Raw genomic sequence first — 945,369 nt, 5'->3', positions numbered from 1 at the left:
TACAATGCGTCCTGCAGTGTTCTAAATGCTTTTTATTCGTTTAATCCCTAAAACAATCTTCCAAAGAGTACTACTGCCTCTTTTTATTTCGCGGGTCTTACACAGAGCCGCAGAATTAAGTGGTTCCAAAAAGTCTTCCCACAAGTGCAACCTCAGACATGCAAACCCCCCAGACTTTGGTCCCTGGGATGCTGGGGCGCTGCTCCAGCCAGTTCCTGGCTTTTCCCGGCCCTACAACGGCCCCCAGGTGCCTCCGAGTCACACTCACACCCAGGCCCTAATGGTGTTCGGTCTGGCATCCTTGTGTGGACCCTCACAACGTGCTGCTCCCGGACTCCGGAGGGCTCCCTCCTCCCCACTCCGCCTCCTCCTTCTCCTGGCCGGCGGCCACCAAAACCCGGAGACGTGGCACCTGCGCAATGGGGACCGGGGCCATGCTCGCAGCTGCACTAGGCATGCTCAGCCGCCTGAGCCGGTCCGGCTGGCCAGGAGGAAAGGAAGGGCCAGACGGGGCGTGAAGTGTAAGAAATGGAGGGGGAATGTGTGTACAAACAATAGTCCAGGCTCTGATGGGCAGGGGCAGTTGTAGATGCAAAAAGCTCATTCCCCTGGCACATCCTGGCCATTTCCAGGCAGGGCTAAGAGATGGGGGGAATAATCATCAAAACTTTAACCAACTTGGCATCCTTAAGCAAGAGGGGGCTGAGGCCCCACTGACCACTCCCCAGCTCAACTACTAAGCTGTAATTTTAGCTGAGCTTGGAAAAAAAAGCTCCTCAGCAGCTGAAGCTGTCTGCCTGTGAAGAAGCCAAGAAAAATATCCCAGACCAAGTTTCCCCACAAGATTGGAAAGGAAAGATAGATCCCAGGGAAAGGCTGGTGGCTCTTCACTGTTAGGGATATTAAAGATGTGGTGATTTTGGCTGGGCGCGGTGGCTCACGCCTGTAATCCCAGCACTTTGGGAGGCCAAGGCGGGTGGATCATCTGAGGTCAGGCATTCGAGACCAGCTTGGCCAAAATGGTGAAACCTCGTCTCTACTAAAAATACAAAAAAAAAAAAAAAATTAGCCGGTCGTGGTGGTGGGCACTTGTGATCCCAGCTATTCAGGAGGCTGAGGCAGGAGAATCGCTTGAACACGGGAGGCGGAGGTTGCAGTGAGCTGAGATAGCCCCATTGCACTCCAACCTGGGCGACAAAAGCAAAACTCCATCTCAAAGAAAAAAAAAAGGGATGTGGTGATTTTGAGTGATCACAGCATGATAAGGCAGTGTGTAATGGGCATACAAGTTGCCTGGGGATCTTGTTAAACTCCAGATTTTGATTCAGCAGATCTGGGGTGGGATCAGAGATTCTGCATTTCTAACAAGTTCCCACACCATGTTGATGCTGCTGTCTTTAGATAGATTTTTAGTTGCAAGAGGTTAGGGCAGTATTTTAGGCCTGTTCTTTATTTTATATGTATAAGAAAACCAAGGTTCAAAAAGGTTAAGCAAGCAATTTGCCCCCAGGTCACACGGCCAAGAAGTAGCATCACTAGGCTCAAACCCAGTTCTCCAGGGCTTCCTGTGTATGTTCCTATATTCCCTAGGTATCACTCACAGACAGATGAGCTGAAGCTGTCATCTGTGTGTCTTGACAGTTTTTAACAATAGAACATAATATTAGTAGATAATGCACCCAAACATACTATATCAGTTAGCCTTTGGTGTGTAACAAACCACACCAATACATAGTAGCCTAAAGCAACAATTATTCATTAGCTCACAATTCTGTGAATCAGTAACTGGAGCTAAAATCAGCTGAGCAGTGTTGTTCTCCTGGGCCTACTCACGCAGCTGCAGACATGCGGAGCTTGGAGCCTCATCCGGATGGCAAGGATGACAGGGTATTCCCATATGGCTTCTTTGTATGGTGAGTTCCTAGTTCCCAGCAGCAAAAGAAGGAAAGCCCCAATTCAAAATAGCATTTTATACCTCTGCTTGCTAATGTTCTACTGGCCAAAGCAAGCCACATGGCCACGCCCAGATTCAAAACATGGAGAAATCAACTTCAATTTTGATAAAAGGAGACACAAAATAGAGTAGTATTTTGTTTTTAAAATCTATCACACACATCAGATTCCATAAAAGTAGCCCTCCTGCCTTAGAGTTCAAAGTTGTATAGATTAAGCCTATCTTTCATTTTATATATTGGTAAACCAAGTCACAGTAATCTTTGTTGTTACTGTTAAGTCTTCAATCTAATAATGTGTTTATTAAGGAATCTCAACTCAGTTAGGTATAAACATTAAATAATTTTTTTCTCTAAATCCTAAATTCAATCCAAATTCTAAATTCCCTTATCGTGCCTTTGATGACATATTAGACAGTCATTCATTCAACATTTTTTTTTTTGAGACAGGGTTTTGCTTTGTTGCCCAGGATGGAGTGCAGTGGCATCATCATGGCAACCTCAAACCCAGGGGCTCAAGTGATCCTCCCACCTCAGCACTCCCAGTAGCTTGGACTACAAGTGTGCGCTACCACACTTTGCTAAATTTTTTTATTTTATTTTTTTGTAGAAACAGAGTCTCACTATGTTGCCCAGGCTGGTTGTGAACTCCTGGGTTCACATGATCCTCTTGCCTCAGCCTCCCAAAGTACTCGGATTACAGGTTTGAGCCAGTGGATTGAGCTTGGATTACAGGTTCGTGCCTGGCCCGTTGAACAAATTTTTTGAAACCTTCTGTGTGTCAGGCACTACTCTTTGGCCAGGATACTAAAATAAGCAAGAGACAAAAATAATTGCCCCTAAGAAACTTAGATACTATCACAGGAGATAGCCAATAGCATATTAAAAATATATAACATTGGGCCGAGTGTGGTGGTTCTTGCCTATAATCCCAGCACTTTGGGAGGCCAAGGTGGGCAAATCACTTGAGGTCAGGAGTTCGAGACCAGCCTGGCCAACATGGCAAAACCCCAACTCTACCAAAAAATTAAAAAAAATTAGCTGGGCGTGGTGGCATGCACCCATAGTCCAGCTACTCAGGAGGCTCAGGTGGGAGAATCACTTGAATCTGGGAGGTGGAGGCTGCAGTGAGCCAAGGTCGTGGCCACTGCACTCCAGCTTGGGCAACAGAGTGAGACCCTGTCTCAAAAAAAATAAATAAATAAAATATATATATATATAAAACATTGAGTAGTGCTAAGTATTGTTTTATAACCTATATAAGTAAATATATATATAATCTCTCTCTCTCTTTCTCTCTCTCTCTCTCTCTCTCTCTCTCTATATATATATGTAAAACACTGAATAGTGCTAAGAACCATGGTGAAAAGAAGGCTTCCTGAGATGAGGTAGAGAGGCAGCTATTTTAGATAGGGGTCAGAGATGGCCACTCTAACGCCATTTGAGTGGAAGCTGAATGAGAGATGTTAATATCTAGAGAACAGTGTTTCCAGCAGCGAAACCAGCAAAAGCTCTCAGATGAGAATGTGCTTGGCATGTCCAAGGGATGAAAGGAGGCCAGAGTGGCAGAGCAAGACATGGAGTGAGCAGAAGTGGGGTCACAGAGGCAGCAGGGGGTCAGACCATGTAAAGTCACAGAAAAGACTTTGGACTTTAGTCTGGGTGTGTCATGAACCCATTGGAAGATGTTAAACAGGGTCATGACATGATCTGATTGATGGTTTAGGAAGATGTGCATTAAGAATGCCTATAGGAGGGAGAGGAGAAAAAGGAGCCTATTCTAAGGATACAGCAGTGGGTCCACTAGGGCAGAGTTTATCACTTTTCAGTATTAAAACTCAGACCAAGTGTATTAGTCTGTTTCATGCTGCTGATAAAGACATACCCAAGACTGGGTAATTTATAAAGGAAAGAGGTTTAATTGAGTCACAGTTCCACATGGCTGCAGAGGCTTCACAATCATCGTGGAAGGCAAGGAAGAGCAAAGTCACATCTTGCATGGATGGTGGCAGTCAAGAGCTCGTGCAGGGGAACTCCCCTTTATAAAAACCATCAGATTTCATGAGACTTATTCACTATCAGGCGAACAGTACAGGAAAGACCCATCCCTGTGATTCAATTACCTCCCACCGGGTCCCTACCACAACATGTGGGAATTGTGGGAACTACAATTCAAGATGAGATTTGGGTGGGGACACAGCCAAACCATATCATCAGGTTAAACCTTCACCTTCAAACTCAACTTAAATTCAGTCTTCTGTCTTCTCCCTGTCCCATTGCAGGCCCTGCTAGGTGCCTTAATTCTTGAAGTGGAAGGTTAGTGGCATAGGATCTGGCATTTAAACATTTTCCTACACGCAGCCCTTCCCCAGCCACCCTCCCCAACCCTGTCATTTGCCCTTCAAGGCCTAGTTCTGCCAGCACGTTGGGCAGCAAGAAGAAAAGGCCAGTGTCTCTACCTTTGACCTATAGCCATTATTGCCCTCTCTTGGTTCACTGTGGCTGCTTCTCTGGCTAGGAAATCAGGGACACACTCTGTCAGGAGTGCAATGCAAGCTCTCTGCCACGGAGAAAATAACGGAGGCCCCTGGAGGGTCCTTCTGGAATTCCCACCCCAGGTTCTCCTTTTTTCCCAGGCTCCACAGTTCTCTTCACGGTGGTCCAGCCCAGAGTATCTCAATGCTGGGTCTCACATGCTAGGTAGGCCACCCTGTTGGGTGAGGCATCTGCAAGAAAGTTAAGCTGAAGAGCCTTCTAGAGTATCTACTGGAAGCCCAGAGAAAATAGAGAAAATTGCCCATCCCAGCCAGGCTAATGGGTTGGCCAGCAGGAAGGCAGGTAAGATGGAGCTGTTTCTGCAGCAAGGAGGATGCCTAGACCAATTTTGAAGACTTTCTCTAGAATGTGGATCCCTGAACATCTCATCGTGCTCAGCTGCAGACTCTAGTTATCAATTACCTGGCAACATTGTGTTATGAAAATTAACATTCACCACAAGAAAAGCCAAAGCAAACTGCAAACGCCACCAGTTCTTTATTTTGATTTTTATAAAGTCTTGCTTATTGTCATTGTTACTTAATATGAAAGGATAATAGTGACAATAACGACCTTTAGCTGAATAGTCTCAACTGTATTAGCAAAAGATCATGTTGTATCTCTTTTAGACAAAGGGCAGTACATCTCTTGTTCCCATTTAAAGTGACACAGTAATTACAGTTTTCACCTAGCTTTTTGCATGCTGTCCTTTGGAAGACAGAGATCACCACTGGCCCATTTGTCCAGTTTACCTTAATTAGAGACATATATCTTTGAAAAGTGGGCAGCACACAGACAGGCCTGATACGAGCTGTCTGGACCTCAGGGTATCCTTTCCCTAACTTTCTGTCTTGTTCCCCTGTGCACTGAACAACTAAAACAACTTTGGTTTTCTTTGAATACCAAAGAAAATGATAATGAAGAAAACTGCCTAAGGATTGAGTTTGTGTGCAATGTAATATCTGGTGAAAAAAAAAACCCACTGAACTTTTGATTAAATTAATCATTGATTGGAGTGTAAAGGGAAAATAGAAAAGTAAAATAAAGATTAATTCCATTCCAAACTACTTGCTTAAGAATAGAATTTTGTGTATATCAGCTAGGCTTAGGATATGATTAGACTGCAGATGTTCAAATAGACTGGATGATGATGATGGAGAAGGTGATGGAGGTATTTTATATATATATATATAAAATATATATGTACAATAAAGTACAAAAATCTTAAGTGGTGCTTGAGGAGTTTTACTTATATAAACATCTATGTGACCACACCTGGATCAAGATATAAATCCTTTACAGCACTCCAGAAATTTCTTCAATCACTTTCTCAGTCAATATCCTTCCCACATACAAACACACACACACACACCACCACCACCACCACCACACCACAGGTAACCACTATTCAAACACCACAGATTTGCTTTCTCTTGTTTGTGAACTTAGTATAAATGAAATCATGCAAAAGGTACTCTTCCGTGTCTGGTTTCTTTCACTCATTATTACGTCTGGGAGATTCATTCATGCTGTAGTTTGTATCTGTAGTTTCTTCCTTTTTATTGTTGCGCAGTATATCATTATATAATAAAATAGAAGGTATTTATACAATCTATTTTGATGGTAAAAAAAAAATTGTGGGTTTTTTTTAAAAGTGCACATGAAAGGTCCTTGAAAGCTGGTCTTGGCCGGGCACAGTGGCTCATGCCTATAATCCCAGCACTTTGGGAGGCCGAGGCAGGTGAATTACTTGAGGTCAGGAGTTTGAGACCAGCCTGACCAACATAGTGAAACCTCATCTCTACTAAAAATACCAAAATTAGCCGGGCATGGTGGCACGCAACTGTAATTCCAGTTACTCGGGAAGCTGAGGCAGGAGAATCACTTGAACCAGAGAGGCAGAGGTTGCGGTGGCCACTGCACTCCAGCTTTGGTAACAGAGCAAGACTCTGTCAAAAAAAAAAAAAAAAGAATGAGAGAGAAAGAAAGAAAGAGGAAGGAAGGAAGGAAGGAAAAGAAAGAAGAGAAGAGAAAAGAAAATAAAAGAAAAGGAAAAGAAAACTGGTCCCGGTACTACTATACTACTTCTTTCCATATTCTCTATTCATTCCTAGCACAATGTGTTATACTAAGTGCTCAATACTGAGTTGTTCCATGAGAATAAAGAATATTCTGTGTCATGGTAAAGTAAATTCCCAAATATTTTATTCAAAAGAACAGAAATAAAATTATGACATATTTCTGGATAAAAAAGGGTTTACTCCAAATAATTCAAATGACAATTAAATTATTTTTCTGACGCCAAAACAGTAGTAATCATTCCCTTGAAATGTGAGGAATATGTGCTGTTAAATTTAAATCAGAAAGCCTCAAAACTGATATCAGCATTTAACCTACAGAATATGATTTACAAATGAGTGCACTGTTCCCACTTACCTGTTGTTTATGACAGGATTACGTAAAATGAAATGAGAGCATATGGAAAATATACCCAGTACTTAATGAGGCTGCTCAACTGCTGGCCTAATTGCATGGTTTTATGTTTCTCTCCATTCTTTAAATGTGAACAAATCAGTTTTGTAAATACAATGATTCGTTCCTACCATTTCTGTTATGCTGCAACAAGATTAGAAAAATACATTAACTTACAATATAAATATCAACTGCACACTCAACAAGACTCAATGTTCTTTTCTTTCCTTCACTGACTCCATGTGGTTGGAATCACAACAAAAGAACAATTCAGTTAAAATGATTGTTCCTCTATGCCTCAGGAAGCCCAAAATTTTCACCCACACACAAAAATAAATTTTTTACATTATTTTTTAGTCAATTTTGCCATTGTGATTAATACTGACCAAAATAATAATAATTTTTTTGCACTTTTCCACCTAGAAGTGACTTAGAGGATCAAGTGATCCAATCATTTCAACTAATTGATGAACTTTTTTTTTTTTTTTTTTTTTTTGAGACAGAGTCTCGCTGTGTCACCCAGGCTGGAGTGCAGTGGCAGGATCACGGCTCACTGCAAGCTCCACCTCCCGGGTTCACACCATTCTCCTGCCTCAGCCTCCCTAGTAGTTGGGACTATAGGAGCCCGCCACCACGCCCGGCTAATTTTTTGTATTTTTTAGTAAAGACGGGGTTTCACCCTGTTAGCCAGGATGATCACGATCTCCTAACCTCATAATCCGCCCACCTCGGCCTCCCAAAGTGCTGGTTGATCAACATTTTAAGTCCGAGAGGCTGTGTGACTTGGTGAGTTTGCATACCCAGTTGATGGGACTCCAGCTTCCTTTTCAGAAATTGGACTCACATCGGTTCGACAAAATCCAGAAGAAAGAAGACAAGATTAATTGAATTTTTACAGAATTTTATGAAGCTTATATTTTAGCTCATGATCAAAAGAAAATTTTTCCTTGCATTTCATAGGTGTTTCCTCAAAGAAGTTCCTTTTCTAGACTTTATTCAACTGAGCTGGCAGGGTACGGTGACTCATGCCTGTAATTCCAGGACTTTGGAAGGCTGAGGCGGGTGAATCACTTGAGGTCAGGAGTTCAAGAACAGCCTGACGAACAAGGTGAAACCTCTTCTGTACTAAAAATGCAAAATCAACCAAGCGTGGTGGTGCATGCCTGTAATTCCAGGTACTCAAGAGGCTGAGGCAGGAGAATGGCTTGAACCAGGGAGGCGGAGGTTGCCAGAAAATCCCATCTAAAATTTAGGCAGGACTACCACATTCAGTAGGTCAGGCTTCGCACTGCATAAGGATACTCAGCCAATGGGGCAAGTGTTGGCTGAGATGCTCCTCTTGCAAAGCCTTTTGCTTGGCACTGGGCTGAATTGGCCCCAAAGACGTAGTACACTTTTTTATTTTGCACAAAATTGTGGTATAGATCTTACTCTTTGGAGTGGATTCACCCACCAGGTTTACCTTATATATATAGTATTTTATAAAATGCAGCAGATTTGCAGACAAATAACTAACAGCAAAGGATTTGTGTGATGTTTATGCTTGTTCCTCCCCTTTCAAAATAATATTAATGTAACCAGAAATGAATGTGTCCATTTTGGCTGGTTCATAAAGGGCTTTATTCCATCTCAACTTCATGGTAATGGCAGAAGTACCAGAGAGAGGAAGTGCCAATGCCAAGCCCATTTCACACCTCTGCTTGCATCGTGTCTGCTACGATCTTGTTTTGCCCAAAGCAAGTCACTGGGTTGGGCCCGGTGTTTAGGTATGGGGCAAAGTGACCTGCCCATAGTGGGAGGGTGCTGCAAAGGATACAGATCTAGAGAGCAGTGAATACTTGAGGTTATGACTGCCATCTACCACATGACATTATTAGATTTCACCTTCCTTAAAGAGAAGGACTGTTTCTTATTTAAATTCTAATCTCCAGGGTTCACCATGGTGCTTGGAATATAGTGAGGTGGTAAAAAATATTTGCTGAACTAAAAATAAGTAGCCCTGCAATCTACCAGGTGGCTGGAACCAGAACCAGTGAATCTTTTATTTTATTTTTTTGTTTTATTTTTCATTGACAAATAATAGTTGTATATATTTATGGGGTACAAGATGATGTTTCCATATTTGGCTTCTTCAGCAGCCTCACATTTTATTTCAAGTCTGTCATTAAGTAGATTCATCTACACCATTTATAAATATCTCTTAAATTATTCTTTCCATTCAAAACTCAGCTTTTCTAACCCCTCCAGTAGGAATTAAGCCTCTTAGGCTTCCCCAAAGCACCTGGTACCGTCTTATTTCATAGCACTTGCCTCACTATTTAAGAGTTATCTGTTTATCTGTCTCACCTCAAAGGAGTGTGAAACTCTGGAGGGTAAAATCAGGATTCTAACTCATTTTTTCCTCGCCAAAACAACTGCAGTATACATTTTATAATAAGCAGTACATGCACAAAATACAAAATTCAAAAGGCATAAAAAGGGGTATGTTTCAGAATGGCTAGAAGATTTGGAATGTTCTCAATACAAAGAAATGATAACTGTTTAAGGTGATGGATATCCCATTTCCTCTGCTTTAATCATTACACATTGTATGCATGTATCAAAGTATCATATTTATCCCATAAATATGTACAATTATTATGTATAAATAAAAAGGGGGTATGGCCAGGCACTATGGCTCACGCCTGTAATCCAAGCACTTTGGGAGGCCGAGGCGGGTGGATCACTTGAGGTCAGGGGTTCAAGACCAGCCTGGCCAACTTGGCGAAACCCCGTCTCTATTAAAAATACAAAAATTAGCTGGGCGTGATGGTGGGCATCTGTAATTCCAGCTACTCAGGAGGCTGAGGCAGGAGAATCGCTTGAACTGGGAGGCGGAGTTTGCAGTAAGCCAAGATTGTGCCACTGCACTTCAGCCTGAGCTCCGTCTCAAAAAAACAGGGGATTGTGGGGTTGGGGGGAATACAGAGAAAAAGACTGCCCTTCCCCAAGACTTCAAGTCCTGAGAGGAAAGCATTATATTCCTATGCCTTACTTAGCCTGCCTGTGAGTCTATACCAGTGTATGTATACAAACTTATATACATACATTCTTTGTTCTTCTTATACTCTATTCTCTTTAAAATTTTGTAAATTATATATATGCATGTAGAGCAGCCTCTATGTTTGTAACAGCTTCATATCATTCCATTGTATGGATGTGCCATGATTTATTACATCTGTACAATTCATGACTATTCCTTACTATAAGAAACAATGAAAGTAATATATTCCCACTCCCTTCTCCTTTTCCTCCTCTTCATCATCCAAAACTGTAGTTGCTTACCACATAACTTGTCTCAGTGTTTATCTTTGAAGCTTTAAATATATCTTTACTTCTATTACTTGCTTTATTTGATTTATAATATATTTGACATCTGGTTCTAAAGGTAATCAGTATATTTACATTGCTTTTCATCTTTCTCCTCCTTCCTTTCCTGAATGATACTATGTTACTCCTACATTTTCTGGGTTTGATTGGCATTTGATTTAGTCTTAGTCTTAAAATTAAATAATTTCATTGACAGTGAATGTGCTGTATTTTCTCCAGTCATCTCTTGGTTTGCTGACATTTGGCCTATAATAATTTTTTAAGGGATTATGGAATTCATAATCCTTAATGAATGCATGCCAAGATGTCTGTCTGTTCACTGCATACTTAAATGATTGCTTGACTTTGTTTAAAATTTTTGTTTTACCTTTTCTTTCCCTGAGGACTTTGTAGGCATTGCTTCTAGCATATAATGTTGCTGTGAGGGTGTCTGAGGCTGGTCTGATGGCTTTTCCCTTAAAGATTAATTTTTTTAACCAAGATTCCCAAAGGATTCTTTATCTTAAAAGTAAAATAATTTTACTATAATATTTTTACATCAATGGTAATATTTAACAGTGAAAGACAGAATGCTTTCTCAAGTTTTAGATTCAAAGTTGTTATGACTAACATTTTCTCATACTATATTTTCTCATATTTTGAGATGAACTATATGTGCCTTAGATTGCCTTTGTTGGTCTTCCATATATCATTTCTCTCTAATGTTTCTTAACTCTTCATTCTTTTACATTATATTTTGCTCACTTTTCTTAATCCTATCTTCCATGTCTGCTACTGTGTTAATCAGCACAGATTTTTTTTCTTTGTACTTCTCATTGGAGACTTTATTTTTGTGATTTATTTTTCTCTCCCATTTTTCCCTTACATGTGCTAACTAATCTCTTGGTTATATCTTCCTTCATCTTCTCTGAAGTTTCCTGGTGAAACAGATTTGCATTTCTCTTTCCAGCCTACAAAAAGGCAGCTTCAGGGCTATTCCCAAAGCAAGGTCTCTTTCCTCTACTCTGCTGCATTGAGAGACAGCTTCCTACAAATAATGATATCTGTGTAAGTCTTCATCAGCCCTGACTCTTTGGTAGAAAATTTTGTCTAGGGAAGCTCTCACTACCAGCTGATAGTCTTCCTTTCTGTTGTTTAAAACAATCACGTGTAAATTACATTTCAAAATTTTTAAAATATCCCTAAAAGTAGTCTGTGTGCTTTGGAGAATTGTACTCTACTGTCTCAGTCTTAGATCTACTTCAGTGGGGCGTCTTGTTTCAGCATCTTCCTGTATTCCTAGTTGATCATCATTGAATGTTGCACCCCTTACTTACATATTTGTTAAGGGTCAGGAAGTTGTGTTTTTTTCTCATTTTCTTTTGTTTTAGTGTGCTTTGTAAGAGGGAAAGGAAATATTTCTTTACAGGAAATTTTAAAATCAGAAAAGCATAGCAATAATTTCCATCTTCTAGCTCATTTGTCTTCTAATTTCCAAGGTCTAGTATGATAGGTACTTAATTAAATTGCTAAAAGGGAAACAAAGAAGGAAAGTGTATTAGTTTTCTATTGTTGCTCTAACAAATTACTTATAAACTTAGTGGCTCAAAGCAACACACATTCATTATCTCAGTTCTGTCGGTTAGAAGATCAAAATGAGTCTCACTGGGTAAAATAAGGGTGCCAGCACAGCTGTGTTCCCTTCCAGACTCTCTAGAGGAGAATCTGCTCCCTGCATTTTCCAACCTCTAGAACCACCCATACTCCTTGGCTCATGGCTCCCTTCCTCTGTCTTCAATGCAGCAATGCTAGTGGCAGGTCAAACACTTCCCACATGCCCTCACTCTGACCTTCTTTTCTTGTTCCCTTTCTACTTTTAAGTAAATATATGATTATATCCAATCCACCTACATAATCCAGGATAATCTCCAATATCTCAAAATCCTTAATTTAATCATGTCTGCAAAGTCTATGCTGCCATGTAAGGAAACCTATTTATAGGTTCTGAGGATTAGGACACGGACATCTTGGGGGAAGAGGGCATTGTTCTATTACAGAGGAAGGAAGGAATTAAAGGAAAAAGTAAGTTAGTGGTTCTTATGCAGATTTAATTCTACAACGCAATAGCAGGGTTCTATTTGGCATTAATAGAGGCTGTTAAGTTTCAAAGTACTCAAATACTTGGCCTATCCTGTGATAAGTAAAAATCTTACAGAGTGGGATTGAAAATCATATTTTGTCTCATATAAATATACCTTGATTAATCCTGTTTTTAGGAAGAAACTATATCATTTAATATATATTATTCGAAAAGTCTGTTAAAGCATTTCCTAGATGTACTGGTTACCAACATAGTAAATAGTACAAGACGGGCCCGTAGACCCTCTGGTCTGTAGCCTGTTAGGAAGCGGGCCGCCCAGCAGAAGTTTAAGACGGTATAGCCAGTGATCATTACCTCGTGAATCCACCTCCTGTCAGATCAGCTGTGGCATTAGATTCTCACAGGAGTGTGAACCCTGTTGTGAACTGTGCATGCGAGGGATCTAGGTTGCATGCTCCTTATAAGAATCTAACTAATGCCTGAGGAGCTGAGATGGAACAGTTTCATCCCAAAACCATCCCCCCCACCACGCTCCATGAAAAATTTCTTCCAGGAAACTGGTCCCTGGTACTAAAAAGGTTGGGGATGGCTGGTATAGGAGATGAAATATAAATACAAAATTAAGTATAAATATAGAGCAGTATATACAGTTTAAATATAGGTATAAAATATAAATAAAATATATTATATAATAGATACATAGACACAGAGATATTTAAAAAAGATAAATACTAAATCTAGAGAATAAATGAAATGTTTCAAATTTATCATGATTAAAAGAGACACTTCTAAAATTACCTTTTGAAATCTGAATTTATTCTTTCAAATGAGATGAAATATAGGGAAAGCTTTTGATAACAGAAAGACTGTACAAAAAATATTAAGTTAACACAAATGACATTCAAGAATTATGCAAATGAAAACATCTAGGATCTAGTTGTAAAATGTACTTAGAGAGGTGAACTACTAATTACAGCTTGGATTAAATCTCTGACACCTTGAAGAAATTAATAAATTCATTATTTTTTAAAAAAGAGAATGAAAAATAGTTCTGAGAATTTCCATGTAGACTACTGAAAATCTCAAGGCAAATCATTTCTTTGAAACTGCCTACAGCATGTGGGGAATGTTTGATTTGGTTTTGTTTTAATCCTATTTGAAACATCAATAGCTTCTGTGATGCCTCTTTAAAGTGGCCCATTTCTCCCAGCCCCAAAATGCAGATCTAGAACCCTGGAAATGGCATCTGGACAGATAGCATCTATTGCCCACTGTTCCTCACTATTTTTTAATACTGCACTGATGTTTTGCTAAGGAAGCATGACTCTAGTTTCATCTGGCTAATGGCTTTGCGTGCATTTCTCTTTTGCCTATTTCAGTGTCATCTCCATGAAGTCACCACAGTACTTTTTCAGTGAGCCAGGCCCAACTGATTATGAACATTAAGGCTGGGCTGACTCAGCCTTTGGGCTAAATTTAGAAAAATAAAAATAAATAGAAGCAGAAATGAGTTAAGTGGAATTAAATGTAGGTACAGATGAGGAACTGACTAGTGCAATGGAGTTTTCCAGGTTCAGTTTTGGTGAATCTAGGAAAGGATCGTCGAGGTGGCTTCTCTCATTCTGGTTTCTGCATAATTGTGTTAATATCAGGAAAAAGATTGTCAGTCTACTACTGATTCCAATGTTAATCTCATCCAGAAATACCCTCACAGACATACCCAGAATAATGTTTGGCCAAATGTCTGGACACCCCATGGCCCAGTCAAATAGCCACATAAAATTAACAATCACAAGTGCTTAGTACAGTATCTGGCACCTACAAAAATTCAATGAATGCTAGCTTAGGAATCTTTCAGACTGCTTCTAGAGCTTATTAATCTCTTTCTTTCTCTGAACTTCTACAATGGTTTAGTGGTAGTACTATAAAGGAATGACTTTATATAGCACTTATATTATTGTAATGCATTTTATTGATTGTTTATGTACATTATGTTTTCCCAAAGAGACTAGGGAGATAAAAAGAGAATCACTGGCATCTTCAGCTGCTGAATAGTAAGGAGAACCATGGCTTTTCCCTTCCTCTTCATGAGAGAAAGGAGAGGGGTTCTTCTCCCACATCACACCAAAGAAAGAGAGATGCTCTGAATAAACCATTTCTAAAGATTTTGTTTTGCCCCTTAGAAAGGAAGATGGGCATCTCAAGGGGCATGTAGTTGGGCAGCATCTGGTCTACAAAACCTATTGGCCCACTTTGTGCTATTACAGCTAACTGGAGCTTGAATGAGAGAGCAGGGGAAGGAAGTTCTTGGGAGAGCTTGAGATGTAGCTGCAGAGTTACTGAAAGGACATAAAATGTAATGCCTGCTTCTCACGTGGAGATCATTATCAATGACAGGAACTTGTGGTGGGTTGGGGAGAGGAGCCAGGCAGGAAGGGACTGTGGTGTTGCATGCTGGTAAGAAGATGTGGGCAATCTTCCCCGTATCTCAGTGCTCTGAGACTCTTAGAGGGCATACAAAAGGGCTTCAGCAATTTCCATGCGTGAAGAAGCACAAAAGATAGAAAAGGAAGCAAACCCAGTAGCTACTTCAGGCTATATGATGCCCAACCCAGAGATGGGGCTGAAGACAAAGGGAGACTTGGCTGCTGCTCTCCACAAGGTCCTCAGTGGGGCAGAGGCAAAACTACGCTGGACATCACCCCAAGAAACAATGCATCACCATCCTAAGGGAAATCACCTTGAAATAGGCCATCAGCTGCATACCCAGCCAGAGGAAGACTGGGGCATGTTCCTCCACCAACAGACAGTCATTTCTATTTCCATTTCTCCTATTTCCTTACCATTTATATAAAACAAAGGATTACAACCTGGAAGGAGAGGAAAGAAATGTTCCCATAAAAGACAACGAATTTCCAGGCTAGGAGTGGTGGCTCACGCCTGTAATCCCAACACTTTGGGAGGCTGAGGCGGGTGGATTACGAGGTCAGGAGATCAAGACCATCCTGGCTAACATGGTGAAACCCCGTCTCTACCAAAAATACAAAAAATTAGCGGGGTGAGGTCGCGGGCACCTTTAGTCCCAGCTACTTGGGAGGCTGAGGCAGGAGAATGGCATGAACCCGGGAGGCGGAGCTTGCAGTGAGCCGAGATTGCGCCACTGCCCTCCAGCCTGGGCGACAGAGCGAGACCCTATCTCAAAAAAAAAAAAAAAAAAAAAAAAAAAGACAATGAATTTCCTTTCTTGCATGGAAGAAGAATTAATAATGCTGCCCACACTGCTTCTCTCCCTGAAATTTCCAAGTTTCCAAGTCAGGAGGTAAGAAGATCTCTAAAAGGTCTAAATTAAAACTAATTTAAACTGGAGATTTAAAGTGGACCAATCTGAGTGCAGTGGGGCGTGTGATCAAGGCTTACTGCCTGCTCGACCTGCCAGGCTTAGGCGTGCCTCCTGCCTCAGCCTCTCGAGTAATGGGGACTGCAGATATGTGCTACCACACCTGGCTATTTTTTTTGTCAGTAGCGATGGGGTCTCATTATATCTCCCAAGCTGGTCTTAAACTCCTGGGCTCAAGGGATCCTCCTGCATCAGCCTCCCAAAGCACTGGGATTACAGTCATGCGTCATAACACCCAGTCTGATTTTTTTTTAGGTAACAAAGTATAGAAAGATATCACTAGTTACCACCAATATTGAGTTCTTTCTTTCTAAGTACCTACAAAAAAAAAAAAAAAACCTTACATTTCTCATCCTTCTTGGAGTTAGGCAGAGCTGTGTTTTATTTGTGAATCAATGGACTGTGACCAAAAGTGACAAGTGATTTTTTCATCTGAGAAAGTAAAAATCCTCCAGGGTTTTCTTTTCCTGCTGTGGCCCCCTGAAAATATACATATTAGATTAAAGTGAGTCATGAGATGTAAGCAGGCTGGATCTCTGAGTCACCTCTTGCAAGGGAGGTGTCTTGGAGTTCTGCTGGGCCCACAGCAGATTTTCTATGAGTAATAAACTTTTGTGAAATCACTGGGATTCCTAGTTAATTTATAATGACAGAATAGTTTAAGCTATTCTGACTCATGTAGGAATTGAAACTGGAAGTAGAGGGCTGTCATAACACAAACCTAAAATGTTTGGTGGAGACTTGTCAGTTAGGTGGTGAACAACTGGCTAATGTGTATCCGAGTCTGGAAAAACAGTGACGCATGTATTACAGGAGCAAAATATTTCTTAAAATGGTTGTCAATGGAACCTTGGGACATGTATTAGATTTTGATTATTACTTCAATGAATTACTACAAATTTAGGCTGAAAACAACACAAACTTATTATCTTAAAGATCTGTAGTGCAGGAGTCCTATGTGAGTCTTGCCAGGCTGAAATCAAGGTGTCAGCAGGCTGCATTTCTTTCTTCAGGCTCCAAGGGAGAATCTGATTTTTTGCACAGTCGGGTTGTTGGCAGAATCAGTTCCTTGCAGTTGTAGCATTGAGATTTACATTTCCTTGCTGACTGTAAACTGAGGGCTGTTCCAGCCTCTAGAGGCTATCACATTCCTTGACTTGTTATCCCCTTCCTCCACTACCAAAGCCAGCAAGGGCAGATACAGGCATACCTTGTTTTATTTGTTTCACTTTATTGCGCTTTGCAGATATTGCTTTTTTTTTTTAATAAATTGAAAATTTGTGACAACCCTGCATCAGGCACATCTCTTGGGTCCACTTTTCCAATAGTCTGTTCTCACTCTGTGTCTCGGTGTCACATTTTAGCAATTCTCACAATATTTCAAACTCTTTCATTATTATCAGGATGATCTGTGATCAGTGATCTGTGATGTTACTATTGTAACTGTTTTGAGGTGCCACAAACTGCGCCCATGTAAAGTGATGAATGTAATTAATGAATGTTGTGCTTTACCAACTGCCCATTCCCCATCTATCTTCCTTCCCTCTGGCCTCCCTATTACCTGAGACAACAATATTGAGATTGGGCCAATTACTAATCTAACAACGGCCTCTAAGTGTTCAAGGTGAAGGGAAGTGTCACATGTCTGTCACATTTGATGTAAAACCAGAAATGATTAAGCTGAGTGAGGTAGGCATGTCAAAAGCAGAGATAGGCTGAAAGTGAGGCCTTTTGCACCAAACAGTTAGCTAAGTTGTGAATGCAAAGGAAAAATTTTTGAAGGGAAATAAAAGTGCTATTCCAGCGAACACACAAATGTTAAGAAACCAAAACAGCCTTATTGCTGATAGGGAGAAAGTTTGTGTGGTCTGGACAGAAGATCAAACCAGCCCAAATATTCCCCTTAAGCCAAAACCTAACCCAGAGCAAGGCCCTAATTCTCTTCATCCTATGACAGAGAGGTGAAGAAGCTGCAAAAGTTTGAAGTTAATGCAGCAGGTGACATTAAGTTGAAGCCAATGTTTATTTACCATTTCAAAAATCCTAGGGTTAGGCCAGGCGTGGTGGCTCAGTGCTGTAATCCCAGCACTTTGGGAAGCTGAAGTGGGTGGATCATCTGCGGTCAGGAGTTCAAGACTAGCCTGGCCAACATGGCAAAACCCTATCTCTACTAAAAATACAAAAATTAGCTGGATGTGCCTGTAGTCTCAGCTACTCAGGAGGCTGAGGCAGGAGAATTGCTTGAACCTGGAAGGCGGAGGTTGCAGTGAGCCGAAATCACACCACTGCACTCCAGCCTGGGTGATAGAGCAAGACTGTCTCAAAACAAAACAAAACAAAACAAAACAAAATCCTAGGGCTTTTAAGAATTGTGGACCAGGCGTGGTGGCTCACGCCTGTAATCCCATCACTCTGGGAGGTCGAGGCGGGCAGATCACGAGGTCAGGAGATTGAGACCATCCTGGCCAACATGGTGAAACCCCATCTCTACTAAAAATACAAAAAATTAGCCGGGTGTGGTGGCGGGTGCCTGTAGTCCCAGCTAATTGGGAGGCTGAGGCAGGAGAATGGTGTTAACCTGGGAGGCAGAGCTTGCAGTGAGCCGAGATCACACCACTGCACTCCAGCCTGGGCAACAGAGCGAGACTCCATCTCAAAAAAAAAAAAAAAAAGAATTATGTTAAATCTCTCCCTGTGCTCTGTAAATGAAACAACAAAGCCTAGACAACAGCACATCTGTTCACACAGACTGCACGGGATACATGTGGAGGATTTGCTACATAGGTAAATGTGTGCCATAATAGTTTGCTGCACTACCAACCCATCCATTAACTATGTATCCTGATGCTCTCCCTCCCACTGGCCCCTTGACAGGCCCCAGTGTGTGTTATTTCTCTCCCTGTGTCCATGTGCTTTCATTGTTCAGCTCCTACTTACAAGTGGAAACATGTGTTTGGTTTTCTGCTTCTGTGTTAGTTTGCTGAGAATTATGGCTTTCAGCTCCATCCATGCCTCTGCAAAGGACACGACCTCATTCCTTTTTATGGCTGCATAGTATTCCATGGTGTATATGTACCACATTTTCTTTATCCAGTCTATCATTGATGGGCATTTGGGTTGATTCCATGTCTTTGCTATTGTGGAATGGTGCAGCAGTGAACGTATGTGTGCATGTGTCTTTATAATAGAATGATTTATGTTCCTTTGGGTATACACTCAGTAATGAGATTTCAGGGTCAAATGGTATTTCTGGGTCTAGATATTTGAGGAATTGCCACACTGTCTTCCACAATGGTTGAACTAATTTACATTCCCACCAACAGTGTAAAAGCATTCCTATTTCTCCACAGCCTCACCAGCATCTGTCGTTCCTTGACTTTTTAATAATTGCCATTCTGACTGACGATTATGAAAATCTCATTGTGGTTTTGATTTGCATTTCTCTAATGATCAGTGATGTTGAGCTTTTTTTCATATGTTTGTTGGCCACATAAATGTCTTCTTTTGAGAAGTGTCTGTTCATGTCCTTTGCCCACTTTTTAATGGGGTTGTTTGTTTTTTTCTTGTAAATTTGTTTAAGGTCCTTGTAGATTCTGGATATTAGACCTTTGGATTGACTCCAATTTTTAAAGGAAGTTCTACTGTGGGTAAATTGCTAACAAATAGCATTGCGTCCTCAGATAAAACATTTGTGAGGGAAGAATCAATCAATGAGGCAAATTTCATTGTTGTATTTTGTTTTACAATTGCCACAGCCACCCCAGCCTTCCTTCAGCAACTACCAACCTGATCAATCAGCAGCCATCCACATTGAGGCAAGACTCTCCACCAGCAAAAAGATTATGGGTCTCAGAAGATTCCAATAATCATTAGTATTTTTACCAATAAAGTATTTTTAATTAAAATATGTACATTTTTCAGACATAATTCTTTTGTGAACTTAATAGACTACAGTGTTGTGTACAAACTTTTATATGCACTGGGAAATTTAAAAATTTGCGTGACTCAATTTATTGTGACATTTGTTTTATTGTGGTGGTCTAGAGCAGGGGTCCCCAACCCCAGGAGCCACCAGTTGATACCTTAGGAACTGTTAGGAACCAGGCTGCACAGCAGGCGGTGAGCTGCAGGCAAAGGAGCATTACTGCCTGAGCTCCACCTCTTGTCAGATCAGCCGTGGCATTAGATTCTCATAGGAGTGCAAACCCTATTGTGAGCTGCTCATGGGAGGGATCTAGGTTGTGCACTCCTTATGAGAATCTAATGTCTGATGATCTGTCACTGTCTCCCATTGCCCCCCAGATGGGACTGTCTAGTTGTAGGAAAAAAAGTTCAGGGTTCCCACTGATTCTACATTATGGTGAGTTGCATAATTATTTCATTATATATTACAGTGTAATAATAATATAAATAAAGTACACAATAAATGTTATGTGCTTGAATCATCCCAAAACCATCCCAGCTCTTCCACTGCCTGGGTCTGAGGAAAAACTGTCTTTCACAAAACCGGTCCCTGGTGCCAAAAATGTTGGGGACTGCTAGTCTAGAGTCAAATCCACAATATCTTTGAGGCGTGCCTGTTTATGCTTTTTATGTTGTTTTCTCTGACTTACCCTTTCTGTGTGGAATCCCTCTGACTTTTACGCCTCTGCTCTTAAATAACTCATGCCATTAGATTGGGACCACCTAGATAATTTCCTTATTTTAAGGTTAGCTGATCAGCCACCTTAATCTGTCCACAGCCTTAATTCCCCCCCGCCCTGCCCCGCCACGTTTTTTTTTTTTTTTTTTGAGTCGGAGTCTCACTCTGTTGCCCAAGCTGGAGTGCAGTAGCGCAATCTTGGCTCACTGCAATGTCCGCCTCCCAGGTTCAAGCGATTCTCCTGCCTCAGCCTCCCAAGTAGCTGGGACTACAGGTGTGCACCACTGTGCCCAGCTAATTTTCTTTTGTATTTTTAGTAGAGGCAGGGGTCTTGCCATGTTGGCCAGGATGGTCTCGAACTCCTGACCTCAGACGATCCGCCCGCCCCTTCCTCCAAAAGTGCTGGGATTACAGGCGTGAGCCACCGCGCCTGGCCTTAATTCTCTTTTGCCATGTAAAATAACATATTCACAGGTTCCAGGGATTAGGATGGGAATATCTTTCACAGCCATTTTCTGTATAACACAGAAGTTGTATGAGCCTAATAAACTGGTAGCTCTTGGGGAAGAGGATGAAAACATCAGGAGTTGATTGCAGTTGGCTGCATTTGGCGCAGGTGCTACAAGAAAGCAATGAGCTCAGGAAACAATTGCCAACTTGCAAGTAAAAAGGAGAGGAAACAGAGATTCTAGAAATTCAGGACCTCGTAATTTTGGTAAAGCCCTCTGCTTCCAGTTCCTAAAGAAAGAGATGGAATTAAAAAAAAAAAAAGATTGATGTAACAAAATAGCAGGATAAACTTTCAGTTGATTAAAAGACCTCATGGCAAACAAAAGACTAAGGGTATGTTTTTTGTTTTTTGGTTTTTTTTCAGATGAAGTTTCACTCTGTCGCCCAGGCTGGAGTGCAGTGGCACGATGATCTCGGCTCACTGCAACCTCCACCTCCAGGGTTCAAGCAACTCTCATGTCTCAGCCTCCTGAGTAGCTAAGATTACAAATGCATGCTACCTCACCCAACTAATTTTTGTATTTTTAGTAGAGACAAGGTTGTGCAGGATGGTCTTGAATTCCTGACCTCAGGTGATCCACCCACCTCGGCCTCCCAAAGTGCTGGGCTTACAGGTGTGAGCCCCCACACCCTAGGGGTATGGTTTTGAGTAAAACTTTTCAGTGCCTAGGGGTATGGTTTTGAGTAAAACCGTTCAGTTGGATAAAATGATTCAAGGCAAAGATAAGAGTAAGTGGGTAGCCTTCTTACTGAACCCCTATACCTATAAGGTAAGCCCCATTAAGTTGAAAATCAGACATGGCATCTGAGTCAGTGAAGCAAATGGGGCTTCAGAATCATAACCAAGACCTTGATTTTGGTCATTGGTCACATGGAACGGATTGCAGGCAATTAGGTCATAAGCCTGCTAGGTTTGGGGGAAGAATTGCTAAGAACAGATAAACCTGTGACTATTTCAGATATAAAGCAACCTGAGGAGAGTCTTTTACCAAATGTCAATTTCAAATGTGGCTGAAAAGGATGATGGAATAGGAAGAAGCTTCAGAGGTCGGAGTTCACAGATCCCATGGACAGGTTGCTGATCAAGGAATGTTTCCCACCCAGGGAATGGCCAGGACTAGGGCAAGTGAGGCATTTGCCTGAGACACAAAATTTACAGAGCTGCCAAAACACTCAGTAATCAAAATGACTAATGCTTTAATGCAATATAGTAGTTCCCCCTACAAGACCTCCAATGAATATCTGAAACCGCAGATAGTATTGAACCCTATATATGCTATGGTTTTATTCTAGACATACATACCTATTAAAAATTTTAATTTATAAATTAGGCACAGATTGTTGTTAAGAGACTAACAACAACAATAATAAAATAGAACAACTGTAAAAATACACTGCCATAGAAGTTATGTGAATGTGGTCTCTTCCTGTCCCTCTGTCTCTTTCTCTCCAAAATAATGTAATATTTTCAAATTGTGGTTGACCAAGGGTAACTGAAACCAAGGAAAGTGAAATTGCTGATAAAAGGAGACTGCTGTAATTAAAAAGTAAAAATTAATGCAGAGAAACCCATGATAAATGAAATGAAATTTAAATAAACAGAATTCATTCTTTTTTTTTTTTTTTTTTGAGATGGACTCTCACTCTGTCGCCCAGGCTGGAGCGCAGTGGTAAGATCTCAGCTCACTGTAACCTACACCTCCTGGGTTTAAGCAATTCTCCTACCTCAGCCTCCTGAGCAGCTGGAATTACTGGTGCCCACCACCAAGCCTGACTAATTTTTGTATTTTTAGTAGAAGCAGGGTTTCGCCATGTTGGCCAGGCTGGTCTCAAACTCCTGACCTCAGGTGATCTGCCCACCTTGGCCTCCCAAAGTGCTGGAATTACAGGTGTGAGCCACTGCACCTGGCCAGACAGCATTTATTCTTGAAAAAAAAAACAAGTTTGAGCAAGGTGATGACCAGTGGGGCCCAACCTAATACTTCATGTTGATACAATTGAGAAGCAATCGGAAAAAGACTAACTTTTCCAGTTTCTTATTGCTTTTCATTTTACAGATAATGATTACTTAAGATTCACTAATTAGCTCTTAACCCCACACCTATCATCATCATCAAATTTCAATGCATAGGTGTAACTCAGTTAGTGATATATTCCTGACATTTTATAAAATTTGAATTTCTTTTTTACTGTCAAATCATATCTTTGCTTTAGAACTGTTTTATCTTCTGCCTTATTCATCTTCAAGTGGCAGCATCTTTTAAGCTACTAAATTTCCCTGTTCCCAGGTTAATCTGCTAAGGAGTTAAGGATCTAAATACACATTTAATTGTGAGAGGAATTAAAAGCTCAAGACCCCAGTTCACTCTGCCAAAAGGAAAGAATTAAACTGAAAGCTGAGTCATGCAAGAACCTGCCTTTCCTTTTGTTATTAAGCAGTTAGCTACAGGTAAAATATCTCCATAGGTAGCGACTCTGTTCACCTTATCTAACATAAAGTGCCCATTCACTGAGCACAAGACAAATGCATAATTGATGATACTTCCACCTGCTTCTTTTCTATTGAAATATGTGGATGATGATACCTTCCCTCTTTCCCTTCCAGCCCACTTTTCCCTTTTATATATTGAAGCCCTCAAAGTCATCTTTGGAGAAAGGCACGGACCATAGACAGTTTCTGGGTTTCCTTGTTTTTTTTTGTTGTTGTTGTTGTTTGTTTGTTTGTTTTTCTCTCAGACATTGTCCTTAACCTTGGCAAAATAAACTTCTAAATTGATTGAGACCTATCGGAGATACTTCTTGGGTTACAAAATATACTAACATAGTTTATTTAAATTTTTTTAAATTTTTATTTCAATAGTTTTGGGAGGTAAAGGTGGTTTTTGGTTATGTGGATAAGTTCTTCATTGGTAATTTCTGAGATTTTAGTGCACCTGTTACCCAAGCAGTGTACATGGTACCCAGTATATAGTCTTTTATCCCTCACCCCACTCCCAGCCTTTCCCCCACCCTGAGTCTCCAAAGTCCGTTACATCATTCTTATGCCTTTGTATCCTCCTAGCTTAGCCCTCACTTATAAGTGAGAACATACCATATTCGGTTTTCCATTCCTGAGTTACTTCATTTAGAATAATGGCCTCCAGATTCCATCCAAGTTGCTGCAAAAGACATTATTTTGTTCCTTTTTATGAGTAGTATTGAGTAGTATTGCATGGTGTACATGTACCAAATTTTCTTTATCCACTCATTGGTTGATGGGCACTTAGGTTGGTTCTATATCTTTGCAATTGCAAATCGTGGGGCTATAAATACGTATGTACATGTGTTTTTTCCATATAATGACTTCTTTTCCTTTGAGTAGATACCCAGTAGTGGGATTGCTGGATGGAATGGTAGTTCAGCTTTTAGATCTTTAAGGAATCTCCATACTGTTTTCCATAGTGGTTGTACCACTATAAAAACCTAATTTGCATACCCACCAGCAGTGTAAAAGTGTAGGGTAGCTCATTTTTAATCATGATGTCATAGAATCACGGATCATTAATTTATTATTATTATTCAGTTTTCATTTTGTATATCCACAAGCTTCTTAAGAACTTCCTTGTTCTTAGAAGCCTAGGAATGGTAAAATTGTTAACGGTTCCTACACATTTGGGCAGCTGGCCATGCAACTTTCCAAAGTGACTTCTTTTAAAAAGTTATTCCTCTGAATACAAGAAGAAAACAGCCTAAGGAAGGGTCTGATTTATCCCAAATACACTTTTCTGACAGTTTGTAGCTTTTGAAGATCTATAATCCATCTAGGAGGCCTCAATGGGAAAAATGTTATCATCTCAAAAAAGGTCAGGAACAGCTAATTTACAGAAGAAATAAGAGAAAAATATCCAGCTTCATTTATGGTAATTAATAAATATAAAAATCTAAAACAAGATAATATCTTTCAACGACTGAATTAGCAAAGGCCTCCTTAAATTACCACACTTAACAGCAGATGAAACAAACACTCTAGCCTGGCTAAGGGAAGTATAAATATTCCTGGAAATTATTTGTAATACTTATATACTCTGTCACTATAAATTCACTTGGTGTAGCCTCTTCAAAATATATAATTTGTTGCAGGGACAATGACTTATATACTGAAATATTCATTTCAGTGAAAGATGAATTCTGAAAAATAAACTGAAATGAAGCTAAATGTCCAACTATAGACGCATGGTTACATGCATTATGGAGCAGTCCAGATTCTTTGAAAAAGTTGGGGTTTTGGTGTCTCTGACCTAGATTCTTCTCCCAGCTGTAAAACCTTGGGCAAATCAATTATTCTCTCGGAATATCAGTGCTCTCATCTGAAAAGTGGGGACAATAATACTTAAGATTCATGGATGTTGTATGACAAAGGCTTCTTATAAAAAAAAAATCTCTCTCCACTTTTGGATTTCTCTAAGCAGGCATCTAGAGGTATCCTGTCCAGTCCAGAAGTCACTAGCTATAGATAAGTATTTAAATTAAATGTATTAGAAATAAATACAACTTGAACTTTAGTTCTTTAGTCATACTAGCCATGTTTCAAGTGCTCAGAAGTCATGTGGTTATAATGGCTACCTCCTTCAGTTCTTCCATGTAGCCCAAGGCCACATAGTTTTGTTTTACTGACTCACTTGCCTGGGTCTGAATCCAGCTCAGGCTCTTTCTAGCCTGATGACTTGGGGTAAACACATAAATTCTTGGAGCCTCATTTACCCATCTGTAACAGGGAGATAATGAAAATAACTAGCTTGTGGATTGTTTTGAGAATGAGAAATAAAGTGGTTCCTGGCACCTAATAACTCAGTTGTAGCTATGAGGATAAGCCTTTCTCTACACTCATTTCCAAAAGACTGCCATCTTGCTACTGAGTTGGCTTCCCAATGATCCTGATACTAGGAGAAGGTGCACTGACAATGTATAAAATAATATTATGCAAGCTAGAAAAGTCTCTCATCATACTCTTGTGAGCTTGAGAGCTATGAGTCAATCCTTTGAGGCTGATCTATTTGCATGTGCCAGCAAAACTGAGTTTCTGAAAATGTGCACTTAGGACCATACCCACCGTCATATCACAGCAGAGAGATCAGTCTCCTTAGAGAAATCTACTTTCTTGGGTTGCTTTAGCTACAGCCTACACAATAGTCAGACAGTTTTGTGATTCATTTATATCCATCATCCTATGCATCTTCCCTATGCAGACCAATTTTCATTTTAAGGGCACATTTATATTTACCATTAATCGTTTTGCTTCGCATCACTCCATTTAGAAATAATGCAGTAAGAGTTAAATTTCAAATAAGACAAAGCAAAACAAAACAAAACCTATACCCATCAAGGTCAAAAGAAGCATCTGGAACAATTATCCACACTGAATGCCTTACAAAAAGCCATGAACCCAAATTTCCTCTTTTGTTTCCTTTCCCTGTCTCTGTAGCCATTTTTTAATCATTATCTGATAATCATGGTTTCTCTATTTTTCCCCTACCTCCATCAAGGATTGCTTTAAGGGGGGAAAAATCCAATAACCTCATTCACATTAAGATGTAAATTAGCAATTCCCTGCAAGGCTTAATAGGGTCTCTCCCACAGGGAATTTATATTTTAATGTGAATCAAAGGACCATATCCATAAAAGTATAATTTCAGGGATCAGAAAGTTAAGTAAAGAAGGTCACTCAAGGAGGCTATAAGCATTTCTCCAGCCTACATGTGTGCCAGACCCTGGGCAGTGGAGCACAGCAAGACCTGGGAGGAACAGTCAGAAACTGAGGACCAGGCTGAACATTGAGGATGCTCCTGGGTGAGCCACAGCAAAGTGTGAGGTGGAGCGTGGGAGGGGAAGGCTTGGTGGCAGGTGGAAGTCGGGGCCTAGCTCCTCCAAAGGTGAGTGTAGGGGAGGCCCAGCAAGAGGAAGCCAGTGGGAGTCCTGGCAGACAGGAGAGGCATCTGGTAATAAGCAATGTGCAGACATCCAGACAAGCAGACAGCAGTGCCAGGAACCATGGACTCCACTGTGACTTTGAGGCTTAAGGCAGGCTTAGTTTTTCAGAGAACCAGAATGAGAAATTCTGAAACTGAGTTCCAGAGGCATGGGGGTAGCAGCCAGATAACCAGAGTGAAGAGTCTCATTGCCCTGTGACACCTGGGACACTAATGATCCATCCACCCAATTTCTTGGCTCCAGTATTTACTCAAAAGTAGGTTTTATCCAGCCTCAGTGGCTTAGAACAAATGGGCCATGGCTTTGACCCTGACAAATGCTTGCTGTTGTTGTTGTTGTTGTTTTGTTTGTTTGTTTGTTTTGTTTTTGCCGCACTCCTGGCCTTACCTATTTTCCAGGACTGACCTCCACTCAGTACTCAGCTCTGGATTTTTTCCAATGTGCGATTATGGAGCATCTGGCTGCTTGCTCTTCTGTCTTTCTCATGCTTTGTAGTTTTGGTTCTTCTTGTCCTAGTCTCCCATTCCTGTTTCTCACCAGCTGGCTTCCTTCTATCCTCTGCACTGGCTCTAGTTCCAGTTTCTTAAACTCACTTCCCTCGAAGTAATATATGTTCCACACAGCTTAATCAAAAGATGCCTCTGATGGTGTCCAAACTATTCCCCTCCTCCCAAGCCAATCTTAGCCAACTGTGTCTCAATTACCATTAGTGGGAGCCCTGAAGAAACGTGAAGTAGGAAGAATCTGGCCCATATATGTCAGTTAAATGATGCAAAGAGGAGTTCTCTTTAGTAGCCTGAGCCTTTCACCTCTTAGAAGATCATCAGCAGGGCCCAGAATCCACTGGTCCGATCAGCTCGTCTACTGTTTCAGGACCTATCCCAGATGTCACAAGTCTCCCTGGACCAAGCAATAAATTTGGGGAAGACTCTGAAGCTCAATTTGTATTTTCTCTTTTTTTGACTGTATTAGTCAAGTTTTTTTTTTCATGGCAATAATAGCTATATAACAAACAATTCCCAAGTCTCAGTGACTCAAACGAAAATTTATGTTTCTGTTGAGATTCCTTTCCCGCAGCAGCTTCCTGGACCGTCAACTGTAGGTTAGCTGAGCCAGCTCTGCTTCAGGCTACAGATTGGGTTTAGATCTTCTCCATATGCCTCTCATTCAAGGACCCAGGATGAAGAAATAGAGACTACTTGGCACATGTTCTCCTCAAGGAAAATGGCAGAAATACAAGAGAGCAAGCAGAACTGTATGAGCACATTCAAAACCTTTGGACAGACATGGTATAGATTATATCTTCTCAAATTCCATTGACCAAAGCAAGACACATGGCCAAGCCCAAAGTCAGTAAGTTGTAGAATAGTATATTCTGTTAAAAGTGAATTTAACAGAATATAAAGGTATGTTCTGTTAAAAGCGACCTCAGAGCAAAGATAGGGTTGTGAAAAAATAATATAATCCACAACATTGTCCTAAATAGTGGCACTAAAACAACAAAATAATAATAGGAGGAAAAGCTACACTTCATTAAATGCTTTCTTTGGGCTAGCCAATGGACTAAGCTCTCTATATGCATTATCTCATCCATCCTATTAACAATTTTCAGAAGCAAATATCTTTTTATTCCCCATGTGTTAGATGAGGAAACTTAGGAACAGATGGTAAAGTAAGCACTAACAACAGTAGCAGAAATAGTTATGAGCTCACAGCCACTAAACACTGCATCAGTTTCAAGCCTTTTTTGCTACAAATAATAGAAAATTCAACTGAAGTTGCTTTAATGATGTCTTTAATTACTTATTGCGCAAGAAGTCTAGAGAAAGGAGATTACAGGTATGGTTCCCAGTGGTTCACTGGTATCTCTCAAGAATCCAAGGGTAGGCTGGACACGGTGGCTTACACCTGTAATCTCAGCACTTTGGGAGGCTGAGGAGGGCAGATCACCTGAGGTTGGGAGTTCAAGGCCAGTCTGACCAATGTGAAGAAACCCTGTCTCTACTAAAAATACAAAAATTAGCCGGGCATGGTGGTGCATGCCTGTAATCCCAGCTACTTGGGAGGCTGAAGCAGGAGAATCGCTTGAACCCAGGAGGTGGAGGTTGAGGTGAGCCAAGATCACGCCACTGCACTCCAGCCTGGGCAACATGAGCAAAACTCCGTCTAAAAAAAAAAAAAATGGCTGTTATACCAAAAAAAAAAAAAAAAAAAAAAAAAAAAAAGAATCCAAGGGCTTCTTTGTTTCTGTTCTGTCATAATGGTGGTGTTGCACCTTCATAGCACCAAGATGGCAATCCTATGCAGATGACAACTTACAAAATATTCCCATGATGCATCCCTCTATTAAAGTCCTCACAAGACACTTCCCATCATATCCCATTGGCCAAAACTACATCACATACTAATGTCTAAACCAATCACTTGACAAGAGATAAAACAACTCTGATTGGCTTACACAAATTATGATTTCTCCCTCTGTGTTTAGGAGAAACCTGGACTTTTTAACAGGCTGTTCCTCTGAGGCAGGTAAATAACATTGGCATTCAGTTAATGAGGAAGAGAGAAAGAAAGGCTGTTGGATTGGCAACCAAAATGTCTTCACCCTCTCTTACTATGGGCTGTTGTCTACTATGGTGAGCATCCTGCCTGTATTGACTCATCCAATACTCTCAATGGCCCTGTGATTTTAAAGGCTCACAATTTTCTATTTCATTCTGAAAAATGAGGTAAATTTTGCAAGATCACTCAACTAATAAATGGCAGAGCCAAAATTTGAAACTTGAATCAAAATTAGTTTCCAAAGCCGGAGTTCTTAACCAAAGTCTAGATATCTCTGCATTATGTTGGTTGTAAGATATATATTGTCACATTTTAATAGCTATGAAATTAGAATGTACTAACAACTAATGATGTCTTAAAATCTCACCGCCCACATTTCTTTTCCCTTAAGGATACAGTAGTTCCTGCTTATCCACAGGGGATATGTTCCAGGACCCCTGAAAGTCATGGATAATACTGAATTCTTATATAGTATGTTGTTTTCTAAACATACATAGCTATGATAAAGTTTAATTTATAAATCAGGCACAGTAAGAGATTAAAAACAATAACTAGTAATAAAATATAACAATTATAACAATATGTCAGCCTCACTACTCTTGTGCTTTCAGGTCATTATTAAGTAAAATAAGAGTGATTTGAACAAAAGCACTGTGATACCTCCACAGTTGATGTGATAATTGAGATGGCTTCTAAGTGACCAATAGGCAAGTAGCATGTACAGCGTGGATACACTGGAAAAAGGAATGATTCATGTCTTGGGCATGGTGGAGTGGGATAGGCAGAAATTTCATCACACTACTCAAAATGGTGTGAAATTTAAAACTTATACATTTTTATTTCTGGAAATTTTCCTTTAATATTTTTGGATCATGGTTTAACATAGGTAACCGAAACTGAAATCATGAATAAGAGGGCTACTGTACATGAAATAATGTAATGATGTAACTTATAATCAAAGGCATGGCTGTGAAGAAATATACTTCCAAGTCAAGATAGGATTTTAAAAAGTGGGCCAGGCGTGGTGACTCATGCCTGTAATCCCAGCACTTTGGGAGGCCAAGGCAGGCAGATCACCTGAGGTTGGGAGTTCAAGATCAGCCTGACCAACATGGTGAAACCCCCTCTCTACTAAAAATACAAAATTAGCCGGGTGTGGTGGTGCACGCCTGTAATCCCAGCTACTTGGGAGGCTGAGGCAGGAGAATTACTTGAACTCGGGAGGCAGAGGTTGCAGTGAGCTGAGATCGCACCGTTACACTCCAGCCTGGGTAACAAGAGTGAAACTCTGTCTCAAAAAAAAAAAAAAAAAAAAATGACAAATTGCCCAGCCCATGTGTCCAAAATGCCAGTTCCCTGATTAATCACTACTAGGAATATGCAGGAGGGACCTCTTGCCCCTGGTTGTTGGGAAAAGGGGAAGTTCAGATACAAGTAGAAGTTATACACACTAATGGTATATTCTTCTTTTTATGAGTTACAACCCAGAATGACATCCTCTTATGGAGAGTTGTCTTCCACCTTGTATTGACCTTGAAAACTCATGGAAAAATAAGATAGGGAGCCATGCCAGTACCTCTTGTCTCCAGCTGGCCCCACCTGCCTTGAGATCATAGTGCCTTTTATCTAGAACCTTACCCTGACTGGGACCTTAGTGCATTCTGACTATATAATGAGTACACCAGCAGCTATACCTACCACCACCACATTCCTACTATCTGATTGGCCCAGGAAAAGATCTGCCTCCCCTCTTCCCATACAATCAAAGCCTTCTCTGTTCATGAACATATTGTTACACTCATGCAAATCTGGGCTTCCCTCTAATTTACCCCTTTCCCTGTCCCCTTTGCTTCCACAATCTCCATAGTCACTTGGGGTGAATTAATCTCTCCTCATCCTTCTGTTCTGCTCTAGGCTCTTATGCCAGCCCTGCTGTGCACCAGGAGGATTTGCTTATTTATTTATTTATTTTTATTTTTATTTTTAGAGAGAGTGTCTCACTCTGATGTCCAGGCTGGAGTGCAGTGGCGTGATTTGCAGCCTCAAACTCCTGGGCTCAAGTGGTCCTCCTGCTTTAGCCTCCCAAGTAGCTAGCTGGGACTATAGGTATGTGTCACCATGCCTGGCTGATTTTGAAATTTTTTGTAGAGACAGCATCTCGCTGTGTTTCCCAGGCTGGTCTCCAACTACTGGCCTGAAGTAATTCTCCCCAGAGGGCTAGGATTACAGGCATGAGTCATCAAGCCCAGCCAAGCAGGGGGCATTTGAAGGGTTCTAAGGCTGTAGCTAAGGTATCCTCACCAGTGCATTTATTGGTGTGCATCCTGAGGGGAAAATTTTGAAAAACGCTTTAGGGACACATGGATGAAAGATACACAAACTCTTCTCAAATGAGACAGGCTTGCAAAAGGCTAACTACTATAAAGCAGAACGTTGTGAGGGCCAAAGCAGAATGCTTAAAATCTGGGGGTGTGTGGGAGATAGAGGTGAGTATTCAGGAGGGTTTTACAGAAACCTTTAAGCAGAGCCAAATTTGTTTTTGTATTTTTTTTTTTTTTTTGAGACAACCTATGTCACACAGGCTGACATAATCATGGCTCACTGTAGCCTCGACCTCCTGAGCTCAACTGATCCTCCCACCTTAGCGTCCTGATTAGCTGGGACTACAGGGGCACACCACCATGCCTGGCTAATTTTTGTATTTTTTGTAGAGATGGGGTTTTGCCATGTTGGCCAGGCTGGTCTCAAACTCCTGGGCTCAAAGTGATCCACCCACCTCAGTCTCCCAAAGTGTTGGGATTACAGCCATGAGCCACCATGCCCAGCCACCAAGTTCTTCAAAAGCATTTTTAGTAGGGATGTAAATGCTAAAACTGACTATTCTATACAGGAAAGGCTAGAGCTAACTCTAGCTAACTCTCACCATGAGAGTAGTTTCAGTAGGAATAAAAATGAAAAGATGAATATGGAGTATGAAGGCGCTAATGATGATGCCTTAGCTAGGATTCTGTCGAGGCAAAATCTGAGATGTTCTCAGGAACAACTCAGATAGCACCAGAAAGAAACTAGATAGGATCACTTTTAGCTAATGGGTAGCCTCAGCCTGTTCCTGCAGGGAGCTCTGGAGCAAGAGCAGCACCACAGAGCTGTCTTCCCTTAAAGCAAGGGGGCTGGGCTTTTAAAAATTCACCATATTGGCCACTAACTGGGGGCTCTTTGTAGGAGAAGGCACCATTTCCCAGGGCATTGCAGGTGAGGCAGCTCCCACAGCCAAGGACAGCTCTCCAGAGAAGGGTACATCTATGAACTATGAAAGGCCAATATTTACATCAACTGGGTGTCTGGGTGAGACACCAAAATTATCAATGGCAGAAAAATATTCATAAGACTTAATGACACAGTAGATGGTGATTTCTTAAAACCGAGTTTCTTATGTTTCCATTTTCTATTTTGATTTGTCTGTACTTCAAATGCATGTGTTTTTAAACCATAAAGCAATGTACAAAAAACAAAGAATGAGAAAGATTTACTTGCTTCATATTGAAAGAAATCTCTCTTGCCTCTCTCTTTCTACTCTAGCAGAGATATAGAAGAATGTTTAGGAATTAATGATAAGCTGCATCAGTAAAGAAGTCAAGCAGTTGACCAAGGTTATCTATGTCAGGACTCAACTCAAATTTGTTTGAGCATAGAGGGACTTTATTGGCTTCGGTCACTACAAAGGGTGATTTTGGACCTAATCTGTGAGATAGTTGATTCAGGACTCAAAATGAGGTGATCATTCTACCCAGCAATCCCATTACTGTGTATATACCCAAAGGAATATAAATTGTTCTGTTATAAAGACACATGCACACATATGTTCATTGCAGTACTATTCACAATAGCAAAGACATGGAATCAACCTAAATGCCCATCAATGATAGACTGGATAAAGAAAATGTAGTACATATACACTATAGAATATTACACAGGCATAAAAAAGAACAAGATCATGTCCTTTGCAGGGACGCGGATGGAGCTAGAGGCCATTATCCTTAGCAAACTAACATAGGAGCAGAAAACCAAATACCACCACTTACAAGTGGGAGGTAAATGATGAGAACACACAAACACGTAGAAAGAAACAACACATCCTGGGGCCTATCAGAGAGTACAAGGAAGGAAGAGGGAGAGGATCAGGAAAAATCACTAATCGGTATTGGTGATGAAATAATCTGTACCACAGATCCCCATGACACAAGTTTACCTATGTAACAAACCTGCACATGTACCCCTGAACTTAAATAAAAGTTAAAAAGAAAGAAAAATAAGCTTATCGTTAAAGGGCCTATAATCGTTACCTAAAAATTTGTTCAGGGGAAAAAACATATTGACTTCCTCAATGTCTGAAAATATCCCGATATTTAATCATCTTAACCTAATGGTTGGTTGCCCCATTTTCTCTGTATGTTTTTGTGTTATTCTACCCACAAACATATACTCCCTGCTCTGCAGCAATGGTTCTTAGCATTAGAATGCATGAGACTCATCTGGAAGGCTTATAAATACACAAATTCCTGGGCACCACACCCTGAGTGTCTGATTCAATAGGTCTGGACTGTGGATTTTCATTTCTCTTTTTTTGTTTTCCTTTTCATTCCCATCACCCAGGCTGGTACGCAATGGTGCGATCTCGGCTCACTGCAACCTCCACCTCTCAGGCTCAAGTGATTCTCCTGCCTCAGCCTCCCAAGTACCTGGAACTACAGGTGTGTGCCACTGTACCTGGCTAATTTTTGTATTTGTTTAGTAGAGATGGAGGATCTCACTATGCTGTCCACGCTGGTCTCAAACTCTTGAGCTCAAGCGATCCGCCCACCTTGGCCTCCCAAAGTGTTGGAGTTACAGGCTTGAGCCACCACACCCAGCCAGATTTTCATTTCTAACAGCTTTCCAGTTGATACAGATGCTGTTGGTCTGGGGACCTAATTCTGAGAACCACTGCTCTGGGAAAAGTGGATGGAAAAGTCAGCATTTTGGCCACTACAGATGGCATTTAGCAAGATATTAGATGATCACAATAGGCTCAGACAAGAAATGGCTGGTTTTCAAGTCAATATGAAAGGAAGTCAAAAGGATCCCTGTTATGGGGTTGGACTCTCACATAGTGGTAGACGAAACTGAAAGAACTTTGACAATGTTCCAGGAAATTTCTGTAATTGAACAAAGTTATTCAGCCAGATACAAAGATCAGATAAACCGCCTTGACCTTCTTACTACCTGAGTCTGTTCCATATGTCCTCAAAGTAGTTGCCTTAGCTAAAAAGAAAGACGTTGGGCCTAGAATACAAACTAACAAAAAACAGATTTGAGAACTATGTTTAGGATCAGAACTATGTAATGACGTGAGTGTACTACATTTTTGAAGCGCTTGCATTGCCAGAGAAACTGTGAGCCAGGACTGAAAACGTTTGGATTGTTTGAACTTTAAAACAACTTCCAGTCTGTTTCCTTACCTAGAATGTAAGATATATGAAAAAAGGGACCTTGTTTGTCTTCTTAAACCACTGTACCCAGTACCTAGATGGAGCTTCACACAGAATATATGCCTAATAAATGTGTTAAGAATGAATGAAACCAAAACACCACAATACAACCATCAGAGATCTGAAATTTGCAGCTAGAATCTGGCTGTGAAAACCGTGTATTGCCCAAGGAAGATATAGTCTTCCCAGATATGGCCATAGAGGTTTATGGACAAGAAAGAGACTCCTTGAGTGAAGATCTAGGGCATGAGGAAAATGAAGAAGGAAGTTGCTTCTTGCTAGAATCAGGGTCTAGCAAGAAAGTCCCCACAACCCCAAGGCTACCTATGGGGGAAGCTGTTCACAACGTGTGTGTAGCAGGATTTCAAATTTGCTAGTTGTGCATCTCACAGTATTCCCTTTTATGAATGGGAGGTTTCTTTAGTCTCTACTGGATCACTGTGTATTGTGTATTGTAAGGGTTTGCAGATAATTTGTCTTTTTAAATTATAGGTCTTTGGACTATCATAAGCCACATGAGGGTGGAGTGGTCTCTCCCACCACCTGTGATCTTGCAATTGAGCTGAGCATAGTGACTGGGTAAAGCTTTGAGTTGTCTCCCTTGGGGAGGGAGCATGAGAAAAAGAACAAATGTTTGAAAACCAAAAGAGATGGCTAAATATTCAGCAATCCATTTCCTCTTTCATGTGGGCTACAGATGGCCCGTTTTCCCAGTCTCCTTTGAAGTTATGTGCAGTCACCTGAGTGAAATGTAGCCAATGGAATGTTCACTAAAGTCATGTGGCCCATTTTCAGGCCTTGTCCATACTGATTTCCCATGTGTGATTCTCCACACTCTTTCTTTGTGCACCATCTAAATGTCAACATCTGGGGCAACCTCCAAAGCCACCTGTAGGAAATGGCAGAGCCTCCATCAGCATGAGCCCCTGAATGACTGCGTGGAGCTCCCACAGTCATAGACACTTAAACTGGACTTTGCATGAGAGCCAATAAACTTTTACATTGTTAAGTTACTGAAACGTTGGGTTTATTTGTTATAGCAGCTGGCATTACTATAATTTATATATGTAGTGTTTGTATATATATAAACATATACATAATATATGTGTTTGTGTATATTATATATATATAAAATATATCTATCTATAGGTTTTTGCTCAGGGTTCCTGACTTATATTGAACTTTATCTCAAAAGCAAAGGTGGAGTTGGGGGTGATTGAGCTCTTGAGGATTTTAAACTGAGTATTATACCATCAGACTGGAGCTTTGGAAAAAAACACTGTGGTGTGATTTAGAAGATGGATTGCATTTAGGCGGCATGGTTTAGGGAAGAGCAGTGAGTAGGTACTCACAATGGTCCAGGAAAGACATATTGGTGGTGAGGTGGTGAGAAGTGGGATTAGATAACAATTTAACCTTCCCTTCCAGCATCTTCTCTCCAGACACCCTCTGCAATGTTCAATGTACTGCTAAACATAGAATAAGCACTCAATAAATTTTTGTTCAATGGAATTATTATAACTGCTCAAAATCTTTCAAATTCCAGGACAACTTTAGCCCATTCAGCAGTAATCCTACATAGACACAATAATTACGCGTATGAACTCACGCAATATGCTATTCAAGATGGATTAACAGAAGTACCTTGCTATACCAAGCTATAACAAAAAACTCTAAAATCTCAATATCTTAACCCACTAGAGAGTTATTTCTTAAGAGAGAGAACCACCATTCTGTAGGGTCTTGCAGTCCTCTACTAGATCCTTTGCATTTGGCTGGCAGATAGGGAAGCAAGATGATATAGATGATATTCACAGTTCTTCTCTACCTTAGCCTGGAAATGACCTACATCACTCTGCTCGCATCCCATTGGGAAAACTTTTCACATGTCTCCACCAAATTGCAAGAGGGCTGGGAAGGGTAGTTGGAGTGTGTGCCCAAGAAAAAGAGAATAACAAGCAGTTTTAGCTGTAACATGTTTCCTTGCATAACTCCTAAAATGGCACTCATTTAATAATATAAAATTTAATTAAAACACACTTTTCTTCTATATTGAATGTTTCTTGTTGAGGTAGTTGCGGTAAAGGGGGAAGAGATCTTTGTTTTCTAAATATTAATGATTCGTCTGCCTACTGTTACAGAGGTCACTATGAGCATATATAAAATTAATTTGAAATCATCTGATGGATGACATTTAATAGTATAATGTAAATATATTACAAACAATTGCCAAAGAAAATTATAATTTTTTTTTTTTTTTTTTGAGATGGAGTCTTGCTCTGTTGCCCAGCCTGGAGCGCAATGGTGTGATCTCCACTCGCTGCAACTTCCACCTCCTTGGTTCAAGCAATTCTCCTGTTTCAGCCTCCTGAGTTGCTGGGATTACAGGCACACACCACCAGGCCTGGCTAATTTTTGTATTTTTAGTAGAGATGGGGCTTCGCCATGTTGGCCAGGCTGGTCTCGAACTCCTGACCTCAGGTGATCCACCCGCCTCAGCCTCCCAAAGTGCTGGGGTTACAGGCATGAGCCACTGTGCCCAGCCAGAAAATTATAAGTCTTGTAAAAGGTGCTAGATTTTATGCTGTTAATAAACATGAAATTAGTGAGCCTTTTGAACCATACTTCCCAACTCTTCCCCAAAATCTGATAAAGACAAAGTTGAAAGGATTAACAAGTGAAGAAGAAAAGTGAGACCAGAATTTTGATCAAATATGTACTTTAGAGTTGAATAATTTAATATCAAAAGTTAAGAGGAGTCATTGGGAAGGCTAGCAAAGCCTTCAAATTTATTTTTAAATATTTGCCCTTCTTATGATCATACTACAGAAATCATCTGTGACTTGAAAAACATTATATCTCCTGTATATGTTCATAATTACATGTATACTACTTATACACAAAAGCCGGCATTTGATTTACTTGCTGTTTGGTCTAGCAACTAGTGCAAAACTATTATTTTTACCCAATTTTTAAAAATGTATATAAAATAAAATAAACAAATTCATAATTTTTTCTCTTTCATATATCAGGCTTATTTCAATATTAAATCATTTTTTCACTACTTTCTATGAAATTTTGGTCACTACTTTAAGTGGAATTAAATTTCTCAGTACAAAATGTGTTCGAATAGCAAGGTTTTCCTGTCATGAAGAAGCACTGGACTTGCACTGAGAAGGCCTGCATGTGTGCTAGCCTGTTTACTGAGGAGGAGAGCGTAGGGATAGCTAACCTTGGTTTAAATATCCAACAGCTAGGTAGACATACAAGTTCATGTACAAATGTTCTTGAATATTATTATGCATTGCAAGGGAAGTAACAGAACAGGCTCAGGCACAGAAAGGGGGAGGACCGATTGGGGGAGAGCATGGGACAAGGCTGGAAGCCAGGGTAGAAGGGCAAGACCATGCTCCCAGGGGGTTGACCAGCAAGACAGACAGGCCTCTTAGTCATTCTTTAAAAGTGTAGAGATGTTTAATGTACTGCTCTGGACTGGAGTGACATCCATGTATATTAACATCATCTCTACAGTGGTTGTTAAGATAAAATGTCAGAATATATGTAAACTGTAAAGTGCTATGCAAATCTTAGGTATATTTTAATCATTGTTATTATCTTGAGATATGATATTAGAAAATTCTTCCACTTGAATTCCTTTCCTTTATTTTTATCATTCTGTTGGAAATATTTTTAAATGCCCTCTGCGATATTAAAACCCATGAGCCATGGGTTATTTATAAGTGTGTTAATTTCCAAAGATTTGAAGTTTTCCACCATATGTTATTAATCTAACTCCATCATGTGCAGGGAACATACCCAGTAGGATTTCAGCCGGTTGAAATGAGAGGTTTTCTATGCCCCAGCACTTGGTCTATACTCAGGAACCTGCTGCTCCCACTGCTCGCACTTGAAAAGAATGTGCGTTTTGCAGTGATTGGGTAAGACGGTCTATAAATATCAATTGGGTCAAGGTGGTTAATACAGTTTTAGAAAAAACTTAAAAAATGTCTCTTTAGTTTTAGAAAAAAAATTAAATACCTAATCATTTTGGGAATAGAAATTAAATTCGGTAAATTCATGTGCTAGACTATTTTATTGCTAAGCACTCATGAACAATTTCACTTTGCTGACATTCTCAAACTTGGAAAATTCTCTCACTAGCTCAACGTGGCTCAATGCTTTTTCCTTCCAGACAGATTTCCTGAGTAGATGAGAATGACTAAACACAGTTACCGATGTCTAACTTTACACAAATCACAAAAAAATATTTATCATCGGAACTTCAGTAGTATCACAGCACTTTAAGCCTCAATTTTCCAAGCATTTTCTTTTTCAAGGGTTATACAAAGCTAGAGTGATCATAAATCTGGAAATGTTTACGTTTTGCTCTTCTTAATCACTGAATGCACGATCAATCGAACCAGCTAATTCTGCTAAATAAATAAGAAGCTCAAGTCTTTAAGCAATCTATCTTCTACTGCTGGTGTTCAGTTATGAATTATATTTTCCATATAAGCCAGAATGATGGCCTGATGTTCAAGGTTCAATATAAACCAAAACACCAGGAAACATTCATTTAAAATTGAAAGGTATCGGAATATGCCACCCCAAAATATGCCACTTTGGCATAAGGATTATTTTGAACCGAAGGCAATTGAGAAATAGCAGATAGAAGAAAATTATCTGCCCTTCCCCTATTTGCAGGACATTAATTTTTAAAGGCGTATCCCCTCCCATCTCTACCAGGAAGAGCTGAAGTTCTTCTGACACCTTAGATGGTGCCAGAGAAATACAGGTAACAGACATTGCTAAAACTAGCTCTTATCTACCATTAATTTCCCCATAAATTTACCTTCCTACAATTTGCCACCCCTAAAAACTCAAAGTCCCTTTCCTTTGTCTCATTACTTCTCTGTAAATTTATTGTTCTAATCACCTTGAGTTACTGAGTGCTCCCATGTGTATGTGTGATGCACATGTTAATAAACTTCTGTTTGTTTTTCTTCTGTTAATCTAACTTTTGTCAGTCTAATTAATAGAGCCCCAGTCAGAAAACCTAGGTGGGGCGAGGGAAAAAGATGAGTTTTCTTCCCTCCAAAATCAAATGCATATTAGCCCTTGCTTCCTCTCTCTCTATACTCACCATCTCCCCTTCACCTTCCACCAAGAGTGGAAACAGCCTGAGGCCCTCACCAGATGCAAATGACCAATCCTGAACATTCCAAATATCAGAATCATGAACTAAATAAACCTTTTTTTACACATTAAATAGAAATCAAATGCATTTTAATTTGATTGGTACAGTGTATCAGTCAGGGACTTGAGCTGCAAGCAACTGAATTGAACACTGGCTGATTTGAGCTGAAAAAAACATTTAGGAATAGCAGATAGCTCACACAAATGGTAGGCAGGATAGATAGTTGGGATTTGAAAATGGACAGGAAACAAGGCGAATCTGAGTCTGTGGCCTGTTCACTGTATGCAGTTGCAGTCATCTGAGAACGTAAGTGGCTGCTACATTGCTTTTTTTGTCTCCATAGCTTCCCATGAAAAGTTCTGTAGCTGCCCAATGGGCTCACCTTGCCTGCTGCCTAGACAGAGAAGATTTATTAAAACAGGGGAATTGCAATAGAGAAAAAGTAATTCTTGGGAAGCCAAGGTGGGTGGATCACTTGAGGTCAGGAGTTCAAGACCAGACTGACCAACATGGCAAAACCCCATCTCTACTTAAACATACAAAAGTTAGCCTGGCATGGTGGCACACACGCCTGTAATCCCAGCTACTGGGGACAGGAGAATCGCTGGAACCTGGGAGGCAGAGGTTGAAGTGAGCTGAGATCACTGCACTCCAGCCTGGGTGACAGAGCGAGACTCCATCTCAAAAATAAATAAAATAAAATAACCTCCAGCTGCATGACTCCTAAACCATAATTTCTAATCTTGTGGCTAATTTGTTAGTCCTACAAAGACAGTCTAGTCTCTAGGCCAGAAGGAGGTTTGTTTTGGGAAAGGCTGTTAGATTGTCTTTGTTTCAAATTATAAACTAAGTTCCTCCCAACGTTAGTTCAGCCTACGCCCAGAACAAACAAGGACAGCTTAGAGGTTAGAAGCAAGATGGAGTTGGTTAGGTCAAATCTGCTTCACTGTCTCAGTTATAATTTTGCAATGGCAGCTTCAGTTCCAAGTAGGAGCATCTGATTAACCAAGCCTATTCACCATGACTCAGCCACCACATAAGCAGGGAAAGCTATCCATTTGCTTTTTTTTTTTTTTCCAGCATCTAAAAAGGAGTTAAGCTCTACATTTTACCAAGCCTCATAAAGCAGGAAATATCTCCCAAATAAGAAGAGTTCAGACAATAGCAGGGAAAAAGAGAGAATACCCACTAAATACATTCTTCCTTTCCGTTTCTGTAGTTGATTATATTCACTCCAATAAGGCAAAGGGAGGGCTTTTTGTCTGTTTGTTTTATTTACTTGTTTCATATTTTGGTTTGTCTTAAAGAAGTAGATAGTACTTCAGCATGTGTTTATCCACACATTGGTCTATGGAATCGGAAGAATTGGGTTTCATACTAGATTTGTTATTGACTAGCTGTGTGATCTTAGTCAAGTCACTATTTCCTTGAGCTTTGGTTTCCTCACCCATAAATGAGGGAATTGGAGTAGATGAACCCTCCATGTCTGTCAGCCCTCTCCAACAGAACTGCCTGTGATGTTGGAAATGCTCTGCCTCTGGGCCGTTCATCATGGAAGCCAGTTGCCAATGAGACTATTGAAATGTGGTCTGTGTGATTGGAAAACAGTATCTGGGTGGGGCCCAGTGGCTCACGCCTGTACTCCCAGCACTTTGGGAGGCCAAGGCAGGCGGACCACTTGAGGTCTGGAGTTTGAGACCAACCTGACCAACATGGTGAAACCCCATCTCTACTAAAAATATAAAAATTAGCCAGGCTTGCTGGTGCATGCCTGTAATCCCAGCTACTCAAGAGGCTGAGGCAGGAGAATCGCTTGAACCCAGGAGGCGGAGGTTGCAGTGAGCCAAGATCATGTCACTGCATTCCAGCCTGGGCGACAGAGCAAGACTGCATCTCAAATAAAAAAGAAAAAAAAAATAGTATTTCAATTCTACTTAATTTTAACTAATTTAAGTTTAAGTAGTCATATGTGACTAGTACTACTAACTTGGGCAGTACAACTGTAGATTTTAAGCCCTGTAAAAGCAAGAAGCCCTGTCTGTTTTGCTAATTATCTAGTTGCAAGGTCAAAGTCTAAACAGTGACTGGTGGAGTGTTTCACACGTTGCAAGATTCCATTACATATTCCTCTGGCCACTAATATGCCAGGCACTGTTCTAGGCACTGGACATCAACTTGCAAACACAACAGGTGCAAACCACTGTTCTCATGGCACTTATATTCTACTGCGGAAAATACACAATTAAACCATATATATGAGTAAAATATTCAGTACTGTATATTGAATGGTGATAAGAATTAAAGGAGAAAAATAATCATAAGAATGATAGGGAGTGTGAGTGCTAGGGCAGGGGGGTTATTATTTAAATAGATCAGGCAATGAGAAAGTGACATTCCAGTAAAGACTTGCCTGAGGCATGGGAGCTAGCCATGCTGGGAGGAAATATTGTTCCAGGCAAAGGTCCCAAGGTGAGATTATGCCTGGAGTGTTCCAGAAACAGCAAGAGGCCAGTGTTGGAGGGAACAAGGGGAGTTATGTTAGGTAAAGGGTTTAAAAAGTTGGGCTGGTGCAGTGGCTCATGCCTGTAATCCCAGCACTTTCGGAGGCTCAGGTGGGCAGATCACGTGAGGTCATGGGTTTGAGACCAGCCTGGCCAACATGGTGAATCCCCATCTCTACTAAAAATACAAAAATTAGCCAAGTATGGTGGTGTACCCCTGTAATCCCAGCTACTTGGGAGGCTGAGGCATGAGAATCCCTTGAACCCAGGAGGCAGAAGTTGCAGTGAGCCAAGATAGTGCTATTGCATTCCAGCCTGGGTGACAGAGTGAGACTCTGTCTCAAAAAAAAAAAAAAAAGGGTAACAGTATACCTGTGTTGAGGAAAGAAGGGGGAAGGGGGACATGTAGGGCTTGGGAAGCCTTTTTTTTTTTAAAGCCTGTGGCTTTGCTTTGAGTGAAATGGGGTTCACTGGAGGGTTTTGAACAGAGGACTGTAATATATCCGATTTGTGGGGTTTTTTTCAATTTTTTTATTTTTATTTTTATTTTTATTTATTTATTTTTTTTGAGATGGTGTCTTGCTCCGTCGCCCAGGCTAGAGTGCAGTAGCGCGATCTCAGCTTACTGCAAACTCCGCCTCCTGGGTTCAAGTGATTCTCCTGCCTCAGCCTCCCAAGTAGCTGGGATTACAGGCGCCTACCACTGCACCCAGCTAATTTTTTTATTTTTAGTAGAGACGGGGTTTCACCATCTTGGCCAGGCTGGTCTCAGACTCCTGACCTCGTGATCCACCTGCCTTGGCTTCCCAAAGTGTGGGGATTACAGGTGTGAGCCACAGCACCCAGCCCCACCCCTCTCTTTTTTTTTTTTTTTTTTTCTAAGAGACAGAGTCTCACATGTCACCCTGGCTGGAGTGCAGTGGTATGATGTTGATTGCACTCTTGAACTCCCAGGCTCAAGTGATCCTCCTGCCTCAGCCTCCCAAGTAGATGGGACCACAGGTGTGTGCCACCACACCCAGAAAGTTTTTTTTATTTTTTGTATTGATGGGGTCTCCCTGTGTTGCTACACAGGGAGTAACTCCTAGGCTCAAGCAATCCTCCTGACTCTGCCTCCCAAAGTGCTGGGATTATAGGTGTGAGCCACCACACTTGGCCTGATTTGTGTTTTCAAGGGATCACTCTTGCTGCCCTCTTAAGAATGTTGTGGGCCGAGGATGGATATCGTAGGGCCATGCAGAGAGATATTCTAACAGTGCAGGCAAGAGATGGTGCTGACTGGGACCATGAGAACAGTGAAGGTGGTGAGAATGATGAAGTTCTGGTTTTAAAGGGAATGCCAACAGCATTAGCTAACAGATTGGTCATGGACTGTGAGGTAAAGAGATCAGGCAAAGATGACCACTGTTACTTTGGCCAGGGCAACTAGAAGAATGGAGTTGCTGTTCACTAGGGTGGACAGGACTGTGGATGGAGCAGTTTCAGGGAGCAGACCAAGAGTTTCATTTGGCATTTATTATGTCGAAATCTGGAATGCAGAATGAACATGCTCCCTGGAGCTTCCAGCTCCACTGATACAGGAGTCTGCCACTGTAGCAGCCTGTACTGGCTGCCCACCCTAATGGATCCTTAATGGGATCTTAATGGGACCACAGAGAAGCATGATGCTCTGAAGCTTGCTCTACTGCTCTGTCAAGATGTGGAGAATCTCCCTAGCTACCTCCTTTCCTTCCTGAACCCTCAGCTGTCTATGACTGCCCATATCCCAAAGGGCAGAACATCCAGCTGCACTGGCTGCTGTTCGTTCTGCCTAAAGGAAGCTGTCTAGACAATGTCTTTCACTCCTTGCTAATACAGTTTTTTTTAAAACTTAATTTTAAGGTGGTGAATAGACGATATTGTGTTTGTTCCCAAAGGTACTTACCTTCCACAACTAGAAAGCATTATTCAATTTTAGCACAAAGAAATGTTTAGAATGTTTATCCTGGGGACAAAATATTGCCTATTAGGACATTTAAAACTAAATTTGTCTTTGTTTTACATAACTTTGTTTAAAACCAGAAAGATATGACATAGAAAATAAATGCAATTAACTTTGAAATGCACAGATATTAGGGTAAAGAAATAACTGAGAGCTTTTTATATATACATATATTCCCATCAGCCCTGGAAAGGATTTTCTAGGTTTTGGAATCTTTCATTTATGAAAATCTAGAAGTCTGGCATTTGCTTATTCTTGGAGAGGTGCCAAGAAACCGAGATGTTTGTCATCTGATAGGACAGAAGGCCTCTTTGATTTCTTGGGAGAGCACAAACTTGGAGAATGTGAAGTCTGTGGAAAGGTAACTGGAAAGGAAAACCCCATAGAATGCATACAGGCCTGCCAACCTTTCTCCTGGGGAAGGATTTGCAGAACAGAGACTGCATTGTTAGTCCACAAGTTACCCAAGACATCTCCCTATTCCTCCCTGCTGAGTTCCTGACTGGGACCTAATTTAAAACCCAGAGATTTGCTTCTGGGTCCTAAATGTGCCCGTCTTTCTTCTGTCATGAGCAAGGACTCAGGCTAGTTGTTTGCTTCTCTCACGTGGCCTCTCTGTATCCATGCTAGCCCGTAACTCCCATATCCCTCCTAAAGGCCTCCTATGGAAAGGGTTTGTTTATCTGCCCATGAAGAGGAGCCCTCATTTTAAGCAATCTGTGTCCACTGGTGTATCCATTTTCACTCCCAATTGACACTGTTGGTTCTCCAGTCGTATCCTGTTTACTGTCCTGCACCCTCATCCCTCAGCTGCCACGAGAGCTGCAGCTAATGGCTCACAGTTGCACCCTTCCCTGTAGAATTGCCCTTGACTGATGGGAGTCACCTGGTCTGGAGATGCCTGGCAGGTTAACTCTCCCACGACCAAGTGGCCGTGACTAATAAGTAAGAGGGCACAAAAGCCTGGTCTCTTTGACCCAGTACCAGACAACTTTGCAATGCAATTTGTGCTCCAGAGCACCCCCACACTGATCAGGTTGAGGCTACCATTCTTGAGGCCTCACCCTTGCTTGTTGCCTTCCAATTCTCTATTCTACTTCCTTCTTTCTCCCATAGGTCTTCTGAAAGTACCTCCTTAATAAATTATGTGCACACACATCCTTGGTTCAGGCTCTGCTTCTAGAAAACCCAAGACAATGGTCTCCTGTTCCCAGAGTGAGGAGCACATAGTATACTGTCTTATCTTGGGAGAAAAAAAAAAAAAAAGCCCTGCTATTTTTGGTGCTGTCAAACAGATTCCCTTGATGTGTACAAACGCAACATGTAGTGAGCGTGTAGAAGACCATTGACAACTGTCTGTTGTCCCTAAAAGAGATGCTTGCTGGTGTTTGGCACTTACCTGAATATGACAGATTGCTGCAAGGCTGAATTTGTGGATAAATACTACCTAACTATGACTACAACATGAGTGAGTAACAGACAAGGCAATTACAAGGATTTGATAAAAGATGATTTTAACCTGCAGAAGTGTCAATTGTTTTGAGTGTCTACTGACTTTCTTCATGATGCTCTATTTTTTAACTAAGTCAAAAATTAGTTTGAGTGGAGTTCTCCAAAGACAACCTAATACCTTTTTTCCCTCAAAGTATGGTTCATGGACCAGTAGCATCAGCATCACCTGGGAGCTCATTAGAATTGCAGAAATCATGGCTGCATGGCTTATGCCTGTAATCCCAGCACTTTGGGAGGCCGAGTTGGGTGGATCACTTGCAGTCAGAAGATTGAGACATGCCTGGCCAACATGGCGAAACCCCGTCTCTACTAAAAATATAAAAATTAGCTGGGCCTGATGGTGTGCACCTGTAATCCCAGCTACTCAGGAGGCTGAGGCAGGGAGAATTGTTTGAACCTGGGAGGCTAAGGTTGTGGGGAACCAAGATCGCGCCACTGCGCTCCAGCTTGGGTGACAGAATGAGACTCTGTCTCAAAAAAAAAAAAAAAATTGCAGAATCTTGTGGACCCCAACCCAGACTGGCTGAATTAGAATTTGCAACAAGATCTCCTAGGAGATTCTTATGCGTGTGAAAGTTTGAGAACACTAGCTCAAAGACGTTCTATTGGTGAGTTCTGCTTGGTTGTAATAACTGTGCAAAAATTTGAAGGTGATAGAATTCACAACAACTATAGCTCATGGTAGAATAACAACTCAGTCATCTAGAGATCAATGATTCTTTAGCTTGAACCACCCAGGACACAGCCTAGCACTGAGGGTGTTATGCAAAAGATCTCTGAGAAACCAAAATAGATGTCACAAAGACCACAAACCAAAACTCACTTGTCTTAGAGGAAATCTCCTTAGACTCTCTCTTAGTTGACATTTATTTTTAGCTGTGTGTTCAAGTCTAATAAGATTAGTTATCTGGTTTGAAAGCCTTCTGGAAATTTGAAAGAACAATTAAAAGGAGAAAAGTGATCTCCTGGAGTTCTCAAAATACAATCTTGGGACCAGGGGCATGAGCATGCGCTGAGGACTTGCTAGAAATGCAAAGACTGGGTCTACCCCTGACCTAGTGAAATAGAAATGTGGGGGTGTGATCCAGCCACCTGTGGTTCAACAAGCCTCTCAGGTGATTCTGATACATGCTCAAATTTTGTTTCCATTGTCCTGGAGGAAGCGAAGAGTGAAACTGATGACAAGGGAAGAGACGGGGAAAACAAATAAACAGAGGAACTGAACAGGCTGAGAAGTCTTAGGATCATTTTGGTACGGTTAAGGGGGTGAGCTAGGGTAGATTTTAGTAAGCAGAGGGTCATGAAACAATTGCATGGCTGGGGCATATATTTTTGAAGTAAGACAGAGAAGATGCTAGAAATGCTGTGAGGAAGTCATTGCAGGCTATTCAAGGAGTTTGGCTTTTGTACTCCCAAGTACTGTGGAGTCTTAATCTTTAAGTGGTAGAGTAACCTGATTAAAAAAGAAAAAAAAAAGTTTTGTAGCTTACAGGAAGAGGATTTCATTATTTAAGGGTTATCCAGTGATGCTGAATAAATGCGGCACTATTATATTCAGTTAAACCAGGAACAATGTCATGAAGATAACCCTGAAGTCATTGACACAAGACTGTTCTGTAATAGGATCTAGTTGTACCCGTTATGATGTACTTGAGACTTTGAGATAGAAATCTTCACAGAAAATGAAAACAGTCATGTTAACATTTCACGGCACCTTTCCGTGTTATATAACATAACTGTATCTCTCTTCAAAACACTTTCTTTCTATATTGTTCTAACAATATTTCCATAATGTCAATTTTCGTTTCCCATTTTTCCCTTCATATCTTTGTGCTTTTAGCCAGTTATATAAGCCATAGTCAGCTTCTAGTTTGCAATTGATTTTTGAGTAGATAGAAAAATTTTAAAAAATACGAAACCATGATTTTAATATTTGTACAAACCATAATGGAATTCAGCCTGTGTTATATACTGAATCATTACTAGTTATAATTTTCTTTCACTTTCTTACATTTTTCTTGTTTATTTTTGATGAATTATGTAGACTGACACAAAATTGCACACCATGTTGCTCTGCCAAGTCTGTAGCTGGGTGATAATGCTAAAACAAAAGGTCTAAAACGTCCTTTAGAGTGGAGAAATATAGAGGGTACATTAAAATACATTATTCTATGAGCATTATTCAGAAGCAGAACGGCTTGGTGTTTTGCTTAAATTATCAAAGTGTAAAAAAAAAACAAAACTGGATGATGTCTTGGTGGCCTCAGGAAGTTCATGTGTCTCCTTTAAACCCCAGCATCAAAAGAAATAACATTATGTTAAGACACATGTTAATTCAGGATAGACTGCTTCCAGGATAAAGGAACGCTTACCCTGTCTGAATGGAAGAGCCTGTACTTTTACACTTATTAAATACAGCTCTTGGAGTGTGTAAGTACCTTGATACCACTAACCTAATACAGAGAGATGCCAGCTCTAATGACTAGCACAGTTTTAATATATTTTAGTTCTCTCTGGTACAGATCTTCTTGCAACAGAAAAGAAAGACACGGGTTGCTTCAAAAAGCATTCCTGAAACATTCACAAAATGTTCTCTGCAGTTTTACTATTAATGGTGGTCTTTTGTTTATTGCAAAATAGGACACCTACTTATGTAACTGAAACAAATGAAAAACACATTACTGGAATTTTTTTTTTTTTTGGTTTGTTTAGTGATTATATAACCTTTCAGAGATAAGCAAGCCATACTTTTTATATGAGGATACATAGAGACATGATGGATGTTCCTTTCATAATGATGTAAAAAATAATATTTATATGAGCAATGTTGGGGCAGAACAGCTTTGTAGGGGAAAATATATATACATTTTTATATAGTACCTGGGTTTTGGCCTTATGGGTTGATGTGGTGTCAAGATTCCCAAAGATTTTGAATACCTCTCTCGTGGGCATAACACACACACATATACACATTCCTAGATGAATTACACATCTTAAAGTGCTATGTTCTAAAAATAAGGAGGAGCCAGGTGCAGTGGCTCACGCCTGTGATCCCAGCACTTTGAGAGGCCGAGGCGGGTGGATCACTTGATGTCAGGAGTTCGAGACCAGCTTGGCCAACATGGTGAAACCCTGTCTTTAGTACAAATACGAAAACTAGCCAGGCAAGTTTGTGGGCACCTGTAATCCCAGCCACTCGGGAGGCTGAGGCAGGAGAACTGTTTGAACTTGGGAGGCAGAGGTTGCAGTGAGCCGAGATCATGCCACTTCACTCCAGCCTGGGTGACAGAGTGAGAATCTGTCTCAAAAAAATAAAAAATAAAAATAAAAGTAAAGAGGAGAAAAAGGTATAGTCATTTTATAATCTTTACCATTCCCATATTCCTCCAAAATGAGAAAATAATAGCTGCTAATTTTATTAAATCCAATTTAAAGTATTAATTATTATTAATTATAAACTATTATAATAATAGGCACGTATACTCAAGATGGTTTTAAAATTTCAACTCTTTTTTTTTTAATTGGTAGAGAAGTGCCTCATTCATATGCTGCTTTCTTTATCTGGACTCTCTCACTTCTCCAAAACCTGCAACCCCTTAGTTTTGCTTCAACAGGTTAAAGTCTTATTTTACCAGGATCTCTGATTGGAAGTCACCACCTTCAAGAAGGCTTCCGTGATTTCCTTCCACCAAAAAGTCTGAATCAGTAGCTTCTTTTTTGTATGCCCGTGATGCCTCCCCATCTTAACATTTATAACTCTGTATTTAAATTCTCAGCTTTCCTGTCTCCTTGGGAGACTGAATCCCTTTAAGAATTGGAAGGAAGTCTTGTTCGCTGCGATGTCCTTAGGGCTGAGTACAGTTGTTGAAGAAGGATTTAATTGTCAGATGAGTGAATGCCTATATTTTCAGAACTTTTTATGCTCTGGTTAGTATGTCCAACCATCAAAAAAGATCCATAATCCAAAAAAGTCCATAATGCCACTGAATGTGGCAGTTCATAACATTTAACTCATCTTTTTCATAGATTTACAATTGAAACTTTGGCCATACACATGTAGTGGTTAACAGACTCTGGAGCCAGAATTCTGGGGTTCAAACCACAGCTCTGTGAGACATTGGAAAATTTGCTTAAACTCTCCATGACTTCTTTTCTCATTAGTAGAGGATTTAATTAATTCATGTGTATGCAGCCATTTGAACAGTGCCTGGCAGATAGTAAGTTTGCCTAAGTGTGTTATTTTTACTATTATTATTTTATTAATATTTGTAAAATAACCCAGTGACTAATATGATATTTGGCTATATTTTGACAAACCAGTTCTCTAAATATATACATTTATTTTCTTGCCCATTTTTATCTATCAATTGGGATGAAAAATACAAATGCTGAAGTCAAATAAAGATATGATAATATTTCCACTTTCTCTCTTCCAAAGGTATTTTTTCTTAATTTTCCACAACCATAAAATGTAAGCCCTCCCTTGCAATCCTCTTTGCACTGAAAATAATCTCATGCTTTGGCATAATTTGAGATTCAAACTTGACATGGGTTCCACTTTCATTTTCCTGTGCCAGAGTACTGCGGGCTGTGATGAAAGAAGGCATTCCATGCGCCAAATCCTCAAACCAAATACGTGTATCCTCTGAGTTCAGAATTGTGAGAATGAGGCCTGTTATTATTAGACTGATAAAGTAAGAGTATTTTGCACACAGGTGGTATCTACTCAATGCATATGTCAATGCAGTGTCACTTCTGCCACATTCTATTCATGAGAACAGAGTCACTGAGGCCAGCCCATTCTCCGGCAGGACATTCCTTATGGGTAAGACATTCCTTACCCGTTACTTATGGGTAAGACATTCCTCTGCACGCTCTTTGGCTTAATATTTATATGAGGAGGACTGAGATGGTTCAATTGCCACAAATATCCTTCTTTCTGGTGTGCCAAAATCTCAGAAATCACCACTAAAGAACTTACTCATAACCAAACACCACCTGTTCCCCAAAAACATATGGAAATAAAAAATAAATTTTTAAAAAAGGACAAAGTAAACCCCCATGATTAAAGAAATTCATCTTTAAAATTTCCCTAGGTATACCTATCCTGAAAAACTTAGACACCTCAATAGCTTTGACTTTAAGCTTTTATTTTATTCATCATTTACATATTACCCATTGACAAGCAATCAAAAAACTGTCTCCTGAAACACATGAATATAAAACGACCACTCTCCTGTAACCTTTCACAGACAAAATATTGTTCCTGCAGTAAGGAACAGGCATATATCTATGCGTATTGTCCACCAAATGATTGCAGAAACATCCACCTTTCTAAAGCTTTCACTCCCAGTGCATCAGTGTTTATCTACTCACTATGAAGAAACCATTGTTCTCATTTGACACATCAAGGAAAAAGAAAAAGGCAGCAAAACCGGGATGGAGGGTTATTTTTTGAAGCCACAGAAAGACTTGGAGAGAACAGGAGGGAAGTTTCTGGGGCTTCCCTTTGTTAAATAACCTCCTTTGTTCATCTGTTTTGTCAGTTTTCAATAGTAGTATTATTTTTGTCTGTACCAGCAGAACAGATCTTCAGCCAAAAAGAAAGAAAAGGCAAACCTTGAACATTGATTTTTTTTTTTTAGAAACCACTTAAAAATTGATTCCACTTAGAGATATGAAGCTCTAACCTTACCAATTATCTGTGTATAGTCCCAGGGGCAAAACCTTGAATGAACCTCCAGCAGTTGCAACATTAATATGTCTATGCTCCTCTCTTCCACCATAAATGTATAAGAAAACTTATGAACAACACATAACAGAATGCTACTTAAAATTTTAACCTGACTTGAGTAGACAAGGCTTAATAATCTGTGCTTGCAGTACAGAATCCTAAAAAATTAATGTGCTACTGCTCTGATTTCACTAATTTAAGTGAAAGAATTTTACCATGGGCATACATTTTGTTCTAGGAAAATAAAAATTTTAATGTAATTCTCAAAGAGTTTATGAAGTATAGGGAGAGAATTTACTACCAGAAGAATGTGGCACAATGAGATTTCCAGCCTGGGCAACAACAATATTATCTAATAAAAAGCATAATGAATACATGCTACAGAATGTTAATTATTACCATAGGATAATTTAGGCATCTTCAGAGGGCATCTGCAGGCTATTCTGTCGAGCATGCATTTTATGTGTGGACTGTTGTCTCTGTGTCAGGCTTTCTGAATTAATTCAACGACTCCTTAATGCCTGTATCTCACGGTTTGGAAGTCCATCACCATTTGGCCCAGTAGCTTTTATTTGCTTGGGTGCAGATTCCCGATATAATAATCACTATCATTTATCAGGCACTGTTTTCTAACCAGTGGGCTACGTTTATATGAATTATTCCATTTATGCTTATTACAAAATCTTTGTTTTATGAAAAAACAATATTACAGAGGACAAGAAAATTGTCGGATATCTTGCGCTTAGGAAATAACCAACTAAGTTTTGAAACTAAGTGGTCTGTCTCCAAAATTGATGACTTTAACCACTGGGCTACATTGTCTCACACATTATTTTTTAAATCAAATATGCAGCGTGCTAAGTCAGTTCTAGTTTATTTACAGCAGTTGAGATTATTACAATTGACAGCTAGTCCTAGCATCATTTACTTCATTTGCTTGTTTGATATGTGATAGATCCTGTACTCTGAGATGGTAGTTTGTGGTTTAAAGTTTATGCTTTAAAATTACCATTTACTGACCATCTACCATGTAACTCATTATTATGATTATTTACAAATAGCTCTATATCAAACCAGTTTGACCTTAGTGTCACAAAACAACAACCGTTTATTGTCATTACCTCTCATGGTTCTGGAAGTCAAATGGGCTCTATTGGGAGGCTCTTGGTTGCAGCTTCTCCTGAAGTTGCAGCTTGATGGTGGCTGTGTAATTAGGCACAGGACAGAGTTGGGTCATCTTGGAAACTTCTTCACTTTCATGCCTGGTGTGTGGGCTAGGAAGACACAAGCAGCTGTGGGCCGGAGCAGCAGGGGCTCTATATCTATGTGATCTCTCTAGAATGGCAGCTTCAGGTAGCTAGATTTCTTTTATGGTAGCCCAGAACTCCAAAGGCATGTGCTCTGAGAGAGACTTGAAAGTCATGCAGTGTCATTTCTGCCACATTCTATTCATGAGAACAGAGTCACTGAGGCCAGCGCATCCTCAGGGAGGAGAATTATACTCTATCGAGTGATAGAACGACAAAGAATTTGCAGGCGTGTTGTAAAACCACTATAGGTACAATCATAAGCACGCTGCATAGTATCTCAGTTAATTATCAAATTAGCAATGCAAAGCAGACATCTTCATAGGACAGTGAAGTAAGCTGACTTTCAGGTAGGAAGTGACAGAACTTGGATTTAAACTCTTATCTGCCTGAATTCATGATGAAATCCCATTCTCTTTGCTACTGAACTCTAAGTACCCGTGTTCAAAAAGATATGAAGTTTCCAGTGGAATTAAAATAGGAAATTTAAAGATAAAGAGGACCATTTCCAGGGAGCATAGTGAGTCAATAGTACCCATTAGTCATTCACTCAACAAATATGTTTTAAGTCCTACTATGTGCCAGGCAGTAGGGATACACGGGAATACAAATTGGATGCAAGCAGAATAAGGATATTATCTTCTGGGCGGATCAGTATCACAGTATTTTCCATAGTCCCTATTCTTATGGAGATTAGTGTCTAGAGAAACTCACATTTAACAGATAACAAAGATTTAATAGTATTTTTACAAATTATGATAAGTGCTCGGAAGGGGAGTAAAGGATGCTGATGAGATTTGTGATGGATGGTCCTCATTCTAGGTGGTTTGTTGGAATGGACAATCATGTTACTTTACCTGTCCTCACACAGAAAATAATATAGCTCAGGCCAGGCCAAAAATAGTGTCCTATTGCACTGGTCACAGGGATTCATTTCAGAAAGTCCCATTAGAATCTTTCCTGGAATTCATATATACACAGAGGAAAAAGAAGTTTTCTGCCAGGGTTTCCATGCTGGGAGAACATGCATAGGGGTCAGCGCGTAACCATAGTGAAGAAGCATGTCTCGCCAGAGATAAATGATGCTGACACACAGAGAGGGAAGAAAGCCATGTGGGGTAGGGGAGAGGAGAGCAGAAGACAGGAGAGGAGAGTAGAAGGGGAAAAGAGAGAAAGAGAGCTGGTAGCACCCACTCAGCTTAGGCTGGATTACATGACATCATTGAATTGTCCAGAGCGCTCTGTACTTTCCTACATAGGCTTGTTCTGCAACTGCCTGTTGCCTTTTCTGTAAAACCCACTCAAATGTGAAGTTGGGACAGGGCCACCCTTGCCCACCAGTTTATCCCTATCCCCTAATAAAATGTCTGGGACATATTTGATGCCTAGTGAGTATTTGGCCAATGAAGGAATGGGTGGACGAGTGAGTGAGCGACTTTGGAAGGATAAAGAAAAAGAACAGCAGAGGAAATTTGCTTTCCTTTTCTAAACACAAGAGAACAATGTCCAACTAAGCTGAGGAGTCAGGGAATATTTTGGCATTTTCATATGTAAAAATACATTAATTTTAAAAATCATATAGTATTGATTCAAATACTACATTATCAATAAATAGTCATCAATTAATAGCATAAAGCATTCAATCATTAAAGAAGCTGTAATTTCTCATTCAAGTGAACCTAAATGAACTTAGCTAATAAAATCAAATATCTCAAACTCTTAAATTACATACAGGTTTCAGAGTCAACTTAGTTTAAGGAAACCCAATAGTGACAGGTAGAATTCAAAGTCATGAGAAAATTGAGATGTGATTAAAACCTTCACTTTTGCTAGCTTTCCACTGTAACAGGCTTCAAGCCTATAAAAATAATAGTACTCCCAAATCAAACAGCAACTGAAGTTAGTGTGATCAGAGAAGAATCCGGAAGCCAGGGCCTTAGGACCAAAACATAACCAGACTGGATGCATCTTCATGAAGCCTCAGAGGTATAATTTAAAAATTACTGGGTTAATTTGCTCTTCTATAGCAAATGGTCCCTGAAAATGATAGTGTTATTTATCACCCAGGCATGCGGATGAAAAGTTGCTGGTGGGTAGCCAGGCCCTGCCTGATCTCATAAATTCTGGTGCTGTGAGATTTCCTCCATCCTTGTAGTGAGTTTAATGACACAGTAGACTTCTATGTTACCACTTTTCATTTCCAGTTCTGGCGACCCAAGCCTTTCTATTAAAAAAACTAAAAACAAACATAAAAGCCCATAAACATTCAGCAATAAAAACTAATGAAGAATCCAGACATAGGGGAAGTTAGATTCTGTTGTTGCTAGTCTTTCTTCTTCTCTAACTATATTAGTCTCTTTTTATGCTGCTGATAAAGACATACCTGAGATTGAGCAATTTACAAAAGAAAGAGGTTTAGTGGAATTACAGTTCCACGTGGTGGAGGGAGGCCTCACAATCATGGTGGAAGGCAAGGAAGGGCAAGTCACGTTTTACATGGATGGCAGCAGGCAAAGAGAGAGCTTGTGCAGAGAAACTCCCATTTTTAAAACCATCAGATCTCGTGAGACTCATTCACTATCATGAGAACAGTGCAGGAAAGACCCATCCCCATAATTCAATCACCTCCCACCACGTTCCTCCCATGACACGTGGGAATTGTGGGAGTTACAATTCAACAAGTGATATCACCACTCAACTTAGAAGACCACAGCTCTCATGATCCTTCCCACCCCAACTCCACCCATCCTAACCTCATTCATCCACACTAAAGAATACATGACAGTGAGTAACCAAAAGTATTTGTCTTCCAAAGTGCATTGGTAACTTAGGAGAGCAAAGCTTCAAGAGAGGGCAATGGGTTCTGATGGTGAAATCTCTGGCATTAGTAAAAAGATAAAGCACATGTTTTGGGGTCCAATGGATTTTTCTAGATATCTCTCTGGCATTGTGGTAGAGTATGTTTTGCAATGAGCCCAGATGAGAGGCTTACTAGATGTTCATAAAATAGAGAATAATCTGTTTATCAATTCATTCACCCTTTCTTATTTCTTTCATCTATTAGTGAATATCTGGGATCTATTCTTAATTCTGTCCCTTCCTAGTTGAATAAATTTGTTAATTATGTAACCACTTAATGCCTCAATTTCCTCCTCTGTAAAGAGAGGGTAATAGTACTTACCACATAGGGCTATATTGAAGATGAATTAAGTCAAACTTGTCCAACCCATGGTCCATGAGCTGCATGTTGCCCAGGACAGCTTTGAATGAAGCTCAACAGGAATTTGTAAACTTCCTTAAAACATTATGAGATTTTTTTGGTGACTTTTTTTTTTTTTTTTTTTTTTTTTTTAGCTCATTGGCTATTATTAGTGTTAGTGTATTTTAAGTGTGGCCCAAGACAATTCTTCTTCTAATGTGGCCTAGGGAAGCGAAAAGATTGGACACCCCTGAATTACATGAACACACATAGAGCCCTGATACCTGCTCGTAGGTGTTTCAGATTCTTATTAATTATTCAGTAACTGCTATTTACCAGTGACTCTGCTAAGCACTAGGTATATAAAGAAAAACAAATGTACTATCCTCAAATGTCTTCCAGTCTACTGGGGAAACAGTCATGCCAACAAAGACAAGAAGTGCTTTCATGTGATAAAGGTGAGACTGGAAGTGTCTATTGCAGGAGTCAAAAAGGGCAATGCCACAGGTCTGAACTAAAGCAGTGGTTAAGAAAGTGAAGACTTAGAGGGGGTAGAGAGGACAGATTCATGGTCCTTTTAGGAAACAGAATAATGAGACATGGAAACCAAATGGACGTGGAAGGCAAAAGAGTAGAAAGCCTGTAAGATGGTTTTAAGTTGCTGTGTTGGGCAACTAAATTGATGGTGATTGTTCCCCTTAGATACGATTAAAGGAAAAAGAATGGAGAAAGTTCAGATGTGGACACTTTGTTTCTGAGGTAGAGATGTTACTAAGGAATTGGATACGTGGGTCTGGAAAGGTTTAGGTTGATGATTAAGATTTGGGAATTGTCAGCTGATAGGCACTAAAAGAAACAATTGTGTCAGATGAGTTTTGTTCCTCCTTTACTAGGCATGCTACCTGTGTTATTTTAATTAATACTTGTAACAATCCTTGTATTAGAACATGGTTTCAGCCACATGTGACTGAGATCAAAAATAGCACTGGCTTAAAAATATCCACATTTTCTCTCTTTAGATGTATTCTTGCTAACATATTCTTACTAACAAATGAAGAAGAAATAAAAGAATTAGAATTATTTCCATTTTGCAATCCCTAAAAATGACTGAGAGATAGATTGATTGATCTAGGTACTGATCTGCAATACCTGCTGACATCATAACAAAAGCAGAACATATGTGCTTCCAAATTAAAGTAGATACCACCATTGTGAAGTAATTTTTTCTAAAAGATATCTTATTATTTATTGAGCTTGTAGATCTAACTACCAATTTATGAAAAAACGCAGTGAATAAAGGAACATGTTAAACAACACCTAGGAAATGCTAATTATCAAATCAAGACTGTGGAAAACAAAACGGGACAAAATAAACGTTTTATTAGCTGGGAGCAGTGGCTCATGCCTGTAATCCCAGCACTTTGGGAGGCCAAGGTGGACGGATCACCTGGGGTCAGGAGTTTGAGACCAGCCTGGCCAATATGGTAAAACCCTGTCTCTACTAAAAATACAAAAATTAGCCAGGCGTGGTAACTTACACCTGTAGTCCCAGCTACTCGGGAGGCTGAGGCAGGAAAATAGGTCAAACCCAGGAGATAGAAGTTGCAGTGATGGCACCACTGCACTCCAGCCTGGGCAACAGAGCAAGACTCTGTCTCAAAAAAGAAAAAAGGAAAAGAAAAGAAATGGTATATTCAACAAAAATTTCAAGGACAAAAATATTCAAGGTGTAGATTTTGTCAACCAAGTATAATATATAAACCTTATTTAGATCTTGATTTAAACAAAGTTAGAAAACACTGTGAGAAAATCAAACACAGATAGAGTATTAGATGATATTATTATCACTTTTTAAGTGTGATACATTGGAGAAAACTACTTATCTTTTAGAAAAATATACTAATATATTGATGAATAAAATGATATAATGTCTGATGTCTCTGGGATTGGCTTCAAAATAATAATGGTGAGGTTGGGATGAAGGATACAGATGAAACCAGATTTGTCACAAATTGATAATGGTTAATATTGTGTGATACGTACATAGGGGACATTATACAAACTTCTATTTTTTAGTATATGTGTAAAGTTTTTAATATTAAAAAAATTTAATTGATTTCTATGGAAGAGAGAAAGAATGAACATTGGTGGAAACTAGTAATTTTTTACCACAGTATATGTAAACATTTATATGTAAACATTTATAGATGAAAAACTGTGACTTAGGAAAAAGAAATGGATGGAATCTTAGGGAACACCAGCCTGTAATGGGCAGACTTAGGAAAAAGGAACAAAAAAGGAGGCAGAGAAGATAAGGGACGAGCAGGAGAGAATGGTGCCATAGAAGTTGAGTTGGAGTTTGGAAAGGAAGACTCTCAGAAAATTAGTTGATTTTTTAAAAAAGAAAATTCATTAATCAAGTACTTATGAAAAGCCTATGGTTAAAGCTCACTGACCTTCAGGAACACACCTTGAGTCAGACAACATGAGATTTATTAATTAATTTATTTAGGGACAGGGTCTTGCTCTGTTGCCCAGGCTGGAGCACAGTAGCACCATCATAACTTACTGTAGCCTTGAACTCCTGGGCCCTAGTGATCCTCCTGCCTCAGCTTCCTGAGTTGCTGGGACTATAGGTGCATGTCACCATGCCCGTCTAACTTTTTAAATTTTCTGTAGAGGTGGGGTCTTATAATACTGTGTTGCTCAGGCTGGTCTGGAACTCCTGAGCTCAAGCAATCCTCCTGCTTTGGCCTCCTAAAGTGCTGAGAGTACAGGTGTAAGCCACCATATCTGGCCCAAAGTTTTGATTTATTTAGCTTGCTACAGCAAAGGAGGAACCCCTCCCTGAGGAGTTGGGGGGTTCTTGGTAGAGGATTTTGGTAATGGGTTGAAAATCCTTCTTACAGGATATGGGTTTATGTTGGGTGATGTCTTAGTCTGTTTCGGCTGCTATAACCAAATACTATTTAGCCTAGTAGCTTATAAACCACTGAAATGTATTTCTCACAGTACTAGAGAGGCTGGGAAGACCAAGATTAAGGCACCGATGGATCTGGTGTCTGGTGAGGGTCATTCCTCATAGACAGCACCTTCTGGCTGTGTCCTCACATGGTGGAAGGGTAACTGAGCTCCCGTGGGCCTCTTTTATAAGGCACTAATCTCATTCATGAGCATTTGCTCTCATGACCCAATTACTTCCAAAAGTCCCCACCTCCTAATACTACCTCCTTGGGGGCTAGGATTCAACATATAAATTTCAAAGGGACACAAACATTTAGCCCGTAGCAGATGACTCTAGGAGGGTTTAATGAAACAGGCGCCATGCTGGATTGGACATTGTCTAGAAGCTAGGGTATCTGAATAATTTTCTCTAGGATGCAGGAAGGTTAAAGCAGGGCTGGATGTACATTTCGTAAAGAATCATGTCACTTGTTAACCAATAGAAGGCCGTGGTTAATCATTTTTCCTGGGTGCCAAGTGGTCTTATCCCATCTTCTTTGAGCTGTGAGCATTATTTATGTTCAGTAAGGAACACCATGGCCTAGTTGTCAGGAAAGTCACTTTTCACCTTCCTAGTACTCTATGAAGAGTTTTACACTGAGGTTGCAGCTCTGGGTAGCAGAGGCTCTAACCCCTAAAGACATGAAAGTCAGCTTGTGGTTTGAAGGCCAATCAGGTGGAGTTTAGGGAAGACGTCTTAGCACCTAACACTTTGGGTAAACTTCTTTTCTTTAAGAAGAGCACATACAAGCATCTAAAATGAGAAGAGAGAAATGACAGAGACATAAATTGTTCTCCAATGTTGTGAACACACATAAATCTCACAGTTGCAGGCCTGGCATGGTGGCTTATGCCTGTAATCCCAGCACTTTGGGAGGCTGAGGCGGGTGGATCACCTGAGGTCAGGAGTTTGAGACCAGCCTGTCCAACATGGCAAAACCGCATCTCTACTAAAAAATACAAAAATTAGCTGGGCACAGTGGCAGGCACCTGCAATCCCAGCTACTCGAGAGGCTGAGGCAGGAGAATCACTTGAACCTGGGAGGCAGAGGTTGCAGTGAGCTGAGATTGTGCCATTGCATTCCAGCTTGGGAGACAGAGGAAGACTGTCTAAAAAAAAAAAAAAACAAAAAAAAACCTCAAAGTCGCAAAGTGGAATGAAACTAACATAATCAATTACCCAGCAAAATTCCATGTAGAGAGAATAAATAACCTATTGCAATAAAAAATTAAAAGGAATTTCATTAATGGTTACAATCATCTTCTAGATTGTTTCAGAAACTATTAACAGAAATCCAAGTTATATTTCTTTAGTGCATTTCACACCATTAACTTTACATAAAGAGCAGCACCATCAAGAAATAAATGAAACAATTCAACTGGCATTGAGTGCAGAATTATTTAAGAAAATCACCATTTAAAAACCAAAACCATGGTGTTTTTCCATTTATATTTCGGTATTGGCCATATCAAACAATTTCAACTAAAAGAAGAAAGAGTAAAGTAATTAAAATAACTTCCTTTGATATGGGAGGTAAGTAGCTGCAGCTGTTGGCCTTTTTTTTTTTTTTTTTTTTCCAAATCACTTTTTGTTCTCTACTTTTGGTACTTGGAATCCTGATTTTCTGATAAAACTTTTGTCCATGGATATGAAACTGATTCTAGAAGTCCCAAGTTCAGAAAACGAAGCCTCCTCTGCAATTGTCTGAATATTCGTCTCTCCAAAATTTGTATGTTGAAAACCTTAGCCTCTAAGGTGATGCTATTAAGAGGTGCAGCCTTTAGCGGGTGATTGGGTCATGAAGGTAAAGTTCTCATGAACGGGATTATTGCCCTTGTGAAACAGGCCCAGAGAGCTTCCTTCCCAGCCTGCAGAACTGTGAAAAATAAACTTCTGTTGTTTATAAGCCGTCCAATCGTAGGTATTCTGAGACACCCTCATTCTCCTCTTGTCACTGTGGCATGAATCTTGCAGTAAACTTCTGCTAAAGGTAGGGATGGGGCAGGAGCGGATTCTAATCTTGGAGGAAGTACTTCCCTTTCTGAGGAGTAGGAGCTGAGCTCAGAGGTCCCTGAGGTGTGAGCCCCTGCGTCAGAGGCAGGAGAGAAGAGAGGAGAGACTGGGAGAAAGAAAAAGGACAGACAAATGAAGAAAATAGGCAGAAGAGAAATGAATGGAAGAGAGAGAAACAAGAGAGACAGAAAAAAGGAATGAAGGCCGGGTGCCCTGGCTCACACCTGTAATCCCAACACTTTGGGAGGCTGAGGTGGGTGGATCACTTGAGGTCAGGAGTTCGAGACCAGCCTGGTCAACATGGTGAAAACCCATCTCTACTAAAAATACAAAAATTAGCCAGGCCTGGTGGCACATGACTATAATCCCAGATACTTGGGAGGCTGAGACAAGAGAATCACTTGAACCTGTGAGGCGGAGTTTGCAGTGAGCAGAGATCCAGCCACTGTATTCCAGCCTAGGCAACAGAGAGAGATTCTGTCTCAAAAATAAAGAAAGAGAGAGAGAGGCAGAGACAGAGAGAAAGGAAGGAAGGAAGGAAGGAAGGAAATAAGGAAGGAAGGAAGGAAAGGAAAAAGGAATGAAGACTGAGTGAGTACCTTCTATGAGCCAGCCACTTTGCTAGGCTCTTTAGACTTGCTAATCCCCTTTATTCCCACAAACCCCCTAAATTAGATGTTACTGCTTACAGTTTAGAGAAAATAGAGACATAGGGTAATTTTTCCATCCAGTATATAACTTGAGCTGCTGGGGTGGGGAGCTGTGTTTTAATTACTGCTCAGTAACAACCAGGGATAGCAAAATCAGATTCCTAAAAGGAAGCAAGCAGGTAACACGAAGGTATGATTTGGGTTGAGTGTTGGGAGCTATGGCCAAATGGAATATGTTTGCCCCAACTAAAAGCATTCCACTTTTTATAAAAGTCCTGTGCTGGTTTTTCAACACCCTTCTGGGTTCCAGCTGATAGAACTTTAGTTTAAGACCTGTGGATAATGCCGTAATCTAAGCCTATTCCTGTCATTCTAGCTCTTCAGTACTCTTCCTCCTTATTGTCCTCTCCAAATCTTGTTTCCCTTTCTGTTCCTCTCTCTTTCCTCTCATTTCCAAAGGTTCACTGTAATTAAGAATATTCTCTTATTCCTTCTAATCCACCAGAATGCCTGTGTCAGTTAGTTCTATCTCCTTTGCTTTTTAACTCTACTAACATAAACATAGTAGATTTTAACCTGTTGCAATAAAAGCTCGGTTCATTTAGAATCTGAGTGACGGAAGAAACCTCAGAAATAATAAAATCTGGGACTGTGATTTTCCCTTCAAAGAATTTAAGGGTCAAGCGTCACAGGCTTTCTCAAAGTCATATGGGTTTCCCAAGGTCATAGGGGTTTCCCAAAGTCATTTGGCTTTTTACCAACATAGCCAAACATTAAAGCTAAGTATCCTCATTTTTCTTGAAGAAGAGTTTCTCCAATCCTTTTACTCAAGTAACACAGAAAATTTCTGCTTATTAATTATAGCAATTAGTAAAAGAAATGGTTCAGAGATTGCAAACACATGGGGGAAGGGACAATAAGTCACGTTTATATGGAGCTTCACCATTTCAAATCTCAGGCCAGGCGCGGTGGCTCATGCCTGTAATCCCAACACTTCGGGAAGCCAAGGCGGGTGGGTCACCCGAGGTCAGGAGTTCAAGACCAGCCTGGCCAACGTGGAGAAACCCCGTCTCTACTAAAAATACAAAAATTAGCAGGGCATGGTAGTCCCAGCTACTCAAAAGGCTGAGGCAGGAGAATTGCTAGAACCCGGGAGGCAGAGGTTGCAGTGAGCCGAGATTGCCCCACTGCACTCCAACCTGGGTGGCAGAGTGAGACTCCATCTCAAAAAAAAAAAAAATATATATATATATATATATGTGTATATATATATAGTGTATATATGTGTGTATATATATAGTGTATATATATGTGTATATATATAGTGTATATATATGTGTATATATATAGTATATATATATAGTGTATATATATGTGTATATATATAGTGTATATATATATGTGTATATATATAGTGTATATATATATGTGTATATATATAGTGTATATATATATATGTGTGTATATATGTATATATACACACATATATATATCTTATTTGCTCATCAGAGCAAACTTTGGAGATGGGAAGAAAAGACATAACACTTTACAGGTGGGGAAATGGAGAATGAAAGAGTGTGAGTTATTTGTCTAAAGTTACATCCTAGGAAAGTTAGAATAAGAAATCTAGCCTCTGGCCCTTACTTTAATTCCCTTTCCATTATGCCACTCTGTTTCTCTTTTTCATAAGGAAATCAGTACTTATGGGCATCAATGTTGTGTGTTTGTTTATTTTACTTGTGATTTACTAATTTATCTTACAATCATAAAAGCTACTTAGTTTACCTAGTGTAGTGTCTACTCTCTCTTTGGACCCCTGATACCTGCATGCTACCAAGCCCAAGCTAGCTTTCTGGAAGAAGAGAGACCACATGGAGGGGAGCCCAATTATAACAGCTAAAGCCTTCCTAGACTGGCCTTTAGCCAGCTAACCTCCAAACATATGAGAGAGCGTAACCAAGAACTGCAGAGCTGCCTCTTCAAAATACAATATGGAGGCATGAATGAGCCCAGTCAAGACCACAAGTATATGCAGCTGACCTGGAGACATGTAAGCAATAATAAGTTTTTATTACTTTAAGGTATTGAGTTTTGGGATGTGTTGTTATGCAGCAGTAGCTAACTGATACAATGCCTTATTTTAGGGGCCTGTGTCACAGATTTGACATAGACAAACCACCATAGTTTCTACCAATTGCACTGTTGGTTTTAAAGGATGATAAATTTGGAATCTACCTTTTAAAAACCCTCTAAACTGGGGGAGGAGCCAAGATGGCCGAATAGGAACAGCTCCAGTCTACAGCTCCCACTGTGAGCGACGCAGAAGACGTGTGATTTCTGCATTTCCATCTGAGGTACCGGGTTCATCTCACAAGGGAGTGCCAGACAGGGGCGCAGGTCAGTGGGTGCACGCACTGTGCATGAGCCGAAGAAGGGAAAGGCATTGCCTCACTCGGGAAGCGCAAGGGGTCAGGGAGTTCCCTTTCCTAGTCAAAGAAAGAGGTGACAGACGGCATCTGGAAAATCGGGTCACTCCCACCCGAATACTGAGCTTTTCCGACGGGCTTAAAAAACGGCGCACCAGGAGATTGTATCCCGCACCTGGCTCAGAGGGTCCTACGCCCACGGAGTCTCTCTGATTGCTAGCACAGCAGTCTGAGATCAAACTGCAAGGCAGCAGCGAGGCTGGGGGAGGGGCGCCCGCCATTGCCCAGGCTTGCTTAGGTAAACAAAGCAGCTGGGAAGCTCGAACTGGGTGGAGTCCACCACAGCTCAAGGAGGCCTGCCTGCCTCTGTAGGCTCCACCTCTGGGGGCAGGGCACAGACAAACAAAAAGACAGCAGTAACCTCTGCAGACTTAAATGTCCCTGTCTGACAGCTTTGAAGAGAGCAGTGGTTCTCCCAGCACACAGCTGGAGATCTGAGAATGGGCAGACTGCCTCCTCAAGTGGGTCCCTGACCCCTGACCCCCGAGCAGCCTAACTGGGAGGCACCCCCCAGCAGGGGCAGACTGACACCTCGCAAGGCCGGCCGGGTACTCCAACAGACCTGCAGCTGAGGGTCCTGTCTGTTAGAAGGAAAACTAACAAACAGAAAGGACATCCACACCAAAAACCCATCTGTACATCACCATCATCAAAGACCAAAAGTAGATAAAACCACAAAGATGGGAAAAAAACAGAGTAGAAAAACTGGAAACTCTAAAAAGCAGAGCGCCTCTCCTCCTCCAAAGGAACGCAGTTCCTCACCAGCAACGGATCAAAGCTGGACGGAGAATGACTTTGACGAGCTGAGAGAAGAAGGCTTCAGACGATCAAATTACTCCGAGCTATGGGAGAATATTCAAACCAAAGGCAAAGAAGTTGAAAACTTTGAAAAAAATTTAGAAGAATGTATAACTAGAATAAACATTACAGAGAAGTGCTTAAAGGAGCTGATGGAGTTGAAAACCAAGGCTCGAGAACTACGTGAAGAATGCAGAAGCCTCAGGAGCCGATGCGATCAAATGGAAGAAAGAGTATCAGTGATGGAAGATGAAATGAGTGAAATGAAGCGAGAAGGGAAGTTTAGAGAAAAAAGAATAAAAAGAAAAAAGCAAAGCCTCCAAGAAATATGGGACTATGTGAAAAGACCAAATCTGCATCTGATTGGTGTACCTGAAAGTGACGGGGAGAATGGAACCAAGTTGGAAAACACTCTGCAGGATATTATCCAGGAGAACTTCCCCAATCTAGCCAGGCAGGCCAACATTCAGATTCAGGAAATACAGAGAACGCCACAAAGATACTCCTTGAGAAGAGCAACTCCAAGACACATAATTGTCAGATTCACCAAAGTTGAAATGAAGGAGAAAATGTTAAGGGCAGCCAGAGAGAAAGGTCGGGTTACCCTCAAAGGGAAGCCCATCAGACTAACAGCGGATCTCTCGGCAGAAACTCTACAAGCCAGAAGAGAGTGGGGCCAATATTCAACATTCTTAAAGAAAAGAATTTTCAACCCGGAATTTCATATCCAGCCAAACTAACCTTCATAAGTGAAGGAGAAATAAAATACTTTACAGACAAGCAAACGCTGAGAGATTTTTGTCACCACCAGGCCTGCCCTAAAAGAGCTCCTGAAGGAAGTGCTAACCATGGAAAGGCACAACCGGTACCACCTGCTGCAACATCATGCCAAAATGTAAAGACCGTCGAGACTAGGAAGAGACTGCATCAACTAATGAGCAAAATAACCAGCTAACATCATAATGACAGGATCAAATTCACACATAACAATATTAACTTTAAATGTAAATGGACTAAATGCTCCAATTAAAAGACACAGACTGGCAAATTGGATAAAGAGTCAAGACCCATCAGTGTGCTGTATTCAGTAAACCCATCTCATGTGCAGAGACACACATAGGCTCAAAATAAAAGGATGGAGGAAGATCTACCAAGCAAATGGAAAACAAAAAAAGGCAGGGGTTGCAATCCTAGTCTCTGATAAAACAGACTTTAAACCAACAAAGATCAAAAGAGACAAAGAAGGCCATTACATAATGGTAAAGGGATCAATTCAACAAGAAGAGCTAACTATCCTAAATATATATGCACCCAATACAGGAGCACCCAGATTCATAAAGCAAGTCCTGAATGACCTACAAAGAGACTTAGACTCCCACACAATAATAATGGGAGACTTTAACACCCCACTGTCAACATTAGACAGATCAATGAGACAGAAAGTCAACAAGGATACCCAGGAATTGAACTCAGCTCTGCACCAAGTGAAACTAATAGACATCTACAGAACTCTCCACCCCAAATCAACACAATATACATTTTTTTCAGTATCACGCCACACCTATTCCAAAATTGACCACATAGTTGGAAGTAAAGCTCTCCTCAGTAAATGTAAAAGAACAGAAATTATAACAAACTATCTCTCAGATCACAGTGCAATCAAGCTAGAACTCAGGATAAAGAATCTCACTCAAAACCGCTCAACTACATGGAAACTGAACAACCTGCTCCTGAATGACTACTGGGTACATAACAAAATGAAGGCAGAAATAAAGATGTTCTTTGAAACCAACGAGAACCAAGACACAACATACCAGAATCTCTGGGATGCATTCAAAGCAGTGTGTAGAGGGAAATTTATAGCACTAAATGCCCACAAGAGAAAGCAGGAAAGATCCAAAATTGACACCCTAACATCACAATTAAAAGAACTAGAAAAGCAAGAGCAAACACATTCAAAAGCTAGCAGAAGGCAAGAAATAACTAAAATCAGAGCAGAACTGAAGGAAATAGAGACACAAAAAAACCCTTCAAAAAATTAATGAATCCAGGAGCTGGTTTTTTGAAAGGATCAACAAAATTGATAGACCACTAGCAAGATTAATAAAGAAAAAAACAGAGAATAATCAAATAGATGCAATAAAAAATGATAAAGGGGATATCACCACCAATTCCACAGAAATACAAACTACCATCAGAGAATACTATAAACACCTCTACGCAAATAAACTAGAAAATCTAGAAGAAATGGATAAATTCCTTGACACATACACTCTCCCAAGACTAAACCAGGAAGAAGTTGAATGTCTGAATAGACCAGTAACAGGAGCTGAAATTGTGGCAATAATCAATATCTTACCAACAAAAACAGTCCAGGACCAGATGGATTCACAGCCGAATTCTACCAGAGGTACAAGGAGGAACTGGTACCATTCCTTCTGAAACTATTCCAATCAATAGAAAAAGAGGGAATCCTCCCTAACTCATTTTATGAGGCCAGCATCATCCTGATACCAAAGCCGGGCAGAGACACAACAAAAAAAGAGAATTTTAGACCAATATCCTCGATGAACATTGATGCAAAAATTGTCAATAAAATACTGGCAAACCGAATCCAGCAGCATATCAAAAAGCTTATCCACCATGATCAAGTGGGCTTCATCCCTGGGATGCAAGGCTGGTTCAATATACGGAAATCAATAAATGTAATCCAGCATATAAACAGAACCAAAGACAAAAACCACATGATTATCTCAATAGATGCAGAAAAGGCCTTTGACAAAATTCAACAACCCTTCATGCTAAAAACTCTCAATAAATTAGGTATTGATGGGACGTATCTCAAAATAATAAGAGCTATCTATGACAAACCCACAGCCAATAACATACTCCATGGGCAAAAACTGGAAGCATTCCCTTTGAAAACTGGCACAAGACAGGGATGCCCTCTCTCACCACTCCTATTCAACATAGTGTTGGAAGTTTTGGCCAGGGCAATTAGGCAGGAGAAGGAAATAATGGGTATTCAGTTAGGAAAAGAGGAAGTCAAATTGTCCCTGTTTGCAGATGACATGATTGTATATCTAGAAAACCCCATCGTCTCAGCCCAAAATCTCCTTAAGCTGATAAGCAACTTCAGCAAAGTCTCAGGATACAAAATCAATGTACAAAAATCACAAGCATTCTTATACACCAATAACAGACAAACAGAGAGCCAAATCATGAGTGAACTCCCATTCACAATTGCTTCAAAGAGAATAAAATACCTAGGAATCCAACTTACAAGGGACGTGAAGGACCTCTTCAAGAACTTCAAACCACTGCTCAAGGAAATAAAAGAGGATAAAAACAAATGGAAGAACATTCCATGCTCATGGGTAGGAAGAATCAATATCATGAAAATGGCCATACTGCCCAAGGTACTTTACAGATTCAATGCCATCCCCATCAAGCTACCAATGACTTTCTTCACAGAATTGGAAAAAACTACTTCAAAGTTCATATGGAACCAAAAAAGAGCCCGCATCGCCAAGTCAATCCTAAGCCAAAAGAACAAAGCTGGAGGCATCACACTACCTGACTTCAAACTATAGTACAAGGCTACAGTAACCAAAACAGCATGGTACTGGTACCAAAACAGAGATATACATCAATGGAACAGAACAGAGCCCTCAGAAATAATGCCACATATCTACAACTATCTGATCTTTGACAAACCTGAGAAAAACAAGCAATGGGGAAAGGATTCCCTATTTAATAAATGGTGCTGGGAAAACTGGCTAGCCATATGGAGAAAGCTGAAACTGGATCCCTTCCTTACACCTTATACAAAAATCAATTCAAGATGGATTAAAGACTTAAATGTTAGACCGACAACCATAAAAACCCTAGAAGAAAACCTAGGCAATACCATTCAGGACATAGGCATGGGCAAGGACTTCATGACTAAAACACCATAAGCAATGGCAACAAAAGCCAAAATTGACAAATGGGATCTAATTAAACTAAAGAGCTTCTGCACAGCAAAAGAAACTACCATCAGAGTGAACAGGCATCCTACAAAATGGGAGAAAATTTTCGCAACCTACTCATCTGACAAAGGGCTAATATCCAGAATCTACAATGAACTCCAACAAATTTACAAGAAAAAAACAAACAACCCCATCAAAAAGTGGGCGAAGGACATGAACAGACACTTCTCAAAAGAAGACATTTATGCAGCCAAAAAATACATGAAAAAATGCTCACCATCACTGGCCATCAGAGAAATGCAAATCAAAACCACAATGAGATACATCTCACACCAGTTAGAATGGCAATCATTAAAAAGTCAGGAAACAACAGGTGCTGGAGAGGATGTGGAGAAATAGGAACACTTTTACACGGTTGGTGGGACTGTAAACTAGTTCAACCCTTGTGGAAGTCAGTGTGGCGATTCCTCAGGGATCTAGAACTAGAAATACCATTTGACCCAGCCATCCCATTACTGGGTATATACCCAAAGGACTATAAATCATGCTGCTATAAAGACACATGCACACGTATATTTATTGCGGCATTATTCACAATAGCAAAGACTTGGAACCAACCCAAATGTCCAACAATGCTAGACTGGATTAAGAAAATGTGGCACATATACACCATGGAATACTATCCAGCCATAAAATGATGAGTTCATGTCCTTTGTAGGGACATGGATGAAATTGGAAATCATCATTCTCAGTAAACTATCGCAAGAACAAAAAACCAAACACCGCGTATTCTCACTCATAGGTGGGAATTGAACAATGAGAACACATGGACACAGGAAGGGGAACATCACACTCTGGGGACTGTTGTGGGGTGGGGGGACGGGGGAGGGATAGCATTGGGAGATATACCTAATGCTAGATGACGAGTTAGTGGGTGCAGCACACCAGCATGGCACATGTATACATATGTAACTAAGCTGCACATTGTGCACATGTACCCTAAAACTTAAGTATAATAATAAATAAATAAATAATAAAAAAAAAGAAAATAAATAAAATAAAATAAAAACCCTCTAAACTGATTTTTAAAAGTTGCTAGACTGCTTGCCTGATTGACTGATGGACTGTGCAGCTTTGTATGGTGATAATATGAAGAAGTATTGGTTGCTAGGGCAGGGTGTGTGAATGGGCTATTATGAGACATAAAACCTTACCCAGCTGCTAAAATGTTAATTCAAGCAGCGAAATGTTTTAAAAATACCTGGTCATTTTATTAAAACACTTTTTAGTTTCTTCCTGAGTCATGAGTTTTAGTTCTCTTTAAGAGGGATTGAAGGAATCCAAAAGGCCTGAAGAAATGGACACAGAATATAAAGTATTTGTTACTGTCTTAAGCCATGCATTTTCAATCAACAGGGGCAATATTGCTTCCAAAGGAAATAAAATTGGTTTTTGGTGTGTGTGTGGTGTTGTGGGTGGGGGGCAAGATTTTAGATGTTACAGTGGCCTTTGGCCCATCAAAGGACCAGAGTAACATAAACAGATACACGGGATATCATGGTGTTAGGATTTTATCAATTGAGTGTAGAGTGGGGAGGAGATTAGTATGAAAACATCTAAAAAGTCTCTTTAGGGGGGCAGTAATAAAGAACAATTTGAGGAACACTGTTCTAAACAGAGGCTAACACCAAATTGTCATGGCTAATAATTTCTTCATCATATCCCTCTCACATTATTTATTTTTTATCTTAATTTATATCCTTTAATGCTTCTGGTTTCTATTTTCCATTTTTCACTCAAAATAAAACCTGTCTCTCTTCATTTCTGGAGTAACTTCTAGAGTAGAATTGTTACTAATATTGTCATCATCATCACCATCATTATTTACTCTTTGTAAGGTGCCACTAGCAAACACTGTCTCTGGATAAACATGTCCCATCTGCCACAGGTTCTTTATCCTTGTTGCCATGGCATCTCTTAAGATACAAGCCTCTTAAACCTTGCTAGTTGAGCAGCAGGTGCTAAGAAAACAGTTTATCAGTGTACCTAGAGAAAGAGGTAAGAAGGCATTTTCATATTGTCTGCTGGGGATGGAATCTCCCTTCCCTGATTTCATGTTTCCGTTAAAGAGATTTCTACTAGAATAACACTTCTGGTCTTTTTCCATTCCCTTACCTAGTCCTCTGAAGGACAGGAGAAAAGACTCAATCGATAGGTGAGTTCAGAAGAAGCTCAATTCCAACCTCGTGTCGAGTTGCTCTGTGGTACCAGCCTGCTAGCAAAGATCATTCATTCTCATCCCTTTCATTATGTAAGTTTTTCAGGAACAGGCCCCCATGGGGCAACTGGTGTTTTCCCAAGAACCTGTAATTCATACACAAATTCCACTCAGGAAGCCATATTGGAGAGCAGATAGGAAGCACTTTCCTGCATTTAGCATTTTTCAGACATAAAATTATACTTTGAATTCTGATTGATGTCTGCATCCATCTCCTTGTTGGTTCCAAATTTGGAGGGGTTAAAAAATGGGTGCTAGACATTAACTTCTTTAAATTCCCACATGAATTTTCCTTAGAAGAAATTTTTCTAAAGTTGAAATAACCTTTTCCAGTTCAACCTCTATACATAGCCTCTCCATTAGACTGTAGAATGGCTGGATTCCATAATTTATACCACCTATGTGGCTCACCCAATGTCCTGCAAAAAGTTTAATGCATGAATCCTTGGATTTTATTAAAGTTCCTACCAGTGAGTCAGGTGTGACAACCTTCTGCCTAATATCGCTATCCTGTAGCGTTCATGATGTGAGAGTCAAGGACTCTTAAAGGGAGAATTTCGGTTTTATCTTCCCTTATCTGCAATGCAATTTCTTCATATAGTTATTCAACAAATATGCATGTGTTATTGGCAGCGAATCCATACAGGTCTGCAGCAACTTCAATTCTTGCCTCCTCAGATGAAAGAATTTGACTGAGGAGGTATAAGGCAGAAGGAGAGACTGAGGCAAGTTTTAGACCAAGAGTTGTGTAAAGTTCAATTTAAAGTTTATTAAAAAGCTTTAGAGCAGGAATGAAAGGAAGTAAAGTACTCTTGCAAGAGGGCCAAGAGAGTGACCTGAGAGATCAAGTCCATGGTTTGACCTTTTGACTTGAAGTTTTATATGTTGGCATATTTCCAGGGTCTTGTGGTCCTTCTCCCCTGATTTTTCCATGGGGTGAGCTGTGTACATGTGCAGTGGACTGCTAGCCCTTGGGAGGGGAGCATCCGCAGTGTGTTTACTGGAGCTGTATGCATGCTCACTTGAGGTATTCTTCCTTTACCAGTCAAATATTCCTAGAAGGTCATATACCAGTTAAACTCTACCATTTTGCTTCTTAATGCACATGCATGAGCCCATTTGCCCAACTCCTGAGATCTTCCTGGGAAGCTGATGATCACCAGTTTCAGGTGTTTCTGTTTATTGAGAAACTGCCTTTCCCTGGTGCTGGCTATGACAAATTATTACTTTAGAGAGACAGTTAACAACTGCCTGACCATCACCCAATGGTCGCCTGACATGCCCGGGGTGTGTGTGTGTGTGTGTGTGTGTGTGTGTGTGTGTGTGTACAGGGAGCCCTCTCCTGCTCTGCTCATGTCTGACTAGCTACTTACAGTAACACACGCAGCACACATAAATACTCTGCTTTTACTTGCTACTCTGGACTCTCTTGTGGCAATGGAAGTCCATAAGACGCATTTGTAAATTATGAAACCTAAACAGACCTCTGCTGTGCAACTTCTGGAAAAACTTTTGCTTTCATGAAAAAACAGGTAAACCTGGCTGGTGTTTCCATTTCCTGACTTAATTGTAAGCATGGTACCCGGAAGCACAGTAGCCATCTTGCACCTATGAGTTTATTAATAATAAAGATGAAATAAAATCAGTCATGACCTCAGGATGTTGAAGCAGCAAGGCAGAAAGGGCTAGAATTCCTATTTCCAATTTAAACTGTATGACTCACAGCCACCAACTGCCTACCTCCAGATTGCTTTTTCACTTTGAGCAGGCAGAGAATAAACCTTCTTTGTTAAGGCTGTGTTAGCCAGGTTTTTGTCACGTGTAGTCAAAAGTTTTTCTAACAGAAAACATGCAACAATGGATAAGATATTAATTCTACTCTGAAGCTACCCAACGTCTACAGTCACCTCAATATAGGTGACAGCGTTATGATAAAAGTAAATACAGGAAGAATGAATATGGAAAATAGACCAGTAGTTTAGTCTAGACTGGGCCTTTTGGAAGAGTTAAATTCAAGATAAAATCTGGAAATAAGAAGGAGTAAATTAGAGCTGGGTGCAGTGGCTCATGCCTGTAATTTTGGGAGGCCAAAGCAGGAGGATTGCTTGAGGCCAGGAGTTTGAGACCAGCCTAGGCAACATAGCAAGGCCCAGTCTCTACAAAAAATTTTTAAAAGTTAGCTGGGTGTGGTGGCATGTCCCTGTAGTTTTAGCTACTAGGAAAGCTGAGGCAGGAGGATCCCTTGAGGCCAGGAATTTGAGGTTGCAGTGAGCTATAATAATCATGCTACTGCACTCCAGCCTGAGTGATAGATCAGGACCCTGTCTTTTATTTATTTATTTATTTGATACAGAGTCTCACTCTGTCACTCAGGCTGGAGTGCGGCTCATTGCAACCTCTGCCTCCCAGGTTTAAGCGATTCTCCTGCCTCAGCTCCCAAGTAGCTGGGATTATAGGCACCCACCACTATGCCTGGCTAATTTTTGTATTTTTAGTAGAGATGGGGTTTCACCATGTTGGCCTGGCTGGTCTAGAATTCCAGACCTCAAATGATCTGCCCGCCTCGGCCTCCCAAAGTGCTGGGATTACAGGCGTGAGTGACCATGCCCAGCCGACCCTGTCTTTTAAGATAATAAAAATTTAAAACATTGTAAAAGAAGGAATAGGTTAGGTAAAGGGTTAAGGGAACTAGACAGAGCACCAGCTAGAAAAGATAGCAATAAGATAATACAGTTAGAAGACGGGAGAGGAGTACAGCCCAATGAGGATGGAGAGATGAGACATAACCAAGGACCAGAGGTGAGTCAAATCAAACCTACCCCCTAGTGAAAATATCATCCTCCTTATCATACCTTGAGTGGCAGAAGGATATTGGAACCACCATACATCATGAGTGAAGGATCATGTTTAATTATTATTTCCTACTGGTTTCCTTTCTACTAAGAAATACATCTCCTTATACATACTGAAAAAATTTTTTGTGATGATTTAATATACAAATCTCATAAGCTTTCTGTAATCCCTGTTGGGGATAATCCAGAAACAAAGCTGTCTCAGATGCTTAACAATAAATATTCTATTCAGTATTCTCCTGTAAAAACATATTTTGGACTCAAATCTGTGTTATATCTTCCTTGAAGCTCTCCAAATTCTTTAGGCTTTTATGATCCAGTTCTCCTTTTGCCGTTAGTGATGGCTGAGTGAATCAGGAGATTCATGGAATCGACTGGTTATCGGGTATTCTTGCCTGAAAGGAGGGTATGTGAAGGCTCAGAGTGGCCTCATGGGCTGAACCAAGCAATCCTAAAGAGAGGGGTGTTTGGAACGACCTTGACTTGATGATTCTCCTTTCAGCTCCTTTTACCATTCATTGACAGCAAACATTAACTTCCACCTGCCCATGATTGCTTAATGAACATCCCCCAAATTTAGTGGCTTAAAACAACCACTATTTATTTAGCTCATAATATGGTGGTTCGGTTCTTGTTTCACATTTGGCTTATCTTGGCTGGGCTTGCTCATGCATTTGTTGTCAGCAAGTGAGTTGGAGCTGTCTGCATTTGTGATGTTTGGAGTTGTGACAGATGGGCTAATTGGGGTCTTTTCTGCATAGTCTCTCAACCTCCAAGCTTTTCATATAGCAGTTTCAGGCTCCAAAAGCAATAAATGAGCAAGCTCCAATGTATAAGTACCTTCCAAGTGTTTTAGTCAATTTAGTGTTGCTATAAAGAAATATCTGAGGCCGGGAAATTAATTTTTAAAAGAGGTTTATTTGACTCAGAGTTCTGCAGGCTATACAAGGAGCATGGCACCAGCATTTACTTCTGGCGAGGGCCTCAGGAAGCTTTCACTCATGGTGGAAGGCAAAGCAGAGCCAGCATGTGTGAAAATCACATGGCAAGAAAGAAAGCCAGAGAGAAGGGAGGTACCAAGCTCTTTTTAACAACCAACCTGGGAACAAACAGAGTGAGAACCCACTCATCCCCTCCCCCAGGGAGGGCATTAATCTATTCATGAGGAATCTGCTCCCATGACCCAAATACCTCCCATTAGGCTCCACCTCCAACATTCAGGATCAAATTTCAACATGAGATTGGAGGGGGCAAACATCCAACATATAGAACCATGTTTCTGCTTATATTATGTTTGCTACTGTCCCATTGGCTAAAGCAAGTCATGTGGCCAACATCACTTTCAAGAGAGTGGAGAAACAGATTTCTCTTAACAGGAGAAATGACAAAGGCACCTTGCAAAGAGTATGGATTCTAGAAGGGGCATAACATGTGGTCAGTTTTGGCAATCAGCCAACCACAGTGGCATATTGAAATCAACTGGGGATAATGCTTGAGGCTTAGGCAGCACACCACACCAATTGCATCAGAATCCCTGAATGTTGGAGTTAGTGTATTATTTTTTATTTATTTATTTTTGCTAATGGCCTAGAGTGCTTCCTCTAGCCTGGGGCACCAGTTTATAGAAGAGAGTTAGGCCCTTTGAGAAACTTACTTTACAGTTGGTACATTTTTCCATAGTTCAGGACTTTTCGATATGCCAACATGATTTTGGTCTAGCTGACTTGTCAGGTCAGTTCTGATAAAACAGTCAAGACTTGTTGGTGGTCTCTGCAAACCAGGTTTCTTCAAACTTTAGTGTGCATCAGAATTTTCTGGAGGTCTTTTAAAAACAGACTGCTGGACTGCATCTTCAGAGATTCTGATTGAGTAGGTCTGGGGTAAAGCCCAAGAATGTGCATTTCTGACAAGCACTCAGGTGATGCAGATCCTGCTGACTGGGGATGATATTTTGAGAAACTACTCATGCATATACTGCCTCAATTAAGTATGATGCATAACCAGCTTAGTCTCATTCCCCTGTAGAAGCACTGTGGCTAAAGTGACCTTTGCAGTAGTTTTCAAAACCTTTAACTCCAGGGCATTAAGTGTTTCTAAGGAGTAAGTAATCACTACTACAGGGAAAGGAGCCTCCTCTGGGACCAGAGATGGTTCCAATTGCCTGAGACCATTAAAAACCTCAATAGGACTCCTACTTGGCTAACCATTCCATGCCTTGCCTTCCCTCACAGCTTCTATTAAATTATCAGAAAAGATGAGGATTTGAAGTAGCTGCAGCAAAGAAGCCTGAAGTCTTCAGTCCCCAACAATAAAAGTCAGAGCTGTTACAGTGAACTCAGTCATCCAGTTAACAATATCATCCAAAACGCACGAAATATCTCAAATGTATCCCTGGGGAGTCTATGAACCTGACCTTCTACAAATTGGGAGCTAGTAAGAATAGCGACAGACCACTTGCTCTTTTTGAGATAAGAGCAAATGCTTTTTAAGTGCAGTATTTGCAGCTCATGACTTGATCATAATGAACAAAACACTCTGGTTTATCCTGATAATTGCAATGGAGAATGAAGGGGCTCTTATCAGTACTGACCAGAAAATTATTTTCTATTCTTTAATGTAATCAGGAATCTATTTATAAAATATGTATTCCGTCTAAGTATTCCCACTTATTAGGTAACAGGACTTCAATAGTCTGCTAGACCAGCAGCTCACTCTCTATGGGAATTTCCAAAGGTTAGACAAGGATGGCTTTATATAACATGTGTGCATTGGCCGATACTCTGATTTTCTGCTCTAAGTGACATTGCCAGCTTTGCCAGAGCTTGCTACCTTAACCCTAACTCCAATTAATTTAATCAGTGCTCAACTTGAGCCACTGAGATGATGCTGATCTGCCCTTGACCTCTAATTATTTCTTCTCCTTGGGGGCTTCTGTCTTCCTTATTCCACGTGTCCCTAAATCTCCAATGTTTGTACCTCTGTTTGGCCAGTCAAGAAAAACTTTCTCCCTCTAAACTTTGTATCTTTTGAAAATAAGTTCCTGTAGCAGAGATGTTTGGGCCTCAATTAATATAGCTCTTTCTGTTTTGTCACATAACCCTTTCCTTCCATGTGCATATAGGAATGACCTGGGGATATTGGTTCAAGTACACATTAATGTGATAATAATAACAATAATTATGATATCACAATAATAAAAGTAACTATTATTAGGGAACACTATAATGAATTCTTACTGGTTATCATGCTTTATAGTGAATTAATATGTTTAGTCTGATAGTAAGAGATTATGATGCCCATTTTATGGATAAGGAAACAAGCACAGGGAAACTCCTATTTTTCCAAATTTCCCTCTCACAGTATCTGCAGGCATAACCACTAAACTCAGACCCACTGCCATTTTCAATATGCAGGCTCTGTTGAGTGTAGGCTATGGTCTCAGATTCTTCCTCAATTCAGGAAACCTTCATCTCAAGATCCCTATTTGGTATCATGATGGAATGGTGGTATAATTTATGGACAGCCAAGAAGCTCAGTTAGAAGATGAAACATTTCTTTAAAGCCAAAGGATATGGAAATCCATGAAGATAGTGATGCAAGGCAGGAGAGCCCTGCAGCATGCTCCTAACCTGAAGGGCAGAATTCTAAAATCCCCAGGTAGCCACCGGGACAATCAGCTGCTACACTGATCCCCAAAAAGAGAGGGTTGTAGCAGCACTGAGAAGTCTACCCTTCCTCTTCCACAAAGCATTTTTATACAGTCCTGCATTCCACACTTCACCATCCCACCTTTCTTTTCTGGAGACTATTTAGCAGGTATAGTACCTGGAACAAAATAACCTCAGCTCATTTTGACGTATTTAAGGTTATTAGCCTGAACGGATTAAGATCAAGTTACCAGACATAGGATCCCTCAGCAAGGCCAGGTTTAGCCCAATTTAGGTCAATTTCTGCAGAACTGTTGCCCTCCCCACCAATGGTCTCCCTTCTTCCCCTCTAAAAGACTCTCAAATATTTGCATATGTCTCATTTACGAAGTTTTAGTCTGGAATGATTTTCTTCCTGGTCACCCTGAGCCACATACATATTAGGGGATGTGGCTAGATGCAGGATAGTCATGGGGGTAGAGTGGAGGGTGAGGGGAAGTAGACCGTTTACTTCTTATTGTCACATCTAAGCTTCTGCTCTGACATGGCCACAAACCTCACTGTGGTATTTTCGTTAAGAGAATGTCAGTTCAAATTAGCCAGGCGTGGTGGCTGGTGCCTATCATCCTAGCTGCTCAGGAGGCTGAAATGGGAGGATTGCTTGAGGTCAGGAGTTCAAGACTAGTCTGGGCAACATAGCGAGATCCTATCTCTACAAAAACAATTTTGTTTAAATTAGCCAGGCATGGAGGATTGCTTGAGCCCCAGCCTTCGAGGATGCAGTGAGCTATGATCATGCCACTGCACTCCAGTGTGGGTGACAGAGAACTTGTCTCAAAAAAAGAAGAAGAAAAAATAACAGAAAGAAAGAAAATGTCAGTCCAATAAGCCAATAGAGTGTGGGTAACCCAGGCATCTCAGGAATGAGGCCAAACAATTAATAATATTAACATTATTTACTATGCAGACTCACCGGGTAAATGACTATTTGTGTGGAATGAAGAGATAGGTGACCACTTGTAGTGGGGCCTTGGGTCAGTAGGAGCCCCAGTAACACGTTTATCTCAAGTCAGTCAACTTGGAGCTATTTTAACATCTGAGTTTCACAGAAGCTACACTGCATAGAACAAAAACATTGAGATTGAAAAAATTGTTTCAAATGGGCTTTCTAGCTTCAAATTTACTCAATTTCTCAAAAGAAAAAAACAAGTTAAGTAATTTGCAAGATCTGGCTTTACCACTCTTTTCTATCTAAGATTATTGATTCCATATTTCTTTTATTTGTATAAAGGCAAACTCAGATGTGACCAATTTGAATATTTGATTAAAAAAAATTGTAGTATTTTAAAATAAGTGTAGCCTAACAATCTTTGTTATCTAGAAACTTCATTTATTTGTTATCTAGAGACTTCATTTATATCTATTTGTTATCTAGAGACTTCATTTATATTTATTTATTTATTTGTTATCTAGAGACTTCATTTATATTTATTTTGATTACTGGTATATCTCAATTAATTTCTGCCATTTTAGTTCTCACTTTCTGTTTGACCTATTTTAAAAAACATTTTTTGTTTTCTTTTCTTACTTTGTTTTTAATGAATTTTCACCTCATTCTAACTTTTTCTCTCTACTAATAGTGTCTATTCTTTAGAAAATTCCATTTTTAAGCAAATATCCTGGAAATATTAATATCACTATTTAGTTGAGGAGTTCAAAATGAGTATCAATGTGTTTATCTGCTCCCACACAATAATAAAATATTTGAAACTACTTTAAGTTGACTTATTCCCCAAGTTATATATTTTGTTGCTCTATCTTGAATTTTTTATTTTTCTATTGTTTACACTGTGAATATTTGCTTGGTCCTTTGCATATTTCATCCATTTTTCTTGCTCAAAATCCCTTCTTGCATCTCATATCTATATTTCTGGAATCACTTTTTTGCCCAGACCAATATTCTGAGTTTCTCCAATGTCTTCTTGTAATAGTGTCATAGTTTCAGGTCTTAGATTTAAGTCTTTAATCTATTTTGATTTTATTTTTGTATATGGTGAGAGATAGGGGTCTAGTTTCATTCTTCTGCATATGAACATCCAGTTTTCTTAGTACCATTTATTGAAGAGACTGTCTTTTCCCCAGTGTATATGTTCTTGGTACCTTTGTTGAAAATGAGTCCACTGTAGGTGTGTGGATTTTTTTCTAGGTTCTGTATTATGTTCCATTGTTCTATGTATCTGTTTATATGCCAGTATCATGCTGTTTTGGTTATTATAACTCTGTAGTATATTTAAAGATAGGTAATGTGATTTTTCCAGCTTTATTTTTTTGCTTAGGATAGCTTTTGCTATCCTGGGTCTTTTGTGGTTCCATATAAATTTCAGAATTATTTTTTCTGTTTCTGTGAAGAATATCATTGGTATTTTGACAAGGATTGCATTGAATCTGTAGATTACTTTGGGTGGTATGGACATATTAAATATACTGATTCTTCTAATTCATGAACACAGAATATCTTTCCATTTTTAAAATTTTAATTTAATTTTATTTGTACTATTATAAATGAGATTACTTTCTTGATTTCTTTTTCAGATTGTTCACTGTTGGCATATAGAAATGCTACTGATTTTGGGTATTGATTTTTGATCCTGAAACTTTACTGAATTTGTTTTTCAATTCTCATAGGTTTTTGGTGGAGTCTTTAGGTTTTTCCAAATATAAGATCATATCATCTGCAAACAATGATAATTGGACTTCTTCCTTTCCAATGTGAATGTCCTTTACTTCTTTCTCTTGTCTGATTGCTGTAGCTAGGACTTCTTGTACTATGTTGAATAACAGTGGGGAAAGTGGGCATTCTTGCTGCCTAAACACATTCCTTAGATGATCTTTTAGAATAAAATTGTTGCCAGTAAACTGATTCACTATTTTTTCTCTCTCACAAAGTATGACATAAGAGTGCACATAATATATATGTTTATATAATTAATAAGATTATTTCAGTTTCACTATATAGCTCTCTCCTATATTATTTAAACAAACACCACCCAGATTATGCTTTCTCAGTTTTTATTTGTCTGAAAGTGTCTATATTTAACATTTGCTCTCAAAAGATATTTTTACTGAGTACAGAATTTGGGGCTGAAAAATATAAACATACCTCATTTTATTTCACTTCATTTTATTGAGCTTTGCAGATATTGTGTTTTTTACAAATTGTAGATTTGTGGCAACCCTGGTCAAGCAAATGCATCAGTGCTATTTTTCCAATAGCATGTGATCACTTCATATCTCTGTGTCACATTCGGTAATCCTCACAATATTTCAAATTTTAAAATTATCACATTTGTGCTGGTTATCTGTGATCAGCAATCTTTGATGTTACCATTGGAATCATTTGGGGGCACCAAGACCCATGCCCATAAAAGACAGTGAACTTAATTGATAAATGTGTGTATTCTAATTGCTCCACAGACCAGCCATTCCCTCGTCTCGCTCCCTCTCCCCAGGGCCTCTCTATTCCCCAAGGCACAACAATATTGAAAAGAGTCCAGTTAATGATCCTACAATGGTTTCTAAGTGTTAAGCTGAAAGGAAGAGCTGCATCTCTCTTACATTAAACCAAAAGCTAGAAATGATTAGGCTTAGTGAGAAATGCATGTTGAAAGCAAAGATAGGCCTAAAACTAGGCCTCTTGCACCAAACAGCCGAATTGAAAGGGTAAAGGAAAAGTTCTTGAAGGAAATTAAAACTGCTAATCCAATGAACACACAAATGATAAGAAAGCAAAAGAGCAGCATTATTGCTGATGTGGAGAAAGTTCGAGTGGTCTGGATAGAAGATCAAACCAGCTACAACATTCCCTTGAGCCAAAGCCTAATCCAGAGCAAGTCTCTGATTTTCTTCAATTCTAGGAAGACCAAAAGAGGTGATGAAGCTACAGAAGAAAAATTTGAAACTGGCAGAGGTTGGTTCCTGAGGTTTAAGGAAAGAAACCATCTCCATAACATAAAAGTGCAAGGTGAATCAAGCAAATGCTGATGGAGAGGGAGGCTGCTGCAAGTTATCCATAAGAATTTTCTTTTCTTTTCTTTTTTCTTTTCTTCCTTTCCTTCCTTTCTCCTTCCTTCCTGCCTTCCTTCCTTCTCCTTTCCTTTCCTCTCCTCGCCTCTCCTCTCCTCTCCTCTCTTTTTAGAGATAGGGTCTTGCTCAGTCACCCAGGCTGGAGTGAAGTGACACAATCATAGCTCACAGTAGCCTTGAACTCCTGGAGCCAAGGAATCCTCCCACCCCAGCCTCCCTAAGTAGCTAGCACTACCAGTGTGCCATTGCACCCAGCTAATTTCAAACAACAACAAAAAAAATTGTTTTGTAGAGATGAGGCCTCGCTATGATGCCCAAGCTGGTCTCAAGCAATCTTCCTGCCTCAGCCTCCCAAAGTGCTGATATTACAGGCATGAGCCACTATGTTGGGCCGACAGGCTTTCAATGTAGACAAAACATCCTTGTATTGGATGAAAGCCATCTAGGACTTTCACAGCTAGGGAGAGAAGTCAAGGCCTGACTTCGGAGCTTCAAAAGACAGGCTGACTCTTGTTAGAGGCGAATGCAGCTGGCGACTTTAAGTTGAAGCCAATGTTAATTGACCATTCTGAAAATCCTAGGGCCCTTAAGAGTTATGCTTAATCTACTCTGCCTGTGCTCTGTGAATTAAAAAAAACAAAGCCTGGATGATGGCAAATCTGTTTTCAGTGTGGTTTATTAAACATTTTAAGTCCACTGTTGAGTATTACTGCTCAGAAAAAAGGATTTCTTTCACAATGCACCTAGTCACCCAAGAGCTCTGATGGAGATGTGTAAGGAGAGTAATGTTGTTTTCATGCCTTTTAACACAGTATGCATTTTGTAGCCCATGGATCAAAGAGTCATTTCGACTTTCATGTCTTGTTATTTAAGAAATACATTTCATAAGGCTATAACTGTTATAAATAGTGATACTTCTGATGGATATGGGCAAAGTAAATTGAAAACCTTCTGGAAAGAATTTACCATTCTGGATGCCATTAAGAACAGTCACAATTCATGGAAGGAGGTGAAAATATCAACATTAACAAGAGTTTGGAAGGAGTTACTTTCAACCCTCATGAATGACTTTGAGGGATTCAAGATTTTAGTGGAGGAAGCCACTGCAGATGTTGTAGAAATAGCAAGAGAACTAGGATTAGAAGTGGATCTTGAAGATGTGACTGAATTGCTGCAATGTCATGAGAAAACATGAACGGATGAGGAGTTGCTTCTTCTGGATGAGCAAATAAAGTGGTTTCTTAAGACGGAATCTGCTCCTGGTGAAGATGCTGTGAATGTTGTTGAAATCACAATAAAAGATTTAGAATATTTCATAAGGTCAGTTGATAAAACAGTGGCAGGTTTGAGAGGATTGACTCCAATTTCCAAAGAAGTTCTGCTATGGGTAAAATGCTATCAAAAAGCATCAAATGCTACAGAGATATCTTTCACGAAAGAAAGAGTCCATCAATGTGGCAAACTTAATTGTTGTCTTACTTTTTTTCAATTGCCACAGCCACTCCAACCTTCAGCAACCACCACCCTGATCAGTTTGCAGCCATCAACATTGAAGTAAGAACTTCCAATAGCAAAAAGATTACAACTTGCTGAAGGCTTAGATGATTGTTAGCAATTTTTAGCAATCAAGTATTTTTTTAAATTAAGGTATATACATATTTTTAGACATAATGCTATTACATACTTAATAGACATAAAATAGTGTAGTCTATTAAGTGTATAACTCGGAATAACTTTTATATACACTAAGAAACCAAAAAATTTGTACGACTTGCTTTATTGAAGTGGTCTGGAAGTTGACATGCAATATATCCGAGGTGTGCCTGTATTTTCTCTTTGAACCTATCATTACACTTGTTTCTCTCTTCCATTGTTTTTGGAAGAGATAAGCTATCAGTCTAAGTTTTACTATTTTGTATGTAATATATCTTTTCTCCCCAGCTGCTTTTAAGACCTTCTCTTTTTTGGTTACTAAAATATGTTTAGGTGCAGATTTCTCTTTATTTACGCTGCTAACATTTTATTGCACTTTATGAAATTTACCCAATTCTGGAAAATGATAGCCATTATCTCCCATATATGGCCACTCCCCCATTCACTTGGTTTTCTCCTTCTGACACTGAATAGATATATGCTGGAACTTTTCACTCTACCATCCACATCTGTTAACTTCTCTCTCGTAATTTCCATTGTTTGCTCTATGGGTTGATCTTTTGATAATTTCTTGATATCTATCTTATCCTTCAGCAGTGTCTAATCTACTATTTAATCCACTGGATTTCTCACTTATATGTTATATTTTTCACCTTTAAAACATCTGTGTGATTGTTTTTCAAATCTGCTTGATAAATATTAATAGTCCCTTGTTTCTTTGTCATTATTTCAGTATCCTTTGAACTTAAAAAAAGCAAAAACAACTAAACAAACGTATTTCCTGTTCCACATCTGTTAAGTTAAACACCTGCTCTTTGAATAGGTCTTATTCTGATGACCTGTCACCCTCCTTTGTCCTTTGTCCACCCATTAAAACCAAAGATCTCAGATTCTGCTCCCTCCCACTAAATTAAAGACATCTTTGTCTATGGTACAGATCTACCTGGTTAGCCTTAAACTTTGGCAGAACAGAGAGAAACTTTGGAAAGTCTCTTCAGGTAGACCTTGCCAGGTGTCCCTACCACATGCAGTCAGAAATCTACGAAGTGAAAAAGTAGGTAAGAGGGCCAGCTGTGCCTGAGTTTGAGTGGTTAAAGAGACAAAATATTGATGAGGTATCTGCTTTTGAGATGCAGCAACTTAGCCCACTAGTGAAACAGGGCCCAATAAAGATCACTATTTCCCCAATTGGATCAATCAGGCTTCCTCCTTTTCAGGAGCTGGGGGAGCAAATGAGTAGAGGTGGGTGGGGAGCAATGAAGTATTGGCAGAAGTCTCCTCCTGAAAGCAGCCTGTAGACACTTTTGGTTTCCCACATCACAATCTCTTGGCTCACCTGATTTCAGCTGCAGCTGCTGTGGATAGTTTGTGTGAGCTCAGCCCCCTTACTGGCAGCATTGCATCTGGAGAAATTTCTGTTTTTCAGCTCTCTGTCTTGGAGATTTATCTAGAGCCTTGGGAAGCCATTCAGCCTTCCAGCAAGATGGCAATGCTCAACCAATGTGGAGGGGAAGCTGGTGGATATTATGGCTGTGTCTTGGGTAACTTCCATTGACAGTGTCTTTGGTTTTTTTTCTCTGGGGCTGCTAACATTCCCTAAAGACTATCTGCTTCTCTTCTGCCATCTGGTAGCTGAAGTGGGAAGAAGGAAAACTTCTCCATATTTTATGTAATTTCCTGTTCTCAACTGGGGAATCAGTCACAGTGATTAAAAAAATCTTTCATGTCCTTAACAATGTTCCCTAAAACTACATGGCCTTAACAAGCAACTGTTGGATATTCTGAAGGTGCAAGTTACAGTGCTAATCTCTGTGTTTCTGTGCATAGCACCAAGATGTGGGCCCTGACTTTGCATTATTGACTGTGTCTTTTGACTGGAAAAATGCATCACATTCATTATAAACATGAAAATAATAGTTTATATTTAAACATAGACATATGTGAAAACATCTTGATAACATTGTTCTAGCATCAGAATTAGCTATCAATTGTATTGACATTTAAAATACTTTTTTTATTTTGAAAAATTCAATGTCCCAAGAATAGCACAATGAATGCTCTTATATCCTTCACCTAGATTCACCAATTGTTCTTTTTGGCCCATTTTCTTCCCCTCTCTGTCTCTCTCTGTATTTCCCCTTATCTGTGTCTGTCCTTCACATGTGTATATATATGTGTATACACATACACACAGACATGTACACATGTGTTTGCTGAATCATTTGAGAGTAAGCCATGACGTCACCTTTTGCATGCATCTACACAGGCAAATGCGTATTTTTATACATAACTACAGTACAATGATCAAAATCAGGAAATTTAACATGGATGCAATGGTCTTATCCAGAATACATATCCAAATTTTGCTAATTTCTTCAATAATGTCTTTCATAGCAATAGTCCTCCCCATCCGGTATCCACTATAGGAGTAGGCATTTTATTTAATTAAAAAAAATTTTGCCAGATGCAGCGGCTCACACCTGTAATCCCAACACGTTGGGAAGCCCAGGTGGGCGGATCACTTGAGGTCAGGAGTTTGAGACCAGCCTGGCCAACATGGTGAAACCCCGTTTCTACTAAAAATACAAAAATTAGCCGGGTGTGGTGGGGCATGTTTGTAATCCTAGCTACTTGGGAGGCTGAGGTGGGAAGATCGCTTGAACCCAGGAGGCGGAAGTTGCAGTGAACCGAGATTGTGCCTCTGCACTCCAGCCTGGGTGACAGAGGAAAACTGTGTCTCAAAAAAAAAAAAAAACAAAACATTTTTTTTTTCTTTTCTCACTCCCACCTTCATCACAGTTCTCAGGTCTCTTATTTAATTTTTTAATCCTTTTAGTCTGCTTTAATCTGAAAAATTTCATCAACCTGTCCTTTTTTGGTCTTTCATGACATTGATATTTTTGAAGAATACAGGCCAAGTGTTTATATAATCTAACACTTGTAAAAAGAAGTTTTAAAATAGCAAATCTGAGAATGGGTATACAGTTGGCCCTCTGTATTTACGGGTTCTGTATCCTCAGATTCAACCAACTGTGGATGGAAAATGTTTGGGAGAAAAAAGTCAATCAAACTAAGATAAATTCAAAAAATATAGTTTAATAACTATTTATATAGCATTTACATTGTATTAGATATTATAAGTAATCTAGAGATGATGTAAAGTATATGGGAGGATGTGCGTAGGCTATATGCAAATTCTATGCCATTTTATATAAGTGACTTGAGCATTTGAGAATTTTGGTACCAATCCCTTGTGGATGCCAAGAGATGACTGTACTTCATATCTATAGACATGATTGTAGTTTCTTTAGATTGTGTCAGTTTGTGGCTTGAATTTTACAAACATCCCTCTGTCTTCAAAGTACTCTGTGCTTCATGTATGTATGTGTGTATATACATATAAATATATATATATATATATTTAAATTAAGAGGAAATAAGTGAATTTAGGGCTTTGAGACACTCCCTGATATAATTAGAGTCAATCATGCAATTAGGAATCAATTGTCGATTTTGAAATGCAAACCACATAGATTTTAACACTTTGGCAGATTAATTAATTCAACAACCTATGTTAAGAAGACACGGTCGGGCGCGGTGGCTCACGCCTGTAATCCCAGCACTTTGGGAGGCCGAGGCAGGTGGATCACGAGGTCAGAAGATCAAGACCATCCTGGCTAACACGGTGAAACCCCGTCTCTACTAAAAATACAAAAAATTAGACAGGCGTGGTGGCAGGCACCTGTAGTCCCAGCTACTCGGGAGGCTGAGGCAGGAGGATGGCGTGAACCCTGGAGGCAGGAGGATGGCGTGAACCCTGGAGGCGGAGCTTGCAGTGAACCGACATCCCGCCGCTGCACTCCAGCCTGGGCGACAGAACGAGACTCCGTCTCAAAAAAAAAAAAAAAAAGACACACCTAAAAACAAAACTTATGGTTAAATTTAAATTGTATCAAGAAACTGATTTTTGAAGACTAAAATTTAAAAATTTTGATTGCATATTTAGAGAATAAGATTGGTGATTCTATACAGTCTGCACGAACAATGATATATGGTAACCTACTTTTTATGTGATTTCCCCTTAGAACTAAAATCCCAGTTATAATGAAGAAAAAGGATATTACTCATTAAAAAAAAAAAAGTTCCAATATCCAAAGCACAGAAGGTAAGCTACGTTTATATATAGCAGTACAGTTCCCTCAGCTTTGCATTGAGCATATTCCAGTTGAACCAAAGCTCAATTGTATTGTCATTGAGGAACAATCTACAGAAGTTTCCCCTTAAGAATTCTGATTTTCAGAACAAAATGAAAGACAACATGAGACCAAAATGGATAAGAAAGGCAAAGAATTGTCAGAGGTGCTTAATCTCTGGACTCCTACAGGTTAATGGACCCGGAACCAGGAATTACTGCTATTGAAGACAACAGATAAGTTATATGTATTCTATAAGTATTGAAGTGTGGAATTTCCTTATTTGTTCTGTAATTGTTGTGTGTAAGTCTAGTATGATGGGATTAGAGAGACTCAAGCATGCATTCATTCCTGCCTTTGAATAATATTGAGCTCCAAATTGTTTCCCATGTGCTTTTTCAGATATAGGTGATGTATGAACATTCAAAAATATGTCTACCTTGCTCCTCAGCCTGTTATACTATCTTAATTACATTATAATCAGTGCATTATAATTATGGCTAATTTCAGAAAGTTTCTACTTTGTTTTAAAACTGTATTGCTAACTGAAGGCTCTACATTGAATGCCTCAGTATTTGTTGCAATTGTTGGTACTAACGTTGGGAATTGAATTATCAAAGTGTCTGCCTGATTCAGAGAAATAGAAACCCTCTCGATAATCTGTGCAGTGTTCCAGATCAAAGGAGGGATCGAAACTGCTGTCCACAGTCGTTTCTCAGGGAACACTATTATTTATTTTGAAGTGAAACTACGGGAAGACACTGTATAACGTACGTTTGTAGAATGTGTAATTTAACATGAGATAGTATTATCAAAAGGGAAATCATAGAGTTGTAATTAGCTCCAGGTATTATTACTAATCTTTTCGACCCTTTCTTATACTGCTGAGGTGACTTTCTAACAGGAAGATAACATTGATATTTATTTAAATGAAAAATAGTAAAACAATTCACAACAATTTAACATTTTTAATGTGTGACACTTATTTATGGAGCTAGTGCAAGTATGAAAGTGACTCTGTGGTCACATACATGAATTACATTTACCTCATTACCACATACAATTACCTCATTCTTGTTCTTCCTAATTCTAATAGAACTGTAGAAACTGAAATATGATTTCTTATTCAGTGTGAATTAGTACCTTCGAGTGAACTAAAAATACAAGTTGTCTAAAATATATTTTTGGTTTGTCTGTTTGAATGGAAGGATAAAGACAAGGGAGGAACTGAAATCGCCTTTTTTCTTGAGAGGTCAGTGATGAAACTTAGACACATGGAAGGGCTTCAGATATATGGCAAAGATAACATCAGCAGCAGAAAGTCCACAGCCTCCCTTCATTTCCCATTAAATGTTCTTCTTGTTTTACTTTTTAGTCTCTCTTTTTTTTTTTTCCTGTGATAGCAGCAGCATATAACTCAGAATAAGCTTTTCCATGATATTTGAGAACTGAAGTTTTAGGAAGGCGTTCAATGAAGTAAAACCCAAAAGAAGGCTTTACTGGAAAGAATGTCTGATTTCTGAATTAATAGTAGGAAAAGGAGTTGGAGGATGGGGGGAATATTTAAAAGATGTTTTTAAACATTTTGAGTTTGGAATCACTTCGGCAAGTTAAAATACTTTCTTCCTTGCTAATTCTTTTTCTTTACTTTTCTTATTAACTTTTCCTGTTTTCCCTTCCTGCCACATGCCACATGCCACATGATGTTATATTGAGTCTATCAGCAAGATTACACACACACTCTGGTGAAAGAGATGGGCATGGTTGTCATTGCATGAAGACTGTTGTGGCTAGAGTCCAGCATAGAATGACATGGGAAAATAAGATGAAGGATCCCAACTGAGGACCCTCTATCCCATAGGCCAGGGGTTGGCAAATTATAGTTCACTAGCTAAATCCCACCCTCACCTTTGTCTGTGTGTGTGTGAGCAAAGATTTATTGGAACACAGCCATACCCATCCATTTACATATTATCTGTGTCTGTTTTCAGAGCAATAGCAGAATTGAGCAGCTATAACAGAGACCATATTGCCTGCAAAGCATAGAATTTTTATTTTAATTTTTTGAGCTTAAAACATTTTTTTAATTGGGATAAGAACAGTTAAATTGAGATCTACATCTCTACATCTCTAAGTGTACAATACAGTGTTGTTATCTATAGGCACAATATTGTCCAGCAGATCTCCAGAATTTATTCATGGGCTAAGAATATTTAACAAGAATATTTAACAAGAGCTACCTTCTTAATAAATTTCTAAGTGTGCAATACATTACTGTTGACTCTAGAAACAATGTTGTACAACAGATTTCTTCTAGAACTTATTCATCCTGCTTGACTGAAACTTTATGCCCATTCATTAGTTACTCCCCATTTCCCCTGACCCATCCCCAGCCCCTGGCAACAGCCATTCCACTCTTTGATTCTATGAATTTACTATTTTAGGTATCTCATATAAGTGGAATCATGCAGTATATTTAGCTCTCTATGACTGGCTTATTTCCAGATGTTGCTCATGGATTGCAGGTGTGCCAAAGATATTGGTCTATAGGTCACGGCTGGCCTCTTATAGGATCACAAGGGGTCACAGTCTGGGGCAGGACATAATTTGAGTTATATTTTAAAAGATCATTTGGGCAGATTAATGATGATTTTAATACAGAATGAATTTCCTGTCAATCTCAGAGACCACTTTGTAATAACAAAAATGACCATTTTGATCACACTTCATAGTTTACAACGTAATTCAGGGTGGTCTCAAAAGGCATTTCCAGCTGGAAAATGTTACTTTAGGAGAGACAGTACCTCTGAATAAAAGGCATATGTCTAAGCGTATGCGTTTGTATGTATTTAGTACCCTTTTCTTCAAGTAACTAAATATCTAGGTTCACTAAGGGGATTTAAAAATGTATTTTTTAAATATCCTTTATGCAACCCTATTGTACCATGCTTAAACAAACATTATATATAAAAATCTAGACCAGATAAATTAGTACAGGGGCCCAAGATATTCAACAAGTAGTTGATTTGAGATATTGGTCTTCCCTCTTGCACCTAAATAGGATCCCACTGACAATTCGTTGCAAGTCGTGTTTTCAGAACATTTCTGTAGCTTTCAGCAAGGCATGCCTGCAGGCTAGCCAGTTCATAACTGGCAAGTGCATGCTTGAATGTAAACTAGAAGTAATAAACAGTGGCCCACTGCCCATCTCTCATAGGGATAGAGAGTGTTGACTCTTTAGTGGTATGTAGAACAGGGCCAAACAGAACACTGGTCTTGGAATTGGGCCCGTGGCTAGGTCTTCGGATTCTTTTCTGCAAATATCTGCCCTGGAACTTAGACTCATAACAGGATCCCCAGAACTATTTTAGGAGAAGCCCAGAGCCAGATCAGTTGGGCCCAGGATGCACTGAAAATTCCCTGTGTTTTTTAGATATCTGGGGTTTTCTGCAGACTTGAGTCTTATCTGATAACTCTGGATTGCTATTAATCCAATTTGGACTGAGACAATGTTTGGACTGACATGATGTGCTAACCCGGTTCTCACCCATAAACTACACACATATACACACATCAGTGTGGAAGCACTTGGGCATTTGGAACTTGAAGAGACTGTTGGTCACCATGTGGGGGCTCCCAAAACCTGCGGGGAAGTGAGCTGGGGCTGTAGTCCCTCCATAGGATAAATTGATCAGGCCCACTTCAGACAATTGTGTGGTTGGGCCAAAATTACAAATGGAGCTTGAGAACCACTCCATCCCTAATGTTCCCACTACTGTGAGGGACTTTGTGTACATATACTCTCTCCCCAGCTGGCATGTAACTTCTTGGGCATAAGGGTACCAGAGAGGTCTTCCCTAGGAAAGACAGATGCAGGAAGAGGCCCACACAAGCCCTGCTCAGGATTTCTGGGCTTCTGGGTACTCACGATGTGGTCTACAAGAGCAGATGTGGGCTCTGGGTGGACCTGTCCTCTTGGCCTACAGACTACTTGTCCCATGGGGAGCCACATAATTAGAGGAGGTCTAGAGCTCTCTGAAGCTTGGGGCCCAGGACAGGGGTTGGGGTGACTAAGTTCAAGAGTGGTTAAGGACAACATTTCTCAGTTGACATTTGGGGTTAGATACTGCTTTGTTGTGAGAGCTGTCCTGTGCACTGTAGAATGTTTAGCAGCATTCCTGACCTCTACCCACTAGATGCCAATAGCATCCCCCTAGTTGTGATAGTCAAAAGTATCCATGTACCCTAGAACTTAAAGTATAATAATAATTTTAAAAAAAGTATCCATAGACAATGTTTGGCAAATGTGGCCAAATGTCCCCTGTAGGGCAAAACCACCCCTGGTTGAGAACCACTGTTCTACACTGGATACCACTTAGTCCTAGCATGTGTCAGTCTCACCTGTTGACCCAGAACTGAATCATCCTTCACTGGGCTTTTAAAACAAGTATAAAATGCAAAGTGATGCAGCTCCTTTATATTATATGCCATATCATAATTGTGCATAACAGTGGTTCTAGCCTTGCAAGAGTTTGTTCACAATCACGATGGGTGGTAAAATCAGAAATCTGTGTTCTCATATTGTATCAGGCTGATATTAGGGAAGAATTCATTATGTAGGTGACCAGTATTTTAGAACCAAATATCCAAGAAAAATTGTCATCTCATGCACTGATTCCATAAAATGCATTCAATGAAACCGTGATTTTCATTCCATTAACTCATAAGAAAATCAGTTTGGTGTTATAAATCCAGAGTTGTGAATAGGATGCAAATGTTAAGAATATAAAGAAATATAGCCATAAAAAAGAATGGGTTTATGTCCTTTGCAGGGACATGGATGAAGCTAGAAGCCGTCATTCTCAGCAAACTAACACAGAAACAGAAAACCAAACACCACATGTTCTCACTCATAAGTGGGAGTTGAATAATGAGAACTCATGAACACAGGGAGGGGAACATCACATACCAGGGCCTGTCGGGGGTTGGGGGCAAGGGGAGGGAAAGCATTAGTGCAAATACCTAATGCATGTGGGGCTTAAAACCTAGATGACGGGTTAATAGGTGCAGCAAACCACCATGGCACATGTATACCTATGTAACAAACCTGCACATTCTGCACATGTATCCCAGAACTTAAAGTAAAAAAAAAAAAAAAAAAAGAATAGAAGGAAATACTTCCCACCAAAATCAAGATTAATGAATGTTACATTTAATCCCAATTTCAGCATGTGGCTAACTTCTAGAAACTAGAGTCCACTTGAAATCATGTTTTTATGATCCCCTCAATAAAATAATATAAAAATAATTAATAAGGTACTCACTTGCCCCAAATGAATCAAATTTACATTATTGAGTTTTGCTTCTTTTTTCCTTTTATGCTTCTTTTGTGAAAGTGCATATTAAAGAAGAAATTTCACTTCAATTAGTCAGGAAAATATAGACAGTGGTTAACCACTGTCTATATTGGCCTATGGGCCAAATCCAGCCAGCCCCATGCTTTGTAAATAAAGTTTATTAGAACACAGTCATGCACATTCATTTACATATTTTCTATGACTTGAATAGTTGTGATCAACTGAGACTGAATGGCCCACAAAGCTGAAAATATTTACTATCTGCCCTTTACTTGAAAATGTTTTGACCCCTGATATAGGAGATTCAGGGATGTAGGTTGTCACTACAGAGGGCTTCCAAATATTTAAATTCATAGTTACATCAAGCCAGAGACCCTTTTAGCAACTGTATACTCAAGTCCTCATTTCATGTTCATGACGGTTGTAGTAGTTATTTTGTTAACTTTCTGAACGGGCCATAGTACGAGGGATCTGATTTTTGTGTTAGCTACTTGGGCACCAACGCTTTGGTTGAGGTGTAGGGTGTTGTATTTCTCAATGGATGAATCCACGTTACTTATGTACTAGATGATTGTCACAGGGGGATCTTGGTTAAACATACCATTGCATTCTGATAAAATTATCTCACATCAAATTATACCTTTTTAAATGATGTGTCAATAAAATGTATCAAGCATTGAAATGGATCATGGAATAAGCAATTCTCTCTTTTTCTTAATACCTCTTGATATTTGGACATTGCTGGTATTTTCTTAATACCAAGTAATAATATCAGATGGGTTCTTTAGTGTATTCATATGGAAGGAGGGCAGGCAGCTGTTTTGAGGTCCACCATTTGTCACTAAGATGATTGTCCTGTTATTTCATGGCATTTTTAAATTTTGATTTTTCTTTTCTGATTCGGGGAAAGTCAGTGATAGAATTATATTATGATGCTTCTGTGCATTTATGTTGTGTCAAGTTATCTATAATAATTTTGAATACTGTGCTTGAGAGGATTTAAGAACTGTAGAAAACATGATTTAAAAAAATGTTAGGACCCCAGTCTTCTTTAACAAATGTGCTATATAGTACTTATATGTCATAGCCATATGGCTTTACTATACTTAATAGTTTATCACACTATTAGTATTATCATGTGTAATATAACATTAAGTATCCCTAATATAATTAGGGATATATATATTAAGTATCCCTAATATAATTAGGGATATATATATTAAGTATCCCTAATATAAATGTGTATATATGTATGGGTGTGTGTAAACTCTATGTGCTTACAGGTGTATGTTTATTGTACAATGTGTGAAAAGCAATAATCTATAAACAAAGTTGATGGTAAGACCTTGACATAGGAAACTGCCAGTCAAGGTCTGATGTTTCTTTCTTGATGTAACTGAACTTGGTTATCCTGACTCCGCTATCTTTGTGAAGCTTAGAAAATGCTAATTGTGTAAAATGAAACATTCATTACTCTGCTTGCTTAGAACTTTTAGAGATAGATTTCTTCCTTTCTTTTACATTGTATTCTTGACTTTTTACTTTGACTAACTCTCCAAATCATTATACATTGCGCCCATCCCAACTGTCCATTCCCAACTTTTTTAATGCTGTCTTCTATGAAGCTAGCCTTGGAGGCAGCATTCTCATGAACTCCCCTGATTGGCAATGAGAGTATGATGGCCTCGTCACAAACACAGTGTCCTTTGGTCCCAATCTCTTATTTCTATCTGTTGACTGACTGTTTCCTAATAAATCACAACCAGCCCAAACCCACCCCCAATGACAGAAGAGTTACTCAAACACAAGCTGAATGTTGATGTTGTCTTTGTTTTTTATATTGCTCTTCTAAAGACTGCACCTCCCGACCGGGCACAGGGGCTCAGGCCTGTAATCCCAGCACTTTGGGAGGCCAAGGTGGGTGGATCATTTGAGGTCATGAGTTTGAGACCAGCCTGACCAACATAGTGAAACCTTGTATCTACTAAAAATACAAAATTAGCCAGGCGTGATGGCTCGTGCCTGTAATCTCAGCTACATGGGAGGCTGAGGCAGGAGAATAGCTTGAACCTGGGAGTCAGAGTTTGCAGTGAGCCGAGATTATGCCATTGAACTCCAGCCTGGACAACCAAAATGAAACTTTGTCAAAAAAAAAAAAAAAAAAGAAGCTATACTAGAGGTCTGAGGGAGGTGCATTTTTGTTTGTTTGTTTGTTTTTGATTTTTGTTTGTTTGTTTTTGAGACAGGGTCTTACTCTGTTGCCTAGGCTGGAATGCGGTGACTCGATCTCGGCTCACTACAACCTCTGCCTCCTGGGTTTAAGCCATTCTTGTGCCTCAGCCTCCAGAGTAGTTGGGATTACAGGCACGTGTGCCACCATGCCCAGCTAATTTTTGTATTTTTAGTAGAGACAGGGTTTTGCCGTGTTGGCCAGGCTGGTCTTGAACTCCTGACCTCAAGCAGTCCACCCGCCTCGGCCTCCTAAAGTGCTGGGATTACAAACATGAGCCTCTGCGTGCAGCCTAGCATAGCTTCTTTATCTTGTATGTTCATTTCCTCCCCCACTCCCAAACTGTGAGCTGACTGAGTGGAAGAACTATGTCTCAATTATCTTTGTATGCCCCCAGGGGGATGTCTCTGCACACAGTTGGGGACAAGTGAACATTTGTAGAATGAAAAAATAATTCAAAATAACTTTTAAGCCCCTTATATTGGAAAGAAAGTGTAAGCAGTGGGTTTTCTTCCATGCCAATTTAACTGACCCAGTCCCTGATGCTAAAATCTAGCAAAGGTCATGGCATTTCCTAGCTGGAGAGGAATTTTAGGCCATGCGCTCTAGTCATTTCAGTTAACTGTCAAGAAATGTGAGACTAAGAGAGGAAAAGAAAAATAAACGTTTATACAGTACCAACTGTGTGCTAGATCAGTGCTTTGCAAATGTCAAATCTTCATGGTAACCTCTTGCGTACTCACCACTTGCTATGAGGAATAGAAGCATAAAGTGAGAAATCATGGCATGGTTGACTTCAAGTGACAAGTGGAGCCTAATTACAGAACTGAGCAGAGTGGGTTCTGTGGAGCCTCAAAGCCATGCTCACTTCCTTGCATCCTTCTCAGGCAGCCCCTGTCTTGTCTTAGTTTGGGCTGCTATAACAAAGTACCACCTACTGGGTGGCTTATGAACAACAGAAATTTATTTCTCATGGTTCTGGATATTGGAAGTCTGAGAACAGAGTGCTAACATGTTAGGGTTCTGGTGGGAGCCCTCTTCTGGGACTGCTGACTTCTCTTTGTGTCCCTAAAGTAGCAGAGAGAGGATGAGGCAACTCTTTGGTGTCTCTCTTATATAGGCACTAATCAATTCATGAGGGCTGGGTCCTCATGACCCAAACACCTCCCAAAGGCCCCACCATCTAATACCACCACATTGGGGGTTAAGATTTCAACATATGAATTTGATGGGGATTAGTGGGGATACAAACTTTCAGTTCATAGTAGCCCCTAAGTACAAGAACTTTGTGTTGCCTGATATTAACTTAAAATCACATAATATATAACTAACCATTTATGAGAAATACAGAAATAGAGAAGTATGTCACAACATATGACAAGCAAATCATCAGCCATATCCAGAATTAGGGAAATACTACAGGGCAAATGGCCTTATTTTTTCAACACATAAATGGCATTTAAAATGGATAGGGGCTGGGCGTGGTGGCTCATGCCTGTAATCCAGCATTTTGGGAGGCCAAGGTGGGCAGATTGCATGAGGCCAGGAGTTCAAGACCAGCCTGGCCAACATGGTGAAACCCCGTCTCTACTAAAAATGCAAAAATTAGCTGGGTATGGTGGTGCATGTCTATAATCCCGGCTACTTGGGAGGCTGAGGCATGAAAATCACTTGAGCCTGAGAGGCAGAGGTCGCAGTGAGCTGAGATGGCGTCACTGCACTCCAGCCTGGGCAATGGAGTGAAACTGTCTAAAAAAAAAAAAAAAGATAGGAACCATTATATAATACATGACTTATAACTTGTGAACCAACTGTAAAAAGAAAATAATTTGAGAAAACTGGGGAAGTTGAACACGAACTGGTACTAAATAGTAAGAACTGTTGTGAATTCTTTTTGGTATAAAATTATTATTTTGGTTATGTTTTAAAAATAATGTGTTACAGATACATATTTAAATGATTATAGGTAGAAAGATATAGTGTCTGTGACTTACTTAAAAACACTCAGATGTGTTCTTCTCTTTGTACAATTAAAAGCATTTGTTGTTGCTGCTGTTGGTATTTGGTTTTTGTTGTTGTTGTTTTTGTTTGTTTTTTGGCCATAATACCCAGAGCCATTAATTTGGTCTGGCTTTAAGTTCAGATACCCGTTCTACCATGGATTCTGAGGGAAGATGAAAATTCCTCATGTATGTTTAATATGACTGCATGTTACAACAAAATCGAATTTCTCTAAAATCAAAAGTGTTTGTGGACTGATGTGCTCAGGTGTAATGGAAACACTCCACTCCTCCTCTGGGAGGCAGCTGTCATTGTGGGGTCACAATGGCCCATGCTCACTGTAAACCCTCCAAGGTTACCTGAGATGTCCCATTTGGAAGCATCTCTTTAACCCAAAGCAAGAATGTTTCCACACTTCTATAGTGCGGTCATAGTGTCAATGAAAAAAGCCAAACTCTCAATCTGAGCCAAATATGATAACCATGGCCCAAGGCACGGTCTCATGAGGTCCTGAGAAAATGTGCCCAACATGTTTGGGTTACAGCTTGGTTTTATATGCTTTAGGGAGACATAGGTATCAATAGATACATGTGAGGTATACATTGGTACAGAAAGGTGGGACGACTTGAAGGAGGGAGACAACTTGAAGGGAGGGGAGTTCTAATTGTCAATTCATTAGTTGAAATAATGAAGTTATTATCTAAAGAGACCTGAAATCAATAGAACAGAGTGTCTAAGTAAGGATAAGGGATTGTGGAGACTGAGGTTATTATGTAGATGAAGTCTCATAGGTGGCTGCCCTTAGAGACAAAAGATGGGGTAAATGTTTCCTGTTTAGATCTTTAAGAGGTGCTAGAATCTCTCTAGGAAGAGAAGTGCTAATCTCTTCAGGATTGGGAGGGATCTGGAAAGGGAAAGTCTCCTTATTTTAATGGAGATTCTTTACAGATGCAAATTTTCCCCCACAAAAGGTGGCTTTGAAAGGCTATTTCAAAATATGGCAAACAAACACATTTTGATTTCCTTCTTTATCTGTCCTGTGATATTATACTAGAGTCAGGTTGGAATTTGGTCTCTTATTGCTATGTAGAGTCTGTTTTGGCCAGGTGCAGTGGCTCACACACTTTGGGAGGTCAAGGAGGGAGGATTGCTTAATCCCAAGGAGTTAGCGCTGGCATTGTAGTGAGAGCCTGTCTCTATGAAAAATTAAAAATTAGCCAGTTGTGGTGGCACATGCCCTTGGTCCCAGCTACTTGGGAGGCTGAGGTGGGAGGATTGCTTGAGCCCAGGAGGTCAAGGCTGCAGTGAACTGTTGTTGTGCCATTGCACTATAGCCTGGGCAACAGAGCAAGACCCTGCCTCAAAAAAAAAAAAAAAAAAAAAAAAGGGAGAGTCTGTTTTGTCAGTCTTAAGATCTGTCTTAATATTAAAGCTGGTGAATTGTCCCTGAACTCCAAAAGGGAGAGGGTACAATGAAGCATGTCTGAATCCCCCTTCCCATCATGGCCTGCATTAGTTTTTCAGGTTTCTCTGGAATCCCCCTTGGCTGAGAGGGGAGTCCATTCAGTCAGTTGGGTGGCTTAGAATTTTACTTTCGGTTTACAGAAGCTTGGAAGTGAGTAAAACTTACAGGCAAAATGACAGCTATCTTCAAGGATTTTTGAAAGCCCTTCCATATATATATATACGTATATATATATATATATGTGTGTATATATATATACGTATATATGTGTATATATGTATATATGTATATATATATGTGTGTATATATATATATACACACATATATATATATATATAGCTGAGGAATGTGCAAATTCATGGATCATTTACCCAAATGCTGCCTAAGAAACCCTAAGAAATCCTATCTCTTTCTCAATACTTTTTCTGAGGAGTTGTTACTGGAAAAAGGTCCGGATCCACACCCCAAGAGAGGGTTCTTGCCCATTTTTATGGTTATTTCTTGATTATGCTAAACAAAGGGTGGATTATTCATGCCTCTTCTTTTTAGACCATATAGGGTAACTTCCTGACATTGCCATGGCATTTGTAAACTGTCATGATGCTGGTGGGAGTGTAGCAGTGAGGACAAGCAGAGGTGACTCTCGTGGTCATCTTGGCTTTGGTGGGATTTAGTTGGCTTGTTTACTGCAACCTTTTATCAGTAAGGTCTTTATGACCTGTATCTTGTTCTGGCCTCCTATCTCATCTCTGACATAGAATGCCTAACCATCTGGGAATGCAGCCCAGTAGGTGTCAGCCTTATTTTACCCAGCTCCGATTCAAGATGGAGTTGCTCTGGTTCAAACACCTCTGACAGAGTCAGTGGAGAAAGAACGGAAAGAAGTGATTCACTTCCTGCTGCTCTTTTCCCATAGAAGTACAACTGTCCAGCTCCTTGTTGGAATGTAGAGAGACAGAAACTGAGGACAGGGAGACAAGATTTTCTAAGGCTACCAGGGTTTGAGACCAGAATCTTCTCTCCTGGGGTGAAGGAAGGGAATCCCCAATTTCTAAACTAAAACCCACATTTAGTGCTCTAAAGATCAGCGTTTCTCAATCTATAATGTGTACCCAAATATCCTGGAAAATCTTGTGAAAATGCATATTCTAATTCAGCACTTCTGGGAAGGGGCCCGAGATGCTACATTTCTAACAAACTTCCAGAGGATGAGCTGCTGCTCGTCCACAGACCACACCTTGAGTAGTGGGGTTACACGGTCACTTTTAGAGGTTGCATACAATTTTATTTGTCTCTTTCTAGAATCAGATCTTTATTATATATCATTTGTGAAAACTTATCTGCTAGCCTTAGTGAGTGTTCTCTTCAAATGAGTCTGCTGATAACTTTGTGTTAAATAAATGGTGACTATTCAAAACCAAATACATTACAAGCCTGCAGAAAGGATTGGAGGATGAAGTGCTGAGTAGGGCCTGGAGATGAACATTTACTAAACTCTAGACCTTTATTTTCACACATTTTCTCAAGTAAGCCTTATAAAAGCTCTCTTAGCTATGAGTGTTATTGTCCCCATTTCATATAATAAAACTCTGAACCACAACCACCCAGAGCAAAATGTGGGAAATTCTACAGGAAAAATGACCCAGTTTCTTTTATGAAAAGAATGGCATGAAGAAAAGGAGGAGGGGCAGAAACTGTTATAGATGAAGAGACTTAAGGGACATATCAAACTACAATATCGGATTTTGTTTAAAATCTGATTTAACCAAAAAACCCATCAGTAGACATTGTTGAGACATTTAGTAAAATGGAACACAAACTGAGTATTAGCTATTAAGGAACTGTTGCCCATTTTCTTAGGTGTGGTCCTGTTACTAAGCTGTAAAACAGAGTCCTTATCAGTCAGAGAACAAATAGTGAAATTATATCCTGTCTGATTTGCTTTAAAATACTTGAGAAAAGAAACAAAAAAGAGAGTAGGAGGAGTAGATGAAACAAGAATGGCAGAATGTTGATAAATATTATTTTAAAAGCTTTTTATTTTGAAACTTTGAAACACTTTTAGAGTTACAGAGAAGTTGCACTTTTTTTAAACACAGAGGGCCCAAATACATACTGCCTAGTTTCCCCTAATGTGATGTCTTACATAACCATGGTACAATGATTAAAACCAGGAAATTAACAAGGTAGCACTATTAACTGACCTAGACATGTTATCTAATTTCACCTTTTCTTCCTACGAATGTCATTTTTCTTTTTCAGAATCCAACCCACGGTCCTCCCACATTGCGTTTACTTGTCATGTCTCCTTGGGCTACTCTGATCTGTGACAGTCCCTTGGCCTTTCCTGACTTTTGTGTCCCTAACACTTTTGAAGAGCACTCATTAGTTCTTTTGTAGACTTTCCCTCAATTTGCACTTGCTTGATTTTTTTTCATGATTACATTGAGATTATGCTAATAATTATTATGGATGGGTGACGTATATCTAGGTTTTTCTTGTATTATTCTCTCTACTTCTGGGTATTTTTGAAATTTTCCATAGTAGAAGTAACATTTTTTTTTAAATAAAGCAGGGTGAGGTTATATAACTTTCTAAAATTGACTTAGTTACTAACTAAGCACAGCTGGGATTATAACCTAGATTAGTTTGACTTAAAAATTGGTGACCTTTACATTGCAAACAATATGATGCAGAATAAATGATCTTTAACTAAGGGTTTATTTGTAAGCAGCCCTCGCAGAGAGAATTTCTACTGCTCTGAACAATTAATCAAGCCCCAATTTATGGGTATATACCAATAATGAATATATTAGGTCAAGGTTGAATGCTCTCTTTTACAATGCCTTAGTTAGGAACAATTTAGTTTGTGTGGGAAACTAAGACCCATGTAAATAAGCTAAAATAAATATTGAATATATAGTGGAAGGGAGTAATACGGAATTCAATGTTATGAGAATAACCAGCTTCCTATTGGACAAGAATTGAGAAAAAGAAAACTCTGGGTATTCCCTTCTCTCTATCTCTCTCTCTCTGTCTGTATTTCTCTGGAGACACATGGAGCAGACGATTTTCTGCTTCTCTCTATGTGACAACTTTATCATCCCAGTTCTCTCTGTAATCATCCTTCATCCTTTGTGGCCATAAAAGAATAAATGGCTGTTTCATCTTGAGGCTACATGACCAATTTATAGGCTTCTTCATTCAAAATCCTGAATTATGTAATCAAATTTTTTCTATCTTGTGGGTTAAATGACCATGCTAGTCCAATGAGCTACGATCATTGACAGGTGAGCCTACCTGTTACCTGTGGCTACGGGGTAGGGGGGTTGGGGAAAGGGTGAGATTAGGCTAGGCTAGGAAGAAGCAAGTAAACTAGCACCTCAGTTCCATACAATCAGCCATTGATGAATTTTATCTATATTTTCTTGATTCTAAATCCTAGAAGAGATTACAGTTGCTGATTCCCAGTTTTCACTGTTGCAAAAGGAAAAAGAAATCTACTGACACTAGGTGATGTGAGCTGCTTGAACACCCCGGAATTTTATATTAAGCAATAGGCATGGTGCTAAGTTCTTTGGGCAGGTTGGCATTGTCCTTACTGTCAAGGAGATCAGAACCTAGTAGAAGAGACAATCATATACATGAAAAATGACTGTGCTGTGTGATTAGTGCTGCAACAGGTACATATACAAGGTTCATAGATCCAACATAGGGGGGAAAGTCTTCAGAAAGAAGGGGATGTCTAGGCTGAAATGTGAAGGCCAAGTATGGAGTGAAACACTCTCTAAAATGATTCTCCTTATGAGGTTGACCCTCAGTCCACCATCTTGAATCTGTAAGGAAAGCTAAGAGACGACCCTCCCCAGCTGGAGCAGAAGGCTCAGTTATGCAGGTTCTCCTGTTTTCTGCCATCTTACCTCCAGAATTAAGTTGTGGGCATTTGTATATGTCCTGCTTTTCTGATGGTGGTCATATTTGAAGTTCATTCTTATTGATTAGGCTTTTTCCTTGACTACTTAAAAATACAAGTCTGTTCAGATATGAAGCTCTCTTGGATGACATCACTGTGTTGTCCAGTTTGGGGCAGGCTGTCTGAATAATCCCCACACTTTCAGTGACAACATGAATTGAAGACTCCCTGGCGATTTTACCTCTTTCTTGTTTATATTGTGAAATTGAAATGTGTAGAGTGAGAAGAGCTCTTTCATGATAAATAGTTTGATCAATTGTCCCGGTCTTAGAAAAGCACATATAAAAAGGGAGCTGGATGTAGAAAAGTAAAATGTGTCCCAGCTTATGAATTCTTAGAACAAGAGTGGGGACATGAGTCTTTCATTGTGCCTCAAAGAATTCATTTTAACTACCAGGTTGTTGAATTTCAGGGTGGAGGATGGATTTGGTTACTTACCAAGAGTGCTGGGTGGATGGGGGATGTATGTATACATACACCCTGCTCTTATTGTTAACTTGTGCATAACCAGAAGTCATAATGTTTAGAGTAGAAATATGGGTAAAACACAGCTGGATTTATTATAGAACAATGCAATAGCCACACCTTTCTTCCTATAATATGCACAAGTGATGCCAGGAAAGTACTAAACAAACGAAGTCAGAGTTTAAAGTGAGCATGTTGATTTATTAGCCTAGGATCCATTGGCCATCTGGCACAGACAATAAAAGGAAACCCATTAGAAAGAAACTTCTGAAACATTCAAACATTGTACCTTGGCTTAAAAGAAGAGGACAGCAGAACCAGTTCCTACTTGGACTGCAGTTTGTTTATTCTGCTGATTTGAAATAAGAACCAATGAGCCAAATGGTTTTGACTGGCTGTAGCATTTCTTTGTTTCTGTACACTTGGGCTGGGCGAGTTTCTGCAAATGAGCCTTTGTGGATATCACAGGACTTTCTTCTTTAGTTTTAAAGGCCTTCAAAATTTCTGGGAAATCATTTCTGAAGTCAAGTATTCTCTAAAATGCTACATAGGGTCATGGAGAAGAAAACATATTATTTAATTTATAACCATTTACAGAATCTCTGCTGCTGTGAAGGTAGGATGGTTATCGTGCTGTGGAATTGGAATGAGGTATGAGGTGTAGGCCTGGGAAGAAATAAACATGGAAAGAGTGACCCTTATCCTCCAAAAAGCCTGTGCTCCACTAGGGGAGATAGCTGTATACTCGAGTCATGCATAGGTTTGTCAAAGAAAGAGAGAGAGAAGAGCAAGGAAGGAAACTCGGTTTAGCAGTATTTTAAACAGAAGCATCACCACCAGGAATGGTGCACTTTTCCATCTCATCCCATGGACACGGCGGAGCAAAGAGAGTCTTTCCTGTTCTGAGTGCAGATCACACCCGTGGAGGGCCCACTCATACATTTCATCCCTTCAGTGTGGTTAGCAACTGGAGAGCCCTAGGAATTAAGGCACTGGACAGACCCTTGCCTGTGATGATGAAAGGACAGTGAACATGTCCAAAGTGTCTCTGTTAAAACATAGTAGAGCTAGGATTAAAAATCCAGATTTGGTTGACTTCAAATCTCATAGCCCTGGCCCTGAGACAGATACAATCAGCAAGGCATTTACCTTTTGACCCCAGATTCTTCATTGGCAAAATAAGCAACTTGGAAACAGTGGTTTTCAAACTTTTATTTTTTTTTTTCATAAACAATTTAACACTTTCTTTCAAATAAAATATTATTCAAGTCCAAGAGAGAAAACTAGTCAAAGTCACATTGCTTTGGTGGAAGACTGGGTGGGAGCCAGAGCTTTGATCTCCCTCTCACCCCAGACAAGTCTTGTGCTATCCTGCATTATTGTTCAGCAAATACTCGTACTCCCCTCCTCCTTCCATTGGAGAGTGTGCTTTATCACCCCACTGATGTTGGGCTTGCCTATATGACTTGCTTTGGTCAATGAAATAGAAGCAGACATGACATTGTTTACATTCAAAATGGGATTGCATAATCAAGATGACTTGGTGTTTTTCACTCTGGCCTCTGTTATGAGAAAAGTATGTCCCAGGCAGTCAATTGCTCCTTCAGCATGGAATGAAAGACAGGTGGAGAATCTGTGTATTTTACTTTTAGCCTGAACAAACTGAAAACCCATGAATGAGAAATAAAGATTTGCTTTTGACCACCACTGAAGTTTTTGAGATGCTTGTTACACAGTGTTACCATGGCAAAAGCTGACCAATATAAAGTCCCAAAACAAGTACTCAAAACCTGTGTGGCTCACAGCACAGATCTAATTGGTGGAGAAAAGTGAGACCCTAAAAAATGGAACAAAACCCACAACAATCCCAACAACAAGCAGTAAACCCCATATTTATTCCACTGATAATGCCCATACCAGGTAATTGAGTAGTTTTTTGCTGCTTTGATGCCTAGGATTGCTATTTCCCTGTTTTGTTTTCCAGTTGGATTTTTCAGAGTCTACACATCTGTGAAGCTTCTCATTTCACTCAAGTGAAATGACATCCTTGAGTATCAACTGGCTTTTAGACATGGAGATGACAACCTTCCTGTGGTCATCTTGAGTGACCTGGTGTTGGGGAAAATGGCCTACTTTCAGACTGTAAAAAATCTTGAAATGGTTTAATTAGTGCATAAGTTAATCAGGGTTCCTAAGTCAAAATTACCTGGAGTAGGCACATTTGCTTTTCTTCACCTCTTTTTTTTCTTTCCCACCCTGTTTTACTCTTTGTCTCCTTGCCACTCCCCACAGGCCAAGAATGCAGGCACCACACATGGTTGTCCATGTTTCATGAGCAGAACCTGAAATCATCAGAGCAGGTTTCATGTTCTGAAATAAGTCCTGAGAATTTGCAATAAAATTTATTCCCAGTACAATCATTTTACTTTTAAAGTTCTAAGAACTCACTTTAAGTGATAAATAATATGTGTTTTGAGTATGAAGAACAGCTTGTTTTTTAAAAAAATTTAATCTTAATGGGCTCCAAGTTCTTTGTAATATTGACTGACAAAACTTGATCATGGAGATTTTCGTCCATGGAGTCTCCTATGAGACGACTGCTTTGGCATACATTTCAGGAAGCTTTGGATTTATTCCTAGCTCCTTCAGGTTCTAGCACCCCGGTCTGTTTCTTACCAGCTCTTAGGGACATGAAAATCTCTCTCTCTGGGCCACAGTTTGTTCATTTGTGAAATGAAAAGTTTAAATAAGATCATTTATGAGATGCTCAGTATATCATTTACTGTTCTTTCATAAAATTACTAAAAATGCAGTCATACTTATGTTTGATATTTCCTTGGGATATAAGCATTTAACCTCGCTTTATATTTGGAATTATGTTTGTTTATATGGAAGAGGGTCTGGAATCATGGTGGCAGAGAAAGTGAATTACCTATCAATAATGACAATTTTAATTTAAGATAAAAGACCGCATTTCTAAGCTTCTCTTAACAACTATAGGGGGCCAAAAATATAAACAGAATTGTTATGTGAGACTGTTGAGAAAATTCCTGCAGAGGGATATAAACAGCAGGAGTAGACCCTACTTGCTTGCTCTATCCCCCAACTTCTGCTTTCTGCCTGGAACAGAGATGTAATGGTTGGTGCTCCTGTAGCCATTTTGAACCATGAAGCCAGCTTGAAATAAAAAACCATACATAAAGGATGGCAGAGCAGAAACATAGAAAAAACTTAGGTTTCCTCTGTCACCATGGAGCCTTCATACTAGCCCTGAACATCTAGCTTTGGACTTCTTTTATGTGTTAGAGAAATGGACTTCTACTTTGTTTAAGTCACTGTTATTTTGAAAGTTTTTAATCGAAGCTGAATTCAATCCTGAACTGAGACAGCCTAGCTTCTTGGTTCTTCAAAACACCATTTCCCAAACTGCATTAGAGAACTTGCTAAAACACGGATTACTGGGCACACCCCTAGGGTTTTTGATTATGTAGGTCTAGGCTGGAGTCAGAGGATTTTCTTTTCTTTCTTTCTTTTTTTTTTTTTTTTTTTTTTGAGACAGGGTCTTGCTATGCTGCATGTCACTGCCCCTGGCTGAGAATTTGCACTTGTAACAAGTTCCCTGGTGATGCTGATGCTGCTGGTTCAGGGACCACATTTCAAGAATCACTGACTTAGAACATCTCCAATTCATTTGAAAAGGAGGGAATAAACCTTTGCCTCTTGACAAAGCAGTGTCATAAACCAGATTATAGGGTGTCGGCAAAATACTCCTTATGAAACATGTTTACATTTTGCTTCCAGACTCAAGATGAATGGCATCTTGGGAAGTTTTCATTTAAATGCATGGGAATGGATAGTTCCTGAGTTTTTTTCCCTGAGAACAAAGTGGTGAGAAGCTGGAGCTGACATGAAATTCAGCCTGGAAGTACTGAGGCAGAGAAATGGCCATATGGAAGGTTGTGTGTGTTGCCATTTTCAATGGTGGCACGATTTTCTGTTCTCCCAAACAAATCTCCATCAGTGTTTTTAATAGTCTCAAATGCTCTTTTTATTGATATCAAAGGACAGATGGACTTTTTTTTTTTTCCTAAAGCAAGCTGAGGAAAATAAACAATCAGGCCAATTTAACCCAGTGTTTTGGAAAGTCACCTCGGGATGTCCTCGAGCTTGAGGAAATGTCGCTTTCCCAAGTCTCCTCAGGGCAGCCCTTTTGTCCCTTGTTTCCTGAAAGGAACAGTGTGTCTGAAGAGTTTCCTTCTGCCTCCGCTGCAGTTCACCACTGACAACTGGGAAACTCAGTGACCTAAGCACAGCATCTGCAGAAATCTGTCAGAATGATCAGGCGATTCATGGCTGTGGGGTCTCAGAACAGCCCATGTCCCTGTAAATTATTCCTGAGCTTCATGGTGGCATCAGCATTAGTCATAAGTACCTTTCACAGAGATTGCAGCAGCTGAGTCCTGGGCTGTAAGATTACTTTGCTGTGGTCTGTTTCTCAAGAAGAAAAAGAAGTGCAAGGTGAATTCAGATCTCAGAGAATCCCCATCCCTCCAGCCCTCATGACCCTTTCTCTCCCCTTTAAATCTTTCTGAGAGCTTGTCTCCTTCACCCTTGGGTAGAACTAATACTGCCCAGGTCTGAGCTCTGTATGCTTACCTATTTGTTTCCATATTTTTTCTCTCTGGCCACTTGGCACAGACTAGATGCTTGGCACAACCTCTCATAAACTAGGTGCTTATTTTGTGGAAAAAACAGGTGGAAAGTGTGCAATGGGTGACAGCCTGGGATCTGCAACATGTGCACCTTTATTTCCTTCTCCTTTCCTGCCTTCATTCCTCCTGTTTCTCCCTTCCTTCCATCCTTCTTTCCTTCCTTTCTTCCTTCCTTCTTCCTTCCTTCCTTCCTTCCATGCCACGGGAGATTCAAGTCAATATTTTATAGTGGCAAAATTTACATACAGTGAAATGGACAAATCTTAAGTGTACAGTTTGGTGGGGACATTTAGCTCAAGACCTGAAAGCTTCATGTGGATCAAGAGAATGACATTTCTATCACCCCTGAAGTTTCCTCATGCCCCTACCAGTCACTTGCCCCCTGCCTCAACCCTCAGAGGAAACCATTGTTCTGATTTTTATCATCATAGGTGAGTTTTTCCTGTTCTTGAATTTCATTTAAGTGTCTGACTTCTTTCACTCAACGTAGTGTTTTTGAGATGCAGAGGGCACCTTTCTTAATTTTCTTAAAAATCAAATTACCTGACCTTGAGCCCCATGGCATTGGGTTCCTGGACACTCTTTTGAGTCAGAATTGGGGCTCTGAGCCCCAGCCTCAGCTACAAGGTCATGGCAACTCTGGCTACAGAGGAGGGGAGGTCTCAGGCACAGAAATATTTGGCGAGGCCTCTCCCTTCCTTATTCCACATTGGGTGAATCACGAAACACCAGCCACTGCTGAGGTTACTGTGGATAATATCAATCAAATAAGATGGTGCACATTGGCTTCCCTAATATGCCTATTGTCTGAGCCAGAGTCACAATGAATGGCATCTTGGGAAGTTTCCATGGTGCTTGGAAACTGAGACCGTGGAGGCTCCCTGCAACTTCTAGACAAAGTACACCTGCCAAGGCCAGGGCTGCAGTGCCTAGAGAAGGTATCCTAGGTGTCCTTGCAGGTGCCCCAGGAGTTCCTTTTCCTCCTGAAGGATCTGCCTTGGCCCCTTCAGGAGGGGCAGACCTTCAGACCTCCCTTTGCTGCCCAGTCTAGGGGAATCTCTTCCCTCTTCCCCTCCTTCCCGTTCTCCCATCCCCAGGAATCTGCCTCTGTGTCCCCTCCTATTCCTTTTACAGAAGCCAGGAATGGGACTGTTTTCTTCCAACAACGTCTCTTTTACTTCTCTGTTATTGCTGCTTTGTGCTCTGACCTAGCCTTGAGACATCAAATGCTGTCTCTGGTGGGAATGCAAAGGCCATCTATGGTGGGTACATAAAGGCCATCTCTGGTGGGTACTCTAATCTCCTTGTTTGGCTTACAGACCTTGTGTAATCTGGCCTGTCTTCTTCTCTGATCTTATCCTGTCTTCCTCTCTGATCTTATCTTGTGCTGCTCCTCTTTCCATCACTCCCTACACCACAAGCCTAGTGGCTTTCTCTGTTTCTAGAATTCTCCAAGTTCATTCCCTTTTTAGGACCTTGGCACTAGCTAGTCCTTTTGTCCAGATTGCTACTTTCACCGGTCTTTGCCGGGCTGACTCTTTTCATTCAGATCTTAAACTAATTAAGATCATCCTTCAGCATCAAAAGTAAAGCCATTGTATAGGCCCTAAACTAATTCTACCACCCCTCCCCTGTTCTGATGTAATTCTGTGATATCACTAACCAGTAGCTATTTTTTCTAGTTCATTTGTTCCTTTGTTTATTTGTTCATTTATTATCTTGTTTCCCCATTAAAATGTAAGCCTGGGAGAACAGAGACCTTATCTCTCATGTTCACCATGTATATCAGTATCAGTTATCTACTGCCAAAATAAAGCTGTGTAACAAATAACCAAGAAAATTTCAATGTCGTAAACAAGTAGCACTTACCATGCATTTGCATGTTGGCAATTTAGACTAGGCTCTGTGGGACGGTTCTTCTGGTCTTGGTTGGGCTCACGTGTCTGGTAGTTTGTTGGCTGGCTGTCAGCTGGAGTGATGTGAATAACTGGGATGCAACAGTGAGAACAAGCCCCAATGAGCAGGCAACTTTATAAGCCTCGGGTTATGTCATGGTTGCTAATATCCCATTGGCCAAAGCAAGTCACATTGATCAAGCCCAAGAGAGAGCATATGGACACTAGAAAGTTACACAGCCAAGGGGGAACATGAGAAGGTGTAGTATTAAGGCCAGTGATGTAATGAATCTCCCACAATATGTATTCCTAGCCTTTTCTACATAGAAGGCACTAAGTTCACATTTGGTTTCATTAATGGATGAGTTATTCTTTCATAAAGAACATAAGAAAAATCAATTAATATTAACAAATAAACAAGCCCTGGTGCGAAAAGTTATAATACTGTTACCCAAATACAGGGAGTTTCTGGATGAATTTCAGAAGTTGGAGAACCCCTGAAATGAGATATAAAATAAGGAAAAGATTATCCTTCTGGGCAGACAGCAGCCCATGTTAAATCTGTGGCCACATCCACTTCCTTGGCTGAGTACAACTATGCAGTACACAAACCACACAACGGCATGCAGCATCCCTAGGTACTCACATGTTGGAACAATTTTAAGTCTTTCTCCTCTGTCTTTAGTGTAGTTTATTGCCTTGATTAGGGCTGTGTCTACTCGTTCGGATGCTGTCATTTTTCCAGCTTCAATGTTGATTGTCACAAGCCAATTATTTCTTGCCATGACTGTTAGAGAAAGGAAGTGAAGGTTCATTCTGTCTGAAAAAACACTCAGCCTCCCAGTATCTCCTGGGGTGACTTCTTCCCAACTTCTACCTGGAAATTCAGGTGCCTCTTATCGAGGTCCTTAGGGGAAATTATTCTTTATTTTACTTTATTTTATTTATTTATTTTCAGATGGAGTCTCGCTCTGTCACCCAGGCTGGAGTGCAGTGGCGCGATCTCGGCTCACTGCAAGCTCCACCTCCCGGCCTCACACCATTCTCCTGCCTCAGCCTCCCGAATAGCTGGGACTACAGGCGCCTGCCACAACGCCTGGCTAATTATTTTTTTTAGTAGAGACGGGGTTTCACCATGTTAGCCAGGATGGTCTCGATCTCCTGACCTCATGATCTGCCCGCCTCGGCCTCCCACAGTGCTGGGATTACAGGTGTGAGCCACTGCACCCGGCCAATTATTCTTTAAGCCCTAGACATACATCAACTTGCTTCATCATCAAAAGGCATCTCAGTACCAACACCAATCTCAAATGAATCACCAAACACCAGACACTGCCAAGGTTACTGTGGATAACATCAATCAAATAAGATAGTGCACATTGCCTTCCCTAACCACCCAAACATTTTTTACAATTCAAAAAGTCTCTAAAATGACTGATTGATCCTTGTTTGCACCAAAGGGACGTCTCATTCCTAAGGAGGTGGTTTCTAATGTTAATATAGTTTGGATATGTGTGCCTTCCAAATCTCATGTTGAAATTTGGTCTTCCGTGTTGGAGGTGGGGCCTGGTGGGAGGTATTTGAGTCATGGAAGCAGATCCCTCATGAATGGTCCGGTGCTTTCCCAGAGGTAATAAGTGAGTTTTCACTCCATTAGTTCACGTGGAAGCTGGTTGTTTAAAAGAGCATGGCATCCTTCTCCCTCTCTTGCTCCCTCTCTCACAATGGGACACATTTGCTCCCCCTTCACCTTCTACCATGACTGTAAGCCTCTCACTGGATGCAGATGCCAGTGCCATGCTTCTTGTACAGCCTGCAAGAACCATGAGCCAAATAAGCCTTCTTTCCTTATGAATTACCCAGCCTCAGGTATTCTCTTACAGCAATGCAAAAGAGACTAAGACAAATATGTTTCTATTATATAAATAGATATCATAAATGATGTAGACATTATAAATGATATAAAGAGATTGTGTTGTCATTTATAATAAATATGTTTTTGAAACATACTATTAATGTGGCTCTTTGGTTTCAAGGGAAAAAATCTGAACCATGAGAATCATGGAAATGTTGATGTTTCTATGATATGACTGTACCCCTGTTTTTTCATGTGGTTCTTTATGTTATAGCATCTTTCTTTTAAAATATGTTTTTAATTTTTTGGACACTCTAAATTTTAAAAAATCATACATGATCCACATCACAAGAAAGTGTAAATAAGAAAAATGCAAGAAATTATAATATTACTGATATGCGTACCAGCTAGATTGACAGTGTGATTTTTATAGTACTAAGTATGTAGAGTTCAACTTTCAGAGAGAAACATTTTTCTAAGTGGTTTCACTCTCCTGAGTCCTTCATGGCCCTGGAAGAATTATGACTATTGGTGATTCAGGAAGAATCTGGGAGCTACAGAAAATAACTGCTTAAAATGCAAAATGAGGCAGCAATAATGAACTGATTCTCCAGGGTCAAGAGGTGGATAATGTGTTTATTGGACAACTTTCCACGCAGGAAGACTAAGGTGTCACTAAGATATGACTTCAAAGACACAGCAGTTCTATTAAAGTTTCCAGGGCTGATTTTGGGATTATCAACCTAAACCCTTGTAGATTATTATAAGAGTCCAGTGGCCTTAAATGCCTTGTCTGGAATTCTAACGTTGCAGACCATCGTAACTTGTTAAGAGAACTGACAAGAGAGTGATGTGGAAACAGGGAAGAAATTATCGGGTTTCTGCTTCAAGGTTCACTTTTGAAGAGTCGTCATCAGTGCAGAAAAATATTGATAGACTTTGTCTCAGTAGAAGCTTCATGTCTTTTTCATCTCTCCAGAATTAAAGATCACTACCAGCAACAACCCATGTGACTGAATCTTCAATAAGAACACTTTGTCTGGATAACTTGGCTATTTTATGAGACAATTTTTCCAAGTGACATAAAGTAGTTAAAAGTGACCACAGAAAATCGATCTGCCCAGTTAATCTCTTTTAAACTTAAAAAAAAAATTCTTCATGACAACTTGTTTCTAAGCCATTCTTTCAGCAATCAGAAGCAGATACATAGGGATTAGGAGTTGACAGATTTTTTTTTGTAAATAATACAGAAAATATTTTTTGACATTCTGGGCCACATGGTCTCTGTTACAACTATTCAACTCTGCCCTGCAATGTGTAAACAGCAAGAGCTAACGTGTAAATTAATGGACAATGCCAATACAGTTTTATTTACAAAAACAGAGTAAGCCTGTAGGCCATTGGCCAGAGTTGCAAACCTCTCTTTGAGGGTCCTCCAAGCAAATGAGCCAGTCTTAGGGAATTCTTTAGGGAGAGAGAAAGTTAGAAAATACCAGATTTGGAAAAGACAAAGGCACCATTTTGGGGGAAAAATGCCCCAAACAAAAAACAAAACATCCAGCAGTTATGTTAATTTTACTTGAAAAACAGTAGTTTTGCACATTTATTTTTTAAAGTCAAAGAAATATTTTTCTCAAGTGAATATTCATAGCAAATCTCAGTAACATATAAAAAGATATTATAAAGGAGATGCTATATTTGAAAGGAAGAATCTCAATGTTTATCTTCTCTTTTGCCCTGTCAGCAATTTCCTAATGTAGCTCTTGAAAATTCCAGGGTCTCTTGAGCAATTTAAAACTCACTGCTCCAGTATAATTTAAAAAAAAATCTTACCTCTAACTTAGGGTTATAAGACTTAGAAAGTAAAAATTCAGGATGCTCAGTTAAATTTGAATTTCAGCAACTTGTACTTTTTTTAGCATAGACATGTCATATGCAATATTTGGAATATACACATACTAAAAGCTTACTCATTGTTGATCTGAAATCTAAATTTATCTGGGCATCCTAATTTAACTGGCTACTCTATCTCTACTTCTTTTTTTTTTTTTTTTTTGAGATGGGAGTCTCACTCTGTCACCCAGGCTGGAGTGCAGTGTCACCATCTCAGCTCACTGCAACCTCTGCCTCCAGGGCTCAATAGATCCTCCTGCCTCAGCCTCCTGAGTAGCTGGGACTACAGGTGCATACCACCATGCCCAGCTAATTTTTGTATTTTTTGGTAGATGTGGGGTTTTGCCATGTTGCCTGGGCTGATCTTGAGCTCCTGGACTCAAGTGATCTGCTCACCTCAGCCTCCCAAAGTGCTGAGATTACAGACATGATCCATTGCACCTGGCCTACTTTTTTTTTTTTTTTTTTTTGAGATAGAATCTCGCTCTGTCACCCAGGCTGGAGTGCAGTGGCGCAATCTTGGCTCACTGCAACCTCTGCCTCCTGGGTTCAAGTGATTCTCCTGCCTCAGCCTCCTGAGTAGCTGGGACTACAGGCATGTGCCACCACGCCCAGCTAATTTTTGTATTTTTAGTAGAGATGGAGTTTCACATTGATCAGGCTGGTCTTGAACTCCTGACCTCGTGATCCGCCTGCCTCGGCCTCCCAAAGGGCTGGGATTACAGGAGTGAGCCATTGTGCCCAGCCTGCACCTGGCCTACTTCTTTAACTTCTCCAAGCCTCAGTTTTCTCATCTGTAAGGCAGGGGAAATGATAATACCAACATGATAGAATTGTTGTAAGTTTTAAAGCAGTGAACATTTGTAAAGCACATGGAAAGGATCCTAGCACATAGTGAGTGCTATCTTATGGCCTGTTAACTATTAGTTATGTTGTTAGCTAATTAACTATTTTTCGTATTGGTATCAGTTGTTAAGAGGTTGTAATAATACTTACTGGTTGATATAATTGTTATGGACCGAACTGTGTCCCTACCAAATTTACACGTTGACGCTAGCACCCCCAATATGAATGTAAAGAGGTAATAAGGGTTAAATGAGGTCATAAGACTGAGGCCCTAATTCATATGACTCGTGTTCTTATAAGAAAAAAAGAGACACCAGTGATGCAAGAGAACAGAGAAAAGGTCATATGAGGACACAAGGAGACGGCAACCATCTGCAGGCCAATGAAAGAGGCCTCAAAAGAAACCAAACCTGCTGACAACCTGGTCTCGACTTTTAGCCTCCAGAACTGTGAGAAAATAAGTTTCTGTTGTTTAAGCCACACATTCTGTGGTATTTTGTTATGGCAGCCCTAACAACTTAATACAGAAATCATGCATATGACTTTAAAAATGGATTTCTGGCCAGGCACAGTGGCTCACACCTGTAATCCCAGCACTTTGGGAGGCCGAGGCAGGTGGATCACTTGAGGCGAGGAGTTGGAGACCAGCCTGGCCAACATGGTGGAATCCTGTCTCTACTAAAATACCAAAATTAGCCGAGTGTGGTGGTGCATGCCTGTAGTCCCAGCTACTCAGGAGACTGAGGCGGGAGAATCACTTGAACCCGGGAGGTGGAGGTTGCAATGAGCCGAGATCACGCCACTGCACTCCAGCCTGGGCAACAAGAGTGAGGCTCTGTCTCAAAAAAAAAAAAAAAAGAAAATGGATTTCTATTGGCCGTTTCATAAACTGAGATGTTATTTTAAGTATGAGTCAAAAGTGACATGATACTATATTGATCTGATGATTCCTTTTATTAACCACACTCATAATTTTATTTTGGTACCTTTTAAAGTTTTGCTCTTCTTTGCCATTTGTAACTCACTTGAAGTTTATTTTGTGGTTGTCTTTTAAGATGTTCCCAAAGATGAAAGTAAAGTGTCTTGAGAAAGCAAGTCTTTGGCCAAAAGCGATGCAATTCTAGTCCACAGCTTAGTCCAAAGTAACTTTGGCTTGCATCTTAAAATTCTGTGATTGCAAATTCTTTTTTTTTCTTTTGTCACTAAGATTAATGAACTAGATAAACAGTGGGCATTTACTTTTAATTTTCGGTAGTATTCATTATTTCAGCTAGACCAGGCAGTTAAGTATAAAATTCATCAATATTCAGTGTAAAACACCCATGTACAACATCCTGGAATTGACTGTTTCTTTTTTTTTTTTTTTTTTTCCTGAGATGGAGTCTTGCTTTGTTGCCCAGGCTGGAGTGCAATGGTGCGATCATGGCTTACTGCAACCTCCACCTCCTGGGTTCAAGTGATTCTCCTGCCTCAGCCTCCCAAGTAGCTGAGATTACAGACACGCACCACCAAACCTGGCTAATGTGTGTGTGTGTGTGTGTGTGTGTGTGTGTGTGTGTTTTCCCAGTAGAAATGAGGTTTCGCTATGTTGGCCAGGCTGGTCTTGGACTCCTGACCTCAAGTTATCCACCTGCCTCAGCCTCCCAAAGTGTTGGGATTACAGGTGTGAGCCACTGCGCCCGGCCCACTGTTTCTTAATGTTGTTGAATATGTATTTGTGTCTTATTTTATATCAAGTTGACTTAGTAGTAAATCCTTTGTATTGTTTTGTAAACCCTTTGAGGTCTAAATAAACTCTCATCTTCAAAAATATAGATTCATTTTCTTCCCTTAAAAGACACTCATAATATCCAGAATTTGCTTCGAAATTATATGGGAGTGAAAGAAGATTAATAACGAGGTGATGGTTATAGCTGTGTGATAGGGTACATTGGAGTTTATTATGACATTCTGTCTAGGGTATGTTTAAGAATTTACACTTTGTGGTAGACTTCCAATTCTTTACTCCCCATTGAATAGAATTACATATGCACACTCTACTGTTTGTGCAGTGTCTCCCACTTTGCTAGGCACTGATACACTTCTTCTCAGATGAGACTCAGCTCAAGGACATTCTTTGGTCAATGGAATGTGACTAGACCTGACATGGGCAATGTCCAAGCAGAGACTTCTTTTTTATATATAATTTTTATTTATTTATTTTTAATTGACAAGAAATTTTATGTATCTGTGGTGTACAACATGCTGTTTTGAAACAGGTATACATTGTGGAATGAGTAAATCAAGCCTATGAACATGAAGACTAAATGTGCTTGCTTGCTCGCCTTGGCCCTTTATTTATTTATTTATTAATCTTTTTTCTTTGTTTTTGAGACAGAGTCTTACTCTGTCACCCAGGCTGGAGCAGTGGCTCCATCTTGGCTCACTGCAGCCTCCGCCTCCTGGGTTCAAGCAATTCTCCTGCCTCAGTCTCCCAAGTAGCTTGGACTACAGGCATCTACCACCACACCCAGATATATATATATATACGTGTGTATATATATATATATATATATATATGTGGTTGTAGTTGTTGTGGAGATGAGGTTTCATCATGTTGGCCAGGCTGGTCTTGAACTCCTGACCTCAACTGATCGGGCTGCCTCAGCCTCCCAAAGTGCTAGGATTACAGGTGTGAGCCACGCGCCTGGCCTGACTCGGCCTTTTATTCTCCACCCTCTGTTATAAAAAGAGGGTCCTCTGGGTAGATGTTATTCCTTCAGCCCACATCCTGGAACAAAAAACGTAGAGCAGACCTGAACTTGAAGTCAGCTTGGGGTCTAGCCTAGCCAAACCCAGCTGAAAATGGCCAAACCACAGCTGTAATAGTAAAATAAATGTTAGTTGTCTTAAGATACTGAGATTTTGGAATTGTTTGTTATGGAGCATTATCACTAGACAAACCTAACTAATACACCTAATTATTTTTTTAAATAAAGAAATACACATTTAAACACCTAATTTACGTTAACAATTGTGTGCTGCATAATTAGTTGGTGTCACTGACCTTGATCTAAGTTATCCTACTGGTTTTCTAACTGGAGTTCATCAGTACCTATTCAACAAATTTTAGAACTAGAAACTGATTACACTACTGGCCTGGAGGTCCTGACTTACATGTAATAATTGACTTAGGACTCTTTCTAATGTTTCTTTAAAGGCTAGAGACCCATTCAAGCTCTGTTTAAGGACAGGGAGAATGCAATGCGGTTTCTCACCAGAATTCAAGGGCAGGAATCATGGCCTGGCTGGGCCTTAGAGGAACAAGAATTGTACCTGAAACCGAGTAAAGGCAGAGTTACCATATATGGTTGTGAAAGTGAGGGACTTTGGGTTACCCTTTCACATCTTAGAGACTGTACATTTTTATAGTTATGACAATTTCCTGGCATATGGCAATAATGTGCCTTGTTCTATATCAGAAAATGTTTCAATAGGTGAAAAGTGTCTTGAGGAAGTAAAATATTTTTGAAATTTGCAAAAGGCATCATATAGGCTGTAGTGGTTGTGGCAACTTGGACTTCTCTTACTGTCTCTGCTATCAGTGGGCTTTCTCAGGCTCAGAAATTTTGTTCCATCCTAATTTCAACTTGTATTCAGTGCATGGTCTTAGGACAAAGTCAGTGGACTTTGAGAAAAGGGTCATATTTTTCCACTTAACCACAAGTGTCTTAGTTAATTAGCAGATCCTGAGAAAAGAACTTGGGTGCAAGTAGTTTATTTTTGAGGTGATTCCAGGAAAGCATTAATGAGGGAGTTGGGAAAAGAAGCAGGAAAAGAAGGGAATCCAATAAAAGGTGTGCCAATTAGCAGGTTACTGCTATAACTGGCACTCACGTCTATGGAAACTCTCTATGGTATTGCGTAGAACATGCTTTAGATCTGTTCCCTGAGCAATGAAGAAACTGAGGCCTTTATCTACTGACTTCTGATTTTCATTGGCTGAGGGTCACTCCTGGCAGCATTAAATCTTCAACTTCCTGGGCGCATCCTGAGAAGCAGGTACTTCGGGTGGGAAGCTGATGGAGCCATCAGGAACTGTCCCCATCACAGCTGTGGATAAGTCAGGGATGGATTAAGGGACCATGGCATAGAGCATGCAGCTGTTGTACTAATAAGTTATTTGATTAGACCCAGAACAGGTGTAAGTAGGGGCAAAGGATTGAATGTATACATCCCTGCCAAATTCCTATATTGAAATTTGAACACCCCACAGGTTGATGGCGTTAGGAGGCGGGGCCTTTAGTGGGTGTTTAGGTTATGAGGACATAGACTTTATAATGGAATTAGTTCCCTTATCAAGGAGACCCCAGAGAGATCCCTTGTCCCTTCTGCCATGCAAGGTTATAGCAAAAAGATGGTGTCTATGAACCAGAAAGTGGGTCCTCACCAGACACCAAATCTGCCAGTGCCTTGATCTTGAACTTCCTAGCCTCCAGAACAGCAAGAAATAAATTTCTATTGTTTACAAGCCACCCCATCTATGATATTTTGTTATAGCAGCCTAAATGGGCAAGGACACTAGGGAAAATATTCTTGTATCTAGTATTTCAAATGAGTAAAATCTTAGGCTTTATAGTCTACCACCCACAAAGTACCTTTCAAACCCAAGGGAAAGGGAAGAGCTGAAAGGTCAAGACACAAAATGAGAGCATTCCATCCACCTTGCCCTATTCTTCTTCCCAGGGGTTTCTCTCTGCCCTGCAGGAGCAAAGAAACAAAAGACAGGTCTGTACAAGGGGAGTCATTGCTGGGAGCATCTTCTGCCCCCCATCCTGCAGTCCCTCTTCTCCAAAGATGGAGCCCAGTTTATGCTATTTTACTATTAAGTATCTGGAATTTGTATTTTGTTCCCCCTCAGTTTCATGTCTCTCAGTGTCTGTCAAGCTGCCCTAACATTTTCTTAAAACAAAGCACACTTTGGACATGTTAATATTCCCCAAAGTGATGTTCAAAGTCTTTCTCACAGTAAAAGATAATGTAGCCAGAAAAACAGGAAAGGGCAGAGGGTTGTCTAGATTGTTTTGTGAGAGGATTGCAGAAAGGAAATTTTGATTGCACTTTTTCTATATGTTATGCACTCAGGAAGGATGGAGGCAAAAACATTACATGATGTGTAGTCAATAAAATGGGCTCCACTGGACACTCATAATGATATCCCCAGGTTTATTCATCAAGGAAATGTGGGATTAGTTCACTCAGTGCCTACCCTGCTGTTAACAGCTTTAGTCCCACTGTTTTACAAATTCAGAATCCCAAGAAATATATCTGATGTGCTTTGGCTGTGTCCCCATTCAAATATCATCTTGAATTATGGCTCCCATAATTCCCATGTGTTGTGGGAGGGACCTAATGGGAGATAATTGAATCATGATGGCAGTTTCCCCCATACTGTTCTCATTGTAGTAAATAAGACTCCTGAGATTTGTTGGTTTTATAAGGGGTTTCCTCTTTCACTTGCCTCGCATTCTCTCATCACCAGCTGCCATTCTTCCTTCATCTTCCACCATGATTGTGAGGCCTCGCCAGCCAGGTGGAACTGTGAGTCAATTAAACCTCTTTCCTTTATGAATTACCCAGTCTCGGTATGTCTTTATCAGCAGTGTGAAAACAGACTAATATAGCATCTCATTGGTCCACTATTATTATCAGGCTTGGCCACGCAGGCTGCTGAAATGCCAACCAGTGGGCTACTTTGGGTCAGGATGGGTGCAATAAGCTATGATCTGGGGGAATAGGGTAATGAGGGACACCTGTGACTCTCAGTAGGCTGTTTCCCCCAAGAGATCAAACACCAGAAGACCCATCTAGGAAACCAATTTTCCTAGGTAGATGATATAAAAAGCTGATTCACACTAACTTGTATTGCAGATGGTGATAGATGCACTAAGAATCTACCATGGTTCAGATGAATTCATCTGGTTTCCTCTTTATCTTAGGTCAGGTTCCCTAGAAGCAGATACTGAGATAGGGATTTATGTGCAGTGATATTTTTTCAAAAGAAGTGTGCCTAGGAGAAACCACAAAAGGAGTTGGGACAGGCAGGCATGAAAAGGAAGGAGAAGAAGCCAGTGGAAGCTATGATTTCAGGTGCGGCCTCAGCCTCAGCCTGACCCTCACCCCGCAGGGGAGCTTAGGAACATAAACTACCCATGCCTCAGAGTTTGTCCCCACTGGAGGGAAAGGAGCTGGACTTTTGTATTTTATATAAGCCAGTCTTAGGCTAATGGACACAGGGACTCAGGAGAGGGGCGAATGCATAGCCCTCTAGGAACTTACAGCTCTCAGGGTAAGTGGGCACAGCAGCTCTGGTAGCCCAAAGGCAGTTGTAGAAATAGAGTCCTGGGTGCAGGCCATTTGAAACAAAGCACAGAGAAGCCAAAGGGAAGGACAGAGGGAGGTGGAGCTGGGAAGCTACATCTGACTCTGCATATTGTGAGGAAGGGTCCCCAAGTCTTAAGAGTAGCTGGTACCCGATGTGCAAGGACTCACTAGGGGCCATCAACAGTGAGTAACCCCTTCATTCTGAAAATGGCCTATTAGAAGGGGCTGGAATCTATATTAATGATGCTCTGGCTTTGCTGACCAGGGAGAGACTGCCCCTCCTAGGATTAGCACATCTTTAGACAGAAAAAATAACTAGAGTATGCCTCTCATATGCAGACCAACCAGTCCAAAGCTCATAACCCCAACTACCTCCTTTAGCTCTTCCACTCCAGGCCAATATTCCCTTGCCCTCATCTTTCCAGGACCAGATCCCAGACAACTCAGGACAGCCTGGGCCCTTCAGAGCCCACTGAGATCATTCAAACTAGCAAACCCTAAGCCTGCTTACCCTGCTTTGCCCGTTTCTTCCCATGGAAACCACAAAAAAGACTCTCACCCACACTTTCCCCTTGCTCCCTCTGCCTCCTGATGGACCCGGCTGCTTCTCCTGGTGTGGCCCTGAAAGGCACAGCTGCCCCCTCTTGAGAACTGTGAGTAATAAACTGTCTTTTCAATGGCAGCTGTCTCCTATCTGTTGGTCTCACCATATCTAAATCATTATAAAACCTACATTTTAAAACAAAGTTTGGGCCGGGCACATTGGTTTACTCCTGTAATCCCAGTACTTTGGGAGGCCAAGATGGGTGGATCACCTGAGGTCAGGAGTTCAAGACCAGCCTGGCCAAAGTGGTAAAACCTCGTCTCTACCAAAAATACAAAAATTAGCTGGGTGTGCTGGCTGGTGCCTGTAATCCCAGCTACTCGGGAGGCTGAGGCATGGGAATTGCTTGAATCTGGGAGGCAGAGTTGCAGTAAGCCGAGATCGTGCCTCTGCACTCCAGCCTAGGTGTCAGAGCGAGACTCTGTCTCAAAACAAAAAATTTAAAAAATCAATCAATCAAACAAAGCTTGGCTGAGGACCTTTCAAAAAGGGTAGCAAATGAGGCTGGCATGAGGAAAAACCCCCACTAGAGTGAGGGGATATTCTGCTTGGAAGTGGGATGACAGTTACTTTACAGAAATTATAAGTAATAGAGGTCGATGTCTTGTAATTGTGAGACATCTTCTGTTGTCTGATTTTCCCTTTCATCTGACAGGAGACGGTATGTGGAGAAGAATTAGATGTAGCACCATTCATAACCAAAAGCAAACTGGGGGCTTTAGTCAGATATTCTTTGTCCAGCCAGGCAAACCCTGTAGAAATGAAGTAAGCAGTCACAGAACTGTCAGTATAGGGAGAGTGAATGGAGGATGGATAAAGGATGCTATTTTGGAGACCGTATGTACAGAGTTCTGGTCCTCATGCGGAAGAGCCAGGCCCATCTGAATCAGTATGTTGGAGAAGCAGTCACTGGAATAGCTGAGGATATTACAGAAGTTGATTATACTCCTCTCTGCCTCCTTCAGTCTAGATGATTGTGGAAAATATCATTCATTAGTCTTGAGAACACGATTGTACTGTGAAGGGCAAAAAAACAAAGCCAAATTTCAACAAGCCTCCCTAATCTGTCTTTGTTCCATCTGCCTCTCTATTTAGACTGGTTAATAGCCCTCATATATTGAGTTTGGTTAAACATCTGGGCATCCCAGAGCTGACCCTGAAGGGCAGGGATCAAGAATACAAGAATAGGATCAAAAAGTCTACAATGCTGAAAGGCTTAGTTAGTAAAGACAAGTGCTGGATGAAGCATATTTTGTGACTAAAGTGAAAAAGTCCTTATATGCTAAGGCTTTGTGATGGCTAGATCAGGGGTTTTGTTTAGTCTTGTATGGCATAATCTAGAGCTCTCCATGCTTTGTGAGATCATTAATTATAAACTCCACCTTTTGGAAAAACACAGTTATCTCTGACCCATATTTTGCTAATTCATTCAGACGGAATTGTGTTAAGTCCCCTGACTTCTTTGAACTTCTCTTGGAGTTTCAAAGGGCAAAGAATGAGGTGCATGGAGTCAGGAAATAAGTCTGTATTTAGGTAAGTAGGTTCTGTTCTCTAGTCAATAAACTTCCTCTGAGTCATGTAAACATGTCCTCAATTCTTCACTCATCTCTGTAACCACCTTCCATTGCAGCGACTCCCATCAAGACATCTAATTCCCCAAGTCTTGATTCTGGGCTGGCCTTTTGACTTTCTTTGGCCTATAGAATGTGGTGGAATTTACATACTAGTTTTGAATAGAGCTTCAAGAGCACTTATATGCTTCTATCCGCTCAGAATTGTTTTAAGCTGCCATACGTAAAAGTCCAGATTATCCTGTGGAAGAATGAGAAACACATGGTTCATTCACCCTCATCATCCCAGGTAACAGTGAGCCTACCATGAGATATTTGAGTGAGAGCATCTTAGACCAGCTAGCCCCCCTTGTACATGATTTTCCAGTCGATAAGCACAAGTCTGTAGATCTCTGAGCCAACCCAGCAGAAACCGGAAGAATCACCCAGTTGAGCCAAGCCTAACTGCCAGTTCATAAAATCATGAGCTAAAATGGGTGCCATTTTAAGCCACTAAATTGGGATGGTTGTTTTACAGAATAAATAACTGATGCAGTCAAGAAACAAAAGCTTTCTGAGCAGTATTTTCCTATCTCTGTGCTGCTTTCTTTGTAAAGTAACATGTTCTCCATCAGGAAATTTCAGAGAGACATTGAGAACTCTTTTTGGATCCCCAGTGTTAGAAAGAGGGAATGGGGAAGCAGACCTAGGTGGAGGAAGCTGAAGATGTGATGTTAACAGAGGAAACCACTATTTCAGGTCAAGCCAAAATAGAAGCCAAGAAATGAGATGAAGTAAAGAATCCTTGAAGGAACGGATCAAAAGATGAATTCTTACTGGGCAGATGTTGCCCAAGGAATATCTTGGACAAGATGTGCTTCTTTAGCACACTTAAGAAATGCCTCTTCAGTATACTTAAGGGCTGTCTCCTGTAGTTATGCTGCATTACTTCAAGAATGTAGGCTTGGCAATAATTCTTTCAATTCTTCCTTCTAAGCCCACTGGTTTCTGCCTATGTGTAGACAAATGTTTTGAAAGCAAGGCGGTATCCACATGTTCTGCACAGAAACTTTCTAAGAAAATTTCCAATCAGAACATCCAATCAAGCCTGTCGATGAAGTCTGTCTGCACAATGGCATGATCAGCAGGAGACACAAATGTTAGTCTCCCTGATGAGATTGCAAACATGGACATTTGCTGCCAAATGATTGAAAAGAAAGCTGCATTGAAAGCATTTCTGTCAGAGTGTGCAGACAATGCCTACATCAAGTGTTCTTAAGATCCATCCATCATTTTGGGGTCCAGGTTCTGTTTTGAATTTAAGAATACTTTACTAAATTATTCATAATGAACCATATGCAGAGTGCAAAGTTTTTTGGAGCTTTTAGATAGATTCTGCTTTCAGTTCCCAACCCAAGAGGTCTGAGGCTTCCCACAAATCTACCTCTCCAGTGAGAGAAATTGTTCTGCAAAATAGATCAGCAGCCTACACACTACCTGTCCTGGAATACCTGAGTCAAATTTCTAAAAAGCATTTCCCTCGAAGTCAAGATGGCAATTTCCTCACCTGTACAGTGGTTACCAGTAAAGATTCCACCTAGATGAAAACAAACAACTTGAAAATTAATCATATTAAAGAATATGAAAACAAACAGAAAAGTCTTAAATGCTTAAAAATATGAGATCTTATGGAAATTGCTCCCCAGATGAATTCTTTTGGGAAGGCAACATTTGCTCCCAGAAGTGATCCACTAATAGTAGAATTGCAAGAGCCTGGAAATAGAACAGTCCTGACAATTCTTCAGATTGTGCCACCTACCTGAATTTACCTGTCCCACATTTGCTTATGGCTAGGTGCATTCTCCTCATGGCTTAAAAGCCCACCTGGATGTTGGTTATCTCAAGTATGGCAAACCTGCAGGTGCACCAGCATGCCTTGGTCTGCTCCACAACAAAAACTTGCACACTGACTTCACTTGAGTTGGACAAACATTTACTAAGCCCATACTCTGTGCCAGTTATTGTTTAGAGCTATTTGTGCTTGAAATTCACAGATGGCTTTCAATTATCTTTTTTTTTTCTGGCTCCCCCATAGACTTCTACCAAGTCTACTGGAATGAAAATGAGTCGGATAATGTCTTATGAGACTGTAGGTGAGAGAAGAAGAGATGAAGCAGCACATAGCATGAACCAAGTGTAGGAGGTGTCCCTCTTTTCTGACACCAGCTGATAATCCCTGCCACCAACCCCTCAGCGGTACCCACACAGAGTCAGTGGTGCAGGCTCTCTTCTTGGCACGGGTGTGATGGCAAATCTAGGTTAGTGCCTCCGACAAACAGAGAAATAAGAATTTATTTTTTGAGGTTTTGTTACAACCTTTCACAGGCATTGCTCAAACAGCCCACAAAAGTCCACTCTGTTTGTAGATGTCCTATTTATAGTGACAGTTACAGCTGAAATGAAAGAAACTTCTTGTTCATCCTTTTATTTTCAATAGTTCAGCCTACGCCAGCATAAATTAGGACTATCTTGCCTCCACAAATCTTATTAATGAGAATAGGTTTGATGTGTTCTTTGTTGTGTGTAGCTGTCAGTTACCCTTGGCAAGGATGGTCAAGGGTTGGGGGTGGCCCGGAGAGCCTGAGTAAGTTCAGTCTAATGCTGATTCCTGCCTCTCATTTGTGTTGTCAATTTGAATTCTTTCCTCACCAGACTTCTCACAGAAAATGCAAATAAATAGTCATATTGGAAATCTTTCCTTTTTTTCATTTGCTTTCATTGCCTCTGCCTTTTTTCCTTGTTGCATGGCAAAATGAGGCTTCAGGGGAGGAAAGCTGCAGCAGGGGACTTACATAATTCAGAGCCTTCCAGAAGAGTTAATGTAGTTACGTGACTGTATCCTAATTATTTCCCCCTTGGGCTCCATTACATGTTAGGAACTTTCAGGCTCTCCACAAATTTATCATCTTCAAATTCCCATGGATTATAGAAACCAAAGGGCCTGATCCCAAAGCTTAACATTGTTTCCAGTGCCAGCAGAAGGCTTAAAGGATTAGATCACGAGGAACCCAGAGAGGATACTTTCTGTCTTAAGCGGGTAAATAACAGTTTCGAATTTGGCTGAGATTCCTTTGCTGGAAAATCTCCCCTTTCTCATCATTGTCAAAGGGCCGACAGTGTTTTTATTTTTTATAACAGCATCGTGATTTTTGCACACAAGCAAGGGCTGCCGGTGACCAGAATTATTATTGCTTCACCCATGAATGGCCACTTTATGTTAGTGTTTTGCTGGGTCCTTATTTTCTTATCCTCTTTTGATGGGCTTCTAGAGAGTTTGGGAAGAGTTAGACTATCTCCTCTCAACATGTTTTCAATGATAGGGGGTGTCATAGACACTGTCTATAACATAACACAAATATAAAACAGTGTCTTACTTGGATAATATTAGCTTCTGTTTATCAGGTGCTTATCAAGGGCCAAGCATTATTTTCAGGCGCCCTGGTCAGGGCCTCAGTGGAAAGCACATGGTACATTTAAAAAGAGTAGTTGAAGGATGTTTAGTGAAGGGACTATTATAAGAAACCAATAGGGTATGTTGCTGTTCTAGCAACAGCAGAGAGCTTTTTGCCTTTACCAGACACTGGTCTAGAGGGGGTGGGTTTCAAAGTTAGTGAGAGTTCTAGGGGAGGGCCAGGAGACAGAAGAAATTGGTAATTGCCAAACCACAGCCTTCTAATCTCTTAAACATGCTTTCCATTGGTCAAATCCAACCAGAAGTCAGAGGGCAAGAGGGCCAGGTGGCAGAGCCATTAGAGATCAGGTTCCTATTCTGGGCTGAGGCTGGATCTCACATTCACTTTATTATTAACATGATTGTTTTTCAGAAAAACAGAGAGGTTAAGTAACCAGCCTAGGGTCACCCAGGAAGGGAATGATAGAACTGGAATTTGAATCCAGGAAGCCTCTTTCTGGAGCTTGGACTCCTAGTTAATCATGTTATTCTGACATTGGGTGCCTTTGGGCACGAAACACTTAAAGACTCCCATAGCCCCTCTAGATCAGTGTTTTTCTGATTATCAGACTTAGGGATTATATGTTTATCTGCATAAGTACCAATCCTCCCGACAGACTCTGTGTTCCAAGAGGCCAAGAACTTTATATTTATTTCCTTCAGGGTCGAATTTCCTAGTACAGAGCACATAGTAGGCACCCACTCCATTTTTTTCTAATGAATGAATAAATTTATGGAGAACCTCCTATGTGCCAGGTTCTGTGCTAGGTGCTGCCTTGTTCCTATCTTTAGAGTGACGTTCAGTCATCCAGTTCTGTTCACTTGCCCCCAGGTACCACCTTTTCTTCAAGTAGAACTTCTTCTCAATTCTCCAACCTGCATGGGCAGGAGTTATGAGTTTCAGGCCACGGTCATGAGGTGGTGGAATAAAAGGACCAAGGAGGTTTCTCCTTCCTTCATCAGCACACCCTCTCTGCCAACCTTGGGTAGCCTCTTTTTCTCAGGGGTGGACTGAGCAGTTCCTCCTCTGGCTGCCTCTAGAGCAGAGAGCATGCTGGGGCCTTTGTTTTATGCCCCTTTCTTCCTATGTTTCCCTTTCTTGGCTCAGTTCTGTGCTTCAAACTGGTATGTCTTACTTAGGCCAGGCCATATTTGGTCTTTATTTCTCCCGTTTATACAAACTGAATACACCTCAGCCTATGGAGCAATTGGACTTCATTAGCCCAGAACTAGCAGGCGGCTGGTTGCATGTACTTAGGGAAAGAGGCCAGCCAGGATGACACAGCTTCCAGGGTCTGATTTACCAGCCACAGAGAACAGAACCCTTGGCCTGATTCGTCCCATGAGAATAAACAGCCCCCAATAATTCGTCGTCATTAGCATGATGTATTGGAAAAAGAAGAAATCTACAATGTGATTTCCCTCTCCTTCTGAGATTTAAAGACATATTGCAATCTTCGGCACATACGGATTATTGATGGTTTTCTAAATATTCTTTGGAAGAATGCTTTACCATTTGTTTAGGAAGAAATGCATTAATGAAGAATAGTAGAGGTGACAAGTATGTGTGTGTTCGGAGGGTGTCTTAAAATGTCATTTGGTCCATTTCCCTGTCTCAGGTCCACTCTATGTCATCCAAGAGAGGTTTCTTTCTATTTTGAAAGAATAAATAGTTCTAAAATATTCTTTGCAACCTGTATGATGAACTGACTTTTTAGAGCTTTTATGTAAGCAACTTACTATATTTAAAATCTAACTATTTTAACTCTAAAAATAATCTTAATCTATTTTTTCTTATGAAAATATTCTAATATACACAAAGCAGAATGAATACTACAATGAATTTCCATATACCCATCACCCAGACTCAACAATTACCAGGAGTTTACCAAAATTGCTTGATCTATTTCTTTCTTTCTCATTTTCTTTTTCTGTTTTTAGAATTTTATCATGGAAACACACACACAAACAAAACGAAACAAAACAGAAAGAAAGTTTTATCCTGGAATTGTTCTGAAGCAAATCCTAGACACCATGTCATTTTATGCCTGCACTTTGCAGTCTGAATCTATAAAAACTATGGTCATTGGTTTTCACTGGATATTCCATAGCAATATCCCATTATTCCATAATAATAATGCCAACTAATAATACTTTGAAAAATAATGACAATCATTACATTGTTGAATGACAAGTATGCACCAGGAAATTCATCATTTCAGTCCAGGCATGTTTGTGAGAATAGACTGAACTCCATTAGAGCTAGTTTTAAAACAGGATTTTGTGCATGACTACCTTCCTGAACCAAGGACAAAAAAGTAGCCAGGCTGCAACCAAGGGAATGAAACTAGGAAGTGGAAAGTCATTAGCATTAGGGACTTCCCCAAACTGCCATGTGTTTCCCTGAAAAATCTGTAGCAAGGGAAATCTCTGGCCCCTTTACTGCTGTTCTCTTATAAATCTCTGCGTATATCCAATTTCTATGCAGCTGCAGAAGGAACTCAGTCTTCTGAGAGTAGGCAATCAGGGAGCTGCTATGGCAGCTTGGATCTGAAGCTCAATTGTTAGCAATATGTTGCTAGCACGTCATACCTGAGACTTGACAGATTTGATGTTCAAGTTCCAAAGTTTTGGTTTTATGGAATGGGATCACGCACCTCTGTGTGTAATTGTTCTCTTTTCCAGTCTTTTCCCTCTGATGCTAAAGAATTCAGAACAAAGAAGTCTGCACCAAATGTTTAGCACAAATAATGGAATGCAAGGCACCTTTAATCGCCCCTGTTTCTGTAGCTTATCCATAGGGAGATGTGGATGCTTGAGGGGCTGAATTGTAGAAGCAGCCTGGAGACAGAGGTGGGCTGGGGTCCATCGGCAGGACTTAATGAACTTAGACCCCTACCCGTGAGTTGAAAATGCCTGCTGCCACTCATAACAGGTTCAGAAGGGTTCCCATCCCAACAGAGCGGGGCTACTTTCATTCTCTACACAAATATCTTCCTCACTTTGTGCTCATTTTGCTCTGTCTGCAAACCAGTTGCTTCTATCCTTGCTTGTTGCCCAAACAAGTGGCTCTAGTCCAGGTGCCTCAAGTGGACTAACTAGAATTTCTATGTTTCATTTTCAAATTTTTGAGGGAAAACATCTAGTTGGCCTAAGATAAACTTTGCGTCAGTTGTTCATGCTTTGTCCTATCCGTTGTGGTCAGAGGAGAGAAGGTAGAAAGGGCTGTACAGGTTTCTCCTGGTGTTGGAAGCGGGGGAACAGTTCTCAGAGAAAGGACTTTGGATGGGCAAGCTCATCTAAAAGGTGTCTATCATACCTAATTTAACCACCACAGCTTCCTATGAGGATTTTACAAAAAGGTTAGTTGGGGCTTAGAGAATTATTTTGATTAAGATTACATGTTTGGATGGCAGAATTAGGATTTGAAACCAATTCCATATGCCTCCAGAGCTCCTAGTCTTGCCAACCCCTAGTCTACATTATTCTCATCTTAATATTAATTTATTCATTCAATAATTGTTGCCGCCATTCTGGAGACCTGAGCAGTTTCTTATTTTATACCTTCAGTCTTTTAGAAAACAAGAGAGCAGCTATTTTGTTTCAATGGGGGGAGAGAGGGCACAAAAGTCACTTTGTCCATTAGATATCAGCCAAAAGCTTAGGAATACATGCCCATGAGTTGACAAAACCCCAAGGATGATGAGAACCAGATTGTCTACACCAGGGACCAGCAAACTTTTTCTGTAAAGGGCTAGAGAGTAAATATTTTAGATTTTGTGAGCCACGTGGTCTCTGTTGCAACTACACAGTGCTGCTGTTTTAGCACAAGAGCAGCCATAGGCAACAGGTACAAATGTCGGATGTGTTCAAATAAACATTTCTTTATAGACCCTGAAACTTGAATTTCATATAATTTTCACATCACAAAATATTCTTCTTTTGATTTTTTCAACGATTAAAAATATAAAACCATTCTTAGTTTACAGGCCATACAAAAACAGGTTATGGGCCAAATTTGGTTAGTGGGCCATCGTTTGCCAAGCACTAGTATACATTATTTTCAGCCTAAAATTAATTTACTCATTCAATAACTATTGAGAAGACACCAGCTGCACATTAGGCGCATGGAAGGCACTGCATGGCAGGCATTGCATGCATGATGCAAACTGATCCAGACCCTGCTTTCATAGAACTGACCATCTAGTGAAAAGATGATATTAATCACATAATTACATCAAAATGTTAAAAATTACAACAGTAATAAAGTCCATGAAATAAAAGATAAAGAAGTTTTGATTATGTATTGCAAGAAGAGTTGATTTACTTTGAGGGTGGGGTTAGAGAAATTCCCCATTTATTGAGCTAAATTCTTCTTGTCTTGCCCATGAACTCCCACACCTGAAATTAATATTGCTGACTCTCATCCATCACATGGTACTCACTGGCTCTGGGGCTAGTGTCTGTTATGGTTATATCTAGCCAGTCTTACCCACCTTTGCATCAATGTGGATTTTTGTTGGGATGAACCACCTTGCATTTGTTCCTACTGATTTTTTTCCTCATTTCTAACAAACTGTCTTTTTAATTTACCCAGGATCATACTGAATTCTAGTCTGGTCCCTTGATCCCTTAGCAAGTCCATCTATCTTCATTTTGCTTGCCATTCTAATCCTTATTAATCCCCAGTTCTTTCAGCCAGGCAATTGATAAAGATATTCTGCACCCAGAATAAAATGTCCTTCCTCTTGGGTGCATGGTTCTGTCAAAGTTCTTAAAATTGTTTATTCCATTTCTTTGCTCAGAAGAGCAGCAGATACTTCAATCCATTGGTGCTAGCACAATTCCTAGCTGAAACAAATAGATCAGAATATCCCAGGATATAATGCTAGGATGTAAGATATACTCATCCTCAAAACATCCAGGTACTTGGTGCAAAATATGTTACTGAAATGAATGAAGCTCATTAAAACTTGAAACTATCAGAGATGTATTTGTAAATCTTGGACTTAGAGTCAGAAAGTATGTTTAAATTTTGGCCCTACACCTTAAGAGATAGGAAACTGTGAGCCCTTCTAGATTTCCATTTCTCCAAATGGAAGAGGTGAATAACAAGTTCTTTCCCACAGAATTGGAGGAGCAAGGCCTATAAAAATCTGTGTTCATTAAATGGAAACATCTGTGGCTTCTTTGATAATATATCTAATGCAGCAACTGGATTAATTGATTTGCATTTCTAGGACTACATGCAACATTCTGGGTGAAGACCCAAAGGACATCAGCATAAGCAAAACAATCAACTAAATTTAATTTGGTTATTGCCCTGGTCACACAGAGTGGTGGTTTTAAAAAATGGCTGAAAATCCTTTGATATTATTCCCATTTAGAGGGGGGGTATAATCACCTCCCCTTGAATTTGCTTGGGTCTGTGACTCACTTATAATTAACCGAATGCAACAGAAGCAATGCTGTATGATTTCTAAGGCAAAGTCAGTTCCCCTGGGTTCTCAGGGAACACTCGCTATGGGGAAGTTAGAGGTTAACCAATAAGAAAACTGACTGCCCTGACATCAGCCTGCTGGGGAATTACACGTAGATGCCCCAGTCATCAGCCCTAGCTAAGTCCACTGACAGCCTGCACTTCCTGCCAGGCACTTGAGTGAGCCATCTTGCATGTCCAGTCCTTCAGATGACTGCAGTCCAGCCAACATCTGATTGCAATTGCATGAGAGATTCCAACAGAAAACTGCTCAGCTGAGCTGTTTCTGAGTTCCTAACCCACAAGACCAAGAACAAGATAAAATAATAAAAGCTGCTAAGTTTTGGTGTAATCTGTTTTGTAGCAATAATACCAGCAATAATAACAAGAAATACAGTCACAATAGCAAGTGAATGTTACTCTAACCATATGAGGGTGATGGTGGAGATGCTGGTGGTGGTGAAACAACACAGCTTAGCAATGTTAGATGGATACATATTGGTTGGGACTTATTTGTGTCATTAGGACAGAATCAAAAAGAGAAACATAATGGAAGCAATGAGTTGAGAGAAGCATAATGGAAGCAATGAGGGACAAATCTTTGTTGCATTTCATTCCCGTTGAGGTGATGGAGGTAACTTTTTAAGGGCTGTACTGACTCTTAAGCACATAATAGCCATGACTGCTTAACACTGTCAAGCAAGGTCTGGTTTTATGTCCATAGATTATCTATGGAGTGTTACATAAAATTTATAAGAGGCCATTGATTTGGACTGAGCTCCTACATTAGGCTCCAACAGACCAAACCGAAATGGAGTCAGTCATATTCAAGTTCTCCATTACCATCACTCTATTACTTAGATAATAAAATAAGTGTTATTATCTGACTTTCCAAGAAATCAGGAGAGGGATAGCTAGCAGCCAAACTCCCCAAAAGGCCAGTTTTAGCCAGCATGATAAGGAAGTCCCCTCGACTTTAACTCTTACAAAAAGAGTAATGTGAAGTAACCTGATGCTAACTAATCTGCTTTTTGTTCCCTGTTTCTGCTTTCTTCAACCCCTTTTTGCCTATAAAGCCAACTTCTGCTCAGGTCATCAGAGAGCCTTTTCTAACTCTTTAGATGAGATGCCCCCCAAGACATGAAAAAGCCAATTAGATCTTTAAATTTGTTGAAATTTTGTCTTTTGCCAAGAGCACAGGCCACACCTGAATCTTAGCCACCACTTTAAAACATGTATGTTTCCTTATAATCAAAAATTGAAAGATGTGGGGAAAAAGGGGGAAACAGAATCCAATCATAAATACATCTTTCCAAATCTCACATTTGTAAAACTCTTCTAACCTGATTTACCCTGATATGGTTTGGATCTGTGTCTTTGACCAAATCTCATGTTGAACCGTAATCCCCAATACTGGTGATGGGGCTTTGTGGGAAGTAATGGGATCATGGGGGTAATCTTTACGAACCTTCATGGTTTAGCACCATCCTCCTGGTGCTGCTCTCATGACAGTGAGTGACTGCTCAAGAGATCTGGTTGTCTAGAGGTGTGTCGCACCTTCTCCCACACCCCTTCCTCCTGCTCCAGCCATGTGAAGTACTGGCTCCCCCTTCGTCTTCCACCATGATTGTAAGTTCTCTGAGGCCTCCCCAGAAACTGAGCAGATACTGCCATGCTTCCTGTACAGCCTGTGAGACCATGAGCCAGTTAAACCTCTTTTCTTTTAAATTACCCAGTCTCAGGTATTTCTTTATAGCAGTGTTAGAGCTGACTAATACAGACTCTAATTGGCAATGTATGACAAAATGCAAAAATAAATTTTTTCAAAAGTATGTGAGGTAGTGATTCATTACCCGGGATCATTAAACTTTGAGGTGTCTCTCTGGGGGTCCTTAAGATTTTTTATTGGCTTTTAAGTAAACATTTTATTTAACTATAACATATTTAGAAAAGTGCACTAGGAGGTAGTGCACAGCTTAGTAAATTTTTTACAGGCTGAACACACTTGGGGAACTAGAGACCAAGTCTGAAATCAGAACGTGACGAGTTGTCCAGAAGTTCCCTTATACTTTCCTCTAGTAAGTACTCTACCTAATCATCATTCTGGCTTCTAACACAATAGATTAATTTGGTCTGCTTTTGAGCTTTATATAATGAGACTCGCACATCGTATACTCTCGTCTGCCTTCTTGTGCCCCATATTATGTTTGTGAAATTCATACATGTGGTCAGGTATAATTGAAGATTGTTCATTCTCATTGCAGTATAGTATTCCCTTGTGCCAGTATATTGCGATTTAGTTAGCCATTCTTCTATTGGTGTTCTCAATAGATTTATAATATTTCATACAGCTTAATGGAAAATGTGAAGCTCTAATTGGAATCAATTCTGTTGAAAACCTTGAGTATCGAATGCGGTAACTTTGGTTTGGAATAAGCAGTCACTGTGATCTTATTGTTGGACACTCACTACGGAGAACCTCTGATTGGCAACCCCTGTCTTTGATGATTTTTTTTTTAATGGCCTCAAAATGCAGAGTTGGCACCACCTCTACCACATTAATGACTTGGGCAAGTCACTGAAGTCCTTTTGGCCTCGGTGTCTGTGAGGATTCAGCTCTTAAAATGTCAGTGGTTCCCGTTGAGGGTAAGTTTATGGCAAGGAAAACACTGAGCTGAAGAAAACATTGTGCTTAGAGGTTTAGTGGAATGATCAAATCAAATTTCTGAATTACAGTTTGCAGTTTTTGTGGGCTTGTGAAGGACAAGCACATGCTAGCTTCAGAAGACATGCCACGAGGCAGCTCTCTTTATGTGAAAATATCAGGTGACACTAGACTCTTATTAGGAAATAGAATCCATGCAATTCACACCCGCTTAAAATAAAAAGCAAGTTATTAACACTTCCCAGCAGCCATGATGACTGCAGTAAACAAAGGCAGTCTCCTGGCATCAATAAGAAATTGTGGCAGGAGCAGGCTGTGACATTGGGCTACAACTTAGATCCCCATCTGAGTAGTTTACCTCCCTTTTGTTGAAAAACTGGGATCTTCGTGTTAAACCTGAAGATTCTCTCCACGTGATTCTTTACCTAGAGTCCTTAATACACACCTTTATGCCGTGCTATATCAGGAAGAATTCTATCCCAGTGACCTCTAATTAACCAGACATCAACTCTGTGCATTGTCCCAGGACGAATCAATTCTTTCAGGAGTTAGTTTCTTAAAACCTAGACATTATTTCTTGCTTGGGTAATTTTGTGATTCGTGGAGGCAATTTTGTATGAATCAGGGTAACATAACTGCTGTTACAGAAAAGCCTCCATGCCTCGGTCGTTACTACCCCTCCCTTCCCTGCGCCCATTCTCTGCCGGGCCAGAGAGGCCACGCCACTGCCTGGTAAGAAGAGCTGGGAGAAGAAAAGCCGAGAAGCGGGTCCTGGGGAGGAGCTCGGAATGCTCCTGAGGAAAGCGGCGACAAGATGGCTGCCTCAAGGGGGAGATGGAGGCCGAGTCACTCCGCTCGCCCCTGGAGGCCGGATGCTGTTTTCTGATGTGATCGTCCTGCCCTCGGCCCTGACTGTCATGGTGGCTGTCACCACTTCCGGCCTGCTGCCCACACAGACTGCGCTGTCTGAGGGAGAGGGATCCTGGCAGTCCCAGGGCCTGTCTTCTTGGAAACAGCAGGGCTGGAGCACAGGAGCACCTTGTAGATGGGCCTGTGAGGGAGCAGATTCTGCTCCAGAAACCCCTGTAGAGGAGCAGGACGCAGGGGACACGCTGTGGCCCAGACAGTGGCGGTGGAGCAGATGGAGCCTGCATCTGCCCAATTTCGCCAAAAAGTCCCCATACTCTCTGTGAAAAAGATTTCCAGAAGCTGTGGTCAATAACAAAGCAAAAACAAACAAACAAACAAACAAAAACACAAAATCATCAACACTAAAGATCATTCTTGAGTCTGATTTGAAAACTGGGGTCAAATTCTGCAGAGGGATGCAAGGGACAAGATAGCCAGATCTGTAGGTCCTCTCTGTCGCACCAGGGAAAATGCTCCATTCACTATTCCTCAGGTCTGGCTCCAGTTTGAGTTCTGTCTATACTGGAGGGATTTTAAAGCTAGAGGTCACAAGGTTAAGAGATCAAGGCCATCCTGGCCAAAATGGTGAAACCCAGTCTCTACTAAAAATACAAAAATTAGCTGGGCATAGTGGTGCGTGCCTGTAGTCCCAGCTACTCAGGAGACTGAGGCAGGAGAATGGCTTGAACCCGGGAGGCTGAGGCTGCAGTGAGCTGAGGTCACACCACTGCACTCCAGCCTGGGCAACAGGAGAGAAAATCCATCTCAAAAAAAAAAAAAAATCTGAATATAGAGGTCAAGAGGGGAAAGTGTCATGTCATAAGTCAGAGTAGAGTCAACAAGAAAACAAGACAGTGACTGACCCCCTAGTGTATACTGGACATTGGTTAGCTACCAGGGATGCGGAGATGAAGAAAACATAGTCTCTTCTTCAAGGAGCTCAATCTAGCAAGGTAGATAGACTCTTTACAGGCAGGACCAGGCTTCCCTGCAGCAGAAGACTTGAAATCAGGGTCATGAGCCTCAGCAGGAATGGGCCAGCATGCTGCCCTGAGAGGATCATGTGTGGACCCTGGGCTGTGGCATGCTCCTGCTTTGACCCTCTAGCTGTGCTGTAGGACCTGGTGGGGCCTGGAGTGGCCTGAGGTAGGGGCTGCAGTGAGCTCTTTCCACTCCCTCAAGGCACTGCATAAGTAATGTCACTTTCTATTAACACAAAATTAGGGACACAGTTTTTTCAAACGCAGGGTGCTTCCCATCCCCACAGTCCAGCCCAACAGATGGCCTACCCTGATTGGTGGGCCCTTGTTTCTGTTGGAGAGGAAGCAGTCCTCAGGGTTCCAAGTGGTCATTTGTGGCCCACAGGCCACTGGCAAGTGGAGGCAGAGCTGCAGAGCCCTCAAGAGCCATGGAGAGCCTGTTGCCCGCTAGAAGATGCATACTCAGCTGCTGCTGGCCCACCTGTGGATGGCAGAACTAGTGATGTACAGAATCCTGGGACTAGTGCCAGTGAGTGTTGGAGGGAGGTGACTGGCCTCCTTGGCCCACACCCCACTGAGAATCCCGCATCTGCTCAGGGGCAGTAGAGACCATGTGGACCATCAGGACTTGGTAGTGAAGGGAAATAGGAAAGCAAGACATCGTGGTCACCCAGCGTCTTGGGCACAAGTCCCTCTGAAGAGTGTGGATGATGACTGTGACTTAGGTGCGTTCTTTAAATGTCCTGAGGGGGAGATTGGAGAAGCAGACATGCAACTGTGGGAAGAAAACCAAAGGGGTAAAGTACTCATAGCATAAATCCAAAGTTGGCTCAGCCAGCAGGCCTCTCTGTAGGGTGCGAGTGGACAGCTGAAAAGGGACCTCTGAAAGCTACAGCTGGCGACTCCCACTTTGCCTGGACTGCACCAAGAACACACGATGGGGTCTCAGCAGGAAGTCTACTGCTTGGACCTCAGTAAAGTGTACTAAAACTTGAACTGTGTCTTACAGACCTGCGATCGCCACAAGAAGATGGCCCAAGACCTGGCAGAGGAATGGAAGTAAAACACTTCCAGTTTTCAGAGAGAAATCCTCTTCTATGAGAAAACGGCCCAGAAAGGCTGGGTGGCCACCTTATCTACTGAGAGACCACCCCAGGTACTCTGGAAAGAAAGTAAACGCAACAGGCAGAATCTGGCTGACTGAGAGGTCAAGTTCCAGCCTTTCCCAAAGGGCCCTTTGGCTCCCAGGGCTCCATCTATAGCCCACAGGGGCCTGGAAGTACCAGGGAGACTGTGGGCTACTAGGGACCCAAGGAGGGAGGCTGGTCATGATGTGTGAGCTTGGGTCCAGAGCACCTGCTGATTTGATTCTGTTTTCCCTGTAGCCAGGTCCTAAACACCCAGAGACTCACCAGAACATCAGCTGGTGCTGCTCACTTTAAAATACTTTTGATTGATCTCTTGTCAGTTTAGCTACTGTTCATTGGTTGTTGCTGAAATTGCTTTCACTGAAGTTTGATAGATCGTGTTAGGATTGCAAGGTACTATTTTTTCAAATAAAGATTGTTTAATATAAAAAAATGCCTCAAAATATCAGTGATTTAACACGAGACATTTGTCTCTTGCTTATGTAGCAATGTGAGGCTGGCATTCCTGATCAAAAGGTGGGCATTCCAGGAAACATTCAGAAGCTCAATTTTCTTCCATTTTGTGTTTCTGCCTCCTCAGAGCCTCAGGGGCCTATGTAATTTAGATGACAATGAGGAAAGTGATAATACAGAAGAGACCTCAATCTGGAAAAGACATGTATCATGTCTACTCACAGTCTGCTCATAGAAACTAATCACATGGTCTTGCCTAGATCCAAAGGGTTCTGGGAAATGTCATCTCTTGCTGGGCAGCTGCTTTCTAGCTAAACACTGTATCATGGAAGAGAAAGCACGCATTTTGGTGCAGAACTAGCTGTCTCTTCTACAGAAAGTGTTGGACATTACATTTTACCTTATTTTAAAAGAAACAACAACATGACATTTGTTTAATTTTAATTAAAATGTGTGAATCTAAGGCTACAAAATTGGGTTACAAAAATATAATTTAACTTCCTACAACTCAAAATAATTTGCATTTTGAAGCATCATCCCTTCAGTACAGCAAGAAAATTTAACTGGGGTCTTTAAAGTGTTTCCTTCCCAGAATTTATGTCAGAATTCTGGAATGAATTTCTGAAATGTCGGGGATCGGGGCAGGAATCTTTTGATGGATTATTGTTGACATGGGTCCTCATGAGATGTCCACTAGAGAAGAAGTCATGCTCTTTAGTTCTAGTGATTTTGTTATGCTATTCTCAGGGCATGGGAATTTTTCTGTGTCTTCTCACAAACCAGTCCCCTAGAATGGAGGCACTGAGGTAGAAGGATGTTGTTTCCCTTTGCTCTGAGATCCCAGATGTTTTTCAAGCACTACTCTCCAATCCTAATCCCAAAGGGAGGAATGTAGCAATAAATCTTAGGAAGGGAAATCCTTCTTTCAAGTTTCTGGCTGCTGAGTTTGGACATGGTTTGTTTTTCCCCACCAAATCTCATGTTGAAATTCGATCCCCAGCGTCACAGTGTTGGCAAGTGGGCTGTAATGGGAGGTGTTTGGATCATGATGGTGGAATCCTCATGAATAGATTAACACCCTTTCTAAGTAGTTAATGAGTTCTCACTCTGTTAGTTCCCAAAAGAGAGCTGGTTGTTAAAAAGAGCCTGTCCCCTCCTCCCTCCTGCTCTCTATTGCTTCCTCTCTCACGTTGTGACCTCTGCACATATCTGCTCTCCTTCACCTTCTGCCAGGAGTGGAAGCAGCCTTAGGCCCTCATCAGATATACGTGCCCAGTTTTGAATCTTCCAGCTATCAGAATTGTGAGCCAAACAAAACTTTTATCTTTATAAATTACCCACCCTCAGGTATTTCTTAATAGCAATGCAAAATGACCAAGACACTGACCAAAATATTTTGTCTATACCCCAAGTGCTCCCTTTTTTTCTGAAGTTTAAGCTGTACTTCAAACATGCAAGTCAAACATGCAAGATAGATTCCCACATCCAGATCTTTTTACTTTTGATTAGTAATGGTTCACCAGCACTTGGAACAGTACTGGGCACGTAGTCATCACTCAATAATATTTATAGGATGAATGTCCTTCAAGGCAGATGACATAATCCTCATTTTACAGAAATGAATACTGGGACTCAGAAAGGCTAAGAAAATTGCAAAATGTTCCAAATCTAGTAAATTGGAAGGCCGGGAATTTAACCCAGGAAGTCAGTCTGCAATCATATTTATTTTAAAAACCCTTTGCTTTCTTCCAACTCATCTGTAATGCATTAGAAAAAATCCTGGACTTGGATATAAAAACTCCCTGTCTTACTGTATTTGTGATTTTGGGCAAATCACTTAATCTCATTATATGGTTCAGTTTCCTCATCTACAAAGTGCAAATAATGACACATTTCTCACAGATGATTGGGTGGTTTAGACAGTGATAAACTGACCACTGGGAAGATAGGTAGTTATGTCAGTTATCCATGGTCACCATACACAACAGTGAAGCAGACAACCATGCAACCACAGTGACATAAAACTATCAATTGATAGCTCACACAACTAGGGTCAGTTAGGGTCTAGCTAGGCAATTCTGCTGATCTTGGCTGGACTCATTCATGTATCTGGGGTTAGGCTGGCTGTCAGCTGCACTAGGCTGGCCTTCACTTGGATGACTGGGTGATTCATCTCTTCCATTTATTTCTCATCCTCCAGCAGGTTACCCCAAGAATGTTGTCATGGTGATAGCAGAGGCACAATAGAGCAGATGAAAACACATAAATTCTCTGAAGCCAAGGCTTAGAAGTAGTACATCATCACTTCCACTGCATCCTGTTGACCGAAGCAGGTCACATAGTCTAGCCTATTTAAAGACTGGGGGAATTGACTGTGTCTCTTCAGTAGGATGACTTGCAAAGTCACAGGGCAAGGGGCATGGTTATAGAGAGGGAAAATAATTGGGCCATTAATGGGATCAATCTTTGACAGTAATTAATACATTTTAGTTCAATCTAACGTGTATTTGGGGCATATTAAAACTTGGAATCCACTTAATGATTCCTCTGGAAGCTATTTCATAAACTTGTTTTACCTTCTTTCCCTTCTGTTTCATTGGATAAATCCCTAGCTACTCTCTGGAAAGGAGAAGGGTGGATGGAACCACCTCAGGGGATATAGGCCTGTTTTCTAACTGGAGATTTTCCCTAACTGTCCATATGTCTACAATTAGTAGATTACCAATGTGTATGTCACTCTCCCTTTCTTCTGAAAAAGGGAAAATCACTCTCTTGTTTCCAAGTAAGGTTTAAGCATTTCTCTATTTGGGGTTGTAGGTAAAAATCCATCAGCACAGAGATCTGGGACACCTACGAAGCTCCTCCTTGTACTGCACAAGGGCAAGGACTCCAGGTATACTGGGCACAACATGGATGTTTTAATTGACCTTGCTCATCACCTAACCTTTCTCCATTGTGCTAGCTCTGAAGACAAAGGGAGTTAGGTGAGCTCCACAGTCTCCTGGTATGGGAGAGACAGAGAGAAACTCTGGGTTTGATATGTTCTCTTAAATAATATGGGCATACATCATTTTATTGTGCCTTGCTTTATTGTGCTTTGCAGAGATGGCATTTTTTACATATTGATGGTTTATGGCATTTTTTCCATATTGATGGTTTATGGCAACCCTGTGTCAACTAAGTCTATCAGCATCATTTTTCCAACAACATGTGCTCACTTTGTGTCTCTGGGTAACATTTTGGTTATTCTCACAATGCTTACAATTTTTTCATTACTATACATATTATGGTGATCTCTGATCAGTAATCTTTGAGGTTACTATTGTAATTCTTTTGGAGATACCACAAACTGCACCCACATAAAATGGCAAACTTAGTTGATAAATGTTGGGTGTGATTGGACTGCTCTGAAAACTAGCTGTTCCCCATCTCTCTACCTCTCCTTGAGCCTCCCTATTCCCTGACACGAAACATTAAAATTAGGCTGATTAACAACCACACAATAGCCCCTAAGTGTTCAAGTGAAAAGAAGAGTTGCACATCTCTTACTTGAAATCAAAATCTAGAAATGATTAAACTTAATGAAGAAGGCATGTTGAAAGCCAAGACAGGCCAAAAGTTAAGCCTCTTGTGCCAAACAATTAGCCAAGTTTTCAAAGGAAAAGTTCTTCAGGGAAATTAAAGTGCTTCTCCAGTGAACACATGAATAAGAAAGCAAACAGCCTCTGGCAATATGGAGAAAGTTTGAGTGGTCTGGATAGAAGATCCAACTAGCCAAAACATTCCTTCAGGCCAGAGCCTAATTCAGAGTGAGGCTGTGACTCTCTTCAATTCTAGGAAAGCTAAGAGATGTGAGTAAGCTGCAGAAAAAAAGTTAGAAGTTAGCAGAGGTTGGTTCCTGAGGTTTAAGGAAAGAAGCCATCTCCATAACATAAAAGGGCAAGGTGGAGCAGCAAGTGCTGATGGAGAAGCTGCAGCAAGTCATCCAGACAATCTAGTTAAGATCATTAATGAAGATGGCCATAATATCAACATTAACAGGAATTTGGAAGATGATTCCAACTCTTATGGATGACTTTGATGTGTTCAGGATTTCACTGGAGGAAGTCACTGCAGATGTGGTGAAAATAGCAAACAACAACAACAACGAAAACCTAGAATTAGAAGTGGAGCTTAAAGATGTGACTGAATTGCTGCCGTTTCATGATAAAACTTGAGCGGATGAGCAATTGTCTTTTTCTGGATGAGCAAAGAAAGAAAGTAGTTTATCAAGATGAAATTTACTTGTGGTGAAAAGGCTGTGAACATTGTTAAAATGAAGACAAAAAATTAGAATATTAAATAAACTTAGTTGATAAAGGCAGGGCCGAGGGAATTCACTCCAATTTCAAAAGAAGTTATATTGTGGGTAAAATACTATCAAAGAGCATCACATGCTAAAGAGAATTTTTTTGTGAGAACAAGTGTCAACTGATGTGGCAAACTTCATTGTTGTTTTATTTTAAGTAAGTGCCACAGCAACCCCAACTTTCAGCAGCCACCACCCTGATACCTGGCTCAACAAAGCTGTTTGGACCAAAGGAATAAGGTCCTTTGCATGTCCCATCCACGTGCAATTGTCCAGAAAATGTAATGAGGATAAAGATTCATCAAAGAAGCTCTATACTTGGGTTCCCTATGTACCTGTTACTATCAAAAATCTATAAACAGTCAATGTGGATGAGCGCTAATTGCTGCTTGTCAAATAAAGTTACAAAACCACAAAAAAAAAAAAGAGAAAGAAAATAAATACCTGACCCCTTTTTGAGCCTGCCTCCTCAAGGGCCACAGTTGAATTGTGCTTTCCTGATCTGTATCTGGCCATTCCAAGCTATGTGGATGATAGGTAGTGTTGCTGTAGGACCCCTTAAACTCAAGTCCCCACAGGCACAAAGACTTATCTCTGCTCACTCTGAGGCTGTTACTGATCTTATTTCACAATAACGAAAGGAGACCTATTTATTAGGAACTCATCTCCTGCCTGCAGGCTCAGGGAGTCAAACCCTCTTTTCATCCAGCCACCTGGCCCGGTATTTTGGAAGAGGCAAGCTAGATGAGGGTACCCTCTCTGATTCTAACTGAGCCACACAGCCAGCCTTTGATTATCCTAAGAACACATTTCTTCCAGTTTGGCAAGTTCAGAAATACCTAGGTAATTAATTTTTCTTAGAATCATAAAAAGCTCTGCTGAAATGAAAGCTGGCAGTAAAGATTTCAAGGTAAATGAAGTCCCAATCTTAAAACTGGTTCTGTTCACTGAAATATTTATCCAGTTCTTCAGATATGCTAGGTGGTAAGATACATGCCTGCCTTCAAGGAGATCACAGTCTGGAAGGTGAAGCAGATAACTAGATCAATACCAAAAGTAACTGGGGCAGGTGCAAGAGAGTGTTACATATAACTTTTTTAGTTGTCTTTGAACGATGGAGAGGTGGAGATAAATGCCATGTGGAAACTAAAGAGCTGCCAGATATTTCTCAGATGATTTGCATCTCCAACTATCTCTGCATTACTCCCCTACTGCCAGCCTATATAAAAAGAATTAGCAGGGCCTGGCACGGTGGCTCACGCCTGTAATCTCAGCACTTTGGGAGGCCAAGGTGGGTGGATCACTTGAGGTAAGGAGTTCAAGACCAGCCTGGCCAACATGGTGAAACATTGTCATTACTAAAAATACAAAAATTAGCTGGGCATGATGGCACACGTCTGTAATCCCAGCTACTCAGGAAGCTGAGGCAGGTGAATTGCTTGAACTTAGGAGACAGAGGTTGCAGTGAGCCAAGATCGCACCGCTGCACTCCAGCCTGGCGGATAAGAGTGAAACTCCATCTCAAAAAAAAAAAAAAAAAAAAAAAAGAATTAGCAGATTTTGTTGGAGACTTTGGGATTGAATTTCAGGTGGAAACTTACTCCCTCCTACAGGATATGGGAAGGGAAGGTGCTCCCTTCCTCCAGCCAAGTGAAAAGGGCACCATAAGTCTGGTTATTTGGAAGAAAGAGGGACTTGCTTTCTTTGCCTCACTGCTTTGTGCATTTGCTGCCGGATCTCTGGATTTTTCGATCAGATTAAAGTGATTAGTGAGAGATCATAGAGGGAAGGGAGCAGCCCCACCTCCACTTTCTGAATAGGGGAAGTTCTTGAGTTTCCGGATGAGTCAAATGGACAATAGGGTCCTGATCTTGAGCCATCTTTTCAGTACCCCAGCCAGTAGAGAGTCAGAGGGGACAACATGAGCTGTGGAGTACACCTTGGGGATAGAAGATAAAGAGATGGAGAAGAGTCTGATGAGGTTCCTGTAGAGCAGAGAGCTTCTTCTTGCCAGGGAACTATGCCCTTGGAAACATCTTCACAGGTTCCCACCAGAAAGTCAGCCTGTGGGCACCCTGCACATCAGGGCAGTATCACAGCAGCACCAGAAAGATGCCCTTCTCTGCATATCTGGATTATTGACCATATTCTCAGTCATTCTTAATTTTTTATCTTTAAGGGATGGGGTCTTGTTATGTTGCCCAGGCTAGTCTCTAACTCCTGGGTTCAAGTGATCCTCCAGCCTTGGCCTCCAGGCACATCCTACTGTACCCACCTCCTTATTTTCTCAGTCATTTTAAATGAACTGTAAATTTCTATGTCTTGCCCAAAGTTGTGGTTGGAAGCACTATCTACTCTACAAATACCCAGACAATACCCAGACAATACGGGAGTTCAGTTCCTGGGAGGAGTTTGCCTGAAGAGGCAAATCTGGTATCAGATCCTAAAACTGACATGTTTTCTTTTTATCTTAATGCCAGTAACCTCAGAACCATACCCTTGCCCAATGGGGACCATTAACCCATCTCTCTCATCCAGAAACATCATCCTTTGCTCGCTTAAGTGACCCCTACCCTTCTAATTGTGCTGTTTGACAGTTGGTTTAATTTTGCAGACTGCCTCATGCCTCCTTGTTAGTGTTGACTCCAATTTTAGTCTTGCGTGTGTGTTCCCCAATGTGAGATGCGAGGAGTGACACATTGACATTGTGGGCCTTGAATCTGGATCAAAGGGTATCTATTGTCCAAATACACAAACAACCACAGCTGAAAGCAGAAATGTAAACCTGACTCTAATCAGTGAATTTGCTAAGCTAGCATAGTTCCTATTTTTAAGAATTAGCTACAGTTTACTTTTACATATATTTTTGCTCTCTGAGCTCTCTGTAGTTAGAAAAAGCCCTAATTTCTAACTACAGAGATTGGCCCAGATTCAAGAGGAGAGGACATAGGACCCATCATTTGACAGGAGGCGTCCCTTCAAGTTTGAGGCCATGTTTTAAAATTACCACGATTATTATCTGGAGGAGGAGAGACATTTCAAGTGATGTCTGGTCTTGCAAAATTTATTTGTGGTGCTTGTTTTTAGCTTTAACCAGAAAACATTACCTCCTGAAGCCAGTTAGGGAATCTTAGGAAGATTTTATTTCTGTGATTTTTGTAATGAAAGATGAGTGGCCAGGCATGGTTGTTCATACTTCTAATTCCAGCACTTTGGGAAGCTGAGTCAGGAGGATCACTTAAGCCCAGGAGTTTGAAACCGCCCTAGGCAACATAGGGAGAATCTATCTCTACAAAAAATTTTAAAAACCAGTGGGACTTGGTGGCACATGCCTGTGGTTCCAGTTACTCAGAAGGCTGAGGTGGGAGGATTGCTTGAGCCCAAGAGGTGGAGGTTGCAGTGAGCCATGACCACACCACTGTACTTGGGCAAGGTGTCCAAGGTGGCTCTTGTGGCTGACATAGGATACTGGTTGTCAGCCGGGAGCTCACCTAGGCTCTTGATGGAGGCACCTTCATATGGCATTTCCAACATAGTGGCCTCAGGGTAGTTGGATTTCTTACATCGTAACTGGCTTCCCCAGAACGAGCATCACAAGAGAACTAGCAGAAGCCACATAGCCTTTTCTGACCTAGCCTTGGAAGTTAGCCGGTGTCACTTCTGCTGCTTTCTGTTGACTACAAGCAAGTCACCAGGGTTGGTCCAGACTCAAGTGAAGGGCGCATAGAATCCATCTTTTGACAGGCAGAGCCCCCAGAATTTGAGGACATGTTTTAAAATTACCGTGATTATTATCTGGAAGAGAGATTTTTTCAAGTGGTATCTGGTCTTGCAAAATACATGGGACTATTTAGGGAAACTACTTGAGATAAGGCTGAAGCCATCCTTACACAAGCCTGGGATCTGAATCTATACCAACAAAGCCTTCTACACTCCCTCTTCACCTACACTTTCTATTAAGCTAATGGAAGCAATGGTTTCTCTATTTATTCCATTTAATATCGAGTTTTTAAATAGCGATTTGGGACAAAAACCTAGGCTGTCACAACTAGAACCAGTGTTAATAGTTGCAGCATACTGATAAAAAGGAAAATTCTGCTCTCCTAAAACAAGTTTCCTTGTTTGGATTTACTAATATAAAACCAAATATTAACATATAGTAATGTGTTGCTTAATGATGGGGATAATGTTCTGATAAAAGCGCCATTAGGTGATTTTGTCATTGTGCAAAAATCCTAGAGTGCACTTACAGAAGCCTAGATAGTGTAACCTATTACACACCTAGGCTATACGGTATAGCCTGTTGCTCCTAGGCTACAAACATGTGCAGCATGTTACTGTACTGAATATTGTAGGCAGTTGGAACACAGTGCAAAGTGTTTGAGTATCTACATATATATAAACATAGAAGAGGTACAGTAAAATGTGGTATTATAATCTTATAGGACCACCATCACATCAGTGGTCCATTCTTGACCTAAAAGTCATTATGAGGCACACAACTGTATTAACTCTTTGTCCTATTATAGAATTATTAGCAGAGAACTTAAGGTAATTTATAACATCAGATGTCACACATGTATCATATTACAGCAACCACCGCTGAAGTATAGTCACTGATTATTCAGCCCATTTCTACCTGCAACCTTTCTCAGCTTCTTAGGCGTACACCTTGCTGCCATCTGGCTCCCTCCACTCTGGAAGGACTTTCACTGAGAAACAACGTATTTTACAATACAATTTTGAAGATCCTGGTTTCTCCCTACAAAAATCTTTAAGAAAGACTTTTGCAACTAACATAACCTTTTGAACTAGCTAGGAGTATAAATATTATTATATCATGTTTGTTACAGCCCCACTGAGCAAGATGCCTCCTGAGGCTTCTCTCCTCCCCAAATTGTCCAGAATTTCAGTGCATATGGGTCACTAGCTCAGTTCAATGGGGTCAAACCTATTTCCCATCACCAGACAGAGAGGGGACTGGTAGCGCTGACCAGTCTAATGCATTTGCTTTGCTATCACATGGGATCACTGCTGAACACAAACCTTGCACAGCCCCAAGAACGCCTGCCCATTGCTGTAGGATGCTGGTCTGAATTTGTTATGGGGTGGTGCTGTACACCAGGTTAATCTTTGAAAGTTACATTGGTTTGGTGTTTATAGCAAGTGATTTTAAACATTTTTTGACCAAGACCTTCAGAAGAAATGCATAGAAGAAATACATTTCACAACATGATCTAAGACACACATACGAAAAAAAAGTCATGGAACAATGCATAGCCTTAATATTTAAAAACCTATTCTTTTTTTCATGATGAATATGAGCTACTAAATTGATATTATAACTGATAGCATTTGGCTGTGTCCCCACCCATACCTCATCTTGAATTCCTATCTGTTGTAGGAGGGACCTGGTGGGAGGTAACTGAATCATGGGGGCAAGTCTTTCCTGTGCTGTTCTCATGATAATGAATACATCTCATGAGATCTGATGCTTTTATAAAGAGGAGTTCTTCTGCACAAACTATCTCTCTTTGCCTGCTGCCATCCATGTAAGACATGACTTGCCTCTCCTTGCCTTCAGTCATGATTCTGAGGCCTCCCTAGCCATGTGGAGCTATAAGTCCATTAAACCTCTTTCTTTTGTAACTTGCTCAGTCTAGGATATGTCTTTATCAGTGGCGTGAAAACAGACTAATACAATAACCCACTATTGAGTCATGGATTTTTGTTGTTGTTGTTGTTGAGTTGTTTGAGTTTCTTGTAGATTCTGGATATTAGTCCTTTGTCAAAGGCATAATTTACAAATATTTTCTCCCATTCTGTTAGATTGTCTGTTTATTCTGCTGATTTTTTTTTTCTTCTGTGCTGAAGCTTTTTACTCTAAGTCCCATTTGCCTATTTTTTGTTTTTGTCGCATTTGCTTTTGGGGTCTTCGTCATAAATCCTTCACCTAGACCAATGTTCAGAAGAATTTTTCTTAGGTTTTCTTCAAGTATTTTTATAGTTTCAGGTCTTATGGTTAGATCTTTAATCCATCTTGAGTTAATTTTTATATATAGTGAGAGATAGGGGTCCAGATTATTCTTCTGCATATGGCCAGCCAGTTTTCCCAGCACCATTTATTGAATAGGGTGTCCTTTTCCCACTGTTTATTTTTGTCATCTTTATAGAATATCAGTTGGTTGTAGGTATGTGGCTTCATTTCTGGGTTCTCTACTATGTTCCATTGATCACTATAAGTCTATTTTTGTACTGGTACCATGCTGTTTCAGTTACTAGAGGCCTGTAGTATAATTTGAGGTCAGGTAATGTGGTGCCTCTGGATTTGTTTGTTTTTTGCTTAGGAGTGATTTGGCTATTTGGGCTTTTTTTGGTTCCACGTGAAATTTAAGATTGTTCTTTCTAATTATGTAAAAACTGATGTTGGTAATTTGATAGGAATTGTATTGAAACTGTAGATTACTTTGGGTAATATGGTCATTTTAACAATATTGATTCTTCCAATCCATGAGCATGGGATGTTTTTCCACTTGTTTGCCTTGTCTGCAATTTTTTTTTTCATCAGTGTTTTGGAGTTTTTCTTGTAGAGATCTTTCACCTCCTTGGTTAAATGTATTCCTAGATTATTTTTGTGGCTATCTTAAATAGGATTGAGTTTTTAATTTGTTTCTCAACTTGAACGTTATGGGTATATAGAAATGCTACTGATTTTTGTATGTTGATTTTGTATTCTGAGACTTTAATGAAGTTGCTTTTCAAGTCTAGGAGTCTTTTGGAGGAGTCTTTAGGGTTTTCTATGTATAGAATTATGTCATCAGTAAGCAGATACAATTTGACTTCCTCTTTTCCAATTTGGATGCCTTTTATTTCTTTCTCTTGTCTGACTGCTCTGGCTAGGACTTCCAGTACTATGTTGAATAGGAGTGGTGAGAGTGGGCATCTTTGTCTTGTTCTAGTTACTAGGATAAATGATTTCAACTTTTGTCCATTCAGTATGATGTTGGTTGTGGGTTTGTCATATATGGCTCTTATTATTTTGAAGTATGTTCTGTTTGTGCCTAGTTTGTCAAAGGTATCATAAAATGATGTTGAATTTTATCAAATGCTTTTTCTGAGATAATCATATGGTTTTTGTTCTTAGTTCTGTTTATGTGGTGAATCATGTTTTTTGATTCGCGTATGTTGAACTATTCTCGCATCCCCTAAGTACTTTATATTTCTGACTCATGAAATTCTCACAATGATCCCCATGATACAGATGAAGAAACTGAGGCACAGGTAAATACCTAGCTTACCTGTGGTGACATTGGTAGGAAATGGTGGAGCCAGAACATGAACCTAGGTATTCTGGCTCCAAAGACCAGCTTGTTAATGACTAAGATGCATTACTTTTCTCTAACAGTGGTTCTCAAAGTTTGGTCCATGGGCCAGCATTATTAGTAGCATCTAGAAGCTGGTTCAAAATGCAGACTCTTAGGCCCTTCCAGGCCTGCGGACTCAGAAACTTCATGTTAACAAGATCCCCAGGTAGTTTGTGAGCTCATTCACGGTAGAGAAGCACTGCTCTGGAGTCATGTGTACCTGCTCACCTTATATTTGCATAACCTCAGAATCATCTGACTCTTCTTTCTTTGTTACGTGTGACACCCAATCCACCAAATTGGATTGGCTTCATCCAAATCCATCCAGCCAATTCTGGCAACTGTTTATTGAAGTATATTTAGAATCTACCACTTCTCAGGACCTCCATTGATTACTACCTTGTACTGAAGCTCCATCTCTTCTCCCTGGATTTGTTGAGACTCCTGTGTCCCCCCAGTCTCCTCACAGTTTGTTTTCCACACAGCAGCCAGCCAGCACACAGACATTGTCACTCATCTGCTGAAACCATCACAGGCTTTCTCAACCTACTCAGAAAAAACTACAAGGTGCCACATGATGGCCCCTTTGTGCCCTCACCTCTATGACCTTAAATCACTTATTTCACTGCAAGCTTGCTCTGCTCCAGCCACCCAAGCTTCCTTGATCTCCCATGAGTTTACAAACCTTGCTGTAGCCTCTTCTTTGCATTTCCTGCATACATCTGTATAGCCTGCTCTCTTATTTCCGGGGATCTTGGCTTGAATATCTGTGCAGCCTTCCTCAGCCATTTTCTATAAAACAGCAAGTCTTCCCCCACCTCCAGCATTCCCATCCTTCTACTTATTTTTCCTCCATAGCACTCTTTGATAGCTGATTACTATACACTTATATTTTTACTTGTTTATTATCTCTTAGCCACATTGGAACATAAGTTCTACTCACTGCTATGATTGCTTCTACACATAGTAGGAGCTCAGTTAAAACTTGTTGAATAAATGAAGGAATGAATGAATGAAGGAGATACTCAAGTATTGAGGTTAGAACCAAGGTAAGCTAGAAATGCATTTCTTTTTCTCAAAAAAAAAAAAAAAAAAAAATTCTTCATCCTCAGACCCTCCATAGCACAAAACAAAACAGGTTCCATTTTAGAGGATATTCTTGACACCTGACAAAAAGTAGTCAATAATAAATAATGAAAGGCTTTTTTGAAGGACAGATGAATAAATAAAGCAATTAACCTGTAGATTCTGCCATTTAAACTACATGATGTAGATGATGGTGCAGAAGGCATTGTCCTGCTTTTCTAAGCCAGCTGATTTAGGGAAATCTCTGATGGGCTGTAGTTATTGTTGAGAGTAGGCTTAGGACCTGGTTACTTACGATGATAGCTACTGACCATAAACTAGTCTTGGTTTCAGACTGGGCATAGCTTGGACTGCACCCCAGAAGCTTTTCATGACTATGCTAAAATAAGGTGAGGCAGAGAACTGTTCTAAAACAACAGAAAGGACAAAAGCATGGATAGAATACTTGGAATGTGCCAGAGAGCATGCAGATAACATCACGTGGATTTTCTCATTTAATCCTCACCACAACTCCATGAGGACATAGTACATTCTGTCACTATTGTATATGTGTGTGTGTATATGTATATACATACACACACATATATATATAGAACAAATATATATATATTTGTTTGTTTGGTTGGTTGGTTGTTTTGTTTTTTTGAGACAAAGTCTCACTCTGTTGCCCAGGCTGGAGTGCAATGGCACCATCTCGGCTCACTGCAACCTCTGCCTGCTGGGTTCAGGCGATTGTCCTGCCTCAGCCTTCCAAGTAGCCGGGATTATAGGCGCCTGCCACCATGCCTGGCTAATTTTTGTATTTTTAAGTAGAGACAGAGTTTCACCATGTTGGTCAGGCTGGTCTTGAACTCCTGACTTCAAGTGATCAGCCTGCCTCAGCCTCCCAAAGTGCTGGGATTACAGGCATGAGCCACTATGCCCAGCCCCATCACTATTTTAAAGATGAGAAAACCAAAGGTATAGCACATCTTGAATAGTTCAGTATAAGAATCGGAATTATCCTGTTTGCAGAGCACTTCCCCCATGCTCTTTCCAGAGCCTTGTGATGCTCTGTGAGATCCCAGGGCCCTGGGCTGGAATCCCTGATAGACAGTGACAGAGCTGAACATGGGAGGACAAATGGTTCCCCAAATTAGAGACTGCATTGAGATTTGGCACCATGTTGCCTGAGTCCCAATATCTCATTCTCTCTCCACATACTATATCAGAATCACTGCCTTCACAAGAAGGCAAACAAATAGTACTGGCAGTACAATGCAACCAGCAAACAAACAAAATCTGGCCATTCCCCCAGAGGGAATGTGAGGCATTCATTAGTTTGGAGAATTTAAAATGACCCTGGGCTCTGAAGCTCAAAAACCAGTGAGGACAGGTCCAATCCCCCAGGGATGGGCTTCCTTTAGCCAAGTTTGTTCATTTAAGAGGCACGAAGATCTAAACATGCTAAATCAGGATTTACTTATTTCTGCTTTCTCCCTGTGCAGAGCAAAGGTGGAGGCTGAGGAATTGTCAGGATGGAGTGAGTCCCGGGGTAGTCAAACACATTTTGTGGTGCCACAAGCCATTTCCCACAGTGCAGTTCTCAAGCAGGGATTGGCAAAAGACAACCAGCAGCCAAATCTAGCCATGCCAATTCCTGGATACATTGTCTGTGGCTGCTTTCCTGCTACAAAGGCAGGTTGAGCAGCTGCGGCAGACCGTATGGCCTGCAAAACTGAAATATCTGCTATTCTTAGAAAAAGTTTCCCGATGACTACTTCAAACTTTCAAATGCCAGTCATAGTAGGTAGGATAATGGCCAGGTCTCTCCCGCTCCTGTGAGTGTCTGCTCAGGGGTCCCTGTATGCTTACAGCCATACCTCAGGGAAATAGTACCTTCCTTCTTTATCCCATCTCAGCACCCAGACCATGCTGGAGGGAGCCTGCTTGCTGAGTTGAAGCTGTCCTTGTTGAATCATTAAAGGGAGGGAAGCTGGTGCAGGGTGAGGGGCTTCTTGCTCCTGTATTAGCCCCAAGTACCAATGTGTTGCCCCAGCAGTAGCAACTCTGATAGTGGTCTCCTTGTCAGCAGGGCAAAACTCAATATAGGGAGGTCTCATCCCAGCTGACCAAAGCTCCTTGGGTTCAACCTGGGGTTGGATGATGGGCCCAGCTGTGGTGCTTACTACCAAATAGGCCAAGGTTGATCAATGCTGTGTTAAGAGGAGAGTGACTTACAGAAAAGGTTGGTGAGTGGGGTGTATGTTTCTCCAGTGAATGCTAGTCCTGTCTTTGCTAGTAGAACCATTGACAATTTTTTTTAACAGAAGTGTGGTAGTAAAACCTAAATTCCTGTTGCTCAGCTTCAAGGTGATGCCTGGTGTTTCTCAGATCAAAGGCTGTGAGCTGTTAGATCTGCAGCAGCCCCAAGGATTACAGCTACCTTCACACTGGAGCAGGACCACTTCCTCCTTAGGATCTTAACAATTACCCCACCTTTATCTCCTACCACAAGGTATTCAGGAGCCTTTTCCCCCTGAGCTTTTCTTTTTTCTTTTCTTTTTTTTTTTTTTTTTTTATGAGATGGAATCTCACTCTGTCACCCAGGCTGGAGTGCAACGGCGTGATCTCGGCTCACTGCGACCTCCACCTCCCAGGTTAAACTATTCTCCTGCCTCAACCTCTCGAGTAGCTGGGATTACAGCCACATGCCACCACGCCTGGCTAATTTTTGTATTTTTAGTAGAGACGGGGTTTCACCATGTTGGTCAGGCTGGTCTCAAACTCCTGGCCTCGTGATTTGCCTGCCCCGGCCTCCCAAAGTGCTGGGATTACAGGCATGAGCCACCGTGCCTTGTCCCCCCCAAGCTTTTCAAAACACAAATTTGTTTTTGTTGTTTTTTAATTCCCCATTTTCTGGAACAATGCCACCAACAGACCTCCATTTATATATATAAGTAAGGACATCCCTTATGTGGCTTTCTTTTTTTTTTTTTTTACTGGTAGAAGATCTGTTTTGTGGTGTATTTTTTGGAGTCTCTACTCAGAGCAGCTAGAAATATCTCTCACTAAAGAGAAGAAAATAATTGGATTGTAATATCTAATAGTCCAAATCTCTGGTAAAGGCTGCTGCAGTATTGGAATCAGAGGGTTGCTGAGTAAGCAAGGAAACAAAACACAAGGCAAACTCTAGGAGAGTTGAGTTCAAATCTATCATCTTCACCCTTGTTTCTCCATCCCTATTGTAACTGTAATAGATTCATTGCCCCATGAACATAGAAAGTTAATATGCAGAGACACCGGGTTGCAGCAGAGAAAGGTTTAATTACAGGGTCACCAAACGAGGGATAGGAGGGAATCATAAATCCACCTCCCAGAGGAATTGGGGGTTACGGTTTCTAAGGGTTTGGGAGTGGGCCAATGTGTGGAGATCATTGATTGGTTGAAGAGTGCGGGGTGAAGTCATGGGACAGGGAGATAAAGACGCTGTATTCTCATGCTGATCCAGTTCCTCTGTGGGGGTCTTCAAACTGGTTGCTGGAATTCAGGGTCTAAAAAACCTTTTAAGGAATGCTTAAACAAGAGCCTTATGATTCTTATGTCAGAGATCCTGTCTATGGGAATGATGGGTTGTGAATCAATTCTTCCAATAATAAGACTTCCAATGTCCTAAAACTTTGGAAATCCTTTCCATGGGGAAAATGGGGAGGCAAATGGCTAGCATCTAGTGCTATATGACTTTTAGCAACAAGGAAGTGGGCCAAAATGCTGCCTGGTTAATGCTTAATTTTAACTATATTTCTGTCCAGAACCCAGCATGCAATTCTTGTCAACTCTGTGGGGATAGGACGATTTCACCAGCACAGTAGCTGACATAGTAGGTGCTCAATAAAAATTTGTCATGTAACTGAATGATAAAGGAGAATTAGAATTAGTGGCTCAGGTTTGGAAGAGCCTGATGCCTCTGTCTCCCACCAGGAAATTTCCTGTCTCTGGGATCGGATATGCTTTCTGTGGGCTACAACTGCAATGTTCACTTTGATCCAATGGTGCTAAGGTGGACACTGCTAAATTTTGTCATTATCAAGCTGGTTTTGGCCAGGCATTATGGCACATGCCTGTAAATCTAGCACTTTGGGAGGCCAAGGTAGGAGAATTGCTTGAGGCTAGGAAGAGTTTGAGACCAGCCTGGGCAACATGGAGAAACCTGGTCTCTACAGAAAAGCAAACAAAAATTAAATAGAAAACTTAGCTGGTGAGGTGGTGTGCAACTGTAGTCTCAGCTACTCGGGAGGCAAAGGTGGGCAGATCACTTGAGTGCGGGAGTTTGAGTCTGCAGTGAGTGGAGACTGTTCCACTGCACTCCAGCCTGGGAGACAGAGTGAGATCCTCTCTCAAAAAAACACAAAAACCAAAAAACAAACAAACAGAAAACAACTCTATATTTTTATGTATTTCCAGGGCTAAGCTATTTCCCTTCCGCTTTGCACATCTTTCCTTTGATATGTTAATACATTTAATCAAGTCCTCATGCCCTCAAGCTAGTCTGCTTATTTCAATTCTGGTAGTGAGAAGAGACTTCCTCTTGGGAGCTAGGTCTGCTCAGAAGTGCACAGGAGAAAGCAGAATTCAGGTTTAAAATTTCAAGCAGAGCCTATGAATAAGTTTCAGGAATTTACCAAAATTGTACACAAACCCCTGGGTATGTGTGAGCATTTTTTTTAGGGACAGAATCCAGATATAATCAGATTCTTAAAGGGTTGATGACCACAAACCAGTTAAGTTTTCAGGATTCTATTGCTTTCCATCAATTCTCCAATCCATTGAGTATATTGTGCTGCTTTCTGTATAAAATGTTATTTGAGAATTAGCTAAAAAAAAAGACAAAGAATCACATAGGACCTCTAGAAGTGATTTATCATTTCATTTATTATGCATTAACTGAGCATCTACTATGTGCCATTCACATTACTAGGCACTGGTGTATGAAGACTAAAATGGTATATGATTGATCAAGAACTTGCACTCAGGTAGGAGAAAAAAGCAAGTAAATTAATAGATGCTGCTAGCGTGCAATTAGAGAGATGTGCATGTTGAGTGCAAAAAGGAGAATCTAAATTGTGCCAATTAGGCTTCTGGGAAGAGCAAACTCTTGGGAAAATATTTTACAAAGTTACAGAACACTATTTAGTCTGAGACATGGGGTAGTGGATGGGGATAATTCTGGTGGAGAAAAAAAATATGTATTTAAAGACAGAGCTGTGAAATCATATGACATGCTCTGATTAGAGCAGTGGAAAAGAAAGTCATAGAGGTAGTTTAGTTTAGGCCTTAGTTACCAAGCTAGGAGTTTAGCAGAGGAAAGGAATAACAAGACATGTGTTTCAGAAAGCTTATTCTTTTTTTATTTTTTATTTTTTGAGATGGAGTCTCACTCTGTTGCCCAGGCTGGAGTACAGTGGTGCAACCTCAGCTCACTGCAACCTCTGCCTCCGGGGTTCAAATGATTGTCATGCCTCAGCCTCCAGAGTAGCTGGGACCATAGGCACGTGCCACCATGACTGGCTAACTTTTTGTATTTTTAGTAGAGATTGATTTTCACCATGTTGGCCAGGCTGGTCTTGAATTTCTGACCTCAGGTGATCTACCTGTCTTGGCCTTCCAAAGTGCTGGGATCACAGGCATAAGCCACTGTGCCCAGCCTCAGAAAGCTTATTCTGCAAGCACTGTGGGACGGATTGTTTGGGGTAGGGTGAGGCTGAGGTCTTTACCAATGGTGATGTGGTGTGGAGGTGGGGAGGAAGAAAATGCAGACTAACACAATGCTTGGGAGATGTTAATGGAGAACGGGGAATGGACTTGGAGATTAATTGTGTATGGGTAAGAGGAAGTCCATGGTGAGTCCCAGCTTCTGCGTAGAATAGTTTGGATGATAGACAAGGATCTAATTCACTTGAATATGTTTGGAAAAGGATTGTGGGTTTAATGACAAGCATATTTAAGGGGGCTGAGGAATTGGTGGATATCCAGGTAAAGAGATATTTAATAGACCTTTGCATATATGTTTGAAACTCAGGATAAAAAGCATGTCTAGAAACATAGACTTGGGAATTTGTAATGTATATGTGATAGTTCAGTTTGGATAAAGGTCCCAATGAAAATATATAGAATGAGAATAAGAACCAAATAGAGAATTCTGAGATATGCTGGAATTTAGAGATCAAGGGAAACATGAAGATTCTGGAAAAAAAAGTAGTGAGAAGGATAGCCAGAGAGATTTAGGGGGAGACCAAGAGGTAATGGAAAAGGAGGTATCAACAAGGGAGTGGTCAATCGTGTCAAACCCTGCAGCAAGGTCAAGAAAGCCAAGGGCAGAAAACGTCATTGGTTTGGTAGCTAATCCATTTGTCACTTAACAGGTGCATTTTCTCTGGCCTGGTGGGAACAGAAGCCAGATATGAAAAGGCAGTGAGTAAATGAGAGACAAGAAAGCAGAGGGAGCTAAGAAGCTTGGCTAGGGAGAAAATGAGAGAGCACGGACTCATGGAAGCAATTGTGAGATTGAAGGAACTGGTTGTGTTGTAAAGATTGGAAAGGATTTAATTACATTGACTCACCTTCTACTCAGGATCTGTAAAAGGAATGATGGAGAGATAGAACAACTTTGAGTTTGTCTCCACAGTAGGAGAGGCTGGGGTCTAAAGAAGGAACACAAGAATTCACCTTGGCCTTGAAAACATTATGCTAGGTGAAAGTGTAATTTCCTGATAGGCTCTTCTTGCCTGATGCACAGATGGAGCTATTCACTGAGACAGTGGTATTGCAGTAGAGAAAGAGTTTAATAAACACAGAGCTAGCCAGATGGAAGAATGGGAGTTTATTACTCAAATCTGCCTATCCAAAAGTTCGGAGGCTAAAGTTTTTCAAGGATAGTTTGGTGGGCAGGGGGTTAGGGAATGGACAATGCTGATTGGTTGGGTTGGGGATGAAATCATAGTGGATGGAAGCTGTCTTCTTAGGCTGAGCCATTTCCTAGGTGGGGGTCACAGGGCCAAGTTGAATCAGATCCTTGGTATGGGTAGTTAATCAATTGCCAGAATGAAAAATAATGAAAAATATCTCAAACACCAGTTTCAGGTTTTGCAACAGCAATGTTATCTGTAGGAGCAATTAGAGAAGTTACAAATCTTGTGACCACCCATATGAGAACCCTGAGCGAACACAATGACTAGTTATCTTTTAACTATAAGTAGGTCTTAGCAAAATTCAGACCTCTCCCATAATTCTAATTTTGTGGCTTCTCATTAGTTTTATAAAGGTGGTTTCAGTTCCCAAACAAGGAGGGAGTAGTTTTGGGAAGGAGCTATTATTATCCTTGCTTTATGGTTAAAACATGAACTAAATTCCTCCCATAGTCAGTTTGGCCTATGCTCAGGAATGAGCAAAGACAGCTTGTAAGGTTAGAAGCAAGATAGAGTCAGGTATGTCAGATTTCTCTCACTGACTTAATTCTGCAAAGGTGGTTTCCATGGAAGCCAGATACAAAAGGCCACATATTGCATGATTCTATTTGTATAAAATGCCACAATAGGCAAATCTATAGAAACAGAAAGTAGATTAGTGGTTCTCAGGGGCTGTTGGGAGGGGAGAATTATGAATGACTGCTAATGGTATAGGGTTTTTGTTTTTTGTTTTTGAGAATTTGGTAGTGGGGATGGTTGCACAACTTTGTGAATATACTAAAAATCACTGCATTGCACACTTTAAATGGATAAATGTGATGGTGTGTGAATTGTATCTCAATTTAAAAAAACTTAAAAGGAAAAAAAAAAGAATTCACTTTGGTTGGAGGAGAGCTTTCTTAATCCTGAGGCAGGAATGCCAAGAGGAGTATAAATGGCATGTTTCTATTGGCAGGAGGCAGGGCCAGCTAGATGATTTGTGGGATTCAGTGCAAAATGAAAATTGAGGACCCCTTCTTCACAATGATTGAGAATTTCAAGATAGTTACTGCAGAGCATTAAACCAAGCACAGGGCTCTTCTAAGTGTGGGGCTTAGAAGACCCTTAGAAACCTTGTGTGGTTACACAGGTTTTGCACATTTATGAACTAGCCCTGGAGGAGGCAGAGCTCACCAGATGGGCTTTCTTATGGAAATAAGAAGTGAGAGGAGGTACTAAAGCTGCTGAAATGAGAGAATGGGTGAAATTTGGAACTGTCCTTGAGGGGAATTAGAGAGAAAATCAACTATGGACTTAAAAGAGAATTACTAGGCAAGGAGGAAAGCTAGGCATTGGTTGGAGAGCATGAATTTGTAGGAGTATCACTGTGATTTTTCTCCATTGGTTCTCAAAAGACCAAATATAGAACTTAAAACAATGAAGAATGGTAGGAATAAAGTTTATCTGGGCAAATGTGATTGAAGATTAAAGGAACAAAGGAATAAAAGTTAATGATTAAACTAATTGAAATTAATAGATTTCAATTAGCTATTGAAAGAGGATGGGTTAGGGAAATTATCACCCTTAGAAGGTGCTCATATAATGCCTGGAAGTAGAATGGCCTATGGAGTTAAAATTAAAATGAAGTCCAAATGTAGAAAAATTTGAAGAAAGAAATGAAAGTCAAAGGATTATGGACTGTCATGGGATTTTTGGAATTTAAGATTTTAGGTGTGGAGTTCTGAGTTTTGTTAAGTTCAAGATCCAATGCTGTTCAGTTAAGCCTGCCTGAAATGATAATGACTCACAAAGCATCAAGATTCAAAAAAAATTAATCTTAAGATCTAATTGGGGTAAGTTATTCTCCTACGTGGAAGGAATGTCCTCAACTACATACAGCAAATTGAGTGTTGATAGATGGTGCAGCATATGGTGTGACAGATGGGGAAAGTCGAGGAACATGTTTTTCTCTTGTCACAGAAGTGTTTTCTCTTGATGGCTTTGCTCTTTTATGGGGATAGCTGTGCTTCTTACAGTTCTCACCTCCTCTCCCCTCTACTACAGAGAAAGGAGGCGTCAGGCACAGCACTTGGAGGGAGAGGAAGAAGTTGGCCAGCATACAACTGTCCAAAGATCCACAGAACCGTTTCTTCTTCAATTTATTTAAGTAAACTTTAGATTGATGTTTAACATACATATAGAATAGTGCACAAATCATAAATTTATGCACCCATGGAGCCAGTATAGAAGGCCCTTGTTCTGCTTCCAGTAACAACTCCCCCACAAGGATAATGCCTATTCTAATTTCTAGCAGTGAAAATTAGTTTCTCCTGTTTTGCAATCTATAAATAAAATCATACAGGATGTACTCTTTTGTATTTGACTTCTTTTGCTCAATATCATGTTTATTAGTCCATTCTCATGCTGCTATAAAGGACTCACCCAAGACTGGGTAATTTGTTTAAAAAAGAGGTTTAATCGACTCACCATTTTACAGGGCTGGGGAGACCTTAGGAAACTTACAATCATAGCAGAGGGGGAAGCAAACAAATCCTTCTCCACATGGCAGCAGCAAAGAGAAGTGCAGAGCAAAGTAGTGGGGAAGCCCCTTATAAAATCATCGGATACCGTGAGAACTCACTCACTATCACAAGAACAAGCATGGAGGAAATCACCCCCATGATTCAATGACCTCTCCTGGGTCCCTCCCATGACACATGGAGATTATGGGAACAACAGTTCAAGATGAGACTTGGGTGGGGACACAGCCAAATCATATCATTATGTTTTTGAGATTCATCTATGTTTGTTACATTAACTGTGGTGCATTCATTTTGATTGCTGTATAGTATTTTATTGTAACAATATGCTACAATTTATTTATTCTACTGTTGATGGACTTTTGGGTTGTTTCCAGTTTGGGGCTACTATGAGTAGTGTTTTCTTATACATGTCTTATTGAACATATCTTTACAGCATTGCTGTATATATGCTTAGAGTTAGAATCACTGGGTCCTAGGGTGCAGCACAGATATAGTCAACTTTACTAGATACTACCAAAGAGGTTTTCAAAATGATTGTGTTAATTTTTATTTTCACCAGCACTGTATAAAAGTCCCAGTTGCTCTACATCTTCACTGACATTGGTACTGTCTGTCTTTTAAAAATTTAGTCATTCTTTTGGGTTGTATAGTATCACATCATGTTATTTTCTATTTGTATTTAACATGTATTTATTAAATCACCCATGGTGGACCTAGCACTGTGCTGGATTATGAAGGATACTCCTAATGTATTTGTCAGGATTCTCTGCTTTGAAGTGAGAGAAACTCAATTTGAACCAGCACAAGCGAAACCAGAAAAATTTATCTTCTGCATAAGTAATCTGTAGAAAAGAAGCTAGAGTAGCGACCTGGACATCATCAGCTCTGCTTTCTCTGAGTTTTAGCTTTTCTACTGAAGGCAGGCTTCTTTATGCAGCTGGGCACATGGATGATGGCAGGGCTGGGCTCTTAGTCCAAGAACAAAGGAGAAAAACACGGCTTTTTATCACCAGTTATAATGATAAAAGCCCTGGAGAAGTATTCTCACTGGAAAAGCTTAGACTGTATGCACATCTCTAGACCAGTCTTGGAGGTCATTGTTACAGGAATCAGGAGGAAAAATGGTAGATAACTTATTGTGATCAACACATTTGGGACACGAGGCCAGCCTTTATCCAATTATTTTGTCCAGAGGAGCATTGATTATGGAAGAAGATACAATTTTTACGCTAATGACAGAGCTCAAATTGAGGAAAGAGAAATTCCACACAATGAGAAGGATAAACAGACGTGGTTCCTCCAAGAATCCATAGAAGCCAGGCCAGCATTATTTGGTAGATTATTTGTAAAAATGGCTGCAACTATTCTCCTCTCTGTATCAAAATCTCTTTGCAATGGGATATTAGCTTCTCCTCTTAAGACAAGAGTCTATATTCTCCTTCCTTAAATCTGGGCTGGCCCTGTGACTTCCTCTAATCAACAGAATTCAAAGAAGTAACAATTTGCCAGTTCTCAGCCTAGGCTCAATAAGCCTTGGCAGTTTTCACTCATTTTCTTGCCACTCTTCCTAGCTGTGACATGGTGAGCAAGCCTAAGCTAGAGGAAGAGAGAATATGTGGAGCACGGACAAATTTGTCCATTTCACCTAGCTGAGGACTCAGATATGTGGGAGAGTACAGCAAGATTAGCAAAACCAACTCATATGAGGGGACCTGGCTAAGACAAGGAGAATCATTCAGCTAAGTCTACCCTAAATTGCTAGCTCACAGAACTGTGAACTAAATATATGGTTATAATTAAATCATTTAGTGTGGGACTATTTGTTACTCAGCAATAGCTAATTGATAATACATATCCCAATTTGTGATTACTACATGAAAAAATTGCATGGTTTTGTTATTCTAAAAACTTACAATTTTGGTGAGAAAACAAAGCATTCACAAGCAAAAATATTAAAGAACAATATAAAGTAGTGTCAATCAAAATATAAATAATGTGCAAAAAAAAAAAACCCACGAGCTAATGTAATGAATGGGTGAGATTAAATATGATGCATTTGAAGAATGCTTCATGAAAATGCAGAGATTTGAGGAAGCCTTTGAGGAAATTAGAACGTGAACTACAGAAGAGGTAATAAAAGCCATTCCTAATGAGTGAGCAAAGGATTCACATTCAAATATGAAAATGAACAGGGCAGGTATGAAGGACAAATGACCTGCATGGAACTGTGCTTGGAGCCAATGCATTAATGGCAAGGAGAAAGAGAAAGGGTAAGAGAAAAGTGTGGCTCTATGAGTGAGGGCATAAGAGGGAAGCACAGGTCGTCAAGTGGAGACATATAATTTTGATTCATATTCTTTTTAGCAGGAATCTCTTAAAGTTTAAAAAAATATTTTGGCAGACTGTAGGAAGGATCCTAGTCCTTTTCTACTTCCAATATCCATTCACTCTACAATGTAACTTTTTATCTCCTCCCCTCAATAGATGTAGTCAATTTCTCCACTAAGTGAATCAGAACTAGCCTTGTGATTTGCTTTGCACAATAGAATGCAGAGGAAATGATGCTGTGCTAGTTTCAAGCTTAGTCTTCAAAAGGCCTTGGCTGTTTCCAATTATTTTTGGAACCTTGACTCTGCTGCATGAATAAAGCCAGGCTAGTCTGCTGGAGCATGAGAGACTTATGGAGCAAAGACAAGCCCTCATGGCTGACCCTTTCCTAAAAGAACTGATCCCTTCCCCAATCCAACATAGCAAAAAGCCATAGATCTAAAAGGAAGCCCTGCTAAGCTCAGAAAAGCTACCCAGTTGAGTCCAGCCCAAATTGCTAATCTGTAGAATCATCTGCTATGTAAAAGTTTGCTGCCTTAAGCTATGTTTTGGAATGGTGTATTACCCAGTAAAAAAGGACTGACTCAGATGCCAACATCTGTTGGGTGATATCTCATAGAAATATGCCATCTTCTCTTGAAAAAAAATCACATGATGTGAAAATACTGGGCCCGCATTTCTGTTTGAGAACAATTGTGACCTGGGTGATTCTACTTCTCTTAGATGAGAAATGCATAATCTAGTTTACTGCAATTCCCTCACTCACTATTGTCTTACACCTGCCCTAATTTACTCATTCCCATTACTTGATTAGCCCTTATCAGTATATTAGTCTGCAACACTAGTTTAAGTAGTGGAACTGTTTGCAGGAGAGGGGATTTGGGGGGCAATAGAATGACATGATAAATGTAATGTGTAAAAAGGCTATTCTGGTGGTAGGACTGTGGCTGTGGAGGCAGGAGGTTAACAGGCTGAAAGTTGCTAGAGAAATTTTCGTATCTGAATTTAGAAGACATTGCAAATATAAAGTATCAAAAGACCTTGATAACTGAGTGGTTAGTATGCTGAAAATGGAGACATTTCTAGTCAGAGATGATCCTGAAATGCCTGGAAAATTGGTGTCATTAACAGCTGCAGGAAAGTTGGAAAGAGGTGCTAGGTTTGAGGGGAGAACGATGTGTTTGGTTTGTAAACTAAGTCCAGCAGCTCCCTTAGGAAATGAAGGCTATTAAGGCCTAAAATTAATACCATCTACTTCTAATGATGAGATAATTATTCAGGGAAGAAAATTTAGTTGACCATTCAGGATCACAGGGTCTTCTGCCCTAGTTAACAGAGTGTTAACTTTTCTTTTGCTGTGTAATAAATCACCCCAAAATCAATAGCTTAAACCAACTCTAAGCATTTTCTTCTTATCTCTCACGGTTTTGAGAGTTGACTGGGGTTCAGCTTGGTGGGGTATGTCATGGATCTTGATGGAGTTTGTGACATGCTATTCCAAGATATGGCACCTTGGCATATTAAACATTTTAAGCTGAAATAATTTGAGAAACAGCATGTGCAGGAAGGTCTCTCTGACCTTCCCCTACCCTTCTCTCTTGAAGCAGGTCATAAGACCCTCATGTCAGAGGTGCCCTCCCTATACCGAGAGTAAAGGAACATCTTTACCTCCAAGATAAGGGATGCCAACAAGAATCTGAACAAACACATCTTGCCGTTTTCTCCAGTTAGCTCAGACTCTTCTTTTTATCCTGTCATATTTCTCCATGACTTTCCATTCTTCACCAAACCTACCATACAAACACCCATGTTTAGCTGCTTTCTCTAGTCTTCATTTCCTAATGAAGGCTCCCATGACATTTAAAACTTATATTGCATAAAAATGCATGTTTTTCTCTTGTTCATCTGTCTTTTGTTACAAGGCCTTCAGCCAATAAACTAAGATGGGTAGAAGGAAATGATATTTTTCTCCCTCTATAGGCTGCAGTCAAATTGTGGTTGACGCTGGAGTCATGTAAAGGCTCCCTGAGGAACGTGTCTGGTGGTAGATGCTGGTTGTTGGCTGGAAGCTCCACTGAGGGTGTAAGCTGGGATACCTACATGTGGTCTACCCACATGGCTTGGACTTCCTCAGAGCATGGCAGGTGCATTCGCAAGAGCTAGTGATCAAGGATACCAAGGCAGAACTGAGTGCCAGTATTTTTTGACTTGGTCTTGAAAATCTCATAGTGTCACTTCCTCCATACCCTGTTGATCAAGGCAGTCACAAAAGGTCTGCCCAGGTTCAAGGGAAAAGGACATAAGTCCCCAATGATGGAAGTGGTGTCACCATCACACTGTAGGAGCAAGATCTGCTGGTTGTCTTTGGAAAATATAGTCTGCCACACACATAACCTAGGAACAATTTTGAAATGAATATAATTCCTGTTCCTTCTTATTTCAATGTGTTTCTAAGGATTGACAAGATTATGAATCCAAGTGATGGCAAAAGGAATGGACAATGGAAAGATTGGAAATTTGGGTTTGTTGTCAATACAATTAATTTGCCAGTTTTGTAGTTCTCAACTAAAATGGATTTCTTACCTCAGGAATTCAAAAGCAAACTTGGAAGTGTAGAATTATTGTAATAGATCAGGTCACTAATGAGTATCTAGCCCATTCCTTTGATGCTAGACTAAACTGAATTTAACACATTCCAAGGAGATTTTTTCTTTTCATCACCCTTCCCAGAATGTATCCATACAAGGAGACTCTTCCATGACATTTCTTGGTTGTGTGTTCCAGGTTCTTTCAAAGAATTCAGGGCCTTTAAAACTTTTAAAATGTTGTCAGTACTGGATTTCCCTCATCATAACATCTCACAGTATTACTAAAACCTAAGTCTGAATTTGAAATACGCAAACAAAGTCTATCAACCTCCATGGATTGAAAAATATGCTTCAAGCCAAAATATAATTTTTTATTCTCTTAAATGTTTCTCTTTCCTTCCCAGGAAAATATGAATACTAAGTATTTCAAGATATACTAATTATGGATCACAGTAGTAATCTAGGTTGCTTTAGTAGGAGAATATTAGGTCCTAAGAAATTTATGTTAAAAAAATGGCTTTGCCAGGCTTTAATATGTAAAAGCAGATGAAAGTAAAGATGCTCAGGTTTGTGTCCCCCATCCTCTGGATATTAACCTCAGTCCCTGTGGGTCAGTCATGCCATTCAGCCATCCTACCTCCTGCCTTCCTCTCCCCTTGCGGTGACCCAGCGCCTAGGCCTCTGCAGGTCTTGGTTTGAAAATCACTGGTTACTTAGAATTCTAAGCAGATTGCTGAGAATGATTAGGAGGAGGCATATGAAGCACTCTCAGCATATCATTACCATCACTGTCATTATCATTATCGTCATCATCTTTAGAAAACACTAAAAACTAAATGTTCATAAGCAGTCTGTTCAAGGTTGAGCATAAGAGCAAGATAAATAGTGACTTCATTCTAAGAAGGAGAGCCCAGGCTGACAAGCCCAGAAAACAAACATAGGATGAAATATTTTCACAAATTCATGAAGGGTTAATATTTTATTATTCATTCCGTTTAAAGCACATATTTTGCCCCAGTCACCAGTTCTGAGAGAAGAGGATGGGTTTAGGAATGACTGCCCTCCCATCTATTGCAAATTCAAGGAGGAAGATGCAGGAACTGGGAGGGGTGGTAGGGACTTCCTTGTCGTAGGCATTGACTACCTCCCACGGTATAGCTGAGCAGTCACTGAGGTCTCCAAACTTTGGTTTAACTATGTTCTTCTAATCCAGAATGTTATTAAAATGTGGATTCTAATTCAGTGGGTCTAGGATAGGGGCAATATTCTACACTTCTATCAAGTCCCCAGATGATGTCCATGGACCACGCTTCAAGGAAAAATGGTCTAGAGAAGCATCCTTATTGTGTTAAAATGCGTACATTTACCAGGTTATGTCTACCTGAACAGGAAAGACAATACTTGGGACATCTGTCTCATCAATTGAAAGCAATGAGAAATTTTGTCTACTTCCCAATTCCGAACAATGGCTAGACAAGGCTATTTATTTGTTAGGGATCATGATAAAGTAACAGAAAATCTTCATATATATATGTTCGTGTGTGTGTGTTTTATAAAGTGTATTATATATAAAGAGTATAACAAACATAAAACGCACATTCAAATATGTGCACATAAAAAACATTTTTCACCAGCAAGAATATACTCCTCCTTATTATTATATTATAATAATAATATATTATTGTATAGTATAATCATATGTAACATATACTATTATACAGTATATGGAATATACTATAACTTATATTATGTGAGAATTCCAGCATTAAGGAGACTTTCCTGCCAGGCCAACATAGAACAAATTTCACATCAAGGTTTGAAAAGAAAGACAATGTAATGACATAACTTTAGTTTATTCATTCATTAAAACAGGAAGCATTTATTTAGTGTCCATCTTATATCAGGCACTGGAAAAGAATCAGGGTAATATCCACACTGTGGTGGGAGACGGGGATTCAGACTCTAGTGCAAGAAGCAAACATAAATATCTAAGGAACATGGCAACTTTGATAACAGATCTCTTTGCTGAACTTTTCTTTCTATATTGAAGAAGAGTTTGACTCATTATCAAGCCTGAGAGGACATTTCAGTTTACAAACATATATTGAAATGGTCAATAATGCAGGTGTAGAATGAGAAATAATTCTTTTTTTTTTTTTTTTTTTTTGAGATAGAGTCTCACTCTGTTGCCCAGGCTGGAGTGCAGTGGCTCAATCTCAGCTCCTTGCAACCTCCCACTCCCAAGTTCAAGTAATTCTTGTGCCTCAATCTCCCAAATAGCTAAGACTATAGGCACACGCCACCATGCCCAGCTGATTTTTGTATTTTTAGTAGGGGTGAGGTTTTGCCATGTTGGCCAGGCTGGTCTCAAACTCCTGGCCTCAAGTGGCCCACCTGCCTCAGCCTCTTAAAGTGCTGAGATTACAGGCATCAACCACCACACCCCACCAAAAATTCTTGTCCTAGTAAACATATGACTCCAGCAGATGGCTATTGTCTTAATAGAGGAGAATGTCTAATAGTGTGAAGACACTATTTTGTTTTGATAAGTACCCTGTTTTGTTAAATAACTTAAGCGAATGAAATGAAACCACCAATTCTTGACAACTTGAATCTCCTGTGAAGACTAACTTTTGTAGTTTTTAAATGGCATGTATTTCTTTTACTTTTTCTGAGGCCCTTTACTCAATATGTTAGCTTGGACTGTGGACATTAGCTGAGTTTTTTCTCTCTTGGATAGACAATAGCTTCCATGAAAAGCCTTGAAAGCAATTATAGATCTTGTCCATATAGTAATATCTTCCCTCTAAAGAGTTCTGATAAGTTCCAATCTCAATTTTCTCAGATGAACAACCAGAAGGTGTACTAAAAGTCCTTAGGACTGCAGCCAGCCCTGCAGGACCTTTGTGAGAATTACCAGATTAAAAAAAAAGCATTTCCCCCAGGCAGTCAACTTACAAAGAAGACATCCCTCTCACCATGCTTCAACACAGTATTGTGACTCAGGGCTTAATTTCAACCTCCTTTACCCTCTCAGTGGGTGCTCACAGATGAGTCCATGCAGCTGTCCTGAATCCCCTCAGTTTAGAAGAACTTCTTTTGAATTTGACAACAAATTGGACAAATGAAAACCTAATCTGTACTCCAGAGACCTTGGTAAAAGCTCTCAGGGGACCAGATGTTTCAGGCACATTTAAGTAGTCAATAAAGGCAGGCAGAGACAAACTAAAGCTCAATAAAGTTTATAAAAGCCACCAACAGGGCAAACGTATGAATGGGACTGAGGAGTGAAGGAAGTGTCTCAGAGAACAGGTACCTGGTTCCTTCGGATTTGTCATTCTTTCCTGAGAAATGATCATCTAGGGTAGCCCAAGTCATCCTCTGTCATCTTTTTAACTAACTTGTCCTCATCATATGTGGAAAAGAAATCAAGGCTGGATGTCCTACCTATAGAAATTCAAAAGACACTTCAGTGGACTGGCACTATATGAGTCTGTCTTATTCGGCTCAGGCTTTTGTAATAAAATACCATAGACTGCGTGGCTTAAATGACTAACATTTATTTCTCATAGTTCTGGAGACTGGGATGGATTCCAGGATCCAGGTGCCAGCAGATTTGGTGTCTGGTGAGGGTACTCTTCCTGGTTTGCAGATGGCACCTTCCTGCTGTATTCTCACCTTGGCTGAGAGAGATCATCTCTATTGTGCCTCTTTTTATAATGGCACAAATCCTATCATGAAGGCTCCACTGTTATGACCTAATTGCCTCCCAAAGTCCTGACCTCCAAATACCATCACATTGGGGATTTAGATTGCAATGTGTGAATTTGCGGCAGGCTGTGGAGCATTCAGTCCACAGCAGTAAGGAAGCCTTAATATAATTTTAGGGGATGAATATAAATAAAAGAGAAATTTGGAAAATGGCCTATCTAGGTGATCAAATCACTTACTAAACCTCACTGTTGTTCAGAGTTCACACAGGCTTGTTGAGTCCCCACTTGTGTCCAGGTTTCATTTCCATGATATCATTTAATCCTGATGATGATAACTTGAGGTAGGATTTTTTTAAATTCCTGCTTTATAGTTGAAGAAATAGGTTCATAAAAACAAAGTAACTTGTCCAATTGCAAACAGCTAGTTAAGTGATGGGACTGGGGTTTGAACCAAAGCCTTTAGGCCTCAATTCTATTTTTTTAACTGGTGCGTGGCTTTGAATACAATGTCCAACCAGGGGAACTCTGGACCCAATATGAGAGCCAGTGCTTGTCTGAGGTATGGAAATTGACCCTAGCAAGTGTGACCAGGCCATACATTCTACTGATACATATTCACTGACTCTCTACCTTCCAGTGCATCATTTGTGTATCTGTTTAGGTCCCAGGTTGCTCTTTTTTTTCCTTTTTTTTTTTTTTTTTTTTTTTTTGAGACAGGGGGTCTTGCTCTGTTGCTCAGGCTGAAGTGCAGTGGTGCAATCATAGCTCACTGCGGCCTCTACTTCCTGGTCTCAAGTGATCATCCTGCCTCAGCCTCCTGAGTACCTAGGAGTCATGCACCAACATGCCCAGCTAAGTATTTTATTTTTGGTAGAGATAAGGTCTTGCTGTATTGCCCAGGCTAGTCTCAAATTCCTGGCCTCAAGCAATCCTTCTGCCTTGGCTTCCCAAAGTGTTGGGTTTACAGGCATTAGGCATTGTGCTTGACCCCAGGTCTTTTTTTTCTTTAAAAAAAAAAAAAAAACAATTTGTGGAGAAACAAATGGGAATAATTGAAATGAATAAATTTGATTAAATCGTTGCTGTAAGAAGCTAGGGAAGAGGAGTGTGTTGCGTTATGCAATACAATTTGCCTCTATCTTTGACATCTCTTTGAGTCTTCATGGAAGATTTTCATATTTCTTGGTTGGTTTGTTTGATGAGACACTTGTGTTTCTTCGGAATGTAACCATGTACCAAGATTGACCATGAGGTAGCCCAATTATCTTGAGTTACACAGTAAATAAGAAACTTGAGAGCCTAGGTCAGTCCATCCTACAATCTCAGTCTAATTCTGACTAATATATACTTCTAGGTTTTCCATGCACCCTGGTTCTTGCATCTCCTACAAAACATCAGGTATTATGTGGGGTTTTTTATTTACTCAGGCTTGAATTTGCAGCATGTTCACCTTGTTTCATGGTTCTTTTAAAAAATAATATTTTAAAGGAGTTTGTGGTCAGAGACCATTTTAGGTATTCTCTATCCTCTGGTCCCCTATGGCTCAGCCTTAAAGAAATACTGTCTGTGGCAGTAGTTGGCTTCTTTCTCCTTAGAAGGCATCAAAAGAGCAGAGTAAATAAAACAATATTCTTAGCAAAGAAACCACCCAAAGGCACCATTGATTTGTAGATTTCTTACATTAGGTTGCTGTCTTACATGAGAACAGCCTGCAAGGGAACCAGGACCCGTGGCAATGAAGGGAAAGAGAGGGCTTAGAGACAGGGCACAGATGGGATGGAAAAACCTTATGGTCACTCCTCCTGAGTAATTACTTAAACATCTTAAATGAGACATTTTTTAATGTCTTCAGCAAGGTCATTAGCTGTGCATGGAGCAAGGCTTATTTTTAAAGTTTTGACGTAGTTCATGGAATGCTTTGTTCCTAATTTAGAGCATTTGTTCTGAGAGTTCCAAGTCTTCGGCATTTGCTTCCACCCACCACGTGTTTCGCTCACAGCAGGCCAAAATCCACTTGGGGTGATGTCCCAGAGTCCAGCAGCTCCACGGGGAGCCAGTGAGGCCTGAGAGAGAGGTTGCTTGGGGATGATTTAGAAAAGAACCCAGCTTTTCAAAAAGACATGTAGGATATGAGAGTTTGGGTTAATTTCAGTAAGCATTCACTTCTTTCCCCTTTCTGTTGGTGGAGTGTCCTTCTTGGCCCTTTGAGGGTGTGCTTGGCTTTGCGACTTACTTTGGTCAGTGATGTATTAGCAGATGTGAGGCAAACAGAGACCTTAGTTGAACTTGTTCAGTTAGGCATAGCTCTTGCATTCTGGTGATCTGCTGTGAGGAGAGTTGCTGCTGGATAGATGCTGCTATTTCTCCCTGAATCTCAGAAGAAACACAGAGGGAGAAGACCTGAATGTAAGCCATAGTTTAGCTGCCTCACAGCCTAAAGCAGAGCCATCCAACTGAGCCCAGACTAGATTAGCCAGCCCCAAAATCTATGACTGTGATATTAATGCTTGTTGTAAGTTATTTGGATATTTGCTACATAACATTTTTACAACAATAGCTGACTAATACACAGAGATCATGATTGGTATTTTTTTTTCTGCACCTGGGTGGACATTTGTATAACTGAACATGATAGTTTAAAACTTCTTCACACAAGATAAAAACAAAAGGGGGGGAGCTTTAATTATCTTCGATCTAGAATTCTGAGACAAAAGAGTGGCTTTTTATAGAAGTGGTTTCCCCTCTAACAAAAATGACAGCTGTCCCCAAAGTGAGCCTGCTGGAGAGCCAGGATTAGCAGATACCTAAGAGTGGTTGTGGGGGTATTTACATTAATTGATTTATTTTGGCCTATTAGCCTGGAGAGTCCACTGAAATCCTCCAACCCATAAAGACTACCTTAAAAATTGTCTAGAATGTTTTAAATTTAAATGGAAAAATGTATATTTTTAACTTCTTTTGAAAAAAAAATCAGAGTATTAGGAGATATTGCACCTGCATTGCTTTCTGATAATATATATGGGAGCTGAATATCTGTTCCCTCTAGACTTCGTGTGTGCCTTTCAGTTTACTGAAGACCTTGACATGTTCTGTTACTCAAATTCAGCTGTCTCGTGTTTTTTTACTTGCCTTATCCTTGTAGCACTGAGATTTGTGATATATACTAGCTCAACAACCCTCACCCCATTTTAAGGAGTTCACAAAGGTAAAGGAAGGCACAAGTGCTTAGCGCAGAGCAGATGCTCAAAAGGGTGGCCATACATCAATTTTCCCAAGACAGTCCTGGGTGATAACCTGATGTCCTGGGCTCATATATCAATTTGCATGAGAAGTTATAGAGTTGTATGTGGCGGTTGTTACTGGCTTTCAGCTGGCACCTCAGCTGAGCCTCTCAACTGGGGCATCTCACTTGGCTGTTCTGTATGGGCTGGGCTTGCTCACAGCATAGAGGCCTCTGGGTAATCAGGCTTCTTGTATGGTGGCTCAGGGTGTCCCAAGCTACAAGGCAGAAGCTGTATCTGTTGCCTTGTTCGACTTAGCCTTGGAAGTCACACAGCACCACTGCTACCTTATTCTAATGGTCACAATCCTGCCCAGATTCAGGACAGGGGACATAGACACCATTTAGTATGCAATGACTAGGTAAATAGTAGCAAAGCCAAGACTAGGGCCAAGACTGCTTACTCTATTCAATGTTAATTCTTCTGTACCAAGAAGCCTTATGCAACATCGTTCCCTATCACCTCTCCACTGACAATATAACAAATGAGCATCTATGTATTCTGAGAGCTAAGCCATGCATGATCTTCCGAAGATCTTGTAAAAATCTTGAAATTAAGTGCAAAATCTGTTTTTTTTATTTGATATGTGTATATTGGTCAGAGTTCTCTGTTGCAGACATTGTTTAAGCATTTATTGAAGGGCATCATATGACTCCCAGCATCTCTGAAAGGGTCTAAGAATTAGGCTTGAAAGTTGTACAGCTAGGAACATCTCTAAAGTTACACTGCACAATGCTTCAGGGAATACTCTGATGCCCCGACTCCAGAACAGAGTCGCTGCACCTCACTTAGATGCCACGCACCATGATGTACCAGTACCTCTGCCCACTCACTGCTGTGTCTGAAATCTCAATGTCTTCACCTCCATCCTAGCCAGAGTTGATCTGTGAGTGCATGCGTTTGAATATCATTTGCTTTCAAATAGATGTCCTATGTATATCTACCTGAATAGTTGATTATGGACCATGTGTCTGTGTCATAGATGCAACCACGGGAAGTGAATTTTTAGATTCTACTCTGGAGGTATGCAGATTAAGAAGGGGAAAAAATTCTCAAACATAAGAAAAGTGTTTAGGCTAGGCGTGGTGGCTCACGCCTGTAATCCCAGCACTTTGGGAGGCCGAAGCATGCAGATCAACTGAGGTCGGGAGTTCAAGACCAGCCTGGCTAACATGGTAAAACCCCATCTCTACTAAAAATACAAAAATTAGCTGGGCATGGTGGTGCATGCCTGTAATCCCAGCTACTTAGGAGGCTGAGGCAGGAGAATCACTGGAACCTGGGAAGTGGGATCGTGCCACTGCACTCCAGCCTGGACGGCAGAGTGAGACTTGGTCTCAAAAAAAAAAAAAAGAACAGTGTTTATAAAGTGCTGAGGAGGCAAAAATCATGAAAGAGTCTACTTTGTGAATGTTTACATTTGTATGATTTTCTGAATCAAGGTTCTCATCAAGTTTTCATCAGAATCTCTAAGAGATCCCCAATCTCCACTACTAAGAATCATTGTCACATGGGCTCCACTTGCATAAACACAAATTTGTGTGCTTGAGTCCATTACATATGAATCCATTATACTTTTCAGAATTGAGGGCTATGAGGTACAATTATCTCTACTCCAGTAATATAAACAATTAGTAAAAATCCGATGAATATTGGAGTGCTTTCTTTCTTTCTTTTTTTTTTTTTTTTTTTGAGACGGAGTCTCGCTCTTTCTCCCAGGCTGGAGTGTAGTGGCGCTATCTTGGCTCACTGTAAGCTCCACTTCTCTGGTTCATGCTATTCTCCTGCCTCAGCCTCCTGAGTAGCTGGGACTACAGGCGCCCGCCACCACGCCTGGTTAATTTTTTGTATTTTTAGTAGAGACGGGGTTTCAAGGTGTTAGCCAGGATTCTTTCTTTTTTTGAGTGATATTTTTGTTCCATTATTAAATCTCTGTTTTGTGTTCCTTTTTAGGATGATGAAAAAGAACAAAGTTCACTAAAGCCTTGATTAACAAGGATATTTATTTTAATAGATTTTGTTTGTTTGACTTCTGCTTTGAGAATAACATAACAAAAACAAAAGAAAACACAAATCACAGAAAGCTCCCAATAAGGATTCATTCTAAAAATATGCTTTTAGAGAAGGCTTAAAGTAAGAATACATCAGCTCAATTTTCTAGAATTTCCAATACTTGATATGCAAGCAAATCCCCTGGAGACTCAATAAATGCTCAAGTATACAAAAAAAATCAACTTTTCTCACTGTATCATGAGGGATGGCAGGAATGCAGAGTAAAACATTTTGGGAGATACCACATGAAAAGTAAGATTAGAACTCAAAGGAATCTCAAATCTAAGGCACAGAGAAGGCGTGTTTTGTGCAAGACCAGCAAACTCATGGCAGAGAGTGAAGTGGAATTGAAGACTTCTGATTCCCAACCTGGTGTCCTTTCTTTTAAAATACCCCTAGAAGGGTTTGTAACAATGATTTTGTGCAAGTTAGTTACTGCTATGAATGAAGCACTCCAAAATTTAGTGGCTAAAACAAAAAAATCATTCATTAATGCTTACAAGTTTGCAGATTGGCTAGAAAGTTCCGCTGCTTTGGGCCAGCTCTGCTACCTTAGCTGGGCTCACTCAGCTGGGCTGTCAGCTGCTGCTTGGCTAGGTGGCTGAACTGATCCTGGTTGGGCTCTATCTTATGTTTGGTCCTTTAGCTGGGAAAATGAGGTCAACTCTGCTTTATGAGATTTCTCTTCCTCCAACAGGCTAGCAAAGGCCTGTTCTCATGGTGGTAACAGGATTCCAAAAAAAAAAAAAAAAAAGAGGCCTAATCTGGAACTGGAATAATAGAGTAACTCACTCTCTTAGCCAAGGCCTATCTTAAGACCAGCCCAGATTCAGGGATAGAGATGAGACATGGCCTCTTCATGGCAAGATCTGCAAAGTCACATTATAAAAATGCGTGAAGTCTGTGAAGAATTAGTGCCATTTTTTTTTGCAACTAATCTACCACAGGTTAATTAATTTATTCAACCTTTATTAATTGTTATTAATTGTGCCTGGCCCAGTGCTACTATAAACCCTGGGGATAAAATAAAGTATAATTGATCTTATACTTATTTCTTAGTGAAAAATACAATGTAATCAAAACATCTGTTTCCTCAGGCAATTTGATGACCAAGGGTCAGATTTTATATCACTGTCCAGAAAGCCATTAGTGCTTAAATTTGGTATTATACCTTCTATTAAAAATACACATAGAAATTTGGGAGTAATTTAGGGTGGATAAATTAAAATCGGCATTGTTGAGAATAATTGACTTCTCAGAGGTGCAGCCAACAGGGAACTGTCAGGCTAGATGAGTTTTTACACATCTTAGAGAGAAACTGGAGCTCTAGGTGCTAAATTTAGCTAACAAGGATATCATACATACATTTGACAACTTGAAGGTCTTTAGATTATAGAAGAAGGTTTTGCCATCCCTACCTGATATTTTTCTATCTAGTTGCTATGAGTGTGAGGCTATGGAGTGTCCCCAAACAACAAATGAGCCACTTCATTTTTAGACTTTGATTGGCTAGTTTCCCAGGAGATTAAGAGTAAAAATTTCATGTTAACCAGATGCAGGGCCAGGTCTGGGTATCACTAAATGTATTTTTCAGAAAAATAGTTAAAAATGTTCAAACATATCCAGTAGGAACTCAATAACTCTTCTGAGACAACAACTAAAGAACTAGATAAAGTAGAAAACAAAACCTTTTAAAAATAATGAAGATACAAGATAGCATGTAATTATCAGGCCAAACTCTAAGGGAAATCTAGAATCTGGAGAGGTAAGTAGAGCACTGAAGCCATTGTTTACCAATCCTGGCAAATTTGAACTTCAATTTTGATGGCCCCATGGGACAGATAAAAATGAAAGTCTGAGTTAATTTAAATCAGAAAGTCTAATACGAGGCCATTTGACCATTAAGCAGGTGTCCCAAAGGGTTCAAAATTAGGATAAAGAAAAATTAGAAGTAATCTTAACACTGTCTTTATGATAGGGCCTGCAAAGAAAGTTTCTTTGATTCTCAGCTAGGGAAAAAGTTTTCCCAGAAAGGCTGTACCTGCAAAACTGGCCTCACAAGAAATTGTATTCTCTTTTTTTTTTTTTTTTTTTTTTTTGAGATGGAGTCTCGTTTGTTGCCCAGGCTGGAGTGCAGTGGCGAGATCAGAAATTGTATTCTTAAAATGAGATATTGTATACATTAGTGGTTTAGAGACATTAAAAAACCAACCAAATCAAAAATAAACAAATAAACACTAAAGAGAGCTAGGTTAGCTACTCCCCTAGGCACCATGTAGAAACAAACATGAATTCTTTCTATCAGAAGGCACTTCCATCCTAGATCCTAGAGAATGGCCATAAATAATTTTTCAAGGAAAATAAGTACTATTCAGTAAAAATTAAACACACAAGAAAATAAAGCACTTTAAGCAGGAACCAGTAGAAACTAACCAGTGAAACTGACATTTATAAAACATCTTACCATACTTAAAGGAAAAAAAGACAAGTAGAAATAATTTTCAGGGAACAGAAAACTATGAAGAGTGATCTAGCACTTCTAAAAGAATACCAAAAGAAATGTCTAGAAATAAAAATATGCAAGAGCTGAAATAAAAAGCAAACAACTCAATAGACAGATTAAGCAGCAAATTAGACACAGCTGAAAAGAGAATCATTAAATTGGAAGATAGGTTGGGAAAATTGGGAACTAGGAAGCTAACTGAAAATGGTAGCTGTCTCAGAGGCCACTATAAAGTTGATGTGCTGAATGACATAAGAAGGAACTTTCAAAAAGCAGAGAGGATTTGAGAGGCCATGGACAACTGGAATAGCTAACATGAGTGGTTATTTAATCTCTCTTTGCATTATGCAGTGCTTAGACAGGCAGTAAATAAGATAAACAGCATAAACAATGGCTTTCTTTCCTCAGAATTAGAATCCAGCACATAATAAGTAGGATAATCCAATACACTGGACCACAGGCTACCGTAATGGGCCATTGGAATAGAAAGGACAGTGTATGGCATTAAGCATATTAAGGTATATATTCAGGTATGCCCAAATCTTAGAAGAAGAAGAAGGGCAAATCTGGAAATTTAAGAAAACATTATCAGCAAGGTTTCAAGCACTGAGAAGAAAAATCAGTGGTCAACATGGGAATCTCTAAGGGAGCTCTTTCTTCATCATAGTTGGCCAGTGGAACAACCTTTTATCTTTCATGTCATATACGTGTGTATTCCTTCAGGTCTTAAAGGACGTTTTGGATAAACTCAGTCATTTTGGGTATAAATGACTACCTTCATGATTCAGAAGCTTTTGGTAGGATGTTTTTATGTAACTCAATAGTTCATTTTTTTAGTGCCCATCTGCTAAGAGAAACTCACTTATTTTCAGTTGTAGCTAAATTCCAAGAGGCTTACATAGTGCTAAGATGTGCCAGAATGAGAACCCACTGATCCTCGATGTCATCTTTCTATGCAGGCCTCTGCTGAGACATCCACCACTCTACCTTGTTGCTGTCCTCCTAGTCCATTTATATTCAATAGTTCTCACTGCTTTGTCTGTTTCAAACTTGGGAATCCTGGAGTTTTTCTGTTGTTTCCATGCCAGACTAGAATATAGGAATTTATTGAAGCTGCCTTAGTACAATTTGCTAAGGTTGACTGTGGTCCCTCTGAGATCTCATTCTTTCTTTGGTGTTTTACATAAAGAGACTAAATTCCTTTCTCAAGAACCTCTGACATCTATACTTTTAACATACCCACCCCCCATGTCTGTTTATTTTGTTTATTTTTCTCAGATCAGGCAGACATTATTTTGCTTCATGATTTCTTTCAACATTTTGTCCATAACTGGAGTCCTTTCCATTCCTCCAATTATTCAGGCTTTTGAATGAGAAAGGCCAGGAAGAGATTCACAGACTTTCAGCTTTCCACCTTACTGCTTTTATTCTCTGAGACATGAAACACAGAAAGGCTTGACTTTTGAGTAAATGAAAGATCATATGGTGTATTAGTTTATTCTTGCACTGCTATAAAGAAATACCTGAGGCTGAGCAATTGATAAAGAAAAAAGGTTTAATTGGCTCACAGTTTGGCAGGCTGTACAGGAAGCATAGTGCTGGCATCTGCTCAGCTTCTGGTGAGGGGCTCAGAGAGCTCTTACTAATGGTAGAAGCCAAAGGGAAAGCCAGCATGTTACATATTCAGAGTGGGAGCAAGAGACAGAGAGAGAAATGAGGTCTCGGATGTTTCAACCGCCAGGTCTCATGTGAACTAACTGAGCAAGAACTCACTTATCACCAAGGGGATGGTGCTAAACCATTCATGAGGGATCTACTCCCATGATTCAATGACCTCCCACTAGGCCCCACCTCCAACATTGAGAATCACATTTCAACATGAGCGACATGAGATTTGGACAGGACAAACATCCAAGCCATATCAGATAGGGACAATATTATATTATTTAATATTTTTGAAATTATCCAGCTGTTTATGTTTGGAAGCAGTACTGTCCTGGATCCAGGCAAGAGAAGTGGTTGCCTTGGGCCTCATGCTTTGGAGGTCTTAACTCTGGCCTTTGCCTGGTTGTGTTTCCCCCACAAGGAGAAATCTGTTTGGCCTAATGCCAAACTGGAGGCAACATACACTTTTTAGACTATAACCAGCACCCTAGAATTCCTGGCTCAAATGTTTCCAAGCCCAATTCTAGGGCTGGCATAGGCTTCTTCCCTGGGTCCTTCCATTTGAGAATGAGTCAAGCTATAATTATGGTCACATATAAGTCTCAGAGTTGGGCAAGGGGGTGCCTTGAGGTTTAACAATTAAAAGATCTATAATTCCTAGTGCATAGGTAGCTTTATGGAAACCAGTTTACCTAACTCTTCTGTGTATGTTACTTACAGATGGAATGCAACCTTTCATGACATGTTGGGTGTTAGGATGTAGCCCTTAGACTTCTTCAGAGATCACCTGAGAAAAATCTCTATTCACCTAACGAGTTTTTCCGTTTCTGCCTGAGGATGCTTTCTCACTACAGGAGCATGCTTGGCTAATAGATTGCACAAGTTGGAAGTGTTAAGGAGCTAGTGCCTGAGCAGAAAGCCTCAACTAATGAGTGATGGGAAATGGTGGGTAAATGTCCCAGCTTCTTCATGTCTTGGTGAGTTAACTGTGAGGTGTGCACCTAAGGCCTTTTGAGTTTGACTGGGGGGCTTGAGCACTTTTGTTCACAGTGATAACCCAGTCATCACAATAACTTTCCTCACACCCCCACCTCACTTAAAGAAAATAGAAGAAAGAAAGAAAATGGAATAAATCAACTGGGAATTGAGGGAAATGTTAGGGGCAGGTCTTTAATCTGTGACTGTAATAAACAGGGAGATGAAAAGATGGGGAAAGTACAGACTTTGTAATGTGTTGTGAATCAGTCCTAGTTTGGCATTTTAAATAGAGATTTCAGTACAAATTCATCTCCCAAATAAACTACTTGAACTCATAAACTGTCTCTTGGGCTATATCCTAGGTTCCAAAAATTGGGGTGGCCCTTTGCTGCATATAAATTGCAAGTGAGGATAAAAAGATGGTAAATGCCATTCGATGCTGAAGACCCTCTGCCACAATTTGGGGTTTGTATGTGTGTGTGTGTGAGCGTGCAAGAGTGCATACTTGCATAGCATTAGCCCAGCTGTGAGAAAAGAGAAATAGACCCTTCCTTCTGTCAAACTGTGTTGGGGTAGAGACACAGAGTCTGAGTAGAGGCACAGAGAGTGGACTTAAAGATATACTTACCTGGGAATGATTATCACCAAGAAACATGCACTTTAAATCTGACTGATCCTATGGCAGAATCAATGCCTAGAATATAGTAGGTGTTTATTAAATATGTGTTGAAGATAATTCTATTTTTGCCTGCTTTATTTGTGAGCCTTTGGGGGGCTGAATGAAGCAACACTAGAGCATTCAGAAAGAATACAGTGATTCACATTGGAAAGCTTAAAGGATTCATGCACAGATTAAAGATGATTCAAGAAAATAGAGTAAATACAGAGATGAGGGTGAGGGGAGAAAAGGCAAGAGCTGTACAAGCTGGGTTTTAAGGGTGGTTTTGGTGGCAGTTTCTTTATCAGTGACAATCACGAGAAAGACAAAGAGGGGATGAAAGCAATTTTAAGAGACTCTGTGGTAGATTATGAATCAAGTCTTACTTGGGCACTTTTTGTAGCAAGTTTAGTACAAACTTATCTCTGCTTTCCAACTATTTTTCTGGTCTTGGGATATTTTTACTTTGAATACAATCCTGCCTGGACATTGTGCTTTCTATTGGTTTTAAACAAATTAATGTACAACCATAGGTTCTTACAGAACAGGTAGTTTTGGAAGTAAAAAAAAGAAAGAAAATTATGATATTTCACTGATTCTAAGATATACTTTTGCTTTTAACCTTCCCGAAATTGAATTGAATGCCTTTATGTTTGATGAGGAGTCATAATTTAATTGGTAATTTGTTTTCCTTTGTTATTGGTGTGTTTCTTATTGACACATTGAATTTCTTGACAGCATCAGTTGGATAATATGTTATGTAGTTTGCTTCAACTTTTAAAGTCTGTGGGGCTAAGATCGCCGTTGCAATATTCAAACTTTCACTTGCCCTTAATAAATACATTTTCTTCTGTAAGAAATGTACTGGATCCAAGTTAATGCAACTTACATTTATCAGACATTTTATGTACTCTAATTTTAGAAGAAAGAGAAATCTGGAGACATAAACAAATATTTGACATTTAGTAAAACAATAAGCAGACAAATGGCTTTCTGGATTCACGTAGAAAACAACCAGGACAATTTCCTATGCAACCTACAGCTATTCAGTAGCTTCAGAAAAATAATAATTGAAAGAGCCTTCCTAAGATTAGGTTTTGTGATGGACAGCCACAAAATCACCAGAGGCCAAAAATCAAGAAAGGAGACCTAGATTTAAAAATAAATATTCAACCAATTAAAAATGGGCAAAGGATTTGAACAGACATTCCACTGAAGATATGCATATGGTCACAATACACAACATATTAGTTACTAGAGAAATGGCAATGAAAACCACAGTGAGACATTATTCCACACCCACTAGGATATTAATAATCAAAAAGACAGAAAACAAGTGTGAGCAAGAATGTGAGAGATTGGAAGCTTCATACATTGCTGGGTATTTAAAGCAGTACAGCCACTTTGGAAAACAGTTTGGCAGTTCCTCAAAGGGTTAAACATAGAGTTACCATACAACCCAGCAATTCCACTCCTAAGTATATACCCAAGAGAAGCTGAAAACATATTTTCACATAAAAACTTGTATGCAAATGTTCATAGCAGCATTATTCATAATAACCAAAAAATGGAAGCAACCCAAATGTCCATCAGGTGTGAATGAATAAATAAAATATATTTCTGATAAAATATTCTCCAACTATTAAAAAGGGTTAAATACTGATAGATGAATCTTGAAAACTTTATGCTAAGTGAAAGAAGCCAGATGGAAAAGGTCACATAATGTATAAATCCAATTGTATGAAATGTCCAGAATAGACAAATCCACAGAAACAGAAAAAGAATTAATGGTTTTCACAGGCTGAAGAGAGAATGTTTGGGGGCGGGAATGAGAAGCGTTTTCTTATGGGTATGAGGTTTCTTTTTGGGGTAATGAAAATGTTCTGAAATTAGGGTGATGATTAATGAGAAACTGTGATTATACTAAAAACCACTGAAATGTGTACTTTGTAAAACAGTGTAATTTATGGAGCATGAATTATAAAGTTGTTATTTAAAAAATTAGCTAGGTTGTGCACACCTGTAGTCTTGGCTACTTAGGAGGCTGATGTGGGAGGATTGCTTGGGCCCAGGAGTTTGAAACTGCAGTGAGCTATGAATGCACCACTGCACTCCAGACTGGGTGACAGAGTGAGACTATGCCTTTTTTAGAGACCATGCCTCTAAAAAAATTAAATACAATATTAAAAAGAATAAAAGATCCAGAATCAGAGAGAAACATAAAACAAACAGATACAATATCCAGAGTGTTCAAAGAAGCAATTTAACAATACATGAATGTTCAGGGGCAAGAATTGCTCCTGAATTTTCTCTTATGGGCAAAAAGAGGCTGCTTGGTAACCCCAGGATCTAAGATAAGCCCCACTTTCTTCACCAATGTCTCAGAAAATAATATTTGGTTTCATCAGTTACTAGCTCTTTCGTGTTTTGGAGTTGGTACCGTAAGTCAAAGGCAAAGAGGGTGGCTCCTGTGTAGTGTAGCCTTACTATTATAGTGTTGCTGTCTCAGAAAGTACCTAAATAGCATTGTAGCATTGACTTAATGACATTTATTACTGAGATGATTGAGATATCAGTTGTTTCTTTTTCTGGTTTTGCTTTGTGTTTGTTTGTTTTTGTTGTTGTTGTTGTTTGTTTGTTTTTGAGACAGGGTATTGCTCTAAGTCTCCCAGGTTAGAGTGCAGTGGTGCAATCATGGCTCACTGCAGCATTGAATTTCTGGGCTCAAGTGATTTTCTTACTTCAGCCTCCCAAGTAGCTGGGACTAAAGGTGCATGCCACCATGCCCAGCTAATTTTTTCTATTTTAGGAAAGGGAAAAAAATTATATTTTAAATAGGAAAAATGATATTGGGTCTCACCATGCTTCCCAAGCTGGTCTTGAACTCTTGAGCTCAAGCAATCCAACCACTTCTGCCTCCCAAATTGTTAGGATTACAGGCATGAGCCTTTGCACCTAGCCAATTGTTTATTTTTCTCTAATGTAACACTAATAGCTAGATAAGCAAATGGATTTATTCACAGTAAATGCAATATTTATTAAGTTATGACATTAGGGTGAGTGTGCAGATTCATCGTAAATGAGACATGACATCTGACATCAAAGGTGTCCGTGGAGGATGTATTTAGTAAGAAGGCCATTACACAGAGGTGGCATGCACTCTCTATGTGGAAGAAATAACAAGGCATTGCTGGATTGATTACCTTAGTAACAACCCTGTGTCTACATCCTTTTCCTTGTGACATTGGAGACCCCTTTTATTCTTTATCTGGGCTGGCCTTTTGGCTTATTTTCACCAATAGAATGTGGTAGAAGTGATGGTGTATGGTTCTGAGTTTAGACTTCAAGAGACCTTGAGCACTTTTATGTGTTCTTTATATCCTGCCTCTGACATGTGAAAAAGCCATACATTTCATACAACTGGATTTATACAATATGTGACCTTTTCCATCTGGCTTCTTTCACTTAGCATAAAGATTTGTCTGTGTTTTAGCATGTATCAGTATTTAACTCCTTTTAATAGTTGGAGAATATTTTATTGGATACACATTTTATCTCCCGGAGGATGAGAAATCCTATGAATTAGAGTCACATCAGCCCAGTTGTTCCAGCCAAGGCCGCAGACATGTCAATGAGCCTAGCCATGATCAGCCACCAGATAGCTCTCAGCTTACCGTAGCGGCATAGGTGAGCCCAGCTGAGATAAGCCCAGCCCAGCTGAGATCAGCAGAACCATCTACCCATCCATAGGCCCACAACCAATAGTAAGTGGTAGTTATTTCAAACACCAAGTTTTGCTGTTGCTTGTTATGCAGCAGTGGGTGACTGATACAGGATGCATTGGGAGAATAGATGAAGGGGCCTGACAGAAGCTTTGGTGGATCCAGGAAGGGTTCCTAGAGGAATTGACATTTATGTTATAAACTGAAAGATAAATAGAAGTTAGCCAGGGAAAGGCGGGAACCAAAGAAACTTGTGTGTGTGTGTGTGTGTGTGTGTGTGTGTGTGTGTATACTGGGGGAGTGATTTAAGAGAAAGAGAAAGGATGGATGAAGCAGTTGAAAGAAATGGTAGTTAAAAAGCCTATGAGGTAGAATGGTCCATAAGGTTGTGTAGGCTGGAGTGTGATTTGTAATACTGGTTTTGTTCACTGATGTAGAAAGCAAAGGAGGTGGAGCAGCTTTGAAGGTAACACAAATTCAGCTTCATGCACACTGTGTGTGGCAGATTATATTTTTTAAAGATGGTCATGCCTATATAGTCATTCCATCCCTCATGTACTTCTTCAGGGTGATCAACTGTGTTCCCAAGGTAAGATGGAGTCTATGTTTGTTACTGCACCTTGAATCTGGGAAGGGGCTTGTGATAGCACCAATGAATAGAGTCTGGCATAAGTGATGTATGTAACTTTGAGGCTTGGTTATAAAAATGTTGACGGTTTCTGTCTGGCTCTCTCAGGACGCTCTTCCTTGGAATCTAGCTACCATATTGTGAAAAAGCCCAGGCCCAGGCTTCTCCATAGAAAGGGCATGAGAAAGTGTTCCACCCCAGAGCCCCAGCTAGGCTCCCACTTGATACAACATCAACCACTAGATGTGTGAGTGGATTCTAGCCCTAGACCTCTAATCTTCTGGCTGAGGCCCCAGATATCATAGAGACAAGCCGTATCTGCTTTGCCCTCTCTGAATTCCTGACTCAAAAAAGCTGTGAGATAACATTTGATAAAATTCAGCATCACTTTTTGATAAAAGCCCTAAAAAAACTGGATATAGAAGGAAAAGCCATATACGACAAACCTATAGCTAGTATCACACTGAACTGAAAAAAATGGTAAGTCGTTCCTTTAAGATCTGGAACAAGACAAGGATGCCCACTTTCACCACTGTTGTTGAACATTGTACTTTAAGTCTCAGCTAGAGCAATCAGACAAGAGAAGGAAATAAATGGCATCCAAATTGGAAAGGAAAAATGAAATTATCCTTGTTTGCAGATGATATAATCTTATATTTGTAAAAAGCTAAGGCTCCACCAAAAATTATTAGAACTGAGAAACAAATTCAGTAAAGTTGCAGGATATAAAGTTAACATACAAAAAATAATAGCATTTCTATATGCCAGCAGTGAACAATCTGAAGAAGATATCGAGAAGATAATCCCATTTATAATAGCTACAAGTAAAATACTTAGGAATAAATTTAAACCAAAGAAGTGAAAGATCTCTGCAATAAAAAGTACAAAACATTGATGCAAGAAATTGAAGAGGACACAAGAAAAAAGAACGACATTGCATGTTCATGGATTGGAAGAATCAATATTGTTTAAATGTCCATACTACCCAAAGCAATCTACAGATTCAGTGCAATCCTTATCAAAATACCAATGACATTCTTCACAGAAATAGAAAAAAAAAAAAATCCTAAAATGTATATGGAACCACAAAAGGCCCAGAATAGCCAAAGCTATCATGAGCAAAAAGAACAAAACTGGGGAGGCCACATTATTTGACTTCAAATTATACTACAGAGCTATAGTAACCCAAACAGCATGGTGCTGGCATAGAAACAGACACATTGACCAATGGAACAGAGTAGAGAACCCAGAAATAAATCACTACATCTACAGTGAGCTCATTTTCAACAAAGGTGCCAAGAACATATGTTGGAGAAAGGACAGTCTCTTCAATAAGTGGTGCTGGGAAAACTGTATATCCATATACAGAACAATAAAACTTGACCTCTATCTCTCACCATATACAAACATCAAATCAAAATGGACTAAAGACTTAAATCTAAGACCTGAAACTATGAAACTACTAAGATAAAATATTGGGGAAACTCTCCAGGACATTGAAGTGGACAAAGATTTTTAAGGAATACCCCACAAGTGCAGGCAACTGAGGGAAAAATAGAGAAGTGGGATCACACAGATTAAAAATCTTCTACACAGAAAAGGAAACAATCAACAAAGTAAAGAGACAATCCACAGAATGGGAGAAAACATTTTAAGACTTCCCAGCTCCCAAGGGATTAATAACCCGAATATATAAGTAGCTCAAACAATTCTATAGAAAAAAAATCTATCCAATTTAAAAATGAGCAAAAGATCTGAATAGACATTTTTTCAAAAGATGACATACAAATGGCAAACAGGTATACTCTACATCATTGATTATCAGAGAAATGCAAATCAAACTACAATGAGATATCATCTTATCCCAGTTAAAATGGCTTTTATCCAAAAGACAGGGAAAAATAAATGCTGATAAGAATGAGGAGAAAAGGGAAGCCTTGTACACTATTGGTTGGAATGTAAATTAGTGCAAGCACTATGGAGAACAGTTTGGAGATTCATCGGGAAACTAAAAGTAGAGCTACCATATGGTCCAGCAATCCCATTTCTAGGCATATACAAAGGAAAAGAAATTAGTACATTGAAGAGATATCTGCACTACCATGTTTGTTGCAGCACTGTTTACCATAGGCAAGATTTGAAAGTAACCTAAGTGTCCATCAACAGATGAATGGATAAAGGAAATGTGATAACATATATAAAATGGAGTACTATTCAGCCATTAAAAAATGAGATCCTGTCATGCGCAACAACATAGATGGAACTGGAGGTCATTACGGTAAGTGAAATAAGCCAGGCACAGAAAGATGAACGTCACATGTCCTACTTATTCATAAGATATAAACATTAAAATAACTGAACTCATGAAGATGGAGAGTGGAAGGATGGTTACCAGAGGCTGGGAAGGGTAGTTGGGGAAAAGAGGGGGTGAGGATAATTAATACGAGCAAAAATGTAGTTAGATAGAATGAATAAGATCCAGTGTTTGATAGCACAACAGGGTGACTACAGTCAATTAATTTATTGTGAATTTAAAATAATTAGAAGAGTATAATTGGATTTTTCTAACACAAGGAAAGGATAAATGCTTGAGGTGATGGATACCCCATTTACCCTAATGTAATTATTACACATTTTATGCCTGTATCAACATATCCCTCTCATGTACCCTATAAATATATCTACTTACTATGTACCCACACATTTTTTTTGAAAAGCTAAGATATAAGAGATAATTCTCATTGTTTTAAGCCCCTAGATTTTAGAGCCATTTGTAACACAGAAATAAGTAACTAATACACTGCATTTGGGGTGCCTCTGGAACATTTACATAAAACTTAGACATTTCTTATCCTATCAATATTGTAAACACTTTTAAAATCTGTTTTATAAGAAAATTTACATCAAGTGCTCTGTCAATTCTTGTCACTGCCACTATTTGTCAAAAAACTTTTGACTGTTTTGCTTTGCTTAACTTTGGTCAAGGAAGACAGGGAGAAAGGAAGGAAGAGAGAAAGGAAGAGAGGGTCTCCATTATGAAAACAATGGCAAGTGTAATTCCACTCCTGGATGGAGGGTGGTGGAATGATAGCACCTGTGTCCTCTGGCACACACATTGCAGCATCCCAATATCCTTTACAGGCATAGATGTGCCCTGTCAGGGTGGGCACGATGGCCCTAAAGACTGGCATTATGTCCGCTCCCACCATTTCCCCTGTCAAAAGAAGGTTGACTCTGACACCAAAAAATAACAGCTAGGTTGTGTTAAGAAATTTTTATTGTTTCCTTTGGATTTGTGATGAAAGCACATAAAATTACAAGTGGAAGAAACATCATGCCACAAAATTGCATAGAATTATTACAAAAATGTGAATTATGCATTTTAAATAATTTGAGATAGAAGAACCAAAATATGTACATTTTAAGAGCTTCAAATACTTTGTCCTATCTTTTTTTTCTTCTTAAAAGGCAAGAGTCACAATGTCCAATCCATCACAAACAATATTAACACAGTGCACAAGCGCAACATTAAATTCAAAGTAATGCAAGCAATGGCCCTTTTTTTGGAATTATTTAATGACACCTTATCTACTACAGGAGTATTAATTAATGTATGGTGATACTCAAATTTTAAAATGAAATGTAAAAAACCAAAAACACATGGCATGTCATTAGAACTTTGAAAATTGGTTTACATGGCCAAAACCATGCTATTCTCAGTAGTGTAAAGGTATCAGAGAGATACAGTCTAATTTAATACACAGCTCTACTCTCTATTATAGGAAAAACCACAGTACAGAATTTCACACATTCAACAAAGAACAAGGCAAATACATAAAGGCACAAAACTGCACATCATACAGACCCCTTTTCTTTATCTTAGTCTATTTCAAGTAATATTAATATTATTAAATGATAGTATCATTGTAGTAGTTTCAATGATGCAAGATGGACAGTGTTACACACTACCCCACAACTGCAAAAAGTGTCATTGTACAGATATAAAAATGTGATTACAGTAAATGGCCAAATACAAACATATTGTAAAATGACTAAATTCACTAAGATAATGAAATCCAACTACCAAAACAGTTTTGTGTAAGTCAAGGTTATTCAACTTTATTCTATCTCTGGACTAAAATGTGATACAATGTTCTGCAATAATCACCATTGTGTTTGGTTATGAATGCTATTATTAGTTCATTCTTCTTCAATTTCAGACAGTCTGTAATTTTGTTTATAAAAATGCAGCATTCGATTTTGACCATTCTTGCTTCTTTATGATTAATGCCTTTCTTTCAAAGTGCAAAAGTAGAATGATTTACAAAAGATTCTTTTTCAGTGGAAGTTGTTTTATTAAGTGTCTAATGACACTTAATAAACCCTTCAGATCAAAATATAATCATCTCCAAAGAGGATGTGATTTTCCCCTTACGTCTTAGTAGATGTGTTTTTTTTTAATCAAACACTGTTTCCTTATGTTTGAACTAAGCCTTCATTTTGATTAAAATTTAATTGTAATCTCTAGTTATTGCTTAAAGTTAAATAAAATAATTTTCATAAAAATATTAAATTCTTGAAACACAATTTTCAGGACACAACTGGTTTTTGCATTTTAAGATATTTCACAAAGCTACAATCAGGCAGGTTTATTTTAAAGTAAAATAAAACTGTGAGCATCTGGCTTCTGGGTTTTAACTTCAATGTTCATGTGTTACTCTCTAAGTTACATTTTTCTATATATTATTTTTCTTTTTTCAGAACTTTCAGTCATGCTTTTGATCAGTTTTACCTTGATATAATTTGTTTCTCTTATGCCATCTAAAATAGGAACTTATAAAGACACAGTTAAGTGAATTAAATATACTTAGTAAATATATAATGAAAGTTTTTTTATGTTAGAATAAAATAGAAATGTGTCAGACTTAAAAATTATGGAAGATACTAATAAATGTCCATATTTCTGTCCTAATGTTTTGACCATTAAAACAAGCTTAAAATCTGATACTTAACATCTAATTTTTGATCTTGCAAAATATAAATCAAATTCATATAATAAGTTCTAAATCTACTTCAGTTTGCATCAATGGCTCCATCAATTATTTCTTAGCATCTCCATATAATTTAACATCCATGTACTCTAGATGTTTGACCCTTTTCTTCTCTATCCATTTGTCCCTGAATTTGGTTTTAAGTCTTGTGGAAGAGATTTGGGTCACTGTCAATTAATAAGCACATATCTACACTCGTGTGTATGTATGTGTATATGCACTTACATGACTAAGTGGGTACATATATACATGGAGATAATACCTATCATTTACTTGTGGGTCTTTGTATTCTCTAGATAAATATTCAATCTTCCTCTCTATATTAAAAATAAATGAACCATAAAAAATGTCAAACAGCAAAATAACCACTGGAACCTGTTCATTCTGATTGAATATCTGCTTAACATATATCAGCTCAACTATTTTTATTCAACAGACCATTTGTAGTTATTTGATCATTTCAGGCCGATAATCAATGAATACCCAGACTTTGAGTGCAAATAGTCAATTCAAACAGCCAGCACCCTGTCTGGAAGTGTGCGGCCGACTTGCTCACGCAGCCAAATGTACAATCCATATTGCTAAGTCTTAGGATGGCTTCACTGGGCAAGGATACAATCAAGTGATTTTTTTTTTCAAATAGAAAACAAACTTATTTGAATCACTACAGTATCTAATAAAACCATGTCAGCAACAAATACATTGATGACTCTATGACAAATAAATTAGCAAACTGCAAGCCACCAGTGCTTGCAAAGCAAAGGATGAAACAATGTAATATGCACGTTGACTTGAAGATAATGGTAGTTGAGGGGCAGTTAGAAAAAAAAATGCTCAAAGTCGGCTGTTCAATAGTGTTAAATAATGCTATGCATTTCTCAAACTATTTCTATGACTTTGAAATATTTTACACCAGAGCTTCGAATAAAAACATGAGCTTGATTTTCTTCAAAGACACTGTCCTTCATTAAAAGTTCCATGGAGCCTGCAAGTTGCTTGCTTTGAATTTGCTATTGGAAAGAAAACAAAAATCTCACATACATGCATTCTTCACTAGCAGACCTGCGGAGGTTTCCACATGACACATGGAGCCTGGGCATGGGACTTCTTCATGGATTCCTCTGGAACTCTCCCTTTGATGTGGATTTTAGGCTAAGGGATGCTTCTCGGGAAGATGGTCCTGGGCAGTGATCTTTGTAATAAGAGAGAGTCCGATGACGCTGGAGTGGCCATGCAATTTCTGAAGGCCTGGCAGGAGCATTCACAGAGGAGTATCAAATTCTTTTCCTGGGATGTCTCCTCCCAGTTCCTCACTGGAGGGAGTCTTGTGGTTCACTTTTCCAGGGTCTGAGGACAGGGAGAGAGGGGCAGAACCGTGATTGCTGTCTTCACTGATCTTTCCTTTCATGGCTTCCTGCACGAATTCCAAAATCTCGAGGGGCAGTCTTTTGAATTTGTCTTGGTATTCTTGCTCCAGCTCCACCTGCAGCTGAGAGACATCAAGAGAGGAGATGACTTGAAGTTGTTTATGTTTCTATACCCACTCCCATAGAAACTCTCTGAAAGAGATATACAAAGGGGGCCGATGAATACATTAACTTAAAATATCATTCACTGGTCACCTATAGAGGAGATGTAACAAAGTTTAGTTGGACACATCATTTGTCTGTAGCTGAAAGTCAACTTCAAGTTATGTGTGGCACAATAAGGCTAAAGACTCAGAATAAGATGAATAGCGGTATCTACAAATGCACACACACACACACACACACACACACACACACACACACACGGGGCTTTTGAAAAAGGTGTCAGAGTCTGGGTGTGGTGGCTTACACCTGTAATGCCAGCACTTTGGGAGGCTGAGGTTGAGGCAGGTGGATTGCTTGAGGTCAGGAGTTTAAGACCAGCATGGGGTGAAACTCCATCTCTACTAAAATACAAAAATGAGCTGGATATGGTGGCGTGCGCCTGTGATCCCAGCACTTTGGGAGGTTGAAGCAGGTGGATTGCTTGAGGTCAGGAGTTTAAGACCAGCCTGGCCAACACAGTGAAACTCCATCTCTACTAAAATACAAAAATTAGCTGGGTATGGTGACGTGCACCTGTGATCCCAGCTACTTGGGAGGCTGAGGCAAGAGAATCGCTTGAACCCAGGAGGCAGTGGTTGCAGTGAGCTGAGATCGCGCCAGTGCACTCCAGTCTGGGTGACAGAGTGAGACTCCATCTCAAAAACAAAAAACAAAAACAAAAACAAAAAAAAAGAAAGAAAAAGAGGAAAAGAAAGAAAGAAAGAAAAAGAGAAAAATGTGTCAGAAATAATATAAAATGATCTGAAGTTCTTGCATTTAGGGGTTGAGAAATATTGATAGGTGAGCGTTCCAAGGTCAGCCATGAACCTGGCTGGGGGAAGCTGAGAAGCTGAGTAGAGTAGACAGAGCAGTGTGGAGTGGACTTTGAGATGTGCAGCTTTAGTCAGAGGCCGGGAAGCCAGTGCTGGGGTCTAAGGAGCAGCTTGATGCATTTTCACAAAGTAAACAAACTCGTGTAACCAACTTGAACTTTTATTTTGACTTATTTTGCCACCTCTTTATTTTGATTCATTTTTCATTCTAATTTTTATTTGCCTTGTAAACTATTTTAGCTACCCTTTAAACTGTCTCTTAATGTGTCTATTTTATGCCCTGGAGAATTTTCAGATGTTTTAAAGTCCTGGAAGCCTTTCTTCAAATGGAGACTTACATGGATATCTTAGTCATAAAATAGTATAAAAGCTGGGATTCTCCGGTAGACAGGGAGAGAACGGGGGCAACAGGGAGAGTTGTCTGGTAGGGAGCTGTGCTGTGCTGAGTCCAAGAGAAAACCTTGAATTTTAAAGAAAATTATCTCTGCTTATCAATTGGTGAACAGGGAGAATAATCCTTGAAACACCATGCAAGGTTAAATGCTTCCCCTACACCTCCTTATTAGCTTGGAGGCAATTTTTAAGATATGGCCTTAAAACCTGGATTTTTTCCCCCTGCTTTTCAAACTTTAAGGTGCACACAAATCGTCTGGAATTTTGATCTTGATTCTGTCCTACTCAGGAGGCCTGAGTGGGGCCCGAGCTCCTGCATTTCTCAACGGCTCTTGGGGGATGCCAAGGTGGTTGATCTGCTTTGGCCACTCTGATAGCTCCCTGTCTGGGTTCTACTCTCAGCCCTGAGTTCTACTTTTTGTCTTGATCCTGGCTGTGCATCCTCCATCTGCAGCTTTCAGGGCAGCCTCTGGGGCTTGTTCTGATCCCTGGAATGCCAGGGTAAATTCAATCTCCGGACATCTGTCTTCCTGAGTCTTAGCCTCCTTCTAGACAGTGTCAGCAGCTTGGGAACATCCTCTTTAGTTCAACTCCTTTCACTCTCGCTTCCGTGACAGATAAATTTTGCTAATACTAAATTATTTAATTTATATTAAATAATCCCTTATCTATCCCAAAGTTCTGAAATCCAGAAGTTTCCTTTTTTTTCTTGCAAATTTGTGGCAGACTCATTGACATGAACTGATATTGGGATGATACTGATACATGAAATATGTATAATTTCATGTATCCCCTGTCATGTGACTATTCATGAACTTAACTGGAGACATATTAATTTTTTTGATTTTGAGGATTACTCAGGTCTCCCTGGAGTGTTATGCTCATGGTATATGCATCACATTGCCTTTCTAAAATCAGAAAAGTTAAAATTCTGAAAAACAACAGGCTCCAAGAATCTCAGATAATGGATGATGGATCTAGTTTAAATGACTTGTTTTTTTTTTTCACATCAAAAGGTGTGTGACATGCACTTGTATGTTTATCATAGCATTATTCACAATAGCAAAGACATTAAATCAACCTAGGTGCCCATTAATGGTGGACTGGAGAAAGAAAATATGGTACTTATAACGTGGAATAGTAGGCAGCCATAAAAAGAATGAAATCATGTCCTTTGCAGCAACATGGATGCAGCTGGAGGCCATTATCCTAAGCAAATTAATGTAGGAACAGAAAACCAAATACCACACATTCTCACTTATAAGTGGGAGCTAAACATTGGGTATTCATGGACATAAATATGGCAATGATGGACACTGGGGACTAACAGAATGGGGAGAGGGAGTCAGGGACAAGACTTGAAAAACTAATTGCTGGGTACTATGTTTATTATTTTTGTGACAGGATCATTCGTATCCCAAACCTCAGCAACACACAATATACTCATGTAACAAACCTGTACATTTACCTTCTGAATCTAAAATAAAAGTTGAAATTTTAAAAAATTTATAAAAATTATTTAAATATCAAAGAAAAATAAAAATAAATAACAATAGAAAAAATAAGAATAAAAATAAAAATGGTATCTGGTAAAAATGGCTTAGGCTGAGTATTGAAAGTCAACTATTCTCCCCAAATATAAAATGTGGGGTATTTATGAATCTATTTGCTAGCATATAAATTCTTATAAGCTGATGAGGAAACACGCTGTGAGGGGGCGCTCAGGGCCCTGGACTCATGTGGCTATGACGGAGCACCTTGTACAGGGCCCTACTCTCCATGTTGGCACATACAAGTCACTGGAGCTTCAAATAGGAAGAAGACAATTGCCAGTTCTTTCCCTGCTGTTCCAGCAATTTAGAAGGAAGTGGGGCTTTTACAATGTCATGCTCTTTTGCATGAGTGAAATCTTAGTCTGGTGTTTGACAGCTTCCATTTACTACCATTCAGACCTCATCATCAATTCACCTCAATTTTAATTCAGTAACACATGTGTTTCCAAGGAAGACAGGGAAGGGAGAAAAGCAAGTGACCTTGTTTTAAGAAAACAACAGGTTGCTGTTCTCTTATAGGTTGAACTGGGGGACCTTCAGCTATAGATATATTGTACCTGACCTAGCAGATAATTTCTCTCAGGTTAATGCTCATTGGTCGACAAGACCCCACAGTGCTTGATAAGTACTATTTCTTTAATTATTAACAAAAGAAGTAAAATACAAGAAAATGTCAAATACCTAAACCAATGCTTTTTAACATTTTTAATAATTTAATTCTAAGAAAAACATACATTTTAGTAATTTAATTTTGATAATGATTTTTAATAATTTATAATAATTGACCCAGTTGTGGCTAAGTTATAACTGTAGTAGACTTTTATCATGGGATAGTAGTAGATTTTATTATATTCTAAACTAAGTCACTGCCTCATGACATATTAAGTGCCATATATTTCACTCTTTTTAAAAAGCCATACAATTATTAATGAATTAATTTCAAAATTGTATTTATTACATAACAAGTTAGAGCTTTTGCTTTTTCTTCTTATAAACTATTTGTTCATTGTAAGAAAATATGAAAAGAATACAGGGTAATTCTGGCTCCATTCCAACAAAGCCCCATCCATCAGTGGTCTAGAGCTATTCCAGCCCAAGGGTTGCAAACTCAGATGTTACAGGGGCCAGGCAAGTCATGTAAATAAGTAGCAGGCTGTGTGCAAGAAACAGGGGGTTGTGGAGGTTCTGAAGAGCTAGAGACGACAGGCCCTGTCTAAAGGGAGTACAAACAACTCAGTTCTAGCTGATGCTTGTCAGATTGAAAATTGAATTCAGAAATCCACATCTTCATGTAAGAGCCTGAGTTTTTATTGTTGGCAATCAATTCAAATCACATTCATCAGCCCCACTGGGCTCATGGAGAATTTATAACCTTTCCCCTAGCAGATTTAAATCTGGCTTTAACCAGGGAACTCCCGAAGTTAGGTCCAACTGTGGAATTCCAGTTTAGATTCTTCCTGATTTTCCTTCCCCACAATCCTAGGCTTAGATGGTCCTCCACAGATCACCAGGGCTTCCTCTTGATTGCCTCTGTTCTGAGATTCGGCATCATCCTATCTAATTGCCATATTCTGGGTTTTGTACTCTAATATGTGTCGAATTTCTATTCTGTGCAAGTGAAACAGTGTGAGGTGGGAATGGTAGATTGGTTGTGCAAATGGCAGTAATTCTTCACCCCTCCTTGTAATCATAACCTTTGTGGTGTGACTTTGCAGCTCATCCCATCCTAGCAAAGAATGGAGTATATTTCTCATCTTCTTGAATCTGGGGAGGTCTTGTTATTTGGTTCTGTCTAGGAGAATGTGACAAAAGCATATGCTGTTCTGAGTCCCGACGTCACAAGGCCTCGTGCGCTTCTGCTCTCACAGTTAGAAGTTTACTCAGCCATTATATGAACAAGCTCAGCCTAGCTTGCCAGAAGAGGAGACACATGGCCCAGTTATTATACTTTTTCCATCACTTCAATCGACTATCAGATATAAAAGTGAAGCTATTCTAAACCAGCTCACCCCTAGCTGACCACCAGCTAAACACAGGCATGAACAAGCCTACTGAGATCAGGTGAGCCTGGTCCAGACCAGAACCAGTTCATAGACTCATCAACTCAGCAAATGCTTGTTTTGTGACGGATTTTTATGGTTGGTTGTTAGGCAGCAGTATTATGGCTATAACTTTGAGTGAGGGGAACAGAAAGGAGTCTCATTATGTGGCCTGGCCCCATAAAATACTCATAAGCTAACCCAGCTGGCCCCATCCTTTCATTGCTGTGGCCTCAAAGCATATTCTTGGGAAAAAAAATCACCACAGGACAGATAGATTTTCAAGACAAATGTGATTTTCTAGGCTATGCCTTGGAGCCTTTCTAGCATAACATTGTCAAACATGAGTTTGTTTAATCTTAAGTTCATAAGACCTCTTTTTGGAAAATGAACAAGAAAGAGGAAAGAACATGATTGAATTTAACCTCTAAATTTAAGATGAGTTGTTATTATACTCAGATATTAATAAAGAAGAGTATTGTCAGAGTTTGTTTTATTATAGGCCCAGTTCTTCAATTTGACTAGTCAGGCTCAAATTCTAAATTTCTCAGTTAACTTGATTTTCAAAAGACATTGCCCCCTAGTCATTTTTGTGAACCCTGGGTAGTTAAGCAGGAAAAGGCAATACGGTCAAGTTCAAATGTATTCAATTCTTCCTATGTTGTCAAAGATTTTTGTACTTGGGATGCTTTTCTGACTCTGACATTCTTTTCTTCTGTCTTTAAAAAAGGCAGAGATTTGATCTAGTTAAGGAAAGCTTTTAGATAAAAAAACATAAGTGAAGGCCAAGGAGCAAGCAAAGTTACTCTTGAAGGTTAGCTTAGAATCAGAAAACAAACAAACAAAACCCAGTATAACATAAATGTGGCATAAATATAAGACAGGTTACTGAGTTATGAATCAGAGACAATCAAACCAATCTCCTAAGGAAACAAATTGAAACAAGAGAACAATAAGCCACAGTGGAATAACAAAGAAGAATTGAGAAAACTTAAAAAAAAATATGCAGCTGGATAATGTGCAGACAGATATTTGCAAGGTTTTCAAAATTTGGAATTCCAGAGTCCAACTCAGGTCATTTTGCCCAATGAAGTGTATGAAAGATCTTAATATAAAATATAAGGCCAATGTATTTTATAATATAAATATTAATATATTATATTCATATATAAATATATTATATGTTATAATATAAATATTTTATAATATAAATATAATAAATTGATATAATGCATTACATATATTAATATTTATATTATGTATATTATATATACTATGTATAGTATATACACCACTTTATAATATAAAATATGAAGCCAATAACAATCTTAGGATTGTTATTTGCTTGTTATTTGCTTCTGTCTAGGAGAATGTGCCGAAAGTATAATTGTGATTGTCAATAATTGTATAATCATGGGGTACAGAGACCTTTTTAAGTAAGATAGAAAAACATAAGAAAGAAAAATATAGATATCTTTATCTAGATGAAAATAATCCATTTCTCTGAAAAATGAGCATAAATAAAGCAATTCATAGGAAAAGAAATACAATACAAAGAATATATATACAATACAAAAGAAATACAATACATACATATATTTGAAATATAGATGAAAGCAGCTCATTAACAATTAGAGAAATGCAATAGCACAATACCTTTTCAAGGGACATTTATTATATTGATTAGTTTAATTTAATTCATTAAATTTAAAAGAAATTACTTTTAAAGAAGCAATAACATTCTGAGAAATTGACACTTTGAAACATTGGGCAATAATTTGACAAAATTTATAAGAAGGCAAACATAGGCTTGTAACCCAGCAACTCCATTTTTGGGAATTTGGCCCATAGAAACAAAACCACCAACATATAAGAATGAATACACTAAGATATTTATTTTTGTACAGGAAAAATAGCATTGTTTTAGCATTGTTTGTACAGGCAAAGCAACCAAAAAATAAAACAAAACAAAACCAGCCTGTGAAAACTACCTTAATTTCAATGTTTTGCCACATATGCATTATGTATTGTCTAGCTCTATATTTTTTGCTGAGTCATTTGAAAATGTTTCAGGCATCATGACATTTCACCCATAAAGACTGAAGCATACGTCTCCTAAAAAGGTTGCTTTCTGATAGCATTAGCATATTTATTTATTTGCTTTATATTAATATATACAGAAATAGTTTCAATATTATGACCTGTCAATAAAATAAGCAAATGAAGCTTGAGACTTTTTTGAAGTTCTTTTTATTCATCGGATATATCCCACTAAGGATGTACAATTATATTACTCTGCAAAAATTCACTGAAAGTAATTATATTCTTTTATGGTTATGTTACCTTGAATATAGACATAGGATCACTTGCTTCAGTTTGTTTTCTCAGTAGACATTTTCGATTATTTTATTCTTTTTCTTCTCTGGGAGCATCTATTGTGTGTGTGTGTATGTATGTGTGTGTACATACACATATATATAAATAAAATTGACAATTTAAAATTGTATGTATTTATGTGGTACAGAGTGATGCCATGATTTATAAATACAACATGCAGTAATTAAATAAAGTCAATTAACATATTTATCACCTCAAATACCATTTTTTGTGGTGAGAACATTTGAAATTTAATCTCTTAGCAATTTTGAAATGTAAAATACATGCTGCATATATTTAAAATTTAATTCCTTATAGTCTTTTAACACTTTAAAAATATATCTCCTAGCCTTTGAAAGGCAGGAATGATAATATGGTACTGTAATTATCTTGTTCAGAATATTTTGGAATTTACTGCTAAAGATCAGGGAAAATAGTAAAACTAACAAACAAGCCAAGAAACAGCAAAAACATGAATAAAACTTAAGTGTTTCTGTAAAAAAATCATGAGGCTCTCACTTAAAAAACTGTGATGTAGTCAAATAATATAAACCAATGGCTTTGAACACAGGGAGAAATAATTATATTTTTGCAATAAGTGAAAAAATTTACCTATAGTTGTATACATACTGTGATAATAACTATGACCATTTTTTAAAGAACACAAAACTACTTTGAAAAGAAACACTAAAATATAAACTGTGTTAGAATTATGAGTATCTTTATTTTTTCTATTTCTCACTTTTACAGTAATGTGATTATTTTATTTTTAGCATAAAAATAGCATTCTAAAATGAAAACAAAACCTAATATAATTTCTATAAAATACAAAAAAGAAAAATGTAGAACTCTGAATGTGGGATACAGTGACTAGGACAATTTTACAAAGAATTACTGCAAGGACTATAGTATTTTAAACTCAACATCATCAGTTAGCTAAATGGCTATTAAAAGCAATGGGAAATGCATTAAAATAATACATTCATAGAATGAATGGTTTCAAAATTAAGCCTGAGCAAACGTGCAAGGCCTTATCTTATTTTTAGAATAATCTCATGAATTTTGCTTCAAGAATAAAAATAACAGGATCATAAGAAATTTACAGAGTGAGGTTAGTCATGTTACCCAAGGATTGTTGGAAAGTGACATGTGGGAAAATGGGACCACATGCTATATCCTAACCACTTCAGTTTTTGTTTATTTGTTTTCCACTAAGTTTCCTTAGAATAAATTGCCATGGGACTTTGAGTCAATATGGCTGACTGAAAATTTCCTTTTCTATTCCAAACATAGGGAAAGGCAAAATAAAACAGTACATACATATTCACTTAAGTTTACAGCTGAGTTTGAATATAAGGAAAAGAAATCCTTAAGTCGCAGAAATAATAAAGGAACTCACAGTTAAGAGAGTTGATTCTCCATTTTGCGGGGTGAGGAGAGATTGGAAAAGGAGGCCTCAGGATGCCGGGTGTTGGAGTGCTGAATCTGAAGTCCCTGAATAGAGCCAGGGGTGCCCACCCTTGAAATGGGAACTAGGAAAACCCAATCCACAACCTTGGGGGTGAGGCAAGGAAGCAAATGATTCATGGAGCACATTGAGGAAAAACATCCACAAAGGGAATTAGAAACCCATGAATGAGTGCAGTTTCCAAATTCATATTACCCCTGTGAATTGAGTACCCAGTCCCAATAAATTAAAGCAAAAACTGTTCAGAAACTGATAAAGCCCACTGAGTCCCAGCAGAGGCATAGCAAATTCAGAATGTTTGGGTTGCTTGGCAACCAAGGGCAGGACTGACACTTATAGACAAACAACTCCTAGGAAACACGAACTCAAGTTCAAAATTACAAACCACTCAAGTAAAATGCAGCTTTTGTCCAACTTTGTAATTCAAGGTTGCCATTGGCAACTGAAATCTAAAGATAAGGAGTGAAATGGTGATCAGTGTATTTCTAGGTCAAAGTTGAAAATACTCCAGATGTAAACAGAAGTAAATTGGATAGTTCATGCCAATGTAGAAGAATACAGGCCATTCACAATGGAAATCAATTACTGCTGCTTTTTATTGGGTGCTGGAGTTTGGTGCATGCCTATATTTTGGGTAGATTTTCCTAAATAATTATATTTGCTTCAAAATAATATTAAAATTAATTTTTGTCTTGTGAACACATACCAACTAGCAATAGAACCTGTTACACAGGGCTAAGAAGGCAACATAAGTTAAACTGATGCCATAGATCTACACAAAGTAGACAATTCACTTTGGGATAGATAAGATTCTTTCTCCACATAGGGTTTAGAATGCTTGCATTTTATGAAATATGACCTTGCTCAGCTTATTTAATCTCTTGGAATTTTAACTGTCTCATGTATAAAATAGGAATAATAAAACCAATTTTCCGGGGCTGTTAAAAGGTTTAAACAAGATCATACATATTAAATGCTTAGCATACTCTGATTTGCTTATTAATTAATATTGTGTAACCTCATTTTTAAAAAGAGAGAAAAAATCACTTACAGCAAAAAAATCTAAAGTCCTGCCTATGAACTGGTCCTTGTTCTTTCCAGTTAATTTGAGTCGTTATTTGGTCAGTTATGGTACTTGGTGGATTTCTCTTTTGGGACTATATTCTGGTTTGTTGTTGATTTTGATGCATTTGTCAATAAATGGTATTTTGAACACTCTGACTCATGCAAGGCCCTGTTTGGTGTTGTGGTGACTGAAGAAATTAGAATCCATCCAAGGTGAGAAGCAATGGATACGGGGAAAATAAAACATTGGACTGAATGAGTGCCACACACAAGATGGACTGTGGATGCTGAAAATGAAGACTGTATTGTAGCCTTAAGGTAATATGGGAAATACTTTATGAAGGACATTAGACTTAAAAATTGAGCCTTGTAGAATCTGTCAATACCTTTAGCATTATCCTTATTTTGGGCAGAAGCTCTCAACACTTCCTCCACTGGACATACAATAGACGACATTCACTGGGGAGACACAGCTCTCTAGCTGTAGCTTCCCTCTTCCCTACACAATCTACAGGTATATATGTAAGTATGTAGATGTGACAGAAAACATGAATCTCAACTTTGAATCTGCCGTAATATATAAAAATTAAATTATCACACATTTACTTTCATGAATTAGCCATAGATTACAATAGAGGGATTACAATTCTCACATAATCTGTTTTCATAATCTATAGCTAATTTCACAGATGGATGCACGTTAAAAGTGACAAGGTAATGTACATACAAAGCCCCTGGGGATTTTGTTAAGATGCAGATTCTGATTCAGAAGATCTGGGGTGGGGCATGATACCCTGCATTTCTAACAAGCTCCAAGGTGATGCTATTGTTGCTGGTCTAAGAACCACACTGTGAATAGCACCACTTTAGACAAAGGTCTTCCAACAATTTTCTCCTTTTGTGCATTCTCTTCCTTCCTCAACAACATTGCTTCAGGGTCTAGATAAATATTAAACAATTCTTTTGTAGATTTCATATCTTCAGACTTCTGGAATGCTAATGCTCAGATTTAGATTCAAAGTGTTGATAAGGCTATTGGGTGAAGGGCAGAATGAGGGTTGCTAAGTTGCCAGAAAGGAAGGATGGAGGAGTCAAGGACAAGGTAGGCAAAATGCTAAGTAGATCCAAATACTGAATCAATAAAAGAGGAAATAGAGAAACTAGAGACCATGTGATTTACCAAGCACAGTTCCTAACATGCATTTCCTTTTTAAACTTTATTTCAAGTCAAAAGCCAAATGCATTCTGACATAGTTCTCTGGTGTGAACTCCTCTACATATGCATATATTCCATGAAACTGACACAGAAGAAAACTCCTAACATAGTCCACGCTTTTATACCTCCTCTGAGTCCTGAAATATATTTCAAAATTTCTAATCATCTCACAGGTGTCTAGAGATTACTGTAGGAACCTGAAAAAAGAACATTTAACAATTACACAGTCAAACCCTTCATGACTTCGACATCTCAGAAAATGACTTTAGCAATTATACTCAAATCCTTCCTTTTACTTAGTGAAAATCTGTGGCCCAGAGAAGTTAAGGTCTTTCTCAAGGATATGGCTGGCTAGTAGCAAAACCAGGACCAGGACCTCGTCAATTCTCTCGTCTGTGGTAGATTGACTGGATTAATGGCTCCTCCCTGTACCCAGAGCCTTTGCTTAATGATTCTCAGCTTCTCTTATGATAGATGAGGAGTCTATTTCTCCATTCTTTGAAGATGATGTGGTCATGTGATGACATTGGTTAATAGGATGTTAGCAGGCATGGCCTATGCAGAGGCTTAAAAAAGCCCTTACTTAGCTTTCACTCCTATTCCTATGGCATGTCATGGGAACATGCTTAGACTACTCTAGTAGAAGACTTAACACAAGGAAAAGAGTTGAGTCACCTCAGTCATCCCAGTCCCATACCCCAAATTATCCTACATTCATCAACATCCAACTGATACCCAGAGATGTTAGTCAGCCAAGATCAGCAGAGCCACCTGCCTGACCCATAATGAACCACAGATGTATGAACAAGTCCAGCTAAGCTCCGCCACATTCAGCCAAGATCAGCTGAACCGCACAATCTTATGAACTAAATAAATGTTTATTATTGTAAGCCAGTGAAGTTTTGTGTCTGTTATATGGTATTATTGCCGCATTTCCCCATGACTCTTATAATTTCTCTCAAAAGTGTGCATTAAGTTCTGTGGCCTTGACATGAAATGAGTTGTTTACCATTTTCCGGGAGCAAAATTCTTATTGCTTTATATACATACCCAAGCCACTTACCCTAAAAGCAACTTATACTACAATTTAGGACAATAATTATGCTACTCAGCAGGCCACATCAGCCCAGCTAATATGTGAGTTCCTGGCCTTGAACTTTTTATGTCAGCACTAGAGTACTTTCTCCTTATAGGGGCCTGCGATTAAGGCCTAGAAGTTTTCTATTTTTAGTTAGGTGTTTTCTTTTGGAAGACTCAGCTGGGCATAAAAATGATTGTGAATTAGGAAACATATTTTGATTTTACAAAAATGATAAATAACCTGCAGGTTGTGCACATGTACCCTAAAACTTAAAGTATAATAAAAAAAAATCAAGATAATAACCCAAAGACATTTGTCAAACAGAAAATTACTATTGTATTTGAAACACCAAAAGATGTTCTAAGTCTTTGAAGATCCTGTGCTGTGGGGTAAGGAAGCTTAAGATACTTGTTTTATAATCTTGAGAGAATAAACATTCAGCACATTGTTCATCAAATCCCATCAATCATGAAGTGAGGCGACTAAAGCCTACCATCCAAGTGGTTCAGCGCAGAATCAAGATCTGAATACTAAATTCTTGCCTCCTGGCCAGGTGCAGTGGCTCACGTCTGTAATCCCAGCACTTTGGGAGGCCGAGGTGGGTGGATCACTTGAGGCCAGGAGTTTGAGACCAGCCTGGCCAACGTGGTGAAATCCCATCTCTACTAAAAATAAAAAAAATTAGCTGCGTGTGGTGGCCGGCGCCTGTAGTCCCAGCTACCTGGGAGGCCGAGGCACGAGAATCGCTTGAACCTGGGAGGTGGAGGTTGAAGTGAGCCAAGATGGTGCCACTGCACTCCAGCCTGGGTGACACAGTGAGATGCTGTCTCAAAATAAATAAATATATAAAATAAATAAATTCTTGCCTCCTATCCAGGGCTCCATCCCCACCATTCCAGGCCAACTGTTCATTATGTAAAAACAGGATGTGTGCAGATCTCAGGAACCTGATATTCTTGTGTGTTGAGGGGAAAATAACAAAACATTTCAATGTGTTTTCCTTTCATGTTTAGGATTTCAAAGTTGCTTTCACAAAATAATCGGGAATTGTCTTTTACTGAAAAGTGATGCTGAAGAGGGGTCCCATGGCCCAGGGTCTTATTGACCTGCTGTCCTCTCCATAATACAATACGGTTTTATGGAAAACAACAAGGACCCTCAACCAGCTGCAATTAGCTCAGCACATTTCTAAATCATCACGGGCTTTTCTTTGTGTCTGTCATACTTGGAAGATCCTGGTTTTTCACTCCCTCTGTGTCATTCTTCAGTTTAGGAAATGTTTATTTGATCAGCTAGTTGTTTTTCTGTTTTCCATTAAGTGCAGTCTAATTTAATCAGAATACTTCTGTAAAGAATCGGATACCATAAAAAAGAACAAGCAAATGGAAAACTGGAATAAGGAAAAATCATAGATTGAAAGAAAAAGAAAAAAATCTCTTGGGTTATAACCAACCTAGTAAATTGCTAATAAACAAGGAAATATAGAACCATAAAATACTTATTTACTATAATAATAGTAACATTAAAATTAACTAAGTGCTCATTGTGTGGCAGGCACTGTTCCTAGGACCTTACATGTATTAACTTAATACATGTGCATTAATTTCAGAATCTCTGAACTCAAATATCTATGGGGCTCATGAAGCAATACAAATCTGTGAATGAGATCTGGTATAAGGCAATTGAGAAGTAGTGGAATCTGTAGCCAGATGGAATTGTATTTCTTGTGTAAAACACTCAAATTCAGTAATTTTAACTTATACCAAGAGTCCAATAAAAGGCCCAACTGAGTCTGCAAGTCACTACTTTGTGGCTTCTGATTTAGCCGCACATGAGGAGCAAGGGCATGACAGCCTATTCGAGAGAGGCTAAGAAAGACCCTACCAGAAGAATCCCATTCTCTTAACCACACAAACTCTGAAAAAAAATCAATAAAAGGCCTCCGGGCAATTGAAATAAAAGGCCATTTGAAGGCTAATTATTTTTAGATGAAGGAAGTATTTCTTTTCAATCAGGTGGAACGCCACCAACAGGAAAGAACTGAACATACATTATGAATTCAGTTCTTAACACGGAGTCACATTAGAAGCAAGGTCAATAGTGCAGATGGTGCAAGCAAGCATCTCAGAGAACCTGGAGTCCCATGAAGCAGCCTCTTCAGGAAGTCTTGGGTCTCCGAAGGCTTTTTCCTGTGGGGTTCCTGCCCTTGTGTGGGCCTCAGCTCGGATCAGAGTCTCCTCATTGGTGCATGCCTTTATGATAACTCCTTTTAAGATTAACCAAGGATTAGTAATTACCGAACTTGAGCCCTAGCTACAACCACTTTCTCAACTCAAAGCCTGTGCATGGCATTTACAAAACAAGGGACAGGCTGAATCAAATGTCCTAGAATGAACTCAGCTATGTCCCTGGAGAACATCCTTCTCCCGATCACCTAAAATTAGTTTTGGTTTTTCTTTTTCTTTTTATAAATGTATATTTCAAGAGTGGTTAGCCGTCCTAGGGTTTTATCAGGATAATTGATTTTGATGCTTAAGGCAGTATGTCCTAATTACATAGTCCCTCTTTCTAAATATGATGTTTATGTCTCCTGCTTAAATTGCTGTGGTTTTAGGGTGAGTATTTACAATTTTATCTGAAAGGAAACTAGACATTTGTTTCTTGGCTTCACAGGCATTTTGAGAAGCCTGCTTATTGTGCTTGAATTCTCCCCCCAAGGTGAAGCTGAAAACAATGATGGGATTTCTCAGGGAGAGCAAACTGAGGCAGGGCCAGATCAAAAGGCAAACGAGTGACAGGAGCTGGGTGGTTACAGACAGCAGACACCCATTCTTCTAACTAGATTACTACCACATGGAAGTGTATGCCCAAGGTGCCACATCTGATTTTTCAAAAGAATCCAGAAATCTGGATTCTGTGTTAAACCTTCTAATTTGTCAGTGTTGCCTTAAATTAGAAATTTACAAAACACCATGCAGGTCTATTTGCAACTTCCAGAGTATTTGGGTAATGTATTCCATCTGTCTTTGGACTTGATAGTTAACCACCTGAAAGTCTGCTGGGGCCTCCCTATTCAGGGACTGGCCTCTATCCTTTTCTTTGTTGCACTAGTGGAGACTTAACCACACTGTGCTGGTGTCTAAAGTCTTTAACAAGGCAACTGTCACTGGGAAGAGGAAGACACTTTCCTTACCCCCAGGTAAATTTTTGATCCTATTCTTGAATAAAAGGCATCTGCTAGAGAATATTGGAAATCTCCCTCTTTTCCCATTTCCTTATTCGTCATGGAAGTGTGGTGAGGCAACTGTGCTAAACACACTGGGTTTGGAATGAAAAGTCAGATAAACTGAATAGCAAGTCGTTTTTATAGAAATCCTCTTTTGTAAGTCTTCTAGCCCAGATCGTTTTGTTAATGTATCCATTTCTCGAAGAGGTCTACAGAGGTGACTTGGAATACAAAGTTGTCACTTTACTGATTTTATCTTTAGGGTCTTTGTGAGTAGCAGTCAATTTAGAATAATTCTACATTGAGCAGATTTGGATTCCAGTATTTTGATCTACATTGCAGAAAATAACTCGGTATCCTCAAAATTTGCATGCACCTGTCCACAGTGTCTGCTGTGCCTGGGTGCAGCTGCGAAATCCAGGGACAATGTTTTCAAGTCCTCCCTACCACTTTTTAAACCAGGCATAGCCATTTGAAAAATTCTTGCCAATGAAAAGTTAGGGCAGGGCTTTTTGTAGACACATGGGGAATCTCTTCTATTTCTTTCCCTTTTCCAGCAAGATCCTAGGGGATGATGGAGCCACATTATGAAAGGAACCTGGTTCTCTGAATTGCCATGATGAGATAAACTGTTCATCAACTGGAAACATGTATGTTGGACTGTTGTACAAAAAAGAAATAAAATTCTATTGTATGAAGCCATTGATATTTTGGTACTGTTTGTCACAGCAGCTAGTATTATGCTAACCAATACATTCTCACATACATATTTTGTGTTGCATGATTTATTTTGAGGTCAGGGGAATGATGAATATACATGCAGATATGAGTGTTTCTTTTATTTATGATTAATCTTTATTAGCCAATGTTTATGTCATAAGGATGGCCTCTTAAATTTCTGGGGGCCTTTTTGGTTATTCTGAAGTTAAAGTAGAATTAGAGAATAATCCTAACTATAAATCTTGAGTACTTTATAACTACCTTATAACTATGAGAAAGAAAGAGCTAGTGTTATAAAGCCCAAGGGCACTTTTACTTTCCATCAATCTTTATCTCTTTCTCCTCTTCAAGGAAAGTGCAAGGATGAAAAAAATCTCCCTTTTCTTCCTTGTTATCACTGGATTAAGGTACATATGAACCTTTGGCCACAGTGAAGTTACTCTTATAAGGACAGGGATGGGTGACTTCAATTCAGTACAATTGCAAATTAGTTTTAAAACACTATTCATTTTTCTCCTGCTTAGATTTACAAGGCAGAGCTGGTCTGCTAAATCTTACTTTCTCCTTCCATCTTCCCATCACATAACCATATCCTGGCATATATAATTCTGGTCCTGCTTCCCAAAACTTGGGGGTTTCTTCAGATCATCAGATCACTCAACCTAGGAGATTAAAAGCCATTCTGATGCATCACAGGCATCCTTACTTACACACGGGTAAATGGCTTTAGAGAAAACTACAACTATTCTTACTGGTGACAGGAAAAATCTTCTAGGTTCTAGTTCTAACAAGCCTCTTCTGGTTCTTGGTTGGTATATCAGCCAGAGAGCCATCCTCATTCCAAATCATGGGAACATACTGCAATACTTGGAATACTGGATTGAACGGCCAATACCACTGATTCACGGCTCATCCTCTCTTTACATCTATTCGCTTTTTGTGGCCTCCTCTCCCTCACACATTCATTGATTTATTCATTCATGTATCCAAAAATGTATCCAGTGTACTTCTACAAACCTAGTACTGTGACAGGTGCTAGGCAGAGACATGAGTGAGACACAGCCATGGCTTCAGGAAGCCCCAAGACTAGTAGGAGAATGTGAAACATAAAATAATAAGGTGCTATGCTGAGATATGTAAAATTATATGCAATATACATGGTATACTGCAATATACATGGGAAAATTATACGCAACATACAAATGTAACACAAAGGAGGGAGTGACTACCTCTCCTTGGCATCCCAGAAAAGAAATTACCTAAGACCAGAAGAGCTGGATATTATTAAATGCCAGTCTTTTTGCACATTTGTCCAGGCGACTGCCACTTAACTTCATCAAAGGCCTACCACATCATTTCCCTCTTTCTCTTTGCAGCACTTCAAATCAAATTTTAAAATAACTAAAAGAGGAAAAATAATAAGAACTCTGAATTGTTTTTTGAAAACTGAAATATTTTGTCTAATTGTATGCCAAGAAGAATAAAACATTCTGAAAATTGAAGATCTCTCTTGATACATCAGTGATGAATAAGAAAAGATAATCATGTGCATAATTTTTCATAGTGCTATGTAAAATGCCACTCAGAAACCCTACCAACTTAATCTCTACCTATGAGTTCTTGCTATGAATGACCATCTTTCAATACATGTTAATAAAAAATGATTATAAATATAATAGGGTTTTCGACTCTGGATAGAAGATTCCAACTTTGTGTGGTTTGCCTTCTTCAGAGGTAGAAAAAACTTCCTTTGCTTAACTCTTCCAGTTAGAAGTAGATTTAAAATCAAGGCCTCTTAACATTTTCTTTATCTGAAGAATATAATGTACTTCTTTTGGTTATAATGGTAAAATACAAAACTGATTAGGGCAGGAGCAAGTACAGTGTGTGAGGTTATACAGAGCAGAAGCTCCCAAACTGAGGTCTCCCGAACAACAGCATCAGCTTCATCTGGGATCTTGTTAGAAACACATGTTCTCAGGCTCACCCCAAACTTACTAAGTCAGAAGCTTTGGGGGTGGGAGCCCAGTCATCTGTGTTTTATTGTCTCCTACCTGATTCTGATGAATCCCAAAGTGTGAGAACCATTGATTTAGAGCTTAAAGAAGCCTTGCAGGTGATTCTCATTTACATGAATTGTTGAGAGTCATTCATGTATTTAATGGCTAAGTCTTGCCAAAAAAGTAGTGTCAGTTTGGAAAATATTTTCTAAACCCAAACATACTTGATTATTGTCAGATGCAGGTGTGGATTTAATGCCACTGAAATTTGAATTATGGAGACTATAGCATTATAATCTTGGCAAACTTCTCATCCAATTTGAAGCTAATGATTGTTAGTGCCCAGTTTATAGCTCTTTGGCCTAACCATTGTTCTGCAGACTGTCCTAATTCCAACAGCTTGCTTTCTCTTGCAGGGTACAAAAATGGCTGAAACTGCCTGCTCAGTTGGTGTATATAGACTCCAGCTCCCTCGCCCTTTGCAAGAAATAACTCTAAGGTGCATAGTCTACACGGTTTCCCAGAATTCTATGGTGGGATTGATCACCAGTTGCCCACATTTGTAACCTGTCAGAGAAAAGCCACACCTTTTAATTGCTACCTTCCCTTTCCTGCTTCACCTCTCTGCTTCCCTGCTGGTTTCCTGGGACCACTGCTCAGAAACACTATTATACTCAAATCCTTATCTCAGGATTTGTTTCTGGGGGAACCCAAATGAAGACCTTAACTTAGTCCTTAGTTTGAATTTATTGGCTGGCATATATTGAGTGGACACATTGCAGGGTTTTCTTGTAGTTTTGGATTGATTTGCCCTAGTCCCTGATGCATGCTGACCTTATTTGACTTGTTTATGAAATGTTTGGGCTGGAGATCTACCATAAATTACCCAATAACTATGTTTAGATTTTAAAAATATCCATTTCTTTCTGAGTCTAAATAGTTCTACCTGGACTTGAAGTGATTATATTCAAGCAGCAATCCAAGTAAGTTTGAATATCTTTCGGTCCCTGACTCTAACCATAGCCAATTAGATTCCTGTTACATTATATGTGATCACTCAGGTTAAGGTCTATAGACCTAACCTGCTATGAAGCTATTTCCAAATGGAGAACAGAAATTGATGTACAGGAGAAAAGATATGCTGCGAATAAAATGTGCCCAGCATAGTGATGATACACATTAATTTTCCGCTTCATCCAGCAGCATATGGAATAGACGGATAAACTAAAATGCCAGTTGGTCCTGGTGTTTTTGTTACATAACATTTCAAGTAAAAGAACAGGTTGTCAAGAAAAATTATGCTGAAATTTAAATAAATAAATCATGCATGACATAGTGAGTATATTCAAAAGCAGTTTATCCCATCAAAACAAGACTAAATGTATTCTACAAGAGGAAATATATTACTGTGCTCTATTCAGTAGCAGAAATAGAAATGGTATCCTTAAGAAAATAGCTTTTGCATTAAAATAATAATCAAATAATAACATAATGCCAGTCTATTTTTAAAGGAAACACAATTTTAAAGAAAAGTCTTCTGCATTAAAATAAATATCTAATATCCAGTTGTCCCACTGTATGTTTTCAATGTTTTCCAATAAGTCAAGTTAATCAAGTTCCAATAAATCAATGTACATTTTCATTGTTTTTCCAATAAATCAATGTTTCCCAGTAAATCAAGTTAATTAAATTGTTTTCATCAGCCTGTCTTTTTAATTTTATTTAAGTTCTAGATTTTTATAAAGATGGGGTTTTGCTACATTGCCCAAGTTGATCTCTTTTTTTCTTTTTTTTTTTTTTTGAGGTGGAGTCTTGCTCTGTCACCAGGCTGGAGTGCAGTGACATGATCTCACCTCACTGCAAGCTCTGCCTCCCGGGTTCAAGCAATTCTCCTGCCTCAGCCTCCCGAGTAGCTGGGACTACAGGCACGCGCCACCATGCCCAGCTAATTTTTGTATTTTTAGTAGAGACGGGGTTTCACCATGTTGGCCAAGATGATCTCAATCTCTTGACCTCGTGATCCGCCCGCCTTGGCCTTCCAAAGTGCTGGGATTACAGGCGTGAGCCTCTCAAAGTGCTGGGATTACAGGCATGAGCCATGATGCCTGGGCTAGCCTGCCTTTTAACCAAATGTTTTATCTCAAAGAAAATGACTGAACTCACCAACTAATGACTTATCCTTTGTTCTGTCCCAAACAAGCATAATAAGTGTAGGATTCTTTACTAACATTTCCTGTGCCTTGATCACATATCATTAATACAAACATACAAGTTAAACTTGTTTGCTTTATACAAGTATGTTTGCATTTCCTACTTGGGATACAAATACAACCAACATTTTTCAAGTAGAAACGCCACTTATCAAGACATATAACCTGATTTAAAACATAGCCTTTCAGATTAAAATATAATCAGAAGGAAAACCGGTGATTTGGTTTTCCCTCACCTTTGCTCACCCATTAATTTCTATTCACCTTCTTCTTCCACTACCCTAAAATATGTATATCTATTTAATAAATCAGTAACCAACTTCTTTGGAAAATGTCCAACAGAATAAAACTGCAATATTTGTCTGTCAAATAAAACATGGACATGATGATGGCATTGATTCCTCTAAGAAAGTTGTGTCCACCATGATGTCACAACACTGAGTTCAAAGTCAAAAAACTGATTGAAATTACTTAGTTTCAAATCAAAACCAGTTTGAAAACTATATTAATGATTGTTCTATCAGTATATGAAATCTTCCCTGTGAGTCCTCTTTAGACATCAGGGAACTCATAATTCAAGAAACACATGAGAATGCACTGACATTATACTAATTTCTCAAAGAGGAATAGATCTGAAGATGTCTCTCCTGATTCAGCCAGCCTGAGTCCCTATGGAGACGAATGGATTACTTTAATTAATCAGTGAAATAACTAATAAATATTTATTGGGGACCTACTAATGTAAACAAATGGCTCTGTGGTATTTGGTTTGGGGAGTCTTTAATAGTATAAAACTGTTACCTCTTAAAGGTTAGAAACTTAAAATATAATTAGTGAGCCAAGGCAAAGTTAAATAATAACATGAGCTAGTCATATAAGGTGAATTGCCAAATCAGTGATATGCACAGTGTTATGAATTCAGGAACTGTGAATCACTGTGGTAGGACTTGTCTCTGAGTTAATCTATAAAACCAAAGCTTCAAGTTACACCACATGGAAATGAACTTATTGCCAGTGTCTTAAGCACAAAGCTTTTCTTCAGTAGGCCCTTGGGAGCTATTCTGTAATAGTTATCAAATAACAATGACTACTACTATAAATATTTATTGAGCATTTACTATATCCTGGCACTAGGTTAAATGATTGGCATGGATTGTCTGCAAGGATTACCTCTGTGAATTCTCCCATTATTCGCTGGAGTAAATATTATGAGCATTTTATGGTTAAGCAACACAGCTGGGAAATGATGAAGTCAGAATTCAAACTCAGTTATTCTGACTCCACAGTCTCCAATTATGTATAATAATCTCTTCTCCTATCAGGCTTTAACAAAAAGCCCACATATTTGTATTCTCTCAATGACTCCCTAGAATGGAAAGTTAGTGGAAGCTTTTATATACAATAAAGAAAGAATAAAGGCAAGATTAATGTGTATTATCATGGTAGGTAGAGTGAAGAAAAGTATTTTTGTCTTTTTTTTTTTCTTCCCTCTCCTACTCCCACTGTATTTTCCAGGTTTCACCACATTCTAGTACGTATTTATTCAGTTGAATAACCCATCACCTTTGAAGACATTTAACTGTTCTAATAGACCCCAAGCTAGAGTCTACCCTGTGGAAAAGACTTCAACAAGAAATACCTGAGCAACATTTCAGAATTAGAAGGCGATCCTTAAAACATCCAGAAAGATTGAAAAAATAGCCAGCTTTCTTGAATTAACAGAAGAATGAAGTAAAAAAAAAAAAATCAAAAGGTTTTCAAAAGCTAACCATGATGCCATCTCTAGAAGGAAAAGTTATTCAACTGTGCGGGAGAGCAGAACTTTAGAAAGCCTTGCTACTCAAAGTGTGGTCCTGGTACCAGTAGTATTACTTCAGGCCCACTCCAGATCTACTGAATCAGAATTTGCATATTAACAAGATCCACAGGTAATTCATATACACATCACATTTTTGGAAACACGAGTTTAAAGGTAATTGTTATGATTTTCTTAATGTGGATATGAAGCTGAAAGTGTTTAGGCTGAACTATTTGGAACAATGTTCTATTTGTGAGCAGATGTTATTTATAAATATTCCGGATTTGGTGCTTCTTTATTAATTAAAGTTCTTGAGCCAATCAAGAACAAGCTAACTCTTCCTAAGTGCTGGCCTTAGAAGTAGATGAACCAATTAAGAATCAGTCCCTACTTCCAAAACAGAAACCTTGAGGAAGAGGGACCAGCAAAGAGGTAGCAGGCAACCATCCTCAGGGCTTCTGAGTTGGAAGTGTGTTGCCCAGTTTCCTGGCCCAAGTGGCAATCTGAGAGATTACCTTATCCCGCCAAACAAGAGGTATGTCAGGAGGCTAAAGAGGAACTATTTGTCCCACTTCCACTACTCTAATTTTTTTTTTTTTTTTTTGCACACTCAAATTGCCAGAGTTTGAGAACACTACCCTAAGAACAAGAGTTGGGAAAAAGGGAATGGCCTTCTTTGTCTACTGAACCGCTTTTTAAAACAAGATCCTATTTTAAGAGCCTAGCATTAGGGTATGTTCAGTTCATCTGGTCACCTCTAAGTAAATGAGCAAGGAAGACTTGTGAGCTGTTTACACTGTTGAAATATTCCTATGACCCTATCTCCCTTTAGGACTCTAAGCTATGAAAACAAGCCATGTGAAGGTCAGTGCTGTAGTCCATTGAACCCATCAGTGGAAGTGACCCCAGTGGAATCATACAATCTCTGCACACTCACACTGAAGAGAGCCTACATCTTGGAAAAGGTCCAAGACTCCCTGAGGGATTTCACTTGGACTGCTGCAGTCTTATGCCATTTAGATTTGAAGGATTTTTGTGTTATTCTAGCCAGGGCCATCCCTGCCCTATCATTGGAATTTAAACATTTCCGTTACTATACAACATCAGAGTCTGGTGCCAAAAGAAAATGTTCTTTGAAATTATTTTTGTAACTTGTCAGAACGATTTAGATTTCCTGAGTTTGTGATATTTAGATGCTATTACTGAGGACAAGTCCATACCTAAATATTTCGTAATGAACACAGGAGACACATTACCAAAACTGCTTGTAACAAGAGCAGGCCATGGTGTGTGTGTGTGTGTGTGTGTGTGTGTGTGTACGCAAATGAAACAGTATTGTAGTTTATGTTTTGACTGCTAAACCTTTAATCTATTTCAGATCCTGGGGTAGTTAAGGATTGGCTAAATAGGCCTCAAGTAAAGCTAACAATAAAAATTAAATAAAAATTTAATTTGAATACTTAAAATTATGAAACTTATTCAAATAACACCCTCAATAAAGTGAGAAGCAAGTGATAAACTGGGCAAATATTTTCACAACGAACACATCTGACAAAAGAATAGTATTGAGAATATATGAGGAATTGTTATGAAGTAATGAGAAGACCAATCACTCAATTGAAAAAAATAACCAAAAGATACAAAGAGGCATTTTGCTTAAGAAGGAACATGTGGCTAAAGGCAAAACAAAAACAAACTAAATAGAAGGGATGGTCAGTTTCTTCATTGATCAGAAAAAGGCAGATCTAGACCACATTGAGATATCATTTCATACTCATCTTAGTAGGAAATACTAGGAAGTCTGATGTTAATATCAACTATTGGCAAGTGTCAGGGTAATAGTCTCTCATATATTGCTGAAGAAAGTGTAAAGTGGTATAGTTACTTCAGAAGACAATTTAGCATCATCATGTAAAACAGAAGATTCATATTCTCTATGACCCAGTAATTCCACACTTTGGTATACAACCAAGAAAACTTCTGATACAGAGTTTGCATACTAGGAGATATGAGATGGCATGTTCACAGCATATCTGCTTAAAACAGCAATCAACTGGAAATCATTAAATGCACATTGACAATAGAATGGATAAGTGCAATACATTCATGGAATAGAAGAAGTCAAAATAAACTACAGCAACATTTAACAATATAGATACCTTATACATAGACACACTTTATTTAAATTTTTTTCATTAGTACACAGAGAGAAGTTCATATAAGAGAAGTGTGGGAGATTGAGTTTTCAAAAACCCACCATTCTTCACTCCTCTTTTGTGACTAGTTTTGTCAATAGGATGTGACAAAAGTGATACTGTTGCAGGGCTGAGTTGTTCTCAAAGAGCCACATGTGCCTCCACTCTTGCTATTGAAACCCTGCCACCAGCAAGTGAACAAGCCTGGGCTTGCCTGTTCACAGATTAGAGACTAAGTGGAGAGATCCCGTCGTTCTAGCAGAGGCCATATTAGACAAACCTACATCCAAGTGACCCTCAAACATGAAACAGGGTCCAACCAGTATCACCAGCAGAGCTGTCCACCTCATGCTCAGTTGACTCCAGACACATAAGTGAGAACAACTAAGACCAGAAGAACTTCCCAGCTCACCAGCTTGTGGATAATAATAAATGCTTATTGTTTTAGGCCACTGAGTTTTGTGGTGGAATTTGTTATACAGCAACAGCTAATTGATACAACAAATTCATGGACTTAGGATTTTCTTCCACAAAGTGAACACACCCATTTAACCTGCACTCAGATCAATACCAGCACTCCATAAGACCTCTACCTGCCACCTTTCAATCACTAGCCATCCTGTCCCCTACCCAAGATAGCATATTTTCTAACTCTTCATATACACTGAATAATAACGTATATACTTTTTTGTGTCTGGCTCTTTTTATTTATTTATTTATTTGAGACACGGTCTTGCTCTGTTGCCCAGGCTGGAGTGCAGTCGTGTGATCTCGGCTCACTGCAAACTCCACCTCCCTGGTTGAAGCGATTCTCATGCCTCAGCCTCCCCAGTAGCTGGGAACTATAGGCGTGTGCCCCCATGCCCAGCTAATTTTTGTATTTTTAGTATAGACAGGGTTTTATCATGTTGGCCAGGCTGGTCTCAAACTCCTGGCCTCAAGTGATTCACCAGCCTCAGCCTCCCAAAGTAAGCAACATATTTTTAAGTGAAAACTTGTAGGCTCCCCCAAATTTTATACAGTATAGGTTCAGTATGGTCCTTTAACTTACATTATCATATTTCAGTATGATGCTCCATATGATACCATTTTTATGAAGTTAAAACAACTAAGATAAAAAATAAAATGTTATAGGAATACATATGCATGATATATATGCACATGTATATCTATAACCATGTAAATATAAAAGAACTGGAATATATATATGCATAAGTTTCAGATTCATTGTTACCTTGAAGGGCAGAGGGTGGAGAACGAAAGGCCAGGGTACCAGAGAGGGAGAAACCAGTATTGTAGTTTTTGTGTTGTATAATTATTTTATGGGTGTGTATTATATTATAAATATAGTAATATGGTCTTGCATGGACCAATGAGAAGGAGGTTGTTTATCCAATTTTCAAAATGTGTGTGTAGAGCTACCTAAATAAAGTAGGAGAACAGAAGGGAAGAAAGGGTTCTAAAAAATAACCAGTCTGTGGCAAATTTTACATTTGAGAAGACCAAAAAGACTGAAGACCACAAAATTTAAGTGACTTGGCCAGAAGTCATTCAAATATTCTTATGACATGAATTTGATATGAAGAAAATACATTTTAAAGGTAGTTTTCCCCCCTTTATGGTTTATGCTTGAAGCAAATTCTATTTTCTTACGATTGCTGTGTTCTGATATTTAAAATGTTGTCTGGCATCGTTAGGTCTCAATTCCTTCTTAGAACAAAATGTTCCTGCTCTCTCCCATTTGAAGAGTATTCTTTCTTCAGATGAATTTTCTAAACTTTCCTATTAAACTTGCTGGAATGTGAATGGGGAAATTAGAAAGATTTTTGTTTTTTTTGTGTGTCAGTGAGGTGATTAATCACAGCACATTTCTTAGAATTTGGAGGGAATCCTGGGTCTGGGAGTGCTGGTGACTTGGAATAGGTTCTGCTGCAGCTGGGTGAACTTGGTCTTTGTAGACTTCTCTCTCAAGTTTATCTCAAGAGGGGGATTTGGCCAAAGAGTTAGAATGGAAATAATGGCATTCTTCTTCCATTTCTTATTTCTTACCTAACAGCACAACTCAAAATATACTCAGGTGTTCTTTTATCTTGTGAGATAATCCCCTAGAATTGGTGGGGGTGAGTGGGGGGAAGAACCTGCTCTCCCCTGCACCCCTTACCCCATTTCTGAAATGTCTGAATCTTTCTTCCTTCCAATCATATGCTCAAGAATATCAAAAAGAGAAAGATTTCCAAGTCAATTCTACATTTTGATCACATCCCCCTATTAATCAGATGTTTTAGCTACCATCTGCAACAGAGAGAAATTTAAAATTCATTGTGCACACATCATTTAAAATTTCTCCTCTCCCTGTTATGTTATTTAAACTTTTCCTACATATCAATTAGTTTGAAATAATAAGTCTTTAGGCTATCCATTAATTGCTGCACTGTAGACATGATCTGTATTTAAAATTATGCAAGGAAAATTAAGCTGAAGCACGAAGGAGTCTTGGCTAACAGTGAAGGCTTCTTAGCCCTTCAGAGCAAGAACTGAGATAACGAGGACAGGAAATACACAGGAGGCTCCTTGCCGAGTTTGTCGTTCGCCAGCGTGGAGACGTGAAAACAGACTGCTCCAGCTGTGCGCTCTTCCTCGCTTTTCAGTTTTCCTTTTGAATTCTTACTGTATTTGGTCATGCCGAGGCAGAAGAAAACGATTGTCAGCCAAAGGTCCCTTTCTAGTAGAAATTTATTATAAATAGTTTAACAGCAACTTGGCTTCGTAATTAATTTCCCTTCTCCTCTCCCCTTGCAAAAAACAACACATCTCCATTCTGTAATCTTGGTTAAGTTTGTGGCAGGTAGAAGGGGCTGGACCCAGGGAGAAGAGGAGAAAAAGAAGAGGTGTTGGGGCTGGTAGCCTTACTCATTAGTGCCTTGATTTTAGTAAACACCATGGTGTTATTGGAAGAAATATTACTTTGAATGAAGAAGAAATCACAGAACTCTCTGTTGCTTGTTCAGAGCCCCTGGGGCCTAGGAGCTTTGCAAGATTCTCGCCTTCCTAATAACCAAGGCTCTAAGCGGTGCTAAAAAAATGCCCTCTGAGATCTGTCTGCCTGACCTAGTCCCACCCTGTTGGGTGGTAATTTCAGCAACTGAGGACTGTGCAATTGAGTTTTGCACACTGGAAAAAGAAAGATGGAACGAGTGTTAGAGAGTGGCTCATGGGTGACATTTTTCATATCTTCCCTACCCAGGAAAGTTTAAGTTTATGGATGTTTATTTTGCCTTTGTGAGCTCTTCCTTTTTTCCCTCTGGCTTCTTGTTTTTGCCTCATGATTAATCATTTTGACTGCAGATCTGGCAATGTCAAGCATTGTGGGGCTGCTCTTGCCCTCTAGTGGTGAAATAGTAAAGTACAGCACTCGAAATACTTCATGCCCATTACGAGTAAATGGTTAGAGCTTGGGAGAACAGCACTTCCTTGTTGAATAACGCTTTGAAGATTGCCCACACAATCACATAAAATGCCTCAGCACAGGGGATTGTGGAAGGAGAAGAAAGCGTCTTACTCTGAGTGTCATCATTTAGGAGACTCACACAAAAGAGAATCTTTCTAGGGAAATGTTCTCTTTTCCTTGCTTGAACTGAAGTTGCAATTTAGAGGCAGTTAACCTTAACCCTGGCATTTTTTTTCCCCAGTACAAGTGTTCATAGAAGCACCACATGTAACAGGCAAAAGCTGGAAACAACCTAAATGTCCATCAACAGTGGAATGGGTAAATGAAGTGTGGTGTATTCACATACTTTATAGCAATTTTTTAAAACCCGACTACAGCTATCTACAACAACAACAACAAAAGAAGCCAGATGCAAAGAACTATAGACTGTATGACTGTTTATATAAAGTTGCAAAACAGAAAAACTAATTTCTGTGTTGACTGACATCAGAATAGCTGTTACTTCCGGATGGAGGTAGTACTGACCGGCTTGGAGCACGAGGGAAGTTTCTGGGGTGTTGATAATGTTCTGTATCTTGACACAAGCGGTAATTTCATAAATTCTGTAAAAATTTGTCAAGCTGCATACTTTGGATCTGGGCATTTAATTTTTTCCTGAGGCTATCTCATATGGACTAATAACCTACTTTATTTTATTTATATAACTAATTGTCATGAGCATACTATTGGATTTATTTCCTTATGTGCCCAAAGTTCCTTTGATAAATACTTGTTTTTTTTAATTTTGTGATAAGCCGTTTTTCAGAAAATTCAATACGCACATGTTTTCATATCATCCGTAAATTCACGCATTCTGTGGAAGTTGTTTTTAGAGATGCTTCCACTTTCCAGGTGGTAACACTCACCTCACCTGCCGGACACTCATGTCCCCAGTGGTCATGGGGGCTGCCACACTGTAAACTGACATAATGTAACTTCTGGCCACCACTCAGGGGCAGTGACAAAATCAGAGGTCACTTCATGACACCTGGAGCCAGCCAGGGGCTATTGGATGTGATCATTCTAGTATACTGTGCTTCTGTTACCTGTAGGATCTAGCATTGGTGAGGTAAGATGGTTGGTAAATATTATAAGAAAACAATAAACATTACAGACCAGGAAAGAGTTGAGAAAATCGGAGAGCAAACTATGCTTTTGGGGATTTGTGGGGGCCTCTGGCACTTTCCAATCTTAGGATGTAAAAGTGAGCCTTCTCACACTAAGCCAATTAATCCAAGAAGTGAGTGCCTCCTTATTTACTGTGTGCCCCTTGTCTGCGACTGACCCTCTACTGATATGGCTTCCGTGGATGAAGGAAAGGTTGGAAGAGCAGATTTCCCAGGACCACAGGCCCATCTTAAGCAGACTGGGATATGGCTAGCGGGAGTTCTGCCCTCCTCCACTTCTTGGGACAGGGGCCCTGATGTCAGTCCTGGAATATCGGAAATAAGGTAACTCAGAGTAGTTTCTGTCATTAGACTCAGACTGGGTTGGACAGAATTGGTTTTGCTCAGCTCTGTCCTGGAGGATTGTTTTGTGGTTGATGAAAAGTAACACTTTGTAACAGAGCAATTTTCTTAGGTTCTTCAATTAGGAGTTAGAAAAATGATGGATCTTTCTTTTAGGAAAACCAGTGAAAAGATATTCGCTAATGTCAGTAGCTACAATTTAGAAATGACACTTAGTAACCCCAGATGTGACTGAAATGACAGAATAATTAGGAGGCAGAGATAAAACACAAAATGAAAAAAAAAAAAACAAAAAAAGAAATGGAGACGGAAGCACAGGACTGATGACTTCTGATGGATAGCAGCAGCTGGGGTGACTATGGCAGACATCACTAATCAATCTTAGTGGTACTTCCAGGCCATCTAGATAGCCTTGGAATCCTTATTAACAAAAAGTCCCAGGCATCTGCTACCATATGATGGAGTTGGCATGCAAAAAGTAACCCACTACCATACAGGATACGGCACTTCGAACTGAAAGTTGAGTAGACACTCAGGGTTATTTTGCAGCCCAGTATAAATCTTCAAGCAATGACTACCTCCTAGGCTAGTGTGGCCTGTTGAAGCAAGTTTATATAAGCAAACACACATATCATAAATTGCTAGGGACCTTGAATAACAGGAAATTAGCAGTTATTAAGTGCAAATGACTTTAGGAGGAAGAGAGGTAAAGAAAAAGAGTGAAAAGCACTGGTGGTAGTCAGTGGTGGCATGTGAGTATAAGATAACAAAGAGTGATGGTGATTGTGGCTAAAGGGAGCACACAAGATCATCTAATTGGGGATTCCACTCCTCAGATCCAGCTAATTGCTGCCAAGTTCATTGGAACATGGCCCCAGTGAGCCAGATCTTTGAATATTTCAAATAAAGCAAGGAAACATTTTTAAAGGATATCCCCTTATTTTTAAAGTTGGCATCCTGTTCAACAAGAAGACAAAAGAACACTAAGAAAAAAACATTGTAACAACGTGTGAGTACAATAAACCACATTTGTGGATTATTCAGCCAGGTTACTGGTTGTGATCTCTGGCTTAAAGATTTTGGTTGGAATAGGAGCATCAGAGACAGGCTTCTGAAATAGGCTGCTGTCTCGGTTCATTCCTGCTGCTATAACAGAATATCTTAGACCAGGTAATTCATAAATAATAGAAATTTATTTCTCACAGTTCTGGAGGCTGGGAATTCCAAGATCATGGCACCAGAAGATTTGGTGTCTGGTGAGGGCTCATCTCCTGCATCCAAGATGATACATTTTTGCTGTGTCCTCACATGGCAGAAGGGCAAAAAGAGCAAAGCAGGCTCCCTCAAGCCCTTTTATAAGGGCACTATCCCCATTCATGGAGGCAAGGCCCTCATGACCTAAACCTCCTAAAGTCCTCACTTAATACTATTTTAGTAGGGATTAAATTTCAGCCATGAATTTTGAAGGGACACATATATTCAAACCACAGCAACTTTATTCCTATTTTTTCAGATGTTAGAATGAAAATCACCAGTCAACTGCCTTGGGAAGTTTAGTCTTTTACCTTTTCCTAACCAAGTAAAGGGAGCCTGGTCTGCTTTCTCAGGAATGTTTGACTCTGGATGTTCCTCTTCATCCATAATACATGAGCACTATTGGTGCTACTACATACATTTATACAGCCTCTTACATGCATGAACACACTGCCTGGCTCTGGAAGCACGATTAGAAAATGTTGTGCCTGTGGGTATTTTTGAGCATTTTAGTTTGCCCAAAAGCTGAAGAGTGTCTGCTGTGGCTATGACAGACATTAACATTCACAGTGGCATCTCCTTTGCTCAAGAAAAAAGAAATCTGCTGGGAGTCACACAGCTCTAAATTGAAATCCGTGCACATTTACACTTATGTGTTTTAAAGAGCTGGTTTAGAGTAGTGGTTTAGAGCATATGAGTTCTAGGGCTGGGCTGATTCGTTCTTTTTTTTTTGTTTTTAGAGGGAGTCTTGCTCTATCGCCAGGCTGGAGTGCAGTGGTGTGATCTCGGCTCACTGCAACCTCCGCCTCCTGGGTTCAAGCAATTCTCCTGTCTCAGCCTCCCAAGTAGCTGGGACTACAGGCCTGCATCACCATGCCCAGTTAATTTTTGTATTTTTAGTAGATATGGGGTTTCACCATGTTGGCCAAGATGGTCTCAATCTCTTGACCTCATGATCCGCCCGCCTTGGCCTCCCAAAGTGCTGGGATTACAGGCATGAGCCACCGCGCTCGGCCCTGCTTGGTTATTTTTTTATATTTTATTTTAATTTTTTATTTTATTTTATTTTATTTTATTTATTTTATTTTATTTTATTGAGATGGAGTCTCGTTCTGTTGCCCAGGCTGGAGTGCAGTGGCATGATCTTGACTCAATGCAACCTCCACCTCCTGGATTCAAGCGGTTCTCCAGCCTCAGCCTCCCACGTAGCTGGGACTACAGGCACGCACCATCATGCCCTGCTAATCTTTGTATTTTTAGTAGAGACGGGGTTTTGCCATGTTGGTCAGGCTAGTCTCGAACTCCTGACCTCAGGTGATCTGCCTGCCTCAGCCTCCCAAAGTGCTGGGATTACAGGTGTGAGCCACCGCCCCTGGCCCTGCTTGGTTCTTAACTCTGTCAGTGAATAGTTGTATGAGCTTGAGCCAGTGGCCAGTCTGCATCTCAGTTTCCTTATGTAAAATGAGAATGATGGAGCTGACATCATAGATATTGTGGATGATTACAGAAGTCAGCTCAGTGCTTGGGTAGGTAGTAAGAACTCAATATCAAGATTTTGAATAATCTCTCATTATTCAAAAAATGGGAAGCAGTGCCCACTTGAGTGTTTGGCTTCTCTTTTATTTCTACGACCACATATAACTATAGCATTTTAGCAGAAAGAGCTTTGAGAAGCAGAGGGTGCAGCCAGCCTAAATTTCTCTCTCATGTTCTGAAAGCCTGCAGCCATTCTCGCCCAGGACAAACTGTTTACAGATTCTAAGTGTTTGGCTTCCAAGCCCCCAAAATGCAATCCATTTAGAAAAGCATGAAAAATTCCTCTTTTGAAATTCCAAGTGTGGCTCCCAAGCTCTGACTAGTACTGAGAAACGTTAGGCAGAAGAGAGAAAAGAGGGGAAGCTATTCTTCTTCAGCTCTGATCCTTCTGCAGAGTTTGTCTTTCTAAGTGCACCCTGTGGGCAACTGACATCAGAATCACTGGGGGGAACCTGCTACAAAGAGACTCTCAGTCCTCATCCCGGACTTCCAGATGTGGGCAAGAGAAGCCCATCCCTTGGGCCCTCATGACCCCCCAGACCTCCTTCATCCACACACTCCTCATGAGGTGAGTAGCTTAGTACACAAGATTATGACTCCTGCACATGGAGACATGGCCTCCCTAATGCTGGGGTACCCAGATGTGATATAAGAAATATATTTAGTCTTTGTCCCAGGTTTTTGGCATAGACCTCCTAAGACGCTTGGGTTTTCACAGTGATAAGGAGTGCCTTGTGTAAACCCCTTTCAATCATATCTGAATTTATGCTAATAAGTAGATTTAGAATAGGGCCCCTGGAGAGCCTCAGGATAGGGCCGATCACCAGACAGATCAAGTGACTGGAGGGTTGGAACTTTTAGCCACCCTCACTAACCTGGTGGGAAAGCTAAAGATTGAGTTATAAAAACTCTTAAATAATGATGTAAAGCTTCCAGGTTGGTGAATACATCCATGAACTAGGAGGGCAGCATGCCCTAACTCCATAGGATCATAAGCTCATGTTCTTGGGACTCTTCCAGACCTTGTCCTGTGCTATGATTTGAATGTGTTCCCTCCAGAGTTAAAGTGTTGAAACTTAATGGCTAACATGATGGTATTAAGAGGTGGGGCAAACAAGAGGTGATTAAGTCAAGAGGGCCCTTTTTCATGAATGTGATTCAGGTCTCCTTAGAAAGGCTTTTGATAGCATTGGTCTCTCTTGCTCTTCTGTCTTCCATCATGTGAGGACATGGCGTTCCTCCCCTCTGGAAGATGCAGCCCTTACCAGACAACCGAACCTCCTGGCGCCTTGATTTTGGACTTTCAAACCTCCAGAACTGTGAGAAAATAGATTTCTGTTCGTATAAATTGCCAGTCTCAGGCATTTTGTTATAGCAGCACAGAGCAGACTACGATACCCTATATACCTCTTCATCTGGCTGTTGATCTGTATCCTTCTTAATAAACTGTAAATCTAAATGTAAGTAAAGTGGATTTTCTGAGTTCTGTGAGCTGTTCTAGTAAATTATTGAAGCTGAGGACAGTGTTGTGGGAACCTTTGACTTACAGCTGGTTGGTCAGAAGTATGGGTGGTCCAAGTCTTGCAAATGGCACCTGAAGTGGGGGCAGTCTTGTGGGACTTAAGCTGTGGGGTCTGCCCTAACTCCAGGTAGCATCAAAATGGAATTGAATGGTTCAACATCCAGCCGATGTTGGAGAAGAGACTGGTGTCAGAAAACACTCCATCAAGATACCAAAATCCCTTTCCCAACTGGCCCCAAGACCCCTTTTTAGGCCCTCTTCCTCTTCCTCTAATGGCAGACCTTGCAGTCATTTTGCATAGGTCTAAGTTCAAGAGTGACCAAGGGGTGGGTGTTTGAAAGGGAGTAAGGACAGATCTTGGATGTGTGTCTAATTCTATATACAGAAGATCCTTCATGGTGCAAGAAAGTATAGGAGTGGGTGGGAAGTAGAAAGACAAGGTGAAAGGCTATAGATTGAGAGCTTCCTTTTGTCTCAGATCCTGCAAATATTAGGAAGTGGTGATCCTGAGCTTCAGAATCAGAATGTCTGAGGATAGTGTGTGAGAATCTTTCTAGTGTCACCAAACTGATTTAAACAGAAGTCTTCAACCTTGGCTGCATATTAGAATCACCTGGGTAGCTTTTAAAATGTCCAGGCTTTTCCCACCCCTTGAAATGACCACATCAAGATCTTTGGGGCTGAGACCAAAACATCAGTATTTCTCAAAGCTCCTCTGATTCCAATATTTAGCTTAGGTTGAGAGTCCTTGTCTCAGAAGATTAGAAAGGCAAATAAAGAAGTGAGATGGATGGTTGGCAAGGTGTCAGTGTAGTGGAGGTGGGACTTATCGTGAAGGATAAATCATGGGCTCTCGAAAACTAGTGGCCTCTACTCTGCTTCAGTGGACTTTTGTATGGACCATGTATGGAAGCAGACTTGCCCTGGCCGGATCTTCCCAGACTTCAAGAGACGCTTCAGGTGCTCATGCTTATGTGAAACTTCACACTTTGTACATGTCAGCAGCTAATTCTTTACTGTGTTAATCAATATGATACAAGCCAGGGGAAACAGCTCCTGTCATGATTTGGTGTTTAAGCTGCTAGTTTGGGCTTCTGAGTTAGAATCTTCCTACTCAAAGTGTGGTCCACGGACCAGTAACATCAGCATGACCTGGGAGCTTGTTTTAAAGTCAGTAACAAAGTGTACTTGTTACAAAGTGCACCTAGACCTACTCTATTAAAATCTGCATTTTAATAGAACCTCAAGTTGATTAGCATGCATACTAAAGTTTGAGGATCCCTGAGAAGTAGGTTGTACCAGTGTTGTGCTACCAAAACCCAAACCATAGGTGATATGGTTTGGATTTGTGTCCTCCCTCAAATCTCATGTTGAATTGTAATCCCCAGTGTTGGAGGAGGGGCCTGCTGGGAGGTGATTGATCATGGAGGCAGATTTCTCCCTTGCTGTTCTCATAATAGTGAGTGACTTCTCATGAGATCTGGTTGTTTAAAAGCATGTGGCACCTCCCCCTTTACTCTCTTCTTCCTGCTCCAGCCATGTAAGAAGTGCCTGCTTCCCCCTTCACCTTCTGCCATGATTGTAAGCTTCCCAAGGCTTCTCCAGCCATGCTACTTGTACAGCCTGCAGAGCCAATTAAACCTCTTTTATTAATTACGCACTCTCAGATAGTTCTTTACAGATGTGTGAGAATGGACTAATACAATAGGTGCGATTCCTTTGTGTGATACCAGTTTTGCTGGGTTTCATGATTATTGAATTATATAGCCCCTGCTGTGTGTCTCTACAATCAACACCTCCCTACAGGACACTTGGCAGCCAGGTGTATCTTCCAATGTGCCCCCATTGCGTACTTAATGCGTATTGTATTACATAACTGTTGAATGTAATGCATTAAATATGTGAATTATATTATGTTGGTTAATTGTGTTAAACAAATCCTCTGTGTGCTTAGTGATTTTTTTTTTTTCCTTCCTGCTTATTTTGTTAGTAACAGAGAGGGATATGTTAAAATCTTCATCTGTGATTCAGGATTTATTTAATTCTCCATATAATTGTCAACCAAAAAAACCCCTGATATAGTTGTTTTAATATTAGATGAAGTAGCCTTAAGGCAGCCCGACCCAATAGAACTTTCTGTGATGATGGAAATGTTCTCTGTGCTATCCCATAAGGTAACCAATAGCCCTGTTGAGCAATTGAAATGTGACTAGCACAAAGGAGGGGCTGAATTTTTATATTTTTCTTTAATTAATTTAAATTTAAATAGGCACATGGCTAATGGCTACTGTATCGAACAGCATTACTTTAAGGCAAGAAAATACAGAAAGAAAGAACATTTCATAATAAAGAGATCAATGTATTTGAGAAACAATACTAAAAATGTATACACCCAATAATTATACCTTCAAACTATATGAAGCAAAAATTAACAAATCCAATATGCTTAGATATGTTCAAAGAGACAAGGCTTATAGCATGGGAACTTCCTGTATCTTTCCTGCCTCCAAAATACCACAACACCCTAGTCACCAAAAGAACTCATGGTCTGTTTAATTGGGAAGAAAAACATAATCTAGTACTTTATTTTATTTTATTTTATTTATTTATTTTTTTGAGACAGAGTCTCGCTCTGTTGCCCAGGTTGGAGTGCAGTGGCGCGATCTCGGCTCACTGCAAGCTCCCCATCCCGGGTTCACACCATTCTCCTGCCTCAGCCTCCCAAGTAGCTGGGACTACAGGAGCCCGCCACCTCGCCAGGCTAATTTTTTGTATTTTTTTTCAGTAGAGATGGGGTTTCACCATGTTAGCCAGGATGGTCTTGATCTCCTGATCTCATGATCCACCCGCCTCGGCCTCCCAAAGTGCTGGGATTACAGGCGTGAGCCACCGCGCCTGGCCTAATCTAGTACTTTAAATCTGTAGTCTTTAAAGATGCATGCATATGGTCAGAGGATAAAAGGAAAGATGATCTATTGGCTTATGGGAAACGTGTACTAGAATTTCACTTGTAAGGGAAATTAGCTTTACTCATATCTATTATCAGTGTTGACACTGGCACATTAGTTTGTTAAAAAGTTGTTAGTGACTTACAGGGCTTGAGACCTGAGGAAAGAAGAGGGCACCATACCCTTCCCCTCCCTTCTCCTTTTTTTTGAGACCAGGTATCACTCTGTTACCCAGGCTGGAGTGCAGTGGCCTGATCATAGCTCAATGCCTTGAACTCCTGGACTAAAGTGATCCTCCTGGCTCAGCCTCCCAAAGCATTAGGATTACAGGCATTAGCCATGGAATCTGGCCTGTCCCACACATTCGAGGACTTGGACAGTGGTGCCCTTGCTTATACGATGACTTTTCAGCTCGTTTCAACACATTCAGTGTACACATGCTCAGATTAAATAGATTTACAGGCTACCTTATCTATTTTAACCAAACAAACCCTCACCAAATGGACTAAACCCTGCAAAGACATTGAGATGAACCACATTAGCAATTGTGCCAATGGCAAACAAAAGGAGAATGGCAGAGTTGAGAGTTGACGTTTTCTCCTTTCCTACATTCTGAGGTGAAAACAATCAGATATTGCAGGAGAATCCATTTAAAAAGTAATTTTAGGAAAAAGACTGTTTGAAATATGTATTTACTTTCTCACAGCTAACAGTGAGCCTTGCCTTAAGTGTATGGCATGTTAATGAAAGTGGCAAGCCATTGTAATTAGCAGGCACTTAAAAATTAAGCATCCCTCAGAAAGTCAAACCTTTACAACTGGTAGATGGGAATGAATAAACGGAGTGTAATGAAGCAGTAGCCTCGGCAAAGGATGCACATCTTCCATTTTAATCGTCAAATCTATGTGAGGAATCTTTTTTTTTCCCCAGCAGTGACAGCCATTAAAACCAAATATGAAAAAGAAAATCCAAACTTAAGATCAGAGTTTTGGATTCCTGTATCAAAGTGTTAAGTGAGGAGTTTTGAAAATAATAAAGTCTATTCAAACACATGGACTGTCTATATCGAGGGCAAAGATTTGTTTTGAATCATTAACAAATAAAATAAAACATCATTTTCATCTTTATTATTTCTCATTATTTATATTTTATTATCATTTAAAACATATATATTATATATTCATTTATAATGAACACATGTGTTAGTCTAGTAATACCTACAATGTAAAAATGAATACACAAATAAGTGAATATGCTTATGATGGGGGTTGTGAGTGTCTAATTTTTAGGGCATGAAATGGAAAAGTTTGGATACCATGCAGCAAATTACTGGCCTAATATTTAATTTTGTTCTAGTGGAACACTAAAAGATATTGGGTTGCCAATGCCCAACTTTAATTTTCACAAAAATAAAATTTGCCAAAGCCAGGAGATCCTAACTTTGAAATAGTTACTACTTTACAGGGGTTCCATTATTTACAGTGTAGATATTCCACAAAATTTCTGTCTAGGTGATGCTACCAGGTTATGATTTATTTACAATTTGGTAAAACAAAATGGGTGAAAGGTTGCCATCCTTCAAGTTCAAATACTCATTTTCAACTCAGATTTTGTAGGTTTTCTAATATTTTAAAAACTTAATGTGTAAGTTAACGTCAATTAAAGAATATATATCCAAATACATATTTTGGCACAAAACTAATTGTGGTTTTAGCCATTACTCTCAATTGCAAAGACCGCAATTACTTTTGTACCAATCTAAATTTTTCTCTTATATTTTGGCCTGTTGTTATTGCCAAATCATTTAACTATTAAGGGAGGCGACCACCCGCCATATTGTCTTATGCCCAATTTCTGCCTCCAAAGAAAGAAGAAGTAAAAACTAAAAGGCAGAAATGGAACCCACAGGCAGATAGCTCAGCACCTCGCCCTGGGCCTGGTAGTTAAAAATCAACCCCTGAGCTAACTGCTTGTGTTATCTATAGATTTCAGACATTGTATGGAAAAGCATAGTGAAAATCCCTGTCCTGTTCTGTTCTGATTACCGGTGCATGCAGCCCCCAGTCACGTACCCCCTGCTTGCTCAATCAGTCACGACCCTTTCACTCATACCCCCTTAGAGCTGTAGGCCCTTAAAAGGGACAGGAATTGCTCACTCCGGGAGCTCAGTTTTTGGAGACATAAGTCTGCTGATGCTGCCAGCTGAATAAAGCCCTTTCCTTCTACGACTCGGTGTCTGAGGGGTTCTTGTCTGCGGCTCATCCTGCTACACTATCAAGTCTATGAATAAAACCTATTATGTACAGAATCCACATAATCTCTTAAGTTCAAATCGAAATAATACAAAACACTTCAGTAGAAGATTTTGCATTGCCGTGAAGCACTTTATGTGGTTTAAAACCACACTTCTGAATAAATTGTAAGGCTAGACTTACAAACAGTCAAAATCAGTAATCATTAGCAAGAAGTTCTAATAATAAATAGCTGTTTATTTGATAAAAGGTTGACAATAGCCACCAAAATTAATTAAATATTAAAAATTCATATTAAAATATCATGCACTTTCTATGTAAGCTTTTTTTACTGATTGTTTGCTTATCTCTGGGCTTGAGTTAGATGGTTCTGATCATTCTCTCCAGGTTTTTAGACTATTGCAAAGCATGGCATGTGCAGTGGTCAAATCTCATTCAATCTTACACTGATGTCATCATTTCCTTGTTTTATCTGAATAGTGGTTATATAAGCCAACGTACTTCCAAACCTATAGGCAAAGATTATTAACACCAACTATAATAGGGGTTGGGCAATGTTAATGTCTTATTTCCATTTACTCTCTATTATCCCCAAACAGAGAACACATCAAATAACTAGGTTTTGCAGAAAGCTAAAGAATTAAGGCCCCTGCAAACAAGTTCAACATTTCAATAAAATGACCCCATGATGATACCACAGGTGTGAATCACACATCAAGGACATGCGCTCAGAGGCCATTGAGAACTTAAATTTGAAACTGCAGAGTCTGACAGCTACCTGACACAAATACAACCAACAGTAACTGTGACCTGCGTGGTTCAGAGCTTATTTCCTTCATGGCATCCTGGACTTCTAATTTTAAGATCAATTAGCACAAGTGTAAAAGTGAAGATATAAGTCAGGAGTTGCATGCACACATATACCCTTTGCCAGCAAAAGGATTTGTCTTATGGAAAGACAGAGGTGGGAAGGCAGAAAAAACTTGATATTCAACAGAACAAAGACTTAAGAGAGCTGTTGATCTTAATCATTGTACTGATTTCCTTTTAATAAAGATCTGTTTTAGAAGGAAAATGGTAAACAAATTAGCCTCATGATTCCCGCAAGGGGAAAAACAATTTGTATTTATAACAGTCACAATAAAGCGTTCTGTTCTTTAAAATATGGCCACAACTAAAAGTAATTATGGTAACAGTGACAAAGAGTATTGTTTTAGAAATGACTCCATAAAATGATTTAATAGCCATTGCTCACACATTTTAAGGAAATTGTCTTGTAGGATAACACCAGGCTATTTCTCTATATAGGTTGCAATAATAGAAAATAGTGATGTCTTATTATTGTTTTTAAAGTTATTGTTGTAGGATGCTATGCATGCATATAAAATAAAAGCTGATGGCTGGGTGCGGTGGCTCACAGCTATAATCCCAGCACTTTGGGAGGCCAAGATGGGCAGATCACCTGAGGTCAGGAGTTCGAGACCAGCCTGGCCAACATGGTAAAATGCCATCTCTACTAAAAATACAAAAATTTTTTTTGTATTTTGGTATTTTGGTTGGGCGTGGTGGCAGGCGCCAGTAATCCCAGCTACTCTGGAGGCTGAGGCAGGAGAATCACTTGAACCCAGGAGGCAGAGGTTGCAGTGTGCTGAGATCGCACCACTGCACTCCAGCCTGGGTGATAAGAGCGAAACTCCATCTCAAAATAAATATATATAAAAGAAAAGCTGATCTCAAATTTAAAAAGAGGGGAAAGTGATTTAGTACGATATGTAGCTCAGATTACATTTTTCTTGATGAGATTCGGTCTTGAAGGGGTCTCTGCCAAATTCAAAGAGAAAATGAAATCAATGGAGGGTTCTGTGTTGAATTTCCTCTTATGGCATTTATGAAGCTATTGCCTCCAAAAAGAAAGCATGCAGGCCAAAGTGAAGTTATGAAAGTCTGGAACTTTAAAAGAGGGAATCCACAGCTTGTTCTGAGACCATTTGCTCAAGCCAGTCCCTCTATAGATGTCCCACCTTTGCCAGGCATCCTGCAAGACCTAACTCATTGTTTTCCATCCAGCTCAGCACGTTCTTGCTACTGTGTAGCTTCCTCAGAGCACTCTATTTTTGGAGCTTCTGTCAACCTATGGCCCATGTCACACAGTCTAGCCCTTGTCTCCTCTCTTCATTCCACTTGGCTATATTGCCCTAGTGAGATTACCAAAAGCAGAGACTATGCCCTTTCATCTTTAGAAGCTTGCCCTATTTCTAGATGGCTGACTGAGGCACAGGGCTATGCTTGAGGCTTGGGCTCATCTAGGAAGAGACCCATTAATACTGCTTCAGTTCAGTCTGTGAAGCAGTACTTAGGGGCACTGTGAATGCCAGAGAATTCTCAGTGATTCTCGGCAATATGAACAGAACATTGAGGAAAATATGTGAAAAAAAAAACAGTAACATATAAATCAGCCCTGATTAGGTTAGAGTCCACCACATAAGCCTTTTTTTTTTTTTTGAGACAGAGTCTCTCTCTGTCACCCAGGTTGGAGTGCAGTGGCACGATCTTGGTTCACTGCAACCTCCACCTCTCGGGTTCAAGTGATTCTCCTGCCTCAGCCTCCCAAGTAGCTAGGACTACAGGCACATGCCACCATGCCCAGCTAATTTTTGTATTTTTAGTAGAGACCGGGTTTTGCCATGTTGGCCAGCCTGGTCTCAAACTCCTGACCTGAGGTGATCCACCGTCCTCAGCCTCCCAAAGTGCTGGCATGAGCCACTGCACCTGGCCAAGGCTTTTTTTTTAATTTTTATTTTTAAATTACTAAAAAATAATGTGACTGAGAAATCAAAAGCAGATAGGCTTTCTAACATGCTGTGATAATGTTTGATTCCTGGCTTTATTACCTGTGATTTTTGTGACCAGTCACTTACCTGCTTTGAGGTTTCCGTTTCTTCACTTGTAGAGATATGTGTGGGTGGGTGATGGCAATCGTGTTAATATCTACTTCCAAGCTTTTTTGGGACATGACACATAATATTAAATCTAGACACCACTGGATCTGCTGAATCATATGGCCCAAGTGACAGAGCTGCTTGCATAGCATCCTGGACCTGTTATAAAACTTTCTCTTGTTCTGGGATCCACTTAAAACTAGCAGCTTCTTGGGTCACTAAATAAATGAGTGGGAGTAACACACCCAAATGAGCAATATATTGCCTCCAAAAATTGAAAGAAGCTCACTAGGCATTGTCCCTCTTTTTTGATTTAGGAGGGGCCAGATGCTATATCTTATCCTTCACTTCAGAGGAATATCTCAACATGTCCCACGCCACTGGACTCCTAGGAATTTCACTGAGGTAGAAGGTCCCTAAACTTTGTCAGATATATCTCCTACCCTCTGACATGCAAATGTCTTGCCAATAAAACTAGAGTAGTTGCTACTTCTTACTCACTAGGTCCAATCAGCATAATGTCATCTATGTAATGGACTAGTGATGAAAGCCAATTAAGATTCCTGTGAACTAAATTATAACATAGGGCTGGAGAGTTGATATGCCCCTTAGGTAGAACAGTGTAGGTGTATTGCTGGCCTTGACAGCTGAAAGCAAACTGCTTCTCATGAGTCTTATTGACAAGGATGGAAATAAAGGCATTTGCCAGATCAATAACTGCATACCAAGTACCAGGGAATGTGCTAATTAGCTCAAGTAATGAAACCACATCTGGTACAACAGCTGCAATTGGAGTGACCACCTGGTTAAACTTTCCATGTTACTCTCCATCTTCCAGTTTTCTGCACAGGTCAAGTAAGTTGAATGGGAGTATAGTGAGACTCACCAGCCCTGCGACTTAAATTCTTGATGGTAGCACTAATCTCTGCCATCCTTTAGGAATGTGGTACTGCTTTTGGTTTACGATTTTCCTAGGTTGAAACAGTTCTAGTGGCTCCCACTTAGCCTTTCCCTGTGTAATAGCCCTCACTCGACAGGTCACAAGAACCAATGTAGCAGTTCTGTCAGGGAATATATCTATTCCAAGTATACATTTCAGACTAGGGAAATAACCACAGGATAAGTTTAGAGACTCATGAAGTTCACTGTGAGATGGACCTGAATTAAAACTCTGTTGATCACCTGACCTCAATTAGCCCTACTCTGCCTGGTGGACCACAGTGAAATACTGGGTCTTCTGGAATAAGTGTCAGTTCAGAGCCAGTGGTCAGTAGTCCCCAAAAGGTCTGATTATTTCCTTTTCTCCAATGCATAGTCACCTGGTAAAACACCATAGGTCCATTTGGAGAAGGGTGGGAGAAAGATGAACAGTATCAATTTTCAGTAATGTACAGGGGTCTTTCCTCAAAGAGACCCAACCTCCCCTTCATTGAAAGGGTTTTGGGTCTATAAACTGGCTCAAGTGTGGGAATTCCTTGAAGGAGAGTGATTCTCTGCTTTCATGATTCAGGTAATACTTTTTTTTTATTTGACATACAAATTTTCTGCTTACAGAGAGCAAAAAAGAATTTAGTCACCTGCCTATCTCTTTTACTTTCCAGGAACACCGTGATCAACTGGCCAGTGCCATGGTTCTCTGTGAGTCAGAGAATTTTGGTTGCTGCCTGACTCCACTGTTCATCATGGTAATCATGGCCACATTGCCTTTGATGGTTGAGTGCTGCCACTTGGCCCCTGCCACCCTGGGATCCAATTATTCCCATTACATTTAGATTTCTCAATTCAGTGACTGCAGTTTCCATTGTAAGTTCTGGCCTACAGAGTAGAGTGTTACAGAGTTCTTCAAGGATGCCGGGACTCCCTCACAAACTTACTTCCCACAGTTATGGAGAAAGGTATGTCTCCAGGACCCTCCCAATGTGAGTGAGTCATTCTCGAATGACAAACCCACTCTAACATCCCAATGTCTCTGAGTCATTTAATCCCTCCCTCTACATTAAACCAAGGGAAGTTCAGCATTTCCAACTTGCTCACTGTGGGTGACCTTCTGGCCCATGTTTCAGCCAACTGACTAAACAAACTATTACAGCACTTTCCAAACGCCTGAGCTGCAAAATTAAATGCATGCTGTCTGCTTCCTTTATCCATATCAATAAATTCATTTTGATCTAATTTGTGTTTCTCCTACCATTATCCTATGTTCTTAATATGCATTCCCTCACAGTTTTCCAAACTTTTCTCTTATAAATTAGAAAATTTAAATACTTAATACTTATTTGGAGTATAGCATAAATCCTCATGAGTTGCACTTTGTACGTCACCTTTAGGGGCCTCTTTGGACTTGAATGTGGTTACAGGTCTAGAAACAAAGAGGGGTCCTGAATAGAATCAGCATCATCTTGCATGGCAACTGCCTTGGGGGAGGCCCTTAGAGTTTCCTCTGGTGATGCAGGATTAATCCCCTTAGAAGAGGCTGGAGAGGGCTCTTCTGCTGGCAAAGAACCCTCATCATAATTTAGGGGCTCAATGTCCTCAGCTTCATCGGGGCTGAAGCTGATCTCCATTCCAACTTTGAGCGACACATTCCTTCCTAGTTAATACACGGACTTTAACAGTAGACACCTTGTGAGGCTGAGGGTTCAAATTGTGTTGGTTCAGCCAGTCACAGGATGAGATCCTGCATTTGATTTTCAGTGATCTTAGTCCTAAGGCTATAGGAGATAAAGGTCTCCTTGAGGGCAGACTTAGCAGCTTTTAGATCATATATGCAGTATTTGACCTGGGAATTCAAACCCTGAGCTCATTCTTTGTTCAATGACAATAGAAGCCAATCTCTTTACATTCGTTACTTTGCCAATCATGTTCAAAAGCATCATATACACAGTCACCAAAATCTTTGCTTCTTATAAGTGGTTGATTAGGAGTATCCAATGGTAATATTTTGTATATCTCTATTGACAGAGTACACCATGGACTATCTATCAGTGCCCTCTTTATTAATGGAAACAGAGTTATTAGCATTGTTAAACCTAATCAGATGAGAGAACCAATGCCAGAAACCTCAGAACCAATTCAGGAAACTCATCCTTACAATTCTCGTCTTCTAGGACCACTCTTGGGACAAAAATCTGTATTAGTCTTGGTTTTCCAGAGAGACAGAATCAATAGTGTATGTGTGTGTGTGTAATACCCCATCAGCTCTCCTCATTCTCAGGCCATCAGACTGAGACCAAATGAATGGGCACCCTGTGGACCAGTCAAGTTAACACATACAATTAATTAGCATATTATGTATGGATTGAAAAAATGGCCACAGTTATTTTTCAGCTCCTCCTATTAACACTTAGAGTCTACTTCTTTCCCACTTGAATCTGGGCAGGTATTGGGGTTTGCTTTGGACAGTAAAATGTGGTCAAAGTGACAATATGCCAGTTTCGGGCCTAGGCCTTGAGAAGTCTATGCTCCTGCTTTTGAGCAAGCTTTGATTAGCCTGCTAGAAGAGGATAGACATAGGGCGCAGTCACTCCTGCTGTCCCAACTGCCAGCCAGTCAGCTGCCAGCCAGGTAGGTAAGACCATCCTGAACTAGCCAGACTTCAGTTGATCTGCTAGCTGAACACAGATACCTGCCTAAGACCAGCTGGGATCATTGAAGCCCAACGCAAATCAGCAGAAAGGTTCAGCTGACCCATAGACTTGTGAGCAATAACATGGTTATTGTCTCAACAGTGATTTGTTTTCAAGTCACTAAGTTCTGAAGTGGTTTGTTATGCAGCTAAAGCTCACTGACCCAGATGACTTGTCAGTCATTTTAAGTTAGAGGCATCTGCTTTGGACCATTTCCTGTGCCCTCTGAGGTGGGAATCATGAAATATGTATGGAGAAACTATTAAATCTATTATGCAGTTTATAAAACATAAACTCTCATAAGCTGGTTCTACATGTATATGCATTGTCACTGTAGACAGACAGCCCTACTCAAGAGTCCACAAATGAATTCGAACCACAGTACTCAGGACAGGCTAGTAACACAAGATATGCCTGGAATTCTTTGTTTCATGAATGAGCAGATTGCTATATATAAGTCATAACAGAATTGGATGAATCACTTTTTACACAGCATAGATCTCTAAAGACTGTGGTTAGGGACTTAAAATAAGGTTTCATGGGTATAACCAGAAAAAAAAAAATACTCATAAAAAGGAAAGAATGTGACAATGGTGGAGACCCTGAAATAGGTCTAACAAAGTAACCAAAAGCAGACAAAAAGCCATGTCCATGGTCTATCAAGTCTGCTACCAGCCTCACCTCAAGGGCACTCCGAATTCATCTGCTACTCATCTCTTGTGGCTCTCAGTCCCTCTTGCACTTGCTGCCTCATTGTTCAACAAGCCAGGCACTTAGCTTTTGAAATTTACTCTTCCTAGAAAGCTCTTCCCACAGATACCTTATGGCTCACTCAACTCCTCTCCTGTTATGGTTAATTTTATGTGTCAATTTGCTGGGACACAGAGTGCTCAGATATTTGGTCAATCATTATTCTGAATGTTTCTGTGAGGGTATTTTTGGATGAGATTAATATTTAAATCAGTAGCCTGAGCAAAGTGGATTACCCTCCCTAATGTGGGAGGGCCTCATCCAACCAGTTGAAGGCCTGAATAGAACAAAAGGTAACATTCCCCTGAGTAAGAAAGAATTATCCTGCCTGATGGCCTCTGAACTAAGACATTGGTTCTTTTTTATTCTACAGCAGCCTGTGGCTTTTTTTTTTTTTTTTTTTTTTTTGAGATAGAGTCTATCGCCCAGGCTGGAGTGCAGTTGCACGGTCTTGGCTCACTGCAACCTCTGCCTCCCGGGTTCAAGCAATTCTCCTGTCTCAGCCTCCTGAGTAGCTGGGATGACAGGCATGCACCACCACACCCAGCTAATTTTTGTATTTTTAATGGAGATGGGGTTTCACCATGTTGGCCAGGCTAGTCTTGAACTCCTGACTTCAAGTGATCTGGCCGCCTTGGCTTCCCGAAGTGATGGGATTACAGGTGTGAGCCACTGTGCTGACCAGCAGCCTGTGGCCTTTGAACTCAAACTGGGACATCTGCCCTGCAGATTTTGGACTTGCCAGCTTCCATAATCACATGAACCAATTCCCTTGCAATAAATCTCATACACATACACATACATATGTAAGTGCGACTATCTCCTATTTGTTCAATTTCTCGGGGGAACTCTGACTAATATATCTCCTTTCTGGAGGTCACCTTCTCGGTGAAGTCTTCCATAACCATCCTATTAAACCAGAAAACTATTCCCTATCCCTCTTTCTTTCTTAATTCTCTGTAGTTTCTTTTTACTACATCCAACATGCTATAACTTTCCCTCTTTATTTTATGTATTGCTTGCCTATGAAAACTTAATGGGAGCAGGGATTTTTGTTCATCTTTCCCCTCACTTCCCCAGGCTTCTCCAGAACGCAGAACAATGCCTGGCACATAGTACATGTTCAATAAATATTTGTTGAATATTTATTCAACAAATAATATTGAATGAATGAACTTGAAAAGAAAGAAATTCAGTAGTTCAAGTGTTGCTTTTGATCAGATATTTTTTTTCTGAGCTCTGAAGATTTCACACATACAACCCACAAGAAATGTGGTTGAAAAGGTCTGCATAACTGCCACAGAGAATATTCCAGAAGGATGGGCAACAGCATGGAAGGGAAAAAGACCTTGCAGATACTTCGCCTGGAAAAGCAGACATTAGGGAGGGTATGAATAAATGGAGGAAACAGAATTCGTTGTTAGCGTATTAGTTTTTTACAGCGGCTATATTGACTTACCAAAAATTGAGTGGCTTAAAACAATAGAAATGTATTCTTTCACAGTTCTGGAGGCCAGAAATCTAAAATCAACATGTCAGCAGAGCCATACTCCTTTGCGGGAATCGGTTCCTTGCTTCATTCACTTCCTAGTAGCTGTCACCATTCCTTGACCTGAGCCTGCACCACTCCAATCTCTGCCTCTGTGGACACATTGCCTCCTCCCCCTCTTCTTTCTGTATGAAATCTCTCCCTGCCTCACTCTTTTAAGGACATACATCGGTATGGTTTGGCTGTGTCTCCACCCAAATCTCATTTTGAATTGTAGCTCCCATAATCCCCATGAGTAATGGGAGGGACCCAGTGGGAGGTAACTGAATCATGGAGGTGGGTTTTTCCTGTGCTGTTCTCATGATAGTGAATAAGTCTCATGAGATCTGATAGTTTTATAAAGGACAGTTCCCCTGCACATGCTCTTTTGCCTGTTGCCATATAAGACATGCCTTTGCTCTTCCTTTGCCTTCTGCCATGATTGTGAGACCTCCCCAGCCATGTGGAACTATGAGTCCATTAAACCTCTCTTTCTTTATAAATTACCCAGTCTCTGGGATGTCTTTATTAGCAGCATGAAAACAGACTAATACACACATCACTGGATTTAGGGCCCACATGGAAGACCCAAGATAATCTCCTCATTGCAAAATCCTTACCTTTATAACATCTTTAAATATCTCTTTTCTAAACAAGGGAACATTCACAGGTTCCAGGAAACAGGATAAGGACATGTCTTTTTGGTGACCGCCACTCAACTCATAACAGTGAGATAAGAAATTGGATTGTGCTGTGATTCCACAATGACAATCCTTAAGGTTGTTGTCCAGCTGCCGACATGAGGGTACTTTCTGAGGGATGTGGGCCTTTGTAATCAAGACAACTAAACCCTCTCAGGGTTCCCTAAGGACTCAAACTAATTCAAATTAATAAGTAAAGCTTTAAACAGTTACTTATTAAGGTAAAGTTCGTTTTCAGGAAGCCATGTGCTGAAAGCAAGACCAAGCGTTTTCTTTAGACAAGGGAGTCAGCTGTGGGTCAGGCTTTAGATTCTGGTTCTTTTCTCTAACTTCTCCTGATCTTATGATAGGGATTCCTATAATCTGGCTCAAGAGTTATCATGTGCTCTAATCCATGGAAAGGCAATACATTGCACTTTGCACTCAAATTTTTAAAATGTTATCAAGGTCATCTCTTAAGCAATCTCTTAAGCAGCACAAGGACATTCGAAGAGATCCAAGTTCAGAATTTCTGGCTGTTTTTCCTGATGCTAGTCTCCATATCCCATGACCGTATTTCCGCCTTTCCCTGAGGTTCAGGAGGCTTGAAACTTTTAAATGAAATTTATTTTGTTTAAAGTATTATAATGGGCAGTTTTCAGGACCAAGTATTCCACAATTTATTTAAATATCCCATATAACCTTACAGTTCCCTGAGTAAGTATAAATAACTATTCTATTTAAATTTTAAGATGCTAAATTTTATTATAGCCAGAAATAGTTTCTTTTTGCTGTTAGAAGTGGAGCCACTCAAGTCTCTGACCTTACCATTCCTAGGCCAATAAAATATCTATTAAAAGGTCATATGCCAGTGACACGTAATATCTACTGAGTGAATTCGTAAGTCGGATTCTAGCATTAAAAACTCTTTGAAAATTAAACTTTCACTACCCTGGGCACCCTGTCTGTGGGATAGCCCTGCTACTCAAGGAGCAATACGAAAGAAAGAAAGAAGCACAGAAAGAAAGAAGGAAGGAAGGAAGGAAGGAAGGAAGGAAGGAAGGAAGGAAAGAAAGAAGAAAGAAAGAAAGAAGGAAAGAAAGAAAGAGAGGGAGAAAGAAAGAGAGAAAGAGAGAAAGAAAAAGAAAATTAAATTTCAATTGAAAATGGGGAAATATTTGTGAAATTTATTTCAAAAATTCATTTAGTAAAATATAAATAACTAGCTGGGCATGGTGGTATGTGCCTGTAGTTCCGGCTACTTGGGAGGCTGAGGTGGGAGGATCACTTGAGCCCAGGAGTTTCGGGCTATGGTGAGCTACAACTGTACTACTGCACTCCAGGCTGGGTGACAGAGTAAGAGTTTGTCTCTAAAATAAATAAATAAGTAACAACGTAAACTTTTATATTTTGGGGCTTAGTTTTTAGGAAAAAAGAGGCACATTACAATAAAATAAACTGGTGGGATTTATTCAACATCTCAATATCTAAGGCATGGCCTGAGGTTTTAGTGATGGACTCCACTATTTCTTTAAAAATTAATCAATTAATACAGTAAAATAAATTAAAGCAAATTTTTCTTAAACATGTAAGACAAACCTAGATCCAGATTGGGTGCTCTAGAGAGCTGTTTCCTGCATGGTTTGTCTCCTCCATCATTATCCACAGGACTCTGAGAAGTTGTAGGAATACGCAGGTGCAGAGTTGAGGCACAGCTTCATCTCCAATGTCATGGAAAAGGACTGTACATCATGGGGACAGAGCCCTGTGCTCCCCTATGCTACTTGGACACAGCCTGGGGAGAGAGTGACCTCCTGGGTGTATTCACATTGGAGACCCCACTCTTTTTTCGTGACCTGACCTTCATACTGATGACCCCAAGACACTATACACCAAGGCCAAATAATCTAGTTAGTAATAAGAGCAGGGCTTTTAGAGTGATTTTAAAATAAGTATTGAGAGAAAGAAGGATCACCAGTTAACATGCAGTCAACATTCTAATGCAATCTGATATGGCTGTCCATCATATGGCAGAGAGATGTGGGGGCCAATGAAACAGCTAGGCTACCTTCTCCTCTTGTCCAGGGTGCTGTGAATTTAAGCAGCAGTAATAGACTGATGGCAGTGGAGGCCTCCACCTGTGAAGATCAGTGTGCTTCTAATGGCTATGTCTGAAACTCAAGAGATTCTGGACTCCTTGTGACATCTATGCAAAATCTGGGCTAGAATATACATCCTGCCCAGACATACTGATGCCAGCCTTCAGACAGATTTTACTACAATTAGTACATGGAGACTCATATTCAGTAGGTTCTAATGAGATGCTTAAATTAAAAAAAACAAACTGTAAAGTTTACTTTCATTTAGAAAGGGTACTTGATCAGATACATAAAGGAAAATGAAGTAATGGGTGGGTGGTCCTGATTGTTTTATCTTCCTAATCCTTAGCCGGGGAATATTCTTTTTATACCGAATGTGTATTCGGTGGTCCTCACCTATGCTTTCTTCTCAGGGACATAAAAGCAGAATATTGCCACTTCATGGATTACAGAAGTAGCCTCCTAATAGGTTTCCTGGTTCCCCTCTCCAATTCATTTTCCACAGCACACGCAAAGAGATTCTGCTAAAACAAAAGCTGGAGCATGCCCTCTCAATGGCTGCTCCTGTCTTCTGGATAAAGCTCCAAGCTCTTGATGCTTCTTGCAATGGTCTTGCATGCTCTAGCCCCATTATGGTTTCCCTTGGTCTCAGCTCTTTTCATTAGAATGGACTTCTTTCTGATCCTGTACTGTTCCCTTTGCCTTAGGCCAGCTACATCTGCTGTTCCCTCTGACTTGAACCCCTTCCTACGACTTCTAAGAGTTCTCATTCCTACTCACACATCTCTTAAATTGACTTAAGATTCACATCCTCTGGAAATGATATGCAGTGAAGCTAAGACCCTGTTTTATATTATTAGTAGGCCATCTCTTGGACCAGCAGTTATAAATCAAAGACCACTGGTAGTGTAAGTACTTTGAAAAGAGATTTAGGATTATATGTGTAGACAATCTGAAGCAATTATCAAAGATAGGCTGGCTTCGTAATATTTTCTGACAGAATCATCTCTTTGGCACTGGATACTCTATGCAGCAAAAATATCCATCATGTCCAAAGCTGCCTCTGCGTGTTTCAGAGCTTTCAAGAATAATTTCAAAATCCTTTCAGTCAGGCAAATTTTTATGCTGAGTACTTTTTATTTGGTTTTAAAACCTAATGATCTATATGTTGCTGAACAGTTTGTTCTACCCCTCTCTACTCTTTCATATTAAATTGAATTAAATAAACAAGACACATCAATGAGAAATCCACATGTCAAAATGGCTGATTTTTAGCTTCCTTTGGCTAGAAAATATCAGTCCATGGACTCCTTCCAGGCGTGCACTGCCAGGGGATTCTGTACTGAAGCAATGAGAAGTCTTCAAATCCATCTACAAAACACTCCAGAAAGCATCTCTTAACTAAGGATGTACAGAAAGACAGTACAAACCAAAGCATGTGTGTAAGGATTGGGCTCAGAAATCCTTTTAAAATCTAGAAGTCTAAGTGCTCATATTCTACACACGAAGGTGTTCATCTGAATTATCCCCTACCGGTCAATGGGCAGAACTGTCGCAGGGAGGTCAGTGGGCACACACTGAGGAGATGGGAACTGGGAACTTGCATTTGTGCCTGAACCTGAACCATGCCTGAGAAAACTTGGACAGCACTCTTTTGTGGTCACGGAATTTTCCTGATGATTTACTCCTTTGAAGACAGTTGTGCTTGTGGCTAATGCTGAGGAATTAGAGGCTTACATGAAATGTAGTCCAGGAGGATTTTTTCCCTAACATTTTGTTATGAAAATCTTTACACATATAGAAGAGTTGAAATCATTTTACAGTGGACACCCATATACCTACCACATAGATTCCACCAGTAGCATTTCACCATACTTGCTTTAGCATATGTCTATATCATTTATCCTTTTGGGTGCATTTCAAAGGAAGTTGCAGGCATCAATAAGAATACTTTATTATATGTATATGTGTTATTAACTAGGATTCATGAGGATTAAGAAGGCGGCTCTGCAACAGAAGCATGATTCTCTTTCTAGAACATTAATTCCACTGGGCCTAGGAATTCCCTCAGTGTCCCTTAAGGGAACCTACTCAGGACAAAGCCAGGCATTTCATCTCTTCCTAAAGAACTACTTATACATATATCAGGGAAGAATATAAAAGGTGTTTTTTCTCCCCACTCCCCATACAATCTTGTCCATCAACATTATCAAATAGGTTGGCAGGGCTCCCTAGAGTGCTTTGTCATGACACCACTCAATTCATAGGTAGAGAAGACACAATCCTAGTTCTGCAGAAATTCTCAATAGCTCCTATTCTGATAGGGAATGACTTAATGAAGGTCTTGTATGTATTTAAGCCTGTCCCAATAAGAGATAATGTATTCTTATTAGTGAGCTCATCCTCAGGAGACGGGAAGAGATGGTTGTAATGAGAGCAGCTTGTGTCTGAATTGGCTTGGGTCTCACTACAAAATAATTTTCCATTGTCTTAGGCATTCGCCTAAGAGAATGTTTAAAAAAAAAAAAAGATAATTGGCATTGCTGTCAAGAGACTAACTGAATTTCCTTGTTTCATATTGTCAAACTTTTGAGAGGACTTAATCTGCCTTTTACAATGGGGAAGATGGTGAATTACAGAGAGAAGTGAGCTTTTGAGAGTGTCCTAAAAAGCCTGCAAAGACACTGAGAAAGCTGAGGGTTTGATGGAGCCTTTTGGATACATGTTAAAGGCTATTGCCAATGTTTCCAGAGCTTTCACCCCAATCCACCATCACATCCCCAAATGCAGGATATCCCACAGCCATCAAATCTGGGCATGAATTCTAATACACTTTTTCCCTTCTCCTTATTGATTTCATTTTCCAAATCTATACAGAATATTTTTTATGACGGTAATGTGTGATACTACTCCTTTCCTTCCTTTAGCTCAAGAGTTAACAAACTTTTCTTAAAGAGCCAGAGAATACATATTTTAGACTTTGCAGACTATAAAGTCTCTGTCACAACTACTCAATGCAGCTGTTGTAGTGCGAACACATAGACAATGCATAACAGAATGCGCATGGCTGTGCTCAATAGAAATTTTAAGGACACTAAAATTTGAATCTCAAATGATTTTCATGTGCTCTAAAATATTCTTCTTCTTTTGATTATTTTTCAATCAGTTCAAAATGTCAAAATCATTCTTAGTGCACTGGCTGTGCAGAAAGAGGCACTGGCCTGGATTTGAACCCTGTTCTTGTTTGGCACTATTCAATAGAACCGTCTGTAATTGTGGAAAAGTTGCATATTGGCACTGTCCAATACCACAGCCACTAGCTACATGAGAAGACTGAGCACATGAAATGTGCTAGTGTGACTGAGAAACTGAATTTTAAATTTTATTCTATTTGTCAATAATTTATATTTAAATAGCCCTGTATGGCTAGTGTTTACCACCTTGGACAGTACAGCTCCATAATTTTCTTTCCTATTAACTTGAAAAAATGGTCTTATCTCTTGCCTACGTTAAAATGGACCCCCAAATTCTTTCCTTTGCTGCTTAAGTTATATAGCTATAACTCTGGGGAGACAACAGTTGATGTCTTGATTTTATATATTGCATAGCAAACACAGGGAAACACACACAGCATATGCAAATACCTATACTGCACATGTGCATGAATGCATACGATCCTGATATAGCTCTTCATTGGAATTCCATCACTTCCAAATTCAGTGAACAAATAATCATGGGGAAAAATGCCTACCACTTAGTAAGGATAGTTCCCTCCTATTCAATGTCTATTATAAAAAATGCAGCATTGGATAATGAAAACTATCATATAGTATAAACTTAAACTTTTGTGGTGGTTTCCTTAATTACTTGTTACAAAATCCTATACCTCCTTTAGACAGCTTGAAATAATGAACTTGCAAAACTGACCTAAGAGATGTCATCTGAAATACGCAAAGTGATCATTTCCAAGTAAATGACAGTACATAAACTCTAGGTCATCTTAAATCAAATCTCAGCACTTCATGCTGAGCTCACAGGTCAAGGCCAGAGAAGCCGACCACTGAAACACAAAAGCATAAAATCACTATCATTTAAATGGCTTTGGTAGCAATCATTTAGCATACCTGTAAAGTCTTATTCATTATAAAATGATGCAATTATATTTTTCATCTTGATTAAACCCATTTAGAGTGAAACTTCTATCATCATTGGCAAAGATGATTTAGGGTTAACTGAGGAAATTCTAGAGTGAGAGATGAGTGACAGTTGTCTGTCATGGGTAACACAAAACAATAGGAAAGAAGTTTAAGTTAATGGTAAGAAAATAAACGCTTGCCCTTACAATCCTAGTGCTGAGTTTAGAATAATCCCAGGCCTAGTTGCTCCTTGAAAACTCTCCATGGCTCCATCTGAGGCCTTCTTTTCTTTTCTTTTTTTTTTTTTTTTGAGACAGTCTTGCTCTGTCGCCCAGGCTGGAGGGCAGTGGCGCAATCTCCCGCTCACTGCAAGCTCTGCCTCCTGAGTTCATGCCATTCTCCTGCCTCAGCCTCCCGAGTAGCTGGGACTACAGGCGCCTGCCACTACGCCCGGCTAATTTTTTATATTTTTAGTAGACACGGGGTTTCATCGTGTTAGCCAGGATGGTCTCGATCTCCTGACCTTGTGATCCACCCGCCTCGACCTCCCAAAGAACTGGGATTACAGACGTGAGCCGCCGCGCCCGGTGAGGCCTTCTTTTCTTTGTCATGCTATATTCTCTCCACTTTCCTTCCATTTTAATATGTATGACTCACAAATCTTTTATCTCCAGCTAAGACTTCTCTTCTCAATTCCAAAGTGGTACATTTCACCGTCTACATGACTTCTCTAGATGCCTGAAAACATCTCAATCATACTATGTCCAATGTTGCTGTCATGGCTCCCTCCCCCTGATTCCCAGTTTGGCAGTTTGACACCTAGCCCAGGAATAGGAGTCAAAATCCACTCAGTTGCACAAACCACATGTCTAGGCAATTCCTTGACTCCTCCCTTTCCCTGTATCCTACAGCCAATCCGGCTCCAGGCCCTGTTTCTCACATCCTTCTACCTCTGTCCATCACCACTGTCATAAACCGACTCCACACTGCCAATGTCTCTTGCCTGCAGTAACATAATATCCCTAGCTAATCTTTTGCAACCCGCTTGCCCCTTCTACCCTTTAATTTGCTCCCCACATTAATAAAAAAAAAATTTTCAAAGCCTAAATCTGATCATATTAGATTTAGCCAGCCTTAAGTCATTCAGCTTCAGCCAGCCTTAAGTCTTATTAGGATAAAAGCCAAGGCTTTATGGGTTTCATTTCTGTCTACCTTTCTAGCTCTATTCTATATTCTTTTCCTGATGCTCTGTGGTCTATCTACCATGACTCTTCAGTTCCTTGCACACACCATGGTCCCTCCTATCACAGGGACTTTCTGAAAGGGTTTCTCTTCGTCCACACACTCTTTCTCACTCTACCAGATCTTATATCATTTACCTAGTTAATTCCTACTCAGCCTTTTGCTCTTAGTTCAAACATCACTTGCTCCAAGATGTTCTGCCTGATCTTCAATCCCCTATACCTACCTTGCTCAGACCAGTCCGGGTTTTCCTGGCACCATGCTCCTTTCTTTCAGAGAACTTGTCTGAGTTTGTAGCTAGACAATTAGTTCATGAGATCATTTGTTTATTGGTTCCTTCTCTCCTTTTTTTGGGGGGTAAATTTCACTGGAGCAGGGACAATGTCTACTCCAGAACTTGGTCACTGGCATATTGAATACATTCAAAAAACATGTGAATGAATAAAATGAGTACAGTGAGGACCTGGGGATAGTGTAGGTGAGTCTATGGTGGCATATGGGGATGGGAAGGGATATAATGCCAACCTTCCTTGCAAGCCCAAGCTACTCCAATGATGCTTCACCTCTGTGGCCAGCGTTGACCCATGAACTCAATATCCAGACATCAACCAATATCCAGGATGTTATGGGTGTGTGTTATGATTGGCTTACTAATTTATTCCTCCCTTACTCCAAGTTACCTTTTTATTCTTATTCTCAATTTTCCCCTTATCTCATATTCCCCAATTATTTTTTATGGATTTTTATCTTTCATTGATGCATGAATCATTATTATTTGTGTTCCTTCTGAGACCAAAACTACCTTTTAATAAATAACACTTATAATTATAACTTATGAATCCCAATCCTCATTGTACTGCTAAGCCTTGAAAATCCAAGCTGAGATCCAATTCTGGTGGCTATATGACAATACAGTAGCCAGCTGGATATGCAAGCCTCATTGTCTCAGTAGCATTATTCTTGTTTTGCCCTTAAGGCTACTCGTAGTTTCTATCACATACTCTTTCTCATCCACTTCCTGCCATTCCTGAGTTCTGAATTTCTCCTGCAATAAAATATGGATTAATAAAGCAGAAACAGGGCCCATTCAAATTCTAGCATCCAATGAAAATAAAAGACAGAGAAAGCATGCAGCCAGCATTTTAAACCTGTGCTTTAATATCTTAGGATTCACCATGAAAATATTTTTCTGGGAACAGGTTCTGGGGTCTGTGCTTAGTGTATCTACCCTTTTTCCCAATGTCCCCTTTCCAGAGATATATTTGTATCCAGCTGACATTGATTCATGCAGCCAGATGGCAAAGGACAGAGCTGGACCACTCTAGGCAATGTGTGTCCTACTTACAGGCCCAACAATCTGCAGTCTAATACTAAATAAAGGTATTGAGCCTTTAAGTTTCAAAAAATGCAATTTTGGTTGTTGGTTATCCTACATGTAGCATGGACAGTCTGAATGCTGGATGTGTAAATTCCAGCAAGCAAGGAGATAAGATGTTAAACTGATTCCCCAAGGCAGGATAGAGAGAAGTATAGTGGGTGTCATTGCCAACCCTGTGAGATGCTGACAAAGCCACTGAGAACCAGGAGTAAATGTTTAGGAACCTAAGGAACAAAATTATCACTGGCAGACAATTGTAATGACCTTGTGATATGGTGGGAAGTGTCCCAGGGTATTTAGGATGTGTAAGATCTTCAAGGGCCTTCTGAACTATCTAAAAGAGATGGTAGAGGCATTCCTGTGCAGAAGGTATTAGTGCTGACAGCTTGTTCCCTGATGGAGACAGGATATAAATCAAAGGGATATAAACTGAATCAGAGCATTCCATAGAAACAAAGATGCCACTAGGGAATATGCTCTCACATCAAGACATATTAGTTCAGAATGGCCTTGTTCAAAATGGCCACAGGTATGTCAAATCAAATATCAATAGTTCAATATGGTATAAAACTGGGTAAAGTGTACATGAATTGATTAGCAACCTAATATAATACAGTTGTCCCTAGGCATCCGTGGGGATTGGTTCTAGGACCCTCTTTGGATACCAAAATCCACGGATGCACAAGTTCCTTATTTAAAGTGGTGTAGGCGGGAGTGGTGGCTCTGGCTGGGCATGGTGGCTCAGGCCTGTAATCCTAGCACTTTGGGAGGCCGAGGTGGGCAGATCACCTGAGGTCAGGAGTTCGAGACCAGCCTGGCCAACATGGTGAAACCCCATCTGTACCAAAAATACAAAAATTAGCTGGGCATAGTGGTGCATGCCTGTAATCTCAGCTACCCAGAAGGCTGAGGCAGGAGAATCACTGGAACCTGGGAGCCGAAGGCTGCAGTGAGCCTAGATTGTGTCACTGTACTCCAGCCCGGGTGACAGAGTGAGACTCTCTCTCAAAAAAAAAAACAAAAAAGGGGTGTAGTATTTGCATATACCCGTTGCACGTCCACTTAAACACTTCGAATCATCTGTAGGCTAGTTATAATACCTAACTTAATGTAAATTTAGGGAATAATGATAATACCTAACTCAATGATTTAGGGAATAATGACAAGAACAAAAATCTATACACATTCAGTACAGACACTGTTTTTCCCCCAAATATTTCTGATCTGCGGTTGGTTGAATTCACGGATGTGGAACCCATGGATACAAAGGGCTGACTGAGCTGTAACAGAGAACTTTATAGAGATATCTCTGTTCTCTTCTACTCACATCTTAATTTTATTGCAACAGATCAAAGGTAGAAATATCATTTCATCAGTCAGTCTTGGAACTCAGAGGGGTCTTCCCAGCTGGGGTTTTCAATGACATATCTGAGGAAGTGTTTAGGAAGATGAGGGACTATTGTTTAACCAACTAATCCAGGGACCCGTTTTTTGCTGCTTTTTAGTTTTTCTTTCTTGTGGAAACTCTGGCATTGGTGCAATGACTGGCTTTGTGTCCTAAAGCTCCCCTTACCTCTGATAGTCTCATCCTTTAATCTCCACACTGGCTTTAGGTATCACTATAGAATTATTGAAGAAAAATGCCCAGAATCCTACCCACAGTATTTTGGCAACTTAGCTTCCAGATCATTTGGTTCCTGATTTTACTCTGATCTTCTTAGGCACCTGAAGGCCTGTCCATTCCCAGCACAGGGTTCCTGGCTACCTTCCTGTTCACTCTGTATCCTTAGTATGTAGCACAGTGCCTGACACATACTAAATGCTTAATAAATATCTTTTGGATGAATATTTAAAGTGAATGGGTCTGAACTTTACTGTTTCCCCAATTTAAAATATAAGAATATATATGCAACTTTTTATTGCCCAACTATTTAGTCTGCAAAATATTAACTCATTCTATAAACTTGTTGAATATCTCCTCTATGCAAGGTGCTTGGAGAAATAACAGAGATGCGACCCCTGTGTAGGTACGAAACAAGTTATAAACAAGTAATCACAAGAATAAGATATTTTCAGAATGATGGTGCCACACATTTAAAAACAAAAAAAAAGGAAAAAAGATAGAAACTACTCTGCCATGAGAAAGTCTCTCTGCAAAGAAACACTTGAACCAAGAACTGCAGAAAAAGGTACCAGTGTGGAGATATCTGGAGGCATTGTGGCCTAGCAGCAGAAACAGGAGAAGCATGGTTCCATCTGGGGACAGACAAAGAGCTGGAACAGTGGGAGTACAGTGCGCACTGCGAGGGGGCGGGTGGAGAGGGATACAGGGCCAGGCTGTGTAGACGCCTACTGAGGAGGTAGGACTTGACATCTTCTGATAAACCCACAGAGCGGCGTAGTGGCTTTATCTGAATGACTTGAATGTCCACTTTTCATATGCAATTACTGTTAATCAGTTTAACATAATAAAAAATTTGAATGATGCTGACATGCGAAAATATCCCATCTGTCAAAATTATTCTTACAGTAAACTGATATATCACAGCTACTCTCCTCCCTCCATTTTTAAAAGTGTCATTTAAATATATATATGTATATATTTTTTTCTTTTTTGAGACGGAGTCTCACTCTGTTGCCCAGACTGGAGTGCAGTGATGTGATCTCAGCTCGCCACAACCTCCGCCTTCCAGGTTCAAGCAATTCTCTTGCCTCAGCCTCCAGAGTAGCTGGGATACAGACGTGGGCCACCATGTCTGGCTAATTTTTATATTTTTAGTAGAGATGGGATTTCACCATTTTGGCCAGGCTGGTCTCGAACTCCTGACCTTGTGATCCACCCACCTCAGCCTCCCAAAGTGCTGGGTTTACAGGCATGAGCCACCGCACCCGGCCTTAAATATATATTTTAATTAAAAAAATTTTTCTTTTACCTCTACTCAAGATAGCTTTGATCTCCTCAATATTGAGTACATATAAAAGAGGGTAAAATAGTCATAAGATATAAAGAACATTGAAGCATAAACACCTACTTACTAGTTTATAAAATCCTCTCTCCTCCTGACTCCTCAGAGGTAATGGCAGTCTTGAATTTTTTGGTTTTATTGTTCCCATACTTTAAAAAACTTATTTGTATCATATTTGTATACTAAAACAATATATTGATTCATTTTGCATATTTTAAATGTATTGGATTGAATCATACTGTATGTATTTTCCTCCCACTTGTTTTTTTAACTAAATATTTTGTTGGTGAAATTTATCCAAGTTGTTATGTGTAGCTACAAGTCATATTTATTTAGTTGTTGTGTAATATTCTTTTGTAGGAATATATTAACATTGCTTTATTCTACTATTATAGGTGGGTTATTTTTCATTTCTTTTTCTAGTACAGAGAGTGTTGCTATGAACACTCTGGCACAACGCTCCTGATACACATACGCTACAATTTCTCTAGGGAGTTTCTACCTTGATGAGGAATTTCTGGTTATAGGACTGTACACCTTCAACTTAACTAGATAATCTCAAATTGTTTTTCAGAACGTTTGCACCAATTTTTACTCCCACCTGCGTTTACAGTTGTCCCGGATGCACCATATCCTTGCAATTCACTTGATATTGTTAGACTTAAAAAATTTGCCTGTCTGAAGGCATAAAATAATATAACACTGTGGTTTCAATGTGCATTTCTTTGATTACTAATGAGCTTGAGCCTATTTATATGTTGCTAATCTTTTGTGTTTTTCCATATTAGAAGCACCTGTTTGAGTTTTTCCACATTTTTCTACTATTTGTCTTTCACTTAATCTGTAGGAATTTCATATATAATAATATAATACCATGTTATAATATATTACTATAATATAGAGCATATATAATACAATATAATACAGTTGACTCTGTATCCATGGGTTCTCTGTATCCACTGGTTGAATCTGTATCCACCGATTCAACCAATTGTAACTCAAAAAATTTTGAAAAAAAAATACATAAATAGAACATAATACAAATTAAAACCAATACAGTATAACAAGTATTTATATGGCATTTTAGGTATTATAAGTAATCTGGAGAGGATTCAATATATATAGGAGGATGAATACATTCTATAATACATATAATGTATATTTATAATACATATAAATAAACCACAGTGTTATACTATTTTATACCTCTACACTGGCATATCTGAGGAAGTGTTTAGGAAGATGAGGGACCATTATTCAACCAATTAAACCAGGGATTCGTGTTTTGCTACTTTTCATTTTTAAGTCTAATGATATTAAGTAATTTTCAAGGATATGGTGCATCTGGGACAACTGTAAACTGTTGGTGGAAGTAAAAATTGGTGCAAACCCTCTGGAAATCAATTTGAGACTATCTACACCATTTTGTGTCAGGCGCTTCAGCATCTGCAGGTTTTGGTATCTGTGGGGGGATCCTAGAACAAATCCCTCATGGCTAGCAAAGGATGATGTATAATACTAATTTTTGATGAAGTTTTAAGTGTAGGAGTTATCTGTCTTTTTACTCTCTTCAAAGTGTCTTTTGATGAACAGAATATCTTACCTTTAATTTAGCCCAAATTATCCAATCTTTCTGTTAAACTTTGTTCTTTTTCTATATTGGTAAAGAAAAACCTTCCTTTTCCCAAATGCACAAAGGTATTCTACATAATATTCTAAAGATTTATAGTTTTATATTTCATATTTAATTCTTGAAAGCACATAGACAGGATTTTTGTGTGTGAGGTGAGGTAGGAATCTAATTTAGTTTTTTTTCCATATCAATAATAATAGTTCTTTCAATATTTATTGAAAAGCCTGAGTTTCTCCACATGTCTCCAGTGCCATCTCTCTCATAAATGAAGTTCTCACATCAGTGTGCATTTATTCATAGACCCCTTATTTGTGCCCATGTTAAAGCTGCCAATATCCCACTAATATCTTAATTACTATATATTCAGAATGATTTTTGATATGTGATGAATATTTATGTTCTGTCCCACTTCAGAAACATCTTGGTAATTCCTGGGCCATTGCTTTACCATAAAAATTTTGGAATCAGCTTGTCAAATTCTACAAATGTTGACTTTTTTTGGTACTGCATTTAATCTATAGATCAATTTGGGAGAACTTTTTTTTTTTTTTTTTTGAGACTGAGTCTCCCTCTGTCACCCAGGCTGGAGAGTGCAGTGGCACAATCTCGGCTCACTGCAGCGTCCGCCTCCTGGGTTCAAGCGATTCTGCTGCCTCAGCCTCCCAAGTAGCTGGGATTACAGGCACATGCCACTACACCCAGCTAATTTTTGTATTTTTAGTAGAGACGGGGTTTCACCATGTTGGCCAGAACTTATTTTTATGCTATTGGCTCTTCCAATTCATAAGCATGTTATAATAGACCTTGTTTGATGTTATACCCAATAATAACTTTACTTGTTATGATGTTATATATTTTTTAGGTTATTCTAGCTGCCTGTTGCTTATATATGGAAATGAAATGGATTTTTATAAATTAATTTTATATTCAGCATATTTGCTAACTCATTAACTTATCTGTAGATTATTCTGAATAGTTATTCACATCAATTGCAAATATTCTTTCACTTAATATCTAAATATTGTATCTTTTATTTATTCTTCTTGTCTTACTGCATTGAACAGAAAGGGATAATAGTGGGCATCCTTTTCTAAAGAGAATGTTTTAATTATAAGGTTTTCCTTGGATTTTGCTTTTGTTTTTTGAGTTTCACACACACATACATTAGTAAAGTTTTTAATTGTGTTGTCTTATTCAAATCTATACTGTGACAATATTTGTTTGCAGTTTTCTTGATGTATCAATTACTGAGAGAAGTGTGTTGAACATTTTTGACTATAGAGGTAGATTCAGTATTGTCAATATTTTTAATATACGTATTGTGACAGTACATTATTATGTGCACATAAGTTTAAAATTGTTACATGCTCTTGGAGAACTAAACATTTTGTCATTATGTAACAGCTTACTTTGTTTTTGCCTTAAAGTCTATTTTATTTGATATGAACATAGCTGAAGCAGGTTTCTTTTGGTTAGTATTTGCATGGTATATTTTTTGTTTCCTTTATACTTACAAGTTTTCTAAACTCCTATACTCCATAGATGTCTTTTTGAAGCAGCATATTGCTGAAGTTAAAAAATACATACAAGCTGACAATCTTTGATATTTGAAAATGGAACATTTTTGCATATGCTGTAATTACTGATACTAATGGATTCATTTTTATGCTTTCAATCTTTTACTTTCCTTTCTGTGCTTAATTCCCCCTTTTTTCTTGCTTTCTTTTGGATTATATTTTCATCCAAATATGGATGAAAGCAAGAAAATATTTTCATCCAAATATGCTCCATCACTTTTTTAGTCAGTTGCTCTTATATTGTCAACCTTAAAAGTACTTTCTTAATATTCTGTTTTTCAGAATTCCAAAATCTCAAGTTTTTAGGGCTCATTCTGCTGTCATTTTTGCTCATTCTCATTCACGGACTTTCTTTGTAATCTCATATTTTTTCCCTCTGCAATTTATGGTTTGTTCTTTTATTGTTTTAGCAGCATTGGATGTTTCAATATTTATCACATCCTAGAGTTAATCAATATTTGCCCTCTTCCTGAACATCACAAAGACTCAGAGTGCTTTAATACCAATTATCTATTTTAAATTGATATTGAATTGTTTTATATTTTAGTTCTATTTTTATTTAACTCCATAAAACATTATTATTCTTTTATACCATGAATGTTCATGTATATTTATCTACCCATTTACAATTTTCTTTGGTCTTTGTTCAGACTTTCCATCTGGGGTCATCTTTTCGTCTGAGTAGCATATGGAGATATGGTTTCCTTTAGTGAGGATTTGCTGGTGGGAAACCCTCAGTCCTCACTGTATCCTTGCTCCCCATCTTTTGTCTTCCTGGGCTGTGCTAAAAATCTCTTTATTACTTTCATTGTTAAGTGATACTTGGGTTTCTGGAACTTAAATATGATATATTTAGATGCGGCATTGTTTAAAATACACTATGCTTGAGATTTCTTAATCTATGAATTTGTGAATCTATGAATTAATCCAGAATTAATTTTATTAATTCTGAAACATAACCTCTTCAAATAATCTCCTGTACCTATTTGCTCTCACCTCTTCTCATTCTATCCTTCATGCCTCTTGATCTCTCTACCATATTTTCCACGTCTTTGATACTTTGCTATATTCTCGCTAATTATATAGATCTCTAAAAATTTACTAATTCTCTTTCTGTTGCTATAACTATGCATTGCATTTTAAATATATTTTTCACTTACAGAGAATCAGTTTGTTTGCAAATGTGCTTCATCGCTTTTTTAGTCAGTTGCTCTTTACTCATATTGTCAACCTTAAAAGTACTTGCTTAATATTCTGTTTCTCATAATTCCAAAATCTCAAGTTTTTGTAGGGGTCATTCTGCTGTCTGTTATTTTTGCTCTTTCTCACTCATGAACTTTCTTTGTATTCATTGTGATTGCTTTCATGTGGTGAATTTCCTGGACCTTTATCTGTGGTAATAGTTTAAGGTCTGGTTTAAAGATGGGTTCCTTTTTAAACAAACTGATTAATTATGTCAGGAGCCCAGAGGATTTCCAGGATGAGACAGATTTAAATTAAATCTCTTTGTTTTTCGTATTCTGAAATTTTCCAGTTTGGAGCCTAAGCGTGGGTCATTTCTTTCTTGTTCCTGAGTACTCAGTTTGGCCCTTCAGTCTGGCCCTGAGTTTGTCAGGTGGGGTGAATTCAGGCTTCAAACCCCCAGTGAGGACCAGCTTGCAATCATGAATTCTCAGGGAGAATTTTTTCCTCCTCTATTCTACACCAAGTTTCAATACCAAGTTCTACCAAGCTGACACTGATAGACACCTTCAAGATAAAGGACAGTTTGCACGCTCTGCTCACCTCTCTGGTACCTGCTTTCACTCGGACCTTGTCCCCTGAGCATTCCCTACTTTTTTCCCATTCATTGATGCATTTAAACATATTTTAAAAATTTTACAGAGTTTTCATTGGAAGCTCAGGTCTCTCTGTTTTGTTTTCTTGATATTTTGTTATCTTAGATTGTATTAGCAACAGATGCGGCATTTTCTATGGCAGAGGGAAACGGGTGACTTCAGGATTGCTTCAGAATCACTGTAATTCTACTAAGAACCAATCAAGTTTGAAGGGCTCATTAACAGAAATGTGATGATATCAAGAAACTATAATGGCTCCTTTTAGCCTGAATTGGATTTCTTTTTAAAGCTAGAAATAGAAAGGGCATTTGAAAGAAGTGATTCCAGATGAACAGTTAGAGGAAAGGTTAGAATTTCAAACAAGCTCTCATTTAAAACTAACTTTTATCAGTAATGGATTATCTTGCATTAACATGAAGAATACTTTTAATCACCGAGATAATACATAATTACATTATTTCAGTAAACACATGCAAACAAACAATATGGATAGCTGCAAAGCACTCTTTGGCCACCTCCCTAATCCTGGTCCCCTCCCCCAGGTAAACCATGGTTTAAGTTTGGTATGTAGATGTCCAGAAATTCTCTGTTTATTCATATTCATATATATGCTTATAGAAAGAACAGAATTTGTTTTGCATTTTAGAAAAATATATAGATGGTACAGTGTTTTGTATGTCTGAACATGTTTTTGTTCTATTCTCTGGCTTGATAGTATGGCTTTAGAATTCCCCATTAAATTATTTTAGAACTTTGAATGCTTTGCTTTACTCTTCAAACTTTAATTTTCTGTAGAGATGCCTGATCTCATTCTGACTTTCAATTGGTGAGTGGTAGTTTTTGTTCTGGAAATGTTGAAAAAAATTCTCTTTGCTTTTGGTATTCCAAAATTTTCCAGTTTGGAGCTTAAGTGTGGGTCATTTCTTTCTCGTTGCTGGGCACTCAGTTTGGCCCTTCAGTCTGGTAATTAACATTCTTCAGTTGTGAAAATGTTTCTTATAATTTTTTTTGATAATTTACTTCCCTTGGTTTTCTCTTTCCAGTGCCCCTCTCAGTTGGGATCCTGTGCTCTGGGAACTTAGCTGTATCTCCTGTTTTTTTCTGAAAGATCAGTTACTTCCCATTTGTTTGCTTTTAATTATTTATTGATCTCTTATACACTCGTATCTCATCTTTCATATTCTTTGCCACTGTTTTACTTTTCTCTTCACTACCATTTTATAAGATATCATTAAATATCACTTCCAGAAATCTTTGCCACAATCCTCCTTAGGAACATCTATTAAACAGGTTATATAATATGTGTTCTATTAATATATCTTATGGTTTCTGTTGTTTTGTGTCATATTATACATATTAGATAGATAGATAGATAGATATTATTGATGCTATAGAGGAAAAGTATTGATTTTCAAATTTTAAACTGCATCTAGCCCCTAACTAAATTCTTCTCTCTGTTTTCAATTGTTTTACGATCAGAAGATAATTTTTTAATAGTCAGATATTTCTAGATCTTGTGTTGCACTGTAACTCACTAAGATGCATTATGGTTGGGAGAAGACAGTGGTTGGGTTTGAGGTCGGGAGTACAAAGCAAGGAGGCTGGAGATTAGACTTCTGACCTGGCCCTACCACTGCCTGTAAGTGGACCTCTGTGGGCCTCTTTCCACATCGGCTAAATGAAAGTGTCAGCTCAAATTGTGTCAAAACCACCTCTTACCATCTATGTAATCTTGTGAAATTGTATACCTTAGGTTTGCCAGGGTTAGCAATGGCTCTTTTACCCCACCATTGCATGATTATAAATTTAATTTGCCCATGGCCCATCAATTCACTTTTGTGTGAGTAATAAAAATAGCAGAGCATGGCACTACAGTCTGAACACCAGATATTGCCAGAAGTCTGTCCAGTGGAAAAATCCTCTATTAAGGAAGAGAAGATAAATCTGAAGAACTGTCATTCCTGGACACCGGAGGTAATTAAAGCAAAGCCCTCAAGGTTATGTCATCAATTTTTCAATTAATATGCCTCCTTCCCCCTTTAATTGTGTATAAATTCATAACAGCTGAAAATGAATAAAGGAAGGAACACAGAGAAAAGAAGGCTGGAACAAACAATGAAGCAGTGCAGCAATGACCCGTTTACCTGACATCTGCACAGTAGAGAAGGGAAGCACATGATCCGAAATCAAAGGGGACTGGGTTTTTTAAATAATGGACATTACACCTGTATAGTTAGTGTGGATTGCTGTGCAGCAAGACACAATCAAGTCTGCTCATTGGAGAATCTGTTTGCTAAGAAAAGCAAAAAGCCTGGAGACTAGATTTCTGGCCTGGCCCTACTCCTGCCTGTAATTGGACCTCTCTGGGCCTCTTTCCACATCTGCTAAATGAAGGTGTCAGTCCAACTTATGTCAAACCCATAGCAATGGATTAACAAATGTAAGAGATTAGTAGTGCACATGATACAAAATGCAAAGAGAGTAAGAGGATATTTATGGGCACCCATCCTTCCTACCTGTTATTGTTTCATAATATAATTTCATGGACAATAAAAGTACCAACATAAGCTTCTTTAGTTTAGAGAACTGTACCAAAAGCAATGAGTAAACCTGCCTTTTAAATATGTTTACACACACACACACACACACACACACGTGTGCCCACAAGTACATACCATAGGCGGATAGGTGGATGGAAGAATGGATGGATGGATGGATGAATGGATGGATGGATAGATGGAACACTACTTATAAATCCCTGTCCTCCAATTTTAAGAGAGAAAAGATGTTAAAAGGAAAGACATATTTTCTTCTCTACTCTTTGATAAGTGAGTAACTATTGTAATTTCAGGATTGGAAATCTAGGTGTTAAAATCATTCTTGAAATGTAATATTTAGGTTTCTCAACTAAATTAGCTTCAATCCTTAGATAGAATGTTCCAAAAGGCCAGAATCCTGTCAGAGCAAGGATAGAAGCGTAATGCCATCGACGAACACCACACATATCCATACTCTTCATCTTGGGCTCTTGTAAAATCTCACACAATACCTTTTTCCCATTTACTTTTGCTAATAAGACTTAAATACTGAGGGACTGTAGAAATACGAATGATCATGATAAAGCTCTGACTAGTAAATCTAAGAATATAATTAGGCACAAAATTTAAATAAAAAGAAAAAGTCATTTCTAAAACTCCCAGCTGAGCCCCACTTCTGGTAGTCACATCAGGGCAGAGGAAAAACCTACAAATCACATAGAAAGCTTTGTTCACACTGGACCCTTGCTGGGGCAGGCATTCACCTATTAATTCCTCTACAGGAAAAATCAATTGAAATACCACCAGAAAAGTCAAAACCAGTTTGTCTATTAGGAATATTTGATTTTATTCATTAATATTTATTTATTTAAAACAGAATCTTGCTCTGTTGCCCTGGCTGTGCAGTGGTGTGATCATAATTCACTGCAGCCTGGAATTCCTGGGCTCAAGTGATCCTCCAACCTCAGCCTTCTCAGTAGCTGGGATTACAGTCATGTGCTACCATGCTCAGCTAATTTTTAAAATTTTTTTGTAGGGATAGGGTCTCACTATGTTGCCCAGGCTGATTTCGATTTCCTTGGCTCAAGCCATCCTCCCACTTCGGGCTCCCAAAGTTCTGGGATTATAGGTGTGAGCCACTGCGCCTGGCCCTCATTCATTTTTACAAGAAATCCATCACCTCCCAATGTTTCCTTCTGCCCCCTTTATTATGATGCTTGGGTCTTCTTTGAGTGTGGTGAAATAGTTTACTTTAGAGCTGGTCTCAGTCAGATATTCTGAGATTTTAAGTATGAAACAGACCTTTAAAAACAAAAAACAGATTTCTGAATGTAACAGCAGAATTGAGTCTCTCTTTCAGCCATGAAATAGCAAACATTTTTTTCTTCTAAAAAATGTGAGTTTAAACGCTTTGCCTAAAAATCTTGCCAAAACTTTCCACGAGTGAGTAGATTTGGTAGAGAAATGTATTAGAAAAACAGGAAAATGCAGGCTCCACCTAAGCCAGTGTGCCTTTTGTTCCATGTGACCTAATGTTCATGAGACTGTTTGTTATTCACCTCATTACAAACATCTATCTGTCACAGCAGGTGTTGGGTCAGGAGAGGACATGGTGTCCAGGAAACCTGAAATCAGGTTAGAAACCTCCCAAGCGACCAATTCCCTTTCAATTGACTTCGAGTAGCTGGCACTGCCTACCACAGTCCCTGGGCTGCCTGCTCGGGAAATGGCTATAATTTAAGTCACAGCGGAAACACTTCTCAAACCACTCTCCCAGAGGGCGTAGGAGCCACACTTCCCATGACAGGAAGGGAAGCTGCCCTAGTCCTTCTAACTGTTAAAGGAAATAGACAATTTCCTTATGGTTTCTTCAACATTTCACTCCCCATAGGATTGGTTTTACACGTTTTTTTGCATGAGTCAGTCTCTTCGGGTAAAGTTGAAGCTTGTAAAGATGTCCTTCCCATTTTCAGCTCTCCCAAACGGTGGGTAAATCTATTCAGGAACTCAGTGTGTCTTCCAAGGGGAAGAAAGGCATAGGCTTAGACCTGCCAGGCTGCTCTCTGCATCCTCACAGGTCTGTGCTGTGAAATGGTTGGTCTAGATTTCTTCATGGACAAAAGACTGCTGGCCATTTGGGGCGAGATGCCCCAGTAGAGTCTGGCCAAGTCCACTCATTACTTGAGTCCAGCAGACTTCAGTTATGAAGTCATCACCAGAGGAAGCCTCTTTGTCTTGTCCCCAGCTTTCACCAGCCCCCGCTCACACCAGCCCCTGCTCACACCAGCCCCCACTCACACCAGCCCCCGATCACACCACCATTTCCCATCACCAGGACATGCAAGAGCTTTCCTGTCCCTTCTAAAACACATAAGATATGAGGAGTCGTGAGCCTGCTCCAGAATCTTCCAGATTTTCGGCTGGAGGGTAGAAGTCAAAGAGGTACATACAAAGTCTCATTTCTTGCTCTATTCTCTTTCTCCCCTTCTTCTTCCAACAATTCCAAGGCCAGAGAAAGAGGGGGGCAGGCTTTCCTCTTTTTCTGTGTCTTATCCTGAGTTCTGTCATATTTGGGTATATAGCAAGCAAGGCTCTAGCCCCCTAGACCTGGCTTCTGTGTTAGAAGAAGCTAAAGGAATTTGAAAAATTTGAAAAAAAATACCTTCCTCTCTTGTCATCCCGTTTTACAAAATTTCTCACTGCTAATGAGGATCTTCTCTTCTAGGGAGTCCCATTCTTTCCTCTCCTGGAGCTATGACTCAACCTTGCTGGTAAAAATCCTACAGCAGAATGTGCTTAAGTACATTACCCCTTAAGGGGTAAGGAAACGTATGAGTTTATTATGTGCAAAATATTTTCCCTGCTATAGGAGGCTGAGTAAATACTAATTACAGAAAGGCACATGTGAAGCCTCTTGGTCTGTAGACACTTCAGTGTAGCAGCCATGCAGGCCTGTGGCTTTCTGTATCGGCTCTGACGATCATGATGTAAGTTGTATTAAGTATTGCCGTTCATGTACTCAACAGCAAAAGAAAACAACCTAACATTTAAACAAGGTCTACAGAAATCCTTTATTGTTATTGTTCTGAATAATATATGCTGTATACTCATTAACATATTGTTCCTCCATTGAATATTAATTTATCAGAGGGAAAAACCACTCTGCCAACCATTAATGTAGGTGAAATATCTTTTTCCTGTTCTTCCTTGGCAATGGGGTTGATCTACACAACCCAATATAAAATCTGCTGATGGAAGTGCACAGGGCTATAGAAGCAACTCTTTCATTTTATTTAGTGTTTCATGATAAACTAGACCGAACCACGAATTAGAAGGACTCATTAATCTCTTCCCAAATGGATTTTCCCTCCTATTTCCTCCATTACTAGACCAGATCCCTGCTTCCCTTCGAGTCTAAACCTCCAAATGAGTGTTAGATAAGCTGTCTCCTGTTCCTGGTCTCCTGTTTAATCCACTCTTACCTGGTTCCCTTCCCCACCTTTCGGCTGATTCCTCATTAATACAGAGGCCAATAATGACCTCCTGGATACTAAAACCAAAGAAGACTCTCCTGTAGCATTCACCAGCTTTAGACACTGGGGATCATGCCCTTCATACTCATGCACTGTTTTTCCTCTGGGTTTCTTTGACACTCTTAGTTTTCCTCCTACCTCATAGGTGGTCCCTTTTTTGTTTTTCACTTGCGTTTTCTATCCTTCCAGACTATTTATTTATTTATAGATAAGGTCTCACTCTGTTGTCCAGGCCAGAGTGCAGTAGTGTGATCTTGGCTCACTGCAGCCTTGACCCCCCAGGTTCAAGCAATCCTCCCATCTCTCAGCCTCCCAAGTAGCTGGGACTACAAGCATGCACCACCACACCTAGCTAATTTTTGTATTTTTTGTAGAGATGGGGTTTCGCCGTGTTGCCCAGGCTGGTCTCAAACTCTTGGGCTCAAGTCATCTGCCTGACTCGCCCTCCCAAGGTGCTGAGATTATAAGCATAAGCCACCATGCCTGGCCTCTACCAGATGTTTTCAAGTTAAAAGTTATCTAGAACTACCTCCTGGGATCCCTTTTCCATTCTTTAGATATGCCAAGGATTTCATCCATTCTTATGCAATCTAAATTGATTGTAAATGGATTTTATCCATTCTTATTCAATCTAAATTAATGATTCTCAAATTTGGGGACACATAGATTTCCCTTGGAGAAAGGGGGAAAACTGTAAATCATTTAACCTTTTCTGCTTGAATTCCTTCTTCTATACTCACCCTCATACCAACCTCCCAAAATGTTACGATAGTAAAATAAATCATAACTGAAGAGAGCTCTAATCAGAAAACACATGTACTACAGTGTACATCTGAAGTGAAAGGCCAGGGCAGGAAACTGTGTGCTCTCAAGTATTTTCCATGTAACCTTGGATACATTGCTTTAACTTCCGGAGCCTTGAATTTTAAATCTCACAGATGTGACATAATTGCAGTTTTAATAAAAGGTCGACCGTGAGTTCTGCCAGACGGTATTACATTTTCAAAATCTGAGCAACTTTTTACTTGTTTGGGGATGGTGTGAAGGGGCAACATTGGAGAGAAATGTTTCCTACAGAAAATAACATTTAATCTGGAAACTGCTGTTTACCCCAGCATCTATTCTATTTCACTTACTGCTACATAAAACTTTTAGAGGAAAAAAAGTGGCCCCTGTAAAATGGAGTCAAGTGTTACGCTTAGTATCAGCTGTGAGCTAGTACTAGCAGCGGGAGGTATGTTACGTTACAGCTGAGGCAGTTTTCAGGTAGAAGACATTGCTGAGGGGGCTAGAAAAATGTTAATGTTAAGTTTTAGGGGAATTTTCTGTTATCCTGAGAACATTTTATACTGAGGGGCTGAAAGTTCATAGATCAACAGAGCAGTACAGGCTCTGTCTAGTGTAGGAAACAGAAAAAAGCTTTAAAAAAGGTAATCTAATTCAGTAAAAAGTTTCATTTTGTTTTTAAAGGATGGGTAATAATGTTTCAACCACGGAAAGCTGCAACAGGAACTCCATATAAATACTGGGAAAACCCTGTACCATGAAAGAGGGTAAGGTTTGTGCCAGCGGTGTGCTGGTAAATGATTAATATACGGCTCTCCTGGAAAATGAAAGGGCCCAGTTTTAGAGATTGTTGACTTTCAATGGTGTAAATACTTGCCCAGAGCCAGTCTCAAAGTAACAAAGTGGTGACCTTGAATAAGGAGTTGGGAGGAGGTAGTTTTAGAGATTGTTGATTTTCAATGGTGTAAATACTTGCCCAGAGCCAGTCGCACAAAGTGGTGACCTTGAATAAGGAGTTGGGAGGAGGTGTACAGTAGCAGACTGTCAGAGCCACCACTACCGATGGTGCGCAGTAGATGTAAAGATGCAAAGTACCTCGAGAGCACCGGCAATAGTGAGAGGTATTAAATTATTTGTAAGTGAGCCGGGCATGGTGGCTCATGCCTGTAATCCGAGCACTTTGGGAGGCTGAGGCGGGACAATTGCTTTGAGCTCAGGAGTTTAAGATCAGCCTGGGCAACATGGCAAAACTCCACCTCTACAAAACTAAAAATAAAAAAATCAGCCAAGTGTGGTGGTAAGCCTGTATTCTCAGCTACGTGGGAAGCTGATGTGGGAGGATCCATTGAGCTGACCTCGGGAAATTGAGGCTGCAATGAGCCATGATTGCATCACTGCACTCCAGCCAGGCAACACAGTGAGACCCTGTCTTAAAAAAAATTTAAAAAGTGCTTCAACAAAGCTCTAGCAAAAAATTGGTAAATGATGAATTATGAGTATTCGTTACATTTGTTTTGAATAAATTTATTTCATTGAAAGTTTATATAATTTAATTTGTGGCAATGTTTGTGTTTAATAACCAGGTCACAAAATCCCTGAAAAATTTTAAAATGAACTCTTATGAGCTTAGATAGTAAGCTCCAGCTCACCACTGGTTTGTCCTCAAAGAATAAAGGAAAATTAATATTTGCTTAAGCAATATTTAATTACATTCGAGTTCTGTGAGGTGGATACTTTGGTTTAGGTATTTTTTATACTTGTTAATATTCTAGAACCCTATGTTACCTATCACTATGCAAATCAAAAGCAGTGATTAAAATCACCAGATGCTAGGTAAATAGATGATAGTTTTCTACAGAATTTGTGTGAGCTATGTGTGAGAGATATACTTCCTTTATGGACTGAATTGTGTCTACCCCAAATTCATATATCAAAGCCCTAACCCTCAATGTGACTATATTTGGAGATAGGATCTTTAATGAAGTAATTAAGGTTAAATGAGCTCATATGAGTAGGTCCCTGATCTGATGGGACTGGTGTCCTTATAAGAAAAGGAAGAAGTGCCAGCGTGTGCATGCGCTCTCTCTCTCTCTGTGTGCACGTGCATAGAAAGGCCATCTGAGGACACGGCAAAAAGCCACTGTCTGCAAACCCAGAGGAGAAGCCTCCCCAGAAACGAATCTCGCGGGCACATTGATCTTAGACTTCCAGACTCCAGAATCGTGAAAAAATAAATTTCTGTTGCTGAAGCCACCCAGTCTGTGATATTTTGCTATGGAAGCTGAGCAGAGTAACACATGTAAATGATGAAATTACATACAGTTCCACAAGAGTAACATGATACTCACATCTCAGGCTTTTTCATATTGGCATGAGGAAGTCCTTCCTATCTGCTCCTCTAGGTCTCAGCTCAGTGACTGCCACCTCTGTGAAGCCTTCCTTGGTTTCCTCAATTATGTGTCAGCCTTTCCTCCCATGTAAACAGCTCTTTTATAATAATGAACATAGTCTTTTGTCCCAATGCAATCCTTTTTGACACAACGGTGGATTACACATTATAAATTAAGATTAAGCATGTGGCTGTTTATATTTATATTTAAATATGAACAGTTAAAATAAAATTAAAAATTCAACTCCTTAGTTGCATCAGCCACATTTCAAATGGTTAATAACTACTTGTGGCTAGTTGCTACTGCACTGGACACTGAGACATGGAATATTTCCATCACTGCAGAAAATTCTATTGGATAGCACTATACTATAATCAACTTGAAGGGGGCAAAGGGTTGCATCTGTGTTTTTTCCCAGCACCTAGCCCAGTGCCTGCTATGTAGTAGGCATTCAATAACTATTGGTTGAATTAAAAGGAAAAAAAAAAACACTATTCATTTAATTGTAGCTACTTAAAGTATTCATGGTTCTCAGGTGTCACAGAAATAAGCATTCATATATAAATTTATTTTATTATTGATAAGTAAAATACTAAATGTGAGCAATTTTCATTTTTTCCATGACAAGAACATCAATATTCATCATTAAGATATAATTATAGAATTTATGTCTCAGGTGTTAATATAGCAATCTATAGCTGTTAATTCGGAAGCACAATATCGATTCTAATTTATTTTTTCTAGGCCATCTCTGCACCATCGTTCTATAAGTGACCCTATGGTCTCATTAAATCTTTCAGCATGATATTTATGCAACTACTTAATGAGTCCTCCAACACCTTGAATTCTCTGGATCTCATAACTATTATTTTAGTGACAAACTTCCGACTTTAATTAATCGCATCCTTCACGCACTCAAAGGAGATCATAAAAAGGTCACTCAGACATATGCCACCCTCTGCTAGTAGACGCCTTCTTTGTCTCTGCATTTAAAGATCTTCAAAGAGACACACGACAGCCCTCGCGAATCTATTTAGGTATTTAGATATTTTTACTTTCAGAAAAATCTCTTTACTCCTGTTTAAGTCTTTCATAATTTAGCCCAAAGCAGTCACCCTGAATCTAACTGCAGAGGAAAAGGAGAAGAGGGTCACCCGTCACAGGTTCCAAAGAAGCCCTTTTCTGTGCTGTGACTGAAACTTAAAGTACAATCTAAACGGAGATGTTTCTCTAGCAAGATATTCCTTTAGAATTCCTAGCATCCTGAGGGTAAGTAGTAGGGCCTCATAAATATTTAAATGAATAAATGAAATCCAAATAAAAAACAATTGCTTAACAAATGAAAGCAGACCCGTTGCAAAGCCCAATGTGTACTCTAACTCCTCTCTTGCATAGTACAGAAGGGTTAGTTAACAAGGATTCTGTTCTAAGGCTGGGGCAAGAGACAGGCTTAAGAGGAGGAATGGGGAGAGGGGAGAGAGAAAGAAGACCTCAAGGGAAGCAAACCCACTGAGTCTGTTGTTGAAACAGCATTGACATGTATAAGCTGAATGGCTTGCAAGTAGAGGAGAAGAGAGGAAGGAGGAAAGCCCAGGTTGGAAGGAGGTGAGAGTGGGTGAGCCCTTCCTCAATCCTGCTGCTTTAGAAAGGGGAACTGTGAGTTTTCAGCAGCCATAGACAGGGAAGGTTGACTCAAAATTATCTTAACCCAACTGTGCAGGCCACACTGTGCCTCAGGTGTCTCCCTTTCCCTCTGCTTGGCATTGCTTCCCCAGCAGATGCGATGAACACGGAAAACAGCTGCCCACCTCTCAGTGATAGAAACTGACTAACTGTGGTTTCCTAGAGGTGAGTCCTGTTTTCACAGGGCTGAAGGTTTTCTAAAATCTAGTCCCCAGAGATGTTCTTCTCCCAGACGTTTGTTAAAAACAAGTGACGTTGACCAATGTGAACGTGCTGCCTGTGATGTTTAATGCCTTGTGCTGTTGTGATCAGTTTGGGGGTGAAATCTCTGGCACAATTTAGCCATGATCTTGTGGAGGCTGGGCTATGCCACCAGCAAATGAAACAGTGTTTGGTATACATGTGTGGTGTGTATCCCTTCTAGCCACTCAAAGAGATATGCTTCTTTAACAGAGGCTCATCGTCTTTCCATTTTACAGATAAGTATATTGAGGTGGTGTACCCTTATTGCTTGTTTATCCTTGTCAACATAAGAAAGAGAAGTCACCTACTCTGGCATCTAGATAATAAAATCTTAGCTTCAGACATTTACTTAGAAAGCTGAAGGACGCATGGTATGTCCAAGGTCTGGTACTTCTTGTCTGACCTTAGTAAAGTTCATTAACCTTTTTGAACCTTAGTTTCCCCAAATGTACAGTAGTAAGAATAAGAAGATAACACATGTTATGCGCTCTAAAGGTGCTTGATGATGCAGTAAGTGCTCCATAAATGCTAATTTTTGTTTTTATTATTATGTGTCAGAAAAATATTTTGATGCCTTTCTATGGTGTTAAACTGACCTTTATTATTTTAAAGTATGTAGGAACTATGTTTTCTGTTCTTTTGTGCTTTCTATTGAAATTGGCATATCCTAGAATAAAGCAGGCATTAATAATTACTTGGCATATATTTATAATTTTCCAATGTTTCACTGGTGTTTTTAGAAATTGGTCATTCTACAGCTCTTTATCTAAAGACTTATATATACATAAAATGAGCAAACATCTTTTTTGTTTATTTTATATCTCGCTCTACAGTGATTTGTAGCTATTTAAAAAATGGGTTACCACAGTTAAAAGTATAACTCACCTACTTAGCTTCACCTATTAAGTTCTAGCTGATAACAAGGAATATATTTTTTCACCAATGAAGATTTGCACTCACAAATTAAAAAATGTAAAATTCCAACTATTTATGTGATGGCTACTCTTGGGGCCAATCTTCCATCATAATAGAAAACATTATCTTTTGGCAAACACATGACAGCTTTATAGCTTTATGTACTATTCCTTTTTTTTTTTTTTTTTTTTTTTTGAGACGGAGTTTTGCTCTTGTTGCCCAGACTGGAGTGCAATGGTGCGACTTTGGCTCACTGCAACATCCGCCTTCCGGGTTCAAGGGATTCTCCTACCTGACCTCAGCCTCAGCCTCCTGAGTAGCTGGGATTACAGGCACCTGCCACCATGCCCGGCTAATTTTTTGTATTTTTAGTAGAGATGGGGTTTCACCATTTTGGTCAGGCTGGTCTCGAACTCCTGACCTCAGGTGATCCACCCACCTCGGCCTCCCAAAGTGCTGAGATTACAGGTATGAGCCACCATGCCCGGCCTTATGTACTATTACTTTTTATTCATCATTTTGTTTTCAGCTGTAGTGTATGAATGATGTTTAAGGAAAGAACAAGAACGCAAAAAACATTTGGGGAAATATTAAAATTAGTACAAAAATCTTTTTCCATACACTATTATAAAAGAACATTTTGTTCTTTTTTCAAATATAAAATGCTATAATGGGATTTTCTTTTTCTGCTTTAACCATGAGACCTATTTTGACATGAAAAGTGTGAAATATTTATTTTTATGTCATCTTTTATATGTGGAAAGCTAAAGGGACCAAACAAACTAACAATATGATTAAATGTTTGAAGTCTAGGTATTGTGGAGATATTTGTCTCTTTCTTAAAATAAATATTTTTCCCCAGTGGGTATCTCAGTTGACATTCTAAAGGGAATACAAGTTGTGAACACGCTATTACAAGCCTGAAAGAGCACAGCAACAAAAATGAAGTATTTTTGTCTCTATTGCATTTGTTTTGAAAAATAAAACCTAAGTCATGTGTTCTTAGCTCCTCCACCCACTGTCAATTTGCATCCCTTGAGAAAATATGATATTCTACTTGTGTTATTAGATGTTTCACAATAGCTTTAAAAACTACGGGGGCAGGCCAGGCACCGTGGCTCACGCGTGTAATCCCAGCACTTTGGGAGCCTGAGGCAGGTGGATCACCTGAGGTCGGGAGTTAGAGGCCAGCCTGACCAATATGGAGAAACCCCATTTCTACTACAAATACAAAATTAGCTGGGCATAGTGGCGGGAGCCTGTAATCCCAGCTACTCGGGAGGCTGAGGCAGGAGAATCACTTGAACCTGGGAGGTGGAGGTTGTGGTGAGCTGAGATTGCGCCATCCCACTCCAGCCTGGGCGACAAGAGTGAAACAATGTCTCAAAAACAAACAAACAAACAAACAAAAAACCCCACAAAACTACCAGGGCAGTAACAAGAGTAACAACAACAAAAAATCGAATGATGCTCATCATTGATGATTTAAAAGATAGTCTTAACATTTATATCCAAATGAAGAAGACATTTTCAAGGTCTCCCTGATGCCTTCTTGTAGAAGCCAGAAATTGATATTATATGTCGGTCCTCTACTCACCTTCCAATATGGCCTTCATTACAAGGTAATACAGAAACACAATGATCACTGTTGAAAGGACATGAACAGAATTCATAGCCATGTTGTGATTTTGTTCTGCCATGGCATTCCTTGTGTCCCTCTTTCTAGTGTTACAGGCAGTAGAAAAAAAAAAAAAAATCAAAGGCCCCGGCTTGTGATTGGGTCAAAGAGTTAAAATACATTAAAACGTCATGACGGTTGCCTCAAGCTTCTTCCAGGTGCTTAAGCCTGGAGGTAGGAATGTACTAGATCCTGGCCAGTTAAAATGTGCTCCCTGGAACTGTGGCAGCATCAACATCCCCTGGGAGCTACTTAGAAAGGCAGACTTTCCGGCCCCACTCAGACATCCTAGATCAGTGTCTGCAGTTTAACAGGATGTCCAAGCAATTCAGATACCCACAAAGGTCTGAAAAGCTCTCAGCCAGAGCAACAACTGATGTCCAGGAAGAGGAATAACTCATATCTCTTTCTCAGTAAAGAGTTATTTTCAGTAATTCTTTGACATGTTTTTAAACTGCATTATTTCACAGATCAACAAATACTTGAAGACAGAAACTGTATAAGTCTCACTGTAGAATTTTATTTTCATTACATCAGAATAAAGTCTGCTTTATTTATAATCACAAGAATGCTTTTTTTCTCTAAGAATTGCACACTCTGGAATGGCTTATGCTAGTTATCTTATTAGTGAAGGGAATATAATAGGTTTCGTGATGCATCTCCTTGGGTAAGTTAAAGTCTGCTCTGATTTTCAAGCGAAGTTTGCTCTGACAAAGAGCTCCTGGACCAAGCATTCCTGTTAGTAAGATATTTCCAAGAGCTCTTGCTTCTAGAGAATCAGGAAATCACAAGCTGTCCCCATTCACTCTAAATACCATGTGGGAATAAAATAAATTTTGCTGGACTTCCAAAAGGAGGGCTGTGGTAAGTTGAGTGGAGTGGATTGAAAAAGACTCCTTGAGAGTTAACTTGATCCCACTGGATTGTAGGATAATAGGACTGCGGGAAAACAGTGTAGTGAGAAGCAGAAATGAAAAAAAAAATGTTTCCAAAGTGGGAATAATAGTCTGAGTGCAAGAGAGAAAATCCAGATTAAAAAGGAAGCCAAATTTGCCAATAGAGAAACAAAAAGTAGAAAGAGGAAGAAGACAATACGGAAGAATGAGATTTATGTCAGGAAGAGAGAGCACAATGATGGAGAAATTAATACCAGAGGAAGGCAGAAATGATGAGGAAATGATCATGGGTGTGGCTGGGAACTTTAGCAGGAAAAAAAGATGGGAATGTAGAGAAAGGGAGGATAAAGGACAAAGGAGTAAGTCTGTGATGCCTGAAAACCGGATGGCTACACACCACCCTTCTCTCAAAAGCGACCCCTCCCATCCAGTCCTACCTGGCCGGAAGGACGGTGGTCACCACTTGAGAGCTTGAGGGTTGTGGGGAGTAAAGATGGGGGAAACAGAGGGATCCTCATGGCAAGTTTCCGACAAGAATGAGGAGGAACCTTCCCCCTGTGTGGAAAAAAAGTGAGGCTGTCATTTTTGTGGCAATGAAATTGATTTCTAAGTCATCTGGTGTTCCCAATTATTTGTCTGGGACGTCTCTTGGAGTGCCTTCTAGAGTATAGTTTTAACCCCTCTGTTTGCCTTTATCTGCTCCAACACCCCCAGTGTGGCATGGCACCTGGCCTCCCACACATGCAATGGAATTAGCATTGAGTTGTCCTCGGCCTTCCCCACTCTCTGTAAAAATTAGTTGTTAAAAATGATCACAACTGTTACTTTTGAGATATTCTCCACAAAATCCCACTACCATCAAGAAACTTGAGAAAAGATAGTGACGAATGATTGACAGCTGTTTGTTCAGTGAACAACACAGTCCAAGGAGCCTGGGCTTAAGAGCACTACTTTTCTCCCCGCAAAGAGCCAGAACTATTTTTTAACATACAAAGTTAATGTTGTTAGCCCTCTATATACATCATGCATTCAAAAAATATTTATTGAACACCAGCTATATGGCAGGTGATGTTCTTGGATGTCTGGAACTCAACAGCGTCAGGGAACGAAACAAAGCCTCTTCCTGTTGTGGAGCTTACATTCTGATGGGTGGGGCAGTACTCAAGGACACACTTAGGAAAGAAGTGTATGACTGAATGAGAGAAAGTGAAAAATGCTATGAAAAACAGAAAGCACAGCAGAATAAACAGGAGAGAGGATGGCAGGGATGGGAGAGTGGTGGAAGGGGGTTGTAAATTTTAATAAAATGGTCATGGAAAGCCTCTGACAGATTTGAGCAAACATTTGAAAGACAGGAGAGAGTTGCCCAAACAGACACTTGGGAGATGAGGAAACAGTCCATACAATGGCTCAAGGTGGGATCCGCCTGTCTTGATGGGGCCTAGCAAGGAGCCCAGTGTGGCCTGAGCAGAGAGTATATCAAGGAGGAAAGGAAGAAAAAATGCAGCAAAAGTGGAGTTAGACTGTATTGGACTTTTAGAGGATTATGGGAGCCATTGAAGGGTCTTCAACAGAGGAGTGACCTGATTTAACTTGTGTTCTAAAAGGATGCCTCTTGGTGACATGTTGAGAATAGATTTTGAGTGTGTACATGTGGCAGCAGGAAGACCAGTTTGGAGGCTACTTAGAAATCCAGGGGAGAGATGATGGAGGCTTTGACTAAAGTGATTGCACTGCAGTTGGTACTCAACAATTATAAAGACGTCTTGACTGCTTTACAATATTTTTTTCAAGTCCTAGGGTTTTTTGGTTCCACCTAAAACACAGACCCAATAAGAAATTTAAGAACTGTAACAGCTCACTGTGTATTTTGCAAAACCTAAGAGTAAGCTTTTTTCTTTTTTGGATAATACAAAAGGTGCAAAGAAAAAGGAAACAAATCTTTCTCAGCCAAATATAGAAAACAATGCATTTTCTATTCTCTCTTATGTACCAAACACAGGCACATGCTGCTGGCTACTCTCTTTGACACAATTTTTCATATACTAGCATAATTAGATAGCGCAAAATCCATTTTGATGCCAAAATGGTTAATCTGCTAAGCTTCTCTCCAATTGTATAAAGTCGTTTGTGTGTCTGTATAAATGTGTTATTGTGTATATGTGTGTGTGTGTGACTCTTTAAAATCTGAAAATATTATTTGAGGAAATTCAAACACCTCCTTGACAAATTCAAAGATTAACCTCAACTATTGATTATAATAAGCACAGAACACTTGTGTCTGTTGATTTCTGTTGACAGAAAATGTATAAACAGGACTCCAAGTGGTGAATTTGCTTCACGAATATGGCCTTAGATATAATATAATACATGGAAAACAGAGACTGTAATCCTGCTCTTGGCAACTGCTTTCCTATTTGGAAGGAAAACTTTCTTCAGTGTTTTCTTCAGCCCAGTATGCCTGCGTTTGCCCTCATGCAATAGCCTTTTCTCTCGTCTCCAAGTACTTCTTCATCAAATATTTCAAAGCATCTAGGAGATTTCCTCTTTGGATTTTCTGTAGGTAAATACAGTCATCCCCTTCATATCCATGGGTTCCACATCTGTGGATTCAACCACTTTTGGGTCAAAACTATTCAGAAGAACCATAAGTGGATGGTTGTGTCTGTACTGAACATGTATAGACATTTTTTCTTGACATTATTCCCTAAACAATACAGTATAACACTATTTACATAGAACTTACATTGTAGTAGGTATGATAAATAACCTAGAAATGACAAAGTACATGGGAGAATATGCATAGATTATATGCAAATACTATACAATGTTATATAAAGGACCTGAGCATCTGTGGATTTGGGTATCCGAGGGGAGTCCTGGAACCAACCATCCATAGATACCAAGGGATGACAGTATTTCTCTTGGTTTGAGGTTGGCCATCTTTTCCCTTTAAAATATTGAAGGTCATAGTTAAATCACGTATTGGTTTCTGGAAATCAATTAAAATTTTACATTAGTTGCTTTAAAGTGTTTTGGATGTGTGTGTTTGATAATTTTCACTATCCTGATTATACCAAAATAGGGCTTTAAAGAAAACAGAGATACACTGAGGATAAAAAATATCTAATGAGTATTAGCAAAATTCATAGAAATCATGCCCAATGACAGGCACACAGAAGTAGAAGTGGAAATAAACCCAAAAGGTTTTCCATCCATGGTTGTGTGGACTTTTCATATATGGCAGGTGGGCAGATGAAAGCCAATGGGATAAAAGTCCACCTCATCCTATTCCCGGTGTTAAAATCATTGTTTGCTGGGAAGACTCTGAATCCCACCAACATGTAGCCCCCTACTCCAGCAGGTGGGGAAGATTCTCTTCTGAGCCTCTGCCCTCTATCCAGTACATTTATCACCATATGTCCACATTTTCTCATCCTCAAGAAAGAAAAATATGGACAAAGGAGGGGGAAAGAAATTGATATGGTAAAGAAAAGGGGGAGGAATCAACGGCATCCATGCGAATCTAAGTTTTAATTTTTGTTTAAATCTCAAACTCAGTTACCTTATGGGGCCAATAGACAATAGAAATCTATGAAACAGCCTAGGGAGTACCATGCAGCCCTAAGGGACAGCTTCTTCTTAGCTTTAGAAATTCTTTGCATGTTTCTATTACAATCTTAGAATCTAATTTTTCAAGAGATGCAGAGTATTTTTGAAATAAAACATTTTCTGATTTTTACATAACAGTGTGATGCTTTTTATCATGCCAACTGTCTCAGCCAAACTATACTTCCCAGAGTTCCCTTTCTGTATGTTTCCAGCTATTGTGGGTTCCATGGAGATTCTTCTGAGAATTGGAAGGCTGATGAGGGAGGCAGCAGTCATTGCGTAATACGCAGGCATTGTTACTGATCTGTTGATTTATATGTCTGGTTGATGAGAAGCAGCAGCTGAGCCTGCAATCACTTCCCCTGCCCGTTGGGTCTTCCTTTAATTGTCTGACTCCTGGGCCAGGTGTGTGTGTGTGTGTGTGTGTGTATGTTCAACTCCGTGACAAAGAGGCTCAGCTTCTGCAGGTTACTCTAGTCACCAACCCTACTTGTAATTTTCCTTTCCTGCTTGCCTGCCAGGGTCCATCATTAAAAAGAGAGACAGCCTTGAGAACAGGGCAGATAGCCATCCACCAAAATTGCATAAGCCAATTACTGTCACACACACACAATCTTTTACTGGCTCTGTTTTTCTAGTTGAATCCTGACTGATACAGATGTAAACTAATTCAAATATTTCAGAAACGCAATGTGGGGACTTTCTATTTCTGGTAATGGCTGATTAGGTTATTTGGACCATCCTCTCCACTGAAAAAAATTAAGAAGCTGGGTTTGATACTAATTTTTTTTTTTTTCCCGATATGGAGTCTCGTGCTGTCACACAGTCTGGAGTGCAGTGGCATGATCTCGGCTCACTGCAGCCTCCACCTCCCAGGTTCCAGCAATTCTCCCACCTCAGCCTCCAGGGTAGCTGGGATTACAGGTGCACACCACCATGCCTGACTAATTTTTGTATTGTTTTCAATAGAGTCAGTGTTTCACCATGTTGGCCAGGCCAGTCTCAGACTCCTGACCTCAAGTGATCCTGCTGTCTTGGCCTCCCAAAGTGTTGGGATTACAGACATGAGCCACCATGCCTGGCCATTAAAACCACCTTTAAAGACCCAGAGAACTACAACAACTTAATGATCAGGGTCAAACTGAAGGGGACATTGAACCTAGACAGGTAATAAGCAAGGAAGCTGCTTTTGCCCTGATAGGCTTTTGCTCATGATGGAAATTGTGTGTTCACCTTTTGATAGCCTTGAAAGGTGAGGCGCCTACGGTCAAGAGCTGAGGCTTTCCCAGAGTGAGGAATCTCACAGGAAAGCTTCCCTGCAACAAGCTAAGACATACAGATTATATATTTGAAAATAAACCAGATAGAACATCTGGAAATAAAATACAAAACCTGAAATTAAACACTCAGTGGATGCATAGAATAGCAGTTTAAACAAAAAATTGTTGCATTACAAAAAGGGTCAGAAAAAAAATTGCCCACAGAGCTGTAAAGAAAGACGAAGGATGGAAAATACTAAAAACAATTCATTGACAGAGGAGATGGAGTAAAAAGGTTCATTTTATTTTATATGCAAATATAAATATGGAATCTTAGAAGGAAAGAAAAAAAACGACAGAAGCCATATTTGCTTTCATGATAGTTTAGAGTTTTTGCAGAACTGAGGAAAGTGGTCCATCTCAAACACATATTTAGACACATTATAGAAAAACTGCACAAAATATAAGAAAAAAATCCTAAATGCTGTTGGTGGGGGTGGGGGGAATACAAATTATCATCAAAAGAACCGTATTAAGACTAACAGTTAACTTCTCAACAACAGCAATAGATGCTAGAGGGTGGTGGAATTTTATCTTCAGTGTGCTAAAGGAAAATAACCACCAACACAAAATTTTATATCCAGTGAAAATATCATTCCAGAATGGAGGAAATGTGGATTCTCATCTATTAATACATTAAACAAATAAAGACATTTCTGCACAAAAACAAAAATAAAAACTCCAAAGAGTTTCCCACTGGTAGACCGCATGAAAGGAACTTCTAGAGGAAGTAAAAGATGATGATCCCAAATGGGCAGAAGATACAAGAAAAAATGTTTCACAAAGAATATGTGAATATGTAGACATATCTAAATGAACCATGATCATAACATAGAATAATAATGTCTTATGTGTTTAAAAGTCTATTGGATTAAATTTCAAAAATAAATTGATAAGGTACCAGTGGAATTAAAATTGTTCCAATGCCCTGGTATTGCCGGGAAGGACAGTAAACATGTCTAAGTTTTACACTCAAGAAAATAAGGCATAACTATATTTGTTTCCTGAAAAGGCAATTATTTATATTGACAAAAATGAAAAAGAATTTTCTTCTACAGAACAAACAAAAACAAAACCACTGTGTGGTTAATTGAGACTTGACAATGAGCAGAAACACTGTCTATAGGCAGCCAGTTTCCACTCTGCAAGTTTGGCTTCTGGGAGAAGATCCAGTAGGTGCTGGCAAGGAAGAATCCATTTCCCCATCAAGCCGCAAAAGATTAGAGGAGGCACAAATGCATTACTTTAAAAAATATTTTATTTTAAATCCCTAAGTTTGCCTTTTCTCTCCCAAACACAGGAGATATCAGCCGCATTTAAGGTTCTGTCTCAGAGCCCAGTGGTAGGTCTAACAAGACTAACTTCAAGCAGAGTGATGAGTCACTCACCCTGTTACAAAGATGTCAGAGGGGAAATAAGGAAAATCAGTCTATATTCTCTTGGTGGAGGAAAAAAAAAGAGCCAGTAGCTACATGATGAAATGTTCTTTGGGAATAAATTAAAATGCCCTAAAGCTTCCCGGAATTCTCTCTTGATGATGAGCTAAATTAAACAGAAACCCTGTGTTCTAAGAAGCATCAAAGACAAATTAAGCATCAGAGAAAAAGTAAATTACACATTTATTGACTGTTTTATGAGGTTATGGAGATAGTTCATTAAATATTCCCCTCAAAAGATGATTCTTCTTATAAAGAGAGTCGGGAGCTGCAAAGTGATCAATAAACATTGGCATATTCACAACAGACTCAAGGCAACTTGTGATTAATCGTGTTTTCTTTTCTTTTTTTTTGAGACAGGGTGGTCTCACTCAGTCGCCCAGGCTGGAATGCAGTGGCACGATCTCGGCTCACTGCAACCTCCGCTTCCCGGGTTCCAGTGATTCTCCTGCCTCAGCCTCCCAAGTAGCCAGGACTACCGGCACCCACCACCATGCCTGGCTAATTTTTGTATTTTGGTAGAGGTGGGTTTCCCCGTGTTTCCTATTGGCTTTGGCAAACCCAGGTATGGAAATCCCCAGGAAACCAATTATTTCACTGAGTCAGAAGACTGGCCAGTGTTTACTGAGTCCATCTTGAAAATTCAACCACTATGGATTTCATAAAAAGGCACACCTCAAACAAAACTGAAACCCACATACACTCAAGGACTGAATCAAATATCTCATTGCTAGAAAACATGCAGTTAAATGTTTCTCCAGAATTCAGAACTCTACTGGAAAGGAGCTAAGTATTGCCTTCTAAGAGTGTCTATTGTTGTTTATAACACAATAAGTTTCCATGGGACTTATGTGCAGCAATGTACAACATCATTTTGTGTCAAATTGAGGCCAAAATATTTTATTGTACAAGTTGCTTCGAGGGACCACCTACTTCCGTTTTCCCCAATGCCCTCAAAATTACCTACAAAATGAATAAACTAATCGAATCTCTTTTTTCATAGGGAAAAAATGAACTCTCTACATGAAAAGATCCTAGTGCATGTCACAGAGTGGGACAATCTAAAATAAACTTTTCACATGTGACTGGCCACATTTAGTCCCCTACCAAATAGCGACCAGAAAGACTGAAGGTCCTGGCTCACATGCAGAATTGAAACAAATTTTTAGCCTGATTTTGACTGAGGCATATTCTCCTATGACTGCTGTTGCAGGATGGTAAAAATGTTGGGAACTCTAGATGACATGCCCATTGTTGAGTAAACCGCTAGCAAAGTCACACTTTGAATGAGGTTTCATGTGTAGTTTGCTCTAAATTGAGCCAGAATAAATACTTCTTTGCCAGTGAAAAACTGTTAACTTTGAGCCATTGGCTTTTCAAATTTCTTTTGCTGAAAGATTTACAAAATACCTGTTTGTTACTTTCAAAGGAGTTGTTTGTTTACCAATGGCTTATAAAATTATATTGATATGATTGGGGTTGATCAAGGTTCAGAATAGCTCAAAATGGTAATATCCCAGAGCAAACAGTAATGTAAAAAAAGAGCTTCCTCCCTGTTAAGAACAAGATTGGGAACATGAAACACATTATTACATTAGTTAGAATAAGTGGATGAAGAGAAAGTAAATTATTATATACAACAACATGGTGAAAGAAATGGAAGAATGGGAAGAAATATGATGTCATGTAGCCTATACATACTTTTGGTGTCTGCAAAAACTTAGCTATGATCAGTCTCTAGTTAAAAAACTTCATCCCATCTTGTTGCAGGAAGTCAGGGACCCCATACGGAGGGACTGGCTGAAGCCATGGCAGAAGAACGTGGATTGTGAAGATTTTATGGACATTTATTAGTTCCCCAAATTAATACCTTTATAATTTCTTATGCCTGTCTTTTCTGCAATCTCTAAACATAAATTGTAAAGATTTCATGGACACTTATCACTTCCCCAATCAATACCCTTGTGATTTCCTATGCCTGTCTTTACTTTAATCTCTTAATCCTGTCAGCTAAGGAGGATGTATGTCGCCTCAGGACCATGTGATAATTGCATTAACTGCACAAATTGTAGAGCATGTGTGTTTAAACAATATGAAATCTGGGCACCTTGAAAAAAGAACAAGATAACAGCAATGTTTAGGAAACAAGAGAGATAACCTTAAACTCTGACCGCTGGTAAGCCGGGCGGAACAGAGCCATATTTCTCTTCTTTCAAAAGCAAATGGGAGAAATATCGCTGAATTCTTTTTCTCAGCATGGAACATCCCTGAGAAAGAGAATGTGCGCCTGCGGGTGGGTCTCTAAACTGGCCCCCCTGGGCGTAGCTGTCTCTTATGGTCGGTCGAGGCTGAAGAGATGCAATAGACTCCAGTCTCCCATAGTGCTCCCAGGCTTATTAGGAAGAGGAAATTCCCGCCTAATAAATTTTGGTCAGACCAGTTGATCTCAAAACCCTGTCTACTGATAAGATGCTATCAATGACAATGGTGCCCGAAACTTCATTAGCAATTTGAATTTTGCCTCGGTCCTGTGGTCCTGTGATCTTGCTCTGCCCCACTTGCCTTGTGATATTCTATTACCCTGTTAAGTACTTGATGTCTGTCACCCACACCTATTTGCACACTCCCTCCCCTTTTGAAAATCTCTAATAAAAACTTGCTGGTTTTTGCAGCTTGTGGGGCATCACGGATCCTACCAACGTGTGATGTCTCCCCCGGACACCCAGCTTTAAAATTTCTCTCTTTTGTACTCTGTCCCTTTATTTCTCAAGCTGGCCGATGCTTAGGAAAAATAGAAAAGAACTTATGTGAATATCAGGGCAGATTCCCCGATACCATCTGTAAATTAGTTGAGGGAGGAACTCTATTCTCCTCAGTAACCTGTGGCAAAGTTTGGCATGCTTTCTTCTTCATAAGAAGGTTACAATTGTCTTTAGTGTTACCTGCTGCAATGTCAGCTCACGTTCCTCATCCAAAACCCAGTAATGGAACCATTCATAAAGTTCTAGATGTCATGAAATCACTCTGTTTTCTTATCTGACTGAATGGAACTGACTCTGCGGACTTGTTTTAGAGATACTATTGATCAGTTTCATTTCCTTGGGTTGTTGTTTTGTTTCTGCTTTTGCTAATTTCCCTCATGTCTATGTCAAGATTCAAAGCCTGTTTCAGTACTAGATGTGGAGAGGGATTATTTCAAAGCCACTGTTACTGTATTTTCCATCCATGCCCCACAGTTACAGGAGCATCAGTGACTGCTACGCTGGCCTGGCCTCTCCTCACCACCCATTTATTAATACCTACTTTGCTGTCCTGTGCTTTAGTCTTTCTTCACATGCCTCACACTGGATTTTGTTCTTTTACTCTACTGTCTATTACTGCTCCTCTTGTCATTGTCATTTCCCTTTATTAACCACCATGTCCTACAATGTTAACAGTCATGATTTATTATTTTATTAATAAAATCACAGCTTTAAGGCACAATGTTTTTAAGCCATGAAGAAAAACCCTCAAGAAGTGCTTTAATTTGACATGGAACCAACAATCTTCATGGGCAACCTTCAAATCCAGACACAAAAAGATGGTCATGGAGCAACCTCATGGAAGAAAAGCACAGAGGAATTCATCATGGTACCTATTTACAATAAAAAATGCAGACAATAGAACTACTAAAAATTCATAGAGACACTTCAGATCTCTTTCCAAGGGGCCAAAAAGGAAGAAACAAAAAATTGTTATGAACATGGCTGTAACATACACTGTATGTTACTTATCTACCCAATTGCTATTTCCCCTCTATTTCTTTGATGATAAAATATCAGTTTTGTTCAGGTACCTGATGACCATGGAATTGAGGAAAACTGAACTCTCTCTAGCCTTGTGAGTGAATCTTAATTACTCTAAGCCAATCATGAAAGTTATACCCTACTGCCCATGATTGGTTTAAGAATGGGAATATGAGGCCATTGTACCCAATGAGGAAACACCAGCTAGGGGGGATGTAGGAAGGTTTTTCTCAATCCTAGAAAGGGTTACAAAATGAAGACATTTGCTACACGGCCTTTGAGTGGTTTCATGTAAGGTTATGATGCGTGGAGCTAGGGCAGACATCTCATGACTGAGTTCATGGCCTGGAGCTAGAAGGCAACAACAGTGGAAATTCTAAAAATACCTGGAGATGAAATTGTTAAGCCACTAAATTAATCATTGTTACAACTGTAGTACCTCTGAATTTCCAGTAACGTGGCTTACTAAATACTATAACTGTTGAAGCCAGTTTTAGTTGGGCTTATTGTAAAATTGCAGCTGAATGCACCCTGACTGCTAATAAATTGGCCAAAAGTTATTAGTTCTTTTCATGTCCAGTTATATCCAGGGAAGAAGTTTAAGGGTGCTTCCACATTTACTGAGGTTGATTTTAATCATGATGACCTAGAGCAGTAACATGAAAATCTTTGTATGGGTTATTGATACTGAGAGTTATATAATTTAAACACATTAATGATTTTACATTCACATTTTATCTGTAAGTAAAATAGTTAATATTGTTGAACCAAAACACACACATGAAAAAAAAAAGCAAAATGAAACTCTGAAAAGAACCATATTCCCTAAATTTTTTTGAAATACAAAAACTAGCTGAGCCATCAACCATAAGCAAATTCTATTATGTCAGTGTACAAAGTAATGACAAATTTAAATCCAGACAGCATAGATTAGAAATGTATGTATCTGAATATATCACCTGAGACTGATTATTATTAAAGTGTTTCTTAAATTTCAGTCAAACTGGATCTTTTGCTCTAAATAATTTGAGCATTTTAAAAAGATCAATCCTGATTGGAAAGTATAGCAATTTCTGAAATTATGTTAAAATTTATTCCACTTTATTAGTGCATAATCAACCTGAGAGGGTGGCTGAGAAGATCTACATTATATGTTTATAGGAGAAACATAAGAATTAGCACCATATCTAAGAAATTATTAATTTTTGCTTGAGAATCTATATTGCCAACCTTAAAAACTTAGAAATTAAAAATATTAAATGTCTTATATAATAAATATGAAAGCATAAGAGCACAAAGAACCATGAAAATATATTTAGAATTATCCACAAGAAATCTATAAGAAGTAAATTGGTGAATGAAACAATTAAATAAAACTAACGTTTTTTAACTTTGAGGACTCAAGAAATACTTGTGTGGAATGGCAGTAATTTTTAGAGTAGATATTTTAAATTGAAAATAGAAGGGCAGGAAAATTGAAAAACACAATTTCCACAAACAGAAAACTATTCAGTGATGAATCAAAATGGAAGGAATGTTCTAAAACTGAGATGCCATTTGCTAATCTCAAAGTATTTGATCTACAGATATTCAGTTCATTCAAAGTTAATATTCATAAGACAATTAATTTTAACCAAACAATGAACATAAGATAATTTTAAAGCAGAGCCCCAATCAACTGTTACTATGGGAAAGAAAAGATTTGCTTTTCTCTGATTTATGAGACTATTTTGCTGGATAAAAACCAAAGTGATTTTGGTGCAGGGCATCCTCTGCTGGACAGAGGGTGGCATTACAACATTACATCAGCTATTTAGAACTGAAGTTTACTTGGCAGTATCCAAACTGAAGATTTGGTTAGTCTCTGATTCTCCAGGGGAAAGGGATTATAAAAATACCTTTGTCTGAGCCATACCCCAGATTAGTTAAAGCCAAATCTCTGGGGCTGGGTTCTGCACATTTGCAGTTTTTAAAAGCTCACCAGGTGATGATAAATGCTTACTCAATATTGCTATATTTTATCCTTCACTGAGAAAGATACATGAGTTTCATATGCAAGAACTGATCTGAGACTGTGTACAAGGTACTTACATAAACCAAGAAGGTTTTATTCTTACTAAATGGAAATCAAATAAAATAATTGTGCATTTTAATTCAGTTCTGTTTACCTTGGGCTTTTCATCCAGGATCTGCTGACGTATTTCCTTGTGTTTCTCTACGAGTTTTTCTTGTCGTTTACTTTGCGCTTCTTCTAGCTATAAGAAAAGTTACAAGAAACATTACTTTCATCTAAACATTTAAAAGTGCATGTTTTCAGAAAATACTGAAAGCTTTTCAGATCTATGGCTTACATTTGATTATTTGATCTCCTGATCAAGAACTACACTTACAAGTAAAGGAAACTGTAGTAAGTGTTGAAGCTAGGTGATAGGAACACAAGGGTGGGAGGTGGTGATCAATGGACTGTACCGTTCTTACCATTTTATAAAAATGTAAACATTTCTATGACATTAAATTGGAAAAAAAAAAAAAAAAGGACAGCCCTTCGAGGTTGCCATCATCTCTATCATTGATGACAATTAAAAGTTCTTTTGGGAAAACTCATTTACAATATGTTTCCGGGCTCTTGACTTTAGAAATGACTCGAGTGTCTATTTTTAGATGAATCCTTTTACATAGTGGTTTGCAATTCAACTTGCAAAAATGTTGATTAAGGAGTGCCTACCCTGTGAAACAGCTCTGCTAGGTGCTAGTGATAAAAAGATATGACAAGGCATGACATTTCCTTCCAGAAGCTCACAGCGAGCTCACCAAATGTTCACACATGGTTTGCAAAGGAGAGAGCGTGATGAGTCCACATACCCTCTTGATATACTGCACCACTTCCTGGATATATGACCGGATCATCTCTGTCTTCTCCCTAAAAGCAAATGATGAATACATCATTATACCAACTCATCAAAAATTGACAAATGGGAATCTCAGACTTCTAGATGAAAGGTTACAGAACTCTCAACATTCTTTTTCTTTTTTCCTTATTTTTATTTATTTATTTATTGGAGACAAGGTTTCGCTCTGTTGCCCAGGGTAGAGTGCAGTGGCACCATCATGGCTCACTGAAGCCTTGACCTCCCGCGCTGAAGCCATCCTCCGGCCTCAGCCTTCTGAGTAGCTGGGAGTTACAGGTGTGCACCACCACACCCAGCTAATTTTAAAATTTTTTTGTAGAGACAGTCTCCCTGTGTAGCCCAGGCCCCTCTTGAACTCCTGGCCTCAAGCAATCCTCCCACCTAAGCCTTTCAAAGTGCTGAGATTACAAGTGTGAGCCATAGCAACATTCTTATTACTGCTACAAGAAAGGTATAATCTGCCAGCCTCCAGACAAAGGTCAGGTTCCTCCCAAGGCACAGGCTCTGTTTTCACTAAATGCCAGGAAGATTATGGGTAGGAAGTGAGGATTTAGCCTTTCCCTGAGGGAAGCTCTTTGCTTACTCTTTATCTAAAAGGCCCTGGGTGTGCCTCACTCTTTTATTGAACCAGTCTTTGCTTGAGTCTTCCCTGTTAAAAACCTTACCAAAAGAATCTTTTGAAAGGCTGACTAGAGGAGAAACTTCACGAAGGAGTCTTTGACTGGTTATGAACCTGTGACTCTGATGTACAGAATAAAATAATTCCCAGATGAGCTGTTGGGGAGAGGGGACACTTTTGACTTACTCTTCCATCTGACTTTTGTCTTTGGATTTAGCTTCTGTTATCTTCTCCTGCCTCTTTTTATCCATTTTCTTCTTTAATTCTTTCTTTTCTCTGAAGTCACAATGGAAGTAAAAGAGAAAAAAGAGGCAAATCAGATGGGAATTTGTGTTGAATAAATTCAGATGCACATGTCAATTGTAATGGGAATGAAGGCTTACTTCTCACAGATTTCTTTGAGCTTCTTTAACTGATTGTTCTGACACTCTTCTGCGACATCCGTCAACTTTTGAATAAGCTGGAAAAAGAAAATGTCAGTTTGCTATTTCAAATGTTCGCAAACAGAGCTTCCTTCCCACCTCCCTCAAACAACAGAATCTATAGTTAGAAAATCTGTGATGGATGTTTCACAATAGTTAAAGTTGTCAGACATCTAACATTGGCAATGAGGACAATTTAGAACCATCATATTATCTAGGCTTATGGGTTTTAATATGAAATTCTTCTTCTTATCTCTTTTTAAATAAACAGAATTCATTAGATTGTTGTGGCAGTTACTATAGCCCAGCTCAGTGCGAAGACAACTTACAATGTAGAACCTGGTTCCAATCTCTACCCTAAGACTTATTAAAAGTGAAATTTGGTGCAAGACCCTGCATTTTCAGAACCTACATTTTCTCAGTTGATCACTGTCTTTATGTCTTGGAGGTGCTGTGAAGCTCAAAATAAAAATAAGTATGACACAAATGTAAGTTATAATCAACAGCAAGTTATAATTCGTGGCTCACAACTATCACTCATTGTTGAATTGCTTTGACGATGACATGAGTTTCCCATCTTAGAAGCTGACATTTATGTTCTTGTGTGGCTAATTTCCAGTAGATATAAAGAACATCAGAAATTCTCTTTGTGCTTTCATTGAACTGTCACTACATCACTGTGAACACAAGTATTTATTGTCATACATCTATTATCAAATCAAGCCCCAAGGGGGCATCAATTGTGTTTTTGTATCCTTGATATTCTGCACAATTCCTAATATTCACTTGATACCCAGTAAGTGTTTGCCAATTACATGAAGGTAATTTTGCCTGGTAATCTTTTCCTTTTTTCCTCATGAGGAACCTGGAGAACCTTCTGCAAGGTTTTCAGGTGGCTGTAGCAACTGGACTCAACCCTTCCTACTGGAGCACCAAATAGATGGTGTGGACATCCTCTGAAAGCCCCCACTGCTTTTCCCATAGATGGAGATTCTCTTTCCCAAAAACATATAAGGCAAGCTGAGTTGACCAGTCTTATATAAGTGTAGCTGTAATAGTGACAAGACAAATCATAATACCACAAACTTTTGAGACAGCCAAGTATAAGTGGGTCCCCGGAAAAACTGCAACGGGCCTGCTCACTGGGAGGAATGCACACTGAGGTGGAGCCACAGAAATCCACCCCATTTGCAGCAGGGAGGAGCCAGGCCACTCCTCTTCCTGGGTGGAACTTGGAATTCAATCTGCAAGGTGGGAAGCACACTAGCAGGGACTCCAGCCTTGCAGAGAGAACCTGTTTCCCTCTTTTACTTTTAACACAATAAAACCCTGTCCTCCTCACTCTTCAAATTGTCTTCAAGCCTAACTTTTTGTGGCCATGTGACAAGGACCCCGTCTTTAGCTGAACTAAGGATAGGGTCCTACAACACTTTAACTGATAATTTCTATATGTCAGGCATAGTTTTAAAAGATTCACATGTGGCTGGGCACAGTGGCTCACACTTAAATTCCAGCACTTTGGGAGGCAGAGGCAGGCGGATCGCTTGAGGTCAGGAGTTTGAGACTAGCCTGGCCAACATGGTAAAACCCTGTCTCTACTAAAAATACAAAAAGTTAGCCAGGTGTGGTGGCGGGCGCCTGTATTCCCAGCTACTTGGGAGGCTGAGGCAGGAGAATCACTTGAACCCGGGAGGTGGAGGTTGCAGTGAGCCGAGATCGCACCACTGCACTCCAGCAACTCTGGGCACACTCTAGGCAACAAGAGCAAAACTCCGTCTCAAAAAAAAAAAAAAAATATTCACATGTATTTATTTAATTCTGAGAATTACCCTATGCGGTTGGTGTTATTATTTTTGTTTTACATAAGAACACGCTGACACATCTGGCTCAAGCTCTGGGCTCAGGGCCCCAGAGCTGGTAAGTGGCTGAGCTGGGTACAAACCCAGAGAAATCAGGTTCCATGGCTTGGAAGAGAATTACAATACGGAATCCACATTCATTGAAAATTATCATGAAATTTGATGCATTCATCTGTGAAGTGGATTAAATCGGAACAAATATTAACTAGAACTTGGGCCAGCAGAAAGCCTATTTGATCATTCAAAAGGGATTGCCTAATCATGATTATCACAGTTAAAGAAATCATGAGGCATTACTTTGTAGTCATGCCATTTATCAAGCTGTCTAGATGTAAAATTCCAATGTGCAAAGACTCTGGCCATTTCCTTGGGGTCTCCTGCAATGCCTCTATTTAGCTGAAAGTGTCCTCTCACTAGCACCTTCCCTTCCCTAGAGGGCTTTTCTCCTCTTCCAATCACCTGAAGGAGTTACAGAGAGTTATCCAGGGATCACCTTCCTTGGCTGCAACATCAGAATCACGTGGGGGAACTTCTTAAAAATACAGATTCCAGGACCTATGGACTCCAGATGTCTAGGGGTAGGGCCTGGGAATCAATATTCTCAAAATCTCCCGAGGTGATTTGGGTGCTTTGTGCCAGACTTGAAGTGGGAGGTTGTCTTGGTGGACCCTCCCTCATTCTACAAGCCACTGCTAAGTCTCCCAGCAACTCTTTTGAATTCAGTAACAATTATATTTCTGTTTCCATGTTCTCATCTCTATCATTCACCTGACTTCAGAATATTTTCTTGATTATGCCAGCATCCGCTCACACGTACTGTTTCCTTTCCACCTACAGCCCTTATCCTCAGCAGCATCGGCCTCCAGTCAATATTGAGACTAAGCTGGAGAACTCACAGACCTTCTGCCCACTCAGTTCTGACTTTTATGTTGGTTTGGTGTCAGGCTCCACACCACTGTCAGTGCCATACTCCCGCCAGACTCCCCAGAAGTTCCCTGTCTGCTGCGTCCTTTTGTCTCCCTCTTAGCTCCCATCACACCCCCTGCATTTGCCCTTTACCCCTTGCAGAACTAGTTTCCACCTCCTGTGGTCCCAGAACACACATTTATCTAAACTATGCGATTCAGCCACGATGCAATGGATATTTATTAAGCACCTACTAAATAGCAGGCACTGTTCTAGAAACTCTGAGCTGACGGCCTGGTTTTCTAGATTTTGCTACTCAAAGTGTGGTCCACGTACCAGTGGCAAGAGCATCACCAGGGAGCACATTAGAAATGTAAGTTCTCAGGCCCTACTCCAGATCAACTAAGTCAGAATCTACATGTTCAACAAAATTCCCAGGAGATTTGAGTGCACATTAGAGTTTGAAAAGCATTGTCTTGGTGGTTGTGGAAGATGGAGACAATCTGGAAGAAACCATTTCAATTTCTCTCTGCCCCTTCCCTTTCTAAGCCAGTCTTATGTGATTCTCCCCTTTGACTGCCCAGATAACTCTGGGTGTTGGCCCCCTAATTGGTTTTTCCTATAGGGTATCATTTACAGACATACCTTTTGTATGTAAATATCTTATTATTGCCCCCACAAAGGGATGTCACCATTTCATCCTTCCATTCTTAATAAATGTTTAGAATCCCAGGCTCTATACAAAATAGGCACTGAAAAAAATGATTGTGAATGAAATCTTTTAAGTTTCAAAACTACGCTGGACCCAATCTCAGTGATAGCTATGAAAGCTCACATTCAAGCCACAGGCTGCCTTATTGGAAATACTTTTAAAATTATATAGGTTTGGTGTTTAACAAGTTAAATTTGCTCCTTCAGGAAAAATCATCTTAATGTGAAATCCAGGTGTATTTTTTAAACTGAGGCTTTTGCACGCAATTAAATGAAAATGGTGCTTCCCTAGAATCCCAAGGAGTATATGTTTTAAAAGGATATCTCTGTTTAATATGTAAAATATGTAAATGTCCTACTGTGCTCAGTTTGCCTTCATCTCCCCCATATTGCCTTACTACACAGCCCCACCTCTGCTCATCTCAGCCTTTTTTTTTGAGACACAGTGTCACTCTATTGCCCAGGCTGCAGTGCAATGGTGCAATCTCGGCTCACTGCAACCTCCACTTCCTGGGTTCAAGGGATTGTCGTGCCTTAGCCTCCCGAATAGCTGGGATTCCAGGCGTGTGCCACCATACCCAGCTAATTTTTGTAATTTTAGTAGAGACAGGGTTTCACCATGTTGCCTAGGCTGTTCTCGAACTCCTGACCTCATGTGATCTGCCCTTCTCAGTCTCCCAAACTGCTGGGATTACAGGTGTGAGCCACCGAGCCCGACCTCAGCTATTTTTCAGAAGACCCTCACTCTTACTGAAATTCTGCCCATACAGCATTTACTATTTTTATTTAAATTTTGTCTACTGAAGCTCCAGGAGACAGAATAATTAATATTATGATTCTGTTAATATTAAATAGTATGCCACTACTGTCCAACTCACATTAAATTGGCAATGGGATTTTATACGGGCATCAATAATTTATCTCTTTTTTATGCTACAAAGAGAGGATTTGAGGTACACCTGTAGTTTTCTCTACCCAATACTAACTACTTCTCCAGGAAGAACTTCCTCTGCTTTCTGAGAATGGCCTCACCCACATGCTTCCCTTGGGAACTACTGTATTTTTTACCCCCCATCTCTTGGCCAAGGTAATTGGTCCAGGGGAGGCATTAATCCAAGTTGGGTCAGTCATACTCTGACTTCTGGTTGCAGGCTGGGTCATCATAGGACCCAAACAAGGTTTTCTCCAAGATTTTTCCTACATGTCAATGGAGAAATAAAACTCAGAAGGGATCAGTGCCTGTATTTTCTATCAAGGGGAAGCCTGTCTGCTACTTTGGAAAAGAATAACACTAATATGCAGAGAAAAGCAGGCGCAGAGTTTGGACAGCCCCCTTTCTTATGTGATATACCCTTTGTACTTTTCTAGTATATACCCTTCTGGCCTAAGTTAGTCTAGCATGGAATTCCGTGGCTTGCAATCAAAAGAATAATGACAAAATAAAAACAAACGAAAACAGAAATAAAACAACTCTGCTTAATCTCTAAACAAGATAAACTTCTGTGTTTTGGGCTCAAAGTTCTTACTGCATAAGATGTGAAAATAGTACCCGGAAGAGTCATTTTTCATATAATAATTGAAGTACTTTTTGACTAACATAAAGGCAAGGTATACCAACTTTTGTTGTATTTATCAGCAGGCTGGCTCTGTTCAAAGAGCCATTCAATCATTTATTAGTCACAAAACTCTGAAATAAACTGACTATTAAAGGTAGAGAAGAAGCAAAAATTCACTTGGACTTCCTAGGAAATAAATTAAGAAGGTATGTGGTAAACTGAATGGTAGTAAACAACATTTAATTTTCACTTTTGGTATGATTTTTTGTTTTTCTGTCCCAAAGGAACAGACACATCTCAATTACTTTGCTGGTTTGTTTGCCATTCATGATAACTCTCCCAGCTCGATGTTCCAAACCTTTTAAGGAATTAACAGAAAGGCCCTGGGGAATAAAACTTCACGCTTGTTCTCAACTCTGCTAAATTTCACTTGGTTTAGTCATTTGAGGGCAAGAAAATGGTTTCCATGGAGGAGAATAATTCCTTGACTCTAACTCAAAAGGGATAAAAAATATGTGGACAGAAATTGGTATGTTTGGAATCTCTTCTAAGAAGGATAATCTTGGAATATAGGCAAAAAGCCAAGTCTAGAATATTCATATTTTGGGCTCAACACATCTTCCTTTCCCTTCCACTAATGTCTAAAGAAGATGCCTCTTTCTTTCCTTTTAGTCTAAGCATTTACTCTGGATTTTTCACTATACATTGTTTTTCTTCTACAAGAAATTAATTTACAAAACATCTGAACTAAGTAATGATCTACACAGCAAGCACATCACTAACAATTTGAAAACAAGGTAGAGGCAAGGAGGATCACTTGAAGCCAGGAGTTTGAGACCAACCTGGGCAACATAGTGAGACCTATCTCTTAAAAAATAGAGAAAATTAGCTGGGCGTGGTGGTGCATGCCTGTAGTCCCAGCTACTTGGGAGGCTGAGGTAGGAGGACCACTAGAGCCCAGGAGATGGAGGCTGCAGTGCACCAAGTTTGTACCACTGCCCTCCAGCCTGGGCAACAAAGCTAGACTTGGTCTCTAAGAAAACAAAAACAAAAGCAAAAACAAGGAAGATGTTTATATGGCAGTGTGACCTGACCATTCATTCAAAGAATATTTACCTACTATGTGCCAGTACTATTCTAGTAACGAACTATAGAAATGATCCCTGAAAGCATAGTCTTTGCCAGTACTATGCTAGTATTGATGGTCCAACCTTTCTCTGTGAGCAGACAGAGAGGGCCCTGTCCACCCAGAGCTATAATCTCTACTAGCTCCCTTCTCTTTTCAGAAGGAGAAACTCTTGGACAAAGAAGTCAAGCATCTTGATCATTCTATGAGATACTCTTTCATACCTATAAAATCATTATTTTTAAAATTTCCATAGCTAAATAGAACTTATATTAAAATAGCTGCTTATTTGAGTCTCAATGTTATAATAATCTTTGAAATTTTTTTTCCTTACTGAGCAAAGAAAAAATGAACGTGAGTCTGACCAAGGCTTCTATTCAATGTGGAGCTGCCACCTGATATGGTTTGGCTCTATGTCCCCACCCAAATCTCATATTGTAGCTCCCATAATTCCCATGTGTTATGGGAGGGACCTGGTGGGAGATGACTGAATTATGGGGGTGGGTCTTTCCTGTGTTGTTCTTGTGATAGTGAATAATTCTCACAAGATCTAATAGTATTATAATGGGGAGTTTCCCTGCACAAGCTCTCTTTGCCTGCCGCCATCCACGTCAGATGTGACTTGCTCCTCCTTGCGTTCTGCCATGATTATGAGGCTTCCCCAGCCATGTGAAACTATGAGTTCAATTAAACCTCACAGTTTGGGTATAAATTGCACAGTCTTGGCTATGTCTTTATCAGCAGTGTGAAAACGGACTAATACACCGCCTCGAGTACGGAACTAGATAAATAAATTAAGCTACATTCATACAATAAAGTAATATGAAGCCATGAAAAAGCATTAAAAAGCATGACATGAAAAATCACCATGACATAATGCTAAGTAAAAGAAGCAAATTGAAAACTATATGGATTTGGATCTTTGTGTGTGTGTGTGTGTGTGTGTGTGTGTGTGTGTGTGAATCCCATTGGGGTAATAATCAGGAAAATTGACAAAAATGTTGACAATTATTTTATTTCTTATTTCACTGCTAAAATATTTTGCTTATTTGTCACTTCTTGTTTAGTAGAAAAATGCAACATTTTTTGGGAAAGCTAAATTATTTATTTTTCAAAAAAAAATGACCCTATGTAAAGTCCAAATATTGGAGGAAGACAGATGGCACTACCACAACTGACAGTAGGGATACTTCCTGACACTGCAATTACTCCTGGCACATATACTTCACCTAGGCAACCACAGAAAGCAGAACATTCAAGTGTGGCTCCCAGATAGCTGGGAGAGCACATAGTGCTGGTAGAAATCATTCAAGGAGAGACAATGAGTTCCCTCAAGCTGTAGCAGGATATAAAAAACTGTAATACTTGTTTATATTTGAAGTGTATATAGATTTCCTAGTCAATTCAGCTATTGTACAGAAAAAGGCTTTGATTAAAAACAATATTTTAGGTGCATTATCTTGTTGTTCCGCCTTACAGTTTCATGAGGTAAGAGATATTTTTATCTCCATTGAACAGGTGAGAAAATTGACATTCAGGTGGTCATGCAGTGACTTGGTGGAGGAGCAGTGGCCTGAAATGAGGACATATGACCCTAGACCCACCACTCAACACCTGATTGCTTGTCCTGGTGGGCTCGTCCATTCATAGCTGATCAGTATCTGCCCAGAGCTTGCAGTCTGAAACACAACTTTTTAACTTTCTGGGGCTGAACTCAGTTTGATGGTACTAACGTTGGTTTGGGGTCCTGAAATGACTGCTGGTGGGACAGACATGAGGACTGTAAGAAGAACGCGAGCCATTAAGTTTGATGTAAAGAAAGAGGTGAATGGATGTGATTAGAACATGTGGGAGATATGGGAAAGGGGAGAAAAGACAGGAAGCAAAGCAAAGTGAAGCAAAGCAAGGCTCTACAGAGGATAACGCATATGGTGACTGTGAAATAAATGAGGAAATCTCTTTGTGAAGCTGCTAAAAAGGAGGAAGAAGAAAGAAGACAAAATGGTGGGTCAAGCACATCTGTGGCTGAGAAGCAAAAACTCCTTAACATTACAACAAAATCCCTGCTCACTGAGCTGTGAGTGTTTAGTAGAATGTGATGCTAGAGCTGAATACCCAGAGTGATTGGGGACCCTCAGGTAAATCCCTAAGAATTTCCACGCCTCACCAAAGTCACTTTTAAAATTAAAACCTCACCCCAATGGTATAGATGAAACACAGGTTTAACCAGTGGCAGTTGATGAAAAACAGATAAATGAATTAGAACAGATTCCCTGACCCTGTAGTTCTTCTCTGGAGCAAGAGTCCTTACCTGGGGTTTACAGACCCCCAAGCTGTTCATTGAGAGATATCATAGAGCACAAGCACATGAATGGGGTGGAGGAAGTTCCATCTTTATTTTCACTCACTTCCGACTAAAGCAACCAGTACCTTCTACCGTGGATGAAGGGAGGGAATCACAGGGGTGATTTCCACAGGAACTATGACTTTGTCACCAACAGATAATACACTCAACTTGATGACCAAGCTGTAAAGAGCTCACTGTATTTCCCATTTCAAATAACAGAAATTGTAGGCTTACTCTAAAACGCATTTGGAGCAATGATACACACTCTAAAACTGTTTCTTCAATTTGACCATATAACAAGTCACCTGGAAATCCTATTAAAATGCAAATTTTGACTTAGCAGGTCTGAAGTGGGGCCTGAGACTCTGCATGTCTAACACACTCCTAGGTGATTCAGGGCCCACACTTCACACTTTGAGTAGCCAGACTGTAGAGTTATTTAGATGTAGAGCTCTAGGGACACAGAGCTCTACATCTTTTTTTTTTTTTTTTTTTTTTTTTTTTTTTTTTTTTGCACAGAATAGAGTCTACAGAGCTTGGTGTGCATTTTACATCTCCTATGATGATATGAACAATTACATAAAAAATATCCTCTAGGTGCTTATCAATTGATAGAGTTAGGCAAATAGTTACATCTGTGCTTTCATATCCATTTTTTCCTGCTTTTATTATTTCATTTCTTAGTACTGTTTATTATACACATCTCTTAAGTGTGTGTGGTGATCGTGTTTTATTCATTTTCATCTCCAGTGTCTATCAGAATGTTGTGCAAATACTAAGTTTTCAATAAACATTTGACAGGGAGTTTACGGATGCCGTGCTTTCTTTCTTAATTCTTGAACTGTGGATGTGGCATTTGAAATGCATAATCCTTAACCAAAGCACGTTGGTATTTAATCCCCAAAGCAATTTTGGGAGATGAAATACTGTCGGCTTAATTTTCCTCATCACCCAAATACTTCTTTTAACCTGGGGCTTACTTCTTTTTTAATTACACTTCGGCTTGTCTAATTTAGCCTGGGAGGCCTGTTCATTATTTAGAACCACCAGCAAAGATAGAACTAACACTTCTGGGTGCCTTTCAGTCAAAAGATTTCCTGTCAGAACAATCTCTGATTATTACAAATGGAGCCAGTAGGAAGCTTTGGCACACACGTCGCAGCTAAAGGCAGGTAGTAAAAATTGTAAATGCTCCCAAATGGCCATAAAATAAACATTGTGTGGTTCTAATTCCAAGATATTCAGGCTTTAGTCTTCCTAACAAGGCTGGGATAGGTGTGTGTAACAGGCACTGGGGCTTTATCTGAAACCCAAATCCACAATCACAGCGGTGCAAGGGTGAGCACTTTGGGTGAGCGGCTTACATTTGGCCTGAAAGGGCCAGGCTGACTTGGGCATGTATTTTTGTCCCTCTGAACAGTTTCCAAAACTTTTACAATGTGTACTCACATTCTTTCTTAGGGAGAAGGAAGTGGAAGGGCATATGGTAGAGTTGCCACCTCTAGTAGGATTTCTACCACCTCCCTAGCTCCTCAAGCGCAATTTTCCCACCTACAAGCTCAGCTGGTTTTCCCCAATTCCCAACCAACCTTCTCCTCCAGGAGAAAAGCTCCTGAGCTGCTTTCCACACCCTCATCAGTGGGATTCCATATGGTGCCTCATGCTCAGGCATTGTTCCTGGGATGTTTAGGTTTTGCATGACTTTCTTGTGACTTCAGCACCCTATTTCTGCAGCTCAAATCTCCCCAAGAGGCCTTCTTGGGATGTTTTGGCTTCTGTTTTCATCTGTACTCTGAATTCCTCTTTCAGGAATCTCCCATGAGTATTAGGATTCCCTCTCACTCTGCCACCTCTCTTCTGAATTGCCATGTGTCTTTCCTTGGGGAATGGTCTTGCCCAAGGGTTGGGGCCCTGGGGAAACTCCAGCTGATTATAGTCGGTGATATGGTTTGGCTGTGTCCCACCCAAATCTCATCTTGAATTCCCACATGTTGTGGGCGGGACCTGGTGGGAGGTAACTGAATCATGGGGGCAAGTCTTTCCCATGCTGTTCTCATGATAGTGAGTCTCAGGTGATCTGATGGTTTTAAAAAGAGAAATGTCCCTGCACAAGCACTCTTTCTTTGCCTGCTGCCATCCATGTAAGACATGACTTGTCTTCTGCCATGACTGTGAGGCTTCCCCAGTCACGGTGAAGTTTAAGTCCAGTTAAACCTCCTTCAAATTGCGCAGTCTTAGGTATGTCTTTATTAGAAGCATGAAAATGGACTAATATTGGGGTGTCCAGGCTTCTTTTTTTTTTTTTTTTTTTTGAGATGGAGTCTTGCTCTGTCACCCAGGCTGAAGTGTAATGGCATGATCTCGGCTCACTGCAACCGCCACCTCCTGGGTTCAAGCGATTCTCATACCTCAGCCTCCAGAGTAGCTGGGATTACAGGCACCCACCACCATGCCTGGCTAATTTTTCTATTTTTAGTAGAGACATGGTTTCACTATGTTTCCCAGGCTGGTCTTGAACTCCTGAACTCAGGTGATCCACCTGCCTCGGCATCCCAAAGTGCTGGGATCACAGGTGTGAGCCACCACACCCAGCTGGGATGTCCAGACTTCTAAGCAACATTCACCCTGTTAGTAAACTTGAGTCATCTCCTGGAGACCCCAGGACTCCTTAACCCCTTGGGCTGCTGTTGGCCTGAACTTTGGGACGGCTCCTTCCTAGGAGACCACTTCCCGTAATGTACTGGGAAGCACAGCCCTAGAATGGTCCTTGTGGAAGTTTCTTCAGATCACATCAACCCTCTGCTCAAAAGCTTCCAACAGCTCCCACTTCACTCCTAGTGAAAACATAGAGGCCTAAAGACCCCAAAAGATCTGTCTCCCACCTCAAAAGTCCCATCTCTCTGACCTGATGCCCTATAATCCTCTTCAGACAGAGCCACCCTGCTGTTCCCCCAACACTCAGGCCCATTTCCAGCCCAGAGTCTTTGCATGCCAATCCTTCTGCCTGGAGGAATCCTCCTCCCTGTGTTGGCTGTTGTCAGTTCTTCACCTCTTAACTCAGATGTTGCCTTCTGCATAAACCTTTCCATGCCTACTCTATTTAAAATTGCCAAGCATCCTCATCATCATTCCCCAAACCACCCCTCCTTATTCCCCCATTTCTGTTATTGTTTTCCTCCTAAGCCCTTATTACTACCTAACATACTACATATTTTACCAACTTATTTTGTTTATGGTCTGACTCATCCTTCTACAATATAAGCTCCATAAAGCCTAGGATTGTTATTTTTATTTACTACTGTTTAAAAATATTTAACAAGCAGGTGTCTAATAAGCATTTGTTTCAAGGAATGAATGAATGGCTGAATGCCTAATTTATTAGGATTTCTTTTTAAGGTGATGAAAATGCTCTAAAATTGATTCTGGTGGTGGTTGTACATATCTATGAATATACAAAAACCATTGAACTGCACACTTTAAAATGAGTGAATTGTATGACTGGGAAATAAAGCTGTTTAAAGAGAGACAGGCATGGCATTCCAGGTATCATAATGAAGAAGTTTGCTGTGTGTTCTCTGTGTGAGCAGGACACCAGAGCAACTCCCTTCATTATGATGACATTGGCTTGAAATCTGAATTAGCAGAGGCATCTACACAATGGTTATAAACCAGGGGCCCTAGAACCCAAGGACCAAGGTTCAAATCCCAACTGTACCACCTTCTAGTTGTGGATTCTTGGAAAAGTCACTAAATTTTGCTATATAAATTTTTTATCTGCAAAATGGGGATGACAATAGTACCAAACTCTAATGGTTATTGTGAGAATTAAATAGGCTGTTTCCTGTAAATGACTCAGCACAGAATATAGCCCCATGGTGAATGTTTAATATGCGACCACTATTTTAATTTTTATTATGTTCTGGAGTACTGGGGATGAGTTGCTGGAGAAAGTCAGATGGCAGTTGTTGTAGCTGGGTCTCAAAGCCATTATTGCCTGTTAAAATTTACTTTGACTTTCTCAGATCTGTCAAGGCAATCCCTCCCTATGCCCGATCCAACCCCTGCCCAGCCATTCTTTCACTGCTTTGATCTTATTTCAGTAGTTCACAAATAAAGCAACCCCTCGAAATCATGTGGGGCTTGTTAAAAAGCAAATCCTGAGCCTCACATTTAGGTATTGGGCAGTAGTTCTTGAAGTCTGGTCCTGGGATCAGAAATATGAAAACACCAGCCCTACGAGAGATCTGTTGAAAATTTAAGGTAGGCCCTAAAAAACCTCTTCTAACAAGCTCTCCAGGTGATGCTGATTCATGCTCAAGTTGAGAATAACTGGCCTAGTTAGAATTTGATTTTCAATAAGCAATTCATGCGATTTTGATCTACTCATTGCATACAGTCACTGGGGACTGTTGTACTAGAACAACAGAATTACACTGAATCACCTATTATACAGTGATGGCTAAATCATCTATAGGCTTCCAACCTTACAAGCTGAAGCAGCTCAGAATTCTCTTATGTGCACAGATCCTCAGCAAAGAAATGGACAGTTTATACAAATATCTCTTTAAACCCTTTCTTCTGGATACACTACCTTAATTTCTATCAAGCTTACTTATTTCTTTGGTTTTGGCATAAGCTTGTTTTCAAGGATATTTTATTGCTAAATTTATTTAATCTATCTGTCACAAATATTTATTGTGTCCCTACTATGTATCAAGGAATCAACAAAAATGTAGAGAATGTCTCAATTCATGAGAAAACATTTTGGAAGATAAAACTGATTATTAATGGTGAGGATGGCATTTCCTTTCACAGGGAGCCTTATGAATTGGGTAGCTAACATTCCATGTTGGCCATTTAGGTACTGACTTTTCTAAATATAGGAGAGTGGGCTGAATAATTTTTAAAAAATTCTTACAAAGCCCAGTGCTACCAAAAAAAAAAAAAAGGGAAAATTAATTGGCAACATGTTCTTAATTTCTTAAACAAAGATAAATGTTTTCTATTTGCTTATGAGATTTCAAAGATTCCCAAAAGCAATTATAAACTCAACATAAGTTAGTGAAAATAAAAATGATAAAATATAGCCTTACTGGCAGAAGACAGAGAAGCTTGGTAAAGATGCTAAGATAGTGGGGCTTATAAAAATAGTAGTGTGATGGACACTGTGTCACCTAAACAATCTCTCAAGTTGGTGCCAGTCACACCCGCCCTTGTCTCCTTTTAGTTATACAAAAGTATCCAAAGTTTTCTATAAGAGAGTTCCAGTTGCACAAACATAAATCATGTTTCTCAGGCTTACCAGTTTAATATGTTCTCGCTTCTGGTATTTTTCACTATAATACTGTTCTTGCCGAAGATTAAGCAGCTGCTGCTGTTGTTTGTCCTTCAAGTCTATTAACTTTTGGGTCATTTCAGCATCCAGGGCAGCGAGGTCTTGCTCAATCGTTGATGAACCATGATCAGGGCTGCTGGGTTCCGATCTGCAAAGACACAGAGCTTGACTCACAAAACAGGCCATAACAAGGTGGAGGGAAGGTTGTTCACCAGAATTCCTCCTAGAGAAAGGTCTCTGTTTGGAAATACATATTTTCATAAGCCATTTGGGGTAGACGGTGAGACCCCAAGGACAAGCTTAGCAACAGAGTGTCTCCAATCCCAGAGACTGAATGGAATTCATGGTGCTCTAGAAAGAGGCAGGGGCAGAAAGAAAAGCAAAGAGGCTGGGGGCCCTAGGCATGGCAGAGGTGAGAATAATAATCTCCCTTTGGGAAAAACAGTGTCTAATAAAAAATTTTCAGGTTTTAATCTTTTTTGTTATTTTAAAATGTGACAAGTGTAATGGCATTCCCAGTTACCTTTCCCATATGAAAACTTCAGAGGACACTGCATTGAGTAGACTTTGTTAGAGGAAGCTAAAGATGTGCCCTGTTTAGCATCGGGGTGATGATTATAAATGGAGAGCATGTGTAGATGCCGTGTGCAGATAACCCTCCTGGCTGACATCTGAGTTCTGTTTCTTAACAATTTTATTGTTGTTGTTGAGACAGAGTCTTGCTCTGTTGCCCAAGCTGGAGTGTAGAGGCATGATCTCGGCTCACTGCAACCTCCACCTCCCACATTTGAGTGATTCTCCTGCCTCAGCCTTCTGAGTAATTGGAACTATAGGCATGTGCCACCATGCCTGGCTAATTTTTGTATTTTTAGTAGAGATGAAGTTTCACCATGTTGGCTAGCATGGTCTCAAACTCTTGACCTCAAGTGATCTGCCCATCTCAGCCTCCCAGAGTGCTGGAATTACAGACATGAGCCACCGTGCCCAGCCTCTTAACAAGATTTTTAACAACAAAGACACACAGTGAAAATAAGGCTCTTTGGAGGCTTCACCAACTTCACTGATATCTTTACCCAAATGGCACTTTACACACAAAGCTTACAAGGGGAAAGAGATGCATTAGTTCATTCTAAAATATTTCGAATGCTTCCTCTTAGCAGTATGACTTTCTCTGCATTGTTCTTAGAGAATTATACAGATATTTAGAAGGTTAGGATGAATGTCAAAATAAATTAAAGCAATTATCATTAATTTATGGTGTGATTCCTTCCAATTTTGTACTCCATATTATCACCTGTAGGAAACAATGGAAAGAAAGACAGAGTATTGGGAACAGGGTACAAAGAGTAGGTATGCTCTTTTCATTTATATGGAATCCCTTCCTGAAAGACTACCTAAGACATTCAACACATCAGACTCTGCCTCCATATTTTTCACTTGTGGTCCAATAGGCCAGGTAAAGTTTCTTAGAATCAGCTGTCAGTAATTCTGGTTGCTTTTTCTTTGAATTGGGCCAGCACCAGTGGCATCACATGGGGAAGGGAGTTGGTTGAAGCTGGTGTTAGAATCAGATTTTGTCAAATAAGGGATGCAGAATTTTCTCAAGTTTCTTTTTGCATTTTTATGTGCAATGCCAAATGAGGATGGACATTCTATAAGGCTCCTCACTGCAGTGTTGAGGGAACATTTCCTTTTGGCGTGACACAGTTAACATTGAATTATCTTTTTCTTTTCTTTTATTTCTTTTTCTTTTTTTTTCTTTTTGAGACGGAGTTTCGCTCTTGTAGCCCAGGCTAGAGTGCAATGGCACGATCTTAGCTCACCACAACTTCTGCCTTCCAGGTTCAAGCAATTCTCCTACCTCAGCCTCCGTAGCTGGGATTACAGGCATGCACCACCATGCCTGGCTAATTTTTTTTATTTTTAGTAGAGACAGGGTTTCTCCATGTTGGTCAGGCTGGTCTCAAACTCCCAACCTCAGGTGATCCACCCACCTCGGCCTCCCAAAGTGCTGGGATTACAGGTGTGAGCCACCACGCCCGGCCTGAATGATCTTATATAGCAGGAAGTCATTGTAGCCAGGGCATAAAGGCATTTCTTCAATCAGTTCCAACCACTCCAGCAGAGGTAGCTATCATTGCCCACCATCCCCCCATATGCCAGGCACACTCGTATCCGAGTAAGTCGGTATACCCATCTCCAGCTTACATTTGAGGAAACCATGGCTCTGTGAGATAATTGGCCAAGGACACAGCATGGAGGTGCAGTAGTGCAACTTGCCCAAGGTCAAAAATTACAGGGGCAGAAAGGCAACAACTGTGCTCTTAAGAGCAACACAGCATGACTGCATGCCATGTCTGGACCAAAACTATTTTTGAGTAACCTGTTCTTCACATTATGTAGAAAGCTCACTTGAGATGATGAATATTAAAGAAATTGGTGTGATTCATTCCAATTTTGTACTCTATATTATCATCTGTAGGAAACAGGGAAAGACAGAGTATTAGGAACAGGCCTGGCATGCTGGCGGCTCAGGACTGTAATCCCAGCACTTTTGGGGGCCGAGGAGGTGCGCAGATCACTTGAACCCAGAAGTTCAAAGTCAGCCTGGGTAGTGAGACGCCATCTCTAAAAAAAAAAAAAAAAAAATTAGCTGGGCCTAGTGGCATGCGACTAGTTCCAGCTACCTGGGAGTCTGTGGCAGGAGGATTGATTGAGCCCAGGAGGTCGAGACTGCAGTGAGCTGTGATCATGCCACTGCACTCCAGCCTGAGCAAAAGAGCAAGACCCTGTCGAAAGGAAGGAAGGAAGGAAGGAAGGAAACAAATTCAATGTACGTAATGCCCATCCATTCATTTATCTGAGGTGTTTTCAGGATTTTATTGCATATAAAGAGAGATGGAAGACAGGTAGACATAATCAGACCCACTGGCTTTGCCACTTGAAGAAAAGCTCCTCATGACGTATCTTTAGATACTATGTACTAAGAGATTTTTTGGTTTTGTTTTGTTTTGAAGGACTATACAAGAAAAAAACAAGTGAACAACGTCTCTGCATCTTCTATAAAAACAAAGTTGAAGGCATTATCCTTTCTGCTGCTTGTATAAGATCCATGAAATTAAATCTCTGGCAATTTAATACTAGGAAAATGCTTGTCTCTCTTGGAAGAGTCAGCAAGTTTCCCTTAATCAGATAAGGAGAATTATCAAACCCATATTCCTTTTCTCAGAAGCTAAGAGCTGAATTCAGTGTTCAAGGACAGAGATGACATTAAATGACTGGTGCTGTCCGGTAGAAACAGAATGAGAACCACATATGTGATTCCCTTCACATATGTAATTTCAAACTATTAATAGTCACTTTAAAAAGTAAAAATAAATGAGTGAAATTAATTTTAATATTTTATTTAACTTAATACATCCAAAATATCATTTCAACATGTAATTAAAATAAAATCAACAGATATGTTGTAGCTATTTTACATTCTTCTTTAAAAAAGTGAAGTCTTAGACATCTGGTGTATATTTTATAGTTATAACACAACTCACGAGCAATATTTCAAGGACTCAAGAGCCACTGGTAGGTAGCTAGTGGCTCCTGTATTGGGCAGCAGGTCTAGATAATTTGTCCAAAGCTTAGTCTATGCATGTGTGTTGTTTCTCTATTTTCATGGGATTTTTACATACAAATCTTCTATGATGTTACCTTCAATATTCTACTGGAAGTTTGCAGGATATGACTTATAAGTAAATACAAAAATGAATAAACAAATATGTACAGTGAAAGGAAAATAAATCTTGGGGCCCCAAATCACTAAGCTAAAGGGAAAAGTCAAGCTGGGAATGGCTTAGGGCCAACCTGCCTCCCATTCTATTCAAAGTCATGCCTCTGCTCACTGAGATAAATGCATATCTGATTGTCTCCTTCCAAGAGGCTAATCAGAAACTCAGAAGAATGCAACCATTTGTCTCTTATCTACCTATGACCTGGAAACCCCCTCCCAGCTTCCCATCTTCCTTCGAGTTGTCCCGCCTTTCCAGATAGAACCAGTGTTCATCTTGCATAGGTTGAGTGACGTCTCATGTCTCCTTAGAATGTATAAAATCAAACTGCTCTGACCACCTTGGGCACATGTTGTCTGGACCTCCTGAGGCTGTCACAGGCGCACGTCCTGAACCTTGGAAAAATGAACTTACTAAATAAACTTGTTAAATTAACTGTCTCAGATTTTCAGGGTTCATAGTACATATGACTAAAGTAGAAATTCAGGAGAAGTTTTAGGCCAAGCTTTGCTTGAACTGGCTGTGTAACTACAGGTAAATGGTAATACCTTTAGCTTTCAGCTTCCTCCTTGAAAAAGTGACAGATATCACCTAGATGGCCTTTAAGGATGTTCCAGGCTTAAGAAATGATGATTTTGGCCAGGTGCAGTGGCTCAAACCTGTAATCCCAGCACTTTGGGAGGGCGAGGCAGGCGGATCACGAGGTCAGGAGATCGAGACCATCCTGGCTAACACAGTGAAACCCCGTCTCTACTAAAAATACAAAAAATTAGCTGGGCGTGGTGGCGGGCGCCTGTAGTCCCAGCTACTCAGGATGCTGAGGCTGGAGAATGGCGTGAACCCAGGAGGCGGAGCTTGCAGTGAGCCGAGATCGCGCCACTGCACTCTAGCCTGGGTGACAGAGCGAGACTCCGTCTCAAAAAAAAAAAAAAAAGAAATGATGATTTTATTACTTTTTAAAGCCCAAGTATTAGGTTTTGATAGTGCTTTCAATTTAAGCATGTGTTAAATCATATGTCACAATATAAATCTAAAAAATGCATCTTATCTCTATGACTTGGCATCAAAAGAAGAGTATCCAGTAAAGGAAGGATGTAATAGTTTGTCTTATACTTTGCTCATTGACAGGTCACTTACATACTTACACAGTTTCAGGGTAACTTATAAAGTTTTCAGTTAAAGAATGAAATTTTATTTCTCAGTGGCAATTATTATCAGTCAAGCTTTTGAGATAATCTTTACTGAGAAAGCTGATGGCAATGATTCCAAAAAAGTTTTGAGTAAATGTACAACCAATTCTACATAAGATTTCCTAGAGCTGTGGAGATAGTTGGTTGGATTATCTTTGGCGATACATTGTCCATTGGTTAGCCAACACACGAAAAATAGGCTATCTGATAAGAGTAATTTATATACTATAGTATAGAAAATTAAGTGGAGCAATAATTTAAACTTAAAAGGCTTTTTTTCACTTCTCTTGATGCTACAATTCATTAAAATGCTATATATATATTGAAATAGAACTAAGGGATACTTTTGCTTTTGAAAGTTGTAAATCTTCTAAACAATACATTTTTTTTAAAAACCACAAATAACATTTTATTTTAAAAATAAAATGTTACTTTAAAATTTTTATTTTAAAAATGTTATGAGTTGATGTTTAAAGATACTTAAGAAAATGTCTTACACAATGCTCTGTTAGTGCTCACTAAATATCTGAAATTAAAAATATTCTTGACAGCTAAATAAGCCCTGAGGAAGACAAGAGCTGTCTGTGACCTCAAAAGACAACAACAAAATTTAAATTCACTGCATTTATTTCCATTTCCCTAATTATTCAACTTTGAAGAAAATATTTTTATGTAAAAATTAATGCTGTTGATTAGACAACTTCATGTTGCAAAACATTATTTATTGTCAAGAAGTTCATACTATATACCTGCAAAAGATATTCAAAGAAATTTCAGGAATCTAAATTTAGAAGAGAAATCTCATAACATTTGGGATAGTTAATGAGGGAATTTATTTGGGCATAGTTATTTCACGCATCTGTTTGTTTTGTTGTGTAGAGATAGAAGATTGTAAGTATAGGGACCAGAAGCAGTCACAGGTCTACAGAGATGCAGATTCCAGATCTCCTATGTTATCGGACACAAGTAGTATCTCATGGGGCACCATGCCATGACCTCACTGTCACTATAGCCTTGTGTGTTGCATGTGCCCCTGGCCAGGTTACTTGGCCTCAATGAGTTTTAGGTCCTCTCTTATCCAATGTGGGTGATGCCTGTACCTACTTCACAGTGCTGCTGTGGGAAATATATGGAATAGTACATAGAAGTGATTAGCACATGTACTGGGTTAAATAACATCCCCGTAAACTTCAGGTTCTGCCCAGAACCTCAGCCTGTGATCTAATTTGGAAAGAGGTTGTTGCAAATGTAATAGAATGAGGTCATAGTGGATTAGGGTGGACCTGAATCTAATGCCTGGTGTCTGTCATTAGAAGAGGGAAATTTGGACCAAGACACACCCACGCAGGGAGAATTCATGTGATAATGGAGGTAGAGACTGGAGTGATATGTCTGTCAGCCAAGGAATGCCAAAGATTGCCAGCAATCACCAGAAGTTAGAAGAAACAAAAAAAATAGTTTCTTCCCCTAGACTTTTCAGAGCGTGCATAGTCCACTAACACCTTGATTTTGTTTTTTTGTTTTGTTTTGTTTTGTCTTGAGACAGAGTCCTTCTCTGTTGCCCAGGCTGGAGTGCAGTGGCACCATCTCAGCTCACTGCAACCTCCATCTCCTGGTTCAAGCAATCCTCCTACCTCAGCCTCCCAAGTAGCTGGGATTACAGGTGTGCGCCACCATGCCTGGCTAATTTTTGTATCTTTAGTAGAGATGGGGTTTCACCATGTTGCCCAGCCTGGTCTCAAACTCCTGGCCTCAAGTGATCCTCCCACCTTAGCCTCCCAAAGTGCTGGGATTACAGGCGTGAGCCATTGCGCCCAGCCAACACCTTGATTTTGAATTCTTAGCCTCCAAAACTGTGAGAAAACACATTTTTATTGTTTTAAGCCATCCAGTTTGCTGTACTTTTTACAGCAATCCTAGGAAACTGATATGACACATATGCCCAGTACTTTGTTGACACTCAGTGAAATGCTATTCCAGAACTGGGAACAGCCCTCAACAGGGTTCAAGAGAGGAAGCCCCCTGTGGTCCACCAGACCCTGTGTCCACAAAGTCCCATGATAAGCTATGATGCGCAGTCCACATGTGGGGTTCTGAGAGCAGATGACACTCTGAAATCCACACGGCATCCTCACATTTGGAAGCAGGTCTTTGTTGGAGTTTAGAGGCAGCGTCTGCATTGTTCACACAAGAGTCTTGCAATTGAAGAAGGGCCCTGAGCCCAGAGAATCCTAACTACCCTATCTCATCATGGTGGGAACTCGGCAGAAAGTACAGGTTTTCATGTGAAGTGCTGGGAGATGGCAGCTGGGAAGGGAGGCAGGGATTAGACCAAAGAAGGCCTTTCAGCCACCCTTCAATTTCTAGGATGCTCCTGAATGATTATAGACCAGGGCCCATCATTGGAAAGTCTGTGGACCAGCAGCATCAGCAAACCTTAGGAGCTCGTTAGAAGCTCAGAAGCTCAGTCCCTACCGAAGAAGCCCCTGAGGCAGAAACTCTAGGGTCAGGGCCCTAGGGTCTGTGTTTAGCAAATGCTGCAAGTGATTCATATGCACACTGAAATTTGAGATGCACTGATCTAGTCTAGATAATGGAGTGTCATGAACACATTTGGTGTGGGTAACAGCATGAGTTTCATTCTCTAAAGGACACCTGGGAATTGCAGAGACATACAAGCAGGCTTCTCTCTTCCAGGCCTCTGACCCCATATTCTACGCTCTTTTTAAAACAAATCAAGAATTCATCCCCTTCTCTCCATGTCTATCAGCGTCATCCTAGACCAAACCACCATCATTACTCAGCTGGACTCATGAAAAAGTTTCCTAACTGGTCTCCTGCTTTCACTCTGAGTCCTTGATCTTCACCATTCAGAGTGTTGTCCATGGAACTGCAGAATCAGCATCACCTCGTGCTGCTCAGGCCCCAATTCAGACATGGAGTCAGAACCTGCACCTAACAAGATCCCCGGTGACTCATGTCCATTTGAGATGCACAGCTTGAGGGTCCCTCTTCCACACAGCAGCTAGAGTCATTGCTCTGAGACTCTCAAATTTCACCATATCAATTTCTTTCTTCAGTAGAATCTTATTGCACATTCAATACATTTTGAACTGTTGCTTGCTCCAGCTCTAAAGAATCTAGCAGTGGGATTCCCTCCTGTTTCTGTGATCTCATCCTGTTTCACTCCTCTCATGGTTTACAATGTTTCACCCACTTTGCCAGCTTTACTGTTCCTGGAACAAGCACATTTTTTTCCTGCCTGAGGGCCTTTGCACTTGCTGTTTCCTCAGCCTGGAGTAAGTCTCCCTAGTTCTTTCCATAGCTGACCAGGCTTTATTCTTTCTGTGCCACCTTATTGCACATCAACATGTCAGAAGGGATCTCCTATCTCTAGTCATTCTCTATCCCATGGTCCTGTTTATTTCTTTCCTTGATAGTCCTCATCACAGCCTGAGATGATGCTGTGTGTTTGTTGTTTATTGTTTAGGTTTCCCACATTACCATGTTACTATTTGAGATGATTGGGTAGGTCACGTTTATTGCTGTGTGCCCAGGGCACAGTAGGCACTCAAAAAATATTAATTAAGTGAATGTGTGAGAGATGCTTCTCATCATCAGGGTTTGGGTATATGGGGCTGTGGGAACCCAGGCCCAAATTAGAGTCACCTGTGTAGGGCATTATGGATTTCAGACAGGGTAGCAAAGGATAGTAAGCTTCTCTTTTCTATAAGACCAGTTGTGGCCGAGCGTGGTGGCTCATGCCTGTAATCCCAGCACTTTGGGAGGCTGAGGCAGGCAGATCGCTCGAGGCTAGGAGTTCAAGACCAGCTGGGCAACCTGGTGAAACCCCATCTCTACTGAAAATACAAAAATTAGCCAGGTGTAGTGGCGTAATCCCAGCTTCTTAGGAGGCTGAGGCACAAGAATCACTTAAACTCTGGAGGCAGAAGTTGCAGTGAGCCGAGATGATGTCACTGCACTCCAGTCTGGGTGACAGGGCAAGACTCTGTCTCAAAAAAAAAAAAAAAACCAGCTGCCTCTCCAACTAGGTTCTAGGTACTCCAGGCAAAGTCTCATACCCATGAGATTGGCAGCTGTAACATAGGAAGTTAGTTAATTGGAATTGGGATCGCAGGCTAGACTCACAGGAGGACTTCCTGCATATTTATTCTCAGAATTTGGTTAAATAAAAAAATTCAATTCACAAGCAAATCTGGGCTAAGGTACCTCAAAAGCTGTGGAGAACGGAGGAGGTTAGGTGGTTTTCCTGCCATGGTACAGGTCCAAAAATATGATATAAAACATTAAAAATCCATGTTAACAACTCTTCATGCTATGAAACAAACTAAAAATATTCATTGAACTTACTTTTTCTTACTGTCCTTTTTGGCAGACTTTTCCAAGGCTGCTCTCCTTCTCAAGTAGTCATTCTGAATTTCATTATACTTGGTAGTGTGTTCTTTGATAAGGTCAGTGGTTTTCTTGTGGTGTCTCTTAACCAGGTCTTTCATTTCTTTGTAGTGTTTCTTTTGAAGTTTCACAAACGATTTCTGTTGCTTTAGTTCTTCGATGGTCTGTGCTTCCACTTCTGCAACAAATGAATATGAAAGCTAAGGGAATGGGAGGGCTGAACATCCAGATGGAAAGAAGAGCGGCCACCTTCTTAGGAAGAAATGGTGGATCTTGTCCAGCTGGAGTTTAAGAGCAAAGCTTGATGTCAGCTCTATCTGGGTTCCAGTCTGGCTCTATCACTTGCTAACTTTGAGACTGTGTTACTAAACTTCTCAGAGACCCAATTGCTTCATTTGAATACATATATTTTTAGTTTGGGTTCCCTAGAAGCAGAATGCAAGATGGGGATTCAGGTGCACGTGCTTTACTGAGGTACTCTCAGAGTAGGGGAGCCAGGGAAGCAGACGGGGCTGGGGAAAGAGCTGAGCAAGGGTGTGGTCTCAGAAGGATGGAGTCTGGTCTCCACCTGATCCCATGGGGAAGCGCTGGAGTGTGAATTGTACCACTGAGCTGGTCTCATCTTGAGGCAAGAAGGCGAGCTTCTTGCATATTTGGAACATTCAGTGCAGGGAGGCATAACCATCTGGAGACGGGGCTTCCTTTTGGTTGAGGGCAATTTTTCAGAGAAGGAGAAGTTATGAGCTGTTAACAGCCAACCCTCACCACCAGCCAGGAGACGGGTGCACCAGCTGTACAAGGAATCTGGGCAGGGCACCAACAGCATTGCTATAAGGATTATAATACTTCTATAACTTTATAGGGTTGTTAAGATGATGAAATAAAAGAACTCATGGAAAGTATTTAACTCAGTTTCTGGCACTGTGCCTGTGGAGGCTTAGAAAATAACTGCAGGTTCTACAGCACCATTTCTTAAAGGTATCATTTACAGTATGAACATCGTAAGTTGGTACATTTATCATAAAAGCATATAGCAGTAAAGTGTATTGAGGGAAGATCTCTTAATATAATTTGCACAAAGTCACCAGAGGCTTACCAGCAGCCCACATTACTATATTATTATGATGATTATTATTATTTTCTTTTTTGAGACAGAGTCTTGCTCTGTTGTGCAGGCTGGAGTGCAGTGGCGTGATCTCAGCTCACTGCAACCTCCACCTAGCGGATTCAATTGATTCTCATGTCTCAGCCTCCCAAGTAGCTGGGATTACAAGCATGCACCAACACGCCCAGATAATTATTTTCTATTTTTTATGGAGACAGGGTTTCGCCACGTTGGCCAGCCTGGTCTCAAACTCCCAGCCTCAAGTGATCTGCCCTCCTCGGCTTCCCAAAGTGCTGGGATTTCCAGGCATGAGTCACCATGCCTGGCTGATTTTTTTATCCCATGCTGAGAAAACTTTTAATGTGATAGAGTCTGACCTTAAAACATTCTTGGCCAAGCACAGTGGCTCATGCCTGTAATCCCAGCACTTTGGGAGGCTGAGGCAGGATCACCCGAGGTCAGGAATTCGAGACTAGCCTGGCCAACATGGTGAAATCCCGTCTCTACTAAAAATACAAAAATTAGGCCAGGTGCAGTGGCTCATGCCTGTAATCCCAGCACTTTGGGAGGCCAAGGTGGGTGGATCATCTGAGGTCAGGAGTTCGAGACCAGCCTGGCCAACATGGCAAAACTCCCGTCTCTACTAAAAACGCAAAAATCAGCTGGGCATGGTGGCACAGGCCTATAATCCCAGCTGCTCAAGGGGCTGAGGCAGGAGAATTGCTTGAACCTGGGAAGCAGAGGTTGCAGTGAGCCAAGATTGCGCCACTGTACTCCAGCCTGGGTGGCAGAGTGAGACTCTGTCTCTAAATAATTAAATAAATAAATACATAAATAAACAAATAAATAAATAAATAAAAATGCAAAAGTTAGCCAGGCGTGGTGGCAGGCGCCTGTAATCCCAGCTACTCGGGAGGCTGAGGCAGGAGAATCACTTGAACCCAGGAGATGGAGTTTGCAATGAGCCGCGATCACACCATTGCACTCCAGCCTGGGCGACAGAGTGAGACTCCGTCTCAAAACAAAACAAAACTAATCTGTATTTTACTGATATATTCAATCAATTCTAGAATGTGCGTTTAAAAAATATGTTAACATTTCTGAAATCAAGATGCATCTTATGGTTAGTGGGGTATGACGGTTGGTCAGTGCTTTTCTTTTTTAGCAATACATGAACATAGAATGCTTTACAACTGATGGTAACTTCAGTGAATGATCATTTATATGGACCTAGATCAAGTCATAGTTCACATGTTTCCATGCTTTGAATTGAATGTCCTGCTTCTGGGAACAAAAAATGTTACCATAAATATTTAAAACTATCAAGAGATTCAGAAATAATATATTCTGTGAATAACAAGAGACCTGAATAGAAAATAAGATGTCTAGTGAATAAACATTGAAACTAGAATAATAAGTATGTTATTAAATGTTAAGGTCTTTAAGCAATAGAAATATGTTTCCTTTTCTTATACTGTGTCTATTCTCCTGACATTCGATTTCTTTTGAGAATGAGGCCATGGAGAAAACCAGGTATATTTATTTAATGGTTTCCTTCAGGCCCAAATTGACTCATTATGGTTGCATAATAAGTTATTACATTAAGAATTTATAATCCCAAGGAATTGCTGCATTCTTGGTGGCAGATGCAATTCTATTTCTTTAAAAGTGGTTTACAGCATATCAGCTATAGGCAGTTTGGAAATAAGGCTCTAGATGTTCTAACCTATGATTAGAAATAAATCCACATAAACTATTATTTTTAAAAAGTCTGTAGATGAGAGGCTGTTCCTTAGAATATGCTCTTAAGTATAAAGGTAATGCTCACTTATATAAAGACACAAATATCATTTATAAATAAGCCACCAAGATATAATCACAGCTAATGTATTGGTACAGACCATTGCCTTTTGTCCATTCATTTACATTATTTTAAATAACATTCTAGGAACACTTCTGTCTCTTGTTGCATGCATTAATATGGTATTGTTTCCCATGAAACTAAATCTTTTTTTTTTTTTTTTTTTTGAGACAGAGTTTTGCGCTTGTTGCCCAGGCTGGAGTGCAATAGTGCAGTCTTGGCTCACCGCAACCTCCGCCTCCTGGGTCCAAGCGAATTTCCTGCTTCAGCTTCCTGAGTAGCTGGGATTATAGGTGCGTGCCACCACAGCGGCTAATTTTGTGATTTTTAGTAGAGATGGGGTTTCTCCATGTCGGTCAGGTTGGTCTCGAACTCCCGACCTCAGGTGATCCGCCCCCTTGGCCTCCCCAAGTACTGGGATTACAGGCGTGAGCCAGCACACCCAGCCTAGAGCTAAATCTTTTAAAAACATGTTTTGTTGGGAGGGGCACAGTGGCTCACGCCTGTAATCCCAAAACTTTGGGAGGCCGAGGCGGGTGGATCACCTGAGGTCAGGAGTTCGAGACCAGCCTGGCCAACGTGGCGAATCACCGTCTCTACTAAAAATACAAAATTAACCGGGTGTGGTGGCGCATGCTTGTAATCCCAGCTATTTGGGAGGCTGAGGCAGGAGAATTGCTTGAACCCGGGAGGTGGAGGTTGCGGTCAGCTGAGATTGCACCACTGCGCTCCAGCCTGGGTGACAGAGACTTCATCTCAAAAACCAAACCAAACCAAACCATGTTTTGTTTGCTTTTAATACTTTCCCCAAGTAATTTTTCTATGCACATTTTATACATTTCTTGATGAAATGCAAATATACACATCAAAGTGCATAAATCATAAAAGTATAGCCTTGTAAATTTTCCCAAAGTCAGTGTGCTTCAATATCCATCACTTAGGTCTAAGTTAGAATTTTGCCAGTATCCCAGAAGCCTTCCTTTTTGGTTCCTGTCTCCCACCAAGTATAATCCAAATCCAGGTTTCCACAGCACAAATTAGTTTTGTCTTTGAAGTTGGTGTATATGGAATCCTACAGAACATGTTCTTTTATGTCTGGCTTTTTTCCTCAACATTATGCTTGAGTTTTATCCATGTTGTGTGTGACTTTAGTTTATTTATTCCTGCAGTTGCCTCCTGTTCTATGCTAGGAATTTATCACAATTTATTTACCTACCTTACGGCTGATGGACATTGGCTTGTTTCTAGATTTGGCCCTTACCAGTGGTGCTGCTTTTGGTGAACGTGTGTGTACATTTCTGTTGTATATCGAGCCGAGTGTTATAAATATTTTTAAGATTCCACTACATACTGCTAATTGTACTGCACAAAGCTTGTACCAATTTTAGTTCCACTAGTTTATGTGACTAACCAAATATAAAATAATTCCAAACTGTATCACAGTTCTTAAACACTGTGCATTTTATGCTCACAAATGGATCATATTCTGCATATCTAAAATATAGTTTATTATTGGAAATTTGGGAAGACAGGCATTCTTGTTCACTGGGTTACATTTCCAGCATGAAACTATTCTTTGATGCTGAAATAGCTATCTTGTGAAACTACATTATTTTTATGCCAGTAGGGTTCTAGCTACAAAGTATGGTTACTTCTCTGTGATTATATCATATCATGTAGACTAAACTAAAAGTGTATGTCTCTAGATTTTTTAGAAGAAGAAATATTAATGATGTTGTTTTTCAGATATGAATGGAAATTTCCTCTCCTCTAAATACTTCCACTGTGTAATACTCAGCCGCATAATTCCGTGGGGGGAAAGGGTGGCATTTACCTGTTAAGACACTCTGAATAAGATCTTCTGTTTTGGCAGGTGCCTTTACAGAACCTGTAATATAAAAGGTAAAATAAATAGCCTCTTCAACTTTTTAAATTTTATTCTTCCTGTAAACAAACAAACAAACAAACATATTTGGGCCTTGAATCTAAATCTCTTTTCAGAGAAATGACAAATTGTGTGAGAAAATTCTGTATAAAAATTATTCTTAAAAAGTCTTCATTTGCAGCTTTGAGACAAACCTAATTAAACGTAACATTAGGCCAGGTGCAGTGGCTCATTCCTGTAATCCTGGCACTTTGGGAGGCCGAGGCGGGCGGATCACTTGAGGTCAGGAGTTCAAGACCAGCCTGGCAATATGGTGAAACCCTGTCTCTACTAAAAATACAAAAATTAGCGGAGCATGGTGGCGGGTACTTGTAATCCCTTGTAATCCCAGCTACCTGGTTGGCTGAAGCAGGGGAATCACTTGAAGCCAGGAGGTGGAGTTTGCAGTGGACTGAGATCGTGCCACTGCACTCCAGCCTATGTGGCAGAGTAAGTGAAAGTCTGTCTCCAATGAAAAAAAAAAAAAAAAAAAAGTGATATTATATGCCCCATTTCTAAGGAGAAAAAAGAGAAAAGACATCCACTTGGAAGCAAAACAAATTCAGTTTAGGCAATGCTATTGCCATCTTCTGGCTAAATAAGGAATGACAAGTGGCCTTTTAAAAGTCAAATGTTGGGAGGCCAAGGCAGGTGGATCACCCGAGGTCAGGAGATCGAGACCAGCCTGACCAACATGGTGAAACCCCATCTCTACTAAAAATACAAAATTAGCTGGGTGTGGTGGTGCACGCCTGTAATCCCAGCTACTCAGGAGGCTGAGGCAGGAGAATCGCTTGAACCCAGGAGGCAGAGGTTGCAGTGAGCCGAGATCACACCATTGCACTCCAGCCTGGGCAACAGAAGCCAAACTCTGTCTCAAAATAAAATAAAGTACAACAAAAATAAAAGTCAAATGTTGACCACTAGGCAGTAATAACTCTTACAGGAAAGACCCATTGGTGAATGTTAAAATCAGTAAGTAAAAGTTTAAGGAAGAACAGGATATTTGCATAGTCTCAAAGTAGCTCTCCCAATCTACCTAAGAGGGGAAAATAATAACTTTCAGTGGAGAAACCACCTTAACCAAGTGATCCCATATAATCAGTGATGAGACCCAGCAACATCACGTATCCGTGATGTGATGCACTGAGAAGGGCGAGTATCACTTGCGTGGTGCTCTTGTCAAAATGCATGCCCTCAATCTAATCATGGGGAAACATCGGACCAACCCAGACTGAGGGATGTTCTACAAAATAACTGACCAGAGTTCTTCCAAAGTACCAAGGTTATGAAAGACGGGAAAGACTGTGGGATGCCATAGATTAAAGGAGACTAAAGAATCATGACAATAAAATACAATTTGGGATCCTGCGTTGGAATCTCAAACAGTAAAAGGACATTAGTGGAAAGCAGGTTAGTCCAAATAAAGTGTGCAGTTCAGGTCAGAGTATCGTGCCAATGTTAATTTCCTGGTTTTGATGATTGTCCCATGATCCTGTGAGATATTAACTTTAGGGGAAGAAGAGGCTATTTTTGCAATGTATTCTGTGCCATTTAAAAAATGTTTTCTGTAAGTTAAATTATTCCAAAATATCAAGTTAAAAAAATTAAATGTGAAAATGCTAAATTCTCTTTTACTTTCAGGAGCATATGACTATTTACTCACACATTTAAATGATGGATTTATATTTCAGAAGCACTCAAGATGTTTGTATTTGGTATATAAAACTCTTTATTTGAAAATTTACTTCTTGTTTATAAAGTCATCTTCTTACTATTATTGACTTTGGCAGCTTTTTTTTTTTTTTTTGAGATGGAGCCTCGCTCTGTCACTCAGGCTAGAGTGCAGTGGTGCGATCTCAGCTTACTGCAACCTCTGCCTCCCGGGTTCAAGTGATTCTCCTGCCTCAGACTCCTGAGTTGCTGGAACTACAGGCATGCACCACCATGCCAGGCTAACTTACATATTTTTAGTAGAGATAGGGGTTTCACCATGTTGGCCAGGTTGGTCCTGAACTGCTGACCTCAAGTGATCCGCCTGCCTCAACCTTCCAAAGTACTGGGATTATGGGCATGAGCCACCATGCCTAGCCAGCAACCTTTTAAAAAGCAGTTGAAGCATGTCTGATGCAAATTAAATATAATTTTTTTTTAAATTCTCATTCTCTCCCATGAGAAATACCCTTCCACCCTAAATAAAAGATCTGGATCTATTGGCACCCTGACCTAGTATGACAAAGAAAGGAGCTCCTTTCCACACCTTCATGGAAGGAAATTCTGTTCCCTTTTGTTTACTTTATTAACCAATTCAACAAGAAATTATCAGGTACATGCTATTCCCCAGCACTGTGTGATGTACAGAGGAGGCATCAAACTGAAGTCTACCTAGGAAGCCTCCCATCTACTGGGGTAAACAGGACATACACACAAGGAATAGTTACACAAAGCTGCGTAAGATTAAATGTCAAAGTTAGCTGCATAGAAATCAAAGGATTCTTATTTTATTTATTTATTTATTTATTTTGAGAAATGAGACATGAGTGTGGCTTTGTTTGGAATATAGGAGCTAAAAGCGAGAGTGTTAGTATCATCAGGAACTGCATCAGGCCTGAGTTCACTCTTCCCTGGCTCTGTGGCCTTCAATAAGTATTTTATCCCCTGAAAATGGCAGCTTATTCATCTGCGCAATGGGGACAATAGTAGAGTCTACTCTCTGGGCCTGGTATGGGGGGGAATTGAAATGATCCATATGAAAGGCTTAGCAATGTGTCCAGCACATGGCAGACACTCAGAGATGTTGAAAAGAAAGTTGGAGAAAGAGGGAAAGGAGCCCTTGTCAGAGAATTAATGAAGCAGGACTAAGAATGCACTTCTAAGGCATGGTTGTTTATAAGCTGCTTGGAGAACTCTTCTCAAACCGTGCTAGCAGATGGGTCATAATTCATCACTGAAAAAGGACACAGGAAATCTGGGTGATTTTTTTGTTGTGGTTTCCATAAGTTATCTGTAGAGCCAGATGAGCACATATGAATCTCTTCTGGCTTTCATTCATCAATTGCACATTGACGGAGCACCTCCTAAGTCCACACATCTTTCCTCACTTGATGCTTTAGCTACCCACATCACAGCGCCTCCTTCAGTGGCACTAATGAACGGAAGGATCTTGCTCATGTTGTCCAGCTCTTTCCAGATGGCTTACCTGGAGCTGGCTGGCTGTGGAGAGCCTGGGAGGGTGGTTTGGGTGTCAGGGTTGTGGTGTGATTCACCCCGTTTTCTGCTGGAGTCGTTCTTGCTTCACTTGGAGCCTCTGATGGTGTTTCTCCAGGATCAGCCTAAAATTATAAATACCCTTTCATTTTCCACATTTCTTTTTATTCTTTTCTTGCCTTCCTAAACCAACAAGGCTACATTTTGCAGCATCTTCACAATTCTGTTGGAGTTGGAAATATCAAATTTGATTCTCCCTAGAAAGCAGGGTTAAAACAGCATAGTGTTGAGCCATGACTACGGGAGGTTAATTGTATTAAAGTCTCCAATTTTTACACCAACCTATGTCTATGCCCGTTGGTGGTGCCCTTCCACACTGACTCTGGACCAGACCATGTGATTTGCTTTCGTTAATCAGAGAATAGCAAACTTGATACAAAAGACCCTTGCAAATTTTTCCACTGTTTCTCAGGGCCCTATTATAGCAATGGAGGATGAGAGGTCTGAGTCATCCTGGTCTCTCATCCAGCTCTTCTGGAGGAGAGCTGAGTCATCCTGGTCAAGGATGTCCTGGACCAGCCAGTCCCCAGCTGAGCACATACACTTGAGTGAACCCAGCTGAGATGAGCTGAGTCTATGAGTCTGGTCTGGATCTGCAGACCTGCCCAGCTGACCAGATAATGCATGAAAAATAATAACTAGTTGATGTTATAAGCTGCCAAGTTTGGGGTTGTTTTACAGAATTAGCTAATTGATGTGAGGGATAAGAACACACATTTTGGAGCACAGCTTGCCTGGGTTCAGATTCCGGCCCTGCAATTTACCAGCAGTGTGATTTTGGGCAGTTCACTTAACTCTCTGTGCTTCAATTTCTTTATCCTTATAGATGAAGACAGGTGTTTACTGGGGATCATAATATTATCTTATTAGATTGTTTAGATGATTAAATAAGTTAATACTTATAAAGTACTTAGAATTGTTTCTGGCACAGAGTAAATATGTGGATGTTAAATAATGTGAAAGTTGTCAGAATCTAAATGGAGTCCCTTATATTAAAACAACAACAACAACAACAAAAACCCAGAAAACTCTGACAAAAAGAGCCGGGGAATGTCATAAAGAGAAGGTTCTCACTCATAAATGCCTGATAAGAAAAACTCTCACAAAAGACTCTGCAAAAACCATCATCTTGTACAAAGGCCATAGCAACTTTACACAAAAAATACTTCTGTGAGGACACCTGCCTAGCAACTCCCTGTCCAACCTCAGACTGATGTCACTCTTGTTACTGATCCTTGTAGCCAAGGATAATCATCTCGAAACAATTATGTAATTCTCCTCATTTATCCTTTAAAAACCTTTGTCTTCCTTCCCTCCCTGACTAAGCACATAATTTAGTACGCCCTATTCTTAAATAATATCATTTTCTTTTAGAGAGCATCTGTTTGTTATTTATGTTGACATAAAACAAATAAAACATTTACGCTTGTGGAATACTACCAATGAATAATAATAATAAATGCATTGAAACGTGAAATCTTCATTCGACACTCTCCAGCAGCTAATTCAACATACCTTATACAGAGTAAACAGCTTAAAAATGTTTGTTGAATAAATGCTGATCCTTATAAAATAATTGCCTACATACTCTTTTAATGTTGCTTTTCAATGCGCTAAATTCTCTGTAACTCTTTATCAGAACTGCCTTCCAAGTCCCTGGCAGGTTTTACTGACAATGAGGCTATCCCAATGTTCTACTTTGTAGCACATTTAAAAAATACATTAGGAAATATATTTTTCCAGAATTCATTTGGAGCCCAACATTGTGACATTTTGGCATGTCATTACAGATGAAAAATTGACCTATAATAACCTTCTTATAAAAAGTAAGATAAGAGTGAAAATAGTGACAATGATTGTCACCAGTGGCTTTTAATCTGTTTCCCAAATCATCTTTAAAGCATCTTCCAAAACTGCATTAAGTGATGGCAGAACTTATTTTAATTCAACAAATCATCCCTGCTTGTTTACTACACCCTGCTCAATGCTGGAGGAGCCCTTAGTAGCAGTGGCTGGACATCAGTTAGGGGAGACAGGAGCCTAAACAAGTAACCGGGGCAGCCTGTATAGCTCACTATGGCAGAATCTTTCTTTTGAAAAATGACTACTTCTGATGGGTAAGTACCAGTATGGTCACACTGTTTAGTTACATCCGGCAGAAAAATTATCCCTAGAATTATATGCAAAGGGAAAGGATTGTGTATGTTTTGTTCAGCAAGACATTGCAAACTGGAAACTCATGGTCCCAATGGAGTACATGGATGCATTTTCTTTGGCTCAACCAATGTTGTCAAATCTTTTAATTAAGGTGGTCTTATACTGAAACAATGGATTTCTTGCTTCCCTTGAAAAACTAGATTTGACTACATGGGACCTATACACCCACAGTGGGTGGTTCTTTGGCTTAAATACAGCAGGGGTAACGGTTTCCTGGCCTCCCAGCTGAAGAGGGTGCCCATGGTATTAAACTCAGCTGCTTTAGAAAGCAGGTAGGAAGATGTCCCTGTTCCGTGGGGATCTGACCTTCCCCATTATATCCAAGTTGGTTTCTAAAACCATGTGGGGAATGAACCAGATTCTTCCCAATGTGACAGCTCACTAAAATTAGCCCTCTGAAAAACGATAGAGGAAAAGAAAATTTTGATGGAGGAAAGAATGGAAGTTAGGGAAAACCAGCTTCTGTGAAAGTAATAATGGTGGCTTTTTTTTTTTGGCAACTAGAATTAGTGTCTTGAGGTGTTAGACTGGAGGTGCATTCAAACTGGATCCAACAAGTTTATTTTTAGCTTTGCATTAGGTTTTCAGATACTCCATGTAGTTGTATGCCCTTGGGAAACCAAGTTCAGTTGTCAATTTGAGTCAAATAAAGGAAAAAATAAATCTCTGCTTATCAAGGGCATGTGAGACAAAGCCTCCACCTTCCAAAAAGGGAGGTACTATATAAAATCAAAGATATTTTTAAAAAGCAGATAGATGTTAAGTAAACATTCAGGCAAATACTTTATTTTTGCAGTCGGGGATAAAGGGGGCACCAAGGGTTGGTGCTGGACTTTGAAGTAGGCTTTGGAGAAATGCTTAGTCCAGGGGTCACACCTGGTGATGTCTCCACGTAGAGTGGACTGTGTCACTCTCAGGACACAACCCCTAAGGATACTATTCACACTGCAGAGTAATAGGCAGTTAATGGAAATGATAGAAACCAGTGAAGTAGATTTAATGCAATAGGGCAAAGTGAGGTCATGTCCAGAGCAGGAGAGAGACAGCCTGTAAATGGGGCAGTTGCTGCTGTTCATTTTTATCCTATTGCCACCCAGGTTTTGAGAAAAATGGAAAAACTAAATTTTTGAGTGAACTCTCCCAGTTTCCAATCACTGAGAAGCCAAACAGAGCACATCTTCAGACTGCATTTGGCCCAGAAGTTGCCAATCTGTACCCTCTGCCAGGAGGAGCAGAGTTTGCCTGGAATTCTGAGATGGTGCAAGAGTGAGCCATGCATCCTTAGCAATGCTGAAGGGACAGGGCTGTGCTGGGAACTCGGTAGGCCGGGAGCCAACTAGTCTGCTGCCCACAACTCCTTACCTTCTCGCCCCAGTGGCCAAGCAAAGGCATAGAGAAGAGGGTCAGTAATGAGGACATTAAACACTGGGCTAAGGAATTTGGAGATCCTTGCATAGTCTGACTCTTGTCAGGGACCTCATGATTTTCTGGAGACAGATGATATATACAAGTTAAGTCAGTGGTCCCCAGCCTTTCTGGCACCAAGGACCAGTTTCATGGAAGATAATTTTTTCATGGACCAGGGGGAGAGGAGGTTATTGAGGGGATGGTTTCAGTATGACTCAAGTGCATTATATGTATTGTGCACTTTATTTCTATTATTATTGTTACATTGTACTATATAATGAAATAATTATACAACTCACCATAATGTAGAATCAGTGGGAGCCCTGAGCTTGTTTTCTTGCAACTAGATGGTCCCATTTGGGGGTGATGGGAAACAGTAACAGATCATCATGCATGAGATTTGCATAAGGAGCACACAACCTAGATCTCTCACATGTGCAGTTCACAATAGGGTTCACAGTCCTATGAGAATCTAATGCCACTACTGATCTAACAGGAGGCAGAGCTCAGGGGGTAATTTGAGTGATGGGGAGCAGCTATAAATACAGATGAAGCTTTGCTTGCTTGCCCACCTGCTGCTTTCTTCCTGCTGTGCGGTCCGGTTCCTAATAGGCTATGGACCAGTGGGGATGCCTGAGTTAAGTAAGATTCTATAACATATATATGTGACTAATGTTTAAACTTTTTTGCTAAGGGGTTTAGACACTTTTTTTTTTTTTTGAGATGGAGTCTCACTCTGTCACCCAGGCTGGAGTGCATTAGTGCAATCTTGGCTCACTGCAACCTCCACCTCCTGGGTTCAAGCAATTCTCCTGCCTCAGCCTCCCGAGTAGCTGGGATTACAGGCATGCACCACCATGCCCAGATAATTTTTGTATTTTTAGTAGAGACAGGGTTTCACCATGTTGGCTAGGCTGGTCTCAAACTCCTGACTTCAAGCGATCCACCTGCCTCGGCCTCCCAAAGTGCTGGATTACAGGCGTGAGCCAACCTGCCCAGCCCATAGATACACATTTTAATTGACTCCATTTACCGAATGGAGACTGCAATTAGAAGTGGCTGTAGATCATCCTGGGTTAGACACTGTTATATACAACAGCTTTTTCACAGCCAGTCAGTGTAGGTAACACGCACAGTACCATAATAAAGCAAAAAAATCGGAGGTGTTATTAAAAGTCTTTACTAAAAACTTTATTAAAAGTCATGTAACTTGCCAGAGGTCACACGGGAAACTGTGAACAAGTATTTGAATATGTACTATATGCTAAAGACTAAATTTTTCTATTGCAGCAATCCACTCTATGATAACAGCAGCTTAAGGAACCGTAATAATAACTTAACTTGCTGCTGAGCTAGAGATGTATACATGTAAACATAATTCTCAAAGAACTACCCTGTTGCACTAAAAAGGCATCTGTATATACAAAGTTAAATAAGTTAAGCAAAACAATGGCTGAAAATGTACTCCTATAGGAGTACAATACTAAAATTGAACTTTCTGATATTATGATTGAAAGATCGAATAATTCCACTATATGGATCTGTAAGCCAAAGTGCAAGAACCAAATTCCTTATCCCACTCAAGAGAATCAGCAGAAGTCAATATTTTATTTCTCCCCGATTATTTGTTTTTATGAGTGAATAAAAATCTGGTACTGGAAATTGTGATAGAAACAGAAACTAGGAATGCCTAGTTTCTTAATTTGATTCAAAGACTTAAATTCCAATTAAGCAATTATCAAGGAAAGAAGGTTCAGAAGGTGGTAATACTTTAGTCGCATTAACTAGATTTTTCTTAGGTGGGTAGTGGAAAAAAAAAAGTGCAGAATGAACCACAGAAGTAAGTTCCTGCCCTCTAGTGGCCAAATGCAATCATTGCAATATCTTTTTCTTCAAAATATGCCTAAATTGAATGTTAAAATTAAATATAAAAAGAATTTATACGCTCCCTAATTCCAAAATGAACGCAAGTGCATTGAAAATAGAATACAGATGGACCAGTAAAATGGTAACTGAAAAGATCATTTTTATAAGTTTTATAGGAGGAAAAGCCATTTGATGTGCTGGTTGAAAAGATTTCCATCCTGGGCATTGAAAGTTTGGATCTGATGGTTGAGCAGCAGAGAATTAGGATTTGGAGGATTTAACTGAATGTTTAACATGGTAAGTGAAGGGTCTTTCAAATATCATATGTATTACCGGGCTATTAGAGGTGTTGGATCATGCTTTCCTTGTCTGAGTCATCTAAAGAGTGCAGTTCCGGCCGGGCGCAGTGGCTCACGCCTGTAATCCCAGCACTTTGGGAGGCCGAGGCGGGTGGATCACGAGGTTAGGAGATCGAGACCATCCTGGCTAACATGGTGAAACCCTGTCTCTACTAAAACTACAAAAAAAAAAAAAAAAAAAAAAATTAGCCGGGCTTGGTGGCAGGCGCCTGTAGTCCCAGCTACTCGGGAGGCTGACGCAGGAGAATGGCGTGAACCCGGGAGGCGGAGCTTGCAGTGAGCCGAGATCGCGCCACTGCATTCCAGTCTGGGCGACAGAGCGAGACTCCGCCTCAAAAAAAAAAAAAAAAAAAAAAAAGAGTGCAGTTCCTTCTGTGTAGCTGATGAGGATGACAGCATCTTGCTTTGGATGGGTACCACATGGGTAAGAGGCAGGGCCATCAGTTTTTCCAGCGTATTATGGGTGAGTCTCATAATTTCATCATGCAGAAATCCACTCTACTCAGGACAAATATTGTCAGAAAGTAGCTTTGTTAGAGCCAGCCTTTCCCTTAAGGAGGAGCTTCTTCAAACACGAGTACAATTTGTACCTTGAATTTCTATTAGTTGAATGAAATTAGATAATGTATCTGCCTCATATTTCTAAGAAATTCAGAATCATTCTTACAAACTTTGTCCTGCTGTATGCACTCCCAAATGTTTAGGAGTGAAGTATACTGATGTTTGCAACCTACTATAAAATGCATCATATTGAACCAAGATGGACAGATAAATGGATAGAGAGATTTATATGTGATCAAGTGAAAGCATCAAAATTTTAATTATGGAATCCAGGTGGCTGATATATAGGTGTTCCTTGTACAGCTCTTTCAATGTTAGCTTAGAATTTTTCATAATGAAATATGTTAAAACTCCTAATTTTGAAGAGTCTACCAGGGTGAGTTAGAAGCAAGAGACAGCTTTAATGAGCTGGATAAATACATCTGTTGACTTCAGTTTTTTGAGCTTCTTCATTAACACCAAGTAAAGTACTTTTGGTGTTTTGCACAGTTAATGTACAGCAAGTTCTTCCAGTGGTAGCTGGAGCATGGGTTCAAGTGAATCTTGACACAGCATGGCCGTGTCATCATATAAGCACTCACATGAGTCAACAGCATTCACATGGTATCATTTTGTTGAACATTAGTAACAGCTGCAATTTTACACATAGATGTATAAATTTTATAATGTCACTCTCTTCCTCCAAGTTGTAAGGGCTATGAGAGCATCTGATTTTCCTCAGCATTACATATATAATGGCCATCAGAGTGACTGACACATAGTTGTGTTTTTTTAAAAAAACATATATTGAATGAATGAATGAATAATTCATATTTAGTTTCCTGTTAGTACATAATAAATAGCTCAACTATTAATGGCAAAGTCCTGAAAGTAAAGAACTACCTAAATGTTATGCTAAAATAAAAAAATTTGAATGAATGAATAAATCAGTGAATGAAAAGAGTGAAGATGCTACTTTCTGCTGTCTGTAACAAGTTTGTATTTAATGCATAATAACAGCAGGTTACTCAGAAGGCCATCAAAGGGTAAAAGAACAGGGCTCTGCTGACCCTTTTATATGTGTTACATATATAAACTTTAATATATATGTATATAAAAAGTTCCTACCAACTTGAATTTATTAGAAGTGTTTTGATACAGTTTACAAAGGATTCAGAAGGAATGAACTCTTGGCTGTTAGGTAGAAATCATGGATTTCTCTTTTTAAAGGAAAGTAGACCAACAACTCTTTATGTTAATTTTGTGGAAATATATCTTTGAAATTAATTAAGTCAAATCATTTGGTAAGGACTATGGTCAATCACTCGCGGGGCAAATTCTGGATAATTCTCAGAAAAAGTGTCTCCTGGAGCCCTTCCCAGGTTTCTGTGATTAAGCTGACATTTTTAGAGTGGATGGAATTAATGGGTTTCATCTGGGGAGAGCCACACTCTTGCGAAAGAAAGATGCAGGGCTTCAAAGCAGCGGTTCTTAATGTGTGGTCCCTAGACCAGCATCAGCTTCACTGCAGATTGTTAGAGATGCAAATTCTTGGGTCCACCCCAGATCTACTGAATCAGAAACATTGGCTATGACGCCCATCAATATGTGTTTTAGGAAGCCATCTGGGTGATTCTGGTACATGCTAAAGTTTGAGAGCCCTGCTAATCCAAATATGGTCCATGGGCCATAAGCATCACCTGGAAGCTTGTTAAATATGCAGTGTTTTGTGATCTGCGCCAGACCCGTTGAATCTGAATCTGCATTGTAACAAGATTCTCAAGTGATCTGTATGCACGTTTAAAAAAATAAATTTTATTGTGTAAATTCAAGGCATACAACATGATGTTATAAGATACCTATGTACAGTAAAATGGTTACTATAAGGGAACAAATAGACATATCCATCATCTCACATAGTTACCCACTTTGTCCCCCTGTGGCAAGAACAGCTATAATCTATTCATTTAGAAAAAATTCTGACTATGATACACGATTGTTAATTATAGTCCTCATGCTGTACATTAGATTTTTTTACTTGTTCATCCTACACATTTCCTGCTTTGTATGCTCTGACCTACACCCCCCTATTTCCTACACCTGTATGCACATTAAAATTTGAGAAGCCCTGCTCTAAAGCAAAGTGAAAAACTTCATCATTAATTGAGAGCCATGATTTTATAATTGGACATGACATGGATATTTAAGTTACTGTACTCATCCCTATTTTAGGCAGATGAACCCAAAGCCCCTCATTAGAATCCATTGAAATTTCAGAAATTTTTATGGAGGATATTTGCAAAAGCAGTTGAATTGAACCAATCATTGACCAGTTTCAATTCAAGTGAATGAATGGTTTTTTCTTGATACATATTTAAAAAGACCCTAGTTCTTCAACTTATTGGCCGTTGATATTAGGCACCAAATCACTCTACCATAATGAGCAATTGTTCCCTTCTCTAAAAATGAGGATTACTATGGTTTTCCTAGTTAGGACCCAGTTTTATCCAAGGCATCCAATGAAAGTGCATTGTGAATGCCAAATCTGTACAGTATAGAAATGAAAGAGATAGTGTCATTATTTAAAGGAAAACCTTTTCTTTTTACTGTATTGAATGCTTCAAAGTTCAGGGATTTTGATAAACTATTGTTTCTATAAATTAATATCTTGCAAATTTATTATTTGAGGAGGAAGATTTGAAGGAGGAAGAATTTTATTTAAAGATAATCCAAAATGAGCTGGAAACCTCATCTTTGATTTTAGTGTCAAGTTCTTAAATTGTGAATGAAATATCAAGCTTCTGTTTTGAATAATTAAATGGTATCCAAGGCCTTGGGCAAAACGTTGTTAACCTTATGAAAGCACTACCTTGGATTTTTTTGATGTCACATTATTTTATTGGTGGAATTCATATCATTATTAAAATAATCAAATTGGGGCCATACACTGAATTAGGAAATATTTACCAATAATTTTATTTTATTTTATGTATTTTTAAGAGACATGGTCTCTGTTGCCCAGGCTAGGGTGCAGTAGTGCATTCACAGTTCATTGAAGCCTCTGCCTTCTAGACTCAAGCGATTCTCCTGCCTCAGGCTCCCGAGAAGCTGGGACTACAGGCATGTGTTAGCACACCCAGCTAATATTTGCAAACAATTTTTGATGAATTTCAGCTCACTCACAAGAACATGTGAGTCAGACAATATAAAAAGTAGGCCCTTTGGAATAAATAAACTTTTAGTATTACCAAACAACTTTTCCTTTTCAACATCAATATTACAGGAAGACCACTCACACATTTCCACTTGCAGGATGAAACACAGATGATGTTGGGAATTCTTGTGAACAATTTTGGCCTTGAGGGCTGGGTAAGATTTGTAGTGTCAGGTACTCTGTCTTAGATGACAACTTTCCCAAGTATGGAAATGAATGCTTGGCAAATGAATATAGCTTTTGTAACTTCCAAGTTGAGGGATATGTATTTTGGCCAGCCAATGCACAAATCAATCAAATAGAACCCACAAAGATAAACCTAACTTTCTGAAGAATAAGTTCTTACAACATCCAGTGATTAAAGGGGTGAAGTTGTTGACATTCAACCAAAAATTCAATCAAAAGATGTTACTATTTAAGGTAAAGGTCTTATATCCTGTGCTCACTCATTCAGGTAACCTGCTATGGAGGACAGAAAGATGAATGAAGGGCCCATCCTTGTTAAAGGTTACCAGAAAATTACAGCTTTGTTACAGAGGTAGTGCGTGTGTGTGGTGGAGATGCTTGTTAAACTGTGCTCCAAGGACCAGCAGTATCCCATCGCTTGGGGGCTTATTAGAGATGCTGAGTCCCAGGCCCTACCCCAGACCCAGTGAACCAGGATCAGCAATTTATCATGATGCCCTGGTCTTCACACTTAACGTGCAGAAGTGCTGATGTGGAACATGAGTTGTAGAACCAGATTGCCTGGGTTTCCATCCTAACTCCTTTCTTTACTAATTGTGTGGCACAGGGCAAGTAATTTAACTCCTCAGTGCCTTAGTTTCTTCATTTGTTAAGTGGAAATAATGGTAATTAGGACATCCGGAGGTTTTAAGACTTAAGTGAGTGAATACAGTAAAAGCTTCACGGCCAGGCAGGGTGAATCACCCCCGTAATCTCAGTGCTTCGGGAGGCGGAAGTGGGAGGATTGCTTGAGCTGGGAGTTGAAGACCAGCTTGGGCAACATATTGAGACCCTGTCTTGAGAAAAGAAAAATAAAATAAAGGGCTCAATATAGTGTCAGATATACAGTAAGTACTCAGTAAATGCTCATTATATTTTTTCTTTACTTCTCTAACATTAAAAAAGTCATGTTCAAATATTGCATTTATGACATTATTATCAAATAGCATTTCCTAATAAATGTATTGGATATTTACTTTTTCCTTTTATAGGTATTTTAAAAATAGAAAAAAAGTGTTATGATATTTCACTAGGCATCTCTATAATTACATTATTCGGTCTGTAAAACATTTAAAAAATTATTTTAAAAAATGTGCATAGAGGCCAGACACGGTGGCTCATACTTATAATCCCAGCACTTTGGAAGGCCAAGGCAGGTGGATCACCTGAGGTCAGGAGTTCGAGAAGAGCCTAGCCAACATGGTGAAACCCTGTCTCTACTAAAAAGACAAAAATTAGCCACGTGTGGTGGTGGGTGCCTGTAGTCCCGGCTACTTGGGTGGCTGAGGCAGGAGAATCGCTTGAACCCGGGAGGCAGAGGTTGCAGTGAGCCGAGATCATGCCACTGCACTCCAGCCTGGATGACAGAGCGAGACTCTGTCTCAAAAAACAAACAAACAAAAATGTACATAGGAAACATGCTAGAAGGATATACATTAAAAATGTTAACAGTATTTGCAGAATTAGAGGGTTTTAAAATTTTATTTCTTTAGTTTACTATGTTTTTAAATTTTTCTATGTGACTTTTTATTTAGAGGAATTAACTGTGAATGTTATACTTTGTTAGGATTCAGTTAGGCACTTATTCTACAACTTGACTAATCTACCACTCTGAATTTACAAAGACAAAATAAATCCAATAACAAATCTTTATTATTCCTTAACTTCCAACCATTATTCAGATAATATGTAACCTAAATATTATACATATATTATACACATAATATATGTATACACATAATATATTACACATATATACACAAAATATATACACATATATGTTACACATATATTACACATATATACACATAATATATTACACATATACACATAATATATGTATACACATAATATATTATACACATAATATATGTATAATATAATCTGAATAATGTATTTTCGCCTTATCTGAAATAAATATGTATTGTTCAAATCATGGGGGAAATTCCACTTTCTTATCTATTTGGTTTATAAATTACTCTAGAAATAATTTATAGGACTATTAAACATCTGGTAATATTTTGCAGTCCAATGATGTTTTTAATGTTCAAATAGAAATGACCTTTAGAAGCACCACATTAAAATGATGATACTAAAAAAGTCTTTGCTGCTAAAATAGTGTCCCAGTGCCTGCCACGTCCTAGATAGAATTTTCTTTAGAGAAAACCACAGTTACTTATTTTCAGTGGCGTCATTCAAACAAACTTACATTATTCCAAGACACGAAAAAAGACACACTGATGCTCAAAGTGTGAAATGACTTTTCTTTCCTAGCATTACATGTTAAGGGCAAATGATTTTTTTTTCCTTGAGTTGTAAAAATGAGGCCAGTTAAGAGTTTAGATATGTCAAAGGAAAAAAAGTCATATTTTCTCTATTAGACCAATATAGACTCCATGTGATTCAATGCCTCTAAAATTTTTTCTAAAACTGAAAAATGTCCAAATACTGTCCAAATTTAAACAATATTATACATTTCTAAAAATGCTTTCTGATCAACTTTAAGAAAAGAAAAACAAAAATAAGATTGACCTAAAACTCTACTTCTATATTTTTGTACATTTTATCCTCCTAAAATAACTTTTTGATGGTGCAAAGATAAGGTTTTCAAAGGACATCAATTTGTGAAAAGAGCCCTACAACCTCAAAGGCCTTATGTCTCCCATTCTTTAGAGTGACATTTTCCCCTAGTCATTATAGAAATGATCTCTGAAGCACCATTAGTAAAATGTTCCATTAAGAGACCTTTAGCTCAATTGCTGTATCAAATCGGGGTCATACACTGAATCAGGAAATATTTACAAATTATTTTATTTTATTTTACTTTATTTTATTTTATTATTTCATTTCATTTTATTTTAATTTAATTTAATTTAATTTAATTTTATTTTATTTTTAAGAGACATGGTCTCTGTCGCCCAGGCTAGGGTATAGTAGTGCATTCATAGTTAATTGCAGCCTCTGTCTCCTGGACTCAAGCAATTCCCCTGCCTCAGGCTCCCGAGTAGCTGGGATTACAGGCATGTGTCAGCACACCCAGCTATTTGAAACAATTTTAGATAAATTTCAGCTCACTCACAAGAACATGTGAGTCAGACAATATAAAAAGTAGGCTGAAATATGGTAGTGTTGAAATGTTCTCTTGAAGCAAGTGCTTATTCCTTAGAGACAATGGCTAACTAATGGGTTAAAGTTGATAATCTAAAAAGTATTTCCTCTAAATACTGAAAATACATGTAATTTCACTTGAAAATGCTTTTGTTTAACCTCTATTTCTTACAGAATAAAATACATCCAGTTGAAAAAAGACATTCCTGTTTTCTTTTTTTTTTAGCTTTTATTTTAGGTTCAGGGGTACACACAAGGGTTTGTCATATAGGTGTGTCATAGGGGTTTGGTATTCAGATAATTTTGCCACTCAGGTAATATGCGTTGTACCTAATAGGTCCTGTTTTCTATTTAGAGAAGAATGCTATTAATAGTGATTTATTTATACCTATGTAAATTATCTTTACCTTTAATTATACTTTATTAAATATGAGATTAAGTAAAGCCGGAAAAAGAGAAAAGAATTTGAGAACCTTTTGTGGATTTCCAAAGAGAGAAATTAATTTCATACTGATGGTCATATGAGTAAAATGAGAAACTCATAGAATAGTCTTAATCTTTTAAAGACCATGGAAAAGAGAAAAAGCACTATTATAACTGAAGAAATATCAGAATGAGAGGTGTAACTATTTTCAAATATTTAAATTCTTAATTAATTTTGATTAAGAATTAATTCAGAAAGGGAACCCATTCTTGTATTTATTTATAAAACAGCATGCTACTTAGCATTGCTGGTTTCCCTAGAAGCAGAAGTGGACATGAGGATTCTTGAGCACATGAGTTACTGAGAGAATGGTCTCAGGAAAAAACTGCAGGGAGGTGAGGCAAGCAGGTTAAGACAGGGAAGAAGATAAGTCGAAATGTGGCCTCAGGCAAACTCCAGTCTCAGACTGATCCCACAGGGTGCTCTGAAGCATGAATTGCAACATAGAAGTTGCCCACCACAAACAAGGTACTGAGCTATGATTCTCCCAAATGGGATTTATCCCAGAGATGCAAGGATGGTTCAACATATGCAAATCAATCAATGTGATACATCATATCAACAGAATGAAGGAAAAAAAAACCCACATGATCATTTCAATTGATGTTGAAAAAGCATTTGATAAAATTAAACATTGCTTCTGATAAAAACCCTCAAAAAAACCCCACCTGGGTATAGAAGGAACATACATCAACACAATGAAAGCCATATATAACAATTCAACAGCTAGTATCAAACTGAATGAAGAAAAACTGAAAGCCTTTCCTCTGAGATCTGGAATAAGACAAGGATGCTCACTTTCACCACTATTACTCAACATAGTACTGGAAATCCAAGCTAGAGCAATTAGACAAGAAAATAAAATAAAGGGCATCCAAACTGGAAAAAGTCAAATTATTCCTGTTTGCAGATAATATGATCTTATATTTGGAAAAACCTAATGACTCCACCAACAAACTATTAGAACTGATGAACATTCAGTAAAGTTGCAGGATTAAAAATCAGTGTACAAAAATCAGTATGTCTGTATCAAAATATCAAATGCACCCCGTAACATATATGCCTACTATGTACCCATAAATAAAATAAAATAGTGCAGCATTGCAAATATCCAATAACTGGGGACTTAGTAATTAAATTATGGTGGAGCTATATGATAGAAGGCTATGAGTTATTAAAAGTCATGTCATAGAAGAATATTTAATGACATGGACAATGAGATACTTAATACTTTTATTTTCACTTAAAACACAGACTGTGAATATTATCCCATTTTATGAAAGAGTAACAATTGTGCATAAAAAGGCTAGATATGTATACACCCCACATTTAATGTGGCTATCTCTGAGTGGATGGGATGTTTGAATTACAGTTGATTTCCTTGTTGTTTTCTTTTATCATTTTTAAGCTTTAAATTTTCTATAATAAATCTAGGATGCTTTAGAAATAAGAAAAACGTTACTTAACAATATCAACTTTAATAGACTATTTAAATGGACTATTTAATGGATAACTATTAGTTATACTTATTAAAACAATTTTCAAGGTTTTTTCCCCCAATACTGACAGTTCTCCATTTTCTATCTTTTTTCTCGAGTTTTTCCTCTGAATAAAATATGAAAATAGCAAATTTTTATCACTTTTAATATTAGTGTCACCCTTAATAATCAAGTTATAATTCACTTTTTTTAAAAGCAAAAAGACTGCCAGTCTACATAGAAGCTTCATATATTTAAACTTCATTTCTACTATTTTTAGACCCTTCCTTAATTATGCTTGGCATTGTGACATCTAATTTGGAATAATATATCAATTATTTGCAGGACATACATTATAATAAATAAATATACCATCTAATAATAACAGTAGACTATGACTCATACTATTTTCCAGGTATTATGTTAAATATTTTATGTATCATAAAAAATCAGAAAAGCACTTTGAAAATCCTGCATACTACATTAAAGACAAAGGGAAACCCTAAATGATTTGATGATTATCTTCCTTTTTAAGTGCCTTCATCACCTTTAATTAGCATGAAATCATGTAGAAAGTTTCATCTGAAATAGCAAGATGTGTGCAGTTTAATTTTATCACAAGATAAGATGCTCGTGGTATCCACAGAATGCCAAAAGAAAATGAAATGTGAAAAATTTAAGTCAATCATCTAGATGTTCTGTGACATGATGCTGAACTCCATGAAAGTGTTGTTCCAATGTGCTATTTCTTCTCCCAAGGTATGTGATATTACTTAGGCAAAGCCAACAAGTAGGTGTGGAGATCATGCTTAATGCTCTATGTGAGATTAAAACACCCTCTCACCTCTTTCTTTACTTCTTCTTCATCTTCCAGTGTCAAAGCAGCCAATTGCTTAGCTCTCTGTTCCATCAGGTTCACATATCGGATTGGGTTTGATAAAGCTTCAATGACGTCTAAATAAGGAAGAGATATTTTAGATCAAAGGTCCTGGAGGTATTGATTATCCATCATTCATCTACTTACTCATCTATCTGACCATCAGTCCATGCATTCATTCATCACCCATCTACCCACCCATCCATCCATCCATCCACCCAGTCATTATCCATCTTCCATTCTTCCATCTACCCATACAACTGTCTACTCCTCTATCCAACACTTTGAACATGGAGAAGGGTTAGCACTCTGTTGAAACTTCAGGAAGAGAGAAATTAAGAGTTTAGTTCTGAGAGTCAAACTGGACAGGCTTCAACTCAGGATCCCTCAATACTCTTGATTCTTTAGTTTCTTTTTGAGGGTCCCATCCATTCCGGCAATGGCCCACACAATTGTCCTATTTGGCCCAAATGATGTTTCATAAATGGAGACATTTTACATAAAAAGCCTGCTTTCCGGACTGTTGGGATAACCCAATGATTTGCCAATATAGTTATTATTTGAAGGGCCATGCCTAGCTGGAATGAGTTATGGCTGCCAACTTTGGATGGACCATGTGCCCCAAGCTTACCATGGTCTGCACTACTCCCCAATCTCTTACACCCAAGCTACTTGGCACTATAAGCATTTACGTTTATGATTCTTGGTTAATTCCTTAAATTTAGGATGTCACTCATGAAAAGAATCAGCATTCTAAAATTGGTGGAAGACAAATTCAGTGTACAGACCTAGACATCTGTTGTAATGGATAACATGAGTTGATAAGTGCTGGGCCCATGAGAATAAGACTAAAAGGGAATAAATATTCAAAAAACTGAGGTGTTGTGATTTTAATTAAAATACATTAAATTAAAATGTATTCACAATGGCTCAAGCAATTTACCTCTAAACATACATACGAAAGTAGAGGTGATTCTGAAGCCAGAATCTCCTGCTTTGTTTGGTTCAGTTTTCCTTCCACTAACCCAAAAATATATGGTGACTCAGACAGAAATACCCCTTTGAGTAAAGGGGTATTTGAATTAAGTTGTTTACCTGCATATGTGTCTGGCACATAGTCTTTCACTTCTATGTAGACAAAGACAGCAGGCAGCGTCAGAGGCTGGTTCCTTTCATTCCTTAGACAGATATAGTGATACCCTGGAAGGTGAGAATAATGCTGTGTAGCACATATTTCCTTTCCCGAATGTTAGTTATAATTATGCGCATCTATGTGATGAAAGCATGTATTTCAGGTTACTTTAGATGAAAAACAAGTCACTTTTTTCATTTTAATAACAGTTATGAATGATAAGTTATTATTTTTCTCATCAGACAAGAAAATATTCATTGTGATTTTTTCCTTTCCAACCATATGTTTTTTCCCACAAAAGATAATTCAAAATCATGTCATAGACTGAATTATTGATCCAAACCTGCCCCCATAACAGAATTATACTTGACATGACTTCTTTTTTTAAAAAATTGTTATTATTATTTTTTGTAGAGACAGGGTCTCATTCTGTTGCCCAGACTGGTTTCAAACTTCTGGCCTCAAGAGATCCTCCTGCCTCAGCTTCTCAAAGTGCTGAGATTATGAGGGTGAGCCACCATGCCCAGCCTTGACGTGATTTCTCGACTTGTGCTTGAGCTTTGCTTTAGTCAACAGTATATTAGTAATTTGGCATAGGTAGAGGCTTAAAATGCACATGCAGAGTTAGACATTCCAATGTTCTGCCAAGAGAAGTCCATATTGTAGAAGCAACTGCCACTTCAGCCTGGACCCCAGAGTGAGCGCATGTGGGACAGACATAGACCCAACCCAAAACCTGAAGCACAGCTATGCTGCTGAGCCCAGGCTAGATCAGCCAAACCTGGCCAACCCACAGACCTATGAGCACGAAGATAAATATTTGCATATAAGTTTTCAGATTGTTTGTTACACATAATTATTGTTGAAAGAGTTGACTAACATTAATACTACAACATGTCACAAAAACATGTAACTAAATCTCATAGCCCTTGTTACATAACAAAATTACAAAGCAGAAAATAGTTTAAGTCATTTTCTAGTAATATTTTAAGCAGTAATGATTTTCTTTGCAACTTTGATAAAAAGTTTCTCAGCACACTACCCATACCTGGCCGAATGGCTTGCACTGGCAAGATACGGTGGCCAATGAATTTACCTCCTTCTTCATAAACTGCTATTCTCAAACAGGCCAGAGTAGGAAGAACCACCTACAAAGGACATTAAGGACACACCTGGTTTTAAGAATGAACAATTCCAAGAAATAATTAGAAAGGTATTATTCAATCAGGACTAGCTTTTCTTTTCTTTTTTCTTTCTTTTTTTTTGAGATAGAGTCTTGCTGTGTCACCCAGGCTGAAGTGCAGTGGCGTGATCTTTGCTCACTGCAACCTCAGCCTCTGGGTTCAAGCGATTCTCCTGTCTCAGCCTTCCAAGTAGCTGGGACTACAGGCGCATGCCCCCACGCCCAACTAATTTTTGTACTTTTTTAGTAGAGACGGCATTGCACCATATTGGTCAGGCTGGTCTCGAACTCCTGACCTCAGGTGATCCACCACCTTGGCCTCCCAAAGTGCTGGGATTATAGGCATGACCCAATGCGCCTGGCCAGGACCAGCTTTTCAGATCCAAGTAGAAGTTTCTACTTAGCTACTTTAGACAAAAAGTTGAGATGTTGCCCCATAAATTTCATTTTCAGAGGAGAAGACATAGGTTGCCAGAGATAGGGCTTCATCTATGTTTTATCACCTTGCCTTAATGAGGCATTTGTTAAAATATAGGCTGTTTTATTTTTACATGAACATTCTCAATGTGGAAATGACAAAAGTTCTATCTTTAAATAAAAAGAGTTTAGTGGTTTTATCACCATGTGAATATTTCGTTTATGTTTTCAAAGCAAATGACTTTTGCATCTTCAAAGTGAAAGCAAAAAAAGTGAAAACAACCATCACTGAAAAACAAGAATAACTTTCAGGATAGGTTTCAAAATACAATTGCTTTATAAATTTGTAAATTCCCATAGTAAGCAAAGAGCAACTACTCATTTCTTTCCTCAGTGTGAAACATCTAAAATATGCAGTTATATCTTATGTCAAGAACATGAAGTCAACTATCTCTTTAAAAATGTATTGTTTACAAAAAACGCAAACTCACATTTATTGAATATTTTCATTGTGCTAGATATTTCTTAAATGTGGTTAATGTATTTACTTATGGAATATTCATAATAACTGTGAGAAGTAAACATTATAGTAAACATTATTATTAAACTCAGTTAACATATGGAAAAATCCCAGAGCACGGAGAGTTTCCATATAGCTATTCTCTTTGCAGAAGACTGGCTTTGTAGATATTTTGGCCAGAAAAAAGCAAAGAGTAGGGTAAAAAGTCTACTTCCCACTGAACTTACTTTCTTCCTTTACATGATAAGCATGTGTGAGGATTTGCTTTTTGGTGAAGAAACAGAAGGGCCCAGTTGAGTGTGAAAGGTTTCAACTTTATTAGATAGAACCCAGACAAGATTGAATGACCAGCTCTCAGAGGCTAGAGATTTTGGGGAATTTAAATAATATTCCTTTTAAAGGAAATATGAATTTTCTTTATCTCAGCCACTATATTATTCCCTACTTCCACTCTACTTCATTTGAGTTATAATTAAAATGTATCATTTATCACTTGTACTATCAGATGATATGAGTTAAATGTATATGTTTTTATGGTCGTCCATTTGAGGCATACTAGAATGAATTGATTTACAATACAATTCTGAAAATCCAAACAAGTGATTAACAGAATTCTTGAAGGGTTTTCAGAATGGTTTTCAAAAGGTAATTGCTTTATAAATATGTAAATTTTCAAATTAAACAACAAATAATTCACCATTTCATTATTTTCTCAGTGTAAAACACCTGAAAAATGCAGTTACAACTCATATCAAGAACATGTGACCAACCTTTTTGAACACAATAGGTTCTTCTTCCCAGACAGGATTCACAGCATTTCCTTGGGATGTTTTGGTCTTAAATGCCTTCCTCCTTGTATCCACAGGCAAACCAAACATATCCACTTCCACGTAAGTCCCAACTTTCTTATCAGAAAGAAACTGACCTGAAATAATCTAGAAAATCAATCAATCAATCAATCCATAAGGAATTTTGATATGCAAATAACAAAGACATAAGAGAATACTTTAAAGAGCCACAAATGCTCTTCAGCGAATGTTGAATTATAAGCAAAATGGAATAGAAGCAAGAGTAGAAATATGATTTCCCTTTCACTTAATGGGTTGTGATATGGTTTGGTTCTATGTTCCTCACCCATATCTCATGTTGAATTGTAATCCTCACATATTTGGGGAGGGATCTGGTGGGAGGTGATTGGATTATGGGAGTGGTTTCTCTCATGCTGTTCTCATGATAGTGAGTTCTCACAAGATCTGATGGTTTAAAAGTGTGTGGCAGTTCCCCCCTCACTCTCTCTCTCCTCCCTTCATGTGAGATATACTTTGCTTCCCCTTCACTTTCCACCATAATTGTAAGTTTCATGAGGCCTCCTCAGACATGCAGAACTGTGAGTCAATTAAACCTCTTTTCTTCATAAATTGCTCAGTCTCAGGTAGTTCTTTATAGCAGTGTGAAAATGGACTAATACAGGTTGGTAGAGGGATATTGAAAATGGTGAGGTTAGAAGTAGTCAATTAATAAGACACAGTATTGCAGGAGGAATAAATGAACTAGTATTCACTTTAAACCATCAAGATAAGTTTATCATTACCTCTAATCTCACATGGTGTCACCATCTTTGTCTAGCTACAGAACTAATGGATGTTATGGACTTAAAAGAGATTTTTAACACTACATATTTATAAATGTCTTCCATGTCTGCCTGTGTTTCTATCCAAATTTTCAAAATCTGAGCTATCCATCAGCTGTCATAAAGGTTAGTGGAGGCAAACAAGATGTGCTTCTGCTGTATACCAGGAAGGGGAAAGCAGGAAGCAAGTGCTGACAGAGCAATCCTGGTGAATCTGGGTTATGTGGTTACAAGAAAATTGCCTACTGGTCAAGAACTTTCTGAGCTCAAGATTGTGAAAAGGGGATGGCATTATGGCTGGGCTCACAATCTGAGGTCAAGATTGTGAAAGGGGACAGAATTATGGCTGGGCCAGAAATCAGACAAAATGGTGGCATGAGAATAGCTATCAAAGGCTGAGTAAAGTCAAAGTCAGCTATATGCTGATGTGGTCAGAAATTCTGAGTAATTCAGAGAGAAAGTCATCAGGAAGGCTCTCTGAATTTGCCCTAGGACAACTGATTTCCCCTGTATGTTCTATTTGGCTTGAGTGCATGGGACCTGCTAGCAACAATCTCTTTGTTTAACTTGAGGTTCTATATGAGAACTATGTCTATAAAATAAGCAAGCATTTCAAAACATGTTTGAAACTTCTAAGTTATGCAAGTCCTACTTGGAATTCAGATGCACAGAAGATTTTGTATGTTTAAGATGTTTGACCAAAGTGGAGTCCTAAACTAAATTCATGACACCAAAACTGCAATGCTCTCATCAGTAACATAGGATGGTAGAACATGATGTGAGCTCACAAGTCCATTCCGGCATTATAAAATCTATGCCAGAAGATGAAAACAAAGGCATAATTGGAAAGTTGTGATCTGCATCTTGGCTCTAGCTATAATGTCAAAGGTAGGACTCTACTGCAGTGAGAACTGTCCATTCAGGGGAGACTGACAGCTCTGGAGCAGCGTCTCCATTCTGGACAGGAGCAGCAGGTTACACTTGTGTGGTGCTCAACTATTTCCCCTTCACAACTCAATGTACTTTCCTGCCTCTGTGTCATTGTTTTATAATTGCTTACTGTCACAGTAGGATTTTCAAGACAAAAAAATAAGCAAACAAATACATTCAAAACAAGACAAATCTGCAAGCAAAGCAAAAATTTTTTTTTTGATAGCTGTCAGAAATTTTTATTTATTTAAAGTAACATTGGTTATTGATTAGACATATATCATTATGGTTTAGGGTATGAGATATAGTGTCCAATGCAGTATTATTAGTTTAATATAGATCTACTCGTGGCAATACTGAACAGTTTCAAGAGATGAATACATAATTTAAATGGGAGAATGACATAACTGCACTTTCATTTCAATGTCTGAGTTTGATAACCAAAAAGACTTGCATTTTTAGATAAACATTTTCTATTTCCCAAATCTCAAGACCTGGGTACAAAATGTAGAGCTGCAGATTTAGGGCCTGAATGGCTGGAGTAGCAGCAAAAATATTATTAATTCAACCGAACTATAACAACAATTGACAAGGATTCTAAAAGTAGCATTCTATCAGTACATGAAGCTTATGAGTTTATCTTAATCACACCTGACAGGAATTAAACAGCCTTTTCTGAAAATAATTTCCTAAAATAAACTCTAATTCTGCCAACTTGAACTCTTTATATATATGGCTTGAAGTAATTTCAAAAGATATAATTATGAGACACTTCCCTGAAATTTTATTCTTTAAACCCTTGATATAAAGTGATGAAAGTTCTAAGGTAAAAATGTGCTCAACTGCTTAGGGTAGAAAGAAATTAGTGAAGCTGTTATAGAAAGCTTTTTACATAGTTTTTCAAATGCCTTTGTTTAAGGTTAATCAAAAAATTACATTTATGTCCAGTAAAAAAATTTCTTAGTTCTATAGTTATTCAGTTAAACAGAAAACAGACGATACTTTTGAAAAGCTTTAACAATGAAGAATCCATGTAAAATGTATTCTAAAAAATTGATTTTTGTTTCATAGTATTAAAAATATTTTCTGGTAGCTAAAAAATTATATCTGATATAAAATCAATTTCAAAGACTAAAAAAAATTTAGAATTGTTTAGGGTCAGATATACATATGTATATGTACATATATATGATTTTTATATATTTATGATATATATGTATATATACATATATTTAATAAAGCAACTCTTTTATTCAAAGATCATTAATATGTGTTTTAAAATCTCTGAATACTCTGGAAAATTTTCAAAAACCATTTAAAGTAACTTGAAAGCTTTTGTTTAATATTTGATAATTTATTGAGGGAATGTTCTGTCTCTAATTTTCTAAGAACCAAACGGGGAAAAAAAGACCGGAAAATCTCTCCAATATGGGCCACTAATTATCATGTAAATTTCACAGTAGGATAGTTACACCAAAAAAGAGGATTGGTTATGATGAGTCTCTCCAACTCATTTTATTGATTTAGAGTCAGATTTTTATCATTAAGAATGAAGTTCAGCCCCTTTATCTTATTCATGTGGCCTATGAAAACTTTTTTTTTTTTTTTTTTTTTTTATTGAGACAGTCTCGCTCTCTCGCTCCATCGCCCAGGCTGGAGTGCAGTGGCGCGATCTGGGCTCACTTGCAAGCTCCGCCTCCCAGGTTCACGCCATTCTCCTGCCTCAGCCTCCTGAGTAGCTGGGACTACAGGCACCCGCCACCACGCCCGGCTAATTTTTTTTTTTTGTATTTTTTAGTAGAGACGGGGTTTCACCGTGTTAGCCAGGATGGTCTCGATCTCCTGACCTCGTGATCCACCCGCCTCAGCCTCCCAAAGTGCTGGGATTACAGGCGTGAGCCACTGCGCCCGACCCTACGAAAACTTTTAATGTGTATTTGATCTTTAGGGAAAAAAAAATGTAGGAAGAAAGTAGAATCTTTGCTAGTTACTAAATTTTTAATGACTAAGCCACTTCTTTATGCAATGTAGATAAATTCAACACTATTGTTAGGAACAATTTTGTGATGGGGTATACCTACCTTAACAGACAAAGTGTTTGCCACTATCCCATCTACGATGCCTTCAGTAAATGGATCAAAATGCTTGTCAGGCCTCCTCATGAACTCTGGCTTCAATCTGTAGCCACTCTTCCCGTTGTATTCATACATCCCCATATTTATTTGCATAGCCAGGTCTGAGTATCAAAAACACAAGCCTTATTGTGAGTTTATTTATGTTTGGGGTAAGAAAGTAAGATTGTAAAGTTGATTACAGTCTACTTTTGTGACTGTACTCCTTTAGAAGAGAGTCATTGTAGAAATGTAGGAAACACAGATAAGAAAAAAAATTACCTCTAATCCCCAAATCCAGAAATAATCACTGCCAACAGGTGGGTGTGCAGTCTGCTTTTCCACTTCAAATGTATTTTTGACATACAGTATGTCGATTTCATTTAATATGTATCTGCCTTAATTATAACAGCTGTCTCAAATTCCTTTGATTAAATATATTAGAATAATATATTTGTATATTATAATATATATTAAATGTTAATATAATATAATATAATATACATATAATATATAATTATATATAAATATAGTATATATAAAATATCTAATATCTAATATATCTAATATCTAATATATTATATATAATATGTATAAAATATATATTATTTATATTATACATTAGATATATTATTCTAGTATATCCAATATCTAATATATTAAATATATTATTCTAGTATATCTAATATCTATTAAATATATTATTCTAATATATCTAATATCTAATATATTAAATATATTATTCTAATATATCTAATATCTATTAAATATATTATTCTAATATATCTAATATATTAAATATATTATTCTAATATATCTAATTTCTAATATATCTAATATCTAATATCTTAAATATATTATTCTAATATATCTAATATCTTAAATATATTATTCTAATATATCTAATATCTTAAATATATTATTCTAATATATCTAATATCTTAAATATATTATTCTAATATATCTAATATCTTAAATATATTATTCTAATATATCTAATATCTAATATCTTAAATATATTATTCTAATATATCTAATATCTAATATATTAAATATATTATTCTAATATATCTAATATCTAATATATTAAATATATTGTTCTAATATATCTAATATCTTATATATTAAATATATTATTCTAATATATAAAGCATATATTAGAGTATAATGTATCTAACCAGTCCCCTTTTGGGCACATTTATGTTTTTTCTAATTTTTCACCCTTATAATGTTTTGATAAACATCACTGTGGTGAAATCTTTGAAGCCATCATCAGTGATTTTCTTATAAGAGGAATTCCTGGGACAAATGATGTCCACATTGGAAAAGCTTTCTTTGATGCCTTGCTAAAATGCCCTTCAGAAAGCTTAAACCAGCTTATACTACTAAGCCATGTTTTTGAGAATGGACTTCTCCACGCCTCATTAAAAGAGGATTCTATCATTCCTTTTCTTGCTTTTTCATTTGTACAAAAAATTTCTTTTTTAAAATTTGCACTTCTGTGATTATTTACAACGAACATCTAATTCTACATAGACTCTTTTCCAGTGGACAAAGGTTACTGGTCAAAATTTTCCTCAGACTCAGTCAGTGCATCAGATAAATGTTCACACATATTGCAACTGATAGGGTGAAAAAATACATATTAAAGTTGTAAAGAATCTGGGAAGTTGTCAACAGTTCCAGATTATCTGTGTCACGACTCATCTCTATGTGGATAATAAAGAGGTGATGATAGAATTATTCTAAAGTTTCATGTAACAAATCATTTTTAGAGCAGAAAAAGTAAGTGAAATTTTCTCTTATTAAACTATTATTTTATAAACATAACTATGACGTCAAAATTGGAGGAAATTTCAAAAAAATAATGAATTTATGACACTTGGAAAGATTAGCTTCAAAAGCCTAGAAATTACATTAGCAAAAATAATACACAACAAATAAGTAGAGCCTATCTTGGGAACAAAAGGATAACTATATATTAAGAAATGAGATCTTTTAAGATAACTTATCACATTTATGTCTGAAAGATGAACATATGATCATCCCAATGGATGTCCAAGAGACATTTAATAACATTCAATACCAACTTCTAAAACATTAGACAAATAGGACCCGTGTCCTTTAGTATGTTAAAGAATATCTGACTCAAAGTCACAGCCAATATCTGACTTGATGACATCACAACAGTGAAACTTATATTAGGATCAGGATGAAGAGAAAGATGCCCACTCTTCACTTAGATAGAAGACATTAAGACCTGGTGTTTGATAGATAAGGCGGTGACTATAGTTGACATTAATAGTTTGTACATTTAAAAATAGCTAGAAGAGAGCAATTCAATTGTTTCTAATGTAAAGATAAATATTTCAGGTGACGGATATCCCAATTACTCTGTTTGATTATATAAATGTATCAAATTATCATACGTCCTGCAAACGTTTGTACAGCTATTATGTATCAATAAAAATAAGTTGATTTTAAAAAGCCATAAATATCTAGCAAATTACCCTTAATCGTGGCTTAGAGCTTGATGGATACTTAATAAAAGGCCTAATGTTGAACTTCCTACTGAATAAAAAAGAAAGATGCCCACTTGGAACCCTCATTTAATACCTGAGAACAGTGAGGCCAAAGCAATAAATAAGGCAGGTGGAGAAATGAGATATGATTAAATTACTGTCTTTGTGTGTCTAAAAATTCCAACGGAATGTACTGCAAAAAATAGGCCATTATAAGAGTTTTAGGAAGATGATCATTTGTAAAATACAATCGTTTATAAAATAAATAAATATATAAATATAAATATCCAGAAACAATCTGTTAAAAATATAATATAAATAAAAAGAAAGATTCAATCTAAGAAAACTAGACCTCTAATGAAGACAAGTGATTTTGCTGAGGACTTAATACAAAAAATTTTAAAGTAAAGAGAAAAGCATTTTTCCCGTGACAGAAAAACTAAAAATTAAAAAGGTGTCAGTTTTTGTCAGATAAATTTATAAATTTAGTATGATAAAAAACAGTTTTCTTTTTTTTGGTGGTCAAGGGAAACATAATACAATTAAATTAAGTTTATTTGAAATAAGAATTCTGCTGGCAATGGCAAAAAAGGAACTGAAAATTAATAGTAGTAAAGGAGAATCACCACTTCCAGGTGTTAATCCATATTATAAAATACAGTAAAAACAGTGAGTTAATGCATCCAGGAAGGCAGACAAATTTATTAATGGAAAAGATATAAAGTGAAAAAATGGGTCTGAATTAACAACAACAATGAAAAAGGCTGTATCTATTAACGTGTAATTCCAGTTCAGTGGGATGATTGTTTAGGATGAAAAAAAGGATTGATCTCACTGAGACTATGGAGCAAAATTGAATTTTGATGGATGAAAAGGTTAAATAAAAAAGAAACCATGAGAAAAATGGGAGCATAAGGCTCTCGTCCTGGGGTGAGGAGGCTGTAACCATACAAGTAAACCAAGAACTTTAATTAAACATTAATCAGCCTGACCTGATCCGCTGAATTTGTCTCTGTTTCACAAAAGACAATATACCCTTTAAATAAAAAGTGCTGTTATAAATCAACAAGAAAATTGACGATAGTCCTGAATATGTAATTCATAAAAGCAGAAATACAAAAACCAAGAAACATAGTTTAAAAAGTTCAACCTCAATAATGATTCAAGAAATGAATTTAAAATAACAGTGAAATAACACATTTTTGTCTGGTTTAATTATTATTATTATTTGATGATAATACTTAACCAAGATCGCAAATGAGAGGCCACGTCATATTGAGCAATGCTGATAGCGGAGTAATGTAGCGCAACATTTTTTACAGACAACTTGGCAATATTCATAAAGGTACTTCAAATGTTCACATCTTTTAACATTAGTAATTCTGGTTTTAAAATATTTTCCAAAAGAAATTTAGGGAATAGAAATAAGTTTTTAGTGAATTGTGAAATATGCTTAGTATGCAGCTATTGAAATTCATCTCTCTCTATGGCACTTAAGTGAGTGTCTGTTTATATACGTATATATGAATATATATGTATTTATTTTAAACGAGTAGTTACATAAAAAAGCATTTGTATGTAGACAAAAAAGACATAGATTACAAAGCTAGAAGTCAACACTGTGAAATCTCTGAGTTGGTAGCATTCCTGGCAGTTTGTTACTGAATACTTACCGAATTTTCCATTATTTTCAAAATAAATATGTATTATTTTAAAAAGTATAAAAATTTTTGTTTGAAAAATAATGCAAAACCTGTAGAAATAAAGATCCATTTACAGAATAATTGAAGAAAATGTCTCAATTTTCAAAATTCACTTTTTTTATGCATTGATATTCCCTTCATTGAAATTTGCTTTTATTTATTTTTTCAATGAAGTCTGGCAATTTTCTCTCCCCCAATTACGTAAGAATGGTTTTTGGACACTTGGCAATATGAGTTTATAGCAGAATGGGAATAAGCATGTACTTACCCATTGTCTGGAAATTAAGTGCCACCATCTGACAACCTGCATTCCAGAAGAGCTGAGGCATATAGTTGGATGAATCCACACGTGTTCCTTTTGGATATATCCTGCTAAGCTGCATTTTGTTATATCTGGACCATCATGTTAAGTAGTGAATACAATTATAAAAATATTTAGTCAATAATAGTAACTAAGAAGCTACCTTCCATGTTTCTCCATTTGGAAAATGAAGTAAATATTGATGATCTCATTGGGCTACTTTGGGATATTTAGTGTTAATTTTATGAAAGAAATTAAATAGCCTGTTTCATTTTATTTTAGTTCATGCATAATAGCAAAAATTTTTGTTGTCAGTAATATCAAATACGCAAAAAGCTTTCTAAACAAACAGAATAAGTATGCTCTTATCACATAGGCATAGCATCACCTTTGCAGAGCCCCGTGGGTAAAAGTCAATGGGGTAGCAAAAAGTGGCTGAGCCAAAAAGTCAATGTGATTTTGTGGAGAGTATTAAGGACGGACTTAATGACTAAGGACACACAAGGAGGCTGGAATGTGTTAAATCATTTGAAAGAATGATATTGTGTTTGGCAGAAGTAGATAATATGCACTGTATAGCTATTTTTGAAATGCTGTCTGCTCATTTTATTAATTTTCTCTGGGAATGCTATTTGCCAAGATTGTGGTACTCTTTATAATTGATAACAAGGTCAATGTAGCATTTCTGATCTTGCTTAACATTTTGGTTCCTATTATCGTCAGTTTTCTATCCTAAGAATCTTGTAGTTGTTGGACCATGCTATGTCTTTAAAACATGACTGACTAGTTCCTATCACCAAGTTAGGTGAAGGTTGGTTAGGGTTCTGAGCTAGGCAAAATGAAATTGAACCTCAACTCTCAAACTTGCTAGCTGAATAACCTTGGACAAGTTATTTTGTCTTTCTGTGCCTCAGTCTCCTCATCTATAAAACAGATTTAACAATTTCTACTTCATAGGACTATTGTGAGGATTAAATGAGATAAGACAAGATCTATCACACGGTCAATAATGAATACTAACGATGATAATTTTCTAGCAGGACTTTATTTATGGAGTCAACATTTGTTTCTTCTTCCATTGATAAATTTTAAAGGTTAACTTTATTCTAGGACTTATTACATGAAATTGAGCACTTCTTTGTGATATTTAGTGTTAATTTTATGAAAGAAATTTAATAACCTGTTTCACTTTATTTTAGTTAATGGATGATAGCAAAAATTTTTGTTGTCGGTAATATCAATAAATCCATTCTTAGTAATGTATATTTATATTTACAATGTCATCATCATCATCCCTACTATTTGGACATATAGTACATATAAGTATGTGAGATGCCAAGTCAGGTGTATATTTCTTTACATATATCCTATATATGTGTAAAGTATGCACACTCATGTTACATATGTTGTACCTAATCCAAAGAGCAAACCATAAAGCTAGTATCATTATTTCTGCTTTGTAGACAAGGAAAGTCAGGATTAAGCAAATTGCCTAAAGACACAGAGCTTGGTGGTGTGAAGGCAACCTTGAAATCTAGGCTTCCTTTATTCCAAGACCAGTTTTTTGTTCTATAGGCCAGACTACCCCGCCCAGCATTGTATATGATACCTGAAACTATCCGCCCCAGGCTATATACTTAAGCCATTTTATGCATCTTTCTCCTTATTAAAAAACCAAATGAACAAATAGCACCAGACTTCAGCTGTGTTCATTCTGCAGTCATTCGTCAAATCAAGGATACTCTACAAATTCCACCGGAGACTTGGTGAGTTGTTCAAGTCCTTTGGTTTCCACGAAGGAAGACATTTCAAAACTTTTATTTCTTTCTGAGTTAAGCAACAACAAAACAAAAAAAGGGAAGGTGAGAAATACAATTCATTGTTATAAATTATAACATTATAAAAGAAATGGGTAAATGTTCAGTGAAGTTGAGGGCAAATAATCCTCAATGTAACTTTAATATTTAATTTTTTTTTTCTAGTGCACTGTTTACCTGTAACAAAAGTTGAGTCTTGTTAGTTGTCTTTTCTAATGTTTGCTACTTGGGTCAGAGCTACTTACGCTTTTGTAATTTAGGGACATGAATGAATTTTAGATGAGTATAGTGTGGCAATAAAAAAATTAGTCAAAAGAGCAGGGACCCCCATGGGAATCTTTTGTTCTAAATTCACCCAGATTTTTTTCTTAGGGCCAATATGGGATTTAACAAGAGACCATGGGAATGTTTGTGCTAGGTGCTGACTATCTCTTTCATACCCACATTGTCACCTTATCAGTTTGTATATACTTTTTTGGTTCAAATAATTAATATGACAGAATTATGGTCTTTCGAAACAGAAAGATCCTTGGAAATTTTCCAGTCTCATGGCTTCATTTTCATATTAGATACATGATATGGTTTGGGTGTGTCCCCACCCAAAATCTCATCTTGAATTGTAATACCCACAGTGTCAAGGGGGGGTTACCAAGTGGGGGTAATTGAATTACGGGCGTGGTTCCCCCGTGTTGTTCTCATGATAATGCATCAGTCTCATGAGAGCTGATGGTTTTATAAGCATCTAGCATTTCCCTTGCCTGTACTCATTCTCTCTCCTGCTGCCCTGTGAAGAGTTGCCTTCCACCATGATTGTTAAGTTTCCTGAGGTCTCCCCAGCAATGCAGAACTGTGAGTCAAGTAAACCTCTTTTCTTTACAGATTACCGGGTCTCGGATATTTCTTCATAGCAGCAGGAGAACGGACTAATAAAGTATAAAATAAAATAGAGGCCAGAGAGGAGGATGTGCTAAACACAAAAGAAACATTTTGAAAGTGAAATTCCAGCCTCCAATTAGAGTGAGAGAAACAAAACAAAGTTATCTTAGTTTAGAAAGACTGAGAGTCACTTTCTCTACCCTCATCCCCACTAAAAACCATTATGAGCAGTATTTTAGATAAGTACCGCACAGGGTGGTTATATAGCTCTGAATTTTTTAAACTGAGTTATCTTTGAGATATTTTCCCTCTTTGACCTCTCTTTCAAAATTAAAACCTCGTTCTTCTTAATGATTTCTAGGCTTCTTTATCCATCTTCTCACCTTCTCCAATCCACTCTAAGGCAAACCTTGGCTTCTCTTATTTTGGTCCATCATAAATCTACCTTTATATGACTTATTAAATTAAGCATAACTATTAATTAAAATTCAGTCAACATTAATAGGTACTTGGTAAAATATGTTTAATATTCTTTTTTAAAGGTTATAAAATGATACAAAACACAAGGAGAAAAGTGCTTGTTTGTGTGTCTAGCTGGCGCTGTTGTTTCCAGGTTCTAAAGAATCTAAATATATTGGCTCTTTCTCACACTTGGCTACTTGTCTTGGAACTTTTAACTAATGAGTTAGAGAAACTCATTGCAGCCAATGAAATTACAGTGATGTTTCAAAGAAAACAACTTGTAAGAAACATCAGAAATTAGGACATCAAATTAAATGTTGAGAAATCATTATATTTTATATATAATTTGTATATACTTTTCAACTCTTGGAAGTTGAATTCTTTGTTGTAGAGATCTAGATTGCATATACCACTAAGTGAAGACTTTTTGTAAAATTATACAAATATAAACAAGTGTGTTTGGTAGAGGCTTGGATTTTGATATAGCTGCAAAGCCATCCTTGATTAGAAGCTAGTACATTTAGGCAACATTTCTGTTTTTAAGGGCACACCCTTATAAGCGGCTAGTTAAGTTTCAAGGATTCCCTTAATCTGATAGCATCTTACACTTCCGGCAAATACAAGGGGCATTTTCATAAAAGAACCCTTTTGTCTGGGTAAAGATGATATTTTTCTTTGCACAAGTATGGAGGTATAGTTGAATAAAGGGAAAACACAAAGTGATGTGAAGTTAATGCATTTTCTTCTAAATATATAAATGTGCTGGACAAATGGAATATAGATAAATTGGTTCTATTTCTAATTATCAGAGTTCATCAAGTCTCTGCCTGCTTCCCTTCTGGGAAATAGGTAGATAGTTTATTTCAACATTATCACTTATGTAATAGATGGATCTCACTGTGTGTTGCGAACAAAAAGCAAAGTACAATTCCCAATTAGTTGTACTCTGGTCATGTGTCTTTCAGATAGCCATGTATGGCCTGCAGCTCTATTAAATATTTTTGGAGAACACCATAGAATACTTTCTCATATGGTTATTTTCATATATTACAATACATGTATATTTATTATATGTGTAAAGGTAACAAGACAGTCATAATGTACATATATTTAAGACTTCAAAAGCATACATCGCTCTATTAAGGGTAACATTTTTGGTCCCATTACTCCGTATTTAAAATACAATCATTATATGCTACAAGAGGGGTTTTTCTCCAGGGAAAACTTACTTTTTGAAATTTCAAATGACTCAAACTTGACTGGCTGAATGTAGTTCACCAGGTTAGACATTTCTTCTGTGGCCATAGCCTCACTTCCAGCGGTCCCCTGGAAGTAGGAATAAAAAAGAAAACATTTCCAGAGTCAGCATTATGTTATCAGTTGTTTTCCCAGGAAAATGACAACATGACTCAAGCATGCAGAAAATCATCCCTCCCTTTCTGAAAATTACAAAATGAAAATACATACAGGAGAAAAGCAACAGCAACACCTCATTTTATAAAAGGGAGGGAGGAAGGGAGGTGGGAGGTTGAATGGTGGCTGGCAGCATGGCCCCAGCATAATCACTCCCTACCCCTTGCTCCCTCCTTTCCATTTAGAAATGCCTGATCTTAGCCCCTCTACAGGCCTCAGACTCAGATCCTGCATTTTACTAAGGTCATTGGAATGCCCATGAAAGTTTGAGAAGCACTGAGCTATAGCTCATCTTCCATTGCAGGGTGTCCGTAGGTGTTGTCTAAGGTTAGTATTTTTTTTTAACATTTATTTTAAATTCAGGGGTACATGTGCAGGTTTTTTTTATGTAAGGAAACTCATGTCACCGTGGTTTGTTGTGCAGATTATTTTGTCACCCAGGTATTAAGCCTGGCGTCCATTAGTTATTTTTCCTGATGCTTTCCTTCCTCTCACTTCAACCCTCAGGTAGGCCCCATGTCTATGGTTCCCTCTATGTGTCTATGTGTTCTCATCGGATTCGTAAATTAAGAATTCACTGTACAATAAGAAAATTATTAGGTAGGTGACCACCAAATGAACTGAAAATTGTTAATAATAATAAAAAGGTTGCTTTGTGGAAATGGGCAGGGGTGGGTAAACAACTCCTGGTTTTCTTCATCAACATTCCTCCCTCCTTCCCTTTTTGGTTCCTGATGTGTCTTAGACAAGCAGGATAGTAGAGTGCAGGGATTAATGGCTCGGGTTCTAGAGCCAGCCTGCCTGATTTCGAATCCCAAGTCCACTAGTTAGAAACCAGGCAACCTTGGGCAACTTACTTAACTGCTCTGTGCCTCAGTTGACTCATTTGTAAAATTAGGATAAAATCAGTTCCTACAGCATATAGGGGTTTTTGATTAAAAAATAATTTATGTGAAGGAGCTTAGAACAGTGCCTGGCAAGTGGTACTACAATCTCATGTTGCTTTTGCTATTATTAGCTATGACATATTACTTGGATAGAGTTTTTAATGAAAAAGAAAACCAATAATGCAGTGTTGGCACAAGATGGGCCTCTGTAGAGTGATCTAATATTGTCTCACATTTTTAGAAGACAGAATGCATGGAGATGAGTTTCTTTTAAAAATTCTGGTAGTAATATTTAGGTCAAACGTTAACTGGGAAACATTCATTTGCAAATGGACTATCCAATTAGTAAGAGAGTTTAAAAATTATTTAGAATTACTGATCAGAAATTATACACAATTGAAATCATTCTCAGGAACATATACTTTGCCAGACATGGTAAGCTGTTTTCCTTCTGGAAATCAAAAATTGAAATTTAGTCGGGGAACATAATTAAGCAAAACTTTACACATTAAAAAATAATTCTAAGTGGAAGGACATCAAGTAAGAGCAGCTTATTGTTTGTTTCATATTTACTACATTGTAGAGCTACAAGTGTTGAGACAGAACATATCTAACAAATTTGAAAGCAGATTCAATATAAGCTTAAAAATATGTATTTTTAAAGAGAGACAGTGTCTTGCTCTGTTTTCTAAGCTGGAGCACAGTGGTGTGATCATAGCTCACTGCAGCCTCAAATTTTTGGACTCAAGCCATCCTCCTGCCTCAGCCTCCCTAGTAGCTGGAACTACAGGTGTACACCACTGCACCTGGATGTGTTTTATCTTTCATTTTAACTTGTATTTTAAAGGTATGAGGTCTCTCTCTGTTGCCCAGATTGTTTCAGTATAAACTTTTGCTAAGACAAAATTCTAAAATTCCAGTGGATCTGCTTCTGATTCTCTTCTAGGTTCTGTGCAATTAATATTTTTGAGCTAATCAAGTTACTCGGGATGCCTAAGTTTATATAAATAGGTAGCTCTAGTGTTCCAAAATTAAAACAATGCAATGAATGTCACAGTTCTGATCATTTTTCTAAACCCGATATCTTCTCTGGACTTTGGAACATTTCATAAGCCATTTAATTGCCTCAAAAATTGAAGCTGGCAATTGGAAGGCACAAATCTACTTTTTGCCACTAGATGGCAGAAAGTGACCATGAGATAGACCCAGGAGAGTACAGGTTGGTGGAATGCCTTTGGGACCAGAAGCCCTAAGTACCCACCTCATCCATTGAAGATTTTTTACAGTCATCATCATCATCGTCGTCGTCACTTTCCGTATCAGCTTCTCCTGTCAAATTTTAATAACAGATCATGATGTCACCATTTCAACATTTAGCTTTAAAGCACTTGTAACACATATTTTACCTAAAATCAATTACAGATTTCCTTGGAAGTTGAGCTTTCTGTTTGTTTTAAAATTATTTTTTTCAGGGATTTAAACTTCATTCATTATAGAAAATTATACTGACATTTTGAATATAGATTTTTTCCTAAACTGGATTTGTTAATAAATAGCACTTAAAATTTCAAAATTCTATTAAAAAATGCTTAATATTTTTTCTCTATATGTTTTTAACACATGGCATTGAAAACAGTTTGCTGGCATTTAATACAGTTTGCTTTCTATGGTACATGTATTCTATTTTGATATACAAACACTCTCTCAGAGTCTCTATGACCCCAAAACCAGATAAACTATCCCTCCTTCATCTTTCCCTCCTTTCCCAAGCCCCGACTCTTCCATGCAATGCGTGGCCAGCACATAGCTCAGTGATCTTGTATTGACATTTTTCCCAAGGCCAGAGAGGACCTTGCAGAAGTTAAAGAAGTTAGGAGCTGGGGCAGGAACTCTGGGGCTTTGGCAGCAAAGCTACTACACAAAAATCGGGAAGGGCCAACTTTATCCTATGATTTGTCTGCAAGCTTATTTGATGGATGTATTGTCATCACAACGAAGCGCATATCGTAGAAAATGCTGATATTATTTTTAAGAGGGCAGGATAACACAGGTGAGTCCTTAAATATCAGCATGATTGGAAATCTAACTCCATCAGAAATAATTCAGCTTCATATTTAGCCAATATACAGTCATTTAAATGAATTGTTTTTTCCCTGAAGAATTAATGGACATTTCTGCTAGGTTAAATATTCATATCAGTATGAAGCATTACATTCTTCCATAGCTATGGGCTTCAGTCAGACCCAGAAATATCCATTCTATAAAAAAGATCTTCAAGTAAAAATTCAACGAGGTTGTTCTAAATTGTTCGAAAGTTCTAAATTGATTTAACTGCTATCTTTCAGGGTTCACACACTGCAATAGCATGATGAGCCCAATAGATGGCAATAATGGTTCAACAATGAAGTAACTTGCACCCCTGCCCACTGCCAGCCTTCTGAAAGTTAGCTGCCCTACTCGATTTATATAAATGGAGACAGTACCACTGCACTGCCCTCTGAGAAGCTTATAAATGTTTTCATTTGGCTGACACAGTTCAATTACTGAATGACAGCAGTGAAAAAATTATTGCTTAAAAATCTCCAGGGGAAAGAAGATTTCTGGGACCAACAAGGGTTATTATGTATTGGATTGTTTATTAAGGAAAGCCACATACAACCACTTTATAATGCTGATATTGTGTTAGTTAATAAGGTGAATCGATTATATTTTGGATAGAAAACGTATCTTACTACTGTATTAGAGACACATTCTTTTAGGGTATTGCCACTTAAGCATTTTTATAATGAAATTTTTGTCCCAAGTTCTTATTACCTTTTTTAAAAAAAAAAAATCAGAGAGGGGATTCTTTTAATTAAGTAATTAAAAAAATTGTTTGGCACAGCTTTCTACAAAATACTTCATAGGACCCAACAATTCGCAGTCATTTCAAATAGCCAATCAGGTCATTCTTTAGTTTCTGTGGGAAAGAAAGAATTTGTCTTTCTTTACTGTAAAAAGCAGAAACCTGATTTTTCTCTTGTAAATCTTTGGAGGGATGTTGGGGGAATCTTGTTGAACTATAAAAAATATCTTATGTTACCCTAGTTCCTTAGGACAAGTCTACTAGCAAATGGCTGAATCCTGCAAGAGGCATCTGGCCAGCCGGGGCCATGATAAGTAAACTAGCTTTGAAATACAATACCTGTCACATTTTTCAAGTTACTTGAGTTCCCAATACTGTGAACATCTACAAACCAAATGGTAAATTAGCGGTGCTCTTTATTCAGGGGCCTACCTACATATTAAAATGTCCAAAAGTTTCCATTGATTGCATAATAGAAGACAGGGCTAGCTTAGGAAATCTACTGAATAACTAACAGATTGTTGCCCTTTCTCTGTATTAAGCAATAATGTTCACTGCCTGTAAAAATCGTCATTTGTGTTATGCATCCTGTTAATAAGAGGAAGAGAACTGGTAGTGGGAAAGGCAGATGGTAGAAAACACAAGCACCCACATGCAAAGGATGACAAGGTTTGCTTGCTATCATTCAAGGGATAGAGTTGTGTTAGGAAATAGGTGTGAATGATAGGCCTGTTAATGACACTCACTTCCAAACTTCAAAGAGAACATTTTTACTGAGTACAAAAATTATTTTTGAAAAAATGTTGAAAGGCATGCACAATAATGATGAAAGTATACATTCAAAAGCTACAGGACAAAACCCTTTCAAATAATTATATAATGTCTGTTGATAAAGATTTTAATCGAAACAATAAAAAAACAGGCAATTGAGACAGAAAAATAGAAGAAAATATAAATCAGAGTCTCAGGCTACTGTTTTTTTTAACCATGATTGTCCTAGAGTTTATATTTTAATTATTTTAAAATCTTATAACCGATGTATAACAGGCATACAGAAAAGTACACATGTCGTAAGTCCACAGTGCAAAGAATTTTCACCAAATAAACGTGTCTGAGTAAATGATATCCAGATCAAGAAACAAAATATAACCAATCTCTAGAAGGCTCTTGGGCTCCCTTCTGGTTGCTTTTCTCCCAAGGGAACCCATTATCCTGACCTCTAATAAATAGCATAAATTAGTTTTGCCTGTTTTTGTATGTTATATAGATTAAATCATACAGTATGTAGTTTTCGTGTACCTGACTTCCTTTGCTCAACATTATGTTTATTTATAGTGATTCATCCATAGTTTTCATTTAGTTATAGATCATTCTCATTGCTGCATATTCTTCTTTTGTGTGAATATACCATAATTCATTTATCTGTTGATGGGTATTTGGTTTCCAGTGTTTGGCTATTCTGAATACCGCTGCTTTAAGCAATTCTTGTACATGTCTCTTGGTAAACCTAAATACACATCTTTAGCAAGCATATACCTAGGAATGGAACTCCCGAGGTACAGGGAGTGCATATATTCAGCTTTTGTAGACACTGCTAAGTGGTTTTCCAATTGATTGTTCCTATGTTTAACTTATAACTGAAAAACTTCCTAGAGTCAAGCTTAAAAGTTTCTTCCACTTAATCACCCTGCAATCAGGAGATGTCTGTAATGCGATTTTCAGATTGCCAAGCTTCTGACTGAACTTGGAAGATAAATTAGACTAAATGACAAATAATCCAAAGAAATGAGAGCCACTGAATTCTTTTCTCATCAACCACAGAAATGTATTTCAACCTTAATTTAAAAGGAAAAGAAATGATATTAGGCATCCTCTAGGAGCTTCAAAAGATAATGTAAGTAATTTTGCCATGTCACAGATTTTAAAAATTTCTTTAAAACATGAAAAAATTGAAATGCCTAGAACTCTTCAGCATATCATCAATGACAATGCATCAAGTGCTCAGTTCTATAGTTAATATTTCCCATTATGAAGCTTAAAGTCATATGGTCACTCTGAAGACTATTTGGCTTACATGGTAGCCAGAATAATGACCTCCCAGAGATGTCTCTGCTCCATCAGTATGTTAGCTTGCGTGATAAAAGGGACATTGCAGGTGAGATGGAGTTAAAGACCTTGACATGGGAGCAATTATCCTGGATTATCTGGATGGATCCAATGTAATGACTTGAGTTCTTGCCAGCAGAGGACATTTCCTGCCTGTGGTCAGAGGGAGATGTGACCACAAAAGAAAGGTTAGTGAAATGCAGCCTTGCTGGCTTTGAAGCTGGAAGGAGCCCCAAGCCAACGAATGTGGGTGGCCTCTAGAAGCTGGAAAAAGCAAGGAAACAGCTTCTCCCTTAGAGCCTCCAGGAAGGAACACAGCCCCGCTGACACCTGGAGTGTAGCCCAGTGAAACTCAGGGGGCTTCCTGACTTACAGAACTAGAGGATAATACATATGTGCTGGTTTAAGCCACTAAGTTTGTAGCAGCAAGAGAAAACCAGTAGTTTAAAACTGTGCAGAAATAGGAATGTTCAAAGTCCTTCTAAGCTAATTTCAGAGCAGCAAATTCTTTTTTTTTTTTTTTTTGAGACGGAGTCTTACTCTGTCACCAGGCTGGAGTGCAGTGGCTGGATCTTGTCTTACTGCAACATCTGCCTCCTAGGTTCAAGCGATTCTCCTGCCTCAGCCTCCCGAGTAGCTAGGACTACAGGTACGTGCCACTATGCCCAGATAATTTTTGTATTTTTGCAAGAGACAGGGTTTCACCATGTTGGCCACCTAAGAAATGGGGTTTCACCATGTTGGCCACCAAAGAGACGGGGTTTCACCATGTTGGCCAGGATGGTCTTGAACTCCTGACCTCGTGATCCGCCTGTCTTAGCCTCCAAAAGTAGTGGTACTACAGGCATGAGCCACTGCGCACAGCCCAGAGCAGCAATTCTTAAACCAACACAAAACATGACGGGGAGAGCCCACCAGCCCCTCACCGGCTCCTGGGGATGAGGGCTCGAACACGCTGGAGGAGTCACTGTAGGTGTTGGAGGCTTGTTCTGAGAGCTTCTTTTTGCCACTTCCTTCTGATGACTTATGTGATTTCTTCTTATTTTTCACCAAAATTTTATACATTAAATCCATAGGGCTTGGAAGAGGAACTCCAGATTCCAGCTAATAGAAATGAAAGGCATATTCTTTAAAAATACTGCTCCCTCTTTCGGATCCCCTCCCCAGACCCCCAGCTCAGCTGTGGATACCAAATGTCTAGACTGTTCTTCCCTACCTTCAACACTGCTCATGAAACTCTTAGTGTATCCTACATGGGGGCTAATTTTTTTTTATATCGAAGATATATTTTCATTACTATACTTTTTTTTGCAACATATTCTACATGAACAAGACCATAGAAATGTACTGGTAGATTTGATGTACTAAATCTGAACATTTATTAATTTTCCAATGGACCATAGAAACCCAATCATCTTGATTTAGGACCAATAAGAAGGCCCCGGCCTGAATTTCCGAAGGAGGGAAGCCAGGCATCTGCCAGGAGGAGTTGGTAAAGACAGGCAAAAGCTTCCAGGTGAGCCCATGAAATCATTTTTTCAGATGCCCCTTAAAATTGGCAAAATCCCCATCCTGGTACTAGGTAGTTTAGCTGCACATGTCCCTGGCATCAACAGAAGTGGATGAGGTGGCTTCAGATTTCCTCCCAGCCCTAAGATTCAAGCTACCATATTTGCAAACCTTATTTTGACTGTTTCAAGTTTGTACATCTAATGGGAATATCAATTTCCCATGAGGGGGTCATTAGATATTATATCAGAGAGCATGTGTGCAAGTCACAAGATAGATTACTTTAAGAAAATCTATAGAATGCCTAAGTTAGTCCTCTATTCTTGGCTTGCAATGAGTGTAGGGACTGGCATAAACTCACTTAGAAATGCATGGAGGTTGGGCAAAAGGGTACAGGAAGGAAAATGCTACTTTATTATATTTCTGCTGCTTTCCTTCCCAAAGCAGAGATATCATCATGGCAATGGGTGACCTCAGTTGTGCCACACCAAAAGGTGCATGCAAGGAAATAGAGAACAGCCAGAAGGGACAGGCCAAGAAGACATTGTGCCACCTGCAGTGTCCTGTTTTGCCAATCCATTCATCTCAAAGGAGTGTGACGAGGTTCCCTGGGAGTGAGCAGAGGCCTGTCCTCTTGGACTGTCTCTATGGGCTGATTGTAATTGTTGGGAAATCTGCACTCTTAATTGAGTTTCATCAGGCAGCCCGCGCGAGAGAAGAGTGTGGGAAGAGGAAGAGAGCAGAGGCATTCCTCTACCCTTAGTGGGGCCCACTGCTGGTATCCTCCTTGTCAAAGATTTCGTCATCAACTGCATTAATCTTACCAAGAAACATAAATATGAAAAGGAAGTAAGTTTTCCCTCAACCTCATTCATCAATAATGTACACATTCCTTTAAAGACAAACATCAAAACTGCTTACTGGATATTTTTCCAGGGGCTCCATGAGAAGGGCATCCCCAAAGATCAGTCGGCAGTACTCCGCCATCTTGGCTTGCTGCTTTGGGCTAAGGGAGAACAAGAACAGAAGAAGGAAAGCAGGGAGGCTTATCCAAAGAACCTGAACATGATTGCTTTGTGTTATTAACTACAGAAAGAAGTAATTCTCTAATCTCACCCATCAGGATTGGTTTTTATCATCCTAGATCTTTATCTTAACTTATGTGAATTTGAATAACATACACAGGTGGACAGTGAAGGCATTGATGTGTGAGGTGGTTCCCAAGGTAGACCTGCATAGGCACAGGTGGAGGGGACAGCAGGTTATTTGCTGTCACTGGAGCCTTGAAATTCCCAGAGGTAGAGGCTCAGTCTCTTTTGTTTAACTCACTGATTCCAAGTCAATCGCAAGACACTTGGAGAAAGAACCCTTTCAGATTTCCATGTAAATTATCAAGTGAAATTTGTAAACCACTGCTGCAAAGGAGTGTTTATGAGGAGATGAAAGAGGATAGATAAGGAAGGATGTCAGGGAGGGAGCTGAGTAGGGAAAGAGAGACAACAGAGAGAGAAAAAGAGAGCGAGAGAATCTCAAAATGTAGAAAAGGGCAGACAGGCAAACAGTGTGTCCACTTGGGGAGGGGTCCTGGAGGAAAGATAAAAGTAGCAGGCACCTTGGGGAAAGGTGTGTGCAACTCATATGTACATAATAGAAAAGCAAAGGTGGTATTCTGAATATGTTGCCAGTAGGGACCTGGTATAATGGAAAAAGGCTGGCACTGCAGGGTTTGCTGAGCTGAGCGACAGGGTCTGAACCACTCTGGGTCTATAAAACGAGGAGAATAATAACTGTTCTTGGAAAGGGACAGAGGATGCTGAGAAGATGAAATGAAGTAATGGATGCAAACGCCTTTGAAACATTAAAAGAGGAGGGCAAATGTAAGATGACTCCACTGTTACAAGGTGGTGTCCGCCAGCTAGACTAGACAAATCCTAAGCCCAGTAACTTGTAAACACAGCTGATATAGGGGAACATTCATATTTTTTCAATGCTACTGCTTCCCTTGACCTTTCAAAAAGCAATATTTTTTTTCTCATTTTGTGGAATGTTAAATATCATTACAAAGTTATCCAGTTCCTTTGGGTTTTATGGACTTTGATCTACAGTCTGTCGAACTTGATTTCCTATTGTTATCTCTACATGCTGCAATGATAATACATTTTAGCAGGACTGTGACTGTACTAAGAATAAGTAACAGTGATGAAAAGCCTTCTTGATGGAAATTCAAATTGATCATAAAATGTGATTCTTATTTCATTCCCTTTTCCATGAATGTTTAAGCCTGGATCATGGGCTTTTTTTTTTTCCCCCCTGGGGTTAGGGGGGTGGTATTGGGGGTTCAAATCATATTGAAATGTTCCACAGGAAAAGTCACTATTTTGTATTCATTTTTTTCTTTTTAAAAAACCAAGTATGTGCTTTGGGGGGAAAGTGGGTCCTCTGGCATTTGAATATGAAACCCCAAACTCACTGCTTTCTTGGAACTGCAGAGAGAGGCTAAGGAGAGATTCAAAGGATTTGCAAAGTCCTCCACAGCAACCTTGCCCCTTCTCACCAGGCCTCTCTTGGTCTGTATGGGAGCTTACTAAATGGCTTTTGCGGCCATCAGAATACACTGCCACATTCCTCAGCAGTATTAGGGCGAGAAGAAAAACTGCTAATCAGAGAATTGATCCTGAAAAGCATTGGAGGTCGTTGCTGAAGGACAAGTCATTAGAAACTGTGTCTATGAGACCTTTGGGAGCAGGCAGAGAAGTGGCTGATTTGGTAGGGCCAGCCCCGGGCATCCTCGGGTTCAGGTCTTCTTCCTCCAATGATAACTTGCACAGGGGTTCAACCAGGTCAGCCTGAACTGTGGCTGCTGCTGATAAGAAGTACATTTGTGCTGGGACGACATGTTCCAGAGTGCACTAAAGAAATGGCCAAACCCTCCATTTCCCTTTCACAGAAAGACGCTACTCAATATCATGGAGCTTTACTTCTTCAAGTGTGGCCCCTGAACCATCAGCAGAATCACACCAGGAGCTTGTTAGAAATACAGATTCTGAATGAGAGACTCCGGGACAGTGGAGTCCAGGAGTCTGCATCTTAACAAGCCCTCTTGATTCTGGTGTGTGTTTAAGTTTGAAAACCACTGTGATTGATTAAAGTAAGTCAACATGTGCCAAAGTAGATGACATTTTTCCTGAATGTTGGAAATTGGGAGCCCCGAATTATCTTTGATCAAACACCTGGAGTGAAAGCAGGACATTTTACCTGAATGCCCTGCTCTCAGGATTTTCCAGGGAACCATATTCTCTCCATTAGAGGAATTTAAGGGAGATGTCCCAAATATCCCCAAACAGGTGTCCTCTGTCAGGAAGTCCCCAAATCAGGCCCAGATAAAGATTTTACTGGAGCCATGATTATCACTCAAGTCCACTAAGGAATCACCTGAGCTGTTAATGCTGCAGGTGACAGGATCAAGTCCACAGTCCCCTGATTCATGTAGCCATTTTAAGCCATTTTAAGCCATTTTAAGCCAGCCTGCAGATAATTCTGATGCAGGTGGTTAATAAACCATGGTGGTTACAGCTTAGCTCTTCTATTTCATTCACGTTACCTGGGGTCTTATTAAAATGAAGAGTCCAACACAGAGTCCGGGGTGGGGCCCAGGACTCAGCTGCAGCTCTAACTTGCTCTCCAGTGATGCAGATGCTGCTGGTCTGAGGACCACACTTTTAAGAACAAGAATCTATGTCTAATGTAGACTTTTAGAACCTGCCTGAGGGCTGGGTGTGGTGGCTCATGTCTGTAATCCCAGCCCTTTGGGATGCCGAAGCAGGCAGATCACCTGAGGTCAGGAGTTTGAGATCGGCCTGGCCAACATGGTGAAACCCTGTCTCTACTAAAAATGCAAAAGTTTGCCAGTTGTGGTGGTGCGTGCCTGTAATCCCAGCTACTCAGGAGGCAGGAAAATCGCTTGAATCTGGGAGGCAGAGGTTGCCGTGGGCCGAGATTGCACCACTGCACTCCTGCCTGGGTGACAGAGTGAGACCCTCAAACCAAACAAACAAACAAACACAAAAAGAAAACCTGCCTCAGAATCAACTGAGATGGACAGAACAAGAGGTAGGTGTCCAAGCAAAAAGTAAAATGAGCTATTTGGTAATTGGGCTATTCATGTTCTCAATAAACATGCACACCCACCTGATGGAACTAAATCAGAGCAGAGAGCAAATTGAATTGAAAAAGTCAGAGGAAAACAAACCAACTTTAATTGCAGGTCAGAACTGCAGAAATAAAAGGCATTAAAATTGCGATTAGCAAAAAACAAAATCCTGAAGTGTTTAAAGCATCAATATCAGCTACCGTGGAGATGAAGTGAAAGGGAAAAAAAATCACAAATGCATTTTGAACTTCAGGTCATAGCAGACATTTCTGAGCATAATAAAATACTCCCAAGGTGTGAGCATCTGGGGCAGAGGTCAGTTTTTCTGACTGAGGAACTCACTTGATTTCTTGGGAGCAAATCCTCCAATTTGAACTAAACCAACCTCTTTCCCTATAAAGGAGGAATCTGCAATCCATGGAAATTAAGAACCTTGTTCAAAATTTCACAGTTTTCTGTGGCTGAACATGGGTAAAGATTACTTCAATTGAATTTGGTGTAGAATTCTTTTTATAAAAGTGCTAGTTCACAAGTAGGATGTCAGAGTCAAGAAGGGCTTTTAAAAATATATTTTCAAGTCTTATTTCTAGAAATTCTAAGTCAGGGTAAGGGTGTAGCTCAGGAATCTGCATTCTGAAGACACTTCATGGGATTCTGATGTAGCAACAGGATACATTGAAAGCAGCTAATAGTAGATTCCCTTTTATTGTCTATGGATAGGTGACTTCAGATATTGGGAGAGAAAACGAGAAGTTTCAGTGGCTTTTCTCATTTTTTCTTTCTTTTTTAATTAATTAATTTTTTTTTGAGACAAAGTCTCACTCTGTCGCCCAGGCTGGAGTGCAGTGGCGTGATCTCAGCTCACCGCAGCCGCTGCCTGTCAGGTTCAAGCAATTCTCCTGCCTAGGCCTCCTGAGTAACTGGGACTATAGGCACCCGCCATAACACCTGTTTTGTATTTGTAGTACAGACTGATTTCACTGTGTTGGCCAGAATGGTCTCGATCTCCTGACCTCGTGATCCGCCCGTCTCAGCCTGTCTCAGCCTCCCAAAGTGCTGGGATTACAGGTGTGAGCCACCATACCCACTCCTTTTCTCCCTTTTTCTAGTGTAAATTTGTTTTGGACGTGTGGCCCAAGTGAGCTGGGACCAGAGTTCTGAATCTGAAACTCCACATATGCAGCACACAGGGGAATAAAATAGTTCATCAGAGATGGCAAATAGGTGTCAGATGTCTTGCTGATCTATTCCAAGGTCACTGTGTTGAGAAGGATTCTGAGGTTACTTCTAGGTTTAGTGGGAAAGAATGCCGCTACTGCCTACTATGGGCTCAGGAACTAGATGAGGTGGCTCACAAGTCAAGCACAGGGTTTTACCAGCGAAGGGAAAGCTTATCGGTTTTCTTTGGGTGTGTGCTAGCCTCCCAGGAAAGAATGGTAGCTGAACAATTTTGATATCTGAAGGACAAGGGAAATATGAAGCAAGCAACTCCCACCCACTTCCTCCACAATAGAATTTTATCTTTTAGTATTTCACTGCCATGTGCATTTCACTGCACATTATCTCAGTGGCTTGGAACACAATCATGGCATCCTGGAAATGCTGTTTTCCTGTTTTCTTTTGTCACATAGAAATTATTAATGAACTTTTAATAGCTAAATTTATCATTTTTAAGCCAGTAAGGGCAGTACAATGGCACTAGCGTCTTTGTGCACAATGCAGAAATTAGTTTTCATGTCCAGTTTTGGATCTCTAAATGACTAGCATGAAGAACTGCAAAAAACATCTAGTGTTTAAGGGTTACAAGCCACAGAGGCAAACATTTGCTGGCCATTGCCTGGTGGATGCTTTCGTCTGAATTTGATGTTTTGAAGGCTCGTGATGCTTCTGTTTAGGCGTAGGAGATGTGTTGGTTAAAAGTGTGCGTTTTGAAGCCACGCTAACTGGATTGGAACCCCATCTCTGTCATGTTTTAGTTACATGGCCTTGAGCAAGTTATTCATCCTCTTTAGTACTCAGTTTCATCACCTGTAAAATGGCGATAATCATAATATTTACTCTTAGAAGCACCTGGGTTTGTGGTAAGGCTTACATGAGCTGAGGCACGTAAAATATTTCAAAAACTGCTTGGCACAAAAAATGTTTAATAAATGTTAGCTATCAATAAAGGTTAGCTACTATGTTGTTGGTGGTGGCGGTTGATATTTTTCTGGCTATGTCAAGGGGAAGCTCAGTGTAGCGGGTGCGACAATACAGAATGGAACCATAGCCTTTCATTTTGTCTAATTTAAATAGAAACTTCTCTTTAAGAAAATAAGTATGCCAATCCCAGGACTTTGGGAGGCCGAGGTGGGCGGATCACCTGAGGTCGAGAGTTCGAGACCAGCCTGACCAACATGGAGAATCCCCGTCTCTACTAAAAATACAAAATTAGCCGAGCATGGTGGCGCATGCCTGTAATCCCAGCTACTCGGAAGGCTGAGGCAGGAGAATCACTTGAACTTGGGAAGCGGAGGTTGCAGTGAACCAGGATTGCGCCATGGCACTCCAGCCTGGGCAACAAGAGGGAAACTCTGCTTCAGGAAAAAAAAAGCATCCTCAAGTCGAAACTACAATACCTGAAAGAAAAGTGCTCAAGTATTGTGATATGGTTTGAATCTGCATCCCTGCCCAAATCTCATGTCAAATTGTAACCCCCGATGTTGGAAGTGGGGCCTGGTGGGAGGTGATTGGATCACGGGGGTGATTTCTTATGGTTTACCACCATTCCACTTGGTACTGTTGTTGTGATAGTGAGTTCTCTTGAGATCTGGTTGTTTAAAAGTGTGTGACACCTCCCCACTCTCTCTTAGTTCTCCTCCTGCCATGTAAGACACCTGCTCCCACTGTGTCTTCCCATGAGTAAAAGCTCCCTGAGGCCTCCCCAGGAGCAGATGCCACCATGTTTCCTGTACAGCCTGTGGAACTGTGAGCCAATTAAACCTCTTTTCTTCATAAATTACCCAGTCTCTTACCCAGGCATTTCTTTATAGCAGTACAAAAATGGACTCATACGTATTGTTACAGGCCAATTATAAACGAATGGACAGAGATGAGAAATTGTTTAACAGAGTCAATTGCAAAGCAGAACCGTCACAGCAAACTAGGTATTAAATACAGCCTCTAAAGAGATGCCCCTTTAAGTAAGAACAGAAATAGCATGGAACAGAATAAATTCCTTTCTCTTCCTTTGACCCTCAGAAGCGTTGGAGAAACTATGTGCCAAAGGATTACATCATTCATTGGATGATTGTTGCATAATGAAGCAGAACCACAAGCCAGTAAATGTAATATGGATTTCTGGAGGGCAAACTGAAAAAATACAGATAATTATAAAATTATCACGTTTAACTACTTAGAAATTCTTCAAGTTGAAATTTGCTCATGACCAATCTGCATCTTTAAGATCTAGTGAACTCTTTAAGAATTAGAGAATTGAAGCACGTGTTACAAAGTACTTGGATAAAGGGCTCAGTGACCTGGGAAAGACTCTCAATAGGAAGGAGGGTAAAAAGAAACTTGTAATCCAAATTAGGACAGGTGCTGCTGGCTTTTAGTTGAAAAATCTGGCTTAGGTTCCTGAAATGAAAGAGAGGCTTTCATTCAATATGGATAAGAATCTTTCATTCTGAAGCTCTTTAAAGTGAGTAACTACATGATAAACTAATGTACGTCTATTAGATAGAAATGTGTCTCTCTTTGGTAATGTGTGATAAAATGAATATAAAACAGTGAAGTCAAAATAATCTTTTCTTTGTGTAGCTCAGCAATACATGCAGGCTATTTTGAAATTGGCAAATACAAATATTAACAAACAGGAGAAAGCCAGTGAAAAGGGGGAATATGGAGGTTTGCTGAACTGAGTTCTGTGTAAGTGCAAATTGGTAAAATGGAATTCACAGCTCTCCCTCCACCTGCCACAAATTGATGAAATGGACTCAAATTGTGTGCAATAGAAGGAGCTAATGAAGGAGGGTTATAAAAGTAGCCCACAGCACCCCAAATCTATAACAGAGACATGTATTGTGTAGAAAAACATGTTCCACTGTATTGCAAAAAGAAGAGTTTTTAATTTAAAAACCATACTATGGTATGAAAATAGATCCTACAAGTCCAATGGATAATTTTAATGTTGATTATTTTAAGTGAATTCCATCACCTACAAATGAAAATATGCCAGTTAATATATAACATGATTGAAGAACACCATTAATAATGTCAAATAATCTTAAATCTGATAAACAATTACTCAGTATGCCCCATTCAGGAAAAAGACTCATTCCTGAATGTGTTGAATACTTACGAATCCACATGGTTCTCAAATGAAAGGAGAATTGGAAAAGGTGAAGTCTTAAATGCACACTCCGCAATTGCTTCTATCACTTCCTAAAAATGAGAACACATGTATTTTCAGTATGCCAGAATTTTTCATCTGTATATTCTTGAGGGGTATTAAATCTATTAACATAGTTGTTTTTTCCATTCAGAGAATTGTATCGAATGGCCTGAAATGGCTAGAAGGGATTTTGAGGGCTGCTGGATGGTGCTAATTCTGACTCTTGATTCTGGAAAGTTATAAGAAGATTGGATTTTGGTGGAGGGGAGAGAGAAATGCAAAGGAGAGGATTCTTCTGTTTGCTAATTGTATCTATTTTTTAATAATGAAAGAAATCTAATCATATTATAAACATTTGGGACAGTAAAAGAAAGCAAAAATTTTCACCCACAAATCCACTTTCTGAACCAAACCATTGTTAGCATTTCATTATATTCACTTCTAGTCTGTCTCTCATGTATTTATGTAGCTTAGTTTTAATTACAGTATATACTCAACTTGTATTTTTTAAAAAGCATTGTTATTGAGATGTAACTTTTTTGAGATATAATCTGCCCATTGAAAGTGTACAGTTCAATGGTTTTTAGTATATTCAGGAAGTCATGCGAGCACCATCCCAATATAAATTACAACATTTTTATCGCCTCAAAAAGAAATCATGTACCCACTAGTAGTCACTCCTCATTCCTGCACCCCACCCCACACACCTAGTCCCAGGCCATCATTCATCTACTTTATGTCTTCATAGATTTGCCTATTCTAATTATTTCATATAAATGTAAGCATACAATATATGATTGTTTGTGCCGACCACCTTTCACTTAGCGTGGTTTCAAAGTTCATCTAGGTTGTAACATGTATCAGTACGTCAATTTTCAATCTGCATTTTTTAAAATGTATATGTCACAAGTTTCAATATATGTACAAAATTCTAGAAAGTAAAGGTATTAAAATTGATTTAACCATCCCCAACTGTTGGACAGCTACATTTTCAGAGTTGTCATTCAAATAATTCTACAGAGAACATCTTCATTTTTTCCCTAATATCTTGATTGATTTTCTGGGAATGAATTCTCAGAAGGGGAATTCTTGATTTAAGAATATGAATACTCTTACAGTCCCTCATGTATTTCAAATTACTTTTCATTTTAGATTGCCCAGAGTAATGCATGCAGGACCAGATTTCAATGCATATTCACCAGTTTTGGGCATTATTCTTAAAAATGTTTTTCTTATTTAACTGGTAGTAAAGTGCAGTCTCATTTATTGTTTAATTATATCACTTTCAGTAGTAGTGAAGTTTCATATTCCCATACACTTGTTTTTAGTTACATTTATTTTTTTCATATTCTCCTTTTAAGTAGGGATTTCCACTCCTATTCTTTATGCCTGAGCCTTTTCTGCTATCGTCTCTACCTTCCCCATTCAATATATAGCGTTCTTTATATCCACTCCTGAAAGCTACTTCCCTGGCCCCAGAGTATAAGTAAGGCTTTCTAATTCTGTACTACATTTGCATATATCCTCTAAGAAGGATTTGCCTGCATGGAGCGAGAAGAATCACTTTTACTGTTTCTTAGAAATGAACTCACAGATTATCTTTCATACATAATCAGTTTAACTTTTATGATAGTTGAGTCTGTCAAAAAAAAGCAAGCACTATAAAAGGAAAGCAACATCCAGATTTTAAATGCTATATTTGATTTATTTGAGTATAGGCTTTGGATTCAAACAGACTTTTGAATCCTTGCCTCTGAGATTTACGAGCTGTGTGACCTTGGGAAAATCACTTAATACCTCTGTGTATTGGTTTGCTAATCTATAAAGTGCAATAAACCTCACTTCACAGATCTGTTGTGAAGACGCAGCAAGAGAAGGCAAAGGACTCAGCTCATGATGGTTATATATTCTTGATTCAACTAAGGTGCAGAGATATTAACTGACTTACCTTAAGTCATAGAGAAGAGAATCCATGATTAAACCCCAGGAAGGTTTGTCTGACTCTAGAGCTTATTAATACCCAACCATTGCAGTAACTTCCATGCAGCTAATATTCTTAGCCAGCTAAGAGCAAAGCCCTCAAAAGAACTGATAATAGAGGTCATCAAGGATGTGGATACTAAGTGTGGAAGAAAATTCATCAGCAATCTTGTCCAAAATAGGTCCCGAGTACAGTCAGGTGTCAGCACCTCCACTGCTATCATCCTGATACAAAAACCACTGCAGTGACTGCTGTGGTAGATTTTATCATCATTCCCACCTATTTGCTTCCCCCTTCCTCTGGGAGGGTTCTATCTACACACTCTGTTGACCATAGGCTTGGCCGTGGTTTTATTTTGGCCAAGGGCCTGTGTGTGAAAATGACATGTGCTGCTGCTGAGTAGAGTCTTGAAGACCCATCATGTTGTTGTCCAGCCATTTCTCTTTCTCTTCTCCCATGAGTCCAGTGATATCATAGATGTGGGTTGTTCTTGCAATATGAATTCCAAACAATAGCAATCAGATCAACAGCTGACATCTAACCTGAGTGAGAAGTAAACCGTTGTGGTTGTAAATCACTGTGATCCTGGGGTTTCTTCTTATTGCAGCGAAACCTAGGAGAAGCTGACTGACAGGGTCTTTTTACTGCTTTCCTGGCTTCTAGTACTTGCCACTGTATTCCACACCATAGCCAGAGTCATTGCTCCTAAACATGAGTAGACAGTTTCGCTCCTTTTTATAAACTTTCCCATGACCTCCCATTTCACATGGAATGAAATCCAAATTCATTATCATAATCTACACAGCCTAACTTGATCTGGCACCTGCCATTTCTTTAAATTCATCTCCTTTTCCTCTCCCTCTCTGTCACCTGGATACAGTCCATTGATCTTGTTGCTTTTGCTTGAATACATCAAGCATGCTTTCATCTCACCATCTTTGCACTTTGTTCCTTCAGTCAAAAATACTCACATGAAAGCATGATTTACTGCATTGATTTGGGAGTAAGTACAGCACCTGTGCCTAAACATCACCTTACCAAAGGCCTGCCTCCACCATCCAGACAGCATAACTCAGCTCTCTCTTTTCCTTGCCCACTAATTTAGATTGCTTTAAAAGGCATGTTTCTATGCACCGTATCTTTGTTTTTATTTTGATCTATCTTTGCTCACTAGACAGTGTAAACTTCTTGAGATAAGAACTTGTTTTCTTCACTGTTCTGCTAAGGCACATTCTAGATGCTCACGAAACACTTTCAGATGAATGAATGAACTCCTAATATATGACAGAAGAGAAACAGAATTTATGTAATTGTGTTCCCGTTTATTCTTCTATTGACTAGCTCAGATGTCAGCACACATTTTTCATAAAGGACCAGGTAGTATTTTAGGCTTTGCTGGCCATATGGTTTCTATTTCTATGGCAATTATTCAACTCTGCCTTTGTAGCTCGTGATGATTAATTTTATGTGTCAACTTGACTGGGTCATGGGGTGCCCAGATATTTGGTTAAACATTCTTCTGGGTGTCTCTGTGAGGGGTTTCCGGATGAGATTAACATTTGAATTGGTAGACCGAGTTAAGCAGCCTGCCCTCCCTAATGTGGATGGGCCTCATTCAACCCACTGGAAGCCTGAATAGGAAAAAAAAAAAAAAAAAGAGTAAAGGAGAATTTGCTGTTTCTGCCCGACTGTTTTTGAGCTGGGACATTGGTCTTCTCCTACCTTGAGACTTGGACTTGGACTGCAGCTTACACCATTAGCTCTTCTTATTCTTAGGCCTTTGGATCAGGACTGGTATCGTACCATTAGGTCAGCTGGGTCTCTAGCTTGCCAGCTGCAGATCTTGGGATTTCTCAGCCTCCATAACCACATGAGCCAGTTCCTTTTAATAACTCTGTCTCTCCAGAGAGTCCAGACTAATGCATAGCCCCAAAGCAGCCACAGATAATATGTAAACAATTGGATGTGGCTGTGTTCCAATAAAGCTTAATTCACAAAAGCAGGTGGCAGGATAAATGTGGCCTGCAGAAGATAGTTTGTTGACCCTTGGACTAGTCTGATCGTTGGCTTGAGCAAAGCTTAAAACTTGATTGTAACCAAAGATAAATGTAATTTTGTATTACAGAAGGTTGAATGTTGATTCATACTTTATAGCCAGATTAACTTTTTAACAACTTCATGGCTGAAATTTCCAATAAACATTAAAAAAGTCCTTCAAATACATATGTAAATAAAAGTGTAATTAGTCTTTGCTAACTTTTCTTTTCTTTTCTTTTTTTTTTTTTTTTTTTTGAAACGAAGTCTTGCTCTGTTGCCCAGACTGGAGTGCTGTAGTGTGATCTTGGCTCACTGTAACCTCTGCCTCCTTGGTTTGGGCGATTCTTGTGCCTCAGCTCCCAGGCAGCTGGGACTACAGGCATGTACCACCACACCCAGCTAATTTTTTGTATTTTTAGTAGAGATGGGGTTTCGCCATGTTGACCAGGCTGGTTTTGAACTTCTGACCTCAAGTGATCTGCCTGCCTCAGCCTCCCAAAGTGCTGGGATTACAGGCATGAGCCACTGCGCCCGGCCATCTTTGCTAACTTTTCTGATGATGGCTGTCTTCATTGTCTGTTTGAGAACTTCTCCAGCTGCCTTTAATAATGAAAGTGGATTGTAGGCTCGCCTCATTAGTATTTAGGCCAAGGAGAGTCAAATCTGAAGGTGGGTAAGACCCCTCCTCCCCTCCTTCCCTCCTCTAATTTAGGAAGTGGGTATTTAGCTCCAGGTCAAATCTCTCTCATATCTTTATCTTTGGCTGATAAAATGTGAGTGTTTCTCTGGGCCTCTTAGACTTGTAAGGAGTCCATGCCCCCCATCTTCCTGGCTCCCTGGGTTTCATTCTCTTTTCCCACAGTGGGGATGCTAGTGTGGTCTGAACTACAGCTGGGCCACTGGGGTTCCTAGATCTTCCTGTCTTGCTTCCCCTGCTTTTCCCTTTGTCCTGCCTCTGACATTGTGTACTTCTGATCTTGTGTGCTTGGCTTAGGACTCATGTTTGCAGTGGAGCATCCAAGCTCATCTGTTGTTCCCTTCTCTGCTCCTACTGGGCCCCTAACCAAGGCCTGGGCTGTGTTTAGTTTACTACGATTTGGGCTTCTGGTACCTTCCTGGAGATGAAGCGGATGCCATGGGTTGAGCATAGAGGATGCCCACACCTTCTACCATGGTAGCCTTACAGATGACTTAATTCAGCCCCCCACCTTCACTCTGGCTTAATAAGTCCATGCCTATGTAATACACAACCATTATATTTACAGAAAGAAAGCTAACATTTGGCTTTTATGCATTTCAATGATAACATCCAAAGCTAACATTTATAGAGTAGTCACTGCATGCCATGCATAGTTTAAGCAATATTTGTGTAATAAGTAGGGTTATTGCATGCTTACTTACAACCACCCTAGGAGGTAAGCACTATTATCATCTCCATTTTGCTGATAACAAAGGAGACTTGCACTGGGAAGGAAGCTTCTCCAAGGTCTTGCAGTGACTGAATGGAAGAACTTGTACTGGATCCCTGGCAGTCATCTCCAGAGTAGCATCCTTACCTTCTGTGTCCACCTTTCTCTCTTTCTCACCCATCCTTCTCCCTCCTCTCTCTGTCCACCTCTCCCCATCTCTACCATAACTTTAGCTAGCAGCTTAGGAAAACTTTTTCAATTATTAAACCAAAAAAAATTACTAAATTTCATCTAATAATTTTAGTTGGGAGCAACTGAAAACTTTAGAAGTTCCACTGGAGAACTTTCATGCTTTTGTGCCTTTGAAATATTTTGTATGGTGTGCGTGATCAGTTAGGATGAGAAAACCAGTTATAGCTTTTAAGTTTCATTCTTTCCTACTTGCTATAATTGGTGGACATTGGATGTGAAAGTACGGTAATGCTCCATTGCTCTTTATCAAGCCAAAATTGTTTTTCAGAGACTTGTAACACTAGATTCAATAATCTATAAGCCATATGGTTCAATTACTAAACTCCAGTGAGACAAACTGGCCTTGAAATCCTTTATCCTCGACAGACAACAGTAGGATGTACTTGGATATCCATTTTATATGTGCATTTAGGTAGCCGTGAAATTGAATCCTAAATTATTGTTTCTCTCAGGGAATGAATGACACTTTATTTTCAGAAATGCTGGATTTAACCTACTCAAATTTAATATGTTTTCCTCATATATTTTATTACATTATCCAGTTTTCCATCTTATGTAATTGCTGGTTAAAAGGAAGCTGCCTAAAGGGAGAAAAACCACCCTGGGAAGGAGGTGGGTGGGTGGTGTCAAGCGTAAGGAGAAAGGATATTGGGTGGGAGAAGAGAGAATGAAAACTAAGTGGTGAATTGCTATGTCATGGCCACCAGGAAGGCTAAGGTGATAAGGCATAGAAACAGATATATGGGATAAATAATAAAGCCAGACTACAAAACAAAAAGCCCTTCATAAAGAAGCTGAATGTCTCCTTTCCCAGAATGTAACTTTTTATTTTGACCCATACAGTAAACAGGGAGCAAATGCCAATAGGATCTCTTGCTTTTGGGATCTATCACACAGAAGCTTTCCAGGTCACACATACTGAAAGCAGATACGCTGGGTGACATAAAAATGAACTCTGCAATCAGTTTATTTTGCTGCTGCACTATGCAGTGTAGCTATAGAATATAGTCTAATTATACTGTGAATATCTGGCCCAAATGTTCAGGGCAGCTAAAACTGGCAAATGTTGGGGGAATGTTTTCCCTGCCTGTACCAACATATTATGTGTAGGATGGAGAAAGACAAATTCACTTAACTGATGAGCAGAGGCAAGAAAGACTGAAAATGGAGGTTGTGCTATATTTGATCTACTTGCTCTGGAAAGGGAAAATTCATTCAAAAACATTTATTGAGCACCTGCCATATGTCAGGTTCTGCTCAAAGAAGAGAACTTGGGACAGATCAGGGAAGAGAACAAAGAGCCCTGTCTTTGTGGAGCTTACGCATTAGTAGAAGGGACAATAAACAAGGAACACAGGAATTAAGCAAATTAGGCAGATTGTTGGAAGGTGATATGATAAGTGTCTTAGGAAAATACATTACTAAAAAGTGGGGGTGTCAGGGGTTATGTCAGTAGTGTGGGGATTGGGAGTGGTGGCTGGTGACAGTATTAAATAGGTCGGTCCCAGGAGGCCTCACTGAGAAGGTGACATTTGAGGAAGGGTTCAAGGAGGCAAGGGAAGAACCAGGCAGATACCTATGAGAATACCATTCCAGGCAGAGGGAACAGCCTGTGCAAAGGCTGTGAGGTGGGACCAGCCTGGCACAGCCAATGAACAGCAAGGTCAGTATTGTTGGAGCCCAGTGGGTAAGTGGGAAAGCAGTAAGAAACAAGGTAATGGGATTGCAGATTATGTAGGGCCTTGTGCCCTGTTTCTCTTCTTACTCTTTCTTACAAAGTCACTTTACACACCGGGTTCAGGGAAAGCAGACTGCATGCTGATAATCATGCAAGCAGTGTTGGGACTAGGATGAGGCAAGAGAGGCGACTAAGTGCAAAATTTAAAGAGACACTCACTCTCTAGTGCCAACTCTGTGCTTACACAGCCCTGAGAGCAAAGACGTCCTTAAATTTTACTTGCTAGGAGACTTACTTGCCTTTCCTAGTCTTAGTCCTGATGCAAAGCATCCTTGCTACTGTATATCAGTCTGCAAAATAGGTTGGCATTTCCACTCCCCACATCCATCCTCACCCACTATCACCTACCCACATCTCAGCCAGAACTGTCTATCCTGCTATGTGCATTAGCAGGAGGAATAGCTGGAAAAACCAACTGGGATGATGAATTCACTCCTCTCTTTAGCCATCCTGGTCACCTCCCCATTCCCAACTCTAGCAGGCAGAGAGAGAAAGCAGCATTCTGGGCTAGATTTTAGTCTTTACGCCTCTCACCCACTGGCAAGTGTGTGGACGTGGTTGAGAAGCCATGCTTCCAGAGCCCAGGAAGAGATGTTCAATCAGCCTGTGACTCTGGGATTACAGATGTAATTGAAGAACCACTTCTATGATCAAGTGCACAAGGAGAGTCACTCCAAGTTGACTCAATGGCAGGCAGAGGCCAAGAAGCAAATGCTTCACATAAAATAAATATGCCTTAGGATGTGCTTGGTGTTTATTCTCCCACAAGGAACTCAGAGAACTTGGAGGATTTTAAATTATTAAGAAAATAACAATTGCTTCTCACAATGTCTCTGGGGCGTAGACAGGGCAGTGGCCTGAGGAGTGGGGCAGGTCTTCCTGGCGGATGGACAGTGTGCGGTGCCACCAGCTCTCAGCTCCATCAGGGCGTGCTGTCTGCCATTCCAGGAGCATCATCATCCATCAACAGACAGATGAGCCCAAGCTGCACTGGCTCCACATGGGGGTCACCTGTCTCCACCACTTTTTCTTAAAGAGCCCAACTGTTAGACTGCATCTTAGGCAGTTGACAAAGGACCATAGCAAGGTCTGAGAGGGAGGAAGCAAGACTATGGAAATGAATTAAACATTGATTTTCCACTTAAGAAAATGCAAGGGTCATAATCATGCTCAATTTCAGGAACAGACACAGCTTTTAAAGATTTTGATCAGAATTAATGTCAACCCCATATTAAACTTTGTTGTAAAATTTAAGTGAAGGGTGCTATTTTCTCTAATTATTGCACTGTAGACTAAGTTGAAGAAATGAAAAGTCGTATTCCTTACGCACAGCATAATACACATATTTTTAGGTGTGAATGATATTACTGCTGAAAACATTTTTATTATTGTCTAATACAGCAACTTCGATCAGAAAAATCCTTTTGTCTGAACAGAAACTTGGCTGTGCCTTGAAAATCTTGCTTCTTGTTAACTGCTTTCTTCAGTGATCACTGTTTATTTTCTCACATCTCAAGTGTTTCACAGTAAGAAGCTGGGGTTTGGGATCTTTTTGCTCTCAATGCTACTTCTAAAACACTACCTTTTAATCTTCTTAAAAAAAAACAATCCTAGTTCCCATGAGGCAGCCAAAAGAGTTTTTACCTCTTCTTCACTTCTGCCATCTACTGAGCCACCCTCATTCAGCAAAGAGTTGGCAAGTGGCTCGCAGTTTCTTCATCCAAAGCTTCGTCACTAACCTTGGTGATATTAACACTGAATTCATCCCATATTCTAGCTTCTCAGTACTCTGACCTCCCATGTTCAATAGCCTTGTCTCTACTCACCTTAGTTACTTACATACTTGGACTCTGTTTCCTTGGTTGCTTCAGAAAAGAGTTGGTGACACTTCCCTGAGACCCAGGTATCCAAGGCAATAGGGCTTATGCCTTGGGACCTAGTGCGAGAGGTTGTCCTCTGGCCCTTCTCTTCTGATTCCCATTTAAAGGGGTCAAAAAGCCTGAGTCAGCCAAGAGAACATGTTCCCTGAAGCCCACAACTTCTTTCTCCAGTCACTCTCCAAGTACCTAGGACCCCATATTTCCCCTACTCCAATGGCATCAATCCCCTGGGGAAGGCTCTTTTGCAGGACATGTGGACAGACTTTAGATATTTGGGTTTGGGTGTCCATACACATGAATGTGTGGCCCTTTGTGGTGCAAAATAGAGCTAAGGGTGGAAAAAGAAGAGAGACCAAATGCACCTCATTTCTCACTAACAAGAATGGCTGATGCATCTTTATCAATAACCGATTTAGTCCTGCTTCCTAGATAGGATTTACTAAGATACCCTCTCATAGGATTGTTTCTGCTTCCTGACAGCACCCAATCCATTGCAAAACGCTTCTCTCTTGAACCGTCCCCCAAATCACCTACTATAAGCACAAGTCCTGTAAGTCCTCTCTAATACACTTTTACTGAGACATCCCAGCTCCCTACAACATGTGTTCTCCTTTGTTGTATGAGCAAACAAACCCAACTTGACCATAGGTATGTTCCTAGGGGTCTCTGACTGATAGACACCAACATTCCAAAAGCTAGCATCACAGAATGGAATCTTACATATTAATTAACAGTAGTAATTACTATTATCATCATGATAAGAAAGCCAAAAAATCTAGAGTTACCTGAAACAATATTAATGAATCTTCTAAACAATGTGGAATGAAAAAAGCGAGTCATAAAATAATGTATACTATAGTGTGAATCAATTTACAAGTGAAAAAAATTGGTGAAGCTACATCATTTAGGGCTGCACATAAATTTGTACTTTGTGCTCTAAAGAAGTGCAAAGTAGGGACTACTGTAATAGTCAGGATGGTGGTCACCTCTGAGGGTAAACAGGTCATTCTGATGGGAATGGATACATGGAAGTGTTTCAGGTACCCCCCAAGTTTCTATTTCTTGATTTAGATGATAGTTACATGGATGCATACTTTATAGCCATTAGTCTAAATAAGTTGTCTGTATTCTTTATGTGTGTTATATTTCATAAAAATAAAATGCAAGAAATTAGGAGTAAGAGCGCTAAAGAGGACAAGACAAATACATTGATATTTCCTTTCACAAGACAGTTTCCTTAGAATTTGGTCAGCATGAATTAATTCACCTGATGCCAATTATTCATGAAGAAACAGCCAGATTTTAGCCTCTGAAATTGCAAAGATGATTAACAGCCTTTGGACTTAATTGTGACCACTGGGACTTTCTACCTTAGGAGGCTTTAACCAAAAGGAATCAGGTGTCCCCAGTTGCCTCTCTTAGTAACATTCATATACTCTACCTTGAAAGATATTTCAGTTGTCATGGTGAAGCCATGGGTGATGACAGGTTCCTCTTCTGCAGTCCGTCCCTTCCAGCAGTCCAGCTCCACACAGCGACAACCAGACAGGAGCACTTGGCGATACATCTCAACAGAGGAGTTTCCAGCCAGTTGGCCAGCTATAAAACACCAACAAAACAAACCCCAGATTCCCATGAAGCAAGGAAGACAGTGGTGCTTTCTTAGAAAGGCTCCTCAATAATGGGAAAACAAAGAGTCTAAGAGCTGGAGCAGTTATTCTTTGCCTTTCTTCTGCCTCAACATACCAGAAGGTAATGGCTCAATCTCAAATAGAATCCATAGTAGTGCTTTTGGGAAAGATAGGGAATTGTAACAATAACAACGATGCATGTTTATTAACTATTTACCATGTGCCAATTACAGGTTTTTGGACTGTATATATACTAAACATTTAATCTTCACAAAAAGTCTCTGTGGCATAACTATTTAATAAAAAAATACCCATTTCACATAATAAAATGGCACAGAGTTCAGTTGCCCAAGTTTCCAATGCTAGGAAGTAGAAGATCCAGGATTATAGCATCAAAACTCACTCTTTTAATTCTGACTGCCTCCTGATGAGAATTTATTGTTGGAAACTATTATATAAGTCAGCTGCCTCTGACACATTTGCCGAAGGCACAAATGCTGAGAAAAGCTAAACATTGTTTTTTTAAAGTGCTCTTTAAAAAAAAATAAATTTAAGGCCGGGCGCGGTGGCTCATGCCTGTAATCCCAGCACTTTGGGAGGCCAAGGCGGGCAGATCACGAGGTCAGGAGATCGAGACCATCCTGGCTAACATGGTGAAACCCCGTCTCTACTAAAAATACAAAAAATTAGCTGGGCATGGTGGCGTGCGCCTGTAGTCCCAGCTACTCAGGAGGCTGAGGCAGGAGAATGGTGTGAACCCAGGAGGTGGAGCTTGCAGTGAGCTGAGATGGTGCCACTGCACTCCAGCCTGGGCAACAGAGTGAGACTCTGTCTCAAAAATAAATAAATAAATAAATAAATAAATTTAAATTAAACAAAGAAGTGCAAAACTTATTCTCTAATAATTACAAAATGTTGTTGAAAGAAACTAAAGAAGACCCAAATAAATGGAAATACATCTCATGTTCATGGAGCAGAAGACTTGGTATTGCTAAGATGACACTAGTCCCCACCATTGGCCTAAAGATTCAATTCTTATCAAAATCTCACCAGGCTTTTTTGGAAATAATTGACAAGCTGATCCAAAGTTCATATAGAAATGTAAGGAACCTGAAACAGCCAAAAGCAATCTTGAAAAATAAGAACAAAGATGGAGGAATCACACTTCTCAAAACTTACAACAAAGCTACAGTAATCAAGACCATGTGGTACTGGCATAAAGACAGACATATAGATTAATGGAAATAGAATTGAGATTTCCAAAATAAACCCTCAATTTATGGTCAACTGACTTTCAACAATTGCCAAGACAATTCAGTGCAGAAAGAACAGTCTTCAATAGTGTTGGGACAACTGGATAACCACATAAAAATAAAAAAAGAACTTGGATCCTTACCTCATACCATAGAGAACTAAACTCAAATTGGATCAAGTATACAAATATAAGAGCTAAAACTACAAAACATTTAGGAGAAAACACAGCAGTAAATTTTTGTGACCTTGATTAGGCAATGGTTTTGTAGATACAACACCAAAAACACAAGCAACAGAAGAAAAAGATAAACTTTACCAGAATTGGACTTCTGTGAATAGAACTAACATACCCTAGTAAAGTGATGAGAATTATTATAATGAAGGCACCTGAAAGGTCTGAGGGCCTTGATTATAATACACAGGGCATGGAAGCCAAAAGCTCCTATTTTACTTAAGTCAATGGAAGTCACTAATTTCAGGATAAACTATTTTTGAAAGAGTAATAATAAATAGCTCTTGCAACAGGCCCATTAGCAACACACAAATTGAAGTCTTTGGTTTTCCCTATTAAATATTTTCTTTGATTTATACTCTATAAGCCCCAATCATTTTTTAAAAAGTTTTTCTTTGAGATGGGATCTCACTCTGTCACCCAGGCTAGAGTGCAGTGGTGTGATCATAGCTCACTGAAGCTTCAACCCCCTAGGCTCAAGTCATCCTCCTTCCTAAGCCTCCTAAGTAACTGGGACCACAGATGTGCACGGGCATGCTCAACTAATTTTTGTATTTTCTTTAGAGACAGGGTCTCCTTATGTTGCCCAAGTTGGTCTCAAACTCCTGGGCTCAACCGATCCTCCTACCTCTGCCTCAGGAAGTGCTGAGACTACAGGTATAAACCACCACAATTGGCCTACCATCATTTTTTTTAAATAGCCAGTTAAAAGATGGCATATTGATGCAAACTGTTAAAATGACTTTGAAATGGACAAGATGTGCCCCGTGGAGACACACAGGACAAAGAAAATGGGATTAAGCCTACTAGCTTAATTTTATTTTTATATGCATGTCATAATACTCAACCACCAGCATAACAAAAGGATGACATTTTTGAGTTCTTTAGAGCCCTGGTAAATGCACTGAAAGGCTGATTAAGTGGGTCTGCATAATAACTTTTCTCTACTGGAAAAATGGGATGTTTTTAACACAAAGATGCATTTGGAAAAGCAGCAACACTGACAAAATGATCTAGAAACTTCCTGATGCTGGATAATCAAATTGCCATTCCTAATTGCCTCAAAGCTCATTGTCATGGCAAAGATTTACAAAGGTCTTTTCTGCATTAGGGACAAGGGGACAGTGGGAGTAAAGGGGAAAAGACAAACATTTATATGTTATTTCTAAACTTAAAGGGGTGCTACCATAGCTAAAGGAAGTGAATAATTCAAATATTATCAGGTTATTTAATTTAAAATGCTTGCTTCTGCAGAAAATTGCACCGGTATTAAAGAATAGAGCAGATTTTTGTGTGTACTGTTTAGAGAATTGTTTAAGCACATCACTGACTATATCAACACAATTACATATTGTACAATTTCGGAATCAATTTCATTAATACTAGTTGAATGTTACTAACTTTAGTAAGGATAGTGTGATGAATTTAATCAGATTTAACAGTGTATCGAAGTACCTAACAGACACTAGAGCATTCTGTAATAAGAGGTTCAAAGTTTTGAGAAACATTTCCTTAGATTTTCTTGTGAATATTTTTAATCAAAGAACAATTAGAAGGAATTTGATGTATCTTTTGAATGTTGATCAGTTAATGTTTTGAAAACCATGGTAAGGCATGAGGTTGGGTTTGTGAGATGCAAAGGAATGTGGGGAAAAAAACTGAAGAATAAAAAAGAGAAAGAGTTTATTGTCCACCTAAGACCAACAGAATCCCTCCAAGGTAAACTCATTGTTCATTCTTAAAATGAATACCTTTTATTAGAAATGGAACCCTCCCAAAGAAAGCATACTTTGAGAAAACCCACATTTATCCATAATTATCCTATTCCTTGGAATGCATATTAGGTTCCCTGTATGTTTTACTTCATTTATGGAAATATTTTTCAAACACATGTATTCATTTTCTCTGTTACTCTCTTCTTTTCTGCCTTAAGCCTCAAAGCTGATTTATTTTTGTTCCCTAAAATTCTTAACTCCTCATTATTACATCTCATCTACTCATTATATTTCCATTTGAATATATTGAATAAATATAGCTTCTGGGGCTAGCAGATCGCTGAAGGTTCAGATTAGTGATAGGTCATGAGTCATTCAACCTTTGGTATTTCTGAAACTAGTATTTGACATCATCTCTCCCTGGCTCTGAACACCCTCTGGAATACATTCCAAGCCCATGATTGAACTTGGGAGCTGAAGCTCCTTCTCAGAGTAATTCATAATACCGCTCCAAGTCACAGCTCTGCAACTTCTCACTTGACTGCATTCATTTTGGGTGGCTGGTTACATTCCCTTGAGCTTTGTCTCAGATTACCCAATGCATCCAGGGATGGAAAAAACCAGAAGATCGAAAATAGCAATCCCTCCATTAACACAAACTTCTGAAGAATTTCTCATCTTGCAGTGGCTGATGATTAATTGCCTGTTTTCATATTTATCATTAATGTCTTCCCTCCAACCTCCAGGGTAAGAAGGTTCCAGAATGTGATATATTTGTTAATTCAGTGGCCTTCTTCAATAGTCATTGTCCCCTTCAACAGATGGAGATGAGGACTATATTTCCTTGCTTTCAATGCTATGACAGCCATTCAGGGCATATAATCTCATGGCTACACCTGAGGAAACTGTCCAAAATGCAGAGAATGTATTATTTGTCTTGACCCTCTCTAGATGCATCTGTTTGATCTGATTTCTCACTTACATGGTATCTGCCTGCTGCCCCAGTGAAACCATGGTGCTCTCTTGAATACAGAGCAATTGCCATGAGATGGCTTAGGAGACAAAGTGTCTATGTAAGAGCCTAAAGTCATTTCCACTCTTGAGAAAACGACTTCAAGTATATACTTTACTGATTATAGGAGCTTCACCATATGTGTTTGTACATATTCCCCAAAACATTTTCTGTGGGAGGCAAAATACTGGTTACTGGGGATATGAAAATGATATGAGACATATTCCTTTACCCTCACCATCCAGGTAGGGAGGCAAACATCAATTTCTTCCCATTCTTACACTTCTGGTTGCCCATTCTGTCTCTTCTTTCTCTTTTTCCTTGCCAATAAAATATTTTATCTAGGTTCTGATATGCTTCAGGGTCTTCTCTGCAGCCTTGGGGTAAATCTTGATTCTTCTCAGTCAGTCATGGTAGTTCTATGGCCCATGTTAGCAATTACTGTGGGCATTGCTGTGTGGTGTGACTCTGAGCTATATATAACATGGCATAAAGAATGCCTACCAGATTGAGGGGACAGAGGTGGGGGGCTGTCAGGGAACCTCTAGGAACATTTTCTTCACTCTTAGAAGGGTCACAAGAACGTTCGCCATGTCCTTTGTGGATCTTGTTTCATAGGGAGGTAATGCTTAGGGTACACAGTCATCTTGAAACCATAAGGGTACCAAAAAGACAGAAAGCACCTGGGTCTTCCATGATATTAATGAATTCCTGATTTAACCAATCCTCAACCACTCTACTCCTGGGTGCCTTGCTGTGTGAGGTAATACACTGCTTAAATCTTTAAGCCATTAAATAATAGCATCCTATTACTTTCAGCCACAAGAACCCTGGCTGTTTTAATTTATCTCCATTTTACAAACAAACCAAGGCTCAAATGAGTTAAGTATGTCGTTTACTTAAAGGCCATTTTAAACTGGGCCCTATTTATTTCCTAAGCTCACCTTCTTTTCATTCTACCACCTGACTTTCTTAGGTCTGTGTGTGCTCTAAAGCAAAAGTAAATGATAAAACGTTGCATATGCTAAGGGCTAAATGAGTGGGAGAGATGGGAAAGAGAGGAGGGATGCTCAAAGTCTGGGTTTGTAGCAGATGACTGGCAAAGGTACAGCTAGGTCTTAAATCATTTTTAGAACTTTTCTTCAGCCAAGAACTTACACATGAGGAGAGGAGTTGAATAATTGTCAGAAACATTCAGTCAGATAATTTAATTCATCAGATTATTGGGGATAGCAAAACCCTCAAATCTAATGGTTTCGTTCTTATCTGAATGAAGATACTAACTGTCTGGAGATAGATTGCTTTGTATTTCCAGTGTTTCTGAAGCCATTATCTCCCAAATAGTTGGGAGTATGGGAAGGTTTATGAAGAGGTGCACAAGTATAGGTTGTATTTACTGCATAGTGTTTCTTCCTGGGAGGATTTCTTTTTCTTGAGTCATAAGGGTGGATTCCTCAAGGAAAAGCAATAATTTAAAACATAATCAGTACTGAGGGTACTGCCAAAATCACCCCAAATCCAAAAAGTGGCCATGATAATTAAAAACCACTCATTCAGTGCATCTATTTCTCTCAATGATCCAATTTATTTTTACTTCTGGGCATCCTGATATTAAACAAAGGGGCAATAATGAGCAGAGAAATAGACATAATAATAATGCATTGCTAAACTGATTAGTTTCATTCTGTGTATTTAATTTTTACAGTCCCTTTGGATGCTCAAAGAAAATATCCTGAATATTGAAATTCTTCCTATTTGGATTTAGATAGCATTTTTCAGGAATATTAGTCCTTAAAATGCTCCAAGAAAATAAGTTGGGTGGTGACAAGGAGGATAAAGAGTTAATGACTGAGACTCTGATCCTTTTATTTTATATTCAAAACACATTATGGTAGGTGCTAACCTTCATTTGCACCTAGCATTTCTTAAACTCATTTGAATAGGAAAACTTTCTTTTTTCCACCAATCACTCTTTATATGAAATAATGTTTCTACAAATCCAGTTTTTATTTGTTCTGAAAATGGCTGTAAAGTATAAAAACTAAATTATTTTCCAGATATTAATTTAAAATTTTAATAGGATTCAATTGGATTAGGCATTGGTTATATTTTTATTTTATAACATTCTTAATTGGTTTGGGGTAGCTTGAATGTTTATATCATAGAAATTTGAGTTTATCCAAAGGCTTCTGAGAAACAAGACTTCTACATTACTTTCATCTGTAATTAAAACAATGATTCTACCAATAATATGTGAAGTAAAACCAAATTTTGACCCATGAGTCTAAACAGCATTTCAGGCAAAACTTCAAGAGCCTGTACTTATATTTTTATATAGATTTTTTTCTAATTATATGGAATTCTCCTTAATTTCCGTGCAGGAAAATAAATGGCTGGTACTGGGGCAAGGTAATACTGTGAGAATGTAGATCTGACTGCCTTTGCAAAAATTATGACAGTGAGAGAAATCTGACATAGCTGACTCCATCTTGCTTCTAACCTCACAAACTAACTGTCCTTGCTCATTCCTGAGTACAGGCCAAGATAACTATGGGAGGAAATTAGTATATAGTTTGATTTTAAAACAAAGATGATAACAGTCCCTTTCCAAAACTAATCCCCTCCTTTCCTGGGGACCAAAACAAGTTTTGTAAGACTAACAAATTAACCACAAGTTTGGAATTATGGTTTAGGACTGAAGTCACAAGATTTGTAACCTCCCTAATTGCTCCTATATATAACATCACTATTATAAAACCTAAGACTGGTGTTTAAGGTATTTTTCAGGCCTTGAATTCTCATAGACCAACTACTGCCACCCATCCTGTGACCCATGCCAAGAAACAGACTTAACTTCTCCCAGGGACTGTCTCAGTCCAAGAAGACAGCTTTGACCCCCATGTCATTTCTTTCCTGACCCACCAGTCAGCATTCCCCATTCCCTAACCACTTCCCAACGCCCTCCTGCCTAACTATCCTTGAAAAATCCTAGCTTCTGAATTATCAGAGAGACTGATTTGAGAAATATGTCCTATCCTTCTGCTCAGCTGCCTTGCAATAAGTAAACTTTCTCTGCTGTAACACCTGCTGTTCTCAGTGTATTGGCTTTTTCTAGGCAGCAGGCAAGAAGAACCCAGTTGGGTGGTTACAGATTTATCTAATGCAAACCTTGGTATAATAATACAGAGCTCAGAAAAGGGAGCAAGATAAAAAAACAACAGCAAAAACAAAACCCCTTAGATGAGAATACAATTTAACATAGTTAATATAGTTTTAAAAATTGAGTATTTGAAAATATGTGGATTCTAACAGTACTAGAAATTAAATAATTGAAGAGATAATTGACCTGAAACTAGGTATATGAATCAGATGGTGGTGATACAAAACCATTGTACAGAAATTTGGAGACAGCTATTAGAGTTCTTTCTTCATAAAAAAGGTAAAGCCTTTTCTTTCCTAATAGCTGGAAGTATCACATCATCTTTTTAGTCTGATTAGCTCTTAATATGCCAACACCCTCAAATTTAAACTAACCTGACACAATGGAGCCAAATTTTTTACCACATCTGTGTTTACCAAGTTATACATAGGAAGGGCATATGAATGACTTAGAAGAAATTAATTTGATTGTAAATTTTTAGTGAAATGTAATTTTAAAACTGCATATACAAATTTGAGCTACATTTTGTAGTTTTATTATTTGTATTAATATTGAAAATTTTCTTAATACTATTATAAGGTTGTCAGTAAAGCAAATGAGTTAGTATGTATAATCTGTTAGGTATCAAGATTACTAAAGAGAGCACAGCTCAGCAAAATTCACATACAAGGGACATACCTTAATGAATTAAAAGCCACCTATGACAAACCCACAGCCAACTTAATACTGAATGGGGAAAAGCTGAAAGCATTCTTCCTGAGAAAAGGAACAAAACAAGGATGCCCACTCTCACCACCCTTCTTCATCATAGTACTAGAAGTCTTGGCCAGAGCAATCAGACAAGAGAAAGAAATAAAGGGCATCCAAATCAGTAAAGAGGAAGTCAAACTGTCCCTGACTGCTGACGATATGATTGTTTACCTTGAAAATCCTAAGGACTCCTCTAGAAAGCTCCTAGAACAGATAAAAGAATTCAGCAAAGTTTTCAGATACAAGATTAATATATGCAAATAAGTAGCTCTTTTATACACAAACAGTGACCAAGCAGATAATCAAATCAAGAACTCAACCCTTTTACAATAGCTGCAAAAAAAAAATACTTAGGAATATACCTAACAAAGGAGTCAAAAGGCTTCTACAAGGAAAACTACAAAACACTGCTGAAATAAATCATAGATGATACAAACAAATGAAAACACATCCCATGCTCATGGGTGGGTAGAATCAATATTGTGAGAATGGCCATACTGCCAAAAGCAATCTACAAATTCAATGCAATCTCCATCAAAATACCACCATCATTCTTCACAGAGTTAGAAAAAACAATTCGAAAATTCATATGGAACCAAAAAAGAGCCCAAATAGCCAAAGCAAGACTAAGCAAAAAGAACAAATCTGGAGGCATCACACTACTTGATTTCAAACTATACTGTAAGACCATAGTCACCAAAACAGTGTGGTACTCGTATAAAAATAGGCACATAGAACAATGGGACAGAATAGAGAACCCAGAAATAAACCCAAATACTTATAGCCAACTGATCTTCGACAAAGCAAACAAAAACATAAAGTGGGGGAAAAACACCCTTTTCAACAAAGTGTGCTGGGGTAATTGGCTAGCCACATGTAGGAAAATGAAACTGGATCCTCATCTCTTACCTTATACAAAAATCAACTCAAGATGGATTAAGGACCTAAATCTAAGACCTGAAATTATAAAAATTCTAGAAGATAACATTAGAAAAACCCTTCTAGACATTGGCTTAGGCAAGGATTTTATGACCAAAAATTGCTTTTGGGTAAAAGCAATTGCATAAAAACAAAGATACATAGCTGGGACCTAATTAAACTAAAGAGCTTTTGCACGGCAAAAGGAACAGTCAGCAGAGTGAACAGACAACCCACAGAGGGGGAGAAAATATTCACAATCTATGCATCTGACAAAGGACTAATATCCAGAATCTACAATGAACTCAAACAAATCAGCAAGGAGACAACAATCAATTCCATCAAAAAGTGGGCTAAGGACATGAATAGACAATTCTCAAAAGAAGATGTACAAATGACCAACACACATATGAAAAAATGCTCAACATCACAAATGATCAGGGAAATGCAAATCAAAACCACAGTGTGATACCACCTTACTCCTGCAAGAATGGCCATAATCCAAGAATCAAAAAACAGTAGATGTTGGCATGGATGCAGCGATCAGGGAACACTTCTACACTGCTGGTGGGAATGTAAACTAGTACAGCCACTATGGAAAACAGTGTGGAGATTCCTTAAAGAACTAAAAGTAGAACTACCATTTGATCCAGCAGTCCCACTAATGGGTGGGACTTATTTCCCAGAGGAAAATAAGTCACTATTTGAAAAAGATACTTGCACACGTATGTTTACAGCAGCACAATTCACAATAGCAAAATCGTGGAACCAACTGAAATGCCCATCAGTCAATGAGTGGATATAGAAACTGTGGTATGTATATACGATAGAACACTACTCATCCACAAAAAGGAATGAATTAACAGCATTTCCAATGACTTGGATGAGATTAGAGACGATTTTTCTAAGTGAAGTAACTCAGGAATGGAAAACCAAACATCGTATGTTCTCACTGATATGTGGGAGCTAAGCTATGAGGACGCAAAGGCATAAGAATGATATAATAGACTTTGCGGACTTGGGGCAAGCGGGTAAGGGATAAAAGACAACCAATATGGTTCAGTGTATACTGCTTGGGTGATGGGTGCACCAGGATCTCATCTTACAAATCTCCACTAAAGAACTTACTCGTGTAACCAAATACCACCTATACCCTTATAACTTATGGAAAAATAATTTAAAAAAATAATTTAAATTGGGGACAGGCACAGTGGCTCATGTCATTAATCCCAGCACTTTGGGAGGCTGAGGCAGAAGGATTGCTTGAGCTCAGGAGCCTGAGTCCAGCCTGGGCAGCATAGTAAGACCGTGTCTTTACAAGAAATAAAAAATTAGCCAGGTGTGGTGGCACATGCCTGTAGTTTCAGCTACTCAGGAGGCTGAGGTGGGAGGATTGCTTGAGCCCAGGAGATTGGAACTACAGTGAGCTATCATCATGCCACTGTGCTCTAGCTTGGGCAACAGAGTGAGGCCCTGTCTCAATAATGATAATAATAATAATAATAATAATAATAATAATAATAATTTAAATTGGTAGGTAGAAGTAGAAATATTTATGTGAACTCGTGCCTTAAAAAGACAAAAAAAATTATCTTTTCTTCCTTTGTTCACTGAAACAGTCCAGGCAATGTTCAGGGTCCAAATTGCTGTTACCCATACTTTTTCTTTCCCATCAAAAAGAACCAGGGCTCACTGGGGAATAGTCTGTTTCCATCTCTGGAGCAGAAAGGAATAAGATGAGTCTGGAAGATCTTTATGTGCCAGAACACTTTCAAAGATTAATAGGTCATGTCAAGAGGACACAGATGATAGCCTAAAAATGTCTCCTAGTAACCAAAGTTGAGACAATTTGGTCTCTCAAAAGGAGAATGGCAGCCGTGATTGAATGAACATACATAAAATCTGAAAACCCTAGGGATATGCAGAAAGGGAGAAAATAATATATTCTGAAAGAAGGTGAAAAAATAAAATGTATATCCAATCAGTCTTGTCATTCAATCATTTTGGTATTACTGACTCATTTATTATATGACAAATAAAACAGAATGTAATGAATATAAATATATCAGTTGGAAGGTATTTTGGACTCAAAAGATTATTGGTAAAAAATCTACTCTATATTGTGACTTCCAGTTAAACAAAATCACACACAATACCCAAAATTCAACCAGACACATATTTAAGTATTTTTGAGTTTTGTGGTTCTAAATATAGGATAAATGTAAGATTCTATAATGTGCTCAGATTTTAAAAATTATACTTCTTTGAATTTTATCATGTCAAAGATCTAGACTGTTAAAGTGATATTCCATGAACCTCCTTGAACTTGGATGAGAAAAAACGGTTACCGTTTTAATTTTAACCTCTACACAAAATTTAACATTCTCTTCAGTTAAGTATGTAGTTTACAAGTCACTAGCAAGATCTGTGTATTATATTCCAATTGTTGCAAATATCACAACACTTTGCTTATACTTATTTAAATTGTGTTAATACTGAGATATACAAGGATATATATCATAACATTTTATTAATACTGAGATATACAAGGATATATATCATAACATTTTATAAAAATATTTCAATGAAATTTATTTCCTCTTTAATTCTAGGTACTTAATTTATGCATTTAGCATTCTGAGAAGGGTGCGTACACTTCACCAGACTGCCAAATAGGTCAAGGCTTAATTTAAGGTCAGATTAGGAAACACATTGATGTTTTTTCCTACTTTATTATAATATTTACAATAAAGTATAAGTTGCCATTCACAGGTCAATTTGTTTTTGTCTAAAGCCCTGTCCTACCTTGAACAAAAAACAATTACTTAATTCTTTTTTTTTTTTTTTTTTGAGACAAAGTTTCATTCTTGTCACCCAGGCTGGGGTGCAGTGGTGTGATCTCGGCTCACTGTAACCTCCTCCTCTTGGGTTCAGGTGATTCTCCTGCCTCAGCCTCCGAAGTAGCTGGGTTTACAGGTACGTACCACCACGCCTGGCTGATTTTTTTTTTTTTTTTTTGTATTTTTAGTAGAGACAGGGGTTTTGCCATATTGACCAGGCTGGTCTCGATCTCCTGACCTCAGGTGATCCGCCCACCTCGGTGTCCCAAAGTGCTGGGATTACAAGCATGAGCCATCACTTAAGAACTTCTGAGCTGTCATGTAGATGAACACAGCCCAGAGAACTGGGTAGGGCTGGACATGGCTTCAAGTACACTGAAGAATGAGTTCAGTTACACAAAAATCCCATTGATCTGAAAATGTCAGCCATGGTTGCATTTTAGAAGACTTGAAAACTTAGGCTATAGAGAAATGATGCTATTGCTTCACACACATGTGGACATGACTGCTCACGGGAGGCGGGAGGCTTTGGTGGTGGAACCCCAGAGTTCTCAGAGGCACTTCGCAGGAAATGGAAGAAAACACACGTCAGCTTCTGAACAACAGAAAGTAGAGGTTGGTGAAATTTGGTGAGACTGGCTAAAGTAACAAAGAACTAGAAAATTCATACCTGTGAGGTAGGTGTTGTGCGAGGAATTAATGAAATAGTGAGAAAGTGGCTGAGACATGTCTTCATTCAAATCCAGTTTCTCAGGTGAAACGACTCCGTTTTCTTCTCCACTCAGATAGCGCATGAACCCATCCACTGATATTTGTCCTGGAGGAAATGAAGTTAGAAAGGATATGAATGCATTCTTTTTATGGGTGTCAAGTCGCCTCTTTTTTTTTTTCCAGAAATATCTGGTAGTGTCCAAGGTAGAAGACATTTTAGTATGGATAAATAAGAGTGTAGGATTATGCTGTTTCACTACAATTATTTCCAAATGTCACAGATAATAGAGAAAACATGTAGTTACATGAGCCCCACCAACTTTTCAGAGGATTTAAATAAACACCAACCTCCTGTTTTCCAATATAAGACTGGGTATTAACTTTATAGTGCTTATCTCTGTGTAATAGAATTTGGGGTAATTTTTCAATTTTTTTTCTTATTAATATATGTTACTTTATAATCAAAATTACGTACAAGTGGCCTGTAATCCCAGCACTTTCGGAGGCTGAGGCAGGTGGATCACTTGAGGTCAGGAGCTCGAGACCAGCCTGGCCAATATGGCGAAGTCCCATCTCTACCCAAAACACAAAAATTACCCGGGCATGCTGGGCACCTGTAATCCAGCTACTCAGGAGGCTGAGGCAGGAGAATCGCTTGCACCCAGGAGGTGGAGGTTGCAGTGAGCCGAGATGGTGCCACTACACTCCAACCTGGGTGACAGAGCGAGACTCCTTCTCAAAATAAAAATAAATACATACATACATACATACATACATAATTTACAAGTGGTTTTATTATTTAAAATAATGTTAAAGTGTTTTCGGGGCCGGGCACGGTGGCTCACGCCTGTAATCCCAGCACTTTGGGAGGCCGAGGCAGGCGGATCACGAGGTCAGGAGATCAAGACCATCCTGGCTAACAGGGTGAAACCCCGTCTCTACTAAAAATACAGAAAAATTAGCCGGGTGTGGTGGCAGGCACCTGCAGTCCCAGCTACTCGGGAGGCTGAGGCAGGAGAATTGTTTGAACCCGGGAGGCAGAGTTTGCAGTGAGCCGAGGTCTCACCACTACACTCCAGCCTGGGTGACAGAGCGAGACTCTGCCTCAAAAAAAAAAAAAGGTATTTTCAAATAATGATATTTTTCTCTGAAACAGAAAATAAAGATGCCCACAAATGAGTCTTTCCTGAAAATAAAAATTTGAATGCTCATGAAAAAAGATCTTTAAATCTCATATTAAGAATTATTTTACTTCAGATGGCAGAAATATGACACAGATAATTTAGTTTACTCAGATTCTATTTAGAAATTTTTCTATGTTGTAACCTTTCTGAGTTGACTAATACTAAATATTGACAAAATTATTTTTTCAACTTTATTGAGGTATAATTTAAAAAACTATTATTTAAGGTGTACAACTGGATGTTTTGATACATGTATTGAGACAATTTTTTGTCATAATAATCTTCATAGATACATAGGATCATCTTAAGTATTTTGGTCTATCACTACAATTTGTTTCTTCAATCTTGACAATCAAAGCTTCAAACAACATATTTGTGGGTAGTAAATATGTTGCCAGCAAATGTCGGAGGGTAGCATTTCCTTTTTTTTTCTTGTTGAAACAGTTTTTTATTACTATAAAAGTGGAATATGTTCATTAAAGAAAAATTGGGAAATGAGATAAACAGAGAGAAAAAATAAAACTTGTTTTGAACATCCCTAACTTTTCTTTCAGAGATAACTACTGCTAAAACATTGGTGTGTATCCTTCCAGAAAAATACCCGTGTGTGTGTTTAATTCTTTTATGAAGGTGTAATCATGCATATACACACATACATATAATTATATATATAATTTAGTAACCTTTGTATTAACTGAGCAATATATTATGAACATTTTTAATGTAAAAATAAATTCTATGCAGATAAATATTTAACTATAGCATAAAATATGCAACTATCTATATTTTTTATATCATAAAATATAGCAGTATAATATGAAATAATATTCTATTATCATTGATCATTAAAGTTGTTTCTAATTTTTTCACTAGTATAACTGACATTGCATTGACTACTCTGATGGTTACATCTTTGTATAAATACTTAATTATTTCTTCGGGATGAATTCCCAGAAATAGAATTTCTGATTCAAAGACTTTGCATATTTTTGAGGATTTTAATACACATAACCAATTTTCTTCCTGTTAAAGTCCTAGCAATTGACTTTCACCAATGGTATATAAAAGTATCTGTTTTCCTTCTCTTCTCCCCTACTGCCAAACCTATCAGTAAAATGATGACATTTAACAATTCTAATTTTTACTGATTTAAACATTATTTATTCTTGATTGCTAAGAGATGTGTCATTTGTAAATGGCAAAGCCAGCACTGATTATTTACCACAGTAAAAACCTTTTCACATTCAATACATTTCTTAAGGTGACCGATGACTGCTTTTCCCAAGTTCTGGAAACTCAATAGCTAAATTGCTTTTACTATTGTCCAAGAATGAAAAATAAGAAGGAAAGTTTGTTTTGGCTCTTTTGATGAGAGGAGCTGTTTCTCAAAAGAAAAACCTCCTGGGCTCGGGCAATCCTCCTGCCTCAGCCTCCCGAGTAGCTGGGACCACAGGCATTCACCACCATGCCCAGGTAATTTTTTTTCTCTGTGTAGAGACAGGGGTCTTCCTATGTTCTCCAGGCTGGTCTTGAACACCTGTACTCAAGCGATCCTCCCACCACAGCCTCCCAAAGTCCTGAGGTTACAGGTGTGAGCCAATGAGCTGGGCCTGGGCACGTGCTTTTCACACCAGAATCTCTATTCCTCCCTTTCTCTCTATTTCCTTTCCTTCTCCCCTAACTCTTTTCCTTTCACTAATTTCACAAAGGTTTATTGAACATCTACCATATGATAAATGCACAGAAAAATAAAGCACAGTAAAACACAGCCTCTGCCCTCAAAGAGCTCACCGTCTAATAGAAAATAAGGCCATTCACCCCTTGAAACCCAGGCACGAGCACCTTTAAAAGCTGAATGTGCATGTATCTTTGTCGTCCCTGGTGTCTATTAAATGCTTTGTGCACAGTGGGTGCTAAATCACTACTTCTTTTGGATGATTATTGGGATTCAAAATAGAAAATAAATTGTTTTGAAACTGGAAGATCAACAAAGACAGCAGCATTTTGTTTGATTCTTATGTTCTGATTAGGTCAAATGATATGAAATTTGTAATATTTGCTGTTTTTCACCTATGCAAAAGGCAATTTCATACAACTCAATCTCTAATTATAGCAATTCCTTAAAAGACAGGCAATAAATGCAAGTATCTTCAGGGGCCAGGAAAAGAAAGTAATGTAACTGCTGGATGAGTGTGCATACTGGGGGAGTCACAGGGTATGGAAAACTGGCCAAGTGTATGCTTCTCGTATATGCATGCATATCATAGCAATAAAATAACTGCAATCTAATACAATGGTTTATTGAACATGAAAGAAGAACAAGAATGAAATGCAAGAATAAACATCCTTTGGTTTGATCAGCAACTTTTAAAAGCAAGAAAAAAACAACATAGGCCAATAGGGCAGAAATGACAAATGGATTTTAACTTTAGTTCCAATTTCCAATTACTGTTAATGTCTTCTGGGTACTTGTGTTGAGAAAGATTCCGAACCACGCCTGTGATTAATTTTGATGTCTGCCTTGGGTACAGGATAGAAAAGTGAGGGTGTACACATCATATATTTGTCATACTCAAATGAAGATATTATAATCAAGGTCAAGGTATAATTTGGAACATGCAAAGAATATGTATCCAAGTTTTATTTAATCCATTGTTGAGGAATCCGGAAGTTGTCAAAGCGAGGTCAAAGGAGGCTATGAGACACTGATTTTATATATATTTTATATATACATATATGTATATATACACACACATATACACACATATATACATATAAATATATATACATATATACACACAAATATATGTATGTGTTTTTATGTGTATGTGTTTGTATATTTTTGTCAACAAAAACCAAGCAAATAAACCAAAAACCAAAAACATAAACTAGACAGATATTACTAAACTGAATACAGACTAGTTAATATCCTACAGGTCAATTAAACCATAACCTTTTTGGTTATTTTCTCTACCTTTATTATCTCATTGGAATAAAATATTTTAACAATTTTTAGTATAGATTAAAATCAATAAACAACAATAGTTTGGTGAGTGTGAGGATTATTTATAATTATATTAAAGAATTTAAAAATCCCTAGTGAAGGAATTTACCTAACCTTGAATAAGAACAAAGATTGAGTTTGAAGGGTAGTCGGGTAGAATATGATTGTAGACTACCAGTGAGCTTCTTGTAAACACATGCATATCATAGCAATAAAATAACTGTGCAATCAGGGTACTATAACTGTGAACCAGGGATCAACTTTTCAATCCCAAAGCTTTGCCTTGCTAACAAAAGAGCAAATGCTGAAGATTTTTGATACATTAAATGATTAGGCAGAGATATGTCAAAGTCAAGGAAAGCCAATAAAATGTAAAGATAAAGAGCAGTCAGTTTGTAATCTTGTAGGTGTCAGCTAAGGGGTCAAGAGTATTTGCAAAAATACAGATGTTTTGTCATAATGAATTAGCCTAAAAAATAGTTCTGACTAGTAAAGACTTGGGGCAGAGAACCAAATCTGAGGATATTCCTTCTATATAACCTTCAGCTGGAATATTATTGTCACCATTGACTTAAATGCTTTAGCCCTTTTCTATCAAACTTGCACTGTTTGTGAAAAATTTACAATTTTTTTTCTGATCCACTCTGGTCCACTGAGGCACATAGAAGAATGAAAAACCTTGAGAATTAAGATAAGAAAACACATTGCTTTTCTAAAAAACTTAGTAACAGCACAAGAAATCCAGTTTTCTTCCATTCTTGCCAGTGGTCACTGGTCAGGGACAAATTCCTTAATTATAGGATGAGTAAACTATATGGATGCCTCAGTCTCCTCTAGCTCTAAAAGTCTATGAATTCAATCAGGCTAGTATATTAGGAATTATTTCTAGCTAAATTAAAACAAAATGTCCCATATTTGAGTGAGATTATGAAACATCAAACCACAATAAAAGCAATGTTACTATTTTCTGAAATAAAATCACCAGAAAGAGAAGTTGAGTTCAGAAGGAAAAGTTAGCTGACAAAGGCTAAAAATAAATTACCTTATATATTTTGTTAATAATAAATCAGTATGCCATTGGACATGTCACTCATATAATAGCATTTAAAGGTCTTTATAAACAAACATGATGTTTGTACCACTTCCAGCTGAAGTACGAAAAATGTAAATCCTTCAAGGAATGGAAAAAACAATGCTCCTAAAGATGTCAGAAAGACATCAATTCAAAATTCTGCTATGACGCAATGATACCTTCCAGGGATGCTTTAAAATCATGCTTTAAAAACCCTGAAGTGTATCCAGTGACACTCAGCTGGATGCCATCATGCTTGCAAATGCATACAAAGGCCCTTGAGTATTTACTGGGCTATGGGCTACTCTGATGCCTCCTCTACACTCAGGGCCATCCCACTGGCCTTGCAACAATTAAGAATGAGGAAGATCTGTGTCCAGAAAAGGGAGTCCTGGAGAACAGAAAGGAAGAATGGTCTAGAAGAGCATTGTAGAGTGGTTCTCTCATCTCAGGTTCGGATCCCTTTATCTATTGGCTTCTAAAAACCTACTTTTAAGGAGACATTCTGGGTTGACTCTCCTGTTTCAGGTACATGGGAAAAGATGTTTTCAGCTCATATTTCTCCAGGAACAGCAAAATGTTTTGAACGCACCCTGGAGCTGGGGCACTCCTTACTAGTGGTTACCAATGAACACATTTTACTGAGGGTGCATCTCTATGTGTCAAGGGTTGGAAATAACCAAGGATGTGTCCATCAGAGCGTTGCCTTTCAAGAACTTAAGAACATGGCACATAAAATTCCTCCTTGATTCCCGTTGCTGATCAGTTCAGGTTTCTACTCATTTAGTGTAGTTCTTAGTGCATACAACACTAAAGAGTTTGGAGTTGCAGCCCACACAATCAGTTAGTGGACACACTAATTTCATGTTGGCCAGATAGGAACCTTCTTGGGGATGTAAATTTCAGGACTCTTCTGAAAGAAGCAATTCATTTTGATCCAGCTCTGCTCCAGTTTCCTTTCTACCATTCTGCTGCCCAAGTCTGGTTGAAGATGAAGAAAAATCAGTCAGGGTTGATTGCTGATGGGCTAAGTTTAGAAAGAAGGCGTAGGGAGGGGCTGAATGTCTCCAGTGTGTGGAGTCACAAAGGGGAGCTAAGAAGCCACCTGTGTAATTTGCTCTTGATGTGCAGATACCACTTCAGGAGACAAGTATAGGAAAAACAACATGGTTGAGAAGCCAAGGGTTATCTGCTAAATTTAGAATTATTCTATGGCTGCTATCCAGCACCACTTTTACTAGGACGGTTAATAGAAACACGCTTCCTCATGTCTCCTTACTTAGAAGCAAACACCTTCAAATCTTTTAGCAGAAGCTTTTGGTGTTTACTTCTGTATCTCAAAATAATACGCATGTATTGCTATTTTTGACTTACTACCATGAAAGATGAGAATATTGCTCTTTCTTATCTCTACTCCTATAGCACATGTATACATTACTCTCATTCTTTCAGAGATAGTAATACTATAATTTAGTTACAGTGTTCAGTGTTTATGTTATCATGACTACACAGTGTGTTCAGGGTTGAGTCATACAGTAACCTAACAATTATTTTTATCTTCATGCACAATTTTTTTTAAATTTTCCCTATAGTTAATAATTATCGTTTTATCATTTGCTTAATTTTTTGCATATATCTCCAGTCCAACTCCAAAGTATCCACTGCCTAGCTAAATGTTTTTGCAATATGTACAAATATAACAAGTGTTCTCTTGGTTAGATTCTCTTGAAGCCTTTTCTGGAGCCTTTTACCTGTTCCAATCTAGATTGATTAATTTCTGTTTTCTTCACTTCTATTCTGTGCTAAATCTCTTTTATTTATACCATGTCTTCCCCTTTAATTGTTAATTTTTTAATTTTAGTTGGAGCACATTGGTCAGTAGCTTCCAGAGAAAGAGTTCATTAATGTTAAGTTTCTTGAGTCTTGCATGTCCAAAAATGACTTCTTTACACCTGCACACTTGATTGCTAGTTTTGCTGGACACAGTATTTTGGGTTGGATTTTTTTTTTTTTTAAGATTTTTGTGGGAAAATTTGCTCCACTGTCTTTTAGCTCTGTTAAGAGGTTTGAAGACTTTGTGATTCACCATCCTAAAAACAGGTGTGTGGCCTGTTTTGTTTTGGTTTTTGTCCCTCTGGCAATTTCTAGCACTTTTGGTCCCCGTTTCTTAAAATTTCATAATGATGTGCTTTGGCATGGGTTTATCTATCCCCTGTGCTGGGCCCCTTTGAAACCTTTCAGTCTGAAAGCTGTTGTCTTGTTTGGAAAAAAAATTATGAATTATTATGATAATTTCCTCTGTTTTTTCATTCTGGAATATTATTTGTCTGGATTTTAAACTTTTTTTTTGAGACAGAGTTTTGCTCTTGTTGCCCAGGCTGGAGTGCAATGGTGCGATCTTGGCTTACCACAACCTCCACCTCCTGGGTTCAAGCGATTCTCTTGCCTCAGCCTCCCAAGTAGCTGGGATTACAGGCATGTGCCACCACACCCCACCAGTCTAATTTTGTATTCTTAGTAGAGATAGAGTTTCTCCACATTGGTCAAGCTGGTCTCGAACTCCCGAACTCAGGTGATCCGCCCACCTCAGCCTCCCAAAATGCTGGGATTATAGGCATGAGCCAACACGCCTGACCAGATTTTAAACTTTTATACATTTTCTCTCCAATCTTTCATCTAATTTTTTTGCTTTACTCTCTAAAAGATTTCCTCAACTGTATTTCCACCTTTTTTTGGAGTGCTTTGTTTTTGTGTTTAACAGCCAGTTTATGTTCTCTGACATTTATTGAAAAAAATTAGCATTCTGTTCTTTTTCATGTACATAATATATTTGGTTATTTTTCTATGGACATTAATGATATGTGTATACTTAACGAATTCTCACTATATAGTCATTATTTCCTACAAAGTTACTATTTTCCCTGCTTTTTCCTGTTTTTAAGGAAGTTTTCCTCATATGTCTAGTAATACTTAATTATCTGTTCATATTTCAAGTTGGCAGACTAAAAAGCTGATTGGATTTCTGGATGTGTTTGCTGCGCTTGAAAAGTACGAGAGTTGGTAAGGCATCACTGCAGAGGGATCTGTCTTTGTCTCTTTCGGAGTAATCTCTAATATTGATATCTTTAGGTCTTTCCTCTTAGGCAGATTAGATTCTTGGGAGAACTTCTATCTAATCTCTTGCCAGGATAGAGTGAAGGCCTGGATGCCAGCATTCTAGAGCAAGATTGGAGAAGAATTCAGGAGGTCTCAGCATTTTTTCGTATGCTTACGATCACTTTATCTCCTTGCTTTCAAAATGGTACTCTTTCTTTCTCTCTTTCTTTCTTTCTTCTTTCTTTCTTTTTCTTTCTTTCTTTCTTTCTTTCTTTCTTTTCTTTCTTTTCTTTTTTTCTTTCTCTCTCTCTTTCTTTCTTTCTGTCTCTCTGCCTCTCTCTCTTTCTTCTTTCTTTCTTTTTCTTTCTTCTTGAGACGGAGTCTCGCTCTGTCACACAGGCTGGAGTGCAGTGGCATTATCTTGCCTCACTGCAACCTCTGCCTCCTGGGTTCAAGTGATTCCCCTGCCTCAGCCTCCTGAGTAGCTGGGACTATAGGCACATGCCACCACGCCTGGCTAATTTTTGTATTTTTCGTAGAGACAGGGTTTCACCAGGCTCGTCTCTAACACCTGACTTCAGGTGATCTGCCTGTTTAAGACTCCCAAAGTGTTGGCATTACAGGCGTAAGCCACAGTGCCCGGCCTGTAGCCTGCTTTCATCTGGGCTTTGTGTCATCCTCACACCCTCTGTTTTCCTGACTCCAAAGAATAAATACATAAATAGTCCCTCTAAGGTGGGAGTTCTGACTGTTCCTTAAGTAGCTGTTAACTAACCTCTTTGTTTTATGCCTTATCTTGAATCCCACTTCCAGAGGAAACAGACATCATCAATTTCTGAGACTTTTAAGGTTTTTTATAAAATAACTTGGATTGGTTCCAGATTTTCACACGGATGATCAATGATCAGGTTCTCAGATCTGTCAACTGTTGTAAACATATAGCCAGATGCCTAAATTATGTAATGGTCGTTTCTTATCTATTATCCCTCACCCTTGCCAGATTATGCCCTTAAAAGTCTCTTTTAATGGAGTTTTGCTGTGGTTTCAAGAAAGTTCAGTTAGTTGAATATGTTCAATCTACCATATTTATCCTGAAGTTCCATGATTCTACTATACCATACTGCAGATATTTTTGTTGATTAAGTTTAAAAGTCAGATCTTCCATTCCTTGTATTTGATCTTAGTATTTGTAGGTAATGTTGAATCAGACGGGAAGAGCAGAAGGTCTTCTGCTTTGCCTGGCAGGGACTTATCGTGGGATTCCCTGGCTTTCTTTATATTTTTTCTAATGAAAAGTATGCAGTGACTAATCTCTTACCACAGATGGCACTGTATGGATGATCTGTCAGGTTTTCCTTGCTATATCTTCTCCCAGGTAGAGTGCCATCAGAGCCACAGAGGAAGCTTGAGCTCCCAGGTACTTATTAGGTGGGAAATAGCATGGATATCTTGGCTTCTCTTGCCAATCTCACAAGGCCACTTGTGTGGAACAGGTGCGGTGGTGCGTGCAAGAAGCAGTCAACTCCTCACGTTTCTAAAGGAGTGATCATTGAGTCGAGCTGACCTTTGATTTTCTGAGTGCTGGTGACTTGTCCAACTCCCATCATGGTGGTCATCAGACATGTTGATACTTGATTCAATCGCCAGGAAATTATGTCCAGATTTGTAATTCTGTACCCTAAGTCTGTCATGTAAAGTTGCAATTTGAATTCAAAACACTACCAGAGAAATTATACCATTAAATCTAAAAAAATTAAGGAGACTTCTAGAACTAAATTCTAAGGTGATAAAATAAATCATGTGTTCAATCCTGTCATATTTGAGAGTTGACATATTTCCTCCTTTAGCCTTCACCAGTCCCTCTTACTCTTTTCCAAAACAAGCAGCAACAAAGCATTTGACCTTTTGCTTCAGGGAAGAAAGGGATGGCAGAGAAAGAAGAATGAAAAGGTACATTCTTCTGCTTGGTCCTGAGGACATTCTCATACCAAGGCTTCCTTGTCCTCAAGTCTAGGAGAAACCGCAGACAAGCCTGATGTCCTGAAGAGAGAAGCTCTGTGGCTCCTTTCCCAGAAGGTGCTCCAGAAAGTTGCTGCTGGTATTCCCAAGCAGCCACAACCCATAGAAGCAGAAGTGTTTAAGTAGATGGGCCTGAGCCTTAGAGAGTTCCTCCTTGGTCCACTCAAGGGTGGCAAAGATGGAGCTGAGTCTGTGGTTATGAAAAGGATGGTCAATGACCAAGACCAAAAAAGAATGAGATAATGCAGGGCTACCAGCTTGGACCAGATTCCCTCTCTGATGCCCAGGCACTAGGGAAGGCTCTTAGTGCTTAGCCACCACTCTAGGTTATTTCAAAATAGAAATTGAGAGCGAGAGAGAGAGACTTGTTTTGAGTGCACTGAGAGTCTCCTCAAATCTTACCACAACATGAAGACTTTCCTGAGTAGCCCATACAAATAGCAATCTCTCCTGGTGGCACTCCTGTCTCACATACTGTTTAATATTTCTCCATAGCATTTATCACCATCTGTCATTCTACTAACAGATATATTTGCTGGTATGCTAGTCTTGGTCTCTTCGTCCAGGGATTGTGAGTTTTATGAGGATGGAGTGTCTTAGTTTGTGTTTTCCTTGAAGGAAATGAGACAAAACATGTACTTGAAGGTGATCCCATTTAAGGGGAGAGGGAGCTGGAGTATTTACACCAAGTCCCATCAGTCATTGTTTGAGGACTGCTTCCAGGGGGATAATTCCCCAGTACTCTTTGGCCAACTGCACACTTGGGAAGAGGGGGCTTTGGCAGCTAAAGAGAGCCTTCAGCAAAGAGGTGCAGGCACTCAGTGGGAAGTCCAGCAGACAGGCAGTGTTTCTCTAGTTCACTGCTGATCTTTAGAACTCACAACAGTGCCTGGCTTGTAAATGCTCAATAAATATTAATTGAAAAAATGATTATTTTGTCCCCAAATATTAACATTTATGTATTAATTTATATTGTGAGTGGTTTTTGTGCTTCATCTTGGCAACCAGATATCTCAAACGATATTGTATCATAGACAACTAAAAACGGCAATTCCGAATTCAGCCATAAATGACACTACAAAGGAAGGACTAAGAAGAAAACATCAAAGAAATGCAATGAACAGCTCACACACCAGAACCAAGAGGCCTCGCTGGCACTGACTAATGGTACCTTGAAGTCCAACAAATATGCGGAAGAAAGACAGGGATTTGGGGGGCTGAGTCCTAACAAAGTCTTAGAGAGATTGAAAGTTTTATCCTTACGCCCTACCTTTGCCTAGGAGAAGTGCTAACTAGACAGCATTAAATGCTCAAAGCTATCAAAATAGACTGGAAAAGGGGCCTAGAATAATTCAGAACAAGCCAAATCACTCGTTAAGTGACAGCAGAGTTGGCTGTACTTCAAGATATTGCACATTGCGAGCCACCTGCTCCATCAGTGCCATCTCTTCTTAGCTTCCTTTGCTCAGCCTTGGTAGAATTTCCTATTAGGTTCACAAGTATCTAAAATAATTTAATAGGCTCTCACTTTCCACTGAGTTCATGAATGTGACTTTATTTATTTATTTATTTATTTATTTATTTTTGAGATGGACTCTGGCTCTGTCGCCCAGGTTGGAGTGCAGTGGCACGATCTTGGCTCACTGCAACCTCTGCCTCCCAGGTTCAAGCGATTCTCCTGCCTCAGCCTCCCGAGTAGCTGGGATTACAGGCGCGCATCACCATGCTAGGCTAATTTTTATATTTTTAGTAGAGATGGGGCTTCACCATGTTAGCCAGGCTGATCTTGAACTGCTGATCTCAAGTCATCCACCCGCCTCAACCTCCCAAAGTGCTGGGATTACATATGTGAGCCACCGTGCCCAGCTGAATGTAACTTTAAATAAGGTAAGGTAACACAAGCTGATGCCCCTCATTTAACTGAAATTTCTGAGCTCAGTAGCAAGTCCTCAGCACCTAATTCTCTCATTACACTTTGCATGAGCTCTGTGAACCAGGACAAGAAAAAAGTACATAGGGCATACTCAAAAACTAATCCCTAAATACAACTCATGGCACATTGCTAAGGTCTCTGGAAGGGCTCCCACTGAGGTTCTTCCCTGCTCGATGTGCATATCTGGATGGTTAGCTATCATGGCATCAAAGAACTAGCATGGAACTGCTCCTGAGCTAGTCCTAAAAGCAGTTTAAGGCAGCAGCAGCAAAGTGCTAAAGGAAAAAGGATCAAGGAAAGAAAATGTGGCAGGCCATGCTTACACATGCAGTACTAAAAAAAAAAAAAAAAAAAGAGTATGACAGGAAAGTGCAAGGAAGAAGAGAGCCTTAGAAGAGTTTCATAATTTAAAATATTTCCAGCATATTGTTTAACAATCTTTTGTGATATGCTACTTGCTATATGCAAGTATTAACTCATTTTATCCTCACAGTAACTCTCTGTAAGTGGGTACTTTTATGACTATTTTATAGATGGGAAACCTGAGGCAAGTAGCTTGCTCAAGGTTTGTGCCCATGCAAAGATACGGTTGCTCAAGTAGCTTGCTGAAGGTTGCTCAAGGTTACAACTCATAAGTGAATAAGCTGGGATTTGAGCCCAGGCAGTCAGGCTTTGTGTTTCACGCCATTAAACATGATGCTATGCTGCTTGCTGTAGAAGACATCACACATCATCTAGTGATAGAAGAAGGTAAATAACAATAATTATCATAATAATGGGAGCTACTATGACTGAGCATTGACCACATGCCAGGCATAGAAATCCTATGAGAGACGTACTTTTAAATTACCATTTTCAGTTGAGTAAACGGAGGCTTAGAGATGTTAGCAACTTGTCTGAGGGCACAGGGTTATTTAGCGTGAAATGGATCTGGATATCATGCCTGGGCAATGGAAAGACAGATAGTGGTGGGTGTGGTTGATGGTGCTTATCCACATAACTTTCCTAACACTGGCCTGGATTGGGGTGCATGGATGATGGGGAGGAAAGGTATCCTGCCTTCTTGGCAGTTGGCTTCAATCTGGGCACTCTGCATTGGTCCTAAAAATAATCCTAAATGTGACCAAGGCAGAGTTTTCCCATGATTTACTTATCTCTCTAAAACGTGTTACTTTAATCTTTCTGTGTAAAGAAGCTGAGCTCCGGTGGACAAATGACCCATCTGGCAGAGGCGTGAGGATTAGCTCTTCGATTTGAATTTGTCTATCAAGATCCAAATTCTTTTCCCGACTTAATTTACATTCTAATCTCTGCAAGTAATTTAAAGGCATCCTCTAGCATTTTTATCCCCCAACCCATGAATCTGATTTTTAGGAAGAAAAATGAAATATCATAGAAAACTTGTCATGCCAACATGAGGACAAGAGAAATGCTGAACACAAGAAGTGACATTGTTTTGTGGGCTTTGCAAAAAATATGCAGGTTAGCTTTTAAAAATAAAAACAGCTAAACACATGCAAATAACATCTTCAGAGCTCTGCAGCACAGAAAAATCTACAAATTTTGCCTTGGAAGACAGATGGCCCATAAATCCACGTAGAATAATCACAGTCAAGATGGGAAAACTGGACAATGTGTCTGCCAGCTTGCATGGACACCAGCCTCCTCCTACTGTGCCAAATGCCAATTAGGCAGGATCTGGCACTCAGATGTTTGGATGTCACTGGGATTAGGTGGTTGAGAATCCATTCATCATTGCTCAATCTTCACTCTTAATGCAATAATACCAGAGCATACTGGAAAGCTACCAGCCCAGTGGTTTAGCACCTCCTTAAATCACTTCTAAGCACAGCACTGAAAAGCAATTTCTCGGCTCACGTATTTTCCTGGTGCTTTGGCCCTTGCGAATTCTGCTAGATCAGCTCAGAGAAAGTAAGTGCAGATGGCATTAATATCCTATGGCTCACCAAAGTCTATTTGCCTATTTTAAGAAATAATCTAAATGTTCCCTTCTCAATTATCTTTGCCCAGGCACAAACTTTCCTATCACATTGGCCAGCTAACTGTGCTTTTGTACATTATATGAACTTCACTGGCTTCTTTCATTATTTTACCATTTTTCCCCTAAATCTGGAGTCAGTATGTTCTGCACCTGTTTTCATGTGTTATTATTTTATCTTAAGTTGAAAAGTGTCATATATTGTTATTCCATCTTGATTGCAAAAACCATATGGTAATAGTTGTGCTATTATCATAACTATGTGCAAATACAGCTCCAAGATATGGTGTGATAATGGCCCCTAAATGGCTATGTACTCTTCTCAAAAGCTCCTGCAGATTAGCTCTTCACGCAGTGCTCACAGCTTTCCGTGTGCCTGCAGTTTCCCTGTATTAAGTTGTACTATTTGATGTGGTTTTGTGTGAAAATTCTTAATAATAACACCTTACTTTGATTTAGCACTTTCCATTTTTCAAAGTATTCTCACATCTATGAGTTTATTTACCCCTCATCATTCTATTTGGTAGGTAGAAGACAGTTTTATTATTTAACATGACAGATAAGCAAACTTGTCCCAAGAGAGATTAAATAGCCCCTTTAAAATGACATAGAAAGATAAGAACAGAATCCAGATTAGAACCTGTCTGTCTTAAATACAGCTTTAGAGCTGTGTTTGGAGCATAGATTGGTGTAAGTACTGATTTATCATTTAAAATTAGAAGTTCTCCGAGGGTAGGAAACCAATTCCATTGCCTTTTATGAGTATACTGTCACAGTGCTTTATGGGAGGAGACCCTCCACAGTGGTTCCTGACCATAATGCAAAGGAGGAGAAATGTTCTAGTTCCTTCACCAGAATGTCATGTTCCTTGATCAAATTGGACATTGGCTTTGTATGAGCAAGGACCATGACCTTCACTTTATTTACATCTCTTCCATAGTCTAGCATAAAGGCAGGCCCAGAATATTATGTTCTCATTAATGCTTTCTGATGAGCTACTTAAAACATGTTATCTTTTAGTGCCCTAAGTGCCACTTGTCTCTCATTTGGCCCTCTGCTCTGCAGCAGAAAGCACAGCATGAAATGTCAGTTTCCTCTTCAGATGCCTTCAGCACATCCTTCCCCACTGTACTGACTACAGAGGAGGTTCTACTACATTGAGAGCCCAGATAGGTGAAGAATGGTGCCTTTTCATTGTCTGACTCAAGGGTTGACACAGGTAGCAAGACTCAAAAAACTGTGTGTTGAGTAAATAAACCAATGAGTAAGTCAAGAATAGCATGAAGGCTTCCCATTCAGGTCACAAATGTTACATTTTTAGAGTTACCTCTTAATAACTCATTCTCAAACAGTATAACAAGTCAAATGTCTGGACCATCCAAAGACGCGGTTTCCTCATTGTAAAATGGGAATAATAACATGCACTTGAAGACTTGTCTGAGGTTTTGTACAAGAAATAGAAAAGCTGAAAAATGTACCATGGCAATTTGCAGGTAAAGAGCTTAGAGCAATTTCGGAAACTCCCCACAATGTCAATAAACAAAACTTCCCTTTTCCTTCAAGCTTCCCTCACACATAGTTGTTCAATAGATATTTGCTAGATGAATGAATGGAAGTACATTCACAAATGAATGGATATTAGCTAGATGAAGAAACGCAAGTGAATCACATTATAACTTGTTTTATAATTATTTGTAATATTAGAATGTTCTTCTTGTAATTATAGGCTCCTTGACAGCAAATACCTTATCTGGATTTTGTTCCCCTTTCTAGCAGTTCATAAGTTAGATGGGTAATACATGACTGTTAAATGTCCGCGCAACTGCATTAGGTATATGTTAGAATAAAGAAATGCGTTCAATAAGCATCAGGTACTTTGAAGGATCTCTTTTTTGACATGCTAGAGATTCTTGTTAAAGCTGCAGAGTGAGGTGGGAATATCCTTTTTATAGTATCGTGAATAGTGTTTTGCTGGTAATAATACCATAGCAGACTGTACTGGTGCTCCAGGAGATACAGCTGGGCTGGACTTGTATCTGCATCTCTGCCTGATGGCTGACTTTCTGTGGTGCAGGCTGGAAGGGCCTAAGAATTAACACTTTCCAAGAGCATCCTCCAACAATGGCTGTGGTTGGCAATGACTGCCTTGACAACACATTTTTTTGTAAGCTGCTTTCTCTTCCTCGTTCACACTCCGTACTGCCCTACTAGTACTTCCTGGAATCACCTTTCAAACTCTATGGACTTGAATCTTCTTTCAAAGTTGGCTTCTGGGAAAACCCCCAACAAAGACATACAGCCACATTATTCAGAAGAATTTTTTGGGCTCATTTTCTACAGGTAAGGTAGAATGCTTAGGTAAGAAGCTTGATTTTGTCCATCATTCTCAATTAACTCTCCTGTTAAAATAATGCTATCCCTAGCTTGGAGATAATCTTTGCTGTCACAGCTGGCATCCTAGAGACTGCAGTGATTTAGAGTTAAGACAGACCTTCCAGAATCTCCGCAAGAGATTTTTGAAATCCTTGGTCACTTTCCACTTCCTGGCAGGATTCCCTACTATGGTACATTTTTCAGCTTTTCTATTAAGGGTTAGGTGGAAGGTCCATCCCTCACTTAATCTGGTTTCCCTGTGGTTTGCTTTTTTTTTTTTCTGAATTCAACCTATTTGCCTCCCACTTATCTGTTGTATCACATTGACTATTGACAAGACCCTGGATAATGCCGAAGTTAGGAGCCAAACACCTGTGGCCCTGTGGCCTCTCTCCCTCCCAACACAGTACAACCTGCCAGGCAGTTTTGACTGAGCCAGAGTCCCCTCCACCCCACCCCACACACACTGCAACCTGCTCCTAGACCCTGCTGACAAGGGGAAAGGTATACTAGCCAACAAATGTCAATGCTGTGTTCTGCTGGGAGGTCACATCTAGGGGGAAAGAAGCCATTCTCTGCTCTGTTCCAATAGCTCTCACATGAAATGGCAAGGCACCTCTGAAAGGTGCGATGAAGGAAAGAAGTTTTAACAAGACTCAGCAGACTATGGGGTTCATGAGGCTACCAAGCTCACTTATCTATCCTGTGGACTGGCATTTGATTTTGCCTTTTACTATTTATATTTTTCCTGTCTGGTTATTTTCTGAACAAAGGACATTTCAGCTGTGAGTAGACAGGGCTGTGACTTTCTGGCCAGAGCCGTGGGCCTGAGCAGACACTGAGGTCACTGAAATAAAGGAGAAAAGAAACAGAATTCCCGGGCCAGGCCTTTGCCTTTCCTCAGGCCCAGGCCCTGCCTTCTGGGAATAAAGGAAATGTAATAAGGGAAAGGAAAGCAAAGGGAGTTGCCAAGTCAACCAATGAACAATAGATCCACAAGGACTATCTAGAAAATTTTTTTTCATTCTTAGGCAATCTGAAATATTTCAGAGAAGTCTATGAACATACCAAACATGAAGTTAAGAAGAACTTGGAATGCACTCGGGGACAACAATGCCATTTTTCTGTAACCTTCCGCAGAGGTTGGAGAGTCAATAGGTGGAACTTAAATGAGATCTCGATCAATAAAATCCTAGAGTAGCTTTTCAGCAGCTTTTTCAGTGTAGTAACTTAATTAAGGCATGAAAGCATTGGCTACATCATATAGTTTTCCTCTGTTTTTGTCTTTTGGGAGAAAATTGATCTCATTTGTGTTGACTTTGTTGATTCACTTCGGTTCTGTTTCCTCAACTACTTTGTAGGTAATCTATATAAAATGATTTAAATGGATGCCACCTTAATTGTGAGGCAGATCTTTAAACTAGTCAGTATTTCCTTCAGAGGAGTGGTTTTTAAACTGAGTATCCTGAATATCCCAGGGTTTGGGCAGATGTCCCTGCAGAGAATGGGGTAGGTCAGGAGGGGAAAGAGTGGTAGGGCAACAGCCACCACCACCTGTACTCCAGGCTCCCCTCTATTCCACCAAGACAGCACCTTTAAAGCTTTTCCCTACATATTGGCCTTTCTCACGAGACTTTGTTAGAAGAAACAAACAAAGGGTGCTATGTCTGGGACCAGTTTGGAAACCACTGCTATAGGTATCAATCACTAACTTCTAAATGGTCCATGTTGCAACTTTTTTCTAAGCAAGTCCTGATGGAGTGCCTAGGTGGACGTCTGGAGTAGCGGGACAAAGAAAATATGGTCTTGGTCCCAACATTGCCATTTCTGCAAACTGCCTCTTCTAATAACCTGACAGTTTGGCTAAGCTAAATGGCTAAGTCCTTTGGAGACTGGAAATCTATGATTTGAGGCCACTGGCCAGGGCTTCATGATTGGAAATAATGTGATAGGTTGGCAGGAATGATGAGGCACAGGCTCTTTCCATTTTTTTTTCTCTCAATGCTCAGCAACTCTGACCTTACCCATCTTTTACTTTTGATTCCCTTAAGGCCATTTATAGAAAAGTACTTGTCTGAGTTTGGGTTCTTCCAAAAACAGGATCTGAGACAAGGATTTGAGTGCAAGTACCTTTTCTGGGAGCTGACCCTATGAAACAACAGTAGAGAAGAGAAGTGAGACAAGAAGGAAAGGCAGCTAAGAAGGAGAAGGGTATCAGGCAGGTTACAGCTGTGGGCAATTAGGGCTCAGTCTCACCGAGGAACTCTGGGAGAAAGCAGAGAACACACATCAGAACTTTGCAAGCCAAGGGGCATGGAAGATGAGGTATTTATTCTTCAACTACTCCTGAGGCATGCAATCCTTGGGAATTGTAGCCTGGCTGTGGATGGACTGATAGAAGGCCCTGGAGAGTTGCCAAGTGTGTGGGTGGCTGGGTTGGAACCATGATTGCCAAAGGACATGGGAACAGCACAGGTGTCTGCTACATTGCTGGTCTCATCCCATTTTACAGATGAAGAACCTGAAGCTCACACAAGTAAAGTCTCTTGCCTGAGGTTTACTGGCTTCATCATGACACTATGCCAGCCTATTTCTTTAATTAGGGCATGTTTGATCTTTCAAGGATGGAGAATAGAGATTATAATCATCACCATCATTAGTTTTTATAATTTCTACCTAGTAAAGCGAAATGGTGCTGGAAAAATACGATTCAAAAAATTTACTAGGAAATTGAAGTGATAATGAAGTAAATAGTAAGAGTCAAGTGTACATCCTTACACTTATGACTATAATTATAATTCCATTTTAATAAAAAGGTATAGAAAAGAATGATTGAGTCAGAAAGGACCATTTGTGCACAGGTATGACATGCCATATTTTTTCAAGTTTCATTAATAAATTATTATACTTATCCTTAATTGTAGTACATTAAATAAGCCTGTTAGATGAGAAACAGCAATGTTCAGGAATGCCTCAGCCCAAGGCTCTGAGTCTCACTTCTAGACTCATAAATGTTTTAAAATAATTTGGCATAAATGCCAATGATCACTTTTCATTAGTTCAGGTAAACCACGATTTAGCCAACAACAATAAATATATGTAAACTTCTTAACAAAAGCATCTTATTTAATTCTTCTAGTAATTCTGTCAGGAAATAATTTCAAAGTTGAGAAAACTAGGGAGCAGGGCTAGTCAAAGAAGTTAAATGGCTTTGTAAGGCCAAATAAAAAGTCATAACGAATGACTGATTTCTGAACTAGTTTTAGTGTGATCTATTCTTTTTATCTGCCAAGAGACCACTATTCCTTCCTCTAGGAAGCACATCCTGGTTGAATTTTAGGGAACCATCTCTCGCCAATTGTCGGTCCGTGTGGTTTGTGCTTTAAGTAGTTGACCCCTTATGGGCTCTAGGGGCAGTCATATGACTTAAGCCTGTCCATTTATTTTTATCCCGTCCTTCAGGACACTGTGATTCTAATTTAGAAGTGGCCTTGAGTGACCGAAGCCATGCCCTGGATTCTGGGACTTTCACTGGAACCATGAGTAAAAAGGATTTCTGTATACTAGGACTGGTGAGCTATAGGCTTGGAGCTGCTGGTGGCTGTCTTATTATTGAGGAAAATCTGCCCAAGAACTAGAGCCAGTATGAGAAAATGATGAGAAATGAAAAAAAGACAACTATTGATGACATGACTTGAGCTCCTGGATATAGTCATGCCTGAAACCATTAACACCTTGACTTTTTGCTTATATGCACAAGCAAATTTATTCAGTGCTTTAGTTTGAGTTAAATGTCTGCCATTTTTCAACTGAAGGAGTCTCACCTAAAATTAGTTTTCAAGTTTCCCAAGTCCAGTCTCTTTCTATCACTCTCAGCCTATTTCTTGGTGTTGACAATGAGAGAACATAGCTTAATTGTATAATACTTTAAATAAAACTATATTGAAAATGCAATAGGGTTTTTTTCCTACTGATACAATCATTATTGGCTTAGGTCTATTTAAAGGAAAAAAAGCTAAAGCACTTGCTATATCTGAACTTCTACTGCTTTGCCTAAAACCAAATTGCTTCGCCATTATAATCTTGAGATCATTTCAACTATTAAACTATTAACTCAGTGAGTAGTGATCACTAAAAGGGATTATATAGCTTCATTTTTATGACTTAATTACAACAAAGTGGGGAAGCTTTTGTATAGTATACCTTATAAACATTTAGGAGGAAGAACTGATGATAAAAGGAATGTAGTTTGAAACATCTGCTATTATAATCTGCTACATTAATTCAATTATTTAACAAACACTCATGAACACCTGATCTTCACAGAATAAAAGCATGAAAAAAATTACTGTTTTCTTTTGGTTTGGCAGTTTATTTAAGTAAAATTTGGCCTTCGTTTATAGATATATCAGTTGAAGTCTGCATTCTGTTACCAAAGGTACCTATAGAGCTATTTTATTTTTCATGCTAATTTTACTCACTGTCTTTCATCCGAAGAGTTTAAGTGATTAAAAAAATAACTGTTTTGGAGACACTGATCTTGAAAGTACGATATTCGTGAATATTTTGTTTGGAAGAGGCAGGGGTCATTGCATATTCCTGTGCCAGGAATATTTAAGTCTTCAGTGCAAACAACATGGAAAGGAAGAAACTTTTGCTGACCAGAGGCCATGGCATTTTTCAATGTGTAATTTTTAAATAGTAAAAATAAATCCATCTCCCAGGAGGATAGTATCCTCTGCGACAAGCTTCAAATTCTCTCTTTCTGGAACCCACACACATGACCCATTTGGCCTTAGACTGCACAGAAATCCTCTGATTATTTATAAACAATATACACATCTCCCAAAACAGAAATTCCAGCATGGAGTTGTGGCTGACATGCTAATTACAGCAGGTCCTCAGAGGATCAAAGTCTATTGTCTCTTCTGGAGTTTTATTTCATACTTCCATGTGTCACACTTTTAGTCAGCTAAACTATGGTCAGCTTTGGCATTTGGGCTTTTGGTGACACTAACAATTTTTCATTTAATTTCAAATCTATCTTTTATGTAAAAATTATGTAAAATGCACATAAAAGCTAAACAGCATATGTCAGGTTTGTATATTATTTATTTGCTTAACACCTACTTTAAGATATGTTTATTGATATCAGAGTGTGTGTGTGTCTCTGTGTATGTATACACACACAACTATATGTTTTGTGTATATATGTTGTGTATATATATATGTTATATATATGTTTATATTCTATTATGTATATTATGTGTGTATCTTATGCTTAGTATTTTATAACAAGGATAGGCTATATGGAAGTGCCTTTCTCAGGTAAATAAGACTCAATTTCTGGATCAGCACTGAGATCAACACCAATTTAACTAACATCTGGGCACATCTGAAAACAGTTAAAATGAAAGCAGCAGAAGAATAAATTATAATGTAATACTAAACTTCCCTACTTATCTTCTCATGTGTTTATTGATCCAAATGCATTAACTACTTGACTAAAAGTTTAAAGTTTTAAACTCTGTAGCTCATCTGTGTTAAAATCAATTCAGCCCAAATGTTATCTCTTCCATGAGCTGTCCCCTACAGGAAGAAATCTCTTTATCTTCATGCTTACTGCACTTTCTCTGTACTTCTTAGAGCTTTGCTACTTAGTGTGGGCCTTTGCTAAGCATCTTCTGCCTCACCCAGTAAACTGTTAGAAATGCAGAATCTTGAATCTGCATTTTAACAAGGGCTCAGGTGATTCAGGTGCACATTGGATTTCAAGAAGTAATATTTATATATTATATTAATTATAGATATTAGATCATTAATATATTTAGATATTATGTTTATATATTATAATTATATAATAAATAATTATATATTTTTTATATATACTTTTAAGAGGAGTGCAAATCTCTAGGGGCACAGGGTTTATCTCTGGGTCTGTCATTGTCTGTAGCCTCTTGCCTTTCACTGAAGATTTATTAAATACTGAAGTTATGAATGACTTAATGTAGGTTGGCTTGTAAGTTTGAGTTTGTAAGACTAGAACACCAGAGACTGCGTGCTTCCTCTAGTACTATTTGGCCTGCTTTAAACAGTGATAATAACAATTTAGGCCATTTACTGAATGGCTGTTGTGTGCTGAACTAAACATTAACAGACACAATCTCACTTTATCCTAAAACAAGGCAGCTATCATGAGTCTGTTTTTGTGTACATGCCTTAGAGCTGAAGTGACCCTACTAAGGTCTTTGTAATTTGACTTTTAACTCCTCAAAAGTTGAATTTCTTTCACATGGATTCTAGAGAAGAAGTAGCTACAGATACAGCCAGCCAGAAATTCTGAACTGGTGCTGGAGTCCCCTGGGGTGACTGAGGATGCATGTTATATAGTAGCAGGTGGCTGGCCCTTTAGCCACATTCCAGCTGTTGGACTCCAAAGCCTCTGTCCTTCCCACGTGCTAGATAAGACTTTAGGTAGAGATGGCATTAGCCAAAATTTTTCTGTACAGAGACCACTAGACAACATTCTTAAGTGATAAGTTGGGGCACAAATGCTTTGGGTCACTGATTAGATCACACCTACAAGTATACAGTAAGGATTTCATCATGAGCAGGTGCATCTTCTAGGTGCTGGGGAAAATAGAAGAAACTTTAAGGCCCAGAAATCATGGGATCTCCTAGAAAAAATGGACACCACCACCTGAGGAATGAAAACCAACATACTACACTTCAAAACACTGAGAAGAGTTAACACTTATTCATCGCATTACACATGCCCAGATTCTTCTTTCCAAATGCTTTGCAGGTATTATTTAATTCAAATCTACAAAAAGTGAATCAAGAATTCTTCTGTCCTTAATTTTGAAGATGAAATAATTACGGCATAGAGAAGTTAAGCGTCAAGGCTATGTAACTAGTGAGGTGGATCTCAGCTTTGAAACTCAAAAGTGGAACCACTATTCTATGTTGCTTCTTTATACTGCTATTAAGGTTGACACAGAGGTTTTGTGATCAATGTCATATTAAGGTATAGAAAAACAGATAAAGGTGTCTTTAAAAATATTTAAATTTTTAAATATTTTGTGTGCCTCTTTCGATTTGAAATTCATAAAATGACACTAAATAATTTTGCAAATGCTAGGAGACATCATCTTAATTTCCATTAGAATCAAAATCAGTTTTTCTAGGATTATGGGGTTTTACAGTAATCTATCACAATTTTTTCTCTTTGTACCCTCTACATCGTGCAAGTCATCAGAAGATGATATATGAAGGCACTGGATACCAGCTGAAGCCTGGGCCATCAGCAGTGTGGCGTCAAGGAAGGAGAAAAGGAAAAGGCTTACACTTTGGAGTGCTTCACTGGTTTCACAAAAGCTTTTTGTTTTCCTAGTGTCGTGGGCTAACTGGTTTTTAGAAGTGTTGTTGGATTTGTTATAACAATGTGTTCGTTAGTTTTGGAGAAGTTTGGATTTTAGAAGAGAACTGCTAAACTACATGGGCAAAACCTCCAAGATGTTCCCTGCTTCATGATAAGCGGAAATCTCATCTCTTGTGTACTAGGGAAGAAAGGGCAACCTATTTAAGTAGGTTTGGAGGGGCAGGCCTGGCCATGCCAAGACATACTCTTGGGCTAGTTGTTTCCTTTAACTAATCTCACCTTCACAGCATCAGTGAAAACGATAACAACAACAAAGGCAAAGTGCTTCACCAAGAAAACAAATGAAAACTAAAAAATTGCATCTAAAAATTCCCAACTAGTAGCATGTAGAATATAAATAATAGATTTTACATTTATACTTCTTCTTCTTCTTTTTTTTTTTTTTTTTTTGGAGACAGAGTCTTCCTCTGTCACCCAGGCTGGAGGGCAGTGGTGTAATCTCGGCTCACTGCAACCTCCGCCTCCTGGGTTCAAGCAATTCTCCTACCTCAGCCTTTTGAGTAGCTGGGACTACAGGCATGCGCCATCATGCCAGACTAATTTTTGTATTTTTAATAGAGACAGGATTTCACCATGTTGGCCAGGCTGATCTTGAACTCCTGACCTAAAGTGATCCACCCGCCTTGGCCTCCCAAAGTGTTGGGATTACAGACGTGAGCCACAGCGCCTGGGCCCCTTTATACTTCATGCTTTCATTTTCAATTTAGAGGACCAGTTCCAGATTAAACACAATGGGTTAAAAGACTTTTACATTTACTTTTATGATAATCATTCTTATTGATGACTATAAGCTTGCTAGAGCTATTTCTGTTACTTTAGAAAATGCCTGCATATTAATATATAATTGATTTCTTTTCAATATTGGCTAATTGTACTTTATTTTCCTCCCTATGGAATATCTAGGCAATCTGCAATAACATCAGTGATAACACACTAATTTTCTTGGTGAAGATATTTCAATCCAGATGAGAGTTAGTCTTCTCAGTGGAAGATCTTGTTCAGGGACAGTGCTGCCACATACAGTTGAAAATTTGCAGTAATTACATCTTCATGATCTTATTTTAGCAATTCATTTTCCCAGAATCAAAAATATAAATTTCTTAAAAACTTCCAGGTAACTTAGAGCTGCCTTTGGGCTATCAATTTTTGGATTGTTTTGTATTTACAACACTAGGCTTTTCTACACAGACAGCCAAATTTTAGACTATTTCCCCAAGTAGAAAAATTTATCAGATAGTATTTATCAGATAGTATATACTGGAAAAAGATAAGGGTCTCACAGACTAAATATTCTCTTCAGTTTTAGAACCTTAGAAAAATCTCTGGGCCACTTCACAGAACTTACTAGAAAAAGACACAAAAGGGTAACCTAAAGATAGTGAATTTCCTGTATGAAATATGCATTCAGTCACTGGGTGAATTGGAAACAAAATAAGAATTAGACATTTAAAAAATATGTTACATGCATCTATACATATAACAACGACAAAAAAATCACACACCAAAGTTTAAAGAAAAACCTAGTGCACTGAACCACTAAGTGATTTCAGACCGAAAGGAATGCCTTTGTAAACAGAGGAAACTAACCTAACGATCACTGGTGTTCCTAACTCCCAGCATGTGACTACCCCCAATCAGTAACAAGAGCTTCCCTTTGGTGTGAAAGAAAGTACTGACCTTTTCTGGCGAGGCTATTGTTGGGTTCATACTTCTCAATCAATACTTGGACTTGCTCTTGTTTTAGAGGTGGATAAAGTATTTCATTAAGCCGAGGATCTCGCTGCTTAAGGTTGATAAAATCCATCATCTGATCAACGGTAAGATATGGTTTGCTTTTTGCACCACTAAAAACAATTAAAAACCAAGCAATAAGAATTTTTTAAACTAAGTTTCATTCATATATTTGCATTTAACTCTAGGGAAATAAAATCCTGCTATACTTGATAAGAAAATGCTATATTGAAACTCCTATCTTGCCCTGAAAATACTGTGCTGCTCCACCATAATTTCTATACCTCTATGGGCTACAAATATCTTGTGCAATTGCTACAGCTAAAACCCAATGCTCTTGAAAAATACCAAATGGGTAAGAAAACCCACAGTAGAAAAACACTGCATCATGTGCATAAGGGTGCACCACTCTAAACCAAACACAGAGGTTTTTTGATTATGACAGTAAATTTTTGGTTTAATCATCCAACTCCATATCTCTGTAATCATTTAAAGATGTATTTATTGTCATTACTTAAAGTAAACAACCTGTTTGAGCATTTTTAAAAGTTACAGTTAGGCTTCAACAAGAGACTATAATTCCTGAACATATCGTTCAAACTTCCCATTTCAATTGTACTGATCATCTAAAGACAAATTCAGTGGTACAAATGTTGCAGATATCAATAAATATACGATGGCAATGAACAGCACAAAGCAAGAATATGCAATGTCATTTTCAGCAGTACTGTTTGCCTGTCTTCCATTTGAAGAAATCCTTATTTTGTTTACCACATTTTGTATTGATTTTCTGTCATGTAGATTTCAGTATTTTAAGAAAGGTAAACTGCTACTTTCCCCATATTTGCCTTAGTGCTTTGGTTTCTTTCTTTCTTTTTTTCCTTTTTTCTTCTAATCTTTCAAAAAAAGGTAATGCCTTGATATAAGTTTATAATTTCTAACATAAAAGCAAATAATTCTTCAGCTGAGAGGGTTCTTAGTAATCGAAACTTCTCATGTCGCTAACGTGGCTCAGAGAGATAAAATAACAGGTTCCCAATCCAGAGTTCTTCCTGTGACATGAGTCTATCTCTGCTAAGCCAAGATGACTCCCTGTTCTACCCATAATCCTTCAACCATACAAAGTTATCTGAGCATACAAAAACAACTACCTCCAGCAATATATCACAGCAAACTTGTACTCATTAAAAGCAGTGGTTGCACCTCAGGGGCAAGATTGTGTGATCCTATCTAAAACATCACACAGGAATATTGCTTTTAGACATAGTGTATGATGTTCTTCCATCTCCAATTACCACGTCAAGTCCTGCTCTAGCCACCTGAGAATCAATGCAAGCTGAAAAAGATGTGGGTTAAAATGTGTACTCTTACAATTCTGAAAAGATGTTATCAATTTCAGGTCGAGGGCAAAGGTTGTTGAGGAAAACTCTGTACACTTCTGGAGTGAAATCTTCTTGAGGTATTGAATCATTCTGGGAAATAAAACAACAAAGTCAGCAAATGGTCTTTTTCTTTCCCCAGCTTTTTTTTTCTCTGTCTTCTTTTCTCTCCTTTCTTTTCTTCCTCCCCTCCCTCACCTTCTCCCTCTCTCTTTCCTTTCTTTTTCCTTTTTTTCTAGGAGGTCAGGGTAAACATTCATAACACACCTATGAGGTCAGCCATAGAGTTTATTTGGACACTGGCTTTAGGGTGTCAAACCCTTTTTTCTGTGGCTTTTTCAGTTTAACTTAAGCTTAAGAATTGTCTCCTGCTAAAGGGATGTTAATGCAATTTCCTACATACATTTTCTAAAGTAAGTTAGACCTAGGAAAGATAGTCTGTTTGACAGAATTATTTTCAGGTTTTTTTTTTTTATTTGAATCTTTGTTTTTCTTTTTTTAAGTAATGACCCTAGAGACAGACATAGTCAAAATGAAAACATAAATTCCAATTTTGTGTCAATTATTTTCAAACTATGTTCCCTCTGGTTTAAATAATCTGATAAGTTGTAAAACAGTTTTCATAAGTAGGACAGCACCAGTCATTATTTTTTCACTGATTGCTCCTGGTCCTATTGTTTGGGAAGCAAGTCATTGATATAAAAGGCCACTTCTATGACTTATTTTTCTGTTTGGTTGGGCTGCCATGGAAACCGGAAGCATGTATTCAAGCCTTTGTTAACAGGAAAGACATTTTTCATGCAGTCTTCCTATTTCAGGTATGTGTTAATGTGATTATTTTTATTTTTCAAGCCCTTAAACAAAAGAACACACCCTTCCTTTTACTATTTTCATATGTTTTGAAATGTACAGTTATACAAATGTCTAAAAATTATTGTCTGAAGTTGTTCACCACTTGCAAACAGATAAGAGAACTTAGCTAACCACTTGGCAGATAGCAGAAGACCCATATTTGTGGATTGAATGAATGAAGTAATATTTCCTTTACTAAATCCATTTACAGAGATAGAAAAAATCTATTTTGCAAAACAGAATTTTGAGACAACCAAACAATACATGAATCATTATACATAGATGTGTTGTATCATTATAACTTAGGCTACTTGGGCACAAACTTTGAAATAAGCACAAGCGGTCAAATCCAAGAGCAGTGGGGACTTCTTGTGAATTGTTTTATTAGTATTTTGCCATTCATAAAAAGGGAACAAGTATAACCTGCAAGCAGGTTTCCAAAATTCCTCTTGGTTTATAGAAAGAGAGAAATCTCTTTAGCCGGAGAGTGCACACTTTTCAGTGCCACCCTCTCTCTAAGTGGACACCTAGAGCTCTGTAAATGGTTTTAATAGATGAAAATGACCCTATCTACCATACTCATTGGCTGTTAGACACAAGGAAGAGAAATATTTAAAATCAATTGCAAGAACATGCTCAATGGCACTGCTGGCCAACTCAAGTGCCTCCAGCTTTACTGGATTTTATGAACCCCAAGGGTGTTCTCCTATTTTCCCTACTAAATAGAGTTCACCTCATTCCCCCTTCCACCAACTTCACTCAACACACACATAAATTAATTTGATCTAAGGATAGCAATAATTGTCATCCTTCACTTTCTGACCTCTCTTTTCCTTCCCGTCTGTTTACAACTTCTTTTTCTGGAAAGACTTGCCTTCCCCTTGAACTGGGTTTTGTCTTCCAGTTGTGCACACATCACACCTTGTATGTCTCACATTTCAACACTCAATGTATTGTGCTCCCAGCTATACAATTCTCTCTATTCCTTGCTAATCTGCAGGTGTACACGAGCTAGGATATGTGTCTTGTCTGTTAATGGCTTATTTCCAGTGTGCCACATAGAGTAGGTATAAATAAATATTTACTAAATGAATGGATGTAATTTATTGAGAAGTGTGGAGAAACTGATAGTGAGCACTCATGTGCTGTTATTTCCTTTGAAATATCAGATTTAACTAACATCATTTATGTAAGAGTCCTGACACATAATTTGATAGAACAATATGCTTTACTAAAATATTACCATTGTTTATGTACCAGCTGTGAATTAGGAGGGGTCAAATTAATGAGATAATCTGAATAAACACAACACTATTTTCATTGCGAGTTGGACGTTAGCAATACGGCTGATTTTCTTTGTCTTATTTTTCTCTTGCCCAACTTGACTGATGAGGATACCCCAAAGTCTTTGGCGTTAGTAGGTGAAAATGGAAGAAAAAGTGTGCCATAAAGAGGAGTTAAAGTAAGTAAACATCATTAAAAGCTGAAATGAAAGGGTATAGGTGAGATGTTTAGGTAAAAGCTATGGATAATCCCTAATTCCTTGCATCTTGAACAAGACTGAAATTCACAAAGCTAATTCACATACTTTCTCTTTCTCGATCTCACAGCTTGGTGAAGTGAATGGCACAGATTCATTTTTCCTGTTTGTCTAGGAGGAAATCCAAGGTCTAATACTCTAAAGATCCTGCCCAATGTTCAAATATTCCTCTGTGAACCCTTCCTGACCACATCAGCTAGACATGACGCTACTTTTTCTTTGTGTTCACAGTCTCCCTTTATCTATCTTCATCATTGCATCCATTCCACAGCTTTTCCTTTATTTTTTATATTTCTTATTTTCTACTGAACTATGAGCTTTTGAGTGACATGGCAATCTCTTATTTAACTCCTTTGTGTTCCCAGCATGGTGCCTGGTATATAATAGATACCTAACCAGTGTTTGCTGGATGAACCCAGGAGATGATACCAGACCTTGGGTCTTCCGTTTTAATCCAGGACTTGGTCCATCACATCAGGCACCCAATACAAAACGCACTGTCAGTGATTACTTGTTGTTGTTTGGCCTTTTTGAAGGATGACTTAAGAAGGCTAGTATAATCTAAATTAGTAATCTGAACGAAGCCCATTTATTTTAGAAACTGCAAAGTATTGGCAAACTTGAAAAAATGGAATTGTTTCAATACCATGCTTATATACAAGGACTCTCAAAAGGGAAAAGATTTTAACAATCTTGGTGGTAGTATTGGTGGCATTTGCATTTCTAGATTCCATAGGCCTGGTAATGTCATATCCAAATGACAAATTAAAAATAAAAACAAGATCCCTGTAATATATGCATATGAAAAATACTCAAAATGAGAATAATAATTAGCATTTACAGTATATCAAACATAGTTCTATGAGCTTTACTTGAATATTTTCATGTAATCCCATCAACTCTATGCAGTTGGCATTATTACTGTACTACTTTTACAGATAGGAACACTCAAGTGCTAGGAGGTTACAAAACTTGTCTAAGGTCCTGTGTGAGCAAATGGGTGTGATGAGGTGACAATGACTATATTTTGAATCTGAGTTGCTTAATTCTATACCTTACACTGTAAACCAGTACACTAAATATTCCTATTAGTTTTGGGATGGTGGTTTGCATTTTCTTCGTTATACATTTCTAGATTTAAAAAATAATTATACGAGAAATGAGTACTTAAATTTCGGAAAAAAAATCAGAAAAAAATCTTATTTTAAAATATATGAATTCATTGAAGCAGACTCTAATGAATAAAGTCCACATATAGACTTGTTTTTCTTGACAAGTTGATGGACAATTTCCCAGTAAATTCAGAAATTCAACATATTGTCAATATTTTTATTCTGAAACTATAAATAAAACATTGAATCAGCCATGGAATACACGAAATAACTACAAGTAAATCACTCATAATGAACTGAATGCTTAATTTGGTTTTAAAGTAGAATTTTGATATTAGTCATATTAAGAATCACAACTACAAAAGTGATTGCTTCTGATTTATATGCAGGATGTAAGGCATAGAAGAAAGGCAACATACTAGTGAGTTACACACAGAAGTTATTTTATACATTTTATTCATAGTATTTAGTAAAATTTATACAATTCTTCAAATTTAAAATAATTAATTTCTCTTTGAATTACATGTGTGCCCATCAACTACAGTAAACTTTATTATTTGAAACAAATACATGGGTTTATTCCTGATCTTCTTCGTTAAAATGCAACTCCATATGCCAGTGCTGTGGCAAGACTACTATATAATTCCAAATGTCACTGAGCTCTTTTCAAGTTAATAAGCCTTAAATCAAGGGAATTTGGTGCAAATAAACTATTTTCAGTTCTCAGAAAGTTTGTGGGTAAACTGGTAATTTTTTGAATATGGAACAGTTTTCAAGGGTCTCACTGGAAAATATGTTTGGGTTGTTAATAGAAGGACAGTAATTGTTTTGTCTCTCTCTTTGGATACAGTACTACCTTTTAACAATTAGGGTAACTTCAGGCTAGCAACTATAATTTCTAAAGAGTAGTATCTTCTAAAGGAATGTGTTATTCTAGTGGATCATGTCGGCCAGGATACAAGTTCAAGTGCCTTATTTATCCCTAACAATGTGCACAAAGATCATGTTTTAAAAAAAAAATCTCAACAGGATATCCACTGTGTTTCTGGTAATATATCTATTTACAGAGCACAATTAAATATAGCTTAAATGACTTGGCTACAAAATATGCTCCCATTTATGCAGAACCAACTATGATTTATATAACCCTTTTCTTCCGTGGCCTGTTTAAAATAACTCTTGTGAATATGGCCAAATTTTTTTGCTAATTAGTGGATATTTTCTAGAGTCATTGTTATGTAGAAATGAAATTATCACAGAGATTTAAAACAGAGTTTTGATTCGTCGTAGTCAGTTCACAGAAACATTTATTTCCTAGCTCTGAAACTGTCTTTGGTTTTTAGATTTTTAAAAAAGCATTCTAATTCGATAAGTCATCCAAGTAAATTATACTTTACTATGAATAATAATTTTTCAAAGTTTTAGCATAGAGGTTGTTTTTTAAAGTTTTCTCCAACTTCAGATAATTATCATTACATTTAATTTGTTAGAGATAATTTTTTCCAATTTAAACATAACTCATGTTATTTGAATCTCATTTTCCTTTTAAATTTGTCTGCAGTTGACATTGGTCTGAAAGTTTGAACATATAATAAACATAGTAGATTACTCAATGCATATTTATTGACTGAATGGTCAGAATCCAGTTGTTTAGAAAATTACAATTTACGGAGAATTGGTTCATACATTTAATTTTCTATTCCTTCTTTTCCTTGGCTAGATTCATAAGTTAAATATTTTGATTATTATATTTTACCAGATGTTATCCAGAAAAGGTAAAATCAGAAGTGATTGCAATGGGAAAAAAATTCTTTGCATGTCTTTGCAGATCCATCTCTCATGTTTTCTCTTTATGCTTGAATGCAGTGGTCTTTTCTCAGTTGCTTAAATCCAGTAGGGAAATTATTTCCAGCCTCAGGGATTTGCATGCATTGTTTTCTTTTTCTGGAATGAGCTTCCCTTCTTCTCAATAGTAGTTCTCCAGTCTTTCTTTTTATAGCACTTCCCCCAGTTTACAGACGCATTTGTTGGCATGCTTATTGGCTAGTTTCCCCAGAAGACTCTATTGTCCTTGAAACCTTGAGTTTCATTTTCTTCACCACCATATTCTCAATGCCTATGGGCACATAGTAAGAGCTCAAGAAATATTTGTTGAAGTCAGGGACAGGTCCTTAATTGTTATATTTTTCCTACTCCAAAGCATCTAACAAAAAAGCAATAGCAAGCAGGTTCAAGCATTTTATTTTGCTTTATAAAATGAAGGTGAAAATGTTTTGGGGGAGCCTTTCCACAGCTCTGCCCACTTTTTGCAGCCTCATTAGCTTTTTCCACCTATAGAAGAAAGGTGATAGTGAAGAGGTGCTCTTATTTCTTTCTTGTGACCTACCAAAGTTGTTAATGAACTTTGCTGTTTTGAAAAGTCTTCACAACAATAATTGGCTGATAAATTTAACCGTAGCACTCAATACTTTTATAATGCAATCATAAGTCTAAGAATGGCTTTGCAAACTTATTCAGTGCAACTTGAACATTGCTGGCACATTTTGAGGGGCTCAAAGATTCTTCCTATAAAGTCATGTTATCCTTAGGTAAATGCTTCCTTGCTGCTTAGATACTAAGATAAAAATAATGAAAGGAGAGCTCTGCACGAGAAAAAAATTTTATGCAATGGACTTCCAGAAACAATAGTAACAAATCCTTTTAGAGCCAGTCATGTATAAATGAATCAAAATGAAAGCAAATTATTTTATTTGAGGTGGTTAATGTATATGATGTACCTTGTGTGTGTCAGGCATAAAAACGAAAGCATGTTACATGCTTGTCCTCTCACTTACTTTACCACTGTATGAGCAAAGTAGGTGTTATCCAAACTGTTTAGATCCTGCACCCCTCTCAGTAAAAACTTTCTGAGCACAGCTCTGTAAAGTATGTAAATATATTTATTTATAAGCACATAGCACCATACTAATTGCTTACATAGCTTATAAATCTTAAAACTAAACATTTTAAAATGCTAAGGTGAGATGAAATTAATATTTCAAACATCTTCCTAAACATGGCTTCACACTGATCCAGGGCTGGAAAGCCCCAAAGTAGGGCTTAGCCTGCGAGGGTTCTTGGCTTCACTCAGGAAAGAATTCAAGGATGAGCCAGTGGTAGGGTAGAAGAAAATAACTTTACTGAGGCAGCAGTGTTACAGCTCCATGCCTGTTCCCACAGAACAGGGCTACTCCATAGGCAGTGTGCTGAAAGTATCAGCTCAGGCAGTTTTGTGGTTGTATTTATACTTACTTTTAATCACATGTAGATTAAGAGGTGGTTAATACAGAAATTTCTATGATAGGAGTGGTAATTTTGGGGTCACCGGATCATTACCGTGGAAAGCGGTGGTAATTCCTCAGTGTTGCCCTGGCAATGGTAAACTGACATGGGCATATCTTATGGAAAGCTGCTTCTGCTCCCCCTGTTTTAGCTGGTCCTTAATTTGGTCCAGTGTTCATACCCCACCACCAGAGTTGAGTCTCGCCTCCTAACTCAACACTATCATTAGCTAATATCTTTAAAAAAACATGAAGAAGGGTTTATTGTTAATAAGTTTGAAACCACATTTCAAATTGTCATCTTGATAATGTTAGCCTTTTTTGACTATTTTAAAAATATTACCTGATTAGGTGACTTTTTTATCTACAAAAAGCAAGGGTCATTCTAGATTGAAATATTGGGGTTATAGGAGTAAAAAGAGGCCTCACCAGAGTCTTGGCTGTTTCTAGCCAGCTCTATAAACTTTTTTCAGCCTCTGATCATTACCCAGTTCCAAAGCTGCTTCTACATTTTCAGATATTTGTTATCAGCAAAAACCCCACCTGTTGGTACCAATTTTCAGTCTTACTCTGTTTTCTGATGCATATAGCAGAATACTTGAAACTGTATAATATATAGCAATCAAAATGTATTTCCTACAGTTACAAAGGCTGGGAAGTCCAAGGTGGAGAGGGCACATCTGGCAAAAGTCTTCTTGCTAGTGGGGACTCTCCACTTTGGCAGAGGTGGCACAGGGAATCAAATGGTGAGGGGGAAGAACATGCTAGCTCAGGTCTGTTTTTCTCTTCTTATAAAGCCACCAGTTCCTCTCCCATGACAATCCATTAATTCATTAACCCATTAATCATGGAGGCTCTTAATTTCCTCTTAAAGGCCCTACCTCTCAAAACTGTCATATTGGGGATTAAGTTTCAACATGAGTTTTGGAGGGGCTTGAACATTCAAACTGTAGCATAACACAACATGCTCACCCTTGAAGATGGAAGACTACAAGCCTCTAAAGCAGTTTCAACTCGCTTCCGGTCTGCTGAAAACAAGCGATATATGCTGTGAAGTGAACACAACAAAGGAGAGAGGTTTAAATGGCACATGGATCACAGCCCTAACAGATGATACCAACTCAAAATATTCCATTCAGTCAAATCTACTTATGATTCATATTTAAAAAACTAAAAGATAACCATTCCTTCATGCATTTGCATCTGTCTTCTGAAAGATCAACCTGTGTGCTTTTTAAAATTAAGGTATCTAGTATAAAATCAATATTTTAGGACTATGGTGCTGACTCAATTAAAAAATATTGCATTAAATAATCTCTAATATTAAGCACTAAAATAAACATCCTTATTAATTCTGTCCCCTTGCTGCTACTACCCATTGCCCCAAGGTGTACATTGCATTATTAATACATTTAATTTTTATTTATTTTTAAATTAATTTCTTTTCTTTCTTTCTTTTTTTTTTTTTTTTTTAGAGACAGGGTCTCACATTGCTGCCCAGGCTGGAGTGCAGTGGCATGATCCCAGCTTACTGCAGTCTACATTTCCCATGCTCAAGTGATCCCCCCACCTCAGCCTCCCTAGTAGTTAGAGCTACAGGCATGTGCCACCACATCTGGCTAATTTTTAAAAATTTTTGCAAAGATAGAGTCTCACTATGTTGCCTAGGCTGCTCTCAAAATCCTGGCCTTAAGCAATCCCTCTGCCTTGGCCTTCCAAAGTGCTGGGATTATAGGCATGAGCCACTGTGCTTGGCTTAATTTGTGTATTCGCAGAAGCTTTCTAGTAGCTTGTAAGTCAAAAGTTAAAGACTTGGCTGAATATGACCTAGAGATGGACTTTTTTTTGGTTACTAATTTGATTTAAAAATATAACCTAAGTACTGGACAATTTAATATACTAATTTAGGTTTATGGGTTCTATAAAGACATTAGACAATCTAGTGTCAGGTGCTCACCAGTCCCACAGGATATATGGTGGAGATGAGCTGTTGTCTCCTTTAGACAGGGTTTGCTATTTAGTTTTTCCTCCTCCTCCTGACCTGTTTCATCATTTACACTCCCTGCCTGGCTCCAGTTAGCATCTGAGGTTGCAAACCCTGCTTGAGGGCTACAGCCATCTTGGTAGAAAGAGGCACTGAGGTCAGCCAATTTCCACTCCTAGAACAGATCTGAATCTCAGATGGCCTTTCAGGCTTAGTAGCAAGGGTCCCTCCACTTCCTCCACCCACTTCCTGCTTTGGTATCTCTTGAAAATAATGCCAGAGGAAAGGGAAGCCCCGGGAAGATGTCTATGAGGAAAGCAGCTGCACTGACATGAGACATGTGTGAGGGAGGATGGGGCTACCACGCATTTCCACACTCCCACTTAGGCTGCTGGAGAAACAAAACAGAGCCATGGCATGGATTCAGATCTTTGAGGAAAATAAAATGAATAATGAGAAATGCTCACAAAGCTTACTTTTTGAGAGGAATACGCCCTTCTGGAGTGACTTGCAGCTTAAGTTTAGTATAGCTGTTGGAGAAGCAGAAAAACAAGGGTTTGATTTTTTTTAAAAAAGCTTTTTTTCTTGAAGAATAAAATACACTCAAAAAAGCCCATGCCTTTGTACATTTTGCTGAATTTCCACAAACTGCGCCAAGTCTCCACAGTTGGCACCCAGATTAAGAAATAGAACATTGTCACTTTAGCGACATTCCAGAAGCCCTTCCCAAACCCCCTGCCAAAGGGAACTGTTATCCTGACTACAAATAGCATAGATCACTTTTGCCTGTTTTTGCACCTTACATGAAGGAATCATACTCTTGAGTTTGGCTTCTTTCACTCAGTAGTATGTTTCTGAGAACTAACCATATTTTGCTTATTGTTTGCTTATATATTCATTCTCAGAATGAGAACTCTAGGTCACTGTTGATGGATGCATACATTGGGAATTCTACTTCAGGAAGCTGCACACACTAAGGCCCAGCAATCCCAAAGCTAGATGTGCGCAACAAAAATATCAACAATATGTTCACTAAAAGACATGTCCATAGTAGCTATTCATAGGGAGACATCTTTCTGGAATAGACATTTGTAGTAGAGATTGATTAGCCAACTAGCAATAACATGCTATGTTTCAGATAAAACATGTTATTTACCTCTGTGTCCCCTTTCACTAACATTTCATGGAAGAATGAATGTTCTAGAAACATTGTCTGGAAGACATATTCTAGAAGAAGGATGATAAAATCAAAGACAAGGTAAAAACATAGAGGAAGAAAGGTAGGGAAGAGGTGGAGGCATGAAGGAAGAGTCCTTAAGGTAACAAACTCAGGAGAGGAGGTGATCCCATAAAAAAGCCCTTAAATGAAGATCTGAGGTGTTGACTAAAAGCAAAAGGAATTCATAGAAGAGTAAAAAAAAGGAATGTGGCTGAGGTATTAGGTCTGGAATGATGGGTATGTCTTATATAAGAAGAGGGAAGGCAGAACTCTGTTAAATAAAATAGAGGACCACCTATTAATGTTTCCACTTGTGGTTTTGATTTAAAGACTTCCTAACCTCCTGACCAACCACAGCTTCCAAAATGAACACAACCAGCTTTCCTTGCTGCTCATCTTGCCTAAGTCATTATTTTCCTTGGTCAAACAATTTTTAGAAAGGCTGTGGCAATTCCAGAGTGATCTGGCAATTTGTTTTGCTTTTCTTTACTTATTTTCCTTCTTCTCTTTCCTTTAGATCCTTTCTCTTTTCTTACTAATACTTGCTGGGATCATCTACATGGGATGGAATCAGGATGTCAGCCTATTGATTTAAGTAGTCAGGAAAGGTATTGTAGCATCTATCTATAACTCTAGAGAAATGAGGAACATATGCTGTTCCTCAGATTAATAATTGAGAGGACACACACAGATGTAGAAGCAGAGGATTATCTGAAATTAATAATTCTTAGTTCTGAGCACAGCTGCCAGGATTTGGAAGTGTCTCTTTGTTGTGTGTCAAAAGCACTGACATTCATGCGAGCTCAGCCCAGGTGTAACACGGATGTGCAGCTTGGAGGAAAGAGCAATCTTTCTTGGAAGTCTTCCAATTCTGAACAGGGGAGGTATCAGTTCTCTAACAAATCCCAAAGGAAAATTTGTGTTTATCATTGTGAGAAGTCAGTATGGCATAAACAGAAGACTCACAAAGGAGAAAGGAAACTGACTCAGAAGAAGCAACGCCCTTAGCAATAAAATTAGAGTGACTTACGCTTTTTCCAGAAATGCATCCCTGGACATGTTTTGGGCCAGCAGGTTTGTTGCCAAACTGAAAACCTCATTTGTCCATTCCTGAAAAATGTAAATAACACTTGCATTAGCTTAAATACTGCACAGTCGTTAGACACATGCTTTTAGCTTGGCGTCCAGGAAGACACATTAGTTCATTGTGCATGCCAAAGGTTTTTTGTTTTGTTTTTTATTATTATCCCTTTTTTGGGTAAAAATGACATAAGTAAATTCAAGTCCCTGAGAGACTACTCTTTTCCTAAGGAGATGTTCTTTGTACATAAAGGTTTTTCTGCTTTTTAAAATTTGTATAAATAGAAAATTGCTATGTTTCCCTTCAATAACTAAGCACTTTTTACTATTTCCTTGAATTACAAACAGATAAAGAGTCATTAAAAATTTAAAATATGATCAAATATGTTTCCAACAGAACATGCAAACATAATCTTCCTGCTCTACTACTCATGCCAAAGCAGCTATATCTGGTATCTTTAACTGTTAACTACAGTTCTAGAAATTCTCTATACCAAGTAGTCACAATGCCACACAATATGCAGTATTCTCCCTTCTCCCAACACTGTCAATGTCTCACTAATCTCCTAATCTTAATCCCTACCTCATACCACAAAGCAATGATCTCACTAGGCTTCTAAGATAATGGAAAAGAGCAAGTCTACAAAAAAAATATAGAAGTTCCATTCTGGGTGATTATTTGGAACACACAACACATTCTGAGCCGAAACCCCTACAAAATTCTCCAACAGAAGATGACACAAGAGCTAGGTCATCATCTGATATTGTTGTAGTTGACTTGGCTCCCTCTTCAATGAAATAATGTATTTTAGCTTAATTGCTTTGCCACCTGTTTTTTTGTTATTTCTACTTTTGTTTGATTTGTCTTCTGTTTTTTTTGCTTCCTGACTGAAGGCACCGATAATACGCTGTCATGTGTACAGGTAACATTCAAGATGGAACTGGAGGAGCAGGGAACATAGAGTGATGGGGAAGAAAAGAGGGAATCCTGAGCAGAGAAAACTGGGAAAAGAACCAGAGGTGAGCTAACATGGCAGGAGTTAGAGCAAACAAAAAGTAGTCTAATAGGAATTAGAAAAGAGGGAGGGGGTTGCGACAACAAACTAGAGTTGTGGTCAGAGGATAAAGAACATTTAGGTGTCTGGAGATAAATTAGTAAAAAAATGTGATGCCAGGGCTAGGCTACATATCAGACAGATTATCTGGCAGTCAGGTCAAGGATGGATTTGAGGCTGAGAATCCAAAGAAGAGTAACTCAGTTAGGAAGCTGTAATAGTCCAGCTTCCTGGACTATTTCCATATAGACCTTGAAATCTATATGTTGGTTGAGGACTTAAAAAGACAGTACAGAATAGCTGCAAGAGAGAAGCAAAATTATTGCTCACCGAGCTTTATGCAGACACAAAAGAGCATTTCACAATAACTAACAAATTAAAAATCAATTTTCCTCAAAATAGATAATTTTAAACTAAGAATAATAACCACTGGTTTCAAAAATATGTTTCTGGTATAATATTTTGTAGGCTCACTGCCAAGCTTTAGACATTTCTAGCTCCATGCCAACTTTCCGCATTGGTAAAAGTATCTATAACTGAGGGCAAGATACAGTTTTGTATGTTTACCAGAGGCTAGTTTCACACCAGAAATAGGTACAGCATTAGAAAGAGTTGGGGAGATTTAACTACACAGAGTAGTTTCATTGCCCTAAAAATTCTCTGTGTTTCACTATTTATCTCATCCTCTATTGAATTAATATTTAAAAGTTACTGGGATATATAATAATTTTAAACAAGATATTTTAATATTGGTGAGACATGTAAAGGTCCTATTTTTTAATGCTTTATATTTATTTTTTATTTATTGGCAAACTCCTATTGCTGTCATTGATAATGGTGTCATTCTGATTACCTCTACTCATAAGGGGGTGGCAGTGTGTGATGTCAGTAAGGAGGAACATTGTGTGATTCAGTCAGTGTTGCCTCACCTGGCTGAACACATTTCTGTCACTACTGGCATGCATCAGAATTCATCCTGCTGAGCATTTGTCTTAATGACGCAGTGAAGAATCTCTTCATGGTGAAAGACGGTACATGAACTGGAAAGCCTTTTGTTAAAATCAGAAAGGACTATCTGATAACTTACTGCACTTTTGATACTATACTGAACATCTAGAATTTTGGAAAAAATTCTGGTATAGTTTCTCTGTGTTAGGTAGCAGTGAAGATCTTATATCATAGTCAAAGTGTTCTCGTTTTTATCTTATACCGAAAGAGAAATGATTGCCAATCATACATAATTACAAAAAAACCCAAATAAACAAAAAGCTAGGAAACATATTAGGACTCAATATTGTCATGATTAGGACAACTAGCATAATAATATTACTCAAATCAAGGAAAGATGCATAATTATTTTCAGATCATGTTATTCAAATGTCTTTAAGCTACAGTTGACAAAAGCACAACTCAAACTAACTTAAGAAATAGGAGAAAGTATCAAGTGCAATGGGTCGTTTCCTGTAATTGAAGGAAAAACTGGACAAACTGCAGCCAAAGAATGCATTTATAATACAAGACCATCAGGAATTTGGAGATCGAATGCACAAGGGCTTTATTGGTTGCTATTACTCTGCTCTCTTCCTGAGGGCATTTTTCTTTTCCCTACTGACGGGTTCTTCCCCATGGCCGCCAACTTCACCAAGAGTTGTCACACATGGTGTCTTTCACCACCAGAGAAGATCTGGCTAATTCCTTCATTTTCAGTAACAAGAATGCTGGGAAAGGTCTGATTGGTCTACCTCTTGAACAATCAATCAGGTAAGAACTTAGCAGTGTCCATGACAACCAAGTAATTGGATCTGGGAAGGAAGCAATGACCAGAGGAGGGGAGAGTATAGCAAACATGGCATATGCCCATTACCTAGGAGTCCTGTGGGAAAGCAGACAGAAGGAAAGGGTGTGTGTTGTTTCATAACTTATGTGGGATCTCATAGTTGTGCCTCGCATTCTTTTTATAAAATAGGTAATAGATTCATAATCACTGAGTTGACTGCATAAATAAGTGTGTAAATGAAAGAGACTGACTTCCATGCTTTATGATTTATGTTTTTTGAAATTAATTTTTATATCTCCTCTATTGTTAAAAGTTTCAATAACCATTCTTGGCTAGAGGGCTTGTAATACTGGCTTTATGCATTTCTGTTGTAATGTGAACTATACTGGAATAGTTTACAAACATTAGGAGTCCTGGATATAACATGGGACTAGCAAGCTCTCCAATTAATAAAGTACAGAAGCTTTTGTGTAAGGGTTTGGGCATCTATATTGGCTAGGCAGACATACTTATTATGCTTTGGTTGATATTTTGGGCTGTATTCTGAAGAACTCGTTGCTCAAGTATCTTTTTTTCAGATAAGTGAAGCACTGTTGTGCTAAACAGTATCCTGATAGTCTAAGGAAGAGTTCAGGCTGTCAGTTCTAGTATGTCCCAGTCCTCTTGACATTCCTCTGCCAAATGGGAAAAGTTTAACGTGGTGAAATGAAATGAAAATGAACTTAAAGAGAATTCTTCAATGGGAAAAATTAAAACTCCCCCAAAGAGCAACGTCCATGGCACAGAGTAGAAGAACGGAGAGATGTTTGTTTCTCTTGAAGTTTTCACAATGAGACGACTGCAGCTGTATCACTGGGAGTCTCAGGTGTATTCTTAGCATCCACTGGGGAGACCTCCTCCCTTCCCTCCTGCTACTTTCCTGAGTCATTGTTCATTTGTACAACTGAGAAAATGCTAATTGTGTGCTCATATATGGAACCCCCAAAGTATCATTTCTGTGGATTTCATGTCAATCCTCCACGTTCCTGAAATGATTCTTCCAACAGTCTCATGTCACTCTTACGAAAACACTTGCTATTATGCCTTTGAATCCTAGCAGTCTCAGTGTTAATTATTACTTTTGTTGTATCTGCCTCAGTGCTGTGTACCATAGACAATTAATGTAAGCGGGGTCTGTAATTATAATTGATACCGTTGTTCATTACAAAAATAATTCCATTTGAAGAGATCACATAAAAAAGGATTTTAAAAGAAAAAAGCACTGCTAATTTCCTTCGTAAGATGTATGTGAAACAGAAAAAGGGGAGCAATCGCAATTTCTTGGGCATTAAGCATGCTGCTTATCTGCTTATTATGAAATCAGTTTGACAAACTTAAAACTGCATTACTTGAAAACTGATTAGGGAACTAGGCACAGGTAGTTCCTCATTAACTTATAATTTAATGACAGAATTCTGCTGAAATATAATTTTCTCATTTGGAAATAAATTTGTTTTAAATTACCTTAATTATACCTTCCAACTTTATTTTAAACCTTTTTGCAAGCTAGATTCTTCTCTTCAAATGAAGAGGGTATTTTGCCCTTGGTAACTCAATCCCGTTAGTTCTTTCTCTGCTATGAGAACGATTCTTTGTCTTTGGACTTGATTGTTCCGTCTTTGACCATTCTCACTGCCTGTGAAGGCCTTGGAATAGTGACTCTTAAACACAGTTTTTTTTTTCTTGTCTTCTAATTTAAAAGTAAAATATTGATATCAGTTTACTTAATGGCTCTTCCTGACTTTCACATTGCAGATCCTTTTTCTAGCTTATTATGAATATAATTTATTGGATTTCAGAACACAGTTCTACCATTTTCTAGCTGGGACCTTCTGCTAAATGCTATCTCATATCTATTTTATCCTTCTTGCCTATCAGAGACCCAACAGTGCTCAGGCCAACAATATGTCCAACTGAAAAAAAAATATCCATTTTCCAATGTCCTTAGCAGCTGGGTGACCACCATGTGTCACATGGCAAATCACATGTAAGCAGGTGCCTGCTGGAGGGTTCTGGGAAAATGTGTTTCCTGATATAGATCTCTTTTCCTTTTACTGTAGGGAATGTAAATGGAAAGGCTAGAGCTACAGAGGCATCTTATCTATGAGAAAAAGGCCACAAGAATCACAGGGGCCTCACTCAGCCTTGTTATCCCTGAGCTCCTGAATCAGTGGCAGAAACCACCTGCGGAGTCCTAATAAGATAAGTAAGCAACAATAAGGAAAGGGCCCTAGGTTGGGGAGAACAATCTGAGATGGCTAATCACAGACAACCCGCTGGCACAACATTCTGTTCCCAAATAGCTCCTTCAGCACGTAGTCCCAGTAACTTCAGCAGCATGACCTCATTCTGCACATAACCCCTCCATCATGACCCTATGAAACTTCCCTCCAATCCCTGCCTCTTTGCAGACAGCCCCTTCTCTGCTGTGCTGCCCACTGCACCTTTGCAACATATCTTCAAACTTTCTCTGATAAATCTACCTTTCTTTACCTATCACTGTCTTGGTAAATTCTCTTACCACCCACAATGCCCACTCCAGCCAGTGGCACCCACAACACTACCTTCAGGCTTCCGGCTACATCAGAAAAAAAGAAAAGAAAAGAAAAACTGAACAAAACACAAATTAAAAATCCTGAATTTGTCTCAGCATTATTTGATTTAGTTTTCTGTTACTCCAGGCCAAATGTAAGTCCTGAGTGACAGAATCATGTTGGACAAGTCTTTTAAAATTTGTCCTCCAATATTCATATATCTTATAAAATGGAAGTAATAATATAATTTATTTCATAGGGCTTTTGAGAGAATTGGGATAATTCATGTTAAACCAGTGACAGATGTAATATATGCTTGTTAAATGATAGTAACCTTAAAAACTATTATTTATCAATGAAACAGAGACAGAGTTTCTTAAAAGTTGTTCAGAGGGGTTGGAAAGGCAATGATCACTTCTATGTCCTAGTTCTGTTTCTTGACAACTATTTTCAGCATTTCTATTCTTAAATTTCTGGGGTTTACTTACACATTTCTATTTATATACATGGGTGTGTAATGCTTTTTGTGTGTGTGTGTGTGCGTGTGTATAATGTTTTTTCTTGACTGATTTTAGAATCTGACTATAATAACCTGCTCTGATTGAGGAGGCTTTAAATCTCTGATTCCATCTCTCACCTGCCCTTTCTCCTTGTTTGTGATAGAGTCCTATCACGAGTGCCCTTTCCTCCCTGTCACCTCTACAATCTCAAGCAACATACTCAAACTCTCTTGATTCACTCATTAAAAATAGTATCCCTTGGCTTCTCTATGACAGGAGGACATTTACCTGCCATTCCTTTTACTTCCAACTCTCGTTAGCTTAAACTCACTTTTAAATTGTCAGTTTTTGGCTGGGGGCGGTGGCTCACGCCTGTAATCCCAGCACTTTGGGAGGCCGAGGTGGGCGGATCACGAGGTCACGAGATAGAGACCATCCTGGCTAACATGGTGAAACCCCGTCTCTACTAAAAATACAAAAATTAGCCGGGCGTGGTGGCGGGTGCCTGTAGTCCCAGCCACTTGGGAGGCTGAGGCAGGAGAATGGCGGGTGAGCCCAGGAGGCGGAGCTTGCAGTGAGCCGAGATGGCGCCACTGCACTCCAGCCTGGGCAACAGAGCGAGACTCCATCTCAAAAATAAAAAAATAAATAAATAAAATAAAGGGTCAGTTTTTATCATGTTCAGCATTCATAATTATGACTTTAACTATTTGCAAATAAATTGATTTTGAAAGTTTAAAACAAATACAATAAAAATTTACATGAGTATGAAATTGCAACTATAATTTTCTGCTAGGCCATATATTAGAATATATCAGATTATTTGTTTCAGTTCCAACACCATAACCCACATGGCTTTCCGAAGTGAACATTTCTAATAACAAGTATATATGTATCTTTTTAAGTTCTTTCTTCAGTTGTTGAAAATCTTACATGTTTTAGCATGGTTTATATTTGGATAATACATTTCTGGTACGTTTATCCCCACCCTTCTACCTTAACTTTCTTTTGGAGAGAAAAAAATTAAGTCTGTTTCATTTATCCGTCATCTTCCAGTTTCCTACTCATTACCTGAACCTACTCCATTCCTATACTTGCTATTTAGACTTTAAGACCAGTACTTTTGTTTAGCTCTCAGATATTTTCTTATAATATCTTCCTTAATTTCCCTCTTCTAATTTCGCCTTTTCATTGGCTGATTATGCCTGTAAATACTTGTTGAATGAAGGAAAATTATAATATAGTCATTAGGAAAATTACTAGCAAGGTATTTTCAAAAAGTATTTTTAATCCTTAGTGCCAGCTTATTCATTGGGCATCATTTGGCTTAACTACTAAAGATGACAACCAATATCAAGGTAGTAGGTGAAACAGATCAACCTGCCTTTCTCAAAGTATGTCAGTATTCCCCCGCCAACACCAATATTTTATATGTGGAGGGAGAAATTTAAACAAGGAAGCCAGATTTTCTTAGAACTCTTCTTCCTTCCAAAAAGTCATGATGATTTTTTTTTTTTTTTGTGGTGCCCATGTTCTTGCTTCCAGGCTAGGCACACAGGTAATGGAATCAGGGCTTACTTAGCTGCCTGGCATCAGAAGGTAGGCAGATGGAGGTATGCAGAAGAGTAGCTTGTCTCTGCAATGGAGTGGATGGAAGGAAAGAAGAGATGCTATTGCTGATGCAGTTTTCTGTTTTCTCTTTCTGGGGAGAGGTGGGCTTGTACTAACAGTAGCCCACAGTCTGAAATCACAGCCATTTCTATGTCTCAGCGTTGACATTTTCCCTTCAGTTTGACATTAATTGTTTTTGTGTGGGCACCATTGAGCACTGTCTGGTTCCAAAAAAGCTCTTGTCTAGCAAATGCACAAAAGACACCCAGGAGACGGAAAGCAGGGGTGCTTTCTTCCACAGTCACCAGAATAGCAATTGCTGCTGCTTCTGTGTGTGTAAGGGAGAGACTGAAATCCAAGTTGCCCCTTTTTTTTATAAAAATCTTTTCAATATGAATGTCTTTCTTTTGACTTACGAGCTTTTAAACAAATGTTCCAGATAGACAATGTTTTCACAATATAAAAGTTTAAGTTGTGCATCCTTCATTTGCCTGACACATACCCAAAACGTGCAGAATGTAGAGTAAATCTCATTCTCCAACAAAGGACATCTACCGGTATAAAATTCCAAGACAAATAGTGCAATGTATTGACATAGTAAGAATTTGGTCCTTTTTACGATTGGGTGGAAGAATAGCCTAAGATGACACAGGCATTTTTTTTAATATAATAAGGTCAGGAATAGCAGGTAATGATGATCTCACAAAACACAATAACTTATGGATCTAACTTTTCATGTTTGCAAACAGTGATCTTTTTGGCACATGTATTCTACCTGCAAGGAAGTCATGCACCGTTTTCCATTATGTCCCAAAACAAGTTGCTGAACACAATTTATAGCACTACCTTTTCTTTTTCTTAATCATTTTTCATTTAAAATCAAACTTCTAGCTATTTCTTACTCATCATAAATTTGTTTGAAATTCAAAATAGAAACGAGATAAAGCGCACATTTTGTACAGAATATACGCAAGTGTTTGAAAATTCTTACCTCAATGCATATGTTCCCAGAATAAAAATAAATATAAGAACCTCACGTCTCTTGAGGTCACTTTTAAATAGCTAATACTATTATTTTAGGGCAACTCTAAGAAAATTCCTGAAGTTTTTGATGAATGGCCCGGAGGTGGCCTTAGCAGAACCCTTCACTTGCTCCTCTTTCTTTTCTATTTCCCAACTTCATTTCATAGACTATAATTTCTTTTGCTTAAAAGAAATTCCCCTCTCTGTGACATCTTCTCTCATTTCCTTGTCCTGAAAGGTGTCAACTATTTGGTAAATAGAAGCTATTTTTCATTTGCTTAAGAAAGCGTGGAGTAACTGCTGGGTAGGGAAGTGACAGTCACAGTAACTCTGAGTGGGAATAAGGCTAGCTTTGGGAAAAAAGATTAGGAAAATGGAAGCCATCGTAATGAATGCCACCTGGGTCCTCCTACTGAGAATCCTGGCAAGCCGGAGAGAGAATTATTCTGGGAAAAGCCTTAAGCAACCAATCTGCTAAGGGGCCTTAATTTCTCCCAACTCTAAATGAAAAGATTGGAGCACATGATGTTAAAAGCCACTATGACTCTAAGATTGTAAGTGACCTATCACTTATTTACAAGAGTTCAAAAGCCTCTCCTTTTCCTTTTCCTTTCCCTTTCCCTTCTCCTTCCCCTTTCCTTCCTTTCCTTTCCCTTCCTTTCCTCTGTCACACCTCCCGCATTTATTGAGCCAAGCACTAAGCTAGATCCTGGGAACACAAAACAGACTAAATTACTGTTTTTGACTTTATCAGCTCGCAAATACAGGATAGATTATCAGACACACTGACTGATAATTACAGTGTAATAACTGTAATCGAAAATATGTTCAAGGTTCATAGAACAACAGACAAAAGAACAATGGGCTATTCATGGAAGTCATGACATGAAGCGAGAGATGGATGAACTGAGTTGATGCTGAGTCCCTCGGGAGGCCTAGGACTTTTCTTGGTGGACAAAAGAGAGAAAGGCAGTCTAGGAAACTACCATATTATAAAGGCATTAATATTAAAATTGTAAAGGTAGAAGAATCACAAGTAGTTAGGAACTGCTAGAACAGAATGGTGCAACGGTCAAAGTGGTGAATCATCAGTACCTGAGGGTAGGGACTATGTTGGGTCACTGATGAATCCTCAGTGCCCAGCAAGGTGCTTGGCACATACTAGGCCCTCAATAAATATTTGTTCACTAAATGCACAGAAACTTCATTTTGCAGGTAATAGAGAATGAAAATGATTTAAAATATGATCAGGAATGAGTTTGTTTTTTTAAAAGGCCATACTTATGCAGATGAGCAGGCAGATTTGTAGAGCAAAGTATGGGAGAATTTCAGGAAATAGGTAGGTAAGGACTATACATGAGACCTGTCAAGGGCTTAACAAGATGGCAGGAAGAATGGGGAGCAGGAAAGAGATGTGGGAGCTAGTCAGGAAATTCAGAGAGCTGGTGTGTCATCTAGATTGTGCACAAGAAACCGATATAGACGAAGTTAACGAAAACTTCCAGAAAATCTCACTCATATCCTTGAAATAAGTGAATTAGACTCTCCAAGATACTCACAGCTACAGAGGGGGAAGAATCTAAAATTACAAACACTAAAGACTAATGTTCAGTTTATATAACATATTTTTAGAGAGCGCATTTCTTCTGTGACAGCTACTTCAAAATGTAATAATTTAACATACAGAGATCCTCTGATAAATTTTTCTTTTATGTGTGAAATAATATTAAAAAATCAAAATGGCTCAAAAAGTTTGAGAAAAGGACAGTATCTATCAAAGCAGTACACATAAAGATCTATGACCAGTCATTACACTCCAATATCTAGCTCTCTGAAAGGCAGATGTTTGTAGCATCATTATTTGTAGCAGCCCTGAACTCACAACTACAAGAATGCCCATGAACTGTAAGTAAATTACTGACTACTACTTAGCAAAGAGAATGGACAAACTACAATTACACAGAAAATATAGAAGAATCTCATAAATCTCATAATATAATGTTGAATAATAGAAGTCAGACCAAAAAGACTTTATTGTATGATTTCATTTACAGATATTTTAAAAACAGTTAAGACTAATCTATCATGTTAACTGCCGACATAGAGGTGTTAGTAGGGTGGATATCTAGGGTGCTGGTTATGCTCTGTTTCCTGATCTGGATGTTGATTAGGTGGATACATTCCTTTTCCAAAACTCCATCAGGGTATAGAGTAAGAAACTGTGCACTTTTCTGTGTATGCTACATTTCAGTAAAACATTAAATAATCTGGCTCAGTTCCCATGAGCATGGCATTAACTGGCTGCCTCCTCTCAGCTTCCATTTTTCTGATTCTTTTTATGTTGGACTGTCAATGATTCAGCCCTTGGACATCTCTATCTACAGTCACTTCCTGGCTGATCTCATCCAGCTTCATTAAAAAGTATGATGACTTTTTAATACAATCAAATAGCCAATGACCCCCAAATTTACGTGTTATATTTGGCACTCAACTCCAGGCTCATATATCCAACTGCCTACTCAAAATCACCCACTTGAGTATTTAATAATAATCTCAAACTGAATATGACCAAAACTGAACTTCTGCTATATACTCCTAAACAAAAAATTATATTCTATTTTATATTTTCCCTATGTCAGTAAATGATATTTCTATCTTTTCCTCTTGGGCCAGAACTTTAACATCATCTTTGATTCCATGCATCTTTCTTTCACATGCAACATAAAATCCATAAACATATGCCATCACTTCCTTCTTTATAATGTGTGTGTGTGTGTGTGTGTGTGTGTACATACATGCAAATTTGGTTTCCTTTTTATTTCCTCCACATTCCACATTGGTCTAAGTCATTAGCAACTCACCTAAATATTTCAATAGTTTGGTAATGAATCTGCTTGCTTCCATTATTTCCCCTCCCCCATGCAGTCCATTATTGATTAAATGTTAAGTCAAATCACATCTGTCCTCAGCTGAAACCCTCTCGTGGCTTCCATTTCACTCACAGTAAAAGCCAAAGTCCTTCAAAAGCCTATGCCACCCTACAGCAAAATCAGTTGCAGTTGCCCCCTCAGTTCCCTCTGCTACTACCTTCCCTCAATCTTGCTTACCCAGCTGCTGTCACGCTTGCCCTTGGCTGTTCCTAAAGTACACCAGACTATCTTTTGCCTCAGGGCTTTTGCACCTGCTATAGTGCAAGCGCAGTGCTGTCTCTCCAGACATCCTCCTGACTTACTCCCTCACCTCCTTCCAGTCTTTTCTTAAGTGTCACTTCCTAGAGATGGCTGCACTGACCACCCTATTTAATGCCCTTTTCCACTGCACTCTCCATCCCTACCTCATTTTTGTCAATATCACTCTCTTCCTAATACACTGCGTGACTGATTTCTTTATTTTACTTATTGTGTCTCCCACACTAGAAAGTATACTCCACATCGGCAAAGGTCTTTATCTGTTTTCTTCACTGCTTGATCTCCAGTATCTAGAATAGGACTTGGCACATTGCAGAAGGCTTAACAAAATGTTGTTGAATAAATGAGTGAACGAATCCAAGTTCTTCGTTTTATGGATGAAGAATGCACTCAAACTGTCAAAGGGCTTGAAGGCTCATATCCATTTGGCAGAAGAGTATTGCTAACATTTCTGATGTATAGACATCTTCTCTAGTGCTCTCTCCCCTTTACTGTGTTCCTTCCTGGGGCCCAAATTACAGGACTCATGAGTATGAGTTCTGTCCCACTTAGTTCCTTCTCAAAAAGAGTCAAAATTATGGCCTTTCAGGAGAACATATTTTATTTGCAACAAAGTCTTACTTTTTTCAGCAAGCAAAAAAAAAAAAAACAAAAAAACACCCATATTTGTCTCCTCCAGCAGTAATTTCTCATTTGCTTGGTTTGCATTTGTTGAATTAATGGGTTGAGTGTTGTAAGGTGAACTTGTAGAACATTGTGTAGCGACTGTGTTCGTCTTGACTTTTAAATTTGGCCCAAAGGCATGATTTGTCTCCCTTATTCTTTAATTTTCAAGTTACATGTTTAAAAATGGAACCTGGAGACATCCAAAAGATTTTCTTTTTATATTATTCTGTCTCTCTTTCCTTTATAGGGGATGAGAGATGCTGTGGTTAAGAATAGGATCCAATCTAAGTCACAAAAAAGTGGCCTATTATAAAACTTCTGAAAAATTTCCACAATGACCATTAAGGGGGCAGATGGTTCTCTGTCTATTGAAAAATGTTGTGCTAAAAGGTCACATTTCTTAGGCACCCAGAGGGCTCTAGGAATGGTTTGGAAGTTAGAGAATGAACAAATGTGGTGGAGAGTGCTGATTCTGCTCTGCAAGATAATGTTACGTGCTTCCCCCATTGTATTCAGTGGTCAGGACCTGAGGTTTTATTTAGCACAATGTTTTTCTTACTTAATGTGAATCTAGCCCAAAAAGCTGCCAAACGGAAGCCCCCAAGTCTTACTCAGACCATAGTTATGTTTTTTTGGTTCACATGGTGTTTTTAAACAACTGTTGCCAATATTTAACATCTTTCATGGATTTTGCAGCTCCTTTTAGATGAAAATTCAAGATCTGGCAATACTGTGCCCAAGCTTCTCTAAGGAAGAGATTGTCAAAGTGTGGTGCCTGGACCAGTAGCATTAGCATCACCTGGGACCAGTTAGAAATGAAGACGCTCAGGCTCCGTCCCAGATCTGCTGGGGCTGGGGCCCAGCAATCTGTGTTTTAACAGGCTCCCTATGTGACTGTGATACGTGATGCTCCAAGGTAACAGTGGTACTTGCAAATCTTAACTTTCTGGCTGAGCAGTTTCAGTGTGGGGGAAAATACTCTATAGAACATCACAGCCAGGAAAGGCAAAATATTCTCCATAGCTTCATTAATTATACTGGGAACATCAAGTAGCCCCTGGGAAAATCTCTGCAGATGCACTCCTGAGAGGGAATATTACAGGGATTGGAGATAAAAATCCCTGAGAAAAATTAGTGGCTAGGAACCCACAAAGAAGAGGAAATTAAATATATTTTAGATAGGACTGCACAAAGGCTTAATGCAACTTAAGATATGCAGATTGATGTGTAATATAAATATATTTACTCTTAGCAAAAACTTCCCTGAAAGCCACTGCCATTTATTGCATGTTTTTAATTGAGATTTAGTGCATCCCATAAATTGGTCACTTTTTAAAAAAGGAATATAGTTCATTTGGGGAAAGATATTTTAAAAATATTTTGCAAACATTTAGAGTCTGTTTTTTTCTGTATTCATTTATCCATCCAACTATCCATTCATATACAGGGAAATAAAGTATATGTCACACATACAATGTTCATTGAACTGAAATCTCTCCAAGTATAAATGATAGTATAGAAATAAATGGGTAACTTGGCTCATAAAGAGAGAAAGTAGATTCTGTTTACAACATACTTGGAAAGAGTAGTTTCTAAAGACATTAGAATATTAAAACTGGTTGGCATTTTATGCATCCCATTATAAGAATTAAAGTCAATATTACGTAAGTGTTAGAAATAAATCCCTGCCAATAATCACTAATGACACAGAAACCAGGACAATTGAGACCATCCTGGTCAATACGGTGAAACCCCGTCTCTATTAAAAACACAAAAATTAGCTGGGCATGGTGGCATGCACCTGTAGTCTCAGCTATTCAGCAGGCTGAAGCAGGAGAATGGCTTGAACCCAGGAGGCAGAGGTTGAAGTGAGCCAAGTGGAGTGCAGGAGCCACTACCTGCACTCCAACCTGGTGACAGAGCGAGACTCCGTCAAAAAAAAAAAAAAAAAAAGAAAGAGAGAGAGAGAAAAAAAAAGAAAGAAAGGAAAGAAAGGAAAGAAAGAAAGAAGGAAAGAAAGAAAGAAAAGAAAAAAAGAAAGAAAAGAAAGAAAGGAAGGAAGGAACCAGGCCAACACATCTGGTGTAGCTCAGAAAATCACCAGAGCACTGAGAGTTAAAAAATTGTAGATCACAATACTTAGACAATGCACACTGACATGAAGTGACCCTGTAGTTGTGATGCATGACATGAGAAGCTTTGTAAGGCACATATATTTTATGCAGAACTCAGAGTATTCTTAGATTCATATTCTCAACTCTTGAAGGAAGTTATATGAAGGAGAAAGACCATCACTAGTGTTTTATAAACTATAAAAATGGAAAAAGGAAGCTCTTTAAATATGCTCATTTCAGTATTCTTTCAATGACAATTGGACATTTCTAGAGAAAGCACTGCACTTGAATCCAGGGGTCCTAGATGTTCACAGCTTCTTGTTTGCTATATTATACCTGTTTTCTAGCTATTTTTGTAAGTATCTGAAAGGCTTGCTCTTAGTGAAATGGCAGCTCCTCAATGGGTGGACCATATCTAATTTATCTTTCTAATCCATAATTGAATAAATATTATTTGTTCTTATTTAATATTATTTTCATTATTATTTAAAATTTTTATTTTAAAGTGTTAGTTTTTCATTATTCTACATATTAACTGAGTAACTACTACATGGATTATGGTGGGCTAGGTGCTGCCCAGGGATTAAGAAGTTTAAAGAGGGATGAAGATGTCTGTCCCCTAGGAGAGAGCTGAAAATGACATGGACTTAGAAGTGGCATAGGGATGAGGCTAAGAGAGAATGACTTGGGAGAAAGTGTTTAGATGAAATAGAATGTGGTTTTATTTGTATTTTGGTATGCAAAGAAACTATATCAAATGCCTTATTCTTTTTTTTTTTTTTTTTTTTTTTTGAGATACAGTCTCACTCTGTCACCCAGGCTGGAGTGCAGTGGCACAACCTTGGCTCACTGCAACCTCCACCTCCTGGGTTCAAGCGATTCTCCTGCCTTAGCCTCCCAGTTAGCTGGGATTACAGGTGCCCGCCACCACACCCAGATAATTTTGTATTTTTAGTAGAGACAGCGTTTCACTATGTTGGCCAGGGTCATCTCGAACTCCAGACCTCAAGTGATCTGTCCGCCTCGGCCTCCCAAAGTGCTGGGATTATAGGCATAAGCCACCGCGCCCGACCAAATGGCTTATTCTTAATGAAAAAAATCTCCATAATTCTTAATTCGATGCCATTATTTGGAAGTATTTTAATTGCACCTATACTTGGCAGCTGAATTATTTTTAGGTGAAATTTTAACACATGCTAAATATGACAAAAATTCAGTCTTTTGCAGGCATTAGTATGATAGCTCAAGGATTCAGATCATGATGATAAGCTTTAGCAGTTTCCATCCACCATACCTTGGCCACTTCTTCTTGGAAAGCCACGAGATTCAAATGGGAGATGTTCACGAGGTCAGGCCCATACACCACTGTGATCATGCGCTGCTCCAGGCGCCCGATGTTCCCCACATCCAAAAGTTCACGTAATTTAGGGTCCTGGATAATAAATATTGAAAATAATTAGTCTATAACTAGAGATTCCAACGTGATAGCATAACTTCAACTTCTGCTGAGTTAGAATGATTTCAAAACAAAGTTGCTTTTATTCTTACTAGAAAATTGTAGGAGTTTAAGGCTCCCATTCCACAAATGGCCTAGAGAGATGAAGCAACTTGCCCAGAGGTAGTGGAGAGACAATTTCTGGCTCAAGACTATAGCCTTTAGTTAAGTGCTCTTTCTGTGATCCTATCACACATTTTTATGTGTCATGGTTCCCTATTTCCTTCAAGCATCCCATAAATTGTGTATTGCAATGAAAAATCTCTATTCTTCTCCTTTATTCCTGAATGCACTAAGACAAAGAAGGTGGTTATTCTGAAATTAAAATATGACAATGCCTACGTAGGACTAGGGAAGAAACACGGCCCTGGCTCTCAGCGTAGACCTGCTCCAACAGTCAGTACTGATGCAAAGAGACACAGAATTAGTGTGAGCAAAACCGTAGTGCCTGCCATGCATATGTTGATTTCAGTTCTGTCCTCGGAATGTACTGGGATTTGGACATAGGGAACTTCTGCAGTCTTTTCAGAGCAAGTTGCATTCTTTGGGTCATCATAAATGGAAATCCTTTGGAGATATAGTCCTGCTGGGAAAGGGAGTTTTCCAAACGTTCAAAGCTCAAAGTGAAACCTAAAATAGGGCTCAGTCAGCTTGGCTGAAGTTATTTCCTCCCATAGGACAGGCCCTGAAGGAAATGAGAAGTCCATGCAGAAAATTAGCATCAAATCAATCACTTAGCAAATTTGCTGGCCAGCTTCTGAGCCAGGAGTACACTTACATTCTTATTTATTTAGCTAAATACTGGGCCAACAGGTCCTGATTACTTAGACTGGCTATTCTGACCTCTTTTTGGAGGTTTTGATATATATCATCCTTATGAAGAAATAGTAGGTGTTTAAAAAAAACATAAACCACACACAACCAAGAAAGAAAACAAACAAAACCTTTCCAGCTGAGTTACTTTACTTGGTGCCATTAATTCTCTCTTTAGTTAATAAAACTTTCTCTGTTTGGCTGCATGAAAAGTCACATTTTCAGGAAAGTTATGAAGAAAGAAAACCTCATTTCAAAGCTCTGCCTAATATAACTGAAATCTCATTTTCACTAACAAGTTGAAACCTTATCAAGTACATCAAGCCTCCTAGAAAGATCAAATGCTACCACAAAAACATCAATTTGCATGACCCAGAAAAGGAGAGGTCTATATCAAAAGTTTTATTAAATAAACAATAATAGCAAAAAAGGGAAACATTTAGCACTCCACCATTAATGAAAGATTAAAGGAGAATGTTCCAGAAGAATGAATGTTTTGTGAAGGCTAATTAAACTTGATAACAAGGTGTTTTATGAATTGATTAATTGCATCAAAGTTTTTGAACACCATTGAGACAAGGTTCAAAGAGAAAACATATTAGTACTTGTAATTTTGTGGGGTTCTTTTTGGTATACTCAGAAGAGAAAAAGCATTCTCAGAAATCACCTGAAACTTGTAATTATAAATCACAGGTTTTAAATCAGTGATTACGGAGTCCATCAATATATTTACCTCCACAATCTTTAGTGGGAAAATATTTGGAGATGAATTGGATCTATACATTGGACCCTTTCTTTCCTTCCAGTGATAGCCACACAACTCATTCTCTGGCTTTTTTCTCCCCCAAGCATTTTTTGTTCAGTCTATACTATTTTACTGCCTAATTCTCACGTCCATTCAAAACATTTTTGCTGAAAACTTGATAAACAGATGATTGGTTAAAGATTGCCACCTCTCAGAATTGCAGACACTAGGTTTGGGGGTCAGGGATTCTCTTGAATCATCCTTAAGATAAAGGAACTCAAGGCAAGTAAACACCACCCAGAGTAGGTGCTCAGAGTAGAAAACAATTCTGGAAAAGAGCTTCTGGGATTCCCACTAAGAATTTATAAGAAACATGACCAACTCTTTCTGAAATCTTTGTTTGAAAAGTTTCCCCAGTAATTGTTGCTCATATATCTTTTTTTTTTTTTTTTTGAGATGGAGTCTTGCTTTGTTGCTCAGGCTGGTGTGCAGTGGTGTGATCTCCGCTCACTGCAACCTCCACCTCCTGGGTTCAAGCGATTCTCCTGCCTCAGCCTCCCGAGTAGCTGGGACTATAGGGGTGTGCCACCACGCCTGGCTAATTTTTGTATTTTTAGTAGAGACGGGGTTTCTCCATGTTGGCCAGGCTGATCTCGAACTCCTGACCTCAGCTAATGCACCTACCTCAGCCTCCCAAAGTGCTGGGATTACAGGTGTTTTATATCTTTTAAAAGACTATTGGTCTTTATATAATTAGAAATTTATAATGAAGTATTTAGAAGTGATGTCTGGAATCAGGTGGATGAAACAGGCTGGTAAAATGATACTGCTGATTGAATCTGAGGGGTAAGTATTTGAGGACTCACCGCATGATTCTGCATCTGGATGGTTAACATTTGGGAAAAAAAATTTTAGAAAGGTTTCTGTGTATGAACTAAAGGCACACTTTGATTTGAGAAACACTCAGAAGAAACTACAATATTTTAAAACCATGTAGTTCTGAATGTAAACAGAGAATTTAAAGTATGTAATAAGCCAAGTTTCTTACTAACGTCGTTTTTCGGTGATGGAGCACATTGATTTCAACTATGCTTTACTTTCTTTTTCACCACTGGTCATTTTATCTTTAAAACTGTATCTTTTCTTCATTTATTTCATTTTTATCAACACTAACCTTGATTATGTTAGAATTCTCCTTTAAGAAACAAGATCACTTTTTATTTGACCTGTACTCAATAACTTATCTATTTTTGAATACGGCTCTTTGTTGAGCATATTGATATGCAAGGGGTAGACCGAGAAAGACACTTGTACCTTCAAGTTGTCCTCAGTTGTTTTCAGACTTTCAGAGAATACACAAAGAGGGGATTGTCTGGAAGGACAAACTGCAAATGCACCAAGTTTTTAGAGAACTTTATAGGTAAAAGGAATTTGATGAAAACAGATGTGTAAAAAGTGTTTGTTTTCTAGAGTATGACATTCTCAGTTCTTGGGAAATGGGTGGCTGTGTTTCAGAAACAAACAAATAAAATCAAAATAGCAACAATAACAAAAACTGATAGACAACTTGCATGCAAACCACCTTATCTCCCAAACCTATTCTACCAAGGAGCTTTATGTCTGAGTATTTCTTATGGACTCAACTTCCTAAGAAGTTTCCAGAGAAGGATTTACCTACTCAAGTAGGTAAATACCTGCAGAGAATATCCTAGATGTATCTCCACAGCTGAAATTAACCAGACCAACTCAGAATCCTGGCAGCTATAATTGAATTCCCCTTTTAAAGTTAAATCTAGATCACTTCTGTTCCCATAAGTGCTACCAAATAGAGACTGTCTGACTAAGTAAATTCATTTTCTCTCAATCATCAGGATTTGTGATTAAATTACTTCATGTCTGTTGCAAAGAAAGTTGAGTTTTGCTCTTGTTAAAGCTCATGTTAATGATTCCCATTTTCAGGTAATTGGCCACTGAAGAAAGTAAAGACTGTTCTACACCTAAGAAGCAAGGACTCAATTACAGCACGTGTTACTATATTATATCATTTAAAATATTCAAAATTAATGGAAGGAATAAACACAGGCTAAAGGATGATTTAAAAAAAGAGTTAAATGCTGGTTTGAATCCTTACTTTTTAATATCACTTTTTAAAAATATTATTTTGTTTGTATGCCAAGTATCTACAAAATAAAACATCTCTTCAAGACCTTTAGATTTTATTTTTGATACCAGAAACATTTTTGGTGCGGAAGATATACCTTACTCATTTTTTCATACTCATGAAATGTATCTTTATTGGATTGTAGGCTTCTCCAATGATTTGTATAAGTTAATTTGATTCCCTGCACTTAATGCAATATTCTCAATCTGAATTACAGTTATATGGATGGAACTCGAATCCATTCCTATCAATCATCAAGCATATAAGAGGCTTTCCAGTAGCACTCAGTACGACAGTTGGAAATGAAAGAGACGGATTCCTTATACTTAAGTGAGATTCGTATGATTCAGCTTCACAGTGATAAAGCTACCTTTTCTTTGAAGGCAGAGCCGACTTGCTATGCTTTATTCAAATTTCATTGTAGAGGAAATATATAAATTTACTTCCAGGCTGGTTTCCCATCAAACCCTTGAATTCAACATTTGCATCTCAGAAAATAAAAAACAGACTAACAAATTCCCTTTGAATCATTGCTTATCCTCATACCTCTCATTTTCAAGGTTTCTTTCTTTTATATATGAATGTGATGAAGGATGTCACTCTGTTCACCAGGGTGTACCAGTGGCTTAGGCGGCTCACACAGCCAGCAAGCCTTTATAGAGGAAACACATATCCACTTGCATCAATGATGACTCTGAAATATGGTGCTGTGAATATTCTTCTAAATAGAGCAAAAGACTTGGAGGAGGTTACTTGTTTAAGTATTTCTTTCCCGCAAGTAACAGATGGAAAATCTTTAAATATTTTTTAGCTATTTTTTTTTAACTAGAGGGAGTAGAAGGAGAACAGACTGACTATGTCAAAGAAAAACAACTATGGGTACATATTAGAAAAAAAAAAGAGCTGGTAGAGGACTGCCCTTTCATATCCCGTAATGGCATTACCATAACAAGAGTATTCATATTTGTTTTGGGATGGAATAATGATGAATTTATAAAGTCACTGTATAAGTATAGAAATCTGTTGATGAAGAAGAGAAAATATAGTTAGCTTAGCCATGCATCTTCATCTGAAATAAAGTGGTTTGAAGCTGTCAGGGTTGAATTGATTGAGCTAAAGTGAACACACTATTTAAGTCTAAAACAAAAAAAAATTAGAAGAAACAGGAAGGTGATCATCCAGATAATATTCTCCCAGTTCACAAACAGAGAAGCTAAAAGTTCCCTGGAGTTCCCATGGAGCTAAAAGTTTGGTTGTTCTTGGAAGTGGTCAGAGAGGAGAGATAAATAAAGGAGCATCCCTAAATAGCATCCTAGATTTTCCTCATCTCCAGGAACAAGCTCAGGGTCTGGTTTAATGCAGTTTCGAGAGCTAGGAAGGAAGAAAAGATAAGGGGCTGCTGGAGGGCATTCAGGCAGACTGACCATAGAAGAAGCAGAAAATGGGATTGAAATAAAGTATCCACAGTCCTTGGACAAGAAAATTAGGCTCATAATGTGGAGAGACCACTTCAGAGCTGGGAAAATGCTGCTATTACCTATTTCAAAAAGTTGCATTGCCTGAGCTATTAGGTTGGTGCAAAAGTAATGGCAAAACCCCAATTACTTTTGCACCAATCTAATAGTTTCCCAGGTTGCAATACACATGCTTGGCAGACAGGATCTTTGTCTGGACGCCCCAGAAGCTGACCCAAGTCAAAGATCTGGGGACAAGTAATTTATTTTGGAGATGATTGCAGAAAGCACAGTGAGGAGTGGGGAAGTAAGACAAGGAGGGAAGAAGGTCTTTAAAGACTGTATTAATTAGCGGTTTACCATTTTGGGCAACTGAGGCTCAAAACACTAGTGCCATTTGGAGACAGAATGAAGAACAAATCTTGGGATGTCCCTAAGTAGCCTGGAAACTGCAGCATTTATCTGTTCAGTCTCATCCATCACTGGTGGACAGTCATTCCTGGGGTGCTAACTCTCTTGCATTTCCATAGCCGGAAAACATTCTCAGGACTATATGGGAACTCTCTTTAGATAACCTCTGTGAGTGAGCCAATAGAATATCAATGGATTGAATACACCAGTTACAACATTAAAGAAGTGATTATAAGAAATAAGGAAATGTTATCTTGATATTGATTAATCTTCATGTATTCTATGGGATCTACAACTGAAAGAATTTCGAATTTCATCAGATAGGCTACTAAGATTCTTTTTTTTTTTTTGAGGCAGAGTCTTGCTCTGTCAGCAGGCTGGAATGCAGTGGCATGATCTTGGCTCACTGCAACCTCTTCCTCCCTGGTTCAAGCGATTCTCCTGCCTCAGCCTCCTGAGTAGCTGGGACTACAGGCACGTGCCACCAACCACCCCCTAAATTTGTATTTTGAGTAGAGACGGGGTTTCACCATGTTGGCCAGGGTGGTCTCCATCTCTTGACCTTGTGATCCGCCTGCCTCGGCCTCCCAAAGTGCTGACTCTTGTTCAGTTCTCTATAAAAATGATACATATAACAATAAGTTCTTCTAATTAGTGACTGTGTCAACTACCACACTAGCTGTTCTGTATCTTCTTCCACCTATTTAATCTGCAAAATAACACAGAGAGATAGCTATTGTTATTCCAATTTCACATGAGGTGCTGAAAGAGGAAGTAATTTGCTCAGTTTTATAAAATGGTGTAAAGGGAGATTTGAGTCCAAGTACACCTGATGGTAAACTCTAAGCCCTCTCCATATCACACTGTGTTACAAAGTATATCCAATTTGATGCAGTTTATATAAAATAGTGCAAATAGTTCAACTGGCAGTATAAAACTTCAATGGCACTCATTCAAGTTACCTTGTTTAGTGATATTTTAGGCAGTTTGTTAAAAATATAAAATAATGCATATGAGAAATCAAAATAGGAAAGAAAGGTGGTCTCATGGAAGTGCTTGCCTTCCTAGGAAAGAGTCGAAGCTAAATGGTCAATTTTAATCATTATTTGTATAATCATCCTTGCTGAAAATAAAAGTGCATGAACTATAGCAATTTGAAAACCAGTCAATGGAAAAAGTAGTTAGCTTTTTCCTCCTCGAGTCAGTATTTGTCAAACTTAAAAATTCTAAAGTATAGACAACTTTTCAGCCATGTTTTAAACTATTCCCCCAGTCTTTTTGACATAGGCTACCACCTGTCTGCCAGCAAAATTTGTATGCACAGCCCTTACCACTAAAAATGCATAAAAAATCCACATGCCCTGAGGGGTAACGGTGTGTGCAAAGCAGACAATTAGGATCCTATGTGCCTTCCTGTTTAAACCCCCCACAGAGCATGAAAAGCATTATATTCCCCTTCAACTTTCATCCGAGGTCAATGCTTCTAGCTATCATAATGAGGCCTGTTTGTTAAAAGAATGCACAGACACTTTTACAGTGAGTCCGCAGCATCTCCCTAGTTGATGAGTTCTTTATTGGTGAGATATAAGTTTTCCTATTTTGTAATGATATCTGCTTCCTTCCATGGTACTGTGTGCTACAGTTAGATGTGCCAAAGGGGCTTCTAGAACCTCAGAGCATAATTTAAAATCAAACATATCAAAAAAGGAGGATGACAATTCATTAATAATGACAAACACGATGTTCCCTTTGTTAAGAAAATCCATCATCTATGCTGTGAGCTTTTGACACGTGGAAGAAAACAGCAGACAGCCTGTATTCTATTTATTTTATTTTATTTTTATTTATTTTTTTTTCGGTGGGGGCGGGGGACAGAGTTGCTCTACCCTGTCACCCAGGCTGGAGTGCAGTGGTGCAATCTGAGTTCACTGCAGCCTCTACCTCCTGGGCTCATGCGATTCTTATGCCTCAGCCCCCAAATAGCTGGGACCACAGGTGCACACCATCAGACCTGGCTAATTTTTGTATTTTTAGTAGAGATGAGTTTTTGCTATGTTGGCCAGGCCGGTCTCAAACTCCTGGCCTCAACTGATCTGTCTATCTCTGCCTCCCAGAATGCTAGGATTGCAAGTGTGAGCCACCATGCCCGGCCAGACAGCCTGCATTCTGTCTGGCTTTGAGTTCTGGCTCTGTCGTTTGAAGAAATGTGACCCTAAAAAATTTTGTTAATCATTCTGTGCCTCAGTTTTCCAAACTGTGGGATGAGGATAATCGTAGTGTCCCCTTAAAAAGGTTATTATGGGAAATAAATGAATCATTATAGGTTAAGAGCTGAGAGCCACACATAACAAGCTGTGAGTACTTGAAAAAAATTTAATAGCTGGTGGCATACTTAAGTAATCAATCATGTCAGTCACCACAAAAATATATTAATTCTTTATGTACATGTGACACATTAGAGTTTGCAGATTTGATTTTGATCACCACACTAATGCTGTAAGGTGACCAGGCATTGCTATTATCATCCACCTTGAGGGAAAACTAAGTTGAAGCTCAGGGAATACAAGTTGCCTAATTTTCAAAGCTAGTTAAATGGAAGAAGCAGACACTGAAAAGTTCTACATATGAAAATGAAACACAATACGGGGGGAACATACTGAATAATTTAATCTCTTATAGAGACAAGAACATTTTAGTATATGTATGTATATCCATTTACTTACTTTGAGATTTGTCGATCAGTATGTATATTTGTGTGCACATTTAGGAATACATTCATGGTTTGTGTATATTTGACTGCCTATATTCTAAACATTTGCACTTTAATTTTGTTTTTCCCTTAATTCATTTTTCCATGGGAAGCTTAATTTAAAGAGTGCTAAAGGACAAGTCATTTCTAGATCTTTTCAGTTTCTGGTTCTTCCATTTAACTAGCTTTGTAAATTAGGCAACTCATATTCTCAAAGCTTTAACTAGTTTCCACCCAAGGTGGATGATAACAGCAATGTCTGTTCACCTTATATCATTAGTGTGGTGATCAAAATTAAATCCTCAAACTCTAATGTATCACATGTACATAAAGAATTAATATATTTTTGTTGAGTCTGACATGATTACTTATTTTAAGAATGCTGTGAAAAAATGCAGTGAAATAAATGTTAGCTGTTACTTATCTTTTTCTTTTATTCTTTTTAGACAGAGTCTCGCTCTGTCGCCCAGGCTGGAGTGCCGTGGTGCAATCTTGGCTCACTGCAACCGCCGCCTCCTGGATTCAAGCAATTCTCCTGCCTCAGCCTCCTGAGTAGCTGGGATTACAGGCACATGCCACCAAGCCCGGCTAATTTTTGTATTTTTAGTACAGACGGGGTTTCACCATGTTGGTCAGGCTGGTCTCAAACTCTTGACCTCATGATCTACCCGCCTCGGCCTCCCAGGTGTGAGCCACTGCACCCAGCCTCTTTTTCTTATTAAAATTATAAATGATCGTAGGAGTTAAAAGGAGCGAGAAAATTTCCCACCAGTTCACTACAGGTAACTGAAGGAGTTTGAAGTAAATGGGTAATTTATCTATAAAGCTAAATATAGATGTGAATATGTATTTGCTGAAAGTTATAAAAATATTCTAAGAGTAAATACTATTTAATTTTCAGATTTATTTCCTTTGTTTTATTTATACACCTTTTCTGTTACTCTAGATACACACGGGTTAACTATATTCTATAATACGTAAAAATCAATAATATACCGTCAGAAACACAGGGATATAAAGATCTTAACAATTCAAAGCCTTGATAAGGTTTGATGTCTACTTTTATAAGGAATAACCAGTTGCATTTAAATAAGCCCTGTCTTCAGTATGCCTTTGTGTGTGTGTGTGTGTGTGTGTGCTTCTTTTGAGGTGAAAGTAAGAAAATGTCTTCTAAAATCCGTTACTATTGATCGATCAAAACACATTATACATGAAGACCAAAGTTGTCATCTCTAAGACCTCAACTTTCAATAAGAAAAAAATAGTCTTGTGAGTTATGTGATTTGTGTCTACTGTTAGTTATTCTATGTGATTGTAAAAGCTATCACCAGAATTGTTAGTGCAATTCCAACTTTTTTTTTTTTCTTTTTGTGGAAAACGGGGTCTCACTGTGTTGCTCAGGCAGGGCTCCAACCACTGGGCTCAAGCTATCTACCCACCTCTGCCTCCCTAAGGTGTTGGGATTACAGGTGTGATACACTGCACCCAGCCAGTACAATTCTAAATAGGGAATGGAAAGGAAATTTAAGGAGTGTAAAGCTCTCTTAATTTTAAAAAAATTTTACAAAAAAGCAGTAAATATTCCCAGGACATTAGTCACTTCTTTTAGTTGTTGGCCTGCAGTGATTAATTTTTAGGCAATTAGTTTTTCCTTTTGTTCCCAAATCTCTTTCACTTTTTTCACATTTTTCTCTTCATCTCCCTCTTCACAGCCATCATTTCTCTCCCCAACCAATATTTTCCCAGGGGATTTTTAAAATCCTTTGGAAACTGGGAAGTCAAGTGTACTTGCATCTTCCTAAGAAGATACTTAATGCATGAAATATTTTGAAATGAATTATAATGCCACCCATTTTATATGAAGAGAATTCAAATCATCCTATTGTCAAGGATTAACTCAAATTATTATACTTCTTGACTTCTATAATTAATTTATTCAAATATTTTCTATATGGTTAATTTATACCAAACACTATCTTAGGTACTCAAAAAATAGCAGTATATGATGTGGGATTAAAAAGATACATATATAGTCTTTTTTCTCAAACGAGTCCCACCCAATATCTTTTTGTGAAATGTAGTTTAGAAGAAATGTGGTTTAGATGATTGGAAGATTGATTCACAATTCCACTTCGACCTAAGATTTCCTAGTATTGCTAGGTAATTTCAACAATGAAATACAAAAAGACAGATTACATTGGGCCATGAATTGGTTGCCTCTTGCGGTATGCTGGTAAATGTTCAACAACAGGCTTTTAACAAATCAAAACAAACAATAAATAACAAAACCAAAAAACCCGAAACAACAACAACAACAAAAGCCTCCAAATCCCTGAATGTTAGCATTTACTGTTTTCCATGGTGTAAATAGTCCCAACATAGCCAATTTCAAGCCACCCTGATGATCTCACTGAATTCAGAATTGAAAAAAAGATCAGCAGTAGCACACTATTTCACCATACAGCTACAAGACTATAAATAGCCTCAAAATCATACTTAATCATAACATTTAATAAAATAATTAGAAAGTGATGAGTTTTGAGTATTCATTACCTGCATTTTTAGTATAATTTATTTAGCTTTAAGTTTAAATTATTTAATTTATCATAATGGCTGTGTGTATCAATCTGTAGCAAATTTAGCAAACATTTAACAATTGGCTCTCATAAACTGGTACAAGCTGGCTTCAGCACACTGCCAGTTACATTTAGAGGTGGTCTGTAAGTCTTAAAACTTAGTAGAAGGATGACTCTGTGCTCCTGGGAAATGGGAAAAGGCCTCAGTTTGAACAGCATTGCTCCAAATCTCTTATTGGCATCAATTTTTAGCTCCCATCTGGCTTTCTTCTTCCCAGCAGGAGATTGCATCATGAATGCTTTCAAGATCTCTCTCCTTAGGCCTTCTCTGAGATACATAAATAGAATCCACTCTGAGTATTCCCCAAGAATAGTCCTGTTGGGCCTAGCCTCCCGGGCTCTATATCTCAGATACAAACCATTCTTGGGGAATACTGAATGCAGTACATACAGTACAGTCCAACTCAAAGGGAAATGTAATTAGGATATTTCACTACAAAGTTTGATGACTTATGCAGCTTTCTCCTCAGCTTTCTTTAGGGAGGCTTTGCTGTTGACCAGTGCTCCAAGATTCTTTTGTAGAAGATTCAGCATTTTCCTTGTGCTTGGGGGCATCTGCCTCATGGTCTTTATTCATCCAGTAAACAAATATTTATTGAGCACCTACTATTTATCTGGCATTGTGCTAGTTAATGGAGCTACATCAGTGAACAAAAACAGACGCTTACACCCTGGTGGTGCTTACATTCTGGCAAGGAAACAGGCATTACATTAATCAAACAGCCTCATTAATGTGTGCAAAAGAGTTTAGCAGGTGAGTCTAACATAATTAATGAAATCAGAGAGGTCTTCCCTAAACAAGCGTATGATGAGTTGAAATTTGAAAGATGGAGAAGAGTCTTAGATGAAGGAGAGTTTAATAAGAAGCACTTCAGGCAGTGGAGTAGCATGTTATGCAAATTTCTTGTGGTAGGAGGAAGAGCAGCAAGGATGAGAAAATTAAAAGCCAGTAGAGAAGGTTGGGTGAAATGAAGCTGTATAGGTAAGGAGCCAGATTCCGCAAGGAGGTAAGGTTTGTTCTTGTCAAGGCATTCTAAGCCCTCAAGCAAGGGGAAGCGACCAAATGGCTTTAAACGGGGGAAGGATGGAATGTGACTTGCTAGAATATGGGGGACAGATTTGGAGAGATATGTAAGAGGCAAAATCAGCTTGACTTGATGTTGGATTCAGTTTTGGGGTTGAAGAAATGGAGGTGTCAGTAATAACCCCTGGTTTCTGAACTGCATAACTGAGAGAAGGGAGTTGTAGTCAAGAGAGGCAGGGAGATCTGGAGAAGGACCCTGTTGGGGACGAGTACAGGGTACGATTATGATTATGAGTTTGGTTGTTGATATGCAAAGTCTGAGGTGCCTTTGGGGCCATACCTCCTTGCAGAACATAAATCTAAGTGGAAAGGTTTTATGTACCAGGGTATGGTATAGAACACAAAGCCCCTGATTTCAGTTTTATTCCAGATAGAAGTTCAAATACAGCAAAAGCAACTTGCAGAGCAAGATGTCAAGTAAATTTGTTACACATGCTCCTCTTCCATGGATTTCAGGTCATTGTTCTTTAATCCTGAAATTTTTTTCCCTTTGATTCTTGTGTTAAAGTCATTTTATATTTATCAAAATGTTGTCCAGGAGAGCCAAATAAAGTATGTGCATCAAAGAATGGTTTCTAAAGGGACTCAAAGAGAGGTGACACATTTTGGATAAATCTCTTCAGACGATGCATAATAACAAAGATGTCTGTGCATTGTTGCATTCAGTAGGGAAAGTGGATACTTGAAAATAAAGGCACTTTATCAAAAACATTGATTTCTAAAGCTATTATGTTTTGTGAACGTGGTTTTGAATAGTGATTTGGAACAAAAAAAGCATCTCCAAAGCGTGATGTATTAGATGGTCCTCTCCATATAACAAAAGAACTATAAATCACAGTCTTCCCTATAAATTTGATTTTCCCAAACCCAAGTAATTTGCAAAATTCTTAAATATTTTAGTATATTCAAGGCAACATATATAACAAAAAATCATTTAAGGACATTAGACAGAACAGTATGCAGCTTTTTAAAGTAATGTTTATGAAGAGTTTTAAAGAATAAGATACAATGCTTATGGTGCATTAGATATAAATACAACATTAAAAACGTGTACATATTTTAATTCTGGGCAACTATGAGCATTTAGAACAAAGACTGCAAGGAAATACAACGTAATATTAACAATGCTTATTTCTACATGGTGGAATCATAGGTGAGTTTTTTTCAGATGAAAGAAGCTTCTGAATATGAATTAATTGCATGCTCATAAAAAGTTCAAGCAATTTAGAAAATTAAATGAAATTAACTCCAGATCCCACTAGCCAGAAGCAACCATTAAAAACATGGTGGAGAACATCTTTCCAGACCAGTGCTGTCAACAGAAATTTTTGGTGATGCTGGGACTATTCCAAATCTGAGCTGTCCAATATGGTAGCCACTAGATACACATGGCTATTGAATACTTGAAATGTGGCTAACGCAATTTTTAATTTGGTTGAATTTAAATTAATTCAGATTTAAGTAGCAACATGAGGCCAGTGTCTACCAAGTTGAATGGTGCAGTTCTAGACATTTCTCTACATAAACACACATACACACACACACACACACACACACACACAGAATTTTACATAAATAGAATCAAAGTAAACATATTTATTTGTAACTTGACCGCTTACTGATATACTGATAAAATATTTATAAATATAGAAATATATTTCCCTCTTAATTTGGTTCTGTAGTATTCTACTATATAGATGCACCATAATTTATTTAACACATTTCTCATCATTGGATAGGTTTTATTATTATAAACAATGCTTCAATGAGCATCTGTGTGTGTGTGTGTGTGTGTGTGTGTGTGTATATGTGTGTATATATATATAATTGAATACTTGAATGATAATTTACTTAGGATAAATTCCTGGTGTGTAATTGCAGGGCCAAAGGTATTGATATTTTAACTTATCATACCTATAGCATATGAGATCACCAACATGGGTTACTGACAATTTTTTTTATCTTTGACAGTCTGCTGAAAAATAATAGAATATCTTGTTACTGTTTTTATTTGTGTTTTAAAATGACTAGTTATTGGAAATATATCTTCTTATTTATTGGTCATTCACATGTCTTTTAGAGTAGAAAGAGTTTGTTGAGGCTATAATCCCCCTATTCAAGTAGGATTTTTTTTTTCTTATTGATTTATAAACAGCTTTTTTTTTGGGCTGTTTAAGTGTTTATTGACCCTTTGCCTGATATATATGTGTAATATTTTTTTCAAATGTATCATTTGGTTTAATGTCAAATGATGTGGTATTTTCTCCTATAGAAATTTAATTTTTTTATATTTGGTTCTATCAATATTTTCACTATAATTTTTCTGATTTATTGCCATGTATAAAAAAACTTTCCTTACCTTGACATTATAAAAATATTCAATTTACAGGAATTTATTTTCTCTTCATCATTTTATGTACTTTATAAATGCTTACAAGACCATGAACTCATTTCCTTACTATAATATTAAGAAAAATATAAAAATAAAATCATTTTTCAAAACAACTAAGAATCAAGTTTTCTTTTCAGTGGGAAGTTGTGCTGATAGTTTCTTTTCAATCTATACATGAGGACTTACAAATGCTAAACCTTTCATAAGAATCTTATGACATGGATTGAAAGTTACATATTAGCACGGAAGGGAGCCACCTATTAGACTGTATTCTGAATTTCCCCTTGTGAGGTATTTATAATACACACAGGCATGCTAAACAGACACGGCTAATGTCCCTGAAGTTCAGTACCCAAATGTTGTCCATTGTTAAACTCATCACCCCCAGAGAACCCTAAAATGGCTCTGCAATTGTTATGCTCTAATACCTGAGCACTTGAATAAAAATATCATAATTGATAGTGTGGTCATTGATGTCATTTTATATGATTGCTGTTTAGGCTAAGTGTGTGGCACACAATTCCTTATACATAGAAGAAATTATGAATTCAGCATGGTATTGGACAGTACTGGGCACTTCTCGTGGTGCCTTTCGACATATTATTTTTTCTTTTAAATAAATAAAGAGACGAGCATTTAGACATTTCATGTATGCAATAGAGCCAATATCCACAGTTCCAAGCTCTACTGCTTTATCATTAAAAATAAAGCAAACAGAATGGGCTTGTACCCACCCACACATCTCACATCCAGATCTGTCTCTGCTCACTCGTGTGTTAAGCTGGGCCATGTTAGGGTAACACTGAAATGTGGTTATCTAGTTAGAACCCCAAATTCTTCCTGAAAAGTCATTAACAGATGGTGACTTTCTTCAGATTGTCTCAGAAATCCGAAGGACACCCGCAGATGTCCTTCTTGTGGGTACAGCTCGGGGTAGAGTATTTGACTTCAGAAAATGTCCTTTTTATAGAAAGAAGTATGGCTGTGTCTTTAATTAGGTTGGTAGTTCCATTTTTGTGTAATGAAGCTCTGCTAGGGAAGGGGCTTTAAGCTCTCAAGAGCACAGGGGAGGCTATGGAAACCTAAACAACCTGATACACGTGGCTCAATCAGTAACTGGGGCAGAAGGGTCTAAGGTAATCTACAGATTTATGGGGTTTAGTGGATGCGCAATAATCCAATGCACCTATGGAGCACAGGACATTTAATCCCTATGGAATATGTAACCCAGAGTGTAGTTGGACTTCCTGGTGAAACCTCTGGAATTTTACTACAGGGAGTTGGGTTGAGCAGTGAAACAACCATTGTTGCTATGCCACCCTTCCTCCATCCAATGGACGGCAAAGATGAGGGCTTGAGAGCTGCCTTCTTCAAAGCTGACTTGTGGATCTTTATGTCATAGAATCCCAGGAAAACTCGGAACATCTACTGAAGCGACCTCTCCTACAATAATTGATTCACTTATATGCAAATGAATGTTCCAGGAGCTCTACCAATACCATAAACATACTTTTTCATTTGTGTTTTTTATTCATTCAACAAACTTCATGCCTTTATTGCCATTTTCTATACCAGGGTTATGTTTATGAATGTGGCACAGTCTTTGTCCTCAAGCTTCTAATGATCTGGTAGAAGAGAAAAATATGTAGATCCTTTTAGGATAAAGGGATAAATGCTTTTGGAGCACAGAGGAAGGCCAACTAACTGTTTTTAAGGAAGTTACAAACTTCCTTAAAAGCTAGTTGGTTTTTCAACAGAGAAAACTTGAGGTGACTATATCTCTAGTTTGTTTTTTTTATCCTTTTAGAGACAGAGTCTCCCTCCATCACCCAAGCTGGAGTACAGTGGTACCATCACAGCTCACTGTAGCCTCTATCCCCCGGGCTCAAGAAATCTTCCTGCCTCAGCCTCCCGAGTAGCTAGGACTGCAGGCATGAACCACCATGCCCAGCTAATACATCTCTTAAAAGTTTGCAGATATAGAAATAGTGCCAAGGGAATGTTCTTAGTATTTCTCTTGGAAATACTAGGAGAATTGATTGAAGAGTCCCTGAATATTTCCTGCACAGTCAATAAAACTCTGTAAACTATTTCATCAATGAAATATTTTTTAGTTGATATTACTAGGCCTCCTGGTTATCCTAGTCCTTATAAAGAAATTGTTTTTATAGGCTCAAGAAGTAAAAAACATGAGATAGCCATGCTTTTAGAACTGAAAGGACTTTTTTTATTATTAAAATAAAGTTATAATACAGGCTTCTTACATTTTAAGGTAATCAACCCAGACTGACTAGGTAACTTGATGTGAATGAACTGACTATAGTGGAAGCCTTTTTTGGTGATCCCTTTATTAACAATACTGATGTCGTTTTAATTTTAAACCTTACTTAAGAATTTTTCAACACTTAGGCTTAAGCTTATCAAAAGCAAAGTATTTCCCTGCATTTTGAAACTAAGAATTAAAGAAGATGGCGCCCAATGGTACCATTTTAGTTTCTTGTATACATGTTTTCTTAGCCTTCAAAACACAATATTTTTTTCTTTAAAATAGAATTTTACATTCACAAAGAGCTTGGCACATATATACATGTCAACCTTTATCCCACTTCATCATTTCATCCTTACCTTCTATAAATAAAAAGTAAAATAAATAAAAGTAAAATTTTAAGTATAAATTTCCTTACTAATATAAATCCTAGGTTGATTTTCCTAGAAAACCTGAAAAGAGATACATTTCTTAGATATTTATAGTTTACCATTTATTTAAGATTTTTCTTTAAATTAGCAAATTTCATACATTAAAATATGTTTATTTAAAATAAAACTTCTCATTACTATCGTAATGAGCTTGGACCCTTACCTCACACTACATGCGAAAATCAACTTGAAATTTATCATAGACCTAAATGTAAGAGCTAAAACTCTAAAGATCTTAGAAGAAAACCTACGTATAAGTCATTGAGATCTTGGGTTAGGCAATGGTTTCTTACATAACCAAGAGGACAAGTAACAAAAGAAAATATAGATAAATTGAACTTTATAAAAAACAAAAACTTCGTGCTACAAAGGACACTATCAAGAAGGTAAAAAGACAACAAAGAGAATGGGAGAAAATATTTACGAATTCTATCTGAAAGGAATTTATCAAATAAACTGCTGGTGGGAAGGTAAAATGTCACAGTCAATTTGGAAAACAGTTTGCAATTCCTTAAGATGTTAAACACAGCCATCATATGACCCAGCAATTACACTCTTAGGTATATACCTACGAGAAATGAAAACATGTCCACACAAAAGCTTATACCTGAAAGTTCATAGCAGCATTTTTCATAATAGCCAAAAAATAAAAACAATCCAAATGTCTATCAACTGATAAATGGAAAATCAAATATGGTATATACATGCAATTGAGTAATATTTGGCAATTAACAGCAATGAAGTACTGTTATATGCTACAACATGGATTAACCTTGAAAACATTATGCTAAGTGAAAGAAGCCAGTCACTGTATACCAGGTATTAGGTTGGTGCAAAAGTAATTGCAGTTTTGGCCATTACTTTCACAAGCAAAAACATCAATTATTTTTGCACCAACATAATATTATATGATTCCATTTATATGAAATTTCTGGAATAGTTAAACACATAGAGACAGAAAGATAAATGGTTACCAGGGTCTGGGAAGAAGAAGGAAGGAAGAGTGCTTATTAACGGGTAGGGGGTTTCTTTTTGGAGTGATGAAAACATTCTAAAATTATATACTGATGCTCATTTTACATCTATGAATATACTAAATATACTAAAAATCACTGAATTGTTCACATTAGAAGGGTTAATTTATTGGTGTGCAAATACAGATATTCACCCTAAAGTACCTGTGCACCCTTTGTGATGTGTATACCATACTTTCAAAAAAGTTGCTTCAGAACACATGTATGAGGCCGGCCATGGTGGCTGACACCTGCAGGTGGCTGACCACCTACTTAGTGGGCTGAGGCAGGAGGATTGCTTGAGCCCAGGAGATTGAGATTTCAGTCAACTATGATGGCACCACTGCCCTTAAGCCTGGTTGACACAGCACGACTCCCATCTCTTAAAAAAAAGAACCATGTGTAAATCACGGAATTCAGTGTGTTGGAAGAAAACTTCAAAATATTTTTACTCTTGACAGATGCTCAAGTTTTCTTGGCCTAATAATAGGTGGTAAATTGAAGAGAAAAAAGATGATTAAAATAGCAGAGACTGACTAGATAGATGCGTTGCGTTGGAGTCAGCAGTTATAACATGCACAACTTTTGAAGAACACATTTAGCTTGGCATGATGACTTTTAATTCTTAACTCTTGAACTGTACCTCACTATTCTTGCCTCATCCAAGTGCTGGAGCATTTTCAAACTTTTAATCTCCTCATTCTGATGCTCTAAGTCACAAATATTAATGTTTGAACCATGTCTTGTATTTTTGGGAAATGTATAGTTATGACATAAGTCAATCTATTAGGTTGGTGCAAAAGTAATTGCAGCTTCTGCCATTGAAAGTAATGGCAAAAACCGCAATTACTTTTGCACCAACCTAATAAAATCTGTAGCCTCATCTCCAATAGCTAAGACTATTTTTGCTCTGTTGACATGCCTACTGCATATATGAAAAGTTGGAGGAAATTAACACTTTCAAATCAATAAAATTTTTCTTATTTTGGCAGGGAATAAGAGAAAGGCATTTAACTTCCCCTTAGCTCCGAAAGCCCTAGGGATGCTAGGGCCAGTTTGCTAGGGTATATTTAAAAGATTAAGATGCTTATATTTATACATCTCAATACATTTCAGGAGCTAATAGTGCCAAATTACAGAGGCCATCACTGTTGTGCAATTGATGATTGCTGCAGTCTTCTGATTATGGTAAAATAGTGAATTCATTCAAATTTAAGAAACTATAATTAAAATAAAGCTCTATCTGGAACCCAAATAATTACCTCTAATATTTTTATTTCTTATCTTCATTCCTTCATTTATTTATTCAGAAAATGTTTGAGTTGCTACACTGTGCATGTTGCTATGCCAACTGACTCATATTTGTGTTTTCATAAAACACATTTATGAAACATTTTATAAAAGGCATTAGTGTCTTATGCAGGAAAATACCCTATAAATCTAAGTATCCTTATCTAAATATCAGGAACTATTTTCTTATTTGAATTATTTAACAGATGTCACATGATAATGTAAAGCTATCTAATTTGGGTGAGGAATGGGACGTTACATGATAAAGTATGTTTTGAGGCAAAACAAGTTTGCCCTGTGGGTATACCCTTTTCCTTGAAGCCAGAGTTGATTTCCAGCTCATTTTAAAGTCCATTTAGGACCTTGAGTAAAGAGAGTAATTTTGTTTATCAACCACATGGTAGAGCCCCAAATCTTTACAGAATCCCAAAGCTCATTTTCAAAGAAATTCTAAATTTGCATGTGATATTAGGTCCTAGACTATGTAAAAATGGAAGCTTTTAAGTTACACGTATGACTTAAATTTTATGCTCTCTCTAGCTATTTTAAACATGTATTTATGGGTTTATTTTTTAAAGAAATAACATGCATTCATTAAAGAGCACAGAATGCATTAATTTTAAGTATGCAACTTGATGATGTTTACATTTTACACATCTTGTAATCACACCCAAGTACGTAGAGATAGAGTACACACTCCCAGCTCCCTGTATATTCTAGTCATTAAAAAAATTGTTGGACGAGTAAAAATTGTATATATATATGGTGTACAACATGATGTTTTGATATATGTATTCACTGTGGAATGGCTAAATCAAGCTATTTAACATGAGCATTACCTCATATCAGTTTCGGGGATCATTTTTATATCTAACTTTTAAAAATTCTAATTCTTAAATTTCTCAATCTATTCATTTTTAAAATCATTCTGACTATATCCATTCATTCACTCACTCATTCATTCAATACATATTTAATGAAGGCAAAACATGTGTCAGGCACATGTAAATAATGCATATAATGCTTAGAGGTAGAAGAGCAATAAACAAACAACTGTAGTGAACAAAGGAGATATACCTAATGCTAAATGACAAGTTAATGGGTGCAGCACACCAGCATGGCACATGTATACATATGTAACTGACCTGCACATTGTGCACATGTACCCTAAAACTTAAAGTATAATAATAATACAAATAAAAAAAGAATATTTCAGAGAAGAAGTCAATGATGAAAATAAAATGGGGTAAGGTAAAATAATGAGTGGATTGGGGTAGGAACATTAGATAAAAGAAAAGGGGGCTACACCAAAGTCTGGAGAAGAGAAGAAAGTTCCAGGAGGTGCTGATACCCTGGGGTGGGAATGGATTGGCTTGCTCCAGGAACACAGAGTCCAGACAGGCTAGAACATAGCAAGAGGGCGGCACAGTGATCTGTGATGAGGTGGTTGGGGCAAAGGGCCAAGTCACAAGGGCTCTTAGAGGGATGGAGTTTAGATTTCTATTTGAAACACAAAAGAAGTCTGTTAGGTTTAATGCAGGGGAGTGAAATGATTTAATTCATATTTTTGGAAGATCACTTTGTCTGCCATGTGCAAAACTGGAGGCAGGAAGCCAATTAAGAGGCTATTTCAATTGAGTCTAGTTCATGGATGTTGGACTAACGTGAGGTCTACGGAGATGGAGAGAAGTGGATGTGTTGGATGTAATTTGGATATGGAGGCAACAGGCCTGGCTGAGGAATGGGATGTGGGACTGTGGTAAGCAGTGCTAAGGTAAAGAAAGAAATTCAGGAGAATTCCCCAGTTTTGGCATTATAAATGGGGGGTACTGTGTTATTTATCAAGCCCGATATTAGGGAAAGCTATGGATTTAGAATTGGGAACCATCTCCTGTCTAAACTGTTAGAACAACTCCCTTATTGGTGTCTACTTTTAGGCATGCTCCCCAACATTTCATTCTAGAATTATAGCAATTAACAAAACTGATCCAAAAGAAAGGGAAATTTTTAACAACAGATCAAAAATTAAGAAAGACCTTGAAATACTTTTTGAAGTGTTGTTTTCAATAAATGTTTAGGGCTCATAAAGGTTTGAGAGAAATTCTGTCAATCTATCACAACAAGGATAAATTCTACATTTAGTAATAAAATAAACAGATGCAGAACTTTTTAATTTTATGAAGCCATCAAGTCCCTCATTCAAAGCCTGACAGAACTGATGTAAGCACAGACAACATAGGCCATCTCACTTACAAATATAATTGTAAATATCCTAAAAAAGACACTAGCATATTGAGTTGGGTAGATAGGGCACTAATAATAATTGTAATCATACTAGTGGTAGCATTAAGGCACTAATAATAATTGTAACCATACTATCGGTAGTCATATAATATTGATGAAGTTTATTCTGTGTCAGGCACCTTGTGGATTTTTTTAAATCAGCTTTTGGAGGGAGATGCTGTTACTGGCTTTCTTCTTTTAGAGGAGGAAATGAAGGCACAGAGAGGTTAAATAACTTGCTCTGTTTATGCCCCTAGTTGGATAAACTTATTTTGCAAATCCATGGAGAAAGTACTGTGTTATTTAATAAATGATAAAAAAATGTTTTAACTGTTTGGAAAAATTGACTTAGATCTTTTTACTGTCTCACAGATCACATTGATGTTCAAATAAAGAGTTAAATGTAAACAACAAAACCATGATGATGAAACTGTAGGAAAATTTGTATATAATATTGGAATAGGAAGGCAACAGTATGAAAGAGAACACTAAACATAAAATGTTTACAATAGCAAAGTCATGGAATCAAGCCAAGTGCCCATCAGTGGATGACTGAATAAAGAAAATGTGCTATATGTGTGCTGTGGAATACTACACAGCCATGAAAAGAATGAAATCATTTCTTGTGCAGCAAAATGGATGAAATGGACGAAGCTGGAGGCCATTATCCTAAAAGAAATAACTCAGAAACAGAAAATCATATACCACATGTTCTCACTTACAAGTGAGAGCTAAACCATGGGTACACATGGACAGAAAGATGACAATAATAGACACTGGGGACTCCTAATGTGGGGAGGATGAGAGGAGAGTGAACATTGAAAAATTACCTATTGGATATGATATTCACTTTTTGGGTGGTGGGTACACTAGAAGCCTAAACCTCAGCATTATGAAACTTGTCCATGTAACAAATCTGCACATGTACCCTGAGTCTATTTTTCAAAAAAGAATGAGAGCTTTTTTCTTTAAAAAAAAAAAAAACACCAAACATAAAATACATGTTAAAATCAAAATTAACAAAAATACAATAAACTGGAAGAACTATTTGACAAAGAGGTTGATGTTTCTAGTATAAACAGAGATACTACAAATCAATATATTTGACAAATAATCAGCAAAAGCAGAAAATATAGGTGTAAGGTTGTTATATTTTAAAGAAAAACGAAGTAATAAGTGTGTCCAATTATGGGGAATTCAAAATTAATCAAGTGAACTATGTCTATAGGTGGAAATACTATATGGCCTTAAAATGATATTGATATTGTAGAAGAATATTTCTTGTTAAGAAAAAAAATCTGATCTGGTAAGGGAAAATAGGTTTTAAAATGGAATATGCTGTTATGTTATTAACTATACTCTGTATATGTGTGATATGTGTTTACACATACATATATACTCTCTCAAGATACAACAGATTTTACTTCTCAGTTCTGACAGTAAGGGAAATTGTTTTTTTAATGTATTTTATTATATTTTCCGGTATTCTATATAGTAATGTATTATGTCTATAATAGACGTGTGTGTGGGAGATTACAGGGTTATACAGTAAAATAAAATGTTACTTCAAGCCTTAATTGATTTATGTTTTATACATTTAGTGAAACTTCATAGGATTAGGGTTTTTTAAAAAATAAATTTACTTAAAAAAATCCCCAGTGATATTTATAACAAATATATTCAGTAGCTAACAAACCCTGTACCCAGAAAGGACAACACCCAAGACCTTTGTGTTGCACAATTCCAGGAGGCATCCTCAGATCATATTATAAAATAAAACATTCTATATTACATTTCATAAGAAATAAAATTCTATTCATACAATACAATGTGGATAGACCTCTTGAATTGCCCAACATGAGGGTGGAGGTACTATAAGATATTGCCTGAAATTTAATTTTAAAAGCCTGGTTTTTACTCTTCCTGCCGCTTTTATAGTCTTCACCCTAGCAATGACAGACAACCAAATAATGCTTTCCCTTGTTTTGCTTGTAGTTGAAAACTGTTGTTTGGCTGATCAAGAAATTCTAATGAGAAACTTTCCATGAAAAGCACTCAAATCACAGCTTTACAGATACTCTGTTTTATATGTTTACTTGGGAAACCTTAGTAATTGTGTAATTAGAATGCATCATATCATATGTGTAAAAAAAGAATTAGGACGTACTCAAAATAAGAATGATTAAGAATTGGAAATTGTTTAATTGTTTAATTTGCAGATCTCTTTAGACTGGCACATCTAAAACACTTGAGTTTCATTTATATTACATATTTTTTAAACTAGGTGAAATTTACATAACATAAAAGATCAAAGTAACCTTTTTTTTTTTTTTTTTGAGATAGGGCCTTACTCTGTTACTCAGGCTGGAGTGCAGTGGTATGATCTTGGCTCACTGCAACCTCCACTTTCCGGGTTCAGGAGATTCTCGTGCCTCAGCCACCCAAGTAGCTAGGATTACAGGCACATACCACCATACCTAGCTAATTTTTGTATTTTTAATAGAGACAGAGTTTCGCCATGTTGGCCAGGTTGATCTCAAACTCCTGGCCTCATGTGATACACCTACCTCAGCCTCCCAAAGTGCTGGGATTACAGGCATGAGCCACCACACCCGGCCAATAGTAATCATTGTTAAAGTGAAGAATCCAGTGGCATTTAGTACATTCACAAGGTTGTGCAACCACCACCTCTATCTAGTTCCAAAATACTATTAACACCCCAAAATAAAATTCTGTACCCATTAAGCAGTTGAAATTACCCACTTTGACCTGTCCAACACGAAGGATCATAAAATTGAAAGCTGTTAATGTTAAGTGGTAGAATTATTGGTTAGTGTCAAGTTGAAATACAAATTTACAAAAGTGGTTCTCAAACTTAGGTGTGCATCAGAATTACCTGGAGGATTTGTTAAAACACACATTGCTAGGTCCAACCCCAGAGGTGCTGATTCTGTGAGGTAAGGCCTGAGACTCTGTATTTCTAACAAGTTCCCAAGGGACGCTGATGTTGTTGGTCTAGGGACTGAGAGAAACACTGATCTGTGAATTTAGACACAGCTGAATTGACAAGCATGGCCCCTGTGTTGAAGGCTCCCTCCTCTTTGTAGAGAGAGCAGTGGCCCATTTGGAGCCAGCTGGTGATGCTAAAACCCACACCCTGGGATTACAAGAAAGGTCGTTTGAATTGTATCTAGGAGTCACACTTTAGGCAAAGTGCAAATGTTAACCCGATTTTGGATGGGAGCCACTTTGACAACCTTAAACATTGAACTCAGCCATGGATTTAGAGGGATGTATATGAAAGAGGGATACTTGATTCCCGAGATGTATTTTTAGTTATAGGTGCCATTCAGAGAGAGTTAAAGTCAATGAGAAAAAAGAAAAGAAAATCTTATATTTCTTTTCTGGCACATTTCTTTAAATAACAAGTATGCTAACTTTGAGAGAAAATAGAATTTATTTTTGCTAGAGCATTTGTCCTGTTTTTCATACACAGTAGACCTTCATTTTCTGTGTTTCGGTGTCCTTAATATAATGCAAATCATCCTGCTGTACAAACCATGTGATACTTTAACAATGAGTTTTATGTATCTGGGGCTTTACAAAAGTAAGCAATGCTAAGGACAAAAAAACTAGACAAACAAAATGCTGGGCTTCTACCAGAGGAGCTTCAACTGCACCACAACTCTGAACGCCAGCTCTCCTTCAAACATCCATTTAGGAAAATTTTATTGCTTGGTAAGAACAGGAACTTTCTCAACTAACATATTCTCTTTTAACTATGCTTTCAGTTTCTCTTTCATAAGCCACAGAAATTAAACTCCCTTTAAATAGAAAGGCCTACCTATTTGACATCACTGTAATTAAAGCAGCGTAACTCGCAGCACACAGGTTTTCTAAATCATCAAGAACAATAGCTCAAGAAGAGAACAATTAAGCAAAATTTTGAACACTTTTTCAAGCACTCGCTCTGCTTGCCCTTTAAATGACAGAGACTTTTCTGTTAATATTCTTTGACCTGAATGCATTCCTCAATTAGGATTCTGAAGAATTTGATTGGGTTTCAGCTAGAATCTGTAACCTCTGGTTAATCATCGTGTATTACACAGCTTGTGGATAAAATATATTTGGACAGGGATAGATAAGTCTATTCATGTTAATTCACCATTGACATTCAGGGTTTAATTCAATTTTCAGAAATGATGATATCCCTGGCATTTCAGCAAGCCTATTTTAATTAATATCTCGACACCTCTTTAAAATACCATTTTGTATTTTATACACCTGCTTTAAATTAAGGCAGTTTAAGGTCTGTTATAAAAGCCTCTATTCTAGGAATATCAAGAGTCAACCTTGCTTTTGATTTAAAAAAACTTGGTGTTGGTGTCATATACTCTTCTTTATTTAGAATATCCATCATTATGGGTATTGGAAAATTATACTTTGTCTCATAGGTTCAGCTTTTCAAACTAGTCTCATGAGAGAACTTTAATTCTTTTCTGAGGCTAGAGAAGATGCTGCCCAATGGAAAATACATTAAGTGACATTGGAGGACCATCAGATATCCTAAAATGTGGAAGCCATCAAGACCTAAGAGATAAAAGGGTGATGATGGTGAAGGTGTTGGTGCTTCAAGGGAGGGAAAGAGGAAGGGATTGATAGACAGAGCTGTAGAAGAAAACAGCCGCAACACTTCCAGAACAAGCCTTGTCTCAAAACAAGGGGAGATCATACCAGTTAACACTAGCAGGTTTAGACAAATTTTCCATTTCAGACTTGGCGCTCTATCAATGTTTCGTAGCTTTCTAGCAAACATTAATCCATCTGCTTTACTAAAGTGCAAAGAAAACTTGCTCAGAGGTGTTCTAGTTTAGGAATGAATAACCTGGGTGAATCCTGGCTTTGCACATCACAGCCATGCTAGTGGGGGCAGTCACTCAACTTTTCCATTTCCTCATCTACACAAGGGCTCAGACAGTACCCTTCAGAGGCTTACTGCTTAGCAGTCAGTGATCAGTACAAATTAGCACATAGGAAGTGCTCAAGAAATGTTAGCTTTTAACATTTCTGTTATTACCATTATTATTTTTAAACCCATAATATACATTTTCACAATGGGCATCACAAGTCTGGGAAATAAATTAAAAACCAACTCACACATTCTCACTTATAAGTGGGAGCTAAATAATGAGAACACACAGACACATAGAGGGAAATGACACACACTGGGACCTATCAGAGGGTACAGGGTGGGAGGAGAAAGGGGATCAAGAAAAATAACTAATGGATACTAGGCTTAATACCTGGGAGATGAAATCATCTGTATAACAAACCCCCATGACACAAGTTTACCTATGTAACAAACCTGTGCATATACCCCTGAACTTAAAATAAATGTTAAAAACACCCTCAATTTTCTCTCTACTTCTTTGGCATGTTTAGGTTATTTTTAGCCTCTTAACAGTCTTCTTTTGCTCCTTATATTTTGTATAGACATATTAACTGCCTTTAAAAAATCTATGTCTTTGTATTACGCCTAAGATGCATACATTATGTAGTCTATATATACTTTTGAATGAAAATTCACAGATGCATCTTTAAAAAGGCACCTCGGTGTTAGAATATGGGACACAAAATTTAAAAACAATTCAAAGGTTTGTAAATTGATTTATTCCTTTAAGAAATGCCTTTTTATTAAACACCTAATTTGGGCAAGGAACTCTGTTATCTAAGAATGAATTAGAGATGTGCTTAGTGTCTAATGGAGACAAGATACACTTGGTTAAATATTTTCTTTCTAAAAGAGGTGATTTATCTGCTGTGCTATTTATAAAATGCACTTAAAGCACTGAGTTCATATTGATGTCATTGTCTTAAAAGTGCTTTTTTTGTTTTTTTTTGGTTTCCTCAAAGATATACTAAGGAGTTTTTGCAAGTCAGTGTGCAAAAAGACACTACAATGAGTGGAGAATCAACAGTGCTTTCAGAACTTTGCTCTCAGAAAACTTAAGTTACCAGGCACTAAGTGGCTACTCAAAATGTGGTTTGTGGACCAGCAGCATCACATCTCCTGGGAACTAGGTAGGGATGCAGAATCTCAGGACTGCACCTAACCTACTTAATCAGGTTCTGCGTTTTAACAAGATCCCCACATGACATGCAAGCACATGAGTGTTGGAGAAGCCCTGATTGAAGGCAATGTATTGTAGCATGGTGGAGTAGCCCAGGAACACCAAGGACCAAACTTAAAAATCCGGATTGCTAAGTCCCATTCCAGAAAGAATTTTCAGGAGGGCAACAAGTTTCTCAAGAGAGTTTTATTTTCAGTCAAGTTTAGAATACATCAAACAGAAGCTATAAACTGATGTTCTAAAATAACGTGGATCTGGGCTAGGCATGAGGGTTCATGCCTGTAGTCCTAGCACTTTGGGAGGTTGAGGTGGAGGATTGCTTGAGGCCAGAAGTATTGCTTGAGGCAGGGAGTTCAAGACCAGCGTGGGCAATATAGCAAGACCCTGTCTATAAAAAAAAAATTAAGTTAACTTGGAACGGTGGTGCACAGCTGTACTCCCAGCTACTTAGGAGGCTGAGGGTGGAGGATCACTTGAGCCCAGGAGGTTGAGGCTGCAGTGAGCTATGTTTGTACCACTGCATTCTAGCCTGGGTAACAGAGCAAGATCCTGCCTCTAAAATAAAATAAAATAACACAGATTTGGGCTTAAATGTCAGGGCTGTGTCTTTGGAGAAAGTAAGCCTCAGTTTCCTCCTGATAATAGAATCTTCCCCGAAAAAATGTCACAAAACATGCAAGGCAAAGTCCATAAAATTCCTGGTATATAAAATGATACATTCTTAGTTATCAAAATTAGTATTGCAAAATTACTATCACTGTTACTTATAAAGACACCTCCCTCCCCCCACTAAAAAAAAAACAAAAAAATCTGATGAAAACAAAAGTAAAATGCCAATAACAGTAATGTTTATTTTCAGTAGAAACAATGTCAGATTATCATTGGTATTATACTAAGGACTTCAAAAATTTATAATTTTCATTTTGTGGGCAAAAATGTAACTGGGAATAAAAGCCTACATGGGGCTGGGTGTGGTGGCTCACACTTGTAATCCCAGCACTTTGAGAGACTAAGTCAGGAGAATTGCTTGAAGCCAGGAGTTGAAGGCCAGCCTGGGGAACATAGCAAGACCCTGTCTTCACACACACACATACACACACCACACACACACACACACACACACATAAATTAGATGGGCATGGTGGCTCGTGTAGGTAGTCCTGGCTACTTGGGAGACTGAGGCAGAAGGATTGCTTGAACCTGGGAGGTTGAGGCTGCAGTGAGCCATGATCTTGCCACTGCACTCCAGCCTGGGTGACGGAGCAAGACTCTGTCTCTTAAAAACTAAGTATGCGTGTAAGATATGGGGGGCAGGGCCTGTGAGTGAGAGAGTTGGGGCAAAAGATGGAGAAAGGCCTGGGCAATACTACTTACTCAGCAGGCAAAAACATCTGGGCTTGGAATCAGATGAATCTAGGCTCAACCCTGGCTGTGTGATAGAAAATCCTGGAAGCTTTAAAAAATGAGGGGCCTGGATCCCACCCTCAGAGATTCTGAGTGCAGCCTGGACTGGGTGCAGCCTGGGTTTCCAGAATCTCATGAGCTGCTCAGGGGGCCCTAATGTGCAGCCGACTTTGAGAATGGCCACTGCAGGGCCTTCCCTGCAGCATCACTGTGATGTTTAAATCAGATAATATATGGTGAGCATTTAACATAGAGTCTTGGCCCTCAGTGTAACTGCTAGATTAAAAACAGAAATACAAATTGAGCATCCTGAATCCAAAACTCCAAAATCTGAATGCTCCAAAATCTGAAACTTTTTGAGCGCTGATGTGATGCCAGAGTGGAAAATTCCACTCCTGATCACATGTGACAAGTCACCGTCAAAATGCAGGTGCACAACACACAGTTTATTCGGCTTCTCCAAGGGGAAAAAAAGACCCTCTCAGGCCCCTTCAGTTGCAGTATATATTTTCTGCCCTTATCCAGACTCCTTCATGTAAGCATTGCCCAGAACAATTAATAAAATGGCACGTATGCCGGCCAGACATGCCAACAATAGGTTCCCCATGACGTCCCACATGAAGCCAAGACCTGCATGCATTACTTTTTGCTTATTCTCTGCTCTGTAAAGATATTGTTGAAAATGTCAAAAAGGCCTACAATACCTCTCTGGGTAACAGTGATAAAACACAGGTAATCTGGCGATACTACTTTGCTGCTTAGTTATCCTGAACACATTAACTTTTTTGCTGTATTAATGGTTTGTCATATTTGTTACTAGGTACTCAGGTGCGAAAAAGCATAAGAAAACGATTGCTCATCAGTAACATATAAATTCGAGACAGGGATGATAGTGGTCAATGATTGGCCACATGGGCTTGAGATAGTGTAGTGACACATTTGCTTTCTGATTGTTTAATGTACAAAACCTTTATTTCATGCACAAAACTATTTAAAATAGTGCATAAAATTACCTTCAGGCTACATGTATAAGGTGTATATGGAACATAAGTGAATCTCTTGTTTGGGCTTGGGTTCCATCCCCCGAGATATCTCATGATGTATATGCAAGTATTCCAAAACCTGAAAACATCTGAAATTCAAAACACTTCTGGTCCTGAGCATTTCAGATATGTGATACCCGAGCTGTACTGGTTATTGTTACTGTAATATTTGGGATGGCCATTAAGTTACATGTAATGAAATATGTTTCTCAGTCACCCCCCAAAATATACAAAGAGCTATGTGTAATACTGATATCTGTCCCTGAAAGGTGTACAATCTGAAGCAAAGACAGGGGAAAAAAAAATGCTTAACAACAAATGCTTCTCAGGTGGAAATTCCCACATGGGCTCTACAGTGCAAAGCATATCTATTGCAAGTCTCAAAAAATAACGTCTCTTAAGTGCCCTGGGCGTGAATACAGTTTACTGACACCTTTGCTCCATACCCACAGCTGGACATTCTACTTGGGCAAGCACTGAATTTACAATGAATTTAAATTGTACCATAGGAAGTCAGTTTTCCTTTACCTTACCTTCTAAATTGGAATCTTAGCAAACTGAGTTAGATGAAAAATAAAGCTCTTTGATTCTTTATGTTCTTTAGTGTTGCAGGACACATAGAAGTTTTTTTTGGCTTCTTTTGCTTATTATCTACTTTGTGCTTATTATCTACTTTGTCTCTCTGGTGATTAAATAAACCCATGTAGTAGGCAGAATAATGGCTCCCCAAAGTTGTCTGTGTCTTAATCCTGGAAACCTGTGGATGTGTTAGGTTACATGGCAAGGGAGTATTAAGGTTGAAGATGAAATTAAGCATGCTAGCACCTGATCTTACACACCCTGGAATACTATGCAGCCATAAAAATGAACAAGATCATGTCCTTTGCAGGGACGTGGATGGAGCTGGAAGCCATTATCCTCAGCAAACTAATGCAGGAACCGAAAACCAAACGCCTCATGTTCTCGCTCATAAGTGGGAGCTGAACAATGAGAACACATGGGCACAGGGAGGGGAACAACACACTGGGGCCTGTTGGAAGGTCAGGGAGTGGGAGGGAGAACATTAGGAAACATAGCTAATGCATGCTGGCCTTAATACCTAGGTGATGGGTGGATAGGTGCAGCAAATTACCGTGGTACATGTTTACCTATGTAACAAACCTGCACATCCTGCACATGTACCCCAGAACTTAAAAAAAAAATTTTTAAGTAGGATTATTCTGGATTATCCAGCTAGGCCTAATGGAATCAAGAGGGCCCTTTAGACTGGAAGACGGAATTTGAAGAAAGAACCAGAGACATGTCAGCATGAGAAGGACTCAGCCTAACCTTGCTGTCTTTGAAGTTGGAGGAAGGTGTCTATGAAGCTGGAAAAGGTGAGGAAACAGATTTTCCCCCAGGGCCTCCAGGAAGAAATGAACCTGCTGGCACCTTGATCTTAGCCAAGTAACCTCTACATCAGACTTCTGACATATAGAACTGTAAAATAATAAATGTGTGTTGTTTTAAGTCACTGAGTTTGTGGTAATTTGTCACAGCAGCAGTAGAAATAGCAACAAGAGAAAATACCAAAGAGCAAAGAAAAAGGTGACATCGATTTTATATTTTAATGAACTAAATTTATTGTATAAATAATTAAATTTCCATAAAAGGAGCTAAAATTAACCCAATTGATATTTCTTATATATTTTACATTCATATAATGAGTTGAAAATAAAGCAGGATTAATTCCCAACATACGACTTCAGAATTTGTCATAGGTACATTGTGCTGGGAATTTCCTTGGTACTCTCTGGACAAAAAAGAAACAGGAATTCTTCAAGGATGTCTCAGTTGAGTCATTCCCAGGCTCCTACCAGGCCCTTTCAAAGTTCCATGTTCGGGCTTCCTTTTCTCTACATTTATTATATTATTGAAACCATCAGTTTAAGTGGGACTACAATGAACTGAATGTTTATGTCCCCACCTGAAATTCATATTTTGAAATTCTAACCACCAAAGTGATGATATTAGGAGGAGTGGCTTTGGGGAACTGATTAGGTCATAAGGGTACTGCCTTGATGAATGGGATTAGTACCCTTGTAAAAGAGACCAACCACAAGGGCCAGATGTGGTGGCTCATGCCTGTAATCCCTGCCCTTTGGGAGGCTGAGGAGGGAGGATCACTTGAGGCCAAGAGTTTGAGACCAACCTAGGCAACATAAAGAGACTTCTCACCTTTACAAAAAAATTAAAATATTAGCCTGGCATGGTGGCACACATCTGTAGCCCCAGTCACTTGGAAGGCTGAGGTGGGAGGATCGCTTGAGCCCAGAAGGCTGAGGCTGCATGAGCTGTGATTGCATCATTGCACTCCAGTCTGGGTGACAGAGAAAGACCCTGTCTCAAAAAAAGAGAGAGACCCCAGAGAGAGCCCTCACCCCTTCCACCACGTGAGGACACAATAAGAAGATGGTCTTCTATCTACAAACCAGGAAGTGGGCTCTCATCAGACCCCAAATCTGCTGGCACCTTGATCTTAGACTTCCCAGCCTCTAGTACCGTAAAAAATAAATAAATAGCCACCCAATCTATGGTAATTTGTTACAGCAGCTCAAACAGATTAAAACAGGGACCATCTCCCCATAAGATGCTGAGTCTTTCAAAGGCAAGGACTGTTTAATTCTCCACATGCTACTAGAGTGTAAATTCCAAAGGTAGAATATGAGTCTGTTTTGGTCACTGATGTAACTCAGTCACCTAGAACCGTGCCCAGTGTTCAATTATTGGTTGAACGAATGAAGGAGTGAGTTTCAAAACATGTTCATGTCTTAATTCATTCTGTCTACCCTGATAAAATGAGGGAAGTGCAAAACTAAGCCCAAAGACAAAACAGTGATGGGAGTTAACCTGGCCTAGTTCAAATGCCACCTGCTCCTGGAGCCTGTACTGGGCACTTTAGAAGTGCAGTCTCTCCCCCTTGCTGACTTACCATGATGTCAGACACCCCTTACAAGACACTGGCCCAATGTGGGTTGTCTTGTCAGATACGTGTTTCGAGATTTTTGTGCTGGAGATGGGAGGTGGGAACAAGTGTCCTTTCCCAAGACTGTTCTAGTTTTGTGACTGGAGAGGGAATGAGGAAAATTATAAACATCAGAAAAGCCACAGTGCAGAAAACATGAAAGTTCATGAAATCAGCTACATGAGTTTGCTTGGGCTGCCACAACATAACACCATACTTGGTAGCTGAAACAAGAGAATTGTATTTTCTCTCAGTTTTGGAGGCTGGAAGTCAAAAATCAAGGTGTGGACAGGTTTGGTCTCTCCTGCAGCCTCTCTCCTTGGTCTGCAGATAGCTGCTTTCTTGCTGTGTCCTCACACGGCCTCATTTCTGTGCACATGCTTCTCAGATGTTTCTTCCTCTTAGATGAGGGACTGGTGTCCTTCCTCTTAGATGAGGGACTGGTGTCCTTCCTCTTAGATGAGGGACTGGTATCCTTCCTCTTATAAGGACACCAGTCTCATTGGATTAGTGTCCTGCTCTTATGACCTCATTTAACATTAATTACCTCTTTAAAGTCCCTGTCTCCAAATAAAGTCACATTAGGGGTTAGGGCTTCAACATATGAATATGGGGTGAGCACAGTTCAGTTCCTAACATTGGTTACATAAGTAATAAAATATGAATCCTGGTTGCATACACATTTTTTAAAGAAGTTAGAAACAAAAATCAAAGCAATTTAAAAGTGTCATTTGTTGAAGAGACAGACCACTACTATGGTGAGCTATTTTACCCTTCTCCAGAATAATTTTGAAAATTATTTCTTTCATCTTCCCACCTCCCCTGGAGGCCTCTTCAGATCAGGTACTGTGTAAGAAGCTGTGTTTTAAATATACTTGAACTTCTCTGTAATTCCCAGTGCAGAGCCTTACACGAAGTATATATTCAATAAGCATGTATTAAATCATATCCTCCATAACTCTCAACTATTTTTTATAGTAACTGAGAGTTATGGCTATTTATCCCAACACCAGAGTGACAGTTTCAACACACGTCAGTCTGGTACAGACTTGATTTCACAAGTTTTTTATTTTGGTGGGGGTTGGGAGAGACTGAATGAAATCTTACAATTTCAAAATTGGAAGTGGCCTGGTAAGTCACCTCATTTATCGTTCTATTTTACAGTTATGTACTGTAGAACATTCAGAAATGTTTACTAACTACAATCTATGGTTACTCTACTAGAAAAAGCTTGAACCCAGGACTCCTTACCTCATATGCTACTTGTCTCTTTGGATTTACGTAATATGCTATATACACAAATTCCAGGATAAACAAATTCTGCATTAGTACTGCATTAACCCGAAAATTTATAATCTCAGGCAAGACAGTTGTAAACCATTACCCAATGGCAACAAATGTACAACTGTGATATTCCTCCCCATGCAATCTTGCCTGGATGAGTATAAATATTCTTGACAATAGAAAATAGAAAAAGAAAAACAAAGGACCCATGATGTCTTCAGTAAGGAATGGTTTTGCTCTCACATCTGCTTTCCTGTTTTTCTTTCACTCTTTGGAATGCCATGAAGTCCCCTTTTGTATAAGCTGGTGTATATCATTGTTGGAATCCCCCTAGCTTGGGTCATTATGATATTATTACATAAAGAAAGCAAGAGTCAAATGGCCACACACCCTCCTAACAGGGTCCCTAGGCAGGCTGCATTAAGAACAGTGCTGTACATGATCTGATAATTGTTTTAATTCTGACTAATTAATAATAACCCAACTCATTTAGTATGAGTCCTAGGAGAATTATCTGTTGGTACTGCTCAAAGCTAAGTAGATTCTATACCGTCTCCCTTTTTGAGATCATATATATATATATTTTAATTGATAGTGCTGGCATTAGTTTTAGACAATACCAAAGAAAGCAGATCATTTTTGCCCTTACAATTTTGGCACAATTACACAAACCTAATAACATTTATGGTGGGTAAAAGTACTTTCCCCTACTACAGGATATTTTTAGGCCTCCAAAGTTAAAAATATCATTGTTATATAGCTTATGACACCAGCTCATCCCCCATACTTTCAAACTAAAACTTTTTAAACTAAAATGCGAGGCTAGGAATTTCTATCTCACAGATTCCATGGTGTACTTATTTGAGGGCTCCAGCTTTAGTAGCTCAGACTTTAGAATTAATACTATGTTTCCGGGTTTTGAAATTGAAATGTGTGAGCCTAAACACAAAGGTGTGGAGGGGCAAAGGTAAAACGTCACTTACAAAAATATGATGTACATTTATGGGAATCTTAAATTTTCTGTAATCTAATTTGCATCAAAATGGATTTTGCAGAAAATGTGAAAAGGGGATTCTTTAATCTGCGAATTTGACATTCCATGATTTTTTTCCTATTTGTGAGTGACGGCTAAGGTCTATAGCAGGTTGCTACTTGTCACTGTGAATATCCAACCTTCATCAGGCTGGCCAATGTAAGGGAGGTAATTATCAAGCCTGGCTCTGCCACAGGTCCAGGATTTGCTTTTAAATGCAAATATGTTTTTCCCTACTTACCATGCTGATAACTCTGCTACCATCACTAAACAGTTTTGTTTCTTTGTGAAAAATGTCCCTGGATAGAAAGCCAAAGGCTAGAGTTGGTGACGTGATCCAGAAAGATGACGCTTTTTAGGCAAAAAAAAAATAACAATAATAACTAAATAAAAAAGAAAAAGAAGAAGTTTCAGAAGAATTAGAGAGAAAATCTCAATATTAGTAGTTACTTAGGTCTGTGACAGGAATAAGTCAACCATATACTCTAAGCAGGGAAAATAAAATGCTAATCGGATATTTGAGGATGAAACTCATCTTTTGCCATATCAAGGGCATGTCAACTCTATAGGTCACGTTGCTTTTCCAAAAGTCAGATAATGGAACTAATATAACAAAACATCTTTGACCCAGTTTAATTGATGTGATTAATCAAGGAGGCTTGCTTATCCACTCAGCTCTGCATGCATTCATTCAGTGAGCATTTATTGAATCTGGGGTAATGAGCTGGGCACTGGAGTAGATTGGAATTCAATGTCAAACAAAACTCTTCTGAAGGAGGTTTTAAAATCTAATGGGAAAAATAAAAATATGAAAAACCACTGAGGGGTATTAATGAACTGTCAAATATACATGGAGAAGAAGCAAAGCGCTTCATTGGAGAAGAGGTGAAAAGATTTCGTGGAGATAGTGTCTACATTTGAGTTTCTAAAAAGGTACTATTTGGTCACTTGGAGCTGGCAAGGAGCAGAGACCACCTCACATTTAGGAGACAGTAGAAGCAATGCTGAAGAAGCTCATTAGCATGAGGGCCTAGAGAAGAGGGACTTAGCTGAACTTGTGGTTCTAGAATATGACACCTCAGCTGAGACTTGAGGGAAAAAGAAAAAGCATCACGTCAAGAGGGGTAAAAACGTGATATATTCTAAAAAGAGTTAATAACGTGATCAAAGACGGGGAGACATGAACCGACATGGTAGACCAGGAACTGGAAGCTGTTTAGTATTATTGGAGTGAAATGTGTGCAGTAGATCATGAAAGAAGAGTTTCTAGTTCTTTCCAACATCTTCTCATTTCAAACAATTCTTCCAGAAGCTATTCAAGAAGTCTGAGCCAAACTGTGACCTCTTCTGAGCTGTGCACAATTAAGGGTCAGTGAACTGGAGTCTTGGCAATGGAGTTTGCCTCTGCCATGAGACCGCAGCTTATGGGACAGTATGGTGGCACTGGCTCCAGGACATGCACAGAGAAAGTCTTACCTCTGGCAGGTAAGGAATGTCTGAAAAGACCTAGTTTAGCACCTAGGACATGCATCTAGAAATGCACCTAGAGCCATAATACTGAGAGTCTTGGAAGCATTTTGCCCCCCAAAAGTAAGCCGAAGCTCCAAGGATCACAATGAGACCCTGGCCATGGCATAGGAAAGAGCACCCAATGAGGGCAGTACAAGGGTGATCCCTTCTGAGGGTAAGCAGTAAAAGACTAATGATTTCTTGGGATCATGTTGGGCTAAAGAGAATCTTGAGGGCCAGGCGTGGTGGCTCGCCCCTGTGATCCCAGCACTTTGGGAGGTTGAGGCAGGGGGATCACGAGGTCAGGAGTTCAAGACCAGCCTGACCAACATGGTGAAACACCATCTCTACTAAAAATACAAAAATTAGTCAGGTGTGGTGGCGGGCGTCTATAGTCCCAGCTACTAAGGAGGCTGAGGCAGGAGAATCGCTTAAACCCGGGAGGCAGAGATTGCAGTGAGCCGAGATCGTGCCATTGCACTCCAGCCTGAGTAACAGAGCCAGAGCGAGACTCTGTCTCAAAAAAAAAGGAGAATCTTGAAATAAGAATCAAGGGATACTATGACTAGATTACTCCTGCTCCAACTTGGAAAAACAATTCTTCCATGGAAGCATGAAAATTTAGGAAGATCTATAGTAGTGGTCTCTCGGTGGGGAGGTAATTAAGGAGGGTTGCTGGGGCACTAGAAATTCTCTATTTCAATATGGATGGGGACGCCGTGTGTGTGTGTGTCTGTGTGTGTGTGTCTATGTGTGTGTGTTTGTGTAAATTAGTCAAAACATAACACTTAAAATTTACTCACTGTACTCTATGTAAGCTATACCTTACTCAGAAGTAAAATTTGAGAAAGAAGAAACTAAAGATGAAGTATGCGTAAGTCCTGGTTTTGAAACCTATGTTTGAGTTTGACATAATTTATGAGTTCACCCCATATGTACAGAATTCCTACTTGTGTGAGGCACCATGCCTTTGTATCAGTGGCTGTTTCTTTACATTTTGGGTATGATCAAATTTTGCCACCTAATGATAAACCTTCTATGACTGTCCTCATTTAAAATAAAATGGGAAACAAAAAAATTGTTCAAAGCGATTCCTATTAATAATTAAACTAATTCTAGAAGTGTTCTTCTTGCAGTTAATTTACAAATGCAGACAGAAACCAATATCATTTTTCTCTGCTAGAGTGCTCCGTTTCATTTCTCCGAGGTCCTTCATTTTTGCCCCGGAAACACTCATTTAAATGCAGGTGTGAGGCTGCATAAGCTTCTTAGCAGTGACTCAGAGTGCTGATGGGCCCCTTTTTATGATTTTTCCAGACAGAGAGGAATGGTTCAGCATGTTAAGTAGCTACAAATTGTAGAATTCAGCTGTAAACCGCTGCTCCACATGATTGCCTGCTGCCTAAATTTCTCCACCTTAAATATCATGCTAATACACTGGAATTTTATTTCTCCTTCTCTCACTTAGTTAAATGAAGGCAGATCCAAAGTTCAAAATGCAAAATTGAAAACTCTCCTTGAAAGCATTTTTGAGATTACTTGTAGGTATGCAGCAGGAAATGGGGGAGAATCACATAATGATATTCCAGTAAGCTCAGGAATCAAAGGGACGTTCTTTGCTGAACGAAAGCACGCAGATCATAAAGTTCTCTCATGTGTTTGTCAGCACATGGCATATGTACTGGAGATTATATGTTCATTCCATAGAAATTCTCCTGCGCTGTCTGTGTTAGGTTAGATTCCCTAGAAGCAGAGCCTAAGATGAGGGTTTTTAAATAATTTATTTATTTTGTATTTTATGTTTTTTAAAAAAACTATTTAATGTCTTTTATTTTTTATTTTTAATTGAGATAAAATAGAAATAACATAAGAATTTATCACTTTTACCATTTTTAAGTTCAGCAGTGTTAAAGACATCCATGTTGTTGTACAATCATTGACAGTATGCATCCCCAGAACTCTTTTCACTCTGCATAATAGACACTCTGTACCCATTAAACAAAAACTCCTCATTCCTTCCTCTCCCTAGCCCCTGGCAACCACCATCCTATCTTCTGTCTCAATGAATTTGACTGCTCTATATGCATCATATGAATGGAATCAAACAGAATTTGTCTTTTTATGACAGGCTTTCTTTACTTAGCATAATATCTTCAAGGTTCATCAATGTAAGGTTCATCAATGTTGGAGCATGTGTTAGAATCATTTTCCTTTTCTTTTTTTTTTTTGAGACGGAGTCTCACTCTGTCACCCAGGCTAGAGTGCAGTGGTGTGATCTCGGCTCACTGCAACTTCCACCTCCTGGATTCAAGCAATCCTCCTGCTTCTGCTTCCCAAGTAGCTGGGATTACAAGCATGTGCCACCATGTCCGGCTAATTTTTTGTATTTTTAGTAGAGAAAGAGTTTCACCATGTGGGCCAGGCTGGTCTGGAACTCCTAGCCTCAAGTGATCTGCCTGCCTTGGCCTCCCAAAGTTCTGGGATTACAGGCATGAGCCACCTCGCCCAGCCAATTTTCCTTTTTAAGGCCAAATAATATTACATTGTATGGATATACTCCATTTTGTTTATCCACTCATCCATCAATGGATATTTGGGTTGCTTCCACTTTTGGCTATTATTAATATGAACGTAAGGCAGGGATTCATTGAGAGAAGCTCTCAGGGGAAACAGATGAGGGAATAAGGGAAGCAAGATAGGGAAGCAGAGGCAGCTAAGCAAGGATGTAGTTACAGCTGGAGATTGGTCTCAGCCTGATCCCGTAGAGTTCTGGAGTATGAATGGTACCACAATGCTGTCCCAACTTGGGGTAAAAAGCCTGACCTTTGACACCACTCTATGAGTCAATCATGGGCTACGGGCCACTACTGGGTGTAGGGCATTACCTCCCAGGCATTCCAGCCACGGCAACTCCTGTTGGCTGAGGACAGTTCCTAGAAAAAGGGGTGCCTGTGAGTTGTTAGCTGCCAACACTCACAGCATCTGGGGGATAAGTGCACTCCCTAGGTAAAGGGTTGCAGGGTGAGGTACCAATAGCATCTACATTGGGCTATCCCCACAATATAACGTCTTCCAAACCTTTCCAACTCAGCTTATGGCAGAGGTGTGCTGGTAAATGTTTAACAACCAGTTCTGGGGTTGGGAATAGGGCAGAGAAGCTCTGATATGTAGAAGTTGCTAATTTCCATAGTGTCAATTCTCCCACCACGGCCAGCTGCAACCTGTTCGCACGACTCAGCAAATGTAGAGTTGTGAAGAAATGAGTAAAATCAGCTCTTGTGAGCTGGTGTGAATTGGTTCTCGCACAACACTGGTTTACAGACTTTACACTTTCCTGCCTACTCTGGCCAATTTGGATTCATTTTCCATACAACTGAGGTTTGGAGGAATACAGAGGTTTGGAGGAATACAAACTTCTGAATTCACCATAGAAATACTCAATAGCTATTCTTTGCAGGTGGTAAGGTATAGCAGACTTAGGATGACCAACCATCCTGGTTTGCCTGGAACTCTCTTGGTATTGGCATTGACAGTCCTTCATGCATCCCAAGAAACTCCTCAGTCTTGGGCAAACCTGGATAGTGAGTCACTCTAGCAGAACCCACAAAGTGCTACATGTTTAATACTTTACCTTCCTGATTGCCCATAGTAACTGTTGCCTATGTCAAACCTTGTAACATTTAGCTCTATTCTAATTAAAAACTTCATCTCACAGTCATCGTGAACTCAGGACATCTAAAATTGTCCCATACTTGCTCCTTATAACCAGTTCTGAACCACCCCAAGCAAGATTTCAAATGTCATCCTAGGTTCACTTTTCATCTTCACCTCCTATAACCAAATGGTCACCAAGTCACTTCTGGTTATAACCATTGGACAGAACTAATCACAGGGCTCCAGTCTAACTGCAAGGAGAACTAGGAAGTATGGAGGAACATTGGAACATTTAAGTAGCACAGTGTTCTCAGCCACATGAATACATCCTAGGTGCCAGGCCCTAGGTGCTAGGGTACAGATTGTGAAAAAGATGGATAGAATTCCTACCCTCAGATAACTTAAAGTCCTTCATAACAAAGCCTGAATAACCTTTTAAGCAGGCAGGTTGTTTATATTATTTCTCTGCTTAAGACTCATGAATTGTTCCTTATTGTTAGTGGGGTAAAGCCCCAACTCCTTAGCACAGACTTTGAGCTCCTCCTTGATCACAACCTGCTTCTGGATTAGCCTAATGTCTTACCACTTTCCCACTTGCACCCCAGTTCCTGGTTGTAAAGGAAATGTTTGTAGCTTCTTATGACACTTTAATTCCTGACTCTGTGCCTCTGCACATACAGTTCGCTTTGCCTGAAGTGTCACCTACAGCCCTGAGTCAAACTCATCCCTGAAGGCCCACCTTGATGGTCTCCTCCCTGAAGCTTTCTGACTAATTCCAACAGAGTTGAGTGCTCACCATAGCTCAATCATTTGTTTTCATATAATTTGTGCTCATTAAACTATGAGTCCCTTGAGAGCATAAATGGCATTTGACTGAAATCCCCCAGCACTTGTCATAGTGCCTAGCACCTAGTAGTTGTGCAGTAAATCATTATTAAAGCATATTAAGTTCACATTGCCTTCTATTTCTCTCTTATTGCTTCCCCTGCAAAAATTCCACAAATTCAGGAAACATGCCACATATTTTCCCCACATATTTAGCAGAACGCTAAGAAGGTCCTACATCAATCAATGTGGATCATTGGAAAGAAAACCCTCGAAAGAGGACAGTATAGCAGAAGTTAACACTGCAAACTTTATATAAGACTGAGTATTCCTTTAAAAATATTTTGAGATTGTTGTGGTCATTGTATCATTATCACAGCATAACTACATGACTTTAAGTATAGTGCAACTCCCTTAACTTTTCTAAGAACAGTAATACATTATTGCCTTAGGAATATATTTTTGAAGGGAAGGTTGTATTAGTCATGCCTTTTTATTTTCTGTATTTTTGATGCCTTGACACGTGGGACCACCCCAGTTTGGATTTTGCTGACACTGGAAGCACTGCCCCACTGAGGGCTAGCTAATTCCTGGAGACAGTGAACAAGGACAACACCTGTCATATACAAACTAACCAATCCAGAGCCCACATACCCACCACCTCCTCATTAGGCTCTCATACTCAGGGCCAATATTCTACTGCTCCATCACCCAGGGCCAGGTACCAGACAATAGAGAGAGCTCCTATACCTCAGAGCCTGCTGAAATTATTCAAACAAGCCAATCCTAAGCCTGCCTTACACTACCTTGCCTATTTGTTCCTGTGGAAACAACAATAAAAGACCTGCCCACATTTTCCCCTTGCTCCCTCTGTCTCCTGATGATCCTGGTGCTTCCCTATGTGGGCCCCTGTGGTATGGCATGCTCCCTCCATACATAATCCTAGAGAACCCAATATAAGGCCAGCTAAACTTTTCTATAGTCACTTGGTTCTCGGTGTAGGAAAAAAAAATGAAGACAGAATGGTTCAAACTTTCTCAGCATTTTGTGGGAAAAATACATTGTATTTTTAATTTAATTTGATATCACGTCCTATGAACGGGACCTACTCAAAGTCTTTCTAGTCATTGTCCATACGCTTCTATACTTATGATTAATAAGAAGCAATTATATTTGAATATTGAGAAATCAAGGTGTATCAGTTAGGTATTTTCATACTAATGCCATGTAACAAACTAACCCAACATGTAGAAGCTTGAAACAATAAGTAGTTGCTTAGCTTACGCTTGTATGGGTTGACTGCATGGTCGTGCTTGCCTTGACTGAGCCTGCTCACATGTGTGAAGGTAGACTTGCTGTTAGCTTATCTAGGGTGGCCTTGGTTGAGGCAACTGTGGATACTCAGCTCTACCGCATGTGATTCCTCCTCTGGCCGGATAGCCTGGGCCTATCCTTCTCATGACAGTGTCAGAGGACAACCCTAAGAGCAAGCCCAATTGCACAAGTGCTTTTTATTTCTCTGTATATGTGACATTTGCCAACATCTCATTTGCAATGTGTCACATTGCTGAGTAGAAGGCAATTATAAAGTTACATGTCTAAGGGCATGGATCCAGGGAGGTAGTAATGATGAAGAATTGGGGCCAATAATGCAATCAATCTTCTGGCAAAGTAAATAGCAGCAAGTATAATTTAAAGTAAAAGAAGTGCTCTGAAAACAAACACGATTAATATTCTATCATCTGTTATAATGCTTGAGAATCCAGATGTACATTTATTAAGTAATTTGTAATGAACCAGCATTTATTCCTATCAAGATGTGATTGCCATCAGAAATTTACTCGGGTCTGTATATGAATATCCATTTTGTTATTAACATACTCACTTGTGATTATATATGATGACTTAACGTAGAGTTTGAATTATTGCTTCAAGTTCTACTGGAAGGTAATAAGAAAAGCTGTAATTTATTTCTCAGGAATCCAGGTCAAGGCTGAGTTCTTTTGTAATGACCCTGAATGGTAATGGACAAACACTAAATATGCAGTGTTTACAAAGCCCAGAGAAATAATTGGGGGAACAAGCACAGGCTGTTTCCCTAAGAATTCCATCTAATGTCTGTATTCTGGATAGTCCTTTAAACAGTATTGGTTAGGACTATTCTTTGCACAGAACTTTTCATCTTTAATATGTTTACTCTTCTTGCAAATAACTCACATGTGTTCTCCATCACAACTTCCAGTTATGGCCCTTGTGGCCACTCAACACTTATCCTTTATATTCCATTTCTTACTTAGGAGAGGTTACTTTTTATTAATTCATTTTTATGAGTCAACAGCTTTGTTTCCTTCACTCATTGTGTTTTAAAAGATCAAGGACTGTTGAGAGTTGATCATTTACAACCTTCACACACTGAAAAACTGCTTTAATTGCCCTGGAGAGAATGTATTATACAGAAGTGGTTATCTCATGCCCATCCAAAGGAAGTTGGCTCGCTCAACAAAAATATTAATTAATGGCAGGTATATTATGTGCCAAATACTGGATTGGTGTCTGAAAAACACACACAAAGTTTGCATAGTCCTTATTCTTACTAAACTATTAAGCAGTGAAGACAAAGAAATGAGTATACCAAAAATAAATTACAAAGGCTTACAGAGGTTAGGATTATGAGTTAATTGTCAGTAAGTTTTATTAGAACAGAGATGAAAGAGATCCCTATGGGCTGAAGGCATCAGGCTTATTAGTTACAGAAGCAATTTTTTTAGGCTTGTTTACAAAGGTGGAGGCTCCGCAGCTCACACGCACAGACCCAGTTACAATGAGAATCTGGTATACAGAAAAGGACAAATGGTTTTCACAAGAAAACCTAATACGGGAAGCATTATAAGTGCCTTGGAATTTTAACATTGAAAACAAAATCAAACAAGGAAGACAGAAAGGGGAGAAAAATAAAGGCATTGATAATCTAATAATTAGCACAGAAAAGAGAACTGGCATGGTTTATTGCCCATGGATTTACCTCTAGCATGGTTTATTGTCCATGGATTTATCTCTAGCTTTTTAAATTTATTTTAAAACATGTTTTAAATGTAAGTTCTCATTAGATCCCTTAAGTACCAAGACTTATAAACTAAACTAGGACACATATCGTGGTGGAATTATTAATATTTTGATTTTTTAGTTCTGCCAGTTAAGATTGCTTAAGTTAGAAGGTCATCAAGGAAAATGTGAAATGCTTTTATGATTCAACATTGTTATTTTCAAGATTCTTTTTTTTTTTTTTTTTTTGAGACAGAGTCTCGCTCTGTTGCCCAGGCTGGAGTGCAGTGGCACGACCTCGGCTAACTGCAAGCTCCGCCTCCCGGGTTCATGCAATTCTCCTGCCTCAGCCTCCTGAGTAGCTGGGACTACAGGCGCCCACCAACATGCCCAGCTAATTTTTTTGTTGTTGTTGTATTTTTAATAGAGACGGGGTTTCACCATGTTAGCCAGGATGGTCTTGATCTCCCAATCTCGTGATCTGCCCACCTCAGCCTCCCAAAGTGCTGGGATTACAGGCTTGGGCCACCGCACCCGGCCTTAAGACTCTTAAAAGTATTTACCTCTTGTATGTCTACAAATAATACATGACTTGATTGTTGGTTTTTCATTAATGAAACTTGTCATCAAACTCACATTCTTTCTCCCTTTGCTCTTCTTTTGAGGTTCTCTACTCCCTTTTCACGACCTGGCTCTACAGGACTAAGGTCAACTCTCTAATATCACTTCTGTACCTCCTTCCATGCACTCGGTTTGCTCCTTATCTCAAATGCAGGTCTCACCATCACACGTAGACTTGAAAAACTCATAGAAATGTAGGTAATGTATGAATTATTGTGTAGTTAATCATCAAATTGATGGCTACAACTTAAAAATATTATGTTTTAATATCTTACAATATAAAACAATGGCATGAAACACAATCCCACATTTAACTTAATTTCAGCTAGATAAAAGACAAATGAATGCTTAAAAATACTACTAGGAGAGATTCCAGGAAATTAACTTGGGTTGCCTTTGGAAAGAGAGATGAGTAACAAATTATATTCTGTTTCTTTATAAGATACATATTCCCAAAATATTTCTAGAATGAGCTTAGATTTTTAGAGTAATTATATATAAAGAGAGACTATGTGTATATGTATACTTACACTAAAAACTGGAAATAATAAATTTAAATGATTGTATGGAAATATGTCAGTGTGAAATGTTATCTCCAAACCTTTTGCTAAAATGAACAGGAGACAGATTCTTAAACTATATTTAGAATTAGGAATGTCTGATCAGAGTGTCTTTCTTCTCCTTGGTCTTTTATTTATGGCTTTACAGTTTGTTCATCCCAGACTGGAAGAATTTCATCAATAACAAAAATGGGCTCCAAGGAATGCCTTTAACAGCATAGCACAGTCCCCGACCTCCTAAATAGTGTTCCTTTATTAAGATATAAAATCAGGTTAGGTGCTTCAGGAAGACAGACTAAACTACCACTTTTAATGAAAATTAGGCAGAAATGCCCACCAATTATTAGAAGGTTTTTTTCAATTATTAATTTGATGACCTGGGAAATAATTTACAAATTTAAAACAGAAATTATATTTTCTAAGAAATTTTATAGAAGCTTATTGCAGTTTATTTGAACATGTGAGTATGTATGATTTCAATAGAGATATTTTAACTGTGTTTTATAAATCGGTCTAGAATACTTATGACTTAGTTAATTTGCAAATGTTTGAAGGCTGAGTGAGTTCCATGAAGAGGCTTTATTTCTTACTGAGTTTGATCAATCAGTTTAAAATGGTGATGGATTTACATCTCCAAGCTCATTACTTATATAAAACAAAGGGACAAAAGAAGTAGCATAGACCACAATCTCTGATGGTAGAGTGGATATCAACTCTTATGTAATGTTAATCCAAATGGAAATCCAATCAAGATTATTTCAGATTGCAAGATGATTTCACGATGAAGCTGAATCCAGCCTTACAGTGCAAACAAATCAGATCAATGGGAATCCCTCTGTTAGCACTGTTGGGTGAGGTGAGAAACAGCCAGGAATTTTCCCACTTACAGTGAAATAAACCTGTCCACCAAAACCCTAGAGCAGGGGAATTCATCTCTAAATAAAGTGCTAAGGTATGGTCATTGCCTGATTCTTGTCTAGTTCAAAGGACAAAAGGAACGTTCTGTCCACTTCGCATGATGCTCCTTTGCCAAATTTATGTCTAAGTCAGGAAAGAAAATGCAAGAGTCATATGGGTTCTGTCTATGCACAGACATTTTCTGTGGGCACAATAATAATCTTCCACGGTGAAGGGAAAACTCCTGTTGGAATGTTGATGCTGTCTAGTCTAGTGCCTATATCTGTTTCTGAGTTTGGCTGGGGCTAAGTATAAGCTAAGAAGTTTCCATTTGAAATGCTTCACTTGAATGTCTCAGACAGCTATTTTCTTCCTCTCTGTCTAAATATTTGAAGACACATTTTACTCATGTTCATCAAACTCACATATTAATACATCAAGATGTCCAATTTCTCTACTGCATCTGTGCACCCTTGAGCAAGTCACTAAGTATCACTGAGCCTCCATGTCCTTATAAGCCAATCTATGTGTTGGACTAAATGGATGATTTCCTAAGGGGAAATGGGAGGTCCTCATTTGGATTAGTGTCAGAAACAAGTATAGAGGGAGCTTTGTTTTAACTACTATTGTCCCTTCCATACTGATTACAAGCCTCTGTTGGTTCCCCAGCTGTGTCTCTCTTTACCATCTTATTGAATTTGGACTCGACATCTAACTACCAGCCTTTGTATCTTTTTTGTTGAAGTCATTTTTTCCATGGCCAGAGCCTGCTTAAGGCCTAACAGGCTGGAAGTGCAAGAGAGTTGATGTCTCCTGGAAACAACCATCAACCAATGACTGAAGGAAGTTGGTGGATAAATATCCCAGCTCCCTTGCAACTCCAGGGGGGAAACTCTGAGGCTTGTATTTGATTGTGCCTCCCAGTTTCCAGTGGGATTGACTCTGGTTGCCCACAGTAGTAATGGCTTGATAATATATCCTTTATTGACTACATCACTTCCCTCCCTCCCTTCCACATACTTCTAATGCTGTTTCCTGGAAACTTCTTCAAAATAAACTATTTTCATTCAAGTCCTTGACTCAGGACCTACATGTGATGAAAATGATTAAGAATCATAAACACTTAGTATTTCTGTTTTTTTTCTGTGACTAAAATTCTATGATCCTCAGATACCCTCTTCTTAAACACAGCATTTTTTTGGTTTTGTTTTGAGAAGGAGTCTCGCTCTGTCACCCAGGCTGGAGTGCAGTGGCATGATCTCGGCTCAGTGCAACCTCTGCCTCCTGTCTTCAAGCAATTCCCCTGCCTCAGCCTCCAGAGTAGCTGGGATTACAGGTGCCTGCCACCACGCCTGGCTAATTTTTGTATTTTTAATAGAGACGGGGTTTCACCATATTGGTTGGTCTTGAACTCCTGACTTCAGGTGATCCGCCTGCCTCAGCCTCCCAAAGTGCTGGGATCACAGGCATGAGCCACCATGCCAGGCCAATCACAACATTTTAAATAAGATTGTTCTTTGGCCTTGATTCCCTCTCTTTTGCTGTGTAAACTAATTGCTGGAAACTTTTGAGCTCTAATTTATATGCTTCAAACACAAAGTAGTCTTTAAAAACAAAGTCATAAAGGAAACCTTAAAAAAATCTACATTTATCTTTTTTTCCCTTTTGCACAATGTCCATCAGCCATTAACTGCAAAAATGTAAATGTGTAATTACCCTGAAATAACAGACTTACAGAAGCATGAAATTCTTGGCTTTTTGTTCTGTTTTCATTTGTTCATGGCCTGAAAGCCATGACGGAAACTATCACTGTAATCACCCACTGATACTCCAAAGTCCTGCTTGGAGAGAAGCAAGAAACCAGAAGGAAAAAGCTCTTTATGCCTTTTGGAGCTCAAAGTAAATCTTGATTAACAGAGATCAAAGTGAAAACCAAAGTCATTTAGAACTTGGTCTTTTTACAGAGAGGTCAGAAGGATCATTTGGCCAGAGTCTCACACTTTGAATTAGAATGTGAATAATTGGGACCTCTTGTCCCTGTTGATGCTAGTAGCATGACAAACTGCTTTGCAAAACAGAGGTATGTGTATATACTAAACACTCATGAATATATAGTTTACAATAGGTTCAGAGAATGGAATAGTATGCAGCATTGAAAATAATTACTGCCAAACATATCGACATCATTCCCTTGATACCCCATCCTTCTGCAAACACAGCACCATTTCTCTGTTCCATTTCCTAGCTAAAGTTCTTGAAAAAGTTGTCAACATTGCTGTCTCTTTTCTCACCCATTCATTATCTCCTGAATGTTCACTTGAATGTTTGTCCTTCTTTTTCTAGAGAGGCTGTATTCACCAAGGTCACCAATGACCCCCATGTTGGCAAATCCAATAATGACATTTCCTTTCTTATCTGGCTTGATATCTCAGCAGCTTTCAAGATAAGTGATCATATCCCTCTACTTTAACTATTGTCTTCTAATGGGTTTTAGAATTTTGGACTTTCCTGCTATCCTCCTACTTTTCTGGCCATTCCTTCTCAATATACTTTTCAGGTCCACGGCCTTTTGTGTTACTGAAGTGTCTAGGATTCTTTTCTGAGAAATTTTCTTCATCTGCACACTCCCTGTAGGTGGTCTCACCCTGTCTATGCCCTAAAATATTTAATATATAAATACTAATAATTCCCAAGCATACATCTCCAAAAATGACCTTTCACCAGCACTCCCGATTTCAATATCTATTTTTTACACATTTCCACATGAATGCAGGGTCAGCTTCATGAGTGTGAGGCCTCTGCAGTCACACAGGGCCCGGTACTCAGAAGGACCCATGCTTAGTTTAATGTTCTGCAGTCATTGTCCTGAAATTCTCCATCATTTTATCTTTGAGCTTGTGTTTTGTAACTGAAGTCTGATGGAACAATGGAGAATGCACATAAGCAGAGGAGATACGTGCAAGATACATGTCCATTGTTCTTTGCTGCCCTGCTCACATATTGAATTTGCAATGCTCAGGTGCACAGAATGTCCATGGATCCACAATGAGAGTTCAATGAGGCTCAAACCAACTACATGATAAAAGTGTTACATCTCCAGGTTCTCACATCTATGAAAAGTCATGCTTTCCATTAGAATCAGAACTTGCTTCAAATGCAGAAATAGCATTCTAAAACATGAAACACCAATAATCCTAATCATTATGTGTTATTTCTATTAGCCAACCATTACACTGAATATAATGACATAGAAAAAGTGAGAAAGATGGAACAACCCAGAGTTCCTCTTCTTTCCAGTCCTTCCTTTCTCATAAGTAAGCTGAAGGTACAGAAGGCTGGTAGAGTGTTCATGTATAAAGAAGTAAAATAAAAACAATGATACTAGTTTTGTACAGTAGTTCCTCTATCTTGATAAGAACAAAAAACATAGGCATGTACTATCTAAGAAATGTGAATTGTATAATTTTTGTGATTCTGTATATAAATTAAATGATTAAAATGGCATTTTGTTTGCTGAAAATAGCATTGCACAATATAAGGATGAATGTTAAAACTTGTAATAAACAATTTTAATTTTTTTTACTTAGAATGACATTAAATAGTAATTTTTAAAAAAATACTGTGACCAGTCAAGAGAGATTGCAGAAGAAAGAAAAGTGTTCTATTTTAGTATCTTTATTGGCACTTCCCCCCACTGCTTTTTGGAAAAGGGACCCCTCAGTTTCGCTTTTGTAGTGTGCCAGCAAATATGTAATCAGCCCTAATGACTAATAGACACCCCAAGCTTTAAATGTCCATAAAGTGTTCTTAGTTCTTCCCTTTCTTTCCAAATCTTCCCTCGTTTTCCTCATCTTGGTCACAGCCCATCAACCCACCAGTTGCTCACATAAAATAATTGAGAGTTAGACTTTATTCCATGACTTTCTCCATCAGTAAGACATAGGGCATTATCTCCACACAGTATACATCAGGCCGTCCATTCCTCTCAATCCTCTATTACTCTTTAGTTCAAGTCGTCACCATCTCTTGCCTAGACAAGTACAGCCCTAAATTTCCTGTTGTCTCTCCATAAGCCATCTTATAAACCATCCTCAAACAGATCCTTTGTTTTTTGTTTTTTTTGTTTTTTTTTTTTTGAGACGGAGTATCACTTTGTCACCCCGGCTGGAATGCAGTGGCATGATGTCAGCTCACTGCAGCCTCTGTCTCCCGAGTTCAAGTGATTCTCCTGCCTCAGCTTCCCGAGTAGCTGGGATCACAGGCGTGTGGCACCACGCCCATCTAATTTTTGTATTTTTAGTAGAGATGGAGTGTCACCATGTTGGCTAGGTTGGTCTTGAACTCCTGACCTCAAGTCATCCCTCTGCCCCAGCCTCCCAAAGTGGTGGGATAGGGATTACAGGCGTGAGCCACCATGCCTGGCCTCCCAAACAGATTTCTAAAAAATGTAAATAGGTATTTCCCTTTTTCTGCTAAAAACATTCAAATGGGTCTCCTTGCTCTTTGCATGACACCCAAATTCCAACCATTGTCTCCAAAGTTTTACACGACCTGGTGCCTACATACCATTCCACACTCTCTTTATCCCATTCCACTTTTCATACACCATGGGTCTGCTTCACAGGACTTGTGATTTCTCCAAAATCCCAGGATTACTTTGACTTTAAAGCCCTTTTGTACTAATGAGCTTTCTTCTCTGTGTGCTCCAGACCCCTGATCTTTGCCTGGATGGCGCTTCTTTTCATACAGATCTCAGCTTAAATGTCTCCTCCTCAAAGAGTCCTCCTCTAACCACTCAAAAGAAAACAAAATACACCTGGTTACTCCAACTGGCACCTTGCTTTAGTTACTTCACATCATTTTTCCTGATCATGAACTCATTTGCTTATTGCCTGTCTTCCTCCACTGGGATGTCAGCTCCGTGAGATCAGGGACCTTAACTGTCTTATTTATTGTTGTTTCTAGGGTCTCTAAGATAGTGTCTGGAACAAAGTAGGTGTCAGCTGAATGAGTAAATAAAAAAACTAATCAGTGTGGTAAGTGCAGTTGTGTTTCCTCTGTTGATGGGTGTGTTTGTATATATGTATCTTTACATATATGCACCCACATGCAAAAATGACTTATATACCAATATATATTTATATATTACTGTAGATATTGGCATTGTTTCCTCTTCACCCATTCTCTACCTTCCTCACTGGGTGGAAGCCACAGACTTAGAGGGGAATTGACTCCACCACTGTTGCAGAGGGGTGCCCTGATCTGCTTAAAACCAATCTTATCCCCCAGCCACAGTTTTGGGTTCACCAACAGGCTTGTAGCTGATAGTAAGATGACCTCTGAAATTTTGTTCAATGGTTGAGGGATAAAAGCCCTCATTCTGACCCTCAGTGTGACCATGGACACATCTAGTTTCCAGTTCTAGTTTCTGTTAGCATCAAAATGACAACCAAGAAGACAGCCTGCTTTGGCACGAAGCAAACATTAAGGAAGAGTGAAGAGAAACAACTAGACCTTTAATGACCTGGTTGAGCTGCTGGCTGGTTCAAACCTGAAGCCCAACCCTTGGGCTTTCTAGTTACTCAGTTACATGAAGAAATATATTTCATTGTTTAAGGCAGTGAGAGCTGGATTTTCTGTTCCTTGCAAATAAAACATTGTAATTGACACTGGTAGTAAATTTTAATCACTATTAGCCTTTTGGGTGTATTTCCTTCCAGTAGTTTTTAATGCTGTTGAAAAATAAGATAGTTGCAACTGGAATGCATGTATAGTTTTGTGTATCATTTTTCTACTTATTGTTACAGCAGAAGCATTTATTTTCATGCTAATACTTACCTTAACAACCCTAATCTTGTTGATTATAAAAATATCAGTGATTGCATACACTATAATCTACTTAATCATTTCCTTATTTTTGTGGACACATAAGATATTGTCACTCTCTTCAAGTTTTATTTCGTTTCTTTCATACTTATATCCTAGAAATTTAATCATTAGGTCAGTGTATGTGAACATTGATTTACCTATTGAAACACAATGCCAAGTAGCTTTTAAAAATAATATTCTTAGTACCAACAGTACCCTGCCATATTAGGCTTTATCACAGTTTTATAAAAATTTGATAATTAAATATCCCTCAACGTGGATTAATCCTGTTTTAATGTGTATTTTTCTGATTATTAGACAGTTTGGATAATTTCTGATATGTATTTTACTATTAATATTTACCTTTTGAGGAAATACTTGTTTACTTTGTAGTTGGATTTTATAGACAGCTTTTCATCGTGGCAGATGTAGTCAGTGTCCTGGCAATATTTTCTGAGTTCCCATCATTCCTACGATGACTTTCAAGGCAAACAACTGAAGCTTTCTGCCTAAAGGCACTCTTGCTGGTGTCCAGCAGGCCCAAGTATGGGACCAAGTATGCTAGTGTCCAGCAGGCCCTAGAAATTTAATCATTAGGTCAGTGTATGTGAACATTGATTTACCTGTTGAAACACAATGCCAAGTAGCTTTTAAAAATAATATTCTTAGTACCAACAGTACCCTGCCATGTTAGGCTTTATCACAGTTTTATAAAAATTTGATAATTAAATATCCCTCAACTTGGATTAATCCTGTTTTAATTTGTATTTTTCTGATTACTAGACAGTTTGGATAATTTCTGATATGTATTTTACTATTAATATTTATCTTTTGGGGAAATACTTGTTTACTTTGTAGTTGGATTTTATAGACAGCTTTTCATCGTGGCAGATGTAGTCAGTGTCCTGGCAATATTTTCTGAGTTCCCATCATTCCTACGATGACTTTCAAGGCAAACAACTGAAGCTTTCTGCCTAAAGGCACTCTTGCTGGTGTCCAGCAGGCCCAAGTATGGGATGAGCAGCAGTGGTTGAATGAAAGAGCATTTCAAGGGAGAGCTCCCTTACAAACCAGATGCATCCATCAATCAAAACCTGTTGGTGGATAACTACCTCTGCTCCCTTGCCCCTCATGTGGGATAACAGTAAGGTCTGTGTTATAACCTCTCATCCCCAATACTCCAGTGGGATTAGGTTCCAGTTGTCCACAATAGTAACCTGCTTGTTAACTCACAGCATATTGGCTGCCTTGCTGCCTTTCCTTCTCTCTATTTCTCCCCACTGTACTGGTGCTTGTTGACATCACCTTCCAGATAAACTCTTTGTACCCAAAAGTGTCTCTCAGTCTTTGGTTCTAGAGAATACACCTTAAGAGAGCCATCAAATGGGATTTACTTTAGTGCAATGACTTAGGCGCTTAAGAATACTTGCTGAACATTTGAATTCTTCCCTACTCTGTGTAAAGAAAAAAAAAATTCAAAATAAAGCAGTTCACTTTTCTTTGGAAATAAGCAGGAATATTTGATACAATGTACACTGGTCTTTTAAAACTCTTAAAACACTTTCAATAAAAAGGAGCAAAAATAACTAATGATTTTTTACGACTTTTAAGCTAAAAGGAATATTTATTCACTCTATATGTGGATTCAGAACTTTGTTTTTTCTTCTGTGGGGTACTTCATGGAGCTTTTGAAAAGTACAAATTTTTTTCTCCACAGGCTTTAATCATTATGCTTTAAGGAAATCTTTTGAAATGAAGGCAGCATATGTTGCAATAACTAGGCCCTTTCATTAAATTCATCCCTTAAGAAAAGCCCACGCAGTAACTGATTTTTGACCTCAGTTCAAATAGAACTTTGGCTAGAAAATTCTCAGAGGTAAAATACCAACAGCAACAGGAATGTTTCATATTTTAAAGTTTTCCAGTAACCACAATACACTTCATCCAGCATATATTTGGTTTGGGCTGTTTGAAGTTCACTTGAAGTTTAGACGGTGTTTTAAAGATTGCCTGAATACCCTGTTTTCCAAGAATACATGACCCATTTTAAGGACTGATAATACAAGAAGAAATTCTTCTTTTAAAGAAGAGTGTGTTGCTAAGACAATATCACAACTATATAGCAATGTCCTTTCAAAACACTGTATTTTAGAACTTCTGATTTCTTCAGATTTCCAATTTGGTTATGAGATCTGAAAACTTAACTGATAATAGATTCCCTTTAAAGTATAAATTGACTTCAAAGCCACAGCTTTAGTTGCTAAGTCGCAATTTCTAAGTCATGTCTTTAAAAATTTTTAACAACTTCAAATGGACATTTCAACATTGGTTGTTTTTAAGTAGAGAAGGAACATACCACCCACTAATGATTTTTTTAAAGTATTTATTTATTTATGTGTTTTAGAGTTAGAGTCTTGCTACGTTGCCCAGACTAGAGTGCAGTGGCTATTCACAGGCATCATCCCACTACTGATCAGCAATGAAGTTTTGACTACTAATGATTATTGCTAACCTATGTTAAATTAAAGTTTCTGATGCATGACAGTGACACTGGTTTTATATGCATGATGATGTTCACTCAAAATAATTGGAATTTTGGAGGGAAGATTTTTCCCATTACTATTTTAGAGAGGTTTTCCATCAAGATCTTGATGTACTGGAGAATACTAAACTTACGAACATCATGTTCCCAGGCACTGGGTTGTCCACAGGGGAGAATGAAGTGAAGACTTGGGTATCTGCATAATTTAGGCTAAAAACTCTTAGTGGTCAGGTAAAAGGGGTTCAAGACAGAGGGGGAAATGGAATTAAATTGCCACAGACCTATATCGGAGTCAACATTTTAGCACCCCTCTGCTTTTAACTTTAAGTGCAATACTGTTCCCAAACTCTAGTACCTTCTCCCAAACTTGGCCCATCGTCCCTGGAGCTCAAGTTCAGGAACACACAAATCAAGAGGCTGCTGCAGAAGTCCCTGGCATTTTAACTGGCTGAAAGTGCTACTGCTTTGCAGTGTTTGTGAGGCCAGTGCCCAGGCCAATATCACACAATGGCCCGAGATGCCAGTAGTGCTCTCATTGAGAAAAATTAGATGTGATCTGATCAAGTTATTCAGCTAACTGACTCAGGATCAGAATTACGAGTTTTGTTATAGTTCCTTCTACCTTGCAGTTCCGGATTAATTTGCTATCGCATACCAACACAAGGAACCCCCAAGAACAAATGACACCCAGCGAAATTATAGTATCAATATATTCTTTCGCCAGTAGGGTCACAGAAAAAATCATCTTCTATTGATGCCATATTTCATGAATGTGTAGTTTGAAAAAAAAAAAAAAAGTGATTTATAATCTCAAGATAGCTCCAGCTAGGTAACCGAAGTTCAGAAAACCTAAAACAGACTTCACCACCTGTAAGTACTATAGATATGTAGCCATATATCATAGCCAGTTAAACACTAAATTTATGTTACAACACCAAGAACATGCCAAGGAAATTCAATAATATCTATTTATTAAATTCAGTGCTATGATTACCAACCAAGCAAAACAAAGCTGAAACATATTCCATGGAAAATCTAACTGCTCAAAAGGTGCCCAACAGAAATGTTATGTTTATTTGGTGATATTTAAATGATGATCATCCTCTCATTCATATTCACATGCTTCCTAAAAAATGTTGTTTTTTACATTCCAAAGGAGAAGTCACACTTCATTTCTCAGCTCTGTTTGACTTTGAAGGTGCTAGAGTATCTGTTATCCTGCTTATTAGAAACAATCAACTTTTTGACAAGGTAAACACTAGGTTCACATGCTGAAAACCCGACAGAAACTGAGACGGTTCGTCCACGCATTCACTTGCTACATTAAGCAAATATTTTTAATATTTAATGATTGTTTCCACCTGTTGATAAGGCACAATTTTCATCTCAAGTAAGCACAATACATAAGTAGATAGTAGCCTGTTGTAAGGCAGTCAAATATACTTTGTAAAATTGCACATAGTTTGGGGACTTAGAACTAATTTTTAAAATTTAAAAGTGATGATTTAAAAATTCCTACATCATACTTTAGTTATATCATTGATAGCAAATACATAATGAGATGAAACTTTTGAACTGTTGATTTTTTTAATACATAATGATTAATTTTCCTTCATAGGGAATAAATTCAGAAGAGGAATCCAGGGCTGCTGTGGTGGCTTTAGTCATTAGTGCACACACTTCTTGTAAATTTCTGCTCTCCCATCCTTAGCAATGACATCCAACTGCAAATTTGCCTAAATTCAGTCCAAAATGGCAGTTGGAACCTCAACCTTCACCTCCATTTTGCAGGTATCATGAAGGAGGAAATGACTGAGGACAAAACACAGGTTCTGCGGTCTATATCCTCTTGAGAAAAAAAATCTTCCTTAAAGTCTTACCTTGCCACTTTTACTTACATCACATTAGTCAGAATTAGTCACATGGCTACTCCAGTCTTCTAGCTGGTTACATTTCCAGAGAAAGGAGAGGAAAGCTATTGGTTAAACAGATATACCATATATTTCTGTTTGCCTATTCAGACCCACTTTCTTTTTTTTATTTTTTATTATACTTTAAGTTCTGGGGTACATGTGCAGAACGTGCAGGTTTGTTACATAGGTATACACGTGCCATGGTGGTTTGCTGCACCCATCAACATGTCATCTACGTGAGGTATTTCTCCTAATGATATCCATCCCCTAACCCCCCAACCACTGACAGGCCCCGGTGTGTGATATTCCCCTTCCTGTGTCCATGTGTTCTCATTGTTCAACTCCCACTTTTGAGTGAGAACACGCGGTGTTTGGTTTTCTGTTCTTGTGTTAGTTTGCTGAGAATGATGGCTTCCAGCTTCATCCATGTCCCTGCAAAGGACATGAACTCATCCTTTTTTATGGCTACATAGTATTTCGTGGTATATATGTGCCACATTTTCTTTATCCAGTCTATCATTGATGGGCATTTGGGTTGGTTCCAAGTCTTTGCTATTGTGAACAGTGCCGTAATAAACATACATGTGCATGTGTCTTTATAGTAGAATGATTTATAATCCTTTGCGTATATACCCAGTAATGGGATTGCTGGGTCAAATAGTATTTCTGGTTCTAGATCCTTGAGGAATTGCCACACTGTCTTCCACAATGGTTGAACTAATTTACACTCCCACCAACAGTGTAAAATTGTTCCTATTTATCCACATCCTCTCCAGCATCTGTTGTTTCCTGATTTGTTAATGATTGCCATTCCAACTGGCGTTAGATGGTATCTCACTGTGGTTTTTATTTGCATTTCACTAATGACCATTGATGATTAGCTTTTTTTTTCATATGTATGTTGGCTGCATAAATGTCTTCTTTTGAGAAGTGTCTGTTCATATCCATTGCCCACTTTTTCGTGGGGTTGTTTGTTTTTCTCTTGTAAATTTGTTTAAGCTCTTTGTAGATTCTGGATATTAGCCCTTTGTCAGGTGGATACATTGCAAAAATTCTCTCCCATTCTGTAGGTTGTCTGTTCACTCTGATGGTAGTTTCTTTTGCTGTGCAGAAGCTCTTTAGTTTAATTAGGTCCCATTTGTCAATTTTGGCTTTTATTGCCATTGCTTTTGGTGTTTTAGTCATGAAGTCTTTGCCCATGCCTATGTCCTGAATGGTATCGTCTAGGTTTTCTTCTAGGGTTTTTATGGTTTTAGGTCTTATATTTAAGTCTTTAATCCATCGTGAGTTAAATTTTGTATAAGGTGTAAGGAAGGGATCCAGTTTCAGTTTTCTGAATATGGCTAGCCAGTTTTCCCAACACCATTTATTAACTAGGGAATCCTTTCCCTATTGCTTGTTTTTGTAAGGTTTGTCAAAGATCAGATGGTTGTAGATGTGTGGTGTTATTTCTGAGGCCTCTGTTCTGTTCCATTGGTCTATATATCTGTTTTCGTACCAGTACCATGCTGTTTGGTTACTGTAGCCTTGTAGTATAGTTTGAAGTCAGGTAGTGTGATGTCTCCAGCTTTGTTCTTTTTGCTTAGGATTGTCTTGGCTACATGGGCTCTTTTTTGGTTCCATATGAAATTTAAAGTAAATTTTTCTAATTCTGTGAAGAAAGTCAATGGTAGCTTGATGGGGATAGCATTGAATCTAAAAATTACTTTGGGCAGTATGGCCATTTTCACAATATTGATTCTTCCTATCCATGAGCATGGGATGTTTTTCCATTTGTTTGTGTCCTCTCTTATTTCCTTGAGCAGTGGTTTGTAGTTCTCCTTGAAGGGGCCCTTCACATCCCTTGTAAGTTGTATTCCTAGGTATTTTATTCTCTTTTTAGCAATCATGAATGGGAGTTCACTATGATTTGGCTCTCTGTTTGCCTGTTATTGGTGTATAGGAATGCTTGTGATTTTTGCACATTGATTTTGTATCCTGAGAGTTTGCTGAAGTTGCTTACCAGCTTAAGAAGATTTTGGGCTGAAACAATGCAGTTTTCTAAATATACAATCATGTCACCTGCAAAAAGTCAAATTGTCTCTGTTTTCAGACCTACTTTCTAGCTTCTCCATATTGCACTATGTCCAGGAGACAAACTTCTCTGAACTGCATCAGCCAGCCTTCACCTCCTAGCTTCCCTTTGAGTTTGGACAATGAAACACACCAAGAGGAGGTTGAGAAGTGGGAGGAGAGAGATGATGGGGCCTTGAATCTTCCTGCTGTATCTAAGGACAGAGCCCTTGTCTATAGATGGGAACTAAATTTTTTTTCAGCTGAGACTTTTTAATTCAATTGATTGGTTTTTTTTCTACTTGGTAGGGCTATACTACTTCCACCCGAACCACATCATTTAAAAAAAATCAATTACTTGCTTCTAATTCTTAAGCAAACTTTTTTGTTCACTGTGTAAATGCAAGTCTTATTTGCCAACACACAAGGACTACTCCAATTGAGAGTTTTCCAAATTGGCTACTTTATTACCCAGTGATTTAACATAATATGCATACTGTTTTGGCTGTCAGTATCATACTTCTACATACTACAGGTCTCATAGGTTTACACACTATAAGCTACAAAAGATTCACTTTTATTAAAGTGGTAGAGGTAATGACATTAATGGCCTACACCATGGTCAGCAAACAGGTATTTCATAAAAAAAGTGAGTGTGTGCTTCAAAAAGCCAGACCTCAGTTATGTACTTTTCCTGATTTAGAATCTATTCTAGTTTGTAAAAATAGTCTATCACCCAAAATGTCACCAAAGGTAGTAATTTGAGATTAGAAATATTTTAGAAATTACTTCATTTCAGGTATTATTAATGTTAGGATGACCCCCACATGAAGTCATATTGCCAAATTACTTAGAATTTCAGTTGGTTATATTTAAACTGGGGTTTTGCTTATTAAAAATGCCATCTACTTTTTTAGAATGCAATTTTAAGTTCACAGAGGAGCCAGTGTACTGTTTGGCTGAAAGACTGCACACCATTCTGTTAGGCAGGCTGGCTTCACACAAATATCAATTGTTAATTATCACATGGCCAGAGCAAATGGGATTGCCTTGGCACTGTTACTTCTTAAATAGGCAGCAAGGAACACTTAACCTGCTTTTTGCTGGAGCATAGCTTTTACTGAGAGAACCCGCTTCTTTTTCCCAAAGTCCCCAGGCACATTTTTGTCTTACCTGGCCACAGGTAAAGTACTGCTTACTGTAAAGCAGCAGCTGTTAACCATGACCAGACATTAGGACCGCTGGGCAGCTTTTCACACTCACATAGTGTGGACTGCATCTCAGCCCAAGTATACTAGAATCCTACAGTGGGGTCTTGTCATTAAAATTTTTAAGGTGCTCCAGGATCATTTCAATGTACAGCCAAGGTTGCAAACAACTGCTGTAAAGAAACGAGGCTAAAGATGCAAGCAGGATGTATGGAGGAGCAGGTCTTAATTTCTGCTTCCCACTGAGGCAGCCCCTCTGTACTCAGCTCTGAAAGACTTTGGCTAAGCTATGAGTTCACTTAGCGAAGACCCGTTGCTCTTCCCTATCTTTCTTTACTCAAGGGAGGGTCTGCTAAAAGGAAAAAAATAGCAAGCTTAACTAGACTTCGTTCAATCTCATGCCGGGGGAGTTTTTTGCTGCAAGAATATAAAATTGACCTAGCTCTATAATTTTAGGTGATGGGTGGAGGGAATAGGCTTATTAGTTTTTATATGTAGATTGTAGTGAACGTTCTTAATTTTATAGAAAAAAACACTATTAAATGACAGTTTGACCATCTTGAAAGGATTTCTAGTCAATTACATTGGTAATCTTTATGTCAATTAGGTTAGTGTATAAAGAAGATTTATTCTATAAATTCCACTTTCTAATTGCATCTGTTAATGAAATTTAATCCTCATGCAAATTGAGCAGTTGAAGCAAATTTACTGAACACAAATGAGGAAAGTTAATGTGGAGAGGGAAAAATAAATTAAAAACTCCACAAACCCTGTTATTTTCACTGATAGAATTAAACCATAGCAGTTCTTTCAATGCAGTGTATCAAGACAGAATAGAAAGAGACGCTTGAACTTCTTCTTGAAATTTCAGACTCATTGTATTTTGTTTCAACTCTCCAATGCATGGGTCTTGGCACCCACTTGGGTTAACTAAGAGGAGTGTCTTCAACTGCTCATATCCCAACTATCTTAGAACAGATAAAGAATGAGTGCTCTAGGGTTATCTATAATCCCCCTGCATGAGTTGCAAAACTTAGTTATACGGTTCATAATTATATTATGTTCTAAGTGAAAGATACTAAATTTTACAATAGAAAATATTAATCTAGTTCTATTCCTTTAGACTAGAAACTATATCCACAAACCACAACAAAATGTTGAACCACACACAGGAGATTCTAAGTGAAATACAGATGAAGAGACAAATTCTCTCCACTAATGGTCTTCAGCATTCTACCTGGAACAGTCCCTGCCAAGTCCCAGATCATCTCTCCGTGGCCATTTTCCCATCATCTGGCTTCTAGATAGGACTTTGATTCCTCGTTCCATATCCTAGTTTATCACCACTTTTTCTCCTTGAGCACTTTAACTCTGCTGACTAGGAAGGTCCTTCCAGTGACAAGCCTAAATTATCCTGCTGAGATTAAGTTTATTCTTGTTATCTTTCCTCAGTGAACATGGAGAAAATCCGACAATGCCACCCATTTTACTTATTATTTTTAAAAGGTTATTCTGTGGCTTAAAGAAATTTTTTGGCAGAATCTCAAATTACACATATATGATCCATATAAAAATACACACATATAGTCAAAGACTGGATAGGAAAAATGTATGATTATAATAGACATACTATAGTGGTAGGTTATGGGAGACTCGGTTTTCCATTTATGTTCCTGTCTGCTTCTTGATAATTTAAAAGGACAAACAAAAAAAAAATGACATTTAAAATTACCTCTCTCCTTCACTCTTTGTATGTTACCTTTGCTTAGATGGAGTTCAGCTCTGGTTAAACATTCAAATCATTTGAACAACACTAGACGTTTTTCAATAATACTAGTGCTGGGGCTCAATTCTCAGAGATTCTGATTGCATTAATCCATAATGCTTTCTAGACACCAGTATTTTTTAAAAACTTCCCAAGTGGTTGTAATAAGCAGCCAGAAATGAGAAGTGGTTCTCAGCTTTAGTTCTGTATTAGAAACATGTGAGAAGCTTAAGAAAAATCCAGATGACTAGGCAACTCCCAAGCAATTTAAGTTAAGTCTGAAGATGAGACCTAGGCCTCGGTATTCTTAGAGCTCACAGGTGATGTCAATGTACAGCCAAAATGGAGAATCCATGACTTAGACTGGTAGTTCTCAAAGTTCGGTCCACAAACCAGCAGCATGAGCATCTCCTGGAAGTTTGTTAGAAATGCAGGTCTTAGGGCCTCACCCCAGGCCTACTGAATCAGACACATTCGGTGAGGCCCAGTAGTTTGTAGTTTTTATCAGCCTCCCAGGGGATTCTCATATAAACTAAAATTTGAAAGCTGCTGACTTGGACTATAAAGTCTACAGTTACAGGGGCTATAATTACTGAGATGTGTATCTCCAGAATTTAGCACAGGGCTTGTCACAAGTAGGTACTCAAAACTTGCTTCCAAAAAGAAGGAAGGAAGAAAGAAAGGTAGGAAGGAATTTCTGTTACAAAAAAAGAGGATTTGCAGAGTTATACACAATGAAACTCGGAGAGGTAACTTAAATTGAATTAGTGCAAGACCAAGCTAGGCTCATTCCCTTTTCTATATGAAACCTTAAGCTCTTAGGTGCATATATGTTTTCAATTGTTTTATATTCTTGATGAATTGCCCCATTTATCAATACATAATGTCCTCTGTCTCTTGTAGCATGTGTGACCTAAGGTCTATTTTGACTGATATTAGTATAGCTATTCTAGTTCTCTTTTAGAATTTGAATGAAATCTCTTTTTACATTCCATCACTTTCAACCTGTTTGTATCTTTGGAGCTAAAGTGAATGTGTTGTAAACAGCATAGAGTTGAATCTTGTTGTTGTTGTATTTTTTTAATCTGACAATCTCTGCTTTTTAATTGGAGAGTTTAGCTCATTTACATTTAAAAGTAATTATGGGTGAGAAAGGATTTACTTTTGACATTTTTACTATTTGTGTTCTATATGTCTTATCTTTCCTGTTTCTCAATTCCCCCATTACTGCCTTCTTTTGTGTTTGATTTTTGAAGTGTACTTTTCATTACCTTTTCATTTCTTTTTCTGTATATTGTATAGTTAATATTTTAGTAGTTATCCTGGGGATTACAACTAACATCTTAAACTTATAATCTGGCTTGATTTAACACCAATTTAACTTCAAGAGTTATACAATTACTTTGCTCTTATATTCTCCATATCTCTTTCTTTATATTGTTTTTGTCACAGATTACATCTTTATACATTGTAAGATTTTTATTCATCATTTGATATATTTGTCTTTTAAATCATATGAGAAAAAAGAGGGGTTACAAGCCAATAATACGATAAAATAGGCCTTTATATAGGACTATGTAGTTACTTTTAGTAGTGTGTTTTATTTCTTTGTACGCCTTCAAGTTACTATCGAGTTTGCTGGCATTACATCCTGAAGGCATCTCCTTACCGTTTCTTGTAGGACAGGTCTACTTGTGATAAACTCTATCAGCTTTTATCTGGAAATATTTTACTTTTTTCTTAAATTTTGAAGACTAATTTTGCCAGGTATACAATTCTTGGTTGACAGGTTGTTTTTTCCTCGTGTTTTGGCATTCTAAATATATCATCCAATTGCTATCTTGCCTCCATTGTTTCTGATCAGAAATCAGTTATTAATTTCATTGAAGATCATTTGTATGTGATTAATCGCAACTCTCTTGCTAATTTCAAGATTCTTTCTTTGCCTAGAGCTTTCAACAGTTTGATTACAATTTCTCTTAGTGTGGCTGTCTTTGTATTTATCCTACCTGGAGTTCATCAAGCTTCCTGAATGTGTAGATTTATGCCTTTTATCAACTTTGAGAGTTTTACAACCATTATGTCTTCAAATATTCTTTCTGCCTTTTTTTCTCTCTCCTCACTTCCTGAGACTCCCATTACATTGTTATGCTTGATGGTGTCTCACAGGTCTCTTGGGTTCTGTTCATTTTTCTTTATTCTTTTTTTATCCTTTAGTTCTTTGTCCATGGTTTCATTTATCTTTTTGAGTATATATAACAGTTGATTCATTTATATTTATTTATTTAATTTTTTATTTTGTGGATACATAGTAGGTGTATATATTTGTGTATTATATGAGATATTTTGATACAGGCATGCAATGCATAATAATCACATCAAGGTAAATGGGGTATTTATCCTTTGGCTTCAAACAATCCAATGATATGCTTTTAGTTATTTTGAAATGTGTAATTAAATTATTTTTTACTATAATGACCCTCTTGTGCTAACATATATTAGATCTTATTCATTTTTCCTATGTTTTTGTACTCATTAAGCCTCACCACTTCCCCCTCCACCTCGCTATCCATTATCCTTCCCAGGCTCTGGTAATCAACCTTTTTCTAAGAGTTGATTTAAAGTCTTAGTTAGTAGATCCAATATCTGTGCTTTTTCAAGGAGAGTTGTTCATTTTTTTCCTGTGAGTGGGATACTCTTTTGTTTCTTCTCATGACTCATAATTTTTTGTTGAGAACAAGACATTTTGAATATTATTATGTGGTAACTCCAGAAACCAGATTCTTCCCACTCCTTGGGGTTTATTTTTGCTGCTTGCTGTGGGTTGGAGTTGTTTCTTTTAGTGACTTTTCTAAACTATTTTTTATTGTGATAAAATATAGGTAGCACAAACTACTCTTTTAGTCATTTTGTGTACAGTTGAGTGACATTAAGTAAATTCAAAATGTTGTGTTGTGCAATCATCAGCAACCACCATCCATCTTCAGAACTTTTTAATATCTTCCAAAGCTGAAACTTGGTACTCACTAAACAATAACTACTTATACTTCTCTCCGACGATCCCCTGGCAACTGCCATTCTGCCTCTATAAATTTGACTCCTCTAGTTATCTCATACGAGTGGAATCATACAAATATCTGTCCTTTTGTTTCTGGCATATTTCACTTAGCATGTCTTCAAGATTTATCCATGTTCTAACATGTGTCAGAATTTCTTTATTTTTAAAGGCTGAATCATATTCCATTGTAAGTATATACCACATTTTGTTTATCTATTTCTCCACTGATGGACATTTGGGTTGTTTCCACCTTTTGTCTATTGTGAATCACGCTGCTATGAACATGAGTGTACAAATGCCTGTTTCAGTCCCTGATTTTAATTGTTTCAGATATATACCCAGAAGTGAACTTGCTGAATTATATAGTAATTCTATGTTTATTTTTGAAAAAATATACCATTTTCCACAGTGGCTGTACCATTCTCCATCATCACTAGGAACATACATGGGTTACAGTTTCCCACATCTTCACCAACACTTGCTTTTTTTCCATTTTTATTATTTTTTTAAATAATAGCTATCCAAATGGTGTCAAGTGGTATCTCATTGTGGTTTTGATTCACATTTCCTGAGGGATTAATGATGTTATGCATCTTTTCATGTGTTTATTTCCATTTAAATATCTCTTTGGATAAATGTCTATTCAAACACTTGGCTCATTTTTCTAGACTATTTTTAAAGGCTATATATTTTGTTGTATGGACTCTGAAGTCTCTGTTTTGTTAGCTTGTGGTTAGCTAGTGGTTTGGCAGATTTCCCTAAATGCCTAGAGCAAACACACACACACACACACACACACACACACACACACACACACCCAACCCTCTCCTAGCCTGGCTGTTTACAACTCTGCCTTAGCCTTCATTTCCTGCTGTTGTGAAGCCTTAAGATCTCAAGCTGAAGGTGAAAGCTTAGTGTCTTCTCAAATCTTTTGAGCATAGGTCCTATCCTGGGCATATGCATCATTTTTTAGGTTCTCTATTATAAGGAATCTTTTTCAAAGCAATTATTCCCCAAAGTAACTCATTCTCCAGCTTTTCCTTCCAGGATTTAGGGCTGTCTATTGTTTATAACAACTATCATCTTTTGCCCTAAGTGGCAGAGGCTTGTTCATTTACCTTTCTATGTTTTGGAGGAGTGTCCTCTACATGGCTGCTTTTCTGCCCTAAGAGAGTTCCAAGTTAGGTAAAATGAAGGCAAGTACTTTTAGGGACTCTTCAGGTCAAAACAGACAAACACAATTCTTTGGTAATAAGATCTGCTCTGCTCCTTCCAGAATCAGGTACCCATAAAGAGAATGTGGCTGCCATCTTTCCTACTGCTGCCATGCTGAGGAGGGTGTGCGGCAAAGCTAAGTTAAAATGTCACAAATCTCTCCTATCATGTTAGTCACTTTTTTCTTGACTTGGCATTTGCTTGGTTGCCTTAAGTCTTTCTCTATTTTCCAGAGTTCTGACAGAGTTGAGTTTGATAGTTTTTGCTGGTTTTATCAGTGTTTTTGTGGAGAAATGGGCCCTTGCGGCTCCCTACTCTGCTATTTTTGCTGACTTCACCACCAACCCTCATATTCTTAACTCTGTATCCTTAATAGGGTTGACTGGGTTTCAAAAGGCAAGGTAGGCAATGGATCATGATACTAAGCCAATGATAGGAGCTTTAAAGTGAAAGAGGTGTTTCTAACAAAAAGTAGATTCACACTCTCCACCCACACTCCTCTTCCTCCATCATATCATATAATTCAGAAGCAAGAGGAAAACACAAACTCATAGGCTGAGGCCATCCACCACTACCTGAAATGCTGCACCTCACTCAACATGGGATGGGGCTTCGATTGTTATGATTTAAGCACTTCTGAAAACACACTTTCTGTTTGGTTTTAAGTCTTCCCTGGAAAGGTCATCTATCTCCATGTATTTCCTATAAATAGCTACCTCTCTTATTAAGTGTTACATTCAAATGTGACAAATTAAAATCAAGTGGAAATATTTTGTGTTAATGATAAGGTAAAGCCAAATGTGTATGTCAGAGTAGAATATGGCATGTGCTCTTATCATAAATATTACAGGAGCTATTTGTTTGTCAGGGCTTCATCAAAACATCTGAAAATTGCTTGACTTGGAGGAGAATAGACTATAATTTCCATATCTGCCCCAAATAATCAGTCACTGACAACTTAGAAAATTCTTGTCAATAAAGATGGAACCAATTTTTTTTATTCCATAAAATGTAAGCATATCATTTTGAGACAAATTTTAAAATCGTTTTAGACTTGACAAATTACATGAAAGAGGCACTTAGTCATAGAAATGATTTTTTTTTAAATGAAGTGAAATTTAATAAGTGACTGTGAATGTCTGTTGATGTGCTGGGAAGCCCATCTTTGCTTGATCAAAGATTTATCCAGTAATAATCAAAACATCTAGGTTAGTCTTAGAATTTAAATATATTTCCCATCCTGGCTAACACAGTGAAACCCCATCTCCATTAAAAATACAAAAAGTTAGCCGGGCATGGTCGCGGGCTCCTGTGGTCCCAGCTACTCAGGAGGCTGAGGCAGGAGAATGGCGTGAACCTGGGAGGCAGAGCTTGCAGTGAGCCGAGATCGCGCCACTGCATTCCAGCCTGGGCGACAGAGCGAGACTGTCTCAAAATAATAATAATAATAATAATAATAAATAAATAAATAAATAAATAAATAAATTTCCAGAGTGAATGGGTCTAATCATTTGAGTGCCCCTCAGGGTGCCTCAACCTGATTCTGCTGTCATAACCATCACAACCATCTCTTCTATCTGTGGTTTGATCATTTTGCTTTTCTCAAACCCCAAAAAGAGTTCTACCTGTTAGTTGATATTAAACAACAGGGCTAAAGAAAGACACAAATAAAAGGAATTGTGTAATGTCACATAGTGAAATTTTTTCTAAACTGGGAAATACCTTATGTTTAGAAAATGTTTTCTGGCTATCTCGAAATAATATTAAATGTGCGGGAATTTTTTTTTGTCAATGCCACACAAGAAGACCACAAATGTGAGACCCTACCAAAATTAAGATTCCCTTCCTCCCCAAAAAATCTTTATTTTATTTTTAAGTTTCTTACATGAAGGGAGAATCTTCAGTTTTTTGGAGCATTTTCTTAAATGGAAAAGTACATGTCCCAGTAATTTCACACAAATAAGATTTTGTCATACACTGAATTTGAATTTAGCTCCTGAGTTAACATAGAAAAACAACAGGTGATACTAATATTATTAAGCAAGAACTCAGAAGCTGGGCAATTTTTTTATGTTAATAGCACTTTACTGAGGTATAATTTATATGCAAATAATGCAAATCATAAACATATGGATCAATGCAATTTGGCAAGTGTATATGATGACCATGCAATCATCACCCAGGCTAAGGTATAATACACTTTCTCTCTCTAGAATGTTCTCCTGTCCTATCAGTCCTCTTGTACTCTACAATCAGCTACTATTCTGGTTTCTATCACTGCAGAGTATTTTCTTGTCTTTAAACCTAATATAAATGGAATTGTAGAGTATGGTCCATTTTGTGTCTCTTCAGCTCTCTTCAAAAACACTATAATTTTGAGATTCATCGCTAGACTGAATGCATTAGCAATTCATTTTTATTTATAGCTGAGTAGTATTCCATTATGTGATTATACCACAATGTGTTTATTCATTTACCAGTTGGGGGAAATTTGGGTTGTTTCCAGTTTGGGGTTTTTATGAATAAAGGGGCTATGAGTATTCTTTTACAAGTTGTTATACGGATATATGTTTCATCTCTTTTGGGTAAATACCTAGGAATGGAATTGTTAGGCCATAGGAGAGGTAAGTACATATTTAACTTTATTAGAAACTGCCAGAGAGTTTTCCATAGTAGTTGTACCATTTTATATCACCCCTGTATGAGAGTTTCAGCTCTTCTACAATCTTGCCAACACCTGGCCTTACCATTGTTTTTTCCTTAATTTTAGCAATTTTAGTGAATGTATAGTGGTGTAATGGCTTTTGCGGAGTTAAACAGCAGTTTTGCTGTTGTTTTTGAGATGGAGTCTTGCTCTGTTGCCCAGGCTGGAGAACAGTAGTGCGATCTCGGCTCACTGCAACCTCTGCTTGCTAGGTTCAAATGATTATCCTGCCTCAGCCTCCCAAGTAGCTGGGACTACAGGCGTGTACCACCATGCCCAGCTAATTGTTTTGGTTTTTAGTAGAGATGGGGTTTCACCATGTTGGCTAGGCTGGTCTTGAACCCCTGATTTCAAGTGATCCACCCGCCTCGGCCTCCCAAAGTGCTAGGATTACAGGCATGTGCCACCGTGACAAGCTAAACAGCAGTTTTATTAAGGCTCCTAATGATAATGTTTTTCTGTATTCATTTGCTTGAATTTTCCTTTACTTGATTTTTCAATCTTAAAAGTTTCCACACCCCAAATGCTGTCCTCAGTTACAGATAAGAATAAAAGATTTAAAAATAACTTTCACTGTGTATGTGTACAAATACCAGCAACAGGAGCATACAAGAAAAGTTGTATGCTTACATAATAAGAATCTATTTTTAAAAAATAAAGAGCTCTTCCAAAACTGAGAAGTTGGTGTATCTTAAAACAAGATTTCTGGGCACCAAATGCTCACTTTATTTCAAGACATGATTCCACTTTGAACTTGGATCTGTGTTGATATCATTTACTGACACTTGCTAACTGAAATCTTTGGCACTCCACTAAAACTTCAATAGCAAATCTAAATAGTGAGAAACTGTATCTGTATCCTGCCTTGCAATAGCAGAAACCAAAAGCAACCCTGAAATTGCCTTTTCACACTTGCAAGAGTGTGCCTTTTGAATTTTATGATTATTGTGTCATGAGAAACTATAAAACACATACAGGTTATAAAATCACCCTTATTCTGGTAACTGATTTATCTGTGGCCCATGCTTTGGCATTTGCAACAAAATTCAACTTATAAATCTTCAGCCCTGTTCTTTATAATGCAGTGATGGATGTAAATCAGACTGTTTTCAAGCGTCATCAAATATATCAAAGATACAGCTCAGGAATAGCTATATTTGGACACATGCTGGTTGTTCACCCAACCAAGTTTATCCCAAATTCTCAATAACTCCCTGAGGTGATTAACACATATTCACCATGAAATCAGCCTGAAAAAGCTTTTCAAGATATAAAACTTACAACCTGGATGGGCAGCTGGGAGCACAGGGCCAGGCGTTAAATGTCTGATGTCTAGGGGACTAAACATGGGTAGTGAGTCTGGCATCCAGCATGGGGCCTAGAATTTAATTCACCAAACATATCTGGGCCAAGCAGCAAGTATCTACTATAAAATGTATCTGTGTGTGTACGTATGTGTGACTTTTGGTTCCATATTTCATTTCTTATGAATATTTTGAATCCAGAAAAAAAGCAGAGCCAAGAATATAAGTATAATATCAGAGAAGTGCAACCCATTGCACACTAGCAGGCATTTTATTGTTTACAAATACGATATGGCTACTGTATAAGAAACACTCTATTTGTTTCAAATGGAAATGCTCGCAGTTTCCCAGAGGTTCATCATCAAGTATTGATTGTTCTGTCCACTCTTCCTTCTCCTGTCTCTTTCATCCATCCACTTCCCTGCAAATCTACCACGGTGCAACTGGACATAGAGCTGAAGGATTTCATGCAGAGAAATACTAAAGACTGAGTTAAAAGAACATAACTTGAAGGTCTTCTCTACACAGTCAAAGGAAAAGCTGTACTTTACATCTGGGTCTGGTGGGCACCACATTAAACATAAATAATATTTAAAATATTTAATAATTCACATAACAAGCACACCAATCATTCAAACAGTTGGTGCCCATAGCACTTAATGAGGGTCTTAGAAGCCCCTGTTGTGGCAAGTAATAAACTTTAGTTGTTGAATCATGGGAAGGAATGGGTGACCATGAAGTGGTCATGACCACCGCAGTTGGGAGAAGTAGCTATTTGCAAACAAGCGTAAAAGCACTCAATATTTTAACAACTAGTAACACATAACAGTCTTACAAGCCTGGATTTAAGCCTCAAATCTCATTGTAACCACAGCCTTGTGTGAATACCACGGCCTTCTCTCTCAGGTTGCATTCCTCCCTGAAGCAGACCTTTTTACAGAAATCCAAAGGCATTCCCTTTTGCAGAAAAAATTTAAGCCTGAGACAAGGGTTCTAGAGAAATAGTTTATTTGGGAGGTGATCAGAGAAAATACGGGTAGAAGAGTGGGAAGGAAAGAAAGGGGATGGAAAAGAGCCAATAAGGGCTGCACTGTTGAGCAAGCTACCACTGTAGGAACCAGGACTTCGCCACGTGAGATGCTCCAGGGATGGTGCAGTTTGTCACCTAAGGGATGACACAGCTGAGGATCTGTCAGCTCCCATAGATCATGGTTTGAGGGCTGCCTCTGGAAGAGCTCACTCTCCAGCATGCAAAAGGACAGTCTACCAGAGAAAGCCCTCTGGCAAAGGGATGCAGGTATAGGTTGGGGAGATAGCTGATGTGCACAGGATGGTAAAGGTCACACCCTTCAAAGAACATATCTGTGCCAGGCCTTTAGAATCAATGATTGCCATGAAAAAGGAAAGCTGAGGGTATATTCATATTTTGGCTGAAGCCAAGAAAGAAAATAAGTATCAATGAACACAAAGTACATAAAAACCATTTCTTATACATTAGAATAAAAGTCTGAGGCTATGTGCTCTTTTTGAGCCAGTCTGTGTTGCTCTGATCTTTCCATGGAAGATCTCACACTAAATCTCTTCCAGTGATCTTCTGGCAGAGATCATTTTTTTTCCCTCATATTTTTGGTTATAGCTAACCTGAAGGTAAAATTCCTATCCTTCAGTTATCCTAAATTGAAAACCAACAATTTAGCAAAAGAATTTATGAGTGATTTATGATGAAATGCAGTCATTCATATCTCATGAAATTATACTTAATTCAATTATTTGTGTTAATCAGTGGAAAGGATGTGAGAACAACAACAAAAAAGTTAGCCCCAGACCTTATTGGATACAATGTCTTAATGCCTGTCATTCCTGTTATAGAACCTAAATTGGTGAACTGATAGATGTATCTTTTAATCCACTCCTGATAGAAATTTTATTATTCAGAGACTTGGGGAGAGGGAGAGAGAAAGAGAGAGAGAGAGTACAAGAGCAAGAGAGATGAGCCACCAGAAGAAGTCTCCAAACTCTTTAGGAGTTGTTGCTAGGAGTTATACTTTTTAATTCATTATACGTGGTGAATTTGATGTAAGGTGCACAAGACACCACAGAAAAAAACTTAAAAGCAACTAACTGGTTTAAAGTTTGATTTTAAGAACATATTCAAGGTACTATGATGGCCCAGCAATGAAGAGGTCTTGGGGAAGTATATAAGTCCATTCTTATGCTGCTATGAAGAAATACCTGAGATCGGGCAATTTATAAAGAAAAGAGGTTTAATTGACTCACAGTTCTGCATGGCTGGGGAGGCCTCAGGAAACTTACAATCATGGTGGAAGGCACCTCTTCACAGGGTGACAGAAGAGAGAATGAGAGCTGAGGGAAGGGGGAAGCCCTTTATATGACCATCAGATCTCATGAGAACTCACTCACTACCATGAGAACAACATGGGGGAAGCCAACCCTATGATTCAATTATATCCACCTGGTCCCGTCCTTGACACATGGGGATTATTACAATTCATTGTGAGATTTGAGTTGGGGGAACACAGAGCCAAACCATATTACTCAATCCCTGGCCCCTCCAAAATCTCATGTCCTCACATTTCAAAACACAATCATGCCCTTCCAACAGTCCCCCAAAATCTTAACTCATTCCAGCATTAACCCAAAAGTCCAAGTCCAAACTCTCATCTGAAATAAGGCAAGTCCCTTCCGCCTATGAGCCTGTAAAGTCAAAAGCAAGTTACTTACTTCCTAGATACAATGGGGGTACAGGCAAGGGGTAAATATACCTGTTCCAAGTGGGAGAAATTGGCCAAAATGAAGGGGCTACAGGCCCCATGCAAGTCCAAAATCCAGCCAAAGGCCTCAGGAAACTTACAATCACGGCATAAGGCACCTCTTCACAGGGCAGCAGGAGAAAGAATGAGTGCCAAAGGAAGGGGGATGCACCTTATAAAACCATCAGATCTCCGCGGGTGCGGTGGCTCATGCCTGTAATCTCAGCACTTTGGGAGGTCCACGCAGGCAGATTGCTTTGAGCTCAGGAGTTTGAGACCAGCCTTGGCAACATGGCAAAACCTTGTCTCTACAAAAATACAAAAGTTAGCCAGACATTGGTGATTCACACCTGTAGTCCCAGCTACACTTGAGCCCAGGAAGCAGAAGTTGCAGTGAGCCGAGATTGCACCACTGTACTCCAGCCTGGGTGACAGGGGAGACTCTGTCTCAAAAAACAAAAACAAAAACATAGACCTCATGAGAATTCATTTGCTATCACGAGAACATCATGAGGGAAACTGCCCCCATGATTCATTTATCTCCACCTGGTCCTGCCCTCAACATGTGGGGATTATTACAATTCAAGGTGAGATTTGGGTGGGGACACAGAACCAAACTTATCAGGAAGTGCATGAGCTAGGGCTTGTTTTTGTAATCAAAAGCAAACACTGTGTAGTCCCTTAGCCATCTGGACATTCCAATGAGTCCTGAACTAGTCCTCTGTTAATTAGTAATTGGCTAAAAAATGAAAATAGTTAAAAGCAAGCACTAGGCGTCTTGGGCCTAGACATTCTTCTTAGATTTCACTTCATTTATTTCAACTATAACAGTACCTGACAAAGCAGGTATTTTTTTAAAAAATATATTTATTTATTTATTTATTTTCTGGTTATTCTTCTTTAAAATTTTACTTTAAGTTCTAGGGTACATGTGCAGAACATGCAGGCTTGTTACATAGGTATACATGTACCATGGTGGTTTGCTGCACCTATCAACCCATCATCTAGGTTTTAAGCCCTGCATGCATTAGGTATTTGTTTTATGTACTTTTCATTTGCCTTCCCATTTTCTTTTTAAATTTCTTTTAGTCTTCAGGAATTGTGTCTTTCCCATCCTCACTGCTTCACTGAAAATCATTTGCTGGGAAATGTTAAATAGCTTATTTTCTTGGCATCCAATTTTTTGCAGTGGTTACTTCTTGATCAACATTCAGAGCTCAGTAAAGCACTTTAACTTATTCTACTAATATTTATTGAAAGCTCACCTGTGTCAGACACAAAGTTAGGTTTAAGAACATAAAATTAAGTAATACCAAATACAACCACTGTTCTCACGGAGTTTACAGCCTAGAGTTAAGACTGTAGATATGAATAAATATAAGATTATAAGTAGAAATAAGTGATCTGAAATATAGAGATTTGGTTCTATTGAATATATACATATAGAGACAGATAGATAGATAGATGAATAGATGGATAGATAATAGACAAAAACATAGATAGTAGATAATAGAAGAAAAACAAAAAAGAGAGAGGGAGGGAGGGAGGAAGAAAGAAAGGAAGGAAGGATAGAAAGATAGATGATGGAAAGAAAGAATAAATGATGAAAACAGGTTGAAAGAAAAAAAGAAGGAAGGAAAGAAAGACGGGGAGGGAGGGGAAGGGAAGGGAAGGAAGGAAGGAAGGAAGGAGAGACAAAAGAAAGAAACAAAGAAAGAAAAAATGATGGAAGGAAGGAAGACAAAAGAAAGAAAAACAAAGAAAGAAAAAATGGAAGAAGGAAGGAAGGGTGAAAAAGAGAAGGAGGGGAGGGAGGGAAGGAAAGAAGGAAAGAAAGAAGGAAGGAAGGAAAGAAAATGGGAAGAAAGAAAGCTAATGGTGAGAAAGGAAAAAAGAGAAAGAGAGAAAGAAGGAGAGAATGGAAAAAAAGAAAAGGAAGGAAGAAGGGAAGGGAGGAAGAAAGGGAGGAAGGGAGGGAGGAAGGTAGGAAGGGAGGTCCCTAGAACAGGAGTGTGTGGGTGGTTAGGAAGGCTTCTCTGAGGAACTAGCACTTGAGATATGAAGGTGGAGAAAAGTATAACTAAGGGAAGAGATGGGAGAAGAGAAGCATTCTCAGTAGAGGGGATCTCTTCCTCCCAGAGAAGAGGAGACTTAGAACAAATGGTCTGTAGAAGTGAGTGGGGCTAGAACATGTAGAGCCTTCAAGGTCCTGCATAAGGATTTTGATATTTATACTAAAAGCAATGAAAGTGTTGCAGGTTTTTAAACCTAGGACTCACTTGATATAATAGTTAATCTGGAAACATTTTTCTCAATGTAGGTGGAGAAAACACCAGAGAGGAGTACGAATGAAGGACGGAGAGAACAGTCAGGAGGCCCCTGTGGAATGTCAAGGTGGACTGACAAGTAGGGTAGTTGAGAAAGAGAAAAATGGATGGATCCAAAAACACAACAGGACAGAATGAATCCAGAAGTACTATTTCAGAACATAGAACGGGTTAGATAAGGGCAATGAGGAAGAGGGAGGTAAAAAGGATACTGTCTAAGTTCCTTGCTTGCATAACTGGGTGGGTGGTGGTGACGTTATTTAGACTAAGGAGGTGATGCTTTTGTAATGCATTTGACATATGTCCCCACGCAGGACTAGTTTCCTGAGTCTCAGCTTGAGGTATTATGAGGAATAACTACCTGATCCAAATCTGTGGTGGACAATTAGATCATTCCTTTGATAATATCCATATCTGAAAATGCCATAATTGTTTATTTAAAAAAACAATAGTCCCAGAGTCTGCCCTAGGGCTTCAGTGAACACAAGAGCGAGCCGTAAGATGACAGACTGAACACGGAAAACAAATTGCTTGATGCTTAGTAGCCTGAAGAAACAATGACCTGGCTTTATTACAAGTTTGGGGAAATGAGAAAGTTTTGTGAAGTGATAGTCTGCCACTCTGGGTTCTTCAGAGAAGAATTCCTGTTATTATTCTAGAAATGTAAGCATTTGTTTTTATCAGTGGGCCATTTCACCAGTAACTGTTAACTAATGCCAAGCCTTGATTTTCAATTAAGAGGCGCAATTATAAATCTTCAGATACATATAGCAAAATTATGCTCTCCAGAAACAGCAGAGTAGAGATAAGGCAAAGCCATTGCCAGAAGATAATATTTAGAAAAGCACAGATGAATTCAAAAGAACTCATTTATTATGATATTAAAAAAACTCTTTTTGGAAAATAGAAATGTGATTTTTTTTTTTTTTTTTTGTCAAGAGGTTTATGATACTAGTCATTTCCTACAAACACACAGCTTGAAGAAAAACATCCAGAACACAACACTGGTAATGGTGTTTACTATAATATCATCAATTGATCATTTCAGCCACAGATCTGAGGTTTATCGGCTTTGTGCTGAATATACTTATTTTTGCAGCAAGGTCTGTTTATAGTGTGGTTGTGCTTTAGAAACACAGGTTGCATTACATTACCTCCCCCCTAGAGCTTAAGTGTATGGTCTCAGTTTCCATATAGAATCAGAGTGGCATTCTTGGTAGTATAAAAAAATCTAAATCATGATGCTCTCCTAAAATACAGCTTACGAACCAACTTATGAATGTATCATATATTAGAAAAATACCAGTGAAATATTCATCAGAGGGATTCACTGGTATCAATTAGAAATGATCACTGGACCAGGAAATCACGAATTTCAGTTTCTTTCTTTTTTTTTTTTTTTGAGACAGAGTCTCGCTCTGTCAGCCAGGCTGGAGTCAGTGGCACGATCTCAGCTCACTGCAACCTCTGCCTCCTGGGTTCAAGCAATTCTCCTGCCTCAGCCTCCCAAATAACTGGGACTACAGGCATACGCCACCATGCCCAGCTAATTTTTGTATTTTTATTAGAGACGGGGTTTCACCATATTGGCCAGGCTGGTCTCAAACTCCTGACCTCATGATCCGCCCGCCTCGGCCTCCCAAAGTACTGGGATTACAGGCATGAGCCACTGCGCCAAGCCAAGAATTTCGGTTTCTTATGTCCAACAATCTGCTAGATTTTTGCAATGATGGCATACAAAGAACACAATATTTATGTTTCTTCTCCAATGGTGATTCTGCCACCTTAAGAAAGTTACTTCTCTTTAGCCTTAATCCCTCTGTGTAAAACTGGTATGATCTTACTCTTCTCACAAGCCTGTTTTGATTATTAAATATAATAATATATGTAAATGTGTGCAGTATAGAAGAAATAATAATGTTAGCTGTTCCACTAGCACCACTAAGTCAGCATGTCTTAAAAATAAATCCACTATCTTTCACCCATGCACTCTTTCAGGGCTTTTTACTTTGGCTGGGAATTTGAGAGTCATCCTTGGTACTTTCTTCTTTCTCACCTCCCACATCCAGATGGTTTTAAGGTCCAGCCAATTTTTTGATACAATGTTATTTATATTCATTCATATCTGTCCAAACCTATAATCTACTACACTAGTTGAAATCCTCATTTTCTCTCCCCTAAATCATTGCATTTGTTTTTTAATTGGCCTTCCTACCACTGGTCTGTCCCAACATTAGTGCATACTCAACAGAGCTGCCAAAGTCCTCTTCCGCTGACACACTTTGAGTCATACCACACTTCTGCTCAGAAACCTCCAGTGGTTTTCCATTTCCAGCCTAGAAAGGCTAGCATGGAAAATCTTCCATAGTCCTGTCTTCAATTAACCTTCTTTAGCCTTCTCTTCCATATCACACATAACAAACATAAGTTGTCTCCCAGCCAAGCAGGCCACCACATCATTCCAGAAATGCCTTGTATTTTCCTGATTCTATAACACGACTTAATCTATTCTTAATGCTCATTTCAAACACCACTTTTCTCAGGAAGGTTTCCAAGAGACAAGTATTTATTTTTCCCCGTCTAACTCCATTGCATTAATTTTTGTCTTATATTTGCCACATATGGCTTTGCATTCAAGTTACTTTTAGACACATCTTATCCATTCTTCTAGACTGTCATCTCCTTGACAATAAAGACTGTGTTTTATTCATCTTTGTGTATCCTTCCATGCTTCACTCAGTAGCAGATGCTCAAAAAAATGTTACTGGAAACAAGAATGTAAAAGTAGATATCAAATCTATTTTGTGACTTTCAATTTTGTTACAGATATCCTGTCTTTACAAATCAGACATTTCTGTGTTTCACTATTTTGTGTTTTATTGAGAAGAATGGCTCTACCTAAGGAATATATCAGACATGTGGGTGCTGGTCCCATCTGGGGGAAAACTTCAGCATATGTAATAGACACAGTTTCGCATGCACATCAGGAAAATTTGCACACGCCCTGAAGTTAAGGCAGTGTCAGAAACATCTAATAATTGGTGTCCTTTCCAACTTCTTGGCCTCACTGATGTGAATGCCTCTTGGAAAAGGCCATTTTAGTAGTCCTTACACATACACAGTGCCTTCTCATTTTCAAAGCACTTTTCCGGCATTCACACTGCACTTGACCCCCACATAGCATTGTGGAAACAGGTGCTCTGATTGCCACTTGAAAGAGAAGAAAATTGTATTCCCAAGAATAATATGTGACTTGTCCAAGGTCACAAAGTTAGGCAGTAGTAGAAGTGAGGCAAAAATAGAATCTATCTCATAAATCCTGACCTAGTGTGCTTTTGCATTTCTGTATCACTTTGAATTCTCCACTCTTATTCTGCATATTCTCAAGTGTTCTGGAGTCCTGAAATGATCTTTTGCAGTGCAAAATCTTGCACATGCTCACATACCCACTATTCTTCTGGCTTAGAGAGAAGTTTGGTTTCAACTGATACTCTTTGCAACAGCTGTTCTCTCATCTGCTTTTTTTTTTAAATTTTCAACTTTTACTTTAGAACCCGAGGTACATCTGCAGGTTTGTTACAGAGGTATATTGCGTGATGCTGAGGTTTGGTGTGTGATTGAACCTGTCACCCAGGTTGTGAGCATAGTACCCACATAAGGAGGTGATGCTGCTTATTTCTTTTACACAATTTAAGTTATATCCTGGTTATGATGTTGTATATTAGTCCATTCTCACACTGCTATGAAGAATACCCAAGACTGAGTAAATTATAAAGGAAAGAGGTTTAATTGACTCACATTTCTGTATGGCTGGGGAGGCCTCAGGAAACTTAACAATCATGGTGGAAGGTCCCTCTTCACAGTGCAGCAGGAGCAAGAATGAGAGTCAGCCCCCTTATAAAACCATCAGATCTTGTGAGAAGTCACTCACTATCAGGAGAACAGCATGGGGGAACTGCCCCCATAATCTAATCACCACCCCCAAGGTCCCTCCCATGACACACAGGGATTATGGGAGCTACAATTCAAGATGAGATTTGAGTGAGGGCACAGCCAAATCATATCAGATGTGTCCAACAGGTTTTTTTTTTTGTTTTTTTTTTTTTTGTAACTCTTTGGAAGTAGTTTACAAATAATGAAATGCATTCAGTCTAAGTGCACCAATAGATGAGTTTTGACAAATATATACATGAGTGTAATTCCATTACAATCAAGGTACAGAATATTTCTATTACCCCTAAAAGTTTCTTGTGCCCTTTTGTGGCTTATCCCCTGTTGCCAGGCCGCCACTGATCTGTTTTCTACCTGTCTAACATTTAAGGCTGTGCTACATAGAATTTATACTTAATCACATTACACCATGCCTTGTCTCAAAACCCTCTGCAATTTTGCTGCCCCACTCAGAGCAAAAGCCCACGTCCTTCAAATAACCCACAGAGCCCTGGGCATTTGACCTCCACATATCTCTCTTACATCATCTCCCATTAAGCTCCCCAAACTCTTCCTATTTTCCTTATTTTATTTATTTTTTTATCTATTTCTTCTCAACTCGAAAATGCATATGAAACTCCAGGGAGATGTTGTTTAAAGGATATTCTGATCCAATAGATCTGGGGTGGGGCCTGAGATTCTGCATTTCTGACAAACTGCTAATACGGAGGTATTTTGATTACCAAGGTGCTAGAGCATTTATCACCAACATAAGGGCAGAGGTTTGATCTGTTCTGTTTACCACTGTATTCTCCATGCCTTGATATGGCCTGCCACATAATATTAATAGCTGCGCAATACATAGTCGGTGGCCAAATGAATACATGAGTGAATGACTTTTAAATATAAGGAAACAAAGCTGGCTTCCTAGAGAATTTTTGTTTTCACTGGCTGACTTTGCAGCCACAACCGAGGCAAGTCAATTAACATCCTTCGGCTTCAGTTTCCTTTCCTGATCTGAACGAAGGACACTGAGCACCACCTCTGAGGTCCTTTCTGGCTTGAAATACATTCTTATATGAAGTGGGTGAGAAACAATAATTCCCTAGAATCTGAAAAATAATTTTCCCAACCAAATCAGAAGGAAAAGCAATTTTGCAAATGTCACTGAAACTTTTCCATTCTTTTCTTAAGTGCTGTTCTTTTTTTTTCCCCCTGCTCTCAACATTTCTAGTCAAGAGCTTTTCCAACACGTGATTTCAGAACAATGATGTGCTAAGTATTATTAAAAGGAAAGAAAGCTCCCAGGCCATATTCACAGCCAAGAAGCACCTTAAAAATTCAACATAATATCCCGTGTGACACTTGACAAGACTGGGCAGCTAATGTGGAGGATGTAGGGGCAACAAACTTATTGTTTAAAATGGTCAAAAGTGACTGTCAGTTTCATCAGCCTATTGCCAATCTTCCAGCTGACCTCTGCTTTTATGTTTCCTTTATTAGTGTTCAGGAAGTTCTACCCTTTCTGCTTAGACAAAGGCCGCAGGAATGCCCAAGGCACTAGTAGATTGCAGCAGAGCAGGGTTCACACGTATGAAAGAACCGGTCGTGGAAACCAGTTCACGGACCACTTCAGGGACCACTCACTTCTGGGACGTTTACCTGGCCATTTAGACAAAGCATAGCCTTGTGGTGAGAAAGAAAGATATCATCTGGGGCTATTATACGAATTAAATGAATGAACATCTGAATTGATGTAGCATCTTAGAACCCTGCACAAACATGCTTTCAGTGTATTCAAAATTCTACCTCCAATTGGGAGGAAAATTACTAACAGCTGGGTAATGAAGTCATATCTGTGTTCTGCAGCTAGCTGAAACCACCTTGTTCTTCTTTTTCTGATCCAAATTGTACTACCACTTCAAAATGCAAAAGGAAGGGAAGTTTGAAAGAAAACTTGGATCTCAGAACTCTTGGTAGCTTCTAGATTTGAGACACTGCTTGCAGGTCTGTATTGATTCAAAACTTCTTGATAATTAAACCATTAAGTGAAGCATGGAACTAGTTATATATTTTATCCAGGTAATGCTCAATAAATAAATACAAATTATTCAAAAGAAAGGTAAGTTATACATCTGATGAACTCTCATACATTAGTCAACCATGCCCACATTTCACTGCTATCTTTCTTCCTTTCTTTCTTTCTTTCTTTCTTTCATCTTTCTTTCTTTCATTATCTGGGTTTCTTGGTAACTATTCAATCATCACAGTCATTCAGTGCATTGTTTGTGAGATTTGGAGAACCAATGCAGTGCCAGACACAGAGAACTTCTATGTACCCAGAAGGAGAATGGAGCTGAGCAAATCCTGGAGATTGACATCTTCTCTTTGCAAGTTATCTTGAAGCATTTTTTCTACCATGTTACTCATCTGCTCCGAGGCTTTCAAAGGCTCTCGTCTGCCTGTGGAAGAAAGCCTAAACATCTTTGGCTAAATAGCATTCAAAGCCTTCCTTAATATTTGGAGAGCATTAGTGGCATGCCAGCAGTTACAGAGCTACTATATGTTGAAACCCAAATACCAACCCAGGTGGGGTTGGATCTGAAGCCTAAATTCCTAATTTCTACTCATACAGCTCTTAAGCAGTCTATGCTTCACCTAGAAATGCTTAACATAGGTAAGATCCCCACTGCTTAAAATGGAAGGAACAGTGGAAAACAATTATGGTGTCTGTCCCTTCTCAACGTTAATGGAGGATTCTGTATGCCTTTACTTTCCGGGTGTTTGTGCACATGCCACTGAGAGCCAGGCGGTTATAATAATAATAATGACATGCCTCATTGCATAAGCAGTGGAAAAATTAGTAAAAAAAATAAATAAATACAGGGCATCAGGGCTCTAAATCACTGGCTTAGAATAGCCCTGGTAGAAGGTTGTATTTTCAGGAGTCAAAAAATAAGTCCTAACTTCAATAGATCAATTGTAGGTCTAACAATGTTGCCTTTATTTGCTCTCTGTCAACAACTGTGGAGAAGGTGGAAATAACTCTAATCATCAGCTATATCTGACACAACCTCAATCCTGTCTCTCATCAATGGGGGTCTGTGATGAGAGGTGTGCTCCAGTGGTTTGGAAACATTTTAAAGGAAAACTTAGACATGTGGAGTAATTTGAAAGATGGGAGGGAGGGAGTTGTCTGGCTGCTCTAAGTGAATTGGCAGGAAGGTTTGCGTGAAAGGTCCCATTCAGGCTGACAGGCACAAGGGGCAGACTTTCTGAGATATAATGTGCTTCTGATTGCTGGCTGACAAGGTATTTTATTTTCTGTCTTCTAAAATATGCAGGATGTACCCATGTTGTGATTTACAACTGGGTTGGGTTTCATCCACCTGTGAACCTCTGCGAGCTGCGTAGTGAGCTGCCTATGAGAGGAAAGATGTTCTGATAGACGCTTTACCACGTCAAAAAAGTAAAAAAAAAAGAGAAGTCCCACCCTGCTTTCTAGATGAGATGGTTATTGAGAAAGCAAGAGAATATCAAGTAATAGCTCATTCATCAGGCACCAAAACTAAATGAGAACTTCAATATAAATAAATTTTCCAGATAAATGAAAAAAAAGAGATGCAAACTTTGTTGTTTTTTCTTTAGTATAGTATAATGTGTAGCATTTAACATCTTGAAAAATGGATATCATTCTTGTTAGCCTCACTGATTGTGTTGTCCTATGTGGAAAAGACACTGAATCATTTATTTTGATATCAATTATTAATTGATTACTTCTTTTGTCCAGCCACTGGGCTAATGCTGGAGGTCAAATGGGGAATAAGACTGACAACTTCCAACCACATGAGGGTTGCTAAGACATAGAAAGCCATACGCTTAAATCCCAGTCACCTAAGCTGTTTGTGTTCTTACTTCTGTTTATTTCCACCAGTGTGAGTGTTTTATTAATGTCACTCATTTAAATAACATAAAAACAAAGAACAAGAGATGGAAGAGAAAAAGGAAGGAAGGAAGGAAAGAAGGAAGGAAAGAGGACAGAAAAAAGAGAAAGAAGAAAGAAAGGAAGGGAAAGGAAAGGAAGGAAGGAAGGAGGGAAGGAGGGAAGGAGGGAAGGAAGGAAGGAAGGAAGAAAGAAAGAAAGGAAGAAAGAAAGAGAAAGAAAGAAAGAAAAGCAGAAAAAGAAAGAAAGAAAGAAAGAAAATAAAGAAAAGAGGCAAGTATCTACCCTGTACCAAGCATAATATTAGGCACTGGGGGATAAAACAGTATAACAGCAAAGTCAGGTGACTATTTCCCGACCTCAAAGGGAGAGGTTTTAACTTATTAATTATCTTTAATTCTATGTTCCCAGAATCATCATTGCACATATAATCATTGCTAAATATATGTCCATTGGGTGACTCATCTGTCCTTGAATGAATGAATATGTTCGGGTTGGAAAAATGTATTGTACAAGTTTGTTTGAAGTGTGTCAAAACCAGAGACAAGTGGTTTTAAATTATTTTCCCCAGAGCATTTTTTTACTTGAGAGTCTTCAAGATACTAGGTCTTAGCATTCATATAACTGGTTTCATTTGTCATATAGAGTAAGTAACTGAAGAAATTGTTCTGTATTAATCGTAAGTTCCATTTCTTCTACAGCTATGATAAACTGAAAATGAGAATTAAGGGCATGATGAAAATATTTGATTACTTTTTTAAGGAGGGGGTAGTTAAGGAGTTAGCTGTAGGCCAGGCACAGTGGCTCATGCCTGTAATCCTAGCACTTTGAGAGTCTGAGGCAGGTGGATCCTGAGGTCAGGAGTTCAAGACCAGCCTGAGACAGTGAAACCCTGTCTCTACTGAAAATACAAAAATTAGCTGGGTGTGGTGGCAGGCGCCTGTAATCCCAGCTACTCAGAAGGCTGAGGCAGGAGAACCACTTGAACCCGGGAGGCAGAGGTTGCAGTGAGCAGAGATGGCACCATTGCACTCCAGCCTGGGTGACAGAGTGGGACTCCATCTCACAAAAAAAAAAAAAAAAAAAAGTTAGCTGTAAAAATAAAATGGGGAATAGAAAGTTTAAGATAGTTTTAATTTATTTTCTCATTTTCTGGTCACAGAATTGGTGCATTGTACTTTGATATCAATAAATAGGGTTGTTTAATATATCTGACATAAAAGAGTACCTTATCAGCTGGGCACAGTGGCTCCTACCTGTAATCCCAACACTTTAGGAGGCCAAGGCAGGAGGATCACTTAAGCCCAGGAGCTCAAGACAAGGGTGGGCAACATAGAGAGACTCCATTTCTACAAAACATTTTTTAAAAATTAGCCAGGTGTGGCATAACCTGTGGTCCTAGCTACTAGAAAAGCTGGTGAGGTGGGAGGATCATTTGAGCCCAGGAGCTCGAGGCTGCAGTGAGCCATGATTGCAACACTGCACTCCAGCCTAGGCAACAGAGCAAGATGATGTCTCCCAGAAAAGAGTACCATGAAGGGGAATGTGCTGCAAAGAAAGCAAAATAGTGATTAGGGTTAGTTAATTTGTGGCCTATGACATGCTTCTAATAAGTGATTTTTTTAACATAATTTCCTTCTTTGTTGATATTTGCAAATATCTCTTTATTTCATAACATATGTGCATATTTTAATTGTCTTGACTATTTGCTGATTAATCACAAGCAAGATTAATTGAATGTACAGAATATTAATACCGTAGAGCAAATAACAGCCCTGGTCATTTATTCTTACATTTGGAAACAGAATAAGAATTTTGTTATTCATCAAAGAGGGACTCTAGTCAACATTTCTGATTGACTAATTTGTTGATGATTCAGGTGGCCTCTAGTGAGTTCCATTTCATTTACTTCCTTAGTTGTTCTATTAAGCAGTCTATGATGATGCAAAGGTAGTCTTTTTAGCTCGGGACACTTTTCTTTGGTTGAAAGTAGCTTGTATCTTTTCTTAAAAAATTCCAATTAAAATATTAGTTATTGTTTATTTTAAAATGCATAAAACGCTATACTACTAAACATTTCCAAATTTCCTCTGGGTGTCACTGCTCTATTCTGATAGATTTCCATAGAAAATTATTATATTGGAGAATTTTAGGAGGCTCCATTTTAGAGCATTCTAATTGGCAAAGTGCTACTTAAAAGCTTTTACACTCTATAGCTGATTGTCAGAAATATTCATTTTGTGTTCATGGTGTTACACATGGTGTTAAAGTAGGTAGCTAGTCAGGCATGAGCAGGGCAGGAGAGGGCTCCCCCCACACCCCACCAAGAAAGTCAGGTGACCCTGGGCAGGTGGCTGTTAACTGTCTCTCTAAAATAATAATTGGTCGCAGCCAGCACCAGGGAAAGGCAGTCTCCCTATATAGATAGGAAACACCTGAAACTGGTGATTCGCAGCTTCCCGATGAGATCTCAGGAGTTGGGCGAGTGAGCTCTCACATGTACATTAAGAGGCAAAATGGCAAAGTTTAACTGGTATATGACCTTCGGAGGGCATTCCACTGGAAAAGGGACAAAAGATGCAGGAAGTAGGACAGCATGTAAAAACCGTAAGTCCAGGATCAAACAGTGCACTCGACTTCCAAGATGTCCACATGAACCTCTTCCAAGTGTACTTTACTTTTCTTTTCATTTCTGCTCTAAAACTTTTTAGTAAACTTTCACTCCTACTCTAAAACTTGCCTCTATCTCGTCTTCTGCCTTATGCCCCTCAGTCAAATTCTTTCTTCTGAGGAAGCAAGAATTGAGGTTGCTGCAGACTCGTATGAATTTGCCACTAGTAACTTGAATAACTTCCACTGCTAACAATATCTCTGTAGGTAGACATTTTTATCACATGCATATTTCTAGGGAAGATGCTTGCTCTATATTGCATATCCCTCCCTACCTTATGGGAATCTTGGAAATCAAATGTTCTTTGCTGTGGTAGCTTGTGTTCAAAGGCCACCATCAAGCTCTTCCTTTGCTGCACTGTATGATATTCCCCCATGCAGCAAAGGAGTCTACTCTTGCATCCCCTTCAATCTGTGCTGGCTTGGGATTGTGTTGAACCACTGAATACGGTAAAATGGATTCTCTCTCAGTTCTCGATCTAGCTGTTAAGAGGACTGGCACTTTCTTCTCGCCTTTTGTAGTACCAAGTTGCCATGTAGGAAGACCTGGCTACTCTGCTGTCAAGAGATGCTACAGATAGGAGCACTGAGATATGGGACATGTGAGTGATGATCACCTGGGATGTCTAGCCCAGTGGAGCCTTCAGATGACTTCAGCTTCAACCACCATCTTGCTGCAACTGTTTGAGAGGCCCCCAATGAGAACCACCCAGCAGAGCCCAAGTAGGTTTTTTGGATGGTTTGCTCTGCAGCAATAGGGCACTAGAACACATGCTCTCTTAGTAAAATACTGTGGTTGGACACAAGCATGAATGATGGAGAACTATGAGAGGAGAGAGAACTACAAAGCCGGAAAGATCAGCATGAGAAGATCAAAACTCAAACCACAACAAACTCATCTGGTGCCTAACATGGTGGTTTTTTTTCTGCGTTTTTTTTTCTTCTTGTATATCCATGAACTTTCTTTCTCTTAAGAATCATTTCTTTCATTATAAACTAATATAATAGCTCTGGAAAACATCTGGAAACTAGAGAAGAGAAAAATGTTTCTCCATTATCCCCTCATCCTCACATGACTTCAGTTAGCTATTTGGTAATTTCTCATCACTTTCTTTTTCCTCCATCATGTGCATTAAGTTTCACTTCCTTAAAATGATAGTCAAAGGAAAATCAAGTTTAGTGGTGCCTGAAACTTGTATAACTTCAGGAGGAAAAAAGATAAATATTGTATTAAAATAAAATTAAAATAATCTTAGTTTAAAAATTTATAAGCCTATAACCACATGAAACACAGTTACAGCCTCCATAAGGGCCTTTGAAGGGCTTCTGTGAGAGATCCTGCAACTCAAGTTTCACCAGCATCATGGTAAAACTACCTTTGACCATAATAATGTATATATGAAATAGCATCCTGTTATTTTCTCTTTTATTATATCAAAATAATTTTTCATGTTGAAGCTTAGCCTTTATAATATGAGCTTTAAAGACTTCACATTCTTCTGTTGAGTCAGTACACTCTAATTACACTAATGTACAGTTTATGAACCTTGGAGCTATTCACATTTTAGGCTGGATAACTCTGTTGTAGGGGCACTGTCCTTTGCCAAATGTCCCTGGGGGGCAAAATTGAGAGCAACTACCCTAATCAATCCTCTATCCTGGTTACTTATATTATTTCCTTTTACATGACTATAATTGAAACATTTTCATGCATGTGAGTTTATTAAATTTTTTAACTTCTTTCCCTTAGAAATGGAACTACTATGTTAAAGGGAATGGCATTGACATGGCTTTTAATGTATACTCCTAAATTTTCCTTCCCAAAAGCCTTATAGTTTTCTGAAATACAGGACAACACATTTTACTACAGATGTAGATATTTTTAATATATAATAATTGCATATTCTAATTACAACAAAATAGTATATGTTAACTATATATTGCACTGAAGATATCATACTTAAAACAGTTTTCTTTTTTTTTTTTTTTGCCTATAAACTTAATTTTCTGAAAAACATATACTCTAATAGAATGGTCAGCTAAGAAATTTCAAATTGACTATCACTTTTTTTTTTTTTTACTTTAAAACTCTAAAAATTATATTTTGGAAAAGAATTGCTCTATTTCCACCAATCAGGAGAAGGCACTTGAAGATATCTTTCTAGACTGTTGCTTTTCTTACCATCTGCATGCTTGAGCCCTTCTCAGGGAAAGTCTATATTTAAATTCAGAAAGCAAGCAGTAAAATTGTTTCAACATGATGCATTTGCTGATATAAGGAAACTGTAGGCTTCCTGCTCCCCATGGTGGTTCAGGAGCAGGGATGAAGACACACCCAGCTTCCCAGCCTGTGTCTACACCTGTCAAGATGGACAATTAACTGCTCCCCACTTTTCCCCTGTCCATCACCGCAAAAGCTCCATTATTCTCCCTTCCTCACTTCCAAAGAGAAACGCAGATCTCAGTTGCTTTGTATCAGGAATAGAATCAAGAAAAATGGCTTTTTGCTCTGTCTGATGCCTGCTGACAACATCCCAGCTCTCTGAGGGGAAGCTCTGGATCCTCTTTCCCAGATGGCTGGAAGCAACGCCCCCCGTTGTTTCACTCCAGTTCCACAAGGTAGGGCAGAGATCTCTCAGCAGGGACTCCAACAGCCTATGCCCTTAAGGGGTCCATAAGCCCCTCCTACAGAACTGCCTTCCTCACTCCACTCCAATTTTAGGGAGTGACTGCCAAGGCTCTAAACCATGAGGACAGGTTTTGTAGTGGCTGGAGGAATTGACATAGTAACAGGCTGTCAAAGAAGTAAATATAATGGTTTCATTAAAAGTCTGTCACAAGGGCCGGGGGCGCAGTGGCTCCTGCCTGTAAGTCCAGGACTTTGGGAGGCTGAGGCGGGAGGATTGCTTGAAGCCAGAATAGCCGGGCATGGCAGTGCCTGTACCTGTAGTCCCAGCTGCTGGGGAGGCTAGGAGTGTTCCTTGAGCCCAGGAGTTCAAGGCTGCACTGAGCTGTGATTGCACCACTGCACTGCAGCATGGATGACAGAGTGAGATCCTGTCTCAAAAATAATAAAGTCGGTCACAAGGAATATTCCACGATCATTCACATTCATCTCAAAGATGATTTTAAAAGTGCATTTCCTCCTTCCATTCATCCTTCTCTACCTCTCCTTCCATCTGCCTTCCTGCCTTTTTTCCTTTCCAGGTCTCTTTCTTCTTCCTCCCTCTCACTGGCCCATTTCTTCTCCTTCCTCCAAAGTGTTTTTATCGAATTTCATGACAATGGAAGTGTAACCGGGATTATCTTTTAATCTTAATGTATTCCCCTCCATACTCTCAAATTCCACAGATGGCTTTATGGTTTTGCTCTATTTCTGTTTAATGTGAATCTTCAGAATCAGTTCATAGAAATCTACCATATTTAGCTCCTGGAAATGTCCTTAATGAAAGCTGACAAACAAATGGAGTGCTTATGACAGGGAAATGGAAAGTGAAGACAGGAACATGAGAACCTCTCTTGCAACTCCCTGGGAAGTTTGGGGAGGTTGGTGTGAAATGCAGGCCAGGTGGCATAAGCCATATGTGTGGAAGAGATTGCTTCCCCAGCAGCTGCCTAGCAACCAAAATGTGTACCCGACATGGCTTTTAATAGGCAAGGTGATGCAGTGCCTAGGTACTTAGTAAATGATAAAACAGCTTTCTTGCTGAAGGATCTGATACTGCCCAATAGCTCAGAAGAATCTAATAGGTTCCCAGTTAAAATGCTCATTTTGTTTTATTTAAATAGAAATACTCCAAAAGGTAGGCAATGTAGAATTGATTGTAAAATATATTAGACTGGCAAATAAGACACTAATTTTAGACTAAGGTAGGAAACAAAATACCAATGCCCTGAAGAAGGTAATAGGCCCCTCTAAACCCCAACTTAACCATTACTTAAGCTTTGGGTATTAGGTTAAACAGAGCCTAGTAGATCAGATTTTAGCATTAAACTCACTATCATTTTTACATTGCTATATACACAAATTTCCATTTCTAGTTTTTTATGTAATCAAAAGAAATTAAACCACATTTATGAAACAAAATTATTTATGCTTGAAAAAAATTCATGAGTCCTAAACTTTTGGATGAGTGGAAACAATTTTTTATTTCTGATATATAACATCATCACAACTTTTTCAAGATGTGTGCATATACATATATGTATATATATTTTTTTAATCTGGATGAATTTATAAAATCTCAGGGAACTATTTATTTTACCACCCTTTCCTTTCTACCTCCTGGGATGGTCAGGATTAATTTTTCAAATGTATACAGAGGGGAGGTACAGAGATAGGAGAAGCATTGCTGAAATTTTGTAGGCAAGCATTAATTTTTATCAACTCTACATATCTTGGAGGATAGATGATAAGTACAAACATAGAAGGCTGGCTTAATTTCCTAGCAGGAAGTGGTTTAGGCACAAGGAATACATACATACATATATAAATACACACACACTAAGATACACACATTATATATATTATTATCACATTCCAATTGTAATCATTATGTCTCACCATTGTTATTCAAAAAGTAAATGTATTTAATCTAGTTGGTTTGGACTAGAGTCAAAACATCATAACACATGTACTAATTATATTCACTCTTTTCTCTGGAGACCTGTGTAAGTCCTGCAAGTATCATTTAGTGTGACATTTATCTCTTTAATATAATTCTTTTACAGAGAAGAGAATTATAGTCTTTTGTTCCATGGGTCTAAATAATTGTTAACAATGTGTACTCCCCTCACTGAGGTTTTTCATTTCCACTTATTATTCACACACTCTCCTTTAGACAAAAAGACCATGACCCTATACATTTTTCTAAATTCTCTCTTCTAAATCTGCTTTAATTTTCTACCTTGGGTCCATCAGTATATCACTGCATCAAAACACAGTTTAAATTTTCATTACTGTCACCTAATAAAAATGTCCCATTCTTGCATGAATAGATAATGAAAAAAATAAAAATCCGTAAGTAAATAAAAATAAGACAATTTGGTATGTAGTAAGCTTGACAAAACAAACTGGTAGTGAAAAAGATAATTATTCAATAAAAACTATTGTTACAACTGGAATCTGGGGAAAAAAAACAGCCTGAACTTAGTTTCACACTTTATATAAAAGTAAACCCGGATCAAACCAAATGTTTGAATATAAAAACTGAAAGTGTTCATTAATAATGGACAAATCAGACTCTTGTGATTATAGGCCAACAGTAAAGACATAGAATAGTTGAAAAGTACAATGTACTATTTTGATTGAGTGGAGAATATACATGTCGAAGTACATGTGGGCATTCGTAAAACCTAACTACATTTTAGTAATAAAGCTAATCTTATCAAATTTTGAAGTATTGGTATCATGCTGAACATATTCTTTGATTATAATGCAATTTAGTTTAAATAAATAATCAAAAAATTACAAGGAATACTCCATTTTTTTATAGATACAAAAACATACTTCTAAACAATTCATGGATCAAAGGAGAAATAATGGAAATCAGACTGTATTAACAAGTAGATTATAGCAAATATATTAGGTATCAAAGCTTGTAAGATGTAGTTAAGACTTCAGAAGAAATGGTCTTAAATATTTACTTTAGAAAATAAGACAGGCTTGAAGTTAGGGAATGCTGCATCCAATTTAGGCATGTAAAAATATAACTGACAAATACCTACATCCAAAGTATATGAGAGATGCTTTATGAGTCAATAAGAAAAAATCCAAGAAACTCAACAGAGAAAAACAAATGTGCAGAACACTTGAAAAGATAATTCATAGAAGTGAAAACCTGAATAAACATCCGAAAAGACGCTCAACTTTGTTAGTCCAGAACATTCACATTTTAATCACAGTGAAATATGATTTCATACACACCAGATTGAAAAGCTTGACACTGACAGTTATGAGCAAGGATGTGGAGCCACACAGCTATCCTCCACTCCTGATGGGAAGATAAATGAGAATTATCTGGAAAACAGTAACTAATTTTACATTGCTAGGCTGAAAATACTCATAGCATACAATGCAAAAATTCTAGTCCTTGTTATACTGCAAGAGTTACAGAACTCTTGAAATCATGTGCACTTGGGGGCAATGACAAGAATATTGATAGCAATATTGTTGGAAATAGCAAAAAAAGTAATCAGCACAGAAACGTATGTTAAACTATTTGAAAATATTACATCTGGGGAGGGGCACAGGATGGCTGGAGAAGGAGGGTGTGAGGGAGACTAGTTTATTTCCTCCTTCTGAATTTTGTGACTGCAGTACAATGATTGTATTAACTATGATAAAATAAATAAAATAACGTTAAAATGACCAGCAACACAACTACCCAGTTCTCATTCTTTCAAACCCTTTTAAGAGACTGAACAGTAAAAATCTGTCAGTAACTAGTTGAATGTCAATAAAAGGCACTTCCTTAAAAGATGAAACTTTTCCTTATTTTTAAAAATATATCCAAAGGGAGGATGGACTATATAAAATCCCTGCAAATGTTCCTTGAGCATATGCGAGAGGTTCTGGGGGAAGTGTTGCTGTTCATACCCACTTTGAGGAGGAGGAGTAAAATACATCTAAAATAACATGGGAGAAAACTTAAATTGCCTTTTTCTCCTAGGTATATGCAACTATTAATACAGCCATAAAGAACACAGAGGGGTATTTTTGTGCATGGTTTAATCTTTTGGAAAATGATAAATGGATACATAATTAAATACAATTATGATGTTACTACAGATTTACATGAATGTCTTAATAAAAGCATAATTCAAAATGATTCATCAATATTTCTTGAAATAGAATGAAAACAAGTTAAAAATTTCAGTACAAAGGAAAAACGTCAAGTGTGTGATTTTGATATATGATAAACATCTGATACTGAAGGGACTAGAAGTACAAACCACCTACACGTCCACGATGAGGAATCATTAGAAGGTTATTGTGTAGAACTGTTTTTTTCACTGTTGAAGCATTATATAGTTAGCAGCTTCTCCTCACACCCTCTTACTTCATATTTGATGCTCTCTTAGCATTATATAGGAAATATCCATTTCAATTTCTCTGGGAATTGTCACAGCACTTTTAGCCCCTTGTTTTCATAAAAGGGTCTAATGATTGAATACATATTATCTAGTATTGGTCATGGGTGCCTTTTGCGTCCTCTTTTACAGAATGTTACCAGCTATAATGGATTGAACAAATAAGGCTTTACTTTCTTTTACGGAAGAGTTATGGAAATCCCGGCATTGATTCACCAGCTCAACAATTTTAGGACTGAAACTTTTACATTTTTACTGGGCAGATCCTCAGTGTCATACAATGGCTGCTGTAGATCCTGCCAAAGAAGATAGAGTATCTTCATCACCAGCCAATTCCTGACCTTCCCACTAGAGGTAAACCACTGTTCTAATATCTATCACCATAGACTAATTTGCCCCTTCTAGAACCTCGTATGAATGGAATAACTTAGGATGTAACCTGTTATGAATGGAATAACTTTTGTGTCTGGCTTCTTTCATTCAACTTTTTTTTAGATCTATTCATGTTATTATATTCCTGAGTTTTACTGCACTGTATGAATACATCATTTCTTTATCCATTGTCCTATTGATAGACATTTAGATTGCTTTCAGTTTTTGGCTGTTATGAATAAAGCTGTTATGAACATTGATGTACAAGTCATTGTGTGGACTCATATGTCTTCATTTATATTGGTAGAAATGCAGAAGTGGAATTGCTGAGTCATAGGGCTGAGGTATGTTTAGTTTTATAAGACACTGCCAAAGAGCCCTCTAAAGCGGCTGCACCATTTTACATAATGTAGTTATTCTTGATGACTGCATAATTTTGGAACTGATGCATCATCAATTATGTAATTGTTTCCACATTATTAGACATTTATTTTATATTGTTTTCAGTGTCGCTTTTCTAAAATAGGAAATGCTGCACTGAACACATTCATATAAATAATATTTTATCTGTTACTGGAATAGTTCTGCTATTGGAATATTTAATAGAGAAACTAGGGGTGGGATTACTGAGCACTGTTATGACTTTTTAATTTCCCAAAGGTCTGTACTAGTTTATTTTTTCAATTAATTAAAAAAAATTGTTGCTAAGCCCTTTCCTCTTTATTGAGTTGTAACATAATTACAATAATGTGCATAGATCTTAAGTTTACAGCTTGATGAATTTTTACATATATAAAATACAACAGCTATGACCCAGATGAAGAAATGGAACATTTTCAGCATCTTGGAAACCCTTCTGCTTCTTCCAGACTGTACTATGCCTCACAAAGGGAAATACTATTTTGACATTAATCCCATAAAATGATTGTACTTGTGTTTATACTTCATAAAAGTGAAATCATATACTTTACAATCCCTGGCTTTGACTTGCCCTTCCATTGGCCTTTCCTGGGCAACCAACATTCTTACTGTCTTCCAGTATGGTAAAACATTCAGTGTAATAAGAGTAGTCTTGACTCGCAGTATAGTTATTGAATCTGTGCTGTTTATTTATTTTCACATGTAAGATTTAAAATATAAAAGAGAACTTTTATTCCAAGTCCAATCTTAATTTTTGATATTGATGGGGAAAACCTGAAGCATATTTAACAAAAATAATGGTCAGCATTTGTTGAGCTCAGAAATGGATACTAGGTGCTATTTAAGGAATTTATATCCATAATTTCATTTAATCTTTTTAATACTCCAAGAAAAAGATACAATTATATCCATTTTTCTGTATAAGAAATCTGAAGCTAAAAGATATAAAATTACCTTACTAAATCTTACAGGGCTAGTATGGCTGAAGAATGCATACTCAAGTGTGTCTGGCATCACCCGGATGTGTCTGACACCACTGCCTGTAACTACACTAGAGACCAGACCTTTAAAATTACAAATGCTCAGTCAACAGAGAAAAGTCTAAACAAACATCAGAGGATGCTTGAACTGGCCCTGTTTTGCTCTGCTCTTTATTAAAAGCTGGAGGCAAGCTGCTAAAGATGAGGGGTGAAAAGCTGACTTGATGACAAATGTAATTGCCAGGCATAGTTTTTTGCATTAGCTGCCCTCTTCAGTCATTATTAGCTTTACCAGCAAATTGAAACAGTAGGCGCATATTAACATTGCAGACCACAGCTGGCCATATTACTGCTAATCGGGGCCATTTTTTCATTAAAATTCAATTAAAACCCCAAGACATCAGTATACAAAATTGTATGGAATGTAATGAACAGAGCAGCCAATGTCTGAAAAACAGCATGGATTCAACAACTGTCCTGTGAGCCAAGACTACTCTTACACTAAATATTTTACCATATTGGAGGACAGTAAGAATGTTTATTACCAGGAAAGGCCGATGGAAATGTACTAATAAGTCAAAGCCAGGGCTTATCTCTGAAGGCAGCTGGACACCATTTAACCCAAGTGATTTTCTAGTTCCAAATGAGAAGAAGGCATTAAATAGTATAATACACTAGAAATTGCAAATAGATTTTTACACTACAGAAACCAGGTCTCAGTTAAAAGCTAGTTAAAAATGCATCAAAGAAACATCAAATTAGATATATTTGATAAAAATGCATACCTCAAAGAAACATCATCATCAAAAGAAAATGATAGAGCCAGTGCTCAAATAAAATTACAGGTCTGTGTGACAGCTTCATTTATAGAAATGAACATAGGAGTCCAACCTTTTTTTAAATATAAATTCCTTTTTACAACTTAAAAAATTAGAGTATAAAGGAAGTAAAATTGTATGTGCGTAAATCATTAGCGTGTAAATCAATGAAGTTTCACAAAATTAACATACTCAGGTATCTCCACCGCTGATCATGATATAGGATATTTAGTGTGTTTCATAAGCCACTCATATGCCCTATCCTGGTTACTATCCCACTATTAACAACTATTCTTTCATTTTAAGGGTAACCATTCATAGCAACACAGGCTTCAAGTATACTGATGCTTTGGGAAAAAAATACTAAAAATTGATTTTCTCTCCTAATTTTTGTTTTTTAGGAGCTGAACAAATGTCATAACAATTTAATAGAATAGAGCTACAGAAAGAGCTAACAGAATAGAACTACTCATCATCATCCTCTAGCCGCCAAGCAAAAAAAATTTGTTTTTTTTCAATTGTTGGATAGAATTTTATGAATTTTATTTCATTTCATTCAGGTATTTTTAAGAGACTGCACAGAGTTGATTTTTCTTTAAAGTTCTACTTTATCCATTTGACAGCAACACAACCAATTGTTGGTAAAAACAAGAAAATTACGTCAGTTTTTCCAGTGTTTGTGAATAGTGATTTCCCTGATTTCTCCTTCTTAAGATCTCTGTGTGCCCAAAGGCACAACATGGTCAATTAGGGTTTAAGTAAATTGTGTCCCCTCAGTACAGTTTTTTAGTGTGAAACTAATCAGCCTAATTGAGATTGATTATTTGAACTCAGCCTTATCAACACCAAAATCAAATTAACTAGAATATTGCCATGCTGACAGATATTTATGACATTTCAACTCCAAATAAATGCAAACCTTGAAAATGCTTCTAAATCCTTAATACTGATTATAAATAAATAGGATGCCTTTCTCCCAAGGTCAGGTTTTTTCCATAATTGGTCTGCAATTAGCTCCTTTTTTTTGGCCATATATATATATATATATATATATATATATATATATATATATATATGGGTTAAGAGGATATTTTATAATGAATTTATGTTTCCCTCTCTATCCACTGCCCTTCAATTTGAGATTGAAAAATTACTTTTTTTCCCCCTTCTCCATAAATGTCACTGTCAGCAGTTTCCTTCTGGACATTGGAAGGCTTTGTAAAAGTAACTGAAGGGATATAGGCTATTAATTATGATTTTAATTATTATTTTACATATATAAAATTTATACCTTTCTAAAAGCAGGTGGTTGAACAATTCACCTCTGCTTACACTTCTCCCAAGGTTCTTAGCAAGCCCCAAAGGTGCCTGTAAGGCACTAGGAAGTGGGTGCAGTAATGTTCTCAGCTGTGGCAGTACGCAGACACTCCCTCCCTCTCCTACATCTCACCCCTACAGTAAAACTATTTCTGGGGAAAATGAAGAGGGTTTGAGTTACTCAGATATTATTTTTAGATGGCTTCTAAACAGGGATCAGTAAATCTTAGACAGCACTGCCACTTTTCATACAAACAAAACAACTCTGGCTTACAAAGAGTGTCAATGAAAAGTGTGAGGATCCCAAGGTCTTGCATCATTTAAGGAGACCCTGCAGTTTGACACTTGGTTTTACTTCTTAATTGCCTCGTCTGCTCCGTTTAACTTTACTCAACTAGACTTATAAATATTTAATCAGAACATGGCTGCCTGCTTAAAAAAGGAAAAAGAAACCCTGACTGATACTGTTGGCCAAACATGACCTTGAGAAGACGAAGACACGTTTACAAGGTTATTCTCATCCTAATTTGCATTTAAGGAGAGAAACAAGTGCCATGACCAATTAGCAAAATGAAGTTATTAAAAACAATTGAACTAGGCTTAGGTATCCTGTAGAAAGAAACTGAAAAAATAAAAAGAAAGAGAAAACTCATAGTGTTCCCCTCCCCTCCCTCAAAGGAAAAAAAAAAAAAAACCCAGGAGGTTCATTTTTTTCATGATTTATTGAATTTTCTGAATTGCTAAAGCCATATGGTTGTATTTTAATGTTTATTTTTCTTTAAGCATCTTCTCTAATGTTAGTTTATAGAATATTATAGTTTTGACTAGGGTATGTAAATATATTTAATAACAATCTTGCTACTTTTTGGATATGAAGGCTTTTAATACATAGCATTGAAATAAATTAAGATTTTTTTGTATTTTATACTTTGTTTTGTTGCTGTATTTTTCAACGTATATACCAAATTTTGAAATGTTTGTTGGAAGCTTTTGGTATTTTAAAATCAATTAGTTGATTAACCAATTAATTAATTAATTAGTTAATGTGAAATTTCACGTACTAACTCCGCCCAGTTGATTCCATACAACACATGCTCCCCATGCAGGCCTCTGGGTGGCATGGTTTCTGCATCCCTGGAGTTGCTTCCTCTGTGTCTTACTGGGCATTTCTCAGGCACACAGTCTCTAGTTCTCAACTCTGAAAATGCACAAGCATCTTCTTCCCTCCGAATGCACAATGATCTGCGTAATCTTAATACACTAAGCTCTGAGTAAATTCCATTTGTCCCCTTTTAGTGGATTTAAAAGTGTTGTTCAGTAACCCAACTGATGTCCGCTACTAACACCATATCTGTGGCCAACTATTCACTATATCTCAGGTCTTCCATGAGACTTTCAATCAAATTCTCATACTGCTAGATTTGTTCACGGTCATGTACTTTCCTTTTTTTCTCTTTTCTTTGGAGATGTTGTCTCTCTCCATATATATATATATGGAGAGCCAAATATATATATATCTTTGTTGTTGACTCTCTCCATACACACACACACACACACACACACACACATATATTTGGTATGATCAGGATCATTTGCAAAACTTCCTCTTGACTCTAATTTTTGCTCCAAAGACTTGCTAATCTTTCTTTTGAATCCTCACTAAATCACAACTTCCTGAGCTTTATACATTCCCTTTCCACCATATCCCCAGTGTCTAGACTAGTTCCTGGCACAGAGTTGGCATTCAGTAAACACTGAGGGGAGGGTTGTTTAGATGGGTGGATGAAAAAAGGCAGCAGGGATAACAGGCCTACTACCCCCTTTGTCCAAGGATTATATGACCCTTTCAAAGATACAAGCTCTCAGTTCATCACTTCTGTAGAGGATGATGAGCATCTACAGCAATCTTATCCTCAACTGCCGATTCCATTGAGGACCACGAATCATGCTCTATGGCCAACATTTTATTTGATAGCTTAACCAGTACATTACACCCAGTTTGACTAAAATGCCCAGGCAATTGACTGGCATTGATTTAATTTAAGATTTCCTTATTTGAGAAGCAGGGGCCTCATCCCACCCCACCAACTTTCTTGCCTCAGTAAATTAGTCTCAAATAAAGATAAGCCTTTATTTCATATTCTTATCTTAATTATCCTCCTATGTTTGAAATAATGTACAAGTAAAGACATATTTTACTTTTCTGTGGCTTAGAACACTTATTTTTAAAACTTCTTATATTTATTGTAATTAAGACTAATGCAAGCTTTGTATATTTATTGTAATTAAGACTATTCAATGTCTTGTTTTCCAATTATTCATACTTAAAATGGTAGTGTCTGCTTTATTTGCACAGGAGACTGTTTCATTGTTCCAAACTCATTTTCCTTAATTTGACTTTTCTGGGTTCCAAGAAAAGGGCATTGAATTCTGCTTGACCATGTGTGTCAGTTGGGGAGAAAGTGTAGATCATGGGGTGCTGGAAGAAGACTAGGCTTTGAATTTTATTGGTCTATTCTGAATGGCTTTTGTCCTTCTCAGTGGACTCCAGGAGAAGATAATTGTTAGTGTAACCACATGCCAGAATGAAGATGATGTCATAGATAAAATGGGTGTGTTAAGTTGGATTCCCCTAGAAGCAGAGCCTGAGATGGGGAGGTAACAGAGATTCTTAGAAAATGATTTATTGTGCACATGTATGTTTATTGCGGCACTATTCACAATAGCAAAGACTTGGAACCAAGCCAAATGTCCAACAATGATAGACTGGATTAAGAAAATGTGGCATATATACACCATGAAATACTATGCAGCCATAAAAAATGATGAGTTCATGTCCTTTGTAGGGACATGGATGAAATTGGAAATCATCATTCTCAGCAAACTATCGCAAGGACAAAAAACCAAACACCGCATGTTCTCACTCATAGATGGGAATTGAACAATGAGAACACATGGACACAGGAAAGGGAACATCACACTCTGGGGACTGTCATGGGGTGGGGGGAGGGGGGAGGGATAGCATTAGGAGATATACCTAATGCTAAATGACAAGTTAATGGGTGCAGCACACCAGCATGGCACATGTATACATATGTAACTAACCTGCACATTGTGCACATGTACCCTAAAACTTAAAGTATAATAATAAAAAAAAGAAAGAAATATTCAAGCACACACATGAAAAAAGAAAATGATTTATTGAAGAAGGGCTCTCAGAAAAAACTTGTAAGGGAAGAAGGGAAACAAGATGTGTGTTCAATCCAAGGGGAGCTCCAGATCCTACATTGCATCTCTGTATCTGTCTAACCTTGAGGCGAGGCAACTGAGTTTTCATACCACAGGATTAGAGAGTCCTTGCATACCAGCTTTAGGGTGCATGGGGATAGTAGCAGACTGCCTATCACAGGAGAAGGTGACTCTTGTCTCTGAAGGACAATCTTCTGGAGGCATTTTCAGGTTCCAGCTTTAGTGCCAGCACCCACTGTTCTAGTGATTTAGTCAGGGCCCTGCCTAATCACATTTGCTACAATGGAAAACTCTTATGTTAAGAAAGAAGGAGAATATAGTTTGCACTCCCGAACTCTGTTTGGTTTCTGTGTGGTTGAAATGCAATTCACAATTCTACCTTTTCTTGAAAAGGTGGTGTTTAGTTATATATCTGTGTTTCTATGATAAAATAGCTGAGTTAGAGATGAACTTTTAGAATGCAGTCCATGCTTAAGTACCAATGTATTTGAACTAGCACTCCATTGGATCATTGGATGTATTGGATTCTGTGAATCATAACTTATTGAAAGGATTTTTTTTAGGCAGTCTCACTCCATCACAACTCACTGCAGCCTCGACTTCTTCAGCTTAAGTGATTCTCCTACCTCAGCCTCCCAAGTAACTGGGAGGGAGGCACACACCACCACACCCAGCTAATTTTTGCTACTTTTTATAGAGACTGGTTTTCTCCATGTTGCCCAGGCTGTTCTTGAACTCCTGGGCTCAAGCCATCCACCCACCTGAGCATCTCAAAGTGCTGGGATTACAGACATGAGCCACCCTACAGGGCCTATTGAAATGATTTGATTTGTTAATGTAGGTGAAAGTACCTTGGCCATCAGCAGGTAGTAGGCCCTCAATACCGTTACTTGTTCTTTTTTTTTTTTTTTCCTTTTATAAGTCTTAAGATGAATCTCCAGAACTCCACATGTAGGTTGACATCTTACTGATTTGTACAAATGAGAAGGAGGGCCTCACTGAATTAATAAAAATTATGGAAAAAATGAATTTTTCAAATTCAAGAACAAGTAACTGATACAAGGTTAATGAAGCATTACCTAGAATTAGCCCTTAAGGGAACAGCCTCAATAAATGGATAAGAACAATTTATAATTAGCCTTTTCTTTTTGCACCTCAAGAGTACTTAGGATGAGCTTATCTATAAGAAGCTTAGATATATCTGCTATTGCCTGTGATTTTATTTCTATATTTAATTTGTCTTAGGATAGTTTTCTTAGATATTGTGTAGCTAACAACATAGTCCCTGCCTAGGGACATTTCACGATAATCAGAAACTTTCAGGTTAACAAATATTAGCTTACTTCCGACAGTGTTTATATAAATTGAGTTGTATGTCCATCTGACATTTGCAGAAGCCCTGGGCTATCCTTAATATTTCAGAAATCCTCAAAATGCATAGATTTTGAGTAAAAGAGGCCAGACCCCAAAGACTACATACTGTATGGTCTTACTGATATGAAGTTGAAAAGAAATAAAAGTTATTTATACCCATAGAAATTGGATAGCAGTTGCCTTTGGTCGTGGAGTGGTTAGCTAAAATACGGCAACATGGAATTTTTGGGGTGACATTCCATATCTTGATCTGGATGTTAGATGAGTTTGTATATTTGTTAAAGTTCTATGTGATGTACATTTAACATTTGTGCAATTTACTGAAGGTAAATTGTACTTTAATAAAGTACTGTTAGAAAAAGGTGCATAGGTTGTTACTTGCATCTTAGATCTAACTTTATGGAGGAGGTGAACAGAGAAAAAAAAAATCAGTTGGCCATGGTTAACTGGCAAAATAGTTAATGAAAGTTTAGTATATAGATTTCTATGATATATCCAAACTCTAGTCTTTGTCCCACCACCTATTACAAATATAATATGTCTATTATGATGGAAATTGCAACAATAAGGACTCTAACTTAAAATTAACCAATGGGATATTCTGGAATTCCTAACATGAGATTCCAAAATAAACTGCTTTACTTCTGTTGTTTTTACCAAGAGCTTTCCAACAGTGCTGCTTCTGTAAGTTAAAAAGTTAGGAAGAGCCACTAACAGTTTTTCTTCAGGCAAAGTGCTAATGGCCCCTAAAGGGACTTTTCTTATCATTCTGTCACCTAAGTGTGATTTTCTAAGTAGCTTTTTTCTGGGCCTGCCAGGTTTGAGAAAATGCAATTCCTTCTTGACTAAAACATGAACTTTAAAGCATTCATGCTTTAAAAAAGAAACTACATTAAGTAGCCTGAGTCAGAATTTCTTATAATATAGAGACGCTTAAAGTGATGATTCTGGCCCGAATATCATCTCTCTTTGCACATTATTGATCAGGAAATATCCAGCAAGAAATCTGAAAACTAAGACTTCTCCAGGATTTAATACATGATGTCCTCATATTGCCTTAAAATGATTAAGCAAAATGACAGTATATAGGTCATAGAAAATTTATTTTCACATGGGAATTTTGGGGAGAGAAGCAAGACATAAATACTACATAGTAATATTTCCATATCATTTTGGTGTGTTTCTCAAGTAAGAATATAGAGTTCTGTATTTGGCCCCGAATGTGTCTCCTGCCTTTATTTACCCTGGGAAACTAGGCAATTACACAAAATGGAAGCAGTTATACAAAAATATTCTGATCCCTAAGAATAACCCCCTTCCTCAAATTGTCAATCACTATGGGGGAGAGAGAGCAGGCAGGATGAAGAGGGCTTTGTTGTGGGCGATATTCTGTGTTTTGTTTCGTTTTGTATTTTGTACCTCCTACTTCCTCATCCCCATCCTTGTTTACCTAGTTTGCTACTATTCTTCTTTCTGATGTCAGATTAAAGTCCCTTCATCAGAGAAGTTTTTCCTTATCTTTTCCTCCCATAAATGTCTCCCAGCTCCATACTAAATGCACTCACACACGTTGTCTACGACTCCTCTATAGTATTCACCACTGTAGTAATGCCCTTCTTACTTACTCTCCGGTCTATAAGCTACTGAGAAAGCAAGGATTGTGTCTGTTTTTGCTTTGTTTCTAACCTCAGCGGGCATTTTGTCTGGCATGCTGTAGTACAGGAGTCCCCAATCCCTGAGCCATGGACCGCTACCAGTCCGTGGCCAGCTAGGAACCAGGCTGCAGAGCAGGAGGTGAGCAGCAGGCAAGCAAATGAAGCTTCATCTGTATTTACAGCCGCTCCCCCTTGCTCCCATCACCACTTGAGCTCTGCCTCCTGTCAGATTGGCCCCAGCATTAGATTCTCATAGGAGCAAGAACCCCACTGGGAACTTTGCATGCAAGGGATCTACTTTGCATGCTCCTTATGAGAATCTAACACGTGACGATCTTTCACTGTCTTCCATCACCCCCAGAAGGGACCATCTAGTTGCAGGAAAACAAGCTTAGGGCTCCCACTGATTCTACATTATGGTGAGTTGTATAAGTATTTCATTATAGACTACAATGTAATAATAAAATAAAGTGCACAATAAATTTCATGCACTCGAATCATCCTGAAACCATCAACCCTCCCAACCTGCTGCCCTGGTCCATGGAAAAATTGTCTTTAATGAAACCCATCTCTGGTGCCAAAAATGCTGGGGACTCCTGCTGTAGTAGATGCCCAGTAAGTACAGGATGGATAAATTTATAGATAAACTAATGAACTAATGAAATCTTTCTCTGAAACTGACAATGTTCTGAACATAAACTGTGAGTACATTAACTACTCTTTAGCAAAGAGTAGAAATGAATACTCAGTCTCCACTTGATATTTTCTCCCCAGTAGGGTTTTCTTTCTTCAGTCCTATCCTACATCCCACCTCTGAGAGGCTCCTTTGTGAGCTGTGAAAAAATTCTATAGTCCTAAATATATAGTATTGCTGAGGCTGGGAGAGAAAAGGTGACAATCAAACTCAGCATGTTGGGATTCATTAGTCAATGAAGACAAGTAAGCTATGATCTTGCTACTGCACTCCAGCCTGGGTGACAGAGTGAGAACCTATCTTAAAAACAAATAAAATAGGATAATTTTTTTTTTTTTTTTTTTTGAGACAGAGTTTCCCTCTGTCACCAGGCTGGTGTGCAGTGGTGCAATCTTGGCTCACTGCAACCTCCGCCTCCTGGGTTCAAGCGATTCTCCTGCCTCAGCCTCCTGAGTAGCTGGGACTATAGGCGCCCACCACCAAGCCCAGCTAAATTTTGTATTTTTAGTAGAGACAGGGTTTCACCACGTTGGCCAGGATGGTCTTGATCTCTTGATCTCATGATCCACCTGCCTCAGCCTCCCAAAGTGTTAGGATTACAGGCGTGAGCCACCACGCCCGGCCAGGAAGATAAACTTTTAATGGCTGTCAAGCTTATGTGGCTCTGACTGATGACATCATTGTCTTATCAACCTGGTGTAGGATAAACATATCTGACAGCAATAACTTAAGCATAACCTTAGAATGACCTTGTATGGCACCTGAATGTGTGTTCTGAACTAGGGAATCCAGGAGTAGCCAACCCAGAGATTCATTCCTTGTCCATGAGGAACATCTGAGCCCCGGTTCCATCCTATCCAGTCCTGTGGAACAGAGGCCCTACAGGGGATTGAGGCCCAGAGTTTTAGGTTACAATGTGAGGTTGCCAGGTGGAGGTCATTGGGGGAGGGTGTTAAGTGGAAATGCTATATAAAGTGCATGCTGTTTGCTAGCAGTTGCTGTTTTCCCGCCCAGCCCACGGCCACTGGGCTATGAGGTTATCATATCTAGCCCACCACCACTGGCCTCTCTCCCCTGTATGTGAGCCCTTAATAAAACCCCATGTCTCATTTGCTCCCTCTGGGTCTCTTCTTTGGTTTCTTGAATCTTGTGCCTTCCTTATTGGGGTTAATAGGGGTTCAGCACAACACCCAGCAATTTCAAATGTAGACAACGCCTCTCAGAGCAACTACTTTTGTTTCATATCTTTCTATGTTCCAATAAATTCTGTTTTGTTCCTGCATCTTGACTTGGCTCTAGGCTCACCACGCAGGCCCCCTCAGTGTCTAGCTCTTTAGGTTGTGGGATGTCAGGAAGGGGATATCAGACACAAACACTTCTATGTCGTTACTTGTGGGCTCCCTGAATGCAGCCCAATGTCATCTCTATATGTGGAATGCCCAATCCCTCTATTGTGGTGAATTTTTTCTGATCCTTCAAGAGTCAGCTCTAGCACCCACTCTGCTATCCAGTGGTTAAACTCACTCCTTGTGAAATCTGGCATACACCCGGTACACAGGACCTACCACCTCATATTGAGCATCTTACTTATTTGTCTGTAAACACTCTAAGAACTGTAAAGCCTGGAACTGTGTTGTACTTAGCTGCACAGTCATAACAAAAGGCACATAGGAAATCTTTGATGAATGGTTTTCTTGTTGAGTGAATACCCTTGTCACTTTGACCATGACTCAACTATATCTATCTTGCCAAAAACTTTAGTCAAAAACTCTTACAGGTGACTGACTAGTGTAGTACATAGCATCAAAATGGAATATATATATATTCCATTCCATATACATATTCCATTCCATAACATCACATATATATATACACATATATGATGTTAAGACCATAATTTCTCACTTTCTATAAAAACCTTAGATTCTAAAAGAAACCAAGCAATTCCAATGTTTGTAATTTGGCTAAATATGGCTGTGGCTATTTAGCATGTTATGAAAGTAAACTCAGAGACTTTAAACATTATTGTACTTACATGTATAAAAGGGAAACTATCTCTGATAGAGTAGGTTGTTGTTCTGAAATGATCACTCATTTCTGTTCACTTCCATAGGAGATGACACTTCTCTGCTCCATTTATGTTGATCTTGGCCATGTGACTTGCTTTGGCCTCATCGTGGGCAAAATGAATACAAGTTGAGCTTAACTATGTGACTGGCTTTGGCCAGTGTAATATTATCAGAAGCAATGAAGTGGAGGCTTGAAATGTGCTGTCATGGTTGAATGCGTTCTCATGTGCTTGGGTCACTGCCAGGAGGACCTGGGCTCAGAGGGGGCATGTGAGATGGTGATACGGTTTGGCTGCGTCCCAGACCAAGTCTCTTCTAGAATTGTAGCTCCCATAATTCCCACGTGTTGTGGGAGGGGCTTGATGGGAAGTAATTGAATCAGGGGGGCGGGTCTTTCTGGTGCCATTTTCATGTTAGTGAACAAGTTTCACAAGAGCTGATGGTTTTATAATGGGAAGTTCCCCTCCGCATGTCTCCTTGCCTGTTGCCATGTAAGATGTGACTTTGCTCCTCCTTTGCCTTCTGCCGCGATTGTGAGGCCTCCCCAGCCATGTAGAATTGTGAGTCCATTAAACCTTTTTCCTTTATAAATTACCCATTCTTGGGTATGTGTTTATTAGCAGCATGAGAACAGACTAATAAAGACGCTGTGGAACAGAGCCATCTTAACTAACCTGCCCAGCTCAGCCAAATCTAGATAAGCACTCCCAGCTGTCCCAAATGCAATGATAGATAGTTTTTAGCTTAAGCCACTGTGCTTTGGGGTGTTTGTTATGCATTGATGTTAAATGTGCACATTTCTTATATGAACTTTTCTTTATATTGTGCCTCCCTCAAAGCCATGCACAACCAGGCAATAAATTATTTCTGATCAAGGCACTAAACAACGAAATGATCCAGATTGTGAGAAGTAGAGATTGGGAAGGAGGTTCTAATTAGCTGCTCTCTGAGCTAGGAACACAAGTTTCTAGATACACCAGGCATCAGTTTGAATAATTGTATGGGACATAGGAAAGCAGCCTCATAGAAAAGCCTGCATACACTAACACACATTCACAGTGTCTATGTGATAGGAGGAAAGCTTCTGGAAAGGTATATGATTAGGGTGGAAATTTTTACTAATTGTATGCAACCTAAGTATATTTAGAGCCATAATTATAAATGTAATTTACTGTAATGGTGTCTTCATGCTAACAACTATTAGTTTAATAAAACTGCTGTTATAATGAAGCAGATGCTATTATTGAAACAGCTCTATAATTGAAGGGTATTATAGTCAGTTTAGAACAGAAACAGAAACAGTAAATAAGTGGTGGTGGGAAGCTGTTCCTCCAGGGCTGAATATATTGAAAATTCAGACACTTTCCATACAGCAATACTTTGTGCCTTGATTTTAACATTTTACCTTCTATGTTTTTGTTTGTTCATTTGTTTTTGTTTTTTGTCTTCCTGTCATAAGCTAATCAATGTTAGTGGGCCCAAGTACACTTTAATCTAAGACCTTATTACTCAAAGAGTAGTGTGTAGGCCAGTAGCATTACTATCACCTGGGTACTTATTGGAAACTCAGAATCTTAGCCTAACCCCTGAACTCCTGGAGATGAGTATTAGTTTTAACAAAATCCTCAGGTGATTTGTATGACTATTAAAGTTTCAGAAGCATTGGTCTTAGATATTCATTTTGAAAAATTACTTTACATGAACCAAAAATAATAATATAAGAATATTCACCCATACATACATATAAGATATATCATGAAACTAGCAAAAAGATACTGTTTTTGTTTTAACTTTTAGCCACAATTTTCTTTGTTAGGGTAGAAAAAGTACTAAAAGAGAAATGAAACGGCTTTACTCTATGGGGCACAGTATTGTTTAGGGATTGGGTTACTTGCTTTATTAAGGTAGATAATCTTTTTTCTTCTCAGCCTCTGAGTAGCTGGGACTACAGGTGCACACCACCATGCCTTGCTAATTTTTTTTTGTATTTTTCTGTAGAGATGGAGTTTTGCCATGTTGCCCAGGCTGGTTTCTTTTTTCCTCTTTTTTTTTTTTTTTCCGGAGGTAGAGTCTCGCTCTGTTGCCCAGCCCAGGCTGGAGTGTAGTGGCCTAATCTCAGGTCACTACAACCTCTGCCTCCCAGGTTCAAGTGATTCTCCTGCCTCAGCCTTCTGAGTAGCTGGGACTACAGGCTCATGCCACCAGGCCCGGCTAATTTTTCTATTTTTAGTAGAGACAGGGTTTCACCGTGTTGCCCAGGTTGGTCTCGAACTCCTGAGCTCAGGCAATCTGCCCACCTCGGCCTACCAAAAGTGCTAGAATTACAGGCCTGAGCCACCGCACCCAGCCCACCCAGGCTGGTTTCAAACTCCTGGGATCAAGCAATCTGCCCACTCTGGCCTCCCAAAGTGCTGGAATTACATATTTTTTCTTCTTAATGACAGGTTTAAAATGCTTTTTCTTCTTCTTCTTTTTTTGTTTTTTTGAGACGGCGCTGTGTTGTCCAGGCTGGAATGGGGTGGCATGATCTTGGCTCACTGCAGCCTCAACCTGCTGGGGCAAGACATCTTCCCACCTTAGCCTCCTGGTAGCTGAGACTACAGGCACACACCACCATGCCCAGCTAATTTTTTGTTGTTGTTTTTACATTTTTTTTTTTATAGAGACGTAGGTCTTACTATTTTGCCCAGGCTGGTCTTGAACTCCTGAGCTCAAGCGATCTTTCCGCCTTGGCCTCCCAAAGTGCTGGGATTACAAGCATGAGCCACTGCACCTGACCACTTTGGTTTCTTTGAGTTCTGGTAGCGTTTTATCATTTCACTGAAAGCATTTTTGTCCTATCCTCATGCAGTAGATTTTAGAAAACACTACCATATTTCAGTGATATCTCATAGCAACTGGCAGGGGGGACAGAATTCTTACAATACTTCAATGGGGATGTTTCTCTCTTGGTTTCAGCACCTGCAGTATAGGTATTCATTCTGAATTATCCAATATATTCTAGCACACTTCGTGCATTTAATTGAAAATGATTGTTTATACTGTAAAAATAATGTAATTTGTCTTATTGCAACTTTACCATGAAAATAGTGTTCACTGTGTCGTGTTGTCACTTCATAGATTACTTTTCCTGTGTGTGAATGAATGAGTGTGTGCGTGCCCTTCATTACTGCATAACACATGTACATCCAGGGGTTCTAATACTGACTGCATAGCTTAGTGAATTTCTTCACATCTATATCCCTGTGTGGCCTCCACAAAGAGTAAAGAATATGTCCAACACTACTGAAAGTTTCTTGTCTCTTTTCTTTGATCAACTTTGCTTGTTCTTGAACTTTATAAAAAATGGAATCACACAGTACTTGTTTGTGTCTAGATTCATGTATTGAAATCTTTGGTTTAAACATTTTTTAAAAATGAAGCCATTATACTAAGTAAAATAAGCCAGGCACAGAAGGACAAATATTACATGATCTCATTTATATGTGCAATCTAAAAATTCAAACTCATAGAGGTAGGAAGTAGAATGGTAGCTACCAGACGTTGGTAGAGGGTGGGAGGTAAAAGGGGAGATGATGGTCAAAGGGTACAAAGTTTCCATTAGACAAGAGGAATAATTCCTGGTGATCCATTAAACATTAGGTGACTAGAGTTAATAATAATGTATAGTTCAACATTGCTAAGAGAATGAATTTGAAATGTTTGTACCACAAAGAAATGATAAGTATGTGAGGTAATGGATATATTAGTCTGATTTACTCATTCCACAATGTATACATGTATCAAATTGCTCTCCATATTGTACACTGGGGTACAATTTGTATTATGAGGGTACAGATTGTACCCCAATGTACAATATGGGGTAAAATTTGATATATGTATACATTGCACCCCATAAATGCACCCCATAAATGTATATAATTATTATTTATCAATTAAAAAAAAGCCACAATGTTTTTTATTGTTTAAAAAAAGGAAAGAAATTTTGACATTATATAATTTCTCCAAGAATCTAAAACAGTTTATTTTAGAAATATTCTGAATAACTTTTGGGAGGTTTATATTACAAAATGTTAATTCCTCCCTCATACACAGAAAGTAAAGAGAATTAGGCTATTTTGTAACATGAGTTTTAAAAATATGTGAGATACATGAAAATTACTTAAGAATTGTAAATATAGCACCTATGCCTAAATCCTGAGTTTTGGTATTGGAATATTGCCTTATTTAAAGCTTGTTTACGTAGATTTTTCCATAAAATTTTACAGGATTTCAATGAATCAGAACGTACTAAAAGTGATGACTGTGCACTTAACTTTATAGATTTATGAATAAAACTACATCATTGTTTTAATGCCAAAAGAATGAATAGCTTAATCCCCAATCCGATAAATGTTTCACTGCCAGTTTGGCAGTTTTTCAATCATATGGACTGAAATTTTGGAACCCAAAAGCTTCTCCTGCTTGTGTTTAAAATAATGATCATACAGGTGGTAACCTGCAACTGTCTATTTCTGTGCTGAAGAGACAATCCAGAGCGAGAGAAAATATTTGCAAACCACACATCTGATAAGGAGTGAATATCCAAAGTATATAACGAACTCAAACAATCTTATAGCAGAAAACAAAGAATAGAATTTTTTTAAAAAATGGGAAAAGAATTTAAATAGACATTTCTTGAAAGTAGATATACAAATGGTCAACCGGTTTATGAAAAAATGCTCAATATCACTAATTGTCAGAGAACTTAAAATTAAAACAACAGTGAGATATCAGCTCATACCTGTTAGAATGGCTATCATCAAAAAGACAAAAGATAACGAATGTTGGCGAGAATGTGGAGTAAAGGGAACCCCTGTACACAGTTGGCAGAATATAAACTAGTATAGCCAATTATGGAAAACAGTATACACGTGCCTCAAAGACCTGAAAACAGAATTACCCTAGAATTCACCAATCTCATTTCTGTGTTCATATCCAACGGATTTGAAATTAACCATTAAAGAAATATCTACTCTCCTATGTTCTTGAAGTATTATTCACAACAGGCAAGATATGGAACCAACCTAAGTGTCCATCAGTTAGTGAATGGATGAAGAAATGTTTTATATATATTTATCTCCATTCGTCAGTTAATGAATGGCTAAAGAAATGTTTTGTATGTATATATATACTGTTCAGCCTTAAAAAAAAGAAGCAAATTCCGTCATTTGCAACAACATGAATGACCTTGGAGGAAGTTATGCTAAGTGAAATGAGCCAGGCAGAGAAAGATAAGTAAATATTGTTATGATTTCACTTATATGTGGAATCTCAAAAAATCAAACTTACAGAAGTAGAGAGTAGAATGGTGGTTACCAGAGGCTGAGGCAGAGATGTCAATCAAAAGGTACAAAGTTTCAGTTAGACAGGAGGAATAATTTTTGAGATCTATTGCACAGCATGGTGACCATAATTAATAATAATATATATTTCAAAATTGCTAACAGTGCAGATTTTAAGTGTTCTCACTACAAAATAATGACTAGTGTGTGAGGTGATGGATATGATAACTAGTTTGATATAATCATTCAACAACATATACACGTAGCATCACATTGCACCCCATAAACATATGTAATTATTATTTGTCAATTATAAATAAAAATGTCAAAAAATGAAATAATTATTGTCCTGTCAGAAAAAGTCCTGGTAAAAACCCTCTCTTTCAGAAGTAATAATTAAAGTTTAATTACTTCTTCAGAATGACAATTAAAAATCAATTCAGTTCTGTGTGATCAGTAAATTTTAAATTGCAGTTTGAAAAAGATCAGGGTTGCCGGGCACGGTGGCTCGCGCCTGTAATCCCAGCATTTTGGGAGGCCGAGGCGGGCGGATCACCTGTGGCCAGGGGTTGGAAACCAGCCTGGCCAACATGGCGAAACCTCATCTCTACTAAAAATACAAAAAAATATTAGCTGGGCGTGGTGGCCTATGCCTGTAATCCCAGCTTCTTGGGAGGCTAAGGCAGGAAAATCGCCTTAACCTGGGAGGCAGAGGTTGCAGTGAGCCAAGATCGCGCCACTGCACTCCAGTCTGGGCAACAAGAACGAAACTCCATCTCAAAAAAAAAAAAAAAAAAAAGAAAAAGAAAAGAAAAAGATCAGGATTATCCTAAAATAAATAACTCGGAAAATTAATTTCGTTGTAAATATAGAGGATTAGTTTTAGCTTGTGGAAAATTTCAAAAGTGAAAGCAAGCTCCAGTTTTGAAATTACATGGTTGATAGAATAAACAAGCTCCTTGTTATATTTGACACTTTATTCACTAAAATTATCAGTACAGTGATCTTTGGGCCCCAAACATAGTAGAAAATATAATTACTTTTACATTTCCAGAAAATCTTTTCAGGCTTTTTGTCCCTTAGCACCTACAAAATCTACATTAATCAGTCAATCAATCAAGACATTATTCAGTGTTGCATTGTTGGTCATAAATTATAATCACTGCCAGAAATAATGGTGAATTATAAGTGTTTCACAATATAGCCTCTGAAAAGAAGATAACATTATAATTAAGGACAAAAGAAACAAAGCAGATGGCAATGTTTTTTTGTACTTACACCAGTCTTTAAATTACCTAACAGAGCAATGTTGTATTGAGCAGTCACTTGGAAAATGAACAATTATTCCTGAAACGTCAGAAGGAAGCATAGGTTGTAGTCACCTCAACCATCTTCATGCTATCTATCTATCTATCTATCATCTGCCTATCTCTCTATCAATCATCTGTCTACTTACCTGTTATCCATTTATCTACCTATCTATCTAATCTATTTTTTAACTGACCTTTTTTCTTTCACATTTTTAATTGCTTTTCTAGAGGGTGCCATAGTCTAAATGCTAAAAAACTTTGGGTTTAGCCACTGATATATCCACTCTCTCTTTACTTCCTCTTCATTGTACTTTATAAAGCCTAAAGAAGAATACAGTTTGATGAAAAACCTTAACTAGCTTTCTTTTAGAGTACAAAGTGGCAAGCACTGATTGCTTTACTTTGCATATATTTTCAAAGCACATGGAAAATATATTTAATAATCTTCCTTGCTTCAGCTCAAATTATGACATCATTTCCCAGTTGTCTTACAAGAACTGATGCTCTCTCCCGTGGAATGTGTTTGGGGAACATGTTGAAGCAAGGAACTATTTCCATTGTCTAGCCACACATGGGCAAGGAACTTGAGGGGTCACTCTGTAGCATACAACACAAAGCCCCAAAATATTATTCAACACTAGTCGAGGTTTAATGTTGAATTGCTACTACTTCAAACAGGTCAGGTTTTGATGGCTAATGAATTATAGATTTTAATTGATATCAAGGGAAAAAATATATAATTAAAAGCAATAAGACAGTTTAGGAAGTGATGTGTGCCAAGGGTAGAATGGATGGAGTGGTCTGCCCTCCGTTCAAGTAATAAAGGAATGCATTATCTGAAAGAATTTTTCTTAAATGACAACTAAAAGTTGGTTGTGTTTGCTGTCACTATTTCCTGGCAATTCTTTATGTCAGCAGTAAAATAATCTTCTTCCTCCCCAAAAAATCTTTTGTTGGTTTCACTTTTATACAATGGCTGAGGTTACTGTTCAGTTTTCATTGTATACATAGTAAAATATAATTCATATATATATATAATTCAAAGCATATACATGTTTTAAATTTGCACATTTTTATTACTTATTTTTAAATAATCATTGCATTCTATGGGGAAGTGCTTTTAGAGAACTCCTACTTATAGTGAATTCCCAACATAGAGCTGACATATGCACATTCAACACCATGTTTGTTTCCAGATCACATTAGTAATGGATTATTTGAATTCACTTACTTTGGTCAAAGGTTGTATCTCTAGCCTCTATGGTATTACATATACCAGAGTTTAAACAATAGATTGGAAATAAGCAAGGATAGTATGTACAGCCATCTTTACCTTGTAAAGATGAACAACTAGAACTTGAGTCACTTCGAGTCTGTCATTCTATAATCCAGGGTCCTCACGTGTTTAGGTACACACTATGAAAAAGTACCCACTTGTAACTGTCACACCTTGAGTTCTTGTTGTTTCAAAAAGTTATAGGAAGAAGCTCCGCCCCAGCAAAACTGGGATGGACGCAGCAATGCTGATGCTTGAGATGGATTGAAGTTGAATAACTCCCCTCGTTAGCATACTAAAACCCTGCCCAAGAAGGAGTTTACTTTCCCTTTCTATACATGCAATATAGGTAGAAGCATGATAGGCGACTGCTCCTGGCTGCCTTTACTCCCCCTTCATCAGCCCAATAAAAGCCCAATTTTCACCTTTGTTCAGACAGGCACTGTTGAACTACCCCAACCCCATGTCCTCCTGACTTGTTGCAAGTAATAAAATCCCTGTGTTAAATCCTCCTTGGGTGTAGTCATTGGAGGCTCACCCACCAAGTGAGCTAGGGTGGAGGGTGTTAGATGCTGCAAAAGCCTAATTTGGATAGGCAGACCTAAAAATTACTAACAGTAATGCATTGCAAAATCATGGCATTAGAAAAGGAGACACATAAACTTCCAAAACTCAATACAGAATATTCGATAATAATGTATTTTTCTTATTCCATTTTTTTGTATTATATTTATCTTGTTAAAATATTTATTTTCAAATACTACGTTCTTATCTTCTTTATAATTGTTGCATTAACTTTTCTATGTAACTTTCTGGCACCACTCTCTCCAATCCCCCTGGGCCTACCACCATGAAGCAGCTCTCTCTGGCTTACCACTTCCTTGTTGTAAATTTTTATTGCCTTGTATTCCAGGTCTGCAATTTCTCTGATGTCCATTAAATCCTGCTTTCCTACCATGATTTTGATGTTTGTTTACTGTTGGTTGTGACACATGGAGAAAACATACACCTTAAAATGTTCACTGTCCTAAAAGGTTTGTAACTTATTATAACTGTTACTTCTCAGTTGCTTTCTCAGATCCTGACAATCATGCAGTAACCTCCAATTTGCTGAAATCAGCAAATTTCTACCTAGGGTGACCAACGTGACCATACAATTTGTTGTTCAAATCATGACACTTGTGAGATTAAAGGGTTTATTATTAAGAAATTACAGGTGATCCTTGAAAATCATGAGTTTGAGTTGCAAGATTAACTTATTTTCTGATTTTCTTCTGCCTTTGCCACCCCTGAGACAGTAAGACCAAGTCCTCCCATGCCCCCTCCTCCATGGCCTACTCAACGTGATGACAAACAGGATGAAGACCTTTATGATGATCCACTTCCACTTAACTAATAGTAAATATATTTTCTCTTCCCTGTAATTTTCTTAGTAGCATTTTATTTTCTCTAGCTTACTTTATTGTAAGAATACAGCATATAATACACAGCATACAAAATATATGTTAATTGACTATGTTATTGGTAAGGCTTCTGGTCAACAGTAGGCTCTCAATCATTAAGTTTTTAGGGAGTCAAGAGTTATAAGTGGATTTTTGACTATGTAAAGAGTCAGCTCTCCACACCTCTATTTTGTTCAAGGTTCTACTATAGTTTTATTATATGAATAGACCTATGTAATATTTGTATTAAAACTATTTTAAAAAGTAAAATTCCAATAATATCCCTTTAAAATTAAAAATCTGAGGCAAATAATGAACTAATCAAGATTAATTAATCTGAGATTATATCAGATAAACTGTGGTAAAGAGTCAATCTTTTTATAACTAACCTGGGCTTACAGAAAGTAATTTTACATTAGTTAAGGTCAGTTAGATGGACTGATTATTTAACTCTATCTTTTTTGGCAATTCATCCTATAAATAATCAACCAACAAATGGAAATTCATTTACAATGAACTTGGTGCCTTTTTTAACATATCTACAATTGTAGCTTCATTAAAGTTCTCATTTTTCCTGAGATGTACTTTGGCTTCTTAAAATGTATAGTTTTCAAGTTCAATATCTATGGAATAGTTCTTTGTTAGCTGTTTAGCATGTTAAATGGTGGAATTTCCATGTTCAGTATAGGGTACAGCACCAAAAAGATTGATACAGATGATTTCACACTGAGAAAAAAACTGAGTTGCTTATAAAACCTTCTACTATCCCATTGGTAATATTGAGGTGGGGCAATAGACTTATTATTAGATAAGCAAGTTCAATTGAGTTAGGTTCAAGTTCACAGAGCTAAGAATTCTACGTTGGAATTACTGGCCAGATGCCAATAGGCAAATAATTTGTTTTAAAGGCAAATAATACCTTCCAAAATTCTTGCAAACCAAAGAAAGCAACCACAAACCAGATCATACCATGTTGGCTCAAGTGTTAAACAAAGTTATAAAAGAACAGCATCTGAGTAAGAAAGGAAGAAAACAGAAACTGGGGAAGTGCACAGACCCTATGCAATGATCTCACTGCATACAGCAGGGCTGAAACTTACATTCAGAAAAGGAAGTTAAATTCTACTGTTATTCCAAGAACAATTTCCTCAAGAAACAGGGAAAACAGTGCTTTCCCAGTGGTCCATTTTGATAGATTCCTCCAATAATAATAGCAAGTAATTTGCATGCAATCTAACCCATCTTTAATTAAATTGTTCCCCCATTCACTCTCTTAAAGGCCAACTTGTTTCTCCAAACAGATGTGACATAATTACCAGCTCCAAGAGATTGCTTCTCAACTGAGCCAACTGTATTTTCCCTCTTCTCTCTTTTAAATGCTAAAATTTCTAATGGCCTGTTGGAGAAGAGTTAATACCATTGAGCAATTTAACAGTTTCAGGAAATTGTCCAAACACATCTAGCAAAACAGAATATATTTCATGGAGCATTTCACTTGATGGTACAGTAATAAGCAATTTGTCTCTGCAAAGATTTTAGGGTTTATTTTGGAACAAACACCAAACTGACTAGTAGGCTGTATTTCTCTATTCTTTCTATTCCTTTCCTCTCCTGGTGGGAGAGAACCATACACATTGCTTTACTCATCAATTGCATTAACTTAAAACGTCTCTGGTGGGGTAACTAAAACCAGTATCCACTATCCATTCCTTACATCCCAGCCTATGTTTACCTATTAGTCACAGTGGGCTGAGATAGAGCAAACTGCTGGGTCTCAAGAGTGCTCGCCACTCAATGAGAAAGAAGGCAACAGACTGAGGAAATGGAAATGGTCCTGGAAGAACCATTGTTGACAGTGTGGGGTAAAAAGAATTGCCATTGGTCCTCCCTGAGAAAAGGCTTCTTGTCCCCTTGTCATAGTAAGAACTATCTGGCTGGGTACAGGGGCTCACATGTAATCCCAGCACTTTTGGAGATCAAGGCCTCCAGGAGGATTGCTGAGGCCAGGAGTTTGAGACCATCCTGGACAACATAGCAAGAGCCCATCTCTACCAAAACTTTCAAAATAAGTAGCCAGGCTTGGTGATGTGTACCTGTAGTCCTAGCTACTCTAGAGGTTGAGGTAGAAGGATTACTTGAGCCCAGGAGGTCAAGCTGCAATAAGCCAATGTCATTCCACTGAACTTCAGCCTGTGTGACAAAGTAAGACCTTGTCTCTAAAAAACAAAAACTATCCAACATCTTCCTTCCAGAGAGAAAAGCCACAAAAGAGTACAATTGTCCACTTATCAATGCCACATTGGTAATATTAGACATTTCAGTGGTGCTGTACATTTCAATATTTTTTAGGAGCCAAATATTCCAGAGGGCACCCAATTTTTGTTGTTGTTTTTGTTTGGTTGGTTTGGTTTGGTATTCTGGTACCTTGTAGGTTAAACTGTGTTTTTAGGGTGAGGTCACAGGAAAATATAAGTGAAAGAGGAGGGGAAGAAAACAAGAACAAAGAAAGACGAGGAAGTTGGGGCAGGGGGTTAAAGCATACTCACCTATAGTTTTCTAATTATGTGAATTTCATGTGTAACACAACCATCTCGCAGCCCAAACTATAACTAAATGAAAAATTAAAAGGAATTCCACTCTTGATTTATATTCTTTAGAAAATATTTATCAATGCTATTTACCATTATTTTTAGGATTTCCAGATACATGGGCCACTGCATGTCTCTGCCCACTTCGAAGTTAGGTGCGGCTATGTTGTTTGTTTTGACCAGGAACTTATAGCTCAAGGGGCCTGTGTCACTTCTGGGCAGACATTTGAAGAGCCAGTGTGTGATTCGTCATGCGCTTTTTCCTTCTGCCGCAGTAACCAGAAACTAATTTAGAAACGGTGCAAGCTCCATCACTGGGCCTTAGAGTGGAGGTGACACAGAGCACAGCCCCCTCTTGATCTGCAATGGGACCATAGCCAGACCGAGAAATACATTGTTTTTTTCTGTCAAGCTCAGCTGCCAACAACTGATTAAACCAATGTCTTTCAAGTAAAATCTTTATGCTCCTTAACTCTCCTCTCCATCTCTGCTTCAACCCTAAGGATGTCAGAGTGTTCAACTGAGTAATGGAGAAGAAACAGGACAAGCGGAAGAGAGGAAATGTTGATAATGGGAGCCATATTCTTTTCTCCACCATATGCTTGTAAGTCAGATAATTTAGATATTAGGTGAATGAATGAAACTTTTACATTCGACTTTTCTAGACTTAAAATTTTATACTAAATTTTTATTTATGTTACTTAATATTGACATGAGAACTATATTCCCATGATTAAAAATTCAAAAGATCAAATCAATGTATACAATGAAAAGTCTCCCTCATACTCCCAAACCTATTAGCCCAGACTCTAACATCCACTTTAAAAAAAAAAAAAACAGAGTCATGTCTACTTTCAGAGATTTGTAGAACACTGTACAAGAAATACAAGTATATCACTTTCTTTTCTCACCATACTTATTCAATACATTGCACATATGACTGTATAGGGTTTAATGGGAAGGGAAGGAAAATGGATGAAAGCTGGTATTTTTTAAGGCTTGCTCTGTGAAGTATGGTTTACATACACTCACATAGCAAGTGTCTCCTAACCCTGCAGGTAAGAGAGAAGTGAAAAGAGGTGGAAGGAAAAGGTCATGTCAAAGAGAAGATGGTATTGAATTGTGTGTAGAAGGAAGACAGAGGTGTCTTACCAGGAATTTGAGGAAAGGAAAAACCATGGGCAGTATCTCTTAGGAATCAAAGGGCAGTCCAAGAAGCCATCAGCTATCCTTAGAGATCTGAATGCCATTCTAAGGAGCTTGGATACTTTGTATTGTTGGAGGCAGGCTGGAGGAAGCACTTGACCAGATTGGCATTTAGAAAGATCATTTCCTAGTATGCTACTCCCACTGGTGGCCTTTGTGGTTCACTTTCCAAAGTGTCTTCCCTTCTATTAACTAATTTGATCTTCACATTAACCTCTAAGAGGGGTTCTCATTCTATCATTGTCCAGATAATGGTCAACTCAGGTGCCAAATGTCCCTGCACATAGCTGGTCAGTGGAAGGATCATACATTCCCTACTTCTCTTTAGTAATCCCCAGGATTGATGAAGAGAGGTGACTGGCCAGAGTAGAGTGGAAGAGGGGACTGAATCTGTGCTAGGCTTACGTATTTTCTATAACTTGAGGAAAGGAAATGAGAAAGCACAAGACACAGGAGTAAAACAAAATTAAACTAATTTTGCAAATTTATTCCTCTCTAGGGGTCATCAGGAAAATGGCAAAATTATTACCTGTAATTGGGGTTTTCTACAACTATTCTGCCAGCAAATTTTCTAAGAATTCTGCAAAGGTGCATGCAGAACAAAATATTTTCTTCAAGAGTTTGAACCTTGTGTTAGAAAACTAACAGAAACCAAAAATGTAGTAGTAATTACCAATTTACCAATCAGCAAAACCGAAAATTTTCTTATCTATAAGAAGGCAGTTGTTCAAAGAATAACTAGAACATGAAAATGTTCAACAGATAGACGAACTTAACTAGGAAAAAACTATTTAATTAAATGCAAGTCAATGTGCCAGAAAATAATTATGCATTTTATTTCCTTCATATATGATATCCCTATATTAATATCTTACAAATAATGCAATAAAAGATTTCAAGCTGTAAACATGTCCAGCTGCCTTGTGAGTTGAAAAATGTTTAAAAAAATTTCAGAAAATTATATGGCTATTAATACCACCTTTATAATTTGCTGTGGCAGGTGCTGACAAGAATAAGAGAAGATTTAAATGTCAGAATAGTTCATGGCAAGTATTTTTTTCTTCCTAGCACACTTTAAGAATATATATTTTTAATAGCTATACTATATTTAGAGCTGTCCCATAGAACACTGGAAATTTTGGTTTTAAGTTTGTGTAACAGCATTTTAAAAATAAAATCTAATGCAATAGTCATTATATACATTAAAATCGTAAATAACTTAGTAATAAAAAGATACATGTTAATTACATTTAACAAATGAAATGAAGCTATTAACCATAAATTTTATTTCTTTATTGGTTTCAATATGTTTTTTTTGGAATTGCATTCCTTAGAAGAAAACAATATCAACTTTGGAGAATAAAATAAAACATAAGTATAATACAAGCAAGAAAAAGTCATATATATATATATATGCGATATATCTTTTTTTAAAAATAGTGGCATACTGCATACTATATACACCACTCCTGCACTTTTAAAAAGAACACTGTTTATAAATACATGTTAAGGCCTTAAGACTGCACACTAACAATCAAAAGCCATGAATTTACAGGAAACTCAACTCCATAGAAGAGTTGTGCCTCAGGCCAAGATATGGCATCGGTATGTTTCCTACCACCTATTGTGTGGGATTAATCATAGACTGACATTTTGCTTCCCCAGCTAGAAAATTCAGAAGGACCAGGGATGCTGTTCAGCAGTCCAAGCTAGACTGTTTGGCAAACTGGAAGAAGCTTCTCTACAGAGGTGGCCACAGGAGGTGGGAGAGAGTTAAGCAAGCCCTCACGGGAAGGCACAACGGAGGTGACCTGGATTGGACCCGCTGCCTTGGGGCACTGCTTTCAATGCAAAGGGCAGACTGTGTCTTTGTTTCTTCAATAAGCACACACTGAGAGCCTGTGGTGCATCAGGCACTGTGCTAGGCACCTGGGGAAGAGCAGTCTACTGCTCATCCAATAGAGTCTCTCCTAGCCTGATCTGACAGCTGAGGATGGACGGAGTTATTAAGCAAATAAGTGAAGACATTAATTTAGAGTTAGATATTGTGCCAAGTGATTTGTTGTGGCAGAGGTTGGTCTTTGTCGTGGAAAAGGGATCATCTGTTCCAGGTCTTGAATGGAACATAGCCTCTGTCTGGTTCGTCTGTGGATCCACTGTGGGTGCCTTTTGTGTAGCTGGCAGCACGAGAACGAAAAAGGATGACCTGGTATCAGTCTCAGGTGTATCCATCGGGGGTGTCTGGATATGAACTGTTGGGGTATCTGAGAAATGTGTATTATAAATGCAGGTATGAATATGAGTACCAATAGTGAGGATATCCAGTGTACTTGTGTGGTTTCAGGAATTGTTAACTGTTTTAGCTATGATTTCACCTAAGCCTCCTGACCACCCTACTACAAGTTAGGACCTTCCTCATGAATCTCATATTATGAAAGAAGAAACTATGTCTTAGGGAGGTGAAATCACTTGCCTAATACCATAAAAATAATTAAGAGTGACTCTAGGATTTGATTTGAGGCAAGCTAATATTTGAGCATGGGCTAGTAATCACTAATAAAGTATGTATAATAAAAATAAAGAAGAAAGAGTTTAGTAAAAGCTTATCTTTCTTATTACAGAAATAAAACACAGACAGTGTGAGCTATTTGCACACAGCTGAACTCTCAGGTATGGCACTGATTCTGTATATCTTTCTGACTTCCTAATGACAGAAAAAATTATGTAGTTGTTTGATACAGATACAGTTCAGGTACAGCTTCTCCTGTGATCCCTATGCAGCTGTCAAACCTACCATCATTGCTCATATCACAATGGATTACACTAGGCTCTATGTTGTCATCCACGATGTTAGCATCTGACGCAAGATTTGGTTCTTATTATCTGAAATATCTGTATATGACTAGAAACTAGAAGAGTATATAGAATCCGAATGTAAATGTGTGTTGTATTGGCTGTAAAATATTTGAATTCTCAAACAAAGAGACCAATTTGTATGGTATAAAATATAATTTAAAGGTATCTCTTATTAAAATGTTCTGTCTCCTTTGTTAGACTCTGCTTTCTTTTGCTTTCTTTTACCTCATGGACTGATTTGATAGATGTTTCCAATCAAAATGACCTTTACCTAAATTAATAATCTGCTAAACTAATCACTAAAATACTGGACACAGCTTAGTCATAATCTTTTCTATAATCTTTCAGTAAGTTTCTTATATTATGTATCCAGAAAAATATGTAACCTTTTCTGAATTCCTTTAGTAAATTCCTTACATCATGACTTTTGCTAACAAATATTATCTGCTGGTTGTTTCTAAAAAGTAAAAAGATTGTCTTGTCCATCTAATGTTTAATAGACTGGAAACTCAAAGGCAGCAGTAACATTAACTGTTTATTTATCAGTGTTCCCTGCACCGAAAACAATGCCTAACAAATAATACACTTTTCGTATGCATTGGTTGAATGAATTAATGAAAAATAAAATGAGAGAGAAAAGTGTTGTGAATCACACCCAAATCTCCACAAATACCTAACTTAATGTGCGCTTCTGTTTTTATCAAATTGCAGCAAGTTGCCCTATTCACTTATTACAAATGTCAGAGTTGAGTATATCCTTTGAGCTACCTGAATGGCATCGATTTTAAAGGGTAGATATTGGCACATATACCAAGCATAAAACAAGCTTATATAAATTTAAACAACAACCAAAATGTTCTAAATTTTATAGACAACAGTATACCAATACGATTTTCTGCTATATGACCTCTTTATCTTCCCTTCATTGAACAACTGATACAGTCATTGGCACTAATTCTGTATATCTTTCTGACTTCTTAATGCCAGAAAAAAAATACAGTTATTTGATTTTCTCCCGTGTAACTCGTACATAAGGTTTTGCTTCATTCAATCCTGTATTGATGTTCAACACACCAGGTGAATATACAAGAAGGCATTGTTCCGTGAAATGTACAAAAGAAGAAAATTAGGGAATGTGAAGAAAAAGGCAATACTTATATGTTTCTCAGAATTATTATTTTCACCCTTACCTAAAATATCCCATAAGCACATAAGCTATTATAGTTATTCCTTGCTTGAGAAGTCACGATCAAATACTTTCTGAATGAAAACCACATACCGGTTCAAAATGTAACAAACATACATCTTGGCATGAGAATAGACTCTGAAAAGCTCAGTAATATCACTCCAGTGATAGAAAGAATCTTATTTTTTCTTGGGTTTTCAACCTTGACAAGCGGTACAGGAAGATTTGCGGATAATTTGGTCAATTTTATACAGCATACACTCAAAAGAATGAAATGAAGGCCAGAACGTCTGCTTTACTAATGACCCGTGCTGCACTTGGGATCCCTACCACCACCATGTGACATAGAAATAAGCCATCTCAGTTGAGGATACCCTCAGCCCATCTTCGACTCATCTGGAAGTTCACAGCTCTCCTATAAGTTCCTCTAACTGAACTTAGTCTGACCTACATCAGCAGAAACAGCTAGCTGGGCCTACCCCAAATTTCAAAAAAGCCGAAACATGAGCCTAAACAAAGAGTTATCTTAAGTCACTAAATTTTGGGGGTAATTTATGCAACAAAAGCTAACTCACTGTCCTTGGGTTAGTCACTATTATGGCATCACATGTCTCTGGTAATGCATCACCAACTGTAACTATCTTATTTATGGATGATCCCCCCCGCCTTGAGATTGTGATCCCCAAGGGGACAGGGCCCTTTGACAACTTTATTTTGCCGCTGTACCCCAAGTTCTCAGAAGGGTTCATAGTTGTTAGTTGCCCAATAAGCATTGGCGGAGTAAAGAAATAATATCAATTTTATATAATTATTTGAAGGTTAAATAAAATAACGTAAAGGTGGTCTGGTGTGGTGGCTCACACCTGTAATCCCAACACTTTGGGAGGCCGAGGCAGGCAGATCATGAGGTCAGGAGATCGAGACCATCTTGGCCAACATGGTGAAACTCCGTCTTACTGAAATACAAAAAATTACCCGGCCGTGGTGGCACGTGCCTGTAATTGCAGCTACTTGGGAGGCTAGGGCAGGTGAATCGCTTTATCCTGAGAGGCGGCGATTGCAGCGAGCTGAGATCGCGCCACTGCACTCCAGCCTGGCAACAGAGCAAGACTCTATCTCAAAAAAAAAAGAAAAGAAAAACCCATAAAGGCATATTTTGATTCTTGGCTATTTGGCTATAGGAATACACTTTTGTTATTGGTTTTATTGTCTTATTAAAAGATAAATAATGACCAAGAAACAAAAAGATATTTGGAGAGTCATTATTATATAAAAGGAAAAACGAGGTTCTGAAGACTTGTGAAAAATATTATGTACTAGACTAGAAAATGAACATAGTGATTAAAAATGAACACTCCCTAATAAATAGGCTAAATTTCTATAGTTAATGAGCTTCTTGCATGTTTACTATTTATTAACTGATTTTAAAAATATATGAGGAATTTAGATACTTCTTCCATACTTTATTTATTCAAAACGCATTCTGTACCTTTACCCAAAATAAATATTTTATTAATCTTATTGCTTTTTAAATCACCCACACACAATCATTTAAATCATCAGTAAGTTAAGGCAATGCTTGGATCATAAAATCATCTAAAACTATAATCCAGCAGCCACAGCCAATCTATTTTATGGTCAAATGCATGGCTAAATCTTTCATAATTAATTAGCTTGTAATTGTTATGAGCAGCCTTCACAAACTAAAAAATATTTGTCTGGTTTTTAGAAAGTGCCAAGGATGAGATGGGTAATTAGAATAGCAATTTTCTTCTAGAAACATATTTAATAATTGCTGGCAAAACTGTATCGAAAATATCATCTTATGAGTTACTTTCCAAAATTAATTTTAGACAGACAGTATTTACCTAAATCCTCATATATCATTTTACAGTTCAATAACAAATATCAGATGTGTATTTCAAATATTCAACAATGCAGTTAATTTTAAAAACTTAAACATCTTACTATATGCATATATAGGCAGCATACATACCCAAGATAAGAGGTAGATTTTTCACTTCCAAATTTCAATGTTTGTTTCTACATGAAAAGCATGAGCCTAAGTAAAAATTTTGTGCATTTTCCCCTTCACTTCCAAGCAATTGAATTCATTAGAGCATCTAATGTATATTAATCAAATTCCTTAGACACATATATTACTGACATTCACTCTAATCATAACAGTCTTAAAATTTTATGTCAAGTAAGCTTTTAAGATCGTCAAAGTAGTTCAGACCCAGGATTTAGAGACATCATATAGGCTAGCTTTTCTTTATACAAGTCCTGTACTTCTTTGACTCAGTTCCTCCACCTATAAAATGAGGATATTATCTCTTACCTGACCTTCAACATTATTATAAAAATGAGCATGAAGGTTAATTTTAAAGTATCATTAGGAATTTGAGAGTCTGGTAGTAGATACACCACTAAACAAAAGATTGTACTTGGTAGGATACAGGCCAACTTGATTCATGTATTGACTTATGATCTGCTCTGCCAGTCTTTCTTTGAACTGATTTCTACTTTCCACCAATGTATGAGGGCCTTTAAGCACATTCTTAGCCAACTCCATGCCAAAAAAGCACCCTGGGAAGAAAATCTACCTCCATCAATGGCTTTAAGGTATGGCCTGTGAATCTTGTCCATCAGCATTTACTAAAGGGGCCCACGAGAAAAAGAGAGGACTTGAGAAAATCACTAATTATTAAACATTTCAAAGTAAAGGTACAAATCAATTACCCCGCATCTCCCTCTCTCTCTGGAGCGCAGTGGCACGATCACTGCTTAATGCAGCCTCCATCTCCCAGGCTCAAGTGATCCTCCCACCTCAGTCTCCCGAATAGCTGGGACTACAGGCGCATCCCATGCCTGGCTAATTTTTGTATTTTTTTTTTTTTTTTTTTTTTTTTTTTTTGCAGAGATGGGGTCTTGCCATGTCGCCGAGGCTGGTCTCGAATTTCTGGGCTCAAGTCATCCACCCACCTCAGCCTCCCGAAGTGCTTGGATTACAGGCTTGAGCCACCACGTCCAGCTACTCCACATTTCTAGAGAGTAAGTTCTCCTTAAATTATAAGTCTGGGACATACCTTCACTGCTGTATAACATTAAGCCTCTCATTCAGTTTTCTCATTCAGTTCACATTAAACATATTATATGCTGGGAACAATACTAGGCACTGGAGATTAAGCTACAAAGAAAAAAGCAATGTCTATGCTCTGTTATTGCTCATATCCTTCAGGGGCTGCCAGAAAACATGGAGGAAAACCTAAGGTAGAAGATCATGTCCTATTGTGATTAATAAAGCAAGCCACGGGAACATAAGAGTTGCTTTGGGGGAAGTACCCTTCATTACTTCGAATAGAGTGAAGAAGGCAATGTGGAGAGATGGCAATTTTGCTGAGCTGGAAAGATATGGAAAAATTGCAGAAAGGATGGAATAGAGAATACAAAGGCCCCACGGTAGGAAAAGGGCCCTAAGGTAGGAAAAACGTTGGGTATTGAGGCCAGTGCAAGCTAGTAGCATGATTGGTTAAGAAAGGAAGGTAAATCGGCCAGGCGCGGTGGCTCATGCCTGTAATCCCAGGACTTTGGGAGGCCAAGGCAGGCGGATCATGAGGTCAGGAGATCCAGACCATCTTGGCTAACAGGGTGAAACCCCGACTCTACTAAAAATACAAAAAATTAGCCGGGCGTGGTGGCGGGTGCCTGTAGTCCCAGCTACTCGGGAGGCTGAGGCAGGAGAATGGCGTGAACCCGGGAGGCGGAGCTTTCAGTGAGCCGAGATGGCGCCACTGCACTCCAGCCTGGGCGACACAGCGAGACTCCGTCTCAAAAAAAAAAAAAAAAAAAAAAAAAAGTAAGGTAAGGCAAAGTCCACAAACACCGGCTGAACTCACAGTACAGAGTCTGAAGCCAAAATGTTAAGGTCTGCATTTTGACCCCATTACTTAACGGCTATGTGATCTTGCCTTAATCTCTCTAAGACTTTGCTTCCTTAAGTATAAAGAAGACATAATGATAGCACTTTCATAGAATTGTAATGAGACTAAATGAATTTATGAAAGTGACAGGCTTAAAATGGTGACTAGCCATAGTAAATGCTGATGCCAAAAGTTCAGTTATCATTCTCCTGCTCATGAATCCACCTCTCCTCCCTTTCTCCATAAGGTTTTTCTTTTTCATAAAAGATTTAAAACTGCATCTCAGAGCTAGAAGAAAGGAGTCTCAGAGTGGGACAGCAAAGAAGAAAGAAAAGGGGAAAAGAACGTATATTCAGTATTAAGGGCATGATGCTTAGCCTTCTCACATAATGAGGCTCAGTCCTCAACATAACAACCACGTGAAATACAGTAAGTATCATTTGTGTTTTACATAACATGAAATTGAAATTTGGAGGTTAAATTACTACCCAAAAGCCAAAAGAGTCCCTTACTATGTAAATTGGAAGTGGTAGAGCAGGAAGGAAGCAAGGAAGTAAACAGCAAGAGAGAGAGGAAAGATAAATGACTTAATTATGTTAGAGGGAGCATTATGAAACTTTTTGAGCAAGAAGAAAGAAGTAGAAATTGACACAGAAAATGGACAAAGCAAATATTCTGACACATTTAAAGAACACTCAGAATTACAGAATGAGAAAAGCCTGTTTTTCTCTCCTCTCTTCCTAAAGTATTTCATTCACTCTGGCAGCTAGCTTTTGTTTTCTGACTTAAGTGCAGGCTAGCTTCTGAAATGAAAGAGAGTGTTCATGTATTTAAAATACATTGCTAATTTTAAAATATTCTGCTGGGTCATGGCATTTTTGCCTACCACAACAATACAATGTATCTTATCTAGAATACATGATTATGTAATTTGAGTTAATTTCCGGGTAATTATTATCTTAGATTTCCTTAAACACATAATAATTCAACCTAAAATGCCTCTGAACATCTATAAAAAGATCTAGAGAAAAAGAAGTGAAAAACTTCAAAAGCAGGAGGAAAGTCATGTTCCAGAATGTTTTCTTGAAATCTTAAGTTTATCAAATATTCGAGACACTACTTTTTAATTCCTTTTCAGAATCTTCGAAGGTGGAAATGCAGACTCTCATACACTAAGGTAAGGACTACTACCTGAGGTTCAGCTTCCAATGATGCTAACGCACACAGCACTCTGAAAATTCACTTTACAAGAAACAAAGCATCTCATAAAGTTGGAATGGAAACAAGCTTACCATTTGCTAGGTTCTGAAAACTACGGAGATTTAATAAATTTTCCAGAGACACGAAGCAAACCAAAGCCTTTTATCTCCTCTAATAAAACCTACCATAAAATTAAACTATTAGCAAAAATCGAATGATGTAAAATCACAACTTTAGAAATTCATGAAAATTAAATTTGTTATACAACCTACACAAGAAATTTTAACCAATGATATATTTGTTTTTGCTCTAAACTCAAATTCTTTTTGGAGTATTTTTTTAAGTCAGTGTTCATTTTTGCCGCTTTCTCAGCCAAGTGATAGAATAAAAAGGGGTGCCCTTGACGACCAGAAATGAAAGAAATCAGTGAAAGATAGATGACATATAGGACTGACTAAAACAGAAAATCATGGTGCAGGGATAGGCATTTGAAAAGGGGAGAGCAACCCATGAGTATTCAAACCTCAAAAGCGGCAGGTATGTTACAGAAGGGGATCTTGGGGTCCCCATTGGGAGGTGCCTACACTAAGCTCATTTCAGTGATTACCTTCTGGGAAAGAAATCAGCTGGAGATAAGAAGGTGATATAAGGGAATTTTATTTTATCTGAACAGTTTGACCTGTTTACAATGAGAATGCTATCACTTAGGAACTTATATAATGAACATAATTTAAAAAATCAACAGAAAAAAAGAACATACATTAAAAATGCACACACACACATATATATAATAAAGTTTGCTTTGTAGAAATTGAGTCATGAAAACAAATTTACCAGTTCATAACTAAATCAGTATAAGAAAAATCTACCTCTGGGAATATTTGTGCTTAAGTGTGATCCTATTACATATTCCCAGACAGATATTCTTAGTTCCTGACTTTTGTTTACATTATCACTTAGGCACAGAAGAAAGGCATCATTTCCACCAGCCCCAACCCCACTGTTTTTTATTACACTGAAACTACAACCTACTAAATTACTCCCCAACATATGTACAGAAGGCAATCTGACTTAATAAAAACAAATTATTCCTGCTTGGATTATTTAGCATTATGCCATGTTATTTAAAACACACACACACACACACAAACACACACACACACACAGAGAAAAAGCACTTAATTATGCCAAACATACCCGTGAAACTTTCTTTGATGCAAACATATAAAAGACCTATTTGAACAGTTTATCAGCATCACCAGAATTCAATTTGGAAGATGCAGTTAACAATGCAAGCTACATAAAAGTGAGTGACTCACACACAGAATCAAATAAGTTATTTACAAGTCAGAAGGGCTATTTTCAAAAGCCTAAATAGTGGAACTCTATGTAAGTAAACAGAAAGTGGGTAGCTTAATTTTCTCTTTAAAACGGAGAGGGGCTGGTTGAAAAAAAAAATGGTTGGCAAAGCAACCATTTACTAAAACTGAGTAGGTTTGCTAGCTAATGTGTGGCCAAGACAAATAGCACAATTTGGAGAAAATTACTTTAGCCCATTACTCCTTGAACCAAGAATATATATACTAACTTATAAGTCAATTTTGTTATTTCTACTTACTGTCAAAATGGATTAACAGGGATAAGAATTATTCTCAACAACCTGAAATGACAACAACCAAAACAAAAACAAAAAACAGACAAACAAACAAAAAACAGCCAAAACATACAAAACAACTGTTTTTAAGACACAGAATGTCAGATAACAAAGGACAATGATCCTTGGGGTGCAGGTAAACAAATGAGATGAGTCCTATCATAACCCAATTTATTGTCTTGTGAGATTGGCAATCCTTGGTACAGGAAAGAAGAACCCAGGGATTCCGAGTTGAGGAGATGTTGCTGAGAATCCAGGAAGATTAAGGCAGTTTGAGTTCACAGAAGAGAGTATTGGAAAAGAGCTTCAGAGAGCAATAACTCTGAAGATCTGTACAGGATCCCAGTGAGTATTCACTTGAGTACTGAATTCCCAAGGTTGAGGAAAGACTACCCACAAGATTTCAAGACTTCAAGGTAACAATGGTCAGCACTACACACAGTACTTGTTCCCACTGGAACATTAGACCACTTTTCCAGTCTGGAACTTGTTCCCAGAAAAGTGGTCTAATGTAAAAGTCATTACAGTCCCTGAAAGAGGGGGAGAGGCAGAAAAATATTTGAGAACATAATGTCTGAAAAACATTCAAATTTGGTGAGAATAAATTTAAACTCATAGATCAAGGAACTGATGCATTCCTAAGTGCAAGAAACATGAAAGATTTATACACCGAAAACTAAAAAGCAATACTGAAAGAAATTTAAAAACTAATTAAATGAAGAGATATACCATGCTCATAGATGGAATGACTCAATATTTTTTATAAGACCTAAGCATAAAACCTAAACTAAAAAATAAATTATTAAAAAAGAGGATAAAATCTTTGAGTTAGGCAAATATTTATATATATATATGACACTAACACCAAAATCCATAAAAGAACAAATTGATAACTAGATTTTATAAAAGTAAAATATTTATGCTGTTGGAAAGACATTGTTATAAGAATGAAAAGACATGCCACAGACTTGGAGAAAATATTTGAAAAATCATCTATCTAAAGAAAGGATTTGTATTGAGAAAAACACACACACACATATATGCCTATATATATGTACATATATATAGGCCTATATATATAAGCCAACAACTCTCAAAATCTGAAAATAAGAAAAGAAACTATTATCCTAAAATCGGCATAAACAGACACTTTACCAAATAAGAAACTGGGATGGCAAATAAGCACTAGAAAAGGTGTTTCACATCACTAGTCATTAGGGAAATACAAATTAAAACCACACTGCAATATCACTACCCATGTATTAGAATGACTAAAATTAAAAAGATGCTGTCATACCAAGTGTTAGTAAGAAAGTGGAGCAACTGAAAGTCTCATACACTGCTAGTGGGACAGTAAAATCATAGAACCACTTTGTAAAACAGTTTGTCATTTGCTTACAAAATTTATCTATGAGAAATAGAAAGCCTGTGTCCATCCACAAAGACTTACTATACATGAATGTTCATAGCAGATTTTAAAATAATATCCTATTAACCAGAAGCTGAGTTGTTTCTACCAATGGGTCAATGTTGCAGTAACAAGCCCAAAACACTGGTAATTTATGAATAACAAATACTTATTTCTTGCTTACACAATGTCCATTATGGGTCACTCTGGCTCTGCACTCCAGATTCTGGAGATGACCCAGGAGACTGCCTGGCAGAATCACTCAATGGCTCTTAATTTTTTTGGCTCAGAAATGGATTACATTGCTTCCCTTGTATTTCATTGTTCAAAGCAAAGCACGTGCTCAAGCCTCACAGTGGTGGGATATGAAGGATAATCTTTTGAAGAGAGAGGCTCAGTGAGGATGAACAGCTAAGAGGGTAGCAAATATTTTGACAAATACGACCTACCACAAGACTAGACTCTTCTCTTGCCTAGTTTGAGACATTTTTATATTGTATTCTACCTGGATTCCTTCTATGTTACCCCCAAAATGACTGGATCACTGTGAATATGCTGTCAGACATCAACAAAGAAGAAGGGCTCTTCATTAAAATAAATCAAAGGTCTAACCCAGTGGAACCTCTGGTGCCCTGGAACTTTATTTAGAGAATCCCAAATTTGCAGGAAGAATACAGTTCCCCTTTAGATTCAGATGTAGAAGACTCCAGGGTGAACATGATCAAGTTAAAATGCTCTTTTACTTACAAGTCAGTACTTCCAAGAAGTAAGAACTTTCTAGAATAATGCTGGTACTATGGTTGCTGCATTGCATCTGCACTCTGGCTGACCTTAGGCCACCAGGGCCTGCCAAGTCCTGTACTGCGTGGGCCCTCCTGATTTCTGGAGGCAGTTAGGATTTCTACCACCTGCTTGACCCAAACCAGAACTTGCTATGAATATAAACATTTTGAAAAATCTACTAAATGAAAGATACCTTTTGGATTCCAAGAATTTATCAGAAGAAGGCGGAAAAAAGGTGTGCAGCCAAGTTATGCTTTTCACAAAATGAGCAGTTACATAAAGACATGAAGACATTTTTATTTATTACAACTATTTATTTAACTAGGTCATTCAGCTGGAATATTTTAGTTATGTGATACTCACTTTTAATGAAAATAATAATATTCAGCTCCCAGTGGTGCGTTCTTCTAGGTTCTCTTTGCACTTTGTTCTTTTCACTGCTAAAGCTATACCCAATATCCTGCCATGCAAATATACCATCCTCTAGGCAAATCTGGTGTATACATGTTTACTCATAGATTATTTACAAGTCTGTGCTTGCCCCTAACCCCCCTTTCATCTCCCCATAATAGACGTATGCTCTTAGGAACAAGACCTATATTTTACTCTGGGTTCCCAGCTCCTAGCACAGTTGCACATACTTTTAAGGTATTCAATAAGTATATGAGGAATAATTTATTTCATGTTGTAAATACTGCTTATCAGTACCACATAAAATGAGGTATTTTATTTAGAAAAAATGTTTCCTAATCTCCGTTTGTCTTCTTAACATGCCACTGCTGAGATTAAACAGAACTGTAAACCTTTGCCATGTTATATTTTTCATAAAATAAGCTATCAATTAAATGTTTATCTCTATGCCAGCACTGTCCAGGATAAAGTCATTAAATCTAGAAAATTTACGTGGATTCAATGAGTTCCTCTATTTGAAGTCTTACTATGTTTAATAGCAAAACAAAATAGTTACCTAATGCAGTTCAATACATTTTGATATGATGTTATGATGAAGAAACATGAAAATTCTAAAAATGCCCATTTGTTGATTACAGAGCAATTAAGTTTTAAACGATTCAAGTGAGTCTAGGAATGTAAATCTTAACCACTGCAGAAGTGAATTAAAGCATGTTTAGAGAAATCTCAATTAGTCAAAAAAGGTAAGGTAGATTATTCTAAGCACTTCAGGTCATTTCAAGCACGAGTCTTTAAGTAAGAGGCAGCCCTGGTTATATTCAGGGGTTTGATGTTTCCATATTCGATATTGTTAGCTGGGTTTCCCAGAAGCAGAGGCTGAGATGAAAATAATTGTCCCATGATTTATTAAGGGAATGCATTTAGGGGAACCCTGTAAGGGAGTGAGAGATGTAGGATGGGGCAGAGGAAGGAGCTGGCACAGATTTGGCATCCAGATGAGCTTGATCCCTGTGGAGTTCCCTGTTGAGCCCTGTGGTAAGGTAGAATAATCTACCTTACCTTTTTTGACTAATTGTGATTTCTCTAAACATGCTTTAATTCACTTCTGCAATAGTTAAGATTTACATTCCTAGACTCACTCGAATCATTTAAAACTTAATTGCTCTGTAATCAACAAATGGGCATTTTTAGAATTTTCACGTTTCTTCATCATAACATCATATCAAAATGTATTGAACTGCATTAGGTAACTATTTTGTTTTGCTATTAAACATAGTAGACTTCAAATAGAGGAATTCATTGAATCCACGTAAATTTTCTAGATTTGACTTTATCCTGGACAGTGCTGGCATAGATCCCACATCTCACCTAGAGGCAATGTTTATATGAGCTGCACGTTTATACCCTCATACAAGTCAATCATTGCCTGTGTGCCACCCCTGGGAGGAATGCAACATAATGTACTCGGCATCTCAAGGGCTGGGTGCACTAGCCTCGGTAAAAAGGACATGGATAAGACACTCAACACATCTACTGTTAAAAATACTCCACCTTTTTCAGGCAAACCTCTGAAGTGGGCTGTTATGAATAACTTCATTGCACCACCGCCCCTTTATCGAAACACATCTGGAGTAGCTGCAGAACTTTTCTGAGGAGCTGAAGAACAGATCAGACTGAGAAGCTTCACATATCCCCACCCTCTCTGACTGAAGCCAATTAAGAAAGACTCAGTGCCTCTTTTGGTGTTCCCAGCCACTCCAGGAGAAGTAGAGGACAGCTAATCTGCCACTACAAAACTCCATGATGGAGTTCTTGAAAACCCTTCTACAGTTGAGCAATCGCCACAGATGATTGTTGCAAAGCAAATGCTGGTCACCTGGATGAATCCCAGTATAAGAGAATTTAGTGTCATTCTATGTCCCTGAGAAGTACTGCTACAGGTGTCACTGGGAAACCTCCACTTCATACTTCCAGAAAGCCAACCAACTATGGCCAAAATAGTATCCAAAGGAAACATTATATTGTGATTCACTATTTTGCAAATTCTAGGATTTAGTCACAAAACTATTCCAATATGTCTTGCAGAAGTATTTTATTCAAGTGTAAAAAAATGTGAACAAGGAAAAAATAACCTGAGAATAGCAAGGACTCTATCTCTGATTCTATCTTATTGCAGGATAAACCTTTGAATTTACACACATAGACACACACATATACACACAAACTCACACGGCTTATATTTTGTAATATAAAAAGAAAATAGAAACAATTTGTGAACCTAAAGCAGTTGAAACATTCACTTTTCTGTCAAAATGTTGATTGCTGCATTTCCAATCACGTTCATTTCTATGGTGGAGTTCTGAAGCCTTATGCCACCTGCAACCTGCCTGGATTATTATTCAATGTTGTATTTCTTTTATTCACATCAGAAACACAAAAGTATTTAGAAGCCTCCTTGATAGATAATGTCAACAAACAAATACAGCTTGTCATTTACATCCTTGCAAGATTGTCAGCGACCCTTAAGAAAATATTTTGGAATAAAAGCAGCTGAGAGAAAAAAATTTAATGCATTTAATACATGGCTGATGTTTTATCTTTCTGAATCTGAAAAAAGCTTTTTCCAACTTGAAAGTCTAAAGAGGGAAAAGTAACCATGGCATCTGACAGATTAGTATATCTGAACGGGTTAGAATGAAAGATATATGAGAAATTCAATTGACTAGAGTTTGCCTTTTTATCTGCTTTATCCCCTTGTATCTCAGTGTATCCCTCTGATATGGTTTGGCTGTGTCCCCACCCAAATCTCATCTAGATTGTAGTTCCCATAATCCCCATGTGTCATGGGAGGGACCCCGTGGAGGTAATTGGATCATGGGGGCGGTTACCACCATGCTGCTGTTCTCATGATAGTAAGTTCTTTTGAGGTCTGATGGTTTTATAAGAGGCTTTTCCCCCCACTCATTCTTCTCCTTCCTGTTATCATGTGAAGAAGGATGTGTTTGCTTCCCCTTCTGCCATGACTGTAAGTTTCCTGAGGCCTCTCCAGCCCTGTGGAACTGTGAGTCAATTAAACCGCTTTCCTTTATAAATTACCTAGTCTCAGGCAGTTGTTTATAGCAGCATGAGGACAGACTAATACACCCTCCAAGATTGAGGGAGGGTTTCAACGCCTCTGTAGACCCCAAATCTCTGATTTAGGAGTAAAGTCCAAGCATGTAGATTTTCAATGCTTTCCCTATGTGATGGAAACATGTATCACACATTTCCCTGTGTGAGTGCATGCCAACATTGGAATTGTTCCTATTAGCAGAATAAGCCCTAGGCTCTGCCACTAATTCGCTGTGCTCATTCATGCCCAAGTTCACCAGATGAGGTCCTCTAGTCTGAGATTCTGTGCCCAGTCATTAATGTTGTTTCTCAGAACTTGCCTTGAAAGAGCCTGGCACATAATGAACTTTTATGTGACTAATGAACCTATATAATAGCATTAACATCACCAAACCCTGATCTTTAATGAACATCTGCCATGTATAGGGACCTTCTTCTGTCCTAAGAATAAGAAGACATATTTAAATACATTATCTTTTCTGCCTTTAGGCAGCTTACAATTGACTGGAAGAGTTAAAGTTAATCATCAGCACGAGAACAAGGGAAACTTTGGGAAAAAATAATTTATTAAATAACTCTTTTGTTTGTTTGTTTTCCAGAGCTTATAAAAAACCCAACGGAGACAAATGAGTTTTGTGAAGGATTGACTGTGGAGTATACATCTACTCCCTTAATCTAAGTTCTATGTTTGGATGAATTTCATCTAATAGAACCCTCCAGGTTTGGACCACAATAAGAGTATCTCCTGTACAAAGTTCTGTTTGACAGTTTTCTCACTGTATCAGTTCAGTACCCACTGAATGGGGTTCCTGGCAATACAAGTCTATTATAATTAAGTGCTGGTTTTCAAATTATTATTCCCTGGGGAGCAGTGGTAAGCATCTGCCTTTCTAATTTCTGTCTCTTCATTTTGAGTTCTAGAAAGATTCAGGCCACATAGCAAGTTTCTAAGAACAAGTACTCACTTTAAACTACTTAGAAAGTGTCATCTGGTACCCACAGGCACAACTGGGGGATACAGCAGTGAGCAAACTCTCCTGGAGTTTCTGTTTGAATTGGGGTAGACAGACAACAATACTTACACATGGAAGTGAACAAGAAACAACTTGATTTTGATAAATGATCTGAAGAAAAGAAAGCAAAGGGAGATGACACAAGGGGACTATAAGGATAGTTCAGACAAGGTGGTCAAGGAGAGCATCTCTGGAAGAGTGATATCTCAAAAGAGACACATGAAAGAAGAAGCTAGCAGGCCGGTGGCTCATGCCTGTAATCCCAGCACTTCAGGAGGATCACTTGAAGTCAGGAGTTCGAGAACAGCCTGGCCAACACGGTGAAACCCTGTCTCTACTAAAAATGAAAAAATTATCTGGGCATGGTGAGGGGCGCCTGTAGTCCCAGCTACTCAGGAGGCTGAGGCAGGAGAACACTTGAACCCGGGAGGTGGAGGTTGCCATAAGCCAAGATCACACCACTGCATTCCAGCCTGGACGACAGAGGGAGACTCCAATTAAAAAAAAAAGAAGAAGAAGAAGTTAGCAAAAGATCTGAGGTGGCTGGGTGCAGTGGCTCACGCCTATAATCCCAGCACTTTGGGAGGCCAAAGTGGGCTGATCACCTGAGGTTGGGAGTTCGAGACCAGCCTGACCAACATGGAGAAACCCTGTCTCTACTAAAAATACAAAATTAGCCGGGCATGGTGGCACATGCTTGTGATCCCAGCTACTCGGGAGGCTGAGGCAGAAGAATCGTTTGAACCCGAGAGGCTGAGGTTGTAGTGAGCCAAGGTCGTGCCACTGTACTCTAGCCTGGGCAACAAGAGCAAAATTCATTCTCAAAAAACGAAACAAAACCAAAGATCTGAGGAAGCAACGGGTCCAAGAATGGGGAACAACAGGTCCAAAGGCCCTGAGGTATGAGCCAGCTTAGCTGCTATGTGTGTGCATTTATGTTCTGTTTTCTTTGTTCTTAATTTTCTAATTTATTTCTATTTTAGAGTACCAACACTTATTTTATCATTATTTTACTGCCTATACACTTTGTGTCCATTGTCTTTGATCCATTATGAAATAAAGCAAGCCAGTTTAAAGATCAAATGGTTTTAACAGGATACTAGTCTTCATTTGCAGCTCTGTAGCATTCCACAACATTTTTTTTTAATCTAGAAGAATTTAAATTAATTATATATGTGGCCAGAATTACGCAGCATTGTTCTAACCTTAACTCAAATCAAATGTCCCAAAGTTATTATCTATAAGTTTAGATATTAGCTCAATATTTTTAACTAGGAAGATCTCCCCAAAAAACTGTCTGTTCAAGTACTTACGGCTTCAGGCAGAGAAGGGCCCTTCAGGCAAATTACTTGGCCAACATTTAGAAGGACATTGTTAAACAATGAAATGTCAACTATGAAAGTGTGTTCCATACAGTGATTTCTGAGGACCGACTTCATATAACTAATGTTAACTGTAAACATTTGATTTAAATAATTGAAGCTGATATGTCAGCATGTGATTAATGGAATGATGAAACTAGATGTGCATTTATAAGGTATGTGGGAGTGCCACCTTTAGAAAAAGGTAGAACAGCTAAGCCCAGCCAATCACACTTAGGAAGGGTCTTCTCTAGAGGACACATTGCACCATTGTTAGGACAAAACAGAAGACTCAGGTTTTGTCTTAAGGTGCTTACAATAGGATTAGAGAGAGAATATGTTTTTATTTATTTGAGATTAATGTTTATTAGATAGAAATAAATGGCTGTTTTGGAGAATTGTGCTCTTAAATAGTGAGCTGGTTAATTAACCAGGGCTATGGCCTTCTCCTTTTTTATTGTTTCCATCGATCGAGAGAACAATGTTAAGATTTCAGGCATGTGGAGAGAAAAATGTCTCCCACATTTTTTCCCACCATCATTTCCTTACCCCGAAATAACTATCCCACTTCAGCAGAGGGCATTTAGAAAAAGAGGTTAAAAAAAAAAAAAAAATGAAGGACTGCCTGCCCTGCCTACATTTGCCAAATATCTCTTTGCCACCCATAATATCCTCACACTCTGTGACTTTTTGATTGTGTTTTGAGCATAAGTTTTAAAAATCTACTTTATTACACACAGTCTCACTCCACTTGGCAAGCAGTCTGGATTTCTATATTTTTCCAATCTATAAAATTGCATCCTTTGTAATTAAATTGCCTTTTATTTTTCTGAGTGAAAATGAGAACTGCATGTAGCATTTTCCAAAATGGAACACATTTTCCCATAATTGGGACTTTTTGGCATTCACTGGAAAATTAAATAATTTTAGAAATATTGCTATTAGTACTTTCAATAAAGAGGGGACTATAGAATGTTATACAAATAAATCTTTAAAGAAATATCCTTTTATGCACTGCTATAGGCAAATGGACATACTAATTTGTGAAGCTGTACAAAAGATACACATTTTATCCTGGGAATACAGAACCACAGTTTTAAAAATAATTTCCGGCTGGGCACGGTGGCTCACGCCTGTAATCCCACCACTTTGGGAGGCCGAGGTGAGTGGATCACAAGATCAAGAGATCTAGACCATCCTGCCCAACGTGGTGAAACCCCGTCTCTACTAAAAATACAAAAATTAGTTGGACGTGCTGGTATGTGCCTGTAATCCCAGCTACTCGGGAGGCTGAGGTAGGAGAATTGCTTGAACCCGAGAGGCAGAGGTTGCAGTGAGCCGAGATCATGCCACTTCACTCCAGCCTGGCGACAGAGCAAGACTCCCTCTCAAAAAAAAAAAATTCCTTCAAGCACAAAATAAATTGAACTATAGAGAAACACATGTTTTATTAAACTATAAATACATGGCATACTAAAATAATTCTTTAAGCTGCGAATGTTCATGAAAATTCACATCGCTATTAAGTGATTATTTTATTCTAATCCTGAAAGTTATCATGATACTTAATTTTGCCTTTGTCATAGGAGAGAGATATTCAAGTAGATTTCAACTCCAACTTGGGAAAAAAAAAATCATGACTCACAGAAAACATCGACTTTCAATTGCTTTCATCAGCTGTGAATTTCAGATCAAAAAACCAATTCAAATGATTTATAAGTTCAGTGCTTACTCCATTATGGTCAGCATTATATTATTCAGGTGAGGGACAGAGAAGGACAGAGAAGGCACATAAACTCTAGTTGGGGGAGAACAACTACTATACAAAAGAATTCCCCCCAAAAATGGTAATTAAGGACTATTATAGGTAAGCTAGCCTACAATTAAATTTCAGAAAATTTACAAAAAATGAACTAAAATATACAGCCAAGGCAGAACAAGCTTAAAATGTTTATTAAGCATTCTGTTTGGCAAAACTAAATGCAACCACCAACCAGTAAAAACTGAAATTCCTAATACTCTGCAGAGCAAGTAGCCAACTTAATAATCACTTACAAATAGAAGATATAACAGGTATTAAATATCAATATTCCTAGAAAAAGCCCCTTCAAAGTAAAATATATGTATCAGAAGTCATCCAAACAATCCACAATAATTAGTATTATCAAATTAGTGCTATTTAACTAGTACTAGTTTTGCTTGTTAGCAGTTCTATCAGAAGGCACTCAAGGCACTTTGAAAGTAAATATCTGAAGTATTTTTGTCTGCCTGGTAATGACATATTATAAAAAATTTATTACTAAAAGTGAATATACTACAATTTAACTTTTTAAATGAAAATGTATTTTACATGTTTCTTTTTCTTTTTTGGGAGGGTGGGGGGTAGGGGAACTAAGTCTTGCTCTGTCTACTCCAAGCTGGAGTGCAGTGGTGCGCTCTTGGCTCACCGCAACTTTTGCCTCCCAGATTCAACTTATTCTCTGGCCCCAGCCTCCCCAGTACTTGGGACTACAGGCATGCACCACCATGCCCAGCTAATTTTTGTATTTTTGGTAGATACTAGGTTTCGCCATATTGGCCAGGCTTGTCTCCAACTCCTGAGCTCAGGTGATCAGCCTGCCTCAGCCTCCCAAAGTGCTGGGCATGAGCCACAGCGCCTGGTCAAAATTTGTCTATATTCAATAGTAAACTTTCAGTTTCAGTTCCCCAAACTGAGAGGTAGTTTTATAAGTCTGCTTATAACACCATGTAGCTAAGCTTCAAGTTCAGTCCACATTGCAGTTCTCAAGCTGTGTGCTACTCTATTCTTCAAAAGACTCCCTTAGTCCAGCCTCTGTCAGATCCTGGGGGAGCATCTGAGTAGAACCTGGAGGACTTGACAGGAAACCCACCCTTCTATAGCAATCAACAGTTACAGAGCCCTCCTCATTGGTGACACAGAACACACCCAAAGGCTGTAATCTGGCTATACTAGGCAAACTAGCTAAAAATTGCAGGCAGATTGGAGAGAACTTATTCAGGTATAAATATGCCTTTCTCAGTGACGCTCTTCAGAACATCTCCTTCCCACTTCTCCTCCCCCCAGTTTCAGGACCTGACATATTTTTTCAATGCTTCAAGTTTGTTTCCTATCACTTTTCTCATTCCTTGAACATTGGGTGTTAACCAAACCTGTGTTGGTGTTTTTCTCTCCATTTTGTGGTGGTGAATATGAGCTTAATCATACTACGGATTTTATTCTCTGTTCAGCTTGGGGGTTGGACAGGGACCCCTGGCTCGCCACCCACTGAGGCACCAAGTCATGCCTGCAGAATCTTCTGGTAACTGCCTGCCCCTGCTAACCTGGAAAACCATGTTCTAATGCTGCACCTTTGAATCTCTGAAGGAATCTGAACTATTACCTGGCGACCCCAGAGATGGAGAAGTCTCCTGGCCTAGCCAATTTCTCCTTTATTTCTCAGCTACTGTCCCACTACTGAGAAAACCTCTAGAAACCGATACCTAGATTGTTCACCATCACTATTACATGTAGTGCTCAGCTCAAGGAAATCCCACGCCTAGAAATCCCAGAACTAAGACATGACCACATGGAACGTGCTTTGTGCATATAGATTTGTGTTATGCTACAGGTTGGGTTCTGATCTTCATATCCTTTTCATTTTGAAATCGTCAACTACCTAGAAGATATTTTTCTCATAGTAAATGGCAGAAATGCAAGAGAAGGAGTCATACCACACAAGCACATGTAAAGTCATTACATCCACTAACATTTAACTAGCCAAAGCAAGTCACAGGGCCAAGTCAATGCAGTAGATTGTCAACTCCACTTACACTCATGGCGAAGATGGAAAGCAAAAGAATTGTGAATAAATAACACCATCTATCACCAATGCTAGGGACATAAAAGTGAGTAATATAGATGGCTAAGTTGTAAAGGAGCCTGCAGTCTTTTAAGAATTGTGACTCTGTAATGTTTCCTGTTAGCGGAAGCAAAGATATAGCATACAACCATTTTCCTCACAAAACTTTCCAGTGTCAGTTAATAGACACAGATTTTGCAGTATTAAAGCTCATATAGAATGAAACTTATTTCATGTAAGCTAATGTTTTATAATTTCCTGTCAGGTTTAAAAATATTGTATCTTCTGAAATATATTTCAGCATTATCTTATTGCTGAGAATGCACTGCATTTATCTTTAGGTTACTCATTCTATAATAAAAATAAAATATTTACATAAAAATGTACACTTTGATGGCTTGCACCTATTCTATAATGATATAATTTGTTACCAATTAGCATTCTACAGCAGGTGACATAAAACAAATAAACAAGCAAAGTTGATAATGAAAAATAAAGATATTAAATATGTAAATTATAGTGCATACAATTCTACAATATTTTGAATACGTGCACTTCTTATTAATATTATTACTCCATAATAGAGAATACTCATGTTAACTGAAGTTGTAAATCCAGTTTTCCATAATGAAGAATTAATGACAATAGAAATTTCACATAGTAATTATCTAAAGAATTAGGCTTAACAGCCGGACTGTAAAACTGGCTTATAAGCCATGTAAACCAAGCTTTTTACATGTATAATGAATGAAGTTTACATCAAAGTAATTTTGGGCATTTTTAATCTATGAAAAGAGCCTGCTTAACATAGCAGTTTTTAGATCATTAGTAGCAGAAAATTTTTTTTCAGAATTGATATTTCATTAAACCTTTAACTTTACATTTTGAAGTTAGCAAAAACTACAAAAAAGCACCACAATCTATAACTTTGAGGAAAAAATAATGAAAATTATAACTATTTAAAATATGCTTATTTTCAAAACTACCTTCCTTAATTAGAATAAGAAGAATTTCTACAATTTCCCAACATACGTGAAATTCTATGCCCAAAATTAAAAATGCAAAATATAAAATAGTGCTGCATGTTTAAGGGTAAGCTCTCATTATTATTTGTTTCCTGTCATCTGTGTGTTATTTATATATGTATATTTATATATTTTGCTTTTGTTGAAGCTGTTTTCTCTAAATGGAATGTCCACATCTTAAAACTACTCAAGTTCTGTCGGCTCTGTGAAGCCTCAATTCAAAATGACACCTCCCTTCACTAACTTCTTTTTTCTGCTCAGTCTGTCTGTGTTCCATTATTAAACTACCATGTTATGCTTTTTCAATATTTCATAACTTAATAACACACGAATTGTGTATATTATTTGCAAGTTAAATACATGCATCTCCAACAAGTGCCATGAAACTAACCTTTTGCTGTTGTCACCATAATCCTTAGCATGATGCTAGGCACAAAATAGTTTCTCAACAAATACTTGATCTTTCACTCCTTTACTTGAGTTTCAGCCAGTGATAAAGAATGCTACCACTGCAAATTAACAAAACTGTGTGCACAGCTCTCCCTGTGAATAACCTATTCCTGTCTTGAATTATTGATTAAATTTCCTTCAGATAAACTTTTACTCAATAGATTTAAAGCCAGAAACAAGCAGTGAGGACTTTCTGGGAGAAAGTCAACCCAAACCCACGACAAAGAGGAGAGATAGATGGAACAGTCTATGTAAAGCACTAAGATGTGGTTTGGATGTGTGTCCCATCCAAATGTTAAGCTGAAATGTGATTCCCAGTATTGGAGATGGGGCCTAGTGGGAGCTGCTTGGATTATGGGGGCAAATCTTTCATGACTGTCTTGGCGCCATCTCCCTGGTGATGAGTGAGTTCTTGCACAATTAGTTCATGTGAGAGCTGGTTCTTTAAATGAGCCTGGCACATCCTCCCCACTCCTTTGCTTCCTCTCTTGCTATGTGATACACCTGCTCCCCGTTTGCCTTCTGCCACGAGTAAAAGCTTCCTGAGGCTTCACCAGATGCTGGTGCCAAGCTTGTACAGCCTGCAGAACCATGAACCAAATAAAACTCTTTTCTTTCTAAATTACTAAATTTCTAAATTTCAGATATTCTTTTACAACAAAGCAAAAATGGGCTAATACACACTAGTTACATGGAAGTTGATACATTTTTGGTGTTCTCTCCTTGTTATTTTATACTATTCCAGATGCCTCAGAAAGGATATAATCAATGTAACCACCATTGGATGGGTTCTTACATCTGCCTGTCTTCTTTTGGTCCTAATACCTGGCAGACATCCAAACTATTAGATAGGAAAGGAGACTTTTAATACCTTACAATTAAGTTGCTGCGGCAACTCTACAGCTTTGCCTCCCAGTTAGCAGCATCTCTCAAAATTGAACATGCGTTGGAATTGCTTGGGGATCTTTTCAAGCTGTACTTCTGATTCAGTAGATCTGGAGGGGCCTGCGATTCTGTATGGCTCATAAGCTTGCAGGTGCTGCTGGTCTAGAGACTACTCATTAGACTCATGCCCGGAGATTCTGATTTAGTTGGTCTGGGGTGGATCTTAAATGTCTGTACTCTTTGGAACCCACTGAGTAATCCTCAAGTACAGCCTGATTTCAGAAAAACTACAATAGACCATCAGTTTGCTGAAAAAAATTCCTTTTTCTACAGCTGGTGTTTGAATAATCCATCATGGTAAGGAAATAGTGTGACTGCAGAATCTTTGATCAGTGGCCTATATGGTGGGGTGGGAGCCTCCTTTCCATCATTTTAAGCTTCTGGTGATATTAAACATATAGCTTCCTCATTATTTTGAATATCACACACACAAAAAAACCATCCTAATACAAGTGAAGATAAGACATTCCAAGGCCCGTCTATTCAGAGTGCTCCAGGGATGCTGTATCCACCTTCTCTAAGATCTTTTAAGAAAAGGAAAATTTCAATCCCCACCCCAGACTCACCGAGTCAAAATTTATATTTTTAATAAGATTTTAAGGTGATTTGTGTGCTCATTAAAATTGGAGAAGGCTCTAATGAAGAAATTCTCTTGCATGTTTTCAAAAGCTTTATATTAAAATATTTGATAAAAGGATAGTTTTAATATAGTATCTGAAGCACTTAAGGAAATTAACTTTAGCATCCAGCCAGAATGAATAATATGAGTAGAATATTAGATTCTTTTTGTTTTGTTTTAGCGAGGTAAAATTTAGGTTACACCAAAGAGCAAAATATATATTCTTCAAGGTGATCAACAGCTTTGCTGTGTGAGATCATGCTTCATCAAGTCAGCTGTGCCAAATTAGGCTGACACACTTGAACAAGGAGGAAGTGATTGATCTGTGGTTTCTTCAGGAATGAGGTACAGAATCCATTGCAACACTTTTATTTCTCCTCTTTATTCCTTTCTACCATCATTTTGTGTCTTTGTGAACTCCTGTAAGCTGCTCTACTAGGTTTCCCAGGAAACATTCTTGCAAAAGTGACCACCAGTAGGGGTGGGGGCCAAGGCACAGTGTTTTGGTTGGTGCCGGAAATGACTGTAATAGCCTTAAACTCCACATTTAAGAGCACAGAGCAATGACATCTGCATCCCTGGAGTCTGTTAGAAATGCAGAATCTCAGGTCCCACACCAGACCTGTGTCAGAATTGGCATTTTAACAAGATAGGAAGCAGTGGTGTATGACAGTGTGTTAGATACTGTCTTTGTAGAGTTGTAGAGAAGCAGCCATGTGCATGATTGGAAGTTATGGCAATATTAATACAAGGGCCACGGGTGGGATGAAGACTTGTTCTGAAAGAAAATAGTGTATACTCTTTACCAGTTATCCTAGTATTAATCACAGAAGTGTGCTATCACTTTCTACCTTGCATTGATTATCCTATTGTTTTTCTTTACTTCATACAAACATTGTTCCTGTACAAGATATTGGCTATATCTAAGATGTTATATATCTACCAAATAGTCCATGTGGAGTGAAATACTTTACATACACCAATTATCTGAAAAAAAGTGTGCAAGTGTCTGAACGATGTTGTTGGTTTTAAAAAGACAAGGTGTAGAAAAAAGTTACATTTGTGTTTCAACTTCATGTTACCAGCTGTGTGACTCTGAGCATAGGCTGAACTCCTCCGTGCCTCAGTTACCTTGTTTGTAAAACTAGAATAGTTATACCTAACTTTATGGTTTGTTGCAAGGACATCTCTCTCTTTTTTCCCACTTATTTTTTTGAGACAGGGTCTTGCTGTGTTGCCCAGGTTGGTCTCCAACCCACGGGCTCAAGCAATCCTGCCACCTCAACCTCCTGAGTAGCTGGGATTACAGGCATGCACCACTGCTCTCGGCTGCCAGGGTATCTCCTGATATTCATTATGTCTTCAGTAGCACAGAGTAAGCCCCCACCACCCAAAATGGCTTTTGAACAAATGAATAAAATGTATTTTAAAAAACCTTACTGGCGTATCTTGGGTACCACATAACATAAATGTCTCCCTTATCTTAATGATTGAACATTTTTCATGTAAGATCTTTGATTGAAAATATACAATCCCATTATAAATTCATGCACTCAATGATTTCTCCTTGCTAAATATACTAAAGAATGTGTGTGTGTGTGTGTGTGTGTGTGTGTGATCTTGTTTTTTGACTAGTGTATATTGTTACTAGATATCTGGAAGCTTTGGTCTGAATTACTCAATGTTTAATCATACCTGGTGAACTTCAGGTGAAAGCAGCAGAATATTATGGAATGAGGAGATTGAAGAATTTTATCACTGAAGTGAAGATAATAAAATCATCAATTGTGGTCACACTTAGATCTCTTAAAATTCTTAATGGGCAATGTACTTCCCCCTTCTCTGAACCCAGAACCAACCTCCCATCCTTTGACAATCATCCAAGGTCCAGAAATGTCACATCTTAGTCCCCAGCCTAAATGCAGAGCCCATAGACCACCCAGCATTACACTTCTGGTGCTACAGCATGAATGCCAAGCCTGAAATCGAGTGGCTTTATGGCTTAATAGTCAGTCCCTTATGAGGGCCTATAGCAGCATCCAGCATGTTGCATGTTCTGCTCCTTCTGCCTCTCCTCCACCACAATCCCCACCACTCTACCCTTCATTCATATTTGCTCATCTTTAAACTTGCCAAGCACACTCCGATCCAAGGACTTTGCCCCTGCTGTTCCCTACACCTATAATCATTTCCCCAACAAATATCCACATGATTTATGATTTTCTCCCTCAGAGCATTTCAGCCTCTGCTCAAATGTCATACTCTGACAGCCCATCTTCCAGGCCATGCCACTCCCGCGTCACTCTCTAGCACGTCATTTTGCTTTATCTTTCTTCCTAGCATGAAGCTCTACCTGCCATTGGGTTGTATTTTTATTTGCTTATTATGTATAAAAAGAGGAATCTCATTTTGTTCATGGCTATATACTCAGCACTAAGATCATTACAGGGCACATAGCAGGTGGTCAGTATTTGTTAAATAAATAAAATCATCTTCATGTCCTGCCCCTCTTTGCCACTGGGGCATGGGAACGAATTGGATGCCCTAATGATATTCCTGCCTAATTTATAACACATGCTCAAGTGAGAGACAGGAAAGAGTCAAGACTATTGCAGACAATTAATTAACTGTCTTAATTCAATAAGATTTCTTAGAGGCATCAGTGGTGTTCTGGAGCATGTGATCACTTCTTGTTTTTAAAGATAATGCACCATATTCCCATTTGAGAAAAAAGTCACCATATTATATAAATGGGGTTAAGGTTCTGCATCAGGTTTTGGTACTGCTGCTGGTTTTAAGACTCAGGCTGCTGAGTGCCCGGCCTTTGCAAGAATCCACTTCAGGAATAATGATATCATGCCTTAACTCTTCTGAAACACATTTTCACTCACTGAGCAGTTCAGACAAAACCAATTACATGATGTCATTTTCTATTTTGGAGAAGAGGCCAGGGTGCTTGGATGGATATTTACTTCACATTATTGCACTAGAGCTGTGGCAGGCACCTCTGTCTTGATACTAATGGCACCTGTTGAAATGATAACTAACAAGGCTGGACTGTCAAAATCAATTTTCTTGCTATGTGTGATGCTTTGCTACTCAGTTTAATGTTCAAAGGAGATTCAGGAGATATAAAGAGTCAGTTATTTGTTTTGTAAATTGAGAACAGATCAATAAAATGTGCCTTCCAGGAATGCCAAAGATATCTTTGAACTAATTTGAAGAGAACTTATTAAAGAAATTACTTAACATGTGGATATATTAATTATTAGCCTAAGACTAATGTATAATTAATGTGTGTGTGCATGTGTAATTTTTTTTTCCTTTGAAGATAACTAACTCCATTTCATTAGTCAGATTAATTTCAACACTGTAAATATAAAAAAGCAAATATTCAGCAGCGTATGTCAAGATCACTGCAGGTTCACCAAAACCCATTTCATCTTCTTGAGCGTATGTGGTTGGATTACATGCCCCAGTGTCCCTTGGTATGAGGTTTGGTGATATGACTGACTTCTAGCTCACAGAGTTAGAGCTAGAGTCATGTTAACAGAAACCTTCCACTGGTGACCCTCCATACTCTTTCTCCTTCTGGCTTGATGCAGCCTAGCAGGGTAAGTTGGATGTCTCTATTTGTAGATGATGGGCTTACAAGATGGAAGAATGCTGGCCATGTGAATCACGGCTTGAAGGGGAACAGTCCACCAGAAACAGCATTTTGTAAACAATACTGCAAACTTCAATAGTGTTAAGCTACTGAGATGTGGGGGTTTATCTTTCATAGCAACTAGCCCCAGAAAGAACTGTGGTGACCTTCCTGGTCCCTATCTTGCATCATATTTTCATAATCGAGCACTCTAATTGGCTACCCTTCAATTCTTCACCATACTTGGGTGATCAATGCAACATCCCAATGACGAAGATAACTTTTTTTTTTTTAGACAAAGTTTTGCAATGTTGCCCAGGTTGGCCTTGAACTCCTAGGCTCAAGTAATCCTCCCACCTCAGCCTCCCCAGTAGCTGGACTACAGGCATGCACCGTAATACCTGGCTTAAAGAGAACATGGCTATTCCAGAGAGAGTCATTCTGTAAAGTAATGGTATATATGTATGTCTGGAGTCAGAGCTAAGCTCTATTATATCAGTTTAGCTGGTTAAGGTGGCTTTATTATATTGGGGCTTGACTTATCCATCATCTGGCTTCTACTTCACAGTAAAATTAAGTGGTCACCAGAACCCCAGTGATGGGACTGGTATTGGTAAAAACATAAAACTAATAAGAAAATGTATAAAAGCAAATAAATGAAATGAAAAGAACATAACAATAAAAGAAAAGGGCCATTCTTCTGAGTTAATGCTTTAATTTGGCCCCCAAAAAACTCCACAAAGATTTGCAAACAATAATATCTTTACAATCAAGTATCTATGCTTAATTTGCCTTGAAACAAAAATTCTGCTACTTCACCAAAAATAAGAGCTAAATTTCCTAATGGACACATTGCTAGTACCTTAGGGGAGAAATAAAAGATAATTATTTTTTCACTTATTACGAACATGGAATAGTTGAAAAATTTTGCATGCTTTCAACCTGAAGCAATGTGAACTGCCAAAGGCTATTTTTTTGTAATTCTGGAAAGGACAATAAAAGAGCCAGTAACAACTCAACTATTAATTCCTATTTCTAGAAATAGCTCCATTCTCCCTAAATTTATGAGGAAATATGAGATTCACTAAAACATTACCGAAATGAGAAGATCTTTATAATTAAACTGTCTGCATTGAAAAAGTTACTGTTCTTGAATAGAGAGAAACTTACCTAGCTAAAACACAGGAAAAGGAGGGTGATTCAAAGCTTGAACCCTGAGGAGCAGCATGTGTTAAATTTAGAGCTCTTTGAAATACATAACAAGGCGAGCCTGCAAAATCCAATTCACCTAGCAGGGGTTCAATTATGCACTGTAATAAAAAATAAACATGCCAGCTAGCTGAGAGGAATCACAAACTGTCTCAAGTCTTCCCAGGTTTTTTTCTCTTTCTGTTCAATTAATATTAATTTTAATTTCATAAAATGTCAGGATCCTTCCCATATTAATTCTGACTTTGTAACATGTAACTTAACAATTGCTGCTGTTTCATCCAGTCTTTGTACCTGTCCAGTTGTCACAATCTGAGCTCTCCAGGGCAATATACTTTCTTTAAGAAAAATTAACATCCTTAAAGCAATGCTTCCTTGAGTGTGTTCCACGGAACACAAGTTCCAAAAGAAACGATTAGGGAAAGAAAAGTGTTTCATTTTCATGTACAGTCCTTTTTTTTTTCTCTCTTTTTTTATTTTATTTTATTATTATTATACTTTAAGTTTTAGGGTACATGTGCACAATGTGCAGTCCTTTCTTTGAACACTTACAATGTATATTTACATATTAAAGGTTCAAGGAAGCCCTTGAGTTAAACCACTCCATCCCGTTTATTGAGCCTATGGTTCTCCAGACTTACTAAGCCACAGACCCCTTGTTGATATAAAACCTATTACATTCCATGGAACAATTTGGAAAATGGTGGTATTAAATATGACACAAAGATACAGATTAAATACTGTATTAGAACCAATGTGTAAATTGTACATTATAATTTTCCAAACAGTAAACCAAATATTAACCTGTTCATAATTGGTAAAACTTAGTTATCATATTTGCAAGTGTTCCACACTATTTAATTCTTTTTTTTCTCATTGCAATTTGTTTAGTAATTACCCACTTTCTACCAATAGCTACTCACTAGTCACCAAAACGTTAAGAAACAAAACAAGACCAAATCAAACAAAACAAGACCAAAACAAAGAAGAGCACAAAAAAGTGATTCAAATTTTACAATTAAATTTTAAAAAGAAAAAAAAAATCAACAAATGGGCGAATAATCTGAATACACATTTCTCCAAAAGAGATAAATGAATGACCAGTTTGAGCAATATGGCGAGACCCCATTTCTAAAAAACTAAAGAGTTTGTGCTTTGTAGTGCCAGCTACTCGGCAGGCTGAGGTGGGAGGATCACTTGATCTTGGGAAGTCAAGGCTGCAGTGAGCTGTGATCGCACCACTGCACTCCAGCCTGGACTAAGAGTGAGACCTTGTCTCAAAGGATGGAAAAAGAAAAAAAAGTAAGCAAATGCACACACAAGAAGCTCAGCATCACTAGGATTAGGGAAATGCACATCAAAACCACAAGATACCATTTCACACCCACTACTATAAACAAAAAGACAAATATTAGCAAGAGCTGGTGAGAATGTGGAGAACCTGGAGTCATCATACACTGCTAGTGGGATTGTAAAATGATTCAACTCTTTAGGAAAACTGTCAGTTCCTTATGGTTTAAACATAGTTTCCATATGTCCCAGGAATTCTACTCCTGGGTATATACCAAAGATACATGAAAACATATGTCCTCACAAAAGCTTGTACATAAATGTGTTCTTACTCATATAGCCAAAGTGTGGAAGTGGCTGAAATGTCCATCAGCTGATGAATGGGTAGATAAAATGTGGCATATTCATTCAATTGAATATTATTTGACCATAAAATGGAATAAAAAACTGATCCATTTTACATGGATGGATCTCAAAAATGTTAGGCTATATGAAAGAAGCTAGTGACAAAAGACCACATATTTTGTGATTCTATTTCTATGAAATGTCTGGAACAGACAAATCCATGGAGGCAGAAAGTAAATTAGCGGTTGCAAAAGGCAGAGTGAATTGAGAAATGAGGAGTGACTATTAATGGGTACAGGGTTTCTTTTGGAAGTAACAAAATGTTCTAAAATTACATTGTAGTGATGGTTGCATAACTCTGTGAATACACTGAAACCCACAGAATTGTACACTTTATATGAGTGAATTGTATGGTATGTGAATTATATCTTAATAATGCTGTTATTTAAAAAATAGGTGACTGGCTACTTGTTAAAACTCTGGTAAATGGCTGGTGTGAAACAAAGGAAAGCTGGAAAAAATGGAAAGCTTTTTATTTTTTAAGAATTTTGGTCACTGTTTTCTCTCTTTTCTTCAAGTATTTCAATTAGTAACAATGGTTGTGGGTACATATATGTACTTTTTTTTAAAAAAGAAGCTGGAACTAAGTAGGGTTACACTGATAAAAACCTGAGACTAATTTTCACATCAATCAAAGACCTACATAACGATGGTTAAAACACCCTAAAATATTACTCGACATAATGAAATGACAATTTGTGAGAATAACACGACTAGGATACTTGAATTAGAATATTAATTTAGGGGCCTCCCACCATTTTAACATTTTGGCATATAAGTCATTGAGCACCATTAAAATTAGCATATCTAAACATACTTTGTTCTCCTATATATAATTTGAGTATTCTTAAGTTCTCTTCTACTATGAAACTTTCTTTCCAGCAAGGAGGGTGTTCTCAGGATATAAACCACTTTAAGGAGGCTTCTATTATTTCATACTTCAGTCCTGTTTCCTGAAAAAAGAAATGCAAGCTCTTTGAAGGCAGAACTCAGGTCTGATGCTTACGCTTTATTCATCTGCAAAGCTTTGCTACTCAAAGTGTGGTCCATAGGACAGTAGTGTCAGCATCGCCTGGGAAATGCAGCAATCTCAGGACCCACCTCAAACCTGCTGAATCAGACACTACGGGGGTGGAACTTGTAACTAGCTCTGTAGGTGACTTGAATGTACCCTTCCGTTTGAAGAGGGAAAGATAAATGACTGAGTTATGACTCTCTCTAATATTTCCTGACTATGTCATTTGGGTAAGTTACTTCAGGTCTTTGCATCTCAGGCTCTAGGTTGGCAAGATGAGAATAAAATTAATATCATTTTTATAGCACTGTTGTGAATAATTAAATTAGATAATGTATATAAATTAGCTTTTAAATATAAAGAGTTACATAAATGTCAGTTGCCATTATAATTACTAAGAAAGTCACAGATAGATAACTAATAAAAACATACCATTTGATGTATTGAATAATGTCAGTCATCTGTCTAAACAGCAGGATGTTTTAAAAAGCAGGAAATGTTTTGAATCAGGACGATATTATACTAAAACGTGCATGTATTGTGGCAGGTATGATGGTAAGTGACTTATACACATCACTCCATTATGCCTTATACAAAAAATAGAAATGTACAGTTATCACAGAAAATCATCCACTTTGCAGATGAGGAAACTTAGCTTCCAAAATCATTCAGATGTTGATTGTAATCAACTGATTATATATCCAAGACTCCAGAGTCCATACTCATATAAGTACTGCACTAAAACTGATTCTCACTTGTAACCTAAATGAGTTTTTCTTCTTTATTAAGGTATAACATACATATAGTAAAATGCACACATATTAAATGTACAACTTTATGAGTATTTATATATGTAAACAGACTTACAACTACTACCTAGATCAAAATATAGAACATTACTCTATAAGGCTCCCTCCATGCTTCTTCCAGTCAATATTTCCCAGTCCCAGGGGAAAACTCTATTCTGACTTACAGGACCGTTTATTAATTTTGCTTGTTCTTGAATTTCCTATAAACAGAACAACAGAGTAAGTAGTCTTTTGCACATGACTTCATTTGTTTTATTTGTTCCACACAATCTCTGTAAGATTTATCCACATTTTTCCTGTAGCAGTGGTTTGTTATTTCGTATTGCTAAGTAGAAGCTTATATATTTGAAAGATAAATAGGAAAACGCTAGTTAAATTCTTTTCATAATCATCCTAATGGTGCAGACAGCAGAGCCTGGCTAGTTTCTATTAGACAATGTGGTTGAGTTGAAGAAAAACTAAATAAGAAGCCTTGGATGTGTCAATCACTGAAAGTCTTTCTTGTGTGCAAGTTCAAGGACATATGTTCTGATAAAAATCCAAAACCAAGATGATGAAAGCACCCTGGAAAATGCTCAAAAGATAAAAGGAGAAAAGGACGGATGCTATGTCATTATAGAAATAAAGTACAGATTACCTGGACATCTGGTGAAAAGGGAAGGAACTCAAATATAACACTGTACACCTACTGTCCATGGAGTTCATGGTGATTCATAGAGGCCTTTATTATAAGCTTTAGGAAAAGAAGCTGCCCAAATATTCATGAAAATAGGCACAATTCCATAATAGCTTAACTTGACTGTTAGCAAGGTACCAAGGATGTAATTCTGCATCAGAATCTTCAAATGACCCCAGTGAGGAATAAATGGAGATGATAAATGATGACCTGGTGTGGCTATCCATGGAGCCCTTTGATTAACACAGAGTTGGATTTATAAGTCAAATTCATGTTAACTGGTTTAATTCTTCTCTGGCTAAAAAATCATAAATACAATGTGTGTTGACTTCAGGAAGGCATTTGGCAAAATATGTTCTCGAAGATAAAGAAATATGGACAGGCGTGGTGGCTCATGCCTGTAATCCCAGCACTTTGGGAGGCCAAGACAGGCAAATCACTTGAGGCCAGGAGTTTGAGACCAGCCTGGCCAACATAGTGAAACTCCATCTCTACTAAAAATACAAAAAGTTAGTTGGGCATGGTGGCACACGCCTGTAATCCCAGCTACTTGGGAGGCTGAGTCATGAGAATCGCTTGAATCAAGGAGGCAGAAGTTACAGTGAGCTGAGATTGCACCACTGCATTCCAGCCTTGGTGACAGAGGGAGATCTCAAAAATAAAACAGAAGAAAAGAAAAAGAAAGTATTCCTAACAGCAGACCTAGTCAATGCCACATCATACACGAGTCTCTACCTAGAGGGGATATTGAGGCTTTAATCTGATCTGAGTCAACATTTTTACAATGGTGTAGTAAAAACATTCAAGTTGTGATGACCAAATGTATGCATGACATGAAATTGGGGAAAATTGTGACTGTTAAGTGATAGAATTAAGATCCAAAAAGTTTTACTGAGCTAGGTCAAACCTACAAATAATAAACTTAATAGTACTAAATTTAAGGTCCTTAATCTGGATCCAAAACACAACTGCACAAGTAAAAGATGGGGAAGAACATTATGTTGGCTTTGGATTTAGCTGATTATAGGCTCAATTGTTAGTATTTTGTTGTGGATGGCAAAAAGAGCTGCCATGTGTGTTTTGTTTCTCACACTATGCCAGCCTAGATTCCCTGTATAGCTCTTCTGCTGGAAAAGGATGAAAACAAAATAAAGACCCTGAAGAGACATTAACACTGACTCCAGGTTTCACCCTGAAGATATCTGCTGAGTCTTGGCAACCATGAGCTTCCGTTTGTATGATTTCAAATGTGTGAGTTGGAGCAATCAGAGAAAAAGTCTAAGGACTTTTCAATGTGGGAAGTCTCACTAGAGATCCCTTATACAATTGGAACAGCAGCGTAAGCTGGAACTGGCAATAAATTCTTTCAGAAAACAAGAAGAGAAATTGCCTGATGAATTGAGCACTAAGTGAAGGAAAAAAAAATCTCCAAAGAGATTTCATACCCACAACCTGGTCGGTATTTGAGTTTATGGCTTGCATCATACTACTTTTGTAGGGAGTTGGGGAATGAATTTATTGGTCACTGGTTGATTTCCCACCTCTACCTCGGTGGACAGCTACTCAAAGCAAACAAAAATCATCCTTGATGTGAACCCAGGTCTCAGACAACACTTAAAAGAAAGTTCCATGAAAATACATAATATATAAAATAACAAGTCAACATGAATAAGAAGAGCATGAATAACAAACAATTTCAACCCATAATTCTAATAGATATAGGAATTATCTAAGAATGTCTAACACATTTCAGGAAATAAATAAGAAGATGATAATATGATTAAGGAAGAAGTAACTATTAAAAAATGACCAAATCAATCTTAAAATAAAACAAAAAGAATATCTAGGAATTAAAGATATGATAATTAAAATTAAAAACCAATGGATGTTGTCATGCTTGGGGTCAAGTTCCAACCCCAGCTGAGGGCTGAGGGGAGTGGGTGGATGTGGGGCAGGGAGCTGGAAGAACACTTGAGAGACAGCAGGTAGATGAGACATGGCTTTATTCAGCAGCTGCCTCACAGGGTCAGTGTTACTTTTATACATTACACAAACAATAGTGGCTGAGAGCTAGGTGGTGAGCTTCTCTATGTTATGGCTATGGCAGTGAGCTTTTCTATGTTATCTCTACACAGCTATGATTATATAAGACATGGGACTATGCACTTGTACCACAAACCTGCTGAGTCATCCAGGTTGTTTACCTTGGCCTATGCCTGCTTGGGTGCAGCACAGTCATATTCCTTACAGATGTTTTATCAGCAGATTAGACACAGCTGAAGGAAAAATTATTGACCTAGAAGATAGTTATGAAAAAATGATTTAGAAGGCAACACAGTGAGACACGTAGGTTGGAATCATGAGAAAGTTGTTGGAGGGCATGACAGAGTGGAAAAGTCTATTGAGAAAGGGAAAACAATGAATGGGAGGGAGGCAAAGTAGCAATGGGCTATAAACGCTACAGAACTGATTACCTCAAACCTCAGATTTGGGAAGCACAACAAATCCTGAGGAGGAAACTTAGAAAGAAATCTACACCTGGAGACTTAGTGAAATTTCAGAACACCCAATACAACATGAAAATATTAAAAGCAACCAGAGGAAGAGATTACTTCAGAGGAATAACAATTGCCATGACTTGTCAACAGCAACAGTGAATATTAGACTATAGGAGAAACTGTTGCCAATGTGCCAAGAAGAAACAACTGTCAACCTGGAACTGAAAACCCAGTGAATCCAACTTTTAATACAAAATATTTCAAAAGGTCATTTTTCATTCAAACAAATGGAAAATATTTAACAATCCTCCCTGGAGGAATTCCTATAGAACCGACTACAGTCAGAAGGAAAATAACCCCAAATGCAAAGTCAGAGATGCATGAAGGAGAGGTAAATAAAAAAATGCTAATAAATATGTGAGTGAATTTCTATAAGCATTGATTGTAGTAAAAATGTCTAATGTGTGTGGTTTAGGAAGGTGTAATTAAATACCAGACAACAATAGCTGAAAAGCTAAAATGCTGAACATATTTTATCATTCAAGAGAATCATAAAGATTTTGATTAAAGTTAAGTATACAGTCAAAATTTCTGGAGTAACCAAGAGATTAAAAAAAAGAGTGAAGTATATGATTTCAAGCTAGTTCAAAGGATAAAATAGAAAAAATTAAACCTGGCAAAAGTGAGACAAATATAGAGCAGTGAAAAATGGCTGTAGTAACTACATCAACATAAATACATTTCAAGTAGCATTATTGAATGAAAAATGAAGTTTCATAAGAATACATGCAATATGATTCCATTTTTGCTCAGTATGATTCTTTTTTTAAAGAAGTCCAAAACATGTAAAATTAAACAGTATATCTTTAGAGGTGCCTGGTATGTAGTATGACTGTAAGAGAAGAATGAGAAAAGTAAATGCAAAATTCAGATCAGTGGTTATGTTGGTAGGGAAGAAAATGAAGGGATAAGGGAAGGGTACACAGAAGGTCTCTAAGGTAGGGAAAGCTGCTTATTTTGTTATTATTCTTTGTATCTTTGAGAGGCATTATAAATATTTTAGCATATCTTCAATATATAATTAAAAGCATGCAGGAGCACACACACATACACAGACACACACACACACACACTGCTCTGTACTAGGTCAGACTGATCCTGGAGCATCTGTAGAAACTCTAAGAAGATGAATGGGCATGAATCTGAAAAAAATAATCAACATACTGAGTTGCCTCTTAGAGTGTATAAGAAATAAATGCAAAAACTGGAATAAAATAAATAAATAAATTCTCATTTATTCGAGGTTGGAATAATATAGAAAGGTGCTCTCTTCACAATGCTTTGCCTTTCTACTAATGAAAGGAGGTTCTCCCTACTTGTTGTTGGCCTATTGGCCAGCCATAGATCAGCTGGTCTCTCATGCCTGAGTGGTGATCAGGAAAACCAAGTGTTTTGCATCTAAGCCTTATTGTGGAGGGAAGCAACGGGCAAGGCATGGAGCTCAGGTGGTGAGAGCGCCAATCTGAACTTTGAACTATTTTCCTTCCATAGAAACTCAGAAATACCCAGCATCAATTCAGTCTCAGAAGATTGTTAACATGTGATTGCTTTTACATTTATCCAAATTGGTTGGTTTACTTTAAAATGTAATCTAGAATGAAGGTGAAAACACTGATCAATGCAAATGGGAAGTTGGGTTTGCTGCAAAATAGTTCTAAACAAAACACTTAAATTATTTAATAAGGTCTATGATGCTTGTTTAGGAATATACAAAAGCAGGTAGCTGCCTTACAAGCTATAAATACTTTAAGAAACAAAATCAATCTGTTCTCTTTCAGAAATGCCTTGATTTGTCTTAATCGTTCTTAAATGGTGATGCCCCTAGTTCAACCTATACATAAATCATGATTGTACAAAGGTCATTGGATGGCACTTCATGTCATTACCAGTGACAAGAGGACTATCAATATTTTCAGAACTCAACACCACAGCAGACAGTAAAAGAGCTTAAAGGTTTACTCAGCCTCAGTGACAACTCAACATGTTTATATAAGTAAGGTGTTTAGAATAGTTCTTTGCACACTTGCCAAATGTTACCTCTTGTGATTTTTCTTATTTTCTTGAAGTAGGCAATGCTTTTGATTAATATATGTGTGTATGTGTGTGTGTGTGTGTAAATACATATATATGTTTATATATACACATATATATTTACATATATACATATATATAAACAAAGGGTATGAAAAACAAAAAAAGCTATTTCAAAGCAAATATACTCAAGAAAAACAAAGAGAAAATATGTCTGTTATATCACTTTAAACAAGGGGAAATTATGTATTCAGCAAATTGGAATGGGATATTTTTAAGATGAGATAGAGTTATGAAATTTCAATCACAATTAGCAAAGCATTTATGACACATTTTTATGAGGGAATTAAATCAAACAACACAAAATCCCAGGCCAAAAATATTGTTTATTTCCACATAAATAATATAAAATGCAAAAACTCAAAGTAATGTGCTGAAGCCCTCCTCCTTGACCATCGAAACTACTTTCTCCACATGAAAAATGATACAAAACTGCATATAGTTTTGTGTTATTACTTAACCTCTCAATTAGATTGCAACTATGTCCACACAGGGCACCTTCCTCTATTGTTTTACTGAAATATAAATAATCAGGGGAAAAAAGAAATTCATGCTGAAATAACCACAAAAACTAGCATTTGCAGAGCAAATATCACTTGAAAAAAATAATTTGCCAGGAATTTTATGTGCATAACACAGCAACTCTGTGAGATAGGTATTACATTACCATAATCATGATTGCTATTTTGAGATGAGGAAATTGATGCTTAGAGGGATTAAGTGACTTGTCAGAAATTATCCTGTAAGTGGTAGAGGCTGAGCCACCTACCCACCATGTCTTATAGCTTCAAAGTCAAATCTTTTTATTATTTGACAGTTCTATGAGTCTGCCCCCAAAACTGCAGACTAGACCTCTTAATAGGAATGGCATTTACTATGCATACATAATATTCTTGGCCCTATGCAAGATTCTGGAAGATTGGAGATAAGAAAGAGCCCTCGACTTTCAGATTCTTTTTCTCAAGACTCGGGAAAGCCAAGGAGCTGTGAAGACTTTAATTAAGTCTCCTAGCATAGTCAAATAAGGTAGGTATCTATTTAAATTTAGATTAATTAAACTAAATAAAATTAAATTTTAGTTCCTCAGTTGCACTGGCCACATTTCAAATACTCATTAACCACATCTGGCAAGTGGCCACTTGTTTGGATGGCACAGATATGAAGCATTTCCATCATCACAGAAAGTTCTATTAGATAGCACTGCTCTAGATACTTGCCACTCAAAGTGTGGTCTCAGCACCGTTCCTATCACCTAGGAGCTAGTTAGCAATGAAGACTCTCAGGCCCCAGCCTACAGAATCAGAATGGTAGTAAGAGTCCCCAGTGATTCCTATGTACTTGAAAATCTTAAATGGGGTGCTTTAGAAAAAAGCTTGAAGGGCTTTCTTCAAATAGTCACAACCAAGTAAAATATGTGAATATGTGGGCTAGTGGGTGAGTGAGGGAAACAGTGAGGAACTTTTAGGAAAAACGTAAAGAACTTTACATTCAAAATAAACACTAAGAAATCAGAAATAAAGATCATGGCCATCCTATATGGTTGGCCATATGCCAGGCATCATACAGAAACTTTGCCTATATTTAAATAAAACTTTTGGACAGAATGTTTGAACAGTAGTTAATGTGGATAATGCATTCACCTTGTGTTTTGATAAATGCTTGAGAAGAGGGAGTATTCCCACTGAACCTTGAATAGGCATCATAATTTACAAGAAGAATTCACAAAGCTCTGAGTGGGATGCACTTAAGCCATGCTCTTGAATGTCAGCAGGCTTGTGGTCATGTCTCCAAAAATGATACTCTAAGCCAGGTATAAGCAGATGGCTTCTCAGCTCTTAGATGAATGCCAGGAAGGGTAGTTTTAGAGTCCCTTTAGAGTGATACTGGATGATGTCAATATGAAACTGCAGCCATGAAATCTAGAAAAATGCTATGAATTACTAATAAGGATTCAAGAAAGTTCCAGAAAACAGAACTCACTCAGCTGATATCTCTATCACCACTTAATTCTCATCTAGAGTTTAGTAGAATCATTTTTGAATTAGTAGAATCATTTTTGAATTAACAAAGAAAAACGAATCCTTAAATCTGCCCTTAAGTCTTTTCCATCTACCCAAACTGGTTCAGGTAGACAAAACATTAGTTCACAATTTCTGAGCTAAAAATTGCCACTTAAGTTGGCTTCATAGGAGCACATATTCAGTGTTCACATATTGATATTTATCATTTGGGGGAAAGCTATTACACAGTAACTTAATTACACCTCTCCCACTAATTCTAGGAAATCCTATTGTTGAATATACTCTGGTTTATCACTCCAGGCAATTTCTAGAAACTCTGATGGTTGTACCATGCAAAGTGGTGATTTGCAAAATAACCTTGGATACAATAGGCAAGGGAAAAATGTCATGGCCTCTGTGGTTGGTCACCACACGCAATGGTTTCAATGACCTGAAGTCACTTGAGGTTTGTAACAATCCCTTTAGATAATTTACATGATCAAGTTTTTCATAACCTTCACAACAGTCACAATAAAAGTGTTAGTTTAAACGACCTCACATGCTTCTTATACATCAGGCAAATTTAATTATCACTCTTTAATAATATTTGAAACACTATATGTGGGCATTCTTTAGTAGACTACCCTCAAACCAAGACCATGTGAAAAACTCAGGTGACTATTACCTGGTAACACCAATAAAGGCAGCAGCAGTACATGGCAGACTAGGGGTTCAAGCATCTGGTTATAAAAGATCTAAATGTAAAGTAATTAAGCATTCAACATCAATAATTTATTATTTAAGGACTCACCAGGATCTATATTAATCCATGTCCAAAGAACAGGATTGAAAAAACATGCTTTCCATGCAGATGCACATTCGGACTCAATACAATTACTATGCAAATGTCTAACAACAAAATTAACTTGCTTAGCCAAAACTTTTCCTCAGAGATGAGTAGACAGATTTCTGTACATTTAGCTGCATAAGTATTTCTTGGTTCATGTTATAACCTATTGTTTTTCTACAAAAATGGATATGAATAAGTACCACCATCACTTCCTCCCCCACAAACCAATCAGATTCCTCAGAAACTTTGCTAAAACCCAGCTTTTAAATTGTCTAATGGCATCAGTATCACCCCACGCCTTTATGTAAAAGTCTGACAAGCAATTCACATTTTATTCTTCATGGCTTTTAATTCTATTGAAATAGGATTTGAACATTTCAAAGTGTAGACACCATGTTATTAGAGTATTTTATGGAGTTTCAAGCTCTGTACAAACATTATTTCATTCATCTGCATGATTTCCTTTCTGGAGTGGGTGGTGTGTTATTATTACTCTTGTTAAGTGGGATAAATTAGCTTGGAAGGTCAGCTTCTTTACTTTAAAGGAAGAACTTACTTGAGAGTCCAGAATGACAACCTCAAATGTCTTTCATCCCAGGCAGGTAATGTAAATAAGGTAAGCAGGCCAAATTGAATATGCGATAAAAATGGATTTTGAAAAATTGGGAAATATATGCCCCCAAGTCTCTGTTTCATCTAAGGACATTGATGTAGCATAGTGGTTAAGAGTGAAGGCCTGGGCAATTTCTTGTTGCAAAGAAGTATGCTTTCTCTTGAAATCAGCACATTTAGGCCTATGGGGAAGCTTCCTTTTCTATCCATTAAGAAAGGGAAACATAATTTGTTGAAAGATAAAGAACCTAGGACATTAGAATTTTATGATTAAGATGAATGAAGAGGGAATGATCACTTACTGAGATGAAATATTCATGTACTCATTCAAAAAATACTGATTGATCATGAGAGATGGAATATACAAATGGACAATGGCCAGACAATATATGACAATAGAATTCTGAGCACCACCTCTCAGCAACCAGCTGGAAGCCAAACCACAACCTCTACAGCAACTGGCCCCAACAGTCATGATATAGTCAATGACTGCCAGCTTCCCTATTCTTGGCTCCTTCCTTTCAACTCAGAATCAACCGGAGGAAGCCAGATCTGCTTCCCAAACCAACCACATCAGATGTTCACATCTAGTTAGCTCAACTCCAGCTTCCTCATGCCACAGCATACCTAGAACCTGCTCTTTGTTTCACTCTAAAGGTTTCCTATCTTTCTGTGCTCCTTTAAGTCTGTGCCAAATGCAATTGATAGTGGTTGACTCTCTTGCAAACTCTAAATAAATCACCTCTGTTCTTGTTTGTGTGATCTTCATTTATTTTCACAAGCACATATTTAAAAATAACTTTATAAAGTGATCTGGTAAGAGGACAGAGAGGGAAATTCCACAGAGGGTAAAGGCAATGAGAGTTGTGCAGGAGACAGCATGCCAGGAGTAGTAAAGGTGGCTGAGGGTGCCTGGAAGGCGGGATGGTATGTACGTGTGTGTGTGTGTGTGTGTGCGTGCACACACGCATTAGGGGTATAAGTAGCAGATGACTTTGAATAAAGAGACCAGGAATATCATGCAGTTCATTACTTGACAAACTTGGAAGTCTCTATCCTAGTAATGGGCAATAATAAAAATAATTAAATAGGCAACTTATTAAAATCAGATTTTAATAGGATTGAACTTGGATCTTCTCTTAAAACTTGGATTTTAATAGGATTGAACTGTTACTCTAGCAGTGTGATGGAAGCTGGATGGAAGGTGGGCAATTTAGGAAATCATTGCTGCAGGCCTAAACATTGGCAGTGGGGAGAGTAGTGAGGACAAAATAAGGAGATGAGAAAGATGTTAAGGATACACAACTGGCATTATGTTGGGTGAAGACAAGCAATGAACTGAGAGTCACTCTAGGTTTCTGGGTGGCATTGTTTATGGAGAACAGGTTAGGAAGTAAATAACAATAATGAATGATGACTGGTAAGTGGTGAAGGTGGGACAGGAGGCCAAGATGACCCCTGCAAAGCTCATGTTACTCCCATTTGCATGCACCATGTCCCAGGTAGTCAGGGGACAGTGCTTCACACTTGAACTTGCTTCCAGCTGGGTCTCTTACACTTACAAAAAACAGGTGGCCTCATTAGGTAGTCCTTTTGCAGGTGGCATATAACAATATGTTATCATATAAAAGTGCAGTCGGTTAAAAAACATAACTACCTCTAGAGAAGTCCATATAACATGATTTTAGTTAAAATGTGACTGACACGAAGAAATTTGCAATAGACTATTTATGTCCCAATCCAAAATTCATATGTTGAAATCCTAACCCCCAAGGTGATGATGTTCAGACATGGAGCCTTGGGGAAGTCATGAGGTCCTGAGGGTGATGCCCTCCCTCCTGAATGGCATTAGTGCCCTTATAAAAGAGGCCCCAGGGACCTCCCTGGCCACTTCTCCCACGTGAGTTACAGTGAGAAGAAGGCTATCTGTGAGGTAGTGGGCTCTCACCAGACACCAAATCTGCCAGCACCTTGATCTTGGACTTCTCAGCCTCTAGAACTATGAGAAATTAATTTCTGATGTTAAAAATCTACCCAGTTTATGATGTTTTGTTAAATCAGCCAAGGCTAAAGTGAAGGTAAAATGATTTTTGTTTCCTTTTTTATACCTGCTAAATCTATATTCTGTACATCTTAATTTTATATTGAAATTTATTTTTCTCATAAAACTTCTGTGTTTATTGAAAACAGAAAATACACCCTTTAAAAGACCAACCTATTTCTTTACTGCTACTCTGCAATGTGTAAAGACAAAAAAGAAAAAAGTCCCCAAAAACCAGTGCTACTAAACAAACTAACAATTATTTCACTTCTCAATGAAAAATAAAATACCCCAAACTTTTCACTCACAATTCACAGCAAAGATTGGAATTTACTTAACACTGGTGGGTACAAGCACATTCACCATTTTTTGCTCATGCCTATATCATCTCTCTTGTAACAAGCTTTTGGAGGGCAGGTCATTCTTCAAGACACTATGTAAGGACAAATACTAAAGAATTTTTCTTAGTCGTTGTGTGCTAAAATAGTACTGTGGTGAGACATACAGCAAAATCTTATTATTTAAAAAATAATAACTGTGATAGCATGCTAAGTTATATGAGATCATTCATAATATGTTCCCCTTGGCTAATTTGAAACCAAATCTTTGATTTTCTCTGTATCAAGCATCCAAGCAAGATCAGTCATTGATTAAACCAGAACACGTATTCCTATAATTTACTGCATGGTTTTGATTATGATGCAAAAGCTTTGATTTTGCTGTACACATCATTTTGATTACTGCCCCTGCCTGATTACCATCCTTGAACACAGATGGGAATTGATACTCAGCACAAAGATAGGAGCCTATGGAGGAAATAGGAAATCTGCGTAAGCATCCATTTGTGTGACGGTGGGGAGTGAGTGGCTACAAAAGGATAAAGCTGGTCATGGCCACATCCTCCTCACATTCTCCCAACCATGTGCTCACACAGCCACAGAACTAAAAAAGACTAGTCTCAGATAATCCCAACCAAAGTCTACTAAGAGGTGGGTGCAGCACACTTAGAAGAGGAAGAATACTTAACACGGTGAAACCCTGTCTCTACTAAAAATACAAAAAATTAGCCGGGCGTGGTGGCGGGTGCCTGTAGTCCCAGCTACTCGGAAGGCTGAGGCAGGAGAATGGCGTGAACCCAGGAGGCGGAGCTTGCAGTGAGCCGAGATTGCAAGACCGCACTCTAGCCTGGGTGACAGAGCAAGACTCTGTCTCAAAAAAAAAAAAAAAAAAAAAAAGAAGAGGAAGAATACTTGTAATAATAATTGTTATATATATATCTCATTTAATGGTATAGCCAATTACCTTCCAGATATTTCCAATTGACTAGGACTTTTTTTTGTGTGTGTGTGATGGAGTTTCTCTCCTGTTGCCCAGGCTGGAGTGCAATGGCGCAATCTCGGCTCACTGCAACCTCCACCTCCCACGTTCAAGCCATTCTCATCCCTCAGCCTCCCAAGTAGCTGGGATTACAGGTGTGTGCTACCACGGCCGGCTAATTTTGTATTTTTAGTAGAGACGGGGTTTCTCCATGTTGGTCAGGCTTGTCTTGAACTCCTGACCTTGATCTGCCCACCTCGGCTTCCCAAAGTGCTAGGATTACAGGTGTGAGCCACCACGCCCGGCCAACTAGTACTCATTTTAACAAAGTTCTTGATTCCTCTTCCCCAGGTTTCACCCATTCATTCATTCATTCATTCATCCATCCTTATATTCAAGAAATATGGACCACCTGTTGTATACCAGACCATGTTCAAGACATGTGAACTAAAAAGCAGTGAACAAAACAGATAAAAATGCATGAAATATGAATTAATATTATAAAATGAAATATGCATTTTAGAAGAAAATAAAATTGGTAAGTAAAATATATAATACGTTAGATGGGGATAAATGCTATAGAGAAAAGAAAGTCATGACAGGGAAACAGAGAGACAATGCAATTTTTAAAAGGCTGCCCTGGGAAGGTCTGAATCAGAAGGTAACATTTAGGAAAGACATGCAAGACGGGAGAGAGTGAGCCACACTCTTGTCTGCAGAATAGCATTACAGACGTGAGTGGCAGTCTCCACAAAAACACCATCACTCACTCGGACGCTCAGCCCAATAACCGGTGAGTCATCCTGACTCGTTTCTTTCCATTCCTCATCCAATCCATTACCAAATTCAGTCAGCTTTATCTCCAAAATTTCTCCCAACCACTTCTCACCAACTCCACTAGGGGCTCCTGTCTTCTACCTAACTGCTCTCAAGACCACGGTCTCTGGCCCAGAGTCAATTCCCCACATAGCAGCCAGTTTGATCTTTTAAAAACACATGTCATTTTACTCCTTGAAGCACATGCTTCAAAGACATCCATCTCCCTTGGCATCAAATCCTGACTCCTCATCATGGCAAAGGTGTCCTGGATCCTGGCTACTTTTCCAAGGCATCTCCTAGCACTGCCTCCCATCACTGACTCTGCTGCAGTCACATGCCTGGGTCATTTCAGCCTCAGAGCCTGTATTATTAGTGAGCTCGGGCTGCCATAACAAAACACCACAGACTGGATGGCTTAAACAACAGGAATTTATTTCCTCACAATTCTGGAGGTGAGAAGACCAAGACCAAGGTGCCTTCAGGGGTGGTTACTGGTGAGGCCTCCCTTCCTGACGTGTAGACGGCCACCTTCTCCTGTCTCCTCACATGGCCTTTCCTCTGTGTGTGCACAGAGTGAGTGAGCTCTGATGTCTTCCTCTTCTTAAAAGGACGTCAGTCCATGGGATCAGGGCCCACCCTTATGACCTTATTTAACCTTAATTGCTTCTTTAGAGGCCTTATTTTCAAATACAGTTACACTGTGGGTGAGGGCTTCAGCACATGCCTTTTAGAGGGATACAATTTTGTCCATAACAGAGGCTTTGTATGTGCTCTTCCCTCTGCCTGAAATACTCTTCTTCCAGATTTCTACATGGCTTATCCCTTTATTTGAAGCAGGTAAGATGCTTTCCTTGACCACCCTCTGCAATATCACTACTCTCACTCTGTTCCTCTCTCTCTCTCCCCTTACCCTTTGCTATTCTTCCAGCCACCAAACCCTTTCTGATATTATATTATGTAGTTAATTGTTTATTTACAGTCTGAATTCAAGGAGGCAAGGACTTGTTTCTCTTTTACATCCCCAGGCCCTAGAATAGTAGCCTATATATAGCAAGTGTTCAGTCCACATTCGTTGAATGAAAATTCTCACAATAATTCTACCAAGTAGGTACTATTAGCCCCATCATAGGAAACTGAGAATATCGAGGACCATAGAAGCTAAATAACTTGACTTGGTTTACTCAGCCAGACTCAGGATTTAAATCCAAGTCTATCTACCTCCAAAGTGAATACATGGTCCATCTATTATCATCTCTATTCTTCACAACAGTTCTGTGAGGTGGCTGCAGGAGCTACTGTTACTGCTTACCTTCCATTGGAACCCATGGGACACTGCGGTGATAGGAGGAGGAGAACTCTGAGACTCATGGCTGGGGGCTTCTTGCCTAAGTAGTGCAGTGAAAGAGTAGTTTTTGGAATGAGCATGTTAGGAAGGATGCAATGCCAGAAACAAAGTTACAATTCCAAAGTTGAGTTATCACATTCACAAAGAAGTAGATAAGGAGAAGAAACCATGATGCAAAGTTAGGCAGGGTTCAAAGAGAACTGATTTGTACCTAGGTTTAAAATAAATAGAGGAGAAATTCTCATAGCTGGAATTCTGGCATCCATGTCAGCTGGTGTACTCAGGGACATTCAACCAGGCAAGCAAACACGGCATTGTTGATGATGAATCACTATTATGCCAATGTACTTTCCATCTTGGACACTCTACTCACAAGCCCTCTCAAAGTCCTACAGTTATTTACTCACAGTGTTCCTACCAGAATATCTTTCCTCCAATGTATTCATCTGGTTAAATCCTATTCATCCTTCAAAATCCCAAATCAAATATCATTTCTTCTCTTTGGCTTTTTCTGTACTCATCTCTTTGGACAGAATCAAATGCTTCTTTTGCAGGGATCACTGAGCGCTATTAACAGAACCTTTCTGTACAACCTGGCTCTATTCTAGCACACAAATCATTATTTGTTTTAGCTCACTCTCTCTTCAATGATGTTCTTCAAAAACAGCACCTACATGTTATTCATCTTTCATCTCCAGCACAAAAGTATATGTCTAGCACTTTGGAGAAAAACAATAAATGTTTGAAAATTGAACTACAATTTTCATAGGAAGACGTTGATGACAATTAACTAATGACAGAGCTAAGTTTTATCCTCAAAATCTCAGTGCTTTTCCAGTAGACCATGTTGCATCTACTTGAATCATTTCACCATATATTCTCACATGGCTAAAAAATTCCTGGGAGTGCCCTGATCACCTTTCTTTTGAACTTTTGGTTTTAGCAAAAAGGCTAAGAGGCTGAATAAAAATTAAAATAGAAAAAAAGTTAAAAGGAATAATCTCTTCCTATGAGAAAATGCTTATTTCTTAGCAGAGGCATTGGAACAGAGAATTAAAAATGAAAATAGAATGATGTCTTGCAAATTGAGGCTCATCTGAGATACAGTTGTTTTATAAATATTAGAAATTTTTAAAAACATTCAGAATCAACATTGTTTCAAATTCTCCTCACAAATCTCTTAGCTCTTTTCATTTTAAAAATAGGAAAGAATTCCAGAACTGGGTTACAGACAACTGTGCAATGAATGTCAAAACTAAAATAATTTCATCAAAGATCTATACTACAGGTTTTTTTAGATGAGTGAAAGAAAGAAGGAAAGCAAGAAATAAGGAGGAAAAAAGGAAGGGAGGGAAGAAAGAAAAAGAGGGAGACAGGGAAGAAAGAAGGGAGGAAGGAATGTGCAAAGGAAGGAAGGAAGAAAGGAAGAAAAGAAGGAAGGAAAATAGAGGCAAATGAAAAGAGAAAGAGAGTCCTAGGAGGGGAGGAAAAAGGAGGAAGCGAAGGGATGAAGGAAGGAAATAGCTCATAAGAGGTTTAAAATACTTATCTAAAGAAGGCAATCTGGGCCGGGTACAGTGGCTCACACCCGTAATCCCAGCACCTTGGGAGGCCGAGGTGGGTGGGTCACTTGAGGTCAAGAGTTTGAGACCAGACTGTCCAACATAGTGAAACCCAATACCTACTAAAAATACAAAAAAATTAGCTGGGTGTGGTGACGCACACCTATGGTCCCAGCTACTTGGTAGGCGGAGGCATGAGAATCGCTTGAACCCAGGAGGCAGAGGTTGCAGTGAGCCAAGATCGTGCCACTGCACTCCAGCCTGGGTGACAGAGTGAGACTCTGTCTCAAAAAATAAAAAATAAAGAAGGCAATCTGAAAAGGATTCACAGGATGAGTAAAAAATAAATGTATTTACCATTTTTATTCAAATGCAAATTGTCATTTTTTTTCCTTTGAACTAACTCTTTTGTGTTTCTTATTGCAAGGACAGAGTAAATTTTTAATGGGAAAATAACTTTGTGACATGGACATATATAGGCATAGCTGAATATGGAATTGATGAATCAATACCTTGTGGCTGAAAAATGAAAAATGTCTTATAATCCATGAAAAACAAGTGTACAATCTATATATTATTGTAAAGACTTAGCATTCACCCCACTACTGTTATAGTTCTTGAACATGGACAGCAGTTAGACTCTTGCCTTATTTTGCCAATTTGTGCATATTCTTCACTGGTACTGCATACAAATTTGCCAAACGTTTTCATCAGGTACAAGCCTACTTTTTACAACTTAACAGTAAATTGATGAAATCCAGTGTGGAGAATTGTACTATTTGGTGTGTTTTCTAACTCTACAGTACTTTCACAAAAATTTTGTTAACTGTCCAGGGTAACATTAGCTTCTAGGAACAAGTTCTTCTTAGCCTAATCTTACTGAGTTTGTCATATGTAATAAATGGAGGATGGTAGAACCACCCAAATAAAATCTACAAAGTATACAATCACCGACAGATGCCCCGCTAAGTACAGAGTCCTTAAGAAGAGATCATGCTTTCATTATAAGGTTATAGAAAAATATATTACTTACTCCAGTACTCTGCTTGAAGCGCTGATCAAAGCTACCTGGATGTTTGAGGAGCACAGATTGAAAAAATCAGAGACAAGAAGAAAACAGCAGTACAATGGTAGAAATCTCACGTGAGAATTGTGGGTAAATCCACATTCCAGCACTGCCCTGTTCTTATAAACAAAATGTTACCTAAGAATGATCCAACTGATGGATGTCTCTACCTATTCGCTAATTTCAGAGACTGACAAAGAAAAATGAAAGAAAAAATTATGTGATGGCTTTGTTCATTCAATAAAACTTTCCTATATCAATGTAGTTGTTATACTCCATTCAAATTAAATATCAAGTATTGAAATAGATGAAAAGAGACTTGGTGTGAGATTTTTCAAGAGAAATGAGAATTTAATCATTTCACCTGCAATCTGAGACTCATCTAAGACCACAAAGGAAATTAATAGCAGAGCACTTCCAGGAGTAGGATGGGAGGAAGCCTAGGAAAAATGATCTTGAAATAGTCATGCTAAATCATTAGGCTTTCTGCAGACTTCAACGGGCTCATGCTAATGTGTGGTAGAGATTTCTCTTATTTTATTGAATAATTGAATTCCAAAGAACAATTTCAATATACTACCATTAGCTTCTATTATATAGTTAGAGATTTAATGTCACAGAAATATTCCCAAATACACTTAGGTTTTATGACCATCAACCCCATGGTATGACGGACATTACAGTCCATTAGTAAGATTATGCCTGTAACTACATAGCAGTAACGTGTGTGTTCTTTAAAAATATCTTACTTTGACTCCTCCCCAAAACAGCACTTTGGTCAAGGACTTGAGGGCAGGAAGTTTATTTGGGAGCTGATCCTAGGATGCAGAAATGAGGAGCATAGACAATGAGATAGGGAAGGAAGATGTATTAGAAGAACACAGGAATGAGTTTCTTACCACTGTGTATTGAGTGGGGGGCTCACCCCTGTTAGGGACACTCTAAGAAACTATTGTAGTATGTGCCCCGGAAGTGTTCTCCTTGGGGACAATGAGGGTTGGAGTTTACCCGGAAACCATCCCCATCATTCCACTGGTGGAGGGCTGTCCTTAGGTAGAGTATATTATTCTCTCTTAATTCTGAGTTGCACCTGCCTGCTGAACGGTCTTTCAGTTTCTCTTCCCTCTCCTTCTTTCCCACATGCACTTGAAGGAAGCGGGACACTAGCAATAGGCAATTAACTGTCTATAGCACTTGTGCTGAAATCCAGAGTGCCGAAGAAATGTGGTGTGATGAATCACCAGCGTCTGCTATAGAGAAGCAGGATGCTGTGGTAGCCAAAAGAGTGTTTAGTGTCAGCTTCATGACACTGCTTCAGAATATCTACAATCCTCAGTTACCTCCTCCATAAGATGTTGTCAATAATAGAATCCATGATGCATATAAAATGTTTGATATAGGACCTGGTATGTAATAAGCATTCAATAAGTATAAGTTGTTTTTATTTTCTTATCTCTAAACATATATTTTACTACTAGCAATGCTCATGAACAGCAAGAAATATATCCAATTTCTGTTAGTTTGAATTTGCATTTAAGAATGATTTCCCTTCTCACTTTAGTTGGCATTTGAAATAGCCAATGGATGAGATACGAAGTGTCACATTCACTAGTAGTTTCCGTGATCATGGAATCATAAAATCTCAGGACTAGAAGAGACCTCCAAGTTCATCCTATTCAATAGCCTGTACATTGCCTTTCAGGAGATGTAATTTCCTTTCTTACCTCGAAGCCATCTGTGTGACCTTAAACTATTGAGGTTGGTTTGTGTGGGATGCAATCCTTTACTTTTTGTAATCACCACTCATACAAACAGCTAACATCCAGACAGGGAAGAGAAATGCAGTTCCAAAGCTAAAAATGTCCCTTATAAAAAGTATTCAGTAGAAAGGACTCTCCTTTTTCAAAAATGAATTATCCCTGAGATATCACATTGGCATTCTCTCCAGGTTTTCTCAGAAAGAACAGATATTGTTATTTCTGTCCCAACAGGAACTCTGGTGTTGGAAAAAGTTTTTATAAGAAAGGATTTTCACTATCTTGGGCACACTATTTGTCTTCAGTGGCGCCCTAACACAGCAATTATTCTGCCAGCTCAGGCTTCTTCCGCTGCCTTCTAAACATAACACATCTACAGATTTAGTTAAAAGTATATCAGCAACTTTGCCATACAAAGGCTCTGCTCCCATCAAAAACATGGAATGTGCTGAGTATCTATGAAAAGCTATAATTATCAACCGCTAGTGGAAGAAACAGAAAAAGGCACAAGACTGATGTGCGTTTCAGGTTTCCAGAGCCTGCTCAATTAGAGTGAGGATACCTAGCAGGAAGGGCCAAAAGAAAAACACAAATACTGTGAAGTTTCTTTTCCTGCTCAACACATTTTTTCATTCTGTTCAAGAAAAGGAAGGTACACCTTTGCAAAGGGATTTGTTCCAGCTAGTAAGCGCCTACTCAACAAACAATTTCTTGAAGAAATCTGCAAGGCTGGTGACACAGAAGACTATTGTATGACACCCAGTGAGCCTCTGGCAGGCCAAAGCATCTGAACAGGAAAATATATGTAGGATTGTCAATAGCAAGTTCGGACAATGTGTCTCAGGACCTTTGCCAAAGGCCTGATTTGAAAGAGGACAACATGAATGCAAACAAAGGTGGCAGCCATTTTCCTGATATTCTGTCCAACACACACATAGAGTCTGAAACTGTAGAGTGCAAAGGAAAATTAAGGGTCATGTTGTGACCTTTTCCCCTGTCCTTCCCCTCCCCCACTTCAGCCCTTATTGCAGGAGTTCCTGCTAAAATCATATTCCGCATAGTGATTATCCAGCCTTTGTTGACAAATGGCTCAAAAGGACATTGCTTATCAGCCTATTTCCTTGTTGGACAGCTCTAGGAGTTAGAAAGGTATTTCTGCTACTGGGCCAAATTATATTCCTCTGTACCTTTCACTGAGAGTCTCCTTCTGCCTTCCTAGAACAATTTTCTCTCCTCTTGGACAATCTTTCACATTTTGAAAGCAGCCTACTCTATCCCTCAGAATGTTTGTCCACTGAATTGTTCCCAGTTCCCTAGACTGTTACTCAGAACATGTGGTTTCCAGACCAATTACACACTGGTAATTATTAGTAGTATTCTAGGTATTGTCTGGAGAGTTTTTGGAATGTGTCAGGCATCACTTCATGTACATTCACTTAATAAGTATTCCCATGATCTTAGGTCTCCCATTTCAGAGATGAGGAGCAAAAGATATGCCACTTGTCCAAATTTCACAGCTAGCACCGGAGGAAGATGTGAGTAAAACTCAGGCCCCTAAATCTAGCTCTTAAAACCCTGAGCTTGAAACTAGTTGCCACACAGCTCTCTTGGTGGTTTACCTGTTTATCATAGTGCCCCTAAGTGGCAGCATGTCCCCATATGTGGTCTGACTGTTGCAGGGTATAGTTGGCCTTTGACTTCTTTTAATGATGTTCAAATATCATTAATATTTCTAAACAGCCAAATCACCATGTTGCAAAGCAAATCACTCAGTATATGTATATTTATACACACATACTTAAGATTTGCGTACAATTTCAGAATTTCTATTCTACGTATCTAGAATTCCAGATCACTGAGACCTCTTTGAACCTTGATGATATTATTCAGTAAATTAATTATATTTCCAAATTGTGCATCAAGTAAAATTAGAAGATAATATCTTCCATGATGACTTCATAGAATTCCTTAATAAGAACAATTTATCAGAAAGAAAGAAAAAAAGTAAGTCATCAGAAGCACCCATTTATTGAAGATGACTGTACAAAGAGCTACTAATCTGAGTAGTACACTAAACGGTCTCCTTCTACTAATTTTTAATACTCACCTTGCTTTTTCCTATGTGTTCCTAACCTTAGGCTTAAAAATCAGGTATTGGTCTGAGACGACTGGGTTTTTGAAATATACAATTGTCATCTGCGAACAGGGACAATTTGACTTCCTCTTTTCCTAATTGAATACCCTTTATTTCTTTCTCCTGCCTGATTTCCCTGGCCAGAACTTCCAACACTATGTTGAATAGGAGTGGTGAGAGAGGCCATCCCTGTCTTGTGCCAGTTTTCAAAGGGAATGCTTTCAGTTTTTGCCCATTCAGTATGATATTGGCTGTGGGTTTGTCATAAATAGCTCTTATTATTTTGAGATACGTCCCATCAATATCTAATTTATTGAGAGTTTTTAACATGAAGCGCTGTTGAATTGTGTCAAAGGGCTTTTCTGCATCTGTTGAGATAATCATGTGGTTTGTGTCTTTGATTCTGTTTATATGCTGGATTATGTTTATTGATTTGAGTATGTTGAACCAGCCTTGCATCCCAGGGATGAAGCCCACTTGATCTTGGTGGATAAGCTTTTTGATGTGCTGCTGGATTTGGTTTGCCAGTATTTTACTGAGGATTTTTGCATCGATGTTCATCAGGGATAGTGGTCTAAAATTCTCTTTTTCTGTTGTGTCTCTGCCAGGCTTTGGTATCAGGATGATGCTGGCCTCATAAAATGAGTTGGGGAGGATTCCCTCTTTTTCTGTTGATGGAATAGTTTCAGAAGGAATGGGACCAGCTCCTCCTTGTACCTCTGGTAGAATTCGGCTGTGAATCCGTCTGGTCCTGGACTTTTTTTGGTAAGCAACTTCAGCAAAGTCTCAGGATACAAAATCAATGTGCAAAAATCACAAGCATTCTTATACACCAATAACAGACAAACAGAGAGCCAAATCATGAGTGAACTCCCATTCACAACTGCTTCAAAGAGAATAAAATACCTAGGAATCCAACTTACAAGGGATGTGAAGGACTTCTTCAAGGAGAACTACAAACCACTGCTCAACGAAATAAAAGAGGACACAAACAAATGGAAGAACATTCCATGCTCATGAATAGGAAGAATCAATACTGTGAAAATGGCCATACTGCTCAAGGTAATTTATAGATTCAATACCATCCCCATCAAGCTACCAATGACTTTCTTCACAGAACTGGAAAAAACTACTTTAAAGTTCATATGGAACCAAAAAAGAGCCTGCATTGCCAAGTCAATCCTAAGCCAAAAGAACAAAGCTGGAGGCATCATGCTGCCTGACTTCAAACTATACTACAAGGCTACAGTAACCAAAACAGCATGGTACTGGTACCAAAACAGAGATATAGACCAATGGAACAGAACAGAGCCCTCAGAAATAATACTACACATTTACAACCATCTGATCTTTGACAAACCTGACAAAAACAAGAAATGGGGAAAAGATTCCCTATTTAATAAACAGTGCTGGGAAAACTGGCTAGCTGTATGTAGAAAGCTGAAATTGGATCCCTTCCTTACACCTTATACAAAAATTAATTCAAGATGGATCAAAGACTTAAATGTTAGACCTAAAACCATAAAAACCCTAGAAGAAAACCTAGGCAATACCACTTAGGACATAGGCATGGGCAAGGACTTCATGTCTAAAACACCAAAAGCAATGGCAACAAAAGCCAAAATTGACAAATGGGATCTAATTAAACTAAAGGGCTTCTGCACAGCAACAGAAACTATCATCAGAGTGAACAGGCAACCTACAGAATGGGGGAAAATTTTTGCAGTCTACTCATCTGACAAAGGGGTAATACCCAGAATCTACAAAGAACTCAAACAAATTTACAAGAAAAAAACAAACAACCTCATCAAAAAGTGGGCAAAGGATATGAACAGACACTTCTCAAAAGAAGACATTTATGCAGCCAACAGACACATGAAAAAATGCTTATCATTACTGGCCATCAGAGAAATGCAAATCAAAACCACAATGAGATACCATCTCACACCAGTTAGAATGGTGATCATTAAAAAGTCAGGAAACAACAGGTGCTGGAGAGAATGTGGAGAAACAGGAACACTTTTACATTGTTGGTGGGACTGTAAACTAGTTCAACCATTGTGGAAGACAGTGTGGTGATTCCTCAAGGATCTAGAACTAGAAATACCATTTGACCCAGCCATCCCATTACTGGGTATATACCCAAAGGAATATAAATCATGCTGCTATAAAGACACGTGCACACGTATGTTTATTGCGGCACTATTCACAATCGCAAAGACTTGGAACCAACACAAATGTCCATCAATGATAGACTGGATTAAGAAAATGTGGCACATATACACATGGAATACTATGCAGCCATAAAAAGTGATGAGTTCATGTCCTTTGTAGGGACATGGATGAAGCTAGAAACCATCATTGTCAGCAAACTATCGCAAGGACAAAAAACCAAACACTGCACGTTCTCACTCATAGGTGGGAACTGAACAATGAGAACACTTGGACACAGGGTGGGGAACATCACACACCGGGGCCTGTCATGTGGTGGGGGGAGGGGGGAGGGATAGCATTAGGAGATATACCTAATGTAAATGACCAGTTAATGGGTGCAGCACACCAACATGGCACATGTACACATATGTAACAAACCTGCACATTGTGCACATGTACCCTACAACTTAAAGTACAAAAAAAAAATCAGGTATTGGTCAAGATCTCAGTAAAGAGACAAATTCAAATCAGATAAATTAAGTGAAGAGACTTTAATGAGGAAAAATGTCCGAGGTGTAAGCAGGTTGGAAGGACCAACAGAAGAATTTGGTACACCCAGGAAATAGCCACTGTGGGGTGCCATTGTGACCCCTGGACTGGAAGAATTGGGGTAGGGGTGGAAGGAGGGGTTGTGATAGAAATAGAATTATTGTAACTGGTGAGAGCTGGAACCATGAAAGAGAGGTTGCCTGTTGGGAGCTGTAGTTAGGAAGATATTCAGCCATTGCCAGAAATGTGATGCAGAAGCAGAAGGGAATAGGGAATAACCAAATAATCATTTCATGACGCTCTTCTTCTGCCCTCCAATAGCGTGACAGCACCTCCCACTGGTGAAACTCAGGCTGAAGTCAGTTGCTCAGGGAGCCAGAATAATACAGCTTTCTGGGGTAAGGAGTAAGAAAGAAAACCCTGGAGATCCGAAAGATGGCAGATGGAGTGAAGTTGGGGCACCAAACAGAAAACTAAGCCTAATGGTCAATAGGTTTCCCTGCTCATTTCTTTTCCACACTGATAAAAGTTATTTTTAACTTGATATTGAATAGCATACTCTTCCATTACCTTATAAAAAGCAGGGCCTCATCCTAGAAGATGGATGGTCTTCCACATCAGCCAATAATTTTACATTTGAGAAAAACAGAGCCCAAGGTTAGGACCCACAGTCAACTGCCAGTTGCATTAAAACTCACAAGATGGCCAGGCGCTGTGGATCACGCCTGTAATCCCAGCACTTCAGGAGGCCGAGGCGGGCAGATCACGAGGTCAGGAGTTCAAGACCAGTCTGACCAATATGGTGAAACCCCGTCTCTACTAAAAGTACAAAAATATTAGCTGGGTGTGGTGACACACACCTGTGGTCCCAGCTACTCAGAAGCTGAGGCAGGAGAATCGCATGAACCCAGGATGCAGATATTGCAGTGATCTGAGGTCATGCCACTGCACTCCAGCCTGGGCAACAGGACGAGACTCCATCTCAAAAAAAAAAAAAAAAAAAAAAAAAACAAGAAACTCACAAGATAATTTTATAATCAAAGCATTAAATGCAATTTTTCTACTTTCCTGAAATCTGGGCTTTGCTAAGTGTTTCCAAGGTGTGCTACTATCCAAGGGAATAACAAAGACTTGGTAGGCATTCCATCATTATCAGGATTTTCCCAGCACGCTTGGTTTTCATATTTGGCTGTTTTACTAGTTTCAATGTCATGGCAAGGTACTTTAATCTCCCGAGTTTAATTAATAAAATAGAAAAGATTTGAATAGATAATATTATGTATTTTGATAACTCAAGAAAGGTCCATCTGAATTACCTTCAAAAGATGATAATTTTGGACTGGGATTTCACTAACCCTTTGTTACAGATATTCATTGGACTGAGCTTTAAATTTAAAAAAATGGAACCTTCTCAAAAACATAATGTTTGTTATTGCCTCAGTATGTCCCCTCTAAAATTCAGTTGCTGAAACTTAATGGCCATTGTGACAGTATTAAGAGGTAGAACCTTTAAGAGCTGATTAGGTTATGAGGGCTCCTCTCTCAAAGATGAGATTAAGGCCTTTATAAAAGAGGTTTCATACAGGGTTTGAGCCCACATCCCACCATGCGAGGACAAAGTGTTCCCTCCTCTAGAGGAACCATCTTGGAAGCAGAGAGCCACCCTCACAGACAACGAAACCTGCCGGCCCCTTGAACATCTCAGTATTCAGAACTGTGAGAAAATAAATTCTTGTTTTTTAGAAATTATCATCTCATAGATGTAAAAATTAAGTATTTAAAACATTTTTTCTAGAAAATTCTCAAAATAAAAATATGGAAAAAACTACAGAATCATTGAGCCATGTCTTGAAAACACATGCACACATTAACAAATGGAATATATTCAATTATTTTTTTCTATATTCTAGATTCAATCATATTCAGTGTGTCTTCTACATATGTGTGTGTGTTTTAAATTTGAAGTCAGAACTAGAACAAAGTATGTTTCTTGAAAATGGATCCCTTGTTTTCTATATTTATTTATCTTGATACAATGCTTCTTTGAATTAACTATGTAACAGTTATAAGGTGCTTTATTGCTGCTTAGCTAATCCTCCTGGATTGATATTTAAAAAGATTTAAAAATTTTTTCAGATATAAAGAGTTTCATGATCATCCTTCCCTAAGACAATCTCAAGAGAATGCTGCCCTCTCCCCCTCCTCTATCTGCCCATAGGAATTTTTCTGTTAAAAGAGAGATCAATACCTGAGAGATCGTCTGTTGTGGTCAGTCACTGGTTATGTTTCATACCTGCCTGGTTAATTGGTAGGCAAACAGTGTTTCATTCAGTCCCTATGTTCATGCAAAACCATCTGTATTTAGATAAATTCTAAGTCACTTAGCAAACCTCCAAAATAAAGATTATTTATTATTTCTTATTGATATAAATTGGAATTACAACGATCAGATTTCTTACTTTGTGATCAGATTATCTTTGCAACTAGTAAATTGCAAGGCGTCAAAGTTCTTGACTGCAAAATGCACTCAAAGCAATTTTCTCTTGTAGCAAATCACTCCACCTTTCGAAAATTCATATCAAATTCAGAAAATCTTTGGCTGACAGTCTGGTATCAAGCTCTTCTGTAAGTATCCTATTATGGTCTGTAAGTGTAAAAATTGATATTTTCACATAGATTTCAACTATAAATTCTGTAGAGCTAACCATAGATGCCTAATGCCAATGAATAAACAATGTTACTACTTTACTTGGAATATTACTGGTTAGAAACAACGATTTAATTCTAATTGTAGATATCAATAATAATTGGAACATTGTCAAGAAATGTGGCCACTTATTTGTGGGTATATACTGGATTTCTTGTAATGCTACCTTTTTCAAAAGATCACTCCATTGAATGACGAGAGGAAAGTTTCTTGAATTTTTTCCACCTCAAGTCCCTCTACTGTAAAATGGTGAGGCTGGGTTAATTTCTCTTTTTAATTTAATTTCTTAAATTGACACATAATAATTGTATATATTCATGGAGTACATAGTGATGTTTTGATCCATATAATGCATAGTGATCAGATCAGGGTAATTACCATATATATATATATATATATATAATCAAAAACATTTATCATTTCTTTGTGTGGGGAACATTAAATATCCTCCTTCTAGCTATCTCATACTATATATCATATGATTGTTAACTTTAGTCATCCTGCAATGCTATACAATACTAGAATGTACTCCTCCTATCTAGCTATAATTTTGTATCCTTTAACAAATCTCTCCCTAACCGTCTCTTCCCCCAACCCTTCCAAAGTGGTTTAATTGCTTTTCTAGCCATAATATACATACTTTCTGGATATATGGAAACATGGGTAAGCCCTTGGAAGACTGAATTGTCTGGATCCATAGAGAAGAACTGGACTGGTTAAAAGGTGTGTGATGGAATAATATGTAACAATCAATTCCTGGAGAAAGTCCAGGTACCACATGGAATCACTGGGGACCCATTTGATCTGTTTCTCTTCTTTCTTCAATGTTCTAGCTATAACAGTTAAGTCGTTTTTATAGACAATAAAAACATGACTAAAGTCCAAATAAAATAAATACATCCTTATTTCCCATCACCCATATCAATACTAGTTATGGGAGTCACAAACGTTTGAACCTTTTTTGTCATCAGAATACTTAATATTACTGAAATGATTTTCCAGCCTTAGAGATACATTTTTCAGTCATTGATTGCTGGCTTTCAAGGTAAAAGTTGTTTCTGTCCAAACACCACTAGTTTAAATCTTCCCATTTCACAGGGACCTTGAGGTGATCAGCATACATTTCAAATGCCCTTGTGAAAGAAGCTCTGAATATGCATAACTATATTATTCAGGAATCTTCTCATTCCTTTTGTTTAACATTCTTTAAAGCCAATATAATCTTTTGTATAACTGCCTTATGTACCCTTAACAAGATAATATACATGCATCCACATATAAGCCTACAAATCCTAAGATATGATTAATCAAAATAAAATAGAAAATAGAGGTCAGAATAGCTTCGAAAGAGGGCAAGGGATGACTTAGTCAAAGAAAGCTTTTAAAACAAGTTAATGGGTGCAGCACACCAGCATGGCACATGTATACATATGTAACTAACCTGCACATTGTGCACATGTACCCTAAAACTTAAAGTATAATCATAATAAAATAAAATAAAATAAAATTTTAAGAACTTTGGTGCATGGTACAAGGCATTTTCTATGCCTATAAAAGGTCAATGACCTAGAAGAAAAAATAAATGAAAAAAAAAATCTAACCAGTGAAAAGAAGGGAAAAAAGCTTAAATCAAGCATAAGGCAGAATGTAGAAAATATAGTAATGAAGATTTAAATTTTATTTACAGACCTGCTATCCATCTACCACCCAAATATTCCAGTATAATCTATCTAAATATCTAATTATTATGAATCTAAATTTCTAAATATGACACAACTTCAAAGAGCGATAAATGCTTGTTTAGAACATGGTCTAAATAGTACGAGCCATGTAATTCCTCAAGAAAATGTGACACAAATTCCAGCTCCCTTGGGTAAGTGTTTGAGTATTTCTGTACCTAAGTTTTTCTTATGAAATAGTAACAGTTTATGTTACCTGTTTTATGGGTCTTAGGAAAAAATACATCCTGTCATCTTCTGAAGGCTTTAAAAAAAGAGGTTTCTTTTTTAGGTATTGTTTGAAATGAGCCAATAAAAGAGTATATTCCTGAGTCTAATAAATGCTTCAGTGTGCTAATGCCCTGCTAGATGCCTGGAGGCTTGGCATCTTTACTATAAGTACTTTAGCCACTGACCCTGAATGTTGTGGATGGAAACGCTACAGTAAGTTGTTGGCAATTTGCACTCCATCGACTGTTAAATCATTTGCTCACTCTTGCCAAAATATTTACGGAATGTCCACTTTGTGTAAAGCACTAGGGATACAAAGGTAGAATAAAGAACTTTACAATGTAGAAAGCTCTAAAGAGCTGCTTAAAATAATTGGAGAGAGTGGTCTTCTAAGAAGATGACCTTAGAGAGCACGTCGCTGACTCTCCTCCCCTCTGAATTCCCTGCCGGCAAAGTCAACAACCAAAGAGCAAACAGGCAGTGCCTGAAGGTCATGTGCAAGGCCAGTCATGCGCCATCTCATCACAAAAAAGCAGAGTGGGTGCCTTCCATCGTCTTGGGGCCAGGTGAGATAACCAGTGGCCACTTTCTGAGGAGATGCTCTTCTTGTGGCCTGGGTTGAGGACAAAGGATTTTGTGGCCCCTTGGGTCAGGAAATGGGGCAAAGACCTGAACCCAATGGTTGCTGTCCATAAGCCATAAAGAGCCATGTCATTCAGCAAAGCTAGGGGGTACTTGGCCAGGAACTGCAGTCATCTGAATCCTGACGCACCCTAGACATTGTGGCTAAGAGACAACTGTGGCTTGCATTCACAGATACCTGAGAACTTTACTTTCTTATTGGGTTGTAAGAGCCATGTAGGAGTACGTTAGAGATTGTATGTATTTCCCTTTTTCTTATATATCTTGTAACTGTTTTCTTCCAACCTGTAACTTGTCTTTACCTTTGTCTACTTTGTCTTTTGCCCATTAGAAGTTTAACAGTGTTAAGCAGATAATCTACCAGTGTTTTACTTTGCTTCTGGGTTTTGTGCTATGTCTAAAAATGTTTTCTCCCACTCTACAGTTATAAAAAGTATATTACGCATATTCTAGCAATTTTGGTTTTCCCTCAATATTTAGGTATGTATATAATATGTAAATTATTTGCTTATATGGTGTGAAGTAGGTTACCAAAATTACTTTTATATATGGATATTCATTGTTCCAATACCTTTCCAGAAAACACCATTTCACTATTAATTGGAAATGTCATTTATATCAGATGCTTAACTAGCAAAAATAAACATTTATGAAATTATGTATAAATATATAAGATAGAACATACAAAATAAAAATAAAATTCATATACGAAGATATAAATTTTAAAAGTTCTATAAATACATAAAATAAACTATATAAGTATATAAAATTCATAAAATGACTTTTTTTATGTTTCAGGGAGTGATTACCTCATAACGGCATAGTCTGTTTGGACATATATTCTCAGTATCATTTATTGGCAATTTATTTCCCTCTACTTGTCAATCTTTAGAGGCTGCAGTGATATGTATGTGGCCTACTAAGTTTTCAAGGATTTCCCCTCATATCCAATTAGCTACATAATTGGTAATTTTACCTAATACTTCCTTGCTCACTGTCTTGAAGGTTCCCAGAGCCCCAGTAAAAATGGTATTTTTATATTGAATAGGGAATTTGCTTTGCCACTCTGGTGCACATTTTTGATAGCCATCTTAGCCCAAAAATGTTCATATAAGTACAAATAATGGTAGAAATAAACACCATATCAGAGAGAACAAATAGATGGTAAAAACAGTAAGATGTCAGTCTACTATACTGGATGACTAGTTATTTGGGAAATAGTAACTCCACTACTCAGTACTGTAATGGATTTGTGTTCATATATTTGTGTATAGTTTAATAAAACCATTTCTAAAACAATAGTGCTACAATGAAATAGCATTTCATGCATCCATTCTGAATGAGTTATGCTTGTTTGAACACTTTCCAATCTCTTCTACTCCATTGATACAGTTGTCTATTCCTGTACTGTTAGGTAATATTTTAGTAAATAGTAGCTTTAGAATATTCTCCTTCTAGCCCAAATTCCCCCTAATCTTGAGAAGACTTTAAGTTGGTTTCCTGATTTCCACTCTGAGGAAAATGTCTGAGGTCTCAGTAATGGAACATTTTTATCCATTTTCCTGTTTGAAAACATAACTCCAGCCTGCATGGTTCTGATAGGCTTATTTTACTCCTAGCTACAGGAGAAGGCATGCACTCCAGGCCTGGCTGAACAGATCATTAAAATCCATGGTTACAGACCAGGCTCGGTGGCTCATGCCTGTAATCCCGGCACTTTAGGAGGCCAAGGTGGGTGGATCCTTTGAGGTTAGGTGTTTGAGACCAGCCTGGCCAGTATGGTGAAAGCTCATCTCTACTAAAAATACAAAAATTAGCCAGGCGTGGTGGCACACGCCTGTGATCTCAGCTACTTGGGAGGCTGAAGCAGGAGAATCACTTGAAACCGGGAGGTGGAGGTTGCAGTGAGTCAAGATCGTACCCCTGCACTCCAGCCTGGGCAACAGAGTGAGACTCCATTTCAGAAAATAATAAATAAATAAATAAATAAATAAATAAATAAATAAAATAAATAAATAAAATTCCATGGCTACAGTGGCTAGGTCAAGTGTTGGCACATATTCTATGTTGGTCTAATGAAAGGTACATCAGGGTTTTCACAGGAACAGGTGGAATCAGGGATCCTTCCTGGATTTGTAGTCAAAAGTATGTAAGCCTAGAGCAAAGGGTGGCAATACATGGAGAAAAAAAAAATAGATACCAAAACCTATAAAATGAGGAGAGACAGAGAAGAGAGAAAAAAAGAGGAGAAGAGAAAAAAGAGAGTTTGGTGTATATAGATTTTTTAAATTAACAATCTCTTCCCACATAGTCACAACATAAAAGGATAAACCTGAAGTGTTTGTTTTCTTGCTTGTTTTTTTTCTGAACACAACTTAAGAAGTCTAGATTTTCTGAAGCAGAAATAGTCATTGCTCAAAATAATTAATTTATGTAAACATATGTTCAATATTCTTTTTTTTTTTTTTTTTACAGGGTCTCACTCTGTCACCCAGACTGGAGTTCAGTGGCGTGATCTCAGCGCAACCTCTGCCTGCCAGGTTAAAGCGATTCTTAATTCTTGTGCCTCAGCCTCTCAAGTAGCAGGGCTAATTAACCATGCCTGGCTAACTTTTTTGTGTTTTTAGTAGAGACAGGTTTCGTCATGGCCAGGCTGGTCTCGAACTCCTGGCCTCAACTGCTCCACCTGCCTCAGCCTCCCAAAGTGCTGGGATTACAGGCGTGAGCCACTATGCCTGGTCATATTCAATATCCTTAATGATGGAACTTCCAAGAGAGGTAGAGAACACACCGTTATTTTCCTTGTGTGGAGAGGAATTTTAGTGTATCTCATCTAGGAATCACCTGGCATCATTACAATCTATCCTTAAAGATGCCTGAAATCTTAGGAGAGTTCATCTTTTCATCTGGGGTTAGTCAAAACCACAATAGTGATATTTCAAATGGTGCTTAGTCACAACTTCCTTGAAAAAATCATCTCTGTCTTTGCAGTATATCTGGTAACGGAAATGGGATATTAATGTCTAAACCGACTCTGCTGTCAATGTCTCATAAGACTGTAACTAAGGGATCAGCCAGATTGGGTTAATGTCTGGAGGCTTGATTGTGGAATAATCCACTTCCAAGCTCATTCAGGTTGACGGTAGAGTTCAATTTCTTGAGCTGTGTGACTGAGGGCCCTGGCTTTTTGTTGGGGCCTTGGATACCAGAGGCTGCTTGCAGTTCCAGAGGCTGTCATATTTCCTTGATATGTAGGCTTCTCCAAAAGAGCCACTAATTTCAGCAAGTCTTCAAGAACAGTCTATTGCCTCCAGAAGGGCCCAGTTCCTTTTTTAAGGGCTTTCACCTAATTAAGTCAGGCTCACTCAGGATAATCTCCCTTTTGATTTACTCAAAATCAACTGACATGACACTTTAATTATAGCTGCAAAATCCCTTCACCTTTGTCACATTCTACTGGATAGAAGCAAACCTTAGGTTTTGCCACACTTAATGCGCAGGGCATGAACACCAACAGATGGGATTCTGAAGGCCATCTTAGAATTAGGTCTACCACATCTGCGCTCTATAGTTTTGTACAGTAAGGATAAATCGTCTTAATGCTTATAGTGTATCTACACAAGAACTAGGCAGTGTTGTAAAGAGTGACACATTCATGCCACTGGGGAGCTTGTAAGTATCACACCAAATTCCTTCTCCAATGGATTAACCTTGTAGTTCTATTCATTTCAATAGATATTCTACTGCAGGCATGTTATACACCATGGGACCCATGGACCACAGCTATACAGCATGGTCCCAGCACAATTTCTGCAAACTTTTGTTAGAACATTTATATGTGTGTGATTGTCTATGTACATGAGAGGCTGTGTGGTATAGTGAAAAGTGTGTACACTTTGTAGTCCTGAGAGTGTTAGCTTGCATGTGCCCTCCATTAACCAGGTCCTGCCTTAGAAAATTTTAGCTTTATTATCCACGATGTGGGGAAACCTATTCCTCAAGTCCTTCAGTATTAGGGCAAGACAGTGTCATGGATGGAGGTAGTGGTTAAGCGCATGAGCTCTAGAGGAGACCTCTATCTAGCTCTTATTAGCTGTGTGACCATAAGCAAATTGCATAACCTCTCTAGACCTCAGTGTTCACTCCTATTTCATAACCTTACTAATTGTTTCTAGTTCGTGGTGTTGAAATACCAGTAGAATGTTTGGTATACACATATGAATTGCTCAATAAACATTAGTTCTCATATTTCTAATATGTGTAAAATGCCTGGGATAGTAATTGATAGAATAAATACTAATTGAACATCTAATCTGTTTTAGGCACTCCCTTAGGAGTAGCGATAAAGCAGTGAATAAGACAGAAGAAATTTTCACCCTCTTGACCTTACATGCTTACATACTTTTCATATATTATTATTATTTTATGATTTTGTCCTCTGCTATATGATAACACCATTAAGGACAGAGACCAATCGGACTTACGTGAAACCTTAGGATCTGGTATGTTGGACACATATAGGCATTCAATAAAATTTTATAGGAATGAAAAATAAAAAATAGAACAGAGACCGTATCTTCTAAAATGTTTAAATTCCAGAAGGAAGTGCAGACACAAAACTAACTAGAATGAATACGTGAATTAACCAACTGTCAACTATCTTCCTGCCTCATTCAAAAAAATGGTACACACAATCACACCTATTGCGCTTTTTTGCTTAAGAACGGGAAATCAAACTCAAAAGAATGAGAAAGAAATAAACATGTTAGTCACAGAAACTAATCCTCATTGTGATTGAATATCATCTTGTAATTTTCTGGTAATAAGGGCAAAAACAAAAACATAATGGGTTGACTAATTCATGTTTTTTTAATAGAAAGAAATGTACTATTCTTCCAGAGAAAGAGCTTATCCCTTGGTGCTACCCATGACTCTTCCAGATGTCATACTGATAGAATTCAACAGTTTTGAGCATCTATGTACAAGTAGACATCATTTATAGCACTCCTGGGGGCAATTCACAGTGTTTCACTATCAAATGGATGAAACCAATTGTCCATGAAGAGGAGGAGGAGGATAAGGAGAAGGAGGAGGAGGAGGAGGAAAAGGAGAAGGATACACTGGCCATTTACTGAATATTAACTCTGTGCCAACTCCCTTTTATGTCCTTTATAAATTTTCTTATTTAATACTTGCAAGTATCCTATAAGACAGTTACTTTTATTACTTTCACTTACAATCCAGAAAACAGGCATGGGAGATTAGGGAACTTCCTACGGGTCACACAGATAGAGTGTGACATAAGCAAATTCACTCCACAGCAGGAGCTTTACTTTTCAATTCACAGTTCCCCTCTTTACGGAAGACCTTCAGAAAGCATGGGCAAAAGCAGCTTCCACATGGCAAATGAAAACAATCCCACTATCCCCAAACTTAAACCCTCAGGCCCCTCATTCATAATTTTTCCCGAGAGTTTTCTAGAATCCTTTCTTGTTCTACAGTTATTAGAAAGTTAAATTTTACTTTATAGTTATTAGAAAGTTCACAGTTAAAACTTTAGTTATTGGAAAGTTAAATTCCCAGACATTTTCAATTTTGCTCTTGATTTTGAAGTCTGAGGCTTTGCTCTTAATCAACTAACATGGCTAAGAGAGGACTGGATGCTGCAAGGAATTTGCTTCCTGTTGTAACTGTCCTCCCTAAAGCTAATTGTATTAATAAACCTTCCTGGTCTAATTAGAACTTCGGTGAACCTCTGCTGATTGTGCTGATCATCCTGAATCTGTTTGCTCTGGGAAACTGGCTCCAGCCAGGACTGATAAATGGATACCACGTGTGATTAGGAAACCTGCAGATAGCAAAGCCAGAGGGGGTCACACAATCCCACGGGCGCCACTGGGAGAAATCATCCAGGCATGGAGTTCAGTTAAATTTAACTCAGGACAGGAAATGTTTTCTACTCCAGCTGGATTTCTGCACCTTTCAGCTGTGAATTTAGACGGATGAGCAACAATCTCTGTCCTCCTTGTTTGGCTGGTGACTAGGCTGGATTGATCAAAGGTTTAATGTTGGCAACTTCAAATGCGACTTCTAAGTTTCTGTCACTTTGATCATGAAGAAAATAATTTCTTAGAAAAGAAAAAAAACATGGGAATGAAAAACACTGGGTTAAAAAAAAAAAAATACTGCTTCAGACCACAGCACATAATCATTTGGTAAAGCAGTTTCAAGTTCTGAGTTTCAGCATCTGCTAAGGATAGAATTTTCTCCCCCACTCCCAGATTCATATGTTAAAGCAGTAGTATTTGGAGATAGGGTCTAGAAAGAAGTAATTAAGGTTAAATAAGATCATAAGGCTGGGGCTCGGATAGGATAGGAGAGGAGAGGAGAGGAGAGGAGAGGAGAGGATTGGATTTATGTCCTTACAAAATGAGATGAGACAGCCAGGTGGGAAGAGGTCCTTGGAAAAACTCCAACCAGCCTGCATACTGGGAGGATTGCGCACTGGCATGGAGCCACAGGAGTTGGTGCTGTTTGCAGTGGGGGAAGCCTGGCCCCTCCTATTCCTGGGTGGAACCTGGGATTCAATCTTCAGGCAGGAAGTGCTGTAGCAGGGGTTCTGGCCTTGCGGAGCGTCCCTGTTTCCCTCTTTCACCCAATAAACCCTGCCCTCCTCACGCTTCAGATTGTCTGCAAGCCAAATTTTTCGTGGCCATGTGATAAGGACCCTTGTCTTCAGCTGAACTAAGGAAAAATCCCACAACAGAGATATTAGAGAGACCTCCCAGCTCCCACCCCCACCGCCACATACAAAGAAGAGGTCATCTGAGCACACAGTGACATGGTGGTTGCCGACAAGCCAAGAGAAGGGATGTTCTGAAACCTACCTTGCCAGCACCCGGATCGTGGACTACCCAGCCTTCCAAACTGAAATGTTTGTTGTTTAAGCCACCTAATCTACAGCATTTTATTATGGCAGCCCAAGCAGACTGATACAGCATTCAAGCCCTTTCAACTCAAATTTTAAATTTTAGCTAATACTTTGATCTTTATAAGATTCTCACATAAAAACTCAGACCCCAGCGTAATTTTTGCTGACACTCTAAATTTTCTAGAAAATTTTACACTATTGTGTAGAATGTGTACACATACAGAAACCCAGAGATGTTCCCAATCAGACTTAATATTCAAGTCCCCCAGTATTCCACATACCAAATACAGGTCTACAATCCCTTACCATGATTCTGAAATCCTGAAACCTCTGAAAACCAAACATCCGGTCACGAATTTAGAGCAAACTCATTTGGTGGCAAACCTTATTGGGAATAGATGTGAAACAATTTTTGGTATTTAAAAATTGCCTCTGGAGTGAAGAGTCAAACATTTGATACATTTTGTCGGAAAGAATTTTTTTCCCTCTCCCTCTCCTTCTGCTTCTGTTTCTGCTTCTTTTTCAAAAAAGCAAAAAAGGTTGATGTTTCCATTCAGGGAAACAGCCTTACAGTGTAACTTGGCTATTCAGATCACTGTCATAATTAAGGCTTGTGTCCAACAGGCAACAGTGAAAATAGCCTCTTGTTAATTTTAGAGGTTTTATTTATTTACATGGAAAACTTCAACATTTGGGATAGTGCCTGAAGCTGACTAATTTTTTGATGCTTCGGTTTTCTTTTACACTTCATTTGAGGCTTAGAATTAGTTGAAGAAGATAACAATGTAAGTTTGTTAATGTATAATATATTAATACATATTTAATTAATATCTGATTATATATTAATACATATATAATAATAAAATATAAACCCCTTTAATACATCAACTTAATAAAGATAAACCATAAGGAAAAACTTTTTAATTTCTCCTTTTTCTTCTTTTTTTTGAGACATGGTCTTGCTCTGTCACCCAGGCTAGAGTGCAAGTGGTGTGATCATAGCTCACTGCTGTCTCCAACTCCTGGGCTCAAGAGAGCCTCCTGCCTCAGCCTCCTGAGTAGCTAGGACTACAGACACATAGCCACCATGCCAGGCTAATTTTTTAATTTTTTAGTAGAGATGGGGTCTTGTTATGTTGCCTAGGCTGGTCTCAAACTCCTGGCCTCAAGTGATCCTCCCACCTTGGCCTCCCAAAGTGCTGGGACTACAGGCAAGAACCACGGTACTGGCTCTTCTTTCTTTTGATGAAGAATCAAAATAGGAAATTTCCATCATAATCAGCACTGCTGCAGTTAGGTTGGCCTATTCTTTGAAAGGAAACTTTCACATCAGAACCAGTCTTCCTCCTAACATCTCCCAACTAGGTTCATTAAACATATACCGATGAGACTTGCATTCTCAGCCATACTTGGGGCCCATCCTGTTCCCAGGCAAGGTAACACTGAGATCTGCAGTCTCCTGATGCATCAGCTTAGCCTGCTATTTCCAACCATGCCTTGTTCCCAGTTTTCCTGAAACATTTCAGCCTTAAAACTGACCCAGGAAGAGCATCTGTTCTCCTGACCTCAATCATTATGTACAGATTTTGCATTACCTGAGGCCTCTCCCTTTCCCCTAGGTCTTCGTGATCACTTCTGTCCTCTCTAATTATGTAGACATTCTTCCATCTTGGACTCAGCTTCGATTTTTTTTGCTAATGTAACTGAAAATCAGGGCACATTTTCCCATTTCCTTCATGGGCTTATCTTCTAGTTTCAGATCTATCTTTAGATTCACACCCAGTCACAATGTAAATAACCCCTGGCTTTACTCCAGCATTCAGACCCTCAGGCTTCACCAGGCACCATTATCTCTACCTGGAATATGCTTCCAGCTCTCTCCAATCTGGCCTGCCCTTCTGTTACCGACCCTGAATTCTGACTAACACATGTGCTTACTGCAGCTAAAATGAATCCATGTTCAAATTCTGGCTCTGAAACAGACAACTAGGCAGGTTCAAGTTAATTTATCTTTTAAAGCTCCTGAGAGTCAATTCACCTTTTTAGATCTTTGAGAGTTTATTAATAAACAGGATAATATAGAGCATCTATCTCAATTAGAAGCTGAAAAGATTAAAGTGCCTGTGCAGGGTAGATTTGCAAATATTTTAGTGTTCTTTCCTCCTTTTACTATAAAAACTTCATTTAAATATCTTCCTAATAGAAATACATTGATGTTGGTCAATGGTTTGATATTGTTCTGATCATGCTCCTCAGTAAAAAATCCATTTTATATTATCACTCAGAACACTCATACATGCACGTATACATACGTAACTGAAGTTTTACAAACCATCATTCACCCTTATTAGTTGGGATACCTCTGACATCTTGTATTGCATGGCGCTTGACTCTATGATGTTCTATTTCTTTCATCTTTTTTTTTAATTGCAGGTCCCAATCCACAAAATTGAATTCATAACCCACAAATAGGTCACAACCTAAAAAACACAATAGACAACAATGCCATGGTATCACATTGGCCACCAATGGCACTGAAATCTATGAGCTCTTGTTCAAAAGGTCTACCAGGAAATTCTTTGTCTTTCTACCATGAGTTATTTCATTCGATGATTAAAGAGTTAGAGAAGTTTAAGAAAACTAAGTCCATTGTTCCTACTCTGCAAATTAAAATCAAATGAGTAAGTACATGTGTCAGCCACTTTGGTGGTTAACACCTAAAATGCTCGAGACTGGCAGGAAGGTGTAGTTGGGTCACTTCTCCCATGAGCCTGTTCCTAGGGCAGAAGAGGGTAAGATATAAGCAAGTAAAGGGATTCATAGATATTGCTTGCGTACATACAATAAACCTCCTCTCATTCTTTCTGGGGATAATATTGGCCTCTCAGAGGTTTTTAAAAGGCCCTTCTCTTCCAGAAACCTCCAGTGGCACCTGAATCACACAACTAATCCACAAACCACAACAGATTCCATATTAGCTGCCATGGGATAGCATTCAAACATTTTCCCCCGTTATTTCTCATATTTCTGAGAAGTTTTTGTAGGAGATTCCAAGCAGAATGCTAGACGGAGGTCACAGAATCCCCTCACCTCCGACACTATGTTCTCCATCATTTCTCAAAGATAACCTGGACTAGCTGGGTCCACAGTCACCAGCTTCCCTGAGCGATCTGAACTCATTTGAACCAGGTAGAACTTCCTATTCAATCTGCCACAATTCCTCTACATGGCTCTTAAAATGCCTTTACAGTGAAATGGTTGTTCTCTTGGGATGGGGAATACAAACCAGGAGTGAATAATCCTGTCTCATTTATTGACACTGCTCACTTCTTTCCTGTGCTATTTTCTTTTATGTAAACACATCTATAAAAACCCTTACAGTTGGCTGGGCATGGTGGCTCATGCCTATAATCCCAACACTTTCGGAGGCCAAGGTGGGTGGATCACCTGAGGTCAGGAGTTGGAGACCAGCCTGGTCAACATGGTAAAACCACATCTCTACTAAAAATTCAAAAATTAGCCGAGTGTGGTGGCACACACCTGTAGTCCCAGCTACTTGAGAGGCTGAGGCAGGTGAATCGCTTGAACCTGGGAGACAGAGGTTGCAGTGAGCCGAGATTGCACCACTGGATTCCAGCCTGGGCAACAGAGTGAGACTCTGTCACAGAAAACAAAAAACAAAAAACAAAAAACCCTGACTACCCTTACAGTTGTCCTCAGATTTTTTCTTTTCTTTTCTTTTCTTTTTTTTTTCAAGAGAGACTCAAGTCATGGGGGCTCTTGTTGCTGAGAATGTCCTGAATCACTTGGACCCATCCTGGTTGTATCTGTTTTCCTTTGTTTTGAAACCATCCCTGTAAACTTTATAAAATTAATCAAGGAAGAAGGTTGTGGGGGAAGAAAATAAACCAAACTTGCCACACATTCAGCACAAATTATTAGGTCAGCTTTCTCTGACCTGCTTCCTCATAGATGTTTGTGTATTGTTCTAGAATCACATAGACCCTGTTACACAAGATTATAGTTCCCCTCAACTGCTGTACAGATAACAACTTGAACATTATGAAACATTCAGTTTTTCCTTTAAGATATTCTTTCAGGTCCTGCATACCAGTAAAACTACTGACGCCAGCTGGTCTGTAGGGCTCCAAGAGAAGCTGACTTACCAAATAATTCATTTTCCAAAACCTGATGATATCATCCTCCTTACTCCAACCAATCAAGAATCCCAAATTTCCAGCCCCTCACTCTTCATAATCCCTTTAAAAATCCCAGCCCAGAACTCCTTCAGGGAGATGGATTTGAGGGTTTCTTCTTATCTCCCTGATATGCACTTGCAATGATTAAACTCTTTTTCTGCTGCAAATGGTTTGTTACTGTGCAAATGGGCATACGAACCTGTTGGTCTTATAACAGTTTTATTCAAAGTCTTTTTAAAATAGTTCCCTCACCAGGCAACTCCCAGCAAAGCCCCTACCCTCCATTCGAGTTCCAGCTGATGCCTGTATTTTTAACTCACTGAAGGCCACTTGTAATTAGAGAATCAGAATTCAAGGTTTAAATCTCCAAATCCTTAGAAGCCAAGTTTCCTTTTAGATTTTCTGCTTGGGAGAGCAAACAGGACTATCCATCAGTCTATACTACAAATCTGAGTATGTCCAGATTCCTATTCTTCATTATTATAAAACCATCTTGATACAATAATCTTTTTCTGGCTGGGCACAGTGGCTCATGCCTGTAATCCCAGCACTTTGGGAGGCTGTGGCGGGCAGATCACCTGAGGTCAGGGGTTCGAGACCAGCCTGGCCAACATGGTGAAACCCCATCTCTACTAAAAATACAAAATTACCCGGATGTAGTGGCAGGTGCCTGTAATCCCAGTTACTTGAGAGGCTGAGGTCGGAGAATCCCTTGAGCTCAGGAGGCTGCAGTGAGCAGAAATCACGACACTGCACTCCAGCCTGGGCGACACAACGAGACTCTGTCTCAAAGTAATAATAATAATGGTAATCTTCTTCCATTTTATGTGAGTTTCTCATTCTCATCCAGTTCATATTTCTTTTCTATGTTCTGAAAAACTCAGTCTATATGTATTTTTAAATATATTTTATTGTATATATTTGAGGTTTATGACACGATGTTATGAGATACACAGACAGTAAAATCATTGCTACTTTAAAGCAAATTAACATATCTATCATCTCACATGGTTACTTTGTGAGTCTGTGACAAGAGCAGCTAAAACCTACTTATTTAACAAAGAACCCCAATACCATACAGTTTTATTAACTACAGTCCTCATGTTGTAAATGAGATCTCTAGACTTGCTCATCCTACATATCTGCTGCTCTGTGCCCTTTGACCTGCATCTCCTCACTTTCTGAAGTTTTGAAGCACAAACTGGCAAAGAAAGGCTTAAATTTAAATTTATTTCAGCTGAAACCTCAATGGAAACCTCTGTTTTCCATTCTGAGCTTCAATTTTGTGGTCTGAGCATGTGCACGCACGTGTGTATCCAAACAAACCAATAAGCAAAACCAGTGTGCGTGATCGGTTTTCTGCGAACAGAGTGCAAATCAAATTGTAACAGAGTTCCTATTCTCTGAAATATCACTGGAAAAGAAATAGAACTTTTTCTTCTTTTAGGATTATGATTGATTTTAGGCCTTGTCCAGAAACTACTGAGAGTTGAAATAGCACATTTCTCAAGGAGTTGGCCCTTAGTGAAGAGCGATGGCTGTGCTATGTTTCATTTTTCGCCAACCATCCTTCCACGTTTCAGGAAACAAAATCACATTTCATCGTGTCCCTGGCTTTTCCAGGCAGAAATGAAGCAGTGCTTCCCATGTTCCTTTCAACTCAGCTAAAAACCGGGCTCTGCTGACATATGTGCCAGAAGAGTGTCACCATAAAGCTCAAAGTGAAAGAGGGGTGAGCTTAAGCAGGTTTCCCCACTGCCTGCTGGAAGATACCAGAAAAATGAGAAGGAAGTTTTAAATACAGCACAGAAGTGCTCTCACATGGAGAACTTTTCTCAAAACCTTTTTTTTTCTGAAATTGGATGTAGTGAAGATACAACATGGAAGCCCAGTGCAAAGGAAAATCCAGAAATACAGCCTTAATGAGCGTGGACATTGCTGCTGATGGTGTGTAAAAAATTGTTTTGCACTTAGACCACCATAGCTGGGAATCTCCTCATTGCCTAGGGAGTTTACAGTCACCTAATTTAGAGGCAAAGAATATGAAACTATGTTTTAAGGAAGAGAACATGATTTTTTTCTTTTCTTTCTTTTTTCTTTTTTTAAATAGAATCCGTTTGTGGAAGGGTGATAAATATATTTCCCTTTAGAACTTTGCTACTCAGAGTGTGGTCTATAGCAACACCCAGGGCCCAGTTTGAGATACAGAATCTCAGGTGCCCCCTAGACCTGGTGAATCCACACTGGCACTTTAAAAGGCTCCCCAGGGATGTGGATGCACTTTATAGTTTTAGAAGCACTACCATAGATAACATGATTGAGGCAGGAGAATAGCGCCTGGAGGCAGGGAACCTAAGACTGTTTCATGCCAATTTGCTAGAACTAAATTGAAAGGAAAACCCTAACTTTCCACGCCTAAGTTGACCTTTTCTATGAGGCAGATGGGAAGTTGGCTGTCTGCAATAATTCAGACTGATTGCAGGTCCAGTCTTCCTTGGCAACTTTGTAACTTCACCCTAGCCTCTGATTGGTTGCAAAAAGCAGCCAAGGACGGAACGCAGCCCAGAGGATTCATGTATCTTAAGTTAAAAAAAAAAAAACTCACAATGCAGGTCATTGGTTGCAAAAAGCAACCAATCAGATGGTTGCACTGGAGTGTGACCTTTGTAACTTCACTTCAGCCTCTGGTTGGCTGCTTTCTGCAACCAATCAGACTGATTGCAGGCTACTGCTTCAGTTACGTGAGGTGAGCACGAAGTGGCCAATGGGAAACTTCTAGGGGGTATTTGAACCCAAGAATATTCTGTATTTGGGCCCTTCAGCTGCTGCTTGTGGCTCGAGTCCATTCCCACACTGTGGAATGTACTTTTGTTTTCAATAAATCCCTGCTTTCCTTCTTTGTTCCTTCATTCTTTCTTTGCTCTGCTGGACGTTTTCTCCAATTCTTTGTGCAAAACGCCAAGAACCTGGACAACTTGCAGTCACCACCCTCTACTGTTAACATGATCAGCTCTTTCTAAGTATTTTGGTGGAAGACTTGCTAAACACATAGTATTTGCTTGCTAAATACTAATGCTAGGCCATCTTTGCTCAATTCATTCTGTAGAAATATTGGGGATGACAGAACGCAGCACAGAGGACTCATGTATCTCAAGTTAAAAAAAAAAAACAACTCAGAATGCAGGTCATGGGAGTTAGTGAAAAGAAAGAGACACTCATTTGGTCTTGTATTAAAATTCGTTTCTACTAAAAAGGTGAGGGAATTGCCAAATGAGCCCCTCCATACTAAAAGAGTGCTGCATCATAGAAATCAAAAAAAAATTTAGTCTCAACAAAATAATACATACTTATAGTGTAACCGAACAAATACCCTGTTGCCTTTCAAATGTAAAGATATGTTATCTGAGACCCCTAAAAATAAACATCTGGATTCCCGTCCTATGACTCAAACATGAATCTTCATCACAACATATTTTTCAGTATTGTACACTCTTGCTCTGCTTTGTGTGGCTTATCTCATAACTCATGGTCCTTGAAGTAAATCCATCACTACAGTGTGTGTTGGGGGGGTGGGGCGTGAGTGGGTGTGTTTGTGTGTGTGTATCAGATTTGTGAGAATAACCTGTAGGCCTAGCAAGGCCAATAAGGAATTGTAAAATGGAAGGAGTGACCCTAACTTCCAGATTGTGTGAGTGACCCCTCTGTTCTTCCAGCGGGCAGAGTGTTGGTAAAACACAAAGCCTTACTTTAAATCCTTGGTCTCAAGCTCTTGTGCATGTATTTACACTTTCAAATTCAATTCATTTAGCTTGATCGTCTATTTATTGTGTGTATTAAATACAAGACACTCTAGGAAGCTCTGAGCGATGCATAGGTGAGTGTGATTAGGACCCTGCCTCATGAAATTTGAAGCCAGGTGCAGAGATTAATGGAAATAGAGCATCTGCCAAATTTGAGGGGCAGAACTAGTCTGTTGTTAATTTGAGTTTCCTCCCAGTCATAGTATAAATTGCTTAATCTTACTGGATCTACTATCCTGAAGGAAAAAAGGTAAATCTAGCACAATTAGATGGTATAATTAATGTCTTAGTTTAGCTTCTGAGTATTCTTAAAAGCAGAAGTTTTTGTCTCTCTGAGGACAAATACGATTTTATTCAAAATATTGATATATAAAAAATTCTTCAGATCCTGGGACATGCTACAAGCATTAGGTTGTCAGAGGTTTTCCAATTATTGGCTCCTTCTCAGTCAAGAAATTTCCTTGGTCATATCAATCCAGATACCTCAGCCCCAGTAAGCTGTTTACATACCACTCAGCACACAGGATAGGCACATAATAATTTAACCAGTATTTAAGGAAATGATTTTGGTGGAACATTAATATCATAGGACTCACTTCTTTAAGAACCTGTTTTGCTTTAAACATCATTCCTTTATTCATTCATTCAGTGTGTTATGATCTACTGTGAGTCAGGCACTGTTCTAGGAGTACAGGGAAGAACAAAACAGATCAGTCCCTTATGTCTTGGGGCTTATGAAGTAGGTGGGTGGGCAACTGACAATGACATGCAAATAAATTATTCAAAATAAGATCATCTTAAAGAAGGATAAGTGCTGTAAAAAAATAAAACAGGTTTAGTTGTAGATGACAGTTATGGTGGTTGCAGCTAGCTTACTGGAGTCACTTTGTTTATCTGATAAATATGTATATAGTGTTTGCTGTGTACCAGAACTATTCTAAGTTCTTTACAAATATTAAATCATTCGGTCTTCCAAACGTTCCTGTGAAGGAAACATTTTTATCATTGCCATTTATAAATAGGGAAACTAAGGCACAGAAAGGTCAAATCACATGTGCTAGGTCACTGGGAACTAGGCCCATATTTGAACTCAGAATCTATAATTCAGAGTCTATACTACAACTCCTTCTGCCATCTGGAGAGCTGGCAACGCTGACTGGCATGACCATGAAGTCACTGGAACCCAGCCTACTCAATGGCTATTCCCTCCCATAAAAATATCTCCATATACCAGGTGAAGGGCATTTATTTCCAAATGCACATTTCCATTAAAGTATTCTTGACAGCCCACATTGCTGTATCTAATATCAGCTGCACTCAAATTTCATAAGATAAATGTTATACGTTTTTATTGAGTTATAATTCATAGACAGTGAAATCATATACAGACCTTAAATAATTTGCTGAGTTTGACAAATGCATAGACCCTTGTAACCCCTATCAATATATAGACCATTTCTAATACCTGAGAAGGGGCCCTTGTTCTCCGTCTGGGTCAACTGTATACGTTTTAGTTGCTTCTGATAGAAATATTTCTGCAGGCATTTTGCATAATGAGTAGCATTTTGATTCCTTATAAATGTTTCACCTGTCAGAAAAAAACCAATAATCATATTTGAAAGCCAAACTGCAATTCTGGACTTCTCTGCTCTTTTTTGTGCATATGCAAATCTTCTTCTTGAAGTGTTAGTCACGCTCTGATTTCTACTAAATACATCCAGCTCTATAAACTTCACCAGCTGACGCTATGCCTGGGAAAAGGCACAGACTTCTTTGTCTGCAATTTGTAATCTAGAATTTCATCACTCATAATTCACAAAACAAATTGAGCAGGTTGTAAAGACTCACTCAGGCCTCTGAAAGACATCTCCCAGCATCACAGAAACTAGAGAGGCAGCATGTGCAAATACTATTTGCAGGTACAACTTGCCTGCAGTTCTAATATTGCTTAAATGCTGTGCATAAGACATTTCCTCAGCAGGTCTTTAACTTCAAAGAAGTGAAGATGGTGAGTCAGAAGGAATACTGGGCCTGTGCTTCTCAGACTTCAGCATGCATACTCATTTTACCTGAGAATCTTGTTAAAATGCAGATTCTGATTTGATAGATCTGAGGCTGGACCTGACAACTGGCATTTCTAATAAGCCCTAGGTGATGCTGATGCCGTTCGTCTAAGGACCATATGTTGAGTAGGAAGTTACTAAAGACAAATTCAGGCTTGGATTAAATAAACATTTACAAGTACGCAAATGTTTTAGGGATTAAAGGGAACTTTGGCCAAAAAAGTTTGGGAACCATTGGGTTAAACTTAAAGTGATTTCTTTAATGTAGGACTTAAAGCCTTTAACATGATAATATGAATTGTCACTCTTCAAGAGAGCATTATGACATATGAGGTTTCACAAATGTATTGATATTACATCATAAACACTTTCTCTGCCGACCATCTGATGGTCTTGGGTGCTCCTTCAATAGGGCAAGCTGACCATAGAGACTCTTTCCTATCCTAAACTTCTGTTATTCCAAGGGTGCGCCCTCAGGGGTTTGATTGTCTTAAAAAAAGAAATTAAACAAGGCAAAACAAAAAAAATAGTCCCAATGTTTTGTACTAATTTTTGTTTCTTTCTGAAACGGTAGTTTCCACAAATTTTCTCAGCAAGAAGGCCAAGTCTGTACACTCTTGGCAATTTATTGCCTAAGGACAAGGAGAAGTGGATACATACAAAACTTTGTCACATATAAACTGTGTAAGCAAATTCATTACATCAGTGAGCTCACAAATAATAATCAGGTTCTATAATTCACTTTCTCCACATAATGATGCTGTTCATTCTTCTCATTGGCCTAACTGGGAAAGCTGAGGTCTATGTCTTATTTCTCTCAGTTACATCCTTCCCTCAGTGTGTCTCTTCCTAGAGACATGACTTTGTCTGACAGCTGGGCTTTTTTAGTTCTTTTTCAGACTGCCAAATTGGTCTATTCCATCAGGGTATTTAAAACAAAAACAGACTTTATGTACTTCCAGTAAGATTAAGAAATTCTGAATGAAGATGGCAAATTTTCTCTTCTGATTTGGACCTTTCTGCTACTCTCACAGATATACTTTGAATATCTGAAGTGCAGTCTTGCACCATATTATGACATTCTTGTTTAGCTACTTAAGTGCATTGACCTGATGTGCAGGGCTGAAGCTTTCAAAATTGTATTTATTCAAAAAGATAACATTAAGGAATGCTGCTGTAGCTATTCAGTAGACTCTTGTTACTCTTACATTTAATATTCATGGTTTCACAGAAAACTAAACACTACATGTTCTCTGAGTGGGAGCTAAACATTGGGTACAGACGAACACAAAGATGGCAACAGTAAATACTGGGGATTCCAAAAGAGGGTGGGGAGTAAGGGTAGACAAATTATCTATTGGGCTCTGTGTTCACTATCTGGGCCATGGGATTATTAGAAACCTAAACATCATCATCATGCAATACATCCATGTAACAAACCTGTACACGTACCCCTTGAATCCAAGAATTTTAAAAATATATGTATTTATAGTTTCAAATAATCCTGAATAAGCCCGGTGGTTCATTGAATATTTAAAAATGACAAATCTGAGTTCTGCCTCTTGCAAGGGTAGTAGGTAGGAGCAGTTTGCTAGATGAGAGAAAGTGGCTAGCTGACTTCCCAGCATCTTGGTCTTATCTCCACCTGATTGTCTCATCTAGATCATTTTGGGAGCTTCTCTTATTTTCATTACAATTCATAGGGAAGGAATTATTATTCATATTTTACAGGTAAGGAAATTAAGGGCTTTCTCTGTTGTAAAAGTTATAATAGGTATTGGAAGTATCCTCAGAGCTGTCAAGAATCAGCTCCATTAATCAGAATTGCTGCTGTGACCTTATTGAATAATGGAACTTAGGCATATTTCTAATAGGCAAATCCCCTTGTAATAATTTCAGATACAAACTGCTGCTCCTATAGATATTTAAGGACTACAAATCAAGGACAGTCACAAACCTACCACAACATTAAGACTAGTATAGTTATCTTAAAAAAATTCAAACTTTATAAGAAGATTGGATATATAAACACTTAAGTTACAAACAAAGTACGCTTTTGAACAGCTGGTTCCATTTCCTGCCATTGCCTTCATGTAAAATCACTATAATAAAAATGCTTCTCCACTTATGTTGGGGCTATGTTCCGATAAACCCATTGTAAGTTGAAAATATTATAAATCAAAATGCATTTAATATACCTAATCTTCTGAGCATCATATCTTAGTCTGGCCCACCTTAAACATGCTCAGAACACTTACATTAGCCTACAGTTGGGCAGAATTATCTAACACAAAGACTATTTTGTAGTGAAATGTGAATATCTCTTGCAACTTATTGAATACTGTGCTGAAAGTGAAAAATAGAATCATTGTATGGGTACTTGAAATACAATTTTTATTAAATGTGTATCACTTTCCAGCCACTGTAAAATTTAAAAAAATCATAACACAAACCATTGTAAATTGTGGAACCATCTATAATCATTAACATTTTTGGATGCTTTTTATTGGTCTGTCCTCGGCTAGTGGCTAAAGACACATTTCTGAAAATATAAGCAGAGTCAGTAAAAAGACTATTCCCATAACAAATGTAAATCCCCTATAAAAGTATTATAAAAGCTGTTAAGCACTCTACAAAGTTCAGAGTCACATGTTTAATTTTCTACACCAAAGACAAGCAAACTTCCATTTTTAACAGATTAAGTAAACAAAGCTTTTAAATCCAGACATCTTATAAACAATCATTACTTACTAACATCAGTGTCAATATTTTAATTTAACATCTTTAATTTTCCACATGATCAGGGATGTTTACATGATCATTAGCTGCAATAATGATGTGAAAATTACATTAATGAGCTTTGGTGAAAACATCCAGGAAATATTTTATATAGACTGAGTTTTAAAAATGGTTCTCTTGGGACTGTAAGAAATCTCAGCTGTTGCCCTCTCCCCTCTGTGTAGGCAGATAATGAAATGGGGTATCAGAAGCATTGGAGAAGAGGGATCATTTCACCCAGTAGAACCAATCTCACTCTAGGATAGTTGGGTTAGAGTCAACAAAGTCATCTGTGTGTTTCAGCCAACCCATGCCTCCAGAGTTTAGTGCTTTATGAAAATTAGACTACCATTAAATAAGAAATTCATGGACAAAGTAATTATCCTCATATAAATGTAAATATTTTGATTTTTTATTACAATATAATTTTTCAAAACCCAAATGATCATTTCTGAAAAAATACATAAAAATATAGAAGTAATTTATATTAAATGAATAATTTGATAAAGAATAAGAACAAGGAAAGCTTTTAGAAGGTACTCCATCAGTAGACAAGGGACTGCCATTTTACTCACAACAAATTTCAATAAGATAAAAATTTATGTATAATTGTGTATTCATTTCCTAGGCCTGTTTAGGACAAATCTACATATTCTGAAGATATTCAAGCACAGAACACATCGCCCAGTGAGTGATGGTGGAGGTGGCCTGAAGATTGGGCAGGTGCTAGGATTGAATGCAGCTGACACATGATCAGGGAGGCAGAGCCACTTAGAGTGACACAGAATTGGGGATTTTCAGAGCAATTCACTCTTACAAAACTGAGGGAACTGTTGAAGTCCATTGAAGGTTGTTGCTGTTGCATCTACTTTTGGGACTTAACTGAACTGTAAATCAAGGCTGGCAGTTGGGAAAGAAAGCTGGACACAAAATGAGAGACAGGGAGGACAAACCAGACCCTAACTCTGACTTTTACTACTTCCCACCTCAACAATTCAGTTGGCCCACAGAAGATGCTGGTGATCTTCACCAGGGAACTGTCCCCAAGCCTTGGACTTTTAGAAGTTGAAGGAGGAAATCCAACCAGAGGCAAAGGACTGCAGACAGCTGCCCTGTGCTAGCCAGGTGACTCAAGATCAGCAACATCCTATGTGTAATGCTCAGGAGTCCTCTTGTCTTCCTACAGATGGGACTGTAGGCTCATTTCAGTTTGCAAGAGGACATCCTGCTAGACTGAATTATTATTCTCAAGCACAAGATGGACATTTGGTATCCAAGATGGTATTTGACGATTTTCTCTCTAAAGATTCTCTGCTCAGACATTCTGTCTCCTTGCAAAGTACATGGGAGTCCATTGAGAACACGAATAAAATAGCAAGTCAATTGGAGAATCTGATTAGAATTAGATTGTATATCATTTCGTGGGCACTTTTATTATGACATGGCTCTGAAGTGTAGTCATTTGTTTGCCTGTATCTTGAGCTCCTCTAAAAGAGAGAACATGTTCTATTCAACATTGTAGTTGTAGTACAAGGCACTCGACCAATGCAAATATATGAATTTGCATGAATTCACTGATAATAAATCAATGACACTGTTTTTACCTAGAACTAAAAAAAAAAAAACCCTGAACTATTGGTACAACAGAGTCCTAGTGCTAAGGTCAATTTTGATTTGTTATATACATATATGTGTGTGTGTTATAAATGTGTGTGCATATGTTATATATGTGTGTGTATACATAATATATACACATACCAGAGACAAAAAATATATATGTGTATCATGGCAAAACCCTGTCTCCACTAAAAATACAAAAAATTAGCTGGGCATGGTGGCAGGCGCCTGTAGTCCCAGCTACTCGGGAGGCTGAAGCAGAAGAATGGCGTGAACCTGGGAGGTGGAGCTTGTGGTGAGCCGAGATTGTGCCACTGTACTCCAGCCTGGACAACAGAGCGAGACTCCATCTCAAAAAAAAAAAAATATATATATATATATGTGTGTGTGTGTGTGTGTACACATATATGTATTTAAAACTACATATATATGTGTTTACAGCTGAAGTGACTCTGTGTGTGTGTGTGTGTGTGTGTGTGTATTCTGTTTCTTCAACTGTAGAAGAGACACCGTCAAGGACTATTCCCCAAAAGCACTATGCCTAGCATTCACATTCTTCCCTGCCATTTGCAACTATATATTCTCTAATTTGCCAAGTACTCTTCAGTCAGGCTACCAGGATGATCCTCAGCTCTGTTTGCTTCATTTTCCTGAAACAGTCTCTAAACAAAACCCTCACATTTCAATACTTGGCTCAAATCCTTCCATCTCCAAGCAGGTCATTACTAGCCACGTTAAATCCCATGCTCTGTCTCACACATACCTCCTCCTCAATATTTATAGAATCTTTTACAAGCCCTACTCCTGTGACTGTACATAAACTGTGCTCCCTTGTAAACTTATTTTACCTGTTTAGGGGAATATATATTACCTTCCAAAGGGACAGTAAATTACTTAATGTTAGTGAGCATACCTTTGCACCCCCCCCACAGCTAGTGTGACACATCTCTTTGATTTTCAAGGAGAGCCTTCAGAATTTTGTTTTATTTAGAAATGACAACTTGATCATATGTAACTAAATCTAATTTAATGTAATATTTTTACATTAAAAGACTTTTTCTATAAATAATTAGTCTTCTCTCCATCCAGAACTCACTGTGCTATGTATATACATAAGTTATTTTACATCATGCTTCAGATAATCATAAATAAATGCATATAAGGATCAGAAAAATCTCCCTCATCAGACCAAGTTTTCTCATTATTTTGTTTCTAAAAAATATCATTCAAGTAGTCACAATACCTTGAATTTAGAAGTAACTCAACACACATGAGTCAAACAGAATTTCAAACAAATCATACCTGTGTTTTGGAGATTCCTTAACCTACAGGTTATTTTTAGTGTTCCCTAGGGGAGAGACAGAGTGAAAGAGCAAGTTTCAGAAAAAAGAAATAAACATTGATGAGGAAAGCTGCAGAAGAATACTGGCATGAGAGCAGGGAATAACCTCTGGGATCACAAAGTCCAAAGCCTCCATTACACCCTGTGGCCAAGAGCAACAACCTACCTAAGGCAAACTGACCACTAGCAGACTTTTACCAGATTCGTGGTGTTGCCCTGGATCTTGGTTTTCATTCCCCAGCAGATGTTGATATTTTTCTGCCCCATATTAAGGGTAGGATCCCATTACATAAGCAATTCCTATTATGGTGTACAAGACCTTGTTGGTGTCCTACATCATGTCCACCATCTAAGGGGACTCCTGCAGCTTAGGTGCACAGTTCCCACACACGCTGATGTCTTCCTCCCTTACATGCCCAGCCTCTCAGATGGCCCCAAGAGGGGTTGAGCCCCAGTTGTTCGTATCAGTGGCCCACTCATCCAAGCACCCTTTAATGACCTTTCTCCTTTCTCTGCTTCACTCCCCCTACTCCACTCACTATGGTACCTGGGATCACTTTCAAATAATCCACCTGTATACAAGTGCTTTTCTCAGAGTCAGCTTTTGCAGGATTCCAAATTAAGACTTATGGAAAGGGACCAAATGCAATAAATTGTCAACATCATTTTCTAGTTCGAACACTTATAATGTTTCCTTCCTTCAAAATTTTTTAATGATGATTTTTTAATTCAGGTGTCAAGACTTCATTTACTACAGAGAAATAAGGTACATATCCAAATCCAACTAGAGATGCTGGGTAAACCTTAATGCCCTTCCACCTGCCATGTAAGGACTCTGTTTCATGAATGGGAAAATCAACATATCAATCAGCAGGGTAAGTTTTGTTCACATTTGGGAAAAGATTTAAAGTAAGCAGTTCAAGCACTATTATGACTCACTCTATTGCATCAAGGACTCCTCTGTGGATAAAATGAACACGCTCCTAATGTTCACTCGCCCATGATAAAAATAAAGAATTCTCAGTGTTTCTGAATGGGTGGTTAATTAGCAAGTGAACATTGCTCTAGGGCAGGGCCTCTGGAACTTTCAGGAGCAAACCACTTGCCTGGAGATCTTGCTAAAATGCATATTCTGAGTCAGTAGGTCTGGGTGGGAGCCAAGATGCTATATTTCTAATAAATTCCCAAACATACTTTGAGAGGTAGAGCTGTGAACATGTGCTTTCCCATAGGGCGGCCACTAGCCACATGTGGCTATTTACACTTAAAATGAAATAAAACTAGAAATTCAGTTCCTCAGTCACAAAAGTCACATTTCCAGTGCTCCATAGCTACATGTGGCTAATGGCTACTATACAGACAACACAGATACAGAACACCTCTAGCAGTGCAGAAAGCTTTGGATAGAATATTAGATTAAACATTGGAGAAATGTTCTCAAATAATATTTTACATTTCTTTGATTTTTGATTCTTTTAATCTTTCCTTTCTATTTCTCACATTCCCCAATTCTTTCCAACATCCCATGCTATGTTTGTGGCATTTTTTCTTCTCTTACACATTCATACAGGATTCAAAAAGGGAGGGTGTGTCTAAGGCATCTTACAGGTAAACTTCTTCTAAAAGAGCTGGTTGAAATTCTGTGGGTCATCAAGACAATGTGCAGTTCACAAATCTTATTTCCAAGTTTTTTTTTTTTGTTTTTTTTTTATTTGTTTCTTGTAGAAGATAGTGTGGGGCAATTACATTAAATTTGATATGGTTTATACGTCCTCTTTCCTTAGTATGCTGGCTATAGCAATAATCTTGTTCAATTTTATTATCCCAAATAAAAATATGTGCAGACACCACTCATTTTTTAGTATGACTATTGAGAAAACAGATCTCTTCATTTTCATTAAAAACAGATTCTTTTTTTTGTCTTGATAGTGCTCTTCCAATCTACCTTTCAATGAAAATTATACTTTTTTATTGACTCATATAGTCATTTATCTTTTCCACTAGCTGAAAATGCCTTAGAAATATAATACTTGTTTTCTTCTCAGTTAATCTGTTAGAGTTTCAGGAAGTCAGGAGTGGCTATATGATAAATAGGTTTTCTGGAAAATAAAGATATGCCTGAAGTTCAAATACAGCATGAATTGCTTGATTGTAATTAAATGCAATTCATTTTAGAAAACCACAGATGATGACAGAATATACTGTAGGCAACGCATTCATAGAAGACACCAGAGATGGTGCTAGATCAATTATTCTAGCTCTTGAGTTTTAAAATCTAATCTGAGACAGTGAAAGTTGCAAAAAGTAAAAGATTCAGAATGTTAAAAAATTTCCCATACCATAAATAAAGAAAGATCTAGAATTTAGTTGTCTATTGGATGTTCTTTACCTTTGTGGTCAAATAGTGGTAATAGCCTTCTGATATTCATACCTAGCTAGCATACCCGGAAAGGTTCTCTGAAAAGTAGCAATTAGTAATTGAGTCAACTTCAAGATCTGTAACAAATTCAACAGAATACTTGGGCTATCTCAAATCTTCGATACATTTTGTGTACTTTAATTATCAAAACTGCTGGTGGAAGCAGATTCAGATTTTAAAATGCCTTTACTTGCACTGACAACTTGAAAAAGAAAAATCCAGACTGCTCATTGTTCATGTTATTAAGTACAAATGTTCACAATTTAAATAAACCTGGAAGAGCCTCCATATAACAAAGGTTTTCTGTGGCAGTACACCCCATCTTTGTCAACGAAAGGGAAACATTAATACTTGACAATTCTAAATAACAATAAGGTGAGGCAAGAAAAACATGTCTGACTTCATTGTTTATAGTTTAAACATATGTAATATTAAAATAAAAATGATGCAAATTATTAGAAATCAAATTCATAAATGTATATTAAAAATAAAACATTTTCTAGAAAATTCCAAGGTGGTAGCTATGAAAACAAAGTAAACGTTAATGTTTGCATTATTATCTACACAATTTGGTCAAAGTCTTTAGCAAATAAAACAAATTTTGGAGCTGGAATTCCCCAGTTAAACCAATTCACTGGGTAAATTATCTTTTAAAATGTATATTGATTTTTTTTTTTTGGCCACAGATGATCATGAAAGAAATTTTAGGAAATACTGAAACATATAAAAAAAAAAACAAATTCTTCATTATGGCAAAACCCAAATATAGGCATCGTTAACATGCTGTGTTTCCTCCATGTTGTTTTATTTCCAAAGCACATATCAATATAGCTGCAGCTAGTTTTTAAAAATCAAGGCCAAACCAAATAACTAGATGGACAACTAGATAGACAGATACAGACAACAGCTATATCTTTATAATCTTATAATCTTGATGAGTTGCCCTTCATATGAATCTTCAGGATAACCATGTAAAGCAAGCAGTAGTGCTATCTGCTTTATGGATGAGGAAGCACAAGGAGGTCAAACAATGGACCTGTGTCCTCTATTAGACCATAAAATCCTCTAAGACAGGGCCTAGCTAGTTACTCATCTCTGACTTCCTGCTTCTCTTACTGCATAATTTGATCACATCTTAGATAATCAATGAATGTGAACCTGCTATTGAAATGACAGTCAGATAGAAGAGGAAAATGATGTTTTCTTGTGTAGTGGATAATTGTTCTCAAATCCTCAGTCCCACCCTCTGGAACCCCACAGTGGGGTCAAGTAGGTGGTTGTGTACATCTCTGCCCATTGATTTGGGGTTAGACCATGTGACTGGTTTTGGCTAACTGGATCCTGGCTATCCGGATCCAAACTCAGCCAGCACACAGCATAACTCAGCAGCATATATGTACCTGAACAATAAAATAAATACATGTTGTTGTAAACTATTGTGTTTGATGGGTTTTGTTATGCAGCTTTACTGTAGCAATAACTAATAACACCTTAAAATGTATTCCTCCACATGCAATAACTAGGGTAAGCTGATCCATAATTTTATTATTTATAAGCATCAATTTCTTTACTGAGGAAATTGTCTTTTTTTTTTTCTTTTCTTTGAGACGGAGTCTTTGCTCTTGTTGTCCAGGTTGGAGTGCAATGGTGCAATCTCAGCTCACTGCAACCTCTGCCTCCTGGGCTCAAGCGATTCTACTGCCTTAGTCTCTCAAGAAGCTGGAATTACAGGCATGCGCCACCACACCTGGCTAATTTTTTGTATTTAGTAGAGATGGGGTTTCACCATGTTTGTTGGCCAGACTGGTCTCAAACTCCTGACTGCAGGTGATCCACTGGCCTTGGCCTCCCAAGGCGCTGGGACTACAGGAGTGAGTCACCGTGCCCGGCCAGGAAATTGTCTCCTATTTGAAAGGGTTATGCAGGAAAATGCCTCTGTTTATCAGGTAGCAGATCCACATGCTCTTCTGCTAAAAAAAAATCTTCTGTATAGACCCCAATAGTTTACACAAATGGAATACAGGATCTCTGTATTTGTACCCCAATCTGTGCAACAGAACTTGAAAACAGAAGCAGCCCAATAAAAGTCTACTCTTTCATTGGGTGAATAAAGACTAAAAGAATGAATTTATGATGTACTGACAACAGTTAGGCTGTAATTCTTACAGACAGACCTCTAAATGTCGCCACTCTTGTTTAGGTAGCACTATCTAATAGAATATGTGAGTTATAGGTATATTTTAAAATGTTCCAGTAGTCACATTTTTTAAAAAGGTAGAGAGGCACGGGTGAAATTAATTTTAACACTAAGATGTATTTAACTCAATATTTCCAATATATTATTATTTCAACCTATTAATAACATGCAAAGGTATTAATGATATATTTTGCATCCCTTTTTTTCATACTAAGACTTCAAAATTCACTGTGTATTTTGCACTTACAGTACATCCAGTTTGGACCAGCTACATTTCAAATTTGGCTACTGGTTAGCACACTGGTGCAGTTTTAGATGATGTGATAAATTGTCCTTTTCAATGTATTAGATTCCTGAGGCTGCCATAACAAATTACCATGCACTTGGTGGTTTAAAAGAACAGACATTGATTCTCAAAGTTTTGGAGATCAAAAGTCCAAAATTAAAGTGTCATCAGTGTCACGCTGCTATGGGAGATTCAGGTCCTTGCCTCTTTCAGCCTCTGGTGGTTCCAAGCGTTCCTTGGCATTGCTCTAACCTCTGCCTCCATCTTCACATTGCCTCCTCCTCTTCTGCGTCAAATCTTCCTAGTATGCCTCTTACAAGGACACTTATGGATTTAGGACACACCTGGGTAATTCACGATGACCTTTTCCTCTCAAAATAATTATATCTACAAAGAGCCTTCTTCCAAATAAGGTGTCATTCATAGGTTCTGGGAATTAGGACATGGACATATCTTTTGTGGGACTACTATTTAACCCATTACAATTAAAAATAACAAATTAACTTTAAAAAGTTTGCATGGGCCTATGAGTAGAGGCTCACGTGTCAAGCGTGGTTCATGCGTCAAGACATATAATTGGGCATAATATGCACATCAAATTCAACAAAAATAAATTGTATAAATTTAAATAATAATAAAGGGATAATTTATTAGGTGTTACCGTGGCACACTCACTAGAAAGACATAAATGAATAAAAGGATCACTATCAACTTTTGGTGAGGATGTGGAGAACAAGATCTCTCTTGTACTCTTAATAAGAATGTAGATTAGGGCAACTACTTTGCAAAAATGTTTTGCCCTATTGAATAAGTTATTTTCTTGTTCCAGGATCCCATTTAGGATACCACATTGCATTTACTCATCATGCCTTCTTAGGTTCCCCTATACAACACCCTGTGACCCAACAATTCCACCTATAAGTGTTTGTTTTAGACTCATGTGTTAGGATGTTGAAAGCAACACTCTTTGTCATAGCACCAAACCGAGAACTATACAAAAGAATGTCAATTGTATAATGGATAAATAAATTTGGTATATTCATGCAATAAAACATTCTATACAGCAAAGAAAATGGACAATCTACAGTAACACCCAACAATATATGCATATAATGTTGAGTGAACCAAGCCAGAGAGAAAAAAGCATAAACAGTGTGAATTTATTTATATAAAATTGCAGTTTTCATTAGTTCTAATTTTTTTTAGCTATCAGGAGAATGGATTTATGATCATTTTCCTCAGACTCAACTTATTATCTGCACCATCCAAATAAAAGTGTATTAAATCAGATTCAATAGGGGGAACTCATCCCCCATCAGCTTCTTTCCTGTAACTCTGCTTTAGTTTTTTTCATGGTTCATATCACTTTCTTAAATAATATTATTTGTTTGCTTGTTTATTGTCTCCTATTATCGATCCCCACTCTTAATATACATTTCAGCCAGGCGTGGTGGCTCACGCCTGTAATCCCAGCACTTTGGGAGGCTGAGGTGGGTGGATCACCTGAGGTCAGGAGTTTGGGATCAGCCTGGCCAACACAGTGAAACCCCATCTCTACTAAAAATACAAAAATTAGTCAGGCGTGATGGTGGGCGCCTGTAATCCCAGCTAGTTGGGAGGCTGAGGAAGGAGAATTACTTGAACCTGAGAGGCAGAGTTTGCAGTGAGCCGAGACCATGCCATTGCACTTCAGCCTGAGCTACAAGAGCGAAACTCCATCTCAAAAATAATAATAATAATAATAATAAAAGTAATATACATTCCATATGAGCAGTATCCTTATCGGTCCTCAGAGATGTCAAATTTCATTCAAGAAAATATCTGCAGACCCCTGATTGCTAATGTTGTTTATGTGGAATGGGAATATAGTCCCCCATAGAAAAGGCTTGTAGCATAGCAAGTTCAAGTTATGGTCTTTAATTCCGTCAAGACCCTACTTGTAAAAAGAATGTCATGGGCAGCTGCATGCCATCACAGAAAGCCCTTTCCTTACCCAGGTAAAGCCTAGATAATACACACTTTCTCTCCCTTAGCCCTGACTTTATTGTCCACTGGGTTTTTGCATCTTCAGCTAATTTAGTTGGGAACACATGGTAAGTGAATGTGGATGTGGTCTCTCCAAATCAATCTCTAACCCACAAAAATGCTACTTGTTTCTAAAAGAAATGTTTAAATTACAATGTTGAATACCATGTAAAATACTGAAAATTACATTTATTTGATAGTAAATCAACTATATTTTGGATTGTAGAGCGCTTTATTCAAATAGACCTTGAACAGTTAATATTAGTAATGAAATTACATAGCTATTAGCAATAAAAAAAAATATTACTGTTACATGACTTCTCAAGTGTCCTGAACACACAGCAATATATTTGTGGCATGGGCAGAAAGACTGCTGAATGTGAGATGAAGTAATTTGTTTCAGATGCCACAGCTGGGTAGTGGCACAGCCAGAAATAGACCCTAACACAGTTGACATTTTTTACAGTGCGATTTCAGCTACTCAGACAAAAATGCTAATATGCTTAAAGGTGTAAAGCTACCCAGAGTTAAGAATCATTGTATTAAATATGCGTTGCATTCAGCTACCTACAAATTTACAGTATGTCCTATGCATCTGATTTAAAATATCAGAGAATTTGCTAAGGGATGTCTAATATTTATGTCACCATAATCTGATTTTTTTTTTAAAAACTTCCAATTCAGAACAGTTTTACAGTATCTATTTCATTTTTTCTTTTTCTTTCTTTCTTTTCTTTTCTTTCTTTTTTCCTTTTTTTAAGAAGGGGTCTTGCCCAGGCTGCTGGTGTCATGCAGTGGCTATTCACAGATGAGATTCTCATGTACTGCAGCCTTGAACTCCTGGCCCCCAGTAATCTTCCCGCCTCAGCTTCATGATTAGCTGGGACTATAGGTTCACACCACCATGCCCTACTACAGCAACTATTTTAGATGTCTGTAAATAGATTTACAGAAAAGTTGCAAAGAGAATAGACAGAATACTCCTATACCTTCTACAACAGGGGAAACTGTTTCTGCTGTTGTTAATATCTTACATTAGTATATTTGTCACAGTCAATCAACCAATGTTGATATTTTTTAAAAACTAAGGTCCATAATCTATTCATATTTCCTTAGTTTTGACCTAGTGTCCTTTTCTTGTTCCAGGATCCCATTTAGGATGCCACATTGCATTTACTCCTCATGCCTTCTTAGGTTCCCCTATACCACGAGCTTTCTCAGACTTTCCTTGTTTTTGAAAACCTTGACTGTTTTAAGGAATCCTGCTCAGGTATTTTGCAAAATATCCCTTAATCTGGATTTGTCTGATGAGTTTCTCATGATTAGACTGGAATTATTGGTTCTGGGGAGGAAGACCAGCAGATAATGTCATTATTACATCACATCAAGGTTACAAACCAGCAACATGACTTAATACTGAAAATGTTGACCTGATCACCAGCTGAGGGAGTGTGATTTGGTTTGGCTGTGTCCCCACCCAAATCACAACTTGATTTGCATCTCCCAGAATTCCCACATGTTGTGGAAGGGACCCAAGGGAAGATCATTGAATCATGGGGGCCTGTCTTTCCCATGCTATTCTCATGATAGTGAATAAGTCTTATGAGATCTGACGAGTTTATCAGGGGTTTCCGCTTTCACTTCTTCCTCATTTTTCTCTTGCCGCCGCCATGTAAGAAGTTCCTTTTGCTTCCTACATAATTCTGAGGCCTCCCCAGCCATGTGGAACTGTAAGTCCACTTAAACCTCTTTTTGTTCCGAGTTTTGGGTGTGTCTTTATCAGCAGTGTGAAAATGGACTAATACAGAGTGTTTGTCAGGTTTCTCCACTGAGAAAGTTACTCTTTTTCCCGTTTTCCATATTGTACTCTTTGGAAGATACTCATTATCTGTGGTTTAAAGGCCGGGGAGTTTTGTTCCAGCCTATCAAGGGTGCATTAGCCATATAAGTTACTTGGGACTATTCTGTATGAAAGATTTGTTATTTGCTCACATTAAAAAAATTTTATTTTCAAATTTATCCATTTGTTTCTATATTAAGCTATGCATGTCTCATTTTAGTATCACATGATTCATTCTAGCTTTCCACCCTTGGTTATCTGTAACAGTTAAAATATCAGGGGGCAATGGGCTGTGTAGCCTCAGAAGTTACACTGAAAGTTAAAACAATTTTCTTAGGATTGTCAGGGGCTTATAAATACAATCCTGATTCTTTACTTACTTAGCAGTCTCATTTTTCCTACTCTGAAACACCACATCTCAAATATTTATTATAAGTTCCCACTGTCCAATACCACATTCTAACAATTCATCAAAATACCCCCAATAAATGGATTTTAAAAAGCCAGAAAGAGCCCAGATAAGTTGATCCCTCACATAAAATCACTATAATTCTTGTTTTTCTGGGAATTTACTGTAATATTGGTAAAACTGAAGAATAGAATTTGAACAGCCTTACTCTTTGCATTATATTCATTTTCTAGTGCTTCTTCAATGAATTTTCTTTATGAAAAGGGCTCTCTGCTCGACAGGCTCTTATGTAGATGGAATGACCTTTTGCTGCTTTGGAATACTGGAAGGCAAATTTCAACTCATCTGACTCACAAAAATAAATAAGTTCTGGTCTCCATTAGCAAGGAGATAGAAGACAGTGAACCTCACTTTCCTTTTTTTGCTTTTCAATTCACAATAATTTCATCCTGAAATTATTATGTGTTGAAAACACTTAACACAAGACAATTTTCGCCTGAATGCATATGCCATGTTTTAATGACTGAAGCTGTAATTTAAAACATTACCTGCATGTTCTTCCATTTTTCCTTAAGGTTATTCTTGTACATTGACACTAGTAAGTTGAATAAATTTGTTTTCATTACATCCAGTAAAGTTTACTAAAGAAAGAGAGAAACAGCTTTTATCACCACGGTCATTACTGATTTTAAAATGTAGGTTTAAGCAATTTCGTTTCTTCAATTACTCTATCCACATATTTTCCTTCTTCCATCAAAGCCATAGAACACATAAAAGTCAATAAAGTAAATCTGTAACTCATGCTATAAAATGCAGGAATGACTTGACTTGGGCCTTCAAATCCTCCATCACACATACAGGCAATGATGGGCTGGTAAATGTTAACAAGCAGCTATCAAAAAAAAGGAAGAAAAAAAGCCCTAATTAGTAGTGTTTGTCAATTTCTCCTGTGTAAATACTCTCATGGCCAATTTCAATCTATCAACGTGGTGTCACTGAGCACAGATTTGGGCAGAGATGTCAGTAGCATCATTATATAGCATTCCTACCATTTGGATATAATGATTATAAATAACTTTGAGAACATGGATAATAATAAAAAGTAGGAAGTGACAGTATTAACATGATTATCTTTTTTCAATATAATGTACTTAGATTGAAGTTTATGTAGTTTAATAGCTGTGTTTAACAACTGGCTCTGTAAATTGGTACAAGCCAAATTCAATATGCTGAAGTCTAACAGGGAAGGTTTTTGGCTACTTGATTGTCCAGGTTTCAGCTGGCTTTGATTTCAGTGGAAACAACCAGCTTCTCAGAAGGAAAGTGGGGTAGATTGATTGCAAAAGTGGCCACAATTCTTCACCTTCCCTGTATCCACAACCTTTTGCAACATGACTGCAGCTCCTTCTATTTCCCTACTGCCAAATCGGGGGAAAACTGGGTTGACCTTAAGACTTGTTTTGGGCTAAAGCATGTGGCATAATTGATGGAGTGCCTGTTCCAAGTCTAGGCCTCAAGAGGCCTTGTGTGTTTCCACTCTGTCTCTTACTGTTCTGCTTTCACTGTGAGGATATCCCCAGGGTGGAGAAACCAGAAGAGTGCTGATTTTAAGGGAGAGCTGAACAAAACACGTGGAGATGAGTAGGGACAACTCTAGACTAGTCTAGAGTCAGATGACCTCGAAACATGACAGACCCCAGCCCAAAACAGCAGAGCCACTTCATCAACCCACAGCTGACCACAGACACATATGTGAACCCAGAACCACTCAGCTGACCTGCAAACTCATTAGCAATAACAAATGTTTATTGTTTTACGTCACTGGGTTTTGGGAAGGTTTGTTAGAGCTTGAGAATAAGACTAATTTCTGTCTTCCATATGGAGAACTGAAAGAGTCATCATTTGAATATCTACTGAAAGCAAAGAAGACTCCTGAAAATATCAGAGGAAATAGGACTAACATGTAGGAATTAAGGGTTGAGAGAAAAATATTGCTCATTTTGCTAATCTGGACACATACAACTTCAATAATTGTGGTGTGTTAATGTTACTTGAATCCAAAACTCTGGTCATAATCAGCAATAATTATGCCATGGTGTTAAGGCCATACTTCCAAACTATTCTGTTTTATGGATTCAATACTGATTATATCTTCCAAAGAAGACTTGCTTTTAAAAAATACTACTAGTAAATACTAGTATTTCTGGGGAAGAATTATTAAAATAATCTATACATTTTCAAAACTTTGAATATTTATAGAATGTTACCCTCACCACCATATCATTTTGAGACAATGAAATCATTCAGTTCCATACTTCAGTTGCAAACTGATATTTCCTTTGAAATATTAGTTTTCCAAGGAGCTTGACATCCTGCTTCTCAGGGGAGAAAAAAGGAAGAAAGAGAATGCAAAATAAGCTTAGGAATTGTACCTTTTATCCTCTACGCTAGGTGTTTTCTAATCTCATTTTCAGTTCAGTGCCAGGAGATGTGCTTTACATAGAGAAATGCAAATCATTAGACATTCAAGGCAAAGTTGGAATTGGTGTAAAAAGTTTCAGAATGGAAGGAACCTAGGAATTTTGTGATCTCAAATGTTTTTTCTACACAATAGGAAACTGAGGAAAAATGGCTTTGTGCCACAGATGTGCAGCTATTTAGCCAAAACCCTGAAACAAAAACATAGGTCAGTTAACTCTTAGAACACAGCATTTATTCCATGAAATCACAAAACCCATTGCTTTCAATGAAAGTTGATTGTCAATATTCCTTAAATAAAATTTGTCTGCAAAGAAAAATTCATCTTAATTGCTGCAAAATCAGTCACAATTTTACTTAATAAAAATAGATAAAAACCACAATTTCTGTCTATACATAAATACTTATAAGCCAAAAAGCAAGCCTGATTTAACTCAAAGTATCAGATAAATTCTGCATCATAAAGGAAATTATAGACAAATCATGACTCTCAATTAATGAGAAAGAAATGGTCCTAGTTTCCAATATAATGGATACTCAATTTTTAAATTAAGATGTGTACAAATGAGTTACTAGTAAACCATTCCCATATGGTTAGTCTCCTGAAGATACTGAATGTTCATGGGTGCACCTATTCTAGATGCTGAAAAAAATTAAGTTTAAAAATGAGTATAGATTTTCCCCTGAGGAGTGCAATGGCCATTTCTGCAACCCACAATCTGTCTTGCAGTGGCGCTATCAGAGCTCACTGAAGCCTCAACTTCCTGGGCTCAAGCGATCCTCCTGCTTCAGGCTTCCAAGTAGCTGGGACTACAGGTACGTGTCACTACTCCCTGCTCACATGCTATCTTGTTTCTGAACATCAACATATCACTTAAATGCTTCCTTCTCTGTGAAGCCTTGCCCATCTTCCTGCATTCCCTCCATTCCAACCCACAGCACCACTGGCCAAATTAAAATCTAATATTTCCAAACACTTCTTACGATTCCCAATTACATCATTTACTACATTTGACCTTGTATTACAGCCTTTGGACACTCCCTGTTGTTTTTTGTTTGGTTGGTTTTTGAGACACAGTCTTGCTCCATTGACCCAGACAGGAGTGCAGTGGTGCGATCATAGCTCACGGAGGCCTTGAACTCCTGGGCTCAAGTAATCCTCCCATCTCAGCCCCTCAAAGCCTTAGGATTACAGTCATGAGCTACTGTGCCTGGCTTTGTAGGGCTGAGAAGGGAGGGTTTCAAAGGTAAGAATCATGAGCATAAGAACTGTTTTATTTCTTTTTTTATATCATTTGGGACCTCACACAGTGATTTTCCTATAACAGCTGTCAAATATTTTTATTGAATTAAATAGTTCTAACTCACAAAGAGTTTAGAATCCAATAAAATGATATCATATACAACATTGATTAATTTTTGCCCAATTGCAAAGGGATGAGAATTTTACCAAGTCATCAAAATACATAAACTTAAATTCAAAGACAAAAAATAGATATAAAATTTAGAAATAAGGAGGTGATACTGTAATTGTTACAGGGAATATGAGTTAAAATGAAAAAAATCAAATGAAAACTTTTGTTTTTTTTTGAGATGGAATCTTGCTCTGTTGCCCAGGCTGGAGTGCAGTGGCACGATCTCGGCTGACTGCAAGCTCCGCCTCCGAAGTTCACGCCATTCTCCTTCCTGCCTCAGTCTCCTGAGTAGCTAGGACTACAGGCGCCGACCACCACACCCAGCTAATTTTTTTTTTTTTTTATTTTTAGTAGAGATGGGATTTCACCATGTTAGCCAGGATGGTCTCCATCTCCTGACCTTGTGATCCACCTGCCTCAGCCTCCCAAAGTGCTGGGATTACAGGCGTGAGCCACCACGCCCGGCCTGAAAACTATTTTTTAAAGATTCGGTGAAGTATATGGATACATAATATTACATCAAAAATTAGTTTCCTTTTATTTAATAAAAGGTGGTTGAAATATAAATGAAAGTTCCATTTAAAACATCAAAGTGATGTAACACTCAGAGGAAGCTTAACTTTAACTGTAAGATCTATATGATAAAGATCTTAAAACATTACTAAGGAATACAAAACACAACCTGAATATAAATGAAGACATATTTTCTGCTTGCATAAAAGTAGTATGCTCAGGACATAAAGTGTTATAACATTAATCTCATCACTTAAAGAAATACCAATAAAAAATACACATGGTTTTTAGGAGAACAATATAAATTGATTCTGAAATTCAAATGAAAATTAAAATAAATGTAAATAAAACTTGATAAAGTAGGACTATACCAAGTAATATATATTGTAAAGCCACAATAATTAAAACATTTTATTACTCGTCTAAAAAGATATAAAAAGTCAATGATCTCAGGGGAAGACGGAAAGATACAGAGGCTTTCAGTGTATAACCAAGATAGCATTCCAAATCAATGAGAAAAAAATAGGTTATGCAATAAGTAATGTTAGATGACCTGGCAGCCATCTAGAGTAACACAAAATAGATATTACAGTAAACATTATGAGCTCACTAATCACTGGTTCTCCTTTCACCCCTGGGCATACTGGAATCTGTATGTCCCAGCCTCCTTGAATTGGGCTGGGCCATGTGACTTAGACATGATCAATAAGCAGAAGGGATGCGTGTCACCTCTAGGCTGAGGCATTGAGGAATCCTCTTTGATTCTCTAGCTGTTTTCTCCTGCCACAGCAAATGCAAGGCCTCTTGCTGAGATGGTTGAGCTCAAGACAGAAACATCCCTAGATCACTGAGGGTAGCTATCTTGGAATGTTTTTGCAGACCTTCAGCAGATGGTTTGAGCAAGAGATGTATTTTTGATGTGTTATTCCACTGACACTTGGGAGTTGTTTGTTATCATGGACTACTTTAATCCTGACTAATAAAGATTCCCTTGTCACGATCATAAAATAAGGTCCAGATAGCTCAAAGATACAACTATAAAAATTAAAATAATAAAAACACTGGAAGAAATCACAAAATGATCTTTATTATTTTAGAATAGTTATTCCAGGCAGCACTCTGTTTGGAAGTACATTTTTTAAAAAGGGACTAATAAATTTGACTACAAAATATAATTCTGGAAGGCAATAATTCTACAAGGTCAAATTAAAATTAAAAGCTGGAGATCATATTTCCAATATATGATAGCTCTTAATATATCAAAATAACTTACGAAACAGTGAGAACAACTATGTATTGGAAAATGGGCAAAAGATATGGTTAGAAATACAAATAACACATATGGAAAGTTTCCTCTCCACTCACAGTAGAAGAAATGCAAATTTAAGTAATAGAGAGCTCCTAATTTTTCATCTATAACATTTCAAAGATCAAAAAAATGCAATCAAACATGGTGTTGGCAAGAGTATGAAGAAACAGGTAATCTTGACTGTTGTTGGTGGAAGTGTAATTGATTAATTTATATAATCTCTTAGCTGAGCCATTTGGCAATGCATTTCATAATTAAAAATGTGCATACATTTGGACTCAGCAATTTCACCAATAGGAAATTCAAATATACCTGTATTATGCCCAAAGATGATATTTTGTATATACATATATATATACACATCAAAGCATTGTTTGAGGCAGCAAAAAACTGGAAACAATAAAATGCCTATTAACAAATGACTCAGTACATAAATTATGGCACATCTATAAAATGAAATAATACTCTACAACCTCTAGAAAAAGAATGAGGACTTGTATTTGTACTGACATGGCATAATTTCTGCAACATATTGCTAAGTTTAAATAGCATTTGATAGCATGTCATCATTTACAGGTTTTCTGGGAAATGAAAACAAGAAACTGCAGTACTATGAATCCTTGCCTCAGGGGAAGGGAACAGAAGAAATGGAGAAGGGGAAATACTTTTTAATAAGATAACCTTTAATAGTTGTAATTTACTTTTTAGTAGATGTAAAAATTATTTATTTCGAAAAATAAAAACAATTTAAAAACATTAAATCAGACCAATTCCACTGCTATCCACATGGGCTAATATCATTTTAATTTTCATTTCCCAAAGGTCATAAATGGCAAGAGTGATTATGTGCCTGCTAATCAGTGGTAAGAAAATTCTGGCACAAAGAATAGAATATACAGGCTCAGACAGTTGCCACCTGTGACAATTCACTTAAAAGAAAACTTATTCAACTTAGAATATATTTCTAAGAGGAAGTGAAACTGACAGTTCTCACCGTCCTCAGATAAAAATTCAATCAGGAAATATGACATTGTCACCCACATAGTGCAGCTAAGGTACTTCCCTATGCCACCACAAGCAGTTGACAATGTCAGAAAACTTCTGACATTATGCAAGATTTCCATTCCATAAAAATGATAGACTTAAAAAGCACAGGGCAGATGCAGCATTAATCTGTTCCCACAGGCTTTATGGCTATTTAAAGGGCCTGTCAACATGAATAATGCACAGGAGTTATTTTTACATAAAATGAGCTCAGAAATTATAGAACAAACAACTTATATGATGTAATGGATTTCTAAAAATGAAAGTTTATAAGGCAGAGTAACCACAGGTGTTTTTTTCTTATTTTTATTTTCTGGACTTTGTGGGTAAATCTACAAGATATTGCTAATTGTTTAACTAGTAATGATTTTGTCATTTTCTAGGAATTTGAAAAAATGAAGTAAAAAAAATAAAGTTTTGAAAACTAGAAAATGGCATTCTCTACCTACATAAAATATATGAAACAAACAAAAATTGTCTTAGGGAAAAATAGTTTTTTCATGGGAGGTGGTTGTTGGAAAGGAAAGAATAGTATTGAGAGTAAAATTTGATATAATGGGTTGGTAAAAAATGACAATTTCTGATTGTTTTGTTATTCTAGAATAAGAATCCACTTTTCCCTCATAGAACTTGAATTTAAAGTATTTCAGTAAACATTAATAGACACACTGAACAATGAAATAGTAAAAAATAGTCCACAAATAGATCCAGGTACACATGGAAGGAAACATTATATATGAAAAAGGTATTTCAACTCACCTAGACAAAAGTTGGACTTTTTGATAAGCAGTACAAAAGACAGACTTTTAAATAAGTGGTGTTGGCACAACTGGATTGCAAATAAAAAGAGATATACAATTGGACTTTTAAATAAATGTTATTGGAACACCTAGATACCAGGATAGGGCAAAAGATGGTCTGAAAAAAAAATAGTATTGGGACAAAAGAACAGTAAGTTAGAAAAATAAAATTGGGTTCATACCTCATGACAAACAAACAAAAAAAACCTCCAAGATGCTCCAAGATCTAAATGGAAAATCACGAAGTCATATTAGAAAAAAAAAAAAAGCTATAGGTGAATTTTCTTTATAAACTAGGCATGAATAAAGACTTAATAACTGTGACTCAAACTCCAAAAGCAATAAGATAAAATATTGATAAATTTACTAAATAAAAATAAAAACAAAAACTTACAAGGCAGAAACAACATCAACAACAGCAACAAAAAAAAAACACCAAAAGCAAAATCAAAAGGGAAAAAATAAACCGGGAGAACATTTTTGCACCTCTAGGGTATGATAGAGAGCTAATTCTCCTGATATGTAAAGAGCTTAAAAAAACCAAGGGGGAAAATAAAGGATGAAAGACCAGATGAAAAAAAAAGTGCAAATTATGCAAATAACCATTGTGCTATTAAGTGAATGTTTGTCTCCCCTCAAAATTCATATATGGACGCTTAAACTCCAATGTGATAGGGCATTGGAAGTAGGGACTTTGGGAAGTGATTAGGCCATGAGGGTGGAGCCCTCAAAATGAGATTAGTATCTTTGGAAAAAGAGACTAGAGAGTCAACTCTCCCTCTCTCTGCTTTCCCCTATGTGAGGACTCAATGAGAATGCAGCCATCTGCAAACCAAGAAGTGGGCCCTCGGCAGACATTAGATTTGCTGGCACCTTGCCCTTGGACTACCCAGACTCCAGAACTGTGGGTAATGTTTTTATTTCAGCCACCACTCTATGGTAATTTGTTATAGAAGCCCAAAGTGAGATACCATCTCACACCAGTTAGAATGGCAATCATTAAAAAGTCAGGAAACAATAGGTGCTGGAGAGGATGTGGAGAAATAGGAACACTTTTACACGGTTGGTGGGACTGTAAACTAGTTCAACCCTTGTGGAAGTCAGTGTGGCGATTCCTCAGGGATCTAGAACTAGAAATACCATTTGACCCAGCCATCCCATTACTGGGTATATATCCAAAGGACTATAAATCATGCTGCTATAAAGACTCATGCACACGTATGTTTATTGCGGCACTATTCACAATAGCAAAGACTTGGAACCAACCCAAATGTCCAACAATGATAGACTGGATTAAGAAAATGTGGCATACATATATATATATACCATGGAATACTATGTAACCATAAAAAATGATGAGTTCCTGTCCTTTGCAGGGACATGGATGAAATTGGAAATCATCATTCTCAGTAAACTATTGCAAGGACTAAAAACCAAACACCTCATGTTCTCACTCATAGATGGGAATTGAACAATGAGAACAAATGGACACAGGAAGGGGAACATCACACTCTGGGGACTGTTGTGGGGTTGGCGGAGAGGGGAGGGATAGCATTAGGAGATATACCTAATGCTAAATGACGAGTTAATGGGTGCAGCACACCAGCATGGCACATGTATACATATGTAACTAACCTGCACATTGTGCACATGTACCCTAAAACTTAAAGTATAATAATAATTAAAAAAAACACACACACACACACACAAAAAAAGAAGCCCAAAGTGACTAAAACATACTTATAATTTGTTATAGAAGTCCAAAGTGACTAAGACATATTTATGTATATTAAGACATATATTATGACATATTAAAATATATGACATATATTTTATTAAGACATATTATACGTGTGTATAAATACATATTTAGGTACGTTTTAGAAATATATGTATGTATATACATACATGGTCCTTAAACATGTGAAAGGATGCTTAGTTTCATGCATAGGTAAGACAAAGGTAAGTTAAAAATGTATTAATCACATTTCTTATCAAAGTGGCAAAAATAACAAGCTTAACAATACACTCTGGTGAGACTGTGTGTGAATAAAGATTCTGTAATACATTGCAAGGGGGGTAGAAAATGGTAACATCTAAACAAAGAAAAAGTCTATGAAGATGTTAGCAAAACAAACAAATCTAGGAATTTACCCTGAAACTGAACTTTTGCATATGTAAAGGAAGGCATTTTTTAAAAAAATTGTAGCCTTATTCATAATAAAAAAAAATGGAAACAACCTAAATGCTCATCCACAGAAGACTGAAAAAACTACAGAACCTCCATACAGTGGAGCAATATGCAGCTGTATAAGAAAATGAAAAAGATTCCCATTACCCATATGTAGAGGTATTGACGTTATATTAAGTAAAACAGGCAACCTATAAAAGCCTATAGATAGAATGTTACATTTTGTGTAAGAAAGACTGAGGCAATTTATATATATTTTGAAAAAACTGCTGTCTCAATTCACTGGGGAAAGATGGACTTTTTATTAAATGAGATGAGAGGACTGGGTAGCTGGGTATGTGTTTGTATGTGTGTTTCCTTATTTTTGTAAACAGAAACATGGTAAGGAAAACCAGAAGGTGGGTGGAAATAGGATGGAAGGATATGGATGAGAATGACTTCCCTGAGCATTCTTCTTTATCTAATTTTGAATTTTGAGGAATAGGAATATTTTATATTTTCCAAATGTAAAATTGATAAAAGCAATAGAGCATTTTAATCTCTAAAATTGAATGTAACTATAAATATATTAATCTAAGTGTATAGCAAATTAATAATATAACTCTATAGAAAATAATTTTCATAATCTTGGAGTATATATTCTTAGTGAAGCATACAATAAGGAATAAAGATAAGTGCAAAGAAATGTTGGATTTTCTCTAGTGGACTTGAATGAGGAGCAACAGTATTTTTATTCTAGAATTATTTTGTGTAGACTATGACAAAGAAGTGAATATATTAATGCAGTAAGGAATCAAAATTGCCGCTATACAAAAACAGAAATACATGAAAGGAGAGGAAATGAGGAAGAAACCTGTGATAATGGATTGAATTAGATCTATTTGGATCTGTAATCTCACTGCTAGCATTACAATTTGAGGCAATACCAAAGAATAAAAACGCCAAATGAAGAAGAGATATCTGCTTCAGATTTACCTATAATAGCAAAAATAAAACAGAAATTGTCTATTCAAAAGTAAATAATAAGTAGTTAATATGATTTCCAATCAATGCATTATTATTCAGCTATACAACTGATAAATATTAAAAATATTTAGAATCATGGCCATGCTTACAAGGTCATGTTAGATGAGAAAACTTTAATATGTTACGTATGCAAATATATAGATGAACACAGTTTGATCTTTGCGAAAATAAACACACGATTGTGTGTATCTGGAATTACTAAACCACGAAGGCAACTTATTTAGTTGAATTTTTTTCAAAGCAACTTTTTGTGTTAATAGTAGCATCAGATGTTGACAAAATTAAAGACTCACTTGCTGTTACTCTTCCCATCTTGTTTTTAAACTGAACTGAGCAACTTTCCATTTTTTTTGAAATTGAACCTTTATTAAGGCAATAATTCAGGACTGGCCTCTAAAATAATTGGTTTTTCTCTTCTCAATCATACAACCGAATAATTTATTTAAGGCCAAGGACACATAATTCTAGTGTTGCAGTGTAGTGTTAGGATTAATAGTGCATGAAATTTTTGCCACATGCAACTAATACCAACTAATGCCATTAAAGCAATGTGTTTTGTTAGGATTAAAAGAAATATTTTGAATCCCCTTGGATCCACCACAGCTTGAATTTCTGTCCTTGAGTCAACATTACCACACCTTATTAATTGAGGCAAAGATGCCATCAACACAGTCAGATGATACTTCTGAACTTTCAGCTCCCCACTTCTGTAGTTGTATGGTTTTAGATATATGATTTTTTGTCTAACATCTTTTTGCTAGAGAAACAAGCTCAACTTACAAAAGTAAGGCATGATTCAGCTCAATATATTGCTTTTCTGTTTACAATCTAAATAGGGCACGAATATCGTAAATTACAAGCTGAATATTTGAGGGACATGATTAAAAGAAGCTTGATGAGTTTCCAGACACTTGGAACAGTTCTAAGCATTTACCAGAAATAATTTAGAATAACATGGTACAGTTAAGTATCAGGGGAAAAAATATTTACAGAGAAGAGTATCCATCTATTATGGCTTTCTATATTTTATAGTCTAGAATAACAATTTACTTTTTTTTTTTAAATGGGAAAAACAGATTTCTAGTCACACTTTCACAGTATTTCAAGTGCTCTACAGTATCCTTCAAATAAATTATTTGACTTAAGAATTCTCAACTCAAACCATGAAATTTTGAGCAGCTAAGCATAAAATTAAATACTGAGCCTAGTTCGCTATTATTTACACAATTTATTCTTTAACATACTTTCTCAAAGTTTTATTAACCACCAACTCATGTGAAATATCCCACTCAATCATCTATTTTTATTTTAGATATTCTAAGAACTATTCCTTTTCAATATTATGTATAGGTAATTTATTTGAAAGCATTTTTGACTTTAAAATTGTGTAAACTTAAATTTTAATTTTCCTTATTCAGCCATTCCACATTCTTTGGTATATAAGTAGGACAGAACTAATATAAGAGATCTTAAATTAATTTTATTTACATTTTCATCTGGTATCCATAAGTAATAATATGTAGACAATGCCTTCTAACGAATCTTTACTCTTCAAACAAAATTGCAAGCAAATTGATTAATACAGAAGCATGTTTTAGAGACCCATAAAATAAAATAAATGTCTCATTAACTACTGCTTTTGACAGCAGAGATTTATCTATGGCAAAAATAATAAAGTCAATAGGTATTTAATTTCCCATATCATTTGTATGTGTCTCAACCAATGAAACTTCTTTTTAAACTCTTACTAAATTTATTTACACTAAGGTACTATAAGAATCAAGGAAAAAGTAATTCATGCACAGATACAAAATGACTTATTTCAACTAAAGAGAGTCAAATTTAATTTTTAATTAACATTCATAAAAAGAAAAATTGTGTTTGCTAAACAATTTTAACCACGTATTACAAATCTTGAAATAGTCTAGGAAGAAACGATTTAATGTAAAAATTTAACATGACCTTACTATTTTTTAAATATGAGGAATGCTCAAAGCTTCTGAAAAATATTGTTAAAGATACCATTAAAAGTGAAAACTTTGCCAGATAGAAGCCTATATACTATAGGTGGCAAATGCAAATACCTAAAGAAAAACATTGAGAATATGGATGATGCAGCCAAGAGTTTAACTTGTCAAATAATGGCACAGCTTCAAGCCTATTAAACATATGCACTAATGGCCTGTAGTTTTAACAATAACAGTAACTACAACTTACAGATCCCCTATTATGAAATATATGTTATGGCCTTTAGTCTTCACAATAACCCTGAGAAATAGCACTATTAACTTCATTTTATGGATGAAAAAAGCAAGACGTGAAGTTAAGCAACTTGATTATGACCACATGGGTAATACTGGTGGAGCCTCTTAACCACTGCTGTTCCCCAGTGTGAGGATACAGAAGCAAAGTCTCACTTTCAGGGCATAAAAGTCAACTCCCATGAACCAGAGAATCATCAGACTTCTTTCTTTCTGCACACACACACCAGGAACCGAAAAGAAACTATGACTATTAAAAGTTATTGCTCCCTAAGTAAGTTCTACCACTTTTAATCTAACCTCAATTCAAGGTTTACCTTGACTTAAAATCCTTCCACAAAGGCCAAGTAGTACCAATTTTATATGAGTTATAAGATGTGAAACCATAGAAAAATAGGCTCTAGAAATAGTTATGAGTAGACAGGGAATCTCACTCTAGTGGTACACCAGGCATTAGGCTTGTCTAAATGCCAGCGTAGATTCCAGGTCCTATGGGAATAAATGAAATTCTTGTGTTTTGAGTAATACGTGGGCAATGCTGATGGTTTTCTGTCATAAACTAAGGTCTCAAATTGAAAAAATAAATTAGGTGGGAATAATGCAAATAGTAAACTTTAAAATTCAAAACATCATAATATAATACAAGACAAAATTCAATATTATATTAATATTATCAACATATATGAAAAAGACATTTCTGGTTTAGATCACCTAAGAACCTGTTCTCTAAACATCTTTAATTAGGATCTGTGCTACTGTGAAGACAAGCATCACTCATAAACTGGTGTTCTAGTTTATTAAGTGTGGTTAACTTCATAATAAATGGCTTTTAGAACATTTATATTAATCCTATGAGATGCTTGTGACCAAGAGACCCATAGTTAAAGGAAAAAGAAAGAAGTGACACTAACCCATGTCCAACACATCAAAAGCTGTAAGAAATCCTGCAATAAAGGAATCCTTAGCATTTCTCAAACTTATTTGACTAGTCACCCAGGCCGGAGTGCAGTGGTGCAATCACAGTTCACTGCAGCCTTGAACTCTGGACTCAAGAAATCCTCCCACCTCAGCCTCCTGAGTAGCTGGGAGTATTGGCAGTCATGCACCACTGCATCCAGCTATATTTTTTTTTAAGAGATAGGGCTTTGGGTCTCAAAATCTTGGCCTCAACAATCCTCCTGCCTTGGCCTCCCAAAGTGCTGGTATTACAGATGTCAGCCACCACACCTAGATGACATTTTTATAACATCTATTAGTATTCCAAGGAACTCACTTGGAGAAATACTGAGTTTTGGTTTTGATAAAGTATTCTATATACCTGAGAAAAAAAATACAATAACTGTTCACAGAGCTATGCCCATTCATGGCAGGCAGTGATGAGCAAATTCTTCTCTCAAGCCCTCTGGTCTTACCTGAAATCAGTAATGCTTGGGTATAAATTTAAAAATCAAGAAGCATTTGAGTGCAGAAGTACCAGGTGGCACAGAGAAAATGCATTAGGTGTGTGAGGAGAATTTTCTGATCTTTTAATCTCAGTAGTCTTGTCTCACCTTTAAACACCAACAAACATACTGTCTAATTAGTTAGGTTATTCCATCTTCTTGAAATCTCTAAGGACATTAATTTCAGGAGTTCTGGAAAACTTTACTTCATCATTAACAAATATCTGTTAAGTGGCAAATATTTTACTATCTTACTTGTCACTTTTTACATAAGATAAATGCCATACATAGGAATTCTTTCATCTATGAAAATACCTACTATGGGTCATGTATCACATCCAAAGGCAGTGATATAGGATTTCACTTTTTTATGGTACATGGAAGGAATTTAAGAATTTTCAGCCACTTCCCATTCAAAGATAACAAAACATAAATTTCTCAGAATAAACTGGTATACATTCCTAAGTTCCTTCCACTCTACCCAACTTGCTCACAAATTAATATTACTATATCACACATTATGGCTGGCAAATCCATTTGAGAGATGTATATCATTTAGTTCTCACAATAGCTCTATGATGGATACAAATATTACCTTTAGTCCCCAGGGATCATCCTGCTTGTCTCCTTCATTTTTTGATGAGGAAGGTGAGATTCCTAAAAGATGGTATGACTCTACCCAGGTTATTCCATCAGCTGCAGTATCCAAATTAAAAACTAGTATCTTAGTCTATGTGTGCTACTATAACAAACAGACTGGCCAATTTATAAGCAAAGATCTGTCAGGTGGGAAATATTTATAGAAATTTATTTCCCACAGATGTGAAGGCTGGGAGGCTCAAAATCAAGGCGTAGACAGGTTCTGTGTCTGGTGAGGGATGCTCTCTGTTTCAAGGTGGCGTTTCGAATGCTGTGTCCTCAGATGGGCCAAGGAGGAAGGGCAAAAAAGATGGAATCTTGAGTGAAATCTCTTTTATAAGGACCTTAATCACATTCATGAGAGAGGAGTTCTCATTTCCTAATCACCTCCAAAAGGCCACAACTTTAAATACTATTGCATTGGCGATTAAGTTTCAACATGAATATTGGAGGAGATGCAAACTTTCAAACTATAGGACCTCGGTGCTCATAAACTGGACAGTGCCCAGTCTATTATGAGTCCTAAGGCTGAAAAGGAATTGTAATGACATACTCCATATTTTCAGAGAATATTCCCATTTCAAAATGTTTCTTTCGTTAAATTACATCCCAGTATTTTCCCGTTGGAACCTGTATCAAATTACATGCCACATTAGTTTATGACCTAATCTCCAAAATTGAGGAAGTTCAAGTAATATATATATATACTTCATTATTTACCAGTCTTACAGAACATTAGGAAGAATAAACTGAAAAGTGAACTTAAGGCCCATAGGGAAGTAAGTAGTATCAAACATTATGATTTATGTCTTGTTACCAGTTAAAATCCAACTAGCAAGACAAATCAACACAGCAAGTATTATTCACAGAGAAACCAATAAACCTTCCTGGGTTCTCTCAGCTAATAAGTGCACTGGAGTTTGAATCTGGGTCTCTCTGACCCCTAACCTTGTTATTCCATTTCAAAACAGTGCTTTGGATTTTGCTCCAATGGCTTCATAGTGCAGAAAAAGATACCCGCATGTTCTTAACTGAAAGTAAATTGCTCTAAAATTATTCTGATGGTTGGAAAATCTATTTAACTGTTGGCAAATCTAGACAGTTTTCTAAATAAGAACTGTAAGTCTTAGTACAACAATATTGCTGTGATAGTTCTCTGGGGGTAGGTGTTCATCTGCAAAGATAAATATGCCTCAAGTTCATTTTTCTATAGCTAATACATAGAAGTTAGATTTTAATCAATAGGTTTAAATGCCACAGCTACAAAAGTATAAATCTCTTAGTGATAATCCATATTAGTGCACGGAATTCTATGGTAAATAGGTAAAGTATGCCTATTTAACTTGCTTTTTCCCACTACATCACATACATGTAAGTTATACATTTTATTTACTTAATAATGATGGCAAAATGCATTTAGACAAACAATGGATGTGACAATTGTGTTAGGTGCCTTACGTGCATTTTGTCATTGAGTTCTTATCGCAACTAGATGATATAAACATGGAGATTATTCCTATAATTCAGATGAAGAAACTAAGTCTCAGAGATATGATATAACTTGCAGGATTATACAGCTTGTTATTGGTGTTGTGGCTTTCTGACCTGAGAGCTTGTGACCTTAATAACTATACTCTTATAGGTACTTACAGTACACAAAGACACATACTGGGTGCCCTGGGGCATGCAGAAATTAGTGCTGATAATGCCAAATCAACATATTCTGCACTAAAGCCACTCTGCAAAAGCAATTGTGTATTTCTGAAATGATTCTGACTACGCAGTTTTATCCACATTGACCATTATATTGATTATAAAGAAAAAAATCTACTTTTCTATATTAAACTGACAGCAAAATAATCATACACTGCTACTCCTTATAAGGAAGCAAATCCTAAACTAGGCTTTGTAATGTAATGAGGGAACACTGTTAAGGGCTGACTTGTGTCTCCTCAACATTTATATGTTGAAGTATTAACCCCCAGTACTTTAGAAGGTAACAGTATTTAGCAATCGTGCTTTAAAGAGGTAATTAAGTTAAATGCATTCATGAGGGTGGGCCCTAATGCACTACAACTTGTTCCTTATTAGAAGAGGAAATTAGGAATAGAAACAGAGGGAGGACCACGTGAAGATGCGGGGAAGGCAGCCATCTGTAAGCCGAGGAGAAAGGCCTCCAAAGAAAATAACCCTGCTGGCACTTTTGTCTCAGACTTCCCGCTCCCAGAATTGTGAGAAAATAAACTTCTGTTGTTTAAGCTTTAAGCCATTTAGCCTGTGGTACTTTGCTGTGGTAACCAGAGAAGACTGATAAAGTACCGTGGCGTACTTCTCTACATTAAGTATAGTAGTCAAGTTTAAGGAAAACTAGACTGAAAAGTGGTCCTTTTGACAAGCATATTTTGTAGGAAAATTCTCAATACTTTTCTGTGTGAAATCTCTATTTTCAAAAGAGAAATCATCCATTTAAGCTGGTACTCTTTTTACTTAGATGAATGGTTTTGAAACTTGGCTGAACACTGGAATCTCTTGGGAACTTTAAAGAAACTATCAGTGTTGGAGCCCCACAGCAGACATTTCAATTTAATTGATTGGGGTGTGGCCTGCACATCAGGATTTTAAAAGCTCCCCAAGTGCTTCTCATATCTCTATATTAGAACCCATGATTGAAAACCCTGGCTTAGAGAGCAGTTGACTATGTAGAATTAATTTAAGAATTTAATATCTGATATGTCCACAAGATGGCGCATTATTGCATTTAAAAGAATTAAAATTCAGAAATGTTTTCCAAATGCAACTATGTACCATTGCATGTAGAACAAATTGGATTTATGTTGAAATTACACCAGACAGGGGCAATGATAAAAATGAGTCACAATCTTCTGAAAAGACCTGGGTTTGATTAACTCATGGTACTAATAATTCTGTCTTCAATAACAGGTCCACTCTGGGCCTCTGTGAGAATGTTCTTGGCTGCCAGGCCTTTCACCTACTATTACCCTTGAGCAGAACCGTGACCTTTCCCTTACCTTCTCTACAACCTCTCCAGGTCCTTTAGAACCCTTTGGCAATAAGGTAATAGGACAGATGCTGGCCATTATAAATGACATAGAATCTTGATTCAACCACACACATATGCAGTTCACTGTATTTTACAAATGGACACCATATATACTGAAAAATGTAGGCATTGCCTAAACATGCAAATTTAACTGTTGATAGGAGGTACACCAACCTCTTCTCAAATTTGGGAAATTATACCATCCCAGAAAAGACTTAACATATCTGCGTTTTTTTTTTTAAAGTAAAAAGCTTTTAGCCATGAAAGAAAATATTCTACATTTTAATAGTAGCTTTAAAAATCTTCTCTTGTGCACTATTGAATGGCCATGATGGTAAGGGGCGGGGAGAAAAGCCAGAAGAGTTTTAAATGCAAATATCTACCAACGGAACCATTCCTTAACCACCCCTGAACCCCTGCCAGCATCCTGATATTTCTGCTACCAAATCTCTGACTAGTTATATAAAGGTTTTTGTTTCCAAGGAAACCACTGACATCTATGGAATTTAATGAACATAAAAAAGGAACTATGCCATATAATTTACATCTAAAGATAAATGTGAATAGCTGTCAAAACCATCACACACACACACGCACACACACACACAGATCATTCAGTAAGTTTTTAGCCCTGTTTTGCTCCATTTAGTAAAGATGTAAATAAACACACATTTATAGTAACAAAATGACAAAACAAATCAAAAAGCTAACCAAAAAAACTATTGAAGCATGTTAGGTAAATTAAGAAATAGTTGGAACCAAGAATAAGGGTCAAAGGTTGATCTCCTTAGCAAGCACGACAAAAAAGGAAAAACCTTTATTTTGTTGTATAAAGAGTTTTCTTCTTCTTTCCTAAACCTCAAATATCTATACCAAATTTTATAACTGTGGCTTCACATAATGGTGAAATCTGTACAAAGTCAGGGAAACAGCTTATAATCAGCAATGGGAGACAATAAATAAAGCATTCATTTCAACTCCAGGCCTCATGGATGATTCATTGAAACCACTGTTGTATAACATCCAAATAACAGCTCATTATGAGATTTATATATTGGCATCCAGATTCTATGATGAGCTATTTGAGATTTGACAACCCTTAAATAAATGGCCTAATTTGAATATTAGCGGGAAATGGTCATGATATAAGGGAAAAAAAAGCATATACAAAAGGGTATTGTCAGTAAAGTTACAAGTGTGCCAAAGTGAAGTCTCAATAAAAAAAGAAAAGCTAGAAGGAAATTCATCATTTGACCTGAATTCACCATTTGATTCCCTCATTGAAATATTTTTTAGGGATCCAGGATATACACTCTTCTGGCTCTTCTCCCTCCTCACTGGTTGCTCCTTCTCAGTTTCTTCTTCTTTTTTTTTTTTTTTAAAAAGTGGTAAAACATACATAATATATAATTTACCATTTTTAAGTGTACAGTTTAGTGGCATTAAGTAGATTCACACTGTTGTGCAACCATCACCACCATCCATCTCTAGAACTTTCTCATCTTCTCAAACTAAAACTCTGTACCCACTAAACAATAACTCCCCATTTTCTCCTCTCCCAGGCCCAGCAACCACCTTGTAACTTTCTATCTCTATGGATTTGACTACAATAGCTACAAGCACACCTCATTTTATTGCACTTTGCTTCATTGTGCTTTGCAGATATTGTGGGGGTTTTTTGTTGTTTGTTTTTACAAATTGAAGGTTTGTGGCATTCCTGAGTGCAGCAAGTCCGTTGGTGCCATTTTTACAAAGCATGTGTATGCTTTATGTATCTGTGTCACATTTTGGTAATTTTCACAATATTTTAATAATTAATATATCTGTTATGGTGATCTGTGATCAGTGATCTTTGATATTACCATTGTAATTGTTTTGGAGCATCAGGAACTGCACCTATATAAGATGTTGAATTTAATGAATAAATGTTGTGTCTGTACTGACGGCTCCATTGGCCACAGCTGTTCCCTTATCTTTTTCTCCCTCTCCTGGGGCCACCCTTTTTTCTGAGACACAACAATATTGAAATTAGGCCAGTTAATAACCTTACAATGGCCTCTAAGCGTACAGGTGAAAGGAAGAATCATGCACTTCTCACTTTAAGTCAAAAGCTAGAAAAGATTAAGCTGAGTGAGGAAGGCATGTCAAAAGCCAAGATAGGCCAAAAGCTAGACCACTTGTGCCAAGCAGTCAGCCGCTCAGTTGTGAATGCAAACGAAAAGTCCTTGAAGGAAATTAAAATTGCTACTCCAGTGAACACACAAATGATAAGAAAGCAAAGCAAACGTGTTGCTGATAGGGAGAAAGTTTGAGCCATCTGGATAGAAGATCAAACCAGCCCCAATGTTCCCTTAAGCCAAAATCTAACCCACAGCAAGGCCCTAACTCTCTTCAGTCCTGTGACAACTGAGAGAGGCTAGGAAGCTGCAAAAGAAAAGTATGAAGCTAGCAGTGGTTTGTTCATGAGGTTTAAAGAAAGAAGCCTTCTCCATAACATACAAGTGCAAGGTGAAGCAGGAAGTGCTGATGGAGAAGCTACAGCAAATTACCCAGGAGATCTAGCTGAGATCATTGATGAAGGTGGCTACACCAAACAACAGATTTTCAATGTAGACAAAACAGCCTTCTGTTGGAAGATGATGCCATCTAGTACCTTCATATCTTGAGAGAAGTCAATGCCTGACTTCAAGGACAGGCTGACTCTCTTGTTAGGCATTAAGGCAGCTGGTAACTTTAAGTGGAAGCCAATGCTCATTGACTGTTCTGGAAATCCTAGGGCCCTTAAGAATTATGCTAAACCTATTTCACGTGTGCTCTATAAATAGAACAACAAAATCTGATAATAGCATATCTGTTTACAGCATGGTGTACTAAATACCTTAAGCTTACTGTTGAGACCTAATGCTGAGAAAAGATTCCTTTCAAAATATTAATGCTCATTGACAATGCACCTGGTCACTCAAGAGCTCTGATGGTGATATACAAGGAGATTAATGTTGTTTTATACCAGCTAACACATCCATTCTGTAGCCCATGGATCAATAAATTTGACTTTCAAATCTTATGAAATACTTTAGGAAGGGCTACACTGCTATAGATAGGGATTTTTCAGATGGATGTGGGCTAAGTAAATTTAAAACCTTAATTCACCATTCTAGATGCCATTAAGAACATTCATGATTCATGGGAGGAGGTCAAAATATCAACATTAAGAGGAGTTTGGAAGAAGCTGATTCCAATCCTCATGGACAACTTTGACTTCAGTGGAGAAAGTCACTGTAGTTGTGGTAGAAATTGCTAGAGGACAATAATTATTATTAGAACCTAAAGGTGTGACTGCTTTGCTGCAGTCTTATAAAAAAACACATGAAAAAATGCTCACCATCACTGGACATCAGAGAAATGCAAATCAAAACCACAATGAGATACCATCTCACACCAGTTAGAATGGCAATCATTAAAAAGTCAGGAAAAAACAGGTGCTGGAGAGGATGTGGAGAAATAGGAACACTTTAACACTGTTGGTGGGACTGTAAACTAGTTCAACCCTTGTGGAAGTCAGTGTGGCGATTCCTCAGGGATCTAGAACTAGAAATTCCATTTGACCCAGCCATCACATTACTGGGTATATACCCAAAGGACTATAAATCATGCTGCTATAAAGACACATGCACACGTATATTTACTGTGGCATTATTCACAATAGCAAAGACTTGGAACCAACCCAAATGTCCAACAATGATAGACTGGATTAAGAAAATGTGGCACATATACACCATGGAATACTATGCAGCCATAAAAAATGATGAGTTCATGTCCTTTGTAGGGACATGGATGAAATTGGAAATCATCATTCTCAGTAAACTATCGCAAGAACAAAAAACTAAACACCGCATATTCTCACTCATAGGTGGGAATTGAACAATGAGAACACATGGACACAGGAAGGGGAACATCACACTTTGGGGACTGTTGTGGGGTGGGGGGAGGGGGGAGGGATAGCATTGGGAGATATACCTAATGCTAGATGAGTTAGCGGGTGCAGCGCACCAGCATGGCACATGTATACATATGTAACTTACCTGCACATTGCGCACATGTACCATAAAACCTAAAGTATTATAATAATAATAATAATAATAATAATAATAAAAGAAAAAAAAAAAACTTGAATGGGGAGGCAGGGCCAAGATGGCCAACTAGGAGCAGTAGCCATCAGAGAGGCTCCATCAAAAAGAACCATAAGAGTGTGTGAATCCTCCACCAGCAATCAAGATATCCAGGTTCTCTCATCAGAACTGACGAGGCAGCTGGCATGATCCATGGAGAGGAGGGAAGAGCAGTGTGGTGTGGTGGTCAACCTGAGAGCCACATGGGACAGGGGAGCCCTCACCCCCCAGCCAAGGGAGGCAGTGAGTGAGCGTGCTACCCAGCTGGGGAAACCATGCTTTTTCCACAGAACTGTGCAACCCATGGATCAGAAGATCCCACTCGTGAACCCACGCCACTGGGGCCTAGGGTCCCAACCTCAGAGCTGTGCAGATTCTCAACAGCCTCTCAGCTCGAATCTGCTTAAGCCTGCCGAGTTCCCAGGGGGAGGGGCCACCAGCACCACAGCTGTGGCTGCCTGCTGTGTAAGCCATTTGAACTCCTTGGAGGAGGGGCAGCAGCCAGCATTGGGACTTGTAACTGCCTGTCACGCTAAGCTCCCTGGGTGGGGAAGGGCAGCATCCATCCCTACAGCTCCAGGCCATGCTTTTTCCCTCCTGGGGCCTGGGAGGCTGGGCGGGTTGGTCCCAAGAGGTTCCCCCACAGCCCAACACACCAGCTGTGGCAGACTGCAGTCAGAGTGCCTCTTCAGGCCTGACCCTGACTCATCCTTTCTCACTCGATGGGGCCTCCTTGCAGGAACTCCAACTCCAGCCAGAGGCTCAGGGAAAGAACCCTGATCTTCCTGGGCCTGAGCCCCAGGGAGAGGAGTGGCCGCAGTTTCTGTGGACCGGCAGACTTAGCCTTTCATCCTGGTAGTTCTGAGGAATCCAGGCAGCCCAGACGAGTGGGTTTCCCCCTAGTGAAGTACATCCCCTCCACCAAGTGACAGTCAAAGTGCTTCACTAAATGGGTCCTGTTCCCTGTGCCACCCAGCTGGGTAAGACCCTCCAACATGGTTGTCAGACACCCTATACAGGAGCGATCCTACTCGCATCAGGTTGGTGCCCTTTGAGGTCAGAGATGCCAGAAGAAGGAGCAGGCACCCATCTTTGCTGTTCTCCAGCCTCCCTGAGTGACATCTCCTGGCGCGAGAGCAAACCAGATGAATAGGGCCTGAAGTGAACCCCCAGCAAACTGCAGCAGCCCTATAGAAGAGGGACCTGACCATTGAAAGAAAAACAAACAGAAAGCAACAACAACAACAGCATCAACAACAAAAAGTCCCCACAAATACTCCATCCAAGGGTCAGCAGCCTCAAAAATCAAAACTAGACAAACTCATAGAGAGAAGAAAGAATCAACAAAAAGACACTGAAAACCCAAAATGCCAGAGTGCCTCTTCTCCTCCAAAGGATCTCAATGCCTCTCCAGCAAGGGTGCAGAACTGGACGGAGGATGAGATGGATGAATTGACAGAAGTAGGCTTCAGAAGATGGATAATAAAAAACTCCACTGAGCTAAAGGAGCATGTTCTAAAGGAGCTGCTAACTAGAAAACCAGTTTAGAGAGGAACATGAATGACCTGATGGAGCTGAAAAATATAGCACAAGAACTTTGTGAAGCATTCACAAGTATCAATAGCTGAATCAACCAAGCAGAAGAAAGGATATCAGAATTTAAAGAGCACCTTGCTGAAATAAGGCATGCAGACAAGATTAGAGAAAAAATAAGGAAAAGGAACAAACAAAGCCTCCACGAAATATGGGACTATGTAAAAAGACTGAACCTACGATTGAATGGAGTACCTGACAGGGACAAGGAGAATGAAAAGAAGCTGGAAAACATGCTTCAGGATATTATCCAGGAGAACTTCCCCAACCTAGCCAGACAGGCCAACATGCAAATTCAGGAAATACAGAGAACACTGCTAAGATACTGAGATACTCCACAAGAAGATCAATCCCAAGACACATAATTTTCAGATTCTCCAAGGTCAAAATGAAGGAAAAAATGTTAAGGGCAGCCAGAAAGAAAGGCCAGGTGACCTACAAAGGGAAGCCTATCAGACCAACAGCAGACCTCTCAGCAGAAACCCTACAAGCCAGAAGAGATTGGGGGCCAATATTCAACATTCTTAAAGAAAACACCTTTCAACCCAGAATTTCATATCCAGCCAAACTAAGCTTCATAAGTGAAGGAGAAATAAAAGCCTTTCCAGACAAGCAAATGCTGAGGGATTTTGTCCAGGCCTGACTTGCAAGAGCTCCTGAAGGAAGCATTAAATATGGAAAGGAAAAACTGGTACCAGCCATTGCAAAAACACACCAAAATATAAAGACCAATGATACTATGAAGAAACTCTATCAACTAGTGTGCAAAATAACCAGATAGCATAATGATGACAGGATCAGATTCCCATGTAACCACACTAACCTTAAATATAAATGGGATAAATGTTCCAATTAAAAGACACAGACTGGCAAACTGGATAAAGAGTCAAGACCCATCGGTATGCTGTATTCAGGAGACCCATCTCATGTGCAAAGACACATATATTCTTCTCAGTATCACATGGCATTTACTCTAAAATCAACTACATAATTGGAAGTAAAACACTCCTCAGCAAATGCAAAAGTACTGAAATCATAACAGTCTCTCAGACCACAGTGCAATCAAATTAGAACTCAGGATTAAGAAACTCACTCAAGGCCGGGTGCAGTGGCTCATGCCTGTAACCCCAGCACTTTGGGAGGCCAAGGTGGGCGGGTCACGAGGTCACGAGATCGAGACCATCCTGGCTAACACAGTGAAACCCCATCTCTACTAAAAATACAAAAATTAGCCAGGCATGGTGGCAGGCGCCTGTAGTCCCAGCTACTCAGGAGGCTGAGGCAGGAGAATGGTGTGAACCCGGGAGGCGGAATGCAAGAGTGAGCCAAGACTGCATCCCACTGCACTCCAGCCTAGGCGGCAGACTGAGACTGTGTCTCAGAAAAAAAAAATAAAAAGATACTTTGGGAGGCTGAGATGGGTGGATCACAAGGTCAGGAGATCAAGACCATCTTGGCTAACACAGTGAAACCCCGTCTCTGCTAAAAATACAAAAAAATTAGCCAGGCATGGTGGTGGGCACCTGTAGTCTCAGCTACTCGGGAGGCTGAGGCAGGAGAATGGTGTGAACCCGGGAGGTGGAGCTTGCAGAGAGCTGAGATCACGCCACTGCACTCTGGCCTGGGTGACAGAGTGAGACTCCATCTCAAAAAAAAAAAAAAAAAAGAAACTCACTGAAAACCACACAATTACATGGAAATTCAACAACCTACTCCTGAATGACTCCTGGGTAAATAATGAAATTAAGGCAGAAATCAATAAGTTCTTTGAAACCAATGAGAACAAAGAGATAATGTGTATCAGAATCTCTGGGACACAGCTAGAGCAGTGTTAAGAGGGAAATTTATAGCACTAAGTACCCACATCAGAAAGCTAGAAAGATCTCAAACTGATACCCTAACATTACAATTAAAAGAGTTAGAGAAGCAAGGGCAAACTAATCCAAAAGCTAGCAGAAGATAAGACATAACTAAGATCAGGGCAGACCTGAAGGAGACAGAGACACGAAAAATCCTCCAAAAAAATCAATGAATCCAGGAGCTTTTGTTTTTCCCAAAAAAATTAACAAAAGAGATAGACTGCTGGCTAGACTAATAAAGAAGAAAAGAAAGAAGAATCAAATGGACACACTAAAAAATGATAAAGGGGATATCACCATTGACCCCATAGAAATACAAACTACCATCAGAGAATACTATAAACACCCCTATGCAAATAAACTAGAAAATCTAGAAGAAATGAATAAATTCCTGGACACACACAACCTCCCAGGACTAAACCAGGAAGAAGTCAAATCCATGAATAGACCAATAACAAGTTCTGAAATTGAGGCAGTAATTAATAGCCTACCAACCAAAAAAAGCTCAGGACCAGATGGATTCATAGCTGAATTCTACCAGAGATACAAAGAGGAGCTGGTACCATTCCTTCTGAAACTATTCCAAACAAATGAAAAGAAGGGACTCCTCCCTAACTCATTTTATGAAGCTAGCATCATCCTGATACCAGAACCTGGCAGAGACACAACAACAACAACAAAAACTTCAGGCCAATATCCCTGATGAACATCGATGCAAAAATCCTCGATAAAATACTGCAAACTAAATCCAGCAGCACATCAAAAAACTTATCCATCACGATCAAGACAGCTTCATCCCTTGTATGCAAGCCTGGTTCAACATATGCAAATCAATATTTGTAATCCATCACATAAACAGAACCAAAGATAAAAACCACGTGATTATCTCAATAGATGCAGAAAAGGCCTTTGATAAAATTCAACATCACTTCATGCTAAAAACTCTCAATAAACTAGGCATTGATAGAGCACATCTCAAAATAATAAGAGCTATTTATGACAAAGCCATAGCCAATATCATATTGAATGGGAAAAAATTGGAAGCATTCTCTTTGAAAACCAATACAAGACAAGGATGGCCTCTCTCACCACTCCTATTCAACTTAATATTGGAAGTTCTGACCAGGGCAATCAGGCAAGAGAAAGAAAGAAAGGGTATTCAAATAGGAAGAGAGAAGTCAACTTGTCTCTGTCTGCAGGCAACATGATTCTATATTTAGAAAATCACATCATCTCAACCCCAATATTCCTCAAGCTGATGAGCAAATTTAGCCAAGTCTCAGCATACAAAATCAATGTGCAAAAATCACAAGCATTCCTTTACACCAACAATAGACAAGCAGAGAGCCAAATCATGAATGAACTCCCATTCACAACTGCTACAAAGGGAATAAAATACCTAGGAATACAGCTAACAAGGGATGTGAAGGATCTCGTCAAGAACTACAAACCACTGCTCAAGGAAATAAGAGAGGACCCAAACAAATGGAAAAAGATTCCATCATCATGGATAGGAAGAATCAATATCATGAAAATGTCCATACTGCCCAAAATAATTTATAGATTCAATGCTATTCCCATCAAACTGCCATTGACATTCTTTGCAGAATTAGAAAAAACTACTTTAAATTTCATATGGAATCAAAGAAGACCTTGTGTAATCAAGACAATCCTAAGCAAAAAGAACAAAGCTGGAGGCATCACACCAGCTGACTTCAAACTATACTACAATACTACAGTAACTGAAACAGTGTGGTACTGGTACCAAAACAGACATACAGAACCAATGGAATAGAACAGAGACCTCAGAAATAACACCACATACCTACAACCATCTGATCTTCAACAAACCTGACAAAAAGAAGCAATGGGGAAAGGATCTCCTATTATATAAATAGTGCTGGGAAAACTGGCTAGCCATATGCAGGAAACTGAAACTGGATCCCTTCCTCCCACCTTATACAAAAATTAACTCAAGATGGATTAAAGACTTAAATGTAAAACCCAAAACCATAAAAATCCCTGGAAGAAAACCTAGGCAATACCATTCAGGACATAGGTATGTGCAAAGACTTCATGACAAATATGCCAAAAGCAATTGCAAAAAAGCCAGGCTTGACAAATGGGATCTAACTAAACTAAAGAGCTTCTGTACAGCAAAAGAAACTATCATCAGAGTGAACAGGCAACCTACAGAATGGGAGAAAATATTTGCAATCAATCGATCTGACAAAGGTCTAATATCCAGAATTTACAAGGAACTTAAACAAATTTATAAGAAAAAAAAATACCACCATCAAAAAGTGGGCAAAGGATATGAACAGACACTTCCCAAAAGAAGACATTTATGCGGCCAAGAAACATGAAAAAAAGCTCAACATCACTGATCATTAGAGAAATGCAAATCAAAACCACAGTAAGATACCATCTTATGCCAGTCAGAATTGTGATTATTAAAAAGTCAAGAAACAATAGATGCTGCTGAGGCTGTGGAGAAATAGGAATGCTTTTATACTGTTGGTGGGAATACAAATTAGATCAACCATTGTGGAAGACAGTATGGTGATTCCTCATGAATCTAGGACCAGAAACACCATTTGACCCAGCAATTCCATTACTGGGTATATACCCAGAGGAATATAAGTCATTCTACTATAAAGACGCATGCACACATATGCTTACTGCAGCACTACTTACAGTAGCAAAGTCAGGGAACCAACCTAAACACCCATCAATGATAGAGTGGATAAAGAAACTGTGGTACCTATAAACCATGGAATACTATGCAGCCATAAAAAGTAATGAGATAATGTCTTTTGCAGGGACATGGATGAAGTTGGAAGCCATTATCCTCAGCAAACTAGCACAGGAACAGAAAACCACACACTGCATGTTCTCACTCATAAATGGGAGTTGAACAATGAGAACATGTGGACACAGGGAGGGGAACATCACAAACCAGGCCCTGTTGGGGGGTGCGGCGGTGAGGGGAGGGAACTTAGAGGATGAGTCAATAGACGCAGCAAACCACCACGGCATGCATATACCTGTGTAACAAACCTGCATGCTCTGCACATGTATCCGAGAACTTAAAGTAAAATTAAAAACATAAAATAAGAAATAAAAATAAATAAATAAAACTTGAACAGACAAGGAGTTACTTTTATAAATGAGCAAAGAAAGTGGTTTCTTGAAATGGAATCTACTCCTGGTAAAGATGCACTGAACATTGTTGAAAGGACAACAAAAGATTTAGAATATTACATAAACTTAGTTGCTAAAACAGAAGCAGGGTTTGAGAGGATGGACTCCAATTTTGAAAGTAGTTCTACTGTTCTACTGTGGGTAAAATATCAAACAGGATTTCATGCTACAGAAAAATCTTTCATGCAATGAAGAATCAACTGATGTTGCAAACTTCATTGTTGTCTTATTTTAAGAAATTGTCACCACTACCCTAATCTTCAGCAATCACTACCCTGAATGGCCAGCAGCCTTTGATATTGAGGCAAGACCCTCTGTGATTTGCTGAAGACTCAGATGATCATTAGCATGTTCTAGCAATAAAATATTTTTAACTTAATTTAATTTTAAAATTATGTCTAAAAATAACTGATTTTAAGACCTAAAGCTATTGTACATGTAATGGACTACAGTATAGTGTAATCGTAACTTTTATATGCAGTGGGAAACCAAAAAATATGTATTACGTATGTTTTTTCAATATTCACTGTATTGTGGTGTTCTGGAACCAAATCTGCCATGCTGCTGCGGTATGCCTGTACCTCATATAAGAACAGAGTCATACTATATTTGTCCTTTTATGTCTGGCTTATTTCACTCAGCATAATGTCTTCAAGGTTCCTTCAGGTTGTAGCATGTGTCAAAATTTCATTATGCTTTAGGGCTAAATAATATTCCATTGTTAAGTGTATGCGACATTTTGTATATCCACTCATCCATCGATGGACGTTGGTACACAAGTGTCTGTTCAAGTTCCTGCCTTCTGTTCTTTTAGGTATATACCATTCTCAGTCTCTTTTGCTGTTTCCTCCAAGTCTCCTCAAAGTCTAAATGCTGGCAATCCCATGTCTCAGATCTCAAACCTCTTTCTTTTACACTTATATTCCTTAAGAGACCTCACCCAGGCTTTGAGCCTCAAATGCCCACATTTATATCTCTAGGGCCAACATCTTCCCTGAACTCCAGACTTGTGTCTAACTGTCCCGACATTATCAGGTAAAAGTCTAGCAGGCATCTCAACATTGAAATATCCAAAACCAGATTCTGGATTTTTTTCTGTTTAAATATGCTCTTTCTTCCTTCTTATCTGAGGACATGGCAACCCAATTCTCCCAATTTTCTGGGCCAAAACACTAACAGTTGTTCCAGAATCTTTTCTTTTGCTCATACTTCACATCCAATACATTATCAAGCCCTGTGTCTCTATCTTAAAACATATTCAGATTATGTCATTTTGTTCACCACCTTTCCAGCTACCACCTCAGGCAAAGTCATCATCATCACCACAGGATATCTGCAACAGCCATTTAGTTGGTCTACTTGCTTCTTCTCTCTTTTGTAGTTTACTCCCAACAGCCACCAGTGGAACTTTCAAAAGCTCAGATCTTGTCACTTCTGTGCTCAGAACTTTCAGAAGCCTTCCCTCTTCCATCAGAAGTAAAGCCCAAGTCATTTTCATGGCCTAAAAGGTCTGAACTCTACTGTAGCCACATTGGCCTTCTTCTATTCCTGAAACATGCTTTGCTCTTGCTGTATCCCTGGCAAAGAGGAATGCTCTCCCTCACTAAATTCATGTCTCTACTCATATAACTGCCTCCTATCAAGAGACCTTTCCCCACTATGGCTCTGTAAAGCAGCAGACCCCTTCCCAGCACTCATTTTCTCAGGTCTCCGATCCCGCTTTATGCTTCTCAGTGGGACTTATCTGTTATCTGTTTCCCCTACCCCATGAGGTGCTGGAACCTGCTGATAGGTCTACTGGACATGGTGTGTATTGCCTTCCAACTCTTCATTCAATGACATCAGGTTGGTAGCTTGAAATTTGCCTCCATGGAAATAGTTACCCAAAGGAAGTCAGCCAACGCAGCAAATCAGGGATTTCTTTTTCTTTTTCTTTTTTTTTTTTTTAGATGGAGTCTTGCTCTGTCGCCCAGGCTGGAGTGCAGTGGTGTGATCTCGGCTCACTGCAAGCTCTGCCTCCTAGGTTCATGCCATTCTCTTGCCTCAGCCTCCTGAGTAGCTGGGACTACAGGCGCCTGCCACCATGCCCAGCTAATTTTTTGTATTTTTAGTAGAGACGGGGTTTCACTGTGTTAGCCAGGATGGTCTTGATCTCCTGACCTCATGATCCTCCCACCTCAGCCACCCAAAGTGCTGGGATTACAGGCATGAGCCACTGTGCCCGGCTGATTTCTTTTCTTTTTTTAAGACCCAGTTTAAAACTACCACCACTTTCTCACTCTTAAATAAAATGCTATATGACAGCATAGCTGTTTGTCTTTTTGTTCATTGCTGTTTTCCAGCACCTATAACAGTACCTGGCAGAAAGAGTCACTCAATGACTTCTGTCATTGAATATCAATGAATCAATAAAGAATGAAGTAAAAAAGCTATCATGTTTATGTAGGGATTAGGAAAGAAAAGCCTAATCAATTTTTAAAATTTGATTTTACTCTAATCTACCTTATGTGATTCTGATGAAACTACATACAACCTAGAATTTAATTGTGGCCTAGATATTTACAAAGAATCTACATTAAAATTAACACTACATATCTGAAATAACTGCCCTTTACCAATAGAATAAACTAGTTGTCAGATCAGCATGACAAGCAGTTTATTTTGTGTAACTACAAAAATATTTTTCAATGACATTGCTGCATGCATTCTTGAGAGCTGGAAGTTGGCAGCACACGGTTTTCATGTACTAAAGTTGGGAGAGCCTCTGTGACCGTAAGGTCGCTCCCTATGGTGTCCAAAAGCAATCCTAGAATGCTTTTGAGAAGTCACACATAAAGAAGTTTGACACAAGTCTTTAATCCTTTTTGTTGGCATAGCACCTTACCTTGGCTAGAGTGTGACTTTTTTTTTTTTTTTTTTTTTTTTTTTTGGTTCACTTGGTGTGCATGATAAAGGAGGTAAGAAGTTTCAGGTTATGTAAACTTATTCAACATCAGTTTTACAATCTGTAAGGTGGAAAGTCATGGGTGTTTAACTTCTCAACTTAAAAGCTGGAATCAAGGGCTACCGGAACTTACATACCTAAAACCATGTATCCCATGCCCCATTTCATAGATGAGGAAGTAGAGATGCCGGCAGGCAGCACAACTTCCTTACGCCTGTTAATGGCAAAGCTGGCACTTGAACCCATATCTCCACTTTCCCCACTTTTCCATACCCCTAAGCACTCAATACATGCTGAGAATCATGAGGATGAAGAAATGATCTTGCTCAGCAACATTTTTAAAACTTCTCCGGTATGTATTGCCCACAGTAAAAATTATACTTTATGCTGTGACTCAGAACATACAGTCACATACATGAAAAAAGTTTCAAAAAACAACTTGTGCTGTACAAGACAAGATTATTTTCCACTCCCATCAAGTTTATTTTATTTTTTGAAAGCTGCACATGAGCCACTGAATGGATCTGATGGGTCAGGAACTACTAATACATCAGAGGCCGCAGTGATAAACACTCTTTTTAAAAGCAAAGATCTTTTTGAAGTGATGATCCAGAAATATGTATATAGCACAGACAAGATATATATACCACAGCATCTTGCCTTTACATGTGCTTCACAAACCTGGGAGGGCGGGAAGGAGGGAGAGAGAGAGCAAGAAAAAAAGTAAGCACCTTTTAGATTTCAAAGGATACAGTGTTTCTTTTCTTTTGGTTATTACATTTGGATAAAGATCTCCCAAGTTCTCTCTAATGTGAAATTTTAAAACTGGCAACTTGAACAAAGGTTATATACAGAAAAGAAGATCTGGAATTGCATGTATTGTGTTGGGTGTTGACATTTAAATTCATAAACAGGGTAACACATGGAAGCTTTTCCATTTCCTATAAATGTTATTTCAAATCACAGCAGGCACAAAAAACAGTTCATTTTCAACCAGATCTTGAATTTTTATGTAATGAGATGCTGTAAAAAACAAAAAAATAATATGAATATAGAGATAAATATTTGTGGGGTGTCTGGGTATTTTGATAAATATCTGCTTCACAAATGTTCTTCCTTCCTTTATGGTCTATAAGCCCCCACAGAAAGTCTTGCACTCAATCTGTCCTTCTGTTACACGGCCTTTCTGTCCCAAGTTTCCAAGCTTTCTTCACTTTATCCTGATATCTTTATACTTTTAATCTACTCTAAGTCCTGCTGCTGCTTTTGTTCTAACCAACTCAATGGTCTAGTTTTCCTCTTGCAGGCCATACACCTTCTTCTATAAGGTAGTTATACTGTAATCCTGATGCAATTCTCTGATAGGCAGCTAGTCTCTCTTTTGGGCCACCCCATATGACACTGTTAGGTGGGGTGGCCAGGAGCTGCCAAGGGTGGTGTGCAGAGGGTAGTATCCAAGGGGAACCTGAAGATGGAAAAGGACCCGGTATTAGTCCGTTCTCACACTGCTATAAAGAACTTCCCAAGATGGTAGTTTATAAAACAAAGAGGTTTAACTGACTCACAGTTTTGTATGGCTGGGGAGGCCTCAGGAAACTTACAATCATGGTGGAAGACGACGGGGAGGCAGGCACCTTCTTCACAAGGAAGCAGGAGAGAGTGAACTCAGGAGGAACTACCAAACACTTATAAAACCATCAGATCTCGTGAGAACTCACTCACTATCACGAGAACAGCATGGGAACTGCCCCATGATTCAATTACCTCCACCTGGTCTCTCCCTTGACACATGGGGATGATGGGAATTACAATTCAAGATGAGATTTTGGGTGGGGACACAGCCAAGCCATATCAGAACCCCTACTAGAACCTTGGGTGGCATACTGATGAAAAAAAGAGGCACCTAGTCCTTGGTGACATTAACTGAGCACTGGAATGAAACTTCACCAGAACCTGGCAATTCCACTGAAATTTTCAATACATTCCAGTCATTTTCAATAAATTATATTTTTATTTGTCCAATTTGAGCTGAGGTTTTCTCTGGAAATTTGAAGATTTTAAACTGATAGTAATAGCAACTTCTTTCTTGCCTGTCAATCCACAACCCCCTTTGAGATAAGCCCCTCCTCTGATCCCTCTTGCTGACATAAACATTTCCAAATTAAGTGAGTGAAACGAAAAGTGGCTTTTTACAATTCTGACCTGAATTTTTTAGTGATAACAAAAACAACAATGTTACTACCAACAATATTGGCTAATATTTAGTAAGTACTTATTATACACCAAGAGTAAGTTAAGGCAGTGGTGCTCAAATTTTGCTGCAAATTTGTTTTTCAAATCCATCATGTCCACACCACACCTGTATCAATTTGATTCTTATGGTACCAGCATTTCTGGAGGCGGAAAACACACATCAGCATTTTTGAAAGTTTCCCAGGTAATTCCATGAGCAGTTAAATTTGAGAACTCCTGTGCTAAAGGTTTCCTAATGAATTATTTCATTTAATCCTTATAGCAACCATTTCAAGTACTTATTATTATCACTATCATCACCATTTAGCCAACAAGGAAGAAGTTGGAGTCTCAGGAAAGCCACACAGGTAATATTTAATAGAACCAGGCTTTGAAAATATTAAAGGAGAGTGAGGTTCTTGAACATCAGCAACGAATAGGAGGGAAAAAAAGGAAGCCAGGAACATAGATAATCCAAAGAGGAAGTAATCAGTCCCTCCAAGAAAGAGTTGATGGAGAAAAGCTGACAAAGTCAGAGTATTCTAAGTGTTAAAAATCCATCCTCACGAGAAGCATTTGAGGATCTAACAGTGGTTTATCAGCTGAGCACAGTACAGGCCCTACTGCTGTTCATTTGTCACTGTTCAGTAGACATTTATCAAACCACATCCATAAACGAAACACTTAACTGATAAGCAAGCTGTGTACTGCAATAAAAGAGACAGATCCAAGCCTGAAAGAAACCCTCCATGTGGCAGCAGAATTCACTTTGACTCCCAATGCCTGGGGACAAAGGGGGCTCTGATGCAGTGTCGGCAACTGTCTTTAAAACTAACATCGATATTGAAATTGCAAGTTAGGCCAATAAACGTAGGTTCAAAGACAAATTTCATAGCTACATTATCAATACAGTTCTTGGAACTAACAGGCTTATATGAAATTTGGCTGAAATGTTGTTGGGGGAAGAAGAAAAAATATTCTTTCCTATACTAAAAACTGTGAGCAATTTTGAATCATCAACAAAGCATTAATTATGGTAAGTCTGATACAAAACTGAGAGGCTAAACTATTGAAATTCCATGTTACTAAGGAGATAAATGTAAATAACAGATTAGTTTCATATGAAACACTTATAGAAGCCTTCTTGAATACAGTTCTAATTTTTCTTTCAAAAATCTTTGTTTTTTACATTTTACCATAGATCATTTTAACCCTTTCAGCAAATGAAATAAAAATTTAAAAATTTAAAAACCCAGCAGCTGTGTGTTTGCTGTGTCATAGAATTTGCTGGCACCTACTGCCTTTTTACGCCTCTGAAGAATAATTATTCCAGGTGATTTTTTTTTCTTGCATCTCCAAAGCAACAGATCATTTTAATGTCAGAGAAAGAATTTTGACTTTTAAAAGATAAAACAAAAGTTGTGGGAAGACACTCAAATAGAAAATAGCTAGTTTTATATCAATTATGGAAAGACGCATTGAGCTCCTAAATGGCAACTGTACTTCTGTGTTTGCCAATACCCTCTCTGCCAGAAATGAAGTATGTAAAGTACTAAATTTTAAATAAAATGAAGAATAGCTTTTAACTTTGATGGCAAGGCAACATATCCTGCTACTATATCCTACCAGATCATCTAAGCTTAAAAAATTATGTTCTTCATCCAATATTTAAAAATTATCTTCAAAAAATAAATAGACTGCAAACACTTCTTTGAATATTTCTTCAGTAAGTTTTTCAAACCAAAACAAATGACACTGCACACAATTCATCCCAAAGTATGCTGATCTTTACTAGTAACATTTGCAGAATTAAGACTATACACCTTTTGGCATTGTGGATGGAATCATTTCAATTGCAGAGCATTTCAGCTATATGGGAGTTCCATTCATCATGTCTAACGGTTAGTTCCCATATGTTGACAAGGTTCAAAGATTTTTTCAAATAATTTCAAGTACTTTTTAATCATTTAGAATTACCCAGTAACTTGGGCATTGTTGTTGTTGTCTTTTTTTTTCAAACAAAGACAAAATTAGAGGGCATAAAGCAAGCCCCTATGTCCAAGAGCCCACATATTTATTCATTGTTTCCGTCTTTTAATAAAAGTGAAAGTGTTTAGAGCATACTGGCTATCGTGTTTTACAACATCTACAACATAGAAACTTTTAATTGGGGCAATTAATTGATATTGTGACACAGCTAAACAATCAAGGCAGCATCTGGTGCATGCACAACACTCAGCCTCCTACCTTGGGAGCTTTGGCGTGTCTCCCACATCTGGCATCTTTGACAAGGCTGAGATCCAGTAGCTCCGTCTCCTGGAAGGCAAAAATGTGAAATCATTAAGCAACCACACAGATCTTTCCTCTTTGTTTTATGTCATTGACATCACTTAAAAAATTATCTTGAGACTTGACTGAAGACTTCTCTGCAGTTGGGATATTTCTTTCCTCTTATATCACTTCTCAATTGAATTAGGATGGAAACAAAAAGATAACTAACTGCTAACTGCTCAGTTACACATTTTGAAAGTAAAAAGTGTGTGATTATGTCCCCAGTCTATCCTGCAAGCCATTCCTAGATCATGATGAATCAGGTATTCTTGTTATTCCTTTCGAATATAATCCTGGGAGTCACTGAGCGTAGGTGAGGGTATGAGGGTATGTCGGTGGAGAGAAGGATTAGGGAGGACGACGGAGTGAGATGCTCCCATCGGCTCACATACATACCCAGCTTATCTGGCCAAGGCAGAGATATGAATCTGCCTCTGACAGCCCCCAGCCTTTTGCACACATACCTCATGCCCTGATCTTTTCACTTAATCATTACCTATCATTGAACACCTATAATACACAAGTTACTCTAGGGATTAAGGCATACAAGATATGATTGCTTTCCTGGATGGACCTGTCATTAAATAGGAGTGTAAAGAAATATATACGTGTAAGACAAGAGGGAATGTGTTAATGCCAATTTTAAAGTTAACTACTATGGTTGGGGGGCAGCAAAGAAAGCACAGTTTTTTTCCTAGGGGCTCAGAGAAAAGTTTATGAGAAATCATTAAGCTTGGAAAAAAGAAGTTGGGGAGGGGCTCCTCCCAGTTGGAGGGGAAAATATGAGCAAATGCCTAGATGAGAAAGGCCCAGAGGTTTTGGCTGAACCTTGAAGTATTCGTGGCCTTTAGACACTTAGAGACAGAGAACAATGCAGGGAAAGAAGGTAGGGAGAAGGATAGAGAAGCATCCAGGAGTGAAGAACTGCAAAGGTGCAGGCACAGTGTATTGTAGAAGGATGGAAGCGGATTCATGTGGGAGGACATTCAGTATTCCATTTGGCTAGAGTATAGAACACGTGACAAGAAGTCATGGGAGATGATATCAGAAAGGAATATGGGCCAAAGAATGGAAACCCTAAATGTCTGGCTAAGGAGACTGAGCCATGAGGTTTGTGACACACACAGGTTGCTGCATTAAACAGTGGACTCTACCACCAGCCAGGTTTGTCTTAAAGTGACTCCAGATGTCCTAACTATGATTCCTGGGCAATGAGCAAGTTGGACGGAGCATCGAGTCCCCTTCTCCCAACAGGAGGCACTACACCCTAATTCAACTGCCAATAGAACCTCTGGATAGGAGTGGCTGCAACTTCTTACAGGCCAAGCTCCCTAAGAACCAGCACCTTTTGTTCTTAGGCAACTTCTTCAAACAGCTGCTGCCAGTTCCAAATGTCTGGTGCAAACTAGTCTGATTATTTTTCTGCACCCAAGATTGCCTTGTAATAAGGGCCAAATTAAAGGTGAAGTCTCACTCTTCGAATGCAAACCCACACAAAAGGTCCAACAGAACACCTGATAAACCTCTCTGTGGGATGAAGGGTGGACAGGAAACAGTGAGTCTCTGCTCTTGCTCACTCTGACCTTGTAAGTTTCATTTTCCCCATTTTAGAGGGTTCCTTAGCCCATTTCATGCTGTGTCTGACCCTGTGGAAATCCTCCCAAACGCCTGGGGTGTGACAGGTGGCAACCCAGCAAGGAACTTGCAGGACAGAGTGACTGGTGCCACAGTTCCTCGAACGCCACACCATCCACAATATTGGAGGTTACCTTATGAGTGTTAGAAAACAATGGTCTCAACCATGTTCAATGCTTCACTTCAGCAAATGCACATTATAGAACCCTCTGTGAAGAAACGGTGGAAAAACCAAACATGAGTAAGTTAAGCATATGTCCAAGTTTCTTCATCTCTACAGCAGTGACAACCAAAACATTTGCTGGAAGAGGAGAAACAGTAAGGGAACCAAGCTTGAAGAAGTTTAATCTAGAAGATGGGAAATAAGTGGAGATCTGAGAGATGAAAGACGAGAGACAAAATGAAGGTAAGTAATTGGAAGAAAGAGGAGAGAGATGACAACGGAGGAACTGACTGAAGGAAAGAGGGAAGTCATAAAACACGCTGCAGTTTCCACCTTTCCTACACTGAGACTCAGAAGTTTGGGCAAAATGATAGTGCATTCTGGAGATGTTGGTTTGAGGGGTTTATCCAAGTGGAAATGCCAGTAATTAATTCACTGGAGCATTATTTATTGAATGCCTACAATGTATCAGGTATACACTAGTACTGAGAAACTAAAACATATGAAGATAAGATCCCAGTTTTGATGAGCTCACAAGCAAATCAAATATTATATGCTAAAGATTTCAAAGTGCCCTACAGACATTGGCTACAGAGAGCTATGGCATGATTTCAGCCAGTACACAAGGATGAGACAGAGTTTGCCAGCCTTATAACTGTGTGATCGGGGTGGGAGGGTGGGTGGTGGTTTCAGAGAGAGGAAATTGCGGGTAGAAACTCACAGAAGCAGGAATTGTGTGCAGAAAACTACAACCCACTTAGGATATGTCACAGAGTTATATGGAGCATTAGCAACAATCACTTTGGGATTTAGTGGTCATTACATGGGTGTTCTCTTTATAATTATTTATAAAACACTAACATTTATGTTTGATGTAATTTTCCATATATGTTGCATGATGTTTTACATCTATGTAGGATAAAAATATCTCACACACAATATTTTTACCTAATTAATAGTAATATTTTCTTTTCTTTTTCTTTTTCCTTTTTTTTTTTTTTTTTTGAGAGAGTCTCACTCCATCACCCAGGCTAAGGTGCAGTGGTGCAATCTCAACTCACTGCAACTTCTACCTCCCGGGTTCAAGCGATTCTCGTCCCTCAGCCCTCGAGTAGCTGAAATTACAGGCACACACCACAGTGCTCCCCTAATTTTTGTATTTTTAGTACATACGGCATTTTGCTATGTTGGCCAGGCTGGTCTCGAACTCCAGACCTCAAGTGATCCACTCGCCTCGGGCTCCCAAAGTGCTGGGATTGCAAGCATGAGCCACCGTGCCCGGCCTATAATATTTTCTATTTAAGGAAATTCCTCCCAGTTGAAGAAACAATAGACTTAAACATAACTTGTTTGATTATATACACAAAGCCCAAATTGAATTAACAAAGAACTAGATCTTAGCAGGCATCATTATATAGACTTTTGCATTACAGATAATGAACTCTGTATTCCACTTCCAGGATTCATTCCCCAGGCCACGGAAGGGTAGTTAACGCCAACTGTGTGCATGAAAACCATCGCAGGGCACTATCATCAAGGGTAATGTGGCGTGGGGAAGACCCGGGTGGAAAAGCTGTCCATGAACTCATTTGGCTAGAAAGCAATGATTCAAATAGTGTCTCCCACTTCTATTAACATACCACAGCCACCCCTCTGGAGTTTAACTGCATCCCTTTCTCTCTGCCACTAAAAAGAAAATGAGGAACCCAATGCATGACCACAAAAGTGTTTCTTGTATCATTAAAACTTTTTCTACGTTAATTTTCTCGTGACAATAGTTTTAACAACGCATTACAATAAAGCAGTGAAATGGTCCCTTTCTGCCCTTCCTCAGTTTAAGAGTTTCTGTTTTCCAGCTTTGTGGAATTCATTATTTCTTTACTCCTTTCTTTGAGAGAAAGACTACAGAGCGTATATTGCAGAAAACTTGGGTTTGAGTGAGGACCTTAAAATTAATTATTCATGTATTTAGTCAATAACTTTACCACACTGAGCATCAATTTTGTCATCTATTAAATGGGTATGATCATACCTTCCATATCAGTGGCTCTCCAACTGTAGCCTGCATTACAGTCACCTGAAAGGCTTATTAAAATACAGATTTGCTCCGTGTCACCTGTCAGACTTTCTGATTCCGTGAGTCTGGGGCAGGCCCGAGAATCTGCATCTCAGATAAACCTCCAGGTGATGCTGATGTTGCTGGTCCAATGACTACACTTTGAGAAGCACTAATTATATAGTCACTCATGTAGTTATAAGGCCTTTCATGTGAACATCATTGATAAAGCAATACATTACTTATGTTAATATGAAGAATCTATAACTATCATTTCTTTATATTGGGAACTGTCAAATAAAAATATTACACCTACTGAATGTAAAAGTGTGCCTAGTGGTGAGATTTAGCTGAAGAAAAAACTATTGAATGACAAATGCCATCGACTGCTATTTTAATAACTTCTCTTTAGGATTAAATCATATTCTATCCAAGCAAATGTCCTAGGTGTTCAGAAACTCAAGCAACCATTGAAATCGTTTTGTTTGTCACAGATGTTCTCCTATAGAACCTTTGCATTATACTTCATAACATTAGATACATCTTTAGAAAAGTGGAATAAAGAAATTTAAATTTGTTTTCTCTAACCTTTAAGTCCATCCAACAATGAGAAAGGAATTGAAGTGCCTAAAGTCACATAACCTGCCAGAATCATTCAAGGAGGAATGTACTAAAAGAACCCTTTATTTCCAAGGCCATTAATGACACCCTGCAAAGCTTGGAGATCACACTCTTAGGACCTCAGATGCATCCACTGATGCATTGATGGATATGCCCTCTCTTTTTGTCAGTATGGATAAAAATGAATTAACAGCATGGATAAAAGTGAATTAACAGTAATATTACAATAATATTGTAACTGTCTATTGACATGGGGTTTCACCACTTGGTGTGAATCCCTCGACAAAAAACCTTGGACTTTTATCTCCGTTTGTACAGTGTTTAACATAAACTTCAGCACACAGGCTGTATTTCGTCTTGGTTTGTGAATGAACAACACACTGCTAAAGATGTTAATTATTAAACTCAGGAAGAAATACAATTTAAAACTCAGCTCTTTCCAGAATCCCAATTTCTGCGCATCGTTAGTGTGGTAAAGTTATTGACTGAATACGTGAATAATTAATTTTAGGGTCTTCACTCAAACCCAAGTTTTCCGCATATATACCCTGTGATTTCTCTATTAAAGAAAGTCATAAAAAATAATGAATTCCACAAAGCTGGAAAACAGAAACTCTTAAACTCTTAAACAAACTGAGGTATTGGGTATTTAATAAAATATTCAAAACCCATTATTACTAATTAATGGGTTTTGGGTATTTAACAAAAATATTTTGAATGAGTGATGAGAAAACAGGCAAGCTAAGAGAAGACTAAATTGTCTTTGTTGTTTATTATTTAGCAAAGAGATTTCAATCCATCAGCCATAAGCATACTGTGTGGTAGATGAGACATGAAATCCACTTCAAACTCAGGAGGAAATACAATTTAAAACTCAACTCTTTCCAGAATCCCAATCTCTGTGCATTGTTATTGAATTCCATTATTCACCCAATATAATAATGTGTTTCAGGTTCACACAGTATATAATCAGAACAGCAATTATAGTCCTAAATATTTCACAGAGAAGATATTAATGGCTGGGTGTGTGCATTGTGATTATGTATACTTCCACATACGTGTGTGGTATAGTCATTAAGTTGGTCTATTTTGATTTACCAAAAGTAGAATACATTAATATATTTTATTGACTGCCAAACCTCCTTAAAATGCACAATTTTTTAAAAAATGATTTTAGAGTCTTTTAATGAAGAGTTTTAATTTAACAAGAAGCAGATGGACTTAGACTCAATTCTTTGTTCCTTAACTTTATTCCACTTCCGAGGGGGTGAAAAATCTGTGCCATGTACCTCTCAAAGAAATCTCTGCACCGTCTGCCACCTGGTCTCTCTTTTCCTTTGTTTCCTAGCCATGATTTTCATCTTTATTTCCACAACTTTCAATGGAGACCCACAGTAAGAAACACCAATGGAAATGAGAGGTACAGGTCATCAATAAGAACCAACGCAGAGAAAAGAGAAAGATGATACTTCTGGCTTTCTTTATTTAAACACACTTAGATTTAATATAGTGCAAATTTCATAGAAGTAGGAGGCAGAAAATGTAAGTTCTTCCCTCAAATTCTCACTTGTTATCAATGTAGTATTAAACAAGTTGCTACAGATGCTCATGCATGCCTTGTATCCTCATCTGTCAAACACAGGTGCAGATGCCAGCAACATCTCCCTCGTTCGGCTGCTGCTAAATCAACTGAAATATTAAATTAAGATCTCCACTTAGCAAGCAGCGAGTACTGAATATATAGAAATTCTTATGCTTGCAAGATTTCCCATTCTAAGTGAAAGGGGAAAGATCCTAGCAGAAAAGTTAAAAGTTGTTAGGTAAAGCATCTAGAAGAAACACAAGGAATGCAAATAAACACAGAAAAAAAAAAAAAAAGATCTGAAAACCTGGGACTCTATAGCTATTTCATAAAAACTTAAAACCTAAGTAATAGAGAAAACTTCTAGAGAAACTAATTTTCACTTTTATGTGTTATAGGTAAATGAAAAATAGGATCAACATTTGAAATGGGAAAAGCAACGAGAACATTCATGTGTTACAGGTTGTATTGTAACTATCAATTGACATGGGGTTTCACCACTTGGTGGGAATCCCTCGACAAAAAGACCTTGGACTTTTATCCCGATTTGTATAGTGTTTGACATAAAATTCAGCACAGAGGCTGTATTTCATCCTGGTTTATGAATGAATGACACCCTGCTAAAGATGTTAGGTATTTCAGACTTTGGCCCTAACAGGAACACAGTACATAAAATACAAGTCAGACTCATCTTTACCCAGAAAACCAACAAGATGCCTTATTTTTGCAAGCAACCTAGGGACATTGAAAGTTCATTAATACAGCAGTTGGAATTACCTTCCATGCTCTCATGTTCTCACAAATATCATAGCATAAATTGGGGAAAAAGTGGGTGATCCAATGCCTGCGGATATTATCGGTTCCATTCTCCAGTCTGAATGTTATCCCTGGACCTACTTCCAAAGTCTTTGGCCGAATGTTATTGGCAAGTATATGAATGCGGCAGATAATGTGGAAGATAACTTTTCATTTTTAATTTATTTCCTTGCTTCCTTCATTGTCCCATTGCCTGTCCTAGGGAGATAAGGAATCCACCAATGTCTGGAGTTCATGCATTCTTCCGGGAGCCAAGGTCAGTATACAGGAAGATACTGAACCAAAAAAACCCAGACAATATCTCTTAATGCACTTTTTAATCTAAAGAGTCTGCTCAGTACAAATAAAATAAAAACTGAGAAATTATTGTTGATGAGATTAAAGGTTCCTACACTAAAGCTGGCAAAGTCAAATAATATCCTTAATAATAACAGCAATAATAATCATATGTATTTATAATAGAGAACCAACATACCAAGAATTGTAAGACAAAATTTGCATGTATTATCTCATTAGTCTTTGCAATAATACTGTCACATAATTATCATATTTCTGTTTTGCAGATGAGAGAACTAACAGAGATAGTTATGACTACTATTGACTACTGTTGGTCAATTGCACAATTTCCTCACAAATCTCTACATTTTTGCCTATCTATGGTGAGCAGAACTCTAAGATGGCCACCCTTATTTGGGTCTCCTGGTTTCCATGCCTTTGTGTAATCCCCTCCCTCTGAGTGTGAGAGGGACCTGCAGCTTTCTTCTAACCAATACAATATGGCAAAGGTGCTGGGCTATCACTCCTACCATTATGTTATGTAATACAGCAAGAGTGAATGAATTTTGAGGTGTAATTAAGGTTCCCAATTAGACAACATAAAGTTAGCCAAAAGAGAGATATCTTGGGTGGGCCATTCAAAAGAGGGTTTAGAAGTAAGAGACTTGAAGCAGCAGAGACACTAATCTGCTGGCTATGCTGTGTACTGACTATGGAAAAGAAGACCTCCAGGAGATAAGAGCATCAGTTCTACCACCACAAGGAACTGAATTCTGGCAACAACCTAAATGAGCTTGGAAGAGGAACTTGAGCTCCAGACGAGAACACAGCCTAGGAGACATCTTGATTTCAGCCTTGGGAGACCCTAAGCAGGTGAGACCCTGACCCACTGAAACTGTGAGATAATAAATGTTTATTGTTTTAAGCCATTAAGTTGTGGTAGTTTGTTATGAAGCAATAGATAACTAATACACTAACCCCATTGTTTCCAAGTTCTAATGCAACTAATTAAAAAGGAATGTAAATGAATCTACATATGTTGGCACTCCACCCACCCTGCATAAAAATGACTGCAATGCTGTCACCATTATTGAATGTGCCCAAACAGAAACAATTACTATAACAGAATCACAGACTTTGGGAATGGAAAGAGAACACAGATGAGGAAACTAAGTCCCAGAGAAAATATGTTAATTGCCCAGGATCATTGACCCTAAGTACATAATAGAAAAAATAATCCACATATCCCCAAACTTACTTTTTTCTAAAAATTTTGGATATTGATAAGGTAGCAGGAGTATTGCGTAATACAAATGAAAGAAAACCACTTAAGTCTTTTTCACGTATAAGAAAAAATATCATGACAAATAAATATAACACTAGTTTTCAGAGGCTGTGTCTGCACAAGGCAATGTGAAATATATCAGCAGATATGCAGTTAATTTATTCCTTGCACATTGCCAGGTGAGATAGTTTGGTGGCTGGTTGTGCAATAGCCAAATATTCTCATTCTTACTTCCTTCTTCAGCAACCTTAGAAACTCTTATACACTCATCTAAGAGTAAAATATTTTCCAAAGTTGAAAGTTAAATGCAGCTAAACATAAAATTGTATGTATAGCACCAAGGCTTTATTAAGAGGTAAAATGAATAAAACTTAATTGTAACAGTATTTATGGTGTAGTTGCATGCATCTACGACTCTGAGGGAAGAGACTGCCACACTTGCTTCTGGATTCTAGGAAACATTATATTAAGAGATACATTTTAGTAATTTCTTTCAAATGATGAATGAAAAACAGGTGAGATTTAACATGCTAGTAACTGCCTTCATTTTAACAAGATGTCAACTTATTAAGTTGACATTAAAAAACTGAGAAAAAGTTCCATAATCACCATGGATAATCTATATATATTTAAAGATGAATAATTTCAGAAATATATTGGCTCTTTATAGCAATGTGTTTTATTTTTCTAGTTCTTGTATATTACAGGCTTCTCACAGAGGAATTCTCCACATCTTTATGGATGAAGAATGATGTTGCATGTATTCAGAACTCAGAGTTAAAAAAAATCACAACTATGATGATAAAGATGGCATTGTTACAATTTTCTATTACTGCCTGTGATAAGCTAAATTCCTCATTTCGGACTAATCAGATTAACTAGAAACAGCATCCACCATTTTGCAAATAGTTTCATAAGTGCTAAAAACTATCTTCCTGAATATTTTGGGTGAGCATAGAATCTGATTTTCATAAAAGGTCTTTTGATAAGAAATATGGAAATGATATAGATTCATCAGGCAAACAAGCTGTTTCCACTTGAAAACTCCAGATGATATAAATGTAACCAGATTTCCCCTTTGAATCATCTAAAATGTTATCTCTGGTTTACACCTATTTCACTGTGGCTGAACAGCCAGCCAAGTTTTTTTATCTGGCAGTGCAAACTACTCCCTCAATCTTACCTTAATATAATATTTGAATCCATCACTTATCTGCTTATAGGACTTAAATGCCTTCATTTCTCCACACCAGTGGTTCTCCAAGTGTGGTCCTTTGACCTATGGCATCATCATCACTTGGGAACAAGTGAAAAATGCAAATTCTCTGGTTCAACTCTAGGCCTACTAAATTAGAACCTCTGGGGTGGCCCAACAATCTGTGCTGGGTGATTCACCTCCCAGTGATTCAGATGCAATCTGAAGTTTGAGAATCTCTGCCCTAGATATTAAATGAAGACAATGGCTGCCCACAGAGAAGGCTAATTAGGTCTAGAACGGGTAGGGCATTCTGACACTTGGACAGGCTTCCTACATCCAGTTATAAAGTAGCTGCATCAGAATTCTAAGAGCAATGAGAAAACTACTAATAAAACCGAGAAGTCTTCTTCAGACTACTGTGCTTATCAGTAGCTCTAATATCACTGTAGATTAAAGCAGCAGTTTCCACATTGGGCCCTAGAGGCCAGACTGTGTCAAGGAGAGGTTCTAAAAATGCTCAGCTGATTTCCACATGTTTTGATTCAGCCCTGTGCACGATACATTTGAGTGAGCAACCAACGTATTTTCTCAACCAACGTATTTTCTTTTCTCTCTCATCACACAGTATGGCATATCTGGTGACTTCCATATTTTCTGAAGTATAGATATATGTCATTTATCCTTGCTTTACCTTAGCAGCTGATTGGTTATATCCATCTGGATAGTCTCATTTTCTCCAGTTATTTATTCCAAAATGTATCACAATTTTTTTTCTACCAAAGGTTTGCATTTTGACGACCTTTTCATCTCACAAGACATTGTGAATATGTAATGAGTTAATCTATTTTACAAAATGAGATATTTTAAGTTGACAAGTGTGTAACAATATGTCTTTTTTCCCCTCCCTTTCAAAGAAGATTTGCTTCTTAACATTGCTTTTGGCTTTCTGGCAAGACAGACGGAATCCAACCGAATCTTTTCCGATGCTAATTTGTGGGGGTAGGGGCTGGATATGTCTAAAAGGGAACATCATGCTTAATGAATTTTCCTGAGAAGAACATTCACTGAGTCAATCAATAAATCAGCCCCAAGGTTTTGCCTAAGTGCTGTAAATTTTACCAAAAAGGAACTCTCCTTTTCATTAGACTGTTGATCAATCTCAACACTAATGTAAGTATACAAAATGAAGCTAGCTGTTCATATTAAGAACTATGAATGATTGAAAAAAAAAATCAATGTAGAGCCATTTTCCAATTACTCAGGAAGTTTGCCTAAAGCTCCTGCAGGAACCTCTACTGATACTAACCTGGTTCCCTGCTAGGCTCCCTTACTGGCTAGACACCCATCCCCCAGCGTCTATCAGCTTTATTCCTAACAAGTGACACTTGCAGCCTTTGACTGCCTTCGGCTTCTTGGAACCACTTCACTCAGATGTGCAGAGAGCAGGAAGTGCCTGAGATGCTAGATCTCCCCAGAGAGCTGATAGTTCATGTCTGACAGATGCAGGAGAAGCAACTCCAGGTGTAATTTGTGCTCTCCAGCTTTCAGTAGCTTAGGTTGAGGTTGGGACTTCACCTGAAAGCTCACCCTTACTTAACTCTTCTCCATCCATGTCTTGCTTCCTCCACTCTCTTACTAATGTCTCCTGGAAGTAGCTTCCTTAATAAATCACTTGTATACAACCCCTTGCATCTGGGTCTGTTCAGAGAACGGGATCCAAATAGCTATCATTTGCAAATAATCAACTTAGAAAATAATGTTAAACTTGAAATTATTCTGAATCACATATTACTGTTTTTAAACTCATATTTTTATATTAATTACTTTTTTGGCTTTAGATATATTTCTGTGTGTTTTTGGAACGTTTAAAAAATTTCCTCGAAAATAGTTTTCATCATTATACCCACTAAATATGAGCATTCGAGACTAGGGGTTCTCAGTCACCATACACCACATTTTATCTTATGTCATCTGAATCAGGTTTTAAAATGTATTGAGTACTACTGGGAAAACATATGCATAAATACCCTGTAATCTAACATGCAAATGGTTTTCCCAAAAGCTTTTTCTCATCATCACGTGAGAGACAGTGCATGATTTTAAAAAAGAAATATTCCTTACTAAAAATAAATAAATAAAAGCTATAAAAAAATCAGTTTACCTAATCTCCAAATCAGAGTTCATTTTTGTCATACCCATAGCTAAAAAGAAATATGTTCATATTCACTTTATTTTACTTTCTTCTTGGTAAAGTTTATTCTATTTTCTACCCCCTACTCTGACTTTCCTTTCATTAAAATAATAAAAAAAACTATCCATAACAGAATATATAAAGCTCTACTCAAAAGTTGAGAAACAGAATTCATTTTATCATTTCATCAAAACCTCACTTAAAAATGAATAAGGATAATTTTTAAAAAGATCCTATGTGAATAACATTTTTTCTAGGAATTTTCACAAACACTATTAATTTAGTATTACTACCTCTTTATGAACAAAGAGGGAGTAAATAAAAAGCAATCACTGTCAGACCAAAAGTGGGATGGGGACAGATTTTAAAGACAATGATAGGAAGACTGGGAAATGAAAGAATAACTGTTCTTGAGAGGAGATCCTGTAGGAAGAGGGAAAAGAAAAATAATTTAATCATTAAGGAATTAAACTAGATACTTACTGCAAGGCTACAATTCAAGGATAAAGCAGGCATCTACATAAAGGTTAACCACCAGAAATCTTGGGATAACTCAGGGATGGCACAGATTTAAAAGGGAGAATATAGCTAATATGAAAAGGAGGGATTTTTATGACCTTTCTGTAAGTTAATTAAACATTGAAATGTTTTAAAGAGGAAGTGTAGGAATTTAAGTTATTAGAGTAAAATGTGAACAGATTTGGAAAGTGGGCAGTGGATTAGTTGCTGTCAAGAGGAAGTTTAAATACACACTCTTGTTGGAATTCTTTAGCTTCAGAACAGAGAGCTACAGAGCAATATGCCTATATGCTTCCCATCTGCACTCCGTAACAATGAGGAAGGAAACAATATTGCATAAAAACTCTTTTACAAGGCCTTATGTTTACTACTATTGCTGCTTCAGAACAGTAGGTTGAAACAAAATAAAGAAGAACCACTAATAGAAGACATCTGTCTTCTTCCAACACATCCTTGACTTGAACTTCATGAGAAACAAGTTAATTCTTAAATTTACTCCCTTCATTAAAAAGGCTGAAAGGTGGAAGCACAGTGCAGTTTATTGCAATAAATTGGTGAGAAGCATAGAATCTTTAAAAAGTTAAAGGATGAGAAATAGAAAATGAGTAGATAAGAAGAGACAGCATTAAGGCAAGAGAATGTTAGTGCAAGTGGCAGAGAATCCAAACATATTGCATACAATTGCACCCTGAAGACAAAGTACATGAATGAAGCAGGTTATTGGGATAATGCAAAAAATAAAAGCGAAAACATTTAAGAGGGACTTTTTCCTATTATGTTCTATATTTTTCTCTCACATATCAAAAATATTTCTAAAGAGAAAGGAAGGAAGGAATAAAGGGAGAGAAGGAGGAAGGAAGCAAGATGGGGCAGGGCAGGACAGGCCAGGCGCGGTGGCTCACGCCTGTAATCCCAGCACTTGGGGAGGCCAAGGCGGTCAGGAGTTCACACCTGAGGTCAGGAGTTCAAGACTAGCCTGGGCAAACGGGTGAAACCTCATCTGTACAAAAATACAAAAATAATTAGCTTGGCATGTTGGAGGGTGCCTGTAATCCCAGCTACTTGGGAGGCTGACGCGGAAGAATCACTTGAACCCAGGAGGTGGAGGTTGCAATGAGCCGAGATCGTGCCATTGCACTCCAGCCTGGGCGACAGAGTGAGACTCTGTCTCAAAAACAAAAAAGATGGGGCAGGACAAACCATGGGCCATGCCACCACGGTAGCTCTGCAAGCTTATGGCCCTGGAGTACAAGGAAAGCAGGTATGCTAGGGTCAACCCAAAGGCTTGCTGTTATTGGGCAAAAGTCAGGGCAAGATGGAGAAATAACAGTGTAAACTGGGAAAGGGACAAGAGGCAGCAGGCTGGCAGGGCCACCTCCCTGGCAGGCCTATCATGAAGGCTTGCTGTTTGATGATGAAGACAGTTGTGACAACATTGTCCCCTAAAAACTCACTCTGAAGGTGCTCAGTGGTGCACTTGACCTTGAGTTTCTGCACATGCTTAGGCATGAACTTTACCTTGTCAAGGCAGAAGAACACTCCAAGAACAGAGAAGCCATAGAATGCTGCCAGAAAGAAAACCACAAAAGAAAACAGTCCTTGGATGACTTTTCTGAAATATTAAATTGGGCAATGAACTAAGAAACATTTGACAGTGCAAGTGTTCTCAAATAAAACTGCCATCAGCAGAATGCAGGGCAGAATTTCTTTGAATCCTTTTCTTCCTTCAAATCCAGACATTCTCATTTTTTTCCTTTTTTCTTTCTTTTTTTCCTTTTTTATTTTGTAAAGACAAGGTCTCACTATGTTGCTCAGGCTGATCTTGAACTCCTGGGCTCAAGGGATCCTCCTCGCTCGGCCCCACAGAGTTCTGGGATTACAGGTGTAAGCCACCACACCCAGCCAACATTCCTATTTTTATGCTTCCTTTGTAAATATAGTGGAGACAAAAAATCACTGTATTAGGATTTTTTACCAAGGGCAAGATAGTCATATGAAATAGTCCTTAGCTTCTTTAGTTGCTTGAATATTACCTCCCTGGTCTGTGAGGTATCTTCTTGCTTCAGATCATTTCCTCAGAGAAACACATTATTGGTTAATATCATTGTTCACCTTTTGAAGTTGGGTCCTATATGCTGATTCCAGGTAGCCCCAGACTTTCAAAAAAGAACCCACTGTGACTTTTATTCATTCATTCCACAATTTGTAATGTTATGATAAAATACTTTATCCTCTAGAGTTTAGAAAAACTGAATTTCATTATCTTTTTTGAAGCTTAAATATTGACCAGGGTCACTATCCCTGGGTGTATAATTTTTCTAAATAAATAATTCATAAATCCTTAACATAGGTTTTGAGCACCCAAGAAGATAGATCACTTTTTCATTATTGCACAATACATTTCTTCTTGCTCAGATGAAAGTAAAACCTAAAAATAAATCTTCCTCCAAATTACTTCCTCTGTATTAAGAAAGTAAATACCCAGGAATTTTTTTTTGAAAATCCACTTAGCTCAGGCCCTGAACTCATATTTAGTGCTTTTCCTTAAAGTCTGCCATAATTTTCTTATTTTCCTTAATATCTTTACAACGTATTCTCTGTATACCCTTAGCCTAACCACTGCTATCCCTCTAATAACTCATATGTCTCCTTATAGGCCCCGTCATAAAAACCTACTGTGTTTCACAACCTAGCTTATTTGGGTTTTCAATTTCAAGTCAGATAAATCGCATTTGCTCTATGTGGGTCAGTCAAAATTAAGTACAGAAGACTCTACGTACCAAAATTGGTGCTATTCTGCCGTATGATTATGGAATTAAATTAACCTGAGTCTTAAGCACTGTATGTCTTTCGGCATTATTTTTTTTTAAACATAAAAGCTGGGACACATCAAGTAGTCCAACCTCAGAGAAACTGCGTAGATTTGATACCTTCCTCCTTACCTTCTTCAGTATTATTTTATAGAAAAATCAGTGGTTTTCAAAGTATGGTCCCTGGACCAGCAGCATCACATCATCTGGTCACTTGTTAGAAACACAAATTCCCAGCCCACATCCCAGACTTTCTGAACTGAAAACTCCAGGGGCTGGGACCTAGCAATCTGTGTTATAACAAATCCTACAGGTGATTCTGTTACACTTTTAAGTTTGAGAACCACTGAGATGCACACTTAGAGATTGGTAACATTTATCTTGTGGATATACCAGGGTTTCTTCTTAATAATTCCCTTACTTATAAACACTCCAGTTTACTTTAAAGCACTCAGAAGTATGTTATCCTATTTAAATAATTGATGTTTATGATGATCAGATGTTATTTTTGAACAAAATATATAAATAAAAGTTGATACACTGGAAAACAGAGAGAGAATATCAGTACAAATACAAAGAAAAAAATTCTAGACACTATGGAGTCTCACTTTATACCATATCTATTCTGCAGGTTTATTTTTAAAGTTAAGAAGAAAAAATACAGTATGATGAGATTTTGTTGCATTAAAAATCATTTAATGCTGAGACTCTAGCGATTTCTTTAATATTACTTTAATCCCTTATAAGCATTCCCGAATGCTTTATAAATACTTTTCGTTGGAATTATTATTAAACCATTTAAGATGCATAAAAAGCTGAGGGTTAAGTGCCCCTATTATACTTGGTGATTACTGCAGGAGTCCTTACTATAATGGTGCTACTCTTCTCCCCATACAGGTGAGTGGGTTTGCACAGTTCAGCATTACTGGGCTCGCACAGAGCTTAATGCAAAGGTTGTTCATTCACTACCAAACTTTGTACTTTGCCTTACACAGTTCAAAGAATTACAGGGAAATTGCTGCCTGAATACAGCCACATTTCATATCACCCTTTGCTTGGATTTAAGGAGGGTCATATGACTAGTTCTCACAAATGGAATGTGAATGGAAGAGATGAGGGTCATTTCAGGTCTTTTTCTTTCCCCTGTGTCCTTTTTACAGAGGACAGAGAGACCATAGGAGATACTGGAGCTGTTAGATTGGACAGAGTCTAAGTCCCTGAATCACCAGGTAGAAGAAAATCACGTTTATATCAAAAACACCCACACTAGGCTTCTAAGTAAATGAGGAAACTTTTTAATGTGTTAAGCCACTGAAACTCTGGCATTTATTTTTTATTGTACCTATGATACTCCAATTAATATAGGGCTTATATGGCCTTTCCTTTCTTTTTTTTTTAAGACAAATACCACTATCTCTGATCATAAAAAGTCACAAGCACATGGGATATTAGAAAAGGAAAAAGAATGTTATAAGCAAAGAACCTGTTTTATCCCCATTTTATAGATGGTAAAACTGAGATCTCTACATGTTAAGTAATTTGACAGCACATAGCTAATGAGTTGTACAACTAGGGTTCCATTTCATGACTGTAGACTCTAATACCCCAGATACATCAACACATCTAAACCACTTCTCTGACTTCGTAGACAGAATCTCATGAATTTACAGCAAGCGTTCTCTAATATATGTAGGATCAGCTAAGTTCACTTAAACGTTATAGCCTTACTGAAAAAATTCTGCTATATTCCTATGTGTATGGAATTTTCACTGTTACTAATTCAAGTCATTGACAGAAAAGTATGATCTCAAATGTTAGCTCTGTAGTGAGAAATATTAGTACTAGCATATAATGCTGTTGTGAGGGTTAAAATAATATATAAAATAAACAGAGTTCAATGCCTGGCTTCTAAATGCCAGTCCATTAATACAACATCTGGTTACCCCACTCTCCTCCTCTCAGAGGGCCAGTATTCGGGGCCAAAGTGTATCAGAGTCTCCACTTTTTGTTCTGTTTTTCCACATTCAATACAGAATTTAATTTACTAATAAACAAAGAGTTTGTTTTGTATTTCTTGCCTTGTGTTGTAGGGTTTTTGGAAGAGGGTGTGTACAATTTAAAAATTACGAGGTAAAGAGAAACCCGTGAATACTAATTTATTCTCTGTGATTTCTAAACAGGTGTTTTCTTTCCTGGTGTTCTAGTAATGGAAGTGTTTTGCCCTGTGAATCTTACGCAGCTTTCCTTCCTATCCCACTGCTTTCTTGTTGGTCCACTTTTAAATTTTGTTTTTAGTCCTTCTGATGTTTCTCTTCTCTAGTTTTCTGTGTCTTTGAGTTTTTTTCTTGAAATACTTGTTTTACTTTGATAAAATATAGACGATACAAATTACAATTTTAATCATTTTTAAGTATACAACTCAGTGGCATTAGGTACATTCATATTGTTGTGTAACCATCACCACCATAAATCTCAGGAACCTTTTACATCTTCTGAAATAGAAATTCTGTACATGTTAAGCAATAACTCTCCATTCTCTAACCTTCACTTCCAGCCCCTGGCCACCACGATTATATGTTTAGCTTTGGTCTTTTTTTTTTTAATAGCCTTCTATTCTAGAATAATTTTAGATTTACAGAAAATTTGTACAGAGAATTTCCATGTATGTCACAGGCAGTTCTCCCTATGGTTAATATCTTACATTAGTACAATACATTTGATACAACTAATATACCAATATTGATACTTTAATATTAACTAAGGCCCATACTTCATTCATATTCCTTAGTTTTGACCTACTGTCCTTTTCCTGTGCCAAGAGCCCATCCACGACACCATACTGCATTTAGTCATCCTGTCATCTTAGGGTCTCTCTTTGGCATTCATTGCTTTTGATGACCTTAACAGTTTTGAGGAGTACTAGTCAGGTATTTCCTAGAATATCCCTTAATATGGGTACAGGATGTTTTTCTCATGATTAGGCTGAAGTTGTGGGTTTCGGGAGAAAGACCACAGAGGTAAAATGCCATTTTCATCATATCATATCAAAGGTACCTACTATCAACATGACTTAATACTGATGAGATTATCCTTGGTCAGCTGACTGAGGCAGTGTTTGTCAGTTTCTGCACCACAATTACTCTTTATCCCCTCTTTCCATATTGTGCTTTTCTTGAAGGAAGTTGCTATGTGAATCCCACACTTAAGAGAAGGCAGTTATGCTCCTACAAAAAGTATTTGGTATCCTATATAGGAGAATCGTGTATTCTTCCCAATTATTTATTCATTCAGTGACTGATTTATAATAATGTGGCCTATGGATACTTATTTTATACTTTGAGTTACAATCTAATATCACATCTTTATTTTGTTGCTTAAATTGTTCCAGCTTTGACCATTGAGAGGTCTTTTAGTTGGCTCCATATGTTCCTCTGACAAACTTTCTTGCTTCCTGGCATTGTTAGATGCTCCAGCCTCATCTTGTAAATTCCCTTCTCCAGCTCTAGAATCAGCCATTTCTCCAAGAGCCCTAGTTCCTTTTATTGAAGAACGGCATTAGAAACCCAGTTCAGTGGGCTGGTTATGCTCATTGATACCAAAGTGTTATTGTTTCTAGGTCCTCTTCAAGAACCCAGTTTGGAAACATAGGTGTGTATACAAACCCATGTATATATACATGTATCTATAACTTTCTATATTCATCCATCTGTATGTATATTATGCTAAAAATGAGTTCACACTGATGTCACAATTCTAGCCTATGACTACATGGATCATTCTAGCCCCGTTCCTTTGCTCTATAACTACCTGCTCCAACAGTGAGAAACCTTGCTTCCACCATCAGCCATCCAACTAATTATTCAATTCCAGTATATATGTATACTGGTCTCAGAACTGTTAACGGTTGCTAACAACCATTCTTTTTCCTTTTAGTTTCACAGATTCCATTCATTTCCAGTTACTCCAGTTAGCAACTTCCTCCCTTATTGCCTTCAGTAAGGTTGTTTTATATATTTATAATATAGATATTATTTGTCACAATCTGCTTTCCATCCTGGGATTCTCTTGATGTTCTAAATAATTTTCTAATATTTGAATATATTAAAGTTTACTTTTGTGCTGCAAAATTCTATAGATTTTTATAAATGCATAGTACATTTGTACATTTAAAAGTACACAGTATATTAATAAATGCATAGTACCTAGTACATGCATAGTACCTACCATTACAGTACCATACAAAAGAAATTTCCCTATCCTAAAAAGATTCACTGTGCTTCACCTTTTCAATCTCCTCTACAACCCCTAGCAGCCACTAATCTGATAACCCTCTCTATGGCATTGCCTTTTTTAGAATATTATATAAATGGAATTATACAAGATGCAGCCTTTTCAGACTGACTTATATCACTTAGCGTTATGCATTTAAGGTTCATTCATGTCTTTGCATGGTTTGAAAGCTAATTCCTTTTTATCACTCAATAATAGTCCATTGTATATATCACAGTTTGCCTGTCCACCTATTGAAGGATATCGTGGTGGCTTCCAGTTTTGGGTTATTAAGAATAAAGCTTCTATAAATATTTGCATGCAGGTTTTTGTGGGACATAAATATTCAAATCTGTTAGGTAAATACCTAGGAGCAGAACTGCTAGATCAAGTGGTAAGAGTATGTTTAGTTCTAAAAGAAACTGCCAAACTGTATTCCATTTCATTATACCCATTTTGCAACCCCATTAGTAATGAATAAGAGATACTGTTGCTGTGCATCCTTGTCAACACTTGGTATTGTCAATTTTTAAAATTTTAGCTATTTTGATAGTGTGTAGTGTATTTCATCGGGGTTTTAAATTGCATTTCCTTTATGACAAATGATATTGAGCATCTTTTCATATGTGTATTTGCTATGTTTGTATGTTTGTATGTTTTCTTTGATGAGATATCTGTTCATACGTTTTGCCAAATTTTAATTTGCATTATTTATTTTCTTCTTGTCGGGTTTTAAATGTTCTCTGTATATTCAGAATACTATTCTTTTATCACAATGTGATTTCCAAATACTTTCTCCCAGTCTATGTCTTTTCCTTTCATTCTTTTAATACTGTCTTCTGCATAGCAAAAGTTTTAAATTTAAGCAAAGTATAGATTATCAAAATTTTCTTTCATGGATTATGCTTTTGGTGTTGTATCTAAAAACTCATCCAGAAATCCAATATTGTACAAAATTTATCCTATTTTTCTACTAGAAGTTTAATTGGTTTGCATTTTACATATATGTCTATGACTCATTTTGAGTTAATTGTTTTTCTGTAAAGTACGTACTCTAAGTTCATATTTTTGCATATGGACACCCAATTGCTCCAGCACTATTTTTTGAAAAGACTATCCTTTCTTTATTGAATTATTCTTGCACTTTTGTAACAAAGTCAGTTTACTATACTTATCTGGGTCTATTTGGGGGCTTGCTGTTATTTTCCATTGATCTATGTATCTAAATTGCCAACACCACACTTTCTTGATTATTGTAGCTTTATAATAAGTCTTAAATCATGTGAGTTCTCTAACTTTATTCTTCCATTTTAGTATTATATTGGCTAATCTCAGTTCTTTGCATTACCATATAAATTTTGCAACAATTATGTCAACATATAAAAAAAGTTTGCTGGGATTGTGATTGGGATTACATTGAATCTGTAGTTCAATTGGAAAAAAATTAATATCTTTACAATATTAAATCTTTCCATCCATGAACATGAAATATCACCCAATCTCATTAGATTTTCTTTGACTTATTTTATCAGAGTTTTGTAGTATTCCACATACAGTTCCTTGATGTATTTTGTCAAATTTACCCCTAAGTAGTTCATTTTTTGGTGATATTTTTAATAGTAATTTTTAAAATTTAAAGTTCCACATTTTTATACCGTTGGTGGTAGTATAAATTATTTCAACCATTGCGGAAGACAGTGTGGTGATTCCTCAAAGATCTAGAGGCAGAAATACCATTTGACTCAGCAATCCCATTACTGGGTATACACCCAAAGGAATATAAATCATTCTGTTATGAAGATACATGCACACATATATTCACTGCAGCACTATTTACAATGACAAAGAAATGGAATCAACCCAAATGCCCATCAATGATAGGCTAGATGAAGAAAATGTGGCACATATACACAATGGAATACTATGCAGCCATAAAAAGGAACAAGATCATGTCCTTTACAGGGACATGGATGGAGATGGAGCCATTATCCTCAGTAAACTAACCCAGGAACATAAAACCAAACACCACATGTTCTCTCTTATAAGTGGAAGCTGAATGATAACACATGGACACATTGTGGGGCAAACACCACACACTGGGGCCTCTCCAGGGTAGGGGTCAGGGGAGGGAGAGCATCAGAAAGAACAGCTAATGGATGCTTGGCTTAATACCTAGGTGATGGATTGATCTGTGCAGCAAACCACCATAGCACACATTTACCTATGTAACAAACCTGCACGACCAGTGAATGCACTCCAGCTAAAATAAAAGTTGAAGGAAAAAAATTTCAAGTTCCAATTGTTCATTTCTGGAACACAGAAAAACAATAGACTTTTGTACATTGATCTTGCATCTTGCTTTACTCACTTAGTTGTTCTAGAAAGTTTTTTTTAATAGACTCTTTGGTGTCCCTGCATAGAAAATAATAATAATAATAATGATAATAATAATAATAATAATAATAATAATAATAATAATGATAATAATAATAAAAAGAAAAAATAAATAAATAAAAATAAATAAATTTAAAAAAAAGAAAATTATGCTATCTGCAAATAAAGATATTTTTTCATTTGGGTCTTTTTTAATGTACTGATTCTCTTCCTCTTCAACTGGCCCATGTTCAGTACTTTTTCCACAGACCATTCTGACCCCTCCATATCTCCTTCTCAGAGTATTGATCTTCTACCTAGTCTTATAAGACCTGCTTGTCACATTGCTCTATCTTACTCAGCTCTTCTGTAACAACCACCATTCTTACTCCACTATTTTAAATGTCCTAATTTTTCCATCTTGACTAGCAATGCTGCCAGCAAAAATAAACAAACAAACAAAAAACCAAACCAAAACAAAATGTTTTTGCTTAAGCCAAGTGCTTTGCCTATGTCCTCTGCAGACACAATTACTACACTGCAATTATTCAGACAGCTCCTTTGACCATAGAACTGCAAGTTGAAGACAAACTGTACGGACTCTTCATAGAAGAAATTCAGACACTAATTGCACAGTTTTCCTGAAAATGCTACCTGTGGAACAGTGAGGTCTGTCGTGGTCACTTATACATTTCATTAAGACCAGATAAAATACATGAACGCTAGCAAAAGACCCTTTATATTGAATTGTGACTATAAATATGTCATACTAAGATATCAACCTAAAACTCTTTCATTTTACTGACAATATATTCATTGTGTCCTATTTCCTCTTCTTGTCACCTGTCTAATCTTTCCTTTCAATCTTCACAACCAGGTTCTCTGCCCAAACTCCCACCTCTTTCAGTTGTTTCCTCTGAATTCCCAAGGATTTTATTGTCTGTGCACCACTGGTTCTATTGAACTATTACACAATGGAGTTTATAATATTGTTTTGTTATATGTATATGTGTGTAGTACATGGGTGTGTATATGTAGATATGTATATATTTATGTGTGTGTATATATATGTATATGTGTATATACATACATATATATAAATATATGCATATACCTTTTTAAATGTCTTGTTTCTTCATGTTGAAGAAAGCCACTTGAGGGCCAAAATTCCATTTTATACTTCTTTGCAATCTGTATTCAATCAATTATGTTTGATTGATTTTGATTTCTGTTTTTAAGGAAAGACATTGCTCTAGTTTCAGTATTAACTGGGGAAATAAAACCAACTGCTAAATATGAGTTAAGTATATTTTTAGTTCTACTTATAACCACAGTGAATGTGTATAAGTTAAGTTTAAGCTCAGCTGTAAGTTTCTAAAAAGGCCACAACAGCAGCAGCTTAGAAAGGATACAGACTTATTTCTTCCATGTGAAAGATGGCTGGAGGTAGGAGACCAGGCCGCTAGGGCTGCATCACACAGTTGTTTGGGTCTCAGCTTTTTCTCTCTGACAATCTCTCAATCCCCAGTATGCAGCATCTCCCTCATGGTAGAGAGGGCTGCTCCTTCATATTGGCTATATTTCAGCCTGCAGCAAAGAGGGAAGGAAGAAGCAGCCCATGTCCCTACCTTTAAGAAAAGACCCCCAAATTCCCACAGGTTTTTGTTGACACCTCTTGGCCAGAATTTAGCTCAGAGGCACATCTAGCTGCAAGGGACGCTGGGAAGTATAAGGGGAGAATAGATACAAGGTCAATTACTCACAAGGTCCCTCTATCTAGAGGAAGTACCTTCCTTCGTGCATGTTTGTACCAGCAAAAGTTGCATGTTCTGTAGTAATCAGGTAAGCATTTGCTGAAAGACAGTGGAGTCACTGACTGAATAATTCTCCTTCTTTCTGGAATTGTCCTATGACTTGCTTCCTAGACTTTTCCAGAAGGTCATCTTTGCAGTCATGACTACAAATACCTCTTCCCCAACAGAAACTTGCAGTGTTCGCAACCATATCTTTCCCCAAAATACTCTCAATCGTTTTCTCCAGTTACATGATTTACCATCTTACTACCTGGTTTCTTAAGAAGCCAGGCTCTTTTTTTTTTTTTTTTTTTGAGATGGAGTCTCGCTCTGTCACCCAGGCTGGAGTGCAGTGGCGCGATCTCGGCAAGCTCCACCTCCCGGGTTCATGCCATTCTCCTGCCTCAGGCTCTTTTTGTCTTCCAACCACTTGAAGCTAGAGCAATCCTGAGATTTCAGAGCTATTTCTTCATGGAATTCAATAAAAAATTTAACTTAAAAAATTCATCATCTTTATGTTTCATTTGATCTTTCAGGCCTAAGTCCATTCATTGGCTGTTACAGTAACATTATAAGTAGCCCTAAAAGAAATACTGAGTATAGCAATATTTTCATGGACAACTCCAACAATATTTTTTGACAATTCCAATTCCATTAATATGGCTATATTCTCAACTTACCAGCAAATAAATTAAGTATATCTATCCATTACTTACGTAGGTTGCCCCACTAATGGAAATTTCCATTAAAACGGATCCAAGGAAATATAAAAGAAAGGCACACATGAAATTTATTTTAGACACATCACCTAGCTCCAATTGGAGTCTGTTCTTTCCCTTTTCTGCCTTCTGGTTTGGTTTCAGGTCTGCTTATCAGAGTTCATGTTCTTGATTGCTTTATTAGTTAGCTAGCACTGTTAGAATAAGGCACTTACCTTTGTAAAGCTCCTTTACAACAAAATATGAAATAGACATTTCAAGACAATGGACTGCATATTTTTTCCACTATAAACTCTAGAACTTTAATTATACAAAGTGCTTGCTATGACATTATTGTCTTTTATTCCATAAATAGCACAATACAGAGGTAATTCCCAAGGTAAACCACATTTGTTTCTCTCAATCAGCATATTCTTAATTCTTTTCTGTTTATAGCTTTACACAGGAACCCTCTGGATCTGCTTTGCTGCTTAACATCAAAGCTAAGTCTATCCTGGGAGCATGGGCTATTTATTTCCGTAGTTTCTATATTTAGCACTTGGCTTTGTTTGCAGTCATTTCTTCTCCACTCCATAAATGCTTTAAAATCCCAATTTCTCTAGAAAGCCTGTATCCTCCTTCTATCTATCTAGCTAGCTAGCTTTCCACCGAGTTATGCATTTACTTCTTGAGTTATCTTTCAGATGATTCCTGTTTTTTTCCTCTTTGATTTCCTTCTGGAGAGGAAGGAAATTGCCTTTTGGAACTCAAGAAGCCTTCCAGAGACATAGCTCCTACTATTTGCTGCTCTCTTTGGGATTCCAAAAGCAACTGTTGAATGCAGTTTGAGCTCTTGGGACAGGGAAAGACTTTTCACTCAAAAAGTCAGTGGATTTATTTAATGGCTCATTTAAAAAGTGAACATTACTTTTCTTGCAAGGCAGGTTAAGAGTCCAAACAGAATTTTGTTTGTCACTGCCTTGATTAATGTAACAACAAAATACAAGATTAAGGCAGTGTATATTTAACAGTTTAAATTATAACTCATGATTACTTTGAGAAAAGGTACAATGTGAGCTGTATAGACTAAAAAGAAAGAGAATGTTAGGAAACAGTATAAATTAAATTTTTATTAAGCTAAGGGCCTTGCTTTGGTGCAAAGCCCCTGCATTTAATTCTCATGACTGATCAAGAACAAGGTCAACATAACATTCTTAAAATGTCAAAATCATAGTTTTTAAATTACTCAAGCCTTGAAAATCAGGTTTGCTTAATTTTCTTTATTGCATGTAGGCCTTTCATCATGGGTAAATACAAAGGATTGAGTTGTACACGCAGGCAAAAACGGAGGGAGAGAAAACACAGAAGGGTGAAGTTTGTTAGCAGGAAAAGGTTGAAATTAGTTTAGTCAGCTTTGCAGTTTGGGGTGACAACCTGAATACTTTTACTATCTTCACCTTGTCTGGCAATTATATTCAATAAGTTATTTTCTTTTTAAAAACATGATAGAAATCTGGTACACTATAAAACTTCTCTTATAATTTTTATCTTGCCAAGACCTAATGTAAAACACAAATATCCTTGGCCTCTTTACTTTATGTGAGGACCATACCAAACCTCACTGGACCCTTCAAAGCAGAAACCGTGGCATCTTCTCTCTTCTGCCAGTTTAGATGCTTGAGGAAGATGTGATTTTCTAAAAACTGGCCAAAATTGGGTCGAGAGGAAAGAGTGATATCATTAAAAGAATGTAGTTTTCATTTTGCAGATGCCTCTGCTCTCCTTTGTGCCTGGGTCAGCTTAGGAAGAGAATTGGCTTTCACCCAGCACATCTTCAGGATCCCCAGAGATCAATCGTTCTCAACTGGGGGCAATTTTGCCTCCCATTGTCTCCACCTTGCCCTTTCTCCAGTCCTGGGCATTTGGCAAAGTCTAGGAATATTTTGGATGTCACGCTGGTGGGATGCTGCTGGCATCTAAGGGGTCAAGTGCAGGGGTGCTGCTGAACATCCTACAATGCTCAGGGCAGCACCTGTGACTGCTGGAGGACAGTGCCTGCACCAGAAAGAGGGTCTGGCCAGGCACCTATGATCATTTGCTACTCCAGGCTTTCCATTCTACAGCCCTGAGGAGTAGGACTATGGCTCATTCACATGAACATCATCAAAAATAAACTATTTTTAAACACGAGGACTGATGAGTTTGGGCTCCCTTTTAAGCTTAGGGTCATTCGCTGAGAACATCAATGTTCTAAACCCCCAGCTTGTCCCCTGACTTAAACACTACCAATCACGGGTACCAATGCGTGAAAACACAAAAAGGAATAAACAGTAAAAGGAACCCAAGTTTCAAACTGCAGCACATTTCAAATCCTTCAAATGCATCCATGTCAGCACATAAAAGGACCCAGAGCAAACAGCCCAGCTCTTTCCTTTTTCCTACTAAGGCTTCGTGAAGAGTGAAAGAAGAGCCAACTTTGACAGTTTTGAAGCTTCTTTACTTTTCAAAAATTCTGAAAATATGGAGAGCGAGTATGCATTGTACCAAATATACTAAAACATAATTGCCAGTTGGTTAGAGTAGTTTCCTGCCTTTAATTGCCTCAGGTTATGCTGCGTAAAGAAAACAGAGATCATTAAGGGGCAAAAATTCCTTTCAGCATGCCAAATCTGCATCAATTGTGCTCACTTTCACCAACCCTTATATCTTTTCTTCTTTTAACTGTCCTGAACGTTCAAACATTTGCCTGGGGCAAACACTTCCCTGCTCCCTCATGCACTTTCCTTTGAAAACCAAACAAAAGTAAAACCTAGAGGAGTTAGTCAATCGCCTTTGTGAGTTACACCACCTGATTTTCATTGGGCTTAACAAGATTGAGTTTAGGATCTGGTTAGGCCTACATGTGTGGGCTTAATCCTGTTGGGGTGAGCACCGGGAGCAGATATACTACAGAGGACGTGACTTTTTCAGGGAATCGCTGAAGCAGATGGGCTGCAGTACTGGGAGGTGAAGCTGGAAAGGAAGGCTGAAGCCACAAAGGGTGGAACACCATGAGAAGCCTAGAACTTGGGCATGAAATGGGAAAATAATAAAGGAGGTGGATGTACATGGATAAAGCCAGTGTACCATGCAATAGAGAAATCAAATTTTAGCTCAGACCCCATAAATAAAGTGACTGTTCCCACCCAAAGAAGCAGAATAAAATGTTCCCTTTTGTACTTGTGTGCAAAGAAGAGGGTGGACTAAGGACACGGTGCCCAGTTGGCACAAACTGCGAGACCAAACAAACCCACAAAATCCATCCCTCGGGTTGGTTAGTAAAGCTGGAAGCTAGCATCTGGCAGTGCATTCTGGAGGCAAGTCAAGCTTCTTTATGGACTGCACTTGGAGTATTTACAGATTCAAAGAAAAAGAATTAGGACCAAGATCCCCACAACAAAACAAACATCAGCAACAACAAATAATCCTTGCATCTAGCAGCCTGGAAAAGAAATGGCATGGGATCCCACAGAAGACAATTAACAAAAATGTGGCAGAGCAATGTGAAGGTTAGGTCAGAGCAGGACAGAACAGCTTCTCTCTGGCTTGACACTAGCCGTTTTCTCAAGACATTGGACATGGAGGTTGACAGTGGAATCCTGATATCAATGAGTACATCAGCCAATCCTGATATCCTACAAAGCATGATGGCTTTGTACTTGGTATTGTCTTATTATAGGTTACTAAAAAGTTTGTACACATCACTCATAGTATATGTTTATTCATTTTCAATAAATGCTTTTGTGGTCTGCACAAGTTCCTGAAATAAAGAATTCTCTAAATCACTGATAAATATAGGCATGTGAACTGGGTGGGCTATATCTCATAGTAGCTATTGAGATAACCAGAGGGGCAGGCCTCTGAAAAACTTCTTAGGGCTGCTTATATCTAACTGTGTTACAGCATGTCAAGAAGCCTGGAAGTATACTAAATCATCCATTGAGAATCGTTAGCAGTTTTTTTAACATGTACAAAGTAATTATTTTTAGAATTTTAAAGGATAATTCTGGTGACAGTGAAATAATGAAGTAGAGGTGACAGAGAGAAGTCACGGGCTACTACAATAATCTAGGATGGTGGATCTCAAAGTGGGGTTTCCAGACCATCAGCAGCAGCATCACCTGAGAACTTGTTAAAGATACAAATTCTGAGGCACCAACCTAGACCTACTCAATTAGAATATCTTGCCATAGGGCCTAGAAATCCGTGTTTTCACATGCCTACAGGGGATTTTGAGGCCTCCTCTGTCTTGGAAAATGCTGGACTAGGATCTTGCTATACAAAGTGTGATCTGGTGGACCAATGGCACTGGCATCTCCTGGAAGCTGGCCAGAAATGCAGAATCTCAGGCCCCATCTCATACCTGCTGAGCCAGGATCTGTATCTTATCTAGAGCCCCACATGCTTGGTACACACATTAAGTTTGAAAAGTGGACTAGGAGACGGATAACAAGATCCTAAAAGAGAGTCACTGTGGGAATGAGGAGGAGGTGCAGACTGGAGGAATGTTTTGGGTGATTAGTGAACAGCTTCTCCCTTAAATACTTGACTTATAATCCAGTTGTATAAAACTATTCCTTGGATACCCAAGTGGATGGGATTTATTGGCCTGTTGGGATTTGAGGGCCCCCAGCATCTACTGTAGCTGAATAATACTTTTCATTCTGTGGGGCTACCTATTGGCCTTTCTACTCATCCTCTTCCAGAAAAATGCAAACATTTCTGAGAGAGGTTTTATATGTAAAGTCATTAGTGTAACACTTCCAAGGATTTTTTGGTCTCTTTCTTTGGGAAGTAACAGGCAGGAGACAAGGGTGCCGTGAGGACCCAACAGAGAGGCAGAGATGGGATTTGCTGAGAACAGGTTAGACTCAGCTCAGGGTTTCTAGGCAGACTGGCTCTTGCGCCAGGCTATTCAGGCTTGCCAGCAACAGATCAACAGTTCACAGGAGAACTAACAAGCTGGGAGAGTATGCTCTGCATTCATGTAATGAAGGCAAAGTTCATCCCGGAGACGGAACTGAACAGGTGGGAAACACCTGCTCTCTCTATCTGCAAAATATGTTACTATCTGCTTTCCCTTGCCAATAATCTATGAAGGCCATGGCTTTAATGATTAAGTGGAAAGTCAAAGGAAAGAAAATATAGACCAGTGCATCTTCCTTATTTTGCTTTAATTAGGATCTAGTTTCAGTTCATCTTAGATTATGAATTCATTAATGAATAAACTAATGTATATTTTGTTTACAAACTTCAAGTTTTAGAAATTTATAGTCTTACTCTAAGACTTACACAAGACCCATAATGCAGTTCTTCATCATTTATGACTGCTTTGCACACTCAATGCAAAATGAGATGAATTCCTCACTGTGTGTGATCTATTTACTGCTTGAGCCATCACAAAGCCAAACCTTTAAATTCTCAACACTTCAGAGCAAACAAAATGTTAGTTCTCTCCAGGTGGTGCCTTTAAAGATGTTCTGTCTCACCCAATCTCTCTTTGTGCCCCTAGAAAGCAGGGGACACAGCTCAATTCACTGTTTTTTTTTCCCTCGATGATTTATATCACAGATCTTGGCATCAAAATAGATGGGTCTGAATTCTTATTATGTTACTTACAGCTTTGGGATCAAGGACAAGTTATCTAGCCTGTCTGAACCTCAGTTTACACATACCAAAAATGAAGATAATAGTTCCTACTTCATAACACTATTTTGAATATTAGATGAGCTAATTTAGGACAGGAATTAGCACATAGCAGGTCATTAATGAATGTCAGAAATCATTATTGATAAATGTGCAATTTAATTGTTACAAACTTCCCCATGAAATGTTAACATCTACATAAATAAATGAGGTCAGATATAATTAGTGCTATTAAAAATATAAAGTAGCTAGAAAGTCAGGCCAAAGGTTGAAGGAAGCTGCTTTGATTAGGATGGCTTGGGACTGGGAGGGCCTCTGCAAAGAGGTTATATCCATGATGAGAAGGAATATCCCCAGGAAGATCTGAGAGAAAAGAATCCAGGTAGAAAAAACAGCAAATCCGGTGTCCCTGAAGTTAGAAGAGCACCTTTCATAAAGGAGGTAGGCCCGTCAGGCGTATAAAGTGAGCCTAAGGGGTTAGGTGAAAAGGAATGACAAGATGTTGGACGTTGGCAACTTTTCAGCAGAGTGGAGGGGACAACAGCTATAATGGAGTGTGTTGGGGTGACACTGGGAGGAGGGCAAGCACAGTGAAGACTCTCTACAAAGTCTTCCTTTGGAGAAGTGAATGAAGACTTTCTAAGGAGGTTGGCTGTACAGGAGAGCAGCAAAGTCATGGAATGAGTAGTACTTGCTGATTTCATGTTGGTGATGAGGAAGTACTAACCAGAGAGGGGTAATGTGAGTGAAGGCATGGGGAAGAGAAGCTTTGTGATGTGTATGTGGGAGGGGGGCATGGTGGAACAGGGGAAAGGAGGTTGGTCCACATGTAGGCTTGTGATACCCAAGCATGATTCCGGAGCAAGAGGCGGAAGGGATGAGTGTGAAGAGCTGTACTGGTTCATGCGCATCTTGCCTGAAAATAGCAGGGCCAAGGAAGAGCTTGGAACAAAGTGGGCAGCAGGTAGCTGACATTGTTTAAGATAAAACCAATGACCCTTCTGTACCCAGGCTCATGAAGTCCTCTCTGTTGAGACTGGGAAAGGCACGCTAGACTCCATGAGATCACAGGAACATCAGGAGCACAGAATAATAGTGTTTAGGTATTCGGCAGGTGGTAACAATTCATTTTTAAAGGGGAGGTACTCTATGTGTTAAAACTAGAGTTTAACAATATATTAAAATCCTCGAAAATGCATAATAGAGGTCTATTTTTAGCATGTAATCCTTAAAATCTAATCCTCATCCTGGGAAATATGAAACAGGAAATCCAAAGAGCCCCAGCTCAAGCTAGCAGGAGCTTTAAAGTTTGCCGTATAAATGGTACTTGTTTCATTATAATTGTCTCAGAGTAACGGTTTGAGGATGAGCCTTGGAAAGGCAGGGGTCTGGGCAGGAACTCCTAGGTCCATTCCCAGGAGGGTCTTTCATTAGAATTATCAGTTAAGGGGAATTAGAGAGTTGGAAAACCAATCATATGTAGGAAGTACAACAGGAGGGGTTGTGCTGGGAGTTACAGTAGTGTTTACTGAGCACATGCTATGTGCTGAGCCCTTTATAGGCATTAATGATTGAATTAACTTTTTAAAAGTTGTTTATTTATTTATTTTTGTGAAGATACAGGGTCTTACTTTGTTGCCCAGGCTGAAGTGCAGTGGTGTGATCACTGCAGCCTTGAACTCCTGACCTCAAGAGATCCTCCCGTCTTGGCCCCCCAAAGCACTGAGATTACAGGCATGAGCCACAGTGCCTGGCCCCATTAACTTTTTAATATAGCATTCTGATCCCCATTTTGTAGACAAGAAAATAGAAACTTGGAGTTGGTTAAGTAACTGGCCCAAAGTTATGTATCTTTTAAGAGACAGCTCATGACTATGAAGTTTCAGTGATGAGGATCAACCAAAAAAATCACCAACAACAGAAGAGAGTTTTTGTGAAGCTGTATGAATACACATGAACTGGGCGTGAGAGAAAACAGGCAGAGGTGAGGTCAAGGTGCAAGTGGGCTGAAAGCCAGTCCCAGAATTAATTCTGTAACACAGCCAGTCTGCATGGTGTAACTCTTAATGGAAGGTTGGCAGGCATCGCTGGGCTGAGGAGCAGTTCTGGGAGTAAATGAGCTGGTCTTGCTGGCAGGGGCAGGATCAATTACCTCTCCAATACACTAACTCCGTAATTCCATTGCCTCTTGTCCCCAGCCATTCTCTCCTCCTCTTTCCAGCTCAGTGATATATAAGACTGTGGAAGTGCCCACATGAGGAGCAAGCGACAGCATACCACTTTGATCAAGACCATCTTTGTTCTCTCCCACACTCCTGGTGAGAATATAAAGTGACACAGAACTTCAGAAAACTGAGGTTTCTAATAAAGCAAAATGGACATCTGCTCCATGACTCAGTAAGTCCTTCCTAGTTAATTGCCCAAGAGAAATGAAAATACATGTCCACGAGAAGACCTGTACAAAATTGTTTATGGTAGCTTTACTCATCATAGCTTACAATTGGAAAGAATGTAAATGTCCATCAACTGGACAGTAGATAAACAAATTATGGTAAAGTCATACAAAGAAATACTTCACAGCAATAAAAAAGAGGAATGCAACATGGAACAACACGGATGAATCTCAAAAAAATTACACTGCATGAAAGAAGCCAAACACAAAAACACACCATGTGATTCCACCTAGATGAAGGGTAATTATCAGTAAACTAAGCTGGATGATAAGATAACAGTCATCACTGGGTATTTTATGTGCGTGCAGGGGTAGGAGGGAGAGGTATTGACTGGAAGAGGGCACAAGAAAATTTTCTGGGACCATGGAATGTTCTATCTTAATCTATGCTGTGTTTACACAGGTGTATACATTTGTCAAAATTCACTGAGTGTTATATTTGAGATTTGTGCATTTTACTCTATATAAATTATATCTTGAAGAACCGTTAATATACAAGATTAAAAATTGTACAAAAAACTTTTCTTGTTCTGACAGCTGGGTAAAAAATACCTCTTCATTGATGACTTTTAAGTTCATCTTTGTTCTAGCTCTGCTCCTTAGACTTGACCATCACCCACATCACAAGATGGAAAAAGAATCAATGAAACAGAGAATACCCACCAGAGGTGCCCTTTCTATTTAACAATTATCTTGGTACCAAACACTTTAGTGCTTTCTTCAGGAAAAGGGTATCGACAAAAAGACGTTCTTCCCATTAATGTTAACAAAATAATTATAATGCTGGGTTCCACTGGTGGAATATATTCCCACAGAGAAATAGGACGTATCTAAGCTTTCCTTACGAATGTGCAAAACTCCGTGAATAATTAACATGCCTCTCATTGTTAAAATCCTGCCCTTTATATTTTTGGAAGTGTGAGAATATATTACATATTATTAAAATTTAATAAATTAAGGTATTTGGGAAATAGAAACAGACAGCCCCTGCTAATTCCTAGAACTGTGAATCAGTCCGGAAGTACCACCACTGCCTTCACATCTCTGAATCCTGGATGTCTCTGGCTTCCTGAGAACCACAGTCTTGGTTACAGGCACCTTTCTGGGCATCATTCATCCCTCTCTGTTCATCCTCATCTCCAGCAATGGTCACAATGTGCTGAAATGAGCACATGTCCTTGCCATGGACAACTCTACAACTTTAGATGCCTGGACCTCACTCTGACTCATTTAATCAATCCTTTTCATTTTCCTTATAGAAAAACATTTTAAGGAGTGAATACTAAATCTTAAACATAGTTAACTTACCAAGAAGATAAACCTCTTTGGAAAAGAAATCACTTATTTCCACTTGTCTCTTAAGAGAGAATGCTTAAAACCCTGGTGTAACTTTGCGAAAGGGTTTCTAAATTGTTCAAACCAACATTGAAATCTCGGCATCCTCTAGTTTAGCAAGGGTCACAAAATCATCATTATGAATTTACAAAAGTTTCAGATGTATCTTACAAGTGCTATTTTAAGGCTTATTTCATGAAATTTAAATAGGATAGTCCAACATTTTCCATATGTCTAAGGCAATTCAATAAATAAGTTAGAAATTACAAAATGCAACATGGATGCTCTCAAAGGCTAAATGTCCATTTAAAAGACTAAATTATCAACAAAGATGGTACCCTAATGGTACAAAAATGAAAACCCACATTTTGATATAGGGTAACATCTTATTTTGCATCATCCTAATGAATTGTACCAATATGGCTATAACAGTGAGATCCTCAACTCGGAAGCTAGACTGCTTGGGTTCAAGTTCCAATTCTACCACACAAACTGGGTGACTTTCACCAATTATTTAATTTTCCTATACCTCACATTCTTTATCAATAAAATGGGATAAAAATAATGCCTATTCCATAAGTCTACACTTTGGATTAAATAATTTAATGCATATAAACCCCTTAAAGCAATGTCTATCACATAAGCTGTGTTTAATTGGTCTTAGTCATTATTATTTATTTTTATTTTTCATTCTGGTTCCTTCTATTAGCATTACTAGGGGCATAATTTAAATATAATCTTCATATTACTATGGGAACTGAATTAGACATATAGAAATGATCCTAAACTATGTAAATACATGTTTTCCTAAATAAAGATATAAGCGACCAGTAGAAGAGCTATAATATTTGTTTTGAATGTTAAAAAAGGAAAGATTATAATCATAGTTATCATCATGGTGTTGTAGGCTATATCGGAGAAAGAGAGAAATAGAAAAGAAAAAAATGATGAATAATGGTGAGACAGTAAATGAAACACCTATATAATCAACATTATTTTCCACAGAAAATAATAAAGTTAAAATTAAGATGAAATAAAAACTTCAAGTTATATGGAAATTTAGGGTTATTTTATCCCATTCCAAGACAGGAATCTATTTCTAGCATCCCTAGGGATGTTAAATTAGACCCCTGTTCCTCAAAGTGTAGTCCTAGGACTACAATCACCTGGTATCTTGTTTGAAATCTCACACCCCAGCCCAGACCTCCTGAATCAGAATCTGCGTTTTAACAAGATCCCCAGGAGATGTGCATGAATACTAAATGTGGAGACCTGCTGGCCTATGCTATTGTACTCATGGCAAGCCTGCTACTCATGAGGCAGTCTGTTCCACTGGTAATACTATTCCACTGAGAATCCTAGATACTCCCAATTCATAGAATGTCTTTATTATATGAAATCCAAATTTGATTCCCAGTTTAAGGAAAATGCATGGGCCATAATCCCATTTTTGTAAAACTATTCTTAAATATATACGCATAATTAAAAATATGTATGTATATAGGTGTAGGTTTAGGTTTACATAGAAAATCTTCTGGGAGGATAACACCTAACTGTTGACACTAGTAACCAATTTTTAAATGTGTTGTTTGCATTTCTTTCTGTAACTACCTTTTTACCCTTTAGTCTTCATTTTGTTGACTGCAGAATTCAAGAGCAGTTTTAGGAATTCTTCCTCAGAGAGCTAAAAATAGCTTCCTGCATCCACTTGGACTACTTTTCTCCAGGCTAAAGACTCTCCAAATGTTCCTACTGGATCCTGCTGCTCTACCAGCCTTGCCTCACCCTTCTGAATCCCTCCCTGCTGTGATCAACAGGCCTCTAGAAGCAGCACCAGAACCCAATCCTCCCTGACCAGCATTATTGTAGGCAGTCAGCTGTTCTCCAGAAGTCCTTTTTTCTTGGCTAATAACTTCTTCATTTAAAAATGCCATTTTAACAGTCTTAGAGAAAAGAAGTTCCTAAGTCACATAAATCACTACAATGCTTTGCTTCTGCAGTGTTACAGATGTACTGGAGATGCCAAGAAGAGCTCTGTATTTGCCTTGTAATGGCATTAATTGCATAGAACTTGATATGTATTCCTGAAGCAGAACAAAATAATTATAATGTGCATCATGCTTGAAGGAAGACATTGCAGGAGCACCAAGCAATCTCCAAGGCAGGAGGAGAGCAACTATGGGTGGGGACCAGATCTACTCATGTATACACAGAGACACTCAAGTGTAGCCAACAGGGACAATCATGAAACATGAATCAAATTCCTAAAGATAAAGTGACAATTCATATAACAACACAAAACATAAAAATAAAGGACAAAACTTTAATGTGAACTATTTAGGAGGTTGTGGGTTAGAGGGAGGTGTCTAGGACTTTGTGTTAAAATTGTCTTTTTTATGGTTCATCACTAAGGCAGTCTAGAAGAGAGCTCCTCAACAAGTCAGCATGTCATGAACGGTTGTGACAGCTCTGCCTAGACATTGACCCTTTGCCCTGGCTGGGTGAGACCTCAGGAGTACAAAGTCCCAGCTTGTCACCTCCAGCACCAAATGGTCTGCATATATATTTTTACTATGTATACGATGTCACCAAAAAATTACAAGCACTGGTATAAAAATATTATCTTTTTCTGTAGGGACATGGATGAAATTGGAAATCATCATTCTCAGTAAACTATCGTAAGAACAAAAAACCAAAAACCGCATATTCTCACTCATAGGTGGGAATTGAACAATGAGAACACATGGACACAGGAAGGGGAACATCACACTCTGGGGACTGTTGTGGGGTGGGGGGAGGGGGGAGGGATAGCATTGGGAGATATACCTAATGCTAGATGACGAGTTAGTGGGTGCAGCGCACCAGCATGGCACATGTATACATATGTAACTAACCTGCACATTGCGCACATGTACCCTAAAACCTAAAGTATAATAATAATAAAAAATAAAAAAATAAATAAATAAAAATATTATCTTTTTCCATCAACTTCCAGGGCCACTTTGAAAACATTTATTATAGCATTGGAGCAAAGTAAACACTCCCCAGGCAATAGGAAAAGACATTTGTACTTCAAGTACTGATGAACAGAGTTTCATTCATTAAGACTTAGCATTGCATTAATCTGTGTCAATAGCATTTGGTACAGAAATAGGTATGGTTATAGGAAATTTTATGAAGAGTCTGAAACTCAATGTCTGAACTTTGACTAATTGCCAAGAGCACCTGAGAATGTTCTGCAATGGCATGTTGACCTTGCTACAAGGAAATAAGCAGCTATGCATGGAAAAGCATGGGGCAGAGGTAGGTCTGGGTCACAGACTAGCCTAGGATATGAAAGAACAAAAGACCACATAGAACCAGAATGACCAAAGAAGAAAGAATTTGGACCTGTTTCAGGATAGCAACATTTCTCTAAGTCACTGCTGGCAAAAGGTTCACCAATTCTTTGTCAAGAAGTGACTGGAATTAAAACTGGAATGGCATGAATTAGAGTTGAATATTAACTTGAGTGGTTTTTTTTTGGAAACCAGTTATTTATTTGACCAATAAAGTAAGAATATATAAAAATATGGGTCAGTACATTATGGCACTCAGTAAACTATTTCTAATTTATCCCACTGTATGGTTTCAAATCTTGTTGACAAGTTATTTTTGTCACATTTATGAAGTCCGGGGAAGGAAAAGAATATTTATAATGAGTGCCTCTTATTTGCTAGTGATTATAGTAAATGTTTTATGTATATCATTCAATTTAATGCTTATAAATCTATGAAGCAGATGATATTATTCTCAGTTACAGGTGAAGGAAGTGACGCTTGCAGGTGCTTATTAACTTGCCTCAAATCATATAGTTGTTAACAGAAAGATCTAGCTTTAAAGCTAATGTTTTCTTTTCTTTTCTTTCTTTTCTTTTCTTTTTCTTTTTCTTTTTCTTTTCTTTTTTTTTTTTTTTTTTTTGAGACTGAGTCTCACTCCTGTTGCCCAGGCTGGAGTGCAATGGCGCAATCGCAGCTCATCGCAACCTCCACCTCCCGGGTTCAAGCAATTCTCCTGCCTCAGCCTCCCAAGTAGCTGGGATTACAGGCATGCACCACCATGCCCGGCCAATTTTGTATTTTTAGTAGAGATGGGGTTTCTCTATGTTGGTCATGCTGGTCTCGAACTCCCGACCTCAGGTGATCCGTCTGCCTCCGCCTCCCAAAGTGCTGGGATTACAGGCATGAGCCACCGCACCAGGCCCAAAGCTAATGTTTTCTATTCCACTCGATGTTTATTCCACCACAGAATGCGATCTGAGAACCAAAACAGTCTTGTTGTAAAGAACATGTGCCATGAATGATGTATGCAGTAAGTAAGACTCAATGCAGAGCAGGGGCCACACGGGGTCTCTACCAGTTGAATTGAACTACATGTCACAAGAATGCAGTAAAGATGCTCACATCTGTGGCTGCAAACATGCTCCTAAGACAGGGTTTCTCATCTTCAGCACTATCAACATTTTGGGCCAGATGCTTTTTAGGTTATAAGAGTATATCCTGTGCATTCTAGGAAGCTGAGTAGTATCCCTGGCCACTACCTACTAGGTATTAGTAGCAACCTCTCATAAGCTGTGACCACCAAAAATGTCTCCAAACATTGCCAAATGTTCCTTGGAGATAAGGACAATATTGCCCCTAGTTGGAAAACATTGCTCTGAGAACATGAAATAAAAATTTTCTTCATCAAAACATAACAGAAGACACTGCTAAGTTCAATGACTTACTCAGCATTGTAAAGGCTGGACATTCATGGAATCCCCACCTAGATGAAAGCAACAACACTTTTCACTGTGCTTTTGGCACTAGTTAGCTGCTATAACACAGAACTCAGTGCCTTAATTCACTGCAAGATTATCCTTACTCATGTGAAAATCCAATGTGGGTATTCCTGGTCAGATGGCCTTCCTGCAGGTGATCATTGAGGAACTCAGGCTCCAATGTCTTTGGCTCCATAATCTCCAACACATGACTGGAATTCCCTCCATTCAATCAGGGAGTGGGGAAAAGATGGTGAGGAAAGCACATCTCTGTAACCATGTCATCCTGGAAGTGACACACATCCCTTCTCACATTTTATTGGTGAGAAATGGTCATGTAGTCCCTCATTGAGAAGACTTTTGCCAGCAATTGCTCTATGCCATGAAAAGGCATGTGTATTTTTAGTGATCATCTAGCCATCTGTGCCACAGCTATGTGCCTTCCAAAGCAGCTACGTAAATATTTTAGTCAAATAAGAACCCTAAAAGTTAAGCAAGTATGATTCTAATCATGTATGTGCTATTTTCACATCTTATACATGGTAAAGTTTGCACACAAATAGTTCTTCTGACTTGGGTTGACATCCTAGGGCTAGACTCCACAACTTTGGCTATGAGTTGAGAGTTCCTACCTCAAAAGCCAGGTAGGTAGCACCATTAGCCAAAGACAGGGACAATGTAGCAGTTATAAGCACTGTCACTAGATCTGACTGCTCGAACCTTGGCTTTGCCACTGAGTGGCTGCGTGTAACCTCAGGCAAGTCATTTAGTCTTTCAGCATCTCCGTTTTCTCGTCTAGGGATAATCATAGTTACCATACTATAGAGTGGTCGTGAAGTTTAAATGAGGTGCGACATGGAAAGCACTTAAAATAGTGTCCAGTACATTTTGCTTATTGATACTATGCCACAAGTGATAACTAATACTTAATCTATACATTTACAGAATTTTCTGGTTAATATACATCACACTGAAATTCTATGTATTTTGGGATCTATTTAGGTTTTTCCACCTTAGCCTGTTTGCAAGGAACAAATAAAATCTGTCACTGACTTTGGCAAATTTGCTCAATTTGACAGTAGAACGCAGGAGCAGAGGCATCTGGGAAAGCAAGTGTCGATGAATCAGCATAAACCCTTCCCCACTGCTGGAAAGCAGCCCAAAGTGCAAGCCCCGCTGACAGCAAGTCAGTAGAATCATGTTCATTTAAATACCAAGGGCAGCACAAGGCATTATGAAAGATGAGAGCAAGGTCAAATGCTTTGTGTGTTCCTCTGCCAGTTCGGCGGCCAGAAATTCTAGAGCCTCTTAAGAACAGACACCCAGCACCCAATCACATCTTCCACTTCCTGGTCTTGAATCACTTGTTTTACAGATGAGGAGACAAAAGTCCAGAAAAGTCCATGGTTAAACGGGACACATAAGCCTAAATCCTACATTTGCTAATTCTCGGTCCAATTGTCTTACCTATGCTGTGTTGATGTGTATTACCTTACACTCCATAATTCTGCAGAGTGAAGTGATATTAAGCCATATGAAGCAAACACAAAAAATCCACAGGATACCTGTTAGTAAGGTGTCAAGTTCTTCCATATACCTCTTCTAGTTTAAGGGATATTTCCCCCAAACTGAAAGTGAGTTTCCACTTTCTATGAGCATTTGCCCTCATTTCTTTAATAAAACAAAATAACACCACTTTAACAACAAGCTCTTTGTTTAGGATCAAAATATTCCAAAGCCCCTCTTTTAGTGAAGTGCCTCGTAACTGAAGATGTAATGGTTTGGTGGACTCAGACACCATGCTTCAGTAACTTCTGTCAGAAAAATGGTGCTGATAAACTGCTCACATCACTGCAGCACAGGCATGCCCCTAACCACAAAACCTTGCAAAAGGCATCAGCCTGCCAAGAGAAAAGGCTTTGCCTTCAGCAGACTGGCATAAAACAAAAAACAAAGAAACCTCAATATGTCAGCTTTGGATAATGCCCTTCTCCCGATTTGAACATAGAAAAAAAAAAACTTCACACGTATTGAATCTCATTCTTTCAATGTGTGAATTTTGCCTTGAGAATATGGTAGCAAGCATAGTATTCCAAAAGCAAGTCTTTGTCTGTAAAACATTCTTTTCTGATAGAATTTTAAGACTGGGTCCTCAGACCACTTTCTAATTTCAGTCATACAACATTTTATTGTTCTTTGGAGGTTAAGCCCAATTCCACTGGGTAATTTGGAGCTTTGTCTATTTGTTTTATTAACTAAAGTGACAACATAAACACCTTTACACAGTGAAGTGTGTACACACGGGTCTGTGTATATCTGTGCATGTATGTGGATGAATTTTCTGCTAGTCCACTGCCAGTCCACCTACCAAAATGGTATTTTATATAGTTTAACCTCATATGTACCAGAAGTGCTTTGTGCATATTAAATGTGCAATGTACACTGTAAATCTACTTTATGCCCTGAGAGAAGGTGATGTCATACTTCCTACCTCCCTCCTTCATAGTTCATTCTATTTTACATCTATCCTTTATGACACAACAAAGGATGTAGATGCTAATGTCGTAGGTGCCAACTGCATTCCTTCAACTCAACTAGTAACAAATGGCATGAAAATGTCCAGACACCATCTTCAGAATCTGTTACATGTCAACGAGTTTGTCCTCAAAGCAGACTTGTAGAACACTCTTCTGACTTTGCGGGATTCCTTGAATGCTATCAAGAAAATAGGAATCCTGAGCCAACAACTTCTTCAGAAACAAGAAAGCTCCATAGCCTGACATGCATTCATCAGAATTACAGAACTGAGAGTGATTGCTGGGTGTGAAAAATGAACACTCGCGTCTGATGCAACTGAACCAATGAAAGGAGGACTGATTACCCAAGCCAGTGAGCTGGTGTAACATTTGAGAGCCTGCTAAGGAGCACATTTTATCAACGCAGCATGGCTCTTCTATGGCTATAATATGCAGCTTCTTGAGTGTTTACATGCAATGCTTAAAAGAACTGTGTCCCTGTAATGATGGTAAAAGAATACAGGCTTTGGAATCTGACTGCCTGGGTTAAACCCTCACCTTTACCAGTTACAGCTGTGAGGCTTGGTGCAAGTTGCTTAACCTGTCTCTGATTCAGCTTCCCATCTAAAAAGGAAAATGAGAGTAATATCTGCTCTCTACATTGTCTATAATGATACGATGAGTTAATACACTGCAAAGTACTAAGAACAAGGCCTGGCACATGATAAGCAATTATAAATGATAGCTATTATTATTGATTCAATGTTATTGTTCTCATTCATTTTAAGGCCCCATGGTTTTGTCCTACATTTTTTAGCAGAAGAATCAGGGGGATGGAATCTTGATCTTAGTGGTTTTTGCCCAAGGAAAGAATTATTCTTGAACACCTGCTTGCCACCTACCTATTTTTTCCTATTTTCAATTGCAAAATATGTCAGCATTTAATTACAAGAGGGAAAACTGAAACACAGCTCCTTTGCAAACATTTAAGTAATGTCTATAGAAATACACATTTCTACTGTGTAGGAGAGTTCATGCAATCATAAGACAGGGTCCTCATGAGGTTGCTAGACTAAACAGACCCAACTCTGATTTCAGAACATGCTGTGGCATTGCTCTGAGAATTGCATAGGTGGACTCTGAAGCAAACTCTAAAAGCAAACCACAGCCCACATCAAATGAGGATTTTAGAAAGAGAGCAACGCTGAAAAGCTTCATTGTAAATCAGGCTTTAGGCTCCACTAGCAGAGGAAGACATTATGCCATCAGTGACATTATCATTGCACAAGGAACAATGATATGGTAGCTTCAGCGAAGAACCTGGATCATTGGAATTTTCTGGAAATTGAAAGAAGAAAACATTTTGATTGTCTGAATGCAGGGATGAGAACAAACAAACAAACAAACAGAAAAAAACCAAACAGCTGTAGATGTGGTGGATAAAAACAAGTCTTTGGCCAGGTTTGGTGGCTCATGCCTGTCATTCCAGCACTTTGGGAGGCCGAGGCAGGTGGATCACTGGAGGCTAGGAGTTCCAGACCAGCCTGCCAACATGATGAAACCCCGTCTCTACTAAAAATACAATAATTAGCCAGGTGTGGTGGTACACGCCTGTAATCCCAGCTACTTGGGAGGCCAAGGCATGAGAATCACTTGACACTTGAACCAGAAGGTGGAGATTGCAGTGAGCTGAGATCATGCTACCGCACTCCAGACTGGGTGAAACAGCAAGACTCCATCTCAAAAAAAAAAAAAGTATTTATTTTAGGCTAAGACAAAATGCCACCTATACTCAAAGACCTGGCAGTTCTAGTTGAGAGACTTTCACTCACTTCCAAGCACATCTGGTAGAAAATCAAATAAGATTTTAAAAAATCTTTTCAAATGGCTGGAATTTGTTTCAATTCATAGAAACACATATAGAACCATTTCACTAAATTTCTCTTTTATAAAATACTGGCTATATATACAGGAATACAGAATTAAATTTTGTCATTTAAGACCTCCCCAAACTAATCAATTGAGTCATAGTAATTAGGAAAGTCATGTGAATCTTGTATTCTCATTTGACACTGGAAGATATTGTTAGCATCAGTAATTGATTCTGAAGATACTAGGGCTATTCAGGATTGATAGCTTTTCCCTGACTCTGTACCCAGCACAGGGTCTCACACACACATTGTTAGTCAATTGACTAGATGTCTAATTAGTTGGCCATAACATAATATCATGCTTATGTTCCGTGTTTCCTTTCTGAACAATCCTCACCCCAGGGAGTCCTCTAGAAGCCTAGAGCAGCAAGTACTCCGTTAGGTATCTTATTTTGAGGCATCTGTCTCGGAGCATATGAATACTCAAAACAGAATCAACTTTCACATACCCAAAGTTGCATATTAGAGTGGCAGTAGGCTATTATTTTTTATATATACATGCTCATTTAATTTGTAAAGTTTATCTAATTCATATACAATAATATATAAATGTATATATTTATGAGTCACCCAGAAATAAAGAAATAACAAATAAAACACGCCTACAGAAATGATGCAGGATAACTAAAATTAAAATGGAATAGTTAGGGCCAAAATCAGGCAATGAACCAAAAAACAAAAAACAACTAGTCATATGTCATATGTTTAAAAATTAAGAAAAGCCAACACCGCGACAAGAGAAGCTGGCTGCAGATACCAGCAACTCCAGCATCTGCCTCCTCTTTCCATTTTAAGCACTGTTCAGAAGCAGAAAATTCAAATTTAAGCTATGATAAAGGCATTCAGCAAGATAAATGAGAAAAAAAAAGATTTGGTGAACAAAATATTAAAAAAAATACCCCTAGTCATGTTATCATGTACAGGTTGAGCATCTCTCATCTGAAAATCCAAAATCCAATATGCTCCAAAATCCTAAACTTTTTGAGTGCCAACATGATGCTCGAAAGAAATGCTCATTGGAGCATTTCAGATTTTTGGATTACAGATTCTCAACCAGTATAATGTAAATATTCCGAACTCTGAAACAATCCAAAATCTTAAAACACTTCTGGCCCCAAGCATTTCAGATAAAGAATACTCAACCTGCATTTGTGTGATTTATGTGTGTTTATATATGTGTATATATGTATATAAGCATGTGTATTACTGTATATGTCTATAACACTAATTTGTGTGTATATACGTATATATATAAAACTATACATATGTACACACATATAATACATATTTGTAGTTAGTGAAATGAACTACAAGATAATCAATTTTCTATGGTGGCAACTAGAAGATAACATAATTTTCAAAAATGTGAGAAATAAATTGACAGGCAGAAAACTACCTGAAGGCCTAAGTGAACTACAAGTTAACTTAAACATTAGAAATCAGAATTATCATGACATAAACTTAGGAAGACCCTGATATTCTGAACTGAGCTATGATGAACAGGCCTTCTATGGAAGAGGCCGCTAACAAGCCTTCTATGGTAGAGGCCTTCTACGGCAGAGGACACTTCTATGGCAGAAGCTGTTTTCCAATACCCTGGTTTTCCTTTCTTCCTTTTGGCAAGAGCAAGTTCTGAGTCTGTTGGTTGAACTCTTGCATTAAGCTACATTTTCCAACTTCCCTTGCAGCTAAGCATGGGCATCTGTCTCAGTTCTGGCCAAAATAGAATGTGAACATCTGTGATTTATGAAAGTTCTGCATTATGTCCTCCAAGGGAAAAATTTCCTCCCACTTTCTTCTCCCTCCCCACAACTGGAATGAGGACATGGTGCTGTAACCCATGTTCAGACATACAAATACTTTAGTATATGGTGGAACAACATAAAAGAAGCCTGGACACCTCAACAACCAAATGGAGTAGGGTCACATTAAACTGCCCTCTGGTTCAGACCTTAATATGAAAAACAAACAGGCTAGGCACAGTGGCTCACACCTGTAATCCCATCACTTTCGGAGGCCAAGGTGGGTGGATAACTTGAGCTCAAAAGTTCAAGGCCAGTCTGGGCCAAATGGCGAAACTCAGTCGCTCCAAAAAATACAAAACTTAGCCAAGCATGGTGGTGCACGCCTGTAGTCCCAGCTACTCAGAAGGCTGAGGTGGGATAATTGCTTGAGCCCGGGAAGTTGGGGCTACAGTGAATCATGATTGTGCCACAGCACTCCAGCCTGAGCGACAGAGCAAGACCCTGTCTCAAACAAAAAACAAAAAACAAAAAACCTCCATCTTGTTTAAGTCAGTTTTATTTGGACGCTGTAAAAGCAGGCCTGTCAACATTCCATTAAGTATCAACATCTGTTTCAGTGTGGTGTTTCAGACCCAATAAGCAGGTATACTTTTGAGAAAATTCTTGAGGGTCATAGAAGTAAAATAAAAGTGAGGATGCAATCTGGCATTGACTTATAACATATATATTTCTTTTAAAAAAGTAAAAGACATTGGGGGTTTCCCAGACAAAATATATGATTAATAATAGGCATTTGTTGCTTCAGAGACTTCACGGGTTAATAGTTAAACTAAGTCACCAAGAAACCTTTCAGAAAAAGCAGGTAACTTACACTAGGAACAATTTTGTCAGTCATAAAAAAGGAAAATATACTTTTTATGAAACTAGGTAAATCACAGGCCAAGGGAAATCATAACCTATCATTCCTAGAAAGCTTAAAAACAATTGAAAATCGCCTATTCTTTGGCCTTCAGCTTCCCTGTGCTGTGCTGTAAGAGCTGGGCTGGAATGCAAACCTTCCAACTCCACAATCTTACACTCAGGACATGGGTGAACACTCACAAGCTACAGAAATGAGTAACAACAGAAAATTAAACCACATATTTTAATTTATATGAAAAATCTATTCTGTAGAGGTCAATATATCGCTATATAATTTCCCAGAGAATTAATATTTAGTATGAAGAGCTTGAAGAAAATAGGTTAGGACTCTTTCTGAAGTTAGAGGACTCACATAAACACATTTGCAGATATTTACACTTCCAAGTAGGAACACTTAACAGACAGCAAAATATTTACTTAAACAACCTCGAAGGGTAAATCTCTTTTAAAAGAATCAACTTTTAATTACTGTTACCTAGATTATAAAACTGAATACAAGTACTTGCAGCTTCATACAGATTTTCAAAATAGTCTGAAATATTTTGTTCCCTGGAAACAACAAGTTTTCCAATGGGCTATGACCTTTTCAATTCAAATGAAGGTCTTGTCCTCTGGAGCTTTTAAATATCCAAGGTGAAGTCAAGCTTTTCATCCTCTGTACTTTCTGGCACTTCCTGAATATTCCAGTATCCACCTAACCCTGTCATCATTGGCTTGCCCACCCCCATTCCCGCTTAACTAGGAACTCCTCAGGAACAGCCGGAGGTGGAGTCTCACAAAAGCATGGACTCTAAGGACAGACAGGGTTCGAATCCAAGTTCCAGCAAGTCATATGTGTGTGGCCTTACACATGTCACTTAACCTTCCTGACCCTTGTCTTTAAAATAGATGAAATGATTAAACGGCTGTGAGGATTAAATGAATTAATACATGATAAGTTTCTCAGCTCAGTACCTGGAACATAGTAAGTACCACCTAAGTGTCACATCAGTCTCTGACTCCATAGGTGCCTGAGAAAACCGCCTTTGAACAGAACAGAGGATTCCCATCATAGTAGGCCAAGTTCAGGGACGGTGTATCTCTCCCAAACAAATGTTGCTTATTAAAATATTTTAAATTTTCCAGTGAAACATAACTAAAACGCTGGGATGATCACGCCTCAACAAAATTATCTCACAGGCTTATCAGAGAAGAGTCCAGAATAATGGTCTAGAATGCATCAATCTTAGCTCAGATGGTAGCTCCTTCTGGAAGACCTGGAACTTGAAATCTAAAACACCGTTTTTCAGAATGTGCATTAATTCATCCAACCAAGAAAAACCAATGCTATAGTTTTCAGTCACTTCTTTATTACAGAGCATCTCTGAAATGTCCTTTCTTTTCTGCCTCACCTGTTAACTCCCATTATTCCTACTCCTGCGAATAGTAGGGGCATCCTATTGTTGGTACCATGATTGTTACACAAAGAAAACTTCAGTTTAAATGCAAAGCTTCACAAGAAAAGCACCCGAAAAACCTGTTTGTGTCTGTACTGTGTCAGTATCTTTAATTATCAAAAACTTTAGTATTTTCATTCTTGGAAAATTACTTAGAAGTTATTCCCACATGGAAAAATCCATAAGAACCTCTTTCAAATACCCAGAACTGCAATCACCCTGCCTTAGTTTATGTTTCCCTAGAAGCAGTGGCTGTGACAAGGATTTGAGCACAAGTAAATTTTTTTTTCTTTGGAAATAGGTAGAGACGCTGATGTTTATGAATTCATGAGACCAAAATAACACTGAAAGCCAATGAGAAAATGCCCCTTGGCAGAGCTTACACTTTTATTTTAAAAAATGAGAGAACATTAATGGTCTTATTCTCTTTCAACTACAAATCAAACACTTCTACTTGAAAATAATTCAGGAAGTCCCCAGTCCCCAGGTTCCAAGGATCCTTGGAGTCCTCATATCAGAGAAGAGCTGCCAATTATAGGTTTTGCCCAGCGATACTTTGTAAGATCTCATTCATTTAACATTTGTATGCTATTTATGATACATAAATCATAATTTATAGTAAGAAAAGAAATCAACTATGTGATTATTGCCTAATACGATCCACCTACTCTCTCTATACAAAGCCTATTGTTTATAATTTCCTCTGGATTGATTATAGATTTAGAAGGTTGTTGGGAAACTCTTGCCTGACTCTTATGGAAAATATCAAAACTGAATACATGTCTTTCATTAGATTTAATTAGTGTGACTTCTTTAATGGTGTGTAAATAATCCTTGCCAAGTAGTTTCACACACACACACACACACATATACCCCTACCATTTTAGAGACTGTGAACTAGGACTAAGTTCTGTTCATAATTTTAAAACCGTTACTTATCTGTATTAATCACAGTAGTCTAGCATAGTGTTATGATTATAGCAGTCACTCGGTAAAAATCAGTTTAATTCAATGAAAAAGCAATAGTACATATGTTTTTCTGGATTTAGAAATCAACATCATACTTCTAAATCATCAGTTTTCTCACTTAATTCTTCCCTCTAGATAAGTATATTTTAAAGGATAGTTGAATAGAGCATAAAAATTAGTAAAAGTATCACTATATCATAATCGTTGGTACATTAAATTAGCCAGATTTTTTTTTTTGGCAATGACTAAGCATGGTATTAGGTTAAGTGAAGTAGGCTTGCAAACACCAATAAGGCCCTATGATGATGAAACGTAATCATTAAATGTAATGGTTAAAAAAAGTCTGCAAATTCCTTGACAATCCTTCCATCAAGAGGTAAAATCGATGCCTCTTCCTTGAATATGGGCTGCTTTAGTGACTTGCTTCTAATCTAGAGAAGCCTAGATTGTGAAGGGAAACACAGACATTGCCTGGTGCTCCCTCGTAGGACATGAATTTTGGAGCCTTGATCCTCCGAATGAGAAGCCCTACTATCCTGAATCCATCCTGCTGGAGAGGCCATAAGGGGAGAGTTTATAGGCATAGACACCAATGCCCAGCTGTTTGGGTCTCCCCAGACAAGACAACAGATATGTGAGTGGGGAAGGAAGCTTTTGAGATGTTCTAGCCCCAGGCATCCTCTGAGTGCAGATTCCTGAGGGACGTGGAAAGATTACTATCTAGTCTGGCCTAGTTGACCCCCAGAACCACAATAGATAATAACAACAAATGATGGTTATTGTTTTATACCGCTAAGTTTGGGATGTTATGTTATATAGCAATTGATAATTGGAACACTGCGTATTTTACAAATAAATTTTCCTATAAAGACCTTACAAACAACTTCAAATATCACTGACTATATTTTAGAAAGAACACAAAACATATCCGAAAGAAAGAGAATGACCAAATCCCGCAAGTTGTGCATATAACCAAGTTTATGCTGGCTTCAAATCCTTCTTGGGACTGTGTCTCCAAAGCAATCAGTTAACTGAGTTTTATAGGAAACCCTTTTCATTCTGTGAGCTGGAGATCGGGCTGCACCAGGAAGCTTCTTTGAAGAGCCTCACCTTCTAATGAACAAGAGCTGTTCTCTTCAATTCTAACACGATGTGAGGTATATTTTTTATGTCAGTTCTGTCAAAGCTTGACATGCGGTACAGCCTCAAACAATTCAACACATGTCGTCTGGTCAGTAACAGCTACTTCTTTTCCTCTGACAGATCAAGTAAGCTGCCCACTCTACCAAGCGAGGGAGAGTTCTGAGAAAGTTTTCCAAATTGATGCCTTCTTCTGTCATGTTTAATTCAAAACTTTGGAAGTAAATTTCAGCATTCTTTCACTTTCTGAGAAATACTTTCTGTAGATTTGGATAAGTGTTTTTCTATTTGATGTCTGATGATCTAAGCCTCTTAAAAAACTAATTTAAGAAATGCTTGTGGAATATCTTCTATCTTTCTTTCAGTTTTTATAACCATCTTCTCTCTTGGAATTTAATGTGTGTGTGTTTTTTTTGTTTGTTTGTTTTTGTTTTTGTTTTTTTTTTTAACCTTAAGGGCACTATCAGCAAGAACTATTAAGATTCCGGTGTAACAGTCTACCTACTGATTTTTTAAAAATTTTACACTTTACTCCTTATCTGGTGTATAAAATACTTGACCTTGTAGGATGGTGCTAAATAATCTTGGACTGCAGGGAAAAAAGATAAATGGGGATGGGTTGATAGAAGTAAGAAAAGGACAGAATGAAAATATAAGAAAATAATTTGAATAGCTTCAGTAATTTAATTTTTGTAATATTATGGTAGATGTCTTCTATAAAGTCCCCCCAGAAACACACTCTGAATTAGAGCTGAAATGGAGGGAGTTTATCTGGGGAAAGGAACCCCAGGAAGCAATGACAGGTGAGTGGGAATACAACACAATGAAGAGAAAGAAGCCAAAATAAAGAATATTAATAAATGGGCAACCATTGTTGGCAATGGGGGCTCAGTTCTGCTGGGGAATTCTAGAAGCCTCAGGAGAACATGCCTCAGATCTGCCCCACTAAAACCTGATGGACTTGGGGTATTTTTCTATCAAATCCCTTAGTAACCAGTGGACGGCTGCTTCCAGAAGCTTTAATTCCTTGATACTTTCAGCCTGCCCAGCATGTGACTGAAAACATTGTGGAACCCAGAGAAATCTCTTAGAAACCACAGGTACTTATAACAAGATGCTAGCAGTATATACTGCATGCCAAGGGAATGTCTATCGAGGGGACACCGACATGTCGGCTACGATGACCAAAGTCCTCCAGAACCCAATGCGGGGGAGAAAGGAGACAAAGGATGGTGGCATTTAATGTGGGATTTTTACTTACTTGGGAATATTTTGGTGACTTGGTAACAAAGTTTTAGACCATGCACTATTATAAAGCCAGTCTAAGTTTGTTGTTGATCTGTACCCATGATATTTTGTATATGCGATTTTGAGGACTATAGAGTACTGGTAAAATACTTAAAGGAATTTCTGATCTCTTTGGCTTGTTATCAGTAGCCTACTGTTCCCATCCCAGGACCCATATCACTCCCCCAACGTCTTCAAAGGTTCTCCTAATTGCCAGGGCAGCAAGAATGCTTATTTTAAAAGTTGATTTTCATTAACAGATACCAAATTCTTAGGCAGCAGAACATGGGAGTTTATATGAGGAAACTGAGGACTGAAAAACAAATGTACGAAATGCTTAGAACACAACAATAAGAGGTATGATGAATACCAATTAGGAAACAGCAAAAGGGCTGCCTGGTTTAAAATCTGTTTCAGATTAGTTTTTCTCACATGTGTTTACATTGTGCTATAAAAAGGGAACATGTATAAACCTATGCAAACAAAAAAAGGGAACAGTTTTGCAAATTGTGAGTATTGCATGCTGTCTTTTTTGAATGCTGCAGAATTAGCTTACTACCTAAACGGTTTATTTCAATTATGTTTGCTAACACAGAAGTACAGAGTATGAGCCGAACATTGAGGATGACAGAAAAATATTGCAATCCATTATACTTTTTCTCCTCTTCTCTCTTTCTTTCTTTCTCTATTTCCCTCCCTGTTTTACTTTCCTTTCTTCTTTCCTTCCCTTTCTATTTTCCCTTTCTTTCTTTTCCTTCCTTCCTTCCTTTTCTTCTCTTCTTCTTCCTCTTCTTCCTCTTCTTCTTCATCTTTTCTTTCTCTCCCTCTCTTTCTTTCTTTTTCTTTCCTTTCTTTTTTCTTTCTTTTCTTTCTCTCTCTCCCTTTCCCTCCCTCCCTCCCTCTCTCCCTCCCTCCCTCTTTCCTTTCTTTCTTTCTTTCTTTCTTCTTTCTTTCTGTCCTAATATTACAAGTATTTTCCATTAAAACTGTTTTGCATTCCTTGATGACACATGAATGGATGGCAAAGGAAAGTCTTATTAGATATGTACCAAATGACTTTGTCAAGACAAAGCCAGAGAAGGATGAAAAACCCCCATGGAACAACATGCAAGTCATGGTTTGGTTTTCCTGAGAGTTGGTTCAAAGGAAGAAAGCCAGAATTACAACAGTGACCACATATGGAAACCCTAACTGAAGCCACGGCTGTAGAATAGGGGTTTAGGGTTCTGAGCCTGGAGCTTTCCTGCCTGAGGGCAAATCTTGCCATTGTCATTTATTGGCTGTGTCACTTCGGGCCACATAATTAATGTCTAGGAACCTAATTTCCTCATCTCCAAAATAGGGAAGTTTATATTACCTAATACTTACCTCCTAAAAATTAACTGTGTTACCAGAAGGGAGCTCCTAGAACCGAGTCTGGCATGTAACAAATACTCAGTATTAAGTGCTATTATGTGGATGTTTTGTAGTTGATACCCACAGTCCTCAATTTCATAGGTGTATGAGTCTATGTTACTCTGAAAGATTACAGTGTGAAAAACACACTTTATTAAAAACAACACAATAACAACATATAGAGAAGCATATTTACTCATTCATCATATACTTAGTGAGAAAGTTATGCATTCCCCTAAATCCTGGAATATCCAGGCAGCCAAAATGCCATGCCCCCAAACCTCACGTGTCTCATCTTCTTCACCCAAAACCTCGTGCTAAACACTTTCTTTCTTTTTTTTTTTAATTTAATTATTATTATACTTTAAGTTTTAGGGTGCATGTGCACAATGTGCAGGCTTGTTACATATGTATACATGTGCCATGTTGGTGTGCTACACCCATTAACTCGTCATTTAGCATTAGGTATATCTCCTAATGCTATCCCTCCCCCTTCCCCCTACCCCACGAGGCTTCTCCTTTCCTCCCAGCGTTGGATAGTGACATTACGTATGCTGGTTCACTCCCATTCCTTGGTGGTAAATAAGGAGAATCTTTATTTCACTAGAGTAATGCACCCTCCATGGGGTCACAATAAGAAAAAGAAAAGCATGAACTCTCCTTGTTTATCTAGCCGAGGTTGGAATAAACTGTTCCAAGTCAGCTTATGAATAGCTCTAGTGGACTGCATAGATGGCCCTAAGTCACCCCCTCCTTCTTGTACTCACACCATTTGCCTTCAAAAAGTGGAGTCTTCATTCTAGCTAGCCTTGTAATTTTTTTTTTTTTTTGCCAAGAATGCACCAGAAGTGACAGTGTGTCATGCTGATCCTAGGTCTCAAAGGGCCTTATGCTCTCCACTCTCTCTCAGAGCCCTGCCCAGAGACCATGTGAGCAATCTTGGGCTAGCCTTCTGGATGACGAGAGACACATGACCCAGTCACCCCCATCACAGAAGTCAGCTACTTGCCAGACATAAAGTGAGCCAGACCAGAAGACCAGAATTGCCCAGGTGATCCCCACTCAAATCTCCAACCTACAGATACATGAGCTAAATAAATGCTTATTATCTTAAGCCACTGAGGTTGGGAGTAATTAGTTATGCAACATTATTTGGCAATAAATAACTGATGCAATAATAGAAGTAAGATTTCAACACTAGGTTTTGTGACTCTAAGACCCATGCCCTCGAAGCTGTAAGAAAGCAGTCATTGCATAATTAAACATATGTGTATGGGTGCCTATATATAATACACACTACATTACTAAAAGATAGGTTGAGTAGGTATAAATGTAATACAGCTAAACACAGACTACTTTAAGTGGAAGTGGAAGAAATTAGCTGTTGGAAGGACTGGTAAAAAAATACCACTTTTACCAAACAAAAAAGAGTGACAATTTTATAAAAGTAAGAAGGGATGACTACTCTCACTTTTGACACTTAATAGATTATAAATCATTATTTTTAAGGATTTTATTCTCTGACTGTTGTATTATTTGAATATCAGACCACAAAAATATGCAGAAAAGTAAGCATCTTATTGGCCCATTGAAAACATTTATTTTTTCAATTTTTTCTTATTTGGTTTTCAAGGAACATAATATTGTCACACAACCCCCAAAAAATAAACACAGGAGTGGGTATAGACAGAATGAAATATAGTGCCCTTGGATAAAAATGATAATAAAACTTCGTTATTGGTCATCATTCAACAAACATTTTCCATGCATCTTCTATGTGGAAGGTATTGTGCTAACCTCTGAGAACTCAGGGATGAATAAAACAATCTCAGCCCTGTCCTAACTTCTGTTTAATTTGTACAACAGACAAACAACCTGGATGACTACCAAAAAAAAAAAAAAAAAAGTGGGCAATTTCTATTTCTATGAAATGAAAGGTTCAAAAGGCCTAAAAATATCTGCATATCTGCATTTGACTAGTCAAAATGGTCTTAATTCAGGTGCATTATATTATTTGAAAGTTTCATTCCTCCCCCTTCTCCCACTAGAAAATCAAGTTAGGAATTAATAATGAATGTGGTAGACTGTAAGGTCAAAAAGGAAAATACATAGCTCTGACTTTTAAAAGTCAAAAGACTTTTAAGTCCTAGAAGTCATATAACATACACTGTCTAAAAATTTACAAAATAATTTTTTGATTAAGACCTAGTTATGAATACTAGGATGCATCACGGAGATAAGGCTTAAGAGAAATAATGTCTGGTTGTAACTGCCATTTTACTTATGAATTCCAAGTTCAGTGTTGGTCTCTGTATTCCAATAAAGAAGTTGAGATGTTAGATAAATTTCAAAAAAAAAAAGAAAAGAAATAATTCTTAATGAATTCTCAATGGAAGAAAAATAAATGTTGCCAGTAGTGCCCAGGAGAAAATCATTTTAAAAAAAGAGAGTTTCAAACAAACTAAAAGAAGAAAGATGAATGGGTTATTTAATAATTGACTTTAAAACTATGAAGCTTTATTGTTACAAGGTCAACACTAACTCTTTATTTCTACAATGAATAAAATAGCCAAAAACCTTATTAAGTGGAAATAAGGATAATGATTAGTGAGAGCATACACCAGCAGAGGCTGTTGATCCTCCCACTCTGAACAGCACTAAGAATAATCTGGATTGGATGTTGAGCTCATCTTCACAGGTCAATTCTGGTCAAAACTGGGGCATAAGAATGCCTTAGAATTTACATTTTTCTTTTGATAACACTAAGGATTTGCAAGTGCCCTGATTGCATAGATTTGCATGGTGTTGCATGTGTGTGTCGGGGGGATGGGGGGTGTAAGTTACTCACTCAACAAATCTTGCTGAGTACTAGCTTGTGCCAAACACTCCACTAGTGATGGGAGACAGCCTGTGTGACCAGAGTGGCACAGCCCCTCCTACCATGGGGCTCACAATCTATGATGGTGGATGTTGCTAAAATAAATAATGACCCGAACGGGGCTTTGATTACAGACATCCAGAATCATCTGGGGATAGGGCGCAGTAATCTGTGTTTTAAGAGGCCCTCCAAGGGAATCTGATGTACCCTCAAGTGTGAGAACTTTATGTGTTTCTAAAGCACTTTTATGCATTCTATTATCCACAAAACCTTAGACTCTATCCACTTCTCATCCCCATTCTTTGATGTCATTCAGCCTCTATCCCTGCTCACCTACATTACTGTCACAGCCTCCCAGCTCTTCTCCCTGACTGTATTCATTCACTCATTCATTCATTCACTTAGCATTTATTGACATCTATTATGTGTTTGAAATCCATTGGTGAACAAACCAAAGAACTTTATCTTGGTGGGGTTTACTTTCTTGTTTGAGGGTATCTGGGCAGGGGGTGGGTATAGACAGAAGGTAGGCAAACAACATAAAACATAATAAATGAATAAATTTTTTATGAGAGAAGGTGATAAATGCTGTGAGGGGATAAAACAAGAGTCCTATGATCCCCAAAAGGGACTGGGGATCTGTACTAACTGATCTGCCTTGAATCCTCCCAACCAGATCATGTTATAAATGAGGAAAGAAATTCAACTTCCCACCTCTGGTCTTTCTGCCTCCCAAATTTTGATCTCTTTCATTGTCATGGCAGTTATATCACTGATTCCTTGGAAAAGTAAACCTGGAGATAGGGGTTTGTATATAGGCATTTATTAGAGAATAGTTCTGGGATTAATAACTATGGAAGGGAGTAATTGGGGTAAAAGAAGAAGTTTGGCTGTGTTACAGTTGCCAAAGAAGTCTCAGCCAGTCTCATGGGAACTCCGGGTTGAGATTGACCAACAGAGTTGTCCTGAATTGGGGTGAGGGGGCTGCGTCTTAAATATTGGATAAGCACTAATTGATTGTACGCTATAAAGAAGGAGGCATTATAGGCAAGATCGCTCTCTCCAGGCTAGGTGAATTCCCAGCAAGGAAATTGTCAACAAGAGACTGTGAAACTGTGCCAAGTGTCTTTCAGGACTGGTTCATTCACTGATTTTGAGGGGAGGGGATGAAAAAAAAATGTGTCTAAGAGCACATAAACACAATTTCTTTGAGCTTTCTTGGAACCTTCTGTCCCACCATATTCAGAAATAACATCTTCCCCTAGAACGTCCAGCAAATGTTGATCTGCAGCTTGAGCGCTTTGTAGAGCTAGCAGTGTCAGAAACATAAGTGGGTCTTTGCATGGAAGGAGTCAGCTCTGCCAGATATCAATAAAGCATACAAGTGCTTATTCAAGGTGAGTAAAACTGCCAAGATTATAATTGCTTGTAACTGGAAGTAGGCAAAGAAATTAATGTTGCTGAATAGTGTTCAACCCCCTGAGAGCTGGCAGATTTAGTTAAGATTGCATATCATTAGAAAAACAGGAGTGAAAACTCCAATCAATATGGTCAGCTTTCTCTGAAATCCATGAGTGGTCACGGTTAACACAGTAAATATTTAATTCCATCACTTATGGTTGCCCTTTGCCCTCAGCATCTGACTTCAGCAGCCCTGAGTGTTTAGGCAAACACTCAGGCTTCTTTCCCTTGCCTATGCTCATTTTGGCTTGGCTGGCTGTCTTGGGGCAGAATAGCAGGAAATATGTAAGCAAGACCGGCAGACACAAGAAACTTAATGAAGAAACTTAACTAGGCAGTAAGGTGACAAAATTACAGACCAAGAGCTGGAAGGGAGCTTAAGGATGAAAAAGCCCACCTTCCTCCCTCATTTTATACATAAGAAAACCAAGAACACAAGAGCACAAGTGAGAAAAGGTAAGTGATTTTGGCCAAGGTTACACTTCCAGATCTTTTGACTTGAAGGCCAGTTATTTCTCTTTCTGTTCTACCACATAGTCACTAGAGGAGTACAGTGACTCTTCAATGTGTCAGCTTAACTAGGGTTAACAAGATTTCCCACTATTTATGATTACCATGAGCCACAAGAGACATTTTGCAGAATATCTGGAAAAACAAAGTAAAGTGGCCCCACTGCTCTTCCCACTCAGGTCAGGGCAGGTGCCCTTTGTCACTTTTTTGGTGGCTCACTTATTTTGCATGCAATTGCTTCACCTTTTTCTGTCCCTACATATATGTTACCTCCTTGGTCAGACATATGTTCAGCTCCATGACGAAGGAGCCAGCTTCTCCTGCAGGATCCCTGCTTAGTCCAAGGATGGAAGAAGTAAGAACTGACCTGAGTTCTAGTCTGTTCTCCTAAAGTCTGGCTCTAGCTCATGAGCCCAGCTTGCCTTGCTCTCCCCCACTTTACATCCATCCTTCCTTCCCTGTTGGCTTTGAGCTCCATCCTCAGATGTGAAGACTACAGACTCATAGGGACTGTTTAATAGCGTCCACAATTGCATAAGGTCAAATCTGGTAACCAATCATGATTAGTGGCTCTGTGTCTCTAATTAAATATGACTGAAATAAAGTGCCAGTAGCTGGCAAAATCATTGCTCAAGTTGTTCCTGGTATCATGGGAATAGCCTAGCCCTCTGTTAGGCCCAGGGTCACTCACCTCCCCTTCCTCTCATCAACTGCCCTCATCTAAGATTTCCAAATGGAGGAGTTACATTGTATCTTAACTTTAAAGGTATGTTTTACCTATTTGTAATTCTTACCACTGCTTAATAAAAAATAGTAGCTAGTATTTTATTCAGTGCTTACTATGGGCCAAGAAAAATGCTAAGCATTTTGGGTATATTAATTCATTAAATCCTCAAAACAATCCTCATTTGGTGCCATTTATTAGCACATAGGGAAAGTGAGGCAGACAAAGGTTATATAGCTTGCCTAAAGTCACAGTGATAGTAATCAGCAGAACCAGAATTTGAAGTCAGGTCTGTTGGCTGAAAGCCCTTCTGTGGGCACAATACTGCCTATTATTAAGTGATTTTTCCTGAATATATGGCTTCTTACATATATTCTGATATTTTGCCATCACTATCATTTCCCTTCAATGAATATCATTACTATTTCTCCACTGAGCTTAGAAGATAAGATACAACTCTGAAAAAAATTAAGAACTATTTTGGTAGTAAATATGAATGGCCTATCCCCTTCCTCTATTTATGGCAGACATTACTATTCTATGGTAGCACTCATTCCAACTTTTCCTAGTTATGGCTAGAGTTGTTCTTTATATAATTCTCCAAGACAGCTGTTACTAATGGACTGAAGATGACTCTCGAGATGCCATCTTGGATGTGGAGGAAGATAATGTTGGTAGAGACAAAGGAAAAAAGGATTAGCGTAGAACTTTGAAAACGGAACTACCTGTCAATCAACTTACTATTAAACTCTTACTATACAATAAGCCTACTTCGGGACAGTCAAGTAAGTATAAGACATGGTTCCTTACTTGAAGGAGCTTAGTAAGCTACATTGAAGCAACAAGACATTGTTATACAGATGAAAATAATCATGACTATAAAGTAATGTAAAAACAAACTTGAACAATGACACAGATATTAGGCTTCCAGGAAAGCATAAACTTGAGCTGGGATTTGGGGAATATTTTGGATTTGGATAGAAAAGAAAAACAGATATTCCAAGAAAGAGAAATGAAGTGTTCAAAATGAGAAAGGTCAAGGTCAGTGAGTAGGAGCAAGATTCTGGAAAGAAAACAGAGAGAAAATGTGAAGTACATTGTAGCTTTGGGGTTCTAGCTAGTGAGTTTCATGTTTTACTTGATAAAATGTCCTATGTATGTATATTCTTGTATAAGGTAGATTTTCTCAATGTGTCCAATTCTTTGCTCCTCCCAGCATTCACATCGTTGATCATTAATCTTGTATTGCCCTCCTACAGTGACCTTATGCTTTACTAGGTGACATTCTTTAGTCAATAAGATCTTAGGAAGTAAGACACAGGTGGAGGCTTGAAAGGGTGTAAGTGCCTTGCTTGCTCTCATCTTTGCTCTTCTGTCACCACCATGAGAACAAGCTCAGAGTGGCCTGCTGGAGAATGAGAACCATGTAGCTTCATTGTCTCCATCGTCTCAAACATCAGCCAGCTGCCAGGCACATGCGAGCCCAGCCAGAACCAGAAGAACTGCCAGCTGAGCCCAGTCTATGTTGACAAACTAAAAATACCTGAGCTAATTTAATTATTTTAATTTGAGATAGTTTGTTACACAGCACTATTTTACAAATAGATGATTGATATAGTTATCTTCTATTGCATCCCATTATATTAAAAAAAATGCTAGTGCTTTTTGCTTTAAGTAAAATTCATGCTCCAGGCAGGCTGAGAAACCCTCCAGGGCACCAAAATTTTATTCTGAAAAGAACTTATTTTCCTTTCCTTTCACATTTTATTAAATACAAATATACATGACATCATTTTCAACATAAGTAAATGCACAGAATAGTTAACACTTTTTCTGTGACTCTATAATGTCAAATATTTTGAAGAGGACAGCCACTCTTCAAACAGCGACAATTTCCAGCACAGGAGAGCTGACCAATGATTTAAGCCTTTTTTTTTTTTCTATAGAGAAAAGATGGAGGCTTGTGGCTCTCAGGAACTACAAAGTCTCTGGCATATTCTAATAACTCAAGGTCAGAATTTATATTACTTCAGTATGTGTCCCTTGTGTTGAAAGTTCTACAGATGGAATGAGTGTAAATGATGCCCTTTTAAGAAGAGTAAAATGTTAAAAATAAACATGCTTTGCCTTGTTTTTTCCACCTCATTACTATGTGGGAGGGTCATTCCTCTTGGTTCTGCCTCATGTAAGAAGAGTGGCACTCCCCAAGCACCGCATGCAGTAGCTTCACAGCAAGCAAAACATTAACATAGCCAACACCTAATTACAGGTACCCAAATATCCAGGTGTAATTTCTTCTTAGAGGCAATCATTGATCCTGTCTTAGATGCAAGCCTTGATCTCTTTGAAGGTCTGTTGAGATTCTTTACCATCTCCATGAAGAAGATAAATAAAGTGCAGTCTTTGGCCTGATCCCACAGAGAGCTCTGGACCATGAAAAGTACCATGGAGTCATTCCTAATTGTGGGAATGGGATAGTCCTGTAAGCTTTTGCGGGGGTAGAAGAATTGTGTGCGTGCTTGAGAAGTGGACGTGAGGAGGCAGGGAGAGGGGATGTCATTGGTGGGTGGGTAAATCTGTAACCAACCCTGGCTAGATAACTTCCAGCAATCAAGGATAATTCTCTGAGAGTGAAGGCGGCTGTGAGTCTTCCCAACTAATCCTCACAGCAGCTGGCTCTAAAAGCACAGGCCAGGTGACATGGATCTGGATAGGCCACTTATAATGTCTTCTGCAACTCACTGTTATCTGTATAGGCAAGCAGCATGGACTTAGAGGTTGAGCAGTGAGAGGGAAGAGGGGACATCAAAAGAGAAGAACATTCACAAGGCAGTTGGAGTTTAAAGGCTTGCTCTCCTCCTGTGTAGACATTACGCAAGGTCTTCTCCATCACTCCAATTCTGGGCCCACAACTGTATATGTGTTTTTGTCAGTTGTGGAATACACACCAACCTTAACTTCAGGGCATCCATTGACAGCCACATTCCACAAGATTTGACTGCCTCAGCCACCACCTCCTTGGCCTCTTACCCAAGTTCAAGTGGCAACTTAAAAAAGCCAAAGTACTGGTAAGGGCAAAAGATCACTCCGGAGTTATGGTAGCATTTCTGTGCTACTCCAAGGGCTTTCTGAATCACTAGACATGCCAATGTCTGAAAAATGATACATTTAATAGAGATGGACCCTAAGCTCACCCTGAGAAACAAGGTTTTGGATGCCACCCAATCAGAGGCACAATCACAGATGCCTTTTCTCTCATTTTTAAAAAGGAAGATGGATCAAAGTGAAGTACAAATGATCCACTTTCCAATTCGATCAAATCCTCCCTGACCACATGAAACTATAAATGAATGCAGAGCTTCTGGAAGCAGGTATCTTCCCACATGGCTCTAGAGATTCACATAAGTATTTGAAATAACAGAATAAACACATCTATACATGATTTCTAAATTCTGCCAATTGAACTGCCACAAATCATACCACCTTTTCTCAGTTTCTAGTTTTTCTAAGTCTTTGATAACTATCACTCTAGATTTTACAATGAAGAACATTATTTTTACAGCTTATTTTTTACATTCAGGTAAAATTTATATACAGTGAAATGAATACATCCTAAGTGGGCATTCACAAGTTTTGATGAATGCACACACATAACCTAAACTCCTAACAAAATATAGACCATTTTTTTATTGTTAAAAATCCAAAAAATAACAGATGTTGGTGAAGCTGCAGAAAAAAGGGAAAGCTTACCCACTGCTGGTGAGAGTGGTATAAATTGTAGCACTAATCACAACAGAAAAGACATGGCATCAACCTAGGTGCCCATCAGTGGGGGTGCATATACACCATAGAATGCTATGCAGCAGCCACAAAAAATAACAAATCATGTCCTCTACAGCAACATGGATGCAGCTAGAGGCCTTAATCCTAAGCAAATTAACACAAAGCCAGAAAACCAAAATCATACGTTCTCACTTATAAGTGGGAGTTAATCTTGGGTAAACACAGACATCAAGATGGAAACAATAGACATGGGAGCTCCAAAAGGAGGGAGAGTGGGAGGGGGCCAAGGACTGAAAAACTATCTGGGTGATGGGATCAATAGAAAACTATCTGGGTGACGGGATCAGCATCATGTAATATATCCTTGTAACCAACCTGCACATGTAACCCCCGAATCTAAAATAAAAATGGAAATTAAACAAAACAAACAAATGATGATTAATGGACCATTTTCATCACCCTAGACAGCCCCCAAATACCCCTTTCCAGGCCATCCCTGCCCCAGCACCCAGAGGTAACTGCTGTTTCTTTTTTCACCATAGATTAATTTGGTTTGTCCTATAAATTCATCTAAATGCAATAAAACAGTATATACTCTTGGTAAAAGGCTTCTTTCATTCAGCATCATGTTTTGAGATTGATCCATAAGCTTGGGACTAACAGTTGAACTTCATTCAACTTTGTGTTGCTAAGTAGTATTCATTGGTGAAATTTACAACTAAACATTTTCCAGCTTTTGTTCAGATGATTCAAGTTGATTAGAGTGCTGATTTCGATAACTTGTTTTAAAAACATGATTTCTTTTAAAGAAAATATTTCCAAAGGGATGGGGAAATTTTTTTTCCACTAGAGAGACCCACCGTAACAAAAACGAAAGCTCTGAAGGTAAACTCCTTGAAATCCATTTCTGCTCCACAACAAAACCACAACAAATCTCTCTTTTAATCAGTGAATTGTTTGAAACTGATTAAAAGATAGTTGAAAAAAAAAAGAAAACACTAAAGATTACACAGTAGACATTTTATCTTTAAGGCTCATTGCTGGCCTAAGAAAACCAATCAACCGTATCAGTACTTAGGCATAGCAGTAGCAATATATAACCTGAAGAAAAATTCCCTGGGTGCTTTATTTCTGGCAAACTCCCTTAATTGGCTAGCGTGCTAATCCCTTTCTTAGAAGAACACTTAGCACTGGAAATGTGTGAGGCAAACACAAAAATACAAGTCCTGGTTTGGTATGCAAATCAGCACCATGGAAACCAGCATGGCATTGCTGAGCTCAGGGCAATCAGCAGGGAGCAGATGAGCTATGAATCAAAGCTCGAAGAAAACTGCTGTCAACGGAATTATGGACGTGATTGCTTCTCACCCTATAGCTGCTCCCTTTGATTCTGAACTAGGAGACTTAAACTTGACACCTCAATGGACTAGGTCATCATGGGACTTCTATTTCTCATTTGTAGTCCCAATTAACAAAACTATTAGCCAGTTTGAATATAGTTGTCCAAGTATGACATTGTTCTACTTACTATTTCCAGTTATAAGAAAAACATTGGTAGAAATCTGGAGGATGTTATGTTTTCTTATTCAACAACAAGAAAAATGCTTTTCCTATGTAGGCCATTACAGGGGCATAGGAATTCTCTTGTCCTTAGTTCTATCTGCAGGACCTTTGTAGACCACTAAGGTCTTGTGCATTATTCGGTGGTAGGGAGGATTTCCCTCCGTGCCTCGTAGAGGGATATTTTCAAGGATTAATCAAATCATTTTTAGAACAGCATACCCCCTTGTTCACAGAAGTCCTTCTCTTGTGCAGGTGTCTCCCCCAGTCTCCTCAGAAAGCCATGGGCAACCTACGGTTGTATAAAACCAGAGATTCTCCCACCTCACATTCTTCATTTCCAAAATAAAATGGGTCAGAAAAATACTATTCCTCCCAGCGCTAAGTTGATGATCCCATGAACCACACTACTTACTTATTCACAATTTTTTTTTCCCCAATAATACTCAGTTCTAGGTCCACATTTTTAAAAAAACTATATGGATTTTAAGTCACCAAATTTGAGATTTTTTAAATATTAAAAAGAAAAAATCTATGAGTCCCTAGCTGGGATTCAAAATGAACTACACTACAAAGGCAGAAGAAGTACAATGCTATGATTGGCAGACATTATTATTATTTTTTATTATTATTACACTTAATTAAGAGTTATGACCAAAAAGTACTGAGAGAGCACTGATTAAGCTATGGACACTACCTGGGTCCAAATCCCACCTCTTCCACTTACTAGTGATCTCTGACAAGTTATGTAGCCTCCATGTATTTCAGTTTTCTCATCTGTAAAACAGGAACATTCATAGTTTTCCTTTTTTTTTCGATATATGGAGTCTCGCTCTGTTGCCCAGGCTGCAGCACAGTGGCACGGTCTCGGCTCACTGCAACCTTTGCCTCCCAGGCTCAAGTGATTCTCCTATCTCAGCCTCCCGAGTAGCTGGGATTACAGGCACCTGCCACCATGCCCAGCTAATTGTTGTGTTTTTATTAGAGAGAGGGTTTCACCATGTTGGCCAGGCTGGTCTCGAACTCCTGACCTCAGGTGATCCACCCACCTTGGCCTCCCGAAGTGCTGGGATTACAGGCATGAGCCACTGTGCCCGGCCGAACATTCATAGTTCTTTACTCAGAAAGTCCCTATGAAGATTAAATTAGTTAATATTTAAAAGAATATAAATAATTTGGCAGATGGTAAGTGCTATATATGTGTTTATTAAATAATAAATTAAGAGCAAGTATTTTGCTCAGAAAGAATTAGAATAAAGTCTTCCTATCTCATGTGGTTTTAAATGCTGGCTATGATAATATGAAAAACTGTCTCCTTACCAGGAGAAGGTCTTCTGCATAAAGCACAAAGCAGCAATGCATTTTGCTTATTTGACCCAAGTAAAAAGTTCAGGAATAACTACTTTGATATTTAAAGTTCTCTATAATACAGACAATAAATAGCTCTAGAAAAGGAATAAACAGCCACAAGTCAAGCATAGGTGATTTTTTGTTGTTGTTGTTGTTGTTTTTTTGAGATGGAGTCTTGCTCTGTTGCCCAGGCTGGAGTGAAGTGACACTATCTTGGCTCACTGCAACATCTGCCTCCCAGGTTCAAGCAATTCTCCTGCTTCAGCCTCCCAAGTAGCTGGGATTACAGGAGCGTGCCACTATGCCCAGCTAATTTTTGTATTTTTAGTACAGACAGGGTTTTACCATGTTGGACCAGGCTGGTCTCGAACATCTGACCTCAGGTGATCCACCCGCCTCGGCCTCCCAAAGTGCTGGGATTACAGGTGTGAGCCACCGTGCCCAGCCCAGTGTTCTTAACTAACAACATAATTAATGATTAATTGGGATTAGGTGGGGAAGTGCTGAACCAAAAATAGAAAACCCACCAAAAACCCTCAAAAACTAACAAAAAAACTCCACCAAACCAAAAGCATAAAAAATTCAAAACCTCATTAACATTAAAATACTGTCTAAATGCTAAAGGTGGGCAGTCAGGTCACCGACAGATTATTCCAATTGACAATCTGTAGTTAATCAATGGGTTGTTCAATTATTTAATCAGCATTACCTCTGTAGGTTCAGTATCCATAATTCATTTGAAGCTGACACCAGAGAGAGAAGGAAAGTCATTTCTGCTTCATTATTTTAGAACCAGTTAAAGCTGAATCCAGAGACAGAGCCTTTCAACTGACCCCTCAGAATGCCCTGCCTGCACGCACATGTGCCCATGCCACCCCCCCCCACCCTTAGGTCTCCAGGCATGCTGCCTTTACAATAAACACTATCTTTAGCCATTGAAACGTGGAAGCTTTTGTTAATTCTATTTAAAGACTATGCAGGATGCCAGCGAAATGTCCCGTTTTACATCATCCCTCACCAGACCTGACAGTTGGAAACACTTAGTTCTGCTCTGCTTCCATTGTGTTTCTGAAGTCATTTGAATGATTTAAATCAGAGATAAGTATTTGCAAATGAGCTGAAGAAATAAAGATGTATCTGAAAACTCAAAACCGCCTTGTTAAGAACGTGCTCAGTTCTAGCTTAATTTTGAGGATTTGGTTAATGCTTGTAAATGGCAGCAGCAGCTCTTTTCTGATGGTAACATTTCATGGTTCAGCTTTTAAAGAGTCACTGCCTCCAAGTGTTTTTAAAAATTCCGTTAAAAGATTCCTTAAACTGTTCACGTACAAAATTGAACAAAAAAATTGCGTAAAAGGAGAGTTCTTCATCCCCTTTGCAATATTTTCATAACCAATATTAAAACAACAATAATTTAAATATAATCCCATCAGATGGGGCATCTGTTGTATGCCTGCACTAGGCTATTCGCATTACAGACGTTACTTCGCTTGATTCCAAAGACAGTCTCACAAAGTAAGCATTACAAGCTCCACTTTACAGATGAAAATAATGAGGATTGCAGACATTAAGGAGCTTGCCCAAAGTGAGAAGCCGATCTAGGAGTCAATCCAAAACTTAAGTAAATCTGACTAAAATGAAACAAGTTTCCTTCTTATATTTGACTTGTGCAGAAGATTCTAGTTTGACATGACCACTGACCTGCAGGTGGCATTTCTGGGGCACTTCTAAATGTCTCCAGGAGTCCAACTGGAACCTCTCAGTCATAATGAATTCATTTTGGATGGAAAGGAAAAGTTGAAGACTTGTCTGAGACACTGAGTCTTTGCTCTTTCCACCCTTTTTACTCCTTCTTTTCCAACAAATCACTTACTCCCTGCAGCCAACCTTTGCAAAGTGCAACCCAATGAAGCAATTCATTCTATAATGAGAATAGTCCATCGGCTAAACATCCTCTGAGAGTGTTTAAACTTCAAATGAAAAATGCATTAATCCCAACAAATCTTTAAACACCCCAACAGAGGCAGATGTAAAAGAACAAGTCCTTATTTTTATGCTTCCGAAGCTCATTTCTGGAGGCATCCTAGCCCACCATCTGCTGCTGCTCCCAATCATGAGGATACCACACACATGGGTTCAATTTACCTTAGCAGCCCACAAGTCAAAATCTCCAGGCTCAGACTGTTTTCTCATGTGCATCTCTATAAAAATCAAAGCTAACCACTGCAGCGGCACAGAAATGAGCGTTTCAGTACATAATTCTGTCGCTAAAGGCTGAATCTGCATTGCAGCCGATATAGGGTGAAGGCCTCAGAGTTGAGGAAGAGATATAAATAGCAAGGTTTATGGGGGTTCAGGGAACTAACCTTGTGGATGTTTAGCCTCTGAATGCCTCAAGTCAAATCATAAACCAGAACTCACCTTACCCTTTCTCTCACACCACTAGAGGGCACTAGTCGCGACTAGCAGGGCTGAGCCTTACAGGAAGTGGACTCATCACGACTTTACCACAGGTGTTTGGCACCTGCAGGGAGCCGCACCTGGTTACAGACCCCAAGGTGAGTTTGCAAAATGGGAACTCCATGGTTTGGGCCCAGAAGCACACGAGTTCAAATCCTAATTCTGCTGCTTCCCATTATCTTTAACCACTTTAAGCACATTTCTCACTAGGAAGAGTATTTTGCTCGGAAAGAATTTGAAGGTTTTCCTATCTCATGTGGTTTTAATTGCTGGCTATGAAAATATGAAAAACTGTCTTCTTGCCAAAAGAAGGTCTTCTTCATAAAGCAGCAGTGCATTTTGCTTGCTTGGCCCAAGCAAAAAATTCTGGATTAACCATTTTCATATTTAAGGTTCTCTAAAATATAGACAATAAATAGTTCTAGAAAAGGAATAAATGGCCATGAGTTAAGTACAGGTGTTCTTAATTAACAACATAATTAATGATTAATGGGGATGGGATGGGGAAGTGCTGGACCAAACAACAATAACAACAACACATCCTCAAAAACAATGATTGCTGACTGTTGAAAGGATTAATCAGACCAACTAATCTATAGTTCCTAGCATATAGCCAGTGACGAGTAGATGATAGCAATGTCAGTTCCCCATAGAAAACTAGCAATGGCTCTTGTCTCCAGGACAGGTATGGCTGAAATAGACAAATGAGGACATGAGAAACTTCATAGTGCTGGGGTTAAGAGTGTGGAATAGTGGATTCAGATCCTGGTGAGCAAGTTTCTTAATCTCTCTGTGCCTCATTTTTTCTCTGAAAATGGAATAATCCTAGTAACCAGTTCATACAGTTGTTGTGAGGATTATGGGAGCACTTAGAACACTGCCTGGCCCACTGGAAGCATTCTGTATGTATTGGCTATTTATTTTTACAATAGTAATTAGAATTTACATAAGAGCAAGTGGACACACACACACATACACACATACACACAAAGCACTCTCAAAGAAGATATGAAAAGCTCAGAGATGTTTGTCCACAGAAGAGGCCCCTCAGGGGGAGTGTGAGACCTGCCTTCCCCTTTTATTAAAGAGCTATCAAGCAGAAGAAGGTTTTTGATTCATTGTGTTTGGCCCTCAGGGATAAACCAGGCTCAATGGATCTAAGCAGCAGGGGATTCGTTTTTGCTCAATTTTAAGAAAAAATGAAAACTGGCTGAGCTGCTCAGAGATGAAACAGGCTTCTCTTGGAGGGGGGTAGTTTCTGGCCACAAGAGGAGTTCAAGCAGCAACTGGACACCCCTTTGGCAGAAGTAGCCCCAGTGTACTGTAAGCACTGACTGAATGATGAAAACAGCTGACCTTTAAGGACCTTCTCAAGACTGAATCTTAATGACAACATGATAAATAATGAAGCCAGAAAAATAGACAGATTCTCCATAAAAATCGCAGGCTACATGATAGAGATACTGACAAAATGCCCTTGAGTCCATCAGATTTGGTCCCCATTTTTTACTGGGCCAGGACTTACTGTTTGGTGTTTGTCCATACCAATTACCCCCTTACAGACAGACAGCTGTCATGGGAGCTTGCTCACCTCTTAGTCTGAGATGATCTTTCAAGAAAACAGCAAGAAATGCTATTCATTTGAGATGAGGACCTGGTTTTTGGTGCATCGTTCCATTTTAATTCATGGCTTATTGGCGATCACTCATTTCCTGCTGGAAATTAATTAAGGCTTGTGTTCTGCAGGAGCTGGTATTTGCTTTGAATCCTAGACCCTACTACCGAAACTTTGAAATGCCAAAAACACATCTCCAATTTGGGACTCGATGAGGCACATTTGAAGAGCCCCCTGTCGTTCTCAGCTATTCTATTCTGAACAATGTGCTATAAATGTTCTCAGCAACAATACACAGGGTGGATTTCAGCCACCTGGAAGTGCCTGCTGATTTTACTAAGGAAGAAAAGTGTCACTCGGACTGGACATAAAAAGCAATTTCGAAGGGTAAAAAGTAGTATTTTCACTGTTTGGAGATTTTTAAAGTACCCTCTTTATATTGTGCTTCCGTAATCCTTTTATTAAGGAAATAATGCACTATGTACAAAAAAGGATAGTAAAATGTCACTTAACTAGAACGCAGTATTCCAGTTAATGAGTTTTCTGTTTAACAGGGGGCCATGATTTATCACTTCCCTAGTTTCTTACCTAAATTTCTTTTAAAATCTATATTCATCTTTGTGGCACTCCTGAGCTTCCATCTGCTCAGGAGGGTAAGTATCTCTTCTGGTAGTTTTAAGAACTAGCAACAACGCTTGCCATAAAGGCAAATTGCGCCCAGCAACAAATGACTGAGGAGATAAAATCATGACCTTTACTTTGAAACCCCGGATCTATACAAAGAATAAGGTAACAAGGAGGAAACAAGAAACATTCTTTCAGCCCAGATGCTCTTCTTATGTTCTGAGAAGCTGAGAAGCTGCTCATGGGAGCAGACCTTCTATTTCGGGGACATACAGAGGATATCTAATATGGAATCAATTCTACTTTTACAAGGAAAGGCTACTCCTTACCTCTCTTTGTATAGATATTTCCGATCTCTGGAAGTACACAAAGCTTTGTCATTGATCCCTACCTCACAGCATAGCAGTGGGTACACCCAGTATAATTGGTTGCAATTCTATTAGCCTATTTTCATCTTCAATCTTATTATATCAAGACTGTCTTCCACCATCTTCAAAGATCCATCCCAATGTCTAGATATTATATTATGGTATAATATAATATTTAATAAAGAAGATCATTCCTTGAAAAATAAAAGGGACCCTATTTTTTATTTGAAAAACACAGAAACAATTTTGTCTTCTGACACAATTTGTACATAGATAAATGAAGGGGCATGTTAAAAAATAAAATTAAAAAAATTAAAAACTGAAGAGGCATTAGCATATGCAACTTACAATGTATACAAGCAGCAATGATTGGAATCCTCTTTAATCAAAGGAGAAAAAAGCTAGATATTTATGTTCTGAAAACATGATGAAGAGATGCACTCAATGCATTGCTATCAAATTTCTAATTGAAAGCCAAAGTTTTACATAGCTAAAGCACAACACTGATTCCTGACATTAGATAAAGCATAATTAAAAGTCTAATTTTGACGCAATCGAGCCTGTTTAAATTGGACTCATAGCAGAATGAAATTGTCCCCATATTTGGGCCACATTATCAAGTTGCCAGGGTCTTGAAAAACTGTCATGACATCTGCAGATGCTATCATGAAAGAGAAGTAGATCCCCGAATTAGCAAATTGGCTTGTGTTCCTCCATAAAAAATTTAGTTTAGTTTAAGAACCTTCATTACTTTTCTTTACATACTAACAACTGTTCACTGAACATCAAATATATCTAAAACAGTAGGTTAAAGCTTGCAAAGAATACAAAGAGAAGGTTCTAACCCTTCCACTAATAGCAACTACAGCAAGAAAATGAAGAAAAATTCTCAACGAATGAGAGTCCATTTGAAAGCATAAGTGCTTACATGTATTGAGTTCTTACTGAGCACCATGCAGTGTTCAAAGTATTTCACATTTACTGACACTTTTACTCTTCCCAGTAAACCTAGGAGTTAGTTGCTGATATCAATTCTATCTTAGGTATGAAGCAGTTGAGGCAAAAAGATTAAATGATTTGTCCAAAGTCACAGAACCAGCAAATGGTGAAGCCAAGACTTGAATCAAGGCAGTCTGATGCCAAAGCCACATTCTTGACCACCAAATCCTAACTCCTGGAGATGACGTAAATACTGCAGACGTCCTGGCATATTGCTGTGCAAACTCAAGGCACAACTCCAATTATTTCCTGAGGATAAATCCTTCAAAGCAAATGTACTGGGTCAAAGCATTTGCACATTTTAAATTTATACCTAGTGCCTAGATGTTGAGTAGAGCCTGGGCTGTCAGGAAAGGTGGGGGAGGGTATTCCAGATGGTAGAAACAGCATGACCAGAAGGACAATGGGGATCACAACCCAGCATCAGCAGGAGTTGCATGTGTCTAGTGTGTGGAGGATAGCATGGGACGTGGAATGGCGGGTCATGGTGGAGCAGTGGGTGGTGGCTCTCTTACCAGCATTCCGGCTCCCTTTTCTCTCATTGGATTTATAATCCCTTTGATTCCTTGCAATTGTATTCAATTGTACTAATGCTGTTTACATTAATAATTTGCTAGAAAAAGAAAGTATTATGGATATTTCAGTCCTTCCTGGTTCTTAAATTCCCCTGAAAACCTTTGAAAATAGACAGCAAATGATTTCACTATTAAACTATGAGGCACCAAATTCAGCTCTTTAAAAGCAGCTTCTTTTCTTTGCACTATAAGAAAGTTTTACTAACAAAAATGCCACCCTTGGCATGGAAGATATTGCGGAACATAGCATTACCAGGGTACACATTGTCTTAGGTTACACTCCTCAAAGGACAGCTGAATTTTCAGGGATACAGTAGAGTTTCTCCAGCTGCTTTGACTGGGTCCTGTAATAATGGAATTTTAACCAGCAGAAATAGGCAGGCAAGGCTCTCCATAATGCAGCATTGTAGAACTGACTCCTGCCCTGACTCTGGTCCAGGGTGAGAAGTACATCACAATCACAGCCTCAGGAACTGGTACATTTCCCAAAAGGCTCAATGAAACCAGAGGCCTTATAGTAGGAGGGCCAATTTATTGGCTGAAGTCCGTATCTTTACCTGCAGGTGTAAGCAGCACTCTACCCTGGGGCTATAGTGAGGATCTATCATCTGCACCTTGAGAATTCCACTGCCAATCCATTCCCGTCTTCCACTCCACATTTACTGAGCTCTTAACAATGTACCAGGCATTGTGCTAGGCTCTGTGAGTGAATAAACAAAAGGGAGCTCCTTTCCCTGGGCTCTCATGAGGCTTACAAGTTTGGGTAGTACATAGTTCTTCAAAAATAACATACCTAATGCTAAATGACGAGTTAATGGGTGCAGCACACCAACATGGCATGTGTATACATCTGTAACAAACCTGCACATTGTGCACATGTACCCTAAAACTTAAAGCATAATAATAATAAAATAAAATAACCACTTCCAAACAAATGGCTATGAAGTCATAGAAAGGGTGCTGTGAGAGAGTATAAATGGGAGAGAGATGAGACTCTAATTTGGGGAGAAAGGCCTTTCTGACCTAGCATGGTGGATTTATGGCTTTAATCATCCTAATTCATCATCTTCTCTATATCCCTGTTCTTATTATGGAAATAGCAGATCTCCATTCAGGAAGCAAAGTCTAATTCTCTGCCCCTTGATCACAAGTTAAGAAATGTGATTTGTTTCAGCCAATGGAATATTAGAAGATGTAACACACCAGAGCATTGAACAAATACTTGTACTTGATATCTCTACTTGTGCTGTTGTGCCTCTGTCGTTCCCATGAGAACATTCCCTAGCTAGCCTATGGGAGGATAAGACACATGGAGCAGAACTGAGTCATCCCAGTCTTCTTAGCTGAAGCCATCCTAAGTCAGCCAGCAGCTTGATGATCCCCAGACGTGAGTGAGCTCAGCCAAGGTCAGTAGAGTCATCAAGGTGAACGCCACCCACTCAAATGTGACAAATGCCTACTGTTGTGTTTTATGCCAGTGAGGTTCTGTTGTTGCTACACAACATTATTGTGACAAGAGATAGCTGATACATAAGGCAACATTATAGCTGCGCCCTGAGGAGCAGTGAGCCAAGTTAAGCAAGAGTAAGTCCTTGAGCTTTGAGAAAAAGTGAAAATGGAGAGAAGTGGGTGGATTTTAGATGTATTTTGGGTATTAAATCAACAGGACGTGGTGGTGATAGATTGCATAGAAGATGAGAACCTAAGGGGTACCCAAAGAGACTCCTTGACATCCAGTTTGGGCAAGTAAGTTGATAGCTAACAAATTTACTAAAAAGGAAAGATTGAGGAACAGCAGTTTTGGAGGTATATGAAAATTAAGAATTCAGTTGCAGTTGAGAAATCAGGGTGCATGAGAAACATATAAGTGGAAATGTCAGACAGACAGCCTTAAACTCAAAAGGGGCATATGGAAGGAACAGTGATGTGAATTTGGGAGTGGACAGCAGGTATGTTTCCATCCATGAGATTGAATGATATGCCCTTGAGGCAAGAATGTTGATTGAGAATGGGAGAGTGCCTGGGCCTGAAAGTTGTGTGTGTGTCTACGTGTGTGTGTGTATGAGATGGTTACTTGTATTCCAAGGCAAAATGACAAAAATGTAGATTTTATTGTGCATTCATCAAAAACACAAAGAAAGAAAGCACTCAAAACCACTGTTTTACAGCATAATTATTGGGTAGCTTGGCTTATACGCCTTTATATGTTGGTCAGGATAATGGATAGAGAGAACAGACTAAGAGAGTCTAAACTGAATTCCAGCAGAAAGACATGGGGCCACTCCAGCAAGAAAAGAGATTTGGTGTGTGATGTAGCATGGAAAGTACGGGTGCTATAATGTGTTGGCTTTGCCTCAAGAGGATTTTAGAAAGTTTTGCAGTCTCTCTTTTGCTACTTCTTCAGAAAAATGAATGAATAAATGAATGAATGAATCTAGTCTATCTACCTACCTATAAGTTGGTTCAAAAGTAATTGCAATTACTTTTGCACCAACCTAATACCTACCTATGTCTATAATCTTAATGAAGCATGTTCATGGTTAAAGTGATGCTGTGCATAGCCCTTCCCATTAGCATAACACATGCCCCACGCATCTGTTTGGTTATGTTTTAGATGCTCTGCTGCATTTGAATTCCTGTGTGCTATGTAATACCATCAGAGATTTGAATAGAAGAAGTGCTGAATAAATACTTCTGAAATTAAAGAATAAATGGTTTTTACATGCAATTATTTATTTTTCTGAGCCAAGAAAACCCACATGCAAACAAAACCAAAAACAAAACAAGATTTAAATATTCAGATGAATAATCAATATTCCACACTGACTAATTCCATGTTGAGGAAAAAAAAAAAAGCCCCAGTTCCACACTTCTAAATGGAATACTTAGTTCAGTCAGTGAATAAGGTCTTTTTCAGAATATTTACTTTAAAGTATGTCAGTTTAAAAGAATAAATATTAGAAATATTATCAAGATAATAACGAGTAGTTTGAGGAACAAGAAAAATATGTTGGTGTTTCTCTCAGCATCTGCTAGTCACAAGGACTCTTAAAAGGATAACACAAACTCTACCAATTACTCTTGTCTCTTGTGCAGACACACAGCTTTATACTCTTGATTCAAGTTCCTGCATCTTTTTTTTTTTTTTTTGAGACAGAGTCTTGCTCTGTCACACAGTGTGGAGTGCAGTGGTGTGATCATGGCTCACTGCAGCCTTGACCTCCAAGACTCAAGCGATCCTCCTACCTCAGCCATCCAAGTAGCTGGGACCACCCATGTGCACCACTATATCTGTATATTTTAATTATTTTTGGTAGAAACAGGGTCTCACTATGTTGTTCAGGCTGGTCTTGAACTCCTGAGCTCAAGCAATCCTCCTGGCTAGGCCTCCCAGAGTGTTGGGATTACAGATGTGAGCCAAGCACCCAGCCTCTTGCTTCACCTTGTTAAAGAGAATGGGCATTTGATGGGACTGTGACTTAAAATGGCAAACAAGAAGCATGTGAGTCTGCAAAATCATGCAGTGAAGATTTTGGCAAAAACAAAAACCCAAAGAGAAATCTACTAAGGTGGTAAGACAGCAAATGAATGTTGAGGTTTAGAATTGAAGGTGGCCTCTCTAGGGGCTGCAAATATTATGCAGGCAGAATTCACTGAAATTAATAGCTCTTGACTGACCAAATGGCCAGAAGCTTCCTTAAAAAATGTCCTGCTGTTATTTCTAACAGTGATGTCTATGCCTCACCTTTTAAAATCCTTCTCAGTGGTTGTGCATTAATGATACTGACATCCTCAGAATCCCAAGAAAGCTTTCTTTTGCCAATCAATACTATCCACTCTCAGCCACCCCTCAGTGGTTATAATGATTATTACTTGACATTCAATTGCCTTTCTCCATTTTCTCCACTTCCCTTTTGGATTTTTTTATCAATAAACAAAGAGGCCATGTTATTTAGAGGCTTTTTCATATACTACTTTTGTATTGACTAATTTGCATATCGATGTACTCAGCTAATCTCCAGATATTGAACAGTATTACTATTAACACGGCTAATCAACTTTTTTGAATGTAAATTCATTTTTTCTACAGAAATGGGGAAAGATTGATAATTTTCAATATGGGAAAGAAACACAAGTGTATAGTGGCATACTAGGTCCATCTTATCCTCAATTTTATACGTACATTTTATACTTATAAACATACACATATAGATATACATGCATATGTATAAATATATACATGCATGTATACATGCATATGCACATACAGGAGTATGCATGTATATATGTATGCATATATATTGTGTGTACATGTACATATACATACATCTATACAGATGTATATATAGGTGTGTGTGTATGCATGTGTTTGCGTGTGTGTGTATATATACATATACACACAACTATATGTACTCAAGTTCATTCAAAGCAAGATAAATGATGATATACTGAGATAGAAAAGGCTGCGACTGAGTAGAAAATACTTTGTATCAAAAAAATGAACTTTCAAACTCTCTCATCTTCCATATAAATGGTTACTCAAACATATGGTCATTTCATGATATATAATGTCTGCATGAAGCTACAACAATGGAAAAGCATTGTGCATTTTCATAACCTTTCTCTAGGTCTGCTCCACACTTTATGAAGCATCCCCGATGACTCCAGACGTTTGCATTTACATCACACAGTGCTGGTGGGACAGGGGGATCAATAAAGGCTGGGCTCAACCACAGCCAATGAAACAAAACACCCAGAGGAAGGAACGCCAAACAAGGAGACATAATTCAGAAAGAAAGGGCTAGGTACACATTCCATCCCTCTGCTCCTTCTTTTTCCTTAAATCACCTTTCCTCCTAACCTCAAGACAACTGTTCACAACTACAAAGTTAATGGGAAAAGGGACCTAAGAGACATTGCCTAGGCCAATAAACTTGGTTATTACCTCAGCTAGACAAAATGTAGAGAGCTCTCGGGTTCTTGGAGGGCATATACTTGTCCTTGTTCCCCACTGTCAGGACTAAATTAAAGTTAAAAAGGTTCAGAGCACAGCATGGAAGTGAGGACTCTATTAATCTGTATGATTCCTGAAAGAACACTGATGGGTGATGGGAGGTGACTCCAAGTAATTTCAGAGGACAGATGGATCACACCCAGTGTTCAAGACACAACATTGTACAAAACAGGCTTGTAAATTTCTCATGTGAAGCTACAGCAAGACATAATTATGTGATTAGCTTAACATATTCAATGGCTAATTACTGACAGAACACCACATTTGTTTTAAAAATGTTCTGATATCTGGTCTTAACATGAAAATAATTGCAGTGACCATCTTAATATAGATTTCAATCCTCTGTAGTATTTGGTTGAGACAAACTCACCCCATAAACTTGGTCAAAATTGGTTCAGTAATCTTTCTCCTGTTAAAAATAAGTACATTTGGAGGAGGTAGAGGTGGGAGGATTGTTTGAACCCAGGAATTTGAGACCAGCCTAGGCAACAAAGTCAGACCCCATTTCTACAAAAAAATAGAAAAAAATTAGCCAGGCGTGGTGGTGTGCATCTGTAGTCCCAGCTACTCGGGAGGCTGAGGTGGGAGGATCACTTGAGTTCAGGAGGTCAAAACTACAGTGAGGTATGATTGTGCCACCGCACTTCAGCCTGGGTGACAGAGACCCTGTCTCAAAAATAAAATAAAATAAAATAATAAAAAAGAGGATTTTACATATATATATAATCTATATATATATATAATCTATATATATATAATCTATATATATATATAATCTATATATATATAATCGATATATATATATACATATATATAGACTAAATGCCAAATGATAGCTAATATCCTTTGGCAAGCACATAAGTGAAAACATCAGTGAATTATTTTGGCTATAGATCAATCTAGAAAGCAGCTTTTATTTATTTATTTATTCTGATTAATTCTTTTTGGTTAGCAAACATAGATTTGGTCCATAATATAGCCTAGAAATTCTTTTAAGGCAAGATGTAAACATGACTGAAATAAGATTTTTGCCCTGGAAACTCTCATAATTTATTAGGAGACATGCAGAAAAATTCATATTTACAATACATGTGTAAAACATGAAAGTTACAAAATTTTAAAGTAAAGGCTTACCAAAGAAACCTTTCCTCCTATCATATTTTAATATTATTTTGTTATAAATATAAAAATACTCAGCAATATGTGTATCACACATTTGTGTGTACTCTGTCATTATAATAAAAACCAATTTATCTACCTCCCAATTTAAAACATAGAAGGTTACCTATATCATTGCCTTGACCTATATATTCTTCTTGTATCACATCATTTTGTCTACACACCCACCAGGAGAAAATACCTTGTTAAAATTCTGTGTTAAATGTAGTCCTGTTTCATTGTACAGTTTTATCAAACAGATATTATTCACTATAATATGTTTAAAGTTATGTTTGCTTTGAACATAATGTATCATACTGCATGTAGTCTTTTGGATTTTTCTTTTTTCTTTAAGGCTTATATTTCTAAGATTTAAAGATGTTGCTGCATGTAGCAGTAATTCATTCATTTTTTACCACAGTGTAGTATTCCAGTGTGGGACTATACCACTAGTTATTTTCCTATCGATGGTCATTTAAGTTGCCATTATTAACATATTACTATCATCATTCTTGTGCAGTTCCCTTGGTAAACTTGTGCTAGGCTTTTGGCAGGGTATATCCCTAAAACTGGATTTTCTGGATTATAGGGAGTGTAATGTCTAATTGTACAGGATTGTGTGAAATTGTTTTCCAAATGGTGGTGTCAATTTAATCTTCCAACTAGCAGAGAACAAGCACTTCTGATAAGGCCATCTTATCAGGAGTGCTTGTGTTCTGCTAGTTGGAAGATTAGTCCAGGGTCATCTTATCTTCAATTTTATACTTAGATACATATACATATAGACATGTAGATATACACACATATACATGCATGTACATGTATAAATATGTATAAATATATACATGCACACATATGTATAAGTATGTGTATATATATGCAGATATATTGTGTGTACATACACTGAGTCATAGGGGATGTTTCATATCCCTGATGACCCACTTTATCCTCAACCTTTGGTGTTGTCAGATTTTAAAATTTTCACCAGTTTATTGGGTATATACAATATCTCACTGTGATATTAACCTGCATTTTCCTGATTAATGATGAAGTTTAGAATGACTGTGTCTACTGTCTGACCTGGATAAAGGGTGGAAGAAAAACTATATGTCATTGTGGGAAGTCAGGAAGGAGAATATCATTTTTTGTAAACTGGGATATTTTGTCAATGTCTTGCATTGTGTTAGGTTCATACAATTTTTTTTCTAAATATATAATTTAGGTCATCCTCTAAAGAAGCTTACAATTTCGCTAAGAAAATGACTTCAGCATTAAAAAGGCTGGGAATGAAGAACATTCCTCTCATTTCCAGCACACAGTGGATGTTCTATTAATCTTTCTTGAATGAACAATTGCACAAGATGTCCCAAGATGTGCAACTCAAATAGATCTTCTAGATGCCTCATGACCAATTGAACCTATCTTTTCTGCCACAAACCTGCCCTTTCTCTAGTCCCTTACTTCTCTGCAATGGCATCTGTGACCACTCACTTTCTTAGAATTGGAAATGGTGTCATCCTTGATTCTGCTATCCCTTTCACTAGCCAGTTTTATCTACTGAATGTTTCCATAGCTAAGTGATTCTCAAAGCATAGTACACAGATCTCTGGGGTTCCCCAAGACCCTTTGAGGGTCCCTGAGGTCAAAATAATTTCATAATGATATTAAGAGGTTATTGCCTTTTTCACTGAGATGGAATCTGCACTTTATACAAAAGCAATGCTGAAAAAAAAACTGCTAATATCTTCATACAAATCAAGACAATGGCACCAGACTTCCAGTGTACCAGAAATCATTTGATTATTCATTCTACACACTCACTGTTAAAAACACACTTCAAGAATGTCATCCTTGAAGTGCTAAAAGTTATTTTGTTAAATTTTTTGACTCTTTGTGGCTTTTAAAATGTTCTGTATGACAAAATGAGAACTATGCATAAAATAATTCTCCAGTATACTGAAACACTTAGGAGACTGAGTTTCAAGCTGAACCAGTCATTCTTCCCAAGTAACACCATTTTTACTTGAAAGAATAACTGACAGGAAAACTAGGGTTATTCAGACTTGGATATGTGACAGATATTTTCTGGAAAATGAATGAAGTGGGTCTATCAAGGTAAATAACTGACAGTATGTGTTGCCAATAATAAAATGCACGCTACCAAGCAAAACTTAGAATTTTGGGAAGCTTGTATCCACCACTGTGAGCTTGATGGTTTCTCAATATTTACAGATTTTTTTTTATGAGATCAGTGGTGACATCAATGAATGTGACCACATATGACATCAAATCACACTGTGACCAAAAACCACATTTATGGAACTACAGTGTCAATCAAAACATAACACTTTAAAGTGATAAGCTCTTCCTACTATGGCTACTGATAGTGTATTCACCCACTTAACAAAAGCACCTACTATGTGCTACGTTCTGAGTACAGCAGTGGTAACGGATTTAAAAACCCAGACATTGTCCAAGGAGTTTTACATATGTTAATTAACTTAATGCTCACAATAATGTTATAAGAAATGTAATATTAAAAACCTCTTTTTGTAGTTGTGGACATTGAGCCATAGGAGTTGAGTAACTCGATTAATGTCACAAGCTTGTAAGTAATGGAACCAGGCCCCTTTTAAGTCAATTCATAATGATAGCATTATGCAGGACAATATGGTACAGCTGAATCTCATAACCTATTCTTTAAATTTCCTCCTGACTTTAGAATAACAGGAATAGTTGACATTTGGAGCACCCTTGCTAAGTGCCAGGCACCCTTCAAAGAGCTTCATGGGAATTAGTCCTCACACTGAACCTATAAGGTTAGGTACAGATTATGCACCCATTTTAAACATGAACAAACTGAAGGTCAAATAGTTTATGTAATTTGTCAATGCTAAATATCCATGAAGAGTCTGGGAATCAAACTCAGGCCTTCTACTTCTTGAGACCCTTTTCTTAAGCAATTGATTACACTTCATCAAAAAGCACAACTGTGCTTGAGCAAATATGTTTAAGGTAATAAATAAGCCTATTACCAGATAATGAGATTAAAGAAGCTTGATGTGTAACTAGAAAGGAATCAACTTTGCAGGCAAGCAGAAGCTTTTTGATTGATTCATCCAATCCCCATTCGACCCTAGGGTTATCTTAAAAGCTGAGTGATTTGAAAGTTTCTTTCTTCAGTCAGGCTCAGTTTTTCTAGAACTTTAGCTCCCTTAGAATTACCACAGAGGGTCATAAGCATAAAACCACACTGCAGTACTCTGAGGTATTTGAAAGCATTTTCAGAGTTAATTTGGACTCCATGGCATTTTCTCCACTATGTGCTGACTTTATAACCTACCCTTCACTATAACAGAGCCTGGACAACATTCTTCTGAGTAGAATCCAGAGATAGCACAGATAAACCCTTTAATATGTCTTGGAAAACATTCCAAAAGCCATCTGGGATAGGATCAAGGAAGGGCAGAAGGATTAACCTGTGAGACAAAATTAGTTAATATATACATTTCATCAATCTTAGTGTTATTTTCATGATAATACCACCATGACAATTTCTCAGTGCTTCAACTTCCCCATCTGTAAAATGGGAATAAAAACAGTACCTACACCATGGTGAAGCTATGAAGACTAGATGAGTTTAATTTGCCAAGTGCTGGTATGGTCTGGCACACGGTGAGCACACCCTTTGTTAATTAAAATAAAACAAAAATGAAAATGTGTCATCGAGTTGTGTAACAAAACACAAGAAGTTGAATGTACATTTCCAAATATCAACAAATAAATCAGGGTTTGGTTTTGAAATCATCCTCATTGTCTGTAGTGTCTATACACTCACATGATTCCCAAAGAAATAGTTGAGAGGAACAGATTAATAACTAGTTGCTCCTGGGCTTCCACAAGTAGCTTCATGGTGGCAATAACAGAACCCAAAGGGAAAGCTGTTCTTGGACCTTGAGCCCAGTTTCAGTGGCCACACTGTTTTTGCTGTTTTCCTTGTTTTGGGCAGGAATAAGGCTCATAGGTGGGCAAACAGCAGCTGGGCCTGGGAGGTGGCAAGAAAGCCTGTGTAGTGCCAATCAGAACACTCAGAGAACAACACCCTGCAAGCAGCAGAGCCTGATCAGGAGCTGGATTTCTTTTTCATTGACCTGGAAGGCACTATTTTATTCCTCTTTTGCCTTTGACAATGCTAAATACAAATGTTGCATTTTCAAGATTAAATCTTAAGCCCACAAAAAATTACTGCAACACAGAAGCTTCTACTCAATTTTCAGTTTGATGGGGCATTTCTTTTCTCATTTCTTTTTTTTTTTTTCACAAAAAGATTGTTACTGGGGGGTCCACTCAAAGCCAAGTCACCATGGGGGCTATTCTGAGCACTGATGAATAAAATCCCAAAGCACTTTACAGTATCCACAATCTTGTCCATAGTTGTAACTTATAATTTATATAATTTATAGTTATAATTTATGTTCTTCCAAATGGTGATACAGTGTTGTATTATAAAATGTAAGATGGACAACTGCCTTAGTTAAAGGTCTTCAAGTCAGTGGCACGGGAATCTTGACTATGGGCTCTATGCAAGGTCAGGAGCAAGCGGCTGGGAACTGGGGAGAAGTCACTGGTGCACAAAAGGTCAAAGCAGCACGGTTTATATCTGGACATTGTAACAGACACTGTGTTCTCTGTCTATATCCCCTTGCCATTTATTATTCCCAAGTAGATCCAACCCTACAGCTCCAAGTGCAAGCACTTTCATCTCTTTGATGGAGAGTTTTCTCTGGCTGTCAGAACCAGCCAGGCCTATGTCCAGAATGCTTGGAGTTAATGTGAAAAAGTAGCCCTCAACCCAGGACCGATGTGATTGGTGACTTGTTCCTGGTTGGAATAAAACCTAAGTGTGAACCTGTGCTGTCTCCTAGACAACTCCATAGATTGAACACCAACTGCCCACAATATGACTTATTTGACAATGCATCCCCTATTTGGCTTCCTCCTCTCCCTGTCTCACTTTCCCATTCCTGGCAGGTTTCCTGGCACTACCTTCCAGAAAACTACTTGCATTCAGAGTCCTTGTCTCGGAATCTCCTCCTGGGGGAACCCAAACCAAGACAGAGTAATCCAGGATCTTCTTTTGAGTTTTGGAGTCAATTTTCCTCCTTTATGTCTGGACCTCAACAGCAAAATCAATTTCTATTTACCTATCAAATAAAAGCCAAGTTTCAGCTTTTTATAAACTATGATACAGCTGCCTTCTAACAGCTTTCAGGAAGCCTATTGCACCATTTTAGGGTACACAGTAAAAATTAATTAGACCCAAGGAAGCCAAGAAACCAATTAGAATGAATCAAGTTATAAATCTCCAGTTGCCTGCTGTTTTACATTAAATGCTGAAATATTACAAAAGACGAATCAAATGATCTTTGAGAAATTATAACTGCCATCATCCACCTCTATTAGGCACTGGCACTCACTTCTTAGTTACTTTCAAGCCATTGGGAAACACTGTCAAAACCGCAGCCTAATGGTTTGGAATCATGGGAGGCTGGAAGAGAAACTGACAGTAGAACAGTCTCCCATTGAGTCATGCTCGCTCAAGATTCCGAGTGTCCTGGGGCAGTGTATAGAATTTATTCACTGTGAGATCCACCAGAGGGATGCATTGTCTTTACTTGTTAGCCTGGTCAACCTGACTTATAACTTCATCTTTCAATAGAGGCCTTTATTCAGAGTATTTCAGGTGACACATTTGGGATTCAGGCTGCCTGGATTCAAATTCTGCTTCCATCTCTTACCAGCTGTGTCATTTTGAGCACATGGCTTAACCTCTCTCTGCCTCAATTCCCTCATCTGTAAAATGGAAATAATAATAGAACCTATTTCACCGAGCTGTTATGAAGATTAATGAGCAAATCCCTTGCCACTCATAGTGTGGTCTGGAGACCAGCAGCATCAGCTTTCCCGGGAATCTCAGTGGAAATGCAGTCCCTCAGGTCCCTCATCAGACCCACTGAAAGAGTATGCATTTTACCAAGATCCACAGGGGACTTGTGTGCACATTAAAGCCTGAGAAGCACTGCTTTAGTACATGTCAAGTGCTTGTTTAAAGCAGTGTTAGACAGGCTGAAAGCACTCAATCAATTCTAGCTATTATTACCTCAACTAATAAAGCACAGACTAATAAGCAGATGACACTTGTTAGGAGTGAAGCATGCAGAAGTTGGAGAATGGGAAGCCGGGTTGAAAAAGCCAGGATCTGAGGTGATCTGGATGGGACACTGATAGCATCCACTACAGTTGGGCATGACACAGATTTCCAAAGTTCCTACCTCATCCCGCCCCTAATCATTCAACAAATTGTGTCTCCAGTACCTAACTATGTGCCTGGCACTTGTTTAGAAACTGATGATACAACACTGATGTGCTCTGGAGCTTATGGGTATCTAGTGGAAAGGAGACAGATAATAAGCAGTAAATATGTAAATATACCTGCTATTTCCAGATAGTGATAAATGCTATGACTATACATAACAGAGTAATAGAGTGACTGTTGGAGGCAAGAAAAAGGAAGGTGGGTCAGTAAATATAGTTAGTATTTCCATGCCCCACTCAGGTTCCCTTCATGGGGCCATTGCACCCATCCTGCAGATGCTGCAGGTGTCAGCTGCTAACAGCTGGCACCTCTACCGTTCTCTGAAGGACTGTTCTTGGCTGAGGAGTACCACCCTGGCTGAAGATGCCTGGAAGTTTATGCACACACCTCTGGGAGAGGTAGGCTGCTGGTAGTCCATGACATTCTGCAGGACAGCTCTGTGGTGCAATTCCTACCCCAGAGCTCCCTGTGGGACCAGGTTGAGGCTAGACCTTCTGTCCCACCTTTACTTTATTTCTAATCCTACCCTATTTTTCTTTCTCACTCTTTTTCTCCAGAGAGCATTCCCTCCAAAAATCACTTGCATCAGAATCTCCATCTCAAGCTCTGCTTCTAGACCGTCTGACAAAAAATAGTAACTTCTCCTCTTCTCTCCAGAATTTTCTTTCTTTGACAGCATCCCAAGGCAAGAGTTCCAGATATCAAGATGAATGGCCACTTCTCATTTTTTTGTAGCCTCCAGGCCCCTCAAGGACAAGAAGCTGACTAACAAGAAGCTCTATTTTAGTTCATATTGGCATCTGGATAGAAATGCAAGATAGAGAAGGGCAGACCTAAAACACAGCCTTCAAGTTCAGCCAAGAATTCCCAATGTACCGATTGGAGGGTCCTCTGCTGCCCAGTCTCTGCAACTAGCCTAAGTCAGTGGAAGAAATATAATAGACAGTTACACCTCAAATAGAGAAGTTCTTTGGTTTAGTACATGTCAAGTGCTTGTTTAAAGCAGAGTTAGACAGGATAACTCTAGGGCATTTAATAAGCTGCTGCCAAATATATTCAAAATGGCTGCGTCCAACACACACCTTTGTCTTCTTCTTGATGAAGACATCTAAAATCTTTATCTAAGTGTAATGTCAGTAAAATCTACCCAAATCCTCAATGCTTAAGCTTCATTGGTAATAAGTAGTTTTTTAACTGGCCCCGTGGACCTTAGCTTTAGGAGGCGCTAATGCAGCAAAGATCATCGTCACATGTAAATGCCATAAATTCCGTGAGTAATTACTAGTTTGTGTAGGTGACGTTGAGGTAATGAACAAGCCAAGAGGGTCCATGCTGATTCTTTGTACATCCATCAGGCCATGCTGTGATTCTGCTGGCTTAATTATTACACCTTGTAAAGATGAATGCGGGGAACATGCCTGCCTTGTCGGCAGCCTCCCAGGGGACTGGTACTGAGTAATTGCTTTCCAGCCCTGTAGGAATCATCTATATGGAGCCACAGGCACCATCTGGCTCTCCATTCCTCCTCCACATGCCTTAGCAAGCCTCCTGGGGACAAGATGAGGTATTGGGGGTGGCAGTTATCATCAATAAGCTGGTGACATCTTCTTCTTTATTCTAATCACAAATTTTATATTATTAAATATTTCTTATCCCAGAAACACTGTGCTAAATATATTTAAAAAAATCAATTTACATGTATATATTATATCACAGGCTACTACAACATCATATGTAACACACTATTAAATATTATATATATTTATACATAAACATAAATATGGACTAAGTTTACTTCTACTGAGGTGAGATTGTTTTGGGATATAAAGAGTCACACATGAATAGGTAGGAAATATTTAATAGACACCACTGTAGAATTTGTCTTGTTTTCTGAGGAAAATACATTCCTTTGAATCTCTCTTATCATAAAAAATTCAACATAAAATCCTGTTGGATTAAAAAGTTAAATATTAAAATAACTAGATGAAAAATTTGGATATGAGAATTGATATCCTTGGCAGGTCTTATTATATACAAAGCAAATGGAAGAAGTATAGATAAAAATCCACTGATAATTTCTACAGTATAAGAATTTTCACCCTGTCCAGGCCAAAATCATGATACTTACTTACAACGAGAATAGGAAACTGCGAAAGTATTGTATTAAAAATAAAGCAGACAAGAGAATATTATATAGCAGCTACTATAAGGAGATCCTCTCTTTAATATAAGGAACTGGCAAATAAATCCCTGTGTTTCATTGAAGGACAGCTCTTAAAAAGATTCAAGAGCTCTAACATATAGTAGACAATAACTGCTGAATTGTTAAAAATTAATTAACAAAAGGAGGAATGGGCAAAGAGCACACTCAGACAATTCACATGGAAGGAACTGTAAAGGATTAATGTACCGGATGCTGTGGATCCCGTGCCCAGATCCGCTCTACTGGCCAACAGTCCAGTATCCTCTGGCTCAAATGCTTCTGGGAGTATGTATATATTGCTTCCATGATGAAATAGTAATATAAAATAATTTTTGTCAGTATATTGAATAACATGGAAATATCATTACATAATATGAGAAATCAGGAATCAAGGCAGTAGACAGGCTAAGTTAATGGCATTCATGTAAACTTGGTGCTGAAAAAAATGTATCTTTTCCTTTTCTTTTGATATGGAGTCACACTCTGTCACCCAGACTGGAGTGCAGTGGCACCATCTTGGCTCACTGCAACCTCTGCCTTCAGGGTTCAAGCGATTCTCCTGCCTCAGCCTCCTGAGTATCTGGGACTACAGGCATATGCCACCATGCCCGGCTAATTTTTGTATTTTTGTGGAGACGGGGTTTAGCCATGCTGGCCAGGCTGGTCTTGAACTCCTGACCTCAGGTGATCTGCCTGCCTTGGCCTCCCAAAGTGCTGGGATCACAGGCATGAGCCACCGTGCCAGGATGAAAATTTATCTTTTTCTCTTATGCTATGCTTCTTGGATTCCTTATAAAATGACCAATGGACTACTATATGAAAGGACTAATGTATCCAGCCCTGAAAAAATACCATCAATATTTGAGAAACATAAATATTTAGCTAAATATTAGTGAGAAGAGAAATTGTTTGAAGGGAAACACCAGGAACTATCTTGGAAGCCTCCCACTTGAGAAATAAACACAGCATGATTACATGACAATGCTCACAGTATCCTACAAACCCCGCACTGGTGGGTACAGGTGTGAAGGCCATAGGAGTAGGTTGCTCTATCTTATGAAGCAGCTACCCAACTATGGCTCATCTTCCTGACCTGGAGCTTCATTTCAATAATGCCGTGGGTAGCTGCTCAAGAAGGGTCATGTATCCATGGTCACACTATGTATGTGATACAGAGACCAGTCCAAACAGAAAGTTAAATACAGAAAATGGCCATGTCCTTCAAGTGTCTGGATCAATGAACCAGCCACACGAACCTATGACTGTAATATCCAGTCTTCCAGGTTAAGAAATGAGATAGGGTTCTTAAAAAATAAAAATTAAAAATTGGATGTGAAAATATACTAGAATCTAGCCACCATTATTTCATGTTTATGGTCAAATATCTGGCCTACTTCATAGTCTCTATGTTCAATTCTGAATAAATATGAAAAGGAATAAAAACATTTTAAAAGATTGAGCCCTGAAGATACTGTGATTTATACATATATAGATATAAATATATATATTTAGAAATATTTTATATTTATATATCTAGAAATATATATAAAACAGCAAAATGAAGAGGAGGAGCATACATTTGGGAAAATATTTACTAGAGCAAACACAAGTGAAGCATCTGGTTTATAAGATCAATAAAATTCCTTGAAACAATAACTCTATAACCAATGAGACAAAAATGCCAGAGAATGAGACAAAACAGGAGCTAAGACACATGCAGAAACAAAACAAGAACAGGGTAGGCTAAGATAACACTGAGAAATAAAAATACCGTAACAATATTAAAATATTTATTAGAAAACGAGCACATAAATGTCAGATCAGAAAAAGCAAACCACTGGTACAGGAACAAACCCTTGAAATTCTCCCAGAATGAAGAGGCAAAAAAAGACAAACAGATTCTTAGACTAAGAAAGAAGACAACAGATACGAAAAGCAAACTCAAGTAGTATAAACTGATGCTCCAGAGGAAGAGGCCAAGCAGACCCAAGAGAAATAAGAATTAAGGGCAAAATGGAAGGAAACATTTCCAGATCTGTCTATTTAATATAATTCTTGATATTCCCAGGGGAAGTTATGAAATGTTATCAATGCCCACTCATATTATATTGAGCTAATTTTGGGGGGCAATTTCAAGAGGAGAGAAAAAGTACCTTACAGCCGCCAGGAAGATAAAACCAAAAGAGCAATAATTTCTTTTCTTTTCTTTTCTTTTTGTAGAGACAGAGTCTTGCTATGTTGTCTAGGATGGTCTGGAACTTCTGCACTCAAGAGATCCTCCTACCTCAGCCTCCCAAGGCTCTGGGATTACAGGCATGAGCCACTGTGCCTGGCCAATAATTTCTTACAAAGAAATAAAACTCAGGCCACTCTTACACCGTATGTCACATACCAGAAGGTAGGAAAAGGTATACAGAATTTTGAAGGAAAACAGGATTAATGAATTCTATACAATCACCCAACTCCTTGGGTAAAGTCAATAGAATGATATTTTGATATGCATGTGTATATGAAGCATATATGCATCTCAAAAGTGTTGCTAAAATATATGTTCTAGTCATTCAAGATGAAAACCAAAATGAAAAGCATCCAAAAGAGGGAGACCTGGTTAAAAGAAGAAAAGATTAGCAGTAAGCATTAAGAGTAATACAATGCGGTAATAAATCTAATTATTCACTCTTTCAATCCCTCATTAAATTAACATTTATTGATTGCTTACTAAATACACATAAATATTTATTCTAAATATTGTAACAGAACAAATTTCCAAGAATATAAATATTGAAAGAGAAGGCTAATTCAAACCTGGGAAAATATTTCACCATGGTTAAAGATAAGTTGTATCCATATTATTGAAAGAGTTTTCATAAATTTATAAGTAGAAAAACAGACAAAGGTCATATAGAGAAGATTTAAACCAGATAGACAAATTACCAAGAATTGTTTTTTCAAAGATTCTATGTTGTTCACAAACAAAGAAACAGATATCAAAACAATAAGAGACCATTTGTTGACTATTAAATGAGTAATCATCTTAAAATTTGTACTATTTAGTAGTGAGAAATATTTGATGCAGTGGTTACTCAAATATGACTGTGGGAGTATAATTTTATACCACCTTTTTGAGAGGTAATCTTAAAAATAAAAATAAAAACTTTAAAGTGAGTATTTTAACCTATAAGTTACATATCTCAGAGAACTGAAAAATAATATTTTATTTTATTTATTTATTGATTGATTTTATTTATTTATTATAAGTATATAATACTATGCAGCCATTAAAATAATGTTTTAAAGACTGTTAGAATGTTAGAGCATTTATTATTAAAAAAAGAAAAACAGCATATTATAATATATAGTATAATTCTTTTTAAAAATATGTAATGCAGTAAAGTAATGAAATGAACTATGCCAAAAATTAAAGGTAACAGTATCTTTAGGTTTTGAGTTTATGGGTAATAGTTATCTTCTTCTTTATACTTTTTTGTATTCTGGGAAAGATTGCTAGCTCTCTCCCAATATCCAGTCTTCCTTTCTTTCTGTAGAACCACCAATTTTACATGGGCATAGGATTAACTAGAATTAAGATGAAACTTCCCAGTTTTCCATTGTGGCTGAGCACAGACTAATGAATTTTAAATGGAGCTAATATGTGTCACTTCTGGGAATGTCCAGAGTATCCTTTTCTCTGTTCTCCTTCTTACTGGAAGGTGACTGTGAAGTCTGGAGCTGAAGCAGCCATCTTAGATCAGGAGGTGGAAGCAATGTTGGAGGACAGCAGCATAGCAACAATATGGAGGGAGTCCAGGTTAGGAGTCCTGAACACCATGGAGAACCACGTCAGCTCTTGCCTAATTATCTCAGAGTAGTGTGGGATAGAAATATACTCTAATCATAAGACACCTGGATGTCTGTTAGAGTAGCTAGACCCATATCCTAAACAGTACTCATACTTTCCAAAAGTCCTACCATGATCCCTTATTAATTTTATGAGAAAAAATAGTATTAAAAGAAAAAGAAGTAGGAGTTTAATTGAAAGCAGTTGGGACAAGATCCAACTTGGAGGCTTATAGTCCAAAAAGCCACCCAAAAAGCCACAACCAAGGAAAACATCTACCAACCCCTTTGATTGATTATTTTCCCTTGCTTTGCATGCTTATTTTTTACCCAAGTGGATTTCAAGCAATAAAATCTATTTACATCCTGGCTCCATATTGCTGTTATTATTTTTCTTTGCCGGATATAACATAAAATGAAGATTATTTCATTATTGACCAAAAATCAAAACAAAGAATTGACTTTAAACAACTTCCTTTTCAAGATCTAAAGAAACAGAAAAAGTTGGTTATATTCCTTTATTGTCTCCAAATGCAAATTTAAAATGTCAGATGACTTAAAATCTGACAACCAAAGGCTTTTCTTTTACTCAACAGGTGACCTAGCCCAGGATTAACAGTGAGATGTATAACCTTGTCCTCCAACGAGGTAATAAAAGTCAAGAATAGGATCATAAGGGAAAGAAGCATGATATATACACTTTGGATTGCTTCTGTTTCATCTTTGTGATTCTCTTGTTTTTATTAAAAACTAAAACTGGCAGGCAGTAGAACACCAATGCTTGACATACACCTCATCTTCCCAGAAGGTATGACTTATGCTGTTGGAGAAACTGCACTACATACAAATATATAGTATATTGTAATACTAAATGTATATAATAGTTATGAGGTATGGAATGTAAAATGGATAACTTGAGCATTTTAACGTGTGTGTGTGTATTTGTATATGTATGTAAATAAATAAGGCTGATTTAAAATTTTTTTAAATATTTCAGTTTAGATTTTCCTATGATAGTTTATCTAAAGTTTTTTCTTTAATGAATATGATAGGGAGTTGCCAAGTATATTAGAAGTGCACACAAATAAAATGGAAAATCAAACCTCCCTACAATTGAGTTAGTAGGTAGACAGCATTTAGAACAATCCCTGTTGTTGCAGTAGGTATGTTTTGTCTTTTCACAGTACAATGTTAAAAAATAAAATGAAAGTAGACTTCTAAATAGAAGCACTTATGTGTTGAATGATAAGTATGTTAGGAATTATGTGTTACTTTAAAACTAAAAAATAGTAAAAGGCAATGCAACCATACCAAGAAAATAACACTAGAAAACATCTTCATGCAAGTTCTAAGCCAACGTCACAAAGTCTCTTTGTAAACAGATTAAGGAGCAGAGAGAAGGGCTACCTAATTGAACTATTTATATAGATCATTGTTCTTTAGTGTGTAAAGATTTACTGGTAAAAATGAGTCTCAACGTTTAAGGGGATCTAGTAAACAAACAGCTTCAATTTCTATGAACTTAAAAAAAAATCTGATCTTTGCTGCTGAATTATGAATAGAGTCCATGACATCTATGTTAAGAAGGTTTAAAAAAAGTAAAACAGTAGCACAAGAGAAAACAGAAAAAATGTATTAAAAAGAGTTCTGGGTTTACTTACATGATGTTTCTTTACACTAATAAGAAATCTTAGTGATTTTAAAAGAAGGGCTACCCTCATAACATCTCCAAAACACACCTATTTGTCCACGGCAAATGCTTGATAAGCTGTTTTATAGATGCCCAACATGACATTGCTTTGAGTGCTAAACACATAGCTTTAAAAAATATGCTAATGTTGTTTATTCCAATACTTATTTAATTTGCAATGCCATCTTACTCCAAATAGGATTTTTACTTTTAGAAAGGTTATTAATTTTGTTATGTAGCCATAAAAAGGTACACAGGCCAGAAAAGAACTAGCTATCCAGAAGGCCAAAGATAACCAGTGAGATTCTCAAGTTTAACCTTCTTGCGCACTACTGCTTAATGCTTCCTGATCCTTTCTGGGGAAATGGCTTTATTCCGAAATTTAATGTGTGATCCAAACAAGGAAGTTAATTTGGCTTGCTGCAAGTCCTTGCCATGGGTAGGCCAGCTACCCTGGCTAGGCCTTGGCCAAGCAGTTTCAATCTGAAAAAGAAACAAACAAATCCATCCTCCTTTATATTTTCCTTTTAATTTGCAATAATTAAATGCTTAATATTTAATAACTTATGTCAAAAAACAGGGTTTCAAAGTGGAACTTAGTACTGAATGTTGGATTCTGAAGACAAATCAAATTCAATACTTATATTTAAGACACTTGTTTTTCTATTTATATAAAACAAGTATTTACATTTCCTGGAAGGCTATATTGTTTAAATATGTAGAATCAAAATTTCTTGCAGTCACTTGGTCCAGGTCATTTTGTAGTTTACTGGTTTAGTAATTTGAATTGAACAAATTAAATGACATAAGCCTTATAGTTAAAAACCCAAATAGAAAATAGTATAGTTAAGAGAATCATGCTCACGCCATCCAGTTCTTGTATTACCATCCTCAACACATAACCACTTTTTTCATTTCTTTTTAAAAAACTTTTTTTTTTTTTTTTTTTTTTTTTTTTTTGAGACGGAGTTTCACTCTTGTTGCCCAGGCTGGAGTGCAATTGTGCGACCTCTGCTCAATGCAACCTCTGCCTCCGGGTTCAAGCGATTCTCCTGCCTCAGCCTCCCAAGTAGCTGGGATTACAGGCTCCTGCCACCAAGCCCAGCTAATTTTTGTATTCTTAATAGAGACAAGGTTTCTCCATGTTGGCCAGGCTGGTCTCGAACTCCTGACCTCAGGTGATCCGCCCGCCTCGGCCTCCGAAAGTGCTGGGATTACAGGTGTGAGTCACCATGCCCTGCCTGAATAACATTTTATTGTGATATGTAACACACATATGTAAAATGCATTAAGAAATGTACAGCTAAACAAATCATTATGAAGTGAATACCCAGATCAAGAGATAGAACACTGCCAGCACCCCAAAGACGCCTCATCTGCTCCTCACCAAAGATAACCACTAACCTGCCTTCTAGGGCAGTTCCTCTCTTACTTTTCTTTTTACTTCATCCTGATAGTTGCATCCCAATACATCATAGTTTAGTTGTGCCTGTGTGCCCTTTATGTAAGTGAACTTACATACAATTAATTTTATGTATTATTTTGTTTATGACTTTCTTCACTCAACATTATATTTGAGAGATTCAACCTGTGGAGTGTATTTATAGTGTATTCATTTCCATCACAGTATAATACTATTTTATATGAACATACTATAATTTGTTTTTTTATTATGGTAAAGTACACATAACAAAATTTACAGTTTTAACCATTTTAAGCATACATTTCAGTGGCATTAAGTAGATTCACAGTGTTGTGTAAACCATCACTACTATTTCCAAAACATTTTTCATCATCCCATACAGAAACACTGTACTCATTAAATAATAATTCCTTATTCTTCCTTCTCCCCAGTCCCTTGTAATCTCACTTTCTGTCTTTGTGAATATGCCTATTTTAATCCTACAATATTTGTCCGTTGTGACTGGCTTACTTCACTTAGTGTAATGTTTCCAAGCTTCATCTGTGTTCTAGGAAATATCAGACTTTCATGGCTTTTTTAAGGCTGAATAGTTTTGCTTATCCATTTATCTGGGATGGACATTTGAGTTTCCACTTTTTGTTGATTGTGAATAGTTTTGCTAGGAACACTGGCATACAAGTATTTGTTAGAGTCCCCACTTTCAATTCTTTTGCAAATATATCTAGGTATGGAATGCTGGATCATATGGTGAGTCTATGTTTAACTTTTTGAGGAATGGATAAACTTTCTTCCACAGCAGCTGGACCATTTTACATTCCCACCAGCAATGCACAAAAGTTCTAATTTTTCTACATCCTTGCCAACACTTGCTATTTTCTGTTTTTTTAAAAAACAAAACAAAACAACAATGACAAAAAAACACTGTATAGTCATGTTTATTTTGCTGCTGGTGGATATTTAATTTAGGTTATTTCTGGTCTGAGGCTATTGAGAATAATGCCTGTTTCCTAGGGTGGAGGAGAATATATTTCCAATAGTGCATACCTGGAATTGGGGTTGCTTAGCCATAGGACATGTGCATGTTCACCTTTAATAGAAAATATATTCATAACATGATTTTGTCCAAGTGTTTACACCAATCTTCACCCTACCAGCATGCATCCAAGTCCCTGGTGCCCTTGCTATTGTAAGAAAATTTAATTCTGGCCAGCTGATGGACATATTGTGATAGCTTCTCCTGTTATTAATTTGCATTATTATTCATGATGTTGAATATTTTTATACATTTATTGGCTATTTGATATCCTCTTTTATGAATAGACTGGTCAAAAATCTTTGTCTACTTTTTTCCCAGTGCATTATCTGTCATTTTCCTATATAGTTCTAGAAGTTACATTTATGTCTTGGCAAGCTCTTCATCAGTTACATGTATCACAGATACTTAATTTGTTTCTTATGTGTGTCTGCAAAGTTGTTTTTAAAATGTCCATACAGGCTAATTCAAATATATATATACATACATAATATAAATATATAATATATAAATACATTACATAAATATAATATATATTTATATATTATATAAATATGATTTTGTTTCTTTGTTCACACAAAAAACAGTATCATACACATTTTTCTGCACCTCATTTTTGTTTTCCCTTACCAATGTACTTGAAGAGTTTCCCCAATCAGTATAAGGGGATACGCTCTAATTCTTTTGTATAGCTGTAGAATATTCTATTGCAGCATTTATTGCACTAGTCCCTCATTGACCCTTATGCAACTCCCATTTACAAATAATTCTGCAATGAACATTTCTGTACATATTTCATTTTGCAAGCATATCTGTAGGATAAATTTTCAGAGGTAGGACTGGTGGGTTAAAGCATACACTTTTGATAGATATGCCAAAAACTTCTAGGGATTATTCCCCCTGCATTCCTCAACTTCCAGCAATGCTAGTGCTCTTTCTGGACAACCACAGTATATTGTCACCCCTTTGCATTTTTACCAGTCTATGAAGAGAACATTGGTATTGGGTTGTAGTTTTAGATCGTAATTTTTAAAATTATGAATGGAGAGCTTCAGTCTCATATGTTTAAAGGCCTTTTAAATCCATATTTCTCTTGAGTGTTATGGCTTTCCCTATTAACAGTATCAACTACATTAGTTCTGTAATATTAAACATTAACATGCTTAGGAATTTCTGGGGTATCTCAGTAAAATGCAAATTCTGATTCCGTATCTCTGGGTTGGGGTTGGAGTCTGAGATTCTGCACTTATAACAAACTTAGTGTTAAAACTGTGAGTCTAAGAAATATATTACAGTAGCATTTATGTTGTGAAACATTTGCAGTAATTTAAAGAGGAAATTTGAAATAAATCATCAAGTACAATAACCATTCATTTAAAATAATCCAGATTTAGGATGCTATGCTCAAAATACCTTCTCTTTTACACGTGGCTTGGTATGATGGGATCCTCATATACAATGATTTCACATATAATTTTCATGTGTGCAAAGGGAATTGAACTATTGGAGAAACGCAATGTAAAGCCCGTCTCTACTAAAAATACAAAAATTACCTGGGCTTGGTGGTGTGCACCTGTAGTCCCAGCAACTCAGGAGGTTGAGGCAGGAGAATTACTTGAACCCGGGAGGCGGAGGTTGCAGTGAGCCAAGATCGCGCCACTGCACTCCAGCCTGGAGACAGAGTGAGACTCCATCGAAGAAGAAGAAGAAGAGGGAGAGGGAGAGGGAGGAGAAGAAGGAGAGGGAGGAGAAGGAGAGGGAGAAGAAGAAGAGGAAGAAAGAAGAAGAAGAAGAAAGAAGAAGAAGGAGGAGGAGGAGGAGGAAGAGGAGGAAGAGGAGGGGGAGGAGGAGGAGGAGAAGAAGCAGCAGCAGCAGCAGCAACAGCAGCTACCCAAGAGTGGGGTTAAGATTAAAATCAAGGATACAGCAGTCCAACTCCTGAATTCCAGCAGTATTTCATGGAGGGGCTATGGTTGTGCTGTTGTATATATGAATCCCTTACAGTCGTGGGCTTGGTGACTCAGGCTGAGGGCCAATTTCTGAAGATGGGCACAAAGGATGCACTTGAGGCCTATCTCCAACATAGCCCATTGGCTTCCCTTACATCTCATTTTATCAAACAAAACAACATATTTTGGAAAAAAGCTCAAATAGAGCTTTGGAAAACCAATAGAATTTGTACTTTAAATATTATGCAAAAATCTCATTTAAGTAGTTAACACTGTAAAAAAAGAACACTCAAAAGAAGAAATCCATGAGGAAATGTCCATTGGATGACATAACAATGAAAGGAGCAGCAGCCACAGATAATATGTATTAAGTGCTTATCAAGTGCTTTCTATATAATTGCACATTTAATCCTCACAACCATACTGTGAGGCAGGTTTCCCAAGCAGCACTCTACATGCAGCAAAGGATACAACAGCAAAATTGAATATTATGTTTAATTATTCTCACATGTGAATAACATGTGTGCACAAAAAAAGTTTAAATTTTATCCCCTTGATAGCATTTGGAAATAAAACATGGAAAACTAGCTTTTTAACTGGAGATGTTGATCTGATACAATTTTATCTTTCAAATCAGTGGGAATTCCTGCAGAAATACATTTTGGAAAGGAAAACACCTTCAAATTTTAAGAACATTTTTAATTAATCTTTTTTGTTTTAACTTTTGCTTTCAAAATAGTAAAGATGCTGGGGTTTAGAATAATCTTGATAGTGCATCTTATCTGAATGTTCCTCACTTTAGTTTTATAAACCTCCTCAGAGCAAGAAAAAATAAACCAGGAAAAATAAAAATTTCCCAATAAAAAGAAAGTCAGTGAGGTGTGAATGTTCTGTCTTATCCGGCTTGTAAGTGGTGATGAAAAAAAAAAAGGAAAAAATATAATACCCTTGACACTGACAAGAGATAAAGCAAAAAAATAAAAGCCAGCAGGTGTTCAGTTAAATGTCCTTCTGATAGGCCTAGCTCACACAGTTGGTTATACCCTCTAGACAGCTCCCCCACAGGGAGAACGCACCATCTGCAAAGGAAATAGCAGTAACTTTCCGAGCTTAGGTTAAAACCCTGTACTGATTTTCAGGTTAAGACAGAAGATAAAAACTACTTCACAGAATACATTTAAACATGGGCAAAACAGTTATAAACAAAATAAAACAAGAACATACAAGAAACAGAGCTAGACCTAATGCAGTAACTCTGACAGCTAAGAAAACAACAGAAATTTCTAGGGCAGAGCAATCACTGACTCCTAACACTGATGCCTCCTCCAAGTCAATGGTTGAGTCCAAACTTACTGAGAATTCTTGTTCATAACCACAAATTGAGAAAGAAACAAGTTGAATGGGTGTCCTGGTAGTTTCCCTAGTCTGAGTAATAGCAAAGATGCTTCTCACTGAGGACAACACAAAACAATAATTTCTTTGAATTAAGGGAAGAATTCATCCACTGCTTCAGAATGATTTGAGAAAGCTAATGAAGCCTGATCATGTGCCGCTTCACACCTACACACACACACACACACACACACACACACACACGCTGATGCAAACCTGGTACAGGACATTTAACAAAGTATCAGGAGAGAAAATAGACCTGAAATTCTAGAAAGAACATATATGACATCAGTATTCCCTTCAGCCTCCCTTCTCAAGAAAATCAGAAAGAACGTGAAATATTCAGCTCTCAAACCAAAGCCTGTGAAAAAGAAACATTCTGATCTCAGATAAAGAAAGTCAAGAAGTCACCAATACTTTAAAAGACAAGAGAGGATGTTTGAAAAGGGGCATCGAAGCAAGATTTTTAAAAAAGGGCAAAACAACTATGCAAAATATCCTGGTCCAGAGGAAAATAAAGAAAAGACTTTTTCAAGCATCCAGGCACAAAAAGCAATTAACTCATTGCAGGGAAAGAACAGGCTCTCCTCAGACTTCTGCACAGCAATATTTAGTGCTAGAAGCCCACGGAGCAATGGCTACAAATGTGACTCCAAAAATATTATGTTGTGCTAAAGTATTAATTTTTAAGGCAAATGACTGATACTGGCCAACATGGGAGATCTCATAAAACACATACACTTCTGAACCCTTCCTAGAAATATTAAAAAAAAATAGACCTTGATGATGAAATAGAGCCAATTTAGAGACGAAGCAAGATGAATAATTTAAGAATGCAAAGCCCTGGCAAATGAGGCAGGAGAACATTTAATATTTAAATATAGTGCTAGTACTAATGAAATATGGAAATCATGGTTCAAGTCACCATGAATGTTTTAGAGATACACAATGTAAAAAAAAACGACACAAGTAACAAAAATCCAAACAGGCAGAGAGGGAGGGACACTCAAGGGGACGAATGTTCTCATGCTTCATAGAGAGGCAATCAATATTAAAACAAAAATTTTAAGGCTTCATGTTAAAATAGTATCTGTATAATTAGTTTTTATAAAACTATTTTATATGCTTTCATCTATATTGATAATTGCATATATATTTAAAATGATGTTAAGCCAATGAAATAATGGTTATTTCTGGGTGGTAGACTTGGGGCTCTGATTTTGTGATTTTTTTCACTATTTGACACACATACAAACACAAATGTGTGTGTGTGGTGCAAAAACAATGACACGCTTTAAAAAATACGGAGAGCAAATATGGAAAGTTGCTAACAGTGGTTATTCATGATTTAAAATGAGTTTTTCCATTGAAAATATCCAGCCAGTTTCTTCTGCCTCCATTCCTCACTTCTGCTAATTTCAATATGATGATTTTTTCTCCTATATCTTCCTATTATTTTCAATAGTATTAACATATGGAGATACATTTGCATCTTCTGAGTCATTAGTTCTATGAACTATTGTTGTCTGAATGTTACAGATCAGGAAACAGATTTTCCCAAGTACACTTTATATGGAAGAGGGAAGATCAGAATCCATATCCATTCCATACCAGTGCCCATGGCATTTACACCATACGTTTTAGAAACAATTCATATGCTCACTCTGGTTTTTAAAACTAATCCATGCAGAAGTGTAATATCTTTGAAGCCTACAGGAAATCAACTTCTTGAAATAAATGAAAATTGTGATTGCTCCAAAAATACAATATTTCAGAGGAGCTTTGAAAAATTCAAATCTAAGGGAATACATAAGAGGCAGTTCTTTATATCAGTTCAGCCAGCGGGGTTAGGTTTCCCGCCTATGAAATTTCTCGGGCTGGATGCTTTGAAGTGACAAAGCAGCACTATTAGTGCCTGCCTATATTATCACCAAATTGGCAATTGATTTTGCACCGTAAAAGTTTAAAAGTGCATTACTGTTGCCAAATGATGTATATATAAAATATAGCCTCTACATTAAAAGAAGTAAAATTAACAATCAGAAATTTGTATAAAAAGCAATTCAATTTTTCCAATTTCAACTTTGAGACCTTTAGACTTAAGTCCATCAGAGCCAAAAGGAAGTTATTGTTGGTTAATATTAACGAAATGAAAAGCCAAGTCATAAAATGAGGGTTACATACATGCAAGATTTGGTAGGCTGAAAGCCTTTAAATATAGATTTGGTTACTTGCCAACTTCCTTGTTAAAATTTAGTTCATCCAGCTTTAATGATGATTATTTCCAAAGGGTAGAATTTGAAACAAATTTTCTCATGTATTCAGCAATCTTTGTTGTTCATTATTGCTGTCTCTTAAACTTATTATTTCATCAGTCTGTATTTGGGGAATTGGTACATTTTAATTGTCATTGCTTTACTTTTATTTGCTCTCCTTTGTGTCAGGAATGAGTACATCCACTGAAAATGGGAAAGTCATACATACATGTGCTGCATGCTCCTCACCAGATGTTTTGCACTCAGAGGGAGCAAAAACACGAACGATGGCAGAGTAGTCATGTACTGATTGCATGATTGCATGATTGCATGATTGTACTCATTGCATGAAATGTTGGCCATTTCAGCAATTACATTTAACTTAGCAGGGACTTCAAGATTTTTTACTTCTTCGATCAACAGCTATCACCCCAAGTTTGAGACAAGCAAAAGGTACTACACTTCTGATGTCTGATAAATTTGGTGTGAGGACATTTCCTTAGCATTTCCAACAAACTCCAACACTGGAAAGAATAGGAGAAAACAACCTGGGAAACTGGTTTGGAGTGTAGTTTTCTAACGTGGGTATACTCGAGGTCAGTTGGCTAAATATACATCTTCAGCAGGAATTACTGTTGTTTCAGCTTTAATAGCATAGCACTGAGAAACATCTTATAAGGACTGATGCTGAACGAGTGAAATAGAGACAACCATAAAGGTGGTGGTTGGAATGATTCTGCCCTATCCATTGCTCCTCCTGTACACTGGTCACCATAATAAAGCTCCTTATTACCATCTTGGTTTTTCTTTCTGTCTTTTGTACCTTCCTATGATACCTTTGTTGGATTAACAAAACATACTGCAATATCTGCATTATCAACAGTGATAATATTACCCTAGTCTAATCCTCTCAAGGCACAAAACATATGCTCTCTATTCACCTAACAACTCTACTTACCAATACGAAAATGATCTTTCCAAATAAACATATTCTTAGTTAACTGTTCTTGACCGTTTTCCTTAGACACAATTCTTAAAGGGTCCAGTTTTGCTTTCCCTCCACCCATATCTAAGCTCTTCTTTTTGCCCCAAAGACTGGCTTGATCAAGGTCTTTGAAGGACAAAACTGTAAGCCATTAGACACCTAAGTGATGCTATGCATAATACTAAAAGAAAAAAAATCTTGAAAGGATGACACAAATGTACATATCAAACTGTTCTTAGTCATTATTCCTTAGAAATCTTTCCCTCCCCACTTCCTCTTTCTTTCTTCAGAGCCTGTGTAGGTGGAATGTGCTACTTGATAAATGCAGTCTAATTATATAACATCACTTCTTCTTTTACAAGACGTTGCACCAGGGTTACCTTAGTTTGTCCCTGTTATGTAATTGGATTGTAGGATGCTTCAGCCCATACACCTACACGAATATTAATTTTATTTCTGTCTTGGTTGATTCCAAGAGATTCAAGCTTTAATTTTACATACTTTTAAGGACAACTTTGTTTTTGGAGACAAGACTCTCTACCTTGCCTCTTTTCTCTATTAATCAAACATTTTATAAATCAAGCTCTCTTATGACCCAGCTACTGTATATGTGCTACTTCTTAGAGGAGCCTCTGCAGAAATTTCTCCACTTAAGATCAAAGACTCAGAAAGTAATAACAATGGGAGGAACAAATAAGAACCATGAACTTAAAGTAATATAAATGGTTTTCTATAAAATAAATTTAACCTGGTTTTAAGGTTTTCATTCATTCTAAAGCATGGATTCTTAATTCTATCAGGAATTACAATGGGATTTTGAGATTCTACTGGAGGGAGGTATGTACACACACTTCATAGAAGTAGAGATGGCCAACAACTTCAATCATATAACCTACTATTGAATGCCTTAAATTCTTATATTACAAAATCAACAAAAGAAGATGAGGTTAGACTAAACTGCCAAAAGAAAAATTGAAGGAAGCCAAAGTGTAATCATCCTCATCTCTTTTATTCCCACATTTCTTCTGGGCAAACCAAAAGCATCTAAGGGAATGATGTCTACCACTGTCGGTGAAACATTGTAGACAAAAATTAAAAATAGCAAACAGAACACAATGGCACAGCAATCAACACACAGCCATGGTTGAAGAATGTTCAGTATTTTTATCCTGAGTTTATGCACAACAATGCATTCTTCTAAGCAGCACGGGGGTTGGTAACTGCTGCGGATAATTTCTTCCATATTTGCGTAGGTTTGTTTTGCTCTATCAGCAAAAGGGGTACAAGACGGGATTGAGGCCAATTATGTAACAATGGCTCTATAATTTTTTAAATGCTACTATATGACTGAGGCATTTAATCAAGTCAGATTAATTATTTCAAACCCTATTGACAGAAATAAGCAAGAATCTTCTACCAGTATTCACTTTCAAAAAGTAGAAGAGAAAACATTGGATTTAAATCACAGACAGCAGGATAAACACACACTAAAGAATAAATACCAAAGAAAGGAAACTTAAGATCTTCATCTTAAGAATTCTCATCACTGGGTTTTCTTTGAAGAATGTGATTCCTATTTTTTTTTCAGATTAATCAGTATATTGACTGATTAATCAATCTACTTGTCTAACAATCTAAGCACATATAGTTTCTCCTCATTAACTGAAGATGCTGTAACATATGTGAAAATCTCTGTCCAAAATTCCCCAAACCTTGTCCAGTATCAACAGTCTTAGAGATTTGCATTCCCATTTATTACATGCCCAGGTTACATAACAATCAGCATCAACCTTGACTTGAATCTAAGTCAGCTAACTCTTTTCCCTTCCCTTGAATCTTTCAAATTCCTGAAAAAAATATTTTTGAACGAAAAAGAAAGTCTTTTAGGAAGAAAATACACTGTGTACTTAGCAAGTTGAAGGGCAGGGTGTGGGGGAGAAAGAAATGAAGAAAGTCAATGTAATGTGATTAGGAAAGTAATGACAAGAGAAGTCTTTGCACACACAGGTACTCTTAGCACAAGTGTGTGAATCTGGGTGACAGTGCTATGCAATATCTCCAGAACATTATTTTTATTAAGAAGAAATGGCTGTTTTGATAGAGATTGTTTGGTAATCATTCTGGCCACAAATACTAAAAAGTATTATTTTGAATTTAACCTTGGACTAACCCAAAGTATAGGTGAATTTTACCACTGATGTGGTACCAAGAAAAGTGTCCTTTTCAGCTCGAATCTGCAATCTGCTGATCATAATACCCCCAAATTGTAAAGCTCAGTAGAATTAAATAAGATTAGCTAAGTTTTTTTAAATGAAAAGATCTATATTTCACAAATAAAGAATGTTTAAATTATTATTTATTTCTCAGAGCTTCCTAATTTTGAAAGTTTATTTTGCCATATGCCTGAAGTAGCATTCAGGAGAGGAAGTCAAAATATAACATTAAAATGAAGTGAACATTTTTGTATCTTACTGTGCTGTTGTAACAAAAGCCAAAAATCTGTCTTTGTATCTGGATACAGATACAAAACTTACGTTTCAATTTTGACCAAATGATAAAAACAGTAGGCAACAAAATCAGTTTTCAAAAAAAATAGGGAACAAGAAAATCAGTTTTCTTCATTATTTTACGACTCCATTTTACTGGCATTAGGCAGTTGCATCGGGTTTTTAAAGCTCTGAGTTATAAGAAAATATAGTCTACAAGTAAAAATAGCATATCCGTAGCCCTTGAAACTCCTTTGACATGGATTATCTCATTTAACTTAATTCTCAACAAAATCCCTTGCAATAGTAATTATTATTACCATTTTGCATATGAGAATACAGAGAATCAAGTTGAGCAACCTAACACGAGAACAAAAAACCAAACACTGCATGTTCTCACTCATAAGTGGGAGGTGAACAATGAGAACACATGGACACAGGGAGGGGAACATCACAGACCGGGCGGGACCTGTCAGGGGTTGGGGAAATGGGGTAGGGATAGCACTGGGAGAAATACCTAATGTAGATGATGGGTTGATGGGTGCAGCAAACCACCATGGCACATGTATACCTATGTAACAAACCTGCACGTTCTGCACATGTACCCCAGAAATTAAAGCATAATAAAAAATTATTTAAAAAAAGATCTTCATAAATTCTCAGGATCAATAAGTGGCAGAGCCAGGCAGACTGAGGAGATAAATTCATTTTCTCTGGAGCAAAGTTGATGACCCTTCCTCCAAGACTGCCTCAATACATACATGTGCACTGAAAATTTTGAAATAGGGCCTTTAAAAATATATCTCATAAATGTCTGAATTTAATCTCATTTTGTATCTGTGAAGTTTTCTCTATTTTTTCAAGGCACTGAGAATTAAAAAAAAAATACATAGAGAAAATGACAAAAAACAAACAACTCCATCAAAAAGTGGGCAAAGGACATGAACAGACACTTCTCAAAAGAAGACATTTATGCAGCCAATAGACACATGAAAAAATGCTCATCATCACTGGCCATCAGAGAAATGAAAATCAAAACCACAATGAGATACCATCTCACACCAGTTAGAATGGCGATCATTAAAAGGTCAGGAAACAACAGGTGCTGGAGAGGATGTGGAGAAACAGGAACACTTTTACATTGTTGGTGGGACTGTAAATTAGTTCAACCATTGTGGAAGACAGTATGGTGATTCCTCAAGGATCTAGAACTGGAAATACCATTTGATCCAGTCATCCCATTACTGGGTATATACCCAAAGGATTATAAATCATGCTACTATAAAGACACATGTACACGTATGTTTACTGCGGCACTATTCACAATAGCAAAGACTTGGAACCAACCCAAATGTCCATCAATGACAGACTGGATTAAGAAAATGTGGCACATATATACCACGGAATACTCTGCAGCCATAAAAAAGGATGACTTCATGTCCTTTGTAGGGACACGGATGAAGCTGGAAACCATCATTCTCAGCAAACTATCACAAGGACAAAAAACCAAACACCGCATGTTCTCACTCATAGGTGGGAATTGAACAATGAGAACACTTGGACACAGGAAGGGGAAAATCACACACTGGGGCCTGTCATGGGGTGGGGGGAGGGGGGAGGGATAGCATTAGGAGATATACCTAATGTAAATGACGAGTTAATGGGTGCAGCACACCAACATGGCACATGTATACATATGTAACAAACCTGCACATTGTGCACATGTACCCTAGAACTTAAAGTATAATAATAATAATAATAATAATAATAATAATAATGATAAAGAAAGATGGAAAGTACCTCTGATTGGTCCTGTCCCACAACCAATCAGACTGGTTGTGGGCCAAGTCTTCACATGTAACTTTGTAACTCTGCTTCAGCCAATGATTGGTCCTCTCCTAGAGCCAATCAGACTGGTCATGGGCCACTCCTTTATTTACATAGGGTGTAACCAAGTAACCAATGGGCAACCTCTAGAGAGTATTTGAACCCCAGAAAATTCTGTAATTTGGGCTCCTGAGCCACTTCCTCAAGCCCACTCCCATTCTGTGGAGTATACTTTTGTTTCAATAAATCTATGCTTTTTTTGCTTTAAAAAAACAAAAGAAAATGACAGAAAATAACATTGTAACATGTATTTCAGGTTGAGTTTTCTAAGACCAGAGTCTGAGACAGGGATTGGGATGTCCAGGATTTCTTGAGAGTGACTCTCAGGAACAGGAGAAGGAGGGAAGCAGAAAGTGAATGGGGCAGAGCTGAGCAAGGCTCTGGCCTCAGCTGGAGTCCACCCTCAGCAGGACCCAAGGGAGCTCTGGAGCATGGATTATACCACAGAGATGTCCCATCTTGAGGAAAAGTGGTTGGGATGTTTGCACTGTGTCAGACAGGCTACCTCCCAGAAGGGAGTGGGTGGGATGTGAACCGTGGGCTAGGAGCAGTTCTCCATAGGACTCAGTTGGGGGCTAATAAAAGCCAACACTAGCAGCAGCTGGAGAATCATCAGCCCAAGGGGATCTGGGCACAAAGCCAACATCAACCCTTAAGGCATGATTATTGCTTGCTGAGTATTGACAAGTTATGTTCCTCCACCATTACAAGGTATCACTGAAGCATTTCTTTTCGGCAGTGTTAACAGGTCGCGTCTTGTATTTAAGGTACCAGTAGCAGCACACCTATCCGGTCATCCCAGATGTACCCATTCTTTTTTTTTTTTTTTTCCTTTTTTTTTTTTTTAGACAAAGTCTCGCTCTTGTTGCCCAGACTGGAGTACGATGGCACGCTCTAGGCTCATTGCACCCTCCTCCTCCCAGGTTCAAGTGATTCTCTTGCCTCAGCATCCCAAGTAGCTGGAATTATAGGTGCCTGCCACCATGCCCAGGTAATTTTTGTATTTTTAGTAAAGACAAGGTTTCACCATGTTGGCCAGGCTGGACTCGAACTCCTGACCTCAGGTGATCCGCCCACCTCGGCCTCCCAAAATGCTGGGATTACAGGCGTGAGCCACTGCACCCAGCCCAGATGTACCCATTCTTAACAGGCAGATGAAATGATAGGTAGGGCATCTGGAGAGAAAGGCTATTTTAAAAGTCCAGTTGGGGAGGTCTTCCTGAAAGGTAGTGGCTTCCATATGCAGTGGATCCATGCCATCTGTGGTAGATTGGTTTCATTAGCACCCCAATTAATAGCCTCCATGTAGCCACATCATTTGCCCTATAACTTTGTAGCTCCCTCCTACACTTGCTCTTGGCTTGGCCATAGACTTTCTTTAAGCAACAGGATATTAGCTGACTCGATTCAAGAAGAAATGATGCCTGAGCATTTATGATTTCTTTTTGCTGCTATGTGATTGCCATGATATTATGACTGGACTAGCCTGAGAAAAAGCCAGCGCTAGCCTCTTGGAGGATGAGGTACCATGTGGAGCAGAGCCCACTCTTCTCTGCTGAGAGCCCAGCCACATCATTACCCCTCCAAGTCAAATGAAACCAACAAGCTAATACAGAGCTGAGTGTAGGCATGTGAATGAGCCCTGATGGGATATGCTCAGATCAGCAGAACCAATGCAACCATATTACTAGAAACTACAAGTAAGTATTGTAAGCCTAAAGTTCTGGGGTGGCTTGTTACATAGCATTATTGTAGCAATGGTTAATCGATATGCAACTAAAAATTGCCAACACACAAAGCCTCAACACTGACATCGATTCAAGAAGAACCCAAAGCCTTAACAGCAAGTTAACTTAGCATTTGACTAAATAAAGTAAGGGATTCATGAAGACAGGCATTCTTACTTAGACTCTAAATAAGTATCCAGGTAAATATGGTTATTTTTACAATAAAAATTAGTCCTCCACCTTACTCTAATGATTGATTTCCACAATGACATTTGTATGATTTCCTAAGGTTATGGTAAAAAAAGTTAAAAATAATAAAAACAATGACTCACAAAACACTAAATACTGTTCCTGCTGTGTTGGCACCTGCTTTTATTGTTAAGTAACTGTTGCTAGGTTAAAGAAAAAGACTATGATTTTGTTAATAATATTATTATGACTTAGCAAAGTTGATGGGAACTGGAGACATGTATTTATGTTCCACCATTCTGGAAATTAGAAATTACTGAAGTTCATATGCTGCAGAACAAAAATTAAAGGACAAGAACATATTAAGATATAAATTTGAGATGTAGCTAGCTACCCATAATAGTAGGTGCCCCAAAATATTTTTTTCAAAGCATAAATGAAAGAACAAAAATGCCTGTGAAAGCTCTGTTTTTATATTTTATCCAAGTTCCCTTCTATCCAAAAATGTGCTCAGTTAGAAATGATCAGTGATATAATTATTTGGATAGTAAATGCCTCCCCCACCCATTGGCAAGTCTTAAATGGTACTTTGCCATTCGCTTGTGGAATGAAAAGGCCCTGAATTAGACAATTCCAATGGTAACAACTATCCCAGTGCTTTCATGTGTCAGATTCAGGACCAAGTGTTTTTTATCTGCATTCACTCATCTAATCCTCACAATTGCTCTAAGGAATAGACACTGCTGTTCCCATTTTATGGATGAGAAGATTGAGATTGTTCAAAATTATGCAGCTAATGACTGGTGTAATTGGTAGAGGTAGGATTAAGTCCAAGAATACCTGCCACTAAAACTGATTATCTTAAACATTAGAATTCTGTACAGTGTCAGACAAATGACAAGTATTTTCAGCGTAGCCATTTCCTGGACTTACGAGTAATTTCCTTTTGAGGTAAGAGCTAGAAATAGGGATACGACTCTCAAGGTTTCCTCATTAATTATCTCCCCGACCCCCTAAAATGCATCTCCAACCATGCATGTTGGCAGATTACATGGGATTGCTACATTTCCCCAGGGCAGTAGGAGGAAGGCACCAAAATTCTTTAGAATGAAACTTCATATCTGTCCTTTGCTAAGGTGAAAATATCCTTTGCTGCCAATAAATACTGACTTACACCACATTAACAAAGAATCAAAATCAAGCATAAGGATGAACATATGTGTGTCTACCTACATACCTACATACACACACACAGTCATGTGCCCCATAATGACATTTCAGTCCATGAGAGACTGCCTATATGATGGTGGTCCCATAAGATTATAATGGAGCTGAAAAAATTCCTATAACCTAGCGATGTCATGGCTGTCATAACGTCACAGAGCAACACATCACTCATGTGTTTATAGTATTGCTGGTACAAGCAAAACTATATTGCTGCTAGTTGTATAAAATTCTAGTACATAAAATTATGTATAGTACATAATACTTGATAATGATAATAAACAACTATGTTACTGGTTTATGTGTTTACTATACTATACTATATATTTCATTATTATTTTAGAGTATACTCTTTCTAATAATTAAAGAAAAAATTAACTGTAAAACAGGCTCAGGTGGGTCCTTCAGTGGCAATTTCAGAAGAAGGAATTGCTATCATATGAGATGACAGTTCCATGCATATTATTGCCCCTGTAGACCTTCCAGTGGGACAAGATGTGGAAGTGGAAGACAGTGATATTGATGATGCTGACTCTGTGTCTGAGTAGGTTAATGTGTGTGTTTGCATCTTAGTTTTTAACAAACAAGTTTAAAAAGTAAAAACTAAATATTTAAAAATTGAAGAAACTTATAAGTCTAAAGAAATAAAATATTTTTGTACAGTTGTACAATGTGTTTGCGTTGCAAGCTAAGTGTTCTTACAAGAGTCAAAAGTTTAAATAATTTAAAAGTTTATAAAGTAAAAAAGTTAAAGTAGCTAAGGTGGATAATTTATTGCTGAGGGAAAAAGTTTATTAAAATAAATTTATTTTAGCCTAAGTATACAGTGTTCATAAATTCTCTAGTAGTGTACATTAACGTCCTAGGCCTTCACACTCACTCACCAGTCACTCAACAACTCACCCAGAGCAACTTCCAGGCCTAAGAGCTCCATTCATGGTAAGTGTTTTATATAGGTCCATTGTTTTTTATCTTTTATATCGTATTTTCAATGCACTTCTTCTGTGTTTACATATGTTTAGATACATGAATACTGACCATTATGTTACAATTGCTGACAGTATCCAGCACAGTAATATGCTGTACAAGTTTGTACCCAGGAACAATAAGCTATTCCATATATTTTAGGTATGTAGTAGGCTCTACTATCTAGGTTTGCATAAGTTCAGTCCCTGACGTTCACACAATATCAGTATGAATCCCCAGCATTAAGTGACACATGATTATAATACATAATAAGGAAAGAATTAGCAATTTTTATGTTACATAGTGAAGGCGCTCAAATTTCTCCTAATGGGATTGAGTCAACTGATGTCATATTTGAGGGAATAACCTCAGCACTTGAAAGTAATGTTTGTTTAATGTCACAATTTGAAATAATATTGAACCAATTAAAACTTTTGTTGATGCTATGATGCTCAGCATCTCCTTTTTAATACAGTCATTTTGATTTTTCTTCTAGTAATGAGAAATTGCCTCATTTCTTAACTACTCCAGAGTTTAACCCAGGCTAATAATCAACAGTTACCAGTTACTGAACATTTACTCTGTGCCAGACACATTTTTTTTGGTACTATAGATATTAACTCATTCATTCCCATCTAGCAGATGACAAAACTGAGGTTTAGAGAGGTTAAGTAAGTTGTCCAGGGTTGTTTGGGCAGTCAGTGGCAGAGCGGAAATGTTGCCTGTCCTGCATTAGGAATGCTTATGTGTTCCCCCAAATTCATTTGTTGAAGCCCTTAATCCCCAATGTGATTATATTTAGAGGTGGGGCCTTTGTGAGGTAATTAGGTTTAGATTAGGTCATCAGAGGGCGACCCTCATGATGGAGTTAGAGCCCTTGTAAAAAGAGGAAGACAAATCTCTCTCTCTCTCATTCTCTTTCTCCCTCATACACAAACAAAAGGAAGATCATTTGAACACACAGCAAGAAGGCAGCTGCAAGTCAGAAAGCAGGTCCTCACCAGGAACTGAATCTGCCAGCACTTTCGTCTTAGACTTCGCAGCCTCTGGAATGGTGAGAAATAACTGTCTGTTGTTTAAGCCACTCCATCTATGATATTTTGTTATAGCAGCCTGTACTAAAAGAGAGCTCAAATTTTGGGGAGCATAAAACATTCAGATAATGAAGCTGGGTATTTACATATTTGAAACAGCCAGGTACACGTAGACTCTTCCAGTGACTGAAGGCAATTCTAAATTCTGCTGAGCGGCATGCTCTAAACTCTGTCTCCCTGTTTCTCTTTCTTCATTGGGGTTCTCATAAAACAAAGACGCCACGGATTATACATTCCCCACTGCTCCATCCCTCTAATATTTGGGTATTTCCTTGTGTTAAGAAGGGAAGAAAGGCTGGGTGTAATGGCTCACGCCTGTAATCCTAGCACTTTGGGAGGCCAAGGCAGGTGGATCACCTGAGGTCAGAAGTTCGAGACCAGCCTGACCAACATGGTGAAACCCTGTCTCTACTGAAAATACAATTAAAAAAAAGGAGCCTGGTATGGTGGCGTGTGCCTGTTGTCCCAGATATTTGTGAGGCTGAGGCAGGAGAAACAGGCAAATCTCTTGAACTCAGGAGGCGGAGGTTGCAGTAAGTGGGCTATCATGCCACTGCACTCCAGCCTGGGTGACAGAGTAAGACTCTGTCTCAAAAACAAACAAACAAACAAAAACACACATAAAAACAAACAAAAAATGAAAGGAAGGAAAAATTCCCAGCTGCCACCAACAAGAAAGCAGCTAAGAGTGCCCTGTCTGAGATGTATGTGAGGCTACCTGGATGTCTAACTCATAGAGACTTGTGTGATGGATTAGATCTCAATGTCCAGATGACCCATACATGGAGACTTGTGTGTCTGATGGACTTTATTTCAATAAGAATTAATCTCAATACTAAATACAATGCTTATCCTCTTGGTTTAAGAAGAAAAGTAAGTTTTCTGTCTTCATTTGTCAGGATTCAGCATTTATTATGTTTTTGTCCTTTCAATTTTTTTTAGGATAACAGGTAACCAAATAGGCAAGACTCAGGAGATATGCACTCTACCCCACTGTCACCTTCAATAAATTAGGTGGGTTGGTTATTCTTGGGGTCCTAGATAAAAGTCTCCATAAATTTTCTAGTTATACTCTCCCAGATCCCCTGGTCAACAATTAATGGCTCATGGAAAGATCACGTTCATTTCATGTTAAGGCTTCTCTTCATAAGGCTCAAGATCAACCACAAAGCTGGAATCTTATAGGAAGGAAAGGGTTTAATAGCCTTAAGGTATGTTTCCCTAAATAGCTTAGTTAGACATCTCCTTTTTTACCTTGCTAACATGAATTTTGGCACTTAGAGGAGCTTAGTGAAGAGATAAGGGGAGGCAGAGGGGTTCTTTCCTGATTGTTAGAGTAGTAACATGTCAATATGCTGTCTAAGCGTGGCAAGCGTATGAAGTTCTCTTTCTCTCTCTCTCTCTCTCCTCTTAATGTTTTCTTTGGGGTTCCTCAGAGTTCCCTATATCAGGTTAGGTTCCCTAAACGTAGAGCCTGAGACAGGGATTCTTGTGCAAATGATTTTTGAGGGAGAGCTCTCAGAAGAACCCTCTAAAAGATCAAGAGAAGCAGAAGGCGGCAGTAGAAGGAGCTTGACAAACATGTTTCAGATGAAATTTAGTCTCCACCCGATCCCTTGGAGAGCTCTGGAGCATGGATTGCAACACAAGGGCTGTCAGGTCTTGAAGCAAGGCAGCCGTGCTTTCTTTTATACCTCCGCATTTTTCAGTCGCTGACCATGGGCAGTCTCCAGATTGGTGGAAGGTATAAATTACAAGGCATCTCTGGGAAAGGGGGCTCCTGTCAGCCCAGGGCAGTTGGCCAGAGAATGGAGGCAGCTATGAGTTTCTAGTAACTGGTATCCACAGCAGCTTGAGAATGAATGCACATGCCTTGGGTATAGAAGTTATAGATGACATGAACAACATCTGCTAACCACGGTCCAACAAGAGCTCTTTCTTTAGGAGCTCTTTGGATGGGCATACTGTGCTTCCCTCTAGCTCATTGTTTATTCCCTCTTTAGCACCAGGCATAGATGATTCTAGCTTATCTAAGCTATTTGCTTGTCCCTCTTATAACAGCACCTTGGACAAAATCTAAGAATACTCCTACACTGGTCACAGGCCATCGTGCAAGTCGTCCTGTTAGGCCCCATCTCACTGCACTAGAGGTGTAAGAGAGGACTCAGACAACATTCCTGACTCTCCCTAAAGTCCTCCACAAGACCCACTCTCAGCTTTCTCAGCCTCTCCAAGCCTCCCAGTCTTACTTTGTGATTTCCATTAAGAAATGTAGCGGTATGCCATGTGCAGTGGTTCATGCCTGTAATCCCAGCATTTTGGGAGGCTGAGGAGGGGAGAATTGCTTGAGCCCAGGAGTTTGAGACCAGTCTGGGCATCATGGAAAGACCTTGTCTCTAACAGAAAAAAAAAAAAAAATGCTGGGTGCTATGGTGTGTGCCTGTAGTCCCAGCTGATAAGGAGGCTGAGGTTATGAGATTGCTTGAGTCTAGGAGTTTGAGGGTGCAGTGAGTTATGATCTCAAAACTACACTCCAGTCTGGGCAACATTGTTTGAAAAAAAAAAGAAACAAAAAAGAAACAAGAAATGAAAAGAAAAAGAATGTAATAGTCTTTATTCCTTGGCTACTATGAACACAAGAAGAGTCCTGTTTTCACATCCAGATAGACTGATTTAGAATATGTTACTGTGACACTCCTTTTTTAGGGACAGAGAATCTGAAAGTTACATGCTTACGTGAGACACCCAAAAATTACTAGATTCAACTTCAGGAAAATCAATGTAATGATTGTGTGCCAAACCAGGTAACATGGGATCCTCTTTGAGATACCCAAGTATTTCAGATGATTTATTAGAGGAAAACTTAAGATTGATGAAATGCAATGTACTAATTGTGAAAATTATTTTTAAAATTGGTGTATTCTGGATTTAAGCAACAGAACAATGGTAATCAAATGGGAACACAGTCTGAGATCTACTAGTGTGCCTGATTATACCAGTAGACAACAGATAATTGCTTTTAGTGGAGACTTTATATTATTTATTTATTTATTGAGACAGGGTCTCATCCTGTTACCCAGACTGGAGTGCAGTGGTGTGATCTTGGATCACACCATCCTCTGCCTTTGGGGCTCAAGCGATCCTCCCACCTCAGCCTCCCCAGTAGCTGGGACCACAGGAGTGTGTCACCATGCCTGGCTACTTCTTATATTTTTAGTAGAGATAGGGTTTGCCATGTTGCCCAGGCTGGTCTCTAAGTCTTGACATCAAGTGATCCACCTACCTCAGCCTCCCAAAGTGCTTTGATTAGAGGCACTACCCACCATGCCCAGCCAGCAGAGACTTTCAGTAACACCTTTGGATTCAGACTTCCCTACCACACCCTACTCCTATACACACAAAGTAATTATTTTACCATTTTATTGGATTTTTTCCAAAACAAGTAAGAACATAATTAAATGGCTTTTGTTGTAATTACCAAAAACTAGAAACGAATGTCCTTCAAGTGGGGAATGGGAAGTGTGAGTATCCATCCAATAAAATATTACTCATCAGTGAAAAAGAATGAATTACTGATACATGGATAAATCTAAAAGGCATTATGCTACATGAAAAGAGCCAGACTCAAAAGGCTACATATTGTATGATTCCATTTATATTTTGGGAAAGGAAACAAATCTATGGTTGCCAGAGACTGGAGAAAGGGGTTGATGACAAAAGAATGCATGGAAATGTGGCCAGTGACAGAATTGTTGTATATCTTGACTTTGGCGATGGATACATGAATGTATAGAATTGTTAAGACTTGCACAACTGTAGACACATACAGGTACATTTTACTCTGTGCAAAGTATACTTAAATTTTAAAAACAGAAAAAAACCCCACATGGCTTAACAATGTGCATATTAAGCCAAAAATAACATTAATTGAAATTTTAAAAACAGAATTAGTGTATTTATTGGTAACAGTGAAAATATCGCCAATTTTAAATAAGTATTAGAATCCCAAATTCAAAGTATTTTCTCTTCAGAGGTAATTATTATTAATCTATAATAAATTCCTCTTCTTAATCAATGAATTCCAGTCTATGCAAATCAGATTTTTAAGGTCTAGCATTTTGCAGGGAAAAACTGAACTCAAGATCTGTTTCTTCAAGTGTATGAAATTCACATACCAAATGTTTTTCTATCACCTAAGCTCACCACTTCCAGAGCAAATGTAAACCCATGAACGAGACCAAATCAAGAGTATCTAAGTTAGTAGTAAAGATTCTATAGCACTGATACAGCCGTTCTCCAGGCAGGCTCCACAATCAATCAATGCTTTATATGGGGTTCAAGGATCTATGAAGAGAACTATAATCACTTTCTTTTCTTTGTGGCATAATTCAGTCAATATTATGGTTGGTACATTTTTAGGGAACAATTAGAAACCACCAAATAAAGAATAAGATGCTGGCATATTACAAGAGTAAAGAATGTGCCACTTTTCTTAGGCTTCAAGTACTCTTTATATATAATGTTTCTTTTTAAAAAAATCATGCCATACATAATGAGAAATTTCTGTATTTAGAAAAACATGCAGAATGAGAGTAAACTTGAGTAAATCTAGGTAATTCATTGCATTTTAGCTAACAGCCTAAAAAATGCATATTGCTTCACAAAATTATGTATTAAAAATCACCTTAAAAATAAACAAGTCTCATGGACATTCTGAATGACCTTTAAGTCTTATATCCCTTTTACAAGTGGCATCACTATCTGTGCATCTGTGTGTGGTGGGGGGTATTCATCCAATATCTCAAGCTACTTGGGAACAGTGTCTTTGTCCTTTATCTCTGTCTCCCAGGCACCTGGCAGAGGCACACAGCATGTAAGTTTAAACAAGTGTGAAAAAAATCAGTGAAAATTCATGAAGGTTGGAATAGAAACCAACTGTAGTGTTGACGGTGAGAGTTAACATTCATTGCCTACCAGGCATTGATCACGGTCCTGTGTATTCCACACATACCGACTTATTGAATTCTCACAATCGCCCTGTGACGTAGGAACCATTATTATCCCTGTTCTACTGGGAGGTGTAAAAAGATTAAATAATGTAGAACACACAGGTAACACATAACTAAGCTTAAATTCAAACGCAAGCAGTCTGTCTTTGAAGTCAGCCATCCTAACTATTTTGTAATATTATCTCTCTCATTATATTAGACTACAAAATTCACAGGCCAGGCAGGTAGAAACAGATGTTATATTTTGATTTTTTTCTTATAAAATTATTACCATATGAGTAGATATTTAAGTCTATCCTTTGTAATTTTCTTTTTCATTTTCTCTAATTTTGTAATTTGTTCAACAAGAAACAGTTGTGTAAAAATCACTCTAGTACCTGATTTTTCTAGACTTGGTTGATGAAACTACTCTAAGGAGATAATATTCATCTTACCTGTAAACTGTAAATGACATGTTAACCTTTCTGGCCCAAGTATTAAGCTAAATATAGGAATTATGTTCTCCAGGTGAAGGTTGCTTTGGGGAATTGTTCATCTAAAACCTAGAACTTTTAGAGATATCTCTGGAGAGAGAACACATGTAAAAACTATCCCTTTAAACTGCGGGCTCAAAATAAAAAATTTGGTTTGATTTACAGTTCTATTCACCCATACCCTTTTAGGAAACCATTTGTTCAGTAACACAAGATTCACAATGCTGCCAGAGAAAACACAATCCTTCCATTAGCAATAGTAAACCCTTAAATGCAAAATATTTATTATAATCAAATTGACAGAAAATTGCCCAGTTTAAGGAAGTCTTCTACTTATTAATCCTGGATTAGATTAATTTCCACATTAATCTTCTTTTTAGTAGGAGCTCAGCCAGAAGCAGGAAAGAGGGCCTTTATGGAAACTTGACTGAAGGATTTCTTTATATTGCTCCAATGAAAAGGGTAGGGAGGAGAAGAGCATCTGATAAGTTGACTGCATTCATGGCCTCCATTAATGGCCTCCTTATTTTTTTCTCTACCTTTTGCCTTGTTACTCTGCCATTTCTCCCATCAAAAAATTGGAGATTATTTTCCCCTCCCGTTAAATCTGGGCTGGCCTGTGACCTCCTATAGCCAGCAGGATGTGGTCAAAGTGACACTGTATTTGATCCAGTTTAGGCCTCAAAATGCCTTCAATTCTTCCATTGTCTTGGAGCCCTGTCTTTGCCTTTTGAACAGGCCTGGGCTAGTTAGTCTGTTGAGGATTAGAGACGACCAGGGTAGAGGAGAACTGAAGTGCCCCAGGCAAACAGCCAAAAGACTCTCAGAACCAGAATGGCTTAGCAGAATGGCTGACCATACACACAAGGAAGCCAGGAAGAACCACTCAGGATAGGCCAGCTTAAACTGTTAACTCATAGAATTGGCACTAAGTAAATGGTTGTTGTTGAAGTTACTATGTTTGGGATGGTTGTTATATACCAATAGTTAACAGATACAGTCTCTATTACAGGAAATATAGTCATGCGTCACTTAATGAGGGGGATAACTTCTGAGAAATGTGTCCTTAGTTGACTTCACTGTGCAAACATCACAGAGTGTATTTACACAAACCTAGATGGTGTAGCCTACTACACACCCAGGCTATATGGTACAGCCCATTGCTCCTTGGCTACAAACTATACAGCATGTTACTGTATCGAACTCTGTAGGCAACTGCAACACAATGGAAAGTATTTGTATATGTAAACATAGAAAAGGTACAGTAAAAATTTGGTATTATAATCTTATGAGACCACCATCATATATGTGGTTCGTCGTTGATTGAAACGTCATTATGGGGATCATGACGATATATATAAAAATAACCCCCAGAATATTTTAAAATATGTATTGGCCTTTTGAATATCAACAATTTATTAAATATTTACACCCCATAGAAGAAATTAAACTGTCATTTAACATAAAGTATAATTATATAAGCTTAATTTATTTTCCTTGGTGTATTTTTTATACATTCCTAATTCTTAATAAATGTGTTGACTTGAACTGGCTAACTGGTTGTCTTCAATAATGCAACGCTTTATTAGAAGGATATTAATGGTAAAATCTTAGACCCTCTATGAACTCAGGGATTATAAGCATATGACATATAAAAGTCTTAACATTTTGTATCATACCTTAAGTAATACAATAACTGCTAAGCTGAAGGACAACTATAACATTCTTTAAAAATCTTCACCAAGGATTAGGGCAATGACATTGTTATTGAATTTGTCTTGTTCTGTTTTGTTTCTGAGCAATGAGTCACAATTAGAACATTTTCTACTTCCATCCAGTGTTTGTATCTGTGTGTTTGTGTATATGTATATATATGGAGATCTTCTCAAAACAATATTTATCCTTACTACCTCTGATATTACTGTTTTCTAGTATATTCTGTTTTACTGCACTCTTCATTTTTGTAAAATGCTGATGTCCAACCAATAAACTGATGTCATAACCTACTCGTGGGTCAAGACCACTAGTTTGAAAAACACTGGAGTTAGTTTACATCTGCTGTGAATCATGGTCATTGGAAAATGTTTTGATGATAAAGTACTTGCCTAAGGGTTGAGCTGTTCTTTGCTCAGTGTTAAGACTTTTTTCTCCATTGCAAGTGGCCACAGGTAGTTTTTCCAATATAGTAATGACAACGATTAACAAGTGCCCGGTGCTTTTCAGATTACAAAGCATTTTTCATATATATTACCTCAAACCTCCATTGGGTTAATTGGCAAAGGAAATACAATATTGTGCAATTAAGTTCAATTCTAGGTAGATCTGTAATTTTATTATTCAAGATAAAGTGAACCTTCAGCAACTAAGACATATGACACCATTTTCCCATGTCCTGGTAATCTAGTTAGTTTTGAATGTGTGATATGCAGGGATCTTCTGGAAGAGGCATACATTATTTTAAACAAAAAGTGCCGCATAGCGGTATAAAATAATTCAACCTAATAAGTCAACCATATCAGGTCGCACTATAGTCAAACGAAGTTACAAAGCCAAAGATTGGCAGCCTGTATATTACATAAGCCTGTGTATGAAGAAAACCCTTTTTTTTCTTGATTAAGCACTCCTCAGGAAAGAGGAGCCTGATTTATACTCAAGTCCTAACAAAGTCACTCATGTTACCAGTGTCTTCGTAATTACCTTATTTTGAACAACAGAACAATGTTTGGGGAAGATACATTAGCCCAAAATTACCTCTATTAATCCTAGTTTGGATACTTCTAGAGGTTTACTTAAATGAAACAAATATATCAGAAAGTTAAACAAAAATGAGCACAGACTTAGTAATTATTCCCAGGTGGGTATAACCTAACAATTGCAAACATTGTACACAATTTAAAGAGGTTTGCAGCACCTCAAACAATATAAATATAGGTGAAAAATATGTGTTCTGGAAAAGTCTACTAGATGACTTCAAAAGGTGCTCCAGTGGTCACAAAGGCAATGTGTCCAAGAGTCATGTGAAGATTTAGCAGGGAAAAGGTTCTCTGAAATGTGCACGATATAGCACTATTCATAATAAACATATTGTTTAGCATAAATGTTTTAAATATATGTGTGAATAGCAAAGTCCCGGAGTTAATTTAGGTGCCTATCAAGGGTGGATTTGATAAAGAAAATGTGGTATATGTACACCATGGGATACTACACAGCCACAAGAAGAAACGAAATCATGTCCTTTGCAGCAACATAGATGCAGCTGGAGGCCATTATCTTGAGCAAATTAATGCAGGAACAGAAAACCAAATACTGCATGTTCTCGCTTATAAGTGGGAACTAAATATTGGATACTGGTGGACATAAAGATAGCAACAATAGAAACTGGGGAATACTAGAGTGGGGAGGGAGGAAAGGGAGCAGGAGTTGAAAAACTCAGGTACCATGCTTAGTTCTTGGGTGATGGGAACATTCGTACCCAAAACCTCATCATCAGGCAATATTCCCAGGTACAAACCTGCACATGTACTCCCTGTATCTAAAATAAAAGTTGAAAATAAATAAATATATGTGAAGAGAGACACTGCTAGATGTCAACTCAACATTCTTCCTGTCCTCTGTGAATAAAACCACCAATTCATGTAGACCAGAAACGCATTTAGCCCCAGGCAATAAATCACGGTTTGTCGAAAATGGTGATTCCCAGACCTAGTGGCAAATTAAAGTCACCTGAGGATAAATATGTCAGTCTCGTATTGGTGTATGGGTAGGTCGATGGATCAGAAGAGAGTCCAGAGATAGCCTGACATATATAAAATCACTTAATTTTTGACAACGGTGCCAATGAAATGGACTAGGAAAAGGAGATTTTCTAAGTGAATAGTGCTAGAGTAACTGTACATCCACAAGGAAAAAAAACAACAACAACAAATAAAATTTGACCACCAATTCCTATCAGTTATTGGCTGACGGATGCCCTTAGGGAAGTCACTACCTCTGAATTGCAGCTTGGTGAGTGGGCCAAGAGTTTCTGTCGTTTCAATAGAGCACCCTGCACACGATATCAACAGGCTGATGCCAGTAAGAATATTCTGGAATGCTTAGGTCTGAGGGCTATGAGAACACTCATAGTATTTGCTATAGGAGACCTATTATTGTTAATCCAAACTGGAATACTTCAGAGAGTGAGAATGGGCATTATTAAGAATTTCTACTGAGAAAACAGGCATAAAAAGGGACTGTCCCAGAAAAACCTGAACATGTGGTCACCTAAATATAAGTAAGGCAAAACAAAGCTATAATGGCACCACAGAAACCGTTTTAACTCAAGCCTATTGAACTGATGCTAATTATAGCCATGAGAGGAAGTCATGGCATAGCTAAAGGTTGTTCCCTACATACACATCTCTGTCAAATAGTAAGTGGTCTGGCTAGTGAAATTCTACACTCAGTGCTCTATACAGCAGAGGTGAGTAAGGGACAGTGGATGGCGAAAGCAAGTGAGAATTCAATTTGCCTTGTGAGCTAATGAGATTTTATTGAAAACAATCTTAGAAACAGTGTGGTCCAGCTGCACTGCTTATGCACGAAGCAACTATTTAATAAAATGGAAATTTTCATCAAAATGTATTCTAATTTATTCTAATGTTATATGAGATCACTGGATTAGAATCAGGCATTACCAATTTATATGACCTACTTTTCATCTTTTTTTTTCTTTCATTCCAGCATTCTGCAGGGATAAGAGAAAAGCGAAGTACGAAGTTTTCTTGGTGTTAGTGACCCTAAGCAGCTCCAAAACAGGATTCACTGACCTTTAGGCATAGTTTTCACAAGGGAAGCCAGCAGGTTCACATCCAAGAGATTTTGATGGCTATTCATTACAGTCTAGAAGAGCCATGCTGCCTTTGCATACAGAGACTAGCAGGTGCCTGATGCGAAGCAATGCCCCTTGGGAGTCAAGCTTCACCAAGGACTTCCATGCTTGTTTGGATGGCTGGATCTGGACATTGCCAAGTTGTGTATCCTCCCCTCCTCTGCTTTTCTTTCTTTTCTATCCAGTCTATGATAGATGTACCACTCTAACCTCACTCCTCCATCACTCATACGTCTTACTTCCTATCTTTCATATTGAATTTGTGAAGATCTGCTTGAGCCATCAAGCAATAGCATCACCTAGGCCCTTCAGGGCTTCCTACCTTTTCAAAGAGCTTGCAGAGGGCAGCTGTCAGTCTTGACCCACCAATGAGAAAATACTCACACCCAGAGTATTCCCTAAGTCCATGGCAAAGAATATCTTTCATCCATGGGCATTCCTAATTCCAGTGGTCTTTAGAGCAGCAAACCAGTGATGTCACCACAAACTTCACCATCAAAAAATCTGTTCCAATTCTGAAGGCTTTTTGGGGAGAGGGACCTAGGAATGTGTCTCACTCGCAACTATGTAATCTGAGTTGGTGGAAAATTCCCTTTTCTATTATCTTAACCATAGCAGATGCCTCCTAGAAGGGGCACATGCCCTTCTAATAACCAGCAGGAAGAAAATATAGGAACCACTTTGAACAGCATACAAAGAAACAGATACAGTTTCTTTGTAATCTGACCCTCATCCAACCATGCCTCAACTGCAGTCACTCCTTGCCTTATACTTCATTCTCCAATAACTCAACGTCTCTGATAGATTCTGGAAGCTCTGGCAGGTCTTCATGCTTTTGACCATGTTGTTTCCCCTGCTTTGAAAGACCTCTCCTGCTCTTATCCACCTGGCAAACTCCTCTCTGTGCACCAAGCCTCAGCTCCAAGGCTACTTTCCTTACTCTCCCTAGCAGATATAAAGCATTTCTCCTTGAGGACTGCATTGTTCTTGGCCTAACCATCATCACTGCTGTTGTTTGAATGTTTGCGTTCCCCCCAAATTCCTAAGTTGAAACTTAACTCCCAATGTGATCGTATTAAGAGGTAGGGCCTTTGGGAGGCGATTAAGTCATGAGGACATCCCCTCACAAATGAGGTTAGTGTCCTTACAAAACAGACTTGAGGAAGCCTGTTTTGTCCCTTTGCACTTCCGACAAGTGCAGACACAGTTTAAAAGCACCCATCTACGAGAACAGACCCTTACCAGACACTGAATCTGCTGGTGCCCTTGATCTTGGACTTCCCAGCTTCTAGAACTGTAAGCAATAAATTCCTAATGTTTATAAATTAACCAGTCTAAGGTATTGTTGTAATAGCAGTCTGAACAGACTAAGACAATCAGAGTACATATCTTATGTCTCCTATGTTGTTTTGTTTGTATCACTCCTGTAAATTCTGTGAATAAAAGGAACTATGTCTTTTCATCTCTGAATCCACGGCAGCTAGCAAAGTCCCTGGCATATTGTTGGGAGCTCAATAAATATTTGTAGACCGACAGCCTCAAAGTAAGATGAAATGCATCATGGCTCTTGCCCCCTGACCTGGCAGCCAGCAATGTCTCTGTTATATTGTTGGGGCTTAATAAATATTTGCTAACTGACAGACAGAAAGGAAGATTAAATGCACTGTGAGTAAACTTAAGTTCACTAAAAGTTTAAAATGGAACTTTTGTAGGTATGCTTTATTGATTGTTTTTCCTACTTTATTAGACTGTGGATTAAGGGATTTTTTTTTTAAAGGAAAGGTTTAAAAAGCCACTCAAAGATGGCAAAAGATATGATGAAGGGTATCTAACTCCCAACCACCTTACAGATGCAAAATCACTTGGAGAACAAGGTCACAAAACCCAACAGATTACAAATAATAAAGTAAAATAGATGCGATAATTGTAACATAGACAATACAGGTATTTATAGTAGCAATCTATGTTATATGATTATTAAGTGATTTTCTCCTTAATTAACCAATTAAAAATGGAAAAGTATTAAATGGGAAACACTAAAGGAGTAAGATTGCTTTGGCTATGCACCTTGAAAGCATTCTTTTAAGCCTGCATTTCACTTCCCCAATGTCAGATTTTCACAGATATGGGACGGCGCCCATCAGATATAGAAATGATAGGTTTAAGCTTAAATCCCAGTTTTTCAATAACTCCTCATGTGTTTGATTTTGCAGCTGTGTCAGGGAAAATGTACTCATTCTCAACTAATTCTCCACCAAATGTACTAAGTCAGGAATTGAAGTGACTTGGCCTGCCTGTTAATACTTTGCACCTAAAACAATGACAGTAAATCTCTGGCAACAGGCTTGAGCCTCAGTTCCTCAGGCTTCTAATCCACCATCCTCAGGGTCATAAATTTTGAATGGGTAACATTGGAAGCATGGATAATTAGGGGAGGGCACAGCTAATACGCTCAGTCACATCAGAGAAATGGCACAGTCAGTGATCTGCCAGTAATCAAAAGAAACAAATTGAGACTCAGGGCCTTCTGCTTATGGGGCTCACTGGGGTCACACATAGCGACAGACTGTCTCATCTTCGCTGCTTCAGACAGACAGACATGAAGACATGGCTTTAATGACAGCTCAGATTTCAGAGTGGACGTGACCTAAAATCACCAGGAAGCACAGAGCAAAGGGAAAGTGAGTTGTCCATCTATGATACTTTCTGTCGATCACAATAAGAGTTAAAGGATGCTACATCATTCCAATAGTCTTCATAATTAATTTTGGAATCTTGCCACCATTCATGATTTAATGGTTCCAGTTCTCATGTAGCTTCAGGCAAAGTTTTCTTTCCAATTACTTCCAATGATGGACAGGTCTTTATCCACACAAGGATAATGTGAGAATGGTAACAAGTCATGAATTACCGATGAAGTGTTTTATTAACTTACCTTGAAAATATTTAAAATTGCTTATTAGCAATTTCTAATCTCTCAAGAGACCCCAAAATGCGGCACATTAGAAATAATTACACCTTAAAATAGATCATCTTTCCACAAATATAAATGCCTTTTTAAAGACGTCAAAAACCACTAACAGCGTTTTGGAAACCTTCTATTTAAATAACTCTATTTCTTATGTAAATTGAACACTTGGATTTTTTTATTACATTTCCTTAGTTAAAAACTACAATTGAAGATTTAGGCAACCAAAATGTTTCATTTTGATTTTCAGAAATATCCATGCAAGTCTTAGGATTTCATTTCCCCAAAAGAGAATTTCAGAATTCCTTCTAAATTCTGAAATCTCCTGAAATCCTTTGCTTTCTTTTTAAGTTGTTCTTTCCTAAAATCTCGAGTTAAAATGAAAAGACCACACCTCTTTAGAAGTAAATCTCTTAGCTTATCCATTCATTTAGAAGGAATAGTCCTATATAGCCTGAAAACTAATCACCAATTATTCCCTTCTACGGGGATAATGTTAAAACTGATTCTTGCATACCACCTTCCTTCACCTACTAATACTCTAATCAAATACTCACAGCCACATTCAGATTGTGAATCTTCTGGCAAAAGATTAACTGGGGAAGGTTGAAGCAGATCTTTTGGGTATTTGGTCTTCAAAGACAGACTCGTTTCTCTGGACTGATACTGCTTTAGTAGCTGCTTACAAAAATAACACATGAATTTTGGCCTCAGTAGTAGACCTGCCCTTCCCATCAGAAGGCCACCATTTTAACAAGAGATGTGTTTTCCTGGTGCCTATAAAACCCAAGAGGACATAGCAGATACTGCTGTTGCCACCCAGATTTGTCACCTCTGTCCCTTTTGCAGGGTCTGTGCTCCCATTCCCAGCTTTTACATGCTGTATTTCTAACTGCACCCTTCTTCAGAAGGCTGAGAATGGAAATGGGAATCTGGGTGGCAACAGAAGATACTGCTGCAGCAGTATCTGTAGCAGCCTTCTTCAGAAATTTCTCTTTTGCTACTGCAACTGCCCTAACACTATGGAGAGCTGGAAGTGCTAGGGAGGTGATAGCCCACCCAGGAGGGCCCATAGCCAGTGACAGATGGATGAAGGAATATAAAAGCCAAGCTACCTTGCCTCCAGGCAGGACAAACTCTGAGGTGCTATTTATGCTCCAGAGTACTCTATGAGGTCATGAAGAGGCTGGGACTTCACCTGAAATGGAATCCAGATGTGTCTTCTTTCCCTTCCTTGGCCTGCTCCTTTGCCAGTCTCTCCTGAGATGCTTCCCTAATAAATCATCTGCACATAATCCTCATTTCAAGGTCTGTTTCTGGGGAACCCAATCTAGGACACAGGACTAGTTTATCAGCTGGTCAGCCCCAAGAAAGAGAGGAAGCGAAAGAAGAAGAAGGATAATTTTATACAGCACTTACTCCTTCCAGACCCTGCCCTAGGCATTCTGTATGGATTATCTCATTGACTCTTACCCAAGGGTAATACAGGTGCAATCTGGACACTTGAAAGCAAACCCTAAAGCTAAGATGAAGAAACTCAAGGACGTCTGCACAAGTGGTCCTTTGTCATTTAGTCACCACTCCTGATCTGACTTGAGAAGGTCATTTCCTACGCTGCCCTTGTTTTTGAGAGTAAAAAAATATTGAGCATTTACTACTATGTTCCAGGTATTAGGCAAAAGTGTGTGAGTGTGTTTGTGTGTGTGTGTGTGTGTGTGCGCGCGTATTGTATTAAATTGTCTAAGTTCACTCATTTTATTTATAAATGGTGGCACTGGAATTTGAATCTTAGCCTGGCCAATTCTTAAATTCATGTTTTCATTTACTATATGTGAATTAAAAAATAGAGCAACATTCACTAAGCTCCTAATTTAAGATGGTTTTCTAAAGCTCCTTCATTTAACCATTTAAAATTTCTAATGATTTCTAAAGATACCCTCATTTCTATGTCACTAGGCCTTCAAGAAGAAATGATATGTTGAATGAATGAGTTAGAGAATATGTCACTTTAAGCTGTATAAAGAAAAAAAGAGAAACCTGGAATAATCTGAAAATCAAATTGGATAATTCATATGGCTGAGGGCCAAGAAATAAGAAACCCATGCATCTCAGGTGATGAACCCTTTATGAAACTGATAGATATTTCCTATGCCTCAGTTTACTCATCTGATAAATGTCTTTTCTTGGCACAATAGGGCAAGGGTTTTGGGAACTGATAGTATTGAGAGAGGATGCTGAAGGTGTAGGAAGTGTGGTAATATTGAGAAGTATGACAGTGCTCCTTGGAAAATGCAATTCACAAGTATTGTAAGCCATCTGCATTAAAGAATTAGTTTTGATACTTTGATTATCTAGCCAAACAGACCTGCTGCTGTGGAAAACCACAATATAATATCCTGTCTTCTGGCTACCTGAGAAATAGAGATTAAAATCATTGCAGACATAAGGACTTCAAGAGGATGAGGGTAGCTCTAAATAGTGGAGAGATTCAGTTCAGCTTAGTCATTCAGAGGAAGCAAATCCTCATCTCAGAAAAAAATTCCCCGAGAAAAGAAAACCAGCCATTTGCAAATTAAAAGATAAAAACTATATAGAAGGTATTCTCAGCAGAAACACATATGCACACACATACTTACACAGTAATAATAAAAAATCAGTGTCCAGGATCTATGAGACGAATTAAATAAAGTAGTAAGAAAATTTATTTTGCTTTGCTTCCTACACTGAATGAAATAGCTGCAATTATTCCTCAACCTCTATCTTTGCCTTCTGCTGTGTGTCCTGGTAGTAATTCCCATCAAGTTGTTGAATCTGAGATCACTTTGTGACTTGCTTTAACAGAAAATGTGGTGGAAACCATGCTGTGTCAGTTCTAACAACAGGCCTCAAGAATTCTTGTATGTTTCCACATTCTCTCTTGAAACCATACCCCTTCATGTGCATAAGCCTGAAAAGGCCTGCTGGAGGATAAGCGCTTTATGGCTCAATTGCCCTTATTTTCCTAGCTGAAGTCAATCTTCAGAGCAAAGCAACCTAGCTTACTCAGCAGCTTATCATAGATGCTTGAATGAGCCCAGATGAAACAGAAGAACCCTGCTGCTAAGCCCTGACCAGATGATCACATAATCAGAGCCTAAATATGTAGCTGTAATTTCAAATCACTACATTTTGGGATGGCTTTTGCACAAAAATAGCTATCTGATGCATGTCTTTTGTGTTTTAAATTTTGGTATTTTTTATGATTGACAATGTAATGAGATCATTTTCCTATAAACCACCCTATTTCATGTTACCAATGAATGCTCATGTACAAAATAAAAGGTACAGTGAACATCATATTTGAGAAGTAATATTGCATAGCAGATAAAATCACAGACACTCAAATGGAAAATCCAGGATTTGAATCTGAGGTCTCCTGCTGATTTTGTGAAAATTATTTCAATTTTTTCTTAATTCCCTCATTTGCAAAAAGTTAAAAGAATAATACTACACAGTACCACATTTTGTTATTGTAAATATTAAATAAATACATGAGAAGACCTTAGAACAGTGCCTCACCTACAGCAAGTACTAAACACAAGCAAATTTGATTGTTAACAATGGCAATGCTCTTTCCATCATACCAAATGCATAGACTCTTATATATAGTCTTTTTGATTCTTATAATTGCTCTGTATTGTGAGTGGCCAAGTATAAATTTATCTCCCTTTGATGGATGAGGAGACATGGGCTCAGACCATTTAAGTGACAAACTCTGATTGCTGTTTCTGAGGCCAAAGCGTTCTCACTGCAGTACACAAAAGACCTTGCCCAACCAAAATCTATAAACAAAGAACTGGTTAAGTAAATTATGCTATATCTACAGCATGGACTACTGGGCTGCCATAACATACAAGTTGACTTACAGGAATTTTCATGAAGTTTTACTGGGTGAATAAAAGCAAAATGCAGGGAAGTTTGTATACTATAATATCATTTTTATAGCACAAAGACAAATAAAGCTGTACTTATCTATGAATGTTACTATGTGTGGGTGTACATATATACACCCATACACACATATTTATATGATAAGTATGCCTTCTTATTTGAGCTTAAATATTAAGTAGGACACACATAGGTTGTGACAATAGAGAGGTAAAGTAAAAGAGGTAGAAGAAACAGGGAAAACATTTTTTAAAAAGACTGCACCAAAATGCTCCACAAGCATGCATAAGGCTCTATTTACAAGAGTGGGTATATATTTATATAGATATAAACATTTTAAAAGTAAAAACTCTGCTTAAAATTGAAATATATTTTTTTCTTCTTCAATGTATCTGATTAGATATGATATAAAATATAAAAATATTACTTGTCATACATCCCCCCCAAAACAGAACCTCTCCTAAAGCCACACTATTTTACTATTTTCACAATAGAACAAATTTCCTTTTTTGCAATAAACACAGACAAGTTAAAATCCCTTTGTATTTGCCTGGATACTTCCATTGCATCATCTCCTCTCCAGTTTGGCCCAGAACCAACCTTTTGTACTAGACTTAGCCTCTCTCTTCTCTGTGGAATTGGAACGGAGAAAATAATGTGTTGTGAAATATTTTGAGGTATAAAACACATATTTCATACTTTTACTGGGGTATAGCACATACATGGAGAAGTATCTAACCTTCGTGCACAGTGGGATGAATGTTTGCATATGTACACACTCATGAAAGCACCACTTAGACAACTCCAAAATTATCAGGCACCCCTTTCCTGGTAAAACCCTCCCCAGGAAGAGAGTGGGTTACTCTTCTGATGTCTACCAGCTTCAATTAGTTTTGCCTTTCTTGAACTTCATATACAAGGAATCATATTTCTCTTTTGTGTCCTATTTCTTCCACTTAACATGACATTTCTGAAATTTTATCCATATTGTAGCATGGATTAATAGTTTATTCTTTTTATTGCTGAACAGTATTCTATTTTGTGAATATACTACAATTTGTTTATCTATTCAATTGTTGATAAATAATTTATCGTTCACAGTTTGGGGCTATTACAAATACAACTGTATGATTATTCTTGTAACCGTCTTCTAGTGGACACATATGATCATTTATCTTAGACTGATACAGTAGATACATGTAGGGCACTAACAAACATTAATAGTTTTCCAAAGTGGTAGTAACCAATTTACACTGCTACCAGCAATGCACTAGAGTTCTCGTTATCTACATCTTTGCCAAATGTGGTATTGCCAGTCATTCAATTTTTGCCATTCCAGTGGACATGTACTATATCTTTACACTGATCTAAAGTAAATGTCAGTATGACTTTGTTATATCAATTTTCACCATGACATTCTCTGATACAAAAGAGTGTAAATCTGATCTTAATTAGTAAAAACCTATTCTTTTAATTATTAAAAAATTAGAGAACCACATTTAATTTTGAGGTCACACATAAAAATTATGAGGAAACTGAAATTATGCCATACAGATTCATTACTAGCAGCACACCACTTTGGTGGTATTAGAAAACATTTGTTTTCAATTCTAAGAGAACAGCTAAAAACAATTACTATAGGCCTTTAGCATTTGACCTTATCACAAGTTTTGGGGAGGAAAATATTCTTGATCTCTGATTCCACAGCCAAGTTACAAAGCATTCCTATGTGCATTGCATATTCTTAATGAACAAAAATAGAGTGGTTTTTAGGAATTAAAGTGCTTGTAAATCAGATCTGGAGTTAAATAAAGTAAGCACCACGAAGCATATGGCTTGTCTCTTTAAAAGTTCTATTTATATCCATTGGATGACAACCATTAGGAGGTACATAGTTCCCTTAGCCGGAGTTATAGACGCCTAAAAATATATTTCCTGGCTTCCACCAGGAACTGGCAGGGTCTCAAAAAGAAGTTCGTGGTTTGGCCAAAATACAACCATTCTTTCAGACCTATGTTGCCTGCATTACAGAATGGCTAGGTCCTATTAGTACAAGAAGGAAATATTTAGGTTTGTGTTAGAAAATTAACCTTTTCCTGTTTGCATCTGTAGTCTAAGGCAAGCGTTGGGAATCACCAGCCATTTGCCTAGCACAAGCTTTAAAGCAGGTTCCAGAATCAGTCTTATCCACAGAAGTGCTGGGCTTGCTTCTAGAGTTTTCCTACCGAACAGAACTCATCTGTTATTACTGTGCTCCAGCAAGCACCAAAACTTTATCTTAGGTGGTGATATTTTTTAACTGTTTCACCACCTGATAATATGACCTAGCCACCTGGAAGTTGAGTGAAATCCTATCACAAACCCATAGATAGCATGCCCGTAATGATGCAAATTTAGATTGAAGGCTACTGGCCACTGACTTCCCGTTTTTCTCCAAAATTCCCCACTTCTCATCTCATTAACTTCCAATTAACATAGCTTCACATCTTATCCAATTCACTCTGCACACCCCATTTGTAGCCTTATGGCCATTATTCCCATAGCACAGTTGAACCAGAGACAACATTTCCAAACCAGAAGCATTATGTCTCTCCTGACATTCAGGTTCCTCCTCCTTCTCCTTTCTTTATGTCCCAAAGCCACACAACCTTGTCCCTATCCCTGGAGCTAAAAGCTGCCTTTATAACCAGTCAATAAATCCTGCTTTTCCTTCTTTCAAGGTAACTTCTTGCATCCTCAGCAATTGCCATTCCTCTCTTTTCTCTCTAAGTCTAGTAATTTATCCCTAGGCCTCTATTGTTACCATTACCTTACAGCTCACCTTTGGGGCTCAGTCTCTCCACCTTTTCAACTTGCCATATATCAAACACCTTTCCCTTGCAAACTTCCCCTCTCAATTAGAGGATCAAGCGCCTGGTTTTGCAGTGGCCTTTAAGATACTCCATAGTAAGTCTGACCACACTGACCCCTCGCTTCTCCTATTCCTTGTGGTTCAAATACTAATCATTGCCTTCTTAGAGGAGCTGCTTGTGCCATGATATAAAAGAACCTGCTCCCAGGCTGAGGTAAACGAGAATCTGAAAGCATTATCCTCATCATAGCTGATTGGACCAGGGATAGACATCTGGCCCGTGGAATCTGGCACTGAGGCCTAGTGATGCTAGTAGCTGGAATCCTTGCTGCAGCTGATGTGACCACACGCTGCGTAGAGCAAATAAGCCATTCTGCAGAGAGAAAAAAAATAAAAACAACAACAACAACAACAAAAACATGTAGCAGGAAGGTCAAGGGAGAAAGAAGAGACTCTAAAGTTCTCTGGAAAGACACAGGGAGTCCTTCTAGCTCCTGACTCCTAATATCTGGCTGTTTATCATGAGACCCCAATGAGTTTCTTGCCAATGCCCTTTATCCTCCAAAATTATACTTCCCAAAGCCAGTTGAACAGAGCTCTGTTCTTGTATATTAACCCAGTGAAAGCATGTGTGTACCATGCCTGTCTTCATCTGTGCCTTTACACAGACTACTCTCCCTCTTTAAATGTGGACCCCTTCTCCTTCAGTCATCTAAATCTTAGCTACCTTTTGGGACTTAGCTCCAACTCCGTTTCTTCCAAGAGGCCCTCTTTGCTCCAGTGTTCACCGATTTCTACTGAGGTGGGAGGAAGGGTGGTAGAAAGAAGTAGGGAAAGCTAGGGAACCTCTGTATGTACTAGTTGATGTGTTATTCTCTTTCTCAGACTCCATTTCCTGATACGGAAATCAAACAAAACAAGACTTACAACACGGGTTGTAAGTCTTGTGAGCATAGATTAGATAACATACATAAAAATGCCTAGCCCAGTTCCTTGCCTTTACTCAGTGCCTAATTAATATTTTATTGCACTTCTTGTATTTTTTACTCCTACAGAACTTTGCTTCAACATCAAGCTGACATTAAGTGACTACAAAGACATAATAGTTTTCCAAAAATATACTCGATGTCAGCCCAGTTGTCCTCAAACACGAGAGAGTTCAAGTGCTGTGCTCCTCCATGTGAAGAAAGAAAGAGGACCCAAAATGAGGTTAACCAAATGCTTAGCCAGGATCATCAGACAATTGTGACCCAACATGACATTAGGATAGAGAAGGAGAAGGACTCATAGAGAATGAACCCAAACTCCATTAAAATTATCTTTCCTGGAAAGTAGAGGCTTAATTTTTCAAGTAGATTACTTGCATTCTTTTTATCAACTCACTATGCATATTTTTCTTACATTTGGAAATACATCAAGGGAAGAAATAAAGATGATTCTGCTGATAAATTTCTAAACCAGGAGAAATTCAATTACATTAAGAAATACCCAAACCATGAAAATGTTGGCAGATGTGTGATCACAGGATCACACAACCCGGAAAAATAACCTAAAACATACAAGTAAAGAATCTTGTGTTCATCGTAGTTTCCCATAACCCATAATTTGGCAATTATGCTTCTGTTTGTATTCAACTATTGATTTAAATGACCAATCAGAACTGGTTTTGCTTTGTTGGTAAAGAATAGGAAAAGTATGAAGCAAAATTTCATGGGGCTAGTTTAATATACATTATTTTCTTCTTTCATAAATTTGGAAAAAATTTGATGTAGGCACTAGAAATCTATAAAGGAAATAGGATATTTGATTTCTAGTTCCTAAATTGTTATGCTATTTGGCAAGCTATAAAATCTCTGTGCCTTACCTTCTTAACCTTCTTAATTTCTAAAATTAAAAGGCTGCTATACTATCATCTTGAAGAATAATTTGGCAATGCCACTCAAAATGTAAAATGCATTTACGCTTCCCTGTGTATCCCAAAGAAGGCCAATACCTATGCACAAGGAGGTGTGTGCATTCCAGCATCATTGGTAACAGAAAAAAAATTAAAACAAGCCAAGTACCCATTTAAGGAGAAAGTGAAAAAAATGATGGTGCATCCATTTGATGAAATACTGTGCATCAAATAAAAATTGTGAAGTAGCTCTAGGCATACTGATATGCAAAAATCTCTAAGATATATCACTAAGTATAAAAAGCAAAATGCAAAAAAACGCTATGTATTGAACATACATTAAATACTGCATATTAAGCAAATGTGTGTGTGTGTGTGTGTGTGTGTGTGTGTCTGTGTGAATATCATGAAAATTTTGGAAGGTTTCACAGCAAACTGATAACGGTTAACCTGTGTGGTTGTTTGGGAGACTGAGAGGTGTTGAGGGAGATACTGACCTCATTCACACAGCTTTTGTTTTTTTCATGAAAAAAAAATCATAGATTATGGTTGTAATTACAATTCATTTTAAAAATCAGAGGCATAGTCTAAGTAATCATTAAGTCTTTTCCCAGTTCTATGTTTAATAGAAAACTATGGATAATTTGTTTTCAGAAATCTTAATGTCTCTTGGTCTGCTTTGTAAACCATAACTGATTTACAAGCAAATCATTGGGAATTACCTATCGTCTTAAAAGAAAGTAGCATAAATGTGAAATAGTTTTATAGATTTGTACCCAAAACCTTAGAGCTGTGGGCAAGATATTTAACACAGCCTCCAAATCAACATCAACAAAAACCCATTTTACAGTGCATTAGTGGCTACAGCGCTAAGGCTCTTTGTGAACTGAACTGTTGCCAATTCTATCACAAAATTCTAAGGCATAGAATAAAATGCTATTCTTTGTGTTTAATAAAAAGGATCTCCTATCAAGCATTGTATCTTTCTTAAGTGTTAACCAATAAACTCAGTACTCTATTCAATACACTTTTTCTCAAGATTTATCTCAGAGCTACGTGAACTGATTTTACTTTTTTTTTTTTTTTTAAGTACCAGAAAGAGGAAACACAAAGAGAACACTGAAGCACTGTTTGGTAAAACTACAGGCAATTTACTAGAGACAAAACTTAACACTTTTGCAAACTGCATTTGGTACTCTCTCTAATTTATCCACACCCACCACTGGCTTATTTGCAAACATCACTAAGCTGGTGTCTATTCCTTACACCGGATGGTGACTTTACAAAAGCATATTGTTAGCACTGCCTTGCCTAAGACGGCTTAAATCATCATTTCTGTCCTTACCATATAGGAAGGTTAATGACTGAAAGTTCATGAGAAGGCTTATTGATGACTTTGGGTCTCTTCTCATCCATCACATTCCAACTAGATTTTAAGTTGCATTCAATGACCCATCAGACCACATATTTCTGTTCTGCAAGGCGTTAGTTCCCTGTCTACCTCAGTCTCATCCTAGCTCTGAGAAACAGGTGCTCCTTCTCTTTCCCAGGGCTCATCCCAGTCCTGGTATACTGCTCCAATCTCCTCCTGCTTTCACTTAGAGTTCTTTCTGTTTACGCAACCATCCCCTCATTTTCCTGTATTTCAGTGTTCCCCTCTCTCCTGCTTCCTTTTGCTCTACCTAAAGACATGCTCTAGTCTCCCTAAATATAAATAAAAGTCTTTCAATCAATGATGCTACACTCTAAGTCCATAGTCTTCCATTCCTCCCCAGGCCTTAGCTTCTGCTTCTCGGGGTCTGATGTCTTCCCCCCAACCCATTTACTCAATGGACTCCACCATCCCTAAGATTACCCATTTCTATCTACTTTTAGGCCCAGTGGCTTGTCTCAGTTTTCATTGCCTCAGGTCTGTCTATAACATTTGAAACCACAGGCCAAACACTTCCCGCAATTTTGCCCCCTTTCCGTTTTCCTTGAGCCTGTCTTATTTCATCTTTTTTAAAAACCAATTAACTGACCTCTTTTTCCCCTTTCATCCTGCGTATGTTAATATGAGTCCTTGTACATATTGTCTTGTTCCTCACTTTGTATATATAAAGGTGAGTCCTTATACTTCTGTCTAGCTCTTCTGAGAGACCTCATCTAGTATGTGACATCTGGCATGATAGAGAGATGGAAACAGCATTGTTCATAATATAGTTTATGTGAATGATAAGCCCTGGAGCATAACTTCAGATAAGAGAATGAGAAGAGCATCCCCTGGGTTTGGAACTGTGCAAACAGAGGCTCTGCACTAACCTGGAAGTCATTGCCTTCATAAGGTTTAGCTGTCACTTTTAGGTAACTGACTCCTATATGAGACTCACCTCACTGACATGTCTGATTCAGGAGCCAAATACATATTCCCAAATGCCTGCTGGATACTTCCACCCAGGTAACTTGTCAGCTCCTCAAATTATCTTACCTGAAATCACAGTCATACCTTGGCTATTCCCACCAGCACCCTCCAAGCCACCTCTCCTTCCAGTAAGTTTAAGAGTACAAATCATTACTGGTTCAATTCATTCACCTCTCTAACTCCTACAGGGCCACCATGAGTGCATAACTCACATGGAAAAGATTTCGTTGAGTTTCAGACCATTCATTTTCTTCTTTGAGAATAATTTTAAATTCCTAGAAAAGAGTCAAATATTAAATTCAAATCTGTCTGTCTTTCAAAGGTCATCTTTAACTTGTATATCTTAAATCTTTCCCCAAGACATTACACAATCTTTTTATAAGAAGTTGGCAGGATTAATTTTTAAAAGTTGACACTTCATTGTTTTTGCAAAGAAAAAGACAATTTTTGCAGAGGTATGGCTGTTAAAACTGGGATCCCATTTACGTAATTAGTTAGCTAATTAATCCCATGGTTGGTGCCTGATTATATTGCAGATTCTATTTGTGTCTACATCAGGGTAAATGAAAAACTAGATTAGCCAATTAAGTAGTAATGGGGAAACCAGTAAATGGAGATTTCTCCTTTAAACTCTGAATTAAGATATAGTTGTAATTATTTCATTTCTGTTTTCTGATTTTAGAAAACAAAACGTCTATTGTAAAATACAATGAAATATGATTTTTGTCATGATGTTATAAAAGTAATATATGCTTGCTGTAGAAAAACACTTGCAAATGTGAGGCAAGTACAAGTAAGTAAATTAAAATCATTTATAATCACACAAGACAGAGAAAACCATTGTTACTTTGGTGCACGTCCATATGACTTCTAGGCATTTTTCCTTTTTTAAAAAATAAGATCTTATTGTTCATTTTCCTTTGTAATCTGCATATTTCCCTTGACACTAGAGCATGAACATATTTATATATTATTTAATTTGGTAACAGCTTTCTTAATGTCTGCCTACAATTCCACTATTGACATATATCATGATTATTTAATTTATTCCTTTGGCTGAATACTTACAGTTTATGTTTCAATTTGTTATACTATTGATCAGTACTACAATGAATTTCCTTGTAATATCTGCCTACTTTCATTATAATTTCCTTAGAATAATGCATTAAAAATAAAATTGTTGAATTAAAGGGCTTGAGGACTTTCATGCTTGTGATAAATATGCCAAAGGCTACCAGAAAAGCTGAACCAATGTAAATTATCTGCAAAATACCTTAGAGTGATATTTAACCTCCCCATTGCCAACCACCGGAACTTTTAGTTTTGAAAATAAGGGAAATTTTATGGGTGAAAATAATTATTGTTATAGTACGTATTTCTTTGATTATTGCTGAAATTAATAACTTTCTCATATCTATTTATGTTTGTATTTCTTTCTTTGGGGGGGTTTACTTGCCCATTCATATCGTTTACCCATATTTCTACTACTCTTTAATTTATAAAGGCTAGTACAGAATAAGGATTTAAAGTTTCTAAAATGTCATCTATTTTGCAAAAATATTCCAGTTTGTTTTGTTTGGACTTGGCAATTGTGAATTGTTTCGTGTAGAAGTATTTTTAAATAATGGTGCTATCAAGTTTGTCTTTACTCTCCTTTAGTAGTTTCTGCCTCTCATTGAATAATCCTGTGTTACCCAATTGATTTAGTATCTTTATTTTATATTAATTAATTAATATTTTGAGATAGGGTCTTGTTCTGTTACCCAAGCTGGAGTGCAGTTGTGAGATTATAGTTTACTGCAACCTCAAACTCCTGGGCTCAAGCGATCCTCCCGCCTTAGCCTCTCGAGCAGCTGGAACTGCAGGCAGGCACCACTACCCACAGCTAATTTTTTGAATTTTTTCTAAAGACAGGGGTCTCACTATATTATCTGGGCTGATTTCAAACTCCCGGCCTCAAGCCATCCTCTTGCCTCAGCCACCTAAATTACTGGGATTACAGGTGTGATTCACTGTGCCTGTGTTATTTTTTTATAGTAATTAGTGTATTTATGAACTTTCTATTCTGTTTTACTGATGAATTGATTTCCATATCAATAGAGTGCTATATTAGTTGTCTTACACTACATTTGAAATTTTGGTTGGCATAATTCCCTCAGCATTTTTTAGTAGTTTCTTCAAAAAATTTCAAATTAACTTGAGTCATTTTCCAAGTTTGAAAAATACCTTCCTAACTTTAACTGAATTTGCAGTAATTTAATTTGGAAAGAACATGTATCTTTAAAATATTATTCCTTCCAGAAATATAGTGCTTCTATTTATTTAAAACTACTTTGGATTGCCTTGAGAGTTTCAATTTAATACAAGAATCCTATACACGTCTTAAGATTTTTTTTAAATATAGGTCTTTTATATTTGAGGTTGAGGTTTTGAATGTCAGCTTCACTAACTTTTGATTACCGGACATAAAAAACTTTCTCATTTTATAAAAGTATTTTAGAAATAATATCCGTGTTGAACTCTTCATTGGGATTAACATTTTAGTTGATCTTGTTTTTTCAGGGTAGACAATCATGTCATATGCAAGTTATAAAATGACATTTCTAATATTTATAGTGCTTAATTCATTTTATTAAGCAGTGTTCAGTAATAGGGATGTGTGTGAATAACTTTGGCTCTTTCCCAATTTAGAGACACAATTTAGAATTTTGTCACATCTTTTTGTTGCCTTATCAGTATGATCATGTGGCTTTCCTCTTTTTATCTGTAGAAGTAATAATTATATGGATATATTTTCCAATAATAAAACATTCTTACATTTCAGAATCAATCTCTATTATGTGGTATTTTTATTATACTGCTAGCTATTATCTAAGGACAACTTCAATCTTAATTACCCAGTAGAATAATTCTGCAACATGCTTTAGAAATGGAATATTTTATGTGAATTACTAGTAAATAATGCACGTTATATTTTTATTCTCTCTAAGCTCCACATATATCTCTAAATGGCTGGAAAAGGCTCTGAATAATATCTCAGACACATAGTTTGAAAGATAGCCACATATGGTGCATATATTCAGAAATGTCCAATAAACACTTTAACCCAGAAGGAAGTTACATGAATTTAGGCAACATGGTGCTCTGTTGTCATCTTTGAGGAGACATAACATGTAAAAATCATTATTGAAAAATCAGTACTCATCAGGCATATTCACTATGTGATTCTGAACCCCTCAAATTGGATTCTTACAAGAAGACATATACATTCTAAACACAATATAAAAAACAAAAGGGTTAAGCCAGTAAGCATTATATTCCGGGTGATAGTTAGCATCATGGCAAAAAGAAACACATTCACTCACACTGTCTCTTGAGACACTGATAATCAGCCAAGAGGTCTATTTTTAGTTAAATACTGTTTTTAATCTAGTGATCTTCTACTCTAAAACAATTTATCAACCATTGCCAGATCCACAAAGTCAAAGCAAAGACAATAGAGGCAAAAAAAAAAAATCTGGATATTCAAACACAGAATTTCATGTTCACTAAAGTATGCTTATGCCTTGGAACAGGAGTAGCATTCTGAAATATTATATCCAGCTCTAGGAATAGTATTTAATAGGATGTGGAAATTTCACAGTTGACCTTTAATGTGGTACTGCATTGAGAAGGAAGAAGTTCAAAAAGGGTAAAGTGTTACATTCCATTAGCAGCTGGAAATTTCAGGGAAGAATAAGCAAAATGAACACATGACAGGATTGCAAATTCATGCACCCAGCTAGCCAGTAACAACCAAATTTGACGATCATACACTGCGTATTTCTGTAACACTATTTCTGTAACTCCACCCTGTTCCCTTTTATTATTGTTGTTGTTATTATTATTATTACTTTAACCTTCCGGTTAACTCCTGCATGCTCCTCAAAACTCAACACCTTTAAACCATTTTGGAAAACCATTTGGCAGTATCTATTAAAGCTAGGTATAGGCACTCCCTTTTACCAGCAGTGTCACCAGCTCGTGAGCTGATTGCGTACGTCTCTTTCCCATTCCACCTTCAATCCCACAGATGCCCATAACTCAGCAGTTTCACTCTAAGACACACACCAAGCAGAAATTTTTACATGTGTGCAAGAAAATATGAACCAATGCTATGAACTATGATCCAAAAATGAAAGTATCCAACTGCCCATAGCAGTAGAACGAATAAATGGAACATCCACACAATGGAATATTATACAGCAATGAGAATTACAATCGCATGCAACAATGTGGGATGAATTTTACAAACACCACGTTGAGTGAAAAAATGCAGACACACACACAAAAAGAGTAGATGAGTTTGTTTCATTGAGGTAAAGAATAAAACAGGCACAGCTTATCTATGCTGTTAAAGCCAGGAGATTAGCCTTGGGTAAAAGGCAGCAGAATTCAGGAAGGGAGCAGGGTGGTGGGAAGAGGGTACAGTTAGGGGGATGTGAGGACCTCTGGGATGCAGGAAATGTCCTGTTTCTTAATGTGGTTATCAGACTGCTGGTTATAGGGATGTGCTCATCTTGTAAAAACTCACTGAGCTATACTATTTAGAATAGGGTACCCTTTTAACTGCATTTTATATTTCAAGAAAAGGTAAAGGAAAGAAAAAAAATAATCAACTTAACCAAGTATCAATTTCTAAGGAGGGTTTCCACTATTTTTGAATGCCTGTCTGCCTCATCAAGTTGTCATGAGACTTTAAATAGAAATGTAAACTATATAGAAATTACAAGCACCTTGCCTGGTACACAGTACACTGTTACTAAAAAGGATTCATTCTTATTGTCTTTCTCTGATTTCCTCCTTATCTGTGTTCCATATCCCTTTGTATATCCATTTCTCACTGCACAATAATCATGTTTTTGCTTCATTATTATTCCCATTAGATGACCAGCAGCTTGATGAATGTGACATCTTACTGTATCCACTGGAGCTATCTCAGAGCGGGTATTTGATAAATATTTGATGGGATTGAATAAATGACTGTAACAAAGCTTCATGGTTTTGTGATTAGTAGGATCCCAGGTGATTTGGTGGTCATGCTCTCAATCCATCTAATTGGCCATGTGGTTGAGTTACAGAGGAAGCTGAAAGCTGCCTAGGACCAAGAGTGTGACAGGGCTGAGGCAAGCATCTCCTGGAGTGAGGGAGGGAGCTGATTCTGCAGTGAAAAAATGTATACATATTTCCACTTAGAGCCCAGCCCATAGCATAGTGGCAGATTCACATTGCAATGCCAGCACCAGCTGCTAGAAGGGTATTGGACCATGCCTGCAGAGATTAAAGGTAGGTCAAATCTAGAAAAACATTTTAAGAAGTGCTAAACCAAGAAAGGAGAGAGGACTTAACCATCTTTCCTCCAGTCCAAAACAAGAGAATGCCAATATTAGGACAATTAGAGCTAGGTATGTAAAGACATACCAGGTAACACTGGGCAGAAATGGTGCCCAGCAAGAAGCACAAATACTATAAGGCCCAGACTTTCAGAATGCACGAAGTAGGGGATCAGGCTTCTGAGAGGATTCTAGATAGAAGAAGAGCAAAGCAAACGAGAGACTCCAAAGCTGTTGCAGGCTTGGATGGCAGAGAACTTCCAGTTCTTCTCTACTTGGCTCGAGAAATATGGTAGAGCTAAACAAGGTCACCATCCTATAACATTGCTCTAGTGCCAGGGAACTTACTAGTGAAGAGCAGAGCAGCAGACATCAGAGTTTAGAGCTTTCAAATCAAGAACATCACTGTCTTATAATTTTGCATTTGATTGGTTATAAATGATGGAACCTCAAAATTCTATGTTTATCTTAAGATGCTAATGATGGCTGGAATGGGACCTAAGGAAAGTGTCCAGATGTAGAAAAAAATGAGGAATCTGAAAGCATGATCTTTTCTCTCTCTCTCTCGCTCTCTTTTTTTAAAGAGATGTGCTCTTGCTATGTTGGACAGGATGGAGTGCTGTAGCTTTTCACAGGCACCATGATGGTGCACTACAGCCTTGAACTCCTGGGCTTCAGCTATTTTCCTGCCCTGGCCTCCTGAATAGCAGGGACTACAGATGCACACCACCAAGCCCTGCTGGAACGCATAATCTTTTAGGTTTTTTCCAAATTCTGAAACCGTGTGTTGACAGCTGGCTGAAAAGCTGATAGATCAGCGACTCTGACCCATAGCTAAAAGCTATATAAAATAGTTACATAAGATACAGCTATTTTACATACATATATACAGTATATATAAAATAGCTAATAAAACCGAGCATCACAGGGAGGCTGTTACATCCGATTCATTCCCAGTCCCAGTCTTCATTTTAAGAGGTTGATAATTCTGTCTATCCCTCTACTGTGGATCAGCCAACCAAACCAACTGGCCACGGGAGACACCTACGATCAATGACGGCCCTGCAGGGCTCTCCTGTTTGGTCAGTGGGTTCACTCATGAAATAGAATTAGACTTGGGAATGTGTTGCTTACTGTGCAAAGAAGCAGAATAAAAGAAAGAAGAAACAAAGGATGCAAGGAAAGAAGAAAGGAAACACCTGCTGACAACAGATTTCCTAATCAATCATTCATTCAGCATGTATACCAACATAGTGCCAATTGTGTGCAGGACCTATGTACCGTGCTGTGGTTTGAAGTGTCTCACAGACCTCAAGAGGCTCTCCTTAGAAAACAGATAGTCTAAGGTAGTGGTTCTTATGCATTGGTGATTTTGCTCCCCAGGGAACATGTGACAATATGCAGATATATTTCTGATGGTCACAACTGGGGAGGTTACTGACATCCAGTGAGTAGAGGTTAGGAATGAGACTAAACATTTTACAGCTCACAAGACAGCTGTCTACTTTCCCAAGAAAGAGATATCTTATCTGGCCCCAAATGTCAATAGTGCTGAGGCTGAGAAATGCTGATCTAAATGGAGAGAATAAATCAACAGCAAAAGCATGTGATACATGCATACATAGGCTTCTACCTAAGAAATGAAAGGGGACAGTCTAAATTGTGGCAGGGTTGGAGCATGGGATGGTTTCTAGAAAAACTTTCTGGAGCAGCTGACCATGAGGTAAATTTTGACACAGAGATTAGTTGAAGATTATGGGGAAATGAATGGAAAGAAGGGAATGGAAAAATAGTGGTCAAGGTAAAGAAACAATGGGGGTGATGGTGCACAGGAACTAAATTACATAACTTATTGTGTTAGAGACAAGGGCCAACCTGGGGCACCATGGTTTGGAGGCTTGAGAGGTAGGCAGGGGGTAGTTCTGCTAGATGATGAGATCTCTGGATGTTAAACTAGAGTCTAAATCAGCAATGTGCAATCAAACTTTTTGCAGTTAAGAAAATGTTCTATATCTACACTGTCCAACTCAGTAGCCACCAGCCAGATGCAACAAATGAGTACTTGAAATGTGACTGGCGAGCTGGGAAAATAATTTTTGAATTTTAAATGATTTTTAAACTTTAAGTTTAATTGACATTAAACTTAATGTAAATTAAGTTTAATTAGCTTAAACTGAAATTAACACATGTGGCTAATGCCTACCACTTTAGATAGAGCTGGTCTTGCAAGCTATGGAAAGATTAGTGGTGGGTACAAATATACAGTTAGATAAAAGGAATAAATTCTAATGTTGGACAGCACAGTAGGTTGACTACACCTAACAATGATACATTGTATATATTGTTTATTTCAAAATAGCTAGGAGAGATTTGAAATGTTTCCAATGCACACACACAAAAAAATGATAAATGTTGAAGGTTATGGCTATCCTAAATACCCTGATTTGATTATTACACATTCTAAGCATGTACCAAAAGATCACGTATATCCCATAACCACATGTATCCCAAACATGTACACATATTATGTATCAATTTAAAAGGATTAGTAGGATAGTCTGATTAGATTTGGACTTTAGATTGTCCTAGAAACGTCCCAGAGTAGGGCTTCTACTTTTAAAGTACATAGGGGTCACCTAAGGAACTTATTGAATTGCACATTCTGTTTCAAGAGGTTTAGGCCTACTTTGTTTTTTGTTTTTTAGGTTTTTCATTTTGTTTTGTTTTTTGGTTTTTTTTTTTTTTTTTTTTTTTTGCTACAAAGTCTCAACTCTGTTGCCTAGGCTGAAGTGTGGTGATGTGATCATGGCCCACTGCAGGCTTGAATTCCTGGGCTCAAGTGATACTCCCACCTCAGCCTCCAACGTAGCTGGGACTACAAGTGTGTGTCCCCATATCTGGCTAAATTATTTTATTTTATTTTATTTTATTTTATTTTGTAGAGATGGGCTCTCACCATGTTGCCCAGGCTGGTCTCAAACTCCTGGGCTCAAGCGACCCACCCCCACCTTGGCCTCCCAAAGTACTGGGATTACAGGTATGAACCACTGCATCCAGCTCAGATTCTTCATTTCTAGCAAGCTCTCGTGTGAAGTAAGAACTGCTGGCTCATGGACCACTCTGTAAGTAGCAAGGGTCTACAGCAGTACTGTTCAATAAAACTTTCTGCGATGATGGAATGTTCCATATCTGTGATGTCCAATATAGTTATCACTAGCCATACGTGGCTACTGAACACCCGAAATATGGCTAATGCAATGGGGGAATTGAATTTTTAATGAATTTAAGTTAAACTAATTGAAATTTAACTTTAAACATCTGCATGTTAGTACTGGCTATAGTACTGGACTGTGCGGATCTATATCAGTGCTACCTGAATTATGAACCAAGCTGTTTTAAAATTTCACAGGAAGATAAGAACAGAAACAGAGTAAATATGGGAACTTACAGAGCAAGTTGAGAGAGAATTTTAGTCTATTTAAATAAATAATTGTTTAAATTTTTAAATAATGTTTTAAATATTTTTTAATATTTTGCATGCCTGGGTTTTTCTCATTTAATTTTTCAAATAATTCATTTGTATTATGTTTTATAGTAATATTGGACAGCAATGTATTCAGGAAAAAGCCTGCTCTTCTCCAGGAATAGAAAGATAAATACTGCTTGTTCTCATTCACATACGGAAGCTACGAACATTGATCTCTTAGAAGTAGAGTAGAACAGTGGCTACTACAGGCTGAGAACAGTAGCGGGAAGGGTGCATGGGGGGATTTGTTAAAGGACACAAAATTACAGCTAGATGAAAGGAATGAGTTCTAGTGTTCGATAGCAATGTAGGATGACTGTAGTCAAAAATTATATATATTTTCAAATATATATAAGACAGGATTTTGAGTGTTCCCAACAAAACAAATGGTGAGCTTCTGAGGTGATAGATATGCTAATTACCCTGATTTGATCACTAGACATGTATCAAAACTCACTATGTACCTCATAAATATGTACAATTATTATATGCCAATTAAAAAATTAAAAACTGAAAAACAAGTGGAGAGTTCAGCCTGAGCAACATGAACCTTGTCTCTACAAATAAATAAATAAATAAATACAAAAAAAAATTAGTGGAGCGTGGTGGTGCACATCTGTAATTCCAGTATTCTGTGGGAGGCTGAGGTGAGAGAATCACTTGAGCCAGGGAGGTCAAGGCTGCAGTGAGCTGTGATCATGATCATGCCACTGCACTCCAGCCTGGGTGAAGGACCCAGTCTCAAAAACGAAACAAAACAAAAACCAGAGAGTTTGAAACACTGACCTGGAGGACAAATGCGGGGGTGGGGATGCACAGAGAAGGCAAGGAGACTTGTCAGGAGGCCATTCCAGCAATCCAGATGGATAGACGGATGGCAGGGAACAGAGAGGAAAGTGCAGCTTTGAGGGGAATTAAAAAGATGTGCTCTACAAACTTTGCTGACTGAGTGGGTGTATGAGGTAGTGGGGAGGTGGGTACTTGTATCAATAATCAATGCTGGCCATTTAACCAAACATCCTCCTGCTGGGGTAAAAATTGTATGGGCCAATTGTTATTCATCTTTATTTTATTTTATTTTATTATTTTATTTTATTTTATCTTATCTTATTTATTTACTTATTTTGAGATGGAGTCTCACTTCTGTCGCCAGGGCTGGAGTGCAATGGCACAATCTCGGCTCACTGCAACCTCCCCCACCCAGGTTCAAGCAATTCTCCTGCCTCACCCTCCAGAGTTGGACTTTTATTTTTCATACTTTTTTGTCTCCGAAGTTTGTCATTAGACTTTATGAGGGATAGAACCAACTTATTTAGATATGTTCAAATCATTAGAATATATTTAACTAGAATGATCATTTTCATATATCATGAGATATATTTTTGGATAAAATCTGGGAGTCACTCTTGCTTCATCCATGCATCAATAAGTCGTCTCTTTGAGTGGGTTTTCCCAGAAAGTTTGCTAAGCCCATATATTTTATGTGGACTCTTGAGAGCATTCAAATCAGATTGACCATTCCCGAGCTTCAGTCCTAAATTTTTAGATTTGCTTCATTTGAGTCCTATGGGAATTTTTCTTTCTTGATTGCCAAACTGTACATAATGAAATGATATTTTTAAAGCGTGGCTGTTTCAACATTAAGCTAAAAAGCAATTTGTAAAAGTGTGGGTTGGTAGGGACGAAGACAGAATTGGAGCTTTGCTGTCAGACAAATAAAATGGACTCACTGAGAGTGGAAGTGGCAAGGCATCGAGCAGCTGCCTGTAATCAGATTTTAATTCAGGGATTGGTTGGTTGGAGTACCTGCTGTGAGGTCAGCAGTGTGCTATGTGTTTGGGCGGACTGAGAGGAAACCAGAGGCTTAATTTCTGTGATCAAAAATCTGCCTGGTTGAGTGGAAGACAAATTTTACATATCAAGTGGCAGTGGGAAACAGGCACCTGGAGTTAATGAAATGCTAAGGTAGACAGGCAAAGCCGCACCATCCTAAGAGTTTGTTTATTGTTTTTGCTTTTCTCTTAAAATTATCTAGAAGCTTCCTCATTCATGACCTAGACTCATTCTGTCCAATGTGGTAGCCTCTAGTCCTGCAATGTGGCTGGTCCAAACTGAGGTGTATTGTAAGGGAAAAATACACACTCTGGGATCCAGACTCTGTACCCATTCCTTCCCCAAAAAAGAAGACAAGGAGAATGTAAAATATCTCAATAAATTTTTATATTGATTACATGTTGAAATGATAATATTTCAGATGTTTTAGGCTAAATAAAAATATTTTAAAAATTAGTTTTACTTGGCCGGGCGCGGTGGCTCACGCCTGTAATCCCAGCACTTTGGGAGGCCAAGAAGGGTGGATCATGAGGTCAGGAGTTCAAGACCAGCCTGGCCAAGATGGTGAACCTCCGTCTCTACTAAAAATACAAAAAATTATCCAGGCGCAGTGGCAGGTGCCTGTAATCTCAGCTACTTGGGAGGCTGAGGCAGGAGAATCGCTGGAACTCAGAGGCTGGAGGTTCCAGTGAGCTGAGATCGTGCCACTGCACTCCAGCCTGGGAGACAGAGTGAGACTTCATCTCAAAAAAAAAAAAAAAAAATTAGTTTTACTTGCTCCTTTTTATTTCTCTTTAATTTGGCAACTAGACTATTTCACATTACCTGTTAATTTAAAGGAAGTCACTGCATCAATTCTGGAAGACTGAAACAAGCTATGGAGAAGGAAGTAGGAGGTTATAATATAAAGGAGATAGAGAGGTCCTGGAAACTTCTTCAGGGAAATGCAGAAGATATGAGGAAAGCATCCAACTTTGTATCAGTGATTCTAAAATCATTGCTATAGGCCCCCAGCTTCTCCTCATTCATGTCCTCCAAGCTCAATCTTCCTCCTGGCAGTGTGCTCAATATGACCTGGGCACAATCAAATGGCAAAGGTGAGGGAGGTGACCAGGCAAAGGTGACCTCACAGGGTCCAGCACACTACAGCTAGTGGAGAGAAAGCAACTGGGAGTGCACAAGTACCAAAGGAAGCTGTAGGATTGGTGAACAGAAGTAGGTCTGGGGTTGGGGCCAGAGTTCACAGTGAAAGGTAAGCTTATGGCTTGAAGCAACAGTGAAGATCATCAACAGGGGTCTGAGAATGACCTGCAAAAAACACTTAATTTTCAATAACCACAGAAGACCTGGCTTGACATTAAACAATATAAGAGCCCTCAACCAACCAGTGACAACTGCAAGAATAAGATGGCCTTTCCCATGTGCCTAGACACCATCCTGTGATGGAAGAAACAGAGAGGAAAACCCTTGTACAGGTTACAGATAAGGAGGCAGAAACTTCAGGCTGAAAAAGTTTTAAACATGAAAAGACTGCAAGATATTTAACTGGTAACATCAAATATTTGCTGTGGTCAGCTTAAACAAAGATAAACTTTAAATGAAAAATCATTTAAACAAACACCTAATCGTGTCAGCTGTATTGTTATATCCTTAAAGTCACTGTCCCATCCAACCGGCAAAAGTGAGAACTGAAAGTGAGAACACCTCGGCTTTCTCTGTTTCTTTCAGGGAATTTTTGTAGGTCTCAGTGATGAATTTCTTCAGATGAGCTGAGCTAAAATTGCCCATTGTGCCTGCTACTTGGCAGGTAAATCAAGAGAGCAAAAATAGCAAAAAGTAGACTCTATAATACCAAAGGTGAAAAAGTCGGTGAAGCTAAAAGTTCACTTTCAAAACACAGAGGGGATTCCAAGTATGCCAAGACACAAGATATCAAGAAAGTATAAGACTATCTCAAATTCTAATATTCTAAAATACTATAAGCCTCAACATATTTAATTTGAAAATATGCAGAAAGTTTCTTTCTTCACATGAGCCATAAAGAACTCAAAGATTCAGTTTATATAAATGGGACTCTCCCCCAATTTACAATTAGGCATTTAAAATAATGTATCTTCACACTTCATTCAGACCCTATTGCAAAAAATCCAACTGCAGAAAAAAACAAAACAGAAGAAACAAAACAAAACAAAACAAAAAAACCCTTATGACACAATGGGGAAATGTTGATCCAAGACAGGATATTGAAAACATGTAATTACTGTTAAGTTCATAGATGTGACAAAAAGAATCCTTTTCTTGCTGAGATACTTACTAAAATATTCATGGAGGAAATGATAGGATGTTTGGGGAAAATAATCCATTGCCTTGGGAGCAGCAGAGAATTAAGTCGGTGTTTAGATCAAAGTATTTATGAGTTAAGCATGGTTTTAAAGAAGTGATGGACACATTAAGTTTCACTATACTTTCTCATCTTTTGTGTACATTTGAAATTTTCCATAATGAGTGGTTAAAAAATGAATATCACAAGCATAATGATCTGAAGAAGCCATGACATAAATAAGCACACACTGTGATTCCATGTATATAAAGTTCAAAAGCAGGCGAAACTCATCTAATGAAAGGAAGTCAGAATATTCTACCTTGGTGAGGATGGATAGTGAATAGAAAGAACACACGGAGATTCTAGGGGTGGCATGGTGGGTGGGGGGATGCTGCCAGAAATGTCTTATTTCTTGATCAGGCAATGGTTATGAGGTTGTTCACTTTGTGAAAATTATTTTGAATTATAAACTTTATGATTTGTTCACTTTTCTATATCTTTGTTATAACACCATCAAAAAGTTCTTTAAAAGTTTTTTTTTAAGCTGATATGCTGCGTGATGATTACATAGGTGTCTATTACTATTAAATTCATTAACATTTATGGTTTATACATTTTATGTGTGGTGTATACTTCACAAAAAAAGATTTCAAAATATAGTCTCAATTGCCTCAACCCAGCAAGATCAAGATCACTATGAACAACCTGAAGTTATTAGACTAATAATCTAGAAGTTATTAGTCAAAAGCAAAATACTTTAATGTTTTGGTCTTGTCTATTCTCAAAATTCAAAGTACTTATTAAAAACCCTGTGGGTACTGAACTGCTAACCCTCTAATCCACCCTTAAAGATAGATACAATTATTTCTAATTTATAGAAAAAGAAATGGTGGTTAAGAAGAGCTCAGAAACTTACCTGATGCTACAGAATTAGTAAGCCAGGACTCAAATCCACATCTACCTGGCTCAGAAGCCTCTGTAATTATTTCCATTTGACCACAATGATTTCCAAAACAAGCACCGAACAAATGTGCAAATTAAGTTACATGTTTATTTTACATTAAGCAGACTGCTTGTTTAAAATGTGGTTTCTGTTTTTAACCAAAATAACTCAAAATGAAAACAATTTGAAACTGTATGCAACTTTATAAGCAACTTTGAAAAATTCCCCTAACCTCACACATGCCAAATCTCACTAAAATTTACCTATTAATTCTATACCTTTTGTGCTTTCTAGAGCATAATTGCTAGTCGCCAAGCAAGCACTGTAGGGGTGAGGCTAATTATCCTACTTGAACTTAAGATATATTTTATTCTGGAAGAATGAGAGTTCTTTGAATCAGGTTGGGGAAATTCATTTTTAAAACTATTAACTATATGCTTCCTTAAAGAAGACGTTTAATCTGCACGCATGTGTTTGAATTGAGTCACTCTTAAGAATGTATGCTCTTTTTGAATTCTACAAGTATTTGGATAGATGTTTACATACCCAAAACACAATCCTTTCCCATGGAATTTAACCAAGATTTTTTGCCCTGGGAAATGAAGAGACCTGGACTTAATTCAACAAAAGCAAATGTGCACAGTAAAACAAGTTTAAGGCTGAATTTCAAAAGTTGAGACACATTACAATCAGTAGTAAGCAGTCATTTTTCTATTTTCTAAGAAAGAAAAAGATTGAGAGAGAAAAAAAAAAACTAAAAGGTCAAAGTTGAGACTCTATCAAGTCCTCAGGCTTGATTGTTCAATTTTGATTCCTCCAAAGGGCTGGCTTGCAGGGTATTATCCAATGTGATGGTAAAAATGAGTCTTCAAGTCTTACTCGGGACAGAGTGATCTTACAGCCTGTTCTAAATAGAGCTGTGAGACAATATAAATGTTCAAAGAAGGCCTGAGTTTTGGCAGTTTATTTGAAGCACAAATTCCCTGAAAGGGCAAGACTCCTTAGCAGGGCAACTATGGCTTCTATAATAGAAATGCAACCAGGTCCTTATATGGGACATACACAGGAAAGCTTATTGATGCTGTGGCAGAAGCAGAATTCCACTTAACAGAGGCACTGCTGCAAGCTACAGTAAAGTTGAAACATTTACCCATCAGTGGAAGTTTGCTTGTTTTAAGTGGACAAAACTGTTCAACTTAGGACAGGCAGTAGACATATGGACATAGGTAATCACTCATGAGTGACATGATAATTTAGCTAATCAAATACTATTACCATGGCACATTTACAGAAAGGATGACATACACATTTGTTGAATAGCTGTTGTAAAAAAAAAATACTGTGTAGTAAAGGATTGAATTTATTTCACAGAGAAGGCTGATGTAATCAAGGTTGAGAAAGCCAGTTTACTTGCATCTGATTACAATATTGAAGACAAATATTGAACAAAATTATTAAAAATAATGTAAAATAGGGCAACATTAAAAAGTCTAACAGCATGTAATTGGAGTCCCAAAAGAAGAGAAGAAAGAGAGTGGGACAAGATATTTGAAGAAATGAACAAAATTTTGCCAAATTTGGTGAAATACATGAATTTACAGACTGAAGAAACTCAGCAAAAAGCAAGTAGAATAAATACAAAGAAATTCATGTTTAGATTCATCATAGTATAAGTGCTGAAAACCAAAAGTAAAGAGAAAATTTTGAATTACTAGAGTAACACAAAATATTACTTAGACGTGAACTGTGAATTTGAGTGATTAATGACAACGGACACAATAAGTTGACAAATATCATAAACGTATTGAAAGGAAACAACTACGTTACCCCAGAATTCCAATATCTAGAAAAAAATATCATTTAGAAATGAAGGAAAAATAGAGACATTTTTAAACAGAATAAAATAAAGAGAACTTTTCTCCAGCAGATCTGTACAATGGCAAATGCTAAAGGAAGCTAGGCTGAAGAGAAGTGAAACTCAGAACTTCAGAAATTAATAACAAGCACTGATAGTGGTAAACATGTGAATAAGGTGTTTTTAAAGATGATTTTCCATCTGAATTTCTTTAAAATACATATTAGCATTGGAAGCAAAATTATAAACACTGTCTTATTAGGTTCCGAAAGTATGTAGGTGTAATTAGCATACAACCACTATGGAACCAAGAAGCATGTAAATGAGCCTCTTTGCATGATTTCTGCATGATGAGATATAGTATTAAAGCTGTTTTGAAAATATTTATTAAAAGTTCTTGGAAAAATAATGGAAAGTGAAACCTAAATTTCCAGACATTTTGATGTTTTTGCTTCAATTCAGCATAAGTAATTATGCAAAGAGATGTTTGAGGAGTATAGGTAAATGTACAGGGCTATGGAATATGGAGTTTTCAGACCCATTTAAATATTGAAACTCTGTGTAAATTTTAGCTTTGACCTTGAACTTCTCTTCTCTGAATGTTTCTCATATAATACATATTTCGTTAATGCACTTAGGTTGCTATTTGAGATTTTAAACCTAATGAAGAATTATTTATTGACTGGGGACAGAAGAGCCCAGCCTGAGCTCAGAGAGGGCAGTGATAGTGATAGTGTGTGAGAGATGAATCTGACATGTTCATCTCTCAATTAAACACACTGGCAAAGAGCCAGCCTGGAACCTTCTCATGATAACTGAGATTTAAAACCTTGCTTTTATTGTGAAACATACAGAATCTGTAAAGAAATTGTAAGGTTCAAGGACTTTTTCAAGCTCCTCACTTTCAATTTCTTGGTTCTTATTAAATAGTGCCCAAAAGTTGCAGTTACTTAAAAGATTTATTAAAAAAATTGCAATTAGAATGCAAATCAGCCAAGTGAAGTTAATTGACCAGTTTTGGTTATCATCATCATGATGACAAATGCTAATTCAGATGCTCTGACAAAGAGGTGATCGAGCCCTGAATCAAAATGAAAAATGTCACCTTTCTTTTTTTAAGTTCTTGGCTCACAGTCTTGTAAACTAGAGCTATCTGGAACTGAACTATGGTTGCCTCAAGTTACCTAGTCTATAGTAATAATCATTAACATTGAGAAGGTATTATTCCAAGATATATGTATGCATATATTCAAGCTACATATATTATTTCATTTAACCTTCAAGTCAACTAATAGACTGGATACAGCTATCATCACTTGGAGTTTACAGGTGGGAAGTGGAAGATTCCCAACTTCCCAGAGTGTTGCCAGTGATGAAACCATAATCTCATCTGTGTCTCAAAGCCAGTACTTTTAAACCTTAGGCTAACTGCTTCTATTTCCATAAAGGTCTGGCCAATTGTACTGATGCCAGGACACAAGGCAAATTTCCAGAAGCATTATTTCACCTCTCATCCTGTCCTTTTCTTCAGAAGAGGAAAAAAATAATGATCACTTGTATTAGTTTCCTAGGGCTCCCATAACAAAGTATCACAAACTGGGTGACTTTGAACAACAGACATTTATTCTCTCACAGTTCTGGAAGCTGGAAGTCCAAGCTCAAGTTGTCAGCAGGGCCATGTTCCTTCTCTAGGCTCCAGGGAAGAATCCTTCTTTGCCTCTTCCTAGCTTCTGTGGCTCCTGGCAGTCCTTGGCATTCCCTGGCTTGCAGCTGTATCACCCCAATCTCAGCCTCCGCCATCATATGGCCTTCTTCTCTGTGACTCCCCATGTATCATCTCCTCTTCTTATCAGGATGCCACATAGGATTTTGGGTCCATTCTGATCCAATATAACCTCATCTTAACTAATTTTATCTTCAAAAAATATATTCTAAATAAGGTTACATTCTGAGGTTCTAGGTGGATGTGAATTTGCAGGGAACACTAATTCAACCAACTAAACCCCTAGTTAATGCATCATTTCTCTCTGAATAAGCCCCTAATCTGATTCTATTGTTTTTGTGGAATTTAGTAAACCTTGTATTTGATTAGCTCTTTGTGGATTTCAAATGGTTTTATCTGTCTTCTCTCTTTTGATCTTAAAAATGTTATACATAACCTGGGCATGTGATACCAATCTCAGTTTTTGGATGATGATACCAAGATTTTAAGTCATTTCTCAAACTTCAAAACTCAGTTAAGTGACAGATCAGGAAGTAGAATCTAGAATGTATAACTTTAACTCCATTTACATTCCCAAATCCGCCAACCCACAAATAAGGGCTCATTCATTTATCAAAGATGCATTGCATTCTTATTCTATGCCAGGCATTGTTTTAGTTAACAAGAGCACAAAGATATTCAAATTTGACTCCCCATCTGTCAATAGTTTGCAACCCAAAGAAAAAATCACTTATGAAACCCTCACATTATTTAAATGGGCCACATGTACTACTTATAAATAATAATATATCAAATGCATCAATGTGAAAAAATAAGTCTTTAGCATATAACAATTCAAATTCTTATCTATCCCTCTAATAAAGCAACTTTTATTTGTGGGAGAAATGGGTCAAATAACACACATTTGTGTGAGCAAGTGAACTTAACTCTAGAATTGTGTGAGTATGTAAATAGATCTGGACATAAATCTGAGCTGTTGGTTTAGGTGTAGTGACTACTCACTATCAGAAAGACATGAGCTTCTACCTTGTTTGCAAAGGTTTAAAGAGAACTGTCAGTATCTTACATCAACAAACCAGAGCTTGGAAAGCTAACACTATACTAAATCCCTCAGGTTACAGTTCCTGCCCATTTAACAAATGCTTTCCTTATGCAGAGCAGTAGTTCCCTTATAGAGAGCATCTCACCTTCTAACAACTATCCAGGCTCTATAACTCTAACTGACACCTGCCCCAGGGCCTTTGCTTGTAGCGGAGGTTCCCACCCATATCAGTCCCAACACTGCCACTAACAAATATGTATAAGAAAATAAAATGTATTCATCATGTAATCTATCTAGCCACTGATATGATTTCTTAAAAGCCAATATAATACTCTCATTTAAAAATGAAGACGTAAAAGGAAAGCAAGTTATTCTAACAGCATATGCATCTCAATATATTAGTGATTGGTTACAGCTTCACTAGAAAACACAGTGAAGTCTTGAGATGCTTCTACAAATAAGGAGAACCACAATGAGTGTCACACATTGATGGAGGTGCGTTACATTGGGATTCAAATGCTAGGATTGGTGTATCAGTGACATTCTGAAATAGTGAGTAACTCTTGGTAATGTTCTTAACAAAACAAAGGAAGTCATCCCTCAATTTACAAGGCAGTCACAGTCCTGGAAATCCAGTGTAGAATAAAACTCTGAAACTTCTAATTCACAGCTTAATAAAACACTAACACACCTACATATAAGGTGGAATTATATGTAGTTCAGATCGTTTTAAAATGCCTTTTTTGCATCTGCATAAATATCTGCTAGAATATTTGAAACTTGTGCAGGAATGTGCTGGCCCTTTCCCACCATATTCCCCAATCCATGGAACAACCAAAATGCCCACAAAATTCTGAAATATTTTCTAGGGAGTAGCATTGCCCCTTCCTTGAGACTGACTAATTCATGCTCTCTGTTGCTTTTATACACTAGATTTTGTCTACGGGTCTATTTTTATTTGTCAATACCCATAGAGTGCTTACTATGTGCCAAGATATTTTATAAACACTAACTTACTTAGTCTTCAAAATAGCTCTGTGAAGTAGGTATTATTATTACTCCCAGTGTACATTAGAGGTAACTGAGGAATTAAATCACCGGCCCAAAGCCACAGAGCTTGTAAGTGGTGAAAGCTGAAATTTGAACTAGGCAGTCTGGCTCCAGAATCAGTGCTTTTCCATGTACTAATGCTTCTCACCAGTTGGGGAAAAAAGAGGCAAGTTAGTTATATGAAAACTGTTAGCTCTACCACTGCCTCACTCTATGACCTATCTGAACTCTGAGCATGTGTATTATGCAGGGAAGACCCAAAGCACCTTTAGATACTCCCATCTCTAACACTCTCCCAGAGGATAAAACACTGTCCTTTTAGAAACCATACTTGCAAGAGCATTCCCCACCAATGAAAACAGGGAACACACTTGCCTTGTTCACTGCACATGCCCCTAACATATATAATGGATATATAATGAAGAGCATGAATATTATTAGATAGATGAATGAATAAATGTGAATCAAAAATTCAGTTCAATAGTTAACCCACATGTCTTAGTCCATTTTGTGGTTGCTATAATAGAATACCACAGACTAGGTAATTTATAATAAACAGAGTTTTGTTTCTTATAGTTCTGGAGGCTGGGAAGTCCAAGATCAAGTGCCTGCATCTGGCAAGGGGCTGCTTGATGCATTATCCCATGATGGAAGGTGGAAGGGCAAAAGAGTGCAAGCGGGAGCAAGAACAAGAGCCAGACTCATCCTTTTAATCAGGAACCCACTTCCACAATAACTATCCAACTCCTGCAATAATGGCATTGATTCATTCATAAGGGCAGAGCATGCATGACCTAATCACCTCTGAAAAGCCAACATTGTTGCACTGGGAATTAAATTTCCAATGCACATAAACTTTGGAGGACATATTCAAACCATAGCACCATTCCTTTACAACTTTCCTCAAGATCTTCAGCTCTATGCATCATCCTACTGGAAAAATCACACTGCATTTCATACTTTGGTAAGAAGTCCAAGGTCACTGATATCACAGTCTCACAAAGTCCTTCCTATCACTTTCATCAGATTATTGAACAGCTACACCTCTCTCTCCACCTGGAAGCCTCTGTGCTGCTCTTCCTCTGTCCTCCCTCCTTCCATCCTCAGGGAGAGATGGGGTACTCCATCTCATCTCTTTTCTTTCTTCTTCATTCAGTCCCTTGGTTTCTTCTTGAGCTTTCTTCTCTGTGAAGTTATCAATCAGCAGATCTTGGCCTTCAACTCTACCACTTCTTGAGGCTCTGACCCCACGTTTTCACTGCACTTATTACAGAGATCACCTAGGGTTAGAGATCCACCAGCCCTAGACTCTTCATATTTAATGGAGTCTTTACTCAGAACTGTAACACACTTTGGCTTTTGTGTCAAGGTTTCAGATTCTTTTACAAAGGAGATGTGAATAAGGAATGACTGGGGAAATGTTACCTTCAGTAAAGTGGGTTTAAAACAAGGTTTAGGAGAGGTGGACAAAGGCTTCACAGTACCCACTCACCGTCAGATAGACTGAAATCATATAGAGAAGGGGAGTGACAAAGCACCTCAGTCGTGAGCCATGCACAAGAGGACACATTTGGGAGAATGTCCCTGGTCAGGGGGAGAACAGGAGGTATCTGCCACTAGTTGTGGCATGTCAAAGAAGTGGATTGACACCACTACTTTGGTTTTGGTTTGCTCAGGGTTCTGAATGCTCTATAATGAATAGACTTAGAGCTCCATGTACTTGAGTTTCTATATAGGCACTGCAGATGTCAAATATTTTTATGTTCATCTATAGCAAGAGAAATACTCTGAATTTATCCCTCTTATGCTATATCATTTTTGTGTACTCTTATAAGATATCTTTAAATATGAGGATTTGTGGGGCCTTTTATCTGACCTTTTTGAGGGGAAGGATCTTCTACCTCCCAGGAAACTACCTTTGGTTGAGTGGACACCATGAGTCATGATCAGGTTTCTATTTCTACTTAACCATACCCACTTTCTATCTTTACTTAGAATCGTATTTTTAAACTCAAATTCATCTCTGAACTCTGCCTCTGTTTTAGAAGTCCTTTTTAAACTGTGGAGACCAAAACAGAACACAACACATTCTACTTTAGCTTTGTGGAAGAGAATTGCAGAATTCCAGCATGGTTTCAGATTGAGGTTTGTTTCTAGCTTCAGGAGTGAATATTGCAGCCTTGTACTCAGTCTGAGATCCACAATGACCATAGCATTTGAGCTCTCTATGTTTTCTCCATCCTAAAATTTTATATTGCCCAATAGCTTTGCTAAATTCATTCTGTGAATAGAAGTCCATGCACAAAGTATGATGGGTGCTTTCAGTTATAAAGACTCCCTAAGTAAAAAACATACAGTTTACATAAAACTTTGCCAAGGACTCCCAAATATGGCAGTTCTTCAACTGTGAGAGCCTTCCAATTTTTCTGAACTCATGTCCCCATGTCCTATAATCATATAAAATGTCAAAAGGATCCTAAAATATCAGCTAATTTTAACAAACTCCTCAACATCATATAAATAGGCTTTTTAAATGAAAAGCATAAAAAGAAAGAAAGTGCAAAACTGAATTATTGAATGATGTGGGTATCATCAAATTAGGGTATCATCCAATTAACTCTGCAAAAAGTAGATTTCTCTCTTATGATGTGTGTACTGCTCCCTGCTGTGAATTAAATATATATATAAATATATATACATACATATAAAACTTAAATTATGGCAGATTGTCTAATATTTTGCCCTATATCAGCACTTTTCAAAGATCTCTAAGGCTGCCTTCTGAGGCTGATTTACTTGTGCAAGTTTTGGATCTGAGCCCAGAACACTTGGTCTGTATAACCAAAACAATACTGATGGTCACAGAGCACCCAATGAACACAAATTTGTCAAGACTCACAAAAACTCTAAATGTTCACAACCTAGCCTTAGCCTCAAACTAAGACTGTTGTGAGAGAATTCCAAACAAATTGCATAATCTCTGGCTGTCGTACTCCAAGAGGGACAGGGGCTGCGAAATGTCAGCTATTTGAAGGGAAAAAACTGGCCTCTGCCACCTTCCAAAAACATACTATGGCTTCTGATTGGCTGCAATTCAAAGCTGTCCTCTGGCTTGCGAGGTGACATGATGTTGCCATCTCTAATCCCTCAACAGACTACAAAGATGCTCCCCAAGCATCCTAGCTTCAAAGTCTTCCAAGAATCTGTTTGAACTTTTTTTTTTCTCTGTTAGCTACTTAAGTTTTCAGGTTTTTACGGCCTTTTGAGATTAACAAATTGATTCTGAAATTTAAGAAGCAGATACATCTGAGTGGGTGCCTATGGGTTGGCTTTTATTTATAGTGTGGTGGAAGGTGGGAGGAGAAAGGTCTGATGGGAGCTTTCAGAAGGTCAAGAGATCAGAACAACAAAATAATCTTCTCAGTGACCTCAAATTCACATGGTAAACACACAGCTTCTGCATTCAGCCTATCTATGTAAATCAGACTCTGCCCTGAAAAAGGAGCTGTGGAGCTGAGAAGGAAAAGGACTTTTTCAGCCAGTAGCACACAAAGGAATTAGATGCTGGGAAACCTATTTCAGCAATAACTGCACCATTTTCCATTTAGTTTGGCCTTTTCTCTGTCTTGCCCTCCACAGCCACAACACCTCAAGCAAGAAAGTGCAAACAGTCCCCCCAAATAACTTTGGGAGTAGCACTTAGATCCTTTTTATATTTGAGAGTGAAAAAAGAAGGCAAAATAGTACACACCCCCAAAACTATCATCCCAAACTCCACAATTCCTTATGGGCAACTCACAGGCCCCATCAGAGGATACTATCACATGAAAAAAGAATGAGGTGACATTAGGTCTTGAAATAAAAGACATTAGTTCTAAATGGAGGACAAGCAAGTCTGCAAAATGCAGTAGTAGGCATAGTTCAGTAGCCTTTTAATGACTGAAGACACAGCGTATTGGGCTGTTCCATTGCTATGAAGAAATACCTGAGACAGGGTAATTTATAAAGAAAATGTTTAATTGGCTCTGCAGGCGGTACAGAAAGCATAACACAGATGTCTGCTTCTGGGGACGCCTCAGGAAGGTTACAATCATGGCAGAAGGCAAAGGGGGAGGAGGGGTCTCGCATGGTGGGAGCAGGAGCAAGAGAGAAAGAGCGAGGCGCCACACTTTTAAATAGGCAGATCTCCTGAGAAGTCAATCACTATCGTGAGGACAGCACTAAGGGGATGGTGCTAAACCATTCATGAGAAATCCGCTTCCATGATCCCATCACCTTCCAGCAGGCCCCACCTCCAATACTGGGGATTACAGTTCAACAGGATATTTGTGCAGGGACACAGATCCAAACTATGTTACATAGCTACTTTCATCAGCATATATATAATACCCATTTCTACTCAGTTGTGGTTTGTAAATCAGTCCCAAAGCTGGAAGCTTACATGTAAGACTGCTCTTTACCTCAACCTCCTTTGTTTCACTTTTGCTTTTTAGTCACCTTAATCTGGAGGATTTGTAAAACACATTTTCTATTGTCCCTGCTTTGGTCTAATATTTAAGGATTAAGTATAACAGAACTGTTAGTTGTGATGCTAAATTAGACTAGGACTCTCTGCCCTGTAGGAAAATGACGTTATTTGTATTTCCTTGCTAAATGCTGGAAAGTAACCGCATTACTGGGGAGAACTTCCTCCAAAAGAATCATGAACAATCTGCTTACATGCTTACAATCTGCTTACAACTCATACAAGATAAGCAAGATCTAATTTTTAAATTCTAAGCATTCTTTTTTATATTTCATGACAATCTGTGATAATGCAAACTCAATCATGTTACTCTCATGCAGACACATACACACACACACACACACACACACCACCACCACCCCCATTTCCCCTATTTCCACCTTGCTTAAATTCTTCATTGGCTTCTTATTGCATTTCAGATGTAATAAAAAATGCACAGCAAGGCAAGCTTTATTCTGACCCCTGTTCTGGCTTTACCTTTGACCAAACTTCTCCTTGTGTTCTGGGCTCAGCCACTGGGCCTTATAACTTCAACAACTCTAACTTGCTCTGCTACCTCCTGCTGCAGGGCCTTTGTATGTCTCTGATTTCAAAGCTCTTCCTCCCAGCCCACTTCCTACCCCCATTACTTTGGATAACTAGCTCTTACTCACCTTTGGAGCTAAGTAAGATCACTTCCCAGTGAGCTTTTCCCTGAAGACCCTGGTCACTGCCAGCCACCATCAGACTGAATCATGTCCTTCACCCTTCTCATTTTGGAAAAGCACAGGCATTCCTGCCATTATCTAACTGACATTTTTTTCTTGATCCACTAGACCTTAAGGTTCGCAAAAGCAACTATGAAACATAATGCTCTTGTTTACCACTGTAGCCTTCAGTGTAACACCAGGCCCCCAAAATTCTTGGATGAATTAGTGAACACACTTTTTGTCACCATCAGGCTTTGAGACAATAGAGTTGTGAAGACTCAGAAGGAAACATGGTGTGCAATCTAAAAGGTACATGAAGAGGCTTGAATGAAGTGGCCATTCACAAAGACAGGAGTGGAGGAAGGGAACTCAGGAAGGAAGAAACCTTGTTTTTCTTCATACAGAGTTGCAAAGAAAAAAATATCTACAATGTCAACTTTTGATATAGCTTTCATGGTAGCAAAGGTGAAAATTTAAAAGTTCACATACTATGACTCTGCATTTTCACATATAAATTCTAAAATATGTACTAGAATGTTCTTTGGAAGTCTCTGCATGTGGAGTGCAACTGGAACTTCAAAGTGCTCTAAATGTCCTTCAAGAGGCAAATAAATAATGGTATACTCATGTAAGGGTATATCATTCAGCCATCAGTAGTGAACAATGCTTTTGGCCAAGGTCTGAAATTGTAGAGATGTTTCATCTTTTGTGTTTTATATATCTACGTGGTTTGTGTTTTCTCTAATTTTATATTGCTTTTAAAATTATAAATCTCAGTAACAATTAAGAAGAATCACCATGACTAAACCATTTCATTTTATAAATGGTAACAAAGTGACTCAGAGACATGTTTACTTGAAAAAGGTCACAGAGCAGAAAGAGGAAGTCTGCTGTCAGACTCTTACACCAGGGCTCTTTTCACCCACCATATTTTCTTGATGTCAATTGTATTTAGAATAAAATGCATACAAAATGGTTACACAGTAATTCTGGAAAAAATTGAACAATTACTGTGATGAACTAAAAATTCAAATGCTGTTCTAGACTTAGGAAATTGAGTTCTCATGTATTTATGCTGAAGAAGTTTTGATTTGCTTGAAAATAAAGCAAAACAAAAATCAGGCTTTTCTAATGTACCACTAATGAAGCACCCTTGTGACAATTCTTGAATTTTACTGCAATAAAAATCATAGAAACTAGGAACATCTATCACAAGAAATAAAATACAAATATACAAATATAAATACAGTTCAGTAAATATAAATATATTGGAGAAGTTCCTTGTCCCTGGGTGGGCTGGAATGAAGTTCACTGACATCAGAGCATAATTACTAAAAATAATTCAAACATCAATTAATATTCAAAACAATGACATTCATATTTCAGCTACTTTCAGTTGCTAATAAAGGAAATTAAAAGGCTTATAATATGAAAAGGATATTAATAGCTTAATGAAGATTGACCTAGAAAGCAGATTTTTATTTTAACCCAGGAAAGATTTATAGATAATGAACTGCTTTTAATGATTTATTTTAGGAAAACTGATACACTGGGAGATTTTGCAATCTATTCCAATCATAATTCACAAAAGAACTGCAATAGATGTTAACAGAAATTGAAATGAATACATCTTCTGCTCTAAAACACAAAACTAAGTAAAATTTAAGGAATCTTGGCAACTCAAAACAACAGTCTATATTTTCCTATCTTACTTCATCATCAATATCCATCGTTCTGCATCCTTTCCTTTCTCTGAAGATTTTTATAGACCAATCTATACCCCTACAACTTCATTTGAATGTAATTATATGTAGAGAGTATAAAAGTCCAAATTCAGTAAAATTTGTAAATGCTCATCACTGGCATTTTTCCCATAGTAGCCAACAAACTCTTCCATGTAAATGGTCTAAAATGGTGTTATGCAAATAGAGATAAGTATACATAAAGATTTTTCAAGAGAAACATGGGCGTGGAGAGTTTTAAGTGAATGAAATTCCAGCAGGTTTTCAACTTCCCCAAGTCTGATAAGCCTGAGATGTCTGTGGCACTGCTGGCTACTTCTCCTCCTTTCTTATCCACCCTAAACTGGTGTCCTTCTCATCCCTTAAAAAATAAAGCCAAGTCTCTCATCCAACCAGAATCTTGCTAAGGGGCATAATCTCAGGAAGTAGAATCCTCCGGGGCACCAAACGAAGGGATGTAATAAGTTTCTTCCATCCAAGGCACCATAAGCATATAAAGGTGCTTTGGTTTTCCCTGCATCATACACACGCTCAGAGTGCAGACAGGTTATAGAGTGAGGCAGTGGTAGAGCTAACAGTTTTCATTGAATAATCTTGCCTCTTTATCCCCTGCTATTGAGAACGCATGCATCCATCCTGAGGGATAGTCCCAGGAGGACAAATGGAAATGAGTTGGAAGACACCTTGACAGCAGCAGAGTGTCACGTCACCAAGCCTTGTGCCTCTTCTATCTCAATTCAAAATTTCAGAAATGAAATGAAGATCATTGCAGTACATATTAACATGCTCACTTGAACTAAGAAATGAAATCAGAGTTTGTCTGACATTGAGGGCTGAGTGCTCCAATTACATTATATGTAAATAACATTTCCCATGAATTGAATGAATTAAAACTACAACTCCAAGGATTGAATACCCATAAACTTAAGATAAAAGCTTTCCTCAAAAAAAATTACATGAGCAAAAGTGTACTGAAATTACCAATATTCTGAACCTTTCTAAGTTTTACATGATTCCGCTATGTGAAAAAGTAACTGAGATAGAGAATGATCCTTTGATCCCTTGCCCCAAGTTGAGAAAGAAAAAGACCCCAAAAGTATAATAATAATAATAATAATAATAAAAGAAAAAAAAAGTTTATGAAAAATACACAGATAAATGAAAATAATAAAAAAATAAATAAATTTTAAAAAAGAAAAAAAAAAAAGAAAGAAAGAAAAAGACCCCAATACTGGTAAATAAATCCTCCTACAAGTCAGGTTGTTTCCAATTTCTTAGATTTAATGAATTTAAAGGTAAGCCTACTTAAGTCATCCATCAACAGATTAATAAAATGGCTTCTGGTGACAGAGCACTGATTATGTTTTTTGGCATATAAATTAGGAGTTCAAAGATTTGAGAGGCATGACTATAAAACATACTTCCATTACCACCCATTTATTTATGTGAGCATTATTTTCAGCATGTACATTTATGAAAAAGAAAAAGAGAAATACTATTAATATTAATGCTTATTTCATTTTAGTAATAATAATTTTCACCCTAGACACATGAAATAATTTTTTGAAAAGATGGTCTCATCTATCTTATTAAGAGATATATTTCCAGTAAAGTTATACTTTTCACGTTAAAAATATTTATAAAGTTGGGCTCGGTGGCTCAGGCCAGGAGTGCAGGACAAGCCTGGACAACATAATAATACCCCACTCTACAAAATACTTAAAAATTAGCCAGGTGTAGTGGCATAAGCCTGTGGCCTTAGCTACTTGAAAAGCTAAGGTGGGAGGATCACTTGTGCCCAGCAGTTCAATGTTATATAGAGCTAGGATCGCTCCACTGCACTCTAGCATGGGCGACAGAGTGAGTAAAATTGAAGTGGCTAGAGTGTACAAAAGCACTTAAATAGGAACAGGGCTGGGATGAACACTTGTGCATGTTATATATGATGATTTTCTATGTCAGTATGTTTGCCTCTACTTAGAATAAAATGTTCTATATAATGACATATCAAATTGATCACAAGCATGACCACTGGGTGGATAAGGGAATGAAGAGAGAAACTCCTTTTTGTTTCACATACTTCTGTATTATTTAGTTCTTCTTTCCCAACAGAAATTATGATGCCGGAACTGAAAATCATCAAATATTTTCAACCAGCAAGTACTACTTTTATAATTTAAAAAAAGAAAAGCAAATAAGTTTAAGGAAATAAAATAACGTTTTAAAACAATATAACACATCACAATAAAATTACCATAAGATTACACACTTCTTTTCTGTTCCTAAGTTACATTTTACATATACCAATTGTTTGAAGACAATAACTAACTCCTCTGAGAACAAAGTCTACATTTGCTAAGAAAAGCTGTTTCCTACTTTCACTTACAATAGGAAAGTCATTTGTTTACTGAACTGAAAAACTGCAAACTGGCTTGTTCTTGTAAACTGTTCAGTTTTTCTACAACTGTTGACAAACCCCAAGGTTAAACACATTGTGTAACCTCAATACTTACTTACTTGGAAAAAAAAACAAAAAACAGTTTCTTTCCTTCTGCCCTCAAGTGTAATTAAAATAGCAGCCAGAGTTTCTGCGGTCAGGACAGCCACCCCTTGAAGACCATCTGTACAATACGTAGAACCAGTATTTCTTTAATGTTATCTCTACCACTATTAATCATCCTCTTCAAAGATAACTGCCTGCAAAGCATTTTTAGAAACAAACACATTAATACCATCTTGACTATCTGATTATAATCTTTACTTTTAAGAGAGCCAAGACAAAAACTGAGAAAAATTTTAATATCATTCAGAACAAAAATTTCTTCTGCTTTCTATTTTACTTAACTAATTGATTAGCAGCTTTGGATGGAAAATTTACATTCATAAATAAAATATTTTGCACACTTTTATCTGAAAGAGTATTCTCATTTTTATTAAATTATATTCAATAATCTCATGAAATGTGAAAAAAATCACTATCATCCTCATCTATAATTTGACTTGCCAATTTTCTTATGTTTGTGTATGTGCATCAAAAAGCATACACAAACTCCTTGGGGCAAGGACCATATTTTTATATTCCAAGAGCACTCCACATGACATCTAGGAAATAGATGCATGATACTAAACATAGCTCTACATTTTATTAAGACATCTGTGTGTTTAGTGAGATGATAAACCCCTTAATTAATTTGAAAAAAAAAACTACTCCATAAACAAGAGACAGGGTAATATTTGCTTCCCAGCAGCAATAACCTAGTGGTGGAATGAACCAAGCATGTCTACGGTTTATTGATGTATGGAAAAATGACCACCTCCTCCCTTCCCCTTCCATCACCAGCCCTTCTCAAAGGTTGTGTCCATTATCTCTTTTAAAAGCAGCCAGCTTTTCAGAGTTTCTAATTTTAGTTTAACTGTAGAGTAAAAAGAAATAAGCTAAAGAATCACTCCATCCAGTTACATGGTTTTGCCTTCCCATCCCACAGCCCAAGAATTTCTTAAAGTCTATGGAACAATTCACTGGGGCCCCAGAATAGGACCTACGATGTCTCTGAAAAAAAGAGAAAAAGAAAAAATCAAAACAGTTATCTACGGTGTGGTTCAAATATCTGTCTAGTCTTTGGGATCCTGACAAAAGGAAGCAAATCTCCAGATGTTCTAAAAACGCCTTCCAGTGCACCAAACCCCCAGCAAAAGGCCAATTCCCTCCTCCACCTCTTCCTTCCCCCAGCATGCAGATACCCCACATGAACATGGAAGAGTAAGACTCTAGGTTAGCACCTGAAAATATTTATCTACAATTTAAAAGCTGCAGGAGGAGAAAGGAGGCAGTTATTGAAACAAGAACTTAGCCAGGCAAGTGGCTCATGCCTGTAATCCCAGTGCTTTGGGTAGCCCAGATGGGATGATCACTTGAGCCCAGAAATTTGAGATCAGCCTGGACAACAGAGTGAGACCTTGTCTCTACTAAATATTAAAAAATTAGTTGGGTGTTGTGGTGCATGACTCTAGTTTCAGCTACTCAGGAGTCTGAGGTGGGAGAATTCCTTGAACCCAAGAGTTTGAGGCTGCAGTGACCTGTGATCATGCCACTTCACACCAGCCTGGGTGACAGACCAAGATCTCGTGTCTTAAAAAAATTTAAAAAGCAAAATATTATTATAGAGGAACAAAATGGGGCAATGGAAAAGAAAATACCACCTCTGGGAGTCACCATATGAGTGACTAAGGCACTCACCAGCATCCCTTCAGACTTTCCACAGTGTTTGGTAAGTACCCACCTGGGTCCAGCACTGTACTGGACATTAGGTGAAGCTTATCTTCATAGTGATGCAATGCTTCTTTAAGGGTGTAAGATTTATAACAGCACTTTTCCTTTCTGTTTAAGAAGGACAGAGCCAGGAGATTCTCTGCATTGTTCCGTATAATATAAACTAGACTTTAAAATATGTGGCAGTTCATCGCAAATCATTCACTGTATTTATTAGAGCTAACTTAAAAGTAATCTTGCACTTTCTTCCCTGTAGGATGGTATTTTCAATATAATTAGAGTTTTTCATGGCAGAATTTTTTTTGTTTTCTGCACTTTTAACATTTTATAAATATCATATAACAGCAGAAGAGAATTTAAAGGAAAAATAACATCCTTAATACCAACACTATAATGCAACATCTGGCTTCATTTTTGAACATCCTCTTACAGTCTTTTGTCTATAAACTAACATGTTTATCAGAGTGAAGGCACAATTTTTATTCTCTTTGTATTTTTCCCTAATTTTACATCTCAATATTTCCATATTGTTGCATCTTAAAAATTTATTTCTCATAGTACTTCAATAATTCCTGTTGCTGAAATATCATGATTTATGTATTTACTTTTTGAAACTTTTTATCATTTGATTCATGTCTAATTGTTTTAGTCCTGAAAATGCTATAATGGCAATCTTTTTTTTCTGCTGACTTTGTTGTCTTTTATAATGACTACTTTTGTGCATATTTTCTTTTTTTGAAATATTTTCTTGGGATACATTTATATAATTCAGCACAGCAATTTAGATAATTCTTAATATTTACCATTCTTAGGAATAAAAATAATGAAAAAGTATGTTAGTTAAAATATAGTAAGTATTTATTTTATACTTCATATTAGTTGTGGCAGAAGCAAATCTAGATGCGGGTCCAAAAATGAATTTTACTAAATTTACCAAATTATTATATGAAAGACTAATAATTTCCAAGTCAGAGTGAGGGCATATTTCCTTCAAAAAGGTAGCAACGATAACAATGCCTTCATACTCCTTTATGAGGTTACCCATAATTCCTGTCTCATTTTATTGAATCCCGCAGCTCTGAAACTAAGCAAATTTAACTGAGGGGCACTACATAAGACTTTTACATCTTATCTATAATGTTCACAATATATAAATGACTAAAATACCAAGAAGGTGGGAGAAGGATGAGAAATGCTAGAAAATGGGAGAAGGATGAGAAATGCTGAAAGAATTGTTTACCTTAAAACCAAAGCCACTGTGCTAACATCTATACAAGTCATAGGTCAGGAAAAGAGCACACACAAATGTGTTATTTTCTCATTCTCTTCTTTGAGCAAAGGTCAAAACTGGATTTGCAATGAAGCTTACTGTAGGAGGATGTTAGTTGATTCTTGAACTTGTTTAACCTTATTTCTATCAAACAGGTGAATTTAAGAAACCATGCTATTACATAACAAAGTTTTTATTGGAAAAAATAAACTATAATTTATTCATACACTGAGGATGATCTATATATTAATTTAATTTTTTTTCCATTTTTATCATGGATAATTTTGAATATACACAAAAGTAAACTTAATAGTATAATGCACACTCGAAGCCATAAACCAGCCTCAAAAACCATTCATTCATGGCCATCCTATCCAACCCCATCCCCTTCTCACGTGCCCCTATTCTACTTTAATCCAGTCCCAGATATCATATAATTATACCTGTAAATAATTCAGAATGTATCTCTAATGGTGTAGTTTCCCTCTTTTGCAAATAACTAAAATACCTAAAGCAGATTAATAGTAATTCCTAAATATCATCAAATACTCAATATTCAAATTATCTCACAAGGGCCATAATTTAAAAAATCCCAATCTAAATGAAAGCTATACATTGGAATTGTTTAAGACGAGCTGTATGTATTCTAAACTGTTGTTTCCCCTTCTGTCTTATTTTTTTCTAGGAATTTATTTGTTGACTAAACCAGATTGATTGTCCTGAAGATTTTCCTACTTCCTATAGTATAGTATGGACCAATTTCATCCTTCATCATTTAATCATACATTTCTCTTCTCAGTGTTTTCAATAAATCAGTAGCTGGATCTAGAAGCTTGAAGAATTTCAGGTTTGATATTTGTTTTGGTATAAGTATTTCACAGAATGTATACCAAGAAGACTTTTAATTAATAAAATATATGAATACTAATAAAGTTAGAAGCCAGAGAAGACCAGATAAGAAAAGTACATAAGAAAAAACTCATTTTGTTCTGTTTCAACATGTGTAAGAATATTAATCACCTTTTCAAGAGTCCTGTTATATTTCATAACAACATTAAATCAACTATTTTAAATAATGTTTTTTCACTCTGTCTTTTCAGATTATTATGCTAAATGGATTTTAGCATAAAGAATTTAAGGTAACTTCAAGATGGATATTCAGTTTAAATTCAAAACATGTTTCTAGGATAATAACTTATTACCACAGATGGCAAAAGCAGAACAAGATTAACTGAATTCAATGTCAGAAAGTAGAAGCAACCAGTATTGTCAAATAAGTGGCAAGGAAAAAAAATGATGAAAGGGAACCCTATTATTTAAGACAGAAAATCGTAGGTGTGACACATAGGATATTTATAAATATTTGTTGAATGACTAATGACAACAGACTTAGAATGAATGGACTTATCCCAGTGTATTAGGCTGTTCTTGCATTGCTATAAAGAAATACCTGAGACTGGGTATTTTATAAAGAAAAGAGTCTTAATTGGCTCACAGTTCTGCAGGCCATACCCGAAGCATGTGCCAGTATCTGCCTGGCTTCTGGGGAAGCCTCAGGGAGCTTTCAATCATGGTGGAAAGCAAAAGGGGAAGCCAGCATCTCACATGGCGGGAGCAAGGTTGGGTGGAAGGAGGTGCCACAAAGACAACACCAAGCCATGAGGGATCTGCCCCCATGAGCCAAACATCTTCCACCAGGCCCCACCTGCAGCACTGGGGATTACAATTCAACCGGAGATTGGAGCCCAGGACAAACATCCAAACTATATCACCTAGCGTGCTTATGAAGATGCCTGAGCTCAGTAAACAATTCTGTCTCCTTCCATGAGAAATGACAGGATGAATGATCAAGAATGATCACACCATTAACATTATGTGCCTTCACTCCAATCTTTTCTTATATTTCTCCAGAGATGAAAAGCCCCTAATCCTCCAACTCCAATTATTTAGTTGTTAATAATTTAACAAATTATTTCCATCCCTCTGCTCCCTTGACACATTGCTTACGACACCGGACTACATATTCAATTATTTCCCCACCCTGTCATTCTTAGTTCTCTCTTTCCACAGTTCATCTTCCTTCTAACCCACTCCAGTCCATTCTTAGGAAGAAAGAAACCAACATTCTATTTTGTCTTAGGTATTTTGTCTCCCAGAAGTAGATCCTGATGCAAGGATTTGGTTGCAAGTAGGTTATCCTGAGGTGACCCCAGAAGGCACCAAGAGGGAAGTTGAGAAGTGAGACAGAGAAGGGATAGAAGGCAATGAAAGGTGTTATAAAGTACAAGTCCTTTGCTATGGGCAACTGGGGCTGAATCCTGCAGGGGATTCTGGAATACTGTGTGCAATGTGCTTCAGGGTTGTACCAATTCAAGGACAAGAACACTAAGGCACGTATTAAACAATATCCATCTATTATTTTGTTGCCTCTCCCCTCCAGAAACATTTGTCCTTTAATTTTCAATAAAATGTCTTCCAAGTTTTCTCCCTGCATCTCACTGATCATTCTTCAGCAAGACAATAGATCCCTCCCATCATATGCCTTAAATGTTTCTCTTTTTCAGGAACCTGGCTTGTCTGTGCATCTCTCCCCGAACAAGCACATCTCCTCCCTTGGCTTCAAGCATCCCCCACCCCACCCCTGGCCTGGTGACATGTACTTCTCTCTTTTCCGAGCCCAAACTCATTTTCCTTATGTAAAGTGACATTTCCACCTAAATAGTTATGCAGGCTCCTCAAACTCAGTATGTTCAAAATAAAATTCAGTATCTTTTTCTTTTCATCACTACACTGGAATTTATTTTAAAAATAAAACAATTTCTCCATCCTAATACTCTTCCATTAATGTAGTCACTTTCCGTCTGGTCACACAAGCTAGACCCTTCCACATCATCTTTGCTTCTTCCTCTTCTTTATTTCCCACATTAAATTTGTCATCAATTCCATCCCTTTCTTATGTCGGTCCCACGTTCCTATTGTTCAGACTACTACCATTGCTCAGATTCTCATCTGTATCCTCAACTCTAGTGATTTTTACTTTCTTCAGCTTCCAAATGATCCTCCATGCCACTGCCTGTGTGTGTGTGTGTGTGTGTGCATACAACCCAGAATGACTGAGCTCTTCCAGCTTAAACTTTTCTGCTCCATAATCACTACTCACTAATTGCCATGTGCACTATAATATTTCCCATTCACTAAAGAAGCAAAGTACCCTGGTGATTCAGTGTTTTGACTCGCTCCCCCTCATATGAAATACAACTCTCTTCAAGGCCTAGACCAAATTCTACTTTCTCTGTGTGTTCTTCCTCATCTCTGCTCCCACATTCACCCTCAAGTCCCTGCAAAACAAATTATTTCCACCCCTGTGCTCCCTCGACACATTGTTTATGACACTGGACTATCAGTCAGCATATTGTCTGATGTGATTATTGCAGGCAAACCATCTACCTCCCACCATTATGAGGTCTTTATCCCTGTGTGGGATCCCAGAACACAATGCATTGCCTGGCACACACTGTACTCTCAACATATGCGATTGAATTAAATAAACAAGCAAGCAAACCTATTCCGTGTGATACTGATATTATCTAGTCCAACAAATACCTTGATGTATTCTGCATTTGAATGTCTGCCTGTCATAAATATCCACAGAAAGATAGATATCACTGTAGAAACAGACTATGTAGAAAGTGCCCACATATGTGTGTACACATAAAATAGCTGAATTTCCAAATGGTATCATATCAACATTAACAGGAATAAAAAGTAAGCCAAGAAATAAACGTTGTAAAAAAAACATTATAGGCTGTGTGCAGTGGCTCACGCCTGTAATCCCAGCACTTTGGGAGGCCAAGGTAAGCGGATCACTTGAAGCCAGGGGTTGGAGACCAGCCTAGCCAACCGGGGGAAACCCCGTCACTACTAAAATTACAAAAATTAGCTGGGCATGGTGGCACACGCCTGTAATTCCAGCTACCGCACAAGGCTGAGGCATGAGAATTGCTTGAACCCAGGAGGCGGAGTTTGCAATGAGCAGAAATGGCACCACTGCCCTCCAGTCTGAGTGACAGAGTGAGACACTGTCTCAAAACAACAATAACAACAAAATAAACAAACAAAACAAAAGAACGACATTATAAAATAACTATACTGCCTTCCTGAATATACTGGCTGAGGAATAAGATTAATATTAACCATGTTGGACATTTTCATTCTGACATCTCTATTAAATATAAGCAGGAATCAAGAAGGATCTACAAAACCCAACACAGGCAATAACTCTACACTTCTTCATTCATGTTGTAGGTAAACTGTGTTCTTCATGTCTGCTCATTTAAAAAATTAACATTTTCCTTTAAATTTTCTCAACGAGAATTTAAAAACCATGTCACTGATAGCATCATTGATTGTAAAGCTGAAAGAGGAAATTTTGCTCCAGAGATGAGTACTTTAAAACATCACATTGCTTTTCAGACTATCTATAACTTGCTTCAGTATGCTTGGGAATTCCAACTGCTTGCTAAAGTAAATCCTTACTCTGGCTGAGTAATAACCTATATGAGATGGAAAGCTTCTGGAATTAAATTTTTCTTCTCCAGTTATATGTTGAGTTGAAGGCTTACTTTTGCATTAAGTACCAAATCATAATGTTGAATTAGGTAGAGATTCAGGTTTATTTTAAACCTGAAACCAATAGCAGTTCTCTTGGGCACCCCAGCTGGCATCATGAAGAATACATTTGAGGTTTTTGCTAAAAAAAATTTTTGGATTTTTTTCCTCTGGTTTTAAAATAAGAATTGTATAACCCTATTTTGATTATATACATGGAGAGGCCAATTCTAAGTTATCTATTTAAGATTTAAAGGTTAAAAAAACCCACAGTATTTCAAAATGTAAGAAAAACAGAGGTGATTATTTTTATACTATTGCTGGAGGGGGGTCCTTTTTTAATAAATAAAACACACAAGACAGAAACTAATAGTAAATGGCTGAGAAGAACTGGGAACATAACAAAGCTTAAATAACTAACAAAAGAAACCCAAATAAATAAGACAATTATTCTAACTTATTCTATGAAGTGGTACTATCTTGATATTGAACAAGGAAAGTCTAAGAAATAATAATCCTAGGTGGGCCTGCCTTACGAATATAGATGCAAAATAAAATATTAGCAAGCAGTTTGCAGCAGAGGAGAAAAGCTTATTTTATTATATGCAGAGAAGTCATTTGACAAAACTTAGCCTATTTATAATTTTTCTAAATCCTTCAGCGAATCAGGCATAAAAGGGAACTGATCTTAATCTGTTAAGAAATATCTTCTACCAATCTAAAGCTGATATTATGCTTAATATTAAAACACAAGAAGTCTTCCCTCTAAGTTCAGGGAAAATACATGGGTCCAGATAAATGCTGCTTTTATTCAGTATTTTATCAGAGGCCCAAGATAATTCAAGGAGATGAGAAAAATATAAAATGGTAAAACAGTTGGAAAAATGTGTGGTGATGTACAGATTATGAATTTTCTACATAGAAAATCCAAGAGTATCTTCAGAAAAAAACTATTAAAATTCAAAAGATTGTTAAGCAAGGTTACTGGGTTAGTAGATCAATATTCTAAGCTCCAATAGCATTCCTATACACTAGAATAACCAATTTTGAAAGGCAATAAAACAATTTCATTCTCTGTAATAATAAAATTTTGAAAGCACATAGAAATAAAATTGGAAGTTCAAGGCCTTAATAAAGTTAGTTACATTGACAAATATTGCTGATGTTACACACTTTCTATAACAAAATAGGTATAATTCAGTTCCTATCATACCAAACATACAAATTGACTCCAGGTTGACTAAAGCTCTGAATGTTAAAAATGAAAATTCAAGATTTTTGGAAGAAAATATTAAGGCCTATTTCATGGCATAAGAGTAACATTGGATTTTCTAGTATGCAACAAAAACAAGGAAGAAAAATATTGATAAGGCTGATCACATTATTACAATCATATAATGGCTATGACATACTTGTGTATATCAAAATATAGCATAAACAAAATTAAAAGAGAGACTTCCAAGAGGGAGAAGATATTAGTGGTGCAAATGAGTGACAATGAGTTAATATCCAGAATAAATAAATATTTTTTTAACCAATTATAAAATGCAGTGGCAAGAACAAGAACTCTAAAGGTAATTGCCTGGCTTTGAATTCAGTTTCTCCACTTGGTCTTATGTAAACTTAGGCAGTACATTCAACCTCTCTGTGCCTAAGTATGCTCACTGTAGAATCGAGATAGTATCAGGATACACCTTAAATAATTTTATGAGGATAAAATGAGTTAATATTTGTCAGTGCTTAAGATATTACCTATTACAGTATTCACAAATACTTGTTGCATTATCATATATTAAATATTAGTACATACAAAGATCTTCATTATGTAATTTATTTTTAATTATTTCATAAGTAATATTTTAAGCAAATAAAGTTAAAAGATAAGTTACAAACTAGAAAAATTATTTGCAATAACTGAAAAATCATGAAGATCCTTAATACATAAAATCATTAAGAATCTCACATACAGACTAATTAAAATATAAGCAACAAATCACCACATAAGGTTGACATAACAGGAAAAATAACTTAGGCAAGGAGGCTCAACTTCAAAATAAAGAAATAAAATAGAGGCTACAAGGATATATTTTGATATTGCCAAAAATTTATTTTGGCAAACACTCATGGCAATAGGTACACTCATACATTCATGGTGGAAGTTGAAATTGGAGCAGTTTTATTCTGAGAGTCAATTTAACTGTATGCAATCAGACTCAATTTTTTATATACTTGACTTAATAATTCCAATTCTAGACTTTTATCAAAAGGGAAACATCTAGGTAGAATGCACAATCAACATGCAAGGATGTCCACTACAGCACTGCTGACAATGGCGAAATTTCCATCAATGTGAGATCTTTTAAATCAGTTACAGATCATCCACAGAAGGGGCTACTGTTCAGCCTTTAAAAATGATAATATTTGCTCGATGTTCATTGTCAAGGAAAATATGTCTATTATTAAAAGCAAGTATACACTATACACACACACACTTCTGGTAAATAAAATTGCAGATTTATAAATAATTATAAATAGCCACATAGAAAAAAAATTTATTTATTTATTTATTTTATTTTATTTTTTTATTTCATTATTTTTTATTGTTTTTTATTATTATTATCATTATTATTATTATTATTATTATTATTATACTTTAGGCGCTATGGTACATGTGCGCAACATGCAGGTAAGTTACATATGTATACATGTGCCATGCTGGTGCGCTGCACCCACCAACTCCTCATCTAGCATTAGGTATATCTCCCAATGCTATCCCTCCCCCCTCCCCCCACCCCACAACAGTCCCCGAAGTGTGATGTTCCCCTTCCTGTGTCCATGTGTTCTCATTGTTCAATTCCCACCTATGAGTGAGAATATGCGGTGTTTGGTTTTTTGTTCTTGCGATAGTTTACTGAGAATGATGATTTCCAATTTCATCCATGTCCCTACAAAGGACATGAACTCATCATTTTTTATGGCTGCATAGTATTCCATGGTGTATATGTGCCACATTTTCTTAATCCAGTCTATCATTGTTGGACATTTGGGTTGGTTCCAAGTCTTTGCTATTGTGAATAATGCTGCAATAAACATACGTGTGCATGTGTCTTTATAGCAGCATGATTTATAGTCCTTTGGGTATATACCCAGTAATGGGATGGCTGGGTCGAATGGAATTTCTAGTTCTAGATCCCTGAGGAATCGCCACACTGACTTCCACAACGGTTGAACTAGTTTACAGTCCCACCAACAGTGTAAAAGTGTTCCTATTTCTCCACATCCTCTCCAGCACCTGTTGTTTCCTGACTTTTTAATGATCGCCATTCTAACTGGTGTGAGATGGTATCTCATTGTGGTTTTGATTTGCATTTCTCTGATGGCCAGTGATGGTGAGCATTTTTTCATGTGTTTTTTGGCTGCATAAATGTCTTCTTTTGAGAAGTGTCTGTTCATGTCCTTCACCCACTTTTTGATGGGGTTGTTTGTTTTTTTCTTGTAAATTTGTTGGAGTTCATTGTAGATTCTGGATATTACCCCTTGGTCAGATGAGTAGGTTACGAAAATTTTCTCCCATTTTGTAGGTTGCCTGTTCACTCTGATGGTAGTTTCCTTTGCTGTGCAGAAGCTCTTTAGTTTAATTAGATCCCATTTGTCAATTTTGTCTTTTGTTGCCATTGCTTTTGCTATTTTAGACATGAAGTCCTTGCCCATGCCTATGTCCTGAATGGTAATGCCTATGTTTTCTTCTAGGGTTTTTATGGTTTTAGGTCTAACATTTAAGTCTTTAATCCATCTTGAATTGATTTTTGTATAAGGTGTAAGGAAGGGATCCAGTTTCAGCTTTCTACATATGGCTAGCCAGTTTTCCCAGCACCATTTATTAAATAGGGAATCCTTTCCCCATTTCTTGTTTTTCTCAGGTTTGTCAAAGATCAGATAGTTGTAGATATGTGGCATTATTTCTGAGGGCTCTGTTCTGTTCCATTGATCTATATCTCTGTTTTGGTACCAGTACCATGCTGTTTTGGTTACTGTAGCCTTGTAGTATAGTTTGAAGTCAGGTAGTGTGACGCCTCCAGCTTTGTTCTTTTGGCTTAAGATTGACTTGGCGATGCAGGCTCTTTTTTGGTTCCATATGAACTTTAAAGTAGTTTTTTCCAATTCTGTGAAGAAAGTCATTGGTAACTTGATGGGGATGGCATTGAATCTGTAAATTACCTTGGGAAGGATGGCCATTTTCATGATATTGATTCTTCCTACCCATGAGCATGGAATGTTCTTCCATTTGTTTGTATCCTCTTTTATTTCCTTGAGCAGTGGTTTGTAGTTCTCCTTGAAGAGGTCCTTCACATCCCTTGTAAGTTGGATTCCTAGGTATTTTATTCTCTTTGAAGCAATTGTGAATGGGAGTTCACTCATGATTTGGCTCTCTGTTTGTCTGTTATTGATGTATAAGAATGCTTGTGATTTTTGTACATTAATTTTGTATCCTGAGACTTTGCTGAAGTTGCTTATCAGCTTAAGGAGATTTTGGGCTGAGACAATGGGGTTTTCTAGATATACTATCATGTCATCTGCAAACAGGGACAATTTGACTTCCTCTTTTCCTAATTGAATACCCTTGATTTCCTTCTCTTGCCTAATTGCCCTGGCCAGAACTTCCAACACTATGTTGAATAGAAGTGGTGAGAGAGGGCATCCCTGTCTTGTGCCAGTTTTCAAAGGGAATGCTTCCAGTTTTTGCCCATTCAGTATGATATTGGCTGTGGATTTGTCATAAATAGCTCTTATTATTTTGAGATACGTCCCATCAATACCTAATTTATTGAGAGTTTTTAGCATGAAGGGTTGTTGAATTTTGTCAAAGGCCTTTTCTGCATCTATTGAGATAATCATGTGGTTTTTGTCTTTGGTTCTGTTTATATGCTGGATTACATTTATTGATTTGCGTATATTGAACCAGCCTTGCATCCCAGGGATGAAGTCCACTTGATCATGGTGGATAAGCTTTTTGATGTGCTGCTGGATTCTGTTTGCCAGTATTTTATTGAGGATTTTTGCATCAATGTTCATCAAGGATATTGGTCTAAAATTCTCTTTTTTTGTTGTGTCTCTGCCAGGCTTTGGTATCAGGATGATGCTGGCCTCATAAAATGAGTTAGGGAGGATTCCCTCTTTTTCTATTGATTGGAATAGTTTCAGAAGGAATGGTACCAGCTCCTCCTTGTACCTCTGGTAGAATTCGGCTGTGAACCCATCTGGTCCTGGACTTTTTTTGGTTGGTAAGCTATTGATTATTGCCACAATTTCAGCTCCTGTTATTGGTCTATTCAGAGATTCAACTTCTTCCTGGTTTAGTCTTGGGAGGGTGTATGTGTCCAGGAATTTATCCATTTCTTCTAGATTTTCTAGTTTATTTGCGTAGAGGTGTTTGTAATATTCTCTGATGGTAGTTTGTATTTCTGTGGGATCAGTGGTGATATCCCCTTTATCATTTTTTATTGCATCTATTTGATTCTTCTCTCTTTTTTTCTTTATTAATCTTGCTAGCGGTCTATCAATTTTGTTGATCCTTTCAAAAAACCAGCTCCTGGATTCACTGATTTTTTGAAGGGTTTTTTGTGTCTCTATTTCCTTCAGTTCTGCTCTGATTTTAGTTATTTCTTGCCTTCTGCTAGCTTTTGAATGTGTTTGCTCTTGCTTTTCTAGTTCTTTTAATTGTGATGTTAGGGTGTCAATTTTGGATCTTTCCTGCTTTCTCTTGTGGGCATTTAGTGCTATAAATTTCCCTCTACACACTGCTTTGAACGCATCCCAGAGATTCTGGTATGTTGTGTCTTGGTTCTCGTTGGTTTCAAAGAACATCTTTATTTCTGCCTTCATTTCGTTATGTACCCAGTAGTCATTCAGGAGCAGGTTGTTCAGTTTACACGTAGTTGAGCGGTTTTGAGTGAGATTCTTAATCCTGAGTTCTAGCTTGATTGCACTGTGATCTGAGAGATAGTTTGTTATAATTTCTGTTATTTTACATTTATTGAGGAGAGCTTTACTTCCAAGTATGTGGTCAATTTTCGAATAGGTGTGGTGTGGTGCTGAAAAAAATGTATATTCTGTTGATTTGGGGTGGAGAGTTCTGTAGATGTCTATTAGGTCCGCTTGGTGCAGAGCTGAGTTCAATTCCCAAAAATTGTTCCCAAAAATTAAGATGTTTCTGTCCAGATAATGGGTAATGGGTCCATGTGTGTGTGTGTGTGTGTGTGTGTGTGTGTGTGTGTCTGTCTGTCTGTCTGTGTGTGTCTTTCTCTCTCTCCCTCTTTCTCTCCTTCACACCTTGCATTATTTGTGGAGCTTTATTGAAATTCTTACCACATAATCATAAAACTAAAAACTTGTTCTTGCTTCATGTAATTTGTAATTGTAGTTGGAAATACAAAGACTATCATTCAGTTCTTCAGAAGTGAAGGACAGGTGGATTAGCTGAGAAACCAGCCATTAGCACTAGTGTCAGATATCTAGTTTGAAGCAGCAGCAGTGCCATGCATTCTCTTTCTGAGGCAATACAAAAAAAGAAAAGAAATATGGTCTGTGGGAATCAGCACATTCCCTTGATGGCTGGAGTTGACGTGGTTTGAGATTATTTTAAAAAAAGATCCCAAAAGGTGAGATAGTTCATCCTATACATCTGTTCTCTCTTCCTAGCAGAAGAAGATACTAGGTAAGGTTCTTCCTAGGCACAGGTAAGAGAATCCCACTGCTGTCTCTTTTCCTTGGTTGTCACAGCCTTCTGCAACCTTGAATGGAGAAGACGTTCTACAGAAAATAGCTAGGAATCCAACTTAAAAGGGATGTGAAGGACTTCTTCAAGGAGAACTACAAACCACTGCTCAACGAAATGAAAGAGGACACAAACAAATGGAAGAACATTCCATGCTCATGGATAGGAAGAATCAATATTGTGAAAATGGCCATACTGCCCAAGGTAATTTATAGATTCAATGCCATCCCCATCAAGCTACCAATGACTTTCTTCACAGAACTGGAAAAAACTACTTTAAAGTTCATATGGAACCAAAAAAGAGCCTGCATTGCCAAGTCAATCCTAACCCAAAAGAACAAAGCTGGAGGCATCACACTACCTGACTTCAAACTATACTACAAGGCTACAGTAACCAAAACAGCATGGTACTGGTACCAAAACAGAGATATAGATCAATGGAACAGAACAGAGCCCTCAGAAATAATACTACACATCTATAACTATCTGATCTTTGACAAACCTGACAAAAACAAGAAATGGGGAAAAGATTCTCTATTTAACAAATGGTGCTGGGAAAACTGGCTAGCCATATGTAGAAAGCTGAAACTGGATCCCTTCCTTACACCTTAAACAAAAATTAATTCAAGATGGATTAAAGACTTAAATGTGAGACCTAAAGCCATAAAAACCCTAGAAGAAAACCTAGGCAATACCATTCAGGACATAGGCATGGGCAAGAACTTCATGTCTAAAACACCAAAAGCAATGGCAACCAAAGCCAAAATTGACAAATGGGATCCAATTAAACTAAAGAGCTTCTGCACAGCAAAATAAACTACCATCAGAGTGAACAGGCAACCTACAGAATGGCAGAAAAGTTTTGCAATCTACTCATCTGACAAAGGGCTAATATCCAGAATCAAAATGAACTCAAACAAATTTATAAGAAAAAAACAACCCCATCAACAAGTGGGCAAAGGATATGAACAGACACTTCTCAAAAGAAGACATTTATGCAGCCAACAGACACATGAAAAAATGCTCACCATACTGGCCATCAGAGAAATGCAAATCAAAACCACAATGAGATACAATCTCACACCAGTTAGAATGGCAATCATTAAAAAGTCAGGAAACAACAGGTGCTGGAGAGGATGTGGAGAAATAGGAACGCTTTTACACTGTTGGTGGGACTAGTTCAAACATTGTGGAAGACAGTGTGGTGATTCCTCAGGGATCTAGAACTAGAAATACCATTTAACCCAGCCATCTCATTACTGGGTATATACCCAAAGGACTATAAATCATGCTGCTATAAAGACACATGTACACGTATGTTTATTGCGGCACTACTCACAATAGCAAAGACTTGGAACCAACCCAAATGTCCAACAATGATAGACTGGATTAAGAAAATGTGGCACATATACACATGGAATACTATGCAGCCATAAAAAATGATGAGTTCATGTCCTTTGTAGGGACATGGACGAAGCTGGAAACCATCATTCTCACCAAACTATCGCAAGGACAAAAAACCAAACACCGCATGTTCTCACTCATAGGTGGGAATTGAACAATGAGAACACATGGACACAGGAAGGGGAACATCACACACTGGGGCCTGTTGTGGGGTTGGGGGAGGGGGTAGGGATAGCATTAGGAGATATACCTAATGTAAATGATGAGTTAATGGGTGCAGCACACCAACATGGCACATGTATACATATGTAACAAACTTGCACGTTGTGCAAATGTACCCTAGAACTTAAAGTATAATTTAAAAATATATATTTTATATATATTTATATATATTTATATATTTATTTATATTTTTATATAAATATATAATATATATTTATTTATATCTATATATAAATATATAATATATATTTATTTATATTTATATATTAATATATATTTTATATATATATATATATAAAGAAAAGGAGCTTCTTTGAGGCTGTTAGATGGAAGGAGTACTTGACCATCAAGGAATACTTGACCATCACCTGCCTCTATAAACGCATTGCAGCACATGTATCTTTATCCCTTTTCCTAACCCAGCTAGTAAGAACACCTACAATAACCAGATGTTGAGCTTTTATTTTCCATCTCTACAGAGGTAGAAAAAAACACCAGATTAGTTGGTAAAAGTAATCCCATCTTTCTTTCTAAATGTGATACACCTGTGAGCAAAATGGAGCATATGCAGCTAAAATTTCAAGCTACAAAATGCTTGCTCAATAATGATGCAGAGTTTGAATTAGAGGCAAATTGGTCAAAAAGCCAACTGCCAAATGGTATTTCAAAATACCATTTTCAGTCTGATAGAATGCGCTGGGAAAGGCACAGCATCACTTCTGTGGTATTTTTGCCAAGAATGCTGATATGGTTTGGTTCTGTGTCCCTACCCAGATCTCACCTTGAGTTGTAATAATCCCCATGTGTCAAGGGAGGGACCAGGTGGAGACAATTGAATGATGGGGCGGGTTCCCCCATGCTGTTCTTGTGATAGTGAGTTCTCATGAGATTTTGTAGTTTTAAAAAGAGCTTTTTGCCACTTCACTCTGCTCTCATTCTCGCTCCTGCCACCCTGTGAAGAGGTACCTTGCACCATGATTGTAAGTTTCCAGAGGCTTCCCCAGCCATGCGGAACTGTGAGCCAATTAAACCTCTTTTCTTTATAAATCACCCAGTCTCAGGTATTTCTTCACAACAGTGTGAGAATCGACTAATACAAACGCAGAACCTCAATATAATCATAAGAAAACATCACACAAATCAAGACTGAGAGACACTGCATAAAGTAACTGACCAATACTTTTTAAAAGTCCCAAGGATGTGAAAGACAAGGAAAGACTAAGGAACTGTCACAGATTTCAGAAGACTAAATAACATCATGACAATTAAATGCAATGTGGGAAAATTGAGTTGATTCTAGAATAAAAAATCCATCAGTTGCCAAACGGGTAATGTTTGAATTAGGTCTCTCGTTTACTTAACAGTATTGTACCAATGTTAATTTTCTGCTTTTAAAAATTGGACTACGGTCATGTAAGATGTTAGGGGAAGTTGGATGAAGAGGATGCAGACACACTACATGAGGGCCATTTTCTGGTTCATAGAAAGCCATCTTTTTGAACTGTGTCTTCACCTAGCTGATGGGCAAGGGAGTTCTCTTGGGCCTCTTTTCCAAGGGCACTAATCCCATTTATGAGGGCTCTGCCCTCATGCCCTAATCACCCCCCAGTGACCCCAAATCCAAATACCCTCTCATTGGGGATTAGGTTTAATATATCTATAGGAGATTCTTAACTTGAAAAACTTAAAGACAAACTGCTATATCTTCTGAGCCTTTTTTGAAAAATTATGTCCCTCTGCATGGTTTCTTCCTTACTTTCCTAAAAGATTTTCTACTAATAGCGTGCAGGAAAGCCCATCTCCATAATGCAAAAAAAATGATGTAAAAATTAGTTTTAAAACATTATTTCTACATAAAGCCGGGAAAGAGGCTGCTAAATCAAGCATGCAAATTAAAATCTGTAGAAGGGAATCCAAAGAAGTGATCTCAGGTCTAAAAATTTAGATATTATGAAACACCAGTTGAATTTGTTTGCTTCCTCAGTCTATTAAGAACTCTCTTCAGTAGTGTTATTACATTGCTTTTCAGTGAACAAGGTTGGTTTAGACAGATGTCTAATGTAAGACAGATGGACTTGTGCTACCACTAATGGAATTCCCTTCCCCGTCCAATATGAAAAAGTATGAGGCTTCCAGCAATGAGACAATGACATATTCTTTTACTACCAAATCTTTTTGAGAGAAAAGTTTAATGTTTACTTAGTAAATACAGTTTATTTATTATAGTCACATTAACAGATGTCAGACTGAAAATACATCAGCCCTCCGTACCACCATGTTAGCAAGCATCCTGCAAATCTATAAAACAAATTTCATCCATGTTTCCATATTTTTTCTCTATTATTCATCATAATTTTTACCAGAATTATATGTGTGGTAATAAAACAGACATGTACTTTTCCTAAAATCAATGTGTTTCTGCATCTTTAAGTCCATGATTGAGATTCTGCATATTTATTTTGACCCAGTTAATTTAACTGCATATGAAATATTAAAAATTCAGCTGTACATCTAAATTAAAAAGAAAAACGACAGGGTGCACTTACAGGAGTTTTTCCACCATTGGCACTTTGGACTGCAACACACTTTACCAGATAATAGTCACATCTCATGATTCTCCAGAAACACTTTTCACATGCCATAATTATATCAACCCAAAGTGGAACTGGATTTGAAGTAAAGTCACAAGCTTAGAGGGCCCAAGCAAAGTTCGCAAAGAAAAGATCTTAAAGAAAAACAGTATTCTACATTTGGGGCAAATACTGGATTAGACTCCAGTGCCTAATCAACACCATAAAGATCAAAATAAGTGTGATGTACACAGGGTAGAGCTTTCTTTCTTGGATATAAGAGAAGCCAAGAAGCAGCCAGTATGTTGGCACCATAGTATCACCCAGGACTCATGGGTCTGTCTTTCTCTGTCCTCTTAGCACATGGTTTCCAATATCAAGGCCCCCTCATTGCCAAGATGTCTGCTGAGCTTCTGAACATCACATCTATATTGGAAAGAAGAAAGAAAGGCAGAAAGACCCTCATAGCTGAAGAGATCCATTTAAAAAGTACCAAGATGTACCACACAGCACTTATTATACTTCATTGACCTCAACCACACCTAGCTGCAAGAGAAGCTGGAAACATTATTTTAAGTCTACAGGGCAATGTTCTGGTTTGAAATAAAAAACAATTGGGAGAATAAATGTTAGGGTAGAAAATTAGCAGTCCTTGCCATTCTTATAAGAACACAATAGTTCTCTTTTCATTTTTTCCATTAACTAGTACAGACACAGCTCAGAAATTTTGAAGTATAAAAAGTTTTACAGAGTGAAGACTTTCACACCCACCCTTGTCTCCATCTACCAGTTTCCACCCACTACAAAACACTTTTGTTCTGTTTTTTATATCTCCTTCTAGTTCCTTTATGCAAATATATGCAAATGCGATTATTCTTGCCTTCTCTCTAGGGGATATTTCCAAATCAACCCATAGAGCACATCTTTCTCCTCCTCCTTTCTTCTTTTTTTTTTTTTTTTGATTTTTTCTTTTACAGCTGCATAGTATTCTATGGCTGGCAGGGTTTATTTGACCAGTTTCCATTTTCAAATATTTGGTTTGGGATTTAATATTCTGCTTTTTATGCATTGTACAGAAGTAATTCCGCAAGATACATTACAGAAGCTGGACTTTCAGGGCAAAAGGCATATTTGTAATTTTGATAGTTATCATCAAGTTGCCCTCCTATAGGTAGTGTAATGATTTACACTCCCACCAGCAATATGTGAATGTGCCTATTTTCCCACAGCATCTCCTACAAAATACGGGTCAAGTTAATAGTTCTCTTTATCCTGAATGTTCTTTGTCAGTCTCTGGTTATATCCTATTACACATGCAAAGGCAGAAATTCCTGAGCTGGACTTCACTATGGCAAGATGTGCATGAACAAATGTTTTAGCAAAATTTTGAATGTAATTGAATATTTGAAAGGTATCCACTCATTATGTACATCCTGTTCTACTAACTGGATGGTAGAGACCACTCCTTTAGCCCCCATCCTGTTTCATGAGAACTGGAAACTGGAAATCCCTGACACATACATTAGCCCCTCTCCATATTTGGCCACTCCTCAACAGTTATCTGCTTCTCTGCAGTTATATATTTTTATTTACATCATTTCTTATTCCCTTCCCTCCTTTCTACCTATCCAATTCCTAAAGTCTGCTCTATTTGTCTCTAAGATATCTCTCCATCCCCTGAATCCTTAGGTACTTACGCTAGTGCCACTTATGTAGCATTTACTCCTTGTAAATGATGTGAGTACAGTGATATGAGTACAGTCTTGCCTCCATAACTGGCTTAGGGATGAGGCACATCCTGCCTCCAGAACTGACTTCAGGTTGCAAATGATGTTGCATTCTTTAAAAAAAAAAAAAAATCTACCAATGCCTTCGGAGAAGCACTGATGTTAAGCTACTCAGGAAGGCTCTCCTCCCACATCGTTAACCAAATCCTCACAGGTGAGTGATATCTGTCCTTTATGTTGTTCTTTAGTGTTCATCTTAGTCCCACCTTTTAGCAGTCTGCAGTTCACCTAGTGAATATGACTTTTTTTTAATTAGCTTCTCAGGCAAGAAAATCCATCAGACTTAATACTATTCCTTGAAACACAGGCTGTAAAAACAAACATGAGATAGGTATAAACAGATATTCCAATGGCAAGCAACTCCCTAAAGTCTTCAGGAAGAGGGTTTTAACCTTGTTAATTATCGCTACAATAGTGCACCATTAAAAAGTCTGAATAAAAGGATGACATTTTTTAAAATCCAAAATTCAAATAGTATGCCTTGTCTGTATTACTTATGTTACTATACTGACTCTCTCCTTATTTTAAACATATTTGATCAGCCTTTTATTGTATCCTAACTATATTTATACTGAATTATATACTGAAAACCAGAAATCCAACACACCAAGAGGTACAGTTATGGCTGAATATTGAAGTCAACCTTCCTTGCGTCTTTTATTCAAACCTGCTTTACAAGTGGTATGTGAAAGTTAGGCTTCAGTAAGTGCCAACAATCATCACCTTTGGAAGTCATTAGGAAAAACAAGACACCTGAGCATTGACTAAACTAGGCAAATGAGTTATTGAATAAGTGACTGACCCTCATCTAATATGTATTTGGATCATCCAGTAATTTCATAATTGAAATTTAGCTTAATACATGACTTAAATAATTAAGTCAGCTTAATTTCCCCTTTACAGAGCATACTAATCTGTCCCAATGCAACTCACATGTTGGCATTTTGGAATAGTAGTCATTCACTTTCATTTTTCTGTTTCTCTCTATATAACATATTAAAAACATACACCACAACTGGATAGTAGTATGCACCATTATGATTTTGATAATTATGCACTGTGGTCATGTAAAAAATGTTCTTGTTCTTGGAGTATATGCACTGAATTATTTAAGGTGAAGGGCTATCCTGTCTGCAACTTACCGTGAAATGGTTCAGGAAAAAAAAATATTAAGTAGATTGATATCTTGGTAGATATAATGAGGTAGCAGATGGAAAAAAATGAGAAACAATCAGTGAATTTGTGTGAAGGATGTATAGTTGTTCATTGTCTTGATCTTACAAATTGTTTGTAAGTTTGAACTTATATCACTACAAAGGATAAATGCTTGAGAGGATGAATACCCAGGTCTCCATGATGTGATCATTACGCATTGTATGCCCGTATCAAAACATGTCATGTACCCCATAAATATATAAACCTACTATGTACCCATAAAAATTAAAAAACATAAAATAAAATATAAGAAATTATGTCAAAATTAAAAGTTACCAAAAAACCATAAAGGTATTCAGCTCAAAATCTTTATGCATGTATATACTATTCTCTAATGAGGTTGTTTTATCATAACTCAGATTTATTTCAGCCTCTCTAAACTCCTACTACAACTGTTAATCCGCTTTTCCTTGCCAGAATATAATTATTATGAACTTGATTAGCTTACTATGTACTGGCTGACTACAAATAACAAATCAGCCAGCTTCTCCACTGGACCCGGTCATTCACTTGAGAAAGGACATTAAATATTTGAAACTGCAGAATGACCTTGAGTGAACTGCACCAGTAACAAAACCAGGGCATTTAGAGGAATACATGAACATCTCCAGGCCTCTAGTTACTTATTAAATGGTTCCCTGGTGACCCACGAGAGTTAATGCTCGCCCTTAAATAGCCAACTTACACCAGCAAGTGGCTTGGGCCCTGAGAATAGAAGGCAATTTAGACCATTATGTATTTAACAAGTTGCCTGTGGACTTCCCAATGTCCAGCTCACTTTGTCTGTAAACATAGCAGCCAGCTGACCTGGAGGCCTGACCATCAAGATAATTGTCTGCAATCTTCACTTTGCTCTGCCATCATAAACACAGAGCTACATGTGGGTATCAAGCCGCTAACTACAAAACATAACTTGTCCCTGATGGAGAACGTTAAGGCATTTCAAACTTTAAAATCACACTAGGGTATTTAGGAAAAATTAGTTTATAAAAAAAGTGTAAAATTGTAAATAAGAAAAAATAACTCTAAATACTTTCAATAGCAAGTACAAAAAGAGATATTAAGAAACTACTTATCCGAGAATTTCAGGTGGTTCGTACACCCTGACTTGCTTAATTATTAACCAGGTTTCACAAAAAGGGCATTAGGAATGTATACTACGAACAAAACACAGGAATGCAGAGCATATTTCTGCAGCACACTGGTATTGCTGTCATCTGCCATTGAATTTAGTTTTTCAAAGAAATTGAATAAGAACTCTGTCTTTAGGTGTTGGTATGGAAGCTATATTTCTCATATATTTATATGTCAGGGTATGGGGGAAAGAAAATCAATGAAGTCATAAGTTTGCCATTAATTCAAGACTTGCTAAGAACATGCTACCTAGTTTTCATATCACAACCTTAAATCTTGGACATTCTATTAAAACTGCACTTCTCTTTCTCCTGCTTTTTCACACTTGTGCATTTCTTTTCCTGGCAAAACATTCCCTTGAAACATGGTAAATGGTTAAGTGTTGAGGTTTCTAAGGGATTCTGAGAATGATAAATATCAGACATGGAAAGTTGTCAGTTCTTAAAATTTTCCAAGTTGAAACGGATATACATTTGTTGGATGAATCTCACTGTGAATAATACAACTGTTGAAAATTTGGGTGACTGAAAATTAAAGACATTGTCATATGCATGTTTCTTAAGACAATTTGGATGATAAATGTGTTACAGTTTTGACAAATTTTGTAATTTGATAGAAAATTTGAGTACATTCAACCACAAGTTCACTGTGTTTTTTGTGACTAGATAAAAGTGTCGCCGCCTACATTTCAGGTGTAGAAGTGAAAGAGACCCATTTTCCTTGTGTAATATCTTTGTTACTATATAAATTTCATATGGAAATGTCTTATATCTACATGCACAATTAAAATCCTTCCTAATACTATAAAGGAAACCCTATATCATGTTCATTTAGGCCATATTTTAAAATACATTTTATTGTGCACATTTAAGGTACATAACATGATGTTATGTTTTATATATATATATTAAAATAGTTACTATAGTCAAACAAATTATCATATCCACTATCTCACATAGTTACCCATCCCCCAACTCTCCAATGGCAAGAGCAGCTATAGCTATTCACTTAGCAAAAATCTCAAATACAATACTTGGAAGCCATTATGCTAAGTGAAATAAGCCAGACACAGAAAAAAAATATTGCATGATTCACTTATATGCGGAATCCTAGAAGGAAACAGTCAAATGTACAGAGATAGAGAATGAAATAGTGGTTATCAGGAGCAGGATAGGCAACATTACTTTTAAATAAATATTACAACTATTCACCTCTTGGGACATTTCTCATTTCAATTTCTAAATCAGTTGCTTTATAGCAATATTTTCCTCTGAAACACTTACAAAATATTTGAATTACCTATCAAATCACAATGTCATCAATCATATACTAATTTTAACAGTCTGCTACACAATACTGTAAGAATTCTAAGTTTAACTTCTGACATTCTATATCCTGATATATTCAAAGCTGATACATTAACGTTTGACTCTTTAGCTCATTTTATAAGACCCTAACAAAATTGGCTAAGAATAGTTTTGAAAGTGAAAACGTCACAATATACTTCACTCTTTATATGGCTCAGAGATTACAAACATGGATGAAAATAGACAATTCCCAGGAAGCTTCCAAAAGAATTGTGGAAGTTTATAAATTGATGGCTACTCTTAAGAAAGAATTAGCACATAATAATGTCATAAACATACTTCTGTCTGGCAATCCACATTGCTCCTCTTTTAGTTTCCAATTTTAATAGGAAAATGCATCTCCTCTGCTAATTAGACTTAAATATAAAACAGGAAAGGCATTTGCACGTAACTAACCCCAATTTTTTTCTATTTATTTTCTTTTTATGGAAAGCAATCATCGTAATTGTGTTCAACTGCATTATTGTTCCCAGTACTTCATCCTTCCCTGTGTCTACTTCCTTTGTAGCCCCTCCCACTAGACCATTTGATGTGGGGCTTGGCCATGTAACCTGCTTTGGCCAAAGGAATGTTAGTGGACAGTACATAAGGAAAGACTTCAAATGTACTTGTGCCATTGGTCTTGCTTTCTTGTATTTTGCCATCTATGAAAAGAAGCTTCTTCACATGGCTGCTGGCTCTTAAACCTGGGCCCCACAACAAACACATGTTGGGAAGACCAGAGCCTCATACACATCCTGAGCCTGGAACAGAAAATGCCTAAGACAAAGCTTGATGTGAAGCTTATGTGAGCCCAGCCTAAATCAGCCAAACCTCAGCCAAGCCACGCATGAGAGAGCTAGAAATAACAACCACTGTTACATGCCACAGAGATTCTGTGGTTGTTGGTTACACAAATAACTGATTCATACAGCAATAAACTGGTAAGGTTTTGTCATACCTAGTTTTAACATACATATATGTACACAGTCACACATAACACCACCACCACCACCACCACCAAATATGTAGTGGTCCTATACATTTATTGATTCAGTTATCTACTTTTGATGCTTTCTGTATTACTATATGGGGAGTAGGAACTGCTGGCTCTGGTGTCAGGAACTCATCCATCATAAAAATTTATCATTCATAATATCTGTGTGACAAGCAGACGGAAAAAATGCCAGCACTCCAACAGCATCCACCATTGCAGATCTGGACCTTTTCTACAAGTCTAAGTGCAGAAGAATGGCTGAGGATGAGATCAGCAATGAAAACTCTAGGAAGTGGAGAGATACTTGCCAGTCACTACTGTTAAAAACTAGATGATGGACCTATAGTGGCAAACCCCATCTTAAAGTATGTGATTCTAAAGAAGAATCTATGAACCAAATTAGAACTGTCATAACAGAAATGGGAGGAGGGACCCAAGTTTAGAACTTTAGATACATGCAAAGGACATGGTGGCTGGTTGGATATTTGATGTGAAGGAGAGGAAGAGGTACAGATGACTCCTAGTTTTCAATATGGGAAAGGGGAAGAAAGGAGACATGGTAAACTAATACAGGAATAAAGGGTGGGACTAGGGGAGGTGAAGGATCATAAGTTCATCATGGGGTGTTGAGTTTGAGGGTCTGCAGGGCAGCAAAGTACACAGAAGGCAATTGGAAAATAGGCTTGGCATGCCAGGTAAAGATAGTGATCAGGACTACAGGCTGGGACTAGGTGATAATCCACTTCATAGTAGTGGATGAGGTCATCCAAGAACAAATGTAAAGTAAGAAGAGGCCCATATAAGCTTTAGAAAGATGCACTGGTAAGAATCCCTATAGGGATCTCAGCTGACCAAGGGGCTCAGCCTGCTTAGCTCTGAAAGCCATCACCCCATTTAGGCTGGGGCCATCTAGTACTCCCAGCAATGACTACTGCCAACAGAGAGACTAAGCCATGCCTATTCCTAGGAGACATGGGACTCCTCTAACTGTGAACTTTGATGCTCCTTCAGGTTTCCTGAAACTACATGCCAGTCCAGGACACTTCCAACCAACCTTGTCTCCCTCTCTCCTTCGCTCAGGGTCAAATGTGCATCACAGTCTGAGGGCTCTGTCAGCTGCCCCCAGCTGCCTCCCTTTTTTCACTCACACAGGTTTTCTCTCTAATGAGGCTTTTGCACATTTAATCCCATGATGATGTCTGCTTCTCAGAGAATCTGGACTATCACAGGCACATAGAGAAACTAGATGATGTTCCTCCTTTTATTGTTTTAGTCATGATGCTGAAACAAGCATCATGGGGGCAAACTCACAGAGATTTGCAAGACATTTTGTACATTCTGCACATAGAAAAACTTTATCTACAAGGCTTATGTCACAGTCAATATAGAACAAAGACATGAAACAGCCTACTTCTCTATTAGAGAGCACTCACACAATTCATAACCTAAACAATATAGTAAAGAGTAAAGACAACATCAATTAACATCAATTTCAAGGTATATGCAATTAAAACAAACACAAAACTTCAGATTATTCTTAAATTTATTTCACACATTCAGGAAAAATGTATAAATAATCGCATAGAGAAAATTTTGAATTATATCTCTCAAGGTGTAAAACACTTCCCTGAGTATATTCCATAATAGAAAGTTAGAAAGCTAAAATCCACAAAATAACGCAACATTAAAAGATAACCCAAAAAGAAATCCAAACTTTGGGGTAAAATCACAAAGTATAAACTATTTTAGTGAGCTCCTTTTCCACCTCAAAAAAAATTCACTAAAACAAACAAAAGAAAAAAGCAAAGTATAGGGTGAAAAACTCTACTTTTTGAAAGTGCCACAATCTCATTCCAGAGGACACTGGAATACTACTAACAACGTTTTGAGGTAGAAAACAAGTGAGACCAAAAGATTTTAAAGGTTTTCAAGGGAGAATTGATACACACAATTTTGACAGATATCCTCATTCATGCAGCAATTTAGGAAACAGAACATTCATTCATTTCCTTTAAAATTAACTAGACGGCAAAATCTAGCTAACCAAAAAGTCAATCAAATTAAAGAAGTCATGAATGAGGAGTCTGAGACAAAGCAGTGCTGTTCAGAATGAATCCACTTAATGCTTTAACATTCTTTTTTGTAATAAGTAATTATTAGTGATAAATAAATAAAAACAAATTAAAGAGACAGACTTACCAGTCTCCCAGTGCCCTTCCTCTCCTGTCCCCTCTCACACAAGGTAAACATTTTCCTTAAAGTATTTATATATATAATAAGTAATAAATAAATATATGTATATATACACAAACAAATACAAACAAATATAATCTCATCTCTTTACACACACTTTCTGGACATGAACATTTTACCGATCAACATACCTTAGAAATCTTACTGAATCAATACAAAAAGATCTCTTCTTTTTCCCTTCTCTACCTTTTCCTTCTGCTCCCCATTAGCTGCAAAATATTTCACTGTACGAATGTTCCATAATTTATTTAACCACTTCCTTACTGATAGACACTTAGGTTCTTTGTAAGTTAGAATGTTATAAGCAGCTCAGCTGACTAACCTTGTAAACACATCATTTTTGTTCACGTGCCGATATATATAAAAAGATCAATGCACAGAAAAGAAATTATTGGGTCAAAAGCTAAGCACATGTAGTTTTGGTAGATATCACTAAATTACCCTCCTCCCAGCAATGCATGATAAAGCCTGTTTCCCCACAGCCTTAACATTAAAAGGATGAGTTAATGCCCTTTGCAGGGACATGGATGAAGCTGGAAACCATCATTCTCAGCAAACTAACACAGGAACAGAAAACCAAACACCACATGTTCTCACTCATAAGTGGGGGTTGAACAGTGAGAACACATGGACACAGGGAGGGGAACATCACACACAGGGAGGGCCTGTTGGGGAGTGGGGGACTAGGGGAGGGATAGCATTAGGAGAAATACCTAATGTAGATGACGGGTTGATGGGTGCAGCAAACCACCATGGGACATATATACCTATGTAACAAACCTGCACATTCTGCACATGTATCCCAGAACTTAAAGTATAATAATAATAACAATAATAATAATAATAATAATAATAATAATAATAAAGGTATTGTCAAACTTTCAAAATGTTGACAGTCTGATAGGTAAGAAATGGAAACTCAGTGTGGTTACAATTTACATTTCTACTATTATGAATGGGTTTTCTTATGCATCTGAAGACTTTTTGCATTTCCAATTTTAATTGAATTGCTAAGTTTCTTATAAAATCTGATAAAATTAATTTTGAAGAATTTCAGAAATTATTGCCACAAAGCATCCTAGCATGGCAGAAGCCTCAAAAATATAAAAATAATATAACTAACAAATTCAGAGGCTGAGATGGTAAAGTAAAAAAGAAGCCCACCTAATCTAATTTCTTTGTCTTTCATAACAAAATTTAGAGGTGGTTAAAGGAAAATTTTTAGTTACATAAGTAATGATGTAAACTTCAATTTCTTCATAATCATTTCTTATGAACTTTAGAGGGATCTTTTAGAAACAACTTATTCTGCAGTGAAATTGTTACTAGAGTTCAGCCACTTAGATTATATTCAGCTTCTTTTTTTATGCTTAATTTCAAGTAAAGTTAAATTTAAGATGTTAAATTAGTATGCATCATATATTCTAGTTGTTCTAAAAGCACTCCTATTTATGCATTATCTTTCTATGTGTATATATGCACAGGCTGACACCTGAATTTATAGTCTCTAAAAGTTAATTAACAGCATAAGTCTCTGGGTGAAGGTATCTGGAGTACATTTTATTTAGTTTTATTCATTCATTATTTATTACTTCAAATTTTATAATATTACATATGATTATTACCCCAAAAACATATTTAAAATCTAGAAAAATTCAAAATTTTCAAGATGGAAGGATGCAGTTTACAGTCAAACCAAGAAAACTATTTTTGGTTCTTTTTTAACCAGTATTTGTGGTTATTCAAATAGTAAGCTAGTTAAGGATATAGAGTCAACTTTTATCTCAGTGACTGCAAATAAGATAACTTTGAATGCTGATAAGCCAAAATTAGTGAAGTTTTTTTCTATATTTCAAAATCATATGGAAACCTGTGGATTGTGAAACACGCGCATCTGATTCACACCCTGATATCCCTGGAGACTGACATTCATACTTGACATTCTGAACTAAAACATGTCCATGAGTAAATCAAAACTTGTTTGGGTTTATTTTATTTAAAGTCTCCTTCTGTAAGCCACACTTATAAAACTGAACAAAATTTCTTCTCTAGTTAATTTCAAATTCATCATAAACATATCAAGGGGTATCAAAATATGCCTAAGTTATTTTAACACTGTAACTGGCATGGCATTAGAATAGTCCTTATGTTTGTTTATTTCTTTTATGTAGTAGCTGAAAGATCAAATGCATTGGAAAAAAAACTTAAATGTAGTACATTATTACAGAGCAGAGAGTTTTAAATTAATCAGATTTTACATTGTGATGTATAGATAATAAATACATTTACACATATTTCACTTCACTTTAGCAATTTTGTGAGTTAGACAAAAATTAGTTTTTTTCCATTTTACATATGCCACTTAATGATGTTAAAATATTTTCTGAAGCCACATAGCTAGTTAAAGGAAGAACCAGGACTGGAACCCTGAAGGAAAGATAGCCAATCTCCTTCTCTACAAGGATGAAGCCGGATGGATCATGTATCTATTACTGCAATAATGCCACATAACAAACAACTACAAAAGCTCAATAGCATACAGCAAAGCCTCATCTTTGCTCATGTGTGTATGGGACAGATCAATGGTTCTGCTGATCTGGGCCCAGCTCAGCTGAATGCAGCTTCACGGGCTCAAATACCAAAAAACGGTTCTTTTTTAACCAAAAGAGTCATATTTGTGGTTATTCTAATAGTAAGTTAGTTAAGGATATACAGTCAACTTTTATCTCAGTGGCTGCAAATAAGATAATCAACTGTGCAGCCAGGCGCAGTGGCTCACACCTGTAATCCCAGCACTTTGGGAGGCTGAGGTGGGCGGATCGCTTGAGGTTAGGAGTTCAAGACCAGCCTGGCCAACATGGTGAAACCCTGTCTCTACTAAAAATACAAAAATTAGCCAGGCATGGTTGCAGGCGCCTGTAATCCCAGCTACTCAGGAGGCTGAGGCACAAGAATCGCTTGAACTTGGGAGGCGGAGGTTGCAGTGAGCCGAGATCGTGCCACTGTACTCCAGTCTGGGCAATAGAGTAAGATTCAGTTTCAAAAAAAAAAAAAGAAAAAGAAAAAAAGATAATCAACTGTGATCAGCTGGCAAGTCAAATGTGAGCTTGATAGTATAGAATGACTTGTCTCTCTTCCACATGATCTTTCATCTTCTGGCAGGATGGCAGGATAATCTGAGCTTGTTCTCTTGACAGACGTAGGGGTCCACAGGATAAAACAGAAACACAAAAGGCCACTGGAAGACCAAGCTCAGATATGACACACCATCACTTCTACCACATTTTACCAGACAAAGAAACTCACAACCCCAGCCCAGTTTTTTTTTTCTTTTTATTATTATTTTTATTATTATTATTATTATTATTATTATTATACCTTAGGCTCTATGGTACATGTGCGCAACGTGCAGGTAAGTTACATATGTATACATGTGCCATGCTGGTGCGCTGCACCCACCAACTCGTCATCTAGCATTAGGTATATCTCCCAATGCTATCCCTCCCCGCTCCTCCCACCCCACAACAGTCCCCAGAGTGTGATGTTCCCCTTCCTGTGTCCATGTGTTCTCATTGTTCAATTCCCACCTATGAGTGAGAATATGCGGTGTTTGGTTTTTTGTTCTTGCGATAGTTTACTGAGAATGATGATTTCCAATTTCATCCATGTCCCTACAAAGGACGTGAACTCATCATTTTTTATGGCTGCATAGTATTCCATGGTGTATATGTGCCACATTTTTTTAATCCAGTCTATCATTTTAAGGGGCGAGGAAATAGTCTCCAACTCTCAATGGGAGGATCTACAAAGTCAAACTGCAAAGAGGTATGCCACAGGAAAGGGAATATTAGAGATACCCATAATTCACGCTCAACACTGGAAAGCTGCTGCACACCTGGTTCACATGGTTTTATATCTGCTAGAATTGCTAGTAATGAATAACTTTTGATCTGTGTCTCAGAATGATATGAGACTAATTCCTGTGAATGCTATTGCCCCTGTGTCTTATAGGGATGTCACTCGCTAAAAGATGTGGTTTTTCATCTTTATGGGTATATACTGGAGAAATCTCTTAAATATCAGTATTAGTGGTAGCTTTTTTGTTTCTTTTTAGACACAGGATCTTACTCTGTAGCTCAGGCTGGAGTGCAGTGGCACAATCATAGCTCACTGTAACCTGTAACTCTTGGGCTCAAGTGATCCTCTGCCTCACCAACCCGAGTAGCTGGGACTATAGGTGTGATTCGCCATGCCCAGATATTTTTATTTTTATTTTTGTAGACATGGGTCTTCCTTTGTGGCTCAGGTTGGTCTTGCACTCCTGGACTCAGGTGATCTTCCTGCCTTAGCCTCCCAAAGCACTGGGATTACAGGTGTGAGCCACCACGAACAGCCAGTGGTAGCTATTAATAGCTATGGTAGGCATTAGATTCCTGAACAGCTAGTCTGTTCACTCCAGTCACCACTGAGAATCCTTGCATACACTTCTAGGAAACTCAGCCAAAATATAGATCACTTGGACTAAAAAGGCCAAGTGCAGGGTCTTTTGGCATACTGGCTTATAAGCTCTACCTCTGGTTTCAGCTATTTTGTCATATGCTAGTTTTCCCTTTGCTTAAACTTCTTCCTTTTAAAAAATAATTGTGTATTGTTATTGTTTTTTTATTTCAACAATAAGGTAAAGAAATCATAAGGAAGTCTGAAGATGCACAATGGCATTGGAGAGAAAATTAATCCCCCACACATTCCTACCATTCCCCAAAGCAAAGCGCTGTTAAAATTCTGACATATATTTTTCCAGTCTTTTTTTCTTATTTATTTATTTTTTTTTTTTTGAGACAGAGTCTCATTCTATCGGCCAGGCTGGAGTGCAGTGGCATGATCTCGGCTCACTGCAACCTCCGCCTCCCAGGGTCAAGCAATTCTCCTGCCTCAGCCTCCCGAGTAGCTGGGATTACAGGCATGCCACCATGCCTGGCTAATTTTTGTATTTTTAGTAGAGACGGGGTTTCGCCATGTTGGCCAGGCTGGTCTCGAACTCCTGACCTCAGGTAATCTGCCTGTCTCCGCCTCCCAATCTTATTCTTCTTTACACACACACGCACACACACGCACACACACAAACACACACACACACACAGACGTTTACATTATGAATGTATAAAAAATGCCAAATGCAATTCCTTTTTTAAATTTAATGTTTCATAAGTATTTCCTGTGGCATTAATTATTCACGCATAGCATGAGATTTAAGGGTTGCAATGTTTAGAGTTACCATGATTCAGGCAATCCCATATCACCAGATAGTTAAAGACTGTTAGCCTCATTTATTATTATCCTAGATGGCATATATTCTTCTGAGTTAACCCAAATTTTCATTTGGAATTTAAAAGGAAATTGACAAATACATTTTTTGTCAACAAACTGGACTTTGGATTGCTGAAAGTATATCACTTGCCCCTGTATTCATCACTTTTGGCCTATTCCTTAATCTCTGTTTCCAAATTCAACCAAATTCAATTCTGTTTCTTATATAGCCCTGGGAATATGGTACCATTCCTACTAAAACTATTCTAAAAATCTGAGGAGGAGGGACTTCTGCCTAATTTATTCTGTGAGGCCAGCATCATTCTGCTACCAAAATCTGGCAAACACACAACAAAAAAGGAAAACTTCAGGCCAGTATCCTTGATGAACTCAGATACAAAAATCCTTAACAAAATACTAGCAAACTGAATTCAGTAGTACATCAAAAAGCTAATCCACCATGATCAAATAGGCTTTATCCCTGGGATGCAAAGTCGGGTTAACATACGCAAATCAGTAAATGTGATTTATCACATAAATAGAACTAACACCAAAAACCACAGATTACAGGCTTTTTAAAAATATCAGCATCACTTCATGTTAAAAGCCCTCAACAAACTAGGCATTGAAGGCACATATCTCAAAATAATAAGAGCCATCTATGAAAAACCCACAGTCAATATCATACTGAACGAGCAAAAGCTGGATGCATTCCCCTTGAGAACTGGGACAAGAACAAGACAAAGATGCCCATTCTCACCACTCCTATTCGACACAGTACTGGAAGTCCTAGCCAGAGCAATCAGGCAAGAGAAAGAAATAAAAGACATGCAGATAGAAAGATAAGATGTCAAACCATCTCGGTTTGCAGACGATACGATTTTATACCTAGTACCTAGAAAACCCTATTGCCTCTGTCCAAAAGCTCCTTGATCTAATAAACAACTTCAGCACATTTTCAGGATACAAAATCAATGTATGAAATTCGGTAGCATTTCCATACAACAACAATATCAATGTTGAGAGCCAAATAAATAATGCAATCCCATTCATAATAGCCACAAAAAAAGAATAAAATACCTAGGAATACAGCTAACCAGGGAGTTGAAAGATCTCTACAGTGAGAATTACAAAACACTGCTCAAAGAAATCAGAGATGATACAAACAAATAGAAATATATTCCACGCTTACGGATAGGAAGAGTCAATATTGATAAACTGGCCATACTGCCCAAAGCAACGTACAAACTCAATGCTATTCTTATCAAACTGCCAATGACATTCTTCAGAGAATTAGAAAAAAATATTCTAAAATTCATATGGAATCAAAAAAGAGCCCGAATAGCCAAAGAAATACTAAGCAAAAGAACAAAGCTGGAGGCATCACATTACTTGACTTCAAACTATACTACAAGGCTATACAGTAATGTTTTCATAACATGGTACTGTTACAAAATAGACATGTAGACCAATGGAACCGAATAGAGAGCCCAGAAATAAAGCCACACACCTACTACCATATGACCTTTGACATAGTCAACAAAACAAGCAATGGGGAATGGACTGCCTATTCAATAAATGGTGCTAGGATAACTGGCTAGCCATATGCAGAAGATTGAAACTAGGCCATTTCTTTCAACCATATAGAAAAATAAACTCCAAATGGATTAAAGACTTAAACGTAAAACCAAAAACTATAAATACCCTTGAAGAAAACCTAGGAAATATCACTCTAGACATAGGCCCTGGCAACAATTTTCTGTCGAAGATGCCAAAAGCAATTGCAACAAAAACAAAAATTGACAAATGGGATCTAATTAAACCAAAGAGCTCCTTCACAGCGCAAGAAACTATCAACAGAGTAAACAGACAGCCTGCAGAATGTGAGAAAACATTTGCAAACTGAAAAAGGTCTAATATCCAGCATCTATAACAAATTTAAATTAACAAGAAAAAGCAAACAACCCCATTAAAAGTAGGCAAAGGACATGAACAGAGACTTTTCAACAGAAGACAAATACATGACCAACAAGCACATGAAAAAATGCTGAATGTCACTAATCATGAGAGAAATGCCAATCAAAACCACAATGAGACACCATCTCACACCAGTCAGAAAAATCAAAACACACTTATACACTGCTGGTGGGAATGTAAATTAGTTCAGAGCCACTGTGGAAAGCAATTTGGCTATTTCCCAAAGAATTTAGAACTACCATTCAACCCAGCAACCCCATTATTGGATATATACTCAAAGGAATATACATAATTCTATCATAAAGACATATGCACATGTATGTTCACTGCAGCACTATTCACAAAAACAAAGACATGAAATCAACCTAAATGCCCATCAACAGTAGCCTGGATAAAGAAAATATGGTACATATACACCATAAAATACTATGCAGCCATAAAAAAGAGTGAGATCATGTCCTTTGCAGCAACATGGATGGAGCTGGAGGCCATTATCCTAAGCGAACTAATGCAGGAACAGAAAACCAAACATCACAAATGTTCTCATGTATAAGTGGGAGCTAAATATTGAGTACACATGGACAGAAAGAAGGGAATAATAGACACCGGGACCTACTTGACAGTAGAGAGTGGAAGGAGGGTGAGGATTGAAAAACTATCTATTGGGCACTATGCTTATTACCCGGGTGATTAAATAATATGTACAGCAAATCCCTGGGACCTGTAATTTTTCTATAGAACCAACTTGCACATATACCCCTGAAAATAAATAAAAGTGTTTTAAAAAGCTGAATCACATACCAGAACAAACATGAGTAAAATAAAATTTTAAAAATAGTAATAATAATAATAATAATACTTGGGCCCTGCATAGCACCCTTCATAAACAGAGGGTGAAGTTGCTGATTTCTGCCCTTGTGTCTTACAGGAGGGAGTAGCAGCCTAGAATAGAAACAGCAGCAACAAAGCCATATTGCCCAAAATCATTTCTCCCAGAGCAGTCATATTTATTTGAATTAACATCATCATCTTAGTCCAGGTAGACTATTATAACAAAATGCCTTACTTAGACTGGGTAATTTATCAACAGAAATGTATTCCTCACTGCTCTGAAGGCTGAGAAGTCCAAGATCAAGATGCTGGCAGATTCAGCGTCTGGTGATTGCCCATTTCTCACAGAACGTGCCTTCTATGAATGCTCATGTGGTGGAAAGGTAAAAAGACTCTCAAGCCTCTTTTATTACAGCAAAAATCCCATTCATGAGGGCAGAGCTCTCATGACCCAATCACTTCCCAAAAGACTCACCTCTTAATACTATCACTGTGGAGGTTAGGTTTCAACATATGATTTTTTGGGGGGACACAAACATAAGAGTTAAATCTGTCAGCCATTTGCACTCTCATGTAAAATTATTTTAATTTGATTTTAATACCAACAAACATTGACATACCATGAGATATCTTTCTATAAACATATTATACTACTGATTACTGAAAAGGGAGTGGTGATAATATCATATTATGAAAAACTCTTAATAAAGTAATACTCATTCTATCACTTTTGTCTAGAGATGTTCTGAGGTCAAGGCTATTACTGAGAGTCCTCGGGCGCTACTCTAGAGGTTCCTTTCTATTTCATTGAAATTTTATTGAGATAATTACAGATTTCATATGCAGTTGTAAGTAATAATATAGAGGGAGCCTTTTTACCTTTTACCCAATTTTCCCTAATGGTAATATCTTGCAAAACTATAGTACAATATCACAACCAGGACATTGATATTGATACAATCTATTAATCTAATTCAGATTTCCCCAGTTTGACTTGCGTGTGTGGGTGTGCATGTGTGTGTATTTAATTCTATACAAGTTTATCATCTGTAGGTTCATGTATTCCTCACCACAGTCAAGATATAGAACAGTATCGTCACCACAAGCATTCCTCATGTTGCTCTTTTATAACTACAGCAGCCTCCCTCCCTGCCTACGCCTGTGCCTAACACTTTACAGACACAAAATTGTCCCTCATTAAAATTTTGCCATTGCAAAACTGTTATGTAAATGGAATCATACAGTATGAAACCTTTTGAGATTGGCTTTTTCCATTCAGCATACTGGAGACTTACCCAGGCTAAGTACACCAATAGTTCATTGCTTTTTATTGCTGAGTAGCATATGTCACAGTATGGACATGCCATCTTTATTTAACCATTTGCTCACTGAAGGCATCTGGTCTATTTTCAGTTTGGGCTATTATTAATAAAGCTGCTTTGAATATTTGTGTACAGATTTCTTGTGTGAACATACTTTTAAAACATGTTTCTGGGATCAATGCTCCATAGTACAATAGTTATATCATATAGTAACTACATGTTTAGTTTTATAAGAAACTGCCAGACTGTTTAACCTACCATTGATCTGTTCCTCCACATCCTTGCCAGCATTTGGTAATGTCACTATTTTAATTCCAGCCATTCTGATAGGTGTGCAGTGAGATCTCATTGGGGTTTTAATTTGCATTTCCCTAATGGCTAATGAAGGCCACATCTTTTCATATGCTTATGTGCCATCTGTGTATCCTCTTTAGTGGATTGTCTACTTAGACCTTTTGCCCATTTTCTAAATGGATTGTTTGGTTTAGGTTTTTTGTTTTTTGTTTTTTGTTTTTTTTCCTGTGAATTTGAAGGTCCCTTATGTATTCTAGATACAAGTCCTTTGGCAGATATGTGGTTTACAAACACTTTCTCTCAGTCTAGCTTGTCTTCTCATCCTCTTTTTAGGATTTTACGCAGATAAATTATTTTAATTTTAATGAGATCCAATTTTTCTTCTTATGAATCATGGTTTTGATGTCAAAGAACTCTGCCTAGGTCCATATTCCAAAGATTTTCCTATGTGTTTTCCTAAAAGTTTTACAGTTTTATATTTTACATTTATATCTAGGATCTATTTGAATTCATTTTTGTATGAAGTGTGAAGCTTATGTTGAACTTCATTTTATACTTATTTTTTTATTTTTACTTATTTTTTGCCTATGAATATCCAATTTCTCCATCATCACTTGTTGAAAATACTGTCCTTTGCCTTGTTGAACTAATTTTGCGTGTTTGTAAAAGATCAGCAGAGCATGTGTGCATGGGTCTATATCTAGGTTCTCTTTGCTTTTACCTTTAAGGTATTTATTCATACATTAGAGTTTACGTCTGCCTTTTTATTATTTTTTTTCCATTTATTTACTCTGGTTTTTGTTCTGTTTTCCTTTTCTTGCCTTCTTGGAGGTTAGTCAAATATTTTTTAGGATTTTATCTTGATTTCTTTATAAATTTTTTAAGTGTAAGGTTTTTATTTGTTATTAGGTTGGTGCAAAAGTAACTGCAGTTTTTGTTATTACTTTTAATATTTTTTAGAGATGGGGTCTTGCTCTGTCACTCATTCTGGAGTGTAGTGGTACAGTGACAGCTCACTGCCCCCTCAACTTCCTGTGCTAAAGTCATCTTCCTGCCTCAGCCTCCCGAGTAGCTGGGACTACAGGCACATGTCACCACACCCATCTTATTTATTTATTTTATTATTTTTATTTTTAACTTTTTGTAGAGATGGAATTTGCTATCTTGCCCAGGCTGGTCTCAAACTCCTGGCCTCATGCAATCCTCCTGCATTGACCTCCTAAAGTGTTGGGATTAGAGGCATCAGCCCTCGCACCTGGCCTAATACAATATGCATATGTGATTTATTACATTTTATGGGTATCAATATTTTACACTTCAGCTGAAGAGTGTAAATCATCTTTCATTTAGGTTCCTTTACTGACTCCTATTTTTAAATAGCATTGCCTTGAGTATCAGATGCTGATATAATGTTTCAACCATCAAATATGATTTACAAACTGTTGAGGCATAGGATGGTCTATTGCCTGCACACATATTTCAGCTCTTTCCATCATTTTCTGTTTCTGATACTCCAAGTTTCCTTCTTCTATAATTTCCTTTCTGTTTTATAAAATTCCATTAGTCAGTCTTAATGGGTGGGTCCGCTACTGACAAATTCCAGTTTTCATCATCTGAGAGAAATCCTAGGAGGATATTTTCACTGGACACAGAAGTCACTGTTGACAGATACTTTCTTTCAGCCATTGAAAGATGCACTGCTTTCTGGTCTCCATGTTTCCTGATGAGAAACTGCTATCATTTGAATTGGTACTTCTCTGTAGTTAATGCATCATTTCTCTTAGTCTGCTTTGAAGATTTTTTTCCTTTGCCTTTGTTTTCAGAAGTTTACACATGATGTATCTTGGTGTAGATTTCCTAAGGTGTATCCTGTTTGAGGTGTGCTCCGATTCTTAGGTTGTGTTTTTCTGCCAAATTTGGGACATTTTCAGCCATTATTTATTCAAATATTCCTCAGCCCAATTCCCCTGGGTCTCTTCTGCAACTCCATTGATAGAAAGAAATCTTAGAAATTTTGTTATTGTTCCACAGGTCCCCAGAGCTCAGTTCATTTTTAAAATCTATTTTATCTCTTCTGTTGTTCAGATTGAGTACATTCTGCCAATTTGTCCTTAATTCACTGACACTATCTTCTGTCATTTCCACTCTATTATTGAACCCACCTATTGTGTTCTTTTATTTTGGCCATTATATTTTTCAGTTTTATCCTTTACATGTGGTTCTTTTTAAAAACGTCTATTTTTTTTGCTGAAGTTTTCTATTTTTGCACTTGTTTCAAAATAATTTGTTTTTGATTGCTGAAACATTTTTTATGGTGGCTGCTTTAAAATTCTTGTAAGATAATTCCAAAATCTGATTGATCTTGATGTTGACTAAATTTTCTGACTCAAGCCATGATCTTCTCAGTTCTTAGTATGATGAGCAACTTTCAATTGCATCCTGGACATTTTATTTTTGTATATTAGAAGACTAAATTCTATTCAAATCTTTCCTTTTAGCAGGCAGTTACCCTGGTTTAAGTTTATCACATGAGTTCTGGTCTACTTTTGTGGGTTGTCATTCTACTGATGGTTTAATTTTCAGAACCTTTGCTGTGTTATTTTGGTCTGCTTGGTTTATATGATATGAGAGGGGCTTCCAGAGGTCCCTGTACCTGAGAGGGCTGACAGGTTTCTTCAGTCTGACCCTCCAGTGTCTCTTGGTGAGGGAACAGCATCTTGGGTCTATGGAGACAAACAGGCTTCATAGGCCAAGTGCTTGTTGTAGTGAAATACCTCTTACTGGTGTCACTCAGCAGTCCCAGTGTCTCTGGGCAGGAGAGAGCAGTTTCAGGCCCTTGGAGAAAGAGGTATCCCAGGCCAGGCTGCTTGTTGTCATAGGCATGGGCTCTCTTTTGCTGGTACAACCTGGTGACCCTGTGTTGTATCTCTTGGTAGAGGGAGAAGTCCCAGGCCTGGTCAGGAAGAAGAGCATTTACCCTGCCCATGTATGGCTAGCCATAACTGAATTCCTGACTGATCCCTTTGCCAGTGGTGCTGGGCTTCCCTGTTGACACTGGGATAGATTCCATGAAAAGAAGGAGCTTTCCTGAGCCACCTTCTGTTGCTAGGTCACAGGTTGTAAAATGCTGGTCCTGATCACCTTCTTTTACTGGCTGGGGGAAACGTAAGATACCCTGCCCCATGCTGCTTCTCTGGTCCTGATGCCAGAAACCAGTTTGCCTTCCTCTTAGCATCTTTCAGAGTCCTCTGCTCGTTGCCTCTCACATTATGTCCGGGATGTATAGTTGTACTTAGGGAAGAAGAACAAAGAAAAATGTTCAGGTCCAATTATCTAATCTGGCCATCTTGTACAGATCAGAAGTCTCAGTGATCCTTTTTTAAAAAATACAAGTCCAATCACATCACATCTGTATTCAAAACTCTATAACATCTTTGAATTTCATGCAGAGAAAAGCCAAAGCCCTTACAATGGTTGTAAAAATCTAATATAATTCACCCTTGTCTTCAGCGATCTCTCTGACTCACCTCCTACTACTGATCCCAAACCCCATTTACTATGCTCCAGCCAACTGGCCTCTTGAACTGTTTGTCAAACTATCCCAGAAGTCACATACCTTCACATTTATACCAATTCTTTTGCTTAGAACATTCTTTCTCCAGATAACCAACCACATGGCTTATCCCTCACGGCCTTTAAATCTCTGCTCAAAGATCAGCTTATCAGAGATTCCTTTCTTGAGTACCTATGTAAAACAGTTACCACCACTCCCTCCCTGAACTCTTCTCATCACTCTTACTACTCTCAATAGTACAATATCTTGCTTACTATGCATTTAGGTAGTTGTATATTATCTATAATATATCTGACACAGAGTGCCTAACACTTAGTAGATGCTCAATAAAATTGTGCTGAATAAGTGAATGAATTTCAGAGTGCACACTCCTATACATGGACCCCAACAATTGCTTACTGGGATTACAGTAGTTACACCAAACTGCTTTGTGGGAAAGGACATAACTGAAAAAAAAAAATGCACTAGAACATATGGTAAGCAACAACAGATGGGACAGTTCCCAGACAAGTGAACACTCAGAGGCAGTTTACTCCCATCAACCTACCCTCAGAAATTGTAAACTAATTAAGGAAGTGCTACCCTATAGGTTTATCTGGCTTGCATGGACTTTACGATGAGAAAGTAACCTGCTCTCAGATGAATTTCTGGTACAATAGAAGTAGTACAGCTTCTCTCTTTAAAAGACAAAAAGTCATCCTCCAGACAGGCTATGCACACAAGTTTCATAAAGGAGACTACAATGAGAAGTAATAATAATAAACACTTACCTAGTGCTTCCAACATGATAAGCACTGATCCAAACACATTATATTAATTCATGTAATCCCTAACACAACCTTAAGGCAATACTAATATTATCCTTTTTTCATATATATTAAAACTGAGGTGCAGAAAGTTTAAGTCACTTACTCAAAATCACACAGCTCACAAGGGATAGAGCTGGGATTCAAACCCAGGCAGATGGGGTTCAGAGTATGTATTTTTAACTACCATCCTCTACTACAAAAGAAGTAACCTAAATCAGTACCTCTCCCATACAACACCAACAAAAAAACATATGAACAAATAAAATGATGAATATACGAGAAATGAATTTGAAGCTTATTTCCCTCAAATTCCAATTTGAACCTGACCTCTTAGGCAACATTTATATTTGTACTTAGTTAAATGTATACAATCTATATGCATTTTAAGTATATATGTTACATATATTTTACATGCTTATATATTTTATGTATATTAAACATGATATTCTTGAAAGTAGCATACTCTTTCTTGTTATTTATAAAATGTTGCACCATATACTAAAATAACTTCACTTGATATTTACAGAGCATGTGTCATAAACTCTATTTAAAAACAGAGGTAAGAAGGGGGAAGCACTCGAAAATATAACTGGAGTAATCAGTTTCATTCAAAATGTAAGTGGGAGAAACAGAATAGAAAATAATGTGATTTGCAGATTTATTTTAAATCAGATCTAAATTAGAATAAAATCATATCCATTAACAATACAGAAGTTAACTCATGTTTGCCACATCAATATGAGGTTCTAAACTGTCATAATTAGATGGTCAACTAAGCAAAAGTAAGGCTGTTGCTCTCTCAGAACAACTGTATTGTTGGCCTATGAGAAACCGCCTGTGTTTGGCCATTTTTGGCCTACAATTAGGGCTATTTCATATGGCTCAGCCTCATAGATTCAGGGCTCCTTTTTTATTTCTTCTTAGGCTCAGTCTTTTCTATTCATGGTTTTTATGTTTATATAAAGTCAGAGATTAAAGGTCGCCTTCCTTCTATGTACCAAGTATATACCCTTTCAATATAATATGCTTCTTCTCGGTCAAAAAGCAGAAACCAAATAAGGTTCAGCACACAGCCTATTTCCTACAGATTTATTGATTTGTTTTCCTAAGAAGTTCTAAGCAATGACACTCTTTTTTTCCACTCAGACCTTGCAAATCTAAAAATTTAGATCTGATTTAAAATAAATCTGCAAATCACATTATTTTCTATTCTGATTCTCCCACTTACATTTTGAATGAAACTGATTACTTGAGTTATATTTTTGAGTGCTTCCCCCTTCTTACCTCTGTTTTTAAATAGAGTTTATGACACGTGCTCTGTAAATATCAAGTAAAACTACTTTAGGATTTGAAATAGTCTATTTAAAAAAAAAGCAAGAAAGAAATACCTGCTGTTTTCTCGTAGAGTCAGTAAGATTTTCCTATTTGTCCTTACAATGGATAGAATAGTTTATTACTTTGGTAGGTTTCCCCAACTAGAGATCTCAGATACTACAACAAAGAGCACATCATGGGCACTCAAAAATATCTAAAGTGGGTACACAGCGATGAAGGAGAACAGGAGCAGAATTTTGACACTGACCAGCAGGAGGAATAAATCAGTGTACCTTTAATTGAATGCCTCAGGCCATCTTGACTGAGACCCTAATGTCATTCTTTTAATAGAAGATGCATTGCTGACACAAAAAGAAATCAAACATGGCACCTGTTTTCAAAGGGTTGAGAATTCAGTCTCATTCTCCAGGGCCAGCTCAGCAAGTGAGCCCTCCAAATTTATCCAGAACCTTAGTTTTGATGGCAAACTATCTTCTCCCCTTCAGCCTTCCATTCCTAAGATTCAACAGGCCAGAAGCAATTGTAGACTAGGCCACTTGCACCATGCACCATGTCCTCCCTGAATTCAGGCATCGAAATCTGCACTCCAAGTTCCTGGGAGTCTGAGTGAATCTACTAACTCTTAGATAGTTGTCCAATCAAGGACTTTATCTGCAACTTGGCAGTATTATCTGTAATCTGAGACACTGGCATTCCTTGGAGGCCCTGATGTTTCAACCAATTGGGTGCAAAAAGACTCAGAATATGAATCAGAAGTATCAGAATACCTGTCCTAGTTCAGATTCACACAATATATATTAAAATTTACTAAAATTTATCCTAAAAATCAGTAGCAGTTGTGAAGCACCTATCAGCATGTGTGTTGTGCCAAGTGTTTCAGATGTGTTATCTCATTTAATCCTCATGAGATTCCTATTTATTATTTCTAGTTTGTAGAAGAGAAAATGGAAGCTCAGAGTGAGTTAAATGTCTTCCTCAGAGATACATAGTGTTCAAGGCAGGTTTTGAACCCCGGGAGTTGGATTTCAGAGTCTATAATCTGATACAGGGTATCCTACAAAAGAACAATTATGGAGGTCATGAACAACTTCCATACAGCCCAAAGTGAAGAGATGGCAGTAGGCTGAATTTTTTAACCTCAGTGGCTCCCCACCCAATATACATTCACTAGGTGATGGCCTTCCTTCCCCTTCACCGCATGCCCTGTCGGCTCAGTCAGACATAAATACACTGATCCCTGCATCTTCCAAGAGCACACTCAGCTTAAAAAAAAAAAGATGAGCTCAGAGTAAAGACTGATCCCTTTTCATGCTTCATTGACAGAATCTACCAAACTTTTCCTTGGTCAAACTCATATGCTTTTCATCCCAGAAAAATGCATGTTGTGGGCCCCGGCCAGGAGAAGCGGTCTGAAATGATTTCCACCTCTCTACTGCAGAACATTTCCCATCATCATTTTTCAGCAGTAAAGAATCCCAAAGTTTAATTTCCATTTTCCCAGTGTTTTTACAGATTTTGAATTATTTCCATTTCCCAACACAGGATACAAAGAAAAGGGGAAAAAAAAAAAGACTATATCAGGCACAGAAAAATCACTTCCAAATCATTTAGGAAGAAAAAAATAGCCCAACAAACTAGTATCCTCAAAGATGACTTAAGGTTTCCCTCTCTTGTTGCAACTGCTCCCAACCCACCTCATTCCTCAATATGTCTGAAAACACCATCTGCTTTAAGAGACGTTGCTAGGAGGCTGCTGTCTGTGCACCATGTTGGGATGCGGCTTTACTTCCCTATAACCTTACAGGGATCTTCTTCTTTCAGAACACCTATCAGGGACCTCCAAGTCTAGGGTATGGTGAGAGACACCCACCTCACTGCAGCGTAAGTGCTCTAATATTGGGCATATATAATTAATACAATTGTCCAGGTGGGGTACTTCATATTGCCTTAATATTTCAGAAAGACGAGGAAGCTATCAGTCAGTTCTGTCCCATCACAGAAACAATCTTCTACTAACTTGAAGAAGAAATTACTTTTTTGTATGTAATTCAAAAACAGCCATAAATTATTCCTTTCATTGTAACCATGCCTCTTTGCAGTGTGACTTTTCAGATCTTGTCATCAATAGGTGGCATCTATCTCCCCAACCTATGAATGATTTGCTTTGGCATAGAAAATGTGGCAGAAGTGCCAGTATGGCAATTCTGCTTCTAGGGCTTTGCAGCTTCCACCCTGTTTCAGAACTCTGCCAGTGAACTACCAGAGCAAGCTGGACTAGCCTGTTGGAAGATGAGGGACCACATGGGACAGATACAAGTCAGCCTAGCCATCCTAGCTAAAGCCTCAGACAGGAGAGGCCAGCTATATCAGCAGAGCCACACATCCAACCCATGGGTAGCTGCAGAAGCCAGAAGGAGCCCAACTGAGACCAGAAAAATGATCCCCCAGAGCCTGCACCAGATTGTTAACCCAAAGAAGGGTGACCTCAAAAAAATGGTTGTTGTTTTAAGGCATAAGTTTTGGGGTGGTTTGCTATACCACAAAAGCTGACTAATGTCTTTGTTCTATAAATAAGTACATCAGCATATTAAAGAAGAAAAAGATAAAAGAGAAATCCCTCTTAAGAGACAACTCATAATTTAAAAAGAAATGATCAAATATTGCTTTTTCTTTTGTAAAGCAGATTTATTTATACGTTCAACTACATCACTATCTAATAATGCAATCTGAACTAAATCACTAGTAGAAAGAAATTACTTTCCTTTTAGAAGTGATAATGCACTACAGTAGAAGGAGTGTTGGTTGGTAATTAAAAGATGTGCATTTTAACCTAGGCTCATTTACCAGAGAGCTATGTGATTGTGGCAGATCTCACTTCCTGACCCTCAGTTCTAATGAAGAAAAACAAAGGGATGGCGTATGATAAACTTTCAGGCTGGGTCCAATTCTAAAATTTAAAAAATTATTTCATTTCTCTCTGAAACATTAGCATTTTTTACTATATTTCCAGTGGGAATAAAAACACCACATTCACTCCTCCAACTAATAGTCTTTGAGTTCCTACAATGTGCCAAGCACTGCCCTAACTCATGAAAATACAGCAGTCAATAAGACAGACAAGCATCTGCCCTAGCGGTGAGCTGGGGCAAGCTTTTAAGCTTATGAGAGCCAACTGTACCCTTCACTTTCCAAATCTGTGTTCAGTGATGAAGTATCCATATCTCGAAATCAGACACTACAGTATTTACACCATGGAAATTGGCGAATGCTACAAGTTACTTTCCCCACCAAGAGAGCCAGGTCTTAAACACGGACAAGGACAACTCTGGACTCTGCTGACATTGAGTCAACATCCTAATATGGGAGCTAGATATTACAAAACTATGTAAAAAACATTTGATCACAACTGTGAGAAGTGTGGTGAAGCAGGGGAGGGGCTAATGCATGGGGAGAAAACATGTGTTCTAAGCAGAGGAAAAGTATTGTGAAAAATTTCAGCAGAAAAAAATATGCCGTGTCTAGGGAAACAGAAGAAGGCTATTGTGGCTATTGTGGATGGACCACAAAAGGAAAGGGGCCAAGAACTTGGAGGGAAGGTGGAAAAGAAGGTGTTAAGGAAGACTTTCAGGGCTCAGGACTGTGCCACTCTGTGAAGGGTGGTACCTTTAATAAGGCAGCAGGACCAGGTCAGGGTTTAAGGGAGGAAGAGCATGATACCAATCTTGGAAATGTTTGCTTTCTGTTATCTCAGGAACAGGGTATTGGAAGGTGATGTGAAATTGGGAGCCAATGTATCCAGATGGTAAAAGAAGTTGTAAGTGCAGGTGAGATTCCCTAAAATGTGAGTAGAGAAGGACTGCAACTTACAGCCAGTAAAGTAGATTGTGAACGTGTGGCTGGAGAGGTAGGAAGAGGTAGGAGAAAAAGAAAGTCAAGGAAAGAAAGTGTTTCGAGGAAAATGGGGTTATCAACAATATAAAATTATATAAAAATAATCAAGCACCACAGAGCTCAAGATGACCAGCATGTTTTAAAATGTGAAGGTCATTGATGGGTTAAGAAAGAGTAACTTTGGAGGAGTAGTGGGTACAGAATCCAGGGTGATATGGATTGAAGAGTTGGTGAAAGGTGAGAATAATGGGGAGAGCATAGGCAGGTCTTTGAAGAAGCTTGCTATGAGTGAAAGCGAGAAAGATAGGAAGTAGCCAGTGAGGGTCAAGAGGGCATATAGGGTTTTCTTTTAAGATTGGTAAGCATGTCATGTTTAATATTGATGTACAGATCTGGTTACAGGGGAAATATTGACAACACAAGAAAGGGAAGGGATCAGTTTTAGTGTGAAATCATTGAGAAGCTAGGGTCCAGGGTCAAAGTGGAAAGGATGGGCTGGGAAAGGAAGAGGGAGACAGAAGAAAGCAGCTGTAAATGAAAGTGTGCTATTAGGTCTGGTGGCAGGGAATACTGTGTTTTGTCTCTTCTCCATGAGGCAGAGGTCACATAAACTGCTAAGAGTAAGACAGCTGGAGATTTAAACAAGAAGGAGAGGGTTTTAATGAATGAACTATTGAAAGGTCATTGGCTTTGGACCTGACAGATCTGGCTTTCCAGCATTTAGTAACCTGTAACCTTAGACAAGATGCACAGCCTTTGTAAGTCTCATTCATTTGACACACATTGATTGAGCAATGACTGTATGTTAGCAGTGTATTCAAAATGCCAAACAAATGGGGTAAAGTCCCTGAATTCAAGGCCTTCATCATCCACTGGGAAAGGAAAAAGAGTCAGACAGAATCAACATAGCATTAAAAGTGCTAAGGTATTCTAACTGGTGTGAGATGGTATCTCATTGTGGTTTTGATTTGCATTTCTCTGATGGCCAGTGATGGTGAGCATTTTTTCATGTGTCTTTCATAAAACCTAAAGTATAATAATAATAATAATAATAATAATAATAATAATAATAATAAAAGAAAATAAATAAATAAATAAATAAAAGAAAAAAAAAGTGCTAAGGTAAAGGAAGGCACAAGGTATTCCAGAAGAACAGAAGAGAGGGTTTCATTCTAAATTGGCAGGGTTAGAGAGAGTCTTCCAGGATAAAAATCACCCTCTCCATAGCCTCAGTTTCCTCAATGCAAAATGGAAAAAAATCAATCAATTGATGAATTCATGTGATAGTTTGTCCACATAAGGTACCTTGGCACAATGTCCACAGCACAACAGTTTATTAATAAGTTCGATTTTCCTTCCCCAGAAATTATCGTGGTACCATTAAGGCTATTAGGTTAACATACAACATTGCCAAAAACTTATATTCTCTGTACAGTTTTCAGTTTTCCCCATGTTTCTCAAGACATATTCTTTCCTCTTGATGGTTAGAAGCCACTAGTATTATCCTTGAAATGTTAAAGCCCAGATTAGAAAACTATACAAAACTAACAATAATGTCTTGTACAGGGAATGATAGCCACTGACAGAGTTGACACATTCTATTCCCGCTTTTATTTCTCTTTCAAGTTTATGCGCCGGATGTTAGCTGGATCCTTAACACCTGAGTCTCTGCCTTCCTTCAAATAAATTATTGTCCAATGTGTCAGTCAGTAACTCTAACTGCAAAGGGTCAAACACTCTATCTTAAACTGGCATAGACTATGAAGGGGATTGATTCATTCATGGAATTGAAATGGACTGATCTGGCATCTCAAATGACATCATTAAGGACTTGGTTCTTCACTGGCTTGTCTTCTGGAGGGCTAGCTTCCCCTTTGGGCTCCCAAAGTGGCATCTGAGCTACTCCAATATCTTCTTTCATGGGAACAAGATAACAAAAGTGAGTCCAGATATTACATCCTTGCAGCACATAATCCAGAAAAAGGAGGAAAGTTTCTTTCCCCACAAATTCAAGGAAGCTTCTTATTGCTAGAAACTTTGCATTGACTCTGAAGAGCCATTCCTGATCCAAGCTCTGTGCAGTGATGTCCAATAACATATTCTGCAATGATGGAAACGGCACCTGGGAACAGGTGGCTAGTGAGCGCCTGAAAGGTAGGTAGCGGGATTGAGAAACTGAATTTTTAATTTAATTTTAATTAATTAAAACTTAACTGTAAACAGTGACATGAGTCTAGAGGCTACTGTAAGACACAGCACAGCTCTATGGTGAGAAAAGGGTGGACTACACTGGTTGGCTAAACCAGTCAATGCTCACTGCCTCGATCTGGGGGTGAAGTTAATCCCATTCATTCGACCAAGGGAACCAAGGTAAGTCATTCTGCTTGGTGTCCTGGAGTCCACCATTCTTATTTTCCCTAGATTAATGGCCCAATTCGACATGAAAATCCTTTGCCAAGGACTCATATTTATAAATCTTACCTAGCAAAATGACACCTGAAAGTCACTTTGGAATAATAGCCTTTTAAGTCAGAGAGGGACCTCAGGGCTCCTACACTTTAGAACCATATATCACAGAGAAGAATTGGGATTGGAGCATAATTGCTTTGCTTATGGCCATTACGAGCAAGACCTAGATATGCTGACCTTCAGCCATTTTTACACTGTAAAAATCTAGTCTTTATGCCACAGCACTCCAATCGGCCCACTGTGACAGAATTAACCTCATTCCATGTGAAGCTTTGCAATCATTAGCTTATTGAAGCTTCCAGTATAGGATGTTACCATAGAGGCCCAATATTTATACTCAAATGTCTAAATGAGCTTAAAAGGTCATGTAAATTAGGTAGGCTAGCCTGGCGGGAAATGTGGCAGATTGCGTACCACACGCCCTGTCTAAAGCAGGCAGCTGCTGCACTGCCCCAGCCAAATGTGGCCATGGGGGTATGTCGGCCGGCATTGCCATGTCTTCTGATTTTTTGAGAAATCCAGATCTGTATATGAATCTACAGATTTTTAAATGCTAGTAACTCATGTTTATGTATTTAATTATTTGCACAGGCTAAGCAAGAACTGTTCATGAATGGGTGCAGGCTCCAGTTTGCACACTGTGATATAGATTTTAAAAGTCTGACTTACCAGAAATTAAAGCCACCAGAGTGACTGCTGCTGGTGGTGCCCATGTGTTTTCTTGTATGCCAACTGACAGCTTCCAACTGCATCTATGTCTGAGGGATTTCTCAAAGCCTGGGGCCCACTGGCCTGGAAGCCCCTCAGTCTCCAGGAAAGGCTGGCAGAAGAGCTGAAAAGATAACACCTGAGAGAGCTGCCCCCAATCACTGATTATTAGGAACTGGTGGGTATACCACTGCTCCCTCTCCTCTCTGCACTGTCTCCCAGGGCTCTCCAATGGGACGGAGCTTCGCTTGTACACCATGGTAATTTATTTGATAGTTCACCCTTTAATGGCTGTCTTCCCTTGCCTATCTCACTTCCCCACGGCCCTGCCCACACTTTCTGGGGTCACCTCCCAAATAAACCACTTGAACTTGAATCCTTTCCTTGCAGTCAACTGTTGGAAAAACTCAACCTACAAACACCAGAAACCTGAAATTATTTTGAAATTCTGTTTTTGTTCTTTACTTTTTTCCTCTAGTTATGAACTATGTCAGGGCTAAAATATATGAAAAAGTCACTTTAGTATCTAAGAAGGCATATACTGTGATATGTTAATGTCTCAATATTCACAATATAATGCTGAAACTTCTGTCCTCTTGCATAATGAAGCCATGCTATAGGACCAAATGTTCATCTAAAAATAGAATCCATTATGTATACCAGCACAGTCATTAGTTTCTTAGCATAGCAACTAGTTCTGTCCCATAAAACTTTTCACTGAAGCATTCATTTCACACAGGTGCATTGTTTGCCGTGATGCAATATAATTTCCAGACCACTTGTCCTAAGTGGGGAGTTTTGCACAATGCCAGGGAGAAATCTCATGAAAAATCATTACCATAATCCCCATTCTCTATGGAAGCAGAATAAAAAACCAAACATTCTAACAGGAGAAATGTGAATTTTACTATTCTGAAATGTATCGTGTAGAGGTGATGAAAGGCAAACTTCCTACCACACCTGAAATTATCTAGCTCTCTCTGGTTTGCCCAGTTGAGTGTATGTCTCAGTTAAGGAAGGATTCCTACAAATTGATAAGAAATGACATAATGCTACAATTTAATAAAATAATATCGGCCTTTGTATCCAGAAATGAAAAATTAGCTATAAAATAAAATAGTTTTATAAGGTCATTCTTAAAACCACATTCACTCATTCAAGGGTGCAGCTAATTTAATTAAGTATGGAATTTACACATTACTGTGATCTAAACAAGGGTCTCAAAAAACACAAATATAAGGTTAATAAAGAGGACTTGAATTCTGAGGACATGTTTGGTAACGATAAAACAAACAGTTAATACGTGTAACATTCAGGGAATGGAAAGTTAAAAAAATTTTAATCCACAGAATATAATAAAACTATTTTGATTCAACCTTAGATATTAAGACTAATTCTAAAAAATGCTAGTAATTTATTGCCTTACTAAGCACAGTGTAAGGAATATTATCCAGTCATAGTCAAATAATTCAGAATCTGGTAGGTCCTGTAGTTGCTCATGTGGAGTATTACTTCTGAGTAGAAAGTAGGCCACATCACAGGCAGGAAAGGCAAAGTGAGCACATCCTTTCAGGAAGTTTACTGAATTAATTTGTAAGGTCAGCTTGCTTTCTATCCGTGTTCACCTTGGCTGTACATTAGAATCAAATGAGGAGCTTTCAAAAAAAAAAAAAAGTCCAATGTTCTGACCACACCCCAGACCAATTAAGTCAGATTCTCTGGAGGCAGGAAGCCGAGGCAGCAGCGTCCTTTGAGGCTCCCCCTGTGATTTCAATGTGCAGCCCAACTTGAGAATATCTTCTTCACACAGTTTGTCTTTTCCTAGCAAATGTACTAGGCCTACTGAGGTTTCTTTTTCAAACAAATCCAAGGAAAAAAATCCTGCAGGTAAACTTAACTTTACATATTAAACAGGTTCTTTAAACAGCAAAAAGTTAAGAGCCAGAACATAGAGCCAGACTGCACTGCCACTGTTGTTTCTATTCCTGACTCTGCCATTAACCAACTGTATGACCAGGGATCATGACTTAACCTCTGTGCACACTTCAGTTTACTCACTTTTAAATGTAGATAATAGTAGCGCTGTCCTTCATAGGATTATGGAAATGACGAAATTGCGTATGTCTGCCAACACACACTATATATATGTGTAAGTATACACACACTATGTATGTATATACGTAGCACAGCATATAGACACACTATGTATGTATATATGTAGCATATATGCACAATATACATACTATTATAGACTATAAGTATACATATGCTACATATACTATATAAATATATGTATAAAAATATGTATATGCTATAAATATGCAGACTTATATTATTAGAATTGTGCCTGGCATGGATAAAACAGCATATATGTGTTTGCTGTTGGTGGTGCTAAGGATAACAAGGATAATAATAACAACGATGAAAAGGTTATGTGCAAAGTAAATTAGTGAATATTACATACTTTGCTAGATTTGAGAAACTTATTTATAATAGGTACCAACATCCAAATAAGTCAGTTGTTCAAAGTTTGCATTTTTGCCTTTTAAATTACTTAAAGTAAATTTAAAATACTTTAAAGGGGAAGAAAGTAATTATATTATTTATTTTAATATTTTGTGTGTGTGATAAATGTTTAAATAATTCAACTATCAATCTAAATTTATTTTACCAAAAGACAAAAAGAGACTTGTCTTGCTGATTAAATATAGAAAGAGCTTGACAAGTGATAGGTTTGGCTGTGTCCCCACCCAAATCTCATCTTGAATTCCTTTGTGTTGTAAGAGGGACCTTGTGGGAGGTAATGGAATCACAGGAGAGGTCTTTCCTGTGCTGTTCTCATGATAGTGAATAACTCTCACGAGATCTAATGGTCTTAAAAATGGGAGTTTCCGTGTAGAAGCCCTTTTCTCTTGCCTGACATCATGTGAGACATGCCTCTCACCTTCCACTATGATCGTGAGGCCTCCCCAGCCACATGGAACTGTAATCCCATTAAACCTCTTTCTTTTATAAATTGTCCAGTCTTGGGTATGTCTTTCTTAGTGGCATGAAAATGGACTAATACAGTAAATTGGTACCAGTAGTGTGGTGTTGCTGAAAAGATATCCAAAAATGGGGAAGCGACTTTGGAACTGGGTAAAAAGCAGAGGTTGGAGCACTTTGGAGGGCTCAGAAGAAGACAGGAAAATGTGGAAAAGTTTGGAACTTCCTAGAGACTTGTTGAATGGCTTTGACAAAAATGCTGATAGTGACGTGAACAATAAGGTCCCGGCTGAGGTAGTCTCAGATGGAGATGAGGAACTCATTGGGAACTGGAGCAAAGGTGACTCTTGTTATGTTTTAGCAAAGAGACTGGCAGCATTTTTCCCCTGCCCTGGAGATTTAAAGAACTTTGAACTAGAGAGAGATGATTTAGGGTATCTGGTGGAAAAAAATTCTTTTTTTTTTTTTTTTTTTTTTGCGATGGAGTTTCACTCTTGTTGCCCCAAGCTGGAGTACAATGGCATGATCTTGGCTCACTGCAACCTCAGCTTCCCAGGTTCAAGCGATTCGCCTGTCTCAGCCTGCCCAAGTAGCTGGGATTACAGGCATGTGCCACCATGCCCGGCTAATTTTGTGTTTTTAGTAGAGATGGGGTTTCTCCATGTTAGTCAGGCTGGTCCCAAACTCCCAACCTCAGGTGATCCGCCTGCCTCAGCCTCCCAAAGTGCTGGGATTACAGGCATGAGCCACCATGCCCGGCCTGGTGGAAGAAATTTCTAACCAGCAAAGCATTCAAGACGTGACTTGGGTACTGTTAAGAGCATTCAGTTTTATAAGGGAAACAGAGCATAAAAGTTCAGAAAATTTGCAGCCTGACAACACAATAGAAAAGAAAATCTCATTTTCTGAGGAGAAGTTCAAGCTAGCTGCAGAAATTTGCATAAGTAACAAGGAGCCAAATGTTAATCCCCAAGACAATGGGGAAAATGGCTCCAGGTCATGTCAGATGTCTTCATGGCAGCCCCTCCCATCACAGGCCCAGAGGCCTAGGAGGAAAAAATGGTTTTGTGGGCTGGGCCCAGGGTCCCTGTGCTGTGTGTAGCCTAGGGACTTGGTGCCCTACATCCCAGCCACTCTAGCTGTGTCTGAAAGGGGCCAATATAGAACATGGGCCATAGCTTCAGAAAGTGCAAGCACCAAGCCTTCGCAGCTTCCACGTGGTGTTGAGCCTGTGGGTGCACAGAAGTCAAGAATTGAGGTTTGGGAACCTCTGCCGATATTTCAGAGGATGTTATGGAAACACCTGGATGTCCAGGCAGAAGCTTGCTGCTGGGGTGGAGCTCTCATGGAGAGCCTCTGCTAGGGCAGTGCAGAAGGGAAATGTGGGGTTGGAGCCCCGCATACAGAGTCCCAACTGTCTAGTGGAGCTGTGAGAAGAAGGCCACCATCCTCCAGACTCTAGAATGGTAGATCCACCTACAACTTGCACCATGCCCCTGGAAAAGCCACAGACACTCAATGCCAGCCCATGAAAGCATCCAGGAGGGGGGCTGTACCCTGCAAAGCCCAGGGATGGAGTTGCCCAAGGCCATGGGAGCCCATCTCTTGCATCAGCATGACCTGGATGTGAGACATGGAGTCAAAGGAGATCATTTTGGAGCTTTAAGATTTGACTACCCCACTGGATTTTGGACTTGCATGAGGCCTGTAGCCCCTTTGTTTTGGCCAATTTCTCCCATTTGTAATGGCTCTATTTACCCAATGCCTATATCTCCATTGTATCTGGAAAGTAACTAGCTTTCAGTTTTACAGGCTCATAGGCAGAAGGGAATTGCTTTGTCTTGGATTAGACTTTGGACTGTGGACTTTTGAGTTAACGCTGAAATGAGTTAAGACTTTGGGTGACTGTTGGAAAGGCATGATTGGTTTTGAAATATTAGGACATGAGATTTTGGAGGCGCCAGGGGCAGAATGATATGGTTTGGCTGTGTCCCTACCCAAATCTCATCTTGAATTCCCATGTGTTGTGGGTAAGACCTCTTTCTTTTGTAAACTGCCCAATCTCAGGTATGTCTTATCACCAGCATGAAAATGGACTAATACAACAATGTCTCCATCAGTACCACCAACAATCTTGAGTTGGCAAGAAAATGAACTACAGAACAACCAAAAATGCCTACTCTACCTACAACATTTGTAATTCAAACAAAAGAGCATGGCATTATATCAATACCAAGTACCCGGGGATTCTATTTGTAACAAAGTCAAAGGAATTTTCTCCATAACAGGAAGTAAAATTATGAACAATATGCAGAATGCATTTCTTTCACATATTCTGCCAATCCAATGTCTCGAACCATTTTTTTGGCACCAAAAAGTACAAATATTCCATTATAATAGCTTCATAGCATGGAAAGTATCCAATTTAATTTCTCCTAAAATAGTGGGAAGAGCAAAATATATGCAACTTATGAAACCAAGAAATAATTTTGTAAGTAAATTATATTAGGAGTAATGAATTTTTGTGGTATTACATGTTTCTAAACTCTGGTTACAATGTATTAAAACAAGCATTGCTGTTGTCATGCCCATAATGAAGTGTGGTGATGGTGACATAAAAATCATATTAACACATTTCTACTCTAAAAATGATTCCAAAGAAGCTGCAATGAAACCATCTTAAAATGACTAGCCTAATTTTAAAATATACTTTAAAAGGCTACACTTCAATTAGAAATTCTACCAAAAAATCATGCATCACATCCCCTAAGAAGAACTTGTAAATGATTCCATTCTAATAAGATTTATTCGTATGTTGTGTCTACATAAGCTAAGGCATCACGACATGTCTATTCTACGCTAGCCAGAGTTCACTGGTGCAAAATCTTTGAGGAGTCACAGAAGTGAAAAGAAGGTAATGTTAATAAAAATGGAAAAACTTAACCTGGAAGTTGATATGGTGAGGATAGATTTGTTCCTCAGCAATCGGAACCTTGGCTTAGTGGCTAAACTATCCTCAAAAACACTAAAAGTTTAATCTCTAAGGTCTTGGTCATTAGGGAGGAAGAGGAGTGGCCTGATGCCCATGTAGTTGTCACAATCCTGAAGTGATTATCTTAGGAAAAAGGCACAGGCAACCATGATTGTGTCCAATCCTTCTTGTGAATAATACAATTTTCTCCTATCAACGTCCTCTAAATCATCTTAAAAGTTGTTCCATACGATGCTTCAAATTTCCAAGGGTCCAAGAAACTTTCACCTATGATGGAGTATTTATTAGCAAATTATCCCCAGAAGGAAAGTCTTTTAAACAATAAATCCTTCTTTTGCCTTCCATGGCTCTGTTCCCAAAACATTATGAAATACATAAATAAACATCTTATTTGCCCAAACAGACCTAAGCTTCAATGTTTCAGATCAAAAGACCACAGCAGAATCTAAACAGAAAACAACTCAGTGTTGCCTTGAAGAAGAAAAAAGGAATAAAAAGATATACATAAATAAATGGTCACTTGGTTTTCAAAACAGCACATTTTTGTGGTCTCTAATACTTATGGACAATTGTTTGGTCAGAGAGCAATTGTTTATTATGTAGCAATAATAAAAGCCACCACAAAGGATGGAAGAGTTTACAAAGTAGCAGGTGTTATGCTAAGTCATTCATTTTACACATTGAATGTTCACAACAACACTAAGAGAGTAATACCCACCTTATAGATAATGAAACCAAGGCTTTGATTTTTAAAGAGATTCACTGAGGGTGACTCACTAAATACACAGCAGAGCCAGACTGTGACAATCCACATCTGTCACAGCTTCAAAGCTGGTTTCCTCAACCAGCTTTGGGCTTCCCAAATTAGGACTGTTTTAGGAAAACCAGACTTGGCTTCAAACAAAAGTGTTCACCTAATATGTTCCAATCTCTCTTAACCAAGGAATCGTTTTAAAACCCTTCATTTGGGGGCATCTATATTAAGTTGTTAAGCACTATGCATCTGCATTAAGCAGTTCCTAAATAAGGATTCTAGTAAAAGTAGTTTATTTTAGAGGTGGTTTTAGAACACAATCAGGAGTGGAGAAGTGAGACAGGAAGGGAAGGAAGCCCATAAGGGGAACATTTTCAAGCCAGTTACCACTATGGGTAACTGGGCTTAATCCCACTAGAGAGTTCTGGGATATAATATAAAGAATGCACCTTTAAGTTATCCCACCCAAGAGGTGAGGGAGCTGTGGTATTTATCCACTGAATCCCATTGGTGAGGGTGAGTGTGAATTGCCAGGAACTTCTGGGCAGCTGCATGGGTAGCAACGTGAGTTCTAGTAGCCAGACAAAGCAAAAGAATGCAGGCACTGGCCAGCCACCGGAGCCCAGCTTATGTTCTCAGGAGTGGTGAGGAAGAGGGTGTGGATATGGCACTGTGTCTGTTCTAGCTATTAATATCATCAATACTGGTGAAGGAAATTCAAGGAAGGTGAAGGAAAGGACTTAGTCCCCAGATGCTGCTGCTTAGTCAACAATGACTGACACACTGCTCCAGGCCAAGGAACAATCCCAGCCCTCACAAAGCAATCCTCACGTGAATTTTGCTGGGTTTTTTTCCAGATAATGTAAGTTATTGTTTCAACTTTTAGAGAAAGCTACCAAATAAAATAAATAGCGCTTATCTTCTAAATTTATAACTACATCATTGCATTTAATCACTCAGTGGACTCTTGAATGCCCTATCCCATTTACCATACACCAGAAGGGTCAAAGTTGACAATTTTTGGATACCCTAGAGAAGTATATCCCAAAGAGAAAGCCCCACTGCTAAAAATCATTAATGAAATGTGTGGTGCCCAGTAGTTCTTTATGGAAGCCAGACTATTTTTAATAGGAAATCACTAGATTTTCTTGTTGACATTTATGATGCATCATTCAAAATATTTTTGAACTCTGGACTCATGCTGAAAAATGTTACTGTGACTTATGTAAATATTTAACTTTTAAACTTTGCTTTTGAACTCTGTAGAAATTTAAGGTTATCATAAGAGAAGACTATCTATGGTTGCCATTAATGGAAACTGAATCATCACTCTGTACCAACATCCAGAATCGTGTCTCATACAAATTCACAGGCCAGAACAAGATGGCAGATGGCATGGATGGTAGAACCAATCTTTCTTGTCCTAAGTTTCCAGAAATGACTAAATATGCAGGTATAAATTTAAATCTCTAATCTAGGATCGCAGGTAAACAAAAAGAATTACACTTTTTGAACCACAAATTATGAAAGGCAGAAAATAAATGAGATAAGAATGAAGTAGGAAATCAGAACCCAGCAGTCCACAGGCATTAAAACATAACAGATCTTTGGGCCATCCAAACCAGGTGGTGAAATGTCAGCTCTATGAATGATATGAAGAAGTTGAAGTTAGAGCTCCACCTTACACCAGTCCTCATAATACATTACATATGGATTAAAAACCTAGATTAATAATGGTGATGAGAAGGAATCAGAAATATCTTAAAGGAAGCAAAAAGTGGGGAGGTAGTTGGAATGTAACTACATCAAAATTTAAAGCTTCAAGTCATCTTTTGTTACCCATAAATTAGATGTTAAGAAAGTCAAAGACAAACCACAGACAGGAAGAGTGTAATTGCAACATTTATAACAGCTAAAGGAGTACATCTAGAATATACAGAGAACTCTCCACACAAGGGCAAGAGATATAAATAGGCAATCCATGTAAGGAAAAACTGAAATGATCAATAAATGTATGATAATATACACAGTTTACTAGCAAATCAGGCAATGGCAGATTAAAACAAGGTGATATAACAGTTGCATCAGTTGGGCAAAAATTAAAATATTTCCTATTACTGTTGGTTGGGCTTAAGAAAACAGTTCCACTCATATAAGATGGGTAGGGTTACAAAATGGTACACCCATTCATTATAATTTAGGATAGGTGTAGCCTTGAATCAGCAATCGCACTTCTGAGCATTTACCTTAGGGAATCCCTGACCCATATTCCCAGAGAGGGCTACACACAGCTGACTATTACTCCATATTATAGGATTCTTTGTAACCCCAAATTAGAGACAAACACAAAGAATCCATCAGTGAGAACTGTATTCTTAAATAAAATTTGGTAATCAGTTCTTTAACATACGATAGAGCAATATGAAAGAATGTGGTACATATACATGTACTAACATGAAAAATTCCCTAAGATAGACCAATTTGACAGAATGATATAGACACACATGTACTAACTTGAAAAGTTCTCTAAGACACACTATATGGTAAAAAGGAAATTGTGGAATAGTTAATATGATGTGACTTAGTATAAAAATGGACATAAGCAAAACAAAATGAAATATTTCCATAGTTACACATGCACAAATTTATTTAAAAGAGACCTAGAAAGAAACCATGAAGCTATTACTATTAGTTGACTCTGAATAGAGAACTAGGATTGGAGACAGTGGGAGAGTGCGGTTTAAAGATAGTTACATTGCTTTACTCTTTTACAGATAAAAAGATATTTGTATATTATCCACAATATTAAAAATAAATAAAATTTGTAACAAAAAAGAAAGTAATGGGAGTTCTTCATGTAAAACATGTGTTCTTCCTCCCACTCCTTTTCAAATTTAATGATGTGTTCCTTTTCCCTTCCCCCAAGCTCCAGTTTTATGAAGACAAGGAAGGGTTTACTGAACTATATTGAACTTCTTGGATCTGAACTAGTGGTGACTAGTTTTATTTTTACACCAACCTTGGCACAGAAGCAGGGCATCAAGTTGCAAGGCAAAGGTCTAATTTTTTCATATTCTAGCAGGATAGGTTTTGGTTAGCTCTTTAACATTGACACCTTTTTCTTCTTTAGCCTTTCTTTCAAAACCGGTGTAGCAGATTCTTATAGTCCACGTGGTTTTCACAGCTAACACTTCCTGTGTTGGTTTCTAGTGCTCACATGGCACGGATCCAAAGAAAATTTATAGCCTAATGTAGGCCACCTCTCAAGTACTCAGGCTGTGCAGGACTCCCTTCTCACCCATGACTTACAAATAAATTCACCCTCTTCACATCACCTACACTTACACGAGAAAAACCACTCTGCTTAAAATAGTCACATTCAGAAACTCATTTTTGCTCATTTTATTCAGTAAGATTTACAGAGCCAACAATACAGTGAAAAGAATTATTAAAATAAGTCCAGAGCTGGTAAAAAGCATGAACATTTATGCCTAAAAATGATATTCATATTTATCTGCTTCCACCAACTCCAAACATTCTGTCAGTGTTTCACTAAAGCACATTTCTGCTACCTAAAAATGACTCGCTAGCTTTAGTTTTTAATTCCTAAATTCATCATCTGTGCTGTCTTCTTTGTCACCTATCATTTCTATGGTGACAAATCAAAGGAGGGGTTTTGGAAGGCAGCATGTCATTGTCCACAGAGAGGAAAGCCAGTGGCTTGAAATAAGTGGCTCTGATACAAGATCTGATGTAGCCATGACAAGAGAAGGACATGCAAAGAAAGTCATACAATGTGACCATTTACCTCCAATGCTATAAAAAAGAAAAACAAAAAACACTTGTAAAATCCCCTCTGCTAGGGATTTCTGCTCACCTCTGAGCAGACTAGGCCTCAGATGATTGCTAATCCAAGTGCTTTGGTATAAGCTTCGTGGACCAAAGAGGGAATATATTGGAAGAAGCCCAAAGGAAGAAGACAGGCATATTACAATAAATACCAATGCAAGCTTCCCAACCAATGGAAAACACAGTGTATAAAATCAAGGGATAAACTTAAATGTATCACATTTTTTTGTTTTCTGAGAGATTACCTCTATGGTACATGTGGCAAATTCCTAAAACTAATTGCCAGATAAAAAATATTTTTTAAAAAGTGGCCCCCTAAGTAGCATCATGATTGTACCATTCATTCATGTACCTTCAAATGATCTTATGCAAAAATACCCACTAAAAGCTTGGCGTGCCATCTTTTATTTGCATGCACCATTTCTTCTAGCACACATTTACTCTAATTCATCACTTAGAGTCGTCCATCTCCTAAAAGTGGATGAATCACTCTTACTGGTTCCAGGACTGGGCTTAAAGCCAGAAAGAAAATGACAAACTTGAAAGCATGGTAAGTTTAATTTTTTTTCTTAAATCCTCTCATCTTTTGGATTCTAAGATATATGATCACTAAGAAATAAGCCTCCAAATTCTGATAAATGACTGAGAGATGACTTTGGTATTTAGAAAGTGAAAAGTAAAATTTACTGTTTCTATCTCTTGGCTAGAACTGTAAGAGTAATATCCATGAAAAGAAAAGCAATAACGTGATAAAAGGAATTGCTACCACATTATCTGTTTCAGTTGGTCATAAACAGCGTTACAACCAAGATTAAAAAGTTTGTGTAAAAAATGAAAACAAATTTTCCTACATTTGAAAATAAGCATGGGTCAAAATACTGGGTTCAAAATAGAGATGCAACAAAGAGCCTTTGGTCCTAAACCCTTTTTCTTTATTAAGGAAATAAATATTGATGATTGGTCTAGAGGGGAGCTTAACTGAGTTGCCATGAATTATTTAAAAATCCCAGAATATCTTCTGTTGCTTTTATAGAAGCTTAATCTACAAGTTGAAAAATCAAACTGACAGTTTGGTCTCTCGTACAAATATCCAACCTTTAGAAATGCTCTAGGCATTATAAGTACATATTTCATGAATACAGTTTCAACAGTTCTAAAAATATCCTTTAGGAGAAGAAAAAAACACCCAAAAAACAAAACCTCTTGCAAGCCATTGTTTTACACATAACAGCAGGAAACCAAACAGAAAGTCTAAGCCAAAGCGATTAACACACCCAATAATAAATGTGAGCGTTAAGTAGGAAATCTTACTCATACAGTTTTTGACATTAGCATAGGGTCTGTGGTTTACCTCCACTTTTACAGCCACACATGGTTCCAGGGCACACTGATTTAGAGTCTAACTCCAGGACAACAAGACTGAAATTCGCCTTTTGAATGATGCGTAAAGAGGCTCATTCAGGAGTGGCTCTGGGACCAGACACAGGTATAATTGACCTTGCCTCAGAGACAGAAGGCAAAGCTGACAGGCAACTCCAGGAACTTTGGATAGAAGAAACTAACGTAGAGTTTTGAAAGAGCTAACAATTTGTTCCTCCTTCATCAGTAACTGTGTAGGTTCCAGCTATTTTAATGGTATACTATTACCGTCCTATTGTTTTCAATATGTATTTAGCATTCTCAATAAACCCTATCCCATTTCTCAACATATCAAAACTTAGAGAACAAAAACATTCTATATTCTGTGGCCTCTGGGGTTCAAGTGTAGGACTGTGGCAACGATGCTTGAAATAATAACCGCTTTCCATGAGTGTTCTTATCTAACTGCCCATTAAACTCCAAATAAATCTTATGATCAGCAGATATTCTACTTTTTAATAATTCAGTACAGAATCATCAATTGGTTTCATAACAAATGAGATAATAAATTCATGCTATTGTGGGCAGAAAGCTAATTTAGTAAGAAATTCCTGACAACTGAAGGAATAGGCTAAAGGAATTTTATTCTTGGTTTTCTGACATGAACAAATTATCAAGGCCAAATTCCTGCTGATTCTGAGAGAGTCCTTAATGAACAGCACAGGGGAAAAGAGAGAGAAAGAAAAGCCAAGGGGTATGGCTATTGGGTCAAAAGTTATTTTCTCATCATTTTTCTTCATCCTTTACGGGTGGGGACTTAAATCAGTAACGCTGACTAATTATGTTCTACACCAAATGTAATTCAAATTTCCCTGTTCTTATCCTAACACATAATATAAACAGAACCAAAAATACCAATTGCTCTAGAATTTAGCAAATCTAATATTTCAAACTAGTGAGTTTGAAAAGTCCTAAGTCCTAAGAATACCTTAGATATTCTTTAAAAGTAGAACCTTTAAATAAGCTGCAAAAGATCTGTGAAATGGATGTTCTTCTATAGATAAGATACATAAATACTTTTCAAAGTAGTAAACGACTGAAAAATGTAAGAAAGGCATATCTCATTTCTTACCTTGTTTTGATCTGTCCAGTAAAAGAAAAATCCCTGAGGGTCAGTCCTCAAAATAATTGGAGTAACAATAGTTGAGTCCTAGAAATGTAAGAAGAAACATGAATATCAACATATACCATTGTAGAAAAATCTATCCAGGAGTTATTTAAGAAGTAACAATTGTAGAGATTCTCCAAAGTAGTCAATTATTAAGAAAAATTTCAAAAGAAATTAGACATGGCATTTTTAACTTCATGGAATTATCCATTACGTAACTGAGGTACTTATACATAACTTGTAAAGGAAAAAGCATTATGCATTTATTGATTAAGGTATGTTTTCTATTAAAAATCTATATTTAGTTTTTCAAATAATTTTAACACTAAACATCATTACATATTTTTATGATTAATATTAACTAAAATCCATGCTTACGAATAGTATTTTAAATTACATTTGCTCCATAAAATGATTTTTAACTGTAATAGAGTAAAACATAGTATTTGAGCATCACTGTTTCCAAGGTAACAGTAAATAAGGCCATCTTCTACATATTCAGAAAGATATACACAAACTTGTTGCAAATTTCAATTTTACATGCTAAAATAAAATATCATAGGTAAATAGTCTTCTGAGTTTAAAGCATGCATAGCATAAAGCAAAACTTGCATACATTGTAATTATAATATTAAAAATTTCTAAAATATGTGTTCTTTTCTCTTAGCAATTTTCAGAAAGACATACCATCTGCACAAGAAAATACATGTCACTGGATATGGATTTTTATACTGAAACACTCAGGCCTTTGCAGGAATTGCATTTTTTAGAGAGACATAAATTGCCAGTTTTTTCAATTTTTTCATACACATAACCATAGTGTGACGTATCATCTAGCTTATTAAAAGAACTTGTAATGAAAATTAGAACTTGCAGAGATAATTTTGGCATTTGGGACTTTTTCCTTCCTAATGGGCAGAGCAGTATGAATGATTTTAATCTACATATTAAGTTTTATTGTAAGAGCCTGGTTCTGAAAGATGTTCTCTTGGGTTCAAATTCCTGTCTGTCCCATCTTGGTGCATAGCTTTACACAACTGAAAAAAGAAGGGGATAATCATAATACCTAACTCAGAAGGTTGTTGTGAGAATTAGCTAGGATAATTTGGGGTAAAGCATCTGGGCTTGTTTGCCACATAAAAATGTTCATTATTATTATAGTGGATTATATTTAAAAACAGATGTATCAAAATACTAAATGTAAGTTTATCAGGATATTCCGTGTTACTGTAGTAAAATATACAGAACATAACATTTACTCTTTTCTAATATACCTTTCAGCGGCATTACATGTATTCACCTCGCTGTGCTGCCATCAGCACCATCCATCTTCAGAACTTTAAATCTTCCCAAATTGAAATGCCACATGCATTAAACACTAATTCCTCATTCCCTCTTCCCCCCATAACCTGGCAACCACCATTCTTACTTTCTGTATCCATGAATTTGACTACTCCAGGTAATTAAATAATTTGACTATTCTAAGCAGTTATATAAGTAAAATTGTATAATACTTGTCTTTTTGTGTTTGGCTTATTTTATTTGGCATAAAGTCCTAAAACTTCATTCATGGAGCATGTGTCATATCTCCTTCCTGTTTAAAGCTGAATAATATTCCATTTATGTATATGCGATGTTTTGTTTATCCATTCATCCACTGACGAATATCTAGGTTGTTTCCACCTTTTGGCTATTGTGAATAATGCTGTTATGAACACAGGGGCACAAATATCTATCTGAGTCCTTGGTTTCAGTATATACCCAGAAGTGGAATTACTGGATCATATGATAATACTATGTTTAATTTTTTGAGGAACTGCCATTCTGTTTTATGCTGATATTCCATATATACATCCTTAACATGCAGTTTGAAAAATATCTTTTACAAGGACTGTGCTGTTGCAAGGAACTTCAGCTAGAATTTTAAAATTTCCCAATTACTTCCAAATGTCAAAAAAAGACATTTGGAAATAAACTTGATATTATAATGAAAGACTAATTTTTTAAATATTTTAGGCTTCTTTCATGAGATTGCATGCGTAACAGCTCACACCAATGTTTCCAATAAATCATAGCAATATTTTCAGTCCTGTTTTGTTACTACTAGAAGTTGGCAAAATAAAAGTTTTGACAGGCTGCACACAGCACACATTCCCACTTCTAGAGGAATTTAGAATAAACTGTAGGTGTAACTTATCTTTTTCAGGTCAGTTCCTTTTCTTATCAGAGCATCTGACAAAATTCTAATCAAAATCTTGGTGGCAATTCCCTGCAAGGATCCCAGACAATCAAATATTTAAGTGAGCAGAATAAAACTTCTCAGGGAGGCTGAGGCAGGAGAATGGCATGAACCCGGGAGGCAGAGCTTGCAGTGAGCCGAGACTGCACCACTGCACTCCAGCCTGGGCGACAGAGCGAGACTCCATCTCAAAAAAAAAAACTTTTCAAAATTTATATTTAGGAACACTATTCTATGCTGCCTAGTTTGTTTCAGATACTTCCATTTCTAGCTTATTCCTTCCCCTCCTTCAAAATTAACCCTTCTTTGTTCAATGTTTTCTTGACCCCACTCTTCCGGCCACAGTTCCTCTGTTAAGTGATCATTTATCTCGGCTCCCTGCCCGCTTCCTTCATAATCACCTCTAACATTCCAAGATCAGCTGGAACTTGGCATTCTTGCCATGCAAAGTAGGATCTGACCCAGAAATATATGAATGTCTATTTTCAATTCCACCTGCTTGTTTTCCCACCTCCCACATAGCTGCTAGTATCTATATTCTCCCCATACCAAAGTAGCCACTCAACCCAGATCCCAAATATTCTTAATTGTCAGAACATATGCCCAGGTTTGAAACTTGAAATATATGACCATCCTTCATTGACAAAGGAGCTGCAGATGGGTTGCGACTCTTGGGACCTTTGACTGTAGAATGATGAAGACAGCTCTCAGATGGTCTATATTTTAATCCTTTACCTCTCCATCAACATCTATAATGTGTATTTCATAAGATTGTGGTTTTGAAACTTTCATATGCATCAAGTTCACTGAGAGATCTTGTAAAAACACAGATTGCTGGGCTCTTTCTCCAGAGTCCCTCATTTAGTAGCTCTGGGACGGAGTCTGAAAATCTGGACTTCTAAGAAGCTCATGGTGATGCTGATGCTGTTAGTCCAGGGGCCACACTTACAAAACCACAGATGTAGGCCTACAATGGGTGAGGCTTTGGGTCAGGAATACGATGACGTTTACCTCCAAGAACACCTGTGACCTTAGAATGCAGGCAAACCATATCTTGTGAGTATATTGCTTCTAAGAATTCAACTCTAATTTACTTAAAGTTATAAGATTTTTTTCTGATAAATGTCTGTAAGAAAGAAAACTAATAAACATACTTGTCTTAAGTTAGTAATAGCAGATAATGTTCAGTAAATTTCTACTTGCTGCTCTTTATTTGATAGAATATGTTTTACTGTCATTCCTATATCATCAATAGTGAAGACTAATATAGTAATTAAGAAGATGTTATTTAGTAATTTACATGAATCTCTAAAGAGTCTTTAAGCCAAATCAAAAACGATCAAGGGACAAAGCAAAAGACCTTAACAAAACCTCGAAATCCTGAAGAATGAGAAACAATTCAGCAAGAAAAAAAAGAGTCACTGGAATCAACATTAACATTACAATGATTTGCTCATCAATGCACTGATATAAGTCAATAATAAATACTAAAGAAACTGAGACAAAATGACAAAGGCACTACTAATCCAAACTCACTTCTAATACCAGTATACCTTTTTATAAAAATCCCTGACTGAATAGTAACTGATACATCCTCAACATTTGCTCTGAGCCAATCACTGTAGTGAACTTCACATGGCTTTTCTCCTTTAATACTTACAATAACTTAAGAGGTAGACACTATTATTATTCCCATTTTACAGATACCTAGACCAAGGCTTGGGCTAAGTAACTTGCTCAAGGAAAGCCAGTTAAGCTGGTATGGGAAGCATTGGAAACTAAACCTTCAAGAACGCGCTCTATAACAGTGCTTCTCAACTTTTTCCATTATTGCCCTGCAAGGGAGCCTTTTTAGGTTTTTATTTTTCTAATCATCCCCCATGACATTTCAATATTGCAGATAGGCTGAATATCTGTTTATATGCTGTATGTATAACTGTGCTTTATACCAAAAAAAATAAATAAATAAAAACAAAACCAGTAAGAAGATTTTTTTTGTTCCCCAAAACCACTTGTCGTTTCCTTGGAAGCGACATGGCCCCTGTTGAGAATGGATGCCCTATACTGGTGCTGTCCAATACAAGAGCTGCTGTGGCTCCCTTGTGACTGCTGAGCACTTGAAATGCGACTGCTGAGACTAAGATGTACTCCAAGATTTCAAAGACTAAGAATGGAAACAGGAATAGAAAATAGCTCACTAATGATTTCTGACATTGATTACATGTGAAAATGGCTACACTGGATTAAATTAAATATAGTATTCATATTAATTCCATCTGTTTCTTTTTTACTTGTTTTAATGAGGCTACTAGAACATTTACAAATGTCCTATGTGGCTCACGTTGTATTTCTGTTAGGCAGGGCAACTCCAAACCTTCACAGGGACACTGCTTAACAGGGAGATTTCTCACAAAGCAATCTCAGTGCTCTTGTCACACAATTCCAGCAAGGCAGTTTATGGTTTTATCCACATATGCAGCTACCATTTAATTTTTAACATTTAAATAGTACAAAATAAATCTAACTTCTTCTCTAAGTGTCAGTTCTTCAATACCTAACTAGAGCCGTCATGTTGCTACCCTCTGAGCTACGCTTTACCAGGCTGAGGTATGTCACCAGGTTTATAGTGGCCTCCTCCCCAACAACTCACATGTTGAAGTCCTAACCCCCAGTACCTCAAAGTGTGACCTTATTTAGAGATAGGGTCTTTACAGATATGATTAAGTTAAAAGGAGGCCTTAGAGTGGGCCCTAATCCAGTATGACTGGTGTCCTTATAAGAAGAGGACATCTGGACACAGGCATGTACAGAAGGAAAATGATGTGAAGATGCAGGGAGAAGCAGGCCATCTACCAGGCCAAGACGAGAGGCCTGGAACACATCCTTCCCTCACGGCCCTCAGCAGGAAGCAACCTGCTGACACCTTTATCTCCCACTTCCTCCCAAACTATGAGAAAATAAATTTCCGTTGTGTAATCCACCCAGGCTATGGTCCTTTGCTATGGAAGTCTTAGTAAACTACTACAAAGTATAACCCTAAACCTCAAGGCTCACATCAAGGGCCAGTCCACAGACCCATGGCACATTCCTCAGCTCCACTGTCAGAAAGTCTCCTGGCCAAGGTTGACCACAATTCTCACTCCACAGCGATTCTCATGTTTTTATGGTATTACAAGAGAACACACATGAATAGAGGCATGCACTTCTAAACTAATCAATACCACAGAGTCAACAGGAAAAGTAACAAGCGATGTTCCACAGGGATTGCCCAAGACTTGCATCAGGAAGCAGCAGGGCCAAATACAGCAAATAGAGACACTGTGGGGGGAAACAGCTATGCAACGGACAAAGAGTTCTAAGGGTCACAGAAAATCAGATGTGATGCCTGTCAAACTAAACATGAGCAATACAGGCCTGACTATGAAATGAAAACATTATAAATGTAGTCTTGGATGCCAGATGAGGAATTAAGATCATTTAAGTAAAACATCCACGTGTATCAGCATTGATGAGACTTTTCCTCCAGGAATGAGTCTACTCTGAAATTCTCCAAAATAAAGAAAAGCAGAATAGATGAAGAAGGTCCAGAGTAGAGGATGCAAAACAGTAGAGAGAAGCAACGTGAAGATACTGGCTTCCTAAAGAGCAAGCAGAAAAATCCCTTTTAACACAATGTAGGGAAATGTTGGAAGAATTGTTCTTCAAGTGCCATGCAAGATACTTCAGATAATCCACGAGAGAACCAAATTAAAGCCCAGATCCCAAATCAACCGAGGTGCTCCTGGCTTTGTGGGGGCATCAGATGAGAAAAACCAATAATTTCAATAACATATAGCTCTGGTAGGTATGCAGTGGCACCTCAATGTGTTTTTTAATTTGCATTTCTCCAATGACTAATGATGTTAAACATCTTTTCATGTACTTATTGGCCTTTGGGGTTGCGGGAAGGGCAGTGAACTGGCCGGATACTTTTAAAAGCATAGTATATCATTTATCATTTTCATCAGTGGTTCTCAACTGGGAGCAATTTTGCACCCCAGGGGACTTTTGGCAATGTCTGGAGACAATTTTGGTTGTCACTACTGGGGGGTTTTGCAACTGACGCCCAGTATCTAGAGCGAGGGATGCTGCTAAATACCATATAATACACAGGCCAGACTCCACAACAAAAAACTACTGGGGCCAAATGTCAATGGTGCCAGGGTTGAAAACATGGTTTTAATGGTTTCTGGTTGACTTTATAAGTCTAAAATCCTGCAAGGACCTACGCAGTATATATGCAGGCCCTTGCCATCCAACTACATTATCTGAGCCACACTCCCCTGTGCTAATTCTGCTTCTCTCCTTCAAAATCGTGTGTTCCTTGGCTCTTTGGAATACCCACACCTGCTGTTCCCTCCACCTGACACATTCTTCTACTCGTGTTGGCCTAAATCCCACTTGTCATAAATAGAATTTTCCAGGGAAACCTTCCATGCTGCCTATACTCACTTGTACTTTTTTTCCTTCATAGCAGTTATAATGAAAATAATTGTACCTCTATTTGCTTAGCATCTGTCTCCCCAATAAGGGCAGGCATGAAATCATTAATCATCATCAATCCACAACACTAGCACAATGCTTAAAAGAGACATCAGTATATTTTTAAAGTATGACTGGTGAATGAATGGATGAAGGGGTGGAAGGTACTGCAGCAAATAAAAACAAGGAAGATTCTGAAAAACATCAGTTGGGGTTGCTGGGAGCCATGTTGCCCACAGCCATGATAAAGAAATTTCAAAGTAGTGGTGAGGGCAGAAAAAGGCTCTGGAGGGCTGAGAAGAAGTGGGTAGGAGGTGAGGACAGGGAGACAGTGACGATAAGTTACACTTGCATAGTAGAGGGAAGGAGATGAAGAAGAAGACGTTAACTAAAGGAGGAAAAGGGACTGGGGAACATTGTGTTGGTTTTGAGGTTGGGATTTTTACTAGTAAAGGCATATTGCTATGTTCTTAGGAAAGCTTCAGCTGAGGGGAAACTCACATAGACACTGTTAAAAGAAAAGGGAGTGGTGTCAGATAATAATGAAGTCAGGATTCAGAGATGCCAGGAAGGTCGAGCTCCAAAATATAAATGCAGAAGGTGAGGTATTTCTCAGGGGCAGGAGGGCAGCTAGAATAATGGAGGTGGCCCAAGTACATTAAACGAGGAGTGGAGAAGGGAGGAAATTAAAAGCATTGTTCCAGGGACTTCCATTGCCTCTGTACACAAAGAATAGTGTAGGTGGAAGTTTATTATAAATCAGATTTAGAACTATGTCTTGTTACTTTTCTCACTTTAGCAATAAAGCACAAGTATTCTTTTTTCTCTTTGTGAATCAGTATCGTGATAGAATGTTTTCACAACCACGCATCTTTTGTTCTGTCATCCCCAACACTTCTGAATTTCTTTAAGGGCAATTTTCATTGCAATATTTGGGTGTATGGATGAGCATATTTTTCAGAAAATAGGAACTAATGGTAAAATTTAGAATATGAGAAATAAATACATTAAGCATCATCATCTTCAACCAATATTGAATTGCAGTGTAGTATACACTCAATCTTAAGACATATTTGGACCTTAAATGAAATCAGCACTGTAACAGCAGTGAGCTCTGCATTGCCAATAAATACTTTCCTTCTCAAACGCACATGGAAAAATCCCATTTAAGAAGGCCACAGAGTCCCTTAGGACCCTAGGAGATTTCAGATGGAATGGAAGGACAAGGAGCAAGGTGTTCCAACCAATGCAACACAACACCTCAAAGGTCATGAAGGTCTCATAGGAGCATGACTGCCCTCCAGGTCTGCCTCAAGCCTGCACACTCCCCTGTGTGAACCCACTGTGAGCCAGACAAACACCAGACAGTTCCTTCATTCCACAAATATCCCCTGAGCATCAGCACCTCCCAGTGCCAGGCCTATGCTCTTCCCTAGGGAAAAATAATAATAATAATAATTATAAAGCTATAGCCCTCCAGAAGTCCTGCTCTAGTTGTAATACAAACAAGGCATATCCACCTCCCTGCACAAGTAATATAGATCTGGCCTCTCAATTGACACTGCCTTGCATTCTACATCGTGCTTGAGAGCAGGCAACTCACCCTCTACACTTCCTTCATGTCTACCATATTCTTATTCTTCCATGGTCCATGATTTCTATGAGAGGCCATGGGACAAGCCTAAATAGGAATCAGCAAAAGACAACATTTACACGTATGTCAAGAAGAAGAAAAGGTGGAGTAACAGATATAAAAAGTCTTGCTGAATGCAGAAATGTCACTTACTCGACTATGAAAAAAAGACCTTTAACACCATACCTGAATACCTGTCTTTCCACGTGCATGTTTCCACACTGACTAACTGATATAGAATATCTTTAAAGACTATAGAGCATACATTGCCCCCTCCTTTTTTTTTTTTTTTTTTTCAGAGTCTCGCTCTGTTTCCCAGGCTGGAATGCAGTGGTGCGATCTTGGCTCACTGCAACCTCTGCCTGCCTCCTGGGTTTAAGTGATTCTTCTGACTCAGCCTCCTGAGTAGTCGGGATTACAGGTGTGCGCCACCACACCTAGCTAATTTTTGTATTCTAGTAGAGACGGGGTTTCATCATATTGGCCAGGCTGGTCTTGAACTCTTGACCTCAATTGATCCACCTGCCTTGGCTTCCCAATATGCTGGGATTACAGGCGTGAGCCACTGCGGCTGGCCTGCCCTTTTTGTCTCAAAGCAGTGATGAGGTTTTCCAATGCTCACACATCTTGCACAGTGTAGACAAAAACGGACTGTACATACACCATGAAAAATAGCTATTTTGAAGACAATAGCTCAAAAACTGAGTTTGCAGGGATCTAAGCTTCATATGTGCGAATCCTAAAAATAACAGAGATTCTTTGGAAAAGTCTGTCAATCTCTTTAAACTTGTATTCATTTAGACTCTATTAAAAGCTTTTTGTTGGCCACGTTCAGTGGCTCACGTCTATAATCCCAGCACTTTGGGAGGCTGAGGCAGGTGGATCACGAGGTCAGGAGTTTGAGACCAGCCTGACCGACATGGAGAAAGCCTATCTCTACTAAAACTACAAAATTAGCTGGGCGTGGTGGCACAAGCCTGTAATCTCAGCTACTCGGGAGGCTGAGGCAGGAGAATCGCTTGAACCGGGGAGGCAGAGGTTGCGGTGAGCCGAGATTGTGCCATTGCACTCCAACCTGGGCAAAAAGAGCAAAACTCCATCTAAAAAATAAAATAAAAAAATAAAAAGTTTTTTTTGTTGTTGTTGTTACTAAAAGGACCCTGTTTGGGGACATCATGGTAGACTGGAAAGGACACTGAATTTGGCCAGAAGACGTAGTTTTAAATTCCTATTCCAGATCTACTTAGTTATGTGCCCTTCGACAAATCACAATCACTAGCCTCGATTTACTTCTATGTGAAATGCAAAAGAAGAACCCTTGCTCTTTTTCCTACCACCCGAGGAGGTGGTCTTGATGACTGAAAAGGGGTAAGCAGGGCTGCTATATAAGCATGAATGCCTGCTATTAGGACTTAGTCTGGATATTGAATTCCAGAGGAAATATTACAGCAAAACTTCATTTTACTCAACTGTAGTACTGAAGGAGAAAACTATGTAGGATACTTAGATGATTATTATATTTAGGACTGACAGCTGTGAAATCCTAGAGCCACAAAAGGCCATATCAGCCAGGATTTGGTGCGAGAAACAGAAATTTCTCTTGAATTCTGAAGATAAAGGGACTTAATATAAATTAAGCACTTGACAGAAAAACTGGAAGGGTTGGAGGAGCAGGCTTTAGGCTGGTTCTCCATGAATGATCCCAGAACATAGCAGCACAGACCCTTGAGAAGAGCTATTGTATCTACCATATTCAGAAAGGTGAGAAATCAAGAAGGAACTCCTGGGGTCCAAACAAAACACCAGCTTTGTTGAAGCCAAAGAAGTGTAAGCTGCCAACAGGGAGTGGCCACTGTCACCACTGCCTCTCAGAGACACTGAAGAACTATCACAGAAAGTCCCACCTCTTTTAGCATCTCACGTATCTGCAGAAACAACCCAAAGGATGCAGGAAATTGGCCCCTTTAATGTTTCTGCCCTCCATATCTCATATGCATGAATTTATTTGGTGGAAATATTAATTTTCAAGAAGAATGTTCGTCAAAAAGGAGTCTGGTAAATGTAGCTTTAGAAGTCCAGACTTTGTATTATAAGAAGTCCTACTAAGAGGATGTAGGAATCGATGCTATGTGAAATTCAACCATATCCGACACAGCACACCTGGGGAGGATCATGATTGGCATCTTTAACATTTTTTGACCAGATCAATTGCTGATTCACTCTATGGTTTTCCAGCTTCATGAGCTCATATGGCTTCTTCTATAAAATGGATTAAAATTAAATTAAATTTCCCTTACTCAACTATTTCACAGACAACTTCCAAAAAAATTTGTTTTTTTTTAATGGTAAAATAATATCTTAATCTTCTAGATATCAATGCTATATATTGATATCCATGTGACTACTTCAGGTAAATGTTTTCTTTACTAACTAATCCACTTTCTGTGATCTTGTACATTAAACGTCAATTCAGTAAAAAGAAACAGAACATTAACCAAATATTGTAAACAAAAAAAGCCCTTGAAGGCCGGGTGCAGTGGCTCACACCTGTAACCCTAGCACTTTGGGAGGCCGAGGCGGGCGGATTACCTGAGGTCGGGAGTTCCAGACCAGCCTGGCCAACATGACAAAACCCCCATCTCTACTAAAAATAAAAATAAAAATAAATTAGCCGGGCATGGTGGTGTGTGCCTGTAATCCCAGATACTCCGGAGGCTGAGGCACGAGAATTGCTTGAACCCAGCAGCAGAGGTTGGCAGTGAGCCGAGATGGTGCCACTGCACTCCAGCCTGGGTGACAGAGCAAGACTCTGTCTCAAAAAAAAAAAAAAAAACCCTTGAAATAAAAGACAGATGTAGGATGCTTTTATTTCTGTTTTAATATGAATAAAATAATTTTAATATAAATAAAAATAACTTTTTTCCAATTTTATATAATAGTTTGTTACTCAATTTGTAATAATTTAGTTTCTTGATAAATGTATAGATTTAGTCAACCTTAATTATTAGGTACATGCAAACCATTTTTGGAATACAAATTTAAATAAAAATTTTGAGAATTAACACGTGGTAATGATAATAAAATCAAACATTAGATCTTAAAGAGATCAGAGGAAAACCAGAGAGACTCTAAAAGAACATAAGCATCCTTTATAATCTATTCCAATTAGTTAGTTCCTTTATATCCTATTTCAGTTAGTCAGTTACAAAAATCAATGGCTTTTTTATGGTCATATATGTAAATGACCTCAGAAATATGTCTATATTTCCTCTGCCTACTTACACATAGGGGCACAAGGCTCTGATTAGGGGGATCAGACATAGAACAGAAAGGGAAAAGATTAGATGGAATAGACTGTGAAATATGCCTGAGCATTTGGAATTTATGATATGATCTGAAAGGTTGCAGGAACCTAATTATTAGCTCCAGTAACAAGAAGACCAATGATTTGAGTTACCATGGGTTTGTTATTTAAGTGGAGACCCATAGCGTTAGTCAACAATTCACCAGCAATCCCCTTCCATTTTCCGCTGGTACTTCTTGTTCATGATAACATGAAACAATTCTGATAAGGAAACATTTACAGTTACCAAATCCCACATAAAAAAGTAAAATGTTCCCGTTCCATTTATATATCATTGCAGGTAAATATAACTTGAAGCTATTTATTGATAGGCTAAACTTTCAAACGAAGCTAATAGCCAGTGCAAATTATCCTCATTCACCATAGGTAGGGAAATATTAGTGTTAAGCAAGATAAGAGAGAAAACCTATGAGAGAAAATTATATTCCAGCAACAGTACTGTACCAGTCAGCTCTGCCATGCCAATAACAGCCTGTGGGCATTACATTTCCTCTCTAAATTACTAGGGTTTTGTTGAACTGTTTCCTCCTTCAGGGCATTTACTATACCTGCTGCACTTCCCAGACTTGGGACAGACAAGAACCGAATCAAAGGCCATCTAAACTGACTGTAAGTCACTTTTGTTGCTATTGTTCAAGAGGATCAGTTCAGCAATAATAAAAATGCTTAAGGCTGAAGAGGTTTTTTTAAAGTTTTCATTCAAAGTAAAAATAGCTTATTAGATTAAAAACAAGCAAAACCAAACTATAAAGTTAGAAGTCAAGATAAGGGTTACCCTTAGGAGGGGATGTAGGGACTGGAAGAGAGCACTCAGGACTTCCGGGGCAAGTGATGCTGTTTCTTGATCTGGTACTGATGACATGGCAATGTTCAGTTTGTGAAAATGGATCCAGCTGGACACAGGATTTGTGTGTTTTGTTGTATGCATGTTACACTGATTTTTAAAAAAGTTTCAAGTAGCTTTATTGATTTGCTTGCAAAAAAGTTATGCTCTTACAATTAGATTACAGTAATTATTGACTGCCAATGAGAAATTCTCAAAGCTCTTTGGACAAGAAAAATGGACATAACTGGGCATATTTAAGTGGCTCCTTAGAGGGCACCTGCTAGCCTTGCATTCTAAAATCCACCTTGCACTTTGTAGTTGCTCCATCCACATCAGCCAGCTACTAACTCAGAGAAGTTTCCTCCCTGTTTCCCATAACCTTTCCAAAGTGAATGCTACCAAATTCCCACCTCACAAACCCTTTTCCCCTCTGCTCTCTCATTAATCTTGTGAGTGTCATCTTGTCATCATTTTCTTGTCACCATTTTGGAAACTGGAACAGCAGATTCCACATAATGCAAAAGTTCTAAGCTTTTGTGTAGGATGCTGGGAAGTGTGCAATATACTAGTATTTCTTAAATTACCTGTTTTAGCTGTGGGGGTTGGAGGTGTGGTAAAGGAGGGAGTTACTTGATTCAAATCCAGATGGCATTAATGCAAATCCAAACTTCTGAGTTTCATCAGACTTCTCAGACAACTTAGTCTAGCAATTATTTTTCCATGTTAGAATATGCTTGTAAGACAGAACGTGCAATGTTAAATTATATACACATACATACATAAATATATTTTATATGAAATTTAAGTAAAAACAAACTTTTGGATTATTTGTAAACTGACTTGCTGTAGAGAATGGATCCTGCTCTAAATTACGTAGACTTATTTTCCGTGAAACACCTGGATTTTTAAAAGAAGGTAAGAAACTGATTTTTCTCCAAATTGTAAAATATAAAATCAAAACACACATTAAAGGGAATGGAAGTAAGGTCTCAATTTTTCCACTAGTAGAATAAAAGAGCCATAGAACACCTGCTAATCACCTTGATAAAATTCATATCCATCTTATTTTTGAGGAACAATAACTTTTTTTTTTTTTTTTTTTTTGAGACAGAGTCTTGCTCTGTTGCCCAGGCTGGAGTGCAGTGGCGCGATCTCAGCTCACTGCAAGCTCCGCCTCCCAGGTTCACGCCATTCTCCTGCCTCAGCCTCCCCAGCAGCTGGGACTACAGGCGCCCACCACCACGCCCGGCTAATTTTTTGTATTTTTAGTAGAGAGGGGGTTTTACCGTGTTAGCCAGGATGGTCTCGATCTCCTGACCTTGTGATCCGCCCGCCTCGGCCTCCCAAAGTGCTAGGATTGCAGGCTTGAGCCATCGCACCCGGCCGACAATAACTTTTAAAAACATGTTTTATTGAAGGTTGCCTGTATGTCAAGCTTTATACAAAGCAATGCATATGCATTCATTCATTTAACCTCAACAGCTGTTCTGAGTTAGGAAATACTACAATTTGCATGTTACCGCTGAGGAAACTGAAGTTGGGATGCATTAAGCAACCTGCCCACAGTAAGATCTGAATTTGAAAGGTAAGAATGAAGAAACAGAAGGAATAAACAAATGAAAACCCTTCCATCCCTCAGAGGTTGTGGGACAGTGAGACAGAGTGCTTAGACATGGAAAACAGGGCCAAATCAGTGGTTGGGGGTCCTACTGTACAGTTTACAGTCCTTGCTCTTTCTCTCCATGTCCTGTCCAATATAGACCAAGGCCAAGATCCAGAAGAGAGAGGAGCTTCTCTCACAATCTCCCAAGCTCCCTAGCTTAGATCAAGAAAGTAACTCTCCTTCCACTGTCTACCTCACCAGAATTCTCCCACAATACCCATAGTCCTTTACACCCACCTCCTACCACCAGAGCCTGCTAACAGACAAATGCAAAACAAAAGCAAAGACATGAAGTTGAATTTTTAAAATATCATTAGGTCAGTCCTTTATCTTCATGCCAAGTTCAGGAGGACACGTATAGCCTTGATGTTCAGACAATATACACCATGAGTTTTAAAATACTGAAATAGTCAAAAAACTCCAGCTACCTACCCACCCATCCACAGACCCTGGGGACTCCCAGACCTCCCCATGATCAAGCAGCAAAAACATTAATGCTTGGCCCTGGTACAACAGGGTATCTCCAGGATCTATTACCCCCCTGCTGTCTGTTGTGATTGTTTAGTGCCTATGTTAAAGCTTTTGACTACCACCCTTAAAGCATCCACAGCCTCACTGTGACTTGGTAGGTGGCCAACAAATTATGCATGGCACTGCAACCTCTGGGTGACATCTTCCATTCCATATGGTGGTCAAGACAACAAGACCAGTGATTATACTGCTTTAATCACTTCAGGAACAAGAGATCATTTCTTCACATCCTAAACAGCCCCAAATTCATCATTTTTGAATGTCCTGTAACATGATCACGCTTTTACACAAGAAGAAGCAAAAATACAGAGAAGCTAAGTGATTTGCCTAAAGTCATGCAGCTTACTGGTGAAGGAACTAGGAGGTAAACTCAAGCCTTTGATTCAAGATCTGGTTCTTTTTTGTCTTCAACACACTGTCTCACTAAGGTACAATATAAATAGCCAGATAACTTGAACTGGCTTGATTCTGGAAGGGCAAATACGAGCTGAGAAGAGTAGAAAAGGGATGCCTGGGGAGGAAAAAGGCAACCCTGAGAAAGGCTGGGTCCCTTGTAGTCCACTGATCAGCATGAAGACCCAGAGAATGAAAGAGCCTGCAGGATAGTTCATTATATTCCAGATAACTTGACTCCTGAGTGCAGTCTAGGTTTTTTTTTTTTTTTTTTAAAAGACCTGAAATTCTTCTGGTCTTCTCCTTAGTGCCCATGTCCTTCCTTCCAGGAAGGCTTCCTCAGAAACTCACTGCTGCAATGCTCAGAGGGAGCTCTTTTCAACTTCTTCTTTGGTTGGTATTTCACTAACGTCCTCTCTATTACCCTCAATGCATCACCCAATCTCTCTCTCATTGGTGTGTTTGATGATTTTTGTCTCCTCCACCTAGCATGTAAGGTCCGTAACAGCAGGGATTTTGTCTACTTTTTTCACCACCCCAGGATCCAGTCTAGGATTGGCAGTAATAGGTGAGCAAGAAACATGTGTTACAGAAATGCACATAATGAAAGTCATCTACCTGGATATATCAAAATGTGTTTTCATAGAATACTTTCATTCTCAATGTGATGTTGGCTATTCTCTCCCAAACAAGAAATTATAGAGAATTATTTAAAATACAGTGTAGAATCATCACTGTATACAAATCCAGAGCTTACACTGAAACCTCCTTTTCTAAATTCTGCAAAGTCTCTTTCTCTTCCCTCTGCCCTTCACTCTCTTTCTCAGTGAATCCATCATCACATCACCTCTCTATTCAAGGATCTCAAAATGGGCAAGACCGTCTTATTTATTGCTGAACTGCATTTTCTTTGTCTTTTTTTTCCCTGACACAAAGCATTGAATCTGCGTCTGAATTTATTGTTTAGATTCTATTCCATTTACAAAAACATTCAGTACAATTAGACTGGAACAGAAAGAAGAAAAGTGTGAAGCCCATGGTAAAAAGATGTATGTTTACATCCTTGCCTACAGCATTTAATAATTGGCACGAGCTTTCAAGGAAGCTGTGGTTCATACTCCAAGTTCCGTTTGCGCTTCCAGCTGGACAAAATATAGACACAGACGCACTCGGCTAAGTAATTGGATTCACTACCTGGAATATTTAAATTGTTTTCAGACACTGGAAAATGGCTTAAGAAGATTAAAGAAAAATACCCTAGAGGATAACAGGCTATAATTTACTAGGTGGAAAATCTTTTCCGCAAGAAGAACGCCTCATTCTCCTATAATTCCTTCTGATTAAGAGATGTATTAGTCATTTGGACTTAAATTTGCTTAGAGCCTGGCAACTCGGGTTTATTTCAGTAGGTTTTTCTTATCGAACCTTTAGAATGACACCCAGGACATAAAATTGATACCATAATGTTCTCCATCCGAAGATTCGCATGTTTTCAGCTGGATAACTAATTTACGTGTTTTGAAGACAATTGGGGTAGAGGGGAAGGGGAAGTCATTTGAAGTCCTGGGGTCTGGGCTGCACGTAAAGCATTAGAGACCCCGGCGCTGGGCTAGGCTCTGCCCTACCTGGCAAATGGTGCAGGTAAGTCGTGGGGCAAACTCTCAACCTGTCTATTTCAGGCAGAAGACTCCAATCAGCTCAGTTCTCAAAAGTCAGCCCTCCCCACTTGCCTGCAGGCCCATGAGCCCTCCAGGACCCCTCAAGGGCCCCCATTCTGTTCACGCCCTCCCCAAATGTGTCCCCGCAGCCCTTTTCAGGGACCCTCACTCCGGAGCCAGGCGCTGAAGTTTGGCATCAACGACCACCTGTTGGCTGGGCCGTTGTGTCCTCCGCCGCGTGGGCTCCCACAAAAGCGCCAAGAGGGTTCGCAATCACTAAAGTGTTTTGGACTTCAGGCCCTTCCTTCTTGAAATCGGGCAAAAGAGGTAATAGGGGGTGCGTCCGCAGGCGGAGAGGGACGCGATTTGTTCACACCAGGCGCTTTCCAGTTGGTCCCAACTTCACACTCCCTACTTTCCGAACTCTCAGGACCTGTCACCAGGCAAAGCTTGCCCCTCCCTCTCCACTGGCCCAAAAGATGTAAGACCCTCAGGGGGCGCCTGCCAGACCCAGAAAGGATGGCAACTACTAAAGCCCGATGAAACAGGAGCGCGCGCAAAGCTTCTGCCCTTGGACATCCGCTTTGGCAGATGTCAACCTGTGCGCCTGAGGCGGCCCCTGCCCGCTCCCAGTGCGCCCATTGCATAACGCGCCCCTCGCCCCACCCCCACGACGCCCGCCCTGCCCGGTGCCCGAGCCAGCGCCCCGACTCGGGCCGCCCCAATACTTACATCATCCCACTTGACGAATTTGGTGCCCTTCTTGAGGCTGTCGGACACGCACACGGGCTTGAGTTGCAAGGCGTGCACTCCGGGTTGAGCCCCGGCCATCTGGGCTCATCTGGGCTCCGGGCGGCCCGGGCGAGCGCGGCAGGGACTGGGGACCGCGCGCGGGGCGCGGGGCGCAGGGCGCGGGCTCCTTTCTCTGCTCCGGAGGCGCTCGACTCTGCTCCCCGCCAGCCTCCCCGGCCTCCCGGCCTCCGCACCTCCCTCCGGCGCCGCTCAGCAGGCAGAGCGCGCGGGGGCGCAGCGCCCGGCCATGCCCCGGGCGGGACGCGAGGTCTGGAGCCCGCGGCGGATGAGGAGCCTCGGAAGGCGAAGAGAAGCCGAGCCGGTCAGCCGAGGCTGCCAGTCGCGGCGGATTCTGCTCCTCCGCCGCCGCCGCCTCAAAGCGCACCATTCAGCACATCCTCTATACACAGAGGGAGAGAGCGAGTGACACACGCCCGGCGCCCCCCCCCTCCCCGCTCTTTTCCCTCCTCCCTCCTCCTCCCCCCCGCCCCCCTTCCCCGCCACCCTCGCTCGCTGGGTCCTTCCTTCCCCCCGCGGCTCCCAGCCCAACTTTGCACGCTGGGTCAGGCGCCAGGAAGCGGGGACGCAGCGGCACCTCCTGGCTCCGGAGCCCTATTGCAGCCAACGCCTGCCTCCCGCATTCGCTCTGAGCATGCCCCGTGCCCTGGTTGCAGGGGTGCTAGGGGTCCCCAGGAGCCTTACGCTCTTTGGGGTTTTCTTGGGAATTTGGGCTGGAGCTCCGGAACGTCTTTGGATCCCAACCGGGTGGGAAAAGGGGCCCATCGGGAGGAACCAAAGAGGCAACCCCTAGCTTTTGGCTCTAGCTGGAGCTCTCCAGCGCCGGCCGCAAACCAGCTTTTTGAAGAGAATTATCATTTATCAGCGGAGAAGAGCGCAGTTGAGAGGCTTTTTGAGGAAACCTCGCCGCGCCTGAGAGTTTGCAGCGCGCTGATCTTGAAACCCGGGCAAACGGTTACGTTGTGCTTTTGAGACAGAAAGCCCACCCTAAAGAAAGCAAAGGTTTTATTTTCCAAGGAAGAAAGAGGATGCCCTCTCCAGCTCCTCTCCTTGAGTATGTAGGATGTGTGGCGGGTGGGGAAGAGTCTTATTAATAGAAACTTGCTCATTTAGGAACATAGGTCCAGGAATGTTTGTCTTCACTCCTTGCACAAACATTTCTCAATTCAAGAAAGAAAGGGAGGGAGGGAGGGAGGGAAGAAGGGAAAGAGGAGGACCAGAATGGATAAAATGTTAAAGACTGGTAATACCAAATGCTTGAAAGGATATGGAGCAACTGGAACTCTTTTTTTTTTTTTCTTTTATTAAGGAGAGAGAGGAGAGGGAGAGGGAGAGAGTGAGTGAGAGAGAGAGAGAGAGAGAAGAGAGAGAGAGGAGAGAGAGAGAGACGCGGGGGGTGGGGGGACGGAGAGAGAGAGAAAGAGAAATAGCTTGGAACTCTTGTTCATTGCTGGAGGGAATATAAAATAGTAAAGCCACTTTGGAGAATAGTTTCTTATAAAGTAAGATATTTACTTATCATACAACCTAGAAATTCCACTCCTAGGTATTTGTCCAAAAGAAATGAAAACGTTTAAGTCCGCAGGGATTTGTAAAGTGATGTGAATAACTTTCTTCTTAGTAGCCCGCAAATGTCAATCAACAGGTGAATGGATAAACAAACTGTGGTATGCCCAAATATTGGAATACTACTCCACAATAAAAATGAGTGGGCATGCAAGGGCAGGGATGAATCGCGACTTTAAGCTTTGTAAAAGAAGCCGGACACGATAGACTGTATGCTGCATGATTCCATGTGTAGGAATTACAGAATAGGCAAGATATTCTATGTTGACAGAAAGCTTGCCTGTGGTCAGGGATAAGTAGAGATGGACAGGGAAGGGCTACCAGCACCTGATGAGCATGTCGGAAATGTTCTGTATCGTGTGTGTATTTATCAAAACTTGTAAGTTCTGTAAGTACGCCTAAATTGAGTGCAGTTTGTTTTAAGTAAATTATATCTCAAAAAGGTTGATTTTTAAAAAGAAGAAAGAATATGAAGAGAGAAAAATGGAGAGAAACACTACTTTCTCTCGATTCTTCATTCTCCCTGTTCTCTGCCCTCAGGACTCCAAGGCCCAATGCTTATGAACTCAGTCAAAAGATTACCAAAATCCAATACAGAAATTTGCTATTAAATATTTCAATGCATTTAAAATATACTTATTGGTAGCCAGCTGTATACTAGCCACTATTGTAATCACCATGGATAACCTAGTGAACAAGACCCATAACTCCTGCTGCCATTTGAGAGTCTTGCCTTGTGCTTGGAAGCCACTTGCTACAAAGAATTTCATGAAAAACTGACTGGTTTCATTTTGATCACATGTCCCTAAACTAAAACCTGAATGGTCCACAGTCCCTCTAGCCAGCAGCCTTGGCTTGCTAATTACCTCACAGAAGGTACCAATCACCTTCTCAAGTCGATTTTCTCTACTTCAGAGTACTGCAATGAAACTCTGCTTCCAGGGCTCCAGAACTCAATTGTCCTTACAACTGATCATACCAAATTGTTTTCCTTTCCTTTCTTTCCTTTCCTTTCCTTTCCCTTCCTTTCCTTTCCTTTCCTTTTTTCCTTCTATCTCTTTGTTATTTACTGGAAAGATTATTGGGCAAATAGTTTTTACCTATCACAGTGGCTTAGGAAGGCAAGACAGAGCTGTGCTCACTAGAAGAGGAGATTGGAGAGTTACAATGAGCTCTAAGCAAAATAAGAAAGTAGATTGAGCCTCTTGTGGTAGTTTATTGCATCATAGTTCTCTGCTCCCTGCTCCTTTCTGTGTCCACACATTTTTCTTTGTGACCTTACAGTTTTTACTAGACACCCTGTTTATTTATCCATCCCATTGATGTTGGGCAATGTGACTTGCTTTGGCCAATGGGATGTTTGAAGATGTGATATTAGCAAAGGCTCAAAATATGCTTTGAGATTGGGCTTTCCCTCTTGGGTTTCTTATCATTTCCATGAGATAAACATGCCTCAGGGATCCTCTGATCTAAGGAGACAATCAGGACAGACCTAAGCCCCATTTACAGCTTGGAAGCAAGTCCAGTAGAAACCATCCTAGATCTCCCAGACTCAGCCAACCTGCAGACTCATGAACATGACAATAAACGTTCATTGTTGAATGGCACTGAGTTGGGAGTCATTTGATAACCACCATTATTGGCAATGGATAGTTGAGTATTTCATCTAGCATCCCTGATTCCTCCCAGCTGTTGCTGTGAACATGGATGTAAAAAGGAGAGAACACTGTAGAAATCTGAACAGGATTTGTCTTCAAGACAAACATGGGCTGCAAGAGTTTCTTCAGCCAGCAAAATGACGCAGTTTGTTAAAGGAGAACTACAGGATAAATCCCTTCAACATGTAGCATGAGGCTTGAAGCAGCATGGTTTAACTCCCTCATTTCCCACACCTTTTGTTCAGTATACAGGGTAGAAATGTTTCTAAAGTGTGGAGTTTGTTTTTTTTTTCCCCATTCCTTTTTTATAATAATTATTATTATTATACTTTAAGTTTTAGGGTACATGTGCACAACGTTCAGGTTTGTTACATATGTATACACGTGCCATGTTGATGTGCTGCACCCATTAACTCATCATTTAGCATTACGTATATCTCCTAATGCTATCCCTCACCCCTCCCCCCACCCCACAATAGTCCCCAGTGTGTGATGTTCCCCTTCCTGTGTCCAAGTGTGGAGATTTTTGCTATGCAAAGGGATCTGTAAGAAATCCAAAATTGTGAGGCAGGCCTGTGATCCATCAAGTTCGGTGCTGTGTACTGTTTTTTGAAACAATAGGAAGGTCTGTTTTCTGTGAGAGCACAGAATTGCCCTCTGGGAATGTCAGCCTCAGGGAGCTGGCAAAGCTAACCTTTATTGAGCACTCACTGTGGGTCAGAGCACTAAGCTAAGCACTTCCCAGACACTCAAAAACATAACACTTCCTATTCAACACCACTCTCCACCCTCTTTTTCTTGTAAGCAAACCCTGACTTAATTTGGGTGGCCGTCGTGCTTAGGAAATGTGGCCCCCCTCTCTTTCCAAGGAACAAACTATGATTGGCCTAAACTAATGACAATAATTCCATTCCCCTTTGTCTGTAACTGGTTTAGGAGCTACATGAGGGGCTCAGTTCTGACTAATGTCTTCAGGGAAATTCTCTTTCTCTGTCTCATATTGTTATGTAAAGAGGACACTGACAAGAAAGATGCAAAGAAACCTGGTCCTTCATGCGCTTTTTAAACCCTTTAAATTTTCTTTAGACTTTTTAATGAGTGAGATAATAAATCTCTTTATTATTTAAGCTTTATTGTTACTCTCAGCTGATCTGGTAGATAATATTATTGTATCCTATTTTACTGATTTATATACTAAAGCTTGGAGGATGGATTAACCTCCTCCAGTTACAAAATTAGGAATTGAGATGGAGACCTAGGAAGTCTGACTTTAGAACCTAGACTCTTAACTACTATGGTAGATACTTCTACAACTTACAAGGCAGATATGAGTAGTTTCTCTCTCCTTTTAACCACAGTGTAATAAATAGTCCTAATTTCCCTAGAAACTAGATTGTGGTATGTACTCCAGTCTCTTGTCAGCTCATAACTCACTTGAGGCCTGCCACAGTGGGAAGGACAGTGTTTTGATTTGAATAGATATATCTTTTAACAGCCGGTTCTACCAATTACTACGTATGTGACCCTGGGAAAGTCTCTTATCTCTTCTGAAATACAATATCCTAATATGTAAATGGAGAAATAATAATAATGTCAAAGCTTTTTATGTCACATACTCTTCTCAGGCTTTTACATTTTTAATGCATTCACTGTCATATTAACCCCTATGAGCCGGGTTACTATTATCTCCACTTTATAGCTGGGTAACCTGAGTCAGAGAAGTGTTAAGTAGTTGTTCAACATTTTCCAGCTAGTAAGTGAATGAACCAGAATTTAAACCAGGCAGTTTGACCCCAGAGCCTGCATATTTAACCACCACGCTAAGCTGTCTTAAAGAGGTATTGCAAATATTAAATGAAATCATATATCTAAGTCCCTGTCACAGCGGTAATCAATAGTAGTTAACACACATACGGTTATTCTAAAATTCTACTATATTCCCTTTCTATGCCCTAGAATATCTCTTTTAGTCTTAAAAGACAGCATTCTAATTCTGTGGTCTGTGATTTAGTAAACTTCTTTTTGGCTGTGTTGATTCTATAAACTTTAATCATATTCATTTTCGTCTCTAACCTTCTAGAATTGAAAAGCTCTTTTCCATCATGAATAAATGGGTTCTAATTGCATCTAAGAATCAGGGCTCCTTTAACTCACCTTTTTTGAAATAAAAGAGATATGGAGAAAAACTACCCAGAACCAGCTTTATAATAACCACATCTGGGTTACAGTCAGTAGCCTTTGGCAGGTCAAACCCTCCCATATGTGCTGATCCATGCTCTTCCCTGCCTGGCTGGCCAGAATGAAGGTGATCCTGGTGATGACCTTGGAAGCCACGCACTGAAGAAGGCAGAGCTTCTGTTTGTTTGAGTCCCTGATTAACTCCATGGAAAAAGGTCACCCTGATGACTTGTTCACCTGCCCAGTAAATTATGTGAACAAGAGGCACACTTATAAAGTATTAGAACCAAGAATTAAATGCCATTGGCATCATTATTTTCATTACTTTTCACATTAATACAAGAGATAAGGCTTACACCTCTTGAATGGTAAATAAAAAAATGCATCATGATGAAATTGCCAGCTTCTGACTCAGTGAGCTCTGTCATCAAGTAAAACACTGACAGAGGCAGAGACTCAAAGGAAGACAACTTAAAATTATCACCCACACATGGAGAAGAACATATTCCTTAGAAGCTCTTATTTGAACCCTTTCTTGATAGCACAGTACGTTTCTCTAAATTCTATCACACAAAAGAAAAAAGCCTTCAGATTGCTTTAGTTATATTACAAAAATGGTGAGGTTTTATTTTTTTTTCTTCTTGAAAAACAAGACAAATGACCTTCTGTTCATTTAAGCTCTACTTTATGCTTCATATAAAGCAAAGGCTTTCATTGAAATCTGCTGATCGCCTTAAATGCAATTTCAAAAAAAGAATTTGGAAGCTCAGATCCAAAAATGTTTAGGGAGAGACACTCTCAGCACAATCCAGATTTCACGGAAAATGCAGGTGTTTGCCGAGAAGACTGTGGAAACGATGCCTCAGCATAGCAAGAAGCACCCACCTCTCCCTACTTCCTTCTCTGTCATCTCTGGGCCCTCAAACATAGTGACTGAGACACACCACTGTAAATACATAATCTTCATGAGTCAGTTTATCTTCCAGATATGTATCTTCCCTGTTCTATAAAAATAAACACCAGCATACCCCCAATTCTCTCTCACTTCAAATAAAATCACTGAGCTTTAGGTCTCTAATGATATCTATTGTTGTAAGCAACAGGATTTAAAGGAAGTTTCATTTTATTTTCACTTCAGGGCACTATAAACAGATTTGCATTTTAAAAAACATCTTTTTGCCTTTCAATTTGTTTGGGGTAAAAATCCTCTTCCAAATTTTGCTGGAGTTAAATTCCACATTTCAGTGCCTCCCTTTTGTATACAAAGACTTCCACCACCATTACTGATACAGTGACAACTATAAAATAGGAATAATCACCTTTTCACATTTTTCTAGAAATTTTAACAAAGAACAACATGATTTTGCTTCATCAAGACTTCTCTTTCTGGTATTCCCTCATTTCACTGTAGTGGCACCATCTTAGGAAACTAAAAGCAAACTCTGACTTTTTTATTGGTTGTAACTATTCCTTTTATTCTTTAAAGCATACAAAGGAGGGGATAAAGTCACTTTTCAAAGGAGCAGTGTTAGAGATTTCTAGTTGACATCCAGTATCTATTTTCCTAGTGTCCATCAGTAGCAGGACTCCCAATTTGAAGTTGCAATGTGTTTTGTTCACCTTCCCCCTTCCTCTTTCCTGTGGCCTAGAATGGCCACTCAAGGGCTGAAGCTCCAGCTAGGAGGTGACCTTGAGCATGAAAGCCAGGAGCTAGACTAGTAGAGTAGAAAGAAATCCTTGGGTCTCCAAACCACCACACCATCCTGGATCATCTAGATTTTAAATGACAGAAAAAAAGTTCCTAGCTTGTTTAAACCCCTATAATTTAGCGGTTTTCATCCTATGCAACTACAATCAACTCTCACTGACATAGCGGCAAATACCGAACACTGGCAGCTTCTAGTACTATTGCTTTGTTCCACATCATTTCTTCAATTGCCTTTCTAAGCTCTGCGCCAGCAGGTTGGGAAAAATGTCTTTTGTTTTTTTCAGGTATTTCCCCCAAGGTTCTGTTCCTGAATAAATTGCTGGTTCTCATTCATTCCTCCAAAACTTGAAATAATTTTGCCCCGCCTGGCCTCCCCAGGATCATTATGGAAATATTGGTTTTTATGGAGAATAATTGTACTCAAAGTATTTGCAAAGGTAGGTAATGAAGGAACTTATAGTGATGCATTTTATTTAAAAATTAGTCCCAATGCTATTGTAGCAGCTACATAATTAAAGTAGGTGTCACCATGAATGTCAATCTATGGTGATTTACAGATACTCTATTATGAAGTTTAGCTTTTTCTCACTTGAATACACATCTTTTATGTTAATGTTGATATTATAATATGCTAGGGAATTGACGAACAAGGCTTTGGACAATTTCATTCTTCATTTAACTAAATAGCATGAC

At 38.3% G+C, this 945,369-nt stretch overlaps 1 protein-coding gene, 1 long non-coding RNA gene and 1 other non-coding gene across 7 annotated transcripts; all 3 read right to left on the bottom strand.

Annotated features, from left to right (window-relative positions):
* Positions 1-107,673: 107,673 nt before the first annotated feature.
* LOC134738894 (uncharacterized) lies at positions 107,674-110,958 on the bottom strand. The gene is made up of 3 exons (XR_010125126.1): positions 110,818-110,958; positions 110,146-110,263; positions 107,674-108,052 (listed from the first exon to the last, which is right to left on the bottom strand). It is a non-coding gene; the product is annotated as an uncharacterized LOC134738894 (long non-coding RNA).
* A 77,108-nt stretch (positions 110,959-188,066) lies between these two features.
* On the bottom strand, positions 188,067-937,619 carry PLCB1 (phospholipase C beta 1). Of its 5 annotated transcripts, XM_063659060.1 has the most exons (34): positions 937,489-937,619; positions 919,893-919,970; positions 828,043-828,105; positions 693,664-693,732; positions 442,931-443,068; positions 427,080-427,159; positions 425,307-425,360; positions 423,819-423,894; positions 416,015-416,115; positions 414,590-414,756; positions 388,751-388,897; positions 376,010-376,167; positions 365,239-365,321; positions 357,668-357,752; positions 356,164-356,341; positions 351,548-351,615; positions 349,216-349,312; positions 346,574-346,658; positions 344,799-344,923; positions 340,276-340,430; positions 336,405-336,569; positions 334,563-334,662; positions 333,478-333,582; positions 332,350-332,459; positions 316,540-316,672; positions 313,251-313,304; positions 308,409-308,628; positions 299,033-299,213; positions 285,187-285,263; positions 284,990-285,079; positions 284,138-284,195; positions 283,444-283,530; positions 271,561-271,678; positions 191,220-191,347 (listed from the first exon to the last, which is right to left on the bottom strand). In XM_063659060.1, exons 1-33 carry the CDS (start codon positions 937,585-937,587, stop codon positions 271,580-271,582), a joined length of 3,585 nt encoding a protein of 1,194 aa, XP_063515130.1. In that variant the 5' UTR covers positions 937,588-937,619; the 3' UTR covers positions 191,220-191,347; positions 271,561-271,579. The 5 variants fall into 5 exon arrangements, with proteins under 5 accessions (XP_054324211.1, XP_063515129.1, XP_063515131.1 ...); XM_063659059.1 differs by lacking the exon at positions 271,561-271,678 and having other exon boundaries at positions 188,071-191,347; XM_054468237.2 differs by lacking the exon at positions 828,043-828,105.
* LOC129022158 (small nucleolar RNA SNORA73 family) lies at positions 241,219-241,426 on the bottom strand. Its single transcript, XR_008496246.1, has one exon. It is a non-coding gene; the product is annotated as a small nucleolar RNA SNORA73 family (small nucleolar RNA).
* Positions 937,620-945,369: the final 7,750 nt, after the last annotated feature.

The sequence above is a fragment of the Pongo pygmaeus genome, chromosome 21 (assembly GCF_028885625.2).
Source record: "Pongo pygmaeus isolate AG05252 chromosome 21, NHGRI_mPonPyg2-v2.0_pri, whole genome shotgun sequence".
NCBI lineage: Eukaryota > Metazoa > Chordata > Mammalia > Primates > Hominidae > Pongo > Pongo pygmaeus.
Note: the sequence above shows the minus strand (reverse complement) of the source record. Positions and strands in the feature narration are given on the sequence as shown.

Excerpts from the sequence above, each read along its gene's own strand:
- PLCB1 (XM_063659059.1), bottom strand. The coding sequence starts at position 937,587 with ATGGCCGGGGCTCAACCCGGAGTGCACGCCTTGCAACTCAAGCCCGTG. Across the intron at positions 356,342-357,667 it reads AGCCCCTGGAAAAATATCCA|CTGGAATCTGGAGTTCCTCT; the intron begins GTAAGCAGTTTT and ends CATTTCTATTAG. Across the intron at positions 316,673-332,349 it reads AAGAAGAAGTAAAGAAAGAG|GCTGATCCTGGAGAAACACC; the intron begins GTGAGAGGGTGT and ends TTATAATTTTAG.